The sequence below is a fragment of the Hyperolius riggenbachi genome, chromosome 8 (assembly GCF_040937935.1).
Source record: "Hyperolius riggenbachi isolate aHypRig1 chromosome 8, aHypRig1.pri, whole genome shotgun sequence".
In the NCBI taxonomy this organism is placed as follows: domain Eukaryota; kingdom Metazoa; phylum Chordata; class Amphibia; order Anura; family Hyperoliidae; genus Hyperolius; species Hyperolius riggenbachi.
In genome coordinates, this window is record NC_090653.1 from 249466935 (window position 1) to 250571634 (window position 1104700).

Consider the following 1104700-nt stretch of genomic DNA (forward strand, 5'->3'; position numbering starts at 1 on the left):
AAAAATTCACAGTCCGTCCAGTCCCAAAATGCCACACATCAAGATTAGTGTCTTCTCCCCGCTAACATGGAGCTGATCTCCGTGGCTGCGAGCGCTTTGAGCAGAATCTAATACGACTGAAACAAATTTATCAAGATCATCACGTTTCAAACTGGTCAGACATTGATAAATGACCTTCAGGCTCAAAAATGCCTCTGTAAGTGGTAATTTAACAGTGAAAAGGCTTCCTTCCCCCCCCCCCCCCCTTCCTTACGTATTCAGCAAGGAAAGGGTGGACTGACAAGACAAAAAAGAAATAAAATAAAAAACGCACGGGCTGAATTTACAATAGGTAGTCGGCATATAGGTTCTGAGAAATCAGAGCTGTACTAGAGGCGTTGTGTATAATATCACATGGAGCAGGACATGGATAGAAAAGCATGGCAGGATTTATATACATAGGAAAATGCTGTATTTTATCTGCTAACAGATATATTCATAATAGTATCTGCCAAGATCTGAAATGATTACGTCTTTTTGTAGCGATCGCCACTTCGGCAATGTGATTAGTCACAGATGAGGGGGAACTGGACAGGCTAAACTCCCTAAATACATACAGGGTGCATTTTTCTTTGTTTTCCTTCTGTCCTGTGCAAGAGTTCAGGTCCACTGTAAGGCCTAGTTCCACTCGGGAGCCACATACATTTCCAAATTAGACACAGCATGCATGCTGCTTCAAAGCCGCAGCCAGATTGTTATAGACGTGCCATGCAATGTGTGGCTATAGGTATTCGGATGGCAAGCCATTGACGGAATAGGCAGCGGTTCACCGTGCAACAGAATTGCTGTGTATTCGGCAGTAGTGGAAACAGGCCCTCAGATTTTAGTTGATTTTGAGTGACGCAACTGCTACAAGCATGCAGTTATTGGAGTCACAGTATATGATCTGCATGCTCATTCTGGGCTGGTGACTTAAAGGGACTCCGAGCACCTCTCATGGGTATGCCTAGAGACTCCGACCAGTACTGCAAAGTACTTAAAGAAGCATACCTTACTGTAGCTTGTGCTCTCCTCTTTCATTTGATGCCTGAATCGCCATTATACACCAAATCGTTTTCGTTCAATTTCAATTTAAAAATGTCGGCTGTCATCTTGGCTATGTTATAACTTCCGGGTCACCCCTGTCTTCTCTGTTAGAGGAGTGCATCACTGCATGACGCAGGAAGTGACACGCATGGCCATTGCAAGAGGCTCCTCCAGAGGGGTCATGGCATGATTTTGTTGGAAGTCGTCTGGCTTAATGGCATGCCCATGAGAGGTGCTCAGAGTCCTTTTAAAGCAAACCTGTGAGGAGGTAAGGAATAAAATTTGCATACTTACCCCAGTAGTCGGAAACCACTGGATGGTCCAGAGCACACGTGTCGAACTCCAGGCCTGGAGGGCCAGATCCGTGCCAGTGTTTAGCATAGACTAAGAAAGAAAGGAATGTGTTTTACCTGATGGACCACACCTTTCCTGATTCAGACCCATCAATTCATTTGAGCTGTATCAAAAATGTGTGAGGATCTCGGCCCTCGTAGGACCGGTTTGACATACCTGGTCCAGAGGCTTCCCAGATCCTCTTATAGCCCTCTGTTGCTTTCCAAAACGACCCTTCCTTATTTGGTCACACTCCCATTTATGTAGAAGCCTATCCATACTGGGTATGTGCGAGTAAGCAGCTCCTGTTCTACTGGGCATGTATGGATCTTACTCGCACATGCTCAGTACAAATAGGCTCGCACATGGCAGGAGTGGGGTAACGAGAAGCATATTCAGTTTTCATTGAATATGTTTAGAGGTACCCAGTGCTGGAATGGTGGGGTGTAAGAGGTCCAGGGAAGCCTATGGGCAATACACATACTCTCCACTAGAGATGGCCCAAACTGTTCGCCGGCAGACAGTATTATGCGAACTTCCGCTGTTCGCAATTCGCGGCGAACAGCGAACATTTGGCGTGTTCAACCCGCCCCTATACATCATCATTGACCTAAACTTTGACCCCTTTCCTTACAGTCAGCAGACAGATGGCAGCCAATCAGCTAGCAACCCCTCCTGGACCCACCACGTTCTATCAAAAAGCAGTTGCGGTGGCCATATTGGATTCATTCTCTGCTGGCTGCTGACTGTTAGCGAGAGCAGGGTCAGACTTGCTGCAGATAGGTAGGGAAAGCATTAGCTAGGCCTGTGTTCTTCCTCACTTGCTGTGAAACCACCCCAAACAACCCTTTTGAGGGCTAGTACGTCTCCTGTGTTTTATTGTGTGTGACACTCCAGAGCCCACTGACACCCACCGCTGTGTGCACACTACTGCTGTTGCCTCATTAAGTTGCACGCACAGTACCACTTCAATGCATTATTATTTCACTTTATTCTAATAGTAGTATTGCATTTCTCTGTGTGACACTCCACAGCCCACTGACACCCAGAGCTGTGCATAATGTGATTCCTGCCCTTTAAAGATAAAAACCCGACTTTGAGTCAATTCCGTCATTTTTGGTGGGGCTGTTGTCATGGATCTCCCTCTGGCATGCCCCTAGGTGTGAGACCCCTTGAAACAACTTTTCCATCACTTTTGTGGGTCTTTGTAGGTTTCACCTGCCCATTGATGTCTATGGCGGTTCGCATGTTTGTGAACATATGCGGAAGAACGGAAAATTTGATGTTTGCAACATCTCTTCTTCCCACTACTGAGTTAAGTATCTATTTGTTATCTAATTTTTACTTTAAGTACACTTTAAAGCTTTAGAGGCAGAGCATCAGCACAGATGTCAGGAAATTAGCATTGTTTATTAGAGAATAAAGATTCCCTTTAAATTCAGCTCTACTGATTGCAAGGATGCTCACGAAACCTTTTTCAGCTTCCCGACCCTTAAGTTTTTAGGTGCAAGTAAAACGCAGACAACGTACCATGTTTTTAACATAAGGTCAAAAGAACAGTGTGACATTCCCGTCCAAGTTACCGAAATTAATGAAGGTTTTGTAACTGCGTAACTGTTACACCTACAGGGTGGGAGTTTGTGGGCAGTCTATTCTTTAAATGGAATACTGTTGCCATGGCTGCAGAAAAGTGCTTATGGTGCATTCCGAATATTCTTAACTGGCTGCAAATTAGAATGGAAAGGTACCGGTAATTTCTAGTGAAAAAAAATTATTAAAAAAAAAAAACACTTGGTCTACACTGATATACATTTATGCCCTTTTTATAAAAATAAAAAAGGTTTTTTTTGTTTTTTTACATTTAATGCACTTAGAATAATTAAAAACTATTAAACCACATTATATGATGCGTACGGATACATATTGACACAACAGCTATACTAGAGCCTATTGTAGGACAGCTCTGTGTTCACCTCAGAAATGATAGAAAGACATACATGATAGCACACACTCTGATTAGGTTACCCTGACCCGCGAGCAGCAGCAGAGCTGACACTTAACCCGCAGTGCTGATAATGAACTGCCTCTCCCTCACATGAAACTGCCGCACATAGCAAAGCTGTAACATACTGATTCCTGTCAGGCAATCAGGACCTCTCTCATCCCAATAAATCGATAGGGGTTTCCAGAGAGCCCTTCACAGCCCTGTCACAGCAAACACTGCAGCAGTGAGGAGGCAGGGTGAGGGGAGGGACACAGATGCGGAGAGCGACAGGGAAGCCATATATGAGGGTTGGGGGGCGGCTCTCCCAGAGCACAGAGCTCCCCCTCTATGAAAATGAGTAAGGTGCTGGCAGGGGAGACCGCTTTACCACACGACAGCTGTAAAGTAAAAAATATAAATCAAGACTAAACGTGACGATTCTTTATCTTTCTGGTAAATCGAGATACTGCAGCACGTTCAATCCCTCTGGTAATCACCTGGTCTGTGAGAAATGCATTTCTACCTCAGCGAAACGCGTAGTGTGTGCATTCTGGAAGACATATTGCCATTGTACGACAGAAAGACGTGGCAAGTCGTATTTCTTCTATCTGTAGAGAGAGCTCTGTCCTTCGTGAGGAAAAATGCACCGCAAAACCGTAACAGCTCCAAGCATCTGCGGCATCAACCGATGCCTGCGAGACAGACGAGAAACAAAACGTAGTTAAGCATTATGTACATTAACAGCAATAAACGTCACGTGGGAGCTCATCGCGTTTCTACTGATTTCCTTACACACAACGCTGGAAGAGTCAAATGGAAAACGTAATTGTTTACCACAGACAACAGAAACTGAGTGTAATGCTTTGAATGGTGCGTGAACCCCAAAGCAAATTTGCCAACCGTTCCTAAATTCACTAAAGGTCCATAAAGAGGGCACTATTTTTACATTTATCTATGAAAAAAAACCCTGCTGTGCCATTTTCCTGCCCAGAGTCACCATCCTTGCAGAAATTGGCAAGTAGCATGCTTTAGGTTATACTTACCTGTCCTCCACGCCTGCTGCACCTTGATACAGGTGTGATGGTCACGTGCTTGCTTTTTACAGTACCAGTGAATGAGAAGGATGCAGGACTGGAAGGAAGAGGCCAGCTGGGACTGGAAGGAAGCACAGTATCATTGGGAGCACAGGGCATAATGGAGCTGAAGAGAAGAACAATTAACGAACCACTATCGCAACAAATTGTAAAATTTAAGATACATAAAAACATAAAAATGAAAAGTACATTACAATTACTTCTCTCTTAAGTTGGTGTCATTTACAGTAGGCAATAGAAATCTAACTGAACTGACAGGTTTTGGACTAGCCCATTCCCCATGGGGGATTCTTATGGTTTTCTTTATTTTCAAAAGCACTTAGTGAATGGTGGTTGTTTAGTCCAACTGCTAGAATAGTGTGCAAACAGGTGAGGGGAGTGGCCAGCATGTGTGTATAGATCTTTTCCCGGTAATGCTTTTGAAAAGAGTAAATGAAATACTGAGAATTCACCATGAAGAGGTAGACTAGTCAAAAACCTCTCTGTAGTGAAAGATTTCTTACAACTGTAAGTGACAGCAACATAGGAGAAAGGTAATTTATAGCTTATTTTACTCTGAAAGAAACCAACTTCTTATTTGTATGCGTTTATATGTATTTAAAAAAGTTAAGTGTTTTTCACGATAGTGGTCCTTTAAAGAGGAGCTGTTAGGTATAGGGTCTCAGAGAAAAAAAAAACACATACCGTATATCAGTAGATAAATATTGGCTGTACTTACATTACATATGCATTTCACTGTCCACGTTTGGATTTCACAGAATTTTTATATAGTATATGCAGAGATTGATGCTCCTGACAGCTCATGGCAGGTTCCATGTTTGTCTGTCTCGTATGAAGCCAATTGTGATGTAATATCCTCCCTCCTTCCTGATGATTCGATCAGGATCAAAGATCCTAATGGTTCATGATCCAGACAACACTATTGTGCAGTGAATATTAATTAGTCATGTGGCTAGGAACAATAGCGGACTCCTGCAGTATACTCTAACGGAACATGTGCCCTGTGATTTTTCAGCACTGTGAGTTAGGCTGCGTTACTGGCTGCTGTAACATGAGCCTGTAACTTCTCACTGTGAAAGCAGCCTTAGGGCGGGATAGGGAAATGAAGGGGATGACCCAAGGTAGTGCACTGGGGAGAAGCAGCAGCCCCAGAATGCTTTGCAGTATCTGTTATGTCCTGCCGGTGTAATGTCTGATTGCGTTGCCCGGAAGCTCCCTTCCACACTGAGTAGCACGCATGCTCAGTGTGAAGTTAGTGATGCTGCTGGATGTAAAATACTAAATATCTCCGCTCCCACACCTCTTACACTCGACAAATTTTCAGGGTAGGGAGAGGACCCCGCGAACGACCTCTATGCCAAATTGCAGCCCCCGAGACCCGCTGGTTCAGGAGATAGATTAGAGAAATCTATCTCGGGAACCAGCGGGTCTCGGGGGCTGCAATTTGGCATAGAGGTCGTTCTGGGGGTCCCCTCTCTACCCTGAACATTTGGGGAGTGTAAGAGGTGTGGGAGCGGAGATATTTAGTATATTACCTCCAGCAGCATCATTCTATAGGAAATGTGGCCGCACAGTCTCCTACTACGCATGCGGGGCAGCGCAAATCCACAGGCAGCGTAATCAGACACAACACCGGCCTCCTTACAGAGCTTGGGAATAATAGCCTTGCTGTTCAGCAAGCATCAAAGTAAGAGAGATTTTTAACTTCAGTATTGCCTTTTTGGCTTCCTTCTAAACTGTTTAACACAGGAGAATAGAGGTTTAAATTAGCTTTTGCAGCCTGACAGTTACTCTTTAAGCATTTTTACAGCATGCCCTATGCAGGATACACGAGAGGCACTATACGCAGAGGAACACTAAAAAGAGGACAATATAGTGAGAACTAAAACAGGGGCACTATAATGAACATCACCATAATAGGTATAGTGAGTAGAGAATATTTGCCTCTCTTTGACTACGTTTGGTCAGTAGTTGCTTCAAGAGGCTTTAAAATCCCAATGTTGCAGAATGAAACATGCCAGGTGTCTAAAACAGCAAAACAAATATGGCTCAAATATGACTGAATTAGTAGTATTAGGTAGCTTTTGGGGCTCTTATTCAAACCACCTCACCCTCCCCAGGTGATAGAATTAAGTTGCCAGTTGTGCCCCACAATTAGAATTATTAGGTAGTCCTGTGAATTCCCCTAATAAGTATTATGTGCCAGATGTGCCTCCAAATAGTATTAGATAGTCAGAGGTCATCCCTTATGCTGGGAATACATTGGTCGATTTCACGCCCGATCGTTTTCCACGCTCGATTATGCGGGCAATTTTCTTATCTTCCATTCGCTTTTTCTTATCTTTTCCCATTGTTCCCTATGCATTATCGAGCGTAGAACCGATCAGGCGGGAGATCGGACGTCGGAAATGATCAATCGAGCCATCTGAATGGCTCAAAATCGAGCCGTGTATTCTCAGCACTCAAGGGAATCTGAAGTGAAAATAAACTTATGAGATAATGAATTGTATGCGTAGTACAGTTAAAGAGAGTCTGAAGCGAGAATAGATCTCGCTTCAGACCTCATAGCTAGCAGGGGCATGCGTGCCCTTGCTAAAACGCCGCTATATCGTGGCTTAACGGGGGTCCCTGTCCCTCCAAACCCCCTCCGTGCAGCGGGGAAGCGCTTCCTGGTTGGGGCAGGGCTAACCGCCGCAGCCCTGCCCCATGCGCGTCTGTCAGACGCGTATCTCCGCCTCTCCCCCGCCCCTCTCAGTCTTCCTTCACTGAGAGGGGCGGGGGAGAGGCGGCGATGCGCGTCTGATAGACGCGCTGGGAGGCAGGGCTGCAGCCGTTAGCCCTGCCTCCAGGAAGACAATCCCCACGACCAACTTGCCGACCATCTTTTGCGGGGGGTGGGTTGGGGGTGAAGGGACCCCCGTTTAGCCGCGGGATAGCGGCGTTTTAGCAGGGGCACACGTGCCCCTGCTATATATAAGACCTGAAGCGAGATTTAGTCTCGCTTCAGTGTCTCTTTAAGAAATAGAAAATTTGTAGCACAGGGTCTCATATTGTTTCCAGTACAGGAAGAGTTAAGAAACCTCACTTGTTATCTATGCAAAAGAGCTTCTGAGCTCACTGACTAATTTAGTCAGAGAGCTATGCGATTTTCTGAAGCACTTATCTCAAGCTGTCTCTCACTGTTTCTTGTTTGTTTAATGTTTTTTCTGCCAGGAAGTTTAAATAGTCATTAGCTCTGCTCTGTTTCATCATTTAACCACTTGCCGACCGCACACTCATAACGTGCGTCGGCAAAGTGGCAGCTGCAGGACCAGCGACGCAGTACTGCGTCGCCAGCTGCAGCCTAATTAATCAGGAAGCAGCCGCTCGTACGAGCGGCTGCTTCCTGTCAATTCACGGCGGGGGGCTCCGTGAATAGCCTGCAGGCCGCCGATGGCGGCTCGCAGGCTAGATGTAAACACAAGCGGAAATAATCCGCTTTGTTTACATTTGTACGGCGCTGCTGCGCAGCAGCGCCGTAAGGCAGATCGGCGATCCCCGGCCAATCAGCGGCCGGGGATCGCCTCCATGTGACAGGGGACGTCCTGTCACTGGCTGCACAGGACGGATAGCGTCCTGTGCAGCCCAGATCTCCCGGGGGAGCAGGTAGGAGAGGGAGGGGGAGGATTTCACCGCGGAGGGGGGCTTTGAGGTGCCCCCCCCGCAAAATGCCAGCCAGGAGGAGCGATCAGACCCCCCCTGCACATCATCCCCCTAGTGGGGAAAAAAGGGGGGCGATCTGATCGCTCTGAGTGCCCTTTGATCTGTGCTGGGGGCTGCACAGCCCACCCAGCACAGATCACCTAAAACAGCGCTGGTCCTTAAGGGGGGGTAAAGGGTGGGTCCTCAAGTGGTTAAAGAGACTCTGAAGTCTCCCGAAAATGAGGTTTTTACTTTAACAACCTCATTAACATTATTGTCCCTCTTGAAACGCAGCAGAACCGTGGCTGAAAACCCCCTCAATCACCCCAAACTCTTGGGGGTACATCGCTGACTCCTTCCGCATAGAGGCAGCGCAGCTCTGCCTCTATGCGCGTCAATCAGCCCGGATTGCCGCCTCTCCCCCGCCCCTCTCAGTCTTCCTTTACTGAGAGGAGCGGGGGAGAGGCGGAGATACGTGCTGAATGACGTGCATAGAGGCGGCAGCAAAATCCACGACCAAGAAAGTTGTGGATTTTGCCTGCTGTGTACCCCCGTGAGTTTGGGGTGATTGAGGGGGTTTTCAGCTGTGGTTCTGCAGCGTTTTAAGAGGGACAATAATGTTAATGAGGTTTTTAAAGTAAAAATCTCATTTACGGGAGACTTCAGAGTCTCTTTAAAACCACTTCACAGCTTCAGTACAGTATATCTACTCCCCTGCAGACTTCATTTAAACGCCCAGGAGAGTAAATATACGTACCCCCGCTGCCACCACTGCTGTACGTGCTCCCGCTTATTTGTGCGCTCGTTCACGTTGCCATCTGCCAGCCAGGAGATCAATGAATGGGAAAGCAATTCCTAATCATTGATCTAAGTCCCTGTAGCAATGATCGACGCCTTCTATGAGAAGCTGCACGATCATTCTAATAAATAAAAGTTTCCCCTCCTCAGTACACTTCCTGTAAGCATACATAGTTCGTTACAGGAAGCATAAAAAAAAAAGACTGAGACCATCTTGTGGCCAAATAGTAAAACTACATCTAAAAGCATTTTTTTTTAAATGCAAAGACCTGTTTTTACATTTTAAATTAACCCCTTACCTCCCACACTCCTCAATAGTTACCAACATTTATTTTTTTGTAAAAAAAATAAAATAAAATACATTTACAATTATAAAAAATACATAAATAGTTTTCTTAGGGACTGAACTTTTTTAATATGTATGTCAAGAGGGTATTATACTGTTACTTTATAAATTATGGGCTTTTTATTAATGATGGACGCAAAACTGAAAAAAATGCATCTTTATTTCCTAATAAAATATTGGCGCCAGACATTTTGATAGGGACATCATATAAATGGTGTAATAACCGGCACAAATGGGCAAATAAGTTACGTGGATTTTAATTTACAGTAGCATGCATTATTTAAAAATTATACTTGCCGAAAACTGAAAAATAAGGATTGTTTACCAATTTTTTTCTTATTTTCCCATTCAAAAACATTTAGAATAAAATAATTCTTGGCATAATGTACCACCCAAAAAAAGCCTAATTAGTGATCAAAAAAACAAGATATAGCTCATTTCATTGTGATAAGTAGAGATAAAGTTATTGGCAAATAAATGGAAGGAGAGTTGAAAGGTGAAAATTGCTTGGATGCTGAAGGGGTAAAACCCCTCAGTTGTGAAGTGGTTATTAAATACAGAGTGTAATTTGTAAACTGCAAATATTAGAGAATGATGCAATGCTATAGAAAAACAGCTAAAAAACAACTGAAAATAAAAATATATGAGACTCTTTTCTTTGCTTCGAATGTTCTATTAACTATCCGCACTACACATACAATTCATTATATCATACGTTTTTTTTGCTTCTGTGTCAATTTAAGAAACGTATTATTGGATATAGGCGGTCGAGGACCTGAACAGATGGTGGCAGGTGAGCATTATGCGCAATGTACCTGCCTGGAGGCCTAATGAGAACAGACACTAAGCTAGATGCAAAAAGTGACATTTGAAGACACAATATTTTAAAAAAATGGTTCAAAGTGTAATTTTTTTTATCAGCATGAAAATACAGCAAAACATAGTTGTGACTGAAAACAAGCAACACAATGGTAAGGATCCCTTGGCATATCGCATAAGGCCGCCATCGAGCGAGATGTCCAAGATGTCACCAAATGGATGTGTGAGACCGGTTATCTTCAAAGCTGTGACATATGGCAAAGGATTCTGGGAGACAGGCAGCTGCACAGCCATGTTTGCCAGCTGGATATGCATAAGCAGAATGCAAACTTCTTCTTTCCAGAAAGTGCTTTACGAGGAAGTGCCGCTGGAGTCACAGATGCAGATCCCATGAAAATCCCCCAACTCTGAACGTCATTGGTTTTATCCAAATCACAAGTCTTTACTATCCACCGTGTAATGTGGAGATGAACACAATGTTGTCCTGGTCTTGCAGTTTGTAATCCAGCTCACCCTGCAGACAGAATGACCTATATATGAGTCATGTAGAAAACCATACAGTCTAGAGGAGCCCATGCCAGTAAGCAAGGAATAAACACAAATAATGAAGGAATGATTATTATTACGATATTTGCATTAAGACATTAAAGTGCAGATTACATTTTAATTGGGAAAACTTTATTAGTCTGAGGGCCTACCTGAACAATCTGTACAGTATTCAGTATGGCCCATATATCACAGATGTGTAGAGTCAGACGGTCTATTTAACTCTGTAGAAGCAGTAGGCAAAGATTCTGACACATTATTCAAGCATAGCGTTACCGATCTGGCTGTGATTTATAAATAGGAGCTGTTCACACTTGTCCACCAGCAACGGATACACTGATTTTGTTGTGGTAAGTGATGTGGTAAGTAGTCTGTGATAATCCGGGAAGAACAGATGCAGTGTTCTCCCCAGGCTCTTTTAGCTGGGTGCTCCACCTGGCTAGTTTTGGTGAGCACCCAGCTACTTACAGCATAGGAGGATGTGAGCTGATAACAGAGTTGCACACAGAAGCACCGGCCCTGCATTCTTTTATCTCACCCCACCCACCTACTTTTTTATGCCGCCCGGCTGAAAAAAATTCTGGGGAGAACACTGTGATGTATATATAGATATGGATATATAACCTTTGGGGGTAATGCATCTGCCCCAGGCTCCAGCCGGACCACAGCGAACCATTGGTGCGGTCACTACACCGTCCGGTCTCGCTGACCGTACATGGTCCGGCGCAAGTGGGAACCGAGCCTTATGCTGTACATACTGTGACAGGTGTAGGTTGGGCGCTGAGGTTTGGCTATTAAAAAAGTAAAAGCGCCATGCTAAGTATACCATATCCACGTATGTCATACCTGAAACGCTGGACTTGGTGTATTGGCTGTGGGGTGCTATAATGCAGCTGAGATGTCCGTAACTGTAGACAGCAAAAGGATATTTAGGATAAGGCATAGAATTGAAGGATTAGTGTTAAGGGTAGGGGGACATTGTCTTTAGTGGTCAAGGCTGGAAGACTAAGGAAGAAGAAGTTAAAGGGGGGAAAAGGGGGTTACAGTTAAGCGTTATAAAAGGTATTACCATTAGGGGTGGTTAAAGAGAACCCGAGGTGGGTTTGAAGAATATTATCTGCATACAGAGGCTGGATCTGCCTATACAGCCCAGCCTCTGTTGCTATGCCAAACCCCCCTAAGGTCCCCCTGCACTCTGTAATCCCTCATAAATCACAGCCATGCTGCTGACAAACAGCTTGTCAGAGCTGGCTGTGTTTATCTCTATAGTGTCAGTCTGCTGCTCCCCCCGCCTCCTGCAGAACTCCAGTTCCCGCCTGCATCCCTTCCCTCCCTGCTGATTGGAGGGAAGGGACGGGGGCAGGGACCGGAGCTATGCAGGAGGCGGGGGAGCAGCTGAGACTGACACTATAGATGTAAACACAGCCTCTAAGCACGGCTGTGATTTATAAGGGATTGCAGAGTGCAGGGGGACCTTAGTGGGGTTTGGGATAGCAACAGAGGCTGGGCTGTATAGGCAGATCCAGCCTCTGTATGCAGATAACATTCTCTAAACACACCTCGGGTTCTCTTTAAAGTAAACCGGAAGTTAGAAAGCTCGTTTCAGGTTTAATACTTACCTAAGTGGAGGGAAGGCTCTGGATAGAATAGAGCCTTACCGTTCCTCCATTCAGTCTGTCGTTCGAGTGTTGTACCTCGGTAAAGCAAGTAGCTTCGAACTACTTAATCGAACAGATCTTTGGAACTTCTTGCGCCCCTGAGTAGTTACACGGACAATGGCATCACTACTGTGCATGCGCCAGTCCGGACCCACCCATGTGCAGTAGTGATGCACCCATAGTGATGTACTACTAGCTTGTGATTGCGTGATCCCCCAAGGCCACACCTCCCCCCTGTTGCAGCAAATCGGCGTACAGGGAGGGAGAAGGGGGATGCGCATCACCATGTAAAGCGCCACACAAAGAGTCCCATTGTCTGGGCAACCACACCCGGAACAGAACAGAGCCCCGCATGCGCGTAAGGAACGGGGATGGAGACTGGAGCACAGCACCGACACAAACACAAAGCACATACAACACCACTCTTATCATATACTTCTTACAAAAAACCCGCCATGAAAATAATGTAAATCAATTTACAAAAACTAACAGGCTGCTGATAGTAAACATACATTGCAGCCAACTCGCCGAAGCTGAGCAATACTCCTTTACATAAAAATATTTAAAAAAATCCAGTTATGGTGTCTGGAGAACAGGGAGCGGCAGGGACCCAAAACCGCCCAGGCAGCGGCACAAGGCAGTACCCCGGAATCGAAACAGGGACAAACGCCAATCGATGCTAAATACAAAAATGTATATTATGTCTAAACTGGGAGGGAGGACACAAAGCCCTCCATCTCATTCAGACCTGGGGGAGACGTGGCTCTCAGATCACCGACATTCCCTTTGTTTGAGAAACCTATCCTGATTACCCTCTCTAATTGACCCATGTATACGATCTATACCCACAAATCTCAGTCCCCTATAGTCGCCATCATGGTGTTGTCTGAAATGCAACCTGACGGGTGCAGTGGAGTTTACACTTTTAATGCTCTGTATATGCTCAGACATACGTTCTCGCAATTCACGTGTAGTCTTGACGATGTAGAAAGCCCCACAGGGGCACATCAGCAGATATACAACGAATTTTGTTGCACAATTGAAGTAATGTGATAAACTCCACTGCCTACCATCCGGAAGCACGACAGACCCACCAATATGCATGTATCTACAAAACTTGCAACCACCGCAGGTGTAGGTGCCAAGGACCCGACAATGTGGTCTGGGGCCATCAATAACTTCAAAGTGACTCATAACCAAAGACTCCCTCAAGGAAGGGGCTCTGTGAAAAGCTATATTCGGTCTGGGTGGACCACTGGTTCGAGTGTTGTACACCGGTAAAGCAAGTAGCTTCAAACTACTTAATCGAACAGACCTTTGGAACTTCTTGCGCCCCTGAGTAGTTACAAGGACAATAGCATCACTACTGTGCATGACCCACCCATGTGCAGTTTTGATGCACCAATATTGATGTACTATTTGACACTCGTAGCACTGGCAACTTTTGTTTCCAGTTCTCTCCCCAGGACCACAGAAAGTTCCACTTGCTTGTGTTTGCGTGATCCCCCAAGGTCCTAGTGCTCCCCTATTAGTGGCTCCCAATGCAGCCACTAGATCTCATCTGCCTTGTTCTCGGTCTGAGTTTCCCTGCATGACGCGTGACATCATGTGACGTGCAGAGGACCAAGAGCGAGGCAGAGGGGACCTAGTGTTGTCAGTGGGGGTGCAGGAGAAACCCAATGCTGGAAGAGGTTAGCTTAAAGTGGACCTGAACTACTGCACATGAGAGACAGAGGACACAGAGAAATCCACACTGCATGTGTTTATAGAGAACAGTCTGTCTAATTCTCCCTTCTCAGGAAGTAATGAGCTAGTGGAATTTGAGAACCCAGCTGTCTGCTGAGTTTGCAGAGTTGAGAGCTAATATGTAAACACAGGAGTTTAACCCTTTCTGTGCTCCCAGCAAACCAGGCAGTACCTACACTCCAAAGGAGCTCGAAAAGCTGTAGCAAGGAAATGTTTTTTCTGCAAAGGTTATTATGCTGTTGCTTATCTGTTAGAGCAGAGAGGAAGTTCTGAGTTCAGGTCCCTTTTAAGCATTACTTCAGCTCTGATCTGTGGGTCTGTCAAAGGGAGGCTAAGTGGTGAGATCTAGGGAGCACTGGATGCGGGCCCAAGTGGATGAGGGAAAGAAGAAGTCCATGCTTCCCTACCCCAGTTACACCACTGACCATATATGGAGTCCAGGGTCTGCAGTTACTTCTCTGGTTACAGGGCTGTGAAGTTATGGAGAAGTGCCAGAATTATTTATTTTGTTGCAGTGGGTCTAATGTAACTTAGAAATTCTCCCCTGCAACCATTGCAAGACACTCTATTGTCTCCGTAAAACAGGAGATATGTACAAGAAGGTCCTCCGATGGTCTCCAGCCCATAGAGCGTTAGTAAATCAGGCTGCGTAAGTCTTTTGTGTGTCAGAAACAATGCAAAGCATCACAAATACAGCACAGAAATGGATAAAGGCTTTACAGGCCAGCATACATCAATGATTGTGTTAATGTGGGCTGTTTTCATGGGTTGGGGGAGTGGAAGCTTCATTGTGATTTCTTCCTATGTTAAGTCAATAGGAGGCCTTTCTGCCCTTGGCATACAGTGTGAAGCATAGGAAGGAGCGTGTGCTGCGGCTTGTACTGACCCGCCTCCTGCAAGCCTGCATTGGAATATGGTAATGCCTCCCTGCACTCACACACTGACCAGGAACAGATTCCTGCCCCGAGGAACTAACTAAATACAGTGCTTCAAACTGCAATGGCACAATGCTTAAAGGGGAACTGTTACAAAAATCTTAAAATTTAAAACACATACAAATAAGAAGTGCATTTTTTCTAGAGTAAAATGAGCCATAAATTACTTTTCTCCTATGCTGCTGTCACTTATTTATTAGAAATCTGACATTACCTACAGCTTTTGGGCTAGTCCATCTCTCCATAGGGGATTCTCAGCATGGCCTTTATTCATTATAAAGACATTCCCTGAAAAAGATTTATACAAAGATGCTGGGCCAGCCTCCCTGCTCACTCTACACAGTTGGACAGAGCAAGTGCTTTTAAAAATAAAGAACACCCTGAGAAACACCCCCCCCCCCTCCCCCATGAAAGAGATCAACTAGTCCAAAATCTGTCGGTAATGTCAGATTTCTACTACTTACTTTAAGTGACAGCAACATAGGAGAAAAGTAATCTATGGCCCATTTTACTCTGGAAGAAACATATTTCTTATTTGTACGTTTACATGCATTTTAAATTTTAAGATTTTCACAACAGAGGTTCTTCAATCAAGAGGGATATAGAGGCTGCTATATTTACAGTATGTCCTTTTAAACAATGCAGAGTGCCTGACTGTCCTGATGATCCTCTGCCTCTGGTACATTTAGCCATGGACCCTGAACAAGCATGCAGATCAGGTGCTCTGACTGAAATCTGACTGGATTAGCTGCATGCTTGTTTCAGGTACGTGATTCAGACACTGCTGCAACCAAAGAGATCAGTAGGACAGCCAGGCAAAGCTACACTTTGTGGAACATGGCAATACTGGGAAGCCACCACTGAGGGGACACGGCAGTGCTGGGAGGGACACAGCAATGCTACAGTGGGCGGAAATGGCAGCACTCCATGGCAAACATGGAGTGAGGTGAATCCTCCAAATATCTTTACATGTAGTCTAATTGGTTGTGCCTAAGCTGAAGTGAAGCATGGCTTGTAAGAATGTAGTATCGCATTAGATCAACCTGTGCATATTCCCCAAATAACAGTTAGGCAGCTTGTTCCCCTAAAACAGTGGTCCTCAAACTAGGGCCCGCAGGCCGAATACGGCCCCCTGAGGATTTTTTACCGGCCCCCCACACACAAATTGTATCACTTATACAGTAGATGCGGTCAGCTACATCTTTAAATATTGGTGGTCTGCATATAGAATAGCAGTGCTACCATCACCCATCCACAGGGAAGCCAGAAAGCAGTAATTCGCTGGTTACATAGTTACATAGTCATTTTGGTTGAAAAAAGACATACGTCCATCGAGTTCAACCAGTACAAAGTACAACTCCAGCCTGCTCCCTTACATATCCCTGTTGATCCAGAGGAAGGCGAAAAAACCCTTACAAGGCATGGTCCAATTAGCCCCAAAAGGGAAAAATTCCTTCCCGACTCCAGATGGCAATCAGATAAAATCCCTGAATCAACATCATTAGGCATTACCTAGTAATTGTTGCCAATCAAATTCCACATCAGGTGACACTGCTGTCCACTGCAGGTTGTCACCTGGGTATGCTTCACTGTCTGGCCTGCAAAGACTTCTACATTATTTAATGTATACTCCGGCCCCCCAGCAGTCTCAAGTACGTTGACCCGGCCCTCGACCCAAAACGTTTGGGGACCCCTGCCCTAAAAGATGTAACCAGGCATCAGAATTTCCACCAGATAAAAACTAGTATCTGTATGGAGAGCACAGAGTAGGGACACCAAGAGCCAAATATAGTGTAGTATGTACTGGTAGTTGAAATGAAGTATGATAGAGTAATAAGCTATACTCACAAAGCAGGGTTGCCTCAAAGGCAACCACTGTATAGGCAGGTGGAAAGATTAGACCTGACCCCTCTCAGGATTAAGAAGTCGCTCCATAGATAAGGAAAAAAGGGGGTAACACCCCTCTCCACTAAGGGTGGGCTTTATATAGCGTAGTCTGGATACAAAGGCACCAAAAGGATAAAAGTATCTAAAAAAGTTTAAAACATGAGGAGGCAGTGGTGGACTTACCTCCTCCAAGAAGATACAAAAATTGCCAGTGTTTGTCAAATACAAGAAGTTTATTTACATACTCCGAGGGACAATGCAACGTGTTTCTCAGGTTTGATCCTGCTTCATCAGGCAATAACAACGGAGCGATAGCAAATGTGGTCAGTAGAAGAGCCAGGCACCTGTGACCACATATTCACACCTTTAGCAGTGGGAGGAGACTGGCTGGGTCGGGTGATCTGCTCTGTGCTGGGGAAGGAAATCCCACTCTCCTCGCATTGAGGAGCTACTGGATACTGTCAGGCACTTTCAAAGTATTTACAGCAGACAGTGCCGACGTCTATTATACACAAACCTTTGCATACTGCTAATTAATGCAAATTGACTATCACATGCATTAACAAAGTGAGAGTCTGAAGTCAGGCTTGAAGGGGATGGTGGAAGAAGACTCAGGCACTATTGCTGGCTGTATATAAGAATTAATGAAATTATTTTTAATTACTATAGAACAGGATTTAATCATCTTTTTTGTTTGCCTGAAGTTAACTTTCACATTTTGTAATGAGGTGTTTTAAGCCTTTGTGACCCCCATCTTTCTGCTCAGCACAGAGCTACAGACATACATTTTACTGCTGGGAGAAGCAAACTCAATCACCAACCAGTTCAGCTAAGAGGAAAAGCGCAGCCATGTTTTACTTGTTAATGCACTCACACCGAAGTATGGTTGCATTGCTTTAAAAGGAGGTTCTGATCAGGAAGGCAATATACTAACATTAAGGGCTTGTTTCCATTGCAACGCAGGTGGTCGTGCGTCAGCGCGGCTCTGCTTTGCATCACGTGATTCCCTGAGACAGCGCTAGCGATCCTATTCATTATAATGAATGGGATTGCAGGCGCAATCACCCCAAAATGCATGCAACCATGCACTGCGATTCAGTATTGAATCGCAGTGTATATGTGGGAAACATCAGTCAGTGCAGTCTATGCACTCATTGATGTGCCTGCGATTGCGTTTCCATAAGCGTGACTAAAAGTGAGCATATGGAAACGAGCCCTTAATGTACCCCTGACCTGGTCTTATATACTTTTAAAATTGTTTTATTGCTGGTGCTGTGACTTTGTCACTGCACACAGCACCACCATCCCCCCTCCAACGCCCCCTGTGGCCCCATTCTGGCAATAATTATGAGTGGGAAGGAAGTGACAGATCTTCCTCCCTGCTGTGAGTGCATAACTCCGCCCCCTCCACCTGCCATTTTAGTTCCGTATCGAATTCATTGCACACAGCGCGCAGGGTAGCTGCACTGTGTGCGGGCTTGTAGTAATTGAGGTAGGAAGGATATTCAACCTCAATTATTACAAGCATGCACACAGCGCAGCTCCTCTGTGTCAGATACGGAACTAAAGCGGCATGTGGAGGGGGTGGAGTTATGGACGCACTGCAGGGAGGAAGAACTTCCACTTCCTCCCCACTCATATTCAACGTTCTGCCTCAGTCGAAGACTATGACTGAGCAGAACAGGGTACTGGAGGGGGGAGGATGGTGCTGTGACTAAGTCACAGCACCAATGGTAAAACATTAATAAAAGTTTAAGTGGAGGGGGGAACCGAGTCAAGGGGTACTTTAAGTTCTGTTTTAAAATACTTGCAAAATACTGACTTGGGACTCACTGTTTACATCACAGGTGACAAACACAAGGCCTACAGGCCAAATGCGGCCCTCCTTGCCATTGTATGTGGCCCTCCAGAACTTCAAATGTGCATCTTTGTAAGCAGTAAAATAAATGATAGCGCACTGCCTTTTAGTTCAGAGGAACTGACTGTGTTCTGGTTGGAACATTGCCAGTTTGACAGTTTGAGCAGCAACAACTCATGAAACACCTGATAAAAATACACCCCCCAGCTAACCAAAAAGACTTTCGGGGAAGTGAAGGCTAGCCTAGCATCTTGCCTTAGGTCACATTTCATCTTGATCCTTTTCTGCCAAAGCAGCAGTGGGGAAGGTTAAAATTAAACTGCTTCTCCACTGCACAACTCTACAGAAGCGGGAAGAGCTGGACCCCCATGTTTGCCATCATTACGCCACTTAGTTTGAGGCTGTTCAATAACTGTTAAATCTTAACAAACCATTTGGCCCGCAACTTAGAGGAGGTTTTACATTTTGGCCTGTTACGTGATTGAGTTAGAAACACTTGGTTTACACTAAGAAATGAATAATTAATCCTACTCCTCTCAGCATGTGCTGAAGCGTTTATAGGCGCTGCAAAGTGATGATAAGCAATGAAGAGAAATGCATGAAGGAAAAGAAAAACTAGAAGGAGGGAAGGGTTTAAAAAAGTAATCAGTCCTCATCCGGTGCATCCCCTAAAAGGCCAGTGACAAGCGGTTTGCACTTGTGCAGTAGCACTGCGCATGTGACGGCTCGCGCATGAGCAGTAGCATTGACCCAAGTAGGCTTTAGCGGAAAAAGCTGAGCTTAAGCGGGTCCGTGCTATTGCATAGGTATAAAGCGCGCATGCAATCTTCAGAGGTCTCAGAGCTGGAATGGTCTAGTGGAGGAGGAAAGGGGAAGCCTCCTGAGGTATCCAAAATGTTACGTTGCAGGCCTCACAGGTTTACTTTAAAGATGTCGGTTTGAAGATGACAAGGTTCAAAGAATACGATTAGTTGTAGTGTTGGGCAACCTCTGAACTTTAACCAGTGCTGCCAACTCCTTCCTATAACTACTGACACATATGAAGTATACAGATCTTATGGCTTGTTAGATGTCATTAAGGTTTTAATTTTGCGGTTGTAGCCACACTTGCATAACGTAAATGCGTTGTATTTAAAGCGATGATTTGGCATCCCTGAGTTTCACCTCACGATAGTCTAACATGAGCACAGTAGGTGTCAATGGGAGTTAGCTTGATGAGCTCAGCAAATCACAACTCGAAACACAAGTCATTCAGCACTGGACTATTATTGCAAGACACGAGATTCCAGTCATCTCTATGGACAATATTTTTAAAACCCTTTTAACAGGTAGGATGTTAAAGGACTACTGTAGGGGGTTAGGGGGGGCTTCTAACGCTCCCCGCAGATGTCCTGTGCCCGCACAGCCAGTCACTGATGCTCCAGTCCCCGCCTCTGGGTCACTTCCTGAATTTGCAATTTTAAAGTCGGAAAAACCACTGTGCGCCCTTGCTCCTGCTGATGGCACCAAGAGCGTACTGCGCATGCGCAGACAGTACTGGGCCTGCGCAGTAGGGGTGCACGGTTTCTCGGTTTTTAATCGAAACCGCGATTCATTAGAAGACGATCTTCTGATCGTCAGTATCTTGAAAATCGCGATTTTCCGGCTCCCGCCCGCTTTGTGGATGTTGCGCCTTTTACCCGCGCTGTGCGCTTTGCAGAGAGGATTACCAGGACTCTCCGTTCATCCCCGGCTTCCGGCTGGAGGGCAGTACTGACACGCCGAGCTGTCAGTGGACGGGGAGCTGGCTGCAGCTCCGCTTCTATGGCATCAACCAGCTGCTGGCCTTCTCTTAGGCGGGACTGGGCGGCCAGGACAGGACAACCGCCACTGCGGGGAAGGAAAAAACACCAGGCTGAACGTGAGCGAGGAGGCGGCGGGCATGGTCGCTCTGCTCCACCTGGAAGTGCTGCCCCATCACTTGCGGGTGTTTGCTCTGTGCTCCCCCCGGGGACCCGGACTCTACACCCGGGCCCTGACGGCCGCTTGCGGGTCCTGGAGGAGCACAAGCCTCTCATGCCAATCTGGCTGCAGGCGATCGTCATCGCGGTGCTTCTCGCCCTGTTCGGCATCTTCAGCGGCCTGAACCTGGGGGCTGATGGCGCTGGACCCCATGGAGCTACGGGTGGTGCAGCGGTGTGGCACGGACCGGGAGAGGAAGTACGCCGCCAAGATCGAATCTGTGCGCCGCCTGCTGTGCTCCCTGCTGCTGGTCAACACTACGCTCACCGCCCTGCTGGACGAGCTGATCGGCTCCGGGCTGGCTGCTGTGGCCGCCTCCACCATGGGCATCGTGGTGCTGAGAGAGATTGTGCTCCCACCACGGCCTGGCAGTGGGGGCCAACACGCTCTTCCTCACCCGCTTCTTCATGATTGTCACCTTCCCTATTGCCTATGCGGTGAGCCGCCTGCTGGACTGCGTGCTGGGACAGGAGATCGGCACCGTCTACAACCGGGAGAAGCTGCTGGAGATGCACAAGGTTTGTGTGTATGTGGCCGATGTCCTGCCAGGAGGTGTGTGTCATTACACCTGCCTGCTCCTCATTAGGGGTCTCCTTGTTTTTAAAAAAAAAATCGTGAAAAAAATAGAAATCGCAATTTCTGAAAGAAAAATTGCAATTTCAATTTTTTCCTAAAATTGTGCAGCCCTACTGCGCAGTACACTCCAGGTGATGTCAGCAGGAGCCAGGACACAGCAGTGCAATCACAGTGGTTTTCCGACTTTAAAGTCGCAAATTCCAAAAGGGACCCAGAGACAGGGACAGGAGCATCGGTGAGTGGCTGCGCAGGCACCGGACGTCTGTGGGGGACTGTTAGAAGCTCCGGGTAAGTTCAACTCATTTTCCCCCTACCGTACTCCTTTAAAGAACAAGCGACACCCATGCTAACCAGAAATAAAAAACACATATCTAAGTAGATAAATACTACTTCTACTTACATAACAGATGTATTGTGCTATCCACTTAATGATTCCTGTGAATTTTATAAAGGAAAAGCAGAAAATCCTATTCTGGGCATTGGCCATCTTGCCAAGCTAATGCTGACATCATATCCTCCCTGACTCTTGTTTTCCTCCTCCCTTCTCTTGCTCAATATTCATTAGCTGCCCTCCTCCCAGAGTCTTCAGACACTCCCACTGAGGTGTATACTAGGAACTACACCTTCTCATCCTCCAATCGCTGATTTACCTCAGCCTTGCTTGTAAACACAAGTGAGCAGAGGTGTTTCAGATAAGAAAGCTAGGCAGGGAAATAAATGGAAGAAGAGGAATACATTATAGATAAAAAGAACTCCCAGCATTCAACTCTTTGGCACTGTTTGGCACTAGGGCCAGTGCTTCTAAAGTATGTGATAACTCCAAACCATAACAGTAGAAAACATTTTGCAAGTTTTGAATGCAGGATTAGCATCTTTATCACTTAATACACTCAGACCAGTTGCTGTTGAAATTTGATTTTTATGGTGACAATACCGCTATAAAAAGACTGTTACTACTATGTTAATTGTTACAGTTACATAGTTATTTGGGTTGAAAAAAGACATACGTCCATCAAGTTCAACCAGAGAACAAAGTAAAACACCAGCCTGCTCACTCACATATCCCTGTTGATCCAGAGGAAGGCAAAACCCTTACAAGGCAATGGTCCAATTAACCCCTAGAAGGGAAAAAATTCCTTCCCGACTCCAGATGGCAATCAGATAAAATCCCTGGAACAACATCATTGGGCATTACCTAGTAATTGTAGCCATGGATGTCTTTCAACGCAAGGAAAGCATCTAAGCCCCCTTTAATTGCCGGTATAGAATTTGCCATAACTACTTCCTGTGGCAATGCATTTCATATTTTAATCACTCTTACTGTAAAGAACCCTTTCGTAAATAAATGGCTAAAACGTTTTTCGTCCATGCGCAGATCATGTCCTCTAGTTTTTTGAGAAGGCCTAGGGACTAAAAGCTCATCCGCCAAGCTTTTGTATTGCCCTCTGATGTATTTATACATGTTAATTAGATCTCCTCTAAGGCGTCTTTTCTCTAGACTAAATAAACCCAGTTTATCGAACCTTTCTTGGTGAGACCTTCCATCCCACGTATCAATTTTGTTGCTCGTCTCTGCGCCTGCTCTAAAACTGCAATATCTTTCCTGTAATGTGGTGCCTAGAACTGAATTTCATATTCCAGATGTGGCCTTACTAGAGAGTTAAACAGGGGCAATATTATGCTAGCATCTCAAGTTTTTATTTCCCTTTTAATGCATCCCAAAATTTTGTTAGCTTTAGCTGCAGTGGCTTGGCATTGAGTACGATTATTTAAATTGTTGTCGATGAGTACTCCTAAATCCTTCTCCAAGATTGATGTCCCAAACTGTATCCCATTTATTTTGTATGGTGCTAGACCATTGGTACGACCAAAATGCATGACTTTACATTTTTCAACATTGAATTTCATCTGCCATTTATGTGCCTATATAGCCATCCTATCCAGAACCTGTTGCAATATGACACTATCTTCCTGAGAGTTGATGATTCTGCACAATTTTGTATCATCTGAAAAAATAGCAACATTGCTCACTACTGCATCTACTAGGTCATTAATAAATAAATTGAAGAGCACTGGACCCAGTACAGACCCCTGTGGGACCCCACTGATAACAGTCTCCTATTTTGAGTATGATCCATTGACCACAACTCTTTGTTTTCTGTCCATTAGCCAGTTCCCTATCCATGCACACAGACTCTTCCCCAGTCCTTGCATCCTCAACTTTTGCCCCAGACTTTTGTGGGGAACAGTGTCAAAGGCCTTTGCAAAGTCCAAGTATATCACATCTACAGCATTCCCAATATCCATATTAGCATTCACTACCTCATAAAAGCTGAGCATGTTAGTCAAACAGGACCTGTCTTTAGTAAACCCATGTTGATGCTGAGAAATAAGTTTTCTACTATGAAGTAATGTATATTATCTCTTAGTAACCCCTAAAATAGTTTGCATACAACTGATGTTAAGCTTACAGGTCTATTTTTGCCCTTCTTAAATAATGGGAAAACGTGGGCTGTACGCCAATCCACTGGGACTCTGCCAGTTGAAAGAGAGTCACAATAGATAAGATAAAGGGGTTTATCTATAACTGAACTTAATTCCCTTAGGACCCGAGGATGCATGCCATCCGGGCCAGGTGCCTTGTCTATTTTTAATTTATTTAGTCTTGCCTTCACTTCTTCCTGCGTTAAGTATTTAATATTACAGTTGGAAGATTGAAACTCTTCTGCATCTGTAATTTGCAACAGTGATGTTTCCCTTGTGAAGACCGATGCAAAGAAAGCATTTAATAACTCTGCCTTACCTTGGTCATCCACCATTGAGTTCCTCCCTCATCCTTTAGGAGTCCAATACAGTCAACCTTTCTTTTTTTAGAGTTGATGTACTTTTAAAACTTCTTTGGGTTAGATTTGATATCCCTAGCGATTTGATTTTCAGCTTCAATCTTTGCCAGCCTAATTTAACTTAATGCAGCCTCAGTCCCCTCCTGTTTTAGGACCTTATATGCATTATTTTTCCCCTTCATTTGATCTCTAACCTTTCTATTCATCCATAGAGGCCTTTTTTATTCCTAGACATTTTGTTTCCATATGGGATATACATACTACAATATTTATTGAAAATAGGTTTAAAAGCTTGCCATATTGTGTTATAGGATAATTTTTTGTTTTGTTTAACCTTGATTTTAATTTTCTCTTTCCAAGAGTAGTTCTAATCCCAAAGGTAACTAAAGTAGTAACCACACATGAAAATGCAGAATCTATTTATTCCTTGCTTACCATCAGTTCCCAGTCTGCATCATTCACAAGGACTAGTATCCCCGGCCTCCTGCAGAAAGGAGAAACACAGCAATCAAATCTCAAAGTGGGCGGACAATGTCTCTGGATCTATACTGCTATAATGAAATGAGCTGATCCTGTAAGTGCACTCTGAATGACAAATGGCCTATACCCAATACGTAAGTGCGATTACAATTTGACAATGCTGCAATGATACAGTACTGCTTGGTGTTGGAGACTAAAGCCTTATATAGACAAGATACAAACACACACATGCGATCGGGATACTGCAGTTGTGATTTAACAGTTAACATACATGATTGGTTAGGCTTAGCGTGTGTTCAGTACTACAGAGGTGAGTATGACAATGACAAAAAAAAAAAGCATCCCTGGAAACAGCTAAGAGGACATTCTGAGCGCTTTTAAAAATATTATCGCTTTGTAAAGCGATTGGCTAATGTATTTTTAGAGAAGGATCACACCAGAGTGATGTGACTTTTTCCCAAATGCAAACGCGGGTCCTGCAGCATAAGCATTTCTACTTTGCTCTGAAAGATTCCTCGCAGCTTGAAAGCTACTATCCCAGAACATTTTTAGCAGAACATCACTGAAATGGTTACACAAAGCACTTTCTCCTGCTATTCAGCTTCAAATCCGCATCCAAACTGAAGAGAACAGTATCTTTTTTTACTTGTTATACACACATGTATTAACACTGGAATGTAAACAAACACTCTCTGAGAAACTGTCTCTGCTTCAGTCACACAGAGTGTTCAGAATAGCTCATTAGAAGATTTTAATATATAATAAAAAGCAGTTATAACAGAAAAAGAATAAAACACAATGGCAGGTTTCAGGGTAAGAAAAACTACACTTTGGAAACTTGTAATTTGTAAACAGACAATATTACGTGTGCACAAAAGCAAATATGATAACTGTATGAGTAATAAAAAATAGGAAATCACATTCTTATTGAATTTTATGTCAGAGTTTCAGACCACTTTAGGTATAGGAAAAGTGGAAAATCACTCTAAAAAAATGCTAGAACAGAGAAATTTTCCAAGCAGTTTTTTTTTTACAAAAGCTGTACACTTCCCGCACTACTGTACAAAAAAATTAAAATTGCTACACCAAAACGCTCCAAAACTCGCTAGCCATACCTAGAACATCGCTAGGCACATGCTCTGAAAATTTGCTTCCAAAAACGCTTAGCGCTTGTGCGGACATGCTCCCGTAAGTCTTGATCTAGAGGGGGTGTAGCAGCAACATCCTGGCTTTGGAGGGTGGAGAGAGAGAGGTGGGTGGGCAGAAGTAGTGAGAGGAAGTGGATTGCCACAGAAAACAGACTTGCCACAGCAAGAGAACTTGAGGGCTGGATGTGCCATTTGGACAGCCCTGTTGTAGAGGACAGTGCAGCAGATTTATCAAAAATGTTGCGGAGAAAATTGGAGCAAAACAGACAGAAAGGAAGAGCAGTCAGTAGCTTAGGACAGCCAATCAGATTATTTATCTGAGCATCTGCTTGTGCTGGCTTTGAGAAATCTGCCCTATTAAGAGTTCTGGCAATTTATAAGTTATATCCCAATCTTTATGACAGTATTACTGATTCAGCCGCATCCAAGGAAAAAATCCCTCACAACCACAAAGCCCCCCACAGCACACCCCACATGCAGTATACTATACTCACACTGTGTCCCCTTGAATAAATAGTTCGGGACGTTCCTTCAGCAAATTATCTTTAATCCACACCAGCAACTGCCTGATGTCCCCTGAGAAAAAAACAACACTGTCAAGTGGTGAACAATTTACTTCAGCAAAAACTTTGTGAGCAGCGTTAATGAGAACCTGAATCAATAAGTATATGGAGGCTGCCATATTTATTTCCTTTTAAGCAATACCAGTTGCCTGGCTGTCCTGCTTTGTGGACATGCAACCGATCTCAGATTTTTTGTCTTGTGATGGTCAGAAAACTTGCATTTTCTCTTTTCAGTTTCAGACTTTTCTGTTTCTTCTGAATTTGACGTTTTACAAAAACGTATTAGTTATTACCTTTTTAGACAATCAACCACTAGCCGCTGTCCACTAACTGATGTCTGGCGGAACTAGAATAGCCATGCCATGGTAACTACTTGATGTTATAATTGTTGACAACGTAAAGCAATGCCACGTGGGTGAATCGAGAATGGCTGAAGGTCGCTCAATCAAAGTGTATAGCATGTGTTATTGCGCTAGTCAAAAATGATTGAGGCCTCTTGCACACTACATGCAATTCCGATTGTTTATATGATCTGATTTTTGATTCCGATTAAAAACGTAGCAGCATGCAGTACGTTTTTTTATCGGAATTAAAAATTGGATTGTATACAAAAAAAATCGGAATCGCATATACTATGCAAGAGGCCTGACTCTGTGATTCTGTAAAAGGAGGACATTTTAACACATTTTTGGAATGCCTGGAGGACAGAAGAAACCATGGTAAAAAAGACCAGGAAAAGCCATGTGCCCTGAAAGAGGTGGTCAGTTCTATGCTCCCTCCAAACCCAGATCCAGGGGTCCTATGAAGAGCTCAGATAAAGCACACCACAGCCAAGAGCAAAGAGGACTATGTAGGTCAATGGAGGAGTGAAATAAAACAGTGACAAAAACTAACCATACACTAGTCCCAACAGAGAGAATATAAAATGGCAAATCCTGATCGTCTACATACTGCGTGCTCACAACCTTGAAATCGAGTCTGGGAGACACAGACAGACGTACAAACCCAGGGAGGATAGACTATGCCAACATCGCAAGCAGAAGACCCTCGAGGACGAGAATCACTTCCTGCTGCACTACCCCAAATATACAGCAACCAGGGAAACCTTCTTTAAGAAATTGATGGAACTATTTCCAGACTTTCACACATTAGAGAATGAGAAAAAAACTCTACATTCTACTAGAAGAGGATTCCACAATGACAATCGCTGCACACTATGTTACAGCATGCTACAGACTGAGAGGAGGAATCCACAGTGACAATAACTGCACACTATGTTACAGCATGCTACAGACTGAGAGGAGGAATCCACAGTGACAATCGCTGTACACTATGTCACAGCATGCCACAGACTGAGAGGAGGAATCCACAGTGACAATTGCTGCACACTATGTTACAGCATGCCACAGAGAGGAGGAATCCACAGTGACAATCGCTGTACACTATGTCACAGCATGCCACAGACTGAGAAGAGGAATCCACAGTGACCATCACTGCACACTATGTTACAGCATGCCACAGGCTGAGAGGAGGAATCCACAGTGACCATCACTGCACACTATGTTACAGCATGCCACAGACTGAGAGGAGGAATCCACAGTGACCATTCCTGCACACTATGTTAGGCTAGGTCCACACTAGACACAGTTGCAGGACGGACACTGCAGTCCGGATCAGGGGAAGATTAGGGGAAGTAAATCCGTACTGCAAACTGATGAAGGTGCATCAGTTTTGCATCAGTTTCCGTTCAGTTTTTTCCTGACAGAAAACGTCTCTATCATTAGGAAGGAGTGGGAGGATTTTTTTGGGCCAATCATAAAGCTCAGGCTATCCGTTTTCACATCAGTTTTTTGCCTGTGGAGCTGGAGTTGCGTTTTCTCATTGCTTTTCACTACCCCTGCGTGTATCCATGGTCCTGATCCGTTGCGTGAAAATGCAGCAGGTCCGGACCTTCCGTTCAGGTTTTGAAAACGGGTCCCCGCAAACGCAGACGGATCCGTTTTTTACTTGGGTGAGGCTGGCTGCTATTTTCAACATTAGTATCCGGGACTCCGTTTTTCATCAGGTTTGAAAAACGCAGCCACGGATACGTTTCCGGACCTAGTGTGGACGCAGCCTTACAGCATGCCACAGACTGAGAGGAGGAATCCACAGTGACAATCGCTGTACACTATGTCACAGCATGCCACAGACTGAGAGGAGCATAAATTAACTGTGAACCCCAAAATGTCCATGAACTGCTTACCCATTGTACCCCTACCCCACTCACTTCCATGTCCCACATTTTTAATTGCTTTGGCAATATCTGTATGAATCTTGGTCATGCCAATAAAGCTATTTTTGAATTTATTTGATGCAAAACAACTATGCCAATAGAAAAATCTTGGTACGGATCGCAAGTCGTTTTAGAAAGTGGTGAAGCATCGGTTGCCAATTCAGGAAAGTGCAGTTCTTATGACGCCAGCAATCTGTCACATATGGCACAGAGAACTGCACACGCTGTGTGGTGACCAGGGAGTGATGCCCCCAGTGTGGGAAGGGCAGAATGCTGAGCTGGTCACTGCAGGGTCAGGTGCAGACTTGCGGAGGCTCGTTTATCAGCCTGACTCAGGAGGGTCAGAGAGTTATGCCTGTTTCCCACCCGCCCACATTCTCTGTCCAGGGATGCTATTGTATAGGGGCGTTACCATGACGATTCCAGCATCAGCCTGCTTTCTCCATTGTTCCCAGTCTGGGAAGGGGCCTTCCTTCTATCTAATCAGGGAGGGATAGTAAGACCTTGCAGGAATATATATATAGTGCATTGCTGTTTCTGACCACACACTGTTCAATAGGTAAGCGTCTGATCTGTGCTGCAAGAAACCCAATTGATTCTGTTGTCATATCAGACCACAGCAAAGATTTGTAAAAAGTCAAGGAATTGGTGCCTCTGTTACTGAAGTTGCTTGCAGTAAAATGCATGTTTAATAAATATAGGACAGTCTGGAATCATTATAACAAAAAACCTGGCTGCTCATCACTGCAAGTCACACAACTGCTTATTTCCTAACTTATCCTGGTATGACCCAGGCAGAAGTTTCACACTTTTGCCCCCTATAGGCACATACATTTTAAAAAATCCCAGTCTATGTGTGATGGATCACTCAATCATCACTGCTGATTTATTTCTGATCAAAGTCAGTCCTAGTCCTAACTCTGGGGATACGTGGCAGCGCTGGACTGACAAATGATATTGTGCTGTGAAAAGACTGGCTTGTGTTGTTCAGTCGTGGCTGGATAGTGTACTGGTTAAGGGCTCTGCCTCTGACACAGGAGACCTGGGTTCAAATCTCGGCTCTGCCTGTTCAGTAAGCCAGCACCTATTCAGTAAGAAGTTTCTTGGGCAAGTCTCCTCAAAGAGAACCTGTACTGAGTAAAAATATTTAAAATAAGCACATGAGGTAACTTCAAATGAACATTACATAGTTACCTTGCCATCAGTTCCTCTCAGAAGCTCACCATTTTCTTCTGACAATAATCCCTTCCAGTTCTGACAAGATTTTGTCAGACCTGAAATATATCAGTTGCTGTCAGTAAAATATCAGTTGCTGTCAGTTATAGCTGAGAGGAAAACTGATGTACCAGGTAATATCCATGTTTCCCTATGGCTCAAGTGGGCGATGTTACAGTTTAACTGTGTGCTGACCAGAAAGCTGTTATGGGTAATGGCTATTTTCAAAATGGAGGACGGAAAATTTCCCTGATCACAGTGAACAAACAGGACGCAGGAGAGGAGAAAGAGACTGAGGAGTAGACTACACAGGCGGTAAGTATGACTTGTGTATGCTTATTTTGACTTTTAATGTTCAGTTCAGGTTTTCTTTAACACTGCTACTGCCTACTGAGTGCGCTCTAGTGGCTGCCTCGCAAGTGCTTTGAGTCCGACAGGAGAAAGGTGCTATACAAATACTGCAATTATTATTATTATTATTATTATTCAGTTATTATTTGGGATCTGGGAGAAACAGGTACGTTTGATCCCTGTGGAGTGGATTGTATATTTAGTTAGTAGCCCATCTAGTGGCAAGGTTTTTGTTTATGTTTTGTTGCCTGTTTTCTGTACACATTGTAAATAGCTTGTAAATAGCCTGTGGAGCACAAACAAACGCTGGTGTTTTCAGGCTTGCTTTGCACTGCCTATTTGTGTTACAGAAGCAGCCATCTTACAGAATTATGCAATACACAGTTCAATTAGAAAGCTTTGCAGTCAGGAAAATATATGTGTAGCTGCACATAAAATCTGCTTCTGCACTGGGACATCAAAGAACACAAAAACATAGTTCAGTGACTGATAAGGTTCCCAGGTGAAAATGAAAATAAACTATTTAATCTTCAAGGCACTTTTTTTAAAATAACAAAAGAAGATTTTGTTCTTCATAAGTTACAACTGTGTAGCTAATCGATTGGAGCAGACAGGTAATTTTAAGGCAATTACTCTTTAACCACTTAATGACAACCAGACTTACAAAAACGTCCTGCTAGAGCCTCTTAATGGCTCCAGGACATTTTCATAAGTCAAACGGTGCTGCTGCTGCTACTGTGCGCGCTCTCGTGACATTAATGAGAAAAAAAAAAACATTAAAAAAAATACACGTTTATTTCCAAATAATATATTGTCACCCTATTTTGTACTAGGGACATCATTAAAATCTTGTGATAACCAGGAAAAATAGATAAAATTTGTGGGTTTTATGTACAGTAGCAGTGTTTATATTAAAACTATAGGGGATGAAATTGGAGAAATAGTGTATTTTTTCATTTTTTCCTTGTTTTTCCCTTTAAAATGCATAGAAAAAGTAATTACTGTAAACAAATATCAACCCCAAAAAACCTAATTGGTAGTGAAAAAACCAAGATATAGATCATTTCATTGTGATTAGTAGTGATTAAGCTATTGGCAAATGAAAGGGATGAGCACTAAAAGTTGAAAATCGCTCTTGTCCATTAGGGTAAAAACCGCTTTGGGTTGAAGTGGTTAAAGAGAAACTGTCGCAAACATTTTCAAATTTAAAACACATACAAATAAGAAGTACATTTCTTCCAGAGTAAAATGAGCTATACATTACTTTTCTCCTATGTTGCTGTCACTTACAGTAGTTAGTAGAAATCTGACATTGCCAACAGGTTTTGGGTTAGTCTATCTCTTCATGGCCTTTATCCTTTATAAAGACATTTCCTGAAAAAGATTTATACAAATATGCTGGCCAGCCTCCCTGCTCGCTGCACACTTTTTTGGCAGTTGGACGGAGCAACTGCCATTCACTAAGTGCTTTTAAAAATAAAGAAAACCCTAGGAACCCACCATGAGAAGATGGGCTAGTCCAAAACCTGTCGTAATGCCAGATTTCTACTACCTACTGTAAGTGACAGCAACATAGGAGAAAAGTAATTTCTGGTTCATTTTACTCTGGAAGAAACATACTTCTTATTTGTATATGTTTACATGTATTTTAAATTTTAAGATTTTCGCGACAAAGGTCCTTTTAAGGAATAGAAGATTTTCTTGAAGATAAAAATGAGTATTTTGTCAGCTTGGTCAAGATTCTGTGGTTCCCTTCAATGAAATCTGCAGGTCTACATTTTGGGTTGTTCCAAAGATTGAAGCGTATGTAATGAAGACAATGGGGAGGCGGGTTTGAAGTCAGCTGAACTTTGCTATTGGTCAGTAAAATCAATCATAACATTAAACGACCAGTAGTAAGGCTTGAAAAGTCAAACAAAGGGGAAGAACTTCCTCCTGACAATATTATTAGTAGCATTAATTAGCATATCTTTCCCCTGGGTATAGTTCTGAAACAAAAAATATAGTTTTATTTTGCTGTTTTCAGTGGTAGTAACCACTGCTTACGTCCTTTCAACAGATGCTAAAGTTATACTCGTAGTTATGGTGAAAGGCTTATTGCAGTGTTCTACCCAGAATATTTTTCCAGCCGGGTGGCATGAAAAAGTAGCCAGGTGTGGTGCAAGGAGGGAATGCAGGGCTGGTGCAACTCTGCTTACAGCATAGGAGGCGAGCCGATGACAGCCAGGTGCTTACCAAAATTAGCCGGGTGGAGCATGTGGCTAAAAGGGCCTGGGGAGACCCCTGGGCTTAAGCCGCATCTACACGAGTAGATGCGGCTGCGATGCCCCCTTTTCAATCGAGCCGCTAATGCGGCTCGATTGATAAGATCCGACAGGACGGATCTCCGCACCGCCGATTCCCTGCTCGCTCCCCGCGAGGGGACAATGGCAGGGAATCGAGCGGAAGATAAGCGGCGCCGGTGGGGACGAGCGGGGAATCGAATGCGGCGCACGCGTGGCGAGCGGGGACGCGGAAGAGGCGATCCGGCGGCTAATCGAGCCGCCGGATCGCTGCAACATCTCATAGTGTAGACGGGGCTTTATGGATTTCACCAGTCTCAAGGTAGGTGCCATCTAATATTTTGTTCACTTTGCAGAACTACTTATTACAGTTGCTTATTTAAAGATGATGCTCCATCCTCTGGGCTTCAGGTTATCTCTGGAGCCTTTCAGCGATGTGCGGCCTCATGTGAAAATTTAGCTCCCAATCAAGGTACCTACAGTGCTGTACTTACAACACAGAGCCTGGAGGCTCTAATGCAGGGATGTCAAACCGGTCCTTCGTGGGCCGAGGTCCTAACACATTTTTGACACAGCTCATATTAATTGATGGGTCACATTCCTCTTTCTCAGTCCATCCTAAACACCGGCATGGATCTGGCCCTCCAGGCCTGGGGTTCGACACGTGCTCTATTGGGATTCATGGATGCTTGAGGGGTAAGGCTCCACTTTTGCTGGTGGTAGTTAGTATTTTTTGTGGCACAGTATGGGTTTGTCATGTGAGCAGTAGCATTTCTTCTCACTCACCGTCCCTCACAATCTAAAGTTCCAACCACAGTCACAGATCAGTTTTGATTGGGAAGTGTATTACTCTAACCACATAGCTGGATAGTGTACTGGTTTAGGGCTCTGCCTCTGACACAGGAGACCAGGGTTCAAACCTCGGCTCTTCCTGTTTTGTCCTGTATTCAGTGAGGAGACCTTGGGCTGCTACTGCCTATAAAGTGTGCCCTAGTGGCTGCAGCTCCAGAGCTTTGAGTCCACCAGGAGAAAGCGACATAAATGTTCTGTGTCTGCCTGTCATGTTTTTGGACTGTGAGAGGAAAATCCATGCAATCTCAAGAACATACAAATCCCATGCTGAGTGTGTCCAGCTCAAGATGCAACCCTTGTCCAGCTCAAGATGCAACCCCCAGCACTCAATGCTGCAAGCCAAAAGGCCCACTTGATGCAACTATTATATGTTGGTTGGTCGACACAGCCAAAACCAGCCGCTGCAGCCGTCCACGCTCTGCACTAAAGATATTATTCCATTTGAACTAAAGATCTCTCTTGAGCGAAAACCGGATCTGCCAGGAGGGGTCCTTTCTTGCATAGGATTGGGACAGCATCGTGTAACCATGGCAAACCAGGCTAGCAGTGAATAGAGAATCTCCTTGTCCTGCTGCATCAGCTTACCACCAGTCAAAGTTTGTTGACTGAAAAGGGGGCCAATAGGTTGCATTTCAGCAGACATGGCTCAGCAGTGTCTATGGACCAGACTGCAGATGGTAGACTGGCTGTTGAGTGTTGCCTTCCTATCACTTGCCGACTACTGTCTACAGTCATAGACTTTAGTCTTAAGCCTACAGTCACCATGCTATATTTCCATTATAAGGTTTCCTTTTTAAATATCCATTGAAAACTGTGGAGCATAGACATGACTTAGCGCTATGGCCAGGCGGCAGGTAGCCAGCACACTCTATAAGCTCTTGAGTCGAATCTCTGGGTGGGACTGAAAGGGATCAATATCAGTATAATAGGAGAGCAGGAAAACTTCACAGATGTGTTGACTCTTTGTGTAATTAAGCAGAAAGTAGTCCTTTTGAAAAGCAATTCTGCGCAGGGGGCCTCAGAGCTGAGCAAACAGTAGCGGTGGTCAGTTAGCAGGAGGGGGCGGAGGGAGTGGGAGGAGGGCAGTGGAACAGCTGGCATCATCGGCCATGTGAACTGCATCCTAATCAGTTTAAAGAGCTCCCAGCAGAGTCCAACCCCCCTCCCACTTTATACATTATCCTGACAATAAATTCCGCAGGGACCAAAGCTGCTGTGGCTGGACTGTCCCCTATACAACCCCCACCATCATGGAGCAAAAGATGCTATCCTGGCAGGACCTCCATCACTTTATTACAGGGCCAGTATACTTAAACATATTAAAAGTGAAAGCTACCAGTAGTATTCACGACGGTCTAAGGGGAATGCTCGGACTGCTTAACTTAAAATTTACTTATTTTCAATACAGATTGCTTTTGTGCATTGCGCAGCCAATGGAAAAATTGCGGTGCTGTGCATAAAAAGCGCATCCGATTTTGAAGTGAAGTAGATACATTCTCAAGTAGATCAGCTTGAAAACATGCACAAAAATCACAGAGGAAGAATCAAAGGACAAACTGCCCCAAATCGCAAATATGAACAAAAAAAACACCGGAAATCGCGCTAAATGTTACTTTTAGCTCTTCCTCTCCTCATATCCCCAACCCCCAGAACCGTAAATTTGGGCGCCATGTGGAGGATTTGGGTGCCGCCATAGGCCGTAATGAGATGAGGTAGAAGAACAGTTCTCCCGGGGCGGCAGTTTGTTCTTATTCTCGGATCGGCCGTCATTCAGAGTGGCTTCATCCTGTGCCCACATTTCCCCACGTTTTTTTTTCACATGCACACGCTAACTCCTGTCACTTCCACCTACACAACGCCTCCAGCTAAAACCCTTATCTCAAGAGTCAACCAAATGCCTTATATGCGGCCCCATATTCTCTCATCTCAACCAATGGCACATCCTCATGTTTAGCATTCCAGTAACACAGCTTTCACCTCAATAATCCATCCTGAATGCCACAGCGAGACTTACTTATCCGTATCACGACCCCTCATCATCTACTGCTTCTCCCTGCAGATCTCCACACTGGCCCGCTGTCCACCCCTGCAATGGAAACCAATGTGCTTTGACTTTAAATCACCTCACAGCTCTCTTCTCAGCTATATTTCTGACCTTGTACAAAAATATGCCTCTGAGCACTTTCTCCACATATTCAGTGGCTTGCTTATGTCTTCCTCACTCATCACTTCTTCCAATACATAACTCTAATGCTGGGTACACACTATGAGATTTTCTGGTCGATTTACTGTCAGATCGATTATTTCCAACATGTTCGATTTGCTTTTCGATCGTTTTCCGATCGATTTCCGTGCACTTTAATAGGAAATCGATCGGAATATGCTCGGAAAACAATCAAAAAGCAAATCGAACATGTTGGAAATAATCGATCTGACAGTAAATCGACCAGAAAATCTCATAGTGTGTACCCAGCATAAGACTTTTCCAGAGCTGCTCTGTATTTCTGGAAATCCCAACCTCACCTGCGTTATACATACCTTTCCTATACCTGTACAACAGAGTAACCAAGCAGCTCAGGGTGACCCAAACTACTAGGAATGTATAGGGGGATAAAAGGAACCAAAAAGCCCTCCTACTAAAAAAGCAAAGCTTGGTGTAATTTGCCTTCTTAAAACAGATGGAAATTTGCAATAATTCAGTTATAAGTGAAAATTTGTGGTTACCCACAATGCACAACCACTGAATATGCAAATTATCCCTTTTCACCCTTGTTAAGCCAAGCAAGCATCCAGAACCGATGGTGTATAGCAAGCCTATAGTTTTAAGTTTTACACCTGCATATGCTTTCAGTTCCAGCATTATCGGGCCCAGAGGAACAGTAACAGCGCAAACTCAATATCCAGAACAAACTGCCTGGTATGACCTCTACGGATCTTGACACATCTACCTAGCTTAATGCAGGTCATACAACATACAATCTTGATTATACAACACACTACACAATATTAGCACATCATTGTAGTAATTGTGTTAGAACACTGAAAATTCTTTAAAATTGATTGTTAGGCTCTCATGCTACAAGAAGGTTGTAAAGCTGGGCAAGATTGCACAACTAAGACTGCATGGTGTATTCTAAGCTCACCCACTGACTTACAGTATGAGGACCCTTAAACTTCCTCTTTTTCTGTGCCTCATACATTACTGCTAATCTGGCCTCATATGTATCCTCCACTAGCCTAGGGGTGGATAAATTAATACACAATTCAGAAGCAGTCTGTCTAATTCAGTACCCAGTAGGAAGTTTTAAAGCAAACCTGTATGACCGTAAGGGCAAAACATTAGATACCGTACTGTATACACTTGCATATAAGCCGACCTGTGTATAAGCCGAGGTACCTACTTTCCCCTCAGAAACAAGGAAAAAGTTATTGGCTTGTGTATAAGCCCCCTCCCCAGTATAGCCCCCTCCACAGTAGCAAGATGTGCCCCCAGGACAAGTTGACCCCCTCTCCATTGCCTGATGTGCCCAAAGGATGAAACATATGCCAGATGCCACTAGATAGCATCATAGACATGAGAAACAGTGATTGCCACACAGGAAGAATCCCTGATCATTGCACTGCTGACCTGTTGCTTGTACACTCCAGTCCACAAGCCAGGGGATACAGGTAGTCTTGAGCAGCGCACTCTATACACCATGTTGCAGGGGATGGACACAGCAGGGAGCCAGCTGGCAAGAGCAGGATCACTAGTGCACGATCCTTACACTCCTCTACCGGTAACAAAACCTGCTCCACCATCTGTTCTACTTTACTGACTCGCATATTAGCCGAGGGGGTAACTTTTCAGCACATTTTCTGTGCTGAAAATTAGGCTTATACACAAGTATATACGGTAGTTACCACAGTAGAGGGAAGCCTCCAGATCCTCTCAATCTTGTTTCAGTGCTGGGACCACCAGAGTTCGCAGCTGCAGTCCCGTATGAGAAAAAGCAAAGCTGCACTGCACAGGTCAACTCGCTCTGCGTAGTAGCGTGGAGCCGCTGCTAGTGTGCAGGTGCAAGCCGTCTGAGCATGCACAGTGCGGCCGAGCTCCATCAACAGGCTACAGGCGGTCCCAGCGCTTGAGCAGCAAGGAGGAGGGCAACGGGGGAAGCCTCAAGCTTTACTGAGGTAAGAACCCAAATTAGGCACTTTTTGAACTACAGGTAAACTTTAAGAGCAGACTCCATTTCCAATGGTTAGAAAAAAACTCTAAAGTGACAGGGCAACTTCAATTTTTAAGGAGTACTGGATAGTGCTGTTGTGCCGCACTCCATTTTCCCAACACTTCCACCTTCACAGCCAAACTTCTGGTTGTGAAGGTGGAAGTGTCAGGATGATGAAGAGCGACGTGCAGCGCATCAGAGAGGAAACATAGGAAAGTTAACACCATCTGCCGTGGAGCGCATCCCTGTAAACGCACAAGCAGTTTTGCATTTAGCAAAACTGTTCCCACTCATCTCTACTGGTTACCTGACTTTAAGATTTATCCAACCCTGGCCTAATAAACTGGCCTAAGTCCTAAAATTAAAGGGAACCTTAACTGAGAGGGATATGGATTTTTCCTTTTAAATACCAGTTGCTTGGCAGTCCTGCTGATCTCTTTGCTTGGCGGATCGGTCAAAACCAGCGTTATCAGCTGAACGACCAACTGTACACACGCCCGATTTGACGTCCAAATGACCGGACGTTTGGACAGTCGGTCCGACCGGTCGTTTGGAAAAATCCGACATGAGCCTTTAGAGACACAGGATCAGCAGGAGAGTCAGGCAACTGGAATTATTAAGGAAAAATGTATATCCTTCTGAGTTTAGGTTCCCTTTAACACCCCCTCCCCTCAAATCCTAACCCACAACTAGCAATACTCACCTATCTGGATAAAAGTTCCAGTAATTATTCTGCCCACAGCTCTGTGCCCTAGTAGAGAAGTGCTTGTATAACACTGAAGGTGCTGTAGATATCAGCAGGATTGCGGCAGGAGGGGAGGGGGGGTTGTGGTAGTTAGACATGGGTGGGGGGTTAGTTAAGGTTAGGCATTGGTGGAGAAGGGGGTCGGGGGATTGGTTAAAATTAGGCATCGGCGGGGGAAGTCGGTTAGGGTTAGTTATCGGTAGAGGAAGTACCCTTGTGAGAATAGGGTTCGGTGTTTGATAGTAAAAATTTTGGTAAAATTAACTGATATTTTACTATCAGAATTACCACTGCCCGATTGTAGCATTTCAAACATTTTACCAATATTCTACCAATGGTTATTTCCAGGGCCCAAAATTACATGGCACCAATTTTGCACATACGCCACAATCCTTCTGTGCCACAGGTTCATTTCTTTTCTTTTTTTTGGAAGATTGTATTTTGCACATATTATTTATTGTTCGTCGCTGCATAATAGGTTGTTGCTTTATTAATAAAGGTTAATAATAATAATAATGAGGTGTCACTTCGGAGGATACTCACAGGGAGCGTCTCGGCTGGGCAAGGTCACCTGATGTTTCTTGATGCCATGAAAGAGCAGCTCGGCACCACCCCTGAAAGCAGATAATAAAAACATGAGTTATGCTGACATCCCGGCCACAGAGGAGGGGAGGTGTAACACACACACAGACAGCAAAGTGCCACAACAGAGTCAGCAGCAGACAAAGGTTCCCCCACAGGCTCCTGCAGGACACGGGCTGCTCATTAGCATCTCTATGTCGGCCTCTCTAGGGTACCAGCGGAGAGGAGGACAAGTCCTGGCCGTGGAGATGACACCAGCCACAGGAAGGTTTTCTTCCCTCCCATAGATGGGGGGAGGAGCAGAGCGACTTCTATGACTGAATTATTGGAACCAAACACAGGAGGTCAAAAGGCAGAGAGGATACAAACTGACATGTCTAATCCTATTTATTAAAAAAATGGCTCCCTTCCGCGCCTTTCTTCTGTGTGTTTGTACGTACACAGGCATCGCTGGTAATGGCTGCTGCCCTGGGATACCGCGGCCTACTCTGTGCCTCTCAATGAAGATAACTTATGCTCAAATCATCTATACAGATGGCCATACACTACTTGACTTAGCAGCCGATCGACCATCCAATTCAATAATAATCAAATTAGATAAAAATCAGTAACGCCAAGTGCATGCCTGATCGATGAATCGACCAATTTTGGGCCTAAATCGATCGCATGTATCGATTGGACATGCTGCAAGGTGTCAGGCCGCCGTGGTGCACGGCAGTAAGTCTAGCAGTATCGAGATGAGCAACAAACACGACAAAAAACACTGGCACTGTTCCCCCAGTAAATAAATGTGCCCCCCAAGTGCGCATTTATTCATTACTTTTCCAATGTTGCCCCCTGTGCAATGCCCAACCGTCTTCCACTTCCATTTGCGTCTCACACACCGCCAGCGTATAGCTAAATGCCGGTGGCATGTGAGCCACAAATGGAGGAGCAGGAAGCGAAAGACAGATGGGCACGGCGCGGTGGGTGGCACAGGACAAGTACTGTATAAATTCACACACGGAAGACACATTTATACACTGAAGGTGAAGCCAAGGATTCAGCTGATTCCCGAGAGATTCCATGCTGAAATCGATTGGGAATCGGCCTGCAGTGTATGAGCAGCCAACAGATCTCTCTCTAATCAGATTCGATTAGAGAGAGATTTGTCTCTTGGTCGAATCTGTCCATGGGTACCTTAAATGTGGTTAAAGCTGATCTAAAGCAAAAATAAACTTACTAGATAATGAATTGTATGTGCAGAACAGATAACAAATAGAACATAAGTAGCAAAAAAAAAAAAAAAAAAGCATCATGTTGTTTTCCAGTACAGGAAGAGTTAATCCATTTGAGTTGTTATCTATGCAAAAGTGATTCTCGGAGCTATTCGCTTAACTTGGCCAAACTCAGTCATGTTTTCGCAATAGCTTAAACAGCCAAGAAACAGCGAGAGACAACTTGTGATAAGGTTTTACTGCAGGAAAGTTCAAAAGGTCATTAGCTCTGCTCCGTTTTACAGCTTAAAGAGACACTGAAGCGAGAATAAATCTCGCTACTTGTCTCATAGTCAGCAGGGGCATGTGTGCCCCTGCTAAAACACCGCTATCCCGAGGCTAAATGAGGGTCCCTGAACCCCCAAACCCCCCCCCCCCCCTGCAAAATCAACGACCATTTTGGTCGTAGATTTTGCTGCTCTTCAGGCAGGGCTAACGGCTGCAGCCCTGCCTCTCAGCGCCGTCTATCAGCAGCGCATCGCCGCCTCTCCCCCGCCCCTCTCAGCGAAGTAAGACTGAGAGGGGCGGGGGAGAGGCGGAGATACGCGCTGACATAAGCGCGTGAGGCAGGGCTGCGGCGGTTAGCCCTGCCTTAATCCGGAAGAGAGGATGCGCTGCTCGGTGGGGATTTCGGGGGGTAAGGGACCCTCGTTTAGCCGCGGGATAGCGGAGTTTTAGCAGGGGCACACATGCCCCTGCTGACTATGAGGTCTGAAGAGAGATTTATTCTCGCTTCAGACTCTCTTTAAAATACAGACTGTGGTTTCTAAACTGCAAATGTGACAGAATGATTTAATGTTATGAATAAAGCTATATAACTGAAAATAAATAAAATGTTCTATTAATTATCCGTATTACATATACAACGGGAAGGGGGCAACAGCGCTAGTGTCACCAGGTGGGTACTTGCCTTTAGCCTCCAAGATGGACTGCAGTTCCACATTCCATGGTGTGAGCGGTGCAGTTTGTCAGTCCCTGGAGAAATTAGACCGATTTATGTGTTCCCTTTATTTCAAGGTAAAACCAGAGATTGCCTCAGCTTGACTTTCAGGTCCAAGAGTATGAAGTGCTTGCAGACTGGCGTAGGTAGATTAGGGACCAATTTTAAGCAGGGAACTTCAACGCTAGTGAATTGGTCTAGTACAAAATCACTGCAGCCCATTTTAAATGCTAAGATTCTACATTTTTCTAACCTAGTTACTTTTATTACTACTAGAGTTCAAACTTGCTGTGAGTGTGTGTTTTGAGTGCAGAGGGTTAATGATGGTTTCATCATTGGTCTGCTACCAATAGAGAAGGTTCCTGCTTGTTTGGCTTGGTTTGAGCTGATGTACTGTCTTTCAGAGAAGGGATGGGAGAAGTGGGAGGCTCCCCATAGGTCCTGGTACAAAGTAATCAGCTGAAATAAAATCTGACCTGACCAACTCCTTGTCAGCTACATTCATTTTGTACACAGACATACTAGCAGTTAAAACTTCAGCAACAATAATTTCCAAAGGAGCAACGTTGGAGTGAGAATGCTCGCACAGGGTCCTTTTCCACCAGCATTTTTTAGATTGCATCCCCTGCGCCACCACAATTAACGTGCTAAATGCAGTGCCCCCTTTCCACTGACGAGCTTTGTTTTTTACGGGGGGGGGGGGGGGGGGGGGGGGGGAACAATCGCTAACGCACTGCATGCTGCATTTTTTTAATGCGATTGGCCTGTATTCGTTTTCAATACCCGCCGCAAATTGCCGCTAAAAACACACTCGTTTTCAATTGTAAAAGTCTCAATCCCTGTGCGTTTGTGATGTCAATCACAATTTTTGGTGGAAAAGGCCCCATAGGGTTACAATGACATAGCTCTTTGCTGGTCACCAGTGTAACCCCCCTTTGGTGGGCATCTTATAATTTCCCCTGAAGGGAACTAATAACCCTCCCCCCCCTTTGGTGGGCAACTAATAACACCCCATGGAGGGAACTAATGAACCCTCCCCCCCTCGGTGGGCAACTAATAACCGTGTCAATGTATGCTTTGGTAAGTATGCTAGGATGCAGGAACACTGGCAATCTGCACACTGCTAACACCCCTCACCCCCACAAGCACCCAAGTGTGAACTGGCTCAAATCATCTTGCATGCAGCATGGATGGGAATATCTTATATTAACTAAGGGGTAGTGGGAGGAAAATGTGAATTGTGCTGGTAGGATCCTACTTCACAGACTGCCTGTCAGAAGCCAATTGTGATCAGTGCCATTTGAGCAGCCTGTGATCTGTGGCATGTGAACAGCCTGCAAACTGTGATCAGTGCCATGTAAGCAGTTCACAGTCTGCGATCAGTGCCATGTGGACAGCCTGTGTGTACTGTGATCGGTGCCATGTAAGCACCGTGCAAACTGTGATCAGTGCCATGTAAGCAGTCCACAGTCTGCGATCAGTGCCATGTGGACAGCCTGTGTGTACTGTGATCTGTGCCATGTAAGCACCGTGCAAACTGTGATCGGTGCCATATAAGCAGTCCGCAGACTGTGATCTGTGCCATGTTAGCAGCCTGTGTATACTGTGATGAATGATCAGTGCCAAGTGAACAGCCTGCAGACTGTAATCAGTGCCATGTAAGCAGTCCACAGTCTGCGATCAGTGCCATGTGGACAGTCTGTGTGTACTGTGATCTGTGCCATGTAAGCACCGTGCAAACTGTGATCTGTGCCATGTTAGCAGCCTGTGTATACTGTGATGAGTGATCAGTGCCAAGTGAACAGCCTGCCGACTGTGATCAGTGCCATGTAAGCAGTCCACAGTCTGCGATCAGTGCCATGTGGACAGCCTGTGTGTACTGTGATCAGTGCCATGTAAGCAGTCCGTAGACTGTGATCTGTGCCATGTTAGCAGCCTGTGTATACTGTGATGAGTGATCAGTGCCAAGTGAACAGCCTGCCGACTGTGATCAGTGCCATGTAAGCAGTCCACAGTCTGCGATCAGTGCCATGTGGACAGCCTGTGTGTACTGTGATCTGTGCCATGTAAGCACCGTGCAAACTGTGATCAGTGCCATGTAAGCAGTCCGCAGACTGTGATCTGTGCCATGTTAGCAGCCTGTGTATACTGTGATGTGTGATCAGTGCTATGTAAGCAGTCCGCAGTCTGTGATCTATGCCATGTGAGCAGCCTGCAGACTGTGATCAGTGCCATGTTAGCAGCCTGTGTATACGGTGATCAGTGCCAATGTAAGCAAGTTCGCAGACTGTGATCAGTGCCACAGGGACAGCCTGTGTGTACTGTGATCTGTGCCATGTTATGGTAGCAGCCTGTGCATATTGTGATCAGTACCATGTGATCAGCCTGCAGTCTGTGTATACTGTGATCTGTGCCAGGTTAACAGCCTGTAGGCTGTGATCTGTGCCATGTTAACAGCCTGTGTATACTGTGATCTGTGCCAAGTTAGCAGCCTGTGTATACTGTAATCAGTGCCATGTGAGCAGCCCGTGTATACTGTGATCAGTGCAATGTAAGCAGCCTGCAGACTGTGATCAGTGCCATGTTAGCAGCCTGTGTATACTGCAATCAGTGCCATGTGAGCAGCCTGCAATCAGTGCCATGCAAGCAGCCTGCAATCTGTGCCATGAGAGAGCAACATGTGTATACTGTGATCAGTGCCATGTGAGCAGCCTGCAGACTGTGACATGTAAGCAGCCTGCAATCTGTGCCATGAGAGAGTAACTTGTGTATACTGTGATCAGTGCCATGTGGGCAGCCTGTGTAGACTGTGATCTGTGACATGAGCAGCGCGCAGACTGCAGCCCTCTTACAACGGATCACATCTCTAGGTTGCGATATACGAGGCTGGGCTACTCGTTACCTCCCGACAGCCGCCCCAATCTATATCACCCGCTTACCCAAACTCCAACAGGAGACCTATGGGCGCCGCCATGTTGCTACTCCCACCGGAAACAGGTAGTTGCGGATGCGGAAGTGCTGCGTCCTGTGACACGCGTCTGGTTGCTATGGTGATCAGACTTCAATGAGAAACGCCACAAGTCTGCTTTCAGTATGCTTCAAAAACATTAGCGATGAAGATTAAATGATTGATAAAAACTGCTAATGCAAATTATTTAATGAATCATTAGTAGTAGTTATACCATAACCATCAACGCAATTATATTATTATTAATTATTATTGTTAGTATAATATTAATACTTTTATTATTTATTCATTGATTTATAAAATGCGAACATATTCCGTGCTATACAGAGAATAACACATGGGGATAGAAGAGTCCCAGCCCTTCTGTTAGTTGGTAGTCCACAAAGTAGTATATAATACTTTTAGTATTACATTATTACTACCATTAACATACCTCCCAACTTTTTGAGATGAGAAAAAGGGACACTTAAGACACGCCCCTGCCACACCCCTGACCACGCCCATCACACCCCTAGTCATGCATACCATAAAGTTTTCATAAGAAAAATATGTTGTTTTATAATTCAAACCACATTGGTCCTTTCTATCCTGCTTAATTTTCCCTTCATATTAACATTTTAAAATTAGTAATATATCAATTTAAAAGTTGGGAATAAAGTTTAGAGTCAATCAAACACATTTGTAGTAGAGAAATATATATATTTACATAGAAAGAGGGACACAGTCCTGAAAGAGGGACAAATGAGTGGGAAAGTGGGACAGAGGGACAGGGCTCCCAAAGAGGGACTGTCCCTCCGAAAAAGGGACAGTTGGGAGCTATGCATTAATCAGTTTATTATTGATACTGTATTAGTATTATTGTAGAATTTATAATTTTTCCACCCTCTATGACAACTTTTTTGTGGCTCCGCTTACATGTTCATCAGCCGACCTGCCATTTAATGAGCGACATCCGTGTACTATTATTGATTTATAAACAGGGCTGGATTTGTACTCTTCAATGCCCAAGCCCACTGTTAGCACCCGAACCCCCCCCCCCCCCCCCCCATTAGTATAGATAGCCTGAAGACCCCTCTCTCCCTCCAGTATAGGTATCCTGGTGCCCCCCCCCCCCCCCCTTTCCTCCACTATAGGTATTCTGATGACTCCCCTTCCCTCTAGTATAAGAAGCCAAATTACCCCCCCCCCCTTCCTTATAGATAGGCTGATGGCCACTCCCTCCTTCCAGTATAGGTAGCCAGATGACCCCCTAGTATAGCCTGCTGCTCACCCGCCCTTGATACTGTGGTGCCCTAGCAAAGAAAAAAAAAACAACCCTCATGATATAATGAATTGTGTAGTATGGATAATTAATAGAACATTAGTAGCAAAAAAAAGTCACATATTTTTATTTTCAACTATGTAGCTTTATTTTTATAACATCACATCATTCTCTAATATTTGCACTTTACAAACGACACTCTGTATTTTAAACCATGATACAGAGCAGAGCTAATGAACCTTTGAACTATGCTGCAGTAAAAAGGACTGACACTGTACACTGTAGCCAACCAAGCTTGGTCGGAGAGATCAGAAAAGCTATTTTGCATAGATAACAACTGAAGTTTCTTAAAGGTGCCCATACATCAGGCAATTTTGGCTGCCGATCGACCAACCAATTTGTTTTATTATTATTAAATTGTTTGAAAATCGGTGCCGCCAAGTGCAGGCCTGATTGACGATACGACCGGGTCAAAATTGGTCACGTTAGTGGAGCCGAAGTTGGTTGCTCGGGTGTGCGATTTTGGAACGAGCAACGGAATGATGAAACCCGCACCGCTGCCGCCGTAATGCATAAATGTGTCTCCCCCCGTGTGTGCATTAAAACATTACCTGTCCCATAGCCTCCACGCAGTGTAAGTAACCTCCGGGCGGCCTCTGCACACACCACTTGTGCATAGCGTCTGACAACATCAGCGCATAGTGTCTGACGTCTGACGCTATGTACGGAGAGCCGCCTGGAGGTTACGGACACCGCGTTGAAGGCTGACACAAGACAGGTAATGTATAAATGCACACACTGGGGGGACACATTTATACATTAGAGGGGCAGCGGTGAGGTGGGCACAGCGGATTCCCTTAAGATTTCATGCTGAAATCGGACGGGAATCGGCCTGCAGTATATGGGCAGCTTCACCGAACAGACAAATTTATCTCCAATCAGGTTCAATTAGAGTAAAATTTGTCTTATTGTCGAATCTGCCTATAATCTCCTGAAGTGTGGGCACCTTAACCAGGGCCGGTCCTAAACTGCGGAAAAATCAAAGCCCCCCCCCAAGCTATGGGTGGGGGGCCGCCGAGCTGGAGGGGGTAGCCGGGAAGAAGGGGGTATTGGGCACAGCGGCGGGGAGGGGGATCGGACCCCACACTCCGTCGCCTGGGCGGGGATGACTCACCTCTTCCACGTTCCAGCGTGCGTTCCACTGTCGTCACTTCCTGCAATGCCGTCCACTTACAATACAGTGGGCGGCATTGCAGGAAGTGACGACAGTAGAACGCACCCTGGAACGAGGAAGAGGTGAGTCATCCCCGTCCGCTGCCTCTTACCAGTAGTGGCTAAAAGCTGGAGGGGGAGCGCAGATAGGGGGACCCCCCTCCCCGCCGCTGTGCCCAATACCCCTTTCCTGCCCGCTACCCCTTCCAGCTCAGCGGCCCCCCGCCCCCACCAGAAGTGTCGCCTGAGGCATTTGTTTCACCCCGCCTCATGGGCGGACCGGCCCTGAACTTAACTCTTCCTTTACTGGAAACAATATGAGACTCATATCTGTGCTACTAATATTCTATTTCTTAGCAGTACCACATGTGCAAATCATTATCTCATAAGTTTATTTTCACTTTAGATTCTATCTAAAAACAAACATCAGGTCCATAATAATACAGACATTGGCATACACAAAATATAGACATTGGTACATAATGCAGAATTGGTAGACATAGTAATTGCAGTGACAAATCCAACATGATGATCAAAATGTATAGCAAATTCCAAGACACAAAAGAGTGAGAGAACTCTGCCCTCGCAAGCTTGCAATCTAAAGAAATAGGGAGGAAGCAAAAGATGGGGTAAAAAACAGTAAGAATACATAGAAGCAAATGTATTTTTAGGTTATATTTAGTATCGTATGGAGCACAACTTGATCAAAGGTAGAGATGGCCCGAACGGTTCGCATGTGAACTTGTTCGCGTGAACAACGCGGGTTAGCGTTCGCATCGAAACGCGAACATTATGTGAGTTCGACCCGCCCCCTATACTACATCATTGGGCTAAACTTTGACCCTCTGCATCACAGTCAGCAGACACATGGCAGCCAATCAGGCTGCACTCCCTCCTGGAGCCCCCCCCCTCTTACAGTATATAAGGCAGCAGCGTCTGCCATTTTCTCACTCTGTGTGCTGCTGTATTAGTGAGAGAAGGGAAAGACATTGGAGAGATAGGGAAAGCGATAGGAGGTCTGTTAGCTTGCTCCTTTCTGATATTTGTTGATGAAAAGCACCACCAAAACAGCTCTTTTGAGAGCTAATGTTCTTGTGATATGTTTTTTTTGTGTGTGGTCCAGTGACTGCATATACAGCCCTGTCTGTCGCAGTTGGCCCTTGCTAATTGCTATACTGTGCCAGGCCCAGCACATTTAGTGCCTACCTTTTCACTGCACCTGTGTGACTGCTGCACATTGTATTATAATACCAGTCACTGCATACCTTTCACTGCACCTGTGTGACAGCACATTGTTATACTTGCAGTCACTGCATACCTTTCACTGCACCAGTGTGACCGCACGCTGTTTTATATACCAGCAGTCAGTGCATCCATTTTCACTGCACCTGCGTGACTGCACATTGTTCTACCAGCAGTCACTGCATACCTTTCACTGCACCTGTGTGACTGCACATTGTTATACCAGCATTTATACCTTTTCACTGCACCTGTGTGACTGCACATTGTTATACCAGCAGTCACTGCATACCTTTCACTGCACCTGTGTGACTGCACATTGTTCTACCAGCAGTCACTGCATACATTTCACTGCACCTGTGTGACTGCACATTGTTCTACCAGCAGTCACTGCATACATTTCACTGCACCTGTGTGACTGCACATTGTTCTACCAGCAGTCACTGCATACCTTTCACTGCACCTGTGTGACTGCACATTGTTATACCAGCAGTCACTGCATACCTTTCACTGCACCTGTGTGACTGCACATTGTTATACCAGCAGTCACTGCATACCTTTCACTGCACCTGTGTGACCGCACACTGTTTTATATACCAGCAGTCAGTGCGTCCATTTTTTTAACAATTATTTTCTGGTGAAATGCTGCCCACTTTACGATTAAACAATAGTGAAACTCTGCCCCGTTACGATTATTTGGCACTTATGGGGGGGGGGGGGGGGGGGGCACATCCAAATTTTCACAGGGGGGCCCAGTGATTTCTAATTACACCCCTGCTTGTGAGTAATCTTATATACAGTATATGAATACAGGGAGGTGTTTTTAGCGGTGGACAGAAGAAGGTTGTGTGCAGAGCGGAGAGTGCATTTGGGTTAGTATCTGGAAACTGGTGAGGAGATGTAGGGATGGAGAGAGATTGCGGAGGGCTTTGTAGGTTAAAGTTATGCAAAACAAAAGTTTGCTTTCTGAAAACAGAAAGTATTTGCAATAATTCAGGTTGGAATGAGCTCCGAGATGTCTCCCAGTGCATCACTGCTGAATTGCAAATTGCCCCTTCGTGATCGTTACCTTGCCGCGGTGAAGGGGCTTGCATATCACAATGAAGCAATGACCGGCTATATGAGTGTGTTGGGGGGCACACCTGACCCAAGATAATAAGGTCGTTGCTTCATTGTGGACAGGCCAAATTCGATCAGCTGGACACTCAGTCACTGTTCCGTCATTGAGCTAACGCAGCCCGACCATATGGGCTTGTAAACCGCCATCGCCTGCACTCTCGCCATCGTGCGCACCAGTCCAGCACGGCCATCACTACACAAACAGCTGTTTGCGGTGTGTTACACAGTTAGTTTGGTCTGTTAGTGTGAAGCAGTACTCTAATTACACTCCCTGATTGATGTATACACACGCAAGATGTTTAAAGCACTTTATGCTTCCAATTTAGCATGCAACGTGATTTCTGCCCTTAAAACCCTGCTGTGCGTCAAATCCGGAATATTCCTGGGGACTTTTGGCGTGTATCCCACTCCGCCATGCCCCGCTCCAGGTGTTAGACCCCTTGAAACATCTTTTCCATCACTTTTGTGGCCAGAATTAGGCCCGGTTCACATTAGCGGTGGCTATCCGGAATCGCCGTGCCGGAGCCGCACCGCATGCGGAACGGACGAAACGGACGCACGGCATAGCAATGTAAGTCTATGCCACCGTTCACATGCGTCCGTTTCGTCCGGACCGGAGCCGGACCGGATCCGGACTCCGGCGTCCGTTCCAACATGCGCTATTTTTTGGTCCGGCTCCTCCGGCAGCCGTATCCGGGGCGGAGCCGGACTGCACCATCCGGCCAATACAAATCAATGAGAACCGGATAGCGCACAACACACTGGCTAAAACTCCGGATGTTCTACCCCACTTCCTATGAGGATTGTTGCGGCGATATTGGATCGGGGACACATGGGCAAGCATTTTGGAGTGGAGCAGCACGAGCTGGAGATGTTGGCAGCATGTTGGAGGTGGAGGTGAGTGCTAAACAGCGGAGGGCCTGATTCCACAGGTCCCCCTTCTGCTGACCTCCCAGACCCCAACATTTTTTTTGTTTTTTACGTAACTTTTGCCAAACGGATCCGGATCGCATCCTGATGAACACCTGATGCAACCTGACCGGATCCGGATCGGATCCAGATCAGAACCGTACGGTTCCGATCCGGATCCGGTCCGGATCCGGTCAGGTCATCCGGTCCGTTTGGCAGACAACCGCAAGTGTGAACGGGCCCTAAGTGTTTGTAGTTTTGAAATTTCGCCTGCCCATTGAAGTCTATTGCAGTTTGCATGGTTCGTGCAAACGCAAACTTTTGCGGAAGTTCACGTTCGATGTCCGCAAACCTAATATCGGAGGTTCGAGCCATCTGTAATCAGAGGTGGAAAGGGAAAGGTCTAATTTAGAGCATATGCTTGTCTAAAAAAGTGAGATTTCAAAGTTACGATTTTCTGGTGAATGCTGCCCACGTTACGATTTTCTGGTGACTGCGGCCCACGTTATAATTTTCTGGTGACTGCATGCATTTTTTTTTTTGCCTCAGGCGGCAAATAGTCTAGGGCCGGCCCTGACTGCATGCCCACATTACGATTTTCTGGTGAATGCTGCCCACATTACGATTTTCTGGTAAATGCTGCCCACATTACGATTTGTGGTGAATGCTGCCCACATTACGATTTTCTGGTGACTGCTGCCCACATTACGATTTTCTGGTGACTGCTGCCCACATTACGATTTTCTGGTGAATGCTGTTCACATCACAATTTTCTGGTGAATGCTGTTCACGTCACGATTATTTTCTGGTGAAATGCTGCCCACTTTACAATTAATCAATAGTGAAACTCTGCCCCGTTACGATTATTTGGCACTTATGGGGGGGCCCACATTCAAATTTTTGCCAGGGGGGCCCAGTGATTACTAGTTACACCCCTGCTTGTGAGGAATCTTATATACAGTACAGTATATGAATACAGGGAGGTGTTTTTAGCAGTGGACAGAAGAAGGTTGTGTGCAGAGCGGAGAGTGCATTTGGGTTAGTATCCGGAAACTGGTGAGGAGATGTAGGGATGGAGAGAGATTGCGGAGGGCTTTGTAGGTTAAAGTTATGCAAAACAAAAGTTTGCTTTCTGAAAACAGAAAGTATTTGCAATAATTCAGGTTGGAATGAGCTCCGAGATGTCTCCCAGTGCATCACTGCTGAATATATGCAAATTGCCTATTGTTGTCCCTGCAAGCTAACCACACCTCCAGGAGCAGATGATGAATAATTGCAAATACTTTTTTTTTTTTTTTTTTTTTCAATAATTTTTATTAAGTAACCAGTAATAAGGAACATAACAGGTACAATAATCCGTCTGGTCCATTAATGCAATTTTAAGTTTGTGCTACATAAATCACAATTAGTTTGAGTTCAAGCGTTTTAAGAAAGCAAACTTTTGTTTTCAATAACATTTTAGTAAGAGGGCTTTTTCTTCCATGGTTGCCCCTTACACACTCCTAGGCGTTCTGGTTCTCCAGGAGCTTTCTGGGTACTCTGTAACTCTGGGTGTTTCAAGTCCTACTCCATAGAGCCACATTAATCCATGGCATGCACTGGTGAAGACCAACCAGTCTGAAACAGTCTGTATGCATTTTGGATTAGTGTGGCTCTGTAATATTAACAAGCTGACACATCATTGCATTCCAGCAGATGTAGAGGTGTGGCTAGCTTACAGGGACAACAATGGATAATTTGCATATTTTAGCAATGATGCATTGTGGGAGATATCTCGGAGCTCACTCCAGCCTAAATTATTGCAAATACTTTCTGTTTTAAGAAAGCAAACTTTTGTTTTCTATTCCAATTTAATAAGAGGGCTTTTTGGTCCTTTGTAGCCCCTCCTTTTGGTCCTTTGGGGCGGGGAGGTCCTGCTAGCGACATAATTTACGATTATGTCCAACCGAAGCCTCCCGCCTGAATGCTGCCTAATTTATGCAATTCCTGCTAGATTTGGTACAGCAGGGAAAGGGTGTATAACTGTGCACCTGATTGGCTGACAGGTGCCTGCAGACCAGATAGAGGTAGGCAGGGCCGGCCTTAGGTTTTACAGCGCCCTGAGCGAAACCTGATTTTTGTGCCCCCCTTCATCCTCTTCACACACGCACTCACACACACACACACACAAAGCCCTATATGCAATTCACCTTTTCTCCTGAGATATCTTCTAGGACAGCGGTTTCCAACCTTTTTGACGTCGTGACACATCACGCCAAATGCTCAGATCTCTGTGATACGTCACATTTGTATAATAGGAAAAATACTATTAATAACCACAAATGGATGGAAAGAGTGCACTATCCTGAATATACTTAAAAATGAAGGCTAGAACCTTTCTGGAATATTAATAAAAACAATCAGTGGGACAGTTAGCCGCCCCCCCCCCCCCCCCATTTAGAATGATAGCACAGCACCGACAATTTGCACCATTCGTTATAGCCGCAGTGCGCCCCCCCCCCCAAAAAAAACCGCCCCCCCCCCCCCCCCCCCGAATCTCATGTGTAGGTGCCCTCAATATAGGTTGCCAAGCATAGGTGCCCCCAGTATAGGAAGACAGTTGAAGGTCTCCATCGCCCCCATAGGGAGCCAGGCGTAGGTGCTTCCAGTATAGGTTGCCATGTGTTGGTGCCCTCAGTAAAGTTAGCCAGCTATAGGTGCCCCCAGTATAGGAAATCAGGTGTAGGTGCCCTCAGTATAGGTAACCAGCTATTAGGCGCCCCCTTGGAAGCCGGCGCCCTGAGCGACCGCTCTGGTCGCACAGGTCAAAGGCCGGCCATGAAGGTAGGAAATTGCTAGACCTGGGAGTGAGCAATTGTGTGTGTTGCAGTCAGCATTCAGGGCCAGTGCACACCAAAAAGCTCTAGCAGATCCGCAAAATGCCAGAGGTTTTTGAAGCAGATTTTCAGAGCGATTCTAGGCATGTTTAGGCCCCATTTGCACTTACAAAACGCAAAACGGCGATTTTTGCTGGCGTTTTGCAGGAGTGATTTTTCCGCGATTTCACGCGGGAAAAAAAATCACTGAACACTGCAGTGATTTTGCCGCAATCGCGTGTAGCGCTTCTATAGCACTGAAATGCGATGGACGGGCAATCGCCTGAAAATGGTGCAGGCGACGCGTTTGTGTTTCGCGTTTTTTTCCATTTTTGGCCGATTTGTGGTGATTAGCTCAAATCGCCCAAGTAAGAACGGGCCCATAGGGTTTCATTACGCTAGCGCTTTTAAAAAGCGGTAGCGTTTGAGCGTTTTGCCGAAATCGCGGCAAAACGCTTTAGTGTGAATGGGGCCTAAGAGAGATTTTCTAAACATGCCTAGCGTTTTTTGGAGCGTTTTTGTGTAGCAGATTTCATATATTGTTACAGTAAAGCTGTTACTGAACAGCTTCTGTAACAAAAACGCCTGGAAAACAGCTCTGATCTTGCGTTTTCAGAGCGGTTTTCCACTTTCCTATACTTTAACATTGAGGCAGAAACGCCACCATTAACTTTCTTGTGTTCCTTCACACTCCGACTTTGTTTCAGTGTCCCTGTTCTATATACAGTGTAGATTGCATGAGAGTGTAAGTTGCTCGATCAATACTTATCCACATGTTGGGGGGATACATGTTAGGGGAAATGTGGCACTGATCAAGAAGACTGCCCACATTTGATGGCCCCATGAAAGTTTTGCTATGGGGCCCCATGTTCTCTAGCTACGCCACTGAGTCTCGATCTGATGCAAGTGCTGCTGTAGAGGCCTGCACAGGTCTAATTTTTCAGCCCCGCACCCCTGCTACCCGCACCCGACCCGCAACCCGCTTTCTGGTGAATTTAGTACCCGCAGACCCGCTACCAGCACCTGGCCCGCAACCTGATTAAAATCAAAACAGCGTACCTGAACTGCATTTTGGGTAAACCGCGGGTACATGACCCGATGCAGGCTGCAGTGCGTTGCCGCAAACACATCGCTTAACACACGGAGCTTGGGGTAATGCAAGTCTATGGGCGACACAGTAAGTGTAAACGACGGAGTCCGGTGCATTGCGGTGAGCATGCACGGGCCGACGGAAATCCCAGTGACGTACTTGCCCAGCAGGGAAGTACGTCACTGAGCAGGGGGCGGTCCTATGCATATGACTCTGCCGCCGCATTGTGGCGCAAGGTCATATGAAGAAGGAAAACTGCGGTCCAATGATGTGGCGGCAGGATCCCCTGCAGCATAATCACCGTACCGCTATAGTCAGGACAGTTTCTAGGCTAAATTGCACCCAGGGTCGAGGGTGTAAAGATTGCGCCCCATTCCCCCCCACCCCTGTGGACTCTCGAATCCTTACTCTTTGGGGACAGTCACACAGCCACAGGTCACAAGTAGATCTGCCTACTTACTAGTGACTAGCCACTCATCCAGGACGAAGCAGGGAGCAGGAAGAGGTGAAGAGAGCCCAACAAGCCAACTCCTCCATGGGCGCCACGCACTGACACACTGCAATACCGCTACAGGACATCAGGTGTCATCACGCGGTGGTGACGTGATGATGACTTGACGTCTGACGTAGGCAGCCCAGGAGGAGTCAAGGAAGGCGATTGTGCTGGTAATCTTTATTCTTCCATTTGGTTGCACCGAGCATCACCAGCTCCCTAGCAGTTTTGTCCTTCTGCCTGCGCCCCCCTTCTTCTACTTGCCGGTCTGCACCCAGCGCGGTCGCCCTGCCCGCACTGCCCAAGAAACGGCCCTGGCTATAGTATAAAACCGGCCTAAAGATTGATCGAAATCAAAAATCGCTTTTCTAATGTAACCCTAAGAGGGCGATCCCCCTGCAGCGTTGCAGTTTGTATTAATTTGCATTTGCGCTGCATGCAGCATTTTTTTGAGCGGTTTGGTTTCGAAGGAATGATGCAAAATCACACCTTTCTCCAAAATCGCTTTGTAAATACGCAATAGCCAAGCGTAAACACATTTCCATGCATTGTTTGTGAACAGTGAGAGGGATGCTGATGCGGAGCAAAGCTGAGACAAAAGCTGAAATGGAGTCAAAGAGAAGATAAAAAGATAATGCTTTCCATTTAAACTCCAACACAAAGCAAGGAATAATTGGAAGCGAGGTGATTACAGCCAAGAATGTGAAGAATGCCCAAGAATGACTCTGCATTTTGCTTCCAAAGAGACTTGCTGATCCCGCCTTTGTGACAGTGACATTATTAGAGCATAAATAGGTGTCATACAGGGAGGATGAATTGGCCTGTGCTCTTTTCACTCTGGCCAGCTGCACCTGTTACTGAGCTCAGTTCCTTCCCTTTTGTCTTTAGTGTTTTTGTTTATTTCTTACTTACACTACATTTTACTGCATGTTTTGTTTTCACCAAACTCATTTGCCACACAGATATCACATATACTTATCTAAACTACATCTAAAGGCACACAAAAAATAAAAATGGCCCATCTCCTAGCCACGGGGGAGGGCGTTTTGAGTACAACCAGAATTTTAACAGCTTCGGGACATCCGATAGTTAAAACTATGCCGGGCGGACTTGTAATCCTGATGCAGCGTAGTTTTAACGCCGGTGGCTCCCATGCACGGGACGCAATAGCGCGTCCCTGCCGATACAGATCTCCACTGTCTAAAGACAGCTGAGTTCTGTACATCTGTCACGAGCCCTTTTCATTGGCTCCTGACTGCCTGATCACTGTGGGCCAATCACAGTGATCAGGAAGTGCAAAATTATAAAAAACAAAAGGCTCTGGTTCTTAAAGGGTTACTAAAGCCAAAATAAAAAAAATCAGTTTAACTTACTTGGGGCTTCTGGCAGCCCCCTGGAGTCATCCGAATCCCTCCATCGAGCAGCGTCAACCTCCTCAAAGCTGACCAGTGAAGGACAGTCAGAGGTTACTGCACATGTGAGCCGCACACGCTCTGTTCGCGCTACCGCTGCCAGGAGCATTCTGCGCATGCGCTGTATGTGAAAATTCCTGGCAGTCCCGAGCTGCGCATACCCTGATTGCGTTCCCACAGCCGGAAGCGCTCTGCACATGTGCAGTAGCAATTTCAGCAAACTGCACATGTGCAGAACCCTCCCGGCTCCCGGCTACGGGAGCGCAGTGAAGAGGGGCGTGGCTTGCCAGCTTTGCTGGAGTTGCCGCTACTGGCCGGAGGATCTTGGAAGGACGGTGCAGGCACAGGATGACTTCAGGGAAACCCCAGGTAGATTTCCTTTTAGAGGCCAGAATATGCTGGTCCCAAATGAGTTAATGGAAATTCTAATTTATAAAATAGCCAAAAGCACGGATCAGTGTTACTCATGTCTTTTAATGTTATTAAAAATTATTTTTCCATTTCCATTTGCAGGCAACTAATGGCTGTTTTACATTATCACAATTAACCTTCCTGGCGGTAAGCCCGAGCTGAGCTCGGGCTATGCCGCCGGAAGGCACCGCTCAGGCCCCGCTGGGCCGATTTGCATAATTTTTTTTTTTGCTGCACGCAGCTAGCACTTTGCTAGCTGCGTGCAGTGCCCGATCGCCGCCGCTACCCGCTGATCCGCCGCTATCCGTCGCGCAGCAGCCGGCCCCCCCCAGACCCCTTGCTCAGCGGCTATCATGTAGCGAGACTTTGTCTCGCTACATGAAAAAAAATAAAAATAAAATAAAAAAAAAAAGATTTGCTGCCCCCTGGCGATTTTTTAGCAAACCGCCAGGAGGGTTAAAGAAACTGCGTGCGCAGCCTTACTGGGTCCTGTGTGCGATCGTCACTGCACCATGGGACCCAGGCTTCTCTCCCCCACATCCCTACCTCTTCCCAGGCCACAAGGATCCTTTCTGCCCCCGCTATTCTTCCGGGGACCCAGTGGCCAATCCGTGCGGCGGGTGGCGTGACGTATATACACATAAATATACATTTATATACATATAAACAGTGGCTTGCAAAAGTATTCGACCCCCTTGAAGTTTTCCATATCTTGTCACATTACTGCCACAAACATGAATCAATTTTATTGGAATTCCACATGAAAGACCAACACAAAGTGGTGTACACAAGTGAGAAGTGGAAAGAAAATCATACATGATTCCAAACATTTTTTACAAATCAATAACTGCAAAGTGGGGTGTGCATAATTATTCAGCCCCCTTTGGTCTGAGTGCAGTCAGTTGCCCATAGACATTGCCTGATGAGTGCTAATGACTAAACAGAGTGCACCTGTGTGTAATCTAATGTCAGTACAAATACAGCTGCTCTGTGAGGGCCTCAGAGGTTGAATAGAGAGAATATTGGGAGCAACAACACCATGAAGTCCAAAGAACACACCAGACAGATCAGGGATAAAGTTAGTGAGAAATTTAAAGCTGGTTTAGGCTACAAAAAGATTTCCAAAGCCTTGAACATCCCACGGAGCACTGTTCAAGGGATCATTCAGAAATGGAAGGTGTATGGCACAACTGTAAACCTATCAAGACAAGGCTGTCCACCTAAACTCACAGGCCGAACAAGGAGAGCGCTAATCAGAAATGCAGTCAAGAGGCCCGTGCACTGCACAAAGTTGGCTCTTATGGAATAGTGACAAGAAGAAAGCCATTGTTAACAGAAAAGCATAAGAAGTCCCGTTTGCAGTTTGCCACAAGCCATGTGGGGGACACAACAAACATGTGGAAGAAGGTGCTCTGGTCGGATGAGACCAAAATTGACCTTTTTGGCCAAAATGCAAAACGCTATATGTGGCAGGAAACTAACACTGCACATCACTCAGAACACACCATCCCCACTGTCAAATATGGTGGTGGCAGCATCATGCTCTGGGGTTGCTTCTCTTCAGCAGCGACAGGGAAGCTACTCAAAGTTGATAGGAAGATGGATGGAGCCAAATACAGGGCAATCTTGTAAGAAAACCTCTTGGAGTCTGCAAAAGACTTGAGACTGGGGCGGAGGTTAACCCTCCAGCAGGACAACGACCCTGAAGATAAAGCATAGCTACCAACTGTCCCTCTTTCGGAGGGACAGTCCCTTTTTGAGAGCCCTGTCCCTCTGTCCCACTTTCCCACTCATTTGTCCCTCTTTCAGGACTTTGTCCCGCCTCTTTCTATGTAAATATAAGTATTTATCTACTAAAAATGTGTTTGATTGACTCTAAACATTATTTCCATCTTTTAAATTGATATATTACTAATTTTAAAATGTTAATATGAAGGAAAATGAACCAGGATAGAAACGACCAGTGTGGTTTGAATCATAAAAACAACATATTTTTCTCATGAAATCTTTATGGTATGCGTGACTAGGGGTTTGATCAGGGGTGTGGCAGGGACGTGGTTTACAGTGGCTTGCAAAAGTATTCGCCCCCTTGAAGTTTTCCACATTTTATCATATTACTGCCACAAAGATGAATCAATTTTATTGGAATTGCACATGAAAGACCAGTACAAAGTGGTGTACACATGAGAAGTGGAACGAAAATCATACATGATTCCAAACATTGTTTTACAAAGAAATAACTGCAAAGTCAGGTGTGCGTAATTATTCATCCCCCTGAGTCAATAGAACCACCTTTTGCTGCAATTACAGCTGCCAGTCTTTTAGGGTATGTCTCTACCAGCTTTGCACATCTAGAGACTGAAATCCTTGCCCATTCTTTGCAAAACAGCTCCAGCTCAGTCAGATTAGATGGACATCATTTGTGAACAGGCAGTTTTCAGATCTTGCCTCAGATTCTCGATTGGATTTAGATCTGGACTTTGACTGGGCCATTCTAACACTTGGATATGTTTTGTTTTTAAACCATTCCATTGTTGCCCTGGCTTTATGTTTAGGGTCATTGTCCTGCTGGAAGGTGAACCTCCACCCCAGTCTCAAGTCTTTTGCAGACTCCAAGAGGTTTTCTTCCAAGATTTCCCTGTATTTGGCTCCATCCATCTTCCCATCAACTCTGACCAGCTTCCCTGTCCCTGCTGAAGATAAGCACCCCCAGAACATGATGCTGCCACCACATTTGACAGTGGGGATGGTGTGTTCAGAGTGATGTGCAGTGTTAGTTTTCTGCCACACAAAGCATTTTGCATTTTGGCCAGAAAGTTCCATTTTGGTCTCATCTGACCAGAGTGCCTTCTTCCAGTGGCGTACCTAGGGCATCTGACACCCGGTGCTGGGTATTATAAGACACCCCCCCCCCCCCCCCCCCCAAAAAAAAGTAAAGGGGCAAAAAATGGGTGGCGCTACGGCAAAAAATGGGCGTGGGCCATGACCGGATAAGGGCGGAGCTAACTGTAATTTGACGTGAACCCGGGTGAGAGTGATATGGAGGCTGCCATATTTATTTCCTTTTAAACAATACTAGTTGCCCTGCTAATCTATTTGGCTGCAGTAGTGAACTGAATCACACCAGAAACAAGCATGCTTGTTCAGGGTCTGTGGTTGAAAGAATTAGAGGCAGAGGACCAGCACGGCAGCCAGGCAACTGGTATTGCTTAAAAGGAGATAAATATGGCAGCCTCAATATTATTCTCACCTCGGGTTCCCTTTAAAAGTGCAATGCAAAGACAGTGGGCCCAAGTTTTGGTGACCCTTTCCCCAGAAAATTCACATAATTGTGCAGGTTTTCTCAAGAAAATACACGTAATGTGTGCAGATTTGCCCAGAGAATACGTTCAATCATGTCGGCAGATTTGCCCAGAAAATACATGCAATCATGTCTGCAGATTTGCCCAGAGAATACGTTCAATCATGTCTGCAGATTTGCCCAGAAAATACATGCAATCATGTCTGCAGATTTGCCCAGAGAATACGTTCAATCATGTCTGCAGATTTGCCCAGAGAATACGTTCAATCATGTCGGCAGATTTGCCCAGAAAATACATGCAATCATGTCGGCAGATTTGCCCAGAAAATACATGCAATCATGTCGGCAGATTTGCCCAGAAAATACATGCAATCGTGTCGGCAGATTTGCCCAGAAATTACATGCAATCATGTCTGCAGATTTGCCCAGAGAATACGTTCAATCATGTCGGCAGATTTGCCCAGAAAATACATGCAATCATGTCGGCAGATTTGCCCAGGGAATACGTTCAATCATGTCGGCAGATTTGCCCAGAAAATACATGCAATCATGTCTGCAGATTTGCCCAGAGAATACGTTCAATCATGTCTGCAGATTTGCCCAGAAAATACATGCAATCATGTCGGCAGATTTGCCCAGAAAATACATGAAATCATGTCGGCAGATTTGCCCAGAAAATACATGCAATCATGTCGGCAGATTTGCCCAGAAAATACATGCAATCATGTCGGCAGATTTGCCCAGAAAATACATGCAATCATGTCGGCAGATTTGCCCAGAAAATACATGCAATCATGTCTGCAGATTTGCCCAGAGAATACGTTCAATCATGTCGGCAGATTTGCCCAGAAAATACATGCAATCATGTCGGCAGATTTGCCCAGAAAATACATGCAATCATGTCGGCAGATTTGCCCAGAAAATACATGCAATCATTTCGGCAGATTTGCCCAGAAAATACATGCAATCATGTCTGCAGATTTGCCCAGAGAATACGTTCAATCATGTCGGCAGATTTGCCCAGAAAATACATGCAATCATGTCGGCAGATTTGCCCAGAAAATACATGCAATCATGTCGGCAGATTTGCCCAGAAAATACATGCAATCATGTCGGCAGATTTGCCCAGAAAATACATGCAATCATGTAGCGGATTTGACCAGAAAATACATGCAATCGTGTGGCAGACCTGTCCACAAAACACTTCAATCGTCAATAGTTGCCCCCAGTATAGCTAGTATAGTTGCCCCCTGTATAGCTAGTATATTTGCCTCCTGTATAGCTAGTATATTTGCCCCCTGTATAGCTGCCCCCAGTATAGCTAGTATAGCTGCCCCCAGTATAGCTAGTATAGCTGCCCCCAGTATAGCTAGTATAGTTGCCCCCAGTATAGCTAGTATAGTTGCCCCCAGTATAGCTGCCCCCAGTATAGCTGCCCCCAGTATAGCTAGTATAGCTGCCCCCAGTATAGCTGCCCCCCAGTATAGCTGCCCCCAGTATAGCTAGTATAGCTGCCCCCAGTATAGCTAGTATAGCTGCCCCCAGTATAGCTAGTATAGCTGCCCCCAGTATAGCTAGTATAGCTGCCCCCAGTATAGCTAGTATAGCTGCCCCCAGTATAGCTAGTATAGCTGCCCCCAGTATAGCTAGTATAGTTGCCCCCAGTATAGCTGTCCCCAGTATAGCTAGTATAGCTGCCCCCAGTATAGCTAGTATAGCTGCCCCCAGTATAGCTAGTATAGCTGCCCCCAGTATAGCTAGTTTAGTTGCCCCCAGTATAGCTGGCCCCCAGTATAGCTGCCCCCAGTATAGCTAGTTTAGTTGCCCCCAGTATAGCTAGTTTAGTTGCCCCCAGTATAGCTGCCCCCAGTATAGCTAGTTTAGTTGCCCCCAGTATAGCTAGTATAGCTGCCCCAAGTATAGCTGCCCCCAGTATAGCTAGTTTAGTTGCCCCCAGTATAGCTAGTTTAGTTGCCCCCAGTATAGCCAGTACAGTTGCCCCCAGAATAGCTAGTATAATTGCCCCCAGAATAGCTAGTATAATTGCCCCCAGAATAGCTAGTATAATTGCCCCCAGTATAGCTAGTTTAGTTGCCCCCAGTGTGAGGAAAGCCTGGAAGGAGGGGTGGCGGGGAGGGGGGCCGGACCCCCCACCTCCCTCACCTGGGTCCCCCTCCTTCTGGCGCTTCCCCCTCCTAATTAGCAGCAGCGGGCAGGAGCGGCGAAGAAGACTCACTCACCTGCTCCTGGCGATACCGGCGGCGCATAACGTCATCCTCACGCGACGCTGGTCTCCGACTTCTCTGTTGCTCACTGTGCTTCCGCCAATCAGGAAGCACAGTGAGCGGTGGAGAAGGCGGAGACCAGCGTCACGTGACAATGACGCTATTTGCCATCGCCTGGAACGCAGGAAGGAGGTGAGTAAGTCCTCTTGCCCGCTGCTGCTAATTAGGAGGGGGAAGCGCCAGAAGGAGGGGACCCAGGTGAGGGAGGTGGGGGGTCCGGCCCCCCTCCCCGCTGCTTTCCCCGCCACCCCTCCTTTCCGTGCTGCTTCCCCCTCCTGTCCTGCACAGGCCTTTGTGGGAGGCCTTGATGACACCCCCTGGGGCGCCCGACACCCGGTGCGGGGCGCCCCCTGCCGCCCTATGGTAGGGACGCTACTGCCTTCTTCCACGTTTGCTGTGTCCCCCACATGGCTTGTGGCAAACTGCAAACGGGACTTCTTATGCTTTTCTGTTAACAATGGCTTTCTTCTTGCCACTCTTCCATAAAGGCCAACTTTGTGCAGTGCACGACTAATAGTTGAACTTGTCCTATGGACAGATTCCCCCACCTGAGCTGTAGATCTCTGCAGCTCGTCCAGAGTCACCATGGGCCTCTTGATTGCATTTCTGATCAGCACTCGGCCTGTGAGTTTAGGTGGACGGCCTTGCCTTGGTAGGTTTACAGTTGTGCCATACTCCTTCCATTTCTGAATGATCCCTTGAACAGTGCTCAGTGGGATGTTCAAGGCTTTGGAAATATTTTTCTAGCCTAAGCCTGCTTTAAATTTCTCAATAACTTTATCCCTGACCTGTCTGGTGTGTTATTTGGACTTCACGGTGTTGTTGCTCCCAATATTCTCTTAGACAACCTCTGAGGCCGTCACAGAGCAGCTGTATTTGTACTGACATTAGATTACACACAGGCGCACTCTATTTAGTCATTAGCACTCATCAGGCAATGTCTATGGGCAACTGACTACACTCAGACCAAAGGGGGCTGAATAATTACGCACACCCCACTTTGCAGTTATTTGTAAAAAATGTTTGGAATCATGTATGATTATCATTCCACTTCTCACCGAAGTGAATACTTCACCGAATACTTTTGCAAGCCACTGTAAGTGTCCCTCTTTCTCATCTCAAAAAGTTGGGAGGTATACATAAAGCCAGGGCAACAATGGAATGGTTTAAAACAAAACATATCCATGTGTTAGAATGGCCCAGTCAAAGTCCAGATCTAAATCCAATCGAGAATCTGTGGCAAGATCTGAAAACTGCTGTTCACAAACGCTGTTCATCTAATCTGACTGAGCTAGAGCTGTTTTGCAAAGAAGAATGGGCAAGGATTTCAGTCTCTAGATGTGCAAAGCTGGTAGAGACATACCCTAAAAGACTGGCAGCTGTAATTGCAGCAAAAGGTGGTTCTACAAAGTATTGACTCAGGGGGGCTGAATAACTACGCACACCTCACTTTGCAGTTATTGATTTGTAAAAAATGTTTGGAATAATGTATGATTTTTGTTCCACTTCTCACGTGTACACCACTTTGTGTTGGTCTTTCACGTGGAATTCCAATAAAATTGATTCATGTTTGTGGCAGTAATGTGACAACATGTGGAAAACTTCAAGGGGGCCGAATACTTTTGCAAGTCACTGTGTATAAATATATATATATATATATATATATATATATATATATATATATATATATATATATATATATATATATATAAAATACATCTGCTGCCTGCACCGACCTCTGCCTGGATTTTGACTACTCTCTGCCTGCTGCCTGCACCGACCTCTGCCTGGATTTTGACTACTCTCTGCCTGCCGCCTGCACCGACCTCTGCCTAGATTTTGACTACTCTCTGCCTGCCGCCTGCACCGATCTTTGCCTGGATTTTGACTGCTCTCTGCCTGCCACCTGCACCGACTTCTGCCTGGATTTTGACTACTCTCTGTCTGCCACCTGCATCGACCTCTGCCTGGATTTTGACTACTCTCTGCCTGCAGCCTGCACCGACCTCTGCCTAGATTTTGACAGCTCTCTGCCTGCAGCCTGCACCGACCTCTGCCTAGATTTTGACAGCTCTCTCTCTGCCTTATTTGTACAGTTTCAAATTTTTTTCAGTTTATTCATAAATTTAATTCAACAAATTTGGTGTTCTAGTCTTTTATCTATATGCAGAATGTCTAGCAGACTTTTAATCTGGCATATTTTGGTAAGTTATGACTCAAGGATTGGGTTCCTAAAATTCTTGAAAAAAATGTACTGCTTTTGACTCATAATTCCAGACAGAAATGCAGCACCAGGGAGGTTAATATAGGCAGGGAACACACTAGCTGTGATTGTGTTTATTTTGCCACAGATGCCAAAATGCGCATGATTTCACAGGCTATTGAAGTCAATAGCCTTGTTTGGGAGGTGCTTGTTGTGATCACTCATTCGCATTTTGCGTTCGCAAATTTCTGTGTATTTTTCAAAGCACAGTGTATATTTTCTCCAGTGTGGAGATATGAAAATGCTATTTTGCCTTATGAATTCTACATGGTTCACAAAACTGAAGGTATTGTGGAGGGAGGCATAATCTTTGCTTAAAGGGAGACTTAAGTCAACTTTAAAAAAAATGCTTTTTAACTTACCTGGGGCTTCTTCCAGCCCCTGGAGTCCTCCTTTACCCACGACGCTGATCCAAGACCCTCCAGCCAGCAGTGGCAACCCCGGTAAAGCTGGCCGGTTGCCTCCATTCGGCAGCTACTGCGCATGTGCAGCCACGAGCTGCGTGGACCCTGATCGCATTCCCACAGCCGGGAGTGCTCTGCACATGTGTAGTAGCGATTTCCGCGTACTGCGCATGTGCAGAACCCCCTCGGCTGCTGGTGCACAATGAGAGACTCGGCCCGGCATTGTGGGCACAGGAAGACTCCTGCAAGAAGCCCCAGGTAAGTTAAAATCATTTTTTTTTCAGTTGACTTTAGATTTCCTTTAAATACTTTTGCACCCAGAGTCGGGACAAGGTCCTCCAGCACCCAAGGCTGAGACACCAAAGTGCGCCCCTCCATCCCTCCCACCCCAGCCGTCACACACTGATTGCTCTTAGACTAAGAGGCACCCCAGGGCCCCCAACACCTTAATCTCTAGTTATCTGGCTTGCAGTCACTGCTATGTATCTCCTTTTCTTATTTCTTTCTGCTTCAAACACAATTAGGAATGACAGCTGAATGAATTGTGTGCCCCCTCCTACACTGCGCCCTGAGGCTGGAGCCTCTCCAGCCTATGCCTCGGCCCGGCCCTGTTTGCACCAAAGGGTTTCCCCTTGACAATTTACCAAAAATGGGAGCTATTAATCTATAGACATCTTGTGCAGTAATATACTGAAAACACAAACCATTTATATCAGTCCCCACAAGAGGCTCATAACCGTAGGCTCCCGCCGTACCCCACCACACGCTCAGCCACCGTGCCGCCTATCTAAGATGCTATTTTCATTTTCTGAGGTGAAAAGGTGAAGTTTCACTTTAAATTCAATGCCTCTCATCCGCCGGGGCTTCCTTTTTTTGGCTAATAAGGGCCGTTTTGTTGCCGTAATCTCTGCAGCATGTGTTCGTGAGGACGGAATGGGCTGAGGCGGGGAGGAGGGGGAGAGAAAAAGGCCATCTATTTCTACACAGAGCACACGGCGGGCCTGGAACAGCTGTTTGTATCCTGCGCAGTGAAAGCATTTAATAAAATGGCAGACAATAGTTGGTTTGAAACAGAGGAGGACCCCTCGGCAAGGGTGACAATGGAGGCCTGCCTGCAGCAGCATTGTGTGATTCGCAGTCTCTCAGCATAAGGAGTGAGGGGGTCAGCGAAAGTGAGAGGCCTTTTTCAGCCACTCTTGCGTATTCATGTGGTAATTGGGTGTCAAGCAGAGATCAGTGAGTCTCCCTGCCCGGGTTAAACTGCAGAGGGAAGAAGAAGAAGGAGGAAAAAAAAATCAGACAGAAAGAAAGAGGGAGTTGAAGCGATGGAGGCCGTGAATACCATCACGACCCGCAGGAAGCTCCAGGCCTCCCCCATACGAAGCACTTGTGTTCCGGCTCAGGGAGGAGGGAAAAGAAAAGTGGGGGCCCCCGGTGCATTCTTATTCAAGGAACCATTGAAAAGGGCTCCACAATGCAGGAGAGGCCCTTAACAATAAACCCCCTGCTCGGCCTTCAATGCACAGCTCTAAACAGTCATTTAACCTTCCAAAAAGGCTGAAAGTGACACTAAAGCCGCAAATGGGGCTTCATAGCCTGACTCCCTCCCCCTGGTTTCTCACTGAGCTGCAGGCCGCCGTGGTCAGGCTGCCCCAAACCTGTTCTTTATTGGACAGCGCCCCCTAACTCCGCCATAGTTATGTCAGTTTAGTTAGGCGCCGGGCTTTACTATTTTTTTTTTTACTGTACGGAAACTTTGCTCAGCTGTCTATCACTGCAAAGCCCTGCACTGTGACTGCAAAAGTAGTACAGAGGCGCCAACAGGGTAAAAACAATATTTCTTTAAAATAGTTAAAATGAAGTAGGTAGCGGTGGACTTACCCCTCCAAAACAGACACAAAAATTGCTGTTTTAAGCAAAAATCAGCTTATTTACATACTCCGAATAAGGTGCAACGCGTTTCGCGGGTATATCCCACTTCCTCAGGCAATAAATAGGAGCATATCATCAATGCGGTCCGGTACATAGCCTGGCGCCTCTTCTTCTTTTTTCCCGATCTACAGAGAGCGACTTCTTAATCCTGAGTGGGGACAGGTCTAATCTCCTCACCTGCCTTCATAGTGGTTACCTGGACGGTAACCCTTGTTTGTGAGTATAACCTACCTATACTTACCTTCCATACCCAATTTACAGTACATACTACACTATACTGGGCTCTCGGCGTCTTCCCTTATATTTTGACACTGCACTGTGACTGGGTACATATACCATAAAGATAGCCTCCTACTTGCAAGCCCTCAAGCTACAAACATCTCATACTGGCCTGGATTTACATCACAAGAATTGTAGGCACAGATGTTCTGGCAACCTACACTTGGCCCTCCACAAACCTACAACCGACCAATCCCCCCACCCCCCGCCAAACTGCACCCACAAACGTTTTGGCTGGCCCCGCTGTCACTTCTCCCTTATTTCCTCTACCCGGTGTAGGTAGCCACAAATGTCATTTAAAGGACCTTTGCTCCAAAAAACTTAAAATTTAAAATACATGTAAACATATACAAATAAGAAGTATGTTTCTTCCAGAGTAAAATGAGCCATAAATTACTTTTCTCCTGTGTTGCTGTCACTTACAGTAAGTAGTAGAAATCCTACATTTTTGACAGATTTTGGACTAGCCCATCTTCTCATGGGGATGGGGAGTTCCCAGGGTTTCCTTAATTTTTAAAAGCACTTAGTGAATGGCAGTTGCACTGTCCAACTGCCAAAAAAGTGTACGGTGAACAGAGAGGCTGCCCAGCATCTTTGTATACATCTTTTTCAGGGAATGTCTTTATAAAGAATAAAGGCTATGCTTAGAATCCCCTATGGAGAGATGGACTAACCCAAAAATCTGTCAGTAATGTCAGATTTCTAATACTTACTGTAAGTGACAGCAACGTAGGAGAGAAGTAATTTATGGCTCATTTTACTCAGGAAGAAATGTACTTCTTACTTGTATGTGTTTTAAATTTTAAGATTTTCACGACAGTTTCTCTTTAACCATTTCTGCTCTGCTGTGGTTCAGCGCGCGATCGCGGGCACGCCCCCGTGGTGTCCCCTGGCAGCCCTAGGATGAGTGAACAGGGACATGTTTCCCGATCACCGATCCGTGTCTCCCGCAGAAAAACCGAAGCGCTAATACAAGAGGCATCAGTCTTTCTGTGCGTCAAAACTTCCGCATCCCCCTTGTACTTCCGCTTAGCGAGAAGCACAAGGAGGGGGGGGGGGGAAATGAAGGTGGCCATCTTGTTGCCAAATAGTAAAACTACATCTACATATTTTTTACATTACAATTTACACATATAACAATGAACTGTTTATTTCCCACACCAAAATATTACCCAAATAAAATTTTTAATGTAAAAAAAACAAAAAAACAAAAAAACATAAATAGTTACCTAAGGGTCTGAACTTTTTAAATATGCATTTGAAGGGGGTATACTACGAACATTTTTAAATTATAAGCTTGTAAATAGTGATGGACGCAAAACGGAAACAATGCACCTTTATTTCCAAATAAAATATTGGCGCCATACATTGTGATGGGGACAAAATTTAAATGGTGTCATAACCGAGACAAACGGGCAAATAAAATACATACAGTGGCTTGCAAAAGTATTCGGCCCCCTTGAAGTTTTCCACATTTTCACATTACTGCCACAAACATGAATCAATTTTATTGGAATTCCACGTGAAAGACGAATACAAAGTGGTGTACACGTGAGAAGTGGAACGAAAATCATACATGATTCCAAACATTTTGTACAAATAAATAACTGCAAAGTGGGGTGTGCGTAATTATTCAGCCCTCTGAGTCAATACTTTGTAGAACCACATTTTGCTGCAATTACAGCTGCCAGTCTTTTAGGGTATGTCTCTACCAGCTTTCACATCTAGAGACTAAAATTCTTGCCCATTCTTCTTTGCAAAACAGCTCCAGGTCAGTCAGATTAGATGGACAGCGTTTGTAAACAGCAGTTTTCAGATCTCGCCACAGATTTTCGATTGGATTTAGATCTGGACTTTGACTGGGCCATTCTAACACATGGATATGTTTTGTTTTAAACCATTCCATTGTTGCCTTGGCTTTATGTTTAGGGTCATTGTCCTGCTGGAAGGTGAACCTCCGCCCCAGTCTCAAGTCTTTTGCAGACTCCAAGAGGTTTTCTTCCAAGATTGCCCTGTATTTGGCTCCATCCATCTTCCCTGTCCCTGCTGAAGAGAAGCACCTCCAGAGCATGATACTGCCACCACTATATTTGACAGTGGGGATGGTGTGTTCAGAGTGATGTGCAGTGTTAGTTTTCCACCACACATAGCGTTTTGCATTTTGGCCAAAAAGTTCCATTTTGGTCTTATCTGACCAGAGCACCTTCCACATGTTTGCTGTGTCCCCCACATGGCTTGTGGCAATCTGCAAATGGGACTTCTTATGTTTTTCTGTTAACGATGGCTTTCTTCTTGCCACTCTTCCATAAAGGCCAATTTTGTGCAGTGCATGACTAAGGCCCGGTTCACACTTGCGGTTGTTTGCCAAACGGACCGGATGACCTGACCGGATCCGGCCCGGATCCGGATCGGAACCCTACGGTTCTGATCCGGATCCGATCCGGATCCGGTCAGGTTGCATCAGGTGTCCATCAGGATGCGATCCGGATCCGTTTGGCAAAAGTTTACGTTAAAAACAAAAAAATGTTGGGGTCTGGGAGGTCAGCAGAAGGGGGACCTGTGGAATCAGGCCCTCTGCTGTTTAGCACTCACCTCCACCTGCGACATGCTGCCAACATCTCCGGATCCGGATCCAGCTGTGCTGCTCCACTCCAAAATGCTTGCCCATGTGTCCCCATCCAATATCGCCGCAACAATCCCCATAGGAAGTGGGGTAGAACATCCGGATTTCTCAGCCAGTGTGTTGTGCGCTCTCCGGTTCCCATTGGTTTGTATTGGCCGGATGGTGCAGTCCGGCTCCGCCCCGTATACGGCTGCCGGAGGAGCCGGATGAAAAAATAGCGCATGTTGGAACGGAGGCCGGAGTCCGGATCCGGCCCGGATCCGGTCCGGCTCCGGTTCGGCAGAACGGACGCATGTGAACGGACGCATAGGCTTTCATTGCTATGCCGTGCGTCCGTTCCGTCCGTTCTGCAAGCGGTGCGGCTCCGGCACGGCGATTCCGGAGGGCCACCGCAAGTGTGAACCGGTCCGTTTGGCAAACAACCGCAAGTGTGAACCGGACCTAATAGTTGTCACCATGGGCGTCTTGACTGCATTTCTGATCAACGCTCTCCTTGTTCGGCCTGTGAGTTTAGGTGGACGGCCTTATCTTGGTAGGTTTACAGTTGTGCCATACTCCTTCCATTTCTGAATAATTGTTTGAACAGTGCTCCGTGGGATGTTCAAGACTTTGGAAATCTTTTTGTAGCCTAAGCCTACTTTAAATTTCTCAATAACTTTATCCCTGACCTGTCTGGTGTGTTATTTGGACTTCATGGTGTTGTTGCTCCCAATATTCTCTTAGACAACCTCTGAGGTCGTCACAGAGCAGCTGTACTTGTACTAACATTAGATTACATACAGGTGCACTCTATTTAGTCATTAGCACTCATCAGGCAATATCTATGGGCAACTGACTGCACTCAGACCAAAGGGGGCTGAATAATTACGCACGTCCCACTTTGCAGTTATTGATTTGTAAAAAATGTTTGGAATAATGTATGATTTTCGTTCCACTTCTCATGTGTACACCACTTTGTGTTGGTCTTTCATGTGGAATTCCAATAAAATTGATTCATGTTTGTGGCAGTAATGTGACAAAATTTGGAAAACTTCAAGGGGGCCGAATACTTTTGCAAGCCACTGTAGGTTTTAATTATGGTAGTGTAGATTATTTTAAAGCTATAATGGACGAAAACTGATAAATATTTAACTTTTTCCATTTTTTTCTTATTAATCCTGTTAAAATGCATGTATAACAAAATAATTCTTAGCAAAATGTACCATCCAAAGAAAGCCTAATTAGTGGCGAAAAAACAAGATATAGATCAATAAATTGTGATAAGTAGTGATAAAGTTATTAGCGAATGAATGGGAGGTGAAAATTGCTCTGATGCACAAGGTGAAAAATCCCCACAGGCTGAAATGGTTAATAGTGAGTGTATCTCTGGCTACCTAAGTAGCCAGAGGTGCCCCCAGGTATTAGGTAGCTAGAGGTACCCCTGACTAAAGGTAGACCTCATCAGTGGAATAGGTGAGTAACCTTTCAATCATGCTCCACTTGGAACTCTGCATAGGGAAGGAGGGAGCCACTCAAGGAGGGGAGTGAGCCGCCTTTCCATCAACAGGCGCCTGTAGGCACGTGCTTACAGTGCCTTATGGTAAATCTGGCTCTGTTCTCATACTTATACAGTTGTCCTCATGTGCAAAATGTACTGTACTGTTTTTGTTGTGACATTTTTGTTATTACCAGGGTCAGATTACTGGAAAGGCCAAACAGGCCCCAGCCTAGGGTGCTTACAGCCTAAAGGGGCGGAGCAACATGGAAGAGAGGCTGCTGCATATGGAAGAGGAGGCTACAAAGTGGAAGCAGCACAAAGAAGAGGGAACTGCCCAAAAAGAGTTTTACATGAGCATACATGAGCATAGCAGGGTATAGAAAGAATTGTTGAAAAGTCAGTGAATACCGTCCATTTCACAATAATAGTAGTGCAGCCAGCTCAGCACTGCTGCTGGCTGTAATATATTCTGTGCAGCACAGCCCCATTCTGTACAAGTGAATGGGGCATCACTTTGAAGTGTACCTTAAGAGAACCAGAGACGAAGCACCCTCATGTATTTTACCATATTTATTAATGGGAACATGACAGTAAACACCTACCCTGCTTTTGGTTTCATTCTGCTCTGCTAAATCTGCCTGTTCTCAGCCCTGGTAAGAATCCCTGACTGAGCATTCAGTCTGGCTTTGCCTGGAATGATTATAGCTGTGTAAGGGATAGCGGACCCGCTGCCAGTATGCATGTGGCAGCGGGCTCCGCTTCCCAGGCTCTCACCGCCGGTGTGCCGCCGAGCGGGGCAGTGCGGACGGAGGAGTCCGCATGCTCGGCGGACTCCGCCGCGCAGTTGCTTCTTGTGGGGTCTCCTTCGCCGGCCCTTACCCTCCGCATGACACGCGCGCGCGTGAGGAGGCAGGATCTTTATGCCTCTAGACGGGGAGTCAGCTGACCAGGCCAGTCAGCTGACTCCCTCTGCTCTGGTGATTGGCTGGGGCTCTGGGGCGGCGCTGGGCAGCTCTCTTGCTACATATAGGACTTGCTTGTCAGTAGCAAGTTGTCTGCTGTTGTGAATACATCCGTGTTAGCGCTCAGACCTTAGCTCAGTTTCCCAGGTGTTGATACCAAGCACGTCACACCATAGATTAGGATTGTATTGTATATTTACCTGTGTTTTGACTCTGGCTATCCCTGACTACTCTTTACTCTAAACGCTCTTTACTTCTGCCTATCTGATTCAAGTTGCCGACCCTGCCTGTTTACCGACTCTGAATCAGGTTTCCGTTTCTGTACTGCTGCCGCCTTCTCTGTTGTCGAACCTCCGCTTGTCTGACCTTTCTCCCTTCAGTGGAGCGTCTCCCACTGTAGGGTTATCTCTGAGGCTTGCCTCTCCGAGACGCCTGCCCCAGCAGACGATTACTGCCTGGGGCTGAGATTCCTCTCTTTGCTGGGTTTGAGGATCTCACACACGGGGTTCCCATTCAGAGGTAACCACACCTCTGAGGAATTGCTGTGTGGTGGATATTTCCACAATCTTACATATTATTGCTGTCGCTATTGTTATTTACTGTGTTAGGTGTTGGAGGTTAGTTTCACTTGTATTATTGGTGATTCTGCAGATCATCAATAATCAGGTGATATCTGTATTGTTGATGATACTGCAGATCACCAATAATCAGATTCTCTCTGTTCGCTGACATCGATCCTGACAGAACAGCAGACCACATTATGGATGCATTGCGCAGCCAGGTTGAGGCTTTGACCACCTCGGTAAATAACCTCATCGAGGTGGTTAATACGCAACAAACCCAGATCAATCAACTGACTGGGTCTGTGCAGGTCCTTCAAACGACTGTTACCTCAATGCAATCCCCTTCGGTCACAGATCTTCGTATGTTAGTACCTGAGAAGTTTTCAGGGCATAGGTCTGACTTCCAGAATTTCCGCAATCGAGTATTGTCCTATTTTGAATTAAGGCCAAATTCATTAGGTTCTGAGTCTCAAAAGGTGACGTTTATAAAGACCTTATTAACCGGGGACTCACAAACCTGGGTCTACCGCCGGAAGATACGGCATTAACCTCAGTCCAGGAATTTTTTAAAGCAATGGCTATAATATATGATGATCCGGACGCTTCCATCACTGCCGAGAGGAAGCTTAAAAATCTTAAACAGGGTCGGGATTCTGTTGAAGTCTATGTGGCAGAATTTCGAAGGTGGGCTGTGTCGGCTAGGTGGGGGTCATATGCGTTGTTGGACCGCTTCCTTTCAGGTCTATCAGACGCGGTCTCCGAGCTAATGTTGGGTCATCCTGAACCTAAATCTATTGATGACGCTATTTCGTTGGTCGTCCGAGTGGACCTCCGCTTACGCTATCAGCGTCAGTCAAGAGGGAAAAGTGCGCTAAGGTCACTCTCCTATGCCTCCTCGTCACTTACCCAACCCACTGATGAGCCGATGCAGATCGGAACATTCCCGCTTGACACAAGCAGAGAGGGATCGCCGGAGGTCTTAGAACCTTTGTCTGTATTGTGCAGAGGAGGGTCACTTTGCAAAAAATTGCCCCAAGAAGTCGGGAAACTCTGCCTCCTAGGAGTAGTTGGAGGTAGCACCCTAGGCGAGAAGACATTACCTCTGAACAATAAGCGTTTACTCTTACCTTGTTCTATTTCTTGGGAAGGCCGGGCCGCGTGCTCTGAGGCCTTTGTGGACTCTGGCTCGGGGCCAATGTTATTGACTACGAGTTTGTAAAAAGACTGGGAGTTCCGTTACATTCCTTAAACCGTCAACTAGTAGTCACTGCAGTAGATGACTCTCCATTGCAATACAGACAACCCCTCTCTCAGACCCCGCTGTTGTCATGCACGATAGGGGTCTTACACAAAGAGAAATTACAGTTTCTGGTGCTACGCATGACAACCTCCACCATTATCCTTGGTATGCCCTGGTTGCAGCTCCACTCCCCGCAGATGGACTGGGCCTCCAGCCAGTTACTCAGTTGGTCACCGTATTGTCATAAGCATTGTTTGGTAAAAATAGCTATTTGTACCACCAAGGTGGAGGTTAAAGGGGTGCCAAAACAATACACTGAATTTGCGGACATCTTCTGTCCTTGGTCCGCTGATAAACTCCCACCTCATCGGAGTTTCGATTGTCCCATTGACTTGAGATCTGGTTGTATGCCCCCTAGAGGTCATCTCTACAATTTGTCCGGGCCTGAGAAGCTGGCAATGCGGGAATACATTACAGAAAATCTGGCAAAGGGTTTCATCCGTCCTTCCCGGTCACAAAAAAAGGACGGTGGTCTTAGACCTTGTATTGATTATCGTGGTCTAAACAAGATCACCATAAAGAATCGCTATCCTCTGCCCTTGATAGACGATCTGTTCGCTCAGATAACTAGTGCCAGTATTTTTTCAAAATTGGACTTGCGTGGGGCATACAACCTGGTACGCATCAGGGACGGCGACGAGTGGAAGACGGCTTTCAACACGCCCGACGGGCATTACGAGTATCTAGTTATGCCCTTCGGGCTGTGTAACGCCCCGGCCGTCTTCCAGGAGTTGATCAACGAGGTCTTCAGGGAAGTGCTGGGAAAGTTTGTACTCGTGTATCTAGATGATATATTGATTTTTTTTCCCAAAATCTTGTTGAACATCGTAAACATTTTAAATTTGTATTAAAGAAATTGAGACAGAATTCGCTCTATGCAAAACTAGAAAAGTGTCTCTTTGAAGTCACTCAGATTCCTTTTCTGGGTTACATTATTTCCACTTCAGGTCTCTCTATGGACCCGGAAAAGGTCTCCGCTGTCTTGGAGTGGCCCCAACCGGTAGGCTTGAAGGCTTTACAGAGATTTCTTGGTTTCGCCAACTACTACCGGAAGTTCATCAAGGGGTTTTCCTCAGTAGTTGGCCCCCTTACCAGTCTTACCAAGAAGGGGGCTGATCCATATCATTGGACATCGGAGGCCCAGGCAGCCTTCGATACCCTAAAAAAGTTATTTTGTTCTGCACCCATTCTGAGACACGTAGATGTTACCCTTCCATTCATCCTGGAGGTGGATGCATCAGAGATCGGGGTTGGAGCTGTGTTGTCTCAGCGTTCAGGACTTCAGGGTAAACTGCACCCATGTGCCTTCTTTTCCCGTAGATTCTCTCCGGCGGAGAGAAACTACGAAATTGGTAATCGGGAACTGTTGGCCATTAAGTTGGCCTTTGAGGAGTGGCGCCATTGGCTAGAGGGGGCAGAACACACGATCACGGTCTTCACAGACCATAAGAACTTGGAGTACATCGAAGGGGCTAAGAGGCTTAGTCCTCGTCAGGCCCGCTGGTCTTTATTTTTCTCGCGTTTCAGATTTGTCATCATATACACCCGAGGTAGTAAGAACGTCAAAGCGGATGCTCTCTTCAGATGTTTCGAGCCTGAGACAGTGCAGTCTGCAATTCCCGAGAGCATTCTACCTCGCAAAGTGGTGCTTGCTGCCACTGAGACCTGGGAGGATTGGGCAGTCACATTAGCTGCCTACCAGTTAGATACTCCGGAAGGGAAACCTGAGGAGGTTTTGTTTGTACCATTTCCCTTCCGATTACAGATCATGCAGTTGTTCCATGCCCATAAAAACGCAGGTCACCCTGGGGTTACTCGCACTCTGGACACACGAGGTGTGTTTGGTGGCCTTCATTGACCTCTGATTGCAGAGAGTTTGTCAGGGAATGTGTTGTGTGTGCCAGGAGCAAACCTTCTCGCCAGGCCTCGGTGGGTACCCTGCAACCCCTGCCACTGCCGAGTGACCCATGGACCCATCTGTCCATGGACTTTGTTGGCGAGCTTCCTCGGTCCGAGGGTATGACAGTCATATGGGTGATCGTAGACAGGTTCAGCAAAATGGCCCATTTTGTCCCCCTGAAAGGATTTCCTTCAGCTCAAGAGTTGGCAGATCTCTTTATACAACACATTTTCCGCTTGCATGGGATTCCGGATGATGTGGTTTCCGATAGAGGAGTCCAATTTGTGTCTAAGTTTTGGAGGGCTTTTTGCTGTAGTTTGGATATGAATTTGTCCTTTTCATCTGGGTACCACCCACAGACCAACGGACAGACCGAAAGGGTTAATCAGGCACTAGAACAATTTCTCAGATGTTATGTGGCGGATGCGCAAACTGAATGGGTTAAGTTTTTGCCCTTTGCGGAATTTGCGCACAACAACCTGAAAAGTTCCTCTACGGGGTTGTCTCCTTTTCAGGTTGTGTCGGGGAGGTCTCCTAAATTTTCCCCTTTACCGGTGTGTTCCTCTCCCTTCCCAGCCCTGGAAGAGTGGCAGAAGGTTTTAAAGGAGCTTTGGGCACAGGTGAAAAAGAGTTTAGTGGTAGCCTTTCAAAATCAAAAGAAACAGGCAGACAAGAGGCGATCTGTTGAGTGGCACTTTACCCCGGGGGACATGGTGTGGGTGTCGACCAGACATTTGGCACTCAGACAACCGTCCACCAAGTTGGGTCCTAGGTTTATAGGGCCTTATCCAGTGGCCAAAAAGATCAATGATGTATCTTATGTGATTGATCTCCCAGCCAGCATGAGAAGTGGGAGATCATTCCACGTCTCTTTGTTGAAACCGGCAGTATATGTGGATTCCTCTCCCCCCCCCCCCCCCCCCCCCCCAGTGGTAGTGGAGGGCCAGACAGAATTTGAGGTGGAAAAGATTTTGGATTCTCGTTTGGTACAAAATTCTGTGCAGTATCTGGTCCATTGGAAGGGGTATGGTGTGGAGGACAGATCTTGGGTACCAGAGGATCGCCTGCATGCCGAGAGGTTGAGGAAGAGGTTTCATCAGTTACATCCTGAGAAACCTGGTAGGAAGTATCCGGAGTCCACTCCTCAAGGGGGGGTACTGTAAGGGATAGCGGACCCGCTGCCAGTATGCATGTGGCAGTGGGCTCTGCTTCCCAGGCTCTCACCACCGGTGTGCTGCCGAGCGGGGCAGTGCGGACGGCAGAGTCCGCATGCTCGGCGGACTCCGCCGCGCAGTTGCTTCTTGTGGGGTCTCCTTCACCGGCCCTTACCCTCCGCATGACACGCGCGAAGGAGGCAGGATCTTTATGCCTCTAGACGGGGAGTTAGCTGACCAGGCCAGTCAGCTGACTCCCTCTGCTCTGGTGATTGGCTGGGGCTCTGGGGCGGCGCTGGGCAGCTCTCTTGCTACAAGAACTTGCTTGTCATTAGAAATTGGTCTGTGTAAGGAAACGCGGAAAAGCCGCCGTCTCTCAAGGTGAGGCGGCTGTTTCCGCGTCCAGCAGGGCGTCACAACGCGGAAAAACCGCCGCATGCCGCTTAGGCAGGGCGGCGGAATCCGCATTGGGAACGGCGGAATCCGCATTGAAAACGGCGGAATCCACATTGGAAGCGGCCCCCACACGTGGTGCTCAAGATACATTGCAAGACAGTTCTGGTGTGGCTGGGACTGATAGTCCACCAGGATTCAGAGTGACACGCGCGCGCGCACAGAGACAGAGCTTATATAACAGCCAGAAGTAGTCAGCTGACCAGGCTGGTCAGCTGACATTTTCCACAACTTTCATTGGTCCAGCAATTAGGGAGGTCCTGGAAAGGTCCTTGAGTATATATACTGCTGGCTGTTCACTTGTTCATTGTCTGGCGTGCGATCACATACGTGGGAGCACTCAGATCCGTAGTCAGATCCGCAAGTGTGCCGGGACCAGCTGGAGCTGTAATCCTACACTTAGCTAGATTCTGTTGATAGCTAAAGTACTAGTTTGATTGTGATTATCTGTTATGACCCTTTGCCTGTCTCGACTATCCTCCTGAACTCTGATCTTGTACCTCGATATCTCTGATACTCTGTTGCCGAACCCCGGCTCGTCCTAGACCCTGCTTCTGTCTCCTGATTTTGTACCTTGATATATCTGATACCCTGTTGCCAAACCTTGCCTGTACTTCGACTCTGCTTTTGCCTCCTGATCTTGTACCTTATCTGTCCGTGTGTATCGACCTGGCTTGTCCGACCTCGAGAACCGACCTCACTTTTGGAGGCGGTTCCCCGTCCTGTCAGTGGCATCTCCTACTGAGTGTCACTTTCAGACTAACCTTCCTACTATCAGTCTGACTCCTCCCGTCTTGGAGAGTCCAGATCTGCGGAAGGAATCAGCGCAGTACTTCCGACTGCGCTGAGGCTTGTTACTGTTACACCAAAACACTACACTCTACTCAGGTGAACAGAGGTTAGCTAGTATATTGGATTATCGGTGAGACTGCAGATCACTTATAATCTGGTATACGTCTGTGTTCCCCGTGATACTGCAGATCACCGGTAATCAGACCTCTCTGTGCTTCACCGATCGTTACAGTCTGCTGTCGTGAATACATCCGTGTTAGCGCTCAGACCTTAGCTCAGTTTCCCAGGTGTTGATACCAAGCACGTCACACCTTAGATTAGGATTGTATTGTATATTTACCTGTGTTTTGACTCTGGCTATCCCTGACTACTCTTTACTCTAAACGCTCTTGTACTTCTGCCTATCTGATTCAGTTGCCGACCCTGCCTGTTTACCGACTCTGAATCAGCTTTCCGTTTCTGTACTGCTGCCGCCTTCTCTGTTGCCGAACCTCCGCTTGTCTGACCTTTCTCCCTTCAGTGGAACGTCTCCCACTGTAGGGTTATCTCTGAGGCTTGCCTCTCCGAGACGCCTGCCCCAGCAGACGATTACTGCCTGGGGCTGAGATTCCTCTTTTTGCTGGGTTTGAGGATCTCACTCACGGGGTTCCCTTTCAGAGGTAACCACACCTCTGAGGAATTGCCGTGTGGTGGATATTTCCACGATCTTACGTATTATTGCTGTCGCTATTGTTATTTACTGTGTTAGGTGTTGGAGGTTAGTTTCACTTGTATTATTGGTGATTCTTCAATAATTACAATCTGTTGTCCCAAACAAATCACTTTTTTTTTCATTCGTTCGAGCAATCTCATTACATTTTATGTGATAAAAATGTTGGCTTTTTCTGACCCCCCTCCCTCACCTCGGGCTCTCCTTTCAGCGCTTCGGGACCTATAACTGGCTATCTATACTGAGGGCACCTATAGCTGGCTATCTATACTGGGGGCACCTATAGCTGGCTATCTATACTGGGGGCACCTATAGCTGGCTATCTATACTGGAGGAACCTATAACTGGCTATCTATACTGGGGGCACCTATAGCTGGCTATCTATACCGGGGGCACCTATAACTGGCAATCTATACTGGGGGCACCTATGGCTGGCTACCTATACTGGGGGCACCTATAGCTGGCTATCTATACTGGGGGCACCTATAACTGGATATCTATACTGAGGGCACCTATAGCTGGCTATCTATACTGGGGGCACCTATAGCTGGATATCTATACTGAGGGCACCTATAGCTGGCTATCTATACTGGGGGCACCTATAACTGGATATCTATACTGAGGGCACCTATAGCTGGCTATCTATACTGGGGGCACCTATAACTGGATATCTATACTGAGGGCACCTATAGCTGGCTATCTATACTGGAGGAACCTATAACTGGATATCTATACTGAGGGCACCTATAGCTGGCTATCTATACTGGGGGCACCTATAACTGGATATCTATACTGAGGGCACCTATAGCTGGCTATCTATACTGGAGGAACCTATAACTGGATATCTATACTGAGGGCACCTATAGCTGGCTATCTATACTGGGGGCACCTATAACTGGATATCTATACTGAGGGCACCTATAGCTGACTATCTATACTGGAGGAACCTATAACTGGATATCTATACTGAGGGCACCTATAGCTGGCTATCTATACTGGGGGCACCTATAACTGGATATCTATACTGAGGACACCTGTAGCTGGCTATCTATACTGGGGGCACCTATATCTGTCTACACTGGGGGCACCTATAGCTGACTACCTATACTGGGGGCACCTATAGCTGGCTACCTAAACTGGGGGCAATTATATCTGGCTACCTATACTGTAAGTTTTTTTTTTTTTTTAATACCCTGCCTGGCCTGACCTTCCAATTTCCGATCTTTTTTTTTTTTTTTTGCAGGGGGGTCCAGTGATTTCTAGTTACACCCCTGAATTTAAACATGCCCAGTATTATCTGTAATATGCTAGAAGGTTTAAGCCTGGCCACACTGTAAGCTGGCTTGCTTTATTTGCATTAGTAGAGTTACACTTTAAATAGGTCTCAGACGGCCAGCATGCTTGAATACTGGGGAGCTTTTTTCAGTTTTACGCATTGACAGTGAATTGCCCATTCTAAAATTAATATAGGCATTGCCACTGTTACTATCTGCAATATTAATAGGGCACAAGTCTTATTCTGTACTGCTGGGAACCAAGTCGACTGCGTGCCAAATGATCATATAAAGGCTCTTTTTCAGCATAAACACTGGTAATTGGCTTGCTGAGGATTGAGACGGGAAGAAATAGCGCAAGGCCTGTAATAAACAAGAATGGGAACGCCAGCTGCTGCAGAACTCCATCTCCCATGATGCTCCTCCCTTCAGCTGCACCTGCAATGCTCTCCTTATATAGCAGATTGGCAAACAGTGATTGGAGCACAAATGTAGCTTCGAGCTTCGCACTGTTGTCAACATCTGTAATGACCATGGAGGGACACGTAAGGTTTTATGCACACAGATGCACTTTTACATTTGTTGTGAGACCTGTGCAGATCATTTGGAACCAGCCCAGTTAGAAATTCAGCAACTTTATTTTACAGTAAAGCAATGTCTTCACGTTGCAGGAGATGATGGCGACCTTATCACTTCCATGTCAGCTATAAGAATTTAGGTTCCATTATGGCCCTAAGGCCTTCTTCACATTGCGTTCGGCTCGTGTGCCCGTCAGCATTGGACTGTTTTTGAGGCGTCTTTTTTTTGTGCTTAGCGGTTTTCTAAGCATTTTTCCCGAGCGGTTTTGTAATTCACTCCCTGATGCAAGTCAGGTAGTGAGCTCTTTGAACCGGAAAAGAATAAATACAATGTATTTATTCTTAAAACCGTGAACGCAATCGAAACACAAAGCGATTTTGGGAGCGTTTTTCATTTCTCCTATACTTTCCATTGTGTGATTTCCTTATGACCTTGTGGCTCTGGCCCCTTAAAGAGACTCTGAAGCGAGAATAATTCTCGCTTCAGAGCTCATAGTTAGCAGGGGCACGTGTGCCCCTGCTAAACCACCGCTATCACGCCGCTAAACGGGGGTCCCTTCACCCCCAAACCCACCCCCGCAAGACTTGGTCGCAAAGTTGGTCGTGAAATGAGGCAGGGCTAACGGCTGCAGCCCTGCCTCCAGTTGTGTCTATCAGACGCGCATCGCCGCCTCTCCCCCGCCCCTCTCAGTGAAGGAAGACTGAGAGGGGCGGGGGAGAGGCGGAGGTACGCGTCTGATAGACGCGCGGGAGGCAGGACGCACGGGAGGCAGGGCTGCGGCGGTTAGCCCTGCCTCAATGCGGAAGAGATACCGCTCTGTACGGGGTGGGTTTGGGGGTGAAGGGACCCCCGGTAAGCCGCGGGATAGCGGCGGTTTAGCAGGGGCACACATGCCCCTGCTATCTATGAGGTCTGAAGCGAGATTTATTCTCGCTTCAGACTCTCTTTAAGGACCTGAGGATTTTTATTTCCCCTCCCTCGCCTGGGTCCCCTGATCTGCGCTCCCCCTACAGCTTTTAAATAAGCAGCACCCGCTATTAGTAAGAGGCCGCGGGCGGGGATGACTCACTCTTCCGCGTTCCAGCGTGCGTTCCACTGTCATTACTTCCTGCAATGCCGCCCACTGTATTGTAATTGCAGGAAGTGATGACAGTGGAACGCACGCTGGAGCGCGGAAGTGGTGAGTCATCCCCGCCTGCTGCTCTAAATAGGCGTGCCCCTCACCATTAATAAAAAAAAAAGCAGCATATCACATAAATAGGTATTGTCATTTAAACATAGTTACCTGGCTTCTGGATTTCTGCTGTGTGAGCTGGCCTGCCGCCAGGTTATCTAGCAGTTCCCCCATAACATTCCTTGACCTTCTAGTGGACCCCTCCTATGCTCCCACTGGCCTTCTATTGATGCACCACAAATCCTAGCATGCCCCCAAAGAACCACAACTCCCTTCATGCCCCCATAAAGGCATCACAATGCCCAGCATGGCACCACAGAACCCAGTATGCCCACACAGAAGCACCACACTACCCAGCATGCCCCTGATTGATGCACCACAGCTCCCAGCATGCTCGCCATTGAGGCACCACAGCTGACTCTGCCTAGGGGACATCCGGGGCACCCCAGAATAGATCTGGAGCACGTGCCACTGATCTTTGGGGCTAGCAACGCCAGGTGGCTATTGTCCCCCCACCCTCCCCCATAGTAGCACCAAGGTGGCCTTTGTCCCCTACTCCTCCCCAGATAGCAGCATTAGGCCACCTTTGTACTCCCCTCTCCTAGAGACAAGTATTGGGTGGTCTTTGCCCCCACCACTTCCCAATATAGCAGTATTAGGGTAGCTTTTATCCCCTCATCTCCCCAGACAATGGTGGTAAGATGCCCTCTGTCCGGCCTCACTAATAATCTACAGTGTAAAATGGAGCACAAAGTGTGAAATGTCACGTGGATGCAATGGGGTAACCAATAGGTCAGAAATGACCCTGAGAGATACCCACATATTTATACTGCTTCCTTTTAAAATGATATACTATATAACATCCAAACTGTACAAATAGCAGGTTTGGTTGGCACCTTGCCTTGGATATGCAAGGACCTTGTTCTGTACTGCCAACATATTGGTTTCATTGAAAGTCACCTTTTGGTACATAACCATAGCTACAGAGTCTTGGGCTCCAATGCAAATTTTAAGCGTGTGTGTGTGTGTGTGTGTGTGTGTGTGTGTGTGTGTGTGTGTGTGTGTGTGTGTGTGTGTGTGTGTGTGTGTGTGTGTGTGTGTGTGTGTGTGTGTGTGTGTGTGTGTGTGTGTGTGTGTGTGTGTGTGTGTGTGTGTGTGTGTGTGTGTGTGTGTGTGTGTGTGTGTGTGTGTGTGTGTGTGTGTGTGTGTGTGTGTGTGTGTGTGTGTGTGTGTTAATCAAGATGAAGATAAAGATGGCCAAAACTGTCTCTGCAAAGACAGCCAAAGAGCAGAAAAGAAATGGAACTTGAGGTGATAAAACATGTTAAAAGTTGTACCTACCCTAAAAGAGTTAGATATGGAAGTGAACTACATAAGCAATATGGAAAATACAGTAATGACACTACAAAACCGGTCTGAACTATACTCTAAAACCTGGAGAATGTGGTCCTTTTACAGAGAAACAGAGGAATTCCGCAACCTCCTGTTGTCGTAAAGTCCAGTGATTGTCTTCCTCGTTCTCGGGCCCCACCCCGATATCCTTGCCCCCTCCTTTGGTGTTATTTCACAAGTTACAGTGGTTGTTTGGCCTGGGATGTGCTGGCTCCTCTTCACCCGGACTTAGTTAGCTGAGTTATATTCACCTGTTACCCCTTCTCTCCCTTCCCCTTATCTCCCCCCCCCTTCCTCATCCACACTTCCACCCAGTTGTACCCTCCAACCCTTCCCCTCCCTCCTCTACCTTCTCCGTTCCCTACTGTCATATTAAGATGATGGAGATGTATTGGCATAAGAAATGCACGGCCGTTTAAAATAATGGCCCCATAAGCTATCTACGCTATAGACGTGAAGATTTGTACCACCTGTGTATACCTTACCCAACATGTTATACTGAATGTACTCATTCTATGTCAAAATGCACCTTTTAACTTTCTCCTGTATCTGTATGACAGTACACGCCTTACCTCTGTTTTGTTTGTAAATTACAAAATCCTACAAATAAAAGTATTTGAAAAAAAAAAAAGTTATGCTGACCTGCATAATCTGTAGGGATGACAGGCACTGCATGGGCCCTTATTGTACTTTACAGAGCCTGGCCTAACCCCTCCCCCCCCCCTGGGCTGCTGCTGTAGCCCCCGTGCTTAGCTGCAGTGGAAGCTCTAGGGCACATGCTCTGTTCACTCTTTGTGCACTCCTGCATGGCCGTGTGTAGCAGCTGTCAGTGGAAGCATTTTGGGCATGAGCACTTCCGAATGTTTTCTCTCTGCATGCCTGGAACGCTCTCAACCCCAGTGGTTTTGCACAACCTACTAGTTGTAGGAACAGAGGCACCAGCAAAGGATAAAATATGCTAAAAAAAAAATTTCAAAAAGGGAGGTAGTGGTGAACTTACCTCCCTAAAAGTAGACTTGATTCTGTAGATAATAGTCAATAACTTATTTCAGTAGAATACTCCACAATGCAACGACTTTCGCAGGTGCAATCCTGCTTCATCAGTCAAATAATGGAGTAGCTAGGGTAAGTCCGTAGCAAGCCAAGAGCCTTGATTTTGCACAATGCACAAGGTTGTGCAGAGTTGACAGCACATACGCCCGTGAGCTCCTACTGAAGCTAAAATCAGGATCTGCAGCATGGAGGTTGAGCCCAAGCACAATAACAGGCTATGCTATGTTTGGTTGGGTACCTTAGAGATTAAGCAGGTATGCATAAGTTATAAAATGTTTATGACTTTAAAGGGGCACTACAGCGAAAAATTATAAAATTTAAAATATGTGCAAACTGTAATGATCTGCTCAGCTGCCTGTGCAGACAGGCAGCTTTTTGACCATTGTTCAGGTCTGCATTCTGCAGGACTCTGGAAGAGAGACCTTTTGTCAGTATTGCAGCTTGCTGCTGAGGAATTTGCATATGTTTGTCATGCAGATTGCCTAGCCACATCCTTTGTAGGCTTGCTCTATAAATACTATGTGATATCACAGACCTGGGCTGGTCATAAGGAGTCTTCCTGTGAAACACTCTGGAGAGTGTCAGCCTTGCTCATTGTTTGTATATCAGCTTAGAGTAATCCCTGGAAACTGCGCTGGGCAGGTTTCCTTAGTGCAGTTAGGATTGCTTATCTGTTTTGTTTGTCTGTTGCGATTGTCCTGTCCCAGCGGTGGTCGACAGGAAATCGTTCTGTGTGTCTGGGTGCTAACCGGAACAGCGGTTGTTACTGGTAGCCCCTTCTGTTCTGTCTTCCTGGATCGCGCTAGCCACTTTCACTAGTGCTGTGGATCCTTCTGTTCTGCTACTCTGTACCTGGATCGCGCTAGCCACTTTCACTAGTGCTGTGGATCCTTCTGTTCTGCTACTCTGTACCTGGATCGCGCTAGCCACTTTCACTAGTGCTGTGGATCCTTCTGTTCTGCTACTCTGTACCTGGATCGCACTAGCATCCTGCGCTAGTGCTGTGGATCCCTCTGTTCTGCTACTCTGTACCTGGATCGCACTAGCATCTTGCGCTAGCGCTGTGGATCCTTCTGTTCTGTCTTCCTGGATCGCGCTAGCCACTTTCACTAGTGCTGTGGATCCTATCGTTTGCTTATTCCTGTTTTCGTGTGTCTGTCTTGTCTGCTACGAATGCTTGCTGGAGGCTCGGTGAGGTAACCGTTAACCTCCTGAGCGGTATGGACGAGCTCAGCTCGTCCATCACCGCCGGAGGCTGCCGCTCAGGCCCTGCTGGGCCGATTTTCTTCAAATAAAGTGCAGCACACGCAGCCGGCACTTTGCCAGCCGCGTATGCTGCCTGATCGCCGCCGCTCTGCGGCGATCCGCCGCGAGCAGCGGCGAAAGAGGGTCCCCCCAGCCGCCTGAGCCCAGCGTAGCCGGAACAAAAAGTTCCGGCCAGCGCTAAGGGCTGGATCGGAGGCGGCTGACGTCAGGACGTCGGCTGACGTCCATGACGTCACTCCGCTCGTCGCTATGGCGACGATCTAAGCAAAACAAGGAAGGCCGCTCATTGCGGCCTTCCTTGTTTATTCTGGGCGCCGGAGGCGATCGGAAGAACGCCTCCGGAGCGCCCTCTAGTGGGCTTTCATGCAGCCAACTTTCAGTTGGCTGCATGAAATAGTTTTTTTTTTATTAAAAAAAAACCCTCCCGCAGCCTCCCTGGCGATCTCAATAGAACGCCGGGGAGGTTAAGCAAGCGCTCTCGTCATCTGTTTCATGTTTGTCTGTCGGTGGTTAGTTAGGCGTGCTTGTCTCTATTGTGCTTATCACGTGGAGACCGCGCATAAACGCGTGCACTGTTGCGATGTTCGCGTTTAGCTAGCGTTTGTTATTTTCCGTATCTCCTCATTGTATGATTTGCTGTGCCTTTGCTACTCTCGTGCTCTGCCTTGCTGTAGCCTTGTGCCACGTCTGGCGATCGCACCTCTCGCGATCGCGTTCCTACTTCATATCTGCTGTGGTGTGTGCACCGTCGCGGGTTGGCGACTGGTTTGGTGCACACACATACAATCTGTCTCTGTGCTCATTCTCAATCGCCTCTCTTGCGATTGCGTTCCGTCCCTTCGTGCAATTCCTGTCTGGCGTGTGTGGTAGGGCAGAGGAGCTGTTCCTCTGCACTCCACAGCTCCCCCTGTCGACAGGAATTTTCCCTCTACAGGTGCATTGCACCTTTTGCTGGGTTCCCGCAATTATACGCTTGTGGAGGATTTCCGCAGTGTCAGCACACGTCTTGTGCGCTGATCATGGAGAGAATTCCACAATCGTTACAGTATGACCAGCCCAACCAAAATTCCCAGTGTAGAGGGAATTTCTGATTTGTACGATTTTGTTCAATATGGGTCCTGTATCTTTAAGAGGTTTAAGATACTGGACTCTGGAACCAGAGATGAGTTTATATCAGAATGTTTCAGATTTTTGGCAAATCCTGAATTTCAGGCCACCAGCATTTCCACTTGGAGTGCTCAGATTGCTTACAATCTTTTCCAAGAGGATCTGTTTGTATGGGCGGATGAGTGTGCCAAACACGTGAATCTGAGACATAACCCTCGCAGATTTCTGAGTCATGTATTTTCTCGTAAGCTTAGAATTCCCCTGCCAGGTAATTTCTATGAGTTTTTTCCTGCAGAGCATGATGCTGATCAGATCAGCTCATGCAACATTTCTGTGTCATTACCATATGTCAATGAATTGGTGCTTGCAGGCCAATCTGCTGATTTGGCTTGTCAGCCAAAAGATTTGTTGCCCATAGCAACCACAACTAAAAAGGTTATTTCTGTCAAGTCTGAAATGTGCAAAACCATTCAGTATGATAATGATGTTTACCATAATGTTGATCTTTCTCCGGGTTTTTTGCCTCAATCCAAAGCTTGTGTGGATCCTACTATAGGTAGGATCGCCCACTATATTAAAGCAGTTAAAAAATCTGTTCTTGTTCCTGAACTCCACCCATATGGAGATTATCTGGATACTGGCCTGTTTGAACCTCCATTTGCCTCATGGGACATTGGGGCCTTGATGGAGGAATTTGATTTTGATTGGAAAGCCTTTTGCGATTTTTACATCGCAAAAAGCAAAGAGGTCTTGAATGATTGTCTCGATTCTATGTACCTATTGATTGATTCCGATGAATGTGACGAGGGTGATGTGGATCTGATGATTTATGTATAGCAGACGATTTTGGATGAGTTGCACACACACCAACCAATTGATTTCAATAAAGAGACATCGTTGTCGGATGATTGTACCTGCCTTTCTGGGGTAAAGCATGTGAGTCGTGACATTGTGCGATCTGAAATGAGTGGGTGTGCCACTGTGGTTAATTCCTGTGCGAATCCTGGAGGATTCCCTCCTGACTGCGTGAAGTTTAAATCTGTGCGATCTGATGCCTGTTTCTCTTATGTTCCTGCAGATTGTGATCAGCATGAATGTGCCAGTTTTCTCAAGGATGTGTGGGACCCTTTATCATTTAGAGACAGACCTTTAAGATCTTCCATCTGTGATTCTGCCATGGGGAAAATTCCTAAATTTTGCAGCATCAAAAGTAAAATTAATATGTCTAATAAAGTTTTTCCTGATGTTGTCGCTATTTCTACTGCAGATGCGTCTTTGTCTCACCCTGTTCACACCTGTAAGGGCCCGTTGCCTGGTGACAGTTGCTCCAGTGTTTCTGTCCTGAACGCCTTACAGTCTGCCCCGCAGATCGCGGAGGTTTGCGCTATGGAAGCGTCAGTTTCACAACCTAAAGCGATTTTTGATTCACAAGTTTTGCGTTCTGACTCCTCGGATTTGACATTGTTAGCCGAATCTAAGAGTGAGACAGCGCTTCGGTTTTGCTAATCTGACTCTGAAGCATCTTTGCTGGGTTCAGAGAAAGTTTCTCTTAACCTGCCCTGTACCATGAATAACAATATGATGTCCAATCACACTGACATTTGTGAGTCCCTTTCTTGTTCTGAGGAAAATGCTGATTCTGCACCCTGTACTCTGGATGAGTTAATATGGCCTTGTTTAGAGTCTCCTGCAGTGTCCCTAGAGGCTCGTCTAGGTATTGCTACTATAATCACCTGTTTTTCTGCAGTTTTTGAGTTGCAAGCTAGTTTGACTGCTACGCAGACTTCTGGGTGCAGTGAGATTAAAGTTAGGGAGTCAGTGTGTGTTCCAGTAAATATTCCTGTACGTTCCGCTCATGATGATGAAATTCAGTCTCAGTTTATGGTGGAACCTTCAAAAAATATGTATATGTGTATGGACCTTTTTCTACGATACACTTTATTCTAAGTTTAGGTCGCCCCATGAGGCGGAGATGGGTATCCCCAGCTTGGACCTGATCGGATAGGTTTATGGGGCTTATCCTTGTCCTAACATAGTGGACCCCTGGCACCTTATTCTCTATTTAGGTTGTATATCGCTTGACATCATTGGATCATATTGGTCATGTTCATTTATGCCCTCCGTGAGTGGTTATGACCCTTTATTTTGCGTTATTTCTATTGTGGTCTCCTCGCGGAGGTAGATAAGGATATCGCCAAGGTCCATTTTCTATGTGAAGGCTGTATGTACATCCTTTAGGCCCCTCCCTTCCCTTTCAATAGGCTTAGAGCTGATAGCTTTTATACATATATATATATCTATTCCTACCTGATCAATTTGTCCTGCCTAGTCACAGGTTCCTCCAAGGGCCAGGATATGAGCATTGCTGGAAAAGATCTATTCATTATGGAGGTTCCCCCCTGGGTGATCGGTGTCAGCAGCAGCACTTTGTATTGCATTATCATACAATTCTGTGTCAGTAAATTCTGACATTATTTAAATATAGTGTGTGCGTATATGCATAATTGAATTTTTCAATACATATTCATATTTTTAATAAAGTGTAGTATTTTTCGAGCAGCATATACTGGTTTGTGCTTTTTGGTAATTTTTTGGAGTTTTTGGTTACCAGTGCTGGGACCTACACATTACGCATACTTTTTTGAGCAAATTTATCCCATTATTATATCCTATGGTGGAACCTTCCCTGGGATATCTGCCCTGTCCACAAAATGAAGTTCCAGTTTTGCCCTGTAACATGGATAGTTCAGAATCCTTCTTAGAAAACTTGAAAAATGATGTTCCTGAAGTCTTGCCTGATGTCCTGGAGACCTCTGAGTTCCTCCCAAAGGGTGCAGAACTTGTAGGAGATGTCTCCTGCCCCCCAAGTCCTTCTGAGGTGTTGCCCACTTCAGTAGGCATTGCTGTTGTGCTGACTACCTTTGCAGCTCTGATGGAGCTTCACGCCTGTGTAGTCAATGATGATATTGCAGTCACAGAAATTTCTGAATTTGAGTCCGAGTCTTCTTTTGAAAGACCAGTGCCTGTGGCCCCTACTCGTGATGAATTTATGCCCGGTCCTGGTTTTGTTTTTCTCGTATCGGACTCTGAGGTTGGCAGTTCCCCAACATGTCCTGAGGTTTCTCCTGTGCTGGTGTACCCCAGTGTGCTCTGTGACCCAGAAAGCCCGAGTGTGCCTCGGTTACCAGCATACTCAGATGCTTCCTCAGTGGAGACATGCTCTGATATGGCCTGCCTGGTCGCATGCCCAGAAGTTGTCCCGGAAAGTCCTGATCTTGATGGGTGTCTGGGTAATTCTGAATCCAGAATAATCATTGGTTCCATAGGGGTTCTTGGCGGTTCTCCATGTGAGCCTGGTGAGCGTTCTGGCCTCTTGGGATCTCTGCAGGGCTCCAAAGGGTTTTGGGAGATTCCGGGAGAGATTTTGCTTGATACCCTGGATAGGATCAACAGTGGCTTTTGTTTTGAAAGAGACACTTCGAACAGGTATTGTGGCAGGTATGGTGTCTTCGGACGCTCCTTGGAAGGTGGTGGGTATGGTCTGGAGGGTGTCGATGGCTTCTTCTCTGGCATTCACAGTCCTGATGGGTGTTATACTGAGACTGGTAGTACTGATGGGCATGTTTCGGTGGCGTTTGCTTCCGATGAGGTCGGTTTCGGGTGGACTGACTGTGGAATTGGACCTTGTCGGGCTGTCCCGACCTTCATGAGTCTTCGGTTGGAGTCTTTTGCTAATAGCAGTTTTGAGGGTCGTCTGGAATTCGACCCTAGAGGGGGGGGGGGGGGGGGGGGGGTACTGTAATGATCTGCTGAGCTGCCTGTGCAGGCAGGCAGCTTTTTGACCATTGTTCAGGTCTGCATTCTGCAGGTCTCTGGAAGAGAGACCTTTTGTCAGTATTGCAGCTTGCTGCTGAGGAATTTGCATATGTTTGTCATGCAGATTGCCTAGCTACATCCTTTGTAGGCTTGCTCTATAAATACTATGTGATATCACAGACCTGGGCTGATCATAAGGAGTCTTCCTGTGAAACACTCTGGAGAGTGTCAGCCTTGCTCATTGTTTGTATATCAGCTTAGAGTAATCCCTGGAAACTGCACTGGGCAGGTTTCCTTAGTGCAGTTAGGATTGCTTATCTGTTTTGTTTGTCTGTTGCGATTGTCCTGTCCCAGCGGTGGTCGACAGGAAATCGTTCTGTGTGTCTGGGTGCTAACTGGAACAGCGGTTGTTACTGGTAGCCCCTTCTGTTCTGTCTTCCTGGATTGCGCTAGACACTTTCACTAGTGCTGTGGATCCTTCTGTTCTGCTACTCTGTACCTGGATCGCGCTAGCCACTTTCACTAGTGCTGTGGATCCTTCTGTTCTGCTACTCTGTACCTGGATCGCACTAGCATCCTGCGCTAGTGCTGTGGATCCCTCTGTTCTGCTACTCTGTACCTGGATCGCACTAGCATCTTGCGCTAGCACTGTGGATCCTTCTGTTCTGTATTCCTGGATCGCGCTAGCCACTTTCACTAGTGCTGTGGATCCTATCGTTCGCTTATTCATGTTATCGTGTGTCTGTCTTGTCTGCTACGAACGCTTGCTGGAGGCTCGGTGAGGTAACCGTTAAGCAAGCGCTCGCGTCCTCTGTTTCATGTTTGTCTGTCGGTGGTTAGTTAGGCGTGCTTGTCTCTATTGTGCTTATCACGTGGAGACCGCGCATAAACGCGTGCACTGTTGCGAATGAGTGCGGTGTTCGCGTTTAGCTAGCGTTTGTTATTTTCCGTATCTCCTCATTGTATGATTTGCTGTGCCTTTGCTACTCTCGTGCTCTGCCTTGCTGTAGCCTTGTGTCACGTCTGGTGATCGCACCTCTCGCGATCGCGTTCCTACTTCATATCTGCTGTGGTGTGTGCACCGTCGCGGGTTGGCGACTGGTTTGGTGCACACACATACAATCTGTCTCTGTGCTCATTCTCAATCGCCTCTCTTGCGATTGCGTTCCGTCCCTTCGTGAAATTCCTGTCTGGCGTGTGTGGTAGGGCAGAGGAGCTGTTCCTCTGCACTCCACAGCCCCCCCTGTCGCCAGGGATTTTCCCTCTACAGGTGCATTGCACCTTTTGCTGGGTTCCCGCAATTATACGCTTGTGGAGGATTTCCGCAGTGTCAGAACACATCTTGTGCGCTGATCACGGAGAGAATTCCACAATCGTTACACAAACATATACAAATAAGAAGTACACTTTTTCCAGAGTAAAATGAGCCATACATTACTTTTCTCCTATGTTGCTGTCACTTACAGTAGGCAGTAGAAATCTGACAGAAGTGACAGGTTTTGGACCAGTCCATCTCTTCATGGGGGATTCTCAGCAAGGCTTTTATTCTTTATAAAGATATTCCCTAAAAAGGATTTAAACAATGATGCTGCCCAGCTTCCCTGCTCCCTACACAGTTTTTTGGCAGTTGGACAGAGCAACTGTCATTCACTAAGTACTTTTGAAAATAAATAAATCCCTGAGAATCCCCTATAAAGAGATGGACTAGTCCAAAACCTGTCACTTCTGTCAGATTTCTATAACCTACTGTAAGTGACAGCAACATAGGAGAAAAGTAATGTATGGCTCATTTTACTCTGGAAAAAGTGTATTTCTTATTTGTATACTGTATGTTTGCACATATTTTAAATTTTATAATTTTTTGCTGTATTGCCCCTTTAATGACTGCCACTATTCAAATATATAAATTAAAATAGAGAAGATCATTACCACTACATTAAAGAGTTAATGTAGCGACTGGAGGAGGGCCCCATGTTGGCTGTTCAAGTCTAGAGGCCCTGGTGCAGTCACAACCTCCTCCCATCATTTACCATTTGCTTTGAATAGTGGTAATCATTTACAAACCATTCATTTTCCCCTGCTTACACCTCTCTCACAAAGTGGCTGGTTTTGTGGTCTGTATAATCTAATTATTATACATACAGTGCTGAAGGGGGACAGGGTTACATTAGTACCGGGTCTATGGCCCTCCAGCTATTCCACGGGCTGTATTACAAGGCAGTTTCCTTGCTTCAAAAAGCCCTTGCAAATTGTAAGTAGTGTACTACGTATGGTACACACGTTTCAGCAGTATATTATGCATGCTCCCTGCCAGTGAATCAACTACACTCTCTAGTGGCCACTTTAGAGAATGCAGACACCTGCATCACTTTATGTGGATGAAAAAGTATACATTAGTAGCATAACAACTGTCATGATCCTGTCATCATTATCAATGGACATTGGAATTCAAAAGAATGCAGTAAAGCAGAAAACTGTCAAATGTAAATTCGCAAAGGCTGCTACAGCGTGGAAAACTAAAAAATTACAGACTAATGAGATACATAACCGACTTGTGAGGTAAACCCCCCATGAATGCTAATTTACAAAGGATAACACACACGATAAAAGAAGCGAGACTCAACAATAATGAGATAAAACGAGTACCCACAGTCAGATGGATTGGGGATCTCTGCCGATGAACGATCGTTCCCGATCAAATGGCCAAATCGGCCAGCATCATTGGCGCCATCGTAAACAATTGATTTACAGGATCGAGGCAAAACTTGCGAATGTTAATGAAGATTGGAACAATATCCTCTGATTTAATCCAACAGGGCAGTCGTTCAAAATGAACGATCACCACAGGTGGCATGCCTTGTGAAACATTGTTTAACACATTTTCTTTAAACAATGTTGCTGCGCGAAATCGTGAAAAAAATGGTGTCACCAAAAATCGTGCTTAAAAATCGCGTTATGAGTATGGTCCTTAAGACTTCAATGGACATAGGACTATGGTAGGGAGCCCTGAGGGATAGTTAATGACAAGACTATATACTCTATACAGCGCTGCAAAAGATTTTGGCGTTATATAAATACAAAATAATAATAAGAAAAAAATAACCAGGCGTTTGTAAAGCTACACAAGGGTGTTAAAGGAGTAGTGAGAGGTATAAGGAGGCTGCCATATTGATTTCCTTTTAAGCAATACCAGTTGTCTGGCTAACCTGCAGATCCTCTGCCTCTAATACTTTTAGACATAGACCCTGAACAAGCATGCAGCAGATCAGGTGTTTCTGACATTTTTGTCAGATCTGACAAGATTAGCTGCATGCTTGTTTCTGGTGTGATTCACACTACTGCAGGCAAATAGCTCAGCAGGTCTGCCAGTCAACTGGTATTGCTTAAAAGGAAATGAATATGGCAGCCTCCATATACCTCTCACTACAGTTCTCCTTAAAGGAGGAGAGAGAAGGGGAAACAGTGAGGCTGCATTTCCACTTGTGCGGTGCGAATCGCCGCGGTAAAAATTCGCATGTGGATGCGAATTTCGCATGCGAATCTATGCGAATTTAACCATGGCAGTGCTGGTGTGCTTTTCCATTGTTTCTATGCGAATTCGCATGAAAATTCGCATACCAAAACCTCATGCGAATTTCCTATTAAATACATTGTATGTGATTCGCATAGCGGTACGCGGTATGCGAATTCTGATGGCTCTGCCATGCGAATTTTTTCTGGACAGAAAAACGCAAAGAAAACCTGACAAGTAGAAACAGTCCCATTCACTTGTATTGCTATGCGAATTTGCATGCGAAAAACGCATGCAAATTCGCGATAGTGGAAATGGGCCCTGAGAGGAAAAAAAAGGAAAGCTAGTTGAACTATTAAGAGGAAGAAGGAAAGTCAATGGAAACATTTTCCCCCTAATTTCACATGTTGTAAAACACAAATCTACAATATTATGTAAAAAAATCAAAATGGGTAATAAGGTGATAATGTTTTTGAGCTGATACAAATTTAATAAAAATTGCTATCTAGATCACATCTGGCTTCCATCTTCCAGGCAACGCAATAATCCATCAAATACTGATGATATACTATACCCTACAAACCCTTAAAGCATGGTGGCATAGTGGTTAGGGCTCTTGCCTTGCAGTGCTGAGTCCCTGGTTCTGAACCCAGCCAGAGCATTATTTGCATAGAATTTGTATGTTCTCCCTGTGTCTGTGTGGGTTTCCTCTGGGCACTCCTGTTTCCTCCCACATGCCAAAACATACAGATAAGTCAATTGACTTCCCCCGAAATTACGATATGTACACTATACAATACATGCATAGACATATGACTATGGTGGGTTAAATTGTGAGCTCTGCGGGACAGTTAAGTGACAAGAAAATATACTCTGTATAGCACTGGAGAAGACGTCAGCGCTGCATAAATAATAAAGGTATCTGTAAATTATCATGAAGTTTTCGATAATTTACCAAACTTTTACAACATGTGTGAAAATCTTGCTGAATGCTCTAAAATAAAAAAAACTGCATGAGGTAATTTACCTCACATTAAATTTTTACCTGTGAATTGAGCAAATAGTTTTATTTTTAATGCATTTTTAATAGAACATTAATTTAAAATAATGATGCATGATATAAAAATAGCAAAAATAAAATAAATAAAATAACTGCTTCACCAACCAATAGATTTTTATCTGCCATCCAACCATGATGAGCTATCAATGAACTGGGAGATGTGGTTTCAACCGACTTACCTCCCATGCAATTTCTTCTTACTAATGGATTGAGGATGGTACAATACAACTTGGTACTTTTTACACCAGTAAAATAACTCTCCAAACCCTGAATTCCATTATCAACCACATTACTACCAAGTGCCGTTTATATACAGCACTAGGCTGTCAGTTGTTAGCCACAGCTTCACATATAAACAGCGCTCGGTAAATGCGTTCACGTGCCACCCCCCATTCTTCCAATCAAAATGGAGAAAAGACCATGGGGTCAAATGCCTAATTATAACCCTTGTTGAATACATTGGGGTATCTAGTTTTTAGATGGGGTAATCTGGGGGAATATTCAGGGGTCTTGGTCCTCTTGCACTGGTACAAATGAAGTATGGCACAAAAAGTCTGCTCAAGGTTTTCAGTTCATAAAAATGCAAAATGCACTCACTTGATTCTGGGGCCCCCAGGTCTCTAGCAGTGTGACAGAGGCTAGCGATGCCCCGAACATCAAATTTTTGGTTCGCAGGCGCAAATTTTCCACAATAATTTGCGAACAGACGAATCACCATAAACATCAATGGGCAGGCAAATTTTTAAAACTATAGGGACTGTTTCTGGTCGCAAAAGTGATGGAAAAGTTGCTTCAAGAGGACCTGGACCATGGCATGTCGGTGGGGGATCCGAAAATTACGCACTTAACGCAGAGTTTGGTTTTAAAGGGATACTGAGAAGGTACAAAACCTGGGGTTTCCTCCAGCCTACCGTAGGCTCCGAGGTACCCCAGCATCATCCTGGCTCCTTTCCCGGTCTCGCTGGCGGCTGTTAATTGGCCACTTCCACCTTAAAGGGAAGGTTCAGGGACGCCTTGAAAAAAATAAAAATCCATATCCACTTACCTGGGGCTTCCTCCAGCCTGTGGAAGGCAGGAGGTGCCCTCGCCGCCGCTCCAGAGGCTCCCGGTCATCTTCGGTGGCCGACCCGACCTGGCCAGGCCGGCTGCCAGGTCGGGCTCTTCGGCGCTCCAAGGACGGTCATCGGACGTCCGCCGGGCTGTACTGCACAGGCGCAGAACTACTGCGCCTGCGCAGTACAGCCCGGAGGACGTCCGATGACGTCAGCGCGCCCGCGTGAGACCACCGAAGACGACCGGCAGCCTCTGGAGCGGCGGCGAGGGCACCTCCTGCCTGCCACGGGCTGGAGGAAGCCCCAGGTAAGTGGATATGGATTTTTATTTTTTTCAAGGCGTCCCTGAACCTTCCCTTTAAGTCACCACTATGAGTCCCTGCCGCGCACATTATGCGTCATCACGGCAGCGGGCATGAGAGTCCTGTGCATGCATGGTTCTCTATCTCTGAATGACCGTTAAGTGATAAAAAAAACCCCACTGATTCTGCACTGAGGCCTTATACTGGGGCAGTAGTGGATACTAGATGCCAGTAGTGGTGGTGAAGGATTATTGGGTTTCGGTTGGTGCACTACTAGGGCCAGCACACCTGTCTCCAACAGCTTACGTGTGCACTGGACACACAGAATTGCAATATAACAATAGCAAGAAAAACCCTTAGGGCCCATTCACACTTGAGCGTTTTGCCAGCAATTTCGGCAAAACGCTCAAACGCTACCGCTTTTCAAAGCGCTAGGGTAATAAAAGTCTATGGGCCCGTTATCATTTGGGCTATTTGTGCTAATCGCCGCAAATCGCTCAAAAATGCTAAACACAAACACGTAGCCTGCACCACTTTCAGGCGATTTCCCGGCAATCGCGTTTTGGTGCTATAGAAGCGCAAAACACAATCGCTAAAAAAATCATCAGGTGTGAATGGTGAATTTTTGGTGTGAATCGTTTTGCGATCAGGAAGTGTGAATGGGCCCTTAGGGCTGAGACACACTAAGTGCTTTTCTGAGCGTTTTGTTTGGCCTCCAGAGCTTTCTGAGAGCTTTTTAAAAAACGCTCCCATTAACTTGCATTACAATCGCAATAAAACCTCAGAAAAATCACAGCCGTGGTAAAATCGCATGATTTTAATGTAATTCAATGGAAGTGTTTTTTTTTTTTTAAATAAAACTCTCAGAAAGCTCTGGAGGCCAAAAAGCACTCAGAAAAGCTCTTTGGCCCATTAACACTAAAGCATTTTGCCGCCGATTTCGGCAAAATGCTCAAGTGCTAGCGCTTTTTAACCCTCCTGGCAGTATGAAAAATTCCGCCAGGAGGCAGCGCGGCAGTTTTTTTTTAAAATCATGTAGCGAGCCCAGCGCTCGCTACATGATAGCCGCTGCTCAGCGGCATCCCCCCGCCCGCTTCGATCGCCTTCGGCGATCTCCGATCAGGAAATCTCGTTCAAAGAACGGGATTTCCTGGAGGGCTTCCCTCGTCGCCATGGCGACGGGGCGGGATGACGTCACTGAAGTCATTGGGAGTCCCGATCCACCCCTCAGGAGGCCAGGAGGCAAACGGGGTCTGGGGGGGGCAATCGGGCACGGGGCGACGGCGATCAGTGTGCTGGCGCAGCTAGCAAAGTGCTAGCTGCGTCCAGCAAAAAAAAAAATATTAAGAAAATCGGCCGAGCAGGGCCGGAGAAAACCTCCTGCACGGCTTACCCTGAACTACGTTCGGGATTACCGCCAGGAAGGTTAAAGCGCTAGTGCTAGAATACCCTATGGGGCCTATCTTATTTGGGCGATTAATGCAAATCACCAAACGCAAACATGTAGCCTGCACCATTTTCAGGCGATTTCCCGGCGATCGCGTTTCAGTGCTATAGAAGCGCTAAATGCGATTGCGGGAAAATTGCTGCAGCGTCCAGTGATTTTTCCACAGTAATCGCCGGTGTTTTGCGCTTTTAAGTGTGAATGGGGCCTTCTAGTGTGTCTGAGACCTTAGAAGGGTGAACTGCTGTAGCACTAAGTAAGGACTGCAACAAGTGTGCTGTGTGGACACACTGACCAGCAATATCACAAGATCAAAACACAGCCTTGAGGGTAGGAACACACTAGGCAGCGTGTGAAAGTTAGCATTTTGCTGCATATGCGTTTGTGTTTTTGATCCGCACAGGTTTTTCTTGCATTTCAAATATAAAAACTGGGAAGGCTCTATGTCTATATCAAGAACCTTCCTGCTACTTAGGTAAAAATCTAACCTAAGGTGAGTTTCCTCACTTAAGTTTCACCTTAAAGAGACTCCGTAACAAAAATTTCATCCGGTTTTCTTCCATCCTACAAGTTCCAAAATCTATTCTAATGTGTTCTGGCTTACTGCTGCACGTTCTACTATCACCATCTCTGTAATAAATCAACTTATCTCTCTCCTGTCAGACTTGTCGGCCTGTGTCTGGAAGGCTGCCAAGTTCTTCAGTGTTGTGGTTCTGTGATGCATCTCCCCCCTCCAGGCCCCTCTCTGCACAATGCCTGTGTGTTATTTAGATTAGTGCAGCTTCTCTCTTATCTTTTACAAGCTGGATAAATCCTCCTCTGAGCTGGCTGGGCTTTCACATACTGAGGAATTACATACAGGCAGAGCTGTCTGCACTCTGCAGGAAGAAACAGCCTGACACTTCCGTGGAAGATAGCTGCAGAGGGAAAGAAACACACAAATGATCTCTTGAGATTAAAAAGGAAGGCTGTATACAGCCTGCTTGTGTATGGATGTATTTTCTATGTGTGGACATACTGTACATCAACCTACTTCCTGTTTTGGTGGCCATTTTGTTTGTTTATAAACAAACTTTTTAAAACTGTTTTTAACCACTTTTAATGCGGCGGGGAGCAGCAAAATTGTGACAGGGGGTAATAGGAGATGTCCCCAAACACACTGGTATGTTTACTTTTGTGCGATTTTAACAATACAGATTCTCTTTAAAGCCAATGGTTACCAATTTAAAAATAAAGTCAGATAGATACTCACCTAAGGAGAGGGAAGGCTCGGTCCTAATGAGCCTTCCCTCTCCTCTCCCGGTGCCCTCGGTGCTGCGCTGGCTCCCCCGTTCGCGTCCGCCGCCACAGGGACTTCGGAGGTCTTTGGGAGCACTCTGCTTCCGAAGACGGGCCGCTCCATACTACGTACACGTGAGTGCGTCATAGAGGGCGCTCGCGCATGCGTAGTATGGAGCGGCCCGTCTTCAGGAGCCCGAGTGCTCCCAAAAGCTCTATTCAGCTGCAGAAGTTGCAGTCTTTGATTGAACTGGTCGAATACTGCTACGGGGGATCCTGCGCGGGACTGGGCACCGGGAGAGGAGAGGGAAGGCTCATTAGGACCGTGCCTTCTCTCTCCTTAGGTGAGTATCTGACTTTTTTATTTTTAAATTGGTAAACATTCACTTTAAAGGGGAACTGAAGAGAGAGGTATATGGAGGCTGTCATGTTTATTTCCTTTTAATCAATACCAGTTGCCTGGCAGCCCTGCTGGTCTATTTCTCTGCAGTAGTATCTGATTAAAACCAGAAACAAGCATGCAGCTAGTCTTGTCAGATCAGACTTATAAGTCTGAACCACTGAAACACCTGATCTGCTGCATGCTTGTTCAGGGGCTATGGCTAATAGTATTAGAGGCAGAGGATCAGCAGGGCTGCCAGGCAACTGGTATTGTCTAAAAGGAAATAAACATGACAGCCTCCATATACCTCTCTCTTCAGTTCCCCTTTAAGGCCTCTTTCACAGTGGGATGTTGCGTTTTAAGCGACATTAAAGTCGCACAACGTGCCCCTAACACAGCACATATAGGTTATGAAATTGGACGTTAGTTTGCACTGTGTTGTGTCTCTTGGTGCACAGTTTTCGTCACATACTGATGGAACAAAAATGGCACATGCGTTCCAATAAAAAAAAAAACACACATTACTGAGCATGTGCAACACACATAATGCAGCAAATGTACTGCTAAACGCACAGCATGCAGCCCTTTGTAAATATTGCTACACGTTACACACAACGCAAAGTGAGCACTGTGAATGTCGCACAGACTTTGTACTGCTGTGCGTTAGTCTGCGTTATAAATTTTTATAACTTGCGACTTTAACGTCCCACTGTGAAAGAGGCCTAAAGGGATACTTAAAGGAATCATCAGGCAAAATAAATAAATAAAGCTTTACTCACCTGGGGCTTTCCCTAGCCCCTTTGCAGCTGACTGTCCCACGCCGACCGCTCAGCTCTCCACCTCCGTCCCAGGCTCCCTGCATGGTGCAGAGGCCGACCCCGAGGTCGCCCCTTTCTGCACCTGCGCAAACCGCCACTATCAATCAAGCCCTTGTTGTGCACAGCTTACTGCACCTGGGCTTGATTGACAGCGGCAGGTTGCGCAGGCGCAGCAAGGACGACCTCTTGGTCTGTCTCTGCACTGTGCGCGGAGACTGGGACGGCGGTGGAGAGTGGAGCAGTCGGCGTGGGACAGTCGGCTGCAAGGGGCTGGAGAAAGCCCCAGGTGAGTAAAGCTTTTTCTTTTTTTTCTTTCCTTTAATTTTGCCTGATAACTGTAAGCTAGGGAGAGAAATAAAAAAATCAGTTTTAACCACCTGGGGCTTGTACCAGTCCCCTGCAGCCGTCCCGTGCCCTCGCAGTCACTCATGAATCTTTTGGTCCACCGTCGCCAGCTAGTTTCGTTTCGCCGACAGGCCTGGCCATGCGTAGCCTTCTTCGCGTTCCCTCCGCAACAGCGTCCTGTGCAGGGCGCTATTGCAGACGGGAACGTGAAGGAGATACGTGGCCAGGCCTGCGCAGGCACAGAAAGCCTGCTGGCAAAACCTAAACTAGCTGACAGTGGAGCCCAGAAGACCCGTGACTGCGAGGGCACAGAACGGCTGCAGGGGGCTAGAACCCCCCAGGTGAGTAAAACGTTTTTTTTTTTTATCCCTGGCTTAAGTTTCTCTTTAACATTTATGATGTATTTATCTAAAAATTCGGGAATTTACCTCGCTAGTCAGTCATTTTGATTTCCACGCGATATCAGCCGTTCTAAATTCAAATTTTGCAAAACGTTTGATAAAACCAGATTTTTTTCTTTACCGCATGTAGCAATACTTTGTGAATTGAGGACTTTACACATTCTCGTAATAAACATTAAAAATGGCAACGTCACACAGTAAAAACACCACACAACGAAATGCCAACAGTTCTTTATTGCACATGAAATATAGCTTTCTCCCTCAGTGTGAGAGACACATCATTCAGTATTTCTATTGGTTGCTTGTACCATATAACAGCAGACGAAAGACAGTGACCAACAATGTGACCTCCAGTAACTGCAGCCCACAGCAACAAGCATCAGGTATACAGGAAATTTATAATCTAGAAAATCATTGGAAATATGAATGCATACCAGCTTGCAGCTATGGCCATAACCTCGCTACAGGCAGCGGTATAAATATACCATAGGGCAGCTTAGTAAGTATTGTGTAAAGATACTGCCTATGTTTAACATATAGAAGCTAAAATAATGTTGGTTTTAAAAATCTGGTTACAGAACCCAAATATATCCAGCTGAAGGATTTAACAGCAGGTTCAGTGGGCAAGACCGCTGCTGCTAGACTACTCTGTAGACTGAGGCTACTTGCACACCAAGACGTTGCGTTAGGTGCCACGTTAAGGTCGCACAACGTGCACCTAACAACGTATGGTGCTGCAAGAGCCGACGGTAGAGTGAGCCGCGTTAGGCGGCTCTATTCCGATAAAGTCTCCCAGAGTGGCGCTGATTGGCCGGCGAAACCACATGACGCGGAGCGAGACACTCCGCATCACGTGGTCCCGCCGGCCAATCAGCGGCCGCCAGTGCAGTGAATATTAAGTAGCCATGTGCGCGGCTACTGTAGCTGGCTCTCCCCGCCTCCTCTCTGCCCCCTACTGCGCATGTGTAAACAGTCTAACGCGGCTATAGCCGCTCTAACGCCGTAGCACGCTGCACTTTCCGGGCAACGTGCAGCGTTACATGTAACGCAACGTGGGCTGTGTGAACAGCCCACTTGTGTTACATTGCTGTGCGTTGGGGGAGCGTTACAGGCGCACTGACGTGCGCCTGTAACGTCCCTGTGTGTAAGCAGCCAAAGGGCTCATTCACACTTGAGCGTTTTGCCACGATTTCGTCAAAACGCTCAAACGCTAGCGCTTTTTAAAAGCAATAGTGTAATGAAACCCTATGGGCGTAAAAACGTAAAACGCGTCATCTGCACCATTTTCAGGCGATTTCCCGGCGATCGCATTTCAGTGCTATAGAAGCGCTAAACATGATCGCGGCAAAATTGCCGCAGTGTTCAGTGATTTTTCCGCGTGAAATCGCGGAAAATTCACTCTTGCAAAACGCCCGCAAAAATCACCAGCGTTTTGCGTTTCTAAGTGTGAATGGGGCCTCAAGGTGCATACAAATGCAAAACCTGTTTCTGTGGGGAGGGAAGCAGGGCTGTGGAGTTGGAGTTGAGGAGTCAGAACAATTTTTGAGGAGTCTGAGTTGGAGCTTTATATCTCAGTATAAACCATTTTTCATTACATTTTTATTCCCTGGCTGGCAAAAAAAAAAATATTCCTGTCTCAGACAGATACTGCTTAAAGGGGAACTGAAGAGAGAGGTATATGGAGGCTATCATGTTTATTTCCTTTTAATCAATACAAGTTGCCGGGCAGCCCTGCTGGTCTATTTCTCTGCAGTAGTATCTGAATAAAACCAGAAACAAGCATGCAGGTAGTCTTGTCAGATCTGACGTTAAAGTCTGAACCACTGAAACACCTGATCTGCTGCATGCTTGTTCAGGGGCTATGGCTAATAGTGTTAGAGGCAGAGGATCAGCAGGGCTGCCAGTCAACTGGTATTGCTTAAAAGGAAATAAACATGACAGCCTCCCTATACCTCTCTCTTCAGTTCCCCTTTAAAGAAAGTCAAGTCTGTGAGGTTTCGAAAACTATGTGAGGTGAAGCAAGAGAAGCTGGGAGGGGGAAGCAGCCAATCTATCCCAGTTCACTCAACTCCACCTGCCTACTCCCTTTGCTACTGAGTGAAGACTATGAATGAGATGGAAATAATTCCAAATTGATAAACATTTTATATTAACTTCATGCAAATGTGTGTAGCTGAGATTTAAATGGACTAATCAGATGCCAAAACAGCTGCATCTGACTGGTCCATTTTTGAACTGCGTACATTTGCATTAAATTACCATAAACTTGGAATTATTTGCATCTCATTGACCATCTACTGCTGAGAAATGAACACTTTGTGGCCAGCACTGCAGCTGTGCAGTCTAATAGTATTTTATAATACAAATAAGATGATTAACACTTTCCACACCAAGGACAGTAAAGGCCTAATTTAGGTCAGTTTTAAGAGCTGGAGATCACACAAGACATCCCGCAAACCTGGACAAGATTTTCATTTTAATACATCCAGGCCAGGTTTTCATGATCCCTTGTTATTTGGTGCTCCTCATCTTTGCAGAACCTTAGTCAGTCAGTCATGTCCCCTACAGGTTCTCTATAAAATGACACTGATTAAGACATTCCTATGCCAGGCAATCAGGTATCTGATATGTTACAAAGATGAACAGAATGGTCTTCTTGGTGCATACAGTCCTTCATGCTCAACAAAAAAATCACCATTTCCCTATCGCAGAGCTGAGGGCAGCCTTGGTAAAACAGCCACCAATCAAAATTGCTCAGTAGTGTAAGGCCCAGTACACACCGAGCGGTTTTAGGAACGATCCGCCAGTGAACGCTTGGCTAACGCTTGGTGCACACCAGCGGTTTGAGGTTTTTAGCAAACCACAAACGTGCCTCCTGCTGCACGTTTGAGGCAGAAAAGCTTCTGCAAACCGCGAAGTATAGGAAAACCGTAAACCGCTGTGGAAAACGCTAGATCAGAGTGGTTTTCCAGGCGGTTTTGTTACAGAAGCTGTTCAGTAACAGCTTCACTGTAACAATATTTGTAATCTGCTACACAAACGCTCCCAAAACCGCTACTAGGTATGTTTAGAAAACGTCTCTAAACATGCATAGAATCGCTCTGAAATCTGCTTCAAAAACCGCTAGTGTTTTGGAGGATCTGCTAGCGGTTTTGGTGTGCACTGGGCCTTACTGGCCGCACACAATAACACTGCTATGAGTAATTCTGCAGAAATGCAGGGCATCTCATTTGATACATCAGACATTCATTTGGCATAAATTCAGTCTAAAAATATTATTACTATCCCAGGAAAATATCTGGGAAGATAAAATAAACATATCCTTTAATACATTCTAATGAACCAACCCAGATGGACAGACAATGGAGTCATCCCACAGGGCAGTGAATCATTTAATAAATATACGGTAGCTCACTAATACAGCAATACATACACTTAATGCTACAGACAGCGATATTCTTCATCCACAGGTGGAGTCGATAAAAGGGTATCTGGTATCTAACATTGTCAAAGAGGCTCCAGAAATCAAAATCTGATTTTTTGGGGGGTCAAATATTTAATCTGAGAAAGACAATGTGGAGAAGTACTCCATGGGCACGCATCACATTTGGACAAATGGTAAAGAGGTTATAGTGATGCATTTTGCAGGTTCGGTACATACACTTCTCTTCCCTTTATATCATTGAAATGTACACAAGCTGCTGTGACAGGCTCCAGGTATTACATTTTGATGTGCTTGTACATATGCATGTGTGGGCTGGTGCACACCAAGGAGGGCTTCTGAGCGCTTTTTAAAATGCTAGCGCTTTGAAAAGCGATGGGCTAATGTATTTGTACAGGATGGAGTGATGTGATTTTTTTTTCCCAAACGCGGGTCCTGTAGCATTTTGGAGGATATTCAGCCTCAATGTTAAGTATAGGAAGAGTGAAAAAGCGCTCTAAAAAAAAAAAAAAATGCTATAACAGGACGATTTTCTAAGCCTTTTTTTTTTTTTTTTTTTTTTTTTTTAAACAAAATGTTCACTTCCAGCTCTACTGTACAAATTAAAAAAAAATACTACACCAAAACGCTCCACGCATACCTAGAAAATCACTAGGCACACGCCTGGAATTGCTCTGAAGAAAAAAAAAAGTGTGTGTGTGTGTGTGTGTGTTAAGGGTCTTTGACGTGGAAGACCAGGGTTTGAATCCTGGCTGGGGTCAGTAACTATTCCGTAAGAAGTCCTTGGGTAAGACTTCCTAACACTGCAGGGTGGCCTCTTGAGTCTGCCGTTAGTGGCTGCAGCTCTTGAACGCTTTGAGTCCAACAGGAGAAAAGCGCTATCCAAATGTTAGGATTATTATATGCAGATATATAATTTCTGCTGCTATATCTAAACGCTATACGGTACCAATTTATGTTATCCTGTCTTACCGTTTGTTATGATGTGCAGGGCACATAAGAACCTCTGACCTATTTGTTTAATTTATGTATCTTTTATGCACAATTATTTAATCTTTATGCATCTTATGTGAAATTATGTACCTCTTATGCTAATCATGTTTTTATATCATTTTCTACAAAATATTTTTATTATTGTTTCATCACCAACTTACTATGTGGGTTTTCAGCGTCACTTTTGGTTTGGTTTTAAAGCAAAGCCATGAAACGCGTTGTCCTACGTGCTAAATAAAATTCTGAAACTTTTGTATATTGTGAGTTTTCTTCTTAAAGTGAACCTCCGGACTAAAAATCTACTCAGCAGCACTGAAAAGGCTTGGTGTTTCTTTAACAGTTTCACAGCATCAGAACTTTGTTTTTCTTACCAAAGCATCATTTTTACCTGCATTTTTAACTAAGCTCCACCCATCAAAGAAAAAAAAAAAGCCTGGGCTTTTTTTCCCTGATGCTGTGCAGAGCATAATGGGATTTCCTATGTTGTTATTCTTGTTGCCTAGCAGCTGGGATGGGTGATCAGGACACAGGACAGTTGGAACTGTGACTCATGCTCCCTGTCACCTCCTTTCAACCAAAAAGATGTCTGCCATCATGAAATCAAACATCTGCCTGTTCTTTTAAAACAGGGTGGGTAAGAGATTATAATACCTATCTATTTTAATTAACATAACTAATGTAACGTAATGACATTATGTTTGTTTAGGCTGGAGTTCCTCTTTAAGGTAGGATCTGATTTTTCCTAAATTAAGAGCAACCTTTTCCTGGACGTCTCCAGCTATTACCTAGTCTATCCTAATCACCCTTCGCTGGTAGAGTACTCACCACACAACCTGGTTGTGTTGTGAACTTTTTTTTGAAGCAGCAACCAAAACATATTTTCTAAAGGCCATGTGGGGACGGTTCCTCCCCACATGTTCATTAGAGTGGTTGCCATAGCAACCCACATTTGTGAGTATATTTCTATCTTCTTACCTTTACCCTATACCAGGTGATATTGCGCCATAGCAGATACCTAGTGTCCGTGTGTCTCTACTAGTACTGACCTATCTAACATAAAAGAGGCTCCAAAAAAAAAAAAAAAAAAAAAAAAAAAAAAATTCGGGATTTTTTTTGTTGGGTCAAAGATTTCATCTGAGAAAGACAATGTGGAGAAACGACATACTCCGTGAGAAGGGCGCTCAAGACATTTGGACAAATGGTAAAAAGGTTGTAATGATGCATTTTGCATGTGCGGTACTTGAAAGATCCCAAGAATAGCCATCAGAGAACAGAGCCGGGACAAGGTCCTCCAGCACCCAAGGCTGAGACACTAAAGTGCGCCCCTCCATCCCTCCGACCTCAGCTGTCACACACTGATTGCTAATTAGACTAAGAGGGCCACAGGGCCCACAACCTGCCCGACACCTTAATATCTAGTTATCTGGCTTGCAGTCTCTGCTATGTATCCCTTTTTCTTATTTCTTTCTGCTTAATACACAATTAGGAATGACAGCTGAATGAATTGTGCGCCCCCTCCTGCCTCGGCCCGGCCCTGTCAGAGAATGAGATTATAGATAGGTGGGCTGTAGGAAGGTTAGGTGAGGTGCTGCTCAAAACAGGACAATGAAGACCAAGAACTGAAAGAAATACAGAGAGTGTGCACACTCAATGCAAAAAAATCGATCAGGCTAAAAAAACTCCACTGGTGGGCAAGTCTCACCTCCTCTGATGGTGGTTTGCCTTAGGAAACATGAGTCTCACTCCCTTGAAAAATGCATTCAAACATTAAAGCACTCCCTTAATCACCACCACTCTGCTGGTATCACTTTCTGAGCTCCCTGTTCTGACACCAGCTGAGCCACACTCCCTGCAGGCATCCACTGCAGCACACACTGATACCGCAGTGTCCACCCAGCCTCAGTTCTGAGGAACAGGAACAGTTTTGCAGCAGCTACCAGAGACGTTGTCCCCCGTCACAGTGGGACAAAGCACATTAGCTGGTTCACCCATACGAGTACACGAGCCATGAGAAGAGGGTAGATCTGTCCACCAATGGAGCGATTGTTGTACTGAGTGTGCGCTTTCGTTGTCATTATTTCAGTAATTATATATTTGGGATGTGAGGAGGCCAGGTAGGTTAAGACTGAGTTGAAGACCACGATGGTGTAACCTTTGCACATCAGCCCAGTTAGCTCATACAAGATAGTGAATGACCTGATCAAATGTGATTTCTCACCCTTGGTGGATATTTTGGTCCTCTGATGAAGTCAGTCTTTGACAACAAAACACACCCAGACATCATTATTGTTCTTCCAAGTCTACCATTTACAGTTTAAAGAGTACTGTTCTCTGCACCAAATAATCAAGAATACATTACTTCAGTTACGTTGTATTTATTGAAGGGTTTCCTATTGTCCTGTGTCTTATTTTGTTTCACAACCCAAGTTGATTTGTTAGAATGTTTTAGGGTACATTATGCAGTCCCAAGAATTGCAACGATAATTATGTTTACGTGCAATTTATGCCAAATTTTGTCTGATTTATCTATTGTATTAATTATATGAGCTACAAGACTTCATAAGCATTTCTGGAAACTTGATTATCTGAGAGGAAGGAGCAAGTTGCACAAGCATAGTAGCTTTCGGTGCCACCAACCCCCATGACATGACAGTAAGTCACACTAACAAAATGGCTGCCGTCACAACCAGTACACTCAATGATCCAGTAAAAAACACTTCCATCTCATAATTATTCAGCAATGTCCAATCAAACCACAATATCTTTCTTTTAGTTCTAAAATCTGCACAATCATTCATAGCACTTTATATCTCGCTATAATTTCAGGTCACATGATCTGCTCTGGTAGCAGCGCTACTATTCAGGGATCTGGGACAGGCAAAGCTGACAGTGATTGATGCATCAGCCAAGCATACAGGTGGGTGGGGCAAAACTACCCTGCCCAATCATATGGTTATACTAGGAGTTAAGTCTCTTGGAGAGGAAGCAGAGGGCTGTAGAGAGATTCACAAGCTGGGATCCTAATATTTATTACAATTATGCTGATGCTGCAAAAGCACCTTCGAAGCATTCCTGTATTACTTACATTGGAGTTTAGCTTCCATTTATAACAGGACAGTATGTGGAGAAACAGGTGTGCTCTTACTAGTTTTCTTATCTTTAAGGGGAACTCCACACATTAATACAGGATGGCATTGAGGGTGGTGCATTGTCTGCACAACATTCATGTTCACTTTGAGGCTTTCTCGGTATCGCCATTTCTCCACCACTCTCACGGCAATAAGTAAGACATAATGATGAGTAACTGCCATACACTGGACCTTTAAAGTAGAGTACTTGGCATGACTTTGGGGTGAAAAAGTGGTAGTCCCCCTCCTCAGTAAAGTTTCCTAAGGTCCCACTTTTCCTTATAAGGTCTTCGTGTCTTGTTTAGTGTCACTGCCTCAATGTTGGAGGTTTTCATCCAAGATGGCCATCAGCCTGGGCCCTTCCAACACTTGGCTCTTTGGGGCAGTTTGATTGACAGGGCCACTGTTCAGTCACGAGAATGGGGCAAAATGGACAGAGACACACAATGTAGAGCAGTGATGGCTAACCTTGGCTGTGACAAAACTACAAATCCCATCATGCCTCTACCTCCCCAAGTTATGCTTAGAGCTGTCAGAGTATTGCAATGCCTCATGGGACTTGTAGTTCCATCACAGCCGGAGTGCCAAGGTTAGCCATCACTGCTGTAGAGACTGGAGTACAAAGGGCCTAGAAGAGGAGAGGAGCAGCAGAGATTACAGATAGCCTTTCTATGGAGGTTAACTTTTGTTTGGAAGTCCACTATAAAAACAGTTCCACATGTGTGCACTTGGCAGTGCCCTTATTAAAAACAGAAAACAAACTTGTCAGTCACCAATGAAGCAGAACTGTCCAAGTCCTGGCTGGGAACACTATGATCCAGGACACAGTGCCTGCTCAGAAATAATTACCACTCTACTAGGAAGTGCAAATACTTAAGAGCCATTCAAAGAATAAGTATACTTTGTTGCAGAGTTTTCTTATCTTTGTGGTTTGTGCTAAAAACAATTTTAGCCTCACCTGGGCACTGCCAATTGCTTGGAACACTCTGGCCAATCTTCTCAAAATAACTAGCAGCTGAATCACTCATTGGGCTTGATTCACAAAGCGGTAACCCAGTTAAAGACTTTAGGCATGATAACCATTTTTATCATGCCTAAACTCAGTTTAGGCATGATAAGTTTAGGCGTGATAAGTTTAGGCGTGATAAGTTTAGGCGTGATAAGTTTAGGCGTGATAAGTTTAGGCGTGATAAGTTTAGGCGTGATAAGTTTAGGCGTGATAAGTTTAGATAAGGTTATTATGCGTGCAAAGTCCCGCACGCAAAGCAGCGCCATTAAAAACTCTATGCAAAGTGCACCAGACTTTGCTAGCGCAAAACTTTTGATCAGCTGTGCACTGCGGTGCTAACCCAGTTGGTGCTTAAACTTATCACGCCTAAAAACTTATCACACCTAAACTTATCATGCCTAAACTTATCACACCTAAACTTATCACACCTAAACAGAGTTTAGGCGTGATAAAGAGCTTTTCACCACGGTGCTAACTGTTAGCACCGCTTTGTGAATCAGGCCCATTAAGTCCATTTTACTTACTGGTGTTGCAGAGAGAAGTGGGCGATTTAATACAGTATGTTCTATTACTGTTTGTCCTTTGTTAGGGGTTCATTAACGTACATACAATACCTAGAAAGTTTTTGTTGACTGAAACAATAATTCAGCTGTCAGTTTTATGTGTGTACAGACATCCCTCAGCCTATTGCTTTGTCCCTGCATTCTGTGGACCGTCTCCTCCACCCCATAGGAAAGCATTGCTGGATGGAGGCAAGCTTGTGTGACTTTCACTGGGTGCTGCAGACCATCAGCCACAAGAAATAATATTTCAGCCTCCATAAGCCTTCAATCTACCTTAAATAGAGGAAGTTGTGAGTTCAGGATCACTTTAAGGGAACAAGTATACCTGAGGTATTTATGCTGGCCTACATTTGCATATTTAAGTTTTTAACCTAGTCCTGTCCAGCAAGGAGTGGAGGAATCATCTGTCTAGGGTGCTGTCCTGGAGATGACCCTAGGAAACATTCCTTGTGAAGTGGGGAGATGTTAGAATCACAGGACATCAGCTTTAACACTAAAGAGGCCCATACACCTAGCTATTTTCCTGCCGATATACAGCAGATTTGAGCACTGATCAAATCTGCTGTGAAATCGTTGAGCAAACTTTGACCGAACGATCGATTTCCGACCGAAATCAATAGTTCCCGTCCCTGTCCGTGCGGAAGATTTCGCTCGACCGCCGGCATGTCGGGAGTGCATCGATAGCAGCGTTCGAATGTCCGACGCCATACATTACTTGTTCCGCCGACGCGTGTCCCCGCTGCTCCTTCTCCGGCAGGCTTCACTTCTTCCTGTTCCAGCAGGAAGTTTAAACAGTAGAGCGCCCTCTACTGTTTAAACTTCACCGGACAGGAAGTGAAGCTGGAGCCCTGGCGCCAAGTGCAGAGAAGAAGACAGCGGAGACCGGGGACACACACTGGCCGGATCAGGTAATGTATGCAGAGGGGGCATCAGCAGCTTCACAGATGGTGATCAGTTTCATGCTGAAATCGATTCACAATCTGTTTGCAGTAAAGGCAGCCATACGATCCCTCTCTGATCAGATTCGATCAGAGAGGGATCTATCTGTTGGTCAATCTGATGGCAAATCAACCAGTGTATGGCCACCTTAAAGCCACAAAGCTCCAAGGAGGTCCCAGAGAAAAAGGAAGTCAGGGAAAACATCCCAAACCGCAATAAAACCCTCCCAAAGACAGTTGCAAACTCTTTTCCAAGCTAATTGTTGGGACGAGACTGGTGGGGGGAGACCTGGGCCCATATGCAATTAACTTTTTCTCCTGAGGTTTTCCCTAAGTTATATTTTCAAACATGTCAATAAAATGCCTTTTACCGTATATACTCAAATATAAGTTGACCTCATGTATAAGTCGACTCCAATATTCAACCCCTTATGCTGGAATTTTTTCTTGATTCAAGTATAAGTCTACCCAGCAAAGTTAATGGCTGCACTTAGTACCAGGAAGAATTAACAGCTGCATTGGCACCCTGGAGGGGTTAATGACTGCACTGCATACAGTACTGCAGCCATTAACCCCTCCTGTCTCTTAACTGCAGCCAATAACTCCTCCAGGCCCCCAAGTACAGCAATTATCCACTTCCCTTCCTACAGCCCAGAATTCCCCCTGCCCCTTTCCTTGTTAATTGTTGTGGCCAGAACTTTCAGACCTGCACTTTCTTGTCATTTCCTTTATCCAGAAAGTGTCACTTACCACAGGGTAAATTGCTGCAAATGGGAATGTCGGTAATAGTACATACATTACTCAGTGTGTTCAGTGTTGCATGTGACTCGTGTACAAGTCGACCCCTATACTTTTATTTAGCGAGTCAGACCAAAATGTCTAGACTTATACTCACGTATATAGGGTAAATCACCAGGAAGCAAGACATTTTGTAAAATAGCTTTGATAGCACTTTTACACCTACTTTTTGGTACTTTTACAATTGCAAAGTGCTGAAAAGTTATTCTAAATAGAATGTGAAAAAATTATCACCTAGGAGAAAACTCAGGAAAAAAAAGTGAATTGAACATTGGGCCTTAACAGCTACAAGTTGGGGGCTACCATAGGCCTCTTAGCAGATCAGAGCAAGCCAATAAGAGAAGATTTTTTTCCCCCTTGCTTTATCTTTAGCAAGTTTTTTTTCCACAATTTCATTTTTTAGCAGTATTCCGCTTTGCAGAATGCAAGCGCCTGGTAAAGATAGTCACCATAGTTACCAGGCTGAACAGCGAGTGCGCCGTAACCTTGTTAATAGCAGTAAGTACTGATCAGCACCGCAGAACTTCCCACACCGAATGAAGATCTGAATGTTCAGGTCGCATGAAATTGGCAGGAGTAGCTGTCACTCATGCGCTGCTGTAGACAGCAACTACTGCAGCTCTTCAGGCTTCTATTGCCTGAGTCATAGCCAGCAGCTCAATAGGGGAGACTTTAGCACACAAGGATGAATGGAGGCTTCTTAAAAGTAGTAGTGTACTTACAATACAACCTTGGACGTTTTGGAGTAAAGGAGTTTTACTCATATGGGGCCTCCTCAAGTCCTTTGTAGTCCATCTGCTTCCTCACCACCCTCCCTTGTGCCACTGGGAAGACCATGATCCAGTTGGGTTGTACCAGCCACATTCGCTTCCAGATAATGCTCTCGTGTCTGGGAGCATTATGTGCAAGCGCAGTTACAGTATTAATGGCTATGGGAACACAATCGGTGGGTACGAGCTGCCGGGACCGCACTAGTGCAGTAGTCCATGACTCAGACGAGTTGGCTGACAGTGGCACAAATGAGAGAATCGGGAGGATGGTGATGGAGCTGATGGACTACAGGGAGCTGGAGGAAGCCCCCGGTAAGTAAAAATGTTTTGCATAACTTTATCTCAGGTACATTTTAAACTTAAGTTTGCTTAAAATAAAGTTCCAATTGGTGTTGACATGTTCGGAACAATGCACTGCTCTCTGTCGCATTCCAGCTCTCACACACTTCCTCCTTCGCAATGAACTATGGGAGAGCTGGAAGGTGATGTGGAGTGCAGTGGTCAGTGGTGGCAACAAGAGTAAGTGAAGACCCCATGACGTGGTAAGTATGTGCAGTAAAAATTCAGGTTTGTGAGAATTGGGAATGAGGTTCCGAATTCAAATATTTGAACATAACAATACTGATCCTGCATCACTCATATTACCTTGCTGTTAAAATACAAGCTTGACACTGCCGTTAACGCTACAAAAACGAGTCATCACTAGTCAAAACTCATATGTACTCCTTATTTCCAGAAGTAAGCACCACATAAATAGAGGCATAATAAGTGCAGATAGTCAATTTACAACTGTGGAACCAGTAGGAACAGTTCCCAAGCTACAGCTACTTTCCTATTAGAATTAACAAAAATAGGTACAGTAATCGCTTACATTGTACATGCTAGGTTTGATGTCTCAGTATCTTAAAGGGAACCCCAGGTGGGAGTGATATGGAACCTAACCCTGAACAAGCATGCAGATCGGATGTCTATGACAAATCTGACAAGATTAGCTGCATGCTTATTTCAGGTGTGTGATTTAAACCCGACTGACCATAAAGATCAGCAGGACTGCGAGACAAGTGGTATTGTTTAACCACTTCAGCCTTCAGTCTTTTCACTTTATGCATCTGAGCAATTTTCACCTCCCATTCATTAGCCTATAACTTTATCACTACTTATCCCAATTAACTGATCTATATCTTGTTTTTTCCGCCACCAATTAGGCTTTCTTTGGGGGGTACATTTTGCTAAGAGCCACTTTACTGTAAATGCATTTTAACAGGAAGAATAAGAAAAAAAAAAACGGAAAAAAATTTATTATTTCTCTTTTCAGCCATTATAGTTTTAAAATAATACATGCCTCCATAATTAAAACTCACGTATTGTATTTACCCATATGTCCCGGTTATTACACCGTTAAAATTATGTCCCTATCACCATGTATGGCGACAATATTTTATTTGGAAATAAAGGTGCATTTTTTCCGTTTTGCATCTATCACTATATACAAGTTTAAAATAAAAAATAGAAATATTTCATCTTTACATTTATATTTAAAAAGTTTAGACCCTTAGGTAAATATTTACATGTTTTTTTTTATTGTAATGTCTATTTTTTTTTTTTTTTTTGTATTAAACATTTTATTTTGGTATTTTTGGGAGGGTGGGATGTAAACCATAGTTTTATAATGTAAATGTGTCTTCCGAGTTTTATTTTTTTCACTTTTAGTTGTAGTTTGTTTACATGAGTTTGTTTACATGACGTCACTCTAAGCGTAACACACGCTTAGATCGACGCATGGGGTACGTTACAGCCAGAAAAAGCGAAGCTTCCGAGAGAAGCTGTCGCTTTTTCAGCGGGGGAGAGGAATCAGTGATCGGGCACCATAGCCCGATTCACTGATTGCCAGGCTAACGAACCGCGGCCGGGAGCGCGCATACATGCGCGTACATGGCCTCCTGGGCGTAGCTAGTACGTCCAGGAGGACAAAGTAGTTAAACGGAAATAAATATGGCAGCCTCCATAGGTCTCACACCTCGGGTCCCCTTTAAAAAAAATAAAATAAAAGCAAGTACATTGCATTATTGCTTAGGGCCCAATTTTAAGCAAACTTAAGTATGCACCCACTTTAAGGGCCAGTGCACACCAAAAACCTCTAGCTGATCCACAAAATGCTAGAGGTTTTGTAAGCAGATTTTCAGAGCGATTCTAGGCATGTTTGGAGAGATTTTCTAAACATGCCTAGCGTTTTTTGGAGCGTTTTTGTGTAGCAGATTACACATATTGTTACAGTAAAAGCTGTTACTGAACAGCTTCTGTAACAAAAACGCTTGGAAAACCACCCTGATCTAGCGTTTTTCAGAGCAGTTTTCCACTTTCCTATATGTTAGCATTGAGGCAGAAACACCTCAAAAATCTAAAAAATGCTGCAGCCCCCGAGTTTGCGCTTGTGGAAAAAAAAACGCTCGTGTGCAATACATTAACCAAGCAGTTTTCAAACCGCTAGCGTTTTTAAAAACACCCCAGAACCGCTCTGGTGTGCACCAGCCCTAAGATACATATCACATACCCAGCTTTAATGCTATAATTAACACATGCCAATCTATACCCAATAGGTTTTCATAATTCACCTCAGCAGTCTGTCCAATCTGGTCATTTGCAGTCCTCTAAGGCAAGCAGTGAAAAACAGCTACATGCGTTTCTGCGCGCACTACTCTAGATGGCGCCGCATACAACAGTAGTGACGATTATGACACACCATGAAGGCGATGAAGTCACAATGATAAATTACATGGAGGAACCGTTCTCCTCTTGGTCCGTGATAACGTACAATCTCACAGCTTCAACAGGAAAGTGAGACGACTCCAAAAGCAACCGATGTGCTACATTTTTTTAAAAAAGAAAGTACCCCCTTTTTTATTATTCAAGATGGGAGTTAATATGGCATTTTCAATGATGTCCTTAGATCCCAATATTTTATGAAAACAAGATGATCATTCTCGTCGATTTCCTTTTGCGACTGAGGAACGGGAGCAGAATAGGTCCCATCCAAGCCAAGCAACGGAGTGTAAGAGATGAAGCAACAGAAGAACCTTTTGTGTGGATTACTAAAATTCACCCTCTCCTGGTGGACTAAAAAATAAAATAGAAAAAAAGAATTAAAAATACAAATATCCCTTTTTAATGGCAGGGTGTAAACCCCGTTTCCCTGACGAGCCATTTTTTACTATCCCAGTTTGTAATCGAGCTGTAATACTTTGGTGCATGATTAGAAACAGTCGATGAAGGAATCAGGTCAGCTCAGAACGTGACCTTTCAACTTGTGTCACATGAGCAGCGCATCAGCAACTAGAGGCTACAGCTTCAGCTTTCCGGATAGGATCTTTTTATATACTTCATCGTCCAATCGGATGTACTTTCCTTGCTGGGAATCCAGAACGTACAAGGCATCTTTTACCACTTGGGGGTCAAAGCCCTCTTTCCTCATTTCTGTTTTCTGGAATTTATAAGTCCCTGGTAGGATTGGGAAAGGGAGAAGAAATGTTAGGAATAGTGTTGCCTTGAACACAAAGCACATAATAAAGCCCCAAGTTCAGACATGATGAAACAAATCAAGTTTTAAAAGTTTTGAAAAAAAATAGTTATGCAGGTACCCCTTTACTCCTCAGAAACCCATAGCTGCATACCAGCACCATGTCACAGAATGCTGCTCAGCAACCACCGATCCATTCACAGGATGCTGTTCAGCAACCACTGCTCCGTCACAGGATGCTGCTCAGCAACTAGTGTTGCCTGGATCATGAACGATTCGGATCTTTGATCCGAATCTATTTTGTGAGTCGAATCATCCGAATCATCAAAATGAGTGATTCGGATCGCAAAAGGGGCGGGGCCAGGAGCGACACGCCCCCTCAGCAGGCAGCGGGGTCCTGGAAGCAGAGCAGAGATGGATCGCTCTGTTGAAGGGGAGCCAGCCTTGCAGGGACAGGTAGATGAGAGAGAGAGGGGACATGGGTGCCACTGCCAGATATGTGTAGAGCACACATACTGGCTTTAACGTGCTGCTCATTACAGGCTGTCTGTTCCATATTTGTGCACAGTGAACACATTGGAAGCTTTTGGCTCAGCTCAGCACAGCTCAGTAACTTTGCAGGCACTGTGATTGCTGTGCAATATGATCCTCCTGCACTTCTCTAAACAGCTGCACTTCACTTCTGGGAATGCTTTGGGGAATGCTTTCTTTCACTGTGCGACGTTTGCATTCAAAGTACACAGATGAGCATATAGGTGAAATACATGTAAAGCATATGATTGCAGCATGTGGGTATTGTGTGCAAACATTTCTGCTCTCTGCTCGTCCCTCCTCCCTTCTCTGTCCACTCCCTGCCCTCTGTCCATCTTCTCCCCTTCTCTGTGTGTCCATCCCCCTCCCCTTCTCCTGTCCACAGCAGGGAAAGACCTGTCCTGCTATTCATTTCACCCCCGAATGCTTCAGTAGTAAAATGATCCGAGATTCGGATCAAAGATCCGGATCTTTTCAATGATCCGATTCGAATCATCCGGCTCATTGAAAAGATCCGAACTTCCCATCTCTATCAGCATCCACCGCCCAGTCAGAGGATGCTGCTCAGCATCCACCGCCCAGTCAGAGGATGCTGCTCAGCATCCACCGCCCAGTCAGAGGATGCTGCTCAGCATCCACCGCCCAGTCAGAGGATGCTGCTCAGCATCCACCGCCCAGTCAGAGGATGCTGCTCAGCATCCACCGCCCAGTCAGAGGATGCTGCTCAGCATCCACCGCCCAGTCAGAGGATGCTGCTCAGCAACCACCGCCCAGTCAGAGGATGCTGCTCAGCAACCACCGCCCAGTCAGAGGATGCTGCTCAGCAACCACCGCCCAGTCAGAGGATGCTGCTCAGCAACCACCGCCCAGTCAGAGGATGCTGCTCAGCAACCACCGCCCAGTCAGAGGATGCTGCTCAGCAACCACCGCCCAGTCAGAGGATGCTGCTCAGCAACCACCGCCCAGTCAGAGGATGCTGCTCAGCAACCACCGCCCAGTCAGAGGATGCTGCTCAGCAACCACCGCCCAGTCAGAGGATGCTGCTCAGCAACCACCGCCCAGTCAGAGGATGCTGCTCAGCAACCACCGCCCAGTCAGAGGATGCTGCTCAGCAACCACCGCCCAGTCAGAGGATGCTGCTCAGCAACTACCGCCCAGTCAGAGGATGCTGCTCAGCAACCACCGCCCAGTCAGAGGATGCTGCTCAGCAACCACCGCCCAGTCAGAGGATGCTGCTCAGCAACCACCGCCCAGTCAGAGGATGCTGCTCAGCAACCACCGCCCAGTCAGCGGATGCTGCTCAGCAACCACCGCCCAGTCAGAGGATGCTGCTCAGCAACCAATGCCTGTGAGTTTCTGCCTTATGGGAATTGGGGGGAAAAAAAAGTGTGTCCATTTTTACAGCAAACCCAAGCTTTAGTAATTATTTACATTATTACAGCAAGAATGATTTAGAAACATTAGTAACCTGCTGACACCAGGATTATCAGACTGCTTACCTGTTTTATTCACTTCAGGCAGCAATCTGAGGAAGACGGGGTGTGCATACCCAGGTAGCAACTTTTTAAGGTCTCGGGCGAACTTTTCCAAGTCACTCTTGTGGTCAGGGTCAGCAATGGCTGCCATTCCCGCTTTCCCCTCCGTTCCTAGGAAAGACCAGTGAGAGTTAAGCGTTACTTATTGGCCAGGACAATGTATGTAGACATACAGAGCATGGCATCAGTTGGGAGGGATTACCTGGCACCTCCACTCCATAGACCACCACATCAGCCTGTCCAAGGAGTTTACTGAGTATTCCTTCCACTTCTGTGGTGGACACATTCTCTCCCTTCCACCGGAATGTGTCTCCCGTCCTGTCCTTGAAATACATATAACCGTATTCATCCATTACCAGCACATCACCTGCAGAAGAAGGCCAGTCTGGATTTATCATTGGAATAACTAGCAAGCATAGACCATTTGTAACGAAAATGGGTAAAAGGTGAATATTCATAATTACTAGCAAGAACAAGCCACTAGCACCAAACTTTTTTGAATGTTTCTTAGGTAAATACTACATGGATGGCGGAAGTATAAAAATAATAATATGTACGTGTATGTGTGTATGTACGTGTATGTACGTGTATGTACGTGTGTACGTGTATGTACGTGTATACGTGTATGTACGTGTGTACGTGTATGTACGTGTGTACGTGTATGTACGTGTGTACGTGTGTACGTGTATGTACGTGTGTACGTGTATGTACGTGTGTACGTGTATGTGTACGTATGTGTGTACGTGTATGTGTACGTGTATGTGTGTGTACGTGTATGTGTACGTGTGTACGTACGTGTGTACATACGTGTGTGTGTACGTGTATGTGTGTGTACGTGTACGTGTGTGTACGTGTACGTGTGTACGTGTACGTGTGTATGTGTACGTGTGTATGTGTACGTGTGTATGTGTACGTGTACGTGTGTATGTGTACGTGTACGTGTGTATGTGTACGTGTACGTGTGTACGTGTACGTGTGTGTGTACGTGTACGTGTGTGTGTACGTGTACGTGTGTGTGTACGTGTACGTGTGTACATGTATGTGTGTATGTGTGTACGTGTACACGTGTACGTGTGTGTGTGTGTATGTGTGTGCGTACGTGTGTGCGTGTGCGTACGTGTGTACGTGTGTGTGCGTGCGTACGTGTGTGTGCGTGCGTACGTGTGTGTGTGTGCGTACGTGTGTGTGTGTGCGTACGTGTGTGTGTGTGCGTACGTGTGTGTGTGCGTACGTGTGTGTGTGCGTACGTGTGTGTGCGCACGTGTGTGTGTACGTGTGTGTGTGCGTACGTGTGTGTCCATATGAAACTGGATGCTGGAAGGTCGCTCTCCTGGATGACTCTGTAGTGGAGGGGTTACAAAGTGTACTACCTCCTGAGGAGGTCGAAGACTGAACTGTAAAAAAGTTAGGTTGAGGCCCCCAATGTAGGAAATGAACAAGTGTGTACGTGTGCATGTACGTGTGTGTGTACGTGTGTGTGTGTATGTGTGTACGTGTGTACGTGTGTATGTACGTGTGTGTGTGTGTGTGTGTACGTGTGTATGTACGTGTGTGTGTGTGTGTATGTGTGTACGTGTGTATGTACGTGTGTGTGTGTGTGTATGTGTGTACGTGTGTATGTACGTGTGTGTGTGTGTATGTGTGTACGTGTGTATGTACGTGTGTGTGTGTGTGTGTGTGTGTATGTGTGTACGTGTGTACGTGTGTATGTACGTGTGTGTGTGTGTATGTGTGTACGTGTGTGTGTGTATGTGTGTACGTGTGTGTGTACGTGTGTGTGTGTATGTGTGTACGTGTGTGTGTACGTGTGTGTGTGTATGTGTGTACGTGTGTGTGTACGTGTGTGTGTACGTGTGTGTGTGTGTATGTGTGTACGTGTGTGTGTACGTGTGTGTGTGTGTGTATGTGTGTACGTGTGTGTGTACGTGTGTGTACGTGTGTGTGTGTGTATGTGTGTACGTGTGTGTGTACGTGTGTGTGTATGTGTGTACGTGTGTGTGTGTGTATGTGTGTACGTGTGTGTGTACGTGTGTGTGTGTGTACGTGTGTGTGTGTACGTGTACGTGTGTGTGTACGTGTGTGTGTACGTGTGTGTGTGTGTACGTGTGTGTGTGTGTACGTGTACGTGTGTGTGTGTACGTGTACGTGTGTGTGTGTACGTGTGTGTGTGTGTGTGTGTACGTGTACGTGTACGTGTACGTGTGTGTGTACGTGTGTGTGTACGTGTACGTGTACGTGTACGTGTACGTGTGTGTACGTGTGTGTGTACGTGTACGTGTGTACGTGTACGTGTGTACGTGTACGTGTGTACGTGTACGTGTGTACGTGTATGTGCGTACGCACGTGTATGTGCGTACGCACGTGTATGTGCGTACGCACGTGTATGTGCGTACGCACGTGTATGTGCGTACGCACGTGTATGTGCGTACGCACGTGTACGTGCGTACGCGCGTGCGTGTCTGTACGTGCGTGCGTGTCTGTACGTGCGTGCCTGTACGTGCGTGCGTGCCTGTACGTGCGTGCGTGCCTGTACGTGCGTGCGTGTCTGTACGTGCGTGCGTGTCTGTACGTGCGTACGTGTCTGTACGTGCGTACGTGTCTGTACGTGTCTGTACGTGTCTGTACGTGTGTACGTGTCTGTACGTGTGTACGTGTCTGTACGTGTCTGTACGTGTGTGTACGTGTCTGTACGTACGTGTGTGTGCGTACGTACGTGTGTGCGTACGTACGTGTGTGCGTGCGTACGTACGTGTGTGCGTACGTACGTGTGTGCGTGCGTACGTACGTGCGTGCGTACGTACGTGTGTGCGTACGTACGTGTGTGCGTGCGTACGTGCGTGCGTACGTGCGTGCGTACGTACGTGCGTGCGTGCGTACGTGCGTGCGTGCGTACGTACGTGCGCGCGCACGTGCGTGCGTACCCGTGTGTGTGTGTACGTGTGTATGCGTACGTGTGTACGTGTGTGTGTGTACGTGTGTATGCGTACGTGTGTGCGTGTGTACGTGTGTACGTACGTGTACGTGTGTGTACGTACGTACGTACGTACGTACGTACGTACGTACGTACGTACGTGTGTGCGTACGTGCTTACGTACGTGCGTGCGTACTGCGTGCGTACGTACGTACGTACGTGCGTGCGTACTGCGTGCGTACGTACGTACGTGCGTGCGTACTGCGTGCGTACGTACGTACGTACGTGCGTGCGTACGTACGTGCGTGCGTACGTACGTACGTGTGTGTACACGTGTACGTACTTTGTTACGTACTTTTTTTTCACACAAAACCGGTTTGACAACGAGTTTCACGGGTGCTTGCCCACTTCCTCAGGTCAATTTAAAAATAGTTGTGTCTGAATATCAAAGCAGCAGTGAACATGAGCACCTCTGATCAGAGGCGCTCACATTCACTGCTGCTTTGAGATTCAGACAACTCTTCTTTAATTGACCTGAGGAACAGCAAGTCCCCATGAAATGCCTTGTCATACCCATTTTGTGTAAATAAAACATTTCCTTACCATGCTGGTGTCATCATCTGGAGAGGTAAGAGATTGCCTCTTCATATATTTATTTTTATAGACAAACTGCACACAGCTCTAGGTCCACTTCCTACATTCGGCACCTCCACACAACTTTTTTACAGTTCATGTGAATGTAGGCTCATTTTATTGATATACATCTGTACTGAATTTTACTGTGGAACTTCTTAAACACTGGGATATTTGCACTCTTGTCTGTGTATTGCTGGGTCCACTTATAAACGAGACACATTTATAGAACACTCGAAAAGTGATGTGGATATTTATTGGATATTGAACTGTGGGAACATCAGATCCTTGTTGGAAGTACTAGGAAATGTACAATTGGAGAAATATGTGCAATTGGAAGGATACGTGTGCAATTAGAGAAAATGACATATGTGCAATAGCACTGAGGTACTGTATTGAATATTTTACTTGGAGCGAGATCTAGAACCATTGGTGGCTGTGCACACCCTTTGCATATAGGCCCTAACTTGTAAACTTTGAGTATAGACAAAAGGGAAACCAAGAGGCCACAATGGTGCAGTATGTTAAAAGTAAAAGGTCAACATTTTTAGTGAACAGAGGTGCTTGGCATGTTATGGACATGTTCTAGCTACTCCAATATGTGCCTGATGAAGCAGGATTGCACCTGCGAAACATGTTGCATTGTGTTGTATTCTAAAAAAGCAAATTGTTGACGAAGATCAACATAATTGAGCCTACTTTTGGGGATATAAGTCCACCACTACCTTTCTAAACATATTTTATCCTTTTGTTGGCATCTCTGTTTCTACACTCAACCTTTGTGTACAGACTGTACTCACAAAACCACCACAGCCCTTCTTGACCTGCACGATAATTAGTAGACAGTTGCATTGCTGTACATGAAGAGATGGCATGCTTCTGCCCCCCAGACAGTGCAAGCACTTTCACCGCAGAACATAAGAGTACGCTACCCGTTCTGGCATAGTGTGAACCGAAACCGAATGTGGTGAATGCCAGAGGCAGCAATGGAGAACAGCCGTACTATGTAAAACATGCTCTTCATCACTTTTGCTGCAGATCTCCACTTTAATTGTGGTAAGCAGCCCCAACTTACATGTGGGCCTCTTACTTTTACTAATACAAAGTGAATGAAGCACCAATTTAGGCGAATTACGGTACTTGCAATTAAGCATAGCTCACCAGTGAACAAATATGATTGCATGTGTAAATGATGATGCTATAAATACTGATCATATATTAACAAGTGGGGAACACGGAAAATAATTATAAGTGGCAACTGAGAAAGAGGTAATCCAGGAGCAACTTCGCCATTCCAGTTTTCAATAAAACATCCAAAAACTTTAATGCAATTCTTCCAGTAAAATAGTTACAATGGGTAATACGGTCTCGAAAAAGCCCTCATAGAGGGGCGAAACGATCGTCGACCAGCCTCCGCACCACCTTCACTACCTCTTGTTGATAAGTATTGCTTTTTGATGTCCTTTACCCATTGTAACTATTTTACTGGAAGAATTGCATTAAAGTTTTTGGATGTTTTATTGAAAACTGGAATGGCGAAGTTGCTCCTGGATTACCTCTTTCTCAGTTGCCACTTATGATCTATAGCTATTTTTCATCCGGATGTTGCACCGCTGTAATATGATGTATTGGGATGTTTAGGGCATAGGTGTGCACTCGCTCTGTTATCTTGAACTGTTTAATCGAAAATAATTATAAACCGGCCACTTTCAGCAGATCCCATAAAAACAAGAAGCTGAAAAGACGCCTGTTCTCTTCTGGGAGAAAACACGTGAAGGGTTACCGGAAAGATAGGCCATGTCGCCATGCTTGAATACATTGTTTGCCATCTTCTTGTTGGTGGCCGTCTCGTTCACGTAACCGTCAAATCTTCGTAGTGGGTCTGACTGGATAATACGTCCCACCAGCTGCCCTGGCTCTCCTATGAGAAGAGAAACACGCAAGTTAAGACTTCCTTTCAGAAAAGCTGCCATCACAGTACACCAAATTTCTTCATGTGTCATGCAGGCATATAGCTCTACAAGAAACCTGAGGCCAAATGAGTATGTAAAAAACCATTGGAGACCCATTTGAAATAAATAAATAAGAGGGAGCAAGAAGCAGCAGGCAGAGGACGGGAAAGCTGCTTTGCGCAGCCTTATAGTCTGAATGTTTTTGGAAATGTAGTTTAAATAGCTTTAGGACCTGAGTACACTTCGGTCTGATCAGACTAGCTGCGGTTACACTTCATTTTTAAAAGCACATTCTCAATCAAGTGAGAATTGCTGCAAAATCTATTCTCATTCAAGTGAAGAGAACACGCTTTTAATAACCACTTCGCTACGGAGGTGGTTTTCACAATTCAGCGCAGCACTAATTACTTAGGCAATAACTATTACTATAGAAGTAGTAGAAGACAAAAACACAGGAGATCCGGGAGCCCAATTTGGTGCAATACGTTAATATGTACGAAAGAAATTTCATACAAACAGTAGGTATTATACTCACAAGAGTAGGTTGCTGAAAGAGGCAACCATTAGTTTTCGCAGGTGGGGAAATACCGTCCCCACTCGGCCTTTTATTCCTTTTTTGGTCACTGCTCCTAAAAAGGCAGATCCGTCAGAGATTTTCTAACGTTGATCCACCCCTAAAATCAAGGGGTACTAATTGGTTTTTGGATACGGTAGTAGGCGCCCGGTAAGGAAATTATAATCTAAATAGTTCTATATGGTAGGCACAACATTAGGTAGAAAAAAATGGTGTGATCCTACCTTCTAGATGTCCCTTGCGGGAAAAATACAGATTGAGATGTATACTTATATAGTCAGGTTTTATTTGGGGCACAGACAACGCGTTTCACGGTCAAAACCGCTTCCTCAGGTCAATTGAAGTGCCTTTAGAAGGTAGGATCACACCATTTTTTCTACCCAATGTTGTACCTACCATATAGAACTATTTAGATTATAATTTCCTTACCGGGCGCCTCCTACCGTATCCAAAAACTTTATTACTACCCATCACACCTAAATTATCTATATATAGTTTTTTTCAGGACAAATTAGGCTTTTTGTGGGCAATTTTATTTTCAGTAATTACCTTATTTCAATGCATTGTAAATGGATAAAAATGGATAAATAGTGTAATTTTTTCCCATTATAGCTTTCGGCTCTTCCCACTAGAGCGGGGAATGGACTTTTTTTGTCCATTCTCCGCTCATTGCTATGTTATACATACATTACTTTTCAACTCTGTAGCCTTTTTATGAGCTCAGGGATGAATAAACTGTGTTTCTTAGGATTTTGTAGAGAGGAGAGTACAGCGACTTATTTTCATGTCCTCTGGTAGGAAGTGGTTTGAAGAATGAAAATGTTGCGCCAATGCAGACAGTGTGCATCAGCCCTTACAGCAAAGCATACAGCTCACATTTTGGGCTTGATTCACCAAGTTGTGCTGCTACAGCAGTGAAGCTTAATGAGAGCAGAGTGTTATAATGCAGCCAAAGCGTGCACAGTGAAATTACACTAGACAGCATCTTGTACGTTGAAGCTACTGGACCCGCCGGGCTCCGGGCAGGTTTAGTAGAGCGCTTGTTAAGTGTAACAAAGTGCCCTTAACACTAAATGAGCACAGCGTAATTTTACTGCACATGCTATGGCTACATTGCATGCGCAGGGGATTATAACACTCTCTGCTCTCATTAAGCTGCTCTGCTGTAGCAGCGAAGCTTAGTGAATCAAACCATTTAACTGCTGATGCCCAGGATTCCCATTCATTTTACTGATGCTCAGTCCCTCCAAGACTCATGGCAATGGCCGGTGCCTCCCACTTGCACTGTATGGGCCGCACTACTCTGTACTCTAATGTGGGCAGCTGCAGCAATGCTGAAAGAGCGTGCGTTCAAGTAAACAAAAAGAAGAGAAGTACGCTAAGACATGACATCTCTGTGGACTCACCTGGCTGGCAGGGGATACAGAGCCCTTCAGGGGTGCGGATAAGCTCCATAGTGTCTTCATTTACTTTCATTAGTCGGATGGGGTACACGAAAGGCAGGATACGGCTGTTAAACCCACAGGATCCCACCTGAACAGACCACAGCACACAGTCATGTCATCATTTAAGATTACAAATCTCAGTTCTCCGATTTATTATATGCAATCCATACCCCCTCTACAGCTCCAAGCATTACAGGAAAGCTACCTCTCCCTGGATGAATGCCAGCTGCCACACACAGAGAAACATGGGACACAGACAGCAATAAAACCGGAGGGAGCTTCCCCACACTAGGCAAACCTAAAAACATATCTTAAAGGAATTTCGAAGCAAGACAAAAGGTAGTAAACAGTGTACATACTTGTATAGCTTATGTCATCTAGATAAGGGCTCTGTCCCCCATTCAGTCCTGCACTGCTTAGTTTATTTGTAATCTCTCCCAGACTAGGCCCCTACCCACCTCGGGTCAGGGCCTTTAAACCGGATCTAGTACTGGCCGTGCATGTGCTGTTTTCACTGTCCACGTCACACGCATATTGTTCCCAAAGGCCTCTTGAACAGTGGCGTAGCTACAAACCTCTGGGCCCCGATGCGGAATCTGGATGTGGGGCCCCCCGGCAACAACAGCCCCCCCTCCCCCGGCAACACCCGACGCACACACATATCCGAATCCCTATAGCCAGCTATAGGTCCCCCCAGTATAGGTAGCCAGGCATAGGTAAGCCAGTATAGTTGCCCCCGGTATAGGTTAGCCAGGTAGGTGCCTCCAGCATAGGTAGCCAGTATAGTTGCGCCCAGTATAGGTGAGATAGGCAGGCGCCGCCGGCATAAGTTAGATAGATAGGTGCCCCCAGTACAGGTTAGCTAGGTAGGTGCCTCTAATATAGGTAGCCAGAATAGTTGCCCGCAGCATAGGTTAGATAGGTAGGTGCCCCCAGTATAGGTTAGTGAGGTAAGTGCCTCCAATATAGGTAGCCAGTATAGTTGCCACCTGTATAGGCTAGCTAGGTGCCCCCAATACAGGTTAGATAAGCAAGTGCCCCCAGTATAGGTTAGATAGGTAGCTGCCCCCTAGTATAGGTTAGATGAGGTAGGTGCCCCCCAGTATAAGGTTAGATGAGGTAGGTGCCCTCCTGTATAGGTTAGATTAGGTAGCTGTCCCCAGTATAGGTTAGATTAGGTAGGTGCCCCCCATTACAGGTTAGATTAGGTAGCTGCCCCCCAGGATAGATTAGGTAGCTGCCCCCCCCCCCAGGATAGATTAGGTAGCTGCCCCCCAGTATAGGTTAGATTAGGTAAGTGCTCCCCCAGTATAGGTTAGATTAGGCAGGTGCCCCCCCAGTATAATGTTAGATTAGGTAGGTGCCCCCCCAGTATAGGTTAGATTAGGTAGGTGCCCCCCCAGTATAGGTTAGATTAGGTAGGTGCCCCCCATTATAGGTTAGATTAGGTAGGTGCCCCCCAGTATAGGTTAAATTAGGTATCTGCCCCCCAGGATAGATTAGGTAGCTGCCCCCCAGGATAGGTTAGGTAGGTAGCTGTCCCCCCAGGATAGGTTAGGTAGGTAGCTGCCCCCCCAGGATAGATTAGGTAGGTAGCTGCCCTTCAGGATAGGTTAGGTAGCTGCCCCCCAGGATAGGTTAGGTAGGTAGCTGCCCCCCAGGATAGGTAGCTGCCCCCCAGGATAGGTTAGCGTAGGTAGCTGCCCCCCCGGGATAGGTTAGGTAGGTAGGTAGCTGCCCCCCCAGGATAGGTTAGGTAGGTAGCTGCCCCCCAGGATAGGTTAGGTAGGTAGTTGCCCCCCAGGATAGATTAGGCAGGTAGCTGCCCCCCAGGATAGATTAGGTAGGTAGCTGCCCCCCAGGATAGATTAGGTAGGTAGCTGCCCCCCAGGATAGGGTGGGTCGGTAGGTGCCCCCCCCCCCATAATGGAGGGGGGAGCCGCAGCCGCGGGGAGGGCAGCCCGACCTCTCCCCTCAGATGCAGAGTGAGCGCGCGCGGAAGCGCTGTAGGCAGAACTCACCTCCGTCCCTGGTTCCAATCGCCGCTGATCTCCTCTCTGCATAGAAGCTGATACACACACTGCCGGAAGCAGTGTGTGTATCAGCTTCTATGCAGAGAGGAGATCAGCGGCGATTGGAACGCAGGGAGGTGAGTTCTGCCTACAGCGCTTCCGCGCGCGCTCACTCTGCATCTGAGGGAGGGGGGGGGGGGGCCCGGGGAGAGGAAGGGAGGGAGAGGTCGGGCTGCCCTCCCCGCGGCTGCGACTCCCCCTCCCAATAGCGTGCACGGGCCGCATGTGCCTCCAAACTGACATGGGCCCCCCCCCCCCCGCCTCCTCAGGAGCCGGGCCCGGTCGCCATGGCGACCGCGGGCCCTACGCCATTGCTCTTAAACACTGTGCGCACACTCACAGCACTGGCAGCAGTGCATATGAGGCCGTATCTACTGTAACATGACGTAGACAGTGTTAACAGCACGTGCGCGGCCAGTACTAGATTCGGTTCAAAGGTCAGGTGGGTCAGAGCCTAGTCCATAAGGTGGTGGTGGGGGATTGCAAATAAACTGAGCAGTATGGGACTGAACAAGACAGAACATTTATATCACACTTTTCTCCTGGCAAAATCAAAGTGCCAGAGCTGCAGCCACAACCACACTCAGTAGGCAGTTGGTGTCAGGGAGTCTTGCCCAAGGTCTCTTTACTGAATCGGTGCTGGCTTACGCAACATAAAGAATCAAGATTCGACACCTGTGGGACAGAGTCCTCATCTGGATCATATTAGCTGTACAAGTATATACACTGTTAACTACACTTCTCTCCCCGGAATTCCATTGATGACTGCGGACTTCCCGGAAGACTATGGCCTCAATTCACTAAGCTTATCTCCTGTCTTTAATAACTCTTCTAGAGTTGTTACCATGGTGATAAGGCATTAGTATTCAGGAAACATTTTACCTCAGGCAAGCCTAAAGTTAACTTTTCTGTCTTTAAATTAACTCTCCAATCCTTAAAATAACTCCAGAGTTAAAGACAGGCTGTTAATTAGCTCCATGTGAAAATAACTACAGAGGAGGTAAATTAACTACAGAGGAGGTAAATTAACTACAGGAGAGGTGATGGAGGCTCCAGACGGCAGCGGCTCCGGGCGGGAGCAGCGGTGATGGGGGCTCCAGACGGCAGCGGCTCCGGGCGGGAGCGGCGGTGATGGGGGCTCCAGACGGCAGCGGCTCCGGGCGGGAGCGGCGGTGATGGAGGCTCCAGACGGCAGCGGCTCCGGGCGGGAGCGGTGGTGATGGGAGCTCCAGGCGAACTGGTCAGTTCGCACTCGCAGGCATCAGCGGCTCTCTGAAAAGCTCCTCTTCCCAGTACCCACAACAGCGGTGGCTGACACCTGTGGCGTCTAGTATAGACGTCACATGGGGTGTCAGCCAACCAGGGAAGAGGGGAGATGTGGGTGGGAAGCAGAGGAGGGGTGGGTGGGTTAGAAGGAGGGGAAATGGCTGAATAAATTATAGATGGGCGAGCCCCAGGCATTCCAGTCCCCGGCGACGGCGAAAAATAGGTCCAGTGCAGCGTTATGCTGCAACATAACTGCACACATATTTATAAAAATTTTGAATGCAGGATTAGCATCTTTATCACTTAATACACTCAGAACAGTTGCTGTTGAAATTTGATTTTTATGGTGACAATACCGCTTTAAGGAATGAAGAGATAAGATAACTCTCTCACGTGTGGAGGTAAGTTTTCGCTTGCCTTATCTCTAGCATGATCTTAGTGAATTGAGGCCATGTATCTTTCACCCTTTTGGCTGAGCTCCTCTCACACACAGTATATCATACTTAGCTTTATTATTGTGCGCCACAACAAGATCATATCTCACTGAGGGGATTGGGCCCAACCGACTTAAAAACATAACTTTTATTAGGTCTATAAAATAAGCAAGGGTACATATACTGTACATACACAACTTAAATAAAACTCTCTGGAGACTGGAGAGAAATGACTGTTGTTGGCTACAGTCTGAAGCACCAATAAAAAAGGGTCAAAAGAGATGATGGGGGTATTAATCTTGGTACGTCAGTAAAGGTATCACAAAGGCATACATGTAATTAAAAAGGGAACCTAAACTAAAAAGGATTTTTACTTTTACAATAATACCAGTTGCCTGACTCTCCTGCTGATCCTGTGTCTCTAATACTTTTAGCCACAGCCCCTCAACATGCATGCAGATCAGGTGCTCTGACTAAAGTCAGATTGGACTAGCTGCATGCTTGTTTCAGGGGTGTGATTCAGCCACTACTGCAGCCAGAGAGATCAGCAGGACTGACAAGCAACCAGGGCTGTGGAGTCAGAGTCGGAGCAATTTTTGGGTACCTGGAGTCAGAGTAACTTTGGGTACCTGGAGTCGGAGTCGGGAAAAAAAATGCCCAGACTCCAAATGAATTTTAACTGTAATTAAAATAGAAAATATGAGAAAATGTTCTATTTCTTAGGTAATAGTCATAAATCATTTATATATACAGTAATAGCTCTGTCTAGTCCACAAAAATCAAATAAACCAATCAAAAAATAGTTACTTGTCCTGCTTCAATAAAGCAGTCCCCGTATTTTTAAAGTAAGATATACATATCGGCTTGTGACTGTATATATCTGATGTGTACACAGGAATCTCATATATAATAAATAACATCTATGCTGTAAGAATAAAGCCTGATGTGTAGCCGTGTCACTAAGAGATGGTCAATGAGATGGATGTTAAAATTTGGTTTAGTGACTACGAATTAAAAGGTACCAGAGACGGATGAAAAGAAAAGTTTTATATATACCTGGGGCTTCTTCCAGCCCCCTTCAGGCTAATCAGTCCCTCGCTGTCCTCCTCCGCCACCTGGATCTTCTGCTATGAGTCCTGGTAATTCAGCCAGTCAGCGCAGTCCGGCCACATGCCTTTCCCACAGCCAGGAGCGTTCTGAACCTGCGCAACAGTGCTGTGCAGGTGTAGTACGCTTCCGGCGGCGGAGTGTGTGCATGCGCACTACACTAGACTGGCTCAAGTACCTGGACTCATAGCAGAAGATCCAGGTGGCGGAGGAGGACAGCGAGGGACTGATTAGCCTAAAGTGGGCTGGAGGAAACCCCAGGTATGTATAAAACTTTATTTTCATCCGTCTCAGGTTTACTTTGTTACACAGTAGTACTATACTCTACATATGCACTCCCCACAGAGCTGCAGGGAATCCACTGAGAATGTTGTGCACATTGAAAACAGAGGTGTTGTCTATCACCCATAAACCTGGTTCAGATTGTGCATGAAGAATGTGTAATAGAGGAAGAATAGCCTCATTCCCCTGCAGAGTACCTGCACATCATTCTTACATGTACCCACACTTACATTGCCTAGGGCCTGATAGAGGTTATTTGTTCCTGTCTATACCTTCTACAAGTACTCTTACCAAGGACTAATTCAAGTCTATGACTAAAAGTATTAGAGGCATAAGATCCGCCGGATATCCAGGTAACTGGTATTGTTTGAAATTGAATAAATATGGCAACCTCCATATCGCTCTCACTTCAGTTGTCTTATAAAATTCCTAAGCGTTGGCAGTTGAGATGCATTTCATGTTACATACTTTTAATCAACAAGTTTGTAATATGTAAATTAGAGGAGTCGAAGTCGGAGGAATCCTAACCTGAGTAGTCTGTATTTTTGTACCGACTCCACAGCCCTGCAAGCAACTGGCATTGTTTAAAAGGAAACATCCATATCGCTCTCAGTTAAGGTTCCCTTTAAGGCGCCCGTAAATTTGGGCACAGGGCAAAGCCGAAAAACGGCTCACCCTGCTTCTGCAAACGTCCCGGCAGTGCTGATTACTATTTCCTTCTCAAGGCCACCATGGACCCAGGGGGGTTAAAAATTGATTACACTGTTTTTATATTAATTTGGGTTCTGTCTTGACGGCGCCCAGATTACTGTCTAAGCACTGCTATAGCCATAATTCACATTACAGCCTATGATGGCGCATGGTGTGCCCAAATGTAATACGCTGTTTTTGTTTCGATCACAGAGCCCTGTGAGTAGTCCACCAGACAGTATTCATTGAATACAATGCAGGTGTATAAGTGAATGGGCGCAAAAATAGCTCTACTACCCCCCATGTATCTAAAGTATTCTAATCTAAGAGAAACATCTAGACTAACGCTAAAGTGCTAGTGCTGTACATTACAGAGTTCTCCAATCCCGTTCTCAAGGCCCACCAACAGTGCATGTTTTGCAGAAAACCACAAACATGCACAGGTGAGGTAATTCGTGTCTCAGCAAAGATGATTAACTAACTGTGGATTTCAACAAAACATGCACTGTTGGTGGGCCTTGTGGACAGGGTTGGGGAACACTGCTGTACAGAATGTACAATGAATTAAAAAATAAATGTAACTGGAAAATGATAACCAATGTGACCTTGGGACAATAATCTGTAAATATCAATGTGCAAATAAAGATTTCTCCCCAGAACACACTTACATTATTATCAAAGTTGCCCAGGCTGCAGTTGCACTCTGTGGCTCCGTAAAACTCTGCAATCTGGGGGACGTTAAACCTGTTGACAAACTCTGTCCAGATAGCTGGGCGGAGTCCGTTGCCCAGTGCTATGCGCACCCGGTGTTGGCGTTCCGTATCCCGTACTGGTTGGTTCAGTAGGTATCGGCAGATTTCCCCAATATACTGAACTATCTGAAAGAATGCAAACGAGACAGGTCAGCTTGCGACGTGAAAGATCACTTACACTAGTCTCTCTCTCTATATAAACACAATGCAGGTAGACAGGCTCCTTACTGTGCAGTTGTACTTCACACAATCATCCCAAAACCGTGAGGCTGAGAATTTCTTCTTGATAACGACCGTCAGACCATTTAGAATACACTGGCCCATTCCAACAATGTTCCCTAAGGGATAAACAAAGCAAATAAGTAAAGAAACAAGGTAACGGTACCAAGGAGCCTACACATGCATAGAGCAGACTATGCAAAAAGGAAAATAAAAATATGCATTAATGGGAACCGGAGGTGAGAATGATATGGAGGCTGACCTATTCCATTCCTTTTAAAGGACTTACGAGGTGACATGTGACATGATGAGATAGACATGGGTATGTACCGTGCCAAACACACAAGTAACTATGCTGTGTTCCTTTTTTTCTTTCTCTGCCTGAAAAGAGTTAAAAATCAGGTAGGCAAGTGACAGTTTCTGTATGGGTCGGACTATAGAGCAAACCTCAGTGATAAGGAATTGCAGCCATAAAACACTTTTCTATCAGCAAATGGCTTCTGAGAGCAGGAAAGATATAAAAAGGGTCAATTAGTTCACAGATTTTAGCTCTGGCATACTTCAATGATTTATCTCCGTTTATTTTCACTTTGGATGTCGTTTAAAAAAAAATACCAGTTGCCTGACTGTATTGCTGATTTTTCTGGCTTCAGTAAAGCCAGAAAACACTAAATCACACAGCTGATACTCAGGGTCGGATTTCTGGGCAGGCCTCCAAGGCCGGTTCCTAGGGCGGAGAATTCTTAGGGCGACTGAGAAGTAACTTGTGTGTCCCACCGTCACCTCAGTTCCTTCTGTCTGTAGCCGCCCGCATTGCTTAGCACATTGCAGCATGTGTGTGTGCGCAGCGGGCGGCTAGGCGGAAGCCAGGGAAGTTGGCAGGATCAGCTGATTAGAGCAGGCAGCGGCAGCATAGAGGAGTGCTGCACGGAGGTCTCACCACGCTGCTGAGGCAGTCAGAAATCCCAGAGCGCTGGCAGAGAAGGAGACAGACCTCTGTGCATAGCCACAGCAACTTTGTGTATACACTCCCCCCTCCCTCCTTTCAGTACCGACAGCAAAGCACGGGGGAGGGAGAGAGTGCTGAAATCATCCGAACTGCACGTGGGGAGAAGCTGAAGCAGGACTCTGACTGTACAGATAGAATAGATCAGGAAGCTGAAGGATCGGGTGTCTGGCTTTTAGAATAACTTCTTCTGCTGCAGACACAGTGACTTCAAGCCTGTGTGAGTACCTGATCCTGACCTCCCATCCAGGAAGCAGCATTAGATGGTGACCACTTTGTCCCGTTGACCCAACATAGAGGCACTACAGCTCATAGCATGCTCCCCTGTATAGATGCACTACAGCTCCTAGCAAGCCCCCTCTATGGAGGGACTACAGCTCTCAGCATGCCCACCTATACAGAGGCACTACAGGTCCCAGCATGCCCACCTATACAGAGGCACTACAGCTCCTAGCATGCCCCCTCTACAGAGGCACTACAGGTCCCAGCATGCCCCCTCTACAGAGGCACTATAGCTCCCAGCATGCCTACCTATACAGAGGCATTACAGCTCCTAGCATGCCCCCTCTACAGAGGCACTACAGCTCCCAGCATGCCACCCTCTATAGAGGCACTACAGCTCCCAGCATGCCTACCTATACAGAGGCACTACAGCTTCCAGCATGCCCCCCTCTATAGAGGTACTACATCTCCCAGAATGTCCACCTATATAGAGGTACTACAGCTCCCAGCATGCACCTCCTTCTCATAGTACTGGGGTGTCCCCCATGTCACCAGAGCCAGCTGGTAGACCCCTTCCCTCTATGTGTATAGTCATCCATGATGCTTTTGCAGAGTATTCGCAGTGGAGTGCCCTCATCTGTCCCTCTGACGCACTCTTCTGGGTGCCTCAGTCTTCATCAACGCAGACGCCTTATCTCCATGACCCAGGTGCACATGAGTAATGAATAAACCGTAAGCAAAACATTTTTTAATCACTTCGCAAACAAGATAAAATCTACTTACAAAAATAAAATCACTTTTAAGCATGTAGCTAAAATCACCAAGGATTCCGACTCCAACCTCCGTGTAGCAGTGTCACCTCACGTTGCAACCTCACTGCGGCCAGTAGCGAGGGTTGATTCTCCGTGTGCCGGCGGTGTCTGGGCAGGGGGTGGGTGGTTCCTCGATCGGTGCGCCAAATTACGTCATTACGCGTTTCGGCGCCGTGCGCCTTCGTCAGATGACGTAATGGCGCTAACGGCGCTGTTTTATGCCGCCGCCGTTGCTGAGCAACTAGGTGAATATACTATTCACCAAAAAGGTTGATCTAAATGTAAAATATATATGAAAGATCTAATATAAAAATATAAAAAAGGGAGAAAGAACAGGGGGAGAAAAAAAACCTTGATAGCATCAATTTAGTAATAATTTAATTTTTTGATTGAATTGCTTCGTTTTGCGTTATCACATAATTACTTTACCTTTATGGAGAGCATATATTTACAGATTTGCGGCACGTCTATGGGGGCAGGATTTGCTCCCAGTTTCGCCAATTTATACATGGCCATGTGGGAAGACAAATATATATGGTCGAATAATCCCCATAAAGAACATCTGGTTATGTATACTAGATTTATAGATGACATTCTGTTGATTTGGGATGGTAGTCAGGAACAGTTTGGCGAATTTGTTAAACATTGTAACAACAATGATTTTAATTTACAGTTCACACAGGTGTGGGACAATAGAGAAATTGTATTTTTGGATCTAACGCTAATGGTGAATCCTATTGATAAACGTATATGTTCTAAAACGCATTTTAAGCCATCTGCAGGAAATTCATACCATGCTGTGTCCGTTGAACCGAAAGTGTGTAGCAACTGGGAGTAATAATCTAGTCATACCCAGAGTCCTTTTGATGGTGCATGTATATAAGCTGTCTGTACCACCAGCTTGCAAACTAACAGGATGTAAACCTGACAAGGTCGAAAGCTTGTTTATTCTTATTCATTTGTAGTTAGCCAATAAATGGTATCATCCTGATTTAGAACTTCTTGCTTTTACTGATGGCTAACATGGTACAATACCCTACTGCTACTACTTATCACAATGAATTGATCTATATCTTGTTTTTTTCTGCCACCAATTAGGCTTTCTTTGGGTGATTCATTTTGCTTTAGCAGGAATATTAAGAAATAATTTCTGTTTTTGGCCATTATAGTTTGAAATTAATACAAGCTACCGTAATTAAAACCGATGTATTTTATTTGACCATTGTCCCGCTTATTACACCGTTTTAAATTATGTCCCTACCACAATGTATGGCGCCAATATTTTATTTGGAAATAAAGGTACATTTTTTCAATTTGCGTCCATCACTATTTACAAGCCTATAATTTAAAAAATTATATTAATATACTCCTTTGAAATGCATATTTAAAAAGTTCAGGCCTTAGGTAACTATTAATTTTTAATTGAATTTTTTTTTTTAATTTATACTTTTATTTGGGTAATTTTTGGTGTGGGAGGTAAACCGCTAATTTTAAATGTAAAATAATGTATTTATTTTATAAAAAATGGATGTGGTGTAGTTTTACTATTTGGCCACAGGATGGCCACAGTCAAAAAGTCCTGGAAGTGATTGATCTTGCTTCCAGGAACAAGAATGAATATGGGAAACTTTTTTTTTTTTTACTCAGGGGGACTGTGATCAATGAATGGGATCTATAATCCCATTCATTGATCGCTGTGCTAACAGCCGGCGGGAGCAAGTACAGCCTATCTGGACGAGAATGTTCGCCAGATAGGCTTAAGTGGTTAAAGAGACACTGAAGCGAAAAAAAATATGATATAATGATTTGTATGTGTAGTCAAGCACCTCATCCCCCAAAAAGATCTACCAACTTTAGTTCATGCCTTCATTACCTCCCGACTGGACTACTGCAATGCTCTCTACACTGGCCTTCCAAAAAAGGACTTCTACCGCCTACAGCTGATACAGAATACTGCTGCCAGACTGCTAACCAACCAACCCCGTCACTGCCACATAACGCCAGTCCTGCACTCCCTTCACTGGCTACCTATAGAATGGAGGGTCCTATTCAAGATCGGCCTACTGACATTTAAATCACTGAATAATCTGGGCCCTGAATACATGAAAGATATGTTGCAGCTGCGTAGCAATCCCCGCAACCTCAGATCCACAGGTTCTAATAATCTAGTCATACCCAGAGTCCACTTGGAAACTGTTGGTCCCAGAGCCTTCTGTCATGCTGCCCCTACGTTTTGGAACTCCTTACCTCAACAGATCAGGACAGCTCCATCTCTAGAGGTGTTTACATCTAGACTGAACACCCACCTGTTCAGTTTGGCATTTGCAGAAATATAACTTTTGTTGTGTGAATACTTCATCCTACTACGAATTACTGAATCTGAGAGAGCCTAAGCTCTTTGAGTCCTATTGTAGAAAAGCGCTATAGAAAGGTTATTGTATTGTATAGTACAGCTAAGAAATAAAACATTAGCAGCAGAGACATAAGTCTAATATTGTTTCCAGTACAGGAAGAGTTAAGAAACTCCAGTAGTTATCTATGCAAAAAAGCCATTGAACTCAATGACTTTCAAAGTCGCAGAGAGCTGTCTTCTGAAGCTTGTTATCTCAACTGTCAGTCACTGTATTTTCTTTTTCTCTGCAGAGGACAGGTCAATAGTTAACAAGACTGCTCTGTAAAATCATTTAGAATGCCAAGTAGTGTATAAACTACAAATATTAGAGAATGATGCAGTGCTATAAAAACACACTATATAAAACTGAAAATAAAAACATGAGAATATTTTCTTTAATACTAATCTTCTAGTAATTATCCGTACTACACAACCAATTCATTATATCTTTTATTTTTTTCCGCTTCAGTGTCTCTTTAAAAAAACTACTTTCCCGATAACCTCGCTGCCTAGACTGAGATCCTAAAACCGGATGCATTTGCAAAGCAACGGAGGCTCTCTGATCATTGCTCACTAATTCTTAGGGCGCGTTTCCACTTAAGCGGAGACCGCCGCGAATCCGCAGAGTTTGGGGAAACTCTGCCATAGGGTGCAAAGGTAACGCCGGCCGAATCGCTACCGCTAGCGATTCGGCTGGCTTTCCCATTCCGAATCGGCGCGGGAGGCTGCGGATCCCATAGCCGCGCATAGCACAGCTGATGGCATTCGTCTGCTTTCCCCGCAAACCCGGAAGAGCCGCCTCGCATCTCACAGACGCGCACCACTCTAGTGGAATCGCGCCCTTAAAGAAGATCTGTACTAAGAAAAAAATGCCCCTGGGGAGTACTGCGGGAGGGGGATCCCATCGAGGCTTCCGCCGTCCTCCTCCGCTGGCAGCCATGTAAATTTTTATCTTCCCGGCTCCAGTGCAGGGCGCAGTAGCAGTCTCAGCAAGTCGCCTGCACAGTGGAGTGGACCTGACTGAGATCGGCTATTTCTGCCTATTTCCGAGCCTAGAGCCGCAACAGCGCCCCCGCAGGAACAGGGAAAGATAAATATTGCACAGTCTGACAAATTGTCCTCTGTGCATTCCGTGGGCTGCAGCAAGCCCGCTGTGGGACCGAAGAGGACGAGGGAAGCTGTGATAAGATCCAGAGGCTTCCCCCTCCCAGGGGCGTTTTTCTTAGCAAAGTTTCTTTAAAGGTGGCCACACACGATACAATAAAATGATCCGATTTTACGGCAATTCGATAAAAACTATTGGATCTCCCTAAAAAAATCGAAAGTTTTTTTTTTTCATTCGACTGAATAATCCGATCGGATTTCCTGTTTTTTCCGATCCGGAATGCCAGATATTAAGATTGTATGGTGTGTGTTAGATTGACAATTTATTAATACACACACACTAGCAATTTTATCAGGGTTTCCAATCATTTTTATCATAATTGGGGAAAAATTTAACAAAGGTGTGTGGTACATTGGTCATATTTTTGAAATGTTACAGTCAGAAAAATTGATTGCAATTCTTAAATTGAACAGAGATTTAAAAAATTGCATGGTGTGTGGCCACCTTAAGCCTCATACACACGCTGGACTAAAGTCAGTGGAGGCGGCCGATGACGATTATCAGGCGTGAGTACAGAGGCGCCGATGCTCACCCAGCAAACCAGCTCACCCCTAGCAACGTCTGATTCCTTTTTTTTTTTTATAATCTCTTTATTGGAAAGCAATTTATTCGTGCTCGCTGCTCCCCATCCGCCCTATGATTTCACACAAGTGCAGCTCTGTCATCCCTCATAGCAACAGTAAGCATCATCAGCTACACAGCTGACTCACATCTGTGCAGTCCAGCCAAGCGATATTGCCCAAGGGGATTGGGTCCCGACCCCCGACAGGCTACACCAATCAAAGGTGTGTATGCTCCTTTAGTGGCAGTAATTTTGGTGATTGAACAATGATGAAAAAGATGTGGTAGAAAATTTAAAAGTAGTTATGCATGATCTAAATACTGTACTGAAACATTTTGCAATCCTTCTGATTAACATGTTGCAATCATTGTTCCAGTACAAGTATATTGGTTTTACTTAGTCCAAGAAACATGACCTTGCTCAATGTCCAGAACAGTAAGAACTTCTAACTGTTAGGAATAGGTACTTGTACAGGAGAGTAGTGTGTCTATACAGTACTGCAAGTCCATCCAAGAGAGAAGGAACGTAATGAGGTCCCAGTCTGTTCCTATATAGCTGCCATTAAAGAGAAACTCCGACCAAGAATTGAACTTTATCTTAATCAGTAGCTGATACCCCCTTTACATGAGAAATCTATTCCTTTTCACAAACAGACCATCAGGGGGCGCTGTATGATTGATATTGTGGTGAATCCCCTCCCACAAGTACATACTCCTAGCAGTTTCCTGTCAACCTTGCTGCATTGTGGGAAATGGCTGTTTACAGCTGTTTCCAACTAACAAAAAACCATGCAGCAGCTACATCACCTGCCAACAGTACAAATGTCACCATGTAATAAATGCCAGAATGTAAATCGGGCAGAGGAAAGATTTTACAATGGGCAAACACTGACTAAATCATTTATACATAATTATTGTAAAAATGAAGCACTTTTTATTACATTTTCACTGGAGTTCCTCTTTAAGATAAACGATTGCTCCTTGCCAGTTATTTGTGCCCCAGAATTTGTCAAATTGTGACAAGTAGCCTGAGCCTCTAGGCATAGGTAGTTTTTTTGTAAGGTATGGAGAGATTGACCTCCCTAATACAATCATAATGGACAAGGGTGGTGTGAGACCACCTAGTTGCCATTATCCTTCCAGACCAGAGGTGCACACACTTTTTCAGCTTGCAAGCCAATTCCAAAACCACCAACTGAAAATGATCTACCAGGTAGAATCGACCTTCAGATGCAAGCCACAGCTGCAGCACACGCACAGCGGCAGTCCATCAGTGATTACCACAAGCCACAACTGCAGCACAAGCACAGCGGCAGCCCATCAGTGATTACCACAAGCCACAGCTGCAGCACATGCACAGCGGCAGTACATCAGTGATTACCACAAGCCACAGCTGCAGCACATGCACAGCGGCAGTACATCAGTGATTACCACAAGCCACAGCTGCAGCACACGCACAGCGGCAGTCCATCAGTGATTACCACAAGCCACAACTGCAGCACGTGCACAGCGGCAGCCCATCAGTGATTACCACAAGCCACAGCTGCAGCACATGCACAGCGGCAGTACATCAGTGATTACCACAAGGCACAGCTGCAGCACATGGACAGCGGCAGCCCATCAGTGATTACCACCAGCCACAACTGCAGCACATGCACAGCGGCAGTCCATCAGTGATTACCACAAGGCACAGCTGCAGTCTATTAGTGAACACAAGCCACAACTGCAGCACATGCACAGTGGCAGTCCATCAGTGATTACCACAAGGCACAGCTGCAGCAAATGCACAGTGGCAGTCCACCAGCGATTGCCACAACTGCAGCACATGCACAGCGGCAGTCCATCAGTGATTACCACAACTGCAGCACATGCACAGCGGCAGTCCATCAGTGATTACCACAAGGCACAGCTGCAGCACATGCACAGTGGCAGTCCACCAGCGATTGCCACAACTGCAGCACATGCACAGCGGCAGTCCACCAGTGAGCCAAACAGATCACTGTTTGACCAAATAATGCTGGGAATACACGGGTCGATCCGGCGGCCGATTAGCCGCCGGATCGACCGCAGCCGCGTCCGCGCGGATCGATTACCACTCGTCCCCGCCGGCGCTTCCTTAGCGCTCGATTCCCTGCCATTGTCCGCCGGCAGGGGTCGAGCGGCTTGATCGGGCCAGCTGAATATTATCAGCAGGCCGGATCAGCTGGCCGATACACGGTACAGAAACATACCGTGTATCTCTAGCATTAGAGTCACATGCTGACAATATTGTGCTTCGTGTTCTGCAAAATTATTGTCAGCAGTAGCACATGATGATTCTAAATACAGTATATGGCTCCCAGCCTTGCTCACAATCCTCTACACCTCTGTGCAATACTTCACAAATAGGCCCCTGTGACTGCAGAGCCCTAATGATGCAGTCACGTATTCCGCTACTTATCCACTTCTATGTTCCTCCTCAAGGGGCATCGCCTCTCTGGATAATCTTCCGTACGGTTACAAATTCTAGTCCCACAATCCGCCAACCAATACCAATGCAACATTTATATTGAGTGGTTTTGAATTTTCCCCTTGTGGATTATTGATGGCTTTTATTGCGGTTTCCCTAAAATGACGCTGTGTATAATTGTCACAATTTCAATAACTGGGGATTACCCTCCATGTATTACCAGCCATCGCAGCACTTCTTGTCAGGGACCGGATATCTATGGATAAGCCCCGCTGTGAGACTTTGCTGCTTTAACCACTTGAGGACTGTAGGCTTACATCCCCCTAGTGACCAGGCTATTTTTTTTACCAAATAGGCCACTGCAGCTTTAAGGGCTCGCTGCAAGGCCGTACAACTCAGCACACAAGTTATTCCCACCTCTTTTCTGCCCACCAACAGAGCTTTCTGTTGGTGGGCTCTGATCCACTTACGAGAGGAATCGCTGCCGGGAGACTTGGGCGCAGTATACAGCCTGTGTGGCTTATCCTGCTCCTGCACAAATTCCAATCGACGTTAAATACTATTCCCCCTCCAGGCCGCCATGGATAGTGGGGAATGAAATAATTTGGCTTCCAGCAATTGCCGAAGGCCGAATGATAGTGTTTTATAAGTAACTTTAGCTCAGTCTTCTCATGGTGCTGAAGTTACGCACTGTGCGCCGCTATAGCTGTAATTCCTATTACGGCCTAAGGTGGCGCTGGCTGCTCCCAAATCTCCTGCACTCGAATGAAAGTGTTCACTCTGATCCCTCCTGGGATGTTTATTTTATAAATACTCATTTCCCTTTAAAAAAAATAAAAATTTACCCATTTTTCCTTTTATTCCCCATCCCCCCACCCACCCCGCAAGCCAATTGCAGCGATGTACAGTGTTATTAGATGGTGGTTTCGCCGGCTAACAGTCTCCTAGCGGCGATTGCTGCTGGGAGACTGATGACTGAGCGGTCCTCAAGTGGAGATGCATGCGCAATCTCCTGCAAAACCCCGTCCCAGGACGCCAATTGCCGCCCAAAGGCGCGACACGGTTGTTGTGTAGTTAAAGTGGATTTGAACTCTTGCACAGGACAGAAGGAAAACATAAGCGGAATGCACCCTGTATGTATTCAGAGAGTTTAGTCTGTCTTAGGCCTCCTTTCCATGGACTGTTGACTTTAAAGGCAGTGAAATGCCTCTCAAACTCTCACTGCTGTCTTCTAACGGTTCACTGAGCACACAGCTCAACAGTCCGTGGAAAAAAAGAGGCCTAATTCCACCTCATCTGTGACTAATCGCCAGTGTTATTTGACCTCTCAGCTGTGTCAGCTGGCTGCCTCGCCAGAGAGGCTAAGTTGTAAACGCAGGATGTTAACCCTACGTCTGCTTCCATGAAAGCTTGAAGTAGAAGCTGCAGATTTATTGGAAAATCCTGTCTTCTGGAGGACTCTGCTCCGGAAGACCTCTGAAGTCCCTCGTGGCGGGGGATTGATGGTACGTTTCCACTAGTGCGAATCTGCATGCGTTTCCTGCATGCAGATTCGTATAGACAATACAAGTGAATGGGATTCCACTTGTCAGGATTTCTGAGGACCCATTCACACTAGAGCGTTTTGCCGTAATTTTGGCAAAACGCTATGGGCCTGTTCTTACTTGGGCGATTTTCGCTAATCACCGCAAATCGCCAAACGCAAACTCGTAGCCTGCACCATTTTCAGGCGATTTCCAGGCGATCGCGTTTCTGTGCTATAGAAGCGCAAAACACGACCGCGCCAAAATCGCTGCAGTGTTCAGTGATTTTTCCACGTGAAATCATGGAAAAATCACTCCCGCAAAATGCCGGCAATTTAAAAACGCAGGTGTGAATAGAACCTGAGCGTTTTTCTGTGCAGAAAAAAAATCTGCACGGCAGAGCCATCAGAATTCGCATACTGCATACCGCTATGCGATTCGCATACAATGTATTTAATAGGAAATTCGCATGCGGTTTTGATATGCGTATTTTCATGCGAATTCACATACGAAATTCGCATCCGCATGCAAATTTTTTCCGTGGCGATTCCCACCGCACAAGTGGAATCGTATCCTCATACACAGGAGCCAGCGCAGCACCGAGAGCACCAGGAGAGGAGAGGGAAGGCTCATTAGGACCCAGAGCCTTCCCTCTCCTTAGGTAAGTATCTGGCTTTTTTTTACCCCACTGTTCCCATTGACTTTAGAATGGTCATCACTAATGGCCCCCTCCAATAAATAGTCAATAATTCACCCTAAAATGTTTTTTTTTTTTTTATTCTCTCCCGCTCCTATTACTAGCCTCTCCCCCTCATCTATCTACTGCCTGGCTTTTACTGGTTCCAACATCGCAACTGCTCCTGGGAGCACCCCTTCGTTATGTGTTCTCTTTTTATTTAAAGAAATACAGCCTTAAAAATGCAATGTTAAAGGGGGGTAAAGAGTTTCACTTACCTGGGGCTATTACCAGCCCCCTGCAGCAGTCCTGTGCCCTCGGAGCCGCTCTGGAATCCTCCGGTCCCCCGCTGTCACTTAGTTTCAGTTTTGACGACTCACCAGTCGGCCAGCCGCCATGCGTATTATTGGACGCATTCCCTACTGCAATTAGCGTTGTTGCGGATCGCAAAGCGTACAAAAATACGCGTTGCAGCATTCCGCACACGTAGATATGCGGCAATGCGGTCCGCAACAGCGCTAATTGCACTAGGGAATGCGTCCAATAATACGCATTACGGCTGGCCGACTGGTAAGTCGTCAAAAACAAAACTAAGAGACAGTGGGGGACCGGAGGATTCCAGAGCGGCTCCGAGGACACAGGACTGCTGCAGGGGGCTGGTAATAGCCCCAGGTAAGTGAAACTCTTTACCCCCCGTTCAGTTAAGGTTCCCTTAAAAAAAGGCTGCATTTTTGAGGTTGTGCTTGCATTTTTAAGTCTTTTAAGATGGTGGTAGGCTGAATTTGATACAGACACAAACTTATCAGAAATGTTCAACTGTGGGTGAGGTTTAGCTAGGTAGTACTATTGTACTTTGACTATAATGCACCAGCAAAATTATAAAGACAAAGTTTTTCTTTAGCTTGGATCTGCTTTTAAAATCAGAAATTGGCCTTCTTAAAACAGAAGGTATTTCTGATTATTCCGGTTGGAGTGAGCATATGAGATCTCCCACAATGCATCAATGCTGAATATGCAAATTATTTCTTTGTTGACCCTGATAGCTAAACACACCTCCAGAACTGCTGGAATGCAAAGATGTGTCAGCTTGTTAATATTATAGAGCAAAACTAATCCAACATGCATACAGCCTGTTTCGGATGGGTAGATCCTCAGTGCATGGCATGGATTAATATATACCAACCAAACCAGTCTGTATGCATGTTGGATTATTGTGGCTCTGTACAATAAACAAGCTGACATCATTGCATTCCAGCGGTTCTGGAGGAGTGTTTAGCCATCAGCAACAACAAAGAGGATTTGCATATTCAGTAGTGATGCATTGTGGGACACCTCATATGCTCACTACAACCTGAATAATTGCAAATACCTTCGGTTTTAAGAAGGCAAACTCCATATTATCTTAGTAAGGAGGCTTTTTGGGCTCTTTCAGCCCCTTACACACTCCTGAGTTCTGGTTCAGGAGTTTGCTAAGCAATCTGTAAATCTGTTGTTAAACAACTTTTACTGAAGTTTGCCAACTAGGAATCCATATTTTACTGGTACGGGGGCTGCTATGAGAAAATGACTATGTGTAGAGAGTAGAGATGTGCAGAGGGATAGCTGAGAAGGTGGCATGTTTTGTTGTCACACTCCATCAGCTGCTCCTTTATATAAAGGCTGTTCGGACAGGAGCACAGATAGCGCTACAACAATCTACCCTCACTGGAGGCAAACACCAGGCAAATTCTGAAAACAATCAAGTTGCTCAATGAAATAACATTTATTTCTCAGCGTATGGGATGGTCTCATATCAGACACAATACACCATTGTGGTTATACTACATAAAGCTGCATCTGTTCCCAAAACAATCACTAAATATCAATCAAGAAGAACAAAAACTCTGCACCCAGCAATAAGTTTGTGCTCGGACAAGAAAAATCTAAATCTTTTTACATTGGCATGCTATTATAGCCCATAACAGAGCACTACACAAGGTATTAACCCCCTTGGCGGTACAATAAGACCGCCAGGGGGCAGCGCATCGCTTTTTAAATTTCTTTTTCAAAGAATGTAGCTAGCCTAGCGCGGATAGTGTCAAATCGGCGGGTGGCGGCGATCGTTATGCACACGCAGCTAGCAAAGTGCTAGCTGCGTGTAGCAAAAAAAAAAAAAATGTAAATCGGCCCAGCAGGGCCTGAGCGGCACCCTCCGGCGGCTTACCCCAAGGAGGTTGAAGGGGAACTTCAGCCTAAACAAACAAACATACTGTCATCAAGTTATATTAGTTATGTTACTTAGAATAGATAGGTAATATAATCTCTTACCCACCCTGTTTTAAAAGAACAGGCAAATGTTTGTGATTCATGGGGGCTGCCATCTTTGTCATGGGGGCAGCCATCTTTTTGGTTGAAAGGAGGTGACAAGGAGCAGGAGACACAGTTCCAACTGTCCTGTGACCTGATTACCCCTCCCAGCTGCACACGCTGCTAGGCTTCAAATGTCAAATTCAAAATGTAAAAAAAATAAATAAAATTGCACCAAAACAGCAGAACGAGAACAACAACATCAGAAATCCCATCATGCTTTGCACAGCATCAGGGGAAAAAAGCCCGGGCAGTTTTCTTCTGTGCAGCTAAAAATGAGGCTTGTATAAGAGAAACAAAGTTCTGATGCTGTGAAACTGTTAAAGAAACACCAGGCCTTTTCAGTGCTGCTGAGTCTATTTTTAGTCCGGAGGTTCACTTTAAGAACAAATACAAAAATTGTCCAATTGGTTCCACCCCACTTTGCACTTAAGCCTAGTACACACTAGCAATTTTGATAGGCCAATCATTGGTCAATTCTGCCACCTCCATGTAGTATGACCATTTACCTATATAATCTGCATAGAATTGAAAATCTGTTTGGCCCTCATACTACATGGAGGTGGTAAAATTGACCAATCATTGGCCAATCAAAATTGCTAGTGTGTACTAGCCTTTAAATACATACAAGACGATTCACAAGGGGTTTTAAAGGAACAGCATCGGTCTTTAATTCTTCCTAAATATTGTATCATTTGATTGCAGTCTTATAGACAGGATATCCAATCCCAACACCAACAATTGCCTGACACGTGTTTCACGGCCCAAGGCCGCTTCCTCAGAGGAAAACAAATGCGTTCAGTCTGCTAAAAATACACAATACATACAAAAAAGTGTCAATACACCTACCCTACATCAGATGCCTGTGTAAAGAAAAAACGGGGTGAACCGCCGTCTAATTACAGTTATCTTACCAAAACAGTCCATCAAGAAATAAATGAGTGGATCACAATCTAAAAGACATATAGAAAAAAAAAATATCGGGGTCACCCAAGTATGGGACCACAGAAACCACATTCCCTACAGTAAAGAACCATACAGACCGACAAATAATGTGCCATAAATAATACAAAATTGCCAGAGAGGGACCCATTATACAGTCCGTGATAACATTAGAAATAGATACTCAGATAAGTACCATATATAGAAAAATAGTGAAAGGCCATATGTGCCTAAAAATACCAACACTGCAGGCTGCTTCAAACATCTAGGAGACCGACAAGACCAGTGCGCAATTACATACCAGAAAGTCAGACACACCATGTGTGCATATCTCACAGAGTACATAGTCCCCATAGAGAGCCCAGAGTGAACCATGAAATTAGATAAATGCACCAAGTTTGCATAGTGATTCACCATAGTGCAACAATTATATAAATCAAACCTAGAACTCATAATATGCCCGAAATACAAGGAAATTCGCAAGGTATAATATCACAATGCATTAGTAAATGTATATATCACTATGATAAAGTATAAAAACACTTAAAACATATCTCTCCATGAGAACCACATGACCAAAATAAGTCCTAATTGGACAGTTATGAAGAATACTCAATATAATAGGTGCATAAGTATGTATAATATAGAAATCTGTGGTGTTCATTCAGAACCACCAACAAATTGCAGAACCCGGGTTCTAAAAGTATTGCATCAATGAGTGAAAAAGTTATTCAGAGATCCACCAGGACCATAAACCTCAAGAAAAATCAACAACAAGATTACAGAGACAATGCAACTAGGAAAGGCTGCAGTAATCCAGACCACATTAAAACAGGTATAGGAACTTATAGCAGTGTTCTCCCCAGGCTGTTTTAGCCGGCTGCTTCACCCGGCTAGTTTTGGTGACCACCCGGCTGTTATCAGCTCACCTCCTCCTATGCTGTAAGCAGAGTTGGGCACCCAAACACTGGTCCTGCATTCCCTCATCTCACCCCACCCGGCTACTTTTTCAAGCCACCCGGCTGGAAAAAATTTCTGGGGAGAACACTGTTATAGGATAGAAGAAATAAGGCTGAAAATTGTGTTACTATTGTATTAATAGGAGCCATTCACACTTGGCCCCCTGCAAGAGGTCTGTTGCAGTAAGCGAGCCCCCCTGCTTTTCAGTCCGCGATAATCCTGGGCAGATGTATGCATTCCCCCATATAGCCGATGGATGTAACACACCTACCCCAGGCTACAGCCAGATCACTGGAGCAGACACTGATCCAGCGCAAGTGGGAACCGAGTCTCAGGGTGGATCACTTGCTAATGGATTCATGTATACATTTCAGTCAGTATTTGATGACAATCATCGTACAAGCACAGATGCATTGGAGGGTTACCTGCAGAATGGTACAGAGGTAAGCAGTCATAAATCACGTCATCCGACTGCATGCGGAACCCATAAAACACCAGGGCAGCCATGCGGAAATATCTGTAAATAAAGCAGCGTGTCAGTAGGCGGGTCCCAGCTACAGCAGCACAGCGATATGAAGGAGAAGATAGATGCACTCACCTGCTGTGCACCACTATGGCAGCCTTGGGGAGTCCTGTTGTTCCAGATGTGTAGATATAAAATAATTTATCTAGGAAGAACACAACATATATAACATGATCATTAATACATCTCTCTCAGCTTCTGCCTCTTCCAAAACGCCAAACCTCTAGAATGTACATTAAACAGGTGAAACAGAGGTGCCAGATTAAAACAAAGTTAAACTAATAAAACCAAGATAGGAGAAGTAGCACTTACCTCCCTACTGAAGAATCAATACGAGATTTATCACCAAAAATCTTTAACTGTATACGGCAACGCGTTTTGCAGGTCCAAACCCCCTTCAGGCAATAAAAACAGGAGAAGCTGTATTTGTAATCAACGCAAGCGTGGCACCTCCGCTCTGCTTTGCTGATAAATCTATTAATTCTTCACTGGAGAGGAAAGTGCTACTTCCCCTATTTTTTATTCATTTTAACTTTGTTTTAATCTGATTGGAGCTTTGGTTTCCTGTTTGCAATACATCGGGTCGACTATACCCATTTTCCCTGTATCTACAGAGAGTGACATCTTAATTTCCCCAATGGGACGGGCTTAAGTTCCCCTACTGCTTATAAAGTGGTTACCTATAGGTAGCCCACACTTGTGAGTTTAACTTTACACTCCGCTTTACTTTCAGTTTGATCTGAAATACTACTATAGTGGGCTCTCAATTTCTTCCAGAATGAAGTTTGTTCACATAACAGCCAATCAAGATGCTTGACATTTCTTTGCAATGGATGCCCCTAGTGACACCTTTGTGTTCTGTCTCAGGAAAAGACACAAGACATTTACCCAGCGTTTCTCAGTGACACAGGTCTGAATTCCATGCAGTTCTATGCTTGGGGTACAGACTTGGACTAATGAAGTGTAAAGATAAATATTAAAATCAGTCTCCTGTTCGGTGCTGCCAGTCCCATTTCCCACAGGAGTACAACAAGATATTAGATTTCACAGATTTCAGCAAGTTCACCCCTCCTCATCCAATGACTACACTTTTGGCTCGGAATTGGTGTTATGCCAAAGAAATGGCAACGGCCCCAAGGCATTACCAAAAGATCCGGAATAACGGTGTGAAATGGACTGGAATATAATACAGTTTACTCTTTATCCCCCCATAGGAGACATCCCTTGGTTGATCAGTACCTGTGAATTCCCTTCCTGGGTCTTTGGGAGGGAGGCGTGATGCATTCTGCAGTAAAGGTGCCAGGAATTCGGTGCCGGAGGGAAGAATGGCCGGATCACAATCACCCACACAGTAGAGGCGCAGAGGTTTCCCCATCATGGAGAAGACATCGGTCATGGCTACAAGAACAAAGCACAGTTATTTCAGAGGCATTTCACAATCAACTAGCGATTTATAAACAATATGGTTGATGCACTAAACTGCAGTTGCTGTGTGCAGACAGCGTACGGCAATGATACCGTTACTGCTGGCAACGTGTAAGGATGCTCATGCGAACGGAAGTACTTCAGTAGCACAACCGTTGCTATGGTAACACGTTACTGAGATGTGTTACCAGTAGTAATGCACGTTACTTTAGCAACACTCGCATTCCTCAAGTACCGCAGGTCACACTTATAGTGTAACCCACAGCACACGCTGCTGGTAGTTACGTTTGCCATGCACTGTCTGTGCACACCAATATTACCGCAGTTTAGTGCATCAAATCCATTATCACATGGACAGGGCTCCACTTACTAAGTGCCCTTTTACAAACGTAACGCTTTGGTATGCATTAGTATGCGGTTTTCCATAGCAGGGCATGGTGAAAAAGCTTTCAGTTAAAACGCATATAGTGGAAATTGTGCCATAGAAAAAAAACGTTACTTTGAAAATCCGTTTCATTCAGTTATAACTGAAAGCAACTGATTAAGTGTAAAAAGGCCCTATGGCTATTTTCACACTAGATCAGTTGCAGTGTGCAGTCACAAAAATCCTATATTATAAATCCCCTGCGCCTTTACGTCCTCCTGTATCCGTGCTTCCAGACCTGACAGTTTGCTGTCGGTGAACCTCATTGCATTGTGGGAAATAACAGCTTTTTCCAAATGCCAAGCAAGCAATATCTCCCTGTGTGCATATTACTTTGGACAGCGGTGGGGGATGGGCAAGCAGGATGCAGGCCTTTTTACTAGTAAGATAATAAGTCACATCACGTTGAAAGTGAACACATGCAGTCCACAGACTTATGCCTGTACTGCAACCCGAACCGCACCAGTCGACACTGAAATAGAATTGAATCAAGTTACAATGCAATTTTATTGTCCATTACACTACTAAGAAATTGACAGTGTGAATGGAGCCTAAAGCTCCAGTAACTGTCCAATTTCTATCGAAAAATCGTTAGAGCGATCAGAAATTCTGATCGGAAGTGAAATATTGTAATACATCGTTCACTACACCATCAACGAACCAATCTTTACTTCTTATCTATCACAACCAACAAGAAAATCCAAATTTTGATTCGACGAAAATGCATTCAGATGATATTTTTTTAACTCGTTCATAATCGATTGTGTCCACCAATGGAGTTGATTTACAACCAATCCGATCAGAATTTCTGATCGCTCAAACTATTTTTTCGCTAGAAATTGGACCATTAGAGCAGTGTTTCCCAACCGCTGTTCCGCGGCACACTAGTGTGCCGCGGAACGTTGCCTGGTGTGCCGTGCTCTTATCCCCCCTCCCGCCCGTCCCTGCGGCCGCCGCTGTTATTACCTTAGCAGCGGCCGCTCTCCCCTCCCCAGACCATGTATATGCTAGCAGCGTATCTCCGGCTGCTCTGTGTGATGCACTGATGCGGAAGGAGGCAGGGCTCGGTTACCATAGTAACGGCGATACATATCGCCGTTACAGGAAGCCGCTGCCCTCCTTTCTTCCGCATCAGTGCATCACACAGAGCAGCCGGAGATACGCTGCTTGAATATACACGCGCCGGAGAGGGGAGAGCGGCCGCTGTTAACAAGGTAATAACAGTGGCGGCCGCGGGGTCGGGCGGGAGGCACTAAACTGGCTATACTGGGGCACTATTCTGGGGTACTATACTGGCTATCCTGGGGCACTAAACTGGCTATACTGGGGCACTATTCTGGGGTACTATACTGGCTATCCTGGGGCACTAAACTGGCTATACTGGGGCACTATTCTAGCTATACTGGGGCACTATACTAGCTATACTGGGGCACTATACTAGCTATACTGGGGGGCTATACTGGGGCACTATACTGGCTATACTGGGGCACTATTCTAGCTATACTGGGGGGCTATACTGGGGCACTATACTGGCTATACTGGGGCACTATTCTAGCTATACTGGGGCACTATTCTGGCTATACTGGGGCACTATACTAGCTATACTGGGGGGCTATACTGGGGCACTATACTGGCTATACTGGGGCACTAAACTGGCTATACTGGGGCACTATACTAGCTATACTGGGGCACAATACTGGCTATACTGGGGGGGCTATACTGGGGTACTATACTGGCTATACTGGGGCACTAAACTGGCTATACTGGGGCACTATTCTAGCTATACTGGGGGGCTATACTGGGGCACTATACTGGCTATACTGGGGCACTATTCTAGCTATACTGGGGCACTATTCTGGCTATACTGGGGCACTATACTAGCTATACTGGGGGGCTATACTGGGGCACTATACTGGCTATACTGGGGCACTAAACTGGCTATACTGGGGCACTATACTAGCTATACTGGGGCACAATACTGGCTATACTGGGGGGGCTATACTGGGGTACTATACTGGCTATACTGGGGCACTAAACTGGCTATACTGGGGCACTATACTAGCTATACTGGGGCACAATACTGGCTATACTGGGGGGGCTATACTGGGGCACTATTCTGGCTATACTGGGGCACTATACTGGCTATACTGGGGCACTAAACTGGCTATACTGGGGCACTATTCTGGGGCACTATACTAGCTATACTGGGGCACAATACTGGCTATACTGGGGGGGCTATACTGGGGTACTATACTGGCTATACTGGGGCACTATACTGGCTATACTGGGGCACTATACTAGCTATACTGGGGGGCTATACTGGGGCACTATACTGGCTATACTTGGGCACTATACTGGGGCACTAAACTGGCTATACTGGGGCACTATTCTGGGGCACTATACTAGCTATACTGGGGCACAATACTGGCTATACTGGGGGGCTATACTGGGGTACTATACTGGGGCACTATACTGGCTATACTGGGGCACTATACTAGCTATACTGGGGCACTATACTGGCTATACTGGGGCACTAAACTGGCTATACTGGGGCACTATTCTGGGGCACTATACTAGCTATACTGGGGCACAATACTGGCTATACTGGGGGGCTATACTGGGGTACTATACTGGCTATACTGGGGCACTATACTGGCTATACTGGGGCACTATACTGGGGCACTAAACTGGCTATACTGGGGCACTATTCTGGGGCACTATACTAGCTATACTGGGGCACAATACTGGCTATACTGGGGGGCTATACTGGGGTACTATACTGGCTATACTGGGGCACTATACTGGCTATACTGGGGCACTATACTGAGGCAACTAAACTCCCTACACTGGGGCAACTATGCCAGCTATGCAGCCGCACCCCAGCCCCCCCCCCCCCCCCCATAGCGGCACTGTCCACTAGGTCGCGCAAACAACCGGGGGCCGCATCGCCCCCACCGCGCGCGCGCGCCGTTCCCCGGAGAAAAATTTGGTCAGACAGTGTTCCCCGGGCCGGAAAAGGTTGGGAAACACTGCATTAGAGAACCTGTACTGAGTAAAAATATTTAAAATTAACACATGAGGTAACTTCAAATGAACATTACATAGTTACTTTGCCATCAGTTCCTCTCAGAAGCTCACCATTTTCTTCTGACAATAATCACTTCCAGTTCTGACAATATTTTGTCAGATCTGAATTATATCAGTTGCTGTCAGTAAAAGATCAGTTGCTGTCAGTTATAGCTGAAAGGAAAACTGATGTACCAGGTAATGTCCAGGTTTCCCTATGGCTCAAGTGGGCGATGTTACAGTTTAACTGTGTACTGACCAGAAAGCTGTTATGGGTAATGCCCATTTTCAAAATGGAGGACAGAAAATTACCTTGATCACAGTGAACAAACAGGACGCGGGACAGGAGAAAGACACTTAGGAGTAGACTACATGGAAGGTAAGTATGACTTGTGTATGCTTATTTTGACTTTTAATTTTCAGTTCAGGTTTTCTTTAAGGCTGCTTTCACAGTGAGACGTTACAGGCGCACGTTAGTGCAGCCTGTAGCGCTCCCCAACGCACAGCAATGTGACTGCAATGGGCTGTTCACAGTGCCCACATTGTGTTACATTGTAACGCTGCACGTCAATCTACAGTGCAGCATGCTACAGCGTTAGAGCAGCTTTGCCACGTTAGCCTGCTTGCACAGGCGCAGTGATTAGCCACATGGCTAATTAATTTTCACTGCACTGTGCTGTGCTGACGTCAGTGGCGGGACCACGTGATGCGGAGTGTTCCACTCACGTGGTCTCCACCAGCGCATGCGTACTATAGTACGCATCAAAGAGCCGCTTAACGCGGCTCTTTGCTAACGTCCTCTGCCACCATGCGTTGTGTTAGGTGCACGTTATGCGACCTTAACGTAGCACCTAACGCAACGTCTTAGTGTGAAAGAAGCCTAAAGGGATACTTAAAAGTCTGAAAACCACTGCGCCTGCATTGCCGTGTCCTCAATCCCACTGATGTCACCAGGAGCGTACTGCGCAGACACAGACTATACTGGGCCTGCGCAGTACGCTCCTGGCGACATCAGCGGGATCAAGGACACGGCAATGCAGGCGCAGTGGTTTTCAGGCTTTAACCCTCCTGGCGGTCTAATGTTTTCCGCCAGGAGGCAGCGCAGCAGAAGGCTGGCTACATGATAGCCGCTGTTCAGCGGCATCCCCCGCCCGCTTCGATAGCCTTCGGCGATCTCCAATCAGGAAATCCCGTTCAAACAACGGGATTTCCTGGAGGGCTTCCCCTGTCGCCATGGCGACGGGGCGGGATGACGTCACCGACGTCAGCGATGTCGTGATGTCTTTGGGAGTCCCGAACCACCCCTTAGCGCTGCCTGGGACTGATTGGCCAGGCAGCGCACGGGGTCTTTGGGGCGGCGCGGATATCGGCGATCGAGCGCGGGCCGGCGGCGATCGGTGTGCTGACGCTGCGTTCAGAAAAAAAAATGAAAGCAAATCGGCCCAGCAGGGCCTGAGAAAACCTCCTGCGCGGCTTACCCCGAACTACGTTCGGGGTTACCGCCAGGAAGGTTAAAGTCTGAAATTCCAGAAGTGAACTGGAGGCGGGATCAGAGCATCGGTGAGTGGCTGCGCGGGCACAGGATATCTGCGGGGGACCATTAAAATCCCCGGGTAAGTTCAACTCATTTTCCCCCGACCCCACTACACAGTGTCCCTTTAAGGCATTGCCAAACATCTCCAGAAGAAGAATAATAATAATAAAAAAAAGTCATAGGGCTCGTTTCCACTATCACAAATCCGCATGCGTCCAACGCATGCGGATTCGCACATGTAATGCAAGTGGATGGGCCTGTTTCCACTGTAGCGTTGTTGAGGCGCGTTTTTTTCAGCGGTAAAAAAAAACGCACAAAAGACCCTACGAATTCGCCTGCGAGTGGAATGCATGCGAATCGACGCTTATTTAATAGGAAATTCGCATGCGGCTATGGTATGCGAATTTTCATGCGAATTCGCAAGCGAATTCGCATAGGTACCAATGTAACTTCAAACAGGCAGTGACATGGTTAAATTCGCATATACCCTCACCTATGCGAATTCGCGGCAAAAAACGCGAAAAAAAATCGCATCCGCATGCTATTTCATCAGCGGTGGAATCCAGGCGATTCTGCACCGCAATAGTGGAAACGAGCCCTTAAAGCTGTTTAAAACCCTGACATAATATTCAATAAAAACATGTTTTCCTACTTTTTATATGCCACGCGGTTATATTTGCATTTGTGCATAAGTATTATTCATTTAGAAATTATAGGTTCCCAAAAGTACAGTTTTTTGGTTTGTGAGCTGACTTTGCATTTTATTAATAACTATTATGTATTGAAGGCAGACATGCTTTGACTGTGTGTCAGAGAATGTCACATTCCTCACTTGATACATTTAAGTAAACACAAGATAACAATCTACAACTTCTGATGCTTCCACATTTCACTGCACTGAACTTTCAAGCTCTGTGTGTAACCTTTCGAATGCTGGTCTAGTATAAAAAAAAAAATGCTGGTTGCATATAATATGCTGTATATAATGTCTTAGAGCAAAGATGAAATGCTGGGTTATATTCCACTATGACAACTGAAGTGAGAGGGATACGGAGGCTGCCATTCTTATTTCCTTTTAAGCAATACCAGTTGCCTGGCTGTCCTGCTGATCCTCTGCCTCCAATACTTTTAGCCATAGACCCTGAACAAGCATGCAGCAGATCAGGTGTTCCTGACATCAATGTCAGATCTGACAAGACTAGCTGCATGCTTGTTTCTGGTGTTATTCAGACACTACTGCAGCCAAATAGATCAGCAGGGCTGCCAGGCAACAGGTATTGTTCAAAACGAAAACTATTTGGCAGCCTCCACATTCTTCTCACTTAAGTTGTCCTTTAACCTCTTGATGACCGTAGACTTATGCTGGGTACACACGCTACGTTTTTTCGTGCCATTTTTCCACCCGATTGTTTTTTAGCACGATTTCACTCGATTTTGCGCTTGATTCTCTTATCTTTTTCCATTCACTGCTATGAGAAATCGAGCGTGGAAACGACTGGGAGTGATATCGGACATGACTGATTTTATCTATCTTATCAATCTATCGCACGAAAAATCGTACCGTGTGTACCCTGCATTACACCCCCTAGTGACCAGGCTATTTTTTTTACAATTTAAGCCACTGCAGCTTTAAGGCCTCGCTGCAGGGCCGTACAACTCAGCACACTAGTGATTCCCCCCCCCCTCCTTTTCTGCCCACCAACAGAGCTCTCTGTTGGGGGGCTCTGACTGCTCCTGGAAGGTTTAATTAATTAATTTTTTTCATGTGGACCAGTGTTTGTGATCTTAAATTTCTTTTTTGCAGCTTTCAGTAAGCGGTTGACAGGTGAGTGGTTAGGGAGGGGACCGTGTGGGAGATGCCTACATGGGGCATCCCTGTAAAACGATGCAATCTACGATTGCGTCCAACCGAAGCCTCCCACCTGAATGTTAATTTATGTAATTCCTGCTAGATTTGGTACAGCAGGCAAAGGGTGTATGACAGTGCACCTGATTGGCTGACTAGCGTCTGCTGGCCAGATAGAGGCAGGATATTGCTCTAGCTGGAAGTTAGCAATTGTGTTTGTTGCAGTTGGCATTCAGTTTAGAGGTGGTGGGGTGAGTTCCCTGGAGGGGAGAGGTCCAGGGCTTGCCCGCACTTCCCTCTAGGTATCGCATGGTGAGTTGGGGGCCCAGCTAGTGAGAGAGACTGGGGCCCCTGGCTGTCGTGCGGACCACGGTTTGTGATTTTTTTATTTATCAACAATGCCAGCTTCCCTTATGCTGAGCTTTCGGGTTTACTAGTCTATGAGTCACACACTTGCAACAAGCATGCAGCCAGTGGAATCACACCAGTGTCACAGCTTCAGGACCTGCATGCTCATTCTGGGCCAGTAACTTAACCTCCCTGGCGGTAAGCCCGTGCTGAGCACGGGCTATGCCGCCGGGAGGCACCGCTCAGGCCCCGCTGGGCCGATTTGCATAATTTTTTTTTTGCTGCACGCAGCTAGCACTTTGCTAGCTGCGTGCAGTGCCCGATCGCCGCTGCTATCCGCCGATATACGCGTCGCCGCAGCCGCCCCCCCCCCCAGACCCCGTGCGCTGCCTGGTCAATCAGTGCCAGGCAGCGCCGTGGGGTGGATCGGAGTCCCCTTTGACGTCACGACGTCGATGACGTCATCCCGCCCCGTCGCCATGGCGACGGGGGAAGCCCTCCAGGAGATCCCGTTCTTTGAACGGGATCTCCTGATCTCCGATCGCCGGCGGCGATCGGAGGGGCTGGGGGGATGCCGCTGAGCAGCGGCTATCATGTAGCGAGACCTCGTCTCGCTACATGAAAAAAAAAAAAAAAAACGTATTTGCTGCCCCCTGGCGGATTTTGCCAAACCGCCAGGAGGGTTAAAGGACACCTGAAGGGAGAGGGTTTGTAGACTGGCATATTTATTACCTTTTAAACCATGCACATTGCCAGGCTGTCCTGCTGATCCTCGGCCTGTAATACTTTAGTCAGAAACATCTGATCTGCTGCATGCATGTTCAGGGTCTAAGGCTTAAAGTGTGACTGGAACAAGCCATATGCTTGTTTCAGGTGTGCGATTCAGACACTACTGCAGCCAAAGAGATCAGCAGGATGGCCAGGCCATTGGTATTGTTCAAATGGAAATAAATATGGCAGCCTCCATGTCCCTCTCACTTTAGGTATACATTTAAGTATTCGAGGCAGAGCATCAGCACAGAAGTCAGGCAACTGGCATTGTTTATTAGAGAATGACTATGGCATCCTCTGCATTCCGCTCACATCAGGTTCCCTATGAGCCAATAAACCTGGAATGAATGAATTCTAACACTGCCTTCTTTTACGTGGTTAGGATTTGTCAGCCTCACCCTGATCATATCAGAACATTCTCTAGTTTGCTAAGAGTAATGTAAATCAGTGTTTGTATTATTGCATCTGCATATGGAATCCACAGCAAATAATCTAGGTCAGCCTGCAACAGACTGACGAGATCTATTGTGGTAAATGGGCCGCACTTCTGCGCAGTCCGCGATAATCTCGGGAGAGCAAATACGTTCTCCATACAGCCTAAGGGGGTGACGCATCGGCCCCAGGATACATCCAGACCACAGCGGACACTACACTGTCCACTCTCGATGACCACACGTGGGAACTGAGTCCAAATCAGGCCCATAAAGCAGGATGTCACTTTAAAGGTGGTCATACATCAAGTGACTCAGCGGCTGATCGACTATCCAATTCGATTATTATAATCGAATTAAATGAAAATCGGTGCCGCTAAGTCCACGCCCGACCGGCAATGCGACCAATTTTAGGACGAAAATTGGTTGCATTCTCGATCGTGTATGCTGCAAGATGTTGCTCCATCGGGCATGTGGCAGTAACTGCATGCAATTTCCCGATGATCGACAAACATGACGAAACTCCTGACGCTGTCCCCCTAATGTCAATGGCCCCCCAGTGCCCAAGTAAAGTGTACATGTTACGGCCAGAACCCGAAGTCTTACCAGTTCGGGTTCTGGCCGGCCAAAATGCGAAGTGGCCGACTCACTGCGCCAATGTGAGAAATGAGTGCATCCTGGCAGCGCATCGCTCCCTAGCCCCGTGTCCTCTCTATACCTACCTCCGCCCGATGTGCACCATCCTCTCCTCCCAGCAGAAGCCGTCCAATTTTCTGGAGGCTCTGTGCTCCTCCGCTCTGTCTCCTCCTCCTGCCTCCTTCCTATTTCCCTCTGACAGCCGGGGACACACATGTACTCAGTCGTTCATGGCTGCGGGAAAGCAGAGCAGGGACGCTGCAGATGTTGCTTCTGCCAGCACCCGCTCTGCAGGAATCAACAGAACGAATCTCTGCAGTGACGAACGGTTCTGGGTGCATCTGTGTGTCCCCGGCTGTCAAAGGGAAATAGTTGGGGGAGTGGAGCTAGCCAGAAACAAGGAGCAGCCAGCGCCAGTAATAAATTCATTTCTCACATAAGCCACAGTGGGACGACTACTTCGCATTTTGGCCGGCCAGAACCTGAAGTGGCCAGACTTTGGGTTCCGGCCATAAAATATACATTAACTGTCCGTGGCCTCCACTTGTCCCCCGCTGGCGCATTCTCCTTTCCATACATTCATGCCCCACGTGGTTCCCTAGTACACACACCCTTACTAGCCAACCACATGGGGCATGAGTGTATAGAGAGGAGCGTGCGCCCGGAAGCAAGCGGGGGGACAAGTGGAGGCCACGGAGAGGTAATGTATACCCTTTACACGGGCGGGACATTGACTTTACGAGACAGCTTTGGGGAGGTGGATGCTACGCACAAGGCTGATTCCCGAGAGATTCCATGCTGAAATTGATCGGGAATCCACCTGTGGTGTATGGGCATCACTAGATGTATGGGCACCATAACTCTCTACAGTGGATTATTCTGGAGCAGTTACAATACCAGCCAAATTTTCAAACCTCAAATCCAGGCTCCCAACTAAGAAAGTCCTTAGTAAGCAGGGTGTCCAGATGATGACATTTTGGTTACGTGGCCAGAAGCAACTGGGAAAGGAGTTTCAATCTGCTGCTCAGATTGCACATCATCCCATTGTTCAGAAAGTAGGAAGGCACAGACTGACTTTATGAGATGAGTGCAGCCTGTAGCACTGACAGTCTATAGTGAAGGAAGTGGTCACAGATTTATTTCAGGCTGCTTATAGACAGACTCTAGCACTGTCGGCAAGCATCTACACAGATAGAAGAAAACAACTGTCCCCAGGAGTGGGACTTTCAATACGACTAGAATACAAAGTAAAATGATCTTCACCATTCCCCAATTACTACCGACACATAATGGACGTAATCAGTGGCAAAGTGTTTTCTGTGTTTGTTCATATAAAGCATTCCTCGTACTAATCTCACCTTCTCGCTCTCTCTCTGACACACTATCATAAGAAAACATAACACTCCAGAGGTCCCCTATATCTCCTATATGCTGCAGCAATTAACATACCAACTGCCATAGGTGGACTGTCACCTGACATTGTGAGGAGCCTCTGGGGCAGGAAGATCCCCTGCAAGGACTGTACAGAAGATCAAAAAGTCTTTAAAGGGAACCGAAAAGTGAGGAATATGGAAGTTGAGATATTTAACCTATTCAGGACCGGAGCCTCTGGTCCCTTTAAAAGACCACTATCGCGAAAATTATAAAATTTAAAATGCATGTAAACATACATTTCTTCCATAGTAAAATGTGCCATAAATAACCTTTTGGGGAACGGCAGCCTAACCCCGCTTAAGGAAAAGGGCATTAAACCTTGGGGGGGCTGAGGGGTGTGTGTCAGGCAGCTGGATCCCCAGTGTGGTTAGGTAGGTATGGTGTTCCCGTGTAGGCAGGTGTCCTCAGCAGCCTTTACTCACCTCCCAGGCTCCAGCGATGAGCAGCTTTAGCCCCCTCTGCTCTGCCCAGCATCCCTGCTCGCACAGACTCTAATTTCCGGGTCGAGGCTTGATGATGTCATCAAGCCAGGACCCAACAGAGTCAGAGCGAACAGGGATGCCAGCCAGAGCGGAGCGACGATCGTCGTGGGAAGGTCAGGAAGGTGAGTGGATCCTCTTCTTCCTCTCCCACTGCCGCTGTTCTAATAGTGATCACTACGATCCTCAAGCGATCCTAGTCATCACGTGATCAGGAGCCAATCGCGATGGCTCCTGATCACTGAGGGGAGTCGTCAGCTGTCATATGAGAGCTTAATCCCCCCTTTCGGGTGCGCACGATCGCGGCAGCGATGCTACATTCTCACTCGATTCAGTGATTATCGGCTGCCTCAGAGGAACCCTAATGACAGATAGTAGAATGTAATAAATGATGCAGGATACCCATTTTATCTTAATTACCCTGGTTTCAGCATCATATATGCTTCTTATAGCTATATATTGGTATGCAGCACAGTTTTTTGCAGGTTTGCAGTGATGTTTAGCCTAGGCCAGCTCGCGTAGCTGAATCTGCTGGCACGCCATCACTGCTGCGCTATGTCCCGTCCATTGCATGAACTGGCCGCGGCGTCTACTACACGCCGCACCAGTTCATAGCCCGCAGCCCCGCTCCAGCCTGCAGTCTTCCGGCAGGCAGAGCTACAGCAAGATGGCGTCCGAAGCCCTGTACTGGAGACTATTTGTGTCTCCAGTACAGGGCTTGGGGTGCCATCTTCCCGTAGCCCTGCTATTCCATTCAGTGCAGGAGATATGCAGGAGCAGTATCTCCGGGGGAGCTGCATGCCAGAGCCCGGCCGGGAGAGGAGACTTCTGTCAGGTGAGTAAATTCCTTTTTTTGCAGGTGAAATGTTGCCCACATTGCGTTTATTTTCTGGTGTCTGGGATAACTGTTGCTGCATTTATTTCTTAATGGTCATAGTTGGCTATATTTGCCGCTTTGGGGTTACGGCGGTTATACTAATAAATAGCATCACACAGTTTCTGCACACCCATGATGCGAATCCTCGTTTCACCACATCATAGCGGAAACACGGCTTTCTTATGCCTCGCCTTTAAATCACTACGTTAGCTCTGCCCATACAACGTCATGGCCACGCCCATTTTTTTGCCCTGTCCAAGGTTGAACAGAAAAATCTGGTCACTGTAGGTTTGAGGGCCTGGTATTTGTCATCTCTTATGTTCTGAAGGGGGGGGGGGGGCGGGATTAGTGTCATTTTGTTCAAATTGGCGTGCTGGAACTTTACGAGAGACAAGAGACTTTTGAGTTGAAGTTTGGGCACTCGGTCTCAAAAAGGTTTGCCACCACTGGCCTAGGCCCCGATATTACGCAGCCTTTTGTCCCACTGCACTCTGGGAGATCATGGGAGAATATACGCTGTCCCTGCTTACTCCACAGTATTTTCCCTTGCCAGCTGTAAAGACGCTGGCATCTCTGATTTTACAATGTACAAATTACAAACACAAAACCGGATGAGGAAAGACTTTACAATGAGCAAACCCTGACCAAATAATTTATGAATGGATATCTTAAAAAAAAAAACCAAAACTTATGGATGCTGCCATACGTATTTCCTTTTCAACAATACCAGTTGCCTGGCTGTCCCGATGAACTTTCTGGTCAGTAGTATTTGAATCACACACCTAAAGCAAGCATACAGCTAATCTTGTCCAAGACATCTGATCTGCAAGCCTGTTCAGGGTCTCAATCTAAAAGTCTTAGGGCTGGATCACATTGGGGAAATTCTTCAGCACTTTGCTGATCACCGGCGATCAGGAAAGCGCTGCTACAATGTACCCCTATGGATACATTCACACTGCAGCGGTTGTGATTTCGATCAATTGCAAACGCGTTGCATGCAGCATTTTGAGGGCAATTGCTCTGTGATTCTCGTTCTATTGAACATGACTCACAAGCACAAATCACGCTAAATCGCAAGATTTTGCCCGCAAATCGCCATCGCGGAGCCGAACGCAAAGCGCCGAGCCCTTAGAAGCAGTTGATCAGCAGGACAGCCAGGCAATGTGCATTTTTTTTAAAAGGAAATAAAATGTCAGCCTCCATCGGTCTTTCACCTCAGGTTACCTTTAAGTTATATACAGTTAAACTTGCCACCATTGTCATATGACAAAATATCCTGTGCAGCCCAACTGCTGTTATCCAACAACACAGATTCGGTTTCTCGTTTCCTTCTCACCTTGGGACATTTCTCGTCCGAACACCACGGCCTTGGAATTGGAGACGCTGAAGCAATGTTCTAGAGCTTCCAGTCGCAGGTTGAAATTAATCAAAGCGGCTTCCACTCCAATTTTAGCCATACCGAGCCACAGGCCCACATACTCATTGCAGTTCTCCATAAACAGGGCAATAACGTCCCCTGTCCGGTAGCCCTCCGCATACAGGAAATTGGCAACCGCATTGGAGTATTCATCTAGTTCTTTAAAAGTCCACGTGGCTCCTGTTGCCTCAAAGATCAGCGCAGTCTTGTTGGGATGACGACTGACACATTCCCTGAAGATGTCGGGAATGGTGTTCTTTTCCCGTAGGTGCCGCTTGACCTGTAGTTTCACTCGCAACAACGTCAGGGCGCCACTAGAAAACATAAGAGGATAATGTCTGAGCTGTAGTTGGAATTTGGTCAAGTGGCCGTTTGTGGCTCTGTAAAGGCTGGAAAAACACTGACTTCTTAACCTAATGTTTAGGCAGATCAACAAAGATTATAATACAATGGAAGAAAAGTTGGAAAAAAAAAAAAAAAAAGAAGAGTATTAGAAAAGGGAATCTGAGGTGAGAGTAACAAAAACAGAGGCAGTCATCTTCATTCTCTAATAAAAATGCCGGTTGCATGACTTCTGTGCTGATGCTCTGCCTTAAAGAGACTCCGTAACAAAAACTGCAACCTGTTTTTTATCATCCTACAAGTTCCAAAAGCTATTCTAATGTCCTCTGGCTTACTGCAGCACGTTCTAATATCACCATCTCTGTAATAAATCAACTTATCTCTCTCTTGTCAGACTTTTCAGCCTGTGTCTGGAAGGCTGCTAAGTTCTTCAGTGTTGTGGTTCTGTGATGCATCTCCCCCCTCCAGGCCCCTCTCTGCACACTGCTGTGTGTTATTTAGATTTGTGCAGCTTCTCTCTGCTCTATTATCTTTTACAAGCTGGATAAATCCTCCTCTGAGCTGGCTGGGCTTTCACATACTGAGGAATTACATACAGGCAGAGCTGTCTGCACTCTGCAGGAAGAAACAGCCTGACACTTCAGTGGAAGACAGCTGCAGGGGGAAAGAAACACACAAATGATCTCTTGAGATTCAAAAGGAAGGGTGTATACAGCCTGCTTGTGTATGAATGTATTTTCTATGTGTGGACATAATGTACATCAACCTACTTCCTGTTTTGGTGGCCATTTTGTTTGTTTATAAACAAACTTTTTAAAACTGTTTTTAACCACTTTTAATGCGGCGAGGAGCGGCAAAATTGTGTCAGAGGGTAATAGGAGATGTCCCCTAACGCACTGGTATGTTTACTTTTGTGCGATTTTAACAATACAGATTCTCTTTAAAGTGAACCTCCAGACTAAATATCTACTCAGCAGTACTGAAAAGGCTAGGTGTTTCTTTAACAGTTTCACATCATCAGAACTTTTTCTTGCCCAAGTCTCATTTTTAGCTGGATTTCCTCGAATATGATGACTTGAAAGACAAAACATTTATATGGCGCTTTTCTCCTGGCGGACTGAGTGTTAGGGTGAAATAACAATGCCACCAAACATCACCTTGAGAAAAATACCTATAAACCGGTAGGTGTAAAAAAGTTTTTTGGTACTTATCCGTTAGCCGGGCTTATCCGGCAGGTGGCGACAAAACTCCACCAGAGTTACATCTTTCCCTACTATCCATGGCGGCCTGGAGGGGGAATAGTAATTAGCACCACCTGCCGGATGCGCCCGGCTAACGGATAAGTACCGTTTTTTTTAACTACCGGCTTTAGTAATTCATTAAAAATAATGAATTACTAAAGCATGCATGCCACCCAAAATTGCAACGCAGTGCACTTCGGATGAAAAACCGGACTTTATACATTCAGATTGAGACTGATCTGATGAGATCAGAGACTGAGCCGCTGATACCTGTTACACAATATTCTGCTGTTCATATTCCAGATAGAAGGACATAGTCCAGTGCTATCTGTCATTTCCCAATCACTAGTGAAACACAAGGTCCAAGGACGCTAAACATAATACACAAGTAATCTGATTATTATGTACAAGTACAGAGTGTAATGTGGCTGAGAAGTTGTTGCACAGAGATAATAGTGGCGGCTAGCAAACAAGGTGGTTAGAGTGTTACTGTGGCCATACAGAGATCAATTACATGGCTTTCATACAGTGTAATCTAAAGATCTACATTGCCCTTTCATAAAAGCCATGCAATGTTAGAAAGATAAATATACGCCAAGGCAATCACAGCTGTGCAGGGAGGCAAGTAATGCACAAACCTTTGTGGTGTCTTCCACCAGCTGGCCAAAGTAAGGGCCCTTTTCCACCAGCAGCTGCTCGGTGTGCAGTTACCAAACAGCAGTGTGCAGTTAAAAAGAAGCAGCGAGCAGTTTTGAAAGATAGGGCTGGTTAACACTGCAAGAGCTTTTTAATCATTAGTGATTTGAAAAGCTCCTGCTAATGCAATGCTATGGGGGATTTTTACAAAATTAAAATTGCTCCGGTGAGAACACACACATAGGATAATGTATAATAGCAACTGTCGCCAGGCGATTGACCGCGCCAATCGCCTGGCAACATCAGCGACAAGCGACGGTTCGGGGTGCGCGCCCGTGCAACGCCTCATACTCACGGGCGACCTGTCGCAACACGAGCGCGCCGCGGCAACAATTGTAGCCCGTAAGTATGGGCCATTAGTCTCTTCACTGTCTATAAACTGCTTGTGGAAAAGGCCCAAGAAAGAAAGAAAAGAGAAAGTGTGTGTGTGTTCATGCGTGCGTGCTACACTGGCCATTTGTGGTCCGGCTGTAATGAGAACATGGGGATACACAGGTCGACCCGGCAGCTGGATTAGCAGCCAGATCGGCTCCCGCCACCGTCCGGATCGATTCCCGCGGGCGCTTCCTTATCTTCCTTAGCGGGGATCGATCCAGTGGGTCATCGGACCTGTCGGAAATTATCAGCTCGATACACGATACAGAAACGTACCGTGTATCCCCAGCATTACAATTTGTACTGTGTAGATGAGGCTTTAGATCTGTCCACACTGCTCATTTTACAGAACATACACTAATGAAGATAAAAAGATAAGCAGGACAGTCATGCACTCCTTGAAAGGAAAGTATGGCAACCTCCATATCCCTCTCACTACTGAGAGCAGGGGATGACAAAAAACCCACAAAAAAACTTAAGAGACTCTGTAACAAAAATGTCATGCTTTGTTCTACTATCCTACAAGTTCCTAAACATATTCTAATGTGCTCTGGCTTACTGCAGCACTTTCTACTATCACTGTCTCTGTAATAAATCAATGTATCTTTCCCCTGTCGGACTTGTCGGCCTGTGTCTGGAAGGCTGCCAACTCTTCCGTGCTGATCTGCTATGCACAACCCTCTCCAGGCCCCTCTATGCACTCTCCAGTGTGTGTGTTATTTACATAAGCCAGCAGTGTCTCTGCTATCTGATATCAGTGAGAGAAAGCTGGATAAAAATCCTCCTCTGTTAGGCTGTGAAAGGAACTGGCTGACACATACTGAGGAATTACAAACACAGGCACAGGCAGAGCCGTCTGCAGGAATCCTGTCACTTCAGTGCATGAGAGCTGCAGGGGGACAGAAGGTAAACACACAAATGATCTCTTGAGATTCAAAAGGAAAGCTGTATACAGCCTGCTTGTGTATGGATGTATTTTCTATGTGTGGACATACTGTACATCAACCTACTTCCTGTTTTGGTGGCCATTTTGTTTGTTTATAAACAAATTTTTAAAAATGGTTTTTGACCATTTTTAATGTGGCGGGGAGCGGCGAAATTGTGACAGAGGGTAATAGGAGATGTCCCCTAACGCACTGGTATGTTTACTTTTGTGCGATTTTAACAATAAGATTCTCTTTAAATTTCTTTACTTAAACATAACTTAAAACTTTGGGATATCTAAAAGTAATTTTTTTTTTCGGCGTAAGAGGACAGATGCAATTGTCAGCTTGTCACTTACAATACCGTATATCCTCGGCTATAAGTCGAGAAATTTAGGTCAAACTAAATAAAGAAAAGTTGGGGGGGGGGGGGGGGGGTCGACTAATATTTGAGACCTACATATTTAATTTGTGGGGGAGCCGATTGATCCGTATAAATTCACAGTTCATTACATCCTGTCACCCACATTATATCACCTTCAGGGGGTGGCAGGGGGCCGCCGATGTCTTTTTTAATGTTTAAGTCTGCTCACCTCTCTCCCCCATTCTTATGTGCCCGGCTGCCCGCCTCTCCCGTTCTTATATGCAGCGTTATTGCGCGGAAAGTGCATATCGATTCCACCGCCGGGCGTCGTGTTTATCTCTTCTGAGCGGTTCATCATTAGCGTCTCTCCGGCAGCTCTTGGTGACATCATCGGGAGCCGACGGAGGAACTGTATGTGAGGCACACAGAAGAGATAACGCGGCGCCCGGCAGTGGAATCGATATGCGCTTTCCGCAATAACTCTGCGTACGAATGTGAGAGGCGGGCACATAAGAACGGGGGAGAGAGGCGGGCACACTTAAACATTGAAAGAGACAACGGCAGCCCGCTGCCACCCCCCTGAATGTGCTGTAACGTGGGTGACAGGATGTAATTGACTGTCACATCAGTCAGGTCCCCCAATCAGTTTGCCGGTGCAAAAACACATATGAACGGGGAGAGAGACATGCACTCTTGCTGGGCATCAAGAAAGACCTTGGCGACTCCCCCTATGGTGTTGGATTCTGGGTGGCAGCATGTAAGTAATAATTTTATTGTATTCATTAGGGGTCAACTGTACATGGGGACCTGTAGGGTTTAGTGGCTGCATTTGGGGATATGGAAGGGTGCAATACTTTTTTTTTGCAATGAAGCTATTTATCCCTCCTGGTCCCTAAGTGCAGCGAGTAACTTTCCTGGGTCAACTTATATTTGAGGCAGTAAAAAATTCCAGCTTAAGGAGGGACAAATATTGGGGTTGACTTATACACTGAGTCGACTTATAGGCGAGTATATACGGTAAGTTTCATTTTTATAGCCAGCTAAGTATCGGACAGTAAAAAAAAAAAAAAAAAAAAAAACAAAACAAAAAAAAAAAAAACCTCAGTTTACACTTTTCTTTCAAACTATGTCAACAGTAAATACTGCTGCCATGCTTTTGCTATGAGACTGCCCAGAAACTCCCATCTCATGGCAACAGCATTTGGCTGCACAAAGCAGAAGGCAATATTACAAAATTTAACCACCTGCACCAATCCACTGACTACAAGTAAATCAAGTAAATTCTGAAACTTCAATTGCTCAAGTACTACTGTGGGGTTAGACCCGTTTTATATACACACTAGTAATTATGCCTGTTCCATTAAAGTGGACCCAAATTAAAAATACAAGATTTCAGAAATAAAATCTATTTTCTAAATTATAATAATAAATAGCAACCTTTTTTCAGTTGCATGATGACAAATATAAAATAATTTACATTTATTGTAGGAACCCCTCCCTTCTTTTCAAATTGCCAGACAAAATCCGGCAAACTGGTGGAGTAGGTGGTATCCGGCAATGGAGGAATTGCTAATGGCTGCCCCCAGTATAACCCTAGTTATTAAAAGAGAAGGCTGAAAAGCATGCACTGAAATGCTCATAGGTTTGAAGGAGAGTTTATTTATCTTTGTATGTGTTAGAGTGGTGCAACTAAATATTTTTAATAAAAAAAAATTTGGTTTGGGTCCGCTTTAACTGGCAGTAGGTGACCTCCCTTCAGCCTATGGGGGAGAAGTACGACAACTTGTGTTTCTACTGGAGCCGATGGTCTGGCAGGCAGGCCATGACTCCCAAATTGAGTCAATCACTGCACTTGCTGAGTAGCAGAGCGTGCAGCGATTGGTCCAATGACTGAGCCATGGTCCCACCCTTGAGACCATGGGCTCCTGTAATACACAAGTTACCATTTTTCCCCCTTGCTGCAGCTAGGGCTTATTTTCGGGGTAGGGCTTCTATTTCAAGCATGCTCAAATTCCTGGTAGGGCTTACTTTCGGGGGAAGGTCTTAGTTTCAGGGAAAGAGGGTAGTTCTGTTAATTTCCTGCCTCACTGAAGTCTGAACAGCAGGGCGAGGTAAGCATTAGCCGCCCAATACCTCAGAGCCCGCTATTATTCCCTTCAGTTCAGTAATCACATTTTATGCATCTGTATTTTAGGTTCAGAATCCTTGTTTAATGCACATACACAACAAAAGTGACATTGGGTATTCGGCCTTATTAGGCCATTAGAGGGTGTGTTTCAGTGCCAGGAATAGTACTTCCAGTTGTGTGTGGTTGCAGGCGAGCTAAAAACGCATGCCGTCTCCCCGGGACTTCAGACTTTCTTTAGCCGTCATTACCAGATCCATTCAGTGGCCAAAGATGCATGCGCTGCCAAGTGATAAATGACAAATGAGGGCCTCACGCTCCCCACAGATTATCCATTATGTTCAATAAACATAGGGGACATATATCTGCCACACAGTGGCATCCAGGACATATAGGGTGGAGACAGAAGTGATTTTTGTCATGCAAGTGACAGAGCCCAGTTGATCTACTGGTAAATCACAAACCGCCCGCTTGAGTGACTTACAAATGGTACTCTGTCTCTTTGACTTGGATGAGCTTAGTGCGATATGCTGCCCTGAAGTTTTGCACAGCAGTGTAGAGGATTATGACGTTGCAAGGTGGGGAGCCACACATTTAGAAGCATTATGTGCCGATTACAATTTTGAAACACACTGAGCCTGATATTATGACTATTTGGTCAAGCACTGTCCTATTTGGCTTTAGGCTAATACTAGACTCATACACACACACACACACACTTTATTATAGTCGGCTGAAGTGGCTGATAATGACTGCCTCAGCCGATAATCAAGCTTGTGTATGGCAGCCCCCAACCCGCTAGTGATCCACCCAGAGACCCCTCCGCACCTCCGTATAACAGCACAAGTTGTCCACTACATAGCTGACATGCGTCTGCACAGGCTGCCCCAGCGATGTCACCCAAGGGAATCGGGTCCCGATATCTGGCAGGCAACACACATCACAGGTGTGTACGCACCTTCACTGGGCAGGGTTCTGATATGCATCTAATGGACTGGCGGCTTATGGTAATCACTGATGGGCTGCCGCTATGGATGTGCTGCAGTTGTGGCTTGTGGTAATCACTGATGGGCTGCCTCTGTGCATGTGCTGCAGTTGTGGCAATCGCTGATGGGCTGCCGCTATGGATGTGCTGCAGTTGTGGCTTGTGGTAATCACTGATGGGCTTCCACTGTCCATGTGCTGCAGTTGTGGCTTGTGGTAATCACTGATGGGCTGCTGCTGTGCATGTGCTGCAGTTGTGGCTTGTGGCAATCACTGATGGGCTGCCACTATGGATGTGCTGCAGTTGTGGCTTGTGGTAATCACTGATGGGCTGCGGCTGTGCATGTGCTGCAGTTGTGGCTTCTGGTAATCACTGATGTGCTGCAGTTGTGGCTTGTGGTAATCACTGATGGGCTGCTGCTGTGCATGTGCTGCAGTTGTGGCAATCACTGATGGGCTGCCGCTGTGCATGTGCTGCAGTTGTGGCTTGTGGTAATCACTGATGTGCTGCAGTTGTGGCAATCACTGATGGGCTGCCGCTGTGCATGTGCTGCAGTTGTGGCTTGTGGCAATCACTGATGGACTGCCGATGTGCATGTGCTGCAGTTGTGGCAATCACTGATGGGCTGCCGCTATGGATGTGCTGCAGTTGTGGCTTGTGGTAATCACTGATGTGCTGCAGTTGTGGCTTGTGGCAATCACTGATGGGCTGCCGCTATGGATGTGCTGCAGTTGTGGCTTGTGGTAATCACTGATGGGCTGCGGCTGTGCATGTGCTGCAGTTGTGGTAATCACTGATGGGCTTCCGCTGTCCATGTGCTGCAGTTGTGGCTTGTGGTAATCACTGATGGGCTGCGGCTGTGCATGTGCTGCAGTTGTGGCTTGTGGTAATCACTGATGGGCTGCGGCTGTGCATGTGCTGCAGTTGTGGTAATCACTGATGGGCTTCCGCTGTCCATGTGCTGCAGTTGTGGCTTGTGGTAATCACTGATGGACTGCTGCTGTGCATGTGCTGCAGTTGTGGCTTGTGGTAATCACTGATGGGCTGCCGCTATGCATGTGCTGCAGTTGTGGCTTGTGGCAATCACTGATGGGCTGCCGCTATGGATGTGCTGCAGTTGTGGCTTGTGGTAATCACTGATGTGCTGCAGTTGTCAAATCAATGCTTATATGCCCCCTTTTAGAGGCTTGAGAAATAAAGGTTGAAGAATTGTACAGCAGAGTTTATGATCAAGTGGAACCAACCCTGCTAGGTTCAGATTACATGCCTTGGATTTTTATGCAAATAAAAACAGGGCAAAGCATTATCTATTCATTGGAATATGGCCACATGTTACAACCCGCAGCATAAATTAAAAACACTGCCGTGTCCATATTAATGAAGATTACTGTAGCATCAGAATAAGGTGTTGCATGCACCCAAATGTAAGGAGACTGGATAATTGCCGTGTTGCTGATATTAATAATGTCAGAAAAAACACAAGTTTAGCTTTGCTCGTGTTAAGTTTCTGGAAGAGAGAGAACATGAAGGAGGAGATGACCTTAAGACAGCCAGGAACACAAGATGTTAAAACACGATCAAGGAGGAGGAAAGAAGATTTGGGCAATATCAGCACATAGGGGATTCCGGAAGACAGAACTAATGAGTGCTCCTAGACCACAGGTGTAGAACTCCAGGCCGGGAGGGCCAGATCCATGCCAGTGCTTAGGATGGACTGAGAAAGAGAGGAATGTGTTCTACCTGATGGACCACATCTTTCCTGATTCAGACCCATCAATTCATTTACAGTAAATGTAGAGGATGAAGGGTGAACCGGCACTGTTGTAAACGTAGCTTTATTGAGATCTAGATTAAACCTCTGTACAATCAGGCAAAGTGAATCACGTAAATTGGTGAACAATAATAGCACATACCATTACGGGTGAGAGCACAGTCTGGGTGCGGTGGGTGCTGGTAGCTTGAGCTCGACAGATGTTTCGCGTGGTATAGCGCTTCTACAGAGGCTCCGTACGGTGGAAGCCTCCGTAGAAGAGCTACACCGTGCGAAATGGCCGTCAGGCTCAGGCTACCAGCACCCAGACTGACCTCTCACCCGTAATGGTATGTGCGATTACTGTTCACCAATTTACGTGATTCACTGTGCCCGATTGTACAGAGGTTTAATCTGGATCTCAATAAAGCTACGTTTACAACAGTGCCGGTTCACCCTTTATCCTCTACATTTACTGCATATTGAACTCCTACACCAGAGCACGTTGGAGTAGCATTTCTGAAAGGTGTAAGCTCTAGATCACCCCAATCTCACTCTCAAGAAGGCACGATCCATGTAGTGTCAGCCCCTTTCCTCCTACACAGCAATAAATTAATTTGAGCTGTGTCAAAAATGTGTGAGGACCTTGGCCCTCGAAGGACCAGTTTGACATTGCGGTCCTAGAACATAGATATGTATAATGGAGAGAAGGGGACAAAGAACTGAGCCTTGGGGTACTCCAGCAGAGTGCAGGCACAGGGAGAAGAGTGTGTGTGAGAAGGTAACCCAGTGTTCTCCACAGAATTTTTTTCCAGTCGTGTGGCATGAAAAAGTAGCTGGGTAGGTTGCGAAGGGGGAATTCCACTCTGCTTACAGGACAGGAAGAGGATGAAGACAAGACTATGACAGCCGGGTGCTTACCAAAATTAGATGGGTGCAGCACCCGGCTAAAAGAGCCTGGGGAGAACACTAACCCTAAATTTCATGCCAGAGATGTAGGAGGCAAGGTAAGAGTGCAAGATCCTAGAAACAGGAAATAATCTGAACTAGTAAAGGGTGATCACTATTCGTAATTTAAAGAGGACTTGATGTATCCAGGAAGATACTTTAACATATCCCAAGAGTGGTTTCATGATAAAAAGGTACATACACGTCTGATTTTTCCAAACGTTTGGATGTCAAGTCAGACGTGTATACCAACAATCGTTCCGCTGATAAGAATGGTTTTGACGGATCCACTTGGCGGTTTGAATGATCGGTCGTTTGGAAAAAAAAAAAAAAAAAAAAAAGAAAAAATCAGACGTGTATATGTAGCTTTAAAAAAAACCTGTACTGAAAGTGAATAGTCAAAATAACCATACACAAGTCATACTTACCTGCTGTGTAGTCTACTCCTCAATCTCTTTCTCCTCTCCTGTGTCCTGTTTGTCCACTGTGATCAATGGAATTCTCCGTCCTCCATTTTGAAAATGGCCATTACCCATAACAGCTTTCTGGTCAGCACACAGTTAAACTGTAACATGGCCCACTTGAGCCATAGGGAAACATGGACACATCAGTTCTCCTCTCAGCTGTAACTGACAGCAACTGATATAAAATTGACAGCAACTGATATATTTCAGTTCTGACAACATGTTGTCAGAACTGGAAGTGATCATTGTCAGAAGAAAATGGTGAGCTTCTGAGAGGAACTGATGGCAAGGTAACTATGTAATGTTCATTTGAAGTTACCTCATGTGTTTATTTTAAATAATTTTACTCAGTACAGGTTCTCTTTAAGCTGCATACATTTCCCAGTCTTTGTAAAATATCCAGGTATACCAACTTGGATAAAGCCTATTGCCAAGTTTTATTTTATTATTTTTTTTTAAGTTATTGTTATAATACCTGTATGTGCTCTCTGAACAAAATACATATACTCATTGATAAAATAGTTAAAGTGGACCTGAACTTTTGCACAGGACAGAAGAAAAACAGAAAAATGCACACCGTATATATTGTGAAAGTTTAGCCCGTCTAAATCCCACTCAGTTGCGTCTAATCACAAGTTGTAATTTGATCTCTTCCATTGTCATCTGACTGCCATGGCAGATAAGCCAATTTGAAAGCACAGGATGTAAATAGGATGTAAACAATATGTCTGGATGTAATATGTATGAACAGAGGCGCCAAGCAGAGTAAAACAATGTTCTAAAAATGATAAAAAGAGGGAAGTCGAGGTGGACTTACCTCCCTCTGGTAGTGGACATATACTCAAATGCAGAGTAAAAAATATACAATTTATTCACAGCTCCATAAAATCGCAACGCGTTTCGTGGTCAACAGTCCCGCTTCATCAGGCAGTACAGGAGCATATAAAACTGGTTCAGGTCCCTAAAGCGTGTGAGCGAATAGGTCTGCCTCCATTGTAGCTGGAAATAGACACACTGCAGATTTATTGCAGGATTTGTATCAACTAACAAAGATATGCTTTTTCTTTGCAGATTATACTGTTGCTTATCTTTTACAGCAAAGAAAGTTCAGGTCTGCTTTAAGCAATTAGCAGTACGCTGCTATTTGTTGAGATGAGCCCACCGTCTGGATCCACTAGTGGTCTCTGTTCAGGAGATGGGTTTCCTGTTAATGTGAATGAGCAGTTCAATTCCCAATTGTGACCTCCTTTGGCAAACATAACAAGAGCAGGCAGCTAACGTCCGCACTACAAATTGGTGATTCCGACAGAGACGTTTGCTCTATCGATCTAAGGCTCTGCTGTACTGCCTGTTAACCATTTAACCGCGCCAAAGTTCTCCAGCGTTAAAGATTCATTGATTTTCAGTCATGAATCCACTTTTCCAGGAGGTAACCAGGTCTCCCCAAATAACCGACAGCTTTAAGAGAAAAACATTTACCTGAACATCTGTGTTTTCAGGTTGTGCTACTGTATTGTCTGAAAAACTGTTTTACAAGAAGCTTTACTCCGGGGATGCCCAATACGTTGACTGCGATCTACCGGTAGATTGCGAATGACTGTCGGGTAGATCGCGGCAGCGTTGGCAGCGGCCTGTCATTCTTTACTGCCGGCACTGCTTTTGATCGCAGACGCCGCGTTGTTCTATTGTGCTACTCTGCTGCCCAATGCAGAGCAGCACACAACCAATCAGAGAAGCCAGGGGAGGGGAGAGGAGTGGCAAGGGGAGAGATGCAACTGAATGACGTCTCCCCCTCCAGCACTTCCTGTGGAGATAGCTGTCCTTCGCCTTCCCCTTCCACGTGGTTTAGGGAGGAAGAGATGCTGCTGGCGAATCGCTGTATGAGAGCAGCCACACAGCAAGAACAGTGGCTCTAGCTAGGGGAAGAAGGTGAAGAGAGGAGACACACAGGCTGCAGGTAAGTATCTGTTTATTTTTACAATAGGTGGACACTGGATTTGGGGATACGCTGCACTGTGGGGGGTCTAATTACTTTGTAGGAGGGACTCTGCTATGCTTGAGAAAGGTGACTGGGGTGGAGTGATTGTATCTACTTATGTTGGGATGGGGAAACTATGAATAATTATATTTATTTTTGATTGATTTGATAGGTAGCTAGCCCAATTATTTTTGATTAACCGGGATGCTTCTTAAATATGCGTTGATTTAGGGGGTTACACGCTGATCTGCGTTTGAATATTTATGGGGGACGTTGCCTAATTACTGCATGTTTGGAGATGGGATAATGAGTCTGCCCAATGGAGGGGGGGGGGGGGGGGCTTGGTATGCCACAGAGCACTAGGTCACTGTGGTCGGATAGTTCTCAAAGTAGCTCGTGACCTGAAAACGTGTGGGCACCCCTGCTTTACTCCAAAGTAAAAGAAGAGAATCAAGATTCAGCTGTGAAGTGGAAAAAGACCCTTACTTGAGAGTGCCAATCGCCTGAGTTCTGGGTAACCTGCTCCTGCAGCGCATACATATGAATTGGCCGCTGGGAGACTTGGGCGCAGGATATAGCTGATATTTGGCTTATCCTGCTGCTGCACAAGTTCCCGGCGGCGTTAAATACTATTCCCCCTCTAGGTCTACGTGGATGGTGGGGGAATATTATAATTCGGCTTCCAGCTATTGCTGGAGGTCGAAATACAGTGTTTGAAGACTGAGCTGAAGTTGCTTTTAAGAGGGTGCCAAAGTTACTGACTGTGGGCAGCTATAGCCGTAATTTCTATTACAGCCTATGGTGGCGCCGGCTACGTCCAAATCTCCTGCACTGTAATTGCAGCACTCGCCTGCAGCACTTTTGTTTAGGGCTGAGGAGTTAGTATAAAAATCAGCCGACTCAGATTATGAAACCACCGATTCCAGGTACCCCAAAATTGTTCCAACTCCTCAACTCCAACCCCCCAGCCCTGCTTTTGTAATAAACCTAGGGCTAACTGGATAGATTATAATGTGTAGGCACGGAAGGTACTGCATGTGACTACATTTAAAGGCAACTGTGCAGCAAAAATGAAAATGTATAAAATGAACCTCCCCATAAGTGTTATCGTGTGATCTGTACCATTACTTACAGGGGGGGCTGCCCCCCCCCCCACAGTCTGTAAGGCAGACGCAATTTTCCGCAGGTGAGCCCACACTGTGCTGAATTTTGTAGTTCCTGGTGAAGAACTTTGCTGTACTCACATCTACGGACTACATCTCCCAGCATGCATTGCGGGGCTCGCGAACACGCTTCTTGGAACTACAAAATTTGGCCCAGTGCGAGCTCTCCTGCGGAACATGGAGGCTGCCATACGGAGAGGGGGCTAGAGGAGCAGCCCCTCATAAGTAATACAGACACCAGCCTCTGCCCCCCAAACGGCATGCTCTATTATGAACCTTGTTTTATGTATTTTCATTTTTGCTGCACAGTTACCTTTCTTTAAAGAGAACCCGAGGTGGGATTTTATTATGCTAGTGGGGCACAGAGGCTGGTTGTGCACACTAACACCAGCCTCTGTTTCCCCATGGTGTGCCTCCAGGACCCCCCTGCGCGCCGCTATACCCCCCGCAGTGCTGGAGACACACAGCGTATCGCCAGCACAATGTTTACCTATGCGGTGTCTGTCAGCGCCGCTCCCCCGCCTCCTCCGTATCGCCGCTACCCGCCCGCGTCACTTTCCTTTCAATCAGCGGGAGGGAAGGGACGCGGGCGGGTAGCGCTGATGCTGAGGAGGCGGGGGAGCGGCGCTGACAGACAGCGCATAGGTAAACATTGTGCTGGCGACGCGCTGTGTGTCACCAGCACTGCGGGGGGTATAGCGGCGCACAGAGGGGTCCTGTAGGCACACCATGGGGAAACAGAGGCTGGTGTTAGAGTGCACAACCAGCCTCTGTGCCCCACTAGCATAATAAAATCCCACCTCGGGTTCTCTTTAAACAATCCTCACTGTGATCTGATAACACCCAAGTGGTGGTAGACTTTTGCCAACTAAAAGACCCGTTCTAAAACGGACCTGAACTCAGAACTTCCTCTCTGCTCTAAAAGATAAGAAAGAGCTTAATAACCTTTAAAGAAAGAAAACATGATACAAATCCTGCAATACATCTGCAGTGTCTACTTTCTGCTTTCGTGGAAGCAGACATAGGGTTAATATACTGTGTTTACCACAGGGCTGTGGAGTCTGTACAAAAAAATCATCTGACTCCTTAGTTTATGAAACCACTGACTCCAGAAACCCAAAATTCCTCCGTCTGACTCCATAGTCTAATTTTTACTAAGGCTATGGATTTGGTTCAAAAATCCTCCGACTCCACAGCCCTTGTTTATCAATAAGCTGCTCTGCCGTGGCAGCCAGCTGAGGGATCAAATTACAACTTGTGATTAATCACATATGAGGGGGAATCAGGCTAAAACTAACTACATACAGGGTGCAATTCCTCTAGGTTTTCCTTCTCTCCTGTGCAAGAGTTCAGGCCCACTGTAAAAGAACCCAGTGTGGGTTTGGTGGAGTGATGCAGCACTCTCCTACCTCAGCAAATCAGAGTCTGTGACACTAATGCACAAGGCATGGGCTTCCTCAACACATCTGTCAGTAATTTGATATCTGTGATTCAAAGCAGTTTTCCCGTCTGTCCTGCTGCAATGACAAGCTTGGTTCCCGAGTGGATGGCATCCAACTGTATGCGTAGAAGAGATAAACAGGCCGTGTCCCCTCTAAACTGGAGGCAGCTGAGTGGGTGGAAAAGGGTGGAGTACAATAAACCTTATTCAACAATTCAATCAGGCTCCAATCAAGAGTCTGCCTCCGGGATTAACAGCAACAAGATGAGTGTATTAGAGCTCTCACAGATTGTCTCCCACTTCCCAGCATCCTCTGCAGCAGCCTATACAGGAACTTAGGATAAAAGGGGAGACACCGAGAGTCCTATATACAGTAGTGTAGTATGTACTGGAAATATGGGAGTGAAAGGGTAAGTATGTTATACTCCCAAGTCTGGGTCACCATCCAGGCAAGCACTATATGAGCAGGTGGGGTGCATTAGACCTGTCTCCACTCAGGAATAAGAAGTCGCTCTCTGTAGTTTGGAAGAAGGAGGCCAAGTCCCCTCCACCAGGGGTGAATACGATCATTGTACAGTTGTACAGAGGCGCCAGGAGGATAAAAACTAACTGGGGGGGGGGGGGGGGGGGGTTAGCAGTCGTCGACTTACCTCCCCAAGGTAGACACAAGATGCTGTTTTTTACAACAATTTATTTACACTAGCACTTTTCTGGAGTATGTAAATTGTCGTAGTTGAAAAAAAAAACAATACAACTGTACAATATACAGGAACTTAAGATGCGTACAAACTTCAGCAGAGGTAAAAAGCGGGTTAGTCTTCATTCCCCAACTTAAATTTTACTTAACCTGAGGCAAAGCTGCCCCTGTTCATTTTCCCTTCTTGTTCCCCCTGGTCCCAGAGATCTCATCCTTTTGGAGTGCGCCATCACCGTGCCCTGGGGTCACAGTTCAAAGATTCCACCTTTGGAGGTAGCTGCTAGGTTGCAATGCATGCTGGGAGATGTAGTATGTAGATGTGAGTGCATCTCCCGCCGGGGAGATGTACAGACTATACCTCTATTCTAATATGAAAGCGGTTTATAAAGCAGTTGATAAATGTTGCCTGTTTTGCTGCTCATGCAAGTGTCCCAAATCCTTTGCTGTAATTAGTAGTGCTGGTGTTACTGAGCTCATTGCAGCAGGGCGCCTCCCATTCCCCCTCCTTCTGACCTCCTGAGTGCGGTACATGATGCTTGGCAGAGCGCCCAGCAAGCATGGCTGTATGTCAGATTTTATCGTGTTAAAAACACAGATGTTGAGTAGGGAGGGTCACACTACGGGGGATACAGAGCTGTGACAGGCTCAGTGTCCGCTCAGGTCTGCGTGCCAATTTCTGGGGAATGCACTGAACTAACAACAACAGATGACTCAACACAATCCAGTAGACTACGGTATGTAAAGGATCATAGGAGACATCCGGGGGAAATGGAATAATCACAGATATGCTAGTTTACTACAGATCTTTATAAAGGTGCCCATTAACAGAACAATTTTTTCATCAGATGCGATCTTGACAATTTTACGACTGAAAGTAATTATCAATTGTTCCTATAAACAAGTCGATTTTATAAAAGGTATCTGCCTGTTGGTGTTCCTGCTGAGACTCGGGCAGAATCTGTTGATTCCGGGTCTCGTCGCTTGTTCCCCGCTGATGACGCTGCTGCTATACATACCCTTGTCTATCTCATGTCACGTGTCAGGAGGCGCTTTCCCAGTACACCCTACACAGATGTAAACAATAGTCAGCTGACTACAGTCAGCTGACAGCGCGGTTGCAGCTGACGTTACAGCTGACACCTAGGTAGGTGTACCGCTGTGTGATTGGATGTGCGGATCGTGGACCGATGTATTTAAACCTGCAGAGTGCTTCCAGTCTTTGCGCGTGATAAGCATAGCTGTGGCTAGTTGCTTAGTGCGCACATTTCTGAATTACTGGATCTCGATCCTTGGCTTGTATTTGACTATTCTTGTCTGCGGTTATTAACCCTTGCTTTGATTCCTGGGTACTCTTGCCTGCTGCCTGGTCTGACCTCTGCCTGTTAACTGGATACCCTTGCCTGCCGCCTGGACTGACTGACTGCTTATTTTCTGGACACTTGTTTGCCGCCTGGACCGACCTCTGCTTGTTAACTGGATACTCTTGCTTGCTACCAGGACCGACCATTGCTTGTTACTTAACATTAAGTATACTTGAACTAATCCTTGCACGTGGACCCTGCATGAACTCTCTCATATATTGCCTGGATCCTTCACTGCCTGTTCCTGATACATCTGTTATCACTGGCAATCAACGCCTCATCCTCCTGAATCAAGGTAATAGCCCTGTGTGATACTTATTAACTATTGAACTGTGTTACTTGCCCTGGTGGGTTATTGTCCTCTCTACTGTAGTCTGTATGCCTTGCACGTTAAGACCTGGAGGTAACCGTAAACAGGAGACAAATAACGTGTCCTGTTCACGCGGGGGCTTGCCTATAGGTGAAGACGTGGGCTAAGCTCAGAGCCGTGGCAATAGATTGGGACATAGAGATTGATCGGGGACATAACCAGGCAGGCCTTATAGATTTAGCGAATTTTCTCTCTTCCAATTTGATCGTAAAACAATCCAACATTCTGATCCCATCGATAACAATCGTTATACATCGATTTTCACCATACTGTGCAGTTTTCTGTACAATTTAGTTATATTTTCTACTGGCTTTAGAACGATTGGTAACCAAACATTCAGCAGAGATCACCTGACAGGACTAAAGAGGTCACCACCTGTGATAAATTGCAAATTGTAAATCAGGGAGAGGAAAGATTTTACAATGGGCAAGCACTGACTAAATTTATAATTTTGTAAAAAAAAAAAAAAAAAAAAAAAAAAGCCATTTTATTAATTAAGTTATTTTCACAAAAGTTTTTAATTCATTCATATAGTTTGTGCCCTTATTCTAAATGGTATTTAAAATGTCACTAGTTAAGCATAATTGATTTTTGTCCTGCTTCATAATACTGGCATGTGACCTGCACTGAATACCTATAGTGATGGTAATGTACCTGTAGTGATAGTAATGTGTGTGCAGCGGGTGTTTTCTCCTAGAGTAATATTAAGGGGCCCATACATCAGCCATCGATCAATTCTATAGAAACAATCAATCAGAAATCGATTCTATCAAATTTCCCATTCAATCGATTTACTGCAGATTTCATCTGACAGGATGGAAAATCTAGGTGATTCTGAAATGTATTGGAAATCTGTTTCTAGTGTGTGGCACTCAGATAGATTCCTGTCAGATTCAACTTGACAGGCATCTGACAGAAATCTATGTGATGGTCAAATCTGCTGCAAATCTATAAGTGTATGGCCATCTTTAGAATTGCCTTTATCCCTACTGCTTCTAAAGTCTGCCTTCTCTCATCTCGTTTGCTCAAGCCAATTACCTTTATGCAGCTTGGAGTACTAGGGAGCGAGCAGTAATTTCAAAAAAAAAAAAATAATAAAATAAATAAAAATCGGTCATTGGAAATCTGTTCCTAGTAAAAAAATGTTCCTAAACACATCACATAGATCAGACATCTATCTGATGATATATCTGCTGCTAATCTAACGAGTGTATGGCCACCTTTAAATCACATTTGTGAGTCACAACTAGACCAGTGACACAAGTACATGGTTCATCCACTCACAGTGCCCTTTCACCACAGTGCCCATAAACAGTTCACAAACGCCACCATTTCCAGACTACTGCCACCTTCGGCCTAGTGGTAAGTCACCCTGGCTTTTTCATCTTCTAGTAATTTTCACCCTTTCGCCATAAAAGTCAAAGGTAGGAGATGATTAGGATATGACCTGACCAGGTATGTAGATCCTTTAAAGTATCTAAACGCTGGAAAAGTTTTGCACACAGAGGCCTTTCACTCAAAGACATTTCCACACATAAAAAGTAAAAATAAAAATAAAGTATATAAAGTCTGTTTGCTTAACTCACACTGTTTTTTTTTTTTTTGGGGGGGGGGGGGGGGTGTTTAGGAAATATTTATTTTAATTTTCTTTTTTGCTGTCAAGTCTGTATAGTGAACAGGTGCGAAAAACAGTGCTGAGTAACCTCTCATAGAAAGTCACACCAGACGCCTCTCAGGAGACTTTAGAGGCAGAGATACCACTTTAATGTCTGGAACTAGCGACAAATGTCACTTATAACAAAAGACCCAGCTGAGATGAGGTTTCTATTTTGCAGAAAGCAAGCTGGCAGCTTCCACAACAACTGCACGTTCTTCAGAATAAACAGAGTTGACGCAGGGCAACTGTGAAACCATCTTATTTAGGGATGCAGAGCATGGCAGGGAGGAGATCGAATGAAGTAAAGTTTAGTTCAGGTTATCTGTCAAATCTAATGTAGCCTATATGCCCTGTGGGGGATTGGCACTTTAGATGGGTGAGGCCACAACACTCCCTCCTAAAACAAGATGTTGCTGTTTGACACGTCAGAGAACCTCAAAGAGGAAAGAAAAGGTGGGAAAAACAGAACCAAGGTAAGCAGGAGCCTTCTACGTGTTGTAATAAGTATAGGAACTGTCTGTGAGCATTTGAATCCAAGGCTAGAGGCCTGCGCGGGTGTAATTTTTCAGCCCCGCACCTGACCCGCAGCCCCGCTTTCTGGTTAATCTGGTACCCGCACCTGAAGACCCGCAACCCGATTAAATTAAAATGGGTACCCGACCTGACTTGCATTGCGGGTAGCCTGCAGGTACCCGACCTGATGCCCTGTGCGTGTCTAATTTTTCAGAGCCACATCCACACTACTCGCACCGGACCACAACCAGTTTTCTGATGAATCTGGTACCCACACCTGCAGAACCACTTCCCTGCAACCAGATAAAAACAAAAACAAGAAAAAAAAACAAAAACGGGTAACTGACCCAATGCAGGCCTCTATCCAAAAGCTACACAAAATGGGAGATTGCCCAATTGCAACTGGATTTTCTGCTTGTGGAGTAAACTAGTCTACACTCAGGTCTTAAACAAAACAACAAAAAACCTCCCCTGGCGTGTACTCACCTCGGGTGGAGGAAGCCTCCGGATCCTATGGAGGCTTTCCCCATCCTCCTCGGACCCACGGCGGCGGCGAAAATCCTCTCGGAACGGCAGCGATGTAAATATTTCCCTTTCCCGGCTCCAGCGCAGGATCGTCTCTCCGCGCAGAGATAGGTGGAAATAGACGATCGCTGTCGGCAGCTCTACTGCGCAGGCAAGAGTCGCCTGCGCAGTAGAGTGCACCCGACAGAGATCAGCTATTTTTACCTATCTCCATGCGGAGTGCTGCAACAGCGCCCACCCTGGGAGTACATTTGAAATCGGCGCAGGTAGACTTGGGCGCAGGATACAGCCGGAATATGGCTGATCCTGCTTCTGCACAAGTCCGGGCCATTTAATTAATATTCCCCCTCCAGGCCGACATGGATAGTGGGGGAATGAAATAATTCAGCTTCCAGCGATTGCTGGAGGCTGAATTATTGTGTTTTTTAAGCAACCTCGGCTCCGTCTTCTGAGGGGGACCAAATGCAAAGTTTAAAAAAAAAACTGAATCTACAGTAAAACTACTACAGAGGGTCCTAGATAACAATACTTAAGAAGTATTGCACTTAAAGAGACACTGAAGCGAGACTAAATCTCGCTTCAGCTCTCATATATAGAAGGGGCACGTGTGCCCCTGCTAAAACGTCGCTATCCCGCGGCTGCACGAGGGTCCCTTCACCCCCAACCCACCCCCCGCAAAAGTTGGTCGTAGGATTTGTCTTCCTGGAGGCAAGGGCTAATGGCTGCAGCCCTGCCTCCAGTCGCGTCTATCAGACGCGCATCACCGCCTCTCCCCCGCCCCTCTCAGTGAAGGAAGACTGAGAGGGGCGGGGGAGAGGCGGAGATACGCGCTGACAGACGCACGTGGGGCAGGGCTGCGGCGGTTAGCCCTGCCACAACCAGGAAGCGCTCCCCCGCATTACGGAGGGGATTTGTGGGGACAGGGACCCCCGTTAAACCGCGGGATAGCGGCGTTTTAGCAGGGGCACAAGTGCCCCTTCTATATATGAGGTCTGAAGCGAGATCTATTCTCGCTTCAGACTCTCTTTAACTCTCAAAAATTATCGAAGTCAAATATATTTGAATGTTATTGGTATGTAGCAACGCATTTCATGGGTCTGGCCCACTTCAGATATTGTGCTGGTTTGGCTACACTCACACTGGTATGAGCACCTCGTATCAGTGAGAACGTGTAGTCAATCCAGAACACTACCTAATGAAGTGGGCCAGACCTACGAAACGCATTGTTACGTGTCACTTTTTTTCCAAATCAACATATTTGACTTAGAGGACCTGAAGTGAGAGGGATATGGAGACTGACTGATTTAAATCTAAACAATACCAGATGCCTGCCAGGCCTGCTAATCCTTTGCCTTTTATGCCATACAATTTTCTGGTAGGTTTAGCGACCAGATCGATTTCCAACGTCACATCTGAATTTTGATCGATTTTACGATTTTTATTACCGGTTTCCAATAGATTTTTGTTTAGTTCTATGAAAATTGATCGGGGGGAAAAAAAAAACCAAACAAATAAAAAAAATTAAAAAAAAACACAACCAAGAAAAATTAAAATTCAGAGCAGACAATCAATCTGGCAGGTAAATCTGTTATAAAATTGTATGGTGTGTACCTAGCATTATATTTTTAGCCATCCAGATCAGAGGTTTCTGACAAAAATCTGATAAGATTAGCTGCATGCTTGGTTCGGGGTGTGCTTCAGACTCTACTGATGCCAAAATGATTAGCAGGGCTGCCAGGCAACTAACATTGTTTAAAATGAAATAAATATGGCACCCTCCATTTAACTCTAACTTCAGGTTCCCTTGAAATCATATTTGAGAGTTAACTACAATACTTACCTTTGGTTATCCGGGCTCCTCTGGAATAGCATTACGGTTTGACTCCTGAGAAATAAGCTTTTTATTACCCGGTATGGAGACCTTGTCTCTAAGTACATACACACATCGGATTTGCGTCGGATACACACGTCGGACTGTAAGGTCCAGCTGCACGACAGACTGTACACACGCCCGATTTGACGTCCGAACGACCGTTTGTTTGGATGTCCAAACAATGGGTCGTTTGCGCAAAACTGACGGGTGTACGCACCTTAAAACACCAGCTAGGGACATCTACTGGCAGGAGGCAGCATAGAGCTCTAATCTATAAAAGGCTGTCAACACCTGCATGCCACTGTAGTGAGTGGGAGATGCTGGAAATCATCTAAAAACACTACTGGATCTTATATTCAAGGCAGACCTATACTGAGCGATTTAAAACAAGCTGCTCAGGTTCTTAAAAACGTTTGCTGCTATAAATGTTTGAGTCTGAGTTCATATACAAATCAGTTTTTCTGACTTTACAATAGCCAACTTTAAAACCAACTAGCATGAAGATAGTGTGTCTCAAGCTAAATGACCCTCCAGTCAATTCTAGTTAGAACAAGGACAAAACCTTTTATAGAAGTCACTTTAAGGCCTTGTTCACATTGACGCAATTTTTCTTTCTCATTCCCGGCTGGGTACCTGCGCGCTGTTTTTTGTGAACAGCTTTCCTAAGCAGTTTTGCCGAGCGATTGCGTTTTTTTCACTTCCTGACATCATTCAGGAAGTGAACTCTTAGATCCGGAAAATATATACAATGTATTTATTCTTAAAAAAGCGAACGCAATCGCTGCACAAAGCGATTTTGTTAGCGTTTACGTTTTTCGTATACCTTCCATCGAGGCAAAAATCGCCTCAAAAATGGCCCATGCATCGCTTTTCTGAGAGGATTGGAAACTAACTGCTCAGATGTGAACTGTCTCAGAGAATAATGGTGTAAGGGCTTTCAGAGCGATTTTGAAACATCGCCAGTGCTAAAACAAAAAAAAAAAAGAAAGGAGAATAACGCCTTTAGTGTGAACGAGCCCTCAAGGACAATTGAAGTGAAAGGGATATGGAGGCTGTCATATGCATTTCCCTTTAAGCAATACCAGCTGCCTGGCTGTCCTGTTGATCCTCTGCCTCTAATAATTTTAGCCATAGACTCTGAACAAGCAGAATATGCAGCTTATTGACAGCTCTGAGAAGATTAGCTGCATGCATGTTTCTGGTGTTATTCAGACACAACTGCAGTAAAATAGATCAGCAGGGTTGTCAGGCAACTAGTATTGTTTTAAAAAACAAACAAACAAAAAAAGAAACAAATATGGCAGCCTCCATATTTTTCTCACTTTAGTTTTTTTTACACTTCAGCTTTACAGAACGTAAAGCTGAAGTGTAAATGAAAGGGGAAGTGCACTGTGGGGACACTTATTCTTTAAAGCAATCCTGTGTCAAACAGACATTTACCCAGACAGGAAGTGACATCACTGATAAGAAATTCCCCATTTTATCTCTTTCTTGCTCTCAGAAGCCATTTTCTGCTAGGAAAGTGTTTTATAGTTGGAATTTCTTATCAGTGAGGGTCACACTGTAGTCACTTCCTGTCTGAGTCAGGACTGAGTCAGCTACTTACATACCTGATATTTAACTCTTTCAGGCAGAGAAAGAAAAAAAGGAACACAGCCTAGTTATTTGTGTGCTAGGGACTGTACATACACATGTCTATCTCATGTCACTTCGGGTATCCTTTAAATGCATGCACCGATACGCTAGTGATAAGGACTTGTCTCCTACCGGTTCTTATTGGTAATATGAAGATTTTCAAATACATGTTTTCAGTATTTCACTTGGGCTCTATGACCCGCTTTATTCTTCCTCAGATTATGCAAGAAAGACTGTTGGATCGCCTGAAGTGTCCATCCTACTTCCAACTGTCAATATTTCAGTACAGATACCTAAATGGAAGAAGAAATAGGCCCAGTTGCACAATTACTTTCCACACAAGAGCTCCTGGGCTGAAGTTTTAGCTTCCCAGAAAAAAACCTGTCCTACAGTAACTGAAGACCGGTGCTGTGTGCGTCCCGGAGGCCCTTCCAGTAGTGCAGTTACAATGCTATGGGCCTCAGTGCAAATTCACCAGACCGCCAAAAAACTGGCATTTCACTGTGTAAAATCCTGTACCCACTACATGATTTTTCCAACGACCAGCAGGTTTTTGAGCAACAAGTGACCACGTGATTACATAAACAACACTTAACGATTTGCAGCAATTACGATCACCACGGCGGAACGGATCTCTAAGATCGCCGATGACTCCTGCGCAAATACCGCGATCGCTTGAACTCTCGTTCATGCCCGTCATGTGACATCACGTATACCCGTCACCAGGAAGTTGGGACGGGGAATGCTTGTTGCCATGAACGTCGTAATCCATCTTCTTGGGTCACAAGTTGAGTATTCAGGTCAAGAGAGGTGTAAGAAGAGGAGGAAATGAATGATTTGTTAACAATTAGCACTATTCAGTGATCATTACCACTACAGCATCAATAAAGCACTAATGCACAAGAACCCTTTAATACAAAGGCCTTGGTGCCAACATATCCTCTGCCTCCCCTATTGCTACACCAGCTAGATGCTAAAGGACCGTGGCAAGTTTATTTTACACTTTAGTCCTGTTTGAAGCCTTTTTGAAACCTTGCATGCGTTCCTAACCTTTTCTTTTAATAGCTTCATAAAGTATTCAGAGAACATGCTGTACCAAATGCTGCCTTATGCTACATTATGCCTGAGCCCAGGAAGGGGGAAACTCAGCATCGCTGCACAGGCTTTGGGTAATGAGACACACAAGGCCAGCAAGTCTACTTTTCCCTCCTACCATTAGTCAATAGATGCATTAACATCAAATATTCCACTTACTTGATATCTCGCCCCAGGGTCTTGTAGAACACCTTCAGGAACCTCCATCCCCCTGAGCCGAGGTAGAAGACGAGGACAGCTCCCACCGACTGGAACCAGGGCAATCCGACCACCGCCTTGAGCAGCAGCAGTAAGGAGGTACAGGACGCCACACGCAGCATCCTCCTGTCAGAGAAGACACAGGCACAGTCATGCAGCAGCTGGGAACCTTTATACTAGTGATGGCTGTGTTACAGGCACGCCCACAGACACACGTGCTCCTCACACAACCAACAAAGAGGCACTTCCACTCACTCAGGGCAAAGCTCAAGCGCAGCTGCCAGGCCACGGGCACACAGTATCCAGCTAACACACAAAGGAGAGTCACGCATTGAGAAAGACAGTTCCTGTTTGGCTAGAAAGACAAGACTCTTGTTCGGCGTGTATGAAAGGCAGCGCACAGCTTGGCGGTTACATTAGCACACAAATGAAATGCAGTCATGTAAAATAGACCCACAACATCTGATAAAGCAGAAATGTCAGTGCTTATAAATTATTAAGCAGAACCACACACGCATACAAATAACTTGCTGAACAAGGTATGATAACAATAGGTTTTAAACTAGACAACCAGGTTAAAAAAGGGCCACCATCAAGAAAAAACGTAAAAATTAATATATATATATGCTGCTGTCACAGTAAAAAGTTGACACATTTTGGACTAGTCCATCTCCTGATGGGGGATTCTCAGGATTTTCTTTACAAAAGCACTCCCTGGAAAGGATCTTTACAAAGATGTCAGCCAGCTTGCCTACTTGTTTGCACTCTATTATGACAGCTGGGCTGCAACTGCAGTTTTGTAACGGCTTTTGTATATAAAAAGAAATGACTGAGAATCCCATATGAAGAGATGGACTAGTCCAAAACATGTTAGATTTTCACTACCTATTGTGACAGTGACATAAGAACAAAAAGTAATGTATAATGCACTTTAATCTGGGAGAAATGTACATTTATATGCATTTTTTTTATTAATTTTTGTTTTGCAATAGTTGTTAGTTTGCGATAGTTGTTGGGATAAAAAGCCCAGGTAGACATGAATCCTCAGTGAGTGTCCCATGATCAGGTCATAAAGGTATGTTCAGAATGCAGAGTCCTGGCCTCTCACAATGCTTTCTGGAAAGAGGGTGTGGCACATAAACCACTCACCCTCTCCCTCTGTTGAAAAGCAGGCATGGTTGTAGCCAGGGCTGTGGAGTCTGTACAAAAATCTTTCGACTCCAACTCCTCAGTTTCTGAAACCACGACTCCGACTCCAACTCCGACTCCGGGTACCCAAAATTGCTCAGACTCTGACTCCTCGACTCCGACTCCTTAGTCTAATGCTGGATACACACGGTTCGTTCCCGCGCTCGATTCCCGTCAATTCGTTTATTTCTGGCATGTCCGATTCGCGGTTCGATGGATCGTTAGGTCGATTTGCCATACTTTACATGGCAATCGACCTAAAAATCATCGAAAAGCGGTCGGAAATGTTCGGGAATAATCAATTCGTCGGGAATCGAGCGGCGCATTCGATGCGGGAATGAACCGTGTGTATTCCAGGGCTGTGGAGTCGGTCCAAAAATCCACCGACTCAGATTCCTCAGTTTAGGATTCCACCGACTCCTCTAATTTGCATATTACAATTTTGTCGATTAAAAGTATGTAACATGAAATTCGTCTCTTAACTGCCAACGCTTAGGAATTTTACAAGACAACTGAAGTGAGAAGGATATGTAGACTACTATATTTATTCCCTTTAGACTAAAACTAGTCCTTGGTAAGAGTACTTGTAAAAGGTACAAACCGGAACAAAGAACATCTATCAGGCCCTAGGCAATGTAAGTGTGGGTACATGTAAGAATGATGTGCAGGTATTCTGCAGGGGAATGAGGGGATTGTAAACAGACAACACCTCTGTGTTCAATGTGCACAGCATTCTCAGTGGATTCCCTGCAGCTCTGTGGGGAGTGCATATGTAGAGTATAGTACTACTGTGTAACAAAGTAAACCTGAGACAGATGAAATTAAAGTTTTATACATAACTGGGGCTTCCTCCAGCCGCCTTCAGGATAATCAGTCCCTCGTTGTCCTCCTCCACCACCTGGATCTTCTGCTATGAGTCCAGGTACTTGAGCCAGTCAGGCGTAGTGCACATGCACACACTCCGCCGCCAGGAGCATACTACACCTGTGCAGCACTATTGCGCAGGTGCAGAATGTTCCTGGCTGTGGGAGCGGCATGCGGCATGCGGCTTGACAGCGCTGACTGGCTGAATTACCAGGACTCATAGCAGAAGATCCGGGTGGTGGAAGACAGTGAGGGACTGATTAGCCTGAAGGGGGCTGGAGGAAGCCCCAGGTATGTATAAAACTTTACTTTTCACCCGTCTCAGTTTCCCTTTAATTTGTTGTCACCAAACCAAATTTTAATAACCTATCAAATTATTTGATTTCATCAGCAAAGGGAGTGCATACATTTGCATAAATCAGCATCAATGCAGAATTATTTCCATCTCGTTGACCATCTCTATTAGTGACACAGCTACACATCAGGCTTTATACTTACAGCATAGAGGTTATTTAGTGTATATAAGAGATTCCTGTGTACATATCATATATACAGTCACAATCAGATATGTATATCTGACTTTAAAAATACGGGGACTGCTTTATTGAAGCAGCACAAGTAACTAATTTTGATTGGTTTATTTCATTTTTGTAGACTAAGCACAGCTATTACTGTATATATACATTATTTTTAATGACTATTATCTGAGAAATAGAACATTTTATCATATTTTCTATTTTAATTACAGTTACAAATTCATTAGGAGTCGGAGTCGGTGCATTTTTTCCCGACTCCGACTCCAGGCACCCAAAATTGCCCGACTCCGACTCCACGACTCCGACTCCACAGCCCTGGTGTATTCAGCATAATACTTAACAGGGCTGTGGATTTTGTACAAAAATCATGCGACTCCGACTCCCCAGTTTCTGAAACCACGACTCCAACTCCGGGTGCCCAAAATTGCCCCGACTCCGACTCCACAGCCCTGGTTGTAGCAACTACTGCCCCTCCCACCAGCAGTTAGCAATGGAAGGGGAGTGGCTAAGGCAGGAGCCCTCCGCAGTTGGGTAGTGTCATCTTGGGTTACAGAGTTGTGAGAGGGAGTGTACCTGCCACTCAGCTTAGGCGATGGAGGGAGGCGTGGCCTAGAGACTGGGTCCAGGCAAAGAAAGCTAGGTTAGTTTAGCAAGAAACAACTGTGTTTGCCCCAAATGTTATTCACTTAACCGCCAAAGTTTCAGCAACAATGCCACACTGAGGCTCCTGCCAGGGCTTTTTTTCACTTCTGGAGACAAGTCAACACATCAATCATTACAGTGGCCCAGCTTCCTGTGGTAACTTCTCAAAGCACTTTGAGGGGGTCAAAGCGCCCGTGCCAGGCCCTCCCTCTGTTCTGCTGCCAGGAGAAGAGACATGGCTTCCGTTACTAAAAACCTGTACATACGTACATACATACATACATACATACATACATACAATTACTATTGACCGCAGCGCCTTGGACATGATCTTTCAGTTGAGAAGCATAGGCGAGAATGACAAAACAAGACATTTATATCACACTTCTTCAGGCGGACTCAAAGCCAGAGCTGCAGCCACTAGATGGCGCTTTACAGGTAATAGGCGCTGGTTGACTGAACAGGAAGAGCTGCGATTTCGAAACCCTGGTATCCTATAGCAGAGGCAAAGCCCTTGAAGAGACACTGAAGCGAATAACAAAAAAAAAAAAAATAATGATATAATGATTTGTATGTGTAGTAGGCATTGCAGAAAACCGTGCGTTTTTTTGCATGCATTTGCCTTTTTCATGTGTTTTTTTGGTACTGTACATTTGCCTTGATCATCATTTCCCCTCATCAATGGAGTAAAATACAGTATCATATTTATATTAAAAAAAAGCGAAAATTAATCCCTTTATATCTCCATTCATCTACATTATGTGCATTTTACATGCTTTTTTGAGAATTATGCAGCAAGTTGTGCGTTTTCAAAGACGCACGCTGTAAAACGCTCATATTGTATATGCGCTTTTACATGCGGCTCAGACTCAGATTAGCGGCAAAAACGATAGCGTATTCCTGCCTAGTATGGATGATCACAGATATGCAAATGTTTATGCAAATACAGTATATGCAGCTTGAAAACGGACCAATCAATTTAAACCTGGGTTTAAATTGATTGGTCTGTTTTCAAACTGCATATATTTTCATAAAAATGTGCATCATTTCGGAACAATTTGCATTTCATTGATCATCCCTACTGCCTAGTGTGATCCTAGCCTCACAATCACGCTGTCATGCACAATGTTGCGATGCAGTAGACCGGTGCCCCTAGAGGTAGTCGTCAGCATAAGTATCCAGATAGGATTCCCTGTATAGGTAGCTAGAGGAGGTCCAATGACATTTTTGTTTTGATTTACCACACCCAAAACATCAACTAATTGTGATTATTACTGTTTTAAATATCATTGTTTTTATCCAATGAAAGGCAGCATAGGTGGTGCATTGCAGTGCGGAGGGTTGCATTATGAGGCATTAGAGGCCACTGTGAATTGGGCCTTTGCACCACTGAACTTAAAGAACAACTGAAGTGAGAAGAATATGGAGGCTGCCATATTGATTTCGAATCAATGAACAATACCAGTTGCCTGGCAGCCCTACTGATTCATTTGGCTGCAGCAGTGTTTGAATAATACCAGAAACAAGAATGTCAGATCTGACAATGGCCTCAATTCACTAAGCTTATCTCCTGTCTTTAATAACGTTTCTAGAGTTATCACCATGGTGATGAGGCATGTAGTATTCAGGAAACATTTTACCTCAGGCAAACCTAAAGTTAACTCTTCTGTCTTTAAGTTAACTCTTCAATCCTTAAAATAACTCCAGAATTATAAAGTTAAACACAGGTTGTTAAATTAGCTGAGTGTAAAAATAACTACAGAGGTGGTAACTTAAGGAATGAAGAGATAATATAACTCTCTCACTGTGTGGAGCTTCGTTTTCTCTTGCCTTATTTCCAGCATGATCTTAGTGAATTGAGGCCATTCTCAGAAACACCTGATCTGCTGCATGCTTGTTCAGGGTCTATGGCTGAAAGTATAGGAGGCAGGGGAACAACAGGACAGCCAGGCAGCTGGCATTGCTTAAAAGGCAATAAATATGGCAGCTTCCATATACTGCTCACTTCAGTTGTCCTTTTTTTTGGAGGGGTAATTTAAAAATTTAGAGTACATAACAATCTGATCATGTGTGGATGGCATTGGATCATTCATTATCAATATGGTTGGCAGTCTGCGACAGTTCCTGCACACTCAGCTCAGCTAAGCTGAACTCGTGTGTTGTACTATGGAGAGGGGAGGGGGAGGAGAAGAGGAATTTCCCTGCAGGGACGAAGCAATTGGCCATAAAATTCTGCCGCAGCCGTCCTAGTGGTGCCTGCTTAGGCTGCTCCTACAGTGTGACAGCCAAAGTGACGGTTTTAGCGTTGGAATGACTGATATTTGTACGGGGCTGCACAGACATGAATTGCTCAATATCCCCTATAATGTCCTGTGTCAGCACTATAGGATACTCATCAGCTGCTATGGATTACTGTATAATCCATATTATCATTCTCTGCACCGCCCTTATTGAAAAGCCTGAACCTGTCACCACAATGCAGTGTGAAGCAGCACCCATGCCAGGAAACAGCAGAATGTGCCCTGAATGAGGAAGTACACAGCCGGCTCTGCAGACAACACACAGCTCTATTCCCACAATTGTCACAGGGAGCGTGTCTCAGTGACAGCCAATCAGATGTGTTCAGGGGCGGGGAGATGTATAATCGACCTTCATGCCGGTCTTAAATGCTGCAATCCTACAAGCCTATTTTTTTTCAAGTGGGGTTATTAGACTACAGATGCCATATCAGTAGGGCAAATTCCTGCTTTATCAGATGACAGCCCTTTCACAGACTGGCACATATTTATAACACAGCAATAGGCTTTTTTATTATTACACAGACTATTAGAGCATAATTCTTGCCACATGAATCTAAAGTTCTAAATTTCAGAATTCATACTATGCAGCAAACATTTTCACACGTCCTGTTCTGATCCCCCCCCCCCCTTTACAGTTATTTATATAATACCAACAGTAGGAAATTCTCAATGAGTAAAGAGAGCTGCAACTTTCACCATCTGCAGCACATCATCTGTCACCAGGACTTCTGATGGAGACACGGATCCCCCTTCTTTACTTGGTCTCTTCCACCGGATAAGATTTCAACCACCACTGCTTTTCTTAACTCAACTACTGATCTATCAGGTCTTCTTCACACTAGCGGCAATCGGCAAAATGCGCCAGCGATCAGCAAAGCGCTGCTCCCTTTGGATACATACACACTGCATTGTTTGCAATTTTGATTAATCGCAAATGCTCTTCATGCCGCGTTTTGGGGGGGCGATCGTGCTGCGATTCTCGTTCTGTTGAACAGGAATCACAAGCGCAAATAGCAAGATTTCACCCGTCACATCGGGTTCGCAGGCAAGCGTTGGGGGAAGCGCTGAATGTGAACCAACCCTCAAACTGCAGCATCACTATCGCAAAAGTGATGCATGTAGCATTTCAGGAGAGATCGTGGGGGGGGGGGGCGTTTTTAAAATCGCTCCAATTCACTTTTCACTTTCATTAAATCGCAGTAAAAATCCTCACGATTTTAACGTACGCAATTGCGAAATCGCAGCAATTTTTCCTCGATTTACTGCAATTTTAATGAAAGTGGATGGGAGCAATTTTAAAAGCCGCTAATCAATCGGAAAACGCTCAGAAAAGTGCCTCTAGTGTGAATGGGCCCTAAGTGACTGCAGAGAATAAATGGCTCCTAAGGTGGACATATACAGTATCATCGGATTGTTTGATACAATGATCGATTTGATAATATGCTCAAATCGAACATAAAAGCAAATGTAAACTTTTCATCAACACTGAGGCTAGATTCACAGTGGTACGCTGCGTTTTGATGCGACGTTAAAGATCGCTCCGCAAACTTGCAACGCAACCAAAAAGTCGCAACGCAGCGTTATTGTCGCGTACAGCAGATACAGTAAAAAAGTACAGGCAATGAAAAGTTTGCTTCCAAGTCATTACGGAGCATGTGCAAACAGTCCAACGCAGCTAACAACAACATGTATAAACGCACTGCATGCAGTACTTTTACTTAACGTGCAGCGTTACACACAAACGCAACATGTGCACTGTGAACAGCGCATTGATTTTTCATTGCAGTGAGTTATTCTGCGTTAAATGCAATTTTAAAGTGCACCTTTAACGTCCCACTGTGAACTTAGCCTGAATGATCTTTTAATGGAGTAAAAAAAAAAAAAAAATTTTCAAGGGGGGGGGGGGGGGGGGAAATAATTCAAAATGTGAAAAATGATGATCAAATAAATGCTTGTTTAACCACCTAATGACAAGTAGACTTATAAAAACGTCCTGCTAGAGCCTCTTAACAGCTCCAGGACGTTTTTATAAGTCAAACAGTGCTGCTCCGGTGCGTGCGTTCCAGTGAGCATGCATGTGAAATAAAAAAAAGCCATAGAAAAAAAAAAAATACACCATTATTTCCAAATAATACATTCTCACCATACTTTGTACTAAGGACATACCGTATTTACTCGCAAGCAAGCCAAATTTTTGACCCCCAAAAAGTGGCCCAAAAGTGGGGGTCTCGGCTTGCTTGCGAGTCAATGGCCATGCGTGTCACTTCCTCTTCCTGCTTCATTCAGTGATGCACTTCTCTAACTGAGAAGACAGGGGTGACCCGGAAGTTATAACAGAGCCAAGATGGCAGCTGCAATTTTTAAATTGAAATCGAACGAAAACTATTTGGTGAAGAACGGCGATGCTAGCATCAAATGAAAGAGGAGAGCACAAGCTACATAAATGGTATGCATCTTTAACCACTTCAGGACTCAGCCTTTACCCCCCCTTAAGGACCAGCGCTAATTTAGAAGATCTGTGCTGGGTGGGCTCTACAGCCCCCAGCACAGACCAAATAGCAGGCAGACCAGATCGCCCCCCTTTTTTTCCCCACCAGGGGGATGATGTGCTGGGGGGGGGGTGGGTCTGATCGCTCCTGCATGCGTGTGGGTGGCGGGGGGGCACCTCAAAGCCCCCTCCCTGGCAGGATTCCCCCTCTTCTCCCTCCCTGCCCCGGAGATCGGAGGCTGCACAGGAACGGATTTGTCCTGTGCAGCCTCTAACAGGCTCCTGCCTGTCATGTGACAGCGATCCCCGGCCGCTGATTGGCCGGTGATCGCTGATCTAGTACAACGCTGCGTTGTAAAAATGTAAACAAAGCGGATTATTTCCGCTTGTGTTTACATTTAGCCTGCGGGCCGCCGATCGCTGTGAACTGACAGGAAGCAGCCGCTCGCGCAAGCGGCTGTTTCCTGATTAATTAGCCTGCAGCCGGCGACGCAGATGTGCGTCGCTGGTCCTGCAGCTACCACTTTGCCGACGCGCGTTATGAGTGCGCGGTCGGCAAGTGGTTAAGTACATTGCAGTACTGGTCAGATTCTTAAAGGCATACCCATGAGAGGTGCTCGGAGTCCCTTTAAGCTAGCATATCTGTGGCCAATCACGATTTCACTTTAGAATATACTGGCTGAATTGTTTCAAACATCAGTTGAAAGGCTGTATTGTTTGTCGACACATCTAGAAGTTTTGTCAGAAGGAAGAGACCGAGTGAAAGGGGAGCTTTGGTCTGAAATAGGATGCGTGGAATTTCAAAGGAATTTTTTTTTTTTTTTTTTTAAATGGCACAAAATAGATTAAAAAGACTAATGGATAAGCAGAATGCCCAAACTGTAGTCATTTATGTAGTAAATCATAATTCTCTCCCCCTCTCCACCCAAAACACAAAAACAAACTAGTACCGTATCTTTCAGACTATAAGATGCAAAAGTAGGGAGAAAAAGTCCCTGTGTCTTATAGTCCGAAAACACCAACTGCCAGGCACCAGGACCCGCCTTGTCCCAGTGTGTCCATGCCAGCTGCGGCTTACCGCAAAAAGATGACTCTCTGTATGGCCGGGAGATCGGGAGTGCACGTGGCATCAGATTGTGCTGCCATACCTCCGTGTAACTGTGTGCATCTCCCTATTATATCCTATGGCATGGCTGGGGATTCCTTGAGCTGTGACATAGCGCAGGACAGCTCAGTGGGGCAATGTATATCGGAAATCTTCAATAGAACAGCCGCTGGGGAGTTCGCGCTCGCAGCCACAGCGCCTCTGTCTTTCTTCACTTCCGCATACGTCACTATGCGGAAGTGAAGGGAGAGAAGCTGTGGCTGCGAGCGAAAATTTCCGCTATACATTGCCCCACTGAGGTGTCTGGCTCTATGTCACAGCTCAAGGAATCCCCAGCCATGCCATAGGATATAATAGGGAGATGCACACGGGCATCAGTTACACAGCGGTATGGCAGCACAATCTGAGGCCACGTGCACTCCCCGATCTCCTGGCCATGCAGAGAGTGGCATCTGACAGCGGCCATGCAGATGTTCCTGCATGTGAGTGGAGCCCCAGAGAGGATCAGCTGCGGAAGGGAGACTGGGGAGAGGAGCTCGCCAGCTAGATCACGTGAGTTTCCCTGCAGTTATAGTGTGTAGTAATGTAAGGGGGGGGGGGGGGGGATGTGCAGCAGGGATAAGTGTAGTGTAGTGAAGTGTAATGTAGCTGGGGCAGCAAGGTTTAGTGTAGTGTAGTGTAATGTAGATGGGGGGAGGTTTGCAGCAGGGGAGATTAGTTTAGTATGAAGTGTAATGTAGGGAAAGCACGGGTTAGGGTACTGTAGTGCAGTGCTGTGTAGGTGTGAGGTACAATAGCAGGTGTTAGTGTAGCTGGGTAGCGTAGCAACATCTTGGTGCGAAAACGTCTACAAGACGCCCCTGACCCATAGATGCACCTAGGTTTAGTATATTTTTCCTGATTTTTGCACTCTAAACCTAGAAGCGTCTTATAGTCTGAAACATACAGTATTTAGTTGGGCACATCTCCCCCAACTCCTATTTTACTAAAGGTGCCCAAACACTTACCGATTTGTCCAACAGATTTATGGGTAATCACTGATCAAATCTGCTGGAGATCAGTGCTCCAACATGGCTGCCCAATCAATTTCCTCCTAAAATCTACTGAAATTATAAATCACTCCTGGCAGAAAAATCTCAAAGGGGGATGGATGGGTGTGCGCTGTCTCCACGTAAAATGGTAAATCCCAGAGCACCTGCAGAAGTGTTGGCAGCAGAGTGCAACTCACTTGTCTGACGGTACTTTCCTTCCTGTATCCATTCCCACCGGTTACCCGTGGCATGTACGTTACGCGACTACCGTATGTACGTGCTGCCAGGTCACGGAAAACAGGCAACAAGTGGGGATGCAGAAGGGGGTGGGCCAGCAGTCAGGTGAGTACACAACACAGATAAAACTCTTCAGGGGGCCTGGGCTACCGCTAGACGGAGGAAGACCTGGTGGGCCCTGCCAGTATGCCCCACACTGTGGTGGCAACAGTTCCATAGGTTTTTAATAGAAATTTATTGCAGAGTGTGGCATGACTATATCCCTCTCTGTTCGTCAAATTGGATGGCCGTCTGCCAGCATATGGCCACCTTTAGACCAGCACAACCGTCAGACAACTGGTAATTGTCAAAATAAAGATGGCAGCCTATACATTCCTAGAGATAGTCTATGACATGCAAATAATTCCAAGCTGGTCAAATGACAGAAGCAGAATTTGATTGCTCCGTTCAAGCTGCAGACTGCAAACCAAAAGCACCTGCATGGCTTCCACATTGCCACACCTCCGACCACATCCAATGAAGTTGCTTTGCCTAGGTAACACTCTGGCCCTACCACTGATCCCCAAGGACCTCCAGTGTGGATATCCTAAGTCAGAGGCGCCCACACTTTTTAGCCTTGTGAGCTACTTTACAAAATTAGCAAGTCAAAATGATCTACTTATGTACAGTTTTAGGAGCACACTTGTATATACAGAATGGAAAATGTAGTGGGGTCGGGATCTACCATGAAGGCCTTCACAATCTACCTAATGGGCACCCCTGTCCTAAGTGATCCAGCAACCCTTATATTGATACTTTGAAAAAAAAAAAGTGTAACTTCACTAACGTGAGGCAAGTCTAAAACATGGGCACTTATAGTACCAATCCTACTTACAACTTGTCTGTCTACTATCTATATCTTCCCCCCCCCCCATCACAAGGGTTAATGAAGCAGTGTTTATCTATACAGATGAGACAGACAGACTAGAAGTGTAATGCAGCTTTGGCTCTCCAGAAAAGTGAATAAAAGCGAAAAAAATACTTGTATCTGGCTGAGCAAGCACTCCTGATAATGGGATAGTGCGGAAGATAACCTTGCTGTTTACACTACAGAGTTACAATTTAAACCTTTACAGTGAAAATAAAAATGAGACTACAGGAAAGTTTAGCTACCACGTTTACATCTACAATTAATCACATCTTAAGTTTATTTTCAGATCAGGTTTGCTTTAAGTGGTAAATAAAAAAAAAAAAAAAATTATAAAACACTTCCCTTGGGCCCTAGTAAAAAAAAAAAAAAAAAAAAACAGTTGCTAAAAGGATAGTAAATTAGTGGTTGTGTGATCACGGTCATGAACAAGTGCCTGCAGCGAGATCTTGCCATAAATAAACCCAGCTGTCCTGGCTTTACTTCAAGTATCTCCAGCCACAGAAACAGGATAACACTCCTTCCCATGTGGCCAGACTAAGGGCTCTTTCAGGCGAATGGCTTAACAACGCGCTATTTAGCCACCGATTGCCGAGGTCAAGCAACCTTCGGTTGCAAAACAATGCAACGGAATGGGAGGGTTCATAACCACAAGCAAGTCAGCGGCTAACGTGCGGTTACTGCCTAGTAAAAATTGCATGTAGCATCCAGGCCGGCTCGGATGCACATACAGTGGTCGTTGCAAGTGCTGGACACTTGCAGCCGACTGCAAGCACCCCAGATCACAAAAAGGAGCGGCTGACAAGCAGTAAAGTGCGCTGCTGTCAGCCATTCGTGTAAAAGAGCCCTGAAATCCTCACAGAGGTTCTCTGCAGAGGCTGTGCAGTTGTGATCATGGGATAATCAAACATTTAGAACGCTTTCAGCAACCCTCACTAAAGATCCGATATGAAACAGAGGAGGCAAATTCTAAAGCCTTGTACACATGCTAATTTAAACTCGGCTGGATCTAGTGAATGTACAGACCCCAAACACACACACACACACCTGACAAGCGATCTGTCTGGTGGATCGACTCAGAGAATTACTCATTCAGGAAGAGAAAGACTGAAGAGCAGCCTATCAATATTGGCCAGTTTTGGAAAAAAACATAACTACCCTTTTCCCCTGAAAATAAGCCCTTGCTGGAATTTTGAGCATGGTTGAAATATAAGCCCTACCCCGAAAATAAGCCCTAGCGGAAGTTAAAGAGGAGGAAGAGGCAGCCAGTAAGTGGGGACACAGTGGTGCAGTGCCAATCCTGTCATCCCAGCAAGGTTATCAGCTGTGTTCGGAGAAGACAGGGCAGGTGCCTGATCAGTACAGTAGCATACCTTCAAATGCAGGAATATCACAGTACAAAGGAACAGGAAATGTTCTGCTGAGAGACACTTCCTAATAGAAATATAAGACATCCCCTGAAAATAAGCCCTAGCACATCTTTTAGAGCAAAAATATATATAAGACATGGTCTTATTTTTGGGAAAAGACGGTAGCTGCAAATTGACATGGAATGTTATCTGAAAGGGAACCTTAAGCGAATAAAAGTATTTAAATAAACACATGACGTAGCTGCAAATTAATATTATATACTAACCTCACCATCAGTTCCTTTCAGAAGCTCACCATTTTCTTCTTACAGTGATCCCATCCAGCTCTGACAATATTTTGTCAAAACTGACAGCAACTGGTATATTTCAGTTCTATGTCAGCAGCTGTCAGTTACAACTGAATGTGCAAGGTAAGGTCCATGTTTCCCTATGGCTCAAGTGGGTGATATTAAAGTTTAACAGTGTGCTGACCAGAAAGCTGTGGTGGGGTAATGTCCATTTTTTAAAATGGAGGACAGAGAATTCCATTGATCATAGTGGACAAATGGGATGCAGTAGAGGAGAAAGAGATTGAGGAGTAGACTTGCACAGGAGGTAAGTATGACCAGTGTATGGTTATTTTGACTTTTTATTTTCAGTTCAGGTTCTCTTTAACAAAATTGTGGGGCATATGCAATTCAAAGTGATGAGAAGCTTAGTGTAAGGTTTTCATCACTTGACATCGTTTAAGACTTACCGGCAAATAGACAGCTTCACCGGAGCAATGTCTGAGCGTAAACAGCATTACTCAAGAGAATAATAGCTATTCGCCTGAGCAATGCTCCTGTGTCAGATGATGGGGAGCAAAGGTTTAAATAATTTTTGAACCAAATCCATAGCCTTTGAAAAAAAAATTAGACTAAGGAGTTGGAGTCAAGAAGTAAGAGCAATTTTGGGTCCCTGGAGTCGGAGGATTTATAAACTGAGGAAAAATCAATTAACCCTTCGCACTCTCACATGCAAATGTTCAAACAAATGCATTCACAGATTTACTCATCCAGGCACAACTGTTATCCCTACAGCTAAATTAAAAGCCAGGGTTTTAGTTCACAGAAGAATGCATTCTTATGCTTAGTCACCTATACTGCGTAGAAGTACCCAGGTAAACATAGGCGTCCTAACTCTGGCCCTGTAATATGCATAGTGCAGACATGCAAACACATTCATTGCATCAAACCTATCAATGCATTAGGAGCACACATCCTGACGTCCTCTCCTGGGAAAGACAGTGCATCTTACCAATCGCACAAGGGAGCGAACGTTATGTGTCCATGTGCACCATGCGCATACACCAGCATAAGCTGTCTGCATGCTGACAAACACATACAGGGGAAGGGGGGAGTGCACCGAATTGGACCCTAGCCACAGGGGTCAATGATAAGAATAAACATACATACAGTGGAGGAAATTATTATTTGACCCCTCACTGATTTTGTAAGTTTGTCCAATGACAAAGAAATGAAAAGTCTCAGAACAGTATCATTTCAATGGTAGGTTTATTTTAACAGTGGCAGATAGCACATCAAAAGGAAAATCGAAAAAATAACCTTAAATAAAAGATAGCAACTGATTTGCATTTCATTGAGTGAAATAAGTTTTTGAACCCTCTAACAATAAAAGACTTAAAGTGGACCCAAATTAAAAATACAAGATTTCAGAAATAAAATCTATTTTCTAAATTATAATAATAGCAGCCTTTTTTTCAGCTGCATGATGACAAATATAAAATATTTTACATTTATTGGAGGAACCACGCCCTTCCTTTCAAATTGCCGGGATTTTTCCGGCAAACTGGTGGAGTAGATGGTGTCCAGCAATGGAGGAATTGCTAATGGCTTCCCCCAGTATAACCCTAGCTATGAAAAGAGAAGGGTGAAAAGCATGCACTGAAATGATCATAGGTTTGAAGGAGTGTTTATTTATCTTTGTATGCGTCAGAGTGGTGCAACTAAATATTTTTAATTAAAAAAATGTTTGGTTTGGGTCCGCTTTAATACTTAGTGGAAAAACCCTTGTTTGCAAGCACAGAGGTCAAACGTTTCTTGTAATTGATGACCAAGTTTGCACACATTTTAGGAGGAATGTTGGTCCACTCCTCTTTGCAGATCATCTCTAAATCCCTAAGGTTTCGAGGCTGTCTCTGTGCAACTCTGAGCTTGAGCTCCCTCCATAGGTTTTCTATTGGATTAAGGTCCGGAGACTGACTAGGCCACTTCATGACCTTAATGTGCTTCTTCTTGAGCCACTCCTTTGTTGCCTTTGCTGTATGTTTTGGGTCATTGTTGTGCTGGAACACCCATCCACGACTTATTTTCATTTTCCTGGCAGAGGGAAGGAGGTCGTCATTCAGGATTTCACGATACATGGCTCCGTCCATTTTCCCATTAATGCGATTAAGTTGTCCTGTGCCCTTAGCAGAAAAACACCCCCAAAGCAAAATGTTTCCACCCCCATGCTTGACGGTGGGGACGGCGTTTTGGGGGTCATAGGCAGCATTTTTCTTCCTCCAAACACAGCGAGTTGAGTTAATGACAAAGAGCTCTATTTTGGTCTCATCAGACCACAGCACCTTCTCCCAGTCCCTCACAGAATCATTCAGGTGTTCATTGGCAAACTTCAGACGGGCCTTACATGTGCCTTCTTGAGCAGGGGGACCTTGCGAGCCCTACAGGATTTTAATCCATTGTGGTGTAATGTGTTTCCAATGGTTTTCTTGGTGACTGTGGTCCCTGCTAATTTGAGGTCATTCACTAACTCCTCCCGTGTAGTTCTAGGATGCTTTTTCACCTTTCTCAGAACCATTGACACCCCACAAGGTGAGATCTTGCGTGGAGCCCCAGAGCGAGGTCGATTGATGGTCATTTTGTGCTCCTTCCATTTTCAAACAATCGCACCAACAGTTGTCACCTTCTCTCCCAGCTTCTTGCTAATGGTTTTGTAGCCCATTCCAGCCTTGTGCAGGTCTACAATTTTGTCTCTGACATCCTTGAACAGCTCTTTGGTCTTTCCCATGTTGGAGAGTTTGGAGTCTGCTTGATTGATTGATTCTGTGGACAGGTGTCTTTTATACAGGTGACTAGTTAAGACAGGTGTCCTTAATGAGGGTGACTAATTGAGTAGAAGTGTCTAACCACTCTGTGGGAGCCAGAACTCTTAATGGTTAGTAGGGGTTCAAAAACATATTTCACTGAATGAAATGCAAATCAGTTGCTATCTTTTATTTAAGGTTATTTTTTCGATTTTCTTTTTGATGTGCTATCTGCCACTGTTAAAATAAACCTACCATTGAAATGATACTGTTCTGAGACTTTTCATTTCTTTGTCATTGGACAAACTTACAAAATCAGTGAGGGGTCAAATAATTATTTCCTCCACTGTATATCCAGGCACATCGCCTCTAGTTAGGACATTAAATAAATTAAAGGGAGGTGCTGAAGGGGGTGTGGCTAGAAACAGCAAAAATCAATTAACCCTTCGCACTCTCACATGCAAATGTTCAAACAAATGCATTCACAGATTTACTCATCCAGGCACAACTATTATCCCTACAGCTAAATTAAAAGCCAGGATTTTAGTTCACAGAAGAATGCATTCTTATGCTTATAGTCACCTATACTGCGTAGAAGTACCCAGTAAACATAGGTGTCCTAACTCTGCATGTCTGCACTATGCATATTACAGGGCCAAACACATTCATTACATCAAACCTATCAATGGATTAGGAGCACACATCCTAACTTCCTCTCCTGGGAAACATACCCCTTCCCCTGTATGGTTGTCAGCATGCAGACAGCTTATGCTGGTGTATGCGCATGGTGCACATGGATACATTACGTTCGCTCCCTTGTGCGATTGGTAAGATGCACTGTCTTTCCCAGGAGAGGAAGTTAGGATGTGTGCTCCTAATCCATTGATAGGTTTGATGCAATGAATGTGTTTCCATGTCTGCACTATGCATATTACAGGGCCAGAGTTAGGACACCTATGTTTACCTGGGTACTTCTACGCAGTATAGGTGACTAAGCATAAGAATGCATTCTTCTGTGAACTAAAACCCTGGCTTTTAATTTAGCTGTAGGGATAACAGTTGTGCCTGGATGATTAAATCTGTGAATGCATTTGTTTGAACATTTGCATGTGAGAGTGCGAAGGGTTAATTGATTTTTGCTGTTTCTAGCCACACCCCCTTCAGCACCTCCCTTTCCCTAATAATTTATTTAATGTCCTAACTAGAGGCGATGTGCCTGGATATATGTATGTTTATTCTTATAAACTGAGGAGTCGGATGATTTTTGTACCGACTCCACAGCCCTGTGTTCTCCTAAACCTTCAGCACCACAGCACTGCTGCTTCCCTTCCCCAGGAGATCAGTCACTTGCTGAAGCAAATGCAACAAACCTTCCGTCACTCACCTGATGATATATCCTGCCACCCTTGTATCAAAGGACTTTCTTTACCCATTCACAAGATGGACATTTGGGGTCTCCTTAGTAAAAGGAGGCTCCCAGATGCCAAATGAAGCTGGTGGCACCTGGGTGAGAGAGGCATTTGTTACCTGCTCAAAGCAGGTGAAAATATCTCGCCCATGTTTGAAAGGAAGCATCGCTTCCCAAGTTGTGAAACGGAATGGCATGGGGGAAAAAACAACTCACTGGGCAATTAAGTTGCCCAAGCAAGTTCTTTTCCATCTGGCTGGGTGCTTCATAGAATCTCACTCCCGACGCCTAATTTTAGAACTTGCCTTAGGGAGTTGCATAGGGCCCAAAATGTCAAAACATTTTGTAAAGCGGTGACACATTCATAACCTTTGAATTGCCTATTCACTTTAACAGCAAGCAACAGGCTGGACCATTCGTGGTATCCAGGGCTGTGGAGTCGGAGACATTTTTGGGTACCTGGAGTTGGAGTCTGCGGTTTCATAACCTGAGGAGTCTGAGTTGGATGATTTTTGTGCCCACTCCACAGCCATGCAAGGGCTGTGGAGTCGGAGTCGAGTTTTGGGTACCTGGAGTCGTAGTTGGAGTCTGATTTCTGTACCGACTCCACAGCCCTGGTGGTATCATTAAGTGTCCTAATGAAAGACTGGAGGCACCTTCATTCATTTCTGGTACATTTTATATGTGAGATCAGACACCTTAGGCACATATGGAAAGGTACAAGATGCCAGCCCCATTCCCTGGAGACAAACCAATATGGCCGCTCCCACCCTGCAGTGGTCAAAAGCAATTACTTAACCACTTGCCGACCGCCCACAGCCGATGGGCGGCGGCAAAGTGGATCCCTAAAGGACCGCAATACGCCCAAGGGCGTTGCGTCCTTTTCACATGCCGGGGGAGCGATCGCGTCATTGATGACGCGCGCTTCCCCCCGGCAACTGGCTCTGCCCACCCGCCGTAACATCCCACCGGCCATACGGAAGCGTCGGCGGGATGTTAACCCCGCGATCGCCGCTACAAAGTGTATAATACACTTTGTAATGTATACAAAGTGTATTATACAAGCTGCCTCCTGCCCTGGTGGTCCCAGTGTCCGAGGGACCCACCCTAGCCTGCACCCAAACACACTGATCTGCTCCCCCCCGCCCCCTGATCGCCCACAGCACCCCTCAGACCCCCCCCTGCCCACCCCCCAGACCACTGTTTGCACCCAATCACCCCCCTAATAACCCATCAATCACTCCCTGTCACTATCTGTCAACGCAATTTTTTTTTTAGTCCCTAAACTGCCCCCTCCTGATCACCCCCCACTCCTCAGATTCTCCCCAGACCCCCCCCCCCCCCTGTGTACTGTATGCATCTATCCCCCCCTGATCACCTGTCAATCACCCATCAATCACCCCCTGTCACTGCCACCCAACAATCAGCCCCTAACCTGCCCCTTGCGGGCAATCTGATCACCCACCCACACCAATAGATCGCCCGCAGATCCGACATCAGATCACCTCCCAAGTGCAGTGTTTACATCTGTTCTCTACCCTAAACACCCACTAATTACCCATCAATCACCCCCTATCACCACCTGTCACCTATCAGATCAGACCCTAATCTGCCCCTTGCGGGCACCCAATCACCCGCCCACACGCTCAGATTGCCCTCTGACCCCCCCCCCCCTATCAATTCACCAGTGCATTAATTACATCTGTTCTTCCCTGTAATAACCCACTGATCACCTGTCAATTACTTATCACCCATCAATCACCCCCTGTCACTGCCACCCATCACCCCCTGTCACTGCCACCAATCAATCAGTCCCTAACCTGCCCCTTGCGGGCAATCTGATCACCCACCCACACCATCCGATCGCCTGCAGACCAGCAGTCAGATCACCTCCCAAGTGCATTGCATCTGTTCTCTCCTCTAAACACCCACTAATTACCCATCAATCACCCCCTGTCACTGCTACCCATCAGATTAGACCCCTATCTGCCTCTAGGGCACCCAATCACCCGCCCACACCCTCAGACCCCAGCCCTGATCACCTCGCCAGTGCATTACTTGCATCTATTCCCCCTACTAATCACACCTTGAGACACCCATCAATCACCTCCTGTCACCACCTGTCACCCCCTAGCACACCTACCCATCAGATCAGGCCCTAATTTGCCCCGTGTGGGCTCCTGATCACTCGGTCAAACCCTCAGATCCCCCTCAGACCCCCTTCCGATCACCTCCCCAGTGCATTGAGTGCATCTATTTTCCCCTCTAACCACCCCCTGAGACACCCATCAATCACCTCCTGTCACCCCCCTAGCACTCCTATCCATCAGATCAGGCCCAATACAACCTGTCATCTAAAAGGCCACCCTGCTTATGACCGGTTCCACAAAATTCGCCCCCTCATAGACCACCTGTCATCAAAATTTGCAGATGCTTATACCCCTGAACAGTCATTTTGAGACATTTGGTTTCCAGACTACTCACAGTTTTGGGCCCGTAAAATGCCAGGGCGGTATAGGAACCCCACAAGTGACCCCATTTTAGAAAGAAGACACCCCAAGGTATTCCGTTAGGTGTATGGCGAGTTCATAGAAGATTTTATTTTTTGTCACAAGTTAGTGAAAAATGACACTTTGTGAAAAAAAACAATAAAAATCAATTTTCGCAAACTTTTGACAAAAAATAAAATCTTCTATGAACTCGTCATACACCTAACAGAATACCTTGTGGTGTCTTTTTTTTTTTTTTTTTTTTTTTTTTTTTTTTTTCTTCTAAAGACACCACAAGGTATTCTGTTAGGTGTATGACGAGTTCATAGAAGATTTTATTTTTTGTCAAAAGTTTGCGAAAATTGATTTTTATTGTTTTTTTTCACAAAGTGTCATTTTTCACTAACTTGTGACAAAAAATAAAATCTTCTATGAACTCGCCATACACCTAACGGAATACCTTGGGGTGTCTTCTTTCTAAAATGGGGTCACTTGTGGGGTTCCTATACTGCCCTGGCATTTTAGGGGCACCGTGAGGAGTAGTCTAGAAAACAAATGCCTCAAAATGACCTGTGAATAGGACGTTGGGCCCCTTAGCGCACCTAGGCTGCAAAAAAAGTGTCACACATGTGGTATCGCCGTACTCAGGAGAAGTAGTATGTGTTTTGGGGTGTATTTTTACACATACCCATGCTGGGTGGGAGAAATCTCTCTGTAAATGGACAATTGTGTGTAAAAAACAAACAAAAAACAAACAATTGTCATGTACAGAGATATTTCTCCCACCCAGCATGGGTATGTGTAAAAATATACCACAAAACACATTATACTACTTCTCCTGAGTACGGCAGTACCACATGTGTGGCACTTTTTTTTTTTACACCCCAAGTGCGCTAAGGGGCCCAAAGTCCAATGAGTACCTTTAGCATTTCACAGGTCATTTTGCGACATTTGGTTTCAAGACTACTCCTCATGGTTTAGGGCCCCTAAAATGCCATGGCAGTATAGGAACCCCACAAATGACCCCATTCTAGAAAGAAGACACCCAAAGGTATTCCGTTAGGAGTATGGTGAGTTCATAGAAGATTTTATTTTTTGTCACAAGTTAGCGGAATATGACACTTTGTGAAGAAAAACAATTAAAATCAATTTCCGCTAACTTGTGACAAAAAATAAAATCTATGAACTCACCATACTCCTAATGGAATACCTTTGGGTGTCTTCTTTCTAAAATGGGGTCATTAGTGGGGTTCCTATACTGCCCTGGCATTTTAGGGGCCCTAAACCGTGAGGAGTAGTCTTGAAACAAAAATGACCTGTGAAATCCTAAAGGTACTCATTGGACTTTGGGCCCCTTAGCGCAGTTAGGGTGCAAAAAAGTGCCACACATGTGGTATCGCCGTACTCAGGAGAAGTAGTATAATGTGTTTTGGGTGTATTTTTACACATACCCATGCTGAGTGGGAGAAATATCTCTGTAAATGGACAATTGTGTGTAAAAAAAAAAAAAAAAAATCAAACAATTGTCATTTACAGAGATATTTCTCCCACCCAGCATGGGTATACCCAAAACACATTATACTACTTCTCCTGAGTACAGCGGTACCACATGTGTGGCACTTTTTTGCACCCTAACTGCGCTAAGGGGCCCAAAGTCCAATGAGTACCTTTAGGATTTCAAGGGTCATTTTGAGACATTTGTTTTTAAGACTACTCCTCACAGTTTAGGACCCCTAAAATGCCAGGGCAGTATAGGAACCCCACAAATGACCCCATTTTAGAAAGACACCCCAAGGTATTCCGTTAGTAGTATGGTGAGTTCATAGAAGATTTTATTTTTTGTCACAAGTTAGCGGAAATTGATTTTAAGTGATTTTTTTCTCAAAGTGTCATTTTCCGCTAACTTGTGACAAAAAATAAAATCTTCTATGAACTCACCATACTACTAACGGAATACCTTGGGGTGTCTTTCTAAAATGGGGTCATTTGTGGGGTTCCTATACTGCCCTGGCATTTTAGGGGCCCTAAACTGTGAGGAGTAGTCTTAAAAACAAATGTCTCAAAATGACCCTTGAAATCCTAAAGGTACTCATTGGACTTTGGACCCCTTAGCGCAGTTAGGGTGCAAAAAAAAGCCACACATGTGGTACCGCCGTACTCAGGAGAAGTAGTATAATGTGTTTTGGGGTGTATTTTTACACATACCCATGCTGGGTGGGAGAAATATCTCTGTAAATGACAATTGTTTTATTTATTTATACACAATTGTCCATTTACAAACAATTGTCATTTACAGAGATTTCTCCCACCCAGCATGGGTATGTGTAAAAATACACCCCAAAATAAATTATACTACTTCTCCTGAGTACGGCAATACCACATGTGTGGCACTTTTTTGCAGCCTAACTGCGCTAAGGGGCCCAAAGTCCAATGAGCACCTTTAGGCTTTACAGGGGTGCTTACAATTTAGCACCCCCCAAAATGCAAGGACAGTAAACACACCCCACAAATGACCCCATTTTGGAAAGTAGACCCTTCAAGGTATTCAGAGAGGAGCATAGTGAGTCCATGGCAGAATTTTTTTTTGTCGCAAGTTAGAAGAAATGGAAACATTTTTTTTTCTTTTTTTGTCACAAAGTGTCATTTTCCGCTAACTTGTGACAAAAAAAAAAAAAAAAAAAATCTATGAACTCACCATGCCTCTCAGTGAATACTTTGAGATGTCTTCTTTCCAAAATGGGGTCATTTGGGGGGTATTTATACGATCCTGGAATTTTAGCCCCTCATGAAACATGACAGGTGGGCAGAAAAGTCAGAGATGCTTGAAAATGGGAAAATTCACTTTTGGCACCATAGTTTGTAAACGCTATAACTTTTACCCAAACCAATAAATATACACTGAGGCCTGGTGCACACCAAAACCCGCTAGCAGATCCGCAAAATGCTAGCAGATTTTTAAACGCTTTTTTTTTATTTTTCTACGGCGTTTTGCTAGCGTTTTGCGGATTGCTGCTGCGGTTTTCAGTATAGTAGATTTCATATATTGTTACAGTAAAGCTGTTACTGAACAGCTTCTGTAACAAAAACGCCTGCAAAACCGCTCTGAAGTGCCGTTTTTCAGAGCGGTTTGCGTTTTTCCTATACTTAACATTGAGGCAGAAACGCACCCGCAATCCAAAAAATGCCTCACCCAGGCATTTTTCGTTTCTGCAAAACGCCCCCCGCTCTGGTGTGCACCACCCCATTGAGATACATTGACCAAGCAGATCCGCAGCCGCAAGCGGATCTGAAAACGCCCAAAAAGCCGCTCGGTGTGCACCAGCCCTGAATTTTTTTTTTTGTTTTTTTTATCAAAGACATGTAGCACAATAAATTTCGCGCTCAAATGTATAGGAAATTTTACTTTATTTGAAAAATGTCAGCACAGAAAGTTAAAAAAAGTCTTTTTTGATGAATATAATAAAAAGTAAAACTCGCAGCAGCAATCAAATAGCAGCAAAAGAAAGCTTTATTAGTGACAAGAAAAGGAGGTAAGATTCATTTAGGTGGTAGGTTGTACGACTGAGCAATAAACCGTGAAAGCTGCAGTGGTCTGAATGGAGAAAAAGGCTCTGGTCCTTAAAGGGTAGAAAGACTGTGGTCCTCAAGTGGTTAATTTTGCTGTTTGCAGGCCTCCTCAGCTAGGTTTGCTTTCATTTAGACTTCCTTTAGGCTTACATAAACACAATGTAGCACTAGAACATGAACGGCACATATACAGGCAATGTTTGTGTTTTTGTGCGTTTATCGCGGTTTTAAACTTTCTTACTAGACCTGAACAATGTATTTTACTGTCTAAACAACGGGGTAAGTGCAGGCCAAAAATGCTTGTTTATTTTGAAACATTCACAGATAGTAGATTTCACAAGCACTGCATTTTACTGCTAGTAAGCAAGATGTTGGCCAAGGCTCTTAAACAAAAACTGTAGTGTACAGGTAGTCCCCGATTAAAGAACGAGATGGGGACTGTAGATTTGGTCTCCACTTGAATCCGTTCTTAAGTCGGGACGTTTGAAACCGCTTCTTCAAACGTCCCCCACGGAAATGACATCATCGCGACGGGATCGGACCGTTCGTATTGGCGGGTCGTTCATGAGTCGGGCGTCTGTAAACCGGGTACTACCTGTAGTGAGAAGAATATGGAGGCTGCCATATTTATTTCCTGTTAAACAATACCAGTTGCCTGGCAGCCTTGCTGATCTATTTGGCTGCCGTACTCTCCAGAAACAAGCATGCAGCTAATCCAGTCAGATCTGATGATGTCAGAAACACTGCTGCATGCTTGTTCAGGGTCTATGGCTAAAAGTGTTAAGAGGCAGATGATCAGTAGGACAGCCAGGCAACTGCTATTGCTTGAAAGGAAATACATATTGCAGGCTCCATATCCCTTTTGCTTCGGTTGTCCTTTAAACTGTGACTACGTGATATTGGGCAAGCTTAAAGGACAACCGAACTAAGAGGGATTTGAAGGCTGCCATATTTCCTTTTAAGCAATACCAGTTGCCTGGCTGTCCTGCTGAGCCTCTGCCTCAAATACTTTTAGCCGTCGACCCTGAACAAGCATGCAGCAGATCAGGCGTTTGACATTATTGTCAGATCTGACAATATTAGCTGCATGCTTGTTTCTGGCTTTATTCAGACACCACTGCAGCCAAATAGATCAGCAGGGCTGCCAGGCAACTGGTATTGTTTAAAAGAAAGTAACTATAGCAGCCTCCATATTCCTCTCACTTCAGTTGTCCTTTAAGCACCATCGGTCCTAAATGTTTCTGGCCTTTCCACGTGATCACAGCTCCCTGCACTGGCTATTATTGGATGGGTTGCCCGCCGAGCAAAGCATCATGGGTCTGATTACAGAGGGCCATTGTCCTGTGACTGAAAAATGACAATCCAGCTTTGTGTTTGTGACAGTGTTGCACTATAGAGTGCTGTGTCTGTTGTTTTAGGGTCAATGCATGACTTACCACCTTCACTGGCATGCTACAAAGGGTCATTCATGAATCCTAGAAACTGCGGGGAAGGGAGGTGGTGGACAGGGCTGGTCATTTCAGTGGTCACTATGTCACTAGGTTTACTTCTCATCAGGGACTTTCATTCTGGAGTTCCGTAGTGAAGACAGCAGCTAAAGTTCACAGATGCACTAAATAAAATGTCTAAAGCTTACCACAGACATGCGACAGTCACCTGACTCAATCATATAGGTCGTTATCAGAGAATGATCATCCCTGTATAAAAAAGGGATGAGCGTTTCACAGAGCTAGGCCTTTGGTTCCTCTTCCTTTCTCCCATCTTGGTGTTAACCACTTGAGGATCACAGGCTTACACCCCCCCCCCCCCCCCCCCCTAATGACCAGTCTTTTTTTTTTTTTTTTTTTTTTTTTTTTTTTACAATTCAAGCCATTTTTTTTTTTATTTTTTTTTTTTACAATTCAAGCCATTGCAGCTTTAACAGTTCGCTGCAGGGCCATAGAACTTGGCACACAAATAAATCTCACCTCCTTTTCTTGCCACCAACAGAGCTTTCTGTTGGCGGCATCTGATTGCTTCTGTTTTTTTTTATTTTTTTTTATTTTATTATTTTGTAATACATTTCCTTATTTTTCTATTATCCACCCCTCCCAAGATCCAATCAGTGATCACCTCTCAAACGCTGGGTACACACTATGAGATTTTATGGCCAATTTACTGTCAGATCGATTATTTCCAACATGTCCGATTTGCTTTCCGATCGATTCCCGAGCATTTTCCGATCAATTTCTGTTAACTTTAATAGGAAATCGAACGGAAAATGCTCGGAAATTAATCGGACATGTTGGAAATAATCGATCTGACAGTAAATAAAAATTACCCAGCAATAGGGGGCCTATGAGAGGGGATCATTGTGGCCACTCGAGGCCACAGCTGTCACTAAGTTGTAGCAACTCTTTCGTTTATACAGTGCTGCGATCTACGCGCAGCGCTGTAAGGGGTTACAGCGCTACGCGTAGATCGCAGCACTGTATAAACAAAAGAAAGAGTTTTTTTATTATTATTTTTAACAGCATGCTATCCGTGATCACAAGCTAGCAGGCTGATGTCGGAGCTCCGCTCTGCCACTCAGTGGGGATGCGTGATCCATGGTAATCTCAGCCTCCACATTTCCCTTTGTAAAACCAGTTGCCTGGCAGTCTCGTTGATTTTTCTGGTCAGTCGAGTCTAAATGACACGCCTGAAACAAGCATGCAGCTAATCTTGTCAGATTTGTCATAGCCATCTAATCTGCATGCTTGTTTAGGGACTATGGCCTAAAGCAGGATTGTTACCATAAAAATCAAATTTCAACAGCAACTGGTCTCAGTGTATTAAGTGATAAAGATGCTAATCCTGCCAGTGTTCTCCCCAGGCTCTTTTAGCCGGGTGCTCCACCCGGCTAGATTTGGTGACCACCCGGCTGTCATCGGCTCACCTCCTATGCTGTAAGCAGAGTTGCCCTGCATTTTCATCTCAACCCACCCGGCTACTTTTTCATGCCACCCGGCTACTTTTTCATGCCACCCGGCTGGGAAAAAATTCTGGGGAGAACACTGAATCCTGCATTCAAAAATTTTTCTGCTGTTATGGTTTGGAGTCATCACATACTTAAGGAGCACTGGCCCTTTAGTAGTCAGTGCCAAACAGTTGCATGCTGGGGATTCTTTTTATCTATAATACATTTCTCCTCTTCCATTTATTTCCCTGCCTAGCTGCCTATCTGAAACACGATCCCCTGCTCTTTTGTGTTTACAAGCAAGGCTGAGGAGACTCAGTGATTGGAGGAGAAAAAAAACATAACATCAGGATTTAGCCTAAACTGTGGGCAAAAGACATGGTTCCTACCAGGAACAGAATACTCTTCATTTACTATATAAAATTCACTGAAATCAAACCATGGACAGTACAATGCATGTTTTATGTAAGTAGATCAAGTATATATCTACTTATATACGGTATGTGTTTTTTTCCCTGGCATAGTATAGCTAATCCTTCTGCTTTAAAGGCAGAGGATCAGCAGGACTGCCATGTAATGTGCATTGTTTACAAGGAAATATATCTGTCAACCTCCATATCCCTCTCACCCCGAGTTCCATTTAAAGGAAACCCAAAGTGAAATCACAGTGGCCAATGTAACTTTCCTGGGGCTTCTTCCAGCCCCCTGTAGTCCTCCTGGTCCCTCACTGCTGGTTAGCGCTGTTCCATTCAACTCTCTGCAAGCTTGTGCACTCCCAGCTGCTGGATAGAGCAGAGCAGGACAGCGAGGGATCAGGGAGACTCCAGAGGGCTGGAAAATGCCCCAGGTAAGTTAAAGTGGACCTGAACTCTTGCACAAGACAGAAGGCAAACAAAGAGAAATGCACCCTGGATGCGTGTAGAGAGTTTAGCCTGTCTAGTGTAGCCCAATTCCCCCTAATTTGTGTATAATTACAAATTGTAATCTAAACGCTCCCCTGTGTCACATGACTGCCTATGGCAGATTAGCCCATTTGAGAGCACTGGATGTTAAATTTATATTTCTGTTTCCATGAGTCAGGAGGTAGAAAGAGTGCAGATTTTAAAAGGGAACCTGAAGCGAGTAAAATTTTTTAAAACAAAACACATGACGTAGCTGCAATTAATTTTACCTTTTCCCTTACCATCAATTCCTCTCAGAAGCTCACCATTTTCCATCCAGTTCTGACAAAATTGTCAGAACTGAAATATACCAGTTGCTGTCAGTTACAGCTGAATGTGCAACGTAATGTCCACGTTTCCCTATGGCTCAAGTGGGCGATATTAGGGCCGGTTTCCACTACAAAGTGATGTTAATGCGGCTATGTAGCCACATCGCATCACTTCCACGTCTCCCGATGCGGAAGTGAATTGAGGAGATGGGACGCGGCTGCGGGCGGATGCGGGCGTGCGAGAATCTCCAGCATGCTGCAGATTCTTGGATCGCTCCGCACGACATACACGCAGTGGAAACGTCCATTGCCGTGCATGTGTTTCAGCACACCTGCGGTGCATCGCTCCTAGTGGAAACGGGCCCTAACAGTTCAACAGTGTGCTGACCAGGAAGCTGTTAGGGGGTAATGGCCATTTTTTAAAATGGAGGACAGAGAATTCCATTGATTACAGTGGACAAATGGGACACAGGAGAGGAGAAAGATTGAGGAGTAGACTACACAGGAGGCAAGTATGACCTGTGTATGGTTATTTTGACTTTTATTTTCAGTTCAGGTTCTCTTTAAGATTTCTATCAGCTGTAACAAAGAAATGTTTTTGTTTAAAGGTTATTATGCTGTTGTGTAGCTTTTAAAAAGCAGAGGACGTTCTGAGTTCAGGTCCACTTTAAAGGACAACTGAAGTGAGAAGAATATGGAGGCCATTTTCTTTTAAGCAATACCAGATGCCTTGCAGTCCTGCTGATCTATTTGGCTGCAGTAGTAACGGAATCACATCAGAAACAAGCATGCAGCTAATTCAGTCAGATCTGACAATGTCAGAAAAAAATCTGCTGTATGTTTGTTCAGGGTCTACGGCTAAAAGTATTAAATGCAGAAGATCAGCAGGGCTGCCAGGCAACCGTTATTGCTTAAAAAGAAATAAATATGGCAGCCTCCATATCCCTCTCGCTTCAGTTGTCCTTTAAGCTTAGAGGGTACCAAAAGCCAAACAGACAGCTGGGGGCAGGGAATGTATCAGCATTGTTGAAAATGAGCATTCCCAACCATTCCTAATTGAAACACATGGAACATAAGACCCCATACAGTTGCTGTTCTGGCCAAGATTTGATGCCTCGTGCAACAAGGAAAGAGGGCTATCCACTACAGCACAGATCATTTTCTTTCTATTTCATTTTAAGGAAGAACTGGAATGAAGCCACGTTGCATAAGTTCCTCATGGATTCCTATGAAGTGTGATTTCAACACTGAGAGGGCACGTTCAATGAAAATAAACCTAGGCAGTCCTGAGACGTTGACAAGAAGACAAATAGTGCGTTTCCTGCAAGTCTGACTTGGAAAAGCATGAACTTTTTATAGATCTTATTAACAAAAAAAATCCATATGTACTACAGCTGGTGAACACTTTTTCACTATTTTTAGAAGGCGCTGCAGATGCCGCGGAGCTGGCTTTGGAACTGGGTGAGGGTTCAGCGTGGTTTTCAGCTGTGTGAGCAACTTGTGCAATCAGCGTACTGGGTGAATGAATCAGAGCTCAGGGTCACGGTGTCACAAGCCCTCGCTTATGGAGAGGGGAACTGGGGGAGAGGTTATGTTGTTATTAAGTCTAACTAGGAGCCAGCAGATGTAATCAGAATCCTACAGCCTCTGTAGGTCACTCTAGGACAAAACCTCCACATTTGGCACATTGTCTTGTGATACTGGTGATCATACACTGTGGCTGGCTCTAGGTAGGAAGGAATAGGTTAATCCTGTGTAAGTATATGGGGTAATGACCTGTGGTACACTTCAGATCTGAGACTTAAGATCAAAATCTCATTGAACCTTATTAGCACAACGCCTCTTGTCAAGAAGGATGAATGCAAACGAGGTCACAATGTAGTACAAGTGGGAAACATTACTACAGTACATTCAATACAGCCACAGCTGTATTTGGGCACCGTTAGTGCCACATACTGGCGTATCCGTAAAGCACTGTTAAAGGACACCTGAAGTGAGAGGGATATGAACACTGCCATTTTTATTCCTTTTTAAACAATATCAGTTTTCTGACAGTCTTCATGATCTTTCAGGCATAAGTAGTATCTGAATCACACACCTGAAACAAGCACACAGCAAATCCAGTCAGACTTCAGTCAGAAACATCTGATATGCTGTATGCTTGTTTAGGGTCTATGGCTAAAAGTATTAGAGGCAGTGGATCCGAAGGACAGCCAGGCAATCTGCATTGTTTAACATGCAGGTCATCAGTTATTAGGGAATCAAATTCTGTTACCACCACACACACACACAATCGACCGAGATTTTTCACCATTGTCCGATTGATCTTTTGATTGATTTCGATTAAAAAAAAAAAACAACAAAAAAAACGGTCGATCGGGCCACCATGTTGTGGTTCCAAACAATTATTGGATCGGAAGATCATTTGCAGTGCAAAATCGTGTAATGTGTGGGCACCCATAGACTATGGTAGGGACATTAGATTAGGATTGTAGCAGAGATTGGATTGTGAGCTCCTCTGTTATGTGTACCCTGTATAGCACTTTATTATTAAGTAAAGTGATTATAGCAGAGATGCTATCTCTTCCTTGGAGTTGGATTTTAACTATGCAGAAATATCACATAGGGGTTCCTGACTTGGGGGGAAAAAAAAAACCTCAACTAGGAAATGCTCTCATGTGACACAATGACCTAAAATACTAGTTGGAGCAACAAACTGTCAGCACCCTCCCTATATGGGTGACAGGTCAAAACCAATGTAAAAGCTTTACAAGGTGTTTAGCACCATCTTAGACTTTTGTGATAAGACTGTATAAAGCCAAACATTCAATGAGGGGGAAAAAAAAAAAAAACCTAAATAAAAATGTTAAGCTTATATAGCGAACCAAATACAAATGTTGAATGGATATAACAAGCTAGATATAATATGATCCCTGAAAGGTCCACAGCACCAGAATTCACACAAAAACTTCAATGTTCATTGACTTGGGGTTAAGTTTAAAGTGAACCTAAGGTGAGAGTTACATGGAGGTGGTCATAGTTATTTCCTTTTTAGCAATACGAGTTGCCTGCCTTTCCTGCTGATCCTCTGCCTCTAATACTTTTAGCCACAGATCTCGAACAAGCATGCAGCAGATCAGATGTGTGACATTGTCAGGTCTGACAAGATTACCCGTATACAGTATACTCAAATGTAAGTCAACCTTGTGTATAAGTTGTCGCCAATATTCAACTCCCTTAAAGTGAACCTCCAGACTTAAAATTGACTCAGCAGCACTGAAAAGGCTTGGTGTTTCTTTAACAGTTTCACAGCATCAGAACTTTGTTTCTCTTATACAAGCCTCATTTTTAGATGCACAGAAGAAAACTGCCCGGGCACTCTGATGCTGTGCAAAGCATGATGGGATTTCTGATGATGTTGTTCTCGTTCTTCTGTTTTGGTGCAAATTTTTTTTTTTTACATTTTGAATTTGACATTTGGAGCCTATCGCATGCAGCTGGGAGGGGTTATCAGGACACAGGACAGTTGGAACTGTGTCTTATGCTCCCTGTCACCTTCTTTCAACCAAAAAGATGGCTGCCCCCATGACAAAGATGGCAGCCCCCATGAATCACAAACATTTGCCTGTTCTTTTAAAACGAGGTGGGTACGAGATTACCTATCTATTCTAATTAACATAACTAATGTAACTTAATGACAGTATGTTTGTTTAGGCTGAAGTTCCCCTTTAAGCTGGATTTTTTTTTTTAATTGACTCAAGTATAAGTCTACCCAGCAAAGTTAATGGCTGCACTTGGGGCTCAGGAGGGTTTAGTGACTGCACTGCATACAGTATTGCAGCAAATAGCTCCTCCAGGCCCCCAAGTGCCGCAATTATTCACTCTCGTTCCTGAAGCCCAGTATCCACCCCCCCCCCCCCTTTTCTTGTTAATTGTGGTGTCAGGACTTTCAGACCGGAGTTTTCTTGGCATGACCCTTCCTGAGGGCCCATTCACACAAGAAGTGCTTTTCTGAGCATTTTGTAATTCATTAGCAGTTATTAAAATCACTCCCATTCACTTTCATTAAAATCGTTGTAAAAATCGCTGCAATTTCACGATCACGTAACTGAAAATCGTGGCGATTTTTCCACGATTTTAATGAAAGTCAATGCGAGAGATTTAAAAAAAACGCTAATTATTTGCAAAATGCCCAGAAAAGCGCTTCTAGTGTGAATGGGCCCTCAAAGTATCACTTATCACAGGGTAAATTGCTGCAAATGGGAATGTCACTATTAGTACACACATTACTCAGTGTGCTCAGTGCTGCCTGTGACTCATGTATAAGTCGACCCCTATACTTTTATGAAGTGAATCAGACCTACATTTCTAGACTTATAATCGAGTATATACATTATCTGCATGCTTGTTTCTGGCATTATTCAGACACTACTGCAGTCAAATAGATCAGCAGGGCTGCCAGGCAACTGGTATGGTTTAAAAGGAAATAAATATGGCAGCCTCCATATCACTCTGACCTCTGGTTCACTTTAAAATCTCCATTAGGTATTTAGAGCAGTCGGATTCCCCATTGACAAGCTCTCCCTCCATTCCTTGTACCAGAGTCTCAAATCATCTGGGCTGGACATTAGGAGAAACTCTACAATGCAGGGAATGAAATAAGTAAAGCTACAGACGTGTGAGAAATGTTATTTGACATGACCTCTCATGATCAGTTTGGGTGACAGTTTCCCCATAATCAGTTTACGGATGAGCTTTTTGGCTCACTGCCCAGAAACCTGTAATGTTCTATAAAGAGAAAGATGAGCAGAATGTAGTGCACAGCAAACTGGCGTAACAAACTACAATAGCAATCAACCATGTATTATCCAACTCGGCAGAACAGAAATTGGTCTTCTTAAAAAATAAGGTATTTGTGATTATTCAGGTTGGAGTGAATATATGATTAGAGATGATCAATGAGGTGCAAATATTTGCAAGTTGATGCACATTTTTTATGCAAATCTATACAGCTACAAAGTGGGCCAATCAATTTAAACCTGTGATTAAATTGATTGGTCCATTTTCAAACTACATATAGCTACATAATAATTTGAATACATTTGCATCAACTTGGAAATATGTGCATATCATGATCATCCCTATATATGTGGTGCCCCACAATGCATCACTGCTGAATATGCAAATCATCACAAAAGAGGAGGGTGCTGTCATCTGGGGACACCAGTACTCATGCCAGGATGTCAACAGTAACAATCATTTACAATCATTTAGGATGACAAAGATCCAGCATATATACTGTACATGTTTTTTATTGATGTGTGCTATGCCAGTCAGGGCAGGATCATCCACAAGGCAGCCTAGGCAGGTGAATGGGGCCTAGCGGGTGTAAAGAGGCACAACTGCCTGTTTTTGTTGAACACCTCAGATTACCTAAAGACCATAAAAATGACCCAAAGCTACTACCTTGCCTAAGGGGTCATTTAATCTTAGAGTGAACCAGACTAAAAATCTACTAAGCAGCACTGAAAAGGCTTGGTGTTCCTTTAACAGTTTCACAGCATCAGAACTTTGTTTTTCTTACCCAAGCCTAATTTTTAGCTGCACGGAAGCTAATCTCCACCCAATCAAAGAAATCTGCACGGGCATTTTTCCCCCCGTGGAAAACATGATGGGAATTCTGATGATGTTCTCGTTGCCTAGCGTGCGCAGCTGGGAGGGGTGATCAGGACACAGGACAGTTGGAGCTGTGTCTCATGCTCCCTGTCACCTCCTTTCAACCAAAAAGATTGCTGCCCCCATGAAATCAAACATCTGCCTGTTCTTTAAAAACACAGTGGATAAGAGATTATATTACCCATCTATTTTAATTAACATAACTAATGTAACTTAATGACAGTATGTTTGTTTAGGCTGAAGTTCCCCTTTAAAAAGTGTACCTGGGATGAGACAGGTACAAGTATTGATATTTACCCAGGGCTGTGGAGTCGGTCCAAAAATCCACCGACTCCGACTCCTCAGTTTAGGATTCCACCGACTCCGACTCCTCTAATTTGCATATTACAATTTTGTTGATTAAAAGTATGTAACATGAAATTCGTCTCTTAACTGCCAACGCTTAGGAATTTTACAAGACAGCTGAAGTGAGAAGGATATGTAGACTACTATATTTATTCCCTTTAGACTAAAACTAGTCCTTGGTAAGAGTACTTGTAAAAGGTACAAACCGGAACAAAGAACATCTATCAGGCCCTAGGCAATGTAAGTGTGGGTACATGTAAGAATGATGTGCAGGTACTCTGCAGGGGAATGAGGAGATTGTAAACAGACAGCACCTCTGTGTTCAATGTGGACAGCATTCTCAGTGGATTCCCTGCAGCTCTGTGGGGAGTGCATATGTAGAGTATAGTACTACTGTGTAACAAAGTAAACCTGAGACAGATGAAATTAAAGTTTTATACATACCTGGGGCTTCCTCCAGCTGCCTTCAGGATAATCAGTCCCTCTATGTCCTCCTCCACCACCTGGATCTTCTGCTATGAGTCCAGGTACTTGAGCCAGTCGGGCGTAGTGCGCATGCACACACTCCGCCGCCAGGAGCATACTACACCTGTGCAGCACTATTGCGCAGGTGCAGAATGTTCCTGGCTGTGGGAGCGGCATGCGGCCGGACAGCGCTGACTGGCTGAATTACCAGGACTCATAGCAGAAGATCCGGGTGGTGGAGGACAGCGAGGGACTGATTAGCCTGAAGGGGGCTGGAGGACAAGTAACTAATTTTGACTGGTTTATTTCATTTTTGTGGACTAAGCACAGCTATTACTGTATATATACTGTATATATACATTATTTTTAATGACTATTATCTGAGAAATAGAACATTTTATCATATTTTCTATTTCAATTACAGTTACAAATTCATTAGGAGTCGGAGTCGGTGCATTTTTTCCCGACTCCGACTCCAGGCACCCAAAATTGCCCGACTCCGACTCCACAGCCCTGTATTTACCTGAAGCTTGCTCCCCCCCTTCCTGTAGGCTTTCATGCCCTTCATTCTCCCAGAGTGTGACCCAGTAAATTCCCCGAATGGCCCAGTCATGCTCCACTGTGCATGAGCAGTCCCAGCCACATGCTTCCCCCAATCGCATTCTGTGCATGCTTCCAGTAGAATGGAGCAGCCCGGAAGGATGGTGTGGGATCCCGCAGCCTACACAGGCCTTTGGTGCTGGCGTGGGCAGGACCCAGGCCATTTAAGTAAAGTTCAGCTACAGAGAGTGGACACGCAGTGGTGGTAAATCTGGCTTCCCTCCATCATTAAGCCCGGATCTGATGTCCCCTTCGCTGTGTGCATCCGAGGGGACTTGCAGGCAGGGCCGGATTCACCATAAGGCACTTTAGGCACGTGCCTACAGGCGCCAGATGATAGAAAGACAGTTCACTCTGCTCTTCGAGTGCCTTCCTCCCTCCTTCCCTATGCAACTCAATACTGAGGGTACCTCTGGCTACCTAATAGTAGGGCGCCTGTAGCTACCCATGATGACAAGGGAAGTAAGGGAGAAGTGACTGCTGGGAAAGCCAGCACACTTGTGTTGCGACCTGGTGGGGGTCCATGGAAGGCGAGGTCTAGGGTGTCAGGACATCAGTGCCTATAGGCTCCTGTGACAAATCTGGGCCTGCTTGCAGGGAACAAAACATAAGATTGGAGAGCTGTTGTAGATGTGTATACACCAGTTTGGTATTCCCGCCCACTACTTTTCAAGAAACTGATCTCACTCTAAGGCCTGGTTCACACTAGCGTTTTGTGTGAAACCGGGCCGTACGTCCGGGTGGCCGTTCGCATCCCTCAGGATCCGGTCAGGTTGCAAACAAAAAAGTATCAGTTCGGCATCCGGAAAGTAACACTTCCGGATTGCCGATACTGTACTTTAAACAGGCACAGCAGCAGAGACAGGCATGGGGAGAGTGGGGGCCCCCTATCTGTCCATGCCTGGACCCCCCATGTGGCAAAGGACAGGTGCCGTAAGCACCCGTTCCTATTGCCAGTGTGATGAGAAACTTCCATTCCTCATCACTTCCTATGGTGCGGGGAAAATGGTCAGGTTCAGGGTCAGGTGCGGCGGCCGGAGCTGCGTTCCGGAAAAATGCTGCATGTTGGAAAAATCCTGAACGCAGCCCGGACCCGGATCCTGACAGACGGACGGGTGTGAATAGATACATTGATTAACAATGTATCTATTCACATCCGGGTCCGTTTGTACAGTATACGGTGCGTTCCGGTCCAGGGAAACCGGACCTGGAACGCTAGTGTGAATCGGGCCTACTAGCAGAGCAGGCTTCAGCTGAAGCTGTACTGTGTGGAGTCAGACCTCCAGCAGCCAGCCCTTTCTCATCTGAGGAACAATGCAAGCATCTCTGCCAGGTGCTGCAGGAACACTGCCTGCTGTATCCGTGAGCCACAACACGGCTCAGCAACCATTTTTCATCTGCTTTGTGTACCAAACACTCATTCTGGCCCCTCTGTGCAATGCTGAATAGCCACACTGCGCATAACTTGTTAAATATGACTTTGGTGTTCTCCTAATTGTCAGGAACACAGCAACTCTCAATAACTTACCACTGGACTCATACAGTTACAGTGGAGGAAATCATTATTTGACCCCTCACTGATTTTGTAAGTTTGTCCAATGACAAAGAAAGTGCCGGCTGCTTACCTGGTAGCAGTGTTCCGGCGAGTCCTCCAGGACGGCCCTCCTGAGATTGTGTGAGTCTCCCCTCCCAAGTCGGAAACACCTGACAAGAATTTAAATAACAATTAGTATAAATCCCACCTCCTCACAATCTCCCTCAGTTTAATGAAGAGAACCGAGTCCACCAACCACTATCACATCAATAATAATATAATATAATAGGGTCGGGAACTTAGGCGGCCGTCCTGGAGGACTCGCCGGAACACTGCTACCAGGTAAGCAGCCGGCACTTCCTCCCTACGTCCTCCAGGACGGCCCTCCTGAGATTTAGCGAGAAATTTACCTTAGGGTGGGATAACAGCTTGAAGAACCTTGCGGCCAAAGGCCTGGTCCTGACTGGAAAGCACTTCCACTCTGTAGTGTTTGATGAATGTCGAGTGGCTGGACCAGGTTGCGGCTCGGCATATCTGATCCAGGGAGGCTCCCGACCTTTCCGCCCATGACGTTGACAGTGATCTGGTCGAGTGTGCTGTAATGTGGTCAGGCACCTGCGAGCCGAGGTAATAGCCACCAAGAAAGCTACCTTCAGTGTGAGAAACTTTAATGGAACTGAATCTAACGGTTCAAATTTGTCAGAGGTTAAAAAATCCAGCACCAATGACAAATCCCAAGGAGGGATCAATTTCTGAGGAACCGGCTGAGAACGTTCTACCGATTTCAAAAAAATTTTTACGTAAATATGCGCGGATAACCGCCTGGAAAGAAAAATGGAGAGAGCTGATACCTGAGCTCTAAGGGTACTAACAGTTAACCCTAACTTAACCCCCTTCTGCAAAAATTGAAGATATATTATTTGACCTGGTAACATTCTTCTGTTTCCAGGCCGAGAAAGTGTACCAAACCCTATTGTACTTCTTCCTAGTAGCTGGCTTCCTACAGGCTAACAGAGTTTTATTCACGTCACCCGAAAACCCCTGACTCCTCAACATCTGCTCCTCAGGATCCACGCAGTGAGGTTCAGGAACTTTGGATTCGGGTGGACCTGTCCGTTTTGCAACAGTATGTCCGGTCTGTATTGAAGATGCCAAGGACCCCGCATTATTAGGGACTGTAGGAGAGGGAACCAGGCTCTTCTCGGCCACCAAGGAGCAACCAGTATAACTTCCGCCCTTTCTGACTGGATCTTCCTGAGAACTCTCGGTATCAATTTGAACGGGGGAAATGCGTAAAGCAAACCCTCCGGCCAAGGGATCGACAGGCCGTCTATCCTGCCCGTTGAAGCAGAAGGATCTAGGGTACAGAAATCTTCCACTTTTGCATTTTCTGGATTTGCAAAAAGATCGAGTGTCGGGACTCCCCAACACTCTGATCTCCCGGAATGTCTCCGGATTGAGTTCCCATTCCGAATCCTCCACTAGGTGTCTGCTTAGGGAATCTGCCCACCTGTTGTGGACACCGCAAATGTGGACTGCTGACAAGGACTCTAGATTCGTCTCTGACCATGTCATGATTTGGTATGTCAGCTCCTGAAGATCCGGCACTCTCGTGCCCCCCTGCTTCCTGACATAGCAAACCGAGACGAAGTTGTCCGAAAATATCAGAACCTCCGAGTTGGAGACTATTGGAAGAAGGGCCTGTAAACCTAGCAGAATCGCTTTGAGTTCTCTGTAATTTGATGACATGTGGGACATCTGCTGGTCCCACACCCCCTGAGCCTGATGACCTAGGCAGTGAGCCCCCCAGCCCCAAGCGCTGGCATCTGTGTACAATTTTAGCGGAATTTCCTGGGTCCACCTGCGACCCTGATTCAAATTGGGCAGGTGAGTCCACCAGCAAAGGGAATCTGTCACCTCCTCTGGCACAGTCACCGACACATCCAGTGATCGATGATCCCTGTTCCAGTTTGTCAAAACCCAGGTCTGAAGTCTCCGAGTATGGGCCTGGGCCCATTCCACCGCCGGAATGGCAGATGACATCAGACCCAGGACCGACACCAACTTGCGCAGGGAAACTTGAGGATTCAACCTCAATTCCTGAGCCTCTGCTATCAACCTGTCCACCTTTGGCTCTGGCAAAAAGACACGTCTGACCGTCGTGTCCCATTTGAGACCTAAGAAAATTAAGCTTTGAACTGGATTCAAGTGAGACTTCTCCGAGCTCACTATCCATCCTAGTCTGTGAAACAGCTGCAAAGAAAAACCTAGCTCCTTCTGTAAGGCTTCTCGCATCTCTGCCATAAAAAGAAAGTCGTCTAAATAAGGAAGAACCCTTACATTGTGGAGATGTAGAAAACACATGACCTCCGCCACCACTTTCGTAAATATCCGTGGGGCCGACGATATTCCGAATGGGAGAGCCCGATATTGAGAATGGCATATCGATTCTCCCATTCGAACCGCGAATCTCAAAAATTTCTGAAAGAGAGGATGAATAGGGATGTGGAGGTAAGCATCCTCCAGATCCACCGTAGCAAGAAAAGCTCCTGGAGACATCAGGTTGCGGACCGATGCAATGCTTTCCATCCGGAAACTCTTCTCCACAATGTAAGGGTTCAAGGGTTTCAAATTCAGAATCATTCGAAATTTCCCCGACTGCTTCTGAATCAAAAATACCGTCGAGTAAAACCCCTTCCCCTGATCCAGCCTTGGGACTGGCTGAATAACCTTCTTGAGGAGAAGAGAAGAGACTGACTCGATCAGTGCTGCCGCTCTGACCTGATCCCTGGGGATCGGTGTAACCACAAACCAGGGGGGGGGGGGGGGGGGGGGGAAGATACAAACTCTATCCTGTACCCCTGTTGAATTAAGCTCAGGATAAACTCGCTCTTTGAAATTTCTCGCCATGCTGGCACAAAGTAGCGTAGTCTTCCCCCCACCGGAATTTGTCCGTCATTTTGCGGATTTTGCTGTGGCGGAGTTTTGCTGAGACCTGTTGAACAAGAATGGTCTACCTCTGCCTGCGTTGTAAGTCCATCTCTTATTCTGTCTCTGCCCTTCTGACCGCCTATGTTCCTGTCTGAAGAAGGGCTTCTTGCTCTGAAAGGGCCGCTTCTCCTTTTTCTCCGGAAATTTCCTGGCTCTATTGGAGGATCTTTCTAAGACGGAATCTAAATCGCTCCCAAATAACAGATTACCATGGAACGCCATTCCACAAAGTTTCTGTTTGGAAGTCACATCCCCCTCCCAAGTATTTAACCAAACGGCTCTGCGAGCCGAGTTGATTAATGCTGCCGTTTTAGCCGCAGCCCTAAGACTCTCCGTGGCTGCATCCGCTAAGAATGCTACCGATTTAATTATAACCGGTAAACTTTCCAGGATCCTTGCATGCGGTGTGCCATCCTCCAAACGTTCTTGGAGTCCCCGAATCCACTTATCGAGATTGCGGGCTACACATACGGAGGAAATGGCCGGCTTAAAGGAAAACGATGTTGAGTCCCAAGCTCTCTTAAAGAAGGGCCTCAGCCTTCCTGTCCATTGGGTCCTTTAAGGCTCCCATATCCTCAAACGATAAATCCGTATCTTTTGAGCACTGGGAGAGCGGGGCATCTAGTCGTGGACACTTAAATAATGATTCATGCTCCTCAATATTAAAGGGAAAACGACGCTTGAAGGATCTCGGTACAAAAAGCCTACCTTCAGGATCCTTCCACTGGGCAGAAATAACACTCTTGATTGCTCTATGAATTGTGAAGACTAGACCTCCCCGATCCTCTAACCCCCTATAGATGTCATCCTGAGGAGTAGAGGATGATCTAGGCTGTTCAATCTGTTCTGAATCATATACCGCCTTCAAGAGCTCTAAGGTGTCTTCAGCTTCAAACAAATACCTAGGTATCTTGGCCCCCCCCAAACCTGAATGGTCTGATTCGACCAGCTCTCCCTCCTCAGATATTTCTTCCACAGACAAGGGAGAGGTATCTGTGATTCTCCCCGACTGTGAGGTTCCTGCCCTGACAGGAACCTCTGGAAGTATAGGTACAGGAAGAGCCTGGACTAGGGGAACAGGATTGGACTGGGGAACCTGGCCCTGGGAGGTAACTACCGCTGGCTGAGCAGTGACCACTGGAGGCACGGCCAGGTGCCTGAGATACCAGACCCATTTGTACCGGGCAAGGAGGTAGTGCAGCTCTAAATGCAGAAAAAGTAGTAGCTAGCTCCTGCTTCACTGACTTCATCAAGTCTAATAATGCTACCGTAGTGCTTTCTGGCCTAGGGGTATGTGTCTATACATAAAGTCTTGGTAGTCCCTTCAGGTAGCCTGCAACCACATTTAGCACACTTAACAGATTTTCCTGCGCTCTTAAGTGGTTTCGGCTGCTGCCCCGCCTCCTCCGAGCCAGCCGGAGATGTCTTTTGTGTCTCTGGAGCGGGCTCTGTTGACTGCTCCATAGCCCCTGCAGAGTGACACTGCCTCCGTGCAGTGTATCAGGCGTGCTGGGTGGTCCGTTACTTTCGCTGTAGGCGGCACCAGATCAGGCAAGCGTGGTCCTTCTGGCGTGCTGAGCCTGGCCGGAACGCAAAGCCGACCTGTGTGCTCGGGGCCGCCTCTAATACATGCGACCACACTTCCGCCTTGCGTCGCATCCTCTCCGCATCACTTCCGGCGTGCTCCAACCCATCTCCGTAAAGTTGATGCGGAAACGCCATACAGCGTGCACCCAGCCGCCAACGGACAGTCCGAGCAGTGGCCATGAAGAAATCCTCCGATCTCCTCACTCCAACAAGTGAAAAAGAGGTATGGCTGCCCCCACATCCACCAGCTAGGTCGCACCCAGTGCTGACCTAAACTGCTCCTCTATCCATACTTCTTACAGAAATCCTGGCCTTACTAGTGGGTGCCAACAGGCTCCCCCACCACCAGGAACGCATCCAAGGTGCTTCCGTGACGAGTCCAGGAAACAAACAAAAAACTGGGGGAGATTGTGAGGAGGTGGGATTTATACTAATTGTTATTTAAATTCTTGTCAGGTGTTTCCGACTTGGGAGGGGAGACTCACACAATCTCAGGAGGGCCGTCCTGGAGGACGTAGGGAGGAATGAAAAGTCTCAGAACAGTATCATTTCAATGGTAGGTTTATTTTAACAGTGGCAGATAGCACATCAAAAGGAAAATCGAAAAAAATAACCTTAAATAAAAGATAGCAACTGATTTGCATTTCATTGAGTGAAATAAGTTTTTGAACCCTCTAACAATAAAAGACTTAAAGAGAGTCTGAAGCGAGAATAAATCTCGCTTCAGACCTCATAAATAGCAGGGGCACGTGTGCCCCTGCTAAAACGCCGCTATAGCGCGGCTTAACGGGGGTCCCTTCACCCCCAAATCCCCCTCGATACACCCGGGGAGCGCTTCCTGGTTGGGGCAGGGCTAACCGCCGCAGCCCTGCCCCACGCGCGTCTGTCAGCGCGTATCTCCGCCTCTCCCCCGCCCCTCTCAGTCTTCCTTCACTGAGAGGGGCGGGGGAGAGGCGGCGAGGCGCCGCTGACAGACGCGACTGGAGGCAGGGCTGCAGCCGTTAGCCCTGCCTCCAGGAAGGGAAATTCTGCGACCTTTTTACGACACACTTTTGCGGGGGGGTGGGTTGGGGGTGAAGGGACCCCCGTTTAGCCGCGGGATAGCGGCGTTTTAGCAGGGGCACACGTGCCCCTGCTATTTATGAGCTCTGAAGCGAGATTTATTCTCGCTTCAGAGTCTCTTTAATACTTAGTGGAAAAACCCTTGTTTGCAAGCACAGAGGTCAAACGTTTCTTGTAATTGATGACCAAGTTTGCACACATTTTAGGAGGAATGTTGGTCCACTCCTCTTTGCAGATCATCTCTAAATCCCTAAGGTTTCCAGGCTGTCTCTGTGCAACTCTGAGCTGGCGCTCCCTCCATAGGTTTTCTATTGGATTAAAGGGATACTGTAGGGGGTCGGGGGAAAATGAGTTGAACTTACCCGGGGCTTCTAACAGTCCCCCGCAGACATCATGCGCCCGCGCAGCCACTCACCGATGCTCCGGCCCCGCCTCCGGTTCACTTCTGGAATTTCCGACTTTAAAGTCAGAAAACCACTGCGCCTGTGTTGCCATGTCCTCAGTCCCGCTGATGTCACCAGGAGCGTACTGCGCAGACACAGACCATACTGGGATTGTACTATACATTCCTGGTGACATCAGTGGGATCAAGGACACGGCAACGCATGCGCAGTGGTTTTCTGACTTTAAAGTCGGAAATTCCAGAAGTGAACCGGAGGCGGGGCCGGAGCATCGGTGAGTGGCTGCGCAGGCAAAGGATGTCTGCGGGGGACCATTAGAAGCCCCGGGTAAGTTCAACCCATTTTCCCCCAACCCCCCTACAGTATCCCTTTAAGGTCCGGAGACTGACTAGGCCACTCCATGACCTTAATGTGCTTCTTCTTGAGCCACTCCTTTGTTGCCTTTGCTGTAGGTTTTGGGTCATTGTCGTGCTGGAACACCCATCCACGACCCATTTTCAGTTTCCTGGCAGAGGTAAGGAGGTTGTCGTTCAGGATTTCACGATACATGGCTCCGTCCATTTTCCCGTTAATGCGATTAAGTTGTCCTGTGCCCTTAGCAGAAAAACACCCCCAAAGCAAAATGTTTCCACCCCCATGCTTGACGGTGGGGACGGTGTTTTGGGGGTCATAGGCAGCATTTTTCTTCCTCCAAACACAGCGAGTTGAGTTAATGCCAAAGAGCTCTATTTTGGTCTCATCAGACCACAGCACCTTCTCCCAGTCACTCACAGAATCAGTCAGGTGTTCATTGGCAAACTTCAGACGGGCCTGCACATGTGCCTTCTTGAGCAGGGGGACCTTGCGAGCCCTGCAGGATTTTAATCCATTGCGGTGTAATGTGTTTCCAATGGTTTTCTTGGTGACTGTGGTCCCTGCTAATTTGAGGTCATTCACTAACTCCTCCCGTGTAGTTCTAGGATGCTTTTTCACCTTTCTCAGAACTATTGAAACCCCACGAGGTGAGATCTTGCGTGGAGCCCCAGAGCGAGGTCGATTGATGGCCATTTTGTGCTCCTTCCATTTTCGAACAATTGCACCAACAGTTGTCACCTTCTCTCCCAGCTTCTTGCTAATGGTTTTGTAGCCCATTCCAGCCTTGTGCAGGTCTACAATTTTGTCTCTGACATCCTTGGACAGCTCTTTGGTCTTTCCCATGTTGGAGAGTTTGGAGTCTGCTTGATTGATTGATTCTGTGGACAGGTGTCTTTTATACAGGTGACTAGTTAAGACAGGTGTCCTTAATGAGGGTGACTAATTGAGTAGAAGTGTCTAACCACTCTGTGGGAGCCAGAACTCTTAATGGTTGGTAGGGGTTCAAAAACTTATTTCACTCAATGAAATGCAAATCAATTGCTCTTTTATTTAAGGTTATTTTTTCGATTTTCCTTTTGATGTGCTATCTGACACTGTTAAAATAAACCTACCATTGAAATGATACTGTTCTGAGACTTCTCGTTTCTTTGTCATTGGACAAACTTACAAAATCAGTGAGGGGTCAAATAATTATTTCCTCCACTGTATAGTCAAGTCTAACAGGCCAGGGCAAATATGAAGGAATAACAGACATACAATAAATATAAAATTAGTGTCATATGTACCGTATAACCATGAAAATCTTGTATATACTGTATCTGGTGGATAATATATACCAGATGTAAATATGACATATGACAAAATGGCAATGTCTTCCTATTATTGATGAACAACTTGCCTGCACATATTTAATGCAATTTACGTACCAGTATATCCTAATGAGTGATATTTGTAATGTAATAATATATGAGGTGTAGCATTATATTTTGAACAGAGGGCTAAGGGAAAAAGCTTGATATATGTCTAATGATCTATGGTCATCTGGTATACATACTGTACCAAGACAAATGGCATCTATATGGCCACAGAGGGCATTGGGGTATGATGCATTCTTTTTGGAACATAGAGGAACTCCGCATATACATTCAGGTGATTAATGACCCATCAATATTCCATATATAGGATGATGAATATCACTGGTATGGTACAATATTAAGTAGTATGTGGACAATGGATGGCTATACATGCATAAATGTATAGCTATTAAATGACCCGTGAATATACAATACACACAATGACGTACAGTATAGCATTTGTGAGTATTACATTCATATAGATGGTAATAAGTGGAGCAAAGAGATCTATGCATACATGTAGCAACCTGTGCAGAACTGGTATGTACACTGGGACAACTAAATAATATAAGTAGTATTCTTTAGGCAGGATATACATAACATGTGCATACACATACATGCAGTGACCTGTACATTTCTGGTATGTGCCTAGATAAATCGCTGCAGCACATGCAATCCTATGGGATTTCTCACATTGCAGCGATTGCGGCACAATTGTGATTTTCAGCAATCGCAAACCTGCTGCCGCATGCATTTTTTCAGGTTATTGCGTTGGGATTCTCATTCACTGTGATCACTTTATTGCGGTCATGTTTTGCAAATCTGAGTGTGAATTGGGACCAAAGGCTGTATGGAAGGGCATTAAGAATAAATGGATAGGATTGTATAGACAGAATGCATAGAAAAGATGTAGGATGAATGCCATGTGAAGCATAAAGTGCTATGCACACATATATACATGTGGATCTGTGCAGATTCATTATGCACAATGAAGACTGGTATAAAGCTGTAAGGACATATAGGATACATGGGCTTTCTATAGGCTGACTTCACACATTCAAGTTGCTATGACCAGTCACTCTTCCACACACTAACCTTAGACACCAAGGCGACCTATCACGATGCTCCCCTATCCTCTTCCCGGCACGCGACTCTGACCTCCCTCCTCGCCGGTGCTTTCAGGCTTTCCGGGAGCGCCCTGTCACAGCCGCTTCACAGAACCCCGCCCCTTGCCTGGCTCTCTGCTCCGCCCAGAGGAATCCCGGGGAAGGAATGTTTTACGTCCAATACGTTTTCTTCCTTCAAGCTGTGAACCGCTGGGCGCCGCTGTGGAGCGCAATGAGCTGATATCACCTGACTTAGCCTGCTGCAAATCTACAGCAGATGAGGGAGTGAGGAGATGACGACAGAATCATGTGACTGGGCTGAGGCGAGCTTCACGTGAGTCTGTCACAGTCACAGTGGCTGCAGTGGCGTGGCGTGCTGTGGAGAGCGTTAAAGCCAGTCAGACTCACACTGTAGTAAAACTAAAAGGGGAACTGTCTGTCAGGATTTTAAGCAGTGGAGGAAAATTACGTCTTACTATTGTAAATATAATATGGAAACATAATAAAAGACGTCTGCTGAAAGACTGCTCTGTACATAATAATACCTCCCAACTTTTTAAGATGAGAAAGCCACGCCCCTGCCACACCTTTAATCACGCCCCCAGCACACCCCTAGTCACACATACCATTAAAAAAAATTATTTTATATTTAAAAACACACTGGTCCTTTCTATCCTGGTTCATTTTCCTTCATATGTTGGCGATGTGGTGTGCGCAGCGCACCACGCCGAAAAACGGAGGGGGGGCTATATGCACGGCACGCCAAAAAATGGGCGTGGTCATGACATTGTATGGGCGGAGCTAACATAATGATGTAACAGCGAGGCATAAGAAAGCAGTGTTTACGCCATGATGTGGTCAAACGAGGTTTCGCATCATGGGTGTGCAGAAACTGTGTGATGCTATTTAATAGTATACCGTAACCCCAAAGCAGCAAACATAGCCAACTATGACCATTAAATAATAAATGTAGTAACAGCTACCCCAGACACCAGAAAATAAACGCAATGTGGGCAACATGTCAGCACAAAATAAACGCAATGGGGGCAACATGTCAGCACAAAATAAACGCATTGTGGGCAACATGTCAGCATAAAATAAACGCATTGCGGGCAACATTTCAGCACAAAATAAACGCATTGCGGGCAACATTTCAGCACAAAATAAACTATTTGCGGGCAACATTTCAGCACAAAATAAACGCATTGCGGGAAATGTGTCAGCACAAAATAAACGCATTGAGGGCAACATGTCAGCACAAAATAAACGCATTTCGCGCAACATGTCAGCACAAAATAAACGCATTGCGGGCAACATGTCAGCACAAAATAAACGCAATAGGGGCAACATGTCAGCACAAAATAAACGCATTGCGGGCAACATGTCAGCACAAAATAAACGCATTGCGGGCAACATTTCAGCACAAAATAAACGCATTGCGGGCAACATGTCAGCACAAAATAAACGCATTGCGGGCAACATGTCAGCACAAAATAAACGCATTGCAGGCAACATTTCAGCACAAAATAAACGCATTGCGGGCAACATGTCAGCACAAAATAAACGCATTGCGGGCAACATGTCAGCACAAAATAAACTCATTGCGGGCAACATGTCAGCACAAAATAAACGCATTGCGGGCAACATGTCAGCACAAAATAAACGCATTGCGGGCAACATGTCAGCACAAAATAAACGCATTGTTGGCAACATGTCAGCACAAAATAAATGCATTGCCGGCAACATTTCAGCACAAAATTAACGCATTGCGGGCAACATTTCTGCACAAAACAAACGCATTGTGGGCAACATGTCAGCACAAAATAAACGCATTGTGGGCAACACCTGGGAAGAAAAGAATTTACTCACCTGACAGAAGTCTCCTCTGGCGCGCAGCTCCCCGGACCATCCTCCTGCAGTCTCCCGTGCTGACAGGCAGAGCAGGGCTACGGGAAGATGGCGCCCAAAGCCCTGTACTGGAGACACAAAGTCTCCAGTACAGGGCTTCGGCAGCCATCTTCCCGTAGCCCTGTTCTGCCGGAAGAGAAAGACTAAGGAGGCTGGTGCGGGGCTGCGGGCTATGAACTGGCTCAGCGTCTATTAGACGCTGCAGCCAGTTCATTCATTATGCTGGCCAGAGACCCAAGGCCGGGACGTCCCGCAGCTAAAAGCGGGACGTTTCCCGGGACCTCATGCAGCCTGGGACAGGCAACACAAAGGTAAACAGCCAGCTAGCGACAAGCTGCATGTCGCTAGCATGGCGTTTTTTTTTTATGGGAGATAGCAGAGTGCAGGGGGGGGGGGGGGGGCTGGGGGCACACAGTACAGACACAGAGGCTGGTGATAGTATGCAGAACCAACCTCTGTTTCCTAATAGCATTCTTCAAACCCACCTCGGGTACTCTTTAAGGTAAAGCGCCAGCTAGCAACAAGCTGGATGTCCCTAGCATGGCGGTTTTCTTTATGTGGGACAGCAGAGTGCAGGGGGGGGGGGGGGGTCTGGGGGGGGGGGGGGCACAGTACAGACAGAGAGGCTGGTGATAGTATGCAGAACCAGCCTCTGTGTCCTAATAGCATTCTTCAAACCCACCTTGGGTTCTCTTTAACATTTTAAAATTGGTAATACATCAATTTAAATCCTGGGAATAAAGTTTAGAGTCAATCAAACACATTTTTTAGTAGAGAAATATATATATTTATATATATTTACATAGAAAGAGGGACAAAGTCCTGAAAGATGGACAGGGTTGAAGGAGGAAGTGTTTGAAGTCACGTGAGCGCCGAGTGGAACGCATCGTGGGAGGCGCCGAGGGATGGCCGGAGAAGACGTCAGAAGGGTAAGCTTGATCCCCCGCCCAGCCCGTCGCACAGCACAGCAGTACTGGGTGTCTTCCGGATAACTACTATCCGGATCACCCGAAGATGAATTTAAGCCCATGCTTGCCCGCCGCTGCCCAGACACTGCCCGGACTTAGATTTAAAGTGGAAGGGAGCGTAGAAGGGAGAGCCCCGAGGTGAGGGAGGGGGGGGGGACCCATGCTTGCCCGCTGCTGCCCAGACACTGCCTGGACTTAGATTTAAAGTGGAGGGGAGCGCAGAGGGGAGAGCCCCGAGGTGAGGGAGGGGGGGGGACCGTCCCCCCTACCCGCCGAATTGCTGCATGGCTTTCCCCTCTTGCTGCGTCCCCTCCAACCCCACAAAACGGCCCCGAGTGGGAGCAGGGGCTGCAGGCCCTATTGTTACTCCAGTGGGTACCAGACAAATCGGGTGCATGTGGCACCTGAACAAATCTGGCACGCCATTGTCTTGAATTGAAATTATCGGCAAGCCAAATCAAAAATCCGGGGGCCCAGCAGCACCCGATAGTAATCTTTCGTGCAGGTTTTCTCCCCTTTTTTGTAGCAGGGTTCAGACATCCGGCAGCGCAAGATTATTATCGTTTTTTCTTTGGTGGGGGGCAGTTAAGGGTTAGGCAGGGGTGACCTTAGGCATGTGCCATCTGTGCTTGCGCGTAGGGCCACCATTTCTGGGGGAGCCACCACATACGCTCACTGAAGGACAACCTAATCACTATGTCACTGCCAGTGCCTCATGTCACTGCAAAGCTGCAGGTCACAGTGACACCGTGTAGTGTGCCAGCACCTGTGTGCATCACTAGTATAGGCACTGTCTCTGCAACCTAGTTTCCGGGAGGTTCTCCCCATCAGTCCGGCAAGGTGGAAAAAGGACGCCACACACTAAGATAGTGGAGGCGGAGGAAAATGCAGAGGCAAATTTCAGCAAAAGTTAAACATTTGTGTCATGAGCACAAGGCGGCTATGCAGTGTCCGCAACGAATAAGGCCATTTACCATGTATAACATACCATACTAACATTGGCGGGCGAAGGGGCCATCCCGTGGCCTGGCTAAGGAGCTATGGGCCCCAGTGCAAGTTTTACATTGGGCCCCCAAGCACTCTACACATAACAATTGATATTGCTGTAAAGGATAGCGGAGATACCGCCGCAGAGGCAAGCGGCATGGCGGCTATCTCCGCGTATCAGCCGGCGGCCTCTGCCGCACAGTTACATGCTGCTGCTTTGCCTGGTCCTTCTATTGCACATAGATTGAGGGTTACGCGCGCGCCAGGCGACAGGACCTTTATGCGAATAGGAGGGGAGTCAGCTGATCTGCCTAGTCAGCTGACTCCAACGGTACTTTGGATTGGCTAAGTGATAGGGGCGGCGCTGCGGGGCATCCATGTATATATAGTACTAGCCTGTCAGTTGCCCCGGGTCTGCTGTTGCAAATGCTAACGTGTTAGCGCTCAGACCCTAGTCAGATCCCACAGTGTGCTAGAACCAGCTGGAGCTGGGGATCCACACTTAGCCAGATTCTGTTGATAGCTTAAAGAGACTCTGAAGTGAGAATAAATCTCGCTTCAGAGCTCATAGTTAGCAGGGGCACGTGTGCCCCTGCTAAGCCGCCGCAATAGCACCGCTAAACGGGGGTCCCTTGACCCCCAAACCCCCCACTGCGACACTTGGTCGCACACTTGGTCGCTCCTGGAGGCAGGGCTAACGGCTGCAGCCCTGCCTCCAGTCGCGTCTATCAGCGGCGCATCGCCGCCTCTTGCCCGCCCCTCTCAGTGAAGGAAGACTGAGAGGGGCGGGGGAGAGGCGGAGATACACGCTGACAGACGCGCGTGGGGCAGGGCTGCGGCGGTTAGCCCTGCCCCAACCAGGAAGCGGTCCCCCGCTGAAACGAGGGAATTTGGGCGATCAGGGACCCCCGTTAAGCAGCGGGATAGCGGCGGTTTAGCAGGGGCTATCTATGAGGTCTCTTTAAAGTACTAATTGCATTGTATTACCTGTGTATGAGACCTTAGACTAGATCCCAGGTGTTGAAATCAAGGACTTCACACCTAGACTAGGATACTGCTATATTGTTATTGATTATCTGTTATGACCTTCTGCTTCCTTCTCCACTCTCCTGCTTGCTAATTCTGTACCTCTGCCTATCTGATTACTGTTGCTGACTCTGCCTGTACTTAACATTACTTAACATTGAATCAGCCTTCTGTCTTTGTACTTTATCTGTCCGTACGTTGCCTACTCTGCTTGTCTGACCTTCCTGTCCTCACCAGTGGGCCTTGCCATTGGTGAGGAATCTGTAGTAGCTTCCACCTACTCCTTAGGTGATCAGCCTTTGCAGCACTGTCTGTAACACTTGCTCCTCAAGTGTCCGCTAGCTGCAGTATAGTCTTAATCACCTGCTCCTCAGGTGATCATCCTTGCAGCACAGTCAGTGGTCCCTGCTCCTCAGGTGTCCACTGGCTGCAGTGTAGTCTTAATCACCTGCTCCTCAGGTGATCATCCTTTGCAGCACAGTCAGTGGTCTCTGCTCCTCAGGTGTCCACTGATTGCAGTACAGTCTGAATCCCCTGCTCCTCAGGGGATCCTTGGCTGCAGTACTGTCTGAATCTCCTGCCCCTCGGGAGATCTCCTCTCCTCATTACTGTTGCACCAAACACAATCCCACATTGGTTGTCCTGTGTCTGGCTATACTAGCATTATTGGTGATTCTGCAGATCACCATATAATCAGGTATAGCATCTGTATTATTGGTGATACTGCAGATCATCAATAATCAGAATATCTGTTTCGCTGACACCAATCGTTACAGAACAGCAGACCAAACATTATGGATGCACTGCGCAGCCAAGTTGAAGTCCTGACCACCTCGGTGAATATTCTCATCGGGGTGATTGATACCCAACAGGCTCAGATCACACAACTGGCTGGGACAGTACAGGTACTTCAAACGGCTGTTGATACAGTGCGATCCCCTCCAGTCACGGACCTTCGCATGTCCGTACCTGAGAAGGTTTCTGGGCATAGATCTGACTTTCAGAACTTTAGGAATCGTGTGCTATCTTATTTTGAGTTGAGGCCTAACTTGTCAGGAACTGAGCGCCAGAGGGTAACATTTATAAAGACCCTTCTGTCAGAAGATTCACAAACATGGGCATATAGTCTTCATTCAGAGCATGAGGCGTTATCCTCGGTTCAGGAATTTTTTAAGGCCATGGCCATTATATATGATGATCCGGATATTGCTACCACTGCTGAAAGGAAACTAAAGAACCTCAGGCAGGGTCGTGATCCGGTGGAGGTTTATGCTGCGGAGTTCAGGAAGTGGGCTGTGTCAGCTAGATGGGGAACATACGCACTGTTAGACTGTTTTCTGTCAGGATTGTCTGATGCAGTTTCTGATTTGATGTTAGGACATCCTGAGCCCAAATCCATAGACGATGCAATTTCTTTAGCAGTACGGGTAGATTGCCGCTTACGCTATCAGAAACAGACCCGTGGCAGAAATGCTGTAAGATATGTCTCCTACGCCTCCTTTCCACCCTCGTCACCTCCGCACGAGCCCATGCAAATCGGACACTCTAGGTTGACGCAAGTGGAAAAGAATCGCAGAAGGTCAGAAAGACTCTGTCTATACTGTGCTGAGGAGGGTCACATTGTCCAGAATTGTCCTAAGAAGTCGGGAAACTCTGCCGCCTAGGTGTAGTCCGAGGTAATACCCTAGGCGAGCAGTCTTTACCTCTAAACAATAATCGTCTGCTCCTTCCTTGTTCCATTACCTCGGAAGGTCAGACTATATCCACAGAAGCCTTTGTGGATTCTGGCTCTGCAGCCAATTTTATAGATTATGATTTTGTAAAAAAATTGGGGATTCCCTTACTCCCTTTAGACCGGCAGATTCTGGTCACAGCGGTTGATGACTCTCCGTTACAGTGTAGACAGCCTCTTTCCCAGACCCCCTTATTATTGTGTAATATAGGGGTGTTACATAAAGAGAAATTACAGTTCTTTGTCCTGCAAATGGCAACCTATACCATTATTCTTGGTATGCCCTGGTTGCAACTCCACTCCCCTCAGATTGACTGGGCTTCAGGTCAGCTACGGAGCTGGTCAACCCATTGTCATCATCATTGTTTGGAGAGAGTTGCTGTTTGCGCCACCAAGATACAGGTCAAAGGGGTGCCAGTGCAGTACGCAGAATTCGCTGACGTGTTCTGTCCAAAGTCTGCAGATAAACTCCCGCCTCACCGGAGTTTCGATTTTCCCATAGAATTAAGATCTGGTTGTATGCCCCCTAGAGATCATCTTTATAATCTGTCAGGGCCCAAAAAACTGGCGATGCAGGAATACATTAAAGAAAACTTGGCCAAAGGCTTCATCCGTCCTTCCCGGTCACCAGCTGGGGCTGGCTTCTTTTTCGTACAGAAAAAGGACGGTGGGCTTAGACCTTGCATTGACTATCGTGGTTTAAATAAGATCACTGTAAAAAATCGTTATCCGTTGCCTCCGATTGACGATTTGTTTGCTCAGGTGACCAATGCCAGTATTTTCTCCAAATTAGACCTGCGAGGTGCATACAACCTGGTACGCATTAGGGACGGTGAATAATGACAAACGGTATTCAACACGCCTGACGGGCATTATGAGTATCTGGTTATGCCCTTCGGGTTGTGTAATACCCCTGCCGTCTTCCAGGAGTTAATCAATGAAGTTTTCAGGGAGGTGCTGGGAAAGTTTGTGCTAGTGTATCTAGATGACATACTGATTTTCTCTCCTAATTTAACAGAACATCGTAAGCACGTCAAGTTTGTTTTAAGAAAATTAAGACAGAATTCGCTGTACGCAAAGCTAGAAAAGTGCCTCTTCGAGGTCACTACAGTTCCCTTTTGGGATATATTATCTCTACTTATGGTCTCTCCATGGATCCAGAAAAAGTCTCGGCTGTTTTGGAGTGGCCCCAACCTGTAGGTTTGAAGGCACTCCAAAGATTTCTTGGCTTCACCAATTACTACAGGAAATTCATCAAGGGGTTTTCCTCTGTAGTGTCACCCCTCACCAATCTTACCAAGAAGGGGGCTGACACTTACCACTGGTCATCAGAGGCACAGTCTGCCTTTGCCACTTTGAAAAAATTGTTCTGTTCTGCTCCCATTCTGAGACATGTGGATGTCACCTTCCCCTTCATAGTCGAGGTCGATGCATCAGAAATTGGGGTTGGGGTTGTACTGTCTCAACGTTCCGGTCTGCAAGACAAACTGCACCCATGTGCCTTCTTTTCTCGTAGGTTCTCTCCTGCAGAGAAGAACTACGATATTGGCAATCGACAGCTCTTGGCCATTAAGTTAGCCTTTGAAGAATGGCGCCATTGGCTGGAAGGGGCAGAGCATACCATCACAGTTTATACAGACCATAAAAACTTGAAGTACATAGAACAGGCTAAAAGTCTTAGCCCCCGACAGGCCTGCTGGTCCCTATTCTTTTCAAGACAAGACAAATAACATTTATATCGCGCTTTTCTCCTGGCGGACTGAAAGCGCCAGAGCTGCAGCCACTAGGGCGCGCTCTATAGGCAGTAGCAGTGTTAGGGAGACTTGCCTAAGGTCTCCTACTGAATAGATGCTGGCTTACTGAACAAGCAAAGCCGAGATTCGAACCCTGGTCGCCTGTGTCAGAGGCAGAGCCCTTAAAGGGACACTTAAGTCAAACAAAAAAAATGAGTTTTACTCACCTAGGGCTTCCACTACCCCCCTGCAGCTGTCCGGTGCCCTCACCGTCTTCCTCCGATCCTCCTGGCCCCGCCTGCAGCCACTTCCTGTTTCGGTGACAGTAGCCGACAGGCTGGGGACGCGAGTGATTCTTCGCGTTCCCAAACACATTAGCACCCTCTATGCTGCTATATGGTATATGATCTATGCTATAGCAGCATAGATGGCGCTATTGTGGCCAGGAACGCGAAGAATCACTCGCGTCCCCAGCCTGTCAGCTCCTGTCACCGAAACAGGAAGTGGCTGCCGGCGGGGCCAGGAGGATCGGAGGGAGACGGCGAGGGCACCCGACAGCTGCATGGGGCTATTGGAAGCCCCAGGTGAGTAAAACTCATTTTTTATTTTTGACTTAAGTGTCCCTTTAAAGAGTAACTGTTAGCCCCCAAAGTGAAATTTAAATCTCTACAGCAATGTTTTATTTAGTATTAAAGTGATCCAAAAAGCCAATGCAGAACTTAAAAATCAATATAATTTTGTTACTATGTAGCCTTTTGCCCAAGCTAATGACGCAAAGCCGCATATCTGATACTGATGAGCATGCAGAGCATGCCTATGTCTGCCCGACCCCCCTCTCCTCCCCAGGACCAGGTGCCGATCTATTCGCACCAGAAACAGCTGACCGCTCTGACAGGGAGAGAGAGCGGCAGCACTTCCAGCGCAGCCACGGCAGAGCAGCCGCCACCGTGCATCTCTCTCACATGTCTCACATGTGACTCGGCGGCGGCTGCTCTGCGTGGCTGCGCTGGAAGTGCTGCCGCTCTCTCTCCCTGTCAGAGCGGTCAGCTGTTTGTGGTGCGAATAGATCGGCACCTGGTCCTGGGGGGGAGAGGGGGGTCGGGCAGACATAGGCATGCTCTGCATGCTCATCAGTATCAGATATGCGGCTTTGCGTCATTAGCTTGGGCAAAAGGCTACATAGTAACAAAATTATATTGATTTTTAAGTTCTGCATTGGCTTTTTGGATCACTTTAATACTAAATAAAACATTGCTGTAGAGATTTAAATTTCACTTTGGGGGCTAACAGTTACTCTTTAACCATTACACCCTCTAGCCAAGGTTTAGATTTATCATAACGTACACACCAGGTAGTAAGAACGTCAAAGCAGACGCTCTATCTAGGTGTTTCGAGCCAGAGACAGTTCAGCCTTCAACCCCTGAGACCATCCTACCTCAAAAAGTGGTGCTGGCAGCTACTGAAACCTGGGAGGACTGGACGGCTACTCTGGGGCCTTACCAACAGGACATTCCAGAAAGAAAAGCCTGAGGGGGTTATGTTTGTACCACTTCCTTTTCGCCTACAACTTTTACAATTATTCCATTCTCATAACAATGCTGGGCATCCCGGGGCTGCTTGAACTCAGGATCTATTGGCCAGATTTGTATGGTGGCCTTCGCTGGCACTTGATTGTAAAGAGTTTGTGAGAGAGTGCTCAGTTTGTGCTAGAAATAAGCCCTCTCGCCAGTGTCACGGAAGGTTGCGGGGCCGCAGACGCGTCCTGGAACCGCCCGTGAAGAAAAAGCGTTCGCACTCGATTCTCTGCATCGATTGCGATTCAGATCAATAGAATTTGGATTGGTTGTGTAGGGGCTACCTGTATCAACCTGGAGTTTCCCTTTCTCCCAGCTGTCACGGAACAGCCGGGAGGAACGTAGGCGAATCTGGAAGATTCGCCATCGGTTTCTCCGATTTCTTGGTCAGAACTGCTGGTTATTGCAGCGAACAGAACTGACATTCCTGGGTTTTTTTTCTTTTTTTTCTCTTTCCCTCCTTCCACCAAAAGGCACTGGCCTGCTGCAGAGTGTCCCTGGCTTCAAGCTGTGCTGGTGGCCCATCCATCAGGTATAGTTGATAAGCACGATGGCAGAAACAATTTAGTTGGGGAAAAGTCAGACATTCTGGCTTCCTCCCAGCAGGGGAGCTAGAGTTGGGCCGAACCTCCGATTTTAGGTTCGCGAACCTGGTTCGCGAACTTCCGCGGAAGGTTCGGTTCACGTTAAAGTTCGCGAACCGCAATAGACTTCAATGGGGATGCGAACTTTGAAAAAAAAATTATTATGCTGGCCACAAAAGTGATGGAAAAGATGTTTCAAGGGGTCTAACACCTGGAGGGGGGCATGGCGGAGTGGGATACATGCCAAAAGTCCCGGGGAAAAATCTGGATTTGACGCAAAGCAGCGTTTTAAGGGCAGAAATCACATTGAATGCTAAATGACAGGCCTAAAGTGCTTTCAAACATCTTGCATGTGTATACATCAATCAGGTAGTGTAATTAAGGTACTGCTTCACACTGACACACCAAACTCACCGTGTAACGCACCGCAAACAGCTGTTTGTGTAGTGACGGCCGTGCTGGACTGGTGCGCACCATGGCGAGAGTGCAGGTTTTGGTGGCTTTACAGCCCATATGGTCGCCTGGCTGATGTAGCTGAAGGTCTAGTAGTGTGGCCACCCAGTACAGCTCATTCCCCTTGAGGTTTTTTATACGGGGGTCCCTCAACAGGCAGGACAGCATAAAAGACGACATCTGCACAAAGTCGGATCCAGTACCCTCCATCTCCTCTTGCTCTTCTTCAGTGACGTCAGGTAAGTCAACCTCCTCCCCCCAGCCGCGAACAATACCACGGGAAGGTTGAGCAGCACAAGCCCCTTGCGATGCCTGCTGAGGTTGTTCTCCTGCCGCTGTCCCCTCCTCCTCCTCCTCCTCCCCCAAAGAAACACCTTGCTCATCATCCTCTGAGTCTGACTCGTCTTCTGCACACGACTTCTCTTCTTCCTCCTCCTCCCCCCTCTGTGCTGCCGCAGGTGTTGAGGAAACAGCTGGGTCTGATGAAAATTGGTCCCATGCCTGTTCCTGCCGTAACGGTTCCTGGTCACGCTCATTCACAGCTTCATCCGCCACTCTACGCACAGCACGCTCCAAGAAGTAAGCGTAGGGAATTAAGTCGCTGATGGTGCCCTCACTGCGGCTCACCAGGTTGGTCACCTCCTCAAACGGCCGCATGAGCCTGCATGCATTTTCCATCAGTGTCCAGTTATCGGGCCAGAACATCCCCATCTTCCCAGACTGTTTCATTCTACTGTAGTTGTAGAGGTAGTGGGTCACGGCTTTCTTCTGTTCTAGCAGGCGGGAGAACATGAGCAGGGTCGAGTTCCAGCGAGTCGGGCTATCGCAAATGAGGCGTCTCACCGGCATGTTGTTTTTGCGCTGAATTTCCGCAAAGCGTGCCATGGCTGTGTAAGACCGCCTCAAATGCCCACAGAACTTCCTGGCCTGCTTCAGGACATTCGCTAAGCCAGGGTACTTTGCCACAAATCTTTGAACCACTAGATTCATGACATGTGCCATGCAGGGTATGTGTGTCAGCTTCCCCATATGCAAAGCGGCAAGCAGATTACTGCCGTTGTCGCACACCACGTTGCCTATCTCCAGGTGGTGCGGGGTCAGCCACTCATCCACCTGTTTCTTAAGAGCAGCCAGGAGAGCTGCTCCAGTGTGACTCTCCGCTTTGAGACAAGACATGTCTAAGATGGCGTGACACCGTCTTACCTGGCATGCAGCATAGGCCCTGCGGAGCTGGGGCTGTGTAGCTGGAGAGGAGAACTGCCACTCAGCCAAGGAGGAGGAGGACAGCGAAGAGCATGTAGCAGGAGGAGAGGAGGTGGCAGGAGGCCTGCCTGCAAGCCGTGGAGGTGTCACAATTTGGTCCGCTGCGCCCTGCTTGCCATCGTTCACCACCAGGTTCACCCAATGGGCTGTGTAGGTAATGTAGCGGCCCTGCCCGTGCTTGGCAGACCAGGCATCCGTGGTCAGGTGTACCCTTGACCCAACGCTCTTCGCAAGAGATGACACCACTTGCCTCTCAACTTCACGGTGCAGTTGGGGTATGGCCTTTCTCGAAAAATAAGTGCGGCCTGGCATCTTCCACTGCGGTGTTCCGATGGCCACAAATTTACGGAAGGCCTCAGAGTCCACCAGCCGGTATGGTAACAGCTGCCGAGCTAACAGTTCCGCCACGCCAGCTGTCAGACGCCGGGCAAGGGGGTGACTGGCCGAAATTGGCTTCTTCCGCTCAAACATTTCCTTCACGGACACCTGACTGCTGCTGTGGGCAGAGGAGCAGGAACCGCTCAAGGGCAGAGGCGGAGTGGAGGAGGGTGCCAGTGAAGGTGGAAGGGAGAAAGCGGCAGAAGCAGATAATGCACCTGATGGAGGAGGAAGAGGAGAAGGAGGGTGGCTTTGCTTTTGTGTGCTGCTGCTGCTTTTGCTCAGGTGGCCATCCCATTGCTGTTTGTGCCTTTTCTCCAGGTGCCTTCGTAAGGCACTTGTCCCTACGTGAGTGTTGGCCTTTCCACGGCTCAATTTTTGTTGGCAGAGCGAACAGATGGCTTTGGTCCGATCTGAGGCACACACATTAAAAAATGTCCACACCGCTGAGCCACCCTGGGATGTGGGCACTATGGGGACCTCAGCAGCTGATGCTGAAGGGCAAGTTGGCTGGCTGTACATAGGTGGCGATACATGGTGCCGGACTCTGCCACCAGCTGTTTCTGACGAAGAGCTGCCCCAGCTTCTTTCAGCAACTTCTCTCCTCCTACTACTCTCTGACTCCCCCTCTGAACTGTCCCCCTCTTCATCTCCTCTATTGGGAACATACAGAGGATCCCTATTACCGTCATCATCGTAGTCATCCTGCCCAGCTTCGCTTGCCTCAGACAAATCCAAACTTGCACCATCAGTAGGTCCTTCATCCTCCTGACACGTTACATCCATAGTGTTGCCGCGTAACTCAGACATATGAGCTGGTGAAAATTCATCTGGCTGTAACAACAATGGCTGTGCATCAGTGATTTCACCACTAAATAATTCTTGCGAAGTGTCAAATGCAGCGGAAGTGGTGGTAGTAGTAGCGCTGGTGGCTGAGCAAGATGAGGTGTTCTGTGTCGCTAAATACTCAACCACGTCCTGACAATCTTGGGAGGTGATGGGACGTGCCTTCTTCCGAGCACTGTACTGTGGGCCAGGTCCACACGAAATTACATTTACACGACCTCGCGCAGACCTGCCGGGTGGCCTTCCTCTGGCTCTGGCACTACCTCTTCCTCTACCTGTTTTGTCCATATCGGGTATGCACGGAGTGGTATATCACACTGCGTGCACTCACGTAGGTAGGTGGGTTCACTTAACTGCACAGGTATGCGCACTGATGCGGTGGGTTCACTGAACAGAACAGGTATACAGTGGCGGGTCCACTGAACAGAACAGGTATGCAGTGGCGGGTTCACTAAACAGAACAGGTATACAGTGGCGGGTTCACTAAACAGAACAGGTATACAGTTGCGGGTTCACAGAACAGGTATGCAGTGGCAGGTTCACTGAACACAACAGGTATGCAGTGGCGGGTTCACTGAAGACAACAGGTATGCAGTGGCGGGTTCACTGAACAGGTATACAGTGGCGGGTCCACTGAACAGAACAGGTATGCAGTGGCGGGTTCACTAAACAGAACAGGTATACAGTGGAGGGTTCACTGAACAGGTATACAGTGGCGGGTCCACTGAACAGAACAGGTATGCAGTGGCGGGTTCACTGAACAGGTATACAGTGGCGGGTCCACTGAACAGAACAGGTATGCAGTGGCGGGTTCACTAAACAGAACAGGTATACAGTGGCGGGTTCACTAAACAGAACAGGTATACAGTGGCGGGTTCACAGAACAGGTATGCAGTGGCAGGTTCACTGAACACAACAGGTATGCAGTGGCGGGTTCACTGAACAGGTATACAGTGGCGGGTCCACTGAACAGAACAGGTATGCAGTGGTGGGTTCACTAAACAGAACAGGTATACAGTGGCGGGTTCACAGAACAGGTATGCAGTGGCAGGTTCACTGAACACAACAGGTATGCAGTGGCGGGTTCACTGAACAGGTATACAGTGGCGGGTCCACTGAACAGAACAGGTATGCAGTGGCGGGTTCACTGAACAGGTATACAGTGGCGGGTCCACTGAACAGAACAGGTATGCAGTGGCAGGTTCACTGAACAGGTATGCAGTGGCGGGTTCACTAAACAGAACAGGTAGACAGTGGCGGGTCCACTGAACAGAACAGGTATGCAGTGGCGGGTTCACTAAACAGAACAGGTATACAGTGGCGGGTTCACTAAACAGAACAGGTATACAGTGGCGGGTTCACAGAACAGGTATGCAGTGGCAGGTTCACTGAACACAACAGGTATGCAGTGGCGGGTTCACTGAACACAACAGGTATGCAGTGGCGGGTTCACTGAACAGGTATACAGTGGCGGGTCCACTGAACAGAACAGATATGCAGTGGCGGGTTCACTGAACAGGTATACAGTGGCGGGTCCACTGAACAGAACAGGTATGCAGTGGCGGGTTAACTAAACAGAACAGGTATACAGTGGCGGGTTCACTAAACAAAACAGGTATACAGTGGCGGGTTCACAGAACAGGTATGCAGTGGCAGGTTCACTGAACACAACAGGTATGCAGTGGCGGGTTCACTGAACAGGTATACAGTGGCGGGTCCACTGAACAGAACAGGTATGCAGTGGCGGGTTCACTAAACAGAACAGGTATACAGTGGCGGGTTCACAGAACAGGTATGCAGTGGCAGGTTCACTGAACACAACAGGTATGCAGTGGCGGGTTCACTGAACAGGTATACAGTGGCGGGTCCACTGAACAGAACAGGTATGCAGTGGCAGGTTCACTGAACAGGTATACAGTGGCGGGTCCACTGAACAGAACAGGTATGCAGTGGCGGGTTCACTAAACAGAACAGGTATACAGTGGCGGGTTCACTAAACAGAACAGGTATACAGTGGCGGGTTCACAGAACAGGTATGCAGTGGCAGGTTCACTGAACACAACAGGTATGCAGTGGCGGGTTCACTGAACACAACAGGTATGCAGTGGCGGGTTCACTGAACAGGTATACAGTGGCGGGTCCACTGAACAGAACAGGTATGCAGTGGCGGGTTCACTAAACAGAACAGGTATACAGTGGCGGGTTCACTGAACAGGTATACAGTGGCGGGTCCACTGAACAGAACAGGTATGCAGTGGCGGGTTCACTGAACAGGTATACAGTGGCGGGTCCACTGAACAGAACAGGTATGCAGTGGCGGGTTCACTAAACAGAACAGGTATACAGTGGCGGGTTCACTAAACAGAACAGGTATACAGTGGCGGGTTCACAGAACAGGTATGCAGTGGCAGGTTCACTGAACACAACAGGTATGCAGTGGCGGGTTCACTGAACAGGTATACAGTGGCGGGTCCACTGAACAGAACAGGTATGCAGTGGCGGGTTCACTAAACAGAACAGGTATACAGTGGCGGGTTCACAGAACAGGTATGCAGTGGCAGGTTCACTGAACACAACAGGTATGCAGTGGCGGGTTCACTGAACAGGTATACAGTGGCGGGTCCACTGAACAGAACAGGTATGCAGTGGCGGGTTCACTGAACAGGTATACAGTGGTGGGTCCACTGAACAGAACAGGTATGCAGTGGCGGGTTCACTGAACAGGTATACAGTGGCGGGTCCACTGAACAGAACAGGTATGCAGTGGCGGGTTCACTGAACAGGTATACAGTGGCGGGTCCACTGAACAGAACAGGTATGCAGTGGCGGGTTCACTGAACAGGTATGCAGTGGTGGGTTCACAGAACAGGTATGCAGTGGTGGGTTCACAGCACAGGTATGCAGTGGTGGGTTCAATGAACAGGTATACAGTGGCGGGTCCACTGAACAGAACAGGTATGCAGTGGCAGGTTCACTGAACAGGTATGCAGTGGTGGGTTCACAGCACAGGTATGCAGTGGTGGGTTCACAGAACAGGTATGCAGTGGTGGGTTCACAGCACAGGTATGCAGTGGTGGGTTCACTGAACAGGTATACAGTGGCGGGTCCACTGAACAGAACAGGTATGCAGTGGCAGGTTCACTGAACAGGTATGCAGTGGTGGGTTCACAGAACAGGTATGCAGTGGTGGGTTCACAGCACAGGTATGCAGTGGTGGGTTCAATGAACAGGTATACAGTGGCGGGTCCACTGAACAGAACAGGTATGCAGTGGCAGGTTCACTGAACAGGTATGCAGTGGTGGGTTCACAGCACAGGTATGCAGTGGTGGGTTCACAGAACAGGTATGCAGTGGTGGGTTCACAGCACAGGTATGCAGTGGTGGGTTCAATGAACAGGTATACAGTGGCGGGTCCACTGAACAGAACAGGTATGCAGTGGCAGGTTCACTGAACAGGTATGCAGTGGTGGGTTCACAGCACAGGTATGCAGTGGTGGGTTCACTGAACAGGTATGCAGTGGTGGGTTCACAGCACAGGTATGCAGTGGTGGGTTCACAGCACAGGTATGCAGTGGTGGGTTCACAGCACAGGTATGCAGTGGTGGGTTCACAGCACAGGTATGCAGTGGTGGGTTCACAGCACAGGTATGCAGTGGTGGGTTCACAGAACAGGTATGCAGCCAGACAGGAACAAGTTAAGCCTAACTAATCTTTCCCTGAGAGACAGTCTGCAGCAGCTCGCCCTACTCTCACTAACGCAGGCAGCACACAAGTGACCGTAATGGCCGCCGCTGCCTGCCTTATATAAGGGGGGGTGGGGCTCCAGGGGCTAGTGTAGCCTAATTGGCTACACTGGGCCTGCTGACTGTGATGTAGAGGGTCAAAGTTGACCCTCCATGTGCATTATGGGGCGAACCGAACTTCCGCAAAGGTTCGCCTGCGGGACGCGAACGCGAACCACCGAAGTTCGCGTGGAACCGTTCGCAGGCGAAGCGTTCGGCCCAACTCTACTGACACGTAGCTTGCTGCCCCAAACTTCAAAGAGCCTTTGCCTGGGAATGACCTGTTGTAAATCCCAGATGTATCTCATATTCCATAAACTGCTATATGTGTCATATTTTCTGTGTTGCCAGGCTGGCAGACCCTCCAAACTAACAGAGCATGCTTGGCCCTATCTGGCGCTGGTTCTGAGGAAGTGTCAGAACATTCTGAGGTAAAGACTGCCAGTTAGGCAGTTTGAAAGTGCCCTGATGATACCACAGGGGTCCCACCCCTCATGTTTGGTATCAGACTGCTGGGTAAATCGGGACAGACCTGAAAATGTTAGTAAATCTGCCCTGACCTGTACGGTTCTGTGAGATAGAGCCCATATATGGTTAGACATGATTTCTGGTCCCCAGGACAAGGGGAGGACTCATCTCATATTCTAAGGGGGTGTGTGGCTCCCGCCCTCACTCCCTCCTACTTGATCAGGGGCATAAGAATGGCAGAGGAGCCAAACTCAGTGTCCTCCACCCTGAAACATCATCTTGATCTCATCTGCGCCAGCTTGAGGATATGCTGGCATCCACCTGGTCTGAACTCTGAACTTTGATCTGAAACTGAAATGATCGGTGTCAGCACGCAGAGAGAATCTGATTATTGGTGATCTGCAGTATCACCAAGAATGCAGATATATAACTGATTATGGATGATCTGCAGAATCACCAATAATATAGTACTAACCTCTGGACACCTCTGAATATATATATTGAGTGTTTGGTGTAACAGTATGACTTTGAGTAATCCACCTGATGAGCAGGTGGCCTTTGGCAGTACAGGAGGTACTGCTATAGAGAGTACAGAAACCCTCCAGCAGCCTGAGATTCTCCAAGGGGTGGAGTCAGGCTGAAGGTAGGAAGGACCAGAGGATGAGTGACACCTGAAGGTAGATGTCACTGACTGATCTGGAGACTATCTCTTTAGTGGAGAGAGATAGCTCTCGAGGTCAGGCAAGCCAGGTCGGCAACACACGGACAGACAAAGTACATGTAACGATCGGTGTAACACAGAGAGGATCTGATTACCGGTGATCTGCAGTATCACCGAGAATGCAGATATATACCCGATTATTGATGATCTGCAGTATCACCGAAAATCAGATATATCTCTAACCTCTGGACACCTGAGTAATATAAGTGTTTGGTGCAACCGTATACTTTGAAGAGAGCACCCGAGTAGAGGGTGCTAGGCAGTACGAGATACTGCTTAGAGAACAGGTTCCTTCCACTGGTCTGATGCTCCCCAAGGGGCGGAGCCAGGCTGAGAGTGGGAAGGATCAGAGAGTGAGTGACACCAAAGGTGCAGTGTCACTGACAGGACTGGAAACTATCTCCCAACAGGGAAGATATTTCTCGAGGTCGGACAGGCCAGGTCGTTAACACACAGACAGATAAAGTACAGAAACAGGAGACAGATGCGGAATCCTAAGGCTAGCAGAGTTTGGCAACAGAGTATCAGATATAGGGAAGTACCTAATCAGAGATCAGAAGAGTGGTCAGGAAAGCAGAAGGTCATAACAAATAATCGACAATGCCTAGACTTGGGTGTGAGCTCCTAGATCATCAACACCCCGGAACTGGTCTAGAATATAACACAGATGTTAACAGGATTCCTAGACTAAGGTGTGAGCTCCTTGGTCATCAACACCTTGAAAACTGGTCTAACAAATAACTTAGATAGTAACACAGTTAATAACAGGATTCCTAGACTAAGGTGTGAGCTCCTTGGTCATCAACACCTTGGAAACTGGTCTAGCAAATAACACAGATACTGACAAAAGGTCTGAGTGCTACCACGTAGTGATCGCAACGGCAGACAACCAGCAAATGCCCAGCCACCAGTATATATAGTTCAGTGCTCTCCAGCGCCTCCCCCAAGTGCTGGACCAATGGCAACCATTTCTGGCGTCAGCTGACCAGCCTGGTCAGCTGATCCCCCACTAACTGACATAAAGCTCTTCCTCCCAGCGCGCGCGCGCGTCCACCTAAACCTATGTGGACTACAGCTCCCAGCCATACCAGAACTTTGTTGTGAAATGCCCGCTGCGCTGCACGCGGAATCCGCCGCCATGCCACCAGCGCATGCGGCGGTTCCTCCGCGTTCAGGCAGACACAAAGACGAGTGAGCAGTTGCATCAGCTGCCGCGCTGGACGCGGAACCCGCCGCCCTGCTAGAGGTGCATGCGGCGGTGCTTCCGCGTTTTCTCACAGTACAAAGACAGAAGGCTGATTCGGTATCCAAGGCAGGCAGGGTTTGGCAACAGGATATCAGATATGCGTGGTACCGAATCAGATAACAGAGGGATAGTCAGGAAAGCAACAGGTCATAACAAATCTCAAACAATGCCTAGTCTTGGGTGTGCAGTCCGTGGTCTCTACACCCTGGAACTAGTCTGATGAATAACAGGATGCTAACTCAAGTTCTCTAGTCTTGGATGTGAGGTCCGTGGTCTCTACACCCTGGAACTAGTCTGAAGTATAACAGAATGATAACACAAGTTCCCTAGTCTTGGGTGTGAGGTCCGTGGTCTCTACACCCTGGAACTAGTCTGAAGAATAACAGAATGATAACACAAGTTCCCTAGTCTTGGGTGTGAGGTCCGTGGTCTCTATACCCTGAGACTAGTCTGAAGTATAACAGAATGATAACACAAGTTCCCTAGTCTTGGGTGTGAGGTCCGTGGTCTCTACACCATAGAACTAGTCTGAAGTATAACAGAATGACAATACAAGTAATCTGGCTCAGTGTGAATTCCCAGGTCCTCCTGGTTCAAACACACTGTTGGATCTGACTAAGGTCTGAGTGCTTCCACGTAGTGTTCGCAACGGCAGACAATTTGAGAGTGGCCAGCAGTAACCATATATAGAGCAGTGCTCTCTGGCGCCACCCTGAAGTGATCAACCAATGGTTACCAGCTCTGAGGTCAGCAGACCGGCCTGGTCAGCTGATCCCCCCTTGGCCATCATAAAAGTTCTGCCTTTCAGCGCGCGCACGCATATTCCTAAGCCTGTGTGAACTAACAGACTCAGCCAGACCAGATGCACGCTGCTGCGTGCAAACCGACCGCGCTGGACGCGGAACCAGCCGCCTTGCTGTCAGTACATGCGGCGGCTTTTCCGCGTTCTGCAAGTTACTAGACGCACGCTTCCGTGTGCAGACCGCCGCGTTGGACGCGGAATCATCCGCCTTGCTGTCAGTACACGCAGCAGCTTTTCCGCGTTCTCTCACAGTACCCCCCCGGACATCTCCTACCCGGCTTCCCAGGATGTAAGTTATGGAATTCCTTTTTTAACTCCTCAGCGTGCATAAGACAGTCTGGCACCCAAGTTCTCTCCTCTATGCCATACCCCTTCCAGTGAACCAAATACTGCACGGAGTTCTGCACAAGCCGTGAGTCCAGAATCTTCTCAATTTCATGCTCAGGTTGGTCATCAATCAACACAGGGGGGGGGGGAGCGTAATCCACGTGCACTGCCGGCTTGAGCAAGGACACATGAAATGATCTCACACCACGCATGCTGGTAGGGAGATCAATGGCATAAGTGACATTATTGATCTTCCTGGTCACTGGAAAAGGACCCACAAATCTGGGACCTAACTTGGATGACAGTTGTTTTAGAGCCCAGTGTCGTGTGGACACCCAGACCAAGTCTCCTGGAAGAAACTCCCATTCCATGGAACGTTTCTTGTCAGCCTGTTTCTTCTGATTCTGAAAGGCCCTCCCCAGATTTCTTTTAACCATTCCCCAAATCTGTTTCAGAGACCTCTGCCAACTCTCCAGGGCTGGAAACGGAGTAGAAGCCACTGGCAATGGGGTGAACTTAGGTAACCTTCCCATCACCACCTGAAATGGGGAAAATCCTGAGGAGGAACTCTTCAGATTGTTGTGTGCAAATTCCGCAAACGGCAAAAATTTGACCCAGTCGGTTTGGGCATCTGCAACATAACACCTCAGAAATTGTTCCAGAGACTGATTCGTTCTTTCGGTCTGGCCATTGGTCTTTGGGTGGTAGCCTGATGAGAAAGAAATCTCCATGTCTAACTGATGGCAGAATGCCCTCCAAAACTTGGAAACAAATTGGACTCCCCGATCTGACACTATATTTTCCGGAATGCCATGCAGCCGGAAGATATGCTGGATGAAGAGATCGGCCAATTCCTGGGCCAAGGGGAGTCCTTTCAGGGGGACAACATGGGCCATCTTACTGAATCAATCGACTACCACCCAAATGACTGTCATGCCCTCAGACCTGGGGAGCTCGCCCACAAAATCCATCGACAAATGGGTCCATGGTTCACTCGGGACTGCCAGAGGCTGCAATGTTCCAACAGGTGCCTGACGAGAGGGTTTGCTCCTAGCACACACTGCACATTCCCTCACATACTCCTTGCAGTCAGTTGCCAATGATGGCCACCAAGCACATCTAGCGATGAGATCCTGAGTTCTAGTGGCCCCAGGATGCCCAGCATTCTTGTGGGAATGGAACAGCTGCAATTTGTAGGCGGAAAGGCAGTGGTACAAACATGACCCCCTCAGGCTTCCCCTCTGGTACATCTTGTTGGAACTGACCCAACGTGACTGTCCAGTCTTTCCAGGTCTCAGTGGCTGCTAGAACCATCTTCTGAGGAACAATGGTCTCTGGGTCTGAGGGCTGTGCTGTCTCGGGCTCAAAACATCTGGATAAGGCATTAGCCTTGATGTTCTTACTACCAGGGGTATACGGTATTACAAATCTGAATCGTGAGAAAAATAATGACCACCGGGCCTGTCGGGGCTAAGTCTTTTAGCGCCTTCAATGTACTCCAAATTCTTGTGGTCAGTGTAAACAGTAATGGTATGTTCTGCTCCTTCTAGCCAATGCCGCCATTCCTCAAAAGCCAATTTGATGGCTAGAAGCTCCCTATTGCCTATATCGTAGATTTTCTCTGCGGGTGAAAACCTATGGGAGAAATAGGCACAAGGATGCAGTTTTCACTGCAAACCAGAACGCTGAGACAGCACAGCCCCTACCCCTACCTCTGAGGCATCGACCTCCAAGATAAAGGGAAAGGTAATGTCAACATGTCTCAGTATGGGTGCAGAACAGAACAGTTTCTTCAGGGTGGAGAAAGCAGCATGGGCCTCAGGGGACCAGTGGTGAGGATCTTCCCCTTTTTTGGTGAGAATGGTGAGAGGTGAAATCACCGTAGAGTACCCCTTTATGAACCTCCTATAGTAGTTGGCGAACCCCAGAAATCTCTGGAGAGCTTTCAGTCCTACAGGTTGAGGCCACTCCAAGACAGCTGAAACTTTTCCAGGGTCCATAGAGAGGAGAGAGGTCGAAATTATGTACCCGAGAAAGGCGACAGAGGTCACTTCGAAAATGCACTTCTCCAATTTAGCATACAGACTATTTTGTCTTAACTTTCGTAACACAAACGTAACATGTTTCCTGTGTTCTAAGAGGTTGGACGAGAAAATGAGTATGTCGTCTAAACACACCAAGACGAATTTGCCCAATACCTCTCTGAAAACCTCATTAATCAGCTCTTGGAAGACGGCCGGGGCGTTACACAACCCGAAGGGCATAACTAGGTACTCGTAATGCCCATCAGGCGTGTTAAAGGCCGCCTTCCATTCATCACCGTCCCTGATACGCACAAGGTTGTACGCACCCCTTAAATCCAGCTTAGAGAAAATTTTAGCATTGGTGACCTGGGTAAATAAATCGTCTATTAAGGGTAGAGGATAACGATTTTTTACTGTAATTTTATTTAAGCCCCGATAATCAATGCATGGACGGAGGCCTCCATCCTTCTTTTTAACAAAAAAGAACCCGGCCCCTGCTGAGGACCGAGAAGGACGAATAAAACCCTTAGCTAAATTTTCTCGGATGTATTCCTGCATGGCCAATTTCTCTGGCCCAGATAAATTGTAGAGATGACCTCTAGGGGGCATACAACCAGACCTGAGATCAATGGGGCAATCAAAGGGACGGTGTTGAGGAAGTTTATCAGCTGACTTAGGACAAAACACGTCCGCAAATTCTAAATATTGATCTGGCAATCCCTCCATGTGAATCTTGGTTTCACCCAAGGTTACCTTCGCTAGACAATGATGATAACAATGGGTAGACCAGCTCGTTAGCTGACCTGTGGCCCAATCAATCTGAGGCGAGTGAAGTTGTAACCATGGCATACCAAGAATGATCGTGGAGGTTGTCATTCGCAACACCAGAAACTTTAAATTCTCTTTATGGAACTGTAACGATTGGTGTCAGCACGCAGAGAGAATCTGATTATTGGTGATCTGCAGTATCACCAAGAATGCAGATATATACCCGATTATTGATGATCTGCAGAATCACCGATAATACAGATATATTGCTAACCTCTGGACACCTATAGGTATGTGAGTGTTTGGTGTAACAGTAATACTTTGAGTAACGCACCTGCTGAGCAGGCGATATTAGAGAGTAAAAAGACACTGCTCTGGGAGCACAGGAACCTTCCAGCAGCCTGAGGCTCTCCAAGGGGAGGAGCCAGGCTGGAGACAGGAAGGGACAGAGAGTGAGTGACACCTGAAGGTGGATGTCACTATCTGATCTGGAGACTATCTCTTAAGGGGAGAGATAGCTCTCGAGGTCGGGCACACCTGGTCGGCAACACACTGACAGATAAAGTACAAAGACAGAAGGCTGGTTCGGTATCCAAGTCAAGCAGGGTCTGGCAACGGAATATCAGATAGGCGAGGTACCGAATCAGAAGACAGAGGAGTAGTCAACAAAGCTTTAAGTCATAATATATATCAAACAATGCCTATTCTGGGTGCGAGGTCCTTGGTCTCAGCACCCCGGAACTAGTCTGAAGTATACACAGATGATAATACAGTTCCCTAGACTAGGTGCGAGGTCCGTGGTCTCAGCACGCTGGAACTAGTCTGAACGATAACACAGATGGTAGTACAGTTCCCTATGCTGGGTGTGAGGTCCTTGGTCTCTACACCCTGGAACTAGCTTGAGGTATAACACAGATGATAACACAGTTCCCTAAGCTGGGTGTGAGGTCCTTGGTCTCTACACCCTGGAACTAGCTTGAGGTATAACACAGATGATAACACAGTTCCCTAAGCTGGGTGTGAGGTCCTTGGTCTCTACACCCTGGAACTAGCTAAGCATAAACAGAATACAATACAAATATTCTGGCTAAGTGTGAATTCCCAGGTCCACCTGATTCAAACACACACACAGAGGTGCCAAGCGTATTTTGGACTCTGTGCTGTGTATCACTCCTGTTGTTTATTGCCTGAGGAAGCGGGATTTTGCCCGTGAAACGCGTTGCAACTTGTCTTTGGAGTATATAAATAAATTATTTATTACTTGAATTGACAGTACCTGTGTCTGTTTTGGGTTGGCTGGTCCACCATCGCATCCCGAACGTTTTAAACGTTTTAGTGACTTTTATCCTACTGGTGTCTCTGTACAGCTCTACACATCAAGAATCCACCCTTGGTGGAAGGGTGGTACACCCTCTTTTTTTCCTTTATCCACAGAGAGCAACGTCTTAATCCTGAGTGGGTACAGGCTTGGTCTCCCCACCTGCCTTTTCAGTGGTTGCCTTGGAGGTAACCCTGGTTTGTAAGTACAATACTTACGTTTCATCATTATCATTCGCACTCCTCCAATACAAGCTACACTATATTGGGCTCTCGGTTTTCTACCTTTTATGATTCAAATACACTGAGGATCTGACTAGGTCTGAGTGCTTCCACGTAGTGATCGCAATGGCAGGCAACTTGCAAGTGACCAGCAGGAACTATATATGGAGTAGTGCTCACCAGCACCACCCCTAATTGCTCAACCAATAGTATCCTGCTCTGGAGTCAGCTGATCGGCGTGGTCAGCTGACTCTTGCTGCTTAGTATAAGAATTCTGCCTCTCAGCGTTCGCGCGTGTATTCCTAAGCCTAGGTGCACTAACAGACTCAGCTACACCAGACACATGCTGCCGCGTGCTAACCTGCCGCGCTGGACGCGGAACCAGCCGCCTTACTGTTGTTGCATGCGGCGGCTTTTCCGGGTTCTGCCCTGCTACCAGACACACGCTTCCGCGTGCAAACCGCCGCACTGGACTCGGAATCAGCCGTCTGCTCAGTAGCACATGCGGCGGCTTTTCCGCGATCTCTCACAGTAACACCCCTACCGTAACACCCGGCTTCTCAGGATGCAAGTTATGAAACTCCCTTTTAAACTCCTCTGCATGCATGCGACATTCTGGCACCCAAGTTCTCTCCTCAATGCCATACCCTTTCCAATGCACCAAATACTGCACGGAGTTCTGCACAAGTCGGGAGTCAAGAATCTTCTCAATCTCATATTCAGGTTGGTCATCAATCAACACAGGGGAGGGGGGGGGGAGCGGAATCCACGTGCACTGCCGGCTTGAGCAAGAACACATGGAATGATCTCACACCCCGCATGCTGGCGGGGGGAGATCAATGGCATAAGTGACATCATTGATTTTCCTTAACACAGGAAATGGACCCACAAATCTGGGACCTAACTTAGGAGACAGTTGCTTCAGAGCCAAATGTCGTGTGGACACCCAGACCAAGTCACCAGGAAGAAACTCCCACTCTATGGAACGTCTTTTATCAGCCTGTTTCTTCTGACTCTGAAAAGCCCTCCTCAAGTTTCTTTCTACCATTCCCCACGTCTGCTTCAAGGACCTCTGCCAATCCTCCAGGGCTGGAAACGGGGTGGCAGCCACTGGCAATGGAGTGAACTTAGGTGACCTTCCAGTCACCACCTGGAATGGAGAAAAACCTGAGGAGGAGCTCCTCAAGTTGTTGTGTGCAAATTCTGCAAATGGCAGGAATTTGACCCAGTCAGTTTGAACATCTGCCACATAACATCTCAAAAACTGTTCCAGAGACTGATTGGTTCTCTCGGTCTGGCCATTGGTCTGTGGGTGGTAGCCTGATGAGAAAGATAGCTCCATGTCTAACTGATGGCTGAATGCCCTCCAAAACTTAGAAACAAATTGGACTCCCTGATCTGACACTATGGCCTCGATTCATAAAAATGTGTTCGGTGAAGTAAATCAGTGCGGGGAAACTCCGCGCTCGGTATTTAAGACTTCTGGGTGGGCATTCATAAAATGTTGCCAGTTGCGATAGCAGAGCGGAGATTTCCCGCTGTAGGCAGGCGGTAGGCTGTCGGGAGCCTTGTTGAAACACAGGAGCTGGCTGAGTTCCTGAGTGCGCTGCTCTCTCTGCTGCTGCTTGGGAGGTCTGTCCCATTGACTTACATGTACTCCGCACGCTTATCGCTACATCCGAGCAAACGGTATTTCCCGTCCGCATACCGCTTGCTCTAATTTTTTATGAATGGACATTTTGTTACATTTCCGCCTAGAATCGCCGCATAAGGCGGTGATTTATCACTCTGCTCCGGAATGTCAGCTCCGCATGCGGAAATGTGAGGAATCGCGGAAGAGCCGCCGCCATGAGCCAGCGGCGGGCGGCTCTTTCCGCAGCACACGGAGAGGCAACCGCCTCTTCACATCATGAGGCGGCTGCCTCCATGCAGCAGGTGGGGCAACGCGGCGAAACCGCCGCGTTGGACGCGGCGGTTCGCGCACATGTCCCCGCAGCGGAGACACCGCTGAGCGGGGCTGCGGTGGCTGGGACTCGTAGTCCCACAGGGTTTAGAGTGACGCGCGCGCGCGCACTCAAACAGGCCTTATGACACCCGGGAGAGAGTCAGCTGATTAGGCAGGTCAGCTGACTCTTACTCCGCTCCCCATTGGTCCAGCAATCTGGGAGGTGCTGGGGGATGCATAGGGGCATATATACTGCCGGCTGTTCACTCTTGCTTTGTCTGGCGTTGCGATCACATATGTGGGAGCACCCAGATCCGTAGTCAGATCCTTAAGTGTGCCGGGACCGGCTGGAGCCGTAATCCTACACTTAGCTAGATATTGATAGCTAAAGTACTAGTTTGATTGTGATTATCTGTTATGACAATTTGCCTGCTCGACTACTCTCTTGAACTCTGACCTTGTACCTCGATATTTCTGATACTCTGTTGCCGAACCTCGGCTCGTTCCTAGACTCTGTTTCTGCCTCCTGATTTTGTACCCCGATATATCTGATACCCCGTTGCCGAACCCTGCCTGTACTTTGACTCCGCCTTTGCCTACTGTATTGTACTTTATCTGTCCGTGTGTGTACGACCTGGCTTGTCCGACCTCGAGAACCGACCTCACTCTTGGAGGCGGTTCCTTGTTCTGTTAGTGACCCTTCCGCCTGAGGGTTACTTCCAGAAGATCCTTCCTGCTGGCAGCCTGACTCCTCCCGTCTTGGAGAGCTCACGGTTGCGGAGGGAATCTGTACAGTACGTCTTGCTGTACTGAGGCCTAGTCCTCTAAGTGTTACTGTTACACCTAACACTACACTCTACTCAGGTGAACGGAGGTTAGCTAGTATATTGGATTATCGGTGATACTGCAGATCACATATAATCTGGTATACGTCTGTATTCCCCGTGACGCTGCAGGTCACCGGTAATCAGACCTCTCTGTGCTTCACCGATCGTTACAGAACGCCAGACCAAAACAACTGATGGAACGCACTGATCCTCTGACTGTGCTTGCCACTTCGGTGGATAGCATTCACCAAGCACTAGGCCAGCACAAAGCCTTAATTGATGCCTTATCCGGCTCCGTGAGAACCCTCCAGACATCAGTTGATTCAGTGCGATCCCCTCCTAGTGATGACATACGTATGCCTGTCCCTGAGAAGTTTTCCGGCCACAAGTCTGACTTCCGGAATTTCAGGAGTAGAGTGTTATCATATTTTGAATTAAGACCCCGATCCTCGGGGACTGAGACCCAACGGGTCATCTTTATTAAAACGTTGTTGACTGGGGACTCCCAATCCTGGGCATATAACCTGTCTCCCACCGATACCGCCCTGACCTCGGTAGAGGAATTCTTTAAGGCCATGGCCATAATCTATGACGACCCTGACCTTGCTGCATCCTCAGAGCGGAAGCTCAAACTTTTGCGGCAAGGCAGGGGTTCGGTCGAGGATTATGCGGCGGAGTTCCGCAGGTGGTCAGTCACCTCCAGATTTGATAACTTCGCACTAATGGATTATTTTTTGTCTGGGTTAACGGAGGAGGTCTCCGATTTAATGTTAACGGTACCCGAGCCCAAGACTCTTGATGAGGCCATATCATCGGCCATTCGAGTAGATCGCAGACTACGCCATCAGAGGCAGGCTAGGGGTAGTCACCGTGTCAGGGTGACTTCGTATGCGGCACCGGTTGCTGCATCCTCTGTAACAGCATCTCCGCCTGTCTCGCCCGCTCCGGCCTTGCCTTCACCAGAGCCGATGCAGATTGGTCGATCAAAACTGACCCAGGTGGAGCGAAGGCGGAGGATGACGGAACAACTGTGCTTATACTGTGCAGAGGCAGGGCACAGGGTGCGAAATTGCCCCAACAGGGCGGGAAACGGGTCTGCCTAGGAGTAGTGGGGGGTGACACCCTAGGCACACAACCTTCACCCCTTAAAGAGAAAAAATTACTTCTCCCTTGTACTATCACATGGGATGATAAGTCTGTTGCCACTGAGGCTTTCATTGACTCCGGCTCAGCGGCTAACTTTATGAATTTTGAGTTTGCTCAGGAGTTGGGTCTACTACTCACTCCCGTGAGACCCCCCATTCAGGTTACGGCTGTTGACGATTCCCCTTTGCAGCGGAATTGTCCCCTGTCACAGACTCCGGTTGTGAAGCTCACCATAGGGGTATTGCACGAGGAGCAGTTACAATTTTTTGTGTTACACATGTCCACCTCCACTATAATCCTAGGCATGCCTTGGTTGCAGGTTCACTCCCCACAAATAGACTGGGCCACAGGACAGTTGACAGCATGGTCACCTCATTGTTTCCAGCAGTGTTTGGGGAGACTAACATTAGGTCTAACTAAGGTACAGGTGGAAGGTATACCGGAACAGTATTCAGATTATGCCGATGTGTTTTGTCCCAAGGCCACGGATAAATTACCCCCGCATCGCCCATTTGACTGTCCCATTGACCTTCGTTCTGGTTGTATGCCTCCTCGAGGCCATTTATATAATTTATCTGGTCCCGAGAAACTCGCCATGCAGGAGTACATCCGTGAGAATTTGGCAAAGGGGTTTATTAGGCCATCCCGGTCACCCGCTGGGGCAGGCTTCTTTTTTGTTAAAAAGAAAGACGGGGGTTTACGGCCTTGCATTGATTATCGTGGCCTCAATAAAATCACGGTGAAGAATCGTTACCCGTTACCACTTATAGACGATTTGTTCACACAGGTCACTGAGGCTAGGATATTTTCAAAACTGGATTTACGGGGGGCATACAACCTGGTGCGTATAAGGAAGGGCGATGAATGGAAGACGGCCTTCAATACCCCTGATGGGCACTACGAATATAGGGTGATGCCTTTCGGCTTGTGTAATGCCCCGGCCGTCTTCCAGGAACTCATCAATGAGGTTTTTCGGGAGGTCTTGGGGAAGTTCGTCCTAGTCTATCTTGACGACATTCTCATTTTTTCTAACAACCTCCCGGAACACAGAACCCATGTCAGGATGGTTTTAAACAAACTGAGGCAGAATCGGTTATACGCCAAACTCGAGAAATGTATTTTTGAGGTCACGTCGGTGGCTTTTCTGGGGTATATAATCTCCACCTCAGGTCTGTCTATGGACCCTGCCAAGGTTTCTGCAGTCCTGGAATGGCCACAGCCGGTGGGGTTAAAATCATTGCAATGGTTCTTGGGGTTTGCGAATTATTATAGAAGGTTTATAAAGGGGTACTCCACAGTTGTCGCCCCTCTCACTAGCCTTACTAAAAAAGGGGCAGACACCACTCATTGGTCTCCCGAGGCCTTACAGGCTTTTTCTAAGTTAAAGGGGTTGTTCTGCTCAGCCCCCATACTCAGACATGTGGACACTTCATTTCCGTTTATTGTTGAGGTAGACGCCTCGGAGATCGGGGTGGGGGCTGTGCTGTCCCAGCGTTCTGGTCTTCAGGGTAGACTACACCCGTGTGCCTATTTTTCTCGAAGGTTCTCTCCGGCAGAGAGAAACTACGACATAGGCAACAGGGAGCTCCTAGCCATCAAATTGGCCTTTGAAGAGTGGCGTCATTGGCTAGAGGGAGCTGAGCACACGATCACGGTTTATACCGACCACAAAAACCTAGAATACATCGAGGGGGCTAAAAGGTTAAGCCCGAGACAGGCTCGGTGGTCGCTATTTTTCTCGAGATTTACATTTTTGATCACGTATACGCCAGGTAGAAAGAATACCAAGGCGGACGCACTTTCTAGGTGTTTTGAGCCAGAGACAGCACAGCCCTCTGTTCCCGAGACCATTGTCCCACGAAGTATGGTGTTAGCCGCCACCGAGACTTGGGAGGACTGGAAAGAGACTTTGGGCTTGATTCACAAAGCGGTGCTAACTGTTAGCACGCCTGTGAAAACCCCCTTAGCACGTCTAAACAAGCTTTTCGCGCATAAAACTTTATGCGCGTAAAACTTTTCGCGCGTAAAACTTTACGCGCACACTGCACAGAGCACAGGGCGCACCGTGCGAAGTGCCCATTAAAGCCTATGGGACTTAGCGCGCATAAAACTTTGCACGCGTAAAACTTTGCGCGCGCAAAGTTAGCGCACGATCTGATTGAGAAATCCGGTGCTAACCTACTTAGCACCCTGGTTAGCGCGTCTAAAGACTTTAGACGTGCTAAGTAGGTTAGCACCGCTTTGTGAATCAAGCCCTTTGAGTCCTTTTCAGCAGGATATCCCAGAAGGGAAACTGGACGGGGTATTATTTGTTCCGTTACCACTCCGTTTCCAGATCTTGGAGATGGTTCATTCCCATAAGAACGCGGGGCATCCGGGAGCGTCTAGAACGCAAGATCTCGTGGCCAGATGTGTATGGTGGCCTTCGCTGGCCGCCGACTGTAAGGAGTTTGTCAGGGAATGTGCGGTGTGCGCGAAAAGCAAGCCCTCCCGCCTGGCACCTGTAGGTACTTTACAGCCTTTGCCCACCCCGAGTGAACCATGGACCCATTTGTCCATGGATTTCGTGGGAGAGCTTCCGAGATCTGAGGGCATGTCAGTTATTTGGGTGGCGGTCGACCGTTTTAGTAAGATGGCCCACTTCGTGCCTCTGAAAGGACTCCCCTCGGCCCAGGAACTGGCCGATTTATTTATCATCCATGTCTTCAGACTGCATGGCATTCCAGAAAACATAGTATCCGATCGGGGAGTCCAGCTCGTTTCGAAATTTTGGAAGGCATTTTGTCACCAAATGGGCATGAAATTGTCATTTTCCTCGGGGTACCACCCGCAGACAAACGGCCAGACGGAGAGGGTTAACCAATCCTTAGAGCAATTTTTGAGGTGCTATGTTGCCGAGACACAGAGCGATTGGGTTAAATATATACCTTATGCAGAATTTGCCCACAATAACTTGAAGAGCTCTTCCTCGGGTTTCTGTCCATTTCAGATTGTGACAGGTAAACTGCCTAAATTCTCTCCTTTGCCAGTTGCATCCACTCCGTTCCCAGCTTTGGAGGCCTGGCAAAGATCATTTAAAGACATGTGGCGGACCATCAAGAATAATCTCTTTAAAGCTTTTCAGAGTCAGAAAGGTCAGGCTGATAAGAGACGCTCGGTAGAGTGGAAATTTCAACCAGGAGATTTGGTTTGGGTTTCAACCCGTCACCTGACCCTGAAACAACCCTCTGACAAACTTGGTCCCAGGTTCGTGGGTCCATTCCCAGTTACTAGGAAGATCAACGATGTCACGTATACCGTTGATCTTCCCGCCAGCATGCGTGGAGTGAGGTCTTTCCACGTATCACTTCTCAAACCCGCAGCCCAGGTGGGTCCCACTCCTCCTCCTCCTGTCTTAATCGATGCCCAACCTGAGTATGAGGTGGAGAAGATCATAGACTCACGTACTGTACAGAACTCGGTACAGTATCTCGTGCATTGGAAGGGGTACGGCATTGAGGAGAGGCAATGGGTACCTGGGAACCGCATGCATGCGGATGAGCTAGTAAGGGAATTTCACGCTTTACATCCAGAGAAGCCCAGAAGGAGCTGTCCGGAGTCCACTCCTCGGGGGGGGGGGGGGTACTGTAAGGAATCGCGGAAGAGCCGCCGCCATGAGCCAGCGGCGGGCGGCTCTTTCCGCAGCACACGGAGAGGCAGCCGCCTCTTCACATCATGAGGCGGCTGCCTCCATGCAGCAGGTGGGGCAACGCGGCGAAACCGCCGCGTTGGACGCGGCGGTTCGCGCACATGTCCCCGCAGCGGAGACACCGCTGAGCGGGGCTGCGGTGGCTGGGACTCGTAGTCCCACAGGGTTTAGAGTGACGCGCGCGCGCGCACTCAAACAGGCCTTATGACACCCGGGAGAGAGTCAGCTGATCAGGCAGGTCAGCTGACTCTTACTCCGCTCCCCATTGGTCCAGCAATCTGGGAGGTGCTGGGGGATGCATAGGGGCATATATACTGCCGGCTGTTCACTCTTGCTTTGTCTGGCGTTGCGATCACATATGTGGGAGCACCCAGATCCGTAGTCAGATCCTTAAGTGTGCCGGGACCGGCTGGAGCCGTAATCCTACACTTAGCTAGATATTGATAGCTAAAGTACTAGTTTGATTGTGATTATCTGTTATGACAATTTGCCTGCTCGACTACTCTCTTGAACTCTGACCTTGTACCTCGATATTTCTGATACTCTGTTGCCGAACCTCGGCTCGTTCCTAGACTCTGTTTCTGCCTCCTGATTTTGTACCCCGATATATCTGATACCCCGTTGCCGAACCCTGCCTGTACTTTGACTCCGCCTTTGCCTACTGTATTGTACTTTATCTGTCCATGTGTGTACGACCTGGCTTGTCCGACCTCGAGAACCGACCTCACTCTTGGAGGCGGTTCCTTGTTCTGTTAGTGACCCTTCCGCCTGAGGGTTACTTCCAGAAGATCCTTCCTGCTGGCAGCCTGACTCCTCCCGTCTTGGAGAGCTCACGGTTGCGGAGGGAATCTGTACAGTACGTCTTGCTGTACTGAGGCCTAGTCCTCTAAGTGTTACTGTTACACCTAACACTACACTCTACTCAGGTGAACGGAGGTTAGCTAGTATATTGGATTATCGGTGATACTGCAGATCACATATAATCTGGTATACGTCTGTATTCCCCGTGACGCTGCAGGTCACCGGTAATCAGACCTCTCTGTGCTTCACCGATCGTTACAGGAAACAGCCTTTATGAATACACATTTTGTTCAGTGTTCGGTAAAATCGGTTGTTTTCAGCATTTCCGCATGTGGGAATGCTTTATGAATCGAGGCCTATATTTTCCGGAATACCATGCAGCCGGAAAATATGTTGGATGAAGAGATCGGCCAACTCCTGGGCCGAGGGGAGTCCTTTCAGGGGGACAAAATGGGCCATCTTGCTGAAACGATTGACTACCACCCAAATGACCATCATGCCTTCAGACCTAGGGAGTTCGCCCACAGAATCCATGGACAGATGGGTCCATGGTTCCCTCGGGACTGGCAGTGGTTGTAATGTCCCAACAGGTGCCTGACGGGAGGGTTTGCTTCTCGCACACACTGCACATTCTCTTACATACTCTTTGCAGTCAGTTGCCAAGGAAGGCCACCAGGCACATCTCGCTACGAGGTCCTGAGTTCTGGTGGCTCCAGGATGCCCAGCATTCTTGTGAGAATGAAACAACTGCAGTATTTGCAGACAAAAAGGCAGTGGTACAAACATGACCCCTTCAGGCTTTCCCTCAGGTACATCCTGTTGGAACGGACTCAACGTCTTAGTCCAGTCCCTCCAGGTCTCAGTGGCGGCCAGAACCACTTTCTGCGGCAGAATGGTTTCTGGGTCTGAGGGTTGTGCTGTCTCGGGCTCAAAACACCTGGACAAAGCATCAGCTTTGATGTTTTTACTACCAGGAGTATACATGATTACAAATCTGAATCTCGAGAAGAACAATGACCACCAAGCCTGTCGGGGTCTAAGTCTCTTAGCGCCCTCAATGTACTCCAAATTCTTGTGGTCAGTATAGACAGTAATGGTATGTTCTGCACCCTCTAACCAATGTCGCCATTCCTCAAAGGCCAACTTAATGGCTACAAGTTCCCTATTGCCTATATCGTAGTTTTAAAAATAAGACACAGGGTTGTAACTTTCCCTGCAACCCAGAACGCTGAGACAGCACAGCCCCTACCCCTACCTCTGAGGCATCTACCTCCACGATAAAGGGGAAGGTGGTGTCAACATGTCTCAAAATGGGTGCAGTACAGAACAATTTCTTTAGAGTGGAGAAAGCAGCATGGGCCTCAGGGGACCAGTATTGAGTATCTGCCCCTTTCTTTGTGAGACTGGTGAGAGGTGAGATCACCGTAGAGTACCCCTTTATGAACCTTCTGTAGTAGTTAGCGAACCCCAGGAACCTCTGGAGAGCCTTCAATCCCACAGGTTGAGGCCAATCTAACACAGCTGAAACTTTCCCAGGGTCCATAGAAAGGCCAGAGGTTGAAATTATGTACCCTAGAAAGGCGACAGAGGTCACTTCAAATATGCATTTCTACAGCTTAGCGTACAGCATGTTTTGTCTCAACTTCCGTAACACAAACTTAATATGATCTCTGTGCTCTGAGAGGTTGGATGAGAAAATTAGTATGTCGTCTAAGTATACCAAGACAAATTTGCCCAATACCTCTCTAAAGACCTCATTGATCAGTTCTTGAAAGACGGCCGGAGCATTACATAACCCAAAAGGCATCACTAGGTACTCGTAATGCCCGTCGGGTATGTTAAAGGCCGTCTTCCATTCATCACCATCCCTGATTCGCACAAGGTTGTAAGCAACTTGGTGACTTGAGTAAACAAATTGTCTATTAACGGCAAAGGATAGCGATTTTTTACTGTGATTTTATTTAAGCCCTGATAGTCAATGCAAGGGCGTAGGCCACCATCCTTCTTTTTCACAAAAAAGAACCCTGCCCCGGCCAGAGATCGAGAAGGGCGAATAAAACCTTTAGCTAAGTTTTCTCGGATGTATTCCTGCATGACCAATTTCTCTGGCCCAGATAAGTTATAGAGATGACCTCTAGGGGGCATACAACCAGACCTAAGATCAATGGGGCAATCAAAGGGACGGTGTGGAGGAAGTTTATCTGTTGACTTGGGGCAGAACACGTCTGCAAATTCTGAATATTGATCTGGCAATCCCTCCATGTGAATCTTGGTTTTACCAAAGGTTACTTTCGCAAGACAATGATGATAGCAGTGGGCAGACCAGCTGGTTAGCTGACTCATAGCCCAATTGATCTGAGGCGAGTGAATCTGTAACCATGGCATGCCAAGAATGATCGTGGAGGTTGCCATTCGTAACACAAAAAATGATAAACTTTCTTTATGCAAGACCCCTATTGTGACCCCCAAATCTGGGGTCTGGGAAAGAGGGTGATTACTCTGCAGAAGGGAATCATCCACCGCAGTGACCCGAATCTGTTGTTTTAGTGGGGAGATCGGGATCTCCAATTTCTTAGCAAATTCATAATCCATAAAATTAGCTGCTGAGCCTGAATCAATAAAGGCCTCGGTAGTCTCTGTCTTATCTTGCCAAGATATAGTGCAAGGGAGAAGAAAATGTTTGTCATCGAGAGGTAATGACTGCGCGCCTAAGGTATTACCTCCGACTACACCTAGGCGGCAGCGTTTCCCGACTTCTTGGGACAATTCTGTACCTTATGACCCCCCTCTGCACAGTAAAGACAGAGCTGCTCTGTTTCTCTGCGTCTCCGTTCCACCTGAGATAATCTAGACCAACCAATCTGCATTGGTTCCGGTGGGAGTGAATCAGGTGGAGATGGAGCAGTAGGAGACGCTGCGTAGGACAAGTACCTCACATTGTTCCTACCCCGGGTCTGTCTTTGATATCGTAAATGACGATCAATTCTGATGGCCGATGAAATGGCCTCATCGATGGATTTGGGCTCAGGATGACCCAACATTAGATCAGAAACTGCATCTGACAACCCTGATAAGAAACAGTCTAGTAGAGTAAATGAGTCCCATCGAGCTGACACTGCCCACTTTCTAAACTCCGCAGCATAGTTTTCTACCGGACCTTTGCCTTGCCGCAATAACTTAAGTTTCCTTTCAGCGGTCGAGGCAATATCCGGGTCATCGTAAATTATAGCTATCGCTTTAAAAAATTCCTCTACCGAGGTTAGGGCCTTATCCCCCCTGGGAAGGTTATACGCCCAAGTCTGGGAATCTCCTGACAATAGAGTCTCAATGAAGGTTACTCTCTGGGTCATGGTCCCTGAGGAATTAGGTCTTAACTCAAAGTATGATAACACTCTGTTTCTAAAGTTCCGGAAGTCAGATCTGTGGCCAGAAAACCTTTCAGGTACAGGCATACGAATGTCTGTGCTAGGAGGAGATGGCACGGTATCCACAGCCGTCTGATAAACTTGTACAGCCCCAGACAAAGCGTTGAGTTGAGTCTGGTGACTGTCCAGTACTCGGTTGTAATTCTCCACCGTAGTGGTGAGTACATCGAGACGGCTGCAGAGTGTGTCCATTTTGGTTTGGTCTGCCATTCTGTAACGATTGGTGTCAGCACGCAGAGAGAATCTGATTATTGGTGATCTGCAGTATCACCAAGAATGCAGATATATACCCGATTATTGATGATCTGCAGAACCACCGATAATACAGATATATTGCTAACCTCTAGACACCTATGTTAGGCTTGGAGGTGTATTCTCCACAGTCAGCATGCAACACATAAGCTGACGTGAAGGAGGTACACACACCAACACAAGGAATCAGGATATCCCCAGTTTAGTGGAGGAGAGGACTGACTCCAATAGGAGATTGTGGTGCACAGAGCCGGTGCAGATCCAAACAGCCACAAACAATACTTTCGTGATAACGTCTCAGGGCAAAGTAGCGCTGAGCGCATAAACCAGGACTGAGGAGATCAGGACAGGTTGACAGAATGAACGCTTGCTTAACTAGCCACTACTTAGTGACAGCAAGCGTCCACAACAAGACAGACTGGAATGAGGCAGCCAATGCGTTGCAGCGATGGCGTGCCTCACAAAGACAGGACAGGGTAGTCAGGAAATAGGGAGATCAAAATAGATGAATGTAACACAGACAAATATACAATAAGTATGTTTTCCTAGCGTATTACAATTACAGCTATCAATGAAACTATTTGTAACGTCTGACTAACATATGTATATATCGGCAATGAACTGATATATGACATAAGCAGGAACACTGACTAGGACTGGAGCAATACAGGGAACAGGACTCAGAAGGATTCGCTATCTCTTCGCAGAGATGAACGCAATCCACAAACAGAACCAGGAGCAGGATACTAACTCAGCACGGGTGATCACGATACGCGCAAACTACCAAAACGTGCTGGAAGGCTGACTAACTGAAAACAGGATATAAACAGTTCGTGTACGTATATATCAGCGACACTGATGTATCAACGTAACACGAATACAAGGAAAATAACAAAAACGTGCAAGTATGCGTATATATTGGCGATGAACCAATATATGACACAAGACAAGCAGAGTAACAACTTCTAGAACAAGAGCAGAAATAGGAGGACTCGCTGACCCCTTCGCAGGAGTCAGCGTAGTCCACACGGACTAGGAACGAGGTGGGGCACGAGCAGAGTAACAGACAGAATCTGAGACTATGGTAGCCCATGAAGGATTGCAGGAAGCAGTTCTTTATACTGAGGTCATCCAATGGGAGCAGACCTGCAGATTCCCACACAAGTGAATGGTAATTAATCACAGGCTGACAGCAGGAAAAGGCAGACAATGATATGCAGCCTGCAGGAAAGGGATTGCCACCCCATTGCAGCAGACAATGTTTGTTTACACAAAAGCATATTAAACTGTCATTAACTTCAGAGCGACTGCAGATAGAGTCAGCAACTAGTTTGAGTGCAAACCAAACTATGCAAGCAAATGCATGTAATGACATCAAAAACTGCTTGTCTTCAGTCAAACTGCAGCCAACAATACATGCTGCAGACATGATCATAACATTACCCCCCCCCCCCTTAAAAGCGGATACCAGACGCTTTTCAAAACTGAAATTCCCAACAAAACAATCTGACTGATAATTCATGATGACCGGGACAGCCCGGCAAGACCAAATTCCAGAATCAGTCCCCACAAGACTGGACCCATCAGAACCAGAACCTACAGAACCATGCCCGTCAGCACTACAAGCCTCAGTGTGATACCCATCAGAACCACGACTTCCAGAAAAAAGCCCCCAGAAACTCTCTGAGCGATACCCACCGCCTTCCAGGGACTGTCCAAAAACGCCAAAGCCTTTGCAATGCCCACCGGAACTGTCCTTACCAACACAAAACCCACTGTTGAACCAGTCCAAGGTACCAGGACAAGTTTCCTCAGAGATTTCCCAGAACACTTGGAAGCTCCAAAGAGATCCCCACAGGTTAGAACGCCCCTTAGGCTCACATGGAGAACTATCAAGAACCCCCATGGAACCCAGGGCAACTCTAGAGTCAGGGTCACAAGGACAAACATCAAGATCAGGGCTTTTAGGGACCAGAACCATCTCCGGGCTAGTGTTGGGCGAACAGTGTTCGCCACTGTTCGGGTTCTGCAGAACATCACCCTGTTCGGGTGATGTTCGAGTTCGGCCGAACACCTGACGGTGCTCGGCCAAACCGTTCGGCCATATGGCCGAACTAAGAGCGCATGGCCGAACGTTCCCCGAACGTTCGGCTAGCGCTGTGATTGGCCGAACGGGTCACGTGGTTCGGACCCGAACGCGCTCTGATTGGCCGAACTGTCACGTGGTTCGGGTAAATAAATACCCGAACCACGTCATATCTCCGCCATTTGTCTGTGGGTTTAGCTTTGGGTAGGCAGGCAGGGTAGTTCGCGCTCCAGCCACGCTAGCCAGGGTCCCCCCCAGTCATTGTGTGTCGCTGCTGGGAATAGTAGTACACCGCTCGCTCAGCATTCTGTTTACTGCCACTCTGTGTACCTCGCTCAGCCACACTATATAGCATTCTGTTTACTGCCACTCTGTGTCTGCTGGGAATAGTAGTACACCGCTTGCACAGCCACACTATATAGCATTCTGTTTACTGCCACTCTGTGTACCTCGCTCAGCCACACTATATAGCATTCTGTTTACTGCCACTCTGTGTCTGCTGGGAATAGTGGTACACCGCTCGCTCAGCCACACTATATAGCATTCTGTTCACTGTTCTGTGTCTGCTTGGAATAGTGGTACACCGCTCGTTCAGCCACACTATATAGCATTCTGTGTACTGTTCTGTGTCTGCTGGGAACAGTAGTACACCGCTCGTTCAGCCACACTATATAGCATTCTGTGTACTGTTCTGTGTCTGCTGGGAACAGTAGTACACCGCTCGCTCAGCCACACTATATAGCATTCTGTTCACTGTTCTGTGTCTGCTGGGAATAGTGGTACACCGCTCGCTCAGCCACACTATATAGCATTCTGTTCACTGTTCTGTGTCTGCTGGGAATAGTGGTACACCGCTCGCTCAGCCACACTATATAGCATTCTGTTCACTGTTCTGTGTCTGCTGGGAATAGTGGTACACCGCTCGCTCAGCCACACTATATAGCATTCTGTTCACTGTTCTGTGTCTGCTGGGAATAGTGGTACACCGCTCGCTCAGCCACACTATATAGCATTCTGTTTACTGTTCTGTGTCTGCTGGGAATAGTGGTACACCGCTCGCTCAGCCACACTATATAGCATTCTGTTCACTGTTCTGTGTCTGCTGGGAATAGTGGTACACCGCTCGCTCAGCCACACTATATAGCATTCTGTTCACTGTTCTGTGTCTGCTGGGAACAGTAGTACACCGCTCGTTCAGCCACACTATATAGCATTCTGTGTACTGTTCTGTGTCTGCTGGGAACAGTAGTACACCGCTCGTTCAGCCACACTATATAGCATTCTGTGTACTGTTCTGTGTCTGCTGGGAACAGTAGTACACCGCTCGTTCAGCCACACTATATAGCATTCTGTTCACTGTTCTGTGTCTGCTGGGAATAGTGGTACACCGCTCGCTCAGCCACACTATATAGCATTCTGTTCACTGTTCTGTGTCTGCTGGGAATAGTGGTACACCGCTCACCCGTCACTGTATAGCATTGTGCTCTGTGTCGCTGCTGGGAATAGTGGTACTGTATAGCATTTCTGTACTGCCACTGTACTGCTGCCAGTCAGCGTGTACTGTAAGGATAAGTGAAATGAGGAAGAAATCCGGTGAAAGAGGGAGGGGCAAGGGAAGAGGTGTTTCCCCTGACGGTTCACGTACAGGCCACAGGGGAGCACCCAAGAAAACCCACTCAATACCACCCATGTTGTCCAGGACAACAACCCTCACAAATCCAAAAGAACAGGACCAGATAATTACTTGGATGACCTCTCAAGCGTCCAGCAGTGGGTTAAGCAGCACCAGCACATCACGCACGAGGTCCGAGTCCTCAGCCAGTTACAAGGAGCCAGTGGGCACAAAGCTGACACAACCGGCAGCGACACCACGCACACAACTGCCAGATAACCAGTCCGATGAATTACCTCAGGACACAATGGGGTATTCGCAGGAGCTATTCCCAGCCCAACAAACTTCCACCTTTCAAAGGTCAATGGAGGAACAGCCAGAAATGTTGTGCCTGGATTCACAACCGTTAACTGTGGGAAATGTACCGCGCACTGAAATACGAGGCGAGTCCGAAGAGGACTCGGAAACCCAAATCCCAGAGCAATTTGGGCAGGAGGGGTTGCAATTGCAGGAGGTCGGCCGACAAGATCTGGAAGACGACGTTGGAGTGTGCTGCGCAGAGGTTGTTGTGGGGAGCTCTACTCCACGGCGGTGGCCCACAATGACATATGACGAGTTTGAGGAGATGGAAGAGGAGGGTATGGACAATGTGGACAGAGACCCAGATTTTGTTTGTGAACGAGAACATCGCCGTCGTAGCAGCAGCACAGATGAGTCTGTTGAAGAACACACTGCTGCACGAGTTCGCCTTGTGCCACAAGGTAGGCGGCGCGCAATTTCAGGCACCACAAGCGTGGAAGTTCAAGTGAGAGGCAAAAGAGGAGCAAACAGAAATCGCCAGCAAGGAGGCAGGTGCTCCAAAGTCTGGGCTTTCTTTGAAGACTGCACTGAGGATGTTACCATGGCGATTTGCAAGGTGTGCAAGACCCGCCTGAGCAGGGGGAAAAATATTAACAACCTCTCCACCACCAGCATGAGCCGTCACATGCTATCCAAACATCCCACTCTTTGGGCAAACGCGTCAGGACAGGGTACCAGAAACAACACTGCCTCCCTTGGGTTCACCAGACCCGCCTCAGCAGCAGCAGTAGCCCAGCCATTGCGTGGTTCACAACATTCACAAACATCAGACGACGCTGACACTGTCACTTTCCGGAGTAGTGCTCTTGAGGTCTCCCAGTGTTCATCAAACACAACAACCAACAGCCCTTCCGTGTGCAGCGCTACGGTTCAGTTGTCTGTGTCGGAGATGTTTGAGCGCAAGAGGAAATTGCCAGCAAATGACCCCCGGGCCGTGGCAGTAACAGCCAGCATAGCCAAGCTTCTGGCCTGCGAAATGCTGCCATATCGATTGGTGGAGACAAACAGCTTCAAGGGCATGATGTCAGTGGCCATCCCACGTTACGTGGTTCCCAGCCGCTACCACTTTGCACGCTCTGCAGTGCCTGAGTTGCATGAGCACGTGGTCAGCAAAATAACCCGAAGCTTGAAGAATGCCGTTGCCTGCAAGGTTCACCTCACCACTGACACCTGGACGAGTGCGTTCGGCCAGGGTCGATACATCTCCCTTACCGCGCACTGGGTGAACCTTGTGGAGCCTGGCAGCGATTCCTCACCTGCTACGGCACGGGTGTTGCCCACGCCACAAACAGCTGCACCGCCGTCCCTCCCACTGGATAACAGCAGCACCTACCTCTCTGACTCCTTCTCCTCCAACGCATCTCAAAGCTGTACCTCATCCGGAAACGCTAACCCAGCAGCAGTAGGATCGTGGAAGCAGTGCAGCACAGCTGTTGGCATGCGTCAGCAAGCGTTGCTGAAGCTAATCTGCCTTGGGGATAAGCAGCACACAGGGGAGGAAATTTGGAGGGGAATAAAGGAACAGACGGATTTGTGGCTGGCACCGCTGGACCTGAAACCGGGCATGGTTGTGTGTGATAATGGGAGTAATCTCATTCGCGCTTTAAGGTTGGCTAAGCTGACACACATCCCTTGCCTGGCGCACGTGATGAACCTAGTAGTTCAGCGGTTCCTGAGGACATACCCAGGCGTGCCCGATCTGCTGTTGAAGGTGCGTCGAGTGTCCAAACATTGTAGAAATTCCAGTACTGCTTCGGGGGCACTCGCCAAGATGCAGGAGCGCTTCAATCTCCCCCACCATCGCTTGCTGTGTGATGTCCCTACGCGCTGGAATTCTACGCTGCACATGCTAGCCCGCTTTTGCGAGCAGAAGAGTGCAGTGGTCCAGTACATGACGGCGCAGTACCGAGGCGCATCCGGCCAGCTGCCAAGCTTCTGTGGATCCGATTGGGCCAACATGTTGGACCTCTGCCAAGTCCTCCAAAATTTTGAGCAATCCACGTTGCTTGTGAGCAGTGACAACTCTTCAGTCAGCATTACCATACCACTGCTGTGTTTACTGAAGAGGTCGATGTTAAAAATCAAGGAAACAGCTGTCATGATGCAACTGGGGGAATCTGAAGGAGAAAACGATCAGCGTGATGGTACCAACATCAGGCCATCCGCCTCAGGGAACGCTGGCCCCAGCAGCTATGACGAAGAAGAGGAGGAGGAACAGCTGGAGTTGGAGCAGGAATTTCATGCCACCACTGACGAGGGCCAGAGCGGTGCACGTTGGACTTCCACAATTCAACGCGAATGGTCAGCAGAAGCAGACCAGGAGGAAGGTGACGACTATGATGCATCACAACAACTATCACAACGCTCACAAGAGGATGATGAGGATTCTGGTAGGACTCTGGCACACATGGCTCAATTCATGCTAGACTGCATTGAACGTGACCCACGCATTGTGCGCATTCTGGACAACACCAATTACTGGGTTTATACCCTTCTGGATCCACGGTACAAACACAATGTTCCAAAACTGCTTGAAGAAAGAGTCAGACAGGTCAAAATGGAAGAATACCAGCAGGCCCTTGTGGAGACTTTAGAGAGGAGATTGACATCCTCCCCCTCCTCTAGCCAGTTGTACGCAGACAGACTGACTTCCGCAAACCCAGGACGACCAGGAGGGCAGCAAACAACGCAAGCCGCAGCTAGTACCCAAAAGGGAATGGTATCGGCAGTGTCCTTGGAGTGGGAAAATTTTCTGACACCCATGCAGCCGCAGCCCACTGAACAGCAAGCGTGCAGATCCACCTCCAACACCGATCGCCTGGAGAAGATGGTCAAGGACTACATGTCAGATGGCGTAGCTGTGTCGAACCATCCATCTGCACCCTTCAACTATTGGGTATCGAAGCTAGACACCTGGCACGAACTGGCAATGTACGCAATAGAGGTGCTGGCTTGCCCGGCAGCCAGCGTTATGTCGGAACGCTGTTTCAGTGCTGCCGGAGGCATCGTCACAGATCGGCGTATCCGCCTCTCTACAGACAATGCAGACCGTCTGACTCAAATTAAAATGAATCAATCCTGGATTGGAAATGACTACGCAACACTCCAGGACCCCAACCAAGTAACATGACCAATGAACATCTGGGATGGTGTTGCGTTTCCGGGCCCTGTTTATTGAACCTCTCATCTGTATTACATTTATGACTGCATGGCGGCAAAAAGCATTGCTGCTATATCCGCACGCTTTTTGTCCACATGCAAGGCCTGGGTTGTTGTGTCTCACAAAGCGTGGCCTTCTCCTCCTGCGCCTGCTCCTGTTCCATCACGTCTGCTGCTGCTGGGTTAGCGTTGCCGCGTGGTCCCTGTTTATTGAACCACTTATCTTTATTACATTTATGACTGCATGGCGGTACAAAGCATGCTATCCGCACGCTTCTTGCCCTCATGCAAGGCCTGGGTTGTTGTGTCTCACAAAGCGTGGCCTTCTCCTCCTGCGCCTCCTCCTGTTCCATCACGTCTGCTGCTGCTGGGTTAGCGTTGCCGCGTGGTCCCTGTTTATTGAACCACTTATCTTTATTACATTTATGACTGCATGGCCGTACAAAGCCTGCTATCCGCACGCTTCTTGCCCTCATGCAAGGCCTGGGTTGTTGTGTCTCACAAAGCGTGGCCTTCTCCTCCTGCGCCTGCTCCTGTTCCATCACGTCTGCTGCTGCTGGGTTAGCGTTGCCGCGTGGTCCCTGTTTATTGAACCACTTATCTTTATTACATTTATGACTGCATGGCGGTACAAAGCCTGCTATCCGCACGCTTCTTGCCCTCATGCAAGGCCTGGGTTGTTGTGTCTCACAAAGCGTGGCCTTCTCCTCCTGCGCCTGCTCCTGTTCCATCACGTCTGCTGCTGCTGGGTTAGCGTTGCCGCGTGGTCCCTGTTTATTGAACCACTTATCTTTATTACATTTATGACTGCATGGCGGTACAAAGCCTGCTATCCGCACGCTTCTTGCCCTCATGCAAGGCCGGGGTTGTTGTGTCTCACAAAGCGTGGCCTTCTTCTCCTCCTGCGCCACCCTCCTCCTGTTCCATCACGTGTGCTGCTGCTGGGTTAGCGTTACCGGTCCCTTTTCCTGGAACCTCTTATATGTATTACATTTATGACTGCATGCCGACAAAAAACATGTTACCTGTGCAAAGAAAACAGACATTTCCCGCATTTAAAAGACAGTTTTCCCTTTGAAACTTTAAAATCGATTTTCTCAAAAACTATAAGCTCTTTTTGCTAATTTTTTTTTCCTCTTGTACCCACTCCCAAGGTGCACATACCCTGCAAATTTGGGGTATGTAGCATGTAAGGAGGCTTTACAAACCACAAAAGTTCGGGTCCCCATTGACTTCCATTATGTTCGGAGTTCGGGTCGAACACCCGAACATCGCGGCCATGTTCGGCCTGTTCGGCCCGAACCCGAACATCTAGATGTTCGCCCAACACTACTCCGGGCATGCAGGCCAACCGGCAACATCAGAACATGTCTCCACTAGGGAAGCATGTGAGCACGCTAACACAGACACACTTGGGCACTCTGGCATACGAAGCACATCTGGGCACACCGGCACAAGAAAGACTTCTGGGCATGTCAAGGAACTGCGAACCTCAAAGTCAGTCAAGATAGGACCGAAACCAGGACTGGGCAAAAAAAAATCATCATGACTAAACTTCACAGTTACTGGATTCTCACTAAAAAATGCAGGATCAGACTTAGATGTCTCTGATTCCAGCAAGGTTATTAACAAATCATGTTCAGGGGCATTTACAAGACAGGACAAATCTTCTGATGTATGCACCGAACTAGACAGGGTTCCCATAACTTCTTCTGGACTAGACAGAGACTCATCAAATACACTGGATTGGAGCTCATGAAGGGCTGCAAAACAAGTCAGTATTGCAGCAATCCCCATTGAACTAGGCAAAACTGAAGAACTCACTGGACAGGAAGGGGACTCTGGAACTTCTGCCACACCGGCCAGCAAACCAGAATTTTCCAGGATACAGGGCTGGGTTTCAGAAACACTCATTAACCCGGACTGAAATTCTGAGATTTCTATTATTTTTTCCAGCGAGTCAGAATTATCCATGTTACAGGGCAATACTTCTGAAACATTCAGAGGACAGGGCTGAAGTTCCCTGACTACTGTGATATCAGAGAGGGACTCAACATCTTTAGCTAAATCAGACTGTGTACAGGGCAAGGTATCAAAAACGCTTGCTGACAAAGACAATGTTTCAATAGCTTCTGCTTCACTGGGCAGAGATTCATCAAGTTTTATTAGAGCAGACTGTAATTCCAAAACAGCTGCTAAACAAGTGAATACTACTGCAACACCCACTGAAGTAAGCAGTGCCTCAGACTCCTCTACTAGAGGATCTGAAGTATCCAAAGTACTGGGTGAAGCATAAGACTCTGCGACCACAGCTTCACTGGACAGGATCACTGAACAGGCCATATCGCAGGGCAAAACCATGGAAGCACCTGCTGGACAGCATAATGATTCTGTGACCTGAGCTTCATTGGGAAGATCTACTGCACAATTCATGGTACAGGGCAAATTTACTGGAACATTTTCTGAACAAGGTAATAATTCTACGATTTCAGGTTCACATAGCAGATGCTCAGAGCTATTCACGAAACTAGAGCGAGGTGTAGAGACAGGAAGATCAAGACACAATGTTTGTGCATCTGAATCACTATTCAATTGTAAAATTGGGAAATTCAGATGCTGGGGTTCTGAGGTTTCTAGACAGGATTGCTGGGACTCAGAAACTAATGTAGTGCATCTATTGGCATCTGCTGGATCAGACAGGAGTTGAACTTTATTAACACAGGTAAATTCTACAGAAGTGTTTGTAGAGGCAGGCAAAGATTTTCTAATGTCTGTTTCACTGAACAAAGACTCATGAGTACTGGCTAGGCTGGACTCAGAAGTCAGCAGGACCTCTGGGTCCTCTGCTGAGAAATTTGTGCAGGGCAAGGTTAAGGAAGTATTAGTAATTTCTGTCTTACTGGGAAGTAACACTGAGTTATCCATGGTACAGGGTGGAATTACAGGAACTTCAATTTCACACAAAAGGAGCTCTGAATCACTCGCTGAATCAGCCAAAGGTGCTAAAGCAGGCGAGTCCTCAGGAACTGAGGAAGTGGAACAATCTCCAATTGACAGTGTGTCTTCCCTGGTATCAACTGATTGAATCGCATAAAAATCGTCCAAAATCATTCTCCACACATCGATCAATGGAGCCACAAAGTCATACCCACACACACCATTCTTTATTAGGTTATAAGCCGACTTAATGCATGCATTCAATACTAATTCACTTTTTGCACTGTAAAACTGACAAAATGAACTTGCATCTTTCTTCCATTCATAGACCAGGGCTTCCATCTCTCCTTTCTCAAATGGAGGATCCCATGCATATTTAACAGCTGAGCATTCAGACTGATCACAGTTTGCAAATGTGTTTGTGGCAGAAACATACATTGGGTTATTTAGCAGGCAATTGGCCGATTTCTTATTCTTAAGGATCTCCAATACCTGTAGCAAGTGTTGAACTGTAGTGTATGCAAATTTCCCTTGCTGCACGAATAAATTGATCTGTTCAATACTCTGTAATATATCTTCATAATCATATTCAGATAATTCATTTAAACAATAACTCTTATTTTCCCTGGCTAGCAATGAAAGTTCATTAGTAGTTTCACAGGTCCATTTGACTCCCCTGAATGGTGACTGAATTTCATTATCTACTAATGGCGGAGTCTCATTACAGATCTGATGCGCAGTCGCTAAGGGCAATGACTCCGCTGATTGTAACGCTTTTCTTTTGGAGCGCTTACGTTTGGCTTTAGACCCTGCTGCCTTAGGTGATTTTTTCAAAGCAGAAGAAAAGTTATCAGAACAATTATCTGCTTGCTGATTATTTTTGTAAGCAGTAGAAGGAGCAGCTGATTGACAAGCTGCCAGGAGCTTATCAAAAGGGCTAGGCAAATCGGTTTTGCACAGCCAGTTATGGATCACAAACGCTAGAAATTCCAGCGGTCTCTCTTTCAAATTGGTATGATCCAAGACATCGTAGGCCCACTGAAACAATCTTCCCTTAAACAAAACATAAACTAGCTGGGGGGCCCACGTTGAAACAGGAGTAGCCTGGAGCTCGGGATTGGCCAGGAACCTGGTACATTCAGAAAAAAACTCATTTTCTGTTTCAGAATTAAGTTTCTCAAATTTCTTAAAGGAACAGGAACCATAACAAACAGTGTCATTTTTGCTGGGAACCCCCCCCCCCCACAATGAGGATTGGTAAGGGGGCTACCATAATGTTAGGCTTGGAGGTGTATTCTCCACAGTCAGCATGCAACACATAAGCTGACGTGAAGGAGGTACACACACCAACACAAGGAATCAGGATATCCCCAGTTTAGTGGAGGAGAGGACTGACTCCAATAGGAGATTGTGGTGCACAGAACCGGTGCAGATCCAAACAGCCACAAACAATACTTTCGTGATAACGTCTCAGCGCAAAGTAGCGCTGAGCGCATAAACCAGGACTGAGGAGATCAGGACAGGTTGACAGAATGAACGCTTGCTTAACTAGCCACTACTTAGTGACAGCAAGCGTCCACAACAAGACAGACTGGAATGAGGCAGCCAATGCGTTGCAGCGATGGCGTGCCTCACAAAGACAGGACAGGGTAGTCAGGAAATAGGGAGATCAAGATAGATGAATGTAACACAGACAAATATACAATAAGTATGTTTTCCTAGCGTATTACAATTACAGCTATCAATGAAACTATTTGTAACGTCTGACTAACATATGTATATATCGGCAATGAACCGATATATGACATAAGCAGGAACACTGACTAGGACTGGAGCAATACAGGGAACAGGACTCAGAAGGATTCGCTATCTCTTCGCAGAGATGAACGCAATCCACAAACAGAACCAGGAGCAGGATACTAACTCAGCATGGGTGATCACGATACGCGCAAACTACCAAAACGTGCTGGAAGGCTGACTAACTGAACACAGGATATAAACAGTTCATGTACGTATATATCAGCGACACTGATGTATCAACGTAACACGAATACAAGGAAAATAACAAAAACGTGCAAGTATGCGTATATATTGGCGATGAACCAATATATGACACAAGACAAGCAGAGTAACAACTTCTAGAACAAGAGCAGAACTAGGAGGACTCGCTGACGCCTTCGCAGGAGTCAGCGCAGTCCACACGGACTAGGAACGAGGTGGGGCACGAGCAGAGTAACAGACAGAATCTGAGACTATGGTAGCCCATGAAGCATTGCAGGAAGCAGTTCTTTATACTAAGGTCATCCAATGGGAGCAGACCTGCAGATTCCCACACAAGTGAATGGTAATTAATCACAGGCTGACAGCAGGAAAAGGCAGACAATGATATGCAGCCTGCAGGAAAGGGATTGCCACCCCATTGCAGCAGACAATGTTTGTTTACACAAAAGCATATTAAACTGTCATTAACTTCAGAGCGACTGCAGATAGAGTCAGCAACTAGTTTGAGTGCAAACCAAACTATGCAAGCAAATGCATGTAATGACATCAAAAACTGCTTGTCTTCAGTCAAACTGCAGCCAACAATACATGCTGCAGACATGATCATAACAACCTATAGGTATGTGAGTGTTTGGTGTAACAGTAATACTTTGAGTAACGCACCTGCCGAGCAGGTGATATTAGAGAGTAAAAAGACACTGCTCTGGGAGCACAGGAACCTTCCAGCAGCCTGAGGCTCTCCAAGGGGAGGAGCCAGGCTGGAGACAGGATGGGACAGAGAGTGAGTGACACCTGAAGGTGGATGTCACTATCTGATCTGGAGACTATCTCTTAAGGGGAGAGATAGCTCTCGAGGTCGGGCACGCCTGGTCGGCAACACACTGACAGATAAAGTACAAAGACAGAAGGCTGATTCGGTATCCAAGTCAAGCAGGGTCTGGCAACAGAATATCAGATAGGCGAGGTACCGAATCAGAAGACAGAGGAGTAGTCAGAAAACCTATAAGTCATAACATATATCAAACAATGCCTATTCTGGGTGCGAGGTCCTTGGTCTCAGCACCCCGGAACTAGTCTGAAGTATACACAGATAATAATACAGTTCCCTAGACTGGGTGCGAGGTTCGTGGTCTCAGCACGCTGGAACTAGTCTGAACGATAACACAGATGGTAGTACAGTTCCCTAAGCTGGGTGTAAGGTCCTTGGTCTCTACACCCTGGAACTAGCTTGAGGTATAACACAGATGATAACACAGTTCCCTAAGCTGGGTGTGAGGTCCTTGATCTCTACACCCTGGAACTAGCTAAGCATAAACAGAATACAATACAAATAATCTGGCTAAGTGTGAATTCCCAGGTCCACCTGGTTCAAACACACTGAGGATCTGACTAGGTCTGAGTGCTTCCGTGTGGCTGGGTCTGTTAGTGCACACAGGCTTAGGAATACACGCACGCGCGCTGAGAGGCAGAATTCTTATACTGGGCAGGGAGAGTCAGCTGACCACGCCAATCAGCTGACTCCAGAGCAGGATACTATTGGTTGAGCAATTAGGGGTGGTGCTGGAGAGCACTACTCCATATATAGTTTCTGCTGGCCAGTTGCAAGTTGTCTGCCGTTGCGATCACTACGTTGAAGCACTCAGACCTAGTCAGATCCTTCAGTGTGTTTGAACCAGGTGGACCTGGGAATTCACACTTAGCCAGATTACTTGAACTGTTATTCTGTTTATGCTCAAGCTAGTTCCGGGGTGTAGAGACCAAGGACCTCACACCCAGTTTAGAGCACTGTATTATCATCTGTATTATATGTCAAGCTAGCACTACTCCATATATAGTTTCTGCTGGCCAGTTGCAAGTTGTCTGCTGTTGCGATCACTACGTGGAAGCACTCAGACCTAGTGAGATCCTTCAGTGTGTTTGAACCAGGTGCACCTGGGAATTCACACTTAGCCAGATTACTTGAACTGTTATTCTGTTTATGCTCAAGCTAGTTCCAGGGTGTAGAGACCAAGGACCTCACACCCAGCTTAGGGAACTGTACTATCATCTGTGTTATACTCCAGACTAGTTCCAGGGTGCTGAGACCACGGACCTCGCACCCAGACTAGGGAACTGTATATTCATCTGTGTTATATTCCAGACGAGTTCCAGGGTGCTGAGACCACGGACCTCGCACCCAGACTAGGGAACTGTGTATTCATCTGTGTTATACTTCAGACTAGTTCCAGGGTGCCGAGACCACGGACCTCGCACCCAGACTAGGCATTGTTGATATCTGTTATGACTTATTGCTTTTCTGACTACTGCTCTGTCTTCTGATTCGTTACCTCGCATATCTGATATTCCGTTGCCAGACCCTGCTTGCCTTGGATACCGAATCAGCCTTCTGTCTTTGTACTTTATCTGTCAGTGTATTGCCGACCAGGCGAGTCCGACCTCGAGAGCTATCTCTCCTGTTAAGAGATAGTCTCCAGACCAGATAGTGACATCCACCTTCAGGTGTCACTCACTCTCTGGCCTTCCCTATCTTCAGCTTGACTCCACCCCTTGAGGAATCTCAGGCTGCTGGAAGGTTCCTGTGCTCTCAGAGCAGTGTCTCCTTACTGTCTATTCACCTGCTCAGCAGGTGCATTACTCAAAGTACTACTGTTACACCAAACACTCACAAACCTATAGGTGTCCAGAGGTTAGCAATATATCTGTGTTATCGGTGATTCTGCAGATCATCAATAATCAGGTATATATCTGCATTCTTGGTGATACTGCAGATCACCAATAATCAGATTCTCTCTGCGTGCTGACACCAATCGTTACACCAGGACCTGGTAACGTACTTGTTTTAATGGGATGCCCAGCAACTGTGGGAGCCGGATGTGTCTGCTGATGTAAACGCCGACCCATCTGACCCAAGTCAAGGGGAACCAAAGACTGAAGATTCTGAGCGTACAGAGGTTGAGCATCCTGCGGGCCCTGTTGCAACAGTTACGCCAGAGACTGTCAGTGTGGACCCCAATCCCAGAGTTTCTGGAAGTACTCGCCCGGAAACGGCCAGTACTGGACTGTCCGTTTGTACTGATCCGCTAATGCAGCAGGCATTACGAAAGCTGATGGACACTGACCTGGAAAAGTACATGCAGTACATGGCGGAGCGAGAGGAGCGCCAGGCTGCAGAAGCACGCGAGGCGCGCCAATCTGCAGAATGCCACGTGGAGAGGAATGCCGCTGAGCGAGAAAGGCAAGTGGCTGCTATGTCTCTTTATGTAGATAGCGCTCCACAGCAATAATCGTTTAGAAGATGGGAGGTCCCCTTTAGGACCGCACTCACCCGCTCAGGTGGACCACTGTCAGACTGGTCATATACGTTTAGACGATCATCCACGTTGCAATCGATGGGATCCTCCGTCCGTTGTCCAGATGCTAGCGTCCCCACTATGATTAGATGACTCCACTTATATGTAGATTTCCCCAGCGTTCCTCATGGAGGATATGTGACCTCAGAGTACCTCACAGAGGAAATAAGTAGACCATCGCATAATTCCGTAAAAAATATTTAACAAATTTATTGCTTAAAACATACTCACAAACATAAGTTTGGTACAGGCGTTTAGAGTGGGTAACGGGCTCTCCCCCGTGCCTCCCGGGTAAGGCCTATAGAGGTTGTCCGTGCCGCTTAAAATCCGCCGACCGTTCCTGCTCCGAGAAGTTGTTCCTGGTTATCCTGTGGCTCCACCCTGGGTGGAGCCACAGGATAACCAGGAACAACTTCTCGGAGCAGGAACGGTCGGCGGATTTTAAGCGGCACGGACAACCTCTATAGGCCTTACCCGGGAGGCACGGGGGAGAGCCCGTTACCCACTCTAAACGCCTGTACCAAACTTATGTTTGTGAGTATGTTTTAAGCAATAAATTTGTTAAAAATTTTTTACGGAATTATGCGATGGTCTACTTATTTCCTCTGTGAGGTACTCTGAGGTCACATATCCTCCATGAGGAACGCTGGGGAAATCTACATATAAGTGGAGTCATCTAATCATAGTGGGGACGCTAGCATCTGGACAACGGACGGAGGATCCCATCGATTGCAACGTGTATGATCGTCTAAACGTATATGACCAGTCTGACAGTGGTCCACCTGAGCGGGTGAGTGCGGTCCTAAAGGGGACCTCCCATCTTCTAAACGATTATTGCTGTGGAGCGCTATCTACATAAAGAGACTTTACAGAAGGGAGTAGCTACACCCCATAGAAAAGCGCATACATAGAGACTTTCTTTTAAGTTTGAACTATCAAGTGTATGGCCTGATATTGATATAATTTTGCAGCGCTATTTGATAAATTGACAAGTGGCTGCTATGGAACGGGAGCTCCAATGACAGCATGAGCTGAACCTGGCAAAAGTTCAACAGGCCAGCCGGAGTTCCCCGCCCAGCCTCCCTGCTGAAGGAACTGCATCACACGTAAGTGCAAAATTTAAATTTGCTAATATTGAAAAAGACACTGACATTGATTTGTTTTTGCGATCCTTTGAAAAGGCATGCCGTCAGTATCGTCTGTGCCAAGACCAGTGGGCCAGGCGCGGAGCTAGGGGGGGTCGGGGTAGGTCAAGTGCCCCCGGGCGCCGGGTCCCTAAGGGCGCCCAGCTGAGCTGATTTTTTTTTTTTCTGCGGAGGGGAGCAGCGCAGAGAAGAGAAGAGGGAGAGCTATGCGGACGGTGGAGAAGGGGGCCATCTCCCCCCCTTCTCTCACCTTAGGGCTCTCCCTCCCTCCATCGCTGTCCCCTCCGTTATTGTCCGGGTGCTGGCGCAGCGGGCGGGACTCACCTCCGTCTCGCTCCAGCGCCGGCCGGAAGTTCGGATCCCGCAGCCGCTGCTCTGGTCTGGACTAGACCAGAGTAGCGGCAGATCCATCCGCGCTGCGACGAGACGGAGGTAAGTTCCGCCCGCCGCCGCTGCCAGCACCCGGACATTAATGGAGGGGACAGCGAGGGAGAGAGAACAGCTCTCCCTCTTCTCTGCGCTGCTCCCCTCCTGCTGGGGAGGCAGGGAGGGGGACACCTGGCTACCTACTCTGGGCATATATACCCCTGGCTACATCTACTGGGCATATATACCCCCTGGCTACATCTACTGGGCATATATACCCCTGGCTACATCTACTGGGCATATATACCCCTGGCTACATCTACTGGGCACATATACCCCTGGCTACATCTACTGGGCACATATACCCCTGGCTACATCTACTGGGCATATATACCCCTGGCTACATCTACTGGGCATATATACCCCTGGCTACATCTACTGGGCATATATACCCCTGGCTACATATACTGGGCATATATACCCCCTGGCTACATCTACTGGGCATATATACCCCTGGCTACATCTACTGGGCATATATACCCCTGGCTACATCTACTGGGCATATATACCCCTGGCTACATCTACTGGGCACATATACCCCTGGCTACATCTACTGGGCACATATACCCCTGGCTACATCTACTGGACATATATACCCCTGGCTACATCTACTGGGCATATATACCCCTGGCTACATCTACTGGGCATATATACCCCTGGCTACATCTACTGGGCATATATACCCCCTGGCTACATCTACTGGGCATATATACCCCTGGCTACATCTACTGGGCATATATACCCCTGGCTACATCTACTGGGCATATATACCCCTGGCTACATCTACTGGGCATATATACCCCTGGCTACATCTACTGGGCATATATACCCCCTGGCTACATCTACTGGGCATATATACCCCCTGGCTACATCTACTGGGCATATATACCCCTGGCTACATCTACTGGGCATATATACCCCCTGGCTACATCTACTGGGCATATATACCCCCTGGCTACATCTACTGGGCATATATACCCCTGGCTACATCTACTGGGCATATATACCCCTGGCTACATCTACTGGGCATATATACCCCTGGCTACATCTACTGGGCATATATACCCCCTGGCTACATATACTGGGCATATATACCCCCTGGCTACATATACTGGGCATATATACCCCCTGGCTACATCTACTGGGCATATATACCCCCTGGCTACATCTACTGGGCATATATACCCCCTGGCTACATCTACTGGGCATATATACCCCCTGGCTACATCTACTGGGCATATATACCCCCTGGCTACATATACTGGGCATATATACCCCCTGGCTACATATACTGGGCATATATACCCCCTGGCTACATATACTGGGCATATATACCCCTGGCTACATATACTGGGCATATATACCCCCTGGCTACATGGACTGGGCATATATACCCCCTGGCTACATATACTGGGCATATATACCCCTGGCTACCTACTCTGGGCATATATACCCCTGGCTACATATACTGGGCATATATACCCCCTGGCTACATATACTGGGCATATATACCCCCTGGCTACATATACTGGGCATATATACCCCCTGGCTACATATACTGGGCATATATACCCCCTGGCTACATGGACTGGGCATATATACCCCTGGCTACATATACTGGGCACATATACCTCTGGCTACATATACTGGGCACACATATCCCTGCCTACATATACTGGGCACATATACCCCTGGCTACCTGTTCTGTGGACATCTCTACCCCTGGCTACCTGTTCTGGGGACATCTATACCGCTGGCCACCTATTCTGGGGACATCTATACCGCTGGCCACCTATTCTGGGGACATCTATACTGCTGGCCACCTATTCTGGGGACACCTATAGACCTGGGGCTACCTATTTTTGGGGAAGCACTGCTGTCAGATTGAGTGTATTTTGGAGAACTGCTGCCAGGTGAGAGGTGTCTACCATATTAAGGGGGCATTCTACCTATTTATGTGAAATGCTGTCTATTTATGTGACTCATGACTGCTGAATTTGTCTTGTTGGGGGCCTCATGGTTACTGAATTTGTCTTGTTGGGGGCCTCATGATTTGTTGGGGGCCTCAAGATCGCTGAATTTGTCTTGTTGGGGGCCTCATGATTGCTGAATTTGTCTTGTTGGGGGCCTCATGATTGCTAAATTTGTCTTGTTGGGGGCCTCATGATTGCTGAGTTGGTTATGTTGGGGGTCTCATGATTGCTGAATTTGTCTTGATAGGGGGGGCTCATGATTGCTGAATTTGTCTTGGAACATGCTGGAAGGTACATCCTGAGGGAGGGTGGGTGAGCGTGAGCCTGCTAACCTCCAAATACATTTGGCTCCACCCATAACCACGCCCACATTTATTGTGTGACCACGCCCCTTTTTGGCGCAGCGCGCTACGCGCGCCGCAACCTTTGCTTTGGGGGGCGCATTAATAGTCTTTGTCCCCGGGCGCTGAAAACCCTAGCTACGCCTCTGCAGTGGGCCAGACATCTGACACCTTTTCTGCGCTACAAAGCGCTTGATGCTTTTGCAGAGTTACCTGCGGAAAAGGATAATGATTATGCTGCTATAAAAGACGCTATCATTACTAAATACCAGCTGACGCCAGAAGCCTATCGCAAAAAGTTCAGAGCCTGGCAGAAAAAGTCTTCTGATTCGTACTGAGATGTGGTCAGCAGCTTGCTCACTACACTCCACCAGTGCACTCTAGGCCTCACCAAAGGGTCTTATGGTGTCCTGGAGGACTTGATAGTCCTCAAACAATTTGAACATTTGCCCTGCTGATGTACGACAGTTTGTGCTTGAGCGCAAGCCTGCGTCAGCAACTGTCGCTGCAGACCTCGCTGAAACCTTTGCAACTACCCGGGTGTCTGATACATGCAGAACTGTCCCATCCAGCTGGAGAGGAGGTCAGCCCAATACCCAGGCAGACTCTCCTGCCTCTGTGAGCCGTCAGCCACAGAGGCCACCCAGCGCAGCTGCTGCACCCAGGCCTGCAGCCCCTGGAGAGGTCACCTGTCACTTCTGCCACAAGACGGGACACATGAAATTCGACTGTCCGGAGCAGAGACAGACACCACCAGCACTTGCAGCACCTGTATCACCTGTACCTCACCCACAGCAGAGGCAACCCGCCAGCGAACCACAGCCTGGATCATCTGATTTTGTTCTGTTTGCCCGCGGAAAGGAAATCCGCGACCAAACCGACCAGCAGCAGCCTGTTAGAGTGAACGGCAAAGTTGTCACCGGATTCCGAGACACCGGAGCTGACATCACGTTAGTTCACTCACACCTTGTGCCAAAGGAGAGCATCAGCTCCAGCCGATCCCTTGCCCTTACTGGAGTAGAGGGCACCCTTTTACACATAGCCCACGTGAGAGTGAAGCTGGACTGGGGAGTAGGAGTCCAAGAAAGGGTTGTTGGGGTTGTGAAGGATCTCCCAGTCCCTGTGTTGCTGGGGACTGATTTGGGCAAGCTTGTGTCCTACTACGAACCTGCCATGACCGCCTTGTCGCTCACGGAAGGAGACGGACTCTCCACCCACCACCAGGTACTTTATACACTTGGGGGAGCACCAGGGGGAGGTGGGTTAAATTTGCCCAGTTCAAGGGTACCCGGTTCAATAGTGCCTGCTTCAAAGGCACCTGAGTTTGATGTACAAACTGTCTGTTGTGATGAAGATGTAAGTGTACCTGTGTTTAATGTACAAACGGTCTGTAATGAAAATGTGTCTATGCCTGTCACTGTCATTGATGCATACAACAATGATTTGAGTAATGCCAGTCTGTGCCATTCTGAAGGTATACCTGTGTTTAGAACCCGAGCTCAGAATAGGTGAAGGGGGTTCCGGCCTCCTCCCCCTCCTCTGACCGCAGGGATGAGACCTTTCAGCCGCTGGCCTCGTGTAACATGAGCAAGTTGGCTGAAACTGACAGCGTCCTCACAGCAGCACTACAAAGCGACCCAAGCCTGGAGGCCCTCAGGCAGCAAGCCTCTGAGTCCCTCGCAGACGGGGCCGCTTTCAAGGTGTACTGGGAAGGTGGGAGACTGTACAGCGAGTCTGTACAGCCCCGTACAGGTAAGCCGCAGGCGAATACCAAATGGCTTGTGGTCCCGAGTGCGTTCAGGGGACATGTGCTGAAATCCGCACATGATAATTCCCTGACAGGACACTCTGGTGTCCGCAAGACACTTGCCTGTATTCGGAGACAGTTTTATTGGCCCAGGATGAACAGGGATGTAGCAAACTACTGCAAAGCATGTGCCGTCTGTCAGGAGCTGGGAAGGTCCAGGGATTCCCGCGGGGTTCCCTTAGGTCCACAGCCACTTAGCAGGGAAACCCTGCGTGGGCTGGCTGTTGACTTAACCAACCTACTGCCCGTTTGTAAGAGAACGCGGAAAAGCCGCCGCGTGTGCTGACAGCAAGGTGGCTGATTCCGCGTCCAGCGCGGCGGTTTGCACGCAGAAGCGTGCGTCTGGTACTGTGAGAGAACGCAGAAAAGCTACCGCATGTACTGACAGCAAGGCCGCTGATTCCGCATCCAGCGCGGTGGTTTGCACGCAGCACCGTGCGTCTGGTGTGGCTGGGTCTGTTAGTTCACACAGATTCAGGAATACGCGCGTGCACGCTGAGAGGCAGAACTTTTATGACAGCCAAGGAGGGATCAGCTGACCAGGCTGGTCAGCTGACCTCAGAGCAAGTGACTATTGGTCAATCACTGATGGGTGGCGCCGGAGAGCGCTGCTCTATATATAGTTATTGCTGGCCAGTCTCAAGTTGTCTGCTGTTGCGAACACTACGTGGAAGCACTCAGACCTTAGTCAGATCCAACAGTGTGTTTGAACCAGGAGGACCTGGGAATTCACACTGAGCCAGATTATTACTGTGTTATTATTGTGTTATACTTCAGACTAGTTCCACGGTATAGAAACCACGGACCTCACACCCAAGACTAGGGAACTTGTGTTATCATTCTGTTATACTTCAGACTAGTTCCAGGGTGTCGAGACCATGGACCTCACACCCAAGACTAGGAAACTTGTGTTATCATTCTGTTATACTTCAGACTAGTTCCAGGGTGTCGAGACCACGGACCTCACACCCAAGACTAGGCATCGTTTGAGATCTGTTATGATCTATTGCTTTCCTGACTATCCCTCCGCTCTCTGATTCGGTACCACACACATCTGATTATCTGTTGCCAACCCTGCCTGCCTTGGATACCGAATCAGCCTTCTGTCTTTGTACTTTGTCTGTCCTTGTGTTACCGACCTGGCTTGCCCGACCTCGAGAGCTATCTCTCCCCTTTAGTGACACCCACCTTCAGGTTTCACTCACTCACTGGCTCTTCCTACCTTCAGCCTGAGACTCCACCCCTTGGAAGCTCTCAGGCTGCTGGAAGGTTCTCGTACTTCTCAAAGAGCAGTATTGCCCATACTGCCAAGGACCACCTGCTTATCAGGTGGGTTACTCAAAGTCATTACTGTTGCACCAAACACTCAAGATATATTCAGGTGTCCAGAGGTTAGTAATATATCTGAATTATTGGTGATTCTGCAGATCATCCATAATCAGGTATAGATCTGTATTCTTGGTGATACTGCAGATCACCAATAATCAGATTCTCTCTGTGTGCTGACACCGATCGTGACACAGTTGACAGCAGTCCTGGCAGACGCCCCATCTGAACGCAGTGGCACAAATGCCCTGTCCGGAACGGTCCATGTCGGGTCAAGCCTGAGGGTAGCGGATCGCGACCGGTCCAGGGGAACCGAGCCGCAGGCTCCAATGGGTTTCCCCGCTGTACCAGCAACCCGAGACCCGTCAGCCAGGTTAGCGGCACCGCCACACATCTTGTGGGTGTGTGCCTAAGTTGCCGACACGAGGGGGGCTGTCATGGACGGTTGCGGGGCCGCAGACGCGTCCTGGAACCGCCCGTGAAGAAAAAGCGATTGCGCTCGATTCTCTGCATCGATTACGATTCAGATCAATAGAATCTGGATTGGTTGTGTAGGGGCTACCTGTATCAACCTGGAGTTTCCCTTTCTCCCAGCTGTCACGGAACAGCCGGGAGGAACGTAGGCGAATCTGACAGATTCGCCGTCGGTTTCTCCGATTTCTTGGTCAGATCTGCTGGTTATTGCAGCGAACAGAACTGACATTCCTGGGTTTTTTTTCTTTTTTTTCTCTTTCCCTCTTTCCACCAAAAGGCACTAGCCTGCTGCAGAGTGTCCCTGGCTTCAAGCTGTGTTAATGGCCCATCCATCAGGTATAGTTGATAAGCACGATGGCAGAAACAATTTAGTTGGGGAAAAGTCAGACATTCTGGCTCCCTCCCAGCAGGGGAGCTGACACGTAGCTTGCTGCCCCAAACTTCAAAGAGCCTTTGCCTGGGAATGACCTGCTGTAAATCCCAGATGTATCTCATATTCCATAAACTTCTATATGTGTCATATTTTCTGTGTTGCCAGGCTGGCAGACCCTCCAAACTAACAGAGCATGCTTGGCCCTATCTGGCGCTGGTTCTGAGGAAGTTTCAGAACATTCTGAGGTAAAGACTGCCAGTTAGGCAGTTCGAAAGTGCCCTGATGATACCACAGGGGTCCCACCCCTCATGTTTGGTATCAGACTGCTGGGTAAATCGGGACAGACCTGAAAATGTTAGTAAATCTGCCCTGACCTGTACGGTTCTGTGAGATAGAGCCCATATATGGTTAGATATGATTTCTGGTCCCCAGGACAAGGGGAGGACTCATCTCATATTCTAAGGGGGTGTGTGGCTCCCGCCCTCACTCCATCCTACTGGATCAGGGGCACAAGAATGACAGAGGAGACAAACTCAGTGTCCTTCACCCTGAAACACCATCTTGATCTCATCTGTGCCAGCTTGAGGATATGCTGGCATCCACCTGGTCTGAACTCTGAACTTTGATCTGAAACAAAGAATTTTACCAAGGACTTTATGATTCTTCCCACAAAAAGGACATTTTTCCATGAAACTAAGTATTTTTCTCCCTTGCTTTTATTTTTCATACTGGCTATTACTGTTTTAATAATTGTTGATTTTAATAATTGTCTGTATATATTAATTATTTATATTGCCCGTGAATAAAAGACTTTATCAAAGTCATTCACTGTTCCGCTACCCTATTATTCAGCATACACAGAAACTGAACTCAGGTCGCTGAAGAGACGCTACTATTACTGATATCTAGACAGGATACAGCGTGTTTTAACCGTTTTATTTGCAGGTTGAGAAATAACCAGTTAGTGAGTTCCTCTGTCTCAGAAAACAGAGGTGGTGGCAGTTATACCCTGAAATAGTGTGTTAGTTGTAATTTCCGTAACCCCACAGGCTCCCTTCTGGTCGGGCTGCTACCCAAATTTCTGTCGGTTTCTGCACAAAGATCGTGACCAAAGCTTGCATGGTCTGTGTGCTGAAACCGATTGGAAGGCAATTTGCGGTCTGACCACTAGGGCTCCTGTGACAGTCAGGCACCAGTGGGTACATTACAACCCCTACCAGTGCTAAATGAACCCTGGACTCATTTGTCTATGGACTTTGTAGGAGAACTCCCCAGGTCTGAGGGCAAGACGGTCATTTGGGTGGTAGTTAGGTTCAGTAAGATGGCTCATTTCGTCCCTCTGAAAGGACTCCCCTCGGCCCAGGAGTTAGCTGATCTCTTCATTCAGCACGTTTTCCGGCTGCATGGTGTAAGAAAACGCAGAAGAGCCGCCGCCATGAGCCAGCGGCAGGCGGCTCTTTCCGCGCACGGTGTTGCCACACACGGAGAGGCAGCCGCCTCCTCTCAGCATGAGGCGGCTGTCTCCGTGCAGGGACCCATGGAGCACGGAGAAACCGCCGCGTTGGACGCGGCCGGTTAGCGCGCATACCCCAGCTGTTTTCAACAGTGTTTGGGGAAGTTAACATTGGGGCAAACCAGAGTTCAGGTGGGAGGTGTACCAGACCAGTATTCTGAATATTCTGATGTATTCTGCCCCAAAGCAGCCGATACATTTCCTCCACATCGTCCTTTCGACTGTCCCATTGATCTCCGTTCGGGTTGTGTACCCCCCCCCCCCCCCCCCCGGGGGAATTTGTACAATTCGTCGGGGCCTGAAAAATTGGCTATGCAGGAGTACATCAGGGAAAATCTGGCCAAGGGTTTCATTCGCCCGTCCCGGTCGCCTGCTGGGGCAGGCTTCTTTTTTGTAAAAAAGAAAGACGGAGGCCTGCGGCCCTGCATCGATTACCGCGGTCTTAACAAGATTACAGTAAAGAATCGCTATCCGCTACCCTTGATAGACGATTTGTTCACACAGATCACTGACGCCAAGATCTTTTCTAAGCTGGATTTGCGGGGCGCGTACAACCTGGTACGCATAAGAAAGGGCGATGACTGGAAAACGGCCTTTAATACACTGGACGGGCATTACGAGTACCTGGTAATGCCCTTCGGGCTATGTAATGCCCCGGCCGTTTTCCAGGAACTCATCAACGAGGTCTTCAGTGAGGTGTTGGGGAAATTTGTTCTAGTCTACCTAGACGATATCCTTATCTTCTCCAACAACCTCTCTGAACATAGGACCCATATGAGGTTCGTTTTGAACAGACTAAGGCAGAACCTTCTGTACGCCAAGCTAGAAAAGTGTATTTTTGAGGTAACGTCTGTCGCTTTCCTGGGGTATATAATTTCCACCACGGGCCTGTCTATGGATCCTACCAAGGTTTCCGCTGTTCTGGAGTGGCCTCAGCCGGTTGGGTTGAAGTCCCTTCAGCGGTTTCTTGGCTTCGCCAACTATTATAGGAGGTTCATAAAGGGGTATTCTACGGTCATTTCTCCCCTTACCAGTCTCACCAAGAAAGGGGCAGATACCACTCACTGGTCTCCTGAGGCGTTACAGGCTTTTGCCACCCTGAAGGGCCTATTTTGTTCTGCACCCATCCTCAGACATGTGGATACGTCTTTTCCGTTTATTGTTGAGGTGGATGCTTCGGAGGTCGGGGTGGGGGCTGTGCTGTCTCAGCGATCTGGCTTGCAGGGTAGAATGCACCCGTGTGCTTACTTCTCCCGTAGGTTCTCCCCTGCAGAGAAGAACTACGATATTGGCAACAGAGAGCTCCTAGCCATTAAATTAGCTTTTGAGGAATGGCGATATTGGTTAGAGGGAGCTGAGCATACGGTCACGGTCTACACTGACCACAAGAACTTAGAGTACATCGAGGGGGCTAAGAGGTTGAGTCCTCGTCAAGCTCGATGGTCGTTATTTTTCTCTAGGTTCTCTTTCATTATTACGTACACCCCGGGTAGCAAGAATGTCAAGGCGGATGTTTTATCCAGGTGCTTCGAGTCAGAGACAGCACAGCCCTACGTTCCAGAGACTATTATTCCCCAGAGGTTGGTACTGGCCGCAACCGAGACTTGGGAGGATTGGAAGGAAACTTTAATTCCTTTTCAACAGGACATCCCGGAAGGGAAGCCCGCAGGGGTGTTGTTTGTCCCATTACCATTCCGTCTCCAGGTCTTGGAGATGGTCCACTCTCATAAGAATGCGGGATATCCTGGGGCATCTAGAACGCAGGATCTCGTGGCCAGGTGTGCGTGGTGGCCCTCGCTGGCAGCAGACTGCAAAGAGTTTGTCAGGGAATGTGCGGTGTGCGCAAAAAGCAAGCCCTCCCGCCTGGCATCTGTAGGTACAATGCAGCCTTTGCCCACCCCGAGTGAACCATGGACCCACTTGTCCATGGATTTTGTGGGTGAGCTTCCTAGGTCTGAAGGCATGTCGGTCATCTGGGTAGTAGTCGACCGGTTCAGTAAAATGGCCTATTTCGTGCCCCTAAAGGGACTCCCCTCGGCCCAGGAACTGGCCGATTTATTTATCACCCATGTCTTCCGAATGCATGGCATTCCTGAAGACATAGTATCCGATTGGGGAGTCCAGACTCCAGACTAAATTTTGGAGGGCATTCTGTCACCAAATGGGCATGAAACTGTCATTTTCCTCGGGCTACCACCCACAGACAAATGGCCAGACTGAGAGGGTCAACCAATCGTTAGAGCAATTTTTGAGATGTTACGTTGCCGAGGCGCAGAGTGATTGGGTTAAATTTTTACCTTATGCAGAATTTGCCCACGACAACTTAAAGAGTTCTTCCTCAGGGTTCTGTCCATTTCAGATAGTAACCGGTAAACTACCTAAATTCTCTCTGTTGCCGATTGCGTCCACTCCATTTCCAGCCTTGGAGGCTTGGCAAAGGTCTTTTAAGGACATGTGGTGGACCATTAAGAATAATCTGGTAAAAGCATTTCAGAGTCAGAAAGGTCAAGCTGACAAAAGACGCTCGTTAGAGTGGAGATTTCAACCAGGAGACTTGGTTTGGGTGTCAACCCGCCACTTGACCTTGAGACAGCTTTCAGCCAAGTTAGGGCCCAGATTCGTGGGTCCATTCCGGGTAGCAAGAAAAATCAACAATGTCACATATGTAGTTGATCTTCCTGCTAGCATGCGTGGTGTGAGGTCCTTCCATGTATCTCTACTCAAACCTGCAGTTCATGTGGGTCTCACTCCTCCTCCTACTGTAATAATTGATGATCAACCAGAATATGAAGTCGAGAAGATTTTAGATTCTCGGGTGGTACAAAATTCTACACAGTATCTGGTACATTGGAAAGGGTATGGCATTGAAGAGAGGCAATGGGTACCGGGGAACCGTATGCATGCGGATGAGTTAGTGAGGGAGTTTCATGCTTTACATCCAGAAAAGCCTGAAAGGAGCTGTCCGGAGTCCACTCCTCAGGGGGGGGGGGGGGGGTACTGTAAGAAAACGCGGAAGAGCCGCCGCCATGAGCCAGCGGCAGGCGGCTCTTTCCGCGCATGGTGTTGCCACACACGGAGAGGCAGCTGCCTCCTAGTCAGATCCGCAAGTGTGCCGGGACCAGCTGGAGCTGTAATCCTACACTTAGCTAGATTTGTTGATAGCTAAAGTACTAGTTTGACTGTGATTATCTGTTATGACCTATTTGCCTGCCTGACCATCCACCTGAAACTCTGATCTTGTACCTCGATATTTCCGATACTCTGTTGCCGAACCCCGCCTGTACTTAGACTCCGCCTCTGCCTTCTGATCTCGTACCTCGATATTTCTGATACTCTGTTGCCGAACCCTGCTTGTATTTAGACTCCGCCTCTGCCTCCTGATCTTGTACTTTCTCTGTCTGTGTGTGTATGACCTGGCTTGTCCGACCTCGAGAACCGACCTCACTATTGGAGGCGGTTCCTCGTCCTGTCAGTGGCACCTTCTCCTGAGTGTCATTTTCAGACAATCCTTCCTACTGTCAGTCTGACTCCTCCCGTCTTGGAGAGCTCAGGTCTGCGGAAGGAATCTGCGTAGTACTTCTGACTGCGCTGTGGCTTGTCCTCTAAGTGTTACTGTTACACCAAAACACTACACTCTACTCAGGTGAACAGAGGTTAGCTAGTATATCGGATTATCGGTGATACTGCAGATCACTTATAATCTGGTATAGGTCTGTATTCCCCGTGATACTGCAGATCACCGGTAATCAGACCACTCTGTGCTTTACCGATCGTTACACATGGCATCCCGGAGAATGTGGTGTCAGATAGGGGAGTCCAGTTTGTGTCGAAATTCTGGAAAGCCTTTTGCCATCAGTTAGGTATGGACCTCTCGTTTTCATCAGGCTACCACCCTCAGACCAATGGTCAGACCGAAAGAGTTAACCAGTCCCTTGAACAATTCCTCAGATGTTATGTGGCAGATGCACAGTCAGATTGGTTAAAGTTCCTGCCATTCGTGGAATTTGCACATAATAATCTGAAGAGTGCCTCTTCAGGATTTTCCCCTTTTCAGGTAGTTTCGGGAAAATCTCCTAAGTTTTCTCCATTACCTGTGGTATCTACCCCGTTCCCGGCCCTGGAGGATTGGCAAAGGGCGTTAAAGGAGATTTGGGTGTTAGTTAAGAGGAATTTGGGAAAAGCTTTCCAGACTCAGAAGAAACAGGCAGATAAGAGACGGTCTGTAGAGTGGAAGTTTTCCCCAGGGGACATGGTGTGGGTATCTACTCGGCATTTAGCGTTAAAACAACCGTCACCTAAGTTAGGAACCAGATTTGTAGGCCCATACCCGGTGTCCAAAAAGATTAAGGATGTCACTTATGCGATTAATCTCCCAGCCAGCATGAAAGGTGTGAGATCATTCCATGTTTCTCTGTTGAAGCCTGCGGTGCACGTGGATTCCTCTCCCCCCCCCCCCCCCGTGATGGTTGACGACCAACCTGAGTATGAGATCGAGAAGATATTGGATTCTCGATTAGTGCAGAATTCTGTACAGTATCTGGTCCACTGGAAGGGGTATGGTCTGGAGGAGAGAACTTGGGTGCCGGATTGTCACATGCATGCTGAGGAATTAAAGAAAGAGTTTCATGACTTACACCCTGAGAAGCCGGGTAGGAAGTGTCCGGGGTCCACTCCTCAGGGAGGGGGGGGGTACTGTAAAGTATAGCGGAGATACCACCGCAGAGGCAAGCGGCATGGCGGCTATCTCCGCGTATCAGCCAGCGGCCTCTGCCGCGCAGTTACATGCTGCTGCTTTGCCTGGTCCTTCTATTGCACATAGATTGAGGGTTACGCGAGCGCGTGCCAGGCGACAGGACCTTTATGCGAATAGGAGGGGAGTCAGCTGATCTGCCTAATCAGCTGACTCCAATGGTACTTTGGATTGGCTAAGTGATAGGGGCGGCGCTGCGGGGCATCCATGTATATATAGTACTAGTCTCAAAATCCACAGTCGTCACCGCACCAATGGATTGCAATGGATGTGCAGGAATCGTCTTTGGAGTCACAAGACACAGCAATGTAGATTCATCAGATTCGCACCATCCAAAAGTTTTTTTATTAAGTAATACTAATTAAAACATGATAAAATTGTGGGTATCTGTGAAGATGATGACGCACAGGCGTTTCGGGCTGCCTCAGTCCTTTTTCAAATCATGACAGACCCACAGTAAAGATACAACCATTCAAGTTACTTATAAAGGTCCAGAGTGGACCACATAGAGAACTGATCATTTGCATACATGTAAATACATATAACAGCATGCACCAATCACAGTGCACCCTATAACACATCGTTGTCTCCACTATATATGTTACCAAAACATTCGCACAAAGGTAATCACCATATAGTAAATCATAGGACACTCACTAATAGGGCCATCCAGGTAAAAAACCTGGAAAAAACCGAATAGTTCAAAAAAGATCATTGTGTCCAATGAACATCAAGCCTACAGCGTCCGCCGCAGGCCTGAACCTTAAACACCAATCAGGAGGCACGTCCCACTTACCGTTAGACACCTGGCCAATAAAATGAAGCGTGTAGCTAGACACCGGCCAAACATCTGATGGCCGACAGCGTCCGCTGTAGAGCAGGCAAAGGACACGTGATCGGAGTCTTCCGCATCACGTGCCCAATTGGTCCAATGAAACAAAGAGCCGTAGCGGCCAATCGGCTAAAAGCCTACCACGTCCGCCACAGACTGGCAGTGGGACACGTGATCGGATTCCTCCACATCACGTGTCACCACTCCCCAATCACTACGTCGCCTACAGCGTCCGCCTAGGACTGTAGTTGCTGGAGATCCATGACTCCGGAATTCCGTATAAACGGACACTCCGAGTCGCGTAGTATCTCCTCCTACTCCCCGCCCCACACATTGTAACAATGTGTGGTGGAGAAAACACACCCCATATACTAATTAGCCATGTGTCCGTATGGGCAGAGGGTAGCATGCCTTATTTGTCCCTTCAGGGACACCAGGGTGGCAGGTCATATGTAAAAGCAAAATGTAACGTCCAACTAATGGACCACACAATTCTGCCAGTCTAGTGTCCCCTAATAGTGGCACCCCTATAAAATGCTCCGAAACATAATCAAGCCCTACAACAACTTTAAATTAAATTAGTCAGATCATAATCTCTATTAAGACCTTTGTGTAATGATCGCTGCTGCAGCAGCTATTACTGGAAGTAGTAGTGCTGCAGCTCAGGCAGTTCTGATCTATTTCCATGCAAGCTGCATAGATTTGTCTGTCTTTCCCTGCTGTCAGCTTGTGACTGATTATCATTCACCTGTGTGGGAATCTGCATGTCTGCTCCCATTGGATGACCTCAGTATAAAGATCTGCTTCCTGCAGGGTTTCCTTGGGTTTTCATAGCTTCAGCCTAAGCCTGTCTTGCTGTCGCTTTAGCCCCCGATCGTGTTTCTTGTTATAAAGATACTTTGCTGGTCTTTGCATCATATATTGGTTCATTGCCAATATATATGCATACCAGCACGTTTATTATTTTCCTTGTATTTGTGTTACGTTAATACATCAGTGTCGCTGATGTATACGTACACGAACTGTTTATATCCTGTGTGCAGTTAGTCAGCTTCCAGCACGTTTTGGTAGGTTGCGCGTACCGTGACCACCCGTGCTGAGGTAGTTACCCTGCTCCTGGTTCTGTTTGTGGATTGCGTTCATCTCTGCGAAGAGATAACGAATCCTTCTGAATCCTGTTCTGTTACCGTTTGTGGATTGCGTTCATCTCTGCGAAGAGATAGCGAATCCTTCTGAGTCCTGTTCCCTGTATTAATCCAGTCCTAGTCAGCGTTCCTGCTTATGTCATATATCGGTTCATTGCCGATATATACATATGTTAGTCACACGTTACAAATAGTTTTATTGATAGCTGTAATTGTAATACGCTAGGAAAACATACTTATTGTATATTTATCTGTGTTACGTTCATCTATCTTAATCCTGCTATTTTCTGACTATCCTGGCCTGTCTTTGTGAGGCACGCCATCGCTGCATCGCATTGGCTGCCTCATTCCAGTCTGTCTGGCTTTGGACGCTTGCTGTCGCTAAGTAGCTGCTTGCTAGCAAGCGTTCATTCTGTCTACCTGTCCTGATCTCCTCAGTTCTGGTTTGTGCGCTCAGCGCTACTTTGCGCTGAGACGTTATAACGAAAGCATTGTTTGTGGCTGTCAGATCTGCACCGGCTCTGTGCGCCACAATCTCCTATTGGAGTCAGTCCTCCCCTCCACTATACTAGGGATAGCCTGTTTCCTGGTGCTAGTGTGTGTACCTCCTCCACGCCAGCTCATGCGTTGCATGCTGACTGTGGAGAATACACCACCAAGCCTTACATTATGAAAACCCCATTACCAATCCCCATTGTGGGGGGGATTCCCAGAAAGTATGACACTGTCAATTATGGTTCCTGTTCCTTTAAGAAATTTGAAGAACTTAGCTCTGAAACAGAAAATGAGTTTTTCTCTGAATGTGCCAGGTTCCTGACCAATCCTGATCTCCAAGCGACTCCTGTTTCAACCTGGGCACTCCAACTAAGTTATATTTTGTTTAAAGGGGAATTATTCCAGTGGGCATTTGATGTTCTCAATCATTCCGATTTGAAAGAGAGACCACTGGAATTTCTAGCGTTTGTGATCCATAACTGGTTGTGCATAGATCCATTGCCTTTTCCTCTTAATGAACTCCTGGCAGCAGGTCAATCAGCTACTCCTTCAATTGCTTGCAAAAATGTTCAGCAAGCAGAAAGTGTTACTGATAATTTTCCTGCAGCCTTGAATAAATCACCAAGAACAGCAGGGAAAACAGCAGGGTCTAAGGCCAAACGCAAACGTTCTAAGAAACGTGTCCGATCTGCAGAGTCGTTATCCTTAGCGACTGAGACCTATAATGAGATTCTGCCATTAACAGATAATGAAATGCAATTGTCTTTCAGGGGAGTTAAATGGACTTATGAAACTACTAATGAACTTTCCTCCCTGGCTAGGGAAAATAAAGATTTTTGTTTAAAAGAATTATCTGAGTATGATTATGAGGAGATATTACAGAGTATTGAACAAATCAACTTATTTGTGAAGCAAGGAAAGTTTGCATACACTACAGTTCAGCACTTGCTACAGGTATTGGAGATTCTTAGGAATAAGGAATCTGCCAATCACCTGCTAATTAACCCAATATATGTCCCTGCTACAATCATATCTGCAAACCATGATCTGCCTGTTAAGTATGCTTGGAATCCTCCATTTGAGAAAGGAGAGATGGAAGCTCTGGTCAATGAATGGAAGAATGATTCAAGTTCATTTTGTCAATTTTACAGTGCAAAAAGTGAATTAGTATTGAATGCATGCATTAAGTCTGCCTATAACCTAATAAAAACTGGTGTGTGTGGGTATGACTTTGTGGCTCCATTGATTGATGTGTGGGAACTGATTTTGGATGATTTTTATGTGACTCCGAATTCGCAAATTTGGCGTTCTGACCCGCCTGCTTCAGCACCTTTGGCTGATTCAGCAGGTGATTCGGAGCTCTTTTTGTGTGAAATTGAAGTTCCTGCAATTCCACCCTGTACCATGGATAACTCAGTGTTACTTCCCAGTAAAACAGAAGCCACTGATACATTCTTAACCTTGCCCTGCGCAAATTTCTCAGCAGAGAATCCAGAGGTCCTGCTGACTTCCGAGTCCAGCCTAGCCAGTACTCATGACTCTTTGTTTAGTGAAACAGACACCAGAAAAATCTTGCCTGTCTCTGCAAACACTTCTGCAGAAATTACCTGTGTTAATAAAGTTCAACTCCTGTCTGATCCAGCAGATGCCAATAGATGCACTACATCAGTTTCCGAGTCCCAGCAATCCTGTCTAGTAAACTCAGAACCCCAGCATCTGAATTTTCCAATTTTACAAATGAATGGTGATTCAGATGCGCAAACATTGTGTCTTGATCTTCCTGTTTCTACACCTCGCTCTAGTTTCGTGAATAGCTCAGAGCATCTGCTCTGTGAACCTGAAATCGCAGAATTATTACCTTGTTCAGAAAATGTTCCAATAAATTTGCCCTGTACCATGAATTGTGCAGTAGATCTCTCCAATGAAACTCAGGTCACAGAATCATTATGCTGTCCAGCAGGTGCTTCCATGGTTTTGCCCTGCAATATGGACTGTTCAGTGATCCTGTCCAGTGAAGCTGTGGTCGCAGAGTCTTATGCTTCACCCAGTACTTTGGATATTTCAAACCCTCTAGCAGAAGGGTCTGAGGCACTGCTTACCTCAGTTGGTGTTGCAGTAATATTCACTTGTCTAGCAGCTGTTTTGGAATTACAGTCTGCTCTAATAAAACTTGATGAATTTCTGTCCAGCAAAGCAGAAGCCATTGAAATATTGTCCTCGTCAGCAAGTGTGTTAGATACCTTGCCCTGTACACAGTCTGATTTAACCAATGTTGAGTCCCTCTCCAGTGTTGTAACAGCCGAGGAACTCCAGCCCTGTCCTCTGAATGTTTCAGAAGTCTTGCCCTGTAACATGGATAATTCTGATTCTCTGGTCAAAATAATAGAAATCTCAGAATTTCAGTCCGGTCTGATGAGTGTTCCTGTAACCCAGCCCTGTATCCTGAAAGATTCTGGTTCTCTGGCCGCTGTGGCAGAGGTTCCAGAGTCCCCTTCCTGTCCAGGGAATTCCTCAGTTTTGCCTAGTCCAGTGGGGGCTGCTGCAATACTGACTTGTTCTGCAGCGCCTCATGAGCTCCAATCCAGTGTATTAAATGAGTCTCTGTCCAGTCCAGAGGTAGTTGTGGAGTCCCTATCTGGTTCAGTGCATACATCAGAAGATTTGTCCTGTCTTGTTAGTGCCCCTGAATCTGATTTGTTACTGACTTTGCTGGAATCAGCGACATCTAAGTCTGATCCAGCATTCTCGTGTAAAAGTCCAGTAGTTGCGAAGTTTAGTCATGATGATTTTTTTTTGGCCAGTCCTGGTTTTGGTCCTGTCTTGGCTGACCCTGAGGCTCACAGTTCCTTGACATGCCCAGAGGTTTCTCTTGTGCCGGTGTGCCCAGATGTTCTTTGTGTGCCAGAATGCCCAAGTGTGTCTAAGGTGTTAGCGTGCTCTGATGCTTCCTTAGTGGGAACACGTTCTGATGTTGCCAGTCTGCCTGCATGCCCAGAGATGGTTCTGGTCCCTGAAAGCCCTGATATTGATGTTTGTCCTTGTGGCCCTGACTCGGGAATTGCCCTAGGTTCCATAGGGGTTCTTGATAGTTCTCCATGTGAGCCTAAGGGGCATTCTGACCTATGGGGATCTCTTTGGAGCTTCAAGGTGTTCTGGGAGGTCTCTGAGAAAACTTGTCCTGGTGCCTTGGACTGGTTCAACAGTGGGTTTTGTCTTGGTAAAGACAGTACCGGTGGGCATTGCAAAGGCTTTGGCGTTTCTGAACGGTTCCTGGAAGGCGGTGGGTATCGCTCAGGGAATTTCGGAGGGCTTTCTTCTGGAAATCATGGTTCTGATGGGTGTCACACTGGGGCTTGTAGTACTGATGGGCATGGTTCTGTAGGTTCTGGTTCTGATGGGTCCAGTCTTGTGGGGACTGATTCTGGAATTCGGTCTTGCCGGGCTGTCCCGGTCATCATGAATTATCAGTCAGACTGTTTTGTTGGGAATTTCAGTTTTGAAAAGCGTCTGGAATCCGCTTTTAAAGGCGGGGGTACTGTAATGATCGCTGCTGCAGCAGCTATTACTGGAAGTAGTAGTGCTGCAGCTCAGGCAGTTCTGATCTATTTCCATGCAAGCTGCATAGATTTGTCTGTCTTTCCCTGCTGTCAGCTTGTGACTGATTATCATTCACCTGTGTGGGAATCTGCATGTCTGCTCCCATTGGATGACCTCAGTATAAAGATCTGCTTCCTGCAGGGTTTCCTTGGGTTTTCATAGCTTCAGCCTAAGCCTGTCTTGCTGTCGCTTTAGCCCCCGATCGTGTTTCTTGTTATAAAGATACTTTGCTGGTCTTTGCATCATATATTGGTTCATTGCCAATATATATGCATACCAGCACGTTTATTATTTTCCTTGTATTTGTGTTACGTTAATACATCAGTGTCGCTGATGTATACGTACACGAACTGTTTATATCCTGTGTGCAGTTAGTCAGCTTCCAGCACGTTTTGGTAGGTTGCGCGTACCGTGACCACCCGTGCTGAGGTAGTTACCCTGCTCCTGGTTCTGTTTGTGGATTGCGTTCATCTCTGCGAAGAGATAACGAATCCTTCTGAATCCTGTCCTGTTACCGTTTGTGGATTGCGTTCATCTCTGCGAAGAGATAACGAATCCTTCTGAATCCTGTTCTGTTACTGTTTGTGGATTGCGTTCATCTCTGCGAAGAGATAACGAATCCTTCTGAATCCTGTTCTGTTACCGTTTGTGGATTGCGTTCATCTCTGCGAAGAGATAGCGAATCCTTCTGAGTCCTGTTCCCTGTATTAATCCAGTCCTAGTCAGCGTTCCTGCTTATGTCATATATCGGTTCATTGCCGATATATACATATGTTAGTCACACGTTACAAATAGTTTTATTGATAGCTGTAATTGTAATACGCTAGGAAAACATACTTATTGTATATTTATCTGTGTTACGTTCATCTATCTTAATCCTGCTATTTTCTGACTATCCTGGCCTGTCTTTGTGAGGCACGCCATCGCTGCATCGCATTGGCTGCCTCATTCCAGTCTGTCTGGCTTTGGACGCTTGCTGTCGCTAAGTAGCTGCTTGCTAGCAAGCGTTCATTCTGTCTACCTGTCCTGATCTCCTCAGTTCTGGTTTGTGCGCTCAGCGCTACTTTGCGCTGAGACGTTATAACGAAAGCATTGTTTGTGGCTGTCAGATCTGCACCGGCTCTGTGCGCCACAATCTCCTATTGGAGTCAGTCCTCCCCTCCACTATACTAGGGATAGCCTGTTTCCTGGTGCTAGTGTGTGTACCTCCTCCACGCCAGCTCATGCGTTGCATGCTGACTGTGGAGAATACACCACCAAGCCTTACACTTTGGGAACCAATGTATCAAGTCTATTAATCCAATAATTTTCTCTTAGAGCCAGCATTCTCTCCCTATTTCCCCCTCTCCGTGGATGTGGAATCCCCTCAATTATCTGTACCCTTAGTTGTGACACAGTATGCTTATGAGTGCAGAAGTGTTCTGAAACAGACAAGTCCATATTCTTGTTCCGAATATTGGACTTATGGGACGCAATGCGATCTTTAATCGCCTGCGTTGTTTTACCCACATACCCCCCAGCCCGCAGGGACATTTTAGTAGATAAATAACATATCTGGAGTCGCAATCAAAGCGACCTCCAATCTTAAACTTAGTCCCCCGGCTGGGGTGGGTAAAAGTGTCACCTTTTATTATGTAACTGCATAAATGGCATTTCAAACATGGATAAGTCCCCTTATTTCCACAACTCATCCCTCTTTCTGGACCCAGATCATTTTTGACCAATCTATCCCGTAAAGAAGGGGCTTTTCTATACGATAACAGAGGCCAGTCATGGAATTCGCTGACTGTAGGTAGACCCTGTTTCAGAATAGGCCAATATTTGTTAATAATCCGCCCCACATGCTCAGACAAGATGCTATATGTGGTTACACAAGGGATTCTCTCCACATTCTCCAATTTAGTACCCCTCCTCCTCGTGACTACCTGACTCCTAGCTTTAAATTTGAAATCCTCTTGTAAACACACCAGAGGATACTCTCTAGCCAGAAATTTGTACCTCATTTCCTCCAACCTCAAATCTTTTACTAGGGGGTCACTCACTATTCTCCGAATCCTTTTAAATTGGCCCATTGGGATGTTATATTTAACATGTGGGGGATGGAAACTAGTGAAATGTAGAATTGAGTTCTTATCAGTCTCTTTCACATATAAGTCTGTCATAAGGGATCCCCCACTCTTTATCACCCATGTATCCAAAAAATTGACTCTCTGCTGGTCAGCATGGACAGTGAGCTTAATGGCGGAACAATTAGTGTGCAACTCCGACACAAAGGCATCCAGGCTCGAACGTGGCCCCTCCCAAATCAAAAATATATCGTCTATATAACGTTTCCATATAATCGCATGTCTGCAAAATAAAAAGTTGGAGTAAACAAACGCCTCCTCATACAAACCCATAAAAAGGTTTGCATACGAGGGGGCCACGTTCGAGCCCATCGCCGTGCCCCTGCGCTGCACATAAAAAGTTGACTCGAAAAGAAAATAATTATTTCTCAGAATGAGTTCCAACAATTTAAGCAAAAACCGTTTCTGTCTGGTATTATAATCTGTGCAAAGCATCAAGAAAAAATCAACTGCCTCTAAACCTCCATCATGGGGTATAGCCGTGTATAGACTACTCACATCCATGGTGACCAGCAGAGAGTCATCCCCAAGATTCGTGATCCCCGAGATGCTGTTCAGAAAGTCCTGTGTATCCTTCAGGTATGAATCCAAGTTGATAACCATAGGCCGTAAGACCCTGTCAAGGAAAATTGAAATGTTAGAGAAGACAGAATCTATCCCTGACACTATCGGACGTCCTGGAGTTTCCTTTAAACATTTATGTATCTTGGGAAGGGTATATAAAATCGGAATCCTTGGGGATTCCCTATACAAAAAATTTTTAAGATCCCTATCAATAATACAGATGGCTTCTGCCTCATCCAACATGGTACTAATCTGTTGTTTGATAAGGGGAGTGGGATCATAGGTGATCTTTTCATATACCTCTACATCATCAAGTTGTTTCAAAATCTCATTCCTATATTGTACTCTATCCATAATAACCACCGCTCCACCCTTATCTGCTGCTCTTATTATAATAGATTTATTGTGTGACAGGGATTGTATCGTTCTCCGTTCCTGTAAGGAAAGATTGTTAGTGATATTCTTGATTTTTTTACTCTCAAAATTGGACCTCAAACTCTTAATTTCAGCAGATACTTTCTCTATATATGTGTTGATGACTCCATGAGAAGTCGGGGTAAAGTTACTCTTATTCCTTAACCCACATTCTTTCAATCGCATACAGTCAGAGTCAGTGTCCTGCCTCCAATTATGAAAAAACACCATGACTGAAAAATTGCTTGAGTTTCAAAGACCTAAAAAATCTGGTCAATTCCAAGTCCAGTGTGAAGAAATCGGGAAAATATGTGGGACAAAAAGAAAGTCGATGTTCCGCCTCTGATAGTGTATAAGATGAGATATTCACAACCAAATTGACCGGAATTATCTTCCCCTTCTCAATTGCATCTTGTGCTCTTCTTTCTGTTTCCCTTTGCCTTTGCCTTTGATATCTTTTTCCTCCCCTCCGCTTGTGCTGTCTGACTGCCCGGACTGTTCGTCTGTTGTTGGTAAAAAATCAGAAGATGGTTGATCACCACCCTCCTTTGGAATACATGGTTTCGGATGCTTTTTCGGGTTCTTTGGTCTGCCATATTTAGGTTGTCTAGGTGGACCTTCACCTGGTCCCCTTTGCCATCTATAGACATAGCCCACTGAGTAATCTTGTGAGTCTCTATGTGGTCCACTCTGGACCTTTATAAGTAACTTGAATGGTTGTATCTTTACATCCATGCAATGTGCAATCTTGCACATCCATTGCAATCCATTGGTGCGGTGACGACTGTGGATTTTGAATCTTGACGGGAGTACCGTTAACTGCACGATGGAGGACCTGGGAACACAGGCATCAAGTAAATCCTTCGCTTACTCTAATGAACAAGCAGCCAGCATTGTTGCATCAGTCCCCAGCAGTGGAGGTTTCCTCAAAAAACCTGACTTAAAGGTGACTAAACGGGAATTGGAAAGCCTAAAGAAGAAATATGTGGAGTTGGAATTGCATGCCAAAACCCTTGTGGAGTACTACAAGGAAGGAAAGATTCCCAGAAATATTAGAGCACAAGTTGCACCAATTCTGTTCCCCAAAAACACTGACTACTGTGGACGGTGGGAGTTTATTTGGAATCGCGCAGCCTTTGATGCTATATTATGCACAGTGGAAGAAATTATGAAAGAATTACCTCTCTTGGATAAAAAGATCTCCGCATTGACAATTACCTTAGCTGAGATGATGGAAAAAGAGGAGTTTGATGCGATGAGGCAACAAATGACAGTTACTGTCAAGGAGTATGAGGTTTCTTTGGAGGAACTAAAACGGAGTAAGTTCCATAGAGACTCACAAGATTACTCAGTGGGCTATGTCTATAGATGGCAAAGGGGACCAGGTGAAGGTCCACCTAGACAACCTAAATATGGCAGACCAAAGAACCCGAAAAAGCATCCGAAACCACGTATTCCAAAGGAGGGTGGTGATCAACCATCTTCTGATTTTTTACCAACAACAGACGAACAGTCCGGGCAGTCAGACAGCACAAGCGGAGGGGAGGAAAAAGATATCAAAGGCAAAGGCAAAGGGAAACAGAAAGAAGAGCACAAGATGCAATTGAGAAGGGGAAGATAATTCCGGTCAATTTGGTTGTGAATATCTCATCTTATACACTATCAGAGGCGGAACATCGACTTCTGAACCAAGGACTTTCTTTTTGTCCCACATATTTTCCCGATTTCTTCACACTGGACTTGGAATTGACCAGATATTTTAGGTCTTTGAAACTCAAGCAATTTTTCAGTCATGGTGTTTTTGACAATCGTAATTGGAGGCAGGACACTGACTCTGACTGTATGCGATTGAAAGAATGTGGGTTAAGGAATAAGAGTAACTTTACCCCGACTTCTCATGGAGTCATCAACACATATATAGAGAAAGTATCTGCTGAAATTAAGAGTTTGAGGTCCAATTTTGAGAGTAAAAAAATCAAGAATATCACTAACAATCTTTCCTTACAGGAACGGAGAGCGATACAATCCCTGTCACACAATAAATCTATTATAATAGGAGCAGCAGATAAGGGTGGAGCGGTGGTTATTATGGATAGAGTACAATATAGGAATGAGATTTTAAAACAACTTGATGATGTAGAGGTATATGAAAAGATCACGTATGATCCCACTCCCCTTATCAAACAACAGATTAGTACCATGTTGGATGAGGCAGAAGCCATCTGTATTATTGATAGGGATCTTAAAAAAATTTTGTATAGGGAATCCCCAAGGATTCCGATTTTATATACCCTTCCCAAGATACATAAATGTTTAAAGGAACCTCCAGGACGTCCGATAGAGTCAGGGATAGATTCTGTCTTCTCTAACATTTCAATTTTCCTTGACAGGGTCTTACGGCCTATGGTTATCAACTTGGATTCATACCTGAAGGATACACAGGACTTTCTGAACAGCATCTCGGGGATCACGAATCTTGGGGATGACTCTCTGCTGGTCACCATGGACGTGAGTAGTCTATACACGGCTATAACCCATGATGGAGGTTTAGAGGCAGTTGATTTTTTCTTGATGCTTTGCACAGATTATAATACCAGACAGAAACGGTTTTTGCTTAAATTGTTGGAACTCATTCTAAGAAATAATTATTTTCTTTTCGAGTCAACTTTTTATGTGCAGCGCAGGGGCACGGCGATGGGCTCGAACGTGGCCCCCTCGTATGCAAACCTTTTTATGGGTTTGTATGAGGAGGCGTTTGTTTACTCCAACTTTTTATTTTGCAGACATGCGATTATATGGAAACGTTATATAGACGATATATTTTTGATTTGGGAGGGGCCACATTCGAGCCTGGATGCCTTTGTGTCGGAGTTGCACACTAATTGTTCCGCCATTAAGCTCACTGTCCATGCTGACCAGCAGAGTCAATTTTTTGGATACATGGGTGATAAAGAGTGGGGGATCCCTTATGACAGACTTATATGTGAAAGAGACTGATAAGAACTCAATTCTACATTTCACTAGTTTCCATCCCCCACATGTTAAATATAACATCCCAATGGGCCAATTTAAAAGGATTCGGAGAATAGTGAGTGACCCCCTAGTAAAAGATTTGAGGTTGGAGGAAATGAGGTACAAATTTCTGGCTAGAGAGTATCCTCTGGTGTGTTTACAAGAAGATTTCAAATTTAAATCTAGGAGTCAGGTAGTCACGAGGAGGAGGGGTACTAAATTGGAGAATGTGGAGAGAATCCCTTGTGTAACCACTTATAGCATCTTGTCTGAGCATGTGGGGCGGATTATTAACAAATATTGGCCTATTCTGAAACAGGGTCTACCTACAGTCAGCGAATTCCATGACTGGCCTCTGTTATCGTATAGAAAAGCCCCTTCTTTACGGGATAGATTGGTCAAAAATGATCTGGGTCCAGAAAGAGGGATGAGTTGTGGAAATAAGGGGACTTATCCATGTTTGAAATGCCATTTATGCAGTTACATAATAAAAGGTGACACTTTTACCCACCCCAGCCGGGGGACTAAGTTTAGGATTGGAGGTCGCTTTGATTGCGACTCCAGATATGTTATTTATCTACTAAAATGTCCCTGCGGGCTGGGGTATGTGGGTAAAACAACGCAGGCGATTAAAGATCGCATTGCGTCCCATAAGTCCAATATTCGGAACAAGAATATGGACTTGTCTGTTTCAGAACACTTCTGCACTCATAAGCATACTGTGTCACAACTAAGGGTACAGATAATTGAGGGGATTCCACATCCACGGAGAGGGGGAAATAGGGAGAGAATGCTGGCTCTAAGAGAAAGTAAGTGGATTAATAGACTTGATACATTGGTTCCCAAAGGTCTTAATAGAGATTATGATCTGACTAATTTAATTTAAAGTTGTTGTAGGGCTTGATTATGTTTCGGAGCATTTTATAGGGGTGCCACTATTAGGGGACACTAGACTGGCAGAATTGTGTGGTCCATTAGTTGGACGTTACATTTTGCTTTTACATATGACCTGCCACCCTGGTGTCCCTGAAGGGACAAATAAGGCATGCTACCCTCTGCCCATACGGACACATGGCTAATTTGTATATGGGGCGTGTTTTCTCCACCACACATTGTTACAATGTGTGGGGCGGGGAGTAGGAGGAGATACTACGCGACTCGGAGTGTCCGTTTATACGGAATTCCGGAGTCATGGATCTCCAGCAACTACAGTCCTAGGCGGACGCTGTAGGCGACGCAGTGATTGGGGAGTGGTGACACGTGATGTGGAGGAATCCGATCACGTGTCCCACTGCCAGTCTGTGGCGGACGTGGTAGGCTTTTAGCCGATTGGCCGCTCCGGCTCTTTGTTTCATTGGACCAATTGGGCACGTGATGCGGAAGACTCCGATCACGTGTCCTTTGCCTGCTCTACAGCGGACGCTGTCGGCCATCAGATGTTTGGCCGGTGTCTAGCTACACGCTTCATGTTATTGGCCAGGTGTCTAACGGTAAGTGGGACGTGCCTCCTGATTGGTGTTTAAGGTTCAGGCCTGCGGCGGACGCTGTAGGCTTGATGTTCATTGGACACAATGATCTTTTTTGAACTATTCGGTTTTTTTCCAGGTTTTTTACCTGGATGGACCTATTAGTGAGTGTCCTATGATTTACTATATGGTGATTACCTCTGTGCGAATGTTTTGGTAACATATGTAGTGGAGACAACGATGTGTTATAGGGTGCACTGTGATTGGTGCATGCTGTTATATGTATTTACATGTATGCAAATGATCAGTTCTCTATGTGGTCCACTCTGGACCTTTATAAGTAACTTGAATGGTTGTATCTTTACTGTGGGTCTGTCATGATTTGAAAAAGGACTGAGGCAGCCCGAAACGCCTGTGCGTCATCATCTTCACAGACACCCACAATTTTATCATGTTTTAATTAGTATTACTTAATAAAAAACTTTTGGATGGTGCGAATCTGATGAATCTATATATAGTACTAGTCTGTCAGTTGCCCCGGGTCTGCTGTTGCAAATGCTAACGTGCTAGCGCTCAGACCCTAGTCAGATCCCACAGTGTGCTAGAACCAGCTGGAGCTGGGGATCCACACTTAGCCAGATTCTGTTGATAGCTTAAAGTACTAATTGCATTGTATTATCTGTGTATGAGACCTTAGACTAGATCCCAGGTGTTGAAATCAAGGACTTCACACCTAGACTAGGATACTGCTATATTGTTATTGATTATCTGTTATGACCTTCTGCTTCCTTCACCACTCTCCTGCTTGCTGATTCTGTACCTCTGCCTATCTGATTACTGTTGCCGACTCTGCCTGTACTTAACATTGAATCAGCCTTCTGTCTTTGTACTTTATCTGTCCGTACGTTGCCTACTCTGCTTGTCTGACCTTCCTGTCCTCACCAGTGGGCCTTGCCATTGGTGAGTAATCTGTAGTAGCTTCCACCTACTCCTTAGGTGATCAGCCCTTGCAGCACTGTCTGTAACACTTGCTCCTCAAGTGTCCGCTAGCTGCAGTATAGTCTTAATCACCTGCCCCTCAGGTGATCATCCTTGCAGCACTGTCTGTAACACTTGCTCCTCAAGTGCCCGCTAGCTGCAGTATTGTAAGGCTTGATGGTGTATTCTCCACAGTCAGCATGCAACGCATGAGCTGACGTGGAGGAGGTACACACACTAGCACAAGGAAACAGGCTATCCCTAGTATAGTGGAGGGGAGGACTGACTCCAAAAGGAGATTGTGGCGCACAGAGCCGGTGCAGATCCGACAGCCACAAACAATGCTTTCGCTATAACGTCTCAGCGCAAAGTAGCGCTGAGCGCATAAACCAGAACTGAGGAGATCAGGACAGATAGACAGAATGGTATGCATATATATGGGCAATGAACCAATATATGATGCAAAACCAGCAAAGTATCTTTAGAACAAGAAACACGATCGGGGGCTGAAGCGACAGCAAGACAGGCTTAAACTGAAGCTATGAAAACCCGAGGAGTCCTGCAGGAAGCAGATCTTTATACTGAGGTCATCCAATGGAAGCAGACATGCAGATTCCCACACAGGTGAATGATAATCAGTCACAAGCTGACAGCAGAGAAAGGCAGACAAAGCTATGCAGCTTGCATGGAAAGAGATCAGAACTGCCTGAGCTGCAGCACTACTACTTCCAGCAATACCTGCTGCAGCAGCGATCATGACAGTACCCCCGCCCTTAAAAGCGGATTCCAGACGCTTTTCAAAACTGAAATTCCCAACAAAACAGTCTGACTGATAATTCATGATGACCGGGACAGCCTGGCAAGACAAAATTCCAGAATCAGTCCCCACAAGACTGGACCCATCAGAACCAGAACCTACAGAACCATGCCCATCAGTACTACAAGCCCCAGTGTGACACCCATCAGGACCATGATTTCCAGAAGAAAGCCCTCCGAAACTCCCTGAGCGATACCCACCGCCTTCCAGGAACCGTTCCAAAACGCCAAAGCCTTTGCAATGCCCACCGGGACTGTCTTTACCAACACAAAACCCACTGTTGAACCAGTCCAAGGCACCAGGACAAGTTTTCTCAGAGACCTCCCAGAACACCTTGAAGCTCCAAAGAGATCCCCATAGGTCAGAACGCCCCTTAGGCTCACATGGAGAACTATCAAGAACCCCTATGGAACCTAGAGCAATTCCCGAGTCAGGGCCACAAGGACAAACATCAAGATCAGGGCTTTCAGGGACCAGAACCATCTCTGGGCATGCAGGCAGACTGGCAACATCAGAACATGTTCCCACTAAGGAAGCATCAGAGCACGCTAACACCTTAGACACACTTGGGCATTCTGGCACACAAAGAACATCTGGGCACACTGGCACAAGAGAAACCTCTGGGCATGTCAAGGAACTGTGAGCCTCAGGGTCAGCCAAGTTAGGACCAAAACCAGGACTGTCCAAAAAAAAATCATCATGACTAGACTTCGCAACTACTGGACTTTTACACGAGAATGCAGGATCAGACTTAGATGTCGCTGATTCCAGCAAAGTCAGTAACAAATCAGATTCAGGGGCACTAACAAGACAGGACAAATCTTCTGATGTATGCACTGAACCAGATAGGGACTCCACAACTACCTCTGGACTGGACAGAGACTCATCTAATACACTGGATTGGAGCTCATGAGGCGCTGCAGAACAAGTCAGTATTGCAGCAGCCCCCAAAACTGAGGAATTCCCTGGACAGGAAGGGGACTCTGGAACCTCTGCCACAGCGGCCAGAGAACCAGAATATTTCAGGATACAGGGCTGGGTTTCAGGAACACTCATTAGACCGGACTGAAATTCTGAGATTTCTATTATTTTGACCAGAGAATCAGAATTATCCATGTTACAGGGCAAAACTTTTGAAACATTCAGAGGACCGGGCTGGAGTTCCTCGGCTGTTACAACACTGGAGAGGGACTCAACAACATTGGTTAAATCAGACTGTGTACAGGGCAAGGTATCTAACACACTTGCTGATGAGGACAATATTTCAATGGCTTCTGCTTCGCTGGGCAGAAATTCATCAAGTTTTATTAGAGCAGACTGTAATTCCAAAACAGCTGCTAGACAAGTGAATATTACTGCAACACCAACTGAGGTAAGCAGTGCCTCAGACTCCTCTGCTAGAGGGTTTGAAGTATCCAAAGTACTGGGTGAAGCATAAGACTCTGCGACCACAGCTTCACTGGACAGGATCACTGAACAGTCCATATTGCAGGGCAAAACCATGGAAGCACCTGCTGGACAGCATAATGATTCTGTGACCTGAGTTTCATTGGAGAGATCTACTGCACAATTCATGGTACAGGGCAAATTTACTGGAACATTTTCTGAACACGGTAATAATTCTGCGATTTCGGATTCACATAGCAGACGCTCTGAGTTATTCACGAAACTAAAGTGAGGTGTAGAAACAGGAAGATCAAAACACAATGTTTGCGCATCTGAATCACCATTCAATTGTAAAATTGGAAAATTCAGATGCTGGGGTTCTGAGGTTTCTGGACAGGATTGCTGGGACTCGGAAACTGATGTAGTGCATCTATTGGCATCTGCTGGATCAGACAGGAGTTGAACTTCATTAACACAGGTAATTTCTGCAGAAGTGTTTGCAGAGACAGGCAAGATTTTTCTGGTGTCTGTTTCACTGAACAAAGACTCATGAGTACTGGCTAGGCTGGACTCAGAAGTCAGCAGGACCTCTGGATTCTCTGCTGAGAAATTTGTGCAGTGCAAAGTTAAGAAAGTATCAGTGGCTTCTGTTTTACTGGGAAGTAACACTGAGTTATCCATGGTACAGGGTGGAGTTACAGGAACATTCACAAGACATGGCAGGGACTCAGTAACTGGAGAAGTGGGACAGTCTCCAATTGACAGTGTGTCTTCCCTGGTATCAACTGATTGAATCGCATAAAAAACGTCCAAAATCATTTTCCACACATCGATCAATGGAGCCACAAAGTCATACCCACACACACCAGTTTTTATTAGGTTATAGGCAGACTTAATGCATGCATTCAATACTAATTAACTTTTTGCACTGTAAAATTGACAAAATGAACTTGAATCATTCTTCCATTCATTGACCAGAGCTTCCATCTCTCCTTTCTCAAATGGAGGATTCCAAGCATACTTAGCAGGCAGATCATAGTTTGCAGATATGATTGTGGCAGGGACATATATTGGGTTAATTAGCAGGTGATTGGCAGATTCCTTATTCTTAAGAATCTCCAATACCTGTAGCAAGTGTTGAACTGTAGTGTATGCAAACTTTCCTTGCTTCACAAATAAGTTGATTTGTTCAATACTCTGTAATATCTCCTCATAATCATACTCAGATAATTCTTTTAAACAAAAATCTTTATTTTCCCTAGCCAGTGATGAAAGTTCATTAGTAGTTTCATAAGTCCATTTAACTCCCCTGAAAGACAATTGCATTTCATTATCTGTTAATGGCAGAATCTCATTATAGGTCTCAGTCGCTAAGGATAACGACTCTGCAGATCGGACACGTTTCTTAGAACGTTTGCGTTTTGCCTTAGACCCTGCTGTTTTTGGTGATTTATTCAAGGCTGCAGGAAAATTATCAGTAAGACTTTCTGCTTGCTGATCATTTTTGCAAGCAATTGAAGGAGCAGCTGATTGGCCTGCTGCCAGGAGTTCATTAAGAGGAAAAGGCAATGGATCTATGCGCAACCAATTGTGAATTACAAAAGCTATAAATTGCAAAGGACTTTGTCTAAACTGAGTGTGATCTAAGACATCGATTGCCCAATCAAAAAGTTTGCCCTTAAAAAGAGCACAAACGATCCAATCAGACCAGGTAGAAATTGCAGAAGCCCGAAAGTCGGGATTGGCCAGAACTTTAACCAATTCTGATATAAATTTGTCTGTAACTTCAGGACCAAGCTTTTCAAATTTTTTAAAGGAGCCGGACCCCTGACAAACAGTGTCATAATTTCTGGAAATCCCCCCCACAATAGGGATTGGTAATGGGGTTTTCATAATGTAAGGCTTGGTGGTGTATTCTCCACAGTCAGCATGCAACGCATGAGCTGACGTGGAGGAGGTACACACACTAGCACAAGGAAACAGGCTATCCCTAGTATAGTGGAGGGGAGGACTGACTCCAAAAGGAGATTGTGGCGCACAGAGCCGGTGCAGATCCGACAGCCACAAACAATGCTTTCGCTATAACGTCTCAGCGCAAAGTAGCGCTGAGCGCATAAACCAGAACTGAGGAGATCAGGACAGGTAGACAGAATGAACGCTTGCTAGCTAGCCGCTACTTAGTGACAGCAAGCGTCCACAACAAGACAGACTGGAATGAGGCAGCCAAAGCGTAGCGGCGATGGCGTGCCTCACAAAGACAGGACAGGATAGTCAGGAATTAGCAGGATCAAGATAGATGAACGTAACACAGATAAATATACAAATAGCATGATTTCCTAGCGTATTACAATTACAGCTATCAATGAAACTATTTGTAACGTCTGACTAACATATGTATATATCGGCAATGAACCGATATATGACATAAGCAGGAACACTGACTTAGAACTGGAACGATACAGGGAACAGGACTCAGAAGGATTCGCTATCTCTTCGCAGAGATGAACGCAATCCACAAACGGTAACAGGACAGGATTCAGAAGGATTCGTTATCTCCTCGCAGAGATGAACGCAATCCACAAACAGGACCAGGAACAGGATAACTAGCTCAGCACGGGTGATCAACGTGCTAGAACTGACTAGCTGAACATAGGATATAAACAGTTCGTGTACGTATATATCAGCGTCACTGATGTATCAACGTAACACGAATACAAGGAAAATAATAAACGTGCTGGTATGCATATATATGGGCAATGAACCAATATATGATGCAAAACCAGCAAAGTATCTTTAGAACAAGAAACACGATCGGGGGCTGAAGCGACAGCAAGACAGGCTTAAACTGAAGCTATGAAAACCCGAGGAGTCCTGCAGGAAGCAGATCTTTATACTGAGGTCATCCAATGGGAGCAGACATGCAGATTCCCACACAGGTGAATGATAATCAGTCACAAGCTGACAGCAGGGAAAGGCAGACAAAGCTATGCAGCTTGCATGGAAAGAGATCAGAACTGCCTGAGCTGCAGCACTACTACTTCCAGCAATACCTGCTGCAGCAGCGATCATGACAAGTATAGTCTTAATCACCTGCTCCTCAGGTGATCATCCTTGCAGCACAGTCAGTGGTCCCTGCTCCTCAGGTGTCCACTGGCTGCAGTGTAGTCTTAATCACCTGCTCCACAGGTGATCATCCTTTGCAGCACAGTCAGTGGTCCCTCCTCCTCAGGTGTCCACTGGCTGCAGTGTAGTCTTAATCACCTGCTCCTCAGGTGATCATCCTTTGCAGCACAGTCAGTGGTCCCTGCTCCTCAGGTGTCCACTGATTGCAGTATAGTCTGAATCCCCTGCTCCTCAGGGGATCCTTGGCTGCAGTACTGTCTGAATCTCCCGCCCCTCGGGAGATCTCCTCTCCTCATTACTGTTGCACCAAACACAATCCCACATTGGTTGTCCTGTGTCTGGCTATACTAGCATTATTGGTGATTCTGCAGATCACCATATAATCAGGTATAGCATCTGTATTATTGGTGATACTGCAGATCATCAATAATCAGAATATCTTTTTTGCTGACACCAATCGTTACACTTTTCCTCTCAATTTCCAGGCCGCTAAACTCAGTCTGTTGATTCCTGGATGAAGAAGACTCCCCTGTGATAGCAGATCGTGATTCGGTGGCAACCTGATTGGATCCTCTATACTCAGGAACATCGCCAACGCGAACCAAGGCCTCCTGGGCCAGAGGGGAAGGATAGTTATGATCGTGCATTGCTCCTAGGGATTATCGGGACCAGCAAATTCCGTTCCGCCGGAAATCACGGATTTCGTCAATGATAAATTCCGTCGCTATGAAAATTCCGCTGAATTTGTATGAAACTCCCCGGAATTCCGGATTCCGTCGGAAATTTTTAAAAAATCTCTCCCCCTCTTCCATCTATCCATCCTCTTGTATCATCCTGTAGGGATTTGCAGTTTTTCAAAACAGCTTACATACCATGGCTGGGATTTGAACCCAGGTCTCAGTGTGTAGTAGGTATCTGTCTTACCCCCTAGACCACCAACCACACTACATGCTAAAGCTGGCCTAGCATGTACCATAATGTCAATCCAATAGAAAAAGTAGCATGATTAAGGATTTGTACTTTTTTAAAAGCCAGCTTACATACCTTGGCCAGGATTTGAACCCAGGTCTCAGTGTGTAGTAGGTTTCTGACTTACCCCCTAGACCACCAACCACACTACATGCTAATGCCAGCCTAGCATGTACCATTAGGATCAATCCAATAGAAAAATTAGCAAATCCCGGCCAAGGTATGTAAGCTGGCTTTTGAAAAACTACAAATCCTTAATCATGCTACTTTTTCTATTGGATTGATCATAATGTTACATGATATTCTCGCTTTAGCATGTAGAGTGGTTGGTGGGCTAGGGGGTAAGTCAGATACCTACTACACACTGAGACCTGGGTTTAAATCCTGGCCGAGGTATGTAAGCTGGCTTTTAAAAAAGTACAAATCCTTAATCATGCTACTTTTTCTATTGGATTGATCATAATGGTGCATGCTAGGCTGGCTTTAGCATGTAGTGTGGTTGGGGGTCTAGGGGGTAAGACAGATACCTACTACACACTGGGACCTGGGTTCAAATCCTAGCCATGGTATGTAAGCGGTTTTAAAAAACTGCAATTCCCGAGAGAGAGCGAGAGAGCGAGAGAGCGAGAGAGCGAGAGAGCGAGAGAGAGAGAGAGAGAGAATTCCGTGGAAATAAAAAAAATGTATGCGGAATTCCATATGAGAGGTTTAGTAATTTTGTGCCGACTATCGGAATTGACTTAAATTCTGTAACGATTGGTGTCAACACGCAGAGAGAATCTGATTATTGGTGATCTGCAGAATCACCAGTAATGCAGATATACACCAGATTATGGATGATCTGCAGAATCACCAATAATCCAGGTATGTCTAACCTCTGGACACCTGAGATATGAGTGTTTGGTGTAACAGTACCACTTTGAGTAAGGACCACCAGAGGAGCTGGAGGTTAGAAGAAGAAGGGAATTCACCCCAGACTGTGGGTGAATCCCTATAGCCTAAAGGCTCCCTAGGAGAGGGACCTAGGCTTGGTTGCAGGATGCCCTGCTGCTAAGATGAACAGACTTGCCCTAACTGGATGTGAGATCCTAGCTCTCTACACCCTGGAAGCGGGCTAAAGCAATACAAGTACACAATGCTAGTCTTGGGTGTGAGGTCCGTAGTCACAACACCCTGGAACTAGTCTATAGCATAACATAGCATTGACACAGTATCCTAGGCTTGGGTTTGAGGTCCGTAGTCACAACACCCTGGAACTAGTCTATAGCATAACATAGCATTGACACAGTATCCTAGGCTTGGGTGTGAGGTCCGTAGTCACAACACCCTGGAACTAGTCTATAGCATAACATAACAATGCAAGAATAATCTAGCTCAGTGTGAATTCCCAGGTCCTCCTGGTTCTAACACACTGTGGGATCTGACTGAGGTCTGTGTGCTAACACATAAAGCGTTCGCAATGGCAGACAACCAGCAACTGACAAGCAACCTGAATATATAGTTGCTGGAGTCTGCCGCCCCGCCCAAGCCACTCAGCCAATCATGAGTCCAGCAGGAATCAGCTGATCCTCCTGATCAGCTGACACTTCCCCTGCTGGTATAAAGGTCCTGACATCTGGGCCGCGCGCGCGTAGCTCTCCATCCACCTATGTGAACTAACAGACCCAGCCACACCAAACGCACGCCGCCGCATACAGACCACCACGTTGGACGCGGAAACAGCCGCCTTGATGTCAGTACCTGCGGCGGTCTTTCCGCGTTCTCTCTTTTGGTGTCAGGCGCACGTCTCCGCATGCCAGCCGCTGTGCTGGACGCGGACTCAGCCGTCCTGCCGTTAGTACACGCGGCGGCTTTTCCGCGTTTCCTCACAATTTCTGCCGGAATCACGGAATTAATAATTCCGCGGAATACAGGGAGCATCCCTAATAGTAAACTACTTTTTCTGGTCCCTTGTAGTTTAGGATAATAGGATTCTACTGTATTTACAGTGTTAAAGGATACCCGAAGTGACATGTGACATGATGAGATGGACATGTGTATGTACAGTGCCTAGCACACACATAACTATGCTGTGTTCCTTTTTTTCTTTCTCTGCCTGAAAGAGTTAAATATCAGGTATGTAAGTGGCTGACTCAGTCCTGACAGTACTACAGTGTGACCCTCATTGATAAAAAAATCCCCTTTTTATTTCTTTCTTGCTCTCAGAAGGCATTTTCTGCTAGGAAAGTGTTTTTATAGTTGGAATATCTTATCAGTGAGAGTCACACTGTAGTCACTTCCTGTCTGAGTCAGGACTGAGTTAACCACTTACATACCTGATATTTACCGCTTTCAGACGGATTAAGAAAAAAAGAAAAAAAAAAAAAAAAAAGAAACACAGCATAGTTATGTGTGTGCTAGGCACTGTACATACACATGACTATCTCATCATGTCACATGTCACTTCGGGTTTCTTTTAATTTTCGGGAAGTAAAATATCAGTAACTCTTACAAATATTTTACTACAGCTTATTCTACCCCTACTCTCACACAGAAACCCCCCCCCCCATGCCTAACTCTTAACCGCTTCCCACACAAACTTCCTTCCTGACGCCTAACCCTTATCCATCCTCCCCAAAACCCTTCCTGCAGGGGCAGATCTTGGCTCGTGGTAGCCCTGGGCAGAGAAAGAATTGATGGCCCCAGTGGCATATCAATAGGAGTTGCAGAGGTAGCGACTGCACTGGGTTTGGGCCAGAGGGGTCTTCTCTCAACTGCAGTATACGCTCTTTATTGGTCCTGTGCTGATAGTATTCACTTCTATAGAAGCTTTGAATAGTAGCACCGGCGTACCTACCGGGGATGCGACCCCATCAGCCGCAGGGGGGCCCGGGGCCGCTCTAGGGCCCGCTCATTGTGTGCAAGTGAGCGGGGGAGGGCTGCCGCCCGCCCGATTCTGGACCCCCCAGCAAGGTGCTCAACTGGCCGCAGCGTCTGATAGACGCTGCCCCAGTTCATTCCCCGCAGCCCCGCTCCAGCAGCCTGCATATTCCTCCGGCAGGCAGAGCAGGGCTACGGAAAGATGGCTGCTGAAGCCCTGTACTGGAGACTATTTGTGTCTCCAGTACAGGGCTTCGGGCGCCATCTTGCCGTAGCCCTGCACTCTGCCTGTCAGACTCAGCACGGGAGATGTGCTGCAGTGCACAGGAGGATCGTCGGGGTCGGGGAGCTGCGCACCAGAGGCCGGGAGAGACTCTGACAGGTAAGTGAATTGATTTGTTTTTTTTTACTGGGCATTTTTTTTTTCTGGTGACTGCTGCACACATTACGATTTTTTGGGTGATTGTTGCCCACGTTACGATATTCTGATGAACGCTGCCCACATTGTGATTTTCTGCTGCCTGCTGTCCACATTACGATATTCTGGTGAACGCTGCCCACATTGTGATTTTCTGGTGCCTGCTGCCCACATTACGATATTCTTGCGAACGCTGCCCACATTACGATATTCTAGCACAAACTGAGCACTCTCTCACAAACTCTTTACAATCAAGTGCCAGCGAAGGCCACCATGCACATCTGGCCAATAGATCCTGAGTTCAAGCAGCCCCGGGATGCCCAGCATTCTTACGGGAATGGAATAATTGTAAAAGTTGTAGGCAAAAAGGAAGTGGTACAAACATAACCCCCTCAGGCTTTCCTTCTGGAATGTCCTGTTGTTTAGGCCCCAGAGTAGCCGTCCAGTCCTCCCAGGTTTCAGTAGCTGCCAGCACCACTTTTTGAGGTAGGATGGTCTTAGGGGTTGAAGGCTGAACTGTCTCTGGCTCGAAACACCTAGATAGAGCGTCTGCTTTCACGTTCTTACTACCTGGTGTGTACGTTATGATAAATCTGAACCTTGAAAAGAATAGGGACCAGCGGGCCTGTCGGGGGCTAAGTGTTTTAGCCCCTTCTATGTACTCCAAGTTTTTATGGTCTGTATAAACTGTGATGGTATACTCTGCCCCTTCCAGCCAATGGTGCCATTCTTCAAAGGCTAACTTAATGGCCAAGAGCTCTCAATTGCCAATATCGTAGTTCCTCTCGGCAGGAGAGAACCTACGAGAAAAGAGGGCACATGGGTGCAGTTTGCCTTGCAGACCGGAACGTTGAGACAGTACAGTCCCAACCCCAATTTCTGATGCATCGACCTCGACTATGAAGGGGAAGGTGACATCCACATGTCTCAGAGTGGGAGCAGAACAGAACAATTTTTTCAAAGTGGCAAAGGCAGACTGTGCCTCTGACGACCAGTGGTAAGTGTCAGCCCCCTTCTTGGTAAGATTGGTGATGGGTGACACTACAGAGGTAGAACCCCTTGATGAATTTCCTGTAGTAATTGGCGAAGCCAAGAAATCTTTGTATTGCCTTCAAACCTACAGGTTAGGGCCACTCCAAAACAGCCGAGACTTTTTCTGGATCCATGGAGAGACCAGAAGTAGAGATAATATATCCCAAAAAGGGAACTGTAGTGACCTCGAAGAGGCATGTAAGGGCTAGCAGAAGTACCGCCGCCGCGGTAAGCAACATGGCAGCGGTCTCTGCATCTCAGCCGGCGGTTTCCACCGCACAGTCATTTCCCAGCACAGCGCCTGTGTCGCAGGGCAGCAGGGACAACGCCGCCGCGGCCGGCGACATGGCGGCGGTTCCCGCAACCCAGCCGGCAGCCTTTAACACACATTCACATTCTGACATTGTGCATAGACTCTCTGACACACAGGGGCTGAGGGTCACGCGCGCGCGCGCAAGGCGACAGGAGCTTTATGCAAGTAGAAGGGCAGTCAGCTGACCAGCCGGTCTTCTGATTAGTTGAGTTAATGGGGTGGAGCTAAGGAGTGCTCCAAGTATATATAGACCCTGCCTGTCAGTTGATCCTTGTCTGCTGTTGCGAATACTATATGTGTTAGCTCTCAGACCTGAGTCAGATCCCACAGTGTGCTAGAACCAGCAGGAGCTGGGAATCCACACTTAGTCAGATTCCTTGATAGCTTAAAGTACTATTGAACTGTTTATTTGTTATGACCTCTTGCGTGCATGACTACTCTCCTGTCTTCTGATTCTGTGCCGTTGCCCATCTGATCTAGTTGCCGAACTCTGCCTGTGACACTACTCTGATCTTGCCTCTTGCTCCTGTACTGCCTCTGTCCGTGTGTTACCGAATCTGCCTGCCTGACTACTCTACCCTCAGCACTGGGTCTAGCCCAGGCTGAGGGGTTCTTGTTATTCCCGCGCCTCGGGAATATACTGCTGCGGTAAGGTCTGAATCACGTCTCACACGCAGGTGATTCTATCTCCTTGCAGACTGTGATCTCCTAGCATTTGAGACCCTCGGCTGCAGTAGTATCTGAATCATTGTGAATTACATTGATGCAGTCAGAGTCTCCTGCTCCTCAGGGGATCCTGATCTTTTGCCTGTGCTTTTTGTATTACTGTTGCACCAAACACCCTACACATATCAAGTACCTTGGTAACGCTATATCAGCATTATTGGTGAGTCTGCAGATCACTTCTATAGAAGCTTTGAATAGTAGCACCGGCGTACCTACCGGGGATGCGACCCCATCAGCCGCAGATATAGCATCTGTATTAGTGGTGATACTGCAGATCACCAGTAATCAGATAAGCTATTGCTGACACCAATCGTTACAGAACAGCAGACCAAACATAATGGATATACTGCACAGCCAGATGGAAGTCCTGACCACTGCTGTAAACAGTCTTACCAGGGTGGTCAATACTCAACAGATACAAATTACCCAAATATCTGAGTCTGTTCAGGTACTTCAAAATGCTATAAAAGCAGTACAATTCCCTTCTGTCTCAGATCTCAAGATGGATATACCTGTAAAGTTTTCAGGGCATACATCCGATTTTCAGAAATGTAAGAACCGTGTCCTTTCTTATTTTGAAATGAGACCTAACTTGTCAGGATCTGAACACCAGAGGGTTACGTTAATTAAGACCCTACTGTCTGGTGATTCACAGACCTGGGCATATGGGTTGCCTCCAGAGCATGAGGCACTAACCTCAGTTCAGGAATTCTTTAAGGCTATGGCCGTGTTATATGACGACCCGGATAGGGCTAGTACTGCTGAGAGGAAGATAAAAAATCTCAGTCAGGGACGTAACACGGTTGAAGCGTACGCCGCTGAATTCAGGAAGTGGGTGGGTTCCACTAGATGGGGAACATTCGCATTGTTAGACCGCTTTCTGACTGGACTTTCTGACCCAGTTTCTGATTTACTGTTAGGGCACCCTGATCCAAAGACTGTAGACGAAGCAATTTCCTTGGCAGTTAGAGTGGATCGACACCTACGTTATCAGAAACAGACTCGTGGGAGTAGGGAGGTGAAATTTGTCTCGTATGCTTCCTCTCCATCTGAGTTCCCTCCGGACGAACCAATGCAGGTTGGTCGTTCTAGATTGACGCAGATTGAGAAAATGCGCAGGAGATCCGAGGGTTTATGTTTTTTCTGTGCTGAGGTGGGTCATGTAGTGCAGAATTGTCCAAAAGAAGTTGGGGAACGCTGCCGCCTAGGTGTAGTCAGAGGTAATACCCTGGGCGAGCCACTTTTACCTCTAAATAAGAATCGAGCAATTCTTCCCTGTTCCATTACCTGGGAGGGTCAGGTGTTCACTACTGATGCATTTGTGGACTCTGGCTCTGAAGCCAATTTCATTGATTACGATTTAGTAATAAAATTGGGAATTCCTATGCTTCCCTTGAACCGACAGTTCATGGTTACTGCCATAGATGACTCCCCTCTGCAATGTAAACACCCTCTTTCACAAACCCCATCTCTAGTGTATACCATAGGGGTTTTACATAAGGAGAAGTTACAGTTCTTTGTGTTACAGATGGCAACCTCCACCATCATCCTGGGGATTCCTTGGTTGCAACAACATTCTCCTCAAATTGACTGGTCCTCGGGCCAATTACTGAGTTGGTCAGAGCATTGTCGTACTCATTGTTTGGAGAAAGTTGCAGTCCGTGCTACCAAGGTTCAAGTCAAGGGTGTACCGGAGCAATATATTGAGTTTTCAGATGTATTTTGTCCCAAGTCGGCTGATAAGCTCCCACCTCATCAGATCTTCGATTGTCCGATTGAATTGAGATCAGGTTGCATGCCCCCTAGAGGCCATTTGTATAATCTGTTAGGCCCTGAGAAGCTTGCTATGCAGGAATACATTAAGGAGAATTTGGCTAAGGGGTTCATCCGTCCTTCTCGGTCTCCAGCCGGGGCCGGGTTCTTTTTTGTACAGAAGAAAGACGGTGGTCTCAGACCATGTATCGATTATCGTGGTTTGAATAAAATCACTGTAAAGAATCGTTATCCCTTACCTTTGATTGACGACCTGTTTGCTCAGATAACCAATGCTAGCATCTTCTCCAAACTCGATTTACGGGGTGCTTATAATCTGGTATGCATTAGAGATGGTGACGAGTGGAAGATGACCTTCAACACGCCCGATGGCCACTACGAGTACTTGGTCATGCACTTTGGGTTGTGTAATGCCCTGGCCGTCTTCCAAGAACTGATTAATGAGGTCTTTAGAGAGGTTCTGGGAAAATTCGTATTAGTATACTTGTATGATATACTGATCTTTTCCCCTAATCTGAATGAACACAGAAATCACGTGAAATATGTGTTAAGGAAGTTGAGACAGAATTCACTTTATGCCAAGTTGGAGAAATGCCTTTTTGAGGTCACCGAAGTTTCATTTTTAGGCTATGTCATTTCCACCACTGGCCTTTCTATGGATCCGCAAAAAGTTTCAGCTGTGTTAGATTGGCCACAACCTATGGGTTTAAAGGCACTCCAGAGGTTTCTTGGCTTCGCCAATTATTACAGGTGGTTTATAAAGGGCTTCTCTGCGGTAGTGTCACCCCTCACTCGCATGACCAAGAAGGGGGCTGACTCTCACCATTGGTCCACAGGGGCCCAGGAGGCATTTGTTCAGTTAAAGATTTTTTTTCTGCTCAGCACCCATACTGAGACATTTCGATGTCACCCTCCCCTTCATGGTTGAAGTGGATGCCTCGGAAATTGGGGTGGGGGCTGTGTTGTCTCAGCGCTCGGGTCCGCAGGGCAAGATACACCCTTGCGCCTATTTCTCATGCAGGTTTTCCCCTGCTGAGAGAAACTACGATGTGGGCAATAGGGAACTCCTTGCCATCAAGTTAGCCTTCGAGGAATGGCGTCATTGGCTTGAAGGAGCAGAACACACTATTACTGTATATACTGACCATAAGAACTTGGAGTACATTGAAGGGGCCAAGAGGCTTAGTCCTCGACAGGCCCGCTGGTCCTTATTCTTCTCGCATTTCAGATTTGTCATCATGTACACCCCAGGTAGTAAGAACGTCAAGGCGGATGCTCTCTCCAGATGTTTCGAGCCCGAGACAGCTCAGCCCGCACTTCCCAAGAGCATTCTACCTCGCAAGGTGGTGCTAGCTGCCACTGAGACCTGGGAGGATTGGGCAGTCACATTAGCTACCTACCTGCTAGATACTCCGGAAGGGAAACCGGAAGGGGTTCTGTTTGTACCACTTCCCTTCCGATTACAGTTCATGCAGTTGTTCCATGCCCATAAGAACGCAGGTCACCCTGGTGTCACTCACACTCTGGATCTGCTCACGAGGTGTGTTTGGTGGCCTTCATTGGCCTCTGATTGTAAAGAATTTGTCAGAGAGTGTGTTGTGTGTGCCAGGAGCAAACCTTCTCGCCAGGTTCCAGTGGGTACCCTACAACCCTTGCCAGTGCCAAGTGAACCATGGACCCATCTGTCCATGGATTTTGTCGGCGAGCTCCCCAGGTCCGAAGGTAAGTCTGTCATATGGGTGGTCGTAGACAGGTTCAGCAAAATGTCCAATTTTGTTCCTCTTAAAGGATTTCCTTCAGCTCAAGAGTTGGCAGATCTCTTTGTACAACACATCTTCCGGTTACATGGAATCCCAGATGATGTGGTTTCTGATAGAGGAGTCCAGTTTGTGTCGAAGTTTTGGAGGGTTTTTTGCCATAGTTTGGGTATGAACCTGTCCTTTTTGTCTGGGTATCACCCACAGACCAACGGGCAGACCGAAAGGGTTATTCAGGCACTGGAACAATTCCTCAGATGTTATGTGGCAGATGCGCAAACAGAATGGGTTACGTTTTTACCCTTTGCAGAGTTTGCGCACAACAATCTGAAAAGCTCTTCAACGAGGTTGTCCCCTTTTCAGGTTATATCAGGAAGGTCTCCTAAATTTTCCCCATTGCTGGTGTGTTCCTCTCCCTTCTCAGCCCTGGAAGATTTGCAGAAGGATTTAAAGGAGCTTTGGGGACAGGTGAAGAAAAGTTTAGGAGTAGCCTTTCAAAATCAGAAGAAACAGGCCGACAAGAGACGGTCTGTTAAATGGCACTTTGCCCCAGGAGACATGGTATGGGTGTCTACCAGACATATGGCACTCAGACAACCGTCCACCAAGTTGGGTCCCAGGTTCATAGGGCCTTATCCGGTGGCCAAAAAGATCAATGATGTCTCTTATGTGACTGATCTCCCAGCCAGCATGAGAAGTGGGAGATCCACGTCTCTTTATTGAAGCCAGCAGTGCATGTGGATTCCTCCCCCCCCCCCAGTGGTAGTGGAGGGCCAGACAGAGTATGAGGTTGAAAAAATGTTGGATTCTCGTCGAGTACAGAATTCTGTACAGTATCTGGTCCACTGGAAGGGGTATGGTGTGGAAGATAGATCTTGGGTACCAGAGGATCGCATGCATGCTGAGAAATTGAGGAAGAGGTTTCATCAGTTACATCCTGAGAAACCTTGTAGGAAGTGTCCAGAATCCACTCCTCAAGGGGGGGGGGGTACTGTAAGGGCTAGCAGAAGTACCACCGCTGCGGTAAGCAACATGGCGGCGGTCTCTGCATCTCAGCCGGCGGTTCCCACCGCACAGTCATTTCCCAGCACAGCGCCTGTGTCGCAGGGCAGCAGGGACACCGCCGCCGCGACCGGCGACATGGCGGCGGTTCCCGCAACCCAGCCGGCAGCCTTTAACACACATTCACATTCTGACATTGTGCATAGACTCTAACACACAGAGGCTGAGGGTCACGTGCGCGCGCACAAGGCGACAGGAGCTTTATGCAAGTAGAAGGGCAGTCAGCTGACCAGCCGGTCAGCTGACTCCAGCCGCCCTTCTGATTGGTTGAGTGAATGGGGTGGAGCTAAGGAGTGCTCCAAGTATATATAGACCCTGCCTGTCAGTTGATCCTTGTCTGCTGTTGTGAATACTATATGTGTTAGCTCTCAGACCTGAGTCAGATCCCACAGTGTGCTAGAACCAGCAGGAGCTGGGAATCCACACTTAGTCAGATTCCTTGATAGCTTAAAGTACTATTGAACTGTTTATTTGTTATGACCTCTTGTGTGCCTGACTACTCTCCTGTCTTCTGATTCTGTGCCGTTGCCTATCTGATCTAGTTGCCGAACTCTGCCTGTGACACAACTCTGATCTTGCCTCTTGCTTCTGTACTGCCTCTGTCCGTGTGTTACTGAATCTGCCTGCCTGACTACTCTACCCTCAGCACTGGGTCTAGCCCAGGCTGAGGGGTTCTTGTTATTCCCGCTCCTCAGGAATATACTGCTGCAGTAAGGTCTGAATCACCTCTCACACGCAGGTGATTCCATCTCCTTGCAGACCGTGATCTCCTAGCATTTGAGACCCTCGGCTGCGGTAGTATCTGAATCATTCTTGTGAATTACATTGATGCAGTCAGAGTCTCCTGCTCCTCAGGGGATCCTGATCTTTTGCCTGTGCTTTTTGTATTACTGTTGCACCAAACACCCTACACATATAAAGTACCTTGGTGATGCTATATCAGCATTATTGGTGATTCTACAGATCACCATATAATCAGATATAGCATCTGTATTAGTGGTGATACTGCAGATCACCAGTAATCAGATAAGCTATTGCTGACACCAATCATTACAAGGCACTTTTCTAGCTTTGCGTACAGCGAATTCTGTCTTAATTTTCTTAAAACAAACTTGACGTGCTTACGATGTTCTGTTAAATTAGGAGAGAAAATCAGTATGTTGTCTAGATACACTAGCACAAACTTTCCCAGCACCTCCCTGAAAACTTCATTGATTAACTCCTGGAAGACGGCAGGGTCATTACACAACCCGAAGGGCATAACCAGATACTCATAATGCCTGTCAGGCGTGTTGAACGCCATCTTCCATTTGTCACCATCCCTAATGCGTGCCAGGTTGAATGCACCTCGCAGGTGTAATTTGGAGAAAATACTGGCATTGGTCACCTGAGCAAACAAATCGTCAATCAGAGGCAACAGATAATGATTGTTTACAGTGATCTTATTTAAACCACGATAGTCAATGCAAGGTCTAAGCCCACCGTCCTTTTTCTGTACGAAAAAGAAGCCAGCCCCAGCTAGTGACTGGGAAGGACGGATGAAGCCTTTGGCCAAGTTTTCTTTAATGTATTCCTGCATCGCCAGTTTTTCGGGCCCTGACAGATTATAAAGATGACCTCTAGGGGGCATACAACCAGATCTTAATTCTATGGGACAATCAAAACTCCGGTGAGGCGGGAGTTTATCTGCAGACTTTGGACAGAACACGTTAGCGAATTCTGCGTACTGTACTGGCACCCCTTTGACCTGTATCTTGGTGGCGCAAACAGCAACTCTCTCCAAACAATGATGATGACAATGGGTTGACCAGCTCCGTAGCTGACCTGAAGCCCAGTCAATCTGAGGGGAGTGGAGTTGCAACCAGGGCATACCAAGAATAATGGTAGAGGTTGCCATTTGCAGGACAAAGAACTGTAATTTCTCTTTATGTAACACCCCTATATTACACAATAATAAGGGGGTCTGGGAAAGAGGCTGTCTACACTGTAACGGAGAGTCATCAACCGCTGTAATGGAACAAGGAAGGAGCAGACGATTATTGTTTAGAGGTAAAGACTGCTCGCCTAGGGTATTACCTCTGACTACACCTAGGCGGCAGCGTTTCCTGACTTCTTAGGACAATTCTGGACAATGTGACCCTCCTTAGCACAGTATAGACAGTCTTTCTGACCTTCTGCGATTCTTTTCCACTTGCGTCAACCTAGAGTGTCCGATTTGCATCGGCTCGTGCGGAGGTGACGAGGGTGGAGAGGATGCGTAGGAGACATATCTTACAGCATTTCTGCCACGGGTCTGTTTCTGATAGCGTAAGCGGCGATCTACCCATACTGCTAAAGAAATTGCATCGTCTATGGATTTGGGCTCAGGATGTCCTAACATCAAATCAGAAACTGCATCAGACAATCCTGACAGAAAACAGTCTAACAGTGCGTATGTTCCCCATCTAGCTGACACAGCCCACTTCCTGTACTCTGCAGCATAAACCTCCACCGGATCACGACCCTGCCTGAGGGTCTTTAGTTTCCTTTCAGCAGTGGTAGCAATATCCGGATCATCATATATAATGGCCATGGCCTTAAAAAATTCCTGAACTGAGGATAACGTCTCATGCTCTGAATGAAGACTATATGCCCATGTTTGTGAATCTCCTGACAGAAGGGTCGTTATAAATGTTACCTTCTGGCGCTCAGTTCCTGACAAGTTAGGCCTCAACTCAAAATAAGATAGCACACGATTCCTAAAGTTCTGAAAGTCAGATCTATGCCCAGAAACCTTCTCAGGTACGGACATGCGAAGGTTCGTGACTGGAGGGGATCGCACTGTATCAACAGCCGTTTGAAGTACCTGTACTGTCCCAGCCAGTTGTGTGATCTGAGTCTGTTGGGTATCAATCACCCCGATGAGATTATTCACCGAGGAGGTCAGGACTTCAACTTGGCTGCGCAGTGCATCCATAATGTTTTGTCTGCTGTTCTGTAACGATTGGTGTCAGCAAAACAGATATTCTGATTATTAATGATCTGCAGTATCACCAATAATACAGATGCTATACCTGATTATATGGTGATCTGCAGAATCACCAATAATGCTAGTATAGCCAGAAACAGGACAACCAATGTGGGATGGTGTTTGGTGCAACAGTAATGAGGAGAGGAGATCTCCCGAGGGGCAGGAGATTCAGACAGTACGGCAGCCAAGGATCCCCTGAGGAGCAGGGGATTCAGACTGTACTGCAATCAGTGGACACCTGAGGAGCAGGGACCACTGACTGTGCTGCAAAGGATGATCACCTGAGGAGCAGGTGATTAAGACTACACTGCAGCCAGTGGACACCTGAGGAGCAGGGACCACTGACTGTGCTGCAAAGGATGATCACCTGTGGAGCAGGTGATTAAGACTACACTGCAGCCAGTGGACACCTGAGGAGCAGGGACCACTGACTGTGCTGCAAGGATGATCACCTGAGGAGCAGGTGATTAAGACTATACCGCAGCTAGCGGACACTTGAGGAGCAAGTGTTACAGACAGTGCTGCAAAGATGAACATCTGAGGGGCAGGTGATTAAGACTATACTGCAGCTAGCGGACACTTGAGGAGCAAGTGTTACAGACAGTGCTGCAAGGGCTGATCACCTAAGGAGTAGGTAAAAGCTACTACAGATTCCTCACCAATGGCAAGGCCCACTGGTGAGGACAGGAAGGTCAGACAAGCAAAGTAGGCAACGTACGGACAGATAAAGTACAACGACAGAAGGCTGATTCAATGTTAAGTTCAGGCAGAGTCGGCAACAGTAATCAGATAGGCAGAGGTACAGAATCAGCAAGCACGAGAGTGGTCAAGGAAGCAGAAGGTCATAACAGATAATCAATAACAATATAGCAGTATCCTAGTCTAGGTGTGAAGTCCTTGATTTCAACACCTGGGATCTAGTCTAAGGTCTCATACACAGATAATACAATGCAATTAGTACTTTAAGCTATCAACAGAATCTGGCTAAGTGTGGATCCCCAGCTCCAGCTGGTTCTAGCACACTGTGGGATCTGACTAGGGTCTGAGTGCTAACACGTTAGCATTTGTAACAGCAGACCTGGGGCAACTGACAGACTAGTACTATATATACATGGATGCCCCGCAGCGCCGCCCCTATCACTTAGCCAATCCAAAGTACTGTTGGAATCAGCTGACTAGGCAGATCAGCTGACTCCCCTCCTATTCGCATAAAGGTCCTGTCGCCTGGCGCGCGCGCGTAACCCTCAATCTATGTGCATTAGAAGGACCAGGCAAAGAAGCAGCATGTAACTGCGCGGCAGAGGCCGCCGGCTGATACGCGGAGATAGCCGCCATGCTGCTTGCCTCTGCGGCGGTATCTCCGCTATCCTTTACAAAAAGGTATACAGACTTCGGGTGCTTCTCCCAGGTGGTAGAGACACTATTGAAAGCGAGGAAGCCTTCTACGAATTCCACCTATTATCATATCTGGGAGAAGTTTGTATCCTATGCTCTGGAGAATGGGTTTGACAGTTTGTGTCCAGAAATCCAGAATATCCTGAATTTTCTTCAGTAGAGGTGTAGCGAACGGTTTGCCGGCGAACGGTTCCAGGCGAACTTCGGGGGTTCGCGTTCGCCTACCAAACGCGAACTTTCCCGGAAGTTCGATTCGCCCCATAAAGCTCTATTGAGCAAAACTTTGACTCCTTATATTACAGCCAGCAGACACATTATTGCCATACACACTGCTCTCAATGCTGGAGGCCCACCCTCCCTCCCTCCTCCGGTCCTTATACTGCCTACACTAATTAGTTAAGGGACAGCTGCTACACACTCTGCTAGGAAGATTTTAATTAGCCTGTTTGTGGGTTCCTCCCACCTCCCTTTTTGCACTTCTGCCTATTCCCTCCTCCCTCCTCCCTCCTACTGGGGGGAGGAGGGTCTCATCTGCCAGGGAATTCCAGTATTTCAAAAACCAGCTTATATACCATGATAGGGATTTGAACCCAGGCCTTCGTGTATGGTAGGCAACTAACATATCCATTGAACCACCAACACTAGTAGCTGAAAGTAGCTGAAAGTAGCTGAAAGTAGCTGAAAGTAGCTGAAAGTAGCTGAAAGTAGCTGAAAGTAGCTGAAAGTAGCTGAAAGTAGCTGAAAGTAGCCTAGCATGTACCATTTATGCTGAATGCAAGACAAAAATTAGACAAGACAAATAACATTTATATCACACTTTTCTCCTAGGAGACTCAAAGCACCAGAGCTGCAGTAACTAGGGCACACTCTATAGGCAGTAGCACAGATATGTAGCAAGACCTGGCCTTGTATTTTGTGTTCAACAGTTGTCAAGAGAAAAATTAGACAAGATAGCAGTGTTAAGAAGACTTGCCTAAGGTCTCCTACTGAATTGGTGCTGGCTTACTGAACAGACAAAGACGAGATTTGAACTCTGGTCTCCTGTGTCAGAGGCAGAGCCATTCACCATTACACCATGCAGCCACTGCTTACATACATGTAGCCAGACATGGCCTTGTATTTTGTGTTCAACAGTTGTCACGAGAAAAATTAGACAAGGTAGCAGTGTTAGGAAGACTTGCCTAAGGTCTCCTACTGAATAGGTGCTGGCTTACTAAACAAACAGAGCCGAGATTCAAACTCTGGTCTCCTGTGTCAGAGGCAGAGCCATTCACCATTACACCATGCAGCCACTGCCATGCAGCAAATTTTCTAGCATTGTAGGAACTGTTAGGGGGATCATACCTGGTGAGTTTCGGGCCCCTAGGCCGAAGAGGTCATAGCCTAGGCTCACAAAAACCTGTTTATTTGGGCAATTTCAATAGTAGTGATGCTGACGTACATAAATCGCAGCCATGGCCGTTAGCAACGTCTGAATTTCACGAAATGTCTCATGCAGGTAGAAGACATATTGTTAGACTTGGATTCCAAAGATGGTGTCCCTACATCTCTGCAAACCAGAGTTACAGGGGTCCAAAATTGGTAAAATCCCCCATAGGCTTTCATTGCCTCCCTATTTCACTTTCCAAAATCTCACATCTTTTCAAAGGGCAATTGCTCAGCAGTGGCAAATTTTCTAGCATTGTAGAGACCCTTAGGGGGAACATGACAGGAGAGTGGAGGAGTGGCTGCATGGTGTAATGGTGAATGGCTCTGCCTCTGACACAAGAGACCAGAGTTCAAATCTTGTCTCTGTCTGTTCAGTTAGCCAGCACCTATTCAGTCAGAGACCTTAGGCAAGTCTTCCTAACACTGCTATCTTGTCTAATTTTTCTCTTGACAACTGTTGAACACAAAATACAAGGCCATGTCTGGCTACATGTCTGTAAGCAGTGGCTGCATGGTGTAATGGTGAATGGCTCTGCCTCTGACACAGGAGACCAGAGTTCAAATCTCGTCTCTGTCTGTTCAGTAAGCCAGCACCTATTCAGTCGGAGACCTTAGGCAAGTCTTCCTAACACTGCTATCTTGTCTAATTTTTCTCTTGACAACTGTTGAGCACAAAATACAAGGTCATGTCTGGCTACATAACTGTAAGCAGTGGCTGCATGGTGTAATGGTGAATGGCTCTGCCCCTGACACAGGAAACCAGAGTTTGAATCTTGTCTCTGTCTGTTCAGTAAGTCAGCACCTATTCAGTAGGAGACCTTAGGCAAGTCTTTCTAACACTGATATCTTGTCTAAGTTTTCTCTTGACAACTGTTGAACACAAAATACAAGGCCATGTCTGGCTACATGTCTGTAAGCAGTGGCTGCATGGTATAATGGTGAATAACTCTGCCTGTGACACAGGAAACCAGAGTTTGAATCTTGTCTCTGTCTGTTCAGTAAGTCAGCACCTATTCAGTAGGAGACCTTAGGCAAGTCTTTCTAACACTGATATCTTGTCTAATTTTTCTCTTGACAACTGTTGAACACAAAATACAAGGCCATGTCTGGCTACATATCTGTGCTACTGCCTATATAGAGTGTGCCCTAGTTACTGCAGCTCTGGTGCTTTGAGTCTGCCAGGAGAAAAGTGTGATATAAATGTTATTTGTCTTGTTTAATTTTTCTCTTGCATTAAGCATAAATGGTACATGCTAGGCTACTTTCAGCTACTTTCAGCTACTTTCAGCTACTTTCAGCTACTTTCAGCTACTTTCAGCTACTTTCAGCTACTTTCAGCTACTTTCAGCTACTTTCAGCTACTTTCAGCTACTTTCAGCTAGTAGTGTTGGTGGTACAATGGATATGTTAGTTGCCTACCATACACTGAGGCCTGGGTTCAAATCCCTATCATGGTATATAAGCTGGTTTTTGAAATACTGGTAATTCCCTGGCAGTTGAGACCCTCCTCCCTCCGGTAGGAGCGAGGAGGGAGAAGGGAGGAGGGAATAGGTATAAAGGGAGGAGGGAGCCCACAGCAGCTGTCCCATAACTAATTAGTGTAGGCAGACAACTGAGTCAAATGGTATAAGGACCTAGCTTGGAGGAGGGTGGGTCCTCCAGCAGTGATGTGTATTTCACTCAATCATGTCTGCCTCCAGGCATTAGAGCCTTTGAAACAAGTTTTCCATCATTTTTCTAGGTGTCAGAGTTTTTTCTTTTTTACAAAGTTCGCCTCCCCATTGAAGTGTATTGCGGTTCGCGAACTTTTTCGCGAACCGAACCTTTCGCGGAGGTTCGCGAACAGGGTTCGCGAACCGAAAATCGGAGGTTCGCGACATCTCTACTCTTCAGTCAGGAGTTGATAAAGGCCTTGGTGTGGCAGCTATAAAGGTGCAAGTCTCGGCCCTTTCAGCCTTAACAAACCATCGATGGGCTACTCACCCTCTAGTAATTCAGTTTGTGCAGGCGATTTTTAAAATGCGCCCGCCCAGAAAGCCTTTTTTCCCAAAGTGGGACCTTACGATGGTCTTAGAGGTTCTATCTTCTCCTCCGTTTTTCCCTTTTCAATCAATCTCCTTGGAAAATGTAGTTCTCAGAACAGTCTTCCTAACAGCCATGACATCAGGGAAGAGAGTCTCGGAGCTACAGGCACTAGGTTGCTCTAGTACCTGTTGGAGTTTTTCCCAGATAGGGTAGTTGTTAGGCCAGTGTTACACTTCATACCGAAGGTTGCTTCTGAATTTCATTTAAATCAAGAGCTTTCTCTGCCTACATTCCTCTCGGAAGCAGGGCCGTATCTATTAAGAGGCACCCGTGGGCCGGTGCCATGGGCGGGTCCTCGGGGGGGGGGGGCGGCCACTCATAGTTCATTTATTTATATTTTTTTCTTTAATTTTTTTTTATTTTAATTTTTTTTTATTAAACAACTTTTATTTATTTTTTTTCGAAGGGGGGGAGGGGGGGGGGGGGGTGTAAGCGCAGAGAGCGTATGCACACATGGAGGGGAACTCGCTCCCCCCTCTCCCTCCAGCAGAGTGGCAGCGGCCGGCAAGCCTGTGAGCCTTCTGCTTCTTCCTGTATTGGATGTGGGACCCCGCCCCCTTCCTGTCCCGGCCATACAGCGGCAGTTTCAATGTGTCTCTGAGACACAACACAATCTGGTAACCAGATTCTGGTTACACTATGGATCTTCCGATTCCCCCTGGCCAGAGGAGATCTGTGGTGGAGCAGCAGCAGCATGGCGAGTGAAGGGGCCAGAGATCCGTGCAGCAGCAGCATGGTGAGTGGAAGGAAATGATTTCTGGCTAGCAGGGAGAGGTAGCAGGCTGGTGTGCACAGTGCTTTACTCTCCAGTTTACATAAGTCAGCTGTCATTATTGCCTGTATCACTGGCTGCTGTGACACAGAGTGCCCTGCACTATTGATTCATTATTCTGATCAGAATAATGAATCAATAATGCAGGTCAGTCTGGATTTGCAGTGGCCAGTGATACAGGTATTAATGACAGCAGACTTCTGTAGTACCAGGAGCAGCACTGTGTAAGCTGGGGCAGTTTAGGTTATGCCTCTGAACTCTCCTCTTCCAGTGTCTCTTCCCAGCCCCCCTCCCCCTCTGCATTTATCAGCATGTCCTGTCAAACGGGACAAGTGAAGGCTAAAGTCCTGGTGAGATCTCCCTGGCCCTGCTGTTCCTTTTACCCCAGACTTTTTGACTGTCTTTATCTCCTCTCTTATGCTTCCACCTCTTTCTTATATTTCTCTCTTCTCTTTCCCACATTCTCTTCCTTTTACCACAATCATTCATGTGTCCTCTTTCCCCCACACTCCCTACTCTGTATTCTCTTCCCTGTCTCTTTTACTTGCTCTCTTTCCTACCATCTCCTTCCTATTCTGTTTATTGCAGTTTTATACACCCTCCTTAAAGGGAAGGTTCAGCTCAGGGACTATGAAAAAAAATCCTTATCCACTTACCTGGGGCTTCCTCCAGCCCATGGCAGGCAGGAGGTGCCCTCGGCGCCGCTCCGCAGGCTCCCGGTTGTCTCCGGTGGCCGACCCGACCTGGCCAGGCCAGCGGCCAGGTCGGGCCTCTTCTGCGCGCCATTGTGCGTTCCACGCCGCTGCGCTGACGTCATCGGACGTCTTCCGGGCTGTACTGCGCAGGCTCAGTGATGACGTCAGCGTGCTGGCATGGAGCGCAGAAGAGGCCCGACCTGGCCAGGTTGGGTCTGCCACCAGAGACCACTGGGAGCCTGCGGAGCGGCGCCGAGGGCACCTCCTGCCTGCCACGGGCTGGAGGAAGCCCCAGGTAAGTGGATAAGGATTTTTTTTTCATAGTCCCTGAACCTTCCCTTTAACCTCCTTGCACACCTAAAAAATCCGGCAAGGAGGCAGCGCCGCACTTTTTTTTAATTCTTTTTTTTTTTAAATCATGTAGCAAGCCCAGAGCTCGCTACATGATAGCCGCTAAGCGGCGGCATCCCCCCCCCCACTCCGATCGCCTTCGGCGATCAGAGTATGCAGGGAATCCCGTTGAGAACGGGACTTCCTTCAGGGCTTCCCCGGTCGCCATGGCGACCGGGCGGGATGACGTCACCGACGTCATGACGTCAGAGGGAACTCCGATCCGCCCCTTAGCGCTGCCTGGTACTGATTGGCCAGGCTGCGCAGGGGTCTGGGGCGGGGGGGGGGCGGCGCGGCGGGTAGCGGCGAATCGGCGGCGATCGAGACCTACACGCAGCTAGCAAAGTGCTAGCTGCGTGTAGGGAAAAAAAATTATGCAAATCGGCCCAGCGGGGCCTGAGAAATCCTCCTCCGCAGGTTACCCCGAGCTGAGCTCGGGATAACCGGCAAGGAGGTTAAAGGACTTCCGGAGCCAAGTGTAAAAAAAAAAAAAGTGAAATACTTGCATCACATGTGTAGGCACGGTGGATGCCGTCCGCGCCCTCTGTGCTGGCCTGGGTTGGGCTCTCCTGCTTCCACTAACATGGCCGCGGCTGCACAGGCTTTTTCCTGTAGCCTGGTTCGGGGGGTTGGCCCTAGAGCTGCGCAGCCGCACTCGCGGCTATGTGGACTGCGCAGCCGCGCCCAGCTCATGTGGCCGTGTTAGTGGAGGCAGGAGAGCCCGGGCCGTGCGGTCGGGAGCCGGACCGGGGGGATATTAAGCGGCGGGGACCCGGCGGATCGGCACGGATGGCGTCCTCCGTGCCTACACATGTGATGCAGGTATTTCACATTTTTTTACACTTGGCCTCGGAAGTCCTTTAAAGAGAGTCTGAAGCCTACAAAATTACATCTTTTTTTTAGGCAGTCCTCTTTAGCATTAATGGCATAACTGAAACACCGCTATCCTGCATCAAAACGAGTCCTTAATCACCCCAACTACCGGGGCAAAAATCTGCGACTTTCTAGGATGTGGATATTGCTGCCCGGGGAGGCAGAGCTTAGCGCTGTAGCTCTGTCTCCAATCGCATCAATCTCCACGGATCACCACCTCTCCCCGCCTTCACGCTGCTGTGTGTGCCTGCTCCGCTCTATCTTCTCTGCTTAAATGATGCCCACTGTACGATTATCTTCTGGTGTTATGCTGCCCACATTGCGATTATTCTCTGCTGAAATATTGCATTCATTGCGATTATTCTCTGCTGAAATGTTGCACTCATTGCGATTATTCTCTGCTGAAATGCTGCCAACGTTGCGATTATTTTCTGGTGAAATGTTGCCTACATTGCGATTATTCTCTGCTGAAATGCTGCCAACGTTGCGATTATTTTCTGGTGAAATGTTGCCTACATTGCGATTATTTTCTGGTGAAATGTTGCCTACATTGCGATTATTCTCTGCTGAAATGCTGCCAACGTTGCGATTATTTTCTGGTGAAATGTTGCCTACATTGCGATTATTCTCTGCTGAAATGCTGCCAACGTTGCGATTATTTTCTGGTGAAATGTTGCCTACATTGCGATTATTCTCTGCTTAAATGCTGCCAACGTTGCGATTATTTTCTGGTGAAATGTTGCCTACATTGCGATTATTTTCTGGTGAAAATTGCTGCTTTACGATTTATTTTATGGTGGAACGCTGCCTCATTACAATTATTTTATAGTGAAAAGCTTCCCCATTATGATTATTTGGCACCTATGGGGGGCCCCATCTAAATTTTTTGCAAGGGGACCCAGTGATTTCTAGTTACGCCCCTGACTACTACCTAAACTGGGGATACCTATAGACCTGGCTATCTATACTGGGAACACCTATAGTATGTCTGCATTGGGGAAACCTATAGACCTGGCTACTTTATACTGTACTTATTATTTATATAGCACCAACATATTACGTAGCGCTGTACAGAGTATGTATTGTCTTGTCACTAACTGTCCCACAGAGGGGCTCACAATCTAATCCCTACCATAGTTATGTGTGTATGTATCGTAGTCTAGGGCCAATTTATAGGGGGAAGACAATTAACTTATCTGTATCGTATGCTATTGGGATGTGGGAGGAAACCAGAGTGTCTGAAGGAAACCCACACAGGGAGAACATACAAACTCCTTGCAGATGTTGACCTGGCTAGGATTCGAACCGGGAACCCAGCGCTGCAAGGCGAGAGTGCTAACCACTACGCCACCATACTACTGTACTATATTGTACTGCCATCTTCAGCAGTACTTCAGAGTACATAGTCATGTCACTGACTACGAGGAGCTTACAATCTAATCCTGCCATAGTCTAATGTCCTACCATATTATTATGTATTTATATAGCACTGGCATATTCTGCAGCACTTTCCAGAGAACAGTCATGTTACTGACTTTTCTCAGGGGAGCACACAATCTAATACCTACCACTATTTTGTGCGAGAGAACACTGGCTAATGTGTGTTGTTGGGTTTTTTTTTTGGGGGGGGGGGGGGGGGGAATATTTTCTACTTGCTTTTTTAGGGTCACTTTACTCATACCCGGGGAGAAAACACGGCCCCACCGACTTTGGGCTGCACTCTTAGTAGGAGATTTTAATTGGCCACACCCACTGTATGTTACGGACACGCCCACTGCATTATGTGGCCACGCCCATTTTTTGCCCAACGCCCACCTACCGGGGGGGGGGGGCGCCATAAGTTTGGAGTGCCTAGGGGAGCCCAAAACCTAAATACAGCCCTGTTCGGAAGGGGAATATCTAGGGTTGAGCCGAAATTTTCGAAATTTCGCGTTACTATAATTACGCATGCAAATGTGAGGTCTCCCCATGTCCATGTTTCTGAGACTTTCACTCAAGTTTCTAGTATTATGATAAGTGAGAAGATTAATGCAATGTTAAATGATAATATGTCGAAATTTAATAACATCTGGTCTGTGTGGATTGAAGATTTGGAAGCTGTAGGTCTTTATTATACATTAACACACTTGTAATTTACAATGTTTGGGTATTTTTGAGAGATTGTTTTTGAATATATACTCTATCTTCGTGAAAATATTGTTGTTTTATTATGTCGGTCATTGTTTTATTGATTGTCTATTGTTATGACAATCAAATGTTATGTTTTATATGAAAATGTTGTTATTATTAGAATACTTTTTGGCTGTATTTCTGTTTACTGCTAATAAAGTACTTTGAAATGATAATTACGCATGCGAAATTTGCTATTACGGCGCAAAATTATTGTAGCGTAATTGCCATTAAAATCGTAATTGATAATACCGTAAGCGTAATTTCAACGCGTAATTTTGCATTTCATTCATAACGTAATTTCGCGTTAAACCATAACGTAATTTCGCATTTCTTTGTAATTTCGCGAATTTCGTGCAGGCAGCCTCTTCCCCTATGAGATTGCTCAACTTCCTGTTGTTTTTGTTTGCATTAGCCAATTAGAAGCAAATCAGCGGTAGTCAGACGAACGCTAACAAATTTTCGCATATGAACGCTTTTTCGCGTTAAATAATGTAAAAACTAAGCATGCGCAGTTCAAGGGTGTATTGACAAGAATGTTTCTATAGTTTAATATGAACGATCGCGAAATTACGTTATGTAACTACGCTTACAAACGGTTGCATGCAAGGCAAACGTAATTTCGCATTACCCACTGTAATGCGAAAATTACACAAAAATTACGCTTACGCGGAATTTCGCGAAATCCTTCTTCATTACGATTATGTACTTACGGCCATAATCTTACTTACACTAATTACGCGAAATTTCGTGAAATCGTAATTAAGTCATTACGCTCACCTCTAGAAATATCATCCTCTAGATGTGGGTCAATCAATCAGATCATATCTAGGTGCTACAGGTTCTTTCAGATCTTCAGATCATTTATTTGTTAATTTCAGAGGTCCTAGGAAGGGCTCTCCGGTTACAGCCAGGACCATTGCTTCATGGCTAGTAAAGACTATTCAGAAGTGTTACAGTATTAAGGGGTTACCTGTGCCTAGAGAAATCAACGCTCATTCTACCAGGGGCATGGCTGCTTCCTGGGCATGTTTTTCTAAAGTTTCTGTTGAATCTGTATGTAGAGCAGCAGGATGGTCTTCTGTTAACACCTTTTTAAGACATTATCATGTGGATCCTGCAGTCTTGTCTTCTGTGGATTTTGGAAGAGCTGTATTATCTGTGTAAATAAATTTTGTTACTTTTGCAGCATTTCCTCCCTCAAGTGTGATTTGTTACATCCCATAGGTATGCCGCCATGTTTGGTCCAGGAAATCAGAAAATTGTATACTCACCTTCCGTAATTTTCCTTTCCTGGATCAAACGATGGCGGCATACGAATCCCTCCCTCTTGTCCATTCGAGGACTTATTTTCACCAAGAATGGCTGGAGGGGGCGGGTCTAAAGAATTCATGGGTAGTCTGTCCTATCGGGTTCAGGGGGCGGAGCCAAAACCCATAGGTATGCCGCCATCGTTTGATCCAGGAAAGGAAAATTACGGAAGGTGAGTATACAAATTTCCGATTTTGAGGGCCATCTTCATCGCACTTTCAGCATCTTTTAGGTAATACAGCTTTGGTTTCCATTGCGCCACAGAGCCAAGCTTGCACTGACTGTTTTTGCCAGGCACCTTCAAATGAAAAATATCTGCTTTTACCCACTTGTTCATGGCATTTCAGGATGTATGCAGGTTACCTTTTTGTTATATAAGAAGAAAGAATACAGCATCTGGCTATCTCCCAAATGTTACTCTGGATTATTTCAGCAGTCCCATCTCACTCTCATCAAACACCTGTTTCATTACATAACAAGCTATCATCACAGCCCGTCTTCTAGATTTCTAAGAAAAATCAAAAACTTTCTGAGTCTACTACCTGTAACCTGCTAAACTTTCAATACTCAGCAGCAGAGATGGTTGTACATACCAACATCTGACCTCTCAAATCCACTTCTTTTGTTTCATTTAATGAAATTGATGCCACTCATAAAAAAAACCCATCATGAATGCTTCAGGAACTGAGACGCTCCACATTTCAAAATGTGCATTTGTTTGCACGTCCAAGGTGATATCCTTTGTGCTGCACAACAATGCTCATGCAGCTTGCTTTGCATACTACATCTGGAGAAGATATACATTTTAGGAATGAAGCCCTTGATGGGATATTCTTCAATGATGTCCCTATGGAATCTCAAGGGCGGCTTGTTGTTTAAATTTAGGAACAAAGCTAGATTTATCATTAGTGAAAACCAAGTTTGTTGGTTATGGAAGGCAAGACTTGGCACGCTTTCATTCTCTTAGTTGATTAATTGTGTGTCATTAGTTGATGAGGTGGTTACAAACTGTGCTGGTGAAGGTGAACTGTTTACTCCTTTCCATGAAGAGCTTAGTCTGTGTTGCAGCAGACAAGTTTCCAGGGATGGACTTTTGAGGGCCATCTTCGGTGCACTTTCAGCATCTTTTAGGCAACACGGCTTCGGTTTCCAGTTTAAAATGCGACTCTGGACTCTGCGAACCCACAACCTTTGAATGCCTACATTTCACTAGAAGTCCAATGCGCTATCCATTGCGCCACAGAGCCGAGCTTGCACTGACTGTTGTTGCCAGGCACCTTCAAATGAAAAATATCTGCTTTTACCCATTTGTTCGTGGCATTTCAGGATGTATGCAGGCTACCTTTTTGTTATATAAGAAGAAAGAGTACATCATCTGGCTATCTCCCAAATGTTACTCTGGATTATTTCAGCAGTCCCATCTCACTCTTATCAAACACCTGTTTCATTACATAACAAACTATCATCACAACCCGTCTTCTAGATTTCTAAGAAAAATCAAAAACTTTCTGAGTCTACCACCTGTAACCTGCTAAACTTTCAATACTTAGCAGCAGAGATGGTTGTACTCAGGGCCGGCCCGCCCATGAGGTGGGGTGAGGCGGGTTCCTCAGGCAGCATGAAGTGGAGGGGCGGCACCAGATGAAGTGGCTGTGATTGAGCGGGGGGAGCCAGAGCCGCGGTGAGGGCAGCCCGACCTCTCTCCCTCCCTCTCCCCGGGCCGCCCTCCATGCTCCCCCCTCGGGCTTTAGGCAGCAGAGTTAGCGCGCAGGGAAGCGCTGCTGTACACAGCCTGTTACTCACCTCCCTGGATCCGATCGCCGCTCCCGCCCTGCTGGTCTCCTCTCTGCAATGTAGCCGCTGATACATTACACACGCTGCTTCCTGTTTACACAGGAAGCAGCCGCGTGTGTATCAGCCGGCTAGGCAGAGAGGAGACCAGCAGGGCGGGAGCGGCGATCGGATCCAGGGAGGTGAGTAACAGGCTGTGTACAGCAGCGCTTCCCTGTGCGCTAACTCTGCTGCCTAAAGTCCGAGGGGGGAGCATGGAGGGCGGCCCGGGGAGAGGGAGGGAGAGGTCGGGCTGCCCTCCCCGCGGCTCCGGCTCCCCCCTCCGCCATTATGAGGGGGCACCTACCTGGGCAAGCTACCTATCTATCCTATACTGGGGGGCACCTACCTAATCTAACCTGTTTTGGGGGCAGCTACCTATCTATCCTATACTGGGGGGCACCTACCTAATCTAACCTGTTTTGGGGGCAGCTACCTATCTATCCTATACTGGGGGGCACCTACCTAATCTAACCTGTACTAGGGGCAGCTACCTATCTATCCTATACTGGGGGGCACCTACCTAATCTAACCTATACTGGGGGCCAGCTACCTATCTATCCTATACTGGGGGCAGCTACCTATCTAACCTATACTGGGGGGCAGCTACCTATCTAACCTATACTGGGGGGCAGCTACCTATCTAACCTATACTGGGGGGCAGCTACCTATCTAACCTATACTGGGGGGCAGCTACCTATCTATCCTATACTGGGGGGCAGCTACCTATCTAACCTACACTGGGGGCAGCTACCTATCTAACCTACACTGGGGGGCAGCTACCTATCTAACCTATACTGGGGGCAGCTACCTATCTATCCTATACTGGGGGGCACCTACCTAATCTAACCTCAACTGGGGGCAGCTACCTATCTATCCTATACTGGGGGGCACCTACCTAATCTAACCTGTACTGGGGGGCAGCTACCTATCTAACCTATACTGGGGGGCAGCTACCTATCTAACCTATACTGGGGGCAGCTACCTGTCTATCCTATACTGGGGGGCACCTACCTAATTTAACCTGTACTGGGGGGCAGCTACCTATCTAACCTATACTGGGGGGGCAGCTACCTATCTAACCTATGCTGGGGGGCATCTACCTGTCTAACCTATGCTGGGAGCAGCTACCTATCTAATCTATACTGGGGGCACCTACCTAATCTAACCTGTACTGGGGGCAGCTACCTATCTATCCTATACTGGGGGGCACCTACCTAATCTAAACTGTACTGGGGGGCAGCTACCTATCTAACCTATACTGGGGGGCAGCTACCTATCTAACCTATACTGGGGGCAGCTACCTATCTATCCTATACTGGGGGGCACCTACCTAATCTAACCTGTACTGGGGGCAGCTACCTATCTATCCTATACTGGAGGGCACCTACCTAATCTAACCTGTACTGGGGGGCAGCTACTTATCTAACCTATACTGGGGGGCAGCTACCTATCTAACCTATGCTGGGGGGCAGCTACCTGTCTAACCTATGCTGGGGGCAGCTACCTATCTAATCTATACTGGGGGCACCTACCTAATCTAACCTGTACTGGGGGCACCTACCTAATCTAACCTATACTGAAGGGCAGCGACCTAATCTAACCTATACTGGGGGAAAGCTACTTATCTAACCTATACTGGGGGCACTTATCTAACCTGTATTGGGGGCACCTACCTACCTAGCTAGCCTATACAGGTGGCAACTATACTGGCTACCTATACTGGGGGCACCTACCTAACTAACCTATACTGGGGGTACCTACCTATCTAACCTATGCTGGGGGCAACTATACTGGCTACCTATATTGGAGGCACCTACCTAGCTAACCTGTACTGGGGGCACCTACTTATCTAACTTATACCGGGGGGGTGCCTGCCTATCTAACATACTGGGGGCAACTATACTGGCTACCTATACTGGAGGCAACTACCTGGCTAACCTATACTGGGGCAACTTTACTGGCTCACCCATGCCTGGCCACCTATACTCGGGGGGGACCTATAGCTGGTTACCTATACCGGGGGGGGGGGGCACAATTTTTACACCCTCGCCCTGGGTGCATTTTAGCCTAGAAACTGCACTGTTGCCGCCGGCCTCCGAGTCCGATGACTCTGAGCTCTGCGGCCTCTCCTGTCTCCTCCAAGGCTGCATGCTGGTGACGCTGCCTAGTGCCTAAGCCTGCTGATTTGATGGCGGCGGCTGCCGCCCGCTCTGCTGCCCTGGCTGCGGCTGATTGTCACAGTCAGACACTGAGCAGCGAGCGCCGCCGACGTGTCGATGATGATGATAAGGCTGGCTGGCTGCCGCCGGCCGCCGCTCATATTATGTAGAAATATTGGGGGGGGGGGGGGGGGCGCCTTTACGAACTTTGCCTCAGGCAGCAGAAAGTCCAGGACCGGCCCTGGTTGTACTTACCAACATCTGACCTCTCAAATCCACTTCTTTTGTTTCATTTAATGAAATTGGTGCCACTCATTAAAAAAAACCATCATGAATGCTTCAGGAACTGAGACGCTCCACATTTCAAAATGTGAATTTGTTTGCACGTCCAAGGTGATATCCTTTGTGCTGCACAACAATGCTCATGCAGCTTGCTTTGCATACTACATCTGGAGAAGATATACATTTTAGGAATGAAGCCCTTGATGGGATATTCTTAAATGATGTCCCTATGGAATCTCAAGGGCGGCTTGTTGTTTAAATTTAGGAACAAAGCTAGATTTATCATTAGCGAAAACCAAGTTTGTTGGTTATGGAAGGCAAGACTTGGCACGCTTTCATTCTCTTAGTTGATTAATTGTGTGTCATTAGTTGATGAGGTGGTTACAAACTGTGCTGGTGATGGTGAACTGTTTACTCCTTTCCATGAAGAGCTTAATCTGTGTTGCAGCAGACAAGTTTCCAGGGATGGACTTTTGAGGGCCATCTTCGGTGCACTTTCAGCATCTTTTAGGTAACACGGCTTCGGTTTCCAGTTTAAAATGCGACTCTGGTGGCACTCGAATCCACAACCTTTGAATGCCTACATTTCACTAGAAGTCCAATGCGCTATCCATTGCACCACAGAGCCAAGCTTGCACTGACTGTTTTTGCCAGGCACCTTCAAATGAAAAATATCTGCTTTTACCCATTTGTTCGTGGCATTTCAGGATGTATGCAGGCTACCTTTTTGTTATATAAGAAGAAAGAGTACAGCATCTGGCTATCTCCCAAATGTTACTCTGGATTATTTCAGCAGTCCCATCTCACTCTCATCAAACACCTGTTTCATTACATAACAAGCTATCATCACAACCCGTCTTCTAGATTTCTAAGAAAAATCAAAAACTTTCTGAGTCTACTACCTGTAACCTGCTAAACTTTCAATACTCAGCAGCAGCAGAGATGGTTGTACTTACCAACATCTGACCTCTCAAATCCACTTCTTTTGTTTCATTTAATGAAATTGGTGCCACTTATTAAAAAAAACCCATCATGAATGCTTCAGGAACTGAGACGCTCCACTTTTTAAAATGTGAATTTGTTTGCACGTCCAAGGTGATATCCTTTGTGCTGCACAACAATGCTCATGCAGCTTGCTTTGCATACTACATCTGGAGAAGATATACATTTTAGGAATGAAGCCCTTGATGGGATATTCTTCAATGATGTCCCTATGGAATCTCAAGGGTGGCTTGTTGTTTAAATTTAGAAAAAGCTAGATTTATCATTAGTGAAAACCAAATTTGTTGGTTTTGGAAGGCAAGACTTGGCACGCTTTCATTCTCTTAGTTGATTAATTGTGTGTCATTAGTTGATGAGGTGGTTACAAACTGTGCTGGTGAAGGTGAACTGTTTACTCCTTTCCATGAAGAGCTTAGTCTGTGTTGCAGCAGACAAGTTTCCAGGGATGGACTTTTGAGGGCCATCTTCGGTGCACTTTCAGCATCTTTTAGGTAACACGGCTTCGGTTTCCAGTTTAAAATGTGACTATGGTGGGACTCGAACCCACAACCATTGAATGCCTACATTTCACTAGAAGTCCAATGCACTATCCATTGCACCACAGAGCCGAGCTTGCACTGACTGGTTTTGCCAGGCACCTTCAAATGAAAAATATCTGCTTTTACCCATTTGTTCGTGGCATTTCAGGATGTATGCAGGCTACCTTTTTGTTATATAAGAAGAAAGAGTACAGCATCTGGCTATCTCCCAAATGTTACTCTGGATTATTTCAGCAGTCCCATCTCACTCTCATCAAACACCTGTTTCATTACATAACAAGCTATCATCACAACCCGTCTTCTAGATTTCTAAGAAAAATCAAAAACTTTCTGAGTCTACTACCTGTAACCTGCTAAACTTTCAATACTCAGCAGCAGAGATGGTTGTACTTACCAACATCTGACCTCTCAAATCCACTTCTTTTGTTTCATTTAATGAAATTGGTGCCACTCATTAAAAAAAACCCATCATGAATGCTTCAGGAACTGAGACACTCCACATTTCGAAATGTGAATTTGTTTGCACGTCCAAGGTGATATCCTTTGTGCTGCACAACAATGCTCATGCAGCTTGCTTTGCATACTACATCTGGAGAAGATATACATTTTAGGAATGAAGCCCTTGATGGGATATTCTTAAATGATGTCCCTATGGAATCTCAAGGGCGGCTTGTTGTTTAAATTTAGGAACAAAGCTAGATTTATCATTAGTGAAAACCAAGTTTGTTGGTAATGGAAGGCAAGACTTGGCACGCTTTCATTCTCTTAGTTGATTAATTGTGTGTCATTAGTTGATGAGGTGGTTACAAACTGTGCTGGTGAAGGTGAACTGTTTACTCCTTTCCATGAAGAGCTTAGTCTGTGTTGTAGCAGACAAGTTTCCAGGGATGGACTTTTGAGGGCCATCTTCAGTGCACTTTCAGCATCTTTTAGGTAACACGGCTTCGGTTTCCAGTTTAAAATGCAACTCTGGTGGGACTTGAACCCACAACCTTTGAATGCCTACATTTCACTAGAAGTCCAATGAGCTATCCATTGCGCCACAGAGCCGAGCTTGCACTGACTGTTTTTGCCAGGCACCTTCAAATGAAAAATGTCTGCTTTTACCCATTTGTTCGTGGCATTTCAGGATGTATGCAGGCTACCTTTTTGTTATATAAGAAGAAAGAGTACAGCATCTGGCTATCTCCCAAATGTTACTCTGGATTATTTCAGCAGTCCCATCTCACTCTCATCAAACACCTGTTTCATTACATAACAAGCTATCATCACAACCCGTCTTCTAGATTTCTAAGAAAAATCAAAAACTTTCTGAGTCTACTACCTGTAACCTGCTAAACTTTCAATACTCAGCAGCAGAGATGGTTGTACTTACCAACATCTGACCTCTCAAATCCACTTCTTTTGTTTCATTTAATTAAATTGGTGCCACTCATTAAAAAAAACCCATCATGAATGCTTCAGGAACTGAGACGCTCCACATTTCAAAATGTGAATTTGTTTGCACGTCCAAGGTGATATCCTTTGTGCTGCACAACAATGCTCATGCAGCTTGCTTTGCATACTACATCTGGAGAAGATATACATTTTAGGAATGAAGCCCTTGATGGGATATTCTTCAATGATGTCCCTATGGAATCTCAAGGGTGGCTTGTTGTTTAAATTTAGAAAAAGCTAGATTTATCATTAGTGAAAACCAAATTTGTTGGTTTTTGGAAGGCAAGACTTGGCACGCTTTCATTCTCTTAGTTGATTAATTGTGTGTCATTAGTTGATGAGGTGGTTACAAACTGTGCTGGTGAAGGTGAACTGTTTACTCCTTTCCATGAAGAGCTTAGTCTGTGTTGCAGCAGACAAGTTTCCAGGGATGGACTTTTGAGGGCCATCTTCGGTGCACTTTCAGCATCTTTTAGGTAACACGGCTTCGGTTTCCAGTTTAAAATGTGACAATGGTGGGACTCGAACCCACAACCATTGAATGCCTACATTTCACTAGAAGTCCAATGCACTATCCATTGCACCACAGAGCCGAGCTTGCACTGACTGTTTTTGCCAGGCACCTTCAAATGAAAAATATCTGCTTTAACCCATTTGTTCGTGGCATTTCAGGATGTATGCAGGCTACCTTTTTGTTATATAAGAAGAAAGAGTACAGCATCTGGCTATCTCCCAAATGTTACTCTGGATTATTTCAGCAGTCCCATCTCACTCTCATCAAACACCTGTTTCATTACATAACAAGCTATCATCACAACCCGTCTTCTAGATTTCTAAGAAAAATCAAAAACTTTCTGAGTCTACTACCTGTAACCTGCTAAACTTTCAATACTCAGCAGCAGAGATGGTTGTACTTACCAACATCTGACCTCTCAAATCCACTTCTTTTGTTTCATTTAATTAAATTGGTGCCACTCATTAAAAAAAACCCATCATGAATGCTTCAGGAACTGAGACGCTCCACATTTCAAAATGTGAATTTGTTTGCACGTCCAAGGTGATATCCTTTGTGCTGCACAACAATGCTCATGCAGCTTGCTTTGCATACTACATCTGGAGAAGATATACATTTTAGGAATGAAGCCCTTGGTGGAATATTCTTAAATGATGTCCCTATGGAATCTCAAGGGCGGCTTGTTATTTAAATTTAGGAACAAAGCTAGATTTATCATTAGTGAAAACCAAGTTTGTTGGTTATGGAAGGCAAGACTTGGCACGCTTTCATTCTCTTAGTTGATTAATTGTGTGTCATTAGTTGATGAGGTGGTTACAAACTGTGCTGGTGAATGTGAACTGTTTACTCCTTTCCATGAAAAGCTTAGTCTGTGTTGCAGCAGACAAGTTTCCAGGGATGGACTTTTGAGGGCCATCTTCGGTGCACTTTCAGCATCTTTTAGGTAACACGGCTTCGGTTTCCAGTTTAAAATGTGACTCTGGTGGGACTCGAACCCACAACCTTTGAATGCCTACATTTCACTAGAAGTCCAACGCGCTATCCATTGCGCCACAGAGCCGAGCTTGCACTGACTGATTTTGCCAGGCACCTTCAAATGAAAAATATCTGCTTTTTTCCATTTGTTCGTGGCATTTCAGGATGTATGCAGGCTACCTTTTTGTTATATAAGAAGAAAGAGTACAGCATCTGGCTATCTCCCAAATGTTACTCTGGATTATTTCAGCAGTCCCATCTCACTCTCATCAAACACCTGTTTCATTACATAACAAGCTATCATCACAACCCGTCTTCTAGATTTCTAAGAAAAATCAAAAACTTTCTGAGTCTACTACCTGTAACCTGCTAAACTTTCAATACTCAGCAGCAGAGATGGTTGTACTTACCAACATCTGACCTCTCAAATCCACTTCTTTTGTTTCATTTAATTAAATTGGTGCCACTCATTAAAAAAAACCCATCATGAATGCTTCAGGAACTGAGACACTCCACATTTCAAAATGTGAATTTGTTTGCACGTCCAAGGTGATATCCTTTGTGCTGCACAACAATGCTCATGCAGCTTGCTTTGCATACTACATCTGGAGAAGATATACATTTTAGGAATGAAGCCCTTGATGGGATATTCTTCAATGATGTCCCTATGGAATCTCAAGGGTAACTTGTTGTTTAAATTTAGAAAAAGCTAGATTTATCATTAGTGAAAACCAAATTTGTTGGTTTTGGAAGGCAAGACTTGGCACGCTTTCATTCTCTTAGTTGATTAATTGTGTGTCATTAGTTGATGAGGTGGTTACAAACTGTGCTGGTGAAGGTGAACTGTTTACTCCTTTCCATGAAGAGCTTAGTCTGTGTTGCAGCAGACAAGTTTCCAGGGATGGACTTTTGAGGGCCATCTTCGGTGCACTTTCAGCATCTTTTAGGTAACACGGCTTCGGTTTCCAGTTTAAAATGTGACTATGGTGGGACTCGAACCCACAACCATTGAATGCCTACATTTCACTAGAAGTCCAATGCACTATCCATTGCACCACAGAGCCGAGCTTGCACTGACTGTTTTTGCCAGGCACCTTCAAATGAAAAATATCTGCTTTTACCCATTTGTTCGTGGCATTTCAGGATGTATGCAGGCTACCTTTTTGTTATATAAGAAGAAAGAGTACAGCATCTGGCTATCTCCCAAATGTTACTCTGGATTATTTCAGCAGTCCCATCTCACTCTCATCAAACACCTGTTTCATTACATAACAAGCTATCATCACAACCCGTCTTCTAGATTTCTAAGAAAAATCAAAAACTTTCTGAGTCTACTACCTGTAACCTGCTAAACTTTCAATACTCAGCAGCAGAGATGGTTGTACTTACCAACATCTGACCTCTCAAATCCACTTCTTTTGTTTCATTTAATTAAATTGGTGCCACTCATTAAAAAAAACCCATCATGAATGCTTCAGGAACTGAGACGCTCCACATTTCAAAATGTGAATTTGTTTGCACGTCCAAGGTGATATCCTTTGTGCTGCACAACAATGCTCATGCAGCTTGCTTTGCATACTACATCTGGAGAAGATATACATTTTAGGAATGAAGCCCTTGGTGGAATATTCTTAAATGATGTCCCTATGGAATGTCAAGGGCGGCTTGTTATTTAAATTTAGGAACAAAGCTAGATTTATCATTAGTGAAAACCAAGTTTGTTGGTTATGGAAGGCAAGACTTGGCACGCTTTCATTCTCTTAGTTGATTAGGTGGTTACAAACTGTGCTGGTGAAGGTGAACTGTTTACTCCTTTCCATGAAGAGCTTAGTCTGTGTTGTAGCAGACAAGTTTCCAGGGATGGACTTTCGAGGGCCATCTTCAGTGCACTTTCAGCATCTTTTAGGTAACACGGCTTCGGTTTCCAGTTTAAAATGCGACTCTGGTGGGGCTCGAACCCACAACGTTTGAATGCCTACAGTTCACTAGAAGTCCAATGAGCTATCCATTGCGCCACAGAGCCGAGCTTGCACTGACTGTTTTTGCCAGGCACCTTCAAATGAAAAATATCTGCTTTTACCCATTTGTTCGTGGCATTTCAGGATGTATGCAGGCTACGTTTTTGTTATATAAGAAGAAAGAGTACAGCATCTGGCTATCTCCCAAATGTTACTCTGGATTATTTCAGCAGTCCCATCTCACTCTCATCAAACACCTGTTTCATTACATAACAAGCTATCATCACAACCCGTCTTCTAGATTTCTAAGAAAAATCAAAAACTTTCTGAGTCTACTACCTGTAACCTGCTAAACTTTCAATACTCAGCAGCAGAGATGGTTGTACTTACCAACATCTGACCTCTCAAATCCACTTCTTTTGTTTCATTTAATGAAATTGGTGCCACTTATTAAAAAAAACCCATCATGAATGCTTCAGGAACTGAGACGCTCCACATTTCAAAATGTGAATTTGTTTGCACGTCCAAGGTGATATCCTTTGTGCTGCACAACAAGGCTCATGCAGCTTGCTTTGCATACTACATCTGGAGAAGATATACATTTTAGGAATGAAGCCCTTGATGGGATATTCTTCAATGATGTCCCTATGGAATCTCAAGGGCGGCTTGTTGTTTAAATTTAGGAACAAAGCTAGATTTATCATTAGTGAAAACCAAGTTTGTTGGTTATGGAAGGCAAGACTTGGCACGCTTTCATTCTCTTAGTTGATTAATTGTGTGTCATTAGTTGATGAGGTGGTTACAAACTGTGCTGGTGAAGGTGAACTGTTTACTCCTTTCCATGAAAAGCTTAGTCTGTGTTGCAGCAGACAAGTTTCCAGGGATGGACTTTTGAGGGCCATCTTCGGTGCACTTTCAGCATCTTTTAGGTAACACGGCTTCGGTTTCCAGTTCAAAATGCGACTCTGGTGGGACTCGAACCCACAACCTTTGAATGCCTACATTTCTCTAGAAGTCCAATGCGCTATCCGTTGTGCCACAGAGCCAAGCTTGCACTGACAGTTTTTGCCAGGCACCTTCAAATGAAAAATATCTGCTTTTACCCATTTGTTCGTGGCATTTCAGGATGTATGCAGGCTACCTTTTTGTTATATAAGAAGAAAGAGTACAGCATCTGGCTATCTCCCAAATGTTACTCTGGATTATTTCAGCAGTCCCATCTCACTCTCATCAAACACCTGTTTCATTACATAACAAGCTATCATCACAACCCGTCTTCTAGATTTCTAAGAAAAATCAAAAACTTTCTGAGTCTACTACCTGTAACCTGCTAAACTTTCAATACTCAGCAGCAGCAGAGATGGTTGTACTTACCAACATCTGACCTCTCAAATCCACTTCTTTTGTTTCATTTAATGAAATTGGTGCCACTTATTAAAAAAAACCCATCATGAATGCTTCAGGAACTGAGACGCTCCACTTTTTAAAATGTGAATTTGTTTGCACGTCCAAGGTGATATCCTTTGTGCTGCACAACAATGCTCATGCAGCTTGCTTTGCATACTACATCTGGAGAAGATATACATTTTAGGAATGAAGCCCTTGATGGGATATTCTTCAATGATGTCCCTATGGAATCTCAAGGGTGGCTTGTTGTTTAAATTTAGAAAAAGCTAGATTTATCATTAGTGAAAACCAAGTTTGTTGGTTATGGAAGGCAAGACTTGGCACGCTTTCATTCTCTTAGTTGATTAATTGTGTGTCATTAGTTGATGAGGTGGTTACAAACTGTGCTGGTGAAGGTGAACTGTTTACTCCTTTCCATGAAGAGCTTAGTCTGTGTTGCAGCAGACAAGTTTCCAGGGATGGACTTTTGAGGGCCATCTTCGGTGCACTTTCAGCATCTTTTTGGTAATACAGCTTCGGTTTCCAGTTTAAAATGTGACTATGGTGGGACTCGAACCCACAACCATTGAATGCCTACATTTCACTAGAAGTCCAATGCACTATCCATTGCACCACAGAGCCGAGCTTGCACTGACTGTTTTTGCCAGGCACCTTCAAATGAAAAATATCTGCTTTTACCCATTTGTTCGTGGCATTTCAGGATGTATGCAGGCTACCTTTTTGTTATATAAGAAGAAAGAGTACAGCATCTGGCTATCTCCCAAATGTTACTCTGGATTATTTCAGCAGTCCCATCTCACTCTCATCAAACACCTGTTTCATTACATAACAAGCTATCATCACAACCCGTCTTCTAGATTTCTAAGAAAAATCAAAAACTTTCTGAGTCTACTACCTGTAACCTGCTAAACTTTCAATACTCAGCAGCAGAGATGGTTGTACTTACCAACATCTGACCTCTCAAATCCACTTCTTTTGTTTCATTTAATTAAATTGGTGCCACTCATTAAAAAAAACCCATCATGAATGCTTCAGGAACTGAGACGCTCCACATTTCAAAATGTGAATTTGTTTGCACGTCCAAGGTGATATCCTTTGTGCTGCACAACAATGCTCATGCAGCTTGCTTTGCATACTACATCTGGAGAAGATATACATTTTAGGAATGAAGCCCTTGGTGGAATATTCTTAAATGATGTCCCTATGGAATGTCAAGGGCGGCTTGTTATTTAAATTTAGGAACAAAGCTAGATTTATCATTAGTGAAAACCAAGTTTGTTGGTTATGGAAGGCAAGACTTGGCACGCTTTCATTCTCTTAGTTGATTAGGTGGTTACAAACTGTGCTGGTGAAGGTGAACTGTTTACTCCTTTCCATGAAGAGCTTAGTCTGTGTTGTAGCAGACAAGTTTCCAGGGATGGACTTTCGAGGGCCATCTTCAGTGCACTTTCAGCATCTTTTAGGTAACACGGCTTCGGTTTCCAGTTTAAAATGCGACTCTGGTGGGGCTCGAACCCACAACGTTTGAATGCCTACAGTTCACTAGAAGTCCAATGAGCTATCCATTGCGCCACAGAGCCGAGCTTGCACTGACTGTTTTTGCCAGGCACCTTCAAATGAAAAATATCTGCTTTTACCCATTTGTTCGTGGCATTTCAGGATGTATGCAGGCTACCTTTTTGTTATATAAGAAGAAAGAGTACAGCATCTGGCTATCTCCCAAATGTTACTCTGGATTATTTCAGCAGTCCCATCTCACTCTCATCAAACACCTGTTTCATTACATAACAAGCTATCATCACAACCCGTCTTCTAGATTTCTAAGAAAAATCAAAAACTTTCTGAGTCTACTACCTGTAACCTGCTAAACTTTCAATACTCAGCAGCAGAGATGGTTGTACTTACCAACATCTGACCTCTCAAATCCACTTCTTTTGTTTCATTTAATGAAATTGGTGCCACTTATTAAAAAAAACCCATCATGAATGCTTCAGGAACTGAGACGCTCCACATTTCAAAATGTGAATTTGTTTGCACGTCCAAGGTGATATCCTTTGTGCTGCACAACAAGGCTCATGCAGCTTGCTTTGCATACTACATCTGGAGAAGATATACATTTTAGGAATGAAGCCCTTGATGGGATATTCTTCAATGATGTCCCTATGGAATCTCAAGGGCGGCTTGTTGTTTAAATTTAGGAACAAAGCTAGATTTATCATTAGTGAAAACCAAGTTTGTTGGTTATGGAAGGCAAGACTTGGCACGCTTTCATTCTCTTAGTTGATTAATTGTGTGTCATTAGTTGATGAGGTGGTTACAAACTGTGCTGGTGAAGGTGAACTGTTTACTCCTTTCCATGAAAAGCTTAGTCTGTGTTGCAGCAGACAAGTTTCCAGGGATGGACTTTTGAGGGCCATCTTCGGTGCACTTTCAGCATCTTTTAGGTAACACGGCTTCGGTTTCCAGTTCAAAATGCGACTCTGGTGGGACTCGAACCCACAACCTTTGAATGCCTACATTTCTCTAGAAGTCCAATGCGCTATCCATTGTGCCACAGAGCCAAGCTTGCACTGACTGTTTTTGCCAGGCACCTTCAAATGAAAAATATCTGCTTTTACCCATTTGTTCGTGGCATTTCAGGATGTATGCAGGCTACCTTTTTGTTATATAAGAAGAAAGAGTACAGCATCTGGCTATCTCCCAAATGTTACTCTGGATTATTTCAGCAGTCCCATCTCACTCTCATCAAACACCTGTTTCATTACATAACAAGCTATCATCACAACCCGTCTTCTAGATTTCTAAGAAAAATCAAAAACTTTCTGAGTCTACTACCTGTAACCTGCTAAACTTTCAATACTCAGCAGCAGCAGAGATGGTTGTACTTACCAACATCTGACCTCTCAAATCCACTTCTTTTGTTTCATTTAATGAAATTGGTGCCACTTATTAAAAAAAACCCATCATGAATGCTTCAGGAACTGAGACGCTCCACTTTTTAAAATGTGAATTTGTTTGCACGTCCAAGGTGATATCCTTTGTGCTGCACAACAATGCTCATGCAGCTTGCTTTGCATACTACATCTGGAGAAGATATACATTTTAGGAATGAAGCCCTTGATGGGATATTCTTCAATGATGTCCCTATGGAATCTCAAGGGTGGCTTGTTGTTTAAATTTAGAAAAAGCTAGATTTATCATTAGTGAAAACCAAGTTTGTTGGTTATGGAAGGCAAGACTTGGCACGCTTTCATTCTCTTAGTTGATTAATTGTGTGTCATTAGTTGATGAGGTGGTTACAAACTGTGCTGGTGAAGGTGAACTGTTTACTCCTTTCCATGAAGAGCTTAGTCTGTGTTGCAGCAGACAAGTTTCCAGGGATGGACTTTTGAGGGCCATCTTCGGTGCACTTTCAGCATCTTTTTGGTAATACGGCTTCGGTTTCCAGTTTAAAATGTGACTATGGTGGGACTCGAACCCACAACCATTGAATGCCTACATTTCACTAGAAGTCCAATGCACTATCCATTGCACCACAGAGCCGAGCTTGCACTGACTGTTTTTGCCAGGCACCTTCAAATGAAAAATATCTGCTTTTACCCATTTGTTCGTGGCATTTCAGGATGTATGCAGGCTACCTTTTTGTTATATAAGAAGAAAGAGTACAGCATCTGGCTATCTCCCAAATGTTACTCTGGATTATTTCAGCAGTCCCATCTCACTCTCATCAAACACCTGTTTCATTACATAACAAGCTATCATCACAACCCGTCTTCTAGATTTCTAAGAAAAATCAAAAACTTTCTGAGTCTACTACCTGTAACCTGCTAAACTTTCAATACTCAGCAGCAGAGATGGTTGTACTTACCAACATCTGACCTCTCAAATCCACTTCTTTTGTTTCATTTAATTAAATTGGTGCCACTCATTAAAAAAAACCCATCATGAATGCTTCAGGAACTGAGACGCTCCACATTTCAAAATGTGAATTTGTTTGCACGTCCAAGGTGATATCCTTTGTGCTGCACAACAATGCTCATGCAGCTTGCTTTGCATACTACATCTGGAGAAGATATACATTTTAGGAATGAAGCCCTTGGTGGAATATTCTTAAATGATGTCCCTATGGAATGTCAAGGGCGGCTTGTTATTTAAATTTAGGAACAAAGCTAGATTTATCATTAGTGAAAACCAAGTTTGTTGGTTATGGAAGGCAAGACTTGGCACGCTTTCATTCTCTTAGTTGATTAGGTGGTTACAAACTGTGCTGGTGAAGGTGAACTGTTTACTCCTTTCCATGAAGAGCTTAGTCTGTGTTGTAGCAGACAAGTTTCCAGGGATGGACTTTCGAGGGCCATCTTCAGTGCACTTTCAGCATCTTTTAGGTAACACGGCTTCGGTTTCCAGTTTAAAATGCGACTCTGGTGGGGCTCGAACCCACAACGTTTGAATGCCTACAGTTCACTAGAAGTCCAATGAGCTATCCATTGCGCCACAGAGCCGAGCTTGCACTGACTGTTTTTGCCAGGCACCTTCAAATGAAAAATATCTGCTTTTACCCATTTGTTCGTGGCATTTCAGGATGTATGCAGGCTACCTTTTTGTTATATAAGAAGAAAGAGTACAGCATCTGGCTATCTCCCAAATGTTACTCTGGATTATTTCAGCAGTCCCATCTCACTCTCATCAAACACCTGTTTCATTACATAACAAGCTATCATCACAACCCGTCTTCTAGATTTCTAAGAAAAATCAAAAACTTTCTGAGTCTACTACCTGTAACCTGCTAAACTTTCAATACTCAGCAGCAGAGATGGTTGTACTTACCAACATCTGACCTCTCAAATCCACTTCTTTTGTTTCATTTAATGAAATTGGTGCCACTTATTAAAAAAAACCCATCATGAATGCTTCAGGAACTGAGACGCTCCACATTTCAAAATGTGAATTTGTTTGCACGTCCAAGGTGATATCCTTTGTGCTGCACAACAAGGCTCATGCAGCTTGCTTTGCATACTACATCTGGAGAAGATATACATTTTAGGAATGAAGCCCTTGATGGGATATTCTTCAATGATGTCCCTATGGAATCTCAAGGGCGGCTTGTTGTTTAAATTTAGGAACAAAGCTAGATTTATCATTAGTGAAAACCAAGTTTGTTGGTTATGGAAGGCAAGACTTGGCACGCTTTCATTCTCTTAGTTGATTAATTGTGTGTCATTAGTTGATGAGGTGGTTACAAACTGTGCTGGTGAAGGTGAACTGTTTACTCCTTTCCATGAAAAGCTTAGTCTGTGTTGCAGCAGACAAGTTTCCAGGGATGGACTTTTGAGGGCCATCTTCGGTGCACTTTCAGCATCTTTTAGGTAACACGGCTTCGGTTTCCAGTTCAAAATGCGACTCTGGTGGGACTCGAACCCACAACCTTTGAATGCCTACATTTCTCTAGAAGTCCAATGCGCTATCCATTGTGCCACAGAGCCAAGCTTGCACTGACTGTTTTTGCCAGGCACCTTCAAATGAAAAATATCTGCTTTTACCCATTTGTTCGTGGCATTTCAGGATGTATGCAGGCTACCTTTTTGTTATATAAGAAGAAAGAGTACAGCATCTGGCTATCTCCCAAATGTTACTCTGGATTATTTCAGCAGTCCCATCTCACTCTCATCAAACACCTGTTTCATTACATAACAAGCTATCATCACAACCCGTCTTCTAGATTTCTAAGAAAAATCAAAAACTTTCTGAGTCTACTACCTGTAACCTGCTAAACTTTCAATACTCAGCAGCAGCAGAGATGGTTGTACTTACCAACATCTGACCTCTCAAATCCACTTCTTTTGTTTCATTTAATGAAATTGGTGCCACTTATTAAAAAAAACCCATCATGAATGCTTCAGGAACTGAGACGCTCCACTTTTTAAAATGTGAATTTGTTTGCACGTCCAAGGTGATATCCTTTGTGCTGCACAACAATGCTCATGCAGCTTGCTTTGCATACTACATCTGGAGAAGATATACATTTTAGGAATGAAGCCCTTGATGGGATATTCTTCAATGATGTCCCTATGGAATCTCAAGGGTGGCTTGTTGTTTAAATTTAGAAAAAGCTAGATTTATCATTAGTGAAAACCAAGTTTGTTGGTTATGGAAGGCAAGACTTGGCACGCTTTCATTCTCTTAGTTGATTAATTGTGTGTCATTAGTTGATGAGGTGGTTACAAACTGTGCTGGTGAAGGTGAACTGTTTACTCCTTTCCATGAAGAGCTTAGTCTGTGTTGCAGCAGACAAGTTTCCAGGGATGGACTTTTGAGGGCCATCTTCGGTGCACTTTCAGCATCTTTTTGGTAATACGGCTTCGGTTTCCAGTTTAAAATGTGACTATGGTGGGACTCGAACCCACAACCATTGAATGCCTACATTTCACTAGAAGTCCAATGCACTATCCATTGCACCACAGAGCCGAGCTTGCACTGACTGTTTTTGCCAGGCACCTTCAAATGAAAAATATCTGCTTTTACCCATTTGTTCGTGGCATTTCAGGATGTATGCAGGCTACCTTTTTGTTATATAAGAAGAAAGAGTACAGCATCTGGCTATCTCCCAAATGTTACTCTGGATTATTTCAGCAGTCCCATCTCACTCTCATCAAACACCTGTTTCATTACATAACAAGCTATCATCACAACCCGTCTTCTAGATTTCTAAGAAAAATCAAAAACTTTCTGAGTCTACTACCTGTAACCTGCTAAACTTTCAATACTCAGCAGCAGAGATGGTTGTACTTACCAACATCTGACCTCTCAAATCCACTTCTTTTGTTTCATTTAATGAAATTGGTGCCACTCATTAAAAAAAAACCATCATGAATGCTTCAGGAACTGAGACGCTCCACATTTCAAAATGTGAATTTGTTTGCACGTCCAAGGTGATATCCTTTGTGCTGCACAACAATGCTCATGCAGCTTGCTTTGCATACTACATCTGGAGAAGATATACATTTTAGGAATGAAGCCCTTGGTGGAATATTCTTAAATGATGTCCCTATGGAATCTCAAGGGCGGCTTGTTGTTTAAATTTAGGAACAAAGCTAGATTTATCATTAGTGAAAACCAAGTTTGTTGGTTATGGAAGGCAAGACTTGGCACGCTTTCATTCTCTTAGTTGATTAATTGTGTGTCATTAGTTGATGAGGTGGTTACAAACTGTGCTGGTGAAGGTGAACTGTTTACTCCTTTCCATGAAAAGCTTAGTCTGTGTTGCAGCAGACAAGTTTCCAGGGATGGACTTTTGAGGGCCATCTTCGGTGCACTTTCAGCATCTTTTAGGTAACACGGCTTCGGTTTCCAGTTCAAAATGTGACTCTGGTGGGACTCGAACCCACAACCTTTGAATGCCTACATGTCTCTAGAAGTCCAATGCGCTATCCATTGTGCCACAGAGCCAAGCTTGCACTGACTGTTTTTGCCAGGCACCTTCAAATGAAAAATATCTGCTTTTACCCATTTGTTCGTGGCATTTCAGGATGTATGCAGGCTACCTTTTTGTTATATAAGAAGAAAGAGTACAGCATCTGGCTATCTCCCAAATGTTACTCTGGATTATTTCAGCAGTCCCATCTCACTCTCATCAAACACCTGTTTCATTACATAACAAGCTATCATCACAACCCGTCTTCTAGATTTCTAAGAAAAATCTAAAACTTTCTGAGTCTACTACCTGTAACCTGCTAAACTTTCAACACTCAGCAGCAGAGATGGTTGTACTTACCAACATCTGACCTCTCAAATCCACTTCTTTTGTTTCATTTAATGAAATTGGTGCCACTCATTAAAAAAAACCCATCATGAATGCTTCAGGAACTGAGACGCTCCACATTTCAAAATGTGAATTTGTTTGCACGTCCAAGGTGATATCCTTTGTGCTGCATAACAATGCTCATGCAGCTTGCTTTGCATACTACATCTGGAGAAGATATACATTTTAGGAATGAAGCCCTTGATGGGATATTCTTAAATGATGTCCCTATGGAATCTTAAGGGCGGCTTGTTGTTTAAATTTAGGAACAAAGCTAGATTTATCATTAGTGAAAACCAAGTTTGTTGGTTATGGAAGGCAAGACTTGGCACGCTTTCATTCTCTTAGTTGATTAATTGTGTGTCATTAGTTGATGAGGTGGTTACAAACTGTGCTGGTGAAGGTAAACTGTTTACTCCTTTCCATGAAGAGCTTAGTCTGTGTTGCAGCAGACAAGTTTCCAGGGATGGACTCTTGAGGGCCATCTTCGGTGCACTTTCAGCATCTTTTAGGTAACACGGCTTCGGTTTCCAGTTCAAAATGCAACTCTGGTGGGACTCGAACCCACAACCTTTGAATGCCTACATTTCACTAGAAGTCCAATGCGCTATCCATTGGGCCACAGAGCCAAGCTTGCACTGCCTGTTTTTGCCAGGCACCTTCAAATGAAAAATATCTGCTTTTACCCATTTGTTTGTGGCATTTCAGGATGTATGCAGGCTACCTTTTTGTTATATAAGAAGAAAGAGTACAGCATCTGGCTATCTCCCAAATGTTACTCTGGATTATTTCAGCAGTCCCATCTCACTCTCATCAAACACCTGTTTCATTACATAACAAGCTATCATCACAACCCGTCTTCTAGATTTCTAAGAAAAATCAAAAACTTTCTGAGTCTACTACCTGTAACCTGCTAAACTTTCAATACTCAGCAGCAGAGATGGTTGTACTTACCAACATCTGACCTCTCAAATCCACTTCTTTTGTTTCATTTAATGAAATTGGTGCCACTCATTAAAAAAAACCCATCATGAATGCTTCAGGAACTGAGACGCTCCACATTTCAAAATGTGAATTTGTTTGCACGTCCAAGGTGATATCCTTTGTGCTGCACAACAATGCTCATGCAGCTTGCTTTGCATACTACATCTGGAGAAGATATACATTTTAGGAATGAAGCCCTTGATGGGATATTCTTAAATAATGTCCCTATGGAATCTCAAGGGCGGCTTGTTATTTAAATTTAGGAACAAAGCTAGATTTATCATTAGTGAAAACCAAGTTTGTTGGTTATGGAAGGCAAGACTTGGCACGCTTTCATTCTCTTAGTTGATTAATTGTGTGTCATTAGTTGATGAGGTGGTTACAAACTGTGCTGGTGAAGGTGAACTGTTTACTCCTTTCCATGAAAAGCTTAGTCTGTGTTGCAGCAGACAAGTTTCCAGGGATGGACTTTTGAGGGCCATCTTCGGTGCACTTTCAGCATCTTTTAGGTAACACGGCTTCGGTTTCCAGTTTAAAATGTGACTCTGGTGGGACTCAAACCCTCAACCTTTGAATGCCTACATTTCACTAGAAGTCCAATGCGCTATCCATTGTGCCACAGAGCCAAGCTTGCACTGACTGTTTTTGCCAGGCACCTTCAAATGAAAAATATCTGCTTTTACCCATTTGTTCGTGGCATTTCAGGATGTATGCAGGCTACCTTTTTGTTATATAAGAAGAAAGAGTACAGCATCTGGCTATCTCCCAAATGTTACTCTGGATTATTTCAGCAGTCCCATCTCACTCTCATCAAACACCTGTTTCATTACATAACAAGCTATCATCACAACCCGTCTTCTAGATTTCTAAGAAAAATCAAAAACTTTCTGAGTCTACTACCTGTAACCTGCTAAACTTTCAATACTCAGCAGCAGAGATGGTTGTACTTACCAACATCTGACCTCTCAAATCCACTTCTTTTGTTTCATTTAATGAAATTGGTGCCACTCATTAAAAAAAACCCATCATGAATGCTTCAGGAACTGAGACGCTCCACATTTCAAAATGTGAATTTGTTTGCACGTCCAAGGTGATATCCTTTGTGCTGCACAACAATGCTCATGCAGCTTGCTTTGCATACTACATCTGGAGAAGATATACATTTTAGGAATGAAGCCCTTGATGGGATATTCTTCAATGATGTCCCTATGGAATCTCAAGGGCGGCTTGTTGTTTAAATTTAGGAACAAAGCTAGATTTATCATTAGCAAAAACCAAGGTTGTTGGTTATGGAAGGCAAGACTTGGCACGCTTTCATTCTCTTAGTTGATTAATTGTGTGTCATTAGTTGATGAGGTGGTTACAAACTGTGCTTGTGAAGGTGAACTGTTTACTCCTTTCCATGAAGAGCTTAGTCTGTGTTGCAGCAGACAAGTTTCCAGGGATGGACTTTTGAGGGCCATCTTCGGTGCACTTTCAGCATCTTTTAGGTAACACGGCTTCGGTTTCCAGTTTAAAATGCAACTCTGGCGGGACTCGAACCCACAACCTTTGAATGCCTACATTTCACTAGAAGTCCAATGCGCTATCCATTGCGCCACAGAGCCGAGCTTGCACTGACTGTTTTTGCCAGGCACCTTCAAATGAAAAATATCTGCTTTTACCCATTTGATCGTGGCATTTCAGGATGTATGCAGGCTACCTTTTTGTTATATAAGAAGAAAGAGTACAGCATCTGGCTATCTCCCAAATGTTACTCTGGATTATTTCAGCAGTCCCATCTCACTCTCATCAAACACCTGTTTCATTACATAACAAGCTATCATCACAACCCGTCTTCTAGATTTCTAAGAAAAATCAAAAACTTTCTGAGTCTACTACCTGTAACCTGCTAAACTTTCAATACTCAGCAGCAGAGATGGTTGTACTTACCAACATCTGACCTCTCAAATCCACTTCTTTTGTTTCATTTAATGAAATTGGTGCCACTCATTAAAAAAAACCCATCATGAATGCTTCAGGAACTGAGACGCTCCACATTTCAAAATGTGAATTTGTTTGCACGTCCAAGGTGATATCCTTTGTGCTGCATAACAATGCTCATGCAGCTTGCTTTGCATACTACATCTGGAGAAGATATACATTTTAGGAATGAAGCCCTTGATGGGATGTTCTTAAATGATGTCCCTATGGAATCTCAAGGGCGGCTTGTTGTTTAAATTTAGGAACAAAGCTAGATTTATCATTAGCGAAAACCAAGTTTGTTGGTTATGGAAGGCAAGACTTGGCACGCTTTCATTCTCTTAGTTGATTAATTGTGTGTCATTAGTTGATGAGGTGGTTACAAACTGTGCTGGTGAAGGTGAACTGTTTACTCCTTTCCATGAAGAGCTTAGTCTGTGTTGTAGCAGACAAGTTTCCAGGGATGGACTTTTGAGGGCCATCTTCAGTGCACTTTCAGCATCTTTTAGGTAACACGGCTTCGGTTTCCAGTTTAAAATGCGACTCTGGTGGGGCTCAAACCCACAACGTTTGAATGCCTACATTTCACTAGAAGTCAAATGAGCTATCCATTGCGCCACAGAGCCGAGCTTGCGCTGACTGTTTTTGCCAGGCACCTTCAAATGAAAAATATCTGCTTTTACCCATTTGTTCGTGGCATTTCAGGATGTATGCAGGCTACCTTTTTGTTATATAAGAAGAAAGAGTACAGCATCTGGCTATCTCCCACATGTTACTCTGGATTATTTCAGCAGTCCCATCTCACTCTCATCAAACACCTGTTTCATTACATAACAAGCTATCATCACAACCCGTCTTCTAGATTTCTAAGAAAAATCAAAAACTTTCTGAGTCTACTACCTGTAACCTGCTAAACTTTCAATACTCAGCAGCAGAGATGGTTGTACTTACCAACATCTGACCTCTCAAATCCACTTCTTTTGTTTCATTTAATGAAATTGGTGCCACTTATTAAAAAAACCCCATCATGAATGCTTCAGGAACTGAGACGCTCCACATTTCAAAATGTGAATTTGTTTGCACGTCCAAGGTGATATCCTTTGTGCTGCACAACAAGGCTCATGCAGCTTGCTTTGCATACTACATCTGGAGAAGATATACATTTTAGGAATGAAGCCCTTGATGGGATATTCTTCAATGATGTCCCTATGGAATCTCAAGGGCGGCTTGTTGTTTAAATTTAGGAACAAAGCTAGATTTATCATTAGTGAAAACCAAGTTTGTTGGTTATGGAAGGCAAGACTTGGCACGCTTTCATTCTCTTAGTTGATTAATTGTGTGTCATTAGTTGATGAGGTGGTTACAAACTGTGCTGGTGAAGGTGAACTGTTTACTCCTTTCCATGAAAAGCTTAGTCTGTGTTGCAGCAGACAAGTTTCCAGGGATGGACTTTTGAGGGCCATCTTCGGTGCACTTTCAGCATCTTTTAGGTAACACGGCTTCGGTTTCCAGTTCAAAATGTGACTCTGGTGGGACTCGAACCCACAACCTTTGAATGCCTACATTTCTCTAGAAGTCCAATGCGCTATCCATTGTGCCACAGAGCCAAGCTTGCACTGACTGTTTTTGCCAGGCACCTTCAAATGAAAAATATCTGCTTTTACCCATTTGTTCGTGGCATTTCAGGATGTATGCAGGCTACCTTTTTGTTATATAAGAAGAAAGAGTACAGCATCTGGCTATCTCCCAAATGTTACTCTGGATTATTTCAGCAGTCCCATCTCACTCTCATCAAACACCTGTTTCATTACATAACAAGCTATCATCACAACCCGTCTTCTAGATTTCTAAGAAAAATCAAAAACTTTCTGAGTCTACTACCTGTAACCTGCTAAACTTTCAATACTCAGCAGCAGCAGAGATGGTTGTACTTACCAACATCTGACCTCTCAAATCCACTTCTTTTGTTTCATTTAATGAAATTGGTGCCACTTATTAAAAAAAACCCATCATGAATGCTTCAGGAACTGAGACGCTCCACTTTTTAAAATGTGAATTTGTTTGCACGTCCAAGGTGATATCCTTTGTGCTGCACAACAATGCTCATGCAGCTTGCTTTGCATACTACATCTGGAGAAGATATACATTTTAGGAATGAAGCCCTTGATGGGATATTCTTCAATGATGTCCCTATGGAATCTCAAGGGTGGCTTGTTGTTTAAATTTAGAAAAAGCTAGATTTATCATTAGTGAAAACCAAGTTTGTTGGTTATGGAAGGCAAGACTTGGCACGCTTTCATTCTCTTAGTTGATTAATTGTGTGTCATTAGTTGATGAGGTGGTTACAAACTGTGCTGGTGAAGGTGAACTGTTTACTCCTTTCCATGAAGAGCTTAGTCTGTGTTGCAGCAGACAAGTTTCCAGGGATGGACTTTTGAGGGCCATCTTCGGTGCACTTTCAGCATCTTTTAGGTAATACGGCTTCGGTTTCCAGTTTAAAATGTGACTATGGTGGGACTCGAACCCACAACCTTTGAATGCCTACATTTCTCTAGAAGTCCAATGCGCTATCCATTGTGCCACAGAGCCAAGCTTGCACTGACTGTTTTTGCCAGGCACCTTCAAATGAAAAATATCTGCTTTTACCCATTTGTTCGTGGCATTTCAGGATGTATGCAGGCTACCTTTTTGTTATATAAGAAGAAAGAGTACAGCATCTGGCTATCTCCCAAATGTTACTCTGGATTATTTCAGCAGTCCCATCTCACTCTCATCAAACACCTGTTTCATTACATAACAAGCTATCATCACAACCCGTCTTCTAGATTTCTAAGAAAAATCAAAAACTTTCTGAGTCTACTACCTGTAACCTGCTAAACTTTCAATACTCAGCAGCAGCAGAGATGGTTGTACTTACCAACATCTGACCTCTCAAATCCACTTCTTTTGTTTCATTTAATGAAATTGGTGCCACTTATTAAAAAAAACCCATCATGAATGCTTCAGGAACTGAGACGCTCCACTTTTTAAAATGTGAATTTGTTTGCACGTCCAAGGTGATATCCTTTGTGCTGCACAACAATGCTCATGCAGCTTGCTTTGCATACTACATCTGGAGAAGATATACATTTTAGGAATGAAGCCCTTGATGGGATATTCTTCAATGATGTCCCTATGGAATCTCAAGGGTGGCTTGTTGTTTAAATTTAGAAAAAGCTAGATTTATCATTAGTGAAAACCAAGTTTGTTGGTTATGGAAGGCAAGACTTGGCACGCTTTCATTCTCTTAGTTGATTAATTGTGTGTCATTAGTTGATGAGGTGGTTACAAACTGTGCTGGTGAAGGTGAACTGTTTACTCCTTTCCATGAAGAGCTTAGTCTGTGTTGCAGCAGACAAGTTTCCAGGGATGGACTTTTGAGGGCCATCTTCGGTGCACTTTCAGCATCTTTTAGGTAATACGGCTTCGGTTTCCAGTTTAAAATGTGACTATGGTGGGACTCGAACCCACAACCATTGAATGCCTACATTTCACTAGAAGTCCAATGCACTATCCATTGCACCACAGAGCCGAGCTTGCACTGACTGTTTTTGCCAGGCACCTTCAAATGAAAAATATCTGCTTTTACCCATTTGTTCGTGGCATTTCAGGATGTATGCAGGCTACCTTTTTGTTATATAAGAAGAAAGAGTACAGCATCTGGCTATCTCCCAAATGTTACTCTGGATTATTTCAGCAGTCCCATCTCACTCTCATCAAACACCTGTTTCATTACATAACAAGCTATCATCACAACCCGTCTTCTAGATTTCTAAGAAAAATCTAAAACTTTCTGAGTCTACTACCTGTAACCTGCTAAACTTTCAACACTCAGCAGCAGAGATGGTTGTACTTACCAACATCTGACCTCTCAAATCCACTTCTTTTGTTTCATTTAATGAAATTGGTGCCACTCATTAAAAAAAACCCATCATGAATGCTTCAGGAACTGAGACGCTCCACATTTCAAAATGTGAATTTGTTTGCACGTCCAAGGTGATATCCTTTGTGCTGCATAACAATGCTCATGCAGCTTGCTTTGCATACTACATCTGGAGAAGATATACATTTTAGGAATGAAGCCCTTGATGGGATATTCTTAAATGATGTCCCTATGGAATCTCAAGGGCGGCTTGTTGTTTAAATTTAGGAACAAAGCTAGATTTATCATTAGTGAAAACCAAGTTTGTTGGTTATGGAAGGCAAGACTTGGCACGCTTTCATTCTCTTAGTTGATTAGGTGGTTACAAACTGTGCTGGTGAAGGTGAACTGTTTACTCCTTTCCATGAAGAGCTTAGTCTGTGTTGTAGCAGACAAGTTTCCAGGGATGGACTTTCGAGGGCCATCTTCAGTGCACTTTCAGCATCTTTTAGGTAACACGGCTTCGGTTTCCAGTTTAAAATGCGACTCTGGTGGGGCTCGAACCCACAACGTTTGAATGCCTACAGTTCACTAGAAGTCCAATGAGCTATCCATTGCGCCACAGAGCCGAGCTTGCACTGACTGTTTTTGCCAGGCACCTTCAAATGAAAAATATCTGCTTTTACCCATTTGTTCGTGGCATTTCAGGATGTATGCAGGCTACCTTTTTGTTATATAAGAAGAAAGAGTACAGCATCTGGCTATCTCCCAAATGTTACTCTGGATTATTTCAGCAGTCCCATCTCACTCTCATCAAACACCTGTTTCATTACATAACAAGCTATCATCACAACCCGTCTTCTAGATTTCTAAGAAAAATCAAAAACTTTCTGAGTCTACTACCTGTAACCTGCTAAACTTTCAATACTCAGCAGCAGAGATGGTTGTACTTACCAACATCTGACCTCTCAAATCCACTTCTTTTGTTTCATTTAATGAAATTGGTGCCACTTATTAAAAAAAACCCATCATGAATGCTTCAGGAACTGAGACGCTCCACATTTCAAAATGTGAATTTGTTTGCACGTCCAAGTGATATCCTTTGTGCTGCACAACAATGCTCATGCAGCTTGCTTTGCATACTACATCTGGAGAAGATATACATTTTAGGAATGAAGCCCTTGATGGGATATTCTTCAATGATGTCCCTATGGAATCTCAAGGGCGGCTTGTTGTTTAAATTTAGGAACAAAGCTAGATTTATCATTAGTGAAAACCAAGTTTGTTGGTTATGGAAGGCAAGACTTGGCACGCTTTCATTCTCTTAGTTGATTAATTGTGTGTCATTAGTTGATGAGGTGGTTACAAACTGTGCTGGTGAAGGTGAACTGTTTACTCCTTTCCATGAAAAGCTTAGTCTGTGTTGCAGCAGACAAGTTTCCAGGGATGGACTTTTGAGGGCCATCTTCGGTGCACTTTCAGCATCTTTTAGGTAACACGGCTTCGGTTTCCAGTTCAAAATGCGACTCTGGTGGGACTCGAACCCACAACCTTTGAATGCCTACATTTCTCTAGAAGTCCAATGCGCTATCCATTGTGCCACAGAGCCAAGCTTGCACTGACTGTTTTTGCCAGGCACCTTCAAATGAAAAATATCTGCTTTTACCCATTTGTTCGTGGCATTTCAGGATGTATGCAGGCTACCTTTTTGTTATATAAGAAGAAAGAGTACAGCATCTGGCTATCTCCCAAATGTTACTCTGGATTATTTCAGCAGTCCCATCTCACTCTCATCAAACACCTGTTTCATTACATAACAAGCTATCATCACAACCCGTCTTCTAGATTTCTAAGAAAAATCAAAAACTTTCTGAGTCTACTACCTGTAACCTGCTAAACTTTCAATACTCAGCAGCAGCAGAGATGGTTGTACTTACCAACATCTGACCTCTCAAATCCACTTCTTTTGTTTCATTTAATGAAATTGGTGCCACTTATTAAAAAAAACCCATCATGAATGCTTCAGGAACTGAGACGCTCCACTTTTTAAAATGTGAATTTGTTTGCACGTCCAAGTGATATCCTTTGTGCTGCACAACAATGCTCATGCAGCTTGCTTTGCATACTACATCTGGAGAAGATATACATTTTAGGAATGAAGCCCTTGATGGGATATTCTTCAATGATGTCCCTATGGAATCTCAAGGGTGGCTTGTTGTTTAAATTTAGAAAAAGCTAGATTTATCATTAGTGAAAACCAAGTTTGTTGGTTATGGAAGGCAAGACTTGGCACGCTTTCATTCTCTTAGTTGATTAATTGTGTGTCATTAGTTGATGAGGTGGTTACAAACTGTGCTGGTGAAGGTGAACTGTTTACTCCTTTCCATGAAGAGCTTAGTCTGTGTTGCAGCAGACAAGTTTCCAGGGATGGACTTTTGAGGACTTTCAGCATCTTTTTGGTAATACGGCTTCGGTTTCCAGTTTAAAATGTGACTATGGTGGGACTCGAACCCACAACCATTGAATGCCTACATTTCACTAGAAGTCCAATGCACTATCCATTGCACCACAGAGCCGAGCTTGCACTGACTGTTTTTGCCAGGCACCTTCAAATGAAAAATATCTGCTTTTACCCATTTGTTCGTGGCATTTCAGGATGTATGCAGGCTACCTTTTTGTTATATAAGAAGAAAGAGTACAGCATCTGGCTATCTCCCAAATGTTACTCTGGATTATTTCAGCAGTCCCATCTCACTCTCATCAAACACCTGTTTCATTACATAACAAGCTATCATCACAACCCGTCTTCTAGATTTCTAAGAAAAATCAAAAACTTTCTGAGTCTACTACCTGTAACCTGCTAAACTTTCAATACTCAGCAGCAGAGATGGTTGTACTTACCAACATCTGACCTCTCAAATCCACTTCTTTTGTTTCATTTAATGAAATTGGTGCCACTCATTAAAAAAAACCCATCATGAATGCTTCAGGAACTGAGACGCTCCACATTTCAAAATGTGAATTTGTTTGCACGTCCAAGGTGATATCCTTTGTGCTGCACAACAATGCTCATGCAGCTTGCTTTGCATACTACATCTGGAGAAGATATACATTTTAGGAATGAAGCCCTTGATGGGATATTCTTAAATAATGTCCCTATGGAATCTCAAGGGCGGCTTGTTATTTAAATTTAGGAACAAAGCTAGATTTATCATTAGTGAAAACCAAGTTTGTTGGTTATGGAAGGCAAGACTTGGCACGCTTTCATTCTCTTAGTTGATTAATTGTGTGTCATTAGTTGATGAGGTGGTTACAAATAGTGTTGGGCGAACATCTAGATGTTCGGGTTCGGGCCGAACAGGCCGAACATGGCCGCGATGTTCGGGTGTTCGACCCGAACTCCGAACATAATGGAAGTCAATGGGGACCCGAACTTTTGTGGTTTGTAAAGCCTCCTTACATGCCACATACCCCAAATTTACAGGGTATGTGCACCTTGGGAGTGGGTACAAGAGGAAAAAAAAATTAGCAAAAAGAGCTTATAGTTTTTGAGAAAATCGATTTTAAAGTTTCAAAGGGAAAACTGTCTTTTAAATGCGGGAAATGTCTGTTTTCTTTGCACAGGTAACATGTTTTTTGTCGGCATGCAGTCATAAATGTAATACATATAAGAGGTTCCAGGAAAAGGGACCGGTAACGCTAACCCAGCAGCAGCACACGTGATGGAACAGGAGGAGGGTGGCGCAGGAGGAGAAGAAGGCCACGCTTTGTGAGACACAACAACCCCGGCCTTGCATGAGGGCAAGAAGCGTGCGGATAGCAGGCTTTGTACCGCCATGCAGTCATAAATGTAATAAAGATAAGTGGTTCAATAAACAGGGACCACGCGGCAACGCTAACCCAGCAGCAGCAGACGTGATGGAACAGGAGGAGGCGCAGGAGGAGAAGGCCACGCTTTGTGAGACACAACAACCCAGGCCTTGCATGAGGGCAAGAAGCGTGCGGATAGCATGCTTTGTACCGCCATGCAGTCATAAATGTAATAAAGATAAGTGGTTCAATAAACAGGGACCACGCGGCAACGCTAACCCAGCAGCAGCACACGTGATGGAACAGGAGGAGGGTGGCGCAGGAGGAGAAGAAGGCCACGCTTTGTGAGACACAACAACCCCGGCCTTGCATGAGGGCAAGAAGCGTGCGGATAGCAGGCTTTGTACCGCCATGCAGTCATAAATGTAATAAAGATAAGTGGTTCAATAAACAGGGACCACGCGGCAACGCTAACCCAGCAGCAGCAGACGTGATGGAACAGGAGGAGGCGCAGGAGGAGAAGGCCACGCTTTGTGAGACACAACAACCCAGGCCTTGCATGAGGGCAAGAAGCGTGCGGATAGCATGCTTTGTACCGCCATGCAGTCATAAATGTAATAAAGATAAGTGGTTCAATAAACAGGGACCACGCGGCAACGCTAACCCAGCAGCAGCAGACGTGATGGAACAGGAGCAGGCGCAGGAGGAGAAGGCCACGCTTTGTGAGACACAACAACCCAGGCCTTGCATGAGGGCAAGAAGCGTGCGGATAGCATGCTTTGTACCGCCATGCAGTCATAAATGTAATAAAGATAAGTGGTTCAATAAACAGGGACCACGCGGCAACGCTAACCCAGCAGCAGCAGACGTGATGGAACAGGAGCAGGCGCAGGAGGAGAAGGCCACGCTTTGTGAGACACAACAACCCAGGCCTTGCATGAGGGCAAGAAGCGTGCGGATAGCATGCTTTGTACCGCCATGCAGTCATAAATGTAATAAAGATAAGTGGTTCAATAAACAGGGACCACGCGGCAACGCTAACCCAGCAGCAGCAGACGTGATGGAACAGGAGCAGGCGCAGGAGGAGAAGGCCACGCTTTGTGAGACACAACAACCCAGGCCTTGCATGTGGACAAAAAGCGTGCGGATATAGCAGCAATGCTTTTTGCCGCCATGCAGTCATAAATGTAATACAGATGAGAGGTTCAATAAACAGGGCCCGGAAACGCAACACCATCCCAGATGTTCATTGGTCATGTTACTTGGTTGGGGTCCTGGAGTGTTGCGTAGTCATTTCCAATCCAGGATTGATTCATTTTAATTTGAGTCAGACGGTCTGCATTTTCTGTAGAGAGGCGGATACGCCGATCTGTGACGATGCCTCCGGCAGCACTGAAACAGCGTTCCGACATAACGCTGGCTGCCGGGCAAGCCAGCACCTCTATTGCGTACATTGCCAGTTCGTGCCAGGTGTCTAGCTTCGATACCCAATAGTTGAAGGGTGCAGATGGATGGTTCGACACAGCTACGCCATCTGACATGTAGTCCTTGACCATCTTCTCCAGGCGATCGGTGTTGGAGGTGGATCTGCACGCTTGCTGTTCAGTGGGCTGCGGCTGCATGGGTGTCAGAAAATTTTCCCACTCCAAGGACACTGCCGATACCATTCCCTTTTGGGTACTAGCTGCGGCTTGCGTTGTTTGCTGCCCTCCTGGTCGTCCTGGGTTTGCGGAAGTCAGTCTGTCTGCGTACAACTGGCTAGAGGAGGGGGAGGATGTCAATCTCCTCTCTAAAGTCTCCACAAGGGCCTGCTGGTATTCTTCCATTTTGACCTGTCTGACTCTTTCTTCAAGCAGTTTTGGAACATTGTGTTTGTACCGTGGATCCAGAAGGGTATAAACCCAGTAATTGGTGTTGTCCAGAATGCGCACAATGCGTGGGTCACGTTCAATGCAGTCTAGCATGAATTGAGCCATGTGTGCCAGAGTCCTACCAGAATCCTCATCATCCTCTTGTGAGCGTTGTGATAGTTGTTGTGATGCATCATAGTCGTCACCTTCCTCCTGGTCTGCTTCTGCTGACCATTCGCGTTGAATTGTGGAAGTCCAACGTGCACCGCTCTGGCCCTCGTCAGTGGTGGCATGAAATTCCTGCTCCAACTCCAGCTGTTCCTCCTCCTCTTCTTCGTCATAGCTGCTGGGGCCAGCGTTCCCTGAGGCGGATGGCCTGATGTTGGTACCATCACGCTGATCGTTTTCTCCTTCAGATTCCCCCAGTTGCATCATGACAGCTGTTTCCTTGATTTTTAACATCGACCTCTTCAGTAAACACAGCAGTGGTATGGTAATGCTGACTGAAGAGTTGTCACTGCTCACAAGCAACGTGGATTGCTCAAAATTTTGGAGGACTTGGCAGAGGTCCAACATGTTGGCCCAATCGGATCCACAGAAGCTTGGCAGCTGGCCGGATGCGCCTCGGTACTGCGCCGTCATGTACTGGACCACTGCACTCTTCTGCTCGCAAAAGCGGGCTAGCATGTGCAGCGTAGAATTCCAGCGCGTAGGGACATCACACAGCAAGCGATGGTGGGGGAGATTGAAGCGCTCCTGCATCTTGGCGAGTGCCCCCGAAGCAGTACTGGAATTTCTACAATGTTTGGACACTCGACGCACCTTCAACAGCAGATCGGGCACGCCTGGGTATGTCCTCAGGAACCGCTGAACTACTAGGTTCATCACGTGCGCCAGGCAAGGGATGTGTGTCAGCTTAGCCAACCTTAAAGCGCGAATGAGATTACTCCCATTATCACACACAACCATGCCCGGTTTCAGGTCCAGCGGTGCCAGCCACAAATCCGTCTGTTCCTTTATTCCCCTCCAAATTTCCTCCCCTGTGTGCTGCTTATCCCCAAGGCAGATTAGCTTCAGCAACGCTTGCTGACGCATGCCAACAGCTGTGCTGCACTGCTTCCACGATCCTACTGCTGCTGGGTTAGCGTTTCCGGATGAGGTACAGCTTTGAGATGCGTTGGAGGAGAAGGAGTCAGAGAGGTAGGTGCTGCTGTTGTTATCCAGTGGGAGGGACGGCGGTGCAGCTGTTTGTGGCGTGGGCAACACCCGTGCCGTAGCAGGTGAGGAATCGCTGCCAGGCTCCACAAGGTTCACCCAGTGCGCGGTAAGGGAGATGTATCGACCCTGGCCGAACGCACTCGTCCAGGTGTCAGTGGTGAGGTGAACCTTGCAGGCAACGGCATTCTTCAAGCTTCGGGTTATTTTGCTGACCACGTGCTCATGCAACTCAGGCACTGCAGAGCGTGCAAAGTGGTAGCGGCTGGGAACCACGTAACGTGGGATGGCCACTGACATCATGCCCTTGAAGCTGTTTGTCTCCACCAATCGATATGGCAGCATTTCGCAGGCCAGAAGCTTGGCTATGCTGGCTGTTACTGCCACGGCCCGGGGGTCATTTGCTGGCAATTTCCTCTTGCGCTCAAACATCTCCGACACAGACAACTGAACCGTAGCGCTGCACACGGAAGGGCTGTTGGTTGTTGTGTTTGATGAACACTGGGAGACCTCAAGAGCACTACTCCGGAAAGTGACAGTGTCAGCGTCGTCTGATGTTTGTGAATGTTGTGAACCACGCAATGGCTGGGCTACTGCTGCTGCTGAGGCGGGTCTGGTGAACCCAAGGGAGGCAGTGTTGTTTCTGGTACCCTGTCCTGACGCGTTTGCCCAAAGAGTGGGATGTTTGGATAGCATGTGACGGCTCATGCTGGTGGTGGAGAGGTTGTTAATATTTTTCCCCCTGCTCAGGCGGGTCTTGCACACCTTGCAAATCGCCATGGTAACATCCTCAGTGCAGTCTTCAAAGAAAGCCCAGACTTTGGAGCACCTGCCTCCTTGCTGGCGATTTCTGTTTGCTCCTCTTTTGCCTCTCACTTGAACTTCCACGCTTGTGGTGCCTGAAATTGCGCGCCGCCTACCTTGTGGCACAAGGCGAACTCGTGCAGCAGTGTGTTCTTCAACAGACTCATCTGTGCTGCTGCTACGACGGCGATGTTCTCGTTCACAAACAAAATCTGGGTCTCTGTCCACATTGTCCATACCCTCCTCTTCCATCTCCTCAAACTCGTCATATGTCATTGTGGGCCACCGCCGTGGAGTAGAGCTCCCCACAACAACCTCTGCGCAGCACACTCCAACGTCGTCTTCCAGATCTTGTCGGCCGACCTCCTGCAATTGCAACCCCTCCTGCCCAAATTGCTCTGGGATTTGGGTTTCCGAGTCCTCTTCGGACTCGCCTTGTATTTCAGTGCGCGGTGCATTTCCCACAGTTAACGGTTGTGAATCCAGGCACAACATTTCTGGCTGTTCCTCCATTGACCTTTGAAAGGTGGAAGTTTGTTGGGCTGGGAATAGCTCCTGCGAATACCCCATTGTGTCCTGAGGTAATTCATCGGACTGGTTATCTGGCAGTTGTGTGCGTGGTGTCGCTGCCGGTTGTGTCAGCTTTGTGCCCACTGGCTCCTTGTAACTGGCTGAGGACTCGGACCTCGTGCGTGATGTGCTGGTGCTGCTTAACCCACTGCTGGACGCTTGAGAGGTCATCCAAGTAATTATCTGGTCCTGTTCTTTTGGATTTGTGAGGGTTGTTGTCCTGGACAACATGGGCGGTATTGAGTGGGTTTTCTTGGGTGCTCCCCTGTGGCCTGTACGTGAACCGTCAGGGGAAACACCTCTTCCCTTGCCCCTCCCTCTTTCACCGGATTTCTTCCTCATTTCACTTATCCTTACAGTACACGCTGACTGGCAGCAGTACAGTGGCAGTACAGAAATGCTATACAGTACCACTATTCCCAGCAGCGACACAGAGCACAATGCTATACAGTGACGGGTGAGCGGTGTACCACTATTCCCAGCAGACACAGAACAGTACACAGAATGCTATATAGTGTGGCTGAACGAGCGGTGTACCACTATTCCCAGCAGACACAGAACAGTACACAGAATGCTATATAGTGTGGCTGAACGAGCGGTGTACTACTGTTCCCAGCAGACACAGAACAGTACACAGAATGCTATATAGTGTGGCTGAACGAGCGGTGTACTACTGTTCCCAGCAGACACAGAACAGTACACAGAATGCTATATAGTGTGGCTGAACGAGCGGTGTACCACTATTCCCAGCAGACACAGAACAGTACACAGAATGCTATATAGTGTGGCTGAACGAGCGGTGTACTACTGTTCCCAGCAGACACAGAACAGTACACAGAATGCTATATAGTGTGGCTGAACGAGCGGTGTACTACTGTTCCCAGCAGACACAGAACAGTACACAGAATGCTATATAGTGTGGCTGAACGAGCGGTGTACTACTGTTCCCAGCAGACACAGAACAGTACACAGAATGCTATATAGTGTGGCTGAACGAGCGGTGTACCACTATTCCCAGCAGACACAGAACAGTACACAGAATGCTATATAGTGTGGCTGAACGAGCGGTGTACTACTGTTCCCAGCAGACACAGAACAGTACACAGAATGCTATATAGTGTGGCTGAACGAGCGGTGTACCACTATTCCCAGCAGACACAGAACAGTACACAGAATGCTATATAGTGTGGCTGAACGAGCGGTGTACTACTGTTCCCAGCAGACACAGAACAGTACACAGAATGCTATATAGTGTGGCTGAACGAGCGGTGTACCACTATTCCCAGCAGACACAGAACAGTACACAGAATGCTATATAGTGTGGCTGAACGAGCGGTGTACTACTGTTCCCAGCAGACACAGAACAGTACACAGAATGCTATATAGTGTGGCTGAACGAGCGGTGTACCACTGTTCCCAGCAGACACAGAACAGTACACAGAATGCTATATAGTGTGGCTGAACGAGCGGTGTATTACTGTTCCCAGCAGACACAGAACAGTACACAGAATGCTATATAGTGTGGCTGAACGAGCGGTGTACTACTGTTCCCAGCAGACACAGAACAGTACACAGAATGCTATATAGTGTGGCTGAACGAGCGGTGTACTACTGTTCCCAGCAGACACAGAACAGTACACAGAATGCTATATAGTGTGGCTGAACGAGCGGTGTACTACTGTTCCCAGCAGAATCAGAGTGGCAGTAAACAATGGTATATAGTCTGGCTGAGCGGTGTACACAGAGTGTCAGTAAACAATGGTATATAGTCTGGCTGAGCGGTGTACACACAATGCTATATAGTCTGCTATATAGTGTCAGTAAACAATGGTATATAGTCTGGCTGAACGAGCGGTGTACTACTGTTCCCAGCAGACACAGAACAGTACACAGAATGCTATATAGTGTGGCTGAACGAGCGGTGTACCACTGTTCCCAGCAGACACAGAACAGTACACAGAATGCTATATAGTGTGGCTGAACGAGCGGTGTACCACTGTTCCCAGCAGACACAGAACAGTACACAGAATGCTATATAGTGTGGCTGAACGAGCGGTGTACTACTGTTCCCAGCAGACACAGAACAGTACACAGAATGCTATATAGTGTGGCTGAACGAGCGGTGTACTACTGTTCCCAGCAGACACAGAACAGTACACAGAATGCTATATAGTGTGGCTGAACGAGCGGTGTACTACTGTTCCCAGCAGACACAGAACAGTACACAGAATGCTATATAGTGTGGCTGAACGAGCGGTGTACTACTGTTCCCAGCAGACACAGAACAGTACACAGAATGCTATATAGTGTGGCTGAACGAGCGGTGTACTACTGTTCCCAGCAGACACAGAACAGTACACAGAATGCTATATAGTGTGGCTGAACGAGCGGTGTACTACTGTTCCCAGCAGACACAGAACAGTACACAGAATGCTATATAGTGTGGCTGAACGAGCGGTGTACTACTGTTCCCAGCAGCGACACACAATGACTGGGGGGGACCCTGGCTAGCGTGGCTGGAGCGCGAACTACCCTGCCTGCCTACCCAAAGCTAAACCCACAGACAAATGGCGGAGATATGACGTGGTTCGGGTATTTATTTACCCGAACCACGTGACAGTTCGGCCAATCAGAGCGCGTTCGGGTCCGAACCACGTGACCCGTTCGGCCAATCACAGCGCTAGCCGAACGTTCGGGGAACGTTCGGCCATGCGCTCTTAGTTCGGCCATATGGCCGAACGGTTTGGCCGAGCACCGTCAGGTGTTCGGCCGAACTCGAACATCACCCGAACAGGGTGATGTTCTGCAGAACCCGAACAGTGGCGAACACTGTTCGCCCAACACTAGTTACAAACTGTGCTGGTGAAGGTGAACTGTTTACTCCTTTCCATGAAAAGCTTAGTCTGTGTTGCAGCAGACAAGTTTCCAGGGATGGACTTTTGAGGGCCATCTTCGGTGCACTTTCAGCATCTTTTAGGTAACACGGCTTCGGTTTCCAGTTTAAAATGTGACTCTGGTGGGACTCAAACCCTCAACCTTTGAATGCCTACATTTCACTAGAAGTCCAATGCGCTATCCATTGTGCCACAGAGCCAAGCTTGCACTGACTGTTTTTGCCAGGCACCTTCAAATGAAAAATATCTGCTTTTACCCATTTGTTCGTGGCATTTCAGGATGTATGCAGGCTACCTTTTTGTTATATAAGAAGAAAGAGTACAGCATCTGGCTATCTCCCAAATGTTACTCTGGATTATTTCAGCAGTCCCATCTCACTCTCATCAAACACCTGTTTCATTACATAACAAGCTATCATCACAACCCGTCTTCTAGATTTCTAAGAAAAATCAAAAACTTTCTGAGTCTACTACCTGTAACCTGCTAAACTTTCAATACTCAGCAGCAGAGATGGTTGTACTTACCAACATCTGACCTCTCAAATCCACTTCTTTTGTTTCATTTAATGAAATTGGTGCCACTCATTAAAAAAAACCCATCATGAATGCTTCAGGAACTGAGACGCTCCACATTTCAAAATGTGAATTTGTTTGCACGTCCAAGGTGATATCCTTTGTGCTGCACAACAATGCTCATGCAGCTTGCTTTGCATACTACATCTGGAGAAGATATACATTTTAGGAATGAAGCCCTTGATGGGATATTCTTCAATGATGTCCCTATGGAATCTCAAGGGCGGCTTGTTGTTTAAATTTAGGAACAAAGCTAGATTTATCATTAGCAAAAACCAAGGTTGTTGGTTATGGAAGGCAAGACTTGGCACGCTTTCATTCTCTTAGTTGATTAATTGTGTGTCATTAGTTGATGAGGTGGTTACAAACTGTGCTTGTGAAGGTGAACTGTTTACTCCTTTCCATGAAGAGCTTAGTCTGTGTTGCAGCAGACAAGTTTCCAGGGATGGACTTTTGAGGGCCATCTTCGGTGCACTTTCAGCATCTTTTAGGTAACACGGCTTCGGTTTCCAGTTTAAAATGCGACTCTGGCGGGACTCGAACCCACAACCTTTGAATGCCTACATTTCACTAGAAGTCCAATGCGCTATCCATTGCGCCACAGAGCCGAGCTTGCACTGACTGTTTTTGCCAGGCACCTTCAAATGAAAAATATCTGCTTTTACCCATTTGATCGTGGCATTTCAGGATGTATGCAGGCTACCTTTTTGTTATATAAGAAGAAAGAGTACAGCATCTGGCTATCTCCCAAATGTTACTCTGGATTATTTCAGCAGTCCCATCTCACTTTCATCAAACACCTGTTTCATTACATAACAAGCTATCATCACAACCCGTCTTCTAGATTTCTAAGAAAAATCAAAAACTTTCTGAGTCTACTACCTGTAACCTGCTAAACTTTCAATACTCAGCAGCAGAGATGGTTGTACTTACCAACATCTGACCTCTCAAATCCACTTCTTTTGTTTCATTTAATGAAATTGGTGCCACTCATTAAAAAAAACCCATCATGAATGCTTCAGGAACTGAGACGCTCCACATTTCAAAATGTGAATTTGTTTGCACGTCCAAGGTGATATCCTTTGTGCTGCATAACAATGCTCATGCAGCTTGCTTTGCATACTACATCTGGAGAAGATATACATTTTAGGAATGAAGCCCTTGATGGGATGTTCTTAAATGATGTCCCTATGGAATCTCAAGGGCGGCTTGTTGTTTAAATTTAGGAACAAAGCTAGATTTATCATTAGCGAAAACCAAGTTTGTTGGTTATGGAAGGCAAGACTTGGCACGCTTTCATTCTCTTAGTTGATTAATTGTGTGTCATTAGTTGATGAGGTGGTTACAAACTGTGCTGGTGAAGGTGAACTGTTTACTCCTTTCCATGAAGAGCTTAGTCTGTGTTGTAGCAGACAAGTTTCCAGGGATGGACTTTTGAGGGCCATCTTCAGTGCACTTTCAGCATCTTTTAGGTAACACGGCTTCGGTTTCCAGTTTAAAATGCGACTCTGGTGGGGCTCAAACCCACAACGTTTGAATGCCTACATTTCACTAGAAGTCCAATGAGCTATCCATTGCGCCACAGAGCCGAGCTTGCACTGACTGTTTTTGCCAGGCACCTTCAAATGAAAAATATCTGCTTTTACCCATTTGTTCGTGGCATTTCAGGATGTATGCAGGCTACCTTTTTGTTATATAAGAAGAAAGAGTACAGCATCTGGCTATCTCCCACATGTTACTCTGGATTATTTCAGCAGTCCCATCTCACTCTCATCAAACACCTGTTTCATTACATAACAAGCTATCATCACAACCCGTCTTCTAGATTTCTAAGAAAAATCAAAAACTTTCTGAGTCTACTACCTGTAACCTGCTAAACTTTCAATACTCAGCAGCAGAGATGGTTGTACTTACCAACATCTGACCTCTCAAATCCACTTCTTTTGTTTCATTTAATGAAATTGGTGCCACTTATTAAAAAAACCCCATCATGAATGCTTCAGGAACTGAGACGCTCCACATTTCAAAATGTGAATTTGTTTGCACGTCCAAGGTGATATCCTTTGTGCTGCACAACAAGGCTCATGCAGCTTGCTTTGCATACTACATCTGGAGAAGATATACATTTTAGGAATGAAGCCCTTGATGGGATATTCTTCAATGATGTCCCTATGGAATCTCAAGGGCGGCTTGTTGTTTAAATTTAGGAACAAAGCTAGATTTATCATTAGTGAAAACCAAGTTTGTTGGTTATGGAAGGCAAGACTTGGCACGCTTTCATTCTCTTAGTTGATTAATTGTGTGTCATTAGTTGATGAGGTGGTTACAAACTGTGCTGGTGAAGGTGAACTGTTTACTCCTTTCCATGAAAAGCTTAGTCTGTGTTGCAGCAGACAAGTTTCCAGGGATGGACTTTTGAGGGCCATCTTCGGTGCACTTTCAGCATCTTTTTGGTAATACGGCTTCGGTTTCCAGTTTAAAATGTGACTATGGTGGGACTCGAACCCACAACCATTGAATGCCTACATTTCACTAGAAGTCCAATGCACTATCCATTGCACCACAGAGCCGAGCTTGCACTGACTGTTTTTGCCAGGCACCTTCAAATGAAAAATATCTGCTTTTACCCATTTGTTCGTGGCATTTCAGGATGTATGCAGGCTACCTTTTTGTTATATAAGAAGAAAGAGTACAGCATCTGGCTATCTCCCAAATGTTACTCTGGATTATTTCAGCAGTCCCATCTCACTCTCATCAAACACCTGTTTCATTACATAACAAGCTATCATCACAACCCGTCTTCTAGATTTCTAAGAAAAATCTAAAACTTTCTGAGTCTACTACCTGTAACCTGCTAAACTTTCAACACTCAGCAGCAGAGATGGTTGTACTTACCAACATCTGACCTCTCAAATCCACTTCTTTTGTTTCATTTAATGAAATTGGTGCCACTCATTAAAAAAAACCCATCATGAATGCTTCAGGAACTGAGACGCTCCACATTTCAAAATGTGAATTTGTTTGCACGTCCAAGGTGATATCCTTTGTGCTGCATAACAATGCTCATGCAGCTTGCTTTGCATACTACATCTGGAGAAGATATACATTTTAGGAATGAAGCCCTTGATGGGATATTCTTAAATGATGTCCCTATGGAATCTCAAGGGCGGCTTGTTGTTTAAATTTAGGAACAAAGCTAGATTTATCATTAGTGAAAACCAAGTTTGTTGGTTATGGAAGGCAAGACTTGGCACGCTTTCATTCTCTTAGTTGATTAATTGTGTGTCATTAGTTGATGAGGTGGTTACAAACTGTGCTGGTGAAGGTGAACTGTTTACTCCTTTCCATGAAGAGCTTAGTCTGTGTTGCAGCAGACAAGTTTCCAGGGATGGACTTTTGAGGGCCATCTTCGGTGCACTTTCAGCATCTTTTAGGTAATACGGCTTCGGTTTCCAGTTTAAAATGTGACTATGGTGGGACTCGAACCCACAACCATTGAATGCCTACATTTCACTAGAAGTCCAATGCACTATCCATTGCACCACAGAGCCGAGCTTGCACTGACTGTTTTTGCCAGGCACCTTCAAATGAAAAATATCTGCTTTTACCCATTTGTTCGTGGCATTTCAGGATGTATGCAGGCTACCTTTTTGTTATATAAGAAGAAAGAGTACAGCATCTGGCTATCTCCCAAATGTTACTCTGGATTATTTCAGCAGTCCCATCTCACTCTCATCAAACACCTGTTTCATTACATAACAAGCTATCATCACAACCCGTCTTCTAGATTTCTAAGAAAAATCAAAAACTTTCTGAGTCTACTACCTGTAACCTGCTAAACTTTCAACACTCAGCAGCAGAGATGGTTGTACTTACCAACATCTGACCTCTCAAATCCACTTCTTTTGTTTCATTTAATGAAATTGGTGCCACTCATTAAAAAAAACCCATCATGAATGCTTCAGGAACTGAGACGCTCCACATTTCAAAATGTGAATTTGTTTGCACGTCCAAGGTGATATCCTTTGTGCTGCATAACAATGCTCATGCAGCTTGCTTTGCATACTACATCTGGAGAAGATATACATTTTAGGAATGAAGCCCTTGATGGGATATTCTTAAATGATGTCCCTATGGAATCTCAAGGGCGGCTTGTTGTTTAAATTTAGGAACAAAGCTAGATTTATCATTAGTGAAAACCAAGTTTGTTGGTTATGGAAGGCAAGACTTGGCACGCTTTCATTCTCTTAGTTGATTAATTGTGTGTCATTAGTTGATGAGGTGGTTACAAACTGTGCTGGTGAAGGTGAACTGTTTACTCCTTTCCATGAAAAGCTTAGTCTGTGTTGCAGCAGACAAGTTTCCAGGGATGGACTTTTGAGGGCCATCTTCGGTGCACTTTCAGCATCTTTTAGGTAACACGGCTTCGGTTTCCAGTTTAAAATGCGACTCTGGCGGGACTCGAACCCACAACCTTTGAATGCCTACATTTCACTAGAAGTCCAATGCGCTATCCATTGCGCCACAGAGCCGAGCTTGCACTGACTGTTTTTGCCAGGCACCTTCAAATGAAAAATATCTGCTTTTACCCATTTGATCGTGGCATTTCAGGATGTATGCAGGCTACCTTTTTGTTATATAAGAAGAAAGAGTACAGCATCTGGCTATCTCCCAAATGTTACTCTGGATTATTTCAGCAGTCCCATCTCACTCTCATCAAACACCTGTTTCATTACATAACAAGCTATCATCACAACCCGTCTTCTAGATTTCTAAGAAAAATCAAAAACTTTCTGAGTCTACTACCTGTAACCTGCTAAACTTTCAATACTCAGCAGCAGAGATGGTTGTACTTACCAACATCTGACCTCTCAAATCCACTTCTTTTGTTTCATTTAATGAAATTGGTGCCACTCATTAAAAAAAACCCATCATGAATGCTTCAGGAACTGAGACGCTCCACATTTCAAAATGTGAATTTGTTTGCACGTCCAAGGTGATATCCTTTGTGCTGCATAACAATGCTCATGCAGCTTGCTTTGCATACTACATCTGGAGAAGATATACATTTTAGGAATGAAGCCCTTGATGGGATGTTCTTAAATGATGTCCCTATGGAATCTCAAGGGCGGCTTGTAGTTTAAATTTAGGAACAAAGCTAGATTTATCATTAGCGAAAACCAAGTTTGTTGGTTATGGAAGGCAAGACTTGGCACGCTTTCATTCTCTTAGTTGATTAATTGTGTGTCATTAGTTGATGAGGTGGTTACAAACTGTGCTGGTGAAGGTGAACTGTTTACTCCTTTCCATGAAGAGCTTAGTCTGTGTTGCAGCAGACAAGTTTCCAGGGATGGACTCTTGAGGGCCATCTTCGGTGCACTTTCAGCATCTTTTAGGTAACACGGCTTCGGTTTCCAGTTTAAATTGCGACTCTGGTGGGACTCAAACCCACAACCTTTGAATGCCTACATTTCACTAGAAGTCCAATGCGCTATCCATTGCGCCACAGAGCCGAGCTTGCACTGCCTGTTTTTGCCAGGCACCTTCAAATGAAAAATATCTGCTTTTACCCATTTGTTCGTGGCATTTCAGGGTGTATGCAGGCTACCTTTTTGTTATATAAGAAGAAAGAGTACAGCATCTGGCTATCTCCCAAATGTTACTCTGGATTATTTCAGCAGTCCCATCTCACTCTCATCAAACACCTGTTTCATTACATAACAAGCTATCATCACAACCCGTCTTCTAGATTTCTAAGAAAAATCAAAAACTTTCTGAGTCTACTACCTGTAACCTGCTAAACTTTCAATACTCAGCAGCAGAGATGGTTGTACTTACCAACATCTGACCTCTCAAATCCACTTCTTTTGTTTCATTTAATGAAATTGGTGCCACTCATTAAACAAAACCCATCATGAATGCTTCAGGAACTGAGACGCTCCACATTTCAAAATGTGAATTTGTTTGCACGTCCAAGGTGATATCCTTTGTGCTGCATAACAATGCTCATGCAGCTTGCTTTGCATACTACATCTGGAGAAGATATACATTTTAGGAATGAAGCCCTTGATGGGATGTTCTTAAATGATGTCCCTATGGAATCTCAAGGGCGGCTTGTAGTTTAAATTTAGGAACAAAGCTAGATTTATCATTAGCGAAAACCAAGTTTGTTGGTTATGGAAGGCAAGACTTGGCACGCTTTCATTCTCTTAGTTGATTAATTGTGTGTCATTAGTTGATGAGGTGGTTACAAACTGTGCTGGTGAAGGTGAACTGTTTACTCCTTTCCATGAAGAGCTTAGTCTGTGTTGCAGCAGACAAGTTTCCAGGGATGGACTCTTGAGGGCCATCTTCGGTGCACTTTCAGCATCTTTTAGGTAACACGGCTTCGGTTTCCAGTTTAAATTGCGACTCTGGTGGGACTCAAACCCACAACCTTTGAATGCCTACATTTCACTAGAAGTCCAATGCGCTATCCATTGCGCCACAGAGCCGAGCTTGCACTGCCTGTTTTTGCCAGGCACCTTCAAATGAAAAATATCTGCTTTTACCCATTTGTTCGTGGCATTTCAGGATGTATGCAGGCTACCTTTTTGTTATATAAGAAGAAAGAGTACAGCATCTGGCTATCTCCCAAATGTTACTCTGGATTATTTCAGCAGTCCCATCTCACTCTCATCAAACACCTGTTTCATTACATAACAAGCTATCATCACAACCCGTCTTCTAGATTTCTAAGAAAAATCAAAAACTTTCTGAGTCTACTACCTGTAACCTGCTAAACTTTCAATACTCAGCAGCAGAGATGGTTGTACTTACCAACATCTGACCTCTCAAATCCACTTCTTTTGTTTCATTTAATGAAATTGGAGCCACTCATTAAACAAAACCCATCATGAATGCTTCAGGAACTGAGACGCTCCACATTTCAAACTGTGAATTTGTTTGCACGTCCAAGGTGATATCCTTTGTGCTGCACAACAATGCTCATGCAGCTTGCTTTGCATACTACATCTGGAGAAGATATACATTTTAGGAATAAAGCCCTTGATGGGATATTCTTAAATGATGTCACTATGGAATCTCAAGGGCGGCTTGTTGTTTAAATTTAGGAACAAAGCTAGATTTATCATTAGTGAAAACCAAGTTTGTTGGTTATGGAAGGCAAGACTTGGCACGCTTTCATTCTCTTAGTTGATTAATTGTGTGTCATTAGTTGATGAGGTGGTTACAAACTGTGCTGGTGAAGGTGAACTGTTTACTCCTTTCCATGAAAAGCTTAGTCTGTGTTGCAGCAGACAAGTTTCCAGGGATGGACTTTTGAGGGCCATCTTCGGTGCACTTTCAGCATCTTTTAGGTAACACGGCTTCGGTTTCCAGTTTAAAATGTGACTCTGGTGGGACTCGAACCCACAACCTTTGAATGCCTACATTTCACTAGAAGTCCAATGCGCTATCCATTGCGCCACAGAGCCGAGCTTGCACTGACTGTTTTTGCCAGGCACCTTCAAATGAAAAATATCTGCTTTTACCCATTTGTTCGTGGCATTTCAGGATGTATGCAGGCTACCTTTTTGTTATATAAGAAGAAAGAGTACAGCATCTGGCTATCTCCCAAATGTTACTCTGGATTATTTCAGCAGTCCCATCTCACTCTCATCAAACACCTGTTTCATTACATAACAAGCTATCATCACAACCCGTCTTTTAGATTTCTAAGAAAAATCAAAAACTTTCTGAGTCTACTACCTGTAACCTGCTAAACTTTCAATACTCAGCAGCAGAGATGGTTGTACTTACCAACATCTGACCTATCAAATCCACTTCTTTTGTTTCATTTAATGAAATTGGTGCCACTCATTAAAAAAAACCCATCATGAATGCTTCAGGAACTGAGACGCTCCACATTTCAAAATGTGAATTTGTTTGCACGTCCAAGGTGATATCCTTTGTGCTGCACAACAATGCTCATGCAGCTTGCTTTGCATACTACATCTGGAGAAGATATACATTTTAGGAATGAAGCCCTTGATGGGATATTCTTCAATGATGTCCCTATGGAATCTCAAGGGCGGCTTGTTGTTTAAATTTAGGAACAAAGCTAGATTTATCATTAGCGAAAACCAAGGTTGTTGGTTATGGAAGGCAAGACTTGGCACGCTTTCATTCTCTTAGTTGATTAATTGTGTGTCATTAGTTGATGAGGTGGTTACAAACTGTGCTGGTGAAGGTGAACTGTTTACTCCTTTCCATGAAGAGCTTAGTCTGTGTTGCAGCAGACAAGTTTCCAGGGATGGACTTTTGAGGGCCATCTTCGGTGCACTTTCAGCATCTTTTAGGTAACACGGCTTCGGTTTCCAGTTTAAAATGCGACTCTGGCGGGACTCGAACCCACAACCTTTGAATGCCTACATTTCACTAGAAGTCCAATGCGCTATCCATTGCGCCACAGAGCCAAGCTTGCACTGACTGCTTTTGCCAGGCACCTTCAAATGAAAAATATCTGCTTTTACCCATTTGATCGTGGCATTTCAGGATGTATGCAGGCTACCTTTTTGTTATATAAGAAGAAAGAGTACAGCATCTGGCTATCTCCCAAATGTTACTCTGGATTATTTCAGCAGTCCCATCTCACTCTCATCAAACACCTGTTTCATTACATAACAAGCTATCATCACAACCCGTCTTCTAGATTTCTAAGAAAAATCAAAAACTTTCTGAGTCTACTACCTGTAACCTGCTAAACTTTCAATACTCAGCAGCAGAGATGGTTGTACTTACCAACATCTGACCTCTCAAATCCACTTCTTTTGTTTCATTTAATGAAATTGGTGCCACTCATTAAAAAAAACCCATCATGAATGCTTCAGGAACTGAGACGCTCCACATTTCAAAATGTGAATTTGTTTGCACGTCCAAGGTGATATCCTTTGTGCTGCATAACAATGCTCATGCAGCTTGCTTTGCATACTACATCTGGAGAAGATATACATTTTAGGAATGAAGCCCTTGATGGGATGTTCTTAAATGATGTCCCTATGGAATCTCAAGGGCGGCTTGTAGTTTAAATTTAGGAACAAAGCTAGATTTATCATTAGCGAAAACCAAGTTTGTTGGTTATGGAAGGCAAGACTTGGCACGCTTTCATTCTCTTAGTTGATTAATTGTGTGTCATTAGTTGATGAGGTGGTTACAAACTGTGCTGGTGAAGGTGAACTGTTTACTCCTTTCCATGAAGAGCTTAGTCTGTGTTGCAGCAGACAAGTTTCCAGGGATGGACTCTTGAGGGCCATCTTCGGTGCACTTTCAGCATCTTTTAGGTAACACGGCTTCGGTTTCCAGTTTAAATTGCGACTCTGGTGGGACTCAAACCCACAACCTTTGAATGCCTACATTTCACTAGAAGTCCAATGCGCTATCCATTGCGCCACAGAGCCGAGCTTGCACTGCCTGTTTTTGCCAGGCACCTTCAAATGAAAAATATCTGCTTTTACCCATTTGTTCGTGGCATTTCAGGATGTATGCAGGCTACCTTTTTGTTATATAAGAAGAAAGAGTACAGCATCTGGCTATCTCCCAAATGTTACTCTGGATTATTTGAGCAGTCCCATCTCACTCTCATCAAACACCTGTTTCATTACATAACAAGCTATCATCACAACCCGTCTTCTAGATTTCTAAGAAAAATCAAAAACTTTCTGAGTCTACTACCTGTAACCTGCTAAACTTTCAATACTCAGCAGCAGAGATGGTTGTACTTACCAACATCTGACCTCTCAAATCCACTTCTTTTGTTTCATTTAATGAAATTGGTGCCACTCATTAAAAAAAACCCATCATGAATGCTTCAGGAACTGAGACGCTCCACATTTCAAAATGTGAATTTGTTTGCACGTCCAAGGTGATATCCTTTGTGCTGCATAACAATGCTCATGCAGCTTGCTTTGCATACTACATCTGGAGAAGATATACATTTTAGGAATGAAGCCCTTGATGGGATATTCTTAAATTATGTCCCTATGGAATCTCAAGGGCGGCTTGTTGTTTAAATTTAGGAACAAAGCTAGATTTATCATTAGCGAAAACCAAGTTTGTTGGTTATGGAAGGCAAGACTTGGCACGCTTTCATTCTCTTAGTTGATTAATTGTGTGTCATTAGTTGATGAGGTGGTTACAAACTGTGCTGGTGAAGGTGAACTGTTTACTCCTTTCCATGAAGAGCTTAGTCTGTGTTGCAGCAGACAAGTTTCCAGGGATGGACTCTTGAGGGCCATCTTCGGTGCACTTTCAGCATCTTTTAGGTAACACGGCTTCGGTTTCCAGTTTAAATTGCGACTCTGGTGGGACTCAAACCCACAACCTTTGAATGCCTACATTTCACTAGAAGTCCAATGCGCTATCCATTGCGCCACAGAGCCGAGCTTGCACTGCCTGTTTTTGCCAGGCACCTTCAAATGAAAAATATCTGCTTTTACCCATTTGTTCGTGGCATTTCAGGATGTATGCAGGCTACCTTTTTGTTATATAAGAAGAAAGAGTACAGCATCTGGCTATCTCCCAAATGTTACTCTGGATTATTTGAGCAGTCCCATCTCACTCTCATCAAACACCTGTTTCATTACATAACAAGCTATCATCACAACCCGTCTTCTAGATTTCTAAGAAAAATCAAAAACTTTCTGAGTCTACTACCTGTAACCTGCTAAACTTTCAATACTCAGCAGCAGAGATGGTTGTACTTACCAACATCTGACCTCTCAAATCCACTTCTTTTGTTTCATTTAATGAAATTGGTGCCACTCATTAAAAAAAACCCATCATGAATGCTTCAGGAACTGAGACGCTCCACATTTCAAAATGTGAATTTGTTTGCACGTCCAAGGTGATATCCTTTGTGCTGCATAACAATGCTCATGCAGCTTGCTTTGCATACTACATCTGGAGAAGATATACATTTTAGGAATGAAGCCCTTGATGGGATATTCTTAAATTATGTCCCTATGGAATCTCAAGGGCGGCTTGTTGTTTAAATTTAGGAACAAAGCTAGATTTATCATTAGCGAAAACCAAGTTTGTTGGTTATGGAAGGCAAGACTTGGCACGCTTTCATTCTCTTAGTTGATTAATTGTGTGTCATTAGTTGATGAGGTGGTTACAAACTGTGCTGGTGAAGGTGAACTGTTTACTCCTTTCCATGAAGAGCTTAGTCTGTGTTGCAGCAGACAAGTTTCCAGGGATGGACTCTTGAGGGCCATCTTCGGTGCACTTTCAGCATCTTTTAGGTAACACGGCTTCGGTTTCCAGTTTAAATTGCGACTCTGGTGGGACTCAAACCCACAACCTTTGAATGCCTACATTTCACTAGAAGTCCAATGCGCTATCCATTGCGCCACAGAGCCGAGCTTGCACTGCCTGTTTTTGCCAGGCACCTTCAAATGAAAAATATCTGCTTTTACCCATTTGTTCGTGGCATTTCAGGATGTATGCAGGCTACCTTTTTGTTATATAAGAAGAAAGAGTACAGCATCTGGCTATCTCCCAAATGTTACTCTGGATTATTTCAGCAGTCCCATCTCACTCTCATCAAACACCTGTTTCATTACATAACAAGCTATCATCACAACCCGTCTTCTAGATTTCTAAGAAAAATCAAAAACTTTCTGAGTCTACTACCTGTAACCTGCTAAACTTTCAATACTCAGCAGCAGAGATGGTTGTACTTACCAACATCTGACCTCTCAAATCCACTTCTTTTGTTTCATTTAATGAAATTGGTGCCACTCATTAAAAAAAACCCATCATGAATGCTTCAGGAACTGAGACGCTCCACATTTCAAAATGTGAATTTGTTTGCACGTCCAAGGTGATATCCTTTGTGCTGCACAACAATGCTCATGCAGCTTGCTTTGCATACTACATCTGGAGAAGATATACATTTTAGGAATGAAGCCCTTGATGGGATATTCTTCAATGATGTCCCTATGGAATCTCAAGGGCGGCTTGTTGTTTAAATTTAGGAACAAAGCTAGATTTATCATTAGCGAAAACCAAGGTTGTTGGTTATGGAAGGCAAGACTTGGCACGCTTTCATTCTCTTAGTTGATTAATTGTGTGTCATTAGTTGATGAGGTGGTTACAAACTGTGCTGGTGAAGGTGAACTGTTTACTCCTTTCCATGAAGAGCTTAGTCTGTGTTGCAGCAGACAAGTTTCCAGGGATGGACTTTTGAGGGCCATCTTCGGTGCACTTTCAGCATCTTTTAGGTAACACGGCTTCGGTTTCCAGTTTAAAATGCGACTCTGGCGGGACTCGAACCCACAACCTTTGAATGCCTACATTTCACTAGAAGTCCATTGCGCTATCCATTGCGCCACAGAGCCGAGCTTGCACTGACTGTTTTTGCCAGGCACCTTCAAATGAAAAATATCTGCTTTTACCCATTTGATCGTGGCATTTCAGGATGTATGCAGGCTACCTTTTTGTTATATAAGAAGAAAGAGTACAGCATCTGGCTATCTCCCAAATGTTACTCTGGATTATTTCAGCAGTCCCATCTCACTCTCATCAAACACCTGTTTCATTACATAACAAGCTATCATCACAACCCGTCTTCTAGATTTCTAAGAAAAATCAAAAACTTTCTGAGTCTACTACCTGTAACCTGCTAAACTTTCAATACTCAGCAGCAGAGATGGTTGTACTTACCAACATCTGACCTCTCAAATCCACTTCTTTTGTTTCATTTAATGAAATTGGTGCCACTCATTAAAAAAAACCCATCATGAATGCTTCAGGAACTGAGACGCTCCACATTTCAAAATGTGAATTTGTTTGCACGTCCAAGGTGATATCCTTTGTGCTGCATAACAATGCTCATGCAGCTTGCTTTGCATACTACATCTGGAGAAGATATACATTTTAGGAATGAAGCCCTTGATGGGATATTCTTAAATGATGTCCCTATGGAATCTCAAGGGCGGCTTGTTGTTTAAATTTAGGAACAAAGCTAGATTTATCATTAGTGAAAACCAAGTTTATTGGTTATGGAAGGCAAGACTTGGCACGCTTTCATTCTCTTAGTTGATTAATTGTGTGTCATTAGTTGATGAGGTGGTTACACACTGTGCTGGTGAAGGTGAACTGTTTACTCCTTTCCATGAAGAGCTTAGTCTGTTTTGCAGCAGACAAGTTTCCAGGGATGGACTTTTGAGGGCCATCTTCGGTGCACTTTCAGCATCTTTTAGGTAACACGGCTTCGGTTTCCAGTTTAAAATGTGACTCTGGTGGGACTCGAACCCACAACCTTTGAATGCCTACATTTCACTAGAAGTCCAATGCGCTATCCATTGCGCCACAGAGCCGAGCTTGCACTGACTGTTTTTGCCAGGCACCTTCAAATGAAAAATATCTGCTTTTACCCATTTGTTCGTGGCATTTCAGGATGTATGCAGGCTACCTTTTTGTTATATAAGAAGAAAGAGTACAGCATCTGGCTATCTCCCAAATGTTACTCTGGATTATTTCAGCAGTCCCATCTCACTCTCATCAAACACCTGTTTCATTACATAACAAGCTATCATCACAACCCGTCTTCTAGATTTCTAAGAAAAATCAAAAACTTTCTGAGTCTACTACCTGTAACCTGCTAAACTTTCAATACTCAGCAGCAGAGATGGTTGTACTTACCAACATCTGACCTCTCAAATCCACTTCTTTTGTTTCATTTAATGAAATTGGTGCCACTCATTAAAAAAAACCCATCATGAATGCTTCAGGAACTGAGACGCTCCACATTTCAAAATGTGAATTTGTTTGCACGTCCAAGGTGATATCCTTTGTGCTGCATAACAATGCTCATGCAGCTTGCTTTGCATACTACATCTGGAGAAGATATACATTTTAGGAATGAAGCCCTTGATGGGATATTCTTAAATGATGTCCCTATGGAATCTCAAGGGCGGCTTGTTGTTTAAATTTAGGAACAAAGCTAGATTTATCATTAGTGAAAACCAAGTTTATTGGTTATGGAAGGCAAGACTTGGCACGCTTTCATTCTCTTAGTTGATTAATTGTGTGTCATTAGTTGATGAGGTGGTTACACACTGTGCTGGTGAAGGTGAACTGTTTACTCCTTTCCATGAAAAGCTTAGTCTGTTTTGCAGCAGACAAGTTTCCAGGGATGGACTTTTGAGGGCCATCTTCAGTGCACTTTCAGCATCTTTTAGGTAACACGGCTTCGGTTTCCAGTTTAAAATGTGACTCTGGTTCGACTCGAACCCACAACCTTTGAATGCCTACATTTCACTAGAAGTCCAATGCGCTATCCATTGCGCCACAGAGCCGAGCTTGCACTGACTGTTTTTGCCAGGCACCTTCAAATGAAAAATATCTGCTTTTACCCATTTGTTCGTGGCATTTCAGGATGTATGCAGGCTACCTTTTTGTTATATAAGAAGAAAGAGTACAGCATCTGGCTATCTCCCAAATGTTACTCTGGATTATTTCAGCAGTCCCATCTCACTCTCATCAAACACCTGTTTCATTACATAACAAGCTATCATCACAACCCGTCTTCTAGATTTCTAAGAAAAATCAAAAACTTTCTGAGTCTACTACCTGTAACCTGCTAAACTTTCAATACTCAGCAGCAGAGATGGTTGTACTTACCAACATCTGACCTCTCAAATCCACTTCTTTTGTTTCATTTAATGAAATTGGTGCCACTCATTAAAAAAAACCCATCATGAATGCTTCAGGAACTGAGACGCTCCACATTTCAAAATGTGAATTTGTTTGCACGTCCAAGGTGATATACTTTGTGCAGCACAACAATGCTCATGCAGCTTGCTTTGCATACTACATCTGGAGAAGATATACATTTTAGGAATGAAGCCCTTGATGGGATATTCTTAAATGATGTCCCTATGGAATCTCAAGGGCGGCTTGTTGTTTAAGTTTAGGAACAAAGCTAGATTTATCATTAGTGAAAACCAAGTTTGTTGGTTATGGAAGGCAAGACTTGGCACGCTTTCATTCTCTTAGTTGATTAATTGTGTGTCATTAGTTGATGAGGTGGTTACACACTGTGCTGGTGAAGGTGAACTGTTTACTCCTTTCCATGAAAAGCTTAGTCTGTGTTGCAGCAGACAAGTTTCCAGGGATGGACTTTTGAGGGCCATCTTCGGTGCACTTTCAGCATCTTTTAGGTAACACGGCTTCAGTTTCCAGTTTAAAATGCGACTCTGGTGGCACTCGAATCCACAACCTTTGAATGCCTACATTTTACTAGAAGTCCAATGCGCTATCCATTGCGCCACAGAGCCAAGCTTGCACTGACTGTTTTTGCCAGGCACCTTCAAATGAAAAATATCTGCTTTTACCCATTTGTTCGTGGCATTTCAGGATGTTTTCAGGCTACCTTTTTGTTATATAAGAAGAAAGAGTACAGCATCTGGCTATCTCCCAAATGTTACTCTGGATTATTTCAGCAGTCCCATCTCACTCTCATCAAACACCTGTTTCATTACATAACAAGCTATCATCACAACCCGTCTTCTAGATTTCTAAGAAAAATCAAAAACTTTCTGAGTCTACTACCTGTAACCTGCTAAACTTTCAATACTCAGCAGCAGAGATGGTTGTACTTACCAACATCTGACCTCTCAAATCCACTTCTTTTGTTTCATTTAATGAAATTGGTGCCATTTATTAAAAAAAACCCATTATGAATGCTTCAGGAACTGAGACGCTCCACATTTCAAAATGTGAATTTGTTTGCACGTCCAAGGTGATATCCTTTGTGCTGCATAACAATGCTCATGCAGCTTGCTTTGCATACTACATCTGGAGAAGATATACATTTTAGGAATGAAGCCCTTGATGGGATATTCTTAAATGATGTCCCTATGGAATCTCAAGGGCGGCTTGTTGTTTAAATTTAGGAACAAAGCTAGATTTAACATTAGTGAAAACCAAGTTTGTTGGTTATGGAAGGCAAGACTTGGCACGCTTTCATTCTCTTAGTTGATTAATTGTGTGTCATTAGTTGATGAGGTGGTTACAAACTGTGCTGGTGAAGGTGAACTGTTTACTCCTTTCCATGAAAAGCTTAGTCTGTGTTGCAGCAGACAAGTTTCCAGGGATGGACTCTTGAGGGCCATCTTCGGTGCACTTTCAGCATCTTTTAGGTAACACGGCTTCGGTTTCCAGTTTAAAATGCGACTCTGGTGGGACTCGAACCCACAACCTTTGAATGCCTACATTTCACTAGAAGTCCAATGCGCTATCCATTGCGCCACAGAGCCAAGCTTGCACTGCCTGTTTTTGCCAGGCACCTTCAAATGAAAAATATCTGCTTTTACCCATTTGTTCGTGGCATTTCAGGATGTATGCAGGCTACCTTTTTGTTATATAAGAAGAAAGAGCACAGCATCTGGCTATCTCCCAAATGTTACTCTGGATTATTTCAGCAGTCCCATCTCACTCTCATCAAACACCTGTTTCATTACATAACAAGCTATCATCACAACCCGTCTTCTAGATTTCTAAGAAAAATCAAAAACTTTCTGAGTCTACTACCTGTAACCTGCTAAACTTTCAATACTCAGCAGCAGAGATGGTTGTACTTACCAACATCTGACCTCTCAAATCCACTTCTTTTGTTTCATTTAATGAAATTGGTGCCACTCATTAAAAAAAAACCCATCATGAATGCTTCAGGAACTGAGACGCTCCACATTTCAAAATGTGAATTTGTTTGCACGTCCAAGGTGATATCCTTTGTGCTGCACAACAATGCTCATGCAGCTTGCTTTGCATACTACATCTGGAGAAGATATACATTTTAGGAATGAAGCCCTTGATGGGATATTCTTAAATGATGTCCCTATGGAATCTCAAGGGCGGCTTGTTGTTTAAGTTTAGGAACATAACTAGATTTATCATTAGTGAAAACCAAGTTTGTTGGTTATGGAAGGCAAGACTTGGCACGCTTTCATTCTCTTAGTTGATTAATTGTGTGTCATTAGTTGATGAGGTGGTTACAAACTGTGCTGGTGAAGGTGAACTGTTTACTCCTTTCCATGAAAAGCTTAGTCTGTGTTGCAGCAGACAAGTTTCCAGGGATGGACTTTTGAGGGCCATCTTCGGTGCACTTTCAGCATCTTTTAGGTAACACGGCTTCAGTTTCCAGTTTAAAATGCAACTCTGGTGGCACTCGAATCCACAACCTTTGAATGCCTACATTTTACTAGAAGTCCAATGCGCTATCCATTGCGCCACAGAGCCAAGCTTGCACTGACTGTTTTTGCCAGGCACCTTCAAATGAAAAATATCTGCTTTTACCCATTTGTTCGTGGCATTTCAGGATGTATTCAGGCTACCTTTTTGTTATATAAGAAGAAAGAGTACAGCATCTGGCTATCTCCCAAATGTTACTCTGGATTATTTCAGCAGTCCCATCTCACTCTCATCAAACACCTGTTTCATTACATAACAAGCTATCATCACAACCCGTCTTCTAGATTTCAAAGAAAAATCAAAAACTTTCTGAGTCTACTACCTGTAACCTGCTAAACTTTCAATACTCAGCAGCAGAGATGGTTGTACTTACCAACATCTGACCTCTCAAATCCACTTCTTTTGTTTCATTTAATGAAATTGGTGCCACTCATTAAAAAAAACCCATCATGAATGCTTCAGGAACTGAGACGCTCCACATTTCAAAATGTGAATTTGTTTGCACGTCCAAGGTGATATCCTTTGTGCTGTATAACAATGCTCATGCAGCTTGCTTTGCATACTACATCTGGAGAAGATATACATTTCAGGAATGAAGCCCTTGATGGGATATTCTTAAATGATGTCCCTATGGAATCTCAAGGGCGGCTTGTTGTTTAAATTTAGGAACAAAGCTAGATTGATCATTAGCAAAAATTAAGTTTGTTGGTTATGGAAGGCAAGACTTGGCACGCTTTCATTCTCTTAGTTGATTAATTGTGTGTCATTAGTTGATGAGGTGGTTACAAACTGTGCTGGTGAAGGTGAACTGTTTACTCCTTTCCATAAAAAGCTTAGTCTGTGTTGCAGCAGACAAGTTTCCAGGGATGGACTTTTGAGGGCCATCTTCGGTGCACTTTCATCATCTTTTAGGTAACACGGCTTCGGTTTCCAGTTTAAAATGTGACTCTGGTGGGACCCGAACCCACAACCTTTGAATGCCTACATTTCACTAGAAGTCCAATGCACTATCCATTGCGCCACAGAGCCAAGCATGCACAGTCTGTTTTTGCCAGGCACCTTCAAATGAAAAATATCTGCTTTTACCCATTTGTTCGTGGCATTTCAGGATGTATGCAGGCTACCTTTTTGTTATATAAGAAGAAAGAGTACAGCATCTGGCTATCTCCCAAATGTTACTCTGGATTATTTCAGCAGTCCCATCTCACTCTCATCAAACACCTGTTTCATTACATAACAAGCTATCATCACAACCCATCTTCTAGATTTCAAAGAAAAATCAAAAACTTTCTGAGTCTACTACCTGTAACCTGCTAAACTTTCAATACTCAGCAGCAGAGATGGTTGTACTTACCAACATCCGACCTCTCAAATCCACTTCTTTTGTTTCATTTAATGAAATTGGTGCCACTCATTAAAAAAAACCCATCATGAATGCTTCAGGAACTGAGACGCTCCACATTTCAAAATGTGAATTTGTTTGCACGTCCAAGGTGATATCCTTTGTGCTGCACAACAATGCTCATGCAGCTTGCTTTGCATACTACATCTGGAGAAGATATACATTTTAGGAATGAAGCCCTTGATGGGATATTCTTAAATGATGTCCCTATGGAATCTCAAGGGCGGCTTGTTGTTTAAATTTAGGAACAAAGCTAGATTTATCATTAGCGAAAACCAAGTTTGTTGGTTATGGAAGGCAAGACTTGGCACGCTTTCATTCTCTTAGTTGATTAATTGTGTGTCATTAGTTGATGAGGTGGTTACAAACTGTGCTGGTGAAGGTGAACTGTTTACTCCTTTCCATGAAAAGCTTAGTCTGTGTTGCAGCAGACAAGTTTCCAGGGATGGACTTTTGAGGGCCATCTTCGGTGCACTTTCAGCATCTTTTAGGTAACACAGCTTCGGTTTCCAGTTTAAAATGTGACTCTGGTGGGACTTGAACCCACAACCTTTGAATGCCTACATTTCACTAGAAGTCCAATGCGCAATCCATTGCGCCACAGAGCCGAGCTTGCACTAACTGTTTTTGCCAGGCACCTTCAAATGAAAAATATCTGCTTTTACCCATTTGTTCGTGGCATTTCAGGATGTATGCAGGCTACCTTTTTGTTATATAAGAAGAAAGAGTACAGCATCTGGCTATCTCCCAAATGTTACTCTGGATTATTTCAGCAGTCCCATCTCACTCTCATCAAACACCTGTTTCATTACATAACAAGCTATCATCACAACCCGTCTTCTAGATTTCTAAGAAAAATCAAAAACTTTCTGAGTCTACTACCTGTAACCTGCTAAACTTTCAATACTCAGCAGCAGAGATGGTTGTACTTACCAACATCTGACCTCTCAAATCCACTTCTTTTGTTTCATTTAATGAAATTGGTGCCACTCATTAAAAAAAACCCATCATGAATGCTTCAGGAACTGAGACGCTCCACATTTCAAAATGTGAATTTGTTTGCACGTCCAAGGTGATATCCTTTGTGCTGCATAACAATGCTCATGCAGCTTGCTTTGCATACTACATCTGGAGAAGATATACATTTCAGGAATGAAGCCCTTGATGGGATATTCTTAAAGGATGTCCCTTTGGAATCTCAAGGGCGGCTTGTTGTTTAAGTTTAGGAACAAAGCTAGATTTATCATTAGTGAAAACCAAGTTTGTTGGTTATGGAAGGCAAGACTTGGCACGCTTTCATTCTCTTAGTTGATTAATTGTGTGTCATTAGTTGATGAGGTGGTTACAAACTGTGCTGGTGAAGGTGAACTGTTTACTCCTTTCCATGAAAAGCTTAGTCTGTGTTGCAGCAGACAAGTTTCCAGGGATGGACTTTTGAGGGCCATCTTCGGTGCACTTTCAGCATCTTTTAGGTAACACGGCTTCAGTTTCCAGTTTAAAATGCGACTCTGGTGGCACTCGAATCCACAACCTTTGAATGCCTACATTTTACTAGAAGTCCAATGCGCTATCCATTGCGCCACAGAGCCAAGCTTGCACTGACTGTTTTTGCCAGGCACCTTCAAATGAAAAATATCTGCTTTTACCCATTTGTTCGTGGCATTTCAGGATGTATTCAGGCTACCTTTTTGTTATATAAGAAGAAAGAGTACAGCATCTGGCCATCTCCCAAATGTTACTCTGGATTATTTCAGCAGTCCCATCTCACTCTCATCAAACACCTGTTTCATTACATAACAAGCTATCATCACAACCCGTCTTCTAGATTTCTAAGAAAAATCAAAAACTTTCTGAGTCTACTACCTGTAACCTGCTAAACTTTCAATACTCAGCAGCAGAGATGGTTGTACTTACCAACATCTGACCTCTCAAATCCACTTCTTTTGTTTCATTTAATGAAATTGGTGCCACTCATTAAAAAAAACCCATCATGAATGCTTCAGGAACTGAGACGCTCCACATTTCAAAATGTGAATTTGTTTGCACGTCCAAGGTGATATCCTTTGTGCTGCATGACAATGCTCATGCAGCTTGCTTTGCATACTACATCTGGAGAAGATATACATTTTAGGAATGAAGCCCTTGATGGGATATTCTTAAATGATGTCCCTATGGAATCTCAAGGGCGGCTTGTTGTTTAAATTTAGGAACAAAGCTAGATTTAACATTAGTGAAAACCAAGTTTGTTGGTTATGGAAGGCAAGACTTGGCACGCTTTCATTCTCTTAGTTGATTAATTGTGTGTCATTAGTTGATGAGGTGGTTACAAACTGTGCTGGTGAAGGTGAACTGTTTACTCCTTTCCATGAAAAGCTTAGTCTGTGTTGCAGCAGACAAGTTTCCAGGGATGGACTTTTGAGGGCCATCTTCGGTGCACTTTCAGCATCTTTTAGGTAACACGGCTTCAGTTTCCAGTTTAAAATGCAACTCTGGTGGCACTCGAATCCACAACCTTTGAATGCCTACATTTTACTAGAAGTCCAATGCGCTATTCATTGCGCCACAGAGCCAAGCTTGCACTGACTGTTTTTGCCAGGCACCTTCAAATGAAAAATATCTGCTTTTACCCATTTGTTCGTGGCATTTCAGGATGTATTCAGGCTACCTTTTTGTTATATAAGAAGAAAGAGTACAGCATCTGGCTATCTCCCAAATGTTACTCTGGATTATTTCAGCAGTCCCATCTCACTCTCATCAAACACCTGTTTCATTACATAACAAGCTATCATCACAACCCGTCTTCTAGATTTCAAAGAAAAATCAAAAACTTTCTGAGTCTACTACCTGTAACCTGCTAAACTTTCAATACTCAGCAGCAGAGATGGTTGTACTTACCAACATCTGACCTCTCAAATCCACTTCTTTTGTTTCATTTAATGAAATTGGTGCCACTCATTAAAAAAAACCCATCATGAATGCTTCAGGAACTGAGACGCTCCACATTTCAAAATGTGAATTTGTTTGCACGTCCAAGGTGATATCCTTTGTGCTGTATAACAATGCTCATGCAGCTTGCTTTGCATACTACATCTGGAGAAGATATACATTTCAGGAATGAAGCCCTTGATGGGATATTCTTAAATGATGTCCCTATGGAATCTCAAGGGCGGCTTGTTGTTTAAATTTAGGAACAAAGCTAGATTGATCATTAGCAAAAATTAAGTTTGTTGGTTATGGAAGGCAAGACTTGGCACGCTTTCATTCTCTTAGTTGATTAATTGTGTGTCATTAGTTGATGAGGTGGTTACAAACTGTGCTGGTGAAGGTGAACTGTTTACTCCTTTCCATAAAAAGCTTAGTCTGTGTTGCAGCAGACAAGTTTCCAGGGATGGACTTTTGAGGGCCATCTTCGGTGCACTTTCAGCATCTTTTAGGTAACACGGCTTCGGTTTCCAGTTTAAAATGTGACTCTGGTGGGACCCGAACCCACAACCTTTGAATGCCTACATTTCACTAGAAGTCCAATGCACTATCCATTGCGCCACAGAGCCAAGCATGCACTGTCTGTTTTTGCCAGGCACCTTCAAATGAAAAATATCTGCTTTTACCCATTTGTTCGTGGCATTTCAGGATGTATGCAGGCTACCTTTTTGTTATATAAGAAGAAAGAGTACAGCATCTGGCTATCTCCCAAATGTTACTCTGGATTATTTCAGCAGTCCCATCTCACTCTCATCAAACACCTGTTTCATTACATAACAAGCTATCATCACAACCCATCTTCTAGATTTCAAAGAAAAATCAAAAACTTTCTGAGTCTACTACCTGTAACCTGCTAAACTTTCAATACTCAGCAGCAGAGATGGTTGTACTTACCAACATCCGACCTCTCAAATCCACTTCTTTTGTTTCATTTAATGAAATTGGTGCCACTCATTAAAAAAAACCCATCATGAATGCTTCAGGAACTGAGACGCTCCACATTTCAAAATGTGAATTTGTTTGCACGTCCAAGGTGATATCCTTTGTGCTGCACAACAATGCTCATGCAGCTTGCTTTGCATACTACATCTGGAGAAGATATACATTTTAGGAATGAAGCCCTTGATGGGATATTCTTAAATGATGTCCCTATGGAATCTCAAGGGCGGCTTGTTGTTTAAATTTAGGAACAAAGCTAGATTTATCATTAGCGAAAACCAAGTTTGTTGGTTATGGAAGGCAAGACTTGGCACGCTTTCATTCTCTTAGTTGATTAATTGTGTGTCATTAGTTGATGAGGTGGTTACAAACTGTGCTGGTGAAGGTGAACTGTTTACTCCTTTCCATGAAAAGCTTAGTCTGTGTTGCAGCAGACAAGTTTCCAGGGATGGACTTTTGAGGGCCATCTTCGGTGCACTTTCAGCATCTTTTAGGTAACACAGCTTCGGTTTCCAGTTTAAAATGTGACTCTGGTGGGACTTGAACCCACAACCTTTGAATGCCTACATTTCACTAGAAGTCCAATGCGCAATCCATTGCGCCACAGAGCCGAGCTTGCACTAACTGTTTTTGCCAGGCACCTTCAAATGAAAAATATCTGCTTTTACCCATTTGTTCGTGGCATTTCAGGATGTATGCAGGCTACCTTTTTGTTATATAAGAAGAAAGAGTACAGCATCTGGCTATCTCCCAAATGTTACTCTGGATTATTTCAGCAGTCCCATCTCACTCTCATCAAACACCTGTTTCATTACATAACAAGCTATCATCACAACCCGTCTTCTAGATTTCTAAGAAAAATCAAAAACTTTCTGAGTCTACTACCTGTAACCTGCTAAACTTTCAATACTCAGCAGCAGAGATGGTTGTACTTACCAACATCTGACCTCTCAAATCCACTTCTTTTGTTTCATTTAATGAAATTGGTGCCACTCATTAAAAAAAACCCATCATGAATGCTTCAGGAACTGAGACGCTCCACATTTCAAAATGTGAATTTGTTTGCACGTCCAAGGTGATATCCTTTGTGCTGCATAACAATGCTCATGCAGCTTGCTTTGCATACTACATCTGGAGAAGATATACATTTCAGGAATGAAGCCCTTGATGGGATATTCTTAAAGGATGTCCCTTTGGAATCTCAAGGGCGGCTTGTTGTTTAAGTTTAGGAACAAAGCTAGATTTATCATTAGTGAAAACCAAGTTTGTTGGTTATGGAAGGCAAGACTTGGCACGCTTTCATTCTCTTAGTTGATTAATTGTGTGTCATTAGTTGATGAGGTGGTTACAAACTGTGCTGGTGAAGGTGAACTGTTTACTCCTTTCCATGAAAAGCTTAGTCTGTGTTGCAGCAGACAAGTTTCCAGGGATGGACTTTTGAGGGCCATCTTCGGTGCACTTTCAGCATCTTTTAGGTAACACGGCTTCAGTTTCCAGTTTAAAATGCGACTCTGGTGGCACTCGAATCCACAACCTTTGAATGCCTACATTTTACTAGAAGTCCAATGCGCTATCCATTGCGCCACAGAGCCAAGCTTGCACTGACTGTTTTTGCCAGGCACCTTCAAATGAAAAATATCTGCTTTTACCCATTTGTTCGTGGCATTTCAGGATGTATTCAGGCTACCTTTTTGTTATATAAGAAGAAAGAGTACAGCATCTGGCCATCTCCCAAATGTTACTCTGGATTATTTCAGCAGTCCCATCTCACTCTCATCAAACACCTGTTTCATTACATAACAAGCTATCATCACAACCCGTCTTCTAGATTTCTAAGAAAAATCAAAAACTTTCTGAGTCTACTACCTGTAACCTGCTAAACTTTCAATACTCAGCAGCAGAGATGGTTGTACTTACCAACATCTGACCTCTCAAATCCACTTCTTTTGTTTCATTTAATGAAATTGGTGCCACTCATTAAAAAAAACCCATCATGAATGCTTCAGGAACTGAGACGCTCCACATTTCAAAATGTGAATTTGTTTGCACGTCCAAGGTGATATCCTTTGTGCTGCATGACAATGCTCATGCAGCTTGCTTTGCATACTACATCTGGAGAAGATATACATTTTAGGAATGAAGCCCTTGATGGGATATTCTTAAATGATGTCCCTATGGAATCTCAAGGGCGGCTTGTTGTTTAAATTTAGGAACAAAGCTAGATTTAACATTAGTGAAAACCAAGTTTGTTGGTTATGGAAGGCAAGACTTGGCACGCTTTCATTCTCTTAGTTGATTAATTGTGTGTCATTAGTTGATGAGGTGGTTACAAACTGTGCTGGTGAAGGTGAACTGTTTACTCCTTTCCATGAAAAGCTTAGTCTGTGTTGCAGCAGACAAGTTTCCAGGGATGGACTTTTGAGGGCCATCTTCGGTGCACTTTCAGCATCTTTTAGGTAACACGGCTTCAGTTTCCAGTTTAAAATGCGACTCTGGTGGCACTCGAATTCACAACCTTTGAATGCCTACATTTTACTAGAAGTCCAATGCGCTATCCATTGCGCCACAGAGCCAAGCTTGCACTGACTGTTTTTGCCAGGCACCTTCAAATGAAAAATATCTGCTTTTACTCATTTGTTCATGGCATTTCAGGATGTATTCAGGCTACCTTTTTGTTATATAAGAAGAAAGAGTACAGCATCTGGCTATCTCCCAAATGTTACTCTGGATTATTTCAGCAGTCCCATCTCACTCTCATCAAACACCTGTTTCATTACATAACAAGCTATCATCACAACCCGTCTTCTAGATTTCTAAGAAAAATAAAAAACTTTCTGAGTCTACTACCTGTAACCTGCTAAACTTTCAATACTCAGCAGCAGAGATGGTTGTACTTACCAACATCTGACCTCTCAAATCCACTTCTTTTGTTTCATTTAATGAAATTGGTGCCACTCATTAAAAAAAACCCATCATGAATGCTTCAGGAACTGAGACGCTCCACATTTCAAAATGTGAATTTGTTTGCACGTCCAAGGTGATATCCTTTGTGCTGCACAACAATGCTCATGCAGCTTGCTTTGCATACTACATCTGGAGAAGATATACATTTTAGGAATGAAGCCCTTGATGGGATATTCTTCAATGATGTCCCTATGGAATCTCAAGGGCGGCTTGTTGTTTAAATTTAGGAACAAAGCTAGATTTATCATTAGCAAAAAATAAGTTTGTTGGTTATGGAAGGCAAGACTTGGCACGCTTTCATTCTCTTAGTTGATTAATTGTGTGTCATTAGTTGATGAGGTGGTTACAAACTGTGCTGGTGAAGGTGAACTGTTTACTCCTTTCCATGAAAAGCTTAGTCTGTGTTGCAGCAGACAAGTTTCCAGGGATGGACTCTTGAGGGCCATCTTCGGTGCACTTTCAGCATCTTTTAGGTAACACGGCTTCGGTTTCCAGTTTAAAATGCGACTCTGGTGGGACTCGAACCCACAACCTTTGAATGCCTACATTTCACTAGACGTCCAATGCGCAATCCATTGCGCCACAGAGCCAAGCTTGCACTGCCTTTTTTTGCCAGGCACCTTCAAATGAAAAATATCTGCTTTTACCCATTTGTTCGTGGCATTTCAGGATGTATGCAGGCTACCTTTTTGTTATATAAGAAGAAAGAGTACAGCATCTGGCTATCTCCCAAATGTTACTCTGGATTATTTCAGCAATCCCATCTCACTCTCATCAAACACCTGTTTCATTACATAACAAGCTATCATCACAACCCGTCTTCTAGATTTCTAAGAAAAATCAAAAACTTTCTGAGTCTACTACCTGTAACCTGCTAAACTTTCAATACTCAGCAGCAGAGATGGTTGTACTTACCAACATCTGACCTCTCAAATCCACTTCTTTTGTTTCATTTAATGAAATTGGTGCCACTCATTAAAAAAAACCCATCATGAATGCTTCAGGAACTGAGACGCTCCACATTTCAAAATGTGAATTTGTTTGCACGTCCAAGGTGATATCCTTTGTGCTGCACAACAATGCTCATGCAGCTTGCTTTGCATACTACATCTGGAGAAAATATACATTTTAGGAATGAAGCCCTTGATGGGATATTCTTAAATGATGTCCCTATGGAATCTCAAGGGCGGCTTGTTGTTTAAATTTAGGAACAAAGCTAGATTTATCATTAGTGAAAACCAAGTTTGTTGGTTATGGAAGGCAAGACTTGGCACGCTTTCATTCTCTTAGTTGATTAATTGTGTGTCATTAGTTGATGAGGTGGTTACAAACTGTGCGGGTGAAGGTGAACTGTTTACTCCTTTCCATGAAAAGCTTAGTCTGTGTTGCAGCAGACAAGTTTCCAGGGATGGACTTTTGAGGGCCATCTTCGGTGCACTTTCAGCATCTTTTAGGTAACACGGCTTCAGTTTCCAGTTTAAAATGCGACGCTGGTGGCACTCGAATCCACAACCTTTGAATGCCTACATTTTACTAGAAGTCCAATGCGCTATCCATTGCGCCACAGAGCCGAGCTTGCACTGACTATTTTTGCCAGGCACCTTCAAATGAAAAATATCTGCTTTTACCCATTTGTTCGTGGCATTTCAGGATGTATTCAGGCTACCTTTTTGTTATATAAGAAGAAAGAGTACAGCATCTGGCTATCTCCCAAATGTTACTCTGGATTATTTCAGCAGTCCCATCTCACTCTCATCAAACACCTGTTTCATTACATAACAAGCTATCATCACAACCCGTCTTCTAGATTTCTAAGAAAAATCAAAAACTTTCTGAGTCTACTACCTGTAACCTGCTAAACTTTCAATACTCAGCAGCAGAGATGGTTGTACTTACCAACATCTGACCTCTCAAATCCACTTCTTTTGTTTCATTTAATGAAATTGGTGCCACTCATTAAAAAAAACCCATCATGAATGCTTCAGGAACTGAGACGCTCCACATTTCAAAATGTGAATTTGTTTGCACGTCCAAGGTGATATCCTTTGTGCTGCATAACAATGCTCATGCAGCTTGCTTTGCATACTACATCTGGAGAAGATATACATTTTAGGAATGAAGCCCTTGATGGGATATTCTTAAATGATGTCCCTATGGAATCTCAAGGGCGGCTTGTTGTTTAAATTTAGGAACAAAGCTAGATTTAACATTAGTGAAAACCAAGTTTGTTGGTTATGGAAGGCAAGACTTGGCACGCTTTCATTCTCTTAGTTGATTAATTGTGTGTCATTAGTTGATGAGGTGGTTACAAACTGTGCTGGTGAAGGTGAACTGTTTACTCCTTTCCATGAAAAGCTTAGTCTGTGTTGCAGCAGACAAGTTTCCAGGGATGGACTTTTGAGGGCCATCTTCGGTGCACTTTCAGCATCTTTTAGGTAACACGGCTTCGGTTTCCAGTTTAAAATGTGACTCTGGTGGGACTCGAACCCACAACCTTTGAATGCCTACATTTCACTAGAAGTCCAACGCGCTATCCATTGCGCCACAGAGCCGAGCTTGCACTGACTGTTTTTGCCAGGCACCTTCAAATGAAAAATATCTGCTTTTACCCATTTGTTCGTGGCATTTCAGGATGTATGCAGGCTACCTTTTTGTTATATAAGAAGAAAGAGTACAGCATCTAGCTATCTCCCAAATGTTACTCTGGATTATTTCAGCAGTCCCATCTCACTCTCATCAAACACCTGTTTCATTACATAACAAGCTATCATCACAACCCATCTTCTAGATTTCTAAGAAAAATCAAAAACTTTCTGAGTCTACTACCTGTAACCTGCTAAACTTTTAATACTCAGCAGCAGAGATGGTTGTACTTACCAACATCTGACCTCTCAAATCCACTTCTTTTGTTTCATTTAATGAAATTGGTGCCACTCATTAAAAAAAACCCATCATGAATGCTTCAGGAACTGAGACGCTCCACATTTCAAAATGTGAATTTGTTTGCACGTCCAAGGTGATATCCTTTGTGCTGCATAACAATGCTCATGCAGCTTGCTTTGCATACTACATCTGGAGAAGATATACATTTTAGGAATGAAGCCCTTGATGGGATATTCTTAAATGATGTCCCTATGGAATCTCAAGGGCGGCTTGTTGTTTAAATTTAGGAACAAAGCTAGATTTAACATTAGTGAAAACCAAGTTTGTTGGTTATGGAAGGCAAGACTTGGCACGCTTTCATTCTCTTAGTTGATTAATTGTGTGTCATTAGTTGATGAGGTGGTTACAAACTGTGCTGGTGAAGGTGAACTGTTTACTCCTTTCCATGAAAAGCTTAGTCTGTGTTGCAGCAGACAAGTTTCCAGGGATGGACTTTTGAGGGCCATCTTCGGTGCACTTTCAGCATCTTTTAGGTAACACGGCTTCGGTTTCCAGTTTAAAATGTGACTCTGGTGGGACTCGAACCCACAACCTTTGAATGCCTACATTCCACTAGAAGTCCAACACGCTATCCATTGCGCCACAGAGCCAAGCTTGCACTGACTGTTTTTGCCAGGCACCTTCAAATGAAAAATATCTGCTTTTACCCATTTGTTCGTGGCATTTCAGGATGTATGCAGGCTACCTTTTTGTTATATAAGAAGAAAGAGTACAGCATCTGGCTATCTCCCAAATGTTACTCTGGATTATTTCAGCAGTCCCATCTCACTCTCATCAAACACCTGTTTCATTACATAACAAGCTATCATCACAACCCGTCTTCTAGATTTCTAAGAAAAATCAAAAACTTTCTGAGTCTACTACCTGTAACCTGCTAAACTTTCAATACTCAGCAGCAGAGATGGTTGTACTTACCAACATCTGACCTCTCAAATCCACTTCTTTTGTTTCATTTAATGAAATTGGTGCCACTCATTAAAAAAAACCCATCATGAATGCTTCAGGAACTGAGACGCTCCACATTTCAAAATGTGAATTTGTTTGCATGTCCAAGGTGATATCCTTTGTGCTGCATAACAATGCTCATGCAGCTTGCTTTGCATACTACATCTGGAGAAGATATACATTTTAGGAATGAAGCCCTTGATGGGATATTCTTAAATGATGTCCCTATGGAATCTCAAGGGCGGCTTGTTGTTTACATTTAGGAACAAAGCTAGATTTAACATTAGTGAAAACCAAGTTTGTTGGTTATGGAAGGCAAGACTTGGCACGCTTTCATTCTCTTAGTTGATTAATTGTGTGTCATTAGTTGATGAGGTGGTTACAAACTGTGCTGGTGAAGGTGAACTGTTTACTCCTTTCCATGAAAAGCTTAGTCTGTGTTGCAGCAGACAAGTTTCCAGGGATGGACTTTTGAGGGCCATCTTCGGTGCACTTTCAGCATCTTTTAGGTAACACGGCTTCGGTTTCCAGTTTAAAATGTGACTCTGGTGGGACTCGAACCCACAACCTTTGAATGCCTACATTTCACTAGAAATCCAACGCGCTATCCATTGCGCCACAGAGCCAAGCTTGCACTGACTGTTTTTGCCAGGCACCTTCAAATGAAAAATATCTGCTTTTACCCATTTGTTCGTGGCATTTCAGGATGTATGCAGGCTACCTTTTTGTTATATAAGAAGAAAGAGTACAGCATCTGGCTATCTCCCAAATGTTACTCTGGATTATTTCAGCAGTCCCATCTCACTCTCATCAAACACCTGTTTCATTACATAACAAGCTATCATCACAACCCGTCTTCTAGATTTCTAAGAAAAATCAAAAACTTTCTGAGTCTACTACCTGTAACCTGCTAAACTTTCAATACTCAGCAGCAGAGATGGTTGTACTTACCAACATCTGACCTCTCAAATCCACTTCTTTTGTTTCATTTAATTAAATTGGTGCCACTCATTAAAAAAAACCCCATCATGAATGCTTCAGGAACTGAGACGCTCCACATTTCAAAATGTGAATTTGTTTGCACGTCCAAGGTGATATCCTTTGTGCTGCACAACAATGCTCATGCAGCTTGCTTTGCATACTACATCTGGAGAAAATATACATTTTAGGAATGAAGCCCTTGATGGGATATTCTTAAATGATGTCCCTATGGAATCTCAAGGGCGGCTTGTTGTTTAAATTTAGGAACAAAGCTAGATTTATCATTAGCGAAAACCAAGTTTGTTGGTTATGGAAGGCAAGACTTGGCACGCTTTCATTCTCTTAGTTGATTAATTGTGTGTCATTAGTTGATGAGGTGGTTACAAACTGTGCGGGTGAAGGTGAACTGTTTACTCCTTTCCATGAAAAGCTTAGTCTGTGTTGCAGCAGACAAGTTTCCAGGGATGGACTTTTGAGGGCCATCTTCGGTGCACTTTCAGCATCTTTTAGGTAACACGGCTTCAGTTTCCAGTTTAAAATGCGACGCTGGTGGCACTCGAATCCACAACCTTTGAATGCCTACATTTTACTAGAAGTCCAACGCGCTATCCATTGCGCCACAGAGCCGAGCTTGCACTGACTATTTTTGCCAGGCACCTTCAAATGAAAAATATCTGCTTTTACCCATTTGTTCGTGGCATTTCAGGATGTATTCAGGCTACCTTTTTGTTATATAAGAAGAAAGAGTACAGCATCTGGCTATCTCCCAAATGTTACTCTGGATTATTTCAGCAGTCCCATCTCACTCTCATCAAACACCTGTTTCATTACATAACAAGCTATCATCACAACCCGTCTTCTAGATTTCTAAGAAAAATCAAAAACTTTCTGAGTCTACTACCTGTAACCTGCTAAACTTTCAATACTCAGCAGCAGAGATGGTTGTACTTACCAACATCTGACCTCTCAAATCCACTTCTTTTGTTTCATTTAATGAAATTGGTGCCACTCATTAAAAAAAACCCATCTTGAATGCTTCAGGAACTGAGACGCTCCACATTTCAAAATGTGAATTTGTTTGCACGTCCAAGGTGATATCCTTTGTGCTGCATAACAATGCTCATGCAGCTTGCATTGCATACTACATCTGGAGAAGATATACATTTTAGGAATGAAGCCCTTGATGGGATATTCTTAAATGATGTCCCTATGGAATCTCAAGGGCGGCTTGTTGTTTAAATTTAGGAACAAAGCTAGATTTAACATTAGTGAAAACCAAGTTTGTTGGTTATGGAAGGCAAGACTTGGCACGCTTTCATTCTCTTAGTTGATTAATTGTGTGTCATTAGTTGATGAGGTGGTTACAAACTGTGCTGGTGAAGGTGAACTGTTTACTCCTTTCCATGAAAAGCTTAGTCTGTGTTGCAGCAGACAAGTTTCCAGAGATGGACTTTTGAGGGCCATCTTCGGTGCACTTTCAGCATCTTTTAGGTAACACGGCTTCGGTTTCCAGTTTAAAATGTGACTCTGGTGGGACTCGAACCCAAAACCTTTGAATGCCTACATTTCACTAGAAATCCAACGCGCTATCCATTGCGCCACAGAGCCAAGCTTGCACTGACTGTTTTTGCCAGGCACCTTCAAATGAAAAATATCTGCTTTTACCCATTTGTTCGTGGCATTTCAGGATGTATGCAGGCTACCTTTTTGCTATATAAGAAGAAAGAGTACAGCATCTGGCTATCTCCCAAATGTTACTCTGGATTATTTCAGCAGTCCCATCTCACTCTCATCAAACACCTGTTTCATTACATAACAAGCTATCATCACAACCCGTCTTCTAGATTTCTAAGAAAAATCAAAAACTTTCTGAGTCTACTACCTGTAACCTGCTAAACTTTCAATACTCAGCAGCAGAGATGGTTGTACTTACCAACATCTGACCTCTCAAATCCACTTCTTTTGTTTCATTTAATGAAATTGGTGCCACTCATTAAAAAAAACCCCATCATGAATGCTTCAGGAACTGAGACGCTCCACATTTAAAAATGTGAATTTGTTTGCACGTCCAAGGTGATATCCTTTGTGCTGCACAACAATGCTCATGCAGCTTGCTTTGCATACTACATCTGGAGAAAATATACATTTTAGGAATGAAGCCCTTGATGGGATATTCTTAAATGATGTCCCTATGGAATCTCAAGGGCGGCTTGTTGTTTAAATTTAGGAACAAAGCTAGATTTATCATTAGCGAAAACCAAGTTTGTTGGTTATGGAAGGCAAGACTTGGCACGCTTTCATTCTCTTAGTTGATTAATTGTGTGTCATTAGTTGATGAGGTGGTTACAAACTGTGCGGGTGAAGGTGAACTGTTTACTCCTTTCCATGAAAAGCTTAGTCTGTGTTGCAGCAGACAAGTTTCCAGGGATGGACTTTTGAGGGCCATCTTCGGTGCACTTTCAGCATCTTTTAGGTAACACGGCTTCAGTTTCCAGTTTAAAATGCGACTCTGGTGGGACTCGAATCCACAACCTTTGAATGCCTACATTTTACTAGAAGTCCAACGCGCTATCCATTGCGCCACAGAGCCGAGCTTGCACTGACTGTTTTTGCCAGGCACCTTCAAATAAAAAATATCTGCTTTTACCCATTTGTTCGTGGCATTTCAGGATGTATGCAGGCTACCTTTTTGTTATATAAGAAGAAACAGTACAGCATCTGGCTATCTCCCAAATGTTACTCTGGATTATTTCAGCAGTCCCATCTCACTCTCATCAAACACCTGTTTCATTACATAACAAGCTATCATCACAACCCGTCTTCTAGATTTCTAAGAAAAATCAAAAACTTTCTGAGTCTACTACCTGTAACCTGCTAAACTTTCAATACTCAGCAGCAGAGATGGTTGTACTTACCAACATCAGACCTCTCAAATCCACTTCTTTTGTTTCATTTAATGAAATTGGTGCCACTCATTAAAAAAAACCCATCATGAATGCTTCAGGAACTGAGACGCTCCACATTTCAAAATGTGAATTTGTTTGCACGTCCAAGGTGATATCCTTTGTGCTGCACAACAATGCTCATGCAGCTTGCTTTGCATACTACATCTGGAGAAGATATACATTTTAGGAATGAAGCCCTTGATGGGATATTCTTAAATGATGTCCCTATGGAATCTCAAGGGCGGCTTGTTGTTTAAATTTAGGAACAAAGCTAGATTTATCATTAGTGAAAACCAAGTTTGTTGGTTATGGAAGGCAAGACTTGGCACGCTTTCATTCTCTTAGTTGATTAATTGTGTGTCATTAGTTGATGAGGTGGTTACAAACTGTGCTGGTGAAGGTGAACTGTTTACTCCTTTCCATGAAGAGCTTAGTCTGTGTTGCAGCAGACAAGTTTCCAGGGATGGACTTTTGAGGGCCATCTTCGGTGCACTTTCAGCATCTTTTAGGTAACACGGCTTCGGTTTCCAGTTTAAAATGCGACTCTGGTGGGACTTGAACCCACAACCTTTGAATGCCTACATTTCACTAGAAGTCCAATGCGCTATCCATTGCGCCACAGAGCCGAGCTTGCACTGACTGTTTTTGCCAGGCACCTTCAAATGAAAAATATCTGCTTTTACCCATTTGTTCGTGGCATTTCAGGATGTATGCAGGCTACCTTTTTGTTATATAAGAAGAAAGAGTACAGCATCTGGCTATCTCCCAAATGTTACTCTGGATTATTTCAGCAGTCCCATCTCACTCTCATCAAACACCTGTTTCATTACATAACAAGCTATCATCACAACCCGTCTTCTAGATTTCTAAGAAAAATCAAAAACTTTCTGAGTCTACTACCTGTAACCTGCTAAACTTTCAATACTCAGCAGCAGAGATGGTTGTACTTACCAACATCTGACCTCTCAAATCCACTTCTTTTGTTTCATTTAATGAAATTGGTGCCACTCATTAAAAAAAACCCATCATGAATGCTTCAGGAACTGAGACGCTCCACATTTCAAAATGTGAATTTGTTTGCACGTCCAAGGTGATATCCTTTGTGCTGCACAACAATGCTCATGCAGCTTGCTTTGCATACTACATCTGGAGAAGATATACATTTTAGGAATGAAGCCCTTGATGGGATATTCTTAAATGATGTCCCTATGGAATCTCAAGGGCGGCTTGTTGTTTAAATTTAGGAACAAAGCTAGATTTATCATTAGTGAAAACCAAGTTTGTTGGTTATGGAAGGCAAGACTTGGCACGCTTTCATTCTCTTAGTTGATTAATTGTGTGTCATTAGTTGATGAGGTGGTTACAAACTGTGCTGGTGAAGGTGAACTGTTTACTCCTTTCCATGAAGAGCTTAGTCTGTGTTGCAGCAGACAAGTTTCCAGGGATGGACTTTTGAGGACCATCTTCGGTGCACTTTCAGCATCTTTTAGGTAACACGGCTTCGGTTTCCAGTTTAAAATGCGACTCTGGTGGGACTTGAACCCACAACCTTTGAATGCCTACATTTCACTAGAAGTCCAATGCGCTATCCATTGCGCCACAGAGCCGAGCTTGCACTGACTCTTTTTGCCAGGCACCTTCAAATGAAAAATATCTGCTTTTACCCATTTGTTCGTGGCATTTCAGGATGTATGCAGGCTACCTTTTTGTTATATAAGAAGAAAGAGTACAGCATCTGGCTATCTCCCAAATGTTACTCTGGATTATTTCAGCAGTCCCATCTCACTCTCATCAAACACCTGTTTCATTACATAACAAGCTATCATCACAACCCGTCTTCTAGATTTCTAAGAAAAATCAAAAACTTTCTGAGTCTACTACCTGTAACCTGCTAAACTTTCAATACTCAGCAGCAGAGATGGTTGTACTTACCAACATCTGACCTCTCAAATCCACTTCTTTTGTTTCATTTAATGAAATTGGTGTCACTCATTAAAAAAAACCCATCATGAATGCTTCAGGAACTGAGACGCTCCACATTTCAAAATGTGAATTTGTTTGCACGTCCAAGGTGATATCCTTTGTGCTGCACAACAATGCTCATGCAGCTTGCTTTGCATACTACATCTGGAGAAGATATACATTTTAGGAATGAAGCCCTTGATGGGATATTCTTAAATGATGTCCTTATGGAATCTCAAGGGCGGCTTGTTGTTTAAATTTAGGAACAAAGCTAGATTTATCATTAGTGAAAACCAAGTTTGTTGGTTATGGAAGGCAAGACTTGGCATGCTTTCATTCTCTTAGTTGATTAATTGTGTGTCATTAGTTGATGAGGTGGTTACAAACTGTGCTGGTGAAGGTGAACTGTTTACTCCTTTCCATGAAGAGCTTAGTCTGTGTTGCAGCAGACAAGTTTCCAGGGATGGACTTTTGAGGGCCATCTTCGTTGCACTTTCAGCATCTTTTAGGTAACACGGCTTTGGTTTCCAGTTTAAAATGCGACTCTGGTGGGACTCGAACCCACAACCTTTGAATGCCTACATTTCACTAGAAGTCCAATGCGCTATCCATTGCGCCACAGAGCCGAGCTTGCACTGACTGTTTTTGCCAGGCACCTTCAAATGAAAAATATCTGCTTTTACCCATTTGTTCGTGGCATTTCAGGATGTATGCAGGCTACCTTTTTGTTATATAAGAAGAAAGAGTACAGCATCTGGCTATCTCCCAAATGTTACTCTGGATTATTGCAGCAGTCCCATCTCACTCTCATCAAACACCTGTTTCATTACATAACAAGCTATCATCACAACCCGTCTTCTAGATTTCTAAGAAAAATCAAAAACTTTCTGAGTCTACTACCTGTAACCTGCTAAACTTTCAATACTCAGCAGCAGAGATGGTTGTACTTACCAACATCAGACCTCTCAAATCCACTTCTTTTGTTTCATTTAATGAAATTGGTGCCACTCATTAAAAAAAACCCATCATGAATGCTTCAGGAACTGAGACGCTCCACATTTCAAAATGTGAATTTGTTTGCACGTCCAAGGTGATATCCTTTGTGCTGCACAACAATGCTCATGCAGCTTGCTTTGCATACTACATCTGGAGAAGATATACATTTTAGGAATGAAGCCCTTGATGGGATATTCTTAAATGATGTCACTATGGAATCTCAAGGGCGGCTTGTTGTTTAAATTTAGGAACAAAGCTAGATTTATCATTAGTGAAAACCAAGTTTGTTGGTTATGGAAGGCAAGACTTGGCATGCTTTCATTCTCTTAGTTGATTAATTGTGTGTCATTAGTTGATGAGGTGGTTACAAACTGTGCTGGTGAAGGTGAACTGTTTACTCCTTTCCATGAAGAGCTTAGTCTGTGTTGCAGCAGACAAGTTTCCAGGGATGGACTTTTGAGGGCCATCTTCGGTGCACTTTCAGCATCTTTTAGGTAACACGGCTTCGGTTTCCAGTTTAAAATGCGACACTGGTGGGACTTGAACCCACAACCTTTGAATGCCTACATTTCACTAGAAGTCCAATGCGCTATCCATTGCGCCACAGAGCCGAGCTTGCACTGACAGTTTTTGCCAGGCACCTTCAAATGAAAAATATCTGCTTTTACCCATTTGTTCGTGGCATTTCAGGATGTATGCAGGCTACCTTTTTGTTATATAAGAAGAAAGAGTACAGCATCTGGCTATCTCCCAAATGTTACTCTGGATTATTTCAGCAGTCCCATCTCACTCTCATCAAACACCTGTTTCATTACATAACAAGCTATCATCACAACCCGTCTTCTAGATTTCTAAGAAAAATCAAAAACTTTCTGAGTCTACTACCTGTAACCTGCTAAACTTTCAATACTCAGCAGCAGAGATGGTTGTACTTACCAACATCAGACCTCTCAAATCCACTTCTTTTGTTTCATTTAATGAAATTGGTGCCACTCATTAAAAAAAAACCCATCATGAATGCTTCAGGAACTGAGACGCTCCACATTTCAAAATGTGAATTTGTTTGCACGTCCAAGGTGATATCCTTTGTGCTGCACAACAATGCTCATGCAGCTTGCTTTGCATACTACATCTGGAGAAGATATACATTTTAGGAATGAAGCCCTTGATGGGATATTCTTAAATGATGTCCCTATGGAATCTCAAGGGCGGCTTGTTGTTTAAATTTAGGAACAAAGCTAGATTTATCATTAGTGAAAACCAAGTTTGTTGGTTATGGAAGGCAAGACTTGGCACGCTTTCATTCTCTTAGTTGATTAATTGTGTGTCATTAGTTGATGAGGTGGTTTCAAACTGTGCTGGTGAAGGTGAACTGTTTACTCCTTTCCATGAAAAGCTTAGTCTGTGTTGCAGCAGACAAGTTTCCAGGGATGGACTTTTGAGGGCCATCTTCGGGGCACTTTCAGCATCTTTTAGGTAACACGGCTTCGGTTTCCAGTTTAAAATGCGACTCTGGTGGGACTCAAATCCACAACCTTAGAATGCCTATATTTTACTAGAAGTCCAATGCGCTATCCATTGCGCCACAGAGCCGAGCTTGCACTGACAGTTTTTGCCAGGCACCTTCAAATGAAAAATATCTGCTTTTACCCATTTGTTCGTGGCATTTCAGGATGTATGCAGGCTACCTTTTTGTTATATAAGAAGAAAGAGTACAGCATCTGGCTATCTCCCAAATGTTACTCTGGATTATTTCAGCAGTCCCATCTCACTCTCATCAAACACCTGTTTCATTACATAACAAGCTATCATCACAACCCGTCTTCTAGATTTCTAAGAAAAATCAAAAACTTTCTGAGTCTACTACCTGTAACCTGCTAAACTTTCAATACTCAGCAGCAGAGATGGTTGTACTTACCAACATCAGACCTCTCAAATCCACTTCTTTTGTTTCATTTAATGAAATTGGTGCCACTCATTAAAAAAAACCCATCATGAATGCTTCAGGAACTGAGACGCTCCACATTTCAAAATGTGAATTTGTTTGCACGTCCAAGGTGATATCCTTTGTGCTGCACAACAATGCTCATGCAGCTTGCTTTGCATACTACATCTGGAGAAGATATACATTTTAGGAATGAAGCCCTTGATGGGATATTCTTAAATGATGTCCCTATGGAATCTCAAGGGCGGCTTGTTGTTTAAATTTAGGAACAAAGCTAGATTTATCATTAGTGAAAACCAAGTTTGTTGGTTATGGAAGGCAAGACTTGGCATGCTTTCATTCTCTTAGTTGATTAATTGTGTGTCATTAGTTGATGAGGTGGTTACAAACTGTGCTGGTGAAGGTGAACTGTTTACTCCTTTCCATGAAGAGCTTAGTCTGTGTTGCAGCAGACAAGTTTCCAGGGATGGACTTTTGAGGGCCATCTTCGGTGCACTTTCAGCATCTTTTAGGTAACACGGCTTCGGTTTCCAGTTTAAAATGCGACACTGGTGGGACTTGAACCCACAACCTTTGAATGCCTACATTTCACTAGAAGTCCAACGCGCTATCCATTGCGCCACAGAGCCGAGCTTGCACTGACTGTTTTTGCCAGGCACCTTCAAATGAAAAATATCTGCTTTTACCCATTTGTTCGTGGCATTTCAGGATGTATGCAGGCTACCTTTTTGTTATATAAGAAGAAAGAGTACAGCATCTGGCTATCTCCCAAATGTTACTCTGGATTATTTCAGCAGTCCCATCTCACTCTCATCAAACACCTGTTTCATTACATAACAAGCTATCATCACAACCCGTCTTCTAGATTTCTAAGAAAAATCAAAAACTTTCTGAGTCTACTACCTGTAACCTGCTAAACTTTCAATACTCAGCAGCAGAGATGGTTGTACTTACCAACATCAGACCTCTCAAATCCACTTCTTTTGTTTCATTTAATGAAATTGGTGCCACTCATTAAAAAAAAACCCATCATGAATGCTTCAGGAACTGAGACGCTCCACATTTCAAAATGTGAATTTGTTTGCACGTCCAAGGTGATATCCTTTGTGCTGCACAACAATGCTCATGCAGCTTGCTTTGCATACTACATCTGGAGAAGATATACATTTTAGGAATGAAGCCCTTGATGGGATATTCTTAAATGATGTCCCTATGGAATCTCAAGGGCGGCTTGTTGTTTAAATTTAGGAACAAAGCTAGATTTATCATTAGTGAAAACCAAGTTTGTTGGTTATGGAAGGCAAGACTTGGCACGCTTTCATTCTCTTAGTTGATTAATTGTGTGTCATTAGTTGATGAGGTGGTTTCAAACTGTGCTGGTGAAGGTGAACTGTTTACTCCTTTCCATGAAGAGCTTAGTCTGTGTTGCAGCAGACAAGTTTCCAGGGATGGACTCTTGAGGGCCATCTTTGGTGCACTTTCAGCATCTTTTAGGTAACACGGCTTCGGTTTCCAGTTTAAAATGCGACTCTGGTGGGACTCGAACCCACAACCTTTGAATGCCTACATTTCACTAGAAGTCCAATGCGCTATTCATTGCGCCACAGAGCCGAGCTTGCACTGCCTGTTTTTGCCAGGCACCTTCAAATGAAAAATATCTGCTTTTACCCATTTGTTCGTTGCATTTCAGGATGTATGCAGGCTAACTTTTTGTTATATAAGAAGAAAGAGTACAGCATCTGGCTATCTCCCAAATGTTACTCTGGATTATTTCAGCAGTCCCATCTCACTCTCATCAAACACCTGTTTCATTACATAACAAGCTATCATCACAACCCGTCTTCTAGATTTCTAAGAAAAATCAAAAACTTTCTGAGTCTACTACCTGTAACCTGCTAAACTTTCAACACTCAGCAGCAGAGATGGTTGTACTTACCAACATCTGACCTCTCAAATCCACTTCTTTTGTTTCATTTAATGAAATTGGTGCCACTCATTAAAAAAACCCATCATGAATGCTTCAGGAACTGAGACGCTCCACATTTCAAAATGTGAATTTGTTTGCACGTCCAAGGTGATATCCTTTGTGCTGCACAACAATGCTCATGCAGCTTGCTTTGCATACTACATCTGGAGAAGATATACATTTTAGGAATGAAGCCCTTGATGGGATATTCTTAAATGATGTCCTTATGGAATCTCAAGGGCGGCTTGTTGTTTAAATTTAGGAACAAAGCTAGATTTATCATTAGTGAAAACCAAGTTTGTTGGTTATGGAAGGCAAGACTTGGCATGCTTTCATTCTCTTAGTTGATTAATTGTGTGTCATTAGTTGATGAGGTGGTTACAAACTGTGCTGGTGAAGGTGAACTGTTTACTCCTTTCCATGGAGAGCTTAGTCTGTGTTGCAGCAGACAAGTTTCCAGGGATGGACTTTTGAGGGCCATCTTCGTTGCACTTTCAGCATCTTTTAGGTAACACGGCTTTGGTTTCCAGTTTAAAATGCGACTCTGGTGGGACTCGAACCCACAACCTTTGAATGCCTACATTTCACTAGAAGTCCAATGCGCTATCCATTGCGCCACAGAGCCGAGCTTGCACTGACTGTTTTTGCCAGGCACCTTCAAATGAAAAATATCTGCTTTTACCCATTTGTTCGTGGCATTTCAGGATGTATGCAGGCTACCTTTTTGTTATATAAGAAGAAAGAGTACAGCATCTGGCTATCTCCCAAATGTTACTCTGGATTATTGCAGCAGTCCCATCTCACTCTCATCAAACACCTGTTTCATTACATAACAAGCTATCATCACAACCCGTCTTCTAGATTTCTAAGAAAAATCAAAAACTTTCTGAGTCTACTACCTGTAACCTGCTAAACTTTCAATACTCAGCAGCAGAGATGGTTGTACTTACCAACATCAGACCTCTCAAATCCACTTCTTTTGTTTCATTTAATGAAATTGGTGCCACTCATTAAAAAAAACCCATCATGAATGCTTCAGGAACTGAGACGCTCCACATTTCAAAATGTGAATTTGTTTGCACGTCCAAGGTGATATCCTTTGTGCTGCACAACAATGCTCATGCAGCTTGCTTTGCATACTACATCTGGAGAAGATATACATTTTAGGAATGAAGCCCTTGATGGGATATTCTTAAATGATGTCCCTATGGAATCTCAAGGGCGGCTTGTTGTTTAAATTTAGGAACAAAGCTAGATTTATCATTAGTGAAAACCAAGTTTGTTGGTTATGGAAGGCAAGACTTGGCATGCTTTCATTCTCTTAGTTGATTAATTGTGTGTCATTAGTTGATGAGGTGGTTACAAACTGTGCTGGTGAAGGTGAACTGTTTACTCCTTTCCATGAAGAGCTTAGTCTGTGTTGCAGCAGACAAGTTTCCAGGGATGGACTTTTGAGGGCCATCTTCGGTGCACTTTCAGCATCTTTTAGGTAACACGGCTTCGGTTTCCAGTTTAAAATGCGACACTGGTGGGACTTGAACCCACAACCTTTGAATGCCTACATTTCACTAGAAGTCCAACGCGCTATCCATTGCGCCACAGAGCCGAGCTTGCACTGACTGTTTTTGCCAGGCACCTTCAAATGAAAAATATCTGCTTTTACCCATTTGTTCGTGGCATTTCAGGATGTATGCAGGCTACCTTTTTGTTATATAAGAAGAAAGAGTACAGCATCTGGCTATCTCCCAAATGTTACTCTGGATTATTTCAGCAGTCCCATCTCACTCTCATCAAACACCTGTTTCATTACATAACAAGCTATCATCACAACCCGTCTTCTAGATTTCTAAGAAAAATCAAAAACTTTCTGAGTCTACTACCTGTAACCTGCTAAACTTTCAATACTCAGCAGCAGAGATGGTTGTACTTACCAACATCAGACCTCTCAAATCCACTTCTTTTGTTTCATTTAATGAAATTGGTGCCACTCATTAAAAAAAAACCCATCATGAATGCTTCAGGAACTGAGACGCTCCACATTTCAAAATGTGAATTTGTTTGCACGTCCAAGGTGATATCCTTTGTGCTGCACAACAATGCTCATGCAGCTTGCTTTGCATACTACATCTGGAGAAGATATACATTTTAGGAATGAAGCCCTTGATGGGATATTCTTAAATGATGTCCCTATGGAATCTCAAGGGCGGCTTGTTGTTTAAATTTAGGAACAAAGCTAGATTTATCATTAGTGAAAACCAAGTTTGTTGGTTATGGAAGGCAAGACTTGGCACGCTTTCATTCTCTTAGTTGATTAATTGTGTGTCATTAGTTGATGAGGTGGTTTCAAACTGTGCTGGTGAAGGTGAACTGTTTACTCCTTTCCATGAAAAGCTTAGTCTGTGTTGCAGCAGACAAGTTTCCAGGGATGGACTTTTGAGGGCCATCTTCGGTGCACTTTCAGCATCTTTTAGGTAACACGGCTTCGGTTTCCAGTTTAAAATGCAACTCTGGTGGGACTCAAATCCACAACCTTAGAATGCCTATATTTTACTAGAAGTCCAATGCGCTATCCATTGCGCCACAGAGCCGAGCTTGCACTGACAGTTTTTGCCAGGCACCTTCAAATGAAAAATATCTGCTTTTACCCATTTGTTCGTGGCATTTCAGGATGTATGCAGGCTACCTTTTTGTTATATAAGAAGAAAGAGTACAGCATCTGGCTATCTCCCAAATGTTACTCTGGATTATTTCAGCAGTCCCATCTCACTCTCATCAAACACCTGTTTCATTACATAACAAGCTATCATCACAACCCGTCTTCTAGATTTCTAAGAAAAATCTAAAACTTTCTGAGTCTACTACCTGTAACCTGCTAAACTTTCAATACTCAGCAGCAGAGATGGTTGTACTTACCAACATCTGACCTCTCAAATCCACTTCTTTTGTTTCATTTAATGAAATTGGTGCTACTCATTAAAAAAAACCCATCATGAATGCTTACAGGAACTGAGACGCTCCACATTTCAAAATGTGAATTTGTTTGCACGTCCAAGGTGATATCCTTTGTGCTGCACAACAATGCTCATGCAGCTTGCTTTGCATACTACATCTGGAGAAGATATACATTTTAGGAATGAAGCCCTTGATGGGATATTCTTAAATGATGTCCCTAAGGAATCTCAAGGGCGGCTTGTTGTTTAAATTTAGGAACAAAGCTAGATTTATCATTAGCGAAAACCAAGTTTGTTGGTTATGGAAGGCAAGACTTGGCACGCTTTCATTCTCTTAGTTGATTAATTGTGTGTCATTAGTTGATGAGGTGGTTACAAACTGTGCTGGTGAAGGTGAACTGTTTACTCCTTTCCATGAAGAGCTTAGTCTGTGTTGCAGCAGACAAGTTTCCAGGGATGGACTCTTGAGGGGCATCTTCGGTGCACTTTCAGCATCTTTTAGGTAACACGGCTTCGGTTTCCAGTTTAAAATGCGACTCTGGTGGGACTCGAACCCACAACCTTTGAAGGCCTACATTTCACTAGAAGTCCAATGCGCTATCCATTGCGCCACAGAGCCGAGCTTGCACTGACTGTTTTTGCCAGGCACCTTCAAATGAAAAATATCTGCTTTTACCCATTTGTTCGTGGCATTTCAGGATGTATGCAGGCTACCTTTTTGTTATATAAGAAGAAAGAGTACAGCATCTGGCTATCTCCCAAATGTTACTCTGGATTATTTCAGCAGTCCCATCTCACTCTCATCAAACACCTGTTTCATTACATAACAAGCTATCATCACAACCCGTCTTCTAGATATCTAAGAAAAATCAAAAACTTTCTGAGTCTACTACCTGTAACCTGCTAAACTTTCAATACTCAGCAGCAGAGATGGTTGTACTTACCAACATCTGACCTCTCAAATCCACTTCTTTTGTTTCATTTAATGAAATTGGTGTCACTCATTAAAAAAAACCCATCATGAATGCTTCAGGAACTGAGACGCTCCACATTTCAAAATGTGAATTTGTTTGCACGTCCAAGGTGATATCCTTTGTGCTGCACAACAATGCTCATGCAGCTTGCTTTGCATACTACATCTGGAGAAGATATACATTTTAGGAATGAAGCCCTTGATGGGATATTCTTAAATGATGTCCCTAAGGAATCTCAAGGGCGGCTTGTTGTTTAAATTTAGGAACAAAGCTAGATTTATCATTAGCGAAAACCAAGTTTGTTGGTTATGGAAGGCAAGACTTGGCACGCTTTCATTCTCTTAGTTGATTAATTGTGTGTCATTAGTTGATGAGGTGGTTACAAACTGTGCTGGTGAAGGTGAACTGTTTACTCCTTTCCATGAAGAGCTTAGTCTGTGTTGCAGCAGACAAGTTTCCAGGGATGGACTCTTGAGGGGCATCTTCGGTGCACTTTCAGCATCTTTTAGGTAACACGGCTTCGGTTTCCAGTTTAAAATGCGACTCTGGTGGGACTCGAACCCACAACCTTTGAATGCCTACATTTCACTAGAAGTCCAATGCGCTATCCATTGCGCCACAGAGCCGAGCTTGCACTGACTGTTTTTGCCAGGCACCTTCAAATGAAAAATATCTGCTTTTACCCATTTGTTCGTGGCATTTCAGGATGTATGCAGGCTACCTTTTTGTTATATAAGAAGAAAGAGTACAGCATCTGGCTATCTCCCAAATGTTACTCTGGATTATTTCAGCAGTCCCATCTCACTCTCATCAAACACCTGTTTCATTACATAACAAGCTATCATCACAACCCGTCTTCTAGATATCTAAGAAAAATCAAAAACTTTCTGAGTCTACTACCTGTAACCTGCTAAACTTTCAATACTCAGCAGCAGAGATGGTTGTACTTACCAACATCTGACCTCTCAAATCCACTTCTTTTGTTTCATTTAATGAAATTGGTGTCACTCATTAAAAAAAACCCATCATGAATGCTTCAGGAACTGAGACGCTCCACATTTCAAAATGTGAATTTGTTTGCACGTCCAAGGTGATATCCTTTGTGCTGCACAACAATGCTCATGCAGCTTGCTTTGCATACTACATCTGGAGAAGATATACATTTTAGGAATGAAGCCCTTGATGGGATATTCTTAAATGATGTCCTTATGGAATCTCAAGGGCGGCTTGTTGTTTAAATTTAGGAACAAAGCTAGATTTATCATTAGTGAAAACCAAGTTTGTTGGTTATGGAAGGCAAGACTTGGCATGCTTTCATTCTCTTAGTTGATTAATTGTGTGTCATTAGTTGATGAGGTGGTTACAAACTGTGCTGGTGAAGGTGAACTGTTTACTCCTTTCCATGAAGAGCTTAGTCTGTGTTGCAGCAGACAAGTTTCCAGGGATGGACTTTTGAGGGCCATCTTCGTTGCACTTTCAGCATCTTTTAGGTAACACGGCTTTGGTTTCCAGTTTAAAATGCGACTCTGGTGGGACTCGAACCCACAACCTTTGAATGCCTACATTTCACTAGAAGTCCAATGCGCTATCCATTGCGCCACAGAGCCGAGCTTGCACTGACTGTTTTTGCCAGGCACCTTCAAATGAAAAATATCTGCTTTTACCCATTTGTTCGTGGCATTTCAGGATGTATGCAGGCTACCTTTTTGTTATATAAGAAGAAAGAGTACAGCATCTGGCTATCTCCCAAATGTTACTCTGGATTATTGCAGCAGTCCCATCTCACTCTCATCAAACACCTGTTTCATTACATAACAAGCTATCATCACAACCCGTCTTCTAGATTTCTAAGAAAAATCAAAAACTTTCTGAGTCTACTACCTGTAACCTGCTAAACTTTCAATACTCAGCAGCAGAGATGGTTGTACTTACCAACATCAGACCTCTCAAATCCACTTCTTTTGTTTCATTTAATGAAATTGGTGCCACTCATTAAAAAAAAACCCATCATGAATGCTTCAGGAACTGAGACGCTCCACATTTCAAAATGTGAATTTGTTTGCACGTCCAAGGTGATATCCTTTGTGCTGCACAACAATGCTCATGCAGCTTGCTTTGCATACTACATCTGGAGAAGATATACATTTTAGGAATGAAGCCCTTGATGGGATATTCTTAAATGATGTCCCTATGGAATCTCAAGGGCGGCTTGTTGTTTAAATTTAGGAACAAAGCTAGATTTATCATTAGTGAAAACCAAGTTTGTTGGTTATGGAAGGCAAGACTTGGCACGCTTTCATTCTCTTAGTTGATTAATTGTGTGTCATTAGTTGATGAGGTGGTTTCAAACTGTGCTGGTGAAGGTGAACTGTTTACTCCTTTCCATGAAAAGCTTAGTCTGTGTTGCAGCAGACAAGTTTCCAGGGATGGACTTTTGAGGGCCATCTTCGGTGCACTTTCAGCATCTTTTAGGTAACACGGCTTCGGTTTCCAGTTTAAAATGCAACTCTGGTGGGACTCAAATCCACAACCTTAGAATGCCTATATTTTACTAGAAGTCCAATGCGCTATCCATTGCGCCACAGAGCCGAGCTTGCACTGACAGTTTTTGCCAGGCACCTTCAAATGAAAAATATCTGCTTTTACCCATTTGTTCGTGGCATTTCAGGATGTATGCAGGCTACCTTTTTGTTATATAAGAAGAAAGAGTACAGCATCTGGCTATCTCCCAAATGTTACTCTGGATTATTTCAGCAGTCCCATCTCACTCTCATCAAACACCTGTTTCATTACATAACAAGCTATCATCACAACCCGTCTTCTAGATTTCTAAGAAAAATCTAAAACTTTCTGAGTCTACTACCTGTAACCTGCTAAACTTTCAATACTCAGCAGCAGAGATGGTTGTACTTACCAACATCTGACCTCTCAAATCCACTTCTTTTGTTTCATTTAATGAAATTGGTGCTACTCATTAAAAAAAACCCATCATGAATGCTTACAGGAACTGAGACGCTCCACATTTCAAAATGTGAATTTGTTTGCACGTCCAAGGTGATATCCTTTGTGCTGCACAACAATGCTCATGCAGCTTGCTTTGCATACTACATCTGGAGAGGATATACATTTTAGGAATGAAGCCCTTGATGGGATATTCTTAAATGATGTCCCTATGGAATCTCAAGGGCGGCTTGTTGTTTAAATTTAGGAACAAAGCTAGATTTATCATTAGTGAAAACCAAGTTTGTTGGTTATGGAAGGCAAGACTTGGCACGCTTTCATTCTCTTAGTTGATTAATTGTGTGTCATTAGTTGATGAGGTGGTTACAAACTGTGCTGGTGAAGGTGAACTGTTTACTCCTTTCCATGAAGAGCTTAGTCTGTGTTGCAGCAGACAAGTTTCCAGGGATGGACTTTTGAGGGCCATCTTCGGTGCACTTTCAGCATCTTTTAGGTAACACGGCTTCGGTTTCAAGTTTAAAATGCGACTCTGGTGGGACTTGAACCCACAACCTTTGAATGCCTACATTTCACTAGAAGTCCAATGCGCTATCCATTGCGCCACAGAGCCGAGCTTGCACTGACTGTTTTTGCCAGGCACCTTCAAATGAAAAATATCTGCTTTTACCCATTTGTTCGTGGCATTTCAGGATGTATGCAGGCTACCTTTTTGTTATATAAGAAGAAAGAGTACAGCATCTGGCTATCTCCCAAATGTTACTCTGGATTATTTCAGCAGTCCCATCTCACTCTCATCAAACACCTGTTTCATTACATAACAAGCTATCATCACAACCCGTCTTCTAGATTTCTAAGAAAAATCAAAAACTTTCTGAGTCTACTACCTGTAACCTGCTAAACTTTCAATACTCAGCAGCAGAGATGGTTGTACTTACCAACATCTGACCTCTCAAATCCACTTCTTTTGTTTCATTTAATGAAATTGGTGTCACTCATTAAAAAAAACCCATCATGAATGCTTCAGGAACTGAGACGCTCCACATTTCAAAATGTGAATTTGTTTGCACGTCCAAGGTGATATCCTTTGTGCTGCACAACAATGCTCATGCAGCTTGCTTTGCATACTACATCTGGAGAAGATATACATTTTAGGAATGAAGCCCTTGATGGGATATTCTTAAATGATGTCCTTATGGAATCTCAAGGGCGGCTTGTTGTTTAAATTTAGGAACAAAGCTAGATTTATCATTAGTGAAAACCAAGTTTGTTGGTTATGGAAGGCAAGACTTGGCATGCTTTCATTCTCTTAGTTGATTAATTGTGTGTCATTAGTTGATGAGGTGGTTACAAACTGTGCTGGTGAAGGTGAACTGTTTACTCCTTTCCATGAAGAGCTTAGTCTGTGTTGCAGCAGACAAGTTTCCAGGGATGGACTTTTGAGGGCCATCTTCGTTGCACTTTCAGCATCTTTTAGGTAACACGGCTTTGGTTTCCAGTTTAAAATGCGACTCTGGTGGGACTCGAACCCACAACCTTTGAATGCCTACATTTCACTAGAAGTCCAATGCGCTATCCATTGCGCCACAGACCCGAGCTTGCACTGACTGTTTTTGCCAGGCACCTTCAAATGAAAAATATCTGCTTTTACCCATTTGTTCGTGGCATTTCAGGATGTATGCAGGCTACCTTTTTGTTATATAAGAAGAAAGAGTACAGCATCTGGCTATCTCCCAAATGTTACTCTGGATTATTGCAGCAGTCCCATCTCACTCTCATCAAACACCTGTTTCATTACATAACAAGCTATCATCACAACCCGTCTTCTAGATTTCTAAGAAAAATCAAAAACTTTCTGAGTCTACTACCTGTAACCTGCTAAACTTTCAATACTCAGCAGCAGAGATGGTTGTACTTACCAACATCAGACCTCTCAAATCCACTTCTTTTGTTTCATTTAATGAAATTGGTGCTACTCATTAAAAAAAACCCATCATGAATGCTTACAGGAACTGAGACGCTCCACATTTCAAAATGTGAATTTGTTTGCACGTCCAAGGTGATATCCTTTGTGCTGCACAACAATGCTCATGCAGCTTACTTTGCATACTACATCTGGAGAAGATATACATTTTAGGAATGAAGCCCTTGATGGGATATTCTTAAATGATGTCCCTAAGGAATCTCAAGGGCGGCTTGTTGTTTAAATTTAGGAACAAAGCTAGATTTATCATTAGCGAAAACCAAGTTTGTTGGTTATGGAAGGCAAGACTTGGCACGCTTTCATTCTCTTAGTTGATTAATTGTGTGTCATTAGTTGATGAGGTGGTTACAAACTGTGCTGGTGAAGGTGAACTGTTTACTCCTTTCCATGAAGAGCTTAGTCTGTGTTGCAGCAGACAAGTTTCCAGGGATGGACTTTTGAGGGCCATCTTCGGTGCACTTTCAGCTTCTTTTAGGTAACACGGCTTCGGTTTCCAGTTTAAAATGCGACTCTGGTGGGACTCGAACCCACAACCTTTGAATGCCTACATTTCACTAGAAGTCCAATGCGCTATCCATTGCGCCACAGAGCCGAGCTTGCACTGACTGTTTTTGCCAGGCACCTTCAAATGAAAAATATCTGCTTTTACCCATTTGTTCGTGGCATTTCAGGATGTATGCAGGCTACCTTTTTGTTATATAAGAAGAAAGAGTACAGCATCTGGCTATCTCCCAAATGTTACTCTGGATTATTTCAGCAGTCCCATCTCACTCTCATCAAACACCTGTTTCATTACATAACAAGCTATCATCACAACCCATCTTCTAGATTTCTAAGAAAAATCAAAAACTTTCTGAGTCTACTACCTGTAACCTGCTAAACTTTCAATACTCAGCAGCAGAGATGGTTGTACTTACCAACATCTGACCTCTCAAATCCACTTCTTTTGTTTCATTTAATGAAATTGGTGCCACTCATTAAAAAAAAACCATCATGAATGCTTCAGGAACTGAGACGCTCCACATTTCAAAATGTGAATTTGTTTGCACGTCCAAGGTGATATCCTTTGTGCTGCACAACAATGCTCATGCAGCTTGCTTTGCATACTACATCTGGAGAAGATATACATTTTAGGAATGAAGCCCTTGATGGGATATTCTTCAATGATGTCCCTATGGAATCTCAAGGGCGGCTTGTTGTTTAAATTTAGGAACAAAGCTAGATTTATCATTAGCAAAAATTAAGTTTGTTGGTTATGGAAGGCAAGACTTGGCACGCTTTCATTCTCTTAGTTGATTAATTGTGTGTCATTAGTTGATGAGGTGGTTACAAACTGTGCTGGTGAAGGTGAACTGTTTACTCCTTTCCATAAAAAGCTTAGTCTGTGTTGCAGCAGACAAGTTTCCAGGGATGGACTTTTGAGGGCCATCTTCGGTGCACTTTCAGCATCTTTTAGGTAACACGGCTTCGGTTTCCAGTTTAAAATGCGACACTGGTGGGACTTGAACCCACAACCTTTGAATGCCTACATTTCACTAGAAGTCCAATGCGCTATCCATTGCGCCACAGAGCCGAGCTTGCACTGACAGTTTTTGCCAGGCACCTTCAAATGAAAAATATCTGCTTTTACCCATTTGTTCGTGGCATTTCAGGATGTATGCAGGCTACCTTTTTGTTATATAAGAAGAAAGAGTACAGCATCTGGCTATCTCCCAAATGTTACTCTGGATTATTTCAGCAGTCCCATCTCACTCTCATCAAACACCTGTTTCATTACATAACAAGCTATCATCACAACCCGTCTTCTAGATTTCTAAGAAAAATCTAAAACTTTCTGAGTCCACTACCTGTAACCTGCTAAACTTTCAATACTCAGCAGCAGAGATGGTTGTACTTACCAACATCTGACCTCTCAAATCCACTTCTTTTGTTTCATTTAATGAAATTGGTGCTACTCATTAAAAAAAACCCATCATGAATGCTTACAGGAACTGAGACGCTCCACATTTCAAAATGTGAATTTGTTTGCACGTCCAAGGTGATATCCTTTGTGCTGCACAACAATGCTCATGCAGCTTGCTTTGCATACTACATCTGGAGAAGATATACATTTTAGGAATGAAGCCCTTGATGGGATATTCTTAAATGATGTCCCTAAGGAATCTCAAGGGCGGCTTGTTGTTTAAATTTAGGAACAAAGCTAGATTTATCATTAGCGAAAACCAAGTTTGTTGGTTATGGAAGGCAAGACTTGGCACGCTTTCATTCTCTTAGTTGATTAATTGTGTGTCATTAGTTGATGAGGTGGTTACAAACTGTGCTGGTGAAGGTGAACTGTTTACTCCTTTCCATGAAGAGCTTAGTCTGTGTTGCAGCAGACAAGTTTCCAGGGATGGACTCTTGAGGGCCATCTTTGGTGCACTTTCAGCATCTTTTAGGTAACACGGCTTCGGTTTCCAGTTTAAAATGCAACTCTGGTGGGACTCGAACCCACAACCTCTGAATGCCTACATTTCACTAGAAGTCCAATGCGCTATCCATTGCACCACAGAGCCGAGCTTGCACTGCCTGTTTTTGCCAGGCACCTTCAAATGAAAAATATCTGCTTTTACCCATTTGTTCGTTGCATTTCAGGATGTATGCAGGCTAACTTTTTGTTATATAAGAAGAAAGAGTACAGCATCTGGCTATCTCCCAAATGTTACTCTGGATTATTTCAGCAGTCCCATCTCACTCTCATCAAACACCTGTTTCATTACATAACAAGCTATCATCACAACCCGTCTTCTAGATTTCTAAGAAAAATCAAAAACTTTCTGAGTCTACTACCTGTAACCTGCTAAACTTTCAACACTCAGCAGCAGAGATGGTTGTACTTACCAACATCTGACCTCTCAAATCCACTTCTTTTGTTTCATTTAATGAAATTGGTGCCACTCATTAAAAAAACCCATCATGAATGCTTCAGGAACTGAGACGCTCCACATTTCAAAATGTGAATTTGTTTGCACGTCCAAGGTGATATCCTTTGTGCTGCACAACAATGCTCATGCAGCTTGCTTTGCATACTACATCTGGAGAAGATATACATTTTAGGAATGAAGCCCTTGATGGGATATTCTTAAATGATGTCCCTATGGAATCTCAAGGGCGGCTTGTTGTTTAAATTTAGGAACAAAGCTAGACTTATTAGTGAAAACCAAGTTTGTTGGTTATGGAAGGCAAGACTTGGCATGCTTTCATTTTCTTAGTTGATTAATTGTGTGTCATTAGTTGATGAGGTGGTTACAAACTGTGCTGGTGAAGGTGAACTGTTTACTCCTTTCCATGAAGAGCTTAGTCTGTGTTGCAGCAGACAAGTTTCCAGGGATGGACTTTTGAGGGCCATCTTCGTTGCACTTTCAGCATCTTTTAGGTAACACGGCTTTGGTTTCCAGTTTAAAATGCGACTCTGGTGGGACTCGAACCCACAACCTTTGAATGCCTACATTTCACTAGAAGTCCAATGCGCTATCCATTGCGCCACAGAGCCGAGCTTGCACTGACTGTTTTTGCCAGGCACCTTCAAATAAATAATATCTGCTTTTACCCATTTGTTCGTGGCATTTCAGGATGTATGCAGGCTACCTTTTTGTTATATAAGAAGAAAGAGTACAGCATCTGGCTATCTCCCAAATGTTACTCTGGATTATTTCAGCAGTCCCATCTCACTCTCATCAAACACCTGTTTCATTACATAACAAGCTATCATCACAACCCGTCTTCTAGATTTCTAAGAAAAATCAAAAACTTTCTGAGTCTACTACCTGTAACCTGCTAAACTTTCAATACTCAGCAGCAGAGATGGTTGTACTTACCAACATCAGACCTCTCAAATCCACTTCTTTTGTTTCATTTAATGAAATTGGTGCCACTCATTAAAAAAAAACCATCATGAATGCTTCAGGAACTGAGACGCTCCACATTTCAAAATGTGAATTTGTTTGCACGTCCAAGGTGATATCCTTTGTGCTGCACAACAATGCTCATGCAGCTTGCTTTGCATACTACATCTGGAGAAGATATACATTTTAGGAATTAAGCCCTTGATGGGATATTCTTAAATGATGTCCCTATGGAATCTCAAGGGCGGCTTGTTGTTTAAATTTAGGAACAAAGCTAGATTTATCATTAGTGAAAACCAAGTTTGTTGGTTATGGAAGGCAAGACTTGGCACGCTTTCATTCTCTTAGTTGATTAATTGTGTGTCATTAGTTGATGAGGTGGTTACAAACTGTGCTGGTGAAGGTGAACTGTTTACTCCTTTCCATGAAGAGCTTAGTCTGTGTTGCAGCAGACAAGTTTCCAGGGATGGACTTTTGAGGGCCATCTTCGGTGCACTTTCAGCATCTTTTAGGTAACACGGCTTCGGTTTCCAGTTTAAAATGCGACTCTGGTGGGACTTGAACCCACAACCTTTGAATGCCTACATTTCACTAGAAGTCCAATGCGCTATCCATTGCGCCACAGAGCCGAGCTTGCACTGACTGTTTTTGCCAGGCACCTTCAAATGAAAAATATCTGCTTTTACCCATTTGTTCGTGGCATTTCAGGATGTATGCAGGCTACCTTTTTGTTATATAAGAAGAAAGAGTACAGCATCTGGCTATCTCCCAAATGTTACTCTGGATTATTTCAGCAGTCCCATCTCACTCTCATCAAACACCTGTTTCATTACATAACAAGCTATCATCACAACCCGTCTTCTAGATTTCTAAGAAAAATCAAAAACTTTCTGAGTCTACTACCTGTAACCTGCTAAACTTTCAATACTCAGCAGCAGAGATGGTTGTACTTACCAACATCTGACCTCTCAAATCCACTTCTTTTGTTTCATTTAATGAAATTGGTGTCACTCATTAAAAAAAACCCATCATGAATGCTTCAGGAACTGAGACGCTCCACATTTCAAAATGTGAATTTGTTTGCACGTCCAAGGTGATATCCTTTGTGCTGCACAACAATGCTCATGCAGCTTGCTTTGCATACTACATCTGGAGAAGATATACATTTTAGGAATGAAGCCCTTGATGGGATATTCTTAAATGATGTCCTTATGGAATCTCAAGGGCGGCTTGTTGTTTAAATTTAGGAACAAAGCTAGATTTATCATTAGTGAAAACCAAGTTTGTTGGTTATGGAAGGCAAGACTTGGCATGCTTTCATTCTCTTAGTTGATTAATTGTGTGTCATTAGTTGATGAGGTGGTTACAAACTGTGCTGGTGAAGGTGAACTGTTTACTCCTTTCCATGAAGAGCTTAGTCTGTGTTGCAGCAGACAAGTTTCCAGGGATGGACTTTTGAGGGCCATCTTCGTTGCACTTTCAGCATCTTTTAGGTAACACGGCTTTGGTTTCCAGTTTAAAATGCGACTCTGGTGGGACTCGAACCCACAACCTTTGAATGCCTACATTTCACTAGAAGTCCAATGCGCTATCCATTGCGCCACAGAGCCGAGCTTGCACTGACTGTTTTTGCCAGGCACCTTCAAATGAAAAATATCTGCTTTTACCCATTTGTTCGTGGCATTTCAGGATGTATGCAGGCTACCTTTTTGTTATATAAGAAGAAAGAGTACAGCATCTGGCTATCTCCCAAATGTTACTCTGGATTATTGCAGCAGTCCCATCTCACTCTCATCAAACACCTGTTTCATTACATAACAAGCTATCATCACAACCCGTCTTCTAGATTTCTAAGAAAAATCAAAAACTTTCTGAGTCTACTACCTGTAACCTGCTAAACTTTCAATACTCAGCAGCAGAGATGGTTGTACTTACCAACATCAGACCTCTCAAATCCACTTCTTTTGTTTCATTTAATGAAATTGGTGCTACTCATTAAAAAAAACCCATCATGAATGCTTACAGGAACTGAGACGCTCCACATTTCAAAATGTGAATTTGTTTGCACGTCCAAGGTGATATCCTTTGTGCTGCACAACAATGCTCATGCAGCTTGCTTTGCATACTACATCTGGAGAAGATATACATTTTAGGAATGAAGCCCTTGATGGGATATTCTTAAATGATGTCCCTAAGGAATCTCAAGGGCGGCTTGTTGTTTAAATTTAGGAACAAAGCTAGATTTATCATTAGCGAAAACCAAGTTTGTTGGTTATGGAAGGCAAGACTTGGCACGCTTTCATTCTCTTAGTTGATTAATTGTGTGTCATTAGTTGATGAGGTGGTTACAAACTGTGCTGGTGAAGGTGAACTGTTTACTCCTTTCCATGAAGAGCTTAGTCTGTGTTGCAGCAGACAAGTTTCCAGGGATGGACTCTTGAGGGCCATCTTTGGTGCACTTTCAGCATCTTTTAGGTAACACGGCTTCGGTTTCCAGTTTAAAATGCGACTCTGGTGGGACTCGAACCCACAACCTTTGAATGCCTACATTTCACTAGAAGTCCAATGCGCTATCCATTGCGCCACAGAGCCGAGCTTGCACTGACTGTTTTTGCCAGGCACCTTCAAATGAAAAATATCTGCTTTTACCCATTTGTTCGTGGCATTTCAGGATGTATGCAGGCTACCTTTTTGTTATATAAGAAGAAAGAGTACAGCATCTGGCTATCTCCCAAATGTTACTCTGGATTATTGCAGCAGTCCCATCTCACTCTCATCAAACACCTGTTTCATTACATAACAAGCTATCATCACAACCCGTCTTCTAGATTTCTAAGAAAAATCAAAAACTTTCTGAGTCTACTACCTGTAACCTGCTAAACTTTCAATACTCAGCAGCAGAGATGGTTGTACTTACCAACATCAGACCTCTCAAATCCACTTCTTTTGTTTCATTTAATGAAATTGGTGCTACTCATTAAAAAAAACCCATCATGAATGCTTACAGGAACTGAGACGCTCCACATTTCAAAATGTGAATTTGTTTGCACGTCCAAGGTGATATCCTTTGTGCTGCACAACAATGCTCATGCAGCTTGCTTTGCATACTACATCTGGAGAAGATATACATTTTAGGAATGAAGCCCTTGATGGGATATTCTTAAATGATGTCCCTAAGGAATCTCAAGGGCGGCTTGTTGTTTAAATTTAGGAACAAAGCTAGATTTATCATTAGCGAAAACCAAGTTTGTTGGTTATGGAAGGCAAGACTTGGCACGCTTTCATTCTCTTAGTTGATTAATTGTGTGTCATTAGTTGATGAGGTGGTTACAAACTGTGCTGGTGAAGGTGAACTGTTTACTCCTTTCCATGAAGAGCTTAGTCTGTGTTGCAGCAGACAAGTTTCCAGGGATGGACTCTTGAGGGCCATCTTTGGTGCACTTTCAGCATCTTTTAGGTAACACGGCTTCGGTTTCCAGTTTAAAATGCGACTCTGGTGGGACTCGAACCCACAACCTTTGAATGCCTACATTTCACTAGAAGTCCAATGCGCTATCCATTGCGCCACAGAGCCGAGCTTGCACTGCCTGTTTTTGCCAGGCACCTTCAAATGAAAAATATCTGCTTTTACCCATTTGTTCGTTGCATTTCAGGATGTATGCAGGCTACCTTTTTGTTATATAAGAAGAAAGAGTACAGCATCTGGCTATCTCCCAAATGTTACTCTGGATTATTTCAGCAGTCCCATCTCACTCTCATCAAACACCTGTTTCATTACATAACAAGCTATCATCACAACCCGTCTTCTAGATTTCTAAGAAAAATCAAAAACTTTCTGAGTCTACTACCTGTAACCTGCTAAACTTTCAACACTCAGCAGCAGAGATGGTTGTACTTACCAACATCTGACCTCTCAAATCCACTTCTTTTGTTTCATTTAATGAAATTGGTGCCACTCATTAAAAAAACCCATCATGAATGCTTCAGGAACTGAGACGCTCCACATTTCAAAATGTGAATTTGTTTGCACGTCCAAGGTGATATCCTTTGTGCTGCACAACAATGCTCATGCAGCTTGCTTTGCATACTACATCTGGAGAAGATATACATTTTAGGAATGAAGCCCTTGATGGGATATTCTTCAATGATGTCCCTATGGAATCTCAAGGGCGGCTTGTTGTTTAAATTTAGGAACAAAGCTAGATTTATCATTAGTGAAAACCAAGTTTGTTGGTTATGGAAGGCAAGACTTGGCACGCTTTCATTCTCTTAGTTGATTAATTGTGTGTCATTAGTTGATGAGGTGGTTACAAACTGTGCTGGTGAAGGTGAACTGTTTACTCCTTTCCATGAAGAGCTTAGTCTGTGTTGCAGCAGACAAGTTTCCAGGGATGGACTTTTGAGGGCCATCTTCGGTGCACTTTCAGCTTCTTTTAGGTAACACGGCTTCGGTTTCCAGTTTAAAATGCGACTCTGGTGGGACTCGAACCCACAACCTTTGAATGCCTACATTTCACTAGAAGTCCAATGCGCTATCCATTGCGCCACAGAGCCGAGCTTGCACTGACTGTTTTTGCCAGGCACCTTCAAATGAAAAATATCTGCTTTTACCCATTTGTTCGTGGCATTTCAGGATGTATGCAGGCTACCTTTTTGTTATATAAGAAGAAAGAGTACAGCATCTGGCTATCTCCCAAATGTTACTCTGGATTATTTCAGCAGTCCCATCTCACTCTCATCAAACACCTGTTTCATTACATAACAAGCTATCATCACAACCCATCTTCTAGATTTCTAAGAAAAATCAAAAACTTTCTGAGTCTACTACCTGTAACCTGCTAAACTTTCAATACTCAGCAGCAGAGATGGTTGTACTTACCAACATCTGACCTCTCAAATCCACTTCTTTTGTTTCATTTAATGAAATTGGTGCCACTCATTAAAAAAAACCCATCATGAATGCTTCAGGAACTGAGACGCTCCACATTTCAAAATGTGAATTTGTTTGCACGTCCAAGGTGATATCCTTTGTGCTGCACAACAATGCTCATGCAGCTTGCTTTGCATACTACATCTGGAGAAGATATACATTTTAGGAATGAAGCCCTTGATGGGATATTCTTCAATGATGTCCCTATGGAATCTCAAGGGCGGCTTGTTGTTTAAATTTAGGAACAAAGCTAGATTTATCATTAGCAAAAATTAAGTTTGTTGGTTATGGAAGGCAAGACTTGGCACGCTTTCATTCTCTTAGTTGATTAATTGTGTGTCATTAGTTGATGAGGTGGTTACAAACTGTGCTGGTGAAGGTGAACTGTTTACTCCTTTCCATAAAAAGCTTAGTCTGTGTTGCAGCAGACAAGTTTCCAGGGATGGACTTTTGAGGGCCATCTTCGGTGCACTTTCAGCATCTTTTAGGTAACACGGCTTCGGTTTCCAGTTTAAAATGCGACACTGGTGGGACTTGAACCCACAACCTTTGAATGCCTACATTTCACTAGAAGTCCAATGCGCTATCCATTGCGCCACAGAGCCGAGCTTGCACTGACAGTTTTTGCCAGGCACCTTCAAATGAAAAATATCTGCTTTTACCCATTTGTTCGTGGCATTTCAGGATGTATGCAGGCTACCTTTTTGTTATATAAGAAGAAAGAGTACAGCATCTGGCTATCTCCCAAATGTTACTCTGGATTATTTCAGCAGTCCCATCTCACTCTCATCAAACACCTGTTTCATTACATAACAAGCTATCATCACAACCCGTCTTCTAGATTTCTAAGAAAAATCAAAAACTTTCTGAGTCTACTACCTGTAACCTGCTAAACTTTCAATACTCAGCAGCAGAGATGGTTGTACTTACCAACATCAGACCTCTCAAATCCACTTCTTTTGTTTCATTTAATGAAATTGGTGCCACTCATTAAAAAAAAACCCATCATGAATGCTTCAGGAACTGAGACGCTCCACATTTCAAAATGTGAATTTGTTTGCACGTCCAAGGTGATATCCTTTGTGCTGCACAACAATGCTCATGCAGCTTGCTTTGCATACTACATCTGGAGAAGATATACATTTTAGGAATGAAGCCCTTGATGGGATATTCTTAAATGATGTCCCTATGGAATCTCAAGGGCGGCTTGTTGTTTAAATTTAGGAACAAAGCTAGATTTATCATTAGTGAAAACCAAGTTTGTTGGTTATGGAAGGCAAGACTTGGCACGCTTTCATTCTCTTAGTTGATTAATTGTGTGTCATTAGTTGATGAGGTGGTTTCAAACTGTGCTGGTGAAGGTGAACTGTTTACTCCTTTCCATGAAAAGCTTAGTCTGTGTTGCAGCAGACAAGTTTCCAGGGATGGACTTTTGAGGGCCATCTTCGGGGCACTTTCAGCATCTTTTAGGTAACACGGCTTCGGTTTCCAGTTTAAAATGCAACTCTGGTGGGACTCAAATCCACAACCTTAGAATGCCTATATTTTACTAGAAGTCCAATGCGCTATCCATTGCGCCACAGAGCCGAGCTTGCACTGACAGTTTTTGCCAGGCACCTTCAAATGAAAAATATCTGCTTTTACCCATTTGTTCGTGGCATTTCAGGATGTATGCAGGCTACCTTTTTGTTATATAAGAAGAAAGAGTACAGCATCTGGCTATCTCCCAAATGTTACTCTGGATTATTTCAGCAGTCCCATCTCACTCTCATCAAACACCTGTTTCATTACATAACAAGCTATCATCACAACCCGTCTTCTAGATTTCTAAGAAAAATCTAAAACTTTCTGAGTCTACTACCTGTAACCTGCTAAACTTTCAATACTCAGCAGCAGAGATGGTTGTACTTACCAACATCTGACCTCTCAAATCCACTTCTTTTGTTTCATTTAATGAAATTGGTGCTACTCATTAAAAAAAACCCATCATGAATGCTTACAGGAACTGAGACGCTCCACATTTCAAAATGTGAATTTGTTTGCACGTCCAAGGTGATATCCTTTGTGCTGCACAACAATGCTCATGCAGCTTGCTTTGCATACTACATCTGGAGAAGATATACATTTTAGGAATGAAGCCCTTGATGGGATATTCTTAAATGATGTCCCTAAGGAATCTCAAGGGTGGCTTGTTGTTTAAATTTAGGAACAAAGCTAGATTTATCATTAGCGAAAACCAAGTTTGTTGGTTATGGAAGGCAAGACTTGGCACGCTTTCATTCTCTTAGTTGATTAATTGTGTGTCATTAGTTGATGAGGTGGTTACAAACTGTGCTGGTGAAGGTGAACTGTTTACTCCTTTCCATGAAGAGCTTAGTCTGTGTTGCAGCAGACAAGTTTCCAGGGATGGACTCTTGAGGGCCATCTTTGGTGCACTTTCAGCATCTTTTAGGTAACACGGCTTCGGTTTCCAGTTTAAAATGCGACTCTGGTGGGACTCGAACCCACAACCTTTGAATGCCTACATTTCACTAGAAGTCCAATGCGCTATCCATTGCGCCACAGAGCCGAGCTTGCACTGCCTGTTTTTGCCAGGCACCTTCAAATGAAAAATATCTGCTTTTACCCATTTGTTCGTTGCATTTCAGGATGTATGCAGGCTAACTTTTTGTTATATAAGAAGAAAGAGTACAGCATCTGGCTATCTCCCAAATGTTACTCTGGATTATTTCAGCAGTCCCATCTCACTCTCATCAAACACCTGTTTCATTACATAACAAGCTATCATCACAACCCGTCTTCTAGATTTCTAAGAAAAATCAAAAACTTTCTGAGTCTACTACCTGTAACCTGCTAAACTTTCAACACTCAGCAGCAGAGATGGTTGTACTTACCAACATCTGACCTCTCAAATCCACTTCTTTTGTTTCATTTAATGAAATTGGTGCCACTCATTAAAAAAACCCATCATGAATGCTTCAGGAACTGAGACGCTCCACATTTCAAAATGTGAATTTGTTTGCACGTCCAAGGTGATATCCTTTGTGCTGCACAACAATGCTCATGCAGCTTGCTTTGCATACTACATCTGGAGAAGATATACATTTTAGGAATGAAGCCCTTGATGGGATATTCTTAAATGATGTCCTTATGGAATCTCAAGGGCGGCTTGTTGTTTAAATTTAGGAACAAAGCTAGATTTATCATTAGTGAAAACCAAGTTTGTTGGTTATGGAAGGCAAGACTTGGCATGCTTTCATTCTCTTAGTTGATTAATTGTGTGTCATTAGTTGATGAGGTGGTTACAAACTGTGCTGGTGAAGGTGAACTGTTTACTCCTTTCCATGAAGAGCTTAGTCTGTGTTGCAGCAGACAAGTTTCCAGGGATGGACTTTTGAGGGCCATCTTCGTTGCACTTTCAGCATCTTTTAGGTAACACGGCTTTGGTTTCCAGTTTAAAATGCGACTCTGGTGGGACTCGAACCCACAACCTTTGAATGCCTACATTTCACTAGAAGTCTAATGCGCTATCCATTGCGCCACAGAGCCGAGCTTGCACTGACTGTTTTTGCCAGGCACCTTCAAATGAAAAATATCTGCTTTTACCCATTTGTTCGTGGCATTTCAGGATGTATGCAGGCTACCTTTTTGTTATATAAGAAGAAAGAGTACAGCATCTGGCTATCTCCCAAATGTTACTCTGGATTATTGCAGCAGTCCCATCTCACTCTCATCAAACACCTGTTTCATTACATAACAAGCTATCATCACAACCCGTCTTCTAGATTTCTAAGAAAAATCAAAAACTTTCTGAGTCTACTACCTGTAACCTGCTAAACTTTCAATACTCAGCAGCAGAGATGGTTGTACTTACCAACATCAGACCTCTCAAATCCACTTCTTTTGTTTCATTTAATGAAATTGGTGCCACTCATTAAAAAAAAACCCATCATGAATGCTTCAGGAACTGAGACGCTCCACATTTCAAAATGTGAATTTGTTTGCACGTCCAAGGTGATATCCTTTGTGCTGCACAACAATGCTCATGCAGCTTGCTTTGCATACTACATCTGGAGAAGATATACATTTTAGGAATGAAGCCCTTGATGGGATATTCTTAAATGATGTCCCTATGGAATCTCAAGGGCGGCTTGTTGTTTAAATTTAGGAACAAAGCTAGATTTATCATTAGTGAAAACCAAGTTTGTTGGTTATGGAAGGCAAGACTTGGCATGCTTTCATTCTCTTAGTTGATTAATTGTGTGTCATTAGTTGATGAGGTGGTTACAAACTGTGCTGGTGAAGGTGAACTGTTTACTCCTTTCCATGAAGAGCTTAGTCTGTGTTGCAGCAGACAAGTTTCCAGGGATGGACTTTTGAGGGCCATCTTCGGTGCACTTTCAGCATCTTTTAGGTAACACGGCTTCGGTTTCCAGTTTAAAATGCGACACTGGTGGGACTTGAACCCACAACCTTTGAATGCCTACATTTCACTAGAAGTCCAACGCGCTATCCATTGCGCCACAGAGCCGAGCTTGCACTGACTGTTTTTGCCAGGCACCTTCAAATGAAAAATATCTGCTTTTACCCATTTGTTCGTGGCATTTCAGGATGTATGCAGGCTACCTTTTTGTTATATAAGAAGAAAGAGTACAGCATCTGGCTATCTCCCAAATGTTACTCTGGATTATTTCAGCAGTCCCATCTCACTCTCATCAAACACCTGTTTCATTACATAACAAGCTATCATCACAACCCGTCTTCTAGATTTCTAAGAAAAATCAAAAACTTTCTGAGTCTACTACCTGTAACCTGCTAAACTTTCAATACTCAGCAGCAGAGATGGTTGTACTTACCAACATCAGACCTCTCAAATCCACTTCTTTTGTTTCATTTAATGAAATTGGTGCCACTCATTAAAAAAAAACCCATCATGAATGCTTCAGGAACTGAGACGCTCCACATTTCAAAATGTGAATTTGTTTGCACGTCCAAGGTGATATCCTTTGTGCTGCACAACAATGCTCATGCAGCTTGCTTTGCATACTACATCTGGAGAAGATATACATTTTAGGAATGAAGCCCTTGATGGGATATTCTTAAATGATGTCCCTATGGAATCTCAAGGGCGGCTTGTTGTTTAAATTTAGGAACAAAGCTAGATTTATCATTAGTGAAAACCAAGTTTGTTGGTTATGGAAGGCAAGACTTGGCACGCTTTCATTCTCTTAGTTGATTAATTGTGTGTCATTAGTTGATGAGGTGGTTTCAAACTGTGCTGGTGAAGGTGAACTGTTTACTCCTTTCCATGAAAAGCTTAGTCTGTGTTGCAGCAGACAAGTTTCCAGGGATGGACTTTTGAGGGCCATCTTCGGTGCACTTTCAGCATCTTTTAGGTAACACGGCTTCGGTTTCCAGTTTAAAATGCAACTCTGGTGGGACTCAAATCCACAACCTTAGAATGCCTATATTTTACTAGAAGTCCAATGCGCTATCCATTGCGCCACAGAGCCGAGCTTGCACTGACAGTTTTTGCCAGGCACCTTCAAATGAAAAATATCTGCTTTTACCCATTTGTTCGTGGCATTTCAGGATGTATGCAGGCTACCTTTTTGTTATATAAGAAGAAAGAGTACAGCATCTGGCTATCTCCCAAATGTTACTCTGGATTATTTCAGCAGTCCCATCTCACTCTCATCAAACACCTGTTTCATTACATAACAAGCTATCATCACAACCCGTCTTCTAGATTTCTAAGAAAAATCAAAAACTTTCTGAGTCTACTACCTGTAACCTGCTAAACTTTCAATACTCAGCAGCAGAGATGGTTGTACTTACCAACATCAGACCTCTCAAATCCACTTCTTTTGTTTCATTTAATGAAATTGGTGCCACTCATTAAAAAAAAACCCATCATGAATGCTTCAGGAACTGAGACGCTCCACATTTCAAAATGTGAATTTGTTTGCACGTCCAAGGTGATATCCTTTGTGCTGCACAACAATGCTCATGCAGCTTGCTTTGCATACTACATCTGGAGAAGATATACATTTTAGGAATGAAGCCCTTGATGGGATATTCTTAAATGATGTCCCTATGGAATCTCAAGGGCGGCTTGTTGTTTAAATTTAGGAACAAAGCTAGATTTATCATTAGTGAAAACCAAGTTTGTTGGTTATGGAAGGCAAGACTTGGCACGCTTTCATTCTCTTAGTTGATTAATTGTGTGTCATTAGTTGATGAGGTGGTTTCAAACTGTGCTGGTGAAGGTGAACTGTTTACTCCTTTCCATGAAAAGCTTAGTCTGTGTTGCAGCAGACAAGTTTCCAGGGATGGACTTTTGAGGGCCATCTTCGGGGCACTTTCAGCATCTTTTAGGTAACACGGCTTCGGTTTCCAGTTTAAAATGCAACTCTGGTGGGACTCAAATCCACAACCTTAGAATGCCTATATTTTACTAGAAGTCCAATGCGCTATCCATTGCGCCACAGAGCCGAGCTTGCACTGACAGTTTTTGCCAGGCACCTTCAAATGAAAAATATCTGCTTTTACCCATTTGTTCGTGGCATTTCAGGATGTATGCAGGCTACCTTTTTGTTATATAAGAAGAAAGAGTACAGCATCTGGCTATCTCCCAAATGTTACTCTGGATTATTTCAGCAGTCCCATCTCACTCTCATCAAACACCTGTTTCATTACATAACAAGCTATCATCACAACCCGTCTTCTAGATTTCTAAGAAAAATCTAAAACTTTCTGAGTCTACTACCTGTAACCTGCTAAACTTTCAATACTCAGCAGCAGAGATGGTTGTACTTACCAACATCTGACCTCTCAAATCCACTTCTTTTGTTTCATTTAATGAAATTGGTGCTACTCATTAAAAAAAACCCATCATGAATGCTTACAGGAACTGAGACGCTCCACATTTCAAAATGTGAATTTGTTTGCACGTCCAAGGTGATATCCTTTGTGCTGCACAACAATGCTCATGCAGCTTGCTTTGCATACTACATCTGGAGAAGATATACATTTTAGGAATGAAGCCCTTGATGGGATATTCTTAAATGATGTCCCTAAGGAATCTCAAGGGTGGCTTGTTGTTTAAATTTAGGAACAAAGCTAGATTTATCATTAGCGAAAACCAAGTTTGTTGGTTATGGAAGGCAAGACTTGGCACGCTTTCATTCTCTTAGTTGATTAATTGTGTGTCATTAGTTGATGAGGTGGTTACAAACTGTGCTGGTGAAGGTGAACTGTTTACTCCTTTCCATGAAGAGCTTAGTCTGTGTTGCAGCAGACAAGTTTCCAGGGATGGACTCTTGAGGGCCATCTTTGGTGCACTTTCAGCATCTTTTAGGTAACACGGCTTCGGTTTCCAGTTTAAAATGCGACTCTGGTGGGACTCGAACCCACAACCTTTGAATGCCTACATTTCACTAGAAGTCCAATGCGCTATCCATTGCGCCACAGAGCCGAGCTTGCACTGCCTGTTTTTGCCAGGCACCTTCAAATGAAAAATATCTGCTTTTACCCATTTGTTCGTTGCATTTCAGGATGTATGCAGGCTAACTTTTTGTTATATAAGAAGAAAGAGTACAGCATCTGGCTATCTCCCAAATGTTACTCTGGATTATTTCAGCAGTCCCATCTCACTCTCATCAAACACCTGTTTCATTACATAACAAGCTATCATCACAACCCGTCTTCTAGATTTCTAAGAAAAATCAAAAACTTTCTGAGTCTACTACCTGTAACCTGCTAAACTTTCAACACTCAGCAGCAGAGATGGTTGTACTTACCAACATCTGACCTCTCAAATCCACTTCTTTTGTTTCATTTAATGAAATTGGTGCCACTCATTAAAAAAACCCATCATGAATGCTTCAGGAACTGAGACGCTCCACATTTCAAAATGTGAATTTGTTTGCACGTCCAAGGTGATATCCTTTGTGCTGCACAACAATGCTCATGCAGCTTGCTTTGCATACTACATCTGGAGAAGATATACATTTTAGGAATGAAGCCCTTGATGGGATATTCTTAAATGATGTCCTTATGGAATCTCAAGGGCGGCTTGTTGTTTAAATTTAGGAACAAAGCTAGATTTATCATTAGTGAAAACCAAGTTTGTTGGTTATGGAAGGCAAGACTTGGCATGCTTTCATTCTCTTAGTTGATTAATTGTGTGTCATTAGTTGATGAGGTGGTTACAAACTGTGCTGGTGAAGGTGAACTGTTTACTCCTTTCCATGAAGAGCTTAGTCTGTGTTGCAGCAGACAAGTTTCCAGGGATGGACTTTTGAGGGCCATCTTCGTTGCACTTTCAGCATCTTTTAGGTAACACGGCTTTGGTTTCCAGTTTAAAATGCGACTCTGGTGGGACTCGAACCCACAACCTTTGAATGCCTACATTTCACTAGAAGTCTAATGCGCTATCCATTGCGCCACAGAGCCGAGCTTGCACTGACTGTTTTTGCCAGGCACCTTCAAATGAAAAATATCTGCTTTTACCCATTTGTTCGTGGCATTTCAGGATGTATGCAGGCTACCTTTTTGTTATATAAGAAGAAAGAGTACAGCATCTGGCTATCTCCCAAATGTTACTCTGGATTATTGCAGCAGTCCCATCTCACTCTCATCAAACACCTGTTTCATTACATAACAAGCTATCATCACAACCCGTCTTCTAGATTTCTAAGAAAAATCAAAAACTTTCTGAGTCTACTACCTGTAACCTGCTAAACTTTCAATACTCAGCAGCAGAGATGGTTGTACTTACCAACATCAGACCTCTCAAATCCACTTCTTTTGTTTCATTTAATGAAATTGGTGCCACTCATTAAAAAAAAACCCATCATGAATGCTTCAGGAACTGAGACGCTCCACATTTCAAAATGTGAATTTGTTTGCACGTCCAAGGTGATATCCTTTGTGCTGCACAACAATGCTCATGCAGCTTGCTTTGCATACTACATCTGGAGAAGATATACATTTTAGGAATGAAGCCCTTGATGGGATATTCTTAAATGATGTCCCTATGGAATCTCAAGGGCGGCTTGTTGTTTAAATTTAGGAACAAAGCTAGATTTATCATTAGTGAAAACCAAGTTTGTTGGTTATGGAAGGCAAGACTTGGCATGCTTTCATTCTCTTAGTTGATTAATTGTGTGTCATTAGTTGATGAGGTGGTTACAAACTGTGCTGGTGAAGGTGAACTGTTTACTCCTTTCCATGAAGAGCTTAGTCTGTGTTGCAGCAGACAAGTTTCCAGGGATGGACTTTTGAGGGCCATCTTCGGTGCACTTTCAGCATCTTTTAGGTAACACGGCTTCGGTTTCCAGTTCAAAATGCAACTCTGGTGGGACTCGAACCCACAACCTTTGAATGCCTACATTTCACTAGAAGTCCAATGCGCTATCCATTGGGCCACAGAGCCAAGCTTGCACTGCCTGTTTTTGCCAGGCACCTTCAAATGAAAAATATCTGCTTTTACCCATTTGTTTGTGGCATTTCAGGATGTATGCAGGCTACCTTTTTGTTATATAAGAAGAAAGAGTACAGCATCTGGCTATCTCCCAAATGTTACTCTGGATTATTTCAGCAGTCCCATCTCACTCTCATCAAACACCTGTTTCATTACATAACAAGCTATCATCACAACCCGTCTTCTAGATTTCTAAGAAAAATCAAAAACTTTCTGAGTCTACTACCTGTAACCTGCTAAACTTTCAATACTCAGCAGCAGAGATGGTTGTACTTACCAACATCTGACCTCTCAAATCCACTTCTTTTGTTTCATTTAATGAAATTGGTGCCACTCATTAAAAAAAACCCATCATGAATGCTTCAGGAACTGAGACGCTCCACATTTCAAAATGTGAATTTGTTTGCACGTCCAAGGTGATATCCTTTGTGCTGCACAACAATGCTCATGCAGCTTGCTTTGCATACTACATCTGGAGAAGATATACATTTTAGGAATGAAGCCCTTGATGGGATATTCTTAAATAATGTCCCTATGGAATCTCAAGGGCGGCTTGTTATTTAAATTTAGGAACAAAGCTAGATTTATCATTAGTGAAAACCAAGTTTGTTGGTTATGGAAGGCAAGACTTGGCACGCTTTCATTCTCTTAGTTGATTAATTGTGTGTCATTAGTTGATGAGGTGGTTACAAACTGTGCTGGTGAAGGTGAACTGTTTACTCCTTTCCATGAAAAGCTTAGTCTGTGTTGCAGCAGACAAGTTTCCAGGGATGGACTTTTGAGGGCCATCTTCGGTGCACTTTCAGCATCTTTTAGGTAACACGGCTTCGGTTTCCAGTTTAAAATGTGACTCTGGTGGGACTCAAACCCTCAACCTTTGAATGCCTACATTTCACTAGAAGTCCAATGCGCTATCCATTGTGCCACAGAGCCAAGCTTGCACTGACTGTTTTTGCCAGGCACCTTCAAATGAAAAATATCTGCTTTTACCCATTTGTTCGTGGCATTTCAGGATGTATGCAGGCTACCTTTTTGTTATATAAGAAGAAAGAGTACAGCATCTGGCTATCTCCCAAATGTTACTCTGGATTATTTCAGCAGTCCCATCTCACTCTCATCAAACACCTGTTTCATTACATAACAAGCTATCATCACAACCCGTCTTCTAGATTTCTAAGAAAAATCAAAAACTTTCTGAGTCTACTACCTGTAACCTGCTAAACTTTCAATACTCAGCAGCAGAGATGGTTGTACTTACCAACATCTGACCTCTCAAATCCACTTCTTTTGTTTCATTTAATGAAATTGGTGCCACTCATTAAAAAAAACCCATCATGAATGCTTCAGGAACTGAGACGCTCCACATTTCAAAATGTGAATTTGTTTGCACGTCCAAGGTGATATCCTTTGTGCTGCACAACAATGCTCATGCAGCTTGCTTTGCATACTACATCTGGAGAAGATATACATTTTAGGAATGAAGCCCTTGATGGGATATTCTTCAATGATGTCCCTATGGAATCTCAAGGGCGGCTTGTTGTTTAAATTTAGGAACAAAGCTAGATTTATCATTAGCAAAAACCAAGGTTGTTGGTTATGGAAGGCAAGACTTGGCACGCTTTCATTCTCTTAGTTGATTAATTGTGTGTCATTAGTTGATGAGGTGGTTACAAACTGTGCTTGTGAAGGTGAACTGTTTACTCCTTTCCATGAAGAGCTTAGTCTGTGTTGCAGCAGACAAGTTTCCAGGGATGGACTTTTGAGGGCCATCTTCGGTGCACTTTCAGCATCTTTTAGGTAACACGGCTTCGGTTTCCAGTTTAAAATGCGACTCTGGCGGGACTCGAACCCACAACCTTTGAATGCCTACATTTCACTAGAAGTCCAATGCGCTATCCATTGCGCCACAGAGCCGAGCTTGCACTGACTGTTTTTGCCAGGCACCTTCAAATGAAAAATATCTGCTTTTACCCATTTGATCGTGGCATTTCAGGATGTATGCAGGCTACCTTTTTGTTATATAAGAAGAAAGAGTACAGCATCTGGCTATCTCCCAAATGTTACTCTGGATTATTTCAGCAGTCCCATCTCACTCTCATCAAACACCTGTTTCATTACATAACAAGCTATCATCACAACCCGTCTTCTAGATTTCTAAGAAAAATCAAAAACTTTCTGAGTCTACTACCTGTAACCTGCTAAACTTTCAATACTCAGCAGCAGAGATGGTTGTACTTACCAACATCTGACCTCTCAAATCCACTTCTTTTGTTTCATTTAATGAAATTGGTGCCACTCATTAAAAAAAACCCATCATGAATGCTTCAGGAACTGAGACGCTCCACATTTCAAAATGTGAATTTGTTTGCACGTCCAAGGTGATATCCTTTGTGCTGCATAACAATGCTCATGCAGCTTGCTTTGCATACTACATCTGGAGAAGATATACATTTTAGGAATGAAGCCCTTGATGGGATGTTCTTAAATGATGTCCCTATGGAATCTCAAGGGCGGCTTGTTGTTTAAATTTAGGAACAAAGCTAGATTTATCATTAGCGAAAACCAAGTTTGTTGGTTATGGAAGGCAAGACTTGGCACGCTTTCATTCTCTTAGTTGATTAATTGTGTGTCATTAGTTGATGAGGTGGTTACAAACTGTGCTGGTGAAGGTGAACTGTTTACTCCTTTCCATGAAGAGCTTAGTCTGTGTTGTAGCAGACAAGTTTCCAGGGATGGACTTTTGAGGGCCATCTTCAGTGCACTTTCAGCATCTTTTAGGTAACACGGCTTCGGTTTCCAGTTTAAAATGCGACTCTGGTGGGGCTCAAACCCACAACGTTTGAATGCCTACATTTCACTAGAAGTCAAATGAGCTATCCATTGCGCCACAGAGCCGAGCTTGCGCTGACTGTTTTTGCCAGGCACCTTCAAATGAAAAATATCTGCTTTTACCCATTTGTTCGTGGCATTTCAGGATGTATGCAGGCTACCTTTTTGTTATATAAGAAGAAAGAGTACAGCATCTGGCTATCTCCCACATGTTACTCTGGATTATTTCAGCAGTCCCATCTCACTCTCATCAAACACCTGTTTCATTACATAACAAGCTATCATCACAACCCGTCTTCTAGATTTCTAAGAAAAATCAAAAACTTTCTGAGTCTACTACCTGTAACCTGCTAAACTTTCAATACTCAGCAGCAGAGATGGTTGTACTTACCAACATCTGACCTCTCAAATCCACTTCTTTTGTTTCATTTAATGAAATTGGTGCCACTTATTAAAAAAACCCCATCATGAATGCTTCAGGAACTGAGACGCTCCACATTTCAAAATGTGAATTTGTTTGCACGTCCAAGGTGATATCCTTTGTGCTGCACAACAAGGCTCATGCAGCTTGCTTTGCATACTACATCTGGAGAAGATATACATTTTAGGAATGAAGCCCTTGATGGGATATTCTTCAATGATGTCCCTATGGAATCTCAAGGGCGGCTTGTTGTTTAAATTTAGGAACAAAGCTAGATTTATCATTAGTGAAAACCAAGTTTGTTGGTTATGGAAGGCAAGACTTGGCACGCTTTCATTCTCTTAGTTGATTAATTGTGTGTCATTAGTTGATGAGGTGGTTACAAACTGTGCTGGTGAAGGTGAACTGTTTACTCCTTTCCATGAAAAGCTTAGTCTGTGTTGCAGCAGACAAGTTTCCAGGGATGGACTTTTGAGGGCCATCTTCGGTGCACTTTCAGCATCTTTTAGGTAACACGGCTTCGGTTTCCAGTTCAAAATGTGACTCTGGTGGGACTCGAACCCACAACCTTTGAATGCCTACATTTCTCTAGAAGTCCAATGCGCTATCCATTGTGCCACAGAGCCAAGCTTGCACTGACTGTTTTTGCCAGGCACCTTCAAATGAAAAATATCTGCTTTTACCCATTTGTTCGTGGCATTTCAGGATGTATGCAGGCTACCTTTTTGTTATATAAGAAGAAAGAGTACAGCATCTGGCTATCTCCCAAATGTTACTCTGGATTATTTCAGCAGTCCCATCTCACTCTCATCAAACACCTGTTTCATTACATAACAAGCTATCATCACAACCCGTCTTCTAGATTTCTAAGAAAAATCAAAAACTTTCTGAGTCTACTACCTGTAACCTGCTAAACTTTCAATACTCAGCAGCAGCAGAGATGGTTGTACTTACCAACATCTGACCTCTCAAATCCACTTCTTTTGTTTCATTTAATGAAATTGGTGCCACTTATTAAAAAAAACCCATCATGAATGCTTCAGGAACTGAGACGCTCCACTTTTTAAAATGTGAATTTGTTTGCACGTCCAAGGTGATATCCTTTGTGCTGCACAACAATGCTCATGCAGCTTGCTTTGCATACTACATCTGGAGAAGATATACATTTTAGGAATGAAGCCCTTGATGGGATATTCTTCAATGATGTCCCTATGGAATCTCAAGGGTGGCTTGTTGTTTAAATTTAGAAAAAGCTAGATTTATCATTAGTGAAAACCAAGTTTGTTGGTTATGGAAGGCAAGACTTGGCACGCTTTCATTCTCTTAGTTGATTAATTGTGTGTCATTAGTTGATGAGGTGGTTACAAACTGTGCTGGTGAAGGTGAACTGTTTACTCCTTTCCATGAAGAGCTTAGTCTGTGTTGCAGCAGACAAGTTTCCAGGGATGGACTTTTGAGGGCCATCTTCGGTGCACTTTCAGCATCTTTTAGGTAATACGGCTTCGGTTTCCAGTTTAAAATGTGACTATGGTGGGACTCGAACCCACAACCATTGAATGCCTACATTTCACTAGAAGTCCAATGCACTATCCATTGCACCACAGAGCCGAGCTTGCACTGACTGTTTTTGCCAGGCACCTTCAAATGAAAAATATCTGCTTTTACCCATTTGTTCGTGGCATTTCAGGATGTATGCAGGCTACCTTTTTGTTATATAAGAAGAAAGAGTACAGCATCTGGCTATCTCCCAAATGTTACTCTGGATTATTTCAGCAGTCCCATCTCACTCTCATCAAACACCTGTTTCATTACATAACAAGCTATCATCACAACCCGTCTTCTAGATTTCTAAGAAAAATCTAAAACTTTCTGAGTCTACTACCTGTAACCTGCTAAACTTTCAACACTCAGCAGCAGAGATGGTTGTACTTACCAACATCTGACCTCTCAAATCCACTTCTTTTGTTTCATTTAATGAAATTGGTGCCACTCATTAAAAAAAACCCATCATGAATGCTTCAGGAACTGAGACGCTCCACATTTCAAAATGTGAATTTGTTTGCACGTCCAAGGTGATATCCTTTGTGCTGCATAACAATGCTCATGCAGCTTGCTTTGCATACTACATCTGGAGAAGATATACATTTTAGGAATGAAGCCCTTGATGGGATATTCTTAAATGATGTCCCTATGGAATCTCAAGGGCGGCTTGTTGTTTAAATTTAGGAACAAAGCTAGATTTATCATTAGTGAAAACCAAGTTTGTTGGTTATGGAAGGCAAGACTTGGCACGCTTTCATTCTCTTAGTTGATTAATTGTGTGTCATTAGTTGATGAGGTGGTTACAAACTGTGCTGGTGAAGGTGAACTGTTTACTCCTTTCCATGAAGAGCTTAGTCTGTGTTGCAGCAGACAAGTTTCCAGGGATGGACTTTTGAGGGCCATCTTCGGTGCACTTTCAGCATCTTTTAGGTAATACGGCTTCGGTTTCCAGTTTAAAATGTGACTATGGTGGGACTCGAACCCACAACCATTGAATGCCTATATTTCACTAGAAGTCCAATGCACTATCCATTGCACCACAGAGCCGAGCTTGCACTGACTGTTTTTGCCAGGCACCTTCAAATGAAAAATATCTGCTTTTACCCATTTGTTCGTGGCATTTCAGGATGTATGCAGGCTACCTTTTTGTTATATAAGAAGAAAGAGTACAGCATTTGGCTATCTCCCAAATGTTACTCTGGATTATTTCAGCAGTCCCATCTCACTCTCATCAAACACCTGTTTCATTACATAACAAGCTATCATCACAACCCGTCTTCTAGATTTCTAAGAAAAATCAAAAACTTTCTGAGTCTACTACCTGTAACCTGCTAAACTTTCAACACTCAGCAGCAGAGATGGTTGTACTTACCAACATCTGACCTCTCAAATCCACTTCTTTTGTTTCATTTAATGAAATTGGTGCCACTCATTAAAAAAAACCCATCATGAATGCTTCAGGAACTGAGACGCTCCACATTTCAAAATGTGAATTTGTTTGCACGTCCAAGGTGATATCCTTTGTGCTGCATAACAATGCTCATGCAGCTTGCTTTGCATACTACATCTGGAGAAGATATACATTTTAGGAATGAAGCCCTTGATGGGATATTCTTAAATGATGTCCCTATGGAATCTCAAGGGCGGCTTGTTGTTTAAATTTAGGAACAAAGCTAGATTTATCATTAGTGAAAACCAAGTTTGTTGGTTATGGAAGGCAAGACTTGGCACGCTTTCATTCTCTTAGTTGATTAATTGTGTGTCATTAGTTGATGAGGTGGTTACAAACTGTGCTGGTGAAGGTGAACTGTTTACTCCTTTCCATGAAAAGCTTAGTCTGTGTTGCAGCAGACAAGTTTCCAGGGATGGACTTTTGAGGGCCATCTTCGGTGCACTTTCAGCATCTTTTAGGTAACACGGCTTCGGTTTCCAGTTTAAAATGCGACTCTGGCGGGACTCGAACCCACAACCTTTGAATGCCTACATTTCACTAGAAGTCCAATGCGCTATCCATTGCGCCACAGAGCCGAGCTTGCACTGACTGTTTTTGCCAGGCACCTTCAAATGAAAAATATCTGCTTTTACCCATTTGATCGTGGCATTTCAGGATGTATGCAGGCTACCTTTTTGTTATATAAGAAGAAAGAGTACAGCATCTGGCTATCTCCCAAATGTTACTCTGGATTATTTCAGCAGTCCCATCTCACTCTCATCAAACACCTGTTTCATTACATAACAAGCTATCATCACAACCCGTCTTCTAGATTTCTAAGAAAAATCAAAAACTTTCTGAGTCTACTACCTGTAACCTGCTAAACTTTCAATACTCAGCAGCAGAGATGGTTGTACTTACCAACATCTGACCTCTCAAATCCACTTCTTTTGTTTCATTTAATGAAATTGGTGCCACTCATTAAAAAAAACCCATCATGAATGCTTCAGGAACTGAGACGCTCCACATTTCAAAATGTGAATTTGTTTGCACGTCCAAGGTGATATCCTTTGTGCTGCATAACAATGCTCATGCAGCTTGCTTTGCATACTACATCTGGAGAAGATATACATTTTAGGAATGAAGCCCTTGATGGGATGTTCTGAAATGATGTCCCTATGGAATCTCAAGGGCGGCTTGTAGTTTAAATTTAGGAACAAAGCTAGATTTATCATTAGCGAAAACCAAGTTTGTTGGTTATGGAAGGCAAGACTTGGCACGCTTTCATTCTCTTAGTTGATTAATTGTGTGTCATTAGTTGATGAGGTGGTTACAAACTGTGCTGGTGAAGGTGAACTGTTTACTCCTTTCCATGAAGAGCTTAGTCTGTGTTGCAGCAGACAAGTTTCCAGGGATGGACTCTTGAGGGCCATCTTCGGTGCACTTTCAGCATCTTTTAGGTAACACGGCTTCGGTTTCCAGTTTAAATTGCGACTCTGGTGGGACTCAAACCCACAACCTTTGAATGCCTACATTTCACTAGAAGTCCAATGCGCTATCCATTGCGCCACAGAGCCGAGCTTGCACTGCCTGTTTTTGCCAGGCACCTTCAAATGAAAAATATCTGCTTTTACCCATTTGTTCGTGGCATTTCAGGGTGTATGCAGGCTACCTTTTTGTTATATAAGAAGAAAGAGTACAGCATCTGGCTATCTCCCAAATGTTACTCTGGATTATTTCAGCAGTCCCATCTCACTCTCATCAAACACCTGTTTCATTACATAACAAGCTATCATCACAACCCGTCTTCTAGATTTCTAAGAAAAATCAAAAACTTTCTGAGTCTACTACCTGTAACCTGCTAAACTTTCAATACTCAGCAGCAGAGATGGTTGTACTTACCAACATCTGACCTCTCAAATCCACTTCTTTTGTTTCATTTAATGAAATTGGTGCCACTCATTAAACAAAACCCATCATGAATGCTTCAGGAACTGAGACGCTCCACATTTCAAAATGTGAATTTGTTTGCACGTCCAAGGTGATATCCTTTGTGCTGCATAACAATGCTCATGCAGCTTGCTTTGCATACTACATCTGGAGAAGATATACATTTTAGGAATGAAGCCCTTGATGGGATGTTCTTAAATGATGTCCCTATGGAATCTCAAGGGCGGCTTGTAGTTTAAATTTAGGAACAAAGCTAGATTTATCATTAGCGAAAACCAAGTTTGTTGGTTATGGAAGGCAAGACTTGGCACGCTTTCATTCTCTTAGTTGATTAATTGTGTGTCATTAGTTGATGAGGTGGTTACAAACTGTGCTGGTGAAGGTGAACTGTTTACTCCTTTCCATGAAGAGCTTAGTCTGTGTTGCAGCAGACAAGTTTCCAGGGATGGACTCTTGAGGGCCATCTTCGGTGCACTTTCAGCATCTTTTAGGTAACACGGCTTCGGTTTCCAGTTTAAATTGCGACTCTGGTGGGACTCAAACCCACAACCTTTGAATGCCTACATTTCACTAGAAGTCCAATGCGCTATCCATTGCGCCACAGAGCCGAGCTTGCACTGCCTGTTTTTGCCAGGCACCTTCAAATGAAAAATATCTGCTTTTACCCATTTGTTCGTGGCATTTCAGGATGTATGCAGGCTACCTTTTTGTTATATAAGAAGAAAGAGTACAGCATCTGGCTATCTCCCAAATGTTACTCTGGATTATTTCAGCAGTCCCATCTCACTCTCATCAAACACCTGTTTCATTACATAACAAGCTATCATCACAACCCGTCTTCTAGATTTCTAAGAAAAATCAAAAACTTTCTGAGTCTACTACCTGTAACCTGCTAAACTTTCAATACTCAGCAGCAGAGATGGTTGTACTTACCAACATCTGACCTCTCAAATCCACTTCTTTTGTTTCATTTAATGAAATTGGTGCCACTCATTAAACAAAACCCATCATGAATGCTTCAGGAACTGAGACGCTCCACATTTCAAAATGTGAATTTGTTTGCACGTCCAAGGTGATATCCTTTGTGCTGCATAACAATGCTCATGCAGCTTGCTTTGCATACTACATCTGGAGAAGATATACATTTTAGGAATGAAGCCCTTGATGGGATGTTCTTAAATGATGTCCCTATGGAATCTCAAGGGCGGCTTGTAGTTTAAATTTAGGAACAAAGCTAGATTTATCATTAGCGAAAACCAAGTTTGTTGGTTATGGAAGGCAAGACTTGGCACGCTTTCATTCTCTTAGTTGATTAATTGTGTGTCATTAGTTGATGAGGTGGTTACAAACTGTGCTGGTGAAGGTGAACTGTTTACTCCTTTCCATGAAGAGCTTAGTCTGTGTTGCAGCAGACAAGTTTCCAGGGATGGACTCTTGAGGGCCATCTTCGGTGCACTTTCAGCATCTTTTAGGTAACACGGCTTCGGTTTCCAGTTTAAATTGCGACTCTGGTGGGACTCAAACCCACAACCTTTGAATGCCTACATTTCACTAGAAGTCCAATGCGCTATCCATTGCACCACAGAGCCGAGCTTGCACTGCCTGTTTTTGCCAGGCACCTTCAAATGAAAAATATCTGCTTTTACCCATTTGTTCGTGGCATTTCAGGATGTATGCAGGCTACCTTTTTGTTATATAAGAAGAAAGAGTACAGCATCTGGCTATCTCCCAAATGTTACTCTGGATTATTTCAGCAGTCCCATCTCACTCTCATCAAACACCTGTTTCATTACATAACAAGCTATCATCACAACCCGTCTTCTAGATTTCTAAGAAAAATCAAAAACTTTCTGAGTCTACTACCTGTAACCTGCTAAACTTTCAATACTCAGCAGCAGAGATGGTTGTACTTACCAACATCTGACCTCTCAAATCCACTTCTTTTGTTTCATTTAATGAAATTGGTGCCACTCATTAAAAAAAACCCATCATGAATGCTTCAGGAACTGAGACGCTCCACATTTCAAAATGTGAATTTGTTTGCACGTCCAAGGTGATATCCTTTGTGCTGCATAACAATGCTCATGCAGCTTGCTTTGCATACTACATCTGGAGAAGATATACATTTTAGGAATGAAGCCCTTGATGGGATGTTCTTAAATGATGTCCCTATGGAATCTCAAGGGCGGCTTGTAGTTTAAATTTAGGAACAAAGCTAGATTTATCATTAGCGAAAACCAAGTTTGTTGGTTATGGAAGGCAAGACTTGGCACGCTTTCATTCTCTTAGTTGATTAATTGTGTGTCATTAGTTGATGAGGTGGTTACAAACTGTGCTGGTGAAGGTGAACTGTTTACTCCTTTCCATGAAGAGCTTAATCTGTGTTGCAGCAGACAAGTTTCCAGGGATGGACTCTTGAGGGCCATCTTCGGTGCACTTTCAGCATCTTTTAGGTAACACGGCTTCGGTTTCCAGTTTAAATTGCGACTCTGGTGGGACTCAAACCCACAACCTTTGAATGCCTACATTTCACTAGAAGTCCAACGCGCTATCCATTGCGCCACAGAGCCGAGCTTGCACTGCCTGTTTTTGCCAGGCACCTTCAAATGAAAAATATCTGCTTTTACCCATTTGTTCGTGGCATTTCAGGGTGTATGCAGGCTACCTTTTTGTTATATAAGAAGAAAGAGTACAGCATCTGGCTATCTCCCAAATGTTACTCTGGATTATTTCAGCAGTCCCATCTCACTCTCATCAAACACCTGTTTCATTACATAACAAGCTATCATCACAACCCGTCTTCTAGATTTCTAAGAAAAATCAAAAACTTTCTGAGTCTACTACCTGTAACCTGCTAAACTTTCAATACTCAGCAGCAGAGATGGTTGTACTTACCAACATCTGACCTCTCAAATCCACTTCTTTTGTTTCATTTAATGAAATTGGTGCCACTCATTAAACAAAACCCATCATGAATGCTTCAGGAACTGAGACGCTCCACATTTCAAAATGTGAATTTGTTTGCACGTCCAAGGTGATATCCTTTGTGCTGCATAACAATGCTCATGCAGCTTGCTTTGCATACTACATCTGGAGAAGATATACATTTTAGGAATGAAGCCCTTGATGGGATGTTCTTAAATGATGTCCCTATTGAATCTCAAGGGCGGCTTGTAGTTTAAATTTAGGAACAAAGCTAGATTTATCATTAGCGAAAACCAAGTTTGTTGGTTATGGAAGGCAAGACTTGGCACGCTTTCATTCTCTTAGTTGATTAATTGTGTGTCATTAGTTGATGAGGTGGTTACAAACTGTGCTGGTGAAGGTGAACTGTTTACTCCTTTCCATGAAGAGCTTAGTCTGTGTTGCAGCAGACAAGTTTCCAGGGATGGACTCTTGAGGGCCATCTTCGGTGCACTTTCAGCATCTTTTAGGTAACACGGCTTCGGTTTCCAGTTTAAATTGCGACTCTGGTGGGACTCAAACCCACAACCTTTGAATGCCTACATTTCACTAGAAGTCCAATGCGCTATCCATTGCGCCACAGAGCCGAGCTTGCACTGCCTGTTTTTGCCAGGCACCTTCAAATGAAAAATATCTGCTTTTACCCATTTGTTCGTGGCATTTCAGGATGTATGCAGGCTACCTTTTTGTTATATAAGAAGAAAGAGTACAGCATCTGGCTATCTCCCAAATGTTACTCTGGATTATTTCAGCAGTCCCATCTCACTCTCATCAAACACCTGTTTCATTACATAACAAGCTATCATCACAACCCGTCTTCTAGATTTCTAAGAAAAATCAAAAACTTTCTGAGTCTACTACCTGTAACCTGCTAAACTTTCAATACTCAGCAGCAGAGATGGTTGTACTTACCAACATCTGACCTCTCAAATCCACTTCTTTTGTTTCATTTAATGAAATTGGTGCCACTCATTAAAAAAAACCCATCATGAATGCTTCAGGAACTGAGACGCTCCACATTTCAAAATGTGAATTTGTTTGCACGTCCAAGGTGATATCCTTTGTGCTGCACAACAATGCTCATGCAGCTTGCTTTGCATACTACATCTGGAGAAGATATACATTTTAGGAATGAAGCCCTTGATGGGATATTGTTCAATGATGTCCCTATGGAATCTCAAGGGTGGCTTGTTGTTTAAATTTAGAAAAAGCTAGATTTATCATTAGTGAAAACCAAATTTGTTGGTTTTGGAAGGCAAGACTTGGCACGCTTTCATTCTCTTAGTTGATTAATTGTGTGTCATTAGTTGATGAGGTGGTTACAAACTGTGCTGGTGAAGGTGAACTGTTTACTCCTTTCCATGAAGAGCTTAGTCTGTGTTGCAGCAGACAAGTTTCCAGGAATGGACTTTTGAGGGCCATCTTCGGTGCACTTTCAGCATCTTTTAGGTAACACGGCTTCGGTTTCCAGTTTAAAATGTGACTATGGTGGGACTCGAACCCACAACCATTGAATGCCTACATTTCACTAGAAGTCCAATGCACTATCCATTGCACCACAGAGCCGAGCTTGCACTGACTGTTTTTGCCAGGCACCTTCAAATGAAAAATATCTGCTTTTACCCATTTGTTCGTGGCATTTCAGGATGTATGCAGGCTACCTTTTTGTTATATAAGAAGAAAGAGTACAGCATCTGGCTATCTCCCAAATGTTACTCTGGATTATTTCAGCAGTCCCATCTCACTCTCATCAAACACCTGTTTCATTACATAACAAGCTATCATCACAACCCGTCTTCTAGATTTCTAAGAAAAATCAAAAACTTTCTGAGTCTACTACCTGTAACCTGCTAAACTTTCAATACTCAGCAGCAGAGATGGTTGTACTTACCAACATCTGACCTCTCAAATCCACTTCTTTTGTTTCATTTAATTAAATTGGTGCCACTCATTAAAAAAAACCCATCATGAATGCTTCAGGAACTGAGACGCTCCACATTTCAAAATGTGAATTTGTTTGCACGTCCAAGGTGATATCCTTTGTGCTGCACAACAATGCTCATGCAGCTTGCTTTGCATACTACATCTGGAGAAGATATACATTTTAGGAATGAAGCCCTTGGTGGAATATTCTTAAATGATGTCCCTATGGAATCTCAAGGGCGGCTTGTTATTTAAATTTAGGAACAAAGCTAGATTTATCATTAGTGAAAACCAAGTTTGTTGGTTATGGAAGGCAAGACTTGGCACGCTTTCATTCTCTTAGTTGATTAATTGTGTGTCATTAGTTGATGAGGTGGTTACAAACTGTGCTGGTGAAGGTGAACTGTTTACTCCTTTCCATGAAAAGCTTAGTCTGTGTTGCAGCAGACAAGTTTCCAGGGATGGACTTTTGAGGGCCATCTTCGGTGCACTTTCAGCATCTTTTAGGTAACACGGCTTCGGTTTCCAGTTTAAAATGTGACTCTGGTGGGACTCGAACCCACAACCTTTGAATGCCTACATTTCACTAGAAGTCCAACGCGCTATCCATTGCGCCACAGAGCCGAGCTTGCACTGACTGATTTTGCCAGGCACCTTCAAATGAAAAATATCTGCTTTTTTCCATTTGTTCGTGGCATTTCAGGATGTATGCAGGCTACCTTTTTGTTATATAAGAAGAAAGAGTACAGCATCTGGCTATCTCCCAAATGTTACTCTGGATTATTTCAGCAGTCCCATCTCACTCTCATCAAACACCTGTTTCATTACATAACAAGCTATCATCACAACCCGTCTTCTAGATTTCTAAGAAAAATCAAAAACTTTCTGAGTCTACTACCTGTAACCTGCTAAACTTTCAATACTCAGCAGCAGAGATGGTTGTACTTACCAACATCTGACCTCTCAAATCCACTTCTTTTGTTTCATTTAATTAAATTGGTGCCACTCATTAAAAAAAACCCATCATGAATGCTTCAGGAACTGAGACGCTCCACATTTCAAAATGTGAATTTGTTTGCACGTCCAAGGTGATATCCTTTGTGCTGCACAACAATGCTCATGCAGCTTGCTTTGCATACTACATCTGGAGAAGATATACATTTTAGGAATGAAGCCCTTGGTGGAATATTCTTAAATGATGTCCCTATGGAATGTCAAGGGCGGCTTGTTATTTAAATTTAGGAACAAAGCTAGATTTATCATTAGTGAAAACCAAGTTTGTTGGTTATGGAAGGCAAGACTTGGCACGCTTTCATTCTCTTAGTTGATTAGGTGGTTACAAACTGTGCTGGTGAAGGTGAACTGTTTACTCCTTTCCATGAAGAGCTTAGTCTGTGTTGTAGCAGACAAGTTTCCAGGGATGGACTTTCGAGGGCCATCTTCAGTGCACTTTCAGCATCTTTTAGGTAACACGGCTTCGGTTTCCAGTTTAAAATGCGACTCTGGTGGGGCTCGAACCCACAACGTTTGAATGCCTACAGTTCACTAGAAGTCCAATGAGCTATCCATTGCGCCACAGAGCCGAGCTTGCACTGACTGTTTTTGCCAGGCACCTTCAAATGAAAAATATCTGCTTTTACCCATTTGTTCGTGGCATTTCAGGATGTATGCAGGCTACCTTTTTGTTATATAAGAAGAAAGAGTACAGCATCTGGCTATCTCCCAAATGTTACTCTGGATTATTTCAGCAGTCCCATCTCACTCTCATCAAACACCTGTTTCATTACATAACAAGCTATCATCACAACCCGTCTTCTAGATTTCTAAGAAAAATCAAAAACTTTCTGAGTCTACTACCTGTAACCTGCTAAACTTTCAATACTCAGCAGCAGAGATGGTTGTACTTACCAACATCTGACCTCTCAAATCCACTTCTTTTGTTTCATTTAATGAAATTGGTGCCACTTATTAAAAAAAACCCATCATGAATGCTTCAGGAACTGAGACGCTCCACATTTCAAAATGTGAATTTGTTTGCACGTCCAAGGTGATATCCTTTGTGCTGCACAACAAGGCTCATGCAGCTTGCTTTGCATACTACATCTGGAGAAGATATACATTTTAGGAATGAAGCCCTTGATGGGATATTCTTCAATGATGTCCCTATGGAATCTCAAGGGCGGCTTGTTGTTTAAATTTAGGAACAAAGCTAGATTTATCATTAGTGAAAACCAAGTTTGTTGGTTATGGAAGGCAAGACTTGGCACGCTTTCATTCTCTTAGTTGATTAATTGTGTGTCATTAGTTGATGAGGTGGTTACAAACTGTGCTGGTGAAGGTGAACTGTTTACTCCTTTCCATGAAAAGCTTAGTCTGTGTTGCAGCAGACAAGTTTCCAGGGATGGACTTTTGAGGGGCATCTTCGGTGCACTTTCAGCATCTTTTAGGTAACACGGCTTCGGTTTCCAGTTCAAAATGCGACTCTGGTGGGACTCGAACCCACAACCTTTGAATGCCTACATTTCTCTAGAAGTCCAATGCGCTATCCATTGTGCCACAGAGCCAAGCTTGCACTGACTGTTTTTGCCAGGCACCTTCAAATGAAAAATATCTGCTTTTACCCATTTGTTCGTGGCATTTCAGGATGTATGCAGGCTACCTTTTTGTTATATAAGAAGAAAGAGTACAGCATCTGGCTATCTCCCAAATGTTACTCTGGATTATTTCAGCAGTCCCATCTCACTCTCATCAAACACCTGTTTCATTACATAACAAGCTATCATCACAACCCGTCTTCTAGATTTCTAAGAAAAATCAAAAACTTTCTGAGTCTACTACCTGTAACCTGCTAAACTTTCAATACTCAGCAGCAGCAGAGATGGTTGTACTTACCAACATCTGACCTCTCAAATCCACTTCTTTTGTTTCATTTAATGAAATTGGTGCCACTTATTAAAAAAAACCCATCATGAATGCTTCAGGAACTGAGACGCTCCACTTTTTAAAATGTGAATTTGTTTGCACGTCCAAGGTGATATCCTTTGTGCTGCACAACAATGCTCATGCAGCTTGCTTTGCATACTACATCTGGAGAAGATATACATTTTAGGAATGAAGCCCTTGATGGGATATTCTTCAATGATGTCCCTATGGAATCTCAAGGGTGGCTTGTTGTTTAAATTTAGAAAAAGCTAGATTTATCATTAGTGAAAACCAAGTTTGTTGGTTATGGAAGGCAAGACTTGGCACGCTTTCATTCTCTTAGTTGATTAATTGTGTGTCATTAGTTGATGAGGTGGTTACAAACTGTGCTGGTGAAGGTGAACTGTTTACTCCTTTCCATGAAGAGCTTAGTCTGTGTTGCAGCAGACAAGTTTCCAGGGATGGACTTTTGAGGGCCATCTTCGGTGCACTTTCAGCATCTTTTTGGTAATACGGCTTCGGTTTCCAGTTTAAAATGTGACTATGGTGGGACTCGAACCCACAACCATTGAATGCCTACATTTCACTAGAAGTCCAATGCACTATCCATTGCACCACAGAGCCGAGCTTGCACTGACTGTTTTTGCCAGGCACCTTCAAATGAAAAATATCTGCTTTTACCCATTTGTTCGTGGCATTTCAGGATGTATGCAGGCTACCTTTTTGTTATATAAGAAGAAAGAGTACAGCATCTGGCTATCTCCCAAATGTTACTCTGGATTATTTCAGCAGTCCCATCTCACTCTCATCAAACACCTGTTTCATTACATAACAAGCTATCATCACAACCCGTCTTCTAGATTTCTAAGAAAAATCAAAAACTTTCTGAGTCTACTACCTGTAACCTGCTAAACTTTCAATACTCAGCAGCAGAGATGGTTGTACTTACCAACATCTGACCTCTCAAATCCACTTCTTTTGTTTCATTTAATTAAATTGGTGCCACTCATTAAAAAAAACCCATCATGAATGCTTCAGGAACTGAGACGCTCCACATTTCAAAATGTGAATTTGTTTGCACGTCCAAGGTGATATCCTTTGTGCTGCACAACAATGCTCATGCAGCTTGCTTTGCATACTACATCTGGAGAAGATATACATTTTAGGAATGAAGCCCTTGGTGGAATATTCTTAAATGATGTCCCTATGGAATGTCAAGGGCGGCTTGTTATTTAAATTTAGGAACAAAGCTAGATTTATCATTAGTGAAAACCAAGTTTGTTGGTTATGGAAGGCAAGACTTGGCACGCTTTCATTCTCTTAGTTGATTAGGTGGTTACAAACTGTGCTGGTGAAGGTGAACTGTTTACTCCTTTCCATGAAGAGCTTAGTCTGTGTTGTAGCAGACAAGTTTCCAGGGATGGACTTTCGAGGGCCATCTTCAGTGCACTTTCAGCATCTTTTAGGTAACACGGCTTCGGTTTCCAGTTTAAAATGCGACTCTGGTGGGGCTCGAACCCACAACGTTTGAATGCCTACAGTTCACTAGAAGTCCAATGAGCTATCCATTGCGCCACAGAGCCGAGCTTGCACTGACTGTTTTTGCCAGGCACCTTCAAATGAAAAATATCTGCTTTTACCCATTTGTTCGTGGCATTTCAGGATGTATGCAGGCTACCTTTTTGTTATATAAGAAGAAAGAGTACAGCATCTGGCTATCTCCCAAATGTTACTCTGGATTATTTCAGCAGTCCCATCTCACTCTCATCAAACACCTGTTTCATTACATAACAAGCTATCATCACAACCCGTCTTCTAGATTTCTAAGAAAAATCAAAAACTTTCTGAGTCTACTACCTGTAACCTGCTAAACTTTCAATACTCAGCAGCAGAGATGGTTGTACTTACCAACATCTGACCTCTCAAATCCACTTCTTTTGTTTCATTTAATGAAATTGGTGCCACTTATTAAAAAAAACCCATCATGAATGCTTCAGGAACTGAGACGCTCCACATTTCAAAATGTGAATTTGTTTGCACGTCCAAGGTGATATCCTTTGTGCTGCACAACAAGGCTCATGCAGCTTGCTTTGCATACTACATCTGGAGAAGATATACATTTTAGGAATGAAGCCCTTGATGGGATATTCTTCAATGATGTCCCTATGGAATCTCAAGGGCGGCTTGTTGTTTAAATTTAGGAACAAAGCTAGATTTATCATTAGTGAAAACCAAGTTTGTTGGTTATGGAAGGCAAGACTTGGCACGCTTTCATTCTCTTAGTTGATTAATTGTGTGTCATTAGTTGATGAGGTGTTTACAAACTGTGCTGGTGAAGGTGAACTGTTTACTCCTTTCCATGAAAAGCTTAGTCTGTGTTGCAGCAGACAAGTTTCCAGGGATGGACTTTTGAGGGCCATCTTCGGTGCACTTTCAGCATCTTTTAGGTAACACGGCTTCGGTTTCCAGTTCAAAATGCGACTCTGGTGGGACTCGAACCCACAACCTTTGAATGCCTTCATTTCTCTAGAAGTCCAATGCGCTATCCATTGTGCCACAGAGCCAAGCTTGCACTGACTGTTTTTGCCAGGCACCTTCAAATGAAAAATATCTGCTTTTACCCATTTGTTCGTGGCATTTCAGGATGTATGCAGGCTACCTTTTTGTTATATAAGAAGAAAGAGTACAGCATCTGGCTATCTCCCAAATGTTACTCTGGATTATTTCAGCAGTCCCATCTCACTCTCATCAAACACCTGTTTCATTACATAACAAGCTATCATCACAACCCGTCTTCTAGATTTCTAAGAAAAATCAAAAACTTTCTGAGTCTACTACCTGTAACCTGCTAAACTTTCAATACTCAGCAGCAGCAGAGATGGTTGTACTTACCAACATCTGACCTCTCAAATCCACTTCTTTTGTTTCATTTAATGAAATTGGTGCCACTTATTAAAAAAAACCCATCATGAATGCTTCAGGAACTGAGACGCTCCACTTTTTAAAATGTGAATTTGTTTGCACGTCCAAGGTGATATCCTTTGTGCTGCACAACAATGCTCATGCAGCTTGCTTTGCATACTACATCTGGAGAAGATATACATTTTAGGAATGAAGCCCTTGATGGGATATTCTTCAATGATGTCCCTATGGAATCTCAAGGGTGGCTTGTTGTTTAAATTTAGAAAAAGCTAGATTTATCATTAGTGAAAACCAAGTTTGTTGGTTATGGAAGGCAAGACTTGGCACGCTTTCATTCTCTTAGTTGATTAATTGTGTGTCATTAGTTGATGAGGTGGTTACAAACTGTGCTGGTGAAGGTGAACTGTTTACTCCTTTCCATGAAGAGCTTAGTCTGTGTTGCAGCAGACAAGTTTCCAGGGATGGACTTTTGAGGGCCATCTTCGGTGCACTTTCAGCATCTTTTTGGTAATACGGCTTCGGTTTCCAGTTTAAAATGTGACTATGGTGGGACTCGAACCCACAACCATTGAATGCCTACATTTCACTAGAAGTCCAATGCACTATCCATTGCACCACAGAGCCGAGCTTGCACTGACTGTTTTTGCCAGGCACCTTCAAATGAAAAATATCTGCTTTTACCCATTTGTTCGTGGCATTTCAGGATGTATGCAGGCTACCTTTTTGTTATATAAGAAGAAAGAGTACAGCATCTGGCTATCTCCCAAATGTTACTCTGGATTATTTCAGCAGTCCCATCTCACTCTCATCAAACACCTGTTTCATTACATAACAAGCTATCATCACAACCCGTCTTCTAGATTTCTAAGAAAAATCAAAAACTTTCTGAGTCTACTACCTGTAACCTGCTAAACTTTCAATACTCAGCAGCAGAGATGGTTGTACTTACCAACATCTGACCTCTCAAATCCACTTCTTTTGTTTCATTTAATGAAATTGGTGCCACTCATTAAAAAAAAACCATCATGAATGCTTCAGGAACTGAGACGCTCCACATTTCAAAATGTGAATTTGTTTGCACGTCCAAGGTGATATCCTTTGTGCTGCACAACAATGCTCATGCAGCTTGCTTTGCATACTACATCTGGAGAAGATATACATTTTAGGAATGAAGCCCTTGGTGGAATATTCTTAAATGATGTCCCTATGGAATCTCAAGGGCGGCTTGTTGTTTAAATTTAGGAACAAAGCTAGATTTATCATTAGTGAAAACCAAGTTTGTTGGTTATGGAAGGCAAGACTTGGCACGCTTTCATTCTCTTAGTTGATTAATTGTGTGTCATTAGTTGATGAGGTGGTTACAAACTGTGCTGGTGAAGGTGAACTGTTTACTCCTTTCCATGAAAAGCTTAGTCTGTGTTGCAGCAGACAAGTTTCCAGGGATGGACTTTTGAGGGCCATCTTCGGTGCACTTTCAGCATCTTTTAGGTAACACGGCTTCGGTTTCCAGTTCAAAATGTGACTCTGGTGGGACTCGAACCCACAACCTTTGAATGCCTACATGTCTCTAGAAGTCCAATGCGCTATCCATTGTGCCACAGAGCCAAGCTTGCACTGACTGTTTTTGCCAGGCACCTTCAAATGAAAAATATCTGCTTTTACCCATTTGTTCGTGGCATTTCAGGATGTATGCAGGCTACCTTTTTGTTATATAAGAAGAAAGAGTACAGCATCTGGCTATCTCCCAAATGTTACTCTGGATTATTTCAGCAGTCCCATCTCACTCTCATCAAACACCTGTTTCATTACATAACAAGCTATCATCACAACCCGTCTTCTAGATTTCTAAGAAAAATCTAAAACTTTCTGAGTCTACTACCTGTAACCTGCTAAACTTTCAACACTCAGCAGCAGAGATGGTTGTACTTACCAACATCTGACCTCTCAAATCCACTTCTTTTGTTTCATTTAATGAAATTGGTGCCACTCATTAAAAAAAACCCATCATGAATGCTTCAGGAACTGAGACGCTCCACATTTCAAAATGTGAATTTGTTTGCACGTCCAAGGTGATATCCTTTGTGCTGCATAACAATGCTCATGCAGCTTGCTTTGCATACTACATCTGGAGAAGATATACATTTTAGGAATGAAGCCCTTGATGGGATATTCTTAAATGATGTCCCTATGGAATCTCAAGGGCGGCTTGTTGTTTAAATTTAGGAACAAAGCTAGATTTATCATTAGTGAAAACCAAGTTTGTTGGTTATGGAAGGCAAGACTTGGCACGCTTTCATTCTCTTAGTTGATTAATTGTGTGTCATTAGTTGATGAGGTGGTTACAAACTGTGCTGGTGAAGGTAAACTGTTTACTCCTTTCCATGAAGAGCTTAGTCTGTGTTGCAGCAGACAAGTTTCCAGGGATGGACTCTTGAGGGCCATCTTCGGTGCACTTTCAGCATCTTTTAGGTAACACGGCTTCGGTTTCCAGTTCAAAATGCAACTCTGGTGGGACTCGAACCCACAACCTTTGAATGCCTACATTTCACTAGAAGTCCAATGCGCTATCCATTGGGCCACAGAGCCAAGCTTGCACTGCCTGTTTTTGCCAGGCACCTTCAAATGAAAAATATCTGCTTTTACCCATTTGTTTGTGGCATTTCAGGATGTATGCAGGCTACCTTTTTGTTATATAAGAAGAAAGAGTACAGCATCTGGCTATCTCCCAAATGTTACTCTGGATTATTTCAGCAGTCCCATCTCACTCTCATCAAACACCTGTTTCATTACATAACAAGCTATCATCACAACCCGTCTTCTAGATTTCTAAGAAAAATCAAAAACTTTCTGAGTCTACTACCTGTAACCTGCTAAACTTTCAATACTCAGCAGCAGAGATGGTTGTACTTACCAACATCTGACCTCTCAAATCCACTTCTTTTGTTTCATTTAATGAAATTGGTGCCACTCATTAAAAAAAACCCATCATGAATGCTTCAGGAACTGAGACGCTCCACATTTCAAAATGTGAATTTGTTTGCACGTCCAAGGTGATATCCTTTGTGCTGCACAACAATGCTCATGCAGCTTGCTTTGCATACTACATCTGGAGAAGATATACATTTTAGGAATGAAGCCCTTGATGGGATATTCTTAAATAATGTCCCTATGGAATCTCAAGGGCGGCTTGTTATTTAAATTTAGGAACAAAGCTAGATTTATCATTAGTGAAAACCAAGTTTGTTGGTTATGGAAGGCAAGACTTGGCACGCTTTCATTCTCTTAGTTGATTAATTGTGTGTCATTAGTTGATGAGGTGGTTACAAATAGTGTTGGGCGAACATCTAGATGTTCGGGTTCGGGCCGAACAGGCCGAACATGGCCGCGATGTTCGGGTGTTCGACCCGAACTCCGAACATAATGGAAGTCAATGGGGACCCGAACTTTTGTGGTTTGTAAAGCCTCCTTACATGCCACATACCCCAAATTTACAGGGTATGTGCACCTTGGGAGTGGGTACAAGAGGAAAAAAAAATTAGCAAAAAGAGCTTATAGTTTTTGAGAAAATCGATTTTAAAGTTTCAAAGGGAAAACTGTCTTTTAAATGCGGGAAATGTCTGTTTTCTTTGCACAGGTAACATGTTTTTTGTCGGCATGCAGTCATAAATGTAATACATATAAGAGGTTCCAGGAAAAGGGACCGGTAACGCTAACCCAGCAGCAGCACACGTGATGGAACAGGAGGAGGGTGGCGCAGGAGGAGAAGAAGGCCACGCTTTGTGAGACACAACAACCCCGGCCTTGCATGAGGGCAAGAAGCGTGCGGATAGCAGGCTTTGTACCGCCATGCAGTCATAAATGTAATAAAGATAAGTGGTTCAATAAACAGGGACCACGCGGCAACGCTAACCCAGCAGCAGCAGACGTGATGGAACAGGAGGAGGCGCAGGAGGAGAAGGCCACGCTTTGTGAGACACAACAACCCAGGCCTTGCATGAGGGCAAGAAGCGTGCGGATAGCATGCTTTGTACCGCCATGCAGTCATAAATGTAATAAAGATAAGTGGTTCAATAAACAGGGACCACGCGGCAACGCTAACCCAGCAGCAGCACACGTGATGGAACAGGAGGAGGGTGGCGCAGGAGGAGAAGAAGGCCACGCTTTGTGAGACACAACAACCCCGGCCTTGCATGAGGGCAAGAAGCGTGCGGATAGCAGGCTTTGTACCGCCATGCAGTCATAAATGTAATAAAGATAAGTGGTTCAATAAACAGGGACCACGCGGCAACGCTAACCCAGCAGCAGCAGACGTGATGGAACAGGAGGAGGCGCAGGAGGAGAAGGCCACGCTTTGTGAGACACAACAACCCAGGCCTTGCATGAGGGCAAGAAGCGTGCGGATAGCATGCTTTGTACCGCCATGCAGTCATAAATGTAATAAAGATAAGTGGTTCAATAAACAGGGACCACGCGGCAACGCTAACCCAGCAGCAGCAGACGTGATGGAACAGGAGCAGGCGCAGGAGGAGAAGGCCACGCTTTGTGAGACACAACAACCCAGGCCTTGCATGAGGGCAAGAAGCGTGCGGATAGCATGCTTTGTACCGCCATGCAGTCATAAATGTAATAAAGATAAGTGGTTCAATAAACAGGGACCACGCGGCAACGCTAACCCAGCAGCAGCAGACGTGATGGAACAGGAGCAGGTGCAGGAGGAGAAGGCCACGCTTTGTGAGACACAACAACCCAGGCCTTGCATGAGGGCAAGAAGCGTGCGGATAGCATGCTTTGTACCGCCATGCAGTCATAAATGTAATAAAGATAAGTGGTTCAATAAACAGGGACCACGCGGCAACGCTAACCCAGCAGCAGCAGACGTGATGGAACAGGAGCAGGCGCAGGAGGAGAAGGCCACGCTTTGTGAGACACAACAACCCAGGCCTTGCATGTGGACAAAAAGCGTGCGGATATAGCAGCAATGCTTTTTGCCGCCATGCAGTCATAAATGTAATACAGATGAGAGGTTCAATAAACAGGGCCCGGAAACGCAACACCATCCCAGATGTTCATTGGTCATGTTACTTGGTTGGGGTCCTGGAGTGTTGCGTAGTCATTTCCAATCCAGGATTGATTCATTTTAATTTGAGTCAGACGGTCTGCATTTTCTGTAGAGAGGCGGATACGCCGATCTGTGACGATGCCTCCGGCAGCACTGAAACAGCGTTCCGACATAACGCTGGCTGCCGGGCAAGCCAGCACCTCTATTGCGTACATTGCCAGTTCGTGCCAGGTGTCTAGCTTCGATACCCAATAGTTGAAGGGTGCAGATGGATGGTTCGACACAGCTACGCCATCTGACATGTAGTCCTTGACCATCTTCTCCAGGCGATCGGTGTTGGAGGTGGATCTGCACGCTTGCTGTTCAGTGGGCTGCGGCTGCATGGGTGTCAGAAAATTTTCCCACTCCAAGGACACTGCCGATACCATTCCCTTTTGGGTACTAGCTGCGGCTTGCGTTGTTTGCTGCCCTCCTGGTCGTCCTGGGTTTGCGGAAGTCAGTCTGTCTGCGTACAACTGGCTAGAGGAGGGGGAGGATGTCAATCTCCTCTCTAAAGTCTCCACAAGGGCCTGCTGGTATTCTTCCATTTTGACCTGTCTGACTCTTTCTTCAAGCAGTTTTGGAACATTGTGTTTGTACCGTGGATCCAGAAGGGTATAAACCCAGTAATTGGTGTTGTCCAGAATGCGCACAATGCGTGGGTCACGTTCAATGCAGTCTAGCATGAATTGAGCCATGTGTGCCAGAGTCCTACCAGAATCCTCATCATCCTCTTGTGAGCGTTGTGATAGTTGTTGTGATGCATCATAGTCGTCACCTTCCTCCTGGTCTGCTTCTGCTGACCATTCGCGTTGAATTGTGGAAGTCCAACGTGCACCGCTCTGGCCCTCGTCAGTGGTGGCATGAAATTCCTGCTCCAACTCCAGCTGTTCCTCCTCCTCTTCTTCGTCATAGCTGCTGGGGCCAGCGTTCCCTGAGGCGGATGGCCTGATGTTGGTACCATCACGCTGATCGTTTTCTCCTTCAGATTCCCCCAGTTGCATCATGACAGCTGTTTCCTTGATTTTTAACATCGACCTCTTCAGTAAACACAGCAGTGGTATGGTAATGCTGACTGAAGAGTTGTCACTGCTCACAAGCAACGTGGATTGCTCAAAATTTTGGAGGACTTGGCAGAGGTCCAACATGTTGGCCCAATCGGATCCACAGAAGCTTGGCAGCTGGCCGGATGCGCCTCGGTACTGCGCCGTCATGTACTGGACCACTGCACTCTTCTGCTCGCAAAAGCGGGCTAGCATGTGCAGCGTAGAATTCCAGCGCGTAGGGACATCACACAGCAAGCGATGGTGGGGGAGATTGAAGCGCTCCTGCATCTTGGCGAGTGCCCCCGAAGCAGTACTGGAATTTCTACAATGTTTGGACACTCGACGCACCTTCAACAGCAGATCGGGCACGCCTGGGTATGTCCTCAGGAACCGCTGAACTACTAGGTTCATCACGTGCGCCAGGCAAGGGATGTGTGTCAGCTTAGCCAACCTTAAAGCGCGAATGAGATTACTCCCATTATCACACACAACCATGCCCGGTTTCAGGTCCAGCGGTGCCAGCCACAAATCCGTCTGTTCCTTTATTCCCCTCCAAATTTCCTCCCCTGTGTGCTGCTTATCCCCAAGGCAGATTAGCTTCAGCAACGCTTGCTGACGCATGCCAACAGCTGTGCTGCACTGCTTCCACGATCCTACTGCTGCTGGGTTAGCGTTTCCGGATGAGGTACAGCTTTGAGATGCGTTGGAGGAGAAGGAGTCAGAGAGGTAGGTGCTGCTGTTGTTATCCAGTGGGAGGGACGGCGGTGCAGCTGTTTGTGGCGTGGGCAACACCCGTGCCGTAGCAGGTGAGGAATCGCTGCCAGGCTCCACAAGGTTCACCCAGTGCGCGGTAAGGGAGATGTATCGACCCTGGCCGAACGCACTCGTCCAGGTGTCAGTGGTGAGGTGAACCTTGCAGGCAACGGCATTCTTCAAGCTTCGGGTTATTTTGCTGACCACGTGCTCATGCAACTCAGGCACTGCAGAGCGTGCAAAGTGGTAGCGGCTGGGAACCACGTAACGTGGGATGGCCACTGACATCATGCCCTTGAAGCTGTTTGTCTCCACCAATCGATATGGCAGCATTTCGCAGGCCAGAAGCTTGGCTATGCTGGCTGTTACTGCCACGGCCCGGGGGTCATTTGCTGGCAATTTCCTCTTGCGCTCAAACATCTCCGACACAGACAACTGAACCGTAGCGCTGCACACGGAAGGGCTGTTGGTTGTTGTGTTTGATGAACACTGGGAGACCTCAAGAGCACTACTCCGGAAAGTGACAGTGTCAGCGTCGTCTGATGTTTGTGAATGTTGTGAACCACGCAATGGCTGGGCTACTGCTGCTGCTGAGGCGGGTCTGGTGAACCCAAGGGAGGCAGTGTTGTTTCTGGTACCCTGTCCTGACGCGTTTGCCCAAAGAGTGGGATGTTTGGATAGCATGTGACGGCTCATGCTGGTGGTGGAGAGGTTGTTAATATTTTTCCCCCTGCTCAGGCGGGTCTTGCACACCTTGCAAATCGCCATGGTAACATCCTCAGTGCAGTCTTCAAAGAAAGCCCAGACTTTGGAGCACCTGCCTCCTTGCTGGCGATTTCTGTTTGCTCCTCTTTTGCCTCTCACTTGAACTTCCACGCTTGTGGTGCCTGAAATTGCGCGCCGCCTACCTTGTGGCACAAGGCGAACTCGTGCAGCAGTGTGTTCTTCAACAGACTCATCTGTGCTGCTGCTACGACGGCGATGTTCTCGTTCACAAACAAAATCTGGGTCTCTGTCCACATTGTCCATACCCTCCTCTTCCATCTCCTCAAACTCGTCATATGTCATTGTGGGCCACCGCCGTGGAGTAGAGCTCCCCACAACAACCTCTGCGCAGCACACTCCAACGTCGTCTTCCAGATCTTGTCGGCCGACCTCCTGCAATTGCAACCCCTCCTGCCCAAATTGCTCTGGGATTTGGGTTTCCGAGTCCTCTTCGGACTCGCCTTGTATTTCAGTGCGCGGTGCATTTCCCACAGTTAACGGTTGTGAATCCAGGCACAACATTTCTGGCTGTTCCTCCATTGACCTTTGAAAGGTGGAAGTTTGTTGGGCTGGGAATAGCTCCTGCGAATACCCCATTGTGTCCTGAGGTAATTCATCGGACTGGTTATCTGGCAGTTGTGTGCGTGGTGTCGCTGCCGGTTGTGTCAGCTTTGTGCCCACTGGCTCCTTGTAACTGGCTGAGGACTCGGACCTCGTGCGTGATGTGCTGGTGCTGCTTAACCCACTGCTGGACGCTTGAGAGGTCATCCAAGTAATTATCTGGTCCTGTTCTTTTGGATTTGTGAGGGTTGTTGTCCTGGACAACATGGGCGGTATTGAGTGGGTTTTCTTGGGTGCTCCCCTGTGGCCTGTACGTGAACCGTCAGGGGAAACACCTCTTCCCTTGCCCCTCCCTCTTTCACCGGATTTCTTCCTCATTTCACTTATCCTTACAGTACACGCTGACTGGCAGCAGTACAGTGGCAGTACAGAAATGCTATACAGTACCACTATTCCCAGCAGCGACACAGAGCACAATGCTATACAGTGACGGGTGAGCGGTGTACCACTATTCCCAGCAGCGACACAGAGCACAATGCTATACAGTGACGGGTGAGCGGTGTACCACTATTCCCAGCAGCGACACAGAGCACAATGCTATACAGTGGCGAACGAGCGGTGTACCACTATTCCCAGCAGACACAGAACAGTACACAGAATGCTATATAGTGTGGCTGAACGAGCGGTGTACCACTATTCCCAGCAGACACAGAACAGTACACAGAATGCTATATAGTGTGGCTGAACGAGCGGTGTACTACTGTTCCCAGCAGACACAGAACAGTACACAGAATGCTATATAGTGTGGCTGAACGAGCGGTGTACTACTGTTCCCAGCAGACACAGAACAGTACACAGAATGCTATATAGTGTGGCTGAACGAGCGGTGTACTACTGTTCCCAGCAGACACAGAACAGTACACAGAATGCTATATAGTGTGGCTGAACGAGCGGTGTACCACTGTTCCCAGCAGACACAGAACAGTACACAGAATGCTATATAGTGTGGCTGAACGAGCGGTGTACCACTGTTCCCAGCAGACACAGAACAGTACACAGAATGCTATATAGTGTGGCTGAACGAGCGGTGTACCACTATTCCCAGCAGACACAGAACAGTACACAGAATGCTATATAGTGTGGCTGAACGAGCGGTGTACTACTGTTCCCAGCAGACACAGAACAGTACACAGAATGCTATATAGTGTGGCTGAACGAGCGGTGTACTACTGTTCCCAGCAGACACAGAACAGTACACAGAATGCTATATAGTGTGGCTGAACGAGCGGTGTACCACTATTCCCAGCAGACACAGAACAGTACACAGAATGCTATATAGTGTGGCTGAACGAGCGGTGTACTACTGTTCCCAGCAGACACAGAACAGTACACAGAATGCTATATAGTGTGGCTGAACGAGCGGTGTACTACTGTTCCCAGCAGACACAGAACAGTACACAGAATGCTATATAGTGTGGCTGAACGAGCGGTGTACTACTGTTCCCAGCAGACACAGAACAGTACACAGAATGCTATATAGTGTGGCTGAACGAGCGGTGTACTACTGTTCCCAGCAGACACAGAACAGTACACAGAATGCTATATAGTGTGGCTGAACGAGCGGTGTACCACTATTCCCAGCAGACACAGAACAGTACACAGAATGCTATATAGTGTGGCTGAACGAGCGGTGTACTACTGTTCCCAGCAGACACAGAACAGTACACAGAATGCTATATAGTGTGGCTGAACGAGCGGTGTACTACTGTTCCCAGCAGACACAGAACAGTACACAGAATGCTATATAGTGTGGCTGAACGAGCGGTGTACTACTGTTCCCAGCAGACACAGAACAGTACACAGAATGCTATATAGTGTGGCTGAACGAGCGGTGTACCACTGTTCCCAGCAGACACAGAACAGTACACAGAATGCTATATAGTGTGGCTGAACGAGCGGTGTACCACTGTTCCCAGCAGACACAGAACAGTACACAGAATGCTATATAGTGTGGCTGAACGAGCGGTGTACTACTGTTCCCAGCAGTGACACACAATGACTGGGGGGGACCCTGGCTAGCGTGGCTGGAGCGCGAACTACCCTGCCTGCCTACCCAAAGCTAAACCCACAGACAAATGGCGGAGATATGACGTGGTTCGGGTATTTATTTACCCGAACCACGTGACAGTTCGGCCAATCAGAGCGCGTTCGGGTCCGAACCACGTGACCCGTTCGGCCAATCACAGCGCTAGCCGAACGTTCGGGGAACGTTCGGCCATGCGCTCTTAGTTCGGCCATATGGCCGAACGGTTTGGCCGAGCACCGTCAGGTGTTCGGCCGAACTCGAACATCACCCGAACAGGGTGATGTTCTGCAGAACCCGAACAGTGGCGAACACTGTTCGCCCAACACTACCTGTAACCTGCTAAACTTTCAATACTCAGCAGCAGAGATGGTTGTACTTACCAACATCAGACCTCTCAAATCCACTTCTTTTGTTTCATTTAATGAAATTGGTGCCACTCATTAAAAAAAAACCCATCATGAATGCTTCAGGAACTGAGACGCTCCACATTTCAAAATGTGAATTTGTTTGCACGTCCAAGGTGATATCCTTTGTGCTGCACAACAATGCTCATGCAGCTTGCTTTGCATACTACATCTGGAGAAGATATACATTTTAGGAATGAAGCCCTTGATGGGATATTCTTAAATGATGTCCCTATGGAATCTCAAGGGCGGCTTGTTGTTTAAATTTAGGAACAAAGCTAGATTTATCATTAGTGAAAACCAAGTTTGTTGGTTATGGAAGGCAAGACTTGGCACGCTTTCATTCTCTTAGTTGATTAATTGTGTGTCATTAGTTGATGAGGTGGTTACAAACTGTGCTGGTGAAGGTGAACTGTTTACTCCTTTCCATGAAGAGCTTAGTCTGTGTTGCAGCAGACAAGTTTCCAGGGATGGACTTTTGAGGGCCATCTTCGGTGCACTTTCAGCATCTTTTAGGTAACACGGCTTCGGTTTCCAGTTTAAAATGCGACTCTGGTGGGACTTGAACCCACAACCTTTGAATGCCTACATTTCACTAGAAGCAATGCGCTATCCATTGCGCCACAGAGCCGAGCTTGCACTGACTGTTTTTGCCAGGCACCTTCAAATGAAAAATATCTGCTTTTACCCATTTGTTCGTGGCATTTCAGGATGTATGCAGGCTACCTTTTTGTTATATAAGAAGAAAGAGTACAGCATCTGGCTATCTCCCAAATGTTACTCTGGATTATTTCAGCAGTCCCATCTCACTCTCATCAAACACCTGTTTCATTACATAACAAGCTATCATCACAACCCGTCTTCTAGATTTCTAAGAAAAATCAAAAACTTTCTGAGTCTACTACCTGTAACCTGCTAAACTTTCAATACTCAGCAGCAGAGATGGTTGTACTTACCAACATCTGACCTCTCAAATCCACTTCTTTTGTTTCATTTAATGAAATTGGTGTCACTCATTAAAAAAAACCCATCATGAATGCTTCAGGAACTGAGACGCTCCACATTTCAAAATGTGAATTTGTTTGCACGTCCAAGGTGATATCCTTTGTGCTGCACAACAATGCTCATGCAGCTTGCTTTGCATACTACATCTGGAGAAGATATACATTTTAGGAATGAAGCCCTTGATGGGATATTCTTAAATGATGTCCTTATGGAATCTCAAGGGCGGCTTGTTGTTTAAATTTAGGAACAAAGCTAGATTTATCATTAGTGAAAACCAAGTTTGTTGGTTATGGAAGGCAAGACTTGGCATGCTTTCATTCTCTTAGTTGATTAATTGTGTGTCATTAGTTGATGAGGTGGTTACAAACTGTGCTGGTGAAGGTGAACTGTTTACTCCTTTCCATGAAGAGCTTAGTCTGTGTTGCAGCAGACAAGTTTCCAGGGATGGACTTTTGAGGGCCATCTTCGTTGCACTTTCAGCATCTTTTAGGTAACACGGCTTTGGTTTCCAGTTTAAAATGCGACTCTGGTGGGACTCGAACCCACAACCTTTGAATGCCTACATTTCACTAGAAGTCCAATGCGCTATCCATTGCGCCACAGAGCCGAGCTTGCACTGACTGTTTTTGCCAGGCACCTTCAAATGAAAAATATCTGCTTTTACCCATTTGTTCGTGGCATTTCAGGATGTATGCAGGCTACCTTTTTGTTATATAAGAAGAAAGAGTACAGCATCTGGCTATCTCCCAAATGTTACTCTGGATTATTGCAGCAGTCCCATCTCACTCTCATCAAACACCTGTTTCATTACATAACAAGCTATCATCACAACCCGTCTTCTAGATTTCTAAGAAAAATCAAAAACTTTCTGAGTCTACTACCTGTAACCTGCTAAACTTTCAATACTCAGCAGCAGAGATGGTTGTACTTACCAACATCAGACCTCTCAAATCCACTTCTTTTGTTTCATTTAATGAAATTGGTGCTACTCATTAAAAAAAACCCATCATGAATGCTTACAGGAACTGAGACGCTCCACATTTCAAAATGTGAATTTGTTTGCACGTCCAAGGTGATATCCTTTGTGCTGCACAACAATGCTCATGCAGCTTGCTTTGCATACTACATCTGGAGAAGATATACATTTTAGGAATGAAGCCCTTGATGGGATATTCTTAAATGATGTCCCTAAGGAATCTCAAGGGCGGCTTGTTGTTTAAATTTAGGAACAAAGCTAGATTTATCATTAGCGAAAACCAAGTTTGTTGGTTATGGAAGGCAAGACTTGGCACGCTTTCATTCTCTTAGTTGATTAATTGTGTGTCATTAGTTGATGAGGTGGTTACAAACTGTGCTGGTGAAGGTGAACTGTTTACTCCTTTCCATGAAGAGCTTAGTCTGTGTTGCAGCAGACAAGTTTCCAGGGATGGACTCTTGAGGGCCATCTTTGGTGCACTTTCAGCATCTTTTAGGTAACACGGCTTCGGTTTCCAGTTTAAAATGCGACTCTGGTGGGACTCGAACCCACAACCTTTGAATGCCTACATTTCACTAGAAGTCCAATGCGCTATCCATTGCGCCACAGAGCCGAGCTTGCACTGCCTGTTTTTGCCAGGCACCTTCAAATGAAAAATATCTGCTTTTACCCATTTGTTCGTTGCATTTCAGGATGTATGCAGGCTACCTTTTTGTTATATAAGAAGAAAGAGTACAGCATCTGGCTATCTCCCAAATGTTACTCTGGATTATTTCAGCAGTCCCATCTCACTCTCATCAAACACCTGTTTCATTACATAACAAGCTATCATCACAACCCGTCTTCTAGATTTCTAAGAAAAATCAAAAACTTTCTGAGTCTACTACCTGTAACCTGCTAAACTTTCAACACTCAGCAGCAGAGATGGTTGTACTTACCAACATCTGACCTCTCAAATCCACTTCTTTTGTTTCATTTAATGAAATTGGTGCCACTCATTAAAAAAACCCATCATGAATGCTTCAGGAACTGAGACGCTCCACATTTCAAAATGTGAATTTGTTTGCACGTCCAAGGTGATATCCTTTGTGCTGCACAACAATGCTCATGCAGCTTGCTTTGCATACTACATCTGGAGAAGATATACATTTTAGGAATGAAGCCCTTGATGGGATATTCTTCAATGATGTCCCTATGGAATCTCAAGGGCGGCTTGTTGTTTAAATTTAGGAACAAAGCTAGATTTATCATTAGTGAAAACCAAGTTTGTTGGTTATGGAAGGCAAGACTTGGCACGCTTTCATTCTCTTAGTTGATTAATTGTGTGTCATTAGTTGATGAGGTGGTTACAAACTGTGCTGGTGAAGGTGAACTGTTTACTCCTTTCCATGAAGAGCTTAGGGCTCTTTTCCACTATGAAATGCGATCGCGATTGCGATCGCGATTCCGATCGCGATCGCAATCGCGTTTCAATTTCCACCATGCGATTGCGATTGAGCTACTATACTCATTATAGTCCAGCTCAATCGCATACAAAACGCAGCAGGATGACGATTGCGCTTTGACTAAAATCGCATCGCAATCGGATCGCACTAATGGAAATTGCTGCTGCAGTTTCCATTAGTTTAATGTACCTTGCGATTTGCAGTCAGAAGCAAATCGCAAATCGCAGGCTAGTGGAAAAAGGCCCTTAGTCTGTGTTGCAGCAGACAAGTTTCCAGGGATGGACTTTTTAGGGCCATCTTCGGTGCACTTTCAGCTTCTTTTAGGTAACACGGCTTCGGTTTCCAGTTTAAAATGCGACTCTGGTGGGACTCGAACCCACAACCTTTGAATGCCTACATTTCACTAGAAGTCCAATGCGCTATCCATTGCGCCACAGAGCCGAGCTTGCACTGACTGTTTTTGCCAGGCACCTTCAAATGAAAAATATCTGCTTTTACCCATTTGTTCGTGGCATTTCAGGATGTATGCAGGCTACCTTTTTGTTATATAAGAAGAAAGAGTACAGCATCTGGCTATCTCCCAAATGTTACTCTGGATTATTTCAGCAGTCCCATCTCACTCTCATCAAACACCTGTTTCATTACATAACAAGCTATCATCACAACCCATCTTCTAGATTTCTAAAAAAAATCAAAAACTTTCTGAGTCTACTACCTGTAACCTGCTAAACTTTCAATACTCAGCAGCAGAGATGGTTGTACTTACCAACATCTGACCTCTCAAATCCACTTCTTTTGTTTCATTTAATGAAATTGGTGCCACTCATTAAAAAAAAACCATCATGAATGCTTCAGGAACTGAGACGCTCCACATTTCAAAATGTGAATTTGTTTGCACGTCCAAGGTGATATCCTTTGTGCTGCACAACAATGCTCATGCAGCTTGCTTTGCATACTACATCTGGAGAAGATATACATTTTAGGAATGAAGCCCTTGATGGGATATTCTTCAATGATGTCCCTATGGAATCTCAAGGGCGGCTTGTTGTTTAAATTTAGGAACAAAGCTAGATTTATCATTAGCAAAAATTAAGTTTGTTGGTTATGGAAGGCAAGACTTGGCACGCTTTCATTCTCTTAGTTGATTAATTGTGTGTCATTAGTTGATGAGGTGGTTACAAACTGTGCTGGTGAAGGTGAACTGTTTACTCCTTTCCATAAAAAGCTTAGTCTGTGTTGCAGCAGACAAGTTTCCAGGGATGGACTTTTGAGGGCCATCTTCGGTGCACTTTCAGCATCTTTTAGGTAACACGGCTTCGGTTTCCAGTTTAAAATGTGACTCTGGTGGGAGTCGAACCCACAACCTTTGAATGCCTACATTTCACTAGAAGTCCAATGCACTATCCATTGCGCCACAGAGCCAAGCTTGCACTGACTGTTTTTGCCAGGCACCTTCAAATGAAAAATATCTGCTTTTACCCATTTGTTCGTGGCATTTCAGGATGCATGCAGGCTACCTTTTTGTTATATAAGAAGAAAGAGTACAGCATCTGGCTATCTCCCAAATGTTACTCTGGATTATTTCAGCAGTCCCATCTCACTCTCATCAAACACCTGTTTCATTACATAACAAGCTATCATCACAACCCGTCTTCTAGATTTCTAAGAAAAATCTAAAACTTTCTGAGTCTACTACCTGTAACCTGCTAAACTTTCAATACTCAGCAGCAGAGATGGTTGTACTTACCAACATCTGACCTCTCAAATCCACTTCTTTTGTTTCATTTAATGAAATTGGTGCCACTCATTAAAAAAAACCCATCATGAATGCTTCAGGAACTGAGACGCTCCACATTTCAAAATGTGAATTTGTTTGCACGTCCAAGGTGATATCCTTTGTGCTGCACAACAATGCTCATGCAGCTTGCTTTGCATACTACATCTGGAGAAGATATACATTTTAGGAATGAAGCCCTTGATGGTATATTCTTAAATGATGTCCCTATGGAATCTCAAGGGCGGCTTGTTGTTTAAATTTAGGAACAAAGCTAGATTTATCATTAGCGAAAACCAAGTTTGTTGGTTATGGAAGGCAAGACTTGGCACGCTTTCATTCTCTTAGTTGATTAATTGTGTGTCATTAGTTGATGAGGTGGTTACAAACTGTGCTGGTGAAGGTGAACTGTTTACTCCTTTCCATGAAGAGCTTAGTCTGTGTTGCAGCAGACAAGTTTCCAGGGATGGACTTTTGAGGGCCATCTTCGGTGCACTTTCAGCTTCTTTTAGGTAACCTGGCTTCGGTTTCCAGTTTAAAATGCGACTCTGGTGGGACTCGAACCCACAACCTTTGAATGCCTACATTTCACTAGAAGTCCAATGCGCTATCCATTGCGCCACAGAGCCAAGCTTGCACTGACTGTTTTTGCCAGGCACCTTCAAATGAAAAATATCTGCTTTTACCCATTTGTTCGTGGCATTTCAGGATGTATGCAGGCTACCTTTTTGTTATATAAGAAGAAAGAGTACAGCATCTGGCTATCTCCCAAATGTTACTCTGGATTATTTCAGCAGTCCCATCTCACTCTCATCAAACACCTGTTTCATTACACAACAAGCTATCATCACAACCCATCATCTAGATTTCTAAGAAAAATCAAAAACTTTCTGAGTCTACTACCTGTAACCTGCTAAACTTTCAATACTCAGCAGCAGAGATGGTTGTACTTACCAACATCTGACCTCTCAAATCCACTTCTTTTGTTTCATTTAATGAAATTGGTGCCACTCATTAAAAAAAAACCATCATGAATGCTTCAGGAACTGAGACGCTCCACATTTCAAAATGTGAATTTGTTTGCACGTCCAAGGTGATATCCTTTGTGCTGCACAACAATGCTCATGCAGCTTGCTTTGCATACTACATCTGGAGAAGATATACATTTTAGGAATGAAGCCCTTGATGGGATATTCTTCAATGATGTCCCTATGGAATCTCAAGGGCGGCTTGTTGTTTAAATTTAGGAACAAAGCTAGATTTATCATTAGCAAAAATTAAGTTTGTTGGTTATGGAAGGCAAGACTTGGCACGCTTTCATTCTCTTAGTTGATTAATTGTGTGTCATTAGTTGATGAGGTGGTTACAAACTGTGCTGGTGAAGGTGAACTGTTTACTCCTTTCCATAAAAAGCTTAGTCTGTGTTGCAGCAGACAAGTTTCCAGGGATGGACTTTTGAGGGCCATCTTCGGTGCACTTTCAGCATCTTTTAGGTAACACGGCTTCGGTTTCCAGTTTAAAATGTGACTCTGGTGGGAGTCGAACCCACAACCTTTGAATGCCTACATTTCACTAGAAGTCCAATGCACTATCCATTGCGCCACAGAGCCAAGCTTGCACTGACTGTTTTTGCCAGGCACCTTCAAATGAAAAATATCTGCTTTTACCCATTTGTTCGTGGCATTTCAGGATGCATGCAGGCTACCTTTTTGTTATATAAGAAGAAAGAGTACAGCATCTGGCTATCTCCCAAATGTTACTCTGGATTATTTCAGCAGTCCCATCTCACTCTCATCAAACACCTGTTTCATTACATAACAAGCTATCATCACAACCCGTCTTCTAGATTTCTAAGAAAAATCTAAAACTTTCTGAGTCTACTACCTGTAACCTGCTAAACTTTCAATACTCAGCAGCAGAGATGGTTGTACTTACCAACATCTGACCTCTCAAATCCACTTCTTTTGTTTCATTTAATGAAATTGGTGCCACTCATTAAAAAAAACCCATCATGAATGCTTCAGGAACTGAGACGCTCCACATTTCAAAATGTGAATTTGTTTGCACGTCCAAGGTGATATCCTTTGTGCTGCACAACAATGCTCATGCAGCTTGCTTTGCATACTACATCTGGAGAAGATATACATTTTAGGAATGAAGCCCTTGATGGTATATTCTTAAATGATGTCCCTATGGAATCTCAAGGGCGGCTTGTTGTTTAAATTTAGGAACAAAGCTAGATTTATCATTAGCGAAAACCAAGTTTGTTGGTTATGGAAGGCAAGACTTGGCACGCTTTCATTCTCTTAGTTGATTAATTGTGTGTCATTAGTTGATGAGGTGGTTACAAACTGTGCTGGTGAAGGTGAACTGTTTACTCCTTTCCATGAAGAGCTTAGTCTGTGTTGCAGCAGACAAGTTTCCAGGGATGGACTTTTGAGGGCCATCTTCGGTGCACTTTCAGCTTCTTTTAGGTAACACGGCTTCGGTTTCCAGTTTAAAATGCGACTCTGGTGGGACTCGAACCCACAACCTTTGAATGCCTACATTTCACTAGAAGTCCAATGCGCTATCCATTGCGCCACAGAGCCAAGCTTGCACTGACTGTTTTTGCCAGGCACCTTCAAATGAAAAATATCTGCTTTTACCCATTTGTTCGTGGCATTTCAGGATGTATGCAGGCTACCTTTTTGTTATATAAGAAGAAAGAGTACAGCATCTGGCTATCTCCCAAATGTTACTCTGGATTATTTCAGCAGTCCCATCTCACTCTCATCAAACACCTGTTTCATTACATAACAAGCTATCATCACAACCCATCTTCTAGATTTCTAAGAAAAATCAAAAACTTTCTGAGTCTACTACCTGTAACCTGCTAAACTTTCAATACTCAGCAGCAGAGATGGTTGTACTTACCAACATCTGACCTCTCAAATCCACTTCTTTTGTTTCATTTAATGAAATTGGTGCCACTCATTAAAAAAAAACCATCATGAATGCTTCAGGAACTGAGACGCTCCACATTTCAAAATGTGAATTTGTTTGCACGTCCAAGGTGATATCCTTTGTGCTGCACAACAATGCTCATGCAGCTTGCTTTGCATACTACATCTGGAGAAGATATACATTTTAGGAATGAAGCCCTTGATGGGATATTCTTCAATGATGTCCCTATGGAATCTCAAGGGCGGCTTGTTGTTTAAATTTAGGAACAAAGCTAGATTTATCATTAGCAAAAATTAAGTTTGTTGGTTATGGAAGGCAAGACTTGGCACGCTTTCATTCTCTTAGTTGATTAATTGTGTGTCATTAGTTGATGAGGTGGTTACAAACTGTGCTGGTGAAGGTGAACTGTTTACTCCTTTCCATAAAAAGCTTAGTCTGTGTTGCAGCAGACAAGTTTCCAGGGATGGACTTTTGAGGGCCATCTTCGGTGCACTTTCAGCATCTTTTAGGTAACACGGCTTCGGTTTCAAGTTTAAAATGCCACTCTGGTGGGACTCGAACCCACAACCTTTGAATGCCTACATTTCACTAGAAGTCCAATGCGCTATCCATTGCGCCACAGAGCCGAGCTTGCACTGACTGTTTTTGCCAGGCACCTTCAAATGAAAAATATCTGCTTTTACCTATTTGTTCGTGGCATTTCAGGATGTATGCAGGCTACCTTTTTGTTATATAAGAAGAAAGAGTACAGCATCTGGCTATCTCCCAAATGTTACTCTGGATTATTTCAGCAGTCCCATCTCACTCTCATCAAACACCTGTTTCATTACATAACAAGCTATCATCACAACCCGTCTTCTAGATTTCTAAGAAAAATCAAAAACTTTCTGAGTCTACTACCTGTAACCTGCTAAACTTTCAATACTCAGCAGCAGAGATGGTTGTACTTACCAACATCTGACCTCTCAAATCCACTTCTTTTGTTTCATTTAATGAAATTGGTGCCACTCATTAAAAAAAACCCACCATGAATGCTTCAGGAACTGAGACGCTTCACATTTCAAAATGTGAATTTGTTTGCACGTCCAAGGTGATATCCTTTGTGCTGCACAACAATGCTCGTGCAGCTTGCTTTGCATACTACATCTGGAGAAGATATACATTTTAGGAATGAAGCCCTTGATGGGATATTCTTCAATGATGTCCCTATGGAATCTCAAGGGCGGCTTGTTGTTTAAATTTAGGAACAAAGCTAGATTTATCATTAGTGAAAACCAAGTTTGTTGGTTATGGAAGGCAAGACTTGGCACGCTTTCATTCTCTTAGTTGATTAATTGTGTGTCATTAGTTGATGAGGTGGTTACAAACTGTGCTGGTGAAGGTGAACTGTTTACTCCTTTCCATGAAGAGCTTAGTCTGTGTTGCAGCAGACAAGTTTCCAGGGATGGACTTTTGAGGGCCATCTTTGGTGCACTTTCAGCATCTTTTAGGTAACACGGCTTCGGTTTCCAGTTTAAAATGTGACTCTGGTGGGACTCGAACCCACAACCTTTGAATGCCTACATTTCACTAGAAGTCCAATGCGCTATCCATTGCGCCACAGAGCCGAGCTTGCACTGACTGTTTTTGCCAGGCACCTTCAAATGAAAAATATCTGCTTTTACCCATTTGTTCGTGGCATTTCAGGATGTATGCAGGCTACCTTTTTGTTATATAAGAAGAAAGAGTACAGCATCTGGCTATCTCCCAAATGTTACTCTGGATTATTGCAGCAGTCCCATCTCACTCTCATCAAACACCTGTTTCATTACATAACAAGCTATCATCACAACCCGTCTTCTAGATTTCTAAGAAAAATCAAAAACTTTCTGAGTCTACTACCTGTAACCTGCTAAACTTTCAATACTCAGCAGCAGAGATGGTTGTACTTACCAACATCAGACCTCTCAAATCCACTTCTTTTGTTTCATTTAATGAAATTGGTGCCACTCATTAAAAAAAAACCCATCATGAATGCTTCAGGAACTGAGACGCTCCACATTTCAAAATGTGAATTTGTTTGCACGTCCAAGGTGATATCCTTTGTGCTGCACAACAATGCTCATGCAGCTTGCTTTGCATACTACATCTGGAGAAGATATACATTTTAGGAATGAAGCCCTTGATGGGATATTCTTAAATGATGTCCCTATGGAATCTCAAGGGCGGCTTGTTGTTTAAATTTAGGAACAAAGCTAGATTTATCATTAGTGAAAACCAAGTTTGTTGGTTATGGAAGGCAAGACTTGGCACGCTTTCATTCTCTTAGTTGATTAATTGTGTGTCATTAGTTGATGAGGTGGTTTCAAACTGTGCTGGTGAAGGTGAACTGTTTACTCCTTTCCATGAAAAGCTTAGTCTGTGTTGCAGCAGACAAGTTTCCAGGGATGGACTTTTGAGGGCCATCTTCGGTGCACTTTCAGCATCTTTTAGGTAACACGGCTTCGGTTTCCAGTTTAAAATGCAACTCTGGTGGGACTCAAATCCACAACCTTAGAATGCCTATATTTTACTAGAAGTCCAATGCGCTATCCATTGCGCCACAGAGCCGAGCTTGCACTGACAGTTTTTGCCAGGCACCTTCAAATGAAAAATATCTGCTTTTACCCATTTGTTCGTGGCATTTCAGGATGTATGCAGGCTACCTTTTTGTTATATAAGAAGAAAGAGTACAGCATCTGGCTATCTCCCAAATGTTACTCTGGATTATTTCAGCAGTCCCATCTCACTCTCATCAAACACCTGTTTCATTACATAACAAGCTATCATCACAACCCGTCTTCTAGATTTCTAAGAAAAATCTAAAACTTTCTGAGTCTACTACCTGTAACCTGCTAAACTTTCAATACTCAGCAGCAGAGATGGTTGTACTTACCAACATCTGACCTCTCAAATCCACTTCTTTTGTTTCATTTAATGAAATTGGTGCTACTCATTAAAAAAAACCCATCATGAATGCTTACAGGAACTAAGACGCTCCACATTTCAAAATGTGAATTTGTTTGCACGTCCAAGGTGATATCCTTTGTGCTGCACAACAATGCTCATGCAGCTTGCTTTGCATACTACATCTGGAGAAGATATACATTTTAGGAATGAAGCCCTTGATGGGATATTCTTAAATGATGTCCCTAAGGAATCTCAAGGGCGGCTTGTTGTTTAAGTTTAGGAACAAAGCTAGATTTATCATTAGCGAAAACCAAGTTTGTTGGTTATGGAAGGCAAGACTTGGCACGCTTTCATTCTCTTAGTTGATTAATTGTGTGTCATTAGTTGATGAGGTGGTTACAAACTGTGCTGGTGAAGGTGAACTGTTTACTCCTTTCCATGAAGAGCTTAGTCTGTGTTGCAGCAGACAAGTTTCCAGGGATGGACTCTTGAGGGCCATCTTTGGTGCACTTTCAGCATCTTTTAGGTAACACGGCTTCGGTTTCCAGTTTAAAATGCAACTCTGGTGGGACTCGAACCCACAACCTCTGAATGCCTACATTTCACTAGAAGTCCAATGCACTATCCATTGCGCCACAGAGCCGAGCTTGCACTGCCTGTTTTTGCCAGGCACCTTCAAATGAAAAATATCTGCTTTTACCCATTTGTTCGTTGCATTTCAGGATGTATGCAGGCTAACTTTTTGTTATATAAGAAGAAAGAGTACAGCATCTGGCTATCTCCCAAATGTTACTCTGGATTATTTCAGCAGTCCCATCTCACTCTCATCAAACACCTGTTTCATTACATAACAAGCTATCATCACAACCCGTCTTCTAGATTTCTAAGAAAAATCAAAAACTTTCTGAGTCTACTACCTGTAACCTGCTAAACTTTCAACACTCAGCAGCAGAGATGGTTGTACTTACCAACATCTGACCTCTCAAATCAACTTCTTTTGTTTCATTTAATGAAATTGGTGCCACTCATTAAAAAAACCCATCATGAATGCTTCAGGAACTGAGACGCTCCACATTTCAAAATGTGAATTTGTTTGCACGTCCAAGGTGATATCCTTTGTGCTGCACAACAATGCTCATGCAGCTTGCTTTGCATACTACATCTGGAGAAGATATACATTTTAGGAATGAAGCCCTTGATGGGATATTCTTAAATGATGTCCCTATGGAATCTCAAGGGCGGCTTGTTGTTTAAATTTAGGAACAAAGCTAGACTTATTAGTGAAAACCAAGTTTGTTGGTTATGGAAGGCAAGACTTGGCATGCTTTCATTTTCTTAGTTGATTAATTGTGTGTCATTAGTTGATGAGGTGGTTACAAACTGTGCTGGTGAAGGTGAACTGTTTACTCCTTTCCATGAAGAGCTTAGTCTGTGTTGCAGCAGACAAGTTTCCAGGGATGGACTTTTGAGGGCCATCTTCGTTGCACTTTCAGCATCTTTTAGGTAACACGGCTTTGGTTTCCAGTTTAAAATGCGACTCTGGTGGGACTCGAACCCACAACCTTTGAATGCCTACATTTCACTAGAAGTCCAATGCGCTATCCATTGCGCCACAGAGCCGAGCTTGCACTGACTGTTTTTGCCAGGCACCTTCAAATAAAAAATATCTGCTTTTACCTATTTGTTCGTGGCATTTCAGGATGTATGCAGGCTACCTTTTTGTTATATAAGAAGAAAGAGTACAGCATCTGGCTATCTCCCAAATGTTACTCTGGATTATTTCAGCAGTCCCATCTCACTCTCATCAAACACCTGTTTCATTACATAACAAGCTATCATCACAACCCGTCTTCTAGATTTCTAAGAAAAATCAAAAACTTTCTGAGTCTACTACCTGTAACCTGCTAAACTTTCAATACTCAGCAGCAGAGATGGTTGTACTTACCAACATCAGACCTCTCAAATCCACTTCTTTTGTTTCATTTAATGAAATTGGTGCCACTCATTAAAAAAAACCCATCATGAATGCTTCAGGAACTGAGACGCTCCACATTTCAAAATGTGAATTTGTTTGCACGTCCAAGGTGATATCCTTTGTGCTGCACAACAATGCTCATGCAGCTTGCTTTGCATACTACATCTGGAGAAGATATACATTTTAGGAATGAAGCCCTTGATGGGATATTCTTAAATGATGTCCCTATGGAATCTCAAGGGCGGCTTGTTGTTTAAATTTAGGAACAAAGCTAGATTTATCATTAGTGAAAACCAAGTTTGTTGGTTATGGAAGGCAAGACTTGGCACGCTTTCATTCTCTTAGTTGATTAATTGTGTGTCATTAGTTGATGAGGTGGTTACAAACTGTGCTGGTGAAGGTGAACTGTTTACTCCTTTCCATGAAGAGCTTAGTCTGTGTTGCAGCAGACAAGTTTCCAGGGATGGACTTTTGAGGGCCATCTTCGGTGCACTTTCAGCATCTTTTAGGTAACACGGCTTCGGTTTCCAGTTTAAAATGCGACTCTGGTGGGACTTGAACCCACAACCTTTGAATGCCTACATTTCACTAGAAGCAATGCGCTATCCATTGCGCCACAGAGCCGAGCTTGCACTGACTGTTTTTGCCAGGCACCTTCAAATGAAAAATATCTGCTTTTACCCATTTGTTCGTGGCATTTCAGGATGTATGCAGGCTACCTTTTTGTTATATAAGAAGAAAGAGTACAGCATCTGGCTATCTCCCAAATGTTACTCTGGATTATTTCAGCAGTCCCATCTCACTCTCATCAAACACCTGTTTCATTACATAACAAGCTATCATCACAACCCGTCTTCTAGATTTCTAAGAAAAATCAAAAACTTTCTGAGTCTACTACCTGTAACCTGCTAAACTTTCAATACTCAGCAGCAGAGATGGTTGTACTTACCAACATCTGACCTCTCAAATCCACTTCTTTTGTTTCATTTAATGAAATTGGTGTCACTCATTAAAAAAAACCCATCATGAATGCTTCAGGAACTGAGACGCTCCACATTTCAAAATGTGAATTTGTTTGCACGTCCAAGGTGATATCCTTTGTGCTGCACAACAATGCTCATGCAGCTTGCTTTGCATACTACATCTGGAGAAGATATACATTTTAGGAATGAAGCCCTTGATGGGATATTCTTAAATGATGTCCTTATGGAATCTCAAGGGCGGCTTGTTGTTTAAATTTAGGAACAAAGCTAGATTTATCATTAGTGAAAACCAAGTTTGTTGGTTATGGAAGGCAAGACTTGGCATGCTTTCATTCTCTTAGTTGATTAATTGTGTGTCATTAGTTGATGAGGTGGTTACAAACTGTGCTGGTGAAGGTGAACTGTTTACTCCTTTCCATGAAGAGCTTAGTCTGTGTTGCAGCAGACAAGTTTCCAGGGATGGACTTTTGAGGGCCATCTTCGTTGCACTTTCAGCATCTTTTAGGTAACACGGCTTTGGTTTCCAGTTTAAAATGCGACTCTGGTGGGACTCGAACCCACAACCTTTGAATGCCTACATTTCACTAGAAGTCCAATGCGCTATCCATTGCGCCACAGAGCCGAGCTTGCACTGACTGTTTTTGCCAGGCACCTTCAAATGAAAAATATCTGCTTTTACCCATTTGTTCGTGGCATTTCAGGATGTATGCAGGCTACCTTTTTGTTATATAAGAAGAAAGAGTACAGCATCTGGCTATCTCCCAAATGTTACTCTGGATTATTGCAGCAGTCCCATCTCACTCTCATCAAACACCTGTTTCATTACATAACAAGCTATCATCACAACCCGTCTTCTAGATTTCTAAGAAAAATCAAAAACTTTCTGAGTCTACTACCTGTAACCTGCTAAACTTTCAATACTCAGCAGCAGAGATGGTTGTACTTACCAACATCAGACCTCTCAAATCCACTTCTTTTGTTTCATTTAATGAAATTGGTGCTACTCATTAAAAAAAACCCATCATGAATGCTTACAGGAACTGAGACGCTCCACATTTCAAAATGTGAATTTGTTTGCACGTCCAAGGTGATATCCTTTGTGCTGCACAACAATGCTCATGCAGCTTGCTTTGCATACTACATCTGGAGAAGATATACATTTTAGGAATGAAGCCCTTGATGGGATATTCTTAAATGATGTCCCTAAGGAATCTCAAGGGCGGCTTGTTGTTTAAATTTAGGAACAAAGCTAGATTTATCATTAGCGAAAACCAAGTTTGTTGGTTATGGAAAGCAAGACTTGGCACGCTTTCATTCTCTTAGTTGATTAATTGTGTGTCATTAGTTCATGAGGTGGTTACAAACTGTGCTGGTGAAGGTGAACTGTTTACTCCTTTCCATGAAGAGCTTAGTCTGTGTTGCAGCAGACAAGTTTCCAGGGATGGACTCTTGAGGGCCATCTTTGGTGCACTTTCAGCATCTTTTAGGTAACACGGCTTCGGTTTCCAGTTTAAAATGCGACTCTGGTGGGACTCGAACCCACAACCTTTGAATGCCTACATTTCACTAGAAGTCCAATGCGCTATCCATTGCGCCACAGAGCCGAGCTTGCACTGCCTGTTTTTGCCAGGCACCTTCAAATGAAAAATATCTGCTTTTACCCATTTGTTCGTTGCATTTCAGGATGTATGCAGGCTACCTTTTTGTTATATAAGAAGAAAGAGTACAGCATCTGGCTATCTCCCAAATGTTACTCTGGATTATTTCAGCAGTCCCATCTCACTCTCATCAAACACCTGTTTCATTACATAACAAGCTATCATCACAACCCGTCTTCTAGATTTCTAAGAAAAATCAAAAACTTTCTGAGTCTACTACCTGTAACCTGCTAAACTTTCAACACTCAGCAGCAGAGATGGTTGTACTTACCAACATCTGACCTCTCAAATCCACTTCTTTTGTTTCATTTAATGAAATTGGTGCCACTCATTAAAAAAACCCATCATGAATGCTTCAGGAACTGAGACGCTCCACATTTCAAAATGTGAATTTGTTTGCACGTCCAAGGTGATATCCTTTGTGCTGCACAACAATGCTCATGCAGCTTGCTTTGCATACTACATCTGGAGAAGATATACATTTTAGGAATGAAGCCCTTGATGGGATATTCTTCAATGATGTCCCTATGGAATCTCAAGGGCGGCTTGTTGTTTAAATTTAGGAACAAAGCTAGATTTATCATTAGTGAAAACCAAGTTTGTTGGTTATGGAAGGCAAGACTTGGCACGCTTTCATTCTCTTAGTTGATTAATTGTGTGTCATTAGTTGATGAGGTGGTTACAAACTGTGCTGGTGAAGGTGAACTGTTTACTCCTTTCCATGAAGAGCTTAGGGCTCTTTTCCACTATGAAATGCGATCGCGATTGCGATCGCGATTCCGATCGCGATCGCAATCGCGTTTCAATTTCCACCATGCGATTGCGATTGCGATTGAGCTACTATACTCATTATAGTCCAGCTCAATCGCATACAAAACGCAGCAGGATGACGATTGCGCTTTGACTAAAATCGCATCGCAATCGGATCGCACTAATGGAAATTGCTGCTGCAGTTTCCATTAGTTTAATGTACCTTGCGATTTGCAGTCAGAAGCAAATCGCAAATCGCAGGCTAGAGGAAAAAGGCCCTTAGTCTGTGTTGCAGCAGACAAGTTTCCAGGGATGGACTTTTGAGGGCCATCTTCGGTGCACTTTCAGCTTCTTTTAGGTAACACGGCTTCGGTTTCCAGTTTAAAATGCGACTCTGGTGGGACTCGAACCCACAACCTTTGAATGCCTACATTTCACTAGAAGTCCAATGCGCTATCCATTGCGCCACAGAGCCGAGCTTGCACTGACTGTTTTTGCCAGGCACCTTCAAATGAAAAATATCTGCTTTTACCCATTTGTTCGTGGCATTTCAGGATGTATGCAGGCTACCTTTTTGTTATATAAGAAGAAAGAGTACAGCATCTGGCTATCTCCCAAATGTTACTCTGGATTATTTCAGCAGTCCCATCTCACTCTCATCAAACACCTGTTTCATTACATAACAAGCTATCATCACAACCCATCTTCTAGATTTCTAAGAAAAATCAAAAACTTTCTGAGTCTACTACCTGTAACCTGCTAAACTTTCAATACTCAGCAGCAGAGATGGTTGTACTTACCAACATCTGACCTCTCAAATCCACTTCTTTTGTTTCATTTAATGAAATTGGTGCCACTCATTAAAAAAAAAACATCATGAATGCTTCAGGAACTGAGACGCTCCACATTTCAAAATGTGAATTTGTTTGCACGTCCAAGGTGATATCCTTTGTGCTGCACAACAATGCTCATGCAGCTTGCTTTGCATACTACATCTGGAGAAGATATACATTTTAGGAATGAAGCCCTTGATGGGATATTCTTCAATGATGTCCCTATGGAATCTCAAGGGCGGCTTGTTGTTTAAATTTAGGAACAAAGCTAGATTTATCATTAGCAAAAATTAAGTTTGTTGGTTATGGAAGGCAAGACTTGGCACGCTTTCATTCTCTTAGTTGATTAATTGTGTGTCATTAGTTGATGAGGTGGTTACAAACTGTGCTGGTGAAGGTGAACTGTTTACTCCTTTCCATAAAAAGCTTAGTCTGTGTTGCAGCAGACAAGTTTCCAGGGATGGACTTTTGAGGGCCATCTTCGGTGCACTTTCAGCATCTTTTAGGTAACACGGCTTCGGTTTCCAGTTTAAAATGTGACTCTGGTGGGAGTCGAACCCACAACCTTTGAATGCCTACATTTCACTAGAAGTCCAATGCACTATCCATTGCGCCACAGAGCCAAGCTTGCACTGACTGTTTTTGCCAGGCACCTTCAAATGAAAAATATCTGCTTTTACCCATTTGTTCGTGGCATTTCAGGATGCATGCAGGCTACCTTTTTGTTATATAAGAAGAAAGAGTACAGCATCTGGCTATCTCCCAAATGTTACTCTGGATTATTTCAGCAGTCCCATCTCACTCTCATCAAACACCTGTTTCATTACATAACAAGCTATCATCACAACCCGTCTTCTAGATTTCTAAGAAAAATCTAAAACTTTCTGAGTCTACTACCTGTAACCTGCTAAACTTTCAATACTCAGCAGCAGAGATGGTTGTACTTACCAACATCTGACCTCTCAAATCCACTTCTTTTGTTTCATTTAATGAAATTGGTGCCACTCATTAAAAAAAACCCATCATGAATGCTTCAGGAACTGAGACGCTCCACATTTCAAAATGTGAATTTGTTTGCACGTCCAAGGTGATATCCTTTGTGCTGCACAACAATGCTCATGCAGCTTGCTTTGCATACTACATCTGGAGAAGATATACATTTTAGGAATGAAGCCCTTGATGGTATATTCTTAAATGATGTCCCTATGGAATCTCAAGGGCGGCTTGTTGTTTAAATTTAGGAACAAAGCTAGATTTATCATTAGCGAAAACCAAGTTTGTTGGTTATGGAAGGCAAGACTTGGCACGCTTTCATTCTCTTAGTTGATTAATTGTGTGTCATTAGTTGATGAGGTGGTTACAAACTGTGCTGGTGAAGGTGAACTGTTTACTCCTTTCCATGAAGAGCTTAGTCTGTGTTGCAGCAGACAAGTTTCCAGGGATGGACTTTTGAGGGCCATCTTCGGTGCACTTTCAGCTTCTTTTAGGTAACACGGCTTCGGTTTCCAGTTTAAAATGCGACTCTGGTGGGACTCGAACCCACAACCTTTGAATGCCTACATTTCACTAGAAGTCCAATGCGCTATCCATTGCGCCACAGAGCCAAGCTTGCACTGACTGTTTTTGCCAGGCACCTTCAAATGAAAAATATCTGCTTTTACCCATTTGTTCGTGGCATTTCAGGATGTATGCAGGCTACCTTTTTGTTATATAAGAAGAAAGAGTACAGCATCTGGCTATCTCCCAAATGTTACTCTGGATTATTTCAGCAGTCCCATCTCACTCTCATCAAACACCTGTTTCATTACATAACAAGCTATCATCACAACCCATCTTCTAGATTTCTAAGAAAAATCAAAAACTTTCTGAGTCTACTACCTGTAACCTGCTAAACTTTCAATACTCAGCAGCAGAGATGGTTGTACTTACCAACATCTGACCTCTCAAATCCACTTCTTTTGTTTCATTTAATGAAATTGGTGCCACTCATTAAAAAAAAACCATCATGAATGCTTCAGGAACTGAGACGCTCCACATTTCAAAATGTGAATTTGTTTGCACGTCCAAGGTGATATCCTTTGTGCTGCACAACAATGCTCATGCAGCTTGCTTTGCATACTACATCTGGAGAAGATATACATTTTAGGAATGAAGCCCTTGATGGGATATTCTTCAATGATGTCCCTATGGAATCTCAAGGGCGGCTTGTTGTTTAAATTTAGGAACAAAGCTAGATTTATCATTAGCAAAAATTAAGTTTGTTGGTTATGGAAGGCAAGACTTGGCACGCTTTCATTCTCTTAGTTGATTAATTGTGTGTCATTAGTTGATGAGGTGGTTACAAACTGTGCTGGTGAAGGTGAACTGTTTACTCCTTTCCATAAAAAGCTTAGTCTGTGTTGCAGCAGACAAGTTTCCAGGGATGGACTTTTGAGGGCCATCTTCGGTGCACTTTCAGCATCTTTTAGGTAACACGGCTTCGGTTTCAAGTTTAAAATGCCACTCTGGTGGGACTCGAACCCACAACCTTTGAATGCCTACATTTCACTAGAAGTCCAATGCGCTATCCATTGCGCCACAGAGCCGAGCTTGCACTGACTGTTTTTGCCAGGCACCTTCAAATGAAAAATATCTGCTTTTACCTATTTGTTCGTGGCATTTCAGGATGTATGCAGGCTACCTTTTTGTTATATAAGAAGAAAGAGTACAGCATCTGGCTATCTCCCAAATGTTACTCTGGATTATTTCAGCAGTCCCATCTCACTCTCATCAAACACCTGTTTCATTACATAACAAGCTATCATCACAACCCGTCTTCTAGATTTCTAAGAAAAATCAAAAACTTTCTGAGTCTACTACCTGTAACCTGCTAAACTTTCAATACTCAGCAGCAGAGATGGTTGTACTTACCAACATCTGACCTCTCAAATCCACTTCTTTTGTTTCATTTAATGAAATTGGTGCCACTCATTAAAAAAAACCCACCATGAATGCTTCAGGAACTGAGACGCTTCACATTTCAAAATGTGAATTTGTTTGCACGTCCAAGGTGATATCCTTTGTGCTGCACAACAATGCTCGTGCAGCTTGCTTTGCATACTACATCTGGAGAAGATATACATTTTAGGAATGAAGCCCTTGATGGGATATTCTTCAATGATGTCCCTATGGAATCTCAAGGGCGGCTTGTTGTTTAAATTTAGGAACAAAGCTAGATTTATCATTAGTGAAAACCAAGTTTGTTGGTTATGGAAGGCAAGACTTGGCACGCTTTCATTCTCTTAGTTGATTAATTGTGTGTCATTAGTTGATGAGGTGGTTACAAACTGTGCTGGTGAAGGTGAACTGTTTACTCCTTTCCATGAAGAGCTTAGTCTGTGTTGCAGCAGACAAGTTTCCAGGGATGGACTTTTGAGGGCCATCTTTGGTGCACTTTCAGCATCTTTTAGGTAACACGGCTTCGGTTTCCAGTTTAAAATGTGACTCTGGTGGGACTCGAACCCACAACCTTTGAAAGCCTACATTTCACTAGAAGTCCAATGCGCTATCAATTGCACCACAGAGCCGAGCTTGCACTGACTGTTTTTGCCAGGCACCTTCAAATGAAAAATATCTGCTTTTACCCATTTGTTCGTGGCATTTCAGGATGTATGCAGGCTACCTTTTTGTTATATAAGAAGAAAGAGTACAGCATCTGGCTATCTCCCAAATGTTACTCTGGATTATTTCAGCAGTCCCATCTCACTCTCATCAAACACCTGTTTCATTACATAACAAGCTATCATCACAACCCGTCTTCTAGATTTCTAAGAAAAATCAAAAACTTTCTGAGTCTACTACCTGTAACCTGCTAAACTTTCAATACTCAGCAGCAGAGATGGTTGTACTTACCAACATCTGACCTCTCAAATCCACTTCTTTTCTTTCATTTAATGAAATTGGTGTCACTCATTTAAAAAAAAACCCATCATGAATGCTTCAGGAACTGAGACGCTCCACATTTCAAAATGTGAATTTGTTTGCACGTCCAAGGTGATATCCTTTGTGCTGCACAAAAATGCTCATGCAGCTTGCTTTGCATACTACATCTGGAGAAGATATACATTTTAGGAATGAAGCCCTTGATGGGATATTCTTAAATGATGTCCTTATGGAATCTCAAGGGCGGCTTGTTGTTTAAATTTAGGAACAAAGCTAGATTTATCATTAGTGAAAACCAAGTTTGTTGGTTATGGAAGGCAAGACTTGGCATGCTTTCATTCTCTTAGTTGATTAATTGTGTGTCATTAGTTGATGAGGTGGTTACAAACTGTGCTGGTGAAGGTGAACTGTTTACTCCTTTCCATGAAGAGCTTAGTCTGTGTTGCAGCAGACAAGTTTCCAGGGATGGACTTTTGAGGGCCATCTTCGTTGCACTTTCAGCATCTTTTAGGTAACACGGCTTTGGTTTCCAGTTTAAAATGCGACTCTGGTGGGACTCGAACCCACAACCTTTGAATGCCTACATTTCACTAGAAGTCCAATGCGCTATCCATTGCGCCACAGAGCCGAGCTTGCACTGACTGTTTTTGCCAGGCACCTTCAAATGAAAAATATCTGCTTTTACCCATTTGTTCGTGGCATTTCAGGATGTATGCAGGCTACCTTTTTGTTATATAAGAAGAAAGAGTACAGCATCTGGCTATCTCCCAAATGTTACTCTGGATTATTTCAGCAGTCCCATCTCACTCTCATCAAACACCTGTTTCATTACATAACAAGCTATCATCACAACCCGTCTTCTAGATTTCTAAGAAAAATCAAAAACTTTCTGAGTCTACTACCTGTAACCTGCTAAACTTTCAATACTCAGCAGCAGAGATGGTTGTACTTACCAACATCAGACCTCTCAAATCCACTTCTTTTGTTTCATTTAATGAAATTGGTGCCACTCATTAAAAAAAACCCATCATGAATGCTTCAGGAACTGAGACGCTCCACATTTCAAAACGTGAATTTGTTTGCACGTCCAAGGTGATATCCTTTGTGCTGCACAACAATGCTCATGCAGCTTGCTTTGCATACTACATCTGGAGAAGATATACATTTTAGGAATGAAGCCCTTGATGGGATATTCTTAAATGATGTCCCTAAGGAATCTCAAGGGCGGCTTGTTGTTTAAATTTAGGAACAAAGCTAGATTTATCATTAGCGAAAACCAAGTTTGTTGGTTATGGAAGGCAAGACTTGGCACGCTTTCATTCTCTTAGTTGATTAATTGTGTGTCATTAGTTGATGAGGTGGTTACAAACTGTGCTGGTGAAGGTGAACTGTTTACTCCTTTCCATGAAAAGCTTAGTCTGTGTTGCAGCAGACAAGTTTCCAGGGATGGACTTTTGAGGGCCATCTTCGGTGCACTTTCAGCATCTTTTAGGTAACACGGCTTCGGTTTCCAGTTTAAAATGTGACTCTGGTGGGACTTGAACCCACAACCTTTGGATGCCTACATTTCACTAGAAGTCCAACGCGCTATCCATTGCGCCACAGAGCCGAGCTTGCACTGCCTGTTTTTGCCAGGCACCTTCAAATGAAAAATATCTGCTTTTACCCATTTGTTCGTTGCATTTCAGGATGTATGCAGGCTACCTTTTTGTTATATAAGAAGAAAGAGTACAGCATCTGGCTATCTCCCAAATGTTACTCTGGATTATTTCAGCAGTCCCATCTCTCTCTCATCAAACACCTGTTTCATTACATAACAAGCTATCATCACAACCCGTCTTCTAGATTTCTAAGAAAAATCAAAAACTTTCTGAGTCTACTACCTGTAACCTGCTAAACTTTCAATACTCAGCAGCAGAGATGGTTGTACTTACCAACATCAGACCTCTCAAATCCACTTCTTTTGTTTCATTTAATGAAATTGGTGCCACTCATTAAAAAAAACCCAACATGAATGCTTCAGGAACTGAGACGCTCCACATTTCAAAATGTGAATTTGTTTGCACGTCCAGGGTGATATCCTTTGTGCTGCACAACAATGCTCATGCAGCTTGCTTTGCATACTACATCTGGAGAAGATATACATTTTAGGAATGAAGCCCTTGATGGGATATTCTTCAATGATGTCCCTATGGAATCTCAAGGGCGGCTTGTTGTTTAAATTTAGGAACAAAGCTAGATTTATCATTAGTGAAAACCAAGTTTGTTGGTTATGGAAGGCAAGACTTGGCACGCTTTCATTCTCTTAGTTGATTAATTGTGTGTCATTAGTTGATGAGGTGGTTACAAACTGTGCTGGTGAAGGTGAACTGTTTACTCCTTTCCATGAAGAGCTTAGTCTGTGTTGCAGCAGACAAGTTTCCAGGGATGGACTTTTGAGGGCCATCTTCGGTGCACTTTCAGCTTCTTTTAGGTAACACGGCTTCGGTTTCCAGTTTAAAATGCGACTCTGGTGGGACTCGAACCCACAACCTTTGAATGCCTACATTTCACTAGAAGTCCAATGCGCTATCCATTGCGCCACAGAGCCGAGCTTGCACTGACTGTTTTTGCCAGGCACCTTCAAATGAAAAATATCTGCTTTTACCCATTTGTTCGTGGCATTTCAGGATGTATGCAGGCTACCTTTTTGTTATATAAGAAGAAAGAGTACAGCATCTGGCTATCTCCCAAATGTTACTCTGGATTATTTCAGCAGTCCCATCTCACTCTCATCAAACACCTGTTTCATTACATAACAAGCTATCATCACAACCCATCTTCTAGATTTCTAAGAAAAATCAAAAACTTTCTGAGTCTACTACCTGTAACCTGCTAAACTTTCAATACTCAGCAGCAGAGATGGTTGTACTTACCAACATCTGACCTCTCAAATCCACTTCTTTTGTTTCATTTAATGAAATTGGTGCCACTCATTAAAAAAAACCCATCATGAATGCTTCAGGAACTGAGACGCTCCACATTTCAAAATGTGAATTTGTTTGCACGTCCAAGGTGATATCCTTTGTGCTGCACAACAATGCTCATGCAGCTTGCTTTGCATACTACATCTGGAGAAGATATAAATTTTAGGAATGAAGCCCTTGATGGTATATTCCTAAATGATGTCCCTATGGAATCTCAAGGGCGGCTTGTTGTTTAAATTTAGGAACAAAGCTAGATTTATCATTAGCGAAAACCAAGTTTGTTGGTTATGGAAGGCAAGACTTGGCACGCTTTCATTCTCTTAGTTGATTAATTGTGTGTCATTAGTTGATGAGGTGGTTACAAACTGTGCTGGTGAAGGTGAACTGTTTACTCCTTTCCATGAAGAGCTTAGTCTGTGTTGCAGCAGACAAGTTTCCAGGGATGGACTTTTGAGGGCCATCTTCGGTGCACTTTCAGCATCTTTTAGGTAACACGGCTTCGGTTTCAAGTTTAAAATGCCACTCTAGTGGGACTCGAACCCACAACCTTTGAATGCCTACATTTCACTAGAAGTCCAATGCGCTATCCATTGCGCCACAGAGCCGAGCTTGCACTGACAGTTTTTGCCAGGCACCTTCAAATGAAAAATATCTTCTTTTACCCATTTGTTCGTGGCATTTCAGGATGTATGCAGGCTACCTTTTTGTTATATAAGAAGAAAGAGTACAGCATCTGGCTATCTCCCAAATGTTACTCTGGATTATTTCAGCAGTCCCATCTCACTCTCATCAAACACCTGTTTCATTACATAACAAGCTATCATCACAACCCGTCTTCTAGATTTCTAAGAAAAATCTAAAACTTTCTGAGTCTACTACCTGTAACCTGCTAAACTTTCAATACTCAGCAGCAGAGATGGTTGTACTTACCAACATCTGACCTCTCAAATCCACTTCTTTTGTTTCATTTAATGAAATTGGTGCTACTCATTAAAAAAAACCCATCATGAATGCTTACAGGAACTGAGACGCTCCACATTTCAAAATGTGAATTTGTTTGCACGTCCAAGGTGATATCCTTTGTGCTGCACAACAATGCTCATGCAGCTTGCTTTGCATACTACATCTGGAGAAGATATACATTTTAGGAATGAAGCCCTTGATGGGATATTCTTAAATGATGTCCCTAAGGAATCTCAAGGGCGGCTTGTTGTTTAAATTTAGGAACAAAGCTAGATTTATCATTAGCGAAAACCAAGTTTGTTGGTTATGGAAGGCAAGACTTGGCACGCTTTCATTCTCTTAATTGATTAATTGTGTGTCATTAGTTGATGAGGTGGTTACAAACTGTGCTGGTGAAGGTGAACTGTTTACTCCTTTCCATGAAGAGCTTAGTCTGTGTTGCAGCAGACAAGTTTCCAGGGATGGACTCTTGAGGGCCATCTTTGGTGCACTTTCAGCATCTTTTAGGTAACACGGCTTCGGTTTCCAGTTTAAAATGCGACTCTGGTGGGACTCGAACCCACAACCTTTGAATGCCTACATTTCACTAGAAGTCCAATGCGCTATCCATTGCGCCACAGAGCCGAGCTTGCACTGCCTGTTTTTGCCAGGCACCTTCAAATGAAAAATATCTGCTTTTACCCATTTGTTCGTTGCATTTCAGGATGTATGCAGGCTACCTTTTTGTTATATAAGAAGAAAGAGTACAGCATCTGGCTATCTCCCAAATGTTACTCTGGATTATTTCAGCAGTCCCATCTCACTCTCATCAAACACCTGTTTCATTACATAACAAGCTATCATCACAACCCGTCTTCTAGATTTCTAAGAAAAATCAAAAACTTTCTGAGTCTACTACCTGTAACCTGCTAAACTTTCAACACTCAGCAGCAGAGATGGTTGTACTTACCAACATCTGACCTCTCAAATCCACTTCTTTTGTTTCATTTAATGAAATTGGTGCCACTCATTAAAAAAACCCATCATGAATGCTTCAGGAACTGAGACGCTCCACATTTCAAAATGTGAATTGCACGTCCAAGGTGATATCCTTTGTGCTGCACAACAATGCTCATGCAGCTTGCTTTGCATACTACATCTGGAGAAGATATAAATTTTAGAAATGAAGCCCTTGATGGTATATTCTTAAATGATGTCCCTATGGAATCTCAAGGGCGGCTTGTTGTTTAAATTTAGGAACAAAGCTAGATTTATCATTAGCGAAAACCAAGTTTGTTGGTTATGGAAGGCAAGACTTGGCACGCTTTCATTCTCTTAGTTGATTAATTGTGTGTCATTAGTTGATGAGGTGGTTACAAACTGTGCTGGTGAAGGTGAACTGTTTACTCCTTTCCATGAAGAGCTTAGTCTGTGTTGCAGCAGACAAGTTTCCAGGGATGGACTTTTGAGGGCCATCTTCGGTGCACTTTCAGCATCTTTTAGGTAACACGGCTTCGGTTTCAAGTTTAAAATGCCACTCTGGTGGGACTCGAACCCACAACCTTTGAATACCTACATTTCACTAGAAGTCCAATGCGCTATCCATTGCGCCACAGAGCCAAGCTTGCACTGACTGTTTTTGCCAGGCACCTTCAAATGAAAAATATCTGCTTTTACCCATTTGTTCGTGGCATTTCAGGATGTATGCAGGCTACCTTTTTGTTATATAAGAAGAAAGAGTACAGCATCTGGCTATCTCCCAAATGTTACTCTGGATTATTTCAGCAGTCCCATCTCACTCTCATCAAACACCTGTTTCATTACATAACAAGCTATCATCACAACCCATCTTCTAGATTTCTAAGAAAAATCAAAAACTTTCTGAGTCTACTACCTGTAACCTGCTAAACTTTCAATACTCAGCAGCAGAGATGGTTGTACTTACCAACATCTGACCTCTCAAATCCACTTCTTTTGTTTCATTTAATGAAATTGGTGCCACTCATTAAAAAAAACCCATCATGAATGCTTCAGGAACTGAGACGCTCCACATTTCAAAATGTGAATTTGTTTGCACGTCCAAGGTGATATCCTTTGTGCTGCACAACAATGCTCATGCAGCTTGCTTTGCATACTACATCTGGAGAAGATATAAATTTTAGGAATGAAGCCCTTGATGGTATATTCTTAAATGATGTCCCTATGGAATCTCAAGGGCGGCTTGTTGTTTAAATTTAGGAACAAAGCTAGATTTATCATTAGCGAAAACCAAGTTTGTTGGTTATGGAAGGCAAGACTTGGCACGCTTTCATTCTCTTAGTTGATTAATTGTGTGTCATTAGTTGATGAGGTGGTTACAAACTGTGCTGGTGAAGGTGAACTGTTTACTCCTTTCCATGAAGAGCTTAGTCTGTGTTGCAGCAGACAAGTTTCCAGGGATGGACTTTTGAGGGCCATCTTCGGTGCACTTTCAGCATCTTTTAGGTAACACGGCTTCGGTTTCAAGTTTAAAATGCAACTCTGGTGGGACTCGAACCCACAACTTTTGAATACCTACATTTCACTAGAAGTCCAATGCGCTATCCATTGCGCCACAGAGCCGAGCTTGCACTGACTGTTTTTGCCAGGCACCTTCAAATGAAAAATATCTGTTTTTACCCATTTGTTCATGGCATTTCAGGATGTATGCAGGCTACCTTTTTGTTATATAAGAAGAAAGAGTACAGCATCTGGCTATCTCCCAAATGTTACTCTGGATTATTTCAGCAGTCCCATCTCACTCTCATCAAACACCTGTTTCATTACATAACAAGCTATCATCACAACCCGTCTTGTAGATTTCTAAGAAAAATCAAAAACTTTCTGAGTCTACTACCTGTAACCTGCTAAACTTTCAATACTTAGCAGCAGAGATGGTTGTACTTACCAACATCTGACCTCTCAAATCCACTTCTTTTGTTTCATTTAATGAAATTGGTGCCACTCATTAAAAAAACCCATCATGAATGCTTCAGGAACTGAGACGCTCCACATTTCAAAATGTGAATTTGTTTGCACGTCCAAGGTGATATCCTTTGTGCTGCACAACAATGCTCATGCAGCTTGCTTTGCATACTACATCTGGAGAAGATATACATTTTAGGAATGAAGCCCTTGATGGGATATTCTTCAATGATGTCCCTATGGAATCTCAAGGGCGGCTTGTTGCTTAAATTTAGGAACAAAGCTAGATTTATCATTAGCAAAAATTAAGTTTGTTGGTTATGGAAGGCAAGACTTGGCACGCTTTCATTCTCTTAGTTGATTAATTGTGTGTCATTAGTTGATGAGGTGGTTACAAACTGTGCTGGTGAAGGTGAACTGTTTACTCCTTTCCATAAAAAGCTTAGTCTGTGTTGCAGCAGACAAGTTTCCAGGGATGGACTTTTGAGGGCCATCTTCGGTGCACTTTCAGCATCTTTTAGGTAACACGGCTTCGGTTTCCAGTTTAAAATGTGACTCTGGTGGGAGTCGAACCCACAACCTTTGAATGCCTACATTTCACTAGAAGTCCAATACGCTATCCATTGCGCCACAGAGCCAAGCTTGCACTGACTGTTTTTGCCAGGCACCTTCAAATGAAAAATATCTGCTTTTACCCATTTGTTCGTGGCATTTCAGGATGTATGCAGGCTACCTTTTTGTTATATAAGAAGAAAGAGTACAGCATCTGGCTATCTCCCAAATGGTACTCTGGATTATTTCAGCAGTCCCATCTCACTCTCATCAAACACCTGTTTCATTACATAACAAGCTATCATCACAACCCGTCTTCTAGATTTCTAAGAAAAATCAAAAACTTTCTGAGTCTACTGCCTGTAACCTGCTAAACTTTCAATACTCAGCAGCAGAGATGGTTGTACTTACCAACATCTGACCTCTCAAATCCACTTCTTTTGTTTCATTTAATGAAATTGGTGCCACTCATTAAAAAAAACCCATCATGAATGCTTCAGGAACTGAGACGCTCCACATTTCAAAATGTGAATTTGTTTGCACGTCCAAGGTGATATCCTTTGTGCTGCATAACAATGCTCATGCAGCTTGCTTTGCATACTACATCTGGAGAAGATATACATTTTAGGAATGAAGCCCTTGATGGGATATTCTTAAATGATGTCCCTATGGAATCTCAAGGGCGGCTTGTTGTTTAAATTTAGGAACAAAGCTAGATTTAACATTAGTGAAAACCAAGTTTGTTGGTTATGGAAGGCAAGACTTGGCACGCTTTCATTCTCTTAGTTGATTAATTGTGTGTCATTAGTTGATGAGGTGGTTTCAAACTGTGCTGGTGAAGGTGAACTGTTTACTCCTTTCCATGAAAAGCTTAGTCTGTGTTGCAGCAGACAAGTTTCCAGGGATGGACTTTTGAGGGCCATCTTTGGTGCACTTTCAGCATCTTTTAGGTAACACGGCTTCAGTTTCCAGTTTAAAATGCGACTCTGGTGGGACTCAAATCCACAACCTTAGAATGCCTATATTTTACTAGAAGTCCAATGCGCTATCCATTGCGCCACAGAGCCGAGCTTGCACTGACAGTTTTTGCCAGGCACCTTCAAATGAAAAATATCTGCTTTTACCCATTTGTTCGTGGCATTTCAGGATGTATGCAGGCTACCTTTTTGTTATATAAGAAGAAAGAGTACAGCATCTGGCTATCTCCCAAATGTTACTCTGGATTATTTCAGCAGTCCCATCTCACTCTCATCAAACACCTGTTTCATTACATAACAAGCTATCATCACAACCCGTCTTCTAGATTTCTAAGAAAAATCTAAAACTTTCTGAGTCTACTACCTGTAACCTGCTAAACTTTCAATACTCAGCAGCAGAGATGGTTGTACTTACCAACATCTGACCTCTCAAATCCACTTCTTTTGTTTCATTTAATGAAATTGGTGCTACTCATTAAAAAAAACCCATCATGAATGCTTACAGGAACTGAGACGCTCCACATTTCAAAATGTGAATTTGTTTGCACGTCCAAGGTGATATCCTTTGTGCTGCACAACAATGCTCATGCAGCTTGCTTTGCATACTACATCTGGAGAAGATATACATTTTAGGAATGAAGCCCTTGATGGGATATTCTTAAATGATGTCCCTAAGGAATCTCAAGGGCGGCTTGTTGTTTAAATTTAGGAACAAAGCTAGATTTATCATTAGCGAAAACCAAGTTTGTTGGTTATGGAAGGCAAGACTTGGCACGCTTTCATTCTCTTAATTGATTAATTGTGTGTCATTAGTTGATGAGGTGGTTACAAACTGTGCTGGTGAAGGTGAACTGTTTACTCCTTTCCATGAAGAGCTTAGTCTGTGTTGCAGCAGACAAGTTTCCAGGGATGGACTTTTGAGGGCCATCTTCGGTGCACTTTCAGCTTCTTTTAGGTAACACGGCTTCGGTTTCTAGTTTAAAATGCGACTCTGGTGGGACTCGAACCCACAACCTTTGAATACCTACATTTCACTAGAAGTCCAATGCGCTATCCATTGCGCCACAGAGCCGAGCTTGCACTGACTGTTTTTGCCAGGCACCTTCAAATGAAAAATATCTGCTTTTACCCATTTGTTCGTGGCATTTCAGGATGTATGCAGGCTACCTTTTTGTTATATAAGAAGAAAGAGTACAGCATCTGGCTATCTCCCAAATGTTACTCTGGATTATTTCAGCAGTCCCATCTCACTCTCATCAAACACCTGTTTCATTACATAACAAGCTATCATCACAACCCGTCTTCTAGATTTCTAAGAAAAATCAAAAACTTTCTGAGTCTACTACCTGTAACCTGCTAAACTTTCAATACTTAGCAGCAGAGATGGTTGTACTTACCAACATCTGACCTCTCAAATCCACTTCTTTTGTTTCATTTAATGAAATTGGTGCCACTCATTAAAAAAACCCCACCATGAATGCTTCAGGAACTGAGACGCTCCACATTTCAAAATGTGAATTTGTTTGCACGTCCAAGGTGATATCCTTTGTGCTGCACAACAATGCTCATGCAGCTTGCTTTGCATACTACATCTGGAGAAGATATACATTTTAGGAATGAAGCCCTTGATGGGATATTCTTAAATGATGTCCCTATGGAATCTCAAGGGCGGCTTGTTGTTTAAATTTAGGAACAAAGCTAGATTTATCATTAGTGAAAACCAAGTTTGTTGGTTATGGAAGGCAAGACTTGGCACGCTTTCATTCTCTTAGTTGATTAATTGTGTGTCATTAGTTGATGAGGTGGTTTCAAACTGTGCTGGTGAAGGTGAACTGTTTACTCCTTTCCATGAAGAGCTTAGTCTGTGTTGCAGCAGACAAGTTTCCAGGGATGGACTTTTGAGGGCCATCTTCGGTGCACTTTCAGCATCTTTTAGGTAACACGGCTTCGGTTTCAAGTTTAAAATGCAACTCTGGTGAGACTCGAACCCACAACTTTTGAATACGTACATTTCACTAGAAGTCCAATGCGCTATCCATTGCGCCACAGAGCCGAGCTTGCACTGACTGTTTTTGCCAGGCACCTTCAAATGAAAAATATCTGCTTTTACCCATTTGTTCGTGGCATTTCAGGATGTATGCAGGCTACCTTTTTGTTATATAAGAAGAAAGAGTACAGCATCTAGCTATCTCCCAAATGTTACTCTGGATTATTTCAGCAGTCCCATCTCACTCTCATCAAACACCTGTTTCATTACATAACAAGCTATCATCACAACCCGTCTTCTAGATTTCTAAGAAAAATCAAAAACTTTCTGAGTCTACTACCTGTAACCTGCTAAACTTTCAATACTCAGCAGCAGAGATGGTTGTACTTACCAACATCAGACCTCTCAAATCCACTTCTTTTGTTTCATTTAATGAAATTGGTGCCACTCATTAAAAAAAACCCATCATGAATGCTTCAGGAACTGAGACGCTCCACATTTCAAAATGTGAATTTGTTTGCACGTCCAAGGTGATATCCTTTGTGCTGCACAACAATGCTCATGCAGCTTGCTTTGCATACTACATCTGGAGAAGATATACATTTTAGGAATGAAGCCCTTGATGGGATATTCTTAAATGATGTCCCTATGGAATCTCAAGGGCGGCTTGTTGTTTAAATTTAGGAACAAAGCTAGATTTATCATTAGTGAAAACCAAGTTTGTTGGTTATGGAAGGCAAGACTTGGCACGCTTTCATTCTCTTAGTTGATTAATTGTGTGTCATTAGTTGATGAGGTGGTTTCAAACTGTGCTGGTGAAGGTGAACTGTTTACTCCTTTCCATGAAAAGCTTAGTCTGTGTTGCAGCAGACAAGTTTCCAGGGATGGACTTTTGAGGGCCATCTTTGGTGCACTTTCAGCATCTTTTAGGTAACACGGCTTCAGTTTCCAGTTTAAAATGCGACTCTGGTGGGACTCAAATCCACAACCTTAGAATGCCAATATTTTACTAGAAGTCCAATGCGCTATCCATTGCGCCACAGAGCCGAGCTTGCACTGACAGTTTTTGCCAGGCACCTTCAAATGAAAAATATCTGCTTTTACCCATTTGTTCGTGGCATTTCAGGATGTATGCAGGCTACCTTTTTGTTATATAAGAAGAAAGAGTACAGCATCTGGCTATCTCCCAAATGTTACTCTGGATTATTTCAGCAGTCCCATCTCACTCTCATCAAACACCTGTTTCATTACATAACAAGCTATCATCACAACCCGTCTTCTAGATTTCTAAGAAAAATCTAAAACTTTCTGAGTCTACTACCTGTAACCTGCTAAACTTTCAATACTCAGCAGCAGAGATGGTTGTACTTACCAACATCTGACCTCTCAAATCCACTTCTTTTGTTTCATTTAATGAAATTGGTGCTACTCATTAAAAAAAACCCATCATGAATGCTTACAGGAACTGAGACGCTCCACATTTCAAAATGTGAATTTGTTTGCACGTCCAAGGTGATATCCTTTGTGCTGCACAACAATGTTCATGCAGCTTGCTTTGCATACTACATCTGGAGAAGATATACATTTTAGGAATGAAGCCCTTGATGGGATATTCTTAAATGATGTCCCTAAGGAATCTCAAGGGCGGCTTGTTGTTTAAATTTAGGAACAAAGCTAGATTTATCATTAGCGAAAACCAAGTTTGTTGGTTATGGAAGGCAAGACTTGGCACGCTTTCATTCTCTTAATTGATTAATTGTGTGTCATTAGTTGATGAGGTGGTTACAAACTGTGCTGGTGAAGGTGAACTGTTTACTCCTTTCCATAAAAAGCTTAGTCTGTGTTGCAGCAGACAAGTTTCCAGGGATGGACTTTTGAGGGCCATCTTCGGTGCACTTTCAGCATCTTTTAGGTAACACGGCTTCGGTTTCCAGTTTAAAATGTGACTCTGGTGGGACTCGAACCCACAACCTTTGAATGCCTACATTTCACTAGAAGTCCAATGCACTATCCATTGCGCCACAGAGCCAAGCTTGCACTGACTGTTTTTGCCAGGCACCTTCAAATGAAAAATATCTGCTTTTACCCATTTGTTCGTGGCATTTCAGGATGTATTCAGGCTACCTTTTTGTTATATAAGAAGAAAGAGTACAGCATCTGGCTATCTCCCAAATGTTACTCTGGATTATTTCAGCAGTCCCATCTCACTCTCATCAAACACCTGTTTCATTACATAACAAGCTATCATCACAACCCGTCTTCTAGATTTCTAAGAAAAATCAAAAACTTTCTGAGTCTACTACCTGTAACCTGCTAAACTTTCAATACTTAGCAGCAGAGATGGTTGTACTTACCAACATCTGACCTCTCAAATCCACTTCTTTTGTTTCATTTAATGAAATTGGTGCCACTCATTAAAAAAACCCCACCATGAATGCTTCAGGAACTGAGACGCTCCACATTTCAAAATGTGAATTTGTTTGCACGTCCAAGGTGATATCCTTTGTGCTGCACAACAATGCTCGTGCAGCTTGCTTTGCATACTACATCTGGAGAAGATATACATTTTAGGAATGAAGCCCTTGATGGGATATTCTTAAATGATGTCCCTATGGAATCTCAAGGGCGGCTTGTTGTTTAAATTTAGGAACAAAGCTAGATTTATCATTAGTGAAAACCAAGTTTGTTGGTTATGGAAGGCAAGACTTGGCACGCTTTCATTCTCTTAGTTGATTAATTGTGTGTCATTAGTTGATGAGGTGGTTTCAAACTGTGCTGGTGAAGGTGAACTGTTTACTCCTTTCCATGAAAAGCTTAGTCTGTGTTGCAGCAGACAAGTTTCCAGGGATGGACTTTTGAGGGCCATCTTCGGTGCACTTTCAGCATCTTTTAGGTAACACGGCTTCGGTTTCCAGTTTAAAATGCGACACTGGTGAGACTTGAACCCACAACCTTTGAATGCCTACATTTCACTAGAAGTCCAATGCGCTATCCATTGCGCCACAGAGCCGAGCTTGCACTGACTGTTTTTGCCAGGCACCTTCAAATGAAAAATATCTGCTTTTACCCATTTGTTCGTGGCATTTCAGAATGTATGCAGGCTACCTTTTTGTTATATAAGAAGAAAGAGTACAGCATCTGGCTATCTCCCAAATGTTACTCTGGATTATTTCAGCAGTCCCATCTCACTCTCATCAAACACCTGTTTCATTACATAACAAGCTATCATCACAACCCGTCTTCTAGATTTCTAAGAAAAATCAAAAACTTTCTGAGTCTACTACCTGTAACCTGCTAAACTTTCAATACTCAGCAGCAGAGATGGTTGTACTTACCAACATCAGACCTCTCAAATCCACTTCTTTTGTTTCATTTAATGAAATTGGTGCCACTCATTAAAAAAACCCCACCATGAATGCTTCAGGAACTGAGACGCTCCACATTTCAAAATGTGAATTTGTTTGCACGTCCAAGGTGATATCCTTTGTGCTGCACAACAATGCTCGTGCAGCTTGCTTTGCATACTACATCTGGAGAAGATATACATTTTAGGAATGAAGCCCTTGATGGGATATTCTTAAATGATGTCCCTATGGAATCTCAAGGGCGGCTTGTTGTTTAAATTTAGGAACAAAGCTAGATTTATCATTAGTGAAAACCAAGTTTGTTGGTTATGGAAGGCAAGACTTGGCACGCTTTCATTCTCTTAGTTGATTAATTGTGTGTCATTAGTTGATGAGGTGGTTACAAACTGTGCTGGTGAAGGTGAACTGTTTACTCCTTTCCATGAAGAGCTTAGTCTGTGTTGCAGCAGACAAGTTTCCAGGGATGGACTTTTGAGGGCCATCTTCGGTGCACTTTCAGCTTCTTTTAGGTAACACGGCTTCGGTTTCCAGTTTAAAATGCGACTCTGGTGGGACTCGAACCCACAACCTTTGAATGCCTACATTTCACTAGAAGTCCAATGCGCTATCCATTGCGCCACAGAGCCAAGCTTGCACTGACTGTTTTTGCCAGGCACCTTCAAATGAAAAATATCTGCTTTTACCCATTTGTTCGTGGCATTTCAGGATGTATGCAGGCTACCTTTTTGTTATATAAGAAGAAAGAGTACAGCATCTGGCTATCTCCCAAATGTTACTCTGGATTATTTCAGCAGTCCCATCTCACTCTCATCAAACACCTGTTTCATTACATAACAAGCTATCATCACAACCCATCTTCTAGATTTCTAAGAAAAATCAAAAACTTTCTGAGTCTACTACCTGTAACCTGCTAAACTTTCAATACTCAGCAGCAGAGATGGTTGTACTTACCAACATCTGACCTCTCAAATCCACTTCTTTTGTTTCATTTAATGAAATTGGTGCCACTCATTAAAAAAAAACCATCATGAATGCTTCAGGAACTGAGACGCTCCACATTTCAAAATGTGAATTTGTTTGCACGTCCAAGGTGATATCCTTTGTGCTGCACAACAATGCTCATGCAGCTTGCTTTGCATACTACATCTGGAGAAGATATACATTTTAGGAATGAAGCCCTTGATGGGATATTCTTAAATGATGTCCCTATGGAATCTCAAGGGCGGCTTGTTGTTTAAATTTAGGAACAAAGCTAGATTTATCATTAGTGAAAACCAAGTTTGTTGGTTATGGAAGGCAAGACTTGGCACGCTTTCATTCTCTTAGTTGATTAATTGTGTGTCATTAGTTGATGAGGTGGTTTCAAACTGTGCTGGTGAAGGTGAACTGTTTACTCCTTTCCATGAAAAGCTTAGTCTGTGTTGCAGCAGACAAGTTTCCAGGGATGGACTTTTGAGGGCCATCTTTGGTGCACTTTCAGCATCTTTTAGGTAACACGGCTTCAGTTTCCAGTTTAAAATGCGACTCTGGTGGGACTCAAATCCACAACCTTAGAATGCCTATATTTTACTAGAAGTCCAATGCGCTATCCATTGCGCCACAGAGCCGAGCTTGCACTGCCTGTTTTTGCCAGGCACCTTCAAATGAAAAATATCTGCTTTTACCCATTTGTTCGTTGCATTTCAGGATGTATGCAGGCTACCTTTTTGTTATATAAGAAGAAAGAGTACAGCATCTGGCTATCTCCCAAATGTTACTCTGGATTATTTCAGCAGTCCCATCTCACTCTCATCAAACACCTGTTTCATTACATAACAAGCTATCATCACAACCCGTCTTCTAGATTTCTAAGAAAAATCAAAAACTTTCTGAGTCTACTACCTGTAACCTGCTAAACTTTCAACACTCAGCAGCAGAGATGGTTGTACTTACCAACATCTGACCTCTCAAATCCACTTCTTTTGTTTCATTTAATGAAATTGGTGCCACTCATTAAAAAAACCCATCATGAATGCTTCAGGAACTGAGACGCTCCACATTTCAAAATGTGAATTTGTTTGCACGTCCAAGGTGATATCCTTTGTGCTGCACAACAATGCTCATGCAGCTTGCTTTGCATACTACATCTGGAGAAGATATACATTTTAGGAATGAAACCCTTGATGGGATATTCTTCAATGATGTCCCTATGGAATCTCAAGGGCGGCTTGTTGTTTAAATTTAGGAACAAAGCTAGATTTATCATTAGCGAAAACCAAGTTTGTTGGTTATGGAAGGCAAGACTTGGCACGCTTTCATTCTCTTAGTTGATTAATTGTGTGTCATTAGTTGATGAGGTGGTTACAAACTGTGCTGGTGAAGGTGAACTGTTTACTCCTTTCCATGAAGAGCTTAGTCTGTGTTGCAGCAGACAAGTTTCCAGGGATGGACTTTTGAGGGCCATCTTCGGTGCACTTTCAGCTTCTTTTAGGTAACACGGCTTCGGTTTCTAGTTTAAAATGCGACTGTGGTGGGACTCGAACCCACAACCTTTGAATACCTACATTTCACTAGAAGTCCAATGCGCTATCCATTGCGCCACAGAGCCGAGCTTGCACTGACTGTTTTTGCCAGGCACCTTCAAATGAAAAATATCTACTTTTACCCATTTGTTCGTGGCATTTCAGGATGTATGCAGGCTACCTTTTTGTTATATAAGAAGAAAGAGTACAGCATCTGGCTATCTCCCAAATGTTACTCTGGATTATTTCAGCAGTCCCATCTCACTCTCATCAAACACCTGTTTCATTACATAACAAGCTATCATCACAACCCGTCTTCTAGATTTCTAAGAAAAATCAAAAACTTTCTGAGTCTACTACCTGTAACCTGCTAAACTTTCAATACTCAGCAGCAGAGATGGTTGTACTTACCAACATCTGACCTCTCAAATCCACTTCTTTTGTTTCATTTAATGAAATTGGTGCCACTCATTAAAAAAAACCCATCATGAATGCTTCAGTAACTGAGACGCTCCACATTTCAAAATGTGAATTGCACGTCCAAGGTGATATCCTTTGTGCTGCACAACAATGCTCATGCAGCTTGCTTTGCATACTACATCTGGAGAAGATATAAATTTTAGGAATGAAGCCCTTGATGGTATATTCTTAAATGATGTCCCTATGGAATCTCAAGGGCGGCTTGTTGTTTAAATTTAGGAACAAAGCTAGATTTATCATTAGCGAAAACCAAGTTTGTTGGTTATGGAAGGCAAGACTTGGCACGCTTTCATTCTCTTAGTTGATTAATTGTGTGTCATTAGTTGATGAGGTGGTTACAAACTGTGCTGGTGAAGGTGAACTGTTTACTCCTTTCCATGAAGAGCTTAGTCTGTGTTGCAGCAGACAAGTTTCCAGGGATGGACTTTTGAGGGCCATCTTCGGTGCACTTTCAGCATCTTTTAGGTAACACGGCTTCGGTTTCAAGTTTAAAATGCCACTCTGGTGGGACTCGAACCCACAACCTTTGAATGCCTACATTTCACTAGAAGTCCAATGCGCTATCCATTGCGCCACAGAGCCAAGCTTGCACTGACTGTTTTTGCCAGGCACCTTCAAATGAAAAATATCTGCTTTTACCCATTTGTTCGTGGCATTTCAGGATGTATGCAGGCTACCTTTTTGTTATATAAGAAGAAAGAGTACAGCATCTGGCTATCTCCCAAATGTTACTCTGGATTATTTCAGCAGTCCCATCTCACTCTCATCAAACACCTGTTTCATTACATAACAAGCTATCATCACAACCCGTCTTCTAGATTTCTAAGAAATATTAAAAACTTTCTGAGTCTACTACCTGTAACCTGCTAAACTTTCAACACTCAGCAGCAGAGATGGTTGTACTTACCAACATCTGACCTCTCAAATCCACTTCTTTTGTTTCATTTAATGAAATTGGTGCCACTCATTAAAAAAACCCATCATGAATGCTTCAGGAACTGAGACGCTCCACATTTCAAAATGTGAATTTGTTTGCACGTCCAAGGTGATATCCTTTGTGCTGCACAACAATGCTCATGCAGCTTGCTTTGCATACTACATCTGGAGAAGATATACATTTTAGGAATGAAGCCCTTGATGGGATATTCTTCAATGATGTCCCTATGGAATCTCAAGGGCGGCTTGTTGTTTAAATTTAGGAACAAAGCTAGATTTATCATTAGTGAAAACCAAGTTTGTTGGTTATGGAAGGCAAGACTTGGCACGCTTTCATTCTCTTAGTTGATTAATTGTGTGTCATTAGTTGATGAGGTGGTTACAAACTGTGCTGGTGAAGGTGAACTGTTTACTCCTTTCCATGAAGGGCTTAGTCTGTGTTGCAGCAGACAAGTTTCCAGGGATGGACTTTTGAGGGCCATCTTTGGTGCACTTTCAGCATCTTTTAGGTAACACGGCTTCGGTTTCCAGTTTAAAATGTGACTCTGGTGGGACTCGAACCCACAACCTTTGAATGCCTACATTTCACTAGAAGTCCAATGCGCTAACAATTGCACCACAGAGCCGAGCTTGCACTGATTGTTTTTGCCAGGCACCTTCAAATGAAAAATATCTGCTTTTACCCATTTGTTCGTGGCATTTCAGGATGTATGCAGGCTACCTTTTTGTTATATAAAAAGAAAGAGTACAGCATCTGGCTATCTCCCAAATGTTACTCTGGATTATTTCAGCAGTCCCATCTCACTCTCATCAAACACCTGTTTCATTACATAACAAGCTATCATCACAACCTGTCTTCTAGATTTCTAAGAAAAATCAAAAACTTTCTGAGTCTACTACCTGTAACCTGCTAAACTTTCAATACTCAGCAGCAGAGATGGTTGTACTTACCAACATCTGACCTCTCAAATCCACTTCTTTTGTTTCATTTAATGAAATTGGTGCCACTCATTAAAAAAAACCCATCATGAATGCTTCAGGAACTGAGACGCTCCACATTTCAAAATGTGAATTTGTTTGCACGTCCAAGGTGATATCCTTTGTGCTGCATAACAATGCTCATGCAGCTTGCTTTGCATACTACATCTGGAGAAGATATACATTTTAGGAATGAAGCCCTTGATGGGATATTCTTCAATGATGTCCCTATGGAATCTCAAGGGCGGCTTGTTGTTAAAATTTAGGAACACAGCTAGATTTATCATTAGCAAAAACCAAGTTTGTTGGTTATGGAAGGCAAGACTTGGCACGCTTTCATTCTCTTAGTTGATTAATTGTGTGTCATTAGTTGATGAGGTGGTTACAAACTGTGCTGGTGAAGGTGAACTGTTTACTCTTTTCCATGAAGAGCTTAGTCTGTGTTGCAGCAGACAAGTTTCCAGGGATGGACTTTTGAGGGCCATCTTCGGTGCACTTTCAGCATCTTTTAGGTAACACGGCTTCGGTTTCCAGTTTAAAATGCGACTCTGGTGGGACTCAAACCCACAACCTTTGAATGCCTACATTTCGCTAGAAGTGCAATGTGCTATCCATTGCGCCACAGAGCCGAGCTTGCACTGACTGTTTTTGCCAGGCACCTTCAAATGAAAAATATCTGCTTTTACCCATTTGTTCGTGGCATTTCAGGATGTATGCAGGCTACCTTTTTGTTATATAAGAAGAAAGAGTACAGCATCTGGCTATCTCCCAAATGTTACTCTGGATTATTTCAGCAGTCCCATCTCACTCTCATCAAACACCTGTTTCATTACATAACAAGCTATCATCACAACCCATCTTCTAGATTTCTAAGAAAAATCAAAAACTTTCTGAGTCTACTACCTGTAACCTGCTAAACTTTCAATACTCAGCAGCAGAGATGGTTGTACTTACCAACATCTGAACTCTCAAATCCACTTCTTTTGTTTCATTTAATGAAATTGGTGCCACTCATTAAAAAAAACCCATCATGAATGCTTCAGGAACTGAGACGCTCCACATTTCAAAATGTGAATTTGTTTGCACGTCCAAGGTGATATCCTTTGTGCTGCACAACAATGCTCATGCAGCTTGCTTTGCATACTACATCTGCTAAACTTTCAATACTCAGCAGCAGAGATGGTTGTACTTACCAACATCTGACCTCTCAAATCCACTTCTTTTGTTTCATTTAATGAAATTGGTGCCACTCATTAAAAAAAACCCATCATGAATGCTTCAGGAACTGAGACGCTCCACATTTCAAAATGTGAATTTGTTTGCACGTCCAAGGTGATATCCTTTGTGCTGCACAACAATGCTCATGCAGCTTGCTTTGCATACTACATCTGCTAAACTTTCAATACTCAGCAGCAGAGATGGTTGTACTTACCAACATCTGACCTCTCAAATCCACTTCTTTTGTTTCATTTAATGAAATTGGTGCCACTCATTAAAAAAAACCCATCATGAATGCTTCAGGAACTGAGACGCTCCACATTTCAAAATGTGAATTTGTTTGCACGTCCAAGGTGATATCCTTTGTGCTGCACAACAATGCTCATGCAGCTTGCTTTGCATACTACATCTGGAGAAGATATACATTTTAGGAATGAAGCCCTTGATGGGATATTCTTCAATGATGTCCCTATGGAATCTCAAGGGCGGCTTGTTGTTTAAATTTAGGAACAAAGCTAGATTTATCATTAGCAAAAATTAAGTTTGTTGGTTATGGAAGGCAAGACTTGGCACGCTTTCATTCTCTTAGTTGATTAATTGTGTGTCATTAGTTGATGAGGTGGTTACAAACTGTGCTGGTGAAGGTGAACTGTTTACTCCTTTCCATAAAAAGCTTAGTCTGTGTTGCAGCAGACAAGTTTCCAGGGATGGACTTTTGAGGGCCATCTTCGGTGCACTTTCAGCATCTTTTAGGTAACACGGCTTCGGTTTCCAGTTTAAAATGTGACTCTGGTGGGAGTCGAACCCACAACCTTTGAATGCCTACATTTCACTAGAAGTCCAATGCGCTATCCATTGCGCCACAGAGCCAAGCTTGCACTGACTGTTTTTGCCAGGCACCTTCAAATGAAAAATATCTGCTTTTACCCATTTGTTCGTGGCATTTCAGGATGTATGCAGGCTACCTTTTTGTTATATAAGAAGAAAGAGTACAGCATCTGGCTATCTCCCAAATGTTACTCTGGATTATTTCAGCAGTCCCATCTCACTCTCATCAAACACCTGTTTCATTACATAACAAGCTATCATCACAACCCGTCTTCTAGATTTCTAAGAAAAATCTAAAAACTTTCTGAGTCTACTACCTGTAACCTGCTAAACTTTCAATACTCAGCAGCAGAGATGGTTGTACTTACCAACATCTGACCTCTCAAATCCACTTCTTTTGTTTCATTTAATGAAATTGGTACCACTCATTAAAAAAAAACCATCATGAATGCTTCAGGAACTGAGACGCTCCACATTTCAAAATGTGAATTTGTTTGCACGTCCAAGGTGATATCCTTTGTGCTGCATAACAATGCTCATGCAGCTTGCTTTGCATACTACATCTGGAGAAGATATACATTTTAGGAATGAAGCCCTTGATGGGATATTCTTAAATGATGTCCCTATGGAATACCAAGGGCGGCTTGTTGTTTAAATTTAGGAACAAAGCTAGATTTAACATTAGTGAAAACCAAGTTTGTTGGTTATGGAAGGCAAGACTTGGCACGCTTTCATTCTCTTAGTTGATTAATTGTGTGTCATTAGTTGATGAGGTGGTTACAAACTGTGCTGGTGAAGGTGAACTGTTTACTCCTTTCCATGAAAAGCTTAGTCTGTGTTGCAGCAGACAAGTTTCCAGGGATGGACTTTTGAGGGCCATCTTCGGTGCACTTTCAGCATCTTTTGGGTAACACGGCTTCGGTTTCCAGTTTAAAATGTGACTCTGGTAGGACTCGAACCCACAACCTTTGAATGCCTACATTTCACTAGAAGTCCAACACGCTATCCATTGCGCCACAGAGCCAAGCTTGCACTGCCTCTTTTTGCCAGGCACCTTCAAATGAAAAATATCTGCTTTTACCCATTTGTTCGTGGCATTTCAGGATGTATGCAGTCTACCTTTTTGTTATATAAGAAGAAAGAGTACAGCATCTGGCTATCTCCCAAATGTTACTCTGGATTATTTCAGCAGTCCCATCTCACTCTCATCAAACACCTGTTTCATTACATAACAAGCTATCATCACAACCCGTCTTCTAGATTTCTAAGAAAAATCAAAAACTTTCTGAGTCTACTACCTGTAACCTGCTAAACTTTCAACACTCAGCAGCAGAGATGGTTGTACTTACCAACATCTGACCTCTCAAATCCACTTCTTTTGTTTCATTTAATGAAATTGGTGCCACTCATTAAAAAAAACCCATCATGAATGCTTCAGGAACTGAGACGCTCCACATTTCAAAATGTGAATTGCACGTCCAAGGTGATATCCTTTGTGCTGCACAACAATGCTCATGCAGCTTGCTTTGCATACTACATCTGGAGAAGATATAAATTTTAGGAATGAAGCCCTTGATGGTATATTCTTAAATGATGTCCCTATGGAATCTCAAGGGCGGCTTGTTGTTTAAATTTAGGAACAAAGCTAGATTTATCATTAGCGAAAACCAAGTTTGTTGGTTATGGAAGGCAAGACTTGGCACGCTTTCATTCTCTTAGTTGATTAATTGTGTGTCATTAGTTGATGAGGTGGTTACAAACTGTGCTGGTGAAGGTGAACTGTTTACTCCTTTCCATGAAGGGCTTAGTCTGTGTTGCAGCAGACAAGTTTCCAGGGATGGACTTTTGAGGGCCATCTTTGGTGCACTTTCAGCATCTTTTAGGTAACACGGCTTCGGTTTCCAGTTTAAAATGTGACTCTGGTGGGACTCGAACCCACAACCTTTGAATGCCTACATTTCACTAGAAGTCCAATGCGCTATCAATTGCACCACAGAGCCGAGCTTGCACTGACTGTTTTTGCCAGGCACCTTCAAATGAAAAATATCTGCTTTTACCCATTTGTTCGTGGCATTTCAGGATGTATGCAGGCTACCTTTTTGTTATATAAAAAGAAAGAGTACAGCATCTGGCTATCTCCCAAATGTTACTCTGGATTATTTCAGCAGTCCCATCTCACTCTCATCAAACACCTGTTTCATTACATAACAAGCTATCATCACAACCCGTCTTCTAGATTTCTAAGAAAAATCAAAAACTTTCTGAGTCTACTACCTGTAACCTGCTAAACTTTCAATACTCAGCAGCAGAGATGGTTGTACTTACCAACATCTGACCTCTCAAATCCACTTCTTTTGTTTCATTTAATGAAATTGGTGCCACTCATTAAAAAAAACCCATCATGAATGCTTCAGGAACTGAGACGCTCCACATTTCAAAATGTGAATTTGTTTGCACGTCCAAGGTGATATCCTTTGTGCTGCATAACAATGCTCATGCAGCTTGCTTTGCATACTACATCTGGAGAAGATATACATTTTAGGAATGAAGCCCTTGATGGGATATTCTTCAATGATGTCCCTATGGAATCTCAAGGGCGGCTTGTTGTTAAAATTTAGGAACACAGCTAGATTTATCATTAGCAAAAACCAAGTTTGTTGGTTATGGAAGGCAAGACTTGGCACGCTTTCATTCTCTTAGTTGATTAATTGTGTGTCATTAGTTGATGAGGTGGTTACAAACTGTGCTGGTGAAGGTGAACTGTTTACTCTTTTCCATGAAGAGCTTAGTCTGTGTTGCAGCAGACAAGTTTCCAGGGATGGACTTTTGAGGGCCATCTTCGGTGCACTTTCAGCATCTTTTAGGTAACACGGCTTCGGTTTCCAGTTTAAAATGCGACTCTGGTGGGACTCAAACCCACAACCTTTGAATGCCTACATTTCGCTAGAAGTGCAATGTGCTATCCATTGCGCCACAGAGCCGAGCTTGCACTGACTGTTTTTGCCAGGCACCTTCAAATGAAAAATATCTGCTTTTACCCATTTGTTCGTGGCATTTCAGGATGTATGCAGGCTACCTTTTTGTTATATAAGAAGAAAGAGTACAGCATCTGGCTATCTCCCAAATGTTACTCTGGATTATTTCAGCAGTCCCATCTCACTCTCATCAAACACCTGTTTCATTACATAACAAGCTATCATCACAACCCATCTTCTAGATTTCTAAGAAAAATCAAAAACTTTCTGAGTCTACTACCTGTAACCTGCTAAACTTTCAATACTCAGCAGCAGAGATGGTTGTACTTACCAACATCTGAACTCTCAAATCCACTTCTTTTGTTTCATTTAATGAAATTGGTGCCACTCATTAAAAAAAACCCATCATGAATGCTTCAGGAACTGAGACGCTCCACATTTCAAAATGTGAATTTGTTTGCACGTCCAAGGTGATATCCTTTGTGCTGCACAACAATGCTCATGCAGCTTGCTTTGCATACTACATCTGCTAAACTTTCAATACTCAGCAGCAGAGATGGTTGTACTTACCAACATCTGACCTCTCAAATCCACTTCTTTTGTTTCATTTAATGAAATTGGTGCCACTCATTAAAAAAAACCCATCATGAATGCTTCAGGAACTGAGACGCTCCACATTTCAAAATGTGAATTTGTTTGCACGTCCAAGGTGATATCCTTTGTGCTGCACAACAATGCTCATGCAGCTTGCTTTGCATACTACATCTGCTAAACTTTCAATACTCAGCAGCAGAGATGGTTGTACTTACCAACATCTGACCTCTCAAATCCACTTCTTTTGTTTCATTTAATGAAATTGGTGCCACTCATTAAAAAAAACCCATCATGAATGCTTCAGGAACTGAGACGCTCCACATTTCAAAATGTGAATTTGTTTGCACGTCCAAGGTGATATCCTTTGTGCTGCACAACAATGCTCATGCAGCTTGCTTTGCATACTACATCTGCTAAACTTTCAATACTCAGCAGCAGAGATGGTTGTACTTACCAACATCTGACCTCTCAAATCCACTTCTTTTGTTTCATTTAATGAAATTGGTGCCACTCATTAAAAAAAACCCATCATGAATGCTTCAGGAACTGAGACGCTCCACATTTCAAAATGTGAATTTGTTTGCACGTCCAAGGTGATATCCTTTGTGCTGCACAACAATGCTCATGCAGCTTGCTTTGCATACTACATCTGGAGAAGATATACATTTTAGGAATGAAGCCCTTGATGGGATATTCTTCAATGATGTCCCTATGGAATCTCAAGGGCGGCTTGTTGTTTAAATTTAGGAACAAAGCTAGATTTATCATTAGCAAAAATTAAGTTTGTTGGTTATGGAAGGCAAGACTTGGCACGCTTTCATTCTCTTAGTTGATTAATTGTGTGTCATTAGTTGATGAGGTGGTTACAAACTGTGCTGGTGAAGGTGAACTGTTTACTCCTTTCCATAAAAAGCTTAGTCTGTGTTGCAGCAGACAAGTTTCCAGGGATGGACTTTTGAGGGCCATCTTCGGTGCACTTTCAGCATCTTTTAGGTAACACGGCTTCGGTTTCCAGTTTAAAATGTGACTCTGGTGGGAGTCGAACCCACAACCTTTGAATGCCTACATTTCACTAGAAGTCCAATGCGCTATCCATTGCGCCACAGAGCCAAGCTTGCACTGACTGTTTTTGCCAGGCACCTTCAAATGAAAAATATCTGCTTTTACCCATTTGTTCGTGGCATTTCAGGATGTATGCAGGCTACCTTTTTGTTATATAAGAAGAAAGAGTACAGCATCTGGCTATCTCCCAAATGTTACTCTGGATTATTTCAGCAGTCCCATCTCACTCTCATCAAACACCTGTTTCATTACATAACAAGCTATCATCACAACCCGTCTTCTAGATTTCTAAGAAAAATCTAAAAACTTTCTGAGTCTACTACCTGTAACCTGCTAAACTTTCAATACTCAGCAGCAGAGATGGTTGTACTTACCAACATCTGACCTCTCAAATCCACTTCTTTTGTTTCATTTAATGAAATTGGTACCACTCATTAAAAAAAAACCATCATGAATGCTTCAGGAACTGAGACGCTCCACATTTCAAAATGTGAATTTGTTTGCACGTCCAAGGTGATATCCTTTGTGCTGCATAACAATGCTCATGCAGCTTGCTTTGCATACTACATCTGGAGAAGATATACATTTTAGGAATGAAGCCCTTGATGGGATATTCTTAAATGATGTCCCTATGGAATACCAAGGGCGGCTTGTTGTTTAAATTTAGGAACAAAGCTAGATTTAACATAAGAGAAAACCAAGTTTGTTGGTTATGGAAGGCAAGACTTGGCACGCTTTCATTCTCTTAGTTGATTAATTGTGTGTCATTAGTTGATGAGGTGGTTACAAACTGTGCTGGTGAAGGTGAACTGTTTACTCCTTTCCATGAAAAGCTTAGTCTGTGTTGCAGCAGACAAGTTTCCAGGGATGGACTTTTGAGGGCCATCTTCGGTGCACTTTCAGCATCTTTTGGGTAACACGGCTTCGGTTTCCAGTTTAAAATGTGACTCTGGTAGGACTCGAACCCACAACCTTTGAATGCCTACATTTCACTAGAAGTCCAACACACTATCCATTGCGCCACAGAGCCAAGCTTGCACTGCCTTTTTTTGCCAGGCACCTTCAAATGAAAAATATCTGCTTTTACCCATTTGTTCGTGGCATTTCAGGATGTATGCAGTCTACCTTTTTGTTATATAAGAAGAAAGAGTACAGCATCTGGCTATCTCCCAAATGTTACTCTGGATTATTTCAGCAGTCCCATCTCACTCTCATCAAACACCTGTTTCATTACATAACAAGCTATCATCACAACCCGTCTTCTAGATTTCTAAGAAAAATCAAAAACTTTCTGAGTCTACTACCTGTAACCTGCTAAACTTTCAATACTCAGCAGCAGAGATGGTTGTACTTACCAACATCTGACCTCTCAAATCCACTTCTTTTGTTTCATTTAATGAAATTGGTGCCACTCATTAAAAAAACCCCATCATGAATGCTTCAGGAACTGAGACGCTCCACATTTCAAAATGTGAATTTGTTTGCACGTCCAAGGTGATATCCTTTGTGCTGCACAACAATGCTCATGCAGCTTGCTTTGCATACTACATCTGGAGAAGATATACATTTTAGGAATGAAGCCCTTGATGGGATATTCTTAAATGATGTCCCTAAGGAATCTCAAGCGCGGCTTGTTGTTTAAATTTAGGAACAAAGCTAGATTTATCATTAGCGAAAACCAAGTTTGTTGGTTATGGAAGGCAAGACTTGGCACGCTTTCATTCTCTTAGTTGATTAATTGTGTGTCATTAGTTGATGAGGTGGTTACAAACTGTGCTGGTGAAGGTGAACTGTTTACTCCTTTCCATGAAGAGCTTAGTCTGTGTTGCAGCAGACAAGTTTCCAGGGATGGACTTTTGAGGGCCATCTTCGGTGCACTTTCAGCATCTTTTAGGTAACACGGCTTCGGTTTCCAGTTTAAAATGCGACTCTGGTGGGACTCGAACCCACAACCTTTGATTGCCTACATTTCACTAGAAGTCCAATGTGCTATCCATTGCGCCACAGAGCCGAGCTTGCACTGACTGTTTTTGCCAGGCACCTTCAAATGAAAAATATCTGCTTTTACCCATTTGTTCGTGGCATTTCAGGATGTATGCAGGCTACCTTTTTGTTATATAAGAAGAAAGAGTACAGCATCTGGCTATCTCCCAAATGTTACTCTGGATTATTTCAGCAGTCCCATCTCACTCTCATCAAACACCTGTTTCATTACATAACAAGCTATCATCACAACCCATCTTCTAGATTTCTAAGAAAAATCAAAAACTTTCTGAGTCTACTACCTGTAACCTGCTAAACTTTCAATACTCAGCAGCAGAGATGGTTGTACTTACCAACATCTGAACTCTCAAATCCACTTCTTTTGTTTCATTTAATAAAATTGGTGCCACTCATTAAAAAAAACCCATCATGAATGCTTCAGGAACTGAGACGCTCCACATTTCAAAATGTGAATTTGTTTGCACGTCCAAGGTGATATCCTTTGTGCTGCACAACAATGCTCATGCAGCTTGCTTTGCATACTACATCTGCTAAACTTTCAATACTCAGCAGCAGAGATGGTTGTACTTACCAACATCTGACCTCTCAAATCCACTTCTTTTGTTTCATTTAATGAAATTGGTGCCACTCATTAAAAAAAACCCATCATGAATGCTTCAGGAACTGAGACGCTCCACATTTCAAAATGTGAATTTGTTTGCACGTCCAAGGTGATATCCTTTGTGCTGCATAACAATGCTCATGCAGCTTGCTTTGCATACTACATCTGGAGAAGATATACATTTTAGGAATGAAGCCCTTGATGGGATATTCTTCAATGATGTCCCTATGGAATCTCAAGGGCGGCTTGTTGTTAAAATTTAGGAACACAGCTAGATTTATCATTAGCAAAAACCAAGTTTGTTGGTTATGGAAGGCAAGACTTGGCACGCTTTCATTCTCTTAGTTGATTAATTGTGTGTCATTAGTTGATGAGGTGGTTACAAACTGTGCTGGTGAAGGTGAACTGTTTACTCCTTTCCATGAAGAGCTTAGTCTGTGTTGCAGCAGACAAGTTTCCAGGGATGGACTTTTGAGGGCCATCTTCGGTGCACTTTCAGCATCTTTTAGGTAACACGGCTTCGGTTTCCAGTTTAAAATGCGACTCTGGTGGGACTCGAACCCACAACCTTTGAATGCCTACATTTCACTAGAAGTCCAATGTGCTATCCATTGCGCCACAGAGCCGAGCTTGCACTGACTGTTTTTGCCAGGCACCTTCAAATGAAAAATATCTGCTTTTACCCATTTGTTCGTGGCATTTCAGGATGTATGCAGGCTACCTTTTTGTTATATAAGAAGAAAGAGTACAGCATCTGGCTATCTCCCAAATGTTACTCTGGATTATTTCAGCAGTCCCATCTCACTCTCATCAAACACCTGTTTCATTACATAACAAGCTATCATCACAACCCGTCTTCTAGATTTCTAAGAAAAATCTAAAACTTTCTGAGTCTACTACCTGTAACCTGCTAAACTTTCAATACTCAGCAGCAGAGATGGTTGTACTTACCAACATCTGACCTCTCAAATCCACTTCTTTTGTTTCATTTAATGAAATTGGTGCCACTCATTAAAAAAAACCCATCATGAATGCTTCAGGAACTGAGACGCTCCACATTTCAAAATGTGAATTTGTTTGCACGTCCAAGGTGATATCCTTTGTGCTGCACAACAATGCTCATGCAGCTTGCTTTGCATACTACATCTGGAGAAGATATACATTTTAGGAATGAAGCCCTTGATGGGATATTCTTAAATGATGTCCCTAAGGAATCTCAAGGGCGGCTTGTTGTTTAAATTTAGGAACAAAGCTAGATTTATCATTAGCGAAAACCAAGTTTGTTGGTTATGGAAGGCAAGACTTGGCACGCTTTCATTCTCTTAGTTGATTAATTGTGTGTCATTAGTTGATGAGGTGGTTACAAACTGTGCTGGTGAAGGTGAACTGTTTACTCCTTTCCATGAAGAGCTTAGTCTGTGTTGCAGCAGACAAGTTTCCAGGGATGGACTCTTGAGGGCCATCTTTGATGCACTTTCAGCATCTTTTAGGTAACACGGCTTCGGTTTCCAGTTTAAAAAGCAACTCTGGTGGGACTCGAACCCACAACCTTTGAATGCCTACATTTCACTAGAAGTCCAATGCGCTATCCATTGCGCCACAGAGCCGAGCTTGCACTGACTGTTTTTGCCAGGCACCTTCAAATGAAAAATATCTGCTTTTACCCATTTGTTCGTGGCATTTCAGGATGTATGCAGGCTACCTTTTTGTTATATAAGAAGAAAGAGTACAGCATCTGGCTATCTCCCAAATGTTACTCTGGATTATTTCAGCAGTCCCATCTCACTCTCATCAAACACCTGTTTCATTACATAACAAGCTATCATCACAACCCGTCTTCTAGATTTCTAAGAAAAATCAAAAACTTTCTGAGTCTACTACCTGTAACCTGCTAAACTTTCAATACTCAGCAGCAGAGATGGTTGTACTTACCAACATCTGAACTCTCAAATCCACTTCTTTTGTTTCATTTAATAAAATTGGTGCCACTCATTAAAAAAAACCCATCATGAATGCTTCAGGAACTGAGACGCTCCACATTTCAAAATGTGAATTTGTTTGCACGTCCAAGGTGATATCCTTTGTGCTGCACAACAATGCTCATGCAGCTTGCTTTGCATACTACATCTGCTAAACTTTCAATACTCAGCAGCAGAGATGGTTGTACTTACCAACATCTGACCTCTCAAATCCACTTCTTTTGTTTCATTTAATGAAATTGGTGCCACTCATTAAAAAAAACCCATCATGAATGCTTCAGGAACTGAGACGCTCCACATTTCAAAATGTGAATTTGTTTGCACGTCCAAGGTGATATCCTTTGTGCTGCATAACAATGCTCATGCAGCTTGCTTTGCATACTACATCTGGAGAAGATATACATTTTAGGAATGAAGCCCTTGATGGGATATTCTTCAATGATGTCCCTATGGAATCTCAAGGGCGGCTTGTTGTTAAAATTTAGGAACACAGCTAGATTTATCATTAGCAAAAACCAAGTTTGTTGGTTATGGAAGGCAAGACTTGGCACGCTTTCATTCTCTTAGTTGATTAATTGTGTGTCATTAGTTGATGAGGTGGTTACAAACTGTGCTGGTGAAGGTGAACTGTTTACTCCTTTCCATGAAGAGCTTAGTCTGTGTTGCAGCAGACAAGTTTCCAGGGATGGACTTTTGAGGGCCATCTTCGGTGCACTTTCAGCATCTTTTAGGTAACACGGCTTCGGTTTCCAGTTTAAAATGCGACTCTGGTGGGACTCGAACCCACAACCTTTGAATGCCTACATTTCACTAGAAGTCCAATGTGCTATCCATTGCGCCACAGAGCCGAGCTTGCACTGACTGTTTTTGCCAGGCACCTTCAAATGAAAAATATCTGCTTTTACCCATTTGTTCGTGGCATTTCAGGATGTATGCAGGCTACCTTTTTGTTATATAAGAAGAAAGAGTACAGCATCTGGCTATCTCCCAAATGTTACTCTGGATTATTTCAGCAGTCCCATCTCACTCTCATCAAACACCTGTTTCATTACATAACAAGCTATCATCACAACCCGTCTTCTAGATTTCTAAGAAAAATCTAAAACTTTCTGAGTCTACTACCTGTAACCTGCTAAACTTTCAATACTCAGCAGCAGAGATGGTTGTACTTACCAACATCTGACCTCTCAAATCCACTTCTTTTGTTTCATTTAATGAAATTGGTGCCACTCATTAAAAAAAACCCATCATGAATGCTTCAGGAACTGAGACGCTCCACATTTCAAAATGTGAATTTGTTTGCACGTCCAAGGTGATATCCTTTGTGCTGCACAACAATGCTCATGCAGCTTGCTTTGCATACTACATCTGGAGAAGATATACATTTTAGGAATGAAGCCCTTGATGGGATATTCTTAAATGATGTCCCTAAGGAATCTCAAGGGCGGCTTGTTGTTTAAATTTAGGAACAAAGCTAGATTTATCATTAGCGAAAACCAAGTTTGTTGGTTATGGAAGGCAAGACTTGGCACGCTTTCATTCTCTTAGTTGATTAATTGTGTGTCATTAGTTGATGAGGTGGTTACAAACTGTGCTGGTGAAGGTGAACTGTTTACTCCTTTCCATGAAGAGCTTAGTCTGTGTTGCAGCAGACAAGTTTCCAGGGATGGACTCTTGAGGGCCATCTTTGATGCACTTTCAGCATCTTTTAGGTAACACGGCTTCGGTTTCCAGTTTAAAATGCAACTCTGGTGGGACTCGAACCCACAACCTTTGAATGCCTACATTTCACTAGAAGTCCAATGCGCTATCCATTGCGCCACAGAGCCGAGCTTGCACTGACTGTTTTTGCCAGGCACCTTCAAATGAAAAATATCTGCTTTTACCCATTTGTTCGTGGCATTTCAGGATGTATGCAGGCTACCTTTTTGTTATATAAGAAGAAAGAGTACAGCATCTGGCTATCTCCCAAATGTTACTCTGGATTATTTCAGCAGTCCCATCTCACTCTCATCAAACACCTGTTTCATTACATAACAAGCTATCATCACAACCCGTCTTCTAGATTTCTAAGAAAAATCAAAAACTTTCTGAGTCTACTACCTGTAACCTGCTAAACTTTCAATACTCAGCAGCAGAGATGGTTGTACTTACCAACATCTGACCTCTCAAATCCACTTCTTTTGTTTCATTTAATGAAATTGTTGCCACTCATTAAAAAAAAACCCATCATGAATGCTTCAGGAACTGAGACGCTCCACATTTCAAAATGTGAATTTGTTTGCACGTCCAAGGTGATATCCTTTGTGCTGCATAACAATGCTCATGCAGCTTGCTTTGCATACTACATCTGGAGAAGATATACATTTTAGGAATGAAGCCCTTGATGGGATATTCTTCAATGATGTCCCTATGGAATCTCAAGGGCGGCTTGTTGTTAAAATTTAGGAACACAGCTAGATTTATCATTAGCAAAAACCAAGTTTGTTGGTTATGGAAGGCAAGACTTGGCACGCTTTCATTCTCTTAGTTGATTAATTGTGTGTCATTAGTTGATGAGGTGGTTACAAACTGTGCTGGTGAAGGTGAACTGTTTACTCCTTTCCATGAAGAGCTTAGTCTGTGTTGCAGCAGACAAGTTTCCAGGGATGGACTTTTGAGGGCCATCTTCGGTGCACTTTCAGCATCTTTTAGGTAACACGGCTTCGGTTTCCAGTTTAAAATGCGACTCTGGTGGGACTCGAACCCACAACCTTTGAATGCCTACATTTCACTAGAAGTCCAATGTGCTATCCATTGCGCCACAGAGCCGAGCTTGCACTGACTGTTTTTGCCAGGCACCTTCAAATGAAAAATATCTGCTTTTACCCATTTGTTCGTGGCATTTCAGGATGTATGCAGGCTACCTTTTTGTTATATAAGAAGAAAGAGTACAGCATCTGGCTATCTCCCAAATGTTACTCTGGATTATTTCAGCAGTCCCATCTCACTCTCATCAAACACCTGTTTCATTACATAACAAGCTATCATCACAACCCATCTTCTAGATTTCTAAGAAAAATCAAAAACTTTCTGAGTCTACTACCTGTAACCTGCTAAACTTTCAATACTCAGCAGCAGAGATGGTTGTACTTACCAACATCTGACCTCTCAAATCCACTTCTTTTGTTTCATTTAATGAAATTGGTGCCACTCATTAAAAAAAACCCATCATGAATGCTTCAGGAACTGAGACGCTCCACATTTCAAAATGTGAATTTGTTTGCACGTCCAAGGTGATATCCTTTGTGCTGCACAACAATGCTCATGCAGCTTGCTTTGCATACTACATCTGGAGAAGATATACATTTTAGGAATGAAGCCCTTGATGGAATATTCTTAAATGATGTCCCTAAGGAATCTCAAGGGCGGCTTGTTGTTTAAATTTAGGAACAAAGCTAGATTTATCATTAGCGAAAACCAAGTTTGTTGGTTATGGAAGGCAAGACTTGGCACGCTTTCATTCTCTTAGTTGATTAATTGTGTGTCATTAGTTGATGAGGTGGTTACAAACTGTGCTGGTGAAGGTGAACTGTTTACTCCTTTCCATGAAGAGCTTAGTCTGTGTTGCAGCAGACAAGTTTCCAGGGATGGACTCTTGAGGGCCTTCTTTGATGCACTTTCAGCATCTTTTAGGTAACACGGCTTCGGTTTCCAGTTTAAAATGCAACTCTGGTGGGACTCGAACCCACAACCTTTGAATGCCTACATTTCACTAGAAGTCCAATGTGCTATCCATTGCGCCACAGAGCCGAGCTTGCACTGACTGTTTTTGCCAGGCACCTTCAAATGAAAAATATCTGCTTTTACCCATTTGTTCGTGGCATTTCAGGATGTATGCAGGCTACCTTTTTGTTATATAAGAAGAAAGAGTACAGCATCTGGCTATCTCCCAAATGTTACTCTGGATTATTTCAGCAGTCCCATCTCACTCTCATCAAACACCTGTTTCATTACATAACAAGCTATCATCACAACCCATCTTCTAGATTTCTAAGAAAAATCAAAAACTTTCTGAGTCTACTACCTGTAACCTGCTAAACTTTCAATACTCAGCAGCAGAGATGGTTGTACTTACCAACATCTGACCTCTCAAATCCACTTCTTTTGTTTCATTTAATGAAATTGGTGCCACTCATTAAAAAAAACCCATCATGAATGCTTCAGGAACTGAGACGCTCCACATTTCAAAATGTGAATTTGTTTGCACGTCCAAGGTGATATCCTTTGTGCTGCACAACAATGCTCATGCAGCTTGCTTTGCATACTACATCTGGAGAAGATATACATTTTAGGAATGAAGCCCTTGATGGGATATTCTTCAATGATGTCCCTATGGAATCTCAAGGGCGGCTTGTTGTTTAAATTTAGGAACAAAGCTAGATTTATCATTAGCAAAAATTAAGTTTGTTGGTTATGGAAGGCAAGACTTGGCACGCTTTCATTCTCTTAGTTGATTAATTGTGTGTCATTAGTTGATGAGGTGGTTACAAACTGTGCTGGTGAAGGTGAACTGTTTACTCCTTTCCATGAAAAGCTTAGTCTGTGTTGCAGCAGACAAGTTTCCAGGGATGGACTTTTGAGGGCCATCTTCGGTGCACTTTCAGCATCTTTTAGGTAACACGGCTTTGGTTTCCAGTTTAAAATGTGACTCTGGTAGAACTCGAACCCACAACCTTTGAATGCCTACATTTCACTAGAAGTCCAACGCGCTATCCATTGCGCCACAGAGCCGAGCTTGCGCTGACTGTTTTTGCCAGGCACCTTCAAATGAAAAATATCTGCTTTTACCCATTTGTTCGTGGCATTTCAGGATGTATGCAGGCTACCTTTTTGTTATATAAGAAGAAAGAGTACAGCATCTGGCTATCTCCCAAATGTTACTCTGGATTATTTCAGCAGTCCCATCTCACTCTCATCAAACACCTGTTTCATTACATAACAAGCTATCATCACAACCCGTCTTCTAGATTTCTAAGAAAAATCAAAAACTTTCTGAGTCTACTACCTGTAACCTGCTAAACTTTCAATACTCAGCAGCAGAGATGGTTGTACTTACCAACATCTGACCTCTCAAATCCACTTCTTTTGTTTCATTTAATGAAATTGGTGCCACTCATTAAAAAAAACCCATCATGAATGCTTCAGGAACTGAGACGCTCCACATTTCAAAATGTGAATTTGTTTGCACGTCCAAGGTGATATCCTTTGTGCTGCATAACAATGCTCATGCAGCTTGCTTTGCATACTACATCTGGAGAAGATATACATTTTAGGAATGAAGCCCTTGATGGGATATTCTTAAATGATGTCCCTATGGAATCTCAAGGGCGGCTTGTTGTTTAAATTTAGGAACAAAGCTAGATTTAACATTAGTGAAAACCAAGTTTGTTGGTTATGGAAGGCAAGACTTGGCACGCTTTCATTCTCTTAGTTGATTAATTGTGTGTCATTAGTTGATGAGGTGGTTACAAACTGTGCTGGTGAAGGTGAACTGTTTACTCCTTTCCATGAAAAGCTTAGTCTGTGTTGCAGCAGACAAGTTTCCAGGGATGGACTTTTGAGGGCCATCTTCGGTGCACTTTCAGCATCTTTTAGGTAACACGGCTTTGGTTTCCAGTTTAAAATGTGACTCTGGTAGGACTCGAACCCACAACCTTTGAATGCCTACATTTCACTAGAAGTCCAACGCGCTATCCATTGCGCCACAGAGCCGAGCTTGCGCTGACTGTTTTTGCCAGGCACCTTCAAATGAAAAATATCTGCTTTTACCCATTTGTTCGTGGCATTTCAGGATGTATGCAGGCTACCTTTTTGTTATATAAGAAGAAAGAGTACAGCATCTGGCTATCTCCCAAATGTTACTCTGGATTATTTCAGCAGTCCCATCTCACTCTCATCAAACACCTGTTTCATTACATAACAAGCTATCATCACAACCCGTCTTCTAGATTTCTAAGAAAAATCAAAAACTTTCTGAGTCTACTACCTGTAACCTGCTAAACTTTCAATACTCAGCAGCAGAGATGGTTGTACTTACCAACATCTGACCTCTCAAATCCACTTCTTTTGTTTCATTTAATGAAATTGGTGCCACTCATTAAAAAAAACCCATCATGAATGCTTCAGGAACTGAGACGCTCCACATTTCAAAATGTGAATTTGTTTGCACGTCCAAGGTGATATCCTTTGTGCTGCACAACAATGCTCATGCAGCTTGCTTTGCATACTACATCTGGAGAAGATATACATTTTAGGAATGAAGCCCTTGATGGAATATTCTTAAATGATGTCCCTAAGGAATCTCAAGGGCGGCTTGTTGTTTAAATTTAGGAACAAAGCTAGATTTATCATTAGCGAAAACCAAGTTTGTTGGTTATGGAAGGCAAGACTTGGCACGCTTTCATTCTCTTAGTTGATTAATTGTGTGTCATTAGTTGATGAGGTGGTTACAAACTGTGCTGGTGAAGGTGAACTGTTTACTCCTTTCTATGAAGAGCTTAGTCTGTGTTGCAGCAGACAAGTTTCCAGGGATGGACTCTTGAGGGCCATCTTTGATGCACTTTCAGCATCTTTTAGGTAACACGGCTTCGGTTTCCAGTTTAAAATGCAACTCTGGTGGGACTCAAACCCACAACCTTTGAATGCCTACATTTCACTAGAAGTCCAATGCGCTATCCATTGCGCCACAGAGCCGAGCTTGCACTGACTGTTTTTGCCAGGCACCTTCAAATGAAAAATATCTGCTTTTACCCATTTGTTCGTGGCATTTCAGGATGTATGCAGGCTACCTTTTTGTTATATAAGAAGAAAGAGTACAGCATCTGGCTATCTCCCAAATGTTACTCTGGATTATTTCAGCAGTCCCATCTCACTCTCATCAAACACCTGTTTCATTACATAACAAGCTATCATCACAACCCGTCTTCTAGATTTCTAAGAAAAATCAAAAACTTTCTGAGTCTACTACCTGTAACCTGCTAAACTTTCAATACTCAGCAGCAGAGATGGTTGTACTTACCAACATCTGACCTCTCAAATCCACTTCTTTTGTTTCATTTAATGAAATTGGTGCCACTCATTAAAAAAAACCCATCATGAATGCTTCAGGAACTGAGACGCTCCACATTTCAAAATGTGAATTTGTTTGCACGTCCAAGGTGATATCCTTTGTGCTGCATAACAATGCTCATGCAGCTTGCTTTGCATACTACATCTGGAGAAGATATACATTTTAGGAATGAAGCCCTTGATGGGATATTCTTCAATGATGTCCCTATGGAATCTCAAGGGCGGCTTGTTGTTAAAATTTAGGAACACAGCTAGATTTATCATTAGCAAAAACCAAGTTTGTTGGTTATGGAAGGCAAGACTTGGCACGCTTTCATTCTCTTAGTTGATTAATTGTGTGTCATTAGTTGATGAGGTGGTTACAAACTGTGCTGGTGAAGGTGAACTGTTTACTCCTTTCCATGAAGAGCTTAGTCTGTGTTGCAGCAGACAAGTTTCAAGGGATGGACTTTTGAGGGCCATCTTTGGTGCACTTTCAGCATCTTTTAGGTAACACGGCTTCGGTTTCCAGTTTAAAATGTGACTCTGGTGGGACTCGAACCCACAACCTTTGAATACCTACATTTCACTAGAAGTCCAATGCGCTATCCATTGCGCCACAGAGCCGAGCTTGCACTGACTGTTTTTGCCAGGCACCTTCAAATGAAAAATATCTGCTTTTACCCATTTGTTCGTGGCATTTCAGGATGTATGCAGGCTACCTTTTTGTTATATAAGAAGAAAGAGTACAGCATCTGGCTATCTCCCAAATGTTACTCTGGATTATTTCAGCAGTCCCATCTCACTCTCATCAAACACCTGTTTCATTACATAACAAGCTATCATCACAACCCATCTTCTAGATTTCTAAGAAAAATCAAAAACTTTCTGAGTCTACTACCTGTAACCTGCTAAACTTTCAATACTCAGCAGCAGAGATGGTTGTACTTACCAACATCTGACCTCTCAAATCCACTTCTTTTGTTTCATTTAATGAAATTGGTGCCACTCATTAAAAAAAAACCATCATGAATGCTTCAGGAACTGAGACGCTCCACATTTCAAAATGTGAATTTGTTTGCACGTCCAAGGTGATATCCTTTGTGCTGCACAACAATGCTCATGCAGCTTGCTTTGCATACTACATCTGCTAAACTTTCAATACTCAGCAGCAGAGATGGTTGTACTTACCAACATCTGACCTCTCAAATCCACTTCTTTTGTTTCATTTAATGAAATTGGTGCCACTCATTAAAAAAAACCCATCATGAATGCTTCAGGAACTGAGACGCTCCACATTTCAAAATGTGAATTTGTTTGCACGTCCAAGGTGATATCCTTTGTGCTGCATAACAATGCTCATGCAGCTTGCTTTGCATACTACATCTGGAGAAGATATAAATTTTAGGAATGAAGCCCTTGATGGTATATTCTTAAATGATGTCCCTATGGAATCTCAAGGGCGGCTTGTTGTTTAAATTTAGGAACAAAGCTAGATTTATCATTAGCGAAAACCAAGTTTGTTGGTTATGGAAGGCAAGACTTGGCACGCTTTCATTCTCTTAGTTGATTAATTGTGTGTCATTAGTTGATGAGGTGGTTACAAACTGTGCTGGTGAAGGTGAACTGTTTACTCCTTTCTATGAAGAGCTTAGTCTGTGTTGCAGCAGACAAGTTTCCAGGGATGGACTCTTGAGGGCCATCTTTGATGCACTTTCAGCATCTTTTAGGTAACACGGCTTCGGTTTCCAGTTTAAAATGCAACTCTGGTGGGACTCAAACCCACAACCTTTGAATGCCTACATTTCACTAGAAGTCCAATGCGCTATCCATTGCGCCACAGAGCCGAGCTTGCACTGACTGTTTTTGCCAGGCACCTTCAAATGAAAAATATCTGCTTTTACCCATTTGTTCGTGGCATTTCAGGATGTATGCAGGCTACCTTTTTGTTATATAAGAAGAAAGAGTACAGCATCTGGCTATCTCCCAAATGTTACTCTGGATTATTTCAGCAGTCCCATCTCACTCTCATCAAACACCTGTTTCATTACATAACAAGCTATCATCACAACCCGTCTTCTAGATTTCTAAGAAAAATCAAAAACTTTCTGAGTCTACTACCTGTAACCTGCTAAACTTTCAATACTCAGCAGCAGAGATGGTTGTACTTACCAACATCTGACCTCTCAAATCCACTTCTTTTGTTTCATTTAATGAAATTGGTGCCACTCATTAAAAAAAACCCATCATGAATGCTTCAGGAACTGAGACGCTCCACATTTCAAAATGTGAATTTGTTTGCACGTCCAAGGTGATATCCTTTGTGCTGCATAACAATGCTCATGCAGCTTGCTTTGCATACTACATCTGGAGAAGATATACATTTTAGGAATGAAGCCCTTGATGGGATATTCTTCAATGATGTCCCTATGGAATCTCAAGGGCGGCTTGTTGTTAAAATTTAGGAACACAGCTAGATTTATCATTAGCAAAAACCAAGTTTGTTGGTTATGGAAGGCAAGACTTGGCACGCTTTCATTCTCTTAGTTGATTAATTGTGTGTCATTAGTTGATGAGGTGGTTACAAACTGTGCTGGTGAAGGTGAACTGTTTACTCCTTTCCATGAAGAGCTTAGTCTGTGTTGCAGCAGACAAGTTTCAAGGGATGGACTTTTGAGGGCCATCTTTGGTGCACTTTCAGCATCTTTTAGGTAACACGGCTTCGGTTTCCAGTTTAAAATGTGACTCTGGTGGGACTCGAACCCACAACCTTTGAATACCTACATTTCACTAGAAGTCCAATGCGCTATCCATTGCGCCACAGAGCCGAGCTTGCACTGACTGTTTTTGCCAGGCACCTTCAAATGAAAAATATCTGCTTTTACCCATTTGTTCGTGGCATTTCAGGATGTATGCAGGCTACCTTTTTGTTATATAAGAAGAAAGAGTACAGCATCTGGCTATCTCCCAAATGTTACTCTGGATTATTTCAGCAGTCCCATCTCACTCTCATCAAACACCTGTTTCATTACATAACAAGCTATCATCACAACCCATCTTCTAGATTTCTAAGAAAAATCAAAAACTTTCTGAGTCTACTACCTGTAACCTGCTAAACTTTCAATACTCAGCAGCAGAGATGGTTGTACTTACCAACATCTGACCTCTCAAATCCACTTCTTTTGTTTCATTTAATGAAATTGGTGCCACTCATTAAAAAAAAACCATCATGAATGCTTCAGGAACTGAGACGCTCCACATTTCAAAATGTGAATTTGTTTGCACGTCCAAGGTGATATCCTTTGTGCTGCACAACAATGCTCATGCAGCTTGCTTTGCATACTACATCTGCTAAACTTTCAATACTCAGCAGCAGAGATGGTTGTACTTACCAACATCTGACCTCTCAAATCCACTTCTTTTGTTTCATTTAATGAAATTGGTGCCACTCATTAAAAAAAACCCATCATGAATGCTTCAGGAACTGAGACGCTCCACATTTCAAAATGTGAATTTGTTTGCACGTCCAAGGTGATATCCTTTGTGCTGCATAACAATGCTCATGCAGCTTGCTTTGCATACTACATCTGGAGAAGATATAAATTTTAGGAATGAAGCCCTTGATGGTATATTCTTAAATGATGTCCCTATGGAATCTCAAGGGCGGCTTGTTGTTTAAATTTAGGAACAAAGCTAGATTTATCATTAGCGAAAACCAAGTTTGTTGGTTATGGAAGGCAAGACTTGGCACGCTTTCATTCTCTTAGTTGATTAATTGTGTGTCATTAGTTGATGAGGTGGTTACAAACTGTGCTGGTGAAGGTGAACTGTTTACTCCTTTCCATGAAGAGCTTAGTCTGTGTTGCAGCAGACAAGTTTCCAGGGATGGACTTTTGAGGGCCATCTTCGGTGCACTTTCAGCATCTTTTAGGTAACACGGCTTCGGTTTCAAGTTTAAAATGCGACTCTGGTGGGACTCGAACCCACAACCTTTGAATGCCTACATTTCACTAGAAGTCCAATGCGCTATCCATTGCGCCACAGAGCCGAGCTTGCACTGACTGTTTTTGCCAGGCACCTTCAAATGAAAAATATCTGCTTTTACCCATTTGTTCGTGGCATTTCAGGATGTATGCAGGCTACCTTTTTGTTATATAAGAAGAAAGAGTACAGCATCTGGCTATCTCCCAAATGTTACTCTGGATTATTTCAGCAGTCCCATCTCACTCTCATCAAACACCTGTTTCATTACATAACAAGCTATCATCACAACCCGTCTTCTAGATTTCTAAGAAAAATCAAAAACTTTCTGAGTCTACTACCTGTAACCTGCTAAACTTTCAATACTCAGCAGCAGAGATGGTTGTACTTACCAACATCTGACCTCTCAAATCAACTTCTTTTGTTTCATTTAATGAAATTGGTGCCACTCATTAAAAAAAACCCATCATGAATGCTTCAGGAACTGAGGCGCTCCACATTTCAAAATGTGAATTGCACGTCCAAGGTGATATCCTTTGTGCTGCACAACAATGCTCATGCAGCTTGCTTTGCATACTACATCTGGAGAAGATATAAATTTTAGGAATGAAGCCCTTGATGGTATATTCTTAAATGATGTCCCTATGGAATCTCAAGGGCGGCTTGTTGTTTAAATTTAGGAACAAAGCTAGATTTATCATTAGCGAAAACCAAGTTTGTTGGTTATGGAAGGCAAGACTTGGCACGCTTTCATTCTCTTAGTTGATTAATTGTGTGTCATTAGTTGATGAGGTGGTTACAAACTGTGCTGGTGAAGGTGAACTGTTTACTCCTTTCCATGAAGAGCTTAGTCTGTGTTGCAGCAGACAAGTTTCCAGGGATGGACTTTTGAGGGCCATCTTCGGTGCACTTTCAGCATCTTTTAGGTAACACGGCTTCGGTTTCAAGTTTAAAATGCGACTCTGGTGGGACTCGAACCCACAACCTTTGAATGCCTACATTTCACTAGAAGTCCAATGCGCTATCCATTGCGCCACAGAGCCGAGCTTGCACTGACTGTTTTTGCCAGGCACCTTCAAATGAAAAATATCTGCTTTTACCCATTTGTTCGTGGCATTTCAGGATGTATGCAGGCTACCTTTTTGTTATATAAGAAGAAAGAGTACAGCATCTGGCTATCTCCCAAATGTTACTCTGGATTATTTCAGCAGTCCCATCTCACTCTCATCAAACACCTGTTTCATTACATAACAAGCTATCATCACAACCCGTCTTCTAGATTTCTAAGAAAAATCAAAAACTTTCTGAGTCTACTACCTGTAACCTGCTAAACTTTCAATACTCAGCAGCAGAGATGGTTGTACTTACCAACATCTGACCTCTCAAATCCACTTATTTTGTTTCATTTAATGAAATTGGTGCCACTCATTAAAAAAAACCCATCATGAATGCTTCAGGAAATGAGACGCTCCACATTTCAAAATGTGAATTTGTTTGCACGTCCAAGGTGATATCCTTTGTGCTGCATAACAATGCTCATGCAGCTTGCTTTGCATACTACATCTGGAGAAGATATACATTTTAGGAATGAAGCCCTTGATGGGATATTCTTCAATGATGTCCCTATGGAATCTCAAGGGCGGCTTGTTGTTTAAATTTAGGAACAAAGCTAGATTTATCATTAGTGAAAACCAAGTTTGTTGGTTATGGAAGGCAAGACTTGGCACGCTTTCATTCTCTTAGTTGATTAATTGTGTGTCATTAGTTGATGAGGTGGTTACAAACTGTGCTGGTGAAGGTGAACTGTTTACTCCTTTCCATGAAGAGCTTAGTCTGTGTTGCAGCAGACAAGTTTCCAGGGATGGACTTTTGAGGGCCATCTTTGGTGCACTTTCAGCATCTTTTAGGTAACACGGCTTCGGTTTCCAGTTTAAAATGTGACTCTGGTGGAACTCGAACCCACAACCTTTGAATACCTACATTTCACTAGAAGTCCAATGCGCTATCCATTGCGCCACAGAGCCGAGCTTGCACTGACTGTTTTTGCCAGGCACCTTCAAATGAAAAATATCTGCTTTTACCCATTTGTTCGTGTCATTTCAGGATGTATGCAGGCTACCTTTTTGTTATATAAGAAGAAAGAGTACAGCATCTGGCTATCTCCCAAATGTTACTCTGGATTATTTCAGCAGTCCCATCTCACTCTCATCAAACACCTGTTTCATTACATAACAAGCTATCATCACAACCCATCTTCTAGATTTCTAAGAAAAATCAAAAACTTTCTGAGTCTACTACCTGTAACCTGCTAAACTTTCAATACTCAGCAGCAGAGATGGTTGTACTTACCAACAACTGACCTCTCAAATCCACTTCTTTTGTTTCATTTAATGAAATTGGTGCCACTCATTAAAAAAAAAACATCATGAATGCTTCAGGAACTGAGACGCTCCACATTTCAAAATGTGAATTTGTTTGCACGTCCAAGGTGATATCCTTTGTGCTGCACAACAATGCTCGTGCAGCTTGCTTTGCATACTACATCTGGAGAAGATATACATTTTAGGAATGAAGCCCTTGATGGGATATTCTTCAATGATGTCCCTATGGAATCTCAAGGGCGGCTTGTTGTTTAAATTTAGGAACAAAGCTAGATTTATCATTAGTGAAAACCAAGTTTGTTGGTTATGGAAGGCAAGACTTGGCACGCTTTCATTCTCTTAGTTGATTAATTGTGTGTCATTAGTTGGTGAGGTGGTTACAAACTGTGCTGGTGAAGGTGAACTGTTTACTCCTTTCCATGAAGAGATTAGTCTGTGTTGCAGCAGACAAGTTTCCAGGGATGGACTTTTGAGGGCCATCTTCGGTGCACTTTCAGCATCTTTTAGGTAACACGGCTTCGGTTTCCAGTTTAAAATGCGACTCTGGTGGGACTCGAACCCACAACCTTTGAATGCCTACATTTCACTAGAAGCCCAATGCGCTATCCATTGCACCACAGAGCCGAGCTTGCACTGCCTGTTTTTGCCAGGCACCTTCAAATGAAAAATATCTGCTTTTACCCATTTGTTCGTGGCATTTCAGGATGTATGCAGGCTACCTTTTTGTTATATAAGAAGAAAGAGTACAGCATCTGGCTATCTCCCAAATGTTACTCTGGATTATTTCAGCAGTCCCATCTCACTCTCATCAAACACCTGTTTCATTATATAACAAGCTATCATCACAACCCGTCTTCTAGATTTCTAAGAAAAATCAAAAACTTTCTGAGTCTACTACCTGTAACCTGCTAAACTTTCAATACTCAGCAGCAGAGATGGTTGTACTTACCAACATCTGACCTCTCAAATCCACTTCTTTTGTTTCATTTAATGAAATTGGTGCCACTCATTAAAAAATACCCATCATGAATGCTTCAGGAACTGAGACGCTCCACATTTCAAAATGTGAATTTGTTTGCACGTCCAAGGTGATATTCTTTGTGCTGCACAACAATGCTCGTGCAGCTTGCTTTGCATACTACATCTGGAGAAGATATACATTTTAGGAATGAAGCCCTTGATGGGATATTCTTCAATGATGTCCCTATGGAATCTCAAGGGCGGCTTGTTGTTTAAATTTAGGAACAAAGCTAGATTTATCATTAGCGAAAACCAAGTTTGTTGGTTATGGAAGGCAAGATTTGGCACGCTTTCATTCTCTTAGTTGATTAATTGTGTGTCATTAGTTGATGAGGTTGTTACAAACTGTGCTGGTGAAGGTGAACTGTTTACTCCTTTCTATAAAGAGAGCTTAGTCTGTGTTGCAGCAGACAAGTTTCCAGGGATGGACTTTTGAGGGCCATCTTCGGTGCACTTTCAGCATCTTTTAGGTAACACGGCTTCGGTTTCCAGTTTAAAATGCGACTCTGGTGGGACTCGAACCCACAGCCTTTGAATGCCTACATTTCACTAGAAGTCCAATGCGCTATCCATTGCGCCACAGAGCCGAGCTTGCACTGACTGTTTTTGCCAGGCACCTTCAAATGAAAAATATCTGCTTTTACCCATTTGTTCGTGGCATTTCAGGATGTATGCAGGCTACCTTTTTGTTATATAAGAAGAAAGAGTACAGCATCTGGCTATCTCCCAAATGTTACTCTGGATTATTTCAGCAGTCCCATCTCACTCTCATCAAACACCTGTTTCATTACATAACAAGCTATCATCACAACCTGTCTTCTAGATTTCTAAGAAAAATCAAAAACTTTCTGAGTCTACTACCTGTAACCTGCTAAACTTTCAATACTCAGCAGCAGAGATGGTTGTACTTACCAACATCTGACCTCTCAAATCCACTTCTTTTGTTTCATTTAATGAAATTGGTGGCACTCATTAAAAAAAAACCATCATGAATGCTTCAGGAACTGAGACGCTCCACATTTCAAAATGTGAATTTGTTTGCACGTCCAAGGTGATATCCTTTGTGCTGCACAACAATGCTCGTGCAGCTTGCTTTGCATACTACATCTGGAGAAGATATACATTTTAGGAATGAAGCCCTTGATGGGATATTCTTCAATGATGTCCCTATGGAATCTCAAGGGCGGCTTGTTGTTTAAATTTATGAACAAAGCTAGATTTATCATTAGCGAAAACCAAGTTTGTTGGTTATGGAAGGCAAGACTTGGCACGCTTTCATTCTCTTAGTTGATTAATTGTGTGTCATTAGTTGATGAGGTGGTTACAAACTGTGCTGGTGAAGGTGAACTGTTTACTCCTTTCTATGAAGAGCTTAGTCTGTGTTGCAGCAGACAAGTTTCCAGGGATGGACTTTTGAGGGCCATCTTCGGTGCACTTTCAGCATCTTTTCGGTAACACGGCTTCCGTTTCCAGTTTAAAATACGACTCTGTTGGGACTCGAACCCACAACCTTTGAATGCCTACATTTTACTAGAAGTCCAATGCGCTATCCATTGCGCCACAGAGCCGAGCTTGCACTAGTTGTTTTTGCCAGGCACCTTCAAATGAAAAATATCTGCTTTAACCCATTTGTTCGTGGCATTTCAGGATGTATGCAGGCTACCTTTTTGTTATATAAGAAGAAAGAGTACAGCATCTGGCTATCTCCCAAATGTTACTCTGGATTATTTCAGCAGTCCCATCTCACTCTCATCAAACACCTGTTTTATTACATAACAAGCTATCATCACAACCCGTCTTCTAGATTTCTAAGAAAAATCAAAAACTTTCTGAGTCTTCTACCTGTAACCTGCTAAACTTTCAATACTCAGCAGCAGAGATGATTGTACTTACCAACATCTGACCTCTCAAATCCACTTCTTTTGTTTCATTTAATGAAATTGGTGCCACTCATTAAAAAAAACCCATCATGAATGCTTTAGGAACTGAGACGCTCCACATTTCAAAATGTGAATTTGTTTGCACGTCCAAGGTGATATCCTTTGTGCTGCACAACAATGCTCATGCAGCTTGCTTTGCATACTACATCTGGAGAAGATATACATTTTAGGAATGAAGCCCTTGATGGGATATTCTTCAATGATGTCCCTATGGAATCTCAAGGGCGGCTTGTTGTTTAAATTTAGGAACAAAGCTAGATTTATCATTAGCGAAAACCAAGTTTGTTGGTTATGGAAGGCAAGACTTGGCACGCTTTCATTCTCTTAGTTGATTAATTGTGTGTCATTAGTTGGTGAGGTGGTTACAAACTGTGCTGGTGAAGGTGAACTGTTTACTCCTTTCCATGAAGAGATTAGTCTGTGTTGCAGCAGACAAGTTTCCAGGGATGGACTTTTGAGGGCCATCTTCGGTGCACTTTCAGCATCTTTTAGGTAACACGGCTTCGGTTTCCAGTTTAAAATGCAACTCTGGTGGGACTCGAACCCACAGCCTTTGAATGCCTACATTTCACTAGAAGTCCAATGCGCTATCCATTGCGCCACAGAGCCGAGCTTGCACTGACTGTTTGTGCCAGGCACCTTCAAATGAAAAATATCTGCTTTTACCCATTTGTTCGTGGCATTTCAGGATGTATGCAGGCTACCTTTTTGTTATATAAGAAGAAAGAGTACAGCATCTGGCTATCTCCCAAATGTTACTCTGGATTATTTCAGCAGTCCCATCTCACTCTCATCAAACACCTGTTTCATTACATAACAAGCTATCATCACAACCTGTCTTCTAGATTTCTAAGAAAAATCAAAAACTTTCTGAGTCTACTACCTGTAACCTGCTAAACTTTCAATACTCAGCAGCAGAGATGGTTGTACTTACCAACATCTGACCTCTCAAATCCACTTCTTTTGTTTCATTTAATGAAATTGGTGCCACTCATTAAAAAAAAACCATCATGAATGCTTCAGGAACTGAGACGCTCCACATTTCAAAATGTGAATTTGTTTGCACGTCCAAGGTGATATCCTTTGTGCTGCACAACAATGCTTGTGCAGCTTGCTTTGCATACTACATCTGGAGAAGATATACATTTTAGGAATGAAGCCCTTGATGGGATATTCTTCAATGATGTCCCTATGGAATCTCAAGGGCGGCTTGTTGTTTAAATTTAGGAACAAAGCTAGATTTATCATTAGCGAAAACCAAGTTTGTTGGTTATGGAAGGCAAGACTTGGCACGCTTTCATTCTCTTAGTTGATTAATTGTGTGTCATTAGTTGATGAGGTGGTTACAAACTGTGCTGGTGAAGGTGAACTGTTTACTCCTTTCTATGAAGAGCTTAGTCTGTGTTGCAGCAGACAAGTTTCCAGGGATGGACTTTTGAGGGCCATCTTCGGTGCACTTTCAGCATCTTTTAGGTAACACGGCTTCCGTTTCCAGTTTAAAATGCGACTCTGTTGGGACTCGAACCCACAACCTTTGAATGCCTACATTTTACTAGAAGTCCAATGCGCTATCCATTGCGCCACAGAGCCGAGCTTGCACTAGTTGTTTTTGCCAGGCACCTTCAAATGAAAAATATCTGCTTTAACCCATTTGTTCGTGGCATTTCAGGATGTATGCAGGCTACCTTTTTGTTATATAAGAAAAAAGAGTACAGCATCTGGCTATCTCCCAAATGTTACTCTGGATTATTTCAGCAGTCCCATCTCACTCTCATCAAACACCTGTTTTATTACATAACAAGCTATCATCACAACCCGTCTTCTAGTTTTCTAAGAAAAATCAAAAACTTTCTGAGTCTTCTACCTGTAACCTGCTAAACTTTCAATACTCAGCAGCAGAGATGGTTGTACTTACCAACATCTGACCTCTCAAATCCACTTCTTTTGTTTCATTTAATGAAATTGGTGCCACTCATTAAAAAAAACCCATCATGAATGCTTTAGGAACTGAGACGCTCCACATTTCAAAATGTGAATTTGTTTGCACGTCCAAGGTGATATCCTTTGTGCTGCACAACAATGCTCATGCAGCTTGCTTTGCATACTACATCTGGAGAAGATATACATTTTAGGAATGAAGCCCTTGATGGGATATTCTTCAATGATGTCCCTATGGAATCTCAAGGGCGGCTTGTTGTTTAAATTTAGGAACAAAGCTAGATTTATCATTAGCGAAAACCAAGTTTGTTGGTTATGGAAGGCAAGACTTGGCACGCTTTCATTCTCTTAGTTGATTAATTGTGTGTCATTAGTTGGTGAGGTGGTTACAAACTGTGCTGGTGAAGGTGAACTGTTTACTCCTTTCCATGAAGAGATTAGTCTGTGTTGCAGCAGACAAGTTTCCAGGGATTGACTTTTGAGGGCCATCTTCGGTGCACTTTCAGCATCTTTTAGGTAACACGGCTTCGGTTTCCAGTTTAAAATGCGACTCTGGTGGGACTCAAACCCACAGCCTTTGAATGCCTACATTTCACTAGAAGTCCAATGCGCTATCCATTGCGCCACAGAGCCGAGCTTGCACTGACTGTTTTTGCCAGGCACCTTCAAATGAAAAATATCTGCTTTTACCCATTTGTTCGTGGCATTTCAGGATGTATGCAGGCTACCTTTTTGTTATATAAGAAGAAAGAGTACAGCATCTGGCTATCTCCCAAATGTTACTCTGGATTATTTCAGCAGTCCCATCTCACTCTCATCAAACACCTGTTTCATTACATAACAAGCTATCATCACAACCTGTCTTCTAGATTTCTAAGAAAAATCAAAAACTTTCTGAGTCTACTACCTGTAACCTGCTAAACTTTCAATACTCAGCAGCAGAGATGGTTGTACTTACCAACATCTGACCTCTCAAATCCACTTCTTTTGTTTCATTTAATGAAATTGGTGCCACTCATTAAAAAAAAACCATCATGAATGCTTCAGGAACTGAGACGCTCCACATTTCAAAATGTGAATTTGTTTGCACGTCCAAGGTGATATCCTTTGTGCTGCACAGCAATGCTCGTGCAGCTTGCTTTGCATACTACATCTGGAGAAGATATACATTTTAGGAATGAAGCCCTTGATGGGATATTCTTCAATGATGTCCCTATGGAATCTCAAGGGCGGCTTGTTGTTTAAATTTAGGAACAAAGCTAGATTTATCATTAGCGAAAACCAAGTTTGTTGGTTATGGAAGGCAAGACTTGGCACGCTTTCATTCTCTTAGTTGATTAATTGTGTGTCATTAGTTGGTGAGGTGGTTACAAACTGTGCTGGTGAAGGTGAACTGTTTACTCCTTTCCATGAAGAGATTAGTCTGTGTTGCAGCAGACAAGTTTCCAGGGATGGACTTTTGAGGGCCATCTTCGGTGCACTTTCAGCATCTTTTAGGTAACACGGCTTCGGTTTCCAGTTTAAAATGCGACTCTGGTGGGACTCGAACCCACAACCTTTGAATGTCTACATTTCACTAGAAGTCCAATGCGCTATCCATTGCGCCACAGAGCCGAGCTTGCACTGACTGTTTTTGCCAGGCACATTCAAATGAAAAATATCTGCTTTTACCCATTTGTTCGTGGCATTTCAGGATGTATGCAGGCTACCTTTTTGTTATATAAGAAGAAAGAGTACAGCATCTGGCTATCTCCCAAATGTTACTCTGGATTATTTCAGCAGTCCCATCTCACTCTCATCAAACACCTGTTTCATTATATAACAAGCTATCATCACAACCCGTCTTCTAGATTTCTAAGAAAAATCAAAAACTTTCTGAGTCTACTACCTGTAACCTGCTAAACTTTCAATACTCAGCAGCAGAGATGGTTGTACTTACCAACATCTGACCTCTCAAATCCACTTCTTTTGTTTCATTTAATGAAATTGGTGCCACTCATTAAAAAATACCCATCATGAATGCTTCAGGAACTGAGACGCTCCACATTTCAAAATGTGAATTTGTTTGCACGTCCAAGGTGATATTCTTTGTGCTGCACAACAATGCTCGTGCAGCTTGCTTTGCATACTACATCTGGAGAAGATATACATTTTAGGAATGAAGCCCTTGATGGGATATTCTTCAATGATGTCCCTATGGAATCTCAAGGGCGGCTTGTTGTTTAAATTTAGGAACAAAGCTAGATTTATCATTAGCGAAAACCAAGTTTGTTGGTTATGGAAGGCAAGATTTGGCACGCTTTCATTCTCTTAGTTGATTAATTGTGTGTCATTAGTTGATGAGGTTGTTACAAACTGTGCTGGTGAAGGTGAACTGTTTACTCCTTTCTATAAAGAGAGCTTAGTCTGTGTTGCAGCAGACAAGTTTCCAGGGATGGACTTTTGAGGGCCATCTTCGGTGCACTTTCAGCATCTTTTAGGTAACACGGCTTCGGTTTCCAGTTTAAAATGCGACTCTGGTGGGACTCGAACCCACAGCCTTTGAATGCCTACATTTCACTAGAAGTCCAATGCGCTATCCATTGCGCCACAGAGCCGAGCTTGCACTGACTGTTTTTGCCAGGCACCTTCAAATGAAAAATATCTGCTTTTACCCATTTGTTCGTGGCATTTCAGGATGTATGCAGGCTACCTTTTTGTTATATAAGAAGAAAGAGTACAGCATCTGGCTATCTCCCAAATGTTACTCTGGATTATTTCAGCAGTCCCATCTCACTCTCATCAAACACCTGTTTCATTACATAACAAGCTATCATCACAACCTGTCTTCTAGATTTCTAAGAAAAATCAAAAACTTTCTGAGTCTACTACCTGTAACCTGCTAAACTTTCAATACTCAGCAGCAGAGATGGTTGTACTTACCAACATCTGACCTCTCAAATCCACTTCTTTTGTTTCATTTAATGAAATTGGTGGCACTCATTAAAAAAAAACCATCATGAATGCTTCAGGAACTGAGACGCTCCACATTTCAAAATGTGAATTTGTTTGCACGTCCAAGGTGATATCCTTTGTGCTGCACAACAATGCTCGTGCAGCTTGCTTTGCATACTACATCTGGAGAAGATATACATTTTAGGAATGAAGCCCTTGATGGGATATTCTTCAATGATGTCCCTATGGAATCTCAAGGGCGGCTTGTTGTTTAAATTTATGAACAAAGCTAGATTTATCATTAGCGAAAACCAAGTTTGTTGGTTATGGAAGGCAAGACTTGGCACGCTTTCATTCTCTTAGTTGATTAATTGTGTGTCATTAGTTGATGAGGTGGTTACAAACTGTGCTGGTGAAGGTGAACTGTTTACTCCTTTCTATGAAGAGCTTAGTCTGTGTTGCAGCAGACAAGTTTCCAGGGATGGACTTTTGAGGGCCATCTTCGGTGCACTTTCAGCATCTTTTCGGTAACACGGCTTCCGTTTCCAGTTTAAAATACGACTCTGTTGGGACTCGAACCCACAACCTTTGAATGCCTACATTTTACTAGAAGTCCAATGCGCTATCCATTGCGCCACAGAGCCGAGCTTGCGCTAGTTGTTTTTGCCAGGCACCTTCAAATGAAAAATATCTGCTTTAACCCATTTGTTCGTGGCATTTCAGGATGTATGCAGGCTACCTTTTTGTTATATAAGAAGAAAGAGTACAGCATCTGGCTATCTCCCAAATGTTACTCTGGATTATTTCAGCAGTCCCATCTCACTCTCATCAAACACCTGTTTTATTACATAACAAGCTATCATCACAACCCGTCTTCTAGATTTCTAAGAAAAATCAAAAACTTTCTGAGTCTTCTACCTGTAACCTGCTAAACTTTCAATACTCAGCAGCAGAGATGATTGTACTTACCAACATCTGACCTCTCAAATCCACTTCTTTTGTTTCATTTAATGAAATTGGTGCCACTCATTAAAAAAAACCCATCATGAATGCTTTAGGAACTGAGACGCTCCACATTTCAAAATGTGAATTTGTTTGCACGTCCAAGGTGATATCCTTTGTGCTGCACAACAATGCTCATGCAGCTTGCTTTGCATACTACATCTGGAGAAGATATACATTTTAGGAATGAAGCCCTTGATGGGATATTCTTCAATGATGTCCCTATGGAATCTCAAGGGCGGCTTGTTGTTTAAATTTAGGAACAAAGCTAGATTTATCATTAGCGAAAACCAAGTTTGTTGGTTATGGAAGGCAAGACTTGGCACGCTTTCATTCTCTTAGTTGATTAATTGTGTGTCATTAGTTGGTGAGGTGGTTACAAACTGTGCTGGTGAAGGTGAACTGTTTACTCCTTTCCATGAAGAGATTAGTCTGTGTTGCAGCAGACAAGTTTCCAGGGATGGACTTTTGAGGGCCATCTTCGGTGCACTTTCAGCATCTTTTAGGTAACACGGCTTCGGTTTCCAGTTTAAAATGCGACTCTGGTGGGACTCGAACCCACAGCCTTTGAATGCCTACATTTCACTAGAAGTCCAATGCGCTATCCATTGCGCCACAGAGCCGAGCTTGCACTGACTGTTTGTGCCAGGCACCTTCAAATGAAAAATATCTGCTTTTACCCATTTGTTCGTGGCATTTCAGGATGTATGCAGGCTACCTTTTTGTTATATAAGAAGAAAGAGTACAGCATCTGGCTATCTCCCAAATGTTACTCTGGATTATTTCAGCAGTCCCATCTCACTCTCATCAAACACCTGTTTCATTACATAACAAGCTATCATCACAACCTGTCTTCTAGATTTCTAAGAAAAATCAAAAACTTTCTGAGTCTACTACCTGTAACCTGCTAAACTTTCAATACTCAGCAGCAGAGATGGTTGTACTTACCAACATCTGACCTCTCAAATCCACTTCTTTTGTTTCATTTAATGAAATTGGTGCCACTCATTAAAAAAAAACCATCATGAATGCTTCAGGAACTGAGACGCTCCACATTTCAAAATGTGAATTTGTTTGCACGTCCAAGGTGATATCCTTTGTGCTGCACAACAATGCTTGTGCAGCTTGCTTTGCATACTACATCTGGAGAAGATATACATTTTAGGAATGAAGCCCTTGATGGGATATTCTTCAATGATGTCCCTATGGAATCTCAAGGGCGGCTTGTTGTTTAAATTTAGGAACAAAGCTAGATTTATCATTAGCGAAAACCAAGTTTGTTGGTTATGGAAGGCAAGACTTGGCACGCTTTCATTCTCTTAGTTGATTAATTGTGTGTCATTAGTTGATGAGGTGGTTACAAACTGTGCTGGTGAAGGTGAACTGTTTACTCCTTTCTATGAAGAGCTTAGTCTGTGTTGCAGCAGACAAGTTTCCAGGGATGGACTTTTGAGGGCCATCTTCGGTGCACTTTCAGCATCTTTTAGGTAACACGGCTTCCGTTTCCAGTTTAAAATGCGACTCTGTTGGGACTCGAACCCACAACCTTTGAATGCCTACATTTTACTAGAAGTCCAATGCGCTATCCATTGCGCCACAGAGCCGAGCTTGCACTAGTTGTTTTTGCCAGGCACCTTCAAATGAAAAATATCTGCTTTAACCCATTTGTTCGTGGCATTTCAGGATGTATGCAGGCTACCTTTTTGTTATATAAGAAAAAAGAGTACAGCATCTGGCTATCTCCCAAATGTTACTCTGGATTATTTCAGCAGTCCCATCTCACTCTCATCAAACACCTGTTTTATTACATAACAAGCTATCATCACAACCCGTCTTCTAGTTTTCTAAGAAAAATCAAAAACTTTCTGAGTCTTCTACCTGTAACCTGCTAAACTTTCAATACTCAGCAGCAGAGATGGTTGTACTTACCAACATCTGACCTCTCAAATCCACTTCTTTTGTTTCATTTAATGAAATTGGTGCCACTCATTAAAAAAAACCCATCATGAATGCTTTAGGAACTGAGACGCTCCACATTTCAAAATGTGAATTTGTTTGCACGTCCAAGGTGATATCCTTTGTGCTGCACAACAATGCTCATGCAGCTTGCTTTGCATACTACATCTGGAGAAGATATACATTTTAGGAATGAAGCCCTTGATGGGATATTCTTCAATGATGTCCCTATGGAATCTCAAGGGCGGCTTGTTGTTTAAATTTAGGAACAAAGCTAGATTTATCATTAGCGAAAACCAAGTTTGTTGGTTATGGAAGGCAAGACTTGGCACGCTTTCATTCTCTTAGTTGATTAATTGTGTGTCATTAGTTGGTGAGGTGGTTACAAACTGTGCTGGTGAAGGTGAACTGTTTACTCCTTTCCATGAAGAGATTAGTCTGTGTTGCAGCAGACAAGTTTCCAGGGATTGACTTTTGAGGGCCATCTTCGGTGCACTTTCAGCATCTTTTAGGTAACACGGCTTCGGTTTCCAGTTTAAAATGCGACTCTGGTGGGACTCAAACCCACAGCCTTTGAATGCCTACATTTCACTAGAAGTCCAATGCGCTATCCATTGCGCCACAGAGCCGAGCTTGCACTGACTGTTTTTGCCAGGCACCTTCAAATGAAAAATATCTGCTTTTACCCATTTGTTCGTGGCATTTCAGGATGTATGCAGGCTACCTTTTTGTTATATAAGAAGAAAGAGTACAGCATCTGGCTATCTCCCAAATGTTACTCTGGATTATTTCAGCAGTCCCATCTCACTCTCATCAAACACCTGTTTCATTACATAACAAGCTATTATCACAACCTGTCTTCTAGATTTCTAAGAAAAATCAAAAACTTTCTGAGTCTACTACCTGTAACCTGCTAAACTTTCAATACTCAGCAGCAGAGATGGTTGTACTTACCAACATCTGACCTCTCAAATCCACTTCTTTTGTTTCATTTAATGAAATTGGTGCCACTCATTAAAAAAAAACCATCATGAATGCTTCAGGAACTGAGACGCTCCACATTTCAAAATGTGAATTTGTTTGCACGTCCAAGGTGATATCCTTTGTGCTGCACAGCAATGCTCGTGCAGCTTGCTTTGCATACTACATCTGGAGAAGATATACATTTTAGGAATGAAGCCCTTGATGGGATATTCTTCAATGATGTCCCTATGGAATCTCAAGGGCGGCTTGTTGTTTAAATTTAGGAACAAAGCTAGATTTATCATTAGCGAAAACCAAGTTTGTTGGTTATGGAAGGCAAGACTTGGCACGCTTTCATTCTCTTAGTTGATTAATTGTGTGTCATTAGTTGATGAGGTGGTTACAAACTGTGCTGGTGAAGGTGAACTGTTTACTCCTTTCTATGAAGAGCTTAGTCTGTGTTGCAGCAGACAAGTTTCCAGGGATGGACTTTTGAGGGCCATCTTCGGTGCACTTTCAGCATCTTTTAGGTAACACGGCTTCGGTTTCCAGTTTAAAATGCGACTCTGGTGGGACTCGAACCCACAGCCTTTGAATGCCTACATTTCACTAGAAGCCCAATGCGCTATCCATTGCGCCACAGAGCCGAGCTTGCACTGACTATTTTTGCCAGGCACCTTCAAATGAAAAATATCTGCTTTTACCCATTTGTTCGTGGCATTTCAGGATGTATGCAGGCTACCTTTTTGTTATATAAGAAGAAAGAGTACAGCATCTGGCTATCTCCCAAATGTTACTCTGGATTATTTCAGCAGTCCCATCTCACTCTCATCAAACACCTGTTTCATTACATAACAAGCTATCATCACAACCTGTCTTCTAGATTTCTAAGAAAAATCAAAAACTTTCTGAGTCTACTACCTGTAACCTGCTAAACTTTCAATACTCAGCAGCAGAGATGGTTGTACTTACCAACATCTGACCTCTCAAATCCACTTCTTTTGTTTCATTTAATGAAATTGGTGCCACTCATTAAAAAAAAACCATCATGAATGCTTCAGGAACTGAGACGCTCCACATTTCAAAATGTGAATTTGTTTGCACGTCCAAGGTGATATCCTTTGTGCTGCACAACAATGCTCGTGCAGCTTGCTTTGCATACTACATCTGGAAAAGATATACATTTTAGGAATGAAGCCCTTGATGGGATATTCTTCAATGATGTCCCTATGGAATCTCAAGGGCGGCTTGTTGTTTAAATTTAGGAACAAAGCTAGATTTACCATTAGCGAAAACCAAGTTTGTTGGTTATGGAAGGCAAGACTTGGCACGCTTTCATTCTCTTAGTTGATTAATTGTGTGTCATTAGTTGGTGAGGTGGTTACAAACTGTGCTGGTGAAGGTGAACTGTTTACTCCTTTCCATGAAGAGATTAGTCTGTGTTGCAGCAGACAAGTTTCCAGGGATGGACTTTTGAGGGCCATCTTCGGTGCACTTTCAGCATCTTTTAGGTAACACGGCTTCGGTTTCCAGTTTAAAATGCGACTCTGGTGGGACTCGAACCCACAACCTTTGAATGCCTACATTTCACTAGAAGTCCAATGCGCTATCCATTGCGCCACAGAGCCGAGCTTGCACTGACTGTTTTTGCCAGGCACCTTCAAATGAAAAATATCTGCTTTTACCCATTTGTTTGTGGCATTTCAGGATGTATGCAGGCTACCTTTTTGTTATATAAGAAGAAAGAGTACAGCATCTGGCTATCTCCCAAATGTTACTCTGGATTATTTCAGCAGTCCCATCTCACTCTCATCAAACACCTGTTTCATTACATAACAAGCTATCATCACAACCTGTCTTCTAGATTTCTAAGAAAAATCAAAAACGTTCTGAGTCTTCTACCTGTAACCTGCTAAACTTTCAATACTCAGCAGCAGAGATGGTTGTACTTACCAACATCTGACCTCTCAAATCCACTTCTTTTGTTTCATTTAATGAAATTGGTGCCACTCATTAAAAAAAACCCATCATGAATGCTTTAGGAACTGAGACGCTCCACATTTCAAAATGTGAATTTGTTTGCACGTCCAAGGTGATATCCTTTGTGCTGCACAACAATGCTCATGCAGCTTGCTTTGCATACTACATCTGGAGAAGATATACATTTTAGGAATGAAGCCCTTGATGGGATATTCTTCAATGATGTCCCTATGGAATCTCAAGGGCGGCTTGTTGTTTAAATTTAGGAACAAAGCTAGATTTATCATTAGCGAAAACCAAGTTTGTTGGTTATGGAAGGCAAGACTTGGCACGCTTTCATTCTCTTAGTTGATTAATTGTATGTCATTAGTTGGTGAGGTGGTTACAAACTGTGCTGGTGAAGGTGAACTGTTTACTCCTTTCCATGAAGAGATTAGTCTGTGTTGCAGCAGACATGTTTCCAGGGATGGACTTTTGAGGGCCATCTTCGGTGCACTTTCTGCATCTTTTAGGTAACACGGCTTCGGTTTCCAGTTTAAAATGTGACTCTGGTGGGACTCAAACCCACAGCCTTTGAATGCCTACATTTCACTAGAAGTCCAATGCGCTATCCATTGCGCCACAGAGCCGAGCTTGCACTGACTGTTTTTGCCAGGCACCTTCAAATGAAAAATATCTGCTTTTACCCATTTGTTCGTGGCATTTCAGGATGTATGCAGGCTACCTTTTTGTTATATAAGAAGAAAGAGTACAGCATCTGGCTATCTCCCAAATGTTACTCTGGATTATTTCAGCAGTCCCATCTCACTCTCATCAAACACCTGTTTCATTACATAAAAAGCTATCATCACAACCTGTCTTCTAGATTTCTAAGAAAAATCAAAAACTTTCTGAGTCTACTACCTGTAACCTGCTAAACTTTCAATACTCAGCAGTAGAGATGGTTGTACTTACCAACATCTGACCTCTTAAATCCACTTCTTTTGTTTCATTTAATGAAATTGGTGCCACTCATTAAAAAAAAACCATCATGAATGCTTCAGGAACTGAGACGCTCCACATTTCAAAATGTGAATTTGTTTGCACGTCCAAGGTGATATCCTTTGTGCTGCACAACAATGCTCATGCAGCTTGCTTTGCATACTACATCTGGAGAAGATATACATTTTAGGAATGAAGCCCTTGATGGGATATTCTTCAATGATGTCCCTATGAAATCTCAAGGGCGGCTTGTTGTTTAAATTTAGGAACAAAGCTAGATTTATCATTAGCGAAAACCAAGTTTGTTGGTTATGGAAGGCAAGACTTGGCACACTTTCATTCTCTTAGTTGATTAATTGTGTGTCATTAGTTGATGAGGTGGTTACAAACTGTGCTGGTGAAGGTGAACTGTTTACTCCTTTCCATGAAGAGCTTAGTCTGTGTTGCAGCAGACAAGTTTCCAGGGATGGACTTTTGAGGGCCATCTTCGGTGCACTTTCAGCATCTTTTAGGTAACACGGCTTCGGTTTCCAGTTTAAAATGCGACTCTGGTGGGACTCGAAACCACAACCTTTGAATGCCTACATTTCACTAGGAGTCCAATGCGCTATCCATTGCGCCACAGAGCCAAGCTTGCGCTGACTGTTTTTGCCAGGCACCTTCAAATGAAAAATATCTGCTTTTACCCATTTGTTCGTGGCATTTCAGGATGTATGCAGGCTACCTTTTTGTTATATAAGAAGAAAGAGTACAGCATCTGGCTATCTCCCAAATGTTACTCTGGATTATTTCAGCAGTCCCATCTCACTCTCATCAAACACCTGTTTCATTACATTACAAGCTATCATCACAACCCGTCTTCTAGATTTCTAAGAAAAATCAAAAACTTTCTGAATCTACTACCTGTAACCTGCTAAACTTTCAATACTCAGCAGCAGAGATGGTTGTACTTACCAACATCTGACCTCTCAAATCCACTTCTTTTGTTTCATTTAATAAAATTGGTGCCACTCATTAAAAAAAAACCATCATGAATGCTTCAGGAACTGAGACGCTCCACATTTCAAAATGTGAATTTGTTTGCACGTCCAAGGTGATATCCTTTGTGCTGCACAACAATGCTCGTGCAGCTTGCTTTGCATACTACATCTGGAGAAGATATACATTTTAGGAATGAAGCCCTTGATGGGATATTCTTCAATGATGTCCCTATGGAATCTCAAGGGCAGCTTGTTGTTTAAATTTAGGAACAAAGCTAGATTTATCATTAGCGAAAACCAAGTTTGTTGGTTATGGAAGGCAAGACTTGGCACGCTTTCATTCTCTTAGTTGATTAATTGTGTGTCATTAGTTGGTGAGGTGGTTACAAACTGTGCTGGTGAAGGTGAACTGTTTACTCCTTTCCATGAAGAGATTAGTCTGTGTTGCAGCAGACAAGTTTCCAGGGATGGACTTTTGAGGGCCATCTTCGGTGCACTTTCAGCATCTTTTAGGTAACACGGCTTCGGTTTCCAGTTTAAAATGCGACTCTGGTGGGACTCGAAGCCACAACCTTTGAATGCCTAGATTTCACTAGAAGTCCAATGCGCTATCCATTGCGCCACAGAGCCGAGCTTGCACTGACTGTTTTTGCCAGGCACCTTCAAATGAAAAATATCTGCTTTTACCCATTTGTTCGTGGCATTTCAGGATGTATGCAGGCTACCTTTTTGTTATATAAGAAGAAAGAGTACAGCATCTGGCTATCTCCCAAATGTTACTCTGGATTATTTCAGCAGTCCCATCTCACTCTCATCAAACACCTGTTTCATTACATAACAAGCTATCATCACAACCTGTCTTCTAGATTTCTAAGAAAAATCAAAAACTTTCTGAGTCTACTACCTGTAACCTGCTAAACTTTCAATACTCAGCAGCAGAGATGGTTGTACTTACCAACATCTGACCTCTCAAATCCACTTCTTTTGTTTCATTTAATGAAATTGGTGCCACTCATTAAAAAAAAACCATCATGAATGCTTCAGGAACTGAGACGCTCCACATTTCAAAATGTGAATTTGTTTGCACGTCCAAGGTGATATCCTTTGTGCTGCACAACAATGCTCATGCAGCTTGCTTTGCATACTACATCTGGAGAAGATATACATTTTAGGAATGAAGCCCTTGATGGGATATTCTTCAATGATGTCCCTATGGAATCTCAAGGGCGGCTTGTTGTTTAAATTTAGGAACAAAGCTAGATTTATCATTAGCGAAAACCAAGTTTGTTGGTTATGGAAGGCAAGACTTGGCACGCTTTCATTCTCTTAGTTGATTAATTGTATGTCATTAGTTGGTGAGGTGGTTACAAACTGTGCTGGTGAAGGTGAACTGTTTACTCCTTTCCATGAAGAGATTAGTCTGTGTTGCAGCAGACATGTTTCCAGGGATGGACTTTTGAGGGCCATCTTCGGTGCACTTTCTGCATCTTTTAGGTAACACGGCTTCGGTTTCCAGTTTAAAATGTGACTCTGGTGGGACTCAAACCCACAGCCTTTGAATGCCTACATTTCACTAGAAGTCCAATGCGCTATCCATTGCGCCACAGAGCCGAGCTTGCACTGACTGTTTTTGCCAGGCACCTTCAAATGAAAAATATCTGCTTTTACCCATTTGTTCGTGGCATTTCAGGATGTATGCAGGCTACCTTTTTGTTATATAAGAAGAAAGAGTACAGCATCTGGCTATCTCCCAAATGTTACTCTGGATTATTTCAGCAGTCCCATCTCACTCTCATCAAACACCTGTTTCATTACATAAAAAGCTATCATCACAACCTGTCTTCTAGATTTCTAAGAAAAATCAAAAACTTTCTGAGTCTACTACCTGTAACCTGCTAAACTTTCAATACTCAGCAGTAGAGATGGTTGTACTTACCAACATCTGACCTCTTAAATCCACTTCTTTTGTTTCATTTAATGAAATTGGTGCCACTCATTAAAAAAAAACCATCATGAATGCTTCAGGAACTGAGACGCTCCACATTTCAAAATGTGAATTTGTTTGCACGTCCAAGGTGATATCCTTTGTGCTGCACAACAATGCTCATGCAGCTTGCTTTGCATACTACATCTGGAGAAGATATACATTTTAGGAATGAAGCCCTTGATGGGATATTCTTCAATGATGTCCCTATGAAATCTCAAGGGCGGCTTGTTGTTTAAATTTAGGAACAAAGCTAGATTTATCATTAGCGAAAACCAAGTTTGTTGGTTATGGAAGGCAAGACTTGGCACGCTTTCATTCTCTTAGTTGATTAATTGTGTGTCATTAGTTGATGAGGTGGTTACAAACTGTGCTGGTGAAGGTGAACTGTTTACTCCTTTCCATGAAGAGCTTAGTCTGTGTTGCAGCAGACAAGTTTCCAGGGATGGACTTTTGAGGGCCATCTTCGGTGCACTTTCAGCATCTTTTAGGTAACACGGCTTCGGTTTCCAGTTTAAAATGCGACTCTGGTGGGACTCGAAACCACAACCTTTGAATGCCTACATTTCACTAGAAGTCCAATGCGCTATCCATTGCGCCACAGAGCCAAGCTTGCGCTGACTGTTTTTGCCAGGCACCTTCAAATGAAAAATATCTGCTTTTACCCATTTGTTCGTGGCATTTCAGGATGTATGCAGGCTACCTTTTTGTTATATAAGAAGAAAGAGTACAGCATCTGGCTATCTCCCAAATGTTACTCTGGATTATTTCAGCAGTCCCATCTCACTCTCATCAAACACCTGTTTCATTACATTACAAGCTATCATCACAACCCGTCTTCTAGATTTCTAAGAAAAATCAAAAACTTTCTGAATCTACTACCTGTAACCTGCTAAACTTTCAATACTCAGCAGCAGAGATGGTTGTACTTACCAACATCTGACCTCTCAAATCCACTTCTTTTGTTTCATTTAATAAAATTGGTGCCACTCATTAAAAAAAAACCATCATGAATGCTTCAGGAACTGAGACGCTCCACATTTCAAAATGTGAATTTGTTTGCACGTCCAAGGTGATATCCTTTGTGCTGCACAACAATGCTCGTGCAGCTTGCTTTGCATACTACATCTGGAGAAGATATACATTTTAGGAATGAAGCCCTTGATGGGATATTCTTCAATGATGTCCCTATGGAATCTCAAGGGCAGCTTGTTGTTTAAATTTAGGAACAAAGCTAGATTTATCATTAGCGAAAACCAAGTTTGTTGGTTATGGAAGGCAAGACTTGGCACGCTTTCATTCTCTTAGTTGATTAATTGTGTGTCATTAGTTGGTGAGGTGATTACAAACTGTGCTGGTGAAGGTGAACTGTTTACTCCTTTCCATGAAGAGATTAGTCTGTGTTGCAGCAGACAAGTTTCCAGGGATGGACTTTTGAGGGCCATCTTCGGTGCACTTTCAGCATCTTTTAGGTAACACGGCTTCGGTTTCCAGTTTAAAATGCGACTCTGGTGGGACTCGAACCCACAACCTTTGAATGCCTACATTTCACTAGAAGTCCAATGCGCTATCCATTGCGCCACAGAGCCGAGCTTGCACTGACTGTTTTTGCCAGGCACCTTCAAATGAAAAATATCTGCTTTTACCCATTTGTTCGTGGCATTTCAGGATGTATGCAGGCTACCTTTTTGTTATATAAGAAGAAAGAGTACAGCATCTGGCTATCTCCCAAATGTTACTCTGGATTATTTCAGCAGTCCCATCTCACTCTCATCAAACACCTGTTTCATTACATAACAAGCTATCATCACAACCTGTCTTCTAGATTTCTAAGAAAAATCAAAAACTTTCTGAGTCTACTACCTGTAACCTGCTAAACTTTCAATACTCAGCAGCAGAGATGGTTGTACTTACCAACATCTGACCTCTCAAATCCACTTCTTTTGTTTCATTTAATGAAATTGGTGCCACTCATTAAAAAAAACCCATCATGAATGCTTCAGGAACTGAGACGCTCCACATTTCAAAATGTGAATTTTGTTTGCACGTCCAAGGTGATATCCTTTGTGCTGCACAACAATGCTCGTGCAGCTTGCTTTGCATACTACATCTGGAGAAGATATACATTTTAGGAATGAAGCCCTTGATGGGATATTCTTCAATGATGTCCCTATGGAATCTCAAGGGCAGCTTGTTGTTTAAATTTAGGAACAAAGCTAGATTTATCATTAGCGAAAACCAAGTTTGTTGGTTATGGAAGGCAAGACTTGGCACGCTTTCATTCTCTTAGTTGATTAATTGTGTGTCATTAGTTGGTGAGGTGGTTACAAACTGTGCTGGTGAAGGTGAACTGTTTACTCCTTTCCATGAAGAGATTAGTCTGTGTTGCAGCAGACAAGTTTCCAGGGATGGACTTTTGAGGGCCATCTTCGGTGCACTTTCAGCATCTTTTAGGTAACACGGCTTCGGTTTCCAGTTTAAAATGCGACCCTGGTGGGACTCGAACCCACAACCTTTGAATGCCTACATTTCACTAGAAGTCCAATGCGCTATCCATTGCGCCACAGAGCCGAGCTTGCACTGACTGTTTTTGCCAGGCACCTTCAAATGAAAAATATCTGCTTTTACCCATTTGTTCGTGGCATTTCAGGATGTATGCAGGCTACCTTTTTGTTATATAAGAAGAAAGAGTACAGCATCTGGCTATCTCCCAAATGTTACTCTGGATTATTTCAGCAGTCCCATCTCACTCTCATCAAACACCTGTTTCATTACATAACAAGCTATCATCACAACCTGTCTTCTAGATTTCTAAGAAAAATCAAAAACTTTCTGAGTCTACTACCTGTAACCTGCTAAACTTTCAATACTCAACAGCAGAGATGGTTGTACTTACCAACATCTGACCTCTTAAATCCACTTCTTTTGTTTCATTTAATGAAATTGGTGCCACTCATTAAAAAAAACCCATCATGAATGCTTCAGGAACTGAGACGATCCACATTTCAAAATGTGAATTTGTTTGCACGTCCAAGGTGATATCCTTTGTGCTGCACAACAATGCTCATGCAGCTTGCTTTGCATACTACATCTGGAGAAGATATACATTTTAGGAATGAAGCCCTTGATGGGATATTCTTCAATGATGTCCCTATGGAATCTCAAGGGCGGCTTGTTGTTTAAATTTAGGAACAAAGCTAGATTTATCATTAGCGAAAACCAAGTTTGTTGGTTATGGATGGCAACACTTGGCACGCTCTCATTCTCTTAGTTGATTAATTGTGGGTCATTAGTTGATGAGGTGGTTACAAACTGTGCTGGTGAAGGTGAACTGTTTACTCCATTCCATGAAGAGCTTAGTCTGTGTTGCAGCAGACAAGTTTCCAGGGATGGACTTTTGAGGGCCATCTTCGGTGCACTTTCAGCATCTTTTAGGTAACACGGCTTCGGTTTCCAGTTTAAAATACGACTCTGGTGAACTCGAACCCACAACCTTTGAATGCCTACATTTCACTAGAAGTCCAGTGCGCTATCCATTGCGCCACAGAGCCGAGCTTGCACTGACTGTTTTTGCCAGGCACCTTCAAATGAAAAATATCTGCTTTTACCCATTTGTTCGTGGCATTTCAGGATGTATGCAGGCTACTTTTTTGTTATATAAGAAGAAAGAGTACAGCATCTGGCTATCTCCCAAATGTTACTCTGGATTATTTCAGCAGTCCCATCTCACTCTCATCAAACACCTGTTTCATTACATAACAAGCTATCATCACAACCTGTCTTCTAGATTTCTAAGAAAAATCAAAAACTTTCTGAGTCTACTACCTGTAACCTGCTAAACTTTCAATACTCAGCAGCAGAGATGGTTGTACTTACCAACATCTGACCTCTCAAATCCACTTCTTTTGTTTCATTTAATGAAATTGGTGCCACTCATTAAAAAATACCCATCATGAATGCTTCAGGAACTGAGACGCTCCACTTTTCAAAATGTGAATTTGTTTGCACGTCCAAGGTGATATCCTTTGTGCTGCACAACAATGCTCGTGCAGCTTGCTTTGCATACTACATCTGGAGAAGATATACATTTTAGGAATGAAGCCCTTGATGGGATATTCTTCAATGATGTCCCTATGGAATCTCAAGGGCGGCTTGTTGTTTAAATTTAGGAACAAAGCTAGATTTATCATTAGCGAAAACCAAGTTTGTTGGTTATGGAAGGCAAGACTTGGCACGCTTTCATTCTCTTAGTTGATTAATTGTGTGTCATTAGTTGGTGAGGTGGTTACAAACTGTGCTGGTGAAGGTGAACTGTTTACTCCTTTCTATGAGGAGCTTAGTCTGTGTTGCAGCAGACAAGTTTCCAGGGATGGACTTTTGAGGGCCATCTTCGGTGCACTTTCAGCATCTTTTAGGTAACACGGCTTCGGTTTCCAGTTTAAAATGCGACTCTGGTGAACTCGAACCCACAACCTTTGAATGCCTACATTTCACTAGAAGTCCAATGCGCTATCCATTGCGCCACAGAGCCGAGCTTGCACTGACTGTTTTTGCCAGGCACCTTCAAATGAAAAATATCTGCTTTTACCCATTTGTTCGTGGCATTTCAGGATGTATGCAGGCTACCTTTTTGTTATATAAGAAGAAAGAGTACAGCATCTGGCTATCTCCCAAATGTTACTCTGGATTATTTCAGCAGTCCCATCTCACTCTCATCAAACACCTGTTTCATTACATAACAAGCTATCATCACAACCTGTCTTCTAGATTTCTAAGAAAAATCAAAAACTTTCTGAGTCTACTACCTGTAACCTGCTAAACTTTCAATACTCAGCAGCAGATATGGTTGTACTTACCAACATCTGACCTCTCAAATCCACTTCTTTTGTTTCATTTAATGAAATTGGTGCCACTCATTAAAAAATACCCATCATGAATGCTTCAGGAACTGAGACGCTCCACATTTCAAAATGTGAATTTGTTTGCACGTCCAAGGTGATATCCTTTGTGCTGCACAACAATGCTCGTGCAGCTTGCTTTGCATACTACATCTGGAGAAGATATACATTTTAGGAATGAAGCCCTTGATGGGATATTCTTCAATAATGTCCCTATGGAATCTCAAGGGCGGCTTGTTGTTTAAATTTAGGAACAAAGCTAGATTTATCATTAGCGAAAACCAAGTTTGTTGGTTATGGAAGGCAAGACTTGGCACGCTTTCATTCTCTTAGTTGATTAATTGTGTGTCATTAGTTGGTGAGGTGGTTACAAACTGTGCTGGTGAAGGTGAACTGTTTACTCCTTTCTATGAAGAGCTTAGTCTGTGTTGCAGCAGACAAGTTTCCAGGGATGGACTTTTGAGGGCCATCTTCGGTGCACTTTCAGCATCTTTTAGGTAACACGGCTTCGGTTTCCAGTTTAAAATGCGACTTTGGTGGGACTCGAACCCACAACCTTTGAATGCCTACATTTTACTAGAAGTCCAACACGCTATCCATTGCGCCACAGAGCCAAGCTTGCACTAGTTGTTTTTGCCAGGCACCTTCAAATGAAAAATATCTGCTTTAACCCATTTGTTCGTGGCATTTCAGGATGTATGCAGGCTACCTTTTTGTTATATAAGAAGAAAGAGTACAGCATCTGGCTATCTCCCAAATGTTACTCTGGATTATTTCAGCAGTCCCATCTCACTCTCATCAAACACCTGTTTCATTACATAACAAGCTATCATCACAACCCGTCTTCTAGATTTCTAAGAAAAATCAAAAACTTTCTGAGTCTTCTACCTGTAACCTGCTAAACTTTCAATACTCAGCAGCAGAGATGGTTGTACTTACCAACATCTGACCTCTCAAATCCACTTCTTTTGTTTCATTTAATGAAATTGGTGCCACTCATTAAAAAAAACCCATCATGAATGCTTTAGGAACTGAGATGCTCCACATTTCAAAATGTGAATTTGTTTGCACGTCCAAGGTGATATCCTTTGTGCTGCACAACAATGCTCATGCAGCTTGCTTTGCATACTACATCTGGAGAAGATATACATTTTAGGAATGAAGCCCTTGATGGGATATTCTTCAATGATGTCCCTATGGAATCTCAAGGGCGGCTTGTTGTTTAAATTTAGGAACAAAGCTAGATTTATCATTAGCGAAAACCAAGTTTGTTGGTTATGGAAGGCAAGACTTGGCACGCTTTCATTCTCTTAGTTGATTAATTGTGTGTCATTAGTTGGTGAGGTGGTTACAAACTGTGCTGGTGAAGGTGAACTGTTTACTCCTTTCCACGAAGAGATTAGTCTGTGTTGCAGCAGACAAGTTTCCAGGGATGGTCTTTTGAGGGCCATCTTCGGTGCACTTTCAGCATCTTTTAGGTAACACGGCTTCGGTTTCCAGTTTAAAATGCGACTCTGGTGGGACTCGAACCCACAGCCTTTGAATGCCTACATTTCGCTAGAAGTCCAATGCGCTATCCATTGTGCTACAGAGCCGAGCTTGCACTGACTGTTTTTGCCAGGCACCTTCAAATGAAAAATATCTGCTTTTACCCATTTGTTCGTGGCATTTCAGGATGTATGCAGGCTACCTTTTTGTTATATAAGAAGAAAGAGTACAGCATCTGGCTATCTCCCAAATGTTACTCTGGATTATTTCAGCAGTCCCATCTCACTCTCATCAAACACCTGTTTCATTACATAACAAGCTATCATCACAACCTGTCTTCTAGATTTCTAAGAAAAATCAAAAACTTTCTGAGTCTACTACCTGTAACCTGCTAAACTTTCAATACTCAGCAGCAGAGATGGTTGTACTTACCAACATCTGACCTCTCAAATCCACTTCTTTTGTTTCATTTAATGAAATTGGTGCCACTCATTAAAAAAAAACCATCATGAATGCTTCAGGAACTGAGACGCTCCACATTTCAAAATGTGAATTTGTTTGCACGTCCAAGGTGATATCCTTTGTGCTGCACAACAATGCTCGTGCAGCTTGCTTTGCATACTACATCTGGAGAAGATATACATTTTAGGAATGAAGCCCTTGATGGGATATTCTTCAATGATGTCCCTATGGAATCTCAAGGGCAGCTTGTTGTTTAAATTTAGGAACAAAGCTAGATTTATCATTAGCGAAAACCAAGTTTGTTGGTTATGGAAGGCAAGACTTGGCACGCTTTCATTCTCTTAGTTGATTAATTGTGTGTCATTAGTTGGTGAGGTGGTTACAAACTGTGCTGGTGAAGGTGAACTGTTTACTCCTTTCCATGAAGAGATTAGTCTGTGTTGCAGCAGACAAGTTTCCAGGGATGGACTTTTGAGGGCCATCTTCGGTGCACTTTCAGCATCTTTTAGGTAACATGGCTTCGGTTTCCAGTTTAAAATGCGACTCTGGTGGGACTCGAACCCACAACCTTTGAATGCCTACATTTCACTAGAAGTCCAATGCGCTATCCATTGCGCCACAGAGCCAAGCTTGCACTGACTGTTTTTGCCAGGCACCTTCAAATGAAAAATATCTGCTTTTACCCATTTGTTCGTGGCATTTCAGGATGTATGCAGGCTACCTTTTTGTTATATAAGAAGAAAGAGTACAGCATCTGGCTATCTCCCAAATGTTACTCTGGATTATTTCAGCAGTCCCATCTCACTCTCATCAAACACCTGTTTCATTATATAACAAGCTATCATCACAACCTGTCTTCTAGATTTCTAAGAAAAATCAAAAACTTTCTGAGTCTTCTACCTGTAACCTGCTAAACTTTCAATACTCAGCAGCAGAGATGGTTGTACTTACCAACATCTGACCTCTCAAATCCACTTCTTTTGTTTCATTTAATGAAATTGGTGCCACTCATTAAAAAAAACCCATCATGAATGCTTTAGGAACTGAGACGCTCCACATTTCAAAATGTGAATTTGTTTGCATGTCCAAGGTGATATCCTTTGTGCTGCACAACAATGCTCATGCAGCTTGCTTTGTATACTACATCTGGAGAAGATATACATTTTAGGAATGAAGCCCTTGATGGGATATTCTTCAATGATGTCCCTATGGAATCTCAAGGGCGGCTTGTTGTTTAAATTTAGGAACAAAGCTAGATTTATCATTAGCGAAAACCAAGTTTGTTGGTTATGGAAGGCAAGACTTGGCACGCTTTCATTCTCTTAGTTGATTAATTGTGTGTCATTAGTTGGTGAGGTGGTTACAAACTGTGCTGGTGAAGGTGAACTGTTTACTCCTTTCCATGAAGAGATTAGTCTGTGTTGCAGCAGACATGTTTCCAGGGATGGACTTTTGAGGGCCATCTTCGGTGCACTTTCTGCATCTTTTAGGTAACACGGCTTCGGCTTCTAGTTTAAAATGCGACTCTGGTGGGACTCGAACCCACAGCCTTTGAATGCCTACATTTCACTAGAAGTCCAATGCGCTATCCATTGCGCCACAGAGCCGAGCTTGCACTGACTGTTTTTGCCAGGCACCTTCAAATGAAAAATATCTGCTTTTACCCATTTGTTCGTGGCATTTCAGGATGTATGCAGGCTACCTTTTTGTTATATAAGAAGAAAGAGTACAGCATCTGGCTATCTCCCAAATGTTACTCTGGATTATTTCAGCAGTCCCATCTCACTCTCATCAAACACCTGTTTCATTACATAACAAGCTATCATCACAACCTGTCTTCTAGATTTCTAAGAAAAATCAAAAACTTTCTGAGTCTACTACCTGTAACCTGCTAAACTTTCAATACTCAGCAGCAGATATGGTTGTACTTACCAACATCTGACCTCTCAAATCCACTTCTTTTGTTTCATTTAATGAAATTGGTGCCACTCATTAAAAAATACCCATCATGAATGCTTCAGGAACTGAGACGCTCCACATTTCAAAATGTGAATTTGTTTGCACGTCCAAGGTGATATCCTTTGTGCTGCACAACAATGCTCGTGCAGCTTGCTTTGCATACTACATCTGGAGAAGATATACATTTTAGGAATGAAGCCCTTGATGGGATATTCTTCAATAATGTCCCTATGGAATCTCAAGGGCGGCTTGTTGTTTAAATTTAGGAACAAAGCTAGATTTATCATTAGCGAAAACCAAGTTTGTTGGTTATGGAAGGCAAGACTTGGCACGCTTTCATTCTCTTAGTTGATTAATTGTGTGTCATTAGTTGGTGAGGTGGTTACAAACTGTGCTGGTGAAGGTGAACTGTTTACTCCTTTCTATGAAGAGCTTAGTCTGTGTTGCAGCAGACAAGTTTCCAGGGATGGACTTTTGAGGGCCATCTTCGGTGCACTTTCAGCATCTTTTAGGTAACACGGCTTCGGTTTCCAGTTTAAAATGCGACTTTGGTGGGACTCGAACCCACAACCTTTGAATGCCTACATTTTACTAGAAGTCCAACACGCTATCCATTGCGCCACAGAGCCAAGCTTGCACTAGTTGTTTTTGCCAGGCACCTTCAAATGAAAAATATCTGCTTTAACCCATTTGTTCGTGGCATTTCAGGATGTATGCAGGCTACCTTTTTGTTATATAAGAAGAAAGAGTACAGCATCTGGCTATCTCCCAAATGTTACTCTGGATTATTTCAGCAGTCCCATCTCACTCTCATCAAACACCTGTTTCATTACATAACAAGCTATCATCACAACCCGTCTTCTAGATTTCTAAGAAAAATCAAAAACTTTCTGAGTCTTCTACCTGTAACCTGCTAAACTTTCAATACTCAGCAGCAGAGATGGTTGTACTTACCAACATCTGACCTCTCAAATCCACTTCTTTTGTTTCATTTAATGAAATTGGTGCCACTCATTAAAAAAAACCCATCATGAATGCTTTAGGAACTGAGATGCTCCACATTTCAAAATGTGAATTTGTTTGCACGTCCAAGGTGATATCCTTTGTGCTGCACAACAATGCTCATGCAGCTTGCTTTGCATACTACATCTGGAGAAGATATACATTTTAGGAATGAAGCCCTTGATGGGATATTCTTCAATGATGTCCCTATGGAATCTCAAGGGCGGCTTGTTGTTTAAATTTAGGAACAAAGCTAGATTTATCATTAGCGAAAACCAAGTTTGTTGGTTATGGAAGGCAAGACTTGGCACGCTTTCATTCTCTTAGTTGATTAATTGTGTGTCATTAGTTGGTGAGGTGGTTACAAACTGTGCTGGTGAAGGTGAACTGTTTACTCCTTTCCACGAAGAGATTAGTCTGTGTTGCAGCAGACAAGTTTCCAGGGATGGTCTTTTGAGGGCCATCTTCGGTGCACTTTCAGCATCTTTTAGGTAACACGGCTTCGGTTTCCAGTTTAAAATGCGACTCTGGTGGGACTCGAACCCACAGCCTTTGAATGCCTACATTTCGCTAGAAGTCCAATGCGCTATCCATTGTGCTACAGAGCCGAGCTTGCACTGACTGTTTTTGCCAGGCACCTTCAAATGAAAAATATCTGCTTTTACCCATTTGTTCGTGGCATTTCAGGATGTATGCAGGCTACCTTTTTGTTATATAAGAAGAAAGAGTACAGCATCTGGCTATCTCCCAAATGTTACTCTGGATTATTTCAGCAGTCCCATCTCACTCTCATCAAACACCTGTTTCATTACATAACAAGCTATCATCACAACCTGTCTTCTAGATTTCTAAGAAAAATCAAAAACTTTCTGAGTCTACTACCTGTAACCTGCTAAACTTTCAATACTCAGCAGCAGAGATGGTTGTACTTACCAACATCTGACCTCTCAAATCCACTTCTTTTGTTTCATTTAATGAAATTGGTGCCACTCATTAAAAAAAAACCATCATGAATGCTTCAGGAACTGAGACGCTCCACATTTCAAAATGTGAATTTGTTTGCACGTCCAAGGTGATATCCTTTGTGCTGCACAACAATGCTCGTGCAGCTTGCTTTGCATACTACATCTGGAGAAGATATACATTTTAGGAATGAAGCCCTTGATGGGATATTCTTCAATGATGTCCCTATGGAATCTCAAGGGCAGCTTGTTGTTTAAATTTAGGAACAAAGCTAGATTTATCATTAGCGAAAACCAAGTTTGTTGGTTATGGAAGGCAAGACTTGGCACGCTTTCATTCTCTTAGTTGATTAATTGTGTGTCATTAGTTGGTGAGGTGGTTACAAACTGTGCTGGTGAAGGTGAACTGTTTACTCCTTTCCATGAAGAGATTAGTCTGTGTTGCAGCAGACAAGTTTCCAGGGATGGACTTTTGAGGGCCATCTTCGGTGCACTTTCAGCATCTTTTAGGTAACATGGCTTCGGTTTCCAGTTTAAAATGCGACTCTGGTGGGACTCGAACCCACAACCTTTGAATGCCTACACTTCACTAGAAGTCCAATGCGCTATCCATTGCGCCACAGAGCCAAGCTTGCACTGACTGTTTTTGCCAGGCACCTTCAAATGAAAAATATCTGCTTTTACCCATTTGTTCGTGGCATTTCAGGATGTATGCAGGCTACCTTTTTGTTATATAAGAAGAAAGAGTACAGCATCTGGCTATCTCCCAAATGTTACTCTGGATTATTTCAGCAGTCCCATCTCACTCTCATCAAACACCTGTTTCATTATATAACAAGCTATCATCACAACCTGTCTTCTAGATTTCTAAGAAAAATCAAAAACTTTCTGAGTCTTCTACCTGTAACCTGCTAAACTTTCAATACTCAGCAGCAGAGATGGTTGTACTTACCAACATCTGACCTCTCAAATCCACTTCTTTTGTTTCATTTAATGAAATTGGTGCCACTCATTAAAAAAAACCCATCATGAATGCTTTAGGAACTGAGACGCTCCACATTTCAAAATGTGAATTTGTTTGCATGTCCAAGGTGATATCCTTTGTGCTGCACAACAATGCTCATGCAGCTTGCTTTGTATACTACATCTGGAGAAGATATACATTTTAGGAATGAAGCCCTTGATGGGATATTCTTCAATGATGTCCCTATGGAATCTCAAGGGCGGCTTGTTGTTTAAATTTAGGAACAAAGCTAGATTTATCATTAGCGAAAACCAAGTTTGTTGGTTATGGAAGGCAAGACTTGGCACGCTTTCATTCTCTTAGTTGATTAATTGTGTGTCATTAGTTGGTGAGGTGGTTACAAACTGTGCTGGTGAAGGTGAACTGTTTACTCCTTTCCATGAAGAGATTAGTCTGTGTTGCAGCAGACATGTTTCCAGGGATGGACTTTTGAGGGCCATCTTCGGTGCACTTTCTGCATCTTTTAGGTAACACGGCTTCGGCTTCTAGTTTAAAATGCGACTCTGGTGGGACTCGAACCCACAGCCTTTGAATGCCTACATTTCACTAGAAGTCCAATGCGCTATCCATTGCGCCACAGAGCCGAGCTTGCACTGACTGTTTTTGCCAGGCACCTTCAAATGAAAAATATCTGCTTTTACCCATTTGTTCGTGGCATTTCAGGATGTATGCAGGCTACCTTTTTGTTATATAAGAAGAAAGAGTACAGCATCTGGCTATCTCCCAAATGTTACTCTGGATTATTTCAGCAGTCCCATCTCACTCTCATCAAACACCTGTTTCATTACATAACAAGCTATCATCACAACCCATCTTCTAGATTTCTAAGAAAAATCAAAAACTTTCTGAGTCTACTACCTGTAACCTGCTAAACTTTCAATACTCAGCAGCAGAGATGGTTGTACTTACCAACATCTGACCTCTTAAATCCACTTCTTTTGTTTCATTTAATGAAATTGGTGCCACTCATTAAAAAAAACCCATCATGAATGCTTCAGGAACTGAGACGCTCCACATTTCAAAATGTGAATTTGTTTGCACGTCCAAGGTGATATCCTTTGTGCTGCACAACAATGCTCATGCAGCTTGCTTTGCATACTACATCTGGAGAAGATATACATTTTAGGAATGAAGCCCTTGATGGGATATTCTTCAATGATGTCCCTATGGAATCTCAAGGGCGGCTTGTTGTTTAAATTTAGGAACAAAGCTAGATTTATCATTAGCGAAAACCAAGTTTGTTGGTTATGGAAGGCAAGACTTGGCACGCTTTCATTCTCTTAGTTGATTAATTGTGTGTCATTAGTTGGTGAGGTGGTTACAAACTGTGCTGGTGAAGGTGAACTGTTTACTCCTTTCCATGAAGAGATTAGTCTGTGTTGCAGCAGACAAGTTTCCAGGGATGGACTTTTGAGGGCCATCTTCGGTGCACTTTCAGCATCTTTTAGGTAACACGGCTTCGGTTTCCAGTTTAAAATGCGACTCTGGTGGGACTCGAACCCACAGCCTTTGAATGCCTACATTTCGCTAGAAGTCCAATGCGCTATCCATTGTGCTACAGAGCCGAGCTTGCACTGACTGTTTTTGCCAGGCACCTTCAAATGAAAAATATCTGCTTTTACCCATTTGTTCGTGGCATTTCAGGATGTATGCAGGCTACCTTTTTGTTATATAAGAAGAAAGAGTACAGCATCTGGCTATCTCCCAAATGTTACTCTGGATTATTTCAGCAGTCCCATCTCACTCTCATCAAACACCTGTTTCATTACATTACAAGCTATCATCACAACCCGTCTTCTAGATTTCTAAGAAAAATCTAAAACTTTCTGAATCTACTACCTGTAACCTGCTAAACTTTCAATACTCAGCAGCAGAGATGGTTGTACTTACCAACATCTGACCTCTCAAATCCACTTCTTTTGTTTCATTTAATGAAATTGGTGCCACTCATTAAAAAATACCCATCATGAATGCTTCAGGAACTGAGACGCTCCACATTTCAAAATGTGAATTTGTTTGCACGTCCAAGGTGATATCCTTTGTGCTGCACAACAATGCTCGTGCAGCTTGCTTTGCATACTACATCTGGAGAAGATATACATTTTAGGAATGAAGCCCTTGATGGGATATTCTTCAATAATGTCCCTATGGAATCTCAAGGGCGGCTTGTTGTTTAAATTTAGGAACAAAGCTAGATTTATCATTAGCGAAAACCAAGTTTGTTGGTTATGGAAGGCAAGACTTGGCACGCTTTCATTCTCTTAGTTGATTAATTGTGTGTCATTAGTTGGTGAGGTGGTTACAAACTGTGCTGGTGAAGGTGAACTGTTTACTCCTTTCTATGAAGAGCTTAGTCTGTGTTGCAGCAGACAAGTTTCCAGGGATGGACTTTTGAGGGCCATCTTCGGTGCACTTTCAGCATCTTTTAGGTAACACGGCTTCCATTTCCAGTTTAAAATGCAACTCTGGTGGGACTCGAACCCACAACCTTTGAATGCCTACATTTTACTAGAAGTCCAATGCGCTATCCATTGCGCCACAGAGCCAAGCTTGCGCTAGTTGTTTTTGCCAGGCACCTTCAAATGAAAAATATCTGCTTTAACCCATTTGTTCGTGGCATTTCAGGATGTATGCAGGCTACCTTTTTGTTATATAAGAAGAAAGAGTACAGCATCTGGCTATCTCCCAAATGTTACTCTGGATTATTTCAGCAGTCCCATCTCACTCTCATCAAACACCTGTTTCATTACATAACAAGCTATCATCACAACCCGTCTTCTAGATTTCTAAGAAAAATCAAAAACTTTCTGAGTCTTCTACCTGTAACCTGCTAAACTTTCAATACTCAGCAGCAGAGATGGTTGTACTTACCAACATCTGACCTCTCAAATCCACTTCTTTTGTTTCATTTAATGAAATTGGTGCCACTCATTAAAAAAAACCCATCATGAATGCTTTAGGAACTGAGACGCTCCACATTTCAAAATGTGAATTTGTTTGCACGTCCAAGGTGATATCCTTTGTGCTGCACAACAATGCTCATGCAGCTTGCTTTGCATACTACATCTGGAGAAGATATACATTTTAGGAATGAAGCCCTTGATGGGATATTCTTCAATGATGTCCCTATGGAATCTCAAGGGCGGCTTGTTGTTTAAATTTAGGAACAAAGCTAGATTTATCATTAGCGAAAACCAAGTTTGTTGGTTATGGAAGGCAAGACTTGGCACGCTTTCATTCTCTTAGTTGATTAATTGTGTGTCATTAGTTGGTGAGGTGGTTACAAACTGTGCTGGTGAAGGTGAACTGTTTACTCCTTTCTATGAAGAGCTTAGTCTGTGTTGCAGCAGACAAGTTTCCAGGGATGGACTTTTGAGGGCCATCTTCGGTGCACTTTCAGCATCTTTTAGGTAACACGGCTTCCATTTCCAGTTTAAAATGCAACTCTGGTGGGACTCGAACCCACAACCTTTGAATGCCTACATTTTACTAGAAGTCCAACGCGCTATCCATTGCGCCACAGAGCCAAGCTTGCACTAGTTGTTTTTGCCAGGCACCTTCAAATGAAAAATATCTGCTTTAACCCATTTGTTCGTGGCATTTCAGGATGTATGCAGGCTACCTTTTTGTTATATAAGAAGAAAGAGTACAGCATCTGGCTATCTCCCAAATGTTACTCTGGATTATTTCAGCAGTCCCATCTCACTCTCATCAAACACCTGTTTCATTACATAACAAGCTATCATCACAACCCGTCTTCTAGATTTCTAAGAAAAATCAAAAACTTTCTGAGTCTTCTACCTGTAACCTGCTAAACTTTCAATACTCAGCAGCAGAGATGGTTGTACTTACCAACATCTGACCTCTCAAATCCACTTCTTTTGTTTCATTTAATGAAATTGGTGCCACTCATTAAAAAAAACCCATCATGAATGCTTTAGGAACTGAGACGCTCCACATTTCAAAATGTGAATTTGTTTGCACGTCCAAGGTGATATCCTTTGTGCTGCACAACAATGCTCATGCAGCTTGCTTTGCATACTACATCTGGAGAAGATATACATTTTAGGAATGAAGCCCTTGATGGGATATTCTTCAATGATGTCCCTATGGAGTCTCAAGGGCGGCTTGTTGTTTAAATTTAGGAACAAAGCTAGATTTATCATTAGCGAAAACCAAGTTTGTTGGTTATGGAAGGCAAGACTTGGCACGCTTTCATTCTCTTAGTTGATTAATTGTGTGTCATTAGTTGGTGAGGTGGTTACAAACTGTGCTGGTGAAGGTGAACTGTATACTCCTTTCCATGAAGAGATTAGTCTGTGTTGCAGCAGACAAGTTTCCAGGGATGGACTTTTGAGGGCCATCTTCGGTGCACTTTCAGCATCTTTTAGGTAACACGGCTTCGGTTTCCAGTTTAAAATGCGACTCTGGTGGGACTCGAACCCACAGCCTTTGAATGCCTACATTTCGCTAGAAGTCCAATGCGCTATCCGTTGTGCTACAGAGCCGAGCTTGCACTGACTGTTTTTGCCAGGCACCTTCAAATGAAAAATATCTGCTTTTACCCATTTGTTCGTGGCATTTCAGGATGTATGCAGGCTACCTTTTTGTTATATAAGAAGAAAGAGTACAGCATCTGGCTATCTCCCAAATGTTACTCTGGATTATTTCAGCAGTCCCATCTCACTCTCATCAAACACCTGTTTCATTACATTACAAGCTATCATCACAACCCGTCTTCTAGATTTCTAAGAAAAATCAAAAACTTTCTGAATCTACTACCTGTAACCTGCTAAACTTTCAATACTCAGCAGCAGAGATGGTTGTACTTACCAACATCTGACCTCTCAAATCCACTTCTTTTGTTTCATTTAATAAAATTGGTGCCACTAATTAAAAAAAAACCATCATGAATGCTTCAGGAACTGAGACGCTCCACATTTCAAAATGTGAATTTGTTTGCACGTCCAAGGTGATATCCTTTGTGCTGCACAACAATGCTCATGCAGCTTGCTTTGCATACTACATCTGGAGAAGATATACATTTTAGGAATGAAGCCCTTGATGGGATATTCTTCAATGATGTCCCTATGAAATCTCAAGGGCGGCTTGTTGTTTAAATTTAGGAACAAAGCTAGATTTATCATTAGCGAAAACCAAGTTTGTTGGTTATGGATGGCAACACTAGGCACGCTCTCATTCTCTTAGTTGATTAATTGTGGGTCATTAGTTGATGAGGTGGTTACAAACTGTGCTGGTGAAGGTGAACTGTTTACTCCTTTCCATGAAGAGCTTAGTCTGTGTTGCAGCAGACAAGTTTCCAGGGATGGACTTTTGAGGGCCATCTTCGGTGCACTTTCAGCATCTTTTAGGTAACACGGCTTCGGTTTCCAGTTTAAAATGCAACTCTGGTGGGACTCAAACCCACAACCTTTGAATGCCTACATTTCACTAGAAGTCCAATGCACTATCCATTGCGCCACAGAGCCAAGCTTGCACTGACTGTTTTTGCCAGGCACCTTCAAATGAAAAATATCTGCTTTTACCCATTTGTTCGTGGCATTTCAGGATGTATGCAGGCTACCTTTTTGTTATATAAGAAGAAAGAGTACAGCATCTGGCTATCTCCCAAATGTTACTCTGGATTATTTCAGCAGTCCCATCTCACTCTCATCAAACACCTGTTTCATTACATAACAAGCTATCATCACAACCCGTCTTCTAGATTTCTAAGAAAAATCAAAAACTTTCTGAATCTACTACCTGTAACCTGCTAAACTTTCAATACTCAGCAGCAGAGATGGTTGTACTTACCAACATCTGACCTCTCAAATCCACTTCTTTTGTTTCATTTAATGAAATTGGTGCCACTCATTAAAAAAAAACCATCATGAATGCTTCAGGAACTGAGACGTAGTGTTGGGCGAACAGTGTTCGCCAGTGTTCGGGTTCTGCAGAACATCACCCTGTTCGGGTGATGTTCGAGTTCGGCCGAACACCTGACGGTGCTCGGCCAAACCGTTCGGCCACATGGCCGAACTAAGAGCGCATGGCCGAACGTTCCCCGAACGTTCGGCTAGCGCTGTGATTGGCCGAACGGGTCACGTGGTTCGGGCCCGAACGCGCTCTGATTGGCCGAATGGTCACGTGGTTCGGGTAAATAAATACCCGAACCACGTCATATCTCCGCCATTTGTCTGTGGGTTTAGCTTTGGGTAGGCAGGCAGGGTAGTTCGCTCTCCAGCCACGCTAGCCAAGGTCCCCCCCAGTCATTGTGTGTCGCTGCTGGGAACAGTAGTACACCGCTCGCTCAGCCACACTATATATAGCATTGTTTACTGCCACTGTGTACCTCGCTCAGCCACGCTATATATATAGCATTGTGTTTTCTGACACTCTGTGTACACGGCTTAGCCTGACTAATATAGCATTGTGTGTACTGCCACTGTGCACCTCGCTCAGCCACGCTATATATAGCATTGTGTGTACTGCCACTGTGCACCTCGCTCAGCCACGCTATATATAGCATTGTGTGTACTGCCACTGTGCACCTCGCTTAGCCACGCTATATATATAGCATTGTGTTTTCTGACACTCTGTGTACACGGCTTAGCCTGACTAATATAGCATTGTGTGTACTGCCACTGTGCACCTCGCTCAGCCACGCTATATATAGCATTGTGTGTACTGCCACTGTGCACCTCGCTCAGCCACGCTATATATAGCATTGTGTGTACTGCCACTGTGCACCTCGCTCAGCCACGCTATATATAGCATTGTGTGTACTGCCACTGTGCACCTCGCTCAGCCACGCTATATATATAGCATTGTGTTTTCTGACACTCTGTGTACACGGCTTAGCCTGACTAATATAGCATTGTGTGTACTGCCACTGTGCACCTCGCTCAGCCACGCTATATATAGCATTGTGTTTACTGCCACTCTGTGTACACCGCTCAGCCAGACTATATACCGTTGTTTACTGACACTCTGTGTACACCGCTCAGCCAGACTATATACCATTGTTTACTGACACTCTGTGTACACCGCTCAGCCAGACTATATACCATTGTTTACTGACACTCTGTGTACACCGCTCAGCCAGACTATATACCATTGTTTACTGACACTCTGTGTACACCGCTCAGCCAGACTATATACCATTGTTTACTGACACTCTGTGTACACCACTCAGCCAGACTATATACCATTGTTTACTGACACTCTGTGTACACCGCTCAGCCAGACTATATACCATTGTTTACTGACACTCTGTGTACACCGCTCAGCCAGACTATATACCATTGTTTACTGACACTCTGTGTACACCGCTCAGCCAGACTATATAGCATTGTTTACTGACACTCTGTGTACACCTCTCAGCCAGACTATATTGCATTGTTTACTGACACTCTGTGTACACCGCTCAGCCAGACTATATACCATTGTTTACTGACACTCTGTGTACACCGCTCAGCCAGACTATATACCATTGTTTACTGACACTCTGTGTACACCGCTCAGCCAGACTATATACCATTGTTTACTGACACTCTGTGTACACCGCTCAGCCAGACTATATACCATTGTTTACTGACACTCTGTGTACACCGCTCAGCCAGACTATATACCATTGTTTACTGACACTCTGTGTACACTGCTCAGCCAGACTATATACCATTGTTTACTGCCACTCTGATTCTGCTGGGAACAGTAGTACACCGCTCGCTCAGCCAGACTATATGGCATTGTGTTTACTGCCACTCTGTGTACACCGCTCAGCCACACTATATAGCATTGCGTACTCTGCCAGTCAGTGTGTATATTGCTGGGATCAGTAATACTCCACTCACCGTCAACCACTATATGAGCTCAACATGAGTTCCCCAGAGACCTCCGCTGTGAGCAGCACTCCCAACAACAGCAACAGCCAACGCCCCACGCAAGCTATAACATCCACCCCAGCAGCCAGTGGTCAGCAGCAGCCCTCCCCGGAGGAGAACGTTGTGTCCATCGGTCCGGCGCCAGAGCGATTAATGAGAGCTGCCATTGAGGAGATGATGGGGCCTGATGTGGAGGAGGAGGTCTGGCTCAGGCCAGCATCCCAAGTTAATGTTGAGGACGATGAGGGGTCTGTGTCTGGGGATGTTGGGGTGGCAGAGGTGGTGGGTGGGTCAGACTCAGGAGAAGAGTTGTATGATGAGGATGATGATCGGGACCATCTGTATGTGCCTCAGAGTCTGACCCCGGAAAACATGTTGTATCGTGTGTTTAGGTACTAAAATCTGCGTTCCCTCCCAGTAGTGTTGGGCGAACAGTGTTTGCCACTGTTCGGGTTCTGCAGAACATCACCCTGTTCGGGGTGACTATATAGCAGACTATATAGCATTGTGTTTAATGCCACTCTGTGTACACGGCTCAGCCACACTATATAGCATTGTGTTTACTTCCACTCTGTGTCTGCTGGGAACAGTAGTACACCGCTCACCCGCCACTGTATAGCATTGTGCTCTGTGTCGCTGCTGACAAAAGTGGTACACCGCTCACCCACCACTGTATAGCATTTCTGTACTGCCACTGTACTGCTGCCAGTCAGCGTGTACTTTAAGGATAAGTGAAATGAGGAAGAAATCCGGTGAAAGAGGGAGGGGCAAGGGAAGAGGTGTTTCCCCTGACGGTTCACGTACAGGCCACAGGGGAGCACCCAAGAAAACCCACTCAATACCGCCCATGTTGTCCAGGACAACAACCCTCACAGATCCAAAAGAACAGGACCAGATAATTACTTGGATGACCTCTCAAGCGTCCAGCAGTGGGTTAAGCAGCACCAGCACATCACGCACGAGGTCCGAGTCCTCAGCCAGTTACAAGGAGCCAGTGGGCACAAAGCTGACACAACCGGCAGCGACACCACGCACACAACTGCCAGATAACCAGACGACGTTGGAGTGAGCTGCGCAGAGGTTGTTCTGGGGAGTTCTACTCCACGGCGGCGGCCCCCACAATGACATATGACGAGTTTGAGGAGATGGAAGAGGAGGGTATGGACAATGTGGACATAGACCCAGATTTTGTTTGTGAACGAGAACATCGCCGTCGTAGCAGCAGCACAGATGAGTCTGTTGAGGAACCCACTGCTGCACGAGTTCGCCTTGTGCCACAAGGTAGGCGGCGCGCAATTTCAGGCACCGCAAGCATGGTTCAAGTGAGAGGCAAAAGAGGCGCAAACAGAAATCGCCAGCAAGGCAGGTGCTCCAAAGTCTGGGCTTTCTTTGAAGACTGCACTGAGGATGTTACCATGGCGATTTGCAAGGTGTGCAAGACCCGCCTGAGCAGGGGGAAAAGTATTAACAACCTCTCCACAACCAGCATGAGCCGCCACATTCTATCCAAACATCCCACACTGTGGGCAAACGCGGCAGGACAGGGTACCACCAGCAACACTGCCTCCCTTGGGTTCACCAGACTCACCACCAGACCCGCCTCAGCAGCAGCAGTAGTCCAGCCATTGCGTGGTTCACAACATTCACAAACATCAGACGATGCTGACACTGTCACTTTCCGGACTAGTGCTCTTGAGGTCTCCCAGTGTTCATCAAACACAACAACCAACAGCCCTTCGGTGTGCAGCCCTACGGTTGAGTTGTCTGTCTCTGAGATGTTTGAGCGCAAGAGGAAATTGCCAGCAAATGACCCCCGGGCCGTGGCAGTAACAGCCAGCCAGCATAGCCAAGGTTCTGGCCTGCGAAATGCTGCCATATCGAGTGGTGGAGACAAACAGCTTCAAGGGCATGATGTCAGTGGCCATCCCACGTTACGTGGTTCCCAGCCGCTACCACTTTGCGCGCTCTGCAGTGCCTGAGTTGCATGAGCACGTGGTCAGCTAAATAACCCGAAGCTTGAAGAATGCCGTTGCCTGCAAGGTTCACCTCACCACTGACACCTGGACGAGTGCGTTCGGCCAGGGTCGATACATCTCCCTTACCGCGCACTGGGTGAACCTTGTGGAGCCTGGCAGCGATTCCTCACCTGCTACGGCGCGGGTGTTGCCCACGCCGCAAACAGCTGCACCGCCGTCCCTCCCACTGGATAACAGCAGCACCTACCTCTCTGACTCCTTCTCCTCCAACGCATCTCAAAGCTGTACCTCATCCGGAAACGCTAACCCAGCACCAGCAGCAGTAGGATCGTGGAAGCAGTGCAGCACAGCTGTTGGCATGCGTCAGCAAGCGTTGCTGAAGCTGATCTGCCTTGGGGATAAGCAGAACACAGGGGAGGAAATTTGGAGGGGAATAAAGGAACAGACAGATTTGTGGCTGGCACCGCTGGACCTGAAACCGGGCATGAAGCTAGACACCTGGCACGAACTGGCAATGTACGCAATAGAGGTGCTGGCTTGCCCGGCAGCCAGCGTTATGTCGGAACGCTGTTTCAGTGCTGCCGGAGGCATCGTCACAGATCGGCGTATCCGCCTCTCCACAGAAAATGCAGACCGTCTGACTCAAATTAAAATGAATCAATCCTGGATTGGAAACGACTACGCAACACTCCAGGACCCCAACCAAGTAACATGACCAATGAACATCTGGGATGGTTTAGCGTTTCTGGTCCCTGTTTATTGAACCTCTCATCTGTATTACATTTATGACTGCATGGCGGTACAAAGCATGCTATCCGCACGCTTCTTGTCCTCATGCAAGGCCTGGGTTGTTGTGTCTCACAAAGCGTGGCCTTCTCCTCCTGCGCCTCCTCCTGTTCCATTACGTCTCCTGCTGCTGGGTTAGCGTTGCCGCGTAGTCCCTGTTTATTGAACCACTTATCTTTATTACATTTATGACTGCATGGCGGTACAAAGCATGCTATCCGCACGCTTCTTGCCCTCATGCAAGGCCTGGGTTGTTGTGTCTCACAAAGCGTGGCCTTCTCCTCCTGCGCCTCCTCCTGTTCCATCACGTCTGCTGCTGCTGGGTTAGCGTTGCCGCGTGGTCCCTGTTTATTGAACCACTTATCTTTATTACATTTATGACTGCATGGCGGTACAAAGCATGCTATCCGCACGCTTCTTGCCCTCATGCAAGGCCTGGGTTGTTGTGTCTCACAAAGCGTGGCCTTCTCCTCCTGCGCCTCCTCCTGTTCCATCACGTCTGCTGCTGCTGGGTTAGCGTTGCCGCGTGGTCCCTGTTTATTGAACCACTTATCTTTATTACATTTATGACTGCATGGCGGTACAAAGCATGCTATCCGCACGCTTCTTGCCCTCATGCAAGGCCTGGGTTGTTGTGTCTCACAAAGCGTGGCCTTCTCCTCCTGCGCCTCCTCCTGTTCCATCACGTCTGCTGCTGCTGGGTTAGCGTTGCCGCGTGGTCCCTGTTTATTGAACCACTTATCTTTATTACATTTATGACTGCATGGCGGTACAAAGCATGCTATCCGCACGCTTCTTGCCCTCATGCAAGGCCTGGGTTGTTGTGTCTCACAAAGCGTGGCCTTCTCCTCCTGCGCCTCCTCCTGTTCCATCACGTGTGCTGCTGCTGCTGCTGCTGGGTTAGCGTTGCCGGTCCTTGTTTATGGAACCTCTTATCTTTATTACATTTATGACTGCATGGCGGTACAAAGCATGCTATCCGCACGCTTCTTGCCCTCATGCAAGGCCTGGGTTGTTGTGTCTCACAAAGCGTGGCCTTCTCCTCCTGCGCCTCCTCCTGTTCCATCACGTGTGCTGCTGCTGGGTTAGCGTTACCGGTCCCTTTTCCTGGAACCTCTTATATGTATTACATTTATGACTGCATGCCGACAAAAAACATGTTACCTGTGCAAAGAAAACAGACATTTCCCACATTTAAAAGACAGTTTTCCCTTTGAAACTTTAAAATCGATTTTCTCAAAAACTATAAGCTCTTTTTGCTAATTTTTTTTTTCCTCTTGTACCCACTCCCAAGGTGCACATACCCTGTAAATTTGGGGTATGTAGCATGTAAGGAGGCTTTACAAACCACAAAAGTTCGGGTCCCCATTGACTTCCATTATGTTCGGAGTTCGGGTCGAACACCCGAACATCGCGGCCATGTTCGGCCTGTTCGGCCCGAACCCGAACATCTAGATGTTCGCCCAACACTACTGAGACGCTCCACATTTCAAAATGTGAATTTGTTTGCACGTCCAAGGTGATATCCTTTGTGCTGCACAACAATGCTCATGCAGCTTGCTTTGCATACTACATCTGGAGAAGATATACATTTTAGGAATGAAGCCCTTGATGGGATATTCTTCAATGATGTCCCTATGAAATCTCAAGGGCGGCTTGTTGTTTAAATTTAGGAACAAAGCTAGATTTATCATTAGCGAAAACCAAGTTTGTTGGTTATGGATGGCAACACTTGGCACGCTCTCATTCTCTTAGTTGATTAATTGTGGGTCATTAGTTGATGAGGTGGTTATAAACTGTGCTGGTGAAGGTGAACTGTTTACTCCATTCCATGAAGAGCTTAGTCTGTGTTGCAGCAGACAAGTTTCCAGGGATGGACTTTTGAGGGCCATCTTCGGTGCACTTTCAGCATCTTTTAGGTAACACGGCTTCGGTTTCCAGTTTAAAATGCGACTCTGGTGGGACTCGAACCCACAACCTTTGAATGCCTACATTTCACTAGAAGTCCAATGCGCTATCCATTGCGCCACAGAGCCGAGCTTGCACTGACTGTTTTTGCCAGGCACCTTCAAATGAAAAATATCTGCTTTTACCCATTTGTTCATGGCATTTCAGGATGTATGCAGGCTACCTTTTTGTTATATAAGAAGAAAGAGTACAGCATCTGGCTATCTCCCAAATGTTACTCTGGATTATTTCAGCAGTCCCATCTCACTCTCATCAAACACCTGTTTCATTACATAACAAGCTATCATCACAACCCGTCTTCTAGATTTCTAAGAAAAATCAAAAACTTTCTGAATCTACTACCTGTAACCTGCTAAACTTTCAATACTCAGCAGCAGAGATGGTTGTACTTACCAACATCTGACCTCTCAAATCCACTTCTTTTGTTTCATTTAATGAAATTGGTGCCACTCATTAAAAAAAACCCATCATGAATGCTTCAGGAACTGAGACGCTCCACATTTCAAAATGTGAATTTGTTTGCACGTCCAAGGTGATATTCTTTGTGCTGCACAACAATGCTCGTGCAGCTTGCTTTGCATACTACATCTGGAGAAGATATACATTTTAGGAATGAAGCCCTTGATGGGATATTCTTCAATGATGTCCCTATGAAATCTCAAGGGCGGCTTGTTGTTTAAATTTAGGAACAAAGCTAGATTTATCATTAGCGAAAACCAAGTTTGTTGGTTATGGATGGCAACACTTGGCACGCTCTCATTCTCTTAGTTGATTAATTGTGGGTCATTAGTTGATGAGGTGGTTACAAACTGTGCTGGTGAAGGTGAACTGTTTACTCCTTTCCATGAAGAGCTTAGTCTGTGTTGCAGCAGACAAGTTTCCAGGGATGGACTTTTGAGGGCCATCTTCGGTGCACTTTCAGCATCTTTTAGGTAACACGGCTTCGGTTTCCAGTTTAAAATGCAACTCTGGTGGGACTCGAACCCACAACCTTTGAATGCCTACATTTCACTAGAAGTCCAATGCGCTATCCATTGCGCCACAGAGCCGAGCTTGCACTGACTGTTTTTGCCAGGCACCTTCAAATGAAAAATATCTGCTTTTTCCCATTTGTTCGTGGCATTTCAGGATGTATGCAGGCTACCTTTTTGTTATATAAGAAGAAAGAGTACAGCATCTGGCTATCTCCCAAATGTTACTCTGGATTATTTCAGCAGTCCCATCTCACTTTCATCAAACACCTGTTTCATTACATAACAAGCTATCATCACAACCTGTCTTCTAGATTTCTAAGAAAAATCAAAAACTTTCTGAGTCTACTACCTGTAACCTGCTAAACTTTCAATACTCAGCAGCAGAGATGGTTGTACTTACCAACATCTGACCTCTCAAATCCACTTCTTTTGTTTCATTTAATGAAATTGGTGCCACTCATTAAAAAAAACCATCATGAATGCTTCAGGAACTGAGACGCTCCACATTTCAAAATGTGAATTTGTTTGCACGTCCAAGGTGATATCCTTTGTGCTCAGGGGCGTAACTAGAAATCACTGGGCCCCCCTGCGAATATTTGGATGGGGCCCCCCCCATAGGTGCCAAATAATCGTAATGGGGCAGCGTTTCACTGTAAATTAATTGTAAAGTGGGCAGCATTTTACCAGACAATCGTAATGTGGGCCAGAAAATCGTAATGTGGGCAGAGTTCACCAGAAAATCGTAATGTGGGCCTTTAGAAAATCATAATGTGGGCAGAGTTCACCAGAAAATCGTAATGTGGGCACCAGTCACCAGAAAATAGTAACGTGAGCAGCAGTCACCAGAAAATTGTAACGTGGGCAGCATTTACCAGACAATCGTAATGTGGGCAGCGTTCACCAGAATATCGTAATGTGGGACAGAAAATCGTAATGTGGGCAGAGTTCACCAGAAAATTGTAACATGGACAGCATTCACCAGACAATCGTAACTTGGGCAGTGTTCACCAGAAAATCGTAATGTGGGCCAGAAAATCGTAATGTGGGCAGCGTTCACCAGAAAATCGTAACGTGGACAGCATTCACCAGACAATCGTAACGTGGGCAGTGTTCACCAGAAAATCGTAATGTGGGCCAGAAAATCGCAATGTGGGCAGCAGTCACCAGAAAATCGCCATGTGGGCAGCAGTCACCAGAAAATTGCAATGTGGGCATCAGTCACCAGAAAATCCTAATGTGGACAGCAGTCACCAGAATATCGTAATGTGGGCAGCAGTCACCAGAAAATCCTAATGTGGGCAGCAGTCAGTCACCAGAATGTCGTAATGTGGGCAGCAGACACCAGAAAATCCTAATGTGGGCAGCAGTCACCAGAAAATCGCAATGTGGGCAGCAGTCACCAGAAAATCGCAATGTGGGCAGCAGTCACCAGAAAATCGCAATGTGGGCAGCAGTCACCAGAAAATCCTAATGTGGGCAGCATACACCAGAAAATCGTAATGTGGGCAGCAGACACCAGAAAATCGCAATGTGGGCAGCAGACACCTGAAAATCGCAATGTGGGCAGCAGACACCTGAAAATCGCAATGTGGGCAGCAGACACCTGAAAATCGTAATGTGGGCAGCAGACACCTGAAAATCGTAATGTGGGCAGCAGACACCTGAAAATCATAATGAGGGCAGCAGACACCTGAAAATCGTAATGAGGGCAGCAGACACCTGAAAATCGTAATGTGGGCAGCAGACACCTGAAAATCGTAATGTGGGCAGCAGACACCAGAAAATCGTAATGAGGGCAGCAGACACCAGAAAATCGTAATGTGGGCAGCAGACACCTGAAAATCACAATGTGGGCAGCAGACACCTGAAAATCGTAATGAGGGCAGCAGACACCTGAAAATCGTAATGAGGGCAGCAGACACCTGAAAATCGTAATGTGGGCAGCAGACACCTGAAAATCGTAATGAGGGCAGCAGACACCTGAAAATCGTAATGAGGGCAGCAGACACCTGAAAATCGTAATGTGGGCAGCAGACACCTGAAAATCGTAATGTGGGCAGCAGACACCAGAAAATCGTAATGAGGGCAGCAGACACCAGAAAATCGTAATATGCCCCCCCCCCCCCCTGGGGCCCGCTCGGAGTTTTGTGGGTGCTGGAGGGGTGGCAGCATGAGGGGAAAGCCTTGCCCACAGTCGGCGGGAAGAGGGGTAGTTCCCCCCTCTCCCTCACCTCGGGGCTCTCCCCTCTGTGCTCCCCTCCAGCTCGTAAGTGTCTGTGGGGCTGTGGTGGGCAGCGAGCGGCGGGCAGATACATACCTGCTTCCGTGCGTTCCATCGGAGACTTCTCCCTCTAGCGGCTGACGTCACTTCCGGAAGTGACGTCAGCCGCTAGAGGGAGAAGTCTCCGATGGAACGCACAGAAGCAGGTATGTATTTGCCCGCCGCTCGCTGCCCACCACAGCCCCACAGACACTTACGAGCTGGAGGGGAGCACAGAGGGGAGAGCCCCGAGGTGAGGGAGAGGGGGGAACTACCCCTCTTCCCGCCGACTGTGGGCAAGGCTTTCCCCTCATGCTGCCACCCCTCCAGCACCCACAAAACGGCCCCAAGCGGGCCCCAGGGGGGGGCCGGGCCCCCCCGCGGGCGCAGGGGCTGCAGGGCCTATTCCTACGCCCCTGTTTGTGCTGCACAACAATGCTCATGCAGCTTGCTTTGCATACTACATCTGGAGAAGATATACATTTTAGGAATGAAGCCCTTGATGGGATATTCTTCAACGATGTCCCTATGAAATCTCAAGGGCGGCTTGTTGTTTAAATTTAGGAACAAAGCTAGATTTATCATTAGCGAAAACCAAGTTTGTTGGTTATGGATGGCAACACTTGGCACGCTATCATTCTCTTAGTTGATTAATTGTGGGTCATTAGTTGATGAGGTGGTTACAAACTGTGCTGGTGAAGGTGAACTGTTTACTCCTTTCCATGAAGAGCTTAGTCTGTGTTGCAGCAGACAAGTTTCCAGGGATGGACTTTTGAGGGCCATCTTCGGTGCACTTTCAGCATCTTTTAGGTAACACGGCTTCGGTTTCCAGTTTAAAATGCGACTCTGGTGGGACTTGAACCCACAACCTTTGAATGCCTACATTTCACTAGAAGTCCAATGCGCTATCCATTGCGCCACAGAGCCGAGCTTGCACTAGTTGTTTTTGCCAGGCACCTTCAAATGAAAAATATCTGCTTTAACCCATTTGTTCGTGGCATTTCAGGATGTATGCAGGCTACCTTTTTGTTATATAAGAAGAAAGAGTACAGCATCTGGCTATCTCCCAAATGTTACTCTGGATTATTTCAGCAGTCCCATCTCACTCTCATCAAACACCTGTTTCATTACATAACAAGCTATCATCACAACCTGTCTTCTAGATTTCTAAGAAAAATCAAAAACTTTCTGAGTCTACTACCTGTAACCTGCTAAACTTTCAATACTCAGCAGCAGAGATGGTTGTACTTACCAACATCTGACCTCTCAAATCCACTTCTTTTGTTTCATTTAATGAAATTGGTGCCACTCATTAAAAAAAACCCATCATGAATGCTTCAGGAACTGAGACGCTCCACATTTCAAAATGTGAATTTGTTTGCACGTCCAAGGTGATATCCTTTGTGCTGCACAACAATGCTCGTGCAGCTTGCTTTGCATACTACATCTGGAGAAGATATACATTTTAGGAATGAAGCCCTTGATGGGATATTCTTCAATGATGTCCCTATGGAATCTCAAGGGCGGCTTGTTGTTTAAATTTAGGAACAAAGCTAGATTTATCATTAGCGAAAACCAAGTTTGTTGGTTATGGATGGCAACACTTGGCACGCTCTCATTCTCTTAGTTGATTAATTGTGGGTCATTAGTTGATGAGGTGGTTACAAACTGTGCTGGTGAAGGTGAACTGTTTACTCCTTTCCATGAAGAGCTTAGTCTGTGTTGCAGCAGACAAGTTTCCAGGGATGAACTTTTGAAGGCCATCTTCGGTGCACTTTCAGCATCTTTTAGGTAACTCGGCTTCGGTATCCAGTTTAAAATGCGACTCTGGTGGGACTTGAACCCACAACCTTTGAATGCCTACATTTCACTAGAAGTCCAATGCGCTATCCATTGCGCCACAGAGCCGAGCTTGCACTAGTTGTTTTTGCCAGGCACCTTCAAATGAAAAATATCTGCTTTAACCCATTTGTTCGTGGCATTTCAGGATGTATGCAGGCTACCTTTTTGTTATATAAGAAGAAAGAGTACAGCATCTGGCTATCTCCCAAATGTTACTCTGGATTATTTCAGCAGTCCCATCTCACTCTCATCAAACACCTGTTTCATTACATAACAAGCTATCATCACAACCCGTCTTCTAGATTTCTAAGAAAAATCTAAAACTTTCTGAGTCTACTACCTGTAACCTGCTAAACTTTCAATACTCAGCAGCAGAGATGGTTGTACTTACCAACATCTGACCTCTCAAATCCACTTCTTTTGTTTCATTTAATGAAATTGGTGCCACTCATTAAAAAATACCCATCATGAATGCTTCAGGAACTGAGACGCTCCACATTTCAAAATGTGAATTTGTTTGCACGTCCAAGGTGATATTCTTTGTGCTGCACAACAATGCTCGTGCAGCTTGCTTTGCATACTACATCTGGAAAAGATATACATTTTAGGAATGAAGCCCTTGATGGGATATTCTTCAATGATGTCCCTATGGAATCTCAAGGGCGGCTTGTTGTTTAAATTTAGGAACAAAGCTAGATTTATCATTAGCGAAAACCAAGTTTGTTGGTTATGGATGGCAACACTTGGCACGCTCTCATTCTCTTAGTTGATTAATTGTGGGTCATTAGTTGATGAGGTGGTTACAAACTGTGCTGGTGAAGGTGAACTGTTTACTCCTTTCCATGAAGTGCTTAGTCTGTGTTGCAGCAGACAAGTTTCCAGGGATGGACTTTTGAGGGCCATCTTCGGTGCACTTTCAGCATCTTTTAGGTAACACGGCTTTGGTTTCCAGTTTAAAATGCGACTCTGGTGGGACTCGAACCCACAACCTTTGAATGCCTACATTTCACTAGAAGTCCAATGCGCTATCCATTGCGCCACAGAGCCGAGCTTGCACTGACTGTTTTTGCCAGGCACCTTCAAATGAAAAATATCTGCTTTTTCCCATTTGTTCGTGGCATTTCAGGATGTATGCAGGCTACCTTTTTGTTATATAAGAAGAAAGAGTACAGCATCTGGCTATCTCCCAAATGTTACTCTGGATTATTTCAGCAGTCCCATCTCACTTTCATCAAACACCTGTTTCATTACATAACAAGCTATCATCACAACCTGTCTTCTAGATTTCTAAGAAAAATCAAAAACTTTCTGAGTCTACTACCTGTAACCTGCTAAACTTTCAATACTCAGCAGCAGAGATGGTTGTACTTACCAACATCTGACCTCTCAAATCCACTTCTTTTGTTTCATTTAATGAAATTGGTGCCACTCATTAAAAAAACCCCATCATGAATGCTTCAGGAACTGAGACGCTCCACATTTCAAAATGTGAATTTGTTTGCACGTCCAAGGTGATATCCTTTGTGCTGCACAACAATGCTCGTGCAGCTTGCTTTGCATACTACATCTGGAGAAGATATACATTTTAGGAATGAAGCCCTTGATGGGATATTCTTCAATGATGTCCCTATGGAATCTCAAGGCCGGCTTGTTGTTTAAATTTAGGAACAAAGCTAGATTTATCATTAGCGAAAACCAAGTTTGTTGGTTATGGAAGGCAAGACTTGGCACGCTTTCATTCTCTTAGTTGATTAACCTCCCTAGCGGTAAGCACGAGTGTAACTCGTCCAGTAAAAAAATGCTGAAAGTGGTAAGGACGAGCTACACTCGTCCTTGCAGCCAGGGAGATTTCTAACTTATCTCCTCCACCACACCACTTTTTTTTACTTACAAGGGATTCCCTAAGACTGCTGGATGCCTGCCAGCACACTGTGGGCAGCGATCTACGCTACCCAAAGTGTGAAAACAGACATTCAGCCATCCTGGGGAATCCCTTGTGTGATTGGGAGCCAGCAGAAAAGAGAAGCTGCAGATGCATACCCCCTCCCTTCTCCCCCGTCTATGTATCGAATCTCCCCTGCGCTCTCACCCCGTCTGTGGCATTCTCCTCCCTTCTTCCCCCTGTCTGCTGCCAGTGTGTTGCTTTTTTTGTGCAGCGATCCCTGGCACTTTGTCCCCCGCCCTCCCCCTCTTTCCTCTGTGTAGCGATCCCTGGTCCTGCACTGTAAATACTTATTTACTCTGGAGCATGTCTGTCCCACGATCACACCTCATCTCTGCAGCTGCAGGGCCAGTCTTCTCTGTTCGGGACACAGTGATTCGGCTTGATGATGTCACCAAGCCGAGTCACTGTGTCCCGAACAGAGAAGACTGGCCCTGCAGCTGCAGAGATGAGGTGTGATCGTGGGACAGACATGCTCCAGAGTAAATAAGTATTTACAGTGCAGGGCCAGGGATCGCTGCACAGAGGGAAGGGGAGGAGGGCGGGGGACAAAGTGCCAGGGATCGCTGCACAAAAGGGAACACGCTGGCTGCAGAAGGCAGATGGGAAAGAAGAAAGAAGAATGCCACAGACTGGGTGAGAGGGCAGTGGGGATTCAATGTGCCAGGGATCGCTACACAAAAGAGAACTGGCTGCAGACAAGGGGAAGAAGGGAGGAGAATGCCACACAGACAGGGTGAAAAGGCAGGGGGGATTCAATGCACAGACAAGGGAGAAGGGAGGAGGTATGCACACTGCGCCTAAACTAAACTGGGGACACATACCTGCCTAAACTATGCTGGGTGACACATGCCTACCTGCCAGGTACGGATCTAGACCAAGCTGCACCTAGGGCAAGAGACCCGCCCCCCCCCCTCCCCCAGATCCGTCCCTGCTACCTGTCTAAACTATTCTGGGGACACATACCTGTCTAATATTTACTGGGGACACATACCTGCCTGATCTATACTGTGGGGCTAATCATGTGCATCACGTACATGGGGGAGACATGGAGGGGGGGCGTCTTATACTCACCATTGGCATGCTGATCCCTTGTTGTGTACCTGTAATAGTAACCTGTTCCCCGGCGATCAGAGTTGATGTCGCCAGGGGCACGCGGCGTCATCAACACCTAGCGGCAAACTTTTTTTCTTCTTCTTATTGAATTCAATACAATAACCTGCGGGGGATTCTGAAGACGGATGGGCACCGTGAAGTGGGCGAAACAGGACAGGTAATGTATAAATGCACACAGAGGGGGTACATTTATACATGGGGGGGCTGCAGTGCACGCAGCCAATTCCTAAGAGATGTCAACCTGAAATGTATCACAAATTGCCCTGCAGTGTATGGGCAGCCGACAGATCTCTCTCTAATTTGATTACACAGAGATCTGTCTCTTGGTCGAATCTGCGCATCATTGCTAGCTTTTGGGGAGTAATTTTAAAACTTAGTTGTGATTTCATTTTCGGTTTTAAACTTTCATTATACTCAAAATGTGTACTACACCCTTGCTTGACACATTTTGGCAAGTTACAGGAAAAAAGGTTATGAAAATTAATTGAACCACTTTTTGCACAGAAATCCTGGGGAAATTAAACGCCAGGGAGGCTACTTGTGTGTCATTAGTTGATGAGGTGGTTACAAACTGTGCTGGTAAAGGTGAACTGTTTACTCCTTTCCATGAAGAGCTTAGTCTGTGTTGTAGCAGACAAGTTTCCAGGGATGGACTTTTGAGGGCCATCTTCGGTGCACTTTCAGCATCTTTTAGGTAACACGGCTTCGGTTTCCAGTTTAAAATGCGACTCTGGTGGGACTCGAACCCACAACCTTTGAATGCCTACATTTCACTAGAAGTCCAATGCGCTATTCATTGCACCACAGAGCCGAGCTTGCACTGACAGTTTTTGCCAGGCACCTTCAAATGAAAAATATCTGCTTTTACCCATTTGTTCGTGGCATTTCAGGATGTATGCAGGCTACCTTTTTGTTATATAAGAAGAAAGAGTACTGCATCTGGCTATCTCCCAAATGTTACTCTGGATTATTTCAGCAGTCTCATCTCACTCTCATCAAACACCTGTTTCATTACATAACAAGCTATCATCACAACCCGTCTTCTAGATTTCTAAGAAAAATCAAAAACTTTCTGAATCTACTACCTGTAACCTGCTAAACTTTCAATACTCAGCAGCAGAGATGGTTGTACTTACCAACATCTGACCTCTCAAATCCACTTCTTTTGTTTCATTTAATGAAATTGGTGCCACTCATTAAAAAAAAACATCATGAATGCTTCAGGAACTGAGACGCTCCACATTTCAAAATGTGAATTTGTTTGCACGTCCAAGGTGATATCCTTTGTGCTGCACAACAATGCTCATGCAGCTTGCTTTGCATACTACATCTGGAGAAGATATACATTTTAGGAATGAAGCCCTTGATGGGATATTCTTCAATGATGTCCCTATGAAATCTCAAGGGCGGCTTGTTGTTTAAATTTAGGAACAAAGCTAGATTTATCATTAGCGAAAACCAAGTTTGTTGATTATGGATGGCAACACTTGGCACGCTATCATTCTCTTAGTTGATTAATTGTGGGTCATTAGTTGATGAGGTGGTTACAAACTGTGCTGGTGAAGGTGAACTGTTTACTCCTTTCCATGAAGAGCTTAGTCTGTGTTGCAGCAGACAAGTTTCCAGGGATGGACTTTTGAGGGCCATCTTCGGTGCACTTTCAGCATCTTTTAGATAACACGGCTTCGGTTTCCAGTTTAAAATGCGACTCTGGTGGGACTTGAACCCACAACCTTTGAATGCCTACATTTCACTAGAAGTCCAATGCGCTATCCATTGCGCCACAGAGCCGAGCTTGCACTAGTTGTTTTTGCCAGGCACCTTCAAATGAAAAATATCTGCTTTAACCCATTTGTTCGTGGCATTTCAGGATGTATGCAGGCTACCTTTTTGTTATATAAGAAGAAAGAGTACAGCATCTGGCTATCTCCCAAATGTTACTCTGGATTATTTCAGCAGTCCCATCTCACTCTCATCAAACACCTGTTTCATTATATAACAAGCTATCATCACAACCCGTCTTCTAGATTTCTAAGAAAAATCAAAAACTTTCTGAGTCTACTACCTGTAACCTGCTAAACTTTCAATACTCAGCAGCAGAGATGGTTGTACTTACCAACATCTGACCTCTCAAATCCACTTCTTTTGTTTCATTTAATGAAATTGGTGCCACTCATTAAAAAATACCCATCATGAATGCTTCAGGAACTGAGACGCTCCACATTTCACAATGTGAATTTGTTTGCACGTCCAAGGTGATATTCTTTGTGCTGCACAACAATGCTCGTGCAGCTTGCTTTGCATACTACATCTGGAGAAGATATACATTTTAGGAATGAAGCCCTTGATGGGATATTCTTCAATGATGTCCCTATGGAATCTCAAGGGCGGCTTGTTGTTTAAATTTAGGAACAAAGCTAGATTTATCATTAGCGAAAACCAAGTTTGTTGGTTATGGAAGGCAAGACTTGGCACGCTTTCATTCTCTTAGTTGATTAATTGTGTGTCATTAGTTGATGAGGTGGTTACAAACTGTGCTGGTGAAGGTGAACTGTTTACTCCTTTCCATGAAGAGCTTAGTCTGTGTTGCAGCAGACAAGTTTCCAGGGATGGACTTTTGAGGGCCATCTTCGGTGCACTTTCAGCATCTTTTAGGTAACACGGCTTCGGTTTCCAGTTTAAAATGCAACTCTGGTGGGACTTGAACCCACAACCTTTGAATGCCTACATTTCACTAGAAGTCCAATGCGCTATCCATTGCGCCACAGAGCCGAGCTTGCACTAGTTGTTTTTGCCAGGCAACTTCAAATGAAAAATATCTGCTTTAACCCATTTGTTCGTGGCATTTCAGGATGTATGCAGGCTACCTTTTTGTTATATAAGAAGAAAGAGTACAGCATCTGGCTATCTCCCAAATGTTACTCTGGATTATTTCAGCAGTCCCTTCTCACTCTCATCAAACACCTGTTTCATTACATAACAAGCTATCATCACAACCCGTCTTCTAGATTTCTAAGAAAAATCAAAAACTTTCTGAGTCTACTACCTGTAACCTGCTAAACTTTCAATACTCAGAAGCAGAGATGGTTGTACTTACCAACATCTGACCTCTCAAATCCACTTCTTTTGTTTCATTTAATGAAATTGGTGCCACTCATTAAAAAATACCCATCATGAATGCTTCAGGAACTGAGACGCTCCACATTTCACAATGTGAATTTGTTTGCACGTCCAAGGTGATATTCTTTGTGCTGCACAACAATGCTCGTGCAGCTTGCTTTGCATACTACATCTGGAGAAGATATACATTTTAGGAATGAAGCCCTTGATGGGATATTCTTCAATGATGTCCCTATGGAATCTCAAGGGCGGCTTGTTGTTTAAATTTAGGAACAAAGCTAGATTTATCATTAGCGAAAACCAAGTTTGTTGGTTATGAAAGGCAAGACTTGGCACGCTTTCATTCTCTTAGTTGATTAATTGTGGGTCATTAGTTGATGAGGTGGTTACAAACTGTGCTGGTGAAGGTGAACTGTTTACTCCTTTCCATGAAGAGCTTAGTCTGTGTTGCAGCAGACAAGTTTCCAGGGATGGACTTTTGAGGGCCATCTTCGGTGCACTTTCAGCATCTTTTAGGTAACACGGCTTCGGTTTGCAGTTTAAAATGCGACTCTGGTGGGACTTGAACCCACAACCTTTGAATGCCTACATTTCACTAGAAGTCCAATGCGCTATCCATTGCGCCACAGAGCCGAGCTTGCACTAGTTGTTTTTGCCAGGCACCTTCAAATGAAAAATATCTGCTTTAACCCATTTGTTCGTGGCATTTCAGGATGTATGCAGGCTACCTTTTTGTTATATAAGAAGAAAGAGTACAGCATCTGGCTATCTCCCAAATGTTACTCTGGATTATTTCAGCAGTCCCATCTCACTCTCATCAAACACCTGTTTCATTACATAACAAGCTATCATCACAACCCGTCTTCTAGATTTCTAAGAAAAATCAAAAACTTTCTGAGTCTACTACCTGTAACCTGCTAAACTTTCAATACTCAGCAGCAGAGATGGTTGTACTTACCAACATCTGACCTCTCAAATCCACTTCTTTTGTTTCATTTAATGAAATTGGTGCCACTCATTAAAAAATACCCATCATGAATGCTTCAGGAACTGAGACGCTCCACATTTCAAAATGTGAATTTGTTTGCACGTCCAAGGTGATATTCTTTGTGCTGCACAACAATGCTCGTGGAGCTTGCTTTGCATACTACATCTGGAAAAGATATACATTTTAGGAATGAAGCCCTTGATGGGATATTCTTCAATGATGTCCCTATGGAATCTCAAGGGCGGCTTGTTGTTTAAATTTAGGAACAAAGCTAGATTTATCATTAGCGAAAACCAAGTTTGTTGGTTATGGATGGCAACACTTGGCACGCTCTCATTCTCTTAGTTGATTAATTGTGGGTCATTAGTTGATGAGGTGGTTACAAACTGTGCTGGTGAAGGTGAACTGTTTACTCCTTTCCATGAAGAGCTTAGTCTGTGTTGCAGCAGACAAGTTTCCAGGGATGGACTTTTGAGGGCCATCTTCGGTGCACTTTCAGCATCTTTTAGGTAACACGGCTTCGGTTTCCAGTTTAAAATGCAACTCTGGTGGGACTCGAACCCACAACCTTTGAATGCCTACATTTCACTAGAAGTCCAATGCGCTATCCATTGCGCCACAGAGCCGAGCTTGCACTGCCTGTTTTTGCCAGGCACCTTCAAATGAAAAATATCTGCTTTTACCCATTTGTTCGTGGCATTTCAGGATGTATGCAGGCTACCTTTTTGTTATATAAGAAGAAAGAGTACAGCATCTGGCTATCTCCCAAATGTTACTCTGGATTATTTCAGCAGTCCCATCTCACTCTCATCAAACACCTGTTTCATTACATAACAAGCTATCATCACAACCCGTCTTCTAGATTTCTAAGAAAAATCAAAAACTTTCTGAGTCTACTACCTGTAACCTGCTAAACTTTCAATACTCAGCAGCAGAGATGGTTGTACTTACCAACATCTGACCTCTCAAATCCACTTCTTTTGTTTCATTTAATGAAATTGGTGCCACTCATTAAAAAATACCCATCATGAATGCTTCAGGAACTGAGACGCTCCACATTTCAAAATGTGAATTTGTTTGCACGTCCAAGGTGATATTCTTTGTGCTGCACAACAATGCTCGTGCAGCTTGCTTTGCATACTACATCTGGAGAAGGTATACATTTTAGGAATGAAGCCCTTGATGGGATATTCTTCAATGATGTCCCTATGGAATCTCAAGGGCGGCTTGTTGTTAAAATTTAGGAACACAGCTAGATTTATCATTAGCAAAAACTAAGTTTGTTGGTTATGGAAGGCAAGACTTGGCACGCTTTCATTCTCTTAGTTGATTAATTGTGTGTCATTAGTTGATGAGGTGGTTACAAACTGTGCTGGTGAAGGTGAACTGTTTACTCCTTTCCATGAAGAGCTTAGTCTGTGTTGCAGCAGACAAGTTTCCAGGGATGGACTTTTGAGGGCCATCTTTGGTGCACTTTCAGCATCTTTTAGGTAACACGGCTTCGGTTTCCAGTTTAAAATGTGACTCTGGTGGAACTCGAACCCACAACCTTTGAATACCTACATTTCACTAGAAGTCCAATGCGCTATCCATTGCGCCACAGAGCCGAGCTTGCACTGACTGTTTTTGCCAGGCACCTTCAAATGAAAAATATCTGCTTTTACCCATTTGTTCGTGTCATTTCAGGATGTATGCAGGCTACCTTTTTGTTATATAAGAAGAAAGAGTACAGCATCTGGCTATCTCCCAAATGTTACTCTGGATTATTTCAGCAGTCCCATCTCACTCTCATCAAACACCTGTTTCATTACATAACAAGCTATCATCACAACCCGTCTTCTAGATTTCTAAGAAAAATCAAAAACTTTCTGAGTCTACTACCTGTAACCTGCTAAACTTTCAATACTCAGCAGCAGAGATGGTTGTACTTACCAACATCTGACCTCTCAAATCCACTTCTTTTGTTTCATTTAATGAAATTGGTGCCACTCATTAAAAAAAAAAACCATCATGAATGCTTCAGGAACTGAGACGCTCCACATTTCAAAATGTGAATTTGTTTGCACGTCCAAGGTGATATCCTTTGTGCTGCACAACAATGCTCATGCAGCTTGCTTTGCATACTACATCTGGAGAAGATATACATTTTAGGAATGAAGCCCTTGATGGGATATTCTTCAATGATGTCCCTATGGAATCTCAAGGGCGGCTTGTTGTTTAAATTTAGGAACAAAGCTAGATTTATCATTAGCGAAAATTAAGTTTGTTGGTTATGGAAGGCAAGACTTGGCACGCTTTCATTCTCTTAGTTGATTAATTGTGTGTCATTAGTTGATGAGGTGGTTACAAACTGTGCTGGTGAAGGTGAACTGTTTACTCCTTTCCATAAAAAGCTTAGTCTGTGTTGCAGCAGACAAGTTTCCAGGGATGGACTTTTGAGGGCCATCTTCGGTGCACTTTCAGCATCTTTTAGGTAACACGGCTTCGGTTTCCAGTTTAAAATGTGACTCTGGTGGGACTCGAACCCACAACCTTTGAATGCCTACATTTCACTAGAAGTCCAATGCGCTATCCATTGCGCCACAGAGCCAAGCTTGCACTGACTGTTTTTGCCAGGCACCTTCAAATGAAAAATATCTGCTTTTACCCATTTGTTCGTGGCATTTCAGGATGTATGCAGACTACCTTTTTGTTATATAAGAAGAAAGAGTACAGCATCTGGCTATCTCCCAAATGTTACTCTGGATTATTTCAGCAGTCCCATCTCACTCTCATCAAACACCTGTTTCATTACATAACAAGCTATCATCACAACCCGTCTTCTAGATTTCTAAGAAAAATCAAAAACTTTCTGAGTCTACTACCTGTAACCTGCTAAACTTTCAATACTCAGCAGCAGAGATGGTTGTACTTACCAACATCTGACCTCTCAAATCCACTTCTTTTGTTTCATTTAATGAAATTGGTGCCACTCATTAAAAAAAACCCATCATGAATGCTTCAGGAACTGAGACGCTCCACATTTCAAAATGTGAATTTGTTTGCACGTCCAAGGTGATATCCTTTGTGCTGCATAACAATGCTCATGCAGCTTGCTTTGCATACTACATCTGGAGAAGATATACATTTTAGGAAGGAAGCCCTTGATGGGATATTCTTCAATGATGTCCCTATGGAATCTCAAGGGCGGCTTGTTGTTAAAATTTAGGAACACAGCTAGATTTATCATTAGCAAAAACCAAGTTTGTTGGTTATGGAAGGCAAGACTTGGCACGCTTTCATTCTCTTAGTTGATTAATTGTGTGTCATTAGTTGATGAGGTGGTTACAAACTGTGCTGGTGAAGGTGAACTGTTTACTCCTTTCCATGAAGAGCTTAGTCTGTGTTGCAGCAGACAAGTTTCCAGGGATGGACTTTTGAGGGCCATCTTTGGTGCACTTTCAGCATCTTTTAGGTAACACGGCTTCGGTTTCCAGTTTAAAATGTGACTCTGGTGGGACTCGAACCCACAACCTTTGAATGCCTACATTTCACTAGAAGTCCAATGCGCTATCCATTGCGCCACAGAGCCGAGCTTGCACTGACTGTTTTTGCCAGGCACCTTCAAATGAAAAATATCTGCTTTTACCCATTTGTTCGTGGCATTTCAGGATGTATGCAGGCTACCTTTTTGTTATATAAGAAGAAAGAGTACAGCATCTGGCTATCTCCCAAATGTTACTCTGGATTATTTCAGCAGTCCCATCTCACTCTCATCAAACACCTGTTTCATTACATAACAAGCTATCATCACAACCCGTCTTCTAGATTTCTAAGAAAAATCAAAAACTTTCTGAGTCTACTACCTGTAACCTGCTAAACATTCAATACTCAGCAGCAGAGATGGTTGTACTTACCAACATCTGACCTCTCAAATCCACTTATTTTGTTTCATTTAATGAAATTGGTGCCACTCATTAAAAAAAAACCATCATGAATGCTTCAGGAACTGAGACGCTCCACATTTCAAAATGTGAATTTGTTTGCACGTCCAAGGTGATATCCTTTGTGCTGCATAACAATGCTCATGCAGCTTGCTTTGCATACTACATCTGGAGAATTTATACATTTTAGGAATGAAGCCCTTGATGGGATATTCTTCAATGATGTCCCTATGGAATCTCAAGGGCGGCTTGTTGTTAAAATTTAGGAACACAGCTAGATTTATCATTAGCAAAAACTAAGTTTGTTGGTTATGGAAGGCAAGACTTGGCACGCTTTCATTCTCTTAGTTGATTAATTGTGTGTCATTAGTTGATGAGGTGGTTACAAACTGTGCTGGTGAAGGTGAACTGTTTACTCCTTTCCATGAAGAGCTTAGTCTGTGTTGCAGCAGACAAGTTTCCAGGGATGGACTTTTGAGGGCCATCTTCGGTGCACTTTCAGCATCTTTTAGGTAACACGGCTTCGGTTTCCAGTTTAAAATGCGACTCTGGTGGGACTCGAACCCACAACCTTTGAATGCCTACATTTCACTAAAAGTCCAATGTGCTATCCATTGCGCCACAGAGCCGAGCTTGCACTGACTGTTTTTGCCAGGCACCTTCAAATGAAAAATATCTGCTTTTACCCATTTGTTCGTGGCATTTCAGGATGTATGCAGGCTACCTTTTTGTTATATAAGAAGAAAGAGTACAGCATCTGGCTATCTCCCAAATGTTACTCTGGATTATTTCAGCAGTCCCATCTCACTCTCATCAAACACCTGTTTCATTACATAACAAGCTATCATCACAACCCATCTTCTAGATTTCTAAGAAAAATCAAAAACTTTCTGAGTCTACTACCTGTAACCTGCTAAACTTTCAATACTCAGCAGCAGAGATGGTTGTACTTACCAACATCTGACCTCTCAAATCCACTTCTTTTGTTTCATTTAATGAAATTGGTGCCACTCATTAAAAAAAAAACATCATGAATGCTTCAGGAACTGAGACGCTCCACATTTCAAAATGTGAATTTGTTTGCACGTCCAAGGTGATATCCTTTGTGCTGCACAACAATGCTCATGCAGCTTGCTTTGCATACTACATCTGCTAAACTTTCAATACTCAGCAGCAGAGATGGTTGTACTTACCAACATCTGACCTCTCAAATCCACTTCTTTTGTTTCATTTAATGAAATTGGTGCCACTCATTAAAAAAAACCCATCATGAATGCTTCAGGAACTGAGACGCTCCACATTTCAAAATATGAATTTGTTTGCACGTCCAAGGTGATATCCTTTGTGCTGCATAACAATGCTCATGCAGCTTGCTTTGCATACTACATCTGGAGAAGATATACATTTTAGGAATGAAGCCCTTGATGGGATATTCTTCAATGATGTCCCTATGGAATCTCAAGGGCGGCTTGTTGTTAAAATTTAGGAACACAGCTAGATTTATCATTAGCAAAAACCAAGTTTGTTGGTTATGGAAGGCAAGACTTGGCACGCTTTCATTCTCTTAGTTGATTAATTGTGTGTCATTAGTTGATGAGGTGGTTACAAACTGTGCTGGTGAAGGTGAACTGTTTACTCCTTTCCATAAAAAGCTTAGTCTGTGTTGCAGCAGACAAGTTTCCAGGGATGGACTTTTGAGGGCCATCTTCGGTGCACTTTTAGCATCTTTTAGGTAACACGGCTTCGGTTTCCAGTTTAAAATGTGACTCTGGTGGGACTCGAACCCACAACCTTTGAATGCCTACATTTCACTAGAAGTCCAATGCACTATCCATTGCGCCACAGAGCCAAGCTTGCACTGACTGTTTTTGCCAGGCACCTTCAAATGAAAAATATCTGCTTTTACCCATTTGTTCGTGGCATTTCAGGATGTATTCAGGCTACCTTTTTGTTATATAAGAAGAAAGAGTACAGCATCTGGCTATCTCCCAAATGTTACTCTGGATTATTTCAGCAGTCCCATCTCACTCTCATCAAACACCTGTTTCATTACATAACAAGCTATCATCACAACCCGTCTTCTAGATTTCTAAGAAAAATCAAAAACTTTCTGAGTCTACTACCTGTAACCTGCTAAACTTTCAATACTCAGCAGCAGAGATGGTTGTACTTACCAACATCTGACCTCTCAAATCCACTTCTTTTGTTTCATTTAATGAAATTGGTGCCACTCATTAAAAAAAACCCATCATGAATGCTTCAGGAACTGAGACGCTCCACATTTCAAAATGTGAATTGCACGTCCAAGGTGATATCCTTTGTGCTGCACAACAATGCTCATGCAGCTTGCTTTGCATACTACATCTGGAGAAGATATACATTTTAGGAATGAAGCCCTTGATGGTATATTCTTAAATGATGTCCCTATGGAATCTCAAGGGCGGCTTGTTGTTTAAATTTAGGAACAAAGCTAGATTTATCATTAGCGAAAACCAAGTTTGTTGGTTATGGAAGGCAAGACTTGGCACGCTTTCATTCTCTTAGTTGATTAATTGTGTGTCATTAGTTGATGAGGTGGTTACAAACTGTGCTGGTGAAGGTGAACTGTTTACTCCTTTCCATGAAGAGCTTAGTCTGTGTTGCAGCAGACAAGTTTCCAGGGATGGACTTTTGAGGGCCATCTTCGGTGCACTTTCAGCATCTTTTAGGTAACACGGCTTCGGTTTCAAGTTTAAAATGCGACTCTGGTGGGACTCGAACCCACAACCTTTGAATGCCTACATTTCACTAGAAGTCCAATGCGCTATCCATTGCGCCACAGAGCCGAGCTTGCACTGACTGTTTTTGCCAGGCACCTTCAAATGAAAAATATCTGCTTTTACCCATTTGTTCGTGGCATTTCAGGATGTATGCAGGCTACCTTTTTGTTATATAAGAAGAAAGAGTACAGCATCTGGCTATCTCCCAAATGTTACTCTGGATTATTTCAGCAGTCCCATCTCACTCTCATCAAACACCTGTTTCATTACATAACAAGCTATCATCACAACCCGTCTTCTAGATTTCTAAGAAAAATCAAAAACTTTCTGAGTCTACTACCTGTAACCTGCTAAACTTTCAATACTCAGCAGCAGAGATGGTTGTACTTACCAACATCTGACCTCTCAAATCCACTTCTTTTGTTTCATTTAATGAAATTGGTGCCACTCATTAAAAAAAACCCACCATGAATGCTTCAGGAACTGAGACGCTCCACATTTCAAAATGTGAATTTGTTTGCACGTCCAAGGTGATATCCTTTATTCTGCACAACAATGCTCGTGCAGCTTGCTTTGCATACTACATCTGGAGAAGATATACATTTTAGGAATGAAGCCCTTGATGGGATATTCTTAAATGATGTCCCTATGGAATCTCAAGGGCGGCTTGTTGTTTAAATTTAGGAACAAAGCTAGATTTATCATTAGTGAAAACCAAGTTTGTTGGTTATGGAAGGCAAGACTTGGCACGCTTTCATTCTCTTAGTTGATTAATTGGATGAGGTGGTTACAAACTCTGCTGGTGAAGGTGAACTGTTTACTCCTTTCCATGAAAAGCTTAGTCTGTGCTGCAGCAGACAAGTTTCCAGGGATGGACTTTTGAGGGCCATCTTCGGTGCACTTTCAGCATCTTTTAGGTAACATGGCTTCGGTTTCCAGTTTAAAATGTGACTCTGGTGGGACTCGAACCCACAACCTTTGAATGCTTACATTTCGCTAGAAGTCCAATGCGCTATCCATTGCGCCACAGAGCCAAGCTTGCACTGACTGTTTTTGCCAGGCACCTTCAAATGAAAAATATCTGCTTTTACCCATTTGTTCGTGGCATTTCAGGACGTATGCAGGCTACCTTTTTGTTATATAAGAAGAAAGAGTACAGCATCTGGCTATCTCCCAAATGTTACTCTGGATTATTTCAGCAGTCCCATCTCACTCTCATCAAACACCTGTTTCATTACATAACAAGCTATCATCACAACCCATCTTCTAGATTTCTAAGAAAAATCAAAAACTTTCTGAGTCTACTACCTGTAACCTGCTAAACTTTCAATACTCAGCAGCAGAGATGGTTGTACTTACCAACATCTGACCTCTCAAATCCACTTCTTTTGTTTCATTTAATGAAATTGGTGCCACTCATTAAAAAAAAACCATCATGAATGCTTCAGGAACTGAGACGCTCCACATTTCAAAATGTGAATTTGTTTGCACGTCCAAGGTGATATCCTTTGTGCTGCACAACAATGCTCATGCAGCTTGCTTTGCATACTACATCTGGAGAAGATATACATTTTAGGAATGAAGCCCTTGATGGGATATTCTTCAATGATGTCCCTATGGAATCTCAAGGGCGGCTTGTTGTTTAAATTTAGGAACAAAGCTAGATTTATCATTAGCAAAAATTAAGTTTGTTGGTTATGGAAGGCAAGACTTGGCACGCTTTCATTCTCTTAGTTGATTAATTGTGTGTCATTAGTTGATGAGGTGGTTACAAACTGTGCTGGTGAAGGTGAACTGTTTACTCCTTTCCATAAAAAGCTTAGTCTGTGTTGCAGCAGACAAGTTTCCAGGGATGGACTTTTGAGGGCCATCTTCGGTGCACTTTCAGCATCTTTTAGGTAACACGGCTTCGGTTTCCAGTTTAAAATGTGACTCTGGTGGGACTCGAACCCACAACCTTTGAATGCCTACATTTCACTAGAAGTCCAATGCGCTATCCATTGCGCCACAGAGCCAAGCTTGCACTGACTGTTTTTGCCAGGCACCTTCAAATGAAAAATATCTGCTTTTACCCATTTGTTCGTGGCATTTCAGGATGTATGCAGGCTACCTTTTTGTTATATAAGAAGAAAGAGTACAGCATCTGGCTATCTCCCAAATGTTACTCTGGATTATTTCAGCAGTCCCATCTCACTCTCATCAAACACCTGTTTTATTACATAACAAGCTATCATCACAACCCGTCATCTAGATTTCTAAGAAAAATCAAAAACTTTCTGAGTCTACTACCTGTAACCTGCTAAACTTTCAATACTCAGCAGCAGAGATGGTTGTACTTACCAACATTTGACCTCTCAAATCCACTTCTTTTGTTTCACTTAATGAAATTGGTGCCACTCATAAAAAAAAACCCACCATGAATGCTTTAGGAACTGAGACGCTCCACATTTCAAAATGTGAATTTGTTTGCACGTCCAAGGTGATATCCTTTGTGCTGCACAACAATGCTCGTGCAGCTTGCTTTGCATACTACATCTGGAGAAGATATACATTTTAGGAATGAAGCCCTTGATGGGATATTCTTAAATGATGTCCCTATGGAATCTCAAGGGCGGCTTGTTGTTTAAATTTAGGAACAAAGCTAGATTTATCATTAGTGAAAACCAAGTTTGTTGGTTATGGAAGGCAAGACTTGGCACGCTTTCATTCTCTTAGTTGATTAATTGTGTGTCATTAGTTGATGAGGTGGTTACAAACTGTGCTGGTGAAGGTGAACTGTTTACTCCTTTCCATGAAGAGCTTAGTCTGTGTTGCAGCAGACAAGTTTCCAGGGATGGACTTTTGAGGGCCATCTTTGGTGCACTTTCAGCATCTTTTAGGTAACACGGCTTCGGTTTCCAGTTTAAAATGTGACTCTGGTGGGACTCGAACCCACAACCTTTGAATGCCTACATTTCACTAGAAGTCCAATGCGCTATCCATTGCGCCACAGAGCCGAGCTTGCACTGACTGTTTTTGCCAGGCACCTTCAAATGAAAAATATCTGCTTTTACCCATTTGTTCGTGGCATTTCAGGATGTATGCAGGCTACCTTTTTGTTATATAAGAAGAAAGAGTACAGCATCTGGCTATCTCCCAAATGTTACTCTGGATTATTTCAGCAGTCCCATCTCACTCTCATCAAACACCTGTTTCATTACATAACAAGCTATCATCACAACCCGTCTTCTAGATTTCTAAGAAAAATCAAAAACTTTCTGAGTCTACTACCTGTAACCTGCTAAACTTTCAATACTCAGCAGCAGAGATGGTTGTACTTACCAACATCTGACCTCTCAAATCCACTTATTTTGTTTCATTTAATGAAATTGGTGCCACTCATTAAAAAAAACCCATCATGAATGCTTCAGGAACTGAGACGCTCCACATTTCAAAATGTGAATTTGTTTGCACGTCCAAGGTGATATCCTTTGTGCTGCATAACAACGCTCATGCAGCTTGCTTTGCATACTACATCTGGAGAAGATATACATTTTAGGAATGAAGCCCTTGATGGGATATTCTTCAATGATGTCCCTATGGAATCTCAAGGGCGGCTTGTTGTTAAAATTTAGGAACACAGCTAGATTTATCATTAGCAAAAACCAAGTTTGTTGGTTATGGAAGGCAAGACTTGGCACGCTTTCATTCTCTTAGTTGATTAATTGTGTGTCATTAGTTGATGAGGTGGTTACAAACTGTGCTGGTGAAGGTGAACTGTTTACTCCTTTCCATGAAGAGCTTAGTCTGTGTTGCAGCAGACAAGTTTCCAGGGATGGACTTTTGAGGGCCATCTTCGGTGCACTTTCAGCATCTTTTAGGTAACACGGCTTCGGTTTCCAGTTTAAAATGCCACTCTGGTGGGACTCGAACCCACAACCTTTGAATGCCTACATTTCACTAGAAGTCCAATGCGCTATCCATTGCGCCACAGAGCCGAGCTTGCACTGACTGTTTTTGCCAGGCACCTTCAAATGAAAAATATCTGCTTTTACCCATTTGTTCGTGGCATTTCAGGATGTATGCAGGCTACCTTTTTGTTATATAAGAAGAAAGAGTACAGCATCTGGCTCTCTCCCAAATGTTACTCTGGATTATTTCAGCAGTCCCATCTCACTCTCATCAAACACCTGTTTCATTACATAACAAGCTATCATCACAACCCATCTTCTAGATTTCTAAGAAAAATCAAAAACTTTCTGAGTCTACTACCTGTAACCTGCTAAACTTTCAATACTCAGCAGCAGAGATGGTTGTACTTACCAACATCTGACCTCTCAAATCCACTTCTTTTGTTTCATTTAATGAAATTGGTGCCACTCATTAAAAAAACCCCATCATGAATGCTTCAGGAACTGAGACGCTCCACATTTCAAAATGTGAATTGCACGTCCAAGGTGATATCCTTTGTGCTGCACAACAATGCTCATGCAGCTTGCTTTGCATACTACATCTGGAGAAGATATACATTTTAGGAATGAAGCCCTTGATGGTATATTCTTAAATGATGTCCCTATGGAATCTCAAGGGCGGCTTGTTGTTTAAATTTAGGAACAAAGCTAGATTTATCATTAGCGAAAACCAAGTTTGTTGGTTATGGAAGGCAAGACTTGGCACGCTTTCATTCTCTTAGTTGATTAATTGTGTGTCATTAGTTGATGAGGTGGTTACAAACTGTGCTGGTGAAGGTGAACTGTTTACTCCTTTCCATGAAGAGCTTAGTCTGTGTTGCAGCAGACAAGTTTCCAGGGATGGACTTTTGAGGGCCATCTTCGGTGCACTTTCAGCATCTTTTAGGTAACACGGCTTCGGTTTCAAGTTTAAAATGTGACTCTGGTGGGACTCGAACCCACAACCTTTGAATGCCTACATTTCACTAGAAGTCCAATGCGCTATCCATTGCGCCACAGAGCCGAGCTTGCTCTGACTGTTTTTGCCAGGCACCTTCAAATGAAAAATATCTGCTTTTACCCATTTGTTCGTGGCATTTCAGGATGTATGCAGGCTACCTTTTTGTTATATAAGAAGAAAGAGTACAGCATCTGGCTATCTCCCAAATGTTACTCTGGATTATTTCAGCAGTCCCATCTCACTCTCATCAAACACCTGTTTCATTACATAACAAGCTATCATCACAACCCATCTTCTAGATTTCTAAGAAAAATCAAAAACTTTCTGAGTCTACTACCTGTAACCTGCTAAACTTTCAATACTCAGCAGCAGAGATGGTTGTACTTACCAACATCTGACCTCTCAAATCCACTTCTTTTGTTTCATTTAATGAAATTGGTGCCACTCATTAAAAAAAAACCATCATGAATGCTTCAGGAACTGAGACGCTCCACATTTCAAAATATAAATTTGTTTGCACGTCCAAGGTGATATCCTTTGTGCTGCACAACAATGCTCATGCAGCTTGCTTTGCATACTACATCTGCTAAACTTTCAATACTCAGCAGCAGAGATGGTTGTACTTACCAACATCTGACCTCTCAAATCCACTTCTTTTGTTTCATTTAATGAAATTGGTGCCACTCATTAAAAAAAACCCATCATGAATGCTTCAGGAACTGAGACGCTCCACATTTCAAAATGTGAATTTGTTTGCACGTCCAAGGTGATATCCTTTGTGCTGCATAACAATGCTCATGCAGCTTGCTTTGCATACTACATCTGGAGAAGATATACATTTTAGGAATGAAGCCCTTGATGGGATATTCTTCAATGATGTCCCTATGGAATCTCAAGGGCGGCTTGTTGTTAAAATTTAGGAACACAGCTAGATTTATCATTAGCAAAAACCAAGTTTGTTGGTTATGGAAGGCAAGACTTGGCACGCTTTCATTCTCTTAGTTGATTAATTGTGTGTCATTAGTTGATGAGGTGGTTACAAACTGTGCTGGTGAAGGTGAACTGTTTACTCCTTTCCATAAAAAGCTTAGTCTGTGTTGCAGCAGACAAGTTTCCAGGGATGGACTTTTGAGGGCCATCTTCGGTGCACTTTCAGCATCTTTTAGGTAACACGGCTTCGGTTTCCAGTTTAAAATGTGACTCTGGTGGGACTCGAACCCACAACCTTTGAATGCCTACATTTCACTAGAAGTCCAATGCACTATCCATTGCGCCACAGAGCCAAGCTTGCACTGACTGTTTTTGCCAGGCACCTTCAAATGAAAAATATCTGCTTTTACCCATTTGTTCGTGGCATTTCAGGATGTATGCAGGCTACCTTTTTGTTATATAAGAAGAAAGAGTACAGCATCTGGCTATCTCCCAAATGTTACTCTGGATTATTTCAGCAGTCCCATCTCACTCTCATCAAACACCTGTTTCATTACATAACAAGCTATCATCACAACCCGTCATCTAGATTTCTAAGAAAAATAAAAACTTTCTGAGTCTACTACCTGTAACCTGCTAAACTTTCAATACTCAGCAGCAGAGATGGTTGTACTTACCAACATCTGACCTCTCAAATCCACTTCTTTTGTTTCATTTAATGAAATTGGTGCCACTCATTAAAAAAAACCCATCATGAATGCTTCAGGAACTGAGACGCTCCACATTTCAAAATGTGAATTGCACGTCCAAGGTGATATCCTTTGTGCTGCACAACAATGCTCATGCAGCTTGCTTTGCATACTACATCTGGAGAAGATATACATTTTAGGAATGAAGCCCTTGATGGTATATTCTTAAATGATGTCCCTATGGAATCTCAAGGGCGGCTTGTTGTTTAAAATTAGGAACAAAGCTAGATTTATCATTAGCGAAAACCAAGTTTGTTGGTTATGGAAGGCAAGACTTGGCACGCTTTCATTCTCTTAGTTGATTAATTGTGTGTCATTAGTTGATGAGGTGGTTACAAACTGTGCTGGTGAAGGTGAACTGTTTACTCCTTTCCATGAAGAGCTTAGTCTGTGTTGCAGCAGACAAGTTTCCAGGGATGGACTTTTGAGGGCCATCTTCGGTGCACTTTCAGCATCTTTTAGGTAACACGGCTTCGGTTTCAAGTTTAAAATGCGACTCTGGTGGGACTCGAACCCACAACCTTTGAATGCCTACATTTTACTAGAAGTCCAATGCGCTATCCATTGCGCCACAGAGCCAAGCTTGCACTGACTGTTTTTGCCAGGCACCTTCAAATGAAAAATATCTGCTTTTACCCATTTGTTCGTGGCATTTCAGGATGTATTCAGGCAACCTTTTTGTTATATAAGAAGAAAGAGTACAGCATCTCGCTATCTCCCAAATGTTACTCTGGATTATTTCAGCAGTCCCATCTCACTCTCATCAAACACCTGTTTCATTACATAACAAGCTATCATCACAACCCGTCTTCTAGATTTCTAAGAAAAATCAAAAACTTTCTGAGTCTACTACCTGTAACCTGCTAAACTTTCAATACTCAGCAGCAGAGATGGTTGTACTTACCAACATCTGACCTCTCAAATCCACTTCTTTTGTTTCATTTAATGAAATTGGTGCCACTCATTAAAAAAAACCCATCATGAATGCTTCAGGAACTGAGACGCTCCACATTTCAAAATGTGAATTGCACGTCCAAGGTGATATTCTTTGTGCTGCACAACAATGCTCATGCAGCTTGCTTTGCATACTACATCTGGAGAAGATATACATTTTAGGAATGAAGCCCTTGATGGGATATTCTTAAATGATGTCCCTATGGAATCTCAAGGGCGGCTTGTTGTTTAAATTTAGGAACAAAGCTAGATTTATCATTAGTGAAAACCAAGTTTGTTGGTTATGGAAGGCAAGACTTGGCACGCTTTCATTCTCTTAGTTGATTAATTGTGTGTCATTAGTTGATGAGGTGGTTACAAACTGTGCTGGTGAAGGTGAACTGTTTACTCCTTTCCATGAAGAGCTTAGTCTGTGTTGCAGCAGACAAGTTTCCAGGGATGGACTTTTGAGGGCCATCTTTGGTGCACTTTCAGCATCTTTTAGGTAACACGGCTTCGGTTTCCAGTTTAAAATGTGACTCTGGTGGGACTCGAACCCACAACCTTTGAATGCCTACATTTCACTAGAAGTCCAATGCGCTATCCATTGCGCCACAGAGCGAGCTTGCACTGACTGTTTTTGCCAGGCACCTTCAAATGAAAAATATCTGCTTTTACCCATTTGTTCGTGGCATTTCAGGATGTATGCAGGCTACCTTTTTGTTATATAAGAAGAAAGAGTACAGCATCTGGCTATCTCCCAAATGTTACTCTGGATTATTTCAGCAGTCCCATCTCACTCTCATCAAACACCTGTTTCATTACATAACAAGCTATCATCACAACCCGTCTTCTAGATTTCTAAGAAAAATCAAAAACTTTCTGAGTCTACTACCTGTAACCTGCTAAACTTTCAATACTCAGCAGCAGAGATGGTTGTACTTACCAACATCTGACCTCTCAAATCCACTTATTTTGTTTCATTTAATGAAATTGGTGCCACTCATTAAAAAAACCCATCATGAATGCTTCAGGAACTGAGACGCTCCACATTTCAAAATGTGAATTTGTTTGCACGTCCAAGGTGATATCCTTTGTGCTGCATAACAATGCTCATGCAGCTTGCTTTGCATACTACATCTGGAGAAGATATACATTTTAGGAATGAAGCCCTTGATGGGATATTCTTCAATGATGTCCCTATGGAATCTCAAGGGCGGCTTGTTGTTAAAATTTAGGAACACAGCTAGATTTATCATTAGCAAAAACCAAGTTTGTTGGTTATGGAAGGCAAGACTTGGCACGCTTTCATTCTCTTAGTTGATTATTGTGTGTCATTAGTTGATGAGGTGGTTACAAACTGTGCTGGTGAAGGTGAACTGTTTACTCCTTTCCATGAAGAGCTTAGTCTGTGTTGCAGCAGACAAGTTTCCAGGGATGGACTTTTGAGGGCCATCTTCGGTGCACTTTCAGCATCTTTTAGGTAACACGGCTTCGGTTTCCAGTTTAAAATGCACTCTGGTGGGACTCGAACCCACAACCTTTGAATGCCTACATTTCACTAGAAGTCCAATGCGCTATCCATTGCGCCACAGAGCCGAGCTTGCACTGACTGTTTTTGCCAGGCACCTTCAAATGAAAAATATCTGCTTTTACCCATTTGTTCGTGGCATTTCAGGATGTATGCAGGCTACCTTTTTGTTATATAAGAAGAAGAGAGTACAGCATCTGGCTCTCTCCCAAATGTTACTCTGGATTATTTCAGCAGTCCCATCTCACTCTCATCAAACACCTGTTTCATTACATAACAAGCTATCATCACAACCCATCTTCTAGATTTCTAAGAAAAATCAAAAACTTTCTGAGTCTACTACCTGTAACCTGCTAAACTTTCAATACTCAGCAGCAGAGATGGTTGTACTTACCAACATCTGACCTCTCAAATCCACTTCTTTTGTTCATTTAATGAAATTGGTGCCACTCATTAAAAAAACCCCATCATGAATGCTTCAGGAACTGAGACGCTCCACATTTCAAAATGTGAATTGCACGTCCAAGGTGATATCCTTTGTGCTGCACAACAATGCTCATGCAGCTTGCTTTGCATACTACATCTGGAGAAGATATACATTTTAGGAATGAAGCCCTTGATGGTATATTCTTAAATGATGTCCCTATGGAATCTCAAGGGCGGCTTGTTGTTTAAATTTAGGAACAAAGCTAGATTTATCATTAGCGAAAACCAAGTTTGTTGGTTATGGAAGGCAAGACTTGGCACGCTTTCATTCTCTTAGTTGATTAATTGTGTGTCATTAGTTGATGAGGTGGTTACAAACTGTGCTGGTGAAGGTGAACTGTTTACTCCTTTCCATGAAGAGCTTAGTCTGTGTTGCAGCAGACAAGTTTCCAGGGATGGACTTTTGAGGGCCATCTTCGGTGCACTTTCAGCATCTTTTAGGTAACACGGCTTCGGTTGCAAGTTTAAAATGCGACTCTGGTGGGACTCGAACCCACAACCTTTGAATGCCTACATTTCACTAGAAGTCCAATGCGCTATCCATTGCGCCACAGAGCCGAGCTTGCACTGACTGTTTTTGCCAGGCACCTTCAAATGAAAAATATCTGCTTTTACCCATTTGTTCGTGGCATTTCAGGATGTATGCAGGCTACCTTTTTGTTATATAAGAAGAAAAAGTACAGCATCTGGCTATCTCCCAAATGTTACTCTGGATTATTTCAGCAGTCCCATCTCACTCTCATCAAACACCTGTTTCATTACATAACAAGCTATCATCACAACCCGTCTTCTAGATTTCTAAGAAAAATCAAAAACTTTCTGAGTCTACTACCTGTAACCTGCTAAACTTTCAATACTCAGCAGCAGAGATGGTTGTACTTACCAACATCTGACCTCTCAAATCCACTTCTTTTGTTTCATTTAATGAAATTGGTGCCACTCATTAAAAAAAACCCACCATGAATGCTTCAGGAACTGAGACGCTCCACATTTCAAAATGTGAATTTGTTTGCACGTCCAAGGTGATATCCTTTATTCTGCACAACAATGCTCGTGCAGCTTGCTTTGCATACTACATCTGGAGAAGATATACATTTTAGGAATGAAGCCCTTGATGGGATATTCTTAAATGATGTCCCTATGGAATCTCAAGGGCGGCTTGTTGTTTAAATTTAGGAACAAAGCTAGATTTATCATTAGTGAAAACCAAGTTTGTTGGTTATGGAAGGCAAGACTTGGCACGCTTTCATTCTCTTAGTTGATTAATTGTGTGTCATTAGTTGATGAGGTGGTTACAAACTGTGCTGGTGAAGGTGAACTGTTTACTCCTTTCCATGAAAAGCTTAGTCTGTGCTGCAGCAGACAAGTTTCCAGGGATGGACTTTTGAGGGCCATCTTCGGTGCACTTTCAGCATCTTTTAGGTAACATGGCTTCGGTTTCCACTTTAAAATGTGACTCTGGTGGGACTCGAACCCACAACCTTTGAATGCTTACATTTCGCTAGAAGTCCAATGCGCTATCCATTGCGCCACAGAGCCAAGCTTGCACTGACTGTTTTTGCCAGGCACCTTCAAATGAAAAATATCTGCTTTTACCCATTTGTTCGTGGCATTTCAGGACGTATGCAGGCTACCTTTTTGTTATATAAGAAGAAAGAGTACAGCATCTGGCTATCTCCCAAATGTTACTCTGGATTATTTCAGCAGTCCCATCTCACTCTCATCAAACACCTGTTTCATTACATAACAAGCTATCATCACAACCCATCTTCTAGATTTCTAAGAAAAATCAAAAACTTTCTGAGTCTGCTACCTGTAACCTGCTAAACTTTCAATACTCAGCAGCAGAGATGGTTGTACTTACCAACATCTGACCTCTCAAATCCACTTCTTTTGTTTCATTTAATGAAATTGGTGCCACTCATTAAAAAAAAACCATCATGAATGCTTCAGGAACTGAGACGCTCCACATTTCAAATGTGAATTTGTTTGCACGTCCAAGGTGATATCCTTTGTGCTGCACAACAATGCTCATGCAGCTTGCTTTGCATACTACATCTGGAGAAGATATACATTTTAGGAATGAAGCCCTTGATGGTATATTCTTCAATGATGTCCCTATGGAATCTCAAGGGCGGCTTGTTGTTTAAATTTAGGAACAAAGCTAGATTTATCATTAGCAAAAATTAAGTTTGTTGGTTATGGAAGGCAAGACTTGGCACGCTTTCATTCTCTTAGTTGATTAATTGTGTGTCATTAGTTGATGAGGTGGTTACAAACTGTGCTGGTGAAGGTGAACTGTTTACTCCTTTCCATAAAAAGCTTAGTCTGTGTTGCAGCAGACAAGTTTCCAGGATGGACTTTTGAGGGCCATCTTCGGTGCACTTTCAGCATCTTTTAGGTAACACGGCTTCGGTTTCCAGTTTAAAATGTGACTCTGGTGGGACTCGAACCCACAACCTTTGAATGCCTACATTTCACTAGAAGTCCAATGCGCTATCCATTGCGCCACAGAGCCAAGCTTGCACTGACTGTTTTTGCCAGGCACCTTCAAATGAAAAATATCTGCTTTTACCCATTTGTTCGTGGCATTTCAGGATGTATGCAGGCTACCTTTTTGTTATATAAGAAGAAAGAGTACAGCATCTGGCTATCTCCCAAATGTTACTCTGGATTATTTCAGCAGTCCCATCTCACTCTCATCAAACACCTGTTTCATTACATAACAAGCTATCATCACAACCCGTCATCTAGATTTCTAAGAAAAATCAAAAACTTTCTGAGTCTACTACCTGTACCTGCTAAACTTTCAATACTCAGCAGCAGAGATGGTTGTACTTACCAACATCTGACCTCTCAAATCCACTTCTTTTGTTTCATTTAATGAAATTGGTGCCACTCATTAAAAAACCCCATCATGAATGCTTCAGGAACTGAGACGCTCCACATTTCAAAATGTGAATTGCACGTCCAAGGTGATATCCTTTGTGCTGAACAACAATGCTCATGCAGCTTGCTTTGCATACTACATCTGGAGAAGATATACATTTTAGGAATGAAGCCCTTGATGGTATATTCTTAAATGATGTCCCTATGGAATCTCAAGGGCGGCTTGTTGTTTAAATTTAGGAACAAAGCTAGATTTATCATTAGCGAAAACCAAGTTTGTTGGTTATGGAAGGCAAGACTTGGCACGCTTTCATTCTCTTAGTTGATTAATTGTGTGTCATTAGTTGATGAGGTGGTTACAAACTGTGCTGGTGAAGGTGAACTGTTTACTCCTTTCCATGAAGAGCTTAGTCTGTGTTGCAGCAGACAAGTTTCCAGGGATGGACTTTTGAGGGCCATCTTCGGTGCACTTTCAGCATCTTTTAGGTAACACGGCTTCGGTTTCAAGTTTAAAATGTGACTCTGGTGGGACTCGAACCCACAACCTTTGAATGCCTACATTTCACTAGAAGTCCAATGCGCTATCCATTGCGCCACAGAGCCGAGCTTGCTCTGACTGTTTTTGCCAGGCACCTTCAAATGAAAAATATCTGCTTTTACCCATTTGTTCGTGGCATTTCAGGATGTATGCAGGCTACCTTTTTGTTATATAAGAAGAAAGAGTACAGCATCTGGCTATCTCCCAAATGTTACTCTGGATTATTTCATCAGCAGTCCCATCTCACTCTCATCAAACACCTGTTTCATTACATAACAAGCTATCATCACAACCCATCTTCTAGATTTCTAAGAAAAATCAAAAACTTTCTGAGTCTACTACCTGTAACCTGCTAAACTTTCAATACTCAGCAGCAGAGATGGTTGTACTTACCAACATCTGACCTCTCAAATCCACTTCTTTTGTTTCATTTAATGAAATTGGTGCCACTCATTAAAAAAAAACCATCATGAATGCTTCAGGAACTGAGACGCTCCACATTTCAAAATATAAATTTGTTTGCACGTCCAAGGTGATATCCTTTGTGCTGCACAACAATGCTCATGCAGCTTGCTTTGCATACTACATCTGCTAAACTTTCAATACTCAGCAGCAGAGATGGTTGTACTTACCAACATCTGACCTCTCAAATCCACTTCTTTTGTTTCATTTAATGAAATTGGTGCCACTCATTAAAAAAAACCCATCATGAATGCTTCAGGAACTGAGACGCTCCACATTTCAAAATGTGAATTTGTTTGCACGTCCAAGGTGATATCCTTTGTGCTGCATAACAATGCTCATGCAGCTTGCTTTGCATACTACATCTGGAGAAGATATACATTTTAGGAATGAAGCCCTTGATGGGATATTCTTCAATGATGTCCCTATGGAATCTCAAGGGCGGCTTGTTGTTAAAATTTAGGAACACAGCTAGATTTATCATTAGCAAAAACCAAGTTTGTTGGTTATGGAAGGCAAGACTTGGCACGCTTTCATTCTCTTAGTTGATTAATTGTGTGTCATTAGTTGATGAGGTGGTTACAAACTGTGCTGGTGAAGGTGAACTGTTTACTCCTTTCCATAAAAAGCTTAGTCTGTGTTGCAGCAGACAAGTTTCCAGGGATGGACTTTTGAGGGCCATCTTCGGTGCACTTTCAGCATCTTTTAGGTAACACGGCTTCGGTTTCCAGTTTAAAATGTGACTCTGGTGGGACTCGAACCCACAACCTTTGAATGCCTACATTTCACTAGAAGTCCAATGCACTATCCATTGCGCCACAGAGCCAAGCTTGCACTGACTGTTTTTGCCAGGCACCTTCAAATGAAAAATATCTGCTTTTACCCATTTGTTCGTGGCATTTCAGGATGTATGCAGGCTACCTTTTTGTTATATAAGAAGAAAGAGTACAGCATCTGGCTATCTCCCAAATGTTACTCTGGATTATTTCAGCAGTCCCATCTCACTCTCATCAAACACCTGTTTCATTACATAACAAGCTATCATCACAACCCGTCATCTAGATTTCTAAGAAAAATAAAAAACTTTCTGAGTCTACTACCTGTAACCTGCTAAACTTTCAATACTCAGCAGCAGAGATGGTTGTACTTACCAACATCTGACCTCTCAAATCCACTTCTTTTGTTTCATTTAATGAAATTGGTGCCACTCATTAAAAAAAACCCATCATGAATGCTTCAGGAACTGAGACGCTCCACATTTCAAAATGTGAATTGCACGTCCAAGGTGATATCCTTTGTGCTGCACAACAATGCTCATGCAGCTTGCTTTGCATACTACATCTGGAGAAGATATACATTTTAGGAATGAAGCCCTTGATGGTATATTCTTAAATGATGTCCCTATGGAATCTCAAGGGCGGCTTGTTGTTTAAAATTAGGAACAAAGCTAGATTTATCATTAGCGAAAACCAAGTTTGTTGGTTATGGAAGGCAAGACTTGGCACGCTTTCATTCTCTTAGTTGATTAATTGTGTGTCATTAGTTGATGAGGTGGTTACAAACTGTGCTGGTGAAGGTGAACTGTTTACTCCTTTCCATGAAGAGCTTAGTCTGTGTTGCAGCAGACAAGTTTCCAGGGATGGACTTTTGAGGGCCATCTTCGGTGCACTTTCAGCATCTTTTAGGTAACACGGCTTCGGTTTCAAGTTTAAAATGCGACTCTGGTGGGACTCGAACCCACAACCTTTGAATGCCTACATTTTACTAGAAGTCCAATGCGCTATCCATTGCGCCACAGAGCCAAGCTTGCACTGACTGTTTTTGCCAGGCACCTTCAAATGAAAAATATCTGCTTTTACCCATTTGTTCGTGGCATTTCAGGATGTATTCAGGCTACCTTTTTGTTATATAAGAAGAAAGAGTACAGCATCTCGCTATCTCCCAAATGTTACTCTGGATTATTTCAGCAGTCCCATCTCACTCTCATCAAACACCTGTTTCATTACATAACAAGCTATCATCACAACCCGTCTTCTAGATTTCTAAGAAAAATCAAAAACTTTCTGAGTCTACTACCTGTAACCTGCTAAACTTTCAATACTCAGCAGCAGAGATGGTTGTACTTACCAACATCTGACCTCTCAAATCCACTTCTTTTGTTTCATTTAATGAAATTGGTGCCACTCATTAAAAAAAACCCATCATGAATGCTTCAGGAACTGAGACGCTCCACATTTCAAAATGTGAATTGCACGTCCAAGGTGATATTCTTTGTGCTGCACAACAATGCTCATGCAGCTTGCTTTGCATACTACATCTGGAGAAGATATACATTTTAGGAATGAAGCCCTTGATGGGATATTCTTAAATGATGTCCCTATGGAATCTCAAGGGCGGCTTGTTGTTTAAATTTAGGAACAAAGCTAGATTTATCATTAGTGAAAACCAAGTTTGTTGGTTATGGAAGGCAAGACTTGGCACGCTTTCATTCTCTTAGTTGATTAATTGTGTGTCATTAGTTGATGAGGTGGTTACAAACTGTGCTGGTGAAGGTGAACTGTTTACTCCTTTCCATGAAGAGCTTAGTCTGTGTTGCAGCAGACAAGTTTCCAGGGATGGACTTTTGAGGGCCATCTTTGGTGCACTTTCAGCATCTTTTAGGTAACACGGCTTCGGTTTCCAGTTTAAAATGTGACTCTGGTGGGACTCGAACCCACAACCTTTGAATGCCTACATTTCACTAGAAGTCCAATGCGCTATCCATTGCGCCACAGAGCCGAGCTTGCACTGACTGTTTTTGCCAGGCACCTTCAAATGAAAAATATCTGCTTTTACCCATTTGTTCGTGGCATTTCAGGATGTATGCAGGCTACCTTTTTGTTATATAAGAAGAAAGAGTACAGCATCTGGCTATCTCCCAAATGTTACTCTGGATTATTTCAGCAGTCCCATCTCACTCTCATCAAACACCTGTTTCATTACATAACAAGCTATCATCACAACCCGTCTTCTAGATTTCTAAGAAAAATCAAAAACTTTCTGAGTCTACTACCTGTAACCTGCTAAACTTTCAATACTCAGCAGCAGAGATGGTTGTACTTACCAACATCTGACCTCTCAAATCCACTTATTTTGTTTCATTTAATGAAATTGGTGCCACTCATTAAAAAAAACCCATCATGAATGCTTCAGGAACTGAGACGCTCCACATTTCAAAATGTGAATTTGTTTGCACGTCCAAGGTGATATCCTTTGTGCTGCATAACAATGCTCATGCAGCTTGCTTTGCATACTACATCTGGAGAAGATATACATTTTAGGAATGAAGCCCTTGATGGGATATTCTTCAATGATGTCCCTATGGAATCTCAAGGGCGGCTTGTTGTTAAAATTTAGGAACACAGCTAGATTTATCATTAGCAAAAACCAAGTTTGTTGGTTATGGAAGGCAAGACTTGGCACGCTTTCATTCTCTTAGTTGATTAATTGTGTGTCATTAGTTGATGAGGTGGTTACAAACTGTGCTGGTGAAGGTGAACTGTTTACTCCTTTCCATGAAGAGCTTAGTCTGTGTTGCAGCAGACAAGTTTCCAGGGATGGACTTTTGAGGGCCATCTTCGGTGCACTTTCAGCATCTTTTAGGTAACACGGCTTCGGTTTCCAGTTTAAAATGCCACTCTGGTGGGACTCGAACCCACAACCTTTGAATGCCTACATTTCACTAGAAGTCCAATGCGCTATCCATTGCGCCACAGAGCCGAGCTTGCACTGACTGTTTTTGCCAGGCACCTTCAAATGAAAAATATCTGCTTTTACCCATTTGTTCGTGGCATTTCAGGATGTATGCAGGCTACCTTTTTGTTATATAAGAAGAAAGAGTACAGCATCTGGCTCTCTCCCAAATGTTACTCTGGATTATTTCAGCAGTCCCATCTCACTCTCATCAAACACCTGTTTCATTACATAACAAGCTATCATCACAACCCATCTTCTAGATTTCTAAGAAAAATCAAAAACTTTCTGAGTCTACTACCTGTAACCTGCTAAACTTTCAATACTCAGCAGCAGAGATGGTTGTACTTACCAACATCTGACCTCTCAAATCCACTTCTTTTGTTTCATTTAATGAAATTGGTGCCACTCATTAAAAAAACCCCATCATGAATGCTTCAGGAACTGAGACGCTCCACATTTCAAAATGTGAATTGCACGTCCAAGGTGATATCCTTTGTGCTGCACAACAATGCTCATGCAGCTTGCTTTGCATACTACATCTGGAGAAGATATACATTTTAGGAATGAAGCCCTTGATGGTATATTCTTAAATGATGTCCCTATGGAATCTCAAGGGCGGCTTGTTGTTTAAATTTAGGAACAAAGCTAGATTTATCATTAGCGAAAACCAAGTTTGTTGGTTATGGAAGGCAAGACTTGGCACGCTTTCATTCTCTTAGTTGATTAATTGTGTGTCATTAGTTGATGAGGTGGTTACAAACTGTGCTGGTGAAGGTGAACTGTTTACTCCTTTCCATGAAGAGCTTAGTCTGTGTTGCAGCAGACAAGTTTCCAGGGATGGACTTTTGAGGGCCATCTTCGGTGCACTTTCAGCATCTTTTAGGTAACACGGCTTCGGTTGCAAGTTTAAAATGCGACTCTGGTGGGACTCGAACCCACAACCTTTGAATGCCTACATTTCACTAGAAGTCCAATGCGCTATCCATTGCGCCACAGAGCCGAGCTTGCACTGACTGTTTTTGCCAGGCACCTTCAAATGAAAAATATCTGCTTTTACCCATTTGTTCGTGGCATTTCAGGATGTATGCAGGCTACCTTTTTGTTATATAAGAAGAAAAAGTACAGCATCTGGCTATCTCCCAAATGTTACTCTGGATTATTTCAGCAGTCCCATCTCACTCTCATCAAACACCTGTTTCATTACATAACAAGCTATCATCACAACCCGTCTTCTAGATTTCTAAGAAAAATCAAAAACTTTCTGAGTCTACTACCTGTAACCTGCTAAACTTTCAATACTCAGCAGCAGAGATGGTTGTACTTACCAACATCTGACCTCTCAAATCCACTTCTTTTGTTTCATTTAATGAAATTGGTGCCACTCATTAAAAAAAACCCACCATGAATGCTTCAGGAACTGAGACGCTCCACATTTCAAAATGTGAATTTGTTTGCACGTCCAAGGTGATATCCTTTATTCTGCACAACAATGCTCGTGCAGCTTGCTTTGCATACTACATCTGGAGAAGATATACATTTTAGGAATGAAGCCCTTGATGGGATATTCTTAAATGATGTCCCTATGGAATCTCAAGGGCGGCTTGTTGTTTAAATTTAGGAACAAAGCTAGATTTATCATTAGTGAAAACCAAGTTTGTTGGTTATGGAAGGCAAGACTTGGCACGCTTTCATTCTCTTAGTTGATTAATTGTGTGTCATTAGTTGATGAGGTGGTTACAAACTGTGCTGGTGAAGGTGAACTGTTTACTCCTTTCCATGAAAAGCTTAGTCTGTGCTGCAGCAGACAAGTTTCCAGGGATGGACTTTTGAGGGCCATCTTCGGTGCACTTTCAGCATCTTTTAGGTAACATGGCTTCGGTTTCCACTTTAAAATGTGACTCTGGTGGGACTCGAACCCACAACCTTTGAATGCTTACATTTCGCTAGAAGTCCAATGCGCTATCCATTGCGCCACAGAGCCAAGCTTGCACTGACTGTTTTTGCCAGGCACCTTCAAATGAAAAATATCTGCTTTTACCCATTTGTTCGTGGCATTTCAGGACGTATGCAGGCTACCTTTTTGTTATATAAGAAGAAAGAGTACAGCATCTGGCTATCTCCCAAATGTTACTCTGGATTATTTCAGCAGTCCCATCTCACTCTCATCAAACACCTGTTTCATTACATAACAAGCTATCATCACAACCCATCTTCTAGATTTCTAAGAAAAATCAAAAACTTTCTGAGTCTGCTACCTGTAACCTGCTAAACTTTCAATACTCAGCAGCAGAGATGGTTGTACTTACCAACATCTGACCTCTCAAATCCACTTCTTTTGTTTCATTTAATGAAATTGGTGCCACTCATTAAAAAAAAACCATCATGAATGCTTCAGGAACTGAGACGCTCCACATTTCAAAATGTGAATTTGTTTGCACGTCCAAGGTGATATCCTTTGTGCTGCACAACAATGCTCATGCAGCTTGCTTTGCATACTACATCTGGAGAAGATATACATTTTAGGAATGAAGCCCTTGATGGTATATTCTTCAATGATGTCCCTATGGAATCTCAAGGGCGGCTTGTTGTTTAAATTTAGGAACAAAGCTAGATTTATCATTAGCAAAAATTAAGTTTGTTGGTTATGGAAGGCAAGACTTGGCACGCTTTCATTCTCTTAGTTGATTAATTGTGTGTCATTAGTTGATGAGGTGGTTACAAACTGTGCTGGTGAAGGTGAACTGTTTACTCCTTTCCATAAAAAGCTTAGTCTGTGTTGCAGCAGACAAGTTTCCAGGGATGGACTTTTGAGGGCCATCTTCGGTGCACTTTCAGCATCTTTTAGGTAACACGGCTTCGGTTTCCAGTTTAAAATGTGACTCTGGTGGGACTCGAACCCACAACCTTTGAATGCCTACATTTCACTAGAAGTCCAATGCGCTATCCATTGCGCCACAGAGCCAAGCTTGCACTGACTGTTTTTGCCAGGCACCTTCAAATGAAAAATATCTGCTTTTACCCATTTGTTCGTGGCATTTCAGGATGTATGCAGGCTACCTTTTTGTTATATAAGAAGAAAGAGTACAGCATCTGGCTATCTCCCAAATGTTACTCTGGATTATTTCAGCAGTCCCATCTCACTCTCATCAAACACCTGTTTCATTACATAACAAGCTATCATCACAACCCGTCATCTAGATTTCTAAGAAAAATCAAAAACTTTCTGAGTCTACTACCTGTAACCTGCTAAACTTTCAATACTCAGCAGCAGAGATGGTTGTACTTACCAACATCTGACCTCTCAAATCCACTTCTTTTGTTTCATTTAATGAAATTGGTGCCACTCATTAAAAAACCCCATCATGAATGCTTCAGGAACTGAGACGCTCCACATTTCAAAATGTGAATTGCACGTCCAAGGTGATATCCTTTGTGCTGAACAACAATGCTCATGCAGCTTGCTTTGCATACTACATCTGGAGAAGATATACATTTTAGGAATGAAGCCCTTGATGGTATATTCTTAAATGATGTCCCTATGGAATCTCAAGGGCGGCTTGTTGTTTAAATTTAGGAACAAAGCTAGATTTATCATTAGCGAAAACCAAGTTTGTTGGTTATGGAAGGCAAGACTTGGCACGCTTTCATTCTCTTAGTTGATTAATTGTGTGTCATTAGTTGATGAGGTGGTTACAAACTGTGCTGGTGAAGGTGAACTGTTTACTCCTTTCCATGAAGAGCTTAGTCTGTGTTGCAGCAGACAAGTTTCCAGGGATGGACTTTTGAGGGCCATCTTCGGTGCACTTTCAGCATCTTTTAGGTAACACGGCTTCGGTTTCAAGTTTAAAATGCGACTCTGGTGGGACTCGAACCCACAACTTTTGAATGCCTACATTTCACTAGAAGTCCAATGCGCTATCCATTGCGCCACAGAGCCGAGCTTGCACTGACTGTTTTTGCCAGGCACCTTCAAATGAAAAATATCTGCTTTTACCCATTTGTTCGTGGCATTTCAGGATGTATGCAGGCTATCTTTTTGTTATATAAGAAGAAAGAGTACAGCATCTGGCTATCTCCCAAATGTTACTCTGGATTATTTCAGCAGTCCCATCTCACTCTCATCAAACACCTGTTTCATTACATAACAAGCTATCATCACAACCCGTCTTCTAGATTTCTAAGAAAAATCAAAAACTTTCTGAGTCTACTACCTGTAACCTGCTAAACTTTCAATACTCAGCAGCAGAGATGGTTGTACTTACCAACATCTGACCTCTCAAATCCACTTCTTTTGTTTCATTTAATGAAATTGGTGCCACTCATTAAAAAAAACCCACCATGAATGCTTCAGGAACTGAGACGCTCCACATTTCAAAATGTGAATTTGTTTGCACGTCCAAGGTGATATCCTTTGTGCTGCACAACAATGCTCGTGCAGCTTGCTTTGCATACTACATCTGGAGAAGATATACATTTTAGGAATGAAGCCCTTGATGGGATATTCTTCAATGATGTCCCTATGGAATCTCAAGGGCGGCTTGTTGTTAAAATTTAGGAACACAGTTAGGTTTATCATTAGCAAAAACCAAGTTTGTTGGTTATGGAAGGCAAGACTTGGCACGCTTTCATTCTCTTAGTTGATTAATTGTGTGTCATTAGTTGATGAGGTGGTTACAAACTGTGCTGGTGAAGGTGAACTGTTTACTCCTTTCCATGAAGAGCTTAGTCTGTGTTGCAGCAGACAAGTTTCCAGGGATGGACTTTTGAGGGCCATCTTCGGTGCACTTTCAGCATCTTTTAGGTAACACGGCTTCGGTTTCCAGTTTAAAATGCGACTCTGGTGGGACTCGAACCCACAACCTTTGAATGCCTACATTTCACTAGAAGTCCAATGTGCTATCCATTGCGCCACAGAGCCGAGCTTTCACTGACTGTTTTTGCCAGGCACCTTCAAATGAAAAATATCTGCTTTTACCCATTTGTTCGTGGCATTTCAGGATGTATGCAGGCTACCTTTTTGTTATATAAGAAGAAAGAGTACAGCATCTGGCTATCTCCCAAATGTTACTCTGGATTATTTCAGCAGTCCCATCTCACTCTCATCAAACACCTGTTTCATTACATAACAAGCTATCATCACAACCCATCTTCTAGATTTCTAAGAAAAATCAAAAACTTTCTGAGTCTACTACCTGTAACCTGCTAAACTTTCAATACTCAGCAGCAGAGATGGTTGTACTTACCAACATCTGAACTCTCAAATCCACTTCTTTTGTTTCATTTAATGAAATTGGTGCCACTCATTAAAAAAAAACCATCATGAATGCTTCAGGAACTGAGACGCTCCACATTTCAAAATGTGAATTTGTTTGCACGTCCAAGGTGATATCCTTTGTGCTGCACAACAATGCTCATGCAGCTTGCTTTGCATACTACATCTGCTAAACTTTCAATACTCAGCAGCAGAGATGGTTGTACTTACCAACATCTGACCTCTCAAATCCACTTCTTTTGTTTCATTTAATGAAATTGGTGCCACTCATTAAAAAAACCCCATCATGAATGCTTCAGGAACTGAGACGCTCCACATTTCAAAATGTGAATTTGTTTGCACGTCCAAGGTGATATCCTTTGTGCTGCATAACAATGCTCATGCAGCTTGCTTTGCATACTACATCTGGAGAAGATATACATTTTAGGAATGAAGCCCTTGATGGGATATTCTTCAATGATGTCCCTATGGAATCTCAAGGGCGGCTTGTTGTTAAAATTTAGGAACACAGCTAGATTTATCATTAGCAAAAACCAAGTTTGTTGGTTATGGAAGGCAAGACTTGGCACGCTTTCATTCTCTTAGTTGATTAATTGTGTGTCATTAGTTGATGAGGTGGTTACAAACTGTGCTGGTGAAGGTGAACTGTTTACTCCTTTCCATGAAGAGCTTAGTCTGTGTTGCAGCAGACAAGTTTCCAGGGATGGACTTTTGAGGGCCATCTTCGGTGCACTTTCAGCATCTTTTAGGTAACACGGCTTCGGTTTCCAGTTTAAAATGCGACTCTGGTGGGACTCGAACCCACAACCTTTGAATGCCTACATTTCACTAGAAGTCCAATGTGCTATCCATTGCGCCACAGAGCCAAGCTTGCACTGACTGTTTTTGCCAGGCACCTTCAAATGAAAAATATCTGCTTTTACCCATTTGTTCGTGGCATTTCAGGATGTATGCAGGCTACCTTTTTGTTATATAAGAAGAAAGAGTACAGCATCTGGCTATCTCCCAAATGTTACTCTGGATTATTTCAGCAGTCCCATCTCACTCTCATCAAACACCTGTTTCATTACATAACAAGCTATCATCACAACCCATCTTCTAGATTTCTAAGAAAAATCAAAAACTTTCTGAGTCTACTACCTGTAACCTGCTATACTTTCAATACTCAGCAGCAGAAATGGTTGTACTTACCAACATCTGACCTCTCAAATCCACTTCTTTTGTTTCATTTAATGAAATTGGTGCCACTCATTAAAAAAAACCCATCATAAATGCTTCAGGAACTGAGACGCTCCACATTTCAAAATGTGAATTTGTTTGCACGTCCAAGGTGATATCCTTTGTGCTGCACAACAATGCTCATGCAGCTTGCTTTGCATACTACATCTGGAGAAGATATACATTTTAGGAAAGAAGCCCTTGATGGGATATTCTTCAATGATGTCCCTATGGAATCTCAAGGGCGGCTTGTTGTTTAAATTTAGGAACAAAGCTAGATTTATCATTAGCAAAAATTAAGTTTGTTGGTTATGGAAGGCAAGACTTGGCACGCTTTCATTCTCTCAGTTGATTAATTGTGTGTCATTAGTTGATGAGGTGGTTACAAACTGTGCTGGTGAAGGTGAACTGTTTACTCCTTTCCATAAAAAGCTTAGTCTGTGTTGCAGCAGACAAGTTTCCAGGGATGGACTTTTGAGGGCCATCTTCGGTGCACTTTCAGCATCTTTTAGGTAACACGGCTTCGGTTTCCAGTTTAAAATGTGACTCTGGTGGGACTCGAACCCACAACATTTCACTAGAAGTCCAATGCACTATCCATTGCGCCACAGTGCCAAGCTTGCACTGACTGTTTTTGCCAGGCACCTTCAAATGAAAAATATCTGCTTTTACCCATTTGTTCGTGGCATTTCAGGATGTATGCAGGCTACCTTTTTGTTATATAAGAAGAAAGAGTACAGCATCTGGCTATCTCCCAAATGTTACTCTGGATTATTTCAGCAGTCCCATCTCACTCTCATCAAACACCTGTTTCATTACATAACAAGCTATCATCACAACCCGTCATCTAGATTTCTAAGAAAAATCAAAAACTTTCTGAGTCTACTACCTGTAACCTGCTAAACTTTCAATACTCAGCAGCAGAGATGGTTGTACTTACCAACATCTGACCTCTCAAATCCACTTCTTTTGTTTCATTTAATGAAATTGGTGCCACTCATTAAAAAAAACCCATCATGAATGCTTCAGGAACTGAGACGCTCCACATTTCAAAATGTGAATTGCACGTCCAAGGTGATATCCTTTGTGCTGCACAACAATGCTCATGCAGCTTGCTTTGCATACTACATCTGGAGAAGATATACATTTTAGGAATGAAGCCCTTGATGGTATATTCTTAAATGATGTCCCTATGGAATCTCAAGGGCGGCTTGTTGTTTAAATTTAGGAACAAAGCTAGATTTAACATTAGTGAAAACCAAGTTTGTTGGTTATGGAAGGCAAGACTTGGCACGCTTTCATTCTCTTAGTTGATTAATTGTGTGTCATTGGTTGATGAGGTGGTTACAAACTGTGCTGGTGAAGGTGAACTGTTTACTCCTTTCCATGAAAAGCTTAGTCTGTGTTGCAGCAGACAAGTTTCCAGGGATGGACTTTTGAGGGCCATCTTCGGTGCACTTTCAGCATCTTTTAGGTAACACGGCTTCGGTTTCCAGTTTAAAATGTGACTCTGGTGGGACTCGAACCCACAACCTTTGAATGCCTACATTTCACTAGAAGTCCAATGCGCTATCCATTGCGCCACAGAGCCAAGCTTGCACTGACTGTTTTTGCCAGGCACCTTCAAATGAAAAATATCTGCTTTTACCCATTTGTTCGTGGCATTTCAGGATGTATGCAGGCTACCTTTTTGTTATATAAGAAGAAAGAGTACAGCATCTGGCTATCTCCCAAATGTTACTCTGGATTATTTCAGCAGTCCCATCTCACTCTCATCAAACACCTGTTTCATTACATAACAAGCTATCATCACAACCCGTCATCTAGATTTCTAAGAAAAATCAAAAACTTTCTGAGTCTACTACCTGTAACCTGCTAAACTTTCAATACTCAGCAGCAGAGATGGTTGTACTTACCAACATCTGACCTCTCAAATCCACTTCTTTTGTTTCATTTAATGAAATTGGTGCCACTCATTAAAAAACCCCATCATGAATGCTTCAGGAACTGAGACGCTCCACATTTCAAAATGTGAATTGCACGTCCAAGGTGATATCCTTTGTGCTGAACAACAATGCTCATGCAGCTTGCTTTGCATACTACATCTGGAGAAGATATACATTTTAGGAATGAAGCCCTTGATGGTATATTCTTAAATGATGTCCCTATGGAATCTCAAGGGCGGCTTGTTGTTTAAATTTAGGAACAAAGCTAGATTTATCATTAGCGAAAACCAAGTTTGTTGGTTATGGAAGGCAAGACTTGGCACGCTTTCATTCTCTTAGTTGATTAATTGTGTGTCATTAGTTGATGAGGTGGTTACAAACTGTGCTGGTGAAGGTGAACTGTTTACTCCTTTCCATGAAGAGCTTAGTCTGTGTTGCAGCAGACAAGTTTCCAGGGATGGACTTTTGAGGGCCATCTTCGGTGCACTTTCAGCATCTTTTAGGTAACACGGCTTCGGTTTCAAGTTTAAAATGCGACTCTGGTGGGACTCGAACCCACAACTTTTGAATGCCTACATTTCACTAGAAGTCCAATGCGCTATCCATTGCGCCACAGAGCCGAGCTTGCACTGACTGTTTTTGCCAGGCACCTTCAAATGAAAAATATCTGCTTTTACCCATTTGTTCGTGGCATTTCAGGATGTATGCAGGCTATCTTTTTGTTATATAAGAAGAAAGAGTACAGCATCTGGCTATCTCCCAAATGTTACTCTGGATTATTTCAGCAGTCCCATCTCACTCTCATCAAACACCTGTTTCATTACATAACAAGCTATCATCACAACCCGTCTTCTAGATTTCTAAGAAAAATCAAAAACTTTCTGAGTCTACTACCTGTAACCTGCTAAACTTTCAATACTCAGCAGCAGAGATGGTTGTACTTACCAACATCTGACCTCTCAAATCCACTTCTTTTGTTTCATTTAATGAAATTGGTGCCACTCATTAAAAAAAACCCACCATGAATGCTTCAGGAACTGAGACGCTCCACATTTCAAAATGTGAATTTGTTTGCACGTCCAAGGTGATATCCTTTGTGCTGCACAACAATGCTCGTGCAGCTTGCTTTGCATACTACATCTGGAGAAGATATACATTTTAGGAATGAAGCCCTTGATGGGATATTCTTCAATGATGTCCCTATGGAATCTCAAGGGCGGCTTGTTGTTAAAATTTAGGAACACAGTTAGGTTTATCATTAGCAAAAACCAAGTTTGTTGGTTATGGAAGGCAAGACTTGGCACGCTTTCATTCTCTTAGTTGATTAATTGTGTGTCATTAGTTGATGAGGTGGTTACAAACTGTGCTGGTGAAGGTGAACTGTTTACTCCTTTCCATGAAGAGCTTAGTCTGTGTTGCAGCAGACAAGTTTCCAGGGATGGACTTTTGAGGGCCATCTTCGGTGCACTTTCAGCATCTTTTAGGTAACACGGCTTCGGTTTCCAGTTTAAAATGCGACTCTGGTGGGACTCGAACCCACAACCTTTGAATGCCTACATTTCACTAGAAGTCCAATGTGCTATCCATTGCGCCACAGAGCCGAGCTTTCACTGACTGTTTTTGCCAGGCACCTTCAAATGAAAAATATCTGCTTTTACCCATTTGTTCGTGGCATTTCAGGATGTATGCAGGCTACCTTTTTGTTATATAAGAAGAAAGAGTACAGCATCTGGCTATCTCCCAAATGTTACTCTGGATTATTTCAGCAGTCCCATCTCACTCTCATCAAACACCTGTTTCATTACATAACAAGCTATCATCACAACCCATCTTCTAGATTTCTAAGAAAAATCAAAAACTTTCTGAGTCTACTACCTGTAACCTGCTAAACTTTCAATACTCAGCAGCAGAGATGGTTGTACTTACCAACATCTGAACTCTCAAATCCACTTCTTTTGTTTCATTTAATGAAATTGGTGCCACTCATTAAAAAAAAACCATCATGAATGCTTCAGGAACTGAGACGCTCCACATTTCAAAATGTGAATTTGTTTGCACGTCCAAGGTGATATCCTTTGTGCTGCACAACAATGCTCATGCAGCTTGCTTTGCATACTACATCTGCTAAACTTTCAATACTCAGCAGCAGAGATGGTTGTACTTACCAACATCTGACCTCTCAAATCCACTTCTTTTGTTTCATTTAATGAAATTGGTGCCACTCATTAAAAAAACCCCATCATGAATGCTTCAGGAACTGAGACGCTCCACATTTCAAAATGTGAATTTGTTTGCACGTCCAAGGTGATATCCTTTGTGCTGCATAACAATGCTCATGCAGCTTGCTTTGCATACTACATCTGGAGAAGATATACATTTTAGGAATGAAGCCCTTGATGGGATATTCTTCAATGATGTCCCTATGGAATCTCAAGGGCGGCTTGTTGTTAAAATTTAGGAACACAGCTAGATTTATCATTAGCAAAAACCAAGTTTGTTGGTTATGGAAGGCAAGACTTGGCACGCTTTCATTCTCTTAGTTGATTAATTGTGTGTCATTAGTTGATGAGGTGGTTACAAACTGTGCTGGTGAAGGTGAACTGTTTACTCCTTTCCATGAAGAGCTTAGTCTGTGTTGCAGCAGACAAGTTTCCAGGGATGGACTTTTGAGGGCCATCTTCGGTGCACTTTCAGCATCTTTTAGGTAACACGGCTTCGGTTTCCAGTTTAAAATGCGACTCTGGTGGGACTCGAACCCACAACCTTTGAATGCCTACATTTCACTAGAAGTCCAATGTGCTATCCATTGCGCCACAGAGCCAAGCTTGCACTGACTGTTTTTGCCAGGCACCTTCAAATGAAAAATATCTGCTTTTACCCATTTGTTCGTGGCATTTCAGGATGTATGCAGGCTACCTTTTTGTTATATAAGAAGAAAGAGTACAGCATCTGGCTATCTCCCAAATGTTACTCTGGATTATTTCAGCAGTCCCATCTCACTCTCATCAAACACCTGTTTCATTACATAACAAGCTATCATCACAACCCATCTTCTAGATTTCTAAGAAAAATCAAAAACTTTCTGAGTCTACTACCTGTAACCTGCTATACTTTCAATACTCAGCAGCAGAAATGGTTGTACTTACCAACATCTGACCTCTCAAATCCACTTCTTTTGTTTCATTTAATGAAATTGGTGCCACTCATTAAAAAAAACCCATCATAAATGCTTCAGGAACTGAGACGCTCCACATTTCAAAATGTGAATTTGTTTGCACGTCCAAGGTGATATCCTTTGTGCTGCACAACAATGCTCATGCAGCTTGCTTTGCATACTACATCTGGAGAAGATATACATTTTAGGAAAGAAGCCCTTGATGGGATATTCTTCAATGATGTCCCTATGGAATCTCAAGGGCGGCTTGTTGTTTAAATTTAGGAACAAAGCTAGATTTATCATTAGCAAAAATTAAGTTTGTTGGTTATGGAAGGCAAGACTTGGCACGCTTTCATTCTCTCAGTTGATTAATTGTGTGTCATTAGTTGATGAGGTGGTTACAAACTGTGCTGGTGAAGGTGAACTGTTTACTCCTTTCCATAAAAAGCTTAGTCTGTGTTGCAGCAGACAAGTTTCCAGGGATGGACTTTTGAGGGCCATCTTCGGTGCACTTTCAGCATCTTTTAGGTAACACGGCTTCGGTTTCCAGTTTAAAATGTGACTCTGGTGGGACTCGAACCCACAACATTTCACTAGAAGTCCAATGCACTATCCATTGCGCCACAGTGCCAAGCTTGCACTGACTGTTTTTGCCAGGCACCTTCAAATGAAAAATATCTGCTTTTACCCATTTGTTCGTGGCATTTCAGGATGTATGCAGGCTACCTTTTTGTTATATAAGAAGAAAGAGTACAGCATCTGGCTATCTCCCAAATGTTACTCTGGATTATTTCAGCAGTCCCATCTCACTCCCATCAAACACCTGTTTCATTACATAACAAGCTATCATCACAACCCGTCATCTAGATTTCTAAGAAAAATCAAAAACTTTCTGAGTCTACTACCTGTAACCTGCTAAACTTTCAATACTCAGCAGCAGAGATGGTTGTACTTACCAACATCTGACCTCTCAAATCCACTTCTTTTGTTTCATTTAATGAAATTGGTGCCACTCATTAAAAAAAACCCATCATGAATGCTTCAGGAACTGAGACGCTCCACATTTCAAAATGTGAATTGCACGTCCAAGGTGATATCCTTTGTGCTGCACAACAATGCTCATGCAGCTTGCTTTGCATACTACATCTGGAGAAGATATACATTTTAGGAATGAAGCCCTTGATGGTATATTCTTAAATGATGTCCCTATGGAATCTCAAGGGCGGCTTGTTGTTTAAATTTAGGAACAAAGCTAGATTTAACATTAGTGAAAACCAAGTTTGTTGGTTATGGAAGGCAAGACTTGGCACGCTTTCATTCTCTTAGTTGATTAATTGTGTGTCATTGGTTGATGAGGTGGTTACAAACTGTGCTGGTGAAGGTGAACTGTTTACTCCTTTCCATGAAAAGCTTAGTCTGTGTTGCAGCAGACAAGTTTCCAGGGATGGACTTTTGAGGGCCATCTTCGGTGCACTTTCAGCATCTTTTAGGTAACACGGCTTCGGTTTCCAGTTTAAAATGTGACTCTGGTGGGACTCGAACCCACAACCTTTGAATGCCTACATTTCACTAGAAGTCCAATGCGCTATCCATTGCGCCACAGAGCCAAGCTTGCACTGACTGTTTTTGCCAGGCACCTTCAAATGAAAAATATCTGCTTTTACCCATTTGTTCGTGGCATTTCAGGATGTATGCAGGCTACCTTTTTGTTATATAAGAAGAAAGAGTACAGCATCTGGCTATCTCCCAAATGTTACTCTGGATTATTTCAGCAGTCCCATCTCACTCTCATCAAACACCTGTTTCATTACATAACAAGCTATCATCACAACCCGTCATCTAGATTTCTAAGAAAAATCAAAAACTTTCTGAGTCTACTACCTGTAACCTGCTAAACTTTCAATACTCAGCAGCAGAGATGGTTGTACTTACCAACATCTGACCTCTCAAATCCACTTCTTTTGTTTCATTTAATGAAATTGGTGCCACTCATTAAAAAAACCCCATCATGAATGCTTCAGGAACTGAGACGCTCCACATTTCAAAATGTGAATTGCACGTCCAAGGTGATATCCTTTGTGCTGCACAACAATGCTCGTGCAGCTTGCTTTGCATACTACATCTGGAGAAGATATACATTTTAGGAATGAAGCCCTTGATGGGATATTCTTAAATGATGTCCCTATGGAATCTCAAGGGCGGCTTGTTGTTTAAATTTAGGAACAAAGCTAGATTTATCATTAGTGAAAACCAAGTTTGTTGGTTATGGAAGGCAAGACTTGGCACGCTTTCATTCTCTTAGTTGATTAATTGTGTGTCATTAGTTGATGAGGTGGTTACAAACTGTGCTGGTGAAGGTGAACTGTTTACTCCTTTCCATGAAAAGCTTAGTCTGTGTTGCAGCAGACAAGTTTCCAGGGATGGACTTTTGAGGGCCATCTTCGGTGCACTTTCAGCATCTTTTAGGTAACATGGCTTCGGTTTCCAGTTTAAAATGTGACTCTGGTGGGACTCGAACCCACAACCTTTGAATGCTTACATTTCACTAGAAGTCCAATGCGCTATCCATTGCGCCACAGAGCCAAGCTTGCACTGACTGTTTTTGCCAGGCACCTTCAAATGAAAAATATCTGCTTTTACCCATTTGTTCGTGGCATTTCAGGACGTATGCAGGCTACCTTTTTGTTATATAAGAAGAAAGAGTACAGCATCTGGCTATCTCCCAAATGTTACTCTGGATTATTTCAGCAGTCCCATCTCACTCTCATCAAACACCTGTTTCATTACATAACAAGCTATCATCACAACCCATCTTCTAGATTTCTAAGAAAAATCAAAAACTTTCTGAGTCTACTACCTGTAACCTGCTAAACTTTCAATACTCAGCAGCAGAGATGGTTGTACTTACCAACATCTGACCTCTCAAATCCACTTCTTTTGTTTCATTTAATGAAATTGGTGCCACTCATTAAAAAAAAAACCATCATGAATGCTTCAGGAACTGAGACGCTCCACATTTCAAAATGTGAATTTGTTTGCACGTCCAAGGTGATATCCTTTGTGCTGCACAACAATGCTCATGCAGCTTGCTTTGCATACTACATCTGGAGAAGATATACATTTTAGGAATGAAGCCCTTGATGGGATATTCTTCAATGATGTCCCTATGGAATCTCAAGGGCGGCTTGTTGTTTAAATTTAGGAACAAAGCTAGATTTATCATTAGCAAAAATTAAGTTTGTTGGTTATGGAAGGCAGGACTTGGCACGCTTTCATTCTCTTAGTTGATTAATTGTGTGTCATTAGTTGATGAGGTGGTTACAAACTGTGCTGGTGAAGGTGAACTGTTTACTCCTTTCCATAAAAAGCTTAGTCTGTGTTGCAGCAGACAAGTTTCCAGGGATGGACTTTTGAGGGCCATCTTCGGTGCACTTTCAGCATCTTTTAGGTAACACGGCTTCGGTTTCCAGTTTAATATGTGACTCTGGTGGGACTCGAACCCACAACCTTTGAATGCCTACATTTCACTAGAAGTCCAATGCGCTATCCATTGCGCCACAGAGCCAAGCTTGCACTGACTGTTTTTGCCAGGCACCTTCAAATGAAAAATATCTGCTTTTACCCATTTGTTCGTGGCATTTCAGGATGTATTCAGGCTACCTTTTTGTTATATAAGAAGAAAGAGTACAGCATCTGGCTATCTCCCAAATGTTACTCTGGATTATTTCAGCAGTCCCATCTCACTCTCATCAAACACCTGTTTCATTACATAACAAGCTATCATCACAACCCGTCTTCTAGATTTCTAAGAAAAATCAAAAACTTTCTGAGTCTACTACCTGTAACCTGCTAAACTTTCAATACTCAGCAGCAGAGATGGTTGTACTTACCAACATCTGACCTCTCAAATCCACTTCTTTTGTTTCATTTAATGAAATTGGTGCCACTCATTAAAAAAAACCCATCATGAATGCTTCAGGAACTGAGACGCTCCACATTTCAAAATGTGAATTGCACGTCCAAGGTGATATCCTTTGTGCTGCACAACAATGCTCATGCAGCTTGCTTTGCATACTACATCTGGAGAAGATATACATTTTAGGAATGAAGCCCTTGATGGTATATTCTTAAATGATGTCCCTATGGAATCTCAAGGGCGGCTTGTTGTTTAAATTTAGGAACAAAGCTAGATTTATCATTAGCGAAAACCAAGTTTGTTGGTTATGGAAGGCAAGACTTGGCACGCTTTCATTCTCTTAGTTGATTAATTGTGTGTCATTAGTTGATGAGGTGGTTACAAACTGTGCTGGTGAAGGTGAACTGTTTACTCCTTTCCATGAAGAGCTTAGTCTGTGTTGCAGCAGACAAGTTTCCAGGGATGGACTTTTGAGGGCCATCTTCGGTGCACTTTCAGCATCTTTTAGGTAACACGGCTTCGGTTTCAAGTTTAAAATGCGACTCTGGTGGGACTCGAACCCACAACCTTTGAATGCCTACATTTCACTAGAAGTCCAATGCGCTATCCATTGCGCCACAGAGCCGAGCTTGCACTGACTGTTTTTGCCAGGCACCTTCAAATGAAAAATATCTGCTTTTACCCATTTGTTCGTGGCATTTCAGGATGTATGCAGGCTACCTTTTTGTTATATAAGAAGAAAGAGTACAGCATCTGGCTCTCTCCCAAATGTTACTCTGGATTATTTCAGCAGTCCCATCTCACTCTCATCAAACACCTGTTTCATTACATAACAAGCTATCATCACAACCCGTCTTCTAGATTTCTAAGAAAAATCAAAAACTTTCTGAGTCTACTACCTGTAACCTGCTAAACTTTCAATACTCAGCAGCAGAGATGGTTGTACTTACCAACATTTGACCTCTCAAATCCACTTCTTTTGTTTCACTTAATGAAATTGGTGCCACTCATTAAAAAAAAACCCACCATGAATGCTTCAGGAACTGAGACGCTCCACATTTCAAAATGTGAATTTGTTTGCACGTCCAAGGTGATATCCTTTGTGCTGCACAACAATGCTCGTGCAGCTTGCTTTGCATACTACATCTGGAGAAGATATACATTTTAGGAATGAAGCCCTTGATGGGATATTCTTAAATGATGTCCCTATGGAATCTCAAGGGCGGCTTGTTGTTTAAATTTAGGAACAAAGCTAGATTTATCATTAGTGAAAACCAAGTTTGTTGGTTATGGAAGGCAAGACTTGGCACGCTTTCATTCTCTTAGTTGATTAATTGTGTGTCATTAGTTGATGAGGTGGTTACAAACTGTGCTGGTGAAGGTGAACTGTTTACTCCTTTCCATGAAGAGCTTAGTCTGTGTTGCAGCAGACAAGTTTCCAGGGATGGACTTTTGAGGGCCATCTTTGGTGCACTTTCAGCATCTTTTAGGTAAGACGGCTTCGGTTTCCAGTTTAAAATGTGACTCTGGTGGGACTCGAACCCACAACCTTTGAATGCCTACATTTCACTAGAAATCCAATGCGCTATCCATTGCGCCACAGAGCCGAGCTTGCACTGACTGTTTTTGCCAGGCACCTTCAAATGAAAAATATCTGCTTTTACCCATTTGTTCGTGGCATTTCAGGATGTATGCAGGCTACCTTTTTGTTATATAAGAAGAAAGAGTACAGCATCTGGCTATCTCCCAAATGTTACTCTGGATTATTTCAGCAGTCCCATCTCACTCTCATCAAACACCTGTTTCATTACATAACAAGCTATCATCACAACCCATCTTCTAGATTTCTAAGAAAAATCAAAAACTTTCTGAGTCTACTACCTGTAACCTGCTAAACTTTCAATACTCAGCAGCAGAGATGGTTGTACTTACCAACATCTGACCTCTCAAATCCACTTCTTTTGTTTCATTTAATGAAATTGGTGCCACTCATTAAAAAAACCCCATCATGAATGCTTCAGGAACTGAGACGCTCCACATTTCAAAATGTGAATTGCACGTCCAAGGTGATATCCTTTGTGCTGCACAACAATGCTCATGCAGCTTGCTTTGCATACTACATCTGGAGAAGATATACATTTTAGGAATGAAGCCCTTGATGGTATATTCTTAAATGATGTCCCTATGGAATCTCAAGGGCGGCTTGTTGTTTAAATTTAGGAACAAAGCTAGATTTATCATTAGCGAAAACCAAGTTTGTTGGTTATGGAAGGCAAGACTTGGCACGCTTTCATTCTCTTAGTTGATTAATTGTGTGTCATTAGTTGATGAGGTGGTTACAAACTGTGCTGGTGAAGGTGAACTGTTTACTCCTTTCCATGAAGAGCTTAGTCTGTGTTGCAGCAGACAAGTTTCCAGGGATGGACTTTTGAGGGCCATCTTCGGTGCACTTTCAGCATCTTTTAGGTAACACGGCTTCGGTTTCAAGTTTAAAATGCGACTCTGGTGGGACTCGAACCCACAACCTTTGAATGCCTACATTTCACTAGAAGTCCAATGCGCTATCCATTGCGCCACAGAGCCGAGCTTGCACTGACTGTTTTTGCCAGGCACCTTCAAATGAAAAATATCTGCTTTTACCCATTTGTTCGTGGCATTTCAGGATGTATGCAGGCTACCTTTTTGTTATATAAGAAGAAAGAGTACAGCATCTGGCTATCTCCCAAATGTTACTCTGGATTATTTCAGCAGTCCCATCTCACTCTCATCAAACACCTGTTTCATTACATAACAAGCTATCATCACAACCCGTCTTCTAGATTTCTAAGAAAAATCAAAAACTTTCTGAGTCTACTACCTGTAACCTGCTAAACTTTCAATACTCAGCAGCAGAGATGGTTGTACTTACCAACATCTGACCTCTCAAATCCACTTCTTTTGTTTCATTTAATGAAATTGGTGCCACTCATTAAAAAAACCCCATCATGAATGCTTCAGGAACTGAGACGCTCCACATTTCAAAATGTGAATTGCACGTCCAAGGTGATATCCTTTGTGCTGCACAACAATGCTCATGCAGCTTGCTTTGCATACTACATCTGGAGAAGATATACATTTTAGGAATGAAGCCCTTGATGGTATATTCTTAAATGATGTCCCTATGGAATCTCAAGGGCGGCTTGTTGTTTAAATTTAGGAACAAAGCTAGATTTATCATTAGCGAAAACCAAGTTTGTTGGTTATGGAAGGCAAGACTTGGCACGCTTTCATTCTCTTAGTTGATTAATTGTGTGTCATTAGTTGATGAGGTGGTTACAAACTGTGCTGGTGAAGGTGAACTGTTTACTCCTTTCCATGAAGAGCTTAGTCTGTGTTGCAGCAGACAAGTTTCCAGGGATGGACTTTTGAGGGCCATCTTCGGTGCACTTTCAGCATCTTTTAGGTAACACGGCTTCGGTTGCAAGTTTAAAATGCGACTCTGGTGGGACTCGAACCCACAACCTTTGAATGCCTACATTTCACTAGAAGTCCAATGCGCTATCCATTGCGCCACAGAGCCGAGCTTGCACTGACTGTTTTTGCCAGGCACCTTCAAATGAAAAATATCTGCTTTTACCCATTTGTTCGTGGCATTTCAGGATGTATGCAGGCTACCTTTTTGTTATATAAGAAGAAAGAGTACAGCATCTGGCTATCTCCCAAATGTTACTCTGGATTATTTCAGCAGTCCCATCTCACTCTCATCAAACACCTGTTTCATTACATAACAAGCTATCATCACAACCCGTCTTCTAGATTTCTAAGAAAAATCAAAAACTTTCTGAGTCTACTACCTGTAACCTGCTAAACTTTCAATACTCAGCAGCAGAGATGGTTGTACTTACCAACATCTGACCTCTCAAATCCACTTCTTTTGTTTCATTTAATGAAATTGGTGCCACTCATTAAAAAAAACCCACCATGAATGCTTCAGGAACTGAGACGCTCCACATTTCAAAATGTGAATTTGTTTGCACGTCCAAGGTGATATCCTTTATTCTGCACAACAATGCTCGTGCAGCTTGCTTTGCATACTACATCTGGAGAAGATATACATTTTAGGAATGAAGCCCTTGATGGGATATTCTTAAATGATGTCCCTATGGAATCTCAAGGGCGGCTTGTTGTTTAAATTTAGGAACAAAGCTAGATTTATCATTAGTGAAAACCAAGTTTGTTGGTTATGGAAGGCAAGACTTGGCACGCTTTCATTCTCTTAGTTGATTAATTGTGTGTCATTAGTTGATGAGGTGGTTACAAACTGTGCTGGTGAAGGTGAACTGTTTACTCCTTTCCATGAAAAGCTTAGTCTGTGCTGCAGCAGACAAGTTTCAAGGGATGGACTTTTGAGGGCCATCTTCGGTGCACTTTCAGCATCTTTTAGGTAACATGGCTTCGGTTTCCAGTTTAAAATGTGACTCTGGTGGGACTCGAACCCACAACCTTTGAATGCTTACATTTCGCTAGAAGTCCAATGCGCTATCCATTGCGCCACAGAGCCAAGCTTGCACTGACTGTTTTTGCCAGGCACCTTCAAATGAAAAATATCTGCTTTTACCCATTTGTTCGTGGCATTTCAGGACGTATGCAGGCTACCTTTTTGTTATATAAGAAGAAAGAGTACAGCATCTGGCTATCTCCCAAATGTTACTCTGGATTATTTCAGCAGTCCCATCTCACTCTCATCAAACACCTGTTTCATTACATAACAAGCTATCATCACAACCCATCTTCTAGATTTCTAAGAAAAATCAAAAACTTTCTGAGTCTGCTACCTGTAACCTGCTAAACTTTCAATACTCAGCAGCAGAGATGGTTGTACTTACCAACATCTGACCTCTCAAATCCACTTCTTTTGTTTCATTTAATGAAATTGGTGCCACTCATTAAAAAAAAACCATCATGAATGCTTCAGGAACTGAGACGCTCCACATTTCAAAATGTGAATTTGTTTGCACGTCCAAGGTGATATCCTTTGTGCTGCACAACAATGCTCATGCAGCTTGCTTTGCATACTACATCTGGAGAAGATATACATTTTAGGAATGAAGCCCTTGATGGGATATTCTTCAATGATGTCCCTATGGAATCTCAAGGGCGGCTTGTTGTTTAAATTTAGGAACAAAGCTAGATTTATCATTAGCAAAAATTAAGTTTGTTGGTTATGGAAGGCAAGACTTGGCACGCTTTCATTCTCTTAGTTGATTAATTGTGTGTCATTAGTTGATGAGGTGGTTACAAACTGTGCTGGTGAAGGTGAACTGTTTACTCCTTTCCATAAAAAGCTTAGTCTGTGTTGCAGCAGACAAGTTTCCAGGGATGGACTTTTGAGGGCCATCTTCGGTGCACTTTCAGCATCTTTTAGGTAACACGGCTTCGGTTTCCAGTTTAAAATGTGACTCTGGTGGGACTCGAACCCACAACCTTTGAATGCCTACATTTCACTAGAAGTCCAATGCGCTATCCATTGCGCCACAGAGCCAAGCTTGCACTGACTGTTTTTGCCAGGCACCTTCAAATGAAAAATATCTGCTTTTACCCATTTGTTCGTGGCATTTCAGGATGTATGCAGGCTACCTTTTTGTTATATAAGAAGAAAGAGTACAGCATCTGGCTATCTCCCAAATGTTACTCTGGATTATTTCAGCAGTCCCATCTCACTCTCATCAAACACCTGTTTCATTACATAACAAGCTATCATCACAACCCGTCTTCTAGATTTCTAAGAAAAATCAAAAACTTTCTGAGTCTACTACCTGTAACCTGCTAAACTTTCAATACTCAGCAGCAGAGATGGTTGTACTTACCAACATCTGACCTCTCAAATCCACTTCTTTTGTTTTATTTAATGAAATTGGTGCCACTCATTAAAAAACCCCATCATGAATGCTTCAGGAACTGAGACGCTCCACATTTCAAAATGTGAATTGCACGTCCAAGGTGATATCCTTTGTGCTGCACAACAATGCTCATGCAGCTTGCTTTGCATACTACATCTGGAGAAGATATACATTTTAGGAATGAAGCCCTTGATGGTATATTCTTAAATGATGTCCCTATGGAATCTCAAGGGCGGCTTGTTGTTTAAATTTAGGAACAAAGCTAGATTTATCATTAGCGAAAACCAAGTTTGTTGGTTATGGAAGGCAAGACTTGGCACGCTTTCATTCTCTTAGTTGATTAATTGTGTGTCATTAGTTGATGAGGTGGTTACAAACTGTGCTGGTGAAGGTGAACTGTTTACTCCTTTCCATGAAGAGCTTAGTCTGTGTTGCAGCAGACAAGTTTCCAGGGATGGACTTTTGAGGGCCATCTTCGGTGCACTTTCAGCATCTTTTAGGTAACACGGCTTCGGTTTCAAGTTTAAAATGCGACTCTGGTGGGACTCAAACCCACAACCTTTGAATGCCTACATTTCACTAGAAGTCCAATGCGCTATCCATTGCGCCACAGAGCCGAGCTTGCGCTGACTGTTTTTGCCAGGCACCTTCAAATGAAAAATATCTGCTTTTACCCATTTGTTCGTGGCATTTCAGGATGTATGCAGGCTACCTTTTTGTTATATAAGAAGAAAGAGTACAGCATCTGGCTATCTCCCAAATGTTACTCTGGATTATTTCAGCAGTCCCATCTCACTCTCATCAAACACCTGTTTCATTACATAACAAGCTATCATCACAACCCGTCTTCTAGATTTCTAAGAAAAATCAAAAACTTTCTGAGTCTACTACCTGTAACCTGCTAAACTTTCAATACTCAGCAGCAGAGATGGTTGTACTTACTAACATCTGACCTCTCAAATCCACTTCTTTTGTTTCATTTAATGAAATTGGTGCCACTCATTAAAAAAAAACCACCATGAATGCTTCAGGAACTGAGACGCTCCACATTTCAAAATGTGAATTTGTTTGCACGTCCAAGGTGATATCCTTTGTGCTGCACAACAATGCTCGTGCAGCTTGCTTTGCATACTACATCTGGAGAAGATATACATTTTAGGAATGAAGCCCTTGATGGGATATTCTTAAATGATGTCCCTATGGAATCTCAAGGGCGGCTTGTTGTTTAAATTTAGGAACAAAGCTAGATTTATCATTAGTGAAAACCAAGTTTGTTGGTTATGGAAGGCAAGACTTGGCACGCTTTCATTCTCTTAGTTGATTAATTGTGTGTCATTAGTTGATGAGGTGGTTACAAACTGTGCTGGTGAAGGTGAACTGTTTACTCCTTTTTATGAAAAGCTTAGTCTGTGTTGCAGCAGACAAGTTTCCAGGTATGGACTTTTGAGGGCCATCTTCGGTGCACTTTCAGCATCTTTTAGGTAACACGGCTTCGGTTTCCAGTTTAAAATGTGACTCTGGTGGGACTCGAACCCACAACCTTTGAATGCCTACATTTCACTAGAAGTCCAATGCGCTATCCATTGCGCCACAGAGCCGAGCTTGCACTGACTGTTTTTGCCAGGCACCTTCAAATGAAAAATATCTGCTTTTACCCATTTGTTCGTGGCATTTCAGGATGTATGCAGGCTACCTTTTTGTTATATAAGAAGAAAGAGTACAGCATCTGGCTATCTCCCAAATGTTACTCTGGATTATTTCAGCAGTCCCATCTCACTCTCATCAAACACCTGTTTCATTACATAACAAGCTATCATCACAACCCGTCTTCTAGATTTCTAAGAAAAATCAAAAACTTTCTGAGTCTGCTACCTGTAACCTGCTAAACTTTCAATACTCAGCAGCAGAGATGGTTGTACTTACCAACATCTGACCTCTCAAATCCACTTCTTTTGTTTCATTTAATGAAATTGGTGCCACTCATTAAAAAAAAACCATCATGAATGCTTCAGGAACTGAGACGCTCCACATTTCAAAATGTGAATTTGTTTGCACGTCCAAGGTGATATCCTTTGTGCTGCACAACAATGCTCATGCAGCTTGCTTTGCATACTACATCTGGAGAAGATATACATTTTAGGAATGAAGCCCTTGATGGGATATTCTTCAATGATGTCCCTATGGAATCTCAAGGGCGGCTTGTTGTTTAAATTTAGGAACAAAGCTAGATTTATCATTAGCAAAAATTAAGTTTGTTGGTTATGGAAGGCAAGACTTGGCACGCTTTCATTCTCTTAGTTGATTAATTGTGTGTCATTAGTTGATGAGGTGGTTACAAACTGTGCTGGTGAAGGTGAACTGTTTACTCCTTTCCATAAAAAGCTTAGTCTGTGTTGCAGCAGACAAGTTTCCAGGGATGGACTTTTGAGGGCCATCTTCGGTGCACTTTCAGCATCTTTTAGGTAACACGGCTTCGGTTTCCAGTTTAAAATGTGACTCTGGTGGGACTCGAACCCACAACCTTTGAATGCCTACATTTCACTAGAAGTCCAATGCGCTATCCATTGCGCCACAGAGCCAAGCTTGCACTGACTGTTTTTGCCAGGCACCTTCAAATGAAAAATATCTGCTTTTACCCATTTGTTCGTGGCATTTCAGGATGTATGCAGGCTACCTTTTTGTTATATAAGAAGAAAGAGTACAGCATCTGGCTATCTCCCAAATGTTACTCTGGATTATTTCAGCAGTCCCATCTCACTCTCATCAAACACCTGTTTCATTACATAACAAGCTATCATCACAACCCGTCTTCTAGATTTCTAAGAAAAATCAAAAACTTTCTGAGTCTACTACCTGTAACCTGCTAAACTTTCAATACTCAGCAGCAGAGATGGTTGTACTTACCAACATCTGACCTCTCAAATCCACTTCTTTTGTTTTATTTAATGAAATTGGTGCCACTCATTAAAAAACCCCATCATGAATGCTTCAGGAACTGAGACGCTCCACATTTCAAAATGTGAATTGCACGTCCAAGGTGATATCCTTTGTGCTGCACAACAATGCTCATGCAGCTTGCTTTGCATACTACATCTGGAGAAGATATACATTTTAGGAATGAAGCCCTTGATGGTATATTCTTAAATGATGTCCCTATGGAATCTCAAGGGCGGCTTGTTGTTTAAATTTAGGAACAAAGCTAGATTTATCATTAGCGAAAACCAAGTTTGTTGGTTATGGAAGGCAAGACTTGGCACGCTTTCATTCTCTTAGTTGATTAATTGTGTGTCATTAGTTGATGAGGTGGTTACAAACTGTGCTGGTGAAGGTGAACTGTTTACTCCTTTCCATGAAGAGCTTAGTCTGTGTTGCAGCAGACAAGTTTCCAGGGATGGACTTTTGAGGGCCATCTTCGGTGCACTTTCAGCATCTTTTAGGTAACACGGCTTCGGTTTCAAGTTTAAAATGCGACTCTGGTGGGACTCAAACCCACAACCTTTGAATGCCTACATTTCACTAGAAGTCCAATGCGCTATCCATTGCGCCACAGAGCCGAGCTTGCGCTGACTGTTTTTGCCAGGCACCTTCAAATGAAAAATATCTGCTTTTACCCATTTGTTCGTGGCATTTCAGGATGTATGCAGGCTACCTTTTTGTTATATAAGAAGAAAGAGTACAGCATCTGGCTATCTCCCAAATGTTACTCTGGATTATTTCAGCAGTCCCATCTCACTCTCATCAAACACCTGTTTCATTACATAACAAGCTATCATCACAACCCGTCTTCTAGATTTCTAAGAAAAATCAAAAACTTTCTGAGTCTACTACCTGTAACCTGCTAAACTTTCAATACTCAGCAGCAGAGATGGTTGTACTTACTAACATCTGACCTCTCAAATCCACTTCTTTTGTTTCATTTAATGAAATTGGTGCCACTCATTAAAAAAAACCCACCATGAATGCTTCAGGAACTGAGACGCTCCACATTTCAAAATGTGAATTTGTTTGCACGTCCAAGGTGATATCCTTTGTGCTGCACAACAATGCTCGTGCAGCTTGCTTTGCATACTACATCTGGAGAAGATATACATTTTAGGAATGAAGCCCTTGATGGGATATTCTTAAATGATGTCCCTATGGAATCTCAAGGGCGGCTTGTTGTTTAAATTTAGGAACAAAGCTAGATTTATCATTAGTGAAAACCAAGTTTGTTGGTTATGGAAGGCAAGACTTGGCACGCTTTCATTCTCTTAGTTGATTAATTGTGTGTCATTAGTTGATGAGGTGGTTACAAACTGTGCTGGTGAAGGTGAACTGTTTACTCCTTTTTATGAAAAGCTTAGTCTGTGTTGCAGCAGACAAGTTTCCAGGTATGGACTTTTGAGGGCCATCTTCGGTGCACTTTCAGCATCTTTTAGGTAACACGGCTTCGGTTTCCAGTTTAAAATGTGACTCTGGTGGGACTCGAACCCACAACCTTTGAATGCCTACATTTCACTAGAAGTCCAATGCGCTATCCATTGCGCCACAGAGCCGAGCTTGCACTGACTGTTTTTGCCAGGCACCTTCAAATGAAAAATATCTGCTTTTACCCATTTGTTCGTGGCATTTCAGGATGTATGCAGGCTACCTTTTTGTTATATAAGAAGAAAGAGTACAGCATCTGGCTATCTCCCAAATGTTACTCTGGATTATTTCAGCAGTCCCATCTCACTCTCATCAAACACCTGTTTCATTACATAACAAGCTATCATCACAACCCGTCTTCTAGATTTCTAAGAAAAATCAAAAACTTTCTGAGTCTACTACCTGTAACCTGCTAAACTTTCAATACTCAGCAGCAGAGATGGTTGTACTTACCAACATCTGACCTCTCAAATCCACTTCTTTTGTTTCATTTAATGAAATTGGTGCCACTCATTAAAAAAAACCCATCATGAATGCTTCAGGAACTGAGACGCTCCACATTTCAAAATGTGAATTTGTTTGCACGTCCAAGGTGATATCCTTTGTGCTGCATAACAATGCTCATGCAGCTTGCTTTGCATACTACATCTGGAGAAGATATACATTTTAGGAATGAAGCCCTTGATGGGATATTCTTCAATGATGTCCCTATGGAATCTCAAGGGCGGCTTGTTGTTAAAATTTAGGAACACAGCTAGGTTTATCATTAGCAAAAACCAAGTTTGTTGGTTATGGAAGGCAAGACTTGGCACGCTTTCATTCTCTTAGTTGATTAATTGTGTGTCATTAGTTGATGAGGTGGTTACAAACTGTGCTGGTGAAGGTGAACTGTTTACTCCTTTCCATGAAGAGCTTAGTCTGTGTTGCAGCAGACAAGTTTCCAGGGATGGACTTTTGAGGGCCATCTTCGGTGCACTTTCAGCATCTTTTAGGTAACACGGCTTCGGTTTCCAGTTTAAAATGCGACTCTGGTGGGACTCGAACCCACAACCTTTGAATGCCTACATTTCACTAGAAGTCCAATGTGCTATCCATTGCGCCACAGAGCCGAGCTTGCACTGACTGTTTTTGCCAGGCACCTTCAAATGAAAAATATCTGCTTTTACCCATTTGTTCGTGGCATTTCAGGATGTATGCAGGCTACCTTTTTGTTATATAAGAAGAAAGAGTACAGCATCTGGCTATCTCCCAAATGTTACTCTGGATTATTTCAGCAGTCCCATCTCACTCTCATCAAACACCTGTTTCATTACATAACAAGCTATCATCACAACCCATCTTCTAGATTTCTAAGAAAAATCAAAAACTTTCTGAGTCTACTACCTGTAACCTGCTAAACTTTCAATACTCAGCAGCAGAGATGGTTGTACTTACCAACATCTGAACTCTCAAATCCACTTCTTTTGTTTCATTTAATGAAATTGGTGCCACTCATTAAAAAAAAACCATCATGAATGCTTCAGGAACTGAGACGCTCCACATTTCAAAATGTGAATTTGTTTGCACGTCCAAGGTGATATCCTTTGTGCTGCACAACAATGCTCATGCAGCTTGCTTTGCATACTACATCTGCTAAACTTTCAATAGTCAGCAGCAGAGATGGTTGTACTTACCAACATCTGACCTCTCAAATCCACTTCTTTTGTTTCATTTAATGAAATTGGTGCCACTCATTAAAAAAAACCCATCATGAATGCTTCAGGAACTGAGACGCTCCACATTTCAAAATGTGAATTTGTTTGCACGTCCAAGGTGATATCCTTTGTGCTGCATAACAATGCTCATGCAGCTTGCTTTGCATACTACATCTGGAGAAGATATACATTTTAGGAATGAAGCCCTTGATGGGATATTCTTCAATGATGTCCCTATGGAATCTCAAGGGCGGCTTGTTGTTAAAATTTAGGAACACAGCTAGATTTATCATTAGCAAAAACCAAGTTTGTTGGTTATGGAAGGCAAGACTTGGCACGCTTTCATTCTCTTAGTTGATTAATTGTGTGTCATTAGTTGATGAGGTGGTTACAAACTGTGCTGGTGAAGGTGAACTGTTTACTCCTTTCCATGAAGAGCTTAGTCTGTGTTGCAGCAGACAAGTTTCCAGGGATGGACTTTTGAGGGCCATCTTCGGTGCACTTTCAGCATCTTTTAGGTAACACGGCTTCGGTTTCCAGTTTAAAATGCGACTCTGGTGGGACTCGAACCCACAACCTTTGAATGCCTACATTTCACTAGAAGTCCAATGTGCTATCCATTGCGCCACAGAGCCAAGCTTGCACTGACTGTTTTTGCCAGGCACCTTCAAATGAAAAATATCTGCTTTTACCCATTTGTTCGTGGCATTTCAGGATGTATGCAGGCTACCTTTTTGTTATATAAGAAGAAAGAGTACAGCATCTGGCTATCTCCCAAATGTTACTCTGGATTATTTCAGCAGTCCCATCTCACTCTCATCAAACACCTGTTTCATTACATAACAAGCTATCATCACAACCCATCTTCTAGATTTCTAAGAAAAATCAAAAACTTATTGAGTCTACTACCTGTAACCTGCTAAACTTTCAATACTCAGCAGCAGAGATGGTTGTACTTACCAACATCTGACCTCTCAAATCCACTTCTTTTGTTTCATTTAATGAAATTGGTGCCACTCATAAAAAAAAAACCATCATAAATGCTTCAGGAACTGAGACGCTCCACATTTCAAAATGTGAATTTGTTTGCACGTCCAAGGTGATATCCTTTGTGCTGCACAACAATGCTCATGCAGCTTGCTTTGCATACTACATCTGGAGAAGATATACATTTTAGGAAAGAAGCCCTTGATGGGATATTCTTCAATGATGTCCCTATGGAATCTCAAGGGCGGCTTGTTGTTTAAATTTAGGAACAAAGCTAGATTTATCATTAGCAAAAATTAAGTTTGTTGGTTATGGAAGGCAAGACTTGGCACGCTTTCATTCTCTTAGTTGATTAATTGTGTGTCATTAGTTGATGAGGTGGTTACAAACTGTGCTGGTGAAGGTGAACTGTTTACTCCTTTCCATAAAAAGCTTAGTCTGTGTTGCAGCAGACAAGTTTCCAGGGATGGACTTTTGAGGGCCATCTTCGGTGCACTTTCAGCATCTTTTAGGTAACACGGCTTCGGTTTCCAGTTTAAAATGTGACTCTGGTGGGACTCGAACCCACAACCTCTGGTGGGACTCGAACCCACAACATTTCACTAGAAGTCCAATGCACTATCCATTGCGCCACAGAGCCAAGCTTGCACTGACTGTTTTTGCCAGGCACCTTCAAATGAAAAATATCTGCTTTTACCCATTTGTTCGTGGCATTTCAGGATGTATGCAGGCTACCTTTTTGTTATATAAGAAGAAAGAGTACAGCATCTGGCTATCTCCCAAATGTTACTCTGGATTATTTCAGCAGTCCCATCTCACTCTCATCAAACACCTGTTTCATTACATAACAAGCTATCATCACAACCCGTCATCTAGATTTCTAAGAAAAATCAAAAACTTTCTGAGTCTACTACCTGTAACCTGCTAAACTTTCAATACTCAGCAGCAGAGATGGTTGTACTTACCAACATCTGACCTCTCAAATCCACTTCTTTTGTTTCATTTAATGAAATTGGTGCCACTCATTAAAAAAAACCCATCATGAATGCTTCAGGAACTGAGACGCTCCACATTTCAAAATGTGAATTGCACGTCCAAGGTGATATCCTTTGTGCTGCACAACAATGCTCATGCAGCTTGCTTTGCATACTACATCTGGAGAAGATATACATTTTAGGAATGAAGCCCTTGATGGTATATTCTTAAATGATGTCCCTATGGAATCTCAAGGGCGGCTTGTTGTTTAAATTTAGGAACAAAGCTAGATTTATCATTAGCGAACACCAAGTTTGTTGGTTATGGAAGGCAAGACTTGGCACGCTTTCATTCTCTTAGTTGATTAATTGTGTGTCATTAGTTGATGAGGTGGTTACAAACTGTGCTGGTGAAGGTGAACTGTTTACTCCTTTCCATGAAAAGCTTAGTCTGTGTTGCAGCAGACAAGTTTCCAGGGATGGACTTTTGAGGGCCATCTTCGGTGCACTTTCAGCATCTTTTAGGTAACACGGCTTCGGTTTCCAGTTTAAAATGTGACTCTGGTGGGACTCGAACCCACAACCTTTGAATGCTTACATTTCACTAGAAGTCCAATGCGCTATCCATTGCGCCACAGAGCCAAGCTTGCACTGACTGTTTTTGCCAGGCACCTTCAAATGAAAAATATCTGCTTTTACCCATTTGTTCGTGGCATTTCAGGACGTATGCAGGCTACCTTTTTGTTATATAAGAAGAAAGAGTACAGCATCTGGCTATCTCCCAAATGGTACTCTGGATTATTTCAGCAGTCCCATCTCACTCTCATCAAACACCTGTTTCATTACATAACAAGCTATCATCACAACCCGTCTTCTAGATTTCTAAGAAAAATCAAAAACTTTCTGAGTCTACTACCTGTAACTTGCTAAACTTTCAATACTCAGCAGCAGAGATGGTTGTACTTACCAACATCTGACCTCTCAAATCCACTTCTTTTGTTTCATTTAATGAAATTGGTGCCACTCATTAAAAAAACCCATCATGAATGCTTCAGGAACTGAGACGCTCCACATTTCAAAATGTGAATTTGTTTGCACGTCCAAGGTGATATCCTTTGTGCTGCATAACAATGCTCATGCAGCTTGCTTTGCATACTACATCTGGAGAAGATATACATTTTAGGAATGAAGCCCTTGATGGGATATTCTTAAATGATGTCCCTATGAAATCTCAAGGGCGGCTTGTTGTTTAAATTTAGGAACAAAGCTAGATTTAACATTAGTGAAAACCAAGTTTGTTGGTTATGGAAGGCAAGACTTGGCACGCTTTCATTCTCTTAGTTGATTAATTGTGTGTCATTGGTTGATGAGGTGGTTACAAACTGTGCTGGTGAAGGTGAACTGTTTACTCCTTTCCATGAAAAGCTTAGTCTGTGTTGCAGCAGACAAGTTTCCAGGGATGGACTTTTGAGGGCCATCTTCGGTGCACTTTCAGCATCTTTTAGGTAACACGGCTTCGGTTTCCAGTTTAAAATGTGACTCTGGTGGGACTCGAACCCACAACCTTTGAATGCCTACATTTCACTAGAAGTCCAACGCGCTATCCATTGCGCCACAGAGCCAAGCTTGCACTGACTGTTTTTGCCAGGCACCTTAAAATGAAAAATATCTGCTTTTACCCATTTGTTCGTGGCATTTCAGGATGTATGCAGGCTACGTTTTTGTTATATAAGAAGAAAGAGTACAGCATCTGGCTATCTCCCAAATGTTACTCTGGATTATTTCAGCAGTCCCATCTCACTCTCATCAAACACCTGTTTCATTACATAACAAGCTATCATCACAACCCGTCATCTAGATTTCTAAGAAAAATCAAAAACTTTCTGAGTCTACTACCTGTAACCTGCTAAACTTTCAATACTCCGCAGCAGAGATGGTTGTACTTACCAACATCTGACCTCTCAAATCCACTTCTTTTGTTTCATTTAATGAAATTGGTGCCACTCATTAAAAAAACCCCATCATGAATGCTTCAGGAACTGAGACGCTCCACATTTCAAAATGTGAATTTGTTTGCACGTCCAAGGTGATATCCTTTATGCTGCACAACAATGCTCATGCAGCTTGCTTTGCATACTACATCTGGAGAAAATATACATTTTAGGAATGAAGCCCTTGATGGGATATTCTTAAATGATGTCCCTATGGAATCTCAAGGGCGGCTTGTTGTTTAAATTTAGGAACAAAGCTAGATTTATCATTAGCGAAAACCAAGTTTGTTGGTTATGGAAGGCAAGACTTGGCACGCTTTCATTCTCTTTGTTGATTAATTGTGTGTCATTAGTTGATGAGGTGGTTACAAACTGTGCTGGTGAAGGTGAACTGTTTACTCCTTTCCATGAAGAGCTTAGTCTGTGTTGCAGCAGACAAGTTTCCAGGGATGGACTTTTGAGGGCCATCTTCGGTGCACTTTCAGCATCTTTTAGGTAACAAGGCTTCGGTTTCCAGTTTAAAATGCGACTCTGGTGGGACTCGAACCCACAACCTTTGAATGCCTACATTTCACTAGAAGTCCAACGCGCTATCCATTGCGCCACAGAGCCGAGCTTGCACTGACTGTTTTTGCCAGGCACCTTCAAATGAAAAATATCTGCTTTTACCCATTTGTTCGTGGCATTTCAGGATGTATGCAGGCTACCTTTTTGTTATATAAGAAGAAAGAGTACAGCATCTGGCTATCTCCCAAATGTTACTCTGGATTATTTCAGCAGTCCCATCTCACTCTCATCAAACACCTGTTTCATTACATAACAAGCTATCATCACAACCCGTCTTCTAGATTTCTAAGAAAAATCTAAAACTTTCTGAGTCTACTACCTGTAACCTGCTAAACTTTCAATACTCAGCAGCAGAGATGGTTGTACTTACCAACATCTGACCTCTCAAATCCACTTCTTTTGTTTCATTTAATGAAATTGGTGCCACTCATTAAAAAAACCCATCATGAATGCTTCAGGAACTGAGACGCTCCACATTTCAAAATGTGAATTTGTTTGCACGTCCAAGGTGATATCCTTTGTGCTGCACAACAATGCTCATGCAGCTTGCTTTGCATACTACATCTGGAGAAAATATACATTTTAGGAATGAAGCCCTTGATGGGATATTCTTAAATGATGTCCCTGTGGAATCTCAAGGGCGGCTTGTTGTTTAAATTTAGGAACAAAGCTAGATTTATCATTAGCGAAAACCAAGTTTGTTGGTTATGGAAGGCAAGACTTGGCACGCTTTCATTCTCTTTGTTGATTAATTGTGTGTCATTAGTTGATGAGGTGGTTACAAACTGTGCTGGTGAAGGTGAACTGTTTACTCCTTTCCATGAAGAGCTTAGTCTGTGTTGCAGCAGACAAGTTTCCAGGGATGGACTCTTGAGGGCCATCTTTGGTGCACTTTCAGCATCTTTTAGGTAACACGGCTTCGGTTTCCAGTTTAAAATGCGACTCTGGTGGGACTCGAACCCACAACCTTTGAATGCCTACATTTCACTAGAAGTCCAATGCGCTATCCATTGCACCACAGAGCCGAGCTTGCACTGCCTGTTTTTGCCAGGCACCTTCAAATGAAAAATATCTGTTTTACCCATTTGTTCGTTGCATTTCAGGATGTATGCAGGCTACCTTTTTGTTATATAAGAAGAAAGAGTACAGCATCTGGCTATCTCCCAAATGTTACTCTGGATTATTTCAGCAGTCCCATCTCACTCTCATCAAACACCTGTTTCATTACATAACAAGCTATCATCACAACCCGTCTTCTAGATTTCTAAGAAAAATCAAAAACTTTCTGAGTCTACTACCTGTAACCTGCTAAACTTTCAACACTCAGCAGCAGAGATGGTTGTACTTACCAACATCTGACCTCTCAAATCCACTTCTTTTGTTTCATTTAATGAAATTGGTGCCACTCATTAAAAAAACCCATCATGAATGCTTCAGGAACTGAGACGCTCCACATTTCAAAATGTGAATTTGTTTGCACGTCCAAGGTGATATCCTTTGTGCTGCACAACAATGCTCATGCAGCTTGCTTTGCATACTACATCTGGAGAAAATATACATTTTAGGAATGAAGCCCTTGATGGGATATTCTTAAATGATGTCCCTATGGAATCTCAAGGGCGGCTTGTTGTTTAAATTTAGGAACAAAGCTAGATTTATCATTAGCGAAAACCAAGTTTGTTGGTTATGGAAGGCAAGACTTGGCACGCTTTCATTCTCTTTGTTGATTAATTGTGTGTCATTAGTTGATGAGGTGGTTACAAACTGTGCTGGTGAAGGTGAACTGTTTACTCCTTTCCATGAAGAGCTTAGTCTGTGTTGCAGCAGACAAGTTTCCAGGGATGGACTTTTGAGGGCCATCTTCGGTGCACTTTCAGCATCTTTTAGGTAACAAGGCTTCGGTTTCCAGTTTAAAATGCGACTCTGGTGGGACTCGAACCCACAACCTTTGAATGCCTACATTTCACTAGAAGTCCAACGCGCTATCCATTGCGCCACAGAGCCGAGCTTGCACTGACTGTTTTTGCCAGGCACCTTCAAATGAAAAATATCTGCTTTTACCCATTTGTTCGTGGCATTTCAGGATGTATGCAGGCTACCTTTTTGTTATATAAGAAGAAAGAGTACAGCATCTGGCTATCTCCCAAATGTTACTCTGGATTATTTCAGCAGTCCCATCTCACTCTCATCAAACACCTGTTTCATTACATAACAAGCTATCATCACAACCCGTCTTCTAGATTTCTAAGAAAAATCTAAAACTTTCTGAGTCTACTACCTGTAACCTGCTAAACTTTCAATACTCAGCAGCAGAGATGGTTGTACTTACCAACATCTGACCTCTCAAATCCACTTCTTTTGTTTCATTTAATGAAATTGGTGCCACTCATTAAAAAAACCCATCATGAATGCTTCAGGAACTGAGACGCTCCACATTTCAAAATGTGAATTTGTTTGCACGTCCAAGGTGATATCCTTTGTGCTGCACAACAATGCTCATGCAGCTTGCTTTGCATACTACATCTGGAGAAAATATACATTTTAGGAATGAAGCCCTTGATGGGATATTCTTAAATGATGTCCCTATGGAATCTCAAGGGCGGCTTGTTGTTTAAATTTAGGAACAAAGCTAGATTTATCATTAGCGAAAACCAAGTTTGTTGGTTATGGAAGGCAAGACTTGGCACGCTTTCATTCTCTTTGTTGATTAATTGTGTGTCATTAGTTGATGAGGTGGTTACAAACTGTGCTGGTGAAGGTGAACTGTTTACTCCTTTCCATGAAGAGCTTAGTCTGTGTTGCAGCAGACAAGTTTCCAGGGATGGACTCTTGAGGGCCATCTTTGGTGCACTTTCAGCATCTTTTAGGTAACACGGCTTCGGTTTCCAGTTTAAAATGCGACTCTGGTGGGACTCGAACCCACAACCTTTGAATGCCTACATTTCACTAGAAGTCCAATGCGCTATCCATTGCACCACAGAGCCGAGCTTGCACTGCCTGTTTTTGCCAGGCACCTTCAAATGAAAAATATCTGTTTTACCCATTTGTTCGTTGCATTTCAGGATGTATGCAGGCTACCTTTTTGTTATATAAGAAGAAAGAGTACAGCATCTGGCTATCTCCCAAATGTTACTCTGGATTATTTCAGCAGTCCCATCTCACTCTCATCAAACACCTGTTTCATTACATAACAAGCTATCATCACAACCCGTCTTCTAGATTTCTAAGAAAAATCAAAAACTTTCTGAGTCTACTACCTGTAACCTGCTAAACTTTCAACACTCAGCAGCAGAGATGGTTGTACTTACCAACATCTGACCTCTCAAATCCACTTCTTTTGTTTCATTTAATGAAATTGGTGCCACTCATTAAAAAAACCCATCATGAATGCTTCAGGAACTGAGACGCTCCACATTTCAAAATGTGAATTTGTTTGCACGTCCAAGGTGATATCCTTTGTGCTGCACAACAATGCTCATGCAGCTTGCTTTGCATACTACATCTGGAGAAAATATACATTTTAGGAATGAAGCCCTTGATGGGATATTCTTAAATGATGTCCCTATGGAATCTCAAGGGCGGCTTGTTGTTTAAATTTAGGAACAAAGCTAGATTTATCATTAGCGAAAACCAAGTTTGTTGGTTATGGAAGGCAAGACTTGGCACGCTTTCATTCTCTTTGTTGATTAATTGTGTGTCATTAGTTGATGAGGTGGTTACAAACTGTGCTGGTGAAGGTGAACTGTTTACTCCTTTCCATGAAGAGCTTAGTCTGTGTTGCAGCAGACAAGTTTCCAGGGATGGACTTTTGAGGGCCATCTTCGGTGCACTTTCAGCATCTTTTAGGTAACACGGCTTCGGATTCCAGTTTAAAATGCGACTCTGGTGGGACTCGAACCCACAACCTTTGAATGCCTACATTTCACTAGAAGTCCAATGCGCTATCCATTGCGCCACAGAGCCAAGCTTGCACTGCTTGTTTTTGCCAGGCACCTTCAAATGAAAAATATCTGCTTTTACCCATTTGTTCGTTGCATTTCAGGATGTATGCAGGCTACCTTTTTGTTATATAAGAAGAAAGAGTACAGCATCTGGCTATCTCCCAAATGTTACTCTGGATTATTTCAGCAGTCCCATCTCACTCTCATCAAACACCTGTTTCATTACATAACAAGCTATCATCACAACCCGTCTTCTAGATTTCTAAGAAAAATCAAAAACTTTCTGAGTCTGCTACCTGTAACCTGCTAAACTTTCAATACTCAGCAGCAGAGATGGTTGTACTTACCAACATCTGACCTCTCAAATCCACTTCTTTTGTTTCATTTAATGAAATTGGTGCCACTCATTAAAAAAACCCATCATGAATGCTTCAGGAACTGAGACGCTCCACATTTCAAAATGTGAATTTGTTTGCACGTCCAAGGTGATATCCTTTGTGCTGCACAACAATGCTCATGCAGCTTGCTTTGCATACTACATCTGGAGAAAATATACATTTTAGGAATGAAGCCCTTGATGGGATATTCTTAAATGATGTCCCTATGGAATCTCAAGGGCGGCTTGTTGTTTAAATTTAGGAACAAAGCTAGATTTATCATTAGCGAAAACCAAGTTTGCTGGTTATGGAAGGCAAGACTTGGCACGCTTTCATTCTCTTTGTTGATTAATTGTGTGTCATTAGTTGATGAGGTGGTTACAAACTGTGCTGGTGAAGGTGAACTGTTTACTCCTTTCCATGAAGAGCTTAGTCTGTGTTGCAGCAGACAAGTTTCCAGGGATGGACTTTTGAGGGCCATCTTCGGTGCACTTTCAGCATCTTTTAGGTAACACGGCTTCGGTTTCCAGTTTAAAATGCGACTCTGGTGGGACTCGAACCCACAACCTTTGAATGCCTACATTTCACTAGAAGTCCAACGCGCTATCCATTGCGCCACAGAGCCGAGCTTGCACTGACTGTTTTTGCCAGGCACCTTCAAATGAAAAATATCTGCTTTTACCCATTTGTTCGTGGCATTTCAGGATGTATGCAGGCTACCTTTTTGTTATATAAGAAGAAAGAGTACAGCATCTGGCTATCTCCCAAATGTTACTCTGGATTATTTCAGCAGTCCCATCTCACTCTCATCAAACACCTGTTTCATTACATAACAAGCTATCATCACAACCCGTCTTCTAGATTTCTAAGAAAAATCTAAAACTTTCTGAGTCTACTACCTGTAACCTGCTAAACTTTCAATACTCAGCAGCAGAGATGGTTGTACTTACCAACATCTGACCTCTCAAATCCACTTCTTTTGTTTCATTTAATGAAATTGGTGCTACTCATTAAAAAAAACCCATCATGAATGCTTACAGGAACTGAGACGCTCCACATTTCAAAATGTGAATTTGTTTGCACGTCCAAGGTGATATCCTTTGTGCTGCACAACAATGCTCATGCAGCTTGCTTTGCATACTACATCTGGAGAAGATATACATTTTAGGAATGAAGCCCTTGACGGGATATTCTTAAATGATGTCCCTAAGGAATCTCAAGGGCGGCTTGTTGTTTAAATTTAGGAACAAAGCTAGATTTATCATTAGCGAAAACCAAGTTTGTTGGTTATGGAAGGCAAGACTTGGCACGCTTTCATTCTCTTAGTTGATTAATTGTGTGTCATTAGTTGATGAGGTGGTTACAAACTGTGCTGGTGAAGGTGAACTGTTTACTCCTTTCCATGAAGAGCTTAGTCTGTGTTGCAGCAGACAAGTTTCCAGGGATGGACTCTTGAGGGCCATCTTTGGTGCACTTTCAGCATCTTTTAGGTAACACGGCTTCGGTTTCCAGTTTAAAATGCGACTCTGGTGGGACTCGAACCCACAACCTTTGAATGCCTACATTTCACTAGAAGTCCAATGCGCTATCCATTGCGCCACAGAGCCGAGCTTGCACTGCTTGTTTTTGCCAGGCACCTTCAAATGAAAAATATCTGCTTTTACCCATTTGTTCGTTGCATTTCAGGATGTATGCAGGCTACCTTTTTGTTATATAAGAAGAAAGAGTACAGCATCTGGCTATCTCCCAAATGTTACTCTGGATTATTTCAGCAGTCCCATCTCACTCTCATCAAACACCTGTTTCATTACATAACAAGCTATCATCACAACCCATCTTCTAGATTTCTAAGAAAAATCAAAAACTTTCTGAGTCTACTACCTGTAACCTGCTAAACTTTCAACACTCAGCAGCAGAGATGGTTGTACTTACCAACATCTGACCTCTCAAATCCACTTCTTTTGTTTCATTTAATGAAATTGGTGCCACTCATTAACAAAAACCATCATGAATGCTTCAGGAACTGAGACGCTCCACATTTCAAAATGTGAATTTGTTTGCACGTCCAAGGTGATATCCTTTGTGCTGCACAACAATGCTCATGCAGCTTGCTTTGCATACTACATCTGGAGAAAATATACATTTTAGGAATGAAGCCCTTGATGGGATATTCTTAAATGATGTCCCTATGGAATCTCAAGGGCGGCTTGTTGTTTAAATTTAGGAACAAAGCTAGATTTATCATTAGCGAAAACCAAGTTTGTTGGTTATGGAAGGCAAGACTTGGCACGCTTTCATTCTCTTTGTTGATTAATTGTGTGTCATTAGTTGATGAGGTGGTTACAAACTGTGCTGGTGAAGGTGAACTGTTTACTCCTTTCCATGAAGAGCTTAGTCTGTGTTGCAGCAGACAAGTTTCCAGGGATGGACTTTTGAGGGCCATCTTCGGTGCACTTTCAGCATCTTTTAGGTAACACGGCTTCGGTTTCCAGTTTAAAATGCGACTCTGGTGGGACTCGAACCCACAACCTTTGAATGCCTACATTTCACTAGAAGTCCAACGCGCTATCCATTGCGCCACAGAGCCGAGCTTGCACTGACTGTTTTTGCCAGGCACCTTCAAATGAAAAATATCTGCTTTTACCCATTTGTTCGTGGCATTTCAGGATGTATGCAGGCTACCTTTTTGTTATATAATAAGAAAGAGTACAGCATCTGGCTATCTCCCAAATGTTACTCTGGATTATTTCAGCAGTCCCATCTCACTCTCATCAAACACCTGTTTCATTACATAACAAGCTATCATCACAACCCGTCTTCTAGATTTCTAAGAAAAATCTAAAACTTTCTGAGTCTACTACCTGTAACCTGCTAAACTTTCAATACTCAGCAGCAGAGATGGTTGTACTTACCAACATCTGACCTCTCAAATCCACTTCTTTTGTTTCATTTAATGAAATTGGTGCTACTCATTAAAAAAAACCCATCATGAATGCTTACAGGAACTGAGACGCTCCACATTTCAAAATGTGAATTTGTTTGCACGTCCAAGGTGATATCCTTTGTGCTGCACAACAATGCTCATGCAGCTTGCTTTGCATACTACATCTGGAGAAGATATACATTTTAGGAATGAAGCCCTTGATGGGATATTCTTAAATGATGTCCCTAAGGAATCTCAAGGGCGGCTTGTTGTTTAAATTTAGGAACAAAGCTAGATTTATCATTAGCGAAAACCAAGTTTGTTGGTTATGGAAGGCAAGACTTGGCACGCTTTCATTCTGTTAGTTGATTAATTGTGTGTCATTAGTTGATGAGGTGGTTACAAACTGTGCTGGTGAAGGTGAACTGTTTACTCCTTTCCATGAAGAGCTTAGTCTGTGTTGCAGCAGACAAGTTTCCAGGGATGGACTCTTGAGGGCCATCTTTGGTGCACTTTCAGCATCTTTTACGTAACACGGCTTCGGTTTCCAGTTTAAAATGCGACTCTGGTGGGACTCGAACCCACAACCTTTGAATGCCTACATTTCACTAGAAGTCCAATGCGCTATCCATTGCGCCACAGAGCCGAGCTTGCACTGCCTGTTTTTGCCAGGCACCTTCAAATGAAAAATATCTGCTTTTACCCATTTGTTCGTTGCATTTCAGGATGTATGCAGGCTACCTTTTTGTTATATAAGAAGAAAGAGTACAGCATCTGGCTATCTCCCAAATGTTACTCTGGATTATTTCAGCAGTCCCATCTCACTCTCATCAAACACCTGTTTCATTACATAACAAGCTATCATCACAACCCGTCTTCTAGATTTCTAAGAAAAATCAAAAACTTTCTGAGTCTACTACCTGTAACCTGCTAAACTTTCAACACTCAGCAGCACAGATGGTTGTACTTACCAACATCTGACCTCTCAAATCCACTTCTTTTGTTTCATTTAATGAAATTGGTGCCACTCATTAAAAAAACCCATCATGAATGCTTCAGGAACTGAGACGCTCCACATTTCAAAATGTGAATTTGTTTGCACGTCCAAGGTGATATCCTTTGTGCTGCACAACAATGCTCATGCAGCTTGCTTTGCATACTACATCTGGAGAAAATATACATTTTAGGAATGAAGCCCTTGATGGGATATTCTTAAATGATGTCCCTATGGAATCTCAAGGGCGGCTTGTTGTTTAAATTTAGGAACAAAGCTAGATTTATCATTAGCGAAAACCAAGTTTGTTGGTTATGGAAGGCAAGACTTGGCACGCTTTCATTCTCTTTGTTGATTAATTGTGTGTCATTAGTTGATGAGGTGGTTACAAACTGTGCTGGTGAAGGTGAACTGTTTACTCCTTTCCATGAAGAGCTTAGTCTGTGTTGCAGCAGACAAGTTTCCAGGGATGGACTTTTGAGGGCCATCTTCGGTGCACTTTCAGCATCTTTTAGGTAACACGGCTTCGGTTTCCAGTTTAAAATGCGACTCTGGTGGGACTCGAACCCACAACCTTTGAATGCCTACATTTCACTAGAAGTCCAACGCGCTATCCATTGCGCCACAGAGCCGAGCTTGCACTGACTGTTTTTGCCAGGCACCTTCAAATGAAAAATATCTGCTTTTACCCATTTGTTCGTGGCATTTCAGGATGTATGCAGGCTACCTTTTTGTTATATAATAAGAAAGAGTACAGCATCTGGCTATCTCCCAAATGTTACTCTGGATTATTTCAGCAGTCCCATCTCACTCTCATCAAACACCTGTTTCATTACATAACAAGCTATCATCACAACCCGTCTTCTAGATTTCTAAGAAAAATCAAAAACTTTCTGAGTCTACTACCTGTAACCTGCTAAACTTTCAATACTCAGCAGCAGAGATGGTTGTACTTACCAACATCTGACCTCTCAAATCCACTTCTTTTGTTTCATTTAATGAAATTGGTGCCACTCATTAAAAAAACCCATCATGAATGCTTCAGGAACTGAGACGCTCCACATTTCAAAATGTGAATTTGTTTGCACGTCCAAGGTGATATCCTTTGTGCTGCACAACAATGCTCATGCAGCTTGCTTTGCATACTACATCTGGAGAAAATATACATTTTAGGAATGAAGCCCTTGATGGGATATTCTTAAATGATGTCCCTATGGAATCTCAAGGGCGGCTTGTTGTTTAAATTTAGGAACAAAGCTAGATTTATCATTAGCGAAAACCAAGTTTGTTGGTTATGGAAGGCAAGACTTGGCACGCTTTCATTCTCTTTGTTGATTAATTGTGTGTCATTAGTTGATGAGGTGGTTACAAACTGTGCTGGTGAAGGTGAACTGTTTACTCCTTTCCATGAAGAGCTTAGTCTGTGTTGCAGCAGACAAGATTCCAGGGATGGACTTTTGAGGGCCATCTTCGGTGCACTTTCAGCATCTTTTAGGTAACACGGCTTCGGTTTCCAGTTTAAAATGCGACTCTGGTGGGACTCGAACCCACAACCTTTGAATGCCTACATTTCACTAGAAGTCCAACGCACTATCCATTGCGCCACAGAGCCGAGCTTGCACTGACTGTTTTTGCCAGGCACCTTCAAATGAAAAATATCTGCTTTTACCCATTTGTTCGTGGCATTTCAGGATGTATGCAGGCTACCTTTTTGTTATATAAGAAGAAAGAGTACAGCATCTGGCTATCTCCCAAATGTTACTCTGGATTATTTCAGCAGTCCCATCTCACTCTCATCAAACACCTGTTTCATTACATAACAAGCTATCATCACAACCCGTCTTCTAGATTTCTAAGAAAAATCTAAAACTTTCTGAGTCTACTACCTGTAACCTGCTAAACTTTCAATACTCAGCAGCAGAGATGGTTGTACTTACCAACATCTGACCTCTCAAATCCACTTCTTTTGTTTCATTTAATGAAATTGGTGCTACTCATTAAAAAAAACCCATCATGAATGCTTACAGGAACTGAGACGCTCCACATTTCAAAATGTGAATTTGTTTGCACGTCCAAGGTGATATCCTTTGTGCTGCACAACAATGCTCATGCAGCTTGCTTTGCATACTACATCTGGAGAAGATATACATTTTAGGAATGAAGCCCTTGATGGGATATTCTTAAATGATGTCCCTAAGGAATCTCAAGGGCGGCTTGTTGTTTAAATTTAGGAACAAAGCTAGATTTATCATTAGCGAAAACCAAGTTTGTTGGTTATGGAAGGCAAGACTTGGCACGCTTTCATTCTCTTTGTTGATTAATTGTGTGTCATTAGTTGATGAGGTGGTTACAAACTGTGCTGGTGAAGGTGAACTGTTTACTCCTTTCCATGAAGAGCTTAGTCTGTGTTGCAGCAGACAAGTTTCCAGGGATGGACTTTTGAGGGCCATCTTCGGTGCACTTTCAGCATCTTTTAGGTAACACGGCTTCGGATTCCAGTTTAAAATGCGACTCTGGTGGGACTCGAACCCACAACCTTTGAATGCCTACATTTCACTAGAAGTCCAATGCGCTATCCATTGCACCACAGAGCCAAGCTTGCACTGCTTGTTTTTGCCAGGCACCTTCAAATGAAAAATATCTGCTTTTACCCATTTGTTCGTTGCATTTCAGGATGTATGCAGGCTACCTTTTTGTTATATAAGAAGAAAGAGTACAGCATCTGGCTATCTCCCAAATGTTACTCTGGATTATTTCAGCAGTCCCATCTCACTCTCATCAAACACCTGTTTCATTACATAACAAGCTATCATCACAACCCGTCTTCTAGATTTCTAAGAAAAATCAAAAACTTTCTGAGTCTACTACCTGTAACCTGCTAAACTTTCAATACTCAGCAGCAGAGATGGTTGTACTTACCAACATCTGACCTCTCAAATCCACTTCTTTTGTTTCATTTAATGAAATTGGTGCCACTCATTAAAAAAAACCCATCATGAATGCTTCAGGAACTGAGACGCTCCACATTTCAAAATGTGAATTTGTTTGCACGTCCAAGGTGATATCCTTTGTGCTGCATAACAATGCTCATGCAGCTTGCTTTGCATACTACATCTGGAGAAGATATACATTTTAGGAATGAAGCCCTTGATGGGATATTCTTCAATGATGTCCCTATGGAATCTCAAGGGCAGCTTGTTGTTAAAATTTAGGAACACAGCTAGATTTATCATTAGCGAAAACCAAGTTTGTTGGTTATGGAAGGCAAGACTTGGCACGCTTTCATTCTCTTAGTTGATTAATTGTGTGTCATTAGTTGATGAGGTGGTTACAAACTGTGCTGGTGAAGGTGAACTGTTTACTCCTTTCCATGAAGAGCTTAGTCTGTGTTGCAGCAGACAAGTTTCCAGGGATGGACTTTTGAGGGCCATCTTCGGTGCACTTTCAGCATCTTTTAGGTAACACGGCTTCGGTTTCCAGTTTAAAATGCGACTCTGGTGGGACTCGAACCCACAACCTTTGAATGCCTACATTTCACTAGAAGTCCAATGCGCTATCCATTGCGCCACAAAGCCGAGCTTGCACTGACTGTTTTTGCCAGGCACCTTCAAATGAAAAATATCTGCTTTTGCCCATTTGTTCGTGGCATTTCAGGATGTATGCAGGCTACCTTTTTGTTATATAAGAAGAAAGAGTACAGCATCTGGCTATCTCCCAAATGTTACTCTGGATTATTTCAGCAGTCCCATCTCACTCTCATCAAACACCTGTTTCATTACATAACAAGCTATCATCACAACCCGTCTTCTAGATTTCTAAGAAAAATCTAAAACTTTCTGAGTCTACTACCTGTAACCTGCTAAACTTTCAATACTCAGCAGCAGAGATGGTTGTACTTACCAACATCTGACCTCTCAAATCCACTTCTTTTGTTTCATTTAATGAAATTGGTGCCACTCATTAAAAAAACCCATCATGAATGCTTCAGGAACTGAGACGCTCCACATTTCAAAATGTGAATTTGTTTGCACGTCCAAGGTGATATCCTTTGTGCTGCACAACAATGCTCATGCAGCTTGCTTTGCATACTACATCTGGAGAAAATATACATTTTAGGAATGAAGCCCTTGATGGGATATTCTTAAATGATGTCCCTATGGAATCTCAAGGGCGGCTTGTTGTTTAAATTTAGGAACAAAGCTAGATTTATCATTAGCGAAAACCAAGTTTGTTGGTTATGGAAGGCAAGACTTGGCACGCTTTCATTCTCTTTGTTGATTAATTGTTTGTCATTAGTTGATGAGGTGGTTACAAACTGTGCTGGTGAAGGTGAACTGTTTACTCCTTTCCATGAAGAGCTTAGTCTGTGTTGCAGCAGACAAGTTTCCAGGGATGGACTTTTGAGGGCCATCTTCGGTGCACTTTCAGCATCTTTTAGGTAACACGGCTTCGGTTTCCAGTTTAAAATGCGACTCTGGTGGGACTCGAACCCACAACCTTTGAATGCCTACATTTCACTAGAAGTCCAACGCACTATCCATTGCGCCACAGAGCCGAGCTTGCACTGACTGTTTTTGCCAGGCACCTTCAAATGAAAAATATCTGCTTTTACCCATTTGTTCGTGGCATTTCAGGATGTATGCAGGCTACCTTTTTGTTATATAAGAAGAAAGAGTACAGCATCTGGCTATCTCCCAAATGTTACTCTGGATTATTTCAGCAGTCCCATCTCACTCTCATCAAACACCTGTTTCATTACATAACAAGCTATCATCACAACCCGTCTTCTAGATTTCTAAGAAAAATCTAAAACTTTCTGAGTCTACTACCTGTAACCTGCTAAACTTTCAATACTCAGCAGCAGAGATGGTTGTACTTACCAACATCTGACCTCTCAAATCCACTTCTTTTGTTTCATTTAATGAAATTGGTGCTACTCATTAAAAAAAACCCATCATGAATGCTTACAGGAACTGAGACGCTCCACATTTCAAAATGTGAATTTGTTTGCACGTCCAAGGTGATATCCTTTGTGCTGCACAACAATGCTCATGCAGCTTGCTTTGCATACTACATCTGGAGAAGATATACATTTTAGGAATGAAGCCCTTGATGGGATATTCTTAAATGATGTCCCTAAGGAATCTCAAGGGCGGCTTGTTGTTTAAATTTAGGAACAAAGCTAGATTTATCATTAGCGAAAACCAAGTTTGTTGGTTATGGAAGGCAAGACTTGGCACGCTTTCATTCTCTTTGTTGATTAATTGTGTGTCATTAGTTGATGAGGTGGTTACAAACTGTGCTGGTGAAGGTGAACTGTTTACTCCTTTCCATGAAGAGCTTAGTCTGTGTTGCAGCAGACAAGTTTCCAGGGATGGACTTTTGAGGGCCATCTTCGGTGCACTTTCAGCATCTTTTAGGTAACACGGCTTCGGATTCCAGTTTAAAATGCGACTCTGGTGGGACTCGAACCCACAACCTTTGAATGCCTACATTTCACTAGAAGTCCAATGCGCTATCCATTGCGCCACAGAGCCAAGCTTGCACTGCTTGTTTTTGCCAGGCACCTTCAAATGAAAAATATCTGCTTTTACCCATTTGTTCGTTGCATTTCAGGATGTATGCAGGCTACCTTTTTGTTATATAAGAAGAAAGAGTACAGCATCTGGCTATCTCCCAAATGTTACTCTGGATTATTTCAGCAGTCCCATCTCACTCTCATCAAACACCTGTTTCATTACATAACAAGCTATCATCACAACCCGTCTTCTAGATTTCTAAGAAAAATCAAAAACTTTCATAGTCTACTACCTGTAACCTGCTAAACTTTCAATACTCAGCAGCAGAGATGGTTGTACTTACCAACATCTGACCTCTCAAATCCACTTCTTTTGTTTCATTTAATGAAATTGGTGCCACTCATTAAAAAAAACCCATCATGAATGCTTCAGGAACTGAGACGCTCCACATTTCAAAATGTGAATTTGTTTGCACGTCCAAGGTGATATCCTTTGTGCTGCATAACAATGCTCATGCAGCTTGCTTTGCATACTACATCTGGAGAAGATATACATTTTAGGAATGAAGCCCTTGATGGGATATTCTTCAATGATGTCCCTATGGAATCTCAAGGGCGGCTTGTTGTTAAAATTTAGGAACACAGCTAGATTTATCATTAGCGAAAACCAAGTTTGTTGGTTATGGAAGGCAAGACTTGGCACGCTTTCATTCTCTTAGTTGATTAATTGTGTGTCATTAGTTGATGAGGTGGTTACAAACTGTGCTGGTGAAGGTGAACTGTTTACTCCTTTCCATGAAGAGCTTAGTCTGTGTTGCAGCAGACAAGTTTCCAGGGATGGACTTTTGAGGGCCATCTTCGGTGCACTTTCAGCATCTTTTAGGTAACACGGCTTCAGTTTCCAGTTTAAAATGCCACTCTGGTGGGACTCAAATCCACAACATTTGAATGCCTACATTTCACTAGAAGTCCAATGCGCTATCCATTGCGCCACAGAGCCGAGCTTGCACTGACTGTTTTTGCCAGGCACCTTCAAATGAAAAATATCTGCTTTTACCCATTTGTTCGTGGCATTTCAGGATGTATGCAGGCTACCTTTTTGTTATATAAGAAGAAAGAGTACAGCATCTGGCTATCTCCCAAATGTTACTCTGGATTATTTCAGCAGTCCCATCTCACTCTCATCAAACACCTGTTTCATTACATAACAAGCTATCATCACAACCCGTCTTCTAGATTTCTAAGAAAAATCAAAAACTTTCTGAGTCTACTACCTGTAACCTGCTAAACTTTCAATACTCAGCAGCAGAGATGGTTGTACTTACCAACATCTGACCTCTCAAATCCACTTCTTTTGTTTCATTTAATGAAATTGGTGCCACTCATTAAAAAAAACCCATCATGAATGCTTCAGGAACTGAGACGCTCCACATTTCAAAATGTGAATTTGTTTGCACGTCCAAGGTGATATCCTTTGTGCTGCACAACAATGCTCATGCAGCTTGCTTTGCATACTACATCTGGAGAAGATATACATTTTAGGAATGAAGCCCTTGATGGGATATTCTTAAATGATGTCCCTATGGAATCTCAAGGGCGGCTTGTTGTTTAAATTTAGGAACAAAGCTAGATTTATCATTAGTGAAAACCAAGTTTGTTGGTTATGGAAGGCAAGACTTGGCACGCTTTCATTCTCTTAGTTGATTAATTGTGTGTCATTAGTTGATGAGGTGGTTACAAACTGTGCTGGTGAAGGTGAACTGTTTACTCCTTTCCATGAAGAGCTTAGTCTGTGTTGCAGCAGACAAGTTTCCAGGGATGGACTTTTGAGGGCCATCTTCGGTGCACTTTCAGCATCTTTTAGGTAACACGGCTTCAGTTTCCAGTTTAAAATGCGACTCTGGTGGGACTCAAATCCACAACATTTGAATGCCTATATTTTACTAGAAGTCCAATGCGCTATCCATTGCGCCACAGAGCCGAGCTTGCACTGATAGTTTTTGCCAGGCACCTTCAAATGAAAAATATCTGCTTTTACCCATTTGTTCGTGGCATTTCAGGATGTATGCAGGCTACCTTTTTGTTATATAAGAAGAAAGAGTACAGCATCTGGCTATCTCCCAAATGTTACTCTGGATTATTTCAGCAGTCCCATCTCACTCTCATCAAACACCTGTTTCATTACATAACAAGCTATCATCACAACCCGTCTTCTAGATTTCTAAGAAAAATCAAAAACTTTCTGAGTCTACTACCTGTAACCTGCTAAACTTCCAATACTCAGCAGCAGAGATGGTTGTACTTACCAACATCTGACCTCTCAAATCCACTTCTTTTGTTTCATTTAATGAAATTGGTGCCACTCATTAAAAAAAACCCATCATGAATGCTTCAGGAACTGAGACGCTCCACATTTCAAAATGTGAATTTGTTTGCACGTCCAAGGTGATATCCTTTGTGCTGCACAACAATGCTCATGCAGCTTGCTTTGCATACTACATCTGGAGAAGATATACATTTTAGGAATGAAGCCCTTGATGGGATATTCTTAAATGATGTCCCTAAGGAATCTCAAGGGCGGCTTGTTGTTTAAATTTAGGAACAAAGCTAGATTTATCATTAGCGAAAAACAAGTTTGTTGGTTATGGAAGGCAAGACTTGGCACGCTTTCATTCTGTTAGTTGATTAATTGTGTGTCATTAGTTGATGAGGTGGTTACAAACTGTGCTGGTGAAGGTGAACTGTTTACTCCTTTCCATGAAGAGCTTAGTCTGTGTTGCAGCAGACAAGTTTCCAGGGATGGACTCTTGAGGGCCATCTTTGGTGCACTTTCAGCATCTTTTAGGTAACACGGCTTCGGTTTCCAGTTTAAAATGCGACTCTGGTGGGACTCGAACCCACAACCTTTGAATGCCTACATTTCACTAGAAGTCCAATGCGCTATCCATTGCGCCACAGAGCCGAGCTTGCACTGCCTGTTTTTGCCAGGCACCTTCAAATGAAAAATATCTGCTTTTACCCATTTGTTCGTTGCATTTCAGGATGTATGCAGGCTACCTTTTTGTTATATAAGAAGTAAGAGTACAGCATCTGGCTATCTCCCAAATGTTACTCTGGATTATTTCAGCAGTCCCATCTCACTCTCATCAAACACCTGTTTCATTACATAACAAGCTATCATCACAACCCGTCTTCTAGATTTCTAAGAAAAATCAAAAACTTTCTGAGTCTACTACCTGTAACCTGCTAAACTTTCAACACTCAGCAGCAGAGATGGTTGTACTTACCAACATCTGACCTCTCAAATCCACTTCTTTTGTTTCATTTAATGAAATTGGTGCCACTCATTAAAAAAACCCATCATGAATGCTTCAGGAACTGAGACGCTCCACATTTCAAAATGTGAATTTGTTTGCACGTCCAAGGTGATATCCTTTGTGCTGCACAACAATGCTCATGCAGCTTGCTTTGCATACTACATCTGGAGAAGATATACATTTTAGGAATGAAGCCCTTGATGGGATATTCTTCAATGATGTCCCTATGGAATCTCAAGGGCGGCTTGTTGTTTAAATTTAGGAACAAAGCTAGATTTATCATTAGTGAAAACCAAGTTTGTTGGTTATGGAAGGCAAGACTTGGCACGCTTTCATTCTCTTAGTTGATTAATTGTGTGTCATTAGTTGATGAGGTGGTTACAAACTGTGCTGGTGAAGGTGAACTGTTTACTCCTTTCCATGAAGAGCTTAGTCTGTGTTGCAGCAGACAAGTTTCCAGGGATGGACTTTTGAGGGCCATCTTTGGTGCACTTTCAGCATCTTTTAGGTAACACGGCTTCGGTTTCCAGTTTAAAATGTGACTCTGGTGGGACTTGAACCCACAACCTTTGAATGCCTACATTTCACTAGAAGTCCAATGCGCTATCCATTGCGCCACAGAGCCGAGCTTGCACTGACTATTTTTGCCAGGCACCTTCAAATGAAAAATATCTGCTTTTACCCATTTGTTCGTGGCATTTCAGGATGTATGCAGGCTACCTTTTTGTTATATAAGAAGAAAGAGTACAGCATCTGGCTATCTCCCAAATGTTACTCTGGATTATTTCAGCAGTCCCATCTCACTCTCATCAAACACCTGTTTCATTACATAACAAGCTATCATCACAACCCGTCTTCTAGATTTCTAAGAAAAATCAAAAACTTTCTGAGTCTACTACCTGTAACCTGCTAAACTTTCAACACTCAGCAGCAGAGATGGTTGTACTTACCAACATCTGACCTCTCAAATCCACTTCTTTTGTTTCATTTAATGAAATTGGTGCCACTTATTAAAAAAACCCATCATGAATGCTTCAGGAACTGAGACGCTCCACATTTCAAAATGTGAATTTGTTTGCACGTCCAAGGTGATATCCTTTGTGCTGCACAACAATGCTCATGCAGCTTGCTTTGCATACTACATCTGGAGAAGATATACATTTTAGGAATGAAGCCCTTGATGGGATATTCTTCAATGATGTCCCTATGGAATCTCAAGGGCGGCTTGTTGTTTAAATTTAGGAACAAAGCTAGATTTATCATTAGTAAAAACCAAGTTTGTTGGTTATGGAAGGCAAGACTTGGCACGCTTTCATTCTCTTAGTTGATTAATTGTGTGTCATTAGTTGATGAGGTGGTTACAAACTGTGCTGGTGAAGGTGAACTGTTTACTCCTTTCCATGAAGAGCTTAGTCTGTGTTGCAGCAGACAAATTTCCAGGGATGGACTTTTGAGGGCCATCTTCGGTGCACTTTCAGCATCTTTTAGGTAACACGGCTTCGGTTTCCAGTTTAAAATGCGACTCTGGTGGGACTCGAACCCACAACCTTTGAATGCCTACATTTCACTAGAAGTCCAATGCGCTATCCATTGCGCCACAGAGCCGAGCTTGCACTGACAGTTTTTGCCAGGCACCTTCAAATGAAAAATATCTGCTTTTACCCATTTGTTCGTGGCATTTCAGGATGTATGCAGGCTACCTTTTTGTTATATAAGAAGAAAGAGTACCGCATCTGACTATCTCCCAAATGTTACTCTGGATTATTTCAGCAGTCCCATCTCACTCTCATCAAACACCTGTTTCATTACATAACAAGCTATCATCACAACCCGTCTTCTAGATTTCTAAGAAAAATCAAAAACTTTCTGAGTCTACTACCTGTAACCTGCTAAACTTTCAATACTCAGCAGCAGAGATGGTTGTACTTACCAACATCTGACCTCTCAAATCCACTTCTTTTGTTTCATTTAATGAAATTGGTGCCACTCATTAAAAAAAACCCATCATGAATGCTTCAGGAACTGAGACGCTCCACATTTCAAAATGTGAATTTGTTTGCACGTCCAAGGTGATATCCTTTGTGCTGCACAACAATGCTCATGCAGCTTGCTTTGCATACTACATCTGGAGAAGATATACATTTTAGGAATGAAGCCCTTGATGGGATATTCTTAAATGATGTCCCTATGGAATCTCAAGGGCGGCTTGTTGTTTAAATTTAGGAACAAAGCTAGATTTATCATTAGTGAAAACCAAGTTTGTTGGTTATGGAAGGCAAGACTTGGCACGCTTTCATTCTCTTAGTTGATTAATTGTGTGTCATTAGTTGATGAGGTGGTTACAAACTGTGCTGGTGAAGGTGAACTGTTTACTCCTTTCCATGAAGAGCTTAGTCTGTGTTGCAGCAGACAAGTTTCCAGGGATGGACTTTTGAGGGCCATCTTCGGTGCACTTTCAGCATCTTTTAGGTAACACGGCTTCAGTTTCCAGTTTAAAATGCCACTCTGGTGGGACTCAAATCCACAACATTTGAATGCCTACATTTCACTAGAAGTCCAATGCGCTATCCATTGCGCCACAGAGCCGAGCTTGCACTGACTGTTTTTGCCAGGCACCTTCAAATGAAAAATATCTGCTTTTACCCATTTGTTCGTGGCATTTCAGGATGTATGCAGGCTACCTTTTTGTTATATAAGAAGAAAGAGTACAGCATCTGGCTATCTCCCAAATGTTACTCTGGATTATTTCAGCAGTCCCATCTCACTCTCATCAAACACCTGTTTCATTACATAACAAGCTATCATCACAACCCGTCTTCTAGATTTCTAAGAAAAATCAAAAACTTTCTGAGTCTACTACCTGTAACCTGCTAAACTTTCAATACTCAGCAGCAGAGATGGTTGTACTTACCAACATCTGACCTCTCAAATCCACTTCTTTTGTTTCATTTAATGAAATTGGTGCCACTCATTAAAAAAAACCCATCATGAATGCTTCAGGAACTGAGACGCTCCACATTTCAAAATGTGAATTTGTTTGCACGTCCAAGGTGATATCCTTTGTGCTGCACAACAATGCTCATGCAGCTTGCTTTGCATACTACATCTGGAGAAGATATACATTTTAGGAATGAAGCCCTTGATGGGATATTCTTAAATGATGTCCCTATGGAATCTCAAGGGCGGCTTGTTGTTTAAATTTAGGAACAAAGCTAGATTTATCATTAGTGAAAACCAAGTTTGTTGGTTATGGAAGGCAAGACTTGGCACGCTTTCATTCTCTTAGTTGATTAATTGTGTGTCATTAGTTGATGAGGTGGTTACAAACTGTGCTGGTGAAGGTGAACTGTTTACTCCTTTCCATGAAGAGCTTAGTCTGTGTTGCAGCAGACAAGTTTCCAGGGATGGACTTTTGAGGGCCATCTTCGGTGCACTTTCAGCATCTTTTAGGTAACACGGCTTCAGTTTCCAGTTTAAAATGCGACTCTGGTGGGACTCAAATCCACAACATTTGAATGCCTATATTTTACTAGAAGTCCAATGCGCTATCCATTGCGCCACAGAGCCGAGCTTGCACTGATAGTTTTTGCCAGGCACCTTCAAATGAAAAATATCTGCTTTTACCCATTTGTTCGTGGCATTTCAGGATGTATGCAGGCTACCTTTTTGTTATATAAGAAGAAAGAGTACAGCATCTGGCTATCTCCCAAATGTTACTCTGGATTATTTCAGCAGTCCCATCTCACTCTCATCAAACACCTGTTTCATTACATAACAAGCTATCATCACAACCCGTCTTCTAGATTTCTAAGAAAAATCAAAAACTTTCTGAGTCTACTACCTGTAACCTGCTAAACTTTCAATACTCAGCAGCAGAGATGGTTGTACTTACCAACATCTGACCTCTCAAATCCACTTCTTTTGTTTCATTTAATGAAATTGGTGCTACTCTTAAAAAAAACCCCATCATGAATGCTTACAGGAACTGAGACGCTCCACATTTCAAAATGTGAATTTGTTTGCACGTCCAAGGTGATATCCTTTGTGCTGCACAACAATGCTCATGCAGCTTGCTTTGCATACTACATCTGGAGAAGATATACATTTTAGGAATGAAGCCCTTGATGGGATATTCTTAAATGATGTCCCTAAGGAATCTCAAGGGCGGCTTGTTGTTTAAATTTAGGAACAAAGCTAGATTTATCATTAGCGAAAACCAAGTTTGTTGGTTATGGAAGGCAAGACTTGGCACGCTTTCATTCTCTTAGTTGATTAATAGTGTGTCATTAGTTGATGAGGTGGTTACAAACTGTGCTGGTGAAGGTGAACTGTTTACTCCTGTCCATGAAGAGCTTAGTCTGTGTTGCAGCAGACAAGTTTCCAGGGATGGACTCTTGAGGGCCATCTTCGGTGCACTTTCAGCATCTTTTAGGTAACACGGCTTCGGTTTCCAGTTTAAAATGCGACTCTGGTGGGACTCGAACCCACAACCTTTGAATGCCTACATTTCACTAGAAGTCCAATGCGCTATCCATTGCGCCACAGAGCCAAGCTTGCACTGCTTGTTTTTGCCAGGCACCTTCAAATGAAAAATATCTGCTTTTACCCATTTGTTCGTTGCATTTCAGGATGTATGCAGGCTACCTTTTTGTTATATAAGAAGAAAGAGTACAGCATCTGGCTATCTCCCAAATGTTACTCTGGATTATTTCAGCAGTCCCATCTCACTCTCATCAAACACCTGTTTCATTACATAACAAGCTATCATCACAACCCGTCTTCTAGATTTCTAAGAAAAATCAAAAACTTTCTGAGTCTACTACCTGTAACCTGCTAAACTTTCAATACTCAGCAGCAGAGATGGTTGTACTTACCAACATCTGACCTCTCAAATCCACTTCTTTTGTTTCATTTAATGAAATTGGTGCCACTCATTAAAAAAAACCCATCATGAATGCTTCAGGAACTGAGACGCTCCACATTTCAAAATGTGAATTTGTTTGCACGTCCAAGGTGATATCCTTTGTGCTGCATAACAATGCTCATGCAGCTTGCTTTGCATACTACATCTGGAGAAGATATACATTTTAGGAATGAAGCCCTTGATGGGATATTCTTCAATGATGTCCCTATGGAATCTCAAGGGCGGCTTGTTGTTAAAATTTAGGAACACAGCTAGATTTATCATTAGCAAAAACCAAGTTTGTTGGTTATGGAAGGCAAGACTTGGCACGCTTTCATTCTCTTAGTTGATTAATTGTGTGTCATTAGTTGATGAGGTGGTTACAAACTGTGCTGGTGAAGGTGAACTGTTTACTCCTTTCCATGAAGAGCTTAGTCTGTGTTGCAGCAGACAAGTTTCCAGGGATGGACTTTTGAGGGCCATCTTCGGTGCACTTTCAGCATCTTTTAGGTAACACGGCTTCGGTTTCCAGTTTAAAATGCAACTCTGGTGGGACTCGAACCCACAACCTTTGAATACCTACATTTCATTAGAAGTCCAATGCGCTATCCATTGCGCCACAGAGCCAAGCTTGCACTGACTGTTTTTGCCAGGCACCTTCAAATGAAAAATATCTGCTTTTACCCATTTGTTCGTGGCATTTCAGGATGTATGCAGGCTACCTTTTTGTTATATAAGAAGAAAGAGTACAGCATCTGGCTATCTCCCAAATGTTACTCTGGATTATTTCAGCAGTCCCATCTCACTCTCATCAAACACCTGTTTCATTACATAACAAGCTATCATCACAACCCGTCTTCTAGATTTCTAAGAAAAATCAAAAACTTTCTGAGTCTACTACCTGTAACCTGCTAAACTTTCAATACTCAGCAGCAGAGATGGTTGTACTTACCAACATCTGACCTCTCAAATCCACTTCTTTTGTTTCATTTAATGAAATTGGTGCCACTCATTAAAAAAAACCCATCATGAATGCTTCAGGAACTGAGACGCTCCACATTTCAAAATGTGAATTTGTTTGCACGTCCAAGGTGATATCCTTTGTGCTGCACAACAATGCTCATGCAGCTTGCTTTGCATACTACATCTGGAGAAGATATACATTTTAGGAATGAAGCCCTTGATGGGATATTCTTAAATGATGTCCCTAAGGAATCTCAAGGGCGGCTTGTTGTTTAAATTTAGGAACAAAGCTAGATTTATCATTAGCGAAAAACAAGTTTGTTGGTTATGGAAGGCAAGACTTGGCACGCTTTCATTCTGTTAGTTGATTAATTGTGTGTCATTAGTTGATGAGGTGGTTACAAACTGTGCTGGTGAAGGTGAACTGTTTACTCCTTTCCATGAAGAGCTTAGTCTGTGTTGCAGCAGACAAGTTTCCAGGGATGGACTCTTGAGGGCCATCTTTGGTGCACTTTCAGCATCTTTTAGGTAACACGGCTTCGGTTTCCAGTTTAAAATGCGACTCTGGTGGGACTCGAACCCACAACCTTTGAATGCCTACATTTCACTAGAAGTCCAATGCGCTATCCATTGCGCCACAGAGCCGAGCTTGCACTGCCTGTTTTTGCCAGGCACCTTCAAATGAAAAATATCTGCTTTTACCCATTTGTTCGTTGCATTTCAGGATGTATGCAGGCTACCTTTTTGTTATATAAGAAGTAAGAGTACAGCATCTGGCTATCTCCCAAATGTTACTCTGGATTATTTCAGCAGTCCCATCTCACTCTCATCAAACACCTGTTTCATTACATAACAAGCTATCATCACAACCCGTCTTCTAGATTTCTAAGAAAAATCAAAAACTTTCTGAGTCTACTACCTGTAACCTGCTAAACTTTCAACACTCAGCAGCAGAGATGGTTGTACTTACCAACATCTGACCTCTCAAATCCACTTCTTTTGTTTCATTTAATGAAATTGGTGCCACTCATTAAAAAAACCCATCATGAATGCTTCAGGAACTGAGACGCTCCACATTTCAAAATGTGAATTTGTTTGCACGTCCAAGGTGATATCCTTTGTGCTGCACAACAATGCTCATGCAGCTTGCTTTGCATACTACATCTGGAGAAGATATACATTTTAGGAATGAAGCCCTTGATGGGATATTCTTCAATGATGTCCCTATGGAATCTCAAGGGCGGCTTGTTGTTTAAATTTAGGAACAAAGCTAGATTTATCATTAGTGAAAACTAGTGTTGGGCGAACATCTAGATGTTCGGGTTCGGGCCGAACAGGCCGAACATGGCCGCGATGTTCGGGTGTTCGACCCGAACTCCGAACATAATGGAAGTCAATGGGGACCCGAACTTTTGTGCTTTGTAAAGCCTCCTTATATGCTACATACCCCAAATTTACAGGGTATGTGCACCTTGGGAGTGGGTACAAGAGGAAAAAAAAATTTAGCAAAAAGAGCTTATAGTTTTTGAGAAAATCGATTTTAAAGTTTCAAAGGGAAAACTGTCTTTTAAATGCGGGAAATGTCTGTTTTCTTTGCACAGGTAACATGCTTTTTGTCGGCATGCAGTCATAAATGTAATACATATAAGAGGTTCCAGGAAAAGGGACCGGTAATGCTAACCCAGCAGCAGCACACGTGATGGAACAGGAGGAGGGTGGCGCAGGAGGAGAAGGCCACGCTTTGAGACACAACAACCCAGGCCTTGCATGAGGACAAGAAGCGTGCGGATAGCATGCTTTGTACCACCATGCAGTCATAAATGTAATAAAGATAAGTGGTTCAATAAACAGGGACCACGCGGCAACGCTAACCCAGCAGCAGCACACGTGATGGAACAGGAGGAGGCGCAGGAGGAGAAGGCCACGCTTTGTGAGACACAACAACCCAGGCCTTGCATGAGGACAAAAAGCGTGCGGATAGCATGCTTTGTACCGCCATGTAGTCATAAATGTAATAAAGATAAGAGGTTCAATAAACAGGGACCACGCGGCAACGCTAACCCAGCAGCAGCAGCAGCAGCAGCACACGTGATGGAACAGGAGGAGGCGCAGGAGGAGAAGGCCACGCTTTGTGAGACACAACAACCCAGGCCTTGCATGAGGACAAAAAGCGTGCGGATATAGCAGCAATGCTTTTTGCCGCCATGCAGTCATAAATGTAATACAGATGAGAGGTTCAATAAACAGGGACCGGAAACGCTAAACCATCCCAGATGTTCATCGGTCATGTTACTTGGTTGGGGTCCAGGAGTGTTGCGTAGTCGTTTCCAATCCAGGATTGATTCATTTTAATTTGAGTCAGACGGTCTGCATTTTCTGTGGAGAGGCGGATACGCCGATCTGTGATGATGCCTCCGGCAGCACTGAAACAGCGTTCCGACATAACGCTGGCTGCCGGGCAAGCCAGCACCTCTATTGCGTACATTGCCAGTTCGTGCCAGGTGTCTAGCTTCATGCCCGGTTTCAGGTCCAGCGGTGCCAGCCACAAATCCGTCTGTTCCTTTATTCCCCTCCAAATTTCCTCCCCTGTGTGCTGCTTATCCCCAAGGCAGATCAGCTTCAGCAACGCTTGCTGACGCATGCCAACAGCTGTGCTGCACTGCTTCCACGATCCTACTGCTGCTGGTGCTGGGTTAGCATTTCCGGATGAGGTACAGCTTTGAGATGCGTTGGAGGAGAAGGAGTCAGAGAGGTAGGTGCTGCTGTTGTTATCCAGCTGTTTGCGGCGTGGGCAACACCCGCGCCGTAGCAGGTGAGGAATCGCTGCCAGGCTCCACAAGGTTCACCCAGTGCGCGGTAAGGGAGATGTATCGACCCTGGCCGAACGCACTCGTCCAGGTGTCAGTGGTGAGGTGAACCTTGCAGGCAACGGCATTCTTCAAGCTTCGGGTTATTTAGCTGACCACGTGCTCATGCAACTCAGGCACTGCAGAGCGCGCAAAGTGGTAGCGGCTGGGAACCACGTAACGTGGGATGGCCACTGACATCATGCCCTTGAAGCTGTTTGTCTCCACCACTCGATATGGCAGCATTTCGCAGGCCAGAAGCTTGGCTATGCTGGCTGGCTGTTACTGCCACGGCCCGGGGGTCATTTGCTGGCAATTTCCTCTTGTGCTCAAACATCTCAGAAACAGACAACTCAACCGTAGCGCTGCACACCGAAGGGCTGTTGGTTGTTGTGTTTGATGAACACTGGGAGACCTCAAGAGCACTAGTCCGGAAAGTGACAGTGTCAGCATCGTCTGATGTTTGTGAATGTTGTGAACCACGCAATGGCTGGGCTACTGCTGCTGCTGAGGCGGGTCTGGTGGTGAGTCTGGTGAACCCAAGGGAGGCAGTGTTGCTGGTGGTACCCTGTCCTGCCGCGTTTGCCCACAGAGTGGGATGTTTGGATAGAATGTGGCGGCTCATGCTGGTGGTGGAGAGGTTGTTAATACTTTTCCCCCTGCTCAGGCGGGTCTTGCACACCTTGCAAATCGCCATGGTAACATCCTCAGTGCAGTCTTCAAAGAAAGCCCAGACTTTAACTGGCTGAGGACTCGGACCTCGTGCGTGATGTGCTGGTGCTGCTTAACCCACTGCTGGACGCTTGAGAGGTCATCCAAGTAATTATCTGGTCCTGTTCTTTTGGATCTGTGAGGGTTGTTGTCCTGGACAACATGGGCAGTATTGAGTGGGTTTTCTTGGGTGCTCCCCTGTGGCCTGTACGTGAACCGTCAGGGGAAACACCTCTTCCCTTGCCCCTCCCTCTTTCACCGGATTTCTTCCTCATTTCACTTATCCTTAAAGTACACGCTGACTGGCAGCAGTACAGTGGCAGTACAGAAATGCTATACAGTGGTGGGTGAGCGGTGTACCACTATTGTCAGCAGTGACACAGAGCACAATGCTATACAGTGGCGGGTGAGCGGTGTACTACTGTTCCCAGCAGACACAGAGTGGAAGTAAACACAATGCTATATAGTGTGGCTGAGCCGTGTACACAGAGTGGCATTAAACACAATGCTATATAGTCTGCTATATAGTCACCCCGAACAGGGTGATGTTCTGCAGAACCCGAACAGTGGCAAACACTGTTCGCCCAACACTACTGGGAGGGAACGCAGATTTTAGTACCTAAACACACGATACAACATGTTTTCCGGGGTCGGACTCTGAGGCACATACAGATGGTCCCGATCATCATCCTCATCATACAACTCTTCTCCTGAGTCTGACCCACCCACCACCTCTGCCACCCCAACATCCCCAGACACAGACCCCTCATCGTCCTCAACATTAACTTGGGATGCTGGCCTGAGCCAGACCTCCTCCTCCACATCAGGCCCCATCATCTCCTCAATGGCAGCCCTCATTAATCGCTCTGGCGACGGACTGATGGACACAACGTTCTCCTCCGGGGAGGGCTGCTGCTGACCACTGGCTGCTGGGGTGGATGTTATAGCTTGCGTGGGGCGTTGGCTGTTGCTGTTGTTGGGAGTGCTGCTCACAGCGGAGGTCTCTGGGGAACTCATGTTGAGCTCATATAGTGGTTGACGGTGAGTGGAGTATTACTGATCCCAGCAATATACACACTGACTGGCAGAGTACGCAATGCTATATAGTGTGGCTGAGCGAGGTACACAGAGTGGCAGTAAACAGAATGCTATATAGTGTGGCTGAGCGAGCGGTGTACCACTATTCCCAGCAGACACAGAACAGTGAACAGAATGCTATATAGTGTGGCTGAGCGAGCGGTGTACCACTATTCCCAGCAGACACAGAACAGTGAACAGAATGCTATATAGTGTGGATGAGCGAGCGGTGTACCACTATTCCCAGCAGACACAGAACAGTAAACAGAATGCTATATAGTGTGGCTGAGCGAGCGGTGTACCACTATTCCCAGCAGACACAGAACAGTGAACAGAATGCTATATAGTGTGGCTGAGCGAGCGGTGTACCACTATTCCCAGCAGACACAGAACAGTGAACAGAATGCTATATAGTGTGGCTGAGCGAGCGGTGTACTACTGTTCCCAGCAGACACAGAACAGTACACAGAATGCTATATAGTGTGGCTGAACGAGCGGTGTACTACTGTTCCCAGCAGACACAGAACAGTACACAGAATGCTATATAGTGTGGCTGAACGAGCGGTGTACCACTATTCCAAGCAGACACAGAACAGTGAACAGAATGCTATATAGTGTGGCTGAGCGAGCGGTGTACCACTATTCCCAGCAGACACAGAGTGGCAGTAAACAGAATGCTATATAGTGTGGCTGAGCGAGGTACACAGAGTGGCAGTAAACAGAATGCTATATAGTGTGGCTGTGCAAGCGGTGTACTACTATTCCCAGCAGACACAGAGTGGCAGTAAACAGAATGCTATATAGTGTGGCTGAGCGAGGTACACAGAGTGGCAGTAAACAGAATGCTGAGCGAGCGGTGTACTACTATTCCCAGCAGCGACACACAATGACTGGGGGGGACCCTGGCTAGCGTGGCTGGAGCGCGAACTACCCTGCCTGCCTACCCAAAGCTAAACCCACAGACAAATGGCGGAGATATGACGTGGTTCGGGTATTTATTTACCCGAACCACGTGACAGTTCGGCCAATCAGAGCGCGTTCGGGTCCGAACCACGTGACCCGTTCGGCCAATCACAGCGCTAGCCGAACGTTCGGGGAACGTTCGGCCATGCGCTCTTAGTTCGGCCATATGGCCGAACGGTTTGGCCGAGCACCGTCAGGTGTTCGGCCGAACTCGAACATCACCCGAACAGGGTGATGTTCTGCAGAACCCGAACAGTGGCGAACACTGTTCGCCCAACACTAGTGAAAACCAAGTTTGTTGGTTATGGAAGGCAAGACTTGGCACGCTTTCATTCTCTTAGTTGATTAATTGTGTGTCATTAGTTGATGAGGTGGTTACAAACTGTGCTGGTGAAGGTGAACTGTTTACTCCTTTCCATGAAGAGCTTAGTCTGTGTTGCAGCAGACAAGTTTCCAGGGATGGACTTTTGAGGGCCATCTTTGGTGCACTTTCAGCATCTTTTAGGTAACACGGCTTCGGTTTCCAGTTTAAAATGTGACTCTGGTGGGACTCGAACCCACAACCTTTGAATGCCTACATTTCACTAGAAGTCCAATGCGCTATCCATTGCGCCACAGAGCCGAGCTTGCACTGACTATTTTTGCCAGGCACCTTCAAATGAAAAATATCTGCTTTTACCCATTTGTTCGTGGCATTTCAGGATGTATGCAGGCTACCTTTTTGTTATATAAGAAGAAAGAGTACAGCATCTGGCTATCTCCCAAATGTTACTCTGGATTATTTCAGCAGTCCCATCTCACTCTCATCAAACACCTGTTTCATTACATAACAAGCTATCATCACAACCCGTCTTCTAGATTTCTAAGAAAAATCAAAAACTTTCTGAGTCTACTACCTGTAACCTGCTAAACTTTCAACACTCAGCAGCAGAGATGGTTGTACTTACCAACATCTGACCTCTCAAATCCACTTCTTTTGTTTCATTTAATGAAATTGGTGCCACTTATTAAAAAAACCCATCATGAATGCTTCAGGAACTGAGACGCTCCACATTTCAAAATGTGAATTTGTTTGCACGTCCAAGGTGATATCCTTTGTGCTGCACAACAATGCTCATGCAGCTTGCTTTGCATACTACATCTGGAGAAGATATACATTTTAGGAATGAAGCCCTTGATGGGATATTCTTCAATGATGTCCCTATGGAATCTCAAGGGCGGCTTGTTGTTTAAATTTAGGAACAAAGCTAGATTTATCATTAGTAAAAACCAAGTTTGTTGGTTATGGAAGGCAAGACTTGGCACGCTTTCATTCTCTTAGTTGATTAATTGTGTGTCATTAGTTGATGAGGTGGTTACAAACTGTGCTGGTGAAGGTGAACTGTTTACTCCTTTCCATGAAGAGCTTAGTCTGTGTTGCAGCAGACAAATTTCCAGGGATGGACTTTTGAGGGCCATCTTCGGTGCACTTTCAGCATCTTTTAGGTAACACGGCTTCGGTTTCCAGTTTAAAATGCGACTCTGGTGGGACTCGAACCCACAACCTTTGAATGCCTACATTTCACTAGAAGTCCAATGCGCTATCCATTGCGCCACAGAGCCGAGCTTGCACTGACTGTTTTTGCCAGGCACCTTCAAATGAAAAATATCTGCTTTTACCCATTTGTTCGTGGCATTTCAGGATGTATGCAGGCTACCTTTTTGTTATATAAGAAGAAAGAGTACCGCATCTGACTATCTCCCAAATGTTACTCTGGATTATTTCAGCAGTCCCATCTCACTCTCATCAAACACCTGTTTCATTACATAACAAGCTATCATCACAACCCGTCTTCTAGATTTCTAAGAAAAATCAAAAACTTTCTGAGTCTACTACCTGTAACCTGCTAAACTTTCAATACTCAGCAGCAGAGATGGTTGTACTTACCAACATCTGACCTCTCAAATCCACTTCTTTTGTTTCATTTAATGAAATTGGTGCCACTCATTAAAAAAAACCCATCATGAATGCTTCAGGAACTGAGACGCTCCACATTTCAAAATGTGAATTTGTTTGCACGTCCAAGGTGATATCCTTTGTGCTGCACAACAATGCTCATGCAGCTTGCTTTGCATACTACATCTGGAGAAGATATACATTTTAGGAATGAAGCCCTTGATGGGATATTCTTAAATGATGTCCCTATGGAATCTCAAGGGCGGCTTGTTGTTTAAATTTAGGAACAAAGCTAGATTTATCATTAGTGAAAACCAAGTTTGTTGGTTATGGAAGGCAAGACTTGGCACGCTTTCATTCTCTTAGTTGATTAATTGTGTGTCATTAGTTGATGAGGTGGTTACAAACTGTGCTGGTGAAGGTGAACTGTTTACTCCTTTCCATGAAGAGCTTAGTCTGTGTTGCAGCAGACAAGTTTCCAGGGATGGACTTTTGAGGGCCATCTTCGGTGCACTTTCAGCATCTTTTAGGTAACACGGCTTCAGTTTCCAGTTTAAAATGCCACTCTGGTGGGACTCAAATCCACAACATTTGAATGCCTACATTTCACTAGAAGTCCAATGCGCTATCCATTGCGCCACAGAGCCGAGCTTGCACTGACTGTTTTTGCCAGGCACCTTCAAATGAAAAATATCTGCTTTTACCCATTTGTTCGTGGCATTTCAGGATGTATGCAGGCTACCTTTTTGTTATATAAGAAGAAAGAGTACAGCATCTGGCTATCTCCCAAATGTTACTCTGGATTATTTCAGCAGTCCCATCTCACTCTCATCAAACACCTGTTTCATTACATAACAAGCTATCATCACAACCCGTCTTCTAGATTTCTAAGAAAAATCAAAAACTTTCTGAGTCTACTACCTGTAACCTGCTAAACTTTCAATACTCAGCAGCAGAGATGGTTGTACTTACCAACATCTGACCTCTCAAATCCACTTCTTTTGTTTCATTTAATGAAATTGGTGCCACTCATTAAAAAAAACCCATCATGAATGCTTCAGGAACTGAGACGCTCCACATTTCAAAATGTGAATTTGTTTGCACGTCCAAGGTGATATCCTTTGTGCTGCACAACAATGCTCATGCAGCTTGCTTTGCATACTACATCTGGAGAAGATATACATTTTAGGAATGAAGCCCTTGATGGGATATTCTTAAATGATGTCCCTATGGAATCTCAAGGGCGGCTTGTTGTTTAAATTTAGGAACAAAGCTAGATTTATCATTAGTGAAAACCAAGTTTGTTGGTTATGGAAGGCAAGACTTGGCACGCTTTCATTCTCTTAGTTGATTAATTGTGTGTCATTAGTTGATGAGGTGGTTACAAACTGTGCTGGTGAAGGTGAACTGTTTACTCCTTTCCATGAAGAGCTTAGTCTGTGTTGCAGCAGACAAGTTTCCAGGGATGGACTTTTGAGGGCCATCTTCGGTGCACTTTCAGCATCTTTTAGGTAACACGGCTTCAGTTTCCAGTTTAAAATGCGACTCTGGTGGGACTCAAATCCACAACATTTGAATGCCTATATTTTACTAGAAGTCCAATGCGCTATCCATTGCGCCACAGAGCCGAGCTTGCACTGATAGTTTTTGCCAGGCACCTTCAAATGAAAAATATCTGCTTTTACCCATTTGTTCGTGGCATTTCAGGATGTATGCAGGCTACCTTTTTGTTATATAAGAAGAAAGAGTACAGCATCTGGCTATCTCCCAAATGTTACTCTGGATTATTTCAGCAGTCCCATCTCACTCTCATCAAACACCTGTTTCATTACATAACAAGCTATCATCACAACCCGTCTTCTAGATTTCTAAGAAAAATCAAAAACTTTCTGAGTCTACTACCTGTAACCTGCTAAACTTTCAATACTCAGCAGCAGAGATGGTTGTACTTACCAACATCTGACCTCTCAAATCCACTTCTTTTGTTTCATTTAATGAAATTGGTGCTACTCTTAAAAAAAACCCCATCATGAATGCTTACAGGAACTGAGACGCTCCACATTTCAAAATGTGAATTTGTTTGCACGTCCAAGGTGATATCCTTTGTGCTGCACAACAATGCTCATGCAGCTTGCTTTGCATACTACATCTGGAGAAGATATACATTTTAGGAATGAAGCCCTTGATGGGATATTCTTAAATGATGTCCCTAAGGAATCTCAAGGGCGGCTTGTTGTTTAAATTTAGGAACAAAGCTAGATTTATCATTAGCGAAAACCAAGTTTGTTGGTTATGGAAGGCAAGACTTGGCACGCTTTCATTCTCTTAGTTGATTAATAGTGTGTCATTAGTTGATGAGGTGGTTACAAACTGTGCTGGTGAAGGTGAACTGTTTACTCCTGTCCATGAAGAGCTTAGTCTGTGTTGCAGCAGACAAGTTTCCAGGGATGGACTCTTGAGGGCCATCTTCGGTGCACTTTCAGCATCTTTTAGGTAACACGGCTTCGGTTTCCAGTTTAAAATGCGACTCTGGTGGGACTCGAACCCACAACCTTTGAATGCCTACATTTCACTAGAAGTCCAATGCGCTATCCATTGCGCCACAGAGCCAAGCTTGCACTGCTTGTTTTTGCCAGGCACCTTCAAATGAAAAATATCTGCTTTTACCCATTTGTTCGTTGCATTTCAGGATGTATGCAGGCTAACTTTTTGTTATATAAGAAGAAAGAGTACAGCATCTGGCTATCTCCCAAATGTTACTCTGGATTATTTCAGCAGTCCCATCTCACTCTCATCAAACACCTGTTTCATTACATAACAAGCTATCATCACAACCCGTCTTCTAGATTTCTAAGAAAAATCAAAAACTTTCTGAGTCTACTACCTGTAACCTGCTAAACTTTCAATACTCAGCAGCAGAGATGGTTGTACTTACCAACATCTGACCTCTCAAATCCACTTCTTTTGTTTCATTTAATGAAATTGGTGCCACTCATTAAAAAAAACCCATCATGAATGCTTCAGGAACTGAGACGCTCCACATTTCAAAATGTGAATTTGTTTCCACGTCCAAGGTGATATCCTTTGTGCTGCATAACAATGCTCATGCAGCTTGCTTTGCATACTACATCTGGAGAAGATATACATTTTAGGAATGAAGCCCTTGATGGGATATTCTTCAATGATGTCCCTATGGAATCTCAAGGGCGGCTTGTTGTTAAAATTTAGGAACACAGCTAGATTTATCATTAGCAAAAACCAAGTTTGTTGGTTATGGAAGGCAAGACTTGGCACGCTTTCATTCTCTTAGTTGATTAATTGTGTGTCATTAGTTGATGAGGTGGTTACAAACTGTGCTGGTGAAGGTGAACTGTTTACTCCTTTCCATGAAGAGCTTAGTCTGTGTTGCAGCAGACAAGTTTCCAGGGATGGACTTTTGAGGGCCATCTTCGGTGCACTTTCAGCATCTTTTAGGTAACACGGCTTCGGTTTCCAGTTTAAAATGCAACTCTGGTGGGACTCGAACCCACAACCTTTGAATACCTACATTTCATTAGAAGTCCAATGCGCTATCCATTGCGCCACAGAGCCAAGCTTGCACTGACTGTTTTTGCCAGGCACCTTCAAATGAAAAATATCTGCTTTTACCCATTTGTTCGTGGCATTTCAGGATGTATGCAGGCTACCTTTTTGTTATATAAGAAGAAAGAGTACAGCATCTGGCTATCTCCCAAATGTTACTCTGGATTATTTCAGCAGTCCCATCTCACTCTCATCAAACACCTGTTTCATTACATAACAAGCTATCATCACAACCCGTCTTCTAGATTTCTAAGAAAAATCAAAAACTTTCTGAGTCTACTACCTGTAACCTGCTAAACTTTCAATACTCAGCAGCAGAGATGGTTGTACTTACCAACATCTGACCTCTCAAATCCACTTCTTTTGTTTCATTTAATGAATTTGGTGCCACTCATTAAAAAAAACCCATCATGAATGCTTCAGGAACTGAGACGCTCCACATTTCAAAATGTGAATTTGTTTGCACGTCCAAGGTGATATCCTTTGTGCTGCACAACAATGCTCATGCAGCTTGCTTTGCATACTACATCTGGAGAAGATATACATTTTAGGAATGAAGCCCTTGATAGGATATTCTTAAATGATGTCCCTAAGGAATCTCAAGGGCGGCTTGTTGTTTAAATTTAGGAACAAAGCTAGATTTATAATTAGCGAAAACCAAGTTTGTTGGTTATGGAAGGCAAGACTTGGCACGCTTTCATTCTCTTAGTTGATTAATTGTGTGTCATTAGTTGATGAGGTGGTTACAAACTGTGCTGGTGAAGGTGAACTGTTTACTCCTTTCCATGAAGAGCTTAGTCTGTGTTGCAGCAGACAAGTTTCCAGGGATGGACTCTTGAGGGCCATCTTTGGTGCACTTTCAGCATCTTTTAGGTAACACGGCTTCGGTTTCCAGTTTAAAATGCGACTCTGGTGGGACTCGAACCCACAACCTTTGAATGCCTACATTTCACTAGAAGTCCAATGCACTATCCATTGCGCCACAGAGCCGAGCTTGCACTGCCTGTTTTTGCCAGGCACCTTCAAATGAAAAATATCTGCTTTTACCCTTTTGTTCGTTGCATTTCAGGATGTATGCAGGCTACCTTTTTGTTATATAAGAAGAAAGAGTACAGCATCTGGCTATCTCCCAAATGCTACTCTGGATTATTTCAGCAGTCCCATCTCACTCTCATCAAACACCTGTTTCATTACATAACAAGCTATCATCACAACCCATCTTCTAGATTTCTAAGAAAAATCAAAAACTTTCTGAGTCTACTACCTGTAACCTGCTAAACTTTCAACACTCAGCAGCAGAGATGGTTGTACTTACCAACATCTGACCTCTCAAATCCACTTCTTTTGTTTCATTTAATGAAATTGGTGCCACTCATTAAAAAAACCCATCATGAATGCTTCAGGAACTGAGACGCTCCACATTTCAAAATGTGAATTTGTTTGCACGTCCAAGGTGATATCCTTTGTGCTGCACAACAATGCTCATGCAGCTTGCTTTGCATACTACATCTGGAGAAGATATACATTTTAGGAATGAAGCCCTTGATGGGATATTCTTCAATGATGTCCCTATGGAATCTCAAGGGCGGCTTGTTGTTTAAATTTAGGAACAAAGCTAGATTTATCATTAGTGAAAACAAAGTTTGTTGGTTATGGAAGGCAAGACTTGGCACGCTTTCATTCTCTTAGTTGATTAATTCTGTTTTATTAGTTGATGAGGTGGTTACAAACTGTGCTGGTGAAGGTGAACTGTTTACTCCTTTCCATGAAGAGCTTAGTCTGTGTTGCAGCAGACAAGTTTCCAGGGATGGACTTTTGAGGGCCATCTTTGGTGTACTTTCAGCATCTTTTAGGTAACACGGCTTCGGTTTCCAGTTTAAAATGTGACTCTGGTGGGACTCGAACCCACAACCTTTGAATGCCTACATTTCACTAGAAGTCCAATGCGCTATCCATTGCGCCACAAAGCCGAGCTTGCACTGACTGTTTTTGCCAGGCACCTTCAAATGAAAAATATCTGCTTTTACCCATTTGTTTGTGGCATTTCAGGATGTATGCAGGCTACCTTTTTGTTATATAAGAAGAAAGAGTACAGCATCTGGCTATCTCCCAAATGTTACTCTGGATTATTTCAGCAGTCCCATCTCACTCTCATCAAACACCTGTTTCATTACATAACAAGCTATCATCACAACCCGTCTTCTAGATTTCTAAGAAAAATCAAAAACTTTCTGAGTCTACTACCTGTAACCTGCTAAACTTTCAACACTCAGCAGCAGAGATGGTTGTACTTACCAACATCTGACCTCTCAAATCCACTTCTTTTGTTTCATGTAATGAAATTGGTGCCACTCATTAAAAAAACCCATCATGAATGCTTCAGGAACTGAGACGCTCCACATTTCAAAATGTGAATTTGTTTGCACGTCCAAGGTGATATCCTTTGTGCTGCACAACAATGCTCATGCAGCTTGCTTTGCATACTACATCTGGAGAAGATATACATTTTAGGAATGAAGCCCTTGATGGGATATTCTTCAATGATGTCCCTATGGAATCTCAAGGGCGGCTTGTTGTTTAAATTTAGGAACAAAGCTAGATTTATCATTAGTAAAAACCAAGTTTGTTGGTTTTGGAAGGCAAGACTTGGCACGCTTTCATTCTCTTAGTTGATTAATTGTGTGTCATTAGTTGATGAGGTGGTTACAAACTGTGCTGGTGAAGGTGAACTGTTTACTCCTTTCCATGAAGAGCTTAGTCTGTGTTGCAGCAGACAAGTTTCCAGGGATGGACTTTTGAGGGCCATCTTCGGTGCACTTTCAGCATCTTTTAGGTAACACGGCTTCGGTTTCCAGTTTAAAATGCGACTCTGGTGGGACTCGAACCCACAACCTTTGAATGCCTACATTTCACTAGAAGTCCAATGCGCTATCCATTGCGCCACAGAGCCGAGCTTGCACTGACTGTTTTTGCCAGGCACCTTCAAATGAAAAATATCTGCTTTTACCCATTTGTTCGTGGCATTTCAGGATGTATGCAGGCTACCTTTTTGTTATATAAGAAGAAAGAGTACAGCATCTGGCTATCTCCCAAATGTTACTCTGGATTATTTCAGCAGTCCCATCTCACTCTCATCAAACACCTGTTTCATTACATAACAAGCTATCATCACAACCCGTCTTCTAGATTTCTAAGAAAAATCAAAAACTTTCTGAGTCTACTACCTGTAACCTGCTAAACTTTCAATACTCAGCAGCAGAGATGGTTGTACTTACCAACATCTGACCTCTCAAATCCACTTCTTTTGTTTCATTTAATGAAATTGGTGCTACTCATTAAAAAAAACCCATCATGAATGCTTACAGGAACTGAGACGCTCCACATTTCAAAATGTGAATTTGTTTGCACGTCCAAGGTGATATCCTTTGTGCTGCACAACAATGCTCATGCAGCTTGCTTTGCATACTACATCTGGAGAAGATATACATTTTAGGAATGAAGCCCTTGATGGGATATTCTTAAATGATGTCCCTAAGGAATCTCAAGGGCGGCTTGTTGTTTAAATTTAGGAACAAAGCTAGATTTATCATTAGCGAAAACCAAGTTTGTTGGTTATGGAAGGCAAGACTTGGCACGCTTTCATTCTCTTAGTTGATTAATAGTGTGTCATTAGTTGATGAGGTGGTTACAAACTGTGCTGGTGAAGGTGAACTGTTTACTCCTGTCCATGAAGAGCTTAGTCTGTGTTGCAGCAGACAAGTTTCCAGGGATGGACTCTTGAGGGCCATCTTCGGTGCACTTTCAGCATCTTTTAGGTAACACGGCTTCGGTTTCCAGTTTAAAATGCGACTCTGGTGGGACTCGAACCCACAACCTTTGAATGCCTACATTTCACTAGAAGTCCAATGCGCTATCCATTGCGCCACAGAGCCGAGCTTGCACACCCTGTTTTTGCCAGGCCCCTTCAAATGAAAAATATCTGCTTTTACCCATTTGTTCATGGCATTTCAGGATGTATGCAGGCTACCTTTTTGTTATATAAGAAGAAAGATTACAGCATCTGGCTATCTCCCAAATGTTACTCTGGATTATTTCAGCAGTCCCATCTCACTCTCATCAAACACCTGTTTCATTACATAACAAGCTATCATCACAACCCGTCTTCTAGATTTCTAAGAAAAATCTAAAACTTTCTGAGTCTACTACCTGTAACCTGCTAAACTTTCAACACTCAGCAGCAGAGATGGTTGTACTTACCAACATCTGACCTCTCAAATCCACTTCTTTTGTTTCATTTAATGAAATTGGTGCCACTCATTAAAAAAAACCCATCATGAATGCTTCAGGAACTGAGACACTCCACATTTCAAAATGTGAATTTGTTTGCACGTCCAAGGTGATATCCTTTGTGCTGCATAACAATGCTTATGCAGCTTGCTTTGCATACTACATCTGGAGAAGATATACATTTTAGGAATGAAGCCCTTGATGGGATATTCTTAAATGATGTCCCTATGGAATCTCAAGGGCGGCTTGTTGTTTAAATTTAGGAACAAAGCTAGATTTAACATTAGTGAAAACCAAGTTTGTTGGTTATGGAAGGCAAGACTTGGCACGCTTTCATTCTCTTAGTTGATTAATTGTGTGTCATTAGTTGATGAGGTGGTTACAAACTGTGCTGGTGAAGGTGAACTGTTTACTCCTTTCCATGAAAAGCTTAGTCTGTGTTGCAGCAGACAAGTTTCCAGGGATGGACTTTTGAGGGCCATCTTCGGTGCACTTTCAGCATCTTTTAGGTAACACGGCTTCGGATTGCAGTTTAAAATGCGACTCTGGTGGGACTCGAACCCACAACCTTTGAATGCCTACATTTTACTAGAAGCCCAATGCGCTATCCTTTGCGCCACAGAGCCAAGCTTGCACTGCCTATTTTTGCCAGGCACCTTCAAATGAAAAATATCTGCTTTTACCCATTTGTTCGTGGCATTTCAGGATGTATGCAGGCTACCTTTTTGTTATATAAGAAGAAAGAGTACAGCATCTGGCTATCTCCCAAATGTTACTCTGGATTATTTCAGCAGTCCCATCTCACTCTCATCAAACACCTGTTTCATTACATAACAAGCTATCATCACAACCCGTCTTCTAGATTTCTAAGAAAAATCAAAAACTTTCTGAGTCTACTACCTGTAACCTGCTAAACTTTCAATACTCAGCAGCAGAGATGGTTGTACTTACCAACATCTGACCTCTCAAATCCACTTCTTTTGTTTCATTTAATGAAATTGGTGCCACTCATTAAAAAAAACCCATCATGAATGCTTCAGGAACTGAGACGCTCCACATTTCAAAATGTGAATTTGTTTGCACGTCCAAGGTGATATCCTTTGTGCTGCATAACAATGCTCATGCAGCTTGCTTTGCATATTACATCTGGAGAAGATATACATTTTAGGAATGAAGCCCTTGATGGGATATTCTTCAATGATGTCCCTATGGAATCTCAAGGGCGGCTTGTTGTTTAAATTTAGGAACACAGCTAGATTTATCATTAGCAAAAACCAAGTTTGTTGGTTATGGAAGGCAAGACTTGGCACGCTTTCATTCTCTTAGTTGATTAATTGTGTGTCATTAGTTGATGAGGTGGTTACAAACTGTGCTGGTGAAGGTGAACTGTTTACTCCTTTCCATGAAGAACTTAGTCTGTGTTGCAGCGGACAAGTTTCCAGGGATGGACTTTTGAGGGCCATCTTCGGTGCACTTTCAGCATCTTTTAGGTAACACGGCTTCGGTTTCCAGTTTAAAATGCGACTGTGGTTGGACTCGAACCCACAACCTTTGAATGCCTACATTTCACTAGAAGTCCAATGCGCTATCCATTGCGCCACAGAGCCGAGCTTGCACTGACTGTTTTTGCCAGGCACCTTCAAATGAAAAATATCTGCTTTTACCCATTTGTTCGTGGCATTTCAGGATGTATGCAGGCTACCTTTTTGTTATATAAGAAGAAAGAGTACAGCATCTGGCTATCTCCCAAATGTTACTCTGGATTATTTCAGCAGTCCCATCTCACTCTCATCAAACACCTGTTTCATTACATAACAAGCTATCATCACAACCCGTCTTCTAGATTTCTAAGAAAAATCAAAAACTTTCTGAGTCTACTACCTGTAACCTGCTAAACTTTCAATACTCAGCAGCAGAGATGGTTGTACTTACCAACATCTGACCTCTCAAATCCACTTCTTTTGTTTCATTTAATGAAATTGGTGCCACTCATTAAAAAAAACCCATCATGAATGCTTCAGGAACTGAGACGCTCCACATTTCAAAATGTGAATTTGTTTGCACGTCCAAGGTGATATCCTTTGTGCTGCACAACAATGCTCATGCAGCTTGCTTTGCATACTACATCTGGAGAAGATATACATTTTAGGAATGAAGCCCTTGATGGGATATTCTTAAATGATGTCCCTATGGAATCTCAAGGGCGGCTTGTTGTTTAAATTTAGGAACAAAGCTAGATTTATCATTAGTGAAAACCAAGTTTGTTGGTTATGGAAGGCAAGACTTGGCACGCTTTCATTCTCTTAGTTGATTAATTGTGTGTCATTAGTTGATGAGGTGGTTACAAACTGTGCTGGTGAAGGTGAACTGTTTACTCCTTTCCATGAAGAACTTAGTCTGTGTTGCAGCGGACAAGTTTCCAGGGATGGACTTTTGAGGGCCATCTTCGGTGCACTTTCAGCATCTTTTAGGTAACACGGCTTCGGTTTCCAGTTTAAAATGCGACTCTGGTGGGACTCGAACCCACAACCTTTGAATGCCTACATTTCACTAGAAGTCCAATGCGCTATCCATTGCGCCACAGAGCCGAGCTTGCACTGAATGTTTTTGCCAGGCACCTTCAAATGAAAAATATCTGCTTTTACCCATTTGTTCGTGGCATTTCAGGATGTATGCAGGCTACCTTTTTGTTATATAAGAAGAAAGAGTACAGCATCTGGCTATCTCCCAAATGTTACTCTGGATTATTTCAGCAGTCCCATCTCACTCTCATCAAACACCTGTTTCATTACATAACAAGCTATCATCACAACCCGTCTTCTAGATTTCTAAGAAAAATCAAAAACTTTCTGAGTCTACTACCTGTAACCTGCTAAACTTTCAATACTCAGCAGCAGAGATGGTTGTACTTACCAACATCTGACCTCTCAAATCCACTTCTTTTGTTTCATTTAATGAAACTGGTGCCACTCATTAAAAAAAACCCCATCATGAATGCTTCAGGAACTGAGACGCTCCACATTTCAAAATGTGAATTTGTTTGCACGTCCAAGGTGATATCCTTTGTGCTGCATAACAATGCTCATGCAGCTTGCTTTGCATACTACATCTGGAGAAGATATACATTTTAGGAATGAAGCCCTTGATGGGATATTCTTAAATGATGTCCCTATGGAATCTCAAGGGCGGCTTGTTGTTTAAATTTAGGAACAAAGCTAGATTTATCATTAGTGAAAACCAAGTTTGTTGGTTATGGAAGGCAAGACTTGGCACGCTTTCATTCTCTTAGTTGATTAATTGTGTGTCATTAGTTGATGAGGTGGTTACAAACTGTGCTGGTGAAGGTGAACTGTTTACTCCTTTCCATGAAGAGCTTAGTCTGTGTTGCAGCAGACAAGTTTCTAGGGATGGACTTTTGAGGGCCATCTTCGGTGCACTTTCAGCATCTTTTAGGTAACACGGCTTCGGTTTCCAGTTTAAAATGCGACTGTGGTTGGACTCGAACCCACAACCTTTGAATGCCTACATTTCACTAGAAGTCCAATGCGCTATCCATTGCGCCACAGAGCCGAGCTTGCACTGACTGTTTTTGCCAGGCACCTTCAAATGAAAAATATCTGCTTTTACCCATTTGTTCGTGGCATTTCAGGATGTATGCAGGCTACCTTTTTGTTATATAAGAAGAAAGAGTACAGCATCTGGCTATCTCCCAAATGTTACTCTGGATTATTTCAGCAGTCCCATCTCACTCTCATCAAACACCTGTTTCATTACATAACAAGCTATCATCACAACCCGTCTTCTAGATTTCTAAGAAAAATCAAAAACTTTCTGAGTCTACTACCTGTAACCTGCTAAACTTTCAATACTCAGCAGCAGAGATGGTTGTACTTACCAACATCTGACCTCTCAAATCCACTTCTTTTGTTTCATTTAATGAAATTGGTGCCACTCATTAAAAAAAAACCCATCATGAATGCTTCAGGAACTGAGACGCTCCACATTTCAAAATGTGAATTTGTTTGCACGTCCAAGGTGATATCCTTTGTGCTGCACAACAATGCTCATGCAGCTTGCTTTGCATACTACATCTGGAGAAGATATACATTTTAGGAATGAAGCCCTTGATGGGATATTCTTAAATGATGTCCCTATGGAATCTCAAGGGCGGCTTGTTGTTTAAATTTAGGAACAAAGCTAGATTTATCATTAGTGAAAACCAAGTTTGTTGGTTATGGAAGGCAAGACTTGGCACGCTTTCATTCTCTTAGTTGATTAATTGTGTGTCATTAGTTGATGAGGTGGTTACAAACTGTGCTGGTGAAGGTGAACTGTTTACTCCTTTCCATGAAGAGCTTAGTCTGTGTTGCAGCAGACAAGTTTCTAGGGATGGACTTTTGAGGGCCATCTTCGGTGCACTTTCAGCATCTTTTAGGTAACACGGCTTCGGTTTCCAGTTTAAAATGCGACTGTGGTTGGACTCGAACCCACAACCTTTGAATGCCTACATTTCACTAGAAGTCCAATGCGCTATCCATTGCGCCACAGAGCCGAGCTTGCACTGACTGTTTTTGCCAGGCACCTTCAAATGAAAAATATCTGCTTTTACCCATTTGTTCGTGGCATTTCAGGATGTATGCAGGCTACCTTTTTGTTATATAAGAAGAAAGAGTACAGCATCTGGCTATCTCCCAAATGTTACTCTGGATTATTTCAGCAGTCCCATCTCACTCTCATCAAACACCTGTTTCATTACATAACAAGCTATCATCACAACCCGTCTTCTAGATTTCTAAGAAAAATCAAAAACTTTCTGAGTCTACTACCTGTAACCTGCTAAACTTTCAATACTCAGCAGCAGAGATGGTTGTACTTACCAACATCTGACCTCTCAAATCCACTTCTTTTGTTTCATTTAATGAAATTGGTGCCACTCATTAAAAAAAACCCATCATGAATGCTTCAGGAACTGAGACGCTCCACATTTCAAAATGTGAATTTGTTTGCACGTCCAAGGTGATATCCTTTGTGCTGCACAACAATGCTCATGCAGCTTGCTTTGCATACTACATCTGGAGAAGATATACATTTTAGGAATGAAGCCCTTGATGGGATATTCTTAAATGATGTCCCTATGGAATCTCAAGGGCGGCTTGTTGTTTAAATTTAGGAACAAAGCTAGATTTATCATTAGTGAAAACCAAGTTTGTTGGTTATGGAAGGCAAGACTTGGCACGCTTTCATTCTCTTAGTTGATTAATTGTGTGTCATTAGTTGATGAGGTGGTTACAAACTGTGCTGGTGAAGGTGAACTGTTTACTCCTTTCCATGAAAAGCTTAGTCTGTGTTGCAGCAGACAAGTTTCCAGGGATGGACTTTTGAGGGCCATCTTCGGTGCACTTTCAGCATCTTTTAGGTAACACGGCTTCAGTTTCCAGTTTAAAATGCGACTCTGGTGGGACTCAAATCCACATCCTTACAATGCCTATATTTTACTAGAAGTCCAATGCGCTATCCATTGCGCCACAGAGCCGAGCTTGCACTGACAGTTTTTGCCAGGCACCTTCAAATGAAAAATATCTGCTTTTACCCATTTGTTCGTGGCATTTCAGGATGTATGCAGGCTACCTTTTTGTTATATAAGAAGAAAGAGTACAGCATCTGGCTATCTCCCAAATGTTACTCTGGATTATTTCAGCAGTCCCATCTCACTCTCATCAAACACCTGTTTCATTACATAACAAGCTATCATCACAACCCGTCTTCTAGATTTCTAAGAAAAATCTAAAACTTTCTAAGTCTACTACCTGTAACCTGCTAAACTTTCAATACTCAGCAGCAGAGATGGTTGTACTTACCAACATCTGACCTCTCAAATCCACTTCTTTTGTTTCATTTAATGAAATTGGTGCTACTCATTAAAAAAAACCCATCATGAATGCTTACAGGAACTGAGACGCTCCACATTTCAAAATGTGAATTTGTTTGCACGTCCAAGGTGATATCCTTTGTGCTGCACAACAATGCTCATGCAGCTTGCTTTGCATACTACATCTGGAGAAGATATACATTTTAGGAATGAAGCCCTTGATGGGATATTCTTAAATGATGTCCCTATGGAATCTCAAGGGCGGCTTGTTGTTTAAATTTAGGAACAAAGCTAGATTTAACATTAGCGAAAACCAAGTTTGTTGGTTATGGAAGGCAAGACTTGGCACGCTTTCATTCTCTTAGTTGATTAATTGTGTGTCATTAGTTGATGAGGTGGTTATAAACTGTGCTGGTGAAGGTGAACTGTTTACTCCTTTCCATGAAGAGCTTAGTCTGTGTTGCAGCAGACAAGTTTCCAGGGATGGACTCTTGAGGGCCATCTTAGGTGCACTTTCAGCATCTTTTAGGTAACACGGCTTCGGTTTCCAGTTTAAAATGCGACTCTTGTGGGACTCGAACCCACAACCTTTGAATGCCTACATTTCACTAGAAGTCCAATGCGCTATCCATTGCGCCACAGAGCCGAGCTTGCACTGCCTGTTTTTGCCAGGCACCTTCAAATGAAAAATATCTTCTTTTACCCATTTGTTCGTTGCATTTCAGGATGTATGCAGGCTACCTTTTTGTTATATAAGAAGAAAGAGTACAGCATCTGGCTATCTCCCAAATGTTACTCTGGATTATTTCAGCAGTCCCATCTCACTCTCATCAAACACCTGTTTCATTACATAACAAGCTATCATCACAACCCGTCTTCTAGATTTCTAAGAAAAATCAAAAACTTTCTGAGTCTACTACCTGTAACCTGCTAAACTTTCAACACTCAGCAGCAGAGATGGTTGTACTTACCAACATCTGACCTCTCAAATCCACTTCTTTTGTTTCATTTAATGAAATTGGTGCCACTCATTAAAAAAACCCATCATGAATGCTTCAGGAACTGAGACGCTCCACATTTCAAAATGTGAATTTGTTTGCACGTCCAAGGTGATATCCTTTGTGCTGCACAACAATGCTCATGCAGCTTGCTTTGCATACTACATCTGGAGAAGATATACATTTTAGGAATGAAGCCCTTGATGGGATATTCTTCAATGATGTCCCTATGGAATCTCAAGGGCGGCTTGTTGTTTAAATTTAGGAACAAAGCTAGATTTATCATTAGTGAAAACCAAGTTTGTTGGTTATGAAAGGCAAGACTTGGCACGCTTTCATTCTCTTAGTTGATTAATTGTGTGTCATTAGTTGATGAGGTGGTTACAAACTGTGCTGGTGAAGGTGAACTGTTTACTCCTTTCCATGAAGAGCTTAGTCTGTGTTGCAGCAGACAAGTTTCCAGGGATGGACTTTTGAGGGCCATCTTTGGTGCACTTTCAGCATCTTTTAGGTAACACGGCTTCGGTTTCCAGTTTAAAATGTGACTCTGGTGGGACTCGAACCCACAACCTTTGAATGCCTACATTTCACTAGAAGTCCAATGCGCTATCCATTGCGCCACAGAGCCGAGCTTGCACTGACTGTTTTTGCCAGGCACCTTCAAATGAAAAATATCTGCTTTTACCCATTTGTTCGTGGCATTTCAGGATGTATGCAGGCTACCTTTTTGTTATATAAGAAGAAAGAATACAGCATCTGGCTATCTCCCAAATGTTACTCTGGATTATTTCAGCAGTCCCATCTCACTCTCATCAAACACCTGTTTCATTACATAACAAGCTATCACCACAACCCGTCTTCTAGATTTCTAAGAAAAATCAAAAACTTTCTGAGTCTACTACCTGTAACCTGCTAAACTTTCAACACTCAGCAGCAGAGATGGTTGTACTTACCAACATCTGACCTCTCAAATCCACTTCTTTTGTTTCATTTAATGAAATTGGTGCCACTCATTAAAAAAAACCCATCATGAATGCTTCAGGAACTGAGACGCTCCACATTTCAAAATGTGAATTTGTTTGCACGTCCAAGGTGATATCCTTTGTGCTGCACAACAATGCTCATGCAGCTTGCTTTGCATACTACATCTGGAGAAGATATACATTTTAGGAATGAAGCCCTTGATGGGATATTCTTAAATGATGTCCCTATGGAATCTCAAGGGCGGCTGCTTGTTTAAATTTAGGAACAAAGCTAGATTTATCATTAGTGAAAACCAAGTTTGTTGGTTATGGAAGGCAAGACTTGGCACGCTTTCATTCTCTTAGTTGATTAATTGTGTGTCATTAGTTGATGAGGTGGTTACAAACTGTGCTGGTGAAGGTGAACTGTGTACTCCTTTCCATGAAGAGCTTAGTCTGTGTTGCAGCAGACAAGTTTCCAGGGATGGACTTTTGAGGGCCATCTTCGGTGCACTTTCAGCATCTTTTAGGTAACACGGCTTCAGTTTCCAGTTTAAAATGCGACTCTGGTGGGACTCAACTCCACAACATTTGAATGCCTATATTTTACTAGAAGTCCAATGCGCTATCCATTGCGCCACAGAGCCGAGCTTGCACTGATAGTTTTTGCCAGGCACCTTCAAATGAAAAATATCTGCTTTTACCCATTTGTTCGTGGCATTTCAGGATGTATGCAGGCTACCTTTTTGTTATATAAGAAGAAAGAGTACAGCATCTGGCTATCTCCCAAATGTTACTCTGGATTATTTCAGCAGTCCCATCTCACTCTCATCAAACACCTGTTTCATTACATAACAAGCTATCATCACAACCCGTTGTCATGATTCTGTTGCATTGGTATACAATGCAAGGGAATCGCAAGGAAGATTGCTCTGTCAGTATGCAAGAAACACTGAGACTGGAATTAAAGGAATAACCATAAAGATTTATTGTAATCAGCATAAATGTTGCACATTTAGTTCATGCACAGAGTTATGCAACTAAACAGTTACACAGCTTACAAACAAACAATCAGCATTAAGATCATGCAGAGAGTCAAACAAACAGGACGCATAAACAAGATTAAGTTTATGCAGAGAATCTGACCATCAGAATGCATACACCATTAGCATTAAGTTTATGCAGAGAATTACTCTATCAGGATGCATAAACAATCAGTATTAAGTTTATGCAGAGAATCGTGCAGACATCAGGCAAGTAATATAAGCAATGGGGCAACTGGAAACTAACACATAATCAGAATATATCAGGTATTGCAGATGCTATGGACCCCCTGCATATAGGATAATATGCAAAGGTATCCAAGCATAACAATATAGTGTGCACACTGAACCCCAAACCTGACTAATATATACACATGAGAATCATATACATTATATACAGAGACAAAGCATCAGAATTATAATCGGCAGGCAACGGAACGTCAAACATGCAGGGTCAAACCAGAGATACAAACAAGATACAAATCGCTTAGGCAAAGGGTTAGTCAAAAACAGAAAACAGGTCAAACACAATAATTACAAATACAAAGCTGAGCAAGACAGGAAGGCTAGGACTCAGGATCAGGAACTGACTTTGATGAGCTAGCACAGAGTGGTCTGTAAAGGCAGCTTAAATAGTGTCCAAAAAGTCAGATGACAGAGTCCAGGTGATCACAGAGCTGCCCTCATTAAATCTGCAATAACAGTTCTTGTGAGTGAGACCTCTGCTGGTGGCAGAAGATACTTCCAGCAGTTTCAAACTGAGGACACAGATGACATCTGCTGGCGAAATGGAGGAAGTTCATCAATAGTTCAGGAAATTCGCCAGCAGATGCATTTTGTGACATTACCCCCTCCTCAAGGAGCGGTCTCCGAACGCTCCATATGAACTCACGTCCACCAGGATCCCAGGACATACTGGGCAGAAAGGCAAGGCCAAGGAGGGCATGGGCGAAAAAGTGTACAAACATAAACACGGTAACAGGCAAAATGATGGGCTGAGTAGATTCAGGGTCATCAGGTAACAAATGTTGAAGATCAAACTGGAGACCTTTAGGCAATGCAACAGCCCAAGATCCATGTGCAGAAGCAACAGGCAAGACATCCATAGGACTCCAGGTGTTATGATCATGTCTGCAGCGTTTACTGCTGGCTGCAGTGGTATTGTAACCCAAGCAGTTCTGATGTCATTACATGCATTTTCTTGCATAGTTTGGTTTGCACTTAAACTAGTTGCTGATTCCATCTGCAGTCACTCTGAAATTAATGACAGTTTAACATGCTCTTGTGTAAACAAACATTGTCTGCTGCAGTGGAGGGGCAGTCCCTTTCCTGCAGGCTGCATATCATTGTCTGCCTTTTCCTGCTATCAGCCTGTGATTAATTACCATTCACTTGTGTGGGAATCTGCAGGTCTGCTCCCATTGGATGACCTCAGTATAAAGAACTGCTTCCTGCAATGTCTCATGGGCTATCATAGTCTCAGACTCTATCTGTTACTCTGCTCGTGCCCCACCTCGTTCCTGGTCCGTGTGGACTGCGCTGACTCCTGCGAAGGGGTCAGCGAGTCCTCCTAGTTCTGCTCTTGTTCTAGAAGTTGTTACTTGCTTGTCTTGTGTCATATATTGGTTCATCGCCAATATATACGCATACTTGCGCATTTTGTTATTTTCCTTGTATCCGTGTTACGTTGATATATCAGTGTTGCTGATATATACGTACACGAACTGTTTATTCCCTGTGTTCAGTTAGTCAGCTTTCCAGCACGTTTTGGTAGTTTGCGCGTATCGTGAACACCCGTGCTGAGCTAGTTATCCTGTTCCTGGTCCTGTTTGTGGATTGCGTTCATCTCTGCGAAGAGATAACGAATCCTTCTGAATCCTGTTCCTGGTCCTGTTTGTGGATTGCGTTGATCTCTGCGAAGAGATAGCGAATCCTTCTGAGTCCTGTTCCCTGTATTACTTCAGTCTTAGTCAGAGTTCCTGCTTATGTCATATATCGGTTCATTGCCAATATATACATACGTTAGTCAGACGTTACGAATAGTTTCATTGATAGCTGTAATTGTAATACGCTAGGAAAACATACTTATTGTATATTTATCTGTGTTACGTTCATCTATCTCGATCCTGCTATTTCCTGTCTCTCCTGTCCTGTCTTTGTGAGGCACGCCATCGCCGCAACGCATTGGCTGCCTCATTCCAGTCTGTCTGGTTTTGGACGCTTGCTGTCGCTAAGTAATCGCTGGCTGGCAGGCGTTCATTCTGTCTACCTGTCCTGGTCTCCTCAGTCCTGGTTTATGCGCTCAGCGCTACTTTGCGCTGAGACGTTATTACGAAAGTGTTTGTGGCTGTTCGGATCTGCACCGGCTCTGTGCACCACAATCTCCTATTGGAGTCATTCCTCTCCTCCACTAAACTGGGGATATCCTGATCCCTTGTGCTGGTGTGTGTACCTCCTTAACGTCAGCTTATGTGTTGTATGCTGACTGTGGAGATTACACCTCCAAGCGTGACATTATGATAGCCCCATTACCAATCCCTATTGTGGGGGGAATTTTCAGAAATTATGACACTGTTTGTCAGGGGTCCTGCTCCTTTAAAAAATTTGAAAAGCTTGGTCCTGAAGTTACAGACAAATTTATATCAGAATTGGTTAAAGTTCTGGCCAATCCCGACTTTCGGGCTTCTGCAATTTCTATCTGGTCTGATTGGATCGTTTGTGCTCTTTTTAAGGGCAAACTTTTTGATTGGGCAATCGATGTCTTAGATCACACTCAGTTTAGACAAAGTCCTTTGCAATTTATAGCTTTTGTAATTCACAATTGGTTGCGCATAGATCCATTGCCTTTTCCTCTTAATGAACTCCTGGCAGCAGGCCAATCAGCTGCTCCTTCAATTGCTTGCAAGAATGAGCAGCAAGCAGAAAGTGTTACTGATAATTTTCCTGCAGCTTTGAATAAATCACCAAAAACCGCAAGGTCAAAGGCAAAACGCAAACGTTCTAAGAAACGTGTCCAATCTGCAGAATCGTTACGTTTAGCGACTGCGCATCAGACCTGCAATGAGATTCTGCCATTAACAGATAATGAAATGCAATTGTCTTTTAGGGGAGTTAAATGGACTTATGAAACTACTAATGAACTTTCATCACTGGCTAGGGAAAATAAAGATTTTTGTTTAAAAGAATTATCTGAGTATGATTATGAGGATATATTACAGAGTATTGAACAAATCAATCTATTCGTGCAGCAAGAAAAATTTGCATACACTACAGTCCAACACTTGCTACAGGTATTGGAAATCCTTAGGAATAAGAAATCTGCCAATCGCCTGTTAAATAATCCAATGTATGTTTCTGCCAAAACCACATTTGCAAACTGTGATCTGCCTGTTAAATATGCATGGGATCCTCCATTTGAGAAAGGAGAGATTGAAGCCCTGGTCTATGAATGGAAGAAAGATGCAAGTTCATTTTGTCAGTTTTACAGTGCAAAAAGTGAATTAGTATTGAATGCATGCATTAAGTCTGCCTATAACCTAATAAAAACTGGTGTGTGTGGGTATGACTTTGTGGCTCCATTGATCGATGTGTGGAGAATGATTCTGGACGATTTTTATGCGATTCAATCAGTTGATACCAGGGAAGACACACTGTCAAGTGGAGATTGTTCCACTTCCTCAGTTCCTGAGGACTCGCCTGCTTCAGCACCTTTGGCTGATTCAGCGAGTGATTCAGAGCTCCTTTTGTGTGAAATTGAAGTTCCTGTAATTCCACCCTGTACCATGGATAACTCAGTGTTACTTCCCAGTAAGACAGAAATTACTGATACTTCCTTAATCTTGCCCTGCACAAATTTCTCAGCAGAGGACCCAGAGGTCCTGCTGACTTCTGAGTCCAGCCTAGCCAGTACTCATGAGTCTTTGTTCAGTGAAACAGACACCAGAAAAATCTTGCCTGTCTCTGCAAACACTTCTGCAGAAATTACCTGTGTTAATAAAGTTCAACTCCTGTCTGATCCAGCAGATGCCAATAAATGCACTACATCAGTTTCTGAGTCCCAGCAATCCTGTCCAGAAATCTCAGAACCCCAGCATCTGAATTTTCCAATTTCACAATTGAATGGTGATTTAGATGCGCAAACATTGTGTTTTGATCTTCCTGTTTCTACACCTCACTCTAGTTTCAGGAATAACCCAGAGCGTCTGCTATGTGAATCCGAAATCGCAGAATTATTACCGTGTTCAGAAAATGTTCCAGTGAACTTGCCCTGTACCATGAATTGTGCAGTAGATCTCTCCAATGAAACTCAGGTCACAGAATCATTATGCTGTCCAGCAGGTGCTTCCATGGTTTTGCCCTGCAATATGGACTGTTCAGTGATCCTGTCCAGTGAAGCTGTGGTCACAGAGTCTTATGCTTCACCCAGTACTTTGGATACTTCAAACCCTCTAGCAAAAGACTCTGAGGCACTGCTTACCTCAGTGGGTGTTGCAGCAATATTCACTTGTTTAGCAGCTGTCTTAGAATTAAAGTCCACTCTAAATAAACTTGATGAATCTTTGTCTAAGGAAGCAGAAGCCATTGAAATATTGTCCTCGTCAGCAAGTGTGTTAGATACCTTGCCCTGTACACAGTCTGATTTAACCAATGTTGTTGAGTCCCTCTCCAGTGTTGTAACAGCCGAGGAACTCCAGCCCTGTCCTCTGAATGTTTTAAAGGTCTTGCCCTGTAACATGGATAATTCTGACTCGCTGGAAAAAATCATAGAAATCTCAGAATTTCAGTCCGGGTTAATGAGTGTTTCTGAAACCCAGCCCTGTATCCTGGAAAATTCTGGTTCTCTGTCCGGTGTGGCAGAAGTTCCAGTGTCCCCTTTCTGTCCAGTGAGTTACTCAGTTTTGCCTAGTTCAGTGGGGATTGCTGCACTACTGACTTGTTTTGCAGCCCTTCATGAGCTCCAATCCAGTGTATTTGATGAGTCTCTGTCTAGTCCAGAAGAAGTTATGGGAACCCTGTCTAGTTCGGTGCATACATCAGAAGATTTGTCCTGTCTTGTAAATGCCCCTGAACATGATTTGTTAATAACCTTGCTGGAATCAGAGACATCTAAGTCTGATCCTGCATTTTTTAGTGAGAATCCAGTAACTGTGAAGTCTAGTCATGATGATTTTTTTTTGCCCAGTCCTGGTTTCGGTCCTGCCTTGACTGACTTTGAGGTTCGCAGTTCCTTGACATGCCCAAAAGTCTCTCTTGTGCCGGTGTGCCCAGATGTGCTTCGTATGCCAGAGTGCCCAAGTGTGTCTGTGTTGGCGTGCTCACACGCTTCCCTAGTGGAGACATGTTCTGATGTTGCCGGTTGGCCTGCATGCCCGGAGATGGTTCTGGTCCCTAAAAACCCTGATCTTGATGTTTGTCCTTGTGACCCTGACTCTAGAGTTGCCCTGGGTTCCATAGGGGTTCTTGATGGTTCTCCATGTGAGCCTAAGGGGCGTTCTGACCTGTGGGGATCTCTTTGGAGCTTCCAGGTGTTCTGGGAGATCTCTGAGGAAACTTGTCCTGGTACCTTGGACTGGTTCAACTGTGGGTTTTGTGTTGGTAGGGACAGTTCCGGTGGGCATTGCAAAGGCTTTGGCGTTTTTGGACAGTCCCGGGAAGGCGGTGGGTATCGCTCAGAGAGTTTCTGGGTTTTTTTTTCTGGAAGTCGTGGTTCTGATGGGTGTCACACTGAGGCTTGTAGTGCTGACGGGCATGGTTCTGTAGGTTCTGGTTCTGATGGGTCCAGTCTTGTGGGGCCTGATTCTGGAATTTGGTCTTACCGGGCTGTCCCGGTCATCATGAATTATCAGTCAGATTGTTTCAGTTTTGAAAAGCGTCTGGTATCCGCTTTTAAGGGGGGGGGGTTATGTTATGATCATGTCTGCAGCGTTTACTGCTGGCTGCAGTGGTATTGTAACCCAAGCAGTTCTGATGTCATTACATGCATTTTCTTGCATAGTTTGGTTTGCACTTAAACTAGTTGCTGATTCCATCTGCAGTCACTCTGAAATTAATGACAGTTTAACATGCTCTTGTGTAAACAAACATTGTCTGCTGCAGTGGAGGGGCAGTCCCTTTCCTGCAGGCTGCATATCATTGTCTGCCTTTTCCTGCTATCAGCCTGTGATTAATTACCATTCACTTGTGTGGGAATCTGCAGGTCTGCTCCCATTGGATGACCTCAGTATAAAGAACTGCTTCCTGCAATGTCTCATGGGCTATCATAGTCTCAGACTCTATCTGTTACTCTGCTCGTGCCCCACCTCGTTCCTGGTCCGTGTGGACTGCGCTGACTCCTGCGAAGGGGTCAGCGAGTCCTCCTAGTTCTGCTCTTGTTCTAGAAGTTGTTACTTGCTTGTCTTGTGTCATATATTGGTTCATCGCCAATATATACGCATACTTGCGCATTTTGTTATTTTCCTTGTATCCGTGTTACGTTGATATATCAGTGTTGCTGATATATACGTACACGAACTGTTTATTCCCTGTGTTCAGTTAGTCAGCTTTCCAGCACGTTTTGGTAGTTTGCGCGTATCGTGAACACCCGTGCTGAGCTAGTTATCCTGTTCCTGGTCCTGTTTGTGGATTGCGTTCATCTCTGCGAAGAGATAACGAATCCTTCTGAATCCTGTTCCTGGTCCTGTTTGTGGATTGCGTTGATCTCTGCGAAGAGATAGCGAATCCTTCTGAGTCCTGTTCCCTGTATTACTTCAGTCTTAGTCAGAGTTCCTGCTTATGTCATATATCGGTTCATTGCCAATATATACATACGTTAGTCAGACGTTACGAATAGTTTCATTGATAGCTGTAATTGTAATACGCTAGGAAAACATACTTATTGTATATTTATCTGTGTTACGTTCATCTATCTCGATCCTGCTATTTCCTGTCTCTCCTGTCCTGTCTTTGTGAGGCACGCCATCGCCGCAACGCATTGGCTGCCTCATTCCAGTCTGTCTGGTTTTGGACGCTTGCTGTCGCTAAGTAATCGCTGGCTGGCAGGCGTTCATTCTGTCTACCTGTCCTGGTCTCCTCAGTCCTGGTTTATGCGCTCAGCGCTACTTTGCGCTGAGACGTTATTACGAAAGTGTTTGTGGCTGTTCGGATCTGCACCGGCTCTGTGCACCACAATCTCCTATTGGAGTCATTCCTCTCCTCCACTAAACTGGGGATATCCTGATCCCTTGTGCTGGTGTGTGTACCTCCTTCACGTCAGCTTATGTGTTGTATGCTGACTGTGGAGATTACACCTCCAAGCGTGACACCAGGATGTGCAAACTTCAGGTAGCATAGTAGACTGAACATCGGCATTAACACCAGACTCGGGAGCAGCAGCAGGAACAACAGGCTTGGGGGCCACAACAGGATCAACAGCAGACTTGGAAGTGGTAGCAGGAACAACAGAGTTGAAGGCCATAACAGGAACAACAGCACACTTGGAGGCCACCGGAGGAACAGCAGCAGTCTTGGGAACCACTGAAAGGACATCAGCAGACTTGGAAGTCACTGCGGAAACATCAGATTGGGGAGCAGCCACAGGAACCCACGACTTGACAGGAACAGTAGGATCAAACGGCTTGGCAGGATCAGGCTGAGCAGGAGACCTGGCACCATCAGGCGGGATACTATCAGGGGTAGCAAACAGGATGCCCACGGAAGAAGCAGCAGGCAGGATGCCCTCAGGAGCGGCAACAGGCAGGATGCCCTCAGGAGCGGCAACAGGCAGAATGCCCTCAGGAGAGGCACCAGACAGGAACTCATCCGGAACAGCAAACTTGGAAACAGCAGCTGGAACAGTGGAGTCGGAGGCAATAGCTGAATCAGCAGTCTTTGAGGCAACAACAGAATCATCGGACTGGAGAGCAGCCATAGGGTTCCGGATTCAGGAGCAGCAACAATATCACCAACCTTGGAAACAGCAGCAGAGTCCCCAGACTTGGAAGCGACAGCAGAGTCCCCAGACTTGGAAGCAACAACTGGAACAGCAGACTGGATACCCACAGAAGCGGCAGCAGACTGGATACCCTCAGAAGCGGCAGCAGACTGGATACCCTCAGAAGCGGCAGCAGACTGGATATCCTCAGAAGCGGCAGCAGACTGGATATCCTCAGAAGCGGCAGCAGACTGGATACCCTCAGAAGCGGCAGCCGCAGCAGACTGGGTACACTCAGAAGCAGCAACAGAGTCAGACTTGGAAGCAGCAGCAGAGGTCTGTGACATCTGAGCAGTAAACTGGAAAACTTCAGGTAGTGCTGCAGGCGGATTAGCGACAGACTGAATAGTCTCGGACAGGGTAGCAACAAAAGTCTGTGAAGGCTGGGCAGCAGCTTGCATAACCTCAAGCAAAACAGAAGACGGGATAACTTTAGGCAAGTTAACCGGTTGGGACGCTTCAGACAGGACAGCAGACTCAGTAGTCTCAGACAGGACAGCAGACTGTGTAACCTCATAGATCTGGACCTTTGGTTGAGCGCTTGGCTGGGCCGTTGGCTGAGCGCTTGGCTGGACCGTTGGCTGAGCGCTTGGCTGGACCGTTGGCTGAGCGCTTGGCTGGACCGTTGGCTGAGCGCTTGGCTGGACCGTTGGCTGAGCGCTTGGCTGGACCGTTGGCTGAGATCCCAATACAGTCTGTGCAGACTGGCACTGAAACTGTGTGAACTGAGCCTGTGCGGACTGAGAGCAAAGTTCTGCAGGCAAGGAGCAAAGTTCTGCAGGACTGGATACTGCAGGATGAACATGCTGGGGCTCTTCAGGCCTGCCAGGCTGACCCACTGTCAGCAAATCTAGTCCATGAAAGAGTCCACAGAGAAAGGCGAGGGACTGCTCAGGACTGACTGGAGATTGCTGAGGACACAAATCAACTGGAGTCTGTATGGAGCTGCATGGAGTCTGCACCGACTTGGATGGAGGCTGCACACGACTGGAATCGGCTGGAGGCTGCTCACGACTGGAATCGGCTGGAGGCTGCTCACGACTGGAATCGGCTGGAGGCTGCACACGACTGGAATCGGCTGGAGGCTGCACACGACTGGAATCGGCTGGAGGCTGCACACGACTGGAATCGGCTGGAGGCTGCACACGACTGGAATCGGCTGGAGGCTGCACACGACTGGAATCGGCTGGAGGCTGCACACGACTGGAATCGGAGTTGGTAGGAAATAATTTTTTCTTCTTTTTCTTTTTGGATGATGACTTATTTTCTAATGATCTTTGCCAGGACCAAGGTGTAGTTCTGACTGCAGTTTGCAAGGAAGTAGGTCTCCTTTGACGGTTGGAACCTGACAAGACAGAGTCTTTATAACTGGTTGCTAAGGGCAACGGACACGTTGGGTCTCCCTTAGTAACAGGTGTGACTTTAACTGCTGCAGATTGTGAGTTCTGGCCAGAGGTGAGTACAGAGTTAACAGAGGAAGGAGAAACATGAAAATGAGAAGACAGAACCCTTTGCCAAGCGATTATTAAGGCAGAAGCAGCTTCAGGCTTACAAAGTCCATTCGCACACATGGATTTAACACTTAGCAAACACTTGGTTACCAATTCCTCACTTTGTTTGCAATAAAATTCCATAAAACTTGTCCTGTCATCATTTAAATACCAGTAATAAGCATCAATCTCTTCAGCAGTCATATCAAAACAGGCTTGACTTTTGCAGATACCTTGATCAATGGAGTCATTCAAACCACTCAGGTATGCATCAGCATGCGGTTTAACAGGCTTAGAGGAAAAATTAAGAACACAATCCCTGTCACTTTTAACACAAGAAAATTTACTGGATCTGACTGAACTGTGATTGATTACTGAGTACGGCATAAACTGACTGCCAGAATCATCAGAAGGAGGGAAATTTTCACGCAATAGATCTTTCCAGATATCAATTAAGGGAGCCACAAAGTGATTCATACAAACCCCCATATCAACTAAAGCGGATGCAGAATCTATGCATTCATTCAAAAAGTTTTCACTGGTATCAAAGTAATAATCAATAAATGATTCCTCATCACATTCCATCTCAAAAACTAAGTCCTCTATTTCCCATTTTTCAAAAGGAGGATCCCATGAACTCTTGTCATAGGCAGATTCATTATCCAGAGCATAAGTTTTAGGGTGAACGGTCTGCATGGAGGTGGCTGGAACATTATTTGGTTTGCTCTGGTTTAATACTGCTGTGGGAATTTTGCAGGGAAGAGGAACTGGCAAGGATTTGTTTACAGAGGCTTGATAAATTTGGTAGGTGGTGGGAGACTTCATAAATTCAAGAGTGTGTAGAATTTTTAACAAAGGCTGAACATCAGATTCAAGGAATTCTCCCTGCTGGACATATGAATTGATCTGCCTAATACTTTGCACCAAATCATCATATGAATATTCATAAAACTTATCAAAACAGAAACTTTCATCATCCTCAGCCAAACAGCAATGATATTCGATATTAGCATGATTCCATTTAATTCCCATGGCGGCAAACCTACTCTCAGTATTTCCTGGTGACAAAATTTTAGGCTAGCTCATCTGTCATGATTCTGTTGCATTGGTATACAATGCAAGGGAATCGCAAGGAAGATTGCTCTGTCAGTATGCAAGAAACACTGAGACTGGAATTAAAGGAATAACCATAAAGATTTATTGTAATCAGCATAAATGTTGCACATTTAGTTCATGCACAGAGTTATGCAACTAAACAGTTACACAGCTTACAAACAAACAATCAGCATTAAGATCATGCAGAGAGTCAAACAAACAGGACGCATAAACAAGATTAAGTTTATGCAGAGAATCTGACCATCAGAATGCATACACCATTAGCATTAAGTTTATGCAGAGAATTACTCTATCAGGATGCATAAACAATCAGTATTAAGTTTATGCAGAGAATCGTGCAGACATCAGGCAAGTAATATAAGCAATGGGGCAACTGGAAACTAACACATAATCAGAATATATCAGGTATTGCAGATGCTATGGACCCCCTGCATATAGGATAATATGCAAAGGTATCCAAGCATAACAATATAGTGTGCACACTGAACCCCAAACCTGACTAATATATACACATGAGAATCATATACATTATATACAGAGACAAAGCATCAGAATTATAATCGGCAGGCAACGGAACGTCAAACATGCAGGGTCAAACCAGAGATACAAACAAGATACAAATCGCTTAGGCAAAGGGTTAGTCAAAAACAGAAAACAGGTCAAACACGATAATTACAAATACAAAGCTGAGCAAGACAGGAAGGCTAGGACTCAGGATCAGGAACTGACTTTGATGAGCTAGCACAGAGTGGTCTGTAAAGGCAGCTTAAATAGTGTCCAAAAAGTCAGATGACAGAGTCCAGGTGATCACAGAGCTGCCCTCATTAAATCTGCAATAACAGTTCTTGTGAGTGAGACCTCTGCTGGTGGCAGAAGATACTTCCAGCAGTTTCAAACTGAGGACACAGATGACATCTGCTGGCGAAATGGAGGAAGTTCATCAATAGTTCAGGAAATTCGCCAGCAGATGCATTTTGTGACACCCGTCTTCTAGATTTCTAAGAAAAATCAAAAACTTTCTGAGTCTACTACCTGTAACCTGCTAAACTTTCAATACTCAGCAGCAGAGATGGTTGTACTTACCAACATCTGACCTCTCAAATCCACTTCTTTTGTTTCATTTAATGAAATTGGTGCCACTCATTAAAAAAAACCCATCATGAATGCTTCAGGAACTGAGACGCTCCACATTTCAAAATGTGAATTTGTTTGCACGTCCAAGGTGATATCCTTTGTGCTGCATAACAATGCTCATGCAGCTTGCTTTGCATACTACATCTGGAGAAGATATACATTTTAGGAATGAAGCCCTTGATGGGATATTCTTCAATGATGTCCCTATGGAATCTCAAGGGCGGCTTGTTGTTAAAATTTAGGAACACAGCTAGGTTTATCATTAGCAAAAACCAAGTTTGTTGGTTATGGAAGGCAAGACTTGGCACGCTTTCATTCTCTTAGTTGATTAATTGTGTGTCATTAGTTGATGAGGTGGTTACAAACTGTGCTGGTGAAGGTGAACTGTTTACTCCTTTCCATGAAGAGCTTAGTCTGTGTTGCAGCAGACAAGTTTCCAGGGATGGACTTTTGAGGGCCATCTTCGGTGCACTTTCAGCATCTTTTAGGTAACACGGCTTCGGTTTCCAGTTTAAAATGCGACTCTGGTGGGACTCGAACCCACAACCTTTGAATGCCTACATTTTACTAGAAGTCCAATGCGCTATCCATTGCGCCACAAAGCCGAGCTTGCACTGACTGTTTTTGCCAGGCACCTTCAAATGAAAAATATCTGCTTTTGCCCATTTGTTCGTGGCATTTCAGGATGTATGCAGGCTACCTTTTTGTTATATAAGAAGAAAGAGTACAGCATCTGGCTATCTCCCAAATGTTACTCTGGATTATTTCAGCAGTCCCATCTCACTCTCATCAAACACCTGTTTCATTACATAACAAGCTATCATCACAACCCGTCTTCTAGATTTCTAAGAAAAATCAAAAACTTTCTGAGTCTACTACCTGTAACCTGCTAAACTTTCAATACTCAGCAGCAGAGATGGTTGTACTTACCAACATCTGACCTCTCAAATCCACTTCTTTTGTTTCATTTAATGAAATTGGTGCCACTCATTAAAAAAAACCCATCATGAATGCTTCAGGAACTGAGACGCTCCACATTTCAAAATGTGAATTTGTTTGCACGTCCAAGGTGATATCCTTTGTGCTGCACAACAATGCTCATGCAGCTTGCTTTGCATACTACATCTGGAGAAGATATACATTTTAGGAATGAAGCCCTTGATGGGATATTCTTAAATGATGTCCCTAAGGAATCTCAAGGGCGGCTTGTTGTTTAAATTTAGGAACAAAGCTAGATTTATCATTAGCGAAAAACAAGTTTGTTGGTTATGGAAGGCAAGACTTGGCACGCTTTCATTCTCTTAGTTGATTAATTGTGTGTCATTAGTTGATGAGGTGGTTACAAACTGTGCTGGTGAAGGTGAACTGTTTACTCCTTTCCATGAAGAGCTTAGTCTGTGTTGCAGCAGACAAGTTTCCAGGGATGGACTCTTGAGGGCCATCTTTGGTGCACTTTCAGCATCTTTTAGGTAACACGGCTTCGGTTTCCAGTTTAAAATGCCACTCTGGTGGGACTCGAACCCACAACCTTTGAATGCCTACATTTCACTAGAAGTCCAATGCGCTATCCATTGCGCCACAGAGCCGAGCTTGCACTGCCTGTTTTTGCCAGGCACCTTCAAATGAAAAATATCTGCTTTTACCCATTTGTTCGTTGCATTTCAGGATGTATGCAGGCTACCTTTTTGTTATATAAGAAGTAAGAGTACAGCATCTGGCTATCTCCCAAATGTTACTCTGGATTATTTCAGCAGTCCCATCTCACTCTCATCAAACACCTGTTTCATTACATAACAAGCTATCATCACAACCCGTCTTCTAGATTTCTAAGAAAAATCAAAAACTTTCTGAGTCTACTACCTGTAACCTGCTAAACTTTCAACACTCAGCAGCAGAGATGGTTGTACTTACCAACATCTGACCTCTCAAATCCACTTCTTTTGTTTCATTTAATGAAATTGGTGCCACTCATTAAAAAAACCCATCATGAATGCTTCAGGAACTGAGACGCTCCACATTTCAAAATGTGAATTTGTTTGCACGTCCAAGGTGATATCCTTTGTGCTGCACAACAATGCTCATGCAGCTTGCTTTGCATACTACATCTGGAGAAGATATACATTTTAGGAATGAAGCCCTTGATGGGATATTCTTCAATGATGTCCCTAAGGAATCTCAAGGGCGGCTTGTTGTTTAAATTTAGGAACAAAGCTAGATTTATCATTAGCGAAAACCAAGTTTGTTGGTTATGGAAGGCAAGACTTGGCACGCTTTCATTCTCTTAGTTGATTAATAGTGTGTCATTAGTTGATGAGGTGGTTACAAACTGTGCTGGTGAAGGTGAACTGTTTACTCCTGTCCATGAAGAGCTTAGTCTGTGTTGCAGCAGACAAGTTTCCAGGGATGGACTCTTGAGGGCCATCTTCGGTGCACTTTCAGCATCTTTTAGGTAACACGGCTTCGGTTTCCAGTTTAAAATGCGACTCTGGTGGGACTCGAACCCACAACCTTTGAATGCCTACATTTCACTAGAAGTCCAATGCGCTATCCATTGCGCCACAGAGCCGAGCTTGCACTCCCTGTTTTTGCCAGGCCCCTTCAAATGAAAAATATCTGCTTTTACCCATTTGTTAGTGGCATTTCAGGATGTATGCAGGCTACCTTTTTGTTATATAAGAAGAAAGATTACAGCATCTGGCTATCTCCCAAATGTTACTCTGGATTATTTCAGCAGTCCCATCTCACTCTCATCAAACACCTGTTTCATTACATAACAAGCTATCATCACAACCCGTCTTCTAGATTTCTAAGAAAAATCTAAAACTTTCTGAGTCTACTACCTGTAACCTGCTAAACTTTCAACACTCAGCAGCAGAGATGGTTGTACTTACCAACATCTGACCTCTCAAATCCACTTCTTTTGTTTCATTTAATGAAATTGGTGCCACTCATTAAAAAAACCCCATCATGAATGCTTCAGGAACTGAGACGCTCCACATTTCAAAATGTGAATTTGTTTGCACGTCCAAGGTGATATCCTTTGTGCTGCATAACAATGCTTATGCAGCTTGCTTTGCATACTACATCTGGAGAAGATATACATTTTAGGAATGAAGCCCTTGATGGGATATTCTTAAATGATGTCCCTATGGAATCTCAAGGGCGGATTGTTGTTTAAATTTAGGAACAAAGCTAGATTTAACATTAGTGAAAAACAAGTTTGTTGGTTATGGAAGGCAAGACTTGGCACGCTTTCATTCTCTTAGTTGATTAATTGTGTGTCATTAGTTGATGAGGTGGTTACAAACTGTGCTGGTGAAGGTGAACTGTTTACTCCTTTCCATGAAAAGCTTAGTCTGTGTTGCAGCAGACAAGTTTCCAGGGATGGACTTTTGAGGGCCATCTTCGGTGCACTTTCAGCATCTTTTAGGTAACACGGCTTCGGATTGCAGTTTAAAATGCGACTCTGGTGGGACTCGAACCCACAACCTTTGAATGCCTACATTTTACTAGAAGCCCAATGCGCTATCCTTTGCACCACAGAGCCAAGCTTGCACTGCCTGTTTTTGCCAGGCACCTTCAAATGAAAAATATCTGCTTTTACCCATTTGTTCGTGGCATTTCAGGATGTATGCAGGCTACCTTTTTGTTATATAAGAAGAAAGAGTACAGCATCTGGCTATCTCCCAAATGTTACTCTGGATTATTTCAGCAGTCCCATCTCACTCTCATCAAACACCTGTTTCATTACATAACAAGCTATCATCACAACCCGTCTTCTAGATTTCTAAGAAAAATCAAAAACTTTCTGAGTCTACTACCTGTAACCTGCTAAACTTTCAATACTCAGCAGCAGAGATGGTTGTACTTGCCAACATCTGACCTCTCAAATCCACTTCTTTTGTTTCATTTAATGAAATTGGTGCCACTCATTAAAAAAAACCCATCATGAATGCTTCAGGAACTGAGACGCTCCACATTTCAAAATGTGAATTTGTTTGCACGTCCAAGGTGATATCCTTTGTGCTGCATAACAATGCTCATGCAGCTTGCTTTGCATATTACATCTGGAGAAGATATACATTTTAGGAATGAAGCCCTTGATGGGATATTCTTCAATGATGTCCCTATGGAATCTCAAGGGCGGCTTGTTGTTTAAATTTAGGAACACAGCTAGATTTATCATTAGCAAAAACCAAGTTTGTTGGTTATGGAAGGCAAGACTTGGCACGCTTTCATTCTCTTAGTTGATTAATTGTGTGTCATTAGTTGATGAGGTGGTTACAAACTGTGCTGGTGAAGGTGAACTGTTTACTCCTTTCCATGAAGAGCTTAGTCTGTGTTGCAGCAGACAAGTTTCCAGGGATGGACTTTTGAGGGCCATCTTCGGTGCACTTTCAGCATCTTTTAGGTAACACGGCTTCGGTTTCCAGTTTAAAATGCGACTGTGGTTGGACTCGAACCCACAACCTTTGAATGCCTACATTTCACTAGAAGTCCAATGCGCTATCCATTGCGCCACAGAGCCGAGCTTGCACTGACTGTTTTTGCCAGGCACCTTCAAATGAAAAATATCTGCTTTTACCCATTTGTTCGTGGCATTTCAGGATGTATGCAGGCTACCTTTTTGTTATATAAGAAGAAAGAGTACAGCATCTGGCTATCTCCCAAATGTTACTCTGGATTATTTCAGCAGTCCCATCTCACTCTCATCAAACACCTGTTTCATTACATAACAAGCTATCATCACAACCCGTCTTCTAGATTTCTAAGAAAAATCAAAAACTTTCTGAGTCTACTACCTGTAACCTGCTAAACTTTCAATACTCAGCAGCAGAGATGGTTGTACTTACCAACATCTGACCTCTCAAATCCACTTCTTTTGTTTCATTTAATGAAATTGGTGCCACTCATTAAAAAAAACCCATCATGAATGCTTCAGGAACTGAGACGCTCCACATTTCAAAATGTGAATTTGTTTGCACGTCCAAGGTGATATCCTTTGTGCTGCACAACAATGCTCATGCAGCTTGCTTTGCATACTACATCTGGAGAAGATATACATTTTAGGAATGAAGCCCTTGATGGGATATTCTTAAATGATGTCCCTATGGAATCTCAAGGGCGGCTTGTTGTTTAAATTTAGGAACAAAGCTAGATTTATCATTAGTGAAAACCAAGTTTGTTGGTTATGGAAGGCAAGACTTGGCACGCTTTCATTCTCTTAGTTGATTAATTGTGTGTCATTAGTTGATGAGGTGGTTACAAACTGTGCTGGTGAAGGTGAACTGTTTACTCCTTTCCATGAAAAGCTTAGTCTGTGTTGCAGCAGACAAGTTTCCAGGGATGGACTTTTGAGGGCCATCTTCGGTGCACTTTCAGCATCTTTTAGGTAACACGGCTTCAGTTTCCAGTTTAAAATGCGACTCTGGTGGGACTCAAATCCACAACCTTACAATGCCTATATTTTACTAGAAGTCCAATGCGCTATCCATTGCGCCACAGAGCCGAGCTTGCACTGACAGTTTTTGCCAGGCACCTTCAAATGAAAAATATCTGCTTTTACCCATTTGTTCGTGGCATTTCAGGATGTATGCAGGCTACCTTTTTGTTATATAAGAAGAAAGAGTACAGCATCTGGCTATCTCCCAAATGTTACTCTGGATTATTTCAGCAGTCCCATCTCACTCTCATCAAACACCTGTTTCATTACATAACAAGCTATCATCACAACCCGTCTTCTAGATTTCTAAGAAAAATCTAAAACTTTCTAAGTCTACTACCTGTAACCTGCAAAACTTTCAATACTCAGCAGCAGAGATGGTTGTACTTACCAACATCTGACCTCTCAAATCCACTTCTTTTGTTTCATTTAATGAAATTGGTGCTACTCATTAAAAAAAACCCATCATGAATGCTTACAGGAACTGAGACGCTCCACATTTCAAAATGTGAATTTGTTTGCACGTCCAAGGTGATATCCTTTGTGCTGCACAACAATGCTCATGCAGCTTGCTTTGCATACTACATCTGGAGAAGATATACATTTTAGGAATGAAGCCCTTGATGGGATATTCTTAAATGATGTCCCTATGGAATCTCAAGGGCGGCTTGTTGTTTAAATTTAGGAACAAAGCTAGATTTAACATTAGCGAAAACCAAGTTTGTTGGTTATGGAAGGCAAGACTTGGCACGCTTTCATTCTCTTAGTTGATTAATTGTGTGTCATTAGTTGATGAGGTGGTTATAAACTGTGCTGGTGAAGGTGAACTGTTTACTCCTTTCCATGAAGAGCTTAGTCTGTGTTGCAGCAGACAAGTTTCCAGGGATGGACTCTTGAGGGCCATCTTTGGTGCACTTTCAGCATCTTTTAGGTAACACGGCTTCGGTTTCCAGTTTAAAATGCGACTCTGGTGGGACTCGAACCCACAACCTTTGAATGCCTACATTTCACTAGAAGTCCAATGCGCTATCCATTGCGCCACAGAGCCGAGCTTGCACTGCCTGTTTTTGCCAGGCACCTTCAAATGAAAAATATCTGCTTTTACCCATTTGTTCGTTGCATTTCAGGATGTATGCAGGCTACCTTTTTGTTATATAAGAAGAAAGAGTACAGCATCTGGCTATCTCCCAAATGTTACTCTGGATTATTTCAGCAGTCCCATCTCACTCTCATCAAACACCTGTTTCATTACATAACAAGCTATCATCACAACCCGTCTTCTAGATTTCTAAGAAAAATCAAAAACTTTCTGAGTCTACTACCTGTAACCTGCTAAACTTTCAACACTCAGCAGCAGAGATGGTTGTACTTACCAACATCTGACCTCTCAAATCCACTTCTTTTGTTTCATTTAATGAAATTGGTGCCACTCATTAAAAAAACCCATCATGAATGCTTCAGGAACTGAGACGCTCCACATTTCAAAATGTGAATTTGTTTGCACGTCCAAGGTGATATCCTTTGTGCTGCACAACAATGCTCATGCAGCTTGCTTTGCATACTACATCTGGAGAAGATATACATTTTAGGAATGAAGCCCTTGATGGGATATTCTTCAATGATGTCCCTATGGAATCTCAAGGGCGGCTTGTTGTTTAAATTTAGGAACAAAGCTAGATTTATCATTAGTGAAAACCAAGTTTGTTGGTTATGAAAGGCAAGACTTGGCACGCTTTCATTCTCTTAGTTGATTAATTGTGTGTCATTAGTTGATGAGGTGGTTACAAACTGTGCTGGTGAAGGTGAACTGTTTACTCCTTTCCATGAAGAGCTTAGTCTGTGTTGCAGCAGACAAGTTTCCAGGGATGGACTTTTGAGGGCCATCTTTGGTGCACTTTCAGCATCTTTTAGGTAACACGGCTTCGGTTTCCAGTTTAAAATGTGACTCTGGTGGGACTCGAACCCACAACCTTTGAATGCCTACATTTCACTAGAAGTCCAATGCGCTATCCATTGCGCCACAGAGCTGAGCTTGCACTGACTGTTTTTGCCAGGCACCTTCAAATGAAAAATATCTGCTTTTACCCATTTGTTCGTGGCATTTCAGGATGTATGCAGGCTACCTTTTTGTTATATAAGAAGAAAGAGTACAGCATCTGGCTATCTCCCAAATGTTACTCTGGATTATTTCAGCAGTCCCATCTCACTCTCATCAAACACCTGTTTCATTACATAACAAGCTATCATCACAACCCGTCTTCTAGATTTCTAAGAAAAATCAAAAACTTTCTGAGTCTACTACCTGTAACTAGTGTTGGGCGAACAGTGTTCGCCACTGTTCGGGTTCTGCAGAACATCACCCTGTTCGGGTGATGTTCGAGTTCGGCCGAACACCTGACGGTGCTCGGCCAAACCGTTCGGCCATATGGCCGAACTAAGAGCGCATGGCCGAACGTTCCCCGAACGTTCGGCTAGCGCTGTGATTGGCCGAACGGGTCACGTGGTTCGGACCCGAACGCGCTCTGATTGGCCGAACTGTCACGTGGTTCGGGTAAATAAATACCCGAACCACGTCATATCTCCGCCATTTGTCTGTGGGTTTAGCTTTGGGTAGGCAGGCAGGGTAGTTCGCGCTCCAGCCACGCTAGCCAGGGTCCCCCCCAGTCATTGTGTGTCGCTGCTGGGAATAGTAGTACACCGCTCGCTCAGCATTCTGTTTACTGCCACTCTGTGTACCTCGCTCAGCCACACTATATAGCATTCTGTTTACTGCCACTCTGTGTCTGCTGGGAATAGTAGTACACCGCTTGCACAGCCACACTATATAGCATTCTGTTTACTGCCACTCTGTGTACCTCGCTCAGCCACACTATATAGCATTCTGTTTACTGCCACTCTGTGTCTGCTGGGAATAGTGGTACACCGCTCGCTCAGCCACACTATATAGCATTCTGTTCACTGTTCTGTGTCTGCTTGGAATAGTGGTACACCGCTCGTTCAGCCACACTATATAGCATTCTGTGTACTGTTCTGTGTCTGCTGGGAACAGTAGTACACCGCTCGTTCAGCCACACTATATAGCATTCTGTGTACTGTTCTGTGTCTGCTGGGAACAGTAGTACACCGCTCGCTCAGCCACACTATATAGCATTCTGTTCACTGTTCTGTGTCTGCTGGGAATAGTGGTACACCGCTCGCTCAGCCACACTATATAGCATTCTGTTCACTGTTCTGTGTCTGCTGGGAATAGTGGTACACCGCTCGCTCAGCCACACTATATAGCATTCTGTTTACTGTTCTGTGTCTGCTGGGAATAGTGGTACACCGCTCGCTCATCCACACTATATAGCATTCTGTTCACTGTTCTGTGTCTGCTGGGAATAGTGGTACACCGCTCGCTCAGCCACACTATATAGCATTCTGTTCACTGTTCTGTGTCTGCTGGGAATAGTGGTACACCGCTCGCTCAGCCACACTATATAGCATTCTGTTTACTGCCACTCTGTGTACCTCGCTCAGCCACACTATATAGCATTGCGTACTCTGCCAGTCAGTGTGTATATTGCTGGGATCAGTAATACTCCACTCACCGTCAACCACTATATGAGCTCAACATGAGTTCCCCAGAGACCTCCGCTGTGAGCAGCACTCCCAACAACAGCAACAGCCAACGCCCCACGCAAGCTATAACATCCACCCCAGCAGCCAGTGGTCAGCAGCAGCCCTCCCCGGAGGAGAACGTTGTGTCCATCAGTCCGTCGCCAGAGCGATTAATGAGGGCTGCCATTGAGGAGATGATGGGGCCTGATGTGGAGGAGGAGGTCTGGCTCAGGCCAGCATCCCAAGTTAATGTTGAGGACGATGAGGGGTCTGTGTCTGGGGATGTTGGGGTGGCAGAGGTGGTGGGTGGGTCAGACTCAGGAGAAGAGTTGTATGATGAGGATGATGATCGGGACCATCTGTATGTGCCTCAGAGTCCGACCCCGGAAAACATGTTGTATCGTGTGTTTAGGTACTAAAATCTGCGTTCCCTCCCAGTAGTGTTGGGCGAACAGTGTTTGCCACTGTTCGGGTTCTGCAGAACATCACCCTGTTCGGGGTGACTATATAGCAGACTATATAGCATTGTGTTTAATGCCACTCTGTGTACACGGCTCAGCCACACTATATAGCATTGTGTTTACTTCCACTCTGTGTCTGCTGGGAACAGTAGTACACCGCTCACCCGCCACTGTATAGCATTGTGCTCTGTGTCACTGCTGACAATAGTGGTACACCGCTCACCCACCACTGTATAGCATTTCTGTACTGCCACTGTACTGCTGCCAGTCAGCGTGTACTTTAAGGATAAGTGAAATGAGGAAGAAATCCGGTGAAAGAGGGAGGGGCAAGGGAAGAGGTGTTTCCCCTGACGGTTCACGTACAGGCCACAGGGGAGCACCCAAGAAAACCCACTCAATACTGCCCATGTTGTCCAGGACAACAACCCTCACAGATCCAAAAGAACAGGACCAGATAATTACTTGGATGACCTCTCAAGCGTCCAGCAGTGGGTTAAGCAGCACCAGCACATCACGCACGAGGTCCGAGTCCTCAGCCAGTTAAAGTCTGGGCTTTCTTTGAAGACTGCACTGAGGATGTTACCATGGCGATTTGCAAGGTGTGCAAGACCCGCCTGAGCAGGGGGAAAAGTATTAACAACCTCTCCACCACCAGCATGAGCCGCCACATTCTATCCAAACATCCCACTCTGTGGGCAAACGCGGCAGGACAGGGTACCACCAGCAACACTGCCTCCCTTGGGTTCACCAGACTCACCACCAGACCCGCCTCAGCAGCAGCAGTAGCCCAGCCATTGCGTGGTTCACAACATTCACAAACATCAGACGATGCTGACACTGTCACTTTCCGGACTAGTGCTCTTGAGGTCTCCCAGTGTTCATCAAACACAACAACCAACAGCCCTTCGGTGTGCAGCGCTACGGTTGAGTTGTCTGTTTCTGAGATGTTTGAGCACAAGAGGAAATTGCCAGCAAATGACCCCCGGGCCGTGGCAGTAACAGCCAGCCAGCATAGCCAAGCTTCTGGCCTGCGAAATGCTGCCATATCGAGTGGTGGAGACAAACAGCTTCAAGGGCATGATGTCAGTGGCCATCCCACGTTACGTGGTTCCCAGCCGCTACCACTTTGCGCGCTCTGCAGTGCCTGAGTTGCATGAGCACGTGGTCAGCTAAATAACCCGAAGCTTGAAGAATGCCGTTGCCTGCAAGGTTCACCTCACCACTGACACCTGGACGAGTGCGTTCGGCCAGGGTCGATACATCTCCCTTACCGCGCACTGGGTGAACCTTGTGGAGCCTGGCAGCGATTCCTCACCTGCTACGGCGCGGGTGTTGCCCACGCCGCAAACAGCTGGATAACAACAGCAGCACCTACCTCTCTGACTCCTTCTCCTCCAACGCATCTCAAAGCTGTACCTCATCCGGAAATGCTAACCCAGCACCAGCAGCAGTAGGATCGTGGAAGCAGTGCAGCACAGCTGTTGGCATGCGTCAGCAAGCGTTGCTGAAGCTGATCTGCCTTGGGGATAAGCAGCACACAGGGGAGGAAATTTGGAGGGGAATAAAGGAACAGACGGATTTGTGGCTGGCACCGCTGGACCTGAAACCGGGCATGAAGCTAGACACCTGGCACGAACTGGCAATGTACGCAATAGAGGTGCTGGCTTGCCCGGCAGCCAGCGTTATGTCGGAACGCTGTTTCAGTGCTGCCGGAGGCATCATCACAGATCGGCGTATCCGCCTCTCCACAGAAAATGCAGACCGTCTGACTCAAATTAAAATGAATCAATCCTGGATTGGAAACGACTACGCAACACTCCTGGACCCCAACCAAGTAACATGACCGATGAACATCTGGGATGGTTTAGCGTTTCCGGTCCCTGTTTATTGAACCTCTCATCTGTATTACATTTATGACTGCATGGCGGCAAAAAGCATTGCTGCTATATCCGCACGCTTTTTGTCCTCATGCAAGGCCTGGGTTGTTGTGTCTCACAAAGCGTGGCCTTCTCCTCCTGCGCCTCCTCCTGTTCCATCACGTGTGCTGCTGCTGCTGCTGCTGCTGGGTTAGCGTTGCCGCGTGGTCCCTGTTTATTGAACCTCTTATCTTTATTACATTTATGACTACATGGCGGTACAAAGCATGCTATCCGCACGCTTTTTGTCCTCATGCAAGGCCTGGGTTGTTGTGTCTCACAAAGCGTGGCCTTCTCCTCCTGCGCCTCCTCCTGTTCCATCACGTGTGCTGCTGCTGGGTTAGCGTTGCCGCGTGGTCCCTGTTTATTGAACCACTTATCTTTATTACATTTATGACTGCATGGTGGTACAAAGCATGCTATCCGCACGCTTCTTGTCCTCATGCAAGGCCTGGGTTGTTGTGTCTCAAAGCGTGGCCTTCTCCTCCTGCGCCACCCTCCTCCTGTTCCATCACGTGTGCTGCTGCTGGGTTAGCATTACCGGTCCCTTTTCCTGGAACCTCTTATATGTATTACATTTATGACTGCATGCCGACAAAAAGCATGTTACCTGTGCAAAGAAAACAGACATTTCCCGCATTTAAAAGACAGTTTTCCCTTTGAAACTTTAAAATCGATTTTCTCAAAAACTATAAGCTCTTTTTGCTAAATTTTTTTTTCCTCTTGTACCCACTCCCAAGGTGCACATACCCTGTAAATTTGGGGTATGTAGCATATAAGGAGGCTTTACAAAGCACAAAAGTTCGGGTCCCCATTGACTTCCATTATGTTCGGAGTTCGGGTCGAACACCCGAACATCGCGGCCATGTTCGGCCTGTTCGGCCCGAACCCGAACACCTAGATGTTCGCCCAACACTACCTGTAACCTGCTAAACTTTCAACACTCAGCAGCAGAGATGGTTGTACTTACCAACATCTGACCTCTCAAATCCACTTCTTTTGTTTCATTTAATGAAATTGGTGCCACTCATTAAAAAAAACCCATCATGAATGCTTCAGGAACTGAGACGCTCCACATTTCAAAATGTGAATTTGTTTGCACGTCCAAGGTGATATCCTTTGTGCTGCACAACAATGCTCATGCAGCTTGCTTTGCATACTACATCTGGAGAAGATATACATTTTAGGAATGAAGCCCTTGATGGGATATTCTTAAATGATGTCCCTAAGGAATCTCAAGGGTGGCTTGTTGTTTAAATTTAGGAACAAAGCTAGATTTATCATTAGCGAAAACCAAGTTTGTTGGTTATGGAAGGCAAGACTTGGCACGCTTTCATTCTCTTAGTTGATTAATAGTGTGTCATTAGTTGATGAGGTGGTTACAAACTGTGCTGGTGAAGGTGAACTGTTTACTCCTGTCCATGAAGAGCTTAGTCTGTGTTGCAGCAGACAAGTTTCCAGGGATGGACTTTTGAGGGCCATCTTCGGTGCACTTTCAGCATCTTTTAGGTAACACGGCTTCGGTTTCCAGTTTAAAATGCGACTCTGGTGGGACTCGAACCCACAACCTTTGAATGCCTACATTTCACTAGAAGTCCAATGCGCTATCCATTGCGCCACAGAGCCGAGCTTGCACTGACTGTTTTTGCCAGGCACCTTCAAATGAAAAATATCTGCTTTTACCCATTTGTTCGTGGCATTTCAGGATGTATGCAGGCTACCTTTTTGTTATATAAGAAGAAAGAGTACAGCATCTGGCTATCTCCCAAATGTTACTCTGGATTATTTCAGCAGTCCCATCTCACTCTCATCAAACACCTGTTTCATTACATAACAAGCTATCATCACAACCCGTCTTCTAGATTTCTAAGAAAAATCAAAAACTTTCTGAGTCTACTACCTGTAACCTGCTAAACTTTCAATACTCAGCAGCAGAGATGGTTGTACTTACCAACATCTGACCTCTCAAATCCACTTCTTTTGTTTCATTTAATGAAATTGGTGCCACTCATTAAAAAAAACCCATCATGAATGCTTCAGGAACTGAGACGCTCCACATTTCAAAATGTGAATTTGTTTGCACGTCCAAGGTGATATCCTTTGTGCTGCACAACAATGCTCATGCAGCTTGCTTTGCATACTACATCTGGAGAAGATATACATTTTAGGAATGAAGCCCTTGATGGGATATTCTTAAATGATGTCCCTATGGAAACTCAAGGGCGGCTTGTTGTTTAAATTTAGGAACAAAGCTAGATTTATCATTAGTGAAAACCAAGTTTGTTGGTTATGGAAGGCAAGACTTGGCACGCTTTCATTCTCTTAGTTGATTAATTGTGTGTCATTAGTTGATGAGGTGGTTACAAACTGTGCTGGTGAAGGTGAACTGTTTACTCCTTTCCATGAAGAGCTTAGTCTGTGTTGCAGCAGACAAGTTTCCAGGGATGGACTTTTGAGGGCCATCTTCGGTGCACTTTCAGCATCTTTTAGGTAACACGGCTTCAGTTTCCAGTTTAAAATGCGACTCTGGTGGGACTCAACTCCACAACATTTGAATGCCTATATTTTACTAGAAGTCCAATGCGCTATCCATTGCGCCACAGAGCCGAGCTTGCACTGATAGTTTTTGCCAGGCACCTTCAAATGAAAAATATCTGCTTTTACCCATTTGTTCGTGGCATTTCAGGATGTATGCAGGCTACCTTTTTGTTATATAAGAAGAAAGAGTACAGCATCTGGCTATCTCCCAAATGTTACTCTGGATTATTTCAGCAGTCCCATCTCACTCTCATCAAACACCTGTTTCATTACATAACAAGCTATCATCACAACCCGTCTTCTAGATTTCTAAGAAAAATCAAAAACTTTCTGAGTCTACTACCTGTAACCTGCTAAACTTTCAATACTCAGCAGCAGAGATGGTTGTACTTACCAACATCTGACCTCTCAAATCCACTTCTTTTGTTTCATTTAATGAAATTGGTGCCACTCATTAAAAAAAACCCATCATGAATGCTTACAGGAACTGAGACGCTCCACATTTCAAAATGTGAATTTGTTTGCACGTCCAAGGTGATATCCTTTGTGCTGCACAACAATGCTCATGCAGCTTGCTTTGCATACTACATCTGGAGAAGATATACATTTTAGGAATGAAGCCCTTGATGGGATATTCTTAAATGATGTCCCTAAGGAATCTCAAGGGCGGCTTGTTGTTTAAATTTAGGAACAAAGCTAGATTTATCATTAGCGAAAACCAAGTTTGTTGGTTATGGAAGGCAAGACTTGGCACACTTTCATTCTCTTAGTTGATTAATAGTGTGTCATTAGTTGATGAGGTGGTTACAAACTGTGCTGGTGAAGGTGAACTGTTTACTCCTGTCCATGAAGAGCTTAGTCTGTGTTGCAGCAGACAAGTTTCCAGGGATGGACTTTTGAGGGCCATCTTCGGTGCACTTTCAGCATCTTTTAGGTAACACGGCTTCGGTTTCCAGTTTAAAATGCGACTCTGGTGGGACTCGAACCCACAACCTTTGAATGCCTACATTTCACTAGAAGTCCAATGCGCTATCCATTGCGCCACAGAGCCGAGCTTGCACTCCCTGTTTTTGCCAGGCTCCTTCAAATGAAAAATATCTGCTTTTACCCATTTGTTCGTGGCATTTCAGGATGTATGCAGGCTACCTTTTTGTTATATAAGAAGAAATATTACAGCATCTGGCTATCTCCCAAATGTTACTCTGGATTATTTCAGCAGTCCCATCTCACTCTCATCAAACACCTGTTTCATTACATAACAAGCTATCATCACAACCCGTCTTCTAGATTTCTAAGAAAAATCAAAAACTTTCTGAGTCTACTACCTGTAACCTGCTAAACTTTCAACACTCAGCAGCAGAGATGGTTGTACTTACCAACATCTGACCTCTCAAATCCACTTCTTTTGTTTCATTTAATGAAATTGGTGCCACTCATTAAAAAAAACCCATCATGAATGCTTCAGGAACTGAGACGCTCCACATTTCAAAATGTGAATTTGTTTGCACGTCCAAGGTGATATCCTTTGTGCTGCATAACAATGCTTATGCAGCTTGCTTTGCATACTACATCTGGAGAAGATATACATTTTAGGAATGAAGCCCTTGATGGGATATTCTTAAATGATGTCCCTATGGAATCTCAAGGGCGGCTTGTTGTTTACATTTAGGAACAAAGCTAGATTTAACATTAGTGAAAACCAAGTTTGTTGGTTATGGAAGGCAAGACTTGGCACGCTTTCATTCTCTTAGTTGATTAATTGTGTGTCATTAGTTGATGAGGTGGTTACAAACTGTGCTGGTGAAGGTGAACTGTTTACTCCTTTCCATGAAAAGCTTAGTCTGTGTTGCAGCAGACAAGTTTCCAGGGATGGACTTTTGAGGGCCATCTTCGGTGCACTTTCAGCATCTTTTAGGTAACACGGCTTCGGTTTCCTGTTTAAAATGCGACTCTGGTGGGACTCGAACCCACAACCTTTGAATGCCTAAATTTCACTAGAAGTCCAATGCGCTATCCATTGCGCCACAGAGCCAAGCTTGCACTGACTGTTTTTGCCAGGCACCTTCTAGTGTTGGGCGAACACCTGGATGTTCGGGTTCGGGAAAGTTCGCCGAACATGGCCGCAATGTTCGGCATGTTCGGGCCGAACCCCGAACTCCCCGAACATCCCGCTTTTAGGGGCCCTATGGGGTCGCAGGCATAAGGGGGGAGCATGCCCTGATCGCGGGGGGGTCGGAAATTCCCCCCACCCCCTCCGCTAGCGCTCCCCCCTCTGCCCGCTTCCCCATACAAAAATTTCAAGAAGTACCTGTGTCCGGTGGTAGTGGGTGGCTGGCAGTGGGCGGCACTATGAAGTGACTGACTGAGGAGGAGGAGTCCGGAGAGTGACGCTTTGAGGGAGGCCGGGCAGTGGGCGGATCAGCAGTAGTACGGTACTACTGCTGAACCGCCCGCTGCCCGGCCTCCCTCAACGCGTCACTCTCCGGACTCCTCCTCCTCAGTCAGTCACTTCATAGTGCCGCCCACTGCCAGCCAGGCAGCCACCCACTACCACCGGACACAGGTACTTCTTGAAATTTTTGTATGGGGAAGCGGGCAGAGGGGGGAGCGCTAGCAGAGGGGGTGGGGGGAATTTCCAACCCCCCCCGCAATCGGGGCATGCTCCCCCCTTATGCCTGCGACCCCATAGGGGGGCAGTATTCGGCCGAACAGGGCCCTGTTCGGCCGAACAGGGGCCCTGTTCGGCCCTGTTCGACGGCCATTAGAAGTTCGGGTCGAACCCGAACTTAAAAGGCTGAACACCATCAGGTGTTCGGCCGAACTCGAACATCACCCGAACAGGGTGATGTTCTGCAGAACCCGAACAGTGGCGAACACTGTTCGCCCAACACTAGCACCTTCAAATGAAAAATATCTGCTTTTACCCTTTTGTTCGTGGCATTTCAGGATGTATGCAGGCTACCTTTTTGTTATATAAGAAGAAAGAGTACAGCATCTGGCTATCTCCCAAATGGTACTCTGGATTATTTCAGCAGTCCCATCTCACTCTCATCAAACACCTGTTTCATTACATAACAAGCTATCATCACAACCCGTCTTCTAGATTTCTAAGAAAAATCAAAAACTTTCTGAGTCTACTACCTGTAACCTGCTAAACTTTCAATACTCAGCAGCAGAGATGGTTGTACTTACCAACATCTGACCTCTCAAATCCACTTCTTTTGTTTCATTTAATGAAATTGGTGCCACTCATTAAAAAAAACCCATCATGAATGCTTCAGGAACTGAGACGCTCCACATTTCAAAATGTGAATTTGTTTGCACGTCCAAGGTGATATCCTTTGTGCTGCACAACAATGCTCATGCAGCTTGCTTTGCATACTACATCTGGAGAAGATATACATTTTAGGAATGAAGCCCTTGATGGGATATTCTTCAATGATGTCCCTATGAAATCTCAAGGGCGGCTTGTTGTTTAAATTTAGGAACAAAGCTAGATTTATCATTAGCGAAAACCAAGTTTAATACTTTGGAGTGTACCAATAAATCCAATTTTTTTGTCGAAATACACAGTGACTTGTGTCTGCTTGAAGGAGGTAAGTCCACCACTGCCTCCTAAGCAATTTTTAAACATTTTAATTACTGTTTTTAACCTGTTGGCGCCTCTGTACAGTCTGATACGATATCACATATCCACCCTTGGTGGAGGGGGATACCCCTTTCTTTCTTCACGTCTACAGAGAGCGACTTCTTAATCCTGAGTGGGGACAGGTCAATCTCCTCACCTGCTTATTCAGTGGTTACCTGGAGGTAACCCTGGTTTGTGAGTATAAAATTTTTACTCCTTACATATACCATTTACCTTGACTTACTACACCATATTGGGCTCTCGGTTCTCCCTTCTTATATATTAGCGAAAACCAAGTTTGTTGGTTATGGAAGGCAAGACTTGGCACGCTTTCATTCTCTTAGTTGATTAATTGTGTGTCATTAGTTGATGAGGTGGTTACAAACTGTGCTGGTGAAGGTGAACTGTTTTTCCTGTCCAACTCAATGGCAGCCTACTACGGGGGTTAACTCCGCCCCTTTAACCCCCAAGGACTAGTGTCTATAAATTTAAGCCCTGCCCCCTTCTCCCTGCTTTTTTTCTTCGTCCTACCTAAGGACAGTGTCTATATCACAGGGAGATAACTTTTCTATAATCTTGTTTTTTTTGTTTTTTTTTTGTTTTCTCCCTCTCCAGTTTTTGGTCCTTACCGGCTGTTTTCCTGACAGCCCTCCATGCTCGTCAGCCTCGGAGCATGAAGTCCCCGCCTATACCTTTAAATAAGGTGCCTGCGGTGGAGCCCCTCTTTCTGCTGATCTTTCTGGGGCACAACATGGAGCCGGAGTACGCCGTAAAGCGGCGGAATGTGGATGGGGCAGCTTTGCTGGAGACACTCTCGGGAACGGAGCCACCCTGGAACGCAAGAGCGGAACATGCACTTCCGGGTTGACCCGGAAGTCGTCAGAGGCAGGAGCGGCGCGGCGTCATCAGCCAGCATCAGCCGACTATTAAAGCTAGAGGGATATCGCCGCATCCCGCTTTCGGCAGGAGATCGTTTTACCGGAAAGAAGGTTGGTGGCAGGCAGCAGAGAGTAAACACTACATGGCATTGTTACTTTCTTTACCAGGCCTCACTGAGGGCGTTGCGGAGGCTTCATAGTATATTATGTGTTTCAGGTCTACGATAGTAAAGACTATCTGAGCCGGAAGCCGTGCAAGTTGGGACTAACATAAGGTTAGCATAACAATGTTAGGTGTTCTTTGGTCCCTGCATGTAACTCACTGTACTCAGCCTATATGTATTATACTTGCAGCATTGGCTAAACCATGGACTCGCAAACTGCCCCAAAAACAGATCAGCCGCATAATGATAGGTAAGGACCAGAAGATAAAAATGCATTTTTTTTTTCGTTATTACATGTACTGAGGCACACAGAGACAGATTTTAGAATATTTTTCTTTTGTCTCTTCTTTTTCTCTTCTCTCAGCCCCTCACAACCTCGAGCTTCAACCTCTAAGAGTACAACAAGATCGTCGTCCAGTTCCTCTCAGCGCTCAGGTTCAAAGAGTAACAATAAGGATAGGCCACCCACTAACAGGCCTAAAGATTGCTGGGCGTGTGGGGAGAGAACACTACCAGGCAAGCTGGTCTGCGCTGATTGTTTTTACTCAATGCAGACTGAAGAGGAGCCTTACACAGACAACTATCAGGAAACATTTGAGGATCTACCGTCCCTAGTTAAGGAAATTGTGAAGCAAACATTAGCGGAACACTTACCGTCAACCAGGTCGGCCACAGCTGCCAACGAGGATGAGATGGCTAGTATAGCGGAGTCGTCAGACGTTGGTGAGCCTGTAGCAATGGGTTTCGACTTTGCGCTAGTTCCGAAACTGATTAAAGCAGTAAGAGAAGCGATACAGTGGGAGGATGCTGAGGAACCACCCAATAAGAGACGCTACTACCCACACCTCAAAACAAAGAACATCATGTTCCCAGTGATGGAGGAGATTGAAGAGCTGGTACAGGATGAGTTCTCCAAACTCGAGAGGAAGTCACCGTTATCCAATCGCCTAGCTAAACTGTACCCCATGGAGGGCAACTTGATAACAAAGTTGGAAAACCCGCCTGTAGTAGATGCGTCGGTGATGCGCCTAGCGAACCATGTTACTCTGCCGCTGGAGGATTCGGTAGCTTTTAGAGATCCTATGGAGAGAAAAGTCGACCAAGATCTGCGAAGAGTGTACTCTAATGTGGGGGGAGCGGTTAAACCAGCAATCGCTCTAACCTCGATAGCAAAAGCCATGAGAACCTGGACAGACAACCTCGAGGGAGCTATCAGTGCAGGGGTGGATAAAAACACCCTCATATCTGCTCTCGATGAGTTTTGATTGGCGTCGGATTTTGTGGGAGAGGCAGCCATCGACATAATACGTTTATCCACAAGGGGCATAATCAACGCTGTCACCGCAAAACGGGCCATGTGGCTAAAACCATGGTCGGCGGATTCAAATTCCAAGGCCGTATGGTGCAAGATACCGTATGATGGGAGAAATCTTTTTGGAGAAAAAATGGACACAGCCATTTCCCGGGTCACCGGTGGTAAATCAGGACTACTCCCACAAGACAGGAAACAAAGGAAAACTCGCCCGGTGGACAGAAGGCAGTTTCAATACAGGTCGAGAGATTTTAAAAACAGCAGAGGTGGTCATTCCTTTCGGAGATCTTGGCAGTCCACGCAATCATCCCTGGCCAAATACAACAAACAGCGAAACACCACTACACCCACGCAGGGTGCAAAATCCTTCTGACTACCTATCCGCCCAACTGGAACCTGTGGGGGGTCGATTACAAAACTATATCCACGTTTGGGCAGAAAAGATAGACGACCCTTGGGTCATAGACACTCTAAGGAAAGGTCACTATTGGACATTCAAGGCAGACCCCATTCTACCCCACTTTATAGCGACAGAGGTGCCAACGTCAAAAGAAAAGCAAGATATACTACTCCAGTATATAGAAGAGTTAATACAAAAGAAGGCCATTGTACGAGTGGCCGAAACGGAAAGATTCACGGGAATGTACTCCCCACTTTTTTTCGTTGCCAAAAAATCGGGAGAATTACGACCAGTGCTGGACCTGCGTGTGCTAAACAAACACATTGGACTGGACAAATTCAAAATGGAGACTTTGCAAAGTATCTTACCTACAATAGCGGTGAACGATTGGCTACTGGCAGTCGACCTGGCCGATGCATATCTGCACATACCGATTCGTTCAACCTTCCAAAGGTACCTACGTTTTGCTATAGGAGGAGAACACTTCCAGTTCGTAGTGTTGCCATTTGGAATATGTACCGCTCCCAGAACTTTTTCGAAAATCCTGGTTACAGTCATTGCAATGCTGAGACAGAAGAGTCTACATACACACCACTACCTAGACGACATCTTACTGGTAGCAGACTCGGTAGAGAAGCTAGAGCATCACAGAGCCGTCCTGTTAGAAACACTACAGAGCTTCGGCTGGTTGATCAATTGGAGGAAGAGCAGACTACAGCCCTCTCAGACACTGTTATTCCTGGGGGCATAAATAGATACTGTGCGAAATACGATCAGTCTTCCACGGGAAAAAGTACAGACGATTCTACTGAGAGTGAAGGAGATTATGCAGACGCCCGACTTATCAGCCAGACAGTGCCTGGCGTTACTGGGAACATTTACGTCCACTATACCGATGGTGAAGTGGGTAAGGTGGAACATAAGGGAGTTCCAGATGTCATTCCTTCAGCAATGGGCAGGAGAAAATTACAACCAGCGGATCAGCCTACTTCCTCCGATGAAGAATCAGTTGATCTGGTGGACAAACAGGGACAATCTGCTAAATTGCCACAGTCTAGTTCCAACACCACCAATTACCATAACAACGGATGCCAGCCAGTGGGGCTGGGGAGCACATATGAATCAGACATATGCCCAGGGAAGGTGGAGAGACCGATCGCAGAACTTGCCGGCGAACATAATAGAACTGAGGGCGGCGTACAGAGCTCTTCTTCATTTCGGCAGCCACATCAAACACACAAATGTAATATTGAGGATGGACAACACCACGGCTGTGGCATATGTTCAAAACCAGGGGGGCACACACAGCAGGACCTTGCTGAACGAAGTAGCACCCATAATGAGGTGGGCGCAGAACAATCTTTCTTCACTACAATCAATTCACATACCAGGAACACAGAATCACCTGGCAGATGTGCTGAGTCAAAGATGGCTGGATCACAAAGAGTGGTCACTGAAGCAGGACATATTCGAGCTAGTCTGCACAAAATGGGGCAATCCGCAGGTGGATATAATGGCCACTGCAGAGAACGCAAAGTGTGTGACCTTTTCTCCAGATACAGATGCCAACAGGCAGCGGGCTGGGATGCCCTAACGACACCTTGGCTATTCTCCCGGGGGTATGTGTTCCCTCCGATACCCTTAATACATCGCTTATTGAAGAGAATTCAGAGGGAGAAAGTTGTGATAATAGCGATCCTTCCGTATTGGCCATGCAGGCCCTGGTTTCCACTCCTCCAGAAACTAGCGGTGGAACGTCCAATGAAGCTACCATGCCCGAACGACCTACTAACACAGGGAGATGTGGTACACCCGTATCCTCAGGTGCTAAACCTTATGGCGTGGAAATTGAGAGGCAAAGATTAGAAACTTTAGGATGCTCTCCCACTGTCATAGAGACCTTACTAAGATCAAGGAAGGCGACAACCAATGTTAGCTACTACAGAACATGGATTAAGTTTCTAAACTTTATGGGAGAAAGACGCGTTCAGATAGCAACACTCAAAGTCACAGACCTATTAGACTTCTTGCAAAGAGGATTGGAACTGGGATTGGCATTGAGAATGATAAAGGGCCAGATTTCAGCGATTTCAGCGTTGACGCACAAGAGATGGGCCTTTGACCCCCTAGTAATCCAGTTCGTTCAGGCTGTCAACAAAATTAGACCTCCGAGAAAGGACTGGTACCCGCAATGGGACTTACCGCTGGTATTGACGGCCCTCGCCAAACAACCATTCGAGCCCCTTAGCGAATGCACGCTATACAGCTTAACACTAGAGGCCGTCTTTCTCACAGCAATATGTTTGGCAAGCAGAGTTGCGGAGTTACAGGCACTTAGTTGCGAATTCCCTTATATACAGTATTTCCAAGATAGAATAACATTACGACCGGTACAGCAATTTCTGCCGAAAGTTACGAGTACTTTCCATTTTAATCAGGAATGGAACCTCCCAGTATTCTCGGATCCTGAGGCGGAAAGCCCCGAAACATGGAATGTTCCGCAAATAATAAAGGCCTATATCGACAGAACAAAGGAAATACGTAAGACGAATCGACTCTTTATAATCCCAGAGGGTTACAGGAAGGGTCACCCAGCGACATCGAGGACAATCGCAGGCTGGCTAGTGAGGGCGATCAAGGCGGCTTATAGTATAATGGGCAAAACACCGCCAGAGGTGGTCACTGCACACTCTACAAGGTCGATTTCGGCGTCGTGGGCAACATTAACAAAGATGTCACCAGAAGTGATTTGCCGAGCAGCAAGTTGGTCCTCGACAAATACGTTCATTAACCACTACAGAGTGGATCCGGGAGCGTTATCCACGGTCCAGTTTGGCAGAGCGGTTCTGTCTGCTGTCAGGACGACAAGACAGGAAAATTGACTGTATTATATATGCAAATAAATACATTGTGTGATAAGCATACTAGCTCACGTGCAAGTATATTTTATTTATGCGTATCCCTCCCTGTTATGGTGCTAGTTAAGTCCCCGTAGTAGGCTGCCATTGAGTTGGACAGGAAAACGGAAAATTGTATACTTACCTCAGGTAATTTTCCTTTCCTGTCTAAACTCCATGGCAGCATACGGAGGACCCACCCCGGAGTCACAGTCAGTATTTAGACTAATCAAAAAAGCAGGGAGAAGGGGGCAGGGCTTAAATTTATAGACACTAGTCCTTGGGGGTTAAAGGGGCGGAGTTAACCCCGTAGTAGGCTGCCATGGAGTTTAGACAGGAAAGGAAAATTACCTGAGGTAAGTATACAATTTTCCGTTACTCCTTTCCATGAAGAGCTTAGTCTGTGTTGCAGCAAACAAGTTTCCAGGGATGGACTTTTGAGGGCCATCTTCGGTGCACTTTCAGCATCTTTTAGGTAACACGGCTTCGGTTTCCTGTTTAAAATGTGACTCTGGTGGGACTCAAACCCACAACCTTTGAATGCCTACATTTCACTAGAAGTCCAATGCGCTATCCATTGCGCCACAGAGCCAAGCTTGCACTGACTGTTTTTGCCAGGCACCTTCAAATGAAAAATATCTGCTTTTACCCTTTTGTTCGTGGCATTTCAGGATGTATGCAGGCTACCTTTTTGTTATATAAGAAGAAAGAGTACAGCATCTGGCTATCTCCCAAATGTTACTCTGGATTATTTCAGCAGTCCCATCTCACTCTCATCAAACACCTGTTTCATTACATAACAAGCTATCATCACAACCCGTCTTCTAGATTTCTAAGAAAAATCAAAAACTTTCTGAGTCTACTACCTGTAACCTGCTAAACTTTCAATACTCAGCAGCAGAGATGGTTGTACTTACCAACATCTGACCTCTCAAATCCACTTCTTTTGTTTCATTTAATGAAATTGGTGCCACTCATTAAAAAAACCCATCATGAATGCTTCAGGAACTGAGACGCTCCACATTTCAAAATGTGAATTTGTTTGCACGTCCAAGGTGATATCCTTTGTGCTGCACAACAATGCTCATGCAGCTTGCTTTGCATACTACATCTGGAGAAGATATACATTTTAGGAATGAAGCCCTTGATGGGATATTCTTCAATGATGTCCCTATGAAATCTCAAGGGCGGCTTGTTGTTTAAATTTAGGAACAAAGCTCGATTTATCATTAGCGAAAACCAAGTTTGTTGGTTATGGAAGGCAAGACTTGGCACGCTTTCATTCTCTTAGTTGATTAATTGTGTGTCATTAGTTGATGAGGTGGTTACAAACTGTGCTGGTGAAGGTGAACTGTTTACTCCTTTCCATGAAGAGCTTAGTCTGTGTTGCAGCAGACAAGTTTCCAGGGATGGACTTTTGAGGGCCATCTTCGGTGCACTTTCAGCATCTTTTAGGTAACACGGCTTCGGTTTCCAGTTTAAAATGCAACTCTGGTGGGACTCGAACCCACAACCTTTGAATGCCTACACTTCACTAGAAGTCCAATGCGCTATCCATTGCGCCACAGAGCCGAGCTTGCACTGACTGTTTTTGCCAGGCACCTTCAAATGAAAAATATCTGCTTTTACCCTTTTGTTCGTGGCATTTCAGGATGTATGCAGGCTACCTTTTTGTTATATAAGAAGAAAGAGTACAGCATCTGGCTATCTCCCAAATGTTACTCTGGATTTTTTCAGCAGTCCCATCTCACTCTCATCAAACACCTGTTTCATTACATAACAAGCTATCATCACAACCCGTCTTCTAGATTTCTAAGAAAAATCAAAAACTTTCTGAGTCTACTACCTGTAACCTGCTAAACTTTCAATACTCAGCAGCAGAGATGGTTGTACTTACCAACATCTGACCTCTCAAATCCACTTCTTTTGTTTCATTTAATGAAATTGGTGCCACTCATAAAAAAAAACCCATCATGAATGCTTCAGGAACTGAGACGCTCCACATTTCAAAATGTGAATTTGTTTGCACGTCCAAGGTGATATCCTTTGTGCTGCACAACAATGGTCATGCAGCTTGCTTTGCATACTACATCTGGAGAAGATATACATTTTAGGAATGAAGCCCTTGATGGGATATTCTTAAATGATGTCCCTGTGGAATCTCAAGGGCGGCTTGTTGTTTAAATTTAGGAACAAAGCTAGATTTATCATTAGCGAAAACCAAGTTTGTTGGTTATGGAAGGCAAGACTTGGCACGCTTTCATTCTCTTAGATGATTAATTGTGTGTCATTAGTTGATGAGGTGGTTACAAACTGTGCTGGTGAAGGTGAACTGTTTACTCCTTTCCATGAAGAGCTTAGTCTGTGTTGCAGCAGACAAGTTTCCAGGGATGGACTTTTGAGGGCCATCTTCGGTGCACTTTCAGCATCTTTTAGGTAACACGGCTTCGGTTTCCAGTTTAAAATGCGACTCTGGTGGGTCTCAAACCCACAACCTTTGAATGCCTACATTTCACTAGAAGTCCAATGCGCTATCCAATGCGCTATCCAATGCGCCACAGAGCTAAGCTTGCACTGACTGTTTTTGTCAGGCACCTTCAAATGAAAAATATCTGCTTTTACTCATTTGTTCGTGGCATTTCAGGATGTATGCAGGCTACCTTTTTGTTATATAAGAAGAAAGAGTACAGCATCTGGCTATCTCCCAAATGTTACTCTGGATTTTTTCAGCAGTCCCATCTCACTCTCATCAAACACCTGTTTCATTACATAACAAGCTATCATCACAACCCGTCTTCTAGATTTCTAAGAAAAATCAAAAACTTTCTGAGTCTACTACCTGTAACCTGCTAAACTTTCAATACTCAGCAGCAGAGATGGTTGTACTTACCAACATCTGACCTCTCAAATCCACTTCTTTTGTTTCATTTAATGAAATTGGTGCCACTCATTAAAAAAAACCCATCATGAATGCTTCAGGAACTGAGACGCTCCACATTTCAAAATGTGAATTTGTTTGCACGTCCAAGGTGATATCCTTTGTGCTGCACAACAATGCTCATGCAGCTTGCTTTGCATACTACATCTGGAGAAGATATACATTTTAGGAATGAAGCCCTTGATGGGATATTCTTCAATGATGTCCCTATGAAATCTCAAGGGCGGCTTGTTGTTTAAATTTAGGAACAAAGCTAGATTTATCATTAGCGAAAACCAAGTTTGTTGGTTATGGAAGGCAAGACTTGGCACGCTTTCATTCTCTTAGTTGATTAATTGTGTGTCATTAGTTGATGAGGTGGTTACAAACTGTGCTGGTGAAGGTGAACTGTTTACTCCTTTCCATGAAGAGCTTAGTCTGTGTTGCAGCAGACAAGTTTCCAGGGATGGACTTTTGAGGGCCATCTTCGGTGCACTTTCAGCATCTTTTAGGTAACACGGCTTCGGTTTCCAGTTTAAAATGCAACTCTGGTGGGACTCGAACCCACAATCTTTGAATGCCTACACTTCACTAGAAGTCCAATGCGCTATCCATTGCGCCACAGAGCCGAGCTTGCACTGACTGTTTTTGCCAGGCACCTTCAAATGAAAAATATCTGCTTTTACCCTTTTGTTCGTGGCATTTCAGGATGTATGCAGGCTACCTTTTTGTTATATAAGAAGAAAGAGTACAGCATCTGGCTATCTCCCAAATGTTACTCTGGATTATTTCAGCAGTCCCATCTCACTCTCATCAAACACCTGTTTCATTACATAACAAGCTATCATCACAACCCGTCTTCTAGATTTCTAAGAAAAATCAAAAACTTTCTGAGTCTACTACCTGTAACCTGCCAAACTTTCAATACTCAGCAGCAGAGATGGTTGTACTTACCAACATCTGACCTCTCAAATCCACTTCTTTTGTTTCATTTAATGAAATTGGTGCCACTCATTAAAAAAAACCCATCATGAATGCTTCAGGAACTGAGACGCTCCACATTTCAAAATGTGAATTTGTTTGCACGTCCAAGGTGATATCCTTTGTGCTGCACAACAATGGTCATGCAGCTTGCTTTGCATACTACATCTGGAGAAGATATACATTTTAGGAATGAAGCCCTTGATGGGATATTCTTAAATGATGTCCCTATGGAATCTCAAGGGCGGCTTGTTGTTTAAATTTAGGAACAAAGCTAGATTTATCATTAGCGAAAACCAAGTTTGATGGTTATGGAAGGCAAGACTTGGCACGCTTTCATTCTCTTAGATGATTAATTGTGTGTCATTAGTTGATGAGGTGGTTACAAACTGTGCTGGTGAAGGTGAACTGTTTACTCCTTTCCATGAAGAGCTTTGTCTGTGTTGCAGCAGACAAGTTTCCAGGGATGGACTTTTGAAGGCCATCTTCGGTGCACTTTCAGCATCTTTTAGGTAACACGGCTTCGGTTTCCAGTTTAAAATGCGACGCTGGTGGGTCTCAAACCCACAACCTTTGAATGCCTACATTTCACTAGAAGTCCAATGCGCTATCCAATGCGCCACAGAGCTAAGCTTGCACTGACTGTTTTTGTCAGGCACCTTCAAATGAAAAATATCTGCTTTTACTCATTTGTTCGTGGCATTTCAGGATGTATGCAGGCTACCTTTTTGTTATATAAGAAGAAAGAGTACAGCATCTGGCTATCTCCCAAATTTTACTCTGGATTTTTTCAGCAGTCCCATCTCACTCTCATCAAACACCTGTTTCATTACATAACAAGCTATCATCACAACCCGTCTTCTAGATTTCTAAGAAAAATCAAAAACTTTCTGAGTCTACTACCTGTAACCTGCTAAACTTTCAATACTCAGCAGCAGAGATGGTTGTACTTACCAACATCTGACCTCTCAAATCCACTTCTTTTGTTTCATTTAATGAAATTGGTGCCACTCATTAAAAAAAACCCATCATGAATGCTTCAGGAACTGAGACGCTCCACATTTCAAAATGTGAATTTGTTTGCACGTCCAAGGTGATATCCTTTGTGCTGCACAACAATGCTCATGCAGCTTGCTTTGCATACTACATCTGGAGAAGATATACATTTTAGGAATGAAGCCCTTGATGGGATATTCTTCAATGATGTCCCTATGAAATCTCAAGGGCGGCTTGTTGTTTAAATTTAGGAACAAAGCTAGATTTATCATTAGCGAAAACCAAGTTTGTTGGTTATGGAAGGCAAGACTTGGCACGCTTTCATTCTCTTAGTTGATTAATTGTGTGTCATTATTAGTTGATGAGGTGGTTACAAACTGTGCTGGTGAAGGTGAACTGTTTACTCCTTTCCATGAAGAGCTTAGTCTGTGTTGCAGCAGACAAGTTTCCAGGGATGGACTTTTGAGGGCCATCTTCGGTGCACTTTCAGCATCTTTTAGGTAACACGGCTTCGGTTTCCAGTTTAAAATGCAACTCTGGTGGGACTCGAACCCACAACCTTTGAATGCCTACACTTCACTAGAAGTCCAACGCGCTATCCATTGCGCCACAGAGCCAAGCTTGCACTGACTGGTTTTGCCAGGCACCTTCAAATGAAAAATATCTGCTTTTACCCTTTTGTTCGTGGCATTTCAGGATGTATGCAGGCTACCTTTTTGTTATATAAGAAGAAAGAGTACAGCATCTGGCTATCTCCCAAATGTTACTCTGGATTATTTCAGCAGTCCCATCTCACTCTCATCAAACACCTGTTTCATTACATAACAAGCTATCATCACAACCCGTCTTCTAGATTTCTAAGAAAAATCAAAAACTTTCTGAGTCTACTACCTGTAACCTGCTAAACTTTCAATACTCAGCAGCAGAGATGGTTGTACTTACCAACATCTGACCTCTCAAATCCACTTCTTTTGTTTCATTTAATGAAATTGGTGCCACTCATTAAAAAAAACCCATCATGAATGCTTCAGGAACTGAGACGCTCCACATTTCAAAATGTGAATTTGTTTGCACGTCCAAGGTGATATCCTTTGTGCTGCACAACAATGCTCATGCAGCTTGCTTTGCATACTACATCTGGAGAAGATATACATTTTAGGAATGAAGCCCTTGATGGGATATTCTTCAATGATGTCCCTATGAAATCTCAAGGGCGGCTTGTTGTTTAAATTTAGGAACAAAGCTAGATTTATCATTAGCGAAAACCAAGTTTGTTGGTTATGGAAGGCAAGACTTGGCACGCTTTCATTCTCTTAGTAGATTAATTGTGTGTCATTAGTTGATGAGGTGGTTACAAACTGTGCTGGTGAAGGTGAACTGTTTACTCCTTTCCATGAAGAGCTTAGTCTGTGTTGCAGCAGACAAGTTTCCAGGGATGGACTTTTGAGGGCCATCTTCGGTGCACTTTCAGCATCTTTTAGGTAACACGGCTTCGGTTTCCAGTTTAAAATGCAACTCTGGTGGGACTCGAACCCACAATCTTTGAATGCCTACACTTCACTAGAAGTCCAATGCGCTATCCATTGCGCCACAGAGCCGAGCTTGCACTGACTGTTTTTGCCAGGCACCTTCAAATGAAAAATATCTGCTTTTACCCTTTTGTTCGTGGCATTTCAGGATGTATGCAGGCTACCTTTTTGTTATATAAGAAGAAAGAGTACAGCATCTGGCTATCTCCCAAATGTTACTCTGGATTATTTCAGCAGTCCCATCTCACTCTCATCAAACACCTGTTTCATTACATAACAAGCTATCATCACAACCCGTCTTCTAGATTTCTAAGAAAAATCAAAAACTTTCTGAGTCTACTACCTGTAACCTGCCAAACTTTCAATACTCAGCAGCAGAGATGGTTGTACTTACCAACATCTGACCTCTCAAATCCACTTCTTTTGTTTCATTTAATGAAATTGGTGCCACTCATTAAAAAAAACCCATCATGAATGCTTCAGGAACTGAGACGCTCCACATTTCAAAATGTGAATTTGTTTGCACGTCCAAGGTGATATCCTTTGTGCTGCACAACAATGGTCATGCAGCTTGCTTTGCATACTACATCTGGAGAAGATATACATTTTAGGAATGAAGCCCTTGATGGGATATTCTTAAATGATGTCCCTATGGAATCTCAAGGGCGGCTTGTTGTTTAAATTTAGGAACAAAGCTAGATTTATCATTAGCGAAAACCAAGTTTGATGGTTATGGAAGGCAAGACTTGGCACGCTTTCATTCTCTTAGATGATTAATTGTGTGTCATTAGTTGATGAGGTGGTTACAAACTGTGCTGGTGAAGGTGAACTGTTTACTCCTTTCCATGAAGAGCTTAGTCTGTGTTGCAGCAGACAAGTTTCCAGGGATGGACTTTTGAAGGCCATCTTCGGTGCACTTTCAGCATCTTTTAGGTAACACGGCTTCGGTTTCCAGTTTAAAATGCGACGCTGGTGGGTCTCAAACCCACAACCTTTGAATGCCTACATTTCACTAGAAGTCCAATGCGCTATCCAATGCGCTATCCAATGCGCCACAGAGCTAAGCTTGCACTGACTGTTTTTGTCAGGCACCTTCAAATGAAAAATATCTGCTTTTACTCATTTGTTCGTGGCATTTCAGGATGTATGCAGGCTACCTTTTTGTTATATAAGAAGAAAGAGTACAGCATCTGGCTATCTCCCAAATGTTACTCTGGATTTTTTCAGCAGTCCCATCTCACTCTCATCAAACACCTGTTTCATTACATAACAAGCTATCATCACAACCCGTCTTCTAGATTTCTAAGAAAAATCAAAAACTTTCTGAGTCTACTACCTGTAACCTGCTAAACTTTCAATACTCAGCAGCAGAGATGGTTGTACTTACCAACATCTGACCTCTCAAATCCACTTCTTTTGTTTCATTTAATGAAATTGGTGCCACTCATTAAAAAAAACCCATCATGAATGCTTCAGGAACTGAGACGCTCCACATTTCAAAATGTGAATTTGTTTGCACGTCCAAGGTGATATCCTTTGTGCTGCACAAGAATGCTCATGCAGCTTGCTTTGCATACTACATCTGGAGAAGATATACATTTTAGGAATGAAGCCCTTGATGGGATATTCTTCAATGATGTCCCTATGAAATCTCAAGGGCGGCTTGTTGTTTAAATTTAGGAACAAAGCTAGATTTATCATTAGCGAAAACCAAGTTTGTTGGTTATGGAAGGCAAGACTTGGCACACTTTCATTCTCTTAGTTGATTAATTGTGTGTCATTAGTTGATGAGGTGGTTACAAACTGTGCTGGTGAAGGTGAACTGTTTACTCCTTTCCATGAAGAGCTTAGTCTGTGTTGCAGCAGACAAGTTTCCAGGGATGGACTTTTGAGGGCCATCTTCGGTGCACTTTCAGCATCTTTTAGGTAACACGGCTTCGGTTTCCAGTTTAAAATGCAACTCTGGTGGGACTCGAACCCACAACCTTTGAATGCCTACACTTCACTAGAAGTCCAATGCGCTATCCATTGCGCCACAGAGCCGAGCTTGCACTGACTGGTTTTGCCAGGCACCTTCAAATGAAAAATATCTGCTTTTACCCTTTTGTTCGTGGCATTTCAGGATGTATGCAGGCTACCTTTTTGTTATATAAGAAGAAAGAGTACAGCATCTGGCTATCTCCCAAATGTTACTCTGGATTATTTCAGCAGTCCCATCTCACTCTCATCAAACACCTGTTTCATTACATAACAAGCTATCATCACAACCCGTCTTCTAGATTTCTAAGAAAAATCAAAAACTTTCTGAGTCTACTACCTGTAACCTGCTAAACTTTCAATACTCAGCAGCAGAGATGGTTGTACTTACCAACATCTGACCTCTCAAATCCACTTCTTTTGTTTCATTTAATGAAATTGGTGCCACTCATTAAAAAAAACCCATCATGAATGCTTCAGGAACTGAGACGCTCCACATTTCAAAATGTGAATTTGTTTGCACGTCCAAGGTGATATCCTTTGTGCTGCACAATAATGCTCATGCAGCTTGCTTTGCATACTACATCTGGAGAAGATATACATTTTAGGAATGAAGCCCTTGATGGGATATTCTTCACTGATGTCCCTATGAAATCTCAAGGGCGGCTTGTTGTTTAAATTTAGGAACAAAGCTAGATTTATCATTAGCGAAAACCAAGTTTGTTGGTTATGGAAGGCAAGACTTGGCACGCTTTCATTCTCTTAGTTGATTAATTGTGTGTCATTAGTTGATGAGGTGGTTACAAACTGTGCTGGTGAAGGTGAACTGTTTACTCCTTTCCATGAAGAGCTTAGTCTGTGTTGCAGCAGACAAGTTTCCAGGGATGGACTTTTGAGGGCCATCTTCGGTGCACTTTCAGCATCTTTTAGGTGACACGGCTTCGGTTTCCAGTTTAAAATGCAACTCTGGTGGGACTCGAACCCACAACCTTTGAATGCCTACACTTCACTAGAAGTCCAATGCGCTATCCATTGCGCCACAGAGCCGAGCTTGCGCTGACTGTTTTTGCCAGGCACCATCAAATGAAAAATATCTGCTTTTACCCTTTTGTTCGTGGCATTTCAGGATGTATGCAGGCTACCTTTTTGTTATATAAGAAGAAAGAGTACAGCATCTGGCTATCTCCCAAATGTTACTCTGGATTATTTCAGCAGTCCCATCTCACTCTCATCAAACACCTGTTTCATTACATAACAGGCTATCATCACAACCCGTCTTCTAGATTTCTAAGAAAAATCAAAAACTTTCTGAGTCTACTACCTGTAACCTGCTAAACTTTCAATACTCAGCAGCAGAGATGGTTGTACTTACCAACATCTGACCTCTCAAATCCACTTCTTTTGTTTCATTTAATGAAATTGGTGCCACTCATAAAAAAAAAAACCCATCATGAATGCTTCAGGAACTGAGACACTCCACATTTCTAAATGTGAATTTGTTTGCACGTCCAAGGTGATATCCTTTGTGCTGCACAACAATGGTCATGCAGCTTGCTTTGCATACTACATCTGGAGAAGATATACATTTTAGGAATGAAGCCCTTGATGGGATATTCTTAAATGATGTCCCTATGGAATCTCAAGGGCGGCTTGTTGTTTAAATTTAGGAACAAAGCTAGATTTATCATTAGCGAAAACCAAGTTTGTTGGTTATGGAAGGCAAGACTTGGCACACTTTCATTCTCTTAGATGATTAATTGTGTGTCATTAGTTGATGAGGTGGTTACAAACTGTGCTGGTGAAGGTGAACTGTTTACTCCTTTCCATGAAGAGCTTAGTCTGTGTTGCAGCAGACAAGTTTCCAGGGATGGACTTTTGAGGGCCATCTTCGGTGCACTTTCAGCATCTTTTAGGTAACACGGCTTCGATTTCCAGTTTAAAATGCGACTCTGGTGGGTCTCAAACCCACAACCTTTGAATGCCTACATTTCACTAAAAGTCCAATGCGCTATCCAATGCGCTATCCAATGCGCCACAGAGCTAAGCTTGCACTGACTGTTTTTGTCAGGCACCTTCAAATGAAAAATATCTGCTTTTACTCATTTGTTCGTGGCATTTCAGGATGTATGCAGGCTACCTTTTTGTTATATAAGAAGAAAGAGTACAGCATCTGGCTATCTCCCAAATGTTACTCTGGATTTTTTCAGCAGTCCCATCTCACTCTCATCAAACACCTGTTTCATTACATAACAAGCTATCATCACAACCCGTCTTCTAGATTTCTAAGAAAAATCAAAAACTTTCTGAGTCTACTACCTGTAACCTGCTAAACTTTCAATACTCAGCAGCAGAGATGGTTGTACTTACCAACATCTGACCTCTCAAATCCACTTCTTTTGTTTCATTTAATGAAATTGGTGCCACTCATTAAAAAAAACCCATCATGAATGCTACAGGAACTGAGACGCTCCACATTTCAAAATGTGAATTTGTTTGCACGTCCAAGGTGATATCCTTTGTGCTGCACAACAATGCTCATGCAGCTTGCTTTGCATACTACATCTGGAGAAGATATACATTTTAGGAATGAAGCCCTTGATGGGATATTCTTCAATGATGTCCCTATGAAATCTCAAGGGCGGCTTGTTGTTTAAATTTAGGAACAAAGCTAGATTTATCATTAGCGAAAACCAAGTTTGTTGGTTATGGAAGGCAAGACTTGGCACGCTTTCATTCTCTTAGTTGATTAATTGTGTGTCATTAGTTGATGAGGTGGTTACAAACTGTGCTGGTGAAGGTGAACTGTTTACTCCTTTCCATGAAGAGCTTAGTCTGTGTTGCAGCAGACAAGTTTCCAGGGATGGACTTTTGAGGGCCATCTTCGGTGCACTTTCAGCATCTTTTAGGTAACACGGCTTCGGTTTCCAGTTTAAAATGCAACTCTGGTGGGACTCGAACCCACAACCTTTGAATGCCTACACTTCACTAGAAGTCCAATGCGCTATCCATTGCGCCACAGAGCCGAGCTTGCACTGACTGGTTTTGCCAGGCACCTTCAAATGAAAAATATCTGCTTTTACCCTTTTGTTCGTGGCATTTCAGGATGTATGCAGGCTACCTTTTTGTTATATAAGAAGAAAGAGTACAGCATCTGGCTATCTCCCAAATGTTACTCTGGATTATTTCAGCAGTCCCATCTCACTCTCATCAAACACCTGTTTCATTACATAACAAGCTATCATCACAACCCGTCTTCTAGATTTCTAAGAAAAATCAAAAACTTTCTGAGTCTACTACCTGTAACCTGCTAAACTTTCAATACTCAGCAGCAGAGATGGTTGTACTTACCAACATCTGACCTCTCAAATCCACTTCTTTTGTTTCATTTAATGAAATTGGTGCCACTCATAAAAAAAAAAAACCCATCATGAATGCTTCAGGAACTGAGACGCTCCACATTTCAAAATGTGAATTTGTTTGCACGTCCAAGGTGATATCCTTTGTGCTGCACAACAATGGTCATGCAGCTTGCTTTGCATACTACATCTGGAGAAGATATACATTTTAGGAATGAAGCCCTTGATGGGATATTCTTAAATGATGTCCCTATGGAATCTCAAGGGCGGCTTGTTGTTTAAATTTAGGAACAAAGCTAGATTTATCATTAGCGAAAACCAAGTTTGTTGGTTATGGAAGGCAAGACTTGGCACGCTTTCATTCTCTTAGATGATTAATTGTGTGTCATTAGTTGATGAGGTGGTTACAAACTGTGCTGGTGAAGGTGAACTGTTTACTCCTTTCCATGAAGAGCTTAGTCTGTGTTGCAGCAGACAAGTTTCCAGGGATGGACTTTTGAGGGCCATCTTCGGTGCACTTTCAGCATCTTTTAGGTAACACGGCTTCGGTTTCCAGTTTAACCACTTGAGGACCTAGGGCTTTCTACCCCTTAAGGACCGGCCACTTTTTTTCCATTCAGACCACTGCAGCTTTCACGGTTTATTGCTCGCTCATACAACCTACCACCTAAATGAATTTTGGCTCCTTTTCTTGTCACTAATAAAGCTTTCTTTTGGTGCTATTTAATTGCTCCTGCGATTTTTACTTTTTATTATATTCAGCAAAAAAGACATGAATTTTGGTAAAAAAATGATTTTTTTAACTTTCTGTGCTGACAGTTTTCAAATAAAGTAAAATTTCTGTATACATGCAGCGCGAAAAATGTGGACAAACATGTTTTTGATAAAAAAAACCCATTCAGCGTATATTTATTGGTTTGGGTAAAAGTTATAGCGTTTACAAACTATGGTGCAAAAAGTGAATTTTCCCATTTTCAAGCATCTATGACTTTTCTGACCCCCTGTCATGTTTCATGAGGGGCTAGAATTCCAGGATAGTATAAATACCCCCCAAATGACCCCATTTTGGAAAGAAGACATCCCAAAGTATTCACTGAGAGGCATAGTGAGTTCATAGAAGATATTATTTTTTGTCACAAGTAAGCGGAAAATGACACTTTGTGAGGAAAAAAAAAAAAAAAAAAAGTTTCCATTTCTTCTAACTTGCACCAAAAAAAAATGAAATCTGCCACAGACTCACCATACCCCTCTCTGAATACCTTGAAGGGTCTACTTTCCAAAATGGGGTCATTTGTGGGGTGTGTTTACTGTCCTGACATTTTGGGGGGTGCTAAATTGTAAGCACCCCTGTAAAGCCTAAAGGTGCTCATTGGACTTTGGACCCCTTAGCGCAGTTAGGCTGCAAAAAAGTGCCACACATGTGGTATTGCCGTACTCAGGAGAAGTAGTGTAATGTGTTTTGGGGTGTATTTTTACACATACCCATGCTGGGTGGGAGAAATATCTCTGTAAATGACAATTTGTTAATTTTTTTTACACACAATTGTCCATTTACAGAGATATTTCTCCCACTCAGCATGGGTATGTGTAAAAATACACCACAAAACACATTATACTACTTCTCCTGAGTACGGCGATACCACATGTGTGGCACTTTTTTGCACCCTAACTGCGCTAAAGGGCCCAAAGTCCAATGAGTACCTTTAGGATTTCACAGGTCATTTTGAGAAATTTCGTTTCAAGACTACTCCTCACGGTTTAGGGCCCCTAAAATGCCAGGGCAGTATAGGAACCCCACAAATGACCCCATTTTAGAAAGAAGACACCCCAAGGTATTCCGTTAGGAGTATGGCGAGTTCATAGAAGATTTTATTTTTTGTCACAAGTTAGCGGAAAATGACACTTTGTGAAAAAACACAATTAAAATCAATTTCCGCTAACTTTTGACAAAAAATAAAATCTTCTATGAACTCACCATACTCCTAACGGAATACCTTGGGGTGTCTTCTTTCTAAAATGGGGTCATTTGTGGGGTTCCTATACTGCCCTGGCATTTTAGGGGCCCTAAACCGTGAGGAGTAGTCTTGAAACGAAATTTCTCAAAATGACCTGTGAAATCCTAAAGGTACTCATTGGACTTTGGGCCCTTTAGCGCAGTTAGGGTGCAAAAAAGTGCCACACATGTGGTATCGCCATACTCGGGAGAAGTAGTACAATGTGTTTTGGGGTGTATTTTTACACATACCCATGCTGGGTGGGAGAAATACCTCTGTAAATGGACAATTGTGTGTAAAAAAATCAAAAGATTGTCATTTACAGAGGTATTTCTCCCACCCAGCATGGGTATGTGTAAAAATACACCCCAAAACACATTGTACTACTTCTCCCGAGTACGGCGATACCACATGTGTGGCACTTTTTTGCACCCTAACTGCACTAAGGGGCCCAAAGTCCAATGAGTACCTTTAGGATTTCACAGGTCATTTTTGTTTCAAAACTACTCCTCACGGTTTAGGGCCCCTAAAATGCCAGGGCAGTATAGGAACCCCACTAATGACCCCATTTTAGAAAGAAGACACCCCAAGGTATTCCGTTAGGAGTATGGTGAGTTCATAGAAGTTTTTATTTTTTTGTCACAAGTTAGCGGAAATTGATTTTAATAGTTTTTTTTCACAAAGTGTCATTTTCCGCTAACTTGTGACAAAAAATAAAATCTTCTATGAACTCACCATACTCCGTACGGAATACCTTTGGGTGTCTTCTTTCTAGAATGGGGTCATTTGTGGGGTTCCTATACTGCCCTGGCATTTTAGGGGCCCTAAACCGTGAGGAGTAGTCTTGAAACCAAATGTCGCAAAATGACCTGTGAAATCCTAAAGGTACTCATTGGACTTTGGGCCCCTTAGCGTACTTAGGGTGTAAAAAAGTGCCACACATGTGGTACCGCTGTACTCAGGAGAAGTAGTATAATGCGTTTTGGGGTGTATTTTTACACATACCCATGCTAAGTGGGAGAAATATCTCTGTAAATGACAATTGTTTGATTTTTTTACACACAATTGTCCATTTACATAGAAGTTTCTCCCACCCAGCATGGGTATGTGTAAAAATACACCCCAAAACACATTATACTACTTTTCCTGAGTACGGCGGTACCACATGTGTGACACTTTTTTGCAGCCTAGGTGCGCTAAGGGGCCCAACGTCCTATTCACAGGTCATTTTGAAGCATTTGTTTTCTAGACTACTCCTCGCGGTTTAGGGCCCCTAAAATGCCAGGGCAGTATAGGAACCCCACAAGTGACCCCATTTTAGAAAGAAGACACCCCAAGGTATTCCGTTAGGTATATGGCGAGTTCATAGAAGATTTTATTTTTTGTCACAAGTTAGTGAAAAATGACACTTTGTGAAAAAAAAACAATAAAAATTAATTTCCGCTAACTTTTGACAAAAAATAAAATCTTCTATGAACTCGTCATACACCTAACATAATACCTTGGGGTGTCTTTTTTTTCTAAAATGGGGTCACTTGTGGGGTTCCTATACCGCCCTGGCATTTTACAGGCCCAAAACCGTGAGTAGTCTGGAAACCAAATGTCTCAAAATGACTGTTCAGGGGTATAAGCATCTGCAAATTTTGATGACAGGTGGTCTATGAGGGGGCGAATTTTGTGGAACCGGTCATAAGCAGGGTGGCCTTTTAGATGACAGGTTGTATTGGGCCTGATCTGATGGATAGGAGTGCTAGGGGGGTGACAGGAGGTGATTGATGGGTGTCTCAGGGGGTGGTTAGAGGGGAAAATAGATGCAATCCATGCACTGGGGAGGTGATCGGAAGGGGGTCTGAGGGTTTGGCCGAGTGATCAGGAGCCCACACGGGGCAAATTGGGGCCTGATCTGATGGGTAGGTGTGCTAGGGGGTGACAGGAGGTGATTGATGGGTGTCTCAAGGTGTGATTAGAGGGGGGAATAGATGCAAGCAATGCACTGGCGAGGTGATCAGGGCTGGGGTCTGAGGGCATTCTGAGGGTGTGGGCGGGTGATTGAGTGCCCTAGGGGCAGATAGGGGTCTAATCTGATAGGTAGCAGTGACAGGGGGTGATTGATGGGTAATTAGTGGGTGTTTAGGGTAGAGAATAGATGGAAACACTGCGCTTGGGTGGTGATCTGATGTCGGATCTGCGGGCGATCTATTGGTGTGGGTGGGTAATCAGTTTGCCCGCAAGGGGCAGGTTAGGGGCTGATTGATGGGTGGCAGTGACAGCGGGTGATTGATGGGTGGCAGTGACAGGGGGTGATTGATGGGTGGCAGTGACAGGGGGTGATTGATAGGTGATTGACAGGTAATCAGTGGGTTATTACAGGGGAGAACAGATGTAAATATTGCACTGGCGAATTGATAAGGGGGGGTCTGAGGGCAATCTGAGCGTGTAGGCGGGCGATTGGGTGCCCGCAAGGGGCAGATTAGGGTCTGATCTGATAGGTAACAGTGACAGGTGGTGATAGGGAGTGATTGATGGGTGATTGATGGGTAATTAGTGGGTGTTTAGAGGAGAGAATAGATGGAAACACTGCGCTTGGGTGGTGATCTGATGTCGGATCTGCGGGCGATCTATTGTTGTAGGTGGGTGATCAGATTGCCCGCAAGGGGCAGGTTAGGGGCTGATTGATGGGTGGCAGTGACAGGGGGTGACAGGGGGTGATTGATGGGTGATAGGTGATTGGCAGGTGATTGACAGGTGATCAGTGGGTTATTACAGGGAAGGACAGATGTAATTAATGCACTGGCGAATTGATAAGGGGGGGGGGGGGGGTCTGAGGGCAATCTGAGCGTGTGGGCGGGTGATTGGGTGCCCGCAAGGGGCAGATTAGGGTCTGATCTGATAGGTAACAGTAACAGGTGGTGATAGGGGGTGATTGATGGGTAATTAGTGGGTGTTTAGAGAAGATAACAGATGTAAACGATACATTTGGGAGGTAATCTGACGGCGGGTTTGCGGGCGATCTAATGGTGTGGGTGGGTGATCAGATTGCCCGCAAGGGGCAGGTTAGGGGCTGATTGATGGGTGGCAGTGACAGGGGGTGACAGGGGGTGATTGATGGGTGATAGGTGATTGGCAGGTGATTGACAGGTGATCAGTGGGTTATTACAGGGAAGGACAGATGTAATTAATGCACTGGCGAATTGATAAGGGGGGGGGGGTCTGAGGGCAATCTGAGCGTGTGGGCGGGTGATTGGGTGCCCGCAAGGGGCAGATTAGGGTCTGATCTGATAGGTAACAGTGACAGGTGGTGATAGGGGGTGATTGATGGGTGATTGATGGGTAATTAGTGGGTGTTTAGAGAAGATAACAGATGTAAACGATACATTTGGGAGGTAATCTGACGGCGGGTTTGCGGGCGATCTAATGGTGTGGGTGGGTGATCAGATTGCCCGCAAGGGGCAGGTTAGGGGCTGATTGATGGGTGGCAGTGACAGGGGGTGATTGATGGGTGATAGGTGATTGGCAGGTGATTGACAGGTGATCAGTGGGTTATTACAGGGAAGAACAGATGTAATTAATGCACTGGTGAATTGATAAGGGGGGGTCAGAGGGCAATCTGAGCGTGTGGGCGGGTGATTGGGTGCCCGCAAGGGGCAGATTAGGGTCTGATCTGATAGGTAAAAGTGACAGGTGGTGATAGGGGGTGATTGATGGGTGATTGATGGGTAATTAGTGGGTGTTTAGAGGAGAGAATAGATGTAAACAATGGATTTGGGAGGTGATCTGATGTCGGATCTGTGGGCGATCTATTGGTGTGGGGGGGTGATCAGATTGCCCGCAAGGGGCAGGTTAGGGGCTGATTGATGGGTGGCAGTGACAGGGGGTGATTGACGGGTGATTGATGGGTGATTGACGGGTGATTGACAGGTGATTGACAGGTGATCATGGGGATAGATGCATACAGTAAACAGGGGGGGGGTGGTCTGGGGGGGGGGGGGTCTGGGGAGAATCTGAGGGGTGTGGGGTGATCAGGAGGGGGCAGGGAGCAGGGGGGGATAAAAAAAAAATAGCGTTGACAGATAGTGACAGGGAGTGATTGATGGGTGATTAGGGGGGTGATTGGGTGCAAACAGGGGTCTGGGGGGTGGGCAGGGGGGGGTCTGATGGGTGCTGTGGGCGATCTGGGGCAGGGGGGGGAGAAATCAGTGTGCTTGGGTGCAGACTAGGGTGGCTGCAGCCTGCCCTGGTGGTCCCTCGGACACTGGGACCACCAGGGCAGGAGGCAGCCTGTATAATACACTTTGTAAACATTACAAAGTGTATTATACACTTTGTATGCGGCGATCGCGGGGTTAACATCCCGCCGGCGCTTCCGTATAGCCGGCGGGATGTTGCGGCGAGCGAGCGGTGACAGGCGCCGGCGGAGGATCGCGTCACGGATGACGCGATCGCTCCGCCCATGCCCTTAAATGGACCGCCGCCTCTGTGGGTGAGGCCGTCCTGAAGGGCTCCACTTCCCCGCCGCCCCTGTGTAGTGGGCGGTCGGGAAGTGGTTAAAATGCGACTCTGGTGGGTCTCAAACCCACAACCTTTGAATGCCTACATTTCACTAAAAGTCCAATGCGCTATCCAATGCGCCACAGAGCTAAGCTTGCACTGACTGTTTTTGTCAGGCACCTTCAAATGAAAAATATCTGCTTTTACTCATTTGTTCGTGGCATTTCAGGATGTATGCAGGCTACCTTTTTGTTATATAAGAAGAAAGAGTACAGCATCTGGCTATCTCCCAAATGTTACTCTGGATTTTTTCAGCAGTCCCATCTCACTCTCATCAAACACCTGTTTCATTACATAACAAGCTATCATCACAACCCGTCTTCTAGATTTCTAAGAAAAATCAAAAACTTTCTGAGTCTACTACCTGTAACCTGCTAAACTTTCAATACTCAGCAGCAGAGATGGTTGTACTTACCAACATCTGACCTCTCAAATCCACTTCTTTTGTTTCATTTAATGAAATTGGTGCCACTCATTAAAAAAAACCCATCATGAATGCTTCAGGAACTGAGACGCTCCACATTTCAAAATGTGAATTTGTTTGCACGTCCAAGGTGATATCCTTTGTGCTGCACAACAATGCTCATGCAGCTTGCTTTGCATACTACATCTGGAGAAGATATACATTTTAGGAATGAAGCCCTTGATGGGATATTCTTCAATGATGTCCCTATGAAATCTCAAGGGCGGCTTGTTGTTTAAATTTAGGAACAAAGCTAGATTTATCATTAGCGAAAACCAAGTTTGTTGGTTATGGAAGGCAAGACTTGGCACGCTTTCATTCTCTTAGTTGATTAATTGTGTGTCATTAGTTGATGAGGTGGTTACAAACTGTGCTGGTGAAGGTGAACTGTTTACTCCTTTCCATGAAGAGCTTAGTCTGTGTTGCAGCAGACAAGTTTCCAGGGATGGACTTTTGAGGGCCATCTTCGGTGCACTTTCAGCATCTTTTAGGTAACACGGCTTCGGTTTCCAGTTTAAAATGCGACTCTGGTGGGTCTCAAACCCACAACCTTTGAATGCCTACATTTCACTAGAAGTCCAATGCGCTATCCAATGCGCTATCCAATGCGCCACAGAGCTAAGCTTGCACTGACTGTTTTTGTCAGGCACCTTCAAATGAAAAATATCTGCTTTTACTCATTTGTTCGTGGCATTTCAGGATGTATGCAGGCTACCTTTTTGTTATATAAGAAGAAAGAGTACAGCATCTGGCTATCTCCCAAATGTTACTCTGGATTTTTTCAGCAGTCCCATCTCACTCTCATCAAACACCTGTTTCATTACATAACAAGCTATCATCACAACCTGTCTTCTAGATTTCTAAGAAAAATCAAAAACTTTCTGAGTCTACTACCTGTAACCTGCTAAACTTTCAATACTCAGCAGCAGAGATGGTTGTACTTACCAACATCTGACCTCTCAAATCCACTTCTTTTGTTTCATTTAATGAAATTGGTGCCACTCATTAAAAAAAACCCATCATGAATGCTTCAGGAACTGAGACGCTCCACATTTCAAAATGTGAATTTGTTTGCACGTCCAAGGTGATATCCTTTGTGCTGCACAACAATGCTCATGCAGCTTGCTTTGCATACTACATCTGGAGAAGATATACATTTTAGGAATGAAGCCCTTGATGGGATATTCTTAAATGATGTCCCTATGGAATCTCAAGGGCGGCTTGTTGTTTAAATTTAGGAACAAAGCTAGATTTATCATTAGCGAAAACCAAGTTTGTTGGTTATGGAAGGCAAGACTTGGCACGCTTTCATTCTCTTAGATGATTAATTGTGTGTCATTAGTTGATGAGGTGGTTACAAACTGTGCTGGTGAAGGTGAACTGTTTACTCCTTTCCATGAAGAGCTTAGTCTGTGTTGCAGCAGACAAGTTTCCAGGGATGGACTTTTGAGGGCCATCTTCGGTGCACTTTCAGCATCTTTTAGGTAACACGGCTTCGGTTTCCAGTTTAACCACTTGAGGACCTAGGGCTTTCTACCCCTTAAGGACCGGCCACTTTTTTTCCATTCAGACCACTGCAGCTTTCACGGTTTATTGCTCGCTCATACAACCTACCACCTAAATGAATTTTGGCTCCTTTTCTTGTCACTAATAAAGCTTTCTTTTGGTGCTATTTAATTGCTCCTGCGATTTTTACTTTTTATTATATTCAGCAAAAAAGACATGAATTTTGGTAAAAAAATGATTTTTTTAACTTTCTGTGCTGACAGTTTTCAAATAAAGTAAAATTTCTGTATACATGCAGCGCGAAAAATGTGGACAAACATGTTTTTGATAAAAAAAAACCATTCAGCGTATATTTATTGGTTTGGGTAAAAGTTATAGCGTTTACAAACTATGGTGCAAAAAGTGAATTTTCCCATTTTCAAGCATCTATGACTTTTCTGACCCCCTGTCATGTTTCATGAGGGGCTAGAATTCCAGGATAGTATAAATACCCCCCAAATGACCCCATTTTGGAAAGAAGACATCCCAAAGTATTCACTGAGAGGCATAGTGAGTTCATAGAAGATATTATTTTTTGTCACAAGTAAGCGGAAAATGACACTTTGTGAGGAAAAAAAAAAAAAAAAAAAGTTTCCATTTCTTCTAACTTGCACCAAAAAAAAATGAAATCTGCCACAGACTCACCATACCCCTCTCTGAATACCTTGAAGGGTCTACTTTCCAAAATGGGGTCATTTGTGGGGTGTGTTTACTGTCCTGACATTTTGGGGGGTGCTAAATTGTAAGCACCCCTGTAAAGCCTAAAGGTGCTCATTGGACTTTGGACCCCTTAGCGCAGTTAGGCTGCAAAAAAGTGCCACACATGTGGTATTGCCGTACTCAGGAGAAGTAGTGTAATGTGTTTTGGGGTGTATTTTTACACATACCCATGCTGGGTGGGAGAAATATCTCTGTAAATGACAATTTGTTAATTTTTTTTACACACAATTGTCCATTTACAGAGATATTTCTCCCACTCAGCATGGGTATGTGTAAAAATACACCACAAAACACATTATACTACTTCTCCTGAGTACGGCGATACCACATGTGTGGCACTTTTTTGCACCCTAACTGCGCTAAAGGGCCCAAAGTCCAATGAGTACCTTTAGGATTTCACAGGTCATTTTGAGAAATTTCGTTTCAAGACTACTCCTCACGGTTTAGGGCCCCTAAAATGCCAGGGCAGTATAGGAACCCCACAAATGACCCCATTTTAGAAAGAAGACACCCCAAGGTATTCCGTTAGGAGTATGGCGAGTTCATAGAAGATTTTATTTTTTGTCACAAGTTAGCGGAAAATGACACTTTGTGAAAAAACACAATTAAAATCAATTTCCGCTAACTTTTGACAAAAAATAAAATCTTCTATGAACTCACCATACTCCTAACGGAATACCTTGGGGTGTCTTCTTTCTAAAATGGGGTCATTTGTGGGGTTCCTATACTGCCCTGGCATTTTAGGGGCCCTAAACCGTGAGGAGTAGTCTTGAAACGAAATTTCTCAAAATGACCTGTGAAATCCTAAAGGTACTCATTGGACTTTGGGCCCTTTAGCGCAGTTAGGGTGCAAAAAAGTGCCACACATGTGGTATCGCCATACTCGGGAGAAGTAGTACAATGTGTTTTGGGGTGTATTTTTACACATACCCATGCTGGGTGGGAGAAATACCTCTGTAAATGGACAATTGTGTGTAAAAAAATCAAAAGATTGTCATTTACAGAGGTATTTCTCCCACCCAGCATGGGTATGTGTAAAAATACACCCCAAAACACATTGTACTACTTCTCCCGAGTACGGCGATACCACATGTGTGGCACTTTTTTGCACCCTAACTGCACTAAGGGGCCCAAAGTCCAATGAGTACCTTTAGGATTTCACAGGTCATTTTTGTTTCAAAACTACTCCTCACGGTTTAGGGCCCCTAAAATGCCAGGGCAGTATAGGAACCCCACTAATGACCCCATTTTAGAAAGAAGACACCCCAAGGTATTCCGTTAGGAGTATGGTGAGTTCATAGAAGTTTTTATTTTTTTGTCACAAGTTAGCGGAAATTGATTTTAATAGTTTTTTTTCACAAAGTGTCATTTTCCGCTAACTTGTGACAAAAAATAAAATCTTCTATGAACTCACCATACTCCGTACGGAATACCTTTGGGTGTCTTCTTTCTAGAATGGGGTCATTTGTGGGGTTTCTATACTGCCCTGGCATTTTAGGGGCCCTAAACCGTGAGGAGTAGTCTTGAAACCAAATGTCGCAAAATGACCTGTGAAATCCTAAAGGTACTCATTGGACTTTGGGCCCCTTAGCGTACTTAGGGTGTAAAAAAGTGCCACACATGTGGTACCGCTGTACTCAGGAGAAGTAGTATAATGCGTTTTGGGGTGTATTTTTACACATACCCATGCTAAGTGGGAGAAATATCTCTGTAAATGACAATTGTTTGATTTTTTTACACACAATTGTCCATTTACATAGAAGTTTCTCCCACCCAGCATGGGTATGTGTAAAAATACACCCCAAAACACATTATACTACTTTTCCTGAGTACGGCGGTACCACATGTGTGACACTTTTTTGCAGCCTAGGTGCGCTAAGGGGCCCAACGTCCTATTCACAGGTCATTTTGAAGCATTTGTTTTCTAGACTACTCCTCGCGGTTTAGGGCCCCTAAAATGCCAGGGCAGTATAGGAACCCCACAAGTGACCCCATTTTAGAAAGAAGACACCCCAAGGTATTCCGTTAGGTATATGGCGAGTTCATAGAAGATTTTATTTTTTGTCACAAGTTAGTGAAAAATGACACTTTGTGAAAAAAAAACAATAAAAATTAATTTCCGCTAACTTTTGACAAAAAATAAAATCTTCTATGAACTCGTCATACACCTAACATAATACCTTGGGGTGTCTTTTTTTTCTAAAATGGGGTCACTTGTGGGGTTCCTATACCGCCCTGGCATTTTACAGGCCCAAAACCGTGAGTAGTCTGGAAACCAAATGTCTCAAAATGACTGTTCAGGGGTATAAGCATCTGCAAATTTTGATGACAGGTGGTCTATGAGGGGGCGAATTTTGTGGAACCGGTCATAAGCAGGGTGGCCTTTTAGATGACAGGTTGTATTGGGCCTGATCTGATGGATAGGAGTGCTAGGGGGGTGACAGGAGGTGATTGATGGGTGTCTCAGGGGGTGGTTAGAGGGGAAAATAGATGCAATCCATGCACTGGGGAGGTGATCGGAAGGGGGTCTGAGGGTTTGGCCGAGTGATCAGGAGCCCACACGGGGCAAATTGGGGCCTGATCTGATGGGTAGGTGTGCTAGGGGGTGACAGGAGGTGATTGATGGGTGTCTCAAGGTGTGATTAGAGGGGGGAATAGATGCAAGCAATGCACTGGCGAGGTGATCAGGGCTGGGGTCTGAGGGCATTCTGAGGGTGTGGGCGGGTGATTGAGTGCCCTAGGGGCAGATAGGGGTCTAATCTGATAGGTAGCAGTGACAGGGGGTGATTGATGGGTAATTAGTGGGTGTTTAGGGTAGAGAATAGATGGAAACACTGCGCTTGGGTGGTGATCTGATGTCGGATCTGCGGGCGATCTATTGGTGTGGGTGGGTAATCAGTTTGCCCGCAAGGGGCAGGTTAGGGGCTGATTGATGGGTGGCAGTGACAGCGGGTGATTGATGGGTGGCAGTGACAGGGGGTGATTGATGGGTGGCAGTGACAGGGGGTGATTGATAGGTGATTGACAGGTAATCAGTGGGTTATTACAGGGGAGAACAGATGTAAATATTGCACTGGCGAATTGATAAGGGGGGGTCTGAGGGCAATCTGAGCGTGTAGGCGGGCGATTGGGTGCCCGCAAGGGGCAGATTAGGGTCTGATCTGATAGGTAACAGTGACAGGTGGTGATAGGGAGTGATTGATGGGTGATTGATGGGTAATTAGTGGGTGTTTAGAGGAGAGAATAGATGGAAACACTGCGCTTGGGTGGTGATCTGATGTCGGATCTGCGGGCGATCTATTGTTGTAGGTGGGTGATCAGATTGCCCGCAAGGGGCAGGTTAGGGGCTGATTGATGGGTGGCAGTGACAGGGGGTGACAGGGGGTGATTGATGGGTGATAGGTGATTGGCAGGTGATTGACAGGTGATCAGTGGGTTATTACAGGGAAGGACAGATGTAATTAATGCACTGGCGAATTGATAAGGGGGGGGGGGGTCTGAGGGCAATCTGAGCGTGTGGGCGGGTGATTGGGTGCCCGCAAGGGGCAGATTAGGGTCTGATCTGATAGGTAACAGTAACAGGTGGTGATAGGGGGTGATTGATGGGTAATTAGTGGGTGTTTAGAGAAGATAACAGATGTAAACGATACATTTGGGAGGTAATCTGACGGCGGGTTTGCGGGCGATCTAATGGTGTGGGTGGGTGATCAGATTGCCCGCAAGGGGCAGGTTAGGGGCTGATTGATGGGTGGCAGTGACAGGGGGTGACAGGGGGTGATTGATGGGTGATAGGTGATTGGCAGGTGATTGACAGGTGATCAGTGGGTTATTACAGGGAAGGACAGATGTAATTAATGCACTGGCGAATTGATAAGGGGGGGGGGGTCTGAGGGCAATCTGAGCGTGTGGGCGGGTGATTGGGTGCCCGCAAGGGGCAGATTAGGGTCTGATCTGATAGGTAACAGTGACAGGTGGTGATAGGGGGTGATTGATGGGTGATTGATGGGTAATTAGTGGGTGTTTAGAGAAGATAACAGATGTAAACGATACATTTGGGAGGTAATCTGACGGCGGGTTTGCGGGCGATCTAATGGTGTGGGTGGGTGATCAGATTGCCCGCAAGGGGCAGGTTAGGGGCTGATTGATGGGTGGCAGTGACAGGGGGTGATTGATGGGTGATAGGTGATTGGCAGGTGATTGACAGGTGATCAGTGGGTTATTACAGGGAAGAACAGATGTAATTAATGCACTGGTGAATTGATAAGGGGGGGTCAGAGGGCAATCTGAGCGTGTGGGCGGGTGATTGGGTGCCCGCAAGGGGCAGATTAGGGTCTGATCTGATAGGTAAAAGTGACAGGTGGTGATAGGGGGTGATTGATGGGTGATTGATGGGTAATTAGTGGGTGTTTAGAGGAGAGAATAGATGTAAACAATGGATTTGGGAGGTGATCTGATGTCGGATCTGTGGGCGATCTATTGGTGTGGGGGGGGTGATCAGATTGCCCGCAAGGGGCAGGTTAGGGGCTGATTGATGGGTGGCAGTGACAGGGGGTGATTGACGGGTGATTGATGGGTGATTGACGGGTGATTGACAGGTGATTGACAGGTGATCATGGGGATAGATGCATACAGTAAACAGGGGGGGGGTGGTCTGGGGGGGGGGGGGGGTCTGGGGAGAATCTGAGGGGTGTGGGGTGATCAGGAGGGGGCAGGGAGCAGGGGGGGATAAAAAAAAAATAGCGTTGACAGATAGTGACAGGGAGTGATTGATGGGTGATTAGGGGGGTGATTGGGTGCAAACAGGGGTCTGGGGGGTGGGCAGGGGGGGGTCTGATGGGTGCTGTGGGCGATCTGGGGCAGGGGGGGGAGAAATCAGTGTGCTTGGGTGCAGACTAGGGTGGCTGCAGCCTGCCCTGGTGGTCCCTCGGACACTGGGACCACCAGGGCAGGAGGCAGCCTGTATAATACACTTTGTAAACATTACAAAGTGTATTATACACTTTGTATGCGGCGATCGCGGGGTTAACATCCCGCCGGCGCTTCCGTATAGCCGGCGGGATGTTGCGGCGAGCGAGCGGTGACAGGCGCCGGCGGAGGATCGCGTCACGGATGACGCGATCGCTCCGCCCATGCCCTTAAATGGACCGCCGCCTCTGTGGGTGAGGCCGTCCTGAAGGGCTCCACTTCCCCGCCGCCCCTGTGTAGTGGGCGGTCGGGAAGTGGTTAAAATGCGACTCTGGTGGGTCTCAAACCCACAACCTTTGAATGCCTACATTTCACTAAAAGTCCAATGCGCTATCCAATGCGCCACAGAGCTAAGCTTGCACTGACTGTTTTTGTCAGGCACCTTCAAATGAAAAATATCTGCTTTTACTCATTTGTTCGTGGCATTTCAGGATGTATGCAGGCTACCTTTTTGTTATATAAGAAGAAAGAGTACAGCATCTGGCTATCTCCCAAATGTTACTCTGGATTTTTTCAGCAGTCCCATCTCACTCTCATCAAACACCTGTTTCATTACATAACAAGCTATCATCACAACCCGTCTTCTAGATTTCTAAGAAAAATCAAAAACTTTCTGAGTCTACTACCTGTAACCTGCTAAACTTTCAATACTCAGCAGCAGAGATGGTTGTACTTACCAACATCTGACCTCTCAAATCCACTTCTTTTGTTTCATTTAATGAAATTGGTGCCACTCATTAAAAAAAACCCATCATGAATGCTTCAGGAACTGAGACGCTCCACATTTCAAAATGTGAATTTGTTTGCACGTCCAAGGTGATATCCTTTGTGCTGCACAACAATGCTCATGCAGCTTGCTTTGCATACTACATCTGGAGAAGATATACATTTTAGGAATGAAGCCCTTGATGGGATATTCTTCAATGATGTCCCTATGAAATCTCAAGGGCGGCTTGTTGTTTAAATTTAGGAACAAAGCTAGATTTATCATTAGCGAAAACCAAGTTTGTTGGTTATGGAAGGCAAGACTTGGCACGCTTTCATTCTCTTAGTTGATTAATTGTGTGTCATTAGTTGATGAGGTGGTTACAAACTGTGCTGGTGAAGGTGAACTGTTTACTCCTTTCCATGAAGAGCTTAGTCTGTGTTGCAGCAGACAAGTTTCCAGGGATGGACTTTTGAGGGCCATCTTCGGTGCACTTTCAGCATCTTTTAGGTAACACGGCTTCGGTTTCCAGTTTAAAATGCGACTCTGGTGGGTCTCAACCCCACAACCTTTGAATGCCTACATTTCACTAGAAGTCCAATGCGCTATCCAATGCGCTATCCAATGCGCCACAGAGCTAAGCTTGCACTGACTGTTTTTGTCAGGCACCTTCAAATGAAAAATATCTGCTTTTACTCATTTGTTCGTGGCATTTCAGGATGTATGCAGGCTACCTTTTTGTTATATAAGAAGAAAGAGTACAGCATCTGGCTATCTCCCAAATGTTACTCTGGATTTTTTCAGCAGTCCCATCTCACTCTCATCAAACACCTGTTTCATTACATAACAAGCTATCATCACAACCTGTCTTCTAGATTTCTAAGAAAAATCAAAAACTTTCTGAGTCTACTACCTGTAACCTGCTAAACTTTCAATACTCAGCAGCAGAGATGGTTGTACTTACCAACATCTGACCTCTCAAATCCACTTCTTTTGTTTCATTTAATGAAATTGGTGCCACTCATTAAAAAAAACCCATCATGAATGCTTCAGGAACTGAGACGCTCCACATTTCAAAATGTGAATTTGTTTGCACGTCCAAGGTGATATCCTTTGTGCTGCACAACAATGCTCATGCAGCTTGCTTTGCATACTACATCTGGAGAAGATATACATTTTAGGAATGAAGCCCTTGATGGGATATTCTTAAATGATGTCCCTATGGAATCTCAAGGGCGGCTTGTTGTTTAAATTTAGGAACAAAGCTAGATTTATCATTAGTGAAAACCAAGTTTGTTGGTTATGGAAGGCAAGACTTGGCACGCTTTCATTCTCTTAGTTGATTAATTGTGTGTCATTAGTTGATGAGGTGGTTACAAACTGTGCTGGTGAAGGTGAACTGTTTACTCCTTTCCATGAAAAGCTTAGTCTGTGTTGCAGCAGACAAGTTTCCAGGGATGGACTTTTGAGGGCCATCTTCGGTGCACTTTCAGCATCTTTTAGGTAACACGGCTTCGGCTTCCAGTTTAAAAAGCGACTCTGGTGAGATTCGAACCCACAACCTTTGAATGCCTACATTTCACTAGAAGTCCAATGCGCTATCCAATGCGCTATCCAATGCGCCACAGAGTCAAGCTTGCACTGACTGTTTTTGTCAGGCACCTTGAAATGAAAAATATCTGCTTTTACTCATTTGTTCGTGGCATTTCAGGATGTATGCAGGCTACCTTTTTGTTATATAAGAAGAAAGAGTACAGCATCTGGCTATCTCCCAAATGTTACTCTGGATTTTTTCAGCAGTCCCATCTCACTCTCATCAAACACCTGTTTCATTACATAACAAGCTATCATCACAACCCGTCTTCTAGATTTCTAAGAAAAATCAAAAACTTTCTGAGTCTACTACCTGTAACCTGCTAAACTTTCAATACTCAGCAGCAGAGATGGTTGTACTTACCAACATCTGACCTCTCAAATCCACTTCTTTTGTTTCATTTAATGAAATTGGTGCCACTCATTAAAAAAAACCCATCATGAATGCTTCAGGAACTGAGACGCTCCACATTTCAAAATGTGAATTTGTTTGCACGTCCAAGGTGATATCCTTTGTGCTGCACAACAATGCTCATGCAGCTTGCTTTGCATACTACATCTGGAGAAGATATACATTTTAGGAATGAAGCCCTTGATGGGATATTCTTCAATGATGTCCCTATGAAATCTCAAGGGCGGCTTGTTGTTTAAATTTAGGAACAAAGCTAGATTTATCATTAGCGAAAACCAAGTTTGTTGGTTATGGAAGGCAAGACTTGGCACGCTTTCATTCTCTTAGTTGATTAATTGTGTGTCATTAGTTGATGAGGTGGTTACAAACTGTGCTGGTGAAGGTGAACTGTTTACTCCTTTCCATGAAGAGCTTAGTCTGTGTTGCAGCAGACAAGTTTCCAGGGATGGACTTTTGAGGGCCATCTTCGGTGCACTTTCAGCATCTTTTAGGTAACACGGCTTCGGTTTCCAGTTTAAAATGCAACTCTGGTGGGACTCGAACCCACAACCTTTGAATGCCTACACTTCACTAGAAGTCCAATGCGCTATCCATTGCGCCACAGAGCCGAGCTTGCACTGACTGTTTTTGCCAGGCACCTTCAAATGAAAAATATCTGCTTTTACCCTTTTGTTCGTGGCATTTCAGGATGTATGCAGGCTACCTTTTTGTTATATAAGAAGAAAGAGTACAGCATCTGGCTATCTCCCAAATGTTACTCTGGATTATTTCAGCAGTCCCATCTCACTCTCATCAAACACCTGTTTCATTACATAACAAGCTATCATCACAACCCGTCTTCTAGATTTCTAAGAAAAATCAAAAACTTTCTGAGTCTACTACCTGTAACCTGCTAAACTTTCAATACTCAGCAGCAGAGATGGTTGTACTTACCAACATCTGACCTCTCAAATCCACTTCTTTTGTTTCATTTAATGAAATTGGTGCCACTCATAAAAAAAAACCCATCATGAATGCTTCAGGAACTGAGACGCTCCACATTTCAAAATGTGAATTTGTTTGCACGTCCAAGGTGATATCCTTTGTGCTGCACAACAATGGTCATGCAGCTTGCTTTGCATACTACATCTGGAGAAGATATACATTTTAGGAATGAAGCCCTTGATGGGATATTCTTAAATGATGTCCCTATGGAATCTCAAGGGCGGCTTGTTGTTTAAATTTAGGAACAAAGCTAGATTTATCATTAGTGAAAACCAAGTTTGTTGGTTATGGAAGGCAAGACTTGGCACGCTTTCATTCTCTTAGTTGATTAATTGTGTGTCATTAGTTGATGAGGTGGTTACAAACTGTGCTGGTGAAGGTGAACTGTTTACTCCTTTCCATGAAAAGCTTAGTCTGTGTTGCAGCAGACAAGTTTCCAGGGATGGACTTTTGAGGGCCATCTTCGGTGCACTTTCAGCATCTTTTAGGTAACACGGCTTCGGCTTCCAGTTTAAAAAGCGACTCTGGTGAGATTCGAACCCACAACCTTTGAATGCCTACATTTCACTAGAAGTCCAATGCGCTATCCAATGCGCTATCCAATGCGCCACAGAGTCAAGCTTGCACTGACTGTTTTTGTCAGGCACCTTGAAATGAAAAATATCTGCTTTTACTCATTTGTTCGTGGCATTTCAGGATGTATGCAGGCTACCTTTTTGTTATATAAGAAGAAAGAGTACAGCATCTGGCTATCTCCCAAATGTTACTCTGGATTTTTTCAGCAGTCCCATCTCACTCTCATCAAACACCTGTTTCATTACATAACAAGCTATCATCACAACCCGTCTTCTAGATTTCTAAGAAAAATCAAAAACTTTCTGAGTCTACTACCTGTAACCTGCTAAACTTTCAATACTCAGCAGCAGAGATGGTTGTACTTACCAACATCTGACCTCTCAAATCCACTTCTTTTGTTTCATTTAATGAAATTGGTGCCACTCATTAAAAAAAACCCATCATGAATGCTTCAGGAACTGAGACGCTCCACATTTCAAAATGTGAATTTGTTTGCACGTCCAAGGTGATATCCTTTGTGCTGCACAACAATGCTCATGCAGCTTGCTTTGCATACTACATCTGGAGAAGATATACATTTTAGGAATGAAGCCCTTGATGGGATATTCTTCAATGATGTCCCTATGAAATCTCAAGGGCGGCTTGTTGTTTAAATTTAGGAACAAAGCTAGATTTATCATTAGCGAAAACCAAGTTTGTTGGTTATGGAAGGCAAGACTTGGCACGCTTTCATTCTCTTAGTTGATTAATTGTGTGTCATTAGTTGATGAGGTGGTTACAAACTGTGCTGGTGAAGGTGAACTGTTTACTCCTTTCCATGAAGAGCTTAGTCTGTGTTGCAGCAGACAAGTTTCCAGGGATGGACTTTTGAGGGCCATCTTCGGTGCACTTTCAGCATCTTTTAGGTAACACGGCTTCGGTTTCCAGTTTAAAATGCAACTCTGGTGGGACTCGAACCCACAACCTTTGAATGCCTACACTTCACTAGAAGTCCAATGCGCTATCCATTGCGCCACAGAGCCGAGCTTGCACTGACTGTTTTTGCCAGGCACCTTCAAATGAAAAATATCTGCTTTTACCCTTTTGTTCGTGGCATTTCAGGATGTATGCAGGCTACCTTTTTGTTATATAAGAAGAAAGAGTACAGCATCTGGCTATCTCCCAAATGTTACTCTGGATTATTTCAGCAGTCCCATCTCACTCTCATCAAACACCTGTTTCATTACATAACAAGCTATCATCACAACCCGTCTTCTAGATTTCTAAGAAAAATCAAAAACTTTCTGAGTCTACTACCTGTAACCTGCTAAACTTTCAATACTCAGCAGCAGAGATGGTTGTACTTACCAACATCTGACCTCTCAAATCCACTTCTTTTGTTTCATTTAATGAAATTGGTGCCACTCATAAAAAAAAACCCATCATGAATGCTTCAGGAACTGAGACGCTCCACATTTCAAAATGTGAATTTGTTTGCACGTCCAAGGTGATATCCTTTGTGCTGCACAACAATGGTCATGCAGCTTGCTTTGCATACTACATCTGGAGAAGATATACATTTTAGGAATGAAGCCCTTGATGGGATATTCTTAAATGATGTCCCTATGGAATCTCAAGGGCGGCTTGTTGTTTAAATTTAGGAACAAAGCTAGATTTATCATTAGCGAAAACCAAGTTTGTTGGTTATGGAAGGCAAGACTTGGCACGCTTTCATTCTCTTAGTTGATTAATTGTGTGTCATTAGTTGATGAGGTGGTTACAAACTGTGCTGGTGAAGGTGAACTGTTTACTCCTTTCCATGAAGAGCTTAGTCTGTGTTGCAGCAGACAAGTTTCCAGGGATGGACTTTTGAGGGCCATCTTCGGTGCACTTTCAGCATCTTTTAGGTAACACGGCTTCGGTTTCCAGTTTAAAATGCAACTCTGGTGGGACTCGAACCCACAACCTTTGAATGCCTACACTTCACTAGAAGTCCAATGCGCTATCCATTGCGCCACAGAGCCGAGCTTGCACTGACTGTTTTTGCCAGGCACCTTCAAATGAAAAATATCTGCTTTTACCCTTTTGTTCGTGGCATTTCAGGATGTATGCAGGCTACCTTTTTGTTATATAAGAAGAAAGAGTACAGCATCTGGCTATCTCCCAAATGTTACTCTGGATTATTTCAGCAGTCCCATCTCACTCTCATCAAACACCTGTTTCATTACATAACAAGCTATCATCACAACCCGTCTTCTAGATTTCTAAGAAAAATCAAAAACTTTCTGAGTCTACTACCTGTAACCTGCTAAACTTTCAATACTCAGCAGCAGAGATGGTTGTACTTACCAACATCTGACCTCTCAAATCCACTTCTTTTGTTTCATTTAATGAAATTGGTGCCACTCATAAAAAAAAACCCATCATGAATGCTTCAGGAACTGAGACGCTCCACATTTCAAAATGTGAATTTGTTTGCACGTCCAAGGTGATATCCTTTGTGCTGCACAACAATGGTCATGCAGCTTGCTTTGCATACTACATCTGGAGAAGATATACATTTTAGGAATGAAGCCCTTGATGGGATATTCTTAAATGATGTCCCTATGGAATCTCAAGGGCGGCTTGTTGTTTAAATTTAGGAACAAAGCTAGATTTATCATTAGCGAAAACCAAGTTTGTTGGTTATGGAAGGCAAGACTTGGCACGCTTTCATTCTCTTAGATGATTAATTGTGTGTCATTAGTTGATGAGGTGGTTACAAACTGTGCTGGTGAAGGTGAACTGTTTACTCCTTTCCATGAAGAGCTTAGTCTGTGTTGCAGCAGACAAGTTTCCAGGGATGGACTTTTGAGGGCCATCTTCGGTGCACTTTCAGCATCTTTTAGGTAACACGGCTTCGGCTTCCAGTTTAAAAAGCGACTCTGGTGAGATTCGAACCCACAACCTTTGAATGCCTACATTTCACTAGAAGTCCAATGCGCTATCCAATGCGCTATCCAATGCGCCACAGAGTCAAGCTTGCACTGACTGTTTTTGTCAGGCACCTTCAAATGAAAAATATCTGCTTTTACTCATTTGTTCGTGGCATTTCAGGATGTATGCAGGCTACCTTTTTGTTATATAAGAAGAAAGAGTACAGCATCTGGCTATCTCCCAAATGTTACTCTGGATTTTTTCAGCAGTCCCATCTCACTCTCATCAAACACCTGTTTCATTACATAACAAGCTATCATCACAACCCGTCTTCTAGATTTCTAAGAAAAATCAAAAACTTTCTGAGTCTACTACCTGTAACCTGCTAAACTTTCAATACTCAGCAGCAGAGATGGTTGTACTTACCAACATCTGACCTCTCAAATCCACTTCTTTTGTTTCATTTAATGAAATTGGTGCCACTCATTAAAAAAAACCCATCATGAATGCTTCAGGAACTGAGACGCTCCACATTTCAAAATGTGAATTTGTTTGCACGTCCAAGGTGATATCCTTTGTGCTGCACAACAATGCTCATGCAGCTTGCTTTGCATACTACATCTGGAGAAGATATACATTTTAGGAATGAAGCCCTTGATGGGATATTCTTAAATGATGTCCCTATGGAATCTCAAGGGCGGCTTGTTGTTTAAATTTAGGAACAAAGCTAGATTTATCATTAGTGAAAACCAAGTTTGTTGGTTATGGAAGGCAAGACTTGGCACGCTTTCATTCTCTTAGTTGATTAATTGTGTGTCATTAGTTGATGAGGTGGTTACAAACTGTGCTGGTGAAGGTGAACTGTTTACTCCTTTCCATGAAAAGCTTAGTCTGTGTTGCAGCAGACAAGTTTCCAGGGATGGACTTTTGAGGGCCATCTTCGGTGCACTTTCAGCATCTTTTAGGTAACACGGCTTCGGTTTCCAGTTTAAAATGCAACTCTGGTGGGACTCGAACCCACAACCTTTGAATGCCTACACTTCACTAGAAGTCCAATGCGCTATCCATTGCGCCACAGAGCCAAGCTTGCACTGACTGTTTTTGCCAGGCACCTTCAAATGAAAAATATCTGCTTTTACCCTTTTGTTCGTGGCATTTCAGGATGTATGCAGGCTACCTTTTTGTTATATAAGAAGAAAGAGTACAGCATCTGGCTATCTCCCAAATGTTACTCTGGATTATTTCAGCAGTCCCATCTCACTCTCATCAAACACCTGTTTCATTACATAACAAGCTATCATCACAACCCGTCTTCTAGATTTCTAAGAAAAATCAAAAACTTTCTGAGTCTACTACCTGTAACCTGCTAAACTTTCAATACTCAGCAGCAGAGATGGTTGTACTTACCAACATCTGACCTCTCAAATCCACTTCTTTTGTTTCATTTAATGAAATTGGTGCCACTCATTAAAAAAAACCCATCATGAATGCTTCAGGAACTGAGACGCTCCACATTTCAAAATGTGAATTTGTTTGCACGTCCAAGGTGATATCCTTTGTGCTGCACAACAATGCTCATGCAGCTTGCTTTGCATACTACATCTGGAGAAGATATACATTTTAGGAATGAAGCCCTTGATGGGATATTCTTAAATGATGTCCCTATGGAATCTCAAGGGCGGCTTGTTGTTTAAATTTAGGAACAAAGCTAGATTTATCATTAGTGAAAACCAAGTTTGTTGGTTATGGAAGGCAAGACTTGGCACGCTTTCATTCTCTTAGTTGATTAATTGTGTGTCATTAGTTGATGAGGTGGTTACAAACTGTGCTGGTGAAGGTGAACTGTTTACTCCTTTCCATGAAAAGCTTAGTCAGTGTTGCAGCAGACAAGTTTCCAGGGATGGACTTTTGAGGGCCATCTTCGGTGCACTTTCAGCATCTTTTAGGTAACACGGCTTTGGTTTCCTGTTTAAAACGCGACTCTGGTGGGACTCGAACCCACAACCTTTGAATGCCTACATTTCACTAGAAGTCCAAGGTGCTAGCCATTGCGCCACAGAGCCAAGCTTGCACTGACTGTTTTTGCCAGGCACCTTCAAATGAAAAATATCTGCTTTTATCCTTTTGTTCGTGGCATTTCAGGATGTATGCAGGCTAACCTTTTTGTTATATAAGAAGAAAGAGTACAGCATCTGGCTATCTCCCAAATGTTACTCTGGATTATTTCAGCAGTCCCATCTCACTCTCATCAAACACCTGTTTCATTACATAACAAGCTATCATCACAACCCGTCTTCTAGATTTCTAAGAAAAATCAAAAACTTTCTGAGTCTACTACCTGTAACCTGCTAAACTTTCAATACTCAGCGGCAGAGATGGTTGTACTTACCAACATCTGACCTCTCAAATCCCCTTCTTTTGTTTCATTTAATGAAATTGGTGCCACTCATTAAAAAAAACCCATCATGAATGCTTCAGGAACTGAGACGCTCCACATTTCAAAATGTGAATTTGTTTGCACGTCCAAGGTGATATCCTTTGTGCTGCACAACAATGCTCATGCAGCTTGCTTTGCATACTACATCTGGAGAAGATATACATTTTAGGAATGAAGCCCTTGATGGGATATTCTTCAATGATGTCCCTATGAAATCTCAAGGGCGGCTTGTTGTTTAAATTTAGGAACAAAGCTAGATTTATCATTAGCGAAAACCAAGTTTGTTGGTTATGGAAGGCAAGACTTGGCACGCTTTCATTCTCTTAGTTGATTAATTGTGTGTCATTAGTTGATGAGGTGGTTACAAACTGTGCTGGTGAAGGTGAACTGTTTTTCCTGTCCAACTCAATGGCAGCCTACTACGGGGGTTAACTCCGCCCCTTTAACCCCCAAGGACTAGTGTCTATAAATTTAAGCCCTGCCCCCTTCTCCCTGCTTTTTTTCTTCGTCCTACCTAAGGACAGTGTCTATATCACAGGGAGATAACTTTTCTATAATCTTGTTTTTTTTGTTTTTTTTTTGTTTTCTCCCTCTCCAGTTTTTGGTCCTTACCGGTTGTTTTCCTGACAGCCCTCCATGCTCGTCAGCCTCGGAGCATGAAGTCCCCACCTATACCTTTAAATAAGGTGCCTGCGGTGGAGCCCCTCTTTCTGCTGATCTTTCTGGGGCACAACATGGAGCCGGAGTACGCCGTAAAGCGGCGGAATGTGGATGGGGCAGCTTTGCTGGAGACACTCTCGGGAACGGAGCCACCCTGGAACGCAAGAGCGGAACATGCACTTCCGGGTTGACCCGGAAGTCGTCAGAGGCAGGAGCGGCGCGGCGTCATCAGCCAGCATCAGCCGACTATTAAAGCTAGAGGGATATCGCCGCATCCCGCTTTCAGCAGGAGATCGTTTTACCGGAAAGAAGGTTGGTGGCAGGCAGCAGAGAGTAAACACTACATGGCATTGTTACTTTCTTTACCAGGCCTCACTGAGGGCGTTGCGGAGGCTTCATAGTATATTATGTGTTTCAGGTCTACGATAGTAAAGACTATCTGAGCCGGAAGCCGTGCAAGTTGGGACTAACATAAGGTTAGCATAACAATGTTAGGTGTTCTTTGGTCCCTGCATGTAACTCACTGTACTCAGCCTATATGTATTATACTTGCAGCATTGGCTAAACCATGGACTCGCAAACTGCCCCAAAAACAGATCAGCCGCATAATGATAGGTAAGGACCAGAAGATAAAAATGCATTTTTTTTTTCGTTATTACATGTACTGAGGCACACAGAGACAGATTTTAGAATATTTTTCTTTTGTCTCTTCTTTTTCTCTTCTCTCAGCCCCTCACAACCTCGAGCTTCAACCTCTAAGAGTACAACAAGATCGTCGTCCAGTTCCTCTCAGCGCTCAGGTTCAAAGAGTAACAATAAGGATAGGCCACCCACTAACAGGCCTAAAGATTGCTGGGCGTGTGGGGAGAGAACACTACCAGGCAAGCTGGTCTGCGCTGATTGTTTTTACTCAATGCAGACTGAAGAGGAGCCTTACACAGACAACTATCAGGAAACATTTGAGGATCTACCGTCCCTAGTTAAGGAAATTGTGAAGCAAACATTAGCGGAACACTTACCGTCAACCAGGTCGGCCACAGCTGCCAACGAGGATGAGATGGCTAGTATAGCGGAGTCGTCAGACGTTGGTGAGCCTGTAGCAATGGGTTTCGACTTTGCGCTAGTTCCGAAACTGATTAAAGCAGTAAGAGAAGCGATACAGTGGGAGGATGCTGAGGAACCACCCAATAAGAGACGCTACTACCCACACCTCAAAACAAAGAACATCATGTTCCCAGTGATGGAGGAGATTGAAGAGCTGGTACAGGATGAGTTCTCCAAACTCGAGAGGAAGTCACCGTTATCCAATCGCCTAGCTAAACTGTACCCCATGGAGGGCAACTTGATAACAAAGTTGGAAAACCCGCCTGTAGTAGATGCGTCGGTGATGCGCCTAGCGAACCATGTTACTCTGCCGCTGGAGGATTCGGTAGCTTTTAGAGATCCTATGGAGAGAAAAGTCGACCAAGATCTGCGAAGAGTGTACTCTAATGTGGGGGGAGCGGTTAAACCAGCAATCGCTCTAACCTCGATAGCAAAAGCCATGAGAACCTGGACAGACAACCTCGAGGGAGCTATCAGTGCAGGGGTGGATAAAAACACCCTCATATCTGCTCTCGATGAGTTTTGATTGGCGTCGGATTTTGTGGGAGAGGCAGCCATCGACATAATACGTTTATCCACAAGGGGCATAATCAACGCTGTCACCGCAAAACGGGCCATGTGGCTAAAACCATGGTCGGCGGATTCAAATTCCAAGGCCGTATGGTGCAAGATACCGTATGATGGGAGAAATCTTTTTGGAGAAAAAATGGACACAGCCATTTCCCGGGTCACCGGTGGTAAATCAGGACTACTCCCACAAGACAGGAAACAAAGGAAAACTCGCCCGGTGGACAGAAGGCAGTTTCAATACAGGTCGAGAGATTTTAAAAACAGCAGAGGTGGTCATTCCTTTCGGAGATCTTGGCAGTCCACGCAATCATCCCTGGCCAAATACAACAAACAGCGAAACACCACTACACCCACGCAGGGTGCAAAATCCTTCTGACTACCTATCCGCCCAACTGGAACCTGTGGGGGGTCGATTACAAAACTATATCCACGTTTGGGCAGAAAAGATAGACGACCCTTGGGTCATAGACACTCTAAGGAAAGGTCACTATTGGACATTCAAGGCAGACCCCATTCTACCCCACTTTATAGCGACAGAGGTGCCAACGTCAAAAGAAAAGCAAGATATACTATTCCAGTATATAGAAGAGTTAATACAAAAGAAGGCCATTGTACGAGTGGCCAAAACGGAAAGATTCACGGGAATGTACTCCCCACTTTTTTTCGTTGCCAAAAAATCGGGAGAATTACGACCAGTGCTGGACCTGCGTGTGCTAAACAAACACATTGGACTGGACAAATTCAAAATGGAGACTTTGCAAAGTATCTTACCTACAATAGCGGTGAACGATTGGCTACTGGCAGTCGACCTGGCCGATGCATATCTGCACATACCGATTCGTTCAACCTTCCAAAGGTACCTACGTTTTGCTATAGGAGGAGAACACTTCCAGTTCGTAGTGTTGCCATTTGGAATATGTACCGCTCCCAGAACTTTTTCGAAAATCCTGGTTACAGTCATTGCAATGCTGAGACAGAAGAGTCTACATACACACCACTACCTAGACGACATCTTACTGGTAGCAGACTCGGTAGAGAAGCTAGAGCATCACAGAGCCGTCCTGTTAGAAACACTACAGAGCTTCGGCTGGTTGATCAATTGGAGGAAGAGCAGACTACAGCCCTCTCAGACACTGTTATTCCTGGGGGCATAAATAGATACTGTGCGAAATACAGTCAGTCTTCCACGGGAAAAAGTACAGACGATTCTACTGAGAGTGAAGGAGATTATGCAGACGCCCGACTTATCAGCCAGACAGTGCCTGGCGTTACTGGGAACGTTTACGTCCACTATACCGATGGTGAAGTGGGTAAGGTGGAACATAAGGGAGTTCCAGATGTCATTCCTTCAGCAATGGGCAGGAGAAAATTACAACCAGCGGATCAGCCTACTTCCTCCGATGAAGAATCAGTTGATCTGGTGGACAAACAGGGACAATCTGCTAAATTGCCACAGTCTAGTTCCAACACCACCAATTACCATAACAACGGATGCCAGCCAGTGGGGCTGGGGAGCACATATGAATCAGACATATGCCCAGGGAAGGTGGAGAGACCGATCGCAGAACTTGCCGGCGAACATAATAGAACTGAGGGCGGCGTACAGAGCTCTTCTTCATTTCGGCAGCCACATCAAACACACAAATGTAATATTGAGGATGGACAACACCACGGCTGTGGCATATGTTCAAAACCAGGGGGGCACACACAGCAGGACCTTGCTGAACGAAGTAGCACCCATAATGAGGTGGGCGCAGAACAATCTTTCTTCACTACAATCAATTCACATACCAGGAACACAGAATCACCTGGCAGATGTGCTGAGTCGAAGATGGCTGGATCACAAAGAGTGGTCACTGAAGCAGGACATATTCGAGCTGGTCTGCACGAAATGGGGCAATCCGCAGGTGGATATAATGGCCACTGCAGAGAACGCAAAGTGTGTGACCTTTTTCTCCAGATACAGATGCCAACAGGCAGCGGGCTGGGATGCCCTAACGACACCTTAGCTATTCTCCCGGGGGTATGTGTTCCCTCCGATACCCTTAATACATCGCTTATTGAAGAGAATTCAGAGGGAGAAAGTTGTGATAATAGCGATCCTTCCGTATTGGCCATGCAGGCCCTGGTTTCCACTCCTCCAGAAACTAGCGGTGGAACGTCCAATGAAGCTACCATGCCCGAACGACCTACTAACACAGGGAGATGTGGTACACCCGTATCCTCAGGTGCTAAACCTTATGGCGTGGAAATTGAGAGGCAAAGATTAGAAACTTTAGGATGCTCTCCCACTGTCATAGAGACCTTACTAAGATCAAGGAAGGTGACAACCAATGTTAGCTACTACAGAACATGGATTAAGTTTCTAAACTTTATGGGAGAAAGACGCGTTCAGATAGCAACACTCAAAGTCACAGACCTATTAGACTTCTTGCAAAGAGGATTGGAACTGGGATTGGCATTGAGAACGATAAAGGGCCAGATTTCAGCGATTTCAGCGTTGACGCACAAGAGATGGGCCTTTGACCCCCTAGTAATCCAGTTCGTTCAGGCTGTCAACAAAATTAGACCTCCGAGAAAGGACTGGTACCCGCAATGGGACTTACCGCTGGTATTGACGGCCCTCGCCAAACAACCATTCGAGCCCCTTAGCGAATGCACGCTATACAGCTTAACACTAGAGGCCGTCTTTCTCACAGCAATATGTTCGGCAAGCAGAGTTGCGGAGTTACAGGCACTTAGTTGCGAATTCCCTTATATACAGTATTTCCAAGATAGAATAACGTTACGACCGGTACAGCAATTTCTGCCGAAAGTTACGAGTACTTTCCATTTTAATCAGGAATGGAACCTCCCAGTATTCTCGGATCCTGAGGCGGAAAGCCCCGAAACATGGAATGTTCCGCAAATAATAAAGGCCTATATCGACAGAACAAAGGAAATACGTAAGACGAATCGACTCTTTATAATCCCAGAGGGTTACAGGAAGGGTCACCCAGCGACATCGAGGACAATCGCAGGCTGGCTAGTGAGGGCGATCAAGGCGGCTTATAGTATAATGGGCAAAACACCGCCAGAGGTGGTCACTGCACACTCTACAAGGTCGATTTCGGCGTCGTGGGCAACATTAACAAAGATGTCACCAGAAGTGATTTGCCGAGCAGCAAGTTGGTCCTCGACAAATACGTTCATTAACCACTACAGAGTGGATCCGGGAGCGTTATCCACGGTCCAGTTTGGCAGAGCGGTTCTGTCTGCTGTCAGGACGACAAGACAGGAAAATTGACTGTATTATATATGCAAATAAATACATTGTGTGATAAGCATACTAGCTCACGTGCAAGTATATTTTATTTATGCGTATCCCTCCCTGTTATGGTGCTAGTTAAGTCCCCGTAGTAGGCTGCCATTGAGTTGGACAGGAAAACGGAAAATTGTATACTTACCTCAGGTAATTTTCCTTTCCTGTCTAAACTCCATGGCAGCATACGGAGGACCCACCCCGGAGTCACAGTCAGTATTTGGACTAATCAAAAAAGCAGGGAGAAGGGGGCAGGGCTTAAATTTATAGACACTAGTCCTTGGGGGTTAAAGGGGCGGAGTTAACCCCCGTAGTAGGCTGCCATGGAGTTTAGACAGGAAAGGAAAATTACCTGAGGTAAGTATACAATTTTCCGTTACTCCTTTCCATGAAGAGCTTAGTCTGTGTTGCAGCAGACAAGTTTCCAGGGAGGGACTTTTGAGGGCCATCTTCGGTGCACTTTCAGCATCTTTTAGGTAACACGGCTTCGGTTTCCTGTTTAAAATGTGACTCTGGTGGGACTCGAACCCACAACCTTTGAATGCCTACATTTCACTAGAAGTCCAATGCGCTATCCATTGCGCCACAGAGCCGAGCTTGCACTGACTGTTTTTGCCAGGCACCTTCAAATGAAAAATATCTGCTTTTACCCTTTTGTTCGTGGCATTTCAGGATGTATGCAGGCTACCTTTTTGTTATTTAAGAAGAAAGAGTACAGCATCTGGCTATCTCCCAAATGTTACTCTGGATTATTTCAGCAGTCCCATCTCACTCTCATCAAACACCTGTTTCATTACATAACAAGCTATCATCACAACCCGTCTTCTAGATTTCTAAGAAAAATCAAAAACTTTCTGAGTCTACTACCTGTAACCTGCTAAACTTTCAATACTCAGCAGCAGAGATGGTTGTACTTACCAACATCTGACCTCTCAAATCCACTTCTTTTGTTTCATTTAATGAAATTGGTGCCACTCATTAAAAAAAACCCATCATGAATGCTTCAGGAACTGAGACGCTCCACATTTCAAAATGTGAATTTGTTTGCACGTCCAAGGTGATATCCTTTGTGCTGCACAACAATGCTCATGCAGCTTGCTTTGCATACTACATCTGGAGAAGATATACATTTTAGGAATGAAGCCCTTGATGGGATATTCTTAAATGATGTCCCTATGGAATCTCAAGGGCGGCTTGTTGTTTAAATTTAGGAACAAAGCTAGATTTATCATTAGCGAAAACCAAGTTTGTTGGTTATGGAAGGCAAGACTTGGCACGCTTTCATTCTCTTAGATGATTAATTGTGTGTCATTAGTTGATGAGGTGGTTACAAACTGTGCTGGTGAAGGTGAACTGTTGACTCCTTTCCATGAAGAGCTTAGTCTGTGTTGCAGCAGACAAGTTTCCAGGGATGGACTTTTGAGGGCCATCTTCGGTGCACTTTCAGCATCTTTTAGGTAACACGGCTTCGGTCTCCTGTTTAAAATGCGACTCTGGTGGGACTCGAACCCACAACCTTTTAACGCCTACATGTCACTAGAAGTCCAATGCGCTATCCATTGCACCACAGAGCCAAGCTTGCACTGACTGTTTTTGCCAGGCACCTTCAAATGAAAAATATCTGCTTTTACCCTTTTGTTCGTGGCATTTCAGGATGTATGCAGGCTACCTTTTTGTTATATAAGAAGAAAGAGTACAGCATCTGGCTATCTCCCAAATGTTACTCTGGATTATTTCAGCAGTCCCATCTCACTCTCATCAAACACCTGTTTCATTACATAACAAGCTATCATCACAACCCGTCTTCTAGATTTCTAAGAAAAATCAAAAACTTTCTGAGTCTACTACCTGTAACCTGCTAAACTTTCAATACTCAGCAGCAGAGATGGTTGTACTTACCAACATCTGACCTCTCAAATCCACTTCTTTTGTTTCATTTAATGAAATTGGTGCCACTCATTAAAAAAAACCCATCATGAATGCTTCAGGAACTGAGACGCTCCACATTTCAAAATGTGAATTTGTTTGCACGTCCAAGGTGATATCCTTTGTGCTGCACAACAATGCTCATGCAGCTTGCTTTGCATACTACATCTGGAGAAGATATACATTTTAGGAATGAAGCCCTTGATGGGATATTCTTAAATGATGTCCCTATGGAATCTCAAGGGTGGCTTGTTGTTTAAATTTAGGAACAAAGCTAGATTTATCATTAGCGAAAACCAAGTTTGTTGGTTATGGAAGGCAAGACTTGGCACGCTTTCATTCTCTTAGTTGATTAATTGTGTGTCATTAGTTGATGAGGTGGTTACAAACTGTGCTGGTGAAGGTGAACTATTTACTCCTTTCCATGAAGAGCTTAGTCTGTGTTGCAGCAGACAAGTTTCCAGGGATGGACTTTTGAGGGCCATCTTCGGTGCACTTTCAGCATCTTTTAGGTAACACGGCTTCGGTTTCCAGTTTAAAATGTGACTCTGGTGGGACTCGAACCCACAACCTTTGAATGCCTACATTTCACTAGAAGTCCAATGTGCTATCCATTGCGCCACAGAGCCGAGCTTGCACTAACTATTTTTCCCAGGCACCTTCAAATGAAAAATATCTGCTTTTACCCATTTGTTCGTGGCATTTCAGGATGTATGCAGGCTACCTTTTTGTTATATAAGAAGAAAGAGTACAGCATCTGGCTATCTCCCAAATGTTACTCTGGATTATTTCAGCAGTCCCATCTCACTCTCATCAAACACCTGTTTCATTACATAACAAGCTATCATCACAACCCGTCTTCTAGATTTCTAAGAAAAATCAAAAACTTTCTGAGTCTACTACCTGTAACCTGCTAAACTTTCAATACTCAGCAGCAGAGATGGTTGTACTTACCAACATCTGACCTCTCAAATCCACTTCTTTTGTTTCATTTAATGAAATTGGTGCCACTCATTAAAAAAAAACCATCATGAATGCTTCAGGAACTGAGACGCTCCACATTTCAAAATGTGAATTTGTTTGCACGTCCAAGGTGATATCCTTTGTGCTGCACAACAATGCTCATGCAGCTTGCTTTGCATACTACATCTGGAGAAGATATACATTTTAGGAATGAAGCCCTTGATGGGATATTCTTCAATGATGTCCCTATGAAATCTCAAGGGCGGTTTGTTGTTTAAATTTAGGAACAAAGCTAGATTTATCATTAGCGAAAACCACGTTTGTTGGTTATGGAAGGCAAGACTTGGCACGCTTTCATTCTCTTAGTTGATTAATTGTGTGTCATTAGTTGATGAGGTGGTTACAAACTGTGCTGGTGAAGGTGAACTATTTACTCCTTTCCATGAAGAGCTTAGTCTGTGTTGCAGCAGGCAAGTTTCCAGGGATGGACTTTTGAGGGCCATCTTCGGTGCACTTTCAGCATCTTTTAGGTAACACGGCTTCGGTTTCCAGTTTAAAATGCAACTCTGGTGGGACTCGAACCCACAACCTTTGAATGCCTACATTTCACTAGAAGTCCAATGCGCTATCCATTGCGCCACAGAGCCGAGCTTGCACTAACTATTTTTCCCAGGCACCTTCAAATGAAAAATATCTGCTTTTACCCATTTGGTCGTGGCATTTCAGGATGTATGCAGGCTACCTTTTTGTTATATAAGAAGAAAGAGTACAGCATCTGGCTATCTCCCAAATGTTACTCTGGATTATTTCAGCAGTCCCATCTCACTCTCATCAAACACCTGTTTCATTACATAACAAGCTATCATCACAAACCGTCTTCTAGATTTCTAAGAAAAATCAAAAACTTTCTGAGTCTACTACCTGTAACCTGCTAAACTTTCAATACTCAGCGGCAGAGATGGTTGTACTTACCAACATCTGACCTCTCAAATCCACTTCTTTTGTTTTATTTAATGAAATTGGTGCCACTCATTAAAAAAAACCCATCATGAATGCTTCAGGAACTGAGACGCTCCACATTTCAAAATGTGAATTTGTTTGCACGTCCAAGGTGATATCCTTTGTGCTGCACAACAATGCTCATGCAGCTTGCTTTGCATACTACATCTGGAGAAGATATACATTTTAGGAATGAACCCCTTGATGGGATATTCTTTAATGATGTCCCTATGGAATCTCAAGGGCGGCTTGTTGTTTAAATTTAGGAACAAAGCTAGATTTATCATTAGTGAAAAACAAGTTTGTTGGTTATGGAAGGCAAGACTTGGCACGCTTTTATTCTCTTAGTTGATTAATTGTGTGTCATTAGTTGATGAGGTGGTTACAAACTGTGCTGGTGAAGGTGAACTGTTTACTCCTTTCCATGAAGAGCTTAGTCTGTGTTGCAGCAGACAAGTTTCCAGGGATGGACTTTTGAGGGCCATCTTCGGTGCACTTTCAGCATCTTTTAGGTAACACGGCTTCGGTTTCCAGTTTAAAATGTGACTCTGGTGGGACTCGAACCCACAACCCTTGAATGCCTACATTTCACTAGAAGTCCAATGCGCTATCCATTGCACCACAGAGCCGAGCTTGCACTGACTGTTTTTGCCAGGCACCTTCAAATGAAAAATATCTGCTTTTACCCATTTGTTCGTGGCATTTCAGGATGTATGCAGGCTACCTTTTTGTTATTTAAGAAGAAAGAGTACAGCATCTGGCTATCTCCCAAATGTTACTCTGGATTATTTCAGCAGTCCCATCTCACTCTCATCAAACACCTGTTTCATTACATAACAAGCTATCATCACAACCCGTCTTCTAGATTTCTAAGAAAAATCAAAAACTTTCTGAGTCTACTACCTGTAACCTGCTAAACTTTCAATACTCAGCAGCAGAGATGGTTGTACTTACCAACATCTGACCTCTCAAATCCACTTCTTTTGTTTCATTTAATGAAATTGGTGCCACTCATTAAAAAAAACCCATCATGAATGCTTCAGGAACTGAGACGCTCCACATTTCAAAATGTGAATTTGTTTGCACGTCCAAGGTGATATCCTTTGTGCTGCACAACAATGCTCATGCAGCTTGCTTTGCATACTACATCTGGAGAAGATATACATTTTAGGAATGAAGCCCTTGATGGGATATTCTTAAATGATGTCCCTATGGAATCTCAAGGGCGGCTTGTTGTTTAAATTTAGGAACAAAGCTAGATTTATCATTAGCGAAAACCAAGTTTGTTGGTTATGGAAGGCAAGACTTGGCACACTTTCATTCTCTTAGATGATTAATTGTGTGTCATTAGTTGATGAGGTGGTTACAAACTGTGCTGGTGAAGGTGAACTGTTTACTCCTTTCCATGAAGAGCTTAGTCTGTGTTGCAGCAGACAAGTTTCCAGGGATGGACTTTTGAGGGCCATCTTCGGTGCACTTTCAGCATCTTTTAGGTAACACGGCTTCGGTTTCCTGTTTAAAATGCGACTCTGGTGGGACTCGAACCCACAACCTTTGAATGCCTACATTTCACTAGAAGTCCAATGCGCTATCCATTGCGCCACAGAGCCAAGCTTGCACTGACTGTTTTTGCCAGGCACCTTCAAATGAAAAATATCTGCTTTTACCCTTTTGTTCGTGGCATTTCAGGATGTATGCAGGCTACCTTTTTGTTATATAAGAAGAAAGAGTACAGCATCTGGCTATCTCCCAAATGTTACTCTGGATTATTTCAGCAGTCCCATCTCACTCTCACCAAACACCTGTTTCATTACATAACAAGCTATCATCACAACCCGTCTTCTAGATTTCTAAGAAAAATCAAAAACTTTCTGAGTCTACTACCTGTAACCTGCTAAACTTTCAATACTCAGCAGCAGAGATGGTTGTACTTACCAACATCTGACCTCTCAAATCCACTTCTTTTGTTTCATTTAATGAAATTGGTGCCACTCATTAAAAAAAACCCATCATGAATGCTTCAGGAACTGAGACGCTCCACATTTCAAAATGTGAATTTGTTTGCACGTCCAAGGTGATATCCTTTGTGCTGCACAACAATGCTCATGCAGCTTGCTTTGCATACTACATCTGGAGAAGATATACATTTTAGGAATGAAGCCCTTGATGGGATATTCTTAAATGATGTCCCTATGGAATCTCAAGGGTGGCTTGTTGTTTAAATTTAGGAACAAAGCTAGATTTATCATTAGCGAAAACCAAGTTTGTTGGTTATGGAAGGCAAGACTTGGCACGCTTTCATTCTCTTAGTTGATTAATTGTGTGTCATTAGTTGATGAGGTGGTTACAAACTGTGCTGGTGAAGGTGAACTATTTACTCCTTTCCATGAAGAGCTTAGTCTGTGTTGCAGCAGGCAAGTTTCCAGGGATGGACTTTTGAGGGCCATCTTCGGTGCACTTTCAGCATCTTTTAGGTAACACGGCTTCGGTTTCCAGTTTAAAATGCAACTCTGGTGGGACTCGAACCCACAACCTTTGAATGCCTACATTTCACTAGAAGTCCAATGCGCTATCCATTGCGCCACAGAGCCGAGCTTGCACTAACTATTTTTCCCAGGCACCTTCAAATGAAAAATATCTGCTTTTACCCATTTGGTCGTGGCATTTCAGGATGTATGCAGGCTACCTTTTTGTTATATAAGAAGAAAGAGTACAGCATCTGGCTATCTCCCAAATGTTACTCTGGATTATTTCAGCAGTCCCATCTCACTCTCATCAAACACCTGTTTCATTACATAACAAGCTATCATCACAAACCGTCTTCTAGATTTCTAAGAAAAATCAAAAACTTTCTGAGTCTACTACCTGTAACCTGCTAAACTTTCAATACTTAGCAGCAGAGATAGTTGTACTTACCAACATCTGACCTCTCAAATCCACTTCTTTTGTTTTATTTAATGAAATTGGTGCCACTCATTAAAAAAAACCCATCATGAATGCTTCAGGAACTGAGACGCTCCACATTTCAAAATGTGAATTTGTTTGCACGTCCAAGGTGATATCCTTTGTGCTGCACAACAATGCTCATGCAGCTTGCTTTGCATACTACATCTGGAGAAGATATACATTTTAGGAATGAACCCCTTGATGGGATATTCTTTAATGATGTCCCTATGGAATCTCAAGGGCGGCTTGTTGTTTAAATTTAGGAACAAAGCTAGATTTATCATTAGTGAAAAACAAGTTTGTTGGTTATGGAAGGCAAGACTTGGCACGCTTTTATTCTCTTAGTTGATTAATTGTGTGTCATTAGTTGATGAGGTGGTTACAAACTGTGCTGGTGAAGGTGAACTGTTTACTCCTTTCCATGAAGAGCTTAGTCTGTGTTGCAGCAGACAAGTTTCCAGGGATGGACTTTTGAGGGCCATCTTCGGTGCACTTTCAGCATCTTTTAGGTAACACGGCTTCGGTTTCCAGTTTAAAATGCGACTCTGGTGGGACTCGAACCCACAACCCTTGAATGCCTACATTTCACTAGAAGTCCAATGCGCTATCCATTGCACCACAGAGCCGAGCTTGCACTGACTGTTTTTGCCAGGCACCTTCAAATGAAAAATATCTGCTTTTACCCATTTGTTCGTGGCATTTCAGGATGTATGCAGGCTACCTTTTTGTTATACAAGAAGAAAGAGTACAGCATCTGGCTATCTCCCAAATGTTACTCTGGATTATTTCAGCAGTCCCATCTCACTCTCATCAAACACCTGTTTCATTACATAACAAGCTATCATCACAACCCGTCTTCTAGATTTCTAAGAAAAATCAAAAACTTTCTGAGTCTACTACCTGTAACCTGCTAAACTTTCAATACTCAGCAGCAGAGATGGTTGTACTTACCAACATCTGACCTCTCAAATCCACTTCTTTTGTTTCATTTAATGAAATTGGTGCCACTCATTAAAAAAAACCATCATGAATGCTTCAGGAACTGAGACGCTCCACATTTCAAAATGTGAATTTGTTTGCACGTCCAAGGTGATATCCTTTGTGCTGCACAACAATGCTCATGCAGCTTGCTTTGCATACTACATCTGGAGAAGATATACATTTTAGGAATGAAGCCCTTGATGGGATATTCTTCAATGATGTCCCTATGGAATCTCAAGGGCGGCTTGTTGTTTAAATTTAGGAACAAAGCTAGATTTATCATTAGTGAAAACCAAGTTTGTTGGTTATGGAAGGCAAGACTTGGCACGCTTTCATTCTCTTAGTTGATTAATTGTGTGTCATTAGTTGATGAGGTGGTTACAAACTGTGCTGGTGAAGGTGAACTGTTTACTCCTTTCCATGAAGAGCTTAGTCAGTGTTGCAGCAGACAAGTTTCCAGGGATGGACTTTTGAGGGCCATCTTCGGTGCACTTTCAGCATCTTTTAGGTAACACGGCTTCGGTTTCCAGTTTAAAATGCGAGTCTGGTGGGACTCGAACACACAACCTTTGAATACCTACATTTCACTAGAAGTCCAATGCGCTATCCATTGCGCCACAGAGCCAAGCTTGCACTGACTGTTATTGCCATGCACCTTCAAATGAAAAATATCTGCTTTTACTCATTTGTTCGTGGCATTTCAGGATGTATGCAGGCTACCTTTTTGTTATATAAGAAGAAAGAGTACAGCATCTGGCTATCTCCCAAATGTTACTCTGGATTTTTTCAGCAGTCCCATCTCACTCTCATCAAACACCTGTTTCATTGCATAACAAGCTATCATCCCAACCCGTCTTCTAGATTTCTAAGAAAAATCAAAAACTTTCTGAGTCTACTACCTGTAACCTGCTAAAGTTTCAATACTCAGCGGCAGAGATGGTTGTACTTACCAACATCTGACCTCTCAAATCCACTTCTTTTGTTTCATTTAATGAAATTGGTGCCACTCATTAAAAAAAAACCATCATGAATGCTTCAGGAACTGAGACGCTCCACATTTCAAAATGTGAATTTGTTTGCACGTCCTAGGTGATATCCTTTGTGCTGCACAACAATGCTCATGCAGCTTGCTTTGCATACTACATCTGGAGAAGATATACATTTTAGGAATGAAGCCCTTGATGGGATATTCTTAAATGATGTCCCTATGGAATCTCAAGGGCGGCTTGTTGTTTAAATTTAGGAACAAAGCTAGATTTATCATTAGCGAAAACCAAGTTTGTTGGTTATGGAAGGCAAGACTTGGCACGCTTTCATTCTCTTAGATGATTAATTGTGTGTCATTAGTTGATGAGGTGGTTACAACCTGTACTGGTGAAGGTGAACTGTTTACTCCTTTCCATGAAGAGCTTAGTCTGTGTTGCAGCAGACAAGTTTCCAGGGATGGACTTTTGAGGGCCATCTTTGGTGCACTTTCAGCATCTTTTAGGTAACACGGCTTCGGTTTCCTGTTTAAAATGCAACTCTGGTGGGACTCGAACCCACAACCTTTGAATGCCTACATTTCACTAGAAGTCCAAGGTGCTATCCATTGCGCCACAGAGCCAAGCTTGCACTGACTGTTTTTGCCAGGCACCTTCAAATGAAAAATATCTGCTTTTACCCTTTTGTTCGTGGCATTTCAGGATGTATGCAGGCTACCTTTTTGTTATATAAGAAGAAAGAGTACAGCATCTGGCTATCTCCCAAATGTTACTCTGGATTATTTCAGCAGTCCCATCTCACTCTCATCAAACACCTGTTTCATTACATAACAAGCTATCATCACAACCCGTCTTCTAGATTTCTAAGAAAAATCAAAAACTTTCTGAGTCTACTACCTGTAACCTGCTAAACTTTCAATACTCAGCAGCAGAGATGGTTGTACTTACCAACATCTGACCTCTCAAATCCACTTCTTTTGTTTCATTTAATGAAATTGGTGCCACTTATTAAAAAAAACCATCATGAATGCTTCAGGAACTGAGACGCTCCACATTTCAAAATGTGAATTTGTTTGCACGTCCAAGGTGATATCCTTTGTGCTGCACAACAATGCTCATGCAGCTTGCTTTGCATACTACATCTGGAGAAGATATACATTTTAGGAATGAAGCCCTTGATGGGATATTCTTCAATGATGTCCCTATGGAATCTCAAGGGCGGCTTGTTGTTTAAATTTAGGAACAAAGCTAGATTTATCATTAGTGAAAACCAAGTTTGTTGGTTATGGAAGGCAAGACTTGGCACGCTTTCATTCTCTTAGTTGATTAATTGTGTGTCATTAGTTGATGAGGTGGTTACAAACTGTGCTGGTGAAGGTGAACTGTTTACTCCTTTCCATGAAGAGCTTAGTCAGTGTTGCAGCAGACAAGTTTCCAGGGATGGACTTTTGAGGGCCATCTTCGGTGCACTTTCAGCATCTTTTAGGTAACACGGCTTCGGTTTCCAGTTTAAAATGCGACTCTGGTGGGACTCGAACACACAACCTTTGAATACCTACATTTCACTAGAAGTCCAATGCGCTATCCATTGCGCCACAGAGCCAAGCTTGCACTGACTGTTATTGCCATGCACCTTCAAATGAAAAATATCTGCTTTTACCCATTTGTTCGTGGCATTTCAGGATGTATGCAGGCTACCTTTTTGTTATACAAGAAGAAAGAGTACAGCATCTGGCTATCTCCCAAATGTTACTCTGGATTATTTCAGCAGTCCCATCTCACTCTCATCAAACACCTGTTTCATTACATAACAAGCTATCATCACAAACCATCTTCTAGATTTCTAAGAAAAATCAAAAACTTTCTGAGTCTACTACCTGTAACCTGCTAAACTTTCAATACTTAGCAGCAGAGATAGTTGTACTTACCAACATCTGACCTCTCAAATCCACTTCTTTTGTTTTATTTAATGAAATTGGTGCCACTCATTAAAAAAAACCCATCATGAATGCTTCAGGAACTGAGACGCTCCACATTTCAAAATGTGAATTTGTTTGCACGTCCAAGGTGATATCCTTTGTGCTGCACAACAATGCTCATGCAGCTTGCTTTGCATACTACATCTGGAGAAGATATACATTTTAGGAATGAACCCCTTGATGGGATATTCTTTAATGATGTCCCTATGGAATCTCAAGGGCGGCTTGTTGTTTAAATTTAGGAACAAAGCTAGATTTATCATTAGTGAAAAACAAGTTTGTTGGTTATGGAAGGCAAGACTTGGCACGCTTTTATTCTCTTAGTTGATTAATTGTGTGTCATTAGTTGATGAGGTGGTTACAAACTGTGCTGGTGAAGGTGAACTGTTTACTCCTTTCCATGAAGAGCTTAGTCTGTGTTGCAGCAGACAAGTTTCCAGGGATGGACTTTTGAGGGCCATCTTCGGTGCACTTTCAGCATCTTTTAGGTAACACGGCTTCGGTTTCCAGTTTAAAATGCGACTCTGGTGGGACTCGAACCCACAACCCTTGAATGCCTACATTTCACTAGAAGTCCAATGCGCTATCCATTGCACCACAGAGCCGAGCTTGCACTGACTGTTTTTGCCAGGCACCTTCAAATGAAAAATATCTGCTTTTACCCATTTGTTCGTGGCATTTCAGGATGTATGCAGGCTACCTTTTTGTTATACAAGAAGAAAGAGTACAGCATCTGGCTATCTCCCAAATGTTACTCTGGATTATTTCAGCAGTCCCATCTCACTCTCATCAAACACCTGTTTCATTACATAACAAGCTATCATCACAACCCGTCTTCTAGATTTCTAAGAAAAATCAAAAACTTTCTGAGTCTACTACCTGTAACCTGCTAAACTTTCAATACTCAGCAGCAGAGATGGTTGTACTTACCAACATCTGACCTCTCAAATCCACTTCTTTTGTTTCATTTAATGAAATTGGTGCTACTCATTAAAAAAAAACCCATCATGAATGCTTCAGGAACTGAGACGCTCCACATTTCAAAATGTGAATTTGTTTGCACGTCCAAGGTGATATCCTTTGTGCTGCACAACAATGCTCATGCAGCTTGCTTTGCATACTACATCTGGAGAAGATATACATTTTAGGAATGAAGCCCTTGATGGGATATTCTTCAATGATGTCCCTATGAAATCTCAAGGGCGGCTTGTTGTTTAAATTTAGGAACAAAGCTAGATTTATCATTAGCGAAAACCAAGTTTGTTGGTTATGGAAGGCAAGACTTGGCACGCTTTCATTCTCTTAGTTGATTAATTGTGTGTCATTAGTTGATGAGGTGGTTACAAACTGTGCTGGTGAAGGTGAACTGTTTACTCCTTTCCATGAAGAGCTTAGTCTGTGTTGCAGCAGACAAGTTTCCAGGGATGGACTTTTGAGGGCCATCTTTGGTGCACTTTCAGCATCTTTTAGGTAACACGGCTTCGGTTTCCTGTTTAAAATGCAACTCTGGTGGGACTCGAACCCACAACCTTTGAATGCCTACATTTCACTAGAAGTCCAAGGGGCTATCCATTGCGCCACAGAGCCAAGCTTGCACTGACTGTTTTTGCCAGGCACCTTCAAATGAAAAATATCTGCTTTTACCCTTTTGTTCGTGGCATTTCAGGATGTATGCAGGCTACCTTTTTGTTATATAAGAAGAAAGAGTACAGCATCTGGCTATCTCCCAAATGTTACTCTGGATTATTTCAGCAGTCCCATCTCACTCTCATCAAACACCTGTTTCATTACATAACAAGCTATCATCACAACCCGTCTTCTAGATTTCTAAGAAAAATCAAAAACTTTCTGAGTCTACTACCTGTAACCTGCTAAACTTTCAATACTCAGCAGCAGAGATGGTTGTACTTACCAACATCTGACCTCTCAAATCCACTTCTTTTGTTTCATTTAATGAAATTGGTGCCACTCATTAAAAAAAACCATCATGAATGCTTCAGGAACTGAGACGCTCCACATTTCAAAATGTGAATTTGTTTGCACGTCCAAGGTGATATCCTTTGTGCTGCACAACAATGCTCATGCAGCTTGCTTTGCATACTACATCTGGAGAAGATATACATTTTAGGAATGAAGCCCTTGATGGGATATTCTTCAATGATGTCCCTATGGAATCTCAAGGGCGGCTTGTTGTTTAAATTTAGGAACAAAGCTAGATTTATCATTAGTGAAAACCAAGTTTGTTGGTTATGGAAGGCAAGACTTGGCACGCTTTCATTCTCTTAGTTGATTAATTGTGTGTCATTAGTTGATGAGGTGGTTACAAACTGTGCTGGTGAAGGTGAACTGTTTACTCCTTTCCATGAAGAGCTTAGTCAGTGTTGCAGCAGACAAGTTTCCAGGGATGGACTTTTGAGGGCCATCTTCGGTGCACTTTCAGCATCTTTTAGGTAACACGGCTTCGGTTTCCAGTTTAAAATGCGACTCTGGTGGGACTCGAACACACAACCTTTGAATACCTACATTTCACTAGAAGTCCAATGCGCTATCCATTGCGCCACAGAGCCAAGCTTGCACTGACTGTTATTGCCATGCACCTTCAAATGAAAAATATCTGCTTTTACTCATTTGTTCGTGGCATTTCAGGATGTATGCAGGCTACCTTTTTGTTATATAAGAAGAAAGAGTACAGCATCTGGCTATCTCCCAAATGTTACTCTGGATTATTTCAGCAGTCCCATCTCACTCTCATCAAACACCTGTTTCATTACATAACAAGCTATCATCACAACCCGTCTTCTAGATTTCTAAGAAAAATCAAAAACTTTCTGAGTCTACTACCTGTAACCTGCTAAACTTTCAATACTCAGCAGCAGAGATGGTTGTACTTACCAACATCTGACCTCTCAAATCCACTTCTTTTGTTTCATTTAATGAAATTGGTGCCACTCATTAAAAAAAACCCATCATGAATGCTTCAGGAACTGAGACGCTCCACATTTCAAAATGTGAATTTGTTTGCACGTCCAAGGTGATATCCTTTGTGCTGCTGCACAACAATGCTCATGCAGCTTGCTTTGCATACTACATCTGGAGAAGATATACATTTTAGGAATGAAGCCCTTGATGGGATATTCTTCAATGATGTCCCTATGGAATCTCAAGGGCGGCTTGTTGTTTAAATTTAGAAACAAAGCTAGGTTTATCATTAGCGAACACCAAGTTTGTTGGTTATGGAAGGCAAGACTTGGCACGCTTTCATTCTCTAGTTGATTAATTGTGTGTCATTAGTTGATGAGGTGGTTACAAACTGTGCTGGTGAAGGTGAACTGTTTACTCCTTTCCATGAAGAGCTTAGTCTGTGTTGCAGCAGACAAGTTTCCAGGGATGGACTTTTGAGGGCCATCTTCGGTGCACTTTCAGCATCTTTTAGGTAACACGGCTTCGGTTTTCAGTTTAAAATGTGACTCTGGTGGGACTCGAACCCACAACCTTTGAATGCCTACATTTCACTAGAAGTCCAATGCGCTATCCATTGCGCCACAGAGCCGAGCTTGCACTGTCTGTTTTTGCCAGGCACCTTCAAATGAAAAATATCTGCTTTTACCCATTTGTTTGTTTCATTTCAGGATGTATGCAGGCTACCTTTTTGTTATATAAGAAGAAAGAGTACAGCATCTGGGTATCTCCCAAATGTTACTCTGGATTATTTCAGCAGTCCCATCTCACTCTCATCAAACACCTGTTTCATTACATAACAAGCTATCATCACAACCCGTCTTCTAGATTTCTAAGAAAAATCAAAAACTTTCTGAGTCTACTACCTGTAACCTGCTAAACTTTCAATACTCAGCGGCAGAGATGGTTGTACTTACCAACATCTGACCTCTCAAATCCACTTCTTTTGTTTCATTTAATGAAATTGGTGCCACTCATTAAAAAAACCCCATCATGAATGCTTCAGGAACTGAGACGCTCCACATTTCAAAATGTGAATTTGTTTGCACGTCCTAGGTGATATCCTTTGTGCTGCACAACAATGCTCATGCAGCTTGCTTTGCATACTACATCTGGAGAAGATATACATTTTAGGAATGAAGCCCTTGATGGGATATTCTTAAATATAAATGATGTCCCTATGGAATCTCAAGGGCGGCTTGTTGTTTAAATTTAGGAACAAAGCTAGATTTATCATTAGCGAAAACCAAGTTTGTTGGTTATGGAAGGCAAGACTTGGCACGCTTTCATTCTCTTAGATGATTAATTGTGTGTCATTAGTTGATGAGGTGGTTACAACCTGTACTGGTGAAGGTGAACTGTTTACTCCTTTCCATGAAGAGCTTAGTCTGTGTTGCAGCAGACAAGTTTCCAGGGATGGACTTTTGAGGGCCATCTTTGGTGCACTTTCAGCATCTTTTAGGTAACACGGCTTCGGTTTCCTGTTTAAAATGCGACTCTGGTGGGACTCGAACCCACAACCTTTGAACGCCTACATTTCACTAGAAGTCCAAGGTGCTATCCATTGCGCCACAGAGCCAAGCTTGCACTGACTGTTTTTGCCAGGCACCTTCAAATGAAAAATATCTGCTTTTACCCTTTTGTTCGTAGCATTTCAGGATGTATGCAGGCTCCCTTTTTGTTATATAAGAAGAAAGAGTACAGCATCTGGCTATCTCCCAAATGTTACTCTGGATTATTTCAGCAGTCCCATCTCACTCTCATCAAACACCTGTTTCATTACATAACAAGCTATCATCACAACCCGTCTTCTAGATTTCTAAGAAAAATCAAAAACTTTCTGAGTCTACTACCTGTAACCTGCTAAACTTTCAATACTCAGCAGCAGAGATGGTTGTACTTACCAACATCTGACCTCTCAAATCCACTTCTTTTGTATCACTTAATGAAATTGGTGCCACTCATTAAAAAAAAACCATCATGAATGCTTCAGGAACTGAGACGCTCCACATTTCAAAATGTGAATTTGTTTGCACGTCCAAGGTGATATCCTTTGTGCTGCACAACAATGCTCATGCAGCTTGCTTTGCATACTACATCTGGAGAAGATATACATTTTAGGAATGAAGCCCTTGATGGGATATTCTTAAATGATGTCCCTATGGAATCTCAAGGGCGGCTTGTTGTTTAAATTTAGGAACAAAGCTAGATTTATCATTAGCGAAAACCAAGTTTGTTGGTTATGGATGCAAGACTTGGCACGCTTTCATTCTCTTAGTTGATTAATTGTGTGTCATTAGTTGATGAGGTGGTTACAAACTGTGCTGGTGAAGGTGAACTGTTTACTCCTTTCCATGAAGAGCTTAGTCAGTGTTGCAGCAGACAAGTTTCCAAGGATGGACTTTTGAGGGCCATCTTCGGTGCACTTTCAGCATCTTTTAGGTAACACGGCTTCGGTTTCCAGTTTAAAATGCGACTCTGGTGGGACTCGAACACACAACCTTTGAATACCTACATTTCACTAGAAGTCCAATGTGCTATCCATTGCGCCACAGAGCCAAGCTTGCACTGACTGTTATTGCCAGGCACCTTCAAATGAAAAATATTTGCTTTTACTCATTTGTTCGTGGCATTTCAGGATGTATGCAGGCTACCTTTTTGTTATATAAGAAGAAAGAGTACAGCATCTGGCTATCTCCCAAATGTTACTCTGGACTATTTCAGCAGTCCCATCTCACTCTCATCAAACACCTGTTTCATGACATAACAAGCTATCATCACAACCCGTCTTCTAGATTTCTAAGAAAAATCAAAAACTTTCTGAGTCTACTACCTGTAACCTGCTAAACTTTCAATACTCAGCAGCAGAGATGGTTGTACTTACCAACATCTGACCTCTCAAATCCACTTCTTTTGTTTCATTTAATGAAATTGGTGCCACTCATTAAAAAAAACCCATCATGAATGCTTCAGGAACTGAGACGCTCCACATTTCAAAATGTGAATTTGTTTGCACGTCCAAGGTAATATCCTTTGTGCTGCACAACAATGCTCATGCAGCTTGCTTTGCATACTACATCTGGAGAAGATATACATTTTAGGAATGAAGCCCTTGATGGGATATTCTTAAATGATGTCCCTATGGAATCTCAAGGGCGGCTTGTTGTTTAAATTTAGGAACAAAGCTAGATTTATCATTAGCGAAAACCAAGTTTGTTGGTTATGGAAGGCTAGACTTGGCACGCTTTCATTCTCTTAGATGATTAATTGTGTGTCATTAGTTGATGAGGTGGTTACAAACTGTACTGGTGAAGGTGAACTGTTTACTCCTTTCCATGAAGAGCTTAGTCTGTGTTGCAGCAGACAAGTTTCCAGGGATGGACTTTTGAGGGCCATCTTCGGTGCACTTTCAGCATCTTTTAGGTAACACGGCTTCGGTTTCCTGTTTAAAATGCAACTCTGGTGGGACTCGAACCCACAACCTTTGAATGCCTACATTTCACTAGAAGTCCAAGGTGCTATCCATTGCGCCACAGAGCCAAGCTTGCACTGACTGTTTTTGCCAGGCACCTTCAAATGAAAAATATCTGCTTTTACCCTTTTGTTCGTGGCATTTCAGGATGTATTCAGGCTACCTTTTTGTTATATAAGAAGAAAGAGTACAGCATCTGGCTATCTCCCAAATGTTACTCTGGATTATTTCAGCAGTCCCATCTCACTCTCATCAAACACCTGTTTCATTACATAACAAGCTATCATCACAACCCGTCTTCTAGATTTCTAAGAAAAATCAAAAACTTTCTGAGTCTACTACCTGTAACCTGCTAAACTTTCAATACTCAGCAGCAGAGATGGTTGTACGTACCAACATCTGACCTCTCAAATCCACTTCTTTTGTATCACTTAATGAAATTGGTGCCACTCATTAAAAAAAAACCATCATGAATGCTTCAGGAACTGAGACGCTCCACATTTCAAAATGTGAATTTGTTTGCACGTCCAAGGTGATATCCTTTGTGCTGCACAACAATGCTCATGCAGCTTGCTTTGCATACTACATCTGGAGAAGATATACATTTTAGGAATGAAGCCCTTGATGGGATATTCTTAAATGATGTCCCTATGGAATCTCAAGGGCGGCTTGTTGTTTAAATTTAGGAACAAAGCTAGATTTATCATTAGCGAAAACCAAGTTTGTTGGTTATGGATGCAAGACTTGGCACGCTTTCATTCTCTTAGTTGATTAATTGTGTGTCATTAGTTGATGAGGTGGTTACAAACTGTGCTGGTGAAGGTGAACTGTTTACTCCTTTCCATGAAGAGCTTAGTCAGTGTTGCAGCAGACAAGTTTCCAAGGATGGACTTTTGAGGGCCATCTTCGGTGCACTTTCAGCATCTTTTAGGTAACACGGCTTCGGTTTCCAGTTTAAAATGCGACTCTGGTGGGACTCGAACACACAACCTTTGAATACCTACATTTCACTAGAAGTCCAATGTGCTATCCATTGCGCCACAGAGCCAAGCTTGCACTGACTGTTATTGCCAGGCACCTTCAAATGAAAAATATTTGCTTTTACTCATTTGTTCGTGGCATTTCAGGATGTATGCAGGCTACCTTTTTGTTATATAAGAAGAAAGAGTACAGCATCTGGCTATCTCCCAAATGTTACTCTGGACTATTTCAGCAGTCCCATCTCACTCTCATCAAACACCTGTTTCATGACATAACAAGCTATCATCACAACCCGTCTTCTAGATTTCTAAGAAAAATCAAAAACTTTCTGAGTCTACTACCTGTAACCTGCTAAACTTTCAATACTCAGCAGCAGAGATGGTTGTACTTACCAACATCTGACCTCTCAAATCCACTTCTTTTGTTTCATTTAATGAAATTGGTGCCACTCATTAAAAAAACCCATCATGAATGCTTCAGGAACTGAGACGCTCCACATTTCAAAATGTGAATTTGTTTGCACATCCTAGGTGATATCCTTTGTGCTGCACAACAATGCTCATGCAGCTTGCTTTGCATACTACATCTGGAGAAGATATACATTTTAGGAATGAAGCCCTTGATGGGATATTCTTAAATGATGTCCCTATGGAATCTCAAGGGCGGCTTGTTGTTTAAATTTAGGAACAAAGCTAGATTTATCATTAGCGAACACCAAGTTTGTTGGTTATGGAAGGCAAGACTTGGCACGCTTTCATTCTCTTAGTTGATTAATTGTGTGTCATTAGTTGATGAGGTGGTTACAAACTGTGCTGGTGAAGGTGAACTGTTTACTCCTTTCCATGAAGAGCTTAGTCTGTGTTGCAGCAGACAAGTTTCCAGGGATGGACTTTTGAGGGCCATCTTCGGTGCACTTTCAGCATCTTTTAGGTAACACGGCTTCGGTTTCCAGTTTAAAATGTGACTCTGGTGGGACTTGAACCCACAACCTTTGAATGCCTACATTTCACTAGAAGTCCAATGCGCTATCCATTGCGCCACAGAGCCGAACTTGCACTGACAGTTTTTGCCAGGCACCTTCAAATGAAAAATATCTGCTTTTACCCATTTGTTTGTGGCATTTCAGGATGTATGCAGGCTACCTTTTTGTTATATAAGAAGAAAGAGTACAGCATCTGGCTATCTCCCAAATGTTAGTCTGGATTATTTCAGCAGTCCCATCTCACTCTCATCAAACACCTGTTTCATTACATAACAAGCTATCATCACAACCCGTCTTCTAGATTTCTAAGAAAAATCAAAAACTTTCTGAGTCTACTACCTGTAACCTGCTAAACTTTCAATACTCAGCAGCAGAGATGGTTGTACTTACCAACATCTGACCTCTCAAATCCACTTCTTTTGTTTCATTTAATGAAATTGGTGCCACTCATTAAAAAAACCCATCATGAATGCTTCAGGAACTGAGACGCTCCACATTTCAAAATGTGAATTTGTTTGCACGTCCTAGGTGATATCCTTTGTGCTGCACAACAATGCTCATGCAGCTTGCTTTGCATACTACATCTGGAGAAGATATACATTTTAGGAATGAAGCCCTTGATGGGATATTCTTAAATGATGTCCCTATGGAATCTCAAGGGCGGCTTGTTGTTTAAATTTAGGAACAAAGCTAGATTTATCATTAGCGAACACCAAGTATGTTGGTTATGGAAGGCAAGACTTGACACGCTTTCATTCTCTTAGTTGATTAATTGTGTGTCATTAGTTGATGAGGTGGTTAAAAACTGTGCTGGTGAAGGTGAACTGTTTACTCCTTTCCATGAAGAGCTTAGTCTGTGTTGCAGCAGACAAGTTTCCAGGGATGGATTTTTGAGGGCCATCTTCGGTGCACTTTCAGCATCTTTTAGGTAACACGGCTTCGGTTTCCAGTTTAAAATGTGACTCTGGTGGGACTTGAACCCACAACCTTTGAATGCCTACATTTCACTAGAAGTCCAATGCGCGATCCATTGCGCCACAGAGCGGAGCTTGCACTGACTGTTTTTACACAAAAAACACACCTGATTAAGGATTACTAAACAAAAATGTACCCTATTGGAAAGGTCAAATAAAATTTAACTTTTAATAAGATTGCATTAAAACATTTGTCATATTTTCTTATTTGCTAGTTAATAAGTAAATTGTGAACCCAGCGGACTGGAGGAAGCAAAAGTTTGGGTCACATGACCATCCTCCTAGTTCACGCTAATAAACTATGAACCCTACACCCAAACTCGACATGTTTCATTTCCTAAATTGGAAACTTCGTCAGGAGTGCTAATAATCAAGTGATAGAGTGCTAAAATGCTATACACAACATTTACAATATACAATTCACATATTTACAAATAATTTAGCAAAGTAGCAGAGTAACGGCCACCTAACCCGGCAGCCTGCTGGAGAATGAACATCCCCATTCTCCTTTTATAGTGTGGTGGAAATCCCTAAGGATGCTGGGTAGGCTGGGGGGAAGTCCCGACCACCAACCTAATCAGGAAGTTGTGTTGTCATTGGTCATTAGGGTTGTCTGTCAAAAAACAGACCAATAAGGGCCAACAGCTATAGTAGCCAATGTGTCCCCAAAAAGGTGCATAGAATCCCGGTGTATTGCCGAGGATCACCTTACCCTGACGTCCACATGCAAGAGAAGACTGCGCTTCGAAACGGAGGAAAAGTATCTCTCCGTGTTTCTGGGCCTCTGATTGGTGGTTAGATGTGACGGGGGTGGGTCCATACGTCATAACTGACACCGCCAGCAACCAAACAGAGAGTTACACCTTCCCCAGAGAGGAGACGCCTGCTCCGCGTCAATGCGGAAATGCAAGACGTGTATAGGTGGTTACCATAGAGACACGTCCACGCTCACAAGGGAGACGTCAGCTCCGCATTCATGCGGAAATGCGGGACGTGTATAGGAGGTCGCCATAGAAACACGTTGCGCAAGCAGTGGGGGGTGGTATATCCATTATAAGGAGCCAGATCATTGGTTAGAAGCGCTCCAGGACTCAGGTAACCAAGGAGACACATAAATAACATTAATACCAGGCGCCCAGTGATTATTATGACAACTTCAAACATCCCAGAGGACTTCTAATCACATATTATTGCAGTCGTGGAACAACTTACAATATGCATTACGTATATCGCCTAGAAGTATTTTACATGCAGGAGGCGACCAATAAATGGTCAGGTGAAGAAAAGTAGATCGTGCTTAGGGGCTACAAACATACATAAAGCCCCATATCCGGAAAATACACGCACGAACTCATATTGATTAACCCTCATTATCACCTCAAAATAGGATTATCAATCTACAGACAGGGATGAAGGGAGGGGGAGGATCTCATAAGGTGAAATAGGAAGGTATAAAGAAAATAGGGATACAGAGGAAATGATGACCCAAAACAGAGATGAAAGAAACCCACTCAGGGTAAGGAGATACATAGGGGCCAAAACCCCTAAATAAAAGAGGCAAAGGTGAAGCCCTCATTCAATCCATTTGGACTGAGGGTTCCTAGCCTATAAATCCATCTAGCCTCTTGTTGTTTTAATTTTTGGTCGAAATTTCCACCCCTAGGACCCATTTTCCACCTCTGTATAACCCAAAAATGTAGGCAAGATGGATCACTTTCATGTTTTTCTTGCCAATGTCTGGAGACAGAGGTATTCCGTTTATGGGCGATGTCACCCAGGTGTTCTAGAATTCTTTCTTTTACAGGCCTTGTCGTTTCACCTATATATAAAAGGGAGCATGGACATTGTATTGCGTATACGACGCCCTCTGTAGTACAGTTGAAAAAATCCAGTAGGTCATATTTTCGTCCATCTTTGGGGAATTTAAAGCTCTTGCACTTGAGTACATTCACACATGCCTTACATCTCCCACAATTAAACATCCCATTAAGGGGGCCACTCAGCCAGGTCTTTTTCTGCTGCTTTAATCCACCCTGGCCAGTATTAGCTGGCAAAAAGGAGTGCATTAGGTTGTCCCCCAGGTTTTTCCCCCTCCTGTATGTTATTAGGGGCGATTGTGGGAGGTATTCTTTTAGCTGTGGATCTAGCTTCAAAATGGACCAATGTCTCCCCAGAATTCGCTTCACATTGTGGGACTGACTATTGTAAGTACTTATCAATCTAGCTTGGCCACTCTCCCGATTAGTCTCCCTATTTTTGGGGGTCAGAAGGTCTTTTCTCTCCACTGTCCGTGCTCTTTCATAAGCCCCGACTATCACCTCCTTCGGGTAGCCACGATCCAAAAAACGTCTTTCTAAGGTTTTACATTCATCAGTAAAATCAGTCACCTTAGTACAATTTCTACGAGCTCTTAGGAATTGACCTTTCGGGATACCCTTCTTCAGGGGTTCTGGATGGAAACTGTTCCACGTTAGAAGTGAGTTCGTAGCTGTAGGTTTACGGAAAATTTTTGTGTCAAGACCACCCCCATCATTCTTCGAGATCTGAACATCCAGGAAGTTAATTTTTTCATCATGTATTTCATGAGTAAAGAACATCCCAATATCATTTGAGTTCAGGAGTGCCACAAAATCCACAAAGAGGGATCTGGGGCCGTCCCACAGAATGAAGATATCATCTATGAAACTGCCCCAGAAAAGGACATGAGAGGTATAGAAAAGCAAGTCCTCACCAAAAACCATCTGATCCTCCCACCACCCCAGGAACAAGTTTGCATAAGAGGGGGCACACGCCGTCCCCATTGCGCATCCCCTCTTCTGTAGGTAGTACTTATTCTGAAATAAAAAATAATTGTGAGTTAAAATAAACTCCAATAGCTCCAGAATAAATGATGAATGTTCTTTAAGATGGACACTTCTGGATCTAAGAAAAAAATTGGTGGCGTTCAAACCCAAGCCATGATCTATATTATTGTACAGGGATTCCACATCTAAGCTAGCCAACAAAGTGTTCTCTCCAATGTTCACATCATTTATTTTATTTAGAAGATCCATGGTGTCCCTGAGGTAAGATGGGAGACTTTCCACAAAAGGTCTCAAAAAAGAGTCCACATGTCTGCTAATTTGTTCAGTGAGGCAATTGTTCCCTGATACAATGGGTCGACCTGGTGGTGTGTGTAGGTGTTTATGAACTTTCGGGAGTGCATAGAAAGTGGCAACGGTTGGTGATTTCGTTAGAATACAGTCATAATCTTTTTTATCCAAAATATTCTTACCTAGGGCCACCTTGAGTAGTCCTTCAAGTGCCCCATAGAAGACCCGTGTAGGATTTCCCTCCAACCTTCTATATTGGTTTTCATCCCTCAATATGTTTTGGCACATCTCAATGTATGCTACTCGTGTCATCAATACCACATTTCCACCCTTATCCGATTTTTTAATAATAAGGTCCTCATTAGTCATCAGGCCATCCAGAGCTAGCTGTTCATTTTTGCTAAGATTACGGGTAGTATGATGTTTCAGTTTTACCAATTCCTCAAGATCTCTTGTTACAGTGTCAACAAAAATTTGTATTGTGGGGTAGCCACCAATACTGGGGCAAAATTTACTCTTACTTGTTAAGTTACTTAGTGGTGCCCCTAATTGTGTTTCCCCTGTTCGATTTTCCTCCAAGAGATCATTTAAAATGGCAAGTGCGTTACTATCCCTTGCTTCATCCCTTTTAGCTTGCATAGTGGGAGAGTGCATATATTTATAAACAGCTAGTTTTCTCGCAAATAAATTGACATCTTTTACTGCCTCAAAAAGATCGAAATCAGGTGTGGGTACAAACGTTAAGCCCTTGGAGAGGACTGAGATCTCATCGTCATTCAAAACATAATTCGTCAGATTAATAATACGCATGTCACCGGTAGGATCAACTCTGTAATCTACCACTCCTCCTCCTTTCTCCTCCAATGATTTGCCTTGTAACCCCATCTGTCCCTGTTCCTTAGCTGCCTTGGATTGTTCGGGGAGGTGGGATCTGGCCCTCTTGGTTGCCCCCTGCCCCGTGATTTTCTTGGTTTCCCTGGTTTCTCCCCAGGTTTTGTATTTTTATTTAATTCAGGTTCTGATTCAGTGTCGGTGGTTGTTTCATCACTAGATAGTTCTGCGTCCCGTACAATCGGATCTTTATTGGGTGTCTTTTTCCAACTATATATCTTCCCACTTTTAAAATCGCGCCAATCACGCACAAATTTTTTATGTTTCCTTGTTTTTATGCTCTCCTTATGACTCTCAACTTTTTTTTGGAGTTTCTCTTCCAGTTTTTTATAATCAGGATGTTCTTTGTAATTAATGACTTTTTTATGTTCCGTTGCTAGTTTAACATTTATTTTTTCTAGACACTTAACTTCATAATCCCTCAGGAAAGTCATCAATTCTAGAGTCTGTTTGGTCTTAAGGGCATTCCACCCAGTCATAAAGTCTTTGTCATCAGTGTGTTTGTGCGGGGTGACTAAATTGCGAAGACCCCTAAAAGTAATTTGTTCTTTAATATACGTGTTGAAACTCGATATCTCCCACCAACTACGATTGTGATCTTTATACAAATTGAAAATGGACTTAAAAGCCTCATCCACCTCTGAGGTCGGGGAAGGGGTAATTTCTGGTTGAGGGACAGATGAATCATTGCATGAAAACACTTCCTTAGCCTCTGCTAATAATTCAGTCATGTCAGGTATACTGTCTAGGAAGCCTGACTGTAAGGCTTGGTGGTGTATTCTCCACAGTCAGTATGCAACGCATGAGCTGGCGTGGAGGAGGTACACACACTAGCACCAGGAAACAGGCTATCCCTAGTATAGTGGAGGGGAGGACTGACTCCAATAGGAGATTGTGGCGCACAGAGCCGGTGCAGATCTGACAGCCACAAACAATGCTTTCGTTATGTCTCAGCGCAAAGTAGCGCTGAGCGCACAAACCAGAACTGAGGAGATCAGGACAGGTAGACAGAATGAACGCTTGCTAGCTAGCGGCTACTTAGCGACAGCAAGCGTCCAAAACCAGACAGACTGGAATGAGGCAGCCAATGCGATGCGGCGATGGCGTGCCTCACAAAGACAGGACAGGATAGTCAGAAAATAGCAGGATTAAGATAGATGAACGTAACACAGATAAATATACAATAAGTATGTATTCCTAGCGTATTACAATTACAGCTATCAATGAAACTATTTGTAACGTCTGACTAACATATGTATATATCGGCAATGAACCGATATATGACATAAGCAGGAACGCTGACTAGGAATGGAGTAATACAGGGAACAGGACTCAGAAGGATTCGCTATCTCTTCGCAGAGATGAACGCAATCCACAAACGGTAACAGAACAGGATTCAGAAGGATTCGTTATCTCTTCGCAGAGATGAACGCAATCCACAAACAGTAACAGAACAGGATTCAGAAGGATCCGTTATCTCTTCGCAGAGATGAACGCAATCCACAAACAGAACCAGGAGCAGGGTAACTACCTCAGCACGGGTGGTCACGGTACGCGCAACCTACCAAAACGTGCTGGAAAGCTGACTAACTGCACACAGGATATAAACAGTTCGTGTACGTATACATCAGCGACACTGATGTATCACGTAACACAAATACAAGGAAAATAATAAACGTGCTGGTATGCATATATATTGGCAATGAACCAATATATGATGCAAAGACCAGCAAAGTATCTTTATAACAAGAAACACGATCGGGGGCTAAAGCGACAGCAAGGCAGGCTTAAGCTGAAGCTATGAAAACCCAAGGAAACCCTGCAGGAAGCAGATCTTTATACTGAGGTCATCCAATGGGAGCAGACATGCAGATTCCCACACAGGTGAATGATAATCAGTCACAAGCTGACAGCAGGGAAAAACAGACAAAGCTATACAGCTTGCATGGAAATAGATCAGAACTGCCTTAGCTGCAGCACTACCACTTCCAGTAATAGCTGCTGCAGCAGCGATCATTACAGTACCCCCGCCGTTAAAAGCGGATTCCAGACGCTTTTCAAAACTGAAATTCCCAACAAAACAGTCTGACTGATAATTCATGATGACCGGGACAGCCCGGCAAGACCGAATTCCAGAATCAGTCCCCACAAGACTGGACCCATCAGAACCAGAACCTACAGAACCATGCCCATCAGTACTACAAGCCCCAGTGTGACACCCATCAGAACCATGATTTCCAGAAGAAAGCCCTCCGAAACTCCCTGAGCGATACCCACCGCCTTCCAGGAACCGTTCAGAAACGCCAAAGCCTTTGCAATGCCCACCGGTACTGTCTTTACCAACACAAAACCCACTGTTGAACCAGTCCAAGGCACCAGGACAAGTTTTCTCAGAGACCTCCCAGAACACCTTGAAGCTCCAAAGAGATCCCCATAGGTCAGAATGCCCCTTAGGCTCACATGGAGAACCATCAAGAACCCCTATGGAACCTAGGGCAATTCCCGAGTCAGGGCCACAAGGACAAACATCAATATCAGGGCTTTCAGGGACCAGAACCATCTCTGGGCATGCAGGCAGACTGGCAATATCAGAACGTGTTCCCACTAAGGAAGCATCAGAGCACGCTAACACCTTAGACACACTTGGGCATTCTGGCACACAAAGAACATCTGGGCACACCGGCACAAGAGAAACCTCTGGGCATGTCAAGGAACTGTGAGCCTCAGGGTCAGCCAAGACAGGACCAAAACCAGGACTGGCCAAAAAAAAATCATCATGACTAAACTTCGCAACTACTGGACTTTTACACGAGAATGCTGGATCAGACTTAGATGTCGCTGATTCCAGCAAAGTCAGTAACAAATCAGATTCAGGGGCACTAACAAGACAGGACAAATCTTCTGATGTATGCACTGAACCAGATAGGGACTCCACAACTACCTCTGGACTGGACAGAGACTCATTTAATACACTGGATTGGAGCTCATGAGGCGCTGCAGAACAAGTCAGTATTGCAGCAGCCCCCACTGGACTAGGCAAAACTGAGGAATTCCCTGGACAGGAAGGGGACTCTGGAACCTCTGCCACAGCGGCCAGAGAACCAGAATCTTTCAGGATACAGGGCTGGGTTTCAGGAACACTCCTCAGACCGGACTGAAATTCTGAGATTTCTATTATTTTGACCAGAGAATCAGAATTATCCATGTTACAGGGCAAGACTTCTGAAACATTCAGAGGACAGGGCTGGAGTTCCTCGGCTGTTACAACACTGGAGAGGGACTCAACAACCTTGGTTAAATCAGACTGTGTACAGGACAAGGTATCTGACACACTTGCTGACGAGGACAATATTTCAATGGCTTCTGCTTTGCTGGGCAGAAATTCATCAAGTTTTATTAGAGCAGACTGTAATTCCAAAACAGCTGCTAGACAAGTGAATATTACTGCAACACCAACTGAGGTAAGCAGTGCTTCAGCCTCCTCTGCTAGAGGGTTTAAAGTATCCAAAGTACTGGGTGAAGCATAAGACTCTGCGACCACAGCTTCACTGGACAGGATCACTGAACAGTCCATATTGCAGGGCAAAACCATGGAAGCACCTGCTGGACAGCATAATGATTCTGTGACCTGAGTTTCATTGGAGAGATCTACTGCAAAATTCATGGTACAGGGCAAATTTATTGGAAAATTTTCTGAACAAGGTAATAATTCTGCGATTTCAGGTTCACATAGCAGATGCTCTGAGCTATTCACGAAACTAGAGCGAGGTGTAGAAACAGGAAGATCAAGACACAATGTTTGCGCATCTGAATCACCATTCATTTGTAAAATTGGAAAATTCAGATGCTGGGGTTCTGAGTTTACTAGACAGGATTGCTGGGACTCGGAAACTGATGTAGTGCATCTATTGGCATCTGCTGGATCAGACAGGAGTTGAACTTTATTAACACAGGTAATTTCTGCAGAAGTTTTTGCAGAGACAGGCAAGATTTTTCTGGTGTCTGTTTCACTAAACAAAGAGTCATGAGTACTGGCTAGGCTGGACTCGGAAGTCAGCAGGACCTCTGGATCCTCTGCTGAGAAATTTGCGCAGGGCAAGGTTAAGAATGTATCAGTGGCTTCTGTTTTACTGGGAAGTAACACTGAGTTATCCATGGTACAGGGTGGAATTGCAGGAACTTCAATTTCACACAAAAAGAGCTCCGAATCACCTGCTGAATCAGCCAAAGGTGCTGAAGCAGGCGGGTCAGAACGCCAAATTTGCGAATTCGGAGTCACATAAAAATCATCCAAAATCAGTTCCCACACATCAATCAAAGGAGCCACACAGTCATACCTACACACACCAGCCTCTATTAGGTTATAGGCTGACTTAATGCATGCGTTCAATACCATTTCACTTTTTGCACTGTAAAATTGACAAAATGAACTTGAATCATTCTTCCATTCACAGACCAGGGCTTCCATCTCTCCCCTCTCGAATGGAGGATCCCATGCATACTTAACAGCGAAACATTTAGGCTGATCACAGTCTGCAGATATGATTGTGGCAGGCACATGTATAGGGTTAATTAGCAGGTGATTGGCAGATTCCTTATTCTTAAGAATCTCCAATACCTGTAGCAAGTGTTGAACTGTAGTGTATGCAAACTTCCCTTGGTTCACAAATAAGTTGATTTGTTCAATACTCTGTAATATCTCATCATAATCATACTCAGATAATTCTTTTAAACAAAAATCTTTATTTTCCCTAGCCAGGGAGGAAAGTTCATTAGTAGTTTCATAAGTCCATTTAACTCCCCTGAAAGACAATTGCATTTCATTATCTGTTAATGGCAGAATCTCATTATAGGTCTCAGTCGCTAAGGATAACGATTCTGCAGATTGGACACGTTTCTTAGAACGTTTGCGTCTTGCCTTTGACCTTGCGGTTTTTGGTGATTTATTCAAAGCTGCAGGAAAATTATCAGTAACACTTTCTGCTTGCTGCTCATTCTTGCAAGCAATTGAAGGAGCAGCTGATTGGCCTGCTGCCAGGAGTTCATTAAGAGGAAAAGGCAATGGATCTATGCGCAACCAGTTATGGATCACAAACGCTAGAAATTCCAGTGGTCTCTCTTTCAAATCGGAATGATTGAGAACATCAAATGCCCACTGGAATAATTCCCCTTTAAACAAAATATAACTTAGTTGGAGTGCCCAGGTTGAAACAGGAGTCGCTTGGAGATCAGGATTGGTCAGGAACCTGGCACATTCAGAGAAAAACTCATTTTCTGTTTCAGAGCTAAGTTCTTCAAATTTCTTAAAGGAACAGGAACCATAATTGACAGTGTCATACTTTCTGGGAATCCCCCCCAGAATGGGGATTGGTAATGGGGTTTTCATAATGTTAGGCTTGGTGGTGTATTCTCCACAGTCAGTATGCAACGCATGAGCTGGCGTGGAGGAGGTACACACACTAGCACCAGGAAACAGGCTATCCCTAGTATAGTGGAGGGGAGGACTGACTCCAATAGGAGATTGTGGCGCACAGAGCCGGTGCAGATCTGACAGCCACAAACAATGCTTTCGTTATGTCTCAGCGCAAAGTAGCGCTGAGCGCACAAACCAGAACTGAGGAGATCAGGACAGGTAGACAGAATGAACGCTTGCTAGCTAGCGGCTACTTAGCGACAGCAAGCGTCCAAAACCAGACAGACTGGAATGAGGCAGCCAATGCGATGCGGCGATGGCGTGCCTCACAAAGACAGGACAGGATAGTCAGAAAATAGCAGGATTAAGATAGATGAACGTAACACAGATAAATATACAATAAGTATGTATTCCTAGCGTATTACAATTACAGCTATCAATGAAACTATTTGTAACGTCTGACTAACATATGTATATATCGGCAATGAACCGATATATGACATAAGCAGGAACGCTGACTAGGAATGGAGTAATACAGGGAACAGGACTCAGAAGGATTCGCTATCTCTTCGCAGAGATGAACGCAATCCACAAACGGTAACAGAACAGGATTCAGAAGGATTCGTTATCTCTTCGCAGAGATGAACGCAATCCACAAACAGTAACAGAACAGGATTCAGAAGGATCCGTTATCTCTTCGCAGAGATGAACGCAATCCACAAACAGAACCAGGAGCAGGGTAACTACCTCAGCACGGGTGGTCACGGTACGCGCAACCTACCAAAACGTGCTGGAAAGCTGACTAACTGCACACAGGATATAAACAGTTCGTGTACGTATACATCAGCGACACTGATGTATCACGTAACACAAATACAAGGAAAATAATAAACGTGCTGGTATGCATATATATTGGCAATGAACCAATATATGATGCAAAGACCAGCAAAGTATCTTTATAACAAGAAACACGATCGGGGGCTAAAGCGACAGCAAGGCAGGCTTAAGCTGAAGCTATGAAAACCCAAGGAAACCCTGCAGGAAGCAGATCTTTATACTGAGGTCATCCAATGGGAGCAGACATGCAGATTCCCACACAGGTGAATGATAATCAGTCACAAGCTGACAGCAGGGAAAAACAGACAAAGCTATACAGCTTGCATGGAAATAGATCAGAACTGCCTTAGCTGCAGCACTACCACTTCCAGTAATAGCTGCTGCAGCAGCGATCATTACACTGACATTGTTAGGTTTACTGGTAAGATGCTTTTTCCTCTCACTGAAAGGGTAACGATGGCGTCAGGTCGCCAAAAAAACTTTAATACACAAAAAACACACCTGATTAAGGATTACTAAACAAAAATGTACCCTATTGGAAAGGTCGAATAAAATTTAACTTTTAATAAGATTGCATTAAAACATTTGTCATATTTTCTTATTTGCTAGTTAATAAGTAAATTGTGAACCCAGCGGACTGGAGGAAGCAAAAGTTTGGGTCACATGACCATCCTCCTAGTTCACGCTAATAAACTATGAACCCTACACCCAAACTCGACATGTTTCGTTTCCTAAATTGGAAACTTCGTCAGGAGTGCTAATAATCAAGTGATAGAGTGCTAAAGTGCTATACACAACATTTACAATATACAATTCACATATTTACAAATAATTTAGCAAAGTAGCAGAGTAACGGCCACCTAACCCGGCAGCCTGCTGGAGAATGAACATCCCCATTCTCCTTTTATAGTGTGGTGGAAATCCCTAAGGATGCTGGGTAGGCTGGGGGGAAGTCCCGACCACCAACCTAATCAGGAAGTTGTGTTGTCATTGGTCATTAGGGTTGTCTGTCAAAAAACAGACCAATAAGGGCCAACAGCTATAGTAGCCAATGTGTCCCCAAAAAGGTGCATAGAATCCCGGTGTATTGCCGAGGATCACCTTACCCTGACGTCCACATATTCATATTCCCCTGCTGAGAACTGCAAGAGAAGACTGCGCTTCGAAACGGAGGAAAAGTATCTCTCCGTGTTTCTGGGCCTCTGATTGGTGGTTAGATGTGACGGGGGTGGGTCCATACGTCATAACTGACACCGCCAGCAACCAAACAGAGAGTTACACCTTCCCCAGAGAGGAGACGCCTGCTCCGCGTCAATGCGGAAATGCAAGACGTGTATAGGTGGTTACCATAGAGACACGTCCACGCTCACAAGGGAGACGTCAGCTCCGCATTCATGCGGAAATGCGGGACGTGTATAGGAGGTCGCCATAGAAACACGTTGCGCAAGCAGTGGGGGGTGGTATATCCATTATAAGGAGCCAGATCATTGGTTAGAAGCGCTCCAGGACTCAGGTAACCAAGGAGACACATAAATAACATTAATACCAGGCGCCCAGTGATTATTATGACAACTTCAAACATCCCAGAGGACTTCTAATCACATATTATTGCAGTCGTGGAACAACTTACAATATGCATTACGTATATCGCCTAGAAGTATTTTACATGCAGGAGGCGACCAATAAATGGTCAGGTGAAGAAAAGTAGATCGTGCTTAGGGGCTACAAACATACATAAAGCCCCATATCCGGAAAATACACGCACGAACTCATATTGATTAACCCTCATTATCACCTCAAAATAGGATTATCAATCTACAGACAGGGATGAAGGGAGGGGGAGGATCTCATAAGGTGAAATAGGAAGGTATAAAGAAAATAGGGATACAGAGGAAATGATGACCCAAAACAGAGATGAAAGAAACCCACTCAGGGTAAGGAGATACATAGGGGCCAAAACCCCTAAATAAAAGAGGCAAAGGTGAAGCCCTCATTCAATCCATTTGGACTGAGGGTTCCTAGCCTATAAATCCATCTAGCCTCTTGTTGTTTTAATTTTTGGTCCAAATTTCCACCCCTAGGACCCATTTTCCACCTCTGTATAACCCAAAAATGTAGGCAAGATGGATCACTTTCATGTTTTTCTTGCCAATGTCTGGAGACAGAGGTATTCCGTTTATGGGCGATGTCACCCAGGTGTTCTAGAATTCTTTCTTTTACAGGCCTTGTCGTTTCACCTATATATAAAAGGGAGCATGGACATTGTATTGCGTATACGACGCCCTCTGTAGTACAGTTGAAAAAATCCAGTAGGTCATATTTTCGTCCATCTTTGGGGGATTTAAAGCTCTTGCACTTGAGTACATTCACACATGCCTTACATCTCCCACAATTAAACATCCCATTAAGGGGGCCACTCAGCCAGGTCTTTTTCTGCTGCTTTAATCCACCCTGGCCAGTATTAGCTGGCAAAAAGGAGTGCATTAGGTTGTCCCCCAGGTTTTTCCCCCTCCTGTATGTTATTAGGGGCGATTGTGGGAGGTATTCTTTTAGCTGTGGATCTAGCTTCAAAATGGACCAATGTCTCCCCAGAATTCGCTTCACATTGTGGGACTGACTATTGTAAGTACTTATCAATCTAGCTTGGCCACTCTCCCGATTAGTCTCCCTATTTTTGGGGGTCAGAAGGTCTTTTCTCTCCACTGTCCGTGCTCTTTCATAAGCCCCGACTATCACCTCCTTCGGGTAGCCACGATCCAAAAAACGTCTTTCTAAGGTTTTACATTCATCAGTAAAATCAGTCACCTTAGTACAATTTCTACGAGCTCTTAGGAATTGACCTTTCGGGATACCCCTCTTCAGGGGTTCTGGATGGAAACTGTTCCACGTTAGAAGTGAGTTCGTAGCTGTAGGTTTACGGAAAATTTTTGTGTCAAGACTACCCCCATCATTCTTCGAGATCTGAACATCCAGGAAGTTAATTTTTTCATCATGTATTTCATGAGTAAAGAACATCCCAATATCATTTGAGTTCAGGAGTGCCACAAAATCCACAAAGAGGGATCTGGGGCCGTCCCACAGAATGAAGATATCATCTATGAAACGGCCCCAGAAAAGGACATGAGAGGTATAGAAAAGCAAGTCCTCACCAAAAACCATCTGATCCTCCCACCACCCCAGGAACAAGTTTGCATAAGAGGGGGCACACGCCGTCCCCATTGCGCATCCCCTCTTCTGTAGGTAGTACTTATTCTGAAATAAAAAATAATTGTGAGTTAAAATAAACTCCAATAGCTCCAGAATAAACGATGAATGTTCTTTAAGATGGACACTTCTGGATCTAAGAAAAAAATTGGTGGCGTTCAAACCCAAGCCATGATCTATATTATTGTACAGGGATTCCACATCTAAGCTAGCCAACAAAGTGTTCTCTCCAATGTTCACATCATTTATTTTATTTAGAAGATCCATGGTGTCCCTGAGGTAAGATGGGAGACTTTCCACAAAAGGTCTCAAAAAAGAGTCCACATGTCTGCTAATTTGTTCAGTGAGGCAATTGTTCCCTGATACAATGGGTCGACCTGGTGGTGTGTGTAGGTGTTTATGAACTTTCGGGAGCGCATAGAAAGTGGCAACGGTTGGTGATTTCGTTAGAATACAGTCATAATCTTTTTTATCCAAAATATTCTTACCTAGGGCCACCTTGAGTAGTCCTTCAAGTGCCCCATAGAAGACCCGTGTAGGATTTCCCTCCAACCTTCTATATTGGTTTTCATCCCTCAATATGTTTTGGCACATCTCAATGTATGCTACTCGTGTCATCAATACCACATTTCCACCCTTATCCGATTTTTTAATAATAAGGTCTTCATTAGTCATCAGGCCATCCAGAGCTAGCTGTTCATTTTTGCTAAGATTACGGGTAGTATGATGTTTCAGTTTTACCAATTCCTCAAGATCTCTTGTTACAGTGTCAACAAAAATTTGTATTGTGGGGTAGCCACCAATACTGGGGCAAAATTTACTCTTACTTGTTAAGTTACTTAGTGGTGCCCCTAATTGTGTTTCCCCTGTGTGGACGTGTCTCTATGGTAACCACCTATACACGTCTTGCATTTCCGCATTGACGCGGAGCAGGCGTCTCCTCTCTGGGGAAGGTGTAACTCTCTGTTTGGTTGCTGGCGGTGTCAGTTATGACGTATGGACCCACCCCCGTCACATCTAACCACCAATCAGAGGCCCAGAAACACGGAGAGATACTTTTCCTCCGTTTCGAAGCGCAGTCTTCTCTTGCAGTTCTCAGCAGGGGAATATGAATATGTGGACGTCAGGGTAAGGTGATCCGCGGCAATACACCGGGATTCTATGCACCTTTTTGGGGACACATTGGCTACTATAGCTGTTGGCCCTTATTGGTCTGTTTTTTGACAGACAACCCTAATGACCAATGACAACACAACTTCCTGATTAGGTTGGTGGTCGGGACTTCCCCCCAGCCTACCCAGCATCCTTAGGGATTTCCACCACACTATAAAAGGAGAATGGGGATGTTCATTCTCCAGCAGGCTGCCGGGTTAGGTGGCCGTTACTCTGCTACTTTGCTAAATTATTTGTAAATATGTGAATTGTATATTGTAAATGTTGTGTATAGCACTTTAGCACTCTATCACTTGATTATTAGCACTCCTGACGAAGTTTCCAATTTAGGAAATGAAACATGTCGAGTTTAGGTGTAGGGTTCATAGTTTATTAGCGTGAACTAGGAGGATGGTCATGTGACCCAAACTCTTGCTTCCTCCAGTCCGCTGGGTTCACAATTTACTTATTAACTAGCAAATAAGAAAATATGACAAATGTTTTAATGCAATCTTATTAAAAGTTAAATTTTATTCGACCTTTCCAATAGGGTACATTTTTGTTTAGTACTGACTGTTTTTGCCAGGCACCTTCAAATGAAAAATATCTGCTTTTACCCATTTGTTTGTGGCATTTCAGGATGTATGCAGGCTACCTTTTTGTTATATAAGAAGAAAGAGTACAGCATCTGGCTATCTCCCAAATGTTATTCTGGATTATTTCAGCAGTCCCATCTCACTCTCATCAAACACCTGTTTCATTACATAACAAGCTATCATCACAACCCGTCTTCTAGATTTCTAAGAAAAATCAAAAACTTTCTGAGTCTACTACCTGTAACCTGCTAAACTTTCAATACTCAGCAGCAGAGATGGTTGTACTTACCAACATCTGACCTCTCAAATCCACTTCTTTTGTTTCATTTAATGAAATTGGTGCCACTCATTAAAAAAACCCATCATGAATGCTTCAGGAACTGAGACGCTCCACATTTCAAAATGTGAATTTGTTTGCACGTCCAAGGTGATATCCTTTGTGCTGCACAACAATGCTCATGCAGCTTGCTTTGCATACTACATCTGGAGAAGATATACATTTTAGGAATGAAGCCCTTGATGGGATATTCTTAAATGATGTCCCTATGGAATCTCAAGGGCGGCTTGTTGTTTAAATTTAGGAACAAAGCTAGATTTATCATTAGCGAACACCAAGTTTGTTGGTTATGGAAGGCAAGACTTGGCACGCTTTCATTCTCTTAGTTGATTAATTGTGTGTCATTAGTTGATGAGGTGGTTACAAACTGTGCTGGTGAAGGTGAACTGTTTACTCCTTTCCATGAAGAGCTTAGTCTGTGTTGCAGCAGACAAGTTTCCAGGGATGGACTCTTGAGGGCCATCTTCGGTGCACTTTCAGCATCTTTTAGGTAACACGGCTTCGGTTTCCAGTTTAAAATGCGACTCTGGTGGGACTCGAACCCACAGCCTTTGAATGCCTACATTTCACTAGAAGTCCAATGCACTATACATTGCGCCACAGAGCCAATCTTGCACTGACTGTTTTTGCGAGGCACCTTCAAATGAAAAATATCTGCTTTTACCCATTTGTTTGTGGCATTTCAGGATGTATGCACGCTACCTTTTTGTTATATAAGAAGAAAGAGTACAGCATCTGGCTATCTCCCAAATGTTACTCTGGATTATTTCAGCAGTCCAATCTCACTCTCATCAAACACCTGTTTCATTACATAACAAGCTATCATCACAACCCGTCTTCTAGATTTCTAAGAAAAATCAAAAACTTTCTGAGTCTACTACCTGTAACCTGCTAAACTTTCAATACTCAGCAGCAGAGATGGTTGTACTTACTAACATCTGACCTCTCAAATCCACTTCTTTTGTTTCATTTAATGAAATTGGTGCCACTCATTAAAAAAAACCCATCATGAATGCTTCAGGAACTGAGACGCTCCACATTTCAAAATGTGAATTTGTTTGCACGTCCAAGGTGATATCCTTTGTGCTGCACAACAATGCTCATGCAGCTTGCTTTGCATACTACATCTGGAGAAGATATACATTTTAGGAATGAAGCCTTTGATGGGATATTCTTAAATGATGTCCCTATGGAATCTCAAGGGCGGCTTGTTGTTTAAATTTAGGAACAAAGCTAGATTTATCATTAGCGAAAACCAAGTTTGTTGGTTATGGAAGGCAAGACTTGGGACGCTTTCATTCTCTTAGTTGATTAATTGTGTGTCATTAGTTGATGAGGTGGTTACAAACTGTGCTGGTGAAGGTGAACTGTTTACTCCTTTCCATGAAAAGCTTAGTCTGTGTTGCAGCAGACAAGTTTCCAGGGATGGACTTTTGAGGGCCATCTTCGGTGCACTTTCAGCATCTTTTAGGTAACACGGCTTCGGTTTCCAGTTTAAAATGTGACTCTGGTGGGACTCGAACCCACAACCTTTGAATGCCTACATTTCACTAGAAGTCCAATGCGCTATCCATTGCGCCACAGAGCCGAGCTTGCACTGACTGTTTTTGCCAGGCACCTTCAAATGAAAAATATCTGCTTTTACCCATTTATTTGTGGCATTTCAGGATGTATGCAGGCTACCTTTTTGTTATATAAGAAGAAAGAGTACAGCATCTGGCTATCTCCCAAATGTTACTCTGGATTATTTCAGCAGTCCCATCTCACTCTTATCAAACACCTGTTTCATTACATAACAAGCTATCATCACAACCCGTCTTCTAGATTTCTAAGAAAAATCAAAAACTTTCTGAGTCTACTACCTGTAACCTGCTAAACTTTCAATACTCAGCAGCAGAGATGGTTGTACTTACCAACATCTGACCTCTCAAATCCACTTCTTTTGTTTCATTTAATGAAATTGGTGCCACTCATTAAAAAAACCCATCATGAATGCTTCAGGAACTGAGACGCTCCACATTTCAAAATGTGAATTTGTTTGCACGTCCTAGGTGATATCCTTTGTGCTGCACAACAATGCTCATGCAGCTTGCTTTGCATACTACATCTGGAGAAGATATACATTTTAGGAATGAAGCCCTTGATGGGATATTCTTCAATGATGTCCCTATGGAATCTCAAGGGCGGCTTGTTGTTTAAATTTAGGAACAAAGCTAGATTTATCATTAGCGAAAACCAAGTTTGTTGGTTATGGAAGGCAAGACTTGGGACGCTTTCATTCTCTTAGTTGATTAATTGTGTGTCATTAGTTGATGAGGTGGTTACAAACTGTGCTGGTGAAGGTGAACTGTTTACTCCTTTCCATGAAAAGCTTAGTCTGTGTTGCAGCAGACAAGTTTCCAGGGATGGACTTTTGAGGGCCATTTTCGGTGCACTTTCAGCATCTTTTAGGTAACACGGCTTCGGTTTCCTGTTTAAAATGCGACCCTGGTGGGACTCGAACCCACAACCTTTGAATGCCTACATTTCACTAGAAGTCCAATGCGCTATCCATTGCGCCACAGAGCCGAGCTTGCACTGACTGTTTTTGCCAGGCACTTTCAAATGAAAAATATCTGCTTTTACCCATTTGTTCGTGGCTTTTCAGGATGTATGCAGGCTACCTTTTTGTTATATAAGAAGAAAGAGTACAGCATCTGGCTATCTCCCAAATGTTACTCTGGATTATTTCAGCAGTCCCATCTCACTCTCATCAAACACCTGTTTCATTACATAACAAGCTATCATCACAACCCGTCTTCTAGATTTCTAAGAAAAATCAAAAACTTTCTGAGTCTACTACCTGTAACCTGCTAAACTTTCAATACTCAGCAGCAGAGATGGTTGTACTTACCAACATCTGACCTCTCAAATCCACTTCTTTTGTTTCATTTAATGAAATTGGTGCCACTCATTAAAAAAAAACCCATCATGAATGCTTCAGGAACTGAGACGCTCCACATTTCAAAATGTGAATTTGTTTGCACGCCCAAGGTGATATCCTTTGTGCTGCACAACAATGCTCATGCAGCTTGCTTTGCATACTACATCTGGAGAAGATATACATTTTAGGAATGAAGCCCTTGATGGGATATTCTTAAATGATGTCCCTATGGAATCTCAAGGGCAGCTTGTTGTTTAAATTTAGGAACAAAGCTAGATTTATCATTAGCGAACACCAAGTTTGTTGGTTATGTAAGGCAAGACTTGGCACGCTTTCATTCTCTTAGTTGATTAATTGTGTGTCATTAGTTGATGAGGTGGTTACAAACTGTGCTGGTGAAGGTGAACTGTTTACTCCTTTCCATGAAGAGCTTAGTCTGTGTTGCAGCAGACAAGTTTCCAGGGATGGACTCTTGAGGGCCATCTTCGGTGCACTTTCAGCATCTTTTAGGTAACACGGCTTCGGTTTCCAGTTTAAAATGCGACTCTGGTGGGACTCGAACCCACAGCCTTTGAATGCCTACATTTCACTAGAAGTCCAATGCGCTATACATTGCGCCACAGAGCCAATCTTGCACTGACTGTTTTTGCGAGGCACCTTCAAATGAAAAATATCTGCTTTTACCCATTTGTTTGTGGCATTTCAGGATGTATGCACGCTACCTTTTTGTTATATAAGAAGAAAGAGTACAGCATCTGGCTATCTCCCAAATGTTACTCTGGATTATTTCAGCAGTCCCATCTCACTCTCATCAAACACCTGTTTCATTACATAACAAGCTATCATCACAACCCGTCTTCTAGATTTCTAAGAAAAATCAAAAACTTTCTGAGTCTACTACCTGTAACCTGCTAAACTTTCAATACTCAGCAGCAGAGATGGTTGTACTTACTAACATCTGACCTCTCAAATCCACTTCTTTTGTTTCATTTAATGAAATTGGTGCCACTCATTAAAAAAAACCCATCATGAATGCTTCAGGAACTGAGACGCTCCACATTTCAAAATGTGAATTTGTTTGCACGTCCAAGGTGATATCCTTTGTGCTGCACAACAATGCTCATGCAGCTTGCTTTGCATACTACATCTGGAGAAGATATACATTTTAGGAATGAAGCCCTTGATGGGATATTCTTAAATGATGTCCCTATGGAATCTCAAGGGCGGCTTGTTGTTTAAATTTAGGAACAAAGCTAGATTTATCATTAGCGAAAACCAAGTTTGTTGGTTATGGAAGGCAAGACTTGGGACGCTTTCATTCTCTTAGTTGATTAATTGTGTGTCATTAGTTGATGAGGTGGTTACAAACTGTGCTGGTGAAGGTGAACTGTTTACTCCTTTCCATGAAAAGCTTAGTCTGTGTTGCAGCAGACAAGTTTCCAGGGATGGACTTTTGAGGGCCATCTTCGGTTCACTTTCAGCATCTTTTAGGTAACACGGCTTCGGTTTCCTGTTTAAAATGTGACTCTGGTGGGACTCGAACCCACAACCTTTGAATGCCTACATTTCACTAGAAGTCCAAAGCGCTATCCATTGCGCCACAGAGCCGAGCTTGCACTGACTGTTTTTGCCAGGCACCTTCAAATGAAAAATATTTGCTTTTACCCATTTGTTTGTGGCATTTCAGGATGTATGCAGGCTACCTTTTTGTTATATAAGAAGAAAGAGTACAGCATCTGGCTATCTCCCAAATGTTACTCTGGATTATTTCAGCAGTCCCATCTCACTCTCATCAAACACCTGTTTCAATACATAACAAGCTATCATCACAACCCGTCTTCTAGATTTCTAAGAAAAATCAAAAACTTTCTGAGTCTACTACCTGTAACCTGCTAAACTTTCAATACTCAGCAGCAGAGATGGTTGTACTTACCAACATCTGACCTCTCAAATCCACTTCTTTTGTTTCATTTAATGAAATTGGTGCCACTCATTAAAAAAAACCATCATGAATGCTTCAGGAACTGAGACGCTCCACATTTCAAAATGTGAATTTGTTTGCACGTCCAAGGTGATATCCTTTGTGCTGCACAACAATGCTCATGCAGCTTGCTTTGCATACTACATCTGGAGAAGATATACATTTTAGGAATGAAGCCCTTGATGGGATATTCTTAAATGATGTCCCTATGGAATCTCAAGGGCAGCTTGTTGTTTAAATTTAGGAACAAAGCTAGATTTATCATTAGCGAACACCAAGTTTGTTGGTTATGGAAGGCAAGACTTGGCACGCTTTCATTCTCTTAGTTGATTAATTGTGTGTCATTAGTTGATGAGGTGGTTACAAACTGTGCTGGTGAAGGTGAACTGTTTACTCCTTTCCATGAAGAGCTTAGTCTGTGTTGCAGCAGACAAGTTTCCAGGGATGGACTCTTGAGGGCCATCTTCGGTGCACTTTCAGCATCTTTTAGGTAACACGGCTTCGGTTTCCAGTTTAAAAAACGACTCTGGTGGGACTCGAACCCTCAACCTTTGATTGCCTACATTTCATTAGAAGTTCAATGCGCTATCCATTGCACCACAGAGCCGAGCTTGCACTGACTATTTTTGCCAGGCACCTTCAAATGAAAAATATCTGCTTTTACCCATTTGTTCGTGGCATTTCAGGATGTATGCAGGCTACCTTTTTGTTATATAAGAAGAAAGAGTACAGCATCTGGCTATCTCCCAAATGTTACTCTGGATTATTTCAGCAGTCCCATCTTACTCTCATCAAACACCTGTTTCATTACATAACAAGCTATCATCACAACCCGTCTTCTAGATTTCTAAGAAAAATCAAAAACTTTCTGAGTCTACTACCTGTAACCTGCTAAACTTTCAATACTCAGCAGCAGAGATGGTTGTACTTACCAACATCTGACCTCTCAAATCCACTTCTTTTGTTTCATTTAATGAAATTGGTGCCACTCATTAAAAAAAACCCATCATGAATGCTTCAGGAACTGAGACGCTCCACATTTCAAAATGTGAATTTGTTTGCACGTCCAAGGTGATATCCTTTGTGCAGCACAACAATGCTCGTGCAGCTTGCTTTGCATACTACATCTGGAGAAGATATACATTTTAGGAATGAAGCCCTTGATGGGATATTGATGTCCCTATGGAATCTCAAGGGCAGCTTGTTGTTTAAATTTAGGAACAAAGCTAGATTTATCATTAGCGAAAACCAAGTTTGTTGGTTATGGAAGGCAAGACTTAGCACGCTTTCATTCTCTTAGTTGATTAATTGTGTGTCATTATTTGATGAGGTGGTTACAAACTGTGCTGGTGAAGGTGAACTGTTTACTCCTTTCCATGAAGAGCTTATGCTGCATACACACTTGAGATAAAAGTCTCTGGAAAAGGCAAGATCACAGACCAATTATACCCCATTCCATGTAGTATGAGAGCCATACTCTACACAGTCTATTCTATGGAGTTGAACTCCCCATCAGATAAAATCTTTGCAAGATGCTGCACACAAAGATGCCCGTACACATTCAAAAGATCATTATCTGCAAAAGATCTCTTCCTGCAATAGATCCATTCCTGCAAAATGCATTCATAGTCTATGAGATCTGCAGATCAACATACACACCTTGTTTAACAGACTTCATCTGCATATCTGGCAATCATCTGCAGATCTGAAAATCCATCCTGGTGGATCTGATCTGCAGATGATTGCCTGCTAAACAAGGTGTGTATGATGATCTGCAGATCTCATAGACTATGAATGCATTTTGAAGAAATGGATCTATTGCAGGAAGAGATCTTTTGCAGATACTGATCTTTTGAATGTGTACGGGCATCTTTGTGTGCAGCATCTTGCAAAGATTTTATTTGATGGGGAGTGCATCTCCATAGAATAGACTGTGAAGGTATGGCTCTCATACTACATGGAAGGGGGTATAATTGGTCTGTGATCTTGCCTTTTCCAGAGACTTTTATCTCAAGTGTGTATGCAGCATAAGTCTGTGTTGCAGCAGACAAGTTTCCAGGGATGGACTTTTGAGGGCCATCTTCGGTGCACTTTCAGCATCTTTTAGGTAACACGGCTTCGGTTTCCAGTTTAAAATGCGACTCTGGTGGGACTCGAACCCACAACCTTTGAATGCCTACATTTCACTAGAAGTCCAATGCACTATCCATTGCGCCACAGAGCCGAGCTTGCACTGACTGTTTTTGCCAGGCACCTTCAAATGAAAAATATCTGCTTTTACCCATTTGTTCGTGGCATTTCAGGATGTATGCAGGCTACCTTTTTGTTATATAAGAAGAAAGAGTACAGCATCTGGCTATCTCCCAAATGTTACTCTGGATTATTTCAGCAGTCCCATCTCACTCTCATCAAACACCTGTTTCATTACATAACAAGCTATCATCACAACCCGTCTTCTAGATTTCTAAGAAAAATCAAAAACTTTCTGAGTCTACTACCTGTAACCTGCTAAACTTTCAATACTCAGCAGCAGAGATGGTTGTACTTACCAACTTCTGACCTCTCAAATCCACTTCTTTTGTTTCATTTAATGAAATTGGTGCTACTCATTAAAAAAAACCCATCATGAATGCTTCAGGAACTGAGACGCTCCACATTTCAAAATGTGAATTTGTTTGCACGTCCAAGGTGATATCCTTCGTGCTGCACAACAATGCTCATGCAGCTTGCTTTGCATACTACATCTGGAGAAGATATACATTTTAGGAATGAAGCCCTTGATGGGATATTCTTAAATGATGTCCCTATGGAATCTCAAGGGCGGCTTGTTGTTTAAATTTAGTAACAAAGGTAGATTTATCATTAGTGAAAACCAAGTTTGTTGGTTATGGAAGGCAAGACTTGGCACGCTTTCATTCTCTTAGTTGATTAATTGTGTGTCATTAGTTGATGAGGTGGTTACAAACTGTGCTGATGATGGTGAACTGTTTACTCCTTTCCATGAAGAGCTTAGTCTGTGTTGCAGCAGACAAGTTTCCAGGGATGGACTTTTGAGGGCCATCTTCGGTGCACTTTCAGCATCTTTTAGGTAACACGGCTTCGGTTTCCAGTTCAAAATGTGACTCTGGTGGGACTCGAACCCACAACCTTTGAAATGATGTCACTATGAAATCTCAAGGGCGGCTTGTTGTTTAAATTTAGGAACAAAGCTAGATTTATCATTAGCGAAAACCAAGTTTGTTGGTTATGGATGGCAACACTTGGCACGCTTTCGTTCTCTTAGTTGATTAATTGTGGGTCATTAGTTGATGAGGTGGTTACAAACTGTGCTGGTGAAGGTGAACTGTTTACTCCTTTCCATGAAGAGCCTAGTCTGTGTTGCAGCAGACAAGTTTCCAGGGATGGACTTTTGAGGGCCATCTTCGGTGCACTTTCAGCATCTTTTAGGTAACACGGCTTCGGTTTCCAGTTTAAAATGTGACTCTGGTGGGACTCGAACACACAACCTTTGAATGCCTACATTTCACTAGAAGTCCAATGCGCTATCCATTGCGCCACAGAGCCAAGCTTGCACTGACTGTTTTTGCCAGGCACCTTCAAATGAAATATATCTGCTTTTACTCATTTGTTCGTGGCATTTCAGGATGTATGCAGGCTACCTTTTTGTTATATAAGAAGAAAGAGTACAGCATCTGGCTATCTCCCAAATGTTACTCTGGATTATTTCAGCAGTCCCATCTCACTCTCATCAAACACCTGTTTCATTACATAACAAGCTATCATCACAACCCGTCTTCTAGATTTCTAAGAAAAATCAAAAACTTTCTGAGTCTACTACCTGTAACCTGCTAAACTTTCAATACTCAGCAGCAGAGATGGTTGTACTTACCAACATCTGACCTCTCAAATCCACTTCTTTTGTTTCATTTAATGAAATTGGTGCCACTCATTAAAAATCCATCATGAATGCTTCAGGAACTGAGACGCTCCACATTTCAAAATGTGAATTTGTTTGCACGTCCAAGGTGATATCCTTTGTGCTACACAACAATGCTCATGCAGCTTGCTTTGCATACTACACCTGGAGAAGATATACATTTTAGGAATGAAGCCCTTGATGGGATATTCTTAAATGATGTCCCTATGGAATCTCAAGGGCGGCTTGTTGTTTAACCACTTTGAAACCCTTGCTACGCTTATCTACTCCCCACAAAACTTCATCTGAAGCTCAGGGGAGTAGATAGGCGTACTTGTGGTAAACAGTGTGCTGTATGCCCAATAAGCTATCTGATTACGTATATAGGGTATCATTTTAACCGTGACAAGTGAGAGAATAGATTTTGTGGTGTTTGACAACTGAGGGATAAGTCATATGATTTATTTTACCGGAAAACTGAATGAAAAGCAATAAAACTGTTATTTTCATGTACTCTATACCCCCAAATAAATACTTGTAAAAACAACAAAAGTGACAGCATTGAAAAGAGAATAAATAGTTACCCTAGGGACTTAGCTTTTAAAATATGTATGCCATGAGAGTGTATTACTGTTAATCATGAAGATAAGGGCTTTTAATTACTGATAGAGTACAATGAGAAATCAAAAAACACAAACCAGAAACTAATATATTATCGCCATACATTGTACTAGGAACATGATTTAAATGTTGAGATAACCAGGACAAATTAGCAAATACAATGTGTGTGTTTTACCTATGGTAACATTGTTTATTTGAAAACTATAGTGGATGGAAATGGAGAAATAGTTTTTTTTTTCTTTTTTTTCTCATTTTTCGCTTTAAAATGCACAGATAATAACATAATTACTAAAAGCAAATATCACCCTCACAAAGCATAATTTGTGGCAAAAAAACAAGATATAGATCATTTACATCTGATGAGTAGCAATAAAGTTATTGGTGAATGAATGGGAGGAGCGCTGAAATTTGAAAACTGCTCTGGTTTTTAAGCAAAAAACCCTGTGGTGCTGAAGAGGTTAAATTTAGAAACAAAGCTAGATTTATCATTAGCGAAAACCAAGTTTGTTGGTTATGGAAGGCAAGACTTGGCACGCTTTTATTCTCTTAGTTGATTAATTGTGTGTCATTAGTTGATGAGGTGGTTACAAACTGTGCTGGTGAAGGTGAACTGTTTACTCCTTTCCATGAAGAGCTTAGTCTGTGTTGCAGCAGACAAGTTTCCAGGGATGGACTTTTGAGGGCCATCTTCGGTGCACTTTCAGCATCTTTTAGGTAACACGGCTTCGGTTTCCAGTTTAAAATGTGACTCTGGTGGGACTCGAACCCACAACCTTTGAATGCCTACATTTCACTAGAAGGCCAATGCACTATCCATTGCGCCACAGAGCCGAGCTTGCACTGACTGTTTTTGCCAGGCACCTTCAAATGAAAAATATCTGCTTTTACTCATTTGTTCGTGGCATTTCAGGATGTATGCAGGCTACCTTTTTGTTATATAAGAAGAAAGAGTACAGCATCTGGCTATCTCCCAAATGTTACTCTGGATTATTTCAGCAGTCCCATCTCACTCTCATCAAACACCTGTTTCATTACATAACAAGCTATCATCACAACCCGTCTTCTAGATTTCTAAGAAAAATCAAAAACTTTCTGAGTCTACTACCTGTAACCTGCTAAACTTTCAATACTCAGCAGCAGAGATGGTTGTACTTACCAACATCTGACCTCTCAAATCCACTTCTTTTGTTTCATTTAATGAAATTGGTGCCACTCATTAAAAAAAACCCATCATGAATGCTTCAGGAACTGAGACGCTCCACATTTCAAAATGTGAATTTGTTTGCACGTCCAAGGTGATATCCTTTGTGCTACACAACAATGCTCATGCAGCTTGCTTTGCATACTACATCTGGAGAAGATATACATTTTAGGAATTAAGCCCTTGATGGGATATTCTTCAATGATGTCCCTATGGAATCTCAAGGGCGGCTTGTTGTTTAAATTTAGGAACAAAGCTAGATTTATCATTAGCGAAAACCAAGTTTGTTGGTTATGGAAGGCAAGACTTGGCACGCTTTCATTCTCTTAGTTGATTAATTGTGTGTCATTAGTTGATGAGGTGGTTACAAACTGTGCTGGTGAAGGTGAACTGTTTACTCCTTTCCATGAAGAGCTTAGTCTGTGTTGCAGCAGACAAGTTTCCAGGGATGGACTTTTGAGGGCCATCTTCGGTGCACTTTCAGCATCTTTTAGGTAACACGGCTTCAGTTTCCAGTTTAAAATGCAACTCTGGTGGGACTTGAACCCACAACCTTTGATTGCCTACATTTCACTAGAAGTCCAATGCGCTATCCATTGCGCCACAGAGCCGAGCTTGCACTAGTTGTTTTTGCCAGGCACCTTCAAATGAAAAATATCTGCTTCAACCCATTTGTTCGTGGCATTTCAGGATGTATGCATGCTACCTTTTTGTTATATAAGAAGAAAGAGTACAGCATCTGGCTATCTCCCAAATGTTACTCTGGATTATTTCAGCAGTCCCATCTCACTCTCATCAAACACCTGTTTCATTACATAACAAGCTATCATCACAACCCGTCTTCTAGATTTCTAAGAAAAATCAAAAACTTTCTGAGTCTACTACCTGTAACCTGCTAAACTTTCAATACTCAGCAGCAGAGATGGTTGTACTTACCAACATCTGACCTCTCAAATCCACTTCTTTTGTTTCATTTAATGAAATTGGTGCCACTCATTAAAAAAACCCATCATGAATGCTTCAGGAACTGAGACGCTCCACATTTCAAAATGTGAATTTGTTTGCACGTCCAAGGTGATATTCTTTGTGCTGCACAACAATGCTCGTGCAGCTTGCTTTGCATACTACATCTGGAGAAGATATACATTTTAGGAATGAAGCCCTTGATGGGATATTCTTCAATGATGTCCCTATGGAATCTCAAGGGCGGCTTGTTGTTTAAATTTAGGAACAAAGCTAGATTTATCATTAGCAAAAACCAAGTTTGTTGGTTATGAAAGGCAAGACTTGGCACGCTTTCATTCTCTTAGTTGATTAATTGTGTGTCATTAGTTGATGAGGTGGTTACAAACTGTGCTGGTGAAGGTGAACTGTTTACTCCTTTCCATGAAGAGCTTAGTCTGTGTTGCAGCAGACAAGTTTCCAGGGATGGACTTTTGAGGGCCATCTTCGGTGCACTTTCAGCATCTTTTAGGTAACACGGCTTCAGTTTCCAGTTTAAAATGCAACTCTGGTGGGACTTGAACCCATAACCTTTGATTGCCTACATTTCACTAGAAGTCCAATGCGCTATCCATTGCGCCACAGAGCCGAGCTTGCACTAGTTGTTTTTGCCAGGCACCTTCAAATGAAAAATATCTGCTTCAACCCATTTGTTCGTGGCATTTCAGGATCTATGCATGCTACCTTTTTGTTATATAAGAAGAAAGAGTACAGCATCTGGCTATCTCCCAAATGTTACTCTGGATTATTTCAGCAGTCCCATCTCACTCTCATCAAACACCTGTTTCATTACATAACAAGCTATCATCACAACCCGTCTTCTAGATTTCTAAGAAAAATCAAAAACTTTCTGAGTCTACTACCTGTAACCTGCTAAACTTTCAATACTCAGCAGCAGAGATGGTTGTACTTACCAACATCTGACCTCTCAAATCCACCTCTTTTGTTTCTTTTAATGAAATTGGTGCCACTCATTAAAAAAAAACCATCATGAATGCTTCAGGAACTGAGACGCTCCACATTTCAAAATGTGAATTTGTTTGCACGTCCAAGGTGATATTCTTTGTGCTGCACAACAATGCTCGTGCAGCTTGCTTTGCATACTACATCTGGAGAAGATATACATTTTAGGAATGAAGCCCTTGATGGGATATTCTTCAATGATGTCCCTATGGAATCTCAAGGGCGGCTTGTTGTTTAAATTTAGGAACAAAGCTAGATTTATCATTAGCAAAAACCAAGTTTGTTGGTTATGGAAGGCAAGACTTGGCACGCTTTCATTCTCTTAGTTGATTAATTGTGTGTCATTAGTTGATGAGGTGGTTACAAACTGTGCTGGTGAAGGTGAACTGTTTACTCCTTTCCATGAAGAGCTTAGTCTGTGTTGCAGCAGACAAGTTTCCAGGGATGGACTTTTGAGGGCCATCTTCGGTGCACTTTCAGCATCTTTTAGGTAACACGGCTTCGGTTTCCAGTTTAAAATGTGACTCTGGTGGGACTCGAACCCACAACCTTTGAATGCCTACATTTCACTAGAAGTCCAATGCGCTATCCATTGCGCCACAGAGCCGAGCTTGCACTGACTGTTTTTGCCAGGCACCTTCAAATGAAAAATATCTGCTTTTACCCATTTGTTCGTGGCATTTCAGGATGTATGCAGGCTACCTTTTTGTTATATAAGAAGAAAGAGTACAGCATCTGGCTATCTCCCAAATGTTACTCTGGATTATTTCAGCAGTCCCATCTCACTCTCATCAAACACCTGTTTCATTACATAACAAGCTATCATCACAACCCGTCTTCTAGATTTCTAAGAAAAATCAAAAACTTTCTGAGTCTACTACCTGTAACCTGCTAAACTTTCAATACTCAGCAGCAGAGATGGTTGTACTTACCAACATCTGAGCTAGTGTTGGGCGAACAGTGTTCGCCACTGTTCGGGTTCTGCAGAACATCACCCTGTTCGGGTGATGTTCGAGTTCGGCCGAACACCTGACGGTGCTCGGCCAAACCGTTCGGCCATATGGCCGAACTAAGAGCGCATGGCCGAACGTTCCCCGAACGTTCGGCTAGCGCTGTGATTGGCCGAACGGGTCACGTGGTTCGGACCCGAACGCGCTCTGATTGGCCGAACTGTCACGTGGTTCGGGTAAATAAATACCCGAACCACGTCATATCTCCGCCATTTGTCTGTGGGTTTAGCTTTGGGTAGGCAGGCAGGGTAGTTCGCGCTCCAGCCACGCTAGCCAGGGTCCCCCCCAGTCATTGTGTGTCGCTGCTGGGAATAGTAGTACACCGCTCGCTCAGCATTCTGTTTACTGCCACTCTGTGTACCTCGCTCAGCCACACTATATAGCATTCTGTTTACTGCCACTCTGTGTCTGCTGGGAATAGTAGTACACCGCTTGCACAGCCACACTATATAGCATTCTGTTTACTGCCACTCTGTGTACCTCGCTCAGCCACACTATATAGCATTCTGTTTACTGCCACTCTGTGTCTGCTGGGAATAGTGGTACACCGCTCGCTCAGCCACACTATATAGCATTCTGTTCACTGTTCTGTGTCTGCTTGGAATAGTGGTACACCGCTCGTTCAGCCACACTATATAGCATTCTGTGTACTGTTCTGTGTCTGCTGGGAACAGTAGTACACCGCTCGTTCAGCCACACTATATAGCATTCTGTGTACTGTTCTGTGTCTGCTGGGAACAGTAGTACACCGCTCGCTCAGCCACACTATATAGCATTCTGTTCACTGTTCTGTGTCTGCTGGGAATAGTGGTACACCGCTCGCTCAGCCACACTATATAGCATTCTGTTCACTGTTCTGTGTCTGCTGGGAATAGTGGTACACCGCTCGCTCAGCCACACTATATAGCATTCTGTTCACTGTTCTGTGTCTGCTGGGAATAGTGGTACACCGCTCGCTCAGCCACACTATATAGCATTCTGTTCACTGTTCTGTGTCTGCTGGGAATAGTGGTACACCGCTCGCTCAGCCACACTATATAGCATTCTGTTTACTGTTCTGTGTCTGCTGGGAATAGTGGTACACCGCTCGCTCAGCCACACTATATAGCATTCTGTTCACTGTTCTGTGTCTGCTGGGAATAGTGGTACACCGCTCGCTCAGCCACACTATATAGCATTCTGTTCACTGTTCTGTGTCTGCTGGGAACAGTAGTACACCGCTCGTTCAGCCACACTATATAGCATTCTGTGTACTGTTCTGTGTCTGCTGGGAACAGTAGTACACCGCTCGTTCAGCCACACTATATAGCATTCTGTGTACTGTTCTGTGTCTGCTGGGAACAGTAGTACACCGCTCGTTCAGCCACACTATATAGCATTCTGTTCACTGTTCTGTGTCTGCTGGGAATAGTGGTACACCGCTCGCTCAGCCACACTATATAGCATTCTGTTCACTGTTCTGTGTCTGCTGGGAATAGTGGTACACCGCTCACCCGTCACTGTATAGCATTGTGCTCTGTGTCGCTGCTGGGAATAGTGGTACTGTATAGCATTTCTGTACTGCCACTGTACTGCTGCCAGTCAGCGTGTACTGTAAGGATAAGTGAAATGAGGAAGAAATCCGGTGAAAGAGGGAGGGGCAAGGGAAGAGGTGTTTCCCCTGACGGTTCACGTACAGGCCACAGGGGAGCACCCAAGAAAACCCACTCAATACCACCCATGTTGTCCAGGACAACAACCCTCACAAATCCAAAAGAACAGGACCAGATAATTACTTGGATGACCTCTCAAGCGTCCAGCAGTGGGTTAAGCAGCACCAGCACATCACGCACGAGGTCCGAGTCCTCAGCCAGTTACAAGGAGCCAGTGGGCACAAAGCTGACACAACCGGCAGCGACACCACGCACACAACTGCCAGATAACCAGTCCGATGAATTACCTCAGGACACAATGGGGTATTCGCAGGAGCTATTCCCAGCCCAACAAACTTCCACCTTTCAAAGGTCAATGGAGGAACAGCCAGAAATGTTGTGCCTGGATTCACAACCGTTAACTGTGGGAAATGTACCGCGCACTGAAATACGAGGCGAGTCCGAAGAGGACTCGGAAACCCAAATCCCAGAGCAATTTGGGCAGGAGGGGTTGCAATTGCAGGAGGTCGGCCGACAAGATCTGGAAGACGACGTTGGAGTGTGCTGCGCAGAGGTTGTTGTGGGGAGCTCTACTCCACGGCGGTGGCCCACAATGACATATGACGAGTTTGAGGAGATGGAAGAGGAGGGTATGGACAATGTGGACAGAGACCCAGATTTTGTTTGTGAACGAGAACATCGCCGTCGTAGCAGCAGCACAGATGAGTCTGTTGAAGAACACACTGCTGCACGAGTTCGCCTTGTGCCACAAGGTAGGCGGCGCGCAATTTCAGGCACCACAAGCGTGGAAGTTCAAGTGAGAGGCAAAAGAGGAGCAAACAGAAATCGCCAGCAAGGAGGCAGGTGCTCCAAAGTCTGGGCTTTCTTTGAAGACTGCACTGAGGATGTTACCATGGCGATTTGCAAGGTGTGCAAGACCCGCCTGAGCAGGGGGAAAAATATTAACAACCTCTCCACCACCAGCATGAGCCGTCACATGCTATCCAAACATCCCACTCTTTGGGCAAACGCGTCAGGACAGGGTACCAGAAACAACACTGCCTCCCTTGGGTTCACCAGACCCGCCTCAGCAGCAGCAGTAGCCCAGCCATTGCGTGGTTCACAACATTCACAAACATCAGACGACGCTGACACTGTCACTTTCCGGAGTAGTGCTCTTGAGGTCTCCCAGTGTTCATCAAACACAACAACCAACAGCCCTTCCGTGTGCAGCGCTACGGTTCAGTTGTCTGTGTCGGAGATGTTTGAGCGCAAGAGGAAATTGCCAGCAAATGACCCCCGGGCCGTGGCAGTAACAGCCAGCATAGCCAAGCTTCTGGCCTGCGAAATGCTGCCATATCGATTGGTGGAGACAAACAGCTTCAAGGGCATGATGTCAGTGGCCATCCCACGTTACGTGGTTCCCAGCCGCTACCACTTTGCACGCTCTGCAGTGCCTGAGTTGCATGAGCACGTGGTCAGCAAAATAACCCGAAGCTTGAAGAATGCCGTTGCCTGCAAGGTTCACCTCACCACTGACACCTGGACGAGTGCGTTCGGCCAGGGTCGATACATCTCCCTTACCGCGCACTGGGTGAACCTTGTGGAGCCTGGCAGCGATTCCTCACCTGCTACGGCACGGGTGTTGCCCACGCCACAAACAGCTGCACCGCCGTCCCTCCCACTGGATAACAGCAGCACCTACCTCTCTGACTCCTTCTCCTCCAACGCATCTCAAAGCTGTACCTCATCCGGAAACGCTAACCCAGCAGCAGTAGGATCGTGGAAGCAGTGCAGCACAGCTGTTGGCATGCGTCAGCAAGCGTTGCTGAAGCTAATCTGCCTTGGGGATAAGCAGCACACAGGGGAGGAAATTTGGAGGGGAATAAAGGAACAGACGGATTTGTGGCTGGCACCGCTGGACCTGAAACCGGGCATGGTTGTGTGTGATAATGGGAGTAATCTCATTCGCGCTTTAAGGTTGGCTAAGCTGACACACATCCCTTGCCTGGCGCACGTGATGAACCTAGTAGTTCAGCGGTTCCTGAGGACATACCCAGGCGTGCCCGATCTGCTGTTGAAGGTGCGTCGAGTGTCCAAACATTGTAGAAATTCCAGTACTGCTTCGGGGGCACTCGCCAAGATGCAGGAGCGCTTCAATCTCCCCCACCATCGCTTGCTGTGTGATGTCCCTACGCGCTGGAATTCTACGCTGCACATGCTAGCCCGCTTTTGCGAGCAGAAGAGTGCAGTGGTCCAGTACATGACGGCGCAGTACCGAGGCGCATCCGGCCAGCTGCCAAGCTTCTGTGGATCCGATTGGGCCAACATGTTGGACCTCTGCCAAGTCCTCCAAAATTTTGAGCAATCCACGTTGCTTGTGAGCAGTGACAACTCTTCAGTCAGCATTACCATACCACTGCTGTGTTTACTGAAGAGGTCGATGTTAAAAATCAAGGAAACAGCTGTCATGATGCAACTGGGGGAATCTGAAGGAGAAAACGATCAGCGTGATGGTACCAACATCAGGCCATCCGCCTCAGGGAACGCTGGCCCCAGCAGCTATGACGAAGAAGAGGAGGAGGAACAGCTGGAGTTGGAGCAGGAATTTCATGCCACCACTGACGAGGGCCAGAGCGGTGCACGTTGGACTTCCACAATTCAACGCGAATGGTCAGCAGAAGCAGACCAGGAGGAAGGTGACGACTATGATGCATCACAACAACTATCACAACGCTCACAAGAGGATGATGAGGATTCTGGTAGGACTCTGGCACACATGGCTCAATTCATGCTAGACTGCATTGAACGTGACCCACGCATTGTGCGCATTCTGGACAACACCAATTACTGGGTTTATACCCTTCTGGATCCACGGTACAAACACAATGTTCCAAAACTGCTTGAAGAAAGAGTCAGACAGGTCAAAATGGAAGAATACCAGCAGGCCCTTGTGGAGACTTTAGAGAGGAGATTGACATCCTCCCCCTCCTCTAGCCAGTTGTACGCAGACAGACTGACTTCCGCAAACCCAGGACGACCAGGAGGGCAGCAAACAACGCAAGCCGCAGCTAGTACCCAAAAGGGAATGGTATCGGCAGTGTCCTTGGAGTGGGAAAATTTTCTGACACCCATGCAGCCGCAGCCCACTGAACAGCAAGCGTGCAGATCCACCTCCAACACCGATCGCCTGGAGAAGATGGTCAAGGACTACATGTCAGATGGCGTAGCTGTGTCGAACCATCCATCTGCACCCTTCAACTATTGGGTATCGAAGCTAGACACCTGGCACGAACTGGCAATGTACGCAATAGAGGTGCTGGCTTGCCCGGCAGCCAGCGTTATGTCGGAACGCTGTTTCAGTGCTGCCGGAGGCATCGTCACAGATCGGCGTATCCGCCTCTCTACAGACAATGCAGACCGTCTGACTCAAATTAAAATGAATCAATCCTGGATTGGAAATGACTACGCAACACTCCAGGACCCCAACCAAGTAACATGACCAATGAACATCTGGGATGGTGTTGCGTTTCCGGGCCCTGTTTATTGAACCTCTCATCTGTATTACATTTATGACTGCATGGCGGCAAAAAGCATTGCTGCTATATCCGCACGCTTTTTGTCCACATGCAAGGCCTGGGTTGTTGTGTCTCACAAAGCGTGGCCTTCTCCTCCTGCGCCTGCTCCTGTTCCATCACGTCTGCTGCTGCTGGGTTAGCGTTGCCGCGTGGTCCCTGTTTATTGAACCACTTATCTTTATTACATTTATGACTGCATGGCGGTACAAAGCATGCTATCCGCACGCTTCTTGCCCTCATGCAAGGCCTGGGTTGTTGTGTCTCACAAAGCGTGGCCTTCTCCTCCTGCGCCTCCTCCTGTTCCATCACGTCTGCTGCTGCTGGGTTAGCGTTGCCGCGTGGTCCCTGTTTATTGAACCACTTATCTTTATTACATTTATGACTGCATGGCCGTACAAAGCCTGCTATCCGCACGCTTCTTGCCCTCATGCAAGGCCTGGGTTGTTGTGTCTCACAAAGCGTGGCCTTCTCCTCCTGCGCCTGCTCCTGTTCCATCACGTCTGCTGCTGCTGGGTTAGCGTTGCCGCGTGGTCCCTGTTTATTGAACCACTTATCTTTATTACATTTATGACTGCATGGCGGTACAAAGCCTGCTATCCGCACGCTTCTTGCCCTCATGCAAGGCCTGGGTTGTTGTGTCTCACAAAGCGTGGCCTTCTCCTCCTGCGCCTGCTCCTGTTCCATCACGTCTGCTGCTGCTGGGTTAGCGTTGCCGCGTGGTCCCTGTTTATTGAACCACTTATCTTTATTACATTTATGACTGCATGGCGGTACAAAGCCTGCTATCCGCACGCTTCTTGCCCTCATGCAAGGCCGGGGTTGTTGTGTCTCACAAAGCGTGGCCTTCTTCTCCTCCTGCGCCACCCTCCTCCTGTTCCATCACGTGTGCTGCTGCTGGGTTAGCGTTACCGGTCCCTTTTCCTGGAACCTCTTATATGTATTACATTTATGACTGCATGCCGACAAAAAACATGTTACCTGTGCAAAGAAAACAGACATTTCCCGCATTTAAAAGACAGTTTTCCCTTTGAAACTTTAAAATCGATTTTCTCAAAAACTATAAGCTCTTTTTGCTAATTTTTTTTTCCTCTTGTACCCACTCCCAAGGTGCACATACCCTGCAAATTTGGGGTATGTAGCATGTAAGGAGGCTTTACAAACCACAAAAGTTCGGGTCCCCATTGACTTCCATTATGTTCGGAGTTCGGGTCGAACACCCGAACATCGCGGCCATGTTCGGCCTGTTCGGCCCGAACCCGAACATCTAGATGTTCGCCCAACACTACATCTGACCTCTCAAATCCACTTCTTTTGTTTCATTTAATGAAATTGGTGCCACTCATTAAAAAAACCCATCATGAATGCTTCAGGAACTGAGACGCTCCACATTTCAAAATGTGAATTTGTTTGCACGTCCAAGGTGATATCCTTTGTGCTACACAACAATGCTCATGCAGCTTGCTTTGCATACTACATCTGGAGAAGATATACATTTTAGGAATTAAGCCCTTGATGGGATATTCTTCAATGATGTCCCTATGGAATCTCAAGGGCGGCTTGTTGTTTAAATTTAGGAACAAAGCTAGATTTATCATTAGCGAAAACCAAGTTTGTTGGTTATGGAAGGCAAGACTTGGCACGCTTTCATTCTCTTAGTTGATTAATTGTGTGTCATTAGTTGATGAGGTGGTTACAAACTGTGCTGGTGAAGGTGAACTGTTTACTCCTTTCCATGAAGAGCTTAGTCTGTGTTGCAGCAGACAAGTTTCCAGGGATGGACTTTTGAGGGCCATCTTCGGTGCACTTTCAGCATCTTTTAGGTAACACGGCTTCAGTTTCCAGTTTAAAATGCAACTCTGAACCCACAACCTTTGAATGCCTACATTTCACTAGAAGTCCAATGCGCTATCCATTGCGCCACAGAGCCGCGCTTGCACTAGTTGTTTTTGCCAGGCACCTTCAAATGAAAAATATCTGCTTTAACCCATTTGTTCGTGGCATTTCAGGATGTATGTAGGCTACTTTTTGTTATATAAGAAGAAAGAGTACAGCATCTGGCTATCTCCCAAATGTTACTCTGGATTATTTCAGCAGTCCCATCTCACTCTCATCAAACACCTGTTTCATTACATAACAAGCTATCATCACAACCCGTCTTCTAGATTTCTAAGAAAAATCAAAAACTTTCTGAGTCTTCTACCTGTAACCTGCTAAACTTTCAATACTCAGCAGCAGAGATGGTTGTACTTACCAACATCTGACCTCTCAAATCCACTTCTTTTGTTTCATTTAATGAAATTGGTGCCACTCATTAAAAAAAACCCATCATGAATGCTTTAGGAACTGAGACGCTCCACATTTCAAAATGTGAATTTGTTTGCACGTCCAAGGTGATATCCTTTGTGCTGCACAACAATGTTCATGCAGCTTGCTTTGCATACTACATCTGGAGAAGATATACATTTTAGGAATGAAGCCCTTGATGGGATATTCTTCAATGATGTCCCTATGAAATCTCAAGGGCGGCTTGTTGTTTAAATTTAGGAACAAAGCTAGATTTATCATTAGCGAAAACCAAGTTTGTTGGTTATGGAAGGCAACACTTGGCACGCTCTCATTCTCTTAGTTGATTAATTGTGGGTCATTAGTTGATGAGGTGGTTACAAATAGTGTTGGGCGAACAGTGTTCGCCACTGTTCGGGTTCTGCAGAACATCACCCTGTTCGGGTGATGTTCGAGTTCGGCCGAACACCTGACGGTGCTCGGCCAAACCGTTCGGCCATATGGCCGAACTAAGAGCGCATGGCCGAACGTTCCCCGAACGTTCGGCTAGCGCTGTGATTGGCCGAACGGGTCACGTGGTTCGGACCCGAACGCGCTCTGATTGGCCGAACGGTCACGTGGTTCGGGTAAATAAATACCCGAACCACGTCATATCTCCGCCATTTGTCTGTGGGTTTAGCTTTGGGTAGGCAGGCAGGGTAGTTCGCGCTCCAGCCACGCTAGCCAGGGTCCCCCCTGTCATTGTGTCACTGCTGGGAACAGTAGTACACCGCTTGCTCAGCCACACTATATAGCATTCTGTTTACTGCCACTCTGTGTACCTCGCTCAGCCACACTATATAGCATTCTGTTTACTGCCACTCTGTGTCTGCTGGGAATAGTAGTACACCGCTTGCTCAGCCACACTATATAGCATTCTGTTTACTGCCACTCTGTGTACCTCGCTCAGCCACACTATATAGCATTCTGTTTACTGCCACTCTGTGTCTGCTGGGAATAGTGGTACACCGCTCGCTCAGCCACACTATATAGCATTCTGTTCACTGTTCTGTGTCTGCTTGGAATAGTGGTACACCGCTCGCTCAGCCACACTATATAGCATTCTGTTTACTGTTCTGTGTCTGCTGGGAATAGTGGTACACCGCTCGCTCAGCCACACTATATAGCATTCTGTTTACTGTTCTGTGTCTGCTGGGAATAGTGGTACACCGCTCGCTCAGCCACACTATATAGCATTCTGTGCACTGTTCTGTGTCTGCTGGGAATAGTGGTACACCGCTCGCTCAGCCACACTATATAGCATTCTGTTCACTGTTCTGTGTCTGCTGGGAATAGTGGTACACCGCTCGCTCAGCCACACTATATAGCATTCTGTTTACTGTTCTGTGTCTGCTGGGAATAGTGGTACACCGCTCGCTCATCCACACTATATAGCATTCTGTTCACTGTTCTGTGTCTGCTGGGAATAGTGGTACACCGCCCGCTCAGCCACACTATATAGCATTCTGTTCACTGTTCTGTGTCTGCTGGGAATAGTGGTACACCGCTCGCTCAGCCACACTATATAGCATTCTGTTCACTGTTCTGTGTCTGCTGGGAACAGTAGTACACCGCTCGCTCAGCCAGAGTATATAGCATTGTGTTTACTGCCACTCTGTGTACACCGCTCAGCCAGACTATATACCATTGTTTACTGACACTCTGTGTACACCGCTCAGCCAGACTATATACCATTGTTTACTGAAACTCTGTGTACACCGCTCAGCCAGACTATATACCATTGTTTACTGCCACTCTGATTCTGCTGGGAACAGTAGTACACCGCTCGCTCAGCCAGACTATATACCATTGTTTACTGACACTATATAGCAGACTATATAGCATTGTGTGTACACCGCTCAGCCAGACTATATACCATTGTTTACTGACACTCTGTGTACACCGCTCAGCCAGACTATATACCATTGTTTACTGCCACTCTGATTCTGCTGGGAACAGTAGTACACCGCTCGCTCAGCCAGACTATATACCATTGTTTACTGACACTCTGTGTACACCGCTCAGCCAGACTATATACCATTGTTTACTGCCACTCTGATTCTGCTGGGAACAGTAGTACACCGCTCGCTCAGCCAGACTATATACCATTGTTTACTGACACTATATAGCAGACTATATAGCATTGTGTGTACACCGCTCAGCCAGACTATATACCATTGTTTACTGACACTCTGTGTACACCGCTCAGCCAGACTATATACCATTGTTTACTGCCACTCTGATTCTGCTGGGAACAGTAGTACACCGCTCGCTCAGCCAGACTATATACCATTGTTTACTGACACTCTGTGTACACCGCTCAGCCAGACTATATACCATTGTTTACTGCCACTCTGATTCTGCTGGGAACAGTAGTACACCGCTCGCTCAGCCAGACTATATAGCATTGTGTTTACTGCCACTCTGTGTACACCGCTCAGCCACACTATATAGCATTGCGTACTCTGCCAGTCAGTGTGTATATTGCTGGGATCAGTAATACTCCACTCACCGTCAACCACTATATGAGCTCAACATGAGTTCCCCAGAGACCTCCGCTGTGAGCAGCACTCCCAACAACAGCAACAGCCAACGCCCCACGCAAGCTATAACATCCACCCCAGCAGCCAGTGGTCAGCAGCAGCCCTCCCCGGAGGAGAACGTTGTGTCCATCAGTCCGTCGCCAGAGCGATTAATGAGGGCTGCCATTGAGGAGATGATGGGGCCTGATGTGGAGGAGGAGGTCTGGCTCAGGCCAGCATCCCAAGTTAATGTTGAGGACGATGAGGGGTCTGTGTCTGGGGATGTTGGGGTGGCAGAGGTGGTGGGTGGGTCAGACTCAGGAGAAGAGTTGTATGATGAGGATGATGATCGGGACCATCTGTATGTGCCTCAGAGTCCGACCCCGGAAAACATGTTGTATCGTGTGTTTAGGTACTAAAATCTGCGTTCCCTCCCAGTAGTGTTGGGCGAACAGTGTTTGCCACTGTTCGGGTTCTGCAGAACATCACCCTGTTCGGGGTGACTATATAGCAGACTATATAGCATTGTGTTTAATGCCACTCTGTGTACACGGCTCAGCCACACTATATAGCATTGTGTTTACTTCCACTCTGTGTCTGCTGGGAACAGTAGTACACCGCTCACCCGCCACTGTATAGCATTGTGCTCTGTGTCACTGCTGACAATAGTGGTACACCGCTCACCCACCACTGTATAGCATTTCTGTACTGCCACTGTACTGCTGCCAGTCAGCGTGTACTTTAAGGATAAGTGAAATGAGGAAGAAATCCGGTGAAAGAGGGAGGGGCAAGGGAAGAGGTGTTTCCCCTGACGGTTCACGTACAGGCCACAGGGGAGCACCCAAGAAAACCCACTCAATACTGCCCATGTTGTCCAGGACAACAACCCTCACAGATCCAAAAGAACAGGACCAGATAATTACTTGGATGACCTCTCAAGCGTCCAGCAGTGGGTTAAGCAGCACCAGCACATCACGCACGAGGTCCGAGTCCTCAGCCAGTTAAAGTCTGGGCTTTCTTTGAAGACTGCACTGAGGATGTTACCATGGCGATTTGCAAGGTGTGCAAGACCCGCCTGAGCAGGGGGAAAAGTATTAACAACCTCTCCACCACCAGCATGAGCCGCCACATTCTATCCAAACATCCCACTCTGTGGGCAAACGCGGCAGGACAGGGTACCACCAGCAACACTGCCTCCCTTGGGTTCACCAGACTCACCACCAGACCCGCCTCAGCAGCAGCAGTAGCCCAGCCATTGCGTGGTTCACAACATTCACAAACATCAGACGATGCTGACACTGTCACTTTCCGGACTAGTGCTCTTGAGGTCTCCCAGTGTTCATCAAACACAACAACCAACAGCCCTTCGGTGTGCAGCGCTACGGTTGAGTTGTCTGTCTCTGAGATGTTTGAGCACAAGAGGAAATTGCCAGCAAATGACCCCCGGGCCGTGGCAGTAACAGCCAGCCAGCATAGCCAAGCTTCTGGCCTGCGAAATGCTGCCATATCGAGTGGTGGAGACAAACAGCTTCAAGGGCATGATGTCAGTGGCCATCCCACGTTACGTTGTTCCCAGCCGCTACCACTTTGCGCGCTCTGCAGTGCCTGAGTTGCATGAGCACGTGGTCAGCTAAATAACCCGAAGCTTGAAGAATGCCGTTGCCTGCAAGGTTCACCTCACCACTGACACCTGGACGAGTGCGTTCGGCCAGGGTCGATACATCTCCCTTACCGCGCACTGGGTGAACCTTGTGGAGCCTGGCAGCGATTCCTCACCTGCTACGGCGCGGGTGTTGCCCACGCCGCAAACAGCTGGATAACAACAGCAGCACCTACCTCTCTGACTCCTTCTCCTCCAACGCATCTCAAAGCTGTACCTCATCCGGAAATGCTAACCCAGCACCAGCAGCAGTAGGATCGTGGAAGCAGTGCAGCACAGCTGTTGGCATGCGTCAGCAAGCGTTGCTGAAGCTGATCTGCCTTGGGGATAAGCAGCACACAGGGGAGGAAATTTGGAGGGGAATAAAGGAACAGACGGATTTGTGGCTGGCACCGCTGGACCTGAAACCGGGCATGAAGCTAGACACCTGGCACGAACTGGCAATGTACGCAATAGAGGTGCTGGCTTGCCCGGCAGCCAGCGTTATGTCGGAACGCTGTTTCAGTGCTGCCGGAGGCATCATCACAGATCGGCGTATCCGCCTCTCCACAGAAAATGCAGACCGTCTGACTCAAATTAAAATGAATCAATCCTGGATTGGAAACGACTACGCAACACTCCTGGACCCCAACCAAGTAACATGACCGATGAACATCTGGGATGGTTTAGCGTTTCCGGTCCCTGTTTATTGAACCTCTCATCTGTATTACATTTATGACTGCATGGCGGCAAAAAGCATTGCTGCTATATCCGCACGCTTTTTGTCCTCATGCAAGGCCTGGGTTGTTGTGTCTCACAAAGCGTGGCCTTCTCCTCCTGCGCCTCCTCCTGTTCCATCACGTGTGCTGCTGCTGCTGCTGCTGCTGCTGCTGCTGGGTTACCGTTGCCGGTCCCTGTTTATGGAACCTCTTATCTTTATTACATTTATGACTACATGGCGGTACAAAGCATGCTATCCGCACGCTTTTTGTCCTCATGCAAGGCCTGGGTTGTTGTGTCTCACAAAGCGTGGCCTTCTCCTCCTGCGCCTCCTCCTGTTCCATCACGTGTGCTGCTGCTGGGTTAGCGTTGCCGCGTGGTCCCTGTTTATTGAACCACTTATCTTTATTACATTTATGACTGCATGGTGGTACAAAGCATGCTATCCGCACGCTTCTTGTCCTCATGCAAGGCCTGGGTTGTTGTGTCTCAAAGCGTGGCCTTCTCCTCCTGCGCCACCCTCCTCCTGTTCCATCACGTGTGCTGCTGCTGGGTTAGCATTACCGGTCCCTTTTCCTGGAACCTCTTATATGTATTACATTTATGACTGCATGCCGACAAAAAGCATGTTACCTGTGCAAAGAAAACAGACATTTCCCGCATTTAAAAGACAGTTTTCCCTTTGAAACTTTAAAATCGATTTTCTCAAAAACTATAAGCTCTTTTTGCTAAATTTTTTTTTCCTCTTGTACCCACTCCCAAGGTGCACATACCCTGTAAATTTGGGGTATGTAGCATGTAAGGAGGCTTTACAAACCACAAAAGTTCGGGTCCCCATTGACTTCCATTATGTTCGGAGTTCGGGTCGAACACCCGAACATCGCGGCCATGTTCGGCCTGTTCGGCCCGAACCCGAACATCTAGATGTTCGCCCAACACTAGTTACAAACTGTGCTGGTGAAGGTGAACTGTTTACTCCTTTCCATGAAGAGCTTAGTCTGTGTTGCAGCAGACAAGTTTCCAGGGATGGACTTTTGAGGGCCATCTTCGGTGCACTTTCAGCATCTTTTAGGTAACACGGCTTCGGTTTCCAGTTTAAAATGCGACTGTGGTGGGACTCGAACCCACAGCCTTTGAATGCCTACATTTCACTAAAAGTCCAATGCGCTATCCATTGCGCCACAGAGCCAAGCTTGCACTAACTGTTTTTGCCAGGCACCTTCAAATGAAAAATATCTGCTTTTACCCATTTGTTCGTGGCATTTCAGGATGTATGCAGGCTACCTTTTAGTTATATAAGAAGAAAGAGTACAGCATCTGGCTATCTCCCAAATGTTACTCTGGATTATTTCAGCAGTCCCATCTCACTCTCATCAAACACCTGTTTCCTGTATCAAACATGGCGGCATACCTACGGGTATTGGCTGCGCCCCCAACCCTGATAGGACAGTCTACTATAAAAGCTTTGAACCCCCCCCCCCCTCCAGCCATTCTTTTTTTCTGTCCTCGCCATGGACAAGTTCACTTATATTTTTTCTCTCTTTTAAATGTAATTTTTTTCTTTTTCTCTTTTATTAGGTTTTTTTTTTTCCCCTTTTAAATACCTGTGCTGGTGGCGGGTTCAGCCTCTCCCGCATGCCATAGCGTCCAGGATCCTTAAATAGGATCGAGTGGCGTCCTCTCTCCCCACGTGCAGTTCCCTAGCGTTCCCCTCGGCTAGCTCGCACCACCGCATTGCTCTAACGAGAACCGGGAGAAGCAGAAGAGAAGCCGGAAGGAAATCTCGTGCATCGCGAGACTTGGAGCGCCGAAGCTGATTGGACGGCGGCAGTGGGCGGAAGCAGCCGGAAGCACGCATATACGCCGCACAGGAAGCAGGAAGAGCGGCTGGAGGCGTGATTGCCGGGAGAAGCTTGACTGTGGGTAGCGTTGTTTGGCGCTGGTACCACGTGAGCTAACCGGCTGGTTGGAGAGCTAGCAGGCGGTTCGTGAGGGGGAATCATTAGGCTAAAAGCCTATTTCATCGTGGAACAGGTATGAGAATGTCTATGGGCTAATAGCCTGCATTGTGCCTGTCTGTAAAAGGGTATTTGTGCCTTTTATAATGCAGCCCTGTGGTTATTCTCTTAAACAGAGATGGAAGACTGTGGGCAAGTGGTGGAGATAGAGAAGGTAGTGGAACACAGGTAACAGGTCGCTAAATGCAACCTTTTCTGTTTTCATTACACACTGGGTGTCTAAGTTGGTACAACCCCTCCTTGCACAGGGTTATCCTTAAGGGTACTTACAAAAGAGTGCTATCTTTTCCATCCCTTTTGTGTTTTGGATGGGTTTATTAAGTGGAACATATCTTTTATGTCTCCACAGCCAGGAGGAAGAAGGAAGTGTTCATTCAAGGTCTAGGGACCGACAAGCTTCTTCGCATAGAGGGAATTCTCGCTCTAAATCGAGGGGAAAAGGCAGCAAGTCTGCATCAAGAAGGAGGTCTTCAAGGGATCATAGGAGCCGGTCTCGGAGCAGAAGCCCGAGCAGGCGGCACAGAGACTCATCTAGAAGACGTTCACCCAGGCGTCAATCTAGAAGGTCCAGATCCAGATCCGCCCGTAGGCAGGAAAGGAGGAGACGTTCCCCATCTTATTACCCATCATATAGACATTATTCTGAAAGGGACTATTATGTGAACAAGGCCCCAAGGGGGTCTCGCAGGGTTTGGTCTATTTCCCCTGATTCCGACCCAGTTACTCCTTTTCAAAGGCCAATACAGGATCAATGTTGGTCCTGTACTAGGCCAGCCCTGCCAGACAAGAGGGTATGTGAGTCATGTTTCTGGGAGCTGGGCCGTGAAAAGGAATCAGACAATCAACAGGTATTAGAATTCATACAACAGGCTGTGCAGGAGACCTTTCAGAATATGGCTCAGCAGCCGGGAACCTCAACAGCCTTCCAGGCTTCAGGGGCTGATACTACTCCCCAGGCGGATGCACCACCAGTGGGATTTGACTTTTCTCTAGTCCCAGCCTTCCTGACAGCTATCAAGTCAGCTATAGACTGGCAAGAGGAGGAAGGTACTTCGCAAGAACCTGACAAGTACTATCCACACTTAGATCAGAAGCCCCAAGTTTTCCCCTTAATGAAGGTGATAAAGGAAGTGGTGCTAAGTGAATGGAGCAAGGTTGAACAGAAGCCATCCTTAAATAACAGATTTATGAAACTGTATCCACTGAAGCAGGAAGATTTGAGTTTGCTTGACTCAGCTCCAATAGTGGACGCTTCAATTATGAGACTGGCAAAGCATGTCACCCTGCCGATGGAAAATGCCATAGCTTTTAAAGACCCGCTAGAAAGAAAGATGGATACAGATTTGAAGAAGGCTTTCCTAGCAGCAGGAGCAGCCTGTAGACCGGCAGTGGCACTAACTTCCTTGGTGAAAGCTACAAAAGTTTTGGTCGACAACATTGAAACGGCATTAAATAATGACACAGATAAGCAGGAAATAATCAAGGCCCTGGATGAGCTGAAACTGACTGGAGACTTCATGGGAGAAGCAGCAATTGACGTGATTAGGTCATCAGCAAGAGCAATGCTATGGAATATCACTGCTAAGAGGGCTTTGTGGTTAAAGCCATGGTCAGCGGATCAAGCTTCAAAATCCAACTGGTGCAGGATCCCGTTTGACGGAACCCATTTGTTCGGGCCTCAAATGGACTCTGCCATATCTAAAGTGACAGGGGGGAAGTCGGGATTGATCCCGCAAGATAGAAAGCAGAGGGCTCCCAGACAGCAAGCGTCCAGGAGAAATTTTAACTATAGATACCAGCAGGCAAGGTTTTATAGACCGGGAAAGCAGTTCGGAAAGGGCTGGAGAGGTACCCAGTCATCTTTCTTGAAGAACAGCAAGGCTAAAGTCTCTTCAGATCCTCAGCAAAGCCAGAAGCGGTTTTGACGGGTTGTCCACTCAGGACCATCCAGTGGGAGCCAGGTTACAGCTCTTTTGGAAGTCTTGGGTGGGAAGAATCGAAGACCCCTGGGTGATAAAGACCCTAAGACAGGGTCATTTCTGGCGATTCAGCAGAAGACCTCCACAAAACAGATTTGTGTCAACAAAGATTCCTCTGGGCAGGAGCAAGGCAGCTTCCCTAAGACAGTATGTTCAGTCTCTATTGAGGGAAAAAGCAATAACTCCGGTGCCAGCCAGGGAGTGCTTTTCCGGAATCTATTCTCCTCTTTTCTTAGTCCCAAAGGCATCCGGAGGTTGGAGGCCGGTGCTAGACTTAAAGTTTTTAAACAACTTCATAAAAGTAAGGCACTTCAAGATGGAGTCCCTGCAGTCCATTACCCCGATGGTGGCGGTGGCAGACTGGATGTCCACCATAGATCTTTCAGACGCCTACCTGCACATTCCCATAAAGAAGGACTATCAGAAATATCTCAGGTTTTGCGTGGAAGGGCGCCATTACCAGTTCAGATGTCTGCCTTTCGGTCTATCAACAGCACCAAGGACCTTTACGAAGATCCTTCTACCAGCAGTTGCATACCTGAGGTTACGAGGTCTAAAGATATACCACTATCTGGATGACATTCTGCTACTACACCGGGACCAGGAGGTATTATCCCAGCATCAGGCTCTGCTGCTATCATTCCTGCAAAGTCTAGGCTGGATAATCAACTTCAAGAAGAGCCAGCTTATTCTTCTCAGGATATGATATTTCTTGGTGCAAGATTCTTAACCCTCAGGAATCAGGTCTGTTTACCGGACCAGAAGGTGGTATCGATTCAGCAGAAGGTGGGCAAGGCCCTAGCGGTCTCTCATTTGTTAGCAAAAGAATGCCTGAGCCTGCTGGGAATGTTATCCTCCACTATCCCAATGGTGAAATGGGCGCATTGGCATCTGAGAACGTTTCAGTGCTTCTTCCTGAGCAGGTGGAACAAGGTGTCCCTGATCCAGAGGATGCGATTACCCCTCGAAGTAAGGAATTCACTTCAATGGTGGATCAAGGAGGAAAACCTGAGAAACTGTCTACAGATACAGCCGGACATCCCGATAGTGATTACAACGGATGCAAGTGGGACAGGTTGGGGAGCACATTGCCAAGGCAGGTGGTGCCAGAGCAAATGGAGTACAAGACAAGCTGGAGTACCCTCAAATCTGCTAGAGCTCAGGGCAGCCTTTTTAGCATTAAAAGCCTTTCATCACCAGATTTACGGCAAGTCAGTACTATTACAAATCGACAACGTGACGGCAGTTGCTCACATCAGGAGGCAGGGGGGAACAAGAAGCTACTCCCTACTGCTGGAAACAGGTCGATTGATGTCATGGGCACAGAAGAATCTAGCCAATCTGACAGCCACTTACCTTCCAGGGGAGAAGAATGTTCTGGCGGACCACCTAAGCAGGCACTTCGCGGATCCCCACGAATGGTCTCTAGACACGGAAGTATTCCTGCAGATCTCTGCAAAATGGGGCAGGCCACAGCTGGATCTGTGGGCATCATATCAGAACAGGAAAGTGGAGAGGTTCTTCTCACGCTATCATCATCCTGCGTCAGAGGGTGTGGACTGCCTGATACAGCAGTGGAATTTCACACTGGGCTATGCGTTTCCTCCCTTTCCTCTGATTCCCAGGTTCCTCCAAAGGCTTTACAGAGAATCGTGCATGATCATTGCTATTCTGCCATACTGGCCCAGGAGGCCCTGGTTCGCCCTAGCGATGCTAATGAGCATGGAGGAACCAATGAGACTGCCAGTATCCCACAATCTTCTGTCACAAGGGAAGCTTCTGCATCCAGGAGTGAACATGCTCAGTTTAACTGCTTGGAAACTGAAAGGAAAAGGTATATAGACCTGGGATGTTCAAGCGGAGTAGTGGATACACTCCTGAAGGCTAGAAAAGCATCTACTAATTCCACCTACTACAGAATCTGGCAGAAATTTGCAGCCTTTGCCTCAGAGAAAGGAATCCCTCTCTTATCACCAGCAGTACAGCACGTTTTAGACTTCCTGCAGTCAGGAGTAGAAAAAGGATTGAGTGTATCGGCATTGAAGGTTCAGATTTCAGCCCTGTCTGCATTGACAGGAGATCGTTGGGCAACGCATCCTCTGGTAGTGCAATTCATTCAGGCAGTCTTCAAGATGCGGCCCCCAAGGAAGCCGTTCTTTCCAAAATGGGATCTGTCAATAGTACTGGAAGTCTTATCATCACCTCCTTTCTATCCACTGGAAGAAGTCTCTCTGGAAAATCTATCTTTAAAAACAGTCTTTTTAACAGCCATTGCCTCAGGAAAAAGGGTATCAGATATTCAAGCCCTAGGGTGTTCAGGCAATCTGTTAGAATTTTTTCCAGATAGAGTAGTCATCGGGCCAGTGTTACATTTTGTCCCAAAGGTATCCTCCTCATTTCATGTGAATCAGGAATTAGTCCTGCCTAATTTTCTTTCTGAAGGTTCATGTCATCCCTTGGACGTTGGCCAATGTATCAGGGCTTACTTACATGCGTCAGCTACATTCAGAGATTCTGACCATCTGTTTATAAACTATACAGGTCCTAGAAAGGGAAAGAATGTGTCAGCTAGAACTATTTCTGCATGGTTGGTTAAAGTCATCAAAAAATGCTATGCCTTGAGAGGTTTGCCTGTTCCATCTGAGGTACATGCGCACTCTACCAGAGGCATGTCTGCCTCCTGGGCATGTTTTTCAAAAGTGTCGGTTGAAGCTATATGTAAAGCGGCCAGTTGGTCTTCAATTCATACATTCATGAATCATTATCATGTTGATCCTTCCTCATTGACTCCTGTTGAGTTTGGGAGAGCAGTTCTTGCAGTGTAAAATAAAATTTGTGTTTTGCATAAATTCCCTCCCTCATGTGTGATTTGTTATATCCCGTAGGTATGCCGCCATGTTTGATACAGGAAAACGGAAAATTGTATACTTACCTTCCGTAATTTTCCTTTCCTGGATCAAACGATGGCGGCATACGATTCCCTCCCTCTTGTCCATTCGAGGACTGATTTTCACCAGAATGGCTGGAGGGGGGGGGGGTTCAAAGCTTTTATAGTGGACTGTCCTATCAGGGTTGGGGGCGGAGCCAATACCCGTAGGTATGCCGCCATCGTTTGATCCAGGAAAGGAAAATTACGGAAGGTAAGTATACAATTTTCCGTTTTCATTACATAACAAGCTATCATCACAACCCGTCTTCTAGATTTCTAAGAAAAATCAAAAACTTTCTGAGTCTACTACCTGTAACCTGCTAAACTTTCAATACTCAGCAGCAGAGATGGTTGTACTTACCAACATCTGACCTCTCAAATCCACTTCTTTTGTTTCATTTAATGAAATTGGTGCCACTCATTAAAAAAAACCCATCATGAATGCTTCAGGAACTGAGACGCTCCACATTTCAAAATGTGAATTTGTTTGCACGTCCAAGGTGATATCCTTTATGCTGCACAACAATGCTCATGCAGCTTGCTTTGCATACTACATCTGGAGAAGATATACATTTTAGGAATGAAGCCCTTGATGTGATATTTTTAAATGATGTCCCTATGGAATCTCAAGGGCGGCTTGTTGTTTAAATTTAGGAACAAAGCTAGATTTATCATTAGTGAAAACCAAGTTTGTTGGTTATGGAAGGCAAGACTTGGCACGCTTTCATTCTCTTAGTTGATTAATTGTGTGTCATTAGTTGATGAGGTGGTTACAAACTGTGCTGGTGAAGGTGAACTGTTTACTCCTTTCCATGAAGAGCTTAGTCTGTGTTGCAGCAGACAAGTTTCCAGGGATGGACTTTTGAGGGCCATCTTCGGTGCACTTTCAGCATCTTTTAGGTAACACGGCTTCGGTTTCCAGTTTAAAATGTGACTCTGGTGGGACTCGAACCCACAACCTTTGAATGCCTACATTTTACTAGAAGTCCAATGCGCTATCCATTGCGCCACAGAGCCGAGCTTGCACTGACTGTTTTTGCCAGGCACCTTCAAATGAAAAATATCTGCTTTTACCCATTTGTTCGTGGCATTTCAGGATGTATGCAGGCTACCTTTTTGTTATACAAGAAGAAAGAGTACAGCATCTGGCTATCTCCCAAATGTTACTCTGGATTATTTCAGCAGTCCCATCTCACTCTCATCAAACACCTGTTTCATTACATAACAAGCTATCATCACAACCCGTCTTCTAGATTTCTACGAAAAATCAAAAACTTTCTGAGTCTACTACCTGTAACCTGCTAAACTTTCAATACTCAGCAGCAGAGATGGTTGTACTTACCAACATCTGACCTCTCAAATCCACTTCTTTTGTTTCATTTAATGAAATTGGTGCCACTCATTAAAAAAAACCCACCATGAATGCTTCAGGAACTGAGACGCTCCACATTTTAAAATGTGAATTTGTTTGCACGTCCAAGGTGATATCCTTTGTGCTGCACAACAATGCTCGTGCAGCTTGCTTTGCATACTACATCTGGAGAAGATATACATTTTAGGAATGAAGCCCTTGATGGGATATTCTTAAATGATGTCCCTATGGAATCTGAAGGGCGGCTTGTTGTTTAAATTTAGGAACAAAGCTAGATATCATTACTGAAAACCAAGTTTGTTGGTTATGGAAGGCAAGACTTGGCACGCTTTCATTCTCTTAGTTGATTAATTGTGTGTCATTAGTTGATGAGGTGGTTACAAACTGTGCTGGTGAAGGTGAACTGTTTACTCCTTTCCATGAAGAGCTTAGTCTGTGTTGCAGCAGACAAGTTTCCAGGGATGGACTTTTGAGGGCCATCTTCGGTGCACTTTCAGCATCTTTTAGGTAACACGGCTTCGGTTTCCAGTTTAAAATGTAACTCTGGTGGGACTCGAACCCACAACCTTTGAATGCCTACATTTTACTAGAAGTCCAATGCACTATCCATTGCGCCACAGAGCAGAGCTTGCACTGACTGTTTTTGCTAGGCACCTTCAAATGAAAAATATCTGCTTTAACCCATTTGTTCGTGGCATTTAAGGATGTATGCAGGCTACCTTTTTGTTATATAAGAAGAAAGAGTACAGCATCTGGCTATCTCCCAAATGTTACTCTGGATTATTTCAGCAGTCCCATCTCACTCTCATCAAACACCTGTTTCATTACATAACAAGCTATCATCACAACCCGTCTTCTAGATTTCTAAGAAAAATCAAAAACTTTCTGAGTCTACTACCTGTAACCTGCTAAACTTTCAATACTCAGCAGCAGAGATGGTTGTACTTACCAACATCTGACCTCTCAAATCCACTTCTTTTGTTTCATTTAATGAAATTGGTGCCACTCATTAAAAAAAACCCATCATGAATGCTTCAGGAACTGAGACGCTCCACATTTCAAAATGTGAATTTGTTTGCACGTCCAAGGTGATATCCTTTGTGCTGCACAACAATGCTCATGCAGCTTGCTTTGCATACTACATCTGGAGAAGATATACATTTTAGGAATGAAGCCCTTGATGGGATATTCTTCAATGATGTCCCTATGGAATCTCAAGGGCGGCTTGTTGTTTAAATTTAGGAACAAAGCTAGATTTATCATTAGTGAAAACCAAGTTTGTTGGTTATGGAAGGCAAGACTTGGCACGCTTTCATTCTCTTAGTTGATTAATTGTGTGTCATTAGTTGATGAGGTGGTTACAAACTGTGCTGGTGAAGGTGAACTGTTTACTCCTTTCCATGAAGAGCTTAGTCTGTGTTGCAGCAGACAAGTTTCCAGGGATGGACTTTTGAGGGCCATCTTCGGTGCACTTTCAGCATCTTTTAGGTAACACGGCTTCGGTTTCCAGTTTAAAATGTGACTCTGGTGGGACTCGAACCCACAACCTTTGAATGCCTACATTTTACTAGAAGTCCAATGCGCTATCCATTGCGCCACAGAGCCGAGCTTGCACTGACTGTTTTTGCCAGGCACCTTCAAATGAAAAATATCTGCTTTTACCCATTTGTTCGTGGCATTTCAGGATGTATGCAGGCTACCTTTTTGTTATACAAGAAGAAAGAGTACAGCATCTGGCTATCTCCCAAATGTTACTCTGGATTATTTCAGCAGTCCCATCTCACTCTCATCAAACACCTGTTTCATTACATAACAAGCTATCATCACAACCCGTCTTCTAGATTTCTACGAAAAATCAAAAACTTTCTGAGTCTACTACCTGTAACCTGCTAAACTTTCAATACTCAGCAGCAGAGATGGTTGTACTTACCAACATCTGACCTCTCAAATCCACTTCTTTTGTTTCATTTAATGAAATTGGTGCCACTCATTAAAAAAAACCCACCATGAATGCTTCAGGAACTGAGACGCTCCACATTTTAAAATGTGAATTTGTTTGCACGTCCAAGGTGATATCCTTTGTGCTGCACAACAATGCTCGTGCAGCTTGCTTTGCATACTACATCTGGAGAAGATATACATTTTAGGAATGAAGCCCTTGATGGGATATTCTTAAATGATGTCCCTATGGAATCTGAAGGGCGGCTTGTTGTTTAAATTTAGGAACAAAGCTAGATATCATTACTGAAAACCAAGTTTGTTGGTTATGGAAGGCAAGACTTGGCACGCTTTCATTCTCTTAGTTGATTAATTGTGTGTCATTAGTTGATGAGGTGGTTACAAACTGTGCTGGTGAAGGTGAACTGTTTACTCCTTTCCATGAAGAGCTTAGTCTGTGTTGCAGCAGACAAGTTTCCAGGGATGGACTTTTGAGGGCCATCTTCGGTGCACTTTCAGCATCTTTTAGGTAACACGGCTTCGGTTTCCAGTTTAAAATGTAACTCTGGTGGGACTCGAACCCACAACCTTTGAATGCCTACATTTTACTAGAAGTCCAATGCACTATCCATTGCGCCACAGAGCAGAGCTTGCACTGACTGTTTTTGCTAGGCACCTTCAAATGAAAAATATCTGCTTTAACCCATTTGTTCGTGGCATTTAAGGATGTATGCAGGCTACCTTTTTGTTATATAAGAAGAAAGAGTACAGCATCTGGCTATCTCCCAAATGTTACTCTGGATTATTTCAGCAGTCCCATCTCACTCTCATCAAACACCTGTTTCATTACATAACAAGCTATCATCACAACCCGTCTTCTAGATTTCTAAGAAAAATCAAAAACTTTCTGAGTCTACTACCTGTAACCTGCTAAACTTTCAATACTCAGCAGCAGAGATGGTTGTACTTACCAACATCTGACCTCTCAAATCCACTTCTTTTGTTTCATTTAATGAAATTGGTGCCACTCATTAAAAAAAACCCATCATGAATGCTTCAGGAACTGAGACGCTCCACATTTCAAAATGTGAATTTGTTTGCACGTCCAAGGTGATATCCTTTGTGCTGCACAACAATGCTCATGCAGCTTGCTTTGCATACTACATCTGGAGAAGATATACATTTTAGGAATGAAGCCCTTGATGGGATATTCTTCAATGATGTCCCTATGGAATCTCAAGGGCGGCTTGTTGTTTAAATTTAGGAACAAAGCTAGATTTATCATTAGCGAAAACCAAGTTTGTTGGTTATGGAAGGCAAGACTTGGCACGCTTTCATTCTCTTAGTTGATTAATTGTGTGTCATTAGTTGATGAGGTGGTTACAAACTGTGCTGGTGAAGGTGAACTGTTTACTCCTTTCCATGAAGAGCTTAGCCTGTGTTGCAGCAGACAAGTTTCCAGGGATGGACTTTTGAGGGCCATCTTCGGTGCACTTTCAGCATCTTTTAGGTAACACGGCTTCGGTTTCCAGTTTAAAATGTGACTCTGGTGGGACTCTAACCCACAACCTTTGAATGCCTACATTTTACTAGAAGTCCAATGCGCTATCCATTGCGCCACAGAGCCGAGCTTCCACTGACTGTTTTTGCCAGGCACCTTTAAATGAAAAATATCTGCTTTTACCCATTTGTTCGTGGCATTTCAGGATGTATGCAGGCTACCTTTTTGTTATACAAGAAGAAAGAGTACAGCATCTGGCTATCTCCCAAATGTTACTCTGGATTATTTCAGCAGTCCCATCTCACTCTCATCAAACACCTGTTTCATTACATAACAAGCTATCATCACAACCCGTCTTCTAGATTTCTACGAAAAATCAAAAACTTTCTGAGTCTACTACCTGTAACCTGCTAAACTTTCAATACTCAGCCGCAGAGATGGTTCTACTTACCAACATCTGACCTCTCAAATCCACTTCTTTTGTTTCATTTAATGAAATTGGTGCCACTCATTAAAAAATACCCATCATGAATGCTTCAGGAACTGAGACGCTCCACATTTCAAAATGTGAATTTGTTTGCACGTCCAAGGTGATATCCTTTATGCTGCACAACAATGCTCATGCAGCTTGCTTTGCATACTACATCTGGAGAAGATATACATTTTAGGAATGAAGCCCTTGATGTGATATTCTTAAATGATGTCCCTATGGAATCTCAAGGGCGGCTTGTTGTTTAAATTTAGGAACAAAGCTAGATTTATCATTAGTGAAAACCAAGTTTGTTGGTTATGGAAGGCAAGACTTGGCACGCTTTCATTCTCTTAGTTGATTAATTGTGTGTCATCAGTTGATGAGGTGGTTACAAACTGTGCTGGTGAAGGTGAACTGTTTACTCCTTTCCATGAAGAGCTTAGTCTGTGTTGCAGCAGACAAGTTTCCAGGGATGGACTTTTGAGGGCCATCTTCGGTGCACTTTCAGCATCTTTTAGGTAACACGGCTTCGGTTTCCAGTTTAAAATGTGACTCTGGTGGGACTCGAACCCACAACCTTTGAATGCCTACATTTTACTAGAAGTCCAATGCACTATCCATTGCGCCACAGAGCCGAGCTTGCACTGACTGTTTTTGCTAGGCACCTTCAAATGAAAAATATCTGCTTTAACCCATTTGTTCGTGGCATTTAAGGATGTATGCAGGCTACCTTTTTGTTATATAAGAAGAAAGAGTACAGCATCTGGCTATCTCCCAAATGTTACTCTGGATTATTTCAGCAGTCCCATCTCACTCTCATCAAACACCTGTTTCATTACATAACAAGCTATCATCACAACCCGTCTTCTAGATTTCTAAGAAAAATCAAAAACTTTCTGAGTCTACTACCTGTAACCTGCTAAACTTTCAATACTCAGCAGCAGAGATGGTTGTACTTACCAACATCTGACCTCTCAAATCCACTTCTTTTGTTTCATTTAATGAAATTGGTGCCACTCATTAAAAAAAACCCATCATGAATGCTTCAGGAACTGAGACGCTCCACATTTCAAAATGTGAATTTGTTTGCACGTCCAAGGTGATATCCTTTGTGCTGCACAACAATGCTCATGCAGCTTGCTTTGCATACTACATCTGGAGAAGATATACATTTTAGGAATGAAGCCCTTGATGGGATATTCTTCAATGATGTCCCTATGGAATCTCAAGGGCGGCTTGTTGTTTAAATTTAGGAACAAAGCTAGATTTATCATTAGCGAAAACCAAGTTTGTTGGTTATGGAAGGCAAGACTTGGCACGCTTTCATTCTCTTAGTTGATTAATTGTGTGTCATTAGTTGATGAGGTGGTTACAAACTGTGCTGGTGAAGGTGAACTGTTTACTCCTTTCCATGAAGAGCTTAGCCTGGGTTGCAGCAGACAAGTTTCCAGGGATGGACTTTTGAGGGCCATCTTCGGTGCACTTTCAGCATCTTTTAGGTAACACGGCTTCGGTTTCCAGTTTAAAATGTGACTCTGGTGGGACTCTAACCCACAACCTTTGAATGCCTACATTTTACTAGAAGTCCAATGCGCTATCCATTGCGCCACAGAGCCGAGCTTCCCCTGACTGTTTTTGCCAGGCACCTTTAAATGAAAAATATCTGCTTTTACCCATTTGTTCGTGGCATTTCAGGATGTATGCAGGCTACCTTTTTGTTATACAAGAAGAAAGAGTACAGCATCTGGCTATCTCCCAAATGTTACTCTGGATTATTTCAGCAGTCCCATCTCACTCTCATCAAACACCTGTTTCATTACATAACAAGCTATCATCACAACCCGTCTTCTAGATTTCTACGAAAAATCAAAAACTTTCTGAGTCTACTACCTGTAACCTGCTAAACTTTCAATACTCAGCAGCAGAGATGGTTCTACTTACCAACGTCTGACCTCTCAAATCCACTTCTTTTGTTTCATTTAATGAAATTGGTGCCACTCATTAAAAAATACCCATCATGAATGCTTCAGGAACTGAGACGCTCCACATTTCAAAATGTGAATTTGTTTGCACGTCCAAGGTGATATCCTTTATGCTGCACAACAATGCTCATGCAGCTTGCTTTGCATACTACATCTGGAGAAGATATACATTTTAGGAATGAAGCCCTTGATGTGATATTCTTAAATGATGTCCCTATGGAATCTCAAGGGCGGCTTGTTGTTTAAATTTAGGAACAAAGCTAGATTTATCATTAGTGAAAACCAAGTTTGTTGGTTATGGAAGGCAAGACTTGGCACGCTTTCATTCTCTTAGTTGATTAATTGTGTGTCATTAGTTGATGAGGTGGTTACAAACTGTGCTGGTGAAGGTGAACTGTTTACTCCTTTCCATGAAGAGCTTAGTCTGTGTTGCAGCAGACAAGTTTCCAGGGATGGACTTTTGAGGGCCATCTTCGGTGCACTTTCAGCATCTTTTAGGTAACACGGCTTCGGTTTCCAGTTTAAAATGTGACTCTGGAGGGACTCGAACCCACAACCTTTGAATGCCTACATTTTACTAGAAGTCCAATGCGCTATCCATTGCGCCACAGAGCCGAGCTTGCACTGACTGTTTTTGCCAGGCACCTTCAAATGAAAAATATCTGCTTTTACCCATTTGTTCGTGGCATTTCAGGATGTATGCAGGCTACCTTTTTGTTATACAAGAAGAAAGAGTACAGCATCTGGCTATCTCCCAAATGTTACTCTGGATTATTTCAGCAGTCCCATCTCACTCTCATCAAACACCTGTTTCATTACATAACAAGCTATCATCACAACCCGTCTTCTAGATTTCTACGAAAAATCAAAAACTTTCTGAGTCTACTACCTGTAACCTGCTAAACTTTCAATACTCAGCAGCAGAGATGGTTGTACTTACCAACATCTGACCTCCCAAATCCACTTCTTTTGTTTCATTTAATGAAATTGGTGCCACTCATTAAAAAAAACCCACCATGAATGCTTCAGGAACTGAGACGCTCCACATTTCAAAATGTGAATTTGTTTGCACGTCCAAGGTGATATCCTTTGTGCTGCACAACAATGCTCGTGCAGCTTGCTTTGCATACTACATCTGGAGAAGATATACATTTTAGGAATGAAGCCCTTGATGGGATATTCTTAAATGATGTCCCTATGGAATCTGAAGGGCGGCTTGTTGTTTAAATTTAGGAACAAAGCTAGATTTATCATTACTGAAAACCAAGTTTGTTGGTTATGGAAGGCAAGACTTGGCACGCTTTCATTCTCTTAGTTGATTAATTGTGTGTCATTAGTTGATGAGGTGGTTACAAACTGTGCTGGTGAAGGTGAACTGTTTACTCCTTTCCATGAAGAGCTTAGTCTGTGTTGCAGCAGACAAGTTTCCAGGGATGGACTTTTGAGGGCCATCTTCGGTGCACTTTCAGCATCTTTTAGGTAACACGGCTTCGGTTTCCAGTTTAAAATGCAACTCTGGTGGGACTTGAACCCACAACCTTTGAATGCCTACATGTCACTAGAAGTCCAATGCGCTATCCATTGCACCACAGAGCCGAGCTTGCATTCGTTGTTTTTGCCAGGCACCTTCAAATGAAAAATATCTGCTTTAACCCATTTGTTCGTGGCATTTCAGGATGTATGCAGGCTACCTTTTTGTTATATAAGAAGAAAGAGTACAGCATCTGGCTATCTCCCAAATGTTACTCTGGATTATTTCAGCAGTCCCATCTCACTCTCATCAAACACCTTTTTCATTACATAACAAGCTATCATCACAACCCGTCTTCTAGATTTCTAAGAAAAATCAAAAACTTTCTGAATCTACTACCTGTAACCTGCTAAACTTTCAATACTCAGCAGCAGAGATGGTTGTACTTACCAACATCTGACCTCTCAAATCCACTTCTTTTGTTTCATTTAATGAAATTGGTGCCACTCATTAAAAAAAACCCATCATGAATGCTTCAGGAACTGAGACGCTCCACATTTCAAAATGTGAATTTGTTTGCACGTCCAAGGTGATATCCTTTGTGCTGCACAACAATGCTCATGCAGCTTGCTTTGCATACTACATCTGGAGAAGATATACATTTTAGGAATGAAGCCCTTGATGGGATATTCTTCAATGATGTCCCTATGAAATCTCAAGGGTGGCTTGTTGTTTAAATTTAGGAACAAAGCTAGATTTATCATTAGCGAAAACCAAGTTTGTTGGTTATGGATGGCAACACTTGGCACGCTCTCATTCTCTTAGTTGATTAATTGTGGGTCATTAGTTGATGAGGTGGTTACAAACTGTGCTGGTGAAGGTGAACTGTTTACTCCTTTCCATGAAGAGCTTAGTCTGTGTTGCAGCAGACAAGTTTCCAGGGATGGACTTTTGAGGGTCATCTTCGGTGCACTTTCAGCATCTTTTTGGTAACACGGCTTCGGTTTCCAGTTTAAAATGCGACTCTGGTGGGACTTGAACCCACAACCTTTGAATGCCTACATTTCACTAGAAGTCCAATGCGCTATCCATTGCGCCACAGAGCCGAGCTTGCACTAGTTGTTTTTGCCAGGCACTTTCAAATGAAAAATATCTGCTTTTACCCATTTGTTCGTGGCATTTCAGGATGTATGCAGGCTACCTTTTTGTTATATAAGAAGAAAGAGTACAGCATCTGGCTATCTCCCAAATGTTACTCTGGATTATTTCAGCAGTCCCATCTCACTCTCATCAAACACCTTTTTCATTACATAACAAGCTATCATCACAACCTGTCTTCTAGATTTCCAAGAAAAGTCAAAAACTTTCTGAGTCTACTACCTGTAACCTGCTAAACTTTCAATACTCAGCAGCAGAGATGGTTGTACTTACCAACATCTGACCTCTCAAATCCACTTCTTTTGTTTCATTTAATGAAATTGGTGCCACTCATTAAAAAAAACCCATCATGAATGCTTCAGGAACTGAGACGTTCCACATTTTAAAATGTGAATTTGTTTGCACGTCCAAGGTGATATCCTTTGTGCTGCACAACAATGCTCGTGCAGCTTGCTTTGCATACTACATCTGGAGAAGATATACATTTTAGGAATGAAGCCCTTGATGGGATATTCTTCAATGATGTCCCTATGGAATCTCAAGGGCGGCTTGTTGTTTAAATTTAGGAACAAAGCTAGATTTATCATTAGCGAAAACCAAGTTTGTTGGTTATGGAAGGCAAGACTTGGCACGCTTTTATTCTCTTAGTTGATTAATTATGTGTCATTAGTTGATGAGGTGGTTACAAACTGTGCTGGTGAAGGTGAACTGTTTACTCCTTTCCATGAAGAGCTTAGTCTGTGTTGCAGCAGACAAGTTTCCAGGGATGGACTTTTGAGGGCCATCTTCGGTGCACTTTCAGCATCTTTTAGGTAACACGGCTTCGGTTTCCAGTTTAAAATGCGACTCTGGTGGGACTCGAACCCACAACCTTTGAATGCCTACATTTCACTAGAAGTCCAATGCGCTATCCATTGCGCCACAGAGCCAAGCTTGCACTGACTGTTTTTGCCAGGCACCTTCAAATGAAAAATATCTGCTTTTACCCATTTGTTCGTGGCATTTCAGGATGTATGCAGGCTACCTTTTTGTTATATAAGAAGAAAGAGTACAGCATCTGGCTATCTCCCAAATGTTACTCTGGATTATTTCAGCAGTCCCATCTCACTCTCATCAAACACCTGTTTCATTACATAACAAGCTATCATCACAACCCGTCTTCTAGATTTCTAAGAAAAATCAAAAACTTTCTGAGTCTACTACCTGTAACCTGCTAAACTTTCAATACTCAGCAGCAGAGATGGTTGTACTTACCAACATCTGACCTCTCAAATCCACTTCTTTTGTTTCATTTAATGAAATTGGTGCCACTCATTAAAAAAAACCCACCATGAATGCTTCAGGAACTGAGACGCTCCACATTTCAAAATGTGAATTTGTTTGCACGTCCAAGGTGATATCCTTTGTGCTGCACAACAATGCTCGTGCAGCTTGCTTTGCATACTACATCTGGAGAAGATATACATTTTAGGAATGAAGCCCTTGATGGGATATTCTTAAATGATGTCCCTATAGAATCTCAAGGGCGGCTTGTTGTTTAAATTTAGGAACAAAGCTAGATTTATCATTAGTGAAAACCAAGTTTGTTGGTTATGGAAGGCAAGACTTGGCACGCTTTCATTCTCTTAGTTGATTAATTGTGTGTCATTAGTTGATGAGGTGGTTACAAACTGTGCTGGTGAAGGTGAACTGTTTACTCCTTTCCATGAAGAGCTTAGTCTGTGTTGCAGCAGACAAGTTTCCAGGGATGGACTTTTGAGGGCCATCTTCGGTGCACTTTCAGCATCTTTTAGGTAACACGGCTTCGGTTTCCAGTTTAAAATGCGACTCTGGTGGGACTCGAACCCACAACCTTTGAATGCCTACATTTCACTAGAAGTCCAATGCGCTATCCATTGCGCCACAGAGCCGAGCTTGCACTGACTGTTTTTGCCAGGCACCTTCAAATGAAAAATATCTGCTTTTACCCATTTGTTCGTGGCATTTCAGGATGTATGCAGGCTACCTTTTTGTTATATAAGAAGAAAGAGTACAGCATCTGGCTATCTCCCAAATGTTACTCTGGATTATTTCAGCAGTCCCATCTCACTCTCATCAAACACCTTTTTCATTACATAACAAGCTATCATCACAACCCGTCTTCTAGATTTCTAAGAAAAATCAAAAACTTTCTGAATCTACTACCTGTAACCTGCTAAACTTTCAATACTCAGCAGCAGAGATGGTTGTACTTACCAACATCTGACCTCTCAAATCCACTTCTTTTGTTTCATTTAATGAAATTGGTGCCACTCATTAAAAAAACCCATCATGAATGCTTCAAGAACTGAGACGCTCCACATTTCAAAATGTGAATTTGTTTGCACGTCCAAGGTGATATCCTTTGTGCTGCACAACAATGCTCATGCAGCTTGCTTTGCATACTACATCTGGAGAAGATATACATTTTAGGAATGAAGCCCTTGATGGGATATTCTTCAATGATGTCCCTATGAAATCTCAAGGGTGGCTTGTTGTTTAAATTTAGGAACAAAGCTAGATTTATCATTAGCGAAAACCAAGTTTGTTGGTTATGGATGGCAACACTTGGCACGCTCTCATTCTCTTAGTTGATTAATTGTGGGTCATTAGTTGATGAGGTGGTTACAAACTGTGCTGGTGAAGGTGAACTGTTTACTCCTTTCCATGAAGAGCTTAGTCTGTGTTGCAGCAGACAAGTTTCCAGGGATGGACTTTTGAGGGCCATCTTCGGTGCACTTTCAGCATCTTTTAGGTAACACGGCTTCGGTTTCCAGTTTAAAATGCGACTCTGGTGGGACTTGAACCCACAACCTTTGAATGCCTACATTTCACTAGAAGTCCAATGCGCTATCCATTGCGCCACAGAGCCGAGCTTGCACTAGCTGTTTTTGCCAGGCACCTTCAAATGAAAAATATCTGCTTTAACCCATTTGTTCGTGGCATTTCAGGATGTATGCAGGCTACCTTTTTGTTATATAAGAAGAAAGAGTACAGCATCTGGCTATCTCCCAAATGTTACTCTGGATTATTTCAGCAGTCCCATCTCACTCTCATCAAACACCTGTTTCATTATATAACAAGCTATCATCACAACCCGTCTTCTAGATTTCTAAGAAAAATCAAAAACTTTCTGAGTCTACTACCTGTAACCTGCTAAACTTTCAATACTCAGCAGCAGAGATGGTTGTACTTACCAACATCTGACCTCTCAAATCCACTTCTTTTGTTTCATTTAATGAAATTGGTGCCACTCATTAAAAAATACCCATCATGAATGCTTCAGGAACTGAGACGCTCCACATTTCAAAATGTGAATTTGTTTGCACGTCCAAGGTGATATTCTTTGTGCTGCACAACAATGCTCGTGCAGCTTGCTTTGCATACTACATCTGGAGAAGATATACATTTTAGGAATGAAGCCCTTGATGGGATATTCTTCAATGATGTCCCTATGAAATCTCAAGGGTGGCTTGTTGTTTAAATTTAGGAACAAAGCTAGATTTATCATTAGCGAAAACCAAGTTTGTTGGTTATGGATGGCAACACTTGGCACGCTCTCATTCTCTTAGTTGATTAATTGTGGGTCATTAGTTGATGAGGTGGTTACAAACTGTGCTGGTGAAGGTGAACTGTTTACTCCTTTCCATGAAGAGCTTAGTCTGTGTTGCAGCAGACAAGTTTCCAGGGATGGACTTTTGAGGGCCATCTTCGGTGCACTTTCAGCATCTTTTAGGTAACACGGCTTCGGTTTCCAGTTTAAAATGCAACTCTGGTGGGACTTGAACCCACAACCTTTGAATGCCTACATTTCACTAGAAGTCCAATGCGCTATCCATTGCGCCACAGAGCCGAGCTTGCACTAGTTGTTTTTGCCAGGCACCTTCAAATGAAAAATATCTGCTTTAACCCATTTGTTCGTGGCATTTCAGGATGTATGCAGGCTACCTTTTTGTTATATAAGAAGAAAGAGTACAGCATCTGGCTATCTCCCAAATGTTACTCTGGATTATTTCAGCAGTCCCATCTCACTCTCATCAAACACCTGTTTCATTACATAACAAGCTATCATCACAACCCGTCTTCTAGATTTCTAAGAAAAATCAAAAACTTTCTGAGTCTACTACCTGTAACCTGCTAAACTTTCAATACTCAGCAGCAGAGATGGTTGTACTTACCAACATCTGACCTCTCAAATCCACTTCTTTTGTTTCATTTAATGAAATTGGTGCCACTCATTAAAAAATACCCATCATGAATGCTTCAGGAACTGAGACGCTCCACATTTCAAAATGTGAATTTGTTTGCACGTCCAAGGTGATATTCTTTGTGCTGCACAACAATGCTCGTGCAGCTTGCTTTGCATACTACATCTGGAGAAGATATACATTTTAGGAATGAAGCCCTTGATGGGATATTCTTCAATGATGTCCCTATGAAATCTCAAGGGCGGCTTGTTGTTTAAATTTAGGAACAAAGCTAGATTTATCATTAGCGAAAACCAAGTTTGTTGGTTATGGATGGCAACACTTGGCACGCTCTCATTCTCTTAGTTGATTAATTGTGGGTCATTAGTTGATGAGGTGGTTACAAACTGTGCTGGTGAAGGTGAACTGTTTACTCCTTTCCATGAAGAGCTTAGTCTGTGTTGCAGCAGACAAGTTTCCAGGGATGGACTTTTGAGGGCCATCTTCGGTGCACTTTCAGCATCTTTTAGGTAACACGGCTTCGGTTTCCAGTTTAAAATGCGACTCTGGTGGGACTTGAACCCACAACCTTTGAATGCCTACATTTCACTAGAAGTCCAATGCGCTATCCATTGCGCCACAGAGCCGAGCTTGCACTAGTTGTTTTTGCCAGGCACCTTCAAATGAAAAATATCTGCTTTAACCCATTTGTTCGTGGCATTTCAGGATGTATGCAGGCTACCTTTTTGTTATATAAGAAGAAAGAGTACAGCATCTGGCTATCTCCCAAATGTTACTCTGGATTATTTCAGCAGTCCCATCTCACTCTCATCAAACACCTGTTTCATTACATAACAAGCTATCATCACAACCCGTCTTCTAGATTTCTAAGAAAAATCAAAAACTTTCTGAGTCTACTACCTGTAACCTGCTAAACTTTCAATACTCAGCAGCAGAGATGGTTGTACTTACCAACATCTGACCTCTCAAATCCACTTCTTTTGTTTCATTTAATGAAATTGGTGCCACTCATTAAAAAATACCCATCATGAATGCTTCAGGAACTGAGACGCTCCACATTTCAAAATGTGAATTTGTTTGCACGTCCAAGGTGATATTCTTTGTGCTGCACAACAATGCTCGTGCAGCTTGCTTTGCATACTACATCTGGAGAAGATATACATTTTAGGAATGAAGCCCTTGATGGGATATTCTTCAATGATGTCCCTATGGAATCTCAAGGGCGGCTTGTTGTTTAAATTTAGGAACAAAGCTAGATTTATCATTAGCGAAAACCAAGTTTGTTGGTTATGGAAGGCAAGACTTGGCACGCTTTCATTCTCTTAGTTGATTAATTGTGTGTCATTAGTTGGTGAGGTGGTTACAAACTGTGCTGGTGAAGGTAAACTGTTTACTCCTTTCCATGAAGAGCTTTGTCTGTGTTGCAGCAGACAAGTTTCCAGGGATGGACTTTTGAGGGCCATCTTCGGTGCACTTTCAGCATCTTTTAGGTAACACGGCTTCGGTTTCCAGTTTAAAATGCGACTCTGGTGGGACTCAAACCCACAGCCTTTGAATGCCTACATTTCACTAGAAGTCCAATGCGCTATCCATTGCGCCACAGAGCCGAGCTTGCACTGACTGTTTTTGCCAGGCACCTTCAAATGAAAAATATCTGCTTTTACCCATTTGTTTGTGGCATTTCAGGATGTATGCAGGCTACCTTTTTGTTATATAAGAAGAAAGAGTACAGCATCTGGCTATCTCCCAAATGTTACTCTGGATTATTTCAGCAGTCCCATCTCACTCTCATCAAACACCTGTTTCATTACATAACAAGCTATCATCACAACCTGTCTTCTAGATTTCTAAGAAAAATCAAAAACTTTCTGAGTCTACTACCTGTAACCTGCTAAACTTTCAATACTCAGCAGCAGAGATGGTTGTACTTACCAACATCTGACCTCTTAAATCCACTTCTTTTGTTTCATTTAATGAAATTGGTGCCACTCATTAAAAAAAAAACATCATGAATGCTTCAGGAACTGAGACGCTCCACATTTTAAAATGTGAATTTGTTTGCACGTCCAAGGTGATATCCTTTGTGCTGCACAACAATGCTCGTGCAGCTTGCTTTGCATACTACATCTGGAGAAGATATACATTTTAGGAATGAAGCCCTTGATGGGATATTCTTTAATGATGTCCCTATGGAATCTCAAGGGCGGCTTGTTGTTTAAATTTAGGAACAAAGCTAGATTTATCATTAGCGAAAACCAAGTTTGTTGGTTATGGAAGGCAAGACTTGGCACGCTTTCATTCTCTTAGTTGATTAATTATGTGTCATTAGTTGATGAGGTGGTTACAAACTGTGCTGGTGAAGGTGAACTGTTTACTCCTTTCCATGAAGAGCTTAGTCTGTGTTGCAGCAGACAAGTTTCCAGGGATGGACTTTTGAGGGCCATCTTCGGTGCACTTTCAGCATCTTTTAGGTAACACGGCTTCGGTTTCCAGTTTAAAATGTGACTCTGGTGGGACTTGAACCCACAACCTTTGAATGCCTACATTTCACTAGAAGTCCAAAGCGCTATCCATTGCGCCACAGAGCCGAGCTTGCACTAGTTGTTTTTGCCAGGCACCTTCAAATGAAAAATATCTGCTTTAACCCATTTGTTCGTGGCATTTCAGGATGTATGCAGGCTACCTTTTTGTTATATAAGAAGAAAGAGTACAGCATCTGGCTATCTCCCAAATGTTACTCTGGATTATTTCAGCAGTCCCATCTCACTCTCATCAAACACCTGTTTCATTACATAACAAGCTATCATCACAACCCGTCTTCTAGATTTCTAAGAAAAATCAAAAACTTTCTGAGTCTACTACCTGTAACCTGCTAAACTTTCAATACTCAGCAGCAGAGATGGTTGTACTTACCAACATCTGACCTCTCAAATCCACTTCTTTTGTTTCATTTAATGAAATTGGTGCCACTCATTAAAAAATACCCATCATGAATGCTTCAGGAACTGAGACGCTCCACATTTCAAAATGTGAATTTGTTTGCACGTCCAAGGTGATATTCTTTGTGCTGCACAACAATGCTCGTGCAGCTTGCTTTGCATACTACATCTGGAGAAGATATACATTTTAGGAATGAAGCCCTTGATGGGATATTCTTCAATGATGTCCCTATGGAATCTCAAGGGCGGCTTGTTGTTTAAATTTAGGAACAAAGCTAGATTTATCATTAGCGAAAACCAAGTTTGTTGGTTATGGAAGGCAAGACTTGGCACGCTTTCATTCTCTTAGTTGATTAATTGTGTATCATTAGTTGGTGAGGTGGTTACAAACTGTGCTGGTGAAGGTGAACTGTTTACTCCTTTCCATGAAGAGCTTTGTCTGTGTTGCAGCAGACAAGTTTCCAGGGATGGACTTTTGAGGGCCATCTTCGGTGCACTTTCAGCATCTTTTAGGTAACACGGCTTCGGTTTCCAGTTTAAAATGCGACTCTGGTGGGACTCGAACCTACAGCCTTTGAATGCCTACATTTCACTAGAAGTCCAATGCGCTATCCATTGCGCCACAGAGCCGAGCTTGCACTAGTTGTTTTTGCCAGGCACCTTCAAATGAAAAATATCTGCTTTTACCCATTTGTTCGTGGCATTTCAGGATGTATGCAGGCTACCTTTTTGTTATATAAGAAGAAAGAGTACAGCATCTGGCTATCTCCCAAATGTTACTCTGGATTATTTCAGCAGTCTCATCTCACTCTCATCAAACACCTGTTTCATTACATAACAAGCTATCATCACAACCTGTCTTCTAGATTTCCAAGAAAAATCAAAAACTTTCTGAATCTACTACCTGTAACCTGCTAAACTTTCAATACTCAGCAGCAGAGATGGTTGTACTTACCAACATCTGACCTCTCAAATCCACTTCTTTTGTTTCATTTAATGAAATTGGTGCCACTCATTAAAAAAAACCCATCATGAATGCTTCAGGAACTGAGACGCTCCACATTTCAAAATGTGAATTTGTTTGCACGTCCAAGGTGATATCCTTTGTGCTGCACAACAATGCTCGTGCAGCTTGCTTTGCATACTACATCTGGAGAAGATATACATTTTAGGAATGAAGCCCTTGATGGGATATTCTTCAATGATGTCCCTATGGAATCTCAAGGGCGGCTTGTTGTTTAAATTTAGGAACAAAGCTAGATTTATCATTAGCGAAAACCAAGTTTGTTGGTTATGGAAGGCAAGACTTGGCACGCTTTCATTCTCTTAGTTGATTAATTATGTGTCATTAGTTGATGAGGTGGTTACAAACTGTGCTGGTGAAGGTGAACTGTTTACTCCTTTCCATGAAGAGCTTAGTCTGTGTTGCAGCAGACAAGTTTCCAGGGATGGACTTTTGAGGGCCATCTTCGGTGCACTTTCAGCATCTTTTAGGTAACACGGCTTCGGTTTCCAGTTTAAAATGCAACTCCGGTGGGACTCGAACCCACAACCTTTGAATGCCTACATTTCACTAGAAGTCCAATGCGCTATCCATTGCGCCACAGAGCCGAGCTTGCACTGACTGTTTTTGGCAGGCACCTTCAAATGAAAAATATCTGCTTTTACCCATTTGTTCGTGGCATTTCAGGATGTATGCAGGCTACCTTTTTGTTATATAAGAAGAAAGAGTACAGCATCTGGCTATCTCCCAAATGTTACTCTGGATTATTTCAGCAGTCCCATCTCACTCTCATCAAACACCTGTTTCATTACATAACAAGCTATCATCACAACCTGTCTTCTAGATTTCTAAGAAAAATCAAAAACTTTCTGAGTCTACTACCTGTAACCTGCTAAACTTTCAATACTCAGCAGCAGAGATGGTTGTACTTACCAACATCTGACCTCTCAAATGCACTTCTTTTGTTTCATTTAATGAAATTGGTGCCACTCATTAAAAAAAACCCATCATGAATGCTTCAGGAACTGAGACGCTCCACATTTCAAAATGTGAATTTGTTTGCACGTCCAAGGTGATATCCTTTGTGCTGCACAACAATGCTCGTGCAGCTTGCTTTGCATACTACATCTGGAGAAGATATACATTTTAGGAATGAAGCCCTTGATGGGATATTCTTCAATGATGTCCCTATGGAATCTCAAGGGCGGCTTGTTGTTTAAATTTAGGAACAAAGCTAGATTTATCATTAGCGAAAACCAAGTTTGTTGGTTATGGAAGGCAAGACTTGGCACGCTTTCATTCTCTTAGTTGATTAATTGTGTGTCATTAGTTGATGAGGTGGTTACAAACTGTGCTGGTGAACTGTTTACTCCTTTCCATGAAGAGCTTAGTCTGTGTTGCAGCAGACAAGTTTCTAGGGATGGACTTTTGAGGGCCATCTTCGGTGCACTTTCAGCATCTTTTAGGTAACACGGCTTCGGTTTCCAGTTTAAAATGCGACTCTGGTGGGACTCGAACCCACAACCTTTGAATGCCTACATTTCACTAGAAGTCCAATGCGCTATCCATTGCACCACAGAGCCAAGCTTGCACTGACTGTTTTTGCCAGGCACCTTCAAATAAAAAATATCTGCTTTTACCCATTTGTTCGTGGCATTTCAGGATGTATGCAGGCTACCTTTTTGTTATATAAGAAGAAAGAGTACAGCATCTGGCTATCTCCCAAATGTTACTCTGGATTATTTCAGCAGTCCCATCTCACTCTCATCAAACACCTGTTTCATTACATAACAAGCTATCATCACAACCCGTCTTCTAGATTTCTAAGAAAAATCAAAAACTTTCTGAATCTACTACCTGTAACCTGCTAAACTTTCAATACTCAGCAGCAGAGATGGTTGTACTTACCAACATCTGACCTCTCAAATCCACTTCTTTTGTTTCATTTAATGAAATTGGTGCCACTCATTAAAAAAAAAACCATCATGAATGCTTCAGGAACTGAGACGCTCCACATTTCAAAATGTGAATTTGTTTGCACGTCCAAGGTGATATCCTTTGTGCTGCACAACAATGCTCATGCAGCTTGCTTTGCATACTACATCTGGAGAAGATATACATTTTAGGAATGAAGCCCTTGATGGGATATTCTTCAATGATGTCCCTATGAAATCTCAAGGGCGGCTTGTTGTTTAAATTTAGGAACAAAGCTAGATTTATCATTAGCGAAAACCAAGTTTGTTGGTTATGGATGGCAACACTTGGCACGCTCTCAGTCTCTTAGTTGATTAATTGTGGGTCATTAGTTGATGAGGTGGTTACAAACTGTGCTGGTGAAGGTGAACTGTTTACTCCTTTCCATGAAGAGCTTAGTCTGTGTTGCAGCAGACAAGTTTCCAGGGATGGACTTTTGAGGGCCATCTTCGGTGCACTTTCAGCATCTTTTAGGTAACACGGCTTCGGTTTCCAGTTTAAAATGCAACTCTGGTGGGACTTGAACCCACAACCTTTGAATGCCTACATTTCACTAGAAGTCCAATGCGCTATCCATTGCGCCACAGAGCCGAGCTTGCACTAGTTGTTTTTGCCAGGCACCTTCAAATAAAAAATATCTGCTTTTACCCATTTGTTCGTGGCATTTCAGGATGTATGCAGGCTACCTTTTTGTTATATAAGAAGAAAGAGTACAGCATCTGGCTATCTCCCAAATGTTACTCTGGATTATTTCAGCAGTCCCATCTCACTCTCATCAAACACCTGTTTCATTACATAACAAGCTATCATCACAACCTGTCTTCTAGATTTCTAAGAAAAATCAAAAACTTTCTGAGTCTACTACCTGTAACCTGCTAAACTTTCAATACTCAGCAGCAGAGATGGTTGTACTTACCAACATCTGACCTCTCAAATCCACTTCTTTTGTTTCATTTAATGAAATTGGTGCCACTCATTAAAAAAAACCCATCATGAATGCTTCAGGAACTGAGACGCTCCACATTTCAAAATGTGAATTTGTTTGCACGTCCAAGGTGATATCCTTTGTGCTGCACAACAATGCTTGTGCAGCTTGCTTTGCATACTACATCTGGAGAAGATATACATTTTAGGAATGAAGCCCTTGATGGGATATTCTTCAATGATGTCCCTATGGAATCTCAAGGGCGGCTTGTTGTTTAAATTTAGGAACAAAGCTAGATTTATCATTAGCGAAAACCAAGTTTGTTGGTTATGGAAGGCAAGACTTGGCACGCTTTCATTCTCTTAGTTGATTAATTGTGTGTCATTAGTTGATGAGGTGGTTACAAACTGTGCTGGTGAACTGTTTACTCCTTTCCATGAAGAGCTTAGTCTGTGTTGCAGCAGACAAGTTTCTAGGGATGGACTTTTGAGGGCCATCTTCGGTGCACTTTCAGCATCTTTTAGGTAACACGGCTTCGGTTTCCAGTTTAAAATGCGACTCTGGTGGGACTCGAACCCACAACCTTTGAATGCCTACATTTCACTAGAAGTCCAATGCGCTATCCATTGCGCCACAGAGCCAAGCTTGCACTGACTGTTTTTGCCAGGCACCTTCAAATAAAAAATATCTGCTTTTACCCATTTGTTCGTGGCATTTCAGGATGTATGCAGGCTACCTTTTTGTTATATAAGAAGAAAGAGTACAGCATCTGGCTATCTCCCAAATGTTACTCTGGATTATTTCAGCAGTCCCATCTCACTCTCATCAAACACCTGTTTCATTACATAACAAGCTATCATCACAACCCGTCTTCTAGATTTCTAAGAAAAATCAAAAACTTTCTGAGTCTACTACCTGTAACCTGCTAAACTTTTAATACTCAGCAGCAGAGATGGTTGTACTTACCAACATCTGACCTCTCAAATCCACTTCTTTTGTTTCATTTAATGAAATTGGTGCCACTCATTAAAAAATACCCATCATGAATGCTTCAGGAACTGAGACGCTCCACATTTCAAAATGTGAATTTGTTTGCACGTCCAAGGTGATATTCTTTGTGCTGCACAACAATGCTCGTGCAGCTTGCTTTGCATACTACATCTGGAGAAGATATACATTTTAGGAATGAAGCCCTTGATGGGATATTCTTCAATGATGTCTGTAATGATCGCTGCTGCAGCAGCTATTACTGGAAGTGGTAGTGCTGCAGCTCAGGCAGTTCTGATCTATTTCCATGCAAGTTGCATAGCTTTGTCTGTCTTTCCCTGCTGTCAGCTTGTGACTGATTATCATTCACCTGTGTGGGAATCTGCATGTCTGCTCCCATTGGATGACCTCAGTATAAAGATCTGCTTCCTGCAGGGTTTCCTTGGGTTTTCATAGCTTCAGCTTAAGCCCGTCTTGCTGTCGCTTTAGCCCCCGATCGTGTTTCTGGTTATAAAGATACTTTGCTGGTCTTTGCATCATATGTTGGTTCATTGCCAATATATATGCATACCAGCACGTTTATTATTTTCCTTGTATTTGTGTTACGTGATACATCAGTGTCGCTGATGTATACGTACACGAACTGTTTATATCCTGTGTGCAGTTAGTCAGCTTTCCAGCACGTTTTGGTAGGTTGCGCGTACCGTGACCCCCCGTGCTGAGGTAGTTACCCTGCTCCTGGTTCTGTTTGTGGATTGCGTTCATCTCTGCGAAGAGATAACGAATCCTTCTGAATCCTGTTCTGTTACTGTTTGTGGATTGCGTTCATCTCTGCGAAGAGATAACGAATCCTTCTGAATCCTGTTCTGTTACCGTTTGTGGATTGCGTTCATCTCTGCGAAGAGATAGCGAATCCTTCTGAGTCCTGTTCCCTGTATTACTCCATTCCTAGTCAGCGTTCCTGCTTATGTCATATATCGGTTCATTGCCGATATATACATATGTTAGTCAGACGTTACAAATAGTTTCATTGATAGCTGTAATTGTAATACGCTAGGAAAACATACTTATTGTATATTTATCTGTGTTACGTTCATCTATCTTAATCCTGCTATTTTCTGACTATCCTGTCCTGTCTTTGTGAGGCACGCCATCGCCGCAGCGCATTGGCTGCCTCATTCCAGTCTGTCTGGTTTTGGACGCTTGCTGTCGCTAAGTAGCCGCTAGCTAGCAAGCGTTCATTCTGTCTACCTGTCCTGATCTCCTCAGTTCTGGTTTGTGCACTCAGCGCTACTTTGCGCTGAGACGTTATAACGAAAGCATTGTTTGTGGCTGTCAGATCTGCACCGGCCCTGTGCGCCACAATCTCCTATTGGAGTCAGTCCTCCCCTCCACTATACTAGGGATAGCCTGTTTCCTGGTGCTAGTGTGTGTACCTCCTCCACGCCAGCTCATGCGTTGCATGCTGACTGTGGAGAATACACCACCAAGCCTAACAATGTCCCTATGAAATCTCAAGGGCGGCTTGTTGTTTAAATTTAGGAACAAAGCTAGATTTATCATTAGCGAAAACCAAGTTTGTTGGTTATGGATGGCAACACTTGGCACGCTCTCATTCTCTTAGTTGATTAATTGTGGGTCATTAGTTGATGAGGTGGTTACAAACTGTGCTGGTGAAGGTGAACTGTTTACTCCTTTCCATGAAGAGCTTAGTCTGTGTTGCAGCAGACAAGTTTCCAGGGATGGACTTTTGAGGGCCATCTTCGGTGCACTTTCAGCATCTTTTAGGTAACACGGCTTCGGTTTCCAGTTTAAAATGCAACTCTGGTGGGACTTGAACCCACAACCTTTGAATGCCTACATTTCACTAGAAGTCCAATGCGCTATCCATTGCGCCACAGAGCCGAGCTTGCACTAGTTGTTTTTGCCAGGCACCTTTAAATGAAAAATATCTGCTTTAACCCATTTGTTCGTGGCATTTCAGGATGTATGCAGGCTACCTTTTTGTTATATAAGAAGAAAGAGTACAGCATCTGGCTATCTCCCAAATGTTACTCTGGATTATTTCAGCAGTCCCATGTCACTCTCATCAAACACCTGTTTCATTACATAACAAGCTATCATCACAACCTGTCTTCTAGATTTCCAAGAAAAATCAAAAACTTTCTGAGTCTACTACCTGTAACCTGCTAAACTTTCAATACTCAGCAGCAGAGATGGTTGTACTTACCAACATCTGACCTCTCAAATCCACTTCTTTTGTTTCATTTAATGAAATTGGTGCCACTCATTAAAAAATACCCATCATGAATGCTTCAGGAACTGAGACGCTCCACATTTCAAAATGTGAATTTGTTTGCACGTCCAAGGTGATATTCTTTGTGCTGCACAACAATGCTCGTGCAGCTTGCTTTGCATACTACATCTGGAGAAGATATACATTTTAGGAATGAAGCCCTTGATGGGATATTCTTCAATGATGTCCCTATGGAATCTCAAGGGCGGCTTGTTGTTTAAATTTAGGAACAAAGCTAGATTTATCATTAGCGAAAACCAAGTTTGTTGGTTATGGAAGGCAAGACTTGGCACGCTTTCATTCTCTTAGTTGATTAATTGTGTGTCATTAGTTGATGAGGTGGTTACAAACTGTGCTGGTGAAGGTGAACTGTTTACTCCTTTCCATGAAGAGCTTAGTCTGTGTTGCAGCAGACAAGTTTCCAGGGATGGACTTTTGAGGGCCATCTTCGGTGCACTTTCAGCATCTTTTAGGTAACACGGCTTCGGTTTCCAGTTTAAAATGCGACTTTGGTGGGACTCAAACCCACAACCTTTGAATGCCTACATTTCACTAGAAGTCCAATGCGCTATCCATTGCGCCACAGAGCCGAGCTTGCACTGATTGTTGTTGCCAGGCACCTTCAAATGAAAAATATCTGCTTTTACCCATTTGTTCGTGGCATTTCAGGATGTATGCAGGCTACCTTTTTGTTATATAAGAAGAAAGAGTACAGCATCTGGCTATCTCCCAAATGTTACTCTGGATTATTTCAGCAGTCCCATCTCACTCTCATCAAACACCTGTTTCATTACATAACAAGCTATCATCACAACCTGTCTTCTAGATTTCTAAGAAAAATCAAAAACTTTCTGAGTCTACTACCTGTAACCTGCTAAACTTTCAATACTCAGCAGCAGAGATGGTTGTACTTACCAACATCTGACCTCTTAAATCCACTTCTTTTGGTTCATTTAATGAAATTGGTGCCACTCATTAAAAAAAAAACATCATGAATGCTTCAGGAACTGAGACGCTCCACATTTCAAAATGTGAATTTGTTTGCACGTCCAAGGTGATATCCTTTGTGCTGCACAACAATGCTCATGCAGCTTGCTTTGCATACTACATCTGGAGAAGATATACATTTTAGGAATGAAGCCCTTGATGGGATATTCTTCAATGATGTCCCTATGGAATCTCAAGGGCGGCTTGTTGTTTAAATTTAGGAACAAAGCTAGATTTATCATTAGCGAAAACCAAGTTTGTTGGTTATGGATGGCAACACTTGGCACGCTCTCATTCTCTTAGTTGATTAATTGTGTGTCATTAGTTGATGAGGTGGTTACAAACTGTGCTGGTGAAGGTGAACTGTTTACTCCTTTCCATGAAGAGCTTAGTCTGTGTTGCAGCAGACAAGTTTCCAGGGATGGACTTTTGAGGGCCATCTTCGGTGCACTTTCAGCATCTTTTAGGTAACACGGCTTCGGTTTCCAGTTTAAAATGCGACTCTGGTGGGACTCGAACCCACAACCTTTGAATGCCTACATTTCACTAGAAGTCCAATGCGCTATCCATTGCGCCACAGAGCCGAGCTTGCACTGATTGTTTTTGCCAGGCACCTTCAAATGAAAAATATCTGCTTTTACCCATTTGTTCGTGGCATTTCAGGATGTATGCAGGCTACCTTTTTGTTATATAAGAAGAAAGAGTACAGCATCTGGCTATCTCCCAAATGTTACTCTGGATTATTTCAGCAGTCCCATCTCACTCTCATCAAACACCTGTTTCATTACATAACAAGCTATCATCACAACCTGTCTTCTAGATTTCCAAGAAAAATCAAAAACTTTCTGAGTCTACTATCTGTAACCTGCTAAACTTTCAATACTCAGCAGCAGAGATGGTTGTACTTACCAAGATCTGACCTCTCAAATCCACTTCTTTTGTTTCATTTAATGAAATTGGTGCCACTCATTAAAAAAAACCCATCATGAATGCTTCAGGAACTGAGACGCTCCACATTTTAAAATGTGAATTTGTTTGCACGTCCAAGGTGATATCCTTTGTGCTGCACAACAATGCTCGTGCAGCTTGCTTTGCATACTACATCTGGAGAAGATATACATTTTAGGAATGAAGCCCTTGATGGGATATTCTTCAATGATGTCCCTATGGAATCTCAAGGGCGGCTTGTTGTTTAAATTTAGGAACAAAGCTAGATTTATCATTAGCGAAAACCAAGTTTGTTGGTTATGGAAGGCAAGACTTGGCACGCTTTCATTCTCTTAGTTGATTAATTGTGTGTCATTAGTTGATGAGGTGGTTACAAACTGTGCTGGTGAAGGTGAACTGTTTACTCCTTTCCATGAAGAGCTTAGTCTGTGTTGCAGCAGACAAGTTTCCAGGGATGGACTTTTGAGGGCCATCTTCGGTGCACTTTCAGCATCTTTTAGGTAACACGGCTTCGGTTTCCAGTTTAAAATGCGACTCTGGTGGGACTCGAACCCACAACCTTTGAATGCCTACATTTCACTAGAAGTCCAATGCGCTATCCATTGCGCCACAGAGCCGAGCTTGCACTGACTGTTGTTGCCAGGCACCTTCAAATGAAAAATATCTGCTTTTACCCATTTGTTCGTGGCATTTCAGGATGTATGCAGGCTACCTTTTTGTTATATAAGAAGAAAGAGTACAGCATCTGGCTATCTCCCAAATGTTACTCTGGATTATTTCAGCAGTCCCATCTCACTCTCATCAAACACCTGTTTCATTACATAACAAGCTATCATCACAACCTGTCTTCTAGATTTCTAAGAAAAATCAAAAACTTTCTGAGTCTACTACCTGTAACCTGCTAAACTTTCAATACTCAGCAGCAGAGATGGTTGTACTTACCAACATCTGACCTCTTAAATCCACTTCTTTTGTTTCATTTAATGAAATTGGTGCCACTCATTAAAAAAAACCCATCATGAATGCTTCAGGAACTGAGACGCTCCACATTTTAAAATGTGAATTTGTTTGCACGTCCAAGGTGATATCCTTTGTGCAGCACAACAATGCTCGTGCAGCTTGCTTTGCATACTACATCTGGAGAAGATATACATTTTAGGAATGAAGCCCTTGATGGGATATTCTTCAATGATGTCCCTATGGAATCTCAAGGGCGGCTTGTTGTTTAAATTTAGGAACAAAGCTAGATTTATCATTAGCGAAAACCAAGTTTGTTGGTTATGGAAGGCAAGACTTGGCACGCTTTCATTCTCTTAGTTGATTAATTATGTGTCATTAGTTGATGAGGTGGTTACAAACTGTGCTGGTGAAGGTGAACTGTTTACTCCTTTCCATGAAGAGCTTAGTCTGTGTTGCAGCAGACAAGTTTCCAGGGATGGACTTTTGAGGGCCATCTTCGGTGCACTTTCAGCATCTTTTAGGTAACACGGCTTCGGTTTCCAGTTTAAAATGCAACTCTGGTGGGACTCGAACCCACAACCTTTGAATGCCTACATTTCACTAGAAGTCTAATGCGCTATCCATTGCGCCACAGAGCCAAGCTTGCACTGACTGTTTTTGGCAGGCACCTTCAAATGAAAAATATCTGCTTTTACCCATTTGTTCGTGGCATTTCAGGATGTATGCAGGCTACCTTTTTGTTATATAAGAAGAAAGAGTACAGCATCTGGCTATCTCCCAAATGTTACTCTGGATTATTTCAGCAGTCCCATCTCACTCTCATCAAACACCTGTTTCATTACATAACAAGCTATCATCACAACCTGTCTTCTAGATTTCTAAGAAAAATCAAAAACTTTCTGAGTCTACTACCTGTAACCTGCTAAACTTTCAATACTCAGCAGCAGAGATGGTTGTACTTACCAACATCTGACCTCTCAAATCCACTTCTTTTGTTTCATTTAATGAAATTGGTGCCACTCATTAAAAAAAACCCATCATGAATGCTTCAGGAACTGAGACGCTCCACATTTCAAAATGTGAATTTGTTTGCACGTCCAAGGTGATATCCTTTGTGCTGCACAACAATGCTCGTGCAGCTTGCTTTGCATACTACATCTGGAGAAGATATACATTTTAGGAATGAAGCCCTTGATGGGATATTCTTCAATGATGTCCCTATGGAATCTCAAGGGCGGCTTGTTGTTTAAATTTAGGAACAAAGCTAGATTTATCATTAGCGAAAACCAAGTTTGTTGGTTATGGAAGGCAAGACTTGGCACGCTTTCATTCTCTTAGTTGATTAATTGTGTGTCATTAGTTGATGAGGTGGTTACAAACTGTGCTGGTGAAGGTGAACTGTTTACTCCTTTCCATGAAGAGCTTAGTCTGTGTTGCAGCAGACAAGTTTCTAGGGATGGACTTTTGAGGGCCATCTTCGGTGCACTTTCAGCATCTTTTAGGTAACACGGCTTCGGTTTCCAGTTTAAAATGCGACTCTGGTGGGACTCGAACCCACAACCTTTGAATGCCTACATTTCACTAGAAGTCCAATGCGCTATCCATTGCGCCACAGAGCCGAGCTTGCACTGACTGTTTTTGCCAGGCACCTTCAAATGAAAAATATCTGCTTTTACCCATTTGTTCGTGGCATTTCAGGATGTATGCAGGCTACCTTTTTGTTATATAAGAAGAAAGAGTACAGCATCTGGCTATCTCCCAAATGTTACTCTGGATTATTTCAGCAGTCCCATCTCACTCTCATCAAACACCTGTTTCATTACATAACAAGCTATCATCACAACCCGTCTTCTAGATTTCTAAGAAAAATCAAAAACTTTCTGAGTCTACTACCTGTAACCTGCTAAACTTTCAATACTCAGCAGCAGAGATGGTTGTACTTACCAACATCTGACCTCTCAAATCCACTTCTTTTGTTTCATTTAATGAAATTGGTGCCACTCATTAAAAAATACCCATCATGAATGCTTCAGGAACTGAGACGCTCCACATTTCAAAATGTGAATTTGTTTGCACGTCCAAGGTGATATTCTTTGTGCTGCACAACAATGCTCGTGCAGCTTGCTTTGCATACTACATCTGGAGAAGATATACATTTTAGGAATGAAGCCCTTGATGGGATATTCTTCAATGATGTCCCTATGGAATCTCAAGGGCGGCTTGTTGTTTAAATTTAGGAACAAAGCTAGATTTATCATTAGCGAAAACCAAGTTTGTTGGTTATGGAAGGCAAGACTTGGCACGCTTTCATTCTCTTAGTTGATTAATTGTGTGTCATTAGTTGATGAGGTGGTTACAAACTGTGCTGGTGAAGGTGAACTGTTTACTCCTTTCCATGAAGAGCTTAGTCTGTGTTGCAGCAGACAAGTTTCCAGGGATGGACTTTTGAGGGCCATCTTTGGTGCACTTTCAGCATCTTTTAGGTAACACAGCTTCGGTTTCCAGTTTAAAATGCAACTCTGGTGGGACTCGAACCCACAACCTTTGAATGCCTACATTTCACTAGAAGTCCAATGCGCTATCCATTGCGCCACAGCGCCGAACTTGCACTGACTGTTTTTGCCAGGCACCTTCAAATGACAAATATCTGCTTTTACCCATTTGTTCGTGGCATTTCAGGATGTATGCAGGCTACCTTTTTGTTATATAAGAAGAAAGAGTACAGCATCTGGCTATCTCCCCAATGTTACTCTGGATTATTTCAGCAGTCCCATCTCACTCTCATCAAACACCTGTTTCATTACATAACAAGCTATCATCACAACCCGTCTTCTAGATTTCTAAGAAAAATCAAAAACTTTCTGAGTCTTCTACCTGTAACCTGCTAAACTTTCAATACTCAGCAGCAGAGATGGTTGTACTTACCAACATCTGACCTCTCAAATCCACTTCTTTTGTTTCATTTAATGAAATTGGTGCCACTCATTAAAAAAACCCATCATGAATGCTTTAGGAACTGAGACGCTCCACATTTCAAAATGTGAATTTGTTTGCACGTCCAAGGTGATATCCTTTGTGCTGCACAACAATGCTCATGCAGCTTGCTTTGCATACTACATCTGGAGAAGATATACATTTTAGTAATGAAGCCCTTGATGGGATATTCTTCAATGATGTCCTTTTGAAATCTCAAGGGCGGCTTGTTGTTTAAATTTAGGAACAAAGCTAGATTTATCATTAGCGAAAACCAAGTTTGTTGGTTATGGATGGCAACACTTGGCACGCTCTCATTCTCTTAGTTGATTAATTGTGGGTCATTAGTTGATGAGGTGGTTACAAACTGTGCTGGTGAAGGTGAACTGTTTACTCCTTTCCATGAAGAGCTTAGTCTGTGTTGCAGCAGACAAGTTTCCAGGGATGGACTTTTGAGGGCCATCTTCGGTGCACTTTCAGCATCTTTTAGGTAACACGGCTTCGGTTTCCAGTTTAAAATGCAACTCTGGTGGGACTTGAACCCACAACCTTTGAATGCCTACATTTCACTAGAAGTCCAATGCGCTATCCATTGCGCCACAGAGCCGAGCTTGCACTGACTTTTTTTGCCAGGCACCTTCAAATGAAAAATATCTGCTTTTACCCATTTGTTCGTGGCATTTCAGGATGTATGCAGGCTACCTTTTTGTTATATAAGAAGAAAGAGTACAGCATCTGGCTATCTCCCAAATGTTACTCTGGATTATTTCAGCAGTCCCATCTCACTCTCATCAAACACCTGTTTCATTACATAACAAGCTATCATCACAACCCGTCTTCTAGATTTCTAAGAAAAATCAAAAACTTTCTGAATCTACTACCTGTAACCTGCTAAACTTTCAATACTCAGCAGCAGAGATGGTTGTACTTACCAACATCTGACCTCTCAAATCCACTTCTTTTGTTTCATTTAATGAAATTGGTGCCACTCATTAAAAAAAACCATCATGAATGCTTCAGGAACTGAGACGCTCCACATTTCAAAATGTGAATTTGTTTGCACGTCCAAGGTGATATTCTTTGTGCTGCACAACAATGCTCATGCAGCTTGCTTTGCATACTACATCTGGAGAAGATATACATTTTAGGAATGAAGCCCTTGATGGGATATTCTTCAATGATGTCCCTATGAAATCTCAAGGGCGGCTTGTTGTTTAAATTTAGGAACAAAGCTAGATTTATCATTAGCGAAAACCAAGTTTGTTGGTTATGGATGGCAACACTTGGCACGCTCTCATTCTCTTAGTTGATTAATTGTGGGTCATTAGTTGATGAGGTGGTTACAAACTGTGCTGGTGAAGGTGAACTGTTTACTCCTTTCCATGAAGAGCTTAGTCTGTGTTGCAGCAGACAAGTTTCCAGGGATGGACTTTTGAGGGCCATCTTCGGTGCACTTTCAGCATCTTTTAGGTAACACGGCTTCGGTTTCCAGTTTAAAATGCGACTCTAGTGGGACTTGAACCCACAACCTTTGAATGCCTTCATTTCACTAGAAGTCCAATGTGCTATCCATTGCGCCACAGAGCCGAGCTTACATTAGTTGTTTTTGCCAGGCACCTTCAAATGAAAAATATCTGCTTTAACCCATTTGTTCGTGGCATTTCAGGATGTATGCAGGCTACCTTTTTGTTATATAAGAAGAAAGAGTACAGCATCTGGCTATCTCCCAAATGTTACTCTGGATTATTTCAGCAGTCCCATCTTACTCTCATCAAACACCTTTTTCATTACATAACAAGCTATCATCACAACCCGTCTTCTAGATTTCTAAGAAAAATCAAAAACTTTCTGAATCTACTACCTGTAACCTGCTAAACTTTCAATACTCAGCAGCACAGATGGTTGTACTTACCAACATCTGACCTCTCAAATCCACTTCTTTTGTTTCATTTAATGAAATTGGTGCCACTCATTAAAAAAAACCCATCATGAATGCTTCAGGAACTGAGACGCTCCACATTTCAAAATGTGAATTTGTTTGCACGTCCAAGGTGATATCCTTTGTGCTGCACAACAATGCTCATGCAGCTTGCTTTGCATACTACATCTGGAGAAGATATACATTTTAGGAATGAAGCCCTTGATGGGATATTCTTCAATGATGTCCCTATGAAATCTCAAGGGCGGCTTGTTGTTTAAATTTAGGAACAAAGCTAGATTTATCATTAGCGAAAACCAAGTTTGTTGGTTATGGATGGCAACACTTGGCACGCTCTCATTCTCTTAGTTGATTAATTGTGTGTCATTAGTTGATGAGGTGGTTACAAACTGTGCTGGTGAAGGTGAACTGTTTACTCCTTTCCATGAAGAGCCTAGTCTGTGTTGCAGCAGACAAGTTTCCAGGGATGGACTTTTGAGGGCCATCTTTGGTGCACTTTCAGCATCTTTTAGGTAACACGGCTTCGGTTTCCAGTTTAAAATGCGACTCTGGTGGGACTCGAACCCACAACCTTTAAATGCCTACATTTCACTAGAAGTCCAATGCGCTATCCATTGCGCCACAGAGCCGAGCTTGCACTGACTGTTTTTGCCAGGCACCTTCAAATGAAAAATATCTGCTTTTACCCATTTGTTCGTGGCATTTCAGGATGTATGCAGGCTACCTTTTTGTTATATAAGAAGAAAGAGTACAGCATCTGGCTATCTCCCAAATGTTACTCTGGATTATTTCAGCAGTCCCATCTCACTCTCATCAAACACCTGTTTCATTACATAACAAGCTATCATCACAACCTGTCTTCTAGATTTCTAAGAAAAATCAAAAACTTTCTGAGTCTACTACCTGTAACCTGCTAAACTTTCAATACTCAGCAGCAGAGATGGTTGTACTTACCAACATCTGACCTCTTAAATCCACTTCTTTTGTTTCATTTAATGAAATTGGTGCCACTCATTAAAAAAAAACCATCATGAATGCTTCAGGAACTGAGACGCTCCACATTTCAAAATGTGAATTTGTTTGCACGTCCAAGGTGATATCCTTTGTGCTGCACAACAATTCTCATGCAGCTTGCTTTGCATACTACATCTGGAGAAGATATACATTTTAGGAATGAAGCCCTTGATGGGATATTCTTCAATGATGTCCCTATGAAATCTCAAGGGCGGCTTGTTGTTTAAATTTAGGAACAAAGCTAGATTTATCATTAGCGAAAACCAAGTTTGTTGGTTATGGATGGCAACACTTGGCACGCTCTCATTCTCTTAGTTGATTAATTGTGGGTCATTAGTTGATGAGGTGGTTACAAACTGTGCTGGTGAAGGTGAACTGTTTACTCCTTTCCATGAAGAGCTTAGTCTGTGTTGCAGCAGACAAGTTTCCAGGGATGGACTTTTGAGGGCCATCTTCGGTGCACTTTCAGCATCTTTTAGGTAACACGGCTTCGGTTTCCAGTTTAAAATGCAACTCTGGTGGGACTCGAACCCACAACCTTTGAATGCCTACATTTCACTAGAAGTCCAATGCGCTATCCATTGCGCCACAGAGCCAAGCTTGCACTGACTGTTTTTGCCAGGCACCTTCAAATAAAAAATATCTGCTTTTACCCATTTGTTCGTGGCATTTCAGGATATATGCAGGCTACCTTTTTGTTATATAAGAAGAAAGAGTACAGCATCTGGCTATCTCCCAAATGTTACTCTGGATTATTTCAGCAGTCCCATCTCACTCTCATCAAACACCTGTTTCATTACATAACAAGCTATCATCACAACCCGTCTTCTAGATTTCTAAGAAAAATCAAAAACTTTCTGAATCTACTACCTGTAACCTGCTAAACTTTCAATACTCAGCAGCAGAGATGGTTGTACTTACCAACATCTGACCTCTCAAATCCACTTCTTTTGTTTCATTTAATGAAATTGGTGCCACTCATTAAAAAATACCCATCATGAATGCTTCAGGAACTGAGACGCTCCACATTTCAAAATGTGAATTTGTTTGCACGTCCAAGGTGATATTCTTTGTGCTGCACAACAATGCTCGTGCAGCTTGCTTTGCATACTACATCTGGAGAAGATATACATTTTAGGAATGAAGCCCTTGATGGGATATTCTTCAATGATGTCCCTATGGAATCTCAAGGGCGGCTTGTTGTTTAAATTTAGGAACAAAGCTAGATTTATCATTAGCGAAAACCAAGTTTGTTAGTTATGGAAGGCAAGACTTGGCACGCTTTCATTCTCTTAGTTGATTAATTGTGTGTCATTAGTTGATGAGGTGGTTACAAACTGTGCTGGTGAAGGTGAACTGTTTACTCCTTTCCATGAAGAGCCTAGTCTGTGTTGCAGCAGACAAGTTTCCAGGGATGGACTTTTGAGGGCCATCTTTGGTGCACTTTCAGCATCTTTTAGGTAACACGGCTTCGGTTTCCAGTTTAAAATGCGACTCTGGTGGGACTCGAACCCACAACCTTTAAATGCCTACATTTCACTAGAAGTCCAATGCGCTATCCATTGCGCCACAGAGCCGAGCTTGCACTGACTGTTTTTGCCAGGCACCTTCAAATGAAAAATATCTGCTTTTACCCATTTGTTCGTGGCATTTCAGGATGTATGCAGGCTACCTTTTTGTTATATAAGAAGAAAGAGTACAGCATCTGGCTATCTCCCAAATGTTACTCTGGATTATTTCAGCAGTCCCATCTCACTCTCATCAAACACCTGTTTCATTACATAACAAGCTATCATCACAACCTGTCTTCTAGATTTCTAAGAAAAATCAAAAACTTTCTGAGTCTACTACCTGTAACCTGCTAAACTTTCAATACTCAGCAGCAGAGATGGTTGTACTTACCAACATCTGACCTCTTAAATCCACTTCTTTTGTTTCATTTAATGAAATTGGTGCCACTCATTAAAAAAAACCCATCATGAATGCTTCAGGAACTGAGACGCTCCACATTTCAAAATGTGAATTTGTTTGCACGTCCAAGGTGATATCCTTTGTGCTGCACAACAATTCTCATGCAGCTTGCTTTGCATACTACATCTGGAGAAGATATACATTTTAGGAATGAAGCCCTTGATGGGATATTCTTCAACGATGTCCCTATGAAATCTCAAGGGCGGCTTGTTGTTTAAATTTAGGAACAAAGCTAGATTTATCATTAGCGAAAACCAAGTTTGTTGGTTATGGATGGCAACACTTGGCACGCTCTCATTCTCTTAGTTGATTAATTGTGGGTCATTAGTTGATGAGGTGGTTACAAACTGTGCTGGTGAAGGTGAACTGTTTACTCCTTTCCATGAAGAGCTTAGTCTGTGTTGCAGCAGACAAGTTTCCAGGGATGGACTTTTGAGGGCCATCTTCGGTGCACTTTCAGCATCTTTTAGGTAACACGGCTTCGGTTTCCAGTTTAAAATGCGACTCTGGTGGGACTCGAACCCACAACCTTTGAATGCCTACATTTCACTAGAAGTTTAATGCGCTATCCATTGCGCCACAGAGCCGAGCTTGCACTGACTGTTTTTGCCAGGCACCTTCAAATGAAAAATATCTGCTTTTACCCAATTGTTCGTGGCATTTCAGGATGTATGCAGGCTACCTTTTTGTTATATAAGAAGAAAGAGTACAGCATATGGTTATCTCCCAAATGTTACTCTGGATTATTTCAGCAGTCCCATCTCACTCTCATCAAACACCTGTTTCATTACATAACAAGCTATCATCAGTCTTCTACCTTTAACCTGCTAAACTTTCAATACTCAGCAGCAGAGATGGTTGTACTTACCAACATCTGACCTCTCAAATCCACTTCTTTTGTTTCATTTAATGAAATTGGTGCCATTCATTAAAAAAAACCCATCATGAATGCTTCAGGAACTGAGACGCTCCACATTTCAAAATGTGAATTTGTTTGCACGTCCAAGGTGATATCCTTTGTGCTGCACAACAATGCTCATGCAGCTTGCTTTGCATACTACATCTGGAGAAGATATACATTTTAGGAATGAAGCCCTTGATGGGATATTCTTCAATGATGTCCCTATGAAATCTCAAGGGCGGCTTGTTGTTTAAATTTAGGAACAAAGCTAGATTTATCATTAGCGAAAACCAAGTTTGTTGGTTATGGATGGCAACACTTGGCACGCTCTCATTCTCTTAGTTGATTAATTGTGGGTCATTAGTTGATGAGGTGGTTACAAACTGTGCTGGTGAAGGTGAACTGTTTACTCCTTTCCATGAAGAGCTTAGTCTGTGTTGCAGCAGACAAGTTTCCAGGGATGGACTTTTGAGGGCCATCTTTGGTGCACTTTCAGCATCTTTTAGGTAACACGGCTTCGGTTTCCAGTTTAAAATGCGACTCTGGTGGGACTCGAACCCACAGCCTTTGAATGCCTACATTTCACTAGAAGTCCAATGCGCTATCCATTGCGCCACAGAGCCGAGCTTGCACTGACTGTTTTTGCCAGGCACCTTCAAATGAAAAATATCTGCTTTTACCCATTTGTTCGTGGCATTTCAGGATGTATGCAGGCTACCTTTTTGTTATATAAGAAGAAAGAGTACAGCATCTGGCTATCTCCCAAATGTTACTCTGGATTATTTCAGCAGTCCCATCTCACTCTCATCAAACACCTGTTTCATTACATAACCATCTATCATCACAACCTGTCTTCTAGATTTCTAAGAAAAATCAAAAACTTTCTGAGTCTACTACCTGTAACCTGCTAAACTTTCAATACTCAGCAGCAGAGATGGTTGTACTTACCAACATCTGACCTCTCAAATCCACTTCTTTTGTTTCATTTAATGAAATTGGTGCCACTCATTAAAAAAAACCCATCATGAATGCTTCAGGAACTGAGACGCTCCACATTTCAAAATGTGAATTTGTTTGCACGTCCAAGGTGATATCCTTTGTGCTGCACAACAATGCTCGTGCAGCTTGCTTTGCATACTACATCTGGAGAAGATATACATTTTAGGAATGAAGCCCTTGATGGGAAATTCTTCAATGATGTCCCTATGGAATCTCAAGGGCGGCTTGTTGTTTAAATTTAGGAACAAAGCTAGATTTATCATTAGCGAAAACCAAGTTTGTTGGTTATGGAAGGCAAGACTTGGCACGCTTTCATTCTCTTAGTTGATTAATTGTGTGTCATTAGTTGATGAGGTGGTTACAAACTGTGCTGGTGAAGGTGAACTGTTTACTCCTTTCCATGAAGAGCTTAGTCTGTGTTGCAGCAGACAAGTTTCCAGGGATGGACTTTTGAGGGCCATCTTCGGTGCACTTTCAGCATCTTTCAGGTAACACGGCTTCGGTTTCCAGTTTAAAATGCGACTCTGGTGGGACTCGAACCCACAACCTTTGAATGTCTACATTTCACTAGAAGTCCAATGCGCTATCCATTGCGCCACAGAGCCAAGCTTGCACTGACTGTTTTTGCCAGGCACCTTCAAATGAAAAATATCTGCTTTTACCCATTTGTTCGTGGCATTTCAGGATGTATGCAGGCTACCTTTTTGTTATATAAGAAGAAAGAGTACAGCATCTGGCTATCTCCCAAATGTTACTCTGGATTATTTCAGCAGTCCCATCTCACTCTCATCAAACACCTGTTCCATTACATAACAAGCTATCATCAGTCTTCTACCTGTAACCTGCTAAACTTTCAATATTCAGCAGCAGAGATGGTTGTACTTACCAACATCTGACCTCTCAAATCCACTTCTTTTGTTTCACTTAATGAAATTGGTGCCACTCATTAAAAAAAACCCATCATGAATGCTTTAGGAACTGAGACGCTCCACATTTCAAAATGTGAATTTGTTTGCACGTCCAAGGTGATATCCTTTGTGCTGCACAACAACGCTCATGCAGCTTGCTTTGCATACTACATCTGGAGAAGATATACATTTTAGGAATGAAGCCCTTGATGGGATATTCTTCAACGATGTCCCTATGAAATCTCAAGGGCGGCTTGTTGTTTAAATTTAGGAACAAAGCTAGATTTATCATTAGCGAAAACCAAGTTTGTTGGTTATGGATGGCAACACTTGGCACGCTCTCATTCTCTTAGTTGATTAATTGTGGGTCATTAGTTGATGAGGTGGTTACAAACTGTGCTGGTGAAGGTGAACTGTTTACTCCATTCCATGAAGAGCTTAGTCTGTGTTGCAGCAGACAAGTTTCCAGGGATGGACTTTGGAGGGCCATCTTCGGTGCACTTTCAGCATCTTTTAGGTAACACGGCTTTGGTTTCCAGTTTAAAATGCGACTCTGGTGGAACTCGAACCCACAACCTTTGAATGCCTACTTTTCACTAGAAGTCCAATGCGCTATCCATTGCGCCACAGAGCCGAGCTTGCACTGACTGTTTTTGCCAGGCACCTTCAAATGAAAAATATCTGCTTTTACCCATTTGTTCGTGGCATTTCAGGATGTATGCAGGCTACCTTTTTGTTATATAAGAAGAAAGAGTACAGCATCTGGCTATCTCCCAAATGTTACTCTGGATTATTTCAGCAGTCCCATCTCACTCTCATTAAACACCTGTTTCATTACATAACAAGCTATCATCACAACCTGTCTTCTAGATTTCTAAGAAAAATCAAAAACTTTCTGAGTCTACTACCTCTAACCTGCTAAACTTTCAATACTCAGCAGCAGAGATGGTTGTACTTACCAACATCTGACCTCTCAAATCCACTTCTTTTGTTTCATTTAATGAAATTGGTGCCACTCATTAAAAAAAACCCATCATGAATGCTTCAGGAACTGAGACGCTCCACATTTCAAAATGTGAATTTGTTTGCACGTCCAAGGTGATATCCTTTGTGCTGCACAACAATGCTCATGCAGCTTGCTTTGCATACTACATCTGGAGAAGATATACATTTTAGGAATGAAGCCCTTGATGGGATATTCTTCAATGATGTCCCTATGAAATCTCAAGGGCGGCTTGTTGTTTAAATTTAGGAACAAAGCTAGATTTATCATTAGCGAAAACCAAGTTTGTTGGTTATGGATGGCAACACTTGGCACGCTCTCATTCTCTTAGTTGATTAATTGTGGGTCATTAGTTGATGAGGTGGTTACAAACTGTGCTGGTGAAGGTGAACTGTTTACTCCTTTCCATGAAGAGCTTAGTCTGTGTTGCAGCAGACAAGTTTCCAGGGATGGACTTTTGAGGGCCATCTTCGGTGCACTTTCAGCATCTTTTAGGTAACACGGCTTTGGTTTCCAGTTTAAAATGCAACTCTGGTGGGACTCGAACCCACAGCCTTTGAATGCCTACATTTCACTAGAAGTCCAATGCGCTATCCATTGCGCCACAGAGCCGAGCTTGCACTGACTGTTTTTGCCAGGCACCTTCAAATGAAAAATATCTGCTTTTACCCATTTGTTCGTGGCATTTCAGAATGTATGCAGGCTACCTTTTTGTTATATAAGAAGAAAGAGTACAGCATCTGGCTATCTCCCAAATGTTACTCTGGATTATTTCAGCAGTCCCATCTCACTCTCATCAAACACCTGTTTCATTACATAACAAGCTATCATCACAACCTGTCTTCTAGATTTCTAAGAAAAATCAAAAACTTTCTGAGTCTACTACCTGTAACCTGCTAAACTTTCAATACTCAGCAGCAGAGATGGTTGTACTTACCAACATCTGACCTCTCAAATCCACTTCTTTTGTTTCATTTAATGAAATTGGTGCCACTCATTAAAAAAAAACCATCATGAATGCTTCAGGAACTGAGACGCTCCACATTTCAAAATGTGAATTTGTTTGCACGTCCAAGGTGATATCCTTTGTGCTGCACAACAATGCTCATGCAGCTTGCTTTGCATACTACATCTGGAGAAGATATACATTTTAGGAATGAAGCCCTTTATGGGATATTCTTCAATGATGTCCCTATGAAATCTCAAGGGCGGCTTGTTGTTTAAATTTAGGAACAAAGCTAGATTTATCATTAGCGAAAACCAAGTTTGTTGGTTATGGATGGCAACACTTGGCACGCTCTCATTCTCTTAGTTGATTAATTGTGGGTCATTAGTTGATGAGGTGGTTACAAACTGTGCTGGTGAAGGTGAACTGTTTACTCCTTTCCATGAAGAGCTTAGTCTGTGTTGCAGCAGACAAGTTTCCAGGGATGGACTTTTGAGGGCCATCTTTGGTGCACTTTCAGCATCTTTTAGGTAACACGGCTTCGGTTTCCAGTTTAAAATGCAACTCTGGTGGGACTTGAACCCACAACCTTTGAATGCCTACATTTCACTAGAAGTCCAATGCGCTATCCATTGCGCCACAGAGCCAAGCTTGCACTGACTGTTTTTGCCAGGCACCTTCAAATGAAAAATATCTGCTTTTACCCATTTGTTCGTGGCATTTCAGGATGTATGCAGGCTACCTTTTTGTTATATAAGAAGAAAGAGTACAGCATCTGGCTATCTCCCAAATGTTACTCTGGATTATTTCAGCAGTCCCATCTCACTCTCATCAAACACCTGTTTCATTACATAACAAGCTATCATCACAACCTGTCTTCTAGATTTCTAAGAAAAATCAAAAATTTTCTGAGTCTACTACCTGTAACCTGCTAAACTTTCAATACTCAGCAGCAGAGATGGTTGTACTTACCAACATCTGACCTCTCAAATCCACTTCTTTTGTTTCATTTAATGAAATTGGTGCCACTCATTAAAAAAAACCCATCATGAATGCTTCAGGAACTGAGACGCTCCACATTTCAAAATGTGAATTTGTTTGCACGTCCAAGGTGATATCCTTTGTGCTGCACAACAATGCTCGTGCAGCTTGCTTTGCATACTACATCTGGAGAAGATATACATTTTAGGAATGAAGCCCTTGATGGGAAATTCTTCAATGATGTCCCTATGGAATCTCAAGGGCGGCTTGTTGTTTAAATTTAGGAACAAAGCTAGATTTATCATTAGCGAAAACCAAGTTTGTTGGTTATGGAAGGCAAGACTTGGCACGCTTTCATTCTCTTAGTTTTTGTTATATAAGAAGAAAGAGTACAGCATCTGGCTATCTCCCAAATGTTACTCTGGATTATTTCAGCAGTCCCATCTCACTCTCATCAAACACCTGTTTCATTACATAACAAGCTATCATCACAACCCGTCTTCTAGATTTCTAAGAAAAATCAAAAACTTTCTGAATCTACTACCTGTAACCTGCTAAACTTTCAATACTCAGCAGCAGAGATGGTTGTACTTACCAACATCTGACCTCTTAAATCCACTTCTTTTGTTTCATTTAATGAAATTGGTGCCACTCATTAAAAAAAAACCATCATGAATGCTTCAGGAACTGAGACGCTCCACATTTCAAAATGTGAATTTGTTTGCACGTCCAAGGTGATATCCTTTGTGCTGCACAACAATTCTCATGCAGCTTGCTTTGCATACTACATCTGGAGAAGATATACATTTTAGGAATGAAGCCCTTGATGGGATATTCTTCAACGATGTCCCTATGGAATCTCAAGGGCGGCTTGTTGTTTAAATTTAGGAACAAAGCTAGATTTATCATTAGCGAAAACCAAGTTTGTTGGTTATGGAAGGCAAGAGTTGGCACGCTTTCATTCTCTTAGTTGATTAATTGTGTGTCATTAGTTGATGAGGTGGTTACAAACTGTGCTGGTGAAGGTGAACTGTTTACTCCTTTCCATGAAGAGCTTAGTCTGTGTTGCAGCAGACAAGTTTCCAGGGATGGACTTTTGAGGGCCATCTTCGGTGCACTTTCAGCATCTTTTAGGTAACACGGCTTCGGTTTCCAGTTTAAAATGCGATTTTGGTGGGACTCGAAATCACAACCTTTAAATGCCTACATTTCACTAGAAGTCCAATGCGCTATCCATTGCGCCACAGAGCCGAGCTTGCACTGACTGTTTTTGCCAGGCACCTTCAAATGAAAAATATCTGCTTTTACCCATTTGTTCGTGGCATTTCAGGATGTATGCAGGCTACCTTTTTGTTATATAAGAAGAAAGAGTACAGCATCTGGCTATCTCCCAAATGTTACTCTGGATTATTTCAGCAGTCCCATCTCACTCTCATCAAACACCTGTTTCATTACATAACCATCTATCATCACAACCTGTCTTCTAGATTTCTAAGAAAAATCAAAAACTTTCTGAGTCTACTACCTGTAACCTGCTAAACTTTCAATACTCAGCAGCAGAGATGGTTGTACTTACCAACATCTGACCTCTCAAATCCACTTCTTTTGTTTCATTTAATGAAATTGGTGCCACTCATTAAAAAAAAAACATCATGAATGCTTCAGGAACTGAGATGCTCCACATTTCAAAATGTGAATTTGTTTGCACGTCCAAGGTGATATCCTTTGTGCTGCACAACAATGCTCGTGCAGCTTGCTTTGCATACTACATCTGGAGAAGATATACATTTTAGGAATGAAGCCCTTGATGGGAAATTCTTCAATGATGTCCCTATGGAATCTCAAGGGCGGCTTGTTGTTTAAATTTAGGAACAAAGCTAGATTTATCATTAGCGAAAAACAAGTTTGTTGGTTATGGAAGGCAAGACTTGGCACGCTTTCATTCTCTTAGTTGATTAATTGTGTGTCATTAGTTGATGAGGTGGTTACAAACTGTGCTGGTGAAGGTGAACTGTTTACTCCTTTCCATGAAGAGCTTAGTCTGTGTTGCAGCAGACAAGTTTCCAGGGATGGACTTTTGAGGGCCATCTTCGGTGCACTTTCAGCATCTTTTAGGTAACACGGCTTCGGTTTCCAGTTTAAAATGCGACTCTGGTGGGACTCGAACCCACAACCTTTGAATGTCTACATTTCACTAGAAGTCCAATGCACTATCCATTGCGCCACAGAGCCAAGCTTGCACTGACTGTTTTTGCCAGGCACCTTCAAATGAAAAATATCTGCTTTTACCCATTTGTTCGTGGCATTTCAGGATGTATGCAGGCTACCTTTTTGTTATATAAGAAGAAAGAGTACAGCATCTGGCTATCTCCCAAATGTTACTCTGGATTATTTCATCAGTCCCATCTCACTCTCATCAAACACCTGTTTCATTACATAACAAGCTATCATCACAACCCGTCTTCTAGATTTCTAAGAAAAATCAAAAACTTTCTGAGTCTACTACCTGTAACCTGCTAAACTTTCAATACTCAGCAGCAGAGATGGTTGTACTTACCAACATCTGACCTCTCAAATCCACTTCTTTTGTTTCACTTAATGAAATTGGTGCCACTCATTAAAAAAAACCCATCATGAATGCTTTAGGAACTGAGACGCTCCACATTTCAAAATGTGAATTTGTTTGCACGTCCAAGGTGATATCCTTTGTGCTGCACAACAACGCTCATGCAGCTTGCTTTGCATACTACATCTGGAGAAGATATACATTTTAGGAATGAAGCCCTTGATGGGATATTCTTCAACGATGTCCCTATGAAATCTCAAGGGCGGCTTGTTGTTTAAATTTAGGAACAAAGCTAGATTTATCATTAGCGAAAAACAAGTTTGTTGGTTATGGATGGCAACACTTGGCACGCTCTCATTCTCTTAGTTGATTAATTGTGGGTCATTAGTTGATGAGGTGGTTACAAACTGTGCTGGTGAAGGTGAACTGTTTACTCCTTTCCATGAAGAGCTTAGTCTGTGTTGCAGCAGACAAGTTTCCAGGGATGGACTTTGGAGGGCCATCTTCGGTGCACTTTCAGCATCTTTTAGGTAACACGGCTTCGGTTTCCAGTTTAAAATGCGACTCTGGTGGAACTCGAACCCACAACCTTTGAATGCCTACTTTTCACTAGAAGTCCAATGCGCTATCCATTGCGCCACAGAGCCGAGCTTGCACTGACTGTTTTTGCCAGGCACCTTCAAATGAAAAATATCTGCTTTTACCCATTTGTTCGTGGCATTTCAGGATGTATGCAGGCTACCTTTTTGTTATATAAGAAGAAAGAGTACAGCATCTGGCTATCTCCCAAATGTTACTCTGGATTATTTCAGCAGTCCCATCTCACTCTCATCAAACACCTGTTTCATTACATAACAAGCTATCATCACAACCTGTCTTCTAGATTTCTAAGAAAAATCAAAAATTTTCTGAGTCTACTACCTGTAACCTGCTAAACTTTCAATACTCAGCAGCAGAGATGGTTGTACTTACCAACATCTGACCTCTCAAATCCACTTCTTTTGTTTCATTTAATGAAATTGGTGCCACTCATTAAAAAAAACCCATCATGAATGCTTCAGGAACTGAGACGCTCCACATTTCAAAATGTGAATTTGTTTGCACGTCCAAGGTGATATCCTTTGTGCTGCACAACAATGCTCGTGCAGCTTGCTTTGCATACTACATCTGGAGAAGATATACATTTTAGGAATGAAGCCCTTGATGGGAAATTCTTCAATGATGTCCCTATGGAATCTCAAGGGCGGCTTGTTGTTTAAATTTAGGAACAAAGCTAGATTTATCATTAGCGAAAACCAAGTTTGTTGGTTATGGAAGGCAAGACTTGGCACGCATTCATTCTCTTAGTTTTTGTTATATAAGAAGAAAGAGTACAGCATCTGGCTATCTCCCAAATGTTACTCTGGATTATTTCAGCAGTCCCATCTCACTCTCATCAAACACCTGTTTCATTACATAACAAGCTATCATCACAACCCGTCTTCTAGATTTCTAAGAAAAATCAAAAACTTTCTGAATCTACTACCTGTAACCTGCTAAACTTTCAATACTCAGCAGCAGAGATGGTTGTACTTACCAACATCTGACCTCTCAAATCCACTTCTTTTGTTTCATTTAATGAAATTGGTGCCACTCATTAAAAAAACCCATCATGAATGCTTCAGGAACTGAGACGCTCCACATTTCAAAATGTGAATTTGTTTGCACGTCCAAGGTGATATCCTTTGTGCTGCACAACAATGCTCATGCAGCTTGCTTTGCATACTACATCTGGAGAAGATATACATTTTAGGAATGAAGCCCTTGATGGGATATTCTTCAATGATGTCCCTATGAAATCTCAAGGGCGGCTTGTTGTTTAAATTTAGGAACAAAGCTAGATTTATCATTAGCGAAAACCAAGTTTGTTGGTTATGGATGGCAACACTTGGCACGCTCTCATTCTCTTAGTTGATTAATTGTGGGTCATTAGTTGATGAGGTGGTTACAAACTGTGCTGGTGAAGGTGAACTGTTTACTCCTTTCCATGAAGAGCTTAGTCTGTGTTGCAGCAGACAAGTTTCCAGGGATGGACTTTTGAGGGCCATCTTCGGTGCACTTTCAGCATCTTTTAGGTAACACGGCTTCGGTTTCCAGTTTAAAATGCGACTCTGGTGGGACTCGAACCCACAGCCTTTGAATGCCTACATTTCACTAGAAGTCCAATGCGCTATCCATTGCGCCACAGAGCCGAGCTTGCACTGACTGTTTTTGCCAGGCACCTTCAAATGAAAAATATCTGCTTTTACCCATTTGTTCGTGGCATTTCAGAATGTATGCAGGCTACCTTTTTGTTATATAAGAAGAAAGAGTACAGCATCTGGCTATCTCCCAAATGTTACTCTGGATTATTTCAGCAGTCCCATCTCACTCTCATCAAACACCTGTTTCATTACATAACAAGCTATCATCACAACCCGTCTTCTAGATTTCTAAGAAAAATCAAAAACTTTCTGAATCTACTACCTGTAACCTGCTAAACTTTCAATACTCAGCAGCAGAGATGGTTGTACTTACCAACATCTGACCTCTCAAATCCACTTCTTTTGTTTCATTTAATGAAATTGGTGCCACTCATTAAAAAAAAACCATCATGAATGCTTCAGGAACTGAGACGCTCCACATTTCAAAATGTGAATTTGTTTGCACGTCCAAGGTGATATCCTTTGTGCTGCACAACAATGCTCATGCAGCTTGCTTTGCATACTACATCTGGAGAAGATATACATTTTAGGAATGAAGCCCTTGATGGGATATTCTTCAATGATGTCCCTATGAAATCTCAAGGGCGGCTTGTTGTTTAAATTTAGGAACAAAGCTAGATTTATCATTAGCGAAAACCAAGTTTGTTGGTTATGGATGGCAACACTTGGCACGCTTTCATTCTCTTAGTTGATTAATTGTGTGTCATTAGTTGATGAGGTGGTTACAAACTGTGCTGGTGAAGGTGAACTGTTTACTCCTTTCCATGAAGAGCTTAGTCTGTGTTGCAGCAGACAAGTTTCCAGGGATGGACTTTTGAGGGCCATCTTCGGTGCACTTTCAGCATCTTTTAGGTAACACGGCTTCCGTTTCCAGTTTAAAATGTGACTCTGGTGGGACTCGAACCCACAACCTTTGAAAGCCTACATTTCTCTAGAAGTCCAATGCGCTATCCATTGCGCCACAGAGCCGAGCTTGCACTGACTGTTTTTGCCAGGCACCTTCAAATGAAAAATATCTGCTTTTACCCATTTGTTCGTGGCATTTCAGGATGTATGCAGGCTACCTTTTTGTTATATAAGAAGAAAGAGTACAGCATCTGGCTATCTCCCAAATGTTACTCTGGATTATTTCAGCAGTCCCATCTCACTCTCATCAAACACCTGTTTCATTACATAACAAGCTATGATCAGTCTTCTACCTGTAACCTGCTAAACTTTCAATACTCAGCAGCAGAGATGGTTGTACTTACCAACATCTGACCTCTCAAATCCACAACCTGTCTTCTAGATTTCTAAGAAAAATCAAAAACTTTCTGAGTCTACTACCTGTAACCTGCTAAACTTTCAATACTCAGCAGCAGAGATGGTTGTACTTACCAACATCTGACCTCTCAAATCCACTTCTTTTGTTTCATTTAATGAAATTGGTGCCACTCATTAAAAAATACCCATCATGAATGCTTCAGGAACTGAGACGCTCCACATTTCAAAATGTGAATTTGTTTGCACGTCCAAGGTGATATTCTTTGTGCTGCACAACAATGCTCATGCAGCTTGCTTTGCATACTACATCTGGAGAAGATATACATTTTAGGAATGAAGCCCTTGATGGGATATTCTTCAATGATGTCCCTATGAAATCTCAAGGGCGGCTTGTTGTTTAAATTTAGGAACAAAGCTAGATTTATCATTAGCGAAAACCAAGTTTGTTGGTTATGGATGGCAACACTTGGCACGCTTTCATTCTCTTAGTTGATTAATTGTGTGTCATTAGTTGATGAGGTGGTTACAAACTGTGCTGGTGAAGGTGAACTGTTTACTCCTTTCCATGAAGAGCTTAGTCTGTGATGCAGCAGACAAGTTTCCAGGGATGGATTTTTGAGGGCCATCTTCGGTGCACTTTCAGCATCTTTTAGGTAACACGGCTTCCGTTTCCAGTTTAAAATGTGACTCTGGTGGGACTCGAACCCACAACCTTTGAATGCCTACATTTCTCTAGAAGTCCAATGCGCTATCCATTGCGCCACAGAGCCGAGCTTGCACTGACTGTTTTTGCCAGGCACCTTCAAATGAAAAATATCTGCTTTTACCCATTTGTTCGTGGCATTTCAGGATGTATGCAGGCTACCTTTTTGTTATATAAGAAGAAAGAGTACAGCATCTGGCTATCTCCCAAATGTTACTCTGGATTATTTCAGCAGTCCCATCTCACTCTCATCAAACACCTGTTTCATTACATAACAAGCTATCATCAGTCTTCTACCTGTAACCTGCTAAACTTTCAATACTCAGCAGCAGAGATGGTTGTACTTACCAACATCTGACCTCTCAAATCCACTTCTTTTGTTTCATTTAATGAAATTGGTGCCACTCATTAAAAAAAACCATCATGAATGCTTCAGGAACTGAGACGCTCCACATTTCAAAATGTGAATTTGTTTGCACGTCCAAGGTGATATCCTTTGTGCTGCACAACAATGCTCATGCAGCTTGCTTTGCATACTACATCTGGAGAAGATATACATTTTAGGAATGAAGCCCTTGATGGGATATTCTTCAATGATGTCCCTATGAAATCTCAAGGGCGGCTTGTTGTTTAAATTTAGGAACAAAGCTAGATTTATCATTAGCGAAAACCAAGTTTGTTGGTTATGGATGGCAACACTTGGCACGCTCTCATTCTCTTAGTTGATTAATTGTGGGTCATTAGTTGATGAGGTGGTTACAAACTGTGCTGGTGAAGGTGAACTGTTTACTCCTTTCCATGAAGAGCTTAGTCTGTGTTGCAGCAGACAAGTTTCCAGGGATGGACTTTTGAGGGCCATCTTTGGTGCACTTTCAGCATCTTTTAGGTAACACGGCTTCGGTTTCCAGTTTAAAATGCGACTCTGGTGGGACTCGAACCCACAGCCTTTGAATGCCTACATTTCACTAGAAGTCCAATGCGCTATCCATTGCGCCACAGAGCCGAGCTTGCACTGACTGTTTTTGCCAGGCACCTTCAAATGAAAAATATCTGCTTTTACCCATTTGTTCGTGGCATTTCAGGATGTATGCAGGCTACCTTTTTGTTATATAAGAAGAAAGAGTACAGCATCTGGCTATCTCCCAAATGTTACTCTGGATTATTTCAGCAGTCCCATCTCACTCTCATCAAACACCTGTTTCATTACATAACCATCTATCATCACAACCTGTCTTCTAGATTTCTAAGAAAAATCAAAAACTTTCTGAGTCTACTACCTGTAACCTGCTAAACTTTCAATACTCAGCAGCAGAGATGGTTGTACTTACCAACATCTGACCTCTCAAATCCACTTCTTTTGTTTCATTTAATGAAATTGGTGCCACTCATTAAAAAAAAAACATCATGAATGCTTCAGGAACTGAGACGCTCCACATTTCAAAATGTGAATTTGTTTGCACGTCCAAGGTGATATCCTTTGTGCTGCACAACAATGCTCGTGCAGCTTGCTTTGCATACTACATCTGGAGAAGATATACATTTTAGGAATGAAGCCCTTGATGGGAAATTCTTCAATGATGTCCCTATGGAATCTCAAGGGCGGCTTGTTGTTTAAATTTAGGAACAAAGCTAGATTTATCATTAGCGAAAACCAAGTTTGTTGGTTATGGAAGGCAAGACTTGGCACGCTTTCATTCTCTTAGTTGATTAATTGTGTGTCATTAGTTGATGAGGTGGTTACAAACTGTGCTGGTGAAGGTGAACTGTTTACTCCTTTCCATGAAGAGCTTAGTCTGTGTTGCAGCAGACAAGTTTCCAGGGATGGACTTTTGAGGGCCATCTTCGGTGCACTTTCAGCATCTTTTAGGTAACACGGCTTCGGTTTCCAGTTTAAAATGCGACTCTGGTGGGACTCGAACCCACAACCTTTGAAGGTCTACATTTCACTAGAAGTCCAATGCACTATCCATTGCGCCACAGAGCCGAGCTTGCACTGACTGTTTTTGCCAGGCACCTTCAAATGAAAAATATCTGCTTTTACCCATTTGTTCGTGGCATTTCAGGATGTATGCAGGCTACCTTTTTGTTATATAAGAAGAAAGAGTACAGCATCTGGCTATCTCCCAAATGTTACTCTGGATTATTTCATCAGTCCCATCTCACTCTCATCAAACACCTGTTTCATTACATAACAAGCTATCATCACAACCCGTCTTCTAGATTTCTAAGAAAAATCAAAAACTTTCTGAGTCTACTACCTGTAACCTGCTAAACTTTCAATACTCAGCAGCAGAGATGGTTGTACTTACCAACATCTGACCTCTCAAATCCACAACCTGTCTTCTAGATTTCTAAGAAAAATCAAAAACTTTCTGAGTCTACTACCTGTAACCTGCTAAACTTTCAATACTCAGCAGCAGAGATGGTTGTACTTACCAACATCTGACCTCTCAAATCCACTTCTTTTGTTTCATTTAATGAAATTGGTGCCACTCATTAAAAAATACCCATCATGAATGCTTCAGGAACTGAGACGCTCCACATTTCAAAATGTGAATTTGTTTGCACGTCCAAGGTGATATTCTTTGTGCTGCACAACAATGCTCATGCAGCTTGCTTTGCATACTACATCTGGAGAAGATATACATTTTAGGAATGAAGCCCTTGATGGGATATTCTTCAATGATGTCCCTATGAAATCTCAAGGGCGGCTTGTTGTTTAAATTTAGGAACAAAGCTAGATTTATCATTAGCGAAAACCAAGTTTGTTGGTTATGGATGGCAACACTTGGCACGCTTTCATTCTCTTAGTTGATTAATTGTGTGTCATTAGTTGATGAGGTGGTTACAAACTGTGCTGGTGAAGGTGAACTGTTTACTCCTTTCCATGAAGAGCTTAGTCTGTGTTGCAGCAGACAAGTTTCCAGGGATGGACTTTTGAGGGCCATCTTCGGTGCACTTTCAGCATCTTTTAGGTAACACGGCTTCCGTTTCCAGTTTAAAATGTGACTCTGGTGGGACTCGAACCCACAACCTTTGAATGCCTACATTTCTCTAGAAGTCCAATGCGCTATCCATTGCGCCACAGAGCCGAGCTTGCACTGACTGTTTTTGCCAGGCACCTTCAAATGAAAAATATCTGCTTTTACCCATTTGTTCGTGGCATTTCAGGATGTATGCAGGCTACCTTTTTGTTATATAAGAAGAAAGAGTACAGCATCTGGCTATCTCCCAAATGTTACTCTGGATTATTTCAGCAGTCCCATCTCACTCTCATCAAACACCTGTTTCATTACATAACAAGCTATCATCAGTCTTCTACCTGTAACCTGCTAAACTTTCAATACTCAGCAGCAGAGATGGTTGTACTTACCAACATCTGACCTCTCAAATCCACTTCTTTTGTTTCATTTAATGAAATTGGTGCCACTCATTAAAAAAAACCCATCATGAATGCTTTAGGAACTGAGACGCTCCACATTTCAAAATGTGAATTTGTTTGCACGTCCAAGGTGATATCCTTTGTGCTGCACAACAATGCTCATGCAGCTTGCTTTGCATACTACATCTGGAGAAGATATACATTTTAGGAATGAAGCCCTTGATGGGATATTCTTCAATGATGTCCCTATGGAATCTCAAGGGCGGCTTGTTGTTTAAATTTAGGAACAAAGCTAGATTTATCATTAGCGAAAACCAAGTTTGTTGGTTATGGAAGGCAATACTTGGCACGCTTTCATTCTCTTAGTTTTTGTTATATAAGAAGAAAGAGTACAGCATCTGGCTATCTCCCAAATGTTACTCTGGATTATTTCAGCAGTCCCATCTCACTCTCATCAAACACCTGTTTCATTACATAACAAGCTATCATCACAACCTGTCTTCTAGATTTCTAAGAAAAATCAAAAACTTTCTGAGTCTACTACCTCTAACCTGCTAAACTTTCAATACTCAGCAGCAGAGATGGTTGTACTTACCAACATCTGACCTCTCAAATCCACTTCTTTTGTTTCATTTAATGAAATTGGTGCCACTCATTAAAAAAAACCCATCATGAATGCTTCAGGAACTGAGACGCTCCACATTTCAAAATGTGAATTTGTTTGCACGTCCAAGGTGATATCCTTTGTGCTGCACAACAATGCTCATGCAGCTTGCTTTGCATACTACATCTGGAGAAGATATACATTTTAGGAATGAAGCCCTTGATGGGATATTCTTCAATGATGTCCCTATGAAATCTCAAGGGCGGCTTGTTGTTTAAATTTAGGAACAAAGCTAGATTTATCATTAGCGAAAACCAAGTTTGTTGGTTATGGATGGCAACACTTGGCACGCTCTCATTCTCTTAGTTGATTAATTGTGGGTCATTAGTTGATGAGGTGGTTACAAACTGTGCTGGTGAAGGTGAACTGTTTACTCCTTTCCATGAAGAGCTTAGTCTGTGTTGCAGCAGACAAGTTTCCAGGGATGGACTTTTGAGGGCCATCTTCGGTGCACTTTCAGCATCTTTTAGGTAACACGGCTTCGGTTTCCAGTTTAAAATGCGACTCTGGTGGGACTCGAACCCACAGCCTTTGAATGCCTACATTTCACTAGAAGTCCAATGCGCTATCCATTGCGCCACAGAGCCGAGCTTGCACTGACTGTTTTTGCCAGGCACCTTCAAATGAAAAATATCTGCTTTTACCCATTTGTTCGTGGCATTTCAGAATGTATGCAGGCTACCTTTTTGTTATATAAGAAGAAAGAGTACAGCATCTGGCTATCTCCCAAATGTTACTCTGGATTATTTCAGCAGTCCCATCTCACTCTCATCAAACACCTGTTTCATTACATAACAAGCTATCATCACAACCTGTCTTCTAGATTTCTAAGAAAAATCAAAAACTTTCTGAGTCTACTACCTGTAACCTGCTAAACTTTCAATACTCAGCAGCAGAGATGGTTGTACTTACCAACATCTGACCTCTCAAATCCACTTCTTTTGTTTCATTTAATGAAATTGGTGCCACTCATTAAAAAAAACCCATCATGAATGCTTCAGGAACTGAGACGCTCCACATTTCAAAATGTGAATTTGTTTGCACGTCCAAGGTGATATCCTTTGTGCTGCACAACAATGCTCATGCAGCTTGCTTTGCATACTACATCTGGAGAAGATATACATTTTAGGAATGAAGCCCTTGATGGGATATTCTTCAATGATGTCCCTATGAAATCTCAAGGGCGGCTTGTTGTTTAAATTTAGGAACAAAGCTAGATTTATCATTAGCGAAAACCAAGTTTGTTGGTTATGGATGGCAACACTTGGCACGCTCTCATTCTCTTAGTTGATTAATTGTGTGTCATTAGTTGATGAGGTGGTTACAAACTGTGCTGGTGAAGGTGAACTGTTTACTCCTTTCCATGAAGAGCTTAGTCTGTGTTGCAGCAGACAAGTTTCCAGGGATGGACTTTTGAGGGCCATCTTCGGTGCACTTTCAGCATCTTTTAGGTAACACGGCTTCGGTTTCCAGTTTAAAATGCGACTCTGGTGGGACTCGAACCCACAACCTTTGAATGCCTACATTTCACTAGAAGTCCAATGCGCTATCCATTGCGCCACAGAGCCGAGCTTGCACTGACTGTTTTTGCCAGGCACCTTCAAATGAAAAATATCTGCTTTTACCCATTTGTTCGTGGCATTTCAGGATGTATGCAGGCTACCTTTTTGTTATATAAGAAGAAAGAGTACAGCATCTGGCTATCTCCCAAATGTTACTCTGGATTATTTCAGCAGTCCCATCTCACTCTCATCAAACACCTGTTTCATTACATAACAAGCTATCATCAGTCTTCTACCTGTAACCTGCTAAACTTTCAATACTCAGCAGCAGAGATGGTTGTACTTACCAACATCTGACCTCTCAAATCCACTTCTTTTGTTTCATTTAATGAAATTGGTGCCACTCATTAAAAAAAACCCATCATGAATGCTTTAGGAACTGAGACGCTCCACATTTCAAAATGTGAATTTGTTTGCACGTCCAAGGTGATATCCTTTGTGCTGCACAACAATGCTCATGCAGCTTGCTTTGCATACTACATCTGGAGAAGATATACATTTTAGGAATGAAGCCCTTGATGGGATATTCTTCAATGATGTCCCTATGGAATCTCAAGGGCGGCTTGTTGTTTAAATTTAGGAACAAAGCTAGATTTATCATTAGCGAAAACCAAGTTTGTTGGTTATGGAAGGCAAGACTTGGCACGCTTTCATTCTCTTAGTTTTTGTTATATAAGAAGAAAGAGTACAGCATCTGGCTATCTCCCAAATGTTACTCTGGATTATTTCAGCAGTCCCATCTCACTCTCATCAAACACCTGTTTCATTACATAACAAGCTATCATCACAACCCGTCTTCTAGATTTCTAAGAAAAATCAAAAACTTTCTGAATCTACTACCTGTAACCTGCTAAACTTTCAATACTCAGCAGCAGAGATGGTTGTACTTACCAACATCTGACCTCTCAAATCCACTTCTTTTGTTTCATTTAATGAAATTGGTGCCACTCATTAAAAAAAATCCATCATGAATGCTTCAGGAACTGAGACGCTCCACATTTCAAAATGTGAATTTGTTTGCACGTCCAAGGTGATATCCTTTGTGCTGCACAACAATGCTCATGCAGCTTGCTTTGCATACTACATCTGGAGAAGATATACATTTTAGGAATGAAGCCCTTTATGGGATATTCTTCAATGATGTCCCTATGAAATCTCAAGGGCGGCTTGTTGTTTAAATTTAGGAACAAAGCTAGATTTATCATTAGCGAAAACCAAGTTTGTTGGTTATGGATGGCAACACTTGGCACGCTCTCATTCTCTTAGTTGATTAATTGTGGGTCATTAGTTGATGAGGTGGTTACAAACTGTGCTGGTGAAGGTGAACTGTTTACTCCTTTCCATGAAGAGCTTAGTCTGTGTTGCAGCAGACAAGTTTCCAGGGATGGACTTTTGAGGGCCATCTTTGGTGCACTTTCAGCATCTTTTAGGTAACACGGCTTCGGTTTCCAGTTTAAAATGCAACTCTGGTGGGACTTGAACCCACAACCTTTGAATGCCTACATTTCACTAGAAGTCCAATGCGCTATCCATTGCGCCACAGAGCCAAGCTTGCACTGACTGTTTTTGCCAGGCACCTTCAAATGAAAAATATCTGCTTTTACCCATTTGTTCGTGGCATTTCAGGATGTATGCAGGCTACCTTTTTGTTATATAAGAAGAAAGAGTACAGCATCTGGCTATCTCCCAAATGTTACTCTGGATTATTTCAGCAGTCCCATCTCACTCTCATCAAACACCTGTTTCATTACATAACAAGCTATCATCACAACCAGTCTTCTAGATTTCTAAGAAAAATCAAAAATTTTCTGAGTCTACTACCTGTAACCTGCTAAACTTTCAATACTCAGCAGCAGAGATGGTTGTACTTACCAACATCTGACCTCTCAAATCCACTTCTTTTGTTTCATTTAATGAAATTGGTGCCACTCATTAAAAAAAACCCATCATGAATGCTTCAGGAACTGAGACGCTCCACATTTCAAAATGTGAATTTGTTTGCACGTCCAAGGTGATATCCTTTGTGCTGCACAACAATGCTCGTGCAGCTTGCTTTGCATACTACATCTGGAGAAGATATACATTTTAGGAATGAAGCCCTTGATGGGAAATTCTTCAATGATGTCCCTATGGAATCTCAAGGGCGGCTTGTTGTTTAAATTTAGGAACAAAGCTAGATTTATCATTAGCGAAAACCAAGTTTGTTGGTTATGGAAGGCAAGACTTGGCACGCTTTCATTCTCTTAGTTTTTGTTATATAAGAAGAAAGAGTACAGCATCTGGCTATCTCCCAAATGTTACTCTGGATTATTTCAGCAGTCCCATCTCACTCTCATCAAACACCTGTTTCATTACATAACAAGCTATCATCACAACCCGTCTTCTAGATTTCTAAGAAAAATCAAAAACTTTCTGAATCTACTACCTGTAACCTGCTAAACTTTCAATACTCAGCAGCAGAGATGGTTGTACTTACCAACATCTGACCTCTTAAATCCACTTCTTTTGTTTCATTTAATGAAATTGGTGCCACTCATTAAAAAAAAACCATCATGAATGCTTCAGGAACTGAGACGCTCCACATTTCAAAATGTGAATTTGTTTGCACGTCCAAGGTGATATCCTTTGTGCTGCACAACAATTCTCATGCAGCTTGCTTTGCATACTACATCTGGAGAAGATATACATTTTAGGAATGAAGCCCTTGATGGGATATTCTTCAACGATGTCCCTATGGAATCTCAAGGGCGGCTTGTTGTTTAAATTTAGGAACAAAGCTAGATTTATCATTAGCGAAAACCAAGTTTGTTGGTTATGGAAGGCAAGAGTTGGCACGCTTTCATTCTCTTAGTTGATTAATTGTGTGTCATTAGTTGATGAGGTGGTTACAAACTGTGCTGGTGAAGGTGAACTGTTTACTCCTTTCCATGAAGAGCTTAGTCTGTGTTGCAGCAGACAAGTTTCCAGGGATGGACTTTTGAGGGCCATCTTCGGTGCACTTTCAGCATCTTTTAGGTAACACGGCTTCGGTTTCCAGTTTAAAATGCGATTTTGGTGGGACTCGAACCCACAACCTTTGAATGCCTACATTTCACTAGAAGTCCAATGCGCTATCCATTGCGCCACAGAGCCGAGCTTGCACTGACTGTTTTTGCCAGGCACCTTCAAATGAAAAATATCTGCTTTTACCCATTTGTTCATGGCATTTCAGGATGTATGCAGGCTACCTTTTTGTTATATAAGAAGAAAGAGTACAGCATCTGGCTATCTCCCAAATGTTACTCTGGATTATTTCAGCATTCCCATCTCACTCTCATCAAACACCTGTTTCATTACATAACAAGCTATCATCAGTCTTCTACCTTTAACCTGCTAAACTTTCAATACTCAGCAGCAGAGATGGTTGTACTTACCAACATCTGACCTCTCAAATCCACTTCTTTTGTTTCATTTAATGAAATTGGTGCCATTCATTAAAAAAAAACCCATCATGAATGCTTCAGGAACTGAGACGCTCCACATTTCAAAATGTGAATTTGTTTGCACGTCCAAGGTGATATCCTTTGTGCTGCACAACAATGCTCATGCAGCTTGCTTTGCATACTACATCTGGAGAAGATATACATTTTAGGAATGAAGCCCTTGATGGGATATTCTTCAATGATGTCCCTATGAAATCTCAAGGGCGGCTTGTTGTTTAAATTTAGGAACAAAGCTAGATTTATCATTAGCGAAAACCAAGTTTGTTGGTTATGGATGGCAACACTTGGCACGCTCTCATTCTCTTAGTTGATTAATTGTGGGTCATTAGTTGATGAGGTGGTTACAAACTGTGCTGGTGAAGGTGAACTGTTTACTCCTTTCCATGAAGAGCTTAGTCTGTGTTGCAGCAGACGAGTTTCCAGGGATGGACTTTTGAGGGCCATCTTTGGTGCACTTTCAGCATCTTTTAGGTAACACGGCTTCGGTTTCCAGTTTAAAATGCGACTCTGGTGGGACTCAAACCCACAGCCTTTGAATGCCTACATTTCACTAGAAGTCCAATGCGCTATCCATTGCGCCACAGAGCCGAGCTTGCACTGACTGTTTTTGCCAGGCACCTTCAAATGAAAAATATCTGCTTTTACCCATTTGTTCGTGGCATTTCAGGATGTATGCAGGCTACCTTTTTGTTATATAAGAAGAAAGAGTACAGCATCTGGCTATCTCCCAAATGTTACTCTGGATTATTTCAGCAGTCCCATCTCACTCTCATCAAACACCTGTTTCATTACATAACCATCTATCATCACAACCTGTCTTCTAGATTTCTAAGAAAAATCAAAAACTTTCTGAGTCTACTACCTGTAACCTGCTAAACTTTCAATACTCAGCAGCAGAGATGGTTGTACTTACCAACATCTGACCTCTCAAATCCACTTCTTTTGTTTCATTTAATGAAATTGGTGCCACTCATTAAAAAAAAAACATCATGAATGCTTCAGGAACTGAGACGCTCCACATTTCAAAATGTGAATTTGTTTGCACGTCCAAGGTGATATCCTTTGTGCTGCACAACAATGCTCGTGCAGCTTGCTTTGCATACTACATCTGGAGAAGATATACATTTTAGGAATGAAGCCCTTGATGGGAAATTCTTCAATGATGTCCCTATGGAATCTCAAGGGCGGCTTGTTGTTTAAATTTAGGAACAAAGCTAGATTTATCATTAGCGAAAACCAAGTTTGTTGGTTATGGAAGGCAAGACTTGGCACGCTTTCATTCTCTTAGTTGATTAATTGTGTGTCATTAGTTGATGAGGTGGTTACAAACTGTGCTGGTGAAGGTGAACTGTTTACTCCTTTCCATGAAGAGCTTAGTCTGTGTTGCAGCAGACAAGTTTCCAGGGATGGACTTTTGAGGGCCATCTTCGGTGCACTTTCAGCATCTTTTAGGTAACACGGCTTCGGTTTCCAGTTTAAAATGCGACTCTGGTGGGACTCGAACCCACAACCTTTGAATGTCTACATTTCACTAGAAGTCCAATGCACTATCCATTGCGCCACAGAGCCGAGCTTGCACTGACTGTTTTTGCCAGGCACCTTCAAATGAAAAATATCTGCTTTTACCCATTTGTTCGTGGCATTTCAGGATGTATGCAGGCTACCTTTTTGTTATATAAGAAGAAAGAGTACAGCATCTGGCTATCTCCCAAATGTTACTCTGGATTATTTCATCAGTCCCATCTCACTCTCATCAAACACCTGTTTCATTACATAACAAGCTATCATCACAACCCATCTTCTAGATTTCTAAGAAAAATCAAAAACTTTCTGAGTCTACTACCTGTAACCTGCTAAACTTTCAATACTCAGCAGCAGAGATGGTTGTACTTACCAACATCTGACCTCTCAAATCCACTTCTTTTGTTTCACTTAATGAAATTGGTGCCACTCATTAAAAAAAACCCATCATGAATGCTTTAGGAACTGAGACGCTCCACATTTCAAAATGTGAATTTGTTTGCACGTCCAAGGTGATATCCTTTGTGCTGCACAACAACGCTCATGCAGCTTGCTTTGCATACTACATCTGGAGAAGATATACATTTTAGGAATGAAGCCCTTGATGGGATATTCTTCAACGATGTCCCTATGAAATCTCAAGGGCGGCTTGTTGTTTAAATTTAGGAACAAAGCTAGATTTATCATTAGCGAAAACCAAGTTTGTTGGTTATGGATGGCAACACTTGGCACGCTCTCATTCTCTTAGTTGATTAATTGTGGGTCATTAGTTGATGAGGTGGTTACAAACTGTGCTGGTGAAGGTGAACTGTTTACTCCTTTCCATGAAGAGCTTAGTCTGTGTTGCAGCAGACAAGTTTCCAGGGATGGACTTTGGAGGGCCATCTTCGGTGCACTTTCAGCATCTTTTAGGTAACACGGCTTCGGTTTCCAGTTTAAAATGCGACTCTGGTGGAACTCGAACCCACAACCTTTGAATGCCTACTTTTCACTAGAAGTCCAATGCGCTATCCATTGCGCCACAGAGCCGAGCTTGCACTGACTGTTTTTGCCAGGCACCTTCAAATGAAAAATATCTGCTTTTACCCATTTGTTCGTGGCATTTCAGGATGTATGCAGGCTACCTTTTTGTTATATAAGAAGAAAGAGTACAGCATCTGGCTATCTCCCAAATGTTACTCTGGATTATTTCAGCAGTCCCATCTCACTCTCATCAAACACCTGTTTCATTACATAACAAGCTATCATCACAACCTGTCTTCTAGATTTCTAAGAAAAATCAAAAATTTTCTGAGTCTACTACCTGTAACCTGCTAAACTTTCAATACTCAGCAGCAGAGATGGTTGTACTTACCAACATCTGACCTCTCAAATCCACTTCTTTTGTTTCATTTAATGAAATTGGTGCCACTCATTAAAAAAAACCCATCATGAATGCTTCAGGAACTGAGACGCTCCACATTTCAAAATGTGAATTTGTTTGCACGTCCAAGGTGATATCCTTTGTGCTGCACAACAATGCTCGTGCAGCTTGCTTTGCATACTACATCTGGAGAAGATTTACATTTTAGGAATGAAGCCCTTGATGGGAAATTCTTCAATGATGTCCCTATGGAATCTCAAGGGCGGCTTGTTGTTTAAATTTAGGAACAAAGCTAGATTTATCATTAGCGAAAACCAAGTTTGTTGGTTATGGAAGGCAAGACTTGGCACGCATTCATTCTCTTAGTTTTTGTTATATAAGAAGAAAGAGTACAGCATCTGGCTATCTCCCAAATGTTACTCTGGATTATTTCAGCAGTCCCATCTCACTCTCATCAAACACCTGTTTCATTACATAACAAGCTATCATCACAACCCGTCTTCTAGATTTCTAAGAAAAATCAAAAACTTTCTGAATCTACTACCTGTAACCTGCTAAACTTTCAATACTCAGCAGCAGAGATGGTTGTACTTACCAACATCTGACCTCTCAAATCCACTTCTTTTGTTTCATTTAATGAAATTGGTGCCACTCATTAAAAAAACCCATCATGAATGCTTCAGGAGCTGAGACGCTCCACATTTCAAAATGTGAATTTGTTTGCACGTCCAAGGTGATATCCTTTGTGCTGCACAACAATGCTCATGCAGCTTGCTTTGCATACTACATCTGGAGAAGATATACATTTTAGGAATGAAGCCCTTGATGGGATATTCTTCAATGATGTCCCTATGAAATCTCAAGGGCGGCTTGTTGTTTAAATTTAGGAACAAAGCTAGATTTATCATTAGCGAAAACCAAGTTTGTTGGTTATGGATGGCAACACTTGGCACGTTCTCATTCTCTTAGTTGATTAATTGTGGGTCATTAGTTGATGAGGTGGTTACAAACTGTGCTGGTGAAGGTGAACTGTTTACTCCTTTCCATGAAGAGCTTAGTCTGTGTTGCAGCAGACAAGTTTCCAGGGATGGACTTTTGAGGGCCATCTTCGGTGCACTTTCAGCATCTTTTAGGTAACACGGCTTCGGTTTCCAGTTTAAAATGCGACTCTGGTGGGACTCGAACCCACAGCCTTTGAATGCCTACATTTCACTAGAAGTCCAATGCGCTATCCATTGCGCCACAGAGCCGAGCTTGCACTGACTGTTTTTGCCAGGCACCTTCAAATGAAAAATATCTGCTTTTACCCATTTGTTCGTGGCATTTCAGAATGTATGCAGGCTACCTTTTTGTTATATAAGAAGAAAGAGTACAGCATCTGGCTATCTCCCAAATGTTACTCTGGATTATTTCAGCAGTCCCATCTCACTCTCATCAAACACCTGTTTCATTACATAACAAGCTATCATCACAACCCGTCTTCTAGATTTCTAAGAAAAATCAAAAACTTTCTGAATCTACTACCTGTAACCTGCTAAACTTTCAATACTCAGCAGCAGAGATGGTTGTACTTACCAACATCTGACCTCTCAAATCCACTTCTTTTGTTTCATTTAATGAAATTGGTGCCACTCATTAAAAAAAAACCATCATGAATGCTTCAGGAACTGAGACGCTCCACATTTCAAAATGTGAATTTGTTTGCACGTCCAAGGTGATATCCTTTGTGCTGCACAACAATGCTCATGCAGCTTGCTTTGCATACTACATCTGGAGAAGATATACATTTTAGGAATGAAGCCCTTGATGGGATATTCTTCAATGATGTCCCTATGAAATCTCAAGGGCGGCTTGTTGTTTAAATTTAGGAACAAAGCTAGATTTATCATTAGCGAAAACCAAGTTTGTTGGTTATGGATGGCAACACTTGGCACGCTTTCATTCTCTTAGTTGATTAATTGTGTGTCATTAGTTGATGAGGTGGTTACAAACTGTGCTGGTGAAGGTGAACTGTTTACTCCTTTCCATGAAGAGCTTAGTCTGTGTTGCAGCAGACAAGTTTCCAGGGATGGACTTTTGAGGGCCATCTTCGGTGCACTTTCAGCATCTTTTAGGTAACACGGCTTCCGTTTCCAGTTTAAAATGTGACTCTGGTGGGACTCGAACCCACAACCTTTGAATGCCTACATTTCTCTAGAAGTCCAATGCGCTATCCATTGCGCCACAGAGCCGAGCTTGCACTGACTGTTTTTGCCAGGCACCTTCAAATGAAAAATATCTGCTTTTACCCATTTGTTCGTGGCATTTCAGGATGTATGCAGGCTACCTTTTTGTTATATAAGAAGAAAGAGTACAGCATCTGGCTATCTCCCAAATGTTACTCTGGATTATTTCAGCAGTCCCATCTCACTCTCATCAAACACCTGTTTCATTACATAACCATCTATCATCACAACCTGTCTTCTAGATTTCTAAGAAAAATCGAAAACTTTCTGAGTCTACTACCTGTAACCTGCTAAACTTTCAATACTCAGCAGCAGAGATGGTTGTACTTACCAACATCTGACCTCTCAAATCCACTTCTTTTGTTTCATTTAATGAAATTGGTGCCACTCATTAAAAAAAAAACATCATGAATGCTTCAGGAACTGAGACGCTCCACATTTCAAAATGTGAATTTGTTTGCACGTCCAAGGTGATATCCTTTGTGCTGCACAACAATGCTCGTGCAGCTTGCTTTGCATACTACATCTGGAGAAGATATACATTTTAGGAATGAAGCCCTTGATGGGAAATTCTTCAATGATGTCCCTATGGAATCTCAAGGGTGGCTTGTTGTTTAAATTTAGGAACAAAGCTAGATTTATCATTAGCGAAAACCAAGTTTGTTGGTTATGGAAGGCAAGACTTGGCACGCTTTCATTCTCTTAGTTGATTAATTGTGTGTCATTAGTTGATGAGGTGGTTACAAACTGTGCTGGTGAAGGTGAACTGTTTACTCCTTTCCATGAAGAGCTTAGTCTGTGTTGCAGCAGACAAGTTTCCAGGGATGGACTTTTGAGGGCCATCTTCGGTGCACTTTCAGCATCTTTTAGGTAACACGGCTTCGGTTTCCAGTTTAAAATGCGACTCTGGTGGGACTCGAACCCACAACCTTTGAATGTCTACATTTCACTAGAAGTCCAATGCACTATCCATTGCGCCACAGAGCCGAGCTTGCACTGACTGTTTTTGATAGGCACCTTCAAATGAAAAATATCTGCTCTTACCCATTTGTTCGTGGCATTTCAGGATGTATGCAGGCTACCTTTTTGTTATATAAGAAGAAAGAGTACAGCATCTGGCTATCTCCCAAATGTTACTCTGGATTATTTCATCAGTCCCATCTCACTCTCATCAAACACCTGTTTCATTACATAACAAGCTATCATCACAACCCATCTTCTAGATTTCTAAGAAAAATCAAAAACTTTCTGAGTCTACTACCTGTAACCTGCTAAACTTTCAATACTCAGCAGCAGAGATGGTTGTACTTACCAACATCTGACCTCTCAAATCCACTTCTTTTGTTTCACTTAATGAAATTGGTGCCACTCATTAAAAAAAACCCATCATGAATGCTTTAGGAACTGAGACGCTCCACATTTCAAAATGTGAATTTGTTTGCACGTCCAAGGTGATATCCTTTGTGCTGCACAACAACGCTCATGCAGCTTGCTTTGCATACTACATCTGGAGCAGATATACATTTTAGGAATGAAGCCCTTGATGGGAAATTCTTCAATGATGTCCCTATGGAATCTCAAGGGTGGCTTGTTGTTTAAATTTAGGAACAAAGCTAGATTTATCATTAGCGAAAACCAAGTTTGTTGGTTATGGAAGGCAAGACTTGGCACGCATTCATTCTCTTAGTTTTTGTTATATAAGAAGAAAGAGTACAGCATCTGGCTATCTCCCAAATGTTACTCTGGATTATTTCAGCAGTCCCATCTCACTCTCATCAAACACCTGTTTCATTACATAACAAGCTATCATCACAACCCGTCTTCTAGATTTCTAAGAAAAATCAAAAACTTTCTGAATCTACTACCTGTAACCTGCTAAACTTTCAATACTCAGCAGCAGAGATGGTTGTACTTACCAACATCTGACCTCTCAAATCCACTTCTTTTGTTTCATTTAATGAAATTGGTGCCACTCATTAAAAAAACCCATCATGAATGCTTCAGGAACTGAGACGCTCCACATTTCAAAATGTGAATTTGTTTGCACGTCCAAGGTGATATCCTTTGTGCTGCACAACAATGCTCATGCAGCTTGCTTTGCATACTACATCTGGAGAAGATATACATTTTAGGAATGAAGCCCTTGATGGGATATTCTTCAATGATGTCCCTATGAAATCTCAAGGGCGGCTTGTTGTTTAAATTTAGGAACAAAGCTAGATTTATCATTAGCGAAAACCAAGTTTGTTGGTTATGGATGGCAACACTTGGCACGCTCTCATTCTCTTAGTTGATTAATTGTGGGTCATTAGTTGATGAGGTGGTTACAAACTGTGCTGGTGAAGGTGAACTGTTTACTCCTTTCCATGAAGAGCTTAGTCTGTGTTGCAGCAGACAAGTTTCCAGGGATGGACTTTGGAGGGCCATCTTCGGTGCACTTTCAGCATCTTTTAGGTAACACGGCTTCGGTTTCCAGTTTAAAATGCGACTCTGGTGGGACTCGAACCCACAGCCTTTGAATGCCTACATTTCACTAGAAGTCCAATGCGCTATCCATTGCGCCACAGAGCCGAGCTTGCACTGACTGTTTTTGCCAGGCACCTTCAAATGAAAAATATCTGCTTTTACCCATTTGTTCGTGGCATTTCAGAATGTATGCAGGCTACCTTTTTGTTATATAAGAAGAAAGAGTACAGCATCTGGCTATCTCCCAAATGTTACTCTGGATTATTTCAGCAGTCCCATCTCACTCTCATCAAACACCTGTTTCATTACATAACAAGCTATCATCACAACCCGTCTTCTAGATTTCTAAGAAAAATCAAAAACTTTCTGAATCTACTACCTGTAACCTGCTAAACTTTCAATACTCAGCAGCAGAGATGGTTGTACTTACCAACATCTGACCTCTCAAATCCACTTCTTTTGTTTCATTTAATGAAATTGGTGCCACTCATTAAAAAAAAACCATCATGAATGCTTCAGGAACTGAGACGCTCCACATTTCAAAATGTGAATTTGTTTGCACGTCCAAGGTGATATCCTTTGTGCTGCACAACAATGCTCATGCAGCTTGCTTTGCATACTACATCTGGAGAAGATATACATTTTAGGAATGAAGCCCTTGATGGGATATTCTTCAATGATGTCCCTATGAAATCTCAAGGGCGGCTTGTTGTTTAAATTTAGGAACAAAGCTAGATTTATCATTAGCGAAAACCAAGTTTGTTGGTTATGGATGGCAACACTTGGCACGCTTTCATTCTCTTAGTTGATTAATTGTGTGTCATTAGTTGATGAGGTGGTTACAAACTGTGCTGGTGAAGGTGAACTGTTTACTCCTTTCCATGAAGAGCTTAGTCTGTGTTGCAGCAGACAAGTTTCCAGGGATGGACTTTTGAGGGCCATCTTCGGTGCACTTTCAGCATCTTTTAGGTAACACGGCTTCCGTTTCCAGTTTAAAATGTGACTCTAGTGGGACTCGAACCCACAACCTTTGAATGCCTACATTTCTCTAGAAGTCCAATGCGCTATCCATTGCGCCACAGAGCCGAGCTTGCACTGACTGTTTTTGCCAGGCACCTTCAAATGAAAAATATCTGCTTTTACCCATTTGTTCGTGGCATTTCAGGATGTATGCAGGCTACCTTTTTGTTATATAAGAAGAAAGAGTACAGCATCTGGCTATCTCCCAAATGTTACTCTGGATTATTTCAGCAGTCCCATCTCACTCTCATCAAACACCTGTTTCATTACATAACAAGCTATCATCAGTCTTCTACCTGTAACCTGCTAAACTTTCAATACTCAGCAGCAGAGATGGTTGTACTTACCAACATCTGACCTCTCAAATCCACAACCTGTCTTCTAGATTTCTAAGAAAAATCAAAAACTTTCTGAGTCTACTACCTGTAACCTGCTAAACTTTCAATACTCAGCAGCAGAGATGGTTGTACTTACCAACATCTGACCTCTCAAATCCACTTCTTTTGTTTCATTTAATGAAATTGGTGCCACTCATTAAAAAATACCCATCATGAATGCTTCAGGAACTGAGACGCTCCACATTTCAAAATGTGAATTTGTTTGCACGTCCAAGGTGATATTCTTTGTGCTGCACAACAATGCTCATGCAGCTTGCTTTGCATACTACATCTGGAGAAGATATACATTTTAGGAATGAAGCCCTTGATGGGATATTCTTCAATGATGTCCCTATGAAATCTCAAGGGCGGCTTGTTGTTTAAATTTAGGAACAAAGCTAGATTTATCATTAGCGAAAACCAAGTTTGTTGGTTATGGATGGCAACACTTGGCACGCTTTCATTCTCTTAGTTGATTAATTGTGTGTCATTAGTTGATGAGGTGGTTACAAACTGTGCTGGTGAAGGTGAACTGTTTACTCCTTTCCATGAAGAGCTTAGTCTGTGTTGCAGCAGACAAGTTTCCAGGGATGGACTTTTGAGGGCCATCTTCGGTGCACTTTCAGCATCTTTTAGGTAACACGGCTTCCGTTTCCAGTTTAAAATGTGACTCTGGTGGGACTCGAACCCACAACCTTTGAATGCCTACATTTCTCTAGAAGTCCAATGCGCTATCCATTGCGCCACAGAGCCGAGCTTGCACTGACTGTTTTTGCCAGGCACCTTCAAATGAAAAATATCTGCTTTTACCCATTTGTTCGTGGCATTTCAGGATGTATGCAGGCTACCTTTTTGTTATATAAGAAGAAAGAGTACAGCATCTGGCTATCTCCCAAATGTTACTCTGGATTATTTCAGCAGTCCCATCTCACTCTCATCAAACACCTGTTTCATTACATAACAAGCTATCATCAGTCTTCTACCTGTAACCTGCTAAATTTTCAATACTCAGCAGCAGAGATGGTTGTACTTACCAACATCTGACCTCTCAAATCCACTTCTTTTGTTTCATTTAATGAAATTGGTGCCACTCATTAAAAAAAACCCATCATGAATGCTTTAGGAACTGAGACGCTCCACATTTCAAAATGTGAATTTGTTTGCACTTCCAAGGTGATATCCTTTGTGCTGCACAACAATGCTCATGCAGCTTGCTTTGCATACTACATCTGGAGAAGATATACATTTTAGGAATGAAGCCCTTGATGGGATATTCTTCAATGATGTCCCTATGGAATCTCAAGGGCGGCTTGTTGTTTAAATTTAGGAACAAAGCTAGATTTATCATTAGCGAAAACCAAGTTTGTTGGTTATGGAAGGCAATACTTGGCACGCTTTCATTCTCTTAGTTTTTGTTATATAAGAAGAAAGAGTACAGCATCTGGCTATCTCCCAAATGTTACTCTGGATTATTTCAGCAGTCCCATCTCACTCTCATCAAACACCTGTTTTATTACATAACAAGCTATCATCACAACCCGTCTTCTAGATTTCTAAGAAAAATCAAAAACTTTCTGAATCTACTACCTGTAACCTGCTAAACTTTCAATACTCAGCAGCAGAGATGGTTGTACTTACCAACATCTGACCTCTCAAATCCACTTCTTTTGTTTCATTTAATGAAATTGGTGCCACTCATTAAAAAAAACCATCATGAATGCTTCAGGAACTGAGACGCTCCACATTTCAAAATGTGAATTTGTTTGCACGTCCAAGGTGATATCCTTTGTGCTGCACAACAATGCTCATGCAGCTTGCTTTGCATACTACATCTGGAGAAGATATACATTTTAGGAATGAAGCCCTTGATGGGATATTCTTCAATGATGTCCCTATGAAATCTCAAGGGCGGCTTGTTGTTTAAATTTAGGAACAAAGCTAGATTTATCATTAGCGAAAACCAAGTTTGTTGGTAATGGATGGCAACACTTGGCACACTCTCATTCTCTTAGTTGATTAATTGTGGGTCATTAGTTGATGAGGTGGTTACAAACTGTGCTGGTGAAGGTGAACTGTTTACTCCTTTCCATGAAAAGCTTAGTCTGTGTTGCAGCAGACAAGTTTCCAGGGATGGACTTTTGAGGGCCATCTTCGGTGCACTTTCAGCATCTTTTAGGTAACACGGCTTCGGTTTCCAGTTTAAAATGCAACGCTGGTGGGACTTGAACCCACAACCTTTGAATGCCTACATTTCACTAGAAGTCCAATGCGCTATCCATTGTGCCACAGAGCCAAGCTTGCACTGCCAGTTTTTGCCAGGCACCTTCAAATGAAAAATATCTGCTTTTACCCATTTGTTCGTGGCATTTCAGGATGTATGCAGGCTACCTTTTTGTTATATAAGAAGAAAGAGTACAGCATCTGGCTATCTCCCAAATGTTACTCTGGATTATTTCAGCAGTCCCATCTCACTCTCATCAAACACCTGTTTCATTACATAACAAGCTATCATCAGTCTTCTACCTGTAACCTGCTAAACTTTCAATACTCAGCAGCAGAGATGGTTGTACTTACCAACATCTGACCTCTCAAATCCACTTCTTTTGTTTCATTTAATGAAATTGGTGCCACTCATTAAAAAAAACCCATCATGAATGCTTTAGGAACTGAGACGCTCCACATTTCAAAATGTGAATTTGTTTGCACGTCCAAGGTGATATCCTTTGTGCTGCACAACAATGCTCATGCAGCTTGCTTTGCATACTACATCTGGAGAAGATATACATTTTAGGAATGAAGCCCTTGATGGGATATTCTTCAATGATGTCCCTATGGAATCTCAAGGGCGGCTTGTTGTTTAAATTTAGGAACACAGCTAGATTTATCATTAGCGAAAACCAAGTTTGTTGGTTATGGAAGGCAAGACTTGGCACGCTTTCATTCTCTTAGTTTTTGTTATATAAGAAGAAAGAGTACAGCATCTGGCTATCTCCCAAATGTTACTCTGGATTATTTCAGCAGTCCCATCTCACTCTCATCAAACACCTGTTTCATTACATAACAAGCTATCATCACAACCCGTCTTCTAGATTTCTAAGAAAAATCAAAAACTTTCTGAATCTACTACCTGTAACCTGCTAAACTTTCAATACCCAGCAGCAGAGATGGTTGTACTTACCAACGTCTGACCTCTCAAATCCACTTCTTTTGTTTCATTTAATGAAATTGGTGCCACTCATTAAAAAAAAAACATCATGAATGCTTCAGGAACTGAGACGCTCCACATTTCAAAATGTGAATTTGTTTGCACGTCCAAGGTGATATCCTTTGTGCTGCACAACAATGCTCATGCAGCTTGCTTTGCATACTACATCTGGAGAAGATATACATTTTAGGAATGAAGCCCTTGATGGGATATTCTTCAATGATGTCCCTATGAAATCTCAAGGGCGGCTTGTTGTTTAAATTTAGGAACAAAGCTAGATTTATCATTAGCGAAAACCAAGTTTGTTGGTTATGGATGGCAACACTTGGCACGCTCTCATTCTCTTAGTTGATTAATTGTGGGTCATTAGTTGATGAGGTGGTTACAAACTGTGCTGGTGAAGGTGAACTGTTTACTCCTTTCCATGAAGAGCTTAGTCTGTGTTGCAGCAGACAAGTTTCCAGGGATGGACTTTTGAGGGCCATCTTCGGTGCACTTTCAGCATCTTTTAGGTAACACGGCTTCGGTTTCCAGTTTAAAATGCAACGCTGGTGGGACTTGAACCCACAACCTTTGAATGCCTACATTTCACTAGAAGTCCAATGCGCTATCCATTGTGCCACAGAGCCAAGCTTGCACTGCCAGTTTTTGCCAGGCACCTTCAAATGAAAAATATCTGCTTTTACCCATTTGTTCGTGGCATTTCAGGATGTATGCAGGCTACCTTTTTGTTATATAAGAAGAAAGAGTACAGCATCTGGCTATCTCCCAAATGTTACTCTGGATTATTTCAGCAGTCCCATCTCACTCTCATCAAACACCTGTTTCATTACATAACAAGCTATCATCAGTCTTCTACCTGTAACCTGCTAAACTTTCAATACTCAGCAGCAGAGATGGTTGTACTTACCAACATCTGACCTCTCAAATCCACTTCTTTTGTTTCATTTAATGAAATTGGTGCCACTCATTAAAAAAAAACCCATCATGAATGCTTTAGGAACTGAGACGCTCCACATTTCAAAATGTGAATTTGTTTGCACGTCCAAGGTGATATCCTTTGTGCTGCACAACAATGCTCATGCAGCTTGCTTTGCATACTACATCTGGAGAAGATATACATTTTAGGAATGAAGCCCTTGATGGGATATTCTTCAATGATGTCCCTATGGAATCTCAAGGGCGGCTTGTTGTTTAAATTTAGGAACAAAGCTAGATTTATCATTAGCGAAAACCAAGTTTGTTGGTTATGGAAGGCAAGACTTGGCACGCTTTCATTCTCTTAGTTTTTGTTATATAAGAAGAAAGAGTACAGCATCTGGCTATCTCCCAAATGTTACTCTGGATTATTTCAGCAGTCCCATCTCACTCTCATCAAACACCTGTTTCATTACATAACAAGCTATCATCACAACCCGTCTTCTAGATTTCTAAGAAAAATCAAAAACTTTCTGAATCTACTACCTGTAACCTGCTAAACTTTCAATACCCAGCAGCAGAGATGGTTGTACTTACCAACGTCTGACCTCTCAAATCCACTTCTTTTGTTTCATTTAATGAAATTGGTGCCACTCATTAAAAAAAAAACATCATGAATGCTTCAGGAACTGAGACGCTCCACATTTCAAAATGTGAATTTGTTTGCACGTCCAAGGTGATATCCTTTGTGCTGCACAACAATGCTCATGCAGCTTGCTTTGCATACTACATCTGGAGAAGATATACATTTTAGGAATGAAGCCCTTGATGGGATATTCTTCAATGATGTCCCTATGAAATCTCAAGGGCGGCTTGTTGTTTAAATTTAGGAACAAAGCTAGATTTATCATTAGCGAAAACCAAGTTTGTTGGTTATGGATGGCAACACTTGGCACGCTCTCATTCTCTTAGTTGATTAATTGTGGGTCATTAGTTGATGAGGTGGTTACAAACTGTGCTGGTGAAGGTGAACTGTTTACTCCTTTCCATGAAGAGCTTAGTCTGTGTTGCAGCAGACAAGTTTCCAGGGATGGACTTTTGAGGGCCATCTTCGGTGCACTTTCAGCATCTTTTAGGTAACACGGCTTCGGTTTCCAGTTTAAAATGCGACTCTGGTGGGACTCGAACCCACAGCCTTTGAATGCCTACATTTCACTAGAAGTCCAATGCGCTATCCATTGCGCCACAGAGCCGAGCTTGCACTGACTGTTTTTGCCAGGCACCTTCAAATGAAAAATATCTGCTTTTACCCATTTGTTCGTGGCATTTCAGAATGTATGCAGGCTACCTTTTTGTTATATAAGAAGAAAGAGTACAGCATCTGGCTATCTCCCAAATGTTACTCTGGATTATTTCAGCAGTCCCATCTCACTCTCATCAAACACCTGTTTCATTACATAACAAGCTATCATCACAACCCGTCTTCTAGATTTCTAAGAAAAATCAAAAACTTTCTGAATCTACTACCTGTAACCTGCTAAACTTTCAATACCCAGCAGCAGAGATGGTTGTACTTACCAACGTCTGACCTCTCAAATCCACTTCTTTTGTTTCATTTAATGAAATTGGTGCCACTCATTAAAAAAAAAAACATCATGAATGCTTCAGGAACTGAGACGCTCCACATTTCAAAATGTGAATTTGTTTGCACGTCCAAGGTGATATCCTTTGTGCTGCACAACAATGCTCATGCAGCTTGCTTTGCATACTACATCTGGAGAAGATATACATTTTAGGAATGAAGCCCTTGATGGGATATTCTTCAATGATGTCCCTATGAAATCTCAAGGGCGGCTTGTTGTTTAAATTTAGGAACAAAGCTAGATTTATCATTAGCGAAAACCAAGTTTGTTGGTTATGGATGGCAACACTTGGCACGCTCTCATTCTCTTAGTTGATTAATTGTGGGTCATTAGTTGATGAGGTGGTTACAAACTGTGCTGGTGAAGGTGAACTGTTTACTCCTTTCCATGAAGAGCTTAGTCTGTGTTGCAGCAGACAAGTTTCCAGGGATGGACTTTTGAGGGCCATCTTCGGTGCACTTTCAGCATCTTTTAGGTAACACGGCTTCGGTTTCCAGTTTAAAATGCAACGCTGGTGGGACTTGAACCCACAACCTTTGAATGCCTACATTTCACTAGAAGTCCAATGCGCTATCCATTGTGCCACAGAGCCAAGCTTGCACTGCCAGTTTTTGCCAGGCACCTTCAAATGAAAAATATCTGCTTTTACCCATTTGTTCGTGGCATTTCAGGATGTATGCAGGCTACCTTTTTGTTATATAAGAAGAAAGAGTACAGCATCTGGCTATCTCCCAAATGTTACTCTGGATTATTTCAGCAGTCCCATCTCACTCTCATCAAACACCTGTTTCATTACATAACAAGCTATCATCAGTCTTCTACCTGTAACCTGCTAAACTTTCAATACTCAGCAGCAGAGATGGTTGTACTTACCAACATCTGACCTCTCAAATCCACTTCTTTTGTTTCATTTAATGAAATTGGTGCCACTCATTAAAAAAAACCCATCATGAATGCTTTAGGAACTGAGACGCTCCACATTTCAAAATGTGAATTTGTTTGCACGTCCAAGGTGATATCCTTTGTGCTGCACAACAATGCTCATGCAGCTTGCTTTGCATACTACATCTGGAGAAGATATACATTTTAGGAATGAAGCCCTTGATGGGATATTCTTCAATGATGTCCCTATGGAATCTCAAGGGCGGCTTGTTGTTTAAATTTAGGAACAAAGCTAGATTTATCATTAGCGAAAACCAAGTTTGTTGGTTATGGAAGGCAAGACTTGGCACGCTTTCATTCTCTTAGTTTTTGTTATATAAGAAGAAAGAGTACAGCATCTGGCTATCTCCCAAATGTTACTCTGGATTATTTCAGCAGTCCCATCTCACTCTCATCAAACACCTGTTTCATTACATAACAAGCTATCATCACAACCCGTCTTCTAGATTTCTAAGAAAAATCAAAAACTTTCTGAATCTACTACCTGTAACCTGCTAAACTTTCAATACCCAGCAGCAGAGATGGTTGTACTTACCAACGTCTGACCTCTCAAATCCACTTCTTTTGTTTCATTTAATGAAATTGGTGCCACTCATTAAAAAAAAAACATCATGAATGCTTCAGGAACTGAGACGCTCCACATTTCAAAATGTGAATTTGTTTGCACGTCCAAGGTGATATCCTTTGTGCTGCACAACAATGCTCATGCAGCTTGCTTTGCATACTACATCTGGAGAAGATATACATTTTAGGAATGAAGCCCTTGATGGGATATTCTTCAATGATGTCCCTATGAAATCTCAAGGGCGGCTTGTTGTTTAAATTTAGGAACAAAGCTAGATTTATCATTAGCGAAAACCAAGTTTGTTGGTTATGGATGGCAACACTTGGCACGCTCTCATTCTCTTAGTTGATTAATTGTGGGTCATTAGTTGATGAGGTGGTTACAAACTGTGCTGGTGAAGGTGAACTGTTTACTCCTTTCCATGAAGAGCTTAGTCTGTGTTGCAGCAGACAAGTTTCCAGGGATGGACTTTTGAGGGCCATCTTCGGTGCACTTTCAGCATCTTTTAGGTAACACGGCTTCGGTTTCCAGTTTAAAATGCGACTCTGGTGGGACTCGAACCCACAGCCTTTGAATGCCTACATTTCACTAGAAGTCCAATGCGCTATCCATTGCGCCACAGAGCCGAGCTTGCACTGACTGTTTTTGCCAGGCACCTTCAAATGAAAAATATCTGCTTTTACCCATTTGTTCGTGGCATTTCAGAATGTATGCAGGCTACCTTTTTGTTATATAAGAAGAAAGAGTACAGCATCTGGCTATCTCCCAAATGTTACTCTGGATTATTTCAGCAGTCCCATCTCACTCTCATCAAACACCTGTTTCATTACATAACAAGCTATCATCACAACCCGTCTTCTAGATTTCTAAGAAAAATCAAAAACTTTCTGAATCTACTACCTGTAACCTGCTAAACTTTCAATACCCAGCAGCAGAGATGGTTGTACTTACCAACGTCTGACCTCTCAAATCCACTTCTTTTGTTTCATTTAATGAAATTGGTGCCACTCATTAAAAAAAAAAACATCATGAATGCTTCAGGAACTGAGACGCTCCACATTTCAAAATGTGAATTTGTTTGCACGTCCAAGGTGATATCCTTTGTGCTGCACAACAATGCTCATGCAGCTTGCTTTGCATACTACATCTGGAGAAGATATACATTTTAGGAATGAAGCCCTTGATGGGATATTCTTCAATGATGTCCCTATGAAATCTCAAGGGCGGCTTGTTGTTTAAATTTAGGAACAAAGCTAGATTTATCATTAGCGAAAACCAAGTTTGTTGGTTATGGATGGCAACACTTGGCACGCTCTCATTCTCTTAGTTGATTAATTGTGGGTCATTAGTTGATGAGGTGGTTACAAACTGTGCTGGTGAAGGTGAACTGTTTACTCCTTTCCATGAAGAGCTTAGTCTGTGTTGCAGCAGACAAGTTTCCAGGGATGGACTTTTGAGGGCCATCTTCGGTGCACTTTCAGCATCTTTTAGGTAACACGGCTTCGGTTTCCAGTTTAAAATGCAACTCTGGTGGGACTTGAACCCACAACCTTTGAATGCCTACATTTCACTAGAAGTCCAATGCGCTATCCATTGCGCCACAGAGCCAAGCTTGCAATGACTGTTTTTGCCAGGCACCTTCAAATGAAAAATATCTGCTTTTACCCATTTGTTCGTGGCATTTCAGGATGTATGCAGGCTACCTTTTTGTTATATAAGAAGAAAGAGTACAGCATCTGGCTATCTCCCAAATGTTACTCTGGATTATTTCAGCAGTCCCATCTCACTCTCATCAAACACCTGTTTCATTACATAACAAGCTATCATCACAACCTGTCTTCTAGATTTCTAAGAAAAATCAAAAACTTTCTGAGTCTACTACCTGTAACCTGCTAAACTTTCAATACTCAGCAGCAGAGATGGTTGTACTTACCAACATCTGACCTCTCAAATCCACTTCTTTTGTTTCATTTAATGAAATTGGTGCCACTCATTAAAAAAAACCCATCATGAATGCTTCAGGAACTGAGACGCTCCACATTTCAAAATGTGAATTTGTTTGCACGTCCAAGGTGATATCCTTTGTGCTGCACAACAATGCTCGTGCAGCTTGCTTTGCATACTACATCTGGAGAAGATATACATTTTAGGAATGAAGCCCTTGATGGGAAATTCTTCAATGATGTCCCTATGGAATCTCAAGGGCGGCTTGTTGTTTAAATTTAGGAACAAAGCTAGATTTATCATTAGCGAAAACCAAGTTTGTTGGTTATGGAAGGCAAGACTTGGCACGCTTTCATTCTCTTAGTTTTTGTTATATAAGAAGAAAGAGTACAGCATCTGGCTATCTCCCAAATGTTACTCTGGATTATTTCAGCAGTCCCATTTCACTCGCATCAAACACCTGTTTCATTACATAACAAGCTATCATCACAACCCGTCTTCTAGATTTCTAAGAAAAATCAAAAACTTTCTGAATCTACTACCTGTAACCTGCTAAACTTTCAATACTCAGCAGCAGAGATGGTTGTACTTACCAACATCTGACCTCTCAAATCCACTTCTTTTGTTTCATTTAATGAAATTGGTGCCACTCATTAAAAAAAACCCATCATGAATGCTTCAGGAACTGAGACGCTCCACATTTCAAAATGTGAATTTGTTTGCACGTCCAAGGTAATATCATTTGTGCTGCACAACAATGCTCATGCAGCTTGCTTTGCATACTACATCTGGAGAAGATATACATTTTAGGAATGAAGCCCTTGATGGGATATTCTTCAATGATGTCCCTATGAAATCTCAAGGGCGGCTTGTTGTTTAAATTTAGGAACAAAGCTAGATTTATCATTAGCGAAAACCAAGTTTGTTGGTTATGGATGGCAACACTTGGCACGCTTTCATTCTCTTAGTTGATTAATTGTGTGTCATTAGTTGATGAGGTGGTTACAAACTGTGCTGGTGAAGGTGAACTGTTTACTCCTTTCCATGAAGAGCTTAGTCTGTGTTGCAGCAGACAAGTTTCCAGGGATGGACTTTTGAGGGCCATCTTCGGTGCACTTTCAGCATCTTTTAGGTAACACGGCTTTGGTTTCCAGTTTAAAATGCAACTCTGGTGGGACTCGAACCCACAACCTTTGAATGCCTACATTTCACTAGAAGTCCAATGCGCTATCCATTGCGCCACAGAGCCGAGCTTGCACTGACTGTTTTTGCCAGGCACCTTCAAATGAAAAATATCTGCTTTTACCCATTTGTTCGTGGCATTTCAGGATGTATGCAGGCTACCTTTTTGTTATATAAGAAGAAAGAGTACAGCATCTGGCTATCTCCCAAATGTTACTCTGGATTATTTCAGCAGTCCCATCTCACTCTCATCAAACACCTGTTTCATTACATAACAAGCTATCATCACAACCCGTCTTCTAGATTTCTAAGAAAAATCAAAAACTTTCTGAATCTACTACCTGTAACCTGCTAAACTTTCAATACTCAGCAGCAGAGATGGTTGTACTTACCAACATCTGACCTCTCAAATCCACTTCTTTTGTTTCATTTAATGAAATTGGTGCCACTCATTAAAAAAAAACCATCATGAATGCTTCAGGAACTGAGACGCTCCACATTTCAAAATGTGAATTTGTTTGCACGTCCAAGGTGATATCCTTTGTGCTGCACAACAATGCTCATGCAGCTTGCTTTGCATACTACATCTGGAGAAGATATACATTTTAGGAATGAAGCCCTTGATGGGATATTCTTCAATGATGTCCCTATGAAATCTCAAGGGCGGCTTGTTGTTTAAATTTAGGAACAAAGCTAGATTTATCATTAGCGAAAACCAAGTTTGTTGGTTATGGATGGCAACACTTGGCACACTCTCATTCTCTTAGTTGATTAATTGTGGGTCATTAGTTGATGAGGTGGTTACAAACTGTGCTGGTGAAGGTGAACTGTTTACTCCTTTCCATGAAAAGCTTAGTCTGTGTTGCAGCAGACAAGTTTCCAGGGATGGACTTTTGAGGGCCATCTTCGGTGCACTTTCAGCATCTTTTAGGTAACACGGCTTCCGTTTCCAGTTTAAAATGTGACTCTGGGGGGACTCGAACCCACAGCCTTTGAATGCCTACATTTCACTAGAAGTCCAATGCGCTATCCATTGCGCCACAGAGCCAAGCTTGCACTGACTGTTTTTGCCAGGCACCTTTAAATGAAAAATATCTGCTTTTACCCATTTGTTCGTGGCATTTCAGGATGTATGCAGGCTACCTTTTTGTTATATAAGAAGAAAGAGTACAGCATCTGGCTATCTCCCAAATGTTACTCTGGATTATTTCAGCAGTCCCATCTCACTCTCATCAAACACCTGTTTCACTACATAACAAGCTATCATCACAACCCGTCTTCTAGATTTCTAAGAAAAATCAAAAACTTTCTGAGTCTACTACCTGTAACCTGCTAAACTTTCAATACTCAGCAGCAGAGATGGTTGTACTTACCATTATCTGACCTCTCAAATCCACTTCTTTTGTTTCATTTAATGAAATTGGTGCCACTCATTAAAAAATACCCATCATGAATGCTTCAGGAACTGAGACGCTCCACATTTCAAAATGTGAATTTGTTTGCACGTCCAAGGTGATATTCTTTGTGCTGCACAACAATGCTCGTGCAGCTTGCTTTGCATACTACATCTGGAGAAGATATACATTTTAGGAATGAAGCCCTTGATGGGATATTCTTCAATGATGTCCCTATGGAATCTCAAGGGCGGCTTGTTGTTTAAATTTAGGAACAAAGCTAGATTTATCATTAGCGAAAACCAAGTTTGTTGGTTATGGAAGGCAAGACTTGGCACGCTTTCATTCTCTTAGTTGATTAATTGTGTGTCATTAGTTGATGAGGTGGTTACAAACTGGTGAACTGTTTACTCCTTTCCATGAAGAGCTTAGTCTGTGTTGCAGCAGACAAGTTTCCAGGGATGGACTTTTGAGGGCCATCGTTGGTGCACTTTCAGCATCTTTTAGGTAACACGGCTTCGGTTTCCAGTTTAAAATGCGACTCTTGTGGGACTCGAACCCACAACCTTTGAATGCCTACATTTCACTAGAAGTCCAATGCGCTATCCATTGCGCCACAGAGCCAAGCTTGCACTGACTGTTTTTGCCAGGCACCTTCAAATGAAAAATATCTGCTTTTACCCATTTGTTCGTGGCATTTCAGGATGTATGCAGGCTACCTTTTTGTTATATAAGAAGAAAGAGTACAGCATCTGGCTATCTCCCAAATGTTACTCTGGATTATTTCAGCAGTCCCATCTCACTCTCATCAAACACCTGTTTCATTACATAACAAGCTATCATCACAACCCGTCTTCTAGATTTCTAAGAAAAATCAAAAACTTTCTGAGTCTTCTACCTGTAACCTGCTAAACTTTCAATACTCAGCAGCAGAGATGGTTGTACTTACCAACATCTGACCTCTCAAATCCACTTCTTTTGTTTCATTTATTGAAATTGGTGCCACTCATTAAAAAAAACCCCATCATGAATGCTTTAGGAACTGAGACGCTCCACATTTCAAAATGTGAATTTGTTTGCACGTCCAAGGTGATATCCTTTGTGCTGCACAACAATGCTCATGCAGCTTGCTTTGCATACTACAGCTGGAGAAGATATACATTTTAGGAATGAAGCCCTTGATGGGATATTCTTCAATGATGTCCCTATGGAATCTCAAGGGCGGCTTGTTGTTTAAATTTAGGAACAAAGCTAGATTTATCATTAGCGAAAACCAAGTTTGTTGGTTATGGAAGGCAAGACTTGGCACGCTTTCATTCTCTTAGTTGATTAATTGTGTGTCATTAGTTGATGAGGTGGTTACAAACTGTGCTGGTGAAGGTGAACTGTTTACTCCTTTCCATGAAGAGCTTAGTCTGTGTTGCAGCAGACAAGTTTCCAGGGATGGACTTTTGAGGGCCATCTTTGGTGCACTTTCAGCATCTTTTAGGTAACACGGCTTCGGTTTCCAGTTTAAAATGCGACTCTGGTGGGACTCGAACCCACAACCTTTGAATGCCTACATTTCACTAGAAGTCCAATGCGCTATCCATTGCGCCACAGAGCCGAGCTTGCACTGACTGTTTTTGCCAGGCACCTTCAAATGAAAAATATCTGCTTTTACCCATTTGTTCGTGGCATTTCAAGATGTATGCAGGCTACCTTTTTGTTATATAAGAAGAAAGAGTACAGCATCTGGCTATCTCCCAAATATTACTCTGGATTATTTCAGCAGTCCCATCTCACTCTCATCAAACACCTGTTTCATTACATAACAAGCTATCATCACAACCCGTCTTCTAGATTTCTAAGAAAAATCAAAAACTTTCTGAGTCTTCTACCTGTAACCTGCTAAACTTTCAATACTCAGCAGCAGAGATGGTTGTACTTACCAACATCTGACCTCTCAAATCCACTTCTTTTGTTTCATTTAATGAAATTGGTGCCACTCATTAAAAAAAAACCATCATGAATGCTTTAGGAACTGAGACGCTCCACATTTCAAAATGTGAATTTGTTTGCACGTCCAAGGTGATATCCTTTGTGCTGCACAACAATGCTCATGCAGCTTGCTTTGCATACTACATCTGGAGAAGATATACATTTTAGGAATGAAGCCCTTGATGGGATATTCTTCAATGATGTCCCTATGGAATCTCAAGGGCGGCTTGTTGTTTAAATTTAGGAACAAAGCTAGATTTATCATTAGCGAAAACCAAGTTTGTTGGTTATGGAAGGCAAGACTTGGCACGCTTTCATTCTCTTAGTTGATTAATTGTGTGTCATTAGTTGATGAGGTGGTTACAAACTGTGCTGGTGAAGGTGAACTGTTTACTCCTTTCCATGAAGAGCTTAGTCTGTGTTGCAGCAGACAAGTTTCCAGGGATGGACTTTTGAGGGCCATCTTCGGTGCACTTTCAGCATCTTTTAGGTAACACGGCTTCGGTTTCCAGTTTAAAATGCGACTCTGGTGGGACTCGAACCCACAACCTTTGAATGCCTACATTTCACTAGAAGTCCAATGCGCTATCCATTGCGCCACAGAGCCGAGCTTGCACTGACTGTTTTTGCCAGGCACCTTCAAATGAAAAATATCTGCTTTTACCCATTTGTTCGTGGCATTTCAGGATGTATGCAGGCTACCTTTTTGTTATATAAGAAGAAAGAGTACAGCATCTGGCTATCTCCCAAATGTTACTCTGGATTATTTCAGCAGTCCCATCTCACTCTCATCAAACACCTGTTTCATTACATAACAAGCTATCATCACAACCCGTCTTCTAGATTTCTAAGAAAAATCAAAAACTTTCTGAGTCTACTACCTGTAACCTGCTAAACTTTCAATACTCAGCAGCAGAGATGGTTGTACTTACCAACATCTGACCTCTCAAATCCACTTCTTTTGTTTCATTTAATGAAATTGGTGCCACTCATTAAAAAATACCCATCATGAATGCTTCAGGAACTGAGACGCTCCACATTTTTAAAATGTGAATTTGTTTGCACGTCCAAGGTGATATTCTTTGTGCTGCACAATAATGCTCGTGCAGCTTGCTTTGCATACTACATCTGGAGAAGATATACATTTTAGGAATGAAGCCCTTGATGGGATATTCTTCAATGATGTCCCTATGGAATCTCAAGGGCGGCTTGTTGTTTAAATTTAGGAACAAAGCTAGATTTATCATTAGCGAAAACCAAGTTTGTTGGTTATGGAAGGCAAGACTTGGCACGCTTTCATTCTCTTAGTTGATTAATTGTGTGTCATTAGTTGATGAGGTGGTTACAAACTGTGCTGGTGAAGGTGAACTGTTTACTCCTTTCCATGAAGAGCTTAGTCTGTGTTGCAGCAGACAAGTTTCCAGGGATGGACTTTTGAGGGCCATCTTCGGTGCACTTTCAGCATCTTTTAGGTAACACGGCTTCGGTTTCCAGTTTAAAATTCAACTCTGGTGGGACTCGAACCCACAACCTTTGAATGCCTACATTTCACTAGAAGTCCAATGCGCTATCCATTGCGCCACAGAGCCGAGCTTGCACTGACTGTTTTTGCCAGGCACCTTCAAATGAAAAATATCTGCTTTTACCCATTTGTTCGTGGCATTTCAGGATGTATGCAGGCTACCTTTTTGTTATATAAGAAGAAAGAGTACAGCATCTGGATATCTCCCAAATGTTACTCTGGATTATTTCAGCAGTCCCATCTCACTCTCATCAAACACCTGTTTCATTACATAACAAGCTATCATCAGTCTTCTACCTGTAACCTGCTAAACTTTCAATACTCAGCAGCAGAGATGGTTGTACTTACCAACATCTGACCTCTCAAATCCACTTCTTTTGTTTCATTTAATGAAATTGGTGCCACTCATTAAAAAAAACCCATCATGAATGCTTTAGGAACTGAGACGCTCCACATTTCAAAATGTGAATTTGTTTGCACGTCCAAGGTGATATCCTTTGTGCTGCACAACAATGCTCATGCAGCTTGCTTTGCATACTACATCTGGAGAAGATATACATTTTAGGAATGAAGCCCTTGATGGGATATTCTTCAATGATGTCCCTATGGAATCTCAAGGGCGGCTTGTTGTTTAAATTTAGGAACAAAGCTAGATTTATCATTAGCGAAAACCAAATTTGTTGGTTATGGAAGGCAAGACTTGGCACGCTTTCATTCTCTTAGTTTTTGTTATATAAGAAGAAAGAGTACAGCATCTGGCTATCTCCCAAATGTTACTCTGGATTATTTCAGCAGTCCCATCTCACTCTCATCAAACACCTGTTTCATTACATAACAAGCTATCATCACAACCCGTCTTCTAGATTTCTAAGAAAAATCAAAAACTTTCTGAATCTACTACCTGTAACCTGCTAAACTTTCAATACTCAGCAGCAGAGATGGTTGTACTTACCAACATCTGACCTCTCAAATCCACTTCTTTTGTTTCATTTAATGAAATTGGTGCCACTCATTAAAAAAAAACCATCATGAATGCTTCAGGAACTGAGACGCTCCACATTTCAAAATGTGAATTTGTTTGCACGTCCAAGGTGATATCCTTTGTGCTGCACAACAATGCTCATGCAGCTTGCTTTGCATACTACATCTGGAGAAGATATACATTTTAGGAATGAAGCCCTTGATGGGATATTCTTCAATGATGTCCCTATGAAATCTCAAGGGCGGCTTGTTGTTTAAATTTAGGAACAAAGCTAGATTTATCATTAGCGAAAACCAAGTTTGTTGGTTATGGATGGCAACACTTGGCACACTCTCATTCTCTTAGTTGATTAATTGTGGGTCATTAGTTGATGAGGTGGTTACAAACTGTGCTGGTGAAGGTGAACTGTTTACTCCTTTCCATGAAAAGCTTAGTCTGTGTTGCAGCAGACAAGTTTCCAGGGATGGACTTTTGAGGGCCATCTTCGGTGCACTTTCAGCATCTTTTAGGTAACAAGGCTTCGGTTTCCAGTTTAAAATGCAACTCTGGTGGGACTTGAACCCACAACCTTTGAATGCCTACATTTCACTAGAAGTCCAATGCGCTATCCATTGCGCCACAGAGCCGAGCTTGCGCTGACTGTTTTTGCCAGGCACCTTCAAATGAAAAATATCTGCTTTTACCCATTTGTTCGTGGCATTTCAGGATGTATGCAGGCTACCTTTTTGTTATATAAGAAGAAAGAGTACAGCATCTGGCTATCTCCCAAATGTTACTCTGGATTAATTCAGCAGTCCCATCTCACTCTCATCAAACACCTGTTTCATTACATAACAAGCTATCATCACAACCCGTCTTCTAGATTTCTAAGAAAAATCAAAAACTTTCTGAGTCTACTACCTGTAACCTGCTAAACTTTCAATACTCAGCAGCAGAGATGGTTGTACTTACCAACATCTGACCTTTCAAATCCACTTCTTTTGTTTCATTTAATGAAATTGGTGCCACTCATTAAAAAAAACCCATCATGAATGCTTTAGGAACTGAGACGCTCCACATTTCAAAATGTGAATTTGTTTGCACGTCCAAGGTGATATCCTTTGTGCTGCACAACAATGCTCATGCAGCTTGCTTTGCATACTACATCTGGAGAAGATATACATTTTAGGAATGAAGCCCTTGATGGGATATTCTTCAATGATGTCCCTATGGAATCTCAAGGGCGGCTTGTTGTTTAAATTTAGGAACAAAGCTAGATTTATCATTAGCGAAAACCAAGTTTGTTGGTTATGGAAGGCAAGACTTGGCACGCTTTCATTCTCTTAGTTGATTAATTGTGTGTCATTAGTTGGTGAGGTGGTTACAAACTGTGCTGGTGAAGGTGAACTGTTTACTCCTTTCCATGAAGAGATTAGTCTGTGTTGCAGCAGACAAGTTTCCAGGGATGGACTTTTGAGGGCCATCTTCGGTGCACTTTCAGCATCTTTTAGGTAACACGGCTTCGGTTTCCAGTTTAAAATGCGACTCTGGTGGGACTCGAACCCACAACCTTTGAATGCCTACATTTTACTAGAAGTCCAATGCGCTATCCATTGCGCCACAGAGCCGAGCTTGCACTAGTTGTTTTTGCCAGGCACCTTCAAATGAAAAATATCTGCTTTAACCCATTTGTTCGTGGCATTTCAGGATGTATGCAGGCTACCTTTTTGTTATATAAGAAGAAAGAGTACAGCATCTGGCTATCTCCCAAATGTTACTCTGGATTATTTCAGCAGTCCCATCTCACTCTCATCAAACACCTGTTTTATTACATAACAAGCTATCATCACAACCCGTCTTCTAGATTTCTAAGAAAAATCAAAAACTTTCTGAGTCTTCTACCTGTAACCTGCTAAACTTTCAATACTCAGCAGCAGAGATGGTTGTACTTACCAACATCTGACCTCTCAAATCCACTTCTTTTGTTTCATTTAATGAAATTGGTGCCACTCATTAAAAAAAACCCATCATGAATGCTTTAGGAACTGAGACGCTCCACATTTCAAAATGTGAATTTGTTTGCACGTCCAAGGTGATATCCTTTGTGCTGCACAACAATGCTCATGCAGCTTGCTTTGCATACTACATCTGGAGAAGATATACATTTTAGGAATGAAGCCCTTGATGGGATATTCTTCAATGATGTCCCTATGGAATCTCAAGGGCGGCTTGTTGTTTAAATTTAGGAACAAAGCTAGATTTATCATTAGCGAAAACCAAGTTTGTTGGTTATGGAAGGCAAGACTTGGCACGCTTTCATTCTCTTAGTTGATTAATTGTGTGTCATTAGTTGATGAGGTGGTTACAAACTGTGCTGGTGAAGGTGAACTGTTTACTCCTTTCTATGAAGAGCTTAGTCTGTGTTGCAGCAGACAAGTTTCCAGGGATGGACTTTTGAGGGCCATCTTCGGTGCACTTTCAGCATCTTTTAGGTAACACGGCTTCGGTTTCCAGTTTAAAATGCGACTCTGGTGGGACTCGAACCCACAGCCTTTGAATGCCTACATTTCACTAGAAGTCCATTGCGCTATCCATTGCGCCACAGAGCCGAGCTTGCACTGACTGTTTTTGCCAGGCACCTTCAAATGAAAAATATCTGCTTTTACCCATTTGTTCGTGGCATTTCAGGATGTATGCAGGCTACCTTTTTGTTATATAAGAAGAAAGAGTACAGCATCTGGCTATCTCCCAAATGTTACTCTGGATTATTTCAGCAGTCCCATCTCACTCTCATCAAACACCTGTTTCATTACATAACAAGCTATCATCACAACCTGTCTTCTAGATTTCTAAGAAAAATCAAAAACTTTCTGAGTCTACTACCTGTAACCTGCTAAACTTTCAATACTCAGCAGCAGAGATGGTTGTACTTACCAACATCTGACCTCTCAAATCCACTTCTTTTGTTTCATTTAATGAAATTGGTGCCACTCATTAAAAAAAAACCATCATGAATGCTTCAGGAACTGAGACGCTCCACATTTCAAAATGTGAATTTGTTTGCACGTCCAAGGTGATATCCTTTGTGCTGCACAACAATGCTCGTGCAGCTTGCTTTGCATACTACATCTGGAGAAGATATACATTTTAGGAATGAAGCCCTTGATGGGATATTCTTCAATGATGTCCCTATGGAATCTCAAGGGCGGCTTGTTGTTTAAATTTAGGAACAAAGCTAGATTTATCATTAGCGAAAACCAAGTTTGTTGGTTATGGAAGGCAAGACTTGGCACGCTTTCATTCTCTTAGTTGATTAATTGTGTGTCATTAGTTGATGAGGTGGTTACAAACTGTGCTGGTGAAGGTGAACTGTTTACTCCTTTCTATGAAGAGCTTAGTCTGTGTTGCAGCAGACAAGTTTCCAGGGATGGACTTTTGAGGGCCATCTTCGGTGCACTTTCAGCATCTTTTAGGTAACACGGCTTCCGTTTCCAGTTTAAAATGCGACTCTGTTGGGACTCGAACCCACAACCTTTGAATGCCTACATTTTACTAGAAGTCCAATGCGCTATCCATTGCGCCACAGAGCCGAGCTTGCACTAGTTGTTTTTGCCAGGCACCTTCAAATGAAAAATATCTGCTTTAACCCATTTGTTCGTGGCATTTCAGGATGTATGCAGGCTACCTTTTTGTTATATAAGAAGAAAGAGTACAGCATCTGGCTATCTCCCAAATGTTACTCTGGATTATTTCAGCAGTCCCATCTCACTCTCATCAAACACCTGTTTTATTACATAACAAGCTATCATCACAACCCGTCTTCTAGATTTCTAAGAAAAATCAAAAACTTTCTGAGTCTTCTACCTGTAACCTGCTAAACTTTCAATACTCAGCAGCAGAGATGGTTGTACTTACCAACATCTGACCTCTCAAATCCACTTCTTTTGTTTCATTTAATGAAATTGGTGCCACTCATTAAAAAAACCCTATCATGAATGCTTTAGGAACTGAGACGCTCCACATTTCAAAATGTGAATTTGTTTGCACGTCCAAGGTGATATCCTTTGTGCTGCACAACAATGCTCATGCAGCTTGCTTTGCATACTACATCTGGAGAAGATATACATTTTAGGAATGAAGCCCTTGATGGGATATTCTTCAATGATGTCCCTATGGAATCTCAAGGGCGGCTTGTTGTTTAAATTTAGGAACAAAGCTAGATTTATCATTAGCGAAAACCAAGTTTGTTGGTTATGGAAGGCAAGACTTGGCACGCTTTCATTCTCTTAGTTGATTAATTGTGTGTCTATAGTTGATGAGGTGGTTACAAACTGTGCTGGTGAAGGTGAACTGTTTACTCCTTTCTATGAAGAGCTTAGTCTGTGTTGCAGCAGACAAGTTTCCAGGGATGGACTTTTGAGGGCCATCTTCGGTGCACTTTCAGCATCTTTTAGGTAACACGGCTTCCGTTTCCAGTTTAAAATGCGACTCTGTTGGGACTCGAACCCACAACCTTTGAATGCCTACATTTTACTAGAAGTCCAATGCGCTATCCATTGCGCCACAGAGCCGAGCTTGCACTAGTTGTTTTTGCCAGGCACCTTCAAATGAAAAATATCTGCTTTAACCCATTTGTTCGTGGCATTTCAGGATGTATGCAGGCTACCTTTTTGTTATATAAGAAAAAAGAGTACAGCATCTGGCTATCTCCCAAATGTTACTCTGGATTATTTCAGCAGTCCCATCTCACTCTCATCAAACACCTGTTTTATTACATAACAAGCTATCATCACAACCCGTCTTCTAGTTTTCTAAGAAAAATCAAAAACTTTCTGAGTCTTCTACCTGTAACCTGCTAAACTTTCAATACTCAGCAGCAGAGATGGTTGTACTTACCAACATCTGACCTCTCAAATCCACTTCTTTTGTTTCATTTAATGAAATTGGTGCCACTCATTAAAAAAAACCCATCATGAATGCTTTAGGAACTGAGACGCTCCACATTTCAAAATGTGAATTTGTTTGCACGTCCAAGGTGATATCCTTTGTGCTGCACAACAATGCTCATGCAGCTTGCTTTGCATACTACATCTGGAGAAGATATACATTTTAGGAATGAAGCCCTTGATGGGATATTCTTCAATGATGTCCCTATGGAATCTCAAGGGCGGCTTGTTGTTTAAATTTAGGAACAAAGCTAGATTTATCATTAGCGAAAACCAAGTTTGTTGGTTATGGAAGGCAAGACTTGGCACGCTTTCATTCTCTTAGTTGATTAATTGTGTGTCATTAGTTGGTGAGGTGGTTACAAACTGTGCTGGTGAAGGTGAACTGTTTACTCCTTTCCATGAAGAGATTAGTCTGTGTTGCAGCAGACAAGTTTCCAGGGATGGACTTTTGAGGGCCATCTTCGGTGCACTTTCAGCATCTTTTAGGTAACACGGCTTCGGTTTCCAGTTTAAAATGCGACTCTGGTGGGACTCAAACCCACAGCCTTTGAATGCCTACATTTCACTAAAAGTCCAATGCGCTATCCATTGCGCCACAGAGCCGAGCTTGCACTGACTGTTTTTGCCAGGCACCTTCAAATGAAAAATATCTGCTTTTACCCATTTGTTCGTGGCATTTCAGGATGTATGCAGGCTACCTTTTTGTTATATAAGAAGAAAGAGTACAGCATCTGGCTATCTCCCAAATGTTACTCTGGATTATTTCAGCAGTCCCATCTCACTCTCATCAAACACCTGTTTCATTACATAACAAGCTATCATCACAACCTGTCTTCTAGATTTCTAAGAAAAATCAAAAACTTTCTGAGTCTACTACCTGTAACCTGCTAAACTTTCAATACTCAGCAGCAGAGATGGTTGTACTTACCAACATCTGACCTCTCAAATCCACTTCTTTTGTTTCATTTAATGAAATTGGTGCCACTCATTAAAAAAAAACCATCATGAATGCTTCAGGAACTGAGACGCTCCACATTTCAAAATGTGAATTTGTTTGCACGTCCAAGGTGATATCCTTTGTGCTGCACAGCAATGCTCGTGCAGCTTGCTTTGCATACTACATCTGGAGAAGATATACATTTTAGGAATGAAGCCCTTGATGGGATATTCTTCAATGATGTCCCTATGGAATCTCAAGGGCGGCTTGTTGTTTAAATTTAGGAACAAAGCTAGATTTATCATTAGCGAAAACCAAGTTTGTTGGTTATGGAAGGCAAGACTTGGCACGCTTTCATTCTCTTAGTTGATTAATTGTGTGTCATTAGTTGGTGAGGTGGTTACAAACTGTGCTGGTGAAGGTGAACTGTTTACTCCTTTCCATGAAGAGATTAGTCTGTGTTGCAGCAGACAAGTTTCCAGGGATGGACTTTTGAGGGCCATCTTCGGTGCACTTTCAGCATCTTTTAGGTAACACGGCTTCGGTTTCCAGTTTAAAATGCGACTCTGGTGGGACTCGAACCCACAACCTTTGAATGCCTACATTTCACTAGAAGTCCAATGCGCTATCCATTGCGCCACAGAGCCGAGCTTGCACTGACTGTTTTTGCCAGGCACCTTCAAATGAAAAATATCTGCTTTTACCCATTTGTTCGTGGCATTTCAGGATGTATGCAGGCTACCTTTTTGTTATATAAGAAGAAAGAGTACAGCATCTGGCTATCTCCCAAATGTTACTCTGGATTATTTCAGCAGTCCCATCTCACTCTCATCAAACACCTGTTTCATTACATAACAAGCTATCATCACAACCTGTCTTCTAGATTTCTAAGAAAAATCAAAAACTTTCTGAGTCTACTACCTGTAACCTGCTAAACTTTCAATACTCAGCAGCAGAGATGGTTGTACTTACCAACATCTGACCTCTCAAATCCACTTCTTTTGTTTCATTTAATGAAATTGGTGCCACTCATTAAAAAAAAACCATCATGAATGCTTCAGGAACTGAGACGCTCCACATTTCAAAATGTGAATTTGTTTGCACGTCCAAGGTGATATCCTTTGTGCTGCACAGCAATGCTCGTGCAGCTTGCTTTGCATACTACATCTGGAGAAGATATACATTTTAGGAATGAAGCCCTTGATGGGATATTCTTCAATGATGTCCCTATGGAATCTCAAGGGCGGCTTGTTGTTTAAATTTAGGAACAAAGCTAGATTTATCATTAGCGAAAACCAAGTTTGTTGGTTATGGAAGGCAAGACTTGGCACGCTTTCATTCTCTTAGTTGATTAATTGTGTGTCATTAGTTGGTGAGGTGGTTACAAACTGTGCTGGTGAAGGTGAACTGTTTACTCCTTTCCATGAAGAGATTAGTCTGTGTTGCAGCAGACAAGTTTCCAGGGATGGACTTTTGAGGGCCATCTTCGGTGCACTTTCAGCATCTTTTAGGTAACACGGCTTCGGTTTCCAGTTTAAAATGCGACTCTGGTGGGACTCGAACCCACAACCTTTGAATGCCTACATTTCACTAGAAGTCCAATGCGCTATCCATTGCGCCACAGAGCCGAGCTTGCACTGACTGTTTTTGCCAGGCACCTTCAAATGAAAAATATCTGCTTTTACCCATTTGTTCGTGGCATTTCAGGATGTATGCAGGCTACCTTTTTGTTATATAAGAAGAAAGAGTACAGCATCTGGCTATCTCCCAAATGTTACTCTGGATTATTTCAGCAGTCCCATCTCACTCTCATCAAACACCTGTTTCATTATATAACAAGCTATCATCACAACCCGTCTTCTAGATTTCTAAGAAAAATCAAAAACTTTCTGAGTCTACTACCTGTAACCTGCTAAACTTTCAATACTCAGCAGCAGAGATGGTTGTACTTACCAACATCTGACCTCTCAAATCCACTTCTTTTGTTTCATTTAATGAAATTGGTGCCACTCATTAAAAAATACCCATCATGAATGCTTCAGGAACTGAGACGCTCCACATTTCAAAATGTGAATTTGTTTGCACGTCCAAGGTGATATTCTTTGTGCTGCACAACAATGCTCGTGCAGCTTGCTTTGCATACTACATCTGGAGAAGATATACATTTTAGGAATGAAGCCCTTGATGGGATATTCTTCAATGATGTCCCTATGGAATCTCAAGGGCGGCTTGTTGTTTAAATTTAGGAACAAAGCTAGATTTATCATTAGCGAAAACCAAGTTTGTTGGTTATGGAAGGCAAGACTTGGCACGCTTTCATTCTCTTAGTTGATTAATTGTGTGTCATTAGTTGATGAGGTGGTTACAAACTGTGCTGGTGAAGGTGAACTGTTTACTCCTTTCTATGAAGAGCTTAGTCTGTGTTGCAGCAGACAAGTTTCCAGGGATGGACTTTTGAGGGCCATCTTCGGTGCACTTTCAGCATCTTTTAGGTAACACGGCTTCGGTTTCCAGTTTAAAATGCGACTCTGGTGGGACTCGAACCCACAGCCTTTGAATGCCTACATTTCACTAGAAGCCCAATGCGCTATCCATTGCGCCACAGAGCCGAGCTTGCACTGACTATTTTTGCCAGGCACCTTCAAATGAAAAATATCTGCTTTTACCCATTTGTTCGTGGCATTTCAGGATGTATGCAGGCTACCTTTTTGTTATATAAGAAGAAAGAGTACAGCATCTGGCTATCTCCCAAATGTTACTCTGGATTATTTCAGCAGTCCCATCTCACTCTCATCAAACACCTGTTTCATTACATAACAAGCTATCATCACAACCTGTCTTCTAGATTTCTAAGAAAAATCAAAAACTTTCTGAGTCTACTACCTGTAACCTGCTAAACTTTCAATACTCAGCAGCAGAGATGGTTGTACTTACCAACATCTGACCTCTCAAATCCACTTCTTTTGTTTCATTTAATGAAATTGGTGCCACTCATTAAAAAAAAACCATCATGAATGCTTCAGGAACTGAGACGCTCCACATTTCAAAATGTGAATTTGTTTGCACGTCCAAGGTGATATCCTTTGTGCTGCACAACAATGCTCGTGCAGCTTGCTTTGCATACTACATCTGGAGAAGATATACATTTTAGGAATGAAGCCCTTGATGGGATATTCTTCAATGATGTCCCTATGGAATCTCAAGGGCGGCTTGTTGTTTAAATTTAGGAACAAAGCTAGATTTATCATTAGCGAAAACCAAGTTTGTTGGTTATGGAAGGCAAGACTTGGCACGCTTTCATTCTCTTAGTTGATTAATTGTATGTCATTAGTTGGTGAGGTGGTTACAAACTGTGCTGGTGAAGGTGAACTGTTTACTCCTTTCCATGAAGAGATTAGTCTGTGTTGCAGCAGACATGTTTCCAGGGATGGACTTTTGAGGGCCATCTTCGGTGCACTTTCTGCATCTTTTAGGTAACACGGCTTCGGTTTCCAGTTTAAAATGTGACTCTGGTGGGACTCAAACCCACAGCCTTTGAATGCCTACATTTCACTAGAAGTCCAATGCGCTATCCATTGCGCCACAGAGCCGAGCTTGCACTGACTGTTTTTGCCAGGCACCTTCAAATGAAAAATATCTGCTTTTACCCATTTGTTCGTGGCATTTCAGGATGTATGCAGGCTACCTTTTTGTTATATAAGAAGAAAGAGTACAGCATCTGGCTATCTCCCAAATGTTACTCTGGATTATTTCAGCAGTCCCATCTCACTCTCATCAAACACCTGTTTCATTACATAAAAAGCTATCATCACAACCTGTCTTCTAGATTTCTAAGAAAAATCAAAAACTTTCTGAGTCTACTACCTGTAACCTGCTAAACTTTCAATACTCAGCAGTAGAGATGGTTGTACTTACCAACATCTGACCTCTTAAATCCACTTCTTTTGTTTCATTTAATGAAATTGGTGCCACTCATTAAAAAAAACCCATCATGAATGCTTCAGGAACTGAGACGCTCCACATTTCAAAATGTGAATTTGTTTGCACGTCCAAGGTGATATCCTTTGTGCTGCACAACAATGCTCATGCAGCTTGCTTTGCATACTACATCTGGAGAAGATATATATTTTAGGAATGAAGCCCTTGATGGGATATTCTTCAATGATGTCCCTATGGAATCTCAAGGGCGGCTTGTTGTTTAAATTTAGGAACAAAGCTAGATTTATCATTAGCGAAAACCAAGTTTGTTGGTTATGGAAGGCAAGACTTGGCACGCTTTCATTCTCTTAGTTGATTAATTGTATGTCATTAGTTGGTGAGGTGGTTACAAACTGTGCTGGTGAAGGTGAACTGTTTACTCCTTTCCATGAAGAGATTAGTCTGTGTTGCAGCAGACATGTTTCCAGGGATGGACTTTTGAGGGCCATCTTCGGTGCACTTTCTGCATCTTTTAGGTAACACGGCTTCGGTTTCCAGTTTAAAATGCGACTCTGGTGGGACTCGAACCCACAGCCTTTGAATGCCTACATTTCACTAGAAGTCCAATGCGCTATCCATTGCGCCACAGAGCCGAGCTTGCACTGACTGTTTTTGCCAGGCACCTTCAAATGAAAAATATCTGCTTTTACCCATTTGTTCGTGGCATTTCAGGATGTATGCAGGCTACCTTTTTGTTATATAAGAAGAAAGAGTACAGCATCTGGCTATCTCCCAAATGTTACTCTGGATTATTTCAGCAGTCCCATCTCACTCTCATCAAACACCTGTTTCATTACATAACAAGCTATCATCACAACCCGTCTTCTAGATTTCTAAGAAAAATCAAAAACTTTCTGAGTCTTCTACCTGTAACCTGCTAAACTTTCAATACTCAGCAGCAGAGATGGTTGTACTTACCAACATCTGACCTCTCAAATCCACTTCTTTTGTTTCATTTAATGAAATTGGTGCCACTCATTAAAAAAAACCCATCATGAATGCTTTAGGAACTGAGACGCTCCACATTTCAAAATGTGAATTTGTTTGCACGTCCAAGGTGATATCCTTTGTGCTGCACAACAATGCTCATGCAGCTTGCTTTGCATACTACATCTGGAGAAGATATACATTTTAGGAATGAAGCCCTTGATGGGATATTCTTCAATGATGTCCCTATGGAATCTCAAGGGCGGCTTGTTGTTTAAATTTAGGAACAAAGCTAGATTTATTATTAGCGAAAACCAAGTTTGTTGGTTATGGAAGGCAAGACTTGGCACGCTTTCATTCTCTTAGTTGATTAATTGTGTGTCATTAGTTGGTGAGGTGGTTACAAACTGTGCTGGTGAAGGTGAACTGTTTACTCCTTTCCATGAAGAGATTAGTCTGTGTTGCAGCAGACAAGTTTCCAGGGATGGACTTTTGAGGGCCATCTTCGGTGCACTTTCAGCATCTTTTAGGTAACACGGCTTCGGTTTCCAGTTTAAAATGCGACTCTGGTGGGACTCAAACCCACAGCCTTTGAATGCCTACATTTCACTAGAAGTCCAATGCGCTATCCATTGCGCCACAGAGCCGAGCTTGCACTGACTGTTTTTGCCAGGCACCTTCAAATGAAAAATATCTGCTTTTACCCATTTGTTCGTGGCATTTCAGGATGTATGCAGGCTACCTTTTTGTTATATAAGAAGAAAGAGTACAGCATCTGGCTATCTCCCAAATGTTACTCTGGATTATTTCAGCAGTCCCATCTCACTCTCATCAAACACCTGTTTCATTACATAACAAGCTATCATCACAACCTGTCTTCTAGATTTCTAAGAAAAATCAAAAACTTTCTGAGTCTACTACCTGTAACCTGCTAAACTTTCAATACTCAGCAGCAGAGATGGTTGTACTTACCAACATCTGACCTCTCAAATCCACTTCTTTTGTTTCATTTAATGAAATTGGTGCCACTCATTAAAAAAAAACCATCATGAATGCTTCAGGAACTGAGACGCTCCACATTTCAAAATGTGAATTTGTTTGCACGTCCAAGGTGATATCCTTTGTGCTGCACAACAATGCTCGTGCAGCTTGCTTTGCATACTACATCTGGAGAAGATATACATTTTAGGAATGAAGCCCTTGATGGGATATTCTTCAATGATGTCCCTATGGAATCTCAAGGGCAGCTTGTTGTTTAAATTTAGGAACAAAGCTAGATTTATCATTAGCGAAAACCAAGTTTGTTGGTTATGGAAGGCAAGACTTGGCACGCTTTCATTCTCTTAGTTGATTAATTGTGTGTCATTAGTTGGTGAGGTGGTTACAAACTGTGCTGGTGAAGGTGAACTGTTTACTCCTTTCCATGAAGAGATTAGTCTGTGTTGCAGCAGACAAGTTTCCAGGGATGGACTTTTGAGGGCCATCTTCGGTGCACTTTCAGCATCTTTTAGGTAACACGGCTTCGGTTTCCAGTTTAAAATGCGACTCTGGTGGGACTCGAACCCACAACCTTTGAATGCCTACATTTCACTAGAAGTCCAATGCGCTATCCATTGCGCCACAGAGCCGAGCTTGCACTGACTGTTTTTGCCAGGCACCTTCAAATGAAAAATATCTGCTTTTACCCATTTGTTCGTGGCATTTCAGGATGTATGCAGGCTACCTTTTTGTTATATAAGAAGAAAGAGTACAGCATCTGGCTATCTCCCAAATGTTACTCTGGATTATTTCAGCAGTCCCATCTCACTCTCATCAAACACCTGTTTCATTACATAACAAGCTATCATCACAACCTGTCTTCTAGATTTCTAAGAAAAATCAAAAACTTTCTGAGTCTACTACCTGTAACCTGCTAAACTTTCAATACTCAGCAGCAGAGATGGTTGTACTTACCAACATCTGACCTCTCAAATCCACTTCTTTTGTTTCATTTAATGAAATTGGTGCCACTCATTAAAAAAAAACCATCATGAATGCTTCAGGAACTGAGACGCTCCACATTTCAAAATGTGAATTTGTTTGCACGTCCAAGGTGATATCCTTTGTGCTGCACAACAATGCTCGTGCAGCTTGCTTTGCATACTACATCTGGAGAAGATATACATTTTAGGAATGAAGCCCTTGATGGGATATTCTTCAATGATGTCCCTATGGAATCTCAAGGGCAGCTTGTTGTTTAAATTTAGGAACAAAGCTAGATTTATCATTAGCGAAAACCAAGTTTGTTGGTTATGGAAGGCAAGACTTGGCACGCTTTCATTCTCTTAGTTGATTAATTGTGTGTCATTAGTTGGTGAGGTGGTTACAAACTGTGCTGGTGAAGGTGAACTGTTTACTCCTTTCCATGAAGAGATTAGTCTGTGTTGCAGCAGACAAGTTTCCAGGGATGGACTTTTGAGGGCCATCTTCGGTGCACTTTCAGCATCTTTTAGGTAACACGGCTTCGGTTTCCAGTTTAAAATGCGACTCTGGTGGGACTCGAACCCACAACCTTTGAATGCCTACATTTCACTAGAAGTCCAATGCGCTATCCATTGCGCCACAGAGCCGAGCTTGCACTGACTGTTTTTGCCAGGCACCTTCAAATGAAAAATATCTGCTTTTACCCATTTGTTCGTGGCATTTCAGGATGTATGCAGGCTACCTTTTTGTTATATAAGAAGAAAGAGTACAGCATCTGGCTATCTCCCAAATGTTACTCTGGATTATTTCAGCAGTCCCATCTCACTCTCATCAAACACCTGTTTCATTACATAACAAGCTATCATCACAACCTGTCTTCTAGATTTCTAAGAAAAATCAAAAACTTTCTGAGTCTACTACCTGTAACCTGCTAAACTTTCAATACTCAGCAGCAGAGATGGTTGTACTTACCAACATCTGACCTCTTAAATCCACTTTTGTTTCATTTAATGAAATTGGTGCCACTCATTAAAAAAAAACCATCATGAATGCTTCAGGAACTGAGACGCTCCACATTTCAAAATGTGAATTTGTTTGCACGTCCAAGGTGATATCCTTTGTGCTGCACAACAATGCTCATGCAGCTTGCTTTGCATACTACATCTGGAGAAGATATACATTTTAGGAATGAAGCCCTTGATGGGATATTCTTCAATGATGTCCCTATGAAATCTCAAGGGCGGCTTGTTGTTTAAATTTAGGAACAAAGCTAGATTTATCATTAGCGAAAACCAAGTTTGTTGGTTATGGATGGCAACACTTGGCACGCTCTCATTCTCTTAGTTGATTAATTGTGGGTCATTAGTTGATGAGGTGGTTACAAACTGTGCTGGTGAAGGTGAACTGTTTACTCCTTTCCATGAAGAGCTTAGTCTGTGTTGCAGCAGACAAGTTTCCAGGGATGGACTTTTGAGGGCCATCTTCGGTGCACTTTCAGCATCTTTTAGGTAACACGGCTTCGGTTTCCAGTTTAAAATGCGACTCTGGTGGGACTCGAACCCACAACCTTTGAATGCCTACATTTCACTAGAAGTCCAATGCGCTATCCATTGCGCCACAGAGCCGAGCTTGCACTGACTGTTTTTGCCAGGCACCTTCAAATGAAAAATATCTGCTTTTACCCATTTGTTCGTGGCATTTCAGGATGTATGCAGGCTACCTTTTTGTTATATAAGAAGAAAGAGTACAGCATCTGGCTATCTCCCAAATGTTACTCTGGATTATTTCAGCAGTCCCATCTCACTCTCATCAAACACCTGTTTCATTACATAACAAGCTATCATCACAACCCGTCTTCTAGATTTCTAAGAAAAATCAAAAACTTTCTGAATCTACTACCTGTAACCTGCTAAACTTTCAATACTCAGCAGCAGAGATGGTTGTACTTACCAACATCTGACCTCTCAAATCCACTTCTTTTGTTTCATTTAATGAAATTGGTGCCACTCATTAAAAAAAAACCATCATGAATGCTTCAGGAACTGAGACGCTCCACATTTCAAAATGTGAATTTGTTTGCACGTCCAAGGTGATATCCTTTGTGCTGCACAACAATGCTCGTGCAGCTTGCTTTGCATACTACATCTGGAGAAGATATACATTTTAGGAATGAAGCCCTTGATGGGATATTCTTCAATGATGTCCCTATGGAATCTCAAGGGCGGCTTGTTGTTTAAATTTAGGAACAAAGCTAGATTTACCATTAGCGAAAACCAAGTTTGTTGGTTATGGAAGGCAAGACTTGGCACGCTTTCATTCTCTTAGTTGATTAATTGTGTGTCATTAGTTGGTGAGGTGGTTACAAACTGTGCTGGTGAAGGTGAACTGTTTACTCCTTTCCATGAAGAGATTAGTCTGTGTTGCAGCAGACAAGTTTCCAGGGATGGACTTTTGAGGGCCATCTTCGGTGCACTTTCAGCATCTTTTAGGTAACACGGCTTTGGTTTCCAGTTTAAAATGCGACTCTGGTGGGACTCGAACCCACAACCTTTGAATGCCTACATTTCACTAGAAGTCCAATGCGCTATCCATTGCGCCACAGAGCCGAGCTTGCACTGACTGTTTTTGCCAGGCACCTTCAAATGAAAAATATCTGCTTTTACCCATTTGTTCGTGGCATTTCAGGATGTATGCAGGCTACCTTTTTGTTATATAAGAAGAAAGAGTACAGCATCTGGCTATCTCCCAAATGTTACTCTGGATTATTTCAGCAGTCCCATCTCACTCTCATCAAACACCTGTTTCATTATATAACAAGCTATCATCACAACCTGTCTTCTAGATTTCTAAGAAAAATCAGAAACGTTCTCAGTCTTCTACCTGTAACCTGCTAAACTTTCAATACTCAGCAGCAGAGATGGTTGTACTTACCAACATCTGACCTCTCAAATCCACTTCTTTTGTTTCATTTAATGAAATTGGTGCCACTCATTAAAAAAAACCCATCATGAATGCTTTAGGAACTGAGACGCTCCACATTTCAAAATGTGAATTTGTTTGCACGTCCAAGGTGATATCCTTTGTGCTGCACAACAATGCTCATGCAGCTTGCTTTGCATACTACATCTGGAGAAGATATACATTTTAGGAATGAAGCCCTTGATGGGATATTCTTCAATGATGTCCCTATGAAATCTCAAGGGCGGCTTGTTGTTTAAATTTAGGAACAAAGCTAGATTTATCATTAGCGAAAACCAAGTTTGTTGGTTATGGATGGCAACACTTGGCACGCTCTCATTCTCTTAGTTGATTAATTGTGGGTCATTAGTTGATGAGGTGGTTACAAACTGTGCTGGTGAAGGTGAACTGTTTACTCCTTTCCATGAAGAGCTTAGTCTGTGTTGCAGCAGACAAGTTTCCAGGGATGGACTTTTGAGGGCCATCTTCGGTGCACTTTCAGCATCTTTTAGGTAACACGGCTTCGGTTTCCAGTTTAAAATGCGACTCTGGTGGGACTCAAACCCACAACCTTTGAATGCCTACATTTCACTAGAAGTCCAATGCGCTATCCATTGCGCCACAGAGCCAAGCTTGCACTGACTGTTTTTGCCAGGCACCTTCAAATGAAAAATATCTGCTTTTACCCATTTGTTCGTGGCATTTCAGGATGTATGCAGGCTACCTTTTTGTTATATGAGAAGAAAGAGTACAGCATCTGGCTATCTCCCAAATGTTACTCTGGATTATTTCAGCAGTCCCATCTCACTCTCATCAAACACCTGTTTCATTACATAACAAGCTATCATCACAACCCGTCTTCTAGATTTCTAAGAAAAATCAAAAACTTTCTGAATCTACTACCTGTAACCTGCTAAACTTTCAATACTCAGCAGCAGAGATGGTTGTACTTACCAACATCTGACCTCTCAAATCCACTTCTTTTGTTTCATTTAATGAAATTGGTGCCACTCATTAAAAAAAACCCATCATGAATGCTTTAGGAACTGAGACGCTCCACATTTCAAAATGTGAATTTGTTTGCACGTCCAAGGTGATATCCTTTGTGCTGCACAACAATGCTCATGCAGCTTGCTTTGCATACTACATCTGGAGAAGATATACATTTTAGGAATGAAGCCCTTGATGGGATATTCTTCAATGATGTCCCTATGGAATCTCAAGGGCGGCTTGTTGTTTAAATTTAGGAACAAAGCTAGATTTATCATTAGCGAAAACCAAGTTTGTTGGTTATGGAAGGCAAGACTTGGCACGCTTTCATTCTCTTAGTTGATTAATTGTATGTCATTAGTTGGTGAGGTGGTTACAAACTGTGCTGGTGAAGGTGAACTGTTTACTCCTTTCCATGAAGAGATTAGTCTGTGTTGCAGCAGACATGTTTCCAGGGATGGACTTTAGAGGGCCATCTTCGGTGCACTTTCTGCATCTTTTAGGTAACACGGCTTCGGTTTCCAGTTTAAAATGCGACTCTGGTGGGACTCGAACCCACAGCCTTTGAATGCCTACATTTCACTAGAAGTCCAATGCGCTATCCATTGCGCCACAGAGCCGAGCTTGCACTGACTGTTTTTGCCAGGCACCTTCAAATGAAAAATATCTGCTTTTACCCATTTGTTCGTGGCATTTCAGGATGTATGCAGGCTACCTTTTTGTTATATAAGAAGAAAGAGTACAGCATCTGGCTATCTCCCAAATGTTACTCTGGATTATTTCAGCAGTCCCATCTCACTCTCATCAAACACCTGTTTCATTACATAACAAGCTATCATCACAACCCGTCTTCTAGATTTCTAAGAAAAATCAAAAACTTTCTGAGTCTTCTACCTGTAACCTGCTAAACTTTCAATACTCAGCAGCAGAGATGGTTGTACTTACCAACATCTGACCTCTCAAATCCACTTCTTTTGTTTCATTTAATGAAATTGGTGCCACTCATTAAAAAAAACCCATCATGAATGCTTTAGGAACTGAGACGCTCCACATTTCAAAATGTGAATTTGTTTGCACGTCCAAGGTGATATCCTTTGTGCTGCACAACAATGCTCATGCAGCTTGCTTTGCATACTACATCTGGAGAAGATATACATTTTAGGAATGAAGCCCTTGATGGGATATTCTTCAATGATGTCCCTATGGAATCTCAAGGGCGGCTTGTTGTTTAAATTTAGGAACAAAGCTAGATTTATTATTAGCGAAAACCAAGTTTGTTGGTTATGGAAGGCAAGACTTGGCACGCTTTCATTCTCTTAGTTGTGTGTCATTAGTTGGTGAGGTGGTTACAAACTGTGCTGGTGAAGGTGAACTGTTTACTCCTTTCCATGAAGAGATTAGTCTGTGTTGCAGCAGACAAGTTTCCAGGGATGGACTTTTGAGGGCCATCTTCGGTGCACTTTCAGCATCTTTTAGGTAACACGGCTTCGGTTTCCAGTTTAAAATGCGACTCTGGTGGGACTCAAACCCACAGCCTTTGAATGCCTACATTTCACTAGAAGTCCAATGCGCTATCCATTGCGCCACAGAGCCGAGCTTGCACTGACTGTTTTTGCCAGGCACCTTCAAATGAAAAATATCTGCTTTTACCCATTTGTTCGTGGCATTTCAGGATGTATGCAGGCTACCTTTTTGTTATATAAGAAGAAAGAGTACAGCATCTGGCTATCTCCCAAATGTTACTCTGGATTATTTCAGCAGTCCCATCTCACTCTCATCAAACACCTGTTTCATTACATAACAAGCTATCATCACAACCTGTCTTCTAGATTTCTAAGAAAAATCAAAAACTTTCTGAGTCTACTACCTGTAACCTGCTAAACTTTCAATACTCAGCAGCAGAGATGGTTGTACTTACCAACATCTGACCTCTCAAATCCACTTCTTTTGTTTCATTTAATGAAATTGGTGCCACTCATTAAAAAAAACCCATCATGAATGCTTTAGGAACTGAGACGCTCCACATTTCAAAATGTGAATTTGTTTGCACGTCCAAGGTGATATCCTTTGTGCTGCACAACAATGCTCATGCAGCTTGCTTTGCATACTACATCTGGAGAAGATATACATTTTAGGAATGAAGCCCTTGATGGGATATTCTTCAATGATGTCCCTATGGAATCTCAAGGGCGGCTTGTTGTTTAAATTTAGGAACAAAGCTAGATTTATCATTAGCGAAAACCAAGTTTGTTGGTTATGGAAGGCAAGACTTGGCACGCTTTCATTCTCTTAGTTGATTAATTGTATGTCATTAGTTGGTGAGGTGGTTACAAACTGTGCTGGTGAAGGTGAACTGTTTACTCCTTTCCATGAAGAGATTAGTCTGTGTTGCAGCAGACATGTTTCCAGGGATGGACTTTAGAGGGCCATCTTCGGTGCACTTTCTGCATCTTTTAGGTAACACGGCTTCGGTTTCCAGTTTAAAATGCGACTCTGGTGGGACTCGAACCCACAGCCTTTGAATGCCTACATTTCACTAGAAGTCCAATGCACTATCCATTGCGCCACAGAGCCGAGCTTGCACTGACTGTTTTTGCCAGGCACCTTCAAATGAAAAATATCTGCTTTTACCCATTTGTTCGTGGCATTTCAGGATGTATGCAGGCTACCTTTTTGTTATATAAGAAGAAAGAGTACAGCATCTGGCTATCTCCCAAATGTTACTCTGGATTATTTCAGCAGTCCCATCTCACTCTCATCAAACACCTGTTTCATTACATAACAAGCTATCATCACAACCCGTCTTCTAGATTTCTAAGAAAAATCAAAAACTTTCTGAGTCTTCTACCTGTAACCTGCTAAACTTTCAATACTCAGCAGCAGAGATGGTTGTACTTACCAACATCTGACCTCTCAAATCCACTTCTTTTGTTTCATTTAATGAAATTGGTGCCACTCATTAAAAAAAACCCATCATGAATGCTTTAGGAACTGAGACGCTCCACATTTCAAAATGTGAATTTGTTTGCACGTCCAAGGTGATATCCTTTGTGCTGCACAACAATGCTCATGCAGCTTGCTTTGCATACTACATCTGGAGAAGATATACATTTTAGGAATGAAGCCCTTGATGGGATATTCTTCAATGATGTCCCTATGGAATCTCAAGGGCGGCTTGTTGTTTAAATTTAGGAACAAAGCTAGATTTATTATTAGCGAAAACCAAGTTTGTTGGTTATGGAAGGCAAGACTTGGCACGCTTTCATTCTCTTAGTTGATTAATTGTGTGTCATTAGTTGGTGAGGTGGTTACAAACTGTGCTGGTGAAGGTGAACTGTTTACTCCTTTCCATGAAGAGATTAGTCTGTGTTGCAGCAGACAAGTTTCCAGGGATGGACTTTTGAGGGCCATCTTCGGTGCACTTTCAGCATCTTTTAGGTAACACGGCTTCGGTTTCCAGTTTAAAATGCGACTCTGGTGGGACTCAAACCCACAGCCTTTGAATGCCTACATTTCACTAGAAGTCCAATGCGCTATCCATTGCGCCACAGAGCCAAGCTTGCACTGACTGTTTTTGCCAGGCACCTTCAAATGAAAAATATCTGCTTTTACCCATTTGTTCGTGGCATTTCAGGATGTATGCAGGCTACCTTTTTGTTATATAAGAAGAAAGAGTACAGCATCTGGCTATCTCCCAAATGTTACTCTGGATTATTTCAGCAGTCCCATCTCACTCTCATCAAACACCTGTTTCATTACATAACAAGCTATCATCACAACCTGTCTTCTAGATTTCTAAGAAAAATCAAAAACTTTCTGAGTCTACTACCTGTAACCTGCTAAACTTTCAATACTCAGCAGCAGAGATGGTTGTACTTACCAACATCTGACCTCTCAAATCCACTTCTTTTGTTTCATTTAATGAAATTGGTGCCACTCATTAAAAAAAACCATCATGAATGCTTCAGGAACTGAGACGCTCCACATTTCAAAATGTGAATTTGTTTGCACGTCCAAGGTGATATCCTTTGTGCTGCACAACAATGCTCGTGCAGCTTGCTTTGCATACTACATCTGGAGAAGATATACATTTTAGGAATGAAGCCCTTGATGGGATATTCTTCAATGATGTCCCTATGGAATCTCAAGGGCAGCTTGTTGTTTAAATTTAGGAACAAAGCTAGATTTATCATTAGCGAAAACCAAGTTTGTTGGTTATGGAAGGCAAGACTTGGCACGCTTTCATTCTCTTAGTTGATTAATTGTGTGTCATTAGTTGGTGAGGTGGTTACAAACTGTGCTGGTGAAGGTGAACTGTTTACTCCTTTCCATGAAGAGATTAGTCTGTGTTGCAGCAGACAAGTTTCCAGGGATGGACTTTTGAGGGCCATCTTCGGTGCACTTTCAGCATCTTTTAGGTAACACGGCTTCGGTTTCCAGTTTAAAATGCGACTCTGGTGGGACTCGAACCCACAACCTTTGAATGCCTACATTTCACTAGAAGTCCAATGCGCTATCCATTGCGCCACAGAGCCGAGCTTGCACTGACTGTTTTTGCCAGGCACCTTCAAATGAAAAATATCTGCTTTTACCCATTTGTTCGTGGCATTTCAGGATGTATGCAGGCTTCCTTTTTGTTATATAAGAAGAAAGAGTACAGCATCTGGCTATCTCCCAAATGTTACTCTGGATTATTTCAGCAGTCCCATCTCACTCTCATCAAACACCTGTTTCATTACATAACAAGCTATCATCACAACCTGTCTTCTAGATTTCTAAGAAAAATCAAAAACTTTCTGAGTCTACTACCTGTAACCTGCTAAACTTTCAATACTCAGCAGCAGAGATGGTTGTACTTACCAACATCTGACCTCTTAAATCCACTTCTTTTGTTTCATTTAATGAAATTGGTGCCACTCATTAAAAAAAAACCATCATGAATGCTTCAGGAACTGAGACGCTCCACATTTCAAAATGTGAATTTGTTTGCACGTCCAAGGTGATATCCTTTGTGCTGCACAACAATGCTCATGCAGCTTGCTTTGCATACTACATCTGGAGAAGATATACATTTTAGGAATGAAGCCCTTGATGGGATATTCTTCAATGATGTCCCTATGAAATCTCAAGGGCGGCTTGTTGTTTAAATTTAGGAACAAAGCTAGATTTATCATTAGCGAAAACCAAGTTTGTTGGTTATGGATGGCAACACTTGGCACGCTCTCATTCTCTTAGTTGATTAATTGTGGGTCATTAGTTGATGAGGTGGTTACAAACTGTGCTGGTGAAGGTGAACTGTTTACTCCATTCCATGAAGAGCTTAGTCTGTGTTGCAGCAGACAAGTTTCCAGGGATGGACTTTTGAGGGCCATCTTCGGTGCACTTTCAGCATCTTTTAGGTAACACGGCTTCGGTTTCCAGTTTAAAATACGACTCTGGTGAACTCGAACCCACAACCTTTGAATGCCTACATTTCACTAGAAGTCCAGTGCGCTATCCATTGCGCCACAGAGCCAAGCTTGCACTGACTGTTTTTGTCAGGCACCTTCAAATGAAAAATATCTGCTTTTACCCATTTGTTCGTGGCATTTCAGGATGTATGCAGGCTACCTTTTTGTTATATAAGAAGAAAGAGTACAGCATCTGGCTATCTCCCAAATGTTACTCTGGATTATTTCAGCAGTCCCATCTCACTCTCATCAAACACCTGTTTCAGTACATAACAAGCTATCATCACAACCCATCTTCTAGATTTCTAAGAAAAATCAAAAACTTTCTGAGTCTAATACCTGTAACCTGCTAAACTTTCAATACTCAGCAGCAGAGATGGTTGTACTTACCAACATCTGACCTCTTAAATCCACTTCTTTTGTTTCATTTAATGAAATTGGTGCCACTCATTAAAAAAAAACCATCATGAATGCTTCAGGAACTGAGACGCTCCACATTTCAAAATGTGAATTTGTTTGCACGTCCAAGGTGATATCCTTTGTGCTGCACAACAATGCTCATGCAGCTTGCTTTGCATACTACATCTGGAGAAGATATACATTTTAGGAATGAAGCCCTTGATGGGATATTCTTCAATGATGTCCCTATGAAATCTCAAGGGTGGCTTGTTGTTTAAATTTAGGAACAAAGCTAGATTTATCATTAGCGAAAACCAAGTTTGTTGGTTATGGAAGGCAAGACTTGGCACGCTTTCATTCTCTTAGTTGATTAATTGTGTGTCATTAGTTGGTGAGGTGGTTACAAACTGTGCTGGTGAAGGTGAACTGTTTACTCCTTTCCATGAAGAGATTAGTCTGTGTTGCAGCAGACAAGTTTCCAGGGATGGACTTTTGAGGGCCATCTTCGGTGCACTTTCAGCATCTTTTAGGTAACACGGCTTCGGTTTCCAGTTTAAAATGCGACTCTGGTGGGACTCAAACCCACAGCCTTTGAATGCCTACATTTCACTAGAAGTCCAATGCGCTATCCATTGCGCCACAGAGCCAAGCTTGCACTGACTGTTTTTGCCAGGCACCTTCAAATGAAAAATATCTGCTTTTACCCATTTGTTCGTGGCATTTCAGGATGTATGCAGGCTACCTTTTTGTTATATAAGAAGAAAGAGTACAGCATCTGGCTATCTCCCAAATGTTACTCTGGATTATTTCAGCAGTCCCATCTCACTCTCATCAAACACCTGTTTCATTACATAACAAGCTATCATCACAACCTGTCTTCTAGATTTCTAAGAAAAATCAAAAACTTTCTGAGTCTACTACCTGTAACCTGCTAAACTTTCAATACTCAGCAGCAGAGATGGTTGTACTTACCAACATCTGACCTCTCAAATCCACTTCTTTTGTTTCATTTAATGAAATTGGTGCCACTCATTAAAAAAAAACCATCATGAATGCTTCAGGAACTGAGACGCTCCACATTTCAAAATGTGAATTTGTTTGCACGTCCAAGGTGATATCCTTTGTGCTGCACAACAATGCTCGTGCAGCTTGCTTTGCATACTACATCTGGAGAAGATATACATTTTAGGAATGAAGCCCTTGATGGGATATTCTTCAATGATGTCCCTATGGAATCTCAAGGGCAGCTTGTTGTTTAAATTTAGGAACAAAGCTAGATTTATCATTAGCGAAAACCAAGTTTGTTGGTTATGGAAGGCAAGACTTGGCACACTTTCATTCTCTTAGTTGATTAATTGTGTGTCATTAGTTGGTGAGGTGGTTACAAACTGTGCTGGTGAAGGTGAACTGTTTACTCCTTTCCATGAAGAGATTAGTCTGTGTTGCAGCAGACAAGTTTCCAGGGATGGACTTTTGAGGGCCATCTTCGGTGCACTTTCAGCATCTTTTAGGTAACACGGCTTCGGTTTCCAGTTTAAAATGCGACTCTGGTGGGACTCGAACCCACAACCTTTGAATGCCTACATTTCACTAGAAGTCCAATGCGCTATCCATTGCGCCACAGAGCCGAGCTTGCACTGACTGTTTTTGCCAGGCACCTTCAAATGAAAAATATCTGCTTTTACCCATTTGTTCGTGGCATTTCAGGATGTATGCAGGCTTCCTTTTTGTTATATAAGAAGAAAGAGTACAGCATCTGGCTATCTCCCAAATGTTACTCTGGATTATTTCAGCAGTCCCATCTCACTCTCATCAAACACCTGTTTCATTACATAACAAGCTATCATCACAACCTGTCTTCTAGATTTCTAAGAAAAATCAAAAACTTTCTGAGTCTACTACCTGTAACCTGCTAAACTTTCAATACTCAGCAGCAGAGATGGTTGTACTTACCAACATCTGACCTCTTAAATCCACTTCTTTTGTTTCATTTAATGAAATTGGTGCCACTCATTAAAAAAAAACCATCATGAATGCTTCAGGAACTGAGACGCTCCACATTTCAAAATGTGAATTTGTTTGCACGTCCAAGGTGATATCCTTTGTGCTGCACAACAATGCTCATGCAGCTTGCTTTGCATACTACATCTGGAGAAGATATACATTTTAGGAATGAAGCCCTTGATGGGATATTCTTCAATGATGTCCCTATGAAATCTCAAGGGCGGCTTGTTGTTTAAATTTAGGAACAAAGCTAGATTTATCATTAGCGAAAACCAAGTTTGTTGGTTATGGATGGCAACACTTGGCACGCTCTCATTCTCTTAGTTGATTAATTGTGGGTCATTAGTTGATGAGGTGGTTACAAACTGTGCTGGTGAAGGTGAACTGTTTACTCCATTCCATGAAGAGCTTAGTCTGTGTTGCAGCAGACAAGTTTCCAGGGATGGACTTTTGAGGGCCATCTTCGGTGCACTTTCAGCATCTTTTAGGTAACACGGCTTCGGTTTCCAGTTTAAAATACGACTCTGGTGAACTCGAACCCACAACCTTTGAATGCCTACATTTCACTAGAAGTCCAGTGCGCTATCCATTGCGCCACAGAGCCAAGCTTGCACTGACTGTTTTTGTCAGGCACCTTCAAATGAAAAATATCTGCTTTTACCCATTTGTTCGTGGCATTTCAGGATGTATGCAGGCTACCTTTTTGTTATATAAGAAGAAAGAGTACAGCATCTGGCTATCTCCCAAATGTTACTCTGGATTATTTCAGCAGTCCCATCTCACTCTCATCAAACACCTGTTTCAGTACATAACAAGCTATCATCACAACCCATCTTCTAGATTTCTAAGAAAAATCAAAAACTTTCTGAGTCTAATACCTGTAACCTGCTAAACTTTCAATACTCAGCAGCAGAGATGGTTGTACTTACCAACATCTGACCTCTTAAATCCACTTCTTTTGTTTCATTTAATGAAATTGGTGCCACTCATTAAAAAAAAACCATCATGAATGCTTCAGGAACTGAGACGCTCCACATTTCAAAATGTGAATTTGTTTGCACGTCCAAGGTGATATCCTTTGTGCTGCACAACAATGCTCATGCAGCTTGCTTTGCATACTACATCTGGAGAAGATATACATTTTAGGAATGAAGCCCTTGATGGGATATTCTTCAATGATGTCCCTATGAAATCTCAAGGGTGGCTTGTTGTTTAAATTTAGGAACAAAGCTAGATTTATCATTAGCGAAAACCAAGTTTGTTGGTTATGGAAGGCAAGACTTGGCACGCTTTCATTCTCTTAGTTGATTAATTGTGTGTCATTAGTTGGTGAGGTGGTTACAAACTGTGCTGGTGAAGGTGAACTGTTTACTCCTTTCCATGAAGAGATTAGTCTGTGTTGCAGCAGACAAGTTTCCAGGGATGGACTTTTGAGGGCCATCTTCGGTGCACTTTCAGCATCTTTTAGGTAACACGGCTTCGGTTTCCAGTTTAAAATGCGACTCTGGTGGGACTCGAACCCACAGCCTTTGAATGCCTACATTTCACTAGAAGTCCAATGCGCTATCCATTGCGCCACAGAGCCGAGCTTGCACTGACTGTTTTTGCCAGGCACCTTCAAATGAAAAATATCTGCTTTTACCCATTTGTTCGTGGCATTTCAGGATGTATGCAGGCTACCTTTTTGTTATATAAGAAGAAAGAGTACAGCATCTGGCTATCTCCCAAATGTTACTCTGGATTATTTCAGCAGTCCCATCTCACTCTCATCAAACACCTGTTTCATTATATAACAAGCTATCATCACAACCTGTCTTCTAGATTTCTAAGAAAAATCAAAAACTTTCTGAGTCTTCTACCTGTAACCTGCTAAACTTTCAATACTCAGCAGCAGAGATGGTTGTACTTACCAACATCTGACCTCTCAAATCCACTTCTTTTGTTTCATTTAATGAAATTGGTGCCACTCATTAAAAAAAACCCATCATGAATGCTTTAGGAACTGAGACGCTCCACATTTCAAAATGTGAATTTGTTTGCATGTCCAAGGTGATATCCTTTGTGCTGCACAACAATGCTCATGCAGCTTGCTTTGTATACTACATCTGGAGAAGATATACATTTTAGGAATGAAGCCCTTGATGGGATATTCTTCAATGATGTCCCTATGGAATCTCAAGGGCGGCTTGTTGTTTAAATTTAGGAACAAAGCTAGATTTATCATTAGCGAAAACCAAGTTTGTTGGTTATGGAAGGCAAGACTTGGCACGCTTTCATTCTCTTAGTTGATTAATTGTGTGTCATTAGTTGGTGAGGTGGTTACAAACTGTGCTGGTGAAGGTGAACTGTTTACTCCTTTCCATGAAGAGATTAGTCTGTGTTGCAGCAGACATGTTTCCAGGGATGGACTTTTGAGGGCCATCTTCGGTGCACTTTCTGCATCTTTTAGGTAACACGGCTTCGGCTTCTAGTTTAAAATGCGACTCTGGTGGGACTCGAACCCACAGCCTTTGAATGCCTACATTTCACTAGAAGTCCAATGCGCTATCCATTGCGCCACAGAGCCGAGCTTGCACTGACTGTTTTTGCCAGGCACCTTCAAATGAAAAATATCTGCTTTTACCCATTTGTTCGTGGCATTTCAGGATGTATGCAGGCTACCTTTTTGTTATATAAGAAGAAAGAGTACAGCATCTGGCTATCTCCCAAATGTTACTCTGGATTATTTCAGCAGTCCCATCTCACTCTCATCAAACACCTGTTTCATTACATAACAAGCTATCATCACAACCTGTCTTCTAGATTTCTAAGAAAAATCAAAAACTTTCTGAGTCTACTACCTGTAACCTGCTAAACTTTCAATACTCAGCAGCAGAGATGGTTGTACTTACCAACATCTGACCTCTTAAATCCACTTCTTTTGTTTCATTTAATGAAATTGGTGCCACTCATTAAAAAAAAACCATCATGAATGCTTCAGGAACTGAGACGCTCCACATTTCAAAATGTGAATTTGTTTGCACGTCCAAGGTGATATCCTTTGTGCTGCACAACAATGCTCATGCAGCTTGCTTTGCATACTACATCTGGAGAAGATATACATTTTAGGAATGAAGCCCTTGATGGGATATTCTTCAATGATGTCCCTATGGAATCTCAAGGGCGGCTTGTTGTTTAAATTTAGGAACAAAGCTAGATTTATCATTAGCGAAAACCAAGTTTGTTGGTTATGGAAGGCAAGACTTGGCACGCTTTCATTCTCTTAGTTAATTAATTGTGTGTCATTAGTTGGGGAGGTGGTTACAAACTGTGCTGGTGAAGGTGAATTGTTTACTCCTTTCCATGAAGAGATTAGTCTGTGTTGCAGCAGACAAGTTTCCAGGGATGGACTTTTGAGGGCCATCTTCGGTGCACTTTCAGCATCTTTTAGGTAACACGGCTTCGGTTTCCAGTTTAAAATGCGACTCTGGTGGGACTCGAACCCACAACCTTTGAATGCCTACATTTCACTAGAAGTCCAATGCGCTATCCATTGCGCCACAGAGCCGAGCTTGCACTGACTGTTTTTGCCAGGCACCTTCAAATGAAAAATATCTGCTTTTACCCATTTGTTCGTGGCATTTCAGGATGTATGCAGGCTACCTTTTTGTTATATAAGAAGAAAGAGTACAGCATCTGGCTATCTCCCAAATGTTACTCTGGATTATTTCAGCAGTCCCATCTCACTCTCATCAAACACCTGTTTCATTATATAACAAGCTATCATCACAACCTGTCTTCTAGATTTCTAAGAAAAATCAAAAACTTTCTGAGTCTTCTACCTGTAACCTGCTAAACTTTCAATACTCAGCAGCAGAGATGGTTGTACTTACCAACATCTGACCTCTCAAATCCACTTCTTTTGTTTCATTTAATGAAATTGGTGCCACTCATTAAAAAAAACCCATCATGAATGCTTTAGGAACTGAGACGCTCCACATTTCAAAATGTGAATTTGTTTGCATGTCCAAGGTGATATCCTTTGTGCTGCACAACAATGCTCATGCAGCTTGCTTTGTATACTACATCTGGAGAAGATATACATTTTAGGAATGAAGCCCTTGATGGGATATTCTTCAATGATGTCCCTATGGAATCTCAAGGGCGGCTTGTTGTTTAAATTTAGGAACAAAGCTAAATTTATCATTAGCGAAAACCAAGTTTGTTGGTTATGGAAGGCAAGACTTGGCACGCTTTCATTCTCTTAGTTGATTAATTGTGTGTCATTAGTTGGTGAGGTGGTTACAAACTGTGCTGGTGAAGGTGAACTGTTTACTCCTTTCCATGAAGAGATTAGTCTGTGTTGCAGCAGACAAGTTTCCAGGGATGGACTTTTGAGGGCCATCTTCGGTGCACTTTCAGCATCTTTTAGGTAACACGGCTTCGGTTTCCAGTTTAAAATGCGACTCTGGTGGGACTCGAACCCACAGCCTTTAAATGCCTACATTTCACTAGAAGTCCAATGCGCTATCCATTGCGCCACAGAGCCGAGCTTGCACTGACTGTTTTTGCCAGGCACCTTCAAATGAAAAATATCTGCTTTTACCCATTTGTTCGTGGCATTTCAGGATGTATGCAGGCTACCTTTTTGTTATATAAGAAGAAAGAGTACAGCATCTGGCTATCTCCCAAATGTTACTCTGGATTATTTCAGCAGTCCCATCTCACTCTCATCAAACACCTGTTTCATTACATAACAAGCTATCATCACAACCCATCTTCTAGATTTCTAAGAAAAATCAAAAACTTTCTGAGTCTACTACCTGTAACCTGCTAAACTTTCAATACTCAGCAGCAGAGATGGTTGTACTTACCAACATCTGACCTCTTAAATCCACTTCTTTTGTTTCATTTAATGAAATTGGTGCCACTCATTAAAAAAAACCCATCATGAATGCTTCAGGAACTGAGACGCTCCACATTTCAAAATGTGAATTTGTTTGCACGTCCAAGGTGATATCCTTTGTGCTGCACAACAATGCTCATGCAGCTTGCTTTGCATACTACATCTGGAGAAGATATACATTTTAGGAATGAAGCCCTTGATGGGATATTCTTCAATGATGTCCCTATGAAATCTCAAGGGCGGCTTGTTGTTTAAATTTAGGAACAAAGCTAGATTTATCATTAGCGAAAACCAAGTTTGTTGGTTATGGATGGCAACACTTGGCACGCTCTCATTCTCTTAGTTGATTAATTGTGGGTCATTAGTTGATGAGGTGGTTACAAACTGTGCTGGTGAAGGTGAACTGTTTACTCCATTCCATGAAGAGCTTAGTCTGTGTTGCAGCAGACAAGTTTCCAGGGATGGACTTTTGAGGGCCATCTTCGGTGCACTTTCAGCATCTTTTAGGTAACACGGCTTCGGTTTCCAGTTTAAAATGCGACTCTGGTGAACTCAAACCCACAACCTTTGAATGCCTACATTTCACTAGAAGTCCAGTGCGCTATCCATTGCGCCACAGAGCCGAGCTTGCACTGACTGTTTTTGCCAGGCACCTTCAAATGAAAAATATCTGCTTTTACCCATTTGTTCGTGGCATTTCAGGATGTATGCAGGCTACCTTTTTGTTATATAAGAAGAAAGAGTACAGCATCTGGCTATCTCCCAAATGTTACTCTGGATTATTTCAGCAGTCCCATCTCACTCTCATCAAACACCTGTTTCATTACATAACAAGCTATCATCACAACCTGTCTTCTAGATTTCTAAGAAAAATCAAAAACTTTCTGAGTCTACTACCTGTAACCTGCTAAACTTTCAATACTCAGCAGCAGAGATGGTTGTACTTACCAACATCTGACCTCTCAAATCCACTTCTTTTGTTTCATTTAATGAAATTGGTGCCACTCATTAAAAAAAACCCATCATGAATGCTTTAGGAACTGAGACGCTCCACATTTCAAAATGTGAATTTGTTTGCACGTCCAAGGTGATATCCTTTGTGCTGCACAACAATGCTCATGCAGCTTGCTTTGCATACTACATCTGGAGAAGATATACATTTTAGGAATGAAGCCCTTGATGGGATATTCTTCAATGATGTCCCTATGGAATCTCAAGGGCGGCTTGTTGTTTAAATTTAGGAACAAAGCTAGATTTATCATTAGCGAAAACCAAGTTTGTTGGTTATGGAAGGCAAGACTTGGCACGCTCTCATTCTCTTAGTTGATTAATTGTGTGTCATTAGTTGGTGAGGTGGTTACAAACTGTGCTGGTGAAGGTGAACTGTTTACTCCTTTCCATGAAGAGATTAGTCTGTGTTGCAGCAGACAAGTTTCCAGGGATGGACTTTTGAGGGCCATCTTCGGTGCACTTTCAGCATCTTTTAGGTAACACGGCTTCGGTTTCCAGTTTAAAATGCGACTCTGGTGGGACTCGAACCCACAGCCTTTGAATGCCTACATTTCGCTAGAAGTCCAATGCGCTATCCATTGTGCTACAGAGCCGAGCTTGCACTGACTGTTTTTGCCAGGCACCTTCAAATGAAAAATATCTGCTTTTACCCATTTGTTCGTGGCATTTCAGGATGTATGCAGGCTACCTTTTTGTTATATAAGAAGAAAGAGTACAGCATCTGGCTATCTCCCAAATGTTACTCTGGATTATTTCAGCAGTCCCATCTCACTCTCATCAAACACCTGTTTCATTACATTACAAGCTATCATCACAACCCGTCTTCTAGATTTCTAAGAAAAATCAAAAACTTTCTGAATCTACTACCTGTAACCTGCTAAACTTTCAATACTCAGCAGCAGAGATGGTTGTACTTACCAACATCTGACCTCTCAAATCCACTTCTTTTGTTTCATTTAATGAAATTGGTGCCACTCATTAAAAAATACCCATCATGAATGCTTCAGGAACTGAGACGCTCCACATTTCAAAATGTGAATTTGTTTGCACGTCCAAGGTGATATCCTTTGTGCTGCACAACAATGCTCGTGCAGCTTGCTTTGCATACTACATCTGGAGAAGATATACATTTTAGGAATGAAGCCCTTGATGGGATATTCTTCAATAATGTCCCTATGGAATCTCAAGGGCGGCTTGTTGTTTAAATTTAGGAACAAAGCTAGATTTATCATTAGCGAAAACCAAGTTTGTTGGTTATGGAAGGCAAGACTTGGCACGCTTTCATTCTCTTAGTTGATTAATTGTGTGTCATTAGTTGGTGAGGTGGTTACAAACTGTGCTGGTGAAGGTGAACTGTTTACTCCTTTCTATGAAGAGCTTAGTCTGTGTTGCAGCAGACAAGTTTCCAGGGATGGACTTTTGAGGGCCATCTTCGGTGCACTTTCAGCATCTTTTAGGTAACACGGCTTCCATTTCCAGTTTAAAATGCAACTCTGGTGGGACTCGAACCCACAACCTTTGAATGCCTACATTTTACTAGAAGTCCAATGCGCTATCCATTGCGCCACAGAGCCAAGCTTGCACTAGTTGTTTTTGCCAGGCACCTTGAAATGAAAAATATCTGCTTTAACCCATTTGTTCGTGGCATTTCAGGATGTATGCAGGCTACCTTTTTGTTATATAAGAAGAAAGAGTACAGCATCTGGCTATCTCCCAAATGTTACTCTGGATTATTTCAGCAGTCCCATCTCACTCTCATCAAACACCTGTTTCATTACATAACAAGCTATCATCACAACCCGTCTTCTAGATTTCTAAGAAAAATCAAAAACTTTCTGAGTCTTCTACCTGTAACCTGCTAAACTTTCAATACTCAGCAGCAGAGATGGTTGTACTTACCAACATCTGACCTCTCAAATCCACTTCTTTTGTTTCATTTAATGAAATTGGTGCCACTCATTAAAAAAAACCCATCATGAATGCTTTAGGAACTGAGACGCTCCACATTTCAAAATGTGAATTTGTTTGCACGTCCAAGGTGATATCCTTTGTGCTGCACAACAATGCTCATGCAGCTTGCTTTGCATACTACATCTGGAGAAGATATACATTTTAGGAATGAAGCCCTTGATGGGATATTCTTCAATGATGTCCCTATGGAATCTCAAGGGCGGCTTGTTGTTTAAATTTAGGAACAAAGCTAGATTTATCATTAGCGAAAACCAAGTTTGTTGGTTATGGAAGGCAAGACTTGGCACGCTTTCATTCTCTTAGTTGATTAATTGTGTGTCATTAGTTGGTGAGGTGGTTACAAACTGTGCTGGTGAAGGTGAACTGTTTACTCCTTTCTATGAAGAGCTTAGTCTGTGTTGCAGCAGACAAGTTTCCAGGGATGGACTTTTGAGGGCCATCTTCGGTGCACTTTCAGCATCTTTTAGGTAACACGGCTTCCATTTCCAGTTTAAAATGCAACTCTGGTGGGACTCGAACCCACAACCTTTGAATGCCTACATTTTACTAGAAGTCCAACGCGCTATCCATTGCGCCACAGAGCCAAGCTTGCACTAGTTGTTTTTGCCAGGCACCTTCAAATGAAAAATATCTGCTTTAACCCATTTGTTCGTGGCATTTTAGGATGTATGCAGGCTACCTTTTTGTTATATAAGAAGAAAGAGTACAGCATCTGGCTATCTCCCAAATGTTACTCTGGATTATTTCAGCAGTCCCATCTCACTCTCATCAAACACCTGTTTCATTACATAACAAGCTATCATCACAACCCGTCTTCTAGATTTCTAAGAAAAATCAAAAACTTTCTGAGTCTTCTACCTGTAACCTGCTAAACTTTCAATACTCAGCAGCAGAGATGGTTGTACTTACCAACATCTGACCTCTCAAATCCACTTCTTTTGTTTCATTTAATGAAATTGGTGCCACTCATTAAAAAAAACCCATCATGAATGCTTTAGGAACTGAGACGCTCCACATTTCAAAATGTGAATTTGTTTGCACGTCCAAGGTGATATCCTTTGTGCTGCACAACAATGCTCATGCAGCTTGCTTTGCATACTACATCTGGAGAAGATATACATTTTAGGAATGAAGCCCTTGATGGGATATTCTTCAATGATGTCCCTATGGAATCTCAAGGGCGGTGTAACGATCGGTGGGCGCAGAGAGTATCTGATTACCAATGATCTGCAGTATCACCGGAAATACAGATATATACCAGATTATAAGTGAACTGCAGTCTCACCGATAATCCGATATACAAACTAACCTCTGATCACCCGAGTAGAGTGTAGTGTTTGGTGTAACTGTAACACTAAGAGGACAAGGCCTCAATGCAGTAAGGAGTACTGCACAGATTCCTTCCGCAGACCTGAGCTCTCCAAGACGGGAGGAGTCAGACTGATAGTAGGAAGGGATATCTGAAAGTGACCCTCAGGAGGAAGGATCGCTAACAGAGCGAGGAACCGCCTCTAACGGTAAGGTCGGTTCTCGAGGTCGGACAAGCCAGGTCGTACACACACGGACAGATAAAGTACAGGATCAGGAGGCAAAGGCAGAGTCAAAGTACAGGCAGGGTTCAGCAACGGGGTATCAGAAATATCGGGGTACAAAATCAGGAGGCAGAAGCAGAGTCAAGGAACGAGCCGGGGTTCGGCAACAGAGTATCAGAAATATCGAGGTGCAAGATCAGAGTTCAGGAGGATAGTCGAGGCAGGCAAAAGTCATAACATATAATCACAATCAAACTAGTACTTTAGCTATCAAATATCTAGCTAAGTGTAGGATTACAGCTCCAGCTGGTCCCGGCACACTTCAGGATCTGACTACGGATCTGGGTGCTCCCACGTATGTGATCGCACGCCAGACAAAGAGCAAGTGAACAACCAGCAGTATATATACTCTAGGACCTTTCCAGGACCTCCCTAATTGCTGGTCCAATGGGAGCAGTGGAATTTGTCAGCTGACCCAGCTGGTCAGCCGACACCCTTCTAACTGCTATTTAAACTCTGCCTCTGTGCTCGCGCGCGTGTAAGTCTGAATCTTGGTGGACTATCAGTCCCAGCCACACCAGTACTGTTTTGCAATGTATCTAATGCGGGGGTCGCCTCTGATGTGGATTCCGCCGTTACCAATGCGGATTCCGCCGCACTGCCCATGCGGCATGCGGCGTTTTTTCCGCTTTGTGACGCCATGCTGGACGCGGAAACAGCCGCCTCACCTCGAGAGACGGCGGCTTTTCCGCGTTTCCTCACAGGCGGCTTGTTGTTTAAATTTAGGAACAAAGCTAGATTTATCATTAGCGAAAACCAAGTTTGTTGGTTATGGAAGGCAAGACTTGGCACGCTTTCATTCTCTTAGTTGATTAATTGTGTGTCATTAGTTGGTGAGGTGGTTACAAACTGTGCTGGTGAAGGTGAACTGTTTACTCCTTTCCATGAAGAGATTAGTCTGTGTTGCAGCAGACAAGTTTCCAGGGATGGACTTTTGAGGGCCATCTTCGGTGCACTTTCAGCATCTTTTAGGTAACACGGCTTCGGTTTCCAGTTTAAAATGCGACTCTGGTGGGACTCGAACCCACAGCCTTTGAATGCCTACATTTCGCTAGAAGTCCAATGCGCTATCCATTGTGCTACAGAGCCGAGCTTGCACTGACTGTTTTTGCCAGGCACCTTCAAATGAAAAATATCTGCTTTTACCCATTTGTTCGTGGCATTTCAGGATGTATGCAGGCTACCTTTTTGTTATATAAGAAGAAAGAGTACAGCATCTGGCTATCTCCCAAATGTTACTCTGGATTATTTCAGCAGTCCCATCTCACTCTCATCAAACACCTTTTTCATTACATTACAAGCTATCATCACAACCCGTCTTCTAGATTTCTAAGAAAAATCAAAAACTTTCTGAATCTACTACCTGTAACCTGCTAAACTTTCAATACTCAGCAGCAGAGATGGTTGTACTTACCAACATCTGACCTCTCAAATCCACTTCTTTTGTTTCATTTAATAAAATTGGTGCCACTAATTAAAAAAAAACCATCATGAATGCTTCAGGAACTGAGACGCTCCACATTTCAAAATGTGAATTTGTTTGCACGTCCAAGGTGATATCCTTTGTGCTGCACAACAATGCTCATGCAGCTTGCTTTGCATACTACATCTGGAGAAGATATACATTTTAGGAATGAAGCCCTTGATGGGATATTCTTCAATGATGTCCCTATAAAATCTCAAGGGCGGCTTGTTGTTTAAATTTAGGAACAAAGCTAGATTTATCATTAGCGAAAACCAAGTTTGTTGGTTATGGATGGCAACACTTGGCACGCTCTCATTCTCTTAGTTGATTAATTGTGGGTCATTAGTTGATGAGGTGGTTACAAACTGTGCTGGTGAAGGTGAACTGTTTACTCCTTTCCATGAAGAGCTTAGTCTGTGTTGCAGCAGACAAGTTTCCAGGGATGGACTTTTGAGGGCCATCTTCGGTGCACTTTCAGCATCTTTTAGGTAACACGGCTTCCATTTCCAGTTTAAAATGCAACTCTGGTGGGACTCGAACCCACAACCTTTGAATGCCTACATTTTACTAGAAGTCCAACGCGCTATCCATTGCGCCACAGAGCCAAGCTTGCTCTAGTTGTTTTTGCCAGGCACCTTCAAATGAAAAATATCTGCTTTAACCCATTTGTTCGTGGCATTTCAGGATGTATGCAGGCTACCTTTTTGTTATATAAGAAGAAAGAGTACAGCATCTGGCTATCTCCCAAATGTTACTCTGGATTATTTCAGCAGTCCCATCTCACTCTCATCAAACACCTGTTTCATTACATAACAAGCTATCATCACAACCCGTCTTCTAGATTTCTAAGAAAAATCAAAAACTTTCTGAGTCTTCTACCTGTAACCTGCTAAACTTTCAATACTCAGCAGCAGAGATGGTTGTACTTACCAACATCTGACCTCTCAAATCCACTTCTTTTGTTTCATTTAATGAAATTGGTGCCACTCATTAAAAAAAACCCATCATGAATGCTTTAGGAACTGAGACGCTCCACATTTCAAAATGTGAATTTGTTTGCACGTCCAAGGTGATATCCTTTGTGCTGCACAACAATGCTCATGCAGCTTGCTTTGCATACTACATCTGGAGAAGATATACATTTTAGGAATGAAGCCCTTGATGGGATATTCTTCAATGATGTCCCTATGGAATCTCAAGGGCGGCTTGTTGTTTAAATTTAGGAACAAAGCTAGATTTATCATTAGCGAAAACCAAGTTTGTTGGTTATGGAAGGCAAGACTTGGCACGCTTTCATTCTCTTAGTTGATTAATTGTGTGTCATTAGTTGGTGAGGTGGTTACAAACTGTGCTGGTGAAGGTGAACTGTTTACTCCTTTCCATGAAGAGATTAGTCTGTGTTGCAGCAGACAAGTTTCCAGGGATGGACTTTTGAGGGCCATCTTCGGTGCACTTTCAGCATCTTTTAGGTAACACGGCTTCGGTTTCCAGTTTAAAATGCGACTCTGGTGGGACTCGAACCCACAGCCTTTGAATGCCTACATTTCGCTAGAAGTCCAATGCGCTATCCATTGTGCTACAGAGCCGAGCTTGCACTGACTGTTTTTGCCAGGCACCTTCAAATGAAAAATATCTGCTTTTACCCATTTGTTCGTGGCATTTCAGGATGTATGCAGGCTACCTTTTTGTTATATAAGAAGAAAGAGTACAGCATCTGGCTATCTCCCAAATGTTACTCTGGATTATTTCAGCAGTCCCATCTCACTCTCATCAAACACCTGTTTCATTACATTACAAGCTATCATCACAACCCGTCTTCTAGATTTCTAAGAAAAATCAAAAACTTTCTGAATCTACTACCTGTAACCTGCTAAACTTTCAATACTCAGCAGCAGAGATGGTTGTACTTACCAACATCTGACCTCTCAAATCCACTTCTTTTGTTTCATTTAATAAAATTGGTGCCACTAATTAAAAAAAAACCATCATGAATGCTTCAGGAACTGAGACGCTCCACATTTCAAAATGTGAATTTGTTTGCACGTCCAAGGTGATATCCTTTGTGCTGCACAACAATGCTCATGCAGCTTGCTTTGCATACTACATCTGGAGAAGATATACATTTTAGGAATGAAGCCCTTGATGGGATATTCTTCAATGATGTCCCTATGAAATCTCAAGGGCGGCTTGTTGTTTAAATTTAGGAACAAAGCTAGATTTATCATTAGCGAAAACCAAGTTTGTTGGTTATGGATGGCAACACTTGGCACGCTCTCATTCTCTTAGTTGATTAATTGTGGGTCATTAGTTGATGAGGTGGTTACAAACTGTGCTGGTGAAGGTGAACTGTTTACTCCTTTCCATGAAGAGCTTAGTCTGTGTTGCAGCAGACAAGTTTCCAGGGATGGACTTTTGAGGGCCATCTTCGGTGCACTTTCAGCATCTTTTAGGTAACACGGCTTCGGTTTCCAGTTTAAAATGCAACTCTGGTGGGACTCAAACCCACAACCTTTGAATGCCTACATTTCACTAGAAGTCCAATGCGCTATCCATTGCGCCACAGAGCCAAGCTTGCACTGACTGTTTTTGCCAGGCACCTTCAAATGAAAAATATCTGCTTTTACCCATTTGTTCGTGGCATTTCAGGATGTATGCAGGCTACCTTTTTGTTATATAAGAAGAAAGAGTACAGCATCTGGCTATCTCCCAAATGTTACTCTGGATTATTTCAGCAGTCCCATCTCACTCTCATCAAACACCTGTTTCATTACATAACAAGCTATCATCACAACCCGTCTTCTAGATTTCTAAGAAAAATCAAAAACTTTCTGAATCTACTACCTGTAACCTGCTAAACTTTCAATACTCAGCAGCAGAGATGGTTGTACTTACCAACATCTGACCTCTCAAATCCACTTCTTTTGTTTCATTTAATGAAATTGGTGCCACTCATTAAAAAAAAACCATCATGAATGCTTCAGGAACTGAGACGTAGTGTTGGGCGAACAGTGTTCGCCAGTGTTCGGGTTCTGCAGAACATCACCCTGTTCGGGTGATGTTCGAGTTCGGCCGAACACCTGACGGTGCTCGGCCAAACCGTTCGGCCACATGGCCGAACTAAGAGCGCATGGCCGAACGTTCCCCGAACGTTCGGCTAGCGCTGTGATTGGCCGAACGGGTCACGTGGTTCGGGCCCGAACGCGCTCTGATTGGCCGAACGGTCACGTGGTTCGGGTAAATAAATACCCGAACCACGTCATATCTCCGCCATTTGTCTGTGGGTTTAGCTTTGGGTAGGCAGGCAGGGTAGTTCGCTCTCCAGCCACGCTAGCCAGGGTTAGTGTTGGGCGAACAGTGTTCGCCACTGTTCGGGTTCTGCAGAACATCACCCTGTTCGGGTGATGTTCGAGTTCGGCCGAACACCTGACGGTGCTCGGCCAAACCGTTCGGCCATATGGCCGAACTAAGAGCGCATGGCCGAACGTTCCCCGAACGTTCGGCTAGCGCTGTGATTGGCCGAACGGGTCACGTGGTTCGGACCCGAACGCGCTCTGATTGGCCGAACTGTCACGTGGTTCGGGTAAATAAATACCCGAACCACGTCATATCTCCGCCATTTGTCTGTGGGTTTAGCTTTGGGTAGGCAGGCAGGGTAGTTCGCGCTCCAGCCACGCTAGCCAGGGTCCCCCCCAGTCATTGTGTGTCACTGCTGGGAACAGTAGTACACCGCTCGTTCAGCCACACTATATAGCATTCTGTGTACTGTTCTGTGTCTGCTGGGAACAGTGGTACACCGCTCGTTCAGCCACACTATATAGCATTCTGTGTACTGTTCTGTGTCTGCTGGGAACAGTGGTACACCGCTCGTTCAGCCACACTATATAGCATTCTGTGTACTGTTCTGTGTCTGCTGGGAACAGTAGTACACCGCTCGTTCAGCCACACTATATAGCATTCTGTGTACTGTTCTGTGTCTGCTGGGAACAGTAGTACACCGCTCGTTCAGCCACACTATATAGCATTCTGTGTACTGTTCTGTGTCTGCTGGGAACAGTAGTACACCGCTCGTTCAGCCACACTATATAGCATTCTGTGTACTGTTCTGTGTCTGCTGGGAATAGTGGTACACCGCTCGTTCAGCCACACTATATAGCATTCTGTGTACTGTTCTGTGTCTGCTGGGAACAGTAGTACACCGCTCGTTCAGCCACACTATATAGCATTCTGTGTACTGTTCTGTGTCTGCTGGGAACAGTAGTACACCGCTCGTTCAGCCACACTATATAGCATTCTGTGTACTGTTCTGTGTCTGCTGGGAACAGTAGTACACCGCTCGTTCAGCCACACTATATAGCATTCTGTGTACTGTTCTGTGTCTGCTGGGAACAGTAGTACACCGCTCGTTCAGCCACACTATATAGCATTCTGTGTACTGTTCTGTGTCTGCTGGGAATAGTGGTACACCGCTCGTTCAGCCACACTATATAGCATTCTGTGTACTGTTCTGTGTCTGCTGGGAACAGTAGTACACCGCTCGTTCAGCCACACTATATAGCATTCTGTGTACTGTTCTGTGTCTGCTGGGAACAGTAGTACACCGCTCGTTCAGCCACACTATATAGCATTCTGTGTACTGTTCTGTGTCTGCTGGGAATAGTGGTACACCGCTCGTTCAGCCACACTATATAGCATTCTGTGTACTGTTCTGTGTCTGCTGGGAACAGTGGTACACCGCTCGTTCAGCCACACTATATAGCATTCTGTGTACTGTTCTGTGTCTGCTGGGAACAGTGGTACACCGCTCGTTCAGCCACACTATATAGCATTCTGTGTACTGTTCTGTGTCTGCTGGGAACAGTGGTACACCGCTCGTTCAGCCACACTATATAGCATTCTGTGTACTGTTCTGTGTCTGCTGGGAACAGTAGTACACCGCTCGTTCAGCCACACTATATAGCATTCTGTGTACTGTTCTGTGTCTGCTGGGAACAGTAGTACACCGCTCGTTCAGCCACACTATATAGCATTCTGTGTACTGTTCTGTGTCTGCTGGGAACAGTAGTACACCGCTCGTTCAGCCACACTATATAGCATTCTGTGTACTGTTCTGTGTCTGCTGGGAATAGTGGTACACCGCTCGTTCAGCCACACTATATAGCATTCTGTGTACTGTTCTGTGTCTGCTGGGAATAGTGGTACACCGCTCGTTCGCCACTGTATAGCATTGTGCTCTGTGTCGCTGCTGGGAATAGTGGTACACCGCTCACCCGTCACTGTATAGCATTGTGCTCTGTGTCGCTGCTGGGAATAGTGGTACACCGCTCACCCGTCACTGTATAGCATTGTGCTCTGTGTCGCTGCTGGGAATAGTGGTACTGTATAGCATTTCTGTACTGCCACTGTACTGCTGCCAGTCAGCGTGTACTGTAAGGATAAGTGAAATGAGGAAGAAATCCGGTGAAAGAGGGAGGGGCAAGGGAAGAGGTGTTTCCCCTGACGGTTCACGTACAGGCCACAGGGGAGCACCCAAGAAAACCCACTCAATACCGCCCATGTTGTCCAGGACAACAACCCTCACAAATCCAAAAGAACAGGACCAGATAATTACTTGGATGACCTCTCAAGCGTCCAGCAGTGGGTTAAGCAGCACCAGCACATCACGCACGAGGTCCGAGTCCTCAGCCAGTTACAAGGAGCCAGTGGGCACAAAGCTGACACAACCGGCAGCGACACCACGCACACAACTGCCAGATAACCAGTCCGATGAATTACCTCAGGACACAATGGGGTATTCGCAGGAGCTATTCCCAGCCCAACAAACTTCCACCTTTCAAAGGTCAATGGAGGAACAGCCAGAAATGTTGTGCCTGGATTCACAACCGTTAACTGTGGGAAATGCACCGCGCACTGAAATACAAGGCGAGTCCGAAGAGGACTCGGAAACCCAAATCCCAGAGCAATTTGGGCAGGAGGGGTTGCAATTGCAGGAGGTCGGCCGACAAGATCTGGAAGACGACGTTGGAGTGTGCTGCGCAGAGGTTGTTGTGGGGAGCTCTACTCCACGGCGGTGGCCCACAATGACATATGACGAGTTTGAGGAGATGGAAGAGGAGGGTATGGACAATGTGGACAGAGACCCAGATTTTGTTTGTGAACGAGAACATCGCCGTCGTAGCAGCAGCACAGATGAGTCTGTTGAAGAACACACTGCTGCACGAGTTCGCCTTGTGCCACAAGGTAGGCGGCGCGCAATTTCAGGCACCACAAGCGTGGAAGTTCAAGTGAGAGGCAAAAGAGGAGCAAACAGAAATCGCCAGCAAGGAGGCAGGTGCTCCAAAGTCTGGGCTTTCTTTGAAGACTGCACTGAGGATGTTACCATGGCGATTTGCAAGGTGTGCAAGACCCGCCTGAGCAGGGGGAAAAATATTAACAACCTCTCCACCACCAGCATGAGCCGTCACATGCTATCCAAACATCCCACTCTTTGGGCAAACGCGTCAGGACAGGGTACCAGAAACAACACTGCCTCCCTTGGGTTCACCAGACTCACCACCAGACCCGCCTCAGCAGCAGCAGTAGCCCAGCCATTGCGTGGTTCACAACATTCACAAACATCAGACGACGCTGACACTGTCACTTTCCGGAGTAGTGCTCTTGAGGTCTCCCAGTGTTCATCAAACACAACAACCAACAGCCCTTCCGTGTGCAGCGCTACGGTTCAGTTGTCTGTGTCGGAGATGTTTGAGCGCAAGAGGAAATTGCCAGCAAATGACCCCCGGGCCGTGGCAGTAACAGCCAGCATAGCCAAGCTTCTGGCCTGCGAAATGCTGCCATATCGATTGGTGGAGACAAACAGCTTCAAGGGCATGATGTCAGTGGCCATCCCACGTTACGTGGTTCCCAGCCGCTACCACTTTGCGCGCTCTGCAGTGCCTGAGTTGCATGAGCACGTGGTCAGCAAAATAACCCGAAGCTTGAAGAATGCCGTTGCCTGCAAGGTTCACCTCACCACTGACACCTGGACGAGTGCGTTCGGCCAGGGTCGATACATCTCCCTTACCGCGCACTGGGTGAACCTTGTGGAGCCTGGCAGCGATTCCTCACCTGCTACGGCACGGGTGTTGCCCACGCCACAAACAGCTGCACCGCCGTCCCTCCCACTGGATAACAGCAGCACCTACCTCTCTGACTCCTTCTCCTCCAACGCATCTCAAAGCTGTACCTCATCCGGAAACGCTAACCCAGCAGCAGTAGGATCGTGGAAGCAGTGCAGCACAGCTGTTGGCATGCGTCAGCAAGCGTTGCTGAAGCTAATCTGCCTTGGGGATAAGCAGCACACAGGGGAGGAAATTTGGAGGGGAATAAAGGAACAGACGGATTTGTGGCTGGCACCGCTGGACCTGAAACCGGGCATGGTTGTGTGTGATAATGGGAGTAATCTCATTCGCGCTTTAAGGTTGGCTAAGCTGACACACATCCCTTGCCTGGCGCACGTGATGAACCTAGTAGTTCAGCGGTTCCTGAGGACATACCCAGGCGTGCCCGATCTGCTGTTGAAGGTGCGTCGAGTGTCCAAACATTGTAGAAATTCCAGTACTGCTTCGGGGGCACTCGCCAAGATGCAGGAGCGCTTCAATCTCCCCCACCATCGCTTGCTGTGTGATGTCCCTACGCGCTGGAATTCTACGCTGCACATGCTAGCCCGCTTTTGCGAGCAGAAGAGTGCAGTGGTCCAGTACATGACGGCGCAGTACCGAGGCGCATCCGGCCAGCTGCCAAGCTTCTGTGGATCCGATTGGGCCAACATGTTGGACCTCTGCCAAGTCCTCCAAAATTTTGAGCAATCCACGTTGCTTGTGAGCAGTGACAACTCTTCAGTCAGCATTACCATACCACTGCTGTGTTTACTGAAGAGGTCGATGTTAAAAATCAAGGAAACAGCTGTCATGATGCAACTGGGGGAATCTGAAGGAGAAAACGATCAGCGTGATGGTACCAACATCAGGCCATCCGCCTCAGGGAACGCTGGCCCCAGCAGCTATGACGAAGAAGAGGAGGAGGAACAGCTGGAGTTGGAGCAGGAATTTCATGCCACCACTGACGAGGGCCAGAGCGGTGCACGTTGGACTTCCACAATTCAACGCGAATGGTCAGCAGAAGCAGACCAGGAGGAAGGTGACGACTATGATGCATCACAACAACTATCACAACGCTCACAAGAGGATGATGAGGATTCTGGTAGGACTCTGGCACACATGGCTCAATTCATGCTAGACTGCATTGAACGTGACCCACGCATTGTGCGCATTCTGGACAACACCAATTACTGGGTTTATACCCTTCTGGATCCACGGTACAAACACAATGTTCCAAAACTGCTTGAAGAAAGAGTCAGACAGGTCAAAATGGAAGAATACCAGCAGGCCCTTGTGGAGACTTTAGAGAGGAGATTGACATCCTCCCCCTCCTCTAGCCAGTTGTACGCAGACAGACTGACTTCCGCAAACCCAGGACGACCAGGAGGGCAGCAAACAACGCAAGCCGCAGCTAGTACCCAAAAGGGAATGGTATCGGCAGTGTCCTTGGAGTGGGAAAATTTTCTGACACCCATGCAGCCGCAGCCCACTGAACAGCAAGCGTGCAGATCCACCTCCAACACCGATCGCCTGGAGAAGATGGTCAAGGACTACATGTCAGATGGCGTAGCTGTGTCGAACCATCCATCTGCACCCTTCAACTATTGGGTATCGAAGCTAGACACCTGGCACGAACTGGCAATGTACGCAATAGAGGTGCTGGCTTGCCCGGCAGCCAGCGTTATGTCGGAACGCTGTTTCAGTGCTGCCGGAGGCATCGTCACAGATCGGCGTATCCGCCTCTCTACAGAAAATGCAGACCGTCTGACTCAAATTAAAATGAATCAATCCTGGATTGGAAATGACCACGCAACACTCCAGGACCCCAACCAAGTAACATGACCAATGAACATCTGGGATGGTGTTGCGTTTCCGGGCCCTGTTTATTGAACCTCTCATCTGTATTACATTTATGACTGCATGGCGGCAAAAAGCATTGCTGCTATATCCGCACGCTTTTTGTCCACATGCAAGGCCTGGGTTGTTGTGTCTCACAAAGCGTGGCCTTCTCCTCCTGCGCCTGCTCCTGTTCCATCACGTCTGCTGCTGCTGGGTTAGCGTTGCCGCGTGGTCCCTGTTTATTGAACCACTTATCTTTATTACATTTATGACTGCATGGCGGTACAAAGCATGCTATCCGCACGCTTCTTGCCCTCATGCAAGGCCTGGGTTGTTGTGTCTCACAAAGCGTGGCCTTCTCCTCCTGCGCCTGCTCCTGTTCCATCACGTCTGCTGCTGCTGGGTTAGCGTTGCCGCGTGGTCCCTGTTTATTGAACCACTTATCTTTATTACATTTATGACTGCATGGCGGTACAAAGCCTGCTATCCGCACGCTTCTTGCCCTCATGCAAGGCCGGGGTTGTTGTGTCTCACAAAGCGTGGCCTTCTTCTCCTCCTGCGCCACCCTCCTCCTGTTCCATCACGTGTGCTGCTGCTGGGTTAGCGTTACCGGTCCCTTTTCCTGGAACCTCTTATATGTATTACATTTATGACTGCATGCCGACAAAAAACATGTTACCTGTGCAAAGAAAACAGACATTTCCCGCATTTAAAAGACAGTTTTCCCTTTGAAACTTTAAAATCGATTTTCTCAAAAACTATAAGCTCTTTTTGCTAATTTTTTTTTCCTCTTGTACCCACTCCCAAGGTGCACATACCCTGTAAATTTGGGGTATGTAGCATGTAAGGAGGCTTTACAAACCACAAAAGTTCGGGTCCCCATTGACTTCCATTATGTTCGGAGTTCGGGTCGAACACCCGAACATCGCGGCCATGTTCGGCCTGTTCGGCCCGAACCCGAACATCTAGATGTTCGCCCAACACTAGCCAGGGTCCCCCCCAGTCATTGTGTGTCGCTGCTGGGAACAGTAGTACACCCCTCGCTCAGCCACACTATATATAGCATTGTTTACTGCCACTGTGTACCTCGCTCAGCCACGCTATATATATAGCATTGTGTTTTCTGACACTCTGTGTACACGGCTTAGCCTGACTAATATAGCATTGTGTGTACTGCCACTGTGCACCTCGCTCAGCCACGCTATATATAGCATTGTGTGTACTGCCACTGTGCACCTCGCTCAGCCACGCTATATATAGCATTGTGTGTACTGCCACTGTGCACCTCGCTTAGCCACGCTATATATATAGCATTGTGTTTTCTGACACTCTGTGTACACGGCTTAGCCTGACTAATATAGCATTGTGTGTACTGCCACTGTGCACCTCGCTCAGCCACGCTATATATAGCATTGTGTGTACTGCCACTGTGCACCTCGCTCAGCCACGCTATATATAGCATTGTGTGTACTGCCACTGTGCACCTCGCTCAGCCACGCTATATATAGCATTGTGTGTACTGCCACTGTGCACCTCGCTCAGCCACGCTATATATATAGCATTGTGTTTTCTGACACTCTGTGTACACGGCTTAGCCTGACTAATATAGCATTGTGTGTACTGCCACTGTGCACCTCGCTCAGCCACGCTATATATAGCATTGTGTTTACTGCCACTCTGTGTACACCGCTCAGCCAGACTATATACCGTTGTTTACTGACACTCTGTGTACACCGCTCAGCCAGACTATATACCATTGTTTACTGACACTCTGTGTACACCGCTCAGCCAGACTATATACCATTGTTTACTGACACTCTGTGTACACCGCTCAGCCAGACTATATACCATTGTTTACTGACACTCTGTGTACACCGCTCAGCCAGACTATATACCATTGTTTACTGACACTCTGTGTACACCGCTCAGCCAGACTATATACCATTGTTTACTGACACTCTGTGTACACCGCTCAGCCAGACTATATACCATTGTTTACTGACACTCTGTGTACACCGCTCAGCCAGACTATATAGCATTGTTTACTGACACTCTGTGTACACCTCTCAGCCAGACTATATTGCATTGTTTACTGACACTCTGTGTACACCGCTCAGCCAGACTATATACCATTGTTTACTGACACTCTGTGTACACCGCTCAGCCAGACTATATACCATTGTTTACTGACACTCTGTGTACACCGCTCAGCCAGACTATATACCATTGTTTACTGACACTCTGTGTACACCGCTCAGCCAGACTATATACCATTGTTTACTGACACTCTGTGTACACCGCTCAGCCAGACTATATACCATTGTTTACTGACACTCTGTGTACACTGCTCAGCCAGACTATATACCATTGTTTACTGCCACTCTGATTCTGCTGGGAACAGTAGTACACCGCTCGCTCAGCCAGACTATATGGCATTGTGTTTACTGCCACTCTGTGTACACCGCTCAGCCACACTATATAGCATTGCGTACTCTGCCAGTCAGTGTGTATATTGCTGGGATCAGTAATACTCCACTCACCGTCAACCACTATATGAGCTCAACATGAGTTCCCCAGAGACCTCCGCTGTGAGCAGCACTCCCAACAACAGCAACAGCCAACGCCCCACGCAAGCTATAACATCCACCCCAGCAGCCAGTGGTCAGCAGCAGCCCTCCCCGGAGGAGAACGTTGTGTCCATCGGTCCGTCGCCAGAGCGATTAATGAGGGCTGCCATTGAGGAGATGATGGGGCCTGATGTGGAGGAGGAGGTCTGGCTCAGGCCAGCATCCCAAGTTAATGTTGAGGACGATGAGGGGTCTGTGTCTGGGGATGTTGGGGTGGCAGAGGTGGTGGGTGGGTCAGACTCAGGAGAAGAGTTGTATGATGAGGATGATGATCGGGACCATCTGTATGTGCCTCAGAGTCTGACCCCGGAAAACATGTTGTATCGTGTGTTTAGGTACTAAAATCTGCGTTCCCTCCCAGTAGTGTTGGGCGAACAGTGTTTGCCACTGTTCGGGTTCTGCAGAACATCACCCTGTTCGGGGTGACTATATAGCAGACTATATAGCATTGTGTTTAATGCCACTCTGTGTACACGGCTCAGCCACACTATATAGCATTGTGTTTACTTCCACTCTGTGTCTGCTGGGAACAGTAGTACACCGCTCACCCGCCACTGTATAGCATTGTGCTCTGTGTCGCTGCTGACAAAAGTGGTACACCGCTCACCCACCACTGTATAGCATTTCTGTACTGCCACTGTACTGCTGCCAGTCAGCGTGTACTTTAAGGATAAGTGAAATGAGGAAGAAATCCGGTGAAAGAGGGAGGGGCAAGGGAAGAGGTGTTTCCCCTGACGGTTCACGTACAGGCCACAGGGGAGCACCCAAGAAAACCCACTCAATACCGCCCATGTTGTCCAGGACAACAACCCTCACAGATCCAAAAGAACAGGACCAGATAATTACTTGGATGACCTCTCAAGCGTCCAGCAGTGGGTTAAGCAGCACCAGCACATCACGCACGAGGTCCGAGTCCTCAGCCAGTTACAAGGAGCCAGTGGGCACAAAGCTGACACAACCGGCAGCGACACCACGCACACAACTGCCAGATAACCAGACGACGTTGGAGTGAGCTGCGCAGAGGTTGTTCTGGGGAGTTCTACTCCACGGCGGCGGCCCCCACAATGACATATGACGAGTTTGAGGAGATGGAAGAGGAGGGTATGGACAATGTGGACATAGACCCAGATTTTGTTTGTGAACGAGAACATCGCCGTCGTAGCAGCAGCACAGATGAGTCTGTTGAGGAACCCACTGCTGCACGAGTTCGCCTTGTGCCACAAGGTAGGCGGCGCGCAATTTCAGGCACCGCAAGCATGGTTCAAGTGAGAGGCAAAAGAGGCGCAAACAGAAATCGCCAGCAAGGCAGGTGCTCCAAAGTCTGGGCTTTCTTTGAAGACTGCACTGAGGATGTTACCATGGCGATTTGCAAGGTGTGCAAGACCCGCCTGAGCAGGGGGAAAAGTATTAACAACCTCTCCACAACCAGCATGAGCCGCCACATTCTATCCAAACATCCCACACTGTGGGCAAACGCGGCAGGACAGGGTACCACCAGCAACACTGCCTCCCTTGGGTTCACCAGACTCACCACCAGACCCGCCTCAGCAGCAGCAGTAGTCCAGCCATTGCGTGGTTCACAACATTCACAAACATCAGACGATGCTGACACTGTCACTTTCCGGACTAGTGCTCTTGAGGTCTCCCAGTGTTCATCAAACACAACAACCAACAGCCCTTCGGTGTGCAGCCCTACGGTTGAGTTGTCTGTCTCTGAGATGTTTGAGCGCAAGAGGAAATTGCCAGCAAATGACCCCCGGGCCGTGGCAGTAACAGCCAGCCAGCATAGCCAAGGTTCTGGCCTGCGAAATGCTGCCATATCGAGTGGTGGAGACAAACAGCTTCAAGGGCATGATGTCAGTGGCCATCCCACGTTACGTGGTTCCCAGCCGCTACCACTTTGCGCGCTCTGCAGTGCCTGAGTTGCATGAGCACGTGGTCAGCTAAATAACCCGAAGCTTGAAGAATGCCGTTGCCTGCAAGGTTCACCTCACCACTGACACCTGGACGAGTGCGTTCGGCCAGGGTCGATACATCTCCCTTACCGCGCACTGGGTGAACCTTGTGGAGCCTGGCAGCGATTCCTCACCTGCTACGGCGCGGGTGTTGCCCACGCCGCAAACAGCTGCACCGCCGTCCCTCCCACTGGATAACAGCAGCACCTACCTCTCTGACTCCTTCTCCTCCAACGCATCTCAAAGCTGTACCTCATCCAGAAACGCTAACCCAGCACCAGCAGCAGTAGGATCGTGGAAGCAGTGCAGCACAGCTGTTGGCATGCGTCAGCAAGCGTTGCTGAAGCTGATCTGCCTTGGGGATAAGCAGAACACAGGGGAGGAAATTTGGAGGGGAATAAAGGAACAGACAGATTTGTGGCTGGCACCGCTGGACCTGAAACCGGGCATGAAGCTAGACACCTGGCACGAACTGGCAATGTACGCAATAGAGGTGCTGGCTTGCCCGGCAGCCAGCGTTATGTCGGAACGCTGTTTCAGTGCTGCCGGAGGCATCGTCACAGATCGGCGTATCCGCCTCTCCACAGAAAATGCAGACCGTCTGACTCAAATTAAAATGAATCAATCCTGGATTGGAAACGACTACGCAACACTCCAGGACCCCAACCAAGTAACATGACCAATGAACATCTGGGATGGTTTAGCGTTTCTGGTCCCTGTTTATTGAACCTCTCATCTGTATTACATTTATGACTGCATGGCGGTACAAAGCATGCTATCCGCACGCTTCTTGTCCTCATGCAAGGCCTGGGTTGTTGTGTCTCACAAAGCGTGGCCTTCTCCTCCTGCGCCTCCTCCTGTTCCATCACGTCTCCTGCTGCTGGGTTAGCGTTGCCGCGTAGTCCCTGTTTATTGAACCACTTATCTTTATTACATTTATGACTGCATGGCGGTACAAAGCATGCTATCCGCACGCTTCTTGCCCTCATGCAAGGCCTGGGTTGTTGTGTCTCACAAAGCGTGGCCTTCTCCTCCTGCGCCTCCTCCTGTTCCATCACGTCTGCTGCTGCTGGGTTAGCGTTGCCGCGTGGTCCCTGTTTATTGAACCACTTATCTTTATTACATTTATGACTGCATGGCGGTACAAAGCATGCTATCCGCACGCTTCTTGCCCTCATGCAAGGCCTGGGTTGTTGTGTCTCACAAAGCGTGGCCTTCTCCTCCTGCGCCTCCTCCTGTTCCATCACGTCTGCTGCTGCTGGGTTAGCGTTGCCGCGTGGTCCCTGTTTATTGAACCACTTATCTTTATTACATTTATGACTGCATGGCGGTACAAAGCATGCTATCCGCACGCTTCTTGCCCTCATGCAAGGCCTGGGTTGTTGTGTCTCACAAAGCGTGGCCTTCTCCTCCTGCGCCTCCTCCTGTTCCATCACGTCTGCTGCTGCTGGGTTAGCGTTGCCGCGTGGTCCCTGTTTATTGAACCACTTATCTTTATTACATTTATGACTGCATGGCGGTACAAAGCATGCTATCCGCACGCTTCTTGCCCTCATGCAAGGCCTGGGTTGTTGTGTCTCACAAAGCGTGGCCTTCTCCTCCTGCGCCTCCTCCTGTTCCATCACGTGTGCTGCTGCTGCTGCTGCTGGGTTAGCGTTGCCGGTCCTTGTTTATGGAACCTCTTATCTTTATTACATTTATGACTGCATGGCGGTACAAAGCATGCTATCCGCACGCTTCTTGCCCTCATGCAAGGCCTGGGTTGTTGTGTCTCACAAAGCGTGGCCTTCTCCTCCTGCGCCTCCTCCTGTTCCATCACGTGTGCTGCTGCTGGGTTAGCGTTACCGGTCCCTTTTCCTGGAACCTCTTATATGTATTACATTTATGACTGCATGCCGACAAAAAACATGTTACCTGTGCAAAGAAAACAGACATTTCCCACATTTAAAAGACAGTTTTCCCTTTGAAACTTTAAAATCGATTTTCTCAAAAACTATAAGCTCTTTTTGCTAATTTTTTTTTCCTCTTGTACCCACTCCCAAGGTGCACATACCCTGTAAATTTGGGGTATGTAGCATGTAAGGAGGCTTTACAAACCACAAAAGTTCGGGTCCCCATTGACTTCCATTATGTTCGGAGTTCGGGTCGAACACCCGAACATCGCGGCCATGTTCGGCCTGTTCGGCCCGAACCCGAACATCTAGATGTTCGCCCAACACTACTGAGACGCTCCACATTTCAAAATGTGAATTTGTTTGCACGTCCAAGGTGATATCCTTTGTGCTGCACAACAATGCTCATGCAGCTTGCTTTGCATACTACATCTGGAGAAGATATACATTTTAGGAATGAAGCCCTTGATGGGATATTCTTCAATGATGTCCCTATGAAATCTCAAGGGCGGCTTGTTGTTTAAATTTAGGAACAAAGCTAGATTTATCATTAGCGAAAACCAAGTTTGTTGGTTATGGATGGCAACACTTGGCACGCTCTCATTCTCTTAGTTGATTAATTGTGGGTCATTAGTTGATGAGGTGGTTACAAACTGTGCTGGTGAAGGTGAACTGTTTACTCCATTCCATGAAGAGCTTAGTCTGTGTTGCAGCAGACAAGTTTCCAGGGATGGACTTTTGAGGGCCATCTTCGGTGCACTTTCAGCATCTTTTAGGTAACACGGCTTCGGTTTCCAGTTTAAAATGCGACTCTGGTGGGACTCGAACCCACAACCTTTGAATGCCTACATTTCACTAGAAGTCCAATGCGCTATCCATTGCGCCACAGAGCCGAGCTTGCACTGACTGTTTTTGCCAGGCACCTTCAAATGAAAAATATCTGCTTTTACCCATTTGTTCATGGCATTTCAGGATGTATGCAGGCTACCTTTTTGTTATATAAGAAGAAAGAGTACAGCATCTGGCTATCTCCCAAATGTTACTCTGGATTATTTCAGCAGTCCCATCTCACTCTCATCAAACACCTGTTTCATTACATAACAAGCTATCATCACAACCCGTCTTCTAGATTTCTAAGAAAAATCAAAAACTTTCTGAATCTACTACCTGTAACCTGCTAAACTTTCAATACTCAGCAGCAGAGATGGTTGTACTTACCAACATCTGACCTCTCAAATCCACTTCTTTTGTTTCATTTAATGAAATTGGTGCCACTCATTAAAAAATACCCATCATGAATGCTTCAGGAACTGAGACGCTCCACATTTCAAAATGTGAATTTGTTTGCACGTCCAAGGTGATATTCTTTGTGCTGCACAACAATGCTCGTGCAGCTTGCTTTGCATACTACATCTGGAGAAGATATACATTTTAGGAATGAAGCCCTTGATGGGATATTCTTCAATGATGTCCCTATGAAATCTCAAGGGCGGCTTGTTGTTTAAATTTAGGAACAAAGCTAGATTTATCATTAGCGAAAACCAAGTTTGTTGGTTATGGATGGCAACACTTGGCACGCTCTCATTCTCTTAGTTGATTAATTGTGGGTCATTAGTTGATGAGGTGGTTACAAACTGTGCTGGTGAAGGTGAACTGTTTACTCCTTTCCATGAAGAGCTTAGTCTGTGTTGCAGCAGACAAGTTTCCAGGGATGGACTTTTGAGGGCCATCTTCGGTGCACTTTCAGCATCTTTTAGGTAACACGGCTTCGGTTTCCAGTTTAAAATGCAACTCTGGTGGGACTCGAACCCACAACCTTTGAATGCCTACATTTCACTAGAAGTCCAATGCGCTATCCATTGCGCCACAGAGCCGAGCTTGCACTGACTGTTTTTGCCAGGCACCTTCAAATGAAAAATATCAGCTTTTTCCCATTTGTTCGTGGCATTTCAGGATGTATGCAGGCTACCTTTTTGTTATATAAGAAGAAAGAGTACAGCATCTGGCTATCTCCCAAATGTTACTCTGGATTATTTCAGCAGTCCCATCTCACTTTCATCAAACACCTGTTTCATTACATAACAAGCTATCATCACAACCTGTCTTCTAGATTTCTAAGAAAAATCAAAAACTTTCTGAGTCTACTACCTGTAACCTGCTAAACTTTCAATACTCAGCAGCAGAGATGGTTGTACTTACCAACATCTGACCTCTCAAATCCACTTCTTTTGTTTCATTTAATGAAATTGGTGCCACTCATTAAAAAAAACCCATCATGAATGCTTCAGGAACTGAGACGCTCCACATTTCAAAATGTGAATTTGTTTGCACGTCCAAGGTGATATCCTTTGTGCTGCACAACAATGCTCGTGCAGCTTGCTTTGCATACTACATCTGGAGAAGATATACATTTTAGGAATGAAGCCCTTGATGGGATATTCTTCAATGATGTCCCTATGGAATCTCAAGGGCGGCTTGTTGTTTAAATTTAGGAACAAAGCTAGATTTATCATTAGCGAAAACCAAGTTTGTTGGTTATGGATGGCAAGACTTGGCACGCTTTCATTCTCTTAGTTGATTAATTGTGTGTCATTAGTTGATGAGGAGGTTACAAACTGTGCTGGTGAAGGTGAACTGTTTACTCCTTTCCATGAAGAGCTTAGTCTGTGTTGTAGCAGACAAGTTTCCAGGGATGGACTTTTGAGGGCCATCTTCGGTGCACTTTCAGCATCTTTTAGGTAACACGGCTTCGGTTTCCAGTTTAAAATGCGACTCTGGTGGGACTCGAACCCACAGCCTTTGAATGCCTACATTTCACTAGAAGTCCAATGCGCTATCCATTGCGCTACAGAGCCGAGCTTGCACTGACTGTTTTTGCCAGGCACCTTCAAATGAAAAATATCTGCTTTTACCCATTTGTTCGTGGCATTTCAGGATGTATGCAGGCTACCTTTTTGTTATATAAGAAGAAAGAGTACAGCATCTGGCTATCTCCCAAATGTTACTCTGGATTATTTCAGCAGTCCCATCTCACTCTCATCAAACACCTGTTTCATTACATTACAAGCTATCATCACAACCCGTCTTCTAGATTTCTAAGAAAAATCAAAAACTTTCTGAATCTACTACCTGTAACCTGCTAAACTTTCAATACTCAGCAGCAGAGATGGTTGTACTTACCAACATCTGACCTCTCAAATCCACTTCTTTTGTTTCATTTAATGAAATTGGTGCCACTCATTAAAAAAAACCATCATGAATGCTTCAGGAACTGAGACGCTCCACATTTCAAAATGTGAATTTGTTTGCACGTCCAAGGTGATATCCTTTGTGCTCAGGGGCGTAACTAGAAATCACTGGGCCCCCCTGCGAATATTTGGATGGGGCCCCCCCCATAGGTGCCAAATAATCGTAATGGGGCAGCGTTTCACTGTAAATTAATTGTAAAGTGGGCAGCATTTTACCAGACAATCGTAATGTGGGCCAGAAAATCATAATGTGGGCAGAGTTCACCAGAAAATCGTAATGTGGGCCTTTAGAAAATCATAATGTGGGCAGAGTTCACCAGAAAATCGTAATGTGGGCACCAGTCACCAGAAAATAGTAACGTGAGCAGCAGTCACCAGAAAATTGTAACGTGGGCAGCATTTACCAGACAATCGTAATGTGGGCAGCGTTCACCAGAATATCGTAATGTGGGACAGAAAATCGTAATGTGGGCAGAGTTCACCAGAAAATTGTAACATGGACAGCATTCACCAGACAATCGTAACTTGGGCAGTGTTCACCAGAAAATCGTAATGTGGGCCAGAAAATCGTAATGTGGGCAGCGTTCACCAGAAAATCGTAACGTGGACAGCATTCACCAGACAATCGTAACGTGGGCAGTGTTCACCAGAAAATCGTAATGTGGGCCAGAAAATCGCAATGTGGGCAGCAGTCACCAGAAAATCGCCATGTGGGCAGCAGTCACCAGAAAATTGCAATGTGGGCATCAGTCACCAGAAAATCCTAATGTGGACAGCAGTCACCAGAATATCGTAATGTGGGCAGCAGTCACCAGAAAATCCTAATGTGGGCAGCAGTCAGTCACCAGAATGTCGTAATGTGGGCAGCAGACACCAGAAAATCCTAATGTGGGCAGCAGTCACCAGAAAATCGCAATGTGGGCAGCAGTCACCAGAAAATCGCAATGTGGGCAGCAGTCACCAGAAAATCGCAATGTGGGCAGCAGTCACCAGAAAATCCTAATGTGGGCAGCATACACCAGAAAATCGTAATGTGGGCAGCAGACACCAGAAAATCGCAATGTGGGCAGCAGACACCTGAAAATCGCAATGTGGGCAGCAGACACCTGAAAATCGCAATGTGGGCAGCAGACACCTGAAAATCGTAATGTGGGCAGCAGACACCTGAAAATCGTAATGTGGGCAGCAGACACCTGAAAATCATAATGAGGGCAGCAGACACCTGAAAATCGTAATGAGGGCAGCAGACACCTGAAAATCGTAATGTGGGCAGCAGACACCTGAAAATCGTAATGTGGGCAGCAGACACCAGAAAATCGTAATGAGGGCAGCAGACACCAGAAAATCGTAATGTGGGCAGCAGACACCTGAAAATCACAATGTGGGCAGCAGACACCTGAAAATCGTAATGAGGGCAGCAGACACCTGAAAATCGTAATGAGGGCAGCAGACACCTGAAAATCGTAATGTGGGCAGCAGACACCTGAAAATCGTAATGAGGGCAGCAGACACCTGAAAATCGTAATGAGGGCAGCAGACACCTGAAAATCGTAATGTGGGCAGCAGACACCTGAAAATCGTAATGTGGGCAGCAGACACCAGAAAATCGTAATGAGGGCAGCAGACACCAGAAAATCGTAATATGCCCCCCCCTGGGGCCCGCTCGGAGTTTTGTGGGTGCTGGAGGGGTGGCAGCATGAGGGGAAAGCCTTGCCCACAGTCGGCGGGGAGAGGGGTAGTTCCCCCCTCTCCCTCACCTCGGGGCTCTCCCCTCTGTGCTCCCCTCCAGCTCGTAAGTGTCTGTGGGGCTGTGGTGGGCAGCGAGCGGCGGGCAGATACATACCTGCTTCCGTGCGTTCCATCGGAGACTTCTCCCTCTAGCGGCTGACGTCACTTCCGGAAGTGACGTCAGCCGCTAGAGGGAGAAGTCTCCGATGGAACGCACGGAAGCAGGTATGTATTTGCCCGCCGCTCGCTGCCCACCACAGCCCCACAGACACTTACGAGCTGGAGGGGAGCACAGAGGGGAGAGCCCCGAGGTGAGGGAGAGGGGGGAACTACCCCTCTTCCCGCCGACTGTGGGCAAGGCTTTCCCCTCATGCTGCCACCCCTCCAGCACCCACAAAACGGCCCCAAGCGGGCCCCAGGGGGGGGGCGGGCCCCCCCGCGGGCGCAGGGGCTGCAGGGCCTATTCCTACGCCCCTGTTTGTGCTGCACAACAATGCTCATGCAGCTTGCTTTGCATACTACATCTGGAGAAGATATACATTTTAGGAATGAAGCCCTTGATGGGATATTCTTCAACGATGTCCCTATGAAATCTCAAGGGCGGCTTGTTGTTTAAATTTAGGAACAAAGCTAGATTTATCATTAGCGAAAACCAAGTTTGTTGGTTATGGATGGCAACACTTGGCACGCTATCATTCTCTTAGTTGATTAATTGTGGGTCATTAGTTGATGAGGTGGTTACAAACTGTGCTGGTGAAGGTGAACTGTTTACTCCTTTCCATGAAGAGCTTAGTCTGTGTTGCAGCAGACAAGTTTCCAGGGATGGACTTTTGAGGGCCATCTTCGGTGCACTTTCAGCATCTTTTAGGTAACACGGCTTCGGTTTCCAGTTTAAAATGCGACTCTGGTGGGACTCGAACCCACAACCTTTGAATGCCTACATTTCACTAGAAGTCCAATGCGCTATCCATTGCGCCACAGAGCCGAGCTTGCACTAGTTGTTTTTGCCAGGCACCTTCAAATGAAAAATATCTGCTTTAACCCATTTGTTCGTGGCATTTCAGGATGTATGCAGGCTACCTTTTTGTTATATAAGAAGAAAGAGTACAGCATCTGGCTATCTCCCAAATGTTACTCTGGATTATTTCAGCAGTCCCATCTCACTCTCATCAAACACCTGTTTCATTACATAACAAGCTATCATCACAACCTGTCTTCTAGATTTCTAAGAAAAATCAAAAACTTTCTGAGTCTACTACCTGTAACCTGCTAAACTTTCAATACTCAGCAGCAGAGATGGTTGTACTTACCAACATCTGACCTCTCAAATCCACTTCTTTTGTTTCATTTAATGAAATTGGTGCCACTCATTAAAAAAAACCCATCATGAATGCTTCAGGAACTGAGACGCTCCACATTTCAAAATGTGAATTTGTTTGCACGTCCAAGGTGATATCCTTTGTGCTGCACAACAATGCTCGTGCAGCTTGCTTTGCATACTACATCTGGAGAAGATATACATTTTAGGAATGAAGCCCTTGATGGGATATTCTTCAATGATGTCCCTATGGAATCTCAAGGGCGGCTTGTTGTTTAAATTTAGGAACAAAGCTAGATTTATCATTAGCGAAAACCAAGTTTGTTGGTTATGGATGGCAACACTTGGCACGCTCTCATTCTCTTAGTTGATTAATTGTGGGTCATTAGTTGATGAGGTGGTTACAAACTGTGCTGGTGAAGGTGAACTGTTTACTCCTTTCCATGAAGTGCTTAGTCTGAGTTGCAGCAGACAAGTTTCCAGGGATGGACTTTTGAGGGCCATCTTCGGTGCACTTTCAGCATCTTTTAGGTAACACGGCTTTGGTTTCCAGTTTAAAATGCGACTCTGGTGGGACTCGAACCCACAACCTTTGAATGCCTACATTTCACTAGAAGTCCAATGCGCTATCCATTGCGCCACAGAGCCGAGCTTGCACTGACTGTTTTTGCCAGGCACCTTCAAATGAAAAATATCTGCTTTTTCCCATTTGTTCGTGGCATTTCAGGATGTATGCAGGCTACCTTTTTGTTATATAAGAAGAAAGAGTACAGCATCTGGCTATCTCCCAAATGTTACTCTGGATTATTTCAGCAGTCCCATCTCACTTTCATCAAACACCTGTTTCATTACATAACAAGCTATCATCACAACCTGTCTTCTAGATTTCTAAGAAAAATCAAAAACTTTCTGAGTCTACTACCTGTAACCTGCTAAACTTTCAATACTCAGCAGCAGAGATGGTTGTACTTACCAACATCTGACCTCTCAAATCCACTTCTTTTGTTTCATTTAATGAAATTGGTGCCACTCATTAAAAAAAACCCATCATGAATGCTTCAGGAACTGAGACGCTCCACATTTCAAAATGTGAATTTGTTTGCACGTCCAAGGTGATATCCTTTGTGCTGCACAACAATGCTCGTGCAGCTTGCTTTGCATACTACATCTGGAGAAGATATACATTTTAGGAATGAAGCCCTTGATGGGATATTCTTCAATGATGTCCCTATGGAATCTCAAGGCCGGCTTGTTGTTTAAATTTAGGAACAAAGCTAGATTTATCATTAGCGAAAACCAAGTTTGTTGGTTATGGAAGGCAAGACTTGGCACGCTTTCATTCTCTTAGTTGATTAACCTCCCTAGCGGTAAGCACGAGTGTAACTCGTCCAGTAAAAAAATGCTGAAAGTGGTAAGGACGAGCTACACTCGTCCTTGCAGCCAGGGAGATTTCTAACTTATCTCCTCCACCACACCACTTTTTTTTACTTACAAGGGATTCCCTAAGACTGCTGGATGCCTGCCAGCACACTGTGGGCAGCGATCTACGCTACCCAAAGTGTGAAAACAGACATTCAGCCATCCTGGGGAATCCCTTGTGTGATTGGGAGCCAGCAGAAAAGAGAAGCTGCAGATGCATACCCCCTCCCTTCTCCCCCGTCTATGTATCGAATCTCCCCTGCGCTCTCACCCCGTCTGTGGCATTCTCCTCCCTTCTTCCCCCTGTCTGCTGCCAGTGTGTTGCTTTTTTTTGTGCAGCGATCCCTGGCACTTTGTCCCCCGCCCTCCCCCTCTTTCCTCTGTGTAGCGATCCCTGGTCCTGCACTGTAAATACTTATTTACTCTGGAGCATGTCTGTCCCACGATCACACCTCATCTCTGCAGCTGCAGGGCCAGTCTTCTCTGTTCGGGACACAGTGATTCGGCTTGATGATGTCACCAAGCCGAGTCACTGTGTCCCGAACAGAGAAGACTGGCCCTGCAGCTGCAGAGATGAGGTGTGATCGTGGGACAGACATGCTCCAGAGTAAATAAGTATTTACAGTGCAGGGCCAGGGATCGCTGCACAGAGGGAAGGGGAGGAGGGCGGGGGACAAAGTGCCAGGGATCGCTGCACAAAAGGGAACACGCTGGCTGCAGAAGGCAGATGGGAAAGAAGAAAGAAGAATGCCACAGACTGGGTGAGAGGGCAGTGGGGATTCAATGTGCCAGGGATCGCTACACAAAAGAGAACTGGCTGCAGACAAGGGGAAGAAGGGAGGAGAATGCCACACAGACAGGGTGAAAAGGCAGGGGGGATTCAATGCACAGACAAGGGAGAAGGGAGGAGGTATGCACACTGCGCCTAAACTAAACTGGGGACACATACCTGCCTAAACTATGCTGGGTGACACATGCCTACCTGCCAGGTACGGATCTAGACCAAGCTGCACCTAGGGCAAGAGACCCGCCCCCCCCCTCCCCCAGATCCGTCCCTGCTACCTGTCTAAACTATTCTGGGGACACATACCTGTCTAATATTTACTGGGGACACATACCTGCCTGATCTATACTGTGGGGCTAATCATGTGCATCACGTACATGGGGGAGACATGGAGGGGGGGCGTCTTATACTCACCATTGGCATGCTGATCCCTTGTTGTGTACCTGTAATAGTAACCTGTTCCCCGGCGATCAGAGTTGATGTCGCCAGGGGCACGCGGCGTCATCAACACCTAGCGGCAAACTTTTTTTCTTCTTCTTATTGAATTCAATACAATAACCTGCGGGGGATTCTGAAGACGGATGGGCACCGTGAAGTGGGCGAAACAGGACAGGTAATGTATAAATGCACACAGAGGGGGTACATTTATACATGGGGGGGCTGCAGTGCACGCAGCCGATTCCTAAGAGATGTCAACCTGAAATGTATCACAAATTGCCCTGCAGTGTATGGGCAGCCGACAGATCTCTCTCTAATTTGATTACACAGAGATCTGTCTCTTGGTCGAATCTGCGCATCATTGCTAGCTTTTGGGGAGTAATTTTAAAACTTAGTTGTGATTTCATTTTCGGTTTTAAACTTTCATTATACTCAAAATGTGTACTACACCCTTGCTTGACACATTTTGGCAAGTTACAGGAAAAAAGGTTATGAAAATTAATTGAACCACTTTTTGCACAGAAATCCTGGGGAAATTAAACGCCAGGGAGGCTACTTGTGTGTCATTAGTTGATGAGGTGGTTACAAACTGTGCTGGTGAAGGTGAACTGTTTACTCCTTTCCATGAAGAGCTTAGTCTGTGTTGTAGCAGACAAGTTTCCAGGGATGGACTTTTGAGGGCCATCTTCGGTGCACTTTCAGCATCTTTTAGGTAACACGGCTTCGGTTTCCAGTTTAAAATGCGACTCTGGTGGGACTCGAACCCACAACCTTTGAATGCCTACATTTCACTAGAAGTCCAATGCGCTATTCATTGCACCACAGAGCCGAGCTTGCACTGACAGTTTTTGCCAGGCACCTTCAAATGAAAAATATCTGCTTTTACCCATTTGTTCGTGGCATTTCAGGATGTATGCAGGCTACCTTTTTGTTATATAAGAAGAAAGAGTACTGCATCTGGCTATCTCCCAAATGTTACTCTGGATTATTTCAGCAGTCCCATCTCACTCTCATCAAACACCTGTTTCATTACATAACAAGCTATCATCACAACCCGTCTTCTAGATTTCTAAGAAAAATCAAAAACTTTCTGAATCTACTACCTGTAACCTGCTAAACTTTCAATACTCAGCAGCAGAGATGGTTGTACTTACCAACATCTGACCTCTCAAATCCACTTCTTTTGTTTCATTTAATGAAATTGGTGCCACTCATTAAAAAAAAACATCATGAATGCTTCAGGAACTGAGACGCTCCACATTTCAAAATGTGAATTTGTTTGCACGTCCAAGGTGATATCCTTTGTGCTGCACAACAATGCTCATGCAGCTTGCTTTGCATACTACATCTGGAGAAGATATACATTTTAGGAATGAAGCCCTTGATGGGATATTCTTCAATGATGTCCCTATGAAATCTCAAGGGCGGCTTGTTGTTTAAATTTAGGAACAAAGCTAGATTTATCATTAGCGAAAACCAAGTTTGTTGATTATGGATGGCAACACTTGGCACGCTATCATTCTCTTAGTTGATTAATTGTGGGTCATTAGTTGATGAGGTGGTTACAAACTGTGCTGGTGAAGGTGAACTGTTTACTCCTTTCCATGAAGAGCTTAGTCTGTGTTGCAGCAGACAAGTTTCCAGGGATGGACTTTTGAGGGCCATCTTCGGTGCACTTTCAGCATCTTTTAGGTAACACGGCTTCGGTTTCCAGTTTAAAATGCGACTCTGGTGGGACTTGAACCCACAACCTTTGAATGCCTACATTTCACTAGAAGTCCAATGCGCTATCCATTGCGCCACAGAGCCGAGCTTGCACTGATTGCTTTGGCCAGGCACCTTCAAATGAAAAATATCTGCTTTTACCCATTTGTTCGTGGCATTTCAGGATGTATGCAGGCTACCTTTTTGTTATATAAGAAGAAAGAGTACAGCATCTGGCTATCTCCCAAATGTTACTCTGGATTATTTCAGCAGTCCCATCTCACTCTCATCAAACACCTGTTTCATTACATAACAAGCTATCATCACAACCTGTCTTCTAGATTTCTAAGAAAAATCAAAAACTTTCTGAGTCTACTACCTGTAACCTGCTAAACTTTCAATACTCAGCAGCAGAGATGGTTGTACTTACCAACATCTGACCTCTCAAATCCACTTCTTTTGTTTCATTTAATGAAATTGGTGCCACTCATTAAAAAAAACCCATCATGAATGCTTCAGGAACTGAGACGCTCCACATTTCAAAATGTGAATTTGTTTGCACGTCCAAGGTGATATCCTTTGTGCTGCACAACAATGCTCGTGCAGCTTGCTTTGCATACTACATCTGGAGAAGATATACATTTTAGGAATGAAGCCCTTGATGGGATATTCTTCAATGATGTCCCTATGGAATATCAAGGGCGGCTTGTTGTTTAAATTTAGGAACAAAGCTAGATTTATCATTAGCGAAAACCAAGTTTGTTGGTTATGGATGGCAACACTTGGCACGCTCTCATTCTCTTAGTTGATTAATTGTGGGTCATTAGTTGATGAGGTGGTTACAAACTGTGCTGGTGAAGGTGAACTGTTTACTCCTTTCCATGAAGAGCTTAGTCTGTGTTGCAGCAGACAAGTTTCCAGGGATGGACTTTTGAGGGCCATCTTCGGTGCACTTTCAGCATCTTTTAGGTAACACGGCTTCGGTTTCCAGTTTAAAATGCAACTCTGGTGGGACTTGAACCCACAACCTTTGAATGCCTACATTTCACTAGAAGTCCAATGCGCTATCCATTGCGCCACAGAGCCGAGCTTGCACTAGTTGTTTTTGCCAGGCACCTTCAAATGAAAAATATCTGCTTTAACCCATTTGTTCGTGGCATTTCAGGATGTATGCAGGCTACCTTTTTGTTATATAAGAAGAAAGAGTACAGCATCTGGCTATCTCCCAAATGTTACTCTGGATTATTTCAGCAGTCCCATCTCACTCTCATCAAACACCTGTTTCATTACATAACAAGCTATCATCACAACCCGTCTTCTAGATTTCTAAGAAAAATCAAAAACTTTCTGAGTCTACTACCTGTAACCTGCTAAACTTTCAATACTCAGCAGCAGAGATGGTTGTACTTACCAACATCTGACCTCTCAAATCCACTTCTTTTGTTTCATTTAATGAAATTGGTGCCACTCATTAAAAAATACCCATCATGAATGCTTCAGGAACTGAGACGCTCCACATTTCACAATGTGAATTTGTTTGCACGTCCAAGGTGATATTCTTTGTGCTGCACAACAATGCTCGTGCAGCTTGCTTTGCATACTACATCTGGAGAAGATATACATTTTAGGAATGAAGCCCTTGATGGGATATTCTTCAATGATGTCCCTATGGAATCTCAAGGGCGGCTTGTTGTTTAAATTTAGGAACAAAGCTAGATTTATCATTAGCGAAAAACAAGTTTGTTGGTTATGGAAGGCAAGACTTGGCACGCTTTCATTCTCTTAGTTGATTAATTGTGGGTCATTAGTTGATGAGGTGGTTACAAACTGTGCTGGTGAAGGTGAACTGTTTACTCCTTTCCATGAAGAGCTTAGTCTGTGTTGCAGCAGACAAGTTTCCAGGGATGGACTTTTGAGGGCCATCTTCGGTGCACTTTCAGCATCTTTTAGGTAACACGGCTTCGGTTTGCAGTTTAAAATGCGACTCTGGTGGGACTTGAACCCACAACCTTTGAATGCCTACATTGCACTAGAAGTCCAATGCGCTATCCATTGCGCCACAGAGCCGAGCTTGCACTAGTTGTTTTTGCCAGGCACCTTCAAATGAAAAATATCTGCTTTAACCCATTTGTTCGTGGCATTTCAGGATGTATGCAGGCTACCTTTTTGTTATATAAGAAGAAAGAGTACAGCATCTGGCTATCTCCCAAATGTTACTCTGGATTATTTCAGCAGTCCCATCTCACTCTCATCAAACACCTGTTTCATTACATAACAAGCTATCATCACAACCCGTCTTCTAGATTTCTAAGAAAAATCAAAAACTTTCTGAGTCTACTACCTGTAACCTGCTAAACTTTCAATACTCAGCAGCAGAGATGGTTGTACTTACCAACATCTGACCTCTCAAATCCACTTCTTTTGTTTCATTTAATGAAATTGGTGCCACTCATTAAAAAATACCCATCATGAATGCTTCAGGAACTGAGACGCTCCACATTTCACAATGTGAATTTGTTTGCACGTCCAAGGTGATATTCTTTGTGCTGCACAACAATGCTCGTGCAGCTTGCTTTGCATACTACATCTGGAGAAGATATACATTTTAGGAATGAAGCCCTTGATGGGATATTCTTCAATGATGTCCCTATGGAATCTCAAGGGCGGCTTGTTGTTTAAATTTAGGAACAAAGCTAGATTTATCATTAGCGAAAACCAAGTTTGTTGGTTATGGAAGGCAAGACTTGGCACGCTTTCATTCTCTTAGTTGATTAATTGTGGGTCATTAGTTGATGAGGTGGTTACAAACTGTGCTGGTGAAGGTGAACTGTTTACTCCTTTCCATGAAGAGCTTAGTCTGTGTTGCAGCAGACAAGTTTCCAGGGATGGACTTTTGAGGGCCATCTTCGGTGCACTTTCAGCATCTTTTAGGTAACACGGCTTCGGTTTGCAGTTTAAAATGCGACTCTGGTGGGACTTGAACCCACAACCTTTGAATGCCTACATTTCACTAGAAGTCCAATGCGCTATCCATTGCGCCACAGAGCCGAGCTAGCACTAATTGTTTTTGCCAGGCACCTTCAAATGAAAAATATCTGCTTTAACCCATTTGTTCGTGGCATTTCAGGATGTATGCAGGCTACCTTTTTGTTATATAAGAAGAAAGAGTACAGCATCTGGCTATCTCCCAAATGTTACTCTGGATTATTTCAGCAGTCCCATCTCACTCTCATCAAACACCTGTTTCATTACATAACAAGCTATCATCACAACCCGTCTTCTAGATTTCTAAGAAAAATCAAAAACTTTCTGAGTCTACTACCTGTAACCTGCTAAACTTTCAATACTCAGCAGCAGAGATGGTTGTACTTACCAACATCTGACCTCTCAAATCCACTTCTTTTGTTTCATTTAATGAAATTGGTGCCACTCATTAAAAAATACCCATCATGAATGCTTCAGGAACTGAGACGCTCCACATTTCAAAATGTGAATTTGTTTGCACGTCCAAGGTGATATTCTTTGTGCTGCACAACAATGCTCGTGGAGCTTGCTTTGCATACTACATCTGGAAAAGATATACATTTTAGGAATGAAGCCCTTGATGGGATATTCTTCAATGATGTCCCTATGGAATCTCAAGGGCGGCTTGTTGTTTAAATTTAGGAACAAAGCTAGATTTATCATTAGCGAAAACCAAGTTTGTTGGTTATGGATGGCAACACTTGGCACGCTCTCATTCTCTTAGTTGATTAATTGTGGGTCATTAGTTGATGAGGTGGTTACAAACTGTGCTGGTGAAGGTGAACTGTTTACTCCTTTCCATGAAGAGCTTAGTCTGTGTTGCAGCAGACAAGTTTCCAGGGATGGACTTTTGAGGGCCATCTTCGGTGCACTTTCAGCATCTTTTAGGTAACACGGCTTCGGTTTGCAGTTTAAAATGCGACTCTGGTGGGACTTGAACCCACAACCTTTGAATGCCTACATTTCACTAGAAGTCCAATGCGCTATCCATTGCGCCACAGAGCCGAGCTTGCACTAGTTGTTTTTGCCAGGCACCTTCAAATGAAAAATATCTGCTTTAACCCATTTGTTCGTGGCATTTCAGGATGTATGCAGGCTACCTTTTTGTTATATAAGAAGAAAGAGTACAGCATCTGGCTATCTCCCAAATGTTACTCTGGATTATTTCAGCAGTCCCATCTCACTCTCATCAAACACCTGTTTCATTACATAACAAGCTATCATCACAACCCGTCTTCTAGATTTCTAAGAAAAATCAAAAACTTTCTGAGTCTACTACCTGTAACCTGCTAAACTTTCAATACTCAGCAGCAGAGATGGTTGTACTTACCAACATCTGACCTCTCAAATCCACTTCTTTTGTTTCATTTAATGAAATTGGTGCCACTCATTAAAAAATACCCATCATGAATGCTTCAGGAACTGAGACGCTCCACATTTCAAAATGTGAATTTGTTTGCACGTCCAAGGTGATATTCTTTGTGCTGCACAACAATGCTCGTGGAGCTTGCTTTGCATACTACATCTGGAAAAGATATACATTTTAGGAATGAAGCCCTTGATGGGATATTCTTCAATGATGTCCCTATGGAATCTCAAGGGCGGCTTGTTGTTTAAATTTAGGAACAAAGCTAGATTTATCATTAGCGAAAACCAAGTTTGTTGGTTATGGATGGCAACACTTGGCACGCTCTCATTCTCTTAGTTGATTAATTGTGGGTCATTAGTTGATGAGGTGGTTACAAACTGTGCTGGTGAAGGTGAACTGTTTACTCCTTTCCATGAAGAGCTTAGTCTGTGTTGCAGCAGACAAGTTTCCAGGGATGGACTTTTGAGGGCCATCTTCGGTGCACTTTCAGCATCTTTTAGGTAACACGGCTTCGGTTTCCAGTTTAAAATGCAACTCTGGTGGGACTCGAACCCACAACCTTTGAATGCCTACATTTCACTAGAAGTCCAATGCGCTATCCATTGCGCCACAGAGCCGAGCTTGCACTGCCTGTTTTTGCCAGGCACCTTCAAATGAAAAATATCTGCTTTTACCCATTTGTTCGTGGCATTTCAGGATGTATGCAGGCTACCTTTTTGTTATATAAGAAGAAAGAGTACAGCATCTGGCTATCTCCCAAATGTTACTCTGGATTATTTCAGCAGTCCCATCTCACTCTCATCAAACACCTGTTTCATTACATAACAAGCTATCATCACAACCCGTCTTCTAGATTTCTAAGAAAAATCAAAAACTTTCTGAGTCTACTACCTGTAACCTGCTAAACTTTCAATACTCAGCAGCAGAGATGGTTGTACTTACCAACATCTGACCTCTCAAATCCACTTCTTTTGTTTCATTTAATGAAATTGGTGCCACTCATTAAAAAATACCCATCATGAATGCTTCAGGAACTGAGACGCTCCACATTTCAAAATGTGAATTTGTTTGCACGTCCAAGGTGATATTCTTTGTGCTGCACAACAATGCTCGTGCAGCTTGCTTTGCATACTACATCTGGAGAAGATATACATTTTAGGAATGAAGCCCTTGATGGGATATTCTTCAATGATGTCCCTATGGAATCTCAAGGCCGGCTTGTTGTTTAAATTTAGGAACAAAGCTAGATTTATCATTAGCGAAAACCAAGTTTGTTGGTTATGGAAGGCAAGACTTGGCACGCTTTCATTCTCTTAGTTGATTAATTGTGTGTCATTAGTTGATGAGGTGGTTACAAACTGTGCTGGTGAAGGTGAACTGTTTACTCCTTTCCATGAAGAGCTTAGTCTGTGTTGTAGCAGACAAGTTTCCAGGGATGGACTTTTGAGGGCCATCTTCGGTGCACTTTCAGCATCTTTTAGGTAACACGGCTTCGGTTTCCAGTTTAAAATGCGACTCTGGTGGGACTCGAACCCACAACCTTTGAACGCCTACATTTCACTAGAAGTCCAATGCGCTATTCATTGCGCCACAGAGCCGAGCTTGCACTGACAGTTTTTGCCAGGCACCTTCAAATGAAAAATATCTGCTTTTACCCATTTGTTCGTGGCATTTCAGGATGTATGCAGGCTACCTTTTTGTTATATAAGAAGAAAGAGTACAGCATCTGGCTATCTCCCAAATGTTACTCTGGATTATTTCAGCAGTCCCATCTCACTCTCATCAAACACCTGTTTCATTACATAACAAGCTATCATCACAACCCGTCTTCTAGATTTCTAAGAAAAATCAAAAACTTTCTGAATCTACTACCTGTAACCTGCTAAACTTTCAATACTCAGCAGCAGAGATGGTTGTACTTACCAACATCTGACCTCTCAAATCCACTTCTTTTGTTTCATTTAATGAAATTGGTGCCACTCATTAAAAAAAAACATCATGAATGCTTCAGGAACTGAGACGCTCCACATTTCAAAATGTGAATTTGTTTGCACGTCCAAGGTGATATCCTTTGTGCTGCACAACAATGCTCATGCAGCTTGCTTTGCATACTACATCTGGAGAAGATATACATTTTAGGAATGAAGCCCTTGATGGGATATTCTTCAATGATGTCCCTATGAAATCTCAAGGGCGGCTTGTGGTTTAAATTTAGGAACAAAGCTAGATTTATCATTAGCGAAAACCAAGTTTGTTGATTATGGATGGCAACACTTGGCACGCTATCATTCTCTTAGTTGATTAATTGTGGGTCATTAGTTGATGAGGTGGTTACAAACTGTGCTGGTGAAGGTGAACTGTTTACTCCTTTCCATGAAGAGCTTAGTCTGTGTTGCAGCAGACAAGTTTCCAGGGATGGACTTTTGAGGGCCATCTTCGGTGCACTTTCAGCATCTTTTAGGTAACACGGCTTCGGTTTCCAGTTTAAAATGCGACCCTGGTGGGACTTGAACCCACAACCTTTGAATGCCTACATTTCACTAGAAGTCCAATGCGCTATCCATTGCGCCACAGAGCCGAGCTTGCACTAGTTGTTTTTGCCAGGCACCTTCAAATGAAAAATATCTGCTTTAACCCATTTGTTCGTGGCATTTCAGGATGTATGCAGGCTACCTTTTTGTTATATAAGAAGAAAGAGTACAGCATCTGGCTATCTCCCAAATGTTACTCTGGATTATTTCAGCAGTCCCATCTCACTCTCATCAAACACCTGTTTCATTATATAACAAGCTATCATCACAACCCGTCTTCTAGATTTCTAAGAAAAATCAAAAACTTTCTGAGTCTACTACCTGTAACCTGCTAAACTTTCAATACTCAGCAGCAGAGATGGTTGTACTTACCAACATCTGACCTCTCAAATCCACTTCTTTTGTTTCATTTAATGAAATTGGTGCCACTCATTAAAAAATACCCATCATGAATGCTTCAGGAACTGAGACGCTCCACATTTCACAATGTGAATTTGTTTGCACGTCCAAGGTGATATTCTTTGTGCTGCACAACAATGCTCGTGCAGCTTGCTTTGCATACTACATCTGGAGAAGATATACATTTTAGGAATGAAGCCCTTGATGGGATATTCTTCAATGATGTCCCTATGGAATCTCAAGGGCGGCTTGTTGTTTAAATTTAGGAACAAAGCTAGATTTATCATTAGCGAAAACCAAGTTTGTTGGTTATGGAAGGCAAGACTTGGCACGCTTTCATTCTCTTAGTTGATTAATTGTGTGTCATTAGTTGATGAGGTGGTTACAAACTGTGCTGGTGAAGGTGAACTGTTTACTCCTTTCTATGAAGAACTTAGTCTGTGTTGCAGCAGACAAGTTTCCAGGGATGGACTTTTGAGGGCCATCTTCGGTGCACTTTCAGCATCTTTTAGGTAACACGGCTTCGGTTTCCAGTTTAAAATGCGACTCTGATGGGACTCGAACCCACAACCTTTGAATGCCTACATTTCACTAGAAGTCCAATGCGCTATCCATTGCGCCACAGAGCCGAGCTTGCACTGATTGTTTTGGCCAGGCACCTTCAAATGAAAAATATCTGCTTTTACCCATTTGTTCGTGGCATTTCAGGATGTATGCAGGCTACCTTTTTGTTATATAAGAAGAAAGAGTACAGCATCTGGCTATCTCCCAAATGTTACTCTGGATTATTTCAGCAGTCCCATCTCACTCTCATCAAACACCTGTTTCATTACATAACAAGCTATCATCACAACCTGTCTTCTAGATTTCTAAGAAAAATCAAAAACTTTCTGAGTCTACTACCTGTAACCTGCTAAACTTTCAATACTCAGCAGCAGAGATGGTTGTACTTACCAACATCTGACCTCTCAAATCCACTTCTTTTGTTTCATTTAATGAAATTGGTGCCACTCATTAAAAAATACCCATCATGAATGCTTCAGGAACTGAGACGCTCCACATTTCAAAATGTGAATTTGTTTGCACGTCCAAGGTGATATTCTTTGTGCTGCACAACAATGCTCGTGGAGCTTGCTTTGCATACTACATCTGGAAAAGATATACATTTTAGGAATGAAGCCCTTGATGGGATATTCTTCAATGATGTCCCTATGGAATCTCAAGGGCGGCTTGTTGTTTAAATTTAGGAACAAAGCTAGATTTATCATTAGCGAAAACCAAGTTTGTTGGTTATGGATGGCAACACTTGGCACGCTCTCATTCTCTTAGTTGATTAATTGTGGGTCATTAGTTGATGAGGTGGTTACAAACTGTGCTGGTGAAGGTGAACTGTTTACTCCTTTCCATGAAGAGCTTAGTCTGTGTTGCAGCAGACAAGTTTCCAGGGATGGACTTTTGAGGGCCATCTTCGGTGCACTTTCAGCATCTTTTAGGTAACACGGCTTCGGTTTGCAGTTTAAAATGCGACTCTGGTGGGACTTGAACCCACAACCTTTGAATGCCTACATTTCACTAGAAGTCCAATGCGCTATCCATTGCGCCACAGAGCCGAGCTTGCACTAGTTGTTTTTGCCAGGCACCTTCAAATGAAAAATATCTGCTTTAACCCATTTGTTCGTGGCATTTCAGGATGTATGCAGGCTACCTTTTTGTTATATAAGAAGAAAGAGTACAGCATCTGGCTATCTCCCAAATGTTACTCTGGATTATTTCAGCAGTCCCATCTCACTCTCATCAAACACCTGTTTCATTACATAACAAGCTATCATCACAACCCGTCTTCTAGATTTCTAAGAAAAATCAAAAACTTTCTGAGTCTACTACCTGTAACCTGCTAAACTTTCAATACTCAGCAGCAGAGATGGTTGTACTTACCAACATCTGACCTCTCAAATCCACTTCTTTTGTTTCATTTAATGAAATTGGTGCCACTCATTAAAAAATACCCATCATGAATGCTTCAGGAACTGAGACGCTCCACATTTCAAAATGTGAATTTGTTTGCACGTCCAAGGTGATATTCTTTGTGCTGCACAACAATGCTCGTGGAGCTTGCTTTGCATACTACATCTGGAAAAGATATACATTTTAGGAATGAAGCCCTTGATGGGATATTCTTCAATGATGTCCCTATGGAATCTCAAGGGCGGCTTGTTGTTTAAATTTAGGAACAAAGCTAGATTTATCATTAGCGAAAACCAAGTTTGTTGGTTATGGATGGCAACACTTGGCACGCTCTCATTCTCTTAGTTGATTAATTGTGGGTCATTAGTTGATGAGGTGGTTACAAACTGTGCTGGTGAAGGTGAAATGTTTACTCCTTTCCATGAAGAGCTTAGTCTGTGTTGCAGCAGACAAGTTTCCAGGGATGGACTTTTGAGGGCCATCTTCGGTGCACTTTCAGCATCTTTTAGGTAACACGGCTTCGGTTTCCAGTTTAAAATGCAACTCTGGTGGGACTCGAACCCACAACCTTTGAATGCCTACATTTCACTAGAAGTCCAATGCGCTATCCATTGCGCCACAGAGCCGAGCTTGCACTGCCTGTTTTTGCCAGGCACCTTCAAATGAAAAATATCTGCTTTTACCCATTTGTTCGTGGCATTTCAGGATGTATGCAGGCTACCTTTTTGTTATATAAGAAGAAAGAGTAGAGCATCTGGCTATCTCCCAAATGTTACTCTGGATTATTTCAGCAGTCCCATCTCACTCTCATCAAACACCTGTTTCATTACATAACAAGCTATCATCACAACCCGTCTTCTAGATTTCTAAGAAAAATCAAAAACTTTCTGAATCTACTACCTGTAACCTGCTAAACTTTCAATACTCAGCAGCAGAGATGGTTGTACTTACCAACATCTGACCTCTCAAATCCACTTCTTTTGTTTCATTTAATGAAATTGGTGCCACTCATTAAAAAAAAACATCATGAATGCTTCAGGAACTGAGACGCTCCACATTTCAAAATGTGAATTTGTTTGCACGTCCAAGGTGATATCCTTTGTGCTGCACAACAATGCTCATGCAGCTTGCTTTGCATACTACATCTGGAGAAGATATACATTTTAGGAATGAAGCCCTTGATGGGATATTCTTCAATGATGTCCCTATGAAATCTCAAGGGCGGCTTGTTGTTTAAATTTAGGAACAAAGCTAGATTTATCATTAGCGAAAACCAAGTTTGTTGATTATGGATGGCAAGACTTGGCACGCTTTCATTCTCTTAGTTGATTAATTGTGTGTCATTAGTTGATGAGGTGGTTACAAACTGTGCTGGTGAAGGTGAACTGTTTACTCCTTTCTATGAAGAACTTAGTCTGTGTTGCAGCAGACAAGTTTCCAGGGATGGACTTTTGAGGGCCATCTTCGGTGCACTTTCAGCATCTTTTAGGTAACACGGCTTCGGTTTCCAGTTTAAAATGCGACTCTGATGGGACTCGAACCCACAACCTTTGAATGCCTACATTTCACTAGAAGTCCAATGCGCTATCCATTGCGCCACAGAGCCGAGCTTGCACTGATTGTTTTGGCCAGGCACCTTCAAATGAAAAATATCTGCTTTTACCCATTTGTTCGTGGCATTTCAGGATGTATGCAGGCTACCTTTTTGTTATATAAGAAGAAAGAGTACAGCATCTGGCTATCTCCCAAATTTTACTCTGGATTATTTCAGCAGTCCCATCTCACTCTCATCAAACACCTGTTTCATTACATAACAAGCTATCATCACAACCCGTCTTCTAGATTTCTAAGAAAAATCAAAAACTTTCTGAGTCTACTACCTGTAACCTGCTAAACTTTCAATACTCAGCAGCAGAGATGGTTGTACTTACCAACATCTGACCTCTCAAATCCACTTCTTTTGTTTCATTTAATGAAATTGGTGCCACTCATTAAAAAATACCCATCATGAATGCTTCAGGAACTGAGACGCTCCACATTTCAAAATGTGAATTTGTTTGCACGTCCAAGGTGATATTCTTTGTGCTGCACAACAATGCTCGTGGAGCTTGCTTTGCATACTACATCTGGAAAAGATATACATTTTAGGAATGAAGCCCTTGATGGGATATTCTTCAATGATGTCCCTATGGAATCTCAAGGGCGGCTTGTTGTTTAAATTTAGGAACAAAGCTAGATTTATCATTAGCGAAAACCAAGTTTGTTGGTTATGGATGGCAACACTTGGCACGCTCTCATTCTCTTAGTTGATTAATTGTGGGTCATTAGTTGATGAGGTGGTTACAAACTGTGCTGGTGAAGGTGAACTGTTTACTCCTTTCCATGAAGAGCTTAGTCTGTGTTGCAGCAGACAAGTTTCCAGGGATGGACTTTTGAGGGCCATCTTCGGTGCACTTTCAGCATCTTTTAGGTAACACGGCTTCGGTTTGCAGTTTAAAATGCGACTCTGGTGAGACTTGAACCCACAACCTTTGAATGCCTACATTTCACTAGAAGTCCAATGCGCTATCCATTGCGCCACAGAGCCGAGCTTGCACTAGTTGTTTTTGCCAGGCACCTTCAAATGAAAAATATCTGCTTTAACCCATTTGTTCGTGGCATTTCAGGATGTATGCAGGCTACCTTTTTGTTATATAAGAAGAAAGAGTACAGCATCTGGCTATCTCCCAAATGTTACTCTGGATTATTTCAGCAGTCCCATCTCACTCTCATCAAACACCTGTTTCATTACATAACAAGCTATCATCACAACCCGTCTTCTAGATTTCTAAGAAAAATCAAAAACTTTCTGAGTCTACTACCTGTAACCTGCTAAACTTTCAATACTCAGCAGCAGAGATGGTTGTACTTACCAACATCTGACCTCTCAAATCCACTTCTTTTGTTTCATTTAATGAAATTGGTGCCACTCATTAAAAAATACCCATCATGAATGCTTCAGGAACTGAGACGCTCCACATTTCAAAATGTGAATTTGTTTGCACGTCCAAGGTGATATTCTTTGTGCTGCACAACAATGCTCGTGGAGCTTGCTTTGCATACTACATCTGGAAAAGATATACATTTTAGGAATGAAGCCCTTGATGGCATATTCTTCAATGATGTCCCTATGGAATCTCAAGGGCGGCTTGTTGTTTAAATTTAGGAACAAAGCTAGATTTATCATTAGCGAAAACCAAGTTTGTTGGTTATGGATGGCAACACTTGGCACGCTCTCATTCTCTTAGTTGATTAATTGTGGGTCATTAGTTGATGAGGTGGTTACAAACTGTGCTGGTGAAGGTGAACTGTTTACTCCTTTCCATGAAGAGCTTAGTCTGTGTTGCAGCAGACAAGTTTCCAGGGATGGACTTTTGAGGGCCATCTTCGGTGCACTTTCAGCATCTTTTAGGTAACACGGCTTCGGTTTCCAGTTTAAAATGCAACTCTGGTGGGACTCGAACCCACAACCTTTGAATGCCTACATTTCACTAGAAGTCCAATGCACTATCCATTGCGCCACAGAGCCGAGCTTGCACTGCCTGTTTTTGCCAGGCACCTTCAAATGAAAAATATCTGCTTTTACCCATTTGTTCGTGGCATTTCAGGATGTATGCAGGCTACCTTTTTGTTATATAAGAAGAAAGAGTACAGCATCTGGCTATCTCCCAAATGTTACTCTGGATTATTTCAGCAGTCCCATCTCACTCTCATCAAACACCTGTTTCATTACATAACAAGCTATCATCACAACCCGTCTTCTAGATTTCTAAGAAAAATCAAAAACTTTCTGAGTCTACTACCTGTAACCTGCTAAACTTTCAATACTCAGCAGCAGAGATGGTTGTACTTACCAACATCTGACCTCTCAAATCCACTTCTTTTGTTTCATTTAATGAAATTGGTGCCACTCATTAAAAAATACCCATCATGAATGCTTCAGGAACTGAGACGCTCCACATTTCAAAATGTGAATTTGTTTGCACGTCCAAGGTGATATTCTTTGTGCTGCACAACAATGCTCGTGCAGCTTGCTTTGCATACTACATCTGGAGAAGATATACATTTTAGGAATGAAGCCCTTGATGGGATATTCTTCAATGATGTCCCTATGGAATCTCAAGGCCGGCTTGTTGTTTAAATTTAGGAACAAAGCTAGATTTATCATTAGCGAAAACCAAGTTTGTTGGTTATGGAAGGCAAGACTTGGCACGCTTTCATTCTCTTAGTTGATTAATTGTGTGTCATTAGTTGATGAGGTGGTTACAAACTGTGCTGGTGAAGGTGAACTGTTTACTCCTTTCCATGAAGAGCTTAGTCTGTGTTGTAGCAGACAAGTTTCCAGGGATGGACTTTTGAGGGCCATCTTCGGTGCACTTTCAGCATCTTTTAGGTAACACGGCTTCGGTTTCCAGTTTAAAATGCGACTCTGGTGGGACTCGAACCCACAACCTTTGAATGCCTACATTTCACTAGAAGTCCAATGCGCTATTCATTGCGCCACAGAGCCGAGCTTGCACTGACAGTTTTTGCCAGGCACCTTCAAATGAAAAATATCTGCTTTTACCCATTTGTTCGTGGCATTTCAGGATGTATGCAGGCTACCTTTTTGTTATATAAGAAGAAAGAGTACAGCATCTGGCTATCTCCCAAATGTTACTCTGGATTATTTCAGCAGTCCCATCTCACTCTCATCAAACACCTGTTTCATTACATAACAAGCTATCATCACAACCCGTCTTCTAGATTTCTAAGAAAAATCAAAAACTTTCTGAATCTACTACCTGTAACCTGCTAAACTTTCAATACTCAGCAGCAGAGATGGTTGTACTTACCAACATCTGACCTCTCAAATCCACTTCTTTTGTTTCATTTAATGAAATTGGTGCCACTCATTAAAAAAAAACATCATGAATGCTTCAGGAACTGAGACGCTCCACATTTCAAAATGTGAATTTGTTTGCACGTCCAAGGTGATATCCTTTGTGCTGCACAACAATGCTCATGCAGCTTGCTTTGCATACTACATCTGGAGAAGATATACATTTTAGGAATGAAGCCCTTGATGGGATATTCTTCAATGATGTCCCTATGAAATCTCAAGGGCGGCTTGTTGTTTAAATTTAGGAACAAAGCTAGATTTATCATTAGCGAAAACCAAGTTTGTTGATTATGGATGGCAACACTTGGCACGCTATCATTCTCTTAGTTGATTAATTGTGGGTCATTAGTTGATGAGGTGGTTACAAACTGTGCTGGTGAAGGTGAACTGTTTACTCCTTTCCATGAAGAGCTTAGTCTGTGTTGCAGCAGACAAGTTTCCAGGGATGGACTTTTGAGGGCCATCTTCGGTGCACTTTCAGCATCTTTTAGGTAACAGGGCTTCGGTTTCCAGTTTAAAATGCGACTCTGGTGGGACTTGAACCCACAACCTTTGAATGCCTACATTTCACTAGAAGTCCAATGCGCTATCCATTGCGCCACAGAGCCGAGCTTGCACTAGTCGTTTTTGCCAGGCACCTTCAAATGAAAAATATCTGCTTTAACCCATTTGTTCGTGGCATTTCAGGATGTATGCAGGCTACCTTTTTGTTATATAAGAAGAAAGAGTACAGCATCTGGCTATCTCCCAAATGTTACTCTGGATTATTTCAGCAGTCCCATCTCACTCTCATCAAACACCTGTTTCATTATATAACAAGCTATCATCACAACCCGTCTTCTAGATTTCTAAGAAAAATCAAAAACTTTCTGAGTCTACTACCTGTAACCTGCTAAACTTTCAATACTCAGCAGCAGAGATGGTTGTACTTACCAACATCTGACCTCTCAAATCCACTTCTTTTGTTTCATTTAATGAAATTGGTGCCACTCATTAAAAAATACCCATCATGAATGCTTCAGGAACTGAGACGCTCCACATTTCACAATGTGAATTTGTTTGCACGTCCAAGGTGATATTCTTTGTGCTGCACAACAATGCTCGTGCAGCTTGCTTTGCATACTACATCTGGAGAAGATATACATTTTAGGAATGAAGCCCTTGATGGGATATTCTTCAATGATGTCCCTATGGAATCTCAAGGGCGGCTTGTTGTTTAAATTTAGGAACAAAGCTAGATTTATCATTAGCGAAAACCAAGTTTGTTGGTTATGGAAGGCAAGACTTGGCACGCTTTCATTCTCTTAGTTGATTAATTGTGTGTCATTAGTTGATGAGGTGGTTACAAACTGTGCTGGTGAAGGTGAACTGTTTACTCCTTTCTATGAAGAACTTAGTCTGTGTTGCAGCAGACAAGTTTCCAGGGATGGACTTTTGAGGGCCATCTTCGGTGCACTTTCAGCATCTTTTAGGTAACACGGCTTCGGTTTCCAGTTTAAAATGCGACTCTGGTGGGAATTGAACCCACAACCTTTGAATGCCTACATTTCACTAGAAGTCCAATGCGCTATCCATTGCGCCACAGAGCCGAGCTTGCACTAGTTGTTTTTGCCAGGCACCTTCAAATGAAAAATATCTGCTTTAACCCATTTGTTCGTGGCATTTCAGGATGTATGCAGGCTACCTTTTTGTTATATAAGAAGAAAGAGTACAGCATCTGGCTATCTCCCAAATGTTACTCTGGATTATTTCAGCAGTACCATCTCACTCTCATCAAACACCTGTTTCATTACATAACAAGCTATCATCACAACCCGTCTTCTAGATTTCTAAGAAAAATCAAAAACTTTCTGAGTCTACTACCTGTAACCTGCTAAACTTTCAATACTCAGCAGCAGAGATGGTTGTACTTACCAACATCTGACCTCTCAAATCCACTTCTTTTGTTTCATTTAATGAAATTGGTGCCACTCATTAAAAAATACCCATCATGAATGCTTCAGGAACTGAGACGCTCCACATTTCAAAATGTGAATTTGTTTGCACGTCCAAGGTGATATTCTTTGTGCTGCACAACAATGCTCGTGCAGCTTGCTTTGCATACTACATCTGGAAAAGATATACATTTTAGGAATGAAGCCCTTGATGGGATATTCTTCAATGATGTCCCTATGGAATCTCAAGGGCGGCTTGTTGTTTAAATTTAGGAACAAAGCTAGATTTATCATTAGCGAAAACCAAGTTTGTTGGTTATGGATGGCAACACTTGGCACGCTCTCATTCTCTTAGTTGATTAATTGTGGGTCATTAGTTGATGAGGTGGTTACAAACTGTGCTGGTGAAGGTGAACTGTTTACTCCTTTCCATGAAGAGCTTAGTCTGTGTTGCAGCAGACAAGTTTCCAGGGATGGACTTTTGAGGGCCATCTTCGGTGCACTTTCAGCATCTTTTAGGTAACACGGCTTCGGTTTCCAGTTTAAAATGCAACTCTGGTGGGACTCGAACCCACAACCTTTGAATGCCTACATTTCACTAGAAGTCCAATGCACTATCCATTGCGCCACAGAGCCGAGCTTGCACTGACTGTTTTTGCCAGGCACCTTCAAATGAAAAATATCTGCTTTTACCCATTTGTTCGTGGCATTTCAGGATGTATGCAGGCTACCTTTTTGTTATATAAGAAGAAAGAGTACAGCATCTGGCTATCTCCCAAATGTTACTCTGGATTATTTCAGCAGTCCCATCTCACTCTCATCAAACACCTGTTTCATTACATAACAAGCTATCATCACAACCCGTCTTCTAGATTTCTAAGAAAAATCAAAAACTTTCTGAGTCTACTACCTGTAACCTGCTAAACTTTCAATACTCAGCAGCAGAGATGGTTGTACTTACCAACATCTGACCTCTCAAATCCACTTCTTTTGTTTCATTTAATGAAATTGGTGCCACTCATTAAAAAATACCCATCATGAATGCTTCAGGAACTGAGACGCTCCACATTTCAAAATGTGAATTTGTTTGCACGTCCAAGGTGATATTCTTTGTGCTGCACAACAATGCTCGTGCAGCTTGCTTTGCATACTACATCTGGAGAAGATATACATTTTAGGAATGAAGCCCTTGATGGGATATTCTTCAATGATGTCCCTATGGAATCTCAAGGCCGGCTTGTTGTTTAAATTTAGGAACAAAGCTAGATTTATCATTAGCGAAAACCAAGTTTGTTGGTTATGGAAGGCAAGACTTGGCACGCTTTCATTCTCTTAGTTGATTAATTGTGTGTCATTAGTTGATGAGGTGGTTACAAACTGTGCTGGTGAAGGTGAACTGTTTACTCCTTTCCATGAAGAGCTTAGTCTGTGTTGTAGCAGACAAGTTTCCAGGGATGGACTTTTGAGGGCCATCTTCGGTGCACTTTCAGCATCTTTTAGGTAACACGGCTTCGGTTTCCAGTTTAAAATGCGACTCTGGTGGGACTCGAACCCACAACCTTTGAATGCCTACATTTCACTAGAAGTCCAATGCGCTATTCATTGCGCCACAGAGCCGAGCTTGCACTGACAGTTTTTGCCAGGCACCTTCAAATGAAAAATATCTGCTTTTACCCATTTGTTCGTGGCATTTCAGGATGTATGCAGGCTACCTTTTTGTTATATAAGAAGAAAGAGTACAGCATCTGGCTATCTCCCAAATGTTACTCTGGATTATTTCAGCAGTCCCATCTCACTCTCATCAAACACCTGTTTCATTACATAACAAGCTATCATCACAACCCGTCTTCTAGATTTCTAAGAAAAATCAAAAACTTTCTGAATCTACTACCTGTAACCTGCTAAACTTTCAATACTCAGCAGCAGAGATGGTTGTACTTACCAACATCTGACCTCTCAAATCCACTTCTTTTGTTTCATTTAATGAAATTGGTGCCACTCATTAAAAAAAAACATCATGAATGCTTCAGGAACTGAGACGCTCCACATTTCAAAATGTGAATTTGTTTGCACGTCCAAGGTGATATCCTTTGTGCTGCACAACAATGCTCATGCAGCTTGCTTTGCATACTACATCTGGAGAAGATATACATTTTAGGAATGAAGCCCTTGATGGGATATTCTTCAATGATGTCCCTATGAAATCTCAAGGGCGGCTTGTTGTTTAAATTTAGGAACAAAGCTAGATTTATCATTAGCGAAAACCAAGTTTGTTGATTATGGATGGCAACACTTGGCACGCTATCATTCTCTTAGTTGATTAATTGTGGGTCATTAGTTGATGAGGTGGTTACAAACTGTGCTGGTGAAGGTGAACTGTTTACTCCTTTCCATGAAGAGCTTAGTCTGTGTTGCAGCAGACAAGTTTCCAGGGATGGACTTTTGAGGGCCATCTTCGGTGCACTTTCAGCATCTTTTAGGTAACACGGCTTCGGTTTCCAGTTTAAAATGCGACTCTGGTGGGACTTGAACCCACAACCTTTGAATGCCTACATTTCACTAGAAGTCCAATGCGCTATCCATTGCGCCACAGAGCCGAGCTTGCACTAGTTGTTTTTGCCAGGCACCTTCAAATGAAAAATATCTGCTTTAACCCATTTGTTCGTGGCATTTCAGGATGTATGCAGGCTACCTTTTTGTTATATAAGAAGAAAGAGTACAGCATCTGGCTATCTCCCAAATGTTACTCTGGATTATTTCAGCAGTCCCATCTCACTCTCATCAAACACCTGTTTCATTATATAACAAGCTATCATCACAACCCGTCTTCTAGATTTCTAAGAAAAATCAAAAACTTTCTGAGTCTACTACCTGTAACCTGCTAAACTTTCAATACTCAGCAGCAGAGATGGTTGTACTTACCAACATCTGACCTCTCAAATCCACTTCTTTTGTTTCATTTAATGAAATTGGTGCCACTCATTAAAAAATACCCATCATGAATGCTTCAGGAACTGAGACGCTCCACATTTCACAATGTGAATTTGTTTGCACGTCCAAGGTGATATTCTTTGTGCTGCACAACAATGCTCGTGCAGCTTGCTTTGCATACTACATCTGGAGAAGATATACATTTTAGGAATGAAGCCCTTGATGGGATATTCTTCAATGATGTCCCTATGGAATCTCAAGGGCGGCTTGTTGTTTAAATTTAGGAACAAAGCTAGATTTATCATTAGCGAAAACCAAGTTTGTTGGTTATGGAAGGCAAGACTTGGCACGCTTTCATTCTCTTAGTTGATTAATTGTGTGTCATTAGTTGATGAGGTGGTTACAAACTGTGCTGGTGAAGGTGAACTGTTTACTCCTTTCTATGAAGAACTTAGTCTGTGTTGCAGCAGACAAGTTTCCAGGGATGGACTTTTGAGGGCCATCTTCGGTGCACTTTCAGCATCTTTTAGGTAACACGGCTTCGGTTTCCAGTTTAAAATGCGACTCTGGTGGGACTTGAACCCACAACCTTTGAATGCCTACATTTCACTAGAAGTCCAATGCGCTATACATTGCGCCACAGAGCCGAGCTTGCACTAGTTGTTTTTGCCAGGCACCTTCAAATGAAAAATATCTGCTTTAACCCATTTGTTCGTGGCATTTCAGGATGTATGCAGGCTACCTTTTTGTTATATAAGAAGAAAGAGTACAGCATCTGGCTATCTCCCAAATGTTACTCTGGATTATTTCAGCAGTCCCATCTCACTCTCATCAAACACCTGTTTCATTATATAACAAGCTATCATCACAACCCGTCTTCTAGATTTCTAAGAAAAATCAAAAACTTTCTGAGTCTACTACCTGTAACCTGCTAAACTTTCAATACTCAGCAGCAGAGATGGTTGTACTTACCAACATCTGACCTCTCAAATCCACTTCTTTTGTTTCATTTAATGAAATTGGTGCCACTCATTAAAAAATACCCATCATGAATGCTTCAGGAACTGAGACGCTCCACATTTCACAATGTGAATTTGTTTGCACGTCCAAGGTGATATTCTTTGTGCTGCACAACAATGCTCGTGCAGCTTGCTTTGCATACTACATCTGGAGAAGATATACATTTTAGGAATGAAGCCCTTGATGGGATATTCTTCAATGATGTCCCTATGGAATCTCAAGGGCGGCTTGTTGTTTAAATTTAGGAACAAAGCTAGATTTATCATTAGCGAAAACCAAGTTTTTTGGTTATGGAAGGCAAGACTTGGCACGCTTTCATTCTCTTAGTTGATTAATTGTGTGTCATTAGTTGATGAGGTGGTTACAAACTGTGCTGGTGAAGGTGAACTGTTTACTCCTTTCTATGAAGAACTTAGTCTGTGTTGCAGCAGACAAGTTTCCAGGGATGGACTTTTGAGGGCCATCTTCGGTGCACTTTCAGCATCTTTTAGGTAACACGGCTTCGGTTTCCAGTTTAAAATGCGACTCTGATGGGACTCGAACCCACAACCTTTGAATGCCTACATTTCACTAGAAGTCCAATGCGCTATCCATTGCGCCACAGAGCCGAGCTTGCACTGATTGTTTTGGCCAGGCACCTTCAAATGAAAAATATCTGCTTTTACCCATTTGTTCGTGGCATTTCAGGATGTATGCAGGCTACCTTTTTGTTATATAAGAAGAAAGAGTACAGCATCTGGCTATCTCCCAAATGTTACTCTGGATTATTTCAGCAGTACCATCTCACTCTCATCAAACACCTGTTTCATTACATAACAAGCTATCATCACAACCCGTCTTCTAGATTTCTAAGAAAAATCAAAAACTTTCTGAGTCTACTACCTGTAACCTGCTAAACTTTCAATACTCAGCAGCAGAGTTGGTTGTACTTACCAACATTTGACCTCTCAAATCCACTTCTTTTGTTTCATTTAATGAAATTGGTGCCACTCATTAAAAAATACCCATCATGAATGCTTCAGGAACTGAGACGCTCCACATTTCAAAATGTGAATTTGTTTGCACGTCCAAGGTGATATTCTTTGTGCTGCACAACAATGCTCGTGCAGCTTGCTTTGCATACTACATCTGGAAAAGATATACATTTTAGGAATGAAGCCCTTGATGGGATATTCTTCAATGATGTCCCTATGGAATCTCAAGGGCGGCTTGTTGTTTAAATTTAGGAACAAAGCTAGATTTATCATTAGCGAAAACCAAGTTTGTTGGTTATGGATGGCAACACTTGGCACGCTCTCATTCTCTTAGTTGATTAATTGTGGGTCATTAGTTGATGAGGTGGTTACAAACTGTGCTGGTGAAGGTGAACTGTTTACTCCTTTCCATGAAGAGCTTAGTCTGTGTTGCAGCAGACAAGTTTCCAGGGATGGACTTTTGAGGGCCATCTTCGGTGCACTTTCAGCATCTTTTAGGTAACACGGCTTCGGTTTCCAGTTTAAAATGCAACTCTGGTGGGACTCGAACCCACAACCTTTGAATGCCTACATTTCACTAGAAGTCCAATGCACTATCCATTGCGCCACAGAGCCGAGCTTGCACTGACTGTTTTTGCCAGGCACCTTCAAATGAAAAATATCTGCTTTTACCCATTTGTTCGTGGCATTTCAGGATGTATGCAGGCTACCTTTTTGTTATATAAGAAGAAAGAGTACAGCATCTGGCTATCTCCCAAATGTTACTCTGGATTATTTCAGCAGTCCCATCTCACTCTCATCAAACACCTGTTTCATTACATAACAAGCTATCATCACAACCCGTCTTCTAGATTTCTAAGAAAAATCAAAAACTTTCTGAGTCTACTACCTGTAACCTGCTAAACTTTCAATACTCAGCAGCAGAGATGGTTGTACTTACCAACATCTGACCTCTCAAATCCACTTCTTTTGTTTCATTTAAATTGGTGCCACTCATTAAAAAAAACCATTATGAATGCTTCAGGAACTGAGACGCTCCACATTTCAAAATGTGAATTTGTTTGCACGTCCAAGGTGATATCCTTTGTGCTCAGGGGGGTAACTAGAAATCACTGGGCCCCCCTGCGAATATTTGGATGGGGCCCCCCCCATAGGTGCCAAATAATCGTAATGGGGCAGCGTTTCACTGTAAATTAATTGTAAAGTGGGCAGCATTTTACCAGACAATCGTAATGTGGGCCAGAAAATCGTAATGTGGGCAGAGTTCACCAGAAAATCGTAATGTGGGCCTTTAGAAAATCATAATGTGGGCAGAGTTCACCAGAAAATCGTAATGTGGGCACCAGTCACCAGAAAATAGTAACGTGAGCAGCAGTCACCAGAAAATTGTAACGTGGGCAGCATTTACCAGACAATCGTAATGTGGGCAGCGTTCACCAGAATATCGTAATGTGGGACAGAAAATCGTAATGTGGGCAGAGTTCACCAGAAAATTGTAACATGGACAGCATTCACCAGACAATCATAACTTGGGCAGTGTTCACCAGAAAATCGTAATGTGGGCCAGAAAATCGTAATGTGGGCAGCGTTCACCAGAAAATCGTAACGTGGACAGCATTCACCAGACAATCGTAACGTGGGCAGTGTTCACCAGAAAATCGTAATGTGGGCCAGAAAATCGCAATGTGGGCAGCAGTCACCAGAAAATCGCCATGTGGGCAGCAGTCACCAGAAAATTGCAATGTGGGCATCAGTCACCAGAAAATCCTAATGTGGACAGCAGTCACCAGAATATCGTAATGTGGGCAGCAGTCACCAGAAAATCCTAATGTGGGCAGCAGTCAGTCACCAGAATGTCGTAATGTGGGCAGCAGACACCAGAAAATCCTAATGTGGGCAGCAGTCACCAGAAAATCGCAATGTGGGCAGCAGTCACCAGAAAATCGCAATGTGGGCAGCAGTCACCAGAAAATCGCAATGTGGGCAGCAGTCACCAGAAAATCCTAATGTGGGCAGCATACACCAGAAAATCGTAATGTGGGCAGCAGACACCAGAAAATCGCAATGTGGGCAGCAGACACCTGAAAATCGCAATGTGGGCAGCAGACACCTGAAAATCGCAATGTGGGCAGCAGACACCTGAAAATCGTAATGTGGGCAGCAGACACCTGAAAATCGTAATGTGGGCAGCAGACACCTGAAAATCGTAATGAGGGCAGCAGACACCTGAAAATCGTAATGAGGGCAGCAGACACCTGAAAATCGTAATGTGGGCAGCAGACACCTGAAAATCGTAATGTGGGCAGCAGACACCAGAAAATCGTAATGAGGGCAGCAGACACCAGAAAATCGTAATGTGGGCAGCAGACACCTGAAAATCACAATGTGGGCAGCAGACACCTGAAAATCGTAATGAGGGCAGCAGACACCTGAAAATCGTAATGAGGGCAGCAGACACCTGAAAATCGTAATGTGGGCAGCAGACACCTGAAAATCGTAATGAGGGCAGCAGACACCTGAAAATCGTAATGAGGGCAGCAGACACCTGAAAATCGTAATGTGGGCAGCAGACACCTGAAAATCGTAATGTGGGCAGCAGACACCAGAAAATCGTAATGAGGGCAGCAGACACCAGAAAATCGTAATATGCCCCCCCCCCCCCCCCCTGGGGCCCGCTCGGAGTTTTGTGGGTGCTGGAGGGGTGGCAGCATGAGGGGAAAGCCTTGCCCACAGTCGGCGGGGAGAGGGGTAGTTCCCCCCTCTCCCTCACCTCGGGGCTCTCCCCTCTGTGCTCCCCTCCAGCTCGTAAGTGTCTGTGGGGCTGTGGTGGGCAGCGAGCGGCGGGCAGATACATACCTGCTTCCGTGCGTTCCATCGGAGACTTCTCCCTCTAGCGGCTGACGTCACTTCCGGAAGTGACGTCAGCCGCTAGAGGGAGAAGTCTCCGATGGAACGCACGGAAGCAGGTATGTATTTGCCCGCCGCTCGCTGCCCACCACAGCCCCACAGACACTTACGAGCTGGAGGGGAGCACAGAGGGGAGAGCCCCGAGGAGAGGGAGAGGGGGGAACTACCCCTCTCCCCGCCGACTGTGGGCAAGGCTTTCCCCTCATGCTGCCACCCCTCCAGCACCCACAAAACGGCCCCAAGCGGGCCCCTAGGGGGGGGCCGGGCCCCCCCGCGGGCGCAGGGGCTGCAGGGCCTATTCCTACGCCCCTGTTTGTGCTGCACAACAATGCTCATGCAGCTTGCTTTGCATACTACATCTGGAGAAGATATACATTTTAGGAATGAAGCCCTTGATGGGATATTCTTCAATGATGTCCCTATGGAATCTCAAGGGCGGCTTGTTGTTTAAATTTAGGAACAAAGCTAGATTTATCATTAGCGAAAACCAAGTTTGTTGGTTATGGATGGCAACACTTGGCACGCTCTCATTCTCTTAGTTGATTAATTGTGGGTCATTAGTTGATGAGGTGGTTACAAACTGTGCTGGTGAAGGTGAACTGTTTACTCCTTTCCATGAAGAGCTTAGTCTGTGTTGCAGCAGACAAGTTTCCAGGGATGGACTTTTGAGGGCCATCTTCGGTGCACTTTCAGCATCTTTTAGGTAACACGGCTTCGGTTTCCAGTTTAAAATGCGACTCTGGTGGGACTTGAACCCACAACCTTTGAATGCCTACATTTCACTAGAAGTCCAATGCGCTATCCATTGCGCCACAGAGCCGAGCTTGCACTAGTTGTTTTTGCCAGGCACCTTCAAATGAAAAATATCTGCTTTAACCCATTTGTTCGTGGCATTTCAGGATGTATGCAGGCTACCTTTTTGTTATATAAGAAGAAAGAGTACAGCATCTGGCTATCTCCCAAATGTTACTCTGGATTATTTCAGCAGTCCCATCTCACTCTCATCAAACACCTGTTTCATTACATAACAAGCTATCATCACAACCTGTCTTCTAGATTTCTAAGAAAAATCAAAAACTTTCTGAGTCTACTACCTGTAACCTGCTAAACTTTCAATACTCAGCAGCAGAGATGGTTGTACTTACCAACATCTGACCTCTCAAATCCACTTCTTTTGTTTCATTTAATGAAATTGGTGCCACTCATTAAAAAAAACCCATCATGAATGCTTCAGGAACTGAGACGCTCCACATTTCAAAATGTGAATTTGTTTGCACGTCCAAGGTGATATCCTTTGTGCTGCACAACAATGCTCGTGCAGCTTGCTTTGCATACTACATCTGGAGAAGATATACATTTTAGGAATGAAGCCCTTGATGGGATATTCTTCAATGATGTCCCTATGGAATCTCAAGGGCGGCTTGTTGTTTAAATTTAGGAACAAAGCTAGATTTATCATTAGCGAAAACCAAGTTTGTTGGTTATGGATGGCAACACTTGGCACGCTCTCATTCTCTTAGTTGATTAATTGTGGGTCATTAGTTGATGAGGTGGTTACAAACTGTGCTGGTGAAGGTGAACTGTTTACTCCTTTCCATGAAGAGCTTAGTCTGTGTTGCAGCAGACAAGTTTCCAGGGATGGACTTTTGAGGGCCATCTTCGGTGCACTTTCAGCATCTTTTAGGTAACACGGCTTCGGTATCCAGTTTAAAATGCGACTCTGGTGGGACTTGAACCCACAACCTTTGAATGCCTACATTTCACTAGAAGTCCAATGCGCTATCCATTGCGCCACAGAGCCGAGCTTGCACTAGTTGTTTTTGCCAGGCACCTTCAAATGAAAAATATCTGCTTTAACCCATTTGTTCGTGGCATTTCAGGATGTATGCAGGCTACCTTTTTGTTATATAAGAAGAAAGAGTACAGCATCTGGCTATCTCCCAAATGTTACTCTGGATTATTTCAGCAGTCCCATCTCACTCTCATCAAACACCTGTTTCATTACATAACAAGCTATCATCACAACCCGTCTTCTAGATTTCTAAGAAAAATCAAAAACTTTCTGAGTCTACTACCTGTAACCTGCTAAACTTTCAATACTCAGCAGCAGAGATGGTTGTACTTACCAACATCTGACCTCTCAAATCCACTTCTTTTGTTTCATTTAATGAAATTGGTGCCACTCATTAAAAAATACCCATCATGAATGCTTCAGGAACTGAGACGCTCCACATTTCAAAATGTGAATTTGTTTGCACGTCCAAGGTGATATTCTTTGTGCTGCACAACAATGCTCGTGCAGCTTGCTTTGCATACTACATCTGGAAAAGATATACATTTTAGGAATGAAGCCCTTGATGGGATATTCTTCAATGATGTCCCTATGGAATCTCAAGGGCGGCTTGTTGTTTAAATTTAGGAACAAAGCTAGATTTATCATTAGCGAAAACCAAGTTTGTTGGTTATGGATGGCAACACTTGGCACGCTCTCATTCTCTTAGTTGATTAATTGTGGGTCATTAGTTGATGAGGTGGTTACAAACTGTGCTGGTGAAGGTGAACTGTTTACTCCTTTCCATGAAGAGCTTAGTCTGTGTTGCAGCAGACAAGTTTCCAGGGATGGACTTTTGAGGGCCATCTTCGGTGCACTTTCAGCATCTTTTAGGTAACACGGCTTCGGTTTCCAGTTTAAAATGCGACTCTGGTGGGACTCGAACCCACAACCTTTGAATGCCTACATTTCACTAGAAGTCCAATGCGCTATACATTGCGCCACAGAGCCGAGCTTGCACTGACTGTTTTTGCCAGGCACCTTCAAATGAAAAATATCTGCTTTTTCCCATTTGTTCGTGGCATTTCAGGATGTATGCAGGCTACCTTTTTGTTATATAAGAAGAAAGAGTACAGCATCTGGCTATCTCCCAAATGTTACTCTGGATTATTTCAGCAGTCCCATCTCACTTTCATCAAACACCTGTTTCATTACATAACAAGCTATCATCACAACCTGTCTTCTAGATTTCTAAGAAAAATCAAAAACTTTCTGAGTCTACTACCTGTAACCTGCTAAACTTTCAATACTCAGCAGCAGAGATGGTTGTACTTACCAACATCTGACCTCTCAAATCCACTTCTTTTGTTTCATTTAATGAAATTGGTGCCACTCATTAAAAAAAACCCATCATGAATGCTTCAGGAACTGAGACGCTCCACATTTCAAAATGTGAATTTGTTTGCACGTCCAAGGTGATATCCTTTGTGCTGCACAACAATGCTCGTGCAGCTTGCTTTGCATACTACATCTGGAGAAGATATACATTTTAGGAATGAAGCCCTTGATGGGATATTCTTCAATGATGTCCCTATGGAATCTCAAGGCCGGCTTGTTGTTTAAATTTAGGAACAAAGCTAGATTTATCATTAGCGAAAACCAAGTTTGTTGGTTATGGAAGGCAAGACTTGGCACGCTTTCATTCTCTTAGTTGATTAATTGTGTGTCATTAGTTGATGAGGTGGTTACAAACTGTGCTGGTGAAGATGAACTGTTTACTCCTTTCCATGAAGAGCTTAGTCTGTGTTGTAGCAGACAAGTTTCCAGGGATGGACTTTTGAGGGCCATCTTCGGTGCACTTTCAGCATCTTTTAGGTAACACGGCTTCGGTTTCCAGTTTAAAATGCAACTCTGGTGGGACTCGAACCCACAACCTTTGAATGCCTACATTTCACTAGAAGTCCAATGCGCTATTCATTGCGCCACAGAGCCAAGCTTGCACTGACAGTTTTTGCCAGGCACCTTCAAATGAAAAATATCTGCTTTTACCCATTTGTTCGTGGCATTTCAGGATGTATGCAGGCTACCTTTTTGTTATATAAGAAGAAAGAGTACTGCATCTGGCTATCTCCCAAATGTTACTCTGGATTATTTCAGCAGTCCCATCTCACTCTCATCAAACACCTGTTTCATTACATAACAAGCTATCATCACAACCCGTCTTCTAGATTTCTAAGAAAAATCAAAAACTTTCTGAATCTACTACCTGTAACCTGCTAAACTTTCAATACTCAGCAGCAGAGATGGTTGTACTTACCAACATCTGACCTCTCAAATCCACTTCTTTTGTTTCATTTAATGAAATTGGTGCCACTCATTAAAAAAAAACATCATGAATGCTTCAGGAACTGAGACGCTCCACATTTCAAAATGTGAATTTGTTTGCACGTCCAAGGTGATATCCTTTGTGCTGCACAACAATGCTCATGCAGCTTGCTTTGCATACTACATCTGGAGAAGATATACATTTTAGGAATGAAGCCCTTGATGGGATATTCTTCAATGATGTCCCTATGAAATCTCAAGGGCGGCTTGTTGTTTAAATTTAGGAACAAAGCTAGATTTATCATTAGCGAAAACCAAGTTTGTTGATTATGGATGGCAACACTTGGCACGCTATCATTCTCTTAGTTGATTAATTGTGGGTCATTAGTTGATGAGGTGGTTACAAACTGTGCTGGTGAAGGTGAACTGTTTACTCCTTTCCATGAAGAGCTTAGTCTGTGTTGCAGCAGACAAGTTTCCAGGGATGGACTTTTGAGGGCCATCTTCGGTGCACTTTCAGCATCTTTTAGGTAACACGGCTTCGGTTTCCAGTTTAAAATGCGACTCTGGTGGGACTTGAACCCACAACCTTTGAATGCCTACATTTCACTAGAAGTCCAATGCGCTATCCCTTGCGCCACAGAGCCGAGCTTGCACTGATTGTTTTGGCCAGGCACCTTCAAATGAAAAATATCTGCTTTTACCCATTTGTTCGTGGCATTTCAGGATGTATGCAGGCTACCTTTTTGTTATATAAGAAGAAAGAGTACAGCATCTGGCTATCTCCCAAATGTTACTCTGGATTATTTCAGCAGTCCCATCTCACTCTCATCAAACACCTGTTTCATTACATAACAAGCTATCATCCCAACCTGTCTTCTAGATTTCTAAGAAAAATCAAAAACTTTCTGAGTCTACTACCTGTAACCTGCTAAACTTTCAATACTCAGCCGCAGAGATGGTTGTACTTACCAACATCTGACCTCTCAAATCCACTTCTTTTGTTTCATTTAATGAAATTGGTGCCACTCATTAAAAAAAACCCATCATGAATGCTTCAGGAACTGAGACGCTCCACATTTCAAAATGTGAATTTGTTTGCACGTCCAAGGTGATATCCTTTGTGCTGCACAACAAGGCTCATGCAGCTTGCTTTGCATACTACATCTGGAGAAGATATACATTTTAGGAATGAAGCCCTTGATGGGATATTCTTCAATGATGTCCCTATGGAATCTCAAGGGCGGCTTGTTGTTTAAATTTAGGAACAAAGCTAGATTTATCATTAGCGAAAACCAAGTTTGTTGGTTATGGATGGCAACACTTGGCACGCTCTCATTCTCTTAGTTGATTAATTGTGGGTCATTAGTTGATGAGGTGGTTACAAACTGTGCTGGTGAAGGTGAACTGTTTACTCCTTTCCATGAAGAGCTTAGTCTGTGTTGCAGCAGACAAGTTTCCAGGGATGGACTTTTGAGGGCCATCTTCGGTGCACTTTCAGCATCTTTTAGGTAACACGGCTTCGGTTTCCAGTTTAAAATGCGACTCTGGTGGGACTTGAACCCACAACCTTCGAATGCCTACATTTCACTAGAAGTCCAATGCGCTATCCATTGCGCCACAGAGCCGAGCTTGCACTAGTTGTTTTTGCCAGGCACCTTCAAATGAAAAATATCTGCTTTAACCCATTTGTTCGTGGCATTTCAGGATGTATGCAGGCTACCTTTTTGTTATATAAGAAGAAAGAGTACAGCATCTGGCTATCTCCCAAATGTTACTCTGGATTATTTCAGCAGTCCCATCTCACTCTCATCAAACACCTGTTTCATTACATAACAAGCTATCATCACAACCCGTCTTCTAGATTTCTAAGAAAAATCAAAAACTTTCTGAGTCTACTACCTGTAACCTGCTAAACTTTCAATACTCAGCAGCAGAGATGGTTGTACTTACCAACATCTGACCTCTCAAATCCACTTCTTTTGTTTCATTTAATGAAATTGGTGCCACTCATTAAAAAATACCCATCATGAATGCTTCAGGAACTGAGACGCTCCACATTTCAAAATGTGAATTTGTTTGCACGTCCAAGGTGATATTCTTTGTGCTGCACAACAATGCTCGTGCAGCTTGCTTTGCATACTACATCTGGAAAAGATATACATTTTAGGAATGAAGCCCTTGATGGGATATTCTTCAATGATGTCCCTATGGAATCTCAAGGGCGGCTTGTTGTTTAAATTTAGGAACAAAGCTAGATTTATCATTAGCGAAAACCAAGTTTGTTGGTTATGGATGGCAACACTTGGCACGCTCTCATTCTCTTAGTTGATTAATTGTGGGTCATTAGTTGATGAGGTGGTTACAAACTGTGCTGGTGAAGGTGAACTGTTTACTCCTTTCCATGAAGAGCTTAGTCTGTGTTGCAGCAGACAAGTTTCCAGGGATGGACTTTTGAGGGCCATCTTCGGTGCACTTTCAGCATCTTTTAGGTAACACGGCTTCGGTTTCCAGTTTAAAATGTAACTCTGGTGGGACTCGAACCCACAACCTTTGAATGCCTACATTTCACTAGAAGTCCAATGCGCTATCCATTGCGCCACAGAGCCGAGCTTGCACTGACTGTTTTTGCCAGGCACCTTCAAATGAAAAATATCTGCTTTTACCCATTTGTTCGTGGCATTTCAGGATGCATGCAGGCTACCTTTTTGTTATATAAGAAGAAAGAGTACAGCATCTGGCTATCTCCCAAATGTTACTCTGGATTATTTCAGCAGTCCCATCTCACTCTCATCAAACACCTGTTTCATTACATAACAAGCTATCATCACAACCCGTCTTCTAGATTTCTAAGAAAAATCAAAAACTTTCTGAGTCTACTACCTGTAACCTGCTAAACTTTCAATACTCAGCAGCAGAGATGGTTGTACTTACCAACATCTGACCTCTCAAATCCACTTCTTTTGTTTCATTTAATGAAATTGGTGCCACTCATTAAAAAAAACCATCATGAATGCTTCAGGAACTGAGACGCTCCACATTTCAAAATGTGAATTTGTTTGCACGTCCAAGGTGATATCCTTTGTGCTGCACAACAATGATCATGCAGCTTGCTTTGCATACTACATCTGGAGAAGATATACATTTTAGGAATGAAGCCCTTGATGGGATATTCTTCAATGATGTCCCTATGAAATCTCAAGGGCGGCTTGTTGTTTAAATTTAGGAACAAAGCTAGATTTATCATTAGCGAAAACCAAGTTTGTTGATTATGGATGGCAACACTTGGCACGCTATCATTCTCTTAGTTGATTAATTGTGGGTCATTAGTTGATGAGGTGGTTACAAACTGTGCTGGTGAAGGTGAACTGTTTACTCCTTTCCATGAAGAGCTTAGTCTGTGTTGCAGCAGACAAGTTTCCAGGGATGGACTTTTGAGGGCCATCTTCGGTGCACTTTCAGCATCTTTTAGGTAACACGGCTTCGGTTTCCAGTTTAAAATGCGACTCTGGTGGGACTTGAACCCACAACCTTTGAATGCCTACATTTCACTAGAAGTCCAATGCGCTATCCATTGCGCCACAGAGCCGAGCTTGCACTAGTTGTTTTTGCCAGGCACCTTCAAATGAAAAATATCTGCTTTAACCCATTTGTTCGTGGCATTTCAGGATGTATGCAGGCTACCTTTTTGTTATATAAGAAGAAAGAGTACAGCATCTGGCTATCTCCCAAATGTTACTCTGGATTATTTCAGCAGTCCCATCTCACTCTCATCAAACACCTGTTTCATTATATAACAAGCTATCATCACAACCCGTCTTCTAGATTTCTAAGAAAAATCAAAAACTTTCTGAGTCTACTACCTGTAACCTGCTAAACTTTCAATACTCAGCAGCAGAGATGGTTGTACTTACCAACATCTGACCTCTCAAATCCACTTCTTTTGTTTCATTTAATGAAATTGGTGCCACTCATTAAAAAATACCCATCATGAATGCTTCAGGAACTGAGACGCTCCACATTTCACAATGTGAATTTGTTTGCACGTCCAAGGTGATATTCTTTGTGCTGCACAACAATGCTCGTGCAGCTTGCTTTGCATACTACATCTGGAGAAGATATACATTTTAGGAATGAAGTCCTTGATGGGATATTCTTCAATGATGTCCCTATGGAATCTCAAGGGCGGCTTGTTGTTTAAATTTAGGAACAAAGCTAGATTTATCATTAGCGAAAACCAAGTTTGTTGGTTATGGAAGGCAAGACTTGGCACGCTTTCATTCTCTTAGTTGATTAATTGTGTGTCATTAGTTGATGAGGTGGTTACAAACTGTGCTGGTGAAGGTGAACTGTTTACTCCTTTCTATGAAGAACTTAGTCTGTGTTGCAGCAGACAAGTTTCCAGGGATGGACTTTTGAGGGCCATCTTCGGTGCACTTTCAGCATCTTTTAGGTAACACGGCTTCGGTTTCCAGTTTAAAATGCGACTCTGGTGGGACTCGAACCCACAACCTTTGAATGCTTGCATTTCACTAGAAGTCCAATGCGCTATCCATTGCGCCACAGAGCCGAGCTTGCACTGATTGTTTTGGCCAGGCACCTTCAAATGAAAAATATCTGCTTTTACCCATTTGTTCTTGGCATTTCAGGATGTATGCAGGCTACCTTTTTGTTATATAAGAAGAAAGAGTACAGCATCTGGCTATCTCCCAAATGTTACTCTGGATTATTTCAGCAGTCCCATCTCACTCTCATCAAACACCTGTTTCATTACATAACAAGCTATCATCACAACCTGTCTTCTAGATTTCTAAGAAAAATCAAAAACTTTCTGAGTCTACTACCTGTAACCTGCTAAACTTTCAATACTCAGCAGCAGAGATGGTTGTACTTACCAACATCTGACCTCTCAAATCCACTTCTTTTGTTTCATTTAATGAAATTGGTGCCACTCATTAAAAAAAACCCATCATGAATGCTTCAGGAACTGAGACGCTCCACATTTCAAAATGTGAATTTGTTTGCACGTCCAAGGTGATATCCTTTGTGCTGCACAACAATGCTCGTGCAGCTTGCTTTGCATACTACATCTGGAGAAGATATACATTTTAGGAATGAAGCCCTTGATGGGATATTCTTCAATGATGTCCCTATGGAATCTCAAGGGCGGCTTGTTGTTTAAATTTAGGAACAAAGCTAGATTTATCATTAGCGAAAACCAAGTTTGTTGGTTATGGATGGCAACACTTGGCACGCTCTCATTCTCTTAGTTGATTAATTGTGGGTCATTAGTTGATGAGGTGGTTACAAACTGTGCTGGTGAAGGTTAACTGTTTACTCCTTTCCATGAAGAGCTTAGTCTGTGTTGCAGCAGACAAGTTTCCAGGGATGGACTTTTGAGGGCCATCTTCGGTGCACTTTCAGCATCTTTTAGGTAACACGGCTTCGGTTTGCAGTTTAAAATGCGACTCTGGTGGGACTTGAACCCACAACCTTTGAATGCCTACATTTCACTAGAAGTCCAATGCGCTATCCATTGCGCCACAGAGCCGAGCTTGCACTAGTTGTTTTTGCCAGGCACCTTCAAATGAAAAATATCTGCTTTAACCCATTTGTTCGTGGCATTTCAGGATGTATGCAGGCTACCTTTTTGTTATATAAGAAGAAAGAGTACAGCATCTGGCTATCTCCCAAATGTTACTCTGGATTATTTCAGCAGTCCCATCTCACTCTCATCAAACACCTGTTTCATTACATAACAAGCTATCATCACAACCCGTCTTCTAGATTTCTAAGAAAAATCAAAAACTTTCTGAGTCTACTACCTGTAACCTGCTAAACTTTCAATACTCAGCAGCAGAGATGGTTGTACTTACCAACATCTGACCTCTCAAATCCACTTCTTTTGTTTCATTTAATGAAATTGGTGCCACTCATTAAAAAATACCCATCATGAATGCTTCAGGAACTGAGACGCTCCCCATTTCAAAATGTGAATTTGTTTGCACGTCCAAGGTGATATTCTTTGTGCTGCACAACAATGCTCGTGCAGCTTGCTTTGCATACTACATCTGGAGAAGATATACATTTTAGGAATGAAGCCCTTGATGGGATATTCTTCAATGATGTCCCTATGGAATCTCAAGGGCGGCTTGTTGTTTAAATTTAAGAACAAAGCTAGATTTATCATTAGCGAAAACCAAGTTTGTTGGTTATGGATGGCAACACTTGGCACGCTCTCATTCTCTTAGTTGATTAATTGTGGGTCATTAGTTGATGAGGTGGTTACAAACTGTGCTGGTGAAGGTGAACTGTTTACTCCTTTCCATGAAGAGCTTAGTCTGTGTTGCAGCAGACAAGTTTCCAGGGATGGACTTTTGAGGGCCATCTTCGGTGCACTTTCAGCATCTTTTAGGTAACACGGCTTCGGTTTCCAGTTTAAAATGCAACTCTGGTGGGACTCGAACCCACAACCTTTGAATGCCTACATTTCACTAGAAGTCCAATGCGCTATCCATTGCGCCACAGAGCCGAGCTTGCACTGACTGTTTTTGCCAGGCACCTTCAAATGAAAAATATCTGCTTTTACCCATTTGTTCGTGGCATTTCAGGATGTATGCAGGCTACCTTTTTGTTATATAAGAAGAAAGAGTACAGCATCTGGCTATCTCCCAAATGTTACTCTGGATTATTTCAGCAGTCCCATCTCACTCTCATCAAACACCTGTTTCATTACATAACAAGCTATCATCACAACCCGTCTTCTAGATTTCTAAGAAAAATCAAAAACTTTCTGAATCTACTACCTGTAACCTGCTAAACTTTCAATACTCAGCAGCAGAGATGGTTGTACTTACCAACATCTGACCTCTCAAATCCACTTCTTTTGTTTCATTTAATGAAATTGGTGCCACTCATTAAAAAAAAACATCATGAATGCTTCAGGAACTGAGACGCTCCACATTTCAAAATGTGAATTTGTTTGCACGTCCAAGGTGATATCCTTTGTGCTGCACAACAATGCTCATGCAGCTTGCTTTGCATACTACATCTGGAGAAGATATACATTTTAGGAATGAAGCCCTTGATGGGATATTCTTCAATGATGTCCCTATGAAATCTCAAGGGCGGCTTGTTGTTTAAATTTAGGAACAAAGCTAGATTTATCATTAGCGAAAACCAAGTTTGTTGATTATGGATGGCAACACTTGGCACGCTATCATTCTCTTAGTTGATTAATTGTGGGTCATTAGTTGATGAGGTGGTTACAAACTGTGCTGGTGAAGGTGAACTGTTTACTCCTTTCCATGAAGAGCTTAGTCTGTGTTGCAGCAGACAAGTTTCCAGGGATGGACTTTTGAGGGCCATCTTCGGTGCACTTTCAGCATCTTTTAGGTAACACGGCTTCGGTTTCCAGTTTAAAATGCGACTCTGGTGGGACTTGAACCCACAACCTTTAAATGCCTACATTTCACTAGAAGTCCAATGCGCTATCCATTGCGCCACAGAGCCAAGCTTGCACTAGTTGTATTTTGCCAGGCACCTTCAAATGAAAAATATCTGCTTTAACCCATTTGTTCGTGGCATTTCAGGATGTATGCAGGCTACCTTTTTGTTATATAAGAAGAAAGAGTACAGCATCTGGCTATCTCCCAAATGTTACTCTGGATTATTTCAGCAGTCCCATCTCACTCTCATCAAACACCTGTTTCATTATATAACAAGCTATCATCACAACCCGTCTTCTAGATTTCTAAGAAAAATCAAAAACTTTCTGAGTCTACTACCTGTAACCTGCTAAACTTTCAATACTCAGCAGCAGAGATGGTTGTACTTACCAACATCTGACCTCTCAAATCCACTTCTTTTGTTTCATTTAATGAAATTGGTGCCACTCATTAAAAAATACCCATCATGAATGCTTCAGGAACTGAGACGCTCCACATTTCACAATGTGAATTTGTTTGCACGTCCAAGGTGATATTCTTTGTGCTGCACAACAATGCTCGTGCAGCTTGCTTTGCATACTACATCTGGAGAAGATATACATTTTAGGAATGAAGCCCTTGATGGGATATTCTTCAATGATGTCCCTATGGAATCTCAAGGGCGGCTTGTTGTTTAAATTTAGGAACAAAGCTAGATTTATCATTAGCGAAAACCAAGTTTGTTGGTTATGGAAGGCAAGACTTGGCACGCTTTCATTCTCTTAGTTGATTAATTGTGTGTCATTAGTTGATGAGGTGGTTACAAACTGTGCTGGTGAAGGTGAACTGTTTACTCCTTTCTATGAAGAACTTAGTCTGTGTTGCAGCAGACAAGTTTCCAGGGATGGACTTTTGAGGGCCATCTTCGGTGCACTTTCAGCATCTTTTAGGTAACACGGCTTCGGTTTCCAGTTTAAAATGCGACTCTGATGGGACTCGAACCCACAACCTTTGAATGCCTACATTTCACTAGAAGTCCAATGCGCTATCCATTGCGCCACAGAGCCGAGCTTGCACTGATTGTTTTGGCCAGGCACCTTCAAATGAAAAATATCTGCTTTTACCCATTTGTTCGTGGCATTTCAGGATGTATGCAGGCTACCTTTTTGTTATATAAGAAGAAAGAGTACAGCATCTGGCTATCTCCCAAATGTTACTCTGGATTATTTCAGCAGTCCCATCTCACTCTCATCAAACACCTGTTTCATTACATAACAAGCTATCATCACAACCTGTCTTCTAGATTTCTAAGAAAAATCAAAAACTTTCTGAGTCTACTACCTGTAACCTGCTAAACTTTCAATACTCAGCAGCAGAGATGGTTGTACTTACCAACATCTGACCTCTCAAATCCACTTCTTTTGTTTCATTTAATGAAATTGGTGCCACTCATTAAAAAAAACCCATCATGAATGCTTCAGGAACTGAGACGCTCCACATTTCAAAATGTGAATTTGTTTGCACGTCCAAGGTGATATCCTTTGTGCTGCACAACAATGCTCGTGCAGCTTGCTTTGCATACTACATCTGGAGAAGATATACATTTTAGGAATGAAGCCCTTGATGGGATATTCTTCAATGATGTCCCTATGGAATCTCAAGGGCGGCTTGTTGTTTAAATTTAGGAACAAAGCTAGATTTATCATTAGCGAAAACCAAGTTTGTTGGTTATGGATGGCAACACTTGGCACGCTCTCATTCTCTTAGTTGATTAATTGTGGGTCATTAGTTGATGAGGTGGTTACAAACTGTGCTGGTGAAGGTGAACTGTTTACTCCTTTCCATGAAGAGCTTAGTCTGTGTTGCAGCAGACAAGTTTCCAGGGATGGACTTTTGAGGGCCATCTTCGGTGCACTTTCAGCATCTTTTAGGTAACACGGCTTCGGTTTCCAGTTTAAAATGCGACTCTGGTGGGACTTGAACCCACAACCTTTGAATGCCTACATTTCACTAGAAGTCCAATGCGCTATCCATTGCGCCACAGAGCCGAGCTTGCACTAGTTGTTTTTGCCAGGCACCTTCAAATGAAAAATATCTGCTTTAACCCATTTGTTCGTGGCATTTCAGGATGTATGCAGGCTACCTTTTTGTTATATAAGAAGAAAGAGTACAGCATCTGGCTATCTCCCAAATGTTACTCTGGATTATTTCAGCAGTCCCATCTCACTCTCATCAAACACCTGTTTCATTACATAACAAGCTATCATCACAACCCGTCTTCTAGATTTCTAAGAAAAATCAAAAACTTTCTGAGTCTACTACCTGTAACCTGCTAAACTTTCAATACTCAGCAGCAGAGATGGTTGTACTTACCAACATCTGACCTCTCAAATCCACTTCTTTTGTTTCATTTAATGAAATTGGTGCCACTCATTAAAAAATACCCATCATGAATGCTTCAGGAACTGAGACGCTCCACATTTCAAAATGTGAATTTGTTTGCACGTCCAAGGTGATATTCTTTGTGCTGCACAACAATGCTCGTGCAGCTTGCTTTGCATACTACATCTGGAAAAGATATACATTTTAGGAATGAAGCCCTTGATGGGATATTCTTCAATGATGTCCCTATGGAATCTCAAGGGCGGCTTGTTGTTTAAATTTAGGAACAAAGCTAGATTTATCATTAGCGAAAACCAAGTTTGTTGGTTATGGATGGCAACACTTGGCACGCTCTCATTCTCTTAGTTGATTAATTGTGGGTCATTAGTTGATGAGGTGGTTACAAACTGTGCTGGTGAAGGTGAACTGTTTACTCCTTTCCATGAAGAGCTTAGTCTGTGTTGCAGCAGACAAGTTTCCAGGGATGGACTTTTGAGGGCCATCTTCGGTGCACTTTCAGCATCTTTTAGATAACACGGCTTCGGTTTCCAGTTTAAAATGCAACTCTGGTGGGACTCGAACCCACAACCTTTGAATGCCTACATTTCACTAGAAGTCCAATGCGCTATCCATTGCGCCACAGAGCCGAGCTTGCACTGACTGTTTTTGCCAGGCACCTTCAAATGAAAAATATCTGCTTTTACCCATTTGTTCGTGGCATTTCAGGATGTATGCAGGCTACCTTTTTGTTATATAAGAAGAAAGAGTACAGCATCTGGCTATCTCCCAAATGTTACTCTGGATTATTTTAGCAGTCCCATCTCACTCTCATCAAACACCTGTTTCATTACATAACAAGCTATCATCACAACCCGTCTTCTAGATTTCTAAGAAAAATCAAAAACTTTCTGAGTCTACTACCTGTAACCTGCTAAACTTTCAATACTCAGCAGCAGAGATGGTTGTACTTACCAACATCTGACCTCTCAAATCCACTTCTTTTGTTTCATTTAATGAAATTGGTGCCACTCATTAAAAAAAACCATCATGAATGCTTCAGGAACTGAGACGCTCCACATTTCAAAATGTGAATTTGTTTGCACGTCCAAGGTGATATTCTTTGTGCTGCACAACAATGCTCGTGCAGCTTGCTTTGCATACTACATCTGGAGAAGATATACATTTTAGGAATGAAGCCCTTGATGGGATATTCTTCAATGATGTCCCTATGGAATCTCAAGGGCGGCTTGTTGTTTAAATTTAGGAACAAAGCTAGATTTATCATTAGCGAAAACCAAGTTTGTTGGTTATGGAAGGCAAGACTTGGCACGCTTTCATTCTCTTAGTTGATTAATTGTGTGTCATTAGTTGATGAGGTGGTTACAAACTGTGCTGGTGAAGGTGAACTGTTTACTCCTTTCTATGAAGAACTTAGTCTGTGTTGCAGCAGACAAGTTTCCAGGGATGGACTTTTGAGGGCCATCTTCGGTGCACTTTCAGCATCTTTTAGGTAACACGGCTTCGGTTTCCAGTTTAAAATGCGACTCTGGTGGGACTCGAACCCACAACCTTTGAATGCCTACATTTCACTAGAAGTCCAATGCGCTATCCATTGCGCCACAGAGCCGAGCTTGCACTGACTGTTTTGGCCAGGCACCTTCAAATGAAAAATATCTGCTTTTACCCATTTGTTCGTGGCATTTCAGGATGTATGCAGGCTACCTTTTTGTTATATAAGAAGAAAGAGTACAGCATCTGGCTATCTCCCAAATGTTACTCTGGATTATTTCAGCAGTCCCATCTCACTCTCATCAAACACCTGTTTCATTACATAACAAGCTATCATCACAACCCGTCTTCTAGATTTCTAAGAAAAATCAAAAACTTTCTGAGTCTACTACCTGTAACCTGCTAAACTTTCAATACTCAGCAGCAGAGATGGTTGTACTTACCAACATCTGACCTCTCAAATCCACTTCTTTTGTTTCATTTAATGAAATTGGTGCCACTCATTAAAAAATACCCATCATGAATGCTTCAGGAACTGAGACGCTCCACATTTCAAAATGTGAATTTGTTTGCACGTCCAAGGTGATATTCTTTGTGCTGCACAACAATGCTCGTGCAGCTTGCTTTGCATACTACATCTGGAAAAGATATACATTTTAGGAATGAAGCCCTTGATGGGATATTCTTCAATGATGTCCCTATGGAATCTCAAGGGCGGCTTGTTGTTTAAATTTAGGAACAAAGCTAGATTTATCATTAGCGAAAACCAAGTTTGTTGGTTATGGATGGCAACACTTGGCACGCTCTCATTCTCTTAGTTGATTAATTGTGGGTCATTAGTTGATGAGGTGGTTACAAACTGTGCTGGTGAAGGTGAACTGTTTACTCCTTTCCATGAAGAGCTTAGTCTGTGTTGCAGCAGACAAGTTTCCAGGGATGGACTTTTGAGGGCCATCTTCGGTGCACTTTCAGCATCTTTTAGGTAACACGGCTTCGGTTTCCAGTTTTAAAATGCAACTCTGGTGGGACTCGAACCCACAACCTTTGAATGCCTACATTTCACTAGAAGTCCAATGCGCTATCCATTGCGCCACAGAGCCGAGCTTGCACTGACTGTTTTTGCCAGGCACCTTCAAATGAAAAATATCTGCTTTTACCCATTTGTTCGTGGCATTTCAGGATGTATGCAGGCTACCTTTTTGTTATATAAGAAGAAAGAGTACAGCATCTGGCTATCTCCCAAATGTTACTCTGGATTATTTCAGCAGTCCCATCTCACTCTCATCAAACACCTGTTTCATTACATAACAAGCTATCATCACAACCCGTCTTCTAGATTTCTAAGAAAAATCAAAAACTTTCTGAGTCTACTACCTGTAACCTGCTAAACTTTCAATACTCAGCTAGTGTTGGGCGAACAGTGTTCGCCACTGTTCGGGTTCTGCAGAACATCACCCTGTTCGGGTGATGTTCGAGTTCGGCCGAACACCTGACGGTGCTCGGCCAAACCGTTCGGCCATATGGCCGAACTAAGAGCGCATGGCCGAACGTTCCCCGAACGTTCGGCTAGCGCTGTGATTGGCCGAACGGGTCACGTGGTTCGGACCCGAACGCGCTCTGATTGGCCGAACGGTCACGTGGTTCGGGTAAATAAATACCCGAACCACGTCATATCTCCGCCATTTGTCTGTGGGTTTAGCTTTGGGTAGGCAGGCAGGGTAGTTCGCGCTCCAGCCACGCTAGCCAGGGTCCCCCCTGTCATTGTGTCACTGCTGGGAACAGTAGTACACCGCTTGCTCAGCCACACTATATAGCATTCTGTTTACTGCCACTCTGTGTACCTCGCTCAGCCACACTATATAGCATTCTGTTTACTGCCACTCTGTGTCTGCTGGGAATAGTAGTACACCGCTTGCTCAGCCACACTATATAGCATTCTGTTTACTGCCACTCTGTGTACCTCGCTCAGCCACACTATATAGCATTCTGTTTACTGCCACTCTGTGTCTGCTGGGAATAGTGGTACACCGCTCGCTCAGCCACACTATATAGCATTCTGTTCACTGTTCTGTGTCTGCTTGGAATAGTGGTCCACCGCTCGCTCAGCCACACTATATAGCATTCTGTTTACTGTTCTGTGTCTGCTGGGAATAGTGGTACACCGCTCGCTCAGCCACACTATATAGCATTCTGTTTACTGTTCTGTGTCTGCTGGGAATAGTGGTACACCGCTCGCTCAGCCACACTATATAGCATTCTGTGCACTGTTCTGTGTCTGCTGGGAATAGTGGTACACCGCTCGCTCAGCCACACTATATAGCATTCTGTTCACTGTTCTGTGTCTGCTGGGAATAGTGGTACACCGCTCGCTCAGCCACACTATATAGCATTCTGTTTACTGTTCTGTGTCTGCTGGGAATAGTGGTACACCGCTCGCTCATCCACACTATATAGCATTCTGTTCACTGTTCTGTGTCTGCTGGGAATAGTGGTACACCGCCCGCTCAGCCACACTATATAGCATTCTGTTCACTGTTCTGTGTCTGCTGGGAATAGTGGTACACCGCTCGCTCAGCCACACTATATAGCATTCTGTTCACTGTTCTGTGTCTGCTGGGAACAGTAGTACACCGCTCGCTCAGCCAGAGTATATAGCATTGTGTTTACTGCCACTCTGTGTACACCGCTCAGCCAGACTATATACCATTGTTTACTGACACTCTGTGTACACCGCTCAGCCAGACTATATACCATTGTTTACTGACACTCTGTGTACACCGCTCAGCCAGACTATATACCATTGTTTACTGACACTCTGTGTACACCGCTCAGCCAGACTATATACCATTGTTTACTGCCACTCTGATTCTGCTGGGAACAGTAGTACACCGCTCGCTCAGCCAGACTATATAGCATTGTGTTTACTGCCACTCTGTGTACACCGCTCAGCCAGACTATATACCATTGTTTACTGACACTCTGTGTACACCGCTCAGCCAGACTATATACCATTGTTTACTGAAACTCTGTGTACACCGCTCAGCCAGACTATATACCATTGTTTACTGCCACTCTGATTCTGCTGGGAACAGTAGTACACCGCTCGCTCAGCCAGACTATATACCATTGTTTACTGACACTATATAGCAGACTATATAGCATTGTGTGTACACCGCTCAGCCAGACTATATACCATTGTTTACTGACACTCTGTGTACACCGCTCAGCCAGACTATATACCATTGTTTACTGCCACTCTGATTCTGCTGGGAACAGTAGTACACCGCTCGCTCAGCCAGACTATATACCATTGTTTACTGACACTCTGTGTACACCGCTCAGCCAGACTATATACCATTGTTTACTGCCACTCTGATTCTGCTGGGAACAGTAGTACACCGCTCGCTCAGCCAGACTATATACCATTGTTTACTGACACTATATAGCAGACTATATAGCATTGTGTGTACACCGCTCAGCCAGACTATATACCATTGTTTACTGACACTCTGTGTACACCGCTCAGCCAGACTATATACCATTGTTTACTGCCACTCTGATTCTGCTGGGAACAGTAGTACACCGCTCGCTCAGCCAGACTATATACCATTGTTTACTGACACTCTGTGTACACCGCTCAGCCAGACTATATACCATTGTTTACTGCCACTCTGATTCTGCTGGGAACAGTAGTACACCGCTCGCTCAGCCAGACTATATACCATTGTTTACTGACACTCTGTGTACACCGCTCAGCCAGACTATATACCATTGTTTACTGCCACTCTGATTCTGCTGGGAACAGTAGTACACCGCTCGCTCAGCCAGACTATATACCATTGTTTACTGACACTATATAGCAGACTATATAGCATTGTGTGTACACCGCTCAGCCAGACTATATACCATTGTTTACTGCCACTCTGATTCTGCTGGGAACAGTAGTACACCGCTCGCTCAGCCAGACTATATAGCATTGTGTTTACTGCCACTCTGTGTACACCGCTCAGCCACACTATATAGCATTGCGTACTCTGCCAGTCAGTGTGTATATTGCTGGGATCAGTAATACTCCACTCACCGTCAACCACTATATGAGCTCAACATGAGTTCCCCAGAGACCTCCGCTGTGAGTAGCACTCCCAACAACAGCAACAGCCAACGCCCCACGCAAGCTATAACATCCACCCCAGCAGCCAGTGGTCAGCAGCAGCCCTCCCCGGAGGAGAACGTTGTGTCCATCAGTCCGTCGCCAGAGCGATTAATGAGGGCTGCCATTGAGGAGATGATGGGGCCTGATGTGGAGGAGGAGGTCTGGCTCAGGCCAGCATCCCAAGTTAATGTTGAGGACGATGAGGGGTCTGTGTCTGGGGATGTTGGGGTGGCAGAGGTGGTGGGTGGGTCAGACTCAGGAGAAGAGTTGTATGATGAGGATGATGATCGGGACCATCTGTATGTGCCTCAGAGTCCGACCCCGGAAAACATGTTGTATCGTGTGTTTAGGTACTAAAATCTGCGTTCCCTCCCAGTAGTGTTGGGCGAACAGTGTTTGCCACTGTTCGGGTTCTGCAGAACATCACCCTGTTCGGGGTGACTATATAGCAGACTATATAGCATTGTGTTTAATGCCACTCTGTGTACACGGCTCAGCCACACTATATAGCATTGTGTTTACTTCCACTCTGTGTCTGCTGGGAACAGTAGTACACCGCTCACCCGCCACTGTATAGCATTGTGCTCTGTGTCACTGCTGACAATAGTGGTACACCGCTCACCCACCACTGTATAGCATTTCTGTACTGCCACTGTACTGCTGCCAGTCAGCGTGTACTTTAAGGATAAGTGAAATGAGGAAGAAATCCGGTGAAAGAGGGAGGGGCAAGGGAAGAGGTGTTTCCCCTGACGGTTCACGTACAGGCCACAGGGGAGCACCCAAGAAAACCCACTCAATACTGCCCATGTTGTCCAGGACAACAACCCTCACAGATCCAAAAGAACAGGACCAGATAATTACTTGGATGACCTCTCAAGCGTCCAGCAGTGGGTTAAGCAGCACCAGCACATCACGCACGAGGTCCGAGTCCTCAGCCAGTTAAAGTCTGGGCTTTCTTTGAAGACTGCACTGAGGATGTTACCATGGCGATTTGCAAGGTGTGCAAGACCCGCCTGAGCAGGGGGAAAAGTATTAACAACCTCTCCACCACCAGCATGAGCCGCCACATTCTATCCAAACATCCCACTCTGTGGGCAAACGCGGCAGGACAGGGTACCACCAGCAACACTGCCTCCCTTGGGTTCACCAGACTCACCACCAGACCCGCCTCAGCAGCAGCAGTAGCCCAGCCATTGCGTGGTTCACAACATTCACAAACATCAGACGATGCTGACACTGTCACTTTCCGGACTAGTGCTCTTGAGGTCTCCCAGTGTTCATCAAACACAACAACCAACAGCCCTTCGGTGTGCAGCGCTACGGTTGAGTTGTCTGTCTCTGAGATGTTTGAGCACAAGAGGAAATTGCCAGCAAATGACCCCCGGGCCGTGGCAGTAACAGCCAGCCAGCATAGCCAAGCTTCTGGCCTGCGAAATGCTGCCATATCGAGTGGTGGAGACAAACAGCTTCAAGGGCATGATGTCAGTGGCCATCCCACGTTACGTTGTTCCCAGCCGCTACCACTTTGCGCGCTCTGCAGTGCCTGAGTTGCATGAGCACGTGGTCAGCTAAATAACCCGAAGCTTGAAGAATGCCGTTGCCTGCAAGGTTCACCTCACCACTGACACCTGGACGAGTGCGTTCGGCCAGGGTCGATACATCTCCCTTACCGCGCACTGGGTGAACCTTGTGGAGCCTGGCAGCGATTCCTCACCTGCTACGGCGCGGGTGTTGCCCACGCCGCAAACAGCTGGATAACAACAGCAGCACCTACCTCTCTGACTCCTTCTCCTCCAACGCATCTCAAAGCTGTACCTCATCCGGAAATGCTAACCCAGCACCAGCAGCAGTAGGATCGTGGAAGCAGTGCAGCACAGCTGTTGGCATGCGTCAGCAAGCGTTGCTGAAGCTGATCTGCCTTGGGGATAAGCAGCACACAGGGGAGGAAATTTGGAGGGGAATAAAGGAACAGACGGATTTGTGGCTGGCACCGCTGGACCTGAAACCGGGCATGAAGCTAGACACCTGGCACGAACTGGCAATGTACGCAATAGAGGTGCTGGCTTGCCCGGCAGCCAGCGTTATGTCGGAACGCTGTTTCAGTGCTGCCGGAGGCATCATCACAGATCGGCGTATCCGCCTCTCCACAGAAAATGCAGACCGTCTGACTCAAATTAAAATGAATCAATCCTGGATTGGAAACGACTACGCAACACTCCTGGACCCCAACCAAGTAACATGACCGATGAACATCTGGGATGGTTTAGCGTTTCCGGTCCCTGTTTATTGAACCTCTCATCTGTATTACATTTATGACTGCATGGCGGCAAAAAGCATTGCTGCTATATCCGCACGCTTTTTGTCCTCATGCAAGGCCTGGGTTGTTGTGTCTCACAAAGCGTGGCCTTCTCCTCCTGCGCCTCCTCCTGTTCCATCACGTGTGCTGCTGCTGCTGCTGCTGCTGCTGGGTTACCGTTGCCGCGTGGTCCCTGTTTATGGAACCTCTTATCTTTATTACATTTATGACTACATGGCGGTACAAAGCATGCTATCCGCACGCTTTTTGTCCTCATGCAAGGCCTGGGTTGTTGTGTCTCACAAAGCGTGGCCTTCTCCTCCTGCGCCTCCTCCTGTTCCATCACGTGTGCTGCTGCTGCTGCTGCTGCTGGGTTAGCGTTGCCGGTCCCTGTTTATGGAACCTCTTATCTTTATTACATTTATGACTACATGGCGGTACAAAGCATGCTATCCGCACGCTTTTTGTCCTCATGCAAGGCCTGGGTTGTTGTGTCTCACAAAGCGTGGCCTTCTCCTCCTGCGCCTCCTCCTGTTCCATCACGTGTGCTGCTGCTGCTGCTGCTGCTGCTGGGTTAGCGTTGCCGCGTGGTCCCTGTTTATTGAACCTCTTATCTTTATTACATTTATGACTACATGGCGGTACAAAGCATGCTCTCCGCACGCTTTTTGTCCTCATGCAAGGCCTGGGTTGTTGTGTCTCACAAAGCGTGGCCTTCTCCTCCTGCGCCTCCTCCTGTTCCATCACGTGTGCTGCTGCTGGGTTAGCGTTGCCGCGTGGTCCCTGTTTATTGAACCACTTATCTTTATTACATTTATGACTGCATGGTGGTACAAAGCATGCTATCCGCACGCTTCTTGTCCTCATGCAAGGCCTGGGTTGTTGTGTCTCAAAGCGTGGCCTTCTCCTCCTGCGCCACCCTCCTCCTGTTCCATCACGTGTGCTGCTGCTGGGTTAGCATTACCGGTCCCTTTTCCTGGAACCTCTTATATGTATTACATTTATGACTGCATGCCGACAAAAAGCATGTTACCTGTGCAAAGAAAACAGACATTTCCCGCATTTAAAAGACAGTTTTCCCTTTGAAACTTTAAAATCGATTTTCTCAAAAACTATAAGCTCTTTTTGCTAAATTTTTTTTTCCTCTTGTACCCACTCCCAAGGTGCACATACCCTGTAAATTTGGGGTATGTAGCATGTAAGGAGGCTTTACAAAGCACAAAAGTTCGGGTCCCCATTGACTTCCATTATGTTCGGAGTTCGGGTCGAACACCCGAACATCGCGGACATGTTCGGCCTGTTCGGCCCGAACCCGAACATCTAGATGTTCGCCCAACACTATACTCAGCAGCAGAGATGGTTGTACTTACCAACATCTGACCTCTCAAATCCACTTCTTTTGTTTCATTTAATGAAATTGGTGCCACTCATTAAAAAAAACCATCATGAATGCTTCAGGAACTGAGACGCTCCACATTTCAAAATGTGAATTTGTTTGCACGTCCAAGGTGATATTCTTTGTGCTGCACAACAATGCTCGTGCAGCTTGCTTTGCATACTACATCTGGAGAAGATATACATTTTAGGAATGAAGCCCTTGATGGGATATTCTTCAATGATGTCCCTATGGAATCTCAAGGGCGGCTTGTTGTTTAAATTTAGGAACAAAGCTAGATTTATCATTAGCGAAAACCAAGTTTGTTGGTTATGGAAGGCAAGACTTGGCACGCTTTCATTCTCTTAGTTGATTAATTGTGTGTCATTAGTTGATGAGGTGGTTACAAACTGTGCTGGTGAAGGTGAACTGTTTACTCCTTTCTATGAAGAACTTAGTCTGTGTTGCAGCAGACAAGTTTCCAGGGATGGACTTTTGAGGGCCATCTTCGGTGCACTTTCAGCATCTTTTAGGTAACACGGCTTCGGTTTGCAGTTTAAAATGCGACTCTGGTGGGACTTGAACCCACAACCTTTGAATGCCTACATTTCACTAGAAGTCCAATGCGCTATCCATTGCGCCACAGAGCCGAGCTTGCACTAGTTGTTTTTGCCAGGCACCTTCAAATGAAAAATATCTGCTTTAACCCATTTGTTCGTGGCATTTCAGGATGTATGCAGGCTACCTTTTTGTTATATAAGAAGAAAGAGTACAGCATCTGGCTATCTCCCAAATGTTACTCTGGATTATTTCAGCAGTCCCATCTCACTCTCATCAAACACCTGTTTCATTACATAACAAGCTATCATCACAACCCGTCTTCTAGATTTCTAAGAAAAATCAAAAACTTTCTGAGTCTACTACCTGTAACCTGCTAAACTTTCAATACTCAGCAGCAGAGATGGTTGTACTTACCAACATCTGACCTCTCAAATCCACTTCTTTTGTTTCATTTAATGAAATTGGTGCCACTCATTAAAAAATACCCATCATGAATGCTTCAGGAACTGAGACGCTCCACATTTCAAAATGTGAATTTGTTTGCACGTCCAAGGTGATATTCTTTGTGCTGCACAACAATGCTCGTGCAGCTTGCTTTGCATACTACATCTGGAAAAGATATACATTTTAGGAATGAAGCCCTTGATGGGATATTCTTCAATGATGTCCCTATGGAATCTCAAGGGCGGCTTGTTGTTTAAATTTAGGAACAAAGCTAGATTTATCATTAGCGAAAACCAAGTTTGTTGGTTATGGATGGCAACACTTGGCACGCTCTCATTCTCTTAGTTGATTAATTGTGGGTCATTAGTTGATGAGGTGGTTACAAACTGTGCTGGTGAAGGTGAACTGTTTACTCCTTTCCATGAAGAGCTTAGTCTGTGTTGCAGCAGACAAGTTTCCAGGGATGGACTTTTGAGGGCCATCTTCGGTGCACTTTCAGCATCTTTTAGGTAACACGGCTTCGGTTTCCAGTTTAAAATGCAACTCTGGTGGGACTCGAACCCACAACCTTTGAATGCCTACATTTCACTAGAAGTCCAATGCGCTATCCATTGCGCCACAGAGCCGAGCTTGCACTGACTGTTTTTGCCAGGCACCTTCAAATGAAAAATATCTGCTTTTACCCATTTGTTCGTGGCATTTCAGGATGTATGCAGGCTACCTTTTTGTTATATAAGAAGAAAGAGTACAGCATCTGGCTATCTCCCAAATGTTACTCTGGATTATTTCAGCAGTCCCATCTCACTCTCATCAAACACCTGTTTCATTACATAACAAGCTATCATCACAACCCGTCTTCTAGATTTCTAAGAAAAATCAAAAACTTTCTGAATCTACTACCTGTAACCTGCTAAACTTTCAATACTCAGCAGCAGAGATGGTTGTACTTACCAACATCTGACCTCTCAAATCCACTTCTTTTGTTTCATTTAATGAAATTGGTGCCACTCATTAAAAAAAAAACATCATGAATGCTTCAGGAACTGAGACGCTCCACATTTCAAAATGTGAATTTGTTTGCACGTCCAAGGTGATATCCTTTGTGCTGCACAACAATGCTCATGCAGCTTGCTTTGCATACTACATCTGGAGAAGATATACATTTTAGGAATGAAGCCCTTGATGGGATTTTCTTCAATGATGTCCCTATGAAATCTCAAGGGCGGCTTGTTGTTTAAATTTAGGAACAAAGCTAGATTTATCATTAGCGAAAACCAAGTTTGTTGATTATGGATGGCAACACTTGGCACGCTATCATTCTCTTAGTTGATTAATTGTGGGTCATTAGTTGATGAGGTGGTTACAAACTGTGCTGGTGAAGGTGAACTGTTTACTCCTTTCCATGAAGAGCTTAGTCTGTGTTGCAGCAGACAAGTTTCCAGGGATGGACTTTTGAGGGCCATCTTCGGTGCACTTTCAGCATCTTTTAGGTAACACGGCTTCGGTTTGCAGTTTAAAATGCGACTCTGGTGGGACTTCAACCCACAACCTTTGAATGCCTACATTTCACTAGAAGTCCAATGCGCTATCCATTGCGCCACAGAGCCGAGCTTGCACTAGTTGTTTTTGCCAGGCACCTTCAAATGAAAAATATCTGCTTTAACCCATTTGTTCGTGGCATTTCAGGATGTATGCAGGCTACCTTTTTGTTATATAAGAAGAAAGAGTACAGCATCTGGCTATCTCCCAAATGTTACTCTGGATTATTTCAGCAGTCCCATCTCACTCTCATCAAACACCTGTTTCATTATATAACAAGCTATCATCACAACCCGTCTTCTAGATTTCTAAGAAAAATCAAAAACTTCCTGAGTCTACTACCTGTAACCTGCTAAACTTTCAATACTCAGCAGCAGAGATGGTTGTACTTACCAACATCTGTCCTCTCAAATCCACTTCTTTTGTTTCATTTAATGAAATTGGTGCCACTCATTAAAAAAAACCCATCATGAATGCTTCAGGAACTGAGACGCTCCACATTTCAAAATGTGAATTTGTTTGCACGTCCAAGGTGATATCCTTTGTGCTGCACAACAATGCTCGTGCAGCTTGCTTTGCATACTACATCTGGAGAAGATATACATTTTAGGAATGAAGCCCTTGATGGGATATTCTTCAATGATGTCCCTATGGAATCTCAAGGCCGGCTTGTTGTTTAAATTTAGGAACAAAGCTAGATTTATCATTAGCGAAAACCAAGTTTGTTGGTTATGGAAGGCAAGACTTGGCACGCTTTCATTCTCTTAGTTGATTAATTGTGTGTCATTAGTTGATGAGGTGGTTACAAACTGTGCTGGTGAAGGTGAACTGTTTACTCCTTTCCATGAAGAGCTTAGTCTGTGTTGTAGCAGACAAGTTTCCAGGGATGGACTTTTGAGGGCCATCTTCGGTGCACTTTCAGCATCTTTTAGGTAACACGGCTTCGGTTTCCAGTTTAAAATGCAACTCTGGTGGGACTCGAACCCACAACCTTTGAATGCCTACATTTCACTAGAAGTCCAATGCGCTATCCATTGCGCCACAGAGCCGAGCTTGCACTGACTGTTTTTGCCAGGCACCTTCAAATGAAAAATAGTTGCTTTTACCCATTTGTTCGTGGCATTTCAGGATGTATGCAGGCTACCTTTTTGTTATATAAGAAGAAAGAGTACAGCATCTGGCTATCTCCCAAATGTTACTCTGGATTATTTCAGCAGTCCCATCTCACTCTCATCAAACACCTGTTTCATTATATAACAAGCTATCATCACAACCCGTCTTCTAGATTTCTAAGAAAAATCAAAAACTTTCTGAGTCTACTACCTGTAACCTGCTAAACTTTCAATACTCAGCAGCAGAGATGGTTGTACTTACCAACATCTGACCTCTCAAATCCACTTCTTTTGTTTCATTTAATGAAATTGGTGCCACTCATTAAAAAATACCCATCATGAATGCTTCAGGAACTGAGACGCTCCACATTTCACAATGTGAATTTGTTTGCACGTCCAAGGTGATATTCTTTGTGCTGCACAACAATGCTCGTGCAGCTTGCTTTGCATACTACATCTGGAGAAGATATACATTTTAGGAATGAAGCCCTTGATGGGATATTCTTCAATGATGTCCCTATGGAATCTCAAGGGCGGCTTGTTGTTTAAATTTAGGAACAAAGCTAGATTTATCATTAGCGAAAACCAAGTTTGTTGGTTATGGAAGGCAAGACTTGGCACGCTTTCATTCTCTTAGTTGATTAATTGTGTGTCATTAGTTGATGAGGTGGTTACAAACTGTGCTGGTGAAGGTGAACTGTTTACTCCTTTCTATGAAGAACTTAGTCTGTGTTGCAGCAGACAAGTTTCCAGGGATGGACTTTTGAGGGCCATCTTCAGTGCACTTTCAGCATCTTTTAGGTAACACGGCTTCGGTTTCCAGTTTAAAATGCGACTCTGGTGGGACTCGAACCCACAACCTTTGAATGCCTACATTTCACTAGAAGTCCAATGCGCTATCCATTGCGGCACAATTAGTGTTGGGCGAACAGTGTTCGCCACTGTTCGGGTTCTGCAGAACATCACCCTGTTCGGGTGATGTTCGAGTTCGGCCGAACACCTGACGGTGCTCGGCCAAACCGTTCGGCCATATGGCCGAACTAAGAGCGCATGGCCGAACGTTCCCCGAACGTTCGGCTAGCGCTGTGATTGGCCGAACGGGTCACGTGGTTCGGACCCGAACGCGCTCTGATTGGCCGAACTGTCACGTGGTTCGGGTAAATAAATACCCGAACCACGTCATATCTCCGCCATTTGTCTGTGGGTTTAGCTTTGGGTAGGCAGGCAGGGTAGTTCGCGCTCCAGCCACGCTAGCCAGGGTCCCCCCCAGTCATTGTGTGTCGCTGCTGGGAATAGTAGTACACCGCTCGCTCAGCATTCTGTTTACTGCCACTCTGTGTACCTCGCTCAGCCACACTATATAGCATTCTGTTTACTGCCACTCTGTGTCTGCTGGGAATAGTAGTACACCGCTTGCACAGCCACACTATATAGCATTCTGTTTACTGCCACTCTGTGTACCTCGCTCAGCCACACTATATAGCATTCTGTTTACTGCCACTCTGTGTCTGCTGGGAATAGTGGTACACCGCTCGCTCAGCCACACTATATAGCATTCTGTTCACTGTTCTGTGTCTGCTTGGAATAGTGGTACACCGCTCGTTCAGCCACACTATATAGCATTCTGTGTACTGTTCTGTGTCTGCTGGGAACAGTAGTACACCGCTCGTTCAGCCACACTATATAGCATTCTGTGTACTGTTCTGTGTCTGCTGGGAACAGTAGTACACCGCTCGCTCAGCCACACTATATAGCATTCTGTTCACTGTTCTGTGTCTGCTGGGAATAGTGGTACACCGCTCGCTCAGCCACACTATATAGCATTCTGTTCACTGTTCTGTGTCTGCTGGGAATAGTGGTACACCGCTCGCTCAGCCACACTATATAGCATTCTGTTCACTGTTCTGTGTCTGCTGGGAATAGTGGTACACCGCTCGCTCAGCCACACTATATAGCATTCTGTTCACTGTTCTGTGTCTGCTGGGAATAGTGGTACACCGCTCGCTCAGCCACACTATATAGCATTCTGTTTACTGTTCTGTGTCTGCTGGGAATAGTGGTACACCGCTCGCTCAGCCACACTATATAGCATTCTGTTCACTGTTCTGTGTCTGCTGGGAATAGTGGTACACCGCTCGCTCAGCCACACTATATAGCATTCTGTTCACTGTTCTGTGTCTGCTGGGAACAGTAGTACACCGCTCGTTCAGCCACACTATATAGCATTCTGTGTACTGTTCTGTGTCTGCTGGGAACAGTAGTACACCGCTCGTTCAGCCACACTATATAGCATTCTGTGTACTGTTCTGTGTCTGCTGGGAACAGTAGTACACCGCTCGTTCAGCCACACTATATAGCATTCTGTTCACTGTTCTGTGTCTGCTGGGAATAGTGGTACACCGCTCGCTCAGCCACACTATATAGCATTCTGTTCACTGTTCTGTGTCTGCTGGGAATAGTGGTACACCGCTCACCCGTCACTGTATAGCATTGTGCTCTGTGTCGCTGCTGGGAATAGTGGTACTGTATAGCATTTCTGTACTGCCACTGTACTGCTGCCAGTCAGCGTGTACTGTAAGGATAAGTGAAATGAGGAAGAAATCCGGTGAAAGAGGGAGGGGCAAGGGAAGAGGTGTTTCCCCTGACGGTTCACGTACAGGCCACAGGGGAGCACCCAAGAAAACCCACTCAATACCACCCATGTTGTCCAGGACAACAACCCTCACAAATCCAAAAGAACAGGACCAGATAATTACTTGGATGACCTCTCAAGCGTCCAGCAGTGGGTTAAGCAGCACCAGCACATCACGCACGAGGTCCGAGTCCTCAGCCAGTTACAAGGAGCCAGTGGGCACAAAGCTGACACAACCGGCAGCGACACCACGCACACAACTGCCAGATAACCAGTCCGATGAATTACCTCAGGACACAATGGGGTATTCGCAGGAGCTATTCCCAGCCCAACAAACTTCCACCTTTCAAAGGTCAATGGAGGAACAGCCAGAAATGTTGTGCCTGGATTCACAACCGTTAACTGTGGGAAATGTACCGCGCACTGAAATACGAGGCGAGTCCGAAGAGGACTCGGAAACCCAAATCCCAGAGCAATTTGGGCAGGAGGGGTTGCAATTGCAGGAGGTCGGCCGACAAGATCTGGAAGACGACGTTGGAGTGTGCTGCGCAGAGGTTGTTGTGGGGAGCTCTACTCCACGGCGGTGGCCCACAATGACATATGACGAGTTTGAGGAGATGGAAGAGGAGGGTATGGACAATGTGGACAGAGACCCAGATTTTGTTTGTGAACGAGAACATCGCCGTCGTAGCAGCAGCACAGATGAGTCTGTTGAAGAACACACTGCTGCACGAGTTCGCCTTGTGCCACAAGGTAGGCGGCGCGCAATTTCAGGCACCACAAGCGTGGAAGTTCAAGTGAGAGGCAAAAGAGGAGCAAACAGAAATCGCCAGCAAGGAGGCAGGTGCTCCAAAGTCTGGGCTTTCTTTGAAGACTGCACTGAGGATGTTACCATGGCGATTTGCAAGGTGTGCAAGACCCGCCTGAGCAGGGGGAAAAATATTAACAACCTCTCCACCACCAGCATGAGCCGTCACATGCTATCCAAACATCCCACTCTTTGGGCAAACGCGTCAGGACAGGGTACCAGAAACAACACTGCCTCCCTTGGGTTCACCAGACCCGCCTCAGCAGCAGCAGTAGCCCAGCCATTGCGTGGTTCACAACATTCACAAACATCAGACGACGCTGACACTGTCACTTTCCGGAGTAGTGCTCTTGAGGTCTCCCAGTGTTCATCAAACACAACAACCAACAGCCCTTCCGTGTGCAGCGCTACGGTTCAGTTGTCTGTGTCGGAGATGTTTGAGCGCAAGAGGAAATTGCCAGCAAATGACCCCCGGGCCGTGGCAGTAACAGCCAGCATAGCCAAGCTTCTGGCCTGCGAAATGCTGCCATATCGATTGGTGGAGACAAACAGCTTCAAGGGCATGATGTCAGTGGCCATCCCACGTTACGTGGTTCCCAGCCGCTACCACTTTGCACGCTCTGCAGTGCCTGAGTTGCATGAGCACGTGGTCAGCAAAATAACCCGAAGCTTGAAGAATGCCGTTGCCTGCAAGGTTCACCTCACCACTGACACCTGGACGAGTGCGTTCGGCCAGGGTCGATACATCTCCCTTACCGCGCACTGGGTGAACCTTGTGGAGCCTGGCAGCGATTCCTCACCTGCTACGGCACGGGTGTTGCCCACGCCACAAACAGCTGCACCGCCGTCCCTCCCACTGGATAACAGCAGCACCTACCTCTCTGACTCCTTCTCCTCCAACGCATCTCAAAGCTGTACCTCATCCGGAAACGCTAACCCAGCAGCAGTAGGATCGTGGAAGCAGTGCAGCACAGCTGTTGGCATGCGTCAGCAAGCGTTGCTGAAGCTAATCTGCCTTGGGGATAAGCAGCACACAGGGGAGGAAATTTGGAGGGGAATAAAGGAACAGACGGATTTGTGGCTGGCACCGCTGGACCTGAAACCGGGCATGGTTGTGTGTGATAATGGGAGTAATCTCATTCGCGCTTTAAGGTTGGCTAAGCTGACACACATCCCTTGCCTGGCGCACGTGATGAACCTAGTAGTTCAGCGGTTCCTGAGGACATACCCAGGCGTGCCCGATCTGCTGTTGAAGGTGCGTCGAGTGTCCAAACATTGTAGAAATTCCAGTACTGCTTCGGGGGCACTCGCCAAGATGCAGGAGCGCTTCAATCTCCCCCACCATCGCTTGCTGTGTGATGTCCCTACGCGCTGGAATTCTACGCTGCACATGCTAGCCCGCTTTTGCGAGCAGAAGAGTGCAGTGGTCCAGTACATGACGGCGCAGTACCGAGGCGCATCCGGCCAGCTGCCAAGCTTCTGTGGATCCGATTGGGCCAACATGTTGGACCTCTGCCAAGTCCTCCAAAATTTTGAGCAATCCACGTTGCTTGTGAGCAGTGACAACTCTTCAGTCAGCATTACCATACCACTGCTGTGTTTACTGAAGAGGTCGATGTTAAAAATCAAGGAAACAGCTGTCATGATGCAACTGGGGGAATCTGAAGGAGAAAACGATCAGCGTGATGGTACCAACATCAGGCCATCCGCCTCAGGGAACGCTGGCCCCAGCAGCTATGACGAAGAAGAGGAGGAGGAACAGCTGGAGTTGGAGCAGGAATTTCATGCCACCACTGACGAGGGCCAGAGCGGTGCACGTTGGACTTCAACAATTCAACGCGAATGGTCAGCAGAAGCAGACCAGGAGGAAGGTGACGACTATGATGCATCACAACAACTATCACAACGCTCACAAGAGGATGATGAGGATTCTGGTAGGACTCTGGCACACATGGCTCAATTCATGCTAGACTGCATTGAACGTGACCCACGCATTGTGCGCATTCTGGACAACACCAATTACTGGGTTTATACCCTTCTGGATCCACGGTACAAACACAATGTTCCAAAACTGCTTGAAGAAAGAGTCAGACAGGTCAAAATGGAAGAATACCAGCAGGCCCTTGTGGAGACTTTAGAGAGGAGATTGACATCCTCCCCCTCCTCTAGCCAGTTGTACGCAGACAGACTGACTTCCGCAAACCCAGGACGACCAGGAGGGCAGCAAACAACGCAAGCCGCAGCTAGTACCCAAAAGGGAATGGTATCGGCAGTGTCCTTGGAGTGGGAAAATTTTCTGACACCCATGCAGCCGCAGCCCACTGAACAGCAAGCGTGCAGATCCACCTCCAACACCGATCGCCTGGAGAAGATGGTCAAGGACTACATGTCAGATGGCGTAGCTGTGTCGAACCATCCATCTGCACCCTTCAACTATTGGGTATCGAAGCTAGACACCTGGCACGAACTGGCAATGTACGCAATAGAGGTGCTGGCTTGCCCGGCAGCCAGCGTTATGTCGGAACGCTGTTTCAGTGCTGCCGGAGGCATCGTCACAGATCGGCGTATCCGCCTCTCTACAGACAATGCAGACCGTCTGACTCAAATTAAAATGAATCAATCCTGGATTGGAAATGACTACGCAACACTCCAGGACCCCAACCAAGTAACATGACCAATGAACATCTGGGATGGTGTTGCGTTTCCGGGCCCTGTTTATTGAACCTCTCATCTGTATTACATTTATGACTGCATGGCGGCAAAAAGCATTGCTGCTATATCCGCACGCTTTTTGTCCACATGCAAGGCCTGGGTTGTTGTGTCTCACAAAGCGTGGCCTTCTCCTCCTGCGCCTGCTCCTGTTCCATCACGTCTGCTGCTGCTGGGTTAGCGTTGCCGCGTGGTCCCTGTTTATTGAACCACTTATCTTTATTACATTTATGACTGCATGGCGGTACAAAGCATGCTATCCGCACGCTTCTTGCCCTCATGCAAGGCCTGGGTTGTTGTGTCTCACAAAGCGTGGCCTTCTCCTCCTGCGCCTCCTCCTGTTCCATCACGTCTGCTGCTGCTGGGTTAGCGTTGCCGCGTGGTCCCTGTTTATTGAACCACTTATCTTTATTACATTTATGACTGCATGGCCGTACAAAGCCTGCTATCCGCACGCTTCTTGCCCTCATGCAAGGCCTGGGTTGTTGTGTCTCACAAAGCGTGGCCTTCTCCTCCTGCGCCTGCTCCTGTTCCATCACGTCTGCTGCTGCTGGGTTAGCGTTGCCGCGTGGTCCCTGTTTATTGAACCACTTATCTTTATTACATTTATGACTGCATGGCGGTACAAAGCCTGCTATCCGCACGCTTCTTGCCCTCATGCAAGGCCTGGGTTGTTGTGTCTCACAAAGCGTGGCCTTCTCCTCCTGCGCCTGCTCCTGTTCCATCACGTCTGCTGCTGCTGGGTTAGCGTTGCCGCGTGGTCCCTGTTTATTGAACCACTTATCTTTATTACATTTATGACTGCATGGCGGTACAAAGCCTGCTATCCGCACGCTTCTTGCCCTCATGCAAGGCCGGGGTTGTTGTGTCTCACAAAGCGTGGCCTTCTTCTCCTCCTGCGCCACCCTCCTCCTGTTCCATCACGTGTGCTGCTGCTGGGTTAGCGTTACCGGTCCCTTTTCCTGGAACCTCTTATATGTATTACATTTATGACTGCATGCCGACAAAAAACATGTTACCTGTGCAAAGAAAACAGACATTTCCCGCATTTAAAAGACAGTTTTCCCTTTGAAACTTTAAAATCGATTTTCTCAAAAACTATAAGCTCTTTTTGCTAATTTTTTTTTCCTCTTGTACCCACTCCCAAGGTGCACATACCCTGCAAATTTGGGGTATGTAGCATGTAAGGAGGCTTTACAAACCACAAAAGTTCGGGTCCCCATTGACTTCCATTATGTTCGGAGTTCGGGTCGAACACCCGAACATCGCGGCCATGTTCGGCCTGTTCGGCCCGAACCCGAACATCTAGATGTTCGCCCAACACTAGGCACAATGCCGAGCTTGCACTGATTGTTTTTGCCAGGCACCTTCAAATGAAAAATATCTGCTTTTACCCATTTGTTCGTGGCATTTCAGGATGTATGCAGTCTACCTTTTTGTTATATAAGAAGAAAGAGTACAGCATCTGGCTATCTCCCAAATGTTACTCTGGATTATTTCAGCAGTCCCATCTCACTCTCATCAAACACCTGTTTCATTACATAACAAGCTATCATCACAACCTGTCTTCTAGATTTCTAAGAAAAATCAAAAACTTTCTGAGTCTACTACCTGTAACCTGCTAAACTTTCAATACTCAGCAGCAGAGATGGTTGTACTTACCAACATCTGACCTCTCAAATCCACTTCTTTTGTTTCATTTAATGAAATTGGTGCCACTCATTAAAAAAAACCCATCATGAATGCTTCAGGAACTGAGACGCTCCACATTTCAAAATGTGAATTTGTTTGCACGTCCAAGGTGATATCCTTTGTGCTGCACAACAATGCTTGTGCAGCTTGCTTTGCATACTACATCTGGAGAAGATATACATTTTAGGAATGAAGCCCTTGATGGGATATTCTTCAATGATGTCCCTATGGAATCTCAAGGGCGGCTTGTTGTTTAAATTTAGGAACAAAGCTAGATTTATCATTAGCGAAAACCAAGTTTGTTGGTTATGGATGGCAACACTTGGCACGCTCTCATTCTCTTAGTTGATTAATTGTGGGTCATTAGTTGATGAGGTGGTTACAAACTGTGCTGGTGAAGGTGAACTGTTTACTCCTTTCCATGAAGAGCTTAGTCTGTGTTGCAGCAGACAAGTTTCCAGGGATGGACTTTTGAGGGCCATCTTCGGTGCACTTTCAGCATCTTTTAGGTAACACGGCTTCGGTCTCCAGTTTAAAATGCGACTCTGGTGGGACTTGAACTCACAACCTTTGAATGCCTACATTTCACTAGAAGTCCAATGCGCTATCCATTGCGCCACAGAGCCGAGCTTGCACTAGTTGTTTTTGCTAGGCACCTTCAAATGAAAAATATCTGCTTTAACCCATTTGTTCGTGGCATTTCAGGATGTATGCAGGCTACCTTTTTGTTATATAAGAAGAAAGAGTACAGCATCTGGCTATCTCCCAAATGTTACTCTGGATTATTTCAGCAGTCCCATCTCACTCTCATCAAACACCTGTTTCATTACATAACAAGCTATCATCACAACCCGTCTTCTAGATTTCTAAGAAAAATCAAAAACTTTCTGAGTCTACTACCTGTAACCTGCTAAACTTTCAATACTCAGCAGCAGAGATGGTTGTACTTACCAACATCTGACCTCTCAAATCCACTTCTTTTGTTTCATTTAATGAAATTGGTGCCACTCATTAAAAAAAACCCATCATGAATGCTTCAGGAACTGAGACGCTCCACATTTCAAAATGTGAATTTGTTTGCACGTCCAAGGTGATATCCTTTGTGCTGCACAACAATGCTTGTGCAGCTTGCTTTGCATACTACATCTGGAGAAGATATACATTTTAGGAATGAAGCCCTTGATGGGATATTCTTCAATGATGTCCCTATGGAATCTCAAGGGCGGCTTGTTGTTTAAATTTAGGAACAAAGCTAGATTTATCATTAGCGAAAACCAAGTTTGTTGGTTATGGATGGCAACACTTGGCACGCTCTCATTCTCTTAGTTGATTAATTGTGGGTCATTAGTTGATGAGGTGGTTACAAACTGTGCTGGTGAAGGTGAACTGTTTACTCCTTTCCATGAAGAGCTTAGTCTGTGTTGCAGCAGACAAGTTTCCAGGGATGGACTTTTGAGGGCCATCTTCGGTGCACTTTCAGCATCTTTTAGGTAACACGGCTTCGGTTTCCAGTTTAAAATGCGACTCTGGTGGGACTCGAACCCACAACCTTTGAATGCCTACATTTCACTAGAAGTCCAATGCGCTATCCATTGCGCCACAGAGCCGAGCTTGCACTGACTGTTTTTGCCAGGCACCTTCAAATGAAAAATATCTGCTTTTACCCATTTGTTCGTGGCATTTCAGGATGTATGCAGGCTACCTTTTTGTTATATAAGAAGAAAGAGTACAGCATCTGGCTATCTCCCAAATGTTACTCTGGATTATTTCAGCAGTCCCATCTCACTCTCATCAAACACCTGTTTCATTACATAACAAGCTATCATCACAACCCGTCTTCTAGATTTCTAAGAAAAATCAAAAACTTTCTGAGTCTACTACCTGTAACCTGCTAAACTTTCAATACTCAGCAGCAGAGATGGTTGTACTTACCAACATCTGACCTCTCAAATCCACTTCTTTTGTTTCATTTAATGAAATTGGTGCCACTCATTAAAAAAAACCCATCATGAATGCTTTAGGAACTGAGACGCTCCACATTTCAAAATGTGAATTTGTTTGCACGTCCAAGGTGATATCCTTTGTGCTGCACAACAATGCTCGTGCAGCTTGCTTTGCATACTACATCTGGAGAAGATATACATTTTAGGAATGAAGCCCTTGATGGGATATTCTTCAATGATGTCCCTATGGAATCTCAAGGGCGGCTTGTTGTTTAAATTTAGGAACAAAGCTAGATTTATCATTAGTGAAAACTAGTGTTGGGCGAACACCTAGATGTTCGGGTTAGCGAACGTTCGCCGAACATCGCCGCGATGTTCGGGTGTTCGCGCCGAACTCCGAACATAATGGAAGTCAATGGGGACCCGAACTTTCGTGCTTTGTAAAGCTTCCTTACATGCTACATACCCCAAATTAGCAGGGTATGTGCACCTTGGGAGTGGGTACAAGAGGAAAAAAAATATTTGAAAAAGAGCTTATAGTTTTTGAGAAAATTGATTGTAAAGTTTCAAAGGAAAAACTGTCTTTTAAATGTGGAAAATGTCATGTTTCTTTGCACAGGTAACATGCTTTTTGTCGCCATGCAGTCATAAATGTAATACAGAGAAGAGGTTCCAGGAAAAGGGACCGGTAACGCTAACCCAGCAGCAGCAGCAGCACACGTGATGGAACAGGAGCAGGCGCAGGAGGAGAAGGCCATGCTTTTTGAGACACAACAACCCAGGCCTTGCATGAGGACAAGAAGCGTGCGGATAGCATGCTTTTTACCGCCATGCAGTCATAAATGTAATAAAGATAAGAGGTTCAATAAACAGGGACCGGGCGTCAACGCTAACCCAGCAGCAGCAGACGTGATGGAACAGGAGGAGGCGCAGGAGGAGAAGGCCACGCTTTCAGGTGCAACTCAGGCCTTGCATGAGGACAAAAAAATGTGTGCGCAAAGCAATGCAATGAGTAGTTTTCAGGACACAATGGGCTATTCGGAGGAGCTATTCCCACCCCCACAATCTTCTACCTGTGAAAGGTCAATGGAACAGCCACAAATGTTGTGCCCGGATTCACAACCTTTTTCTGTGGAAAATGCACCTCGCACTGAAATGCAAGGTGAGGCCGAGGATGAACATGACGTCAACAACTCAACATGACGCAAAATGGGGGCGGAACAGAAAGCTTCTTTCAATGTTTTGAAGGCCTTAATTGCCTCCGGTGGCCAGTTAGATGCATCATTCATCACACCCAAATCCCAGAGCAATGTGTGCAGGAATTTGAATCTCAGGAGGTGTACCGAGATCATCTGGACAAGTGACCAAGTGACAAGTGACAAAGTGACCAGTGACAAAGTGACAAAGTGACAAAATGACAAAGTGACAAAATGACAAAGTGACAAGTGACAAAGTGACAAGTGACAAAATGACAAAGTGACAAGTGACAAAGTGAGAAGTGACAAGTGACAAAGTGACAAGTGACAAAATGACAAAGTGACAAGTGACAAAGTGAGAAGTGACAAGTGACAAAGTGACAAGTGACAAAATGACAAAGTGACAAGTGACAAAGTGACCAGTGACAAAGTGACAACTGACAAAGTGACAAAATGACAAAGTGACAAAGTGACCAGTGACAAAGTGACAACTGAGAGGTTGTTCTGGGGAGCTCCACTGCACTCAGTCACATATGAGGAGAGGTCTCGTCGGGACTGCTGATCCTCCTCAGCTTGCTCAAAGCCTTGAGGGTTCCTGAAGATCCTCTGCTTGGAGTTCGCCGGGGTTCAGCTTGGTGTCGGGGTCGGCGGCGTCCTCCTCACTCCAACGTGGCAGATCTTCTGTTGAAGGAAAAAAAAACAAACATTGTTAAAAGTCCAGTACCGCTTCTGAAGGACTCACCAAGAGATGCAGGAGCGCTTCAATCTAGCGCACCATCGCTCGCTGGGTGATGTCCCTGCCTACGCGCTGGAATTCTACGCTGCACATGCTAGCACGCTTTTGCGCAGTGCCGAGGCGCATTCCAGCAGCTAGTAGCTACCAAGCTTCTGTGGATCTGATTGGGCCACCATGTTGGATCTCTGCCAAGTCCTCCAAAATTTTGAGCAATCCACGTTGCGTGACTGAGCAGTGACAACTCTACAGTCAGCATTACAATACCACTGCTGTGTTTACTGAAGAAATCAATGTTGAAGATGGAAACCGCTGGCATGATGCAAGTGGGGGATTCTGAAGATGAAAACGATCAGCGTGATGATACCAACATCAGGCAACCTGCCTCAGGAAACGCTGGTCCCAGCTATGACAAAGAACAGGACGAGGAACAGCTGGAGTTGGAGCAGGAATTGGATGCCCCCACTGCCGAGGGACAGAGCGGTGCACGTTGGACTTCCACAATTTAGCGGGAAAGGACAGCAGAAGAGGAAGAAAGTGATGCTGGTGACGAATATGGTGCATCACAGCAATCACAACGCTTACAAGAACATGAAGACAGAGGAGTCTGGCAGGACTCTCTGGCACACATGGCTCAATTCATGCTAGACTGCATTGAACGCGGCCCGCGCATTATTCACTATTCATAATTATTCATTATTCTGGAATCTGGACAACACCAATTACTGGGTTTATACCCAGTTTATACAAACACAATGTTAAAAAACTGATTGAAGAAAGTGTCAGACAGGTAAAAAAATGGAACAATTCCAGCAGGCCCTTGAGGATGGAGACTTTAGAGAGGAGATTGACATCCTCCTCCTTCTCTAGCCAGTTGTACGCCGACAGACTGACTTCAGCAAACCCAGGAGGACCAGGAGGGCAGCAAAGAACACAAGCTGCTGCTAGTGCCGAAAAGGGAATGGTATTGGCAGGGTCCTTGGAGTGGGAACATTTTCTGACACCCATGCAGCAGCCCACAGAACAGCAATCGGGCAGTTCCACGTCCTCCAACACCAATCGCCTGGAGAAGATGGTCAAGGTCCAGGACTACATGTCAGATGGCGTAGCTGTGTTGAACAATCCATCTGCAGACAGACGGTGAGTGTGACAGGCAGCACAGAAGGACCATGGCAACTCACTCATAGTACCACAGTTTGATAGTGCTGCCCAAAAAATTATATGGATCTGTGGACCCGGGCACTGCGGGCAGTACTGGGAAGTGGGAACGCAGATTTTAGTACCTAAACACACGATACAACATGTTTTCCGGGGTCGGACTCTGAGGCACATACAGATGGTCCCGATCAGCATCCTCATCATACAACTCTTCTCCTGAGTCTGACCCACCCACCACCTCTGCCACCCCAACATCCCCAGACACAGACCCCTCATCGTCCTCAACATTAACTTGGGATGCTGGCCTGAGCCAGACCTCCTCCTCCACATCAGGCCCCATCATCTCCTCAATGGCAGCCCTCATTAATCGTTCTGGCGACGGACCGATGGACACAACATTCTCCTCCGGAGAGGGCTGCTGCTGACCACTGGCTGCTGGGGTGGATGTTATAGCTTGCGTGGGGCGTTGGCTGTTGCTGTTGTTGGGAGTGCTGCTCACAGCGGAGGTCTCTGAGGAACTCATGGTGAGCTCATATAGTGGTTGGCGGTGAGTGGAGTATTACTGATCCCAGCAATATACACACTGACTGGCAGAGTACGCAATGCTATATAGTCTGGCTGAGCGGTGTACACAGAGTGGCAGTACACACAATGCTATATAGTCTGGCTGAGCCGTGTACACAGAGTGGCAGTACACACAATGCTATATAGTCTGGCTGAGCCGTGTACACAGAGTGGCAGTACACACAATGCTATATAGTCTGGCTGAGCCGTGTACACAGAGTGGCAGTACACACAATGCTATATAGTCTGGCTGAGCCGTGTACACAGAGTGTCAGTAAACAATGCTATATATAGCGTGGCTGAGCGAGGTACACAGTGGCAGTACACACAATGCTATATAGTCTGGCTGAGCGGTGTACACAGAGTGTCAGTAAACAATGGTATATAGTCTGGCTGAGCGGTGTACACAGAGTGGCAGTAAACACAATGCTATATATAGCGTGGCTGAGCGAGGTGCACAGTGGCAGTACACACAATGCTATATAGTCAGGCTAAGCCGTGTACACAGAGTGTCAGAAAACACAATGCTATATATAGCGTGGCTGAGCAAGGTGCACAGTGGCAGTACACACAATGCTATATAGTCTGGCTGAGCCGTGTACACAGAGTGGCAGTAAACACAATGCTATATATAACGTGGCTGAGCGAGGTACACAGTGGCAGTACACACAATGCTATATAGTCAGGCTAAGCCGTGTACACAGAGTGTCAGAAAACACAATGCTATATATAGCGTGGCTGAGCGAGGTGCACAGTGGCAGTACACACAATGCTATATAGTCAGGCTGAGCCGTGTACACAGAGTGTCAGAAAACACAATGCTATATATAGCGTGGCTGAGCGAGGTACACAGTGGCAGTAAACAATGCTATATATAGTGTGGCTGAGCGAGCGGTGTACTACTGTTCCCAGCAGCGACACACAATGACTGGGGGGGACCCTGGCTAGCGTGGCTGGAGAGCGAACTACCCTGCCTGCCTACCCAAAGCTAAACCCACAGACAAATGGCGGAGATATGACGTGGTTCGGGTATTTATTTACCCGAACCACGTGACCGTTCGGCCAATCAGAGCGCTAGCCGAACGTTCGGCCATGCGCTCTTAGTTCGGCCATGTGGCCGAACGGTTTGGCCAAGCACCGTCAGGTGTTCGGCCGAACTCGAACATCACCCGAACAGGGTGATGTTCTGCAGAACCCGAACACTGTTCGCCCAACACTAGTGAAAACCAAGTTTGTTGGTTATGGAAGGCAAGACTTGGCACGCTTTCATTCTCTTAGTTGATTAATTGTGTGTCATTAGTTGATGAGCTGGTTACAAACTGTGCTGGTGAAGGTGAACTGTTTACGCCTTGCCATGAAGAGCTTAGTCTGTGTTGCAGCAGACAAGTTTCCAGGGATGGACTTTTGAGGGCCATCTTCGGTGCACTTTCAGCATCTTTTAGGTAACACGGCTTCGGTTTCCAGTTTAAAATGCGACTCTGGTGGGACTCGAACCCACAACCTTTGAATGCCTACATTTCACTAGAAGTCCAATGCGCTATCCATTGCACCACAGAGCCAAGCTTGCACTGACTGTTTTTGCCAGGCACCTTCAAATGAAAAATATCTGCTTTTACCCATTTGGGAGGGGGTGGGAATCTGGGGTCCCCTTCCTTAAAGGGACTCTCAAATGCCACCCCCCTCCCCCCAGGGAGTCGTCACCCCCACCTAAAGATGCTAATCCTGCATTCAAAACTTGCAAAACTTTTTCTGCTGTAATGGTTTGGAGTTATCACATACTTTAGGAGCACTGGCCCTAGTGCCAAACAGTGCCAAAGAGTTGAATGCTGGGAGTTCTTTTTATCTATAATATATTCCTCCTCTTCCATTTATTTCCCTGCCTAGCTTTCTTATCTGAAACACCTCTGCTCACTTGTGTTTACAAGCAAGACTAAGGTGAATCAGTGATTGGAGGATGAGAAAGTGTAGTTCCTAGTATACACCTCAGTGGGAGTGTCTGAAGACTCTGGGAGGAGGACAGCTAATGAATACACAATGAGCAAGAGAAGGGAGGGGGGAAAACAAAAGTCAGGGAGGATATGATGTCAGCATTAGCTTGGCAAGATGGCCACTGCCTTGAATAGAATTTTCTGCTTTTCCTTTATACAATTCACAGGAATCAGTACGTGGATAGCACAATACATCTGTTATGCAAGTAGAAGTAGTATTTATCTACTTATATATGTGTTTTTTATTTCTAGGTTAGCATGGGTGTCGCTTGTTCTTAAGAAGCAGTGTATTGGAACACAAACTGTGGAAGAAGACAGACATACCTGCAGATACATCTGTTCCTGGATTTACACAGATAAATTCAAGGTAAGACTAAAGGCTCATACACACATCAGACTATAGTCTTTGGAAAATGAAAGATCACAGACCAATCCTACCACCCTTCATGTAGTATGAGAGCCATACCTTCACAGTATTTTCTATGGAACTGAACTCCCCATCAGAAAAAAATCTTTGCAAGATGCTGCACACACAGATGCTGTACAGACACAAAAGATCAGTATCTGCAAAAGATCTGTTCCTGCCAAAGATCCGTTCCTGCAAATTGCATTCATAGTCTATGAGATCTGCACATAATCATACACACCTTGTTTAACTGACATTCATCTGCAGATTAGACAATCATCTGCAGATCTGAAAATACATCCTGGTGGATCTGATTGCAGATGAATGTCTGTTAAACAAGGTGTGTATGTTGATCTGCAGATATCATAGACTATGAATGCATTTTGCAGGAACGGATCTTTTGCAGGAACAGATCTTTTGCAGATACTGATCTTTTGAATGTGTACAGCATCTTTGTGTGCAGCATCTTGCAAAGATTTCTGTCTGATGGGGAGTTCAGCTCCATAGAATAGACTGTTAGGTATGGCTCTCATACTACATGGAAGGGGGTAAAATTGGTCTGTGATCTTTCATTTTCCAAAGATTATGGTCTGATGTGTGTATGTGGCCTAATCCTGTTTAACAAACCTACTTTCACTTATAAAACTTTTTTTTTTTAATACAATCCAGATTACTCTGCAGTGACATAATGACTTTTTTTTTTTTTGTTCTGCTTATTTTTAATTTTTGTAATGGTGGCAGCAGGTCTTTTCAGAACCGGTCCATCTCAGCAGAGCTAGGAGGGAATTGTAACTGTTGTTGCATCCAGTTATGTGATGTGTTCTGTATAGAGGTGCCCATGCAAGTATAGATTGCCACCCAATATGATTTATTATAATGGTATGGACCATTAATCTATGTTCGACTACAATCGATGTGCCGGAGATGTTAGGTCAAAAGATAGTGGGAACCTGAGCCTGAAAATGGAGGCTATTCATTAGATCTTGCAGTGCTACTTTATCAGGCACCTCCTGAATTTACTGGTGTGCGTGTGCCTTTACATTGTTATCTATAGCATCACCAACACTTTTCTGGCTATAAATGCCAGAGGTGTGCGGGAGAGAGCATATGGGGAATGGTAGAATTGAATAATCATGCTTCTGCTGCAGTGGATGTGCGGATCTATAGCAACTTGCTGGGAGAAGTAGTGCAGCAGAGGTAGGCTACATTGTAGTTCGTACTCCGGGCTGTAGTGTGTTCGGTTCGTATTAACCCCAATCAGCACAATACGATTCTTTATTCAATTACGATTCTATTTACGATCCGATTAAATCCGACATGTCCATTCTGGATTCTATTCAATTTGATTTGCCATTGCAAAACAATCGAATCCCGATCTGACATGTCGGATCTAATCGGATCGTAAATAGAATCATAATCGAATAAATAATTATATCTTGTAGATTGGGCTTTAGGCTAATACCGAATACACACAATGAGATTTTCCGGCAGATGTGCTGCCAGATCAACTATTTCCAGCATGGCCGCATGGGCATAGGGCCCGCGGTGGCGACCGGGCCCGCATCCTAAAGAGGCAGGGGAGGGGCCCGGGGGCCTGGACCCCCAGGTGTTGAAATCCCTGCAGCGCACTGCGGGGACTGGCTCCCGGAGGCAGAGCAGGGCTACGGCAAGATGGCTGCCGAAGCCCTGCACTAGAGACTATTTGTGTCTCCAGTACAGGGCTTCGGGCGCCATCTTCCCGTAGCCCTGCACTCTGCCTGTCAGTGAGGGAGAAACTGGCTGCTCCGCTGCAGGATCGTCGCTGGAGGAGCTGCACGAGGTAGGCTGGTTGCACGTCAGGGAGCTCACGTCAGAGGCTGGCCAGGTGAGTGAATTTTTTTTATTTGTACAGGTTTATTTTCTGGTGACTGCCCCAACATAACTATTATTTTCTGGTGACTGTCCCCACATAACAATTATTTTCTGGTGACTGCCCCCACATTGTGATTATTTTCTGGTGAATGCTGCGCACATAACTATTATTTTCCTTCAGACTGGCATCTTGCTACCAATTGCCCTATTTCCTCTGGGTGCTGCGTATGTTTGCAAATTGAACGTGGCAGCCATGCTGCTGGAAAGCGGAATTGATATAGCCATGCCATGCACAGCTATGTGTGTGTGCTTCGGGTGTTGCGAGGGGGGTGATGTTGTTGCCGGGAGGGGGGGGGGCCACATCCAGATTCCGCATCGGGGCCCAGAGGTTTCTAGCTACGCCACTGCATGGCCAATTTGATTTCCCATTCACGTCCAAGGAAAATCGATTGGAAATAAGAAAGGTCATGCTGGACATACTAGATCTGGCAGTAAATCAGCAATAAAATCTCATTGTGTGTATTAGGCTTTAGATAGAGGAGAGTTCATTTGAGAGTAAAGGATGGCCACACTGTATGCCGTCTGACTGTACAATCAATCTCCAATCTTACTACTTTTATGTAGTATAAGACACTACCTGAAACTTATTGGTGTTTATAGTACATGGATGTTTGTAAGATTGTATAGTCACATTGCATAGTGTGAAGTACAGAGGGTGATGGTAGAATATCAGTAAATAATAATTAATTATAATAATGTAAAAATTTCAAATATTCAATTGCTGTTATTTCATGCCCATGTTTGAACACACCTTTGCTAGCAGTGTGGTTGAATATGTTGCTATACTGTAAAGCTCTGTCCACAAGCTTGATGAATGTTGACGAGTTGTCCAATAAGGACTGCTTGTGCCGGGAATGCAACATTTGCACATCAGGGGCTGACATGGGCAGCATGGTGGCGTCGTGGTTAGCGCTCTCGCCTTGTAGCGCTGGGTGCCAGGTTCAAATCCCAGCCAGGTCAACATCTGAAAGGAGTTTGTATGTTCTCCCTGTATCGACTTGGTTTTCCTCCGGGCACTGTGGTTTCCTCACCCATTCCAAAAACATACAGATAATTTATATGGCTTCCCCCTAAATTGACCCTACAGTACGATACACACACTACATGATACATACATAGACATATGACTATGGTAGGGACTAGATTGTGAGCTCCTCTGATGGACAGTTAGTGACAAGACAATATACTCTGTACAGTGCTGCAGCAGATGTAGGCGCTAAATAAATAAATAAATAATAATAATGTGCAAATGCTGGATTCCCAGCACAGGCAGTCGTTATTGGACGACTCGGGCAAGATTCATCCGCTGCTTGTCAAACTGGTGGATCACTTAGGTCGATTGGCTGAGTGGTTTTCTCCCCATGGCCATTTGTAGAGGTAGCCGGAGTAGGCGACTGACCGAGGTGTAGAGGTGGGTGACCGTGGACACAGAGCAGTTACATATTACCTTCCGGGATCCACACACGCGTGGCCACTGTGATGACATGCAGGTATGACCTCACGGGGGCCTGTTACAAATGCAATGGATGCCTAGGAGGGAGAAGATGGATGCAGTGTGCATGCCGGAAGGTGATTTGTAACTGCTCTGTGCCCACGCTCACCTACTGCTACATCCTCCAAGGGCACCCATCCCTGGCTAACCTATACTGGGGGCTCCCATGCGTGGCTACATATACTGTGATTATTTTCTGGTGAATGCTGCGCACATAACTATTATTTTCCTTCAGACTGGCATCTTGCTACTAATTGCCCTATTTCCTCTGGGTGCTGCGTATGTTTGCAAATTGAACGTGGCAGCCATGCTGCTGGAAAGCAGAATTGATATAGCCATGCCATGCACAGCTATGTGTGTGTGCTTCGGGTGTTGCGAGGGGGGGGGGGGGCACATCCAGATTCCGCATCGGGGCCCAGAGGTTTCTAGCTACGCCACTGCATGGCCAATTTGATTTCCCATTCACGTCTAAGGAAAATCGATTGGAAATAAGAAAGGTCATGCTGGACATACTAGATCTGGCAGTAAATCAGCAATAAAATCTCATTGTGTGTATTAGGCCTTAGATAGAGGAGAGTTCATTTGAGAGTAAAGGATGGCCACACTGTATGCCGTCTGACTGTACAATCAATCTCCAATCTTACTACTTTTATGTAGTATAAGACACTACCTGAAACTTATTGGTGTTTATAGTACATGGATGTTTGTATAGTCACATTGCATAGTGTGAAGTACAGAGGGTGATGGTAGAATATCAGTAAATTACCCGATAATTTACAATAGTGGCTGGATTCTCCCCACTATCCAGCACTCTTGTGGTGCTCTGTTGGCACCACCAGCCCTCCACCATATGACTAGAACAGGTTGATAACCTGTAGTCTAGTTCCGTCTCTGCTAGTCTCATGCCTTTCAATGTAAATACAGCCATATGGCAACGGTTGTAGCACCACGCGTGTCAAGTGGTGAAGTAACCTGGCAGCAGAGGACCACAACTTGTTACACTTGAGCCTGGCTGCGGCCACGCTCAGATGTGAGACTCTGGGGGCAGAGAGGGAGGGGGTGCCTGTCAAGCACTAGTACCAAGCACGTGGGCTGTGCAGGTGCATCCACTGCCTGCAGAAGCCTTTACAGTAGCATTATTATTATTTAGTATTTATATAGCGCTGACATCTTCCACAGCGCTGTACAGAGTATATAGTCTTGTCACTAACTGTCCCTCAGAGAAGCTCACAATCTAATCCCTACCATAGTCCTATGTCTATGCATCGATCGTGTAGTATATATGTATTGTAGTCTAGGCCCAATTTAGGAGGAAGCCAAATAACTTCTCTGTATGTTTTGGGGTGTTGGAGGAAACCAGAGTGCCCGGAGGAAACCCACACAGACACGGGGAGAACATACAAACTCCTTGCAGATGTTTACCTGGCTGGGATTTGAACCAGGGACCCAGCGCTGCAAGGCAAGAGCGCTAACCACTATGCCACTGTGCTGCCCATGGTGGCGTAGTATGCATTGACATGTATCCTTTGCATTGGCATGTATTGGTGTGCACAACGCACTCAATATGCCTTTTCTACCTACACTGTAACCCTGTTCTCTGAATAAAAATAGCCCAGTGTCAAATTAGCCCAACTGGTGAGTGGAAAATAGTGTACTGTGTTTGACTATCAAGCAGGTGTTTGATTGAGAAACACATTTTACTAACATGCCATATATGTTACTTATCTTTGTAGTTCGGGGCATATAATTACTGGTTTTTGAAAAATAATTAAAAAAAAAAAAAAAATCTATAATCGTGTAAGATTATCATCCAATAGGTTCAAAATGTCAAGTTCCAGTACTGAATGTGAACCAGAAACTCTTAAAGATCTAGTAAATCTGGATGAGTCGTACACTTCCAGTGAGTCTGAAGATTTTACACATGACTAGTATCCACACAGAAGTGGAAGAAAGTTCTGATGAATGTTCCATCCTGGAAGAGGTATGTGTGACGGAACCGCTTGCTGGACCCCAACCCGGGCCACTCCGTCAAGCAGTGGCGTACCTAGGGTATTTGGCACCCGGTGCTGATCATCCACAGTCACCCCCCCCCCCCGTAATTGGGGCTACGTTGCGCGCAAAATGTGACCAAAATGTGGGTGTGGTCACGGGTGGAGACAAGTTTACATGAACTTAGCAATGGTGGGACATTAGATTTGGACAGTGGTGGCGAAAAGTCACTTATCTATCGCAAAGTGCCAACAGCAATTTAAACTAAATACAAACATTTGAACTCATACATGAACATTATGGAAAATCCAAATTGAAAATAAACTGTGAAGATAAACAATTTCACCCATCCTACTCCTGAAAAATGTATTTTTTTTTTTAGAACCCCCCAGTTTTATTTTCTGTTTTAAAAAGCTAAAAAAAAGTAGGTTTAATGCTATTGTCTCATATGATGATGATTCAGCTTTTCCCATAGTCTCGCAGTTAGCAATCATGAGGCCCCCAACAAGACAAATTCAGCAATCTTGAGGCCCCCAACAAGACAAATTCAGCAATCATGAGGCCCCCAACAAGACAAATTCAGCAATCATGAGGCCACCAACAACACAAATTCAGCAATCTTGAGGCCCCCAACAAATCATGAGGCCCCCAACAAGACAAATTCAGCAATCATGAGGCCCCCAACAAGTCAAATTCAGCAATCATGAGGCCCCCAACAAGACAAATTCAGCAATCATGAGGCCACCAACAAGACAAATTCAGCAATCTTGAGGCCCCCAACAAGTCAAATTCAGCAATCATGAGGCCACCAACAAATCATGAGGCCCCCAACAAATCATGAGGCCCCCAACAAGACAAATTCAGCAGTCATGAGGCACATAAATAGACAGCATTTCACATAAATGGGAAGAATGCCCCCTTAATATGGTAGACACCTCTCACCTGGCTTCTGAATTCTCCTCTACTGGCTGCTGTGCCTGGCTGGCAATACTATTTTTGTCTGGATTGGGGATGATGTGTGGGCTGAAAGGCCTGACAGTGATGCTGTGGCTGCAGGGACGGATCTAGGGGGGAGCAGACGGGTCTCTTGCCCCAGGTGCAGTTTGTTGAATTCTTAAAAAGGCGGCAAAATTTGGATGGGGAATGGCAGTTTAGGTGCCAAAACCTGACCATTAGGTGCCAAAACTGGATGGGGAATGGCAGTTTAGGCTCCAAAACCTGACCTTTAGGCGTCAAAACCTGACCTTGCCCCAGGCGCAACTTGGTCTAGATCCGTCCCTGTGTGGCTGGGCTGGCTGGCGGTGATGCTGTGGCTGGGCTGGCTGGCGGTGATGCTGTGGCTGGGCTGGCTGGTGGTGATGCTGTGGCTGGGCTGGCTGGTTGAAGTAAATGCTAGCCTGACTGGTGGTGATGCTGTGGCCTTTTTGCCAGTTATTCTGGGCAGGTTGGCTGTTGGTTATGTTGGGCTGGCTGGCCTAGATAGTTTAGGTAGTGAGAGGTGCCACCTAGTTTAGGTAGTGCCAGGAGCCCTCCAGTTTAGGTAGTGACAGGAGCCCCCCAGTTTAGGTAGTTACAGGAGCCCCCCAGCTCAATTAGTGACTGGAGCCCCCCAGTTCAGTTAGTGACAGGTACCCCCCAGTTTAGGTAGTGACAGGTACCCCCCAGTTTAGGTAGTGACAGGTACCCCCCAGTTTAGGTAGTGACAGGTACCCCCCAGTTTAGGTAGTGACAGGTACCCCCCAGTTTAGGTAGTGACAGGTACCCCCCAGTGTATGTAGTGACAGGAGCCCCCCCAGTGTATGTAGTGACAGGAGCCCCCCAGTTTAGGTAGTGACAGGTGCCCTCCAGTTTAGGTAGTGACAGGAGCCCCCCAGTTTAGGTAGTTACAGGAGCCCCCCAGCTCAATTAGTGACTGGAGCCCCCCAGTTCAGTTAGTGACAGGTACCCCCCAGTTTAGGTAGTGACAGGTACCCCCCAGTTTAGGTAGTGACAGGTACCCCCCAGTTTAGGTAGTGACAGGTACCCCCCAGTGTATGTAGTGACAGGAGCCCCCCAGTTTAGGTAGTGACAGGAGCCCCCCAGTTTAGGTAGTGACAGGTGCCCCTAGTTTAGGTAGTGACAGGTGCCCCTACTTTAGGTAGTGACAGGTGCCCCTAGTTTAGGTAGTGACAGGTGCCCCTAGTTTAGGTAGTGACAGGTGCCCCCCAGTTTAGGTAGTGACAGGTGCCCCCCAGTTCAGGTAGTCACAGGAGCTCCCAGTTCAGTTAGTGACTAGCGACCCCCAGGTTAGATAGTGACTAGCGACCTCCAGGTTAGATAGTGACAGCGACCCCCAGTTTAGATAGTGACAGGGACCCCCAGTTTAGATAGTGACAGGGACCCCCAGTTTAGATAATGACAGGGCCCCCCAGGTTAGATAGCGACAGGTGCCCCCCAGGTTAGATAGCGACAGGGACCCCCGGTTAGATAGTGACCCCCAGGTTAGATAGCGACAGGTGCCCCCCAGGTTAGATAGCGACAGGGACCCCCCAGGTTAGATAGCGACAGGTGCCCCCCAGGTTAGATAGCGACAGGGACCCCCCAGGTTAGATAGTGACAGGGACCCCCCAGGTTGGATAGTGACAGCGACCCCCCAGGTTGGATAGTGACAGCAACCCCCCAGGTTAGATAGTGACAGCGACCCCCAGGTTAGATAGTGACAGCGACCCCCAGGTTAGATAGTGACCAGGGGCGTAGGAATAGACCCTGCAGCCCCTGCAGTTGCAGGGGGGCCCCTAGCAAGTCAGGGGCCCGGAGGAGGAAAGGCTGTCACCACCGGCGTACCTACCGGGGATGCGACTCTCTCAGCCGCAGGGGGGCCCTGCCGCCCGGGGCTGCTCTGGGGCCCGCTCACTGTGCGTGGGGGGAGCGCTGCTCTGGACCCCCCAGCAAGGTGCTCAACTGGCCGCAGCGTCTAATAGACGCTGCGCCAGTTCATTCCCCGCAGCCCCGCTCCAGTAGCCTGCATAGTCTCCGGCAGGCAGAGCAGGGCTACGGCAAGATGGCCGCCGAAGAAGCCCTACACTGGAGACTATTTGTGTCTCTAGTACAGGGCTTCGGCAGCCATCTTGCCGTAGCCCTGCACTCTGCCTGTCAGCGCGGGAGATGTGCTGCAGGAGGACTCGGGGAGCTGCGAGCCAGATGCCGGGAGAGGAGAAGACTTCTGTCAGGTAAGTGAATTGTTTTTTTTTTCACAGGTGCATTTTGTTTTCAGGTGTCTGCTGCCTACATTGTGATTTTCTGGTCACTGCTGCCCACATTGTGATTTTCAGGTGTCTGCTGCCCACATTATGATTTTCTGGTGTCTGCTGCCCACATTACGATTTTCTGGTCACTGCTGCCCACATTGCGATTTTCTGGTGTCTGCTGCCCACATTACGATTTTCTGGTCACTGCTGCCCACATTGCGATTTTCTGGTCACTGCTGCCCACATTGCGATTTTCTGGTGTCTGCTGCCCACATTATGATTTTCTGGTGTCTGCTGCCCACATTACGATTTTCAAGTGTCTGCTGCCCACATTACGATTTTCAGGTGTCTGCTGCCCACATTACGATTTTCAGGTGTCTGCTGCCCACATTACGATTTTCAGGTGTCTGCTGCCCACATTATGATTTTCTGGTGTCTGCTGCCCACATTGCGATTTTCTGGTGTCTGCTGCCCACATTACGATTTTCAGGTGTCTGCTGCCCACATTGCGATTTTCAGGTGTCTGCTGCCCACATTACGATTTTCTGGTCACTGCTGCCCACATTGCGATTTTCTGGTCACTGCTGCCCACATTGCGATTTTCAGGTGTCTGCTGCCCTCATTACGATTTTCAGGTGTCTGCTGCCCACATTACGATTTTCAGGTGTCTGCTGCCCACATTACGATTTTCAGGTGTCTGCTGCCCACATTGCGATTTTCAGGTGTCTGCTGCCCACATTGCGATTTTCTGGTGTATGCTGCCCACATTAGGATTTTCTGGTGACTGCTGCCCACATTGCGATTTTCTGGTGACTGCTGCCCACATTGCGATTTTCTGGTGACTGCTGCAAACATAAGGATTTTCTGGTGACTGCTGCCCACATTAGGATTTTCTGGTGTCTGCTGCCCACATTACGACATTCTGGTGACTGACTGCTGCCCACATTAGGATTTTCTGATGACTGCTGCCCACACTACGATATTCTGGTGACTGCTGCCCACATTAGGATTTTCTGGTGACTGATGCCCACATTGCAATTTTCTGGTGACTGCTGCCCACATGGCGATTTTCTGGTGACTGCTGCCCACATTGCGATTTTCTGGCCCACATTACGATTTTCTGGTGAACACTGCCCACGTTACGATTGTCTGGTGAATGCTGTCCACGTTACGATTTTCTGGTGAACGCTGCCCACATTACGATTTTCTGGCCCACATTACGATTTTCTGGTGAACACTGCCCAAGTTACGATTGTCTGGTGAATGCTGTCCATGTTACAATTTTCTGGTGAACTCTGCCCACATTACGATTTTCTGTCCCACATTACGATATTCTGGTGAACGCTGCCCACATTACGATTGTCTGGTGAATGCTGCCCACGTTACAATTTTCTGGTGACTGCTGCTCACGTTACTATTTTCTGGTGACTGGTGCCCACATTACGATTTTCTGGTGAACTCTGCCCACATTATGATTTTCTAAAGGCCCACATTACGATTTTCTGGTGAACTCTGCCCACATTACGATTTTCTGGCCCACATTACGATTGTCTGGTAAAATGCTGCCCACTTTACAATTAATTTACAGTGAAACGCTGCCCCATTACGATTATTTGGCACCTATGGGGGGGGCCCCATCCAAATATTCGCAGGGGGGCCCAGTGATTTCTAGTTACGCCCCTGATAGTGACAGCGACCCCCAGGTTAGATAGTGACAGCGACCCCCAGGTTAGATAGTGACAGCGACCCCCAGGTTAGATAGTGACAGCGACCCCCAGGTTAGATAGCGACAGCAACCCCCCAGGTTAGATAGCGACAGCAACCCCCCAGGTTAGATAGCGACAGCGACCCCCCAGGTTAGATAGCGACAGCGACCCCCCAGGTTAGATAGTGACAGCGACCCTCCCAGGTTAGATAGTGACAGGGACCCCCCAGGTTAGATAGTGCCCCCCAGGTTAGATAGCGACAGGGACCCCCCAGGTTAGATAGTGACAGCGACCCCCAGGTTAGATAGTGGCAGCGACCCCCAGGTTAGATAGTGGCAACGACCCCCAGGTTAGATAGTGACAGCGACCCCCAGGTTAGATAGTGACAGCGACCCCCAGGTTAGATAGTGACAGCGACCCCCAGGTTAGATAGTGACAGCGACCCCCAGGTTAGATAGTGACAGCGACCCCCAGGTTAGATAGTGACAGCGACCTTCAGGTTAGATAGTGACAGCGACCCCCAGGTTAGACAGCGACCCCCCAGGTTAGATAGCGACAGCAACCCCCCAGGTTAGATAGCGACAGCAACCCCCCAGGTTAGATAGCGACAGCGACCCCCAGGTTAGATAGCGACAGCGACCCCCCAGGTTAGATAGCGACAGCGACCCTCCCAGGTTAGATAGCGACAGCGACCCCCCAGGTTAGATAGTGACAGCGACCCTCCCAGGTTAGATAGTGACAGCGACCCTCCCAGGTTAGATAGTGACAGCGACCCTCCCAGGTTAGATAGTGACAGGGACCCCCCAGGTTAGATAGTGCCCCCCAGGTTAGATAGCGACAGGGACCCCCCAGGTTAGATAGTGACAGCGACCCCCAGGTTAGATAGTGGCAGCGACCCCCAGGTTAGATAGTGGCAGCGACCCCCAGGTTAGATAGTGGCAGCGACCCCCAGGTTAGATAGTGGCAACGACCCCCAGGTTAGATAGTGACAGTGACCCCCAGGTTAGATAGTGACAGCGACCCCCAGGTTAGATAGTGACAGGGACCCCCCAGGTTAGACAGTGACCCCCCCCAGGTTAGACAGTGACCCCCCCAGGTTAGATAGTGACCCCCCCAGGTTAGTGACAGGGACCCCAGGTTAGATAGTGACACCCAGATTAGATAGCGACAGGGACCCCCCAGGTTAGATAGCGACAGGGACCCCCCAGGTTAGATAGCGACAGGGACCCCCCAGGTTAGATAGCGACAGGGACCCCCAGGTTAGGTAGCGACAGGGACCCCCCAGGTTAGATAGCGACAGGGACCCCCCAGGTTAGATAGCGACAGGGACCCCCCAGGTTAGATAGCGACAGGGACCCCCCCAGGTTAGATAGCGACAGCGACCCCCCGGTTAGATAGTGACAGCGACCCCCCAGGTTGGATAGTGACAGCGACCCCCCAGGTTAGATAGTGACAGCGACCCCCCTGGTTAGATAGCGACAGGTGCCCCCCAGGTTAGATAGTGACCCCCAGGTTAGATAGTGACAGGGACCCCCCAGGTTAGATAGTGACAGGGACCCCCCAGGTTAGATAGTGACAGGGACCCCCCAGGTTAGATAGTGACAGGGACCCCCCAGGTTAGATAGTGACAGGGGCCCCCCAGGTTAGATAGTGACAGGGGCCCCCCAGGTTAGATAGTGACAGGAGCCCCCCAGGTTAGATAGTGACAGCGACCCCTGGTTAGATAGTGACAGGGAGGGACCCCCCAGGTTAGACAGTGACAGGGACCCCCCAGGTTAGACAGTGACAGGGAGGGACCCCCCAGGTTAGATAGCGACAGGGACCCCCCAGGTTAGATAGCGACAGGGACCCCCCAGGTTAGATAGCGACAGGGACCCCCCAGGTTAGACAGGGACCCCCAGGTTAGACAGGGACCCCCAGGTTAGACAGGGACCCCCAGGTTAGACAGGGACCCCCAGGTTAGACAGGGACCCCCAGGTTAGACAGTGACCCCCAGGTTAGATAGTGACCCCCAGGTTAGATAGCAGCAGGGACCCCAGGTTAGATAGCGGCAGGGACCCCCGATGCCCTTAACTCACCAGCAGCCCAACTTCAGACCTCAGTATCAGCCGGCGACCAGTTAGAGCGGGCGCACCGATCTCGGTGCACACCACGCTGTATATGCGGAAGTGATGTCACTTCCGCATAACAGTGCGGTGTCCGCTAGGTCCTAGCGCCCGCATAGTGGTCGCCGGCTGGTCGGAGGTCTGAAGCCGGGCTGGGCTGCTCCTGCCTGGCAGTGCGGACGGCTGGGCGGGTGTCGGCGAGTACGGCGGGGGTGTCAGAGGGGACGGCCGCGGGGGGGGGGGTTAAAGTGAACCTAAAGCCTGGGAAAAAAAATGAGATTAACTCACCTGGGGCTTCCCTCAGCCCCCTGCAGCTGATCGGTGCCCTCGCAGCCCCGCTCTGACGCTCCAGGACCCGCCGGCGAACACTTCTGGTTTGGCCGGCACCGGCCGACAGGCATGGGAACGCGAGTGATTCCCTCCTGGCCGCAATAGCAGCATAGGGGGTGATATACAGGCTGGGAACGCAAAAAAAAATCACTCGCGTTCCCATGCCTGTCGGCCGGTGACGGCCACACCGGAAGTGTTCGGGTCCTGGAGCATCAGAGCGGGGCTGCGAGGGCACCGATCAGCTGCAGGGGGCTGAGGGAAGCCCCAGGTGAGTAAATCTCAACTTTTTTTTTTCCAGGCTTTAGGTTCAAGCCCGCACAGAAGCAGGAGACAGCACTCTGAATTTCTGTGATTCCAAACAGTAACTCCCTTTATTCAGTCAAACAAGACAATTTCTACACAACAGCAGAGCCCCCACCTTTGGGAAGGATTTTCCATCCCAACCATGTGGTACTCACTATACAAAGTTTTAAACAGTTTATCTTTTAAACAGTTTATCTTATCTATCTGTACACAATAAGGTCCAGCACCTGGAATACACTACTGTACACATTACAACGGCTCCCTACAGAGATAATTAAATCAGGTGATAATCTTCCTGAACCTATAGTCTTTTAGAGACACACTGTCTCTCAAGGTGTTAAATGTCTCCAGCCATGTTGGCACCTTCCAAGGGCCTGTGACATCACAGAGCTAAGTAATGGCCCATACTCACGGGCTACTTTTGTAGATTGTCGCTAGCACACGGGAGCGTGTGCGCGACAGTTCGGCGACAGCTCGTCGCCAGGTCCCTCCGCATACATACCACGGAAGAGGGATCAGTGAAGCGGCGGAAGCTGTCGCCGACGTTCCTCCCCCCGCCGGAAACTCAGTGCTCCGGCTATTAGGTTTCTGTCGCTAGTCCGCATACACACGTGGACTAGCGACAGTTGCGGCGCCAACTGTCGCTAGGCGATTGACCACGCCAATCGCCTGGCGACAGCAGCGACGGTTCGGGGCACGCACACCATACGTACGGGTGACCTGTTGCCGCAACACGCGTGCCACGTGGTTGCGGTGACAATTATAGCCCGTGAGTATGGGCCATAAGTCCAAGACAGCCCGGAGCCACTGTTTGTAATGTGGAAGTCTATTTCTTTCCAACCCATGCATGCTTCTCCAACGCATGGGTTGGCCAGTGAATCAGAGGAGTGCTGTATACTTTGGGGACCCTTAAATGTTTCCCAATCAATTCGGTCCTGGCTCATGTGACAGTATGTTTAAATACACATGAATGTATGTATCTCTATCAAGCAATATACTTTTTTTATTTTATTTTTTTATTACATAATCTTTTTTCAGACTGAATTCCAAGCAGCAGGATGATAGGAATATGTGGATTCAGAAATGACTGCTGAGGAGAGAGCACAAAGGGTAAGTTTACTTTGTATAATACAGTAGAGTTCTGAGCATCTGGCATAAGCAGGGATAGCCTGATGAAAGATATATGTGCATGCCAGTTGCTTGAGCATCCAAGAAAAAAAAAGTCACCCTGAAATAGTCACTGATCATACAGTGACATCTAGTAGCAGCCTGTATGTATCTCCTTGCAAGCATCTTTCCATCTTCTGCCGCACATGACCCGCATTGGGTCAGGTGACAGGCCAGCTTATGTACTTGGATGCTGGAACCCAATAGACACCACGAGGAGTTAGAGCAAGGCTGCTAGATGTTACTGGAGGCTTGGAAAGTATCCTTCTGCCTGCCAGCACCCCATCAGGTGCAGTGGGCCTATCACTAGCTCTGCGTTAGTGAGGTCATGATGACATAGAATGACATTGTGATAGCAGCTCCTGGCGAGTGCATGTTTCACAGTGAGTTTCATGTTTGATCTGTGTGCACTATTGTGTTTCCTGACATGCAAAGGTTGATGTAAAATGTTCTCAATGTGAAATCGCAGTACAAATCGCATAACACTATGTTTGCAATGCGAGTTGCATGCACTCCCATTGACTTGACAAACACAGCAACACTGCATCAGACACTGCAATTGTAAAGTGAAATAAACAACGCACCACTGATGAGGGTGGCCTTGTGATGGCCCGGTGTACTTGCAATGGGGAAATAAATGCAATTCGATAACGGAATAGTAAAATATGTCATGTGGCAGCGCCCTTAACCCTTCGCCAAAAAGTAGAAACGCACCACAAGCATGCAGCAGAAGAGATCCTAATTTAGTGAAAATGACAATTGTGGTTGAAAAAATGTATAGTGGTTTAGAAAGGTAATTCAATTGCTTCGGAAAGCTGAATGAATGGAAGGATCTTGTTGGCCACAAACAGTATTTTTATACCCGTTTAATTATTTTGCTATTTTTATCATTTGCAAAGTCTATATCAATTTTAGTACTTTTATAGAGTGTAATGTGTGTGTTTTCTTAATTTAGACACAAATGGTTATGGACGAGATCTACGCTACTTTCCCATGTTTTGATGAAGATTGCAGCTTCCCATTCAATCCAAGAAGGCCCTTACAGACAGACAATCAAGGGTCAGAGGCATCAACATCTGACCATGCACCAGTTACAGGTAGAATTGGGAACAGCAACTGGTGTTTATGTGGAAACTGTATTTCCATGCCAACGGACTTAGCAAGCATCTGCTGCCAGGATGCTGAGGACATCAAGTCTTTCATACCTGATGACTTACAATGTATTACACAAATCTCAGACTTTCATCACCTTTGCACAAACCCAATTATTGTGGAAGCTCTTTTTAGAACTCATCCGAACAATACAACTCATCCTCCTGCCGATATATATCACAGGTAACTACCGGTAATCTCTATCCTTAAGCTGGCCATACACTGGCCCGATTTGCCGCCGTTCGACAGCAGAATCGATCACTGGGATCGAATCTGCTGCCAATCGTTCGCGCCGATCCGATTTCCTCCCGAAATCGGATCGGTCCATCAATCGCGCCGTGCGGGAAATTACCGTCGATCACCCATGGGTAAGGAGCGCGTCACTAGCGGCGGCCGATCCGATACAGGTATACATTACCTGACGCTGGCTCCCGGGCATCTTCTCCACGCTGCACCACTCTGTTCCTGCTCCATCCCAGCGTACAGTGTATGGCTAGCTTAACTTCCTGTGTCACTCCAGTGACAAGGAAGTTCAAATAGACAGTGCTGTATTTGAGCTTCCTGGCCACGGAGTGACACAGTGTACGCTGGGTACGCTGGGTATGCTGGGATGCGGTGCAGCGCAGAGAAGAGGACCCGGAGCTAGCTTCAGGTAATATATACAGGGGGGGGGGGGGGAGAGACAGGCGGCAGGAGCAGCTCAACAGATTGTGATCGGTTTCAGGCTGAAATCGATTCACACTCTGTTTGCAGTAAAGGCAGCCATTTGATCCCTCTCTGATCAGATTCGATCAGATAGGGATCTGTCAGTTGGTCGATCTAATGGCAAATCGACCAGTGTATGGCTACCTTTACAGTTCTCTTCTAATCTATAAAGAAGTGTACTCTTCATTAACTACGATTTTATTTTTCAGAAAACTCCATAGAACCGCATATCGTTCTTTTGCGTCATGGATTTATGGCTATCTTGGGAAAGGGAGGAGGCGTCCAATCCCATCTTGCACCATAAAAAGTGTGCGAAACACTTTTCCAGACCCTCAGGGAATTTACAAGGGGTTTTAGAAATGGCAACGATTTTGATGCGGCTGAAATGCTTGATTACTAATTGTTTTAAATATTTACTTCCTAATAAAAAGTCAAGCTTTATTTGTATTATCATTTTTAAATACTGTTGGTTTTCCAATACGCGAAGTAGAATGCACCGACTCAGACGCCTAATGAATTTAAACTGTAATTAAAATAGAAAATATGATAAAATGTTCTATTTCTCAGATAATAGTCATCATAAATTATATATACAGCAATAGCTGTGTATAGCCCACAAAAATGAAATAAACGAATCAAAAAATAGTTACTTGTCCTGCTTCAATAAAGCAGTCCCCATATTTTTAAAGTAAGATAAACATATCTGATTGTGACTGTATATATCTGATGTGTACATCGGATTCTTTTATATATGTTACGGCCAGAACCCGAAGTCTGGCCACTTCAAGTTCTGGCCGGTCACAATGCGAAGTGGCTGCCTGAGGCGGCCAATGTACAAAATGCTGCACAATTTCGGACTTTGGCCGGCCAGAACGCGTTCTGACTACATGTGGCTGGCCAAGGCCCGAAGCTCACCTATTTAGTGCTGTGCCGCTGTCCCCTGCTCTGTGTTCTGTTCCACTGTCCCCGCTCCATGTCCTGCTGGCCCCTGTTCTCCATTCTTCCCTAGCTGTGAGGACCCGGGGCTGCCTAAATGCTACCGGCTGCAGCTGATTTCACCGCTGGCGGACAGGAGGACCATGGCGAGGACAGAAGTGACAGGTGGTTAGACAGGAGGAGGAGACGAGGACGCACACAGGCAGGGAATCCCCGACGTGGCAGCGGTTCGTATCGGCGGGCGTTCAGAATTTGGGGATTCCCTGCCTTTGCCGTATAAGACGCAGGGACTTTTTCTCCCCATTTTTGTTGTAGAAAAGTGCGTCTTATAGGAGGAAAATACAGTACATTCTAGATATCTATATACAATGTACTGTATATATCTAGAATTACTGTATATATATATATATATATATATATATATATATCTCCATTATATTCATGTTGTGATCAAATTTACACAAACACAGATTCTGAGGGTTTCTAATAGATTTATTCAGAACACTAACACAAACCATCTAACATGTCATTACAATGTAATTTGGAAAATTTAATAGACAAATATGGAAACCCTCAAAAAAAATAAAAAAAAAATAATTGAACCAGAGAAAGGCAAAAAAAACCATGACACACTAAAAGGACAATATAAGTATAGCATGGGGGAAAAAAATCCTTTCTGATCCCTGTTCGGTGATCCCAGGCCCGGCCCTAGACTTTTTGCCGCCTGAGGCAATCTTGAAAGAAATCGCCACCCCCCCCCCCCCGGCCGTGGGTGTGGGGGGGGGGGGGGCGCCCGAGCTGGGGGGGATATCTGGCAGGAAGGGGATATTGGGCCTAGCGGCGGGGAGGGGGGTCGGACCCCCCCCCTCCCTCGCCTGGGTCCCCCGTCCTCCTCTCCCCGCCGCTAGGCCCAATACCCCTTCCTGCCCGCTATCCCCTCCAGCTCGGGTGCCCCCCCACACACCCACGGGGCGGCAAAAGTTTCACCTCGCCTCATGGGCGGGCCGGCCCTGGGCGATCCACTAATGGCTGTTTCAATTGTCTTATTTGTTGTTTAAATTTGAATATACACTTTTAGATTCTCCAATTGGAAAAACGCCACCTTTGTCAACCCTTAATTGAAATCTTAAATTTTTGTGCCCCATCCTATCGATTTTTTTATTAAAAATTTGGTCTCTTTCCACAAGATTTCTAATTAGAATGATAAATAAAATCCTATGGGTTGTGCGGCAGTAACATTGCTGGAAGAAAAATATTGAACATGAAAAGAGCAAAACTATGTTAGGTGTGGGTGGGTGGCGGGAGAGGAGGCCACAGTTTTTACATCATCACCCTGGGAGAAATGTAGGCTAAAGACTGACTTGTGCTCTGATGGAAATGGGCTGCTGCAAAGGAGAACAAAGCCAAAGTGTTTTCTTTGTAAGGTAAAAATGAAATCTATAAGTGTACATCTAAAAAAAACCATTGTACAACTTTTTAAAAACAACTAAGAACAATATGAATAAATGAAACTTGACCTGTTGGAAAAAAAAAAAAATATTTACCAGCAAAACAAACACGTAATACAATTGTCTTGGGTGAGGCACTGAGGTTGATTTAACAACCTGTGAAGCGGAAGTAGCGCAGCCAAAATGACAGGAGTGCAAAAACATCACACGCTATGCTGCAGTAGCGCCTCTAACATTGTGCTGGTAACTTTCATACGCTCCTTCTGACGATTAACCGCTCCACTAAATACTAGAGTTGGGGCGAACCTTTTGCGGAAGAAGATCGGTTCGCCCCATAATGCACTGAGGGTCAACTTTGACCCTCTACATCACAGTCAGCAGGCCCAGTGTAGCCAATTAGGCTACACTAGCCCCTGGAGCCCCAACCCCCTTATATAAGGCAGGCAGCGGCGGCCATTACGGCCACTCGTGTGCCTGCATTAGTGAGAGTAGGGCGAGCTGCTGCAGTCTCTCATATAGGGAAAGATTAGTTAGGCTTAACTTCTTCCTGGCTGCATACCTGTTCTGTTCAGTGAGCCCTCAGCCCACTGCATACCTGTACTGTGATCCTGCCACTGCATACCTGTTCAGTGATCCTGCCACTGCATACCTGTTCTGTTCAGTGAGCCCTCAGCCCACTGCATACCTGTACTGTGATCCTGCCACTCCATACCTGTTCAGTGATCCTGCCACTGCATACCTGTTCTGTTCAGTGAGCCCTCAGCCCACTGCATACCTGTACTGTGATCCTGCCACTCCATACCTGTCCAGTGATCCTGCCACTGCATACCTGTTCTGTGAACCCGCCACTGTATACCTGTTCAGTGGACCCGCCACTGTATACCTGTTCTGTGAACCCGCCACTGTATACCTGTTCTGTTCAGTGGACCCGCCACTGTATACCTGTTCTGTTCAGTGGACCCGCCACTGTATACCTGTTCTGTTCAGTGGACCCGCCACTGTATACCTGTTCAGTGAACCCGCCACTGCATACCTGTTGTGTTCAGTGAACCTGCCACTGCATACCTGTTCTGTGAACCCGCCACTGTATACCTGTTCTGTTCAGTGGACCCGCCACTGTATACCTGTTCAGTGAACCCGCCACTGTATACCTGTTCTGTTCAGTGGACCCGCCACTGTATACCTGTTTAGTGAACACGCCACTGCATACCTATTGTGTTCAGTGATCCTGCCACTGCATACCTGTTCTGTGAACCCGCCACTGTATACCTGTTCTGTTCAGTGGACCCGCCACTTTATACCTGATCTGTGAACCCGCCACTGTATACCTGTTCTGTTCAGTGGACCCGCCACTGTATACCTGTTCTGTTCAGTGGACCCGCCACTGTATACCTGTTCTGTTCAGTGGACCCGCCACTGTATACCTGTTTAGTGAACACGCCACTGCATACCTATTGTGTTCAGTGATCCTGCCACTGCATACCTGTTCTGTGAACCCGCCACTGTATACCTGTTCTGTTCAGTGGACCCGCCACTGTATACCTGTTCTGTTCAGTGGACCCGCCACTGTATACCTGTTCTGTTCAGTGGACCCGCCACTGTATACCTGTTTAGTGAACACGCCACTGCATACCTATTGTGTTCAGTGATCCTGCCACTGCATACCTGTTCTGTGAACCCGCCACTGTATACCTGTTCTGTTCAGTGGACCCGCCACTGTATACCTGTTCTGTTCAGTGGACCCGCCACTGTATACCTGTTTAGTGATCACGCCACTGCATACCTATTGTGTTCAGTGATCCTGCCACTGCATACCTGTTCTGTGAACCCGCCACTGTATACCTGTTCTGTTCAGTGGACCCGCCACTGTATACCTGTTCTGTTCAGTGGACCCGCCACTGTATACCTGTTCTGTTCAGTGGACCCGCCACTGTATACCTGTTCTGTTCAGTGGACCCGCCACTGTATACCTGTTCAGTGAACCCGCCACTGCATACCTGTTGTGTTCAGTGAACCTGCCACTGCATACCTGTTCTGTGAACCCGCCACTGTATACCTGTTCTGTTCAGTGGACCCGCCACTGTATACCTGTTCAGTGAACCCGCCACTGTATACCTGTTCTGTTCAGTGGACCCGCCACTGTATACCTGTTTAGTGAACACGCCACTGCATACCTATTGTGTTCAGTGATCCTGCCACTGCATACCTGTTCTGTGAACCCGCCACTGTATACCTGTTCTGTTCAGTGGACCCGCCACTGTATACCTGTTCTGTGAACCCGCCACTGTATACCTGTTCTGTTCAGTGGACCCGCCACTGTATACCTGTTCTGTTCAGTGGACCCGCCACTGTATACCTGTTCTGTTCAGTGGACCCGCCACTGTATACCTGTTTAGTGAACACGCCACTGCATACCTATTGTGTTCAGTGATCCTGCCACTGCATACCTGTTCTGTGAACCCGCCACTGTATACCTGTTCTGTTCAGTGGACCCGCCACTGTATACCTGTTCTGTTCAGTGGACCCGCCACTGTATACCTGTTTAGTGAACACGCCACTGCATACCTATTGTGTTCAGTGATCCTGCCACTGCATACCTGTTCTGTGAACCCGCCACTGTATACCTGTTCTGTTCAGTGGACCCGCCACTGTATACCTGTTCTGTTCAGTGGACCCGCCACTGTATACCTGTTCTGTTCAGTGGACCCGCCACTGTATACCTGTTCTGTTCAGTGGACCCGCCACTGTATACCTGTTTAGTGAACACGCCACTGCATACCTATTGTGTTCAGTGATCCTGCCACTGCATACCTGTTCTGTGAACCCGCCACTGTATACCTGTTCTGTTCAGTGGACCCGCCACTGTATACCTGTTCAGTGAACCCGCCACTGCATACCTGTTGTGTTCAGTGAACCTGCCACTGTATACCTGTACTGTTCAGTGAACCCACCGCATCAGTGCGCATACCTGTGCAGTTAAGTGAACCCACCTACCTACGTGAGTGCACGCAGTGTGATATACCACTCCGTGCATACCCGATATGGTCAAAACAGGTAGAGGAAGAGGTAGTGGCAGAGGCAGAGGAAGGCCACCCGGCAGGTCTGCGCGAGGTCGTGTAAATGTAATTTCGTGTGGACCTGGCCCACAGTACAGTGCTCGGAAGAAGGCACGTCCCATCACCTCCCAAGATTGTCAGGACGTGGTTGAGTATTTAGCGACACAGAACACCTCATCTTGCTCAGCCACCAGCGCTACTACTAGCACCACTTCCGCTGCATTTGACACTTCGCAAGAATTATTTAGTGTTGAAATCACTGATGCACAGCCATTGTTGTTACAGCCAGATGCATTTTCACCAGCTAATATGTCTGAGTTACGCGGCAACACTATGGATGTAACGTGTCAGGAGGATGAAGGACCTACTGATGGTGCAAGTTTGGATTTGTCTGAGGCAAGCGAAGCTGGGCAGGATGACTACGATGATGACGGTAATAGGGATCCTCTGTATGTTCCCAATAGAGGAGATGAAGAGGGGGACAGTTCAGAGGGGGAGTCAGAGAGTAGTAGGAGGAGAGAAGTTGCTGAAAGAAGCTGGGGCAGCTCTTCGTCAGAAACAGCTGGTGGCAGAGTCCGGCACCATGTATCGCCACCTATGTACAGCCAGCCAACTTGCCCTTCAGCATCAGCTGCTGAGGTCCCCATAGTGCCCACATCCCAGGGTGGCTCAGCGGTGTGGAAATTTTTTAATGTGTGTGCCTCAGATCGGACCAAAGCCATCTGTTCGCTCTGCCAACAAAAATTGAGCCGTGGAAAGGCCAACACTCACGTAGGGACAAGTGCCTTACGAAGGCACCTGGAGAAAAGGCACAAACAGCAATGGGATGGCCACCTGAGCAAAAGCAGCAGCAGCACACAAAAGAAAAGTCACCCTCCTTCTCCTCTTCCTCCTTCAGGTGCATCATCTGCTTCTGCCGCTTTCTCCCTTGCACCTTCACAGGCACCCTCCTCCACTCCGCCTCTGCCCTTGAGCGGTTCCTGCTCCTCTGCCCACAGCAGCAGTCAGGTGTCCGTGAAGGAAATGTTTGAGCGGAAGAAGCCACTTTTGGCCAGTCACCCCCTTGCCCGGCATCTGACAGCTGGTGTGGCGGAACTGTTAGCTCGCTAGCTGTTACCATACCGGCTGGTGGACTCTGAGGCCTTCCGTAAATTTGTGGCCATCGGAACACCGCAGTGGAAGATGCCAGGCCGCACTTATTTTTCGAGAAAGGCCATACCCCAACTGCACCGTGAAGTTGAGAGGCAAGTGGTGAGTGTAAAGTCTGAGGGGGGGCGTTCTAGCATGATGACGTAGGGCGTGGTGTTCTGAGCTCTGTCCCCGGCTTCCTCCATCCACAGCGCATCGGCTTGTTTGCTCCAACTTGAGGAATAGCGGTGGGCGAACTCGGACAGCCGGCCTTCTCAGACGCGGAGAGAGGTGGAAGGAAGCAGCCGGGAGCTTGGAGCCCCCGGCAAGCGGCAAGTGGAACGCCGTAGCCTGAGAGACGCAGGAGCGTCATACATAACACAGCACTCCCGCAGGCACCCCACGTGACCGGGGGAAGAGCTGAGCGGTTGAGCAGCAAGGAGCTTCCGGCAAGCGGCAGGTGGGACGCCGGAGTCCGAGAGACGCAGGAGCGTCATCCACAGCACTCCTGCAGGCACCCCACGCGACCGGCAAGCGGCAGGCGGAACGCAGGAGGAACGTAGGAGTTCGAGAGACGCAGGAGCATCATACATAGCACTCCCGCAGGCACCCCACGTGATCGGCGGAAGAGCTGGGCGGTTGAGTGCGGACCGAACGCTGCTGGACCTGTATATTCCGGGGGGGATCTTCACCGGCCCGCCGGAGACAAGCTGAGAGCACGGTAGCTGGGTCCCTGGAAAGGGGTGAGTGGATCCTGGAAAAGCCAGCATCTACATCAGAAAGAAAGCCGCTAGTGCGGTTTTGGACATATTAAGGAAAGGAAATATTTATGGTGTAAGGGATCTACAGGCTAAGAGACTCTATCATATTAAGTAAGAAGGGAGGGAGGGAAAAAACGATTTATCAGAGGATCAGAGGAACCTCATTTCTATACTGACTGGAGCCAATAGGAGATAAAAGCATTAAAATGACAGGTCGCAATAGGAAAAAAGAGGAGACAGAAGAGAGCATAAATTCCTCGCAGAGATCTGCAAAGGACTTTTTTCCAAAGACGGGAGGGGCCGGAGGGACGGGTAAACAGACAGAGAGACTCTCGGTGGGGGGTCAGGGGGCTAGCAATCAGTGATGCTCAAATACCCCTATTTAAAATTCGAGTTTGGTCGAATTCGAATAGTAAATTATTCGAGGTCAGTCGAATATTCAAGTCGAATAATTTTTACTATTCGATTCGACCTCGGACTTCGAGCTCACTATTCGAGTCGGTATTCGAGCTCACTATTCGAGCTGACTATTCGAATTGGCCTTAAATAGCTTCCAACACTTGTTTTGAGGGTGAATGATGCAAGAAACATCTTTTTTTCCAAGTAACAACAGCAAGTGATTATGTGGGGATGTTCCTTTAAAAAAAAAATGTGGAAAGAGAAGTTGTGTCCTAAATTTTGTTCAGTAGTGTTACTGTATATACTTGTTCTTCTTCTTCTTTATCTTTCTTCTTCTTCTAGATCTTCTTCTTCTATATCTTCTTCTTCTTCTTCTTCTTCTTCTTCTTCTTCTTCATCATCTTCATCATCTTCTTCTTCTTCTTCTTCTTCTTCATCATCTTCTTCTTCATCTTCTTCTTCATCTTCATCTTCATCTTCTTCTTCATCTTCATCTTCTTCATCTTCATCTTCTTCATCTTCTTCTTCTTCTTCATCTTCTTCTTCTTCTTCTTCTTCATCTTCTTCTTCTTCATCTTCTTCTTCTTCATCTTCATCTTCTTCATCTTCTTCTTCTTCATCTTCTTCATCTTCTTCTTCTTCTTCTTCATCTTCTTCTTCTTCATCTTCTTCTTCTTCATCTTCTTCATCTTCTTCTTCTTTTTCATCTTCTTTTTCATCTTCTTCTTCATCTTCTTCTTCATCTTCTTCTTCTTCATCTTCTTCATCTTCTTCTTCTTTATCTTCTTCTTCTTTTTCATCTTCTTCTTCATCATCTTCACGTATTTCTCTTTTCAATTTTTTTTTAAAGAAATGCAGCTATTTTTGAGCGTAACAAATAGCTGGTGGGCGCACGCATGTTGGAAGCGCCATTGTATGTGCTCCCTGGCAGTGGAAACACAAAGACAGCAGGAGGTAAATTCAGCAGCAGGAGGAGGAGGATGAGTGTGTGGCAGCAGGCAGTCAATGAGGCAGGCAGCTCGCCGTGACATAATAGCCCTGGTACCTAGCGGTGATACCAGGGCTGTAAATAAACACAACAGGAGGTCCCAGACAGTGGTCGTGCAGCCCACATTGTGTCCAATACACAACTGGGACAACACAGTTTTCAACCCGGGCACCTCAGAAAAATTAAACCTTTTTTTTTTTAATGGTTTTTTGGTTTTTGGTTTTACAACCAATATAGCTATTGTTTGACGTAATAGCTGGTGGCAGAGTGGCAGCAGAAGAAGGTAATGCTGTGTACCCTGGCAGTGGGAAACACAGACAGACAGCAGCAGCAGGAGGAGGAATGGAGGAGTAGGCGAGCAGCTATTGTTTGACGTAATAGCTGGTGGCAGAGTGGCAGCAGAAGGTAAATCATCTGTGTACCCTGGCAGTGGGAAACACAGACAGACAGCAGCAGCAGCAGCAGGAGGAGGTGTGGAGGAGCAGTGTGAGTGTGGCAGCAGGTAGGCAGCGTGACATAATAGCCCTGGTACCTAGCGGTGATACCAGGGCTGTAAATAAACACAACAGGAGGTCCCAGACAGCGGTCGTGCAGCCCACATTGTGTCCAATACACAACTGGGACAACACAGTTTTCAACCCGGGCACCTCAGAAAAATTAAACCTTTTTTTTTTTAATGGTTTTTTGGTTTTTGGTTTTACAACCAATATAGCTATTGTTTGACGTAATAGCTGGTGGCAGAGTGGCAGCAGAAGAAGGTAATGCTGTGTACCCTGGCAGTGGGAAACACAGACAGACAGCAGCAGCAGGAGGAGGAATGGAGGAGTAGGCGAGCAGCTATTGTTTGACGTAATAGCTGGTGGCAGAGTGGCAGCAGAAGGTAAATCATCTGTGTACCCTGGCAGTGGGAAACACAGACAGACAGCAGCAGCAGCAGCAGCAGGAGGAGGTGTGGAGGAGCAGTGTGAGTGTGGCAGCAGGTAGGCAGCGTGACATAATAGCCCTGGTACCTAGCGGTGATACCAGGGCTGTAAATAAACACAACAGGAGGTCCCAGACAGCGGTCGTGCAGCCCACATTGTGTCCAATACACAACTGGGACAACACAGTTTTCAACCCGGGCACCTCAGAAAAATTAAACCTTTTTTTTTTTTTAATGGTTTTTTGGTTTTTGGTTTTACAACCAATATAGCTATTGTTTGACGTAATAGCTGGTGGCAGAGTGGCAGCAGAAGAAGGTAATGCTGTGTACCCTGGCAGTGGGAAACACAGACAGACAGCAGCAGCAGGAGGAGGAATGGAGGAGTAGGCGAGCAGCTATTGTTTGACGTAATAGCTGGTGGCAGAGTGGCAGCAGAAGGTAAATCATCTGTGTACCCTGGCAGTGGGAAACACAGACAGACAGCAGCAGCAGCAGCAGCAGGAGGAGGTGTGGAGGAGCAGTGTGAGTGTGGCAGCAAGTAGGCAGCGTGACATAATAGCCCTGGTACCTAGCGGTGATACCAGGGCTGTAAATAAACACAACAGGAGGTCCCAGACAGCGGTCGTGCAGCCCACATTGTGTCCAATACACAACTGGGACAACACAGTTTTCAACCCGGGCACCTCAGAAAAATTAAACCTTTTTTTTTTTTATGGTTTTTTGGTTTTTGGTTTTACAACCAATATAGCTATTGTTTGACGTAATAGCTGGTGGCAGAGTGGCAGCAGAAGAAGGTAATGCTGTGTACCCTGGCAGTGGGAAACACAGACAGACAGCAGCAGCAGGAGGAGGAATGGAGGAGTAGGCGAGCAGCTATTGTTTGACGTAATAGCTGGTGGCAGAGTGGCAGCAGAAGGTAAATCATCTGTGTACCCTGGCAGTGGGAAACACAGACAGACAGCAGGGGCAGCAGCAGGAGGAGGTGTGGAGGAGCAGTGTGAGTGTGGCAGCAGGTAGGCAGCGTGACATAATAGCCCTGGTACCTAGCGGTGATACCAGGGCTGTAAATAAACACAACAGGAGGTCCCAGACAGCGGTCGTGCAGCCCACATTGTGTCCAATACACAACTGGGACAACACAGTTTTCAACCCGGGCACCTCAGAAAAATTAAACCTTTTTTTTTTTTATGGTTTTTTGGTTTTGCAACCAATATAGCTATTGTTTGACGTAATAGCTGGTGGCAGAGTGGCAGCAGAAGAAGGTAATGCTGTGTACCCTGGCAGTGGGAAACACAGACAGACAGCAGAAGGGCAGTACACAGCAGCCCACTGTAGGTGTAAAATGTGTGGCTGCAGGCGACGTAATAGTCAAAGTGAACCAGGCTGGCTTAGTGAGCAGGAGCCAGGAGGTGGTAAAGGGTGGTAAGGCACATTAACGATGGTTCCGGCAGCCAGTTCATGTCCCCCTCTCGCCGACAACAGGGGCCAGGAACTCGCCTTCCACCCACGCCTGGTTCATCTTGAGAAACGTCAGTCTGTCCACAGACTTGTGAGACAGACGTGAGCGTTTCTCGGTGACCACGCCACCAGCTGCACTGAAGCAGCGCTCGGACAGCACGCTGGAAGGGGGGCAGGACAGCACTTCCAGGGCGTACTGCGCCAGCTCGCTCCAGATCTCCATGCGCTTGACCCAATACTCCATGGGATCAACAGGGGCATCGCTGTCAAGCCCGCTGTACGACCCCATGTAGTCAGCCACCATGCGGGTCAGGCGCTGGCTGTGACCGGAGGAGGATGCTGCTGCATGCATCTCCTCTCTAGTCACTGCTGCCGGAGCCTCTACAGTCCTGTAGAGCTCGTGGCTGAGAGACAGCAGGTCTGTGGGGCGCTTGCTGCTGCTGGATGCAGGCACCTGCTGCTGCCTCTGTGCTGGCTGCTGGACAGTGGGGGCGGAAGGCTGGGGGAAGGCTTCCTCCAAGCGCTCAACAAGGGCCTGCTGCAAGCTCCTTATTTGTTGCGCTGGGTCTCCTCCTGCAGGCGGCAGGAACTGGCTCAACTTCCCCTTGAGGCGTGGGTCCAACATCATGCTGATCCAGATCTCCTCCCTCTGCTTCATCTGGATCACCCTGGGGTCCCTGCGCAGGCACGTCAGCATGTGCGCTGCCATTGGGAAGAGGCGGGCCACGTCTGCTGGCACATCGACGTCAGTGCTGTCCTCATCCTCCTCCTCTGCCGCCTCATCCTCTCTCCACCCCCGCACCAACTCAGCTGCGCTGTGCTGATCCCCCTCATCAGCAGCCAGGTCAGGGACCTCCACCAAGTCCTCCTCCTCCTCCCCCTCAGAGGTGGACTGCGCAGCTGGTTGCCGCTCCTGCTGGTCCAAGGCTGCCGCTCCCTGTTCCAGCAAAGCATCGAGGGCCCTGTTCAGCAGAGAAACCAGGGGCACCCACTCGCAGACCATAGCATGGTCCCTGCTCACCATGTTTGTGGCCTGCAGGAAGGGAGCCAGCACAAAGCACACCTGCTGCATGTGCCTCCAGTCATCATCGGGGACGATGGACGGGATGTTGCTGGTCTTGTCCCTTCTCTGAGCTGCGGAAACAGTGGCCAGGGCAAGGTACTGTTTGACAGCGCGCCTCTGTTCAACCAGACGCTCCAACATCGCCAGGGTGGAGTTCCAGCGAGTCGGAACGTCAAGGATCAGCCGATGGCGTGGCAGATCCAGCTCCTTTTGCACGTCTTCCAGGCTCGCACAGGCTGCAGCCGAGCGCCGGAAGTGACGCACAACATTCCTTGCCGTTTCCAGCAGTTCGCCCATCCCCTGGTAGGTGCGCAGGAACTTCTGCACCACCAGGTTCAGCACGTGGGCAAGACAGGGGATGTGGGTCAGGTTTCCCCTGTCTATTGCGGCAACCAGATTGGCCCCATTGTCGGCCACCACCTCTCCGACTCTGAGGCCTCTGGGGGTCAGCCAAATCCTCTCCTGCTCCTGGAGTTTGGCCAACACATGGGTTGCCGTCAGCTTGGTCTTCCCAAGGCTGACCAAGTGCAGCAGCGCTTGGCAGTGGCGGGCCTTCACGCTGCTGCTGAGGCGGGGGGTTTGGCCAGGTGTGCCGGAGGATGGCAGAGGATCGGAGGAACCTGCTGCAGTTCCCCTGAGCCTGCGGGGTGGCACCACCCACTGTGTTGCTGCTGCTGCTGTGCCCGCTGCTGCTCTCCCATCCTCACCCCCTTCCACCAAGCTGACCCAGTGGACAGTGAAGGACAGGTAGCGGCCTGTCCCGAAGCGGCTGCTCCAGGAGTCCATGGTGATGTGGACCCTTTCACCAACCGCGTGCTCCAGCCCTCGCTCCACATTGGCCATCACAAAGCGGTGCAGTGCAGGAATGGCCTTGCGGGCAAAGAAGTGTCTGCTGGGGAGCTGCCAGTCTGGGGCTGCGCAAGCAAGCAGCGCACGAATGTCGCTCCCCTCCTGCACGAGCGTGTACGGCAGGAGTTGGGAGCACATGGCCCGTGCCAGCAAGCCGTTCAGCTGCCGCACGCGACGGCTGCTGGGAGGCAGAGCCCTAACCACCCCCTGGAAGGACTCGCTCAAAAGGCTCTGGCGTGGCCTTTTGCTGACACGGGAATCAGCAGACACAGCGGAGGAGGCCACTGAGGACTGGCTGCCAGAACAGGCCTCAGTGTCGGCGGCAGGAGTTGCAGAGGGGGGAGGAGCAGTGCGTTTCCGCACTCCTGCTGGTGCTGCTGGAGGAGCAGGAGGGCGGGTGGCTGCTGTTGCTGCTGCTGCTGCTGCTGAAGGCTGTGCAGTGATGGGTGTGGTGCCACTGCCAGCACCAGATGCCTTCAGCCTCTGGAACTCCTCATGCTGGTGGAAATGTTTAGCCGCAAGGTGGTTGATGAGCGAGCTGGTGCAGAACTTTAAGGGGTCTGCACCTCTGCTCAACTTCCGCTGACAGTGGTTGCAAGTGGCGTACTTGCTGTACACAGTGGGCATGGTGAAATATCGCCAGATTGGTGACTTAAACATCCCCCTACGGCATGGAAGCGCTGCTGCCTGTCTCCCTGTGGTGGTTGGGGGGGGGGGGGCTTGGGTGCGGCTGGTGGTGGTACTGGCAGATGCTGCTGCTGCTGAGCCTGAGACACCAGCAGGCTGTGGGACCTGCCTACTGCTGCTGCCAATGCTTGCAATGATGCGCCTCCTTGCAAGGCCCACAAGAGCATCCTCCTCCTCCTCCTCAGAGCTGCTGAGGACGACATCCCCTGGAGGTGGTGGCACCCAGTCTCTGTCTGTCACCGGGTCATCATCATCCTCCCCCTCCTGAAACATGTCCTGCTGGGATGAGGACCCCCCAAACTCCTCTCCTGATGCATGGATGGGCTGCTTGACTGTCGCCACAGTCTTGCTGTCCAATCCCTCATCCCCCAAAGTGCCCATCAGCATCTCCTCCTCAAGATCGCCAACAACAGCAGACAATTTACTCATGATGCCTGGGGTCAAAAGACTGCTGAATGACAGGTCGGCGAGTGACGGTGAACTGGCCTCCTCCCCAGACCCTGCTGGGCGGCTGCTGCGAACAGGGGTGGTGGTGGTGGTGAGGGTGGAGGCCTCGGATGCAGAGCTGATGGCGGGCTGCTCATCCTCCGTCATGAGTTGCACCACAGTGTCTGCATCCTTTTCCTCAATGGGACGTTTCCGACCCGGCTGGAGGAAAATGGGAGCAGGTGCTACACGCTGCTGCTGCTGTGTCTCTGCAGCGTGAGTTGCAGATGCTCCTGCTGGGCGGCGCCCAAGGCGTCCACGGCCAGTGGCTATGGGAGGAATGTTAGCCACTGACGCTGCTGCTGCTGCTGCGGAACTGTGCATGGTGGCGCGCCCGCGGCCGCGGCTTGCCACAATGCTGCTCCCTCTCCTCCTGATTCCCTTGCTGCCCTTCCCCTTGCCCAAACCGCGCTGGCTGCCACTTCCAGACATCTTAAATGTTTTGGGCGTATAGACAAAAGTTTTGTAAAAGGGCGGGTGAAAAGTGGGGTACTTTAATGGAGTGGGTTGGTTGGTGAGGTGACTGAGTGAGTGTCCCCTAGTACAGTAAGTAAGTAGTAACAGTCAGGAAGTACAACTAGCAGTTACAATAATCAGTAGTAATCACAAGTAAATTTAGTGTGTGTACACTCAGACAGTGAGTGCACGCACGCAGGAGCTAGTAGCCTATGAACACAGTGACTGAGTGTCCTAGACTCCTAGTACAGTAAGAGTAAGTAGTAACAGTAAGTAGAACTAACTAATTACAATAATCAATCAGCGATCAGAAGGAAATGGAGTGTGGGTGGTGTGTGTACACTCAGACAGTGAGTGACCGCACGCAGGAGCTAGTAGCCTATGAACACAGTGACTGAGTGTCCTAGACTCCTAGTACAGTAAGAGTAAGTAGTAACAGTAAGTAGAACTAACTAATTACAATAATCAATCAGCGATCAGAAGGAAATGGAGTGTGGGTGGTGTGTGTACACTCAGACAGTGAGTGACCGCACGCAGGAGCTAGTAGCCTATGAACACAGTGACTGAGTGTCCTAGACTCCTAGTACAGTAAGAGTAAGTAGTAACAGTAAGTAGAACTAACTAATTACAATAATCAATCAGCGATCAGAAGGAAATGGAGTGTGGGTGGTGTGTGTACACTCAGACAGTGAGTGACCGCACGCAGGAGCTAGTAGCCTATGAACACAGTGACTGAGTGTCCTAGACTCCTAGTACAGTAAGAGTAAGTAGTAACAGTAAGTAGAACTAACTAATTACAATAATCAATCAGCGATCAGAAGGAAATGGAGTGTGGGTGGTGTGTGTACACTCAGACAGTGAGTGACCGCACGCAGGAGCTAGTAGCCTATGAACACAGTGACTGAGTGTCCTAGACTCCTAGTACAGTAAGAGTAAGTAGTAACAGTAAGTACAACTAACTAATTACAATAATCAATCAGCGATCAGAAGGAAATGGAGTGTGGGTGGTGTGTGTACACTCAGACAGTGAGTGACCGCACGCAGGAGCTAGTAGCCTATGAACACAGTGACTGAGTGTCCTAGACTCCTAGTACAGTAAGAGTAAGTAGTAACAGTAAGTAGAACTAACTAATTACAATAATCAATCAGCGATCAGAAGGAAATGGAGTGTGGGTGGTGTGTGTACACTCAGACAGTGAGTGACCTCACGCAGGAGCTAGTAGCCTATGAACACAATGACTGAGTGTCCTAGACTCCTAGTACAGTAAGAGTAAGTAGTAACAGTAAGTACAACTAACTAATTACAATAATCAATCAGCGATCAGAAGGAAATGGAGTGTGGGTGGTGTGTGTACACTCAGACAGTGAGTGACCGCACGCAGGAGCTAGTAGCCTATGAACACAGTGACTGAGTGTCCTAGACTCCTAGTACAGTAAGAGTAAGTAGTAACAGTAAGTAGAACTAACTAATTACAATAATCAATCAGCGATCAGAAGGAAATGGAGTGTGGGTGGTGTGTGTACACTCAGACAGTGAGTGACCGCACGCAGGAGCTAGTAGCCTATGAACACAGTGACTGAGTGTCCTAGACTCCTAGTACAGTAAGAGTAAGTAGTAACAGTAAGTACAACTAACTAATTACAATAATCAATCAGCGATCAGAAGGAAATGGAGTGTGGGTGGTGTGTGTACACTCAGACAGTGAGTGACCGCACGCAGGAGCTAGTAGCCTATGAACACAGTGACTGAGTGTCCTAGACTCCTAGTACAGTAAGAGTAAGTAGTAACAGTAAGTACAACTAACTAATTACAATAATCAATCAGCGATCAGAAGGAAATGGAGTGTGGGTGGTGTGTGTACACTCAGACAGTGAGTGACCGCACGCAGGAGCTAGTAGCCTATGAACACAGTGACTGAGTGTCCTAGACTCCTAGTACAGTAAGAGTAAGTAGTAACAGTAAGTAGAACTAACTAATTACAATAATCAATCAGCGATCAGAAGGAAATGGAGTGTGGGTGGTGTGTGTACACTCAGACAGTGAGTGACCGCACGCAGGAGCTAGTAGCCTATGAACACAGTGACTGAGTGTCCTAGACTCCTAGTACAGTAAGAGTAAGTAGTAACAGTAAGTACAACTAACTAATTACAATAATCAATCAGCGATCAGAAGGAAATGGAGTGTGGGTGGTGTGTGTACACTCAGACAGTGAGTGACCGCACGCAGGAGCTAGTAGCCTATGAACACAGTGACTGAGTGTCCTAGACTCCTAGTACAGTAAGAGTAAGTAGTAACAGTAAGTAGAACTAACTAATTACAATAATCAATCAGCGATCAGAAGGAAATGGAGTGTGGGTGGTGTGTGTACACTCAGACAGTGAGTGACCGCACGCAGGAGCTAGTAGCCTATGAACACAGTGACTGAGTGTCCTAGACTCCTAGTACAGTAAGAGTAAGTAGTAACAGTAAGTACAACTAACTAATTACAATAATCAATCAGCGATCAGAAGGAAATGGAGTGTGGGTGGTGTGTGTACACTCAGACAGTGAGTGACCGCACGCAGGAGCTAGTAGCCTATGAACACAGTGACTGAGTGTCCTAGACTCCTAGTACAGTAAGAGTAAGTAGTAACAGTAAGTACAACTAACTAATTACAATAATCAATCAGCGATCAGAAGGAAATGGAGTGTGGGTGGTGTGTGTACACTCAGACAGTGAGTGACCGCACGCAGGAGCTAGTAGCCTATGAACACAGTGACTGAGTGTCCTAGACTCCTAGTACAGTAAGAGTAAGTAGTAACAGTAAGTAGAACTAACTAATTACAATAATCAATCAGCGATCAGAAGGAAATGGAGTGTGGGTGGTGTGTGTACACTCAGACAGTGAGTGACCGCACGCAGGAGCTAGTAGCCTATGAACACAGTGACTGAGTGTCCTAGACTCCTAGTACAGTAAGAGTAAGTAGTAACAGTAAGTACAACTAACTAATTACAATAATCAATCAGCGATCAGAAGGAAATGGAGTGTGGGTGGTGTGTGTACACTCAGACAGTGAGTGACCGCACGCAGGAGCTAGTAGCCTATGAACACAGTGACTGTCTGACTGAGTGTCCTAGACTCCTAGTACAGTAAGAGTAAGTAGTAACAGTAAGTACAACTAACTAACAATAATCTATCAGTAATCAGAAGGAAATAGAGTGTGTGTACACACAGACAGTGAGTGAGTGCACACACGCAGGAGCTAGCTAGTAGCCTATAAACAGTGACAGTCAGTGAGTGTCCTACTCCTAGTACAGTATAACTACAATACTATTAGTAAAGGACAGCAGAAATACTGGTATAGATGAGAGAAATAAACAGAGGACAGCTGCCCACAGAGGCAAGGCCCCCCTGAGGCCTAAACCTGTAAGCTTGCAGCAGCTGCCTGTCTCTAATGTAACACACAAGCTACTAACTAAAATACAATGTCTATCTAACTAACAACAATATAGGTGTATATGGCAGGTGTAGGTGAGCAAAAACGCTAGGTAAATGATCACAATAGAGCACTTGCTAAGCCAAAGCACAAAGGAGCAACTCTCTCTCTGTACAAGTCTCAGGCAAGCATGGAGAAACGGAACATGGCGGCCGCTATTTATAGGGTAGGGGCTGGCCAGGGTCCCCCTCTGTGATTGGCTGCCGTCAGAGGGCCTGGGAGCCCTCTGATTGGCTCTAAGGACTCTGGGCTATGACGCTATTCGAGCTCGGTACCGAGCTCGAATAGCGCTGTTTGCTCGAATAGCTCGAATAGTGAATGGGCTATTCGAGTGTACTCGGATAGCCCATTCGAATAGCTACAGCTATTCGGAGCTCGAATACCGAGCTCGGATAGCTGAAAAAGAGCTCGAATATTCGAGCTACTCGAATATTCGAGCTCTGCTGAGCACCACTACTAGCAATGACCCGCATGAGATACCATCCAAAGGTCAGAGGAATCTGGACGATATCTGGCATTTTTTAAAAACCCTCCCCACTAAACAAGACCTTACTGAACAAGCGGAAAAAAATTGTTGCCTCCACTAAAGCTGACCTGGAAGTGATCCGTGAGGCTTTACATAATACAAACAGTAAAGTGGATAAATTAGAAGCCGCTATAATAGAGATGCAGGTCAAAACTGCCAAATTATGGGAGGAGAGAGAAAGGCAGCGTCATTACTGCGGATCACTTAGATATCAAATTGAAGATCTACAGAACAGATCCAGGCGAAAGAATATTAGAATACGGGGGCTCCCGGAAACTTATAAACAGGAGGATTTGCATCTCACCATCACATTAATATTTAATAAGCTACTCGATAGGCCCTCAGATCAGTTAATAAAGATTGAGAGATGCCATAGAGCGCTGAGACAGCTCCCCAGAGAAGAGGAACAACCAAGAGACATAATCTGTCGGTTACATCATTTTCATGAGAAGGAAGCAATTATGGGAGCAGCTAAAAAGCAGGAAAATATTCTGTGTGAGACACATAAAATACAGCTTTATCAAGATTTGGCCCCAAGCACCCTACAGCAGAGAAAAGCCATCCGCCTGTTGCTACAAGCACTACAAAAAGAAGGAATACAATATAGATGGGGATTTCCATTTAGTTTAATAGTGAGGAAGAATCAAAAATCCTTTTTTCTGAGGCACCCAAGAGACCTCCCAGAGTTTTTTCAGTTCTTAGCAATAACACCTGTTGAGATCCCTGAATGGGACCCAGACAATGATATATTAGAGAGAAAGTCGCAAAGGAGTAGGTGAACGAGCTGATGAATACATAGAATGGAACTGAACTGAGCCCCTTTTTTTTTTTTTTTTTTTTTTTTTTTTTTTTCCCCTCTCCTTTCTCCTTCCTCTCTCAGTAATGGTACTTGAGATTTTTGAAAGGGACCTAGATATTAATATAATAGAGAGAAAGGAGAAAGTCATGAATTGAACTGGTTCCCCTTCACTTCTCTGCTGTTTCTCCCTCGGCGCGGCTACCTGGACAGATGTAACACGATTAGATAAAGGGATAAGGATATGAGGAAAGGAGAGTAACTACAATTATAACACGATGAGGGGATAAGGCATGTAAATAAGGGAGAAAGGGAACTGTAAATATTCACTGATATTTGATGCACAGTAAACAGAGGTAATTAATATAGACACGTTAAGTTACACATAAATAAGAATTTGAAAGAGGAAGACACAGGGTAAATAAGGTTAATGCATTATCATGGAAAATAAATGCTGCCCAGGTGGTCGCAAACAGGGAGAGGGGAAATGGGGGAGGAGGGGGGAGGGGGAATGAGGTGGGATGGAATTGTAAGTAAGCATAATTAGTATATTTATAATTGATTTATAAAGGTTTTTGTTATATCTTCTCGTTAGAAACAGACGGCCTGCGGTTGTCTGGACAGGGGTAATAGGAAGAGTCACAATATAAAATTGAGAAGTCATATGAGGAAGGGGATTGGGGAGGGTAGGTAAGGGAGGTTGGGAAGGTTAATCACTAGAAGGTATATCAGAGTTTGGGGAACACATAGGGATACATCTGGAGATGGGGGAGGGGTGGGTGGGTTAGGGGGAAATCTGAAGATAAAGGTGGGGGGAGGGATTATAGGGATACACTCTAGGAGGGGGAATAGGGAAATTGGAAGAAAGGATAAGGGAAGTCACTAATCACTAGGTGAAGAAGAATAGGAAATAAGGCCCAGACAGCCGCAGACAGGAAGATAAAGTGTTAAAATGTTTTGTTTTAGAATATTGGATAAAAGAAACAAATATAGGAATATTCTTGGGGTATATAGATGGGAAAGGAGGCGACTCCTTGGACTTTTATCTTACTATTATGATAATTCAACAGTCGGAGAATAAATAATATCGGGTTTTATAAAAGAAGTTGAATGTAAATTGGAAATAGGGCATGGGTTGGCACTCCACCGGGCGTGGTTTAGATGGAGGAAGGGATTACCTAAGATGATAGAAATATAGGAAAATAGGAGACTTAGATAATGGAAATTGATGTAAAGTATTATATAGATATAGATAATTAAGGTAATAAGGGGTTAGGATAAAAACCGCGTCCGGGAAGATAGCCACCCCATGCCTTCTAGTAAAATACTCCATAATGTACTGATTTATATGTTGACTGTATATGCGGATTATCCCCGCTCCAGTGTGATTTTAAGGAGAGGAAATGGAATTTATGTACAATTATCACTGAACTCAATGGATGGCTGGAGGATACAGGCAACCAACGGTCTATAATTAAGAACATGGATGGCCTCTAGGAGGGAGGGGAAAAGGGGGGGAGGAGATGGGAAGGGATGAGCAAAGAGGGATCTCCAGTATGGAACCCTGTTACCCGAAAGCCACCCTTGAATTATACAAAGGAGGAGACGGGGGGGAGAGGGGAAGACACCCCTTTGGGTGGGGTGTTTTTTTTTTTTTTTTTTTTTTTTTTTCTTCTGTTGTTTTTGCTCAGATAGGAAAAGTGGGAGGAGGTTTGGGGACGGGGACGGAGACTTATGCCCTTAGGTATTACCTAGTACGATTACCCCCTGGGGCCGAATGCCCAAAAGAGGTAGGAGTAGATATGGGGGATCACCCTACAGGTTAGGAGCGCGATGCTCAAAAGCCCTCAATAGGAGGGTAGGAGTGGATGATGTCCACTCACAAGAAGAATTGGATGGACATAGTGTGAGGTGTACATTCAAACTGAAAGGGAGTGAAAGAGAGAGTGATGCTGGAAGTGAGGGAGTGAATGGCCGGTACACGGGGGAGGTCAGATGGAAGATGGGCTGTGCTGAGGGGAAGAGAATACAGAGCCCTAGGAAATATAATGGCGCACCTTAAAATTGTGTCCCTGAATGCCCGCGGTCTTAATAAACCCGAGAAGAGGTCTTCTTTCCTCCAAGAAATATATAAAATGGGAGTTGGGATAGCAATGATCCAAGAGACCCATTTTAAAACCCCGGACCACCCAAAATTAACTAATAAAAGATTTCCTAATGCCATATATAGTTGTGCGGCGGACGCTAAAAAAAGAGGGCTAGCAATTGTCTTCGCTAGGGGGGTTTCCCTGGAGGACCAGGAGATTTATAGAGATACAGAGGGGAGAATCCTCCTGGTAAAGGGAATGTATAATTCCAGGAAAATAACGCTGGGAACTTACTACGCCCCTAATAACAAGCAATTAGATTTTCTCCATCAGCTTATGGGGGCAATTGACGACTTCTCGGAAGGAACAGTAGTAATTGGCGGGGATTTAAATCTTACATTAGATCCGTTGATAGACTCTTCCTCCGGTAAAACCTTCCTTACTTATAAAGGTATTAGAAGGGTTAGGAAGATGCTACAAGATAGACAATTATGTGATGTTTGGCGTCTTCAGCATCCTACAACGAGGGACTATACATATTTCTCCCCTTTGCATAAAATGTACTCTCGTATTGATTATTTTTTTGTATCACATAATCTACTTTCTGAATGGGTGGAAGCAAACATCGGTTGCTCGACCCTATCGGACCATTCTCCTGTGTTCGTGAAAGTTAATCTAGAAACTAAGAAACATAAATCCTTTCAATGGAGATTGAACTCATACCTGCTACAGAAAGAAGATGTAAGAGATAGGATATTGAAGAGCATAGAAACATATTTTAACCTGAATAAATCTGAGGATATGTCCCCCCTCGTTGTTTGGGAGGCACATAAATGTGTTATTCGGGGAAATCTAATTCAGGAAGGAAGTAGACTTAATAAGGAGAGGGAAAAACTAAGGGAAGAGTTATTAGCAAACATAGCAAGACTTGAACGACAGCATAAAGGACTAACAGTAGAAGAAACACTTAGGGAGTTAACGGCTGAAAGGGAGAAATATAGAACATTGATGTATACGCGAGCTAGATTTGCTTTTCAGAGATGTCAGCGGACTTATTACGAATATGGGAACAAAGGAGGTAAGTTTTTAGCTAGAGCTCTTAAAACACAACAACAAGCAAATTATATTCCATATATAAATGATACACAGTACAAAAAACATCATAGAAGCGAATCGATAGCTAGAATCTTTAGAGAATTTTATGCACAACTATATGGGATAGGCAGAGAGGAAACTGAGGAACATAAAGAGAGAAGACATAGAGAAATAGAAGAATACATTGAGGAGGTAGAGATGCCAAAACTTAATGAGGAAGATAGACAGAAATTGGAGGATCCAATCACACTGGAGGAGGTGAGGGAGGCAATAGCCACCTCGAAGACGGGTAAGTCACCGGGTCCCGATGGGTTTGGAGCAGAGTATTACAAGAACTATAGAGACACTTTGGCACCATACTTGATGGAGGGTGTAAACTCATTAGCGGGGAGAGGAGACGGCCATATAGGATGGGGGAGAGATTCACTGCAGTCACTAGTGACGGTTATTTTGAAAAAAGGAAAAGATCCGGCACTATGTACCAGTTATAGGCCAATAGCGCTTCTTAATGTGGATCTTAAGCTATTTACACATATTTTGGCAACCCGATTGGCGAAGTTACTCCCAGACCTGGTACATGTAGACCAGGCAGGATTTGTGATACGTAGGGAGGCACGAGACAATGTCATGAGAGCAATAATGCTAATGCAACACGCTGAATCGGCCAGGTCCCCTGTCATGTGCCTCTCGACAGATGCCGAGAAGGCATTTGACAGGGTAGACTGGGACTTTATAAAAGCAATTTTGAGACATATAGGGCTGGGTGAAAATATGATGGGAAGAATCATGAGTTTGTACTCATTACCGTCGGCAAGCATTAAGGTTAATGGAATACTATCGGAGCCATTGCAGATATTTAACGGTACTCGGCAGGGCTGTCCCCTCTCCCCGCTGATTTTTGTACTGACATTGGAACCATTCCTGAGGAGGGTGAGGGCAGACGTCAGCATAGGTGGATTAAAGGTTGGAGGTACGGTTCATAAGGTCACCGCATACGCGGATGACCTCTTATTTTTTTTAACAGGTACAATGGTTTCCCTTCCATGTCTTATGGCAGAATTTAAACGATATGGTCTTCTTTCAAAATTTAAAATCAACTGGGCAAAGTGTGAGGCTTTGGGAGTAGCGATACAACAGAAGGAATTGGAACAGCTTAAAGGGAATTTCCCCATTAGATGGGTATCAGGCACACTGAGGTACCTAGGGATAAATATTTCACCGGACATACAGAAATTATATCAAAATAATTATAAAACTATGGCACAAGAAGTGAAAAGAGATTTGAATCACTGGAATAGGCCAGAGTTTTCTTGGTTTGGAAGAATTAGTATTCTGAAAATGAATATTATGCCAAGGTTACTGTATGTGTTTCAATCAGTACCAATTAAGGTACCTGTGAAGTTTTTTGTGCAGTTGAGAAAGGATTTCCTCAGATTTATCTGGTACTCTAAACCACCACGGATAAATTATAAATTGATGACACAGCCTAAGGAAAGAGGTGGACTAGCAGTCCCAAATCCTCAGCTATATCACGCCGCAGCCGCTTTGATTAGAATAGTAGACTGGCATAAAAATAATAAGGAAAAAGTCTGGGCAGAAATGGAACAATACTTGATAAATATACCCTTAACAGGGATCCCATGGATGAATAAGAAAGTTCAGATAGCTCACCCAGCTGGCTGTTTTTTAAATAACTCCTTGCAAACATTTCATCTATATGTCAATAGGGCACAATTAATAACATCACCCTGACCCTTACTTCCAATTTCGGATAATCCAGATTTTATTCCTGGATATAGGAAAAAGAGCTCGGAAAGGCAAATTATTGGTCACCAGCAATTGAGAGCATATATGCTGATCAAAGATGGCCACTGGGAATCCCCACAGAATCTAGGTGTAGATCAATGGAGTCTGCTGCAGCATAGGTCATTTATGAGATCACAAGGGACAAGAGAGGAATTTTCCAGGGGGCTTACGCCCTTTGAGAAAATGTGCACTGAGAAGACCCAGCTTAGAGGCTACCTCTCGAGGATCTACGAGTTGATAAATTATCAACAAGATCCGACAAGGAAGTGGAGAACTAAATGGCAACTAGATTTACAAAAGGAATATACAGATACGGATTGGAAGAAAATATTATGTCATACATATAGGAGTTCAATCTCCACAAGAATACAGGAGTCTGGGGTTAAACTTCTAAGTAGGTGGTATTATACCCCTAGTAAATTAAGTAAGATGTTCCCAAGAACAGATCCGGGATGCTGGAGATGTGGGAGGGAGGAGGGGTCCCTGATCCATATTTTTTGGAGCTGTCAGAAAATTAAACCCTATTGGGCAGACGTTAAAAAGTATATGGAAAGAATAACTGGACTGGCTTTGCCAGGAGACCCAGATTTCTACCTTCTACATGCCAATTCTTTAAGTATTAGAAGATATAAAAAATCCATATTGAGGCATTTAATAAATGCAGCGAGAATACAAATAGCTAGATGGTGGAGATCTGAACATGTCCCATCCGTTGGAGAATGGTTGAGAGAAGTAATGTACATATATCGAATGGAAAAGCTTGTGCAAGAAAATAGAGAAGGAGAGACCATAGCACAAGAGGCCTGGAGGGGATGGAGTGACTTTATTGAGACTGAAGAATTTAGGAGGATGGGAAGTGAAGAGGAAGAGGGAAAAAGATAGCGGCATTCATTGGGGAACTTAATTAATGGAAGCCGATGGACATGAACGGTTGCTCTGTAGGATTCGGAGCCTTGCCCTCGGTTTTGACCTCCCTCGTGTATGGATGTGAAGGGATGTGCGAGAGTGTGAGGTGTTTGAGAAGTATGAGAGTCGTAGATAGGGGAGGTATCTATTAGCAAAAAGAAAAGGAGTAGGTTTGGGAAAGGTAGATAGAGTCTATAAGAAAGAGTTTAGTGATCCCTGACAGGATAAGAAGATATCTATTGTTGCCTCTCTTATACTAGATGTTTTTTTTTTTTTTGGCTGTTTGTGTTTTCTTTTTCCGATGTTTGGGGTTTGGTCTTTTTTGTATTAAAATCAGCATTTTGACGACAATATAAAATGAACGGTATGTGAATACGAGTTATTTATATTTATAAAAATTTTGTATAAATTAAGAATCTATAAAGAGAGGCAAGTGGTGTCATCTCTTGCGAAGAGCATTGGGTCAAGGGTACACCTGACCACGGATGGCTGGTCTGCCAAGCACGGGCAGGGCCGCTACATTACCTACACAGCCCATTGGGTGAACCTGGTGGTGAACGATGGCAAGCAGAAAGCGGCGGACCAAATTGTGACACCTCCACGGCTTGCAGGCAGGCCTCCTGCCACCTCCTCTCCTCCTGCTACATGCTCTTCGCTGTCCTCCTCCTCCTCCTTGGCTGAGTGGCAGTTCTCCTCTCCAGCTACACAGCCCCAGCTCCGCAGGGCCTATGCTGCATGCCAGGTACGACGGTGTCACGCCATCTTAGACATGGCTTGTCTCAGAGCGGAGAGTCACACTGGAGCAGCTCTCCTGGCTGCTCTTAAGAAACAGGTGGATGAGTGGCTGACCCCGCACCACCTGGAGATAGGCAACGTGGTGTGCGACAACGGCAGCAATCTGCTTGCCGCTTTGCATATGGGGAAGCTGACACACATACCCTGCATGGCACATGTCATGAATCTAGTGGTTCAAAGATTTGTGGCAAAGTACCCTGGCTTAGCGGATGTCCTGAAGCAGGCCAGGAAGTTCTGTGGGCATTTGAGGCGCTCTTACACAGCCATGGCACGATTTGCAGAAATTCAGCGTAAAAACAACATGCCGGTGAGACGCCTCATTTGCGATAGCCCCACTCGCTGGAACTCGACCCTGCTCATGTTCTCCCGCCTGCTAGAACAGAAGAAAGCCGTCACCCAGTACCTCTACAACTGGAGTAGAACGAAACAGTCTGGGAAGATGGGGATGTTCTGGCCCGACAACTGGACACTGATGAAAAATGCATGCAGGCTCATGCGGCCGTTTGAGGAGGTGACCAACCTGGTGAGCCGCAGTGAGGGCACCATCAGCGACTTAATTCCCTACGCGTACTTCTTGGAGCGTGCTGTGCGTAGAGTGGCGGATGAAGCTGCGAATGAGCGTGACCAGGAACCGTTACGGCAGGAACAGGCATGGGACCAATTTTCATCAGACCCAGCTGTTTCCTCAACACCTGCGGCAGCACAGAGGGGGGAGGAGGAGGAAGAAGAGAGGTCGTGTGCAGAAGACGAGTCAGACTCAGAGGATGATGAGCAAGGTGTTTCTTTGGGGGAGGAGGAGGAGGAGGGGACAGCGGCAGGAGAACAACCGCAGCAGGCGTCGCAGGGGGCTTGTGCTGCTCAACCTTCCCGTGGTATTGTTCGCGGCTGGGGGGAGGAGGTTGACTTACCTGACGTCACTGAGGAAGAGCAAGAGGAGATGGAGGGTACTGGATCCGACTTTGTGCAGATGTCGTCTTTTATGCTGTCCTGCCTGTTGAGGGACCCCCGTATAAAAAACCTCAAGGGGAATGAGCTGTACTGGGTGGCCACACTACTAGACCCTCGGTACAGGCACAAAGTGGCGGACCTGTTACCAACTCACCGGAAGGTGGAAAGGATGCAGCACATGCAGAACCAGCTGTCAACTATGCTTTACAATGCCTTTAAAGGTGATGTGACGGCACAACGCCAGCAAGGTACCACTGCCACTAATCCTCCTCCCGTGTCCACGCAGTCAAACACAGGACGCTCCAGCGATCTCATAGTGATGTCGGACATGCGGACGTTCTTTAGTCCAACGCCTCGCCGTAGCCCTTCCGGATCCACCCTCCACCAACGCCTCGACCGGCAGGTAGCCGACTACCTGGCCTTAAGTGTGGATGTAGACACTGCTGTGAACAGCGATGAGGAACCCTTGAACTACTGGGTGCGCAGGCTTGACCTGTGGCCAGAGCTGTCCCAATTTGCCATCCAACTTCTCTCCTGCCCTGCCGCAAGCGTCCTCTCAGAAAGGACCTTCAGCGCAGCTGGAGGCATTGTCACAGAGAAGAGAAGTCGCCTAAGTCACAAAAGTGTTAAGTACCTCACCTTTATCAAAATGAATGAGGCATGGATCCCGGAGGGCTGCTGCCCGCCCCAAGACTAAGTCAGTCCCCGCACACACAGCATCTCTGCCTGCACGCCGTGTGACTGGCTGCCTGGCCTGCCCCAAAAAGACTAAGTCGCTCCCAGTCCCTCCACACAGCATGTCTGCCTGCAGGCCGCTTCACTACCTTCTCCGCCACCACCAACAGGGTCCGGGACTCCAGGCGGATTGCTGAATTTTTTAGGCCGCTGCTAGCAGCGGCCGCTGTAATAATTTTTATGGTGCGTGTACATGACTGCCTAATTTTTCTGGCTGCACTGAGGGCAGCTGCAACAACAAAAGAAAAGGCATGTACATGCGCCCATTCCCCTTCGTGATCATTACCTTGCCGTGGTGAAGGGGCTTGCGTATCACAATGAAGCAATGACCGGCGCCTAGATGAGTGTCTCGGGGGGCACACAAAAGATAATAAGGTCGTTGCTTCATTGTGGTCAGACCAAATTTGATCAGCTGGACAGTCACTGTTCTGTCATTCAGCTACATCAGCCAGGCCGACCATATGGGCTGTAAAGCCACCAAAACCTGCACTCTCGCCATGGTGCGCACCAGTCCAGCACGGCCGTCACTAGTACAAACAGCTGTTTGCGGTGCGTTACACGGTGAGTTTGGTGTGTCAGTGTGAAGCAGTACCTTAATTACACTACCTGATTGATGTATACACATGCAAGATGTTTTAAAGCACTTTAGGCCTGTCATTTAGCATTCAATGTGATTTCTGCCCAGATTTTTCCCGGGGACTTTTGGCGTGTATCCCACTCCGCCATGCCCCCCTCCAGGTGTTAGACCCCTTGAAACATCTTTTCCATCACTTTTGTGGCCAGCATAATTATTTTTTTTTTCAAAGTTCGCATCCCCATTGAAGTCTATTGCGGTTCGCGAACTTTAACGCGAACCGAACGTTCCGCGAAAGTTCGCGAACCCGGTTCGCGAACCTAAAATCGGAGGTTCGGCCCAACTCTACTAAATACACCATGAGCCCCTGCAGGTCCAGTTGCTATAATGGACGTGATCCCAGCACTTTGGCCCAGTAGGCTGTCTGAAAACTTGACAGGCAGCCTATTGGGCCAATCAAAGTGGGTTTGGATTGCGTCAGTAAGCCACTTGACCCGCGGACGGTAGCAAGTTGCCAGCGCATGGTAGAAACAGTACCACAGCATAGCGTGCACAGTGCTTGCAATTCTGCTTTAGCGGCAAACTCTATGTAAATGTACAAAAGTATAGAAGTATTTACAGTTAATTACTTGAAACATTCAAGGCACTCCAAGGGATACGACTATCGGCTTCTCTGGGCAATCTGTGACAAGACTAAGGCCTTTGTATCAGTTATAAAGAAAGCTTGCCCTCCCCCACATTGTTGTTAGCAATAATCCATAGCTCCCAACTGTCCCTCTTTCAGAGGGACAGTCCCTTTTTGGGAGCCCTGTCCCTCTGTCCCTCTTTCCCCCTCATTTGTCCCTCTTTCAGGACTTTGTCCCTCTTTCTATATAAATATATATATTTCTATACTAAAAATGTGTTTTATTGACTCTAAACTTTATTCCCAGCCGTTAAAATGATATATTACTAATTTTAAAATGTTACTATGAAGGAAAATGAACCAGGATAGAAAGGACCAGTGTTGTTTAAATAATAAAACATATTTTTCTTATGAAATCTTTATGGTATGCGCAACCAGGGGCGTGGTGGGGGCGTGATCAGGGGTGTAAAAGGGTTGTGGCTTAAGTGTCCCTTTTTCTCATTTTAAAAAGTTGGGAGGTATGAATAATCACATACAGCAGGCCCAACACACACAAAGGATACTAGTCATAGGAACAATCCCTCTCCAACCAACTAATAGTGCCACCAATTGCACACGTCTTAACACACCCAAATAGTCAATTTTCAGAAACCCTTTCTCACCTAAAAAAAGCACACAGCCACCTTCTGCCCCACAGACCACCAACCATGAGGACACACACACACATATTGTGAGACACACAGACTGTGAGGAAACGCGGAAAAGCCGCCGTCTCTCGAGGTGAGGCGGCTGTTTCCGCGTCCAGCATGGCGTCACAACGCGGAAAAAACGCTGCATGCCGCATGGGCAGTGCGGCGGAATCCGCATTGGTAACGGCGGAATCCACATCAGAGGCGACCCCCGCATTAGATACATTGCAAAACAGTACTGGTGTGGCTGGGACTGATAGTCCACCAAGATTCAGACTTACACGCGCGCGAGCAAAGAGGCAGAGTTTAAATAGCAGTTAGAAGGGTGTCGGCTGACCAGCTGGGTCAGCTGACAAATTCCACTGCTCCCATTGGACCAGCAATTAGGGAGGTCCTGGAAAGGTCCTAGAGTATATATACTGCTGGTTGTTCACTTGCTCCTTGTCTGGCGTTGCGGTCACATATGTGGGAGCACCCAGATCCGTAGTTAGATCCGTTAGTGTGCCGGGACCAGCTGGAGCTGTAATCCTACACTAAGCTAGATTCTGTTGATAGCTAAAGTACTAGTTTGATTGTGATTATCTGTTATGACGTTTGCCTGCCTTGACTATCCTCCTGAACTCTGATCTTGCACCTCGATATTTCTGATACTCTGTTGCCGAACCCCGGCTCGTTCCTTGACTCTGCTTCTGCGTCCTGATTTTGTACCCCGATATTTCTGATACCCCGTTGCTGAACCCTGCCTGTACTTTGACTCTGCCTTTGCCTCCTGATCCTGTACTTTACCTGTCCGTGTGTGTACGACCTGGCTTGTCCGACCTCGAGAACCGACCTTACCGTTAGAGGCGGTTCCTCGCTCTGTTAGCGATCCTTCCTCCTGAGGGTCACTTTCAGATATCCCTTCCTACTGTCAGTCTGACTCCTCCCGTCTTGGAGAGCTCAGGTCTGCGGAAGGAATCTGTGCAGTACTCCTTACTGCATTGAGGCCTTGTCCTCTTAGTGTTACAGTTACACCAAACACTACACTCTACTCGGGTGATCAGAGGTTAGTTTGTATATCGGATTATCGGTGAGACTGCAGTTCACTTATAATCTGGTATATATCTGTATTTCCGGTGATACTGCAGATCACCGGTAATCAGATACTCTCTGCGCCCACCGATCGTTACACAGACATTGTGAGAGAGAGGAGAGGAGTGACAGCACACCTGCAGCCAGAGGTAGTGACAGGAGAGGAGTGACGGCACAGCTGCAGCCAGAGGTAGACAGGAGAGGAGTGACAGCACACCTGCAGCCAGAGCTAATGACAGGAGAGGAGTGACGGCTCCCAGGTGAGAGTGATATGGAGGCTGCCATATTTTTTTTTCACATTAGAAATTTTTATTGATTTTTGAGATAAAGGTGGTACACTTATATCAAAGCATTTGAAATATAAACCAACATTCTGTACATATTTACAAGCCCTACTCCATAGAGCCAAATTAATCCATGCCATGCACTGATGAGGATCAAACAATCCGAAACAGCCTGTATGCATGTTGGATTATTATGGCTCTGTACACATTAACAAGCTGACACATCATTGCATTCCAGCGGTTCTGGAGGTGTGTTTAGCTTCTAAGGGTACAATGGTTAATTTGCATATATTCAGCAGTGGTGCCTGGGAGACATCTCGAGCTCACTCTAACCTGAATTATCGCAAATTCTTTCTGTTTTAGGAAAGCAAACTTTTGTTTTTCTTAACATCTTAGTAAGGGGGCTTTTAGGACCATTGTAGTCCCTTACACACCCCAATGAGTTCTGGGTCACCACGAGCTTGCTGGTTAGTCTGTGCCTCTCGGATTTACAAGCCCTACTCCATAGAGCCAAATTAATCCATGCCATGCACTGATGAGGATCAAACAATCCGAAACAGCCTGTATGCATGTTGGATTATTATGGCTCTGTACACATTAACAAGCTGACACATCATTGCATTCCAGCGGTTCTGGAGGTGTGTTTAGCTTCTAAGGGTACAATGTTTAATTTGCATATATTCAGCAGTGGTGCCTGGGAGACATCTCAAGCTCACTCTAACCTGAATTATCGCAAATTCTTTCTGTTTTAGGAAAGCAAACTTTTGTTTTTCTGTACATATATAAAAGATACGTGGATAGTGACAGTCATAGGAACCAAATTTGGTTATCCTCATTGCACAAAAAACCTGAATGTACTTTTCAGAGGACAGGTAGAACCATAAAAAAGGTTCGAGCTGACTGCTCGCATATCCATCGTTTTCAGAAAGAGAATAGGAGAGAAATTGAGAAAGGAGAAGAGTGAAGCAAGTCATCAACATAGAGATAAAAGAACAGTAAGAGCAGTATTAAAGTCACTAATCTTATGGTCTAAGCTTGCCAATCACCTGTTTGTAATCATCCGAATCTTTAAATAGGAACCAGCAAGCCCAGGTATGAACAAATTGGTCAGCTTTGTCTTGTGAAGACAGAATAATTTCTTCCATCTGGGCAATGCCATCCACCCTCGCCCACCACTGGGCTACAGAGGGGGCTGCAGGGTCTTTCCAAAGTAAGGGAATTAATGCTCTGGCAGCATTGAGAAGATGGGGTACAATCGTTTTTTTGTACGACCTATGTGGAGTTGGACAGCAGTGGAGCTATAAAGCTTCGGGAGAGAAGGGCAGTTCTATTGAAGAGATTGCCACTGTCCATTTGTGGACCTTTTTCCAGTAGGAGGA

General features: G+C 43.8%; 2 protein-coding genes and 465 non-coding genes across 467 annotated transcripts; all 467 read right to left on the bottom strand.

Annotated features, from left to right (window-relative positions):
* Nucleotides 1–10183: 10183 nt before the first annotated feature.
* Nucleotides 10184–44107, bottom strand: URM1 (ubiquitin related modifier 1). Its single transcript, XM_068249819.1, has 5 exons — nt 44007–44107; nt 38833–38903; nt 26293–26374; nt 24606–24654; nt 10184–10634 (listed from the first exon to the last, which is right to left on the bottom strand). The coding sequence occupies exons 1-5, from the start codon at nt 44039–44041 to the stop codon at nt 10566–10568; spliced, it is 306 nt and encodes a 101-aa protein (XP_068105920.1). The 5' UTR covers nt 44042–44107; the 3' UTR covers nt 10184–10565.
* Nucleotides 44108–100902: 56795 nt separating this feature from the next.
* Nucleotides 100903–232294, bottom strand: SLC27A4 (solute carrier family 27 member 4). Its single transcript, XM_068248577.1, has 13 exons — nt 232042–232294; nt 187191–187355; nt 162430–162824; nt 149062–149220; nt 147898–147967; nt 147725–147816; nt 132255–132364; nt 131943–132152; nt 125385–125511; nt 123236–123373; nt 118111–118275; nt 117873–118019; nt 100903–115823 (listed from the first exon to the last, which is right to left on the bottom strand). The coding sequence occupies exons 2-13, from the start codon at nt 187349–187351 to the stop codon at nt 115666–115668; spliced, it is 1932 nt and encodes a 643-aa protein (XP_068104678.1). The 5' UTR covers nt 187352–187355; nt 232042–232294; the 3' UTR covers nt 100903–115665.
* A 118375-nt stretch (nt 232295–350669) lies between these two features.
* On the bottom strand, nt 350670–350755 carry TRNAR-UCU (transfer RNA arginine (anticodon UCU)). The gene is given in 2 exon segments: nt 350670–350705; nt 350719–350755. It is a non-coding gene; the product is annotated as a tRNA-Arg (tRNA).
* Nucleotides 350756–352630: 1875 nt separating this feature from the next.
* TRNAR-UCU (transfer RNA arginine (anticodon UCU)) lies at nt 352631–352716 on the bottom strand. Its single transcript is given in 2 exon segments — nt 352631–352666; nt 352680–352716. It is a non-coding gene; the product is annotated as a tRNA-Arg (tRNA).
* A 1852-nt stretch (nt 352717–354568) lies between these two features.
* TRNAR-UCU (transfer RNA arginine (anticodon UCU)) lies at nt 354569–354654 on the bottom strand. The gene is given in 2 exon segments: nt 354569–354604; nt 354618–354654. It is a non-coding gene; the product is annotated as a tRNA-Arg (tRNA).
* Nucleotides 354655–355549: 895 nt separating this feature from the next.
* Nucleotides 355550–355635, bottom strand: TRNAR-UCU (transfer RNA arginine (anticodon UCU)). The gene is given in 2 exon segments: nt 355550–355585; nt 355599–355635. It is a non-coding gene; the product is annotated as a tRNA-Arg (tRNA).
* Nucleotides 355636–357490: 1855 nt separating this feature from the next.
* On the bottom strand, nt 357491–357576 carry TRNAR-UCU (transfer RNA arginine (anticodon UCU)). The gene is given in 2 exon segments: nt 357491–357526; nt 357540–357576. It is a non-coding gene; the product is annotated as a tRNA-Arg (tRNA).
* Nucleotides 357577–358471: 895 nt separating this feature from the next.
* On the bottom strand, nt 358472–358557 carry TRNAR-UCU (transfer RNA arginine (anticodon UCU)). The gene is given in 2 exon segments: nt 358472–358507; nt 358521–358557. It is a non-coding gene; the product is annotated as a tRNA-Arg (tRNA).
* A 1855-nt stretch (nt 358558–360412) lies between these two features.
* On the bottom strand, nt 360413–360498 carry TRNAR-UCU (transfer RNA arginine (anticodon UCU)). Its single transcript is given in 2 exon segments — nt 360413–360448; nt 360462–360498. It is a non-coding gene; the product is annotated as a tRNA-Arg (tRNA).
* Nucleotides 360499–361393: 895 nt separating this feature from the next.
* TRNAR-UCU (transfer RNA arginine (anticodon UCU)) lies at nt 361394–361479 on the bottom strand. The gene is given in 2 exon segments: nt 361394–361429; nt 361443–361479. It is a non-coding gene; the product is annotated as a tRNA-Arg (tRNA).
* Nucleotides 361480–363356: 1877 nt separating this feature from the next.
* On the bottom strand, nt 363357–363442 carry TRNAR-UCU (transfer RNA arginine (anticodon UCU)). The gene is given in 2 exon segments: nt 363357–363392; nt 363406–363442. It is a non-coding gene; the product is annotated as a tRNA-Arg (tRNA).
* An 895-nt stretch (nt 363443–364337) lies between these two features.
* Nucleotides 364338–364423, bottom strand: TRNAR-UCU (transfer RNA arginine (anticodon UCU)). The gene is given in 2 exon segments: nt 364338–364373; nt 364387–364423. It is a non-coding gene; the product is annotated as a tRNA-Arg (tRNA).
* A 1876-nt stretch (nt 364424–366299) lies between these two features.
* TRNAR-UCU (transfer RNA arginine (anticodon UCU)) lies at nt 366300–366385 on the bottom strand. The gene is given in 2 exon segments: nt 366300–366335; nt 366349–366385. It is a non-coding gene; the product is annotated as a tRNA-Arg (tRNA).
* A 1876-nt stretch (nt 366386–368261) lies between these two features.
* Nucleotides 368262–368347, bottom strand: TRNAR-UCU (transfer RNA arginine (anticodon UCU)). Its single transcript is given in 2 exon segments — nt 368262–368297; nt 368311–368347. It is a non-coding gene; the product is annotated as a tRNA-Arg (tRNA).
* An 896-nt stretch (nt 368348–369243) lies between these two features.
* On the bottom strand, nt 369244–369329 carry TRNAR-UCU (transfer RNA arginine (anticodon UCU)). Its single transcript is given in 2 exon segments — nt 369244–369279; nt 369293–369329. It is a non-coding gene; the product is annotated as a tRNA-Arg (tRNA).
* A 1855-nt stretch (nt 369330–371184) lies between these two features.
* On the bottom strand, nt 371185–371270 carry TRNAR-UCU (transfer RNA arginine (anticodon UCU)). Its single transcript is given in 2 exon segments — nt 371185–371220; nt 371234–371270. It is a non-coding gene; the product is annotated as a tRNA-Arg (tRNA).
* An 894-nt stretch (nt 371271–372164) lies between these two features.
* TRNAR-UCU (transfer RNA arginine (anticodon UCU)) lies at nt 372165–372250 on the bottom strand. The gene is given in 2 exon segments: nt 372165–372200; nt 372214–372250. It is a non-coding gene; the product is annotated as a tRNA-Arg (tRNA).
* A 10629-nt stretch (nt 372251–382879) lies between these two features.
* TRNAR-UCU (transfer RNA arginine (anticodon UCU)) lies at nt 382880–382965 on the bottom strand. Its single transcript is given in 2 exon segments — nt 382880–382915; nt 382929–382965. It is a non-coding gene; the product is annotated as a tRNA-Arg (tRNA).
* A 3838-nt stretch (nt 382966–386803) lies between these two features.
* TRNAR-UCU (transfer RNA arginine (anticodon UCU)) lies at nt 386804–386889 on the bottom strand. Its single transcript is given in 2 exon segments — nt 386804–386839; nt 386853–386889. It is a non-coding gene; the product is annotated as a tRNA-Arg (tRNA).
* An 895-nt stretch (nt 386890–387784) lies between these two features.
* On the bottom strand, nt 387785–387870 carry TRNAR-UCU (transfer RNA arginine (anticodon UCU)). The gene is given in 2 exon segments: nt 387785–387820; nt 387834–387870. It is a non-coding gene; the product is annotated as a tRNA-Arg (tRNA).
* An 895-nt stretch (nt 387871–388765) lies between these two features.
* TRNAR-UCU (transfer RNA arginine (anticodon UCU)) lies at nt 388766–388851 on the bottom strand. Its single transcript is given in 2 exon segments — nt 388766–388801; nt 388815–388851. It is a non-coding gene; the product is annotated as a tRNA-Arg (tRNA).
* Nucleotides 388852–389746: 895 nt separating this feature from the next.
* TRNAR-UCU (transfer RNA arginine (anticodon UCU)) lies at nt 389747–389832 on the bottom strand. The gene is given in 2 exon segments: nt 389747–389782; nt 389796–389832. It is a non-coding gene; the product is annotated as a tRNA-Arg (tRNA).
* Nucleotides 389833–390727: 895 nt separating this feature from the next.
* Nucleotides 390728–390813, bottom strand: TRNAR-UCU (transfer RNA arginine (anticodon UCU)). The gene is given in 2 exon segments: nt 390728–390763; nt 390777–390813. It is a non-coding gene; the product is annotated as a tRNA-Arg (tRNA).
* Nucleotides 390814–391708: 895 nt separating this feature from the next.
* TRNAR-UCU (transfer RNA arginine (anticodon UCU)) lies at nt 391709–391794 on the bottom strand. The gene is given in 2 exon segments: nt 391709–391744; nt 391758–391794. It is a non-coding gene; the product is annotated as a tRNA-Arg (tRNA).
* Nucleotides 391795–392689: 895 nt separating this feature from the next.
* TRNAR-UCU (transfer RNA arginine (anticodon UCU)) lies at nt 392690–392775 on the bottom strand. Its single transcript is given in 2 exon segments — nt 392690–392725; nt 392739–392775. It is a non-coding gene; the product is annotated as a tRNA-Arg (tRNA).
* An 895-nt stretch (nt 392776–393670) lies between these two features.
* Nucleotides 393671–393756, bottom strand: TRNAR-UCU (transfer RNA arginine (anticodon UCU)). The gene is given in 2 exon segments: nt 393671–393706; nt 393720–393756. It is a non-coding gene; the product is annotated as a tRNA-Arg (tRNA).
* An 895-nt stretch (nt 393757–394651) lies between these two features.
* TRNAR-UCU (transfer RNA arginine (anticodon UCU)) lies at nt 394652–394737 on the bottom strand. The gene is given in 2 exon segments: nt 394652–394687; nt 394701–394737. It is a non-coding gene; the product is annotated as a tRNA-Arg (tRNA).
* Nucleotides 394738–395632: 895 nt separating this feature from the next.
* On the bottom strand, nt 395633–395718 carry TRNAR-UCU (transfer RNA arginine (anticodon UCU)). The gene is given in 2 exon segments: nt 395633–395668; nt 395682–395718. It is a non-coding gene; the product is annotated as a tRNA-Arg (tRNA).
* A 1876-nt stretch (nt 395719–397594) lies between these two features.
* TRNAR-UCU (transfer RNA arginine (anticodon UCU)) lies at nt 397595–397680 on the bottom strand. The gene is given in 2 exon segments: nt 397595–397630; nt 397644–397680. It is a non-coding gene; the product is annotated as a tRNA-Arg (tRNA).
* An 895-nt stretch (nt 397681–398575) lies between these two features.
* TRNAR-UCU (transfer RNA arginine (anticodon UCU)) lies at nt 398576–398661 on the bottom strand. Its single transcript is given in 2 exon segments — nt 398576–398611; nt 398625–398661. It is a non-coding gene; the product is annotated as a tRNA-Arg (tRNA).
* A 1877-nt stretch (nt 398662–400538) lies between these two features.
* On the bottom strand, nt 400539–400624 carry TRNAR-UCU (transfer RNA arginine (anticodon UCU)). Its single transcript is given in 2 exon segments — nt 400539–400574; nt 400588–400624. It is a non-coding gene; the product is annotated as a tRNA-Arg (tRNA).
* Nucleotides 400625–401519: 895 nt separating this feature from the next.
* Nucleotides 401520–401605, bottom strand: TRNAR-UCU (transfer RNA arginine (anticodon UCU)). Its single transcript is given in 2 exon segments — nt 401520–401555; nt 401569–401605. It is a non-coding gene; the product is annotated as a tRNA-Arg (tRNA).
* Nucleotides 401606–402500: 895 nt separating this feature from the next.
* Nucleotides 402501–402586, bottom strand: TRNAR-UCU (transfer RNA arginine (anticodon UCU)). The gene is given in 2 exon segments: nt 402501–402536; nt 402550–402586. It is a non-coding gene; the product is annotated as a tRNA-Arg (tRNA).
* Nucleotides 402587–404462: 1876 nt separating this feature from the next.
* Nucleotides 404463–404548, bottom strand: TRNAR-UCU (transfer RNA arginine (anticodon UCU)). Its single transcript is given in 2 exon segments — nt 404463–404498; nt 404512–404548. It is a non-coding gene; the product is annotated as a tRNA-Arg (tRNA).
* Nucleotides 404549–405443: 895 nt separating this feature from the next.
* TRNAR-UCU (transfer RNA arginine (anticodon UCU)) lies at nt 405444–405529 on the bottom strand. Its single transcript is given in 2 exon segments — nt 405444–405479; nt 405493–405529. It is a non-coding gene; the product is annotated as a tRNA-Arg (tRNA).
* An 895-nt stretch (nt 405530–406424) lies between these two features.
* On the bottom strand, nt 406425–406510 carry TRNAR-UCU (transfer RNA arginine (anticodon UCU)). The gene is given in 2 exon segments: nt 406425–406460; nt 406474–406510. It is a non-coding gene; the product is annotated as a tRNA-Arg (tRNA).
* Nucleotides 406511–408386: 1876 nt separating this feature from the next.
* Nucleotides 408387–408472, bottom strand: TRNAR-UCU (transfer RNA arginine (anticodon UCU)). Its single transcript is given in 2 exon segments — nt 408387–408422; nt 408436–408472. It is a non-coding gene; the product is annotated as a tRNA-Arg (tRNA).
* A 1876-nt stretch (nt 408473–410348) lies between these two features.
* TRNAR-UCU (transfer RNA arginine (anticodon UCU)) lies at nt 410349–410434 on the bottom strand. The gene is given in 2 exon segments: nt 410349–410384; nt 410398–410434. It is a non-coding gene; the product is annotated as a tRNA-Arg (tRNA).
* An 895-nt stretch (nt 410435–411329) lies between these two features.
* Nucleotides 411330–411415, bottom strand: TRNAR-UCU (transfer RNA arginine (anticodon UCU)). The gene is given in 2 exon segments: nt 411330–411365; nt 411379–411415. It is a non-coding gene; the product is annotated as a tRNA-Arg (tRNA).
* Nucleotides 411416–412310: 895 nt separating this feature from the next.
* TRNAR-UCU (transfer RNA arginine (anticodon UCU)) lies at nt 412311–412396 on the bottom strand. Its single transcript is given in 2 exon segments — nt 412311–412346; nt 412360–412396. It is a non-coding gene; the product is annotated as a tRNA-Arg (tRNA).
* Nucleotides 412397–414273: 1877 nt separating this feature from the next.
* On the bottom strand, nt 414274–414359 carry TRNAR-UCU (transfer RNA arginine (anticodon UCU)). The gene is given in 2 exon segments: nt 414274–414309; nt 414323–414359. It is a non-coding gene; the product is annotated as a tRNA-Arg (tRNA).
* Nucleotides 414360–415255: 896 nt separating this feature from the next.
* On the bottom strand, nt 415256–415341 carry TRNAR-UCU (transfer RNA arginine (anticodon UCU)). Its single transcript is given in 2 exon segments — nt 415256–415291; nt 415305–415341. It is a non-coding gene; the product is annotated as a tRNA-Arg (tRNA).
* An 895-nt stretch (nt 415342–416236) lies between these two features.
* On the bottom strand, nt 416237–416322 carry TRNAR-UCU (transfer RNA arginine (anticodon UCU)). The gene is given in 2 exon segments: nt 416237–416272; nt 416286–416322. It is a non-coding gene; the product is annotated as a tRNA-Arg (tRNA).
* Nucleotides 416323–417217: 895 nt separating this feature from the next.
* TRNAR-UCU (transfer RNA arginine (anticodon UCU)) lies at nt 417218–417303 on the bottom strand. Its single transcript is given in 2 exon segments — nt 417218–417253; nt 417267–417303. It is a non-coding gene; the product is annotated as a tRNA-Arg (tRNA).
* Nucleotides 417304–418198: 895 nt separating this feature from the next.
* Nucleotides 418199–418284, bottom strand: TRNAR-UCU (transfer RNA arginine (anticodon UCU)). The gene is given in 2 exon segments: nt 418199–418234; nt 418248–418284. It is a non-coding gene; the product is annotated as a tRNA-Arg (tRNA).
* An 895-nt stretch (nt 418285–419179) lies between these two features.
* TRNAR-UCU (transfer RNA arginine (anticodon UCU)) lies at nt 419180–419265 on the bottom strand. Its single transcript is given in 2 exon segments — nt 419180–419215; nt 419229–419265. It is a non-coding gene; the product is annotated as a tRNA-Arg (tRNA).
* A 1877-nt stretch (nt 419266–421142) lies between these two features.
* Nucleotides 421143–421228, bottom strand: TRNAR-UCU (transfer RNA arginine (anticodon UCU)). The gene is given in 2 exon segments: nt 421143–421178; nt 421192–421228. It is a non-coding gene; the product is annotated as a tRNA-Arg (tRNA).
* Nucleotides 421229–422124: 896 nt separating this feature from the next.
* Nucleotides 422125–422210, bottom strand: TRNAR-UCU (transfer RNA arginine (anticodon UCU)). The gene is given in 2 exon segments: nt 422125–422160; nt 422174–422210. It is a non-coding gene; the product is annotated as a tRNA-Arg (tRNA).
* An 894-nt stretch (nt 422211–423104) lies between these two features.
* TRNAR-UCU (transfer RNA arginine (anticodon UCU)) lies at nt 423105–423190 on the bottom strand. The gene is given in 2 exon segments: nt 423105–423140; nt 423154–423190. It is a non-coding gene; the product is annotated as a tRNA-Arg (tRNA).
* Nucleotides 423191–424085: 895 nt separating this feature from the next.
* On the bottom strand, nt 424086–424171 carry TRNAR-UCU (transfer RNA arginine (anticodon UCU)). The gene is given in 2 exon segments: nt 424086–424121; nt 424135–424171. It is a non-coding gene; the product is annotated as a tRNA-Arg (tRNA).
* Nucleotides 424172–426049: 1878 nt separating this feature from the next.
* Nucleotides 426050–426135, bottom strand: TRNAR-UCU (transfer RNA arginine (anticodon UCU)). The gene is given in 2 exon segments: nt 426050–426085; nt 426099–426135. It is a non-coding gene; the product is annotated as a tRNA-Arg (tRNA).
* An 895-nt stretch (nt 426136–427030) lies between these two features.
* TRNAR-UCU (transfer RNA arginine (anticodon UCU)) lies at nt 427031–427116 on the bottom strand. Its single transcript is given in 2 exon segments — nt 427031–427066; nt 427080–427116. It is a non-coding gene; the product is annotated as a tRNA-Arg (tRNA).
* Nucleotides 427117–428011: 895 nt separating this feature from the next.
* TRNAR-UCU (transfer RNA arginine (anticodon UCU)) lies at nt 428012–428097 on the bottom strand. The gene is given in 2 exon segments: nt 428012–428047; nt 428061–428097. It is a non-coding gene; the product is annotated as a tRNA-Arg (tRNA).
* Nucleotides 428098–429975: 1878 nt separating this feature from the next.
* Nucleotides 429976–430061, bottom strand: TRNAR-UCU (transfer RNA arginine (anticodon UCU)). Its single transcript is given in 2 exon segments — nt 429976–430011; nt 430025–430061. It is a non-coding gene; the product is annotated as a tRNA-Arg (tRNA).
* An 895-nt stretch (nt 430062–430956) lies between these two features.
* On the bottom strand, nt 430957–431042 carry TRNAR-UCU (transfer RNA arginine (anticodon UCU)). The gene is given in 2 exon segments: nt 430957–430992; nt 431006–431042. It is a non-coding gene; the product is annotated as a tRNA-Arg (tRNA).
* Nucleotides 431043–431938: 896 nt separating this feature from the next.
* TRNAR-UCU (transfer RNA arginine (anticodon UCU)) lies at nt 431939–432024 on the bottom strand. Its single transcript is given in 2 exon segments — nt 431939–431974; nt 431988–432024. It is a non-coding gene; the product is annotated as a tRNA-Arg (tRNA).
* Nucleotides 432025–432919: 895 nt separating this feature from the next.
* TRNAR-UCU (transfer RNA arginine (anticodon UCU)) lies at nt 432920–433005 on the bottom strand. The gene is given in 2 exon segments: nt 432920–432955; nt 432969–433005. It is a non-coding gene; the product is annotated as a tRNA-Arg (tRNA).
* An 896-nt stretch (nt 433006–433901) lies between these two features.
* On the bottom strand, nt 433902–433987 carry TRNAR-UCU (transfer RNA arginine (anticodon UCU)). The gene is given in 2 exon segments: nt 433902–433937; nt 433951–433987. It is a non-coding gene; the product is annotated as a tRNA-Arg (tRNA).
* Nucleotides 433988–434878: 891 nt separating this feature from the next.
* Nucleotides 434879–434964, bottom strand: TRNAR-UCU (transfer RNA arginine (anticodon UCU)). The gene is given in 2 exon segments: nt 434879–434914; nt 434928–434964. It is a non-coding gene; the product is annotated as a tRNA-Arg (tRNA).
* An 895-nt stretch (nt 434965–435859) lies between these two features.
* On the bottom strand, nt 435860–435945 carry TRNAR-UCU (transfer RNA arginine (anticodon UCU)). The gene is given in 2 exon segments: nt 435860–435895; nt 435909–435945. It is a non-coding gene; the product is annotated as a tRNA-Arg (tRNA).
* Nucleotides 435946–436840: 895 nt separating this feature from the next.
* Nucleotides 436841–436926, bottom strand: TRNAR-UCU (transfer RNA arginine (anticodon UCU)). Its single transcript is given in 2 exon segments — nt 436841–436876; nt 436890–436926. It is a non-coding gene; the product is annotated as a tRNA-Arg (tRNA).
* An 896-nt stretch (nt 436927–437822) lies between these two features.
* TRNAR-UCU (transfer RNA arginine (anticodon UCU)) lies at nt 437823–437908 on the bottom strand. Its single transcript is given in 2 exon segments — nt 437823–437858; nt 437872–437908. It is a non-coding gene; the product is annotated as a tRNA-Arg (tRNA).
* Nucleotides 437909–438804: 896 nt separating this feature from the next.
* TRNAR-UCU (transfer RNA arginine (anticodon UCU)) lies at nt 438805–438890 on the bottom strand. The gene is given in 2 exon segments: nt 438805–438840; nt 438854–438890. It is a non-coding gene; the product is annotated as a tRNA-Arg (tRNA).
* Nucleotides 438891–439784: 894 nt separating this feature from the next.
* TRNAR-UCU (transfer RNA arginine (anticodon UCU)) lies at nt 439785–439870 on the bottom strand. Its single transcript is given in 2 exon segments — nt 439785–439820; nt 439834–439870. It is a non-coding gene; the product is annotated as a tRNA-Arg (tRNA).
* An 895-nt stretch (nt 439871–440765) lies between these two features.
* Nucleotides 440766–440851, bottom strand: TRNAR-UCU (transfer RNA arginine (anticodon UCU)). The gene is given in 2 exon segments: nt 440766–440801; nt 440815–440851. It is a non-coding gene; the product is annotated as a tRNA-Arg (tRNA).
* A 1878-nt stretch (nt 440852–442729) lies between these two features.
* On the bottom strand, nt 442730–442815 carry TRNAR-UCU (transfer RNA arginine (anticodon UCU)). The gene is given in 2 exon segments: nt 442730–442765; nt 442779–442815. It is a non-coding gene; the product is annotated as a tRNA-Arg (tRNA).
* Nucleotides 442816–443709: 894 nt separating this feature from the next.
* TRNAR-UCU (transfer RNA arginine (anticodon UCU)) lies at nt 443710–443795 on the bottom strand. Its single transcript is given in 2 exon segments — nt 443710–443745; nt 443759–443795. It is a non-coding gene; the product is annotated as a tRNA-Arg (tRNA).
* An 896-nt stretch (nt 443796–444691) lies between these two features.
* On the bottom strand, nt 444692–444777 carry TRNAR-UCU (transfer RNA arginine (anticodon UCU)). Its single transcript is given in 2 exon segments — nt 444692–444727; nt 444741–444777. It is a non-coding gene; the product is annotated as a tRNA-Arg (tRNA).
* Nucleotides 444778–447637: 2860 nt separating this feature from the next.
* Nucleotides 447638–447723, bottom strand: TRNAR-UCU (transfer RNA arginine (anticodon UCU)). The gene is given in 2 exon segments: nt 447638–447673; nt 447687–447723. It is a non-coding gene; the product is annotated as a tRNA-Arg (tRNA).
* An 894-nt stretch (nt 447724–448617) lies between these two features.
* On the bottom strand, nt 448618–448703 carry TRNAR-UCU (transfer RNA arginine (anticodon UCU)). The gene is given in 2 exon segments: nt 448618–448653; nt 448667–448703. It is a non-coding gene; the product is annotated as a tRNA-Arg (tRNA).
* Nucleotides 448704–449599: 896 nt separating this feature from the next.
* On the bottom strand, nt 449600–449685 carry TRNAR-UCU (transfer RNA arginine (anticodon UCU)). Its single transcript is given in 2 exon segments — nt 449600–449635; nt 449649–449685. It is a non-coding gene; the product is annotated as a tRNA-Arg (tRNA).
* Nucleotides 449686–451561: 1876 nt separating this feature from the next.
* Nucleotides 451562–451647, bottom strand: TRNAR-UCU (transfer RNA arginine (anticodon UCU)). The gene is given in 2 exon segments: nt 451562–451597; nt 451611–451647. It is a non-coding gene; the product is annotated as a tRNA-Arg (tRNA).
* A 1876-nt stretch (nt 451648–453523) lies between these two features.
* On the bottom strand, nt 453524–453609 carry TRNAR-UCU (transfer RNA arginine (anticodon UCU)). The gene is given in 2 exon segments: nt 453524–453559; nt 453573–453609. It is a non-coding gene; the product is annotated as a tRNA-Arg (tRNA).
* Nucleotides 453610–456467: 2858 nt separating this feature from the next.
* On the bottom strand, nt 456468–456553 carry TRNAR-UCU (transfer RNA arginine (anticodon UCU)). The gene is given in 2 exon segments: nt 456468–456503; nt 456517–456553. It is a non-coding gene; the product is annotated as a tRNA-Arg (tRNA).
* An 895-nt stretch (nt 456554–457448) lies between these two features.
* Nucleotides 457449–457534, bottom strand: TRNAR-UCU (transfer RNA arginine (anticodon UCU)). Its single transcript is given in 2 exon segments — nt 457449–457484; nt 457498–457534. It is a non-coding gene; the product is annotated as a tRNA-Arg (tRNA).
* An 895-nt stretch (nt 457535–458429) lies between these two features.
* Nucleotides 458430–458515, bottom strand: TRNAR-UCU (transfer RNA arginine (anticodon UCU)). The gene is given in 2 exon segments: nt 458430–458465; nt 458479–458515. It is a non-coding gene; the product is annotated as a tRNA-Arg (tRNA).
* An 895-nt stretch (nt 458516–459410) lies between these two features.
* On the bottom strand, nt 459411–459496 carry TRNAR-UCU (transfer RNA arginine (anticodon UCU)). The gene is given in 2 exon segments: nt 459411–459446; nt 459460–459496. It is a non-coding gene; the product is annotated as a tRNA-Arg (tRNA).
* Nucleotides 459497–460391: 895 nt separating this feature from the next.
* Nucleotides 460392–460477, bottom strand: TRNAR-UCU (transfer RNA arginine (anticodon UCU)). Its single transcript is given in 2 exon segments — nt 460392–460427; nt 460441–460477. It is a non-coding gene; the product is annotated as a tRNA-Arg (tRNA).
* An 895-nt stretch (nt 460478–461372) lies between these two features.
* Nucleotides 461373–461458, bottom strand: TRNAR-UCU (transfer RNA arginine (anticodon UCU)). Its single transcript is given in 2 exon segments — nt 461373–461408; nt 461422–461458. It is a non-coding gene; the product is annotated as a tRNA-Arg (tRNA).
* Nucleotides 461459–463332: 1874 nt separating this feature from the next.
* TRNAR-UCU (transfer RNA arginine (anticodon UCU)) lies at nt 463333–463418 on the bottom strand. Its single transcript is given in 2 exon segments — nt 463333–463368; nt 463382–463418. It is a non-coding gene; the product is annotated as a tRNA-Arg (tRNA).
* An 873-nt stretch (nt 463419–464291) lies between these two features.
* TRNAR-UCU (transfer RNA arginine (anticodon UCU)) lies at nt 464292–464377 on the bottom strand. The gene is given in 2 exon segments: nt 464292–464327; nt 464341–464377. It is a non-coding gene; the product is annotated as a tRNA-Arg (tRNA).
* An 895-nt stretch (nt 464378–465272) lies between these two features.
* Nucleotides 465273–465358, bottom strand: TRNAR-UCU (transfer RNA arginine (anticodon UCU)). Its single transcript is given in 2 exon segments — nt 465273–465308; nt 465322–465358. It is a non-coding gene; the product is annotated as a tRNA-Arg (tRNA).
* Nucleotides 465359–467213: 1855 nt separating this feature from the next.
* TRNAR-UCU (transfer RNA arginine (anticodon UCU)) lies at nt 467214–467299 on the bottom strand. Its single transcript is given in 2 exon segments — nt 467214–467249; nt 467263–467299. It is a non-coding gene; the product is annotated as a tRNA-Arg (tRNA).
* Nucleotides 467300–468194: 895 nt separating this feature from the next.
* Nucleotides 468195–468280, bottom strand: TRNAR-UCU (transfer RNA arginine (anticodon UCU)). Its single transcript is given in 2 exon segments — nt 468195–468230; nt 468244–468280. It is a non-coding gene; the product is annotated as a tRNA-Arg (tRNA).
* Nucleotides 468281–470157: 1877 nt separating this feature from the next.
* On the bottom strand, nt 470158–470243 carry TRNAR-UCU (transfer RNA arginine (anticodon UCU)). Its single transcript is given in 2 exon segments — nt 470158–470193; nt 470207–470243. It is a non-coding gene; the product is annotated as a tRNA-Arg (tRNA).
* An 895-nt stretch (nt 470244–471138) lies between these two features.
* TRNAR-UCU (transfer RNA arginine (anticodon UCU)) lies at nt 471139–471224 on the bottom strand. Its single transcript is given in 2 exon segments — nt 471139–471174; nt 471188–471224. It is a non-coding gene; the product is annotated as a tRNA-Arg (tRNA).
* Nucleotides 471225–480877: 9653 nt separating this feature from the next.
* TRNAR-UCU (transfer RNA arginine (anticodon UCU)) lies at nt 480878–480963 on the bottom strand. Its single transcript is given in 2 exon segments — nt 480878–480913; nt 480927–480963. It is a non-coding gene; the product is annotated as a tRNA-Arg (tRNA).
* An 896-nt stretch (nt 480964–481859) lies between these two features.
* On the bottom strand, nt 481860–481945 carry TRNAR-UCU (transfer RNA arginine (anticodon UCU)). Its single transcript is given in 2 exon segments — nt 481860–481895; nt 481909–481945. It is a non-coding gene; the product is annotated as a tRNA-Arg (tRNA).
* A 1187-nt stretch (nt 481946–483132) lies between these two features.
* On the bottom strand, nt 483133–483218 carry TRNAR-UCU (transfer RNA arginine (anticodon UCU)). The gene is given in 2 exon segments: nt 483133–483168; nt 483182–483218. It is a non-coding gene; the product is annotated as a tRNA-Arg (tRNA).
* An 895-nt stretch (nt 483219–484113) lies between these two features.
* On the bottom strand, nt 484114–484199 carry TRNAR-UCU (transfer RNA arginine (anticodon UCU)). The gene is given in 2 exon segments: nt 484114–484149; nt 484163–484199. It is a non-coding gene; the product is annotated as a tRNA-Arg (tRNA).
* An 895-nt stretch (nt 484200–485094) lies between these two features.
* TRNAR-UCU (transfer RNA arginine (anticodon UCU)) lies at nt 485095–485180 on the bottom strand. The gene is given in 2 exon segments: nt 485095–485130; nt 485144–485180. It is a non-coding gene; the product is annotated as a tRNA-Arg (tRNA).
* Nucleotides 485181–486075: 895 nt separating this feature from the next.
* TRNAR-UCU (transfer RNA arginine (anticodon UCU)) lies at nt 486076–486161 on the bottom strand. The gene is given in 2 exon segments: nt 486076–486111; nt 486125–486161. It is a non-coding gene; the product is annotated as a tRNA-Arg (tRNA).
* Nucleotides 486162–487056: 895 nt separating this feature from the next.
* TRNAR-UCU (transfer RNA arginine (anticodon UCU)) lies at nt 487057–487142 on the bottom strand. The gene is given in 2 exon segments: nt 487057–487092; nt 487106–487142. It is a non-coding gene; the product is annotated as a tRNA-Arg (tRNA).
* An 893-nt stretch (nt 487143–488035) lies between these two features.
* On the bottom strand, nt 488036–488123 carry TRNAR-UCU (transfer RNA arginine (anticodon UCU)). Its single transcript is given in 2 exon segments — nt 488036–488073; nt 488087–488123. It is a non-coding gene; the product is annotated as a tRNA-Arg (tRNA).
* Nucleotides 488124–489018: 895 nt separating this feature from the next.
* TRNAR-UCU (transfer RNA arginine (anticodon UCU)) lies at nt 489019–489104 on the bottom strand. Its single transcript is given in 2 exon segments — nt 489019–489054; nt 489068–489104. It is a non-coding gene; the product is annotated as a tRNA-Arg (tRNA).
* Nucleotides 489105–490982: 1878 nt separating this feature from the next.
* On the bottom strand, nt 490983–491068 carry TRNAR-UCU (transfer RNA arginine (anticodon UCU)). Its single transcript is given in 2 exon segments — nt 490983–491018; nt 491032–491068. It is a non-coding gene; the product is annotated as a tRNA-Arg (tRNA).
* Nucleotides 491069–491959: 891 nt separating this feature from the next.
* TRNAR-UCU (transfer RNA arginine (anticodon UCU)) lies at nt 491960–492045 on the bottom strand. Its single transcript is given in 2 exon segments — nt 491960–491995; nt 492009–492045. It is a non-coding gene; the product is annotated as a tRNA-Arg (tRNA).
* Nucleotides 492046–493919: 1874 nt separating this feature from the next.
* TRNAR-UCU (transfer RNA arginine (anticodon UCU)) lies at nt 493920–494005 on the bottom strand. The gene is given in 2 exon segments: nt 493920–493955; nt 493969–494005. It is a non-coding gene; the product is annotated as a tRNA-Arg (tRNA).
* Nucleotides 494006–494901: 896 nt separating this feature from the next.
* Nucleotides 494902–494987, bottom strand: TRNAR-UCU (transfer RNA arginine (anticodon UCU)). The gene is given in 2 exon segments: nt 494902–494937; nt 494951–494987. It is a non-coding gene; the product is annotated as a tRNA-Arg (tRNA).
* A 1193-nt stretch (nt 494988–496180) lies between these two features.
* On the bottom strand, nt 496181–496266 carry TRNAR-UCU (transfer RNA arginine (anticodon UCU)). The gene is given in 2 exon segments: nt 496181–496216; nt 496230–496266. It is a non-coding gene; the product is annotated as a tRNA-Arg (tRNA).
* An 895-nt stretch (nt 496267–497161) lies between these two features.
* TRNAR-UCU (transfer RNA arginine (anticodon UCU)) lies at nt 497162–497247 on the bottom strand. Its single transcript is given in 2 exon segments — nt 497162–497197; nt 497211–497247. It is a non-coding gene; the product is annotated as a tRNA-Arg (tRNA).
* An 895-nt stretch (nt 497248–498142) lies between these two features.
* Nucleotides 498143–498228, bottom strand: TRNAR-UCU (transfer RNA arginine (anticodon UCU)). The gene is given in 2 exon segments: nt 498143–498178; nt 498192–498228. It is a non-coding gene; the product is annotated as a tRNA-Arg (tRNA).
* An 893-nt stretch (nt 498229–499121) lies between these two features.
* Nucleotides 499122–499209, bottom strand: TRNAR-UCU (transfer RNA arginine (anticodon UCU)). The gene is given in 2 exon segments: nt 499122–499159; nt 499173–499209. It is a non-coding gene; the product is annotated as a tRNA-Arg (tRNA).
* An 895-nt stretch (nt 499210–500104) lies between these two features.
* Nucleotides 500105–500190, bottom strand: TRNAR-UCU (transfer RNA arginine (anticodon UCU)). The gene is given in 2 exon segments: nt 500105–500140; nt 500154–500190. It is a non-coding gene; the product is annotated as a tRNA-Arg (tRNA).
* An 897-nt stretch (nt 500191–501087) lies between these two features.
* On the bottom strand, nt 501088–501173 carry TRNAR-UCU (transfer RNA arginine (anticodon UCU)). Its single transcript is given in 2 exon segments — nt 501088–501123; nt 501137–501173. It is a non-coding gene; the product is annotated as a tRNA-Arg (tRNA).
* An 895-nt stretch (nt 501174–502068) lies between these two features.
* TRNAR-UCU (transfer RNA arginine (anticodon UCU)) lies at nt 502069–502154 on the bottom strand. The gene is given in 2 exon segments: nt 502069–502104; nt 502118–502154. It is a non-coding gene; the product is annotated as a tRNA-Arg (tRNA).
* Nucleotides 502155–503049: 895 nt separating this feature from the next.
* TRNAR-UCU (transfer RNA arginine (anticodon UCU)) lies at nt 503050–503135 on the bottom strand. Its single transcript is given in 2 exon segments — nt 503050–503085; nt 503099–503135. It is a non-coding gene; the product is annotated as a tRNA-Arg (tRNA).
* An 893-nt stretch (nt 503136–504028) lies between these two features.
* On the bottom strand, nt 504029–504116 carry TRNAR-UCU (transfer RNA arginine (anticodon UCU)). The gene is given in 2 exon segments: nt 504029–504066; nt 504080–504116. It is a non-coding gene; the product is annotated as a tRNA-Arg (tRNA).
* An 896-nt stretch (nt 504117–505012) lies between these two features.
* On the bottom strand, nt 505013–505098 carry TRNAR-UCU (transfer RNA arginine (anticodon UCU)). Its single transcript is given in 2 exon segments — nt 505013–505048; nt 505062–505098. It is a non-coding gene; the product is annotated as a tRNA-Arg (tRNA).
* An 887-nt stretch (nt 505099–505985) lies between these two features.
* On the bottom strand, nt 505986–506073 carry TRNAR-UCU (transfer RNA arginine (anticodon UCU)). Its single transcript is given in 2 exon segments — nt 505986–506023; nt 506037–506073. It is a non-coding gene; the product is annotated as a tRNA-Arg (tRNA).
* An 895-nt stretch (nt 506074–506968) lies between these two features.
* On the bottom strand, nt 506969–507054 carry TRNAR-UCU (transfer RNA arginine (anticodon UCU)). Its single transcript is given in 2 exon segments — nt 506969–507004; nt 507018–507054. It is a non-coding gene; the product is annotated as a tRNA-Arg (tRNA).
* Nucleotides 507055–507948: 894 nt separating this feature from the next.
* Nucleotides 507949–508034, bottom strand: TRNAR-UCU (transfer RNA arginine (anticodon UCU)). Its single transcript is given in 2 exon segments — nt 507949–507984; nt 507998–508034. It is a non-coding gene; the product is annotated as a tRNA-Arg (tRNA).
* Nucleotides 508035–509911: 1877 nt separating this feature from the next.
* On the bottom strand, nt 509912–509997 carry TRNAR-UCU (transfer RNA arginine (anticodon UCU)). Its single transcript is given in 2 exon segments — nt 509912–509947; nt 509961–509997. It is a non-coding gene; the product is annotated as a tRNA-Arg (tRNA).
* Nucleotides 509998–512855: 2858 nt separating this feature from the next.
* TRNAR-UCU (transfer RNA arginine (anticodon UCU)) lies at nt 512856–512941 on the bottom strand. The gene is given in 2 exon segments: nt 512856–512891; nt 512905–512941. It is a non-coding gene; the product is annotated as a tRNA-Arg (tRNA).
* An 895-nt stretch (nt 512942–513836) lies between these two features.
* On the bottom strand, nt 513837–513922 carry TRNAR-UCU (transfer RNA arginine (anticodon UCU)). Its single transcript is given in 2 exon segments — nt 513837–513872; nt 513886–513922. It is a non-coding gene; the product is annotated as a tRNA-Arg (tRNA).
* Nucleotides 513923–514817: 895 nt separating this feature from the next.
* Nucleotides 514818–514903, bottom strand: TRNAR-UCU (transfer RNA arginine (anticodon UCU)). The gene is given in 2 exon segments: nt 514818–514853; nt 514867–514903. It is a non-coding gene; the product is annotated as a tRNA-Arg (tRNA).
* A 1875-nt stretch (nt 514904–516778) lies between these two features.
* On the bottom strand, nt 516779–516864 carry TRNAR-UCU (transfer RNA arginine (anticodon UCU)). Its single transcript is given in 2 exon segments — nt 516779–516814; nt 516828–516864. It is a non-coding gene; the product is annotated as a tRNA-Arg (tRNA).
* An 888-nt stretch (nt 516865–517752) lies between these two features.
* On the bottom strand, nt 517753–517840 carry TRNAR-UCU (transfer RNA arginine (anticodon UCU)). The gene is given in 2 exon segments: nt 517753–517790; nt 517804–517840. It is a non-coding gene; the product is annotated as a tRNA-Arg (tRNA).
* Nucleotides 517841–518734: 894 nt separating this feature from the next.
* Nucleotides 518735–518820, bottom strand: TRNAR-UCU (transfer RNA arginine (anticodon UCU)). Its single transcript is given in 2 exon segments — nt 518735–518770; nt 518784–518820. It is a non-coding gene; the product is annotated as a tRNA-Arg (tRNA).
* A 2354-nt stretch (nt 518821–521174) lies between these two features.
* On the bottom strand, nt 521175–521260 carry TRNAR-UCU (transfer RNA arginine (anticodon UCU)). Its single transcript is given in 2 exon segments — nt 521175–521210; nt 521224–521260. It is a non-coding gene; the product is annotated as a tRNA-Arg (tRNA).
* An 896-nt stretch (nt 521261–522156) lies between these two features.
* TRNAR-UCU (transfer RNA arginine (anticodon UCU)) lies at nt 522157–522242 on the bottom strand. The gene is given in 2 exon segments: nt 522157–522192; nt 522206–522242. It is a non-coding gene; the product is annotated as a tRNA-Arg (tRNA).
* An 890-nt stretch (nt 522243–523132) lies between these two features.
* On the bottom strand, nt 523133–523218 carry TRNAR-UCU (transfer RNA arginine (anticodon UCU)). Its single transcript is given in 2 exon segments — nt 523133–523168; nt 523182–523218. It is a non-coding gene; the product is annotated as a tRNA-Arg (tRNA).
* A 2593-nt stretch (nt 523219–525811) lies between these two features.
* TRNAR-UCU (transfer RNA arginine (anticodon UCU)) lies at nt 525812–525897 on the bottom strand. The gene is given in 2 exon segments: nt 525812–525847; nt 525861–525897. It is a non-coding gene; the product is annotated as a tRNA-Arg (tRNA).
* An 896-nt stretch (nt 525898–526793) lies between these two features.
* On the bottom strand, nt 526794–526879 carry TRNAR-UCU (transfer RNA arginine (anticodon UCU)). Its single transcript is given in 2 exon segments — nt 526794–526829; nt 526843–526879. It is a non-coding gene; the product is annotated as a tRNA-Arg (tRNA).
* A 2115-nt stretch (nt 526880–528994) lies between these two features.
* Nucleotides 528995–529080, bottom strand: TRNAR-UCU (transfer RNA arginine (anticodon UCU)). The gene is given in 2 exon segments: nt 528995–529030; nt 529044–529080. It is a non-coding gene; the product is annotated as a tRNA-Arg (tRNA).
* Nucleotides 529081–529975: 895 nt separating this feature from the next.
* TRNAR-UCU (transfer RNA arginine (anticodon UCU)) lies at nt 529976–530061 on the bottom strand. Its single transcript is given in 2 exon segments — nt 529976–530011; nt 530025–530061. It is a non-coding gene; the product is annotated as a tRNA-Arg (tRNA).
* A 1134-nt stretch (nt 530062–531195) lies between these two features.
* Nucleotides 531196–531281, bottom strand: TRNAR-UCU (transfer RNA arginine (anticodon UCU)). Its single transcript is given in 2 exon segments — nt 531196–531231; nt 531245–531281. It is a non-coding gene; the product is annotated as a tRNA-Arg (tRNA).
* Nucleotides 531282–532176: 895 nt separating this feature from the next.
* TRNAR-UCU (transfer RNA arginine (anticodon UCU)) lies at nt 532177–532262 on the bottom strand. The gene is given in 2 exon segments: nt 532177–532212; nt 532226–532262. It is a non-coding gene; the product is annotated as a tRNA-Arg (tRNA).
* Nucleotides 532263–533158: 896 nt separating this feature from the next.
* TRNAR-UCU (transfer RNA arginine (anticodon UCU)) lies at nt 533159–533244 on the bottom strand. Its single transcript is given in 2 exon segments — nt 533159–533194; nt 533208–533244. It is a non-coding gene; the product is annotated as a tRNA-Arg (tRNA).
* An 895-nt stretch (nt 533245–534139) lies between these two features.
* On the bottom strand, nt 534140–534225 carry TRNAR-UCU (transfer RNA arginine (anticodon UCU)). The gene is given in 2 exon segments: nt 534140–534175; nt 534189–534225. It is a non-coding gene; the product is annotated as a tRNA-Arg (tRNA).
* An 895-nt stretch (nt 534226–535120) lies between these two features.
* TRNAR-UCU (transfer RNA arginine (anticodon UCU)) lies at nt 535121–535206 on the bottom strand. Its single transcript is given in 2 exon segments — nt 535121–535156; nt 535170–535206. It is a non-coding gene; the product is annotated as a tRNA-Arg (tRNA).
* An 895-nt stretch (nt 535207–536101) lies between these two features.
* On the bottom strand, nt 536102–536187 carry TRNAR-UCU (transfer RNA arginine (anticodon UCU)). Its single transcript is given in 2 exon segments — nt 536102–536137; nt 536151–536187. It is a non-coding gene; the product is annotated as a tRNA-Arg (tRNA).
* Nucleotides 536188–537082: 895 nt separating this feature from the next.
* TRNAR-UCU (transfer RNA arginine (anticodon UCU)) lies at nt 537083–537168 on the bottom strand. Its single transcript is given in 2 exon segments — nt 537083–537118; nt 537132–537168. It is a non-coding gene; the product is annotated as a tRNA-Arg (tRNA).
* An 895-nt stretch (nt 537169–538063) lies between these two features.
* TRNAR-UCU (transfer RNA arginine (anticodon UCU)) lies at nt 538064–538149 on the bottom strand. Its single transcript is given in 2 exon segments — nt 538064–538099; nt 538113–538149. It is a non-coding gene; the product is annotated as a tRNA-Arg (tRNA).
* Nucleotides 538150–539283: 1134 nt separating this feature from the next.
* On the bottom strand, nt 539284–539369 carry TRNAR-UCU (transfer RNA arginine (anticodon UCU)). The gene is given in 2 exon segments: nt 539284–539319; nt 539333–539369. It is a non-coding gene; the product is annotated as a tRNA-Arg (tRNA).
* An 895-nt stretch (nt 539370–540264) lies between these two features.
* Nucleotides 540265–540350, bottom strand: TRNAR-UCU (transfer RNA arginine (anticodon UCU)). The gene is given in 2 exon segments: nt 540265–540300; nt 540314–540350. It is a non-coding gene; the product is annotated as a tRNA-Arg (tRNA).
* Nucleotides 540351–541484: 1134 nt separating this feature from the next.
* TRNAR-UCU (transfer RNA arginine (anticodon UCU)) lies at nt 541485–541570 on the bottom strand. The gene is given in 2 exon segments: nt 541485–541520; nt 541534–541570. It is a non-coding gene; the product is annotated as a tRNA-Arg (tRNA).
* An 890-nt stretch (nt 541571–542460) lies between these two features.
* On the bottom strand, nt 542461–542546 carry TRNAR-UCU (transfer RNA arginine (anticodon UCU)). Its single transcript is given in 2 exon segments — nt 542461–542496; nt 542510–542546. It is a non-coding gene; the product is annotated as a tRNA-Arg (tRNA).
* An 895-nt stretch (nt 542547–543441) lies between these two features.
* On the bottom strand, nt 543442–543527 carry TRNAR-UCU (transfer RNA arginine (anticodon UCU)). The gene is given in 2 exon segments: nt 543442–543477; nt 543491–543527. It is a non-coding gene; the product is annotated as a tRNA-Arg (tRNA).
* An 895-nt stretch (nt 543528–544422) lies between these two features.
* Nucleotides 544423–544508, bottom strand: TRNAR-UCU (transfer RNA arginine (anticodon UCU)). Its single transcript is given in 2 exon segments — nt 544423–544458; nt 544472–544508. It is a non-coding gene; the product is annotated as a tRNA-Arg (tRNA).
* Nucleotides 544509–545405: 897 nt separating this feature from the next.
* On the bottom strand, nt 545406–545491 carry TRNAR-UCU (transfer RNA arginine (anticodon UCU)). The gene is given in 2 exon segments: nt 545406–545441; nt 545455–545491. It is a non-coding gene; the product is annotated as a tRNA-Arg (tRNA).
* An 895-nt stretch (nt 545492–546386) lies between these two features.
* On the bottom strand, nt 546387–546472 carry TRNAR-UCU (transfer RNA arginine (anticodon UCU)). The gene is given in 2 exon segments: nt 546387–546422; nt 546436–546472. It is a non-coding gene; the product is annotated as a tRNA-Arg (tRNA).
* Nucleotides 546473–547367: 895 nt separating this feature from the next.
* TRNAR-UCU (transfer RNA arginine (anticodon UCU)) lies at nt 547368–547453 on the bottom strand. Its single transcript is given in 2 exon segments — nt 547368–547403; nt 547417–547453. It is a non-coding gene; the product is annotated as a tRNA-Arg (tRNA).
* An 895-nt stretch (nt 547454–548348) lies between these two features.
* On the bottom strand, nt 548349–548434 carry TRNAR-UCU (transfer RNA arginine (anticodon UCU)). Its single transcript is given in 2 exon segments — nt 548349–548384; nt 548398–548434. It is a non-coding gene; the product is annotated as a tRNA-Arg (tRNA).
* An 895-nt stretch (nt 548435–549329) lies between these two features.
* TRNAR-UCU (transfer RNA arginine (anticodon UCU)) lies at nt 549330–549415 on the bottom strand. Its single transcript is given in 2 exon segments — nt 549330–549365; nt 549379–549415. It is a non-coding gene; the product is annotated as a tRNA-Arg (tRNA).
* Nucleotides 549416–550310: 895 nt separating this feature from the next.
* TRNAR-UCU (transfer RNA arginine (anticodon UCU)) lies at nt 550311–550396 on the bottom strand. The gene is given in 2 exon segments: nt 550311–550346; nt 550360–550396. It is a non-coding gene; the product is annotated as a tRNA-Arg (tRNA).
* Nucleotides 550397–551293: 897 nt separating this feature from the next.
* On the bottom strand, nt 551294–551379 carry TRNAR-UCU (transfer RNA arginine (anticodon UCU)). Its single transcript is given in 2 exon segments — nt 551294–551329; nt 551343–551379. It is a non-coding gene; the product is annotated as a tRNA-Arg (tRNA).
* Nucleotides 551380–552274: 895 nt separating this feature from the next.
* Nucleotides 552275–552360, bottom strand: TRNAR-UCU (transfer RNA arginine (anticodon UCU)). Its single transcript is given in 2 exon segments — nt 552275–552310; nt 552324–552360. It is a non-coding gene; the product is annotated as a tRNA-Arg (tRNA).
* Nucleotides 552361–553255: 895 nt separating this feature from the next.
* Nucleotides 553256–553341, bottom strand: TRNAR-UCU (transfer RNA arginine (anticodon UCU)). Its single transcript is given in 2 exon segments — nt 553256–553291; nt 553305–553341. It is a non-coding gene; the product is annotated as a tRNA-Arg (tRNA).
* An 895-nt stretch (nt 553342–554236) lies between these two features.
* TRNAR-UCU (transfer RNA arginine (anticodon UCU)) lies at nt 554237–554322 on the bottom strand. Its single transcript is given in 2 exon segments — nt 554237–554272; nt 554286–554322. It is a non-coding gene; the product is annotated as a tRNA-Arg (tRNA).
* Nucleotides 554323–555217: 895 nt separating this feature from the next.
* Nucleotides 555218–555303, bottom strand: TRNAR-UCU (transfer RNA arginine (anticodon UCU)). Its single transcript is given in 2 exon segments — nt 555218–555253; nt 555267–555303. It is a non-coding gene; the product is annotated as a tRNA-Arg (tRNA).
* Nucleotides 555304–556198: 895 nt separating this feature from the next.
* On the bottom strand, nt 556199–556284 carry TRNAR-UCU (transfer RNA arginine (anticodon UCU)). Its single transcript is given in 2 exon segments — nt 556199–556234; nt 556248–556284. It is a non-coding gene; the product is annotated as a tRNA-Arg (tRNA).
* Nucleotides 556285–557179: 895 nt separating this feature from the next.
* TRNAR-UCU (transfer RNA arginine (anticodon UCU)) lies at nt 557180–557265 on the bottom strand. The gene is given in 2 exon segments: nt 557180–557215; nt 557229–557265. It is a non-coding gene; the product is annotated as a tRNA-Arg (tRNA).
* Nucleotides 557266–558160: 895 nt separating this feature from the next.
* TRNAR-UCU (transfer RNA arginine (anticodon UCU)) lies at nt 558161–558246 on the bottom strand. Its single transcript is given in 2 exon segments — nt 558161–558196; nt 558210–558246. It is a non-coding gene; the product is annotated as a tRNA-Arg (tRNA).
* Nucleotides 558247–559141: 895 nt separating this feature from the next.
* TRNAR-CCU (transfer RNA arginine (anticodon CCU)) lies at nt 559142–559227 on the bottom strand. Its single transcript is given in 2 exon segments — nt 559142–559177; nt 559191–559227. It is a non-coding gene; the product is annotated as a tRNA-Arg (tRNA).
* An 895-nt stretch (nt 559228–560122) lies between these two features.
* TRNAR-UCU (transfer RNA arginine (anticodon UCU)) lies at nt 560123–560208 on the bottom strand. The gene is given in 2 exon segments: nt 560123–560158; nt 560172–560208. It is a non-coding gene; the product is annotated as a tRNA-Arg (tRNA).
* Nucleotides 560209–561103: 895 nt separating this feature from the next.
* Nucleotides 561104–561189, bottom strand: TRNAR-UCU (transfer RNA arginine (anticodon UCU)). The gene is given in 2 exon segments: nt 561104–561139; nt 561153–561189. It is a non-coding gene; the product is annotated as a tRNA-Arg (tRNA).
* Nucleotides 561190–562084: 895 nt separating this feature from the next.
* TRNAR-UCU (transfer RNA arginine (anticodon UCU)) lies at nt 562085–562170 on the bottom strand. The gene is given in 2 exon segments: nt 562085–562120; nt 562134–562170. It is a non-coding gene; the product is annotated as a tRNA-Arg (tRNA).
* An 895-nt stretch (nt 562171–563065) lies between these two features.
* On the bottom strand, nt 563066–563151 carry TRNAR-UCU (transfer RNA arginine (anticodon UCU)). Its single transcript is given in 2 exon segments — nt 563066–563101; nt 563115–563151. It is a non-coding gene; the product is annotated as a tRNA-Arg (tRNA).
* An 896-nt stretch (nt 563152–564047) lies between these two features.
* Nucleotides 564048–564133, bottom strand: TRNAR-UCU (transfer RNA arginine (anticodon UCU)). The gene is given in 2 exon segments: nt 564048–564083; nt 564097–564133. It is a non-coding gene; the product is annotated as a tRNA-Arg (tRNA).
* Nucleotides 564134–566988: 2855 nt separating this feature from the next.
* TRNAR-UCU (transfer RNA arginine (anticodon UCU)) lies at nt 566989–567074 on the bottom strand. The gene is given in 2 exon segments: nt 566989–567024; nt 567038–567074. It is a non-coding gene; the product is annotated as a tRNA-Arg (tRNA).
* An 895-nt stretch (nt 567075–567969) lies between these two features.
* Nucleotides 567970–568055, bottom strand: TRNAR-UCU (transfer RNA arginine (anticodon UCU)). Its single transcript is given in 2 exon segments — nt 567970–568005; nt 568019–568055. It is a non-coding gene; the product is annotated as a tRNA-Arg (tRNA).
* Nucleotides 568056–568950: 895 nt separating this feature from the next.
* Nucleotides 568951–569036, bottom strand: TRNAR-UCU (transfer RNA arginine (anticodon UCU)). The gene is given in 2 exon segments: nt 568951–568986; nt 569000–569036. It is a non-coding gene; the product is annotated as a tRNA-Arg (tRNA).
* An 895-nt stretch (nt 569037–569931) lies between these two features.
* TRNAR-UCU (transfer RNA arginine (anticodon UCU)) lies at nt 569932–570017 on the bottom strand. Its single transcript is given in 2 exon segments — nt 569932–569967; nt 569981–570017. It is a non-coding gene; the product is annotated as a tRNA-Arg (tRNA).
* An 895-nt stretch (nt 570018–570912) lies between these two features.
* TRNAR-UCU (transfer RNA arginine (anticodon UCU)) lies at nt 570913–570998 on the bottom strand. Its single transcript is given in 2 exon segments — nt 570913–570948; nt 570962–570998. It is a non-coding gene; the product is annotated as a tRNA-Arg (tRNA).
* Nucleotides 570999–571893: 895 nt separating this feature from the next.
* Nucleotides 571894–571979, bottom strand: TRNAR-UCU (transfer RNA arginine (anticodon UCU)). The gene is given in 2 exon segments: nt 571894–571929; nt 571943–571979. It is a non-coding gene; the product is annotated as a tRNA-Arg (tRNA).
* Nucleotides 571980–572874: 895 nt separating this feature from the next.
* Nucleotides 572875–572960, bottom strand: TRNAR-UCU (transfer RNA arginine (anticodon UCU)). The gene is given in 2 exon segments: nt 572875–572910; nt 572924–572960. It is a non-coding gene; the product is annotated as a tRNA-Arg (tRNA).
* An 895-nt stretch (nt 572961–573855) lies between these two features.
* TRNAR-UCU (transfer RNA arginine (anticodon UCU)) lies at nt 573856–573941 on the bottom strand. Its single transcript is given in 2 exon segments — nt 573856–573891; nt 573905–573941. It is a non-coding gene; the product is annotated as a tRNA-Arg (tRNA).
* An 895-nt stretch (nt 573942–574836) lies between these two features.
* Nucleotides 574837–574922, bottom strand: TRNAR-UCU (transfer RNA arginine (anticodon UCU)). The gene is given in 2 exon segments: nt 574837–574872; nt 574886–574922. It is a non-coding gene; the product is annotated as a tRNA-Arg (tRNA).
* Nucleotides 574923–575817: 895 nt separating this feature from the next.
* Nucleotides 575818–575903, bottom strand: TRNAR-UCU (transfer RNA arginine (anticodon UCU)). Its single transcript is given in 2 exon segments — nt 575818–575853; nt 575867–575903. It is a non-coding gene; the product is annotated as a tRNA-Arg (tRNA).
* An 895-nt stretch (nt 575904–576798) lies between these two features.
* TRNAR-UCU (transfer RNA arginine (anticodon UCU)) lies at nt 576799–576884 on the bottom strand. The gene is given in 2 exon segments: nt 576799–576834; nt 576848–576884. It is a non-coding gene; the product is annotated as a tRNA-Arg (tRNA).
* Nucleotides 576885–577779: 895 nt separating this feature from the next.
* TRNAR-UCU (transfer RNA arginine (anticodon UCU)) lies at nt 577780–577865 on the bottom strand. The gene is given in 2 exon segments: nt 577780–577815; nt 577829–577865. It is a non-coding gene; the product is annotated as a tRNA-Arg (tRNA).
* An 8087-nt stretch (nt 577866–585952) lies between these two features.
* Nucleotides 585953–586038, bottom strand: TRNAR-UCU (transfer RNA arginine (anticodon UCU)). Its single transcript is given in 2 exon segments — nt 585953–585988; nt 586002–586038. It is a non-coding gene; the product is annotated as a tRNA-Arg (tRNA).
* An 895-nt stretch (nt 586039–586933) lies between these two features.
* On the bottom strand, nt 586934–587019 carry TRNAR-UCU (transfer RNA arginine (anticodon UCU)). The gene is given in 2 exon segments: nt 586934–586969; nt 586983–587019. It is a non-coding gene; the product is annotated as a tRNA-Arg (tRNA).
* A 3026-nt stretch (nt 587020–590045) lies between these two features.
* TRNAR-UCU (transfer RNA arginine (anticodon UCU)) lies at nt 590046–590131 on the bottom strand. The gene is given in 2 exon segments: nt 590046–590081; nt 590095–590131. It is a non-coding gene; the product is annotated as a tRNA-Arg (tRNA).
* Nucleotides 590132–591026: 895 nt separating this feature from the next.
* On the bottom strand, nt 591027–591112 carry TRNAR-UCU (transfer RNA arginine (anticodon UCU)). Its single transcript is given in 2 exon segments — nt 591027–591062; nt 591076–591112. It is a non-coding gene; the product is annotated as a tRNA-Arg (tRNA).
* Nucleotides 591113–592007: 895 nt separating this feature from the next.
* Nucleotides 592008–592093, bottom strand: TRNAR-UCU (transfer RNA arginine (anticodon UCU)). The gene is given in 2 exon segments: nt 592008–592043; nt 592057–592093. It is a non-coding gene; the product is annotated as a tRNA-Arg (tRNA).
* Nucleotides 592094–594829: 2736 nt separating this feature from the next.
* Nucleotides 594830–594915, bottom strand: TRNAR-UCU (transfer RNA arginine (anticodon UCU)). The gene is given in 2 exon segments: nt 594830–594865; nt 594879–594915. It is a non-coding gene; the product is annotated as a tRNA-Arg (tRNA).
* Nucleotides 594916–595809: 894 nt separating this feature from the next.
* On the bottom strand, nt 595810–595895 carry TRNAR-UCU (transfer RNA arginine (anticodon UCU)). The gene is given in 2 exon segments: nt 595810–595845; nt 595859–595895. It is a non-coding gene; the product is annotated as a tRNA-Arg (tRNA).
* An 895-nt stretch (nt 595896–596790) lies between these two features.
* Nucleotides 596791–596876, bottom strand: TRNAR-UCU (transfer RNA arginine (anticodon UCU)). Its single transcript is given in 2 exon segments — nt 596791–596826; nt 596840–596876. It is a non-coding gene; the product is annotated as a tRNA-Arg (tRNA).
* Nucleotides 596877–597771: 895 nt separating this feature from the next.
* On the bottom strand, nt 597772–597857 carry TRNAR-UCU (transfer RNA arginine (anticodon UCU)). The gene is given in 2 exon segments: nt 597772–597807; nt 597821–597857. It is a non-coding gene; the product is annotated as a tRNA-Arg (tRNA).
* An 895-nt stretch (nt 597858–598752) lies between these two features.
* On the bottom strand, nt 598753–598838 carry TRNAR-UCU (transfer RNA arginine (anticodon UCU)). The gene is given in 2 exon segments: nt 598753–598788; nt 598802–598838. It is a non-coding gene; the product is annotated as a tRNA-Arg (tRNA).
* Nucleotides 598839–599733: 895 nt separating this feature from the next.
* On the bottom strand, nt 599734–599819 carry TRNAR-UCU (transfer RNA arginine (anticodon UCU)). Its single transcript is given in 2 exon segments — nt 599734–599769; nt 599783–599819. It is a non-coding gene; the product is annotated as a tRNA-Arg (tRNA).
* Nucleotides 599820–600716: 897 nt separating this feature from the next.
* On the bottom strand, nt 600717–600802 carry TRNAR-UCU (transfer RNA arginine (anticodon UCU)). Its single transcript is given in 2 exon segments — nt 600717–600752; nt 600766–600802. It is a non-coding gene; the product is annotated as a tRNA-Arg (tRNA).
* An 895-nt stretch (nt 600803–601697) lies between these two features.
* TRNAR-UCU (transfer RNA arginine (anticodon UCU)) lies at nt 601698–601783 on the bottom strand. Its single transcript is given in 2 exon segments — nt 601698–601733; nt 601747–601783. It is a non-coding gene; the product is annotated as a tRNA-Arg (tRNA).
* An 895-nt stretch (nt 601784–602678) lies between these two features.
* TRNAK-UUU (transfer RNA lysine (anticodon UUU)) lies at nt 602679–602764 on the bottom strand. The gene is given in 2 exon segments: nt 602679–602714; nt 602728–602764. It is a non-coding gene; the product is annotated as a tRNA-Lys (tRNA).
* A 1134-nt stretch (nt 602765–603898) lies between these two features.
* On the bottom strand, nt 603899–603984 carry TRNAR-UCU (transfer RNA arginine (anticodon UCU)). The gene is given in 2 exon segments: nt 603899–603934; nt 603948–603984. It is a non-coding gene; the product is annotated as a tRNA-Arg (tRNA).
* Nucleotides 603985–604874: 890 nt separating this feature from the next.
* Nucleotides 604875–604960, bottom strand: TRNAR-UCU (transfer RNA arginine (anticodon UCU)). Its single transcript is given in 2 exon segments — nt 604875–604910; nt 604924–604960. It is a non-coding gene; the product is annotated as a tRNA-Arg (tRNA).
* Nucleotides 604961–605842: 882 nt separating this feature from the next.
* Nucleotides 605843–605928, bottom strand: TRNAR-UCU (transfer RNA arginine (anticodon UCU)). The gene is given in 2 exon segments: nt 605843–605878; nt 605892–605928. It is a non-coding gene; the product is annotated as a tRNA-Arg (tRNA).
* An 895-nt stretch (nt 605929–606823) lies between these two features.
* Nucleotides 606824–606909, bottom strand: TRNAR-UCU (transfer RNA arginine (anticodon UCU)). The gene is given in 2 exon segments: nt 606824–606859; nt 606873–606909. It is a non-coding gene; the product is annotated as a tRNA-Arg (tRNA).
* An 895-nt stretch (nt 606910–607804) lies between these two features.
* On the bottom strand, nt 607805–607890 carry TRNAR-UCU (transfer RNA arginine (anticodon UCU)). The gene is given in 2 exon segments: nt 607805–607840; nt 607854–607890. It is a non-coding gene; the product is annotated as a tRNA-Arg (tRNA).
* Nucleotides 607891–608783: 893 nt separating this feature from the next.
* On the bottom strand, nt 608784–608871 carry TRNAR-UCU (transfer RNA arginine (anticodon UCU)). The gene is given in 2 exon segments: nt 608784–608821; nt 608835–608871. It is a non-coding gene; the product is annotated as a tRNA-Arg (tRNA).
* An 890-nt stretch (nt 608872–609761) lies between these two features.
* TRNAR-UCU (transfer RNA arginine (anticodon UCU)) lies at nt 609762–609847 on the bottom strand. The gene is given in 2 exon segments: nt 609762–609797; nt 609811–609847. It is a non-coding gene; the product is annotated as a tRNA-Arg (tRNA).
* Nucleotides 609848–610981: 1134 nt separating this feature from the next.
* On the bottom strand, nt 610982–611067 carry TRNAR-UCU (transfer RNA arginine (anticodon UCU)). Its single transcript is given in 2 exon segments — nt 610982–611017; nt 611031–611067. It is a non-coding gene; the product is annotated as a tRNA-Arg (tRNA).
* Nucleotides 611068–611956: 889 nt separating this feature from the next.
* Nucleotides 611957–612042, bottom strand: TRNAR-UCU (transfer RNA arginine (anticodon UCU)). Its single transcript is given in 2 exon segments — nt 611957–611992; nt 612006–612042. It is a non-coding gene; the product is annotated as a tRNA-Arg (tRNA).
* Nucleotides 612043–612932: 890 nt separating this feature from the next.
* TRNAR-UCU (transfer RNA arginine (anticodon UCU)) lies at nt 612933–613018 on the bottom strand. Its single transcript is given in 2 exon segments — nt 612933–612968; nt 612982–613018. It is a non-coding gene; the product is annotated as a tRNA-Arg (tRNA).
* Nucleotides 613019–613908: 890 nt separating this feature from the next.
* Nucleotides 613909–613995, bottom strand: TRNAR-UCU (transfer RNA arginine (anticodon UCU)). The gene is given in 2 exon segments: nt 613909–613945; nt 613959–613995. It is a non-coding gene; the product is annotated as a tRNA-Arg (tRNA).
* An 890-nt stretch (nt 613996–614885) lies between these two features.
* Nucleotides 614886–614971, bottom strand: TRNAR-UCU (transfer RNA arginine (anticodon UCU)). The gene is given in 2 exon segments: nt 614886–614921; nt 614935–614971. It is a non-coding gene; the product is annotated as a tRNA-Arg (tRNA).
* Nucleotides 614972–615866: 895 nt separating this feature from the next.
* Nucleotides 615867–615952, bottom strand: TRNAR-UCU (transfer RNA arginine (anticodon UCU)). Its single transcript is given in 2 exon segments — nt 615867–615902; nt 615916–615952. It is a non-coding gene; the product is annotated as a tRNA-Arg (tRNA).
* An 893-nt stretch (nt 615953–616845) lies between these two features.
* TRNAR-UCU (transfer RNA arginine (anticodon UCU)) lies at nt 616846–616931 on the bottom strand. Its single transcript is given in 2 exon segments — nt 616846–616881; nt 616895–616931. It is a non-coding gene; the product is annotated as a tRNA-Arg (tRNA).
* An 888-nt stretch (nt 616932–617819) lies between these two features.
* TRNAR-UCU (transfer RNA arginine (anticodon UCU)) lies at nt 617820–617905 on the bottom strand. Its single transcript is given in 2 exon segments — nt 617820–617855; nt 617869–617905. It is a non-coding gene; the product is annotated as a tRNA-Arg (tRNA).
* Nucleotides 617906–619042: 1137 nt separating this feature from the next.
* On the bottom strand, nt 619043–619128 carry TRNAR-UCU (transfer RNA arginine (anticodon UCU)). The gene is given in 2 exon segments: nt 619043–619078; nt 619092–619128. It is a non-coding gene; the product is annotated as a tRNA-Arg (tRNA).
* An 890-nt stretch (nt 619129–620018) lies between these two features.
* TRNAR-UCU (transfer RNA arginine (anticodon UCU)) lies at nt 620019–620104 on the bottom strand. The gene is given in 2 exon segments: nt 620019–620054; nt 620068–620104. It is a non-coding gene; the product is annotated as a tRNA-Arg (tRNA).
* Nucleotides 620105–620994: 890 nt separating this feature from the next.
* On the bottom strand, nt 620995–621080 carry TRNAR-UCU (transfer RNA arginine (anticodon UCU)). Its single transcript is given in 2 exon segments — nt 620995–621030; nt 621044–621080. It is a non-coding gene; the product is annotated as a tRNA-Arg (tRNA).
* An 893-nt stretch (nt 621081–621973) lies between these two features.
* Nucleotides 621974–622061, bottom strand: TRNAR-UCU (transfer RNA arginine (anticodon UCU)). The gene is given in 2 exon segments: nt 621974–622011; nt 622025–622061. It is a non-coding gene; the product is annotated as a tRNA-Arg (tRNA).
* An 890-nt stretch (nt 622062–622951) lies between these two features.
* TRNAR-UCU (transfer RNA arginine (anticodon UCU)) lies at nt 622952–623037 on the bottom strand. Its single transcript is given in 2 exon segments — nt 622952–622987; nt 623001–623037. It is a non-coding gene; the product is annotated as a tRNA-Arg (tRNA).
* An 895-nt stretch (nt 623038–623932) lies between these two features.
* TRNAR-UCU (transfer RNA arginine (anticodon UCU)) lies at nt 623933–624018 on the bottom strand. The gene is given in 2 exon segments: nt 623933–623968; nt 623982–624018. It is a non-coding gene; the product is annotated as a tRNA-Arg (tRNA).
* Nucleotides 624019–624913: 895 nt separating this feature from the next.
* On the bottom strand, nt 624914–624999 carry TRNAR-UCU (transfer RNA arginine (anticodon UCU)). Its single transcript is given in 2 exon segments — nt 624914–624949; nt 624963–624999. It is a non-coding gene; the product is annotated as a tRNA-Arg (tRNA).
* An 889-nt stretch (nt 625000–625888) lies between these two features.
* On the bottom strand, nt 625889–625974 carry TRNAR-UCU (transfer RNA arginine (anticodon UCU)). The gene is given in 2 exon segments: nt 625889–625924; nt 625938–625974. It is a non-coding gene; the product is annotated as a tRNA-Arg (tRNA).
* An 895-nt stretch (nt 625975–626869) lies between these two features.
* TRNAR-UCU (transfer RNA arginine (anticodon UCU)) lies at nt 626870–626955 on the bottom strand. The gene is given in 2 exon segments: nt 626870–626905; nt 626919–626955. It is a non-coding gene; the product is annotated as a tRNA-Arg (tRNA).
* A 1134-nt stretch (nt 626956–628089) lies between these two features.
* On the bottom strand, nt 628090–628175 carry TRNAR-UCU (transfer RNA arginine (anticodon UCU)). The gene is given in 2 exon segments: nt 628090–628125; nt 628139–628175. It is a non-coding gene; the product is annotated as a tRNA-Arg (tRNA).
* A 1857-nt stretch (nt 628176–630032) lies between these two features.
* On the bottom strand, nt 630033–630118 carry TRNAR-UCU (transfer RNA arginine (anticodon UCU)). The gene is given in 2 exon segments: nt 630033–630068; nt 630082–630118. It is a non-coding gene; the product is annotated as a tRNA-Arg (tRNA).
* Nucleotides 630119–631007: 889 nt separating this feature from the next.
* On the bottom strand, nt 631008–631093 carry TRNAR-UCU (transfer RNA arginine (anticodon UCU)). The gene is given in 2 exon segments: nt 631008–631043; nt 631057–631093. It is a non-coding gene; the product is annotated as a tRNA-Arg (tRNA).
* An 895-nt stretch (nt 631094–631988) lies between these two features.
* On the bottom strand, nt 631989–632074 carry TRNAR-UCU (transfer RNA arginine (anticodon UCU)). Its single transcript is given in 2 exon segments — nt 631989–632024; nt 632038–632074. It is a non-coding gene; the product is annotated as a tRNA-Arg (tRNA).
* Nucleotides 632075–633208: 1134 nt separating this feature from the next.
* On the bottom strand, nt 633209–633294 carry TRNAR-UCU (transfer RNA arginine (anticodon UCU)). Its single transcript is given in 2 exon segments — nt 633209–633244; nt 633258–633294. It is a non-coding gene; the product is annotated as a tRNA-Arg (tRNA).
* A 1857-nt stretch (nt 633295–635151) lies between these two features.
* On the bottom strand, nt 635152–635237 carry TRNAR-UCU (transfer RNA arginine (anticodon UCU)). The gene is given in 2 exon segments: nt 635152–635187; nt 635201–635237. It is a non-coding gene; the product is annotated as a tRNA-Arg (tRNA).
* Nucleotides 635238–636127: 890 nt separating this feature from the next.
* On the bottom strand, nt 636128–636213 carry TRNAR-UCU (transfer RNA arginine (anticodon UCU)). Its single transcript is given in 2 exon segments — nt 636128–636163; nt 636177–636213. It is a non-coding gene; the product is annotated as a tRNA-Arg (tRNA).
* An 896-nt stretch (nt 636214–637109) lies between these two features.
* TRNAR-UCU (transfer RNA arginine (anticodon UCU)) lies at nt 637110–637195 on the bottom strand. The gene is given in 2 exon segments: nt 637110–637145; nt 637159–637195. It is a non-coding gene; the product is annotated as a tRNA-Arg (tRNA).
* An 890-nt stretch (nt 637196–638085) lies between these two features.
* Nucleotides 638086–638171, bottom strand: TRNAR-UCU (transfer RNA arginine (anticodon UCU)). The gene is given in 2 exon segments: nt 638086–638121; nt 638135–638171. It is a non-coding gene; the product is annotated as a tRNA-Arg (tRNA).
* An 896-nt stretch (nt 638172–639067) lies between these two features.
* Nucleotides 639068–639153, bottom strand: TRNAR-UCU (transfer RNA arginine (anticodon UCU)). The gene is given in 2 exon segments: nt 639068–639103; nt 639117–639153. It is a non-coding gene; the product is annotated as a tRNA-Arg (tRNA).
* An 890-nt stretch (nt 639154–640043) lies between these two features.
* TRNAR-UCU (transfer RNA arginine (anticodon UCU)) lies at nt 640044–640129 on the bottom strand. The gene is given in 2 exon segments: nt 640044–640079; nt 640093–640129. It is a non-coding gene; the product is annotated as a tRNA-Arg (tRNA).
* Nucleotides 640130–641019: 890 nt separating this feature from the next.
* On the bottom strand, nt 641020–641105 carry TRNAR-UCU (transfer RNA arginine (anticodon UCU)). Its single transcript is given in 2 exon segments — nt 641020–641055; nt 641069–641105. It is a non-coding gene; the product is annotated as a tRNA-Arg (tRNA).
* Nucleotides 641106–642000: 895 nt separating this feature from the next.
* Nucleotides 642001–642086, bottom strand: TRNAR-UCU (transfer RNA arginine (anticodon UCU)). Its single transcript is given in 2 exon segments — nt 642001–642036; nt 642050–642086. It is a non-coding gene; the product is annotated as a tRNA-Arg (tRNA).
* An 895-nt stretch (nt 642087–642981) lies between these two features.
* On the bottom strand, nt 642982–643067 carry TRNAR-UCU (transfer RNA arginine (anticodon UCU)). Its single transcript is given in 2 exon segments — nt 642982–643017; nt 643031–643067. It is a non-coding gene; the product is annotated as a tRNA-Arg (tRNA).
* An 889-nt stretch (nt 643068–643956) lies between these two features.
* TRNAR-UCU (transfer RNA arginine (anticodon UCU)) lies at nt 643957–644042 on the bottom strand. The gene is given in 2 exon segments: nt 643957–643992; nt 644006–644042. It is a non-coding gene; the product is annotated as a tRNA-Arg (tRNA).
* Nucleotides 644043–644937: 895 nt separating this feature from the next.
* Nucleotides 644938–645023, bottom strand: TRNAR-UCU (transfer RNA arginine (anticodon UCU)). Its single transcript is given in 2 exon segments — nt 644938–644973; nt 644987–645023. It is a non-coding gene; the product is annotated as a tRNA-Arg (tRNA).
* Nucleotides 645024–645918: 895 nt separating this feature from the next.
* Nucleotides 645919–646004, bottom strand: TRNAR-UCU (transfer RNA arginine (anticodon UCU)). The gene is given in 2 exon segments: nt 645919–645954; nt 645968–646004. It is a non-coding gene; the product is annotated as a tRNA-Arg (tRNA).
* An 889-nt stretch (nt 646005–646893) lies between these two features.
* On the bottom strand, nt 646894–646979 carry TRNAR-UCU (transfer RNA arginine (anticodon UCU)). Its single transcript is given in 2 exon segments — nt 646894–646929; nt 646943–646979. It is a non-coding gene; the product is annotated as a tRNA-Arg (tRNA).
* Nucleotides 646980–647874: 895 nt separating this feature from the next.
* Nucleotides 647875–647960, bottom strand: TRNAR-UCU (transfer RNA arginine (anticodon UCU)). Its single transcript is given in 2 exon segments — nt 647875–647910; nt 647924–647960. It is a non-coding gene; the product is annotated as a tRNA-Arg (tRNA).
* An 895-nt stretch (nt 647961–648855) lies between these two features.
* Nucleotides 648856–648941, bottom strand: TRNAR-UCU (transfer RNA arginine (anticodon UCU)). Its single transcript is given in 2 exon segments — nt 648856–648891; nt 648905–648941. It is a non-coding gene; the product is annotated as a tRNA-Arg (tRNA).
* A 1134-nt stretch (nt 648942–650075) lies between these two features.
* TRNAR-UCU (transfer RNA arginine (anticodon UCU)) lies at nt 650076–650161 on the bottom strand. Its single transcript is given in 2 exon segments — nt 650076–650111; nt 650125–650161. It is a non-coding gene; the product is annotated as a tRNA-Arg (tRNA).
* Nucleotides 650162–651056: 895 nt separating this feature from the next.
* Nucleotides 651057–651153, bottom strand: TRNAR-UCU (transfer RNA arginine (anticodon UCU)). The gene is made up of 2 exons: nt 651117–651153; nt 651057–651092 (listed from the first exon to the last, which is right to left on the bottom strand). It is a non-coding gene; the product is annotated as a tRNA-Arg (tRNA).
* Nucleotides 651154–652043: 890 nt separating this feature from the next.
* Nucleotides 652044–652129, bottom strand: TRNAR-UCU (transfer RNA arginine (anticodon UCU)). Its single transcript is given in 2 exon segments — nt 652044–652079; nt 652093–652129. It is a non-coding gene; the product is annotated as a tRNA-Arg (tRNA).
* An 894-nt stretch (nt 652130–653023) lies between these two features.
* TRNAR-UCU (transfer RNA arginine (anticodon UCU)) lies at nt 653024–653109 on the bottom strand. Its single transcript is given in 2 exon segments — nt 653024–653059; nt 653073–653109. It is a non-coding gene; the product is annotated as a tRNA-Arg (tRNA).
* An 895-nt stretch (nt 653110–654004) lies between these two features.
* Nucleotides 654005–654090, bottom strand: TRNAR-UCU (transfer RNA arginine (anticodon UCU)). The gene is given in 2 exon segments: nt 654005–654040; nt 654054–654090. It is a non-coding gene; the product is annotated as a tRNA-Arg (tRNA).
* An 894-nt stretch (nt 654091–654984) lies between these two features.
* Nucleotides 654985–655070, bottom strand: TRNAR-UCU (transfer RNA arginine (anticodon UCU)). The gene is given in 2 exon segments: nt 654985–655020; nt 655034–655070. It is a non-coding gene; the product is annotated as a tRNA-Arg (tRNA).
* Nucleotides 655071–655963: 893 nt separating this feature from the next.
* TRNAR-UCU (transfer RNA arginine (anticodon UCU)) lies at nt 655964–656049 on the bottom strand. Its single transcript is given in 2 exon segments — nt 655964–655999; nt 656013–656049. It is a non-coding gene; the product is annotated as a tRNA-Arg (tRNA).
* An 894-nt stretch (nt 656050–656943) lies between these two features.
* Nucleotides 656944–657029, bottom strand: TRNAR-UCU (transfer RNA arginine (anticodon UCU)). The gene is given in 2 exon segments: nt 656944–656979; nt 656993–657029. It is a non-coding gene; the product is annotated as a tRNA-Arg (tRNA).
* An 893-nt stretch (nt 657030–657922) lies between these two features.
* Nucleotides 657923–658008, bottom strand: TRNAR-UCU (transfer RNA arginine (anticodon UCU)). Its single transcript is given in 2 exon segments — nt 657923–657958; nt 657972–658008. It is a non-coding gene; the product is annotated as a tRNA-Arg (tRNA).
* An 894-nt stretch (nt 658009–658902) lies between these two features.
* Nucleotides 658903–658988, bottom strand: TRNAR-UCU (transfer RNA arginine (anticodon UCU)). Its single transcript is given in 2 exon segments — nt 658903–658938; nt 658952–658988. It is a non-coding gene; the product is annotated as a tRNA-Arg (tRNA).
* An 896-nt stretch (nt 658989–659884) lies between these two features.
* TRNAR-UCU (transfer RNA arginine (anticodon UCU)) lies at nt 659885–659970 on the bottom strand. The gene is given in 2 exon segments: nt 659885–659920; nt 659934–659970. It is a non-coding gene; the product is annotated as a tRNA-Arg (tRNA).
* An 894-nt stretch (nt 659971–660864) lies between these two features.
* TRNAR-UCU (transfer RNA arginine (anticodon UCU)) lies at nt 660865–660950 on the bottom strand. The gene is given in 2 exon segments: nt 660865–660900; nt 660914–660950. It is a non-coding gene; the product is annotated as a tRNA-Arg (tRNA).
* Nucleotides 660951–661846: 896 nt separating this feature from the next.
* Nucleotides 661847–661932, bottom strand: TRNAR-UCU (transfer RNA arginine (anticodon UCU)). The gene is given in 2 exon segments: nt 661847–661882; nt 661896–661932. It is a non-coding gene; the product is annotated as a tRNA-Arg (tRNA).
* Nucleotides 661933–662826: 894 nt separating this feature from the next.
* TRNAR-UCU (transfer RNA arginine (anticodon UCU)) lies at nt 662827–662912 on the bottom strand. Its single transcript is given in 2 exon segments — nt 662827–662862; nt 662876–662912. It is a non-coding gene; the product is annotated as a tRNA-Arg (tRNA).
* An 894-nt stretch (nt 662913–663806) lies between these two features.
* On the bottom strand, nt 663807–663892 carry TRNAR-UCU (transfer RNA arginine (anticodon UCU)). The gene is given in 2 exon segments: nt 663807–663842; nt 663856–663892. It is a non-coding gene; the product is annotated as a tRNA-Arg (tRNA).
* An 896-nt stretch (nt 663893–664788) lies between these two features.
* Nucleotides 664789–664874, bottom strand: TRNAR-UCU (transfer RNA arginine (anticodon UCU)). The gene is given in 2 exon segments: nt 664789–664824; nt 664838–664874. It is a non-coding gene; the product is annotated as a tRNA-Arg (tRNA).
* An 895-nt stretch (nt 664875–665769) lies between these two features.
* Nucleotides 665770–665855, bottom strand: TRNAR-UCU (transfer RNA arginine (anticodon UCU)). The gene is given in 2 exon segments: nt 665770–665805; nt 665819–665855. It is a non-coding gene; the product is annotated as a tRNA-Arg (tRNA).
* An 894-nt stretch (nt 665856–666749) lies between these two features.
* On the bottom strand, nt 666750–666835 carry TRNAR-UCU (transfer RNA arginine (anticodon UCU)). The gene is given in 2 exon segments: nt 666750–666785; nt 666799–666835. It is a non-coding gene; the product is annotated as a tRNA-Arg (tRNA).
* Nucleotides 666836–667731: 896 nt separating this feature from the next.
* On the bottom strand, nt 667732–667817 carry TRNAR-UCU (transfer RNA arginine (anticodon UCU)). The gene is given in 2 exon segments: nt 667732–667767; nt 667781–667817. It is a non-coding gene; the product is annotated as a tRNA-Arg (tRNA).
* A 2857-nt stretch (nt 667818–670674) lies between these two features.
* On the bottom strand, nt 670675–670760 carry TRNAR-UCU (transfer RNA arginine (anticodon UCU)). Its single transcript is given in 2 exon segments — nt 670675–670710; nt 670724–670760. It is a non-coding gene; the product is annotated as a tRNA-Arg (tRNA).
* An 894-nt stretch (nt 670761–671654) lies between these two features.
* TRNAR-UCU (transfer RNA arginine (anticodon UCU)) lies at nt 671655–671740 on the bottom strand. Its single transcript is given in 2 exon segments — nt 671655–671690; nt 671704–671740. It is a non-coding gene; the product is annotated as a tRNA-Arg (tRNA).
* Nucleotides 671741–672634: 894 nt separating this feature from the next.
* On the bottom strand, nt 672635–672720 carry TRNAR-UCU (transfer RNA arginine (anticodon UCU)). Its single transcript is given in 2 exon segments — nt 672635–672670; nt 672684–672720. It is a non-coding gene; the product is annotated as a tRNA-Arg (tRNA).
* Nucleotides 672721–675578: 2858 nt separating this feature from the next.
* Nucleotides 675579–675664, bottom strand: TRNAR-UCU (transfer RNA arginine (anticodon UCU)). The gene is given in 2 exon segments: nt 675579–675614; nt 675628–675664. It is a non-coding gene; the product is annotated as a tRNA-Arg (tRNA).
* Nucleotides 675665–676559: 895 nt separating this feature from the next.
* TRNAR-UCU (transfer RNA arginine (anticodon UCU)) lies at nt 676560–676645 on the bottom strand. The gene is given in 2 exon segments: nt 676560–676595; nt 676609–676645. It is a non-coding gene; the product is annotated as a tRNA-Arg (tRNA).
* Nucleotides 676646–677540: 895 nt separating this feature from the next.
* On the bottom strand, nt 677541–677626 carry TRNAR-UCU (transfer RNA arginine (anticodon UCU)). Its single transcript is given in 2 exon segments — nt 677541–677576; nt 677590–677626. It is a non-coding gene; the product is annotated as a tRNA-Arg (tRNA).
* A 5488-nt stretch (nt 677627–683114) lies between these two features.
* TRNAR-UCU (transfer RNA arginine (anticodon UCU)) lies at nt 683115–683200 on the bottom strand. Its single transcript is given in 2 exon segments — nt 683115–683150; nt 683164–683200. It is a non-coding gene; the product is annotated as a tRNA-Arg (tRNA).
* Nucleotides 683201–684094: 894 nt separating this feature from the next.
* On the bottom strand, nt 684095–684180 carry TRNAR-UCU (transfer RNA arginine (anticodon UCU)). The gene is given in 2 exon segments: nt 684095–684130; nt 684144–684180. It is a non-coding gene; the product is annotated as a tRNA-Arg (tRNA).
* Nucleotides 684181–687038: 2858 nt separating this feature from the next.
* Nucleotides 687039–687124, bottom strand: TRNAR-UCU (transfer RNA arginine (anticodon UCU)). The gene is given in 2 exon segments: nt 687039–687074; nt 687088–687124. It is a non-coding gene; the product is annotated as a tRNA-Arg (tRNA).
* Nucleotides 687125–688019: 895 nt separating this feature from the next.
* On the bottom strand, nt 688020–688105 carry TRNAR-UCU (transfer RNA arginine (anticodon UCU)). The gene is given in 2 exon segments: nt 688020–688055; nt 688069–688105. It is a non-coding gene; the product is annotated as a tRNA-Arg (tRNA).
* An 895-nt stretch (nt 688106–689000) lies between these two features.
* On the bottom strand, nt 689001–689086 carry TRNAR-UCU (transfer RNA arginine (anticodon UCU)). The gene is given in 2 exon segments: nt 689001–689036; nt 689050–689086. It is a non-coding gene; the product is annotated as a tRNA-Arg (tRNA).
* Nucleotides 689087–689980: 894 nt separating this feature from the next.
* Nucleotides 689981–690066, bottom strand: TRNAR-UCU (transfer RNA arginine (anticodon UCU)). Its single transcript is given in 2 exon segments — nt 689981–690016; nt 690030–690066. It is a non-coding gene; the product is annotated as a tRNA-Arg (tRNA).
* An 894-nt stretch (nt 690067–690960) lies between these two features.
* Nucleotides 690961–691046, bottom strand: TRNAR-UCU (transfer RNA arginine (anticodon UCU)). The gene is given in 2 exon segments: nt 690961–690996; nt 691010–691046. It is a non-coding gene; the product is annotated as a tRNA-Arg (tRNA).
* Nucleotides 691047–691942: 896 nt separating this feature from the next.
* Nucleotides 691943–692028, bottom strand: TRNAR-UCU (transfer RNA arginine (anticodon UCU)). The gene is given in 2 exon segments: nt 691943–691978; nt 691992–692028. It is a non-coding gene; the product is annotated as a tRNA-Arg (tRNA).
* An 895-nt stretch (nt 692029–692923) lies between these two features.
* On the bottom strand, nt 692924–693009 carry TRNAR-UCU (transfer RNA arginine (anticodon UCU)). The gene is given in 2 exon segments: nt 692924–692959; nt 692973–693009. It is a non-coding gene; the product is annotated as a tRNA-Arg (tRNA).
* Nucleotides 693010–694885: 1876 nt separating this feature from the next.
* Nucleotides 694886–694971, bottom strand: TRNAR-UCU (transfer RNA arginine (anticodon UCU)). Its single transcript is given in 2 exon segments — nt 694886–694921; nt 694935–694971. It is a non-coding gene; the product is annotated as a tRNA-Arg (tRNA).
* Nucleotides 694972–698812: 3841 nt separating this feature from the next.
* TRNAR-UCU (transfer RNA arginine (anticodon UCU)) lies at nt 698813–698898 on the bottom strand. The gene is given in 2 exon segments: nt 698813–698848; nt 698862–698898. It is a non-coding gene; the product is annotated as a tRNA-Arg (tRNA).
* An 894-nt stretch (nt 698899–699792) lies between these two features.
* On the bottom strand, nt 699793–699878 carry TRNAR-UCU (transfer RNA arginine (anticodon UCU)). Its single transcript is given in 2 exon segments — nt 699793–699828; nt 699842–699878. It is a non-coding gene; the product is annotated as a tRNA-Arg (tRNA).
* A 13605-nt stretch (nt 699879–713483) lies between these two features.
* Nucleotides 713484–713569, bottom strand: TRNAR-UCU (transfer RNA arginine (anticodon UCU)). The gene is given in 2 exon segments: nt 713484–713519; nt 713533–713569. It is a non-coding gene; the product is annotated as a tRNA-Arg (tRNA).
* Nucleotides 713570–714462: 893 nt separating this feature from the next.
* On the bottom strand, nt 714463–714550 carry TRNAR-UCU (transfer RNA arginine (anticodon UCU)). Its single transcript is given in 2 exon segments — nt 714463–714500; nt 714514–714550. It is a non-coding gene; the product is annotated as a tRNA-Arg (tRNA).
* An 894-nt stretch (nt 714551–715444) lies between these two features.
* On the bottom strand, nt 715445–715530 carry TRNAR-UCU (transfer RNA arginine (anticodon UCU)). The gene is given in 2 exon segments: nt 715445–715480; nt 715494–715530. It is a non-coding gene; the product is annotated as a tRNA-Arg (tRNA).
* A 3839-nt stretch (nt 715531–719369) lies between these two features.
* On the bottom strand, nt 719370–719455 carry TRNAR-UCU (transfer RNA arginine (anticodon UCU)). The gene is given in 2 exon segments: nt 719370–719405; nt 719419–719455. It is a non-coding gene; the product is annotated as a tRNA-Arg (tRNA).
* Nucleotides 719456–720349: 894 nt separating this feature from the next.
* Nucleotides 720350–720435, bottom strand: TRNAR-UCU (transfer RNA arginine (anticodon UCU)). The gene is given in 2 exon segments: nt 720350–720385; nt 720399–720435. It is a non-coding gene; the product is annotated as a tRNA-Arg (tRNA).
* Nucleotides 720436–725924: 5489 nt separating this feature from the next.
* On the bottom strand, nt 725925–726010 carry TRNAR-UCU (transfer RNA arginine (anticodon UCU)). The gene is given in 2 exon segments: nt 725925–725960; nt 725974–726010. It is a non-coding gene; the product is annotated as a tRNA-Arg (tRNA).
* Nucleotides 726011–727887: 1877 nt separating this feature from the next.
* TRNAR-UCU (transfer RNA arginine (anticodon UCU)) lies at nt 727888–727973 on the bottom strand. Its single transcript is given in 2 exon segments — nt 727888–727923; nt 727937–727973. It is a non-coding gene; the product is annotated as a tRNA-Arg (tRNA).
* Nucleotides 727974–728868: 895 nt separating this feature from the next.
* Nucleotides 728869–728954, bottom strand: TRNAR-UCU (transfer RNA arginine (anticodon UCU)). The gene is given in 2 exon segments: nt 728869–728904; nt 728918–728954. It is a non-coding gene; the product is annotated as a tRNA-Arg (tRNA).
* A 7753-nt stretch (nt 728955–736707) lies between these two features.
* On the bottom strand, nt 736708–736793 carry TRNAR-UCU (transfer RNA arginine (anticodon UCU)). The gene is given in 2 exon segments: nt 736708–736743; nt 736757–736793. It is a non-coding gene; the product is annotated as a tRNA-Arg (tRNA).
* Nucleotides 736794–737687: 894 nt separating this feature from the next.
* On the bottom strand, nt 737688–737773 carry TRNAR-UCU (transfer RNA arginine (anticodon UCU)). The gene is given in 2 exon segments: nt 737688–737723; nt 737737–737773. It is a non-coding gene; the product is annotated as a tRNA-Arg (tRNA).
* A 1888-nt stretch (nt 737774–739661) lies between these two features.
* Nucleotides 739662–739747, bottom strand: TRNAR-UCU (transfer RNA arginine (anticodon UCU)). Its single transcript is given in 2 exon segments — nt 739662–739697; nt 739711–739747. It is a non-coding gene; the product is annotated as a tRNA-Arg (tRNA).
* Nucleotides 739748–741626: 1879 nt separating this feature from the next.
* Nucleotides 741627–741712, bottom strand: TRNAR-UCU (transfer RNA arginine (anticodon UCU)). The gene is given in 2 exon segments: nt 741627–741662; nt 741676–741712. It is a non-coding gene; the product is annotated as a tRNA-Arg (tRNA).
* Nucleotides 741713–742607: 895 nt separating this feature from the next.
* TRNAR-UCU (transfer RNA arginine (anticodon UCU)) lies at nt 742608–742693 on the bottom strand. Its single transcript is given in 2 exon segments — nt 742608–742643; nt 742657–742693. It is a non-coding gene; the product is annotated as a tRNA-Arg (tRNA).
* Nucleotides 742694–744581: 1888 nt separating this feature from the next.
* Nucleotides 744582–744667, bottom strand: TRNAR-UCU (transfer RNA arginine (anticodon UCU)). The gene is given in 2 exon segments: nt 744582–744617; nt 744631–744667. It is a non-coding gene; the product is annotated as a tRNA-Arg (tRNA).
* An 895-nt stretch (nt 744668–745562) lies between these two features.
* Nucleotides 745563–745648, bottom strand: TRNAR-UCU (transfer RNA arginine (anticodon UCU)). Its single transcript is given in 2 exon segments — nt 745563–745598; nt 745612–745648. It is a non-coding gene; the product is annotated as a tRNA-Arg (tRNA).
* A 1890-nt stretch (nt 745649–747538) lies between these two features.
* On the bottom strand, nt 747539–747624 carry TRNAR-UCU (transfer RNA arginine (anticodon UCU)). Its single transcript is given in 2 exon segments — nt 747539–747574; nt 747588–747624. It is a non-coding gene; the product is annotated as a tRNA-Arg (tRNA).
* A 17801-nt stretch (nt 747625–765425) lies between these two features.
* On the bottom strand, nt 765426–765511 carry TRNAR-UCU (transfer RNA arginine (anticodon UCU)). The gene is given in 2 exon segments: nt 765426–765461; nt 765475–765511. It is a non-coding gene; the product is annotated as a tRNA-Arg (tRNA).
* Nucleotides 765512–767399: 1888 nt separating this feature from the next.
* On the bottom strand, nt 767400–767485 carry TRNAR-UCU (transfer RNA arginine (anticodon UCU)). The gene is given in 2 exon segments: nt 767400–767435; nt 767449–767485. It is a non-coding gene; the product is annotated as a tRNA-Arg (tRNA).
* An 895-nt stretch (nt 767486–768380) lies between these two features.
* On the bottom strand, nt 768381–768466 carry TRNAR-UCU (transfer RNA arginine (anticodon UCU)). The gene is given in 2 exon segments: nt 768381–768416; nt 768430–768466. It is a non-coding gene; the product is annotated as a tRNA-Arg (tRNA).
* Nucleotides 768467–770354: 1888 nt separating this feature from the next.
* On the bottom strand, nt 770355–770440 carry TRNAR-UCU (transfer RNA arginine (anticodon UCU)). The gene is given in 2 exon segments: nt 770355–770390; nt 770404–770440. It is a non-coding gene; the product is annotated as a tRNA-Arg (tRNA).
* Nucleotides 770441–771335: 895 nt separating this feature from the next.
* Nucleotides 771336–771421, bottom strand: TRNAR-UCU (transfer RNA arginine (anticodon UCU)). The gene is given in 2 exon segments: nt 771336–771371; nt 771385–771421. It is a non-coding gene; the product is annotated as a tRNA-Arg (tRNA).
* Nucleotides 771422–777937: 6516 nt separating this feature from the next.
* On the bottom strand, nt 777938–778023 carry TRNAR-UCU (transfer RNA arginine (anticodon UCU)). The gene is given in 2 exon segments: nt 777938–777973; nt 777987–778023. It is a non-coding gene; the product is annotated as a tRNA-Arg (tRNA).
* A 1876-nt stretch (nt 778024–779899) lies between these two features.
* TRNAR-UCU (transfer RNA arginine (anticodon UCU)) lies at nt 779900–779985 on the bottom strand. Its single transcript is given in 2 exon segments — nt 779900–779935; nt 779949–779985. It is a non-coding gene; the product is annotated as a tRNA-Arg (tRNA).
* Nucleotides 779986–780880: 895 nt separating this feature from the next.
* Nucleotides 780881–780966, bottom strand: TRNAR-UCU (transfer RNA arginine (anticodon UCU)). The gene is given in 2 exon segments: nt 780881–780916; nt 780930–780966. It is a non-coding gene; the product is annotated as a tRNA-Arg (tRNA).
* An 895-nt stretch (nt 780967–781861) lies between these two features.
* TRNAR-UCU (transfer RNA arginine (anticodon UCU)) lies at nt 781862–781947 on the bottom strand. The gene is given in 2 exon segments: nt 781862–781897; nt 781911–781947. It is a non-coding gene; the product is annotated as a tRNA-Arg (tRNA).
* An 895-nt stretch (nt 781948–782842) lies between these two features.
* TRNAR-UCU (transfer RNA arginine (anticodon UCU)) lies at nt 782843–782928 on the bottom strand. Its single transcript is given in 2 exon segments — nt 782843–782878; nt 782892–782928. It is a non-coding gene; the product is annotated as a tRNA-Arg (tRNA).
* Nucleotides 782929–783823: 895 nt separating this feature from the next.
* TRNAR-UCU (transfer RNA arginine (anticodon UCU)) lies at nt 783824–783909 on the bottom strand. Its single transcript is given in 2 exon segments — nt 783824–783859; nt 783873–783909. It is a non-coding gene; the product is annotated as a tRNA-Arg (tRNA).
* Nucleotides 783910–784804: 895 nt separating this feature from the next.
* TRNAR-UCU (transfer RNA arginine (anticodon UCU)) lies at nt 784805–784890 on the bottom strand. Its single transcript is given in 2 exon segments — nt 784805–784840; nt 784854–784890. It is a non-coding gene; the product is annotated as a tRNA-Arg (tRNA).
* A 2855-nt stretch (nt 784891–787745) lies between these two features.
* TRNAR-UCU (transfer RNA arginine (anticodon UCU)) lies at nt 787746–787831 on the bottom strand. Its single transcript is given in 2 exon segments — nt 787746–787781; nt 787795–787831. It is a non-coding gene; the product is annotated as a tRNA-Arg (tRNA).
* Nucleotides 787832–788726: 895 nt separating this feature from the next.
* On the bottom strand, nt 788727–788812 carry TRNAR-UCU (transfer RNA arginine (anticodon UCU)). Its single transcript is given in 2 exon segments — nt 788727–788762; nt 788776–788812. It is a non-coding gene; the product is annotated as a tRNA-Arg (tRNA).
* A 1876-nt stretch (nt 788813–790688) lies between these two features.
* TRNAR-UCU (transfer RNA arginine (anticodon UCU)) lies at nt 790689–790774 on the bottom strand. Its single transcript is given in 2 exon segments — nt 790689–790724; nt 790738–790774. It is a non-coding gene; the product is annotated as a tRNA-Arg (tRNA).
* Nucleotides 790775–791671: 897 nt separating this feature from the next.
* On the bottom strand, nt 791672–791757 carry TRNAR-UCU (transfer RNA arginine (anticodon UCU)). Its single transcript is given in 2 exon segments — nt 791672–791707; nt 791721–791757. It is a non-coding gene; the product is annotated as a tRNA-Arg (tRNA).
* Nucleotides 791758–796579: 4822 nt separating this feature from the next.
* TRNAR-UCU (transfer RNA arginine (anticodon UCU)) lies at nt 796580–796665 on the bottom strand. Its single transcript is given in 2 exon segments — nt 796580–796615; nt 796629–796665. It is a non-coding gene; the product is annotated as a tRNA-Arg (tRNA).
* Nucleotides 796666–813617: 16952 nt separating this feature from the next.
* TRNAR-UCU (transfer RNA arginine (anticodon UCU)) lies at nt 813618–813703 on the bottom strand. The gene is given in 2 exon segments: nt 813618–813653; nt 813667–813703. It is a non-coding gene; the product is annotated as a tRNA-Arg (tRNA).
* Nucleotides 813704–814598: 895 nt separating this feature from the next.
* TRNAR-UCU (transfer RNA arginine (anticodon UCU)) lies at nt 814599–814684 on the bottom strand. Its single transcript is given in 2 exon segments — nt 814599–814634; nt 814648–814684. It is a non-coding gene; the product is annotated as a tRNA-Arg (tRNA).
* Nucleotides 814685–815578: 894 nt separating this feature from the next.
* Nucleotides 815579–815664, bottom strand: TRNAR-UCU (transfer RNA arginine (anticodon UCU)). Its single transcript is given in 2 exon segments — nt 815579–815614; nt 815628–815664. It is a non-coding gene; the product is annotated as a tRNA-Arg (tRNA).
* An 896-nt stretch (nt 815665–816560) lies between these two features.
* TRNAR-UCU (transfer RNA arginine (anticodon UCU)) lies at nt 816561–816646 on the bottom strand. Its single transcript is given in 2 exon segments — nt 816561–816596; nt 816610–816646. It is a non-coding gene; the product is annotated as a tRNA-Arg (tRNA).
* An 895-nt stretch (nt 816647–817541) lies between these two features.
* Nucleotides 817542–817627, bottom strand: TRNAR-UCU (transfer RNA arginine (anticodon UCU)). The gene is given in 2 exon segments: nt 817542–817577; nt 817591–817627. It is a non-coding gene; the product is annotated as a tRNA-Arg (tRNA).
* A 2511-nt stretch (nt 817628–820138) lies between these two features.
* On the bottom strand, nt 820139–820224 carry TRNAR-UCU (transfer RNA arginine (anticodon UCU)). The gene is given in 2 exon segments: nt 820139–820174; nt 820188–820224. It is a non-coding gene; the product is annotated as a tRNA-Arg (tRNA).
* A 1254-nt stretch (nt 820225–821478) lies between these two features.
* On the bottom strand, nt 821479–821564 carry TRNAR-UCU (transfer RNA arginine (anticodon UCU)). Its single transcript is given in 2 exon segments — nt 821479–821514; nt 821528–821564. It is a non-coding gene; the product is annotated as a tRNA-Arg (tRNA).
* Nucleotides 821565–823282: 1718 nt separating this feature from the next.
* TRNAR-UCU (transfer RNA arginine (anticodon UCU)) lies at nt 823283–823368 on the bottom strand. The gene is given in 2 exon segments: nt 823283–823318; nt 823332–823368. It is a non-coding gene; the product is annotated as a tRNA-Arg (tRNA).
* An 895-nt stretch (nt 823369–824263) lies between these two features.
* Nucleotides 824264–824349, bottom strand: TRNAR-UCU (transfer RNA arginine (anticodon UCU)). The gene is given in 2 exon segments: nt 824264–824298; nt 824313–824349. It is a non-coding gene; the product is annotated as a tRNA-Arg (tRNA).
* Nucleotides 824350–826224: 1875 nt separating this feature from the next.
* TRNAR-UCU (transfer RNA arginine (anticodon UCU)) lies at nt 826225–826310 on the bottom strand. The gene is given in 2 exon segments: nt 826225–826260; nt 826274–826310. It is a non-coding gene; the product is annotated as a tRNA-Arg (tRNA).
* Nucleotides 826311–840228: 13918 nt separating this feature from the next.
* TRNAK-UUU (transfer RNA lysine (anticodon UUU)) lies at nt 840229–840314 on the bottom strand. Its single transcript is given in 2 exon segments — nt 840229–840264; nt 840278–840314. It is a non-coding gene; the product is annotated as a tRNA-Lys (tRNA).
* Nucleotides 840315–846982: 6668 nt separating this feature from the next.
* TRNAR-UCU (transfer RNA arginine (anticodon UCU)) lies at nt 846983–847068 on the bottom strand. Its single transcript is given in 2 exon segments — nt 846983–847018; nt 847032–847068. It is a non-coding gene; the product is annotated as a tRNA-Arg (tRNA).
* Nucleotides 847069–848942: 1874 nt separating this feature from the next.
* Nucleotides 848943–849028, bottom strand: TRNAR-UCU (transfer RNA arginine (anticodon UCU)). Its single transcript is given in 2 exon segments — nt 848943–848978; nt 848992–849028. It is a non-coding gene; the product is annotated as a tRNA-Arg (tRNA).
* A 1874-nt stretch (nt 849029–850902) lies between these two features.
* Nucleotides 850903–850988, bottom strand: TRNAR-UCU (transfer RNA arginine (anticodon UCU)). Its single transcript is given in 2 exon segments — nt 850903–850938; nt 850952–850988. It is a non-coding gene; the product is annotated as a tRNA-Arg (tRNA).
* An 895-nt stretch (nt 850989–851883) lies between these two features.
* On the bottom strand, nt 851884–851969 carry TRNAR-UCU (transfer RNA arginine (anticodon UCU)). The gene is given in 2 exon segments: nt 851884–851919; nt 851933–851969. It is a non-coding gene; the product is annotated as a tRNA-Arg (tRNA).
* Nucleotides 851970–852864: 895 nt separating this feature from the next.
* TRNAR-UCU (transfer RNA arginine (anticodon UCU)) lies at nt 852865–852950 on the bottom strand. The gene is given in 2 exon segments: nt 852865–852900; nt 852914–852950. It is a non-coding gene; the product is annotated as a tRNA-Arg (tRNA).
* Nucleotides 852951–853845: 895 nt separating this feature from the next.
* On the bottom strand, nt 853846–853931 carry TRNAR-UCU (transfer RNA arginine (anticodon UCU)). The gene is given in 2 exon segments: nt 853846–853881; nt 853895–853931. It is a non-coding gene; the product is annotated as a tRNA-Arg (tRNA).
* An 895-nt stretch (nt 853932–854826) lies between these two features.
* On the bottom strand, nt 854827–854912 carry TRNAR-UCU (transfer RNA arginine (anticodon UCU)). The gene is given in 2 exon segments: nt 854827–854862; nt 854876–854912. It is a non-coding gene; the product is annotated as a tRNA-Arg (tRNA).
* An 895-nt stretch (nt 854913–855807) lies between these two features.
* Nucleotides 855808–855893, bottom strand: TRNAR-UCU (transfer RNA arginine (anticodon UCU)). Its single transcript is given in 2 exon segments — nt 855808–855843; nt 855857–855893. It is a non-coding gene; the product is annotated as a tRNA-Arg (tRNA).
* Nucleotides 855894–856788: 895 nt separating this feature from the next.
* TRNAR-UCU (transfer RNA arginine (anticodon UCU)) lies at nt 856789–856874 on the bottom strand. The gene is given in 2 exon segments: nt 856789–856824; nt 856838–856874. It is a non-coding gene; the product is annotated as a tRNA-Arg (tRNA).
* Nucleotides 856875–857769: 895 nt separating this feature from the next.
* On the bottom strand, nt 857770–857855 carry TRNAR-UCU (transfer RNA arginine (anticodon UCU)). Its single transcript is given in 2 exon segments — nt 857770–857805; nt 857819–857855. It is a non-coding gene; the product is annotated as a tRNA-Arg (tRNA).
* Nucleotides 857856–858749: 894 nt separating this feature from the next.
* On the bottom strand, nt 858750–858835 carry TRNAR-UCU (transfer RNA arginine (anticodon UCU)). Its single transcript is given in 2 exon segments — nt 858750–858785; nt 858799–858835. It is a non-coding gene; the product is annotated as a tRNA-Arg (tRNA).
* An 895-nt stretch (nt 858836–859730) lies between these two features.
* TRNAR-UCU (transfer RNA arginine (anticodon UCU)) lies at nt 859731–859816 on the bottom strand. The gene is given in 2 exon segments: nt 859731–859766; nt 859780–859816. It is a non-coding gene; the product is annotated as a tRNA-Arg (tRNA).
* Nucleotides 859817–860711: 895 nt separating this feature from the next.
* On the bottom strand, nt 860712–860797 carry TRNAR-UCU (transfer RNA arginine (anticodon UCU)). Its single transcript is given in 2 exon segments — nt 860712–860747; nt 860761–860797. It is a non-coding gene; the product is annotated as a tRNA-Arg (tRNA).
* An 895-nt stretch (nt 860798–861692) lies between these two features.
* On the bottom strand, nt 861693–861778 carry TRNAR-UCU (transfer RNA arginine (anticodon UCU)). Its single transcript is given in 2 exon segments — nt 861693–861728; nt 861742–861778. It is a non-coding gene; the product is annotated as a tRNA-Arg (tRNA).
* Nucleotides 861779–862673: 895 nt separating this feature from the next.
* TRNAR-UCU (transfer RNA arginine (anticodon UCU)) lies at nt 862674–862759 on the bottom strand. Its single transcript is given in 2 exon segments — nt 862674–862709; nt 862723–862759. It is a non-coding gene; the product is annotated as a tRNA-Arg (tRNA).
* An 895-nt stretch (nt 862760–863654) lies between these two features.
* Nucleotides 863655–863740, bottom strand: TRNAR-UCU (transfer RNA arginine (anticodon UCU)). Its single transcript is given in 2 exon segments — nt 863655–863690; nt 863704–863740. It is a non-coding gene; the product is annotated as a tRNA-Arg (tRNA).
* An 895-nt stretch (nt 863741–864635) lies between these two features.
* On the bottom strand, nt 864636–864721 carry TRNAR-UCU (transfer RNA arginine (anticodon UCU)). The gene is given in 2 exon segments: nt 864636–864671; nt 864685–864721. It is a non-coding gene; the product is annotated as a tRNA-Arg (tRNA).
* Nucleotides 864722–865610: 889 nt separating this feature from the next.
* TRNAR-UCU (transfer RNA arginine (anticodon UCU)) lies at nt 865611–865696 on the bottom strand. Its single transcript is given in 2 exon segments — nt 865611–865646; nt 865660–865696. It is a non-coding gene; the product is annotated as a tRNA-Arg (tRNA).
* An 896-nt stretch (nt 865697–866592) lies between these two features.
* TRNAR-UCU (transfer RNA arginine (anticodon UCU)) lies at nt 866593–866678 on the bottom strand. Its single transcript is given in 2 exon segments — nt 866593–866628; nt 866642–866678. It is a non-coding gene; the product is annotated as a tRNA-Arg (tRNA).
* Nucleotides 866679–867567: 889 nt separating this feature from the next.
* On the bottom strand, nt 867568–867653 carry TRNAR-UCU (transfer RNA arginine (anticodon UCU)). Its single transcript is given in 2 exon segments — nt 867568–867603; nt 867617–867653. It is a non-coding gene; the product is annotated as a tRNA-Arg (tRNA).
* A 2165-nt stretch (nt 867654–869818) lies between these two features.
* TRNAR-UCU (transfer RNA arginine (anticodon UCU)) lies at nt 869819–869904 on the bottom strand. Its single transcript is given in 2 exon segments — nt 869819–869854; nt 869868–869904. It is a non-coding gene; the product is annotated as a tRNA-Arg (tRNA).
* Nucleotides 869905–870799: 895 nt separating this feature from the next.
* Nucleotides 870800–870885, bottom strand: TRNAR-UCU (transfer RNA arginine (anticodon UCU)). Its single transcript is given in 2 exon segments — nt 870800–870835; nt 870849–870885. It is a non-coding gene; the product is annotated as a tRNA-Arg (tRNA).
* An 895-nt stretch (nt 870886–871780) lies between these two features.
* TRNAR-UCU (transfer RNA arginine (anticodon UCU)) lies at nt 871781–871866 on the bottom strand. Its single transcript is given in 2 exon segments — nt 871781–871816; nt 871830–871866. It is a non-coding gene; the product is annotated as a tRNA-Arg (tRNA).
* An 895-nt stretch (nt 871867–872761) lies between these two features.
* TRNAR-UCU (transfer RNA arginine (anticodon UCU)) lies at nt 872762–872847 on the bottom strand. Its single transcript is given in 2 exon segments — nt 872762–872797; nt 872811–872847. It is a non-coding gene; the product is annotated as a tRNA-Arg (tRNA).
* An 895-nt stretch (nt 872848–873742) lies between these two features.
* On the bottom strand, nt 873743–873828 carry TRNAR-UCU (transfer RNA arginine (anticodon UCU)). Its single transcript is given in 2 exon segments — nt 873743–873778; nt 873792–873828. It is a non-coding gene; the product is annotated as a tRNA-Arg (tRNA).
* An 895-nt stretch (nt 873829–874723) lies between these two features.
* Nucleotides 874724–874809, bottom strand: TRNAR-UCU (transfer RNA arginine (anticodon UCU)). Its single transcript is given in 2 exon segments — nt 874724–874759; nt 874773–874809. It is a non-coding gene; the product is annotated as a tRNA-Arg (tRNA).
* Nucleotides 874810–875704: 895 nt separating this feature from the next.
* On the bottom strand, nt 875705–875790 carry TRNAR-UCU (transfer RNA arginine (anticodon UCU)). Its single transcript is given in 2 exon segments — nt 875705–875740; nt 875754–875790. It is a non-coding gene; the product is annotated as a tRNA-Arg (tRNA).
* An 894-nt stretch (nt 875791–876684) lies between these two features.
* Nucleotides 876685–876770, bottom strand: TRNAR-UCU (transfer RNA arginine (anticodon UCU)). The gene is given in 2 exon segments: nt 876685–876720; nt 876734–876770. It is a non-coding gene; the product is annotated as a tRNA-Arg (tRNA).
* An 894-nt stretch (nt 876771–877664) lies between these two features.
* On the bottom strand, nt 877665–877750 carry TRNAR-UCU (transfer RNA arginine (anticodon UCU)). The gene is given in 2 exon segments: nt 877665–877700; nt 877714–877750. It is a non-coding gene; the product is annotated as a tRNA-Arg (tRNA).
* Nucleotides 877751–878645: 895 nt separating this feature from the next.
* TRNAR-UCU (transfer RNA arginine (anticodon UCU)) lies at nt 878646–878731 on the bottom strand. The gene is given in 2 exon segments: nt 878646–878681; nt 878695–878731. It is a non-coding gene; the product is annotated as a tRNA-Arg (tRNA).
* An 895-nt stretch (nt 878732–879626) lies between these two features.
* TRNAR-UCU (transfer RNA arginine (anticodon UCU)) lies at nt 879627–879712 on the bottom strand. Its single transcript is given in 2 exon segments — nt 879627–879662; nt 879676–879712. It is a non-coding gene; the product is annotated as a tRNA-Arg (tRNA).
* Nucleotides 879713–880607: 895 nt separating this feature from the next.
* Nucleotides 880608–880693, bottom strand: TRNAR-UCU (transfer RNA arginine (anticodon UCU)). Its single transcript is given in 2 exon segments — nt 880608–880643; nt 880657–880693. It is a non-coding gene; the product is annotated as a tRNA-Arg (tRNA).
* Nucleotides 880694–881588: 895 nt separating this feature from the next.
* Nucleotides 881589–881674, bottom strand: TRNAR-UCU (transfer RNA arginine (anticodon UCU)). The gene is given in 2 exon segments: nt 881589–881624; nt 881638–881674. It is a non-coding gene; the product is annotated as a tRNA-Arg (tRNA).
* An 851-nt stretch (nt 881675–882525) lies between these two features.
* On the bottom strand, nt 882526–882611 carry TRNAR-UCU (transfer RNA arginine (anticodon UCU)). The gene is given in 2 exon segments: nt 882526–882561; nt 882575–882611. It is a non-coding gene; the product is annotated as a tRNA-Arg (tRNA).
* An 895-nt stretch (nt 882612–883506) lies between these two features.
* TRNAR-UCU (transfer RNA arginine (anticodon UCU)) lies at nt 883507–883592 on the bottom strand. Its single transcript is given in 2 exon segments — nt 883507–883542; nt 883556–883592. It is a non-coding gene; the product is annotated as a tRNA-Arg (tRNA).
* Nucleotides 883593–884443: 851 nt separating this feature from the next.
* TRNAR-UCU (transfer RNA arginine (anticodon UCU)) lies at nt 884444–884529 on the bottom strand. The gene is given in 2 exon segments: nt 884444–884479; nt 884493–884529. It is a non-coding gene; the product is annotated as a tRNA-Arg (tRNA).
* Nucleotides 884530–885424: 895 nt separating this feature from the next.
* Nucleotides 885425–885510, bottom strand: TRNAR-UCU (transfer RNA arginine (anticodon UCU)). Its single transcript is given in 2 exon segments — nt 885425–885460; nt 885474–885510. It is a non-coding gene; the product is annotated as a tRNA-Arg (tRNA).
* Nucleotides 885511–886405: 895 nt separating this feature from the next.
* TRNAR-UCU (transfer RNA arginine (anticodon UCU)) lies at nt 886406–886491 on the bottom strand. Its single transcript is given in 2 exon segments — nt 886406–886441; nt 886455–886491. It is a non-coding gene; the product is annotated as a tRNA-Arg (tRNA).
* A 2480-nt stretch (nt 886492–888971) lies between these two features.
* Nucleotides 888972–889057, bottom strand: TRNAR-UCU (transfer RNA arginine (anticodon UCU)). The gene is given in 2 exon segments: nt 888972–889007; nt 889021–889057. It is a non-coding gene; the product is annotated as a tRNA-Arg (tRNA).
* An 895-nt stretch (nt 889058–889952) lies between these two features.
* TRNAR-UCU (transfer RNA arginine (anticodon UCU)) lies at nt 889953–890038 on the bottom strand. Its single transcript is given in 2 exon segments — nt 889953–889988; nt 890002–890038. It is a non-coding gene; the product is annotated as a tRNA-Arg (tRNA).
* Nucleotides 890039–891536: 1498 nt separating this feature from the next.
* Nucleotides 891537–891622, bottom strand: TRNAR-UCU (transfer RNA arginine (anticodon UCU)). Its single transcript is given in 2 exon segments — nt 891537–891572; nt 891586–891622. It is a non-coding gene; the product is annotated as a tRNA-Arg (tRNA).
* Nucleotides 891623–892517: 895 nt separating this feature from the next.
* On the bottom strand, nt 892518–892603 carry TRNAR-UCU (transfer RNA arginine (anticodon UCU)). The gene is given in 2 exon segments: nt 892518–892553; nt 892567–892603. It is a non-coding gene; the product is annotated as a tRNA-Arg (tRNA).
* A 978-nt stretch (nt 892604–893581) lies between these two features.
* TRNAR-UCU (transfer RNA arginine (anticodon UCU)) lies at nt 893582–893667 on the bottom strand. Its single transcript is given in 2 exon segments — nt 893582–893617; nt 893631–893667. It is a non-coding gene; the product is annotated as a tRNA-Arg (tRNA).
* An 850-nt stretch (nt 893668–894517) lies between these two features.
* Nucleotides 894518–894603, bottom strand: TRNAR-UCU (transfer RNA arginine (anticodon UCU)). Its single transcript is given in 2 exon segments — nt 894518–894553; nt 894567–894603. It is a non-coding gene; the product is annotated as a tRNA-Arg (tRNA).
* Nucleotides 894604–895498: 895 nt separating this feature from the next.
* TRNAR-UCU (transfer RNA arginine (anticodon UCU)) lies at nt 895499–895584 on the bottom strand. Its single transcript is given in 2 exon segments — nt 895499–895534; nt 895548–895584. It is a non-coding gene; the product is annotated as a tRNA-Arg (tRNA).
* Nucleotides 895585–896606: 1022 nt separating this feature from the next.
* TRNAR-UCU (transfer RNA arginine (anticodon UCU)) lies at nt 896607–896692 on the bottom strand. The gene is given in 2 exon segments: nt 896607–896642; nt 896656–896692. It is a non-coding gene; the product is annotated as a tRNA-Arg (tRNA).
* Nucleotides 896693–898147: 1455 nt separating this feature from the next.
* TRNAR-UCU (transfer RNA arginine (anticodon UCU)) lies at nt 898148–898233 on the bottom strand. Its single transcript is given in 2 exon segments — nt 898148–898183; nt 898197–898233. It is a non-coding gene; the product is annotated as a tRNA-Arg (tRNA).
* Nucleotides 898234–899128: 895 nt separating this feature from the next.
* On the bottom strand, nt 899129–899214 carry TRNAR-UCU (transfer RNA arginine (anticodon UCU)). Its single transcript is given in 2 exon segments — nt 899129–899164; nt 899178–899214. It is a non-coding gene; the product is annotated as a tRNA-Arg (tRNA).
* A 1455-nt stretch (nt 899215–900669) lies between these two features.
* TRNAR-UCU (transfer RNA arginine (anticodon UCU)) lies at nt 900670–900755 on the bottom strand. Its single transcript is given in 2 exon segments — nt 900670–900705; nt 900719–900755. It is a non-coding gene; the product is annotated as a tRNA-Arg (tRNA).
* Nucleotides 900756–902254: 1499 nt separating this feature from the next.
* Nucleotides 902255–902340, bottom strand: TRNAR-UCU (transfer RNA arginine (anticodon UCU)). The gene is given in 2 exon segments: nt 902255–902290; nt 902304–902340. It is a non-coding gene; the product is annotated as a tRNA-Arg (tRNA).
* Nucleotides 902341–903192: 852 nt separating this feature from the next.
* TRNAR-UCU (transfer RNA arginine (anticodon UCU)) lies at nt 903193–903278 on the bottom strand. The gene is given in 2 exon segments: nt 903193–903228; nt 903242–903278. It is a non-coding gene; the product is annotated as a tRNA-Arg (tRNA).
* An 895-nt stretch (nt 903279–904173) lies between these two features.
* Nucleotides 904174–904259, bottom strand: TRNAR-UCU (transfer RNA arginine (anticodon UCU)). Its single transcript is given in 2 exon segments — nt 904174–904209; nt 904223–904259. It is a non-coding gene; the product is annotated as a tRNA-Arg (tRNA).
* Nucleotides 904260–905154: 895 nt separating this feature from the next.
* Nucleotides 905155–905240, bottom strand: TRNAR-UCU (transfer RNA arginine (anticodon UCU)). Its single transcript is given in 2 exon segments — nt 905155–905190; nt 905204–905240. It is a non-coding gene; the product is annotated as a tRNA-Arg (tRNA).
* A 1498-nt stretch (nt 905241–906738) lies between these two features.
* On the bottom strand, nt 906739–906824 carry TRNAR-UCU (transfer RNA arginine (anticodon UCU)). Its single transcript is given in 2 exon segments — nt 906739–906774; nt 906788–906824. It is a non-coding gene; the product is annotated as a tRNA-Arg (tRNA).
* An 895-nt stretch (nt 906825–907719) lies between these two features.
* TRNAR-UCU (transfer RNA arginine (anticodon UCU)) lies at nt 907720–907805 on the bottom strand. The gene is given in 2 exon segments: nt 907720–907755; nt 907769–907805. It is a non-coding gene; the product is annotated as a tRNA-Arg (tRNA).
* Nucleotides 907806–908700: 895 nt separating this feature from the next.
* Nucleotides 908701–908786, bottom strand: TRNAR-UCU (transfer RNA arginine (anticodon UCU)). The gene is given in 2 exon segments: nt 908701–908736; nt 908750–908786. It is a non-coding gene; the product is annotated as a tRNA-Arg (tRNA).
* A 1498-nt stretch (nt 908787–910284) lies between these two features.
* Nucleotides 910285–910370, bottom strand: TRNAR-UCU (transfer RNA arginine (anticodon UCU)). The gene is given in 2 exon segments: nt 910285–910320; nt 910334–910370. It is a non-coding gene; the product is annotated as a tRNA-Arg (tRNA).
* Nucleotides 910371–911265: 895 nt separating this feature from the next.
* TRNAR-UCU (transfer RNA arginine (anticodon UCU)) lies at nt 911266–911351 on the bottom strand. The gene is given in 2 exon segments: nt 911266–911301; nt 911315–911351. It is a non-coding gene; the product is annotated as a tRNA-Arg (tRNA).
* Nucleotides 911352–912329: 978 nt separating this feature from the next.
* On the bottom strand, nt 912330–912415 carry TRNAR-UCU (transfer RNA arginine (anticodon UCU)). The gene is given in 2 exon segments: nt 912330–912365; nt 912379–912415. It is a non-coding gene; the product is annotated as a tRNA-Arg (tRNA).
* Nucleotides 912416–916952: 4537 nt separating this feature from the next.
* Nucleotides 916953–917038, bottom strand: TRNAR-UCU (transfer RNA arginine (anticodon UCU)). The gene is given in 2 exon segments: nt 916953–916988; nt 917002–917038. It is a non-coding gene; the product is annotated as a tRNA-Arg (tRNA).
* Nucleotides 917039–919475: 2437 nt separating this feature from the next.
* On the bottom strand, nt 919476–919561 carry TRNAR-UCU (transfer RNA arginine (anticodon UCU)). The gene is given in 2 exon segments: nt 919476–919511; nt 919525–919561. It is a non-coding gene; the product is annotated as a tRNA-Arg (tRNA).
* An 896-nt stretch (nt 919562–920457) lies between these two features.
* TRNAR-UCU (transfer RNA arginine (anticodon UCU)) lies at nt 920458–920543 on the bottom strand. Its single transcript is given in 2 exon segments — nt 920458–920493; nt 920507–920543. It is a non-coding gene; the product is annotated as a tRNA-Arg (tRNA).
* A 1499-nt stretch (nt 920544–922042) lies between these two features.
* TRNAR-UCU (transfer RNA arginine (anticodon UCU)) lies at nt 922043–922128 on the bottom strand. Its single transcript is given in 2 exon segments — nt 922043–922078; nt 922092–922128. It is a non-coding gene; the product is annotated as a tRNA-Arg (tRNA).
* Nucleotides 922129–923023: 895 nt separating this feature from the next.
* On the bottom strand, nt 923024–923109 carry TRNAR-UCU (transfer RNA arginine (anticodon UCU)). The gene is given in 2 exon segments: nt 923024–923059; nt 923073–923109. It is a non-coding gene; the product is annotated as a tRNA-Arg (tRNA).
* Nucleotides 923110–923993: 884 nt separating this feature from the next.
* TRNAR-UCU (transfer RNA arginine (anticodon UCU)) lies at nt 923994–924079 on the bottom strand. Its single transcript is given in 2 exon segments — nt 923994–924029; nt 924043–924079. It is a non-coding gene; the product is annotated as a tRNA-Arg (tRNA).
* Nucleotides 924080–924975: 896 nt separating this feature from the next.
* Nucleotides 924976–925061, bottom strand: TRNAR-UCU (transfer RNA arginine (anticodon UCU)). The gene is given in 2 exon segments: nt 924976–925011; nt 925025–925061. It is a non-coding gene; the product is annotated as a tRNA-Arg (tRNA).
* An 895-nt stretch (nt 925062–925956) lies between these two features.
* TRNAR-UCU (transfer RNA arginine (anticodon UCU)) lies at nt 925957–926042 on the bottom strand. The gene is given in 2 exon segments: nt 925957–925992; nt 926006–926042. It is a non-coding gene; the product is annotated as a tRNA-Arg (tRNA).
* Nucleotides 926043–926938: 896 nt separating this feature from the next.
* On the bottom strand, nt 926939–927024 carry TRNAR-UCU (transfer RNA arginine (anticodon UCU)). Its single transcript is given in 2 exon segments — nt 926939–926974; nt 926988–927024. It is a non-coding gene; the product is annotated as a tRNA-Arg (tRNA).
* A 1455-nt stretch (nt 927025–928479) lies between these two features.
* Nucleotides 928480–928565, bottom strand: TRNAR-UCU (transfer RNA arginine (anticodon UCU)). Its single transcript is given in 2 exon segments — nt 928480–928515; nt 928529–928565. It is a non-coding gene; the product is annotated as a tRNA-Arg (tRNA).
* An 895-nt stretch (nt 928566–929460) lies between these two features.
* TRNAR-UCU (transfer RNA arginine (anticodon UCU)) lies at nt 929461–929546 on the bottom strand. Its single transcript is given in 2 exon segments — nt 929461–929496; nt 929510–929546. It is a non-coding gene; the product is annotated as a tRNA-Arg (tRNA).
* Nucleotides 929547–930441: 895 nt separating this feature from the next.
* TRNAR-UCU (transfer RNA arginine (anticodon UCU)) lies at nt 930442–930527 on the bottom strand. The gene is given in 2 exon segments: nt 930442–930477; nt 930491–930527. It is a non-coding gene; the product is annotated as a tRNA-Arg (tRNA).
* Nucleotides 930528–931422: 895 nt separating this feature from the next.
* TRNAR-UCU (transfer RNA arginine (anticodon UCU)) lies at nt 931423–931508 on the bottom strand. Its single transcript is given in 2 exon segments — nt 931423–931458; nt 931472–931508. It is a non-coding gene; the product is annotated as a tRNA-Arg (tRNA).
* An 895-nt stretch (nt 931509–932403) lies between these two features.
* On the bottom strand, nt 932404–932489 carry TRNAR-UCU (transfer RNA arginine (anticodon UCU)). Its single transcript is given in 2 exon segments — nt 932404–932439; nt 932453–932489. It is a non-coding gene; the product is annotated as a tRNA-Arg (tRNA).
* An 895-nt stretch (nt 932490–933384) lies between these two features.
* On the bottom strand, nt 933385–933470 carry TRNAK-UUU (transfer RNA lysine (anticodon UUU)). The gene is given in 2 exon segments: nt 933385–933420; nt 933434–933470. It is a non-coding gene; the product is annotated as a tRNA-Lys (tRNA).
* Nucleotides 933471–934365: 895 nt separating this feature from the next.
* TRNAR-UCU (transfer RNA arginine (anticodon UCU)) lies at nt 934366–934451 on the bottom strand. The gene is given in 2 exon segments: nt 934366–934401; nt 934415–934451. It is a non-coding gene; the product is annotated as a tRNA-Arg (tRNA).
* Nucleotides 934452–935346: 895 nt separating this feature from the next.
* Nucleotides 935347–935432, bottom strand: TRNAR-UCU (transfer RNA arginine (anticodon UCU)). Its single transcript is given in 2 exon segments — nt 935347–935382; nt 935396–935432. It is a non-coding gene; the product is annotated as a tRNA-Arg (tRNA).
* An 895-nt stretch (nt 935433–936327) lies between these two features.
* On the bottom strand, nt 936328–936413 carry TRNAR-UCU (transfer RNA arginine (anticodon UCU)). The gene is given in 2 exon segments: nt 936328–936363; nt 936377–936413. It is a non-coding gene; the product is annotated as a tRNA-Arg (tRNA).
* An 895-nt stretch (nt 936414–937308) lies between these two features.
* Nucleotides 937309–937394, bottom strand: TRNAR-UCU (transfer RNA arginine (anticodon UCU)). The gene is given in 2 exon segments: nt 937309–937344; nt 937358–937394. It is a non-coding gene; the product is annotated as a tRNA-Arg (tRNA).
* An 895-nt stretch (nt 937395–938289) lies between these two features.
* Nucleotides 938290–938375, bottom strand: TRNAR-UCU (transfer RNA arginine (anticodon UCU)). Its single transcript is given in 2 exon segments — nt 938290–938325; nt 938339–938375. It is a non-coding gene; the product is annotated as a tRNA-Arg (tRNA).
* Nucleotides 938376–939270: 895 nt separating this feature from the next.
* Nucleotides 939271–939356, bottom strand: TRNAR-UCU (transfer RNA arginine (anticodon UCU)). Its single transcript is given in 2 exon segments — nt 939271–939306; nt 939320–939356. It is a non-coding gene; the product is annotated as a tRNA-Arg (tRNA).
* Nucleotides 939357–940251: 895 nt separating this feature from the next.
* Nucleotides 940252–940337, bottom strand: TRNAR-UCU (transfer RNA arginine (anticodon UCU)). Its single transcript is given in 2 exon segments — nt 940252–940287; nt 940301–940337. It is a non-coding gene; the product is annotated as a tRNA-Arg (tRNA).
* An 895-nt stretch (nt 940338–941232) lies between these two features.
* TRNAR-UCU (transfer RNA arginine (anticodon UCU)) lies at nt 941233–941318 on the bottom strand. The gene is given in 2 exon segments: nt 941233–941268; nt 941282–941318. It is a non-coding gene; the product is annotated as a tRNA-Arg (tRNA).
* An 892-nt stretch (nt 941319–942210) lies between these two features.
* On the bottom strand, nt 942211–942296 carry TRNAR-UCU (transfer RNA arginine (anticodon UCU)). Its single transcript is given in 2 exon segments — nt 942211–942246; nt 942260–942296. It is a non-coding gene; the product is annotated as a tRNA-Arg (tRNA).
* Nucleotides 942297–943191: 895 nt separating this feature from the next.
* Nucleotides 943192–943277, bottom strand: TRNAR-UCU (transfer RNA arginine (anticodon UCU)). The gene is given in 2 exon segments: nt 943192–943227; nt 943241–943277. It is a non-coding gene; the product is annotated as a tRNA-Arg (tRNA).
* An 895-nt stretch (nt 943278–944172) lies between these two features.
* Nucleotides 944173–944258, bottom strand: TRNAR-UCU (transfer RNA arginine (anticodon UCU)). The gene is given in 2 exon segments: nt 944173–944208; nt 944222–944258. It is a non-coding gene; the product is annotated as a tRNA-Arg (tRNA).
* Nucleotides 944259–945153: 895 nt separating this feature from the next.
* On the bottom strand, nt 945154–945239 carry TRNAR-UCU (transfer RNA arginine (anticodon UCU)). Its single transcript is given in 2 exon segments — nt 945154–945189; nt 945203–945239. It is a non-coding gene; the product is annotated as a tRNA-Arg (tRNA).
* An 887-nt stretch (nt 945240–946126) lies between these two features.
* On the bottom strand, nt 946127–946212 carry TRNAR-UCU (transfer RNA arginine (anticodon UCU)). The gene is given in 2 exon segments: nt 946127–946162; nt 946176–946212. It is a non-coding gene; the product is annotated as a tRNA-Arg (tRNA).
* An 895-nt stretch (nt 946213–947107) lies between these two features.
* Nucleotides 947108–947193, bottom strand: TRNAR-UCU (transfer RNA arginine (anticodon UCU)). The gene is given in 2 exon segments: nt 947108–947143; nt 947157–947193. It is a non-coding gene; the product is annotated as a tRNA-Arg (tRNA).
* An 895-nt stretch (nt 947194–948088) lies between these two features.
* TRNAR-UCU (transfer RNA arginine (anticodon UCU)) lies at nt 948089–948174 on the bottom strand. Its single transcript is given in 2 exon segments — nt 948089–948124; nt 948138–948174. It is a non-coding gene; the product is annotated as a tRNA-Arg (tRNA).
* An 894-nt stretch (nt 948175–949068) lies between these two features.
* Nucleotides 949069–949154, bottom strand: TRNAR-UCU (transfer RNA arginine (anticodon UCU)). The gene is given in 2 exon segments: nt 949069–949104; nt 949118–949154. It is a non-coding gene; the product is annotated as a tRNA-Arg (tRNA).
* Nucleotides 949155–951029: 1875 nt separating this feature from the next.
* Nucleotides 951030–951115, bottom strand: TRNAR-UCU (transfer RNA arginine (anticodon UCU)). The gene is given in 2 exon segments: nt 951030–951065; nt 951079–951115. It is a non-coding gene; the product is annotated as a tRNA-Arg (tRNA).
* Nucleotides 951116–952010: 895 nt separating this feature from the next.
* TRNAR-UCU (transfer RNA arginine (anticodon UCU)) lies at nt 952011–952096 on the bottom strand. The gene is given in 2 exon segments: nt 952011–952046; nt 952060–952096. It is a non-coding gene; the product is annotated as a tRNA-Arg (tRNA).
* Nucleotides 952097–953971: 1875 nt separating this feature from the next.
* Nucleotides 953972–954057, bottom strand: TRNAR-UCU (transfer RNA arginine (anticodon UCU)). The gene is given in 2 exon segments: nt 953972–954007; nt 954021–954057. It is a non-coding gene; the product is annotated as a tRNA-Arg (tRNA).
* An 895-nt stretch (nt 954058–954952) lies between these two features.
* On the bottom strand, nt 954953–955038 carry TRNAR-UCU (transfer RNA arginine (anticodon UCU)). The gene is given in 2 exon segments: nt 954953–954988; nt 955002–955038. It is a non-coding gene; the product is annotated as a tRNA-Arg (tRNA).
* An 895-nt stretch (nt 955039–955933) lies between these two features.
* Nucleotides 955934–956019, bottom strand: TRNAR-UCU (transfer RNA arginine (anticodon UCU)). The gene is given in 2 exon segments: nt 955934–955969; nt 955983–956019. It is a non-coding gene; the product is annotated as a tRNA-Arg (tRNA).
* Nucleotides 956020–956914: 895 nt separating this feature from the next.
* On the bottom strand, nt 956915–957000 carry TRNAR-UCU (transfer RNA arginine (anticodon UCU)). The gene is given in 2 exon segments: nt 956915–956950; nt 956964–957000. It is a non-coding gene; the product is annotated as a tRNA-Arg (tRNA).
* A 1875-nt stretch (nt 957001–958875) lies between these two features.
* TRNAR-UCU (transfer RNA arginine (anticodon UCU)) lies at nt 958876–958961 on the bottom strand. The gene is given in 2 exon segments: nt 958876–958911; nt 958925–958961. It is a non-coding gene; the product is annotated as a tRNA-Arg (tRNA).
* Nucleotides 958962–959856: 895 nt separating this feature from the next.
* Nucleotides 959857–959942, bottom strand: TRNAR-UCU (transfer RNA arginine (anticodon UCU)). Its single transcript is given in 2 exon segments — nt 959857–959892; nt 959906–959942. It is a non-coding gene; the product is annotated as a tRNA-Arg (tRNA).
* An 895-nt stretch (nt 959943–960837) lies between these two features.
* Nucleotides 960838–960923, bottom strand: TRNAR-UCU (transfer RNA arginine (anticodon UCU)). The gene is given in 2 exon segments: nt 960838–960873; nt 960887–960923. It is a non-coding gene; the product is annotated as a tRNA-Arg (tRNA).
* A 2011-nt stretch (nt 960924–962934) lies between these two features.
* Nucleotides 962935–963020, bottom strand: TRNAR-UCU (transfer RNA arginine (anticodon UCU)). The gene is given in 2 exon segments: nt 962935–962970; nt 962984–963020. It is a non-coding gene; the product is annotated as a tRNA-Arg (tRNA).
* Nucleotides 963021–963915: 895 nt separating this feature from the next.
* TRNAR-UCU (transfer RNA arginine (anticodon UCU)) lies at nt 963916–964001 on the bottom strand. Its single transcript is given in 2 exon segments — nt 963916–963951; nt 963965–964001. It is a non-coding gene; the product is annotated as a tRNA-Arg (tRNA).
* Nucleotides 964002–964896: 895 nt separating this feature from the next.
* Nucleotides 964897–964982, bottom strand: TRNAR-UCU (transfer RNA arginine (anticodon UCU)). Its single transcript is given in 2 exon segments — nt 964897–964932; nt 964946–964982. It is a non-coding gene; the product is annotated as a tRNA-Arg (tRNA).
* Nucleotides 964983–965877: 895 nt separating this feature from the next.
* Nucleotides 965878–965963, bottom strand: TRNAR-UCU (transfer RNA arginine (anticodon UCU)). The gene is given in 2 exon segments: nt 965878–965913; nt 965927–965963. It is a non-coding gene; the product is annotated as a tRNA-Arg (tRNA).
* Nucleotides 965964–979652: 13689 nt separating this feature from the next.
* Nucleotides 979653–979738, bottom strand: TRNAR-UCU (transfer RNA arginine (anticodon UCU)). Its single transcript is given in 2 exon segments — nt 979653–979688; nt 979702–979738. It is a non-coding gene; the product is annotated as a tRNA-Arg (tRNA).
* Nucleotides 979739–980633: 895 nt separating this feature from the next.
* Nucleotides 980634–980719, bottom strand: TRNAR-UCU (transfer RNA arginine (anticodon UCU)). The gene is given in 2 exon segments: nt 980634–980669; nt 980683–980719. It is a non-coding gene; the product is annotated as a tRNA-Arg (tRNA).
* Nucleotides 980720–981614: 895 nt separating this feature from the next.
* On the bottom strand, nt 981615–981700 carry TRNAR-UCU (transfer RNA arginine (anticodon UCU)). The gene is given in 2 exon segments: nt 981615–981650; nt 981664–981700. It is a non-coding gene; the product is annotated as a tRNA-Arg (tRNA).
* Nucleotides 981701–984720: 3020 nt separating this feature from the next.
* TRNAR-UCU (transfer RNA arginine (anticodon UCU)) lies at nt 984721–984806 on the bottom strand. Its single transcript is given in 2 exon segments — nt 984721–984756; nt 984770–984806. It is a non-coding gene; the product is annotated as a tRNA-Arg (tRNA).
* An 895-nt stretch (nt 984807–985701) lies between these two features.
* Nucleotides 985702–985787, bottom strand: TRNAR-UCU (transfer RNA arginine (anticodon UCU)). The gene is given in 2 exon segments: nt 985702–985737; nt 985751–985787. It is a non-coding gene; the product is annotated as a tRNA-Arg (tRNA).
* Nucleotides 985788–988523: 2736 nt separating this feature from the next.
* TRNAR-UCU (transfer RNA arginine (anticodon UCU)) lies at nt 988524–988609 on the bottom strand. Its single transcript is given in 2 exon segments — nt 988524–988559; nt 988573–988609. It is a non-coding gene; the product is annotated as a tRNA-Arg (tRNA).
* Nucleotides 988610–989503: 894 nt separating this feature from the next.
* On the bottom strand, nt 989504–989589 carry TRNAR-UCU (transfer RNA arginine (anticodon UCU)). The gene is given in 2 exon segments: nt 989504–989539; nt 989553–989589. It is a non-coding gene; the product is annotated as a tRNA-Arg (tRNA).
* An 895-nt stretch (nt 989590–990484) lies between these two features.
* Nucleotides 990485–990570, bottom strand: TRNAR-UCU (transfer RNA arginine (anticodon UCU)). Its single transcript is given in 2 exon segments — nt 990485–990520; nt 990534–990570. It is a non-coding gene; the product is annotated as a tRNA-Arg (tRNA).
* An 895-nt stretch (nt 990571–991465) lies between these two features.
* Nucleotides 991466–991551, bottom strand: TRNAR-UCU (transfer RNA arginine (anticodon UCU)). The gene is given in 2 exon segments: nt 991466–991501; nt 991515–991551. It is a non-coding gene; the product is annotated as a tRNA-Arg (tRNA).
* An 895-nt stretch (nt 991552–992446) lies between these two features.
* TRNAR-UCU (transfer RNA arginine (anticodon UCU)) lies at nt 992447–992532 on the bottom strand. Its single transcript is given in 2 exon segments — nt 992447–992482; nt 992496–992532. It is a non-coding gene; the product is annotated as a tRNA-Arg (tRNA).
* An 895-nt stretch (nt 992533–993427) lies between these two features.
* On the bottom strand, nt 993428–993513 carry TRNAR-UCU (transfer RNA arginine (anticodon UCU)). Its single transcript is given in 2 exon segments — nt 993428–993463; nt 993477–993513. It is a non-coding gene; the product is annotated as a tRNA-Arg (tRNA).
* Nucleotides 993514–994408: 895 nt separating this feature from the next.
* Nucleotides 994409–994494, bottom strand: TRNAR-UCU (transfer RNA arginine (anticodon UCU)). Its single transcript is given in 2 exon segments — nt 994409–994444; nt 994458–994494. It is a non-coding gene; the product is annotated as a tRNA-Arg (tRNA).
* Nucleotides 994495–995389: 895 nt separating this feature from the next.
* On the bottom strand, nt 995390–995475 carry TRNAR-UCU (transfer RNA arginine (anticodon UCU)). Its single transcript is given in 2 exon segments — nt 995390–995425; nt 995439–995475. It is a non-coding gene; the product is annotated as a tRNA-Arg (tRNA).
* An 894-nt stretch (nt 995476–996369) lies between these two features.
* On the bottom strand, nt 996370–996455 carry TRNAR-UCU (transfer RNA arginine (anticodon UCU)). Its single transcript is given in 2 exon segments — nt 996370–996405; nt 996419–996455. It is a non-coding gene; the product is annotated as a tRNA-Arg (tRNA).
* An 895-nt stretch (nt 996456–997350) lies between these two features.
* On the bottom strand, nt 997351–997436 carry TRNAR-UCU (transfer RNA arginine (anticodon UCU)). The gene is given in 2 exon segments: nt 997351–997386; nt 997400–997436. It is a non-coding gene; the product is annotated as a tRNA-Arg (tRNA).
* Nucleotides 997437–998331: 895 nt separating this feature from the next.
* Nucleotides 998332–998417, bottom strand: TRNAR-UCU (transfer RNA arginine (anticodon UCU)). Its single transcript is given in 2 exon segments — nt 998332–998367; nt 998381–998417. It is a non-coding gene; the product is annotated as a tRNA-Arg (tRNA).
* Nucleotides 998418–999312: 895 nt separating this feature from the next.
* TRNAR-UCU (transfer RNA arginine (anticodon UCU)) lies at nt 999313–999398 on the bottom strand. The gene is given in 2 exon segments: nt 999313–999348; nt 999362–999398. It is a non-coding gene; the product is annotated as a tRNA-Arg (tRNA).
* Nucleotides 999399–1000292: 894 nt separating this feature from the next.
* On the bottom strand, nt 1000293–1000378 carry TRNAR-UCU (transfer RNA arginine (anticodon UCU)). The gene is given in 2 exon segments: nt 1000293–1000328; nt 1000342–1000378. It is a non-coding gene; the product is annotated as a tRNA-Arg (tRNA).
* Nucleotides 1000379–1001273: 895 nt separating this feature from the next.
* On the bottom strand, nt 1001274–1001359 carry TRNAR-UCU (transfer RNA arginine (anticodon UCU)). Its single transcript is given in 2 exon segments — nt 1001274–1001309; nt 1001323–1001359. It is a non-coding gene; the product is annotated as a tRNA-Arg (tRNA).
* An 895-nt stretch (nt 1001360–1002254) lies between these two features.
* Nucleotides 1002255–1002340, bottom strand: TRNAR-UCU (transfer RNA arginine (anticodon UCU)). The gene is given in 2 exon segments: nt 1002255–1002290; nt 1002304–1002340. It is a non-coding gene; the product is annotated as a tRNA-Arg (tRNA).
* Nucleotides 1002341–1003235: 895 nt separating this feature from the next.
* TRNAR-UCU (transfer RNA arginine (anticodon UCU)) lies at nt 1003236–1003321 on the bottom strand. The gene is given in 2 exon segments: nt 1003236–1003271; nt 1003285–1003321. It is a non-coding gene; the product is annotated as a tRNA-Arg (tRNA).
* Nucleotides 1003322–1004215: 894 nt separating this feature from the next.
* Nucleotides 1004216–1004301, bottom strand: TRNAR-UCU (transfer RNA arginine (anticodon UCU)). The gene is given in 2 exon segments: nt 1004216–1004251; nt 1004265–1004301. It is a non-coding gene; the product is annotated as a tRNA-Arg (tRNA).
* Nucleotides 1004302–1005196: 895 nt separating this feature from the next.
* Nucleotides 1005197–1005282, bottom strand: TRNAR-UCU (transfer RNA arginine (anticodon UCU)). Its single transcript is given in 2 exon segments — nt 1005197–1005232; nt 1005246–1005282. It is a non-coding gene; the product is annotated as a tRNA-Arg (tRNA).
* An 895-nt stretch (nt 1005283–1006177) lies between these two features.
* On the bottom strand, nt 1006178–1006263 carry TRNAR-UCU (transfer RNA arginine (anticodon UCU)). Its single transcript is given in 2 exon segments — nt 1006178–1006213; nt 1006227–1006263. It is a non-coding gene; the product is annotated as a tRNA-Arg (tRNA).
* Nucleotides 1006264–1007158: 895 nt separating this feature from the next.
* On the bottom strand, nt 1007159–1007244 carry TRNAR-UCU (transfer RNA arginine (anticodon UCU)). Its single transcript is given in 2 exon segments — nt 1007159–1007194; nt 1007208–1007244. It is a non-coding gene; the product is annotated as a tRNA-Arg (tRNA).
* An 894-nt stretch (nt 1007245–1008138) lies between these two features.
* On the bottom strand, nt 1008139–1008224 carry TRNAR-UCU (transfer RNA arginine (anticodon UCU)). Its single transcript is given in 2 exon segments — nt 1008139–1008174; nt 1008188–1008224. It is a non-coding gene; the product is annotated as a tRNA-Arg (tRNA).
* An 895-nt stretch (nt 1008225–1009119) lies between these two features.
* On the bottom strand, nt 1009120–1009205 carry TRNAR-UCU (transfer RNA arginine (anticodon UCU)). The gene is given in 2 exon segments: nt 1009120–1009155; nt 1009169–1009205. It is a non-coding gene; the product is annotated as a tRNA-Arg (tRNA).
* An 895-nt stretch (nt 1009206–1010100) lies between these two features.
* TRNAR-UCU (transfer RNA arginine (anticodon UCU)) lies at nt 1010101–1010186 on the bottom strand. The gene is given in 2 exon segments: nt 1010101–1010136; nt 1010150–1010186. It is a non-coding gene; the product is annotated as a tRNA-Arg (tRNA).
* An 895-nt stretch (nt 1010187–1011081) lies between these two features.
* TRNAR-UCU (transfer RNA arginine (anticodon UCU)) lies at nt 1011082–1011167 on the bottom strand. Its single transcript is given in 2 exon segments — nt 1011082–1011117; nt 1011131–1011167. It is a non-coding gene; the product is annotated as a tRNA-Arg (tRNA).
* Nucleotides 1011168–1014193: 3026 nt separating this feature from the next.
* On the bottom strand, nt 1014194–1014279 carry TRNAR-UCU (transfer RNA arginine (anticodon UCU)). The gene is given in 2 exon segments: nt 1014194–1014229; nt 1014243–1014279. It is a non-coding gene; the product is annotated as a tRNA-Arg (tRNA).
* Nucleotides 1014280–1015174: 895 nt separating this feature from the next.
* TRNAR-UCU (transfer RNA arginine (anticodon UCU)) lies at nt 1015175–1015260 on the bottom strand. The gene is given in 2 exon segments: nt 1015175–1015210; nt 1015224–1015260. It is a non-coding gene; the product is annotated as a tRNA-Arg (tRNA).
* An 895-nt stretch (nt 1015261–1016155) lies between these two features.
* Nucleotides 1016156–1016241, bottom strand: TRNAR-UCU (transfer RNA arginine (anticodon UCU)). The gene is given in 2 exon segments: nt 1016156–1016191; nt 1016205–1016241. It is a non-coding gene; the product is annotated as a tRNA-Arg (tRNA).
* An 895-nt stretch (nt 1016242–1017136) lies between these two features.
* On the bottom strand, nt 1017137–1017222 carry TRNAR-UCU (transfer RNA arginine (anticodon UCU)). The gene is given in 2 exon segments: nt 1017137–1017172; nt 1017186–1017222. It is a non-coding gene; the product is annotated as a tRNA-Arg (tRNA).
* Nucleotides 1017223–1018116: 894 nt separating this feature from the next.
* Nucleotides 1018117–1018202, bottom strand: TRNAR-UCU (transfer RNA arginine (anticodon UCU)). The gene is given in 2 exon segments: nt 1018117–1018152; nt 1018166–1018202. It is a non-coding gene; the product is annotated as a tRNA-Arg (tRNA).
* An 895-nt stretch (nt 1018203–1019097) lies between these two features.
* On the bottom strand, nt 1019098–1019183 carry TRNAR-UCU (transfer RNA arginine (anticodon UCU)). Its single transcript is given in 2 exon segments — nt 1019098–1019133; nt 1019147–1019183. It is a non-coding gene; the product is annotated as a tRNA-Arg (tRNA).
* Nucleotides 1019184–1020078: 895 nt separating this feature from the next.
* On the bottom strand, nt 1020079–1020164 carry TRNAR-UCU (transfer RNA arginine (anticodon UCU)). The gene is given in 2 exon segments: nt 1020079–1020114; nt 1020128–1020164. It is a non-coding gene; the product is annotated as a tRNA-Arg (tRNA).
* An 894-nt stretch (nt 1020165–1021058) lies between these two features.
* TRNAR-UCU (transfer RNA arginine (anticodon UCU)) lies at nt 1021059–1021144 on the bottom strand. Its single transcript is given in 2 exon segments — nt 1021059–1021094; nt 1021108–1021144. It is a non-coding gene; the product is annotated as a tRNA-Arg (tRNA).
* Nucleotides 1021145–1022039: 895 nt separating this feature from the next.
* On the bottom strand, nt 1022040–1022125 carry TRNAR-UCU (transfer RNA arginine (anticodon UCU)). The gene is given in 2 exon segments: nt 1022040–1022075; nt 1022089–1022125. It is a non-coding gene; the product is annotated as a tRNA-Arg (tRNA).
* Nucleotides 1022126–1023020: 895 nt separating this feature from the next.
* On the bottom strand, nt 1023021–1023106 carry TRNAR-UCU (transfer RNA arginine (anticodon UCU)). The gene is given in 2 exon segments: nt 1023021–1023056; nt 1023070–1023106. It is a non-coding gene; the product is annotated as a tRNA-Arg (tRNA).
* An 895-nt stretch (nt 1023107–1024001) lies between these two features.
* On the bottom strand, nt 1024002–1024087 carry TRNAR-UCU (transfer RNA arginine (anticodon UCU)). Its single transcript is given in 2 exon segments — nt 1024002–1024037; nt 1024051–1024087. It is a non-coding gene; the product is annotated as a tRNA-Arg (tRNA).
* Nucleotides 1024088–1024981: 894 nt separating this feature from the next.
* On the bottom strand, nt 1024982–1025067 carry TRNAR-UCU (transfer RNA arginine (anticodon UCU)). Its single transcript is given in 2 exon segments — nt 1024982–1025017; nt 1025031–1025067. It is a non-coding gene; the product is annotated as a tRNA-Arg (tRNA).
* An 896-nt stretch (nt 1025068–1025963) lies between these two features.
* On the bottom strand, nt 1025964–1026049 carry TRNAR-UCU (transfer RNA arginine (anticodon UCU)). The gene is given in 2 exon segments: nt 1025964–1025999; nt 1026013–1026049. It is a non-coding gene; the product is annotated as a tRNA-Arg (tRNA).
* An 895-nt stretch (nt 1026050–1026944) lies between these two features.
* TRNAR-UCU (transfer RNA arginine (anticodon UCU)) lies at nt 1026945–1027030 on the bottom strand. The gene is given in 2 exon segments: nt 1026945–1026980; nt 1026994–1027030. It is a non-coding gene; the product is annotated as a tRNA-Arg (tRNA).
* An 895-nt stretch (nt 1027031–1027925) lies between these two features.
* Nucleotides 1027926–1028011, bottom strand: TRNAR-UCU (transfer RNA arginine (anticodon UCU)). Its single transcript is given in 2 exon segments — nt 1027926–1027961; nt 1027975–1028011. It is a non-coding gene; the product is annotated as a tRNA-Arg (tRNA).
* Nucleotides 1028012–1028905: 894 nt separating this feature from the next.
* TRNAR-UCU (transfer RNA arginine (anticodon UCU)) lies at nt 1028906–1028991 on the bottom strand. The gene is given in 2 exon segments: nt 1028906–1028941; nt 1028955–1028991. It is a non-coding gene; the product is annotated as a tRNA-Arg (tRNA).
* An 896-nt stretch (nt 1028992–1029887) lies between these two features.
* On the bottom strand, nt 1029888–1029973 carry TRNAR-UCU (transfer RNA arginine (anticodon UCU)). Its single transcript is given in 2 exon segments — nt 1029888–1029923; nt 1029937–1029973. It is a non-coding gene; the product is annotated as a tRNA-Arg (tRNA).
* A 7288-nt stretch (nt 1029974–1037261) lies between these two features.
* On the bottom strand, nt 1037262–1037347 carry TRNAR-UCU (transfer RNA arginine (anticodon UCU)). The gene is given in 2 exon segments: nt 1037262–1037297; nt 1037311–1037347. It is a non-coding gene; the product is annotated as a tRNA-Arg (tRNA).
* An 895-nt stretch (nt 1037348–1038242) lies between these two features.
* TRNAR-UCU (transfer RNA arginine (anticodon UCU)) lies at nt 1038243–1038328 on the bottom strand. The gene is given in 2 exon segments: nt 1038243–1038278; nt 1038292–1038328. It is a non-coding gene; the product is annotated as a tRNA-Arg (tRNA).
* An 895-nt stretch (nt 1038329–1039223) lies between these two features.
* TRNAR-UCU (transfer RNA arginine (anticodon UCU)) lies at nt 1039224–1039309 on the bottom strand. The gene is given in 2 exon segments: nt 1039224–1039259; nt 1039273–1039309. It is a non-coding gene; the product is annotated as a tRNA-Arg (tRNA).
* An 895-nt stretch (nt 1039310–1040204) lies between these two features.
* Nucleotides 1040205–1040290, bottom strand: TRNAR-UCU (transfer RNA arginine (anticodon UCU)). The gene is given in 2 exon segments: nt 1040205–1040240; nt 1040254–1040290. It is a non-coding gene; the product is annotated as a tRNA-Arg (tRNA).
* Nucleotides 1040291–1048734: 8444 nt separating this feature from the next.
* Nucleotides 1048735–1048820, bottom strand: TRNAR-UCU (transfer RNA arginine (anticodon UCU)). Its single transcript is given in 2 exon segments — nt 1048735–1048770; nt 1048784–1048820. It is a non-coding gene; the product is annotated as a tRNA-Arg (tRNA).
* An 895-nt stretch (nt 1048821–1049715) lies between these two features.
* On the bottom strand, nt 1049716–1049801 carry TRNAR-UCU (transfer RNA arginine (anticodon UCU)). The gene is given in 2 exon segments: nt 1049716–1049751; nt 1049765–1049801. It is a non-coding gene; the product is annotated as a tRNA-Arg (tRNA).
* A 5460-nt stretch (nt 1049802–1055261) lies between these two features.
* On the bottom strand, nt 1055262–1055347 carry TRNAR-UCU (transfer RNA arginine (anticodon UCU)). The gene is given in 2 exon segments: nt 1055262–1055297; nt 1055311–1055347. It is a non-coding gene; the product is annotated as a tRNA-Arg (tRNA).
* Between the last annotated feature and the right edge of the window lie 49353 nt (nt 1055348–1104700).

Coding starts and splice junctions, on each gene's coding strand:
- SLC27A4 (XM_068248577.1), bottom strand. CDS start 187,351: ATGCTGCGTGTGGCGTCCTGTACCTCCTTACTGCTGCTGCTCAAGGCG. Junction 162,825..187,190: donor ACCCTGGGGCGAGATATCAA/GTAAGTGGAATA, acceptor TATGTTTTCTAG/TGGCGCCCTGACGTTGTTGC. Junction 125,512..131,942: donor TGGGCAACTTTGATAATAAT/GTAAGTGTGTTC, acceptor TGGTCTGTTCAG/GTGGGATCCTGTGGGTTTAA.
- URM1 (XM_068249819.1), bottom strand. CDS start 44,041: ATGGCGGCGCCCATAGGTCTCCTGTTGGAGTTTGG. Junction 38,904..44,006: donor GGTCTCCTGTTGGAGTTTGG/GTAAGCGGGTGA, acceptor ATCTGCTTTCAG/GGGTGGTGCCGAGCTGCTCT. Junction 26,375..38,832: donor GCCCAGCCGAGACGCTCCCT/GTGAGTATCCTC, acceptor TTTTTTTCTCAG/GGGACATCAGGCAGTTGCTG.